The 1,153,433-nt window shown below is 37.3% G+C and overlaps 4 protein-coding genes across 4 annotated transcripts; 2 read left to right on the top strand and 2 right to left on the bottom strand.

Annotated features, from left to right (window-relative positions):
* Nucleotides 1-14,926: 14,926 nt before the first annotated feature.
* PACRG (parkin coregulated) lies at nt 14,927-247,730 on the bottom strand (the record flags this gene model as incomplete). The annotated part of the gene is made up of 5 exons (XM_080342188.1): nt 14,927-15,087; nt 112,434-112,583; nt 122,013-122,184; nt 191,187-191,321; nt 247,584-247,730. The coding sequence occupies 5 exons, from the start codon at nt 247,728-247,730 to the stop codon at nt 14,927-14,929; spliced, it is 765 nt and encodes a 254-aa protein (XP_080198314.1).
* A 146,442-nt stretch (nt 247,731-394,172) lies between these two features.
* On the top strand, nt 394,173-970,333 carry PRKN (parkin RBR E3 ubiquitin protein ligase; the record flags this gene model as incomplete). The annotated part of the gene is given in 14 exon segments (XM_080341443.1): nt 394,173-394,242; nt 395,104-395,267; nt 492,179-492,419; nt 519,125-519,243; nt 584,890-584,973; nt 611,071-611,186; nt 639,768-639,777; nt 639,781-639,827; nt 697,174-697,310; nt 848,658-848,719; nt 861,688-861,837; nt 953,088-953,174; nt 966,101-966,218; nt 970,224-970,333. Coding segments are annotated over 14 exon segments (1,515 nt in total).
* Nucleotides 970,334-1,011,090: 40,757 nt separating this feature from the next.
* Nucleotides 1,011,091-1,072,896, top strand: AGPAT4 (1-acylglycerol-3-phosphate O-acyltransferase 4; the record flags this gene model as incomplete). The annotated part of the gene is made up of 8 exons (XM_080342798.1): nt 1,011,091-1,011,268; nt 1,039,322-1,039,491; nt 1,047,882-1,048,043; nt 1,050,015-1,050,168; nt 1,057,434-1,057,536; nt 1,060,325-1,060,400; nt 1,065,627-1,065,825; nt 1,072,805-1,072,896. 8 exons carry the CDS (start codon nt 1,011,091-1,011,093, stop codon nt 1,072,894-1,072,896), a joined length of 1,134 nt encoding a protein of 377 aa, XP_080198924.1.
* Nucleotides 1,072,897-1,076,642: 3,746 nt separating this feature from the next.
* MAP3K4 (mitogen-activated protein kinase kinase kinase 4) lies at nt 1,076,643-1,145,169 on the bottom strand (the record flags this gene model as incomplete). The annotated part of the gene is made up of 27 exons (XM_080341442.1): nt 1,076,643-1,077,316; nt 1,078,294-1,078,473; nt 1,078,686-1,078,792; nt 1,079,344-1,079,466; nt 1,085,376-1,085,535; nt 1,087,019-1,087,135; nt 1,089,370-1,089,440; nt 1,090,188-1,090,379; nt 1,091,874-1,091,954; nt 1,093,085-1,093,185; nt 1,097,380-1,097,496; nt 1,098,395-1,098,491; nt 1,099,491-1,099,557; nt 1,101,408-1,101,486; nt 1,103,430-1,103,563; nt 1,104,605-1,104,766; nt 1,105,765-1,105,914; nt 1,107,757-1,108,023; nt 1,110,973-1,111,056; nt 1,111,141-1,111,240; nt 1,111,657-1,111,773; nt 1,112,168-1,112,325; nt 1,113,851-1,113,997; nt 1,116,539-1,116,781; nt 1,121,008-1,122,389; nt 1,128,584-1,128,774; nt 1,145,012-1,145,169. 27 exons carry the CDS (start codon nt 1,145,167-1,145,169, stop codon nt 1,077,296-1,077,298), a joined length of 4,806 nt encoding a protein of 1,601 aa, XP_080197568.1. The 3' UTR covers nt 1,076,643-1,077,295.
* Nucleotides 1,145,170-1,153,433: the final 8,264 nt, after the last annotated feature.

Below are 1,153,433 nucleotides of genomic sequence, written 5' to 3'. Positions count from 1 at the left end.
ACGGCCATGAACCAATGAGCCCTAATTATCTGCCCTAATTTTTAAACCCAGAGAGACAAATTCTGCCATTATTTTCACTGGTGCTGAAGTAAAGTCACTCCAGGTACGTAAGCCATTGGCATTGACCAATGTAGCCAATAAGATGGATTTTCTCTTCCATACTAGTTTCCCTTGCCATGTAAAATGTTCATGCTGTGCTGACCAGGTGCCTTTTTCACCCTTCTTGATGATAAGTTTAGAGTAACAACATCCTCAGCTTACCAGCCCACATAAAGCAACATTAAATATACTTTTGCCAGCCCTAGTGAAGAACCAACAGAATTACCCAGCTTAATGTACTATACAGGAGTGTTGGTTTATGATGATATAGTAAAAGCTGCTGAACGATCACAGCTTTTAATAAATCACCATATAATATTACCCATAAAATCGCCATTTCCATGCACTGCAGAGCTTGTGACAGCTCTCCTATTTTTCTTGGCCACCCAGGGCTGTACCCATGCAATGCACCTGCACCGCGTCCATGATGCTTCCCCCTGCAAAGAAGCCATCACATGTCAGGCATGACAAATTTGAAGGGCTAGTTTCCAAAATGTCAGTGACTTGAAGCTGCCACCACAGCCTGAGGAATCTGCAGGGTGTAAATAGGCCTTTCTTCACTTTTTTTTTTTAATTAATTTTAAATCGACTTTTAAAATATTTCCCTGTTGAAGTGTGCTCCAGAAGCCTTGAGAGTCTCAGTAGAGGAACACAGAGTGGCATGTCCACCATCATCTGGCTTTCCACCATCCTCTTCCTATCAAGTAGCAGCATTCGCTTACTTCTCCAGTAACACAACAACACAACAATCTGGACTGAAGCCCAGACGTGTCTAGAGAAGGAAACAACACACAGCTCTTGAGGCCTCACTGGGAAAGGCTCTCCTACCTAGATTCAGTGCTCAGTTGTAGAGTGCACCTATTTGGAATTATATATATTTACTGGGGTGTGGGCCCTGAACACATTGACAAAGTCCCTTTAAGATGATTACAGGGGACTTGTTGTCGTCTCAGGCTGAGATCTATTATAGGTCATTATTTGGATTTTACGCTAGCAGCTTTGAATGGTTCCATTTTTGGTTCATCTCTGATTCAACTGCAATTGAGTTTTCCGCATGCATACATCCTGAATTTATTGTAACTGTGCTCAGTGTTTAGAAGGTAAGTGGGGATGCTATTAGCTACCAGTCTGCATCTATGAATGATCACTTACTACTTTCTCAGTGGTTTGTTTCAGATGTGCGAGAGAATATGTTAGCTTGTACTGAGACACTGTGGCTTAATTGTTTGAGGAAGTCTGTTGTCAAATGGTTACTTTTATCTAGAGGGAGGAGGAAAAAATAAAAAACAACCAGAATAATTTATAGCTTTAAAATGCTGGTTTTTTGTGGGCATGTCTTTGCTGCTTTAACACCATTAAACTACTGTAAACCAAAACATAATTAAATATTTAAGCAGTATTCTCTTTCCTACACTGGGAAAAGTATCTCTTTGTCTTGAATCACGATTTTATGCATTTAATGCCTTTTCAGCACCGTGGTGTCCCACAGTACAAGCTCAGGATCGGTATCTCCTAAAGGAGCGGCTCCAAGGACATTGTCTCAGCAGGAGATCTAGTAGCCATGTCCTCCTGTTAGAGAAAGTACAATAAGAGTTTTGCCTCCTCCTCAGTCACCTATGTCCACCTACCACAGGGATTCTTTGCTCTTTATTTAATTTGCATCTTCCTCCTTCTTCTCTACCTTTAATCCTCCTTGACTTGACCTCCTCTCCCCTGATGTCTTTCTCCACCCATGTACTACTGGTCTCTTCTGTCTTCTCTCAGAACATTTGATCCATTTCTCATTAGCTTTTTTTCACCTTCCTCTTGACAGACCAAAACCTCTCAATCCTTCAGCCTCTTGATATTGAGCACTTTCTCCTATGTTCACATTGACTCTTCAGCTCTTCCCTGAAATGCAAACCTCCATTTCAGAGGAGCTCAGCTCCATTTTTCCTGCTTGTAGTGGGCTCTGTCCCTGCTCAGAGGCATTTCTGAGCCTGCACTGGTTTGCTGAGCTAAACACCAGAGAAAAAAAGAGGAGGAGACAGCCTGGGACCAGGTGGCCAGACCTGAGCAGCACTTGCCCAAAGAGCAGTTTATTTCTGCTGCCTCTCCAGGGCCAGGCAGGAAGACCATTCGCTAAAGCATAATTTGTTGGGACATTTTTGCCCAGCTGCAGGTCAGCTCGGATCCATCCCTTGAAACAGCAGCTGTATATTTCTCTTTCGGCACTATGGCCAAACAGGCCATCAGATGAGGAGACAAATCCTGACAGGGTCTGTGTACGAGCTGCCTCTTCAGCAGCACTTACCACTGTTTCTCTAGTCTGGTGTCTGAAAGGCTGCTGTAATTACTGACTCAGCAGCAGTAGATCATCATTCAGCTCAAGTAGAACATGATGAAAAAAATCATATAAACATAGGACTGAGCTAAAAATATGACTGTGACCAACTAAGAAGGCTGGTTCTGCTCTTCTGTACACAGCTATGAATCCAGGTTAGTGAGGCAGTGGAGAAAGCAAGACAGGATGGTCAAGAGAAGAGGGCTCTCTGTCTTTTGACTTCAAGGGGTAGTTTCCGTTTCTCTGGAGGAGAAAAGAAGCCAGGGACAAAACAAAAAAAACCCCACAAACATAAAAAAAACCCCACACAACCAACCAAAACACACACACACAAAAGAAACCAAAACAACATACAGAGATAACAGCCTGGGACCCAACTGCTGGTCATAAGGGCAAATGTTACAGCAGGGCTGACACCACAGGCTGAGCTCTCCTTTGCTCTACAGCAGGATGCCCACACACAGCACAGCTCTCCAGCGCGTCCCACTAGCTCTCAGCTGAGCAGGCAAAGCCCATGAGCAGTCACATTTGGGTTCCTGTAGAGGATTCAAGATTTGGGGTTTGACCTATTAATCTTGTTCAAGAGAGATGACTCTTCCAGCTGGGGCTGGAGGGGACAGTGTGTCATCGCCCCCCAGGAAGTTTTGGCAGAAGCAGTTGTGCCCTTTGGGAAGGTGCAGACAGGAATTGGCTCCAGCAGAAACAGGGGCTGCTGAGGTGGTCCCTACCTTCTCCCTGACTGTCCATAGAATCATTTTGGTTGGAAGAGACCCTTAAGATCATCAAGTCCAACCACAACCTAAATCTCTAGCACTAAACCATGTCCCTAAGAGCCTTGTCTAGGCATCTTTTGAAGACTTCCAGGGATGATGATTCAAACACTTTCCTGGGCAGCCTATTCCAATGCCTGACAACCCTTTCTGTGAAGAGATGTTTCCTATATCCAATCTGAACCTCCTCTGGCACAACTTGAGGCCATTTCCTCTCATCCCATCACTTGCTACCTGGGAGAAGAGACCAACGCCCTCCATGCTACAACCTCCTCTCAGGTAGTCGTGGAGAGCAACAAGGTCTCCCCTCAGCCTTCTTTTCTCCATGGAAATCATGTCCTCCCCGTCTTGCTGAGGTGTCCCACTACATTCCTGGTACTACAGATACAAGGTTACAGTCAGTCTAACAAGCAAGTTATTTTCACCTTGGTTCAGCCTTATCTGCTTTTTTTTCTTCCCATTTCTGCTATTTGAAAAGAGTTTTCTAGGAGAAAATGAGTAAGGCATAAACATTTAGTTTAATGTTTCCCCACTAAATTCGAATTCCAAGGCTATTACCTATTTCAGTACAAGCAGCTGCTAACAAGGTTTTATGTCACCCCTCAATTTAGTTCGTTCACAAATTCCACATTTACCTGCAATGTGAAGTGGGCTGACCTCAGAATGTTGCACCCCCACCTCACAGCCCTTCCCTGTGGCCAGGGCAGCTTTCACCCCTTCCTCTCAGGGGGTGCAGCCTCTGCCCCACTCCCTTCCCAGTCACCTTTGGGCATCAGCCACCCCTGGATTTTGTGGTTATGTTATTTTCCTCTCTCCCTCAAGTACAGCATTGAAGTGGGCATCCTGTGCTGCAGGTGAGATGGGTTTTTCCAGGCAGGTGGTGGGGAGGTCCCAAAGGCAGCTCTTGGCACCACAGGGAGGCTGGTACCACATACGGTAGGAAAGTCAGGCAGCTGCAAAGCCCATGCTTTTACAACACTGGATTTATTGTGCTTTTATTGGGCATTTACTGAAATAAGTGAAGAGGTGTAAAGTTCACAGTAAAAGAATAAATGCCTTTCATAGCAAATTTCACTATTCTTATTATTGTCTGATGGCACCAGATTTGTATAAATTCCTAAACAAATAGATCGTATCACTGATTTTAACCTTGGCCAATCTTTAAAGCAAGGTGCATACTACTTTTATACCAAATCACAATGTGACAAAAGAGATGGAGCTCTCTAGTCTCCTGACATTTTCTGTAGAAAGTCACTTATAAAAATGCAGGTTAAGAGCTAATAAGACAGAGTGAAAGTGCACAAACCAAAGCAATGCATAGAAGCCAACTGAAATGACCCCACAGATATAAGATGAAGATATGGTTAAATGCAAATACAGTCCTTCTAAAGTGCTGCTTGAGTAGAAGAAAGATTATCCAGGAAAAAACCCATGCAACTGACTACACAACAACAATATAAGCTTAAGGTAAGGCCAGTGGCCAGTTCCTGTTCTCCTTTTTCATATGAATAATCCCTTTGACTCCATTAAGATGAATCTGAAGGGTAAGATGGGCAATATTTAACTGCAATCACTGCTCTGTGCAGCAACAGCCAGTTCTGTATGTGCTGAACTGAAACCAGAGCAGTCACGCGGCATCGCTTCCCTATTTCATTCCTGGAGACCCAGCAGCGAGGAGCAGGTCTGGCACCAGCACGGCATCAGCAGTTGTTAGAGCAAGTGACAGGCTTTCACCCCTTGCTCTAACACACATTTTCTGTGTGACTTCAGTTTGCTCGGCTAAAAGCAGAAATAGCAACACTTCCTGACTATGCAGCAGCACTTTGGGTTTCAGCTGCCTGTCCCCGGGGAGCTGCTGATGACCCCAGGAAGGGGACTCTGCGGTGGTCTGCCACACCAGCCATAATGCTCCAGCACACCCACCGCAGAGTAAAAGAGAAAGTGGCTTTTGCCGAGCACTGGAAGTGAGTGGTCACAGCTCTTTTCCAGTCTCCCTGTATTTGCAGCACATACATTGCTCTGTACTCACCTGGAGCAAATCCAGGTGAGAAAACCAGCAGAGGCATCTCCCTTGGAAAAAATATCTCTGTGTTTAAACCCTTGCCCTCGTTCCTCCTCCTCCCAGCCACCAAGCTCAGATGATGCCAATTGCCAGCTGCATTTCATGGTTGTGGCCACCGTCTACCATGGTAGGAAGGCAGCAGACAAGCACAGGCTTTGGCATTTTGGTGACCGCCGGGCACATGGAGCATCTGCTTTGTGCCAGGAGCCAGTTGGTGAGTGCTGCAGGAGTGGGCTCAGAGGGCACCTGACCACCATCAGGGAGCCACACAAGTAGGTGAGGGGGCCCCTAAACACACCCCTTGGTGCTGGGAGAGGGTCCTTCCACTGACCTCCTTGGGACTATGGCTTTGAGGACATCTCCCACCCTTGGTTTGCAAGCCCAGTCTCAGGTTGGGGCCAGGACTCAGCTATTTCACACACCCACCAGCCAGTTTTCCAGACCTTTCTGCACCTCAGTGGCAACACCTGCTCTTTGAGGTTTATTTGGGAACATTTATGAAGGAGCAGTTGCTTCCCCAAGGATGCTGGATGTGTGTCCACCTGGACCAGGCAACCCGGGAGAGTCAACCCCATGGTTTCACAGGAAGGAGAAGGAGGCAAACATCATAAGTTGTCTCAGGCAAAGCATACAGAACTGCACTGTATAATTTAAAGAAAACATTTAAATTTTCATGAGAAACTTGAAAACAAAATCTGGAAATTAAAAACTACTGTTTGTACAACTGCCTTCAATTGATCAAATTATAAAAAACAGTCATGCGTGAGGGCTGTGGGGAAACCAAACACACCGAACACGCCATCCATCTCCATTCCCCAAACATAATTATAACAATATGGGAGATATGAACAGACAGTGCAGCACTACACATTGGTAATAAAAAGCTGGAAATATTTGTGGGTATGAAGGGAAGTCGTTGAGCAGAGGAAATGCAACCATCTTCTTGGGGAGCTGAAAAATGCTCAAGTAATAAAAGCTTTAAAAAAAACCCATTGAAAACACAGGAATATGAATTATTTTCTTTAAGAAAAAAAGCAACCATTATAGTATGTATGAAAGAATACTGCAGGGTTTGCAACCACCCAATTTTCCTATTGCACATGGTAGCCAAATTGTTTTATAATTAAAAGCTGCTATAACACAGACCACAAAACCAATCCTGCACTGTCAGTGACAACATTATTGATAGAAAAGGGTCCTATTAAGTTTATTTAGGCCCTGTTATTGTCATTACTGGCCTCAAGTAGCAAGATTCATTCTTTAAATGCCAGAGCGCCATTAAAGAGAGGGTGGATTTTATATATATACATGGGTTTTAACAGCAAATGGTCAGAATTTAGTAGTTAAATTTCTTCTCTGTGATGAGGATTTATTTTTGCCTTCTACTGACAAGGGAGAAACCTTATTAATGAGGCCTCAGTGGTCATTACACTGCTGCTGCACTGTAAGAGATGTACACATTTTTTTCCCAAGGAGGGTTTAACTGCTTTGTAGATCCATAAAGATATTTCACAGAGAAAGCTTTATTCAATTGGAGCTCTTAAACCTCCTTTGTGAAATGTTGTGGTATTTTGTGAGATATGTGGCCTTTGCTATGCACGTGATGCTGGTAGGTTTCTCAGCATGCAAATTCAAGAGCTTTATTTTCCAGATTTTTTTTTTTTCCAATCAATTAAGCTCATTGGTAAGACAGCATGCCTTTCAGAAAGGAAGGAAAAGAAAAATAACAGCTAACTCGCTCTGCCTCTTGCAGAAGTAGCTGGATTTGCTGCTGTTTTCTTTGCAGAGCAGCTCAGATGCTGGTTTCAGCAGCTCGGATGCTGGTTTCAGCAGCTTGCAGGTTCACAGCCCTGGAATGTTTTTGGTGGGTTTTTCCTCCTTCGTTAGAAACATTCTTGTGATGCGGGGGATTCCTATCAAAACTATCATCACCCTCCCAACGAGTCGTTCCCCTGCTTTTGAATACAGACAGCTGCTGAGCTACAGAAAACATCTCTCTGTGTCTACAGAATTCTTCATGGAGGATTTTTTCCTTAATGTTGCATTTTGATGTGCTTGTACACCCAGCCCCTATGGAGGAGTGAACAAAAGGCCTTTTAAAAACAATCTTTCAGAATGCTCCAATTGTGCCCTTAATTGCATCAAAGTACACGTGGGCTCTGCTCTATGCGGACATAGTTTTAGCTGTAGGTTGATTTTAAGCAAGTCAAACATTTTATACCAAAGCAATGCGTAAAAGTAGGCACAAGAAAAAAGCTTTAATTTAGTTACTTTGCTCCTGTAAGTAATAATGCATAGCAAGCAATAATCAGATGCAAGAAGTTTAGAGCAGATGTTCCCTTTACTTTGATTCTTGAGGCAGTGCAGTAGCAATTTCTTCCTTTGTATCAGACATAAATGATTCAGTGTTAATAAAATAAAGTTTAAGGCATGGAGTTCTTCCTGTGAATAGCTGAAGAATAAAATACACTATGAAACACTGAGCTGAACAATGGCTTCCAAGTATTCTCTCTCCCCACACCAAAAGCATTTTGAAAGAGATCTGAGTTTTATCTTTGGACTTACAGTAGTGGATTTAAAGCACTATTTCTACTAGGTACTATTCATTCTTTTCACTGAGGAAAAATTTAGTTGTTTTCCTAAGAGATGGGGAATTACAGACCACCAGCCTCAGAGTCTCTTGTCCTCCAAGTGCTCAGGAACGGGCTTGTTCCAGCCCTGGGGCAACAACACCAACACCAGCCAAATAAGACCGGCAGGGAAAAGAGGAAAGAGTTCTGGCAGGTCCTGCTGCTGGCCAAGAGGAGCCAGGCTCAGCTCTATAACACCTGATGATATCCCAGCTGTAATGGTGACAACATCCAGTGCAAGATGGGATGATGCTGTGGGCAGGTTGGGGCAAAAACGGTAGCACTTGAAGGAGATGACTGCAAAAAATGTGCTTCCCCCACCACCAACAGCAGCATCAGCAGCTTCAAGTACACCTTGAAAGTCACATCCCAGGCTGCCCCCATGTTGCAGCACTGGGGCATCTGTTCAGCCCTTAACACAAGGAGAGTCTAGAAAGGCTCTGCCATAGAAAACTCCCAGCCACAGAAAACACCCAGATAGTAGCCGGGGGGACAAATGGTGGCCCAGAGAGGGGCTTTGGAATGCACAGGTGCAGAGGCCCAAGAAGCTGGACAAATGCAGCCTCTTTGCGCTCATGAGCCAAGAACTTCCCACATTCGCCCTCACTCCCATCCCCTCATCTGCACCAGAGCTGATATTTTTCTCCCAATACACCACAGCATTATGCAGGAGAAGAACTTATTCCAGTCTCAGCTACTGCCCAGGGACCAGCTCGGGGCTGAAAGAGATGCAAGTTCCCCAAAACTCACTTTCCAAAATATGAACTGCAAAGGAAAAAGCCTTTGCCGGAATAGCTGGTCCCTCCTGCTCTCTTCTCAGCAGCTGCCCCTCTACCCACCCAGCTCTCTCAGTGTCTCTTCCAGCTCAGCACAGCACCACAGGGACTGGGAGAAGCAGGAAGTGAGAACAAGCAAAAATGAAGTAATGGGACTAATGCACGAGATGGCCAAATGCAGGGATATAATTCCCTTCTTCTAGTGCTGGAGTTAGGTAAACCGAGCTTGCTTTTTGGTAATTGCTCCTTAGGGAAAGTCTTAGGAATTACATCCAGAAAACAAAAACCGAAATCTAATACAGAGGTGGATGGACCACACAGTTAAAGACACCACTCCTCATCCCATGATTAATGCAATAGTGTGCAACATGAGGTAGGTGCTTTACATCAGACATTAATTTTGTCTGGCCCATATCCAGTGAGCCTCAGCATCCAGCACTGCTGTACACATTGTGGACAAGATACGCTTGCAACACAGAGACCTCTTCAGGCTTCCTAATGTTTTTCAGGAGTTTGTCCACAAGCTTGCTTTGATCATTTTACCCACATCAGAGAGCAACATGACTTCATGCAAAGCTCCACAGAAGGCACAGAGCTACAGTGGTTATGGATGCTAGCAGCTGCAACACCTATATCTGCACATGAATATGCTGTGTGCCACCAAAAGAACATGTGCCTTTATCTGTAATCACAGTAAGTATGGTAGTGTCAATTCATCTCTACCAAGTTGTGTATCATATGGCCACAGAGATGAAAGACATGCAGTGATGAGACCCAAGACCAACATGGTTCCGCTGTACCAGAATGGAGCAGGCTGCAGCAGGTTGGCTTGTAGCTGCTCCTCTTCTGCCCTCTAACAGCCGATTGTCTAGATTATTCAGTAAACTAAAGGTGCATCGTAGTCATCTTTTGAGCCAGGCATACAAGGCCCAATGTTATGATACTCCAGATGCCCACCTTCTTCCTGTTCCCTCAATGCATTTAACCCCACCTCACCACAGCAGAGTGCAGAAACTGGGATTTCACCTCTCTTTCAGCATTTGTAAAGCACAGGACTAGTTTCCTTCTACCCCCTCCCGCCCCTCAGCAGCAGGTCAGCAGAGCACGGCAGATGCAGGGCTGCAGGACTGCTGTGCACCAGGCACCCACAGGGCCAGTGGCAGCAGGGAGGGTGGTCCCAAAAATGCCCCTGGCCATGGCCACACCAGCAAGGCTGTGCTCTGCGCTTCCTCCCCCATGAAGGTGCCTGTTCTTCCATAGCTTGAGGCTTTTGTTCAATGTGAGGGACCCTGTTGGTAGGAAGTCCAAGCAGTCGTCCCCTTCGCCCTTCCTTTCTGCTGGAGGAAGGGAACTCCAGGCGCGCACACACCGGCTGCTGACCCGCTGGGGTGGCTGAGACCAGGCGGTGCCTCCAGTACCGGAGTGGGGTGATTGCCAGGGCACACTGAGCCTGAGTGCTGCCCACCGCCTGGCTGCACACGCTGCCCTCATGGAACAGAGAGCACGGGGGTTACCAACCGGCAGCTTCTTAGCTGCCTGGCTCACTCCTGTGCTTCTAAAATTTAAGTATTTGTTTATTTGTGGAATAAATACCCAAACTGGCATCAACAGAAGGGACAGTCAGCCCGCTCCCAGCTTTGCGAGAAACACTTTCCTGCCCAAGTCTGCAAGTTGTGCCCCTCACCTCAGGCAGACCCCCACCCACCTCACCAGAAGCCACAGTGGGGGGCACCCAGTGCCCCAGAGGTGCTGGATGACCCATTCCTCACTCTGGACACGCTGTCTTAAGGAGCTGAGAGCTCTCAACCAGCAGCCCCACAGACCTACCCAGGCTGTGTTCCCCAGGCAAGAACAAGCACAGCTACGATGTGCCCCACCACACACGCTCCCTGCCCTCCCCTCCCACACCGGAAAGATTATGGGGCCGGTGCAAGGAACTTCTTGTCCTGCCAGGGCATGAACCTTCCTCTCCCGGTCTCCAGGAGGCACAAAGCAGCTCCGAGCGGTTGCAAGGAGACAGGCTTTGTACAGAGTTCCTGCAAACATTGCTGCTTTTATTTAAAGCAGAAAACACAGGATGTTACAGATGAGTGGAAAAATGTGAACTGCCCCACTGCCTGCAGTGCCCCTCAGACTGGAGAATGCTTTTCTGGAAGTCAGAGGGTCTCCAGACAGGATTAGGAAAGCACATAGTGTCTACTTTAGCTTTTTATTTTTGCCCTGCTTGGCTGCAGCTACACCTCCCTGCACCCCCCACACAAACACTCACCCCAGCCAGGGTGCCATACTTTCCCTCCCCCCTTGCAGCTTCCCATAGCCCTTTTGTATTTCACTCCCGGAGGACTTTTTCAAACTCCTTTTGTCAGCTCCATCTCTTTGAAACACTGGAAAGCTACCAGCAAGGGCCAGCAGCAGCGTGTCCCATTGCCCCATCCTCTGCCCCTCCACAGGAGCCCACGGGCAGCCCTGTCCCAGGCAGGAGCTGCAGCCACCTCTGCCCCTGCTTGGCTTTGCACAGACAAGTTGTACTGTTCAGTGGCTCAGCAGCGCACACAGCAACTGCTTCATAGCACCCATAGCATTCACAAAATGCCAGAGCTCCCAAAAGTCAAGATACCTGTTACAGAGTTTCCTTACGCAGCTTTGGAATGGGATTATTAAAAAGATCTCATTTGACTCCTGTGTTGACGATTATACATGACAATAAGGCCACAGTTAGACATTTTTTTTTCTTAATGTTAGCATATACTTTTTACTCTCAAGCTAAACAAGTACCAGCCAAACTATCAAACATGTTTATAAAAAAATCCTGGAGATATCTTATTTAGTCTCAGAAGAAAAGCACTTATGGCTTATTTAACCAGGGTCCTTTACTGATGCAATTTACCTTGGCGTGGCTAGAGAGCCAGAAAAGAGCAGCAGACCTCAGAACAAGGCACGAACCACATCAGTTCTGGAAAGCCAAGTTCCCTTTAATGGTGCAACGCTTAATTTATACCCCTTGAAACACCTAGCCCAGAGTCCCTTTTAGGTGCATACAATTAGAACTCGTTGATTGGCTTGCCCCTCGTGTCAGTGACCACAATTACATGATCTGGTGAAAAGAGAGGCAGTTATTATTTTTTAACCACAATTTCATTTTTTGAGCATAGTCAAATAGCTAAGCAGCGTATTGAATGACATAGTATTACTCACATGCTTAAGCACCTGGGTCCTTGATCTTGTGCTTTCTAAAGCGCTCTGAGCTGTGCTGTAATTGCCTATAAATATGCTGCTGATCATGCTTAAAGGGACACTGTCAAGGTTGACAGGCCCACAGTTTGACTTAGTAAAATGACATCTTAAAATAGTTTTATTCTCAGTGTTCCCAAATTACCAGCCTGTGGGTTTTATCATGCTTCTTTTTATCACTCTAGTTCCTAGGATTAATAAGGTTATGGGAGAATGTTCACTTTTAAAGCAATGGCCCAGTCACAGAAGTAGTATGGCAGAGGCTAATGTTCCCATCCCAAACACAAGTAAAAGCACTTTGCTGTAAAATGTATTTTTCCTGATGTGAAACGGCATGACCTCTATTGCCCTTATGGTTTGCAATAAGGTCACTCCTTGTTGAAGCAATGTCTCATGAAAGAAATTGTCAAGAAAGAGCACAGCGCTGAGGGGATCAGGTCTGGGCAAGTCTGAAGCTGCACGAAGTACCCGTTTTCCACAGTGTCGCTTTGTCACTTATCAGTCTTGTCCTAGTTGAGCTAAGGGGGGGGCGGGGGGGCACAGGGAATGCAAAAAGAGTGAGTCAGGGAATAGAGTTACAAAGCTGGTGAGGCTGGTGAGGAACCTGCAACTTTATCCCATCCTCAGCAGCTCTGCTGGGATGCAGGGGGGTGATACGATGGGGAAATCCCAGGGACGAGAGCCCTTTCCCAGTCTGTCCCTTCTGCAAGCAGCTCCATGGCTGGAGCCCAGCAGCGGGGAACTGAAGCCAGCTATTGAGGAGTTCTTTGAACTCAGGCAAAGAGCAGTACTGGGCTTTCTTCTAAGGACAGAATACAAATAGCTAAGGAGTGAAAGGTGGCCTGGGATTATTTCTTTTATGAAGGGCTTGGTTTGTTTCTGAGCTGAATAACTCAGCTCCCTCTGAGCGGCAGTGCTCCAGCACACTTTGTACTCACAGGAAACCTGCAATGCTGCAGTAACCAAACCCACTGGTGCCACTAAAAGTATGGTTTCTTGGTGCCAGGGACAATACAGGACAGGGGGCTGCTGAAGGGAAACAGAGGGAGAAACCATAAGCAAAGGCTGAGCTGATAGTGCCAGTCTGGCTATGTAGAAAGGCATTTTTGGAAGAGGACATGTGGCCTTACCCCCCGTGAGGTATCCTGCTAGACTCTGTGCTGCAAGTCTTGAAGACAAAGTCTTGAGTTTCCCAAGACATGGGCATACAGCCAGGCCTCACCTTCCTTTCTGACCAGGAGGTGAAAGATTTACAGACACCGCAGATATGAGGCAGCGTGTTGGATGTGCTCATCCATCACAGGGGTGTGTTAGTCACAGGACAGACACTGCCTAAACTCTGGGGCCTTGAGGAAAGTCCTGGCAATGTGTAAATGAAAACGCAGAAAGAACCAAAAACAAAATAGAAAAGAAAGGTCTCCAGAGCCTGGAAAAGGCACACCTGCAGCAGCCATGCCTAAATTGGGGACTGGTGGCATCACTTGATGCTGCAGTTCCTCAAAGTGGCAGGAAGAGGAAAAATATTCCTCAACTTTTTTCAACAGCAGGAAAGAGAAGAAAGTAAAAGAAAAGTAAATCCTCAGACAGAAGATCCCACAGAACAGAAAAAGGCAAGTCTCAGTTTAATGACAGATCCAGCTCAGAGTTGCAGCGGGTGGGAAGGTGCTCCCCGCACTTCCAGTGCGCGCCAAGGGAGCAGGGCCATGCAGAGGCTGTGTCTCTCACACAGGCAAGCCTTGCAGGCTGTGAATATGGATGTGGATACGCACTTGGAAAAATTCTTACGCATCTAACACCAAAGAGTGCATTTCGAGCTCTAACAGCTACAGAGAAACAATAAAAGTGCAAATTGCATATATTTTAAGAGCTTCCAGAAACCAGAATAAAAGCAAAATGAGCCTAAAGTCTATACTTTTAAAAATCTCATGCTTTTTAGACAAAGCTTGTATCTCCTTATTTGTTTTGAGCTGACTCGATATTTTAGATGGTTGCCTTTGAGAATTGTAGAACTTGTTCTATTTTTTGTAGGTTTATTCCATAGAAATGCTTAAAAAGCAATAAAGTCAATCTCAGTAGCCTTGCTTAAATCCATTACTAGATCAGTTCTGTGTTGTGGATATGCATGGAGAAACTAACTGAGTAGGAAATTGTAAGGGATTCTTGTAACAATAATTACATTGTTTTTACACATATATACATACTGTAATCATAACAGAAAAGCAATAGCAACCTTGCAGTTACAAAAAAATACCCTGTACCCCTTAAAATTATATGTGTTATATTTTGTGTTTATCCAGATTAACAGTGTCATTAGGGACTGATACATTATGTATGCTACATCTTCCATTTGATTTATTGAACTTTTGTCTGGGCTTCTTTTCTTCAAAACTCTGGTTATGCCTGATTTTTGCCAAGAGAAACTCAAGTGCCATGAAAAAGTAAACACCTGGAATCTGAGAGCAGGAGTGTGTAAGAAACATGAATTAATTTAATGACAGTGCTTTATAGTGGACCATATAAATGTTCCTCCTGTAATTGGTATATACATTGAACAGTTTTATTGTATGTCAGTGCACATTATTCGGCACAGCTGCTAGAGAGGCATTGCTGAACTGGTGTTTCTCTTCCATGACAAACACCTATTAAGCAGTCAGCATAAACTCTTCTTGTTACAGCCTCTGACATCACCCTCAGGGCAAGCAGACACAGAACAGCAATTGCTGAATTGCGTATGAAAATTATAGTTTTATTGTCTATACAAGTGAAGGTTTAACTCCAATTCCTGCTCGAGTCAGCGCTGTTATAAAGGAGTGATTCTTTCAGGGAACAAATAAGCACAGTACACCATTGTAATCAGAGGAACAGGCACTATTTATGTATTGGAAAGCCTTGTTCACAATAGTGCTAACACTCTAATGCCACAGAAGCCACTATTTTAGCAGCTGTAGAGAAAAAAAGCATGACTAACAAGATACCATACAGAGTCAGATACAGTTTTTTTAGACCACAAATGGAATCATCCCATTTGGTACAACTCAGTTTAGCATGCACGACTTGTAAGTAGGGATCATGTATTTGATGTTTATATAAGCAGCTTCTCCACCGTGTCGTTCAAAGGTTTCCAGTGTCTCTCTAATCAGATCTCCAACATTTTCACGCTTCTGCTGGCTGTAGTCTATTCCATCGCCTGAATTAACTGGTCAAGAAAACAAAACCAAAAAAAGAATTATATTAAATTTACTGTTATGCTTTGAAATAATGACATAGGAAATTGCAATCGCTGCTCAGTCACTGTGCCTCTGTTAGAAACTTTGCTCTGTGACACAAAACAGCTGAATTTGAAAACAGGATGGTTTCCATATCTTTTGAAGGCTCTGCTCAGGGTCTGACTTCATATGGCTTCAAAATTTGTTTATGTATGCATTACTTCACTATCTAAGCTAAAATCCTAATAAAAATAAAGAAAACACATTATTTTATTAGATAAAGGTGGACTCTCTCTTACACAGTTAATCTCTTAAGACGATTACTTCTTTATTTCTAACATTGCTTATTTAGGACAAAATTCTGCCAGATGAGTAAATGCTTATCTACAAAATGTGACTTAAGCTAGACTTGCTATGGTTTGAGATCTTAAATAGGCATTGTTTTGTGATTGTTCCATGTTACACATAATATTCACACACTTATGTTGTTTCTGATGGAGGGGATGCCATGTGGCCTATAAGAGATATTTGGAGTATAACATAGCACTCATTCCATTTCTGCTCCCTAAAAGATGTGTAAAATTAGGTCAATGTCAAAATGACAAATTATTGTAGCCCCTGGATGCAGTAACATTTACTGCTGTTTTCTCTAACACAGACTAGCAAGGATGACACACATTCACATGCAGCTTAATTCTTTAAAAAAGTCATTGTTAACAATTGTGACAACAAAAAATACAAGAATAAAAAATAACTCTACCTGCAACGATGCTGAGAGATTTAAAGGGGAAAAATACATTTAATATTGCTTTAAAATATTTTCTGAAAACTATCTTAGCATGGGTATATTCCAAGACATATATCAAAGAATGATTTGGTAGGAACATAAGGTGCTCGGATCAGGTGCAGCACAGTGGCCAGGTGGAGCAGCTGTCACACTGCTGTCCACACGCAATCAGTCAGTGGTCTCACTCTGGGCAGCAGTGGCAATGTGCCCATGTCATACATTTATCATCTCAAATAACGCTGCTTGCTTAGTGACATGCTCAGCCAGTCGGCAAAGGACACACTTGTCAAGACAACACAACCAGCTTCCCGGTCAGTGCCTGACTTGCACATTAGAAACACAGCACACGCAAGGGCGAGGTTCAATTTTGCTCCTACTGCTGCCTCCGCATCCGTGGGCTGATGGGTGCAGATGTACAACTGCACCCATTCTCACATCCTCACCTGGACTGAAGCCCAAGGATCTGGATCTAAAGTTTGAGACTTTGTTACCAGTAAAAACTGAATAATCATGCTCATGAAGAAAGATCTGACGAACATGGGTGAAGATCATCCTTCTGCTGAATTTTCCTGTAAAATATCTGATTACCCTCCAACTTAATTATATGTATATCAGTTTTTCAAACGTGATACACACATTTGTGTTACTTTGCTTTTTGTAAAATATTTACACAAATGCAGATGTGACATGCAAGGACTGGGCTTCTGAAGGGAAAGGCAGTAGTTTTTTTGTAATGATTACTCCTAAGCACATGAATGCTTCCCTATCTGTTAACTGACATGTTAACTATTCAGGTTCATGTTTGCTGACATGAGAACCTAGGGTTGTGACATCAAAATTTACTACAACAAATTTACTGTAATGTTAGAAATAATAGATTGTAACAGTTCACAAAACCACCAAGAGCTATTAAGTAACGGTTTGGCTTATACAAAATACTAACACAGTAACAAAAGCACATCACTATTGGGTACAATTTAGACTAAACAAGGTTCTTACAGAAAACAACTGAGATCAACTGTGCCTCATCACCTGTGTTGCGTGTACTCTGCCAGCATTCCCCAGAACACCTGGAGCTATTTCTGATTTCACTGGTTTGAGCAAAGGAAAGTCTGAACCTTGACCTAAGTCTTGGCAAATACGTAAAGGAATTACTAACTTTCCAGCCACTTGTCTATTATCTGTAATTTTAAGCCTACACACATGCTCTGCTAATGAGCTTACACAGCTTTCATAGTTTTTTCAAAGAAGTAGTAAAAAAATCAGCTCTCTGGAAGTAATGGTGATACATTGCTAAGCAAGTTTGGGGGAGGCCAACAAGATTCTGTGATAATGCTGGCAGCAGAGGTATTTTCCAGAATCCCATGTTACAGTCCTTATTAAAAAGTGTGATCTATACAATAAATGATGCCTTAGATGCTTAACTAAGAAGTGCCTCGGAGAATGAAGCAATGATAAAAGCAATAGTCTGCAAGGGAAGACTGAATGTGTGATGTGCAGACCATCATTACAATTTTTTTTCCTTCAGACCATCTGTGCTATATGAAGGGTTGTATCCTCAAGACAGCCATAATTCACATTAATGTCATGATACAAGCTACAACCAACGATAGCAGAAGGGTTATGTCAGCATTGAGGTCACCTAGTAAGTACTAAAATAGCTATCCTATCCAGTTATGGGAATTAACAAATCTTTCAGACAAAAAAGATAATCATTAACCCAACGGGGCGACATCCGCTACACGGATGAGTCAGAATGATCTGCCCAATGCACCTGAGGGTAAATAGCTAGTCATAATAATAATGATGATTAGTTGTAAAAAAATAGCTACTGAAGTATAGTGATCTCAGCATGCCCTTCCCTGGTCTGACTCTATTTCCAAACTAGTTTGCATGAGAAGCCAACTTTGTCAGCCACAAAAATGTTGCATATGTAAAGTGTGAACATGGATCTGATTCAAGCTCTTTATGAAGTTGTCCTTTGTGAGGGAGAACAAATCAACAAGAAAATGCCGGGAAGCACATTTGTCATATCTTTGTCTCAAAGTGAAATGTCTGGCAAATTCAGCACACATCAAGAACTCTTTTCAGAGCAAATGCTATTTCTGTGTTTAGAAGAAATGCACTGAAGGAATACTAACAGATCTAGATGAATACAATCACAAAAAGATCTAATTTTTCCTTTCTGAATCAAAAAGTCAGTTCCCAGTCTCCTAAATGGTGCACCAAGGACTCTATGGTCCGTAAAGTAAAGTGAAGGGCTTTGCACCTGTCCAGACCTGTGCTGGCTGGTGAGCTCACCCAGCACGCCAAGGCCAGGAGCGGCACTCCCTGCCCCGCCAGCAGTCGGGCCCGCTGCTGCAGCGAGGAGACCCGGCTCACAGCCCCAGGGACTGGATGCAGCATTTGGCAGGGAATGGAGGAGGATTTAAATTTTGCTTTAAAACGTGCTTTGTATTTGAGTGTAGACATGCTTCTCTTTGTGATACACGATATTAAGGAAATTCTAGTGGTGTTTGTATTCTATCTCATTTCATGTAAAAATTTCACTTGAGTAATGCTACAAGTATAAAATTGTATTGCATTAAAGAAAGACAAGCAAGTTTCTATCAATCCATTAAGAGCTTGATGTAGCAGTTTCGAAGCCTTGGAGTGGACGGGAAAGGTAAACCAACCCTTAAAACTCAGTCAGATCTATTCTTATCTGTGGACATTTGTAAGCATCTGAGAGTGCCTGAGATATTCTTTCAGTTTATTAGATTTCACTTTAAGGCAGGTTGGACCGCAAAAAGAGGTGTTTTTAATCCCCTGCCTATGTCAAAGTGCCTTTCTGTAAGTGTCTCACGGGTATGAGAGCTTGCACCTGGTGGTGGCCTTTCCCAAGGTTCTGCTTCACAGGAAGTACAAATTAAAACCAGAGTTTTCATACACCATTGTTGGAGGGATGTCATGGATCTTGGGATATTAGAACTTCCCCGAATGTTAAATATCTGAGGAATGCTTAGTGTTGGAGGACACAATAATACTTAAAAGAGATTTCTGAAGAGACTGAAGGAAGCCGCATGTCCCCAACTTAAGCAATGTTTTTAATCAAATTGTAACTCAAAGGCCGTACTTCTATTCTTTATTGATGAACTTTCAAGTGCATATATACACACACATATATTTCAACTTGTTGTCTTGGAACAAGTGGGTCCTAACAGGAATTTTTATACTACTAGTTAACAGAGAGCTCTTGTATCATGGTTTTGGATTTTTTTGCACACAAATCAATAAAACTGCTTGGAAAGATAGGCCTCATTCCTCCTTTTTTGAATCTTGAGAAACACAAATACTGGAAGGTAAAATGACTTGTTCCAAGTCATGGAAGGGATCAGTCAAAAATCATACTTTTTGACATTTTATTGTAGACTATGAAAGTACTATTGATGGTAAAATGTAAGTACAGTAAAAATATTTTTTAAGCTTCTCAGTACATCCTAGTCAAAGCAATAGGTATTTTCAGCAATTACAATGATTACAGTAATCAAACATGCTGACCGCTTAAGTGAATAAGATTTTTACTTCAAAAAAAGGACAGTGATGGTAAAGTGCAGATATATTTCTCAGTACGGAATTGTATTTCTAAAGAAAAGCCTGTCCCAGAACATATACAGTAGAGCAGTAAAAAAACTACCATGAAAATATTTTGTCAGCTCTAGACTGACAAGCATCTATGCCAGGGTTCACATTGCATAAGTTCACTGTTCAGGTACAGTTCAGAGCTTAATTAAGTTTTAAAAGTCCTCTTGTTAGGATTAGTTTAATTGCCATAAAAGATGTTGGCCTCCTGACCAGAGTGGAAAATGAAAGCCCCTGGTGAGTCAGTGCGGCAGGAGGGAGGAGGGCTCCTCTGCACCACTCCTCGCGCCGTGACTCAGAACGGCGCTTTGAATTGTCAGCTCCAGGAAGGATGAGGTAGTTCGGTCACCCTGTTCATTTAATTGAAAGTCTGTGAAAAGTCACAGGGCAAGACTCTGAAACCCTGCTGTCTGCCAAGAAACAGAGGGACAGTGCCAGTTCATTTCACTCAGGTGAAGGAAGAGCCACCAGGAGGTTACAACTTCTGGTTGTTACTAACCCAGACAGAAAACTCTGTGTTCTATTCCTGAAGGCTCAGACCAACGTGAATACCAGTTTGAAATGTTTCTTAGGACACATCTAGGTTATGTGCACAAAGCTTGAGCGTTGGAAAGATGAGCTCATAAAGTAATTTATGTTGGAAGGAACCTCTGGAGCTATCTGGTCCAAATGCCCTGCTCAAAGTCAGCTCCATTTTCAAAGTTAGGTCAGGTTGCTCAGGCTGAAATATCTGCAGTTGCTCAGCACTGAGTAATGCCAGAAAGAGAAATGATGTAGAGATCCCCTTGAGCTGGCAGAGCTTTTCACCAGCCATTTCGAATGTGATGAGGGGAAGTGCTACTCCTTAATTATTAAAAACTATTTGGTGAAGAAGGATTTGCTGAAGTTACAAACTTCATCGGGATAATTATTCTCTCTTTTGATACAAAACAAACCCAAACTTTTGACACAGTAGCAGATTCTAACCTGCTTATATAACATCGCTTTTGGAAGCTTAATCATATACTGAAGAAAGAGGCACAGATTTGGCTAAAAAATTAGCAGGTTTTCAAAAACACCCTGACTTGAAACTATGAAAACATAATTAAAAAAAAAAAAAAAAGTATCTTTCAAAGCCCTTTAAAACATTAAAGGTGAAAGTACTAGTAAAACTTAAGGAGGCCAAATCTTTGAATATGCATAGGTCTGTTTTTTGACACTGTCAACACTCAGAGTTCCCTGTCTGTTGCTATACTTGGCTCTTCCTCCTATTGTTCATCACCAGTGTTGAGTGTCTATCACTTTACAATGCTACAGTACTGCAGAGATGGCAGAAAAATGTTTCAATAGAAGAAGAAAGGCATGTATGCTTGGAATTTAAAAAGAATACTAATACAGAGACATTTCTGCTCATCATAGATCTTAAAAAACCCAATTTTATACTTCTGATATAAATCAGCTAGGCATCATCTATCTAAATTAGATGCTTCCAAGATTTGCTTGATTCTCATTGAAGGCATTTTGCTTCAGCATAAAATATAGATTCTTTCTATAGTTATCTTCCATATGCAGCTAGATTTTAGTTATTTCATAAATTAGTGTTTAGTTTAAAATGTAACTGCTATTACTATAAATACTATTCAGAAAGTCAACAATTCAGTAGAGTGGAGGAAGTGCTCTGATTGGGAAGGAAACATTTGACTGACTTACGATGTTTTGCTAATGATGTAAGCCTACTAGAGAAAGCTGTAACTACTTGTAAATTGCTGCAGTATAAAAAAAAATCGAAACTAACAGACCAAAAAACCCAACTGAAAATGAGCCAACACAGCAGCTGTTATCACAGTTTTCCATTTCCAGGAAATGTTAGCAACATCAGATGTAATCCTTTCTAAGCCCAGATTTTTTATTTTTATTTTATTTTATTTTTTTAAAACAGAAGTGCAAAGATGAAAAAGAAATCACAGCTTTTGTAACAAATTATATTAGCAAACATATTTGACCAATGAGATAAAAAATAAGAGAATATTATTGTGGGTTTTTTTCCTCTGTAAGTACTTGAATTTCTCCAATGAATTTAGACTTTGAAATTTGCCTGTGTTTGTGCTATTGATCAATATCAAACAAAGTAGTATTAATTATCTTAGATAAACAGCATGCTGAACAGGGGAACAGAAACTGGAGGCTGAGATCTCTGTGGCCTTGGTACACTGTTTACTGTTGCAAAATAATACATTGGGTCACAAATCATGCTTAAAGTGCAACAAGAGTTGCACCACTTATGTGAATCTGATGTTCTTCCAGTTGTTTAGTTGTTTTGGATGTATATAAGCAAGTACAAAGTAAATACTGTTCTTTTTTAGCTGGAAATCATGTTTGTGTGTGCAAAATTTGCATAGCTTTGCTGGACTGATCTGAAATACATTTGTTCATCACCTTAATTTCTCGTCCAAATATAGCATAATTAATGCAAAAGGAATCAAAACCATGGAAAAACAAATCATTGTATGTGTGTGGAATAAACAGAATTAATTTTGAAATGTAATTCAAAGTGACAAAGCTGAAAGTACTAAAATACTTTAAAGATTGACGATTTCAGTATGAAACATAATCCTACAACAGCCAATTTTTAACATTGAGTTTATCCACACTTAAACTCAAGATGCTTGACAATCCATGCTCCTTCCCACATTGGAAGATTTTTATTAATGGAACCAAAGTGCTTTTGAGGGAAAGCCTTGGGTTTTTCTCTACAAGCAAAAAGCTCAGTAATTCAATACTTCATGTTAGTAACTGTTGATGTTTTTGTACATCTGTCACATACCAGTGGAATTTGTTGTGTCTAAATTCACTGTTCCAAATCATTACCATGTAAGGACCCTATTGATATAGCTTGCCCATCAAAAATTTCATTGACAACTAATGACTTCAACAACTGCGTTCATAACTTTGTGACAGAAGGGTGAACCCTTTATTGTTATCAGAATGCAACCATATAAAAAATAGGTCAATATATTAAAATTTCCCATCAAAATTGTGTTAGATTGTTCTTAGATATGCCTATAAGTTACAGGATATGCATGAAGTTGCCAGTTTTCTAGTTTTTCTGTTCCCTAATTAAGTGAAATAAGCAAAGACCCAAAGTCAACTGAGGATGTTTTAGCAGTGATTTGAGAAAGGACAAGGAGATGAAAGCTATGAATGACTGTGTGGATTTGCCAAGATTTCTTTCATTGCTATGGGACAAGGACAGAATTTATGCAGCTGAAAGGACAGCTAGCACTGAAATGGGAATGTGCTATTTTATCCCCAAGCCTGATAGAAAGGAACACCCTGATCCCCCGGATGTCTGTACTATAAGGATCAGGATATCATCTTCAGATGTTTCTTTAACTTTTTGTAATATATATTTCTAAAAGTAAATTGAGTGATCTGTTTCTTTCTGAGTTTTTCCACTTGGATCAATGCATATGGTAGGTTAAAAAAAAAAAAATACCTTCCCAAGATGTGAATCTACATCCCTTTTATGAAGAACAGCAAGGACATAAAAATACTTATCAAAAGCTAGTTAACAGCTATTCATTTTGCACTAAGAAAAGCATACATTTGAATTTATAACAGCTTTTCAAGCAAACAGAAAAAAGCCATATTTTTATACAACAAAATCGAATTATAATTTGTAGTCTTCAGATACAAGAATGTAAAATAGACAAAAAAGAAAGGAAATTGTGTCCCCTAGGTGTGGTGTTTCTGCAAGTTCACTGCTTTTGAATTGTGAAAGTTGAAGCCTTTTGAAAGCCATATAGGAACTGCACATACACCGCATGCAGAACTGATTTGTTTTTAAGCTTTGGGAATCTTTCACGAAACTTATTTGTCTTTTTCAACATTTTCCCTGCATTAAGTGTGAAGAAATATAAGTGAGTAAGAACTTAGTGAGTATTTCGTGAGGTCACCTTGTCATAGAAGGAGATCAGGCTAGTGAAGAGGGACCTGCCTTTCTTAAACCCATGGGCCTGATCATCTGGTTGTCCTGCATGTGCCATGTAATGGTGCTCAAATTATCTGCTCTGTAACCTTCCCTGGCATCAAGGTCAGACTGGCAGGCCTGCAGTTCCCCAGATCCTCCTTCTGACCCTTCTTGTAGATGGGGGAGATAAAGTTATGTGCAGAAAAGCTAATACCTCAGGTTATAGAAACCTACTCTTGTATATCACTTCAGTCTTCTGAAATGATGCTTGAAGAGACTGTATGTTGATATGCCAATAAGGCACTCCTCTGTTTTCTGGCACACAGTTTAGTGAGGACATGCTACCACTACCATGAGACTACAGCTGAACTAAAATGAAGTACAGCAGATGGTCATCCCAAATACTTAATCTTTGTATCTTTTTGTGTCATTTGAAATTATTAAGTAAGCTGAAAGAAGAGCAATTTGAGGAATGGGGATATGAGAGGTCTCCAGTACAGCTTACTGAGGTCATCAAATCTTGTTCTTACCTAAGCTAATTTTTAAAATGTTATTTTAAATATTGACATTTAAATATCTACCTTCAGAGAAACCTTTAGCACTTTTCACTGATATTCAGTGATCTGAGGAACCCTATATTTCCCTGAACATTTTTCCTGAGATAAATCAGTGGAAGGCAGGTTGGTTGGTGGCATTACTAAAAGTCAACCATCTCAGGTATGACTGCTTATTTGTCCAGCTTGCCATCAAGACTGCTGGGACTTAAATAGTGGAGCATGCTGATACTGTGAGCTCCTGAATTACCTCCTGTTTTCATTTGTCTAAGAAGAAGCATTTTGCTGAATTTGAAAAAAAAACACAAAACAAACCAAAACCAAACCAAATGACCCCTCCCCCCAACAATGAACAAAACAAACCACCAGCTCCGCCCCCCCCACCAAAACCAGAAAGAAACTGGACTGCAATGGCAGTTAACAGTAACTATGCTACTGATGACATCAGTAGGTATGTACAGAGACAGAAGATATTTACATGTTTTCCCAGTAACTTGACCCATACTTAGACCACCCACTTAGACTGAGCAAACTGCCACACTCTCGCAATACACAGTAAAACCTTTTGTTTTGCCACTTATGCAAGTTTTATATGATCACTTCATTTACTATAGAATATAAAATCATTATTTACTATGACACTATAGGTAACATAGACTCTGGACTGTGTTTTTTAAAATACACTCCTACCCTTTTCACAGTGTTTATTTATTAAAACACAAGCATACATATTACAACATTTTAAAAGAAAATTATTTTTGATATATACAAATCTATATTTATTTTATTACACTTTATTACTGTGTTCATTATTTTAAGTAAATGGTGTTGTCCCAGTAAAAATTGTTAATACAGGATCTTATTTTCCCATTCCGAATAGTATTTTTCTGAAAAAATAAAAAGCAAGCATAGGTTCTAGCTACAGGAAAAAGAATTAAGAAGATGTTTTTCTGATTTACATTGTCTGTGATACAGTTTTACTGTTGGCATGAGCACAGGAAGAAAAATGCTGCTATTTCTTACATTGCTTACACCTGAAAAACTACCATCATCCATAAGCACATAATCTCATAAGGCCATGCTTGTTTTTATGCATTTACTGAAGAAGACCTTCAAACTCATCTATTCTAGGACTAAGCATAGAAGTAAAAATGGCTTTTCTGTGTGCAAACAGGATACGTGACATGCTCAGCAGTGTAAATTGGACCCTGGTTAACACTTTATGATACCTGTACAGGTGCCATCATGTAGAAAACATCCAACAGATAACAATGTAGCACTTCTAGTTGAGTTTGTAATATTTTTCTTAATAGCCTTTCACTTCATTACAAAAGCAGCGAACCTGAACACGAAAGCTTGAAAAGGAATCTTTGCATCTCAGGTGAATTTGTGTTTGCTTGTCCTAAACTGCTGCAGATATCTATATCTACAGGCTGATGGCAATACACTAGTTACAGTAAGTTAATCTCCCTTGCAGTGGTCATTTCAGTGTTTGCTGCCCTGACATGTTGCTGTGCCAGAGCCTTAGGGCACAGGATTAGAAATGTTGTAATTTTTTACTCTCCAGACAATCCTGGAAAATATGACCACTTATTTTCTGCAACATGTATCTAAAGCATGCTACATTTTGTAATCGCACTCTTAGTTTTTTATTCATCAGTCACTCATTTTACAGCCCTCCCAGCCCTGGTGCCTGACAAGCCTCAGAAGGAAAACAGCTCATACAGACACACACACATGCGCATGTCAGGACAAGAAAGAAGAGGTAAGAGAAGAGATGATACAGCTGAATGCTCTTGGTCAACTCAGACAGCCTAGAGGTTTATAACTAACAGCCAAGAGAACAGTTAAATAGCATGCCAGAGCACAATGTGCTTGAATATTTCTAAATTTGCATTCTCATGTATTATAATGAACAAAAGTAAAAAGCTGTCAAGAAAATTATTCCCTGGCAACTTAAATATGCTTTCTCACACTTGGATGATCTGAGAGCACATGCACACGTTATAACTAGCTTTACATTAATAACAACAAAACAGCCATTCCTATGAAGGAAAGTCTTGAGGGTTATTTACAGGTAAATTTGGGACACATTGAAAAGACAATGTGGAAGACAGGATGACTAATATCTAAGTGGGACATCTTTCAGGAGTAACTGAGCATTTTTGGACAACAGCAGCTAGTGTCAAATGATGACTTTTGAAGGAAACTATGGGATGTTATTTCAAGGGAAAATAATAACATATACTAGTTGCCATAAATTCATGCGAGCAAAATTCTTCATGAGTCACCAAGAAATTTCGTCACTGAGTAGTGATATCTGGAAAGGCCTACCTGGATGACTTGTCCTAGCACAGCCAAATTGTATTGGGCACTTGACTGATAAGTAAAACAGACAATTCTTGTCCTAGGGACAAGAATGTGGACAAGGGAGGACTAGAAGACAAAGAAAAACAAAGGTTGAAAGCAGAGGAAGGGAAGCCAAGTACACTCATTTGACTAGTTAATTTTCTTAATTATGCTCCTTCAAGGTTCTAATTTATGTGAATATGTGCATTATGGATTAGCACAATTATTCCATAGTGTAATTTAAAATATCCCACTGGATGCCAATCAGTATGTTATATCTGAGCCTGTTGAGTTGTCACTGTCATTTTGTAGCAAAACATGGTGAAAAGGTAGATAAAATTCTCTGTACATGTGTAGCTAGGACCCAATATCTTTGCTTTACAGTTCTGAGTAAGAATCTCACCTACTTACAAGTTTACTTTGGGAAATGATTAGAAGGGAATGTCAACCTTACTAATGCAAGCAAAGGGCTCCTACAGGAATGTCTACTATCAGCTTAAGTGTTGACTTTTTAAGATGGAGGAGGTGAACTGAAGCTGTTACTATTCCATGAGAGATGAGGTACCAATAGCCTCTCCCCTTCCTTCCTTTTAATTGTACAGATAAAAAAACCCCCAGTAATCCAGAGATCTCTAGCTGTTTTGGCAGTATCCTCATTTTAGAAAGGCATATGCCTTCCTCTATACTTAATATTAAAAGTGCTGAAGAGTCAATAAGTCATTTTAGGCATGCATGTTATCAGATCTAGTGCCTCAGTCATTTGCCTCAACAGGTCCTGAAACTTCAGAAAGTTGTCTGGCAGAGATTATAACCACTGTCACTGAAATCTCAGAAGTCATGGAAGAAGTCAGGCTAATATCAGTTTCTTTACATATACTCACTATTGTATTCATATCTTGCAGCTCAGATTAGCTGAAACGGGGGTTACAGTTCTAGCTCTATAGGGGAAATGGTACAATAAGACAAGAGCTTGATTTTCTAGGTGAACTGTAGCACTCCCAGCTTTCAGCTAACAGACTGACTTCACACATCCACAGAAGACAACTGTGACAACAGTCAGGCAGAAGTAGAGACATAGAGCAGGAAATAACTTCATGGTATGAATCTATTATGGTTGGAAGGGAAATTTCAGACCAAGTTAGGAATTGCAACACTTAATATCTGCCATGTCGGCTCTGCAGGAGAATTGGTAGAACCACACTAGACTTACTTCATGGCATAAAGTAGGAGCTACGTTCCCAAGAACAGTGTTCAAGTTAGCGAGCTGATCAGCGGGTCTCAAAGAGATAGCCAGCTGGGAAAAGCAAGCAGAATGGTGTCTAAAATCCTGCTTTTCTCTCAGACTTAAATGTTTGCATGCACCCTGAAGCTACAGCTCAGAAGTTTTCCTGAGGGTGAAAATCTGTTGCCATTCCTTTTTGGTGAGACTGAATGGTTTCTTTAAAAGCAAGCAGTGCCACAAGACAGTAAAGATAACTGCTTAATATGGTTTTGTGCTACACCTCTTTACGATAATAATTTGTTTCCCACAAGTTCTAACAGCTCAAAGATAGTGTAAGCTAAGGTCTGTGTGTGTTGCGTACCCTACCAACATTTCTCTCACCAGGGGCATGAATTAGACTCTCTCCCCTCTACCCAGATGCTTATTTTTCCAGAAATTCTACCACTTTTCTAGTTTCATTGAAGCTGGAGAATGAGTTTAAAAGTTATGGGAGTTGGCGGTGGGGGGAAGACTTACAGAATAGAATAACCTTGTGACTCATTAAACCTTGTATTTTCAGAAAGGCAGGCAAAAAAAAATTGATTAAGAGCAGAAATGGCTGCCTTCATTTTTCTTGTTTGAAAACCTAGTGATGAAGCATCCTCTCAGGAAGCAGAAAACAAGTCCAGCATCATTCAGCCTATGTGGTTTCAAATCTACATCTTTCATGATCATGGAGATTTTATCTAATTATCAAATCAGTTACTCATGGAGAAAGGCTCTTTTGACCTCTGTGCTTATGTTTTGGCAAGGAAGAAGCTGTAAGACAGACCTTTTGTTAGACTATGAACTTGTGCCAATGTTTTCAGTGAGACCCAAAGTTTAGCACCTGAATCCAATCTTCAGCAGTGACCTGATTGGGCAGGTCCTGAGCCCTCACCAGTTCCCAAGTGAAGGCTGCAGTGAATCAGAACATCTGTACATGAGGCTGGATAGTTAAATGCCTAAATACAGATTTACATGAATACATCTACAGTGCCAAGTTTTAAGTGTTTTGAATTGAACTAACTTCCTAACAGATGGTTATTCTGCATCTATCTTCATTTAATATATGGCTGTTTATGTTTTTACAGATGTAATAATTGATCTAAAAGTGATACAAGCTTATTCTTTGTCCTTTTATTTATTTATATTGCAATAACAGAGATATTATTTGCTGCACTATCTATAGAAATTACATAAAGATGGTCTTTCTGTATTTTACGCACAAGAGGTCCTTCCAAATATTCAAGAAAAACAGCCATGATCACAAGGCAATGTGAACAAACATAAATTAGATATTAGCATCATCTGTACCATTGTAAGCTTAAGCAAAATATTGCTAAAAAACACCCACCCCTCAAAATCAGAAAACAATTAGGAGAAAATAAAGGGAGATAAATAAAATACCTAAGTACATGTATCAGAAGCTTCAGAAAATGGAATGCAACAAAATTCATGCAAAGTTTCTCAATAAGATAAACTGTATGCTATACAAGATGCAGTTCATGGTATCAAAAGCAGATATAGGTCTGAAGCTGTCATGCAAGTGTGTAAGTGATTGCAAAATCAGGACCAAAGCATGCTTATTTATATCAAAGCATTTCCTAACTAAAGCAGCAAGTAACCAAGGCAAGCATGTACAAAGTATTAAGAAATGAAGGGCCTAATACTGCTGTCGGCCATATTCATGCCTCACCATGTAAATCAATGAGTTTCAGGAGACTAAATGAGAGAGAGAGTTAGCTTTTCCCTGCCCACTGCAGTGATTAATTAGCTTATTTTCAATCCAAAAAGTACTAGCTATGTTGTTATAACTTTTTTCACAGTACCAAAAGTACAAGAAAACAACAGCTACCCATTACCCCTCCAGGAGGAAAAGGCACACATGACCATGAAACACTGTGAGACTTTGGTAAGAAGTGTCATGAGAAAGAAAACTTCTCAGCTTTGAAGTTGTATTTATGTATAAGCTGTAATATCCAGGGAAAGCAAAGTTTTCTGTAATCATTTTCTTACATTACTGCAACATGCATTTTTAATGCACAGCTTTAACTACAACCATCTGAAGAAGATTCAGAAGATCATTACAGTTGCCAACATTTATTCTACACCTTTGTGTGCACTGTAAAACCACTGTGTTTGTAATGAGAAAACAGAACTGGAAGGAGAGACAAGGAAATTTTCCCTCTGAAAGCTAAAGATGGTTTATTTCCATAAGTCAAATAAATTTTTCAGGAAACATAAACTCAAAATATTATTGATGTACAACAGTTTTTATCGTATCAGCAGCAGAACTCCACTGGGGAAAACAGAAAGGAGAAGCCCTTAGGCCACATTTTGTGTGACCTAATTCTTTCAAGGGTATGTTTCTGCAAATTTTTAGGAAGTGACAACGCAAATGAACGATAGTTCCCACCGAGATATTTTCATGGAATCTTTGCATAACCTCCAAACAGCAGACTTTGCATCAACACTACAGTACATAGTTCTGTTGTAGAGTTTAATTACTTTTGGATGTAAATGAGCAGAAAAACAATTATCACACACCCAGCAGAAGAAACGGTTATGCTTCTATAAATTTCTGGTATTCTACTGCTGTGATTGTCAATTTAAAGTTTCAGACTATATGTTGCTGCCAGTTAATGATCAGTCTACTACATTTTGGTGAAATTGCACTCCAGTCAAGGGGAATGAAGTAAAAAGATGAGAGGAAAAAAGAAACTAATATTGTTAAAGTCTAATTAGAGCAGCAGAGCCAGTGCTGGACTTAGCTGTGATGAGGTTGTCTTTCTATTAAATTGAACACACTGAATTCAGTGAGAGCAAGATCAAATGCAATGATTTGATTTTCATGGGTCAAGTGTTCATAGGAGTGTGGATTAACTTTTTTCTCATGTTGTGAAATTGTTTTTATATTAATGTAAAACAGAATACAATTATTCTTCTCTCTGAGAGTATACTTCTAAAATCTGCCCATTTACTTCCGGAAGGATTAGCACCATGCAGTTTATTTTGAAGGAAATCACATTCCTTTAACAAAGAAAAAAATTCATTCTTTTGACTTCAGCATCATCAGCAATATCCACCAGAACTTCATTTTTACAGTTTCCTATGTCAGACAACCATTTCTTTCTTACATGGTTTTAATTCTTGCTGGTATGTTTCTAAATGAGTACTTGCAGCAAGTGAATGTGCTTTCATTTAACAGCTTTAGTTTTTTGTTTAATAACTCAGAACAACATTTCAGCTCTTGTTGATAAAAACATTATAATTTTTAAAAAATTATTTAAGAATGTAATTGGAATTTATCCCCCCCAATTATGCATACCCTGATATTAAGCTCTGTATTTCTCCCCTAGAACATCTAGGTATTGCAATATTTCACTCCTCCTCTAAAAGTATTAATGGGCATTCGCAACAGCTTTATAAGCCATATATTCTGAAACGCTCTGGGTTCATAACACATGAAATCACACTTGGTACAATAAACGTCAATAATGAAACTTGTCTGACTACCCATAAATATATATTGTGGAGAAATATTATGTATGAAGGTCTTAATCCCTCCATCTATAATTATTTAATACAGAAAGATCCAAAACATCTATAATTTAGATAAGGCAGAGTAGCATTTTAAATGAAAAAGGTCAGATGCATGTAATACAAATTCTTCACTTCTGCACAAAGTTTGTTTGTAGACTTTTGAAGCTGATAGGAAATTGGAGTGTTTAGTCAGCTGGAACTTTAAGTATTTCATATATAAAGCGCATGTTCCCTGAAACAGTTTAAACTGACTACTACAAACAAATAGTGAGATGCTGTACACACATCTCAACTATTCCATAAAGCAGATTAAAAATGTAATATGGGCATCAATTCCTTAGTGCTTCATAGTGCCTATTCAATAGTAAAAGACATCAATAGAATTTTGTATTTGGTTTTCTAAGAGAACCATAATCCCCCCATTCATTAATTAGTCCATGAATACAAGGAAAATTTAAGGAACACACGTAACATCTACATAATTTCTTTTTTCCTTTTAATTCTGCTGTTCTTAGGACTTTCTCAAACATTCTTTTGATAAACATTCTTAATATAAATACCTGTAACAGCAGGAATATTCTCATTGAGCAATAACTGTAAGAGTCCATAATCTCTGATGTCAATAGTTCCATCATGCCGTTTATTTATCTCACATGTGTGTAGTGTTCTCAGCTTTCACCATTCCCAGTGTCTCACAGGTATCAGCTCTTAGGATAGAGTAGTTGTGAATTCAGAGTCCATCAAGAAAAATACGTGAGAAGAAAAGGCTATTCTGTTAAATTTTGCTAAAGCTATCATCTTCTGACCTATCAGTTTACACTGAGCGATTCTCAAGCTAACCAGACCATCAAATCACCCCATTTGGATCACTTGGTATTCAGCCACAGAATGTCATAGCATGACTGAATAGTTCAAAATTTTGAAAAAGGCCTTTTTCCACCTGAGACTGACTATAAAGCCGTACCCTAGCCTGCTGTATTATGATTAGGGTCTGGCTTTTTCGTTGAAAACTGCCTGAAATAATTACTGAAACATATTAATTTGTGTAAGTACAAAAAATTCTGATTACTGGTTTCTTTTAAAATTGCCAGGCCAAAGTTGCGGTCTCTATCCTGAAAGTCCTGTTAAGAAATGTTTTTCCCACATACTGCAGAGTATATTTATCTATGAAGAGACTGTCATCCTCAGCTGCTCTCTTTCATATTAATCACGAACCTATCAATCTGAAAAACAAAGCTCATGGGAGCAGAATACAGGCTAATTCAATAAACAGAACAAAAGATTTCAAATTCCCTGTCAGAGGATATTAGATTGACCACAATTCTCGCAGCTTTCAGAACAAAGCTGAAAACTCACTTCAAATTATTATCCTCATAGTCACTACACAAAGCACCACAGAAGAAAAAAATATTACATGAGTAAAGGTGGAAAAGGTGAGATAAAGAGTAAATGAGATTGCTCAGCTATTGTGAGTCTAATCAGGTTTTGGAGAATACTAAAATCCTATGACAGATAACATTAAAAAACCTTCTTTATATAAGATGGTGAGAAATACTTTACTCTGGAAAAGTATTTAAAGTTGGGAAATGTTGATTTAATAGCAAATAAGATAGGAGAGTTTTAAAAAAAAAATTACAATTAAATAATCACATTAAATAATAAATGTTTTGTGGCTGTTGCCATCACAGTTGATTGCTTAGTTGCAGTAGTTTCTAAAAAGGAAAATTATTTAAGTTAATTTAAGTTATTTAAAATGCATGTGTATAGTACTTTGTAATAAGGTATGGATTATAACTGTGTAATTGACTGACATTCAATTAAAAAGCTTGAAATTAAGTAAAGATGCCCATGTACTGAACTGTTGCATTTCAGTGCATTTCTGTGGGCATATCAGATCATTCTTGAACTATATCACCGAGGGTGGAGAACTGTAAGTTGAAGAGCAAATCTGTAATCAACATGCTTATCTGTTCCTCAGAGCTCTTATCTTGAGTTATGCACATTTTGTTTCCATCTTTTGAACCAAACAGAATCTTTGACAATATTAGGACAAACTTTTAGATTATTTTTTCATAAAATTAAAATACAACTAGCATAAGTTAACTTCTTTGCAATGAAATGCATTTATGTGACCTGAAGATCCGGCCAATTCTATCTAACTACAAATGATCATGAGTTTTTCCCAAAGATGAATTAATTAATTGGTTTCTGAAACAACAACAAAATCATGTTACCATCTTAAAAACACCTAGCAAAATATACTTGGAGTGTTTGAAATTAAAATATAGCAGTCAGGTTCAAAATATTTGCTAATGGGAAAAAAACTGTCAGCAAGACCTTAACACTAGATATGAGGAGAGCAGACTTCAGGCTGCTCAGAGAACCACTTAGTAAGATTCCCTGGGAAGAAGGTTTTGAAGGTGTTAGGGTCCATCACTTCTGTTTCTGGCAAAATAATGGAGAAGATTGTTCTGGGAGTTATCAGAAAACATCTGAACGACAACGCAGTCATTGGTCCCAGCCAGCATGGGTTCATGAGGGGAAAGTCCTGCTTAACAAACTTATTTTCGTTCTATGACAAGGTTACCCACCTACCTGACCAAGGGAAGCCTGTCAATGTGATCATTTTGGATTTGAGTAAAGCCTTTGATACTGTCTTTCACAGTATCCTCCTGGACAAGACGTCTAGCATACAGCTGGGTAAACACACAATGCAGTGTGCGAGCAACCGGCTGACAGGCTGGGCTCAAAGGGTTCTAGTAAATGGAGTTATGTTGGGCTGGTGACGAGTCACTAGCGGGGTGCCACAGGGATCCATCTTAGGGTTAGTGCTCTTCAATGTCTTTATAAATTACTTAGACTCAGAACTTGAGGAACTGCTTAGTAAGTTTGCTGATGACACAAAATTGGGAGGAGTTGTTGATGCTCTTGAGGGCAGAGAGGCCCTGTAGAGGGATCTGGACAAACTGGAGAACTGGGCAATCACCAACCACATGAAGTTCAACAAGAGCAAGTGCCGGATTTTGCACCTGGGACATGGCAACCCTGGCTGTTCATACAGATGGGGGACAAGATGCTGGAAAGCAACTCCATGGAGAAGGGATCTGGGGGTTCTGGTCAATGGCAAATTGAACATGAGCCAACAGTGTCCCTGGCAGCCGAGAGGGCCAACCGTGTCCTGGGTGCATCAGGCACAGCATTGCCAGTCGGGCGAGGAAGGTGATTGTTCCACTCTGCTCTGCACTGACGCAGCTTCACCTGGAGCACTGTGTGCAGGTCTGCGTGCCACAGGATAAAAAAGATATTAAGCTACTGGAGAGTGTCCAGAAGAGGGCTATGAAGTTGGTGAAGGGTTTGGAGAGGAAGCCTTATGAGGAACGGCTAAAGTCACTTGAATTGTTCAGCCTGGAGGAGACTACAGGGAGACTTCATTGCAGCTACAGCTTCCTCACAAGGGGAGGAGGAAGGGCAGGCACCGAACTCTTCTCTTTAGTGACCAATGACAGAACCCAAGAGAATGGCAGGAAGATGTGCCAGGGAAGGTTTAGGTTGGATATTAGGAAAAGGTTCTTCAGCCAGAGGGTGGTGGAGCACTGGAACAGGCTCCCCAGGGAGGCGTCACAGCCCCAAGCCTGACAGTGTTCAAGAAGAGACTGGACAACACTCTCAGACACATGGTGTGACCTGTGGGGTTATCATATGCAGGGACTGGAGATGGACTCGATGATCCTTGTGGGTCCCTTCCAACTTGGGACATTCTATGATTCTATGAATAAAAACCCCGGAGAATAATTTATAAAGTGGCATTAAAAGTCCAATATTCACTCAAGGTTTATTGACCTAGCAGGAAATAAGTGTTGTTTGAATATTAAAGTTGCTAGCACATAGTATTCGGTCTGGTTTGAGGAAGAAGAACAAGAGTAATAGAGTGAGGGAAAAAATGAACTTTTTAGACCTCTGGATCATTACCTCAATGAGTAGTGTGAGACAGAGCCCACCATTTGATACCATGAGCTTTTAGTGCTGGAAATCGTTCCCTGGAGCTGTTTCATTTATAATATTGCCATTAGACATGATTCACCACAGCCCATGTGAACAAGGAAATGGCAAGACCATGGTCTTTAGGGATGTCTATAAATAATACAATGATGAATCTGCTTCTGTTCAAGAAGATGAAGTAAATGACTACGGAAGAGGTGTTTCCTAGTCCTACTATCTAAGGTCAAATTGACTTCATGAATATATGCATGTCTTCTATTGTAATTAATGGCGGTGCAAATAGGTCTACAAACAGAATCTAAGATAAGGCATCAACAATTTTAAACAACAGTAATATTAATGTAATGTATGTAACGCTAAATACCTAGTAAACTGACCTTAGTGGAGTTTACAAATTTGAATCTAAATAGAAAATATAGTTATTCAAATGTAAAATCACCATTTGTACTCCAGCTATACATTATGACCATCCTTTTGCATAATTTTAACAGCATTAGTCATATGTAATTTATTAAAATACACCAATAATCTTTGTATTCTTTTTCAGAGAAATACTTTCTTACAAGTAACAAAAAAGAAAAACGCATTCTAAACTATTATATTATGCAAAAAATGTTATCAACTACCACATGGATTTTAATTTTCATGAAAATTTGGATGGTTGTGGTTTTTTTAGTTTGGTACCCATCATTGACTCACGTTGAACAATTAAACTGGTTAAATGCATTGTCTCTGTGATTGAGGAAATGAAAAGTATGCTGTCAGCATGTTTGTTAGATGTAATTGAATTTAGCATGTATGCTAGAAAAGAAATTTCATTTCTTTTTCTAAATTTACAGATCACAGGTTGCATTAAGTAGAGGCTGACTGCCACACAATGTTTGGATTTTGTACCCTTACAACTCAATAACTACTTCTACTTCTGATTTCATCATTATACCATATCCTCCAATGCTTTGAAAATGTTCTTCTGATGAATGCTATCTTGTTAACATATTAATTCATAACTTCCATACTTCTGAATCCTATGATTGATTGGAAAATGGATTTGAACAAAATACATGTTTGTTGGCCCCAAACAGTTGACCAAAGACAAACACAGAAAGGATGAAAACCAAAACATAAACCCAGGTATAAAAGGCCCTGAACATCTATGAACATTGGTTCCCTACCTCCATTCTAAAACGGGCTCCAGTAAAAGCCTGAATCCAGCTGGGACTCTTTCTGATAAATATACTGACTAGCATTGAAGTACCTCCATTTTATAAATAGAACCCCATAGTATTCTTTCTTTTCTTCTCTCTTTCAGATGTCTAGTTAATGTAAGTTGATATTTATGTCAGTGGTTATTTTATGGCTTGCTAGCTATGGTAGCAGGTTCCCATTTATGTCTCAGATAGCAGGCACATAAGTTTTTCAGTGAGCTACACAACCTTGGAAATACAGTTTGAAATATGTTTTGCAATGACAACCTAGTAATTAACATATAAGAAAAGTGAGCATGTTTACAGTACATGGTGTTAGTCACTGAGAGAATGTTTTCACTTTACTGTTTAGAAGCTGATCAGTTGGGCTATAGATCTTGATACACATATTAACTTTTACAGTCCTTGGTAATTTTAATACCAGGCTTTTACCTGTATATAATGCTTTTAGGATTATCAGCAATAGCACACAAATAAACAAGGTGCAGAAAAAAAACCACCTCGAACAAGAATGCAAACAAGGCACAGGATTTTCTCTAAAAACAGTCACCTCAAGAAAAAATAACCTTTAAGCATTTTTTTTCTTTCCATGCAAGATCTGGAAGTTAATAAAACATATAAATTTGAGTCAGTAGTAAGATTGCTCAACTAACCCTGAAGTGTTCCAAAAGACGTAAGATAAAGATCATCTAAGCTTATTCTGAAACCACAGTCACCCACATGATGAAATCAGTGGCCTGTACAAAAAGTTAAATCAGCTTCTGGATGAAGGAAGAGAATGTTTCAACAGTATTATCAAGTAACTTTTAGACTTAAATTGGTATGCCAAAGATAATAGAAGAAATACAGGCAACATGTTCAGTTGACACACTTACTGGCTTTTCACCCCAAGAGATGAGAGTTGGAAGTCAAAGTCAAAGTATAGAAGAAAAGTGTTCTCTGGTGTCATTCTTGTCCATTTGTTCACTGTACAAAATCATCTTGTAATTTTCTCTGATTAGTTGTGATTGGCAGCTGTATTCAAATAGTCTGGAACTGTACTAGAAGTTGTGTAAAATGAGAGCGTGACACAACATTCATGTAGAAAGGTAAGAAAGAGTTCATGATACTTCTACATTTACCTCCTTTCCATGGTAAACAGTGCATTATTTTTCTAAGAACTGAAATCACACATGAAACAAAACATGTAAGTAACAAGGACAAAAAGTCCCTCCTTCCCTAAAAATAACAGTAAAATGAAAGAACAGAAAGAGAATTGGAAGGAAATTACGTGAGACAAGTCTTCTGGAAGTTTTCAGGGAGCATGAAGATTATGTAAATTTAAGAGGGAAAAAAATCAGATTTCATTTCAAAACAACTGATTTAAATTTCAGCTAATTAAGATGATTATTATGATGTCAGGAGATAAATATCTTCTTTTGCTGCTTGCAGTGGCCTTCTGCTACAACTAACTTCACCCTCCATTTATTTCTTGCAGGAAACCAGTAATCCCAGGTTTATGCAAATAAACTTAAGGATCTGGGCAGATAGAAATTAAGTTTTGGTGGCTGATATTGCAGAATACAAACGTGTTAGTTTCTGACAACACTGACTCAGTTTCCAGAATTAATCCTGTCCACAGGAAGAATTGTACAAGGTACATATCCATTTGTAGTTTAGGGAAAAAATTCCACTGCCTGAGCCTTCTTCCCACAAAAAAAGGCTGAAGAAATGTAAAATGAGGTAGGAAAGATAAGCTCTTAATTACCAGGGACAACAGAAATTCCACATTTTCCAAGTGAGATACACTTGCAATCTTTCCATTCCTGGTGTCTTCCTGTCTGGCACTTAATGCAGAAAGGCTTTTCTGTTGACTTTTCTATCCATTCTCCACTTGTTTATCTATCTGAAGCTTTATTTGAACCCCTTTCTACTTGGCCAAATTACAGGGCCATTTCTCATTCTAAAAAGTCTAAAAAGACTCACTTGCTTTCCCATTGGCTATACCAAAATTTCAAACTTCTTAAAGTTCACAGGCTACCACTGCAAGTGCTGGTCATTCTTGTCCACAAAGTTTTTCAGTCTTTAGTCAACAAAATGCAGCTAAAGAGTAACTTTGATAGCAAATATTTTCATCAGACAACAGTTAAATCAATTAAATCTGAAACAATGCATCAATAAGATGCACCATTGTTGTTCTCCCACATTAAGACAATTGGAATGATAAGAGAGTGATTTTGTGCTAACTGAGATAACATACTCGTGCCTACTTAAATCTTTGAATTCAAATTAAAGTCCAGGAGTCAAAACAGAAAGCAATCAAAATACTTACCTCAGGAAATCTGTTAACAGGTTTAAATCCATCCTTCTTTAGGAAATATAGTTGATTATGTGCTTAACTACAAGCCAATGCTTATGCTCATTATGCAATGTTTACTTCAAATGATTATAAGCATGTGTCTAAATTCATTACCAGAAGAAACAGTTTCCCAATTTGCTGCTGGAACATTCATTGTACAAACCTCAGAAATATGTTTCTGGATTGAAAAGTAAATGTACAGGATTTTAATACCTATTTTCTAATTATATACAAATAAATATGTTCATTCATGGTGTTCTAATAGGGTGAATGGTATCAAATGTAATGAAATGATGTGAATAATAGCAAGGGAAACAAAGATGCTGTAGTGTCTTTAGGTTCGTTTTGTAAACAGGCTGGCCACATGTCCAACAGGCAGGGAGGACGCTGGGCTGGGTTATCGCACATGGATCATGTGCCACATTCTTCTCATGCCACAGTGTCGCATTCCTTCCTGCTCTGGCTTGTAACCTGACTAGGTCACAGCAAACATGGCTTGCAACGGTGAAGTTGCATGATCCTTTCTTTGAATGCATCTTCTGGGAGAGAGTGTTTAGGCTGATTATTCAGTAATTTTTGGGATGAACTATGTCTCTGGTCTCCTGGTGAGCAGAAACATAAGCACTAAAGGCTGCTTCACCCCTGTATTTCCCCTTTTAATGTGAGGTCTCTGAAACATTTGTGCATTACCTGGAAGATCCACGTTAACTCAATAAAAATCTTGGAAAATACTGTTACCCCAAATTGTGGATTCATTCCTGATTTAAACAAGGAAAATGGAAATCTAAGCAGCCTTTCCCATTCTTGTCTGTAAAAGGAAACTGAAGAAATTTGAAGTCACATCCTGCCTACTGCTCGTGCTCAGTGATACACAGGGAAGTTGGAAAGAGATTTTTGTATTAGCAGAGTTTAATTCTAAATTGATTATTGAATTGAGAAGCAATATTAAAAATATGAAAATAATACTAAATAAGAAAACAGACACTTTGGCTCTTCTGTCTGGCTGGAAAGAATTTCACTCCTTTTAAGTCGTTCTTTAAAATGGATTTATATTTTTACTAGTAAGGACAGATCCAAGAGTGACTCCACAACACTTTACAAAATAAGCGATTCTACTGACACAGATGGAATAACTTCTATGAATAAATATTGATGCAATTACATGTGCTAATTTTGTACAAGATAGTGCTCTAACCTAAGGTAGATAAGATGAAATCATAGAATTTCATTTAAACAAAAGTGACCATAAATTTGAGGTGCAGCAAACTTTGAATAATCAAGTTTACACTTGATGTGTGAATTAATTTTTGTTGACATTTATAAATTAATATTCTTCTGACAAGTGAAAATAAGTTATGATTTAAAATTTGAAACAAAGTTGTGACACAAAACTTATGTGAAAACAAGAAGGAACAATTCACAGGAATGAACAGGGAGAATTTACCTCTCAGTCCTTTCAAGTCTTCACTTTCAGTTCACAACTTAGATGTTTTCATTTTTGTAAAAGCTCAAGAATCTCTAACTGCTTTTGGAATTCCAGGCATAGATATTCTATTTAGAGTTAGATTGTATATTGACATTTTAAATATTCATACCACCTTCAGCACATCACTATAAGAAATTATTCATTACTTTCCTGATATTGAGCCAAGGAAACAGGTTGTTTCATATTTATAGAAGATACTCTGTAAATAAAGGAAACGTAAGGAAAACTGAGGATACTAAATAAACATGGCACTTAAAATTCTGGTGTTCAAGTTACAGTTTCAAGTCCTCTATAAAAATTATTGCAAGGGGATTCCATAATCAAAGTTTAGAAAGTGTCTATTATCCTATTATCTTGTTATTTTATGGCTTCTTAAAAAATCTTAAGACTCCTAAAAAATTAAAAAGCTTATTTCAAAGTTATTTTTTAAGAAATCATATAATATGGGGAATGACATTTTTGCCAGGACTATATAGCATTTTTTGATCTTTACCTGATACAGTGGAATTATGCCAATTTAGCATCAGTGGAATGATGTCAGTTTACATAGGAAGATTTGGCTCTCAGAAAGAAAGAATCAAATACTCAGATGTTATGAAAACTATTTTTTTGACTGAAATGTTTGCTATGGCTGAAAAAGTTCATATTGAAACAGACTTAGATGGATTTTAAAAATAAATTATATCTTTTTCAGTTTTAAAATAGAAACTGAATGGAAATTTCAAAAATATTGATTGTTCAGATCATTTTTACTGCACACATAACCATGTTAGTGAATCAATCCTTTATAACTTTTTTCCAATCAAACATGCCAAACTAAAAAAAGTTAGAAAAGTTTAAATAACTATGAAAGAGCTTTCTTCAGAAGATATTATTTAGGTTAAAAAATTCATTTTTTGTTCAAGCCTAACGCTGAGCACATTTCTAGGCTCTGATTTTCAAATATTTGCATATATACACAAAAGCTTACTCACACAAAGAGTTCATCCGATAGGCAGGGGGCTACTCACAAGGGTAAACTTTTGCATACGAGCATATGTATTTGCAGACTCAAGGAGTTACTTTAGAACATGGTCATACTGTGATAATAAAGTAATGCAGATATTAAAAAATAATTGTTAAAATGTTAATGTAGGGCATGGCTTGAACTACAGTAGACATGCTATGAAGCGTGTAAAGCAGACAAATCCCAGCTGCCTGAAAGTTTTCCCTCTTTTGAGGAAGCAAAAAGATACTATCTCTTCCTCATGAGTAGGCTGTTACAAAAAAGATAGGGAAAGCTAAATCTGAGTTGACATAGTATAAGCTACAGATTCCTGAACCATGGCAGAACACATTACTGCCATTTTTATTTCTTTAGAATTCATAAGGGAAGAGGAAAAAGACTTTAGCCTTACCTTCAAAGATACATTTAACGTTTTGCTTTCTGTTTTGTCTTATTCTCATTTCTGTATTGTCAGAAATAGTAGTGGATTTCCTTCTATCTGCCAAACTCCCCTAAAAATATTTGTTTGTAACATACTAGCATATAAACTCATTCTGAAACTTTTGTGGAAAATGTGGGTTTGAATGTTCTATTCTAGAGTTCTAGCTTTAGAATTAAGTATTAATTTACTTATTTGAAGCGTGCGCTGAAGCTTTTTGTTCTGTCATAGTTAAAAAATACATTCACACAGTAGAGTTTTCTAAATAAAAAAAAAGAAAACTAAAATCCGACTTAGTAATCTAACCAATACTGATGCTAGGAACGCTTGAGATGTTTACAGGTTATAGATAATAGAGTGTGATACTTATTTTGAGCTAGATAGATCTGCATACTCACTTTTTGAGGAAAAATCTTTAGAACTCACCCAGATCTGAATTCTATAACGAAATCTCTCACATTTGCAAAAAGTGCAAAGAGCTGATATGTCAATTCTGAATTTGTTTTTGATTTGAGGTAATAGTTTGTACATAAGCTCCTTAATTTTTGACAAAATGGTATCATGCTGAATTGCTATACAAACAGAATCAATGAATTATCAGGAGACACAGTATCACAGCGCAAAGGCCTGTTGTATGGTAATGTAAGCAAAATGTGAGTAAAGTAGAAAAAGACACAGGAGTTATACTAATGCACAGGAGGTATATTAGTGATCCACATAATCTCATGTGAGAAAAACAGTAAATTTTAGGAAACTAGAATATTAGATGAAAAAACAGTGCTTCTAGAATTTAGGATTTTTTAGGTCGAATCCAGCCCAAAAACAAACAGATGTAATATCAGACAATTCAGTGTCTACTGGCTGAAATTACCTCTTCTGTCTTCCAGTTGCTGATAACTTTTTGCCTTGTTATAAACATTCCCAAGTTGTCCTTCAGGGAAATGTGTGTGTACTGGCGGGGAGGGAAATACAAATTTCCTCTAGCACATACAAGTCTTTTCTACACTATTCTTAGGTTTCTGAATCATTTTCTGAAATCCAGAGTATCCTTAAAATGACCCAAGCTGAATTTTGTACCAAATTATATTTATTATTAGCATTTTCACTCATTAGAGTTTGATTTGCACATTGTTGAGGTCACTGGAAGGCAATCACAAAGGCTAACATAAGCCTAAGGTTGGTCCATTAGTGTCCTCAACTTTTATAGTACACAAAGAGATTAAATTCCTCCTATGGTGAATCAAAATATGTAAAATTAGGTTCTTCTTTGGAACTGATTTCTAGGAAAGCTTTCTTCTCACAAATGAGTAGAAAGAAATCCTGTGGAAATAACCCTCCTTAGCCTAATTGCTAACCTTTTCACACTTTATAATTCTTCTTCCTTCTCTTTTCATTGTTAAAATCATCTCTTATTGTGGATGCATTTTAATTTCATGTTAGGCAAGATTTCCATTTTTTTTGTATATGCACAATTCTAAATCCACCAGTCTTTCTTGTACTTGATTATTTTATATTTTGGGGCCCTTGGTTCAGCTGAACATGCGGTGGTTTTTTTCCATGAGTCCCAGAAGAATTTCTTCTTGTCACCTTCTCTACACATCTCAGATGTTCTTAGGGTGATTCAGGTCATAAACCCCGCAGAAACACCAAGCATTCTTTTTTGTTACTAGATCAATTTTCTGCCAAAATACTTAACTGAATCAGCTCTCCTAAGGGCAAGCTGAGTGAAGCAGCAGGACCCCTTGGGCAGGAGAGAAGGTAAGAAAGTGACTGTTTTTTTCAGCAGTGGCAAAATACTACAGTCACTCCATGATTGCAGACAGAGAATCTATTCCAGCTGCTGGAGCAGACCCTGTAACTTTGGTTAAGAAGTTACCATGTGAAGTTACCAACCCTGGAGACTCATCGTTGCTCCATCTATCCTCTCAGGTTCTCTATTATTTCCTTTAACCACCCCATATACAAGTTTGGTAAGGTAAGCAACAGTAAAATGTAATGAGGAAAAGCTTTTTTGAGAGAAGCTAGTGGTCCGAAATATTTTTGGTTCTGGATACTTAAGGCAAATTATAGTTATGTGCTGAAAGTTGGTAATGATTCTGATAGCACATCACAAATTTTTTGACAGTACCTACAGTCATCAACATAATGAGTGGGGTGTTTTGTTTGGTGTTGTTTTTTAAGCAAAATACTATTTTATAATATATATTGAATCACTGGTAACCCCAACTTCAACCTGTTCCTTTTCTTCCTCTGTCCCAGTCATCTTAGATACTGGCATCAGGACTGACCTGAACCTATGTGAATTAACAAATATGGGCTCCAATGCAGGATAATTCTACTTCTGTTCATAGCAGTCCATAGTATTAGTGGATCTTGAAAAAAAATCTATTAGTAACAAAAAGTAAGAAGTATATCTGCAGTATGCATACAACAGTCTTATTTGTTGCTGGGTCACATTGCCTTGAGGACATATATAGGCGTGGCCATAGTTTTTCTTGCACCTCCCCAAAAATCAGCCTTAATAAAAATCAATATGTGTTCTGCTAATGAGATTAATGCATGTAAGCAAGGCATTATGTTCCTGAATATATATGCTTTTCAGCCTTCCTTGTTTCAAGATACTATAAGAGCAATAAGCATGTTGCTTATGAATTGGAAGGATGGGGTATAAAACAGCAGCAAAAAATATGTACTTCTAATTGCTGTGAGCAAAAATTACAGTAAAGCAATAATTTATGGAAGAATAAACAGTTTTTTCTCTTAATCATTCTTATCAAACTCATTCTATTCTGGGCACTTTCCTCACAGTCTCTTGTCTTCCTTGTGGGGTCTGTCCCCCCACCACACTTCCCTGCAAGTTTCTATTCAGGAAACCTGTAGTTTGGTTAAGATAAGAAAACACATAAATTTCATCTATAGCAAAAAAAAAACAGAGATGCATTTTACTCTATATGTAACTGCATTAGAAAAAAAATAAAATTACTAATTCCAAAAACAATTTATGTTGTGAATATCTTAATTGGTATTAGAAATATCTTGATACAAATTGCTAAACCATTAGCATTTAACCCTTTTCAAATGTGTGGACAGAAGAAATAAAATGTCATATTTTACATGTTGGTGAAAAATAAAATGGATAGAAGTAAGTCACTGAGTACAGAAGTATTCATTAAATGTAAAGGCATTAAGCAATATGACTGTCAATTAATTAACAACTAATAAAATGTTACAATCTTGTTCCTTATGAAGCCTACAGTATGGTCCCCTGGCCCCTTTTTGGTAGTTGAATATGAGTTGGTTTAAAAGCCAATGCATTTAAGATAGGTTTGGTAATGTCAATAAGTGAGTATTCTGCGTTGTTCTACTGCAATTGTGTTGTTCCTCATTAGCTTCCATTTTATTATACAAGAAGGGAAAATTATCCTGAGCATATATTAAATGGTGTGACTTCAGCTTCCTGTAATGGGCAAAGTAATGATTAAAAAATCCATCTGCAACCTTGTGGCCCATTGAAGGGATGCCACTAATGTTTGAAAAATAATGGTCTTGGGTGATGCATTATTATGATGGTGGGAATGGTGTGCCAGTCATTTATTTCCTGTGGTAGAAATTGCATATGAGGAAGCAAAGACAGCATCGTATGATTGGCATTTGTAAGGCTAATTTGTCTCATACTAGCCAACTAACTTTACTTCCTTTTTGAGATAATTAGAAAAAAAAAGAAAAAATATAATCTGCCTGGTGGTGAATTTGCCTTTAAGAATAGTATGGATATAAGACCAGAAAGAAGTTATTCTAATATTACTTCACTTTCCATTTTAATTTGCTTTCAACAAAAAAAATGTAATGAATAAAATTCTGCATTTGGAGTTTATTAGTATCTCTAGCTTTACATCCAACCTTTGATGCTGACACCACTCAAACATATCATATTTCCAAGAGAGCAATGGATAGTTATTGAGAAAATGTGTATGTTGTATTGTCACACAGATGATACTGATAATAAAAATCTTAGCATAAAAGTACTCCTTTGAAAATTCCACACGAGAAATCTCAGTCTCTCATGAACTTCATATTGGAATTGTGCACATGAAAGAATGGAAAATTGGTTCAGCCACCATTTACTCAAAACATCTGGATAAGTCTGTACAGTACACTCACTGAACAGATAGCAATTTCAGCACACAAGTTAGCATCAGCCTAGGAGTTCATATTTATCTGCAGTACAGCCAAGAGGACAATGAATCTTCTTCAAAAATATAGCTCATTCATAAGTTAAATGCATGATGACAAACCAAAAAAAAAACCCAACAAACCACATCTGACAGAAGAGTAGAGCAATATGAAACATAAATGGTTTGAAGAGTAAAAAGTAAACCAGGTATATTACTTTATGAAAGTATGTGTCCACCTACAGGTGAAGATGAATGGAACTGATTAGAGATCCTTGATAAAAACAAAAACAAAAACAAAGAAACACCAAAACACCACCAGAAACAACCCCTCCCAATAATTTCCTAGAAACATATTGCAGTCTTCTTCCATAGAAATCATGCATATACTCAACAAAAGATCATACATCATTCCTTATTTAAGAGCATTAGAAAAATGAATTAATATTAGAAATTACATTGGTTTTGGAATGGCTTTAGATTTGGTTAGAAATTCATCTTTTTTGCAGGTTGATAGAGCAGGAAAAGCAGCAATCACAGTAGTAGGTCCTCATTTCATAAACTATTATATAGTTTGGAAAATAAATAATGTGCATTGTTTCTAAACACATAAGAAAATGGATTTACTACATTGACAATATTCTGCTGTATATTAAAAGCAATCACAAGAAAAAATCATTGGAAGATACATAGAGTCAGTAACGAAGAGAGTGGACACATTGTAGAAAATAAAATTCTGAAAGGGAGAAAGCAAACCAAATCTCACTGTTGCCAAGCTAATTAAAATTGTGTGGTTTTCATCTTATTGACTAACTGAATTGCAACATATCAAGCTCATTATAAACTTCCATCTTGACAATTATCATTTCAGTTCTAGTCTCCTTGACAGAAATTCTTCCTTCTTCAACCCAACTCAAAAACACAGCTGCTGTCAGCTTCCCAGCCTGGAGCTCTGATGTAAATAATCAAACCCTCTTTGGACACCTTTGCGGTGTACTATGTCCCACTGTATCAGACTCAGAATTCTGGTTCCAAAACCATCACACCCTCTTCTACTCACCTCCTCACCACTTACCAGCCTACTGTAATTTCCATACTACTCACCCTGTCAACTAACCTTGAACCTGTTTTATTGATTGTTCCTTGCAACCAGCTTTATATCAAAGGGAACATATCATCAGAATTCTTTAATAGGAAGAGCAAACTGAGAGGTGACAGAGAGGGAGTGCTCAAAATCCTCTGCAGTAAGACTTGGAAAAAAATGTCTTATCAACACCTGTACCAGATCTGGCTGTTCAGTTTATCTACAGCAGCTGCTAAACTAACTGTAGAAAGTACTGATGTGTATCAGCTCTCTTTAACATTCTGTGAAAATCTTGGCCAAAGAGTTTTGACTAAATAGATAAATCCATCTTGATGCAGTAAGGTGTTTTGACAAGGAGCAGCAGCTAAAGTTTTTCAAAATGAATGAGTTAGTGGAAGATACACATGCAAATCCATCTTCTGCCCTCCCAGTTTTGCTCACGTGAGCCAGAAGGGTCCTAAGAGGTGCCTTATTTATACCCATCTAAGAGACAGGAAAGGGCGTCCCTCACTTCCATTAAAGATGGGGCAGGGGAGAGCTCAGAAGAACCTACACTAGCAGTTACAGAGTAGATCACCAGTTTCTTCAGAAGGTTCTGTGATCATTGGATTAAATTGCTATAATTTATGTTGTTCCCTTCTGTCCTGCCAACATCTATATCCCTTTATAGCCCTATCTATCCCACTACCATTAATGAACAGACTAGAGGAACTCTGGAGAAAAAGAACATGGAGCAGCATAGAAGACTTCAAACCCACAGAGAACTGAACGTTCACCTTTCTATAAAAGAAGGATGTGCCTATTTCTCCAGGTGCAGTTACTGCTCAAAAAGCTGTGTGAATGGCTCTATAACTACATACAAGTTCTGGGAGAGTTCTGCAATGCAGAAACAGTTGCTCAACTATGTGAAAGTTATGGGTTTGAATAAAGAAACCTTGCAGCTCCACACTTTATTTGGGACAAAGGGGAAGACTATGGAGGGGAGTGTGGAACTGACAGGAAAGCAATTTCTGTCCTACTATAGGTAAACATTAACCTCCTTAGTAAACGGACATTAAGAGAAATGTCAAAAGGAAAAGTTATTTTTATTGTTTGTTAAATCTAGCAGTTTTGAGAGTCTGACTGAAATACTTTAAAACAGTTAAAGCTCAAATGCTGATTTCTCACACAGTTACAGTCCTCTTTTGAAAACTTACTGTAATTTTAACTGCTGATTTTTTAATCAAATGATGCATCAAAAAAAAAAAAAAAAATGGTTCAACCCAGGAGCAGAGCAAAGGGAATTCTGTGTATGCTAGTTACATAGCTACCAGAAACTATGGCAGGCTACTTAAGCTCTTTAACTGTCAACAGATTCTACTTACTCAGCTTTAAATCTTAGTACTTATGGTTTAGTTTATGCTGATGATGACCTTTACAATCAAGGAAATCAAATGACAGTGTGTGTTAAGGATGCAAGGCTTTATACCATATCTGAGTTGGTGAAAATATCTACATAAGAATAACATTAAAAAACCTGCAAATAAGACCAATTAATAAGTGTCTTCATCCAAGACTCTCCAAGAGCCTAAGAAGTAGTTAGTTATTATAAATGCTAATAAATATCATAGATAAATAGAAGACTTACCCAGCTAATGCAAAAATCTTTTTATGTTGAATGTTCATACAGTATGTTCATTTATTTTCAGAACTGCCCTGACAGGAAAAAATGTGTCACTAGTTTCTTTTTGTGAACAAGAAGCCAGAGCAAAAAAAGCTTTTGTGGAGCAAAGTTAAAACCCATTTAGGGCCCCGAACTGACCTTAATTACAGGCATTTTGAAACCTGCCAAACATACTGACAGACATTTGAGGTGAAATGGAATTTGCATCAGGACAACTGATAAGTCAGATATGAAAGGTAGCTTATCATGTTTAAAAAAAGAATGTAGAGATGTTAAACAATGTACTACGAGGAAATACTGGATGCTGACACAACAGAATCTTAAAAACAAAACAACATTTTCTCAGCAGACAGCGGTTAAATTTCTCCCAGCAAGGCAACCAGAAATTCAAGAAGATTGAAAATATGCAAACCAAGTAATTTCATTGCTCTAATAGTTCAATTTTCAGGGTAGCCTTTTCCCCTGTTAGATTATCTCTTTCCCTTTCCTATGGTAAACCAGTACAGGCTGTCAATTAGGTTCATAAATAATCTCATCCCGAACTTCTGCTATTCAGTTAAGCTAACGACTTGATTGCAGGCAGCCCAAACCTCAAGTGGTTGTTCCCATCTACAATCCTGGCAAAGGCTTCAAGAGTTCCTGATTATGTTAAATAAAAATTTAACACACCGCTTACCAGAGATCAGGTGGAGTTATAAACACTGCAGCAGGTATGACATTGTAGCAGATCATTACCCATTTTTTTTTTTTTGTAGTTTATAGTACCTCAAAATTTTTGTCAAACCCTGCATTCAGACTGGAAGTCTCAAATTAACTGACTTTTTCAAGACCAAAAAAAATTGTTATTAAAATACTGTATTTAATACAAATGACTGAGTGGTAGTTTTCATGATCAAACTTGACTCCATAACTGATACGTAAAATGGAATAAAGACCTTATTGCAAAATATGAAAGCTGCTTTTCTTTTTTTTTTTTTTACTGCTTACAAGTTGCTCAGGAATACTTTTGGGCAGCTACACCTCTGTTATGCTGAGAATGAAATAAATAAATTTCACACTTAAAAGCATATAAAAACAGACTTTAATTCCCTTAAATAGCAGGTAAGCAAAGAGTCTTCCAATAAGTATAGTAATACTAATAAAAATAATAACAATAATCCAGCTCAGCTTGCTGGCCTTGGTTATTCGATGTGAATGTCTTTTTTACTAAGGACATTATAAATAGCAGTGCTTACACACACTGTCTAAATATCCTGACACCCATTGTAGTGATATCATGTATGTGGTATAAATGCAAGTTTACACCAAATTTGTATTGATTTTTGCTATTGATTCCATCATTTCTCACTGTCTTGTATATATCATACCTAACTTCTGTGCTTCAGGTGAAGTGCACTTGTTTTTCTCACTGCTCCTCTTTTAACTACTGATATTTGTCTTCATCTTGAGAATCAGCTCAAGTGTTTGAGCTGGATACAGGCAATTGTTAAACACTGGCCAAACTCAACAATTAATTAATTCAAACATATTTTTGTATTACAAAAAAAAAAAAAAAAAGGAAAATATTTCTACTCCAGTATGTATTGTATTTATGTGAAAGAGACAAATGGTTGTTACTAAACTATGAACCGTACAAGACTCATTTCATGTTGCAATATGCAATTCATCATTGACCTTCCTTTAAGTGTTAGTTTGGGTCTGAAATAATTTTAATATCAAAGGAAACAATTCCCAGTAATATTTGGAGAAATCACCTATTCTGAGGAGTGACTGAAAAAAAAACATTAGGAGCCTGAAAAACTTGACACATAAGGAATGACATATTGGCACCAGAGTACGAATTTTAAAAGTGCCACAGTTTATAGGTCTTTCTTTAGATATACTTAATTAAATAGGTCTTTTGAGACAGAAGACCATTTCAACAGCCATACTAATTTTCTGTGTTTATCATTTTTTAACTGTAGGAAAATTCAGTATTATCTTACCTTTTTAAAAGTCAAGATAAAATTCAGCCTTAACTGACTCAAACTGAATAAAAATTTGTTCAGCAAGAAGAGCTAATTAGAACCTGAAGGTCAGGAATAAATGCCATGGTGATTGTAGTAGTTCCTTCACAGCACTTTTCCTAATATACTGGAAATACTTCCACTGAGGTGCTCACTGAGTTTCTAAGCACAATTCCAATCTGTAAACATTCCACATATGGTAATTTGCGTTAGTTCCACATAATGTACAGCAGCATTAATTAATAGAGTGGATAGTGTCTGTGCATCTGTTAGCTATTAGTCTTTACTCCAATTCATTAGATCTTTATCATTTACCTGAGCAGCCCATCGAGAATAAGAAAAGGAGACCTTGGCTCCTGTCATCTGTAGAGTAGAACAGCTTGGAATATTAAACTCTTTTGTGTATGTCCAGCTACTTTATATCAACAATGACCTCACAAATTTTGGAACATAACTTTCAAACTGCTACATATTTGTGAACTAAAAATTTAAAAATTATTTAGGTCTTATCTGTGCAACTACTGTGAAACTGTGGTAAATACAATTAGGCTCAGTTTAAATTAATGTGCACTTAGGATCTTTCTGATATAACTAACTGAACTGCATTCCTTCGGATTGCCTTCAATTTTTGGCCTAATTCAGAACTGACAAAAATTGCTACCAGAACTACACAACACATCTGTGTAATCTACCTGCTTATTTTTCTCTGATGATGTATGATTTCTCATACATTTAACTTTAACTGATACTGTTCTTTCTGGTTCAACATCATCCTTTATTATGTATCTATCTCAGAGGTAATGCAATTTAGATGGAATGTAAAGACTTTCCTCTGATTTGAAAACATGCTGAAAAATGTTATTTCACAAACAATGCAAGAAACAGTGCAACAAACTGCACTCTATATTACACTGTATATTACATACATTAATTTAAAATCATATCTCCGCTATCCAGATTTGATGGTTAACACCTTTGGCAAATAATCTCTCTGTCCATCTCAAAAGTGAGGTTATCACAAATGCTTTTAACTATTTATAGCAGTATTATTTTGGGCTGAAATTTACTTACACTCATGGAAAGACACTGAGTCTTGTTGGAATCCCACTGACCTGAAAAGTTTTCGTAAACTGTGCAAGGTTCTCTTGGGACTGCGGAAATTTCAGGATTGTCATTATATATATTATTAAAGCAGGTAATGATTGAAGAAAGAGGTGTTAAAGAAAGAAAATGTATTTGATTAATGAACCAGAAAATTAATGATTAGCCATTCTGAGGAATTTAGCAGAGCTGAATCTATGTTTGCACTAATATATCCTGTAAGGAACCATGCATTTTTGTTGTGTCCCTTGGCTACAGATATGAAAACAGATCCAAGTGGCACAATAATACAGTTTCAGAGTATTCCACCAATAATCAGAAACTATGAAGAAATGGCTTATATGCTAAAAATTAACAACAAGCCTGAAAAAGAAAAAAAATCAAATTACTTGAGTTCTTGGCCTAACATAATGGTATAAAAAAAATCTTTTTCACATAGGCCAATATCACAGATACCTACACGAGCCAGCATGACTCTTCCCAGGAAGGTGACGCTATCAACGACTTATCTACAGGCTTTAGTCAGCCATGTAGTGCGAGACAGTTGATGGCACATAGCAGCTACATGAAAATGAACAGTACATTTTAACTCATGATGAGTAATTTCTTGCAGGCATAGAGGAACTTTCTCAGGACTGTATTCTTCTATTCTATGATTCTGTATGTTCACTATAAATTGGGATATAGCTCATGTCCTTTTGTATCACTGCGGCCTCTGGGAGGGATTGTGCAGTATAAGATGGAAACTTTATGAAAAATAGCCCAGTGTCATTGCAATTCCATAACATGATTATATTTAAAAAAACGCAATGAATTGTCTTTCAGTTCAACTTCTTACATTTGAAAGGTACATAAACAAAACGGTTGTGTATGCTACAAAGTTGGCAATTATGAATGTCCAGTTAGGTGTATGTTGCAGTAACACCTGATACTTCACTATGAAGCTGCACATCTGCAAGCCAGTGTACTTCTCTGCAACTTTTGGCACAGCTGTTATTTGAACATATCGCCTTGTGTTTGAAGATGTCTCTGAAGACAGTAAAGAAAGTGGGAGGAAAGAGGAAAATAAAGAAGAAAAGGGCATGGAAGGCTGACTATTACAAGACATTGATAGAGAACATAGATCGCCTTTCTGAAAAGGAAAAACGGTGGCCAGGACTGGGAAATAATTAACAGAACTTTAAAAGCGCATATGGCAGGTTGTGCTTCAGTGATTTTCTCCATAGCAATGCACTCTGAACATTTTAAAGAGTGAAAGGCTAGCTGGCAGTAAAGATGAGACACAGTCCACTTAAGAGGGACCTTGCCTGATTTTATACATAGGATACTGTACATTCAAAAAGCCTTTTCTACTACTGAATCATTGTACTACTGGAGTCTGTGCTTTTCTTAATCTCTGTAGTAGCTTTCAAAGAAAAGTGCAGGTTGATGCTTATGCCCTGTAGCAAAGCCCTATTTATTCCTTCATAGTTTAAAGGTCTGATCTTTGTTCTTGGTCTTCCTGTGATTCATTTTCATACTTTATTTTTAATGTGGTATTGCAACTGCGATTCCAGTTATAATCATGGTTAGCTATGCCTTTATCATGAGTAGAAAATGTCTCTGTTGTGATTTCTTATCTGCAGGGCTTTTGGACTCTTGACTCTTCTAAGAGGACAAATACATTTAGGACTTCTGCATAGGTCCAGCTGAAAAGATATCAAAGCATAGTACAGGACTAGAACAAAGTCCTGGCTACACTGACTCCAGGCACAAACAAGTGCAAATGTGCCAAGCCTTGCTGCCAACTTTAAAAAAGGCGGGTGACATTCAAACAGCTTCATCCCAAGTAAATCCAGATCACTCAGATAAAGATAATAAACACAGCAGACCACAGTCACGTACCTCTTGCTAGAGTCCTTGGAAAACCATATTTGGGGACTAAAGTCTCAATAGTGTAAGCCATGCTACTTCTTGTTATTCTTTATGTGTTGTACTGGAGCTTCAGTTATGGTTCAAAATCTCCATGTGTAAAGTGCTAGAGACACAGGTAAAAAAATAATTCCTGTGTCAAAGAGCAAAACAGGTAGGGCAGTGACAGAAAGTAGAAGGCTAAATGTTCACCACGGATGCACATGTCAACTAAATGTGAAAATAACTTCTCACAGCAGAGACAATGCTGATTCCTATCACAGGGTTACTTTAGATTGACTTTGTGCTAGTTTTTGTATAGATCACAGTGAGTCTTTTCAAAATGTAATCATTGTAGAATTTAATTCAGCTTTGAATCTGAATTTAATTCTGTATCATGTTTTGCTGAGACAGTCTGGTCATGGCTGAAATGCTGAATTGTAAAACTAAGGCAATTCTAAATTTTTAGAATATCCCCAAAACCTTTCCCAGAATCTATTGGATCACTTGGGTTTTGTTCAATTTGCTACCATTTTTGTTTTGCATTATTGAGAGTCAGCTACAATAACAAAACTATTTGATGGTGATAGGTGCTAAGCTCCTACTGATGTCAGCATGAGACACGTGGGATCAGCACTCCTCAGGTTTCACCCTACAGTCTTCATTGGGTTGACAAATATAGCCAGAGCCTGAGGGAGGAGGAAAACATTGGAAATCGCTGCAGTCTCAGATGTTACTGCAATGACAGTCTTTCGTAATTACAGAGCTAACCTCTATGAAGAAGATTAAAATGAAAATTGTGGTTTTGTTATAAGATGCATGAAGTTCAAATAAATTTCTGGGTAGTACAAAACCAAACTGCTACTACCAGCCTACAATGTTAACAGAAATGATCTTTATATCATCAACCAACAGAGAAATTTTATCAAAATCTAACATAAAATATGTGTAAATGCTACCTTTTACAGTTCTAAAACATTTAGGATGTTTTTTTCACCATGTTGATCTCTTGGGGTGAAAAAGACATTTAATTAAACATAAAATCCGTTTGTTTTATAGAAGAAATAAATAAAATCTCAAGAAATATGAAACAAAAGATACCAGAGAGGATAATAGTTGCTGGCACTAGTTAGTTTCTGTTAACTGAATGGCTAGCGCACAGAACAAAACTCACTAAGAACCTATTCAATGTAACAGTATCAATTTTATGCCATGATTTCTATAGGGACTTGATTTTCAAGACACAGCAGACTATATCATGGAGTATTTGTGGCCTTCCATTAGTTCAATTTACACTGCTTTATTTATTTATATATTGTAAATAATAGTATCATTTTGAGGAATAAACGCAGCAACTGCGACAATAATATAGAGTATTCTCTCCTGTTTGGCACGACACTGGAACTTCTCGGTTTTGCACCTGCATGAAGTTGTAATTTTATCAACATATTATAATTTTTCATTTTCTTGCAAAAAACCCCACTACTACCTCAACACAGACATTGCACATATTAATTTCTGGAGTCAGCTTTTGGTGGAGGTGGCCTTGACCAAATGTTTGGACATGGTACCATGTTCTAGGAACCTGATGCTTAAGATTCTTGAGTTTTGACTAGACATTATAAGATGAAGCACTCCTCAGAATAAGTTCTGCTCCTTTCAGAGGTGTAGGCTTCAAACATTATCCCTTCTTGATGATTTTCTGGTAACATAAACAGTCATCAGATAAACACTTAAACTTCCCTTTAAAACATACTTGTTGCTACTATGTTCCCTGCTAAAACAGTTTATTTTATAATAATAGATTTTTTAAAGATCATATTGGCTTATTAGATGTGAAAACATCCCCATTTAGCACCTAAATAAGCAATTTTGTAGAGAAATTATATAATGGAAGTAAGCATAGAGAAGGGGCTGTTCACTTGTTCAGATCCCCTCAGTGGCATAACTGGTCCTCTGCTAGATTTTCAAAAGTTTCTCTCCTCTAGTTCTGGAAGTCCTAGGTGACTGTTCCTTCAAGATATTTTTCTGCAAACTGAAATATCAGGACATCAGAGAGTATTTCCCTATTTTCAGTCTGACGCATTCTTTTAAAAATGTGATCCTTTCCCTCATCATTATAGCCCCATGGTATCAATCTACATTTTTCTCTTTCCTTGATGTGTATAGAATTCAAATATTTTTAAGCTCAATTCTTGTATTTTCAAAAGTATTCATATAGCCTTTTTTCACTTATTAGTCCCTTCAGCTTCTAAGAATTTTCTTTGCTTTATTTAGGTGGTCTGCATTCAAAAAAGTGGGTTTGTTTTTGTTTTGGTTTTTCATTTGTTTTGTTTTGTTTTTTCCTGGTAACCTGAAGTTGAGAAATATTCCACAAATAGTGACACCAGATGCATAGATGAGGGACTACAACTTTATTAGCTCTTTAGAGCCTTTTCTCTGCAAGTTGGATGAACAATTTTTGTCTTCTACAATACACTGAAAACTAATTTATTGTCCACCATCACCCCGGTTTGTTTTAATCATTGCTGGGTTTTAGACTATTCCGCACTGTCACTAATTGCGGAAAGGCAACTGGATAGAAATAAAAACACCTAAAACTGCAACAACTTTCCTTCTGTTATCAAGTCTGGAGGGTGCTACTACACCTGAAAAATTAATAACACCACTCTGGGACTATGTGTGAACAGAGTACCAGAAGATGTGTTACTTCAGTGGATTTCCATAGCTGCTTCTATCAGTCAGTCCAATTAAGCTCTAATTAATGTGTGCAGGCACATAACAGCAGACATGGCAACTGCTCTTTCTCTGAAATGTCACCTTTTTACTGCTCCCATGGTACAGTGATTGCTGGCAGTGCAGCAAATCAAAATTCGCACTCTGTGCTGGTTGGGGTAACTTGGCCCAACACGCACTGCAAGCTTTAACTGAAAATGAGTATCCCACAACCTAAATTTCATATTAGCTACCACCCAGGATTGAGTAAGTGATATTTCTCTTCAATCCTAAGTGACTGCTTTTAAAGGACTAATTTTTGTGACACATGATCACCAATGTAGAAAAAGATTATTGACTCAGGTCTGTTGTACTTCTGTCAGAATTAGTCGTCAACAAAACTCGGGAGGCAGAAATGGAGATCACATATCCAGAGAACTAGCTCTGCATCTGATCTTCTTTGTTTTTCATAGGACTATGTAGAATATGGTATTTAGCTATGAACAGAAATCAAATTGGACAATGTAGTTGTACTTTTTGCCCTAGAGAATGATATGGCCTTGCTTCCAGTAAAACATCAAGATGTTAATTTTCATGTGAGGCATCTTTAAAAGGAGAAACATAAAATAATCAGTGCTACACACTGAAGGATTGTAGCTTCATCAACATAAGACAGTGCCAAGAAACTGTATGAGAAGCACAGATCAAAGATGGGAAGAGAAAGTGTAACAGATAAGGGAAGCTATAAAAATATTTTAGAATAGTTCACAGATACTGAAGTTAGCAAAACTGTAGTTTCTAAACAGATCATTTAATTATGAATAATAGAATAACACTATTTCAAAACCAGCAATTAGAGTTGGCTAACCGCAACTTTCATTTCCCAACATTGTAATACCTTCATTAGCAGAACGGGGTGACAAAGACAAGCTACTTTCTGTTTTTGACAATATGCTGGACTCAAAAACTCAGTTTCGGTCATTCAGAAACAAGCTATATATTTATAGTGAATTCAGTTAACAGATTCAGATGAAACATTTTGGTATAGTATAACAGCACAGCAAAAGTGATGTCTTTTCAAACTAGCTCAGTAGCTAGGGTATCCGTCTCACAGACACTGAAGACCACTTTCAGTTCTCAATGAACTATCACTGAACCATCTGTCACTTTACCCAGACCACCTTTCAGAAGGGTTACTTTTGAGTAGGAGAAGCTCTAAATTTCGTATTTAGCTAATCTGGCTGGATTTGCTACTAACACATCAACAGAGAGATTGCAGAATAGACGGAGAGCAACACACTCTTCAGTGTAATCAAGCTCAGATTGCCTTCCTTTTCCATGTGATGTGCTGGCTGAGAATAATGGAGAGATCTGAGTGCAAGTTTCCATGCCATAATGAGCAGCAGCTCTTAGAAAACAGTTTGGTAATGATGTGAATTTCTTGTGCCCCCTGTCTGGCAAGGATGCTTAGGAAAAGTCCATAGCTTCCATTACTTTGTTCATACTATGGGACACTAAACTTAAACTTGTTGACCTGATTAAACCAGTATCTAATTAATTCTCAAATACTTTTACTTTCATCTTTTTTTCATGTATTTAGTAAGTCAAAAATGATTTTTTGTACTTCTTTAGTAATGACTGCTGTAGTTGTGTCTGATCTAGTCTAACATCATTTATTGGCTAATCAGTACAAAAATTCCTAAAAAAAGTAAATACTAATCTCATTAGCTATTATGTTTATGACTGATCATATGAGAGATTATTACTAGGATTACTTATCTTTGCAAATAATTTCATTCCAAATTATAGAATTTGATTTTTTTTTCTCTGGGGAAGCAAAGGACTATTTCCCTCCTCAGAGAAAGCTCCTACTGTAGTATAGAAAGTGCATGTAAATGTACCTCTTGTAAATATAACTGTCCAAGTCAAATGGCTTAAATTTTTTCCTGTTTTGAGCTAAAGAACTTGGAGACTTTATGATAAAGAATATTCATAGACATATAACGTATCAGTACATGAGAAAAAGAGCATACACACAAGGAAGAAATCCTGATATTTCCCATCAGTACATGAAACATAAACCAAGAGGACTGTTAGTGATAATCCCAGCCATTGCTTTGATCCGGCTCCCTGCATGGTTCAGTGAGCTGGCACTGGGAATGTGGTTGGAATGAATAGCTGGTGTCTGGGACAGAGGGCAGGTGGTGGTAAAGGACGTCCCTTTTTGGAAGCAGCCCATATTTATGCTGGACATTAACTATTGGGTAACCACAAGCCTGTCTATACAATGTACAAAGCTAGCCTATAAAATCCTTCTGGAGCTGACCTGGTCACTCCTGTGATCAGCACAGATTTGTTGGCTGTGTTCATTAAAAAACACATGACCTTACGGGATTACCAGAGGAAGAAACAGAACAAAAGTTTGCCTTTCTGAGCCTTTTATAAGGAAAAGTTGTAGTACTTTACAGTGATATTAAAACTGCAAGTGTCAATGAGAAGGAATTCAAACTGAGGCTAATGTTTTTCAAGGCTTTTTCTGGTGCTTTGACAAAAGATAGTATAATACCAGGTTATCCCATAATATTGAAACTTCTGAAAATAATAGCAGAGGCTATAATTTGAGAGTTCTTTGCTTTACTGGAGGAGTAAAAGGGAAAGATATTTGTAAAAACTTCTCTTTGCTATTAAAATCTATTTTAGATTTCTTTTTTAAAAATATCCTTTCCTGACAAGCACAGCAGAAAGGTGCCTGCAATGCTTTGGCTAACCCTCTGGATAAACACAGTCTAGGCTGACCACTTTTCAAAATATGAAAAAAAACCACTAAGAAAATATGAGAAAGAATGTGAGTTGCTGGGTTTTGTTTTCTTTTCTTTTCCTTTTCCCAGAAACAAGATGCTCAAATGCAGAGATACAATCTAAGATATTATAAAGCAGAAGCCTCCAATATGGCAGAGCTAATTTGGTAAAAATGCTCCCCAACCCACCCCCCCCCGCTCTTTTTTTTTTCTTAAATTGCACAGACATTTAAACACTGACCCTGCAAGCACATGAACACTTAAGCTTGCACAGCAAATCTTGTATCTGTCCACAGTGAAATATGCTTTAATATGAACTCAGTCACATATGTAACCATGTAAGGCCATGTAAGGGGGACAATTTTAGAGGAAGTCATTAGTAATATCTACAGCAGCAGATAAAATCCCTTGGTTATGACCGCACAGGGCAGTGGAACCCTGCTGAGAGACCCTCAGGTCAGCATGCAGTGATTCATCGATATTCATCTTGATCCAAGTTGCTGCCTTTGCTTGTCCCTGAACCATGTTGCCCTTCCTGCTCACTTGGCCATAGCTCAGATGTCTCCATGTGTTACTGCAGCACAGACACTTCCCGATGATTCATCACATGACAGTGTGGAACTTTTAGGCCTGTAGCTGTGATTCTGGTAGGGACTGTAGCGACCATGACCAGCAAACATTAATCTATAAATGTCTGAGTTATTCTCTCATTCATATCTGCACGCGTTTATGCACACCTTATAAAGAAAGAGGTTGATAACACTATGTTGAGATTATTTTAGGGCATAAATGCCTGCTGAGATAAAGTCAGGAACACTATTTTATTCTGAATTAGAGTTGCTTACTAAATTGCTAAATTTGTTCTTTTAAAATACTCATCAGTCCTTTGTTTAATTGAAAGTGAAAAACAATGACAAAAATGTCACAGTGTGTAAGCTATGTTCACTTTAACTCTTGGCTATCTTGACAGATTAAATTATTTGGGTCAAAGTTACTTCAGAATGAAAGGAAACAACTCCATTTGAAATCAGTAAGTATTGTGTGCTCCTTTAGATATAAATTTACCCCTCTTATCAGAACACTTTTGTCAATGAGGAATATACCCTGTCCTACTTATTTGCAAAGCCTTACTTAAATAAATTCAACTTTATGTTACTTGAGAAGTAAAAAATCCAGAAATAATACATGAAAATACCTAAGTGAAAAAAATCCTCTAATGTGAAGATGATAAAGCAAATACACTGACATTCGTATAATCAAAAGCATACAATAAGACATTCCTGTGAGACCAGTCAAAGCTTGAGTGTGTGATTATTGCAAACCCATTCTGGAACATTTTTGCAGTCAGCAGCAGATATGTTAAAATACATACTGAAGCTTCACATGTCTAGCCCAGAACTACAAAGTATTGAAGCAAATATTTTTCTGCACTTCATTCTAAATATTCATATATTATTTTAGTACCAACAAGAAAATAACTTGTCACAACAATAATCAACTGAGGAAGAAGAATTTTACTCCAGTGACACACAAAACCATATGCTGTGAAAAAGCATTATTAGAAATAACTTGTCTTGTAAGAAAGAAACAAAAATAGTACAGCAACAATAAGGAAATAGAAATGAAAGGTGGAGGTTCTCTTGCTTTAAAGACATACTGTGGATTGACTCCTGAAAGCCCAAGTTAATATTTACTAACTCTAAGCACATACAATAGCTTCAGACTTTTTCTTTTAGTGAGGCCACTGCTCCTTTTGTTTGAAGACAGAGCAAAGCTGTGAAAAATGCCTAAGAGCAAAACTAAACCAGCAGTAAATGACTTTTTAAATGTGAGACCTTCAACCTCAATTCCAGTTCCCCGGAGGCCATCTTTGACTCCTTCTCACGTAATGCTCTAACAGATGTCAACTGGGGATAAAGATACTTCCACAAAGAAACTGATGAAGAAACTGCTGCAGAGAAAGGTGAGCTTACAAGTCTCTTTTACCACTAGTGAAGGGAAGATATGGCAGTGTCATTCAGAATGGCCAATTTAAATAAAAACACTGTAGGAGGTTAACAGTGACTACAGATAGCAAGGGCAAACTACATGGCTGTTCAATTAGTCAGTGAAGGCTACTGCTCAACTAAAGTAGTGCTCAAAATTAATTAATTTGGGATGTTATGCAACATTTGCTGAACTGTTCAAAATGCATTTGTTAGTGTATCATGCTACTGGAACCTTCTGAAGACTTGTTCTGACTCAGTCCAATTAAAAAAAAAAAAATAGAAAAGAGCCATTTTACATGGATAAATTACTGTTCCTTTGTGTATCATAAGGGAGAAAGGGGGCAAAGGAAAAAAGTCAGACTTTTTATTGTCTTAGTGACTGATGCAGGCAGTGCAAGTGTTCAGGTTACAGGGAACTAAGAAGGAAAGTCCTGAGAATGGAATGAAATTAACTTCTTCCTTGATATCGACTGAATATTTAAGCTGAATTTTTGTTAGCATTTGATTCCTCTTCTGGAGCAGGATTTCCACTTCTTTTAATGCATATTTTATTTGAATTGAAACTTTTTTCACATCCATTGTGAAATTTCATAGTAACATAAAGGTTTTGCTTGAGTTTACAATATATATCTAGTCATTTTTCAAGTAAATGCTTTATATTTAAGTTTAATACAGCACTACTTTCCTCCATCCCCATTACCTCCCAAAAGTTAGAACTGGGCTTTTCAAATTCACAGATAAATATCAATTTTAAAATTTATGCTTATTGATATAGTATATATTTTATTCATTTATTATGTCAGTTTACATCTTTTATCTATGTTGTTCATTGCATATCTCAGCACCTTCTCATCTGTGGGTTTTGAAATGCATTCCCTCACTCTTTTCATTCCAACTGCTAACATTAGGTGGTTTTGCCCTTTGGCCAGGAAATAGTCAACACAGCCCCTGAGACACGTTTAGTTGATGACATATGAATACAGCAAATAAAAAGAAATGAAAAAATGCTACAGATATCCTGTCTTATTAGAGTAGTGATTAGATAGTTACTGGTTCACCTTCAGTTATGGAAGATAACTGAATGGATGGAGCTTTCATAATTTATGAAGATTTAGGGTAGATCTCAGCGTAACATAAACATGTCCTTTCACACCATAAATTTATCAAAGCAAAAACTACTTACAAATAAAATGCGTACCATAAAGGTGTAATTATAAGTGCAACTATTTAATAAAATATTTGAATTTTAAAAGCATGTAATAGTCTTACATTAATTAACTTTCCCAAGGAGAGCTATTTTTCTACTTCTACTTCAAATTGTAATGTTAGTATTAAAGTCATATTTAATTATTTACTACTTCCATTAAATTCACCAAGACTGTAGTCATAAGGGAAGGATATCAGAAAATGTAGGCAATATTGACCCCAGTGCCCTATCTATAATAGTAACTGAACTTAAAAAATGTTTGTGTATGGATTAAGACTCTTGCTTTTATTAGCTGTATGAAAGTGAGCCTGTTTTTCACCTCTGCTTCTCAACAAAAAGTCTTATGTCGACTAATATAGGTTGTGTATACTTTAAACCCTCTCATGAAAATTATACTTCTTTAAATTGGAAAGGTAAGATCTCTCTCTTTTTTATCCTCTTGCAGCATAAAATAATTATTGGAAGATCATAATTCAAGTGGTTTGACATCGAGTTGACCACTGAAATAAAAAAAAACCAAACTATATTTCCCCATATTCTTTGAAACAATATTTGAAATACTAGATTTGTTCCTCATAAATCAGAGATTCACTACCTTTGTACAGAGGTCTTTTGCCTTTTTGCAAATTTGTCTCTGTACAGATTTGTTCAGGGAGCACATACATAGCTCAAGACGACATTAAATATACCATAGCATATAGAAAGTTATTATGCTGTTATTATGTCTTTGTCATCATATTTATTGATCTGGTATACTAATCTTTTATATGAAATAACATTTAATAAATGCCTGTTATCCTTGCTAGATCCTTGATATTATTATTTTACAATAACTACTTTTCTTCCCTAATTTATCCTATAGAAGTGGAATCCAGAAAGGCTTTCACGCATCTCTGTGTGTATGAAAGTCCAAATTCACATTCAGCTGTACAAGACAAAAGATTCTAGACCAAAATCTTTATCTCACAATTACAGAATGAATTAAACTTATTTCTGGATCTTAAAGAAATAGTAGATTTGAGACAATATTAAGAGTTCATCAGGAATTACTACTGCCTTTTAAATTATGCTCATATTTGAAGTCACAATGTCAGGAAAAAGGATGCAGAAGGCAAAGGAAACATCGCTGTAAGAATGTTCATTAAAAAAAAAAAGTTACTCCCATATGTCATTACAAAGCCAGCAGCTGTTTTGATGAAATCACAATTCCTTTCAGTGAAATCCATATGGAATGCAGAGCTTTGACATTAGCCTTCAGTAAAAGCTGTGGTCTGATTTTATGCATTTATCAGGCAACTGTCAATTCTATTTGATATTTTATTCCAAAATACAAATGTTATGGAGTATCAGTCTACATGAAACCCAGATTTACACTTGGTCTTAATTATGTTGTGGTGGACTTTGTTCCTGGTATAAAGAAAACTGTCTCAGTCACAAACCTCATAGATTTATGGAATCGTAGGGTGATTCAAGTTGGAAATGGCATGAGGAGGTTTCTCGCTCACCCTCCTGCTCAAAGCAGGTCAGCTATGAGATCACATCATGCTGCTAAGGTTCAGTTAGGACTTGAAAACCTCCAAGAATGGAGACTGCACAGTCTCTCTGGGCAGTGTGCTCCAGCCCTTGGCTGACCCAAGGATGGCTTTATATAGGAGTTTATGTCAGAAATTACCTGTCCCAAATTTTCTCAAACTGACTTGAATTTTCTACTTGTTAACTACTAGGAATGTTGTAATTTTAATTTCTGTTTTTCTATTGTACTCTCCTTGGGACTTTGTTGTTGTTGTTTTGGTTTGATTTTGTGTGTGTGTGTGTACACAAAGCATTGTCACAACAACTTCAGGAATATTTTCAGAAAACTGTTCTGCTTCCTTTATGCTTCTCATAGATCTTGTCATTTCTTAATCATTTTAAGAACTCCAGTTAGTGATTCTTCAAGTCTGGCAATAGCCCTTCTGCATCATAAGAAGATGTTTGAAACTATGAAGGTGCCCACGGCACAGGGAATTTCACTGAATCTAAACCACACAGTATTTTCAGAACAACTCAGTAGTCCAGTCACTGACAGTAATGGCATATCCTTTTCCCACACTGTGAGTGATGAAATGCCCTTGATGCCCTGCCATGAAGATAACAGGGACATTATGATATAGTCAATTCTTATAACAAAGGCGCATGAATAAAATCATATGCAAGGCATACTAGACAGTCATAATCATTGTTTCTGGCTTAATTAATCTGTAGATCTGTATATGACATACTACGTGTGGACAATAAGTGGAAAAAAGTCAGAGATGTTGCTTCTTCCCCATGCATGCCTACTGCATTTTGAAACAGAAAGTCAGGGTAAAAAACAGGGAGCTGAGAGAGTGAAGAAAGACTAAGGAAAAGCTACAGAACATTTTAACACAGGGTTTAAATATGAGACTGAATATGTATCAAAACAGGATCACATACAGAACAAGTTGCTGCACATCCAATATTTAATTCAAGATTTCTTATTTGTGCCCTTTATATTTAAGGTGAAGAGTTTATTTGATATCATAAAATGGTATAGGGAACAAATAGATATTAAAGAAGAGTAAACAAAAGGCAGCAGGCTGTACATATTATGTGGCCCATCATCTTAACTTAATTGTCCCAACTTCCACTACAGAAGTGAAATTTCTAGAATTTCTGCTTTAAATTAAATTAGGCTAATGAAGGTAACCAAAAGAGTATGCCAGTAGTGACAAATATGAATGTACAACAGCAAAGACAACAGGATTTTTAAAAGTAAACTATCCTTCATGATCTCTGTTTTATGATATACATAACTCACCTTAACAATAAATGAGATCATCAGGGCTCTAGATGCTCTGAGCAACCTCACTTGGGGCCTCCACCCACACCTGCCAATGGCCCCTATTTAAGCTCAGGACAGGGCCTTTGCTTTTCTCCTGGGCTGGGCAGTAGGTATGGCTGTGTGGAGCACCAGCTCTGGCTGGGGCTGATGGACAGGCCCTGGGTCACAGCTGTGTGCAGCTGTTGGCAGACCCTGTTACCAGCTCTGTCTGCTTCATTTGGATCCTGTGTGAGACTGAGCTCCTCTGGTGAGGCTCCTCAGTCTCTGCTGGGATCACCCCTGGCTACTGGCTTGTCCCTCTTCATGGAGCTGTGCTGCTCCTTGACAGAGATGTAGATCCAAAAGCAGCAAGTACCACCATGACCAGCAGGACTGATACCCTTCCAGGTTGCAGATGAGTCAAGTGGAGAAGCCAGCCCACTAGTTAAACCTGCACTTGAGCCAGAGTGAGTCTTCTGTCTCTCATCCTAAGCAGCTCTGTTGTCAGGTATGCTAATATGATACATTGTTTTTTAGCCAGGTGCACAGACTTCTTGAGTAAAAGACACTTGCTCAGAGCATCTTTTATGGACTATATTCAGTAGTACAAAAACCTAAAAAAAACACCAAACAAAACCAAGAAAACCACTAAAACAAAAAAACAACACCAAAGAGCTAGAAAGTATTCACTTGCAAAATACCTGGATGGTGGAGTGTTTGTCATACCCCAGGTCCACCCAGCTTGACTTTAAACACTAAACACCTAACAAGGTTTGAATTCCCTGATAACAGAGGATTCAAACCTTGACTACATAGCTCTTTCATAAGATCTGCCACTGTTGATCTTTCAGTGTCACATAGTGGTGGGAAGTTCAGGGCAGAGAGGTCACAAGATGTTTTGTCATGCATCTCAGCTGGCTTTGGTCTCAGAAGCTGGAGACATCAGGGCAACAGGAATGCTGAGAGCCAGCCTATGCAAGCATTCTCTTCATTGCTCGCATTGCTGGAGCAGCACCCTGTGATAGCAGTGAATGTCAAGAGACTATAAATATGGCAAGAATTCAGAGAGTATAGACAGGCTTTTGAGGCTACCTCAGGATTTTTATGATCATTTTAAAGTTATTGGGAAGACTTGAAAATTAAAGCAACAGCTGCATTTTCACTGGAGAATCAAGCAATAGCAGATGAAACTAATTTTGTAGTTCATTTCAGAGTACCTACTGATTGAATGGCAAAACTGACTATTTTTGTATACAAAGGAATATACTGCTACTCTTAAAGTACACACATTCTCTGTACACAAATTTTCTGCTTTGATTCTCTGACTAACTGCTTTGTCAATAACACCTGCTTTTTTCTAGTACTTAGCATTTATGGCAATAACTACACAGCACACTGATCTCCTGTGTGGAGACACCTGAACTCTACAAATTACGATGGCATTTGGCCTAAGATTCTGTCTCATTCTCCTGCAGGGTTAACTTCCTGGAGCAAGCTTACTTGGCTGCACTGGTCCCAGTATCTGAACTAGGTTGCTCAGATTGCTTCTCTTACCGCTTAGTGTAACACATGTCCTTATTATTTGTCAGCTGCTGGAAAGCGAGACACCTGCCAAGTGTTTTAATATGTGCGTGCCATGTCTAATGATTATGAAGGATGCCTATTACACTTAAAAATCAAATAATTTCTAAATGAAAATGTTCAAAGTACCTGTATCTGTATCATAGTTTCTTATGATTTTCTTTGTTCACATTGTAAACACAACTGGAGATTTTTAATTTTACACCATTATATTTCCTCTTTGTCAATATGGTGCAAATTATTCCACTGAACAGATTTCAGTTGGAGAACTGACTGTATTCCCTGATGACTGTATTTTAGGATCCTTTATTGACTATGTTTTATATAGTAAAGAAAACAATACACATTCAGTGTTAAATCATTATATAAAAGCATCTATAAAACTGACTGCTGGGTTTTTAAAATGACACTTAAATCCTAATTTATCTCCCTGAATGCATCACTTCTGAGAATCAGACTGAGATAGGTGTCTAGCTACAACTGTAGTTGTTTAACTATACAAATTTGCACCTTCACTTGCTCAATGAAGTCTTGGTTTCAAAGTCCAAACATTACTTGGCAGTCACAAAAAAAAAAAAATTGACAAATGTTACCACTTTCATTGGATACCAGGACTAGCAAAGAGAGAGATTTATGGAAGTAAAAAAGCTAATATATATTGCAACATAATAACTGAAAATAATATTTCACTCATGGTATAAGAAAAAAAACCAAACTGCTGATATTCAAAACAGAAAAATACACGTTTATGGCTAACAGTAGCTTACGAATATATCATCTAAATCCTTAATACTGATGTTGCAAATCAATTACTAATCTTCTCTTTCCATCCAGGGTAGCAGTACCACATCCCTTGTTAGCAAGTGCTCTGAAAGAATGAAGTTACAAACATGAAATCCCTTTTTCTTTCCCACCAATAAAATCCTTGCAGTAACTATCTTAATTCCCAGGTAGAAAATCTATAATGAGTGGAGATAAAGCTGAGTATGTTTCTCAAATGCAAGCATAAAAAACATGTTGTAGTTGTCCCAAACCAAGTACTAGGATGGCAAGGAATTAAAATATGAGATAATACTTAGAGAAACATCCAATGCTTTGAACTAATAAAATGTGTTTGAGGCAGCCAAGGGAAGTAGCATTTTCTTTACTGTAATGTTATATATTAAATACAGACCTATCATTAGGGCATTTTTAGACAAAATTCGGGTTTGAAATTATTAATAAATGAAATAGTCCATATGTTAATATCTTCAAGTTTGTTACATGACCTATTTCTTTTGTCTAAATCCTGTTGACCAATTCTGTATTTGGCTTTGTGTTTGTGTAAACAATTTAGTTTCTGGTGGTCAAAACTTGTTTTAGTGTAATGGGGTGCTTATGCCAATAAAAACTTTGCTCATGTCTGCATATTTAATATTACTTAATTTTTCAAGACTTTTTCATCTCTGTTTATCCTGTATATTGTAAAATATCTTGGTTTACAAGGAACACTGCCTGCTCAGTATGATCTATGGACTTAGAGTAAGCTATTGCCTTTAAGATATAAAGATAATCAGTGTTGTAAGACTTGCCAAAGCTTTTTTATGGTCCTAGAGAAACATAAGGGAAAAAGACAAATGTCAAGAAAACAAGGAAAAGGGAAACAAACTAAAAGGATGAGCTTTAAAGAAAAATATGGACATACATTCATATTTAATGCATTTATGTTACAGTGCCCATTATGTTATCAAAATTCAGATCAAAACCACTTTTTTTTTTCCCTTGAGAAGTCTACACTAGTGATTGACACTTGCTGCTGAGCCATGGTTCTTATCACTGGAACTCAAACAGCATACATGGAATGCGTTTCTTTGGTACGAGACGTGGACATTCTGTTATGCGAGCATGCATGAGTTCACAAGCATTTGACGCGTGAACACAGTTTAGCTTGTGATCTTGCCATCTGGAGTTCAAGGTTAATACCTTTTTATTTTGAAGCTCATAATGCATAATGGAACTGAGCATCAATTTGCTGTTATGATGTAGTAGGTATGAGCTTCATATGAGAAATCATTGAAAGCTGTGTTGCATTTCGTAGGTACAGACTGTCTTCAAATCTGTCAAGTCTGATGTCTAGAAACCAGACCTCACAGAAAGCCTGTATTCTTGCCCTGCCTTCTTTCATGCTCTGCTCTTTTTTCCCTTAGTCCACTGTACTCTCCTGTATTTATGCATTCTTGTCTGCTACACAGCTGATTCAGACTTGCTCTTGCTCCCTTTTGAATCAAAACCAAAATGCCAGTTGAAGCTCAGGGCACTTTTCTGGTAATAACATTTTTAGCCTTTTTAGTTGTAAGAGAGTAAATAGGTCTATTAATATAACAAAATAATTTTCATTACGCTAATGAACAGTTAGACCTAGTTTCCTAATTCTGAGAAATTCCTGAAAAGAGATCACACTTACCACATAACATATTTTCTTAATAGAAAGTAGGCTACAAAACTGTGTCTGTGGGCCTGGCCAACTGATTTAAGCTGAAAGACCAGTCATACTCTTTAAAGCTTGTCTCCTCCAGTGTACTTAAGAGCAGCTACTTGAAAGGATGAACTGAGTTCTCATCTATTCTGAAATATTTTGACTAAAATCTCTGTCTTGCTTTATGTGAAGCAGGTATAACACTATATTCCTAGCTGCAGTATCACAGAATTAGTTTTCTGTTCTTTTGATGTCATTTTGTGAAAGCTCTTAACTTGTGAAAGTTATGTTCTAAATAACAATGTCCAAAGATAGGTAAATTTAAAAAAAACCCCACACACAAGAATAATCACGTCTATGATTCTATTTCCCTTCATTCAAATGAACTCAAAAACATGCAGAGGTATAAACTGCTGAGGCTATTGGCCAATATCTAATCAGTTGTCAAGAAGAGCTCTGCCACACACTCACTTTCTGACAATGCACAAGCGAAATTGCTTAGCTGACAATTTTCCAAAAACTTGACAAGAGTTTTTGTAGATCACTACAAAAGAAAGGAACAAAACCCAGTGCTGTAATAACTAGTAACCTGGCCACAAACCTACAAATGGACTCAGCAAACATGAGGATTGTTGACATACAGAACAATAAAAATCACAGTGGTGTTTTTTTTTTTCAAGGCATTAATAAAGTCAGAACGTAGTTTTCAAATCTGCAATAAAATGCTTTAACATTTACGAATGTGCTTAAAGCTAAGTAGAGCTTTCTCTGATAATCAGACACTGCATATATTATTTCAGTGTGTTTCTGCATTAAAACACTAGTAAATATGGAAGTAGAGGGCCATTGACGTATAGTGGCCATTAAACAAAATATCAGGAAAGGCAAACGTGAATGCTACATTACATATTACCGTTCTGAGCTTTGCCAAATGAGTCAGAATTATTTTTTCATAAGTGAGTCTTCAACTGCCTTCATCTTATAACTAACTTTGCATTCATGTCTTGGATTTCTGTAGAGGTACTTGAGCTAGACGGTATTGGTTACTCTACCAGAATCAGTAAATTGAGGCCCCAGGAGGTAACAAAGTTTGAGATCCTCTCCACAACAGCTAATCCTATGACAGCCATGAGCTTTATAAAGCTGCAGATGTCTGCACCTGTCCAAAGCTTGACAAAGTGTTTCAACAAAACAGACGCTGAAAACTTAGAGATATTCTGCCTCCATAAATTTGAGGAGATTTTTTTTCTGTATGTGAAAAAAAAAAAGATGGTGGACAAAATATATCTGGCCTAAATATAAGGCATGAAAAAATATAGTCCAATGTTTTTGAAACAGATCAGGGTAGTAGAACAATGTACAAGAAATTAGCTTAAAGACAGAAATTTTGTTAGTAAATCACAAAGAAGCTGTAATAAATAAGGAATGTGGGTTTTAGTGTCTGACAAACCAGAAAGGGAAACACAGCCTATCTCATAGTCCCACATTTTAAACTATGCATGCTATGATTATAGCCATAAACAACAGATACTGTGTCTGTATGCAGGAAAACAAAGAACAGTTCTTTTTTAGGAACTCTCTGTAGGAAGAACATACAATTTAGTCAACAAGGGAGTTGGAATAACCTCTTGTATTCTTTCCAATGACTATAGTTTAGTATTTAGAGAAGGAATGCTTTTGTTCTTTTCTGTGTGCTTTTTCTATCTGTCCTCCTCTTTCTGGCAAAGCATGGATTTTTTTCTGCTCTTGCACCTGGTCTGACAAACAGTACCCTCACTATTTTTACATGTTCTAACCCGCAGCACTTTCTTTCAGACAGCTGCAATTGCTGTGCTCTCTGACCAAGAAGGCAAGCTTCCGACCTCTGCCACTAGCGCCAACAGGCAATCGGACTGCATATAGCACTCCAAGTAACAATTTCTCCTGCTGCCCATAATGCAAAAACTGTACAGCAATCCTAGTCCAGCAACCTTGCCCTGAAATTCTCCTGTCAAGTCACTGACATCATTATATGTATGAGATGGCTACTGAATTAATTTGTGAACATGTACTATGTTTTGTTTCTTTCTGAAAACCTGAAACTGTTATTAAAGTTCAGCCACATGTTAAAGTGTGTTAAATACTAGATGGCTTTTGAAGATGATCAAATGTTTAGCAACAACAGAAAAGATTTCCTTAGAGTACGTTTCATCATCACAAATATTTTTCTTGTTCCACAAAACAGGTGCAGTTTCAGAGAAGAAAAACACAGGATAAGCATTTTTGTGTCTTGGGCCTGAATGTCTTTGGCTACTCTGGTAACTTCTGTTCAGCTTACAGACAGGTTGAGAGGGGAAAACTATTGCTTAGAACAGAAAAGATAGGAACAAGTAAAATTTCCAAATTAAAATATGATCCAAAGTGAATATTGTCCAAAGCTTGACTTAAACTAAATATACTTTTTTTGCCTTCGACATTTTCTGGGATTGTCAACATACAATAGAAAAATCCTGATTTTAGAGGACTTAACCTCTTTCTGGAAGTCTTTTCAAAGAACCTGTTTTCAATTTTTCAGGTTGGTTAAGAGAAGCATTGAAAAGCAAGGTAAACTTTTGATAATCAATATACACTGCAATAGAACTCGAAAACTTCAGAAATTTAGATGAAATACAAGGAAAGGGGTTTTTTGTTGTTGAAAGAGAGCAGGTCATATGATGAAGAAATGTTTATTTGCTAGTGTGTTTGTGTCCTGGTTTTGTTAAAAACAAGTTTCTCTTTCAGTGAATTTTGCCTGTCAGCTAAAGCCTTCATATTAACTGCATTTTCCTGGAGAACCAGACACAAAAAAAGGGGGAAGTGGGGGGGAGAGGGGGTTAACAATACATCTGCCAGGGTTTTATTGTCACCCCGCAATCTTAACCCTCGACAGTTTGGTACTTTATCCTTTTATGTTGTTACTCGTCTTTTATTTTTAAAATATATTTGTTCCAGATGTCAAAACTTCTAGGCAAAGGGTATGCCTATCCAAAGTACCACACTGGATCTGATTTATGTTTAAACTGTCAGTATCTCAGTATCCTAGAGAAAGTAAATTATACAATGAAACCATCAGTTTTTCTGTACCTCAGATTCCCAAGCCTACTCCAGTTACTTTTGAGAAGACAAATATTGTCAAATCTTTACTGCTATCACATATTTCCAGTATAAATGAATCCCACTGGCACACAGATTTATCCCAAAAAGCATTTTTGCAGTTTTTTGTAAAATATAAAGAGAATGAAGCTACTTTGGACCAGCATAAAAGCAGTATTCAATAGACAAATTTCCTCATTGGAAACTGTTATAAATGGAGAATGAGAGGAGTATCATCAGGCAGCCAGGTTAACCTACACCTGATCGGTTATGTAAAGAGAGGAAATCCGTCACATGGGGAATACTGATGTAGGGTCTTAAATTTAGGGGTAAATTTTTCAGTGCTTGACTATTAGAAATTATAATTTTAAAATTAGTATAAAGTTCCTGATGTTTTCTTGGTGTAAATACTGTACTCAATCCAGTAGTCAAGTACATTTTCCCACAACAAAATTATTCTCATACTTTACAAAACCAGCTCATGGCAGCTAAACTTTTAGGTTCAAATTAAAAAGTCTGCTTACAGCTTTCTTTTGGGGGAGAAATTGTTCACATTTTGAAGCAAATTACCTTTAAATGAAATATGGAAGGATTAGACCCCCTGTTTGAAAAAAAATCTTCAGAACTTCAAGTTTTGTGAATACACTGGTGTCCTAGCAGGATAACTCTATAAAGGTATATTTGGCCCTTCTCTGCCTGAATATACCATTATTATGCTTAAGTAAGAGATTAATATACCACAAAAATGTATAGTTTAAGCAACTTATCAGTTTAAAGTTGCTATAGACATCTTATGCTTTCCAGTTGTAAAAGTGGACTGATGCACAAAGAGGGAAAGAAATGGCAGGACAAAAATTGGAAGAATATTTGATGGCAAGTCAATTTGATTGATAATGGCCTAAGAATACTCTTACAGGGATCCCTTCTGTCCATTTCCCACATCCTACTGGGCTCCTCTGTAACTGTAAGCATCTGTTGGCTTCTTCCTTTTGTCTTTACCTCAGAAATGCTAAGAAATATACACTAAGTCACTGGGAGCTCTGGGAGTTATTCAGCCCTACAGAAAGTCATATTTCATGTTATCTGTCTTCAGGACATTCACAGAATTTCCTGATGTACAGGTACCAACTTTGCAGGACAAAAAGTAGTATTGCTTCAGATTTTCAGATGTTCTACTGCTGGCAAGATTTGGCTCTAGAAGTGCCATGACATTGCAAGGTACAATTAGTGAGCGGCCAGTCAAGTTATGTTTAGTATCTTAGAATGACAATGTGTACTATCTTTCGTACATACTACTAGTTGTGTTTAGCACTGGAAGAAATATATACTTTGGGTGGTTTCTATAATTTACTCCAGAAACATCTTTTCTATAGATGCTGATGATGTAAACACTAAAATTTGAGCCTCTAAACTCAGTTCTGTTAGTTTTGTTTGATACTACAGAAATAGCATTTCTGTAGTAACAGAATAACAAAAAAACATTTTCTTGCAAAAAATCTTAATATACAGTGCTGCATTCTATATGAAAAATAAAACCAGGAGGGAACAATGTTCTGAAATTCTGATTTAGAACTGGAAACCAAATGAAAAGAAATTCTGGTGCAATACATAGCACCAAAGTATAATGAATAATCAGCTCATAAAATTTCTGAATGAGTCAACTTTTATACTCTAGTCTGCATTTGTCACTGAGCATTCCTTGTTTATTATTTGTTTGTGTTCTCTACCAGGCAGTGTACTTTTTATACATAAAACAAATGTCTATTTATGGATTTATTTTACATTAAGCAAAGTGAAGTAATTATCTTACTGTGTTGTGTACCCCATCAAAATTAGTCTGACATTTCATTTAGTGGGTTTTAGCTATACAACATTGCAGAAAAATAGGAAATCAATAGAATCATTAATATGTATTTTGATTAAACTGGAGTAACATCGTAATTCAATCAATTGATTTTTATTAAAAAAAAAAATCCACCTTTCTAAACTATGTGGCTTCCATTTATACTGGGGTATAAATCCTGTAAGAAAAACCAAAACGAGGTTTACTTAAGTTTTTAGATAAAATATTTAGTTAAATTCAGTTTTAAAAGATAAATGAAAAGAAAAATTAGTATGTCGATCTGTCAAACATTGTCGTCCCGTTTATCTTACTAGACAATGGCATTGCAAGTAATTGCAAGACTATAGAAAAGATGTTTCTGGCGTAAATTGCAGAAACCACCCAAAAGCACAGGATGTACTATTTTAGAATATTAGGAAAGAAAATTACTCTACGTTGTACCTGTTGCACTTTAGGAGAAATTAAGGGTGGTAGATGTAATAGCAACAGAGTAATTTAGTGGTTGGAGTACACAATAAGAGATGTGTTCTTAGCACAGTCAATAGGTGGGTATATTTATCTCAGAGACTCAATTTCTCTTTGTACACATATATAAGTAGGTCAATATCACCTTTTTAAAACACTTACAGATCATCCAGTGGAATACCACAATAATGCAAGAGGATTATACCACAATCATCACAAGATCACAGTAAAATGTGATAAAACAGCTCTGATACGTATTATTGAAAAATACAACAAAGGCTGTGAATAACCTTTACTAACACTAGCATCTTCAGAACAAAATCTGGCTAAGCATTTGAGCTGGACAATTTCTGCTACGAACTTCTAGAGGTAAGTACAGCTGCTCTTGAGCAGCACTCAGAAGCACGGGCTGCCCTCAGTATTATGGGAGAATATTGTTTTGTTCCTGATTCAGTGAAGGGATTTTCCCCATTGGCCAGTGAAACTTCTCCAGTTTCTGGGCTTTCTTGTTGGTCATTCAGGCTGCGGTTCCTAGCCCATACCAGCAGACTGCTATTTTGATAATGTCTCTTCACATCTTCTTATCTCTGACTTCATCTGTATTTCCACTATTTCCACTGTCTTCATTTTACCAACTCTGATTTGATCATCTCATACTGTGTTAGGCCATTTTGCCATGCTAGCTTGATAGCAATTTATAATCTTATTTTTGCTGGATCATATTTACTAGTAGAAAAAATAGCAGGGTAAGGCAAGTACTGGTCCTGGACCAAGAGAATGGCCAGGAATATACAACTGTTGGTGGCCGAGAAAGATGGAAATAGGACACAGATTAGCTTTGGGCTAATGCAGAACACTGACTTTGTACAAAAAACCCAAGCCTTTCAGTACGAGTCTTATTGATCTTGCATACCCTGATTAATATAAAATTGAAAGTGATTCCAAGAACCTTCAGTAGTAAACTGTAGATTTTAATAAAAAGGTACAAATGCAAGGCTATAATAGCTAATAATTGACATAAATTAATTGTGAGAACACGTACAAAAATGTGCTATACTTAGACCTGATACAAAATAGGAGCCCTCTGTAGATGCGCACATAGCCATGTTCACTGTCCACCTTCAAATCCCTATTTAAAATCCTTCTTTGCCATTATGATAAAAACAACCACAACAAAACCCTTGACTACACAACTTCCAGATGGCTGTTTTCCTGACCACTGTTTTCACACTGAACAGAGCCGTTTTGTTGGTTTGTGCTGCCTCTGTCTGTCTTTTTTCTTCTACCTTCTAATGGCAGAGTTGCACTCTAGACTGTGAGGGCTTTTGGGCAGGGAGTGTCCCTTTGTAGCATCTTTGCACTGTGGGGACAAAGGAGTCCAGGGATCTAGAACTCTACAAGGGAGAACACTTGATTTCATGGGCTGTATGTCCTATATATGGCACTTTCTTCTTTGCCCCAGGCTTGAAACATTCTTCAGGAAGGAGTCAACCATGACTAAGCCAAATCAGCATGGAGAAGGATCTCCAGCCACTGAAGACATCAGATTTTTTGCTACTGTTTTAATCAACCTGACATGGTCTCTTCTGATCTACTGTTCATTCCAGCCCTTTTCTGGTTTATCTCATATTTCTTTCAGTTTCAACCATACTTTTTTCCTATTCTCATATCTGTTCTGTGTCTTTCTTTCACTCATTCTTCTATATGCATTTCTCCTTCTTTAAATATTTCTTAAAAATAAGTTAAATGTGAAGCCTTGCACCTGTGGCTTTATGGGTGTTGTAGATGCCCACTGTAAAGAAGCTGGTACTTATTCACGGCGTATTAAAAAGGTGCAGTGAGAGAAGCAGAAAAAATTTTTATAGTTTTGGTGAGGCTAATTCTTGAATATTTGTATTGATCCTGTGTCTTGCTAGAAAAAAGAAAAGGTGAAAAATTGGCAGAGGTACAGCAAAGATCCACAAGGCCTGAGAAAACACCATACAATGTGAAACTCCAGAAGTGCAATGTGTTTTAACTATTTAGAAAGAAGACTGAAAAGTAACTTGACTATAGGACATAAGTATCTTCATGTGAAGAAAACACTATCTGCTAAAAAGCTCTTTGATCTTAGGAAGAGGGGTAGAATCAAAAGCTGAGTGCTGAAGTAAAATTCAAATGCAAATTGAAAATTCAATGCAGATTAGGCATGCAATTTCAACTGTAAGATCATCTGGTCACTAGAAGAAATGCAAAGCAAACAAGGTGTTCAAATAGGGTGTGGATGCCTTTATGGAAGCTAAAATTCTGTCAGACTTTACGCTCCCCCTTTTCCAATTAGAGGCATGGTGTATTCAAACACAATTTATCACGCATCAACATCAAAGTTGATGGTCTGCTTATCTCTTTGGCTTAGAAATCTATGAATCTAATGACATTCAGCAACTCAGTGGCCTCAGTTTTACTGATCTTGCCTGTTCATTCTTCTCCTGATTCCACAGTTACTGTGCAGTGGCTGGCTGTTTAATGTAGAACATTCTTTTAAAATACTGACTTAAAATATTAACTCTTCTCAAAGAGTCTCAAAGTCTCAAAACCTGCTTCCAGATCTGTGGCAAAGTAGAAAGATTACCTACCTCATATCACTTAGTAACTACAGAACTTATGAAGTCTTAGTTTATGAAGTTTATTGCTTGTTAAGGTTGTGGGGACCAGGATCATTAGCAAAATTAGGCTCTTTCATTAAATCATCTCAATGAATATACTAACTACAAATTCTGTGGTGTAGTTCAAGAAAGCCAAGACATATTAGTCTAGATGTTTTCAGGACATTTGGTGCATCTCCCCCTCTGAAAAAAAATTAAAAAAATAAAAAAAAAATATATATACACACACATATATATATATATATATATATACTGCAACTGTATTAATGAAACTACCAGGACCAAGCACTACTCCAGTACTGCCTGTAACTGGTTTACCAGCTATGTTTTAACTGTTAGCAGGCACCCAGGCATAAATGCTGAGCCACTACAGAGCAGGCTCAGGATACTCAGGATATTTTATTTGCTAGTACAGTCATAGCCATAGAATCTAAGGCTATACACACAAGGCAATTTCTTCCTTTAAGAACTGGATTAAAATATCTCTTTAATAAATCTATCCAGTCCTATCTTAAAGGCCATTGTAGAGTCCTCAATATGATACACAAATTATTCCAGGGCATAATAATTACACTTGAAACTAGAATTTAATGTAAGTTGAGTCTGAAGCTAACAACTTTTAGTCTCTGGAAATTGTATTATTCTCTGTTGGCAAAATTGAGTGCTACCAAGAGCTTCTACCCATTTTTGTGATGAGTAGCTATGTCAAATGACTAAGTCCTCTCTCAACAGTTTCTATAGTGGATAAAGGACTAAACTGAAGCCTGTGAATTTAATGTTTCAGGGCATCTTTTCTCATTCTAAAACACTGAAATCTTTCCAATATTTCATATTCTTCTTGAAGTGTGATTATCCACTTTGAACACAGCACTGTCACAATAATTTATAATGAAATGTGCACAGACACCTTCTACTTGATAGTTCTCCTATAAACATGGTGTTATCCCATTTAACCATAGCACTGCACTGAGAATTCCTGTTGAGGAACAGATCTTCAATGACCTTGTGTTCTTTCCTGAGTCATCATTTTCAAAGACAAGCTCTATTACATAAGTACAAGCTGTGGACTTCATTTCTGAGTTTACTACTTTGCACCTAGCTATAGTAAAACAAATTTATTTTGCTACTATCTGGTGATTAAAGTAACTTTTGATTTGTCTTACTGTTTTCATAACTTACTAGACGTTGTCTGCAAAGGTTTTGTATCTTACTTGTATGATCAATCAAAACATGGATGTACATCCAGTCAAGAAATAATTCCCTCTGAGAGATGTCTTTGCCTGTGGCCCTTGGTATCTTCCCACAAATGGCTGCGTTTTGACATCTGCTTGTAAGCCAGTCCTTCATACACTAGTATATCTGATTAATTCCATATATTACACTTCTAACGAAAGTGTTATACTTCACCAAAACAAATCAATTGAAAGATCCACGTATGCTGCATCATTAAATGGCCTGTTTGCAAAAGAAATGCTGTTGATATTTAACATCAATTTAACAAACTTAAATTAATTGGCAGAGTTTACCTCTTCTGTTTATTCCATTTTTGATTTGCCAAAGTCATCTCTCCATTGAATTAGAATAATTAGTATTTTTCTGGATATGCTAGTTGTAAATCCATAGTTACAGGTGAACTGAAAATGTGGTCAAATTAATTTTGTTGATTTTTTTAATAGGTAAAAAAAAAGAATATATTCTTCTCTAACTCAGGTCAATTATTATTATAGCAAATAATTGTGAACATTTTCTGTGATTCAAATGAAAGATTTGAAGTTAGAAGATTTTTTTAAATTTCTCATTAAAATAGCACAGAGCAAAACAGTGGCATAATATGTTACTCTGGGTTTCTTTAGTTTCAGGTACTTAAAACTTCCTAAAGGTGTTATTTACAATAAATGTAAATACTGACTAAAATTTCCCAGATTTTAGTGTGTTTGATTAACAACACAAAGTATTTCTATACCTTTTATCTTTATTTTTCTACTTATCTTAAAACTTGTGATGGAATAATGATTTACAGAAATATCTTGCATTTACAGCCAAATCCATGCTATACCCTTACTCCCACTAGTGTCAGATATTCCAGCCCACTTTGCTACTTGTCAGATATTTCACTTGCCGTTAGTCTGGTCCCTGATGCTCTAAAGTGCCATATGATAGGAGATATGTATATATAGAGAGATACATATACAACCGTGCATACTAATAAACACCCATGCATACATATACATGCAATCAGAATAAAGATTGTTCTATAAATTTGGATTGCTTACTTGAACTTACATATGCAAATGTGTTAAAAGTTAATCATTTCTAAATCAGAGCACATGATGCTCTGGGGTTTTAATGTTTTTATTTAGAAATTGGACTCAGCAACCGTAACAACATATTAGAACATCTTCTGTAGTTGTAGCAATCATGAAAGAAACTGCAATGCAAATTGGTCATTGATTTTTTTCTTTTGCTTAATGTTTGTAGTTAATTTCAAAGGATGGAGAGAAGATTCTATTTTCTAGCGGCTGAAGTTCAATAAGAATATAATAAAACATTGTTACAGCCAACCTTTCACAGTGAAATTTCTGGTAAAGTCTCACTTTTTCATTACGTTTTAATACAGTCAAAGCAATGTTATAGAAAATTAAGCCCCCATAATATTGAAGAATTATCAGAGTACATGGGATTTGTTATATTTTAATTTAAATGAAGACATTGTCATATATTTGATGCTGATTGAAGAACACACACTTGAAACATTTCATACCTAAATCAATAATGAACAGCATGTGTTTCCCTGCACTTCTGTTCTGAGTGATTCATCTGAAAACTGTGTGGAATGAAAATTAAGAGCAAGTGTTGTGACATACTGTGTTCTTTGATGGAATGATGTTTTTATTTGATATTGCAGCATTCTTTTCAGTGCAAGATTTTTGTGAATTGTCTTAAGTGGCCAGGGAGCCCTGAAGGTATATCAGCTAACACAAGGTTTTTAAACCTGTAATTCAGCAGGTAGAACTGGTTTATCAGCTCTAAGAGCCAAATCAGAACATCTCATTTTCTCTACTAAGTTGTGTGTTGTTGTTTTGGCTGTTTTGTTTTTGTAATAGTAGTAGAATTTTGTTGCCTAATGCTTTTATTTATAACTTCTTTTGCCACTGAACCAAACTCTGCAAAAGGCAAGCTATTTAAACAAGCTGAAAAATATATTTATCAGCCTTTATACGATGCCATAATTTTCACACACACACATATATATATACACACTCTTTAGTTGCATGTCATGTTAAGAAGTGTTAAAAAATTTCTTATAGGGGAAGATAGTAAATCCATACTCTACCCACATGTTTTGTTCACATGAAAATGTGAGATGTTTTTGCTTTACATGCAATTCAGTAACAAAGAAGATAATAAATAAATAATTAAAGACAATACACTAGTTGCAGAAGGCAAGATCCTAACAATAGCAAATGTCAACTGTCTGCATCACAAACAACATTTGGCACAGGGACATGCAGGGAGAAAACTGAGTGTTATTGAAGTCGATAGCAAAACCTCTGCTAATATGAACACTCTGGAGTTTTTATTGGGTGTTTAAATAAAACTGAATAAGCATGTATAATTTAAACTGAAACCAAACAAGCTGATTTTTCAAGGAAATAAAAAAGGACTGCTCTCAAAATCTGCAAATGAAAACGAGATTTTTTTAACTCCTTTTCATATGCTGTCAAGTATAGGTTCCCATAGCATCTCATTTATCCTTTCGTTACACAATTTCTGTAAAAAATCTGTGCAGGAAGGTAAGCCCAAAGAGGATATGTTCAGAATCTTGCAAATGAGATGACTAATATGCGTGAAACCATTGGACTCAATATCCTGAGGCATGAGCAAACTGTCACCACTGACTGGTGACTCAGAAGTGCAAATGCTTCCTTCAATCTAAAAAACACTAATGTGGGAGAAAGACAGATGTTACTAAAGAATACAGGACTTGCTCTATAAGGCTGAAGATTAATTTCTCTTCCTGAGCCTAATCAGCAGTACAGAATGGAAAAAAAAGAAAAAGGCATAAATGCTTCTGATTAAGCATATTTCTGTTAGTTACTTCTGTTGTATGTGATTTGTATTGCTGTAAACAATCTTCTTCATGCTATTACAGAGCTAAGAGCAGGACCAACCTGTTTTCCACTAGCTGTATGGATATGGACAGTATTTAACTAGAGACTGAAGCAATGAAGGTCTTCTACAACTAGTAACTAGTTGAACTAAACAGGTATATCTTTTTGGACCTAGCCTACATCACTTTCAATTGTCTGTTACCTATCATCAGTTAGATTTATTTTCTCCAACATGAGCAGAGCGGGTTTTATCTTCAGAGGTCATTACTACAACTGCTAAATAAAGCAGCACAAAGCAATTGTGTAATGTTATTTCAGATCAAAATGCACTTTGGTCAATATTTCTCTTGTTTTGATATATGACGTACTTTTTCTATTTTTACCAAATTTACAAAGCTGAGTGTTCATTTGCATCCTGCTTCAAAGAAAACTGCTGACCGAGATCTACCAGGAGTTTATTGTGTTGCCACTGATTGTATCTTCCCTTTGCCTTTTTCACAAATATAACCGCATATTTTGAGATTAAATCTATCTGGAATATACTCTATTCTATTGAACAATCTGCAAGCAACAGAGAACAGTAGCATAGCTCTGTCTCCACCTGGAATCTAGCAGGCTGATGATTTTGCTCATAGCAGGGCACAGATGGAAGAAACTCATGACTTATTTTCTTGAAATAGGTACAAAGGTCTAAAAGGCAGATTTTAAGGCTATTGCTGAGGGCAGACTGGCTACATGCAAAAACTGTTTACTCAGAAAATGTGTTGCAAAACTGCATATACAAGAGTATTTCTTGGGAAGAAGAAATATTTCATGGCATTCTAATGACCAGTCTTTATGAAATATAGTTATTGGGAAATCAACTCTGAAACTTCAAGCCAGATACAATTTAGCAAACCAGTTTAGAACAAGAAATATTTTCAAAAATTTTAGAATGTATTACAGTCTCAAATGAACCTGGAGTTTGACTGTCAGAAAATATTTTCTCCAATCTTATCAGCTACTTTAATAAAAGATATTTCTCTACAAACAATGCCTATCATAATTTCTTACAATTTCACTCAACTCTAATTAAAAGAAAAAGTCATTTTGACAGCTCATTCCACCAGATGGAACTGTTCATAATACATTTTTAAATGTTCTTGTTCAGACATCAGCACATACATTATACACAGTATGTATATGCTGAGAGTCCATCACTGAGAAAAAATAACAGATCTACTAAGCACAGAGGACTTTTTCTAGATAGATTTGACTAAAGAAAAGGAGGGAAGACCAAATTTTAGTTATGAATTCAATTACAGTAGAAATTAGCCGTAATCAATATATCCTGGTGTGTGGTGGATTTTGTGGTGTGGGTTTTTTGTTTTTTGTTTTTTTTTTTCCTCAGGAGACTGAATACTTCTGAGTATCCAAGATTCTGCTTCCTAAATGTTTCAAAGTTGAACGTCCTTTAAGGTGCATTGGCATTGATTATTGGTATTTTGGAACAGGAGATAAGTGATTAATGCCATAACAAGAAAACAGCATTTCTTAATAATCAAAATGCATACCCTTTTCCTGTGATACACAGTAGCTTTCTGACCCTTTCCTATTGTTCTATGGAAATTATTGCATCATTACTGTGAAATTATGCAGCAAACTTTACACAAGCCATGTATTGTGACTAAAAATCTAATAATGCTTAACAAAGACTAGTGAAAAATAAAATTGAACTAATTAATAAATGAAAATTATTGCACAATAAAGAGAGTGGGTGAGAGAAGAATCCCCAGCCTGTAAGGGGACAGTAGTCCCAGCTCATGCTGGGATGCCAGATTTAGGATGACAAGAAGCAACTCCCTTAAGCAGAATCATATTCTGTCCTCTTCAGCTTTCTACATTATGCTGAAGATGGACCTTTCTGAGTGAGGAAGCTTCAAACTACCTCTTAGCAGGTCCTTTGTCACACGTGTCAAAGCTCTATTTGCACAAAATGGAGAATCGAGACTGTTTTGATCTGCAGTTTTCTTTGTTGTGAAGCCATTTCTTAACTGTTAACAAGCTAAGAAAAAAAAATTTAAACGTCAAATTATTGTAATTTCATTGGTAGTAATTGCAGGTAACAAGAGTGGATTACACAGTAGCCTTGTTTGAGAAAGTGACTTGAGAGATGCAATTTGCACACGTGCAGACTGAAACAATATATTCTTTGATTCTACAAACCACTCATGGAGATCTGGTATACAAAGATTATCAGTTATGCACAACTAGAAGCTAATACTTCCTATATTTACGAAATGCTTTAGGTACAGTCCCTGGGAAATGAAGGTATCTTTCTGAACATTCTCTTAATATTTTCAAAACCAAACATTTAAAAATGCATAACAAACCATCTCTTCTAAAGAAGAATAATATTTTACTTAAGTGCTGTTAATATTTAGTATTCAGAATTTATCTCAAAAAAATCTATCCACTACTGTACAGAAACAAAGCTTTGTAGTAACATTTTATTTGTATAAAGCTGTGAATGACAGTGTGATGAACAAGCTCCATCTCCCAAAGATAAAACAAAGCTCAAGGAATAGATGAAAGTGAACCAAGTATCGCTGGCTGTCTGTTTTCGTAGATCACTCTATTTAGGTGCTTATTGCTACAAGCTGACTGTGTGTAACTTAAAAATGAATATTCCACATTGACATGCATTGTGAATGTATCCCCAGCCAACACAGATGGCATAAAATGCTTAGTGTTGTTTTTGGATGACATGTCATTCTGTGGGAAGATATGCCTGTAATAAACTTTATTTTGCCTTCTGACGTTTTTCCATATGATTTAATTATTTAGAGAATAGTAAAAAAGAATCCTTCAGTATGAGTGTGATCTATTATATACTCATAAATGAATTCAATACTTTGTCAAATATGTTTTAGAAAACAGATTTGCATGACATGTAAATAATATAACATTTTGTTACCATTGGTTTAGCTTATGTATTCTGCTCACAGGAATAAGTGATTATGAGCTTACTTCCCTCTTCATCTATGTATTCTGCATAGTTTACATATAAGCAATTATTCAGATATGAACATATACATTTACAAAATAATTCTTTCTTTGCCACAGAAATAGAAGAATGATTCTACCCTGTTTTCATTAGGTCTTTTGCGATGAAAGAAACTAACAATAGTTACATGCAGAAGTGGAAAGAAAAAAGGACAGATTCTGTGTCAGCTCTGTGCAGATGTAGAGGAATCAAGTACAATAACCTTTTACATGCATTAGTCAAGAAATGGCACTGCACAGTTACTTTTTTTTCCTGTTGCAGAACAAAGAGCCTGAGTTCATGCATCACTGAATGCAAGGCAGCAGCTTCCCATCAGGGACTGGCTCTTGGGGAGCCCACAGGCAAAACAATGCAAACTGTAATTAGAATACTTTTCTCTCCCATTCTGGGAATAAACAATCTCTTCATTGTTCATGTTTACACAAATAACAAAATGTTCAGCTGCATTGTATAACTATAGACGATACAGTAGCAGTGTTGTTATAAATAATATATATGCCAATGAAATTTAGGTTTCCAATAAATGTAGAAATTCTTTAAGCATTTTCAACCTCTTGAGTTGCTCAAGCGTGCATTTTCTGCATAGTCTATGACTCAGATGCTGTAATGTCTTTTCTGCTTAAATATTTTCGACCAGATGATATTAAGTACAATCACTTTAAAAACTACTTGTATTACTTTTTTCAAAGCTTTTGAACTTTACATTAGCCAATATACTGAGGGAGCAGTATAAAAAAACATTTAAATCTGCTTGTCTGACCTCAAGTAATAGCTACATAATTTCTCAAATTTATTTTGGTCCAATGAAAAAAAATAGCAGTAGCATTTTTATTTCCTGCCATTATAATTACTTTATAGTCATGGAAGTCTTCACATTTTAAGCTAGACCTCTGCAGTTGTTCTTCTTCCTTGCAAGCCCTATCTACCTCTAAATTAATTATTTACTTTAAGAAACAAAACACATGGGAAAATTTAATATCTAGTAACATTGCATAGTCTATGTTATATTTCAGAAATGAAACCCAAAGCTATTAATATTTTATTAGTATTCTTGATTATGCCTCTAGCATACTGTAAAGTAGCTGGGGATGGGTTAGGAGATTTAATACACTTTGTCTCAGTTTTACGATCACCTTTAGATCGTTGTGTTTGGAACGCGTGCTACCATTATATTAACATGTACAAGTATGATAACTAACGCCATCCTATGTTATGCGAGCAACAAAAAACTAATGACAAGACACTGTCAGACTGGTGTAAAAGAAATACGAGTTTACTACTTGGACTTTGTGTCCAAGTAAATGAAGCCAATAAAGAGCATGCTTTTAAAATCTATACTACATATGAAAAAGCAAAATAGGGGCTCCTATACAGGTAAAGTTTTAAACCATTTTGTTTACCTGCACCTTCTCCATGAGAAGCCACCTATGCATACTACAGGTAGTAGTTAACGTTCTTATAAAATTAATATATTTACTGTAGAATACACTTGACAAAATAGCTCAAGATGTCAGAAAGGCATAGGATGGAGTCTTGCTAGAATACCATGATTCAGCCTTGAATGGCATTTTACCTATTGTTACTACTTGTGCTTTACCACATATTCCAAAATAATAAAGGTAGGGATGGCTTTGCTAGAGTTCCCGAGAAATCTAACTTCGCTAGAAGTGTGAGAATTTTGAATTCATTAATCCCTCACTCGGTTCTAATATTTATTCCTTTTTTGTTTTATGAGCAAAATAGACCTTGTAGATGTCATAAAGTTAAAATGGGATGACAGAATTTCACATAAATACTTTGACTTTCTGGCCAAAGTTGCTAGACTTTGGGGATCTAGAGTCAGGTATCCTAGTCCACATTTCAGTAAATGAAAATAGAAATTGATTGTCAGAGATAAGAACCAACTCCTGGAGAAATAAGGTCTGTGGCCTATTTCCTGAGGTCCTCTTCAGTCAACCCAGGGCCTGGAGGTGAACCACATATATATGGAAGAAGTGGCATTTTAGTACATAATACTGAAATTCATATAGAAGTTCAGACAAGTTACTGTGACCATATGCAAGGAGGTCTATCTTCCTCCTGAAACAGACCATAAGAAGTTCAGCACAAATTTGGCTTCAAGCCCCCCCTGATACACAGCTCAGGATCTCTACCGGGCATGACCAGTATTAATAATAAACTTTTTAACCTGTAGATTTTTTACTTACCAGCAAAAAGAAAGCAATTTATTTTTATGTTCATAGCCATATATATTATAACATATACATTAGTAAGGTTAGACAATGTTGCAAAGTAAAACAAAATCTAAGTTACGTAAGACTTAAAATTGCCTTAAAGCTAAAGGAAAACTGGGTCTTTTGACTCTCCTTCTTGCCAAAAAAAAACAAATTAAAGATCACCTTCCCTTTCACCTTGTATTTTGCTAAAAACCACACCTGGATCTTCTTAAAAAATGTCATTGCAATAAAAATTGGGAAAATTATTTTCATCTTAAACATTTTAGATTATAGGAAAAAGATGGAACTAAGGCCTAGACCTTCAGCTTCACAAATTGGTAAGACATGGTGGCAGCTTCTCCTGTACCTAGAAAAAGGATAGACAATCACCAAGCATACTGAAACATTTGAGTTTTCTTCTCAGATTGACAGGACCTATATCTGCATTTCCTACTTCCAACTGAAACTGCTCTGATCATCATATTATGGATTAGCCTGTGTTTTATGCTTTAATTTGTGTTTTCTCAGCCACTCCTGTTAAATCTGTTAAAATCAGCTATTTAAATGCAGATAAGACATAGGTTACTAATGTCTAAATAAAAACCAAAAAAATATTGAAACTCAAGTCCTTGCACTAAGAAATATTTAAGTATGTTGTAATTAGTGGGATAACAGAGGAAAAAAAAAAAAAAACGGAAAAAAACATTGCCAGAATATACACAGCATATTACAGTTCACATCTGTTTTCTGTGTGCAGGGAGAAATTAGAATCCACACCTGCCAGCTTTTGGAGGGTGCTTTAACAAGTAGACTTTCAGGTTAAGAAGGATCAGCTCCCTGATGATTTTATAATTAGACCCCTTATTTATGAATTCTTTTCTGGTGTTCTACTTTTCTATTTTTTTTGCAAATAGTTCACAAGTGACGAAAGCACTGACTTTTTAAATGTTCAGAGTACATTAACTACTTTGTTTGATAAGATTAACCGCACTTATTATGATATATTTTTTCATACCATCTTTTATGCTCCAGGCTCAGTTCCATTCCAATGGAAGTCAATTATTTCAGTTGATATAAAATATTGATTTCTGCTTGTGTTAAAAAATTACAGCACTTAGTACATAATCATCTGTTTACATTATGTCACCTAAAGCAGAATTTAGAATCTGGATTAAGTAAAACTCAGGGATTGGCTAGTATTATTTATTCACTTTATTTTTTATTCATTACAAAGCACCTCAGGTACTTTGCAGGTCACCATGAAACCTACATAAACCTCAAAAGATTTCTGTACTGTCTTTAACTCCAGATGAGGAAAGGCTGATGATTTCACTTTAGGTATTTGCTGAGACCTGTTTGCATTCAAAACTCTGACTGCAACTCAGGAGGCAAGACTATGTGGAAATAGAAACTAAAAATAACACTAACAATTAATTTTTATAAATGGTTTAAAATGATTTAATAATAATTGAATTAGTATTACTAACATTATTCTAGTTATCAAAATAATTACAGAGCAGTTGAATTTAATGGCTAAGAATGAAAACCATTATTTTTCTAATCTAATGTAATTTATAATTCTAGCATACTTTGAACTGGTGGACTCAGTCTCAAAGAACCCTCAAAGAATTTCAAAACTTAAGATAGACAGTGTAGTTCTTAGAATGCAAAAAATGGACTGTAAAATGTAGCAGCCAGATAGACAACAGTTTCAGACACTTATGCTCCAGCACAGATGGAAAGGCCTTGGCCACAGTATCAAATCAAGATTTATTTGTTATTCAGGTTCATGGAATCTTCAGTTTTCATCTGGAGTAAATACAACTCCAGTCTTTAATGTTTTGTCCAAGTACAGCACAAACTTCTTTTTCTTGGACGAAGTGCAAAGTTAATCATCTCATTATTGAACCTGTTGTTCTCAGCAATCTGATAAAAAGGATTCTTCTTTCTTTTAAAATTATTATTGATTTGGAGAATAGTTCAGATTACACTCTGATAAGATGAATTATATCCTGTAATAGCACATGTAGACCTTCAGTTAGGAAGAGCTGAACCACCAACTGTATGCATAGTCCTGTGATTCTGTTGTGATGACTATCTCGACCACTTTAGTTAATTAAAAGGAAATACAACTTCTTCATTTATGGGCCGATCCAATCCTCATTTAAGGTAGATTCAGTGGGAATCCTTCCTTATTGAAAACTGGGTCAGACTGACATTTGTTCTCCAGTTGCTGACTTTGGAAGGATGTTATGATGTAAGTTTAGGAAAGTGTTAAAGCTGTAAGAGACGGGCAGCAAAGCTATGAGAACATTGACAGAACAAATGTAGCGAAATCAAGTACTGAAGAATGCCATAAAAGACAGCCATTTTCCCTGATAGTTAATCTCTGAAGCAGCCCTATTCCTTCTCTCTCTATTGACTCCCACATGCACCACTAAAAGAAGTCCACAAAGTCCACTGACATTGCAGTTACAACCAGCCACCACAAAAAAATAATTGGTTGGACTGTAGTGCCACCCAGAGCAGGCACCAAGTGCAGGAATGGGAAAGGGGCAACAAATCAGGTGTGTTTTTAAGAATATATTGCATTCTTCATACAGATGTAGGCTCTCAAGCTTTTTGTGCAGTTAATTTTCTGATTTTTGAGCAGGGCTCAGTTAAGGTTCAAAGAACTTTGGGTAATTAGTGGAGAAGAAGAAACGGTCCAGTTATCCCAGAGCAAACCTGAGACAACTTCCCTTGATAATCCGTAACTGTAAATGTTTTTGTAAAAAAACCCTTTTGCAATAAAAACATGGTGATTTCACAATTTAAAGCTTTTCCTAGTTATTGTTCCCAGCTTACAAATGGAAGTTCAGTTATTTGGATTTCAGCAATAAAAAATAATTGGACTTTCCTTTTTTAAGGATGTACTATCTGATTAACTATTCCACCAATTGTTGCAGTGCATCCTGACACTGTACAATAGTGCATACCCTAGAATGTCTATTGCTTTGAATTTAATATTTGCTAAATTTATGGTAATAATAGTTGCAATTAAAATTAAATTATATTAAATTTTGCTTAAGTGAAGTATGTAATATAATATCTATGCATTATATTAAAAAAAACATTTAGAACTTACCAATGAGTTATATCACTTGCATCCACAAGCCATTTAAAAATAATTTTACACTATTTATGTTTTAGTAATTGTTAGAACACCATGGAAAATAAGAGAAGTTCTGATGATATCTAGATATTGTATATAAAAATGTATATATAATATACAAAATGGTAATACTTCTGACAATATACAATCTGTGTATGTTGCTTTATATTTTGTTTTTGTTTGTATAAACAGAGTTACTGTTATATAGCATTGATCAGAAAGAGAGAGTTCACACCTTATAGGAGGGCAACAGTTCATTCACCTGCTTGGCTGAACTTTAAGACTGATGGACATATATACCTGGTTTGTGCAAACTAGGAGCCCTAATTCCCACTACACTCATCTAGCTGTGACTACATGCCCCATTGCTTCACTTCTAATTATTTTTCCTTTTTTTTTCTGTCTGTTTATTTTTGCTTTGGAGAAATTTTTGGCATTAGAAGTAATAATAAAGACAATTAGTTTGAATCAGTCTTAATTTGGGGAACAAAAAAACCCACCACCAGCAAAAAACCTCCAAAACCAAGCCCAGCTTCTGGTTAAATAATGGTTAAAGCATCCAACTAGTTTTCATCCTGTATGTAATTCAGTGTTCTCCCACTGACATAATTCTGTATTCATGACAATAAAACAGTGTAATATCTTACTTATTTCAAGATCTATTTTTCAATATAGATTTAAGTTATGAAAACAAATTATAATCCCCAAAGCACCTACTGAGGTTTCTGTTTTACAGTTGGGCAACTTACAAATGATAAACAGTACTTCTTTACATTTAATTGAATGAATTATCTCTCCTAGAATGGCAGTCCTAAGAAGAAACCAAGAGAGAGAGATTACATGAAAACCGAAAAGTAGTTTTTATAAGCATTAGTCTAGTGTCAATGTTATGGCTACAAATACAGTAAGTGGTCAGAAAATGATCAAATCTAAAAGATGAATGAGATTTCTTGATACAAGTTAATACCAAATTTTCATATTACTGTATTGTTTTAGAAAGACTAGCAGAAAAAAAGCATTTCTGGGGACTACCAGGTTACTTCTTCAATGAAACAGGCCTGTATCAATAAACATACCAAACTTAAAACCTGCTATTGACTCCATAGGTATATGATATTTGAGCTTGTGCTTTGAGCTTATGCTTTGAGCTTATGCTCAAAGAGTTTCATTACAGCAGACCAAACAGAAGAGAGAGAAAACTATTTTAGTGAGAAAAAGCTATAATAAACAAAATGGAAGTTTCAGGAAAACAGTGATTATAACATCAATGGTCAAGGCACATCTAGGCTCATTTGGAAATTTTTGCTGCAAACTGTTATATGAAATTAATTTGGTTGGTCAAAAGACCAGGAATCTGTTTTGCCAGTGACAGTGTAATCCTGAGCAATTCATGCATGAATGGCACACTCCATTTTGGTTAAACTGAGCCTGACGGATAGGCTGCCAGCCTTCAGTTGTCCATTATATCCACTGTACACCCACCCCTCACTGAAAGTAATTCCCTCCATCAAGTCTACCAGTATGATGCACACGGAATCACTTCTTAATGAAATTCCATTAGAATGAACCAGGTTAACTTAAAGACTTGTAAACTTTGAGTTATTTGGCTGACTCAGGGTGAGGAACAATGACATGTGCAACTACATCCAACTTCTAAGCAGACTGGGAGAAGGTCCTTCATTTGTCTTCTGTAACATCATCTTGATGATTTGTCTGCAGCCAATAAAACAGCTCTATCTCTATTGCATTTTCCCCATTTGTAAATTGCAGTAACTTTCGTAAATATGCAGAGAAGAAAAAGCCTTTGCAATTTCAAGGTCAATAAAATCTACAAACTTACATACCACTTCTATCTATGCTAGTATTTTGTATATGAAATTGTGCATATATTCATACACACAATGTTCATTAAAGAAATACTTAAAATATTTTTCCTTCAAATTACCATTGATCAGTTCAAGTTGATTCAAAACTGCAGTTAAGTGCAGGTTTTTTTCACTTAGGTGAAGAGACTTAAGTCTCTTTCTTCAACGGAGATACCATTTCAGCCTTAACTTTTGTTAAAAACAAAAATGTTGCAAATGGACCACCAACTCCGACATACATGATTAACAGCTTCCACGAAGTATATGGCAGTAGGGATCCCATTGCCCGACTCATTTCAATCTTTCCTTTTCATTCTAATCAGATAGAAACACAGTCCAACTCCCAATTTAAAAAATAAACACATTGAAGAAAATTTGTTTAGGCATCATTGCAGTGTACATACATGAGTGTCTACATATTTTTAAATGGACACTTTCTAAACAGCATTTAACAGCATTTCTCTGTGTGGCTAATTTGACCACACATATTGCAAACTGTTTTCATTTTCCTTTATTGTCCTCTAATGAGCTCATCAAGAGTGTATAATTAGTGGAGTAAACTGCATAACACAGGCTCTGCCCTAAAGCAGCCAAGCAGAGTTCTTGACTAGCCCTCTCTCCCACTGGAACTTACTGCTGTTAATGGACCATGATCAGTAGGAAGTATATAGAGAGATACGCTCATTTTCAAATAGCTTGTGATCTCTGGCTTGAAGCAACAGTTCTGGGGCTATCACCATCTGTACTGACACACACATGAAAGTTGTTCTGTCTCTTTTAATGAAGCTACCAAGGTCAATTAATAATGGCTTTGGATGTCTGAAAGTCACTGTAAGACTGAAAAACTGGTTTCTGTGGCAATTTCCCTTTATGTATAAAACTTTTAATAATCTCTGCAGTAGGTAATCCTAGAATTCTCTGCTAAAATCTGAAACTACCGGTAGATATGAATTTATAAAGATACAATTTACCAAAGTAAGAAAACATAAGACACGTAAGAAATGCAGAAACCCAGAAATACTAATGTGTAACAGCTAGATTTGAGGGTAGGTGTGTTATGGGGGATATTGTTCTTGAAAGGTATAATTCTTCTGTTCAAATATGAAGTATATGATGAAAAAATAGCACTTTGAAAAAACAGTCACCTTGATGACTCAAGTATCTGGTCTTTAAGATGCTCAACATGCTCCACTGCTGTCAATGATCTATAAGATAGAGAGATTCTCATGTAATAAATACGTTATCATATGTAAATTTATTCTCATTTTTGCGATCTGCTTACAGCAGGAGATGGCTATATGAACACAAGGAATTACAGATGTTTGGTTTTGTCCCAGTGTTTTTGACCCCATCAGCTCCAGCATGTGGAAAACTCTCTCTAGCCCAGAAGCAACACTGTAGTACCACCTTTTCTACTCCTCAAGTGGCATCAACATGTTCTTTTTAAAATAGATATGGCACAGACTCCAAATAAGCAAGTTTTACAATACTTTTACAAGCTAAAAGTAAGAAATTTCTTCCAGAAGAGTAGGATAGCATGTTTACATGTGCATTAATATATGTGTGTGTGTGTGGATATACACACACGTATACATACATACAAATGATGTCCACAAAACCAGTTTTGGATCTTTTCCTACTGTCAGCCACTCACAACTAGTAGGGCAGTGCTTAAACACTGTGCTGTTAGTCATGTACAGAAGAAAGTACAGGTATGTAAAGTGGTGGAAACAGTTTGTCATTTGACTAAACATTTAAAATCTCAAATAAATGTTAGAAAAAACACACAAAAATATTTCTTTACTTAAGGCCAAAGTACCATTATAATTCATCTTTCAGTGTTCCTGCAGCATATTTTTAAATTTCACACATCACAATTAAAAGCATTGGAAAAAGATAAATTAACAATAGCTAAAGAATACAGACATGTAGATAATATTTTTTAGGATTGGTTTACATGTGTTTAGATGTTTCTGTAAATAAAGAAACAAATATATAAAAGTATACAAATTAGAAATATTCTTAAACATATGTTTTTGCCCAACATAAATAGCAATTTACTACATTTTTTTGATTGCTACATAAACATTTCCTAATAAAATGGCAAACATATAAAGCAAAATCAAACAGTACTAAGGATGTATAAATAAGAAACTAAGTTTATTACAGAACAGTAGGGAATTGTTTTCACATTGTTTCCTGGATGACATTGCAAGCAGCACTAGAGCTTAAACAGTGACTCAAACAGTTGTGAATTAAAAAGAAAAAAATCCCCTAAACTTAATGTATTATTCTACTCTGGAACAAAGCTGCTATTTAAACTGAACCACAGGCCTTTCAACTAAAATTTTTCAGTAAGTGAAATTCCATAATGTTTACAAAACTACATTGCTTATAGGAACAACATAAAGAGTGATGATTTTTTGAGTTTTAACAAAGATTTATAAAATGTCTCAGTTATTTTATGTGTTCTCATATCTAAAGAAGAAAATCTGGTTTTTATAATGTTTTCCTCATAGAAGGAAGGAGAAAAAGTCTGCAATTAACTACAACTTGAGTATTTAGCTGCAAGTCCTCAGGAGTGAAAGAGAAAAAATACTGATGAAAACAAAGTGGAAGAATAGAAAATATCTAAGTTAAACTAAATTTACACACTTCCATGTCACACACACAATTTTGGCATAAAAAATATGTTTCTAGTTATGCTTCTAGAAGTAGGTGAGACGTACATTATATCTGAGCAAAGAAAAAATGAAATGTCATTCCCCGTTGCAATCAATCTCTGTTCTTTTCTTGAGAACAGAGTAATGTATTAGAAAAAAGTTTAAAAAAATCTGAAAAGAGATGGACATGAAATGAGACCGTTACTTTTGAAATGGAAGACTCTACTATTGAAAATAGTTTTTTATTTTCTGCACAGCAACTTAAAGGTCATTTTTGTCTAATACAACAGTCCCTTAACAAATATTTTCCCTTCAATAATGCTGCCATTTATGCCATTTTTTAAAATTAAAATAAATTCCATACTGATTAAGGTATTGAAATTAAATTACAACCTCTCTGAAGGCTAAATTATGCTTAATAATAACTGTTGTGCTATGGATCAATAAGGATCACTGTAGTTTTTCCTGTAATTTATAGTATTTAGTATTTGGAATTTGTACACTTCATACATGTTCTGCAAGGAACTCTTGATTTTTGTAACGGTATTTCATCACATATATAGTCACTCAACTGCTAAAGATTGCATCTCAATCCCCAATATCTGACAGATTTTTAGAGAATTGCCAGTCTCTGGTAGTATTTGAGACTTCCACAACCCACAGTGAAAACAAATTTGTGGAAGAGATTACTTCCAAGGGAACTCTCATCTTGAAAGAAGGGCAATTAAGTGATCCAGTGGTAAATTATATAAAATTTCCTGAGACCAGAAAGTTACCTAGAAAGAGAGCTGAAACCATTGAAGAACTTGCCTGCCATTTTGCAAGAATTAACAAAACTACTTTTGTACGTATTCAAAACACATGCAGTCCTACTGTGAAAAAGAAACAATCATAGTTTACTGATATAATGATGATATAGCAGCAACTAAATAGATTTGCTGCCCAGCAAAGTACAGTTGAAAAGGTACAGTCTGTTCCTGGCCTGGTCAGGGACAGACATTACACAGAAGTCTAATTGATAGGAATTAATGTTGTATACTCACAATCACTTTCCAACATTAAGATAATGTTATGTAAAAGGAAACATAATATATAATTAATATATATACAGCATAATAGAATTATAAACATAATGTATAATTAATATATGCATATCTAATATAATTAGTGTTCAGATAAATTAATATATGGTAAAGTAACTGTCACTGCATCTGATAATACGGGCTTCTGCATTTAAACACATCTGCTTTGATTTGTACCAGATTCTGCTCTCATTAAGATCTTGAGGAGGCCTTCACTTCATGAAATCCTCTGACTCCCCCAGGCAATTTGTTTCTTTGGGATCAATAACTATAGAAAGTATTGCTTCAGTGTCAATGACAGTACAAGAACTGAACCCAGGGCCTCTAAATGGCTCCTTTACATAAACAACATATCACATGCCATTCTAATTACCCAAAATAATGCAGCAAAAGAGACCTTTTTCTCATAATGTTGGCAAACAATTGAACTGTACAAAACTTGCTAAATGTTAACTGTGGGAGAGTAAATGTGTGCAGAATCCTGCCCTTGAATAATGTATTATATATCTCTGACGGAACTCATGCAAGCAAAACAAATGTATTTCTCTCTGCAGTAAAGAGAAGTCCTTTTGTTAGATCAAAAGAAAAATAACAAAAATATAAAAATAAACATAGAGCACAGCAAGTTAACTGACCACTGTTTTTCAAAATTAACTATTACAAAAGGTTTGATGTAAATTTTTATTGCAGTATCCAGATTCTCAAATGAAATAGAGTTGGCTTTACTAGTAAAAAAAATCCTCAAACATTTTGAAATGTAACTTTTTCATCATATTTGCTAAGTCTGAATTTCTGTATCTAATTAATGCAAACACATAAAAAGAACAAATCAATGAAGAATCTGCATATATTCCAGCCATTTAACAAACATTTTAAATTGCCAAAGAGAATGCAGATATTTAAAAAATAGGATGATATTTGAGGACCATTGTTTATTTAACAACTAAGATTGACGGGGAGTCTTGATTTCTTTTACCAGCCTGTTGCACTGTGGGATTTGCAAATCAATGGCAAAATGACCTGGCTGCTACCCCTGGAAAACCCCTATGAGTGCCAGGAATCCTCTCCAGTGTGAAGGTGGCAGAAATAACCAAGGAACCATCTGTACCAATTTTAACCTACATTTCCACTCTATCCAACCATACCCCACCATATCTGGCTTTGGTAGAAGGAGGCTGCAGAATTGTTTCATTTGTGGGGAAGGGACAAAGCAAGGGTGGGATGTGTCAGATACCAGTCCCTCAGCAACAGAACTGAAGTAGCATGCCGGCTAGGCAGTGTGTTAATACTTGCAAAGCATGAAGCCATCTCAGATTCTCCTCCTAATCATTAAAACAAATTAAAACAGGAAGAAGAGGTCTAGCAAGTCTCTCTCAACTATCAGCACTTCAAATCTAAAAACCAGAATCCCAAGAAATACAGTTTCATACTCTGAATTGTTATTTAAGTTCACTGTTACTTATCAAATAGTGTATATCAATAAACATTGTATTGCTGCCTAAAAAAATCCTGTCCTAAATACAGGCATTTAATGTATCGTTCTTTGGGAACAACAATGTCTCTATTATTGCTTTCGTAAGCACACGAGACAATGGTAGTGATAGCAGCCTAAATCTGTCTTTGTAAAGCTGTATCAGTTCTCTATTAAGTGAAGGCAGAATAAAATAATCTTTGTTCTAACTCACTCATTTGAATTCATTAGACTTTTAAGTATTTTCTCATCCCCAGATTGCTAAAACATGATTCTAATACCAAGATCTTAGAGCGACAGATTTTCACTAATAATTTTACAAAAAATATTCTCTAGGGAAACTCAAAATCATTCTTGCAAAAACCCAAATCCCTCTAGAGATGATGGGATAGACATATATATTTCAGAGCAACTCTGTTCTAGGCAAACTTTGTTTTGAATACTTCACATAAAATAATATGTGATATTATGCAGTATTGATATGTTTTGCTGTCTATATTGCAATATAGATTTACCAGATCTAGGTTCATACAATAAGTGACCTGCAGTGGCACAAAACCAGTGCTTAGTTTAGGGTATTTCTATCCCACTAGATTTGCACATCAGCACATACTAACATTACACAGCCATCATGATGTCAGCAATGTAGATGTTCACATTTTTAACTCTCCTTAATCTTGTTAGTGTTAAAAGTGTCACTTGAAAATCTTCACAAAGAAACATACCATTTTAGAGTGTTTAAAATTAAGAGGTTACTGATTGTCCACAGAACTTATGTTCAGTATTTGCGCAATGTATGAAATGCTTATGTAAACTGATGGATTTAAAATAGATATTTGTAATGAAAAAAATAAGATAAAAATTGTAATAATATTTGAGACAAGATACAAGAACAGACACAGTTACAAAGGATAAGAGCAAAACAGAAAGGAACTTTAACCATAAATGATAAATAATGTAAACTAACATGGTAAGTGATCACTTACACTAATTTTGTAAATGATCAAGCAGCATACATTCAGGCCTAAGAAATAAAAATCTACAAAAGTTAGAACTTGGTCGGTTCACTCCCAATTCAAAACTCTCTAGTGAGTATTATAGGGTTAGTAAGTAAACAAACCCCCAAAATTAACATGTAAAGTGGCATGATTTTTGTTGAATAAAATCTGAGCAAGAGAACTATATTACATTTCATCACAGAATATATTTAAAAGGTAAATTTGCCTTCATTAAAAAGCAAAACCAAACCCAAAATACTCTGTTTTATGGTCTCAGCCCTACATGTGCAATATTCCAGATGGTAGGTCCTCAGTTTTCCTTTTCACAATAAAGTGTGTGCATGCCAGTCACTTCTGATCGTTTAAGTTTGCTGGACATGTGCCTCTTCCTTGGGGGGGTCTGTGACACCGTAGTCTCCCTATAACAAACATTTACACCAATTCAAAGAACATTACAAAAAGTATTCCAAGGCAGCAAAATCATTCACATTCAGATTTGGTTTCATCAAAGTGCTTGCATTACTAGTAGGTGGATAAATAAGGTGTGGGGGAGTTTGTTTTACAGAAAAAGAACACAACCAATTTAAGATCTTTGAACAACAGATTCTGGGGGCCAAGGAGCATGTCCCTACTGCCTCCAGGAAACTGCCTTTTCATAATGACTACTGTAATTATTTGTGCTGCTGCTCACTTTACATACCACACAATGTTTTTATTACAAAGCCTGCAACTCAAACTATCATTTTGTCTTGTATTTATTTTCCTTAGTATGTAATCCTGGACATCTATGAGGATTTGCTCGTTATGACCATTCCAATATTTGGCCTTAATTTGCAACCAGCAGCCTTGTGACAACAGAGGAATCTACTGGGACAATCTTCTTATCTCTGAAATCTAATACAAGGACAGTTTTTTCACCAAAGCTAACTTTGCTCCTAGTAAGTTTAACCTCTGCATGCTCTCACTGCAGTCAGTGGAGACAGATAGGTTCCTCCAAAGATGAAACTTAGTTTCATGTATCCAGCCTTTCTGAATACCTTCTGTTTCTTTCCATTGCTAGTCAGGAATACACTCCTGTGTTTGTTGCTGTAGCTTTTTGTTAGTGTACAGTTCTCATTAATCCAAAATACAGATACATAAAGACGTTCAGGTGTGTTTGCACAGGTCTTGGTTCTTTTCATTCCTGTGGTGCTCACTCACTCAAGCTAACAGGACTGAAAAGTATATTTGCTTTGCTTATCAAATCACAGCACACATAGATGGATAGCTTCTGAGAAAATGACAATGAAGAGATGGACATTTCTGAGGACCAAACTGATAACAAGAGGGACACACTGCAACACAAACACAACTGTAGGAGAAAACCATCCTCAGAAGAAACTATAGAAATATTGCTTAATTACAGTAATTTCAATAAGTTCCTCTACAATTAAAAGGCTAGGTAATCTTCTTTCTTATTTTCAAAAGAGATTTCTACTCCTTTCTTGCATAACACTTCCCAGAGTGTGAAGGTTAGATTTATTAAATGTAGCTTAAGACTATGCTGTACTGGATAGAGATCTGAAAAAACTTTCTCTTCTCTGCAATTGCCCTTCCCCCCCAGTTTGCTTTGGTTGAGGAGGAAAAGTTAATTCTTAAAATATATTTAACTTCTTTTGGTGACATTTGCTGAAGGAATCTTCTTTCTTACACATATACACTGACAATAGTAAAACAGGAAAACTGAAATAATTTTTTATCCTCAGACTTGGCTCAAGAAATCAAAACAGCAGTCAAGTCTTCTATAAGGCTGACATAAAGCACAATGGGATTAGGAAATGAATGAAACATGGGGAAAAACGTTAGAATTTTAAAAAAAGAGGGTTGAAAAACAGATACAAAGGTGAGGTTTGCTGAAGGAGAAAACTCTTTGAATAAAAATCTCCATTTTATGGATGGAGTTTCATTCCTTGGTTATCTGTTAGAATGTGTGTTCTAATTGTTTTCTAGAAAAAATCTGAATATGTATGTGTAGTTAGAATTTCTGTTCACTGAAAGTACATCAAGGAATAATTTGATCGTCATTGTTTGTATTACCCTATATTTTAATATACGAATAGAAACATATGGGGTATTGTATAATACAAAACTACATTTACATTTAATTCCAAGTCACAAACCCTAGCTCAGTTCAATGCCACACAATTGATATTTTAAGAACTGATATTTAAGAATCCTAGTCAGGGACCTTGGATCACAAATTCATCATTGATAGCATCATACAAATACAACAGAAACGCATCTGCTTCTGCCTCAGAGAACATGAACGTTATGTCCAGCATTATGAAAGTAAAAAAGGCACTTTGCAGTGGCACATGAGGTACTATACCATTTGACAACCTTTGCTCTGTATATTGGCCACAGGCCTTTTCTGTGTAATCCAGCTGTAAATGAGTTTCTGATAACTGAAATGGAGAATCAAAGGCAGACAGTATCAACTGGTAACACTTTAATTGTCATGTGTTCCTCAGCCAGGGAAACTGGTATGTGTTATTCACATTAGTTGAGACAGATGAGACATTGATTTGGGTGAACTAAATCAAAACTCTAACAATAAGTATTGTGAAAGACTAATTGTAGGGAAAAACAGGTACTTAAAAAAAACCAAAAAACCAAAAACTGTAAGTAGTTCTGTGCCTGTCCAAATACATTTTTATAAACAAGTGCAAATACAAAAGTTGGTTGAACTAGTTCCAGTAGTATGTTTGAAACATAATCTTCAACTAAGTTAATTTAGTATTTACTGTAAAATATTTATAAAATTACTATATAAAGTAATGAATTATATATGTTGTAATATGAAGGATTTTTTTTTAATATAACTCCTAGCTGAAACAGAAGTTTCTGCATTTGATGCAGACACTGGTATTCAAATACTCTGAGCCTAAGTATCTAATCCGGTTCACCAAATTCCCAAATAACAAAAGGCAAAAGGGTAGCTCTCAGTTAGTACAGTCTTGTCAAAGAAGCTGAGATATTAGTGTGCTAATTGCATCAGCATTGTGATGGCCAGATGATATTACAACAGGAATACATATTGTTGGTGGTGTGTCTAAAAAGGAGGATGATGGATGTGCAATATAGAAAAAGGAATCAATAGTCTAAAACTATGTGCCTCACAAAATCAACTTTGTAGCCTAGAGTATTCTTCAAAAACTATGAGAAAAGCAATGTCTTGAAATGAGATGAAATTATATAATAGAATAATAACTGAAGAACCTGAAGCACTTTAATCACCTGAGTATTTTGGTGGTTTAATCACAGTGCAATATTTATGTTCCCGCTGGTATCATTCCATTATATGAGACTTTAATCTGTTTTCCTTAAGGGCAGGAGAGAGATGCCAGAAGGAAAAATGCCATTCAGACAAGAAGTGCCCCCTCTCTTTCCCAAGATCCTCTCTCCCCATTACCTGTTTGTCTGTTTATTTGGGTTTATTTATTTATTTGATAGAAAACCAGAAAGTGAGGGGTGGAGCCAATTTCTGCAATTTTGGCAACTTCACATGACTTTTGCAGAAATAGCCTTCTCAGAACAGGAATCCTAATTGAGCACACAGATTTAAAATATCTGCAATAAACAAACATAATCCATTTAGAATTATTAAATGAACACATACTTTTGGTGTATATTTCAAATAAAAAAATATGCTACCTTAACAAATGTGATGAGTTGAAGCCATATGTACCCTCAAACTTTGGCACATTTGTTTGCAAACATACATTAAAAGAGAAGAATTATGTAGAAAACAAATATTTTCTCAGAATTATTTAATGTGTACTCTGAAAGTAGTTATAAATTAAGCAGGCAGTGCCAGTCCAACTGAAAAAATCACTTCTCACTCCCTCTACATTTGGAAACCAACTATGTAAAAACCATAGGAAAGAATTACCAACAAGAAAGGAATAACTCCTAACTGGAAGGGTAGCAGTCAAATTTTTAGCCATCTAGATTACTTGTAAGAGGCAGATTCAAAGAAAGCCTTAACATCTAGAGAGGAAATGTAGCTGTCCCAGATCTTTGCAAATTGAATCAGGAGCCTCAGAAGGGTGACAAAGAAGTCCACAGGGAGCTGCCTACAGCAAATAAATGAGAAGCGTAGGTGCACATCAGAAATTCTACTCTTCCAAAGCTTGTGGGCTTTAATCAGAACTGGAGAATGGAAGGTGCACTTCTCATTTATCAGAGACATCTGGGGAATTGTGAACCTATGGAGAAGTAATCCCACCAAACTGGGGCATGTGCTGAACTAGCTGATTTCTGTGGTTAGTACTTTACTAGTTGAATCTATGCCTGTATACACCATCCTTCATGCTGTAGCTTGGTTAGGTTCAGCAAAGAATTTGGAACTCTTCCCCAAAGCAGAAACAATAGATTAAGCAAGAGTCTATGCCTAGCAGTTACACAGTCAAATAGCAATTAAGAACTATGGGTTCTAGCTCTAGCTTGCACAACTGTACATGCATTTTATTTAAAACAACAACATCAAACCAAAAAACAATACAACAACAAAAATCCCAAACCAAACCAAACCAAAAAAAACCCCAAATACAAACAAAGACCCCCCAAAACAAAACAAAACAAAACCATAGAATCATTTAGGTCAAAATATACCTTCAAGATCATTAAGTCCAACCATGAACCTAGCACTGCCAAGTTCATCACTAAACCACGTCCCTAAGCAACACATCTACACATCTTTTACCTACCTTCAGGGATGGTGGCTCAACCACTTCCCTGGGCAGCCTGTTCCAATGCCTGACAACCTTTTCCATTAAGAATTTTTTCCTAATAACCAATCTAAACCTCCCCTGGCACAACTTGAGGCCATTTCCTCTTGTCCTGTCACTTGCTACTTGGGAGAAGAGACCAACACCCTCCATGCTACAACCTCCTTTCAGGTAGTTGTAGGCAGCAACAAGATCTCCCCTCAGCCTCCTTTTCTCCAGGCTAAACAGCCCCAGTTCCTTCAGCCGCTGCTCATCAGATTTGTGCTCCAGGCCCCTCACCAGCTTCGTTGTCCGTCTCTGAACTGTCTCCAGCACCTCAATGTCTTTCTCGTAGTGAGTGGCCTAAAACTGAACTCAGGACTCAAGGAGTGGCCTCAGCAGCGGCAAGTACAGTGGCACAATCACTTCCCTCATCCTGCTGGCCACACTGTTTCTCATACAAGCCAGGATGCTGTCGGCTTTCTTGGCCAAGCCAACACCAAACAAGCCAGAAATAAAGATGCAAGCAAAACAAATTAAAATGACTATGCCTGCTGTGTTTTTATGTTAACGTTGCAGCTAGGCATTAGATTTGCTCAAAGCATGCGTACAAGACAGGCTTCTCAGGTAACTTAAGCACCTCCTTTGTCTCATTTGGAGACCAGATACTTAACTGCTGATATTAAGGCAAGTATGAGTATGCAGAACTGTAAGACTTACAGATATTATTGTAATTCTGCAGAAGTCCAGTCCTGAATGTCCAATTCTTCCTCAAACATGGGATTTCCAAAAGTAATTATTTCCCACAGGAACACAAATCTTGGTATACTATTAAAGCAAAGCATGATATGAACTCTTAACTTTATGAAAATGATGTTTCACTGACATACATACACTCCTGGAACTCTGTAAAAGTTCTGACTGATTGCCAAACAAAATGTTGATCAAAGCCTAGCAGCACTTTGAGATCGCACCCATTTTACAGATGTTTACACTGAAGCACAAGAAGAATCTTATGTTTGCACTATTTTACTTGTTCATGAATTTCCTGTGAATTTAGAGGTCCTAACTCTCACCTCTTGTGGCATTCAATAGACAGCCCTCCTTTCCTTGGGTCAACATACTCAAAAAAATAAAAATGGAAAAAGAAAAACGAAACTATTGGATGCAATGTACACCCTCTGACATGGGAAGCTTTTAATTTTTCTTTTATCAAGAATTCCAGATGCTGAATTAATTAGGCTATTAAAACGTTAAAAGTAAGTGCTAAGTGTTAATAACATCAAGTTAATCACTGCTGAGTCAGTTTTATTTTACACAGACTGATGCTGTATTTTCAGCTAAGAAATCAGATAGTAATTAGAAATTACCCAGCAATTATGATCTAAGTGTGATAATTCTCTATATGTGTTACAAAGTACCTGACAGGGTTTTTATTACACATTAAAAGTTTACTATATCATCAGCTTAAAATCAGATGCTTTGTACCAAAGATATTAAAGCAACAAATGCTCTGAAACAGGTGGGTTTTGGTAACTTCAAATTTCTGTACTTCAGAGTTCCAGTGGCTTTTTGTAACTCCATATGCAAGAACAGTCATCAAAACAGGTCGGGATTGGACAGTGTGCAACAAAATACATGAGACACCGCTGTCAACTATCCATGACTAGTCCATATTCAATTATTATACAAAGGAAGAGGTTTGCTTTCAGGATGAGTTTTTTGACAGAAAATCAAGATAGTTTTGAAAAACATCTTTCAAAAGACCCTCAGTTGATCTCATAGAAGAAAAATGTTTTGATGTTCTTAAAAATATTCAAATATATTTTTTAAGTAAATATTCTTAGAGCTGTAATTCATAGGAAGCCTGTTGAAATAATATTGTTAACTACACTTGGAAATGACAAAAATATATTTTGCTTCTCATCAGTATGACAATAACCTTTTTGAGTGCAATCAATTTATCCTTATCTGCTTAGAACGGCAATTTACTGGCACATGAGATGCTGTTTTGGGAAAACCACAATATTTTTCACTAAATATCGATGAATCAGATAATTTTGAATCTCTAATGCTGAAGGTGTATACCAAAATACAGAAAATATATAAAAAGATATTGTTCACTCAGATCTGTGTTGTCATGGTGGTCTTATTCCTCTGAAGTTCATATCCCTAAAGCCATTTCTGAAAACATAATGGATTTCAGAAAACAGAATTCAAAGAAAGCTTGGAAATAAGGAAAATGCTTGCAAAGTATGCACAGGGACATGAAAAATAGGTGTCACAATGAAGCAGAACAACTCAAAAACTGGATTTAGAATGCAGTTTATGGTATTGCTCTGATACAACCAGTAGACTAACACCTTATTTTATTGATATCCTGGTTGAATTAGGTAGTTTTTATCCAAATCTCAACTATGAATCAATTAATTTCGTGGGAATCTCCATTTTCTCTTAAAAAGAGAAATGATAAACATCTAATCTTTGTAGTAGCAGGGGAACCCTGAGAAAAGTTGCCTGAGAATAATCTGAAATCTCAGAGTTGAGAGGAGAAATAAAGAGAACTTCAAATACATTACTTTGTAAAAGCTGATGTTCAAGTGTCCTGGTTTTGCTAAAAACAAGACCAGTTTCTCTTTTAGTGACGTTTTCTTTCAGCTCAGTTCTTCTTAGCAACTGCAGTTTTCTGAAGTTGGATACCTGTTTTGGTAGATATATCAATGGAATGCAAGGTCGCTGATTCATGTGCCTGTAAGCAAGGAGGGGCGAACTGAAAAGGTGACTAAAACTGACCAACTGAGTATTCCAACTCATCCATGTCATAACACCATATAAAAGTGGGCGATCACGAGAGTCTCATTCTCTCTTGGACTATGGCTGGCATCTAGGGAGGACCCTGTCTGCTGTCCCTGTGATCTGAGGCCTAGTGACAGACCCTGAACCCTTAAATCCAGTTTCAATCTGCTGCAGAGTCCAACTCAGGACTTCCGGGTGCCTGTCCTGCAATTTCGAGATTGGTTTTGTATATTTTATATTATTTTCTCTATTTTATTAGTAGCATTAGTAAAACATTTTTAACTTTTTCCAACTTGCAAGTCTTCTCTCTCTCTTTGCCTCTCTTTGGCCTCCTATTGCCTTTCCTTAGTGGGAGGGGGGCTGAAAGGGGAAGAAAGAGGAGAAAGGGGAGAGGGTTAACAAAGCATCTGACATGGTTTATTGTTGCCCTGCAATCAAATGGTGACATCAAGTTATCTTTTTTTTTTTTTAAATCTGAAACATGATTTCTGAACACAGAGTTGGCAAACTGTAAAGTATTTTAGAAATGGATTGATATTCTTTGTGAAAGCACTTTTGGATTTCTCAGCAGAAGTAAACATTTGAAATGTTCTGGACAAGAGATTTTCTTTGAGGCATATGCAATCCTGCTAAAGGTAATTGCTGCTTATTACTAATAACAATGAACCACTCAGAGGAGCATTGTTGCCTCTGGAATACACAAGCAGTTCTGAAAATACTCCATTTCCAATACATGGAACACTTTTACCTGTAGGTAGTGTTTCTTGCTTCTGCAATCAAACACTTAAGTTCTGCTTTTTCCTTTAGAGTCTGTGTAGTATTATTGCATTTTGGAAAACAGAGTTCTCCAAAGTATGTGAAGTGCATTTGAGACAAGAGAATGTTTTTTCCCAAGTGAAGTTCAGGTGCAGTATAATTCTGCTTTGTGGTTTCATTCTTTGTTGAATGCTATGATTCAGCTACATCAGGTATTCTTAGTCTTATCTCTAAAATTTTATTTTAAAAGAATGACTGGATAGGTAGAAACAATCAGAAGTTTACGTTAGCTTCAAGTTACTGATAGTGTCAAAGCAGTTTTATGGAAGCCAAAAGAAACTTGAGCTTCAGTCTGCCCTGTTACCGCTGCTTGCATTATAGTGACTGAAACAAGTCAAAGACAGAACTACTATTTTGGATAGGTACCTTCCACGGCGCAGGGCCACCCCACACTTCTCTCTCTGAGGCATGTAAATCCTAATCATATTTTGTTTTCATCTGTTCTACATTACTTCATCTGCAGAGCTTGATCACTTCTGAATAATATAAATCGATGACACAAAAATACATATGTGTACATGGATTGATGTAGTACAGCTGTTAAGATTGCTTAGATCTGACAGCATAAAACAGTTGTTAAACTAAATCAACGCAAATTTCATTTAGCAGTCAGGTAAATTAAACAAGAGAAATTTGCTCTTCATCACTGTCTAATCTTTTGAATAAACAGGTTTCTGTTTCAGACAGTATTCTGGTATAAATACACCCTAATAGCATATTCCAGGCTCTGAAAAACTCCTCTTTTTTTCCCTTTCATTTTTATCTTCTGCCTGCTTTCATAAAAGAACAAGTTTATTCTATTTGTTCTTAAATTGTATTTACTTCATATAACTGACAGATTTATAAAATGCAGCTTAGAAAATAAGACGCCCAAAAAGAAAAGGTTTTGTGATGCAAAACTAAAATATTTCCATTTTATGTGCATTTTTTTTTCCCTCTTCACCAGACTAAAATGAATTCCATAAGAGTACATTTAACTTACACATTTAAATGAAATCTATAGTGGCACTACAGAGTTCATAATAGAATTAGCAGGCATTATCATTACTCTTTTGTTTCTTATATTATATAGTAGCAGATTTGCATAATAGTCCATAGGTTGGGGATCTTGCTTAGTGACTGCTAGTCCCCTCTCAGTCTGCAGAGATTAGACAAACAGCTCCTACATCTCAGGAGTATTCCCTACTCACTGGGATGAGTTCATATTCCCTTCTGCTTGCTCACCTGTCAGCCCTATGACTGGCAGAAAGCTTCAATCCTTTTTCAGAGTACACCATGGCCAACTGGTGAGGATGCTCTCACTGTCTCCACCAATAAACAGACACTAGTGGTAGCATCACTAACAACAGAACTTTGCTCTTTTATGTCTTAATAATGCTCTGCAACAGAGCACTCAGGAACCCAAGTGGAAAGAAATGTCTACTGGAAGTCAGAGGCTTAAGTTCCAGAAAGGGTTCAAATTCAGAATTCAGACACATGAAGTATGCTTGTGCACCAAAAAGCCCCTTGCTCACCACCAAGACTCTTCGGAGTTCATTGAGCTCTCTCCTCTGGCTTCCAGACTGTTTTAGGAGGCTTGGATCTTTCCCCTGGCATTTGTAACTTAGGTTGTATTGATTTATTTTTACTTGTGTCTTACAGCTCAGATGGGTGAGCATGTTTTTGATGTTTTCAATAATTAAAACTCCTAATTCATTTGTCATCATTTTTTTTTTTTTTAAATTTACAAAAATTAACAAAAGTAAACTCCCCTTTATGAATGGGCAGAAAATGGCAGAATTTCCCCATATCCATCCAATAGACCTTCTTTTCAATTCTATAATTTCAAAGATTCAAACTACAGAACATATGCCTGGCAATCACTTATCTGAACTATGTCTGTTTTGTGGCCCACAAACTCTTATGATAAAATATACTTGGCATACCTTAATTTGTTGATCAATTCAATTGCATTCACAGTGTGTTATCACAGAGTGCCATAAAATCACAGAGAATTCAGAAAACAAAATCAAAATTATTTGATACATGAGACTACAAGAAGAATGTACTTCATTAAAAGGCATTACACAGAAGATGTCAATAGACACTGTGAAATATTGACCAAAAAAACTTTTAATAAATAATTCTATTATGGGTGCTAAAATTTGAAAATTAAATATCTAGATTATCTTCTGTTCCAAAAGGTCAGCAGTCCTTTACCATTTTTGCTGGTATTATATAGCTTTCAAAACCACATAATTATTATAAAAATACTCATTTTAGAGACAAGCATGGTTGGGAGATACCATAACATAGGAAAATACATCCGTGTCAGAACCTGATGAATTTAAAAAAAGGGCAATTTTACAAAATAATGATGAGGTGATTTGGAGACAGCAGATGGAAGTAGTAAAAAGTGGAAATGTCAAAAGTACAAAGGAAAAGCAAAGGAACATAGGAGCAAAGAAACTGTGTTTATGTGAATAATCAATATTCTGGATACAATTAAAAAGAATGAAATAATAACTCTGCCTAAGGGAACATTTGTGGATGGTTAAGAAGTAGTTTGCCAGCAGGCTGAATAGGAGCAAGGAGATATCGTCTTTAAGCACCAAAGACATCAGATCCCAGAAAAGAGGATTTACATAGTTCAGAGCCTCCCTGGCTAATCCAGCAAAAATCTGCAGTTGGAATCACAGTCTGCTGCACCAAACGGCTGCCTACAGGAAGAGGCTGTCTCCTTTTTTAACATAGCATGCCCCTTGAAGGCAATGGCAACTCAACAACACTGTTGCTGACTGTGGGACTGTAGCCTCAGTGTTTGGAAATGGATGGGAATTTGGAAAGTATTGCTTAGATTTAAGTGGGACAGAACTCACAACTTCTCAGGCTATCATATTCTGAGCTCAAGTAACACTGATTTACCAATTTCTTTGGCTGAAGAACAACTCAAGAGATAAGCACGTGATACGCTGAAGCTAAGACAGTGTTCTATATTTTTTTTACTAGATACCTGTTTCTGATATTGTATGGGAATATAGCGGAAGATTTGGTGAGGAGGTTAGTTAAATATAAATACGCTCAAGTGACTTGCACCTGTCTGTAGAAAAAGCACATAGATCTCACTGTTTTACTGACCTTGTGTGCTTGATGAGCAGAACCTCTGTGTTAGATAATATAGGCCTGTGAGAAACTCTGGGCACCTTATCACTATGTCTGAGATTCCTGCTTTATTGTGAGAAAGAGCGGGAGGCTGCGCCTGCCTGAAGCCTTGAAATACGGGCGAGCTCAGCAGGCCCAGGGATCTTCCAGCAGGGCTGAACTGACCAGCGCCTGCGTCCCCGCTGGTGTCACCTCTGCCTGGGAGCTCAGGTGCTACTTCACAGATCCCCCAGTAGAGAGGTAACTAAAATAAAACTTGCTCTTTGCAACGCATTCGAGGTCTCTGGCTCTTCTTGCGACGTGCCTGCGTATGTATACACAGATATCCTAACCTTAAGATCCTACCAATGCAAGTTTTTTTACTGTTTTATTTATAAGCCTCTCTAATATTGTGAGATGAATCATGATTCAGACAAATCAGAGGTATGCACTGTGAAAAAAATTCCTGAAGAACCTATATTCTAGAACAGGAATTGAGTATTTTCTGCAAGTCTGCTAGGAACCAGTATAGGAAGAATGTAAGGATGGATGCTTTAGATAATAGCAAATGCCTGTCTACTCCAGAAGTGTGTCTCTTAAAAGGAGATGATGAGGCAATGTGAATGTAGGACAAGCATTTATGATACTTCGCCTAATACTTTCTCATCTTCCACCACGGTGTGATTTAGGAATGCCACAAGCCAGAGGTGATCAGTGTGTTTTACTAAATAAGCAATAGCTTCTTTTTTATGACATTTTTCAGCTGCCACTGAACATGTGTAAACTTTTGGTATCCAAAGAATTAGGCATTAAGAGTTCCAGAGCTTCACGTCACACACACTGCATGAGGAATCACTTCACTTGGTTTATTCTGAACTGGTCACCAGGAAACTTGACCTTAAGGTAAGTTGACCTTAATGTCTTAATACTTTTTTTATTTGTTTGTTTGTTTAATGTCTCTTGCCTATAAACTAGTTTAGTGTGAGAGTGGCATTCAGAGATGTTGAATTTGGGAAAGAGTTCCTTTCAGCAGATAGATACTGATCTAGCAAGGTAGCAATGATTAAAACAGGGCTCCTTCCATCTACCTTAATCTGGGACAAACTTCCACAGTGTCAGACTTAGCAGACTGCAAATCACCCAACTCTTGGCAGCGGTACCAAAGCTCCCCTTTTCTCAAACTATACACAAAAGAAACAAAAAGAGTGCATGCTCTCTCATCTTTCACTCCCAGCAGTGGAGCAAATAGTCTGAATCAGTCTCTACAGCTTCCTTATAACTGGTACCAAAGACCTGGACCATAGTGGCTTATTAACCATATGGGGGACAAAGAGGAGAAGGAAGGTAGCATACATTTTCTGCCAACCACCAGTGAAGGAGGAAGTAAGTATCAGCTTTTTGAGGCTGGGGGAGACAGAGGAAGAATCTTTGCCTATCACCAGCATGTAGGTACTGAATAAGTTGAATAAGTTTTGTATGGTAGGCCTTGCAAATAGTATCCATTTTATTGCTGGTAATACTGAACTTTCAAAAGCTTTATTCCTAAAATCTAATCATTTTGAACCACTACTTTTCATTTCTTTTTTGGTTTTTAGTTATTAAATGCCAAATATTGAGATTTATTGTAGTTTGATATAGGCACAAATTCACATAGTACAGATGTTATGCGAATATGTTGAAAATATGTTTTGCTCACAATATATCCAAAACTTAGGATATATTCAGAACATGTTTAATGTCTTGTAAAACTATGTACCTGGTTAGACATGAGCTTTCCCTATTATTCATCTGAAATCACTGCAGAAAAGCCTAGTCAAGAGAATTTATGGGCTACTTCAGGCTGAAATCTGGAAAAAAAGCATGTATTGTACATTCAATAATCAATGAGAGTCCTTCTTTTTACAGTCTTGTTTTGTGCCAGATACTGAAATTGGATATATTAAGGGGGAATCTTCTAATTTACAAGGAACCCTACTGAAATTACTTAAGTTCACCGTATGGATTTTATTAATAAGCTTTCATTCCACAACTTCTAGCAAGCCACGGGTGTCATATGAACCACGTTGCATTTGTGGAATTTCATGTTACTGCAAGTTTCTCACTAAGTAAAATAGAGCCACAGACATATATATGTTTAAAGGGATCTAAAATCTTAATCTCATTTTAGTCTCCAAGTCAGTCTTTGGACAGGCATTTTTCAGTCTGAGGTCTTAAAGAGTGAGCATAAGATAATACTTTCCATAGCAATGCAAACAGAAAGTATAATAGGAAGCAGTCCTGTAGATAAGCATTAAATGCCATGAACTTCATGAAAAAACCTGTCAGTACTTCTTTTGCAAGATTGTGAGGAATTAACTTATTTTGATCTATAGGCTGCATGCCAATAACAGAAACTTTAAAGTCAGAAAGTTGGTAGATAATTGAACAGATAAGTACAGACAGACTTACTACAGCAAAATATTTTAAAGATTAGTTTGGCAAAATAAAGATACATCATGTTGATTTCAGCTGGTAACTGTGGTGTAAATGCATTCACAATATACAGTACTCATAGTACTGACAGTATCACAGTTATTAAAGACTGAAACTGGCAACAGAGGTTTGCACTACCAAGAAAATAACACAGATACAAATTAGTTCTACATTTCTGTATAATAAAAGCAGTTAAGTGAGCAGTAATAACTTCAAATTTCACTGTTTTGCTAGGCATTATGTAATTTGAATTTTTTCTACAATAAGGAGTTCTCTTGACCCTAAAATTAATTTGTTTGATTGCTACTTTTTATTTTTCTTCTTTCCTAAGCCTGCTGGTAGCATTGAATTGCTTGTGAAGAGCACAGAATGGAACAAAAAGGCTGGACTGAAGTAATGTGTTGGAGAGAGGAAAAAACCTTTGCAATTTATTAATGTATTCAAGAGACTGTTAAAAAACTTTACCATTTAATTATTGGAAGATTATAGAACTGCTTCAGTGCTTCTGTACTCCGTTAAATAAACCGTATGTGCAAGGAGTAATAAATGAAATTGTTAATTTCAGTGCATCCTCAGGGAATAGTAAGAGGGGGGTTTACATTATTTAGAGCTCCAAATGGATTTGAGTTTATATACAGTAATAAATCTTAACCACATTGTTAATTAACCCTGCATCAAGCCCCCTTTTACCTTAGGGGTTGAAAGACACAGTGTCTGTTAGGATAACTCACCATTCATATTCTTAAAGATGTTTAGGACTGGGAGGAGTTGCCGATAATAGGGCACCAAGGCCTCCCCGACCATGTCAGCTGACACCACCAGGTGCTGGAGGACTTTCAGCGTGATGCAGAGGATCTGCCGGTTACGAAGGCTCAGTGCATCTGTGATGTAGAAAAAAGGACAGGCAGAAAGCAGAATTAATTTCTGAAATGTAGAGGGAGGGGGAGGAGTCCCCTAATGGACAAATTTAATTAAACTGTACTCTGCTGGGGATTGTAAGCGGGCCTTTATTAGCCCAGCTTTGAAAGATCCCAAAGATGGATTGCAGTCCTGATGTTATAAAACACTGCCTTGTCTGATTGTTATTTGTTCCCACAATTTGTGCTGACTCTTCAGTAACTCAAAGAATGCAGCTCATTATTCCCTCATGCTGCCTGTGTAATACTGGCGTGGTTCAAACAAATAAAAAATAAATGTTCAGTAAGTACCATTTGGGGCCAATGGAACTGTACAACTGCAAGACAACCTGCAAAGGTTGACAACAGATACATTCTAGTGCAACAATTAGTGTTTGTGCATTTGTACTCATTTATTTCACGATCATTTTATTCATTCAACTAACAATTCCTACTATTCTGAGAATCAGTACAATGAAGCAAATGTTTATAGGAAAAAAAAAACCCAGAACACGCCACAAAAAAACCTTGTAAGCTTTTTTTAAAAAGACAAACATTCTAGAAAAAAAAAGATTTTGTCTTGCCTACTTAGATTTTTCTCTCAGCTTTCAGTGTCATGCTTCTAATCTTATGACACTAAGACATTTCATAAATACTTTTTGTTTCTCTTCTCTTTTGATTTTACAAAAAGCAAGTACTTTGCATTCTCTTTTGCAATTAAAAATGAGTCATGCTTGAAATATATTTTTCTTCCTTGCAAAATCCCTCTAGTTATAAAATCTCCTCTGAAACTATGAAGCTGGATACAGTTGTCATATTTGGTATGCTATTATATTTTGGTCTAATTTTGCAATGTTCTGCTCAGTTACATAGATATTTACATCTTTGCACTGGGAAAGCAAAAACTGCAAAAGATAAGCTCATATTCAATGCTGTATGTTTTATGACCAAGGAAGTATATAAATATGTGATTCAACATAACGTGTATATATATATATATGTATAGTAAAGAACACACCAAAATTTGAAAAGGAGTTACTAACTTTGTCAGGAATTGCCTCTTCACACTGAAGCATTGGGATTCAGTATTTCTGGCACTAAGTTTCGTCAGTGCACAGGAATGCTGTTTCATAGAGAATGAAGTAGATTTCTCACACAGGAGAAATCTCAGGCTTTCCATCTCTTTAAGCAAATGCACTGTGTCTCACTCACTTCTTATTGCATGCCTGACAAGAGTGAAAAATCACAGCTAGAGCTCCAAAGCAAGGGCAAGGCAGACTGGTTGTGTGAATGGGTAGAGACAACTCTTAAAAATCGACTAGTAAGTATCTTCCCTTCCTGCCTCCTTGCATGCTTTTGAATAGCACGGTAAAACTACTGTTATACAACAGAGTCGGAGAGCCCAAGGTATGAAGATATTGCATTGCATCATAGGGTGATTCCAACTTAAAGAAGCGTTGGTAAATGAAAACAGAGACTAAATTCCATACTTCTTATTTGCCAGTCCTGACTGTAGTAACCAAGCTACAGCTAACTTCATATTGTCTCTGAGCATATTAATGTGTGGACAGGAAGCCCACCAATGCAGCAGGCTCACACCAAGTTCCAGCAAAGAGGGTGGCTATTCCAAATTATGTTCTCATGGGTAGATGTTCCAAGGATGCTTTAGCAAAGAGAGACCCTCAGATACAATTTGAAAGATTAGGTCCAAATTCCAGCCAGGAAAGTATTCTCTTACAGAGGAACAGGCATGATTCATTTTCTTAAAGGAGTGATTGGAAGAGGAAGCTCTGAGGTTCTGACATATAGGTTTACTCATGACTAAATTGTCATACACAGAAGTAGTAGCTAACTAAATTAATAGGGAATTTATCATTAACACTTGTAATTTTCAGTAAAATAATTAATAGTTATTCATACAAACATGAATGAATATTTGTATTCATTTGTAGGAATGAATTCCTATAAACATGAATAAAATTAATAACATTAATTATTTATACAAACAGTAATAATTAACTTAAGGGACATAAAAATTTATCAATGACAGAAACCACAACTTCTTAATCCTTAACCAACAAATCGTACCCACTTCCAGGAATATTTTTTCCTGACTGTAGAGGCAGGTCTAGAGGATGAGACATGCAGAGGGTGTCATGTCAGTGGAAATGGCTGTCCAACCACCCCTAGGAGGAACTTTTTTCTGCAGATGGTTTGCAGATTTTCCTGGTTTTAGACTTCTGTCTTGTGCAAAGACAGCCCTGGGTTGCATGGAAGCCAAGACTGTCCTGGTAGAGATTAATTTCTTAATCATTTAATAGTGTAAATTCAGCCTCATGACTGAGAAGGTGTCCCAATGAGTGCAGCAAGCTGAATACATCCTGAAGCCAGAAGAACATTTTCAAAGAACTCATCACAGAACCTGTCATGCAAGTTTCCTGACATCTGAGTTGCACTGTTGGGGTGTTTGCTGGAATTTTAAAGAGTAATAGTAGCATTTGTTTCATCTGCATGCTAGAAAATCGACTGGATAGTTGTCTCACCTCCATCAGAACAGGGATACCCTGTCCTTCATTTGACACACAAAAGACAGACTTTGGATCAAGATTTTGAGTGCTAAAATGATGGATATGGCAGAATCAAAGAGAATGCAGAATTTGAGCCTGAAGCCCTTCTAATTGCAGAAATCTGCAGTGTGTGTTAGGAAAACATTTGTAAATATCAGAAGTAAGATCAAATTGATTGCAGAACTGGAGTTATTATTATTAAATATTTGGACTGTGGCATGCATAGCAGTCAACCAGCTCCTGGCTTGATTATATTAGGCATTGTATAAACATTTAATTAGAGACAGTCCCTGCCCCAAGGATACATCAATTTCAAACATATGCTTATCTTTTAAAAATCTGGTAATTATTTTCTGTGTACTACAATCACTGTAGACCATTTTCTCACATGAATCAAAGGAGGAAAATTTTAATGCTGTATATGAAATAAGTACATTTCAAAATTTTGAAAAATGTCAGTGATATATTATACAGAAGTTAACAGAAGTGGAAGAAAGTACTAACATCCCTTCACAGGAATAAAGCAGACCATTTAAAACTCTTAGTGCAGTACAGCTACATATGCCAAAAGAAGGAAACGTATATAGATTCCAATCTGAAAACGTGCTAGGCTGTTGCCTCTTGACCTAAAAGTTTGCTGTGGATCTTCACAGTAACAGCAAAGTGAATGACTGCTTCCCTTCTCAAAGGTACCTTTCCTCTCCCTAATGTGTTTTTAGTGGACTCCTCTCCCTTGATGGTATATGTTTCCCTTTTGGTCATCTAGTGTACATGCTGTGCATTATACAACTCTCTAAAGCAGCAACTTCAAAAAAAAAAAGAGACCCCAACCCAATAAATTGACTCTGTTGCTTAGTAGGTGCAATATTTTCTCTTTTAATGGTATATAAGCTTGACAGATTCACTTATGATGTGGATATACACTTTTCCAGGAGACACTCCAGTTTAAATAATTGCTCAATGCAAGCATATAATGAAGTATTTATTTCAAACACATTTCATTTTGTACTGCTACTCTTTTTTCCAAACAAGTGTTTCCTGAAGATCACCATGACTTTCTTAAATGAGACTTTTAAAATGTTAGTTGGTTAAATATCTGGTGTAAAAGCTCAGTATCTGAGTCAGCTCTGTGTTTCTGCCATTCAAAGCCAAAGTACTAGATAATTATGAAATTTGAAAGCATATTTGAAACAATGAACATTTTGGGGATGGAGGTTTTTCACAGTGCTGTTTATTTAAGCTTGTTAGCAATGAGCTGACATAGAATACCAATTCACTGACAGCTTCAGGGCATTTTTCTTTTCATTAAATTTCATTAGGAATTTATGTAAATTTAGAATTTTCTTTTTTTAATTTCCATTAAGAATAAAGACTTTTCTTAAGATATATGCCACTTTTTTGCTTCTCCATTTAGATAGAAGCAGCTTACATATGAAGCAATATAAGTTGTTATTTTAAAACATTCAAGTTTTTTCCTTGGGTAACGCTTCTAACAGCTCAAAGTAAAAGACTAAGAAGCTATATAAGCTGATATTTTTTATTTTTATATTTTATTTTTATGTAGCAGTTTGGAAACCCCTGTCTCAGTCCCAGATGTTGCCTGTAACAGAAGTCACAGTTCTCATCTTTCGGACTAATACATTTCATAAACCAGGAAACACGACATCATTTCTCCCAGTATACAGTGGATCTTTTCCATGACATAATGTATTTACACAGAAGAGATCAAATCAGAACATTCTTCCCCAGATAGCACACAGATAGCAAAACTTTACAGGTTCAAATCAGATTCTCCAAACCTTCATCTTTTTTCTAAATGTTAAAGTTTAGATTTTGGTATTTATATTCAAAGTTATGTTAATAATTTAGTTCTCTTTAATTTGCACTTACTTTTAATTTTATTTAGTCTCTTTTTCAAATACACCTGTGAATCTATGTTTAGAAATGCACTGACAGTTTCCATTTTCTATTTAGGTCTCACAAATCAATTTATTTTGCATTGATCTCTGACCCCCCAGTTGGTTAATGAGGCATCTGTTCTAGAAAATTCTTTGCCTGAAGCAGAACAAGAGAGGAGGTCTCCTGCAGGGCAACAAGCACTCAGGATAAAGATGCTTCGATTGTTGTGATCTACTTAATCTTGTTGATCAAGGGCTTCTTTTCTTAAATTCACAGAGTCAGCTTTAAAGAACTGCTAACATGAAGTGTTCTTAAAGTGCAATTGATTAAAGTGATACATACTTATCTTACAGAGAATTTTGTCCAAAACTTTCAAAATGCATAATACTTAACCACCTGAACTGATTTAAGTATTACAATATGCTAATTTTACAGAACAGTAATGAAGGCTGTTACAAAACACAGTGTTTCAATCAAGAGTGATAGAAACCAGAATAACAACCTTGTGTTCAGTATTTTTTTTAAGTTGGGTAAGATCCTGATCTGATTTACAATACAGATTACAGATATTTCTTCCAGTACAACTGAAGGGGTAATGTGTTGCAGTGAGGTGATGGGAAGAAGGAACAGAGGGCAAGGCACGAAAACTTTAGGCCAATTTTGTCATAAAAAACTTTGTCCTAAAAAGGCAAAGGCTTAGGCACAGAAAAGGCAAAGATCCGTAACTGAATCATGGATACCTGCAAGAAGCATCATGTAGCAGAACACTGAAGAGAACATCAGTGGCTTTTTTTGAGCTTTAGCTGTGCTTGCAGTTGTAATGCTATACTAAATCAACATCTGTAAAACTGGAATTCTATTAAGATTTGCAGGACTGTTTTAATTAACTAATATAAAGAATACACTGAAAATAGAGTCCCAAAAACCTTCTCTGTGGCTATGCTGGTTTACAGAGTTTCCATCCACTCCTAGATGTCCATTCCTGTGCTGCCTCAAGCTCCTAAACTGCACTGAGTACCCACCCTCTCAATGAAAGCAACTTTCTTATAAAAGAAATGTGATAACATTTTGTAAAAAGATTTCAGGAAAGATCTGGATAACCAAAGACCAGTATATTGGCATCTGTACTGCACAAATTAATATAGTGTTCCAAATGTATTGTAGGTCCTTGAAGAGGAATGTGGACAAGAAAAGCCTGATAATACCGTTTCTTAGACTTCTGAAAGGTATTTGATAAGGTTTCTTACCGAAGGCTTTTGAAACACTTAACTGCCATAGCCGTTTAGAGATAGGAAATGAAGGCAACTATAAATGGCCACAAAAGAGGAGTATAAATAGTAGAGCCTTGCAGGAATCTCTGCTGAAGTTCATGTTTTTCAGTAGAGTCATAGGTGATTTGGAAGAGATGTTTACTAATGGCTAACAAAGTTTTCTGATGATGACAAATTATTCAGATGCCAAAGATAATGGCTGACTTCAAAGAACTTCAGAAGGACTTTACAGTGCAGAATGAATGGGTGGCAAAATGGAAGATGCAATTCAGTCTGAATAAATGTTAAATACTAATAAATTCAGGAGAGAATAGCTCTAACACCAACTGCAAAAGTAAGAGATGTTAGTTGCAGATTTCACTTTACAAACATGGATGAGCTATATCTTTATTAAATTAAAAACACAGTTTCTCCTTAGAGACAGGAATAAAGAAGAGTAATAAAGAATCTAGTTTCTGCATCATTTGAAATTACCTGAAATGACCAGCTTTGAGCAGAAGAATCTAACACAAACTTTCTAACTGACTGGTTCTACTGGTTGACAGAGCTTACAGAGGAGAAATGCTTTAGTATTAAAGGATAAACACAATTCTTTTAGAGATATTTGCTTTCTTTAAAAGCATTTTAAGTCTAGAAAATTGAGGGGTTTTAGAGTTAATTTTCAGTCTGTGATCTTAACAACCAGAACTGCTTCTCAAGAGCAACAGTCAGCCAGGAGGAACATAACAATTCAATTGAAGCTTTAATTTCTTTTATGTAGATGACATAAACCAACTTACATGATTTACAGAAAGAAAAATAATACAGCCCAGAAAACCATATTTTTTCCATAAAAATATTTCATCATTCTGTGAAATAAGGAAGTATTTATGACTCTTAAATACTATTAAATGCAGTGAAGATATATGAGGAGAAATATAAATGTGCTTAGAAAAACTGCTAGCAACAGGTTCAACTTTACTATCTAAATACAACAGTGACACTGATTTGACATTAAATGGGAATTAACTACACTGTTATCCAAGACAGCAATCCACATTTTACATGCAAATAGAATGTGGAGAATAAGAAAACAGAAATCAGGTTAATTTAGAAATGTATTAAACATTAAAAAAGACTCTGTAGGTGGCAATGAGAGAGGACTGCTCTGTGCATTTCCTTGTCTGAGTAAAAAAAAAATCTGTTTCCTTTAATGAAACATTTTCAACAAAGTTTAGGGTATCCTTGATCTACTGTGTCACAGAAGAGATTTTTAACAACATGGAAAAAGCCTCAAAAAGGAAACTTCAGTGTTCCTTAGGATGAAGATTATCCTTTTTGGACTCTATCAGAAGTGCTGGTCAGCTGACTGCAACTGTGTAGAAACAGTATTTTCATGTAAGTTACAATTTAAAGACATGAGCTTTATTGGCTTCTGGGCCTAAATTCAGATTGCCTATATGTCCATTTTACAATTCAGAGCACAGAATAGAAAAGATTCTGGTGAGTGATCCTTAAGTATTTAATTTCACATTATTTTCTTCATCAGCAAATACAATACAGAATTCCAATATTTAATTTAAAATGTTTTTAAAGAGCAGCTCTTTACTTACATTTTCCTTTGATAAACATGCAGGAGAGAAAACTGCTTTTAAAAGTATTTTATCTGTAAAGTTATTTTTCTGTCTTTTCTTTTACCCCTTTCCCCACTATCATGTGTATTACCTTGCCTAACGATCAATTTACTCTTTTGCAGTAGAAATATGGTAGTGGTCTAGAAGAAGACTGGTTAATCGGATATAACTCACCCAGTGGGACACTTTAGAAACAGTAATATATGTAAAACATAGCTGAGTTTATTGTGGATGCAGCTGTGTCACAGAAATGTTTAGCTCTGGCTATGCTGCTGTATTACACAGTCACAGCAAATTTTAAAACTCCTAGAAGCACGCACTTTCACATTCCCTGAGATGGCAGTGTCTTTTTTTATATTAATATGGCTTTAATTAGGAAGAAGCCTTTATCATTGATAATACTTAGACTCTTCACACATTTGAGCCAACACGAAGGCCTTTTTTTTTTTTTTTTAATTAAAAAGAAGCACTGTACAATAAAATAAAGCAGAACCAACAACTAAATTTAGCTAGCAGATTCTTGAATGTGTTCCAGCATCAGAAATTATTACTTGATTTAAAAGATTATATATCAAACCCATATAAATATCCTCTACTTAACAATCTCTTTCTAATGCTAGAAGCTGTGTAACAGCTAAGGCTTCCAGGTAATTATTTCTTAGCTAGATTCTGGTCCCTGCAAGACATTTAAATCCTGAATAGCTGCTGTCATAAGCTTGCAGTATTTTCTGAATAAATGATTTCAGCTTTCAAAAAAAAAACCCCTACTATAAATATATTTGAGTGGTGCTGACAATACAGATTTAAAGAAATGACATGATTCCTCTCTATGTGTTTAACTTTTAGAGAGGAAAAGAATGTAACATTGTATTCATAACCTTTTACAAGTATCACAGAGTAACCATTCTGAATATTACATATTCCTTCTGACATTTCCAAAATCTACAGCAAGATAACAACATTCATAAGGAATCTTTTCAAATGGAGAATAAATTGAATGAAAGAAAAACAAAACAAAACAAACTCACAATTCTTACCCTTTCAATAGTATTATTTCAGCACTATCAGTCTCCAAACTACATTCCTTTTCCCCTTCAACAAAACCATATTTGACTCTATTCATTCTGTATCACAAATACAATGAGTCTGTTTCGTTCTGTATTAGCATGGATGTTGAATTATCTCAGGAAAAAAGGAGAACGACGGCAATACCATTACAGATCAATGATAAAGCAGAAGCAAGCTTAAGAAATAAGAGCATCTATTAGCACAGGTGTAGCACAAAGACTTAAAAATAATCCTGACTAAAGAAGGATGATGGTTCAGAATATTATTTCCTCAAGGTACTGATCTAAAGAAACAGGAAAGGACAAAACAATATATCTGAAAGAGTAGGTGTTTCAAGAAAATAAGTTTTAGTTTTAGTGGTATTACACTTGGAGTTTTAGGTTTATTACACTTATTTTAAAATAATTTACTACCTTTCACATAACTTTTCTACAAAAATATTTTTGAATATATAAAAACTTCAAAATTAATACTTTTAAAAAATGCTAACATTTTACATACAACATTAATTAGTCAGATAGAACTCCCAGTTTAGATATATGTATATGCAAAGTAATGCAAATGATGCTAGAAGAAATAGTGAATAAATATAACTGTAGAATATATAGAAGGACAAAAAGAAACATAAGTCAATAAGTTTCATCTGCTGATTTCTCCTATCATTTTAGATGAACTGGTTTATACAGTAATGGATTTACACAATAAATATACAAAAAACAGTAAGAAAATGTCACCTCACATTTCCAAAGACCAAAAGCCACATTGCAACAAGGAAAACAGTAATCAGACAGCTGATTGTTCGGCATTACTGCCAGTACCAGGCGACTGTAGACATAAGCCTTCTGGCCTTATGCCTTACAATTTACTCACATTTGTAATAATATCCATGAAATTTACAGTCTGTCATGGTTTATTGCTTAATTAGTAACTTGTCAAAAATCTACAGAATATATATATGCAATTTTAGGGATTTTTTCCCCCCACATTTTCACCTACTTTTTATTGGGATAATGAGCTGAGGAATGACAGGAAGAATCTTGTTTCCACCATGTTCCAGCATGTCATGGATTCCTTGACGAGCAAAAAACTCACACGGAAATGATGTTTCACAAAGCCCATCAAAAAACAAAGGCAGCCAGTAATGATAGTCCAGCTTTTCAAGCTCTACCTGAAAATACAAAATAAATAAATCAAGAAATGTAATCTTTCAATACTAATACAATGTGATCAGATCAACAGATAATTCATGCCATCTACATAAGTATGTTTAGTAAATAATCATTCAATTTGTATCACTGCAGAATATCATTAAGTTTCAAATACGGTTTATGGCCAGATATTGTAATCCAGAAATATTAGACCTAAAGAAAAGAACAAAAAATAATATGCTTCTTTCTATTTTCACTTTTTGTTAAGTCAGTACTAGATTATGATATTCTTTATTATACACTTTACTTTGTAAGTTACCCATAGGAATCAAAATAGCCATTTTAAGAATAACATGCTATTTATTCCAGAAAAAAATCTGATCTTTACCTCTTCACTTGGACACTCAAAATAAAAAATAAGAGAAAGAATCCTGTAACCACTTCCATCTTCAAAACACTTATTAGCTGCTAACCTATTTTTCTAGTGAATATATTTTGGCATCGGGTAGATGCTTCCTCCTCCATACCTAACAAGCGTTATACCCTAAAAAAAATAATTGCCAGGTTAAGCAAACAAATACCCAGCCCTTAATTTGGGGGCAATAACCACATGCTTACTTAAATTGTGGAAGAGAAGTCTGAAATTAAGCAGTCAAGGACTGAACTTGGGTTTCACACTTCTTGTGTAAATCCCATTGTCAGCAAATAGCAGATGTAGATTCTCTTTGCAACCATGAACCATTGTCCTCCTTGCTTGACCCTGAGCAGATCTGAATCTTGGTGTGGCACATCTTAGCTACTGACCTGACTGCCTCAGTCTTTCGTATTGAAACTGCTCCATCCACAATAAAAGCAAACAAATTGGAAGTAAGGACTTGAAAGTAAGTCCTCTACATTTGCTGTGGGTGTCTCACTATTGGCAGATGTAGTGCAAATGACATACTTACATAGTCTCAGGTGCACTTTTTGATAATTTCTTATAGGAGACTAAAAATAACAATTGCATAATATCTAGTCACCTACATGAATGAAATCAAGTCCCTGTAATGAACCACACGGAAGAAGGAACAAACAAAACCTACATTTCCTATTTTCACAATGCCGTATGTGATGGCATTTCTGTAATTTTTGCTCATCAGCTTTTTGTTTCACAAGGAAAAACACCTTTATCAGATGACTTTAGAGTCAATATCCCAGGGTCAATTAATGAGAAATTCCAAAAATAACTATACCAAGCAACCATGTATGAAGATCTTTGCAAAACAAGAATCCTGATATATTTAAATTCTTATGGGGTTTCGTATTTCTTGAGGACATTTGGTATGCTACGGACAATACTTGCAAGACGCTAAAATAAGTCTGCCCCCAAAGTCCCCGAGAACAGAAGATGATAAAGCAACTACAAACTTCTGATAATGAGTCTACGTGAGAGGTTAAATTGTTCATTGCAGCAAGAAACCTGTATCAGGTAAGAAATGGCCAGGTGGTCAAAATTCTTTGACCAAAAAGCAGGACTAAGAAGAAGTAAATTTTTCTTGTTCTCTGTCAAAAGGAAAATAAGATGTCCTTCAATTTTTTTTTTCTTTTTAACTTTTAATTTGTAGTTTATAAGATAATTAGATATCATTTTTTGTTATTGAATGTTCTAGTTAAAGAAATTTGAAAATGAAACTTACAACAGCTACTTGTGTCTGTGGAAAGCTTTAGATATGAAAAAGAAAGATACGATTAGTAATGTGTGGGCTTTTTTTTAAACCAAGGGGTGTTTGTTTGACAGGGAAAACCATCTTTATCAGACTATGTTTTTGATAGTTTATCTTTTGGTTTGAGTCCATTCCTTATTAGGCTTTTGACAACTCTTTCAAAATTTTAAACTATTTCCACAGAAAAATATCGTTGATGCATACAGATCCATGTTAGACTACTGAATCAGTATTTGCAACTCTTTTGCTCAAAACACATATAGTAGAATCTCTCATTTCATTTCTCCCACTCTTCAATAATATTTCCTCTAACTGTATCTACCAGTTATCTTTCTTCTAAAGATGTGATATTTCTGATATGCTGAGAATTTTTTTCAGCTGTTCTTTGCCCTTGCAATGTCCTTTTCTGTTTCAGATATGAAGAAAAAGCTATGTGTTCAAAAGCTTTTCAATGTTTTTCAGTGATAATAACTGTCTAATAAAAGATACTACCTTTATCAACTCTGTCTTACGGTTGTACATTACATATACATAGGAATGATATATTAACTTTAAGGTGAATATGATTTCTGGATTTAAAAATGAAACTGATTTTTACACATGACATAAAAGCTTTATTATGAGAAAAAATCTCTACAAAATACAGGTATGACAAGCTGTAGATCATAAAGCAGTTGTGTGTACTCCTCAATTCTCAATTAGTTCCAAAGCCGTAAGTGGTGGGCAAATGGCATGGCTCTGAAAAGAACTCTGATTTCTCACTCATTTCTTGAAGTGTCAGCTGCCCAAGCACACAGCCAATTTTTACTTAGCATTTTGTGCTCTATAATAACTCCCACAATATGGAAGCCAGAAATATTTTGCCTTACATTCGATAGTGTGAAACCCCTTCCTTCTGTGTTTACCATTTAGTTTTTAAAAGTCGCTATTATACAGCTGTTCAGAGAAAAATGTACTTTTTCTGTTTACGCCCACAAAATACTTTTGTTTTTCACATCCACCCACAAAAAATGCTGATTAAAGCTCAAATTCTTGGCAAAACTTGTCCACATCTGACAATAATGCTGCAACTATGGATTTTAAGAAGAACTCTCACAATAATTATTATGAACTTCTGTACTAGTGGTTTGTAAGTCGTGAGAATCCAGCCTCTGAATTTTTAGCAAATAGGTCAACTAATAAAAAAATATATTACTAAAAAATATTATCATACCACAAAACCAACTGTATTATAATCAATAAAATCTTCTGTTTCATTAAACTTCCATGTTACTTACATATTCTACAAGTTCCCTAGGTGAAAAAGAAACGATATGCAGGTTTTAATTGTTATTTTATCAATATGTATAACCAGCTCACAAGATGGGAGGAAACTAATGGCAGTATCACAGTTAATTTGCCCAGCAGTAAATCTGTTCCCATGAAGCAGCTCATAGTGAGAGACAAGTCTGCTGAGACAATGAAAAGCCAGGTAAAGAGTCGAGGTTGTAAACAGTAAAAATAAGCTTTGTGGCTAATCTGCCTGTTGGATGAAGAAAGCAAGCTATTTGAAAGAACTTCAGGTACAGAAGTTTGACAAAAACTATGTTATTGGCCTTTCTTAAATAATCATATTTAAAATGATCTGGTAATCTACAAGGCAAACCTGGTTTTAGAATGTAGTGTTTAAGATACATAAACAGCTTAATTTTCCATCTCATTTCACACAACTGATTACATACTACTGTATGTCTTTGACATGATTATGCAAAAATTGGATTTGATCTTCTAGAAACATTATATCTAACTATTTATTTACTCATTCAATGTCTTTATCCAAGGCATTAATATTGGGCATAGTAAAAGAAACTCTGGAATTGTTGGTTTGATAAGGACAAACAGGAGGTTTTGTAAGGATTGTAAAGATTTTGTAAGGATTCTTTGGTAAAACAATAGTTCCTTTTAAGGTTTGTTTTCCATTCTATAACAGCTATTTAATCTCTATTTTCTAGGTTAATGGAAAGAGAAAAGCAGAAACATTCTTGTGTAGTCTGAGTTTTGGACTTCCTTTCTAATTTCCCTTCCAAAATTTCTTTCAATCTTCTTTCAAGGTTTCTTTTTTTCTTCCAATATCCTCTATCCATAGTCAGGATGAAGCCTGTGCATTTCACAGTGCTTGGCTTTTTGCTATATTTGTCTCTTAATTTATAATGGGATGTTAATTTTAATCTTAATTATGGAGCAAGTAATGCTCACTAGTATTTTCTAGACTTGATTAGATGCTGGTTTTAATATGGTAACTTTGCTTATGGTACTTACGGTTCAAAGCTCAATTCTGATGTTGCATTTAGTCACTACAAGTTTTCCAGAAAAAATGTATTCTCTTTTTAGTCTGCTGCATTGTACCTTTCAATACATATTGCATAGGTTACAAAGATTCTCTGTTCTCATGTCCTTTTTAAAAAAAAATGCAGCTATATTTTGCATTCTGTAATGAAATGATAAAATACTTACCTTAAGCAGAAGATTATAAAATTTGAAGAGAAACAGATAATGTTAAGAAAATGGATAAACTAGATAAACATCCCAATAGAAATCTTTTAGCTCAGTCAAACTGAATTTAGAGCCTTTTTAACACACTCTGTAGATATTTAACTTCCCACAAGAAGTGGAATAACAACAATGAATTTTTGTCTTCCATGGATAAATTAAAAGAAGCTATAATAAGAAATGTTTTTGGAGTGTTACTCTGTACTGGCTGTCTGAATTCAGCTCTGAAATACCACTTCATGTAAAATACCAAAACCAACAAAAAAAAAAACAAAACAAAAAAACAAAAAACCAAAAACCAAACAAACCAAGAAACAACCAAAATCAAAATACAGAAATATTACATAGATAATAATTTTGAATATACTGCATTCCTTGTTGCCTCCATGTTAGTTACAAGAGTAATGCTGTTATAAATAAAAATAGTTGAAAAAAGCTAGGGAGATATTTGTTCTATTATATTTTATATAGCAAGATATAATTAAGTTTTCCATAGTATTCTCTTATCTTGATGTCCTATTGCTCTTTAAAAGGAAGTTGGAACACAGTAACATTTAATTATGAGAACACTGGAGTATGATATGAAAAGGCTCCCGAATATGATGTGTACCTTAAAGTAAATGTAGTTCTTAGCCCTTTTCTCCTTCTCATTTTAGGGGCACATAATTGATAATTATTTTCTAGCTATGACTCCTATCTGCATAATGATGTTCCTTCTACCTTTAGCTCCAAATAGAAGCAATACGACTCTATCCTGTAGACTAATTGCCTCTTTTGCCTCTCTCCCTTATTTTTCCACTGCTTTCTCTCAGCTGTCACTGCTGCCTAATCCATGTGGATTCTTTTCAAATTATGGGGAAACACTCATAATAAATTCATCCACTTACTTTTGGCTCATGCTTGAAATGTATGAATAAGAAGCATGATTGAAACAGAAATGGTTTGATAAAAATTATTTGACAATATGGAAAAATCAGTCTATTCATAATCTACTGCAAGCAACAATGGCTAGAACTGGATATGATCAAGGTCTCTGTAATGTTACTGAAAATCAAATACTTAAATTTCTGTCATTACAGCAGACAGACTCCACAGATATTATTTGGAGAACAACTGCTACTAGCAATGATAATGGTCCCACATATGATAACCATAACATTTTCTTTTCAATTGCCATAGCTGAAAGTGACAATCTAGGGCTACTGAAAATGTGAAGAAAATTAATAGTCAAGAAGGTGGTCATATTATTCCCTAAAAAAACATAGGATGAGAAATGCAGGAAAAGATAGGAAAGAGAAGACATAAATTTGTGTAAACTCTTGCCCGGCTAGACAGAGGGTATAAACCCAACCTGAAATCTCTTCCTAGAAATGCAACCTAAGAATTATTTTTTATTTAAGAAATGGATTCTCATCTATATGTGTGAATCTCTAACAGTCTCTGAGCTATGCCAGCCAAAAGATAATCTAGGACATTTCAGGGGACGGGAGGCAGTGCAGATTCTATCCTTGCATTTTTATAAATATTTTCTAATTGTACTGGCTGGATTTAGACTTCATAAATATACACTTTGCTAGTAATACAGAACAGGCAGGTCTTGCCAATATAGAGGAGGGTCAGTGTATCATACAGGAAAAACAGGATGACAAAATAATACATTATGAGATATAGGTCTTATACTATGACGTGCAATGTTAAACAGACAAACTAACGTCAAGGATTTCTGCTACAGTATAGCAGTTCATCAGTGTGGTATTGTAAGACAGGAAAAAGAATTTAGCAGACTAATTAGCCGTTATGAGCCACCACTATGATGCAGATATGAAAAGGGCAAATATTATTTCAAATGTATGAGATATTTCCAGTACAGATAGAAAAGCATTAATGCTACTACACAAGGCAGTCATGACAGCTTACCTATTGTTATGATCAGTTTGCCCTAATATAAAACATCCAGATTTTACTCCCATTAATTCTTCATTGAAATAACAGGGACAAACTGATAATTAGGAATACCTCAAAATGAAAAAAAGTAAAGGAAATTAGGTGTTTATTAACTTGTTCTTGTTTATTTGGGTTCTGATCACATTAGATTATCTGAGTCGAGGGATTTCTAAGAAAGCATGTAAAATATGTTATTCTTCTAATACAGCAAATAGCTGTAGACTATGCTTAAAGGATTGATTTATTTTAGTTGATTTGAAGTATTGTAAATAGAAGCTGAAGACACCCTGAGAAAAGTGCTCTGTAAACGACTGACTAATGTGAAACATACTCAAGAACTGTTTTTGTGAAACAAATAACAGAACCCATGATAACCTCAGTGTCAGACAAAAGTATCTCCAATATTTCAGAATATATGCTTATCTAGTTACATTCTTCTATTGCTCAAAGACTTGCTAACACCTTGTTAGACTCACCCAGTTGTTGCATTTTTTTCTTACATGATTTATTAATGTTGTAAGAGTTCCGCAAGTACAGTAAAAGTGCAACTTTAGATTAAGGTAGAGAGGCATTATTTCTCTACATTTTGCTAATGTATCTAATTTGCAATTGCCTAATCTGAGCATTACATGATGTGTAATGATAATTTGCACTTATAATAGCCATGCAATACTATATGTATCACATACACCTACTTTCAGAGATATATGAGAACTAATGACTCCTCAGGTGCCCATAGCCTGGTAATAGATTACGTTCCACCCTCAGCTACAACATCCAATCCCTAACATTCTGTGATTCTGTGATCTGAGAAATATCCCACAGCTGCACTTCAGCACCAGCAGGAAGCAGAGGACAAACTCTGTTCCTTCACTATAGAATACACAAAGTATTATAATTGTGAACAAGAAACTTTGAATTTTGCAGACACTTAGTTGGACACCAGTGGACACCTTTCTGAAAAGGGCAGCAAAGAGGGTAATACTGTCTCAGTCATAGGCAAGGGGAGGAGGCTCAGTAGAGATTAAACCCTATCGATCTCCAAGGCAGAGTTTGAAGGCAGAAGGACAATAAGCAGGTGGCTGCAAGACTCTCCCACTACCTTTTTGAGGAAGACATATTGATCTTTGTTTATTTCCTTTGTGCAATATGGAGTCCATTTCAAACTTTATTGGAAGAAGAGTGGACCAGTCTGTCCATCCCAACAAAACACATACAACTCAGTATGTCAGTATAGATCTAATTTAAAATTGACTTTTTGTAAAAAAACCCCTAATCCTTTGCTCAAAGAATGTTTGGTACCATTTTAATAAGATGAAACCTAACACTCTTATTTTATTTTTCAAGAATTAATTGTGAAGGTAAATCAAGGGAGAAGGTCAACTGATTCTATCCCATTTGGAAAGCTGATGGCCAACTAATTGTTGTCTTATTCTTTGGCATTCATTTCCTTTCTCTTTGTCAATTACTCATGCAAAGCTGTCCATCAAATTAACCTGAAATGCTTTGGTTTTAATAAAAATAACACAAAACAGGAAAATTAGAGACAAACAGGAACATTGGGACAAAAGCTCATAGAAAAAAAGTGTCTGTGGGAAAAGTTAAAAACAACTATCTGAAGATTTTTTTTATAATTAAACCACAGCATAAAATAGCAGCAAACCATGTACAAGGTAATGCACAACTAGAATTGTCCATCCATCCAATTTGGTCATCAGTTGTGGGCACACATATAGTGAAAAAACGGCAGCTTTATGGCTTTAGAAATTGTGGGAGCTTATAAAACATGTCATTAAACATTATCATTTGCATTTTTACACACAATATTTTTTTAACATATAATAAAAGTAACAAAAACAAATGGTCCGGTGGCAAATTATAATAGTCATTTTTCTACATTAAGAGCATTTTTTGAGACTGTTCCTATCATCTTCTCACTATTCACATTTATCTCTAGGCAGGAAAGTGGGCAGAATGGCCATAATAAATACAATCAAATAGTAGTACTATGTTCACTCTTTCCAACAGAAAAGAAGAAGAGATATTTCTTCAAATGTTTTAAGGTGATTCTACATTAATATCTTACTTTGGAGACATTCTGCAACTTAAGGGTTGAGCCAAATGTGGAATAGCTGCATTTTGCAACAAAGGCAAATGTGCTCGTGTTTCTGCATAGAAATGTGTCTAAACTATTTCTTTTTTTAAGCCTTTCCCATTATTCTGAGAAAAGTAAAGGGGTTACTGATGGTTCCCTACAGGAATAGACATGTTATACTCTCACTCACGAATTCCAAAAATGTGTTGCTAAGGGGGATTTCCAAACATTGTCAGAGAAAAATTATCGTGCCAATCATACACCTGTTCCCATCTGCAAGTTTTTAGGTTGTATTCCTATACCAGCAAGACTGGAAAAATTGTTCCATCACATTTTATTTATCTCTGAATATGTAATTGTGTATTTGTAGATAACATTAATATTAAGCAAGGAAAACTCCACAAAACAGGAAGGAAGACACAGTCCATAGTCAATTCTCTCATTTCTTATTATACAGTTAATCTTATTGATTTCAAACAGCATTCAGATAATTCTCTTAAGGAGAACAACCTACTTTTCAGGTTGATTTTTTAAAAAGAATCTATACTTCTCCGAAGTATAATCAGAATCCTACAAGCACGAGAGCCCAGTGAATTAACTGATTGTCTCATAAGTTTAGCAATAACTGAGAAGCTGGTTTACAACACTAAATTAAATGTTTTGTATGTCTCTTGCTCTTATGAAACAGGCTTGCTAGACATGGAGCAGAAATCTGTAGACTACTCTGCAGATTCACCTTGTTGAAAGGAATCTAAGGCACAGTTTTAAGAGTTAACAAAATAATAGATAAAGGATATCTGGCTGTGTAGATATTAAATTAGGGTTTCAAAAAGCTTTCAATAGAGTCCTTTTCAGGAGATTATTAAGTTAGTAGCCACAGGAGGCAAAATGAAGTCCTTTCATGAATTAAAAGCTGGTTACAGTAGAAGTGAAAAGGCTAATAGTGGAGTGCCCTGAGGATTAGCAGAAATGATGCTGTTTAGTATATTATCACAGGCCCCAACAATTTAAAAGTATTACTCAGAATTACAGAAATTATGGGACATTGCAAAGAATTGAAATTGGCTGACAAAATGAAATGATTTACTGACACAGTAGAGATAGAATGCAAGATAAAAAAGTAAAAACTATAAATTACTTTTGCAACTTAGAGTGCTGCAGCTTCTGATAATTGCATTTATTAATATTAAGGCCAAATCATGTTGATAACTATGCAAATATGTAGGAAAGGCAGTTCTTGTTTCAAAGACTTGCAGTTAACAGTCTGGTCTGATCTGTAAAAAGCCCAACCTGAGGCAAAGGTCAACAACACAGGCAGTATTAAGAAAGATTACTTTCTAATGTGGGTACTTTCTTGAATAAAAGTTTTTAAAGCCATGAAAAAAAAAAAAAAAGAACACTTTTTAAAACTTAATTTTTGTGATACTCCTTTCTAACTGCCATCAACTTGAACTTTCTGGAAACCATAAAACATCCTGAATTGTAGAGTATATCATTTTGTAAGAAGACTTAAAGTGATACACACACTGACAGCCAAGGTTTGAAGATAAAGACTTTTATGGACTCTAGTTACATAATCTTCTCCAAGAGCTTCAGGGGAGAAGTTCATTAAGCTAATATAAAAAATGAAGCTTATTTGGGAGAAAAGTGAGAACAGTGAATAGAATTCTGTGTCTCTAGGCCTGGAGCTCCCCTTACGAGACTTGTTCCCTGCTTGCTCTGTCAGTGGAATGAGTCCTACCTTGTATATTCTCCTGTCTGGGGGGAGTATTCCAGGAGGAAGATGTTTGCCACAGAAGGTCAAATCCTCTAGTGACTCATTCTGGTTCTACTAATGCCACATTGGCACTGCAATGTGCCACACTGGCCTACTTAGGAGTTTCTGACTGGAGGTAAATAAAAGTTTCTGCTATCTGAATAGAATTATCTGAGCTGTCGCAAAGATGAGTGAACCTCACAGAAGGGTGGTGCACAACTTCACCTAATTTTGAATGAATTTAAGTTTGCTTCTTCTGGTTATACTCCTTCCATGATTACTCCAATGGACACACAGAAGCTGAGATCTACAACATTTTAAATGCATATAGTAAAATCTAGATGGTTTATAGTATTGGTTCAGATGAGGGAACAATTTGTCATAGCAAATTGTGTTACATAAAACACGGCAAAGCAAGTCATTACTGTCAGCACATTTGCTGAACTTAATTCTAAAAGGAAACCAACACAACAGTATCAGTTTAAAAATAAAAACATCAACACATGGTAAATCTCTTACCAGACTTAAACTGTTCCATTTTAAAAATCAATTCATAAATATAAGTAAGAAACACAAACTACTGGACATTCCTCCACTTCCTAGAAGCTGTAGGGTAGGGCTTCTAACCAAATCATACTGATTAGGCATAATTAAAGAACAGATATGTGTAAAAGTGATCCAGTTACTCAGGATTTCTAATTCTATATCTATAGACAAAGCTAATATAAATAAGTAACAGACCAAATTTCAATCAAGTTGAAGGAATGTTTAGTTTGCACTCAGGACATTTTACTTCATACATGTATTTTACTGGTATTTCATGCAAAAAAGTCATCAAAGTAATATTTAATACTACTTAGGATATTATAAATGGTGAAATACATAAAAGCACTTGTTTTTCATGAGGATGGATAAAGTTATTCAGGTAACTGGAATATTTTAAGATGTATATGGCTTTTTAATACCTGGATTCTTCACTCTCCTAGAACATAGACACTAGAAAAAACCCCACATTTACAGCAAGGTGAAGTCAAGCATACATAAAAAGTGACCTACCTTGTGGCTTCTTCAGAGCCACAGGAACTAGATTAAGATCTGTACTGATCAACAGGATCTCTTAAAAAGGGAAACTTTGCTTAAACTCTTATTTGGGTTTGTCCAAACCTGTATTTGGACAGTTACCATGAATGCTGTATATCTTGGCCAGGAACTCTTGCATCTTACCAACAAATCAGATCTTCCTGAAACAAGGTGGAGAAAGCAGGGTTATAATATGTGAACCTTCACTACAAATAATACAGAGGCAAACAAAAACGTTCTCACTGCATGTAAGCGTGCCTGAGAAGGAGTATGGACCAAGAGCAATTTTGGAGCAGAGGATGTTCTAAGATGAAGAGAATAACCACCAGAAATTCTTTGTTCCATGGCCTACAAAGTCTTGGAAGATGGCTCTGAAGTTACTTCACACTTTTCAGTCATTGTCTGGTGGAATGAAATACTTGAGACAATGAGCTAGCAATGCTGAAAGATCCCCAAAGGTGAACTGCAGACAGGTACATCAAATACTAAAAAACAACTCCAGACACAGAGCCTCAGAAATGGAAGGGAACACTGCACCATCTGCTGGCTGACACCAAACACTGGGGAGGTGGTGTCCTCTCTGTTTCAAGACTGAACTATGAAACAAGATAGCCAGGATAGTATTGTAAATGTCAAGGTCAGATTCTGGAACAAACAGATTGGGCTACCACAGAAAAGTTAAAATCCTCCCTTATGAAAATCAATGTTATTCCAAGTAAGCCAAGACTAGCACATAATTTTCAGAACTGATAATCTACAACATGACTAAGAGATGTTTGTATGAACTATTTCTCTACTTAAAACCAAAACAGGGCAGGAGTCATTCTCTGAGCCCAACACACAGTAGAGTAGAAGAGATCATTTCTGTACAGTTAAATGCTTTGATGTACAAAACAGAGTGGTTGCCTTTAAATTGTGTTTTTAAAGTCTAGGTAGTTGCTTGTCCGGAATCACATATGAGCACTATCTAGGCAAATAAGCCCCAGAAAAACATCATACCAGGGACTGTGCTACCTGCGTACTAACAGAGCTGTGCCAATGCTCAAAGTCATACTATGACCCTGTTAGTTTTCTAGGATAAATGTGGAGGTTGGCATGACTTATGCAAACTGAGGTGGAGTGAAGAACACAAATATGTTTGCAAAAAATATATCAATAGAAGTTGGCTTGCATAATTCTTTAATATTATATTAAATATATCAAAACAAGTGTGAACAACAATTTGGTGCAGATGTATCACTCAAGACTATCAACCAAGCTGAATTGATTAGACCATATTACTCTCAAAAATTTAAAAATAAACTCTGCTTTAGGAAGAGATTACAGTCGCTTGTGGTGTCTGACAAGGGTGTCTGTGAAATGAGTCACTGAACACAACTGTTACATTGATGGTGTCACTGAAAATGACATTTCACAGTTGGAAAGAAGTCTTCAGATGACTTTCAGTTAATACATCCATATGACCTTTGCTGTTTTCTTGAGATAATATGTTGCCAACAAATTCATCAGAAATTTATATATTGAAATTATCCATTTGCTTCTTTGTGATACATTCATTTACCTGTGATAATTTATCTAGCGATAGTAATTTGTATTTCTGTGCAAATTCCATGCCAGACCAAACAGAAGTTTTCTTCAGATATTGGATACAATATTAGTGCTATGATAACTGAGTACACTCATACCAATCAGATAATTCAACAGATCTTTCTGAATTTGGTAACCGTAACAAATTTACTCAGGTATATAAAAATATGGCACTTCAAAGAGGCTGGCTGTGGATGAAACACTGACTTAAGATATTGAATTTACAAATCTTTCCACATACAGTTCTAGTTGCTTTATTAGGCATTCATCTGCTCTTGCAAGGAAACCTTTTTCCAAATTGTATTCATTTCAGCAAGACAGAAAAATTCCCTGGAAGGAAGGAGCCATTTTGGTGAAATCAGGAAGGAAAATATTAAAATGTGCTGCAATACCCAAGGCTTTATTTTGTTGGGTTAGAAAAGCAACAAACAATATTGTCTTTGAAATTTAAAATACAAAAAAGCTTCTGTAATGTGGTCATTTGCCAAAGTTCAAGTAAAATTTCTTGTAGTAAAATGTGTTACTCTTATTTACCAAATGAATGATCTGTTAAAGGATTATTTTCTATTTGAAATCATGACCAGCAACCCTAGTTTAAATGTCAGAGTATGGGTCTTTCTCTCTTTGGAATAAAACATTTTATGTTACTTAACTATATTTCTTTCGTTTCAATGCTAAATTTATCTTGAAAATTTATATTCACATGCCCTATAACGCTGCAAATGTATAGTTGTAAAGGTTTTTAATTTCATGTTAAAAAAGTCCATGTTGTTGAGAGTCTAGGTAAATTTAAGAAGGAAAATTAAAGTTTATGTTTTTTAACAGAAAGTAAGCTATGTTTGTATTTAGAAAGTACAAAATATTGTTAGGTATGCCATTTTACATTCTCTTTTCTGTGTAACTGATGTACACAACCAAATTGCCACTATGAAATGCAATAGCTTTGTTTATATTGTTTTAGCGCATTTCTCTAATTAAATAGTGCTCTTTAATACTAAAAACAACTAAGAAACAATTCCAAAGTGTTTTCCAAAGATCCCACAATTCTCCTTACATTTTCCAGATTTACTTTGTGGCCATATCTATAGTCTTTATGGAAATCAGTAAAATATTATTTTAAAAATATGTATACTTAAGGTCTGAACATATTCCATATTTTGTGGCAGTGGTTGTCAATACAAAATCCTAACATACAGACATGAATAGAAGATTATAACAATATTTTGAATTTGTACAGCAAACTTGAAAACTGTCCTAATCAACTCCTCTCAAATGCAGAAACCATTAAGAAAACAGCTAAATCCTTTATTTTTAGCTCAAAATTGGACTACTCTCCACAAAAAAAAAATGGCGATAATGTTTACAAGGTTGTTCAGTGTGCTAACAATATGCCACAGCAATATTTTAAATTTGAACAACCCAGCATACTGACTCAGGAATGTATTTCTGAAAATTATGGGAAAGCAAAAACTACCACAGAGGCTTAGATAAGTAACTACAGTAGACTGTAGCAATGATAATTCTGGTTTTTTTAAATTTTCTTTGAAAGTAATAAAAAGTGTAAACCAAAGACAAATTCATGGAAAATAAACTGAACTTAAGCAAAATAACTAACAGCAAAACAGTTGCTAGCACTATGCTTTATTATCTCTGTAAACCTCAAGAATTACATTATACAAAATCCAGTATCATACAGTACAGCAAGTCAGAGTGTATTTCACAGGATCATTGCCCACTTCTTTGTCTTTTCTATTCAATTTATCAGTGAAAAATGAACCACATCTTCCAGTGTGTTTCAAACTGAATTTGAAAAAAACAGGTTTTTATAATACAGGTTTTACTGGATGAAATGAGATCAAGTCATTGGATTTTTAAACTGTCCTTGGAAAAAATATACTGAGGAGGTCAATGCCTCATGTTGTATCTGTCTGTGAGTTAATAGTATTGATACGCCTTCTACATATGTATCCTTATACATTTACTTAATAAGATTTTTCATTGATACTTCTAAGAGTTTTGTGTTTAAGAGAGTTCCCAGATTGACTAGGAATGCTCTTCGGTTTTCACATTGACCAGAAGAATAAATAGCAATATGTTTGCACAGAAGTCTTCAGAAATCATGCTTATACATATGATTTTTTTTCCTTTTCAAACACTTTGTTGGCCCTAGCTATATTCATTCATAGTTAAGTAGCATAGATAAATAAGTCATATCAATAAGCTGGACATAAAAATTAAATGGACTAAAAGGAATGTCAAATATAAAGCTAAGATGATTACAAGATTAAACAACCCCTACTTGGTGCACCAGGTCATATGAAATAAAAGTATATAACAGGAGGGGAAAGGAAGTTAATGTAGGTAAATAAGCGACAGCCTTTGCTTTGGTTTACGTTGTTTTGTGTGTAAGTCCTATATGGAACTAGTTTGTCATGTCAGTACTCACAGTTGTTTTATGTGGACATATGGTTTTATGACAAATTTATAGTCATGTTCTCAGTTCTCAGGTACTATGTATTTTTTGTTAGTTAATAGGGTTGTAGAGTTTGGGATAGCCCTATTAATGCAATCATTGTTATGCAGTCTCTAAAGGGAAGAGAAATGAACTTCGACAAGTAGAGGCCAACAATTAAGATCTGGTCATCATCCATTTAATTAAATTTTCTCAAATACAAATATCATGAAGTCATTAAAGCCTAACAATATAAATTCTGCGAATCTATGCAAAGCAAATGGAGAGTGTTCTTTTGTTTAAAGTAATCTTCAAAATAAAGTTAATGATGATGGTGAAGACCTCTGACTAGCAAGGCAGGATCATTGCAACCAGTAGAAAAGCTCACTGCTATGGTACAGATTCTAATGGACAGATAAAAAAAGGTCTCAGGATGGACATTAGCAATCAAAGATACCTTAGAAATTAGAATTTTTGTTTGAATACTAGCATATCCTATACAGGTTTTGATACAGGAAATTAATGTGAGAGCTGAACTTCTCAAAAATTGATGAAAATGAAAGAGAATTTGTTGATAGAGTTGTTCTAAATTCAGGCACTCCTAAGAGCATCAAGTGCAGAAGTTTTACAGACACTAGTTTTATGAATATCTCCTAAACAAACTATAGTCTGAATAAGTTGCAGTACAGTCAGACTGGGAAGAACTGTGTTAATTGTTTTTTAGAAAAAATAGTTCAAAGGCAATTCATAGGAGACTAAATTAACTATCACTAATCAATTTGAGTTGACTGAATTTGTAGATATACTGATCAGCTAAGCTAATATATGACAGAGTGTTTTTGTACAGTAGAGCTTGATAAGACACACTGCTAAAGTATAAAGAGACTTCACTAATACAAGGGGAATATCAAGATTTTAGAATCCTCAGCAGACAGTGATCACGCAATGAAGAATTTCTTGTGCTTTTTCTTCCACAAACTTATTTCCTTATCAATCACTAGAACATGGTATGTTTCCCATTCAGCACAGTGTAGCCTTAGCAATCTTCCTAGGAATGCTGCACTCATTTTAGAGAGGAAAAAATTAAAAAGCAGACAGGTTCCCATGGAGTTCCAAAGCAGAAGCACTACATTTGGGCTTTAATCACCCAAACTATCCCACTGTCTGGTTAACTACCAAAATTGTGCTATGTAATGCAGAAAAATGCAAATTATTATATATTTTTTAACCTTTATACAATTATTTTCAATATTGGTGAATGTTATTTTAAAGTGACTAAAATTTTTGCATAGCTATATCAATTTTTATATGGTTGTAATGTTACGTTAGTAACTTAATTTGCTGTCTGGAAGATGCAGTGGAATATGTGGGTGTGTTAGTGACAGATTTTTTTACATGAAACTCTCTTTGAACCGAGCTGAGGCATTTGCCCAAGCCAGTACATTAGCACTGTCTGTATTGTGTCAACATTGGGGCAGAAAACTAATTTTGCTGTGTAACAAACTAAAATCAAAAGATTGTCACTACATTTTTTTTCATAGATTTTCTTTTTCGGGAGTATGTTTTATGTGTCAGTGAAGTCTTGCCATCCCACTGCAATAAGCTTCCAGGCTGCTTGTAATCTCAGTTGGGATTGAAATGTACTACAAAGGCTAATATGAACATATACTTATAGGAAATGGAGTATAAATCCCCAAAGTAGAATAATAAAGAAGGAAAATGGAATCTGATAAAGATTTATATTAACAGCTGTCAAATGAACTATGGAAAGTAAACTTGAAAACAGGGTGCACACACATTGCTGGAACACGATAGAAAACCTATGTCAACATTCTTTTTTATTATTTCCCTTACCATCACTATGTATCAGTTACGCCTAACAATACCTCAAGAGCCGCACAATTACGCAGATTTCTGCAGGAATCCAACAAAGTTTTAAGCTGGTAATTACTCAAAATTCATTTAATCAATTTTTAAAGAGAGTAACAAATGTTTTCATTATTTGAATAATCCAAATTACTTTTGATAGACCATTCAGTGGCTGCTACAGTACTTACAGCTTTGTTCCTATAATGTGAAATTCAGAAAGATCAATTAAACCTTATGATATAACAACTTCATCTAATCACACCAGACAAGCATTCAAGATGGATATTCTCACAGAATAACGAGCACTAAAAATAATTAAACATATTGAGATTTAAGTGATCATAATCAAATTTCAGACTTAATACTCTGTTAAGATTGATGTTTCTGTTTTTATCTTCCATGGCATTATTATTATAACAAAAGAAGTTCTCTTGAGAATACCTAAAGAGACCAAAATAAGGTTTTTAATATTTAGATACCAACAGTTTCCAGTGTAAAACCACATTCTATTCCATTTTAATAACTGAAAATTATATCATATGCAAGGTCTGGAATTTTAATGGAGAACTAGGGGACTCGATGTTAGGGCAATTCTCTATGGGAACTCTAGACAGGCGCTTGTTTTTTCATAACTGAGTCTCTAGTTCAAGCTTCTATAGTCATTTGTGCAAATTCAACTGATGTTCCTAGTTCAGCTTCACAAGTAAAGTGAACTTATCTGACAGTCAAAGGATGATAACTATTGACCTATGGTTTCAGAGAATGAATTTACTTTCTAAAAGCAGAGGCCATGTCTTCATTTCAGATAGAGACAGAATGGTTAAGGAGTTTGGCACACACAGTAACCCCAAAGACTGTTATTTATGCATGAGCTCTGCAAAGAGGAAGGAGACAGTGGGAAAAACATGGAAAAAGAGAAAGTGAGACTAGCTAGCAGGTTTGAAAAAGAGAAATGTAAATCTGCCATTCTGAGTTGGAGCAGCACACTATCTCATGTCTCATACTGGCTAATAGTGATACTTCAGAAGAATACGCAAGAAATGCCTGATAAAAGCATGTTTCTCTCCAACACTAATAAATGAAGCTTATAAGCAGGATGTGTATATCTTTCAAACTTTCAAAATTTTATTTAACCAACAATTAAAGTTCTGATTCTTGATACAAATAATTTTTTAGCCTCAGTGGTTTTCTGTAAAGATACTTTTCATTGCATAAGGATTTCTTGTGCATTGTATAATCAACATTCAATCTTTTCTTAATTTCAAACTTGTAAGCATTGTAGTTTCTCTCATCACTATTTAAGTATTTTGTCTGCTGGTGGAGTTTACCCTCAAATAAAACTACACGCCTGTGATGATAATACCCAATAACACTTCAATTTCTGATCACCAGACTTCAGTTTTGATGCCTGTCCAGTAACCACACTGAGGCTGTGACCAAGTTGTGGTTTAAAATGCATGTGAAACAAGAATAGCTTCCAGCTCTTCTTAGCAGCTTCCAGATACCATGTTAGTGAGGACACGTGCTATTTCCTCTCTCAAGTTCCATCCTCCTTCAAAGGGAAAGGCACCTAAACCAGAAGGCTGGAAAGCATTCCCTGTAAGGCCAGGTCCCTCAGTGTCCCAGGATATACAGTGGCAAACACCTATTTCACAGTTCAGAAGTAACCTAAGATTGTACCATTATATTTGTGACAGTTTGGTCCAGCAACCAGTGAAGTCTATGCAAATCCTTGATGGGTCAGAACCTAAGTCCTCGGCTTGTTCCAAAGGCTCATTAGCTCTGTTTATCTTGAAATAATGTATTATGTATTACCAAACTGATTAAAAATCCTGATATACCAGTGTCATGGTACAAAGGAGACAATTTTACATGAGTACTAGCTCAATCATAGTTCAGTTCAGGATCTTTTACTAAAAATGGATAGGGTATCTAATAAATTTCATTTTGAGAGTGCTCACACTCACTGTGAGACCAGAACAACAAGAACTCACGTTCCAACTTCCTCTCGGGCAAAACTGCCTGAGCAGGACTGGCTCTATCAGAACTAGTTGTCTGGAATCCTTTAGCCAGTTCTAAGGTTTAGATACAAAGTTTATAGCCCATTTTTAAATTAAACTCTACATGCTTGATACCGCATTAATAAAAACATTTACTCATTTGCGTGAGAAGAGAAAATTCTTGAAGAACGAATCCTTCTGAAGGTAACTGGTGAGAACATTGAAACTGAAGCTTTTTGGATCATCCATGTTTCCTTCACTTACAGTTTCCTTGACTTTCTCACCTCCTATATATTCTCAGAATGACAATTCTAAATCTTTAAAAATAGCTTTTTCCACGTCACAGTGCCTTCAGCTCCCAATAGTATTATTTTGTCATTCTATCATGAATATTAAAAGTATCTTAAGTACCATGTTTAGGAGGTAAAAAAGAGAAAAAAAAAAAAAAAAAGTCAAGGATTACTAGAAAGTACATCTGGAGGTAAAACCAGCTGCCACTTCATGTAACTTTGGTCAAATACATCTCAAGTAAGCTCTGTCAAGAGAAACACAAATACTCTGTTCTTAACCTTATAGGCTCTTCACGTACAAGAGTATGTTTATCTTACAAAATGTATTTACCATTTTGGTAAAAAAGTATTTCTTGCTGTCACACTAAACTTATTCAGTGCAATCACACTAACACTTCAGTTTTGAATACAGACTTCCTGTCATCTTCAATATGCCAAAATATTGCTGTTTAGCTCTAACACACAGTAAAGAAGATACTCACCAGAAACAAAAACAAAAACAAACAAACAAAAAACAACGACCAAAAAAACCCCAAAACAAACAAACAAAAAGACACAAACAAACAACAAAAAACCCCACACAAACTAGAGAAGAGGAATTAACAAACTACCTGTCTGGTGGAGGGACAGATTTTATATTACAGCCAGGCAGCAAACAAAGCCATACTTAATCCATCAGCTCGCAAACAAAACAAAAAATAACTATAACATCTATCTACACTAAAGGGTAAGTTATCAAAAAAACCTTCTCATTAGTTGTCAGCTTAGAGTAACTTCAAAAGCAGTCTCTGAGCATCCAATAATATCTCTCTGACAACCTCCTTATCTCTTACAAGATGATGTGAGAGCTGAATCAAACCAGCATGTCATGAAAACTGCTTTCTAACAGTGTAAATCAAAGGAATCACATGTGTCTGATCAGTTAACTACTCCATTTCAGATCTTCACAACATGTTAAGTTTATAATGTGAAAAACATCATAGACAGACAAATCACTTCAGTCACCACAACCTGTTTTTTTTGTGTGGTTTTTTTTAATATAAAAACCACCATGGGAATATATTAAAGATGATTCAAATATACAATTCAAAACTTCAAACCTTTCTAACTGAATTGTGATTTCACATTTCCATGTTTAAACATGACATTTTGAAAACAGTTAGGAAATTATCTTGGACTAAGCTTTCACTTTCCAGTTCTTTCATGTGACATAATACTACTATCTGCATTCACATCTGCTTTGTAAACATATTTGCATTGACAGCTTCCTGAACACATTGTCTCAACAGAAATTCAGGCCATGAAGGCTGAAATTACTTAAGTATTTCTTGCAGAACACTTCAGAACTCAAGACTGTGATATATTTGCGTTTAAATATTTTCACTTATAGGTGGAATGTGGAAGTTCCGCTTTACCTCATTTTTGTAGCTTTTACATTTACCTGAATGTGCAAAATATTGCTTTACTTCTCTTCTCTGTTCGTACGGAGAAAGAGAATAAAGCATAGGATATTGGACAAAATGTCTCATAAGTCCAAGAGCAATGTGACTTTTGAGTGCTAATTATGGTACATTCCAAACTACACAAAGGACATTACACTGCAGAGCCCATAAAAGCCTGTGTGTATAAGTCTATATATGTTGATGTACCTTTTATTTCAACAATGCACAAAAGAAGAAGGCAAGCACAGGAGTTGCACCAAGATTTTGAATAACGGTATCAAATTTTCTCCAAATGGCAGAGAGAGTAGGAAACCACTGACATGAGCAAAGTGGAAGAAAACACCTGATTTGTTGAAGAAGAGAGTTTCGCATTCTCAGCCCTGCAATCTCCAGAAAATATTCATTAGCCATGGCACAGTTCTAGAAATGCCCCCCAAAAGATCCTCTAGTGCCCCAACCACCCACCATGTCCAAAAGATTTATCTGTGCCCACGTGAAATCACGATTTAGGCTGGAAAAGATGCTTAAGGACAGCAACGCCAACCATTTATAGGAGGTTGCAACATGGAGGGTGTTGGTTTCTTCTCCCAAGTAGCAAGTAATAGGACGAGAGGAAATGGCCTCAAGTTGTGTCAGGGGAGGTTTAGATTGGATATTGGGAAAAAATTCTTCATGGAAAGGGTTATCGGGCATTGGAACAGGCTGCCCAGGGAAGTGGTGGAGTCACCATCCCTGGAGGTGTTTAAAAGGCATTTAGATGAGGTTCTTAGGGACATCGTTTAGTGCTAGAGTTGGGTTATGGTTGGATCCTGAGGGTCTCCTACAACTGAAATGATTCTATGGTTCTGTGGTTAAATGATGGAAGAAAGATCAAGATCTGGTAGTACTCATCTAGCTGACCAAACCATTTTAAAAAATCCTGATTTTTCAGGAACAGATTAATTTAACAAATTACATTCCACACAAAGTGAATGTAAAAATTAGATTACAGGCACCTGATTGTTCATGCCTTCTGAGTGTCAGCATTATTTTTCATGATTTGAAATTCAAGAGATTTTAGAGAAAGGTGCCTGCTTCAATGCTATCAGTAGAACTCTGCACAACTGATTTCATACTTTGTGAATCTCATCTAATTTTTCCTTTAATTCACTTCTGTTTGTGTTTTTACAGCCTCTTAATAAATTTCTTCTAAAACTACAAGTGTGCAGACAGTGAACATCACAATTCAAAAATTAAATTGTGAAATTAATACTTTCATATATTTGAAACTTCAATGCCTGAAATTAATCTGAATATCTGAACAGCTGAAATAAACAGCTTTGTAAATGTGATTCTCATATCAAATGAACAACATTGTTGATGTTGTTAAAAAAGGCTTCAGCATAGCATAAGATTTCTGTAACTTCAATAGGCATTTGACAGTAAGCGTTTAAGGGTCACAATAGTTTAAAAAAAACAAGTGTTTTCTTTTAATTGGCATTAACAACACTTGAAAGACACTTCTTTATTCACGGGAGAATCCATATTCCAGTAATTTAATGAGATACTGACTGATAAAAAAATGAATTTGTATAATATGATCTTCTGTAAAAGAGGTCTGAGAAAAAATCTATTGAAAGGTAAGAATAACTTTTGCAGTTGTAATATTCTATACCTGCAGTTACACTGTATACTACAATAACAAGTCCTAACGGGCTTAAAATAATCAAGAAAAAAACACATATCTACACATATGCACATGTTATTTTCTTCAGTTGCTATTATGTTTGATAGTTTTAGTAATTTTTGTTTACTCACAGTGAAGTTAACCATGAGGTAATAGATTATCTCAAGCATTATTTTTAAGCTATTTTCTTCTAAGAAATGGTATGATCTCTGTGGAAGTAACAGCTTTTCTAACTATTGCTTTCCTTCTAGCTGGAAAGACATGCAAACCCTTTAATTCTAGTTAAACACTTTGGTCAGAAGGTAAAACAAGTGACTAATGTGCCTAACTGAAAGAGAATGTTTTTATACATGACATGTAAATATACTTGAAGAGGAACACAGTATGGATACTCATAAGCAAATAGACCAGTGGTTATTTTCACATTCATATAACACTCTACTGTTATGCAATATACTTATCAAAAGATTCATATAAACTCAAGCTGAATAGATACAATAAATCTTTAAGTAAGAAGATACAAAATGTTCTTTATATTATGCACCATTTCTCATTTTAAGTCAGCTTTCCTCTGTATAGTTCATGTTTTCCTTGTCCAATCACTCTAGTGAAGACTTCAACGTTTTGTTTTTTTTTTTTCAAATTTACATTTCTCAGGCTTGTATAATGCAAACCTTACTCAGTAACTGAAAAGAAAACACCACCACAGGTTGATTTGGATCACTGTAATACCACAGAACAAATAACAGCTGGAAAAGATGGTCAGAAATCGCAAGTTTATTCCAGCCAGTTGGAGTGGCCAGCTTCAGTCATTCTACAAAAATGATCTGCCAATGCAGATTTATAGATGTAGGGCTAAATTCTGGTATGGAGAGTGTAGGGCGGTGGGTGGGTGTTGTCTGAATGTTCATTCGTTTTGTGGCCAGACAGCAATTGGAGTGAACCAGCATACACCCAAAATCTAGAAAGCCAAGGTAAGAAAAGAGGGTGACTAGAAGAGGACCAATGGAGGTTTATCCCCTGGGTATATCCAGATATCAGCAAATACTCTCAGAATACACAGATATTCTGTTCATTCACTGAGAGCGAACTGGACGTGGGCATGCAGATCATGAGGGCTACCGAGCTTGCTACAGAATCAAAATAATTCCTTGTGAAAAAGCAAACAGCTACTAAAAGAAGATACAAATGTTTATTCGTCTTCATATAAACTACTAACAAGTTTAATGGAAAATGTGACACCATTACAGTTTATCTGAATACTTAGAAAAGAAATATATTCATTTTCCAAACAAAATAAATTTACAGTGGGGATCTGACTACTGAACACATGCTACAATTTATTACATAGACAAGAACAGATACTGCTAGAAATATAATAGGTTTTCCATCACACACATTAGAACATAATTTCCAAAACTGTTCTCATATGGAGCAATCTCTACCAAAATGTTCATAAAAAAGATTTTGCAAATTGTTTCTCTGGAATTCAAGCAAGGAGTTTGAACAGACAAGAAAGTAAGGTGACCTCATTTTGTCATCCCTCTATTTTACTCCTGCAGAAAACAATGCATGGAATACAGTTTTATTTTTGGTTACTAAGGTTTTGGGTTAAAAAAATGTCAGTATGTGATGAAAAAAATATGGTTAAAAATACAAATACATTTGCTATTTGACCATATAAAAGATCTTCGATTTTTCCATTAACACCACTTGGACAGCGTAATGGAGGTAATTTTATCTTAATCACAGCAGCTAAGAGTGAAAAAATCCGCAAGATATGTTAAAGGAAGCAAGCTTTACACTAAACAGACTACAGAGCACAGGACTAACTAGCATACCATATTAACAGGCTGGGAAAACATAAAGATAAATAGAAGTGAAAGTTATAGGCTTATATAGCCAGTTCATCTTTTTTCTCTCTAAGCATAAAATATGGTCATGTTTCTTCAGAGACATGTCAAATTCACAGGCCATCAAGCTCTCCCTATAATATCTAAAAATTGCATTGATTTTAATTTCCCATTGTTTTATGAGATAGTGTCTATATTTTCCCAAGGAAATGTATTTTTATCACAATAATATTCGATTTACCATTCTCCATTTTACTCACCTCTTTCTCAACTTTGAGATTCTTGTATTAATCCTTATTGCTACATTATATAAATATATATATAAAATAAGCAAATGCAAAACATTTTTTTTTAAACAAGACTATATCAAAAGCTTCAGTTTAAACAAATCAGTTTAATTGCGTTACACTTAAGCCAGTTAAGTCTAACATGATCTATTTTTTATCAAAGCATGCTTTATGTTATCTCTGTTTTCTTCCATGATGTTGTCAAACTGTTTTAAGGTTAGTGTCTAACTTCTGAAAAATATCCCTGCTTTATTGAATCAGTCACTTTCCAGGATTTTAGTTTGGCTTCGTAGTGTGATTTTAGCCATATAAATGTAACAAGGTAGATGGATGATGGCAGAGCGGTAGATGTGGTCTACCTTGACTTCAGCAAAGCATTTGACACAGTCTCCCATAGCATCCTAGTTGCTAAGTTGAGGAGGTGTGATCTGGACAATAGAGTAGTGAGGCACATTGCAAACTGGCTTAAGGAGAGAAGTCAGAGAGTGGTAGTCAATGGTGCGGAGTCTAGTTGGAGGCCAGTATCTAGTGGAGTGCCTCAGGGGTCGGTACTGGGGCCAATATTATTCAATATATTCATTAACGATTTAGACGAGGGAATTGAGTGTATTATCAGCAAGTTTGCTGATGACACTAAGCTGGGAGGAGTGGCTGACACGTCAGAAGGCTGTGCTGCCATCCAGCGAGACCTGGTCAGGCTGGAGAGTTGGGTGGGGAACAACCTGATGAAATTTAACAAGGGAAAGTGTCCTGCATCTGGGCAGGAACAACCCCAGGTTCCAGTATAGGCTGGGGAATGACCTATTAGAAAGCAGTGCAGGGGAAAGGGACCTGGGGGTCCTGGTGGACAACAGGATGGTCATGAGCCAGCACTGTGCCCTTGTGGCCAGGAAGGCCAATGACATCCTGGGGTGTATTAGAAGGGGGGTGGTTAGTAGATCAAGAGAGGTTCTCCTTCTCCTCTACTCCACCCTGGTGAGACCCCATCTGGAGTATTGTGTCCAGTTCTGGGCCCCTCAGTTCATGAAGGACAGGGAACTATTGGAGAGAGTCCAGCGTAGGGCAACGAAGATGATTAAGGGAGTGGAGCACCTCCCCTATGAAGAAAGGCTGAGGCAGCTGGGTCTCTTTAGTTTGGAGAAGAGAAGGCTAAGGGGGGAACCTTATTAATGTCTATAAATATATAAAAGATGAGTGCCATGAGGATGGAGCCAGTCTCTTCCCAGTGGCAAACAATGATAGGACAAGGGGTAATGGGATCAAGCTGGAACACAAGAGGTTCCACTTAAATATGAGAAGAAACTTCTTCTCAGTGAGGGTGACAGAGCACTGGAACAGGCTGCCCAGGGGGGTTGTGGAGTCTCCTTCTCTGGAGACATTCAAAACCCGCCTGGACATGTTCCTGTGCGACCTCACCTAGGCGTTCCTGCTCCAGCAGGGGGATTGGACTAGATGATCTTTTGAGGTCCCTTCCAATCCCAAACATACTGTGATACTGTGATACTGTGATATAATGTGTCTAATCATTGTGTTCTTAGTTTAGCCCTGCATCAACTTTGAAAGGGATAGTTCAAAGAACAAATATGAGTAACAGATTAGAAGTGTGTATTCATTAGAATTAGAAAATGGAAGGTCTGTTGTAGTTTTCATCCCTATAGAAGACTTCTCTGTCACTTCAGACATCCTTTTCCTTTCCGCAGACTGAATTGCAAATCTCCTGTTTACAAGATGAAGAATATAATGGATAATAGCATCTGAAAATATACACAGCTTCAGCATTTGAAAATTATTACTGCAAGTAGAGCTACAATTATTTAATCAGTAAACAAATATTAGTGGTAATTATATATATATGTATAGCTGTATACAGAGAGAGTATAATCTGTAGTATTTGCCTGTTTTTAGTGATAACAGGTTCTAAATTGGTCCTAGATGAGCAACAGCCTTCTTCTTGAAGCTGAGTTATATGATGAGGATATCAACTGACCTGTTTAGACACTTCTGCAAGTAGGATTCCTGAAGATCTACTGATGTTTTCTATAAATATCATTTTGCAAAGCTGATTTATTCAGGAAACACATCTCTGACCTCTAATGAACATGGACACTGATGAATAGTAATTGACTAACATTTTCCTGTTTCATAACACTTAACACAATGGTGTCTGAGAGACCATACAGGCAGGAAATAACATTGAATGTATTTATCAAGGGAATCCAGTCAGGCTGGGAAAGTACTTTTTCTTTGCGACACAAAACTGAAGTTTTCTCTTATTGGCAATGTACAAACAAATTCTAGTGAATTGCAAAACTAGCTGAAAATGTACCTTCTAAGTCAGGGCTAAAGCTGCCACAAAGTCCTAAAAGCAATTTGCAGCATAAAAGAATTTTACCAAATGTGAGAGCAAAGAGATTTTAAAACATTTCTATGTTGATCTTCTTTGGGAAGAGACACAAATTCCGACACTGAGGTCAGTATTTGAAGTCAGTATTTGAAATGGTGCAGGAACGCAGCATTAGGGGCAAGCACTGTAATTTTAAGGCACAGATAGGTGACATCATTTTATTTTTACCTTCAATAGCTGAGCTGGAAAAAAAGGTAGTGTTACTTAGTATCACCTACCTAATATGTAACAGGTGTTAACACTGGCACCAGATATTTATTGTCTTAACCGATACAAGACTGAAGAACTATTTGAAGGTTTGCAGTAGGAGAAAAGATGGGAATGAAGAAAAAAAACAACTTCTAAATCACAATGTTTCCCAAAGAAAAAATAAAATGGTGATAGGTAATTCTTAATAGTACTAGGAAGAATGAAACAGTTTTGGTTATTCATAAAGTGAAATTAAAACTAGTTCTATGACACTGCTTTGAGACAAATTGTGTTGACACTTTTTTCCAAAACTTTTTTTTTACCAAGATCTAGCAATATTCCTTAAAGCTGGCCACTTATAAATGAATTTAAATCCTTTTATTTTTTTAAATGACAGTGGCTGTCTCGCCATACCTGTTTATCTTTCATCTCTTTCATCAGCCTCCATTTCTGTCTACTGAAGCATCATCATTTCCACTGTTTACAAAACTTCAATTTTATCCCTGTTTCCAGGGATTGAGATGATTTCACACGAACCACTCTCCAGAAAGGTTTAAAATAAGTTCTTCAGCATACCTGCCTATAATGTAGGCAACATACCAAATGTTTCTTTTGGTTTAGGTTTTTCGTTGCATAGGTTTTGTAATAAAGTATTTATAAAATATACTAAACATAACAATTAATTGCCAGTGAAAATAAGACTTGAGTTTCTAAATGAAGACATTATTTTTTCTCTTTACTATAAAACTTAACTTGGAACTTCTTTTTAGATTATTTGGCTATATTTATTCTCTTATCTAGTGAGAAGACAAATGTTATCTTTCAATCCTCTAATACTATATATGATCATCTGGCCAAATGAAGCAAGGAAATGGAAGCCAAAGGCTGTGGATCTGTTACATACATCAGAAGGTCTTTGATACAGGATATAGGCATCTGACTGATAATTAGTCTTTATGGAGCTATGTGCCAAAAAATACCACAATATCACACTCCAGGATTTCGAATAAGTATACCTCAAGATAGACAGAAGCAGAAAAATGAATTCAGTGAAAGGTCTAGCTAGACTCCTCTTAAATATAAATGAAGTTTCAGTTGTAAAAACTAACTGAAAGTTTTAAACTTTAGCTCTGAAACTTCCTTTCTACTTTCACAACACATCAGAGGTATAATGGTAAATATACCTGGATTGTAAAGTTCTGCCATCCATAAAACATGGAGCAGCTTTTATTTGCTTGATCACATTATTGTGCAGCTGTGTTCTATTACAAACAGAAACAGATGAATTTAAAATGAAGTTTTTTGCTTAAAATAACTTAGTCCCTGTTTTTAATTGTTTTGATAATAAAAAGAAATTGTTATAAACACAAATGAATATAATGATCTGTAATACTGGTATAAATCCATTGCACTTGCTAAGGGATATATCAGATAAATTTCCTACAGCTTTCATCATCACCAATCACATTTCAGAGCTGGAAAAGTGTTCTGTGGCATCTGTCTATTTACATGCATTAGGGTTTTGATCCATTATAAAGGAACTCTAACCGCATGATGAAAAATCTAAAAACAAAGTATGAACAGGCAATCACACTACCCCTGCAAATGCAAATAGATCCAAGAAAAGTAGAGTAATGGCAGATCATTAAAATAATTTCTTCACTTGAGACAAAATTACATAAAAATTAAAGTTTAAATGCCATAATATTTTCTCTCATGAAGAGCCAAAGAAAGTGTGGGACTCATTGCCTGTTAGGGAATGAAATGAACCATAAAAACTTCACCAAACTTTTCTGTAAACATTGGGCAGTTGCTGCCACCAATTCACTCTGCTATGAGGTTTTTTTTACCAAAGGTAAGAAAGACAGAAGTAATTTCAAGTTTCATCAGGAATGGAGGGAATTTCCTAACATGTCTTACATGAGGCATCAGAATAAAAGAAAGTGTGACAAAAACAATGGAGAGGATTTAAGATAATTTGCATTGGAGAAGGATCCCAGTGTGAGGAGCTTGAGGAGACTGAAATGGGAGCTTTGATGGAATTAACACTTATTTTCTCAGAATTTCTGGTTTGTGGGAAATACCGATATTTTCTGTGAAGCAAAAATACCTTGTTCACCCAGATAAATGTTGCTTTACTGTAACAACAACAATTTTCCTAGTTGTTAACTAAAACTAACATTCATAACAAAAACAATATTGCCAACAAGTAACTGTGGACTTTGGAAGCTTCAAGTCCCCACTCCTGAACCAATGACTCCCATGGTACTGTTTCAATTGTCCTTGAAGATTTTGTAACACAGTCCAGATGACATAGGTGTGTTAGAGATATGGAAGCTGGAGCTGTATAGATTTACAGTGTGTCTTTGCTGAGATTAGAAATTTCATTTTCACAATGCTTCCACAAAGTACTTTTGAGTAAAACCGGAGTATTTTTCAGGCAAAATTAATTTTTTAGAAAACTTCTGCCAATTTTATTTTGAAATACCTTTAGCAAATCTGAATCGTCAAAAGCTAAACTTCAAATATATAGTTAAATCTTTATACAGGGTAATAAAGTGTTATTACACCACAATAATACACTAAATTAGGCTGATCAAATACAATGCAGAATGAAAAAAAGGAGACACTTTGATAGGTTGCTCTCCTTTAAGGCTTCTATGTGAAAGCTCTTTCTCTAGCTAAACTTTGGGCTTAGTTGTAAACTCAGTTAACTTTGTATTTTAAACATTTTCCCTCTGGTCCTGCTTTTGGGATCACACAGTGCTTCTGTAAATATAGTATCTGCAGGAGATGTCCTGTTAGTGAAATGCTTTATTCCATTGCTACCAAAAAACTCCTTTTAGGTTATAATATTTTTTTTACAGTTAACTACAGGGCAAAATTCTACAACAAAGAGAATAAAAAATTACAGATTATACAATAACAACTCTGAAAAAAACACCTAAGAACTCATCTTTGTATTTAAAAGATTTGTTTAATATATACTGGACTGCTGATAATTAGTAAACTATGGTTACTAACTCATATGGTAGCACTACTTTTTTATCATTATATTGTTTAAAAAATGTTTCCACATCATTTTGAGCCAATTAATAGGTTTACTGACAAGTGCTCCTATCTAGACAGTTATCATGCTCTAAAAAAATCTATTTCAAATACTTCGGCACCCCAGAGGTGATAAACTTCTTGAATTTGAGTTATAACTGATTAGTGCTCTGAGAATTTGATTATTTGGGAGCACTTTCAAAGTGCAAACCTTTGGTCTGATCTTCTAACTTAAGGGATTCTAATGTCCAGCTGTTTATATACTGGAAACAGTGTTTCACCCCTGCAAGGTAAAAACCAGTATTGTGTTGAGCACCTTGAATGTTATCTTCCAAAAATCCAGTTTTGTGTCTACTCATCAGTCATCCAGTCTTTTTAGAAAAAAAATACATAGTCTTAATCAAAGAATTTTATGAGCACTACTTCTTAATGAAGACTGCACAGACCAAGGCAAAACAAGAAATATCCATATGCATACTATCGCCTTCCTAATGAAAGACCCTTTTAAAACACGAGATCATAAAATTTTAACTATAAAATGCCATACACGAGCCATCAGACAATCCTGGCAGTATCAGAGGTCCTTCATAATGGAATAAAGTTCCAATGGAATCAGATCTGCCCTTTAAGAACATCACATTGGGCACAGCTACTCACTTTTCCAGTCTCCCAGAAGAATAGCTCCAGTCCATACGCAAATAAATGGCATATGCAAAGGACCTCTAACACCAAAGATTTTACCTCTCTTGTGAAAGCCATGTACAGCACAGCTATGTACAGACAGAATGGAATAGCCAGATTAAAGCAGACCTCAAGTAGCACAGTCCTCAGCACCTGCAAAATCTTTGAAACATCCCCTCCCACTGGTGCCCTACACTCACCCAGTTCAAGTGTCTGCCTCTCCCTGACCTGACAGAGCACCCAGTAGCTCTAAAAGAAGGACCTGATACTTCCCGTTATTTTCATGGTGGGATTCTTCATGCTCACTGTGCTCAAGTGAGGCTGCTTTCAGAGGATGTTCAGACTTTATGGTCCATCCTGTGAACCTCAAAAAGATATTGCAACTGTTATCAAAAAATACAATTTGGTTAATGATGCTCTGTTGTTGATACCTTTGCTGTCTTACTTCTGATGTAGAAATGTGTTCCATTTTCTGCCATGAATTGGAAATTTTAATCTAGATTGGAGATAGTATTCAGAAAGTGGATTAAAGAAATAAAAAATAATGTAGAAATTTAAATTAAAGTATCGTAAAAAATGTCATATGCTTCTTGGGTAATTATTTCTTTGTTTCTCAGATCATAAGATTAACTAGAGAAAAAAATGTGATATGGAGTCTGAATTTCATCTGTTTTCATACCTCATGAAACACCACCCCCCAAAAATACAGACTTTTCAAGACATATGGTGACTGAAGTTATTCAATCTCTTTTTCTTTGCGGGATCCCTGTTGCTGTAACTGAAGCTAGATAACCAAATTAAAAATATTTTTGTCACTCATGTCAGATATGACTCAAATACCACAATAGAAATAGATCTACCAAATAAGGACTTGACATTTTTATATAATCACTTCTCAAAGCAGATGTTTATTTTGATGCTGTCAGGAGGTATTTCTAATTTATATGAAAGATGTTTTGAGACAGGAGAAATACATAGCCTAGATACTGAATTGGAAAATGATTAAACAAAATATATTTATATTTCTACATATACTCATGCAGTGATTTATTATACACATACATATGTATGTGTATAAAAGTAAGTCGTCTTTCTTTGGCAAAGGTAATGTCTCAGATGAGTAGGCCATTTTCTCACTAGTCACTAGCCTATATGTGTCCTCTCTATTTCTCAACCATTTCCAAGATTCCTGCAAAAATAAAACCACTATCATTAGATTTTGATAAATAAAGACTTCTTGCTGCTTCAAACAAAAATTTTTAGCATTTATTTGAGAAACTGAATGAGATTGAAATGTAAAGATGGAGTTTCTTTCACTGAACATTCTAATGTTATGAATAACATGACACAGCAATCAGAATATAATTAACATACATGTATTTGCACTGGCCGAGAGAAAACCAGTAAACTCTTGAGAGGAATAACTCATTGAGGAACAGTTTATCTGATTTCTTCCACTTCTCTGTATTAAACCAATGTCTATTTCACTTAAGTACTAGAATAAAAGATTTACAGGTATAAGACAAGAACTGAGGTCATCCCTATACCTGCACTTAGAAAACCCCAGATAACATCCATCCTCAGTCCCTTCCTCCTGAGTGGGCTTTGGCTGTGAATCTATTTCTTCTTTCTCCATTGCTTTTTAAAATTCAGTTTTAAATCTCCTGTTTTCTACAGACCTTGGGTTTTGCTTAGCCATTTTTACTATCCCTGCTCTTTTCTGTACTATTTTTCTGAACTCCTCTCCTCTCTAAATGTTTGCCTCATCCACTTTTACTTTATCCATAGAAATTACATCAGCTTTCTCAAAGGCTGAAAAACTGGGATACAGAAATATAAAACAATAAGCATTGTCATATCACTCCTTGCCTTATAAACCGCAATACTTTCTTAATCTTAGGCCTGTAACTCTGTTTCAGCTTCAACTCTTCAAATTAATTAATGTACCTCACTCAAATAATTCTAAAGAAACAAGTACTTGAATGAATTTTTTTACCCATTACTCTACTACCCATTACTCTTTAACTTGTATTCAAATCTATTTGATACTTTTCCTCCTTTCAGAAATTATTGTACAAACTTTTTTTTTTCTACCTATGTCAGAATGGCAATTAGAGCTGAGCTTTGCACCTTTCATGATTGATGTATGATACACAAATGTCACTACCAAAATATTTTTTTAAGGTTATCCCCAGAAAACCCATCAGTAGGATGTTCAATAAGCTGTTCATATGTTATATCACATTAAATATGTGAGATGGAAACAACTGCATCCTTTATCTGGGTGTCCAATTGGTTCCATATTAATTTAATAGTGGTTGATTTTCAAGGGAAAAATAAGATTTAGAGAAGGATAAATGCTTTAGAGTGAAAAGCCAAAACCAAGAGACCTGTTTTGGTGCTTTTTAGTTTTCCTTTGTTTGCCTTTTAAAACGGAGATGATCCAATTTCTGCTGACCTACCATAACTGCATTTTCCCAGTGAATGTACTTACAAGAAACTCTCTTGTGCCTTTCAATAGTCTGGCAATGTGAAGTCATGCACATACTCTGTCAGACATCTTCAGTGACCTAACTCTTCTATCTAGTGTATCCAGTGGAACACTGTGCCGTGAGGTACACGCTGAAATCTTACTGACTTCAGTGAACACTGTTATTCTTTAGGAACTCATGAGTTCAATCTAAATATTTTGTGTCAAAAAGCCCCACAAACAGAGAGTATATGTATCACTGAAGAGAAAGACAACTGTAAGTTCAGTATATCAGATCAGAATTAAGAAATACCAGACATCTAGGTTTTAAAAAAATAAAATAATAATAGTAAAAAACCCTCTGTTTTCTACTGAATTCTCATGTTGGGAGTTTATGACAATTATTCCCCATAGTAAAATACATGTAAATCTTCTAATTTAGTTAGGTATCTTAGTGTCTAGTAATATCTTTCCTAAATGTCTGCTAATTTTAAAATATTTATTCAGGCCTGCTCGAGAGGTTTTGTTTCTTATTTTGATGCCATAAAGTTCCATGACACTGTTGTTTATTGCTGTAGCCTGATCTCTTGAACAAAATATGCAAAATCACATTAGCATTTCTGGTGCTTTCCAATATTTTACAGATAAGGTTAGGTTTAATATTTGATATAATAAACAGAAACACAAACTCCAAACATCATAAAAGGAACTTTTAAATAGAAAGTAATCATAATATAAAAGTCCTGTCAGTTTATTAGGTAGATACTGATTTAAGCAGCAACTGCACATCAAATATACATTTTTAATAAAAAAGGTACTTCAGCCTAGATAGCTTTGTGTCTTATTCAAATTCAATATGCATCTACAAGAAAGAAAACAGCAACCCATGACTTTGATCACAGACCACAAAAGAATTCATCAGTTTATTTTGACTTAAAAATATTATTGGAGAGTTTTTCTCTGACAAGGCTGATTTGAGATAGTAAACAATTGTCTGCATTCATTACTGCATGAAATATATATATATATGAGAAATGGGTTAAAAACTAATAAATCACATTTTATTGCTTAATGCAGCAGCTGAGAATAATACGAGCTTAAAAAATTATAGTTTTACTATTGGCATGTTCCAGGTCTTTCTCAGGAAAACAAACTCAAGATTCAAATACCCTAAAACATATGCTGTTTTTTTTTTCCAGAAGAAAAAAGATTCTAGACATACTTGGATAATTATTCTATGGATAATAAAAAGACATAATAAAAATAGGTGCTAAAAAAATTTGCTACTTTAGAAGGATTACAGAAATCTATATCAAACTGAAAATTATGGTCCGACTTGTACCAAGACCTGTTTTCCAGTCCAAACTGCTTTTCTCTGTATGGTAAAGTGCTATTTCAATTTGCATGTAAATGGACTTTAAGATGCAGGAGCTCCAGCAGTCTAATCTGCTTAACTCATAATGGATTTTCACATAATTTTCAGAAAAAGGGACATCCCTCTTCTACTGTATTCCTCAAATAATCTACAAAATGGACAGGATAAAATGTTAACAATAACCTGCATCCTGCTTGTTATCAAAGTAACTAAATGAACACATGACCTGAAATGTAATGAGTGTTACTAAACGCAAAGGAACCAATACAGGTGAAAAAAAATAGTCCAGCAAATTGGCTAAATGACCGCAAGAAAAAGGCCAAGGCATCAGTCATTCATAAATAAATAAGACAGACTGTGCTCAATGGGGAACTGAGTCTAAGCAGTTAAGGAAAAGTTGGAATTTCGAAAATATGGAATATAAAGAAATACAGAAAAAAAATCATAATGCTCCTTATCTGGAATATTGTAGGAAGTAGTGATCACTTCCCTTCAAAAGAAACTGCTGCAATGCACAGTGGGGCAGGCACATTAAGAAAGGAAAAAAACCCAACCAACCAAACAAAACAAAACAAAAACGTAGTAAATACTAATAAGGTGCATAATTAATGCCTGGAACTCATCATATAATGTTGTAAAAAAAAAAAAAATAGGAGACTCAAATGACTGAATAAAAATTTGACTGTCTTATTGGAAACATATCAAATCATTAATGCAATAGTACAACAAAATAATATAACAAAAAACCACAAAAGTCAATCCTTTAAAAAGTATTTTTGAAATTTAGGAGTGTGGGATACCCTGTGCTTCAGAGTTTTGGTCAATTTGCAACTACAAAAATAAATTTTCAGATAATTCTACATTTCTGTTGCAGGGCTTCCCTTAATTTCCGTAAGTTCTGGCTGAACCAGAACCCACAACACAACAGGTCTGGCCTGGCCTTTCATCTATGAGAATGATATCAGTGCTTAGTAGTTGTGGTGCAGAATTAACACTATAGTATGGGTGAGGAATCTGACAAAGAAACAATGCTTCAGGTGAAGTAATACTGAGTCTTTGTTTTCATGTATTCTTCAAAGCATTTAGAAGAAAAAAAAAGCTGACCTGAAGAGTTATACAAACTGCAGATGGGTGTCACCTAGAACCTTGTAACTTTTCATTTTAAAATGCAATACAATGACTAATAACATCAACAGTTACTAGCAGGAAGCAAAATACGCGTTCAACAGGAAAAAAAGCAAACAAAAAGTCAGTCATTTTTGGGGAATGTACTTTAGCAATTCTGACTAATACACCATCTTGTGCTGCTAAAGAGTAATATTTTTCTTTGAGTATGTGAAATTATCAATTATGTCTTCCCAGGAAAAAACGTTCCGAGTTTACCCACTTTACAGCATAGACCTGAAATGTATAAAAGTAGAATAGCTCAGTCATTTGAAATATACTGTACCCATCAACAGCTGAACTGAAAGAAGTGGGAAGGTTTATATGTTACACAACTACTCAATATGAACTATCTGTTACTAGAAAAAATATGGAATAAATACAAGAAAATCACTATTCTTAAAAGATGTGATATTTAGAACTATGAAAGAACAAATTCAATGTTAAAAAATACCTTCATGACAATTGTAAAACAATTTAAAGAGTAAACATTAAAATTAAGAAATTTCCTAAATTAGATTTCAGCTGCCTGGTAGTCAGTGATAGAAATGGTCTGGCTTAACTTTTTTTGTTTTATTATCATCTGCTGAACACAATTTGCGGAGAGATGGACTGCTACATCTTAGCACTAACTGAAGGTACTAATAAGCAACACATATTTTAGCCTATGTACCACATTCATCTTTTCATTCTGTCAGTATAGTCAGAACTATCAGTAGCTTTCAGAAAGTGTGATTCTCACAGGGCTCTCGTCTACTATATGAAAAGAACACACTTCTCATTAGCCTGTGTGATTCTGAATAATTTTAGAGTTAATATCTCTTTTTAATTTTCCATTTTCTCCTCAAAATTTAGATTAACTTTTAGAGTTTTGCGACTAGCAAACTACATTTTTGCCTACAATATATTTCTCCTGTACAAGCTGGCAGCTAACGTTGCTGGCATATTCTTTCTGATAAGATGTGCCAAGGTACTTCTAAAGAATCTGTGTGCCATCACAGATGGATCAAAAATTTTAATAAGAATACAGTAGAATGGAAAACTGTCCTGCACAACAAAGCAGGCCAAAAGAGCAGGACATCCCCTCCAAAGCGCATCCATCTCTTCCAAGTCAAGCAAGCATGGCAGAAGGACAGCAGAGATGAATGCAAAATTCCTGTCTGAGCTCAGACATCAAAAGAAAGTACACAGTAGATGGAAGCAAAGGTGGACTACCTATGGTGAGGTAAAGACTCATGATGACTACCTATGATGAATATAGACTGTACAGAGTTGCAGTTAGGAAAACTGAACCTCACCTCGAATTGAAACTAGTGAATAATTTGAAGGATAACAAGAAGGGCTTGAGCAAGCATGCTAGCAGAAAAAAGAAAACTCAGGAAAAGGCGAGCTCAACATTCAGTAGGACAAGGAAATGAGTGACAAAGGACATAGTGTAGCCAGCAGGTCAAAGAAGTAATTCCTCCCCTCTATTCTGTATTTCAGAGACCACATCTAGAATACTATGTCCATTTTTGGGATTCCCTACAAGAAAGACATTTATATCCAGCAGAAGGCCACCAAGATGGTCAGGGGACTGAGACATGTGACATATGACAAGAAGCTGAGAGAATGCCTGTTCACCCTTAGGAAGAGAAAGTTAAGGGGGAATCTTGCTGATGTCCTGAGTTACACAATGCAAGAGAAGAAGGAGCAAGACTTTTCTCACAGGTGCATTGCAATAGGACAAGGGACAATGGGCATGAGTCATGACATGGAAAATGTGAACTGGATACAAGGAAAAAAAAAAAATTACTGCCATGATGGTCAAATATTGGAATAGGTTGCCATAGAGGTTATAAAATCTCCATATGTGAGATGTTAAAAAAATTCACTTGGGCACAGCTCTGGGAAAACTGACTCAAGTTTTTCCTTCATGGGGGTTTTGACCAGATGACTTTTAGAAGTCCATTCCAATCATAAAGCATGATTTATTTTTATAGCAACCCCATACATGTAATGTAAGTTTATTTATTAAACTATACTTATCTCAGCTACCCTTTCTAGTGCTTACCTCCCCACAGAATACAGAGTTGCCTCCTACTTTGCTCCCAAAATCCCAGTGAGAAATAGTTGTAAAACTGTTCTTGTAAAACATAAAGCCATACTTAATATCATTTTTTTTTTCCTTAAGCATGTCATTATGGGTAGTACAGTAAATTCTAATTCAGATTTTGAACCATTTTCTTCTTCCAAAAGTTTGCCACAAATTTATGACAGAAATGATAAACGATTTTCTTCTCAAAACTTTTAACTTTCATGCATTGTTTGGAAGCCATCTTTTTCAGAAGTTTTTAGTTGCTAAATCTCCTTGTAGTGGTGACATAAAGCCAGAATAAAAATCACATTCCAACCAAAAATGCCAGACAATGATATTCTATTTACTTGAATCTTTTTGTAAGCATTGGAGACATGCTATTTTTACATCTAAGGAAATACAATACGTGTTTCATCATTATGGTGCAAGCCCTAATATTTAAGCTCAAAATACTACGTTTGTGTTGGGTTTTTGTTGTTGTTCTTGTTTGTTTTGTTTTGTTTTATTTGGTTTTCATGAGATCGTATACTCCTCTGTATGTAAAGGCATGTTTGAAATCACAAACAGAGATAAAATTATTCTAGAATGTTGGACAACATAGGAGATGCAGAAGGAGAGCCAAAAGCTATTTATGAGCTTAAAAAGCTCCTGTACATTAATAAAAAAAATGTGCTTATTCAAAGGAATAAAGCAGAATGGAAAAATAGAGCAATGTTTTGGTTTGGTTTGTTTATTTTTTGATTTTGCTAGGGTATGCTCTTGAGAAATACTACTGATTATAAATATTTAACTTGGAAATATTTGTCTCAGCTTGATACTTACTTCTTTTTGAAGTAATGGATGGGATGAGTGGGAGACTGAAAAATAGATACCTTGGAAATGTGGTGTAAGGAAGAAAATCAGTGAGAGGTATTATCAAGGTACAAATAATAACTGAGTCCTGGTTTCAGAGGGCTGCTGTTATATGTTAAAGGAAGTAAATAACACGAAATAAATATTAACTATAAGAAGATATATCAGAAGCTCTATAGATTTAAATGCTACATTTAACAGGAATTTGTATCAAAGCTACTCATAACAATTCAACTTAAAGGAACAAAAAACAATGAAGTTTTTGCATCACCTTCACTAAGGTGCATCCTATCACTTAAGTAGATACCAGTAGCAGCAGAACAGGACAGATGTGACAGCACTGGAACTGGTAAAACGGATCATAAAATGAATGGATATATGCATGCATTTATTTGGAAGGATTCAAATAAAACTCAAAATCCATACAACAGCCAAACCATACAACAGACATTAAGTACACAAACAGGATGATTCTGGCTTTATATTGATATTTCTAGAAACCTTCAATAAAATGGTGTATTTATATCTGTGAGACCCTAGTGTAATATCTGTGGAGTCCACTATAGATAGTGAAGAAAAACAGAAGTTCTTTCTGGGAGTGATTCTGGATAGGAGTCTAGCTTATTCCATGTGAGAAAGGTCTGTATTAGTGCATTAATTAGGGGGAGAAGGATGCTTTTGAAGGAACTGTCCTGATCATTCTCATATCATAAAGTGGTCTTGGAGTGCTTGAATTTGATTCCTTTTAGATAAAGCTAAGTCAAAAGATGTGCTCCAAGAATATACTTAGTCTATTCCAATCCACAAAATCAAACCACAGCAACCATAACACATACAGAATGTATGTAGAGTTATCGTTACCAACTGTTTTACAGACTTGTTTCTATGGAACCATATTGTTTGCTAAGGCAGTGGAAGCTTGAATTTGTCCCTGAGAAAGTCTCCTCTTTCTCCATTTTACACAGAAGATGTCTTCAAAGGATATTTGGCTGTCAGGTGTCTGAAATTGCACATGTGCATAGAGTCTGATATCCACCACAAGATTCTTATGGAAAATAGAGTCACAAGATAACAAGGAAAATCCTTTCATAAACTGGCAACTTGTTGAAGCAAAGCAATGAGTCATAGAACTGAGCAGTCAGTTTCCAAAATGTGGAGAAATTACTGGTAAGATTCCAAAGGGATATGTGCTGGCCCACGCTGTTCGTTATATTTAAAAATTAACTAGAAAAGGGTGATAGCATAACAGATTAAACTCATTATTGGTAAATACAGAGTAAAACATATAGGGGAAAACAATTAAACAATCCTAATTTTACCAATGTACTACTCTGGAAAGAGATCTTGACGCCCCTCCAGAGAGTTATCTGAAAATGTAGGCACAGTGTTTGGTGACAGTCAGAAAGGCAATAAAATGTTTGCAACTATCACTAAACATTAAGTACTCACCATAAAACTTCATTATGTCAGATGGGAAATCCATAATACTTGGTTGCTGCAAAATTTTGTAGTCATATGACTTGAAAGAGTGTGCAAAAGAAGTTGAGAAGATAAAGAAAAGGGCAGGACAGATTATCAGCGGTACAGAATATTTTTTTTTCATAATGGAAAGACCTAAGTAGGCTAGAGCTGTTCTGTTTAGAAAAAAAAAAATGATGACTGAGCAGAATACATCAGAAATCATGTACAATGTAGGTGGAGTGAATCAATAACAATACAAGAGAAAATAAACAATCAGGCATCAATTTAAAATCAAAGAAAGCATTTTTTCATACAATGCATAATGAAATTGCAGAGTCTATTGACAAAGTATATTGTGGAGATTGATTAACAAAAATATTTAAAAGTATGAGGAAAGGTTCATCCTAAATTTAGGTACTCCTAAATGCAAAAATTTGGATTAAAAATCCCAATTAGCAAGCTGCTAAGCCACTGGTAGCTGGAAACTGAGAGGTTATACTGGGCAATATAGAAGAAATATTTACCCTTATGATGATACTTTCTCTAACTGTGTAATCCCAACTACTGTTAGAAATGAGACAAACAGACCTTTGAATGAGTATGGTAGTGTCCAGTTCTTATGAACAATAAGAAAAAAAGTTTTCTTGAGCTCTGAATTGAAAAAGCATATGACCATTGCAATTTGAAATCTAATTAGGGTGAGAACAATGAATCTACAGTTTTAATATTCACTGAATTCAAGTGTAATCTTTTTTGCTCTCATTCAGGGCTTATTAAAATGAATGGGAGGCTTTTTATCAACCTCAGTAACAGGCCTGAAATTCAGTTTGAAGTGACATGTATAATTGTCAGTCAAATATAAGAGCTGAATATGAAAAATTAAAGAGAAGGTCAGTTCTTTCTCCATGTAATTTAGTAGTAGAAATAAAACAGGTACTATTCCTGCAACTAGGCAAATGATATCTATTTACATGTCAGAGGAACTTTAAACAAATAGCAAAAAATGAATGCAGAAACAGACTACCAAGGAATCTTATTTACCTTTCTCTCTAACAGAAAATACAAACATCACTTCATAACAATGCACAGAAACTAATCAGAAAATGAAGGGAAAACACTGGAGAAGAAATGATGGACAGCATAATGGTGAAATGAATGATAGTAGACGACTGCATTGACTGCAAAATTCATTAACAGCAATATTAAATACATGGGTTTTTTCCATTTCCATAAAAAAGCTTGTCAGAATTATTTTAGACGTAGAAGTATTTTTGGCAACTATCTTAACCATTAAGAATACCCTGCTTTAAGATAAATAAAGCCTATTTTGCAAAAATAAGACATTTTAGAAAAACAATGTGACATTGCTTAAGTAAAAAAATTAGGTATGCCACTAAAATCTTTCACTTGGTACTGAAATTTTACATTCACTATTACATGGTGTTCACTATGCACTATGCACTTTCTGCAACAAAAAATAAGTCACATTTTACACAGCTCTATCTATTAGAGAAAGGATTGGAAGCATCCCTACAATGCATATTCTCATTTCAAGAACTTTTTTTGTTACTTTATAACTTTCTAAAGGAAGGAAACGGGTCTGTGTATTATGAATAGTAGGCAATGCTGCCTTCCTCCAACTACTCATTTCCAGAGCCCAGTACTTTTTAAAATGCTGTCTCCTGTCAGACTGTTTTGTGGGAAACTGTAGCGGGTCTGTGGAATCCTTGACAGAAAATATGAGAGTAGAGATCAGCCTTGAGATATTAAGATTTACCCTTGAGAAGGATGGGAGTAAAGGAGTATCCGGAGAGAGGAGAGATGTACCCATGAGAGAGGAGAGATGTACCCGTGAGAGAGAAGGGGATAGAAGAATAACATGGATGATAGAAAAATTAACCAATGAGATGTTAGTGCTGTAACTTGTAACCAATAGTGAAAAGACACATGAACTGGTAGAATTGTATAAAAATGCACTTGTAGCAATAAATGGCACTCTATTACTTTCATCTTGAAAGAACCTGGTCCATGTCGTTTGTCCGTCTCAACCGCGACACTGTTTTAAAACTCATTAAAAGCATTCTGGCCTCCAGGGTTTTCATTAAACAACAGACATTATAAAAATAATTATATAAATACCATAAAATTAATTATATACACATGATTTTGAGGCATCTCTCTTTAAGCCTGCTTTTAGAATTGTATCATTCTCAATGTTATGACCACTATTATTCAAATATATCTTAAATCCACAGCTTTAATGTCTGAATAGACTAATTGATTTTTACTATAAACTTTTTCCAAACTGCATGGGAAGTGTTTTGTACTGAAGAAACTGATAGCTACTTCTGGGAACTTACTATTTTAAAGATGAAATGCAACCTAGTATAGGTCTGCTTCCTTCTTTTCACTCACCAATCAGAAACCAGTTGTCATCTAAAAACTTAATTCTTACAGCAGGATTTTCTCAGAAGTTTCAGGAAGAGATATTGAGCAGGATAGAGGGAAAAAAATTAAATTAAGTACAAAAATAATCTTGTGATTTAAAATTAATTTGTTAAAATGTTCTTACCAAAGTGATATACAGCTCTGGTTTTGATTGTAATGTATCACTTCTAAACTGTATAGTAGGATTACTAAGATAGTATTTATTGTCATATGACAGTTCTAGTTAATCACTAAAAATATTCAAAAACTATAATAAAGAGGTTAACTAAGCCATACCTGTGTGCTTTTAGATGGCAGTATTGTTTCTGGCAACTGATTTGGCATGACTTGGTGACGCATATATCTTATTTCAGTTCAACTAAATGGTATTAATATAAAATTAATAACAAAATCCAAGGAATCATAAATATGTCCTGTAAAACTTCCAGCAAAAATAAGGTACCTTTTTCAGTACTTATGTTTAGATAGCATTTCTTCTAATTCCTGACACAGTCCTAGATATCACGGCCCAGAGGAATGTTTGCCATAAAATATGCTTACTGGCGCAGCTGTAGGTTACCCAGCAACCAGTTCATATCAATTCCTGTCTGGTCCTTTTTCAAGAGCTAGAAACCAGTTATTTGCCTTCCCTTCTTTTAAACTCTTATGAAGGGAATGCTGCTGTTCCATAGTCATAATGCAGAACCTACAGACACTATACACAAAGTTCTAAAAAGGTTGTGTCTAATTACAAACAAATACTTCAATCTTTTTTGTCTGAAGACTGCAAAAATGTTTTCTATAAAAGTCCCAACAGTGTATGTCATTAACAACCTTCAAATAGTTTCATGCAGTATGACTATATAAGGGATAAACAAAGTGCTTTTTTTAGGAAAAGGATACAGCTTTATCTGTTCTGATAATTTTATACACTAAATCAAATTGTTTATTGCATTCTAAGATATACTTTATTACAAATTAATGGAACACGCATCAAGTTTTGGTATTGAAAAGATCATCTAATAATCACTTGTCAAATATTTGGAGAACTTATGTTTTCCTACTTTGCTCCTGTCCTAACTCCAGTTTTTGCAGAGATATAACTGATAGGCTGCTAAATTTAAAAAATGTTCATAACTCCAAAATAAAATTAAATACAAATAAGTGACATTCCACGTTGTAGCTCTCACCTCTTCAATAAAACCTAACTTCTCCCATTCTTACTTTGCTTAGTTAAGCAATAAATATTTTTCTAAAACAAAACTGTGGGGAAGATTAGACTTTCTTTTTTATTATTAATATTATTCTATAATTAATGAGTCTGAGCTTGCTATCAAATGCAATACTTTTTATATCAATAAATAGTTACCGATATATGTCAGTCTGGGAATCTTCTGGAAATTGTAATTTATAATGTATGCATATTGTCATGCACACACATAAAAATGGAAGTTTAGATCTACTAAGTACCGAATACTTTCTCTGACTGCTGTGCAATTTAAAAAAAAATATGTCAATAGAATGATGAGTCATGATATGACGGTTCTCTACAGCCACCATAATATTATTTTATTATTACTTAAATTTGTTTCAAGAACATTGCTAAAGACCCTGTAAATTTGCCACACCTTCTAGACCACTGAGTAAAATTAGAAATCATACAAACAATTCTCATTCTGAATAAATCTAATCAATCAAACCATTGACCCCAATTCCAAGTATCTGTCCTGTTTTAGCTTGCTGCATGATGGCAGAATCCCCTCACAGCAACAAGAAGTATTTTTTTGTGTTACAAGCGCAGGCTAAACTTCTGGAGAGAAATTGTCCTGACAACCTCTGTTAATTATAGAAATGCTGAGTGCTCCAAAGCAAAACAAAAAAATGAACAAACAAACAAAAACACACAACTAAAACACCCCCATTCCCCCACGCCCCAAAATCAAAACAATTGAATAAATGAACCAAGAGAAAAATTATGTACTCCTAGTAAAAAGCATTGTGTTTTGCACTCCTACTGGCAACCAAAAGAAACCCTGAAGAACTGAATATAGTGCAAAAAAGAAGCGATCTTTTTATTTTCAAAACCATTTGAGACAACCATACTTATGGGGCCACACACAAAATAATTTATTATCTATAAGAATTTATTGTTTTCAGGATTTACAATTTCAACATATAACTCTTCCATAAGCCTTTCAAGTGGCTGCTGCCATGTAATTTGGAAGACTATGCCAGATTTTCACTCCTAACTCAATTTCTAGTCACAATTTATAGCTATTCTGAATAGCGATATTTCCTTCTCAAGTTTTGTTTGGCTCAGCTAAATATGCCACTCTCCTTATATATCTCCCTGTCAAACTGATATTTCATTCTCCTAGTCATCCTGGGAGCTCTCTACACCTGCTTAAGTTAATCTTTCCTGAACACAGGTGACTGGAACTACAGAATATTCAAAATGAGGTTTTATCAATGTCTAGCACAATGCTGTATTTTCTGTCTCTCAATGCACTAATGCATTGCAAAATTGCATTAGAGTTGCATCCTACCAGTGTCCCACAGCCATCTTCCAGTCAAATGACACTGTCAGGACTTTTTATCTTCTGTTTTATTACATGTAAGTGACGCACTAACTCTCACATAACTGAGAAAAAAAATCCCTAAAAATCAGGTTAATATTACTATGAGTAACTCTTACTATTACTCTCCATACACATAACTTCTTGGTATTAAGTTTCAACCCATTTCTAGCACTCCAGCTGACAAAACTTCTCTAACTTTTATTTACGGTCCCTCTCTGCATTAGTAACATCTTCAAACTTTGTATTGCTATTACGCTCACTAAGGCTTAAAAAGACCTCAAGAAAAAGTAAAAAACAAAAAAGTATAATAGGTCCCAGCAAAAAAAAAAAAAAAAACAGGTCACATTGCTATTGTGATTAGACTGAAATGAAGAGTAAAAATAATGTTATTGTAATAGTGAGAAGATAATTATAAATGAAATGGTTGGTAACATCAAAGATATAATGATTTTTTAGCACTAGAGTATCTTTCATATGCTGCATTATATATGAATAAAACATGCTAACCTACACAAATATGAGAGTCCCTAATTCCTCCTGCTCTGAGTGTCACTGAAACAGGTAGAAGTAGTGAAGAGAGCAAACTGATTGTTGTGGTTTAATCCCAGCTGGCAACCAAGCACCACACAGTTGCTCTCTCACTCCTCACCTCCAATGCCCAGCCCATTCCCAAGTAGCGATATCCCCTGGCCAGCTTCCTCCAGGTTTATTTACTGAGCATGATGTCATAGGGTACAGAATATCCCTTTGGCCAGTTGAGGTCAGCTGTCCTGGTTGTGCCCCCTCCCAGCTCCTTGTACACTCCCTGCCATCTGGTTGGCAGGTCAGTGTAAGAACCTGAAAAGTCCTTGACTACTTGGCAACAACTAAAATGTCAGCATGTTATCAACATTATTCTCACTCTAAATCCAAAGAAGAGCTTTGGATCAAAGTATAGTGCTTATTTATGGACAAACTAATCTCAGGATTTTTGATACAAAAATATTGGCTCATGTAATCGAATATTTTAAATAAAATTTGGTATGAGTATTTATACATCAAAGAAAAACTGTCATGACCTCAAATTTCCATTGCCAAAAGATTAGACTTCATTTGACTTTATATAAATGCTGCTAATATTTCTTTATTGAAATGTAAGGTAACAAAAGTAATAAGAAAATATATGACTGTTTAGTAATTTATTTACATTAGCCTGAGTAAAACTGTCTTTTAAGAGAGATTTAAAATCTGCACTCTTTGAAAGCAATGTCAAAATTCCCATTTACTTCAATAAAATAAGGTTTGGGAATGAGGTCAATAATACTGTGACAATTGAAAGAAACTTTATTGCTTTCCTCAACATAGATAATGGCTCTACTAGCAAGGCAAATAACACCATGTTTATTTTTCTAACGTTCCATCCACTTGCCTGAAAAACAGGTTGCAAAACGATTGTCACAAAGGGAAAGTCAGAATAGTTTGAAACAGTTGCATTTTATCCAGTGAAAGTGTGAGCAAAAAGGAAGCAGTCTTACTCCTTAGACTAAGTCTATTAAAGGAATGCTAAAGAAAACAGAGCATACAGATCATGTGGAGAATTCAGAACTTAAAGTGATTAATTAGACCTTATTTTGTCTCGAGCAGATTTACTAAGCTTTTTTCAACTTAGCCCCATTGTTTGTAATTACCAAAATCACACCTCCATTGGTTACTCTTAGTTGCTTCATGCATGAACAGCAATCTGATTGAGCACTCTTGTTAGGATTTCATTCGTCATTGTAATTAGCCATAATCATAGCCTTCCTGGGTGCATGAGAATGTGCAAACGACCGATTCACAACCCTAACCTATTTGAATATGAATCTTCTCAGTAAGTAGCAATAAAATAGTGGAAACAAAGCAGTTTCTCTAGGGAATTTTGTAAAGCACCCCTGTCTCTCCTTCTCCCCCCTTAAAAATGTTCCCGTTTTAGTATCTGAATTCTGTTTGCTAAAACAAGGCTTGCTTAATGAAGACAATGGCTTATTATTTCTTTAAGTGGCACAGCAGGGCCCAAGTATTACAAGCCCAGCTCTTTCAGCCCCTGCCAAGGACACAGGAACAAAGGGGCAGGCAGGAACGCGAGGCACATAGAGCTCTTCTTACACTGCAGTTTGTGAGCACTTTCCTCCCAACAAGACCCAGGTCTCGGCTGTTCTGGAACTCAAAGACAGGGTCTTTTTCTCCTCATTCCTGTAAATGACTCACACACTGCAGAAAGCCCCACGGCGACAGGCACAGCCCCGGCGGCGGCGCGGCGAGAGGAGGGGCGACCCGGCCCGGCTCGGCTCGGCCCGCTCGGCACAGCCGCATTCGCAGTGAGCCCCCTGACGGTGGGAGCCCGGCTGCTCCTCGGCAGCGCCGGCCCAGAGCTCCTCCGGGAGCCAGCCCTGCCAGCGCCGCTGGGGGCCCGCCAAAGGGACTCTCTGCCAAAGCACGGAATTAGGTGAGGAAACAGGAATTTTGACGACCGCAGCTCTGGCACGAGGATCTGGTCAATTTTAACATGTTTAGCAATATTTCGGTAAGAAGTCTCAGAGGCACATTAAATGTCAAATAGAAAGAATTATTAGTTAAGTTGCCACGAAACTCTGGGCTGAAATGAAATTGTGACTTGTGTGATCCCAAAACCAGCCTTTCTTGGATAATGAATATGAATTGATTGTTTACTGAGGAAATAATAGTATGTAACTACAGCCTGGGATATCTTACCATTCGACTTGCAGTTTTGAGAATACATTAAATTCTGAAATTTTATTACTTCTATTTAATGTAATACGGTAAATCAGTTTATTTTCTTGCTACAATTTATTATTTCCAGATCCTCCAACTTAATAGCACAGCCATGCAATGATATTTTATTCACACAAATATTTTATTCAACAGCATTATTAATAAATAATATTAATTATATTGATAAGCTATAGATTAAGTAAAAATTTAAGTAGAAAGTCCTTTCAAATGAGCATGAAACTAAACTCACAGTATTAAACATAATTTCAGTGGAAGACAAAGATAAAAGATACCTTATCTATAGGTCTTTCTACCTATATAGCAGAAATGGAAGGTCCAAGTCTTTCCCACTTACAATCTTGAGTCAGTGATTGTTAATTGTTGTAATTAACATAACACCTTTTTTCCCTTATAAAACCAAGTCTGTGATAAAAGTTCATGATAAAAAAATAGAAAGTTCAGGATTTATTGCAACTAATAAATGTGCTAACTGCTAGATTACATATTAAACAATTCTGTAGATTGATCTTCACTACTTTTAGAAACCTTGCTAAATGTTGGGGTGGGAGCGTTGACCCTTGTACTGTTTCTGAGGAATCAATTAATTCCAGTGCTGAGCTGTGCTTTCTGGGAGACCAGTGAAATCTGCGGCCACACCATCAAGAAGAAATTGCAGCATGGCAGAGATGCAAATTAAATCCTGCTAAATGTTGCTTTGCCATACTAGCTCAGAAAATAGTTCCATAGCAACCATTTCCCAGTCAACCTTCACAAGCAGATGCTGAAAAAAACAGTTCTGTATTAATTAGAATAGCAAATACTTTTAAAGTAACAATATTCAGCAAGCTGCCACACAAAAGCACCTGGTAACATATTCGTTTCTGTCCTCAGTCTTCTCCATTACCTGAGAACAAACAGAAATCAGGGAAGCAAACAGGACATACTTAAAAGTTTATGACAGTAGCTGTTGCTGTTGCAGTTGTGCTCCTGTTTATTCCCTTTGGGTACATCTTGGTATGTTGCCTGTTGCTACCAACACTCTATAAGGGCATTTTTATTCTGACGTCATAATGAGACACCTAACAAGATAGCAGGATCACCTCCTGCCCTTCATTAAACTAGCATGCTGAATAATCCCTTTACCTTAATACACAAAACATTTCACAGCAGAGATGGGTTATTCAGAGACGTGTTGCTACTTTATCTGGGTTCAGTTTTGTTGGTCAGGTGAAGCAAACGAGAGTTTCTGTCACTTCTGCAGCATGCTCCTTCAGTAACTTTTTAGTAAACAGGTGGACAACTCTCTTCTCAGTTCAGTGAGATTTATGTCACTCTTTTCTATTTAATTAAAAAGTTAAGACTTCCTCCTCTGTATTGATTGAAGTTTGGGGTAATCACTAGATGAAAAACATTTTCAATTCTTTATACCAGTATGTACAAGAACATACTCCACTGAAAGTGAAAAGTAGTAAGTGGAAGAAAATCTTTTCACTCATTAAATAAAATATAATTGGTTAAATTACAGCAATGTGGAATAAAATGCAAACTATTAATAAATCATCATTTTGTTATAACCTGTTCCATATGCGTCTATCGTTACAATATTTCATCAAAATATTTCAACACTTCTATGCATCAGAAGTCATCAAAATATGAAGAATGAAGTTCACCACTCCCATGCAATCTAAATAAAAAGTGTGTGGGGTGGGATTTGCATATTCCATTCAAGATTACAGTAAGCATTGAAAGGAAAAATCTTGGGAACTCACTGGAAGAGTATTTTAAAGTTATTCCTTTTTCTGTGGAGAAGTTAAAGGATTCTTCTTATGCCCTATGCCTAACTTTCCTCAGAAAGGTGAAATACTTCTTATGAGCGATGTTCTACATCACCTGCCTAAATATCGAGATGCTGCTGCAGTGGATGTCAGCTTGTCAAGAAACAGTTTCTGCTGTCTTAGTATATTTTTCCATGACATGCAGGTTAGATTTGCTTTTAGTCTGCTGCTGTTTTTCCCAGCACTCTGTGGCTACTGAAAATTTGTGAACCGCAATTTGTTGCTACCAAAAGCTTTTCTGAAAATTTATTGACAAAGACTAATTAAAGTGGAATTTAGATAACTTTGGTTTATTTATCTGTTGTATTTGTTATATAAGTCCAGGCAACTGAGAGTATGCACACTTATCTGGAAAATAGAATAGATATGATATTTTGAGCTACCTATAAAATAAATATAGATTTTTTAAAGTATATATATTTACATAAGTATATGTTTAATTATTTGAGACTCTTCTCAGTTGCAATTATTACAGACAAACTGTTCTCCCAAAGCACAGATTCCACGGGGTTATATGTATGACCTAAACCTTTGATTAGCCCTCTGGTTGCATAAACACAGTGCTGCACAGTTCATTTTGTACTCTGGGTTCCGTAAATATGAGATTTTGTACCAATTTAGTTTTTGTTGTATACTAATATCAAACTTTAATTAGCTCAGTTTCCATCAGGTTTCAATATGGCAATGTACTTCACTGCCCACTGTAGACAAGGAGTAGTGATTTAGCTTAGCCCAGCTTAGCCCAGTTAGATCTGAACATTTGATTTTAAGTTGGCCACATCCAGCATGGGTGAAGATAGGAGTCACATACATATTTCCTTTTCTTACTAAAATGCATCCAATTGAGAATAATCAGTCGTCAACGAATATATCAGCTCTTGATTCTATTGAAATAAAAAGGCAGAACATTCCTACTGATATCATGGGAGTCAGATTAGGCTTCAAACTATTAAAAGACAAGGATAATAGCTGCTTATTGAAAGATATTTTCTTCAATTCATAATACTGATGCATGAGGTTTCATAGCTCTAAGAAAAGTTTAAGATATATCAACTAGTATTTTAGTAGAGAGATGGAAATGTTCTATTTTGGTTTTTGAGTTTTTTCTTATAAAAGAGGTAGGGTTTCATTTTATTTTTTTTTCATAAATAAGATAGCCCTGTATTCGTCTATGCAGAAATATATTTTTTTTTTCTTCCTTCAAAATAAAACTAGCAAACTCAGTATGTTAGAATTAGGTTACAAATAGGTAAAATATGGCATTACAATAGAAACTGGTTTAAACCTTTAGTCTAGGATACTTTCAGTATGTGTCTACTCTGCACAGTGTAGGATAGAAAGATATTAAATATTTATGTTTAGGATAATGATAGGATAAATACAAGTAGAATAGGTAGACAAATACTGTAGTCAAAATTACAGGACAGTTCTGAAGTTACAACATTGAGCACTGTTATCTTAGGAAATGTAATTGTTACACTTGCCGCACAATCTAAAACGTGATCTTTGTTTTTTACAATAATGTCCTAAAGTTTTTAACTATAGACTCAACCTTCCTCCTGTCAATAGGATGGATTTACATATTCTCTAGAAGGATTCTACCCAGAGAAGAAACATGGTGTAACTTTAATAGCAGCCTAGTGTCTGCGAAACCTTTGATTTCTTTGGCTAAAGAAGCTGAAATGCATCTTCTTTCTAAGAAAGAAGAACTTCAGGAAAAGAATGAACTGGTGCAATTGAAAAGTGCACTGGGAGGGCCCTGCGTGCCCCCTTTCTGCCTCTGACAAAAAGCTAACGTCTAAGGCCACAAAGTATTTTACTTTAAAATTTTAATACACCCACTTAAATGTCTACTCCTTGTTTTCCAGGGATCATACTTCAGAGTTCTGGATCTGATTTGCAGAAATACCAAGCTGGAAAATAAACAGGGTTGGGTTGGGTTCGTTTTGGTTTCAAAAAGAAAAGTTTGTTTCAGGTGTGGCTGGAAAGTACATTTTCTGTGTTTTTCACTGAAACATTTGTTTCATTTTACTAAAATCGTATACTTCGAATCTAAGCAATTTTAATTATTTAATTTAAAAATTAAATTATTTAATTTAAAAAATTGAAGAATAGTTTTGAAAGTTTTTCAATTCGAGCCTTCATAAATATTGCATAGGTCAGCAGGAGCTCCATTTTGAACAGATAAAATAAATAAAATTAAGTAATCTTAACAGTCAGGTCTTGCAATAAAATTACTAGCTTCTGATTAATCATTAAATTATTTAAATAATTATCAGGGTTAGGTTAGAGTTTTAGAAATCTAGTACAAAGTCTCACTCCGTGACCTTTATCTGAAAAACAAGTTTAATATTTTAAACTGTGTAAAATAAATCGTGAACATTTATGAGGTTATCTGATATTACACTGAGAACACTTTAAAAAGGTACAGATTATAAAGATATAAAATAACATATTCTTCTTGCAGTGTTCCTAGAGACCACAGATTTGGTCTTTTATATTTTAAAATTTTATCCATGTGTGAAATGGATTTAAGATTTCTTCCCTCCTTCTGCTGCTTCTTCCTATTCTACTGCCATGGCTCATGCTCCTCTCAGTTTCATCAGTGCAAATGTCCATGTGGTTGCACTCAGGTTATTGTAATGACCTAATTAAAAATAAAATTAAAAGAAAAAACCCAAGTCAAACCAACCTACAAAAAATCCCAAACAAAACAAACAAAACCCACAAAAATATTTTTTAGTGGTTTTAAGTATACCATTTTAGTGATCCGATTAATAGAATGAAACCTAAGTGCAGCTGAGGGAGCATTGAACTGTGGCACAGGACATGAACAAACAGATGGAACTTTTCAATCTGGTTCTGATGCAACAGCAAGTGTTCATGTAGCTCTATCCCAAGTGAACTATCCACACTGCATATTAGATGAAGTGGGACACCAAGGGAATATGTTTCTGTAGTTAAAGAGCATAATAATGAATCAAAATATAGTTTTTGTTGATTGTTATGCATGGAGTTTCCTAGTTAGTTTAAAAAGCTAATGAAAATTTAAGATTTATCTGGCATCGTACCAACACCATAAAGATTTATCAGCAGGAACAGAACATATAACTCAAAAACTGTGACTATTTTCACATTAATAAGTATATGCTGTTGGTCATCATCCTTGACTATGGAAGAACAGAACAGTATCCAAACACAGAATTTTTACCAGAAATCCAGTGATATTATCAGAACACAGAGACTCAAAAATCCTGACCACCACCATAGCTTTCTCTTAGTCTTTCTAGCCCTGTATCGCTCTTTGAAGAAGACTATGTTCAAAAACACAAGTTATTCTTGCAAATAACACTACAAGTAAGTAAAAGGGGCCAAAATGTTACCAGACTGTATAACCATGCCCAGGCATCATTCTTAAAGGGCAATTGGGTTTATACTGCTTACTTTGTTCTAGCATAAGTAAAGGAACAAACCACAGCCAAAAGAGTACAGCCAGATCCAAGACCCTGGAAGGATTTTTGGACCCCATGGGTTAGATACTGTCTGCTTGTCCAACACCACATCTTTGAGGCTTTCCAGACATTTCTATAGTTGTGTAGTTTCTACAGTTCATGCTTAAAAACTTATTTTTACATTGATCCTTCTAAATTGCCCAAATGAACCAAATGTTAATAGGAGGAAAGAACATACACATATTTAAGTGCTTGAAGACAGTATAACAGTCAAGAGATACAAATGGAGAAATGGGAGGTTCACAGAATTAAACTTTTGTTTCTTCAACTACAAAATGCCATATTGCCATTCTGATATTATTGGAATCTTCATGTGAGTAAAATTATCCATGTACACCTAACTTCGCTGCAGCAGATCCCCCATGAGCCACCCTTCAATTTCCCCCACTTTTATATGAAAGAAAGTTAAAATCTGGAATTTCAGAATTTCAGTTTTCTACATTCACATTTATTTAAAAAATATCTTCTTTCTGTTTGCCTCAAGTTCTTCTTATTTATTTGAAACATTTTTAAACCCTAAATTAGTAGTTAATGTACTGGCTTGGAATATTTTCTCCTGTGTTTTTTACTTTTACTACAGAAGGATATTTCACATCTTTTGCCTTCTGATGCGCTCTATCCAAAAAGTTTTTGAACTGCAGTATTGAACCCTCATTACTGCAATAGCACCAAAAAAATCCAGGATGCATATCTATTTCTATACGTACATGTGTTGTATATAAATATACACATTAAGTTTAGAGGGACATTTAGAAACTTGAAGACTAGGCAAACAGAAACACTGAGACACTCACGAGGAGAAGTGTAAAGCCCTGCATCTGGGATAGACCGACCCCCTACATCAGGACAGTTTGGGAACAGACTGGCTGGGTAGCAGCCCTGCTCCCTTGGGGGTTATGGTGATGGCCATGTTGAGTAACAGCCAGTGGTGCTCCTGTCACAAAGAAAGCAAATCGCATCCTGGGCTGTATTAACAACAATGTGGCCAGCAGGTAAAGTTAATATTCTCCTTTAATAGGCAAGGGTGAGGCTAGATGTAGAATACTATCTCGTGTTTCCTTGACACACGGTAAGAAATATTTAAAGAACTGGAGAAATTACTCAGTTGATGGTTACCAAGACGGTTGCCAGAAAAATTAATTGTTATTCCATATATTGCATCTAGGTTCTGGTATTCAATAGCTCTGTAAGAAATTTGTGAGGTATTGCATATTTTTTCCTCCCGCCCTTTTTTTTTTAACTTAAAAAGAAAACAGATAAGCCTCTCTACTTGAGTCACTTTTATAATCTAATACTACATGACAGGTACTGTTAAAATTCTTGTGCTTTCATTTAAATCACATGAAATTTAGAGGCCCAAAGCACTTTGTACAATGTCAATAGACTAATCATAGTCATTTTAAATGTTCCTGGCTTTCCTGCATCAAGAAAGGATTTTCCTGAGCAAGCTACATCAATTTCAAACTCTTCAAGAAGACTCAGACTGACACAAGTTTAGAGAGCTGCTACAGTGTTTTGACTGTAGGATCTAAAGCTGAAGGACTTTTTTGCATTTAGCGTTTAGTTATGGTAAACTGAACATGAATACAAATCTCAGAACTCTCATGAATGCAATCATAAATTTACCTGATATTTCTAGAAAGTGATAACAATTATGTACTAAATAAATATATATGTATGTATAAATACCACACATGGAGAAAAATGTGGGTTTAAGTTAAAGAAATGTTAATATAATGTAAAAAAAATAAGTCCATTAACAGAACTTAAAGTTGTACCATTATTTCTGTGCCTCAGTTTCTTTACCTGTAAAACATCTATGTTTCAGTCTTACTCACTAACCAGTAGTATGTTTTGACAATTTCGAGAGAGAGGTAATGCAGAAATACAAAAGGACAGGCTCATCCATCTAAATTCATAGAATCACGGGATAAGTTACTTTGGAGGAGACCCCTGGAGATCATCTCACTCAACCCCCTGCCCCAAACATGGAAAACTTTTTCTGCTATCCAGCTGGAATTTCCCTGTTGCAAATTGTGACTGCTGCCTCTTTATTGTGCACCATTAAGAAGTGTCTGGCTCCGTCTCCTCTGTAACTCCCCTTCAGGCACTGGAAGACTGCCATTACATCTCCCTTAGCCTTCACTTGCCCAGTCTAAACCAACCCAGTTCTTTCAGTGTCCCTTCATATGTTGGGTACTGCAGCCCCTTGGCCATCTTGGTGGCCTCCCTGCTGGGCCCTCTCCAGCTGATATCTGTCTTCTGTTTCTGTGGGCCCAAAACCAGACACTGCATTCCAGATGCAGCCTTATGACTACTAAGTAAAAGGGAGTAATCCTTTCCCTGAGCTCCGTGACTTTATATTGCTAATGCACAGAACATGTGGTTAACCTTCATTGCTGCAAGAGTGCACAGCTGAGTTGTGATGACCTTGCTGTCCACCAGGACCCACAGGTCTGTGTAAGTGCTACTATCTGGTCGGTCATTCCTCAACATTTCATTTCACTTAATTTAAGCAAAAAAAATAAGTCAAATTTTGCACTTTGAAAATCAAACTCTCTTGGAATCGATAAGTACAAACTATAGTAAGATACGTGTAAAAAACCCCAAAACAACCAACCAAGATAAGAACTAATACCTGTACAAAGACAAACAGTGAGAAATACGATAAAATGCCAGGACCAAATATTTGTGGAAAACGAAAATTTTCTGGTATCTCATATTGTAATTTAGACAGGCAAGGACTTTAATGAGAAAGTAAACACCGTGTTTGTTACAGTTATTAATATATAAAAGCAAGATATAAACCCAAGGACTTTTATGGCAGTAAAATTAAGTACCAACAGTAGTAAAGGATGTGGCAAAAAATAAGATAAGATTCTGGAATAAACTCACAAACTAAACCTGATGGTAGGAGTTTGAAAGGAGTGCAGCATGGTTAATACACTAGAAACCATTCACACACTGATTAATAGCAACAACTGGGCCACAGATCTGATGACCAGGAAATATAATAGCCTTCCAGAAACTATAGAATAATAGTTATTACATCCCTATTTGGTAAAAATATTGTAACTTACAAAAAATACAATAATAAATACACAGATGAACATTTTATATGATATAGATATAACACTTTTTGCTAAGGAGGAATGAATATTTTGAACTTTTTATTATTCTTGGAAGACCAATAATGTTGTAGGTAACTGAGAAACAATATAAACTGCATTCTACTTAGAAGGTCTTTCTTTAGAAAGTCATTAAAATGGCTTCGTCATGATTCTTCATAAAAAGTAGCATTTATTGGAGAATAGGTTACAGATCTCTATGAGAAATAAACAACAACAACAAACAAAACAGGTTTAAAGTTAAAAATAAATAGGAATAAAGGGTCAGCATAGTTAGTAGAACATATTTCACCCACTAAATCTATGACTTAGATAGATTGATTTCAATAGGAGTTTGTGAACAAAGAACCTGACTTTATCAAGTATTTCAAAGTATAGTGCAACAAATATTGACCAAACAACAGGACTCGGCCACTACATTGAATGACTATAACGAATAATATTGTAGACGCTTATCCTCTCATTCCATTTTCACTATCTGCAGGTGAGAATGTGCATATAAGTGATTTCTGAACTGATTTTAAAAATATTTTAAAGAAAAAATTCAAAATAAAAACTTACAGAAGCATTTCAGTGTGCTTGTGCACATTATCACCTATCCTGCATAAGGATAGGGGAGTAGTTTTGGCTTCCTTACAGAAGTAAGAGCAGTGTAAAAGGCTGCCACTTTATAATGAAATATACATGGGTACAGAGTTAATTATTAAAGCAGAGGAAACATGCTTCACTCTTAGGCAGAACTCACTTTTACATTCTAAGGTTTATCAGCAAACATCTTTGATAAAATAAAAGATTAAGAGGAACAGCACAATTCTAGCAGTCCCAACATGTATTCACTACCTTTAAATTTTCATCAAATAACCCAATGCTAACCAACAACTGGAATTCAGACCACAACTGGTGGATATCTAAAAATTAATCCACTTTTTGGAGGATTATTCTAACCTGATAGTCACGATATTAAGTACTATTACCACATTAGCTTATAATGTTAAAAAAACCCCCTATATTAATGATTTAAGATCATGAATGCATAAATAAACAATTACCTGGGGAAAAGGTATGGGGCTGAAGTTCCTGCTCTCTGTGATGGTTACTAGCTGTGTCTAACTAATGCATCAGGAAGTGGTCAGGCAGTTGGACTAGATTATCATTGTAGGTCCCTTCCAACTGAAATACTCCTAGTCTACTCTTGTCTATTCTGATGCATGAACATTCCAAATCAACTTAATGCAAAATCAGTCACATAGCTTAAATCACCTTTTGAGGTGTTAAATCCAGAAAGGTTTGTCTTTCCACACCCTTGAGAACAAACAGATTTATTGTCCTAATTATCTGCTACTCTGGACACAAGAAAGAATAAATATTACCTTGTCTGTAATCAGAAATGTCTGGAGATGAGATCTCTGACAAACTGACGGCAAGAGCTATGTGAACAGGAAGTTGTGTTCACTTCATCTTTTCATACTTGTTAGACATAGTGTGAGGACTTCTGTTGTGGCTGCACTGAATTTTATGGCTTTCGTTTATTATCTCACAGAAATAATATATCAAATTTATCACAGCCAATTATAAACATATCACGAATACTTTGCTATGCATTTCTGATCTAATTTGTGAGTATATGATTTGAATACATGCAAGTTTAAAAATAAATAAATATCCATGCATAATTTCAATAAAGATCAAGGGTTTTCCTTATCTACAAAAAAGTATTATTTTCTCATTTTGGGAAGGGTTTGTAGTATCATGACTGTGGCTATATACGGCTTATAGTTTGTCAAGAAAGAATAGGGCAAATTCAGAAAAGCATCAAACATATAAAGCAGATACAAGAAATAAAATACAGGTTGAATTCTCAAGAAAAAAAATGGAATGTAGTTTTCCTAATCCTTAGCTTAAACTAGAAATGTCCAGCTACATCACAAAATTGCCAACCATTGTTTGAGCTCAGACTGAATCAACACCTGAGAACTGTATGAGGGTGAGGATTTTGAACAGGCAAGTTTAACTCTGAAAGGAGTGGAGTATCTTAATAGCTGTGACACCCTAATTCCTACACTTATGTATCCTTTGTATCAATTTACAGCTGCTCATGTTTCCATCTAGACTGCTGCACAAGAACAGAAGGTTACACTTTGGCACAGACACAAAAAGGACTGCAGTTTAGACTGTTTTTACCTGGTTAATGTGTGGGGTTGTTTTTCAGCAAGCATATGAACTATATTAAGCAAAAGGTCATATTAAGATCAGCTAATAATGCATATTGTCTTTCACATTGTGGAAGCACAAGATAAGTAATAACTCAAAGGAAACTGAGATTCAACTGAATAGAGTTCAAACGTGAAATGGACACGCCAGCTCGGGCTTTGCTACAGTGATGTTTCTGCCTCAGACACGGGCTCTATCTGGATGCCCAGTCTACCAGCCTAGGAATTACAAGAACAGCAAGGTTCTAGTGTTGTTCATAAATGGCAAGGCAAAATAGGGGTCTCCCACCTGAACTGGCCTTTTTGAGAGTCTGAAAGGACAAGATGAGAAGCATGGAGCAGGAACACCACTAACTGTACAGGTTCATTTAGGTATTTATGATTTCTTAAGTGTATGGCCATTGATTTCTGACCCCAGTAGAATTTCTTTGGATACGAACACACCAACATTGATTGTGTGACTTTTTCAGAGCAGAAGTGTACTTCAGTGTACTGAGTCTTCATTATGAGATTCACTACATGACGATACAAGTCATGTTCCTAAAGAGATGCATATTTAGACTGAAGTTTAGATTACACCAGAAGCAGCACGCTTTATTAGCCTCATTCTAGCCTCAGGAAATTTTCATCTGAATATTCATATCTCTTTAAAGATCACTACTGGTGATCTTCTAAGGTATTATTTGGCTACCTTTTTGTAATAGTCCTTTAAATAAGGCATGGATTTACCTGCACATATTAACATAACATTAACTTTAAAACACAGAAAATCAGTTCAAATGCATAAGACTTTACTTAATTATTTTTAAGTATAATGTGCCAGTTAGGCTTCCAAAATGTCCTACAGCACTTGGATTGCTTCATTATACAAGACTATTTAGCTGATATTCCTTTAAAACCAGAGTAAGATACATTTTTTGATGTGATATTGAAGAGAGTCACTGAAAGAAAACTAGCAACCCACAGATTCTGTCACTTAGTACTAAAACTGCAGTATTTATAATTCCCTACAATTGCCTGTTTCCTGACCATTAATGTGCAAAAGCTGAAAGCCAAGGGGAACTATCTCTTAATGAGACAGAGATATTTAAGGTAATTTATTTTAGCCCTGATAACCTACCACATGCTACTACTACTATCAAACCTCAACATTGCTATTTGAAATGTAAATATACACTCAGTCCTCAATTTCCACATAAAAAAAGCACAAATCAGCCACCTCAACTGAGTTTCTATCAGACACATTGAAATGAGATGAATTTTAATGGTCTTGGCCACTAATGTGTTAAAAATGCAATAACACTAATTTGAAACTAGAACTTATGAAGAAAGTTACATCATTATGATTGAAAACAAACAAATGTAAATATCTTTTTCTCATTTTAGAGGTAAGTGCATCATCTCACTAGCATCACTGCTACATAGTATAAGCAAAAGTATCACTTCAGTGGGTTTACATATGCTTAAATCTCTGCAGGAACAGAGTTCTTTCATGCCACTTTGATAGCTACTTTACTGAACTGACTTGCCAACACGTTTCAAAGCAAAAAAAAAAAAAAAAATAAAAAAAAAAATAAAAGGTTAAAATTTAGATCTTGCTGTTTTAGGAAGTTTTCATGAATCTTAATCAGAATGATTTCTATTCAAGGACAAATTTACACCGAAATAAAACATGTAAAAAGCATTCCTTACTTAAACCAGTTCCTGCTGAGCTGTCTTCATGAGTGACTTCATATGAAGACAAACTCTTCACAGATAAAGAAAAGGAGATACAGATGAAAGAACAAACAGGGGAGAAAGGAAAAGGACAATAAAACTGGGTGTTAAACAAACAGATACTATTAATTAGCAGAATAACAATGTAAGGAATGAGAGCAGTGCTGAGTCCAGATCAGAACTATGCCAGCGTAGTAGATGTGAATAGGAATTTGATGTGAATTGTTCATAGAGGCTAGTGATGAGAAAATGACACTGAAATGATGATGAACTAATTGATGCTTTGGAAACAGTATAGGAAATGAAATGGAACTAAAGGAGATAAATTTGCCCCATGCACATGCCTAACATACAGTGGAGAACAAAAGTGCAACAGTGAAAGGGTCACAGAAATACAGTGTTTATCATAAAACTGATGGCACTATAATACATTTGTAAAGTACAGACATTTGTTGAATATGTTTTTACATAACATCAGATGATTGTGGAAAGCTACAAAGACATTTTTATCTTATAGATGCTACTGATCACCTCAACAAGCAATAAACTCATACTTGTAGAGGATGATTCTTCCTGCTATTCACACACACTTTTTATAGTGCACTTCCGTGTTTTTTCAAGGCAAAATCTGCCCCCACATTTTCACATTAAAATACTCTGATTGCGTCATTTCTGCATTACATTTCTTAAATGAAAAATGCACCTATGTGCCATTTTTTACCTGAAATACTACTAGTACTACTACTACTACTACTACTACTAATAATAATAGTAATAATATCACACTTGATAAGACAAAGTAGTTGAAGAAATTCAGTCTCTGTGCCTCAGAATAGAACAGTCACAATATCTGACTATCAGAAATGAAAACATCAAACACACATTGATTTTTATGTTGTCAATTCCATTTGTTCTGTCACTTGCCAGAGAGCTTGGCAATATTTGGGTAAAAGGAGGAAGGCTGATAACTAATGGACAGAGAGCAAGCCATCCATTAATTGGGATAGGGTTCAGAAATCACCTTCAGAGTAGATACAGAAAATTCATCAATGCTGTATTTGTGGTGCTGAACAAAACTTTCTGACAAACAACAAGAAGCACTTTTAAAGACAGATGTTTCTGCTTGCAGATTAAAGTGGAACAAGTCCTCACACTTCTAGATAGCAACCTGTGTAGCTAGGAGAAGCTTATTCTGCCTGAAACACAGTCTAACAAGATGTCTTGGCTATATTACCTATTTCCCTTGTAAAAAGTTTCTCTTTAAGAACAGAGATAGCTGTTTAACTGAAGGAGGAGGAGCAATTTGTTTTTGTTCTATATGTCAATGTACCAATTTCTGAAGCTTACAACAGCACTTGTGTCCTCTAGGGTCCATAATAATTTGAATTGTCTTTATCCAAGTGCCTAGCAAATCATTGTCACATAGCAGCAGTCGACCTTTCTTTTCAATCTATGCACTTTTCAGGAGTTATAAATCAGTTGACTTTCAAGCTCGATGAGATGGCATATGCCCTGGTTTGAAGAACAGATGGAGGCTTGGGGGAAAATTGTTTCTGCAGGCTTGCTACAAGCAGCACTGCTCCATAAAAGTGAACCATTCGCACTAATTTCTCACATAAATTATACAGGCAGGGAGCACCAGCCCATTCAGCAGAAAATCTTTCATCTCACTTTCAGAGGTCATTTAGCAAATTTAAATTAAAGTTATTTCTGATACATGGCTGGGTTTTTATTCCATACACTTTCAAGAGATGACAATTTACTTCACGTACAGGAATGCCTTTAATTGTGTACACAGGGAAAAAGAAACAGTAAATTAACTGCCATCATTTTTCTAGAGTCATGGGATAAGTTGTGACTATTAATGAGCCACAGAGGAATTAATAATTGAACTATGGCAGCTCTGTACTGTAGGAAGCAGGTGAACTGTCACTACTCTTTGCAAAGCCTGTTTTAGATGCCAGCTGAATACTAGTCCCCAGATTCAGCATAGATGTTGTTAAACGAAATGAAAGCTCTGTCATTTCCAGAAAATAATTTTTTACGTTTTAAGGGAGACATATTATTCAGCTGTTAAGCAAAGGTACATATCATATTTTTAATAAATATGGTACTTTATCTGAGCATGGAGAAAACATTTCTGAACTAGTTCTTAAAACATTAATGAAGACATTAAATAAAACAGAAACTAAGACCACTCTGTGCCATACTCACTTTGCCTAAGCATGATCCATGGCCACTCCTCTTTGTACATCATCTTGCAAAAAGCTTTCATGCTGCATGACAACACTTGTGGGGGATTTACGAGTTTTCTTTAAGATGACAGTGTCCTCTCAAGATATTTTATTAACAAGATATTAAATATAGTTTATGAAAGAATGGAATCAGTAAAGAAATCCTTATATATGAAAATAAATCCAAAAGAAAAGTATTATTTTCATAGTCAGTCTGTTCTCTTTGCTTTCAGATACCTAAGGCTGCAATTCCATGAGCAGCAAAACTAATCTAGAGGTTCATTGCTGTCCAAAGAAAAAAAAGTTTTTAGATCCTTTGATTCTCTCCCATTCTTCACTGGACTTCACTATTGTTTCTTTCTTCTTCACCAACACACAGCTTTAGCACTTATGGACCCTTTTGCAATCAAAGTTCACAGGGCTGTGAACTTATTACTGATTGAGAAGAAACACATCCACCTCTTTTCCCTGAGTTAGTGAGAGAAATATACTCCCAGAAGACTCTGATCAGCAGCAGTGCCAGTGCCCAGTGTGCCTCAGAAACAGAGAGCAGAAGACATAAAGGAAAGTTGGACACTCCCTTTCTGATGGCAATAAGTTATCAAAACCCCGCAATGTCTAGAATTACACCTCACCTCTATAAATTGCAAGACATTAGTATAATAATGGGATCATTCTGTAGTGTAAATGAGCTTCCTACAACTATTTTTAATTTGTTTTGGGATTTGAACTTTGGAAAGTGTTACTGAAGTTTACTTAATACTAGGCAGGGAATAACATACGGTGTTTATTCATGTGGTTTAATGACAAGACAATGACACAAAAATGAAAAATACTGAGATACATTACTTCAGAGCTCTACAACTGAAAACTTGTCTGCCTTCCAGCTATATCAATTGATATTTAAAAACAATAATTCTCTCACTTAAAACTTGTACCTCAAGCAATCCATAAAGGTTACACTTCCAGGAGAAGGAAGCCCCAAAACCAAGCACAAGACCAAAACTAAAAAACCCAAACCAAACCAAAACAACAACAAAAAAATTTTTCTTGGTGCCAGGTACAGATACCAGCTTAATCACAGCAGCTCAGAATTTTACATAAACAAATATAAAATATGCTGATAAAACCAAATGAATAATGAAAGATGCTAATAAAACCTGCAGGTTTGTGGCATGTTCAAATTATTTGTAGTCCCTATTACCAAAAGCAACCTTTGATAGTCTGCATAAGGCAAAAGTGTATGCACAATCCAAATTCATGATGTCATGGGTAGAACACTTTATTTTACCACTGCATCTCATTTCTATCACCAAGAAGTAAATTTTCAACTATAGCTTTACACTAGTCCCTGAAAAAAAACAAGCTACATAGAAAAGGGAGGATAAAGAGAAATTAAAATGGTAAAAGTCTCATCCTTAGTGAACACAGCTACTCTGGGAAAAAACCACAAACCCCAAAAGATGGAAATCATGTTCATTTTGACGTTTCGCTTGAGACATTTACATTTTTGAATTTGGTTTTCGTTTCTTTGAAATTGTAAAAATTCTTTGAAGAATAGAAGCTTTTTTTTACCCCTGCATAACGACTTTCATAATTAACCCCACTCTGTAAAAAAAAAATAAAATATTTTCAAACGTTCTGATGACTTTTGGTATGATACAGAGAGACTGCATTTCAAATACATTCTTAATAATTCAGAAATACTTTCTGGGTTTTATCAACTTTCTTAGTTAAAGGTTTAATTGCATTCTGACCTTTTTTTAATTTGGTAATGTGTATTTTAAAATGGAAGGGTTTTTTTCCAATCTGGACTATGAGCTTTTATTATTCGTATCTTGGCAGTGGATTGTGCAGAAGAATATATTACTACATTTAAAAATAAAATTGTGATCTACACAAGCTGAAAGAGAATTGCAGGATCCGATGGAAGCAGCCAACAGGCTTTTAAATATTTTAACACATTCTTTTTCTAGAAACATCACTTTCTACTATTATCTATCTGTAAATTAACAACAATTCATTTTTCAAACTTTTATGCTTGATACACATCAGAAACACATTTTCAAACCATACCATTATTATTCATTCTCTGTTAGTGGGCAAAACCAAATGCTTCAAATTTGGAAAGACTCTTGAACATTTTTTGAGTAATTCAACCAAATAAGTTGTTTATTTCTAGATTTGAAAAGATTCTACTTTATCAAAAATATGAGTAATATGTATTTGCAGCAATTTTAAGGCACTGACATCTATACAGTTCTATTTAATGATCACTGAGGAAGCATGAAAACAAACAAAGGATTTAAATTAGATATTAAAATATTATACTGGGTGTATGCCATTCAGTGAAGAATTTACTGACTGCTAGTAAACCCCCTCAATGAGGATGAAAATTCTTGAATTAATTTTGTATGGATTCTTTCATTTTCACTATGTGGTGTGTTAGAAAGAAAGTGGGTTTCCTTTTACCTTTGAAAATGAGAAAAGGACAACTTTTCTCCAGTTTTGAAAACAAAGATTAGGAACATCATGTTGTCATGTTGTCTTCTTTTAGAAACTTGATTACAGCCTCTAACACCAAATTATTTTAGTTTGGTATTATCAGAGGTTTTTTTAAATCTTCCCCCTCCCCCCGCTATGATAATCCTTCAAACCAAGTTCCATTTCCTGTTCTTGTACATAGTAATGTATATGTTGTAAACATATTTTATCTGTTCATCTGTTTTGTTTCATTAGGTTGAAACAGGTTTACTTGAACTTGCAACAGTAGTAAAACCAACCAACCAGAATGTCAATATTACAGGAGTATTCAAAGACATGCCTTTCTAAACTTAAAGACTGAAAGACACATCTTGCTATAATGATCTTGTAGTGAGATATAATTTAGTTTGGTTCCTTTTTCAAGAAAAGGCATGAAGATAAACACCATGGTTTATCCACACACAGCTTAATCTTGTGTATACTTAGGATCAATTTGGAGTAAGAATGACTCTTTCTGAATTTAGTGCATTTTGGGAATAATTAAGCTAAACAACAACAACAATGTACTATTATTTCAGAATTAAGGATCAAACGCATGCAGTTTTTCAGAAATAGTTCTGAATAGCTTCTGAACTTTAAATTTATATCTCATCCATGCCTATAACCCTAGTTTTATGTAGCCAGCCCTTAAAGGCAATAAATCATGGCCTTAAAATAGGGATAAGCAGAATTGTTACAAATTCAAGGCTCATTTGTGGATATTTTTTTGGTATATGTTAACAAAATTCATGGGTATTAAAACATTTCGGATTGTTCATTTCTAGATGAAAATGACTGAATTCTGTCCACAGAATTACAATATAGGGAACAAGAGTTCAAAATGTGTCCAAAAAAAAAATTAATGTCTGACAATTATGATTGTTTTATTTTGTTTCAGTAATTACAAAAACAAACAGATAAAGAAAAAACAAAGCAAAACAAAACCCAACTGTGTATTTCGCAGGAAAAAACAAAGTCCTGTAGTATTTTCTTTTGTCACAACAAATCATGTTTCTGAGCCCCCCCTGAATTTTCTCTCATGCACCACTTGGTAAACAAACTAACATGAGTGAAATTAACCATGATACGCATTACATCTAAATAGAGGAAAAAACCCTTTCACAGTAAAACACTGATATTGTGCTTTTATAGCAGGATTAAAATACCACTGTTACCATTTATTTCTCCTCTTTACCATTCCACTAGAATCATGATTCATGCAAATAAATATAGTTCAACCAAGCTTTTATAGAACATTTTGCCTAGACACATTTCATTATTAAAATATTTTTTCATTTTAATGAATTTAAGCATTATTGAGTAAAATATATTTCTAAAAAGATTACTTAATCAGATTTACAAAAAATACTACAAACTGATGAAAATTATTATTAGATGTATGTTGGATATTTTGACTACTCACATGTCCTTAAAATAAGTGAAAAATACAGACCTTACTTTATCTGCATCTGTAAATATTAGCTAACGATGAACAACATTCTCACACTTCTGCAGTAGTGGGCAGTCTCTAAGACTTTAGAACCTATCTAATGTAAATTTTGAACTAAAGAACTCCTATTTGCCTGCTTCACCTATTTAAATTGCACAATAATCAATGATGGTTGCATGCCAAATTAAACAACAGCCTCAAGTAATTCTACTACCTCAGTATTGTTTTCTTGAGTGCCTGACACAGAACTGGGTCTGGATTGATTTGTGACTAAATCAAGCAGCATGGAATAAGGGGAATAAGGGAAATAAGAGGGAAATAAGGTTGGACCCTGCAATATGCTAAGGTAGGAATGGAATAGTCAGCTACTCTGCTGTCTTCTTGCATGCATGCTAAAGTAGCGATCATTTATTTTGAAAGAAAGGATAAACAGCAATAGCAAAAGCAACTGTTGCATGACATCTCAGTCCTACATTGTACTAGCAACATGCTGGGCTAGCAGATTGCAAATTGTGTTAACAAAAAATTATGTGCTGGATCTTTCACGAGAAACTGTGCTATTGTGACTGTCTTAAGACAGTAAGTTTTCAAACAATTCTAACTGTGAGATACAGGGAGCAAACACACTAGACATCCAGCTGTGGTTGGAAGGCTTTTAGATAGCAAGATGTCACAGAATCAGAGAATATCTCAAGCTGGAAGGGACCCATAAGGATCACTGCCTCTCACAAGACTATCTAAAACTAAATCATATGACTGACAGTGTTGCCCCAGATGCTTCTTGAGCTCTGACAGACTTGATGCTGCAACTACTTCTTTGGGGAGCCTCTTCCATTGACTGCCCACCCTCTCAGTGAAGAACTTTATTCTAATGTCCACTTCCTTGTGTCCTAAGTCAACTAAGTGGTCACTAGCATCATCTAGTGGAATACCAGTCCTTATGATTGAAGTATATGGATCAAATAGCATTTAAATTGAGGTAAATTGTCTGTACGTCTCAGTCTGATTTTGTGAAATTAGAAAGTTTAATGCCTCAAGACAAAAACGAGATTCTGCAGATTTTGGAAGTTGCTTGTAAATCACCTTTGGGTCTTACCTTGTGATGAAAGACTAGGGTGCAGACTTATATTGTAAGCCTGTGGGTCACCTAAAGACCGGTTGCACTGGAATCGCATTCTGATAATGGGTAAAGTCTTGTTGGATAGAGATTCCCTTTGCTGCAAGAACTATTAATTCTTCTGTGTGCTGACTGAACACAGCACAATTCTCTCTTCTATACTTCAATAAGCAGAAAAGCTACCTTAAAATCTAGTTACTAACAATTTACATAGTACGACTTTACCACACTAGGTCTAATCCTATTGGCTTCATTAGGAGTAGAGTCAGCTATAAGATTGCAAAATCGCTCCTTTTTGTGTTGAATTAACACAGCTATAAATTTAAAATTTGTACCATGTTCTTGACACGGACAATTTAAAACACTCTACAAATCTGACATATTTTGCTCATGCATACCATGTTCATTTTCTGTAACTATCAGTGCTTCCAGCAAAATCATTCCAGTCCAATAAATAACACAAAACAATAAAGTAATTCATGATAACCAAAATAATTGAATAGTAGGAGCAGGTTAAAGATCAGCATTCATTTTCCAAATTAAATTTAAAAGTCTGCGGTAGTTACTTATAAGATTGGCAAGTTTTACAAATAACAATACCGAGCATTTTAGAGAGAAACACAGCCGCATTAGAATGGTGTCATTAGGCAATACATTTATTTTGAAGCCAATTAACCTTTTGTCAGAGAAATGTCGGAGCTGTAATAGTTTCAGCAGTGGAGGTCAGCCTCTAACAGGGGCACGTATGACAGTGATTACGCTGTCTGACATATGCTGTAGACCCAGAGTACAGCTGCGGAATGAGAATCTGCCTTCGTTTGTATTCTGCTCTGCATTTTCAGGGAGCAGGCAATCTTGACCTATCCATTTAGGTAATTAAAGCTTCTATTTGGAAGTGTCCTGCAGGAAGGTGAAATCTGGGAGAGATAAATGGCTGTTGCTTGCTGTATCCAGCCACTTCCATCAATTGATGGACTGTCTGAAACAGGCTGCATTGCCAGGTCCTCATAAAAATAGAGATGAATTGGGCAGGAGACAATTCACTAAGGCAAAGCAACTCTGTCATCTTCCTTTTTGCAGCATATAATTTGATTGTTAGTCAAGGCAGACAGCTGACTCGGAGGCCTTTCTCTAACAGCTTCCCCACCATCTTCCATTTGCTAAGAAATTATTTCAGTTTATTTACTTATAAGCCAACATTGTTTGACAATGAGAGATGTCACTTCAATAAGCTCAGCTGGCTGTCACAGCTGTGCCATGACTTACCTTCCAGGCGATTCTGTGTCCTCTAGCATTGTGCTCAAGGGCAAATGGGAAATCTCCTCGCTCATAAAACTTGCGAAATGCTGTGGGTTTTGTTGGTCTTTCTTTAAATGCTCCTGCAAGTGGGGGCCCTCTAACCTTAAAAAACAAAAACAAAATATCCCCACATTTCAGTGGTAATATTTTCTTAGAAAAAGCCAAATTTATATGGCTCAATATAGAAACAGATGAGCAAGAAGACTAACATTGATCTCTCAAATTCTAATTCACTTTCTTCTTTACATGCTATATTTCACTTCTTTGAAAGTACACTTTGGCAATAATCTACAGTTTTTCTTAGCTGCTTTTTTTTGTTACTACTTTCAGATTGTCCCATAAAAATGGTTATATTTCAAAGCAACTACCTCCATTACCCCAGTATTTTTAAGCTAGAGTAGCAAAAACATATTCACATTATATAGTAGAAGTTCTTAGAAAATTAAGCATTTCTCCTTGAGAAATATTTTTCTATTTGTTTCTTTATAGAAAACATTTGACTTAGTTTCCATCTGATATAACTATCCTCACTTTCCATTTTCCTTCTCTGGCTATTACCTAATCTCCTTCATCATATCCCTTCCTTGAATGTCATGGATCTGACCTTCATAGAATTTCCAGCCCTTCAGTATTGATGGCTGAAGCACTGGAAGAAATGAAGGAAACTCTCTCTCAGACCTCTCCTCTCTGCTTCTGTTGCTTTTGGAGAATGACATTTGATTCAGCTCTGCGTAGTTCCTTATCTGAGTTATTGCTGGTCAGCATACTGCGTGGCCTGAGTGCCTGAATGATGGTCCAATTCCAAAATACTCACAGTGGAACTTTTTCCTCAACCAAATATAGTAGTAACAGCAACTACCAATTGGCACTAAGGTAATAGAATTTCAAGTGCTTATAAGAAATCTATTGCTTAAGCTAATTAACAAAGCTAATCTCAAATGCTGAAAGAGACTGAGAGTGCTAAACTAATCCCAAATGTCCTTGACAACTGATTCTTCCCTGAGAAACTCTTGCTTATTTTTTTTTTTTTTTCCTAGCCATAAATCTGGGCTAAGAACTTCCTACAATTCTCTATGCATCTCTTTTTTTTTTTTTTTTCCAAAAATGCCCTTATGACTTGCTACCTTTTAAAACACAGAAAGTGCCATTTTCAAAAGAAGATGAGATCTTCAAGGATCATATATCCGGTATTTTGTGTTGTTCTATTTGTCTCTATGTCTTCAGTGATCCTTAGTCTTTAGCATTAGACACTCAGCTTTCCAGTGAACAAAATGCAAATACGTGACATAATTTGCTTCATTTGTGCTATTCTCTAATTTAATTGTGCTAACTACAGATCTAAATCTGACTTGGCACTTTCTTCCTCCAAAGTATTTTGACATAATTTGCTAGATGCTAGATTTGCTAGAGGAGGCCACTAGTGATATGCCTACACTGTACTTCAAATTACTTGAACTAGGGCTACTAAACTGTGACCTGTGTTTGCATATTGCTGTCACAGATAGACCATGTCTAGTGAAAACAGATATGATAAGCATAGCTGTAACTTTGCATAGTAAACAGATCTGCAGCCTTGAGAGTAGTACTCCAAAAAAAAGCATTTAAACCAATGTAAATAAATCTACACTTATTTTTCTGTAAAGGAACAATTTGTTCTATGCCACTAGTATAAGTACTTGGTGTCTTTTTTTTTTTTCTTTTTTTGTATTTCAGGCAAGTCTATGAGTCACTACTCATTTGAGGCCACTAGAAAAGCATCTATGTTCTTTTTTTTGCATATTTTTCACACACAGGACCTTCACACATGCTTTAAACATTATTTTCTGTAAAATATTAGGAGTCACTGTTTATTAATTTTTTACTGAAATTATTGATAAGTATATGTTTTCTTGATTACATGAGGTATAATCTTAATTATTTCTTGCAGACTATCATAATGTACTCCCAAACAGCCTCCTATCTGAAACCACTTTCTTCTTCTGAACTCAAGTTAGTAAATACACTCAGCCTTTATCTGCTGCACTTTCAGAAATTTTCTAGAAAATATGTTTGTGTTATTTAACCTCTTCCTATTCTTTATTAGGGAACAAAGAAACTAGAAAGGCTAAACAGATCTTGGTTATCAAATCCATTCCTCTCTTATTCCTCTAATATTACTCTACTACATCTACAAAGTCTTTCAAAAATTAACTACAAATCTGTCCATTTGTCCCTTGCCTGTTGAAAGGCTATTGAGCATTATCTTACTTCAGTGGCTAGAAACCACGTATCATATCTTAAATCATATGCCTACTCTGAACTGCCACCTCCAAAAAATATATGGTAGAATTAGAAAAGGTTCAGAGGAGGATTATCACTGAGGGTATGGAGAGGCCTTCATAAGAAAAAAATAAACTGGAAAAATGATGATTAGGGAGGAATAAGGATCCGAAACCATTACTTCAGGGAGAGGATGAATGACAGATTTTCCGCTGTCTCCTCCAGTGAAAGTACAGGGCATTAAAAAAAAAATCTAGTAAGCGACAAGTTTGGAACAAACAAAAGTAGTTTTGTATTCATGGAACAACTAATGCATTTATAGAATTCCTTGCCAAAAGTCAGTGTTGGGAACCCTACAAGTTTCTGTACATTCAAGCTGTGACTGGGAAAGCTGATGAAAGTGAAATGCATTCAGGTTTACTAAATCAACATTACGATTGGTCAGAAGCACAATGAATATTATCCTTTTTCACATGATATAGCATAGTAGGTCATCTAGTATTATATCTAGTCTCTCATGGTGACATCACACTAACATCTTACAGTTAGCCTCTGATCGACTGTCACAGCAACTATCTTATCCATTTGATGAGCTATATGTTAATAACATAATTACTTGTCATTAGTTGTAAGTGCATTATCCTGTACTTTGTACTATTATATTTCATTCCATTTCTCTTACACCAGTTCTCAAGGTCTTCTACTTCCATGTGTGTGACACCGTGATCTTCATCTGTTTTAATAACAACTCCAAACATTATGCCAACTATAAATTTCATTATACAATCCTAATTTCTTTTTTGTCAAGGTCACTAATGAAAATATTAAATAAGATTAGCCTTAAAACCACTTCTTAAGAAGTTCCATTAATAACTTTCATCTATTATCATATCTCTCATTTCAACATTATGTATCATTATTGTCTCCATTTCAATATGCAGTTTATTACCCATCTTATGCATCTCATAATTCTTGTACTGTATAACCAGCAAAGTAGTGTATATAGCTGGAGAAGCAGCAGCATACCCTTAAAATAGTCTAGCAAGAGCTGTTGTTTTCTTCCTTTGTCTTAAAGATATTTTTATTGTCAGTTTGGACTCTAATAGGCATAGAGACATTTTAAATACCAGGAAGAGCAAACAGCTCCAAAGGAATGAGCCTAAGATCTGCCTAGAACAAAGAAATATCACCAACCAGTCAGCAGGAAGGGTGCAACTGTCCCTGCATTGAAGAAGTGGTACTGTGCATGACTGAGGAGTACTGTTCCTTTACTTTTAAGTTTATTACATGGAGGCAACTTGTTCTTTCTGTTTGCCTCTGATAAAAGTAGATTATGAGGTGTTCTCTAGAGTGGCTGCATTAAGCTAATACTGTTTGCCTTCTGCAAATAGTTTCCTTTTCTTCCTGTCTTTATTACTAGGGGCACCATCAACATCGTATTTGGTATTCTGCATGTTGTTCTCTTATGCAGATCTCTCTTTGGGCCATTCCAGTCACGCATCTTCAACAGTCTATCTGAGGAAAATCATATGTGTATAATTTATTCTTTCACTTTTTATAATTCCTGACCTATTTTGCTTTATGTATTTCTTTTTTTATACTTTTTTAAAATATACTTTTATATGCTTTCAAGTAGCAATTTTTGAAATCAGACTTCTTTTAATTTTCTATTTGCAGACTATCACAATGCTGGAATGCCAGTCATGGATTCAGATTAATTGCTACAAAAAAGAAATAAAAGAGCAACGGTTAAATTCTGGAACAGAATTTTTACAGTAAGAAGCTGTCTCAAAATCTTTAGGCCAGTCAAGTTCTCCAGGAAACAAAGTCAACTTTACCTCTTTTTTGCTTTTCCTACCAAAGATATGTTTCTCACAATAGAAAACTATTGAATGGTCTTTCATAACAGCTGAATTACCATCCTCAATAGCTCTTTTCCTCATGCAGATTTAGCATTTCTCTATGTACAACTCATTAAGACCTTCCCAGCTGCAATGGGATTGATTCTGAAGACACAACTGGTCCATAATTTTAAGGAAAAAATGCAGAAATCACAGAGGTAGTACCTGATCCTGGCAACAGTTGAAAGTATTTTATTTACCAAGCTGCTAGCATAAACTACACTTCTCAAAATCTTACAGAAATGTTATGGCTTGAACTTTTAGGGTAAGACTAATATGCTTTTATTGGCTCATTGGCAGCTGATCACAAAGGTACTTCCTAGAGGCTGGTATTGGGTTTGATACGATTCAACATCTTTATAAAGGATGTGGATGACAGAACTGAATGCTTGCCTACCAAGTTTGTGGATCACACCAAACAGGGAGGAGAGGCACTATACACCAAAAGGAATAGCCACCGTGCAGAGAGGCCTTCACAAACTAAGATAGGGCCAAACAAGAACTGCATAAGTGTAATGCCTTGAACAGGAGATAGAATAATCCCAAGCAGCAGTACAAGCTCAGTGGGATCTGACTAGCTGGGGTGTAGCTCTGCTGAGAAGGACCTGGGAATTCTCATGGACAGCCCTAAACTTGAGTGAGAAGTGCCTTTGTAGCCATGAAGGCAGGATGAGCCCTGGGTTGCATCGGTGAGGATAGAGTCAGCAGATCAAAGAATTCCACTTGACATTTGCTAGGACACACCTGGAATACTGTGTCCAGTTCTGGTCTTCCCACTTCATGACAAAAACTGAAAAACTGAGAGAGAGTCTAGTGATCATGAAGATCATCAGAGGTCTGGAGATCCTGACAGAAGGTTCAAGAAACTTGATTTGTTCAGCCCAGAGAAGAGAAGGCTCAAGGGAGGATCTAATCACAGTTTCCCAATCCCCAATAGAGAGTTATAGAGAAGATGAAGGTATTCTCTTCAGAAGGATGCACAGGGCTAGAGGCAACAGGTGCAAATTTCTTCAAGGGAAATTGTGTCTGGATACAAGAATACAGCTCTTCAGTGTCAGAAACATTAAACACCGGAATAGGTTGACTAGAGAAGAGGTGGAATCTCCCTGAAAATATTCAAGATTTGGCTTGGCAGGGACCTGGAAAAAACAAATTCAAGACCCATCTTTCAATAGAAGGCTGGACGAGGTGATCTTCTGAGGTCCCTCTCAGCTGAGGCTTCTCTGTAATTTTATGCAACTAAGTAAAATATACAAAAAGAAAGCATACAATGCTTTTCTTTGTGATAAAAGGTTTTGTCTTACATTTTTTATTGTTATAATTACTGACTCAAAAGGTCATCCTGAAAGTATTCCACTCATTGGAAAAACTGTAAAAATACTATCTTCTTCAACCTCACTACAATATTTCATTGCAACATAGCTAGAAAGTTTAAGATTGAAGTTCCAGTTAATTAAAGGCTAATATTCATGATGGCAAAGTATATGAAGCAATAAACTGCTTCTGAGGTTCGTTAAATGCCAAAGAGAAGTTGAAGAGTTTGATAATTGCAAAACTAATTTATTGTAATTCTATGCTGTTGAACTATGTGACAAGATAAAAGATACAAGGAAAAAAAAAAAAACCCACAGAAAAAAGCACAAAAAAACCCCCAAAACACCAAACAAAACAAAAGGAGAAAGACCATGTTTCTTTCATTGACTTGTGGCCATTTAAAACCATTGTATCAGGTTGCATTTGTAGACTTTTTAGTGACAGCACATTAGGAAAATGACTAAGAAAAATTATTTGAAGCTGGACTTAAACAGCAATTAATTGTCTGAAGACTGATTTTTCCACATCACCTGAGTGTCAGAGTGTATGCATACTCAGGGACCTAAACATGTATCTGCATACGACAATTGGTGATTTTCGTGAAAACTGACACTAGTTTCATGAGCAGTTTAAATCAGAAAAAAATTGCCACTGACAGGGAGATAAGTGGTCTTTCCCACCTCATATGCCTGGATGCTACCACAAGGTACTGCCCTCCATTAATGACAGAAGCTTTCATGTAGGTATTCATAGGACCAAATCAGGAAAAAAGGGATTCGATTTTGTGTGTGTGTTGTTGGTTGGGTGTTTTTTTTTTTTTTGTTAGGTCGATTTGTGAATTATTAGATCCTTAAGATGGTTTAATGCAAAGATGACTGAACATTTAAGCTGGCACAAGAGAAGGAGCAGCATGGACTGGGACAGGAAGAAATAGGTGGCTACTTCTTCAATGAGTGCTAACATAATAAAATTTAATGGTTAGAGACATGTCTTTATTTGAATAATCCAGGTTAATGCATTTAGATAACAACTGGGAAGAATAAAAACACTTCAATATTTTGTCTGTTTTTTACAGGAAAACTGGAATTTAACCAGATCTTTTTGTGGATTTTAACCCACAAAACTATTTCATTAAACCTATTTTTGAAGCTATAGGGATCAAAAGTTACATGACCGCTCAACTGTCTTACCTAAAAAATGCAGTCTTCCTTGAAAGTATAACACCATATTATCATCTTGAAGAGTGACGTTTTCAGAAATAATGAGTTTTATTTCTTTGTATTCAAACTGAAAAACAGATTTGTATAAAATTGCACTGCATCCACAGAATGGAGTCTACTAGTCCATGCTACTGTCTCAGGAGAGATGTGAAGGTGATGACATCAAGGAAATGTTTGTGCAACCACTAACAGAGTCTTTATCTCACCCTCCTCTTGTATATATGTTAAACTAACACTTTGCTTGGCTAATGCATCATAGTCCTACTGGCAAGCCACTGATTTCCCCACAGGAAACATCACCATTTATTGACATACAAAGCTTTACTATAACCACCAACTGCAATGTCCTCATCCTCATACTCTGATAGAACTCTTGGCTGATCAGGCGTTGGCACAACGTCACTGATTTACAACTCATGTCCAGACAGCAAGTCTCGGTGCAAAAGCCATGATCCCCAGCTTGTGGTTCTGGAGTCAGTATGCACATAGGTACCTTATGCATTTCTATAGTTGTAACATGGGCAAGCCCATCATCAAGAAAACCAATCATGTTTGAGAAAACTTCAAGATTTTGGCAGTTACCTACTAACACAACAAAACAATAGCATGATTATAGTATTTGGTGACATACTCATAAATTTTTAATAAACATTAGTAATAGTAGTGGTAAAGACTTGGAAACATAAATCTGAGCAAGTGTTAACACTTAGAAACTGCACCGGGCATCCCCAAGAGTGTCTACTCTGATTTGCAATAAGTAACAAAGCCTATATTGCTCTTTCTTCATTTACTGATCCTAATTTGATTAAACTAACATAGGTGCTTAAGGCATTCTATAATCATGTTTTGATTTTGCTACACAGACATACCAAAAATTGAATGAGAAACTGATAGGAGAGGCACAGTAAGATGTCCCAATAGGCACTCTTGAGTTCCACATTAATTCTTTTTATTTAATATCAATATCACAAGCATTCAATATCAAAAGAACATCAACATGTATCAGACAAAAGCTTTTTATATCCAAAAAGAAACAGGCAGATCTTTCTTCACATGTGTCTCTCTTGATATGATTTAAATGGTGCCACATCTAATGCTTAAATGCTGCTTCTGGGGCTACTGCATGAGTCTGGACAACAGATCAAAGCCCATCTCATAGCTTCAAAAGTAAAAATGAGAGAAATCAATTTTAAGATCCCAAAATGAAACTACTGATAGAAGGTCAGCGAACATTACAAATGCTTCTAAAGCACCAGAACTTGAAAGAAAAATCAGACGTGATTTTGTACAAAGAAACCATATCTCATTATTGCCTTGAGACAATACTGAAAGTCATAAGCCGCATACAGAATTACTCTATTTCTTCACCTTAGAAATGTTAGTTTTGATTGGGGAAAAGATAAGCTGTTTCAATATGGCAGATGTGCCTATGTTTTAAACTGCTCTACAGCACTTTGTTCTCAGAAGGTCCTCCATCTCTTATTCTCTGCTGGAGAGAAGCTTTCCCATGGATCAATTCCACTAAATCTGATAACCACCTATATTTTTGCTGAAACTTTTACATTCATGTTTCAACTGGGATCACAAATGTGCTTCTGAAGAGGCATCCAGTAACAGCTCACATCATTAAGCAGTTTCTAAGTGAATGAACTAGAGTCCTTTCACACAACAATCAGTCTGAAGGACAAAGATCCCGAGGCGTGTAAAACATCATATCCTCAGCATCAGCTCTTTTCCTTTGGTGATCCTCTCCTATTGGCCTGCACTATTCCCTGATGAAGAAGTAACCACAATATTCTTTATGGCTGCACATGTATTTTTGGATGCCAAATCTACATACAGCAATTTATAAGAATGTTGCTGGCTAGGAAACAAAATTAAACATGTGGCTTTATTTTTTTTAATAATAGATACATTTTTGTCTGACTTCTGAAACCTTTAGTTTTTTTTGATGCTCTTATACATTATCATGGCATATCTGTGTGTATTTCAAAGAATAGTAGGTAAAACTATGAAGTATTACGGAAGTTATTCTCAGCTTATTCTGCACTTGCATCGAACATGTGTATGAAGGTCCATGCTGGATACACCTAACATCCTAACTTCTTATTGTGACTCTGACAGAGGATATCTAGGGAAGAGAATAAAAACAAGCCCATAATATAGCCATCCTGCTTCTTGTTATTCTAAATTGCCAAAGTCCTGCCCTCCCTTCCAGTTGGATCTATACTGTCTCTGCTCTTGCACTAATTTTGGTGTTTGCCTGAACCTGCTCTGAGCCTTTTCAATGCTCTGATCTGCCAGGAAACTACTAACATTATTTTGTTAAAATATTTTTTTTGCTGGAGAATGTACTGAGATCGTTCAACAGAGCTGGAATGCCACCACACTTGACGAAAGTGAAGGTAAGGGAATTACATGTCTATGGTAACTAGAAGTAAATTAACTGAAGCTGCCAGAACCAAATCTGATAGGAGGTTATTTTTTTTTATCTGGCAGTTATTTCACACCTAGGAGATTGTAAATAAGCCTCATTATTGTGTTTTGGTAAGTACGTTTTCTAATGCTGACATCATGTGTAGGTCTAATGTTTTCCATTGGAAAGCTTAATTTGAAAAGCGTAACAAAAAAGTATTTCAAATTATTTAAGTATTACTTTTGTTTTGGTGAAAAATAAGTATTAGATAGATGGAATAATAGGTGAGATGACAATAAAGAGCCTATGACAGCAGCTTTCGGAATATATTGAAATAACACTGTTCTAATCCTTATTAGAACTGTGCAAATAACCTTATCCCCATACCATGGAAAAATTAAAAACACAGAAATTTTCTTTGCTCCAACTGGGAACAGTGTATAAAAACATCTAGGTTTTTCACAAAAGAGAACATGTCCCCATTGGGTCAGTGAGCTTTGAATCATTCGGTTATTAGCCCTACAACAATCCAGGTGAATCACTTACTTGAAGACATTTACTCTGAAAGGCTGGGTTGAGCTGTGAGCTAGCAAGAAACTTGCTTGGGTCATGACAAAACATTGTTTAAAGGATTAAACACTGGACAGAGGAGATAAAAATCACTGCATTCTAATTCTGATTTGACAGAATCCATCCATGGTTTTGGTGAAACAACATTTTGGCACGGATTTCCCATTTAAGAACTGGACTAGAATTACTTACCAACCTTATAAAAATCCAGAAAGTCAAATAGGTTTGCAACAAGTCTACCACCCTTCATAAAGTCATGCTTCAGCTCTCTATTCCCATGACTAGAGGCTTCAGCTAGCAAAGCAGTTATTACAGGGCCCTCATCACCCTCCCACAATTAAAAAAAATGCACAGAATCCCATCCTATGACTATCTTCAATAGCAAATTACTTGACTGCATCTGAAAAGATGGAATAGGAACACTAAAAACAATACCTAAAGAGGACAAGAATGGTGGATTCCTCATTACCCACATTACCTTTACTTATTTGGATTGTTTTGAGTAAACAGCACAATTCTTTGTCCAGGCCCTGTATGTCTTACAGTCCTGCATATGTTTGCCCACCTACTACATTTTAAGTCTGAAGAATGAAGTGGTAGGACTGAATACTGATCCTCTGGGAGAAGCCCTTATCTATTAAATAAAAAAGTTGTGAAATCAGAAGCCCCTGAAATAGATTAAGAAATTGCTTAAAAAGCTGCTACATATTTTATTAACTTTATCAACTACTTATTTATTAAACACAACAGAGATAACCTTTGCTTAAAACAAACAAAAATTTTCTATCTAAACAGCCAAAACAGTTCCATTTTCTTTCCAGCTTCACAGGTGACATGCTTTCAAAAAAAATAGAAGAATGCTGGATCTGAAAGCAAGATGACACAGGTAGATGTAAAATTATCGCCCCCAACTTCACCTCTTTCTAAACTTAAAGGAAATAAACTGGTTTTAATTGTCAACTTCTTTTGCATGACTTGATAAAGTTTACTCACTGCTGTTCAGTTGGAGAATTACTGCTGAAATATTTATAAAGCATTTAGTAGTTGCTTATTTAGGAACTTTTCCTTGTCTGCCTTAAACAGATAGCAATTCCATTTGTAGAAAATAATTCCTGGTGTGCTATAACCATGAAATTCAACTATAATAGTACTTCAAACACTATTTGCAGAAATAGGAAACCTTTTATGAAACTTGATGCTTTTAAAAGGAAAAATAAAGATGTTATTTCAACCAACACAAGAATATGACTAAATCCTACTACCCCAAAGTGTATTTCAATTTATTTTCAAATTTTTTAGGGTTTACATTCAAGCCACTACATTTCTCTTGGAACTTTGACCATTAAGTGGATTGCAGGTCTCAGTTTGCTCTCCATGGAGGCGTTAGTAGGCTGCACTTATTAAGCAAATTGGCAGTCTGTCTTGACGAGCAAAACTCAGAAAACAGTTTCATACTTTACTTTTTGAGACCTTAAGCCACAGAAGTGAAGGCCTTTATTGCATGAGAGTTATATGCATGGTTGGTCTGGCTGCAGCAATAAATTGTGAAAACTTGCATTTTTGTAATAATCTTGAAAAAAACCCAGTATTTATCAATAACAGGATGAATTTTTAAAATTTCCAAAAAAACCCAATCTTAACATGTTACATATTTTTCTTTTCTCAAATTCCTTTATGAATAAAATACTATGCCAGAAAGAAAATACCACTGCTTTAGCATAATTCAAAAGAATATGCCTGACCATAAGCATCTGATTATTTCCTCTGGAATCAATATATCCTTATAGCCACAATTCACAGTAAATTTAATATGACACGATAATATTTTTCTGATTTTCACATGAAGGAAAGCAGCTTCTTATACTATTATGAACATTATTAACAGTAGAAATCGTCACATGAACTGATGCCACCTTCAGAGAGCCTTTCAACAAGCACTCAGAGTCAGCTATTTGCCACTTGACCATCTGTGCCTTTTACAAACACCTTATACAACTCTTAAACTGCCAGTGACAATAGAGAGAATACATTTGGTGTAGTTGATTTGTCACCACATTTACATGTAGTTTAAACAGCTTTCAAAAAATGGTGTACCAGAAAGCATACATGAAAAGCCTTTTTGTATATCAGAGGGGGGTTCTCAGTTGACTCAGTGGGTTGTTCTAAGGCTTTTAAGATAATCTAAAAATCCTAGGAGAATCCACATTCTTAAAGCTATACACACATGCTCTACATGGGAAGGGTTTTGCCTCCATCTGTTAAAATTTATCCCCATATAATCACAGAATCACAGAATGTTAGGGATTGGAAGGGACCCCACAAGATCATCTAGTCCAATCCCCCTGCTGGAGCAGGAACACCCAGATGAGGCTACACAGGAATGTGGCGAGGTGGGTTTTGAATGTCTCCAGAGAAGGAGACTCCACAACATCCCTGGGCAGCCTGTTCCAGTGTTCTATTACCCTCACCGAGAAGAAGTTTCTTCTCAAATTCAAGCGGAATCTCTTGTGTTCCAGTTTGAACCCATTACCCCTTGTCTTACCATTGTTTGCCACCGAGAAGAGCCTGGCTCCATCCTTGTGACACTCACTCTTTATACATTTATAAACATTAATAAGGTCACCCCTCAGTCTCCACTTCTCCAAACTAAAGAGACCCAGCTCCCTCAGCCTTTCCTCATAAGGGAGATGCTTCACTCCCTTAATCATCTTTGTTGCCCTGCGCTGGACTCTCTCCAGCAGTTCCCTGTCCTTCTTGAACTGAGGGGCCCAGAACTGGACACAATATTCCAGATGGGGTCTCACCAGGGCAGAGTAGAGGGGAAGGAGAACCTCTCTTGACCTACTAACCACCCCCCTTCTAATACACCCAAGGACGCCATTGGCCTTCCTGGCCACAAGGGCACAGTGCTGGCTCATGGTCATCCTGCTGTCCACCAGAATACTCCATAATACTTCAGTCATCTTCATATTTCTTTATCTTTGCCTAGTTAACTGAAAGCCAGTCTAGCACTTGAAGTTATTTGTTTCTTAGTTGTTATTAGAAACAAATGCAGAAACCCTGCACACACAGATCCTTCACTTCTGTTCCTTTCTTCTATGCATTTACATATAGCTTGACAAGATCTGGTTTGGGGTGTAAAGTTTCATCTGTGTGAATATTTTTTCTACTTATCCAACTGCCTTAGTTCTTTCAGATTCATATCTATTGCAATTGATAATGTAAAATATGATTGATACAAAATTGTAGCAAAAAAAGTTGTTGGTACTGAGATTAGAATTTAGGACATGATGCAATATCCATTCAACTCTATGGCAGTTGTTTGTTTTCTCCTTTCTCTCAATGCTAATGTTGTTGATGAAGGTATGTATTAACCTGCTAAGGTAGCTTTCCTTTTTGCAAGGACAACAGATCCATGGCTTTCCCTGATGTTAAACTCAAATCATCGCCTCAAAAGAGGAACCCTAGTAGGAAAAGAATAGTTGTTTAATTCAAATTGTATGGAGTTGAAAAGGTTTCAGCATCCTCCATTTTTATGCTTCGCATATAGGTAAAAAACAAAACAACAAACTCCTAGAAGAGGTAAAATTTCCCTTGGTGAAAAAGAGGAAATTCTGTCTCATATCAGAATTCAGAATAGTGAGATGCAAGTGAAAAGGAACTCTCACAAAATATGTCTTCACAGACACTGACAGCGGCCAGGTTGTGATTGTGGAGGGACAAGCATGTTTTTCATAGCTCATAATGCTATTATTCTCATAGATTTTGTTATTTGAAATGCTTTTCAAATCTGAAAATTCAGGATTCATAAACAACTTTTTGTAGTCATCTGTATTCTCCAAATGTTTTGTTTCAGTCTCCATAACCACCTAGACTTACTGTTTGTTTGCATTCTTTTTCCTTGAAAAATAATTTTTCATGTCTAAAAAGGTGTTGATAAAATTTGATTATGTTGATGTTAATAATTTCAGCAGAGCTGCAAGATGTACTGTCTGTACTGATGTCTACTAAGTCTGCATGGAAATACATTAATCTTGTCCAGTACATATGAAATATTTAAACAAAAAACTTCAAAATTTCTACTCTGTGGGCTCCTATTACCTATTATTGAATATAGCTATTTCTGATACTGAGGCTCTAATGTAGCATCTTTAATCCATACAGCATTATTACTCCGGGCTAAATCAATCTGTCCCATATTCAGGGCAGGGAGAATTTTGCAGTCTTTAAGGTCTGGAAGATAGAGGGGAGCCTTTTGCTAACTTAAAAAAAAGCATTAAAGTGAAGTTATCATCTTCATACTCCTTAGTATGGCAATCATATGTTGATCTTTGTTAATCTTCAGGGACAAGTTTAAAATCTTTCCCTTATCAAGTCCCATGTTCTTCTTTAATAATTCCTCTATTTATGTGTCCTGTGACTTAGGAAATTACTTTAAATCAATTACTTTAAATCAAAACACTTTGCCTTTTCTGAAGCCTTCTCTTCCTTTGCTGAAATTGCTGAATTTTCTTTAGAATTACCTTTCTTTATAAGCATATAAAGTTAATGAGCTGTGAGTTCTACCACCATTTTATAAAAGACCATTTGGTCAAGAGTTGATATCAACTGCTTGGTCATCATGATGTCTCCGGTATGTCATGAAGTAGAACTAGATTAACTTTTCTTACTGAGTGTCAAAGCCCTTTTTCTTTTTGTGATCTGTTATTTCTGTCATGTTACCAAAAATATTCCTTTTCAGGAAGCTGTTTAGTTTTAGACTGTACAGTACTGACAGGGTTGTCTGGGCTTTTTTTTTTTGCCATTTTGAAAAGAAGTCTGAGACCCAGATTCTTTTTAGCATCATCATCATTCACTGACATAAGCTGTCCAACTGCTTCAGTTGCAATTTCCTCGGTTTCTTTCTGCATAAAATAATTAGAACTTAAAATGTCACTTCAGCAGCTTGTTAGCCTTCCTGTCCTATACATTTATGTGTTATAGATTCAGCTAGATACATACTTTTTGAATTATTGCATACATCTTTTATTCCATCTAGACTTGAAATAACACAGGAGATAGACCTAAGTTTTTCTATAGTTCACAGAAATCTTCTTGGGGTTTATTTTTGCATAGGAGCACATCTTCTAGTCAGAACACAGTTTTTACAGACTTTTGGGGCTCATTTCATTCCTTGCACTTCAAGAATCCCCATGACAGATGTAGAGCTTTTTTCTTTATCTTCCAGCAAGTGTGACCAACTGTGTATTTTCTTTTCCTCATCATGATTATTTCCTCTTATAGTCCTCATCATCTGAGGAGCTGATTTGCTAGGGTGCTGATGGGAGCAGAATCTTAACCTCCTCCTGTTTTAAGCTTAACAGAAGCATTAACATACTCACAGGTGAAGTAAAAGAACAGAAACAGAGTATCTTCAGTATATTTTATTATCAAACTAGCCATAACTACCTACACAGTGAATGCATATACCTTAAGGGTAATTTTCTTAGTGATTTGAAGATTCTCAAAAACTAACAAGGACTTTTCTACTTAGGAAAAACTCAAGGGTATGCACAATGGCATAAAGGTATGCACAATGTGCCTAAGCTTTCCAGAATAAAACTAGATATTTTATATATTATGCTGTTTCTCAGCCAAATTGTCTAATACATCACACTTTCTTGCATTGTAACATTCACATTTATACTCATTTCAGTTTAAACTGACACCTCCAATTTACTGTGTTCAGACTCCTTGCAAAACAAAAGGGCTGGTTCTGGCAGAAAGGGAGAATACCCTAGGCATGGAACTACATGGTATTAGGATGCTTTTATCCTAGAAACTTCTGATGTAGCTGTACCAGTTTTATGTGTTACATATGCTATTCTGTGCAGGGACTGGAGTCACAGAATGTTAGAGATTGGAAGGGACCTTGAAAGATCATCTAGTCCAATCCCCCTGCCTGCACAGGAACACTTTGATGAGGCTACACAGGAATGTGTCCAGGTGGGTTTTGAATGTCTCCAGAGAAGGAGACCCCACAATCTCTCTGGGCAGCCTGTGCCAGTGCTCTATTACCCTCACTGAGAAGAAGTTTCTTCTCAAATTTAAGTGGAACCTCTTGTGTTCAAGGTATCTTGTGTTCAAGGTATCTAGTTCCAACAAGGAGTGCCCTAGTCCAGTTATTTTTATCTTTTATTTGCGTATTTGTATACAAGTAGTTCCTATGAATTTCAAATCTTTCAACTTCTACTACAACATACTGTGGTTCTAGAACTCTTGACAATATTTAATTGATTGAACAAGGATTAAGTCATACCCTAAATGCATCTATCCCAGGGCTATAACTCCGCAAAAATCTAGGGTTTCCGTGTCACAGATTAGTGGCTTGACCTTCTGGATACCAGCACAAAACAGTATTTATTAAAAAGGTATTCCTGAGATTTGTCAGTGAACTAAAAAAAGAAAATAAATTAAGCTGGAACTATGAAGAAAGTGCTCCACATAGTATCTAGAGAAGACTGTTAATAATAAAACTATTAATAAAACTCCCAAATGGGAAAATAGTCTCAGAACTGTACAGATAAATCAAAATGAAAGATTACTGGCAATATATGTTAGTCAAAAGTAATTGTCCCAAAACCAAATAAACTATCTGCACTAAGGGTTGAAAAGTGTACCTTATAGACTAGGGTGATAAATAGGTTGATTATTAATGTTGATAATTAGTAATTGGAAATGTTCAGTGGGTATTTTTTATTTATTGAGTCCTAGCTCCTTAATACAGATACTAGAAGAGAGTGTATCAGAAAATCTAGTACCATGAACAGCAAACTGCTACAATTACTTTGAACAATGTAATCTAAAACCTCTTCTTTTGAGTTTACTATACTTTAACTCTATGGATATTTTGATATTGAAAATCAACAACATTCATCTCTTTGGTTTTCAGGATGTATCACATTGACACAGGCAAATATCCTCCATGGAGACAGAAGTTAAATCATAACAAATTCTGTGGACTGTATTAACATTTCTATTCTTTCCTCTACCTTCCTACTGCTTCAGAACTATCATCTCAAGAATATGCAGCACATGCACACTGAAGAGGACATGAAAGTGTAAATAAGTGGCTATCAAGAATTCAAACATCAGGGGACCAAAAGTAAAAATGGAAGGCACTGTAATATAATGCTTTTATCTGGTAGATCATTTAAATTTAAAACTATTTATCTAAATCACATAAGTTATACAATTCCATTGCTGGAATAGTGTAGGCATTAACTAATTACATTAACTAATGCTGACTATTCTCTCTGATAAGGTAAAAATAACATCTGCCTACTGTTAACTAGTCATTAGGATATGTATATATCCAAATTAAGTAACAATATCTTGCAATAACTAATAAAAACCATAATAAAGTTAAAATATTAATGAAATAAGATTTACAGACACAGTCTTCACAATCTATGGCATTAATTGTGGCTTACATTCATTTGCGAACTAGAGAGAGAGTTCATATGTACTTCCACTGAAATCACAGAAATAGTATTCTAGCATACAAAAGAGGAATGACATGGTGGGAAAAAATTTTGCTACAGTTCTGATGTAAGTTATATCTTTCTGTTTTTCAGGTAGAGCTCATATTGGCTTCCATAATCAGGAGACCCAAGCTTCTACTATAGCTTAAGAAAAAATAGAATACACCTCTCTATAAATACTACAAGTTAAGTAAATGTTTAGAAATATTTTAGAAAAGGTGATTTCTTTCCAAACCATGCAAAAATAAAAAATTAAAAAAGCAACTGAAGCAGATATTTGTGATCACACAACAATATATATGCATGCATTATGTAATGGAAGAAAAATATTTCCTTTTAAAATGAATTGGTATGTCCTAGATTGCTAGTAAGAAAAATATGAATGTCTGAAGGCTCCTTGGTAGTTTGTATCCAATTATTTAGCATCTGATATTCTCTTCCCTCAGAATCTTACAACTTTGAATGTTTTACCCTCAGTGTTCATTGAAGAAAGCCAAATCAACAACACAAACTTAATTTCTTACCAAACTAACAACCTTTTCTTTTTGCACCACCCTTGAAAGTTTGAACATCCTATTTGCTTTCAAGTCCAACAGCCAGTATGTGACATTTCTCTCCACTTTTTTTTTTTTTTTTTTCCTAGCTGGCATGTCTAGGCCATCTCTCATCAATTCCATGTAAAGAACATAATCTGAAAATATCTTTTGCTATTCTTCTATCCCACTTTTAGTACTGTGTACTAAGTAAGATGGGTTTTGCACTCTCAATTGCTCTTCTCTGGGAAAGATATAATATCCACATACACAGATCTTTTTTCAACAGAGCTCAGACTATTTTAAAGAAAGACAGATATTGCTGTTTTACGGGTGAGATCCAAGGAGATACAAAATATTACCAGTTCTGCCACCAGCCTTTTGCATTAGCAAGTCAGTGACTCTTCAGTCCTGCACAGTGCTGCAGCCAGCAATTCCCAGACTAAGGCCAGTCATAGTCATGCCACTATCGATGGCACTAAAAATAACTACAGCAATGCACACATTGACATCAGAAATTCTGATCAAGTACAAGGAAAAACGTTTTCACTATTATGATGGTTAAACATCAAAACAGGTTGCCCAGAGAACTTGTGGACTCTCCATCCCCTGGAGATACTTAAAACTTGACTGGGGACAGGGCCATGAGCAACCTACTAGACCTTTTAAGTTAGATTTAAATTTGAGGCTGGCCCTGCTTTGAGCAGTGAGATGTGCCAACAGATCTCCAGAAGTTCCTTACAAATTAAATTATGCTATGATTTTGCTATATTTCTTGTTTAGATGTCCATGCCTCCCCTAAATAAATAAGCCAAACTCATCCTGTAAAGTTTTTATTCTCTCTCAATTTGTTTCAATTCTTCTAATGCTCTTAAAAGTCATTGCACTCATGCTTGTCTCTAGCAATGCCCACTGGTATTATTTTGTTGGATCGGTGCTGTGACCCAACCTTTTCAAGTAAGGCTTTTGAGAAATTGGCTTTTGCCAGTACCACTAAGCTCGTCTTTTCTTGGTCATAATTTCCCTCCGTTCACTGCCTCTTTTGTCCAAACCAGACTTCTTCACAATGTATCATGAAACGAGGACAAGACATGAACTGAAACAAGACAGTTTCTACCAAGTTTTCTTGAGAGGTTGTCCAGGTTCCATCCTTGGAGATTTTCAAGACCTGACCAGGTATAGCCGCTGGCAACCTGGTCTGATCTCATAGCTGATTCTGTTTTAAGCAGGAAGTTGAACCAGGGACCTCTTGAGATTCCTTCCAACTTCAAGGATTCAATAATTCTATATTCCATACTGCACCATGTATGTTAAATTTTCCCTACTCCAGCATCACTACAATCATATTCCTCCTAGAAGATTTTACAGATTGAGTCTTTCAGCAACTATCCATACAGAGTAAGGGAAAAGTGTATGCTAAAAATATCTCAACTAGAAACTAGCCAAACAGCATGTTTGTCTGAACTGTGATATCTAATCATGTCAGAATAACCCCTTTGGACTAATGCTCCCTTTTCTTCTGTCAACACAGGATATCAAACACAAGGGTATTGGGCCAAATTACGAGCACTAATAGCAATTTATATGAATAAACACACCATGAAGCAGATGAGGTTAGGTGATGAATGAAAAACTTATTTTCCTGTAATGGATTTTCTTTGTGGTGATTTGCTGATATGTATGTTGTAGGTGTCTGTAAGACTGAGCAGTGAAATCCAGATAATTTTTTGTCTCTGAAGTTTGTCTGCACTGAGTTCTAGCTTTTTTAAAATGCATGTCTATCAGTGATGCAGCATGTGCTTTTTTCAATTCTTCTCAACCCTCAAATTTTGAGATTCTATCAGATTTGAGAGAAAAGGGGCTGTGAATAGCACCTATAGAGCCATACTTCAAAGAACAGCAGTTAGAAGTAACAGGAGTTTTTTGTCTGCTTTCTTAAATGTCAGGTTTCAATTTGTACTCCACATGAGTCACTATTTTACTGCAGGACAGTTCCAGAATTCCTTGCTGTTTATGGCGATGAGAGCACATCTTTCAAATCCAAATTCGTGCCTGGAGGCTTTGGCAGTGCTTGGTAACATATGAATAAATTTTCAGGGTAAACCTCTGCTAATCTCAGCAATAGAGACATTTTGCAACCATGCCATCAGAGTGACTTTAGTTCTGGTGAAACTTGCAATGAATGCAGGTGACTGTAATTTTGCAGCTTCTTACACACTTCGCTGTCCAAAGAGGCAGTTAGCGCAATAATAAAGGCAATCATGGAATTCCTCTGAAGGGAAGAGTGAAAAGTCCATATCTCTACAGTATTTCAGTGCACTGGAACCTTTAAAACACTAGAGTGGACTGCTGGCGACCTTGCTGCCCGGTACAGACAGCTGGCCTGGCTTCACATCCAGCAGCTTGGTGCCTATAGCTGTGGCCTCTCTCTTCTCAGAAAAAGACTATCTATTTTCCCTTAGACCTAAAGAAGATGTAAACCCAGTGAAGAGTAAAAAATATATTTGAAACCACAGCGGAGTGACAACTGGAAACTAGTAGTAAAATGTTAGGCTTCATCGTTTCATCCATTTTTTTCTTCTTAACTCACTCAGCTTACTACAAGGTAAGCACAAGTATGAATTCTTTGCTTAACTGAGGATCAACAAAAAAAATTTACTGTTGCCAAAGATGAACAACTCAGTCATATAAAACCTTTCCATCTCTTCATTCCTGATAATTTTCAAAATCTAATGACTAATTTTGATACAGATTTGAAAAAATCAAAACCAAGAAATTGAGGATTATGCATTAAATAATGGTTGTAAAGATACTTACATAGTAAACTACTTTGTTTGTAACCTATTACAATGATTTAAATTTTAGTGAGGTCTACTTTCTTTGACATATCCAAGCAAAACATATAAAGCCTTAAGGTGTACAAATAATCTAGCAATAAGGTTTGCAGATAGGGTGAATATATTTTATTAGATGAATTGGTGTAACTGCCAAAATCAAGACAGAAGTCCTCCTTCAGGTCTCTAATAGAAGCTGCAGTTTCAAAGTTAAACAGAAACTGAGAACAATTGCTAATAATTTAGTTTATATATATCAGTTAGACCACTTCGGAAAGAAAAGATAGTTGGGTAATTGTGAAGTAAAGATGTGGAAGATGAGTGAGCAGTAACTATTTAGTTATCAGACCTAGTAACATTTTAAGAAGGAATTAATTTTCAGTAATACAAAATTTGACAGCTCAGCTGTCAACTGAGAGCTGCTAATAATAACGCTGATGGAAGGCAGAATAAAGTTAAGTACTGCAGCTAATCATAGCACAGAAGGAAGTCATATGACTAAACTAAAAAAGAAAAAGGATATATTTATAATGCCTTTACTAGTTTATGTCAAGGTCTTGCAAAAATTAGTGCCTTGGAACTATATAAGCAGTGCAGTAGGACTAGCAATCAAACAGCATTTATCAATCTAGGAAATTTGCTGAAAGGTGGGCTGTTTGTTATTGAAGAGTTTCAATATTTTGTAGCTCAAACAGGTAGTAAAGCTCCAAGTGCATCGCCAGCCTTGGTAAAATGAATGATTTTTAAGACTGACAAGGTCAGAAAAAAAATCCATACAAGCTACACAAAATATTACTAAACTAATATCAATTATTTCTATCAATTATTTCTTCTGATATCAGGCAAAAGCTAAGGGCAGATCACACATTATTTTTCTTCTGAATATGCAGTATTTTAATGGTAAAAATATATGTCTGTGTTTATCATTTGAGTAGAGCTGAAACAGATTTCAAAAATAGTGATTTTGCTTTTTTAAAAAATGATACTAATTCAGGATGAACTAAAATGGGTGCCACTAAATGAAAGTTTTCCCTACCAGCTGAGGCATTTTTTTCAGAAGGACGGAACTTCTAAAGGAAACAAGCAGAACACTTCAGTACTGTCTTTCACTGAATACATTTCCTCAGATGTGGATAGATACAGAAGGAACAGAAACTTTGATGGGAATTTTGAAATTTCATAATATATTCAATACAACCAAGTATTTTCATGAGAATGTTAATTTTAACGCTGTTCTTACTGTGAAGAATACATTTACCTGCTGCTGATTTTTAATTTTATTGCTTACAAACATCTAGCTCAAACTTTCTATCCTTATTGTCATATTGACTTCTCTAGAAACTTAATATGGAAATAGTTTCTAATAAGAAGGTGTAAAGACAACATCTACATTTCCAGGACAGTTTCTGTCTGTAAAAAAGAATTCTAGTCCAATGAACAATTACTTGCATCGCAGCTGACTGGTAACAGACCTCTTGGTGAATTTATGTGATTATTGAAAAGAATTAAAATATTCAGCTGATCAAATATTACATTTTGCATTTTATATGCAAAAGTACTTAGTATAGAATCACAGAATTATACATTCACAGAACCGTTTCTGTTGGAAGGGACCTTAGAGATCATCTAGTTCCAAGCCCCCTGCCATGTGCAGGGACACCTTCTACTAGACCAGGTTGCTCAAAGCCCCATCCAGCCTGGCCTTGGACACTTTTAGGGAAGGGGCATCCACAGCTTCTCTGGGCAACCTGTTTCAGTGCCTCATGGTGAAAAATTTCTTCCTTTTATTTGACCTAAATTTACTCTCAGTTTAAAGTCATCAGCCCTAGTCCTATCACTACACACCGTTATAAAAAGTCCCTCTCCAGCTTTCTTGTAATTCCCTTCAGGTACTAGAAGGCTGCTATAAGGTCTGCCTGGAGCCTTGTCTTCTTGCAATCTCACATTTTATTGCCCAGTATGGAAAAGTCATAGTCTTAAATTCATCTTTGAAGTTTCTACTCTGCACTGCATTTTCTTTTTCAGAAGAAACGATGGTCTTTTGCTAGGCAGTCACTGTGTTGACTAAGATGAATTGAACAATTTCTCCCTATTTAGAAGACTCGCCTAATTGAAATCATGTTTTAGTATAGTATAAAACCAAATATTCTCATTAAAATTCATTGCCAAGTTGCTGAAAATATTTACATAACAAATCAATGCAATAAATAAGATTGAAGGAATTCAGATATTGTAATAAACACTTTTGGAACAGTAGAAGTAAACTCATTTAAACTCATTGAGCGAATTACTTGATATGAATTATTTCCTTTACTACTGAAAAAATGAGGCTCTAAAATCTCAGGTTTATGTAATCAGTCACCTTTTGGTTTATATGTATCAATCAAAAATACTTCCAGCTAGTAATAACACAAGGAAGAAACTAATCTTACAGTTTCTGGTGAGATCATAACTTTTAAAAATCTCAGCAAAAGATGCTTCAGAAGAATTATCACAGTATCACAGTATGTTTGGAGTTGGAAGAGACCTCAAAAGATCATCTAGTCCAATGCCCCTGCTGGAGCAGGAACACCTAGGTGAGGTCGCACAGGAACATGTCCAGGTGGGTTTTTGAATGTCTCCAGAGAAGGAGACTCCACGACCTCCCTGAGCAGCCTGTTCCAGTGCTCTGTCACCCTCACTGAGAAGAAGTTTTTTCTCAAATTTAAGTGGAACCTCTTGTCTTCCAGCTTGATCCCATTACCCCTTGTCCTATCATTGTTTGCCACCAAGAAGAGCCTGGCTCCATCCACCCTTTATATATTTATAGACATTAATAAGGTCACCCCTCAGTCTCCTCCAAGCTAAAGAGCCCCAGCTCCCTCAGCCTTTCTTCATAAGGGAGGTGCTCCACTCCCTTAATCATCTTCGTTGCCCTACGCTGGACCCTCTCCAGCAGTTCCCTGTCCTTCTTGAACTGAGGGGCCCAGAACTGGACACAATATTCCAGATGGGGTCTCACCAGGGCGGAGTAGAGGGGAAGGAGGATCTCTCTCGATCTACTAACCACCCCCCTTGTAATACACCCCAGGATGCCATTGGCCTTCCTGGCCACAAGGGCACAGTGCTGGCTCATGGCCATCCTGTTGTCCACCAGGACCCCCAGGTCCCTTTCCCCTGCACTGCTCTCTAATATGTAATTCCCCAGCCTATACTGGAACCTGGGGTTGTTCCTGCCCAGATGCAGGACTCTACACTTTCCCTTGTTAAATTTCATTAGGTTATTCCCTGCCCAACTCTCCAGCCTATCCAGGTCCCGCTGGATGGCAGCACAGCCTTCTGACGTGTCAGCCACTCCTCCCAGCTTAGTGTCATCAGCAAACTTGGTGATAGTACACTCTATTCCCTTGTCTAAATCGTTAATGAATATATTGAATAATATTGGCCCCAGTACTGACCCCTGAGGCACTCCATTAGATACTGGCCTCCAACTAGACTCCGCACCATTGACTACCACAGTGTTGCTACAAAAAGAAACTGCAAAGAGGCACAGGCAGAGCATGCCATCAGTTAAAAAACAGATTTCCTAAATTAATCCAGATTGTAACTGGCATAATGAAAACATTGATGTCAGAGACTGGAGTTTGCAATAATAAAGGGATTTAGAGAAGATTAAAGAGGATATACGAGATTATCAGACTAATCACAACTGATATTGACACAAATCAGATATTAGAAGCCATATTGTATAACTTTTAGATGTGTCTTCTTTGGAAATACCGAGTCCTAATCTCTCAAAAAATAAACAGAATAACGTGTATTCATAATAAAGACCAGTATTTTAAAAGCCTAGCAATTTCAATAATTAGTCCTTTGTGCAATATTTGAACATATGTACTGAATGTCTCCAAATACTTATGTTCATTTTTCACACATAGAAATTAATTTTCAGTACTTCCATAGGAACAGTACTGTTACTCAAACTTTTTTAGCAGGTTAGATACAATAGAGCTAATTGTCCATTATTTTTTGAAGATTAAACTTTTAAAAGATATCTTTTATGTAACATAAACAAAACAATAGCACAGGAACTGAACATGCTATAAAATGATACACTTTTCAGAAGTCAGCTTCCATGGAGTGCTGACTTAACTCTCCACCTACTGTTTAGCAATAAGTAACACTCTATTATGTAATAATTGCAATTATGTAAAAACTCTGACAAATAATCTCAAAATGGAAATAAACCCCCAAAATTAAAGAAAAAAAAAAAGTCACCTTCCCTCTCTCACCAAATAAGAGTCGATTTTCATGATATATGTAAATCAATAAGTGGAAAGAAAAACTCTCCTCATAAGAATTCCATCTGACTACTTCTTTGAATATTTCTGACAGTTTGCATATCCCATTTTAAGAAAGGATCTGTTTAAAGTAAACAAGAACACTAACTTGGAAAGATGTCATCACAGGAGCATGTGTCTTGAAAAAGCGAAACATCATTAAACAAATGCAATTTTGCCATGTTAGGGCATAGGGCATAAAATGCTTAGAAGTCAGAAGGTATCTATATCCTAGGAAGATGTTTTCTAACAAGCCAAAATAATTTGTAACACCACAAATCTCTGACAAAGAAGAACAAATTGTATAGTGTTACATAAACTACAATGAAGTCAAATACAAGATGAAATATAGAATTTAGTTTCCAAAATCAATGATGAATCTGGAGGATCTGGTAGCTAAATCTAAGATTCTCAAATCTCAGTCTTCAAGAATTTTGACAGATGCTTTTGTAATTAGGGTGCAACATCAATTCCTTGCATATAAGACTAGAAGCAGGTTAATTTAAACATACTTTTGGAAAAGCTGATGCCTTACACAAAAATAGACCTTAAACTGGTGGCTAGCAATCTTCTTTCAGTTTTCTTATTCAGACAGAACAGTGCACACACCCAAACAACCCAGGTACTATCAACACTAGAAAAGACAGAGAGATGAAAAATAATATGATCTTAGAACAAATAATTAATTGATAAAAATGCTAAGAAAATCTTAACAATAACTATAGCTCAGTGACAAAATAGCTTAAGTTTTGGTCAAATAAAGATTCAGCTTGCTTAAAAGCGATGTACAAAGAAATTATTCCTCAACACTCTGCACTGTTTTTTCCTCTACTCTGCATTGATGTGGCCTCACTTAGAGCACTGTGTACAGTTTTGGGCACCACAGTATAAAAAGGATATAAAGCTACTGGAGAGCGTCCAGAGGAGGGCCATGAAGTTGATGAAGGGTTTAGGGGGGAAGCTATATGACGAGAAGCTAAAGTCACTTGGTTTGTGCAGCCTGGAGAAATTAATGAGTGAATCCCTTGTGCTTTGCTTACACGCGCAGCTTTTGCTTTACCTGTTAAACTGCTTTTATCTCAACTCATGAGTTTTCTCACTTGTACTCTCCTGATTCTCTCCCTATCCCGCTGGTGGGGAGTGAATGAGCACCTGTGGGATGCTAGGTTGCTTGCTGGGGTTAAACCATGACAACAACAAATCTTTGCTCCAATAAAAATGCAGTAGAAAATTGCAACGAATTTGAAGAAAACCTGCCTCTAACATTGAGAAAGCTATGATTGTTTCTGAAACAGCAGCATCACAGTAAGTACTGACTGTTTTAACCAATGGGACAGCATATGAATGAAGCTGCCTGAAACAAGGTTGAAGAATTGTGGTATGACTGGTTTGTGCCTTGTCTTCTCCTCCATCTCCATTGATTCATTATTTTCAGGAGGCTTTCTGTACCCTCTTTGGGAGGAAGGGAGCATAGAATATTCCAATACTATTGCAATATGAACCTGGAAAATAATTAAAAAACTTAGAGGCATAATAATGAATGTTTTATAAATTACAGTTTACTGGAAAAATAAAATAACTAGAAATGTTCAGGGTGATTTTTCAAAAACAGCTCAAGAAAAGGATGAGAATACTATTATGCTTGAAAACAAGAATAGCTAGCCTGGGGATGTTCCCAAAAATCCAATCAGCACTAGGATATAAAAGTAAGAACTAACAAAATAAACAGATTAAAATTCTTCTGATAAAATTATTTTTAGAGAAAAGGCAAGAAACTTAACTAAAATGATAGCAATATCAGAGAAAATATTCGGAATGCTAACTTACTGAGAAAGAGATGATTTGCTAATAAAAAAGCTAAAATAAGTTTTAATAATTTATCCACGAAAAAAAAAGTGAATATGGGAAAGAGGTACAAAACAAATTAAATTCATGTCAATGTAATAAATTTTTCTGCTTCTAGTTAATGACACTGAAAATAATTAATGGTGTCCAATCCACTGGTTTATGTACCCCAGTGAATTAGAAGTAGGAAAATGAGAAAGTATTTAACTAGATAATCAAAACTACAGAGAGTAAATAATAGAGTATAGATATATTATATATGGGATATGTTATATTGTAAACTATATCACCAAATAAAAGAAATATGATTAATGTAGAATTTTGTGTGTGTGTGAGAAGGAGAGGGAAGGACAGAGTGCATGCACACACAGCCTGAACATTTTTGTCCAATACACCTGAATAGAATATCCAGTAAAATCTGAGTGTATTAAAAAGAAGAAAAAAGAATCAATAATAGTCTAGAAGATAAAGGAACAATTCTTGATAAATATAATGGGTTTAACTAAGAACTAATCTTAACAGACTTTTTTTTTTTTTTTTTTTTTTTTTATATTTAGATGTGATTATAGAAAAGCCCCCACTGTGCCTTAACTCCATTGCTTGAAGTAGGAAATCACGTCTGTCAGCATTCTCTGAGCCCTGTCATGCCAAACTTCAGTAGTTGCTTTGCTGTTTAACATTTCCACACAAAGAGGTGACTTCATCTAACATCTCACCACTGCTTAAAGGTGAAGTTTCCCTTTTGTCCACTCCCTGCTACTAGATACAAACTCCCAACATCTGATTTTTACTGGTTGAGTTGATTTGTCACAATAATATGGCATTAAAGTAATGAAGGAGAAAAAATATTTTCTGCTGGGTTAGCAGGCCAAACCAGCTCATGCTAGTGTCAAATGACCAGGAGAGATGGTGCAAGAAGACAAGCTGACCAATGAGGAGCAGGGGAGAAAAAACTGTGAAATAGTGAAGATTTCTTCTGGGCAGAAGCAAAGTGTCCTGTGAGCTCACCTGCTCATTGAATCATACCTGCAGAAAGGAGGATTTACTGCTGGTTTTGGAGGAAGTTGGTGAAAATGTTTGCTGCAATGCGCACCCATGCTAATGAGTGTAAGGATGTCTCCTTTCACCCTGGAGTAAGACAACTACAAAGAAATTCAATCAATGTAGCACTTTTGAGAGTTCGATAAATCAACCAAATACTCCACTAAACCCTATTGAACGCTACAGATTCCCTTAATTCTATCTACTCTAGTAAATATTAAAAGCTGGCTCAGTAATTCTGAAAAAATTTCATTGAAGGCGAATTAAATCCAGCAGGCTCTGGATGAAGTCTGCAGGGTACATCATTAACACTCATATATAGTTGGAAATTTTCAAAAATATTTAATATGCACTAATTAGTCTAGAACAGTTATTTCATAGAAGCTCTTTCTCCTCAACTCCATATGGAAACACACCTAGGAGGAAAGTATGCATATAATTATTCTAGAATAATTATACTTTAGAAAAATCTAAAATGCACACAATAAAAGGGTAAATACTCCCTTTACATATGTCTTGCAGTATAATGGAGTTACATGTCATTCAATAAATCATCCTCATGACCTATCCCCAATTGCTGATGCTATATATATGAGCAAACTAATTTTCATGCAGTCTCTATTTATAAACTTTGTTTTCATACCAGTCCATTATATACAAGACCACAGTCCACTGATGCTTACCTGTTATTACATTCATGATAGAATAGACTTTTTTTGGAATCCCTGCTTTTCAGCATATAGATCCTACTCTGCACATTTGTGCTGCATTTCCTGCTTGCAGATTGTATAACCTCACACTGAACTGTTTAAAATATGTTTTGTTGAAACACTTGTAGTAGCTCAAACAAGCCATGTAGGGAAGCCTCAGGAAATCACACAACTAAGCAACTCAGTCAACAGGGACTAGAATGTATCTTGCTAAAAATTACAAAATTTGCTTTACAGGAACAGAGTTACGTTTTGGAAATTTCAAAATAAATTTTATTTTTTATTATTTAAATTATTTTGACATTAGAATTTTTAAGAACTATAGTATTCACTCTAAGATTTTTATCCCTCAGTCAATCATTAGAAGCATAGTACAGCCTCTTCAAACTTTCTATGAAATTAAAAGTGCACAAAATTCAACTTTTATTACTAGACTTGAATTTTTTTACAGTAATTCAAAAAAAGCTCTACTACACCTAACCCCCACAAAACCAAAACCAAACCAAAACAGCAACAACAAAAAACCCAAACAAAAAAATGTTCTGAAAAAGAATGGCTGATACCTTTTAGTAAAACTCAGTTTAAAGGCTATCTGTAGTAGATGACCTCCTTTCATCATCAGACTAATTACCAAGATGATAGGTCAGCTTCCTGATAGTAAAATTCAGGTGCAGGTACAAGGCTCCTTTCACTTTTTAGAGCAGCTTTACTTATGTTCCAAGAAAGCAGTTGTCTTTCAATGAAAACAATGAACCTGAAGATATACATATTGTAAATAAGTCTACATAACATTTGCTTGCAATGCCCTTATGAAGACTTATACAGTAATAATATGTATTATAAATTAAAGAACAATGAAATAAATTAGATAATATCACACTGTCTTCAAGAAACAAGGAATTGCTAAGTGTTTTACAGACTATAGTAGCACACACATAACAAGTGAACAAAACAAATTTTGAGCCAGTTGGCTGAAATTACAATTATTTAGTGCCTTTAAAAATTACTTCACATGAGGATCTCCTGAGACTTTAGAAATATTAATTAAATATATTTGAACTTTGAAAACTGATTATTGCCTCTCATCTTATCTTGAGTCTCAAGACAAAAGCAACATAGCTACACTGGTCACAGCACAGATTAATGATTTTAAAATATTTACCAGTAGAAGTTAAACTAAAATAAAATGCAGATAAGATTTTAGAGCCATTCTGGAATTTAAAGGCCTACTGGTGTAAAGAAATGCTTTTACAAGCAGTCTAGACAAACTCTTAAAAAAATCAAAAGAACACACAAAAATGTTATGTAGCTAACCCCTAACTCTAGCAATAAAAGTTAAAAAAAAGGACAGGAAGAAATGTATTATCAAATACAGGCACAAGCTAAAAGAGCTATTTTAAAATCTCATAAGTAAGATGACACTGGTAACTATTCTAAAAGGTGAAAGTGCTGCTGTGATACTAGAAATCCACATTTCAATAATATAATTGGTGCTTTGTTCCTACTATTTTAGGACATCCAACTTAACATCTAAAACCATTAAAATAAAGAAGTAAAAAAAAATTTATATGCTTTTGCTTTTTGCTGCCCATTCAATAATGCTTAAACTTTCCATTTTCAAGAACTGAAACTGCATTAAATATTATAGAAGAGCTTAGAGATCCGCTTTACACAGGAAACTTAAGAATTTTACTCTATTCCAAATTGCAAATGGAGATGAAGCTTAAAACTAATGATAGGAAAAAAAATGGCTTGGTGGCGGTAGGTTTTTTTTTTCAGGATCAAAAAGACAGATCTTTTTCCCAAAAACTGACACATCAGTTTGCTTAAAATTACCCACACTTCCAAAAACCTCTTCAACTCCTATAAAAAGTAATGTAATGGCTGACTAATCCAAATAACAATATAATAGAAGCAGAATTACAATGATTGAAGTCCAATTGATGTAAACTCTTAACTTTCTCAAAGGAAAAAAGACATAGATGAATATTAACATTCACTGTAATTTTAATCAGTAATATGCAAAAAAGGTTGTGACTTTCTGATATGAAATAGTCCTTGACTTTCATAATTCTTAAGCACTTTCTTTTATCATTTTGCTGATGTATGTTCTATTTTAAAATCAGAAGGATAATGGATGTGCTTCTTAAACAGTAAATTGGGTTTTATATCAGAGACCTGTCAGCACCACAACAAGCTGACCTGACAGTGGTCTTCCATTTGCAGCTCTCCTTCATGACTGCTTTTCAAGGTGATAGGTCAGTCTTAAAAAAGTGCAGAAGATTCTTTGATCCCCCAGGAAACATCTTAGAGACATAATATTCACTGTTTTTATGGTCCTTATAATAGATAAAAAGTAAAGCTATCCTTTGCTGTCACATCTATTTTTATTAATCAAGGGCATTTAAGATTTGTGTAGATAATATAAATTAAAATGCATTTGATTTTTCTACTGCCTCTAGGATAAACATCAAAATTCAGGAGAAATGGGTTATCTCTCGGTGTTACTGATAACTGAAACAAAAAATTACACCACACTTGTTTTTAGTGAATGATTTCTTTGATTCTACACATTTTTAAAGGATTGCATGAAGACAGCATCTTAGCACAAACATGGAGCTTAAGACATTCCTTTTAGCTTGGATATGAAATTTCAATAAAATAATGAAAATCAAAGCTCATAAGATAAACAGTTAATGGCAACATCAGTTGTAACTAAGTACTGGAACACCCTGAAGTCCTATCTTTGTTCAACAAGAGCTGGCCTGCCAAAACACCTCACCATACATATTCATTTTTTTTTGCTATGCCGATTACTCCAAGTCCAATGATAACATTTTTTTAAACAAAATTAAAATTATTTTAAAATCTTGTTACATTGTAGAAAGACTGTTTTTTTGGTATTACTACATATCAAAAAAAGGATTATGAATTTTTTAGCATTTCTGCAAGTTTCTACTGCAATAGCTTTTTAAAAGTAGTTTCAAATATGTATTTGAAATTCATAAAAATAAATGACATGGCAAATGCACTACAGAAGTGGCTCTTCCAACAAAGCTCTACCATATGTTCTCAATTACATTTCTGTTGGCAAACAATACAAAATGTATTCACAAGTAATTGTGCCATGAAAATTATTTATCAGTATATTTTCAAGTTAAAAACAACAAAAATGTATACTGTACTCAAATGATATTTTGACATTTTGTCTTGCACTGTTAACTATCTAACAAAGGGAGCATGACAAAATATTTTTCTTTGGTGCTGAAAATACTGTAGTAAACCTGTTCTATCAATTTGGCCCTCTTGTTCAACCAGCTATTGTAAGTTTGCATTTCACTGAATAGTAGATGAATACCACACTATTTTGAGATGAGATAAAGGAAACTTCCTTTGAAATTAGCTAGAATCTTGATGATGAATCAAGTAATATATTAAGTAAACTTGCCGATATTCCCTCCAGGATGTCTCTAGAATGAAAAAGGAGTAACATGTGCTGACACTGGGAATCAAACATTTATACTGCAGCAATTTACTTCTCCAGTCACTTTTTCTATTACTATTTTTAAGATAATCATGTTTCCCAAATCATTCTTTAATTATGTATAGTATTTTCACTTGCTTTTCTTAAAGTGTGATCACAGTAATTAATAATGATATTTTACTTAACCCTTAAAAAGATGTCAGTTATTTCTGAAAATTAAGACATGAACACCTTTATAAAAGGCTGGGGAATAGCACAAAGACAGAGGTAAATATGTTCACTCATCTAATTAAAATTTCTTTTAAATGTGTCCAATGGTGCTGTTCCACAACAACCTTATACTTGGTGCAATGCTTCCTTTTTCTCTCTTGCCTTAGATCTGGTTATGCTAAGCCATTTCCACGCACTAAGTAATCAAAAAACTATATTCATTTTTAGGGAAAAGAGGGATTACTTTTCTGCCAATTCAGCATGCTAAAACAACTCCTGCCAAATGTAAAAGCTGAAACCTTTTCATTCTGGCTTCTTTCCTGTTTGACATGAATATCAGAAAGCAATAGGAAAGGTTAAGGATATGTATCTATACATGGATGTTCTTGTTAGAAGTGGACCTGAATCTCTTCAGTCTAAGGGAATCAAATCTAGACCTCTTGCTTGTTAGCCAAAATCTCTAAACATTAGTTTATTATATATAGAATAGCAACTGTAGCCGTGGCATAGAGAGCAGAACCTGACTTCATTTGTTCAAAGAATACTGGATAGTGGTAGCTGTTTATTCTCTGAAAAACTCTCCAGTCTTTTGAATTCAAGTGAATAAGGGTACCTCCCTGCACCTCTAAGCCAGAGATGATTAATCTAAGTTGATGTGGTACTGCATGACACCTTATGTTTCATATTTCCTGTGGAATAGACACAGGAGACACCTCTTCAGAACAGAAGCTTCGTGGACAATCTTTTTATGGCACTTACCCTCAAGATGCTATATAGGGAGCTTAGTGACTAAGCCGCAGATTCCATATTCCTCCTTAGGGATCAAAAGTCTAAAATTTAGGATTGCATTCTACATCCATTATTGGGATTTGACGAGCTTCTTGATTATTACAATGCCTAATCAAACAGCTAGTACCTGGTTCAAGAGGCAATGCAAACCCAAGGATTTTTCAAGGATAAATGTCATACAATCACCATCACAGAATAAACCAGACTCAAGACAAGGACTTATTGTTGGCAAAGTACCAATCAGTTATAGTTCTCTTGTGACTGGATGAGGAAAAAGAAACTCCAGTAACATATGATTACAATGACATTTTATATTTGAGAATAAGTCATGTTATGCCACATCAAATTAACAGGAAATGTTTTAGTGAACTGCGTATTTTATGACAGCTTTCCAATACAAAAATCTTTAGGAATCAGCATTTATCTTTTATAGGTTTGCATAAATCTCTACCAGAGTTATTCCAGTTATGTTAATCATGGAACTTTAAGTAGAATGGCAACTGCGGTAAGAAAAATATCCTTCTCAACTTTCCTTTTCTTGCTTTTCTAGCTATACTAAACTTCATAATTATGTCCTGATTTACGATTTACTCGTTAAGATAGTATGCATCTCAGTATAGGATATGTAATTAGCCTTCAAGAAGCTTTCAAAAATAGATTTGTCTGGATGACTACTATTTGAAGAAATGCTATAAAACAGCAAGTAGGAATTAGATCTACAGGGTAACTGAAGTTCATTATTTCCCATAGACAGCTAAGTGAATAGCTTATTAAAGATCACTACATCGAGATACTAGAAGTAGCAGAATACACAATGAATAGAATAATCTCTTTTTTTTTCCTGATTGGCGACCTAAGAATGTCATACCAAAAGAAAAAAGCTATTCAGACAGTCAATTGTTTAATACCCTCAAAATACCAAGTGTCCATAAATGTGAATAATATTTGTTTAAAGATGTTTGCAAGCAGATTTATTGTGAATGGTTTAGAGACAGTGGAATGGCAGAAAAAACATGTATTTTTAAAATAATATTTATTCACGCCAATGATTTGAAATCAGAGCCAGCCATGAGAGTCAGTCCTTGAGTATGCACAGTTGTTATTTTCTATGTTTTTGACTTTCGTAACCTTTATAAATTAAGACAATAGAACATGTTCAAAGAGCTGTGCATGCATTCCTTCTGGGAAAATCAAGTATAGATACTTAATTGGTAGTCCAACTACAGATTCATCAACTAGAACTTGAAAAGTACAGAAATGCCAATATTTGTTCAGCTAAATTATACTTGTTTATGACATAAATTTATGTGGTAGTACCCTAACTTAAAGAAATTACTCAAAAATTGGGTATAAATGAAGAAATACAATCTAGAATTGAGTGCAGAAATTGAGATGGCATGGTTCAGACAAAAACCCCCTACTTTATTTCCAGGTACATATGAACCAGTTTATTGCTTTTTCACGTGACAGCTAGTTTTGAAACCTTTCAGTTCTGGTCAATTCTATACAGTGGCAATAAATCTAACATTGGGGTTCATGTGAGATTTTTCTTGTTATCATATCAATAATCCTCCTTAAGTACACACACACATAGACATGTAAATAAAACAAATTTATAAGCTGAACTATTCAGAGCTATTAACTAATCTTAGAACATTAGCTCAAGACAGCAACATTTTTTTTTCTAATAAAAAATTACAAGATGCATGATGAGGGGCAAAAATAAATGTTGGAATTAGAATTCTCAGAATAAGTTGATCCAACACTGAAATAATTTACATTTGGAGGCTAAAGATATAACTAATGAAAGATCAGTCAAAGTTCACTTTTCAAAAATATATGTTTTCTAAGAAGAAATGCTACTGTTTACTCTTAATTTCAGTTGCCTCTATTTAGAATTATTATTTTTAGAGAAAGTCTATTTAATCATTTAGTTAGCAATTCAGTCAATCAAAAGTTTATGTAAGAATTTTTCTTAACTATTTTTAAGACCTCATAAAATCCATTTCAGAGAGTAATATATTCTTGGCATATAAACTGCAGATCGGGCTTTAAAAAAAAAAATCAAAATTTACAAAATGCATATAATTTAACTTTATAACTGAAGATTTTGACAACTGCTTTTTTTTTCACCCAAAATGTAATATAAATATACATCAAATGGCTTTCCATTTACAGAGAAGCAACAGAAGAAAAACTGTTGATTTTAACAATAATTACTTACTGCCTCTCAATAACTAGAAAAGCAGCAAATATCTATGCAGTATCCTGTGTGAAATCTTTGTGTGTATATCTTCAAAAAACAACATACATATTTGAAAACAATTAAATGTACTTCGGCCTTAACAAAATCATACAACTCTGTATTTTAACCCCTGGGCTCCAGAAGAAGCAGCAGCACTCAAGTTTTCCTGTTTAGTTTTCTCTTTGGAATGTTAAATAGTTCTTTAAGGTAAAATTTAAACACTTCTACCAAGGCAATACAGAATAACAAATTGTTCTAAGAATAGGGAGAATTCCAAACTGGAATTTCCTACTGTTTTCTACTCTCCTCCATAGTACTCAACACAATAACCCCAGCTCCTTTAACATGTCTTATTGTTCACAGTAACTCTAGCTTTATCTCTTTCCCTTTGGAAACTAGATTTAGAAACACAGAAAAGAATTATGTGGAAAGAAGGGTGGATCAACAAATAAATCATCTGGAAACCTATTTTAGAGAGCATATACATGTCATGTTCTTCAAATATATGCTGAATGTAGCCCCTTCTGCAGGCAGATGAAGAATAAAATGGAAGTCAAACACCCTGTGAGTTGTATGGGCAGAAGGAAAATGCTACACTATTAAAAACTGTCAGAAGGGCCTGAGCCATAAGAAAGGACAAGTAATTCACAGAAGCTTTTCTCCTACTTCTTAATTTGCCTCTTGAGAACTATCAAACAAAAATGGAACAAGATCTGTGAACAGAACTAGCCAGAATTTAGAGAGTGTAAATAGCATGAATCACAAAGATAATCAGACAAAATGAAAAAAAGTCTTTATGCCATGAAGAAGTCTGGAAGCTTCAATAGAGTAAATGTGTTAAAATTTATAACTTTTATAATCTCATAAATCTAACTCTAGTCTGCATACAGTAAAGGACGCAAATATAAGGGTAGTCATCACCATGAGTTTGAGTTACATCATTTTATATAAAAGGAACTCCAAAACATTTTCTAAAATTTTTGTTCATAACACATAGCAGCTTTGAATTCTACAAGTAGAAATTCCTGTCTTTATTGGATGAATGGACACAACAATAGTAAAGTATATTTCTAACTTCAGTTGCTAATCACTACCATCATCAGTATTTTATGACCAAATAAATTTTAGCATTCCTGATCTATTATTTTCCCAAATAATTGAAATAAAACACATCTGACATACACACATTTCTAAAATATTTACTTCCCAGATGCTTGCTTATTAGATTTTGCCTCATTTGTCTACATATAGTAACTAAGCAAAAGATTTTAACATCGCAAGATAAAGCAGTAATCTAAACCCAGTAGATTTAATGTTGTGCATGCAATCTCATTTCTGACCCTTCTAAGTTTATCCTGAGGACTAAATAATACAAGTTAGTATACTATAACACTATTAAAAATTACAGCATACTATAAACACAGAAAGAAGTTGCAATGAAGTTATCATTGGCAATCTGGAATCTGGCATTTACTAAATGTGGTGTGCTTTACAACTAATACAGTATTTGCTCCTATATAATCCCTCCTATGTGCTCTTTTAAAGGAAAAAGCAAACAAGTAAACAGTTCTAGCTTTGGCAAATGAGACCACTCACTCTCCTCCTCCTCTATCACTCATTGTTTTTGTTTGAATATTAAGATACCTTCGTGATCATATGGTGCTTTTGTCAGAGGCAGAGGAAGAGGAAAAAGGAAGGGAACTATACACAGGAACAAAATGCCTTGGACATGGGGAAAAATCTGCTGGGAGTGGAAACTGAGCTTTATTTCTTCTGCAGATAGTTTTGTCAGGGACAGGATAAAGCCCAGTTAGATGTGACATTGTGGTTTGTTTTGGCTCCTGTCTCACCCCTTCCAATATAAAGCAGCTCAGAGAGCTGTCAAATGCAGAGACGCCTGTCTGCCTGCAAATTTTGATGCAGCAAAATTCTGGTAGTTGGCCACAGTTCTTCTGCAAGCAAGAACTGAAATCTCAACATTCAAGTTTCTATATAAGCAAAACCTGAAGAGAATATGTTACAAAAACACACCAAGAAGCCTGAATGGTTTATTTACATTGAAGATCTGCTGCAAACACTGTAAATGTGACAGCTTCTCAAAGCAAAGAATGTGAGAATCTATTAAAATGGAAAAGGTTACGCCATCTAAGTATTAGGGTTGTGAGCACCGCCCCTATTAGCTACCAAGCTATGCTATGAAAGCTGTAAGAGGAAGGAGGACAAGAAATACTGCCATTATGAATTCTTACTTTCCAAAATTTTTAACTAGGAAAAGTAATCTTTGGGCTAATTTTTCTCTTACTAATTCCATGCTAAAAGGTTAAGCTCTTTAAAAATTCTTAATTATGATGTCTGCATGCCTATGTAACCTAATAAGTTATGCGAGCACGGTAACAAATAGCTATATATTGGCTTTAAGATTGCATACACATTTTCTCATTCACATATCTGAAAATGCCTTACTTTGCTTTTTAAATTGTCACACATCCAAATGGTATGACAACAGAATGTGAGAAAGGGATCAAAGTAACTTCAACTGTGAATATAACTATCTCTGTGTGCAAATACAAGAATACAGAGTAATTTATTACGATTACAGACATTTATTATTGATTACAGACAAACCCTAAATGTTGTAAATAATTTTTAATTTATACCAAGATCTCTGATGATCTGGGTTCAAATGATCACCTATGCTTATACACAGCTCATTTGACTTCTACAAGAAAATGAAAATATGCTTGAGGTCAGGAATTTGTGTACATGTAGCTCAATACAAAAAGTGATATTAGATATTAAAGTATAAAAGCATTCGGAGAGATATAGATAGCTTTGTGTCTTCCCAAAAGCACAACTTTCTAATTGATGTAATGTGGTTTACTTTATCTAGATTATTTTGAAAAAAAAAAATAATGGAGCAAGGGAAAATATTAAGTTCCATATATCTTCTTACCTTCTTTTTTTTCATAAAACACTCATGCAAAAGCCCTACAAATGCAAACTTTACTGGAACTGTATACTTACCACTTAAATCCTGTAAAAGCATTGTAAGTGATGCACCAAATGTTACTATAATGGCATTATAGTAAATATATTATTTATTCTTAGGCCACACTGGGTATAACTAAAATATACATTCTGATTAAGAGGATACATTTTTATTTAACATGCTAATTTTTAAAAAAACAAAACCAAAACAAACTCAAAACATAAACCCATTTTTTATGAGTTGCAGACAAGAGCTCATTCCTTGACAACATTTGGAGAAAATACAGACAGAAACTCCGACATGCCAACATTTTGTAATAGAATATTCAGCTATTTTACTCTTAGCTACATTTTACCTTACACACAACAGTGAGAGAAAGATGTCTATATATAATTACTGTTTGTTGAGTTTGGTTGGTGGCTCTGTTTAGTTCTGAGTTACTACACAAGCCACCTTTACAATTGAAAGTATTGCATTTTTATAACAGACAAGCTAAAAACTCAATAAGGTAGAAAAACTAAATTCCATTTTTACTCTAAATTATTTTCAGTTGTTTGGGTAAATATGTTGGTAAAGTACAATGAATTTCAAGGACAAATAAAAGACCTCAGTTCAATCAATCTACAATGTTTGAAAGCTTTTGATTTCCCTTAAATATTTTCAGGTTTTTAGAGTTAAATATTCTAAATCAGCCTATAACACCATGCAATGGATTGCTAGCTATAAGTCTGACTAAATACAACCATATTTTATAATACAAACTACAAACTATAGTTTTTAATCATTATTATTGTGTTACTGTTTTGGAGATGTTTCAAACTGCATTAGAAATTTGAGCACAAAATTACATTTTTTTAGAAAAAAACCAGTGTTTTGGAGAAATGGTAAAACTGAAAATGATTCATCATGGTCCTTTACTTTTACTAACTGACTTTCTGACAACCATGCAACTCTAGAAGTCTAATATGTGATCCATTAAACACATGCTGAAAAGTTTCTTGATGATTCCATTGTTCTTCTAAATATTATTTCAAGTGAAATTAAAATATTATTTTCCTCAAAATTCTGCTTGATTCAACCACATACACACTTTCTTTATGCAATGTGATTTGATTACCAGAGATAAAGTACCCAACATGAATCACACACTGTGAAAATTGTTATTCCGTATTTGATAGAACACACTTACTCTGCAAGAATTTAATAACAGAACAACATCTTCAGGATGCTAGTTATTATGAGGTAATAACTCGGAGAATTAGTAACACTTGACTTCTGCCATGTAGCTCTAGGGATGCTTTGTTTAATTCACATTCACTGTAATTTGTTGCTCAATTATACCCCTGCTCACTTGTAACTGTGGTCTTTTTGGTCAAAAGCAAGCCAAATGTCTACTGACCTTGCAGACTGACTACCCTTTAGACCTCATCAAGTCATACTATCACAACAAGACTTCAACAAAAAGTCAGACTGTATGATGGAAAAAAAGTAAAGAAAGAGTAAGTGTTCACCTTGGCTACTTAGAGAATAAATACTGGTTATAAACCTTTTCAACATGTTTTCTCTACTTATGTTCCTATACCTGACAGATTTTATAAAACACTAACGAAATCATGTTCAGAAAGATGACAAAAAGGCCGACTTCCAAAAGAATAAAATCAACAGATGCAAAGATATACAATAGTACAGGAAGCTTGAAAGGTTACATGTATAAAACAGTAAGCTTGCTTTCATTAAGAAGAATGAGGGAGACACAAGAGCCGCTTTCAGAGTTATATTCCTTCTGTGGACTTTAACAAAGTAAATCTTGTTTACCTGATGTCTAAAAACTTAATCTTTGAATGATGTTGGTTAATTTACTCACCTAGCTTTGTTCTAACCTACCAATACAACAGAATATTTTTAAAATTGAAATGTTACATAGTAAAGATATATATATATATATATAAAGGCCTGCACACTTTCATGAGGAATAATAAATATAAAATTATTATAGACCAATAATAGTGATATAAATATTAGATTTCTATTAGTCTTCATATTCATTACACTGGGATAAGTCATGCAATTCATCTCTTTAGGAAATGGTGGAGAATGAGATTTTAAAATTATAGTATAAAACAAATATGTCAGTTGATTCTTATTCTCAAGGAGCAGGGACCTAAATGTAGAAATTAGTTCATACATGGACCTAGCATCTTAATGAGACAGAGACATTAACAACTCCATAGTGTGGCATCTAATGCCATTTGGCAGTCTACATCTCGTTCACTTCAAGTGAGTTCCATGACGAACTGGCCACAAAGAGGGTGGAAACTGCTGGTTTGTTGCTCCCAAAGGACAGCGGTTAGCTGACCAACTGGTAGGTGGTTACATGAAGCATTATTCAGGGCTCAATACTGAGCTATTTAACATCTCATTAATAAGTAGGACTAAGAGACAGAATGTAACTGGAGGAGCTTTGTGAATTACATCAAATTTGGAGATGGACATTCAAAAGTATTTTGATAGGCTGGTAAAATGGGTTGAGGGGAATTTCACAAAGTTCAGCAACAGTAAATGTAAAGTTCTGCACTGGAACTGTTCGGGCCAGGCACTGACTGGCTAGAAGGCAGCTTAGCAGGGAAGGTCTTGGGGCTCCCTGTGAGGAGCAAGTTGAACAGTTGTGTACCCTTGTGGCAGAGATGAGGAGACTGCATTCTGGGCTATATCAAGAGTGTTGAGGGAATGGAGAATCCCCCTTTATCAAAGCTTATTTGAAGCTGTATTTAGAATAGAAGATTACATATCAGATTCCCCAGTACAGAAAGAGACTGGTGAACTAGAGCAAGGCTGGTGGAAGGCCAACAGTTTAAAGAGAGGGCTGGAGTACGTGACACATGAGGAGAGGCTGAGAGAAACATTTTGTTCAGCTTTAAGAAGAGGAGGCCTAATGGGAATGTTATCACTGTCTTCAGTTACCCAACATGAGGACACAGTAGTGATGAGTTGGGTGCTTCCCAGAGATGCACAATGACAAGAGAAGAGGCAATCAATGGTCACAAACTGCAATAAAATACTAACCAGAAAGTAGAAAAACTATTTTCACAATGAAGGCAGTCATTGGAACAGGTTGTCCAAAGATTATGTAAAATCTCCATCTTTGAAGACAATCAAAGCCCAGCTGGACAAAGCCTTGAGCAGCCTAACGTAATCTGAACATAATCTGAATTGAAATCACATTTTTTAAATGAACATGAAAAATAAAGTGTCAATGCCCAGGCTGAAAACCTCCTTTTAGTCCAAATGTTCTGTCCAGCTACTGCAGGTTAAAGTTTTTAATTCTTGGGAAAAATTATCATTAAAATAATTTAAAATAAAACAAACCAATATACTCTTCCACAAAAGAATTTCAGTTCTGTAGAATGACCTAAATCTGGGCAGTCAGGCTTTCAGACTTGGTAACAGCTTTCAGAGTGCATTAGTCTTGCTTGTGAATTTTTCCTCTCTGGCACAGCTAAGAGGAAGATATCCATGCTTACTTCATTAAACCTATCAGCAGTGTTTGACACTGAAAATCAGCATGTGCTGCTGACTTGCCTGGAAGACTGGCAGAAATGAATCAGTCACCCTGAACTGGATAGGTCAATTCCTATCAGTCAGCTTCAAGACAACTCTGATGGGTGGTTTCTTTCCAGTCTTGAAAGCCTTTATTTATGTGATGCTACAAGGACTGGTCCTACCACGTTTTGTTTAACACAAAACTTGGAGAGACCTCAAGACAACACGCTTTTTCAGTAGCAACAGAAAGTAGCACATTCCTTACTTTATTCCATTCCTGCAAACACAGATGGACGGCAGACCTAAGGCCCTTGTGAAAAACCTGCATGTATTGTTTAAAAATGTCTGGAATGAGATAAAGAAAGGTGTGGAACTGGGAAAAAAAATACAATGAGAAGGCACTCAGGGCCAAACACTGCTGAGAGGTTTGATGAGGTACATGTATACCTTCCTTGTGGCTGTGGAAGGAGGTGATTTATCAGGAACACTAGTACACTCTGAACGCCATGAGCAAGACTGAAGAACTGGCCAAAACTAAGTTACTTAGGCTCTCCGGATTCTTCACTGAGCATCAATCCACGAACAGTGCCACCAGCCATACATACATACACACCATTGCCATCTTCACTTTCATATTTTCCAGTTGCACATTTGTGTTATTATCTACATGTTCACTTTCAATCTGGAATATTGCGAACACTGCAGCTCAGGATGACACGAATTTCTCACTAGTTCAGTTTGGTCTAACATTCTCAAGCTCTTTTTAACATACTTTAAAAATTACGAAATTAAAGGATAAGATTGCATATTGTAGTTTTAGACAACTAAGGCCTTTCATACTAAGCACCTAGAGTTCTGTGTAGCACGTTTATTCAAATCCTAAAAAGCCCACTTAAGTGAAAAAGGGAAGGTGTTCTTTTTTTACATTCCATTAAGGTTTTTGTATTCAAATTCTGAAAATATCAAAACTTCTCCTACTCAAGTCTTTAACAAAAGCATGATTTTTTTTTTTTCAGATTAAAAAGTTATAATTTGATAGCTGAATTTTGGCTGCAGCACAGATACAGTAAATCATACTGTCCTGAGAAAATAAACAGCATAAATACAGGGCTCATAGCAGGAAGAAGAAGAAAAAAAAAGACTTATTGATACTTGTTCCATATTCTATACTCTTTATGGTCCAAGTCCTCAGCTATCAGTTTCATTTCTATTTTTGGTAGCACACATCTTGTCATTAAAAAGCAATGTTTTAATGTAGGATGTAAATCTATTTAGAACACTAAATAAAAATAATTATATGCTTTACGAAAATTAAATTAAGTAACCAATGCAAATTCCTATGGCAGGACTAAAATTCTGGCTTCTTGAAAACTATAAAACTTACCACAACTTTCACTGAGACATTTCATCTGGTTCCATACCATAAATTAATGTTGTAACTAAATATTTATGTTCTGTAAGTCTATTGAATATTTTTTTAAGAAATGCAAAATGTATTTTTATCAATGTGGTAGGAATTTATTATCTCATAATACCATCTTACCTTTATCATTCGTACCATTTTATCTCTAAAACAAAGTAGGTTTTCTAGTGGTAATTTTCCATAAAATGCCTATTATTGGAAGAATTCCTTTTATTACTCTTCCCAAGATACAGTATTGTACATTAGAGCTGGGAAATTAAGTGATACTTCCATGTTATAAATTGTCCTTCACTTACATAAGTAACAAAACCACTTTAATCTCAGAGGTTCACGCATACAGATTACATAAATTACAAACCCATATTTTATATGAATGAACATTGATAAAACTCTTTTTTTGTCTTAGTCTCAGTCAGGTGTGAACACAGACATTTGGTGTACATACAAAGCAATTGTTTCATTATGCATTAGAATGTTTAGTCTTACTAGTACCTTTGCAGATGCAGTCCTTGACCATGCCTTTGTAAACTAAAACTGTTACCACTGTTACTAGCTTCCTGTGTTTACAAATGTATGTTATCAGAAGGCATTTAGTAAAGTTTGAGGAATGTTTCTTAAATAAGTCATACCTTTCCATCAAATTAATGTTTCAAGTACATTAGAATCAGGAGGTTAAACAACAGGATACAATACACAATTATATATTTACTGGTTAATTACAAAACTTAGTAAGAGATCCTTCAACCTTTAGTCACATGGAATAACACCTACAGACTAAATACAGAAGCCAGAAAGGTAGTCAGAGGTTTCTCCTCTGTCGCTATAGGAAAAGAACTTCTACCTTCTAATGAAGTGACAAAAATTATCTGCTTCAGATATTCTGTTTCTAAAAGAAGTTCTGTATTGTGCTGCTCATGCACCTTGCTGACAACTTCGGTGATACTACCAGCCACTTCACTGGAAAACCACTGAAGCCATTAACATTCTTGCATTTCCAGAACTGAGGACTATGCTCTGACAGGCAGTTTATTTTCACCATAAAATTATGTAAATCAGTTGTTATATGTTCAGACATTTTAGTCCATCTTTAAGCAATGGCTTCTGATTGAAAGGAACTCAATCCTTTTCCTGCTTCTATAATTCACTTGTGTGATTGCAATAGTTCAACTTTATTTAATTCCTTTGTTCTCTCATTTCTGGCAAATGGAATTAATGCACAGGGGTACCCTTTCTAAAACACCTTCATAAGGAGACAAGGTTTATCCATCCATGCTGTGTGTACAGTTGTCTGCCTTCATTCCTAAGGAGTGTGTATGCATCAGTCACTTCCAATTGAATTTGAGAAAAAGGCGTATTTCAAGCATAATCAGTTGCCTTCGTGTTTTATAGAGACACTGGCAAAGAGTGCTCCAATCAAGATGCTCATCTCTCACATTATTAGATACCACATATGGTATTCAGTATCAGCAGGAAAAGCTTATTTTTGAGCCTAATCAACCAGGAAACAAAAACTGCAGGATATGAGGCTTTGTTACTTTGGATGCTCACTGAAGTACTTGTTGCAATGGTTTATTTTCACTTTGTGTTTTTTCATTTTGTAGCATAATCTTCCAGTGGTTAGGCTGCAAATGTTACACAGCTTGAGAGAGCCCTTTTAAAAACACAAGAACCATGACAATATTGATGAAGGTCTCCCTTTCCTTTCTTGGAAAAGCATAATTCAAAAGGATTGTTTTAATCAGGCTATTTGTAACTTTCAAGAAAAGAAGATACCACAATAGCTCCTTCAATGGACACCTTGTGTACTACTCTGTCTCTGAGAGTGGGTCTATGGGACCCTGAAGTCAGGTCAGCATACATCTAATGCAGTTAGTCAATAACCAATGTTTACATTATAATATTTTAGATACTTAATCAAAGACTGCTATCTCATTGAGTCACGCATGATACAAACCCAAAGAGAAAAATATGGTCTAACAGCTGAACACAAGCCCCCAGCGTGAGGACAATTCAAAAAAGCCTAAATTAGACTCTGAACCCAGGCTCCTTCAACTGTTGCAGAATGAGGGACTTCAGCAATTCAAAAAGATGTAGTGCTGGGAGGGAAACCTCCTGCTGGATGCTGAATACAGGAATGTATGCGAATTTCAATTGGTCTTCAGAGTTCAGTCACTTGAATCAAGATTATAAGTGATACATTTGCCTACCGAAAATGCAGACCATGAAATTCTTTTCTGAAGACTAAAAAATCCTTTCAGTGATGTCCCCTTAAATAATATTTCCATCTTTTTCATATTTGTTTAAAAGCCAGAGTATAAGCTCAGAAAGTGGTGGCTCCTTTCATTTCTCTTTCCCATTCACAAAATTTCAAGTCTTCGACTTTCACTTCCCAGCAGCATATCCTGGCAATTCAACTGCGAAACTATCTTTGCTCAGTAGACCACACAAGAGATAAAGCTTTAGAAGAACTACTAGCACAAGGGATTCAACCTTCAGTCTACTGGGAACTACAATCAGTCAGGAGCCAGCTGATGTCTATTTAACCTCTCTAAAGTCAGAACTCTAACTTCTGACTTGAAGCAGAAATAGGTCATATGCACATCTCACCTGGAGCAACTTGATTGTTGTTTTGAATAATAATATTGTAATACATGTTAAATATATCCAAAGGCATACTAGATGCTCATCAAATACAAGTTTTAAGTCTGAAGCATGCTAAAACTTTACTGTTGTGGATTTTTAAAGATAGTATCTCTCTGTAAGTGGTTGTCTAATTCTAAATTATTTACTCAGTGAAATCTGACTATTTTGTGTAATTATGTGTAGGTCTGGACTGCAAATTCTAATGGTCCTGCATTGGTTAATTTAAGCATTGACATAATCTACAGATATAATGGACTCTCTGACATCACCACTACCTTTGGATTGTATTACTTTCCAAAAAAAGCATATCTTCTAGCTCAATGAGAAGTTACACATTACATGCAGAAATCCCTTTCTGAATTTGATGGACTATATTATGCAGGAGATCAAATCAAGTTTTTGTTGCTCTGACCTTAAACTATTAATCTAAAACCTGACAAAATAAACGAAGGGCACGCAAATTAGATGGGCATGAGATGAGTTAGTAAAACACTGTATAAAAGATGTAAGTAATCAGTTAATATGCATATACTTCCTGTGAAAAATATTTTCTCAGTCATACCTTACAAAACCTTGCAATTTAAAAGTATAATGAGCTAATTCATTTGACTTTTGTTTTTTTTACCGTAAAAATTATTAACTAGGGTATTCTAATAAGGTCTGGGTAGAAGCTTTGTAAATATATTCTTACAAGGTTTCTAGCCATGTGGAACTGCCCTGCCCCCCAAAAAAGACACCTGTTGAACATCATTGCAAGAGAAATCCACTGATATGAAAAACCAACATATCTGTAGGACAAGTAAAAAAGATAGAGAAAAAGTAAGCATGGAGCAGTAGATAAGGAAGAATTTATGTAAGAATGTATGTTTGCAACTTCTGTGGAAACAAAAAGGTTTATCAAATTCTGTCTGCCAATGTCAGTAAACTGTGCATGCACTTTTGTCCAAATAGTTTCATCTGAGAAGATATCCAATACAAAACACTAATGTCATGTTAAATCATTAGCAATAGGACACTTAGAAATGCCAGGGCATATTTTTTTTAAGATTTAAGGGTAGACCACCAGTCTTTTCTCACTAAGTATAACATAATTAGTCTTGAAACAGAAAACTTGGATCATAAAATATCTCCCCTAATTTTATTCAACAAGACTTAAAATGAAACTTATTCAAAGCTTTTGGATTTTTTAGAACACCTCTAAACTATTATAAAAAGGGGGCTGTGGTCATCGCACTCTGGGGTGCACATGGGAGTGAGAGTGTGTATGGGGACATGCACCAGTCTTGCATACACAGCCTTGCACAAGCCCTTGCACACTCCCAGCCTTTGGCAGATTCTTGCAACCTAACTCCCCTGCAGGGATTTAGTGTAAGTTTGGGAAGCATAGTCATATCACAAATCATATTCAGTTAGTGATCACTCAAGTTCCCACTTTGGGGAGTTCCTTTCCTGTTTCCCCAGTGTTCTCACACTACTTTCTCTAGCACACATACCACTATACTATCTCTCCTGTCTCCTTCACCCACTAAAAGCTTCCAATGTAATTTAAGTTATAGCAGTGACAAGAGGAGACTATGAGACAAGGGCAGCATCCAGAGGTTGACAGCTACAGACGTGGCCTGCTGCTTCAATTCCTTGCTGCTTCAATTCCATTGCATTACTTGGCAGGAGTAGTTGCTGCATACTTGCTAGAGCAGACTGTATAAGAAGAATTAGCTGCAGTAGGAATCTCAGCCGATAAGCACTGATGCAGGCTTACTCAATTGTATTTATAAAGTCAACCTTACATTTATGATGCAGTTCACTATTGTAACTAGAACAATATGGTGTTCTGTGGTTTTTCTGAGGGTCAGAAGGGATATTGTCTTATCAGAAAAATACACTATCTTCTCAGTTGTAGTATTTATTACCCCCTTCACATTACATCTTCAGAAAAGCAGCAAAACTACCATAGCAAAAACTCTCAAATGTCTTTTTCCTTTTTCTTCCCCCAGTTTGAGAGTCACTTAGTCACCACTAATTTGTCTGACCTTATCAGTGTCAGTGCCATGGAATGGCCAGAAACTACCCTCTTATGGAAGAAGAGGTAGAATAATGGGGAAACTCAGGTTGGAAATGACCTCAGGAAATCTCCAGACCAACCTCCTTCTCCAAGCAGAATTATGTCTGGGATCAGAGCAGTTATTCAGGGCTTTTTTCTTTTTGGATTGTGAAAACCTCCAAGAAGACTGCACAACTCTGGGAATCCTGATGCACTGCTTGACTGTCCTAATGGCAAAAAAGCTTTTCACCATCCCAAATACCTTGTTTTAACTCACATCTTCTGTCCTCCAGTCATTCACTAGAGTGAACAGACTGCATCTCTTCCTGACAGCCTTCTCATAGCTACTGGGCCATTAGATCTGTTAGGACCTAATACCATTAGGTACCCTTCTTTTCTCCAGGCTGAAAAAAATACAGTTCCCTCAGCCTCTCCTCATGGAACATGTGCTCCAGAGCCCTGTCTTGATGGCTCTTCACTGAACTCACTCCAGGTATCCTATAGCATCCCCAGTCAACTAACAGGGAGAAGATTAAGATGAAGGCTGAAGCCTACACAGAGGCCAGGATTTTTCTTAGCAGTAATGAATGATATCAAATTGAAAGAAAGATGAGGTACATATGTTCTTTGGAAACTGTTTTGGAATTGGGGTGCTGAGAAAGGTGTATGGCAGCTGCTTTCTAACTAATCCCTCCCACATTTTCTATTGGGTAGCTCTTGAAGCATGCTGAGCTGCATATGAGAAATTCATATGAGCTGCATATGAGTAATTCACTACTCAGCAAGTTGAAATATTGTTATTAACTATTTTCTGGCACTTGGTTCTGAATTCTGACTCTTGCAGTCAAACATCTGAAAACTGAAAAATACCCACTTAAGTGAAACACCAGAAAAAGATACCCACAAACTCAGACCAATACAGGATTTTAACTTGTCTGAAAACTGTAAACACGTAAGACCTTTCCCTTCATATGCATTAAAAAAAAAAAAAATAGCCTAACATTTGCTCTTTTATTTCAGTTCTAGTATGCAAGGTCTAAAATAGTTTCATTCCAATACCAGAACTGACAGAATTTGACAATTATCTCTGTAATTGTCTACAGTTAGAATATTTTCTTCATTAGTTCATAAACTGATTAGTAGAGGAGTCTTGAAACATCACTGTCATAATGTTTTGATTTACCTCCTGTAGGTATGAAATGTAAAGCCTTCCAAGGTCTTTTTCTATGTAAAATATCATTAATCAAATTAAGTGATTTAAGACAACAAGAAATGTAAATTAAAAACAAGAAATGGTGTCTGGTAATTTACTCATTATCTGTTTTAAGTTATATGACTAAATTACAAAGAAAAGTTTTACTGGATATTCAAGTCTGTAAGACTTTCATAAATGAAATAGCATGATTTCTTCATGCTTGAGGATATTAAACAAACTTTATCATCTTTGCACTGTATATATATGAATCACCTTCCCCAAATTTGCAAAAATTAAGGGCTGGTTTTAAAGTCTTTTGAAATAACAAGAGCAATATGATTAAACCATGTAAGTGATAGCTGGAAAACATATTATAAAATACAAGCTTTTAGATGACATTATGGTCTTAACCTTTAGTATTTTTACTGTATAATCTGCTTTTACATTATACTATCAATGTGGTCATTACAGCAAAAATAAGCATGGAATTGGAAAAGAACATAACTTTATGAGGGGAAATAAAAACCTTCTTGCATTGAAGCTTTTCATGTTTGGATCTGATGCAACTGAAGTGCCTCATCAATTTAGTGGCAGTACTATGTGTGCGGGCACAAAGGAGGAGGTACACATATGCAGCAGAAGCAGGCATGGCTGCAGCAGCCACAACTTTTGTCAGCTTACACTGTTACCAACCCGTATGTCAAGTCTGCGCTGATGTGAAAAAAAGTGTTGAGCTGCTTTTAATCAAGGTTGAACAACAAACCGAGTCTTGTTCACTGCATGGCCATGCAAAAGTTTATATAAGTGCAAAGAAAAAAACATCCAGGGATGAAAACCACACCTTTCAATTATGGTGCAAGTTTATGCTGCTCTAGATGCTTGTGGAATTACTCTGCTAGAATTCAGATTCATAAATGTTTTTAAATGAATGAAGACAGTGATGTTGCCAAGAGGGACACTCTCACCCACACATCTTATGCTGACAACCTATTCCTGTTTCCACTCCTCGTGCGTATGTTAACAGCTGTTAGAGCTGATCCAACCGCCTGTGTAGTTGCAAAAAGCACCAATGTAAAAGCAAAAGGGGAGAGCGAGGCAAGCAGTCAGGAGAGGGAAGAGGGCAGGTCAGGGGAGCCCGGTGATAGCAGGAGCTTCATTTACCTCAACCCCAGAGATTGCACTTTGACACTGTTAGCTGAAACAGGCTGGAATATTTTTCAGCAGGATAAGTGCCCTGTCAGCCAACATTGTACAAATGTGGGCAAAATAAGGGGCAGCAGTAATAAACAGCCTGAAAGAGGAAGAAGATAGGACTTCCTTCCAGAGCACTGACAGTTTAAATTGACTCACAGAGTTCACTGAAGTGTACTCTTAGATTGTACAAAATTGCTGTTGTTAAACTGGAGCAGTTCTGCCAAGATGGACAGCCAATAAACATTTATCAAAACATTCCTTTAACTTGACATCTACTTGCCCCAGAATGTAATGTCTTTTCCAATAAATTAGCTATTATAATAGAAAGGTAAAATAGAAAGGTAAAATAATATTTTTTAAAAAGGTAAAACAATGCTTTCCCATAGCCTTACAATCAGATCAGAAACTGTTACTGCTACAAGATAAATAATGAAAGTAGTTTTAGTTACACTATATGGATGAATATAAATAGAGTATCAAATCACAATTTTCAGATTGTAAACAAATCACATTATCTCTATGGTTAAAATCAAATGCTTGCTATGCATTATTATCAAAGAGTGAAGAGCAAGAAAGTCCTTCACAACACACATTACTGATAATGGCTGGAAAGAGCAGTTCAAAAAACAAAGACTGAGAATTCATTCCAATACAAGCTGCAGACTCCTAACTGAGGAACAGAGGGATGAAAATCCAGAACGGCAATCTCAATAATACTTTTTTCTGCTTATAAGCAATTACACTTCTTTTAGGAGATAGGAGGAGTGCTTCGTGCTTCCCATCATAGCTAAGATGCCCCACATTCAATAGCTCTCTGGTTTTCAAAATCCAGGAACAAAACAATTCTTGGCATCACTCCCCTTCTAAGACTATCTAGTAGACATTCTCCCTTTGTCACTTACACACAGGCTGCATGTGGCCCATTGCTAGCAGCAGTTTCTTACTGCATTCATGGATACAGATGGATGTAACAGTGGTATTGTCTATATAAAAACCTACTGGTTTACACACTAAGCCAGGAAGAAAATCCGAATTTAGTACTCTGGCCCAAGGAGTTCAAATTCACATTCTGCAGAAGGATCCTTCAACTTCCCTGGCAATAGCGTTACTAAAGGAGGACCTTCTGCTTCCCTAACAAAGTATTGCCGTTTTCAAGTAAGGAATACAAAGTTCAGGAGGAGGGGGGGGAACAGAACATCCTTTGACAGCTTTATTGGGTAAGCACTCAGGAAATGATGTCTTAAGGTCCAATTCTACTCCAAAAAACATTAGATCCATTCTAGCAAGCAATAATGGACATAAAATACCGTAAGACAAAGCTTCCAAATCTCCTGCATGAATGATGTATGCATTAAAATACATAATTTAGTGTGTTTTACATCTTGCCACTTTCAAGCCCTATGAATCCTAACTCTTTGCAGCACAGTAACAGCACTTTGAAAGGACATGTAGAGACTTTTCCCTCTGTGGTCTTTTTCACCTCAGTAACCTTGTAACTAGTTTAATAACAGTATCACAGTATCACAGTATGTTAGGGATTGGAAGGGACCTCAAAAGATCATCTAGTCCAATCCCCCTGCTGGAGCAGGTACGCCTAGGTGAGGTTGCACAGGAACATGTCCAGGTGGGTTTTGAATGTCTCCAGAGAAGGAGACTCCACAACATCCCTGGGCAGTCTGTTCCAGTGTTCTATCACCCTCACCGAGAAGAAGTTTTTTCTCAAATTTAAGTGGAACCTCTTGTCTTCCAGCTTGATCCCATTACCCCTTGTCCTATCATTGTTTGCCACCAAGAAGAGCCTGGCTCCATCCTCGTGGCACTCACCCTTTATATATTTATAAACATTAATAAGGTCACCCCTCAGTCTCCTCTTCTCCAAACCAAAGAGACCCAGCTCCCTCAGCCTTTCCTCATAAGGAAGGTGCTCCACTCCCTTAATCATCTTTGTTGCCCTACGCTGGACCCTCTCCAGCAGTTCCCTGTCCTTCTTGAACTGAGGGGCCCAGAATTGGACACAATATTCCAGATGGGGTCTCACCAGGGCGGAGTAGAGGGGAAGGAGAACCTCTCTCGGTCTACTAACCACCCCCCTTGTAATACATCCCAGGATGCCATTGGCCTTCCTGGCCACAAGGGCACAGTGCTGGCTCATGGTCATCCTGTTGTCCACCAGGACCCCCAGGTCCCTTTCCCCTACACTGCTCTCTAATATGTAGTTTCCCAACCTATACTGGAACCTGGGGTTGTTCCTGCCCAGATGCAGGACTCTACACTTTCTCTTGTTAAATTTCATCAGGTTTTTCCCTGCCCAACTATCCAGCATGACCAGGTCCCGCTGGAGGGCAGCACAGCCTTCTAGACATGTCAGCCACTCCTCCCAGCTTAGTGTCATCAGCAAACTTGCTGATAGTATACTCTATTTCCTTGTCTAAATCGTTAATGAATATATTGAATAATATTGGCCCCAGTACTGACCCCAGAGGCACTCCACTAGATACTGGCCTCCAACTAGACTCCGCACCATTGACTACCACTCTCTGGCTTCTCTCCTTAAGCCAGTTTGCAACCCACCTCACTACTCTATTGTCCAGACCACACCTCCTGAACTTAGCTGTGAGGATGCTGTGGGAGACTGTGTCAAAGGCTTTACTGAAGTCAAGGTAGACCACATCCACCGCTCTGCCATCATCCATCCACCTTGTTACATTCTCATAAAAGGCAATGAGGTTGGTTAAGCATGACTTACCCTTGGTAAAGCCATGCTGACTGCCCCTAATAACCCTCTTATCCTTGATATGCCTTGAGATGGCACCAAGGATAAGCTGTTCCATTACTTTCCCAGGGACAGAGGTGAGGCTGACCGGTCTGTAATTATCTGGGTCCTCCTTCTTTGCCCTTTTTGAACACTGGAGTGACATTTGCTTTCCTCCAATCCTCGGGCACCTCTCCCGTTTCCCAAGACTTGGCAAAGATGATGGAAAGCGGTCCAGCAATGACTTCAGCCAGCTCCCTCAGCACCCACGGATGCATCCCATCTGGACCTATGGATTTATGGATATCCAGACTATTTAATTGCTCCCTAACCCAGTCCTCATCGACTAAAGCAAACTCCTCCATTGACCTGGCTTCATCCGGGGTCTCAGGGGTACAGGGCTCCCCAGAACAGCCTCCAGCAGAGTAGACAGAGACAAAGAAGGCATTCAGTAATTCTGCCTTCTCTGTATCTTCTGCCACCAGGGCACCCACCTCATTCATCAGTGGGCCTACATTGCCTCTGGTATTAGTTTTATCTGCTATGTATTTGAAAAAATTCTTTTTGCAGTCCTTGACCCCTCTTGCCAGCAATAATCTTTTAAAAGTTGGGAGATAGACTGGAATTCTCTTTCTAGAGTTCCCTTTAAACAATAAAATTAATCTTCTCCTTGAAAAAGTGCTTTTACCACTAGTTTATTACAGAAAAAGGGGGGCACTAACACTGTATTCACTCATGTACAGCAGAAAATAGGAAAAACAACCATTTGGAGAGGATCAGAAGTGAATAGGGGTATCTTCCTGCTGTCCACATGCATGTACAGACACTTTTCTACTTGCTAGTCTGTATATGAATTTTTAATTATATTCCTATTTCTACTCAAGCAGTACCTATGAATTATGAACATATAACATGGCATTCTTGATTCCACTTGGAGGACAAAACAATTAAAATGTAAATGTCACAGTATCTAGCTCTTTAGTGTAGAAGACCTTTATCGAATCTTGCTCTTAATCTGAACTGCTGTATGAATTTACAGTTTTGGAATAACATAGAGCAAAACACTTTGTTCGGTTCAGGAACAATTTTGTTTTGGTGAATATTTGTTAAGCGATGTATTTCAGTAAGTAAATGTTAGATTTAGCCGGTAATATGTTAGACTCCGCTCAGTTTAAGACTCACTGCATGGTTGCACCAAAGGCTATTAATCTGTATCTAATTATTTGACCTGGAGATGCTGAACATGCTGCTGACAACCCTGTGCCTTGTCATGCTGTTAACAAAAAGAATTATCATGTCTTAACTACATTTGCCTGCTGTGCTTTCAACCCTCCACTCAACTCCAAAGCCTTCCATGAGAACTTCATCACTGATGTCAAACTCTGACAAGTGAGTACTTAATAAATCTGAAGCTCCATTTAACCAGTTGTTGGAAAAGCAAAAAGGGACACCTGCTTCTGCAGATACAGAGTGGCAGTGAGATATTCCTTACTCTATCCTGTTTTTTTTTTTGCACACTGACCCTTGGAAAATGATTGCAGTGGCTGCCTGTCCTCACTCAGAGCTTTTGCAAAATACAGCCCTGGCATTACGAATCTTGCAGGACCTCTAAGAGTTTCAGGGCAGTTATGAGCAGAATCTGTAGAGCAGGTCAGAACACTGTAAACCCTACATCCGACAGGACACTGAGGGAGCATGGAGGGGGGCGGGAAGGCAGGGCAGCCACAGAACAGGTTGCCCAGAGAGGAGAAGGAATCTGTGATGATGTTGGAGGGTTTCACAGCTTAGCCAGGGAAACCCATGACTGACCTGATCTATTGCTAGTGACAGGCCCACTTCAAACGGGAAGTTGGGTCAGATGATCTCCTGGTGTCCATGCCACAAAACAATCATTCTATGATTCAATTAGTAGCTCCAAAGGCAGCAGATTTACCTGCCTGCTGTTGCTTAATGACTGTACCACAATTTAACATTCTGCGAAAGTTTAGGAAGTTAAAATTGCAGCCATAGAAGTTAAAACTCTATAAATATTTAAAATAAAACCTAAATTTTGATTAAACTCATAGCTGGTTATGTTCAGAATTCAATGCTTTTTAAAATTAAATATATATTTATCGAACTCCACTGAAACTGCTGATTCTTCTAGACAAGATCAAGCATCTTTTACATATCAAGGTGTAAACAAATACATGCAAATATCGATTATGTGATTTTTTTTTCCAGAGAAAAGTCTCTTAAAAATTAGTCCTTAAACTCACTGAAGTGTTATAGTCTATTCCACATATCTCTGGAACTAAAAACAAACAAACCAAACAAGCTTTAAAACAAAGTTTTACTAGAATGGATAAAGTTTTTAATGTAGACAATTTCTACTCCCCTTAAGATTTGTTTAAAGATGGATTTGTTTGTGTTTTTAAGAGGATGCTCTTACAGATCACAAGTCCAGAAAGACTGCAACAGGAACTGTTTCAGCAGTACAAGGGAAATAATGTATGTCATAACTGTGCTCAGAAGAATATATGAAATCATAAAAACCTTGAGAAAACAAGACTTTGCTAACACCTTGAATTGTGTCCAAATAAAGAAAAATACAATTAAGGAGTTTAAGCAGAGATGTGTGCTCATAGTAGCTCATATACTTACATGTTGAATGTTTGTGTTCTGTACCAGCTGAAGCTTTTTTATGTTTAAAATTGGACTAAAGTAGACAAATAAAACAATCTAAAGCAATTTGAAAGGCCTAGTATTTACAGTCTCTAAATTCATTAGAAATTAGGACTATTAGTGAAAGTGAAGCCTGCTGGATCAGCTCCTCTTTGTCTTTGAACTATGAGATGGGGAACTAATGTTTGTTTCCCGTTCAGTGTTCGCCTGTACCATGTGGAAGCGTTTTATTCTTTTTTAAGCTTATTTTTAAAATGAACCTATTTTCCAGATCTTTGCTATCCCATGTGATATTCACATCAAATTTATACCACACTGTGCCAGTATATGAAAACATTTTCAAATAATACTACAGTATCATTTGACAGCATTTTGCTAAATGCAAGGTAGGAAGCCTTGCGCACAATTCTATAGTCTGACAGTTTAATAGAATGTGCATTGCCAGTACAAAACAATACAGAAAAAATGTGGTACCAAAGCAATACTCTTCAAAGCAAAGCATCACAATCTCCACAAGCACCGGCATTTACCTTATGATAAAACTTCTGTAAAGCCTGAAGGCAATTTCAGCAACTAGCAAACTCCAGATAAAGTCTAAACAACTCACGCACCTTCCTGACATGCTTTATCTCCAGCTCTAACTTACTATGCTTCCTGGACACGTGAAAGTAAACTAATTTACATCACTTCTATACTAACAGCAAACATACCACAGCGTTTTTCATCATGGCTTTAATAGTGAATCCCTCGGCAACCAGCTGCTTGTTTTTCTTCTCTTGCCCCGATGGCTCCTGCTGCTGGGGGCACCTGTCACCTACGGACTTGGAGGGGCTTGCGCCCCCTTGCTCCACTACCATCTCCCCACCAGCGGCCGCGACCGACAAGAGGCAAAATACAGACTGGAAAAAACAAACAAACGTACGTCAACGCCCCGCCCCAATAAGCTGGAAAACACAGTAGGTCTACCTCTGTTCCCTTCCCAACCAGGGACACCCACACACCCCTCCCGCACCTTCCCTGTCCCTGACAGGCGTCCTCGTCTTCGCCTCGTTCCTTCTCCCTCGCTCTCCCCCTTCAGCATCACAGCTGGTCCCGCTCCTCCTCACCGCACCCGCGCCTCGGTCCCCAGCCCTTCATCAGCTCCTGCACTTCTTGCCCCGCTATGGGACCCTTGCCACCCCACCTGCCCGTGACCCCACCCGCCCCTCTCGCCTCACCCCCTGCGCCACCCGCCGGGGCCCCTCGGCGGGGTCGTTACGGGCGGAGCAGCACTGGCGGCTGCCGGCGCTAGCACGCGTCCCCGGCCTCGCGCCCGTCACTAGGCAACGCGTCAACAGCCGGGCGCTGTGCCGGCGGGGACTGGGTGCGCGAGGGAAGCACGCGCTTAACCGACGAGACACCGGCGCCAAACCGCTGCCACGTGCAGCCCGCACGCAGGTGCGCCGAAAAGCGGGCAGGCACCCCGTCCCGCGGCATCAGTTAACGGGGATCAATTAACGCGGGGGCGGAGGAGGGGAAAGGCAATCACGTGGGGAGAGCTGGGCGGTGTGAGGCGAGAACTACGTTATCCAGAGGACACCGCGCTCCTTGGGGTGCATGCGGAGTAACGCCGCCAGCCAGCCAGCCCGGCCGCTCGCGGCTGTCGGCGCTGAGGACTGCAGCGGAGCGCTCGAGAGGCGGGTGCGGCCGCCACCGGTGCGTGCGCGCGCCGCCCTTCTCCTCCTCCTGCGCCGCCGCCATGATAGGTGAGTAAGCGAGCCCGGATGCAGTTCCGCCCTTTCCTGCCCCCCCCCACCCCCCTCTTCCCTAGCACGGCCGCCACTGATGCGACGGCCACGGGGGGCGGCGTGGGCTAGCTTAGTTCCCTCTCAGTTGCCCCTCGGTTCCCCCTAGCACGGCCGCCCGCGGCGCCTCCCCTAGTGTCTCGGCGAAGCGGGGCGCCTCGGACTCCGCTGCGGGTGGTGGTGGGTGACCGCGGTCACCGCCCCGGGGGGTCACCGTCGTGATGAGCCGGCACTGCGCGGCGCCCGGTGGCCGCGGCCCCAGGGGCGCCGGTCCGGAGCGGGGTGAGCCGGCTGGGCTGTGTCCTCGCCTTCGTTAGCGCGCCTCTGGTTAAAGCCCTTCGTGTTTTTGGCGGGGCCGTGCAGAGGACTTGGGGTCGAAGTGCTCAGGGGTCAACGCGCTCTCTTTTACCCTTCTAACGGGGGATGACCCACCACCGGTCAGCTCAGGGCTTGTATTTGAGGTCACTTAAATTACCTTCTATTGCCCCTCAGTGTATCGATTGCAAATACTGTCGGGCAAGGTTTCTGTGACTTGTGAACCTTTGTGGCCTTGCCTAGTATGTATCTGTGTCATTGGTCTGGCATGGTACTCGCAGTGATCTGAAAAAGCAGCACCTTGGGCCTAATCACGTTGGCAGTTTGGCCGTTTAGTCCTTGAGTTGCTTTCTGTACCCGTGGAACAGTGATGGTACGACATGTCAATCACTTGTTTCAGTGGTGGGTTTTTTTCTGTGTGTGGTTTGATTTTGGTTGATTTTTTGTGTGTGTGAGACGAATCCGTGCCTGGATAATCCCAAAGTTACAGGGTCTGTTTTGTAGTCATTGTTTCTCATTACACATTTCATCTTGTTTTCACTTTCTAAATTTTGTAAATAATATTAAGTAAAAGCTATAAAATGTAGTAGATGCTCTTACGGCAGTTCCTTGCCTTGCTCAGGCTTGCTGTTTGTTTCATCTTCAGTGTAGGTGTCAAAGTTCTTGTCTATGTAAGACCTGATCAAATCAGAAAGCTTGTAGTTTGTTGTCAAAATATTTATTGATTTTAAATTAAAAATTTCAAAACCATCCAAGAATCCTATGGGTCTTTCAACTAGGCATGCTTTTTTCTTAGTGGTATATGAACTCAAATATTTGGGTAGCGTTCCTTTTCTTTCAGCTTTGCAAAAGCTAAAAAGAAAGTTAAAAGTAGTTATTTAAGAATTATTTTCTGTATAAATATTTATGTAAATCCTGTCTTCTGAGTTGGAGGACCTTACTGGGTTTTCTTGTCATTTGGACTATTTTTTTTTTCTTATGTAGCAGAGAAGATCTTGAATTAAAGGCTTGGCTTAAGGAAAGCACAGAGGGTCATATATATCTTTCATTTTCAATGTCATCTCCTCTGTGGACTCGGTCTTGCTATACTATATAAAATACATTATGTTTACAGAGCTGCAATGTGTGTTTGCTTTTGAATGCTTTAGAAAAGTTTAGTGTGCATAACCACTACCCATGTGGTTAGAGAGTTAATGCCCCTAGTCCTCATACTGAAATCTAAATGTTTACTCACTATGCATTAATATTTATATGATGGAGGAACTGTGATTTTATTTTCACTGTGGCAGATGAAAATATTTGTGAATATTGATTATTAAACATGCCAATTAGTTGCTCATTCAGAAGCACAGCTTTACAGGATTTCCCACCTTAAATCATTTAAACAGCAACCTTTTATTTTAGTGAAAAAAAAATGCTGAAAAAAAAAAAAAACTGTCTTGAAAGTGTATGATGTAGAGACCTAGTCTGATTTCCTGCTTTCTGAAAAGTCTTCTCTAAACACTTATGAACTGGGAATACAGTAGCAAAATTGGGAGCAGAAGGCAAGGATGAAATAATTTGTGTGATCTGTACCCAGTTTTTTGGCCAGAAAGAGTTATCTTGTGAAGTATATGGTATATTTTCCAAAATGTCTTACAGTTTCGTATCTCTGGAAGTGCCTTATCTCCTCATGTGTTCTTGTGGCAAAGGATTCGACCATATAGTTGTGCAACACATGACAATTCCTCTGATTTTTAGTTTCCTTTTTTGTACTTTATTTTTAGGTCCTTTTGTTCTTGTGCTGTTAACTAGGGAGAACAAACTTGATAAACATGTTAGTATTAATATTCTTTTTCTTGTTCTTCTGTCGTTTTACTCTTTTTGTCCAGTGAAAAACCTTTTGACTCCATCTTCTTCCAAGTGTTTGACCACGCTCGTGTTTCTTTGAACTTTTTATTTCCCCTTCCTCCCGTGAATTTTTTAAAGATAGTTTGCTGAGGAAGACTTCTTTCCATAACACCTGTTCCAGAAGAGCTTAGATAATTGACCTGTATAGCTGGCTTTTAATAGTCTTCATATAATTTCCTGTCCTGTTTCTTACTACATTCTCCTTCTTCGTTGGTTTTTATTTCCTGAACAGAAATTTGTGGAGAAAGATTTGCTTATAAATGGATTTCTGAGTGCTAATGTGTTACCTCAGAAAAAAAATAAAAAATCATATATGCTTATTTTCATTAGGAGGTTATTCCCTGTAGGAAGCATTCAAAATATGTAACTGTGTTTATTTTCATCTGTGTGACATCTGCTTTTAGAATATCATAACAGCAAGTTAATTATGTAACGGTTCATTTGTGTAGAAATTCTGTGGACAAATTTATCTGGAAAGTGCATGGCAGCTGACACGTGCATTGCATTGCACGGAATTCATGAATGCTTCTGGAATTCTAATTTTAGGGTAAACCTTTAAAAGTATTTATCAAGGTAAATGGTGGCTCTTTTATGAATGCTTTTAGAAGATTGTTCTGTAATGTGCTTTGCTTTTGAGTTGCCAGAATGATTCCTTAGTGGTCCTTTCAGTTATGCATATATTGCCTTTTTTTTTTTTTTTTTAAAGTTACAGTTTGTTTATACTGCTTACTCAAGGGCTTACTCAAGTATTTCGGGAAACTTTTCTATATAAAATTATTTAATAATGAAAAAGACAATTATATAAATGAAGGAATGTTTAAGATAGTGGTTTTTTTATTTGGCCTAGAAAATACTGTATGTGTGTATTCTGATTGATGCAAGACAGAAATCCTTGCATAAATTACTTGCCACTGGGGAGTCAAATTCATGTTGCTTTCCATCTTTGTAACAGTGATGAAAGTTAAATGAACTGAATAGCCACTACTTGAAGGACCTGTGTCATACCTCATTATCTTTTGTCAGCCAGTCTTCAACGGAGTTTACTGTACATGAAAGCATTTCTGTGGATAACTTCTGTACTACCATTTACCTGAAACTTAAAGACTTCATGTCCTGTTTCCAGATTTGTCTTTCTTTGTCACTTTGCTTCCTATCCCCCATTTTTTTTCTGAATTTACATATAGTTTCCTAGTAGCTTCATTGTGCATCAGTGGAAATGCCTGTTGCAGCTAATTCAAAGCTTTTCAGCAGTGCAGGTAAGAAAACTTAGAAAGCATGATGTTAATGGTAACTTACGTCTAATAGAGAGAAAAGTGATCAACGTAGAGGCTGATGAGCACTGGCTGGAGTTGTCACCACCTGCTTTCTCCATCTCTTGCGATGCTGGGCTGCTTAGGTGGCTTGAGAGCACATTTTCAGTGTTTGTGGCTTGTAGGGTCTGCTGGTGACTCCTTGCAGTGCCTTTTTTACCTGAACAAGACTGTTGCTTTGACACAAAGCCGTGATTAAGATAATCTTCTAGGGTTGTTTTGCAGCCTCCAGCAGTTGGGTGCCCTAAACAGTGCTAGCTGTGTTGATACGCAGAGCTTACTCTGTTGTGGTCAAGAACAAAGCAAAAATCTTGGATTAAATCTTAACCAAACCTGAAGTTTTGGAAGAAAATAGTATTTGATTACTTATTGTAAATTCTGTCCTCATAGTGTCTCTGAGGTGCCTGTGCCAGAACTGATAAGGTACGAAAACTTGCACACTTTGCGTAATGTTACAGCTGTTTTAACGTACTGTTTTTGATGATACTGACATGCGTGTAGGTTCTCAAACAGCTTAACTATGTTATATTTTGGATTTAAAGTACAGAGAGTAGCCCCTGGCAGTTTATGCTTAGATTTTTGGATAGCAGCAGAAACTCACTGGAGTTGTACATAGAGGGCACAATTTTTAAGCTGCACTAGCTTTACAGTAGAGTGAAAGACCTGTGTTTAGATCATCAGCTGAAGGTTAAGACTGGTACTTGCAGTATTAATATGCTTAAAATTTGACATTTAGATTTGGGAAAAAGCTGAGAATTAAGCTCTGTTGGAAAAAGGAGGGGGGTACCCACCACACAACAAAACCCACAAACAAAACTGCCACCAAACATCAAAAAATTCCAAGTTGTAGATTCACCATATGAATATGCCATTTTAATAAGAAATTATTCCAGGCATTTAAACATTTTATTTGAGCACCACAGTACCTGAGAGTTTTATAAATACAGAAAAGAAACCCCCAATACCTGTGTTAAATATTGTAGGTATAACACAGGAGATGAATGAAAATTAATATGTACACTTAAAACATAGAGGCTTTGTTTTTGTATTAAAAATTATGCTACAACAATGATGTCTTTAGGTATTGCTGCTTCTCTTGCTGGACACTACTGATTCCTGCCCTTACACCAGCAAACTAAGCTGTCCTTTGCAGCAGAGTAACCTTCTTTTCAGGCATACTGTGAAGTCAAAAAATGATCCAGAAGAAATAGTTTCTTTTTAGTCTGGGTCAATTCACTGAGTTCATTCCCAGCATGGTGACATGAAAGTTATGTAGGTGTGACTAAAGGGACATCCCTTAGCCCTGTTTCATTGCTTGACCCATTAAATTGCTGAGTAACAAACTGTGGTGTGTGGTGGAGCTGATTGCCCCTTAAAGGAGAATGTTTTGATGCCCTCCCTTCCCCCTTACTAAACGGCAGGGTATTCCTTGAGCTGGTACAGATATACATTTGACTCCAGAGTGAGCTGTTTGAGTGTCCTGGGTTGTCAAAAACCCTCCAAAGGGGCATGGGAGGTTTTTAGTTTCTGTAGTTTGTGTGTTTTGTGTGGGTTTTTTTTGTTTGGTTGTGGTTTTTTGTTTTGTTTTTGTTGTGGATTTTTTTTTGTTGTTGTTGCTGTTTCTTTGTTTGTTTTGGGTTTTCTGTGTGGTAGGTTGTTTTGCTTACCATTGGTTCATCTGAGAAACAGTGTTGGTGCAAGGGAAGTGACAATCCACAATTGGATTGGCTGAGCTATTTCTTAGTCAATATTGGCAATAATATTACCTTCCTGAAAACATGTTATTGAGTGTTTAGTAGCTATTACAGGAGGAAAAAGATTAAAACTGAATTTGAAGGAAAATATTGGATCATCTTCATGGATTTTTTCAGAAATATCTCTCGAACAAAAAGCAGGGGAGAAGGCCCTGAACTGTTTTAAAAATGTAGAAGGCGGGCAGGTCAGCATTTCTGTAGTGAATGAGAGATGAAGGTGGTAGCAGAGACATGTTGTGAAGGGCTTTAACAGTGAAATATGATTCATAGAGCAGTAATCAAGTTAAGGGAGGATGGGAGCATGGGTAAAAGTGTTGGCTGTCTGGATGACCGATAACTCCTGTGTTGCGCTCTTTATCAGTGTGTTGGTAATCTTTCTGCATAAACATTTCTGTTTCTCATTGTTATGAAAATAACCTTGAGCAAGCAAAATGACGATAAACTCTTTGAGAATTTCCCTGAATGAATTTGGACTAGAAAATAATGGTGCCAGCTTAGCAACCAAAGGAAAAGTATTTTGGGGATTGTCTATTTAGGTAGTTTTATGATCTCGTGCTATGAATTTGGCTTGCTTTCTTTTGTTGTTGTAATCTTCGTGTTCTATTTTGGTTTGTGTAATGCTATGTGTAGCTCCACTACAATACATACTTTTCACTGGAATAGTGGTTTGAGTTGTAAATCATTATTACACTTACTTTACGAACATGTGGAATAATCTTTCCAATGGTTAACTTGATTAAACAAAACCTAAATCTCATAATATTGAAGACTTTCATGTGCATGACTGATTTTGCTGGGGTTGCATTGAGCCTTTTTGTCTTCTGCTAGGGTAACTGTATTGTACTGTCTGTACAGAACAGCATCATGAAATGTGTGTTTCACTGGATTTATATTTTGATTATTTTCATCCAAATTCCTTTTTTAAATTACTTTCTCAGCAGGCTTTTAGAAAGTTAGTATCATATGAAATAGGTTATCTTCAAAAGACATCCGATTTCTGTTAGATATACATGAGCATTCTGCATTTTTTTGTTTCCTTGAAGAAGGATGTGAAGACTTTCAGCTTGGATTTCTTTTTGAAAGCAAAGCAACAAGGGTGGAGGAAAATGTGTGTTTGTTGGGGGAGGAGGGACAGCTTTTTTGGTTTGTTTCCTTGTTTTTAAATGGCCACAAAATAACAGTATTGTAACATTAAGACACATTGGGGGCTAATTAATCAGTGGCCTAGTATGTTCTGATGCAGTTTTTTGAGCCTTTCAGATAGGGGCCTACAGATAGAATAATGATCTGGTAGTTTCTTAAAATTATCTCCCATTGCCAAAATCCCCATCCTTTTCTGTGTTATGTGGTTACCTAGTGGTATATCTGTTAATAGAATGGCGAGTGAATGTATGTTAATTTCAGATCTGACTCCGTGTTGTGCATAACTATTGTTGTGACAGGTTTGAGTTGTGTGGCTTCTGATTTAGCTGATTCAGTCATGAAAAGGTTTTTCTACCATTTGTTGTTCTGTTACTCCTCCCTTCCATTCTCTGCTGCCATCTGTGCATCCTGCCTCATTCCTCTTACTGACCATATTACTAGTTTGACTGTCGAACTAATTCAACTTGCTCTTGTAGAAAAAAAACTGGCTGTTTTTGCTGGGTATCATGCTCAAAGAAGGGCTTAGTGAACACATCCGCTCAAGATAAACAGACAATGCAGAAGGAGATAGCAAAAATGTCACTAGTTCTAGCTGGGTGCTTCTTGATCTGTATAGTCATCCTTGTATTTAGTAGTTCTTGTGCATCTTCACCCTCTGTTGTTGCAGAGTGCACTCAGCTCCTCCTGACGTTGGGAACTTATCTAGAGCTGGCAAAGGATTTCAGTCCTTTCTGTCCATTTTGGACAAAAGATATTATAAAGGAGAAAATTATATTTAAATTCCTATCTTCTTTTTCTGAGTGATAAAGATAAACTGATTACAGCTTTTGTAGTAGGAAAGATAAATTCTTGCATACATAATGTGTAAATATAGTATCGGTTGCCAAAACATTTGGTCCAGCTTATCTGTGTGATGAGAATAAAATTAAGAATTTCAAATTGCACTTACAGGAACAATTAGGAAAAGGCTTATGCTAACAAATTTGGAAATTTAAAGAATATTTTGGAATTCATAACACCAAATGCTACTGGTTAGGAGTCCCTGCCCAAGTAAAGTATGTGTCTTTTGTAGATACATTGAAAGCCAAAGTCATTATTGGATTATGTTTTGATAACATTGCCTCAAGAGGTGGAGTAGCTTTCTTAATTATGAACATATATATCCCCATTTACTGAAATAAATTAATTGGGCTAGCATACATGTAACTGCCTGCTGTGTAAGTTGTCAGGCTGCAGAAGCAAATGATACCGAGAATGGTGCAGTTTTTTTCAAGTTACAGTATTTAGTAGAAGCCCAAGGGAGAGTAAAACTATTACTGGAAATCTTGTTACTTTGCCAAACAGGTGTATGTAAAAGAGATACAGTTCATTCTTTTCAATCATTTTCATTATTGAATGATTTTTTTATGATGCAGTGTACATAAATATCATTGGACTGAAAAACAATTTGTAACACAATATGTAGCCAGTGATGTGTGAAGTTTTCCATTAAAAGAAGGAAAAATGGAAGTGTTAGAAATATGTGGCTATATACCCAGAATTCACAAAATGCCACTACAAAGGTTGGTTTGGAGATAATTAGCAGGCAAGCTTTAATGATATAATTGTCAGTTATTGCACAATACATGATTTCTGAATTACAGTGTGTGGCATCTTGCAAATGTTTGTTTTATGACAACTTAATCATTAAGTAAATAAATTTTAGTACAGTAAATTATTTTCTTTAGTATCTATATTTCAGATTCCTAATGTTGTATCTTGAGCCTTTCCCTGTCCCTTTGTATTTTGATCAGTGCAAATGGAGAAGAAAGGTGATGGCTTTAAAAAATAAGGATAAAAATCCATCAGATTTATCTATTGTAGAAAAAGCCATTAGTACCCTCTGGTCTGTTTTATTCCTGCAGCTGGACAAGATGGAGAAAGAATTAGTTCATTGCTGTTCACTTTTTGAGGTAGACTAAAGTCTGCCTGGTAATACTAAACAGGCTTTTAAGCAGTAACTCTTGTGTCGAATCACTTTACTTAATAAGCATGTTCAGGTCTACATTAGTATTGTTAATGTTTAACACAGGAAAAATTGTAGCACAAAAGTTTTTCTTTGAGGGATATGAAAATACCTGTGAGATATTTGCCACATTATTACAAAACCTCTGTTGAAAATGACAAGAGACAAGAAGAAACGCTTAAGTTCTTCAGTCATTAGTCAAATATTAAATTTGAGTTCAGCAATCCTAAGGGTAGAAATTAATGAACAGGTAATTGTGAGACTGGCTTTTATTTCATGCCCTTGAGAAGTTTGTACAGTGGTAGCTGGTATTTGTGCTGGTAAATATCCATATTTTCTGAAGAAAAGTCTGATTAATGAATTCTCATGAATTCAGTCCAAATATTTCAGTAAATAACTTGTCACAATTATGATGCATTAAGTACGCAGTAGCTTTATGTAGGACATTTCAGTGATGTCTTTTTTTATAGAGGCTACATGCCTATCATGGATGAACCATAAAATATATAGCAATTTCTTCATCCAAAAGAAGTGGCATTGTAAATTATATACTTCACAGAAATTAACCATGTTAACTGTTTTCCTGCTTTGTTACCTCTAAGCAATTAAATTTTTACAGCAAAAGCACTCTCTTGGACTTTGGAACCATTTGAGGCTGTCTGCGGAAATTAATACCTCTATTCATGTTAACAATCTCAAGGGAGGAATATTTTTAAACTCTGACTCTCAAACTATTTTAAAGCTTTCATTCCCTCTGATGACCTCTGACATTGTGATATTATATGCCATTATCATCTTCTCCATTTATCTTTGGAGGGGGGGAAACGATGATGAGACACACACACATCTAAGAGTAATGATGGGCCATTGCCCATTAAACATCTCCAAAATAAATTACCTGGATCCTGCATACAGTTTTTAACCCCCACCTCTCAGCATTATTCCAGTTATGTTTGCTAAGGAACACTGATGTTCTATACTCGGCTGGTTTGAATTAAGTTGAAATGATGAAAGGAAGCTGGTTATCAGATGAACATTGTCAGAGTGCCTTGCCATTAATGTCTTTCTTTTTAACCCTGTTTGTCGAAATATGACCAATGAGATTTTGTGTTTATTTTCTATATGTCAGAAGTTTTTGTGTGTTACTTGTCCCTGTAACATCGATCTTTTGCTAAGAAAACAACAGAAATATTTTTATGTGCTTTGTATTCCATGTGTTTGGAAATTGTTTTGATATTCTCTTATGATTTGAGGTCACACTCTGTCTTTGCCTCCAAGCTCTAAGACTAAACCCTTCTACTGGGAGTATACGCAGTCCTGATGTGAGTATATGAAAGAAAAGAAGTTAGTTTGATTTATTAAGAGCTTCACAAGCTGGTAAAGATGAGTAAAGATAATAATTGAGGAAAGAGCTTGTCTGTGGCATTTTAACGGACAGCAAGTTTATAATATATTAATGTGTAGGAAATGAAAGGACAGCTTTTTAGAGAGGAGTTGCCATTAAAACCTGTTGTTTGTGCTGTGTTATTTGTGAAGGTGGTATGTACAATACATTTGTTTTCACTAGAGTCAGACTTCCTCATTTGCTTTAGTTTGTCTATGAAAGCTTATTCATGTGATTACAAATGTCTGAAATTTTTTGGTATACTATATAAAACAGTAGGCTTGCATACTACACTTGCTTATGATGACATAGATGAGCACTGAAGCAAATTCATTTACATTTGTAAATTGTTTATGGTATATAAAACCCACAAACAAAGTGAACTTGTCTCTCCAGAAACAAGGTAATGCTTGGCTTTTTTCATCACTGTTTTGATGACCAGCATGGCTGTTTTGTTGAAAGTGTAAAGCTTTTCTGAACGATGACATAGTTCCACTAGTTCCTTCTCTTTGTTTTTCCAATATTTTCATATTGTTTATGCTGCAATTTTCTTTCTCTTTTGTTTAGCATTTCTAAATGTTTTGCTTAGTGAATTTCTGCTCTTAGTTCACTGATTCTTTTTTTTTTTTCCTAGTAAATGTAGTCAATAGAACTGTCTTGTGTCAGAACTAATATATCAGATTTAATAACTTTCAATGTATAGAGCTAAGGATATTTAGTTAACTTCAGAAGAGTAAGTATCATAAGAAACTGAAATGCTGGTGCTTTTCAAGGCTATTATGCAAGCTGTTTCTCTAAGACACCCTCTCCATCAGTGGAAACATTAGCAGTGATTGAATTTTTCCCTTCAAAATTCAAGGAACAGTGTTCAGCTACTTTCTGTCGTAGTAATTTTCTGTGTGTTTTTTTTTTTTTTTTTCCTTTTCTAAATACACCAAACCTGTAAGTTTCTGGTGATACACTTTGAGGTCATGGAAAAAGTATTTTGTATTTTCTTCATTGTTGTTAAATAAAGAGATGTCGAATGATGGAGGCAAAAGTAATTCTTATTGGACATCATGTTGCATCTCTGGCATATGGTTCTCCTTTCAGTTTTAATTTTTTTGATGAGCTGAAATGTTTTGGTTATATTTATGTTTGCATTTCTTCCCTTTTCTGATACAGTGTCCTCTGTGGAATACTCTCAGTGGAAACATATGTTCAGAACTTCAAAGTAATTACACTATTACTAAAAGCTTCATAATCAGATTACTGAGACTCAGTGTTGAAAAAATTTGATTTTCTTTTATCCGATCATATCAATTTCATTCCAAGCTGCTCTCTGACTGATTGAAGAAACATGGCAGGACAAAGTCAAGACTTTTTAGAATGTGTAAGTCTGGTTCCTGAAGAAGAAAAAGGAACTTAGAGCAGTTTTAAGTCTGAGAGGATAAGATTAAAAAACCCCTAAATATAAATAAATATTTATTGCCCATTCTAATGATAAAGGGTAAATTTTTAGTTGTTGCCAAACTGGCTGGGGATAACTGATGCACAAGCTTCTGTATGGTGATCGACCATCTTTCTTAGAAATAGTAGGCTCAGTATGTATCTGAGCTGCTGTCTTAATGGTCTTGAACAAACAGTCCAGGTTTGGTACGATCTTACCAGGCCCTGGGTGTAGCAGTCTGACACGTTACATATTTTTTCTTCAAGCTGTATGAAGCTCCAGGCTGACCTTCAAGTTGAGTATTTTGACTACATAATTTTAAGGTACTTTCTTGGTACTAACTCTGCTATTATGTGAGATCTACCTTTAACCTGGTGTGTGCTTTGCGTAAAGAGGGTTCTGAGGCAGATGAATTCTAAAATTGGTTAATGATTAATGTTTTGAGATGTAATTTTTTTTTTGTAGCCTACTTTTCATTCTGCTTGACTTCATTGTAAACAATAAAATAGCAGAAGAAGCTGAAAAGTTTCTTTTACAGTACTTTTAACAATTTCCATTAGAATTATCTTGTTGGAAGCAAATATCCCATCTGGTTTACTCTTTAACACAGCAAAACTCCTTAGTGAGCTGTGTGGCAGAGCCTGGCTGAATTCCACACAATGAGGCTCTTGGCCCTAAGCAAGATGAGCACAATCTGTTTCCCATATTTCTAATAAAGGAAAAGAGTACTTTCTTCATTTGCTTCTTTGTTGCATTATGTTTACGTTTTATGCCTTGCTTTCTTAGAATAGCTGCTTTCCTGCTGTTCTCATTCTTTTTTTTCAATACAGGTAAAATGAAAATGCATTACAGCCCTATAAAAGTACCAAGTGCTGCTCTGAAGTAACATTAAAACTCAAATTTTTAAAGTACAGTGCAGTCCTTTGGCCACATCAGTCTCATCAAACATCTGAAGCTTAGGGAAGGCACTTGAGGGGCCATTTCTGTTGCCTTAGGTGTTCTGGGGATAAATACAAGACTTGTATAACCTGTACTAAAATCAATGGGAGTCACACAGCTGATCCCAACATTGCTCTGAAAGTTTACCTGTGCTGTTTGAATTCCGGTAACTGCTTCAATCTGTAACTTTCTCTCATTTGTACCTGAGAATTATTGAGAGATACATATACATTAACACAAGCTGATTCTACTGTGGTGTGCATGTAGCTCTGCCTAGGTATTATGAAATTGCACCTCTGAATTAATCATGGGATTAATTACTGCTTTTTGTTATTAATATGAAATTAAAGATAATTGCTCATTTAAAAGTATACATCACATACTTTAAAGATACACCATACAGTTAATATAGCATTGTATCAAATCAGTGAACACCTGCTGTATGTTTGCATCCTTACTTATTTTGCAGAGAATTTGGGTTCTTAGCCAGTTAGTAACTTGACTGAAGGACATGAAACTTGTAAAGTGAGCAGGCCATTTTGTGACACTAGCTTTGTAAAAGCATGTCATTAATACATTTAAAGTTTGATTTTATTTTTTTTTCTTCTCATTTGTGTAGGGTTTTATATAAAAAAATGTTGAGTAATAATCAAATACTAGTAAATAGTGCTTGTTTATGATATTATTTGTTTTCAGTGACAATGTTTCTCATGGTGCGCTCTACTTCTAAAAGCCTGACATTTCCTTACTTTTGTCTGACAGTGACAGTATCTCCAACAAGTGTTTTCCATTTCTGATTTTTCAATACTAAGAAATCAGCATTTCTCTTTAGTATAAGTAAAGCTGAAAAAAATAAGCACTCTTCATGGGTAATAGAGGAACTATTGATCTATTTCTGGTAAGGAGCTAAGATGTCCTTGTGTATCACTGTATGGTATGAGTATTCGGGGTTAATTCGCATTTCATTTCAAAAGTATTATTTTAGAAGTGTTCCTACAATCAATTTCCTGAACTAAGACAAAACAGACAGCCAGCTGTAAACCAATTTAGGAGGCAGTTGCCACACACACAAAAATCAGGTAGTTGATTTCATGTGAATACAGCTTTTGAAATTTTATTGAGACATGAATATGATTAGGCAGCCCTTTGAGGACAAAGGATTGTGTGCACAGGGAGAATTTAGATTTACTTTGCCACTTGTACAAAAGGGGGGTTAAGGTACAAAATCAATAAATGTGTGTTTTCTTTGTTCATTTTATCTATGTGAAAATGTTGTGCATATCTACTTGCTATGTGTCTTTACTAAAGAATTAGACTTTGTTAATTCAACAGTATTGGCATAGTCAAATAAGAGAATGCAGATTTCTTCAGAAGGAAAGTTTGGTTAACTTTTATTGGTTCTCAGCTGGATTTTAGATATCAGGAGAAATAAGTGACTTTTTGAGAAACCTTGCCAACTGTTTTGACCGAAAGGCAGTAGTGAAATTCTGCTTGTCTTTGGGGTTTACATCAGGAAAAACAACCTTCCTGGGCTAATACATTACTGAACAGGGAGTGAACAATAGATACCACAGAATAGGTATTGTGTAGGTGATACAGAATCAGTGCCCAAAAGCCTGACCCTCCTTGTTTTCTCCAACATAATCAGAACCAATCCATCTAAAATTTGCCTTTACAAGTAGATAGATAATGTGACTGTGGAATGTTGATACAGGCATTAAAGAGAGTCTTCTCCTTTCTTATGTTGAAAGCATGGCAGTAAAACAGTCCCATGTACTTCTAAGGCTTTGCACTTTTGGCCTTTGTCTGTGCGGGACACCAAATGGAAGTTACAGCAGGCCACTCATGAAAACTTTATTTCTTAATACCAGATTGTCAAATACTGAACTTCTGCAAGAAGTTGGACCCAAGCGTTTGAAAATTCTGATGATAGATGAGGAAGGCCAGACTAAAGACTATTTAAGCCCAGAGGTAGGGATGAGTTGAAACTGCTTGCTGGAGGTGAAAAGCAGGAAGACTTTCTGTTCTCTCAGTGCTGCCGCTAAAGATGTGGAGTTCTTCCAATCTGTACTTCTTTGTGGTGGAGTACAGAGAACTTGGGAAGGAGAGTTCTACCCTGTATCTTCTTGGCTGGAGGTGGTAACCTGTTTTCCTTCTTGATGCTTTCCAGCTTTCCCTTCGCTCACAACCATTCATATACCACTTTGGTAGTGATATTATTTAGAAAAAGAACTTTCACTTTCCTGCTTTTCCTGTCTCCAGCACCCTTCCACAGCCCATGTGGCCATTGTGGCTGTGTGCCCACAGGCCATGTGCCCTCGTGGCCACGAGGGCCAATGGCATCCTGGGGTGTATTAGAAGGGAGGTGGTTAGTAGATCAAGAGAGGTTCTCCTTACTCTCTACTCTGCCCTAGTGAGACCACATCTGGAATATTATGTCCAGTTCTGGGCTCCTCAGTTCAAGAAGGACAGGGAACTGCTGGAGAGGGTCCAGCGTAGGGCAACCAAGATGATTAAAGGAGTGGAGCACCTCCCTTATGAAGAAAGGCTGAGGGAGCTGGGTCTCTTTAGTTTGGAGAAGAGGAGACTGAGGGGTGACCTTATTAATGTTTACAAATATACAAAGGGTGCATGTCACGAGGATGGAGCCAGACTCTTCTTGGTGACAAACAATGGCAGGACAAGGGGTAATGGGTTTAAGCTGGAAGACAAGAGGTTCCACTTAAACTTGAGAAGAAACTTCTTCTCAGTGAGGGTAACAGAGCACTGGCACAGGCTGCCCAGGGAGGTTGTGGAGTCTCCTTCTCTGGAAACATTCAAAACCCGCCTGGACACATTTCTGTGTAAGCCTTATCTAGGTGTTCCTGCTCTGGCAGGGGGATTGGACTAGATGATCTTTTGAGGTCCCTTCCAGTCCCTAGCATTCTATGATTCTATACCTGAAGTGGTGGTGGTAGGGGTGAGTTTGAGCTTCATGTGGAAACTTACCAGGATCTGATATTTTACTTAAGATTAGCACTGTTGAGTATTTTGAATTCTCAAATTTGTGTATGTATTTACCAGATTTTTATATAAGCAATGTTGCCATCCTTTTGTGGCAACATAGTATAGCCTTTTATGAGAGTAGCCTCATCTGAAGATATTAATCAGTTATAATTTGTGCATAGTGGACAGGTCTCAGGTTTTTTTTTTTTTGCACCCAAAGTCATTTGGTCTTCTACGGCTTGCTATCTATGAAACCCATTTTTTTTTTTTTCTAAAAATCTCATGTTAAAGAATTTTAAAGTATTTCTGGAACTCAAACAGATGACCAGGAAGGTACAATCTCTTATGCTGTATGAAGGACGTACAGTTCTGATTACATGTACTTGGGATTTTTGTCTGTTTCTCAAACTGTCCTAGGTAAAGATTTCTCAATAAGTATTTCAATAATATGTGCTTTTGAAGTTCTTTAAGTTATTAGTTAGAAGTTAAAAAGTATATACTTCCAATTTCATCTTTAAATTAAGGCTTTTCTTATGTTTTACCCTTCCTTAGGAAACTAAATTGTCCAAATGTGTGCAAGTGCATCACTCTTGAGAAATGACAGGGGATATTGATTTGTCTTCTCAGTCCTTCAAGCAGAATATCCTTTTCCCTATTTTTTTTTTTCATTCCTATTTACAGGTTTGGGAAAGATAGGAGAATATTGACTATTCTAAGTGTTTGCCTTCAAAGCCAGGACATAAGCTTTGTACCAGAAGAACCCAACAACAAAATCAAATCTACATGACAAGTATTTTTATTAAACTCTTTTCCCTTCCCCCCCATAAATATGAGCACAGACAGATGTGTATTGTCATAAAGCTGATCATACATATAGGCAATTATTTTCCTGCCCTGGCAGGGGGATTGGGCTAGATGATCTTTCAAGGTCCCTCCCAATCCTTAACATTCTGTGATTCTGTGATACTTTGGATTAGGTTTTTGTCCCAGCCAACTAGGTCCAAGGGAATCTTTCTTAATTTCCTTCTTAACATGTGTGTAAAAGATGACATAAAGCCTATATTAAGTAACATTATTGCTTATACAAGTTAAATCCAGTGTTAGTGTAGTAGCAGATTAAAAAATGTGTTTGTGAGGGGAAAAGGCAGTTAAAACACTAACAGTGTTTTGTGATTTGAAAGAATCAAAGATGGATTTCTCAGTTTTGTATTACTAAAAGTTTTTAGTGCATAGGAAATTTTACAAAGAGAGCAGATTGAGCTTTTAAAATGGACTTGCTTTCCTTCTGCAGTGGAATTAACTAATTCTGCAAGTATAAATCTGGGGTTTTTTTCCATGGTATTTTACTGATGCATAAAAGCTAATTTTGCTTTGTTGAGTAAATTACAAAAATGTCGTTTGGGTGTCTAATCCCCACCTTAATGTGCTTATACTGAATGCCATTTTTTTTTTTCTGAATCTGTGCATCTAGTTAATTGTCACATATGTTAGTAATATATGAGATGATTCTGTATGAGCCATCTATTCCATGAGCATGAAGAATGAAGCCTTGTGTTCTTTATTTATGTATAGTAATTGTTGTTGATTGCAACTGCTCTATTAGGAGGTATTATTTGCTATACTAAGAAGTATTCCAATTCCAAGGCATAGTATATTTTTATTGTAGATATGTTTAATGTGATATACTTTATTTAATCCTTAATTGCAGTAAAATATTCTTGTCAAAGGTGTCTGTTTCAGAGTAATGAGAGCATAAAGACCTTTGCAGTAGAGCTAAATGCATGGAAATTTGCAGATAGGCTGAATTTCAGTACACAGAAAGGATTTTCTTGTTTTCACTGATCTATTAAATTACTATCCACTTTTAGAAAGCGGTGTAGAATGCTAGATTTAGCCTGAAAATTATAAGAATTGAAATTCCTTAGGGTTTCCAGTGTCCCTGGGTTCATAGTAGGCTTCTTCTCATTTTGATGGTAACACTGTTTATCTGACTTTCCCTGTTAAGTTGTTTCAATAAGAACGATGCCCTAAGAGTGATGCCCCTGTAGTGAACTAAGGAAGTTGCCATGAATTATTAATAACAAGCCGAGTTTAGTGTGTTTTTTATAGCCCCTGAAGGAGTTGGAATAGTGTACTCTGTAAAACCATTCAGTTCACCTGATCCTGACAAATTGAAAGCATCAAAAACATACTCCTTCTTGTTAACACTAAAGGGGGGAAAAGGTGACTTGGGAATGCATCAATATTTAGCCTTCTTGTAGAATTTGAAAAGGATAATGGTGAACAGTGTTCCATAAATAACTGTCTTCTGTCTTTGTGCTTTAATGCTGTTGGGTAATACTTTTCTGTGAAGTTAACCTTTGTCTTCATTTCTATTTTGCTGAAAAAGAAAATGAGAAGTTTGTGATATTGCATCTAGTGTTTATGCTGATAATATGCTGCAAGTTAAAAATGTTCTTTGTAGCAATATAGTAGGTAAGAAAAAAAACCCAGTTATGTTAAAAAACATTATTGTCTTAACGATAGATCACTAAGCTAAAGTTGTTTTGTAAGTACATTGAGAATTTATTACTCACTTTTTAAAGAGCTATCAATGAGTGTTTGTCTCTAGAATATTGCCTTTGAAATGACTGTTCAAAATGAGATTAATATCTTTAATATTTGTCAATATGTCCATCTTTCTCAATTATGTTTATTTTTTTTTCATTTGTCACTTAATTACTTAATTTAAAAGCATAATGGTCTTTAATATCCAACCTGAATTTGACTAGTTTACCACTGGTCACCAAAAAGTATAACTGAAGACTTTCTGTATTCAGTACTATCCTTCTTTTAGCATATACAGCCTCACCTGCAGTGGAAATGGTACTGGGCAGTAACTATCCTAGCAGTGGAAGTTTGTACAAAATCTGTTTAGTTTCCTTATAAGAAGCAGAATGTTTCACTTTATGTGCATTAGGTAATGTTACTTGAATTGGTTGTTGACTGTAAATAATCATTCTTACAGTTATGCTGGGAATTAAATTGATTTTACTGAAGCGGCTCTTTTCTTAAGCTATTTAAATTTTGATAATTTAAGATGGAGTAGTTTATACATCTTTTCAGAGTGAGCAGTTATTTCATCAGCTTTGCTGTGATTTCTGTTCTGTCTGGTTTTATATTAGAATACAGCTTCTGGATCTGAAAAACTGTGTTAATTTTCTGTTCAGTCCAAATTATTCCTCTATTCACAAACATGCTGAAACTTCTCTTCTAAAACATAAATCATCAGTAGTTCAAACAGAGGAAAGGAAGTTTCCATTTATGTCTTAGTGGGTCACCTTAGTGTTTCCAACTCTTTAGGCTTTTCACTGTACTAAAATTTTCTTTCAGTAAAGTGATATAGGAAATATTTCTGTACAATCCCACTTTTGTATTTTCAATGTGTACATTTGTTCTTTTTTATAAGTTATCTGGCTTAGTTTGAATTTATTATTTGAGTAAATTCTTACAAAGCTGTGTAATAACAGAGGAATTATACTAGAATTTATGAAATAGCTGTAGTGCTGAAAACTCCACAGCTGCTTTCATTACTGTTTATTTGTTTAATTGTAGGTAAATACATGCCTGTCCATTTCAGTGCAAAATAAAAGTGCAGTTTTTTTCCAGCTGATGTTTCAGACTCCACTTCAGGCTCTGACAGAAGAGATCTGGCCAACATTACTGTGTTATATGATAAGAATAATGGTATTGGAATGTCTCCCTAGTGCATTCCATTGCTCCTCTAAACAGGTTGTATGTTTGGTGGGGTTTTTTTTAGGTTTTTTTGATTGTTTGTTTGTTTCTTTGTTGTTGGGGTAGGGAGTGGGGTCAGGAGTTATAACTTTAATGGAAAATCTTTCTGAATATTTAGAACTCAGTAAAGAAACAATTAATTGAATAAAGGCCTTTTCAATAGGAAACAACAGGCAATCCAAAGAATGAACTATGCTCTACAGCTTACTTATAATATGCAGTGTTTGCTTATACTCAGCCATAAGCCACAAAACTACATCTGTTCTGAAAGCGTCCTTCTAGCTTTTGCAAAAGGATGCATGAGCAGTTGTGTTTGACAGTACCTCCTTTTATTTTTTTTTTCAACTTACAGCACTAAAGAAAGATTTTTTTTTTTTTTTTTAAATGTAATAATTTTGGCTGTGAAGTATTGTTTTGTTTTGTCACTGGAACTTTTATGGAGTTCTGTCTCAAACTTCAGGAGAAAAATAGTTTTAAACTATTAGGAATGTATGTGAAGTCTGAAACGCTGTTCAGAAGGATGTGAACTGATTTAAAAATACAGATAGAGGCTTTTGGTTTCTCTGTATACATCTGCAGCTAGTTGAGGGGACCTCAGTTGGTCAGCTGAGCCTGTTGGTTTTGGAATATTAGCTTTCAAACTAATGTATTCCCAAACTTGTAACAAGTTGCTGTAGTTAACATATTCCAGTATTATAAAAATTGAGAGCTTTTAAATTTTTGGGATTTTTAAACATATCGTTGCATGGTCAAATTTGTGATAAAATGCTGTCTTCCCTTGATAACTTTATTCTGTATTTTCAGACTCTCCCATTATGTAATATTCTCTCATATTCTCTCTGCTCTGATAAGATCATGTTTGGAAGCAAGTTCATATACCAAGATTTCATGAAAAGAGTCAGGAAAGAGTGGAAGCAGTCCCATCCACTCAGTTTTACTTTTACTTATAGTATGAAGTAGTGTCTTCTAATTTTTTTTTTTTGTTTTAGATTGCGAATATTAATCTGACCTAAACTGATTAGCAATTAGAACTAGTTATCTAAGAGATGTATAGTAAGTTAACAACTTCTATTTACATCCTAAAGAAAAATGGCCTCATTAGCATCCTAGTAGTAACCTTATTGGCAGTATTGGGGAAGTGGTGATTAGAATGAATCACCTTCTTAATTCCTAGTTTGTTTGGGGTAGCTATTAGTAGCTGAAGCAATTAGTGGTGATTTGGTTAGAAGGGAAAGGTTTGATTCATTATAAACTAAGTAAATATTCTTGTTAACTCTCATTAGTTAGTTATAAATGGTAGGCTCTAGGCTACAGCTCACCCAGCCTTATGACAACAGAAATTCCTGTCTGAACATGTATGAAGAGAGAACTCATGTCAGCAAAGGCCCCAAATTATGATTTTTCAAAGAATTTTGGACAAAGGGTAACAAGTTTTAGAAATAAACACATACATGTGTGTATGTATATATATTATATACTGGAGTAGACAAGACTTTATGAAAAGCTTCCCTATCAGAAGACAGACAAAAACGCCATGTAATCTTTTTAGGAAATTAACTAATATAGGGACTTGATTTTGGAAGTTCTAGTGACAGGGTCTAGTCTCTTCAAAATGGCAGTGTTGAGGTACAGCAGGTTATTTGAATTCTCAGTCTTTTGTTTTCTTCTTGAAGAAAATATATGAAGTGGTAGAGTTGTCATGTAAAAATTGAAAATACAGAACTTTTTTTTTTTCGCCTCTTGTTTTTCCTTGATCTCTCTTCCACACTTATTCTTCCACTTACTATGAATCTACAACGAGAGGAAATATCCAGCAGATAAAATAAATATGGCAAAATATTAAGCCAAGATTCTCAGTCACACTTATTCCAAACATCAGGTGCTAATTTCTACCTACACTTCCAATTTATGATTGATCAGGAAATGACTGAATAAATTATTTAATATAACAAATCTTTTACTGGACATGCAGATGAACTGAAATGTACTCAGTAATGATTTTAAGACTTTTATAAAGAGAAGATTTGGTTAAGTTAGTAACATTCATACATTGCATGTTTATATACTTCAGTAAGTGTAGGAAGTAGCACTTGGATTTGGGCTTTTACTACATTTTGTAATATATGAAAATAATACAAGCACCAAAACAATTTGTTCCTAACCCTTATTTATGCAAAGCTACTTTAAACTAATTTATCAATGCAAAGGTCCTTAAAATATATTTATGCTCTTTTTCTCTGATTTTTGGCGTGAAAAATAGAAATTAGGTAACAATTTATAATATGTGATGGCTAACGTGTTGGTTTCACCATGATATTTTTTGGCAAAATTTTAATATATCCCTCCAGTTTTTAATTATAAGCTAGTTTACATGTTAAGGTAACCTTTTCTTAATAAAGACAATGAAACATCTGATTTCATTTAGCAGTGTCAGTAGCTGATCTATTAGGATGACTGAGCATTCTTATTAGTTGTTTTTGTACTCTCTGTAGTCAGGTTGCATTTTCCCATTATAGCTTATTTGTTAAACTGGACAGGCAAAACCAAAAAAGCTAAATCATCTCTTCCAAACCGTTCATGTGCCAGTACTCTTACTTGCCTCCTTCAGTGCCAAGCTGATTCAGAGAGCTAAACTGACAATAAGTTTTCCTGTTTCCCTCTTTGTGCTAGTTTTGGCTGGATTAGCTTCTGGAACAGGCTTCCAGCAGGATGAGAAGAGTACCAGGAGGTGGGCGCAAGCAAACTGAAGCAAGTGCAGAAGAAAGATACCCCCGAGAGCAACTCAAACTGTGGCTTGTGTGTGCCAGTAAGGGCTACAAATAGTACACATTATTCAGGGTTGTGGCTGGATTTTGCTTTCTATAGATACTTGGCATGTGTACAAGAATTTTAAATTAATATTAAGCTGGTTGCCATAGGCATGTGGTTGGAGTGACTTTTTGAGGGTCTGTTTTAGACACTTAGAGCTCCTTCACTTGCATAAGTACTTGGAAGCTTGCTTAGCAATTTTTAAAAGCCTTACTTGTTAACACAGCTGTCTTAAGCCATATTAGGTTAGTCCTATTTGTGTACGAAATTAACTCTTCATGTCTACTTTGGCTTCAATGAGCATCATCAGATCACAGTGACACAATTCCAGCTGACTTCTCAAGGATCTGAGAGTCCTTCAGTCATGGTGTGGAGTTATCACTGCTGGACATGCCCGTGGTCAATACAGCAGCAGATTTGGATTTCAGATGTCTTGTAAAGTTTGTCCAGAAAAAGACTGTGTGTAAATGCTGTGTGAGATATTGGCTTCAGTTCTTAGTGTTTTGCTGGTATGAGACTAACAATATTAACTAGATGCTGTAGTACTCCTTGATCTGATGTTCACTGTTCTCTGGCCTCTGTTACCTAAAGACCTATTGAATCTGAGCGCTTCAGAGCATTTCCATAGACTCATTCCTTTAAACACAATAGAACTTGAAAGTGTTAAAGCTTTATCTTGCTTGTCAGAGCTTTACTGGGAGATACTTCAAAGCCACAGAAGAATTTCTGAAATGATTTAAACCCATCTCAAAAATTTCTGCTTTATGTTCCCAGTGCTAGGTGTAGTAAGCACTGTGTTCACTGACACCTACAGCTAATAGAAGATGTGAAATGAGTAAGTAGTAATTTAAATGAAATACATACAAATGGAACAGCAGAGAATACTGGTTTGTTTGTTTGTTTTTTACTATTCCATTGTTGATTCATGCATTGTCGAACTTCTCATGAAATTTTTAATTGTATTTTATCTTGTGAGATTTTTTTTATAAGGGACTAGTAAGAGACTGCACAAGATTGAGTGTCCAGTATAGGTTCTGACAAAACAGTTGAATGCCAGCAGTCTGATTTCAGATTCCTATGTGCTTAGTAAATATTCATTTAAAAGCCCTACTAATTTTAAAAATTTTAATTAAATAGGTAACAAATAATCTACTGTTTAGGCTATCTTTGCTCTACCCTGACTGTTGGTTCTCACAGTAGCAGATATCCCATTAATCATTTTACAGTAAAAGGAAGCCCTGTGGCTTCATTCGCATCTCCATTTCTGCCTTCTTTCTACACATCTCTTACACAAAATGCCTTGTGTATTATGTGACTATCATACATGAATTAAATCTCTGTAGCCTTCTTCACTTTTCATTCACTTTGACTCAATCTAAAACGCAGTTTATTTTGTTGCTTTTCTTTCACGTTTATGCTTATTGGGTTTTCTGTTTGTTTGTTTGTTTGTTTGTTTTTCACCTGAATTCTAAAATAATTCTAAAATCTTTTAAAGTTTCACATTTTCATTAGTAGTTAACCCTTATTGGGGAAAAAAACAAACAAAAAAAGCAACCACCACAAAAAACCCCACAATTCTGATCTAGCTGGTAATGAAAATTCTTGTGAGATCCACTAAATTTAGAGATTTTTATTGTGCTTTTAAGTTTCAGCAATTTATCATGTTAGAATTGGAAATTACTTAATGGAATTACTATCAGAGTTGAAAACTGGAGGAATAAAAGGTAAATTTTCTTAACCATACAGACCCTGCTTCAGCTTATACCATGACTTTGTGCTCATTGACAGAAACTGCCACAGAAGAAATGGTGGACTCCATTAAATGGGGACTTGATGACTGTATGAGCTAGTCATGCATCCTGGATTTGTTATATGTGAATCTATGGAAACCAATATTTGTAAAAAGAAACAGAATTGGTGTTGGGTAGGGGGGTGATGGTGGTAAGAATTTCTCTGCTGTGGAGACTTATACAGTGTCCACTAGTGAAGACAAATATACAAAGATACAAGTATATTTAAATACTACTCCCTGAAAAGGGAAGACTGTTTTACACGCCTGTACAGGGTCACCAGTGGTTAGCCAAACATATCTTCGTATCTAAAAATTCGAATGTGTTTGAAACTTCGTAAAAGTCCCTGTGAGGATATTATGCCTTATGCTGTGAACAGGTGAAAAAGACTAACTGGCCTATAATGAGATGGGAATTAATTTCTTAATATCGGTTATGAAGTTTATGATGATTTAAAGAAAATCTGTCTGAATATCTTGGATTGTTTTGACTATTCTAGCATATGTTCAGTAGTATTGTAATGAATGTGAATCTTAAAGCCTCCTATATTTAGGAAATGGATTTAAGAAATAAACTTTACATATTGCAAAGGTCGGAAGTTCCAACCTTTCAACTTTTTTCCTCCTGGATTTCCTTTTTAGTGTATGGGAAAACAAAATTCTAATATAACTTCCCCCCCCCCCTCCCCCCCCGCCTCATAAAATCATATAGGTGAAACTGAAGTAAAACAGACACCAAGTCTTTCTCTTAATTCTGACTCAGTGGTCCAAGTGGTTGAGTACAGGAGCTTGACCCCTTTGTGTTGCCATCTTGTGTGTTTTTTTCCACTATCAAAGCCAATACAGTCTGCAAAGCTGGTATAGATAAAGAGCTCTGTAGGGCTGTAGTATCGTAGCAAGACTGTTTTGTGGCCATGTTCTGAAGGCAGACTGGAGGTGACAGTATTATTTACCTTTGTTGCTTGGGGTCCAAAGAGAGAATAAATTGCTATTGATTTTTGAGACGTTACAGTGAAGTGTCTTGAATGCCTGCAGAATAGCTGGGTGGTAGGATAGTCAGAGTCTGCATGGAGACTGCTTTAGAAATGAAAATTAATTTTCTTGTTGTGGTGTGGTGTTTGTGGCGTATTCTGTGTTCCCCCCCCCCCCTTTTTTTTTTCCACTATTTCTTTGGGTTTTTTTTATTTTCAGAATCAGTTGCTGGAAAACTTTGTGGGCGTCATATGTGTTATAAATGTATTTTACATCTCAAAGAACAGAATTCAACAGCCATTTTATAACAATTTGAAGTAGATGGTGTTTGGTATATAGCCATTATTGTTAAGAAGGGAATGCTGAGTCTTTGCATGAAATTAACCATTTTTTGAAGACCTCTCTTCTAGAGGTGTAACAATTTATGAGAAGAAATTATCTGTATGAAAGTGGAAATGATGTGCAACTAACGATTTTCCCCAGCCTCTCCTCACAGAGCTGATTGCTGCAGATTATTCAGGTTTGACATAATTAGTTCACAGGGTTGTTGGGTTTTTTTTTGTCATTTTGGGGGAAAAGAACCCTGTTGCTTTTCTGTTACCACGAGGTTTTGTAGCAACACTACATTGCAGTGACACCTGCTGGGAGAGATGGAAACAGAACATCTGGAACCCTGGCTGCTTCCCGTCAGTCAGCTCCTTCCCCGAAGCCCACAGCCGGTGCCTGGGGTGGCAGTCTGGGGTGACGCAGGGTTTGTAGCTCCCCTGAGGGGCATCTGCTCTCCTTCCTTTCCGAGGAGCCCGGCTCCCCTGCCAGATTTACTGAGCCTCAGAAACTTACTAGAATGTCATTATGCATTTGGATCTTCTGTCTGGGACTTAAATTCACAGCACTGAAGAGCCTAGGTGGATGTGTAAAATAATGATGGAAGCTATTCAGAACGATGTATTGCAGGAATTAATCTTCTCCACTAAGGGGACTTATATCAAAACAAGATTTCCCTCTGTTTCAGTTGATCTACATTTTTGTGTTTACCATTCTGCAATGATTATTCAGGACTGGATTCATATCTGTTTGGCTGCTTGCCATGGAAAGGGGTTTTTCCTCCATGATGAAGCTTCTCAGGACCAGCTTCCAATTGTGTACAAACATTGATTCTTCAGCTGAAAAAAATGTAGGGGGAGCTAGAGCTTCCTTCCACTGCCAAGCTGAACTGAGTGAAATTTGCAACACACTACGAAGTTGTAACTTTCAATTTTCAAATGATGTGGAGAACTGTGAAACTTGCAAATGTTTTTTGTTTTTTGTTTTTTTTTTTTTACAAAAGTGAGAAGGTGGCATAATGCACTTGGGCTTCTGCAGTCCTGTTTTTGTATCTAATAGAGTTCTCTGGTTTGTAGTTTTGACGTATGTGTCTGGAGACTTGCCTCAAAACAAGCTGGGTACTTGTGCTTGAGAAATAGCTAAAATTATTCTGGTTTTTGTCCTGCATACGGCCTCTTGGAGACTGAAAATTTATATAAAGTAGTTTTCTGGGTAAGATCACTAGGCTTTTGTCGTTAAAGCTATGAAAACCTATTTTTTCTATTCAAATTCTCTGCAATTGTTTCTCCTTTCAGTTAAGAAAGTTCTCAGAGGTGACACCAAAACTGTAATGGCTTCAAATAGTTACCTGTAGTCTTCCCTTTGGCCCACCTCTCTCCTTTCCTAGCTCTAAAGGCTGTGGCTGGTGTAGGATGGTGATTCTGGGGGAAGTGGTATTTTTGTTGATACCAGTAGTGCCTGATTTTTTCTATCTAAGTATACATAATATCTATCCATAAAAAAATGTGTGATGTTCAAAATTTACTTAATTGCTGTAGACAAAGAAAATACGTTTTCTGACTTCTGAGCAGTACAGCTCTGGAAAAGATGAAAGACCCTGAAATTACCTCTCTTTATCTTTCCTCAGTAAGGGCTACCTTTATTTTCCAGACTGACAGACGTTAAGCCAGCAGCCTCTCTGTAACAGTGAAACCATGTAACAATGAGGCCATGCCAGCAAAGATCAATAACTGCCACTTAGTTGAAGGGTAACAGTGTGTTCCTACCTGAACCAGTAGTTTGCCCATGACAAATAATCCTTGAAGATAATAAGATCACACTGCTTGATTTAATTTACTTTGTACAGTGAGAGTATTTGTTCAATGGACCACAAAACCCTCAGGTTTAGTGTGGCTTCATATATACTTGTTCATTCATCTTATTCCAGACTATTGCGTTTTCTTTCTATTTCTTATATCTAAAATTTCTTGCTGTATAGTATTAAAAATCATTTTCCTTTTAAAACATTCCCTATTTCAACTCCTTACAGCAACTCCCTAGCCTAGTAAGCACCAGCTTCCCGAGAGATAAAACTCAAAATAAGTTCTGACGGTGTCATTTAATATCATCTCATGAGAGACTGGTGATGGTCTGTCTGCTACCTTTCTTCTGCTCCTGGCAGATTCTTCCATCCAATAATTTTTTACAATTAACTTTCTGTGGAAGCTACTGGAATGTCTTGCCCTGTGTTTTTTTGAGAGCTAAGACAAACCTCAAGAGAGCTTGTATCAGCCAGGCAAGCCTGTCCTTTCTTACATTGATATTCTGTTTCTGTCCTTAGATTCTTCATTTTTGGATAATGGACTTCTAAAATTGTGTAATGTTGTTTGATCTTTGCTTAAATAAATAAGTATAAGCATAAAGTTTTACTTTTTAATATTTAGCCTATGAAACAGTACAATTAATTTTATGTATCTTCCATTAAGGACAGTATTATCATTGTTTGGCTGTGTAGGTATTATCCCTTACAACATAGCATCTGGTATCAAGTGAGTTAATGCTTTTGGTCTGCACAGAAACTACTTTTATGATAAAAATAAAATTACTTTTAAAAAATGTAGTTTAATTGAAATCCTATTTAAAGGGTAAAATTATGTTATTGATTATGATAAAAATGTCCCAGACGCTGATGAATTCATCAATTCCTGTTCCAGACATGTTATAAATCTTTTAGTGGAAGCAAGGGGATGTGAATGACATCAATATTTTAAAATTACAGTGCACGTTACTTTTTATGTATGAGGTTTTTGTTCTTTGCGATGTTTCTGTGAATGGAAACCTCTTTTTAAGTGCTGCTGTGGAAAAACAACACACAATGAAACCTAAATTATAAATCAAGCTGAAATCAAACTGGTTTATGCCAATAAAAAGATGTTTAAAAAATCATGACAAACTGTTTCCAAGATTGCTGAAAAATGATTTCAGTATTTATTCTCCTAGAGGAAGAAATGTGTAGTAAATAAGTGTAAAAGATTTAGCTTTCAACTATAGTGAGGAATTAGACTAATATTTACGTACTAAGTTGCAACATCTTTCAGGTTTCCAGGTCAAGTTTCATAAAGCAATACTTATTTCCCGCATTAATTTGGAGATATCTGTGATAAATCTGTATTATAGACCTATTGCATTGTTATTTGTGGCAATGAAAAAGTCTTAATAGAAACTGCTCACTAGTAATCATTATTTTCTGAGACACACAGCCCCTTACTATAGGTGAGAAATCTTAGTTTCTCTTCATGGAGGAGGTGTCTCATAACTTGGATACATTTTGGAAGGTACCTCAACCTAAGTTCCTGGAATAATCAGGCTTCTTGAGCAGGGTCTGAGCACAACTAATTCACTTAAAAAACATTCATTTCAATTCAAAACACACCTTGTGGTACCAACCTTTTACACACGCAGTGAGTGATTAGAGAGCACCAACAGGAAGCCATGGATAGAGAACCTGCCTGCATATGCAATTCTCTGCTTCCATCAATGTATTCGAACCTCCTAGCCAAGCTGTGACACGGAAGCTGGCCATTGTGGCAGTTCAAGCTGGCACCTTTTGTAGCAATACTATATTGACCAGGCAATAGAGATGGCTTCTGTAAGTGTTAAGGCTGGTGTGATTTGTCAGCTGTGATCCCTTTGTGTGCACAATGACCAAGATGCTGTGGTGGGAGTGGAAGAACCTCTCCTCCTGGTGCTCCTACAGCTTCCTACTAGAAAGAAGTTGTGGCTTCAGGGTGAGGGTGGCCTGGAAGTCAGCACTTGCTTTCACATGAGTGCTCTAATCACTGTGCTATTGTATAAATGGAGGACTCTAACAGAAATAAAGTCAGTATCAGTGTGCGTCTAGGATGGGTTTTGCATGGTTGTTTTAAAATTATAGAGTACTTTTGTGCTTGGTATTGCTTACAATATTTTACTGAGCTATGAGGATTGTTCCTTCTCGAATGCAGGGTGAAGCTCCTTGGGCTGTGATTCATGATGGGAGATACCTGCTGAAGATACTGCTGTTGTTATTTGTGCTACTTGTTACCCCCATGTGCTCTCTCTGTTTTAAGCGTTTTGGGACTTTGCTGTATATACTGCACTGAGAAACTGATAATGTTTTTGAGAAAAAGTTGTTTGATAAGAGTTTTGTGGTTGTTTTTTGTTTGTTTGTTTTTTATTAATTCCTCATGTCATAATCAAGAAGACAATCTGCTCCAGTTAGTAGGGAGAGTGGCAACTTCATAATGTGGTATATTAATCAGTGTTTATTGCAAGAAACTACAAGTGGACTGCTTTTTATAATGAGGCCCTTTATGTGTTGTCTATAACACTAAAAACTATAAGCATGCTGATCTGCTTTGTAGAGAACATGTATTTGGTATACTTAAATAAAGTGTACTGAAGGATGGACCAAACACTGCTGTGTTTTTTTGGTTTTCTGTTGAACCTTGCCTCGCACCCCCAATGTTTAGCCACAGCCATTCTAAAGGTATTGAATTACTGTGCAATTCTTAGAATAATAAATTGTAAAAAGGAAGATTCCAGGAGGAGGGCTGTGGAGCGGAAATTCTAATATTACTGATGAAATGAATCAAACTCTGAATTAGGGGAATGTTTATAAATACAGGAGTTTAAGAAGAGTTCATGAGTAGTAGATGTTCTAGGCATGTTAAAGGCACCAGTAACAGGACTTGTAGATGTTCTGTGATCATCTGAATACACTGTGATAGAGCTTATAAGCAACCTCTTAGGTTTGTTAATCAGTTAATTGATCATTTAGTACATTAATTTTCATAGCCTGTTATGAACTATTTTTAATGCCAGTATTTGAGTCTGTATGGAGAGGTGGGTTCCTCAAGAGTGAAGAGGCTATGAGAATGTCATAATTGTCAAAGACAGAGATTACTCAACAGAGTTGGAGAACATCTGCTTATTCAGCCCACGTCTCTGAAGCAAGAGACCAATAACTGCTCTGTTCTAGAAATTAGAGCTCTTCCTGAGTTTAGAGTTTCAGGCTGGAGAATTTAAGTTCCATTATTTAAAAATTAACCTCCCCCAAAAATCATGTTCTCTTGGAATCTTCTGAACATGCAAATCCATGGCCTAGTGTTGTAGTTCCTGCAGCAGATCCATCTGCATGTGGCTGTCCACGTCAATTTGCTGGGTATGCTAGTGAAACTTAAGAATATTGAGGAGCTTATTGTAACAGACTAAAAGCCTTTGGCTGCTGAAGCTTGAATTAGAAATGAATTTGAATCTGAAGTGTTAAACTCTATAAATAAATAAAAATAATAGTAGTTTCTTGGATATACTTGGAAACAAAACAGTTCTTGGAGAACAGAGTGCATTTTAGTAAGAGAAGACAAGTGCCACTGCCAGATAAGTGGCTTTAAGTATGTACATGTATGAAAGTTTAGATGGCAGCAATATCAGAGGTATTATCCAGACCTTACTTTCACAATCAAAACCAGTTATTATTTATCTGCCAAAAGCGGAGTTCACAGTTTACTTTTTCAATTGGAATCTTCAGAGATGTAAAAGTGCCTAAAGAAATGCCTCTCACATTTCTCAGGAAATGTTATGCTGTAGGTCCAAGGCAGTGTGTGTGGCCCTTTGGTGCAGGCTCTGAGGATTTGTTGTAGAGGTCTAGAAATCTCTGGGGTTGTGAGCAGTGTTTCACTCATCTGAATAGTGAGAGGGGAGAAAACATAACAAGTTTTTGTACTTAAACGATTTTCTGCTGTGGCCTAGAGGATAACAAGTTGAACAGAAAACTAATAATGGCCTTTATTCTGGTTGACTCCATCAATATCTATTTTTCTCTATGGAGATAAGAATCTGTTTTTTTTCTGATTACTTCTGTATTGGAGGTTACTGACTTATGCTAGTATTATGATTATTTTAGGCCAGGGTTGCCATTGCTCAGGGACTCGCTGTCTATAGATTGGCTGGTGGTGAGCATTTGGGATGGGATTTTTTTGCATCACTTGATTTTGTTTTTTTTCTTTGAGTTTTGGATATGTTACTTATCAAACTGTCTTTATCTCAACCCGTGAGTTTTCTAAATTTTGCTCTTCTGATCCTCTTCCACATCCTGCTGGGGGTCAATAAGGTACTGTGTGGTGCTTAGGTGCCTACCTGGGTTACACTTAAAACAGTTTTTGTCTGTAGCCCCCATCAGCTGAAAGAATGTCAATAATAGCTTTGCAGTGATAAGAGTATATAATGCATGGGAGCATGTGGTCTTAAACTTTCTTGACCTACAAAGTACCACATTATTGGACAGCAAAGGTTAGTCTACCACTGACCCCTATCCAAATGTATTTTTGTTTACAACTAGTATTGTAATTCAGTCAGAAGGTCTGTTCAAACCATGACCGAACTAGCAAACAGGAACATATGCATAAAACCCCCTGAACTTAGCATCAGCTAGTGTTTTCAAAAAGTTGTATTATCTCCCTTTAGATTTTATGGGTCAACAGAGAAGCACAACTTTGTTTTGGGTTGTGAGTGGGTTTTTGTGTTGTTTTGGGTTTTTTTGTTCGTTTTTGTGAGAATCAAAGGAAATGCTCAAAATGTCTGTATTTTTGAATATTTATGATCTGGCCTAAAAGTAGTACTATACCTAATTTTGTGGTATTGATATATACTTTAGATCTTAGTAACAGACTTTAATTTTTGGAACTGGTTTCACAAGTAACCTCACTGTTCAGGTTGTAATCTGTTGAAAGCATAAGAACAATATTCTTGAAAAAGAATTACATAGATTATAATCACAGGCCACACAAAGGTCACATGAGAGAAGTGTTGGGAGCTTCATCCAGCTTTGTTCAGGGGTTGGCAAAAGAAAGTTCTGAGGTTATAAAGCAGTAAAGGTGTGTTTCAGTAGAACTTAAAATCAGTTTTTTTGACTAACACAACAGTAACAACTCTTAGTCATTATTGACTTGCATTGTTTGTAGCAGTGACCTAGAGGTGAAAGGCTCCACATCTCATTTCCAACTCTCTGAGCCATGTAGTCCTCCATAATTTAATTTGATGCAAAGCAATTATCAGCTAATTGATTTGCATTGATTGTGCTGTAGGACAGAAACACTCCTGCTGCAGCAGATGAGAACTTCTTCTGGGACAGCCTTCCACCCATATTCAGAGTAAGCAGAGAAATGTTTAAAGCTGTCTAACTGTAGCTCTTAATGCCCTCAGACATCAGTAGGTAGTGTGTTTCTTGCTTTACTTTTTCTGTCAGTGTATTCCCTCTAATCTTTCTTAAGCAGCTCTTTGTCCTTATGTTGTCCCTTAGGTTTTCTTCTCTACTCCCTATTTCTTGAATGTTTTCTAGTATCTCTTTTCCCCCTCCCCATGATGATGTTTTCAGTTGACAGATGACTTTTTAGTCTTCCTGTTACACCTATTTTCTGTCTTTACTTTTAAATTTTTGCCATATTTGATGAACCTGTTTTGCTGTTTTCCCTGGATCCCCGCTCTCTAGTCTCCTATGATCTTCTTCCTGCTTCTGTGGGGATTTACTTCTGTGCTTCTGCAGTTGTTGTCCCAGCTGGTGCTAACAATTTTAGCTCCTTTGTAGACCTGAGTTACACCTGTAGAGTTGTCTTCAGAAAACTACATTATGAGTGTAATATTTGACCCAGGTTTGTGGTTGTTTTTATAGTGTAGATACATATCACAGGCATTGAATTGAGAGTTATTCAGATGGTTTCAGATACAAAATAATTTATAGTACAGTTTAAATGAGGACTTCCAATAAAAGGTTTATTCTTAGTAATTGTCTATAGCTCTTTGACAACACTGTCAATGAAAGTGGTTGGTTTTACTGTTGCTCACTGATACAGGCAACTGAGAAATTCAAAGTCATTGGTTACAGTATGGGCAGTAGAAGACTGATAGGCTACTTATGGGAATTGATAAAGGTTTTGGAAGAGCTTCGGGAAGTCTTTCCGCTGAAACAGTCTTTGTTGATGCAGTGGCTTAGGAGGCTTTTGCTTAGAACATTCCCCTGCTCATCTTTGTAGATTGTTTAATTCCTTGCAGTTCAAGGCAGATTGTTAAGCACAGCTAAAACGTGCTCTAACAAGATACTGGCCAAATTCTGTTGTAGGGTGGATGAAATTTCATTCTTCTATCACATCCTTTGGCAAACAGCTATTTGAATGATATTGTAGTTGTCTTAAATGTGATATTAAGACTTTTAAAGTCACTTTGGTGCGGTTTGGTGTTTGGTTGTGGGATTTTTTGTTTGTGTTTTTTTAAGGATTCCAGCATATTGCAGTCCTTCTCAAAAATATTACTTGTTGCTTACTTTGCCTTTGTATTTACAAATTGAAATACTTCGTATGATAAAAATAATGCAGAAAATTACACTGCCTGATGGAAAATCACAGTAATTTTTTTTTTATTATAGTGGTCATTTTCTTTGAATTTTCTGTGTATTAATAAAATGACTTAAAATCCTTTGGCGATCTAGAGAATTTAGAGAAATATCTTCTGTTTTTCTTGAAAGAGTGTTGTATCTGTAGTCTGGAGTTTTGGTGTGAGGTGGGTGAAGAAATTGCCACTAAAGGAGTTTAATAAGATTCCTGACCTGCAGAATTGGACACTGCATTGTCATAGTGAATTCCATGCTCAATTTCAGTAGGGTACATCTGCTAAAACAGCGTTAGCACCTTTGTCTGTTCTTAAGGAGTGTTTTACTGTAGAGTAACAAGGTGTTCAACAGGATAATTTTGTTGCTTTGTTGCTGTGTCCTGGGGCATGTGTGTGTTTGTGGTGTGTGTTTTGTTTGTTTGTGGTTTTGTGGTTTGTGGTTTGTTTTTTTTTTTGTTTGTTTGAGTTTTTTTCCCTTTTCACTCTTACTTAATTTATTGTCTTTGGTTTTCAACCTAAAAGTAAGTGGCAAAGTCAGAATTTTTTTTTTTTTTTTAAACTTAACCCTTGAAATAATGTCTAAATGTATTTCACGTTTGAAAGTCCAAAAAGTCATTTGATGTATCCCCTAATAAGTGGACTTTGAGTTTGCTGGTTTAGATTTGTAATGCTTTATTCAACTAAAGAGGGTAAGTATGTATTGGCTTTTGCTAGTTTTTTGGATTTAAATTTTTTTTTAAGCATATGTGTATGACATCAGATTCAAGGGACTTGGAAATTTTGTACTTGTGGTCTCAAAAATAATGTAATGTCAGACCTTTTTCTCGGGAATTATTTACATTTATAATATGTCTTATTCTTTACATTCATAGACAGTTTTAAATATATTAATTTTAAATTACTTATATATATATCTGTGACTTATCTTGGGAGACTGCTGGGCATAGTTTTTCTGGGTGCTAAGCAATTACATTGTGTCTGTCTTACCTTGTGTATTCTTTTATTGTTATTACTGTTGTTGCTAACTATTCCTTTGCTGTCCCATTAAACTACTTTTATCCCAACTCATGAGTTTTACCTTTTTTTCTGCCCCAGTTATTCTCTATCCCACTGCGGGGCAGGGAGGAGTGAGTGAGTGGCAGTGTCCTACTCAGTTGCCAGCTGGAGCTAAACCATGACAACCATCTATGTAATGTCCTGATAAAATAAGTATATTCATACGCTCTTCCTTGTTTGGCTGTCTTAAAAGAGCTAATGGAAAGTATCTTGGGAACAGAACACCAGCCCAAATTTGCCAGTGTTCTGTCTCTAGAAAAGTTTGATAGTATTTTCAGAAGTGAGTGAGCACTTTGAGGGTATTCTTCCCAATGTCTCCTTCTAGTCTCCTTTCTTTAGTCTCTTAATCCACTATGGTTATGTTGTCAGTTTTACCTCTTAGAAGAGAGTTTTCTGTTTTCAAGACAGACTGCAGCTTGATGTCATTTTGGAAGGATAAAGAACAAGGCAGACATTCAGTTATATTATTCCTCAGTCTTTCCCTGTAGTTTGATTTCTCTGAGCCAGAGTTTGAAGCTTCACTTCTGTTTACTAGGCATTGATAGTTTTGTTCTTGTACTTATATAATTTTCTTTTGAACCCATGTATAGGTAAGGAAAGAATTAATTAATCGGGAGAGACTGTGGTCATTGGAAACATGAGGAGGAGACTGTTCTGTTTAACTAACTAGTGGCAGCAAAGGACAGTTAAGGAAAGCATGATGTCCAGGAGAAAAAAAAAAATGAAATTTTGGAGAGGTTTTAAGGAAGGACATGAAAACTTCAAATGGAAATGTCCAAGTGAGAAACTGGTAATTTTTACCAACCTAACAGTTTATTTCTAACAAAATGAATGTTTGCTATAAATTACTAAGAAAAAGATGTAGCATTTTGTAGTTGATGCTTCTGAGCTCCATACAGAAATCTTTGGAAATTTGGCCATGTTGTATGAATCAATCAAGGTTAATGCATAACCAGTATAATACTTGGGTTTTCGTTGGTTCTAGTTCTGATCACCAGCACATCCAGTAAGTTAAAATACACTTTTTCTATGAGTGTACATATCCTTAACTATTTTTCTGTGAAGCAGGAGTGTGTAATGTTGGAAAGAGTGGGAACTACTGATGTACTACATAACAATGAAGATAATTTATATAGTTTTACATTATTTATATAATTATGAAGGCAAGGTGACAGATGTTTTGTAAATAGGGATGATAATAGAAACAGATGAAACTCAGTAAAATAATAATGGAATTAAACCTATTAAACTAGTCCTCCTCAACCTAATGAATATAGGGAAAAGTGAAATAATGTCTTATGAGTGTCTATTAGCAATTAACATTGGGAAGATTTATTTGATTTGCATCCGTTTGTGGAAAGAACAGTGTGTAACTGCATTTTTTTTTCCAGTTAAACTTAGCTTGCAAAACTTAAGTTCTTTCCTCTTTAGCTTCTGCAGGTAGATACAATTGGGTTATGCCATATAAAATATGCAGCATCAACAGTTCCCTTTGAATACATGGCTTCTGAGAGTGCCCAGCAACTCAGAGGTATAATTCAGTGCTTTACAGAACTGAAATCCTATTCAGTTGTTCTGACAGCTCCTATTAGGTGTTAAGGACCAAAAAAAAGAGGTGGTATTAATCTGTTTTGCCTGCTCAGTGAAAGTATGTAGCGTTTGCCACCCAACACATTCTTACTACTGGGCCCTTGTAAGTAGAACAAGGAATTACAGCCACCTCAGTTAACTCAGCACACAGAATTCTAGAAAATTTAAAAGTCCTGCTATTTTATTAAAATTTTTAAAAACACTTACCAGAGGAAGAGAGCATGGCATGGCATCAAATATTTTGCCTTACATATTATTTTCTAGTTTACTAGCATTCTTTCATACAGAAGTTTATGTCTAGTCAATCTTTAGGACACTTTTGTTGGGTTAGGGGTCTCGAAATTCTCGATTAGTAGTACTGAGCAGTGGTGTGCAATGAAGAACTTAATTTGAAATCATTTTGGGCAAAATAACAGATCGATGGCAAGATTGGTTAAGTGTGTAGGAGAGAAATCAACTTATAACAGATAAGTCACTACTTGTTAATGGATTAATTAAATAGCCTAGAGCAATTCCTTAAATGATTTCTATAATACGATGCATTAAGTGACAGTACTGTGATGTTCTTTGAGTCATTGTTCCTTTTTTGTCTATGTATTTGAAATAGACAACTGCTTCATGCATAAGGAGAACCCAGTTTTACTGATAGCTTATTGGTCAATAAATCTCAAGATAAAATGGTTACAAGCATTAAACAGTAGAACATAGAAATGAAATGTCAACATTGTTCTTATCGGATAAATTTTCAGACATCATTTCACATCAAATCATATTCATCATTGCACAGGTAGTTAAAAGTCTTTTATCTTAGTGTATTAATATATTGCATGCTAAATAACACATGTGGACATCTCGCAATATTACACTAGTCACACATAATTATGGCCTCAGGTGACTCGGACTATTTCACAGCTTGTAATCACATACTTAAGGATCTGAAAAAGTACAAAAGCAGAATTATTAGCTTGGATATAACTAGGAAGATCATGAAAATAAATAATAGATCATTTAGGATAGTGGAGACTTGAACTTTAAAAAGCAAACAAAAACAACAGCAACAAAACCCACATAAAGCACAGAGAAAGAGACTTTTTTAAAATGCCAAATATATTTCAACAATAAACAGAGAATCTGGTATTCCAGCAAGTAGTGTTGTAATTTATATACAAGTCTTATTCAAAGCAATGTTAAAGATAGTAATCTTGATTTCCGAAGTCTCCCAAAGTGATAAATTGATTTAGATTTCAACATAGGTTGAATATCCAACTACAAATCACTTCAAATGAATCAGTCTGTTTTACAAGATTGTTTTCAAAATGTTTCTAATTAATTTTGTCAGACTTTCATTGGTTTGTATGAGAGCAGTAATTCACATAAATATTTGAAAGAACGCGCTGCCTGTTAGTAATTAATTTTTGTTTTTCATTCTGGTACTAGATATATATTTTGGAGAAATATGCACATAAATAACTTCATGTGGCTCATATATCAATAGTGTATGTAAGGAGTAAATGACAAAAATTAATAGAACAATAGTGGTGTAAAATGGTGTAAGGTTCATGCTGTCAAAATGCAGCTAACTTTAAATAGATTATCATCACAGTATTTTACTGTATACTTATTAATCTTTATGGGATTAGAATGTATTTTAAGCACTCAAATTTGCATATATGCCCTATAATAATACATTGCCACTAGGGATCTTACACAAATAGACATATTCAGAAACTATAATTTTCCTACAAGTTCATTTTTGTCCCTGACCACTAGGCAGATCATGAAAATATTACTCTGGTTACCATTTGCTTTTATTCAATTAATGAATAATTATGAGAGAGCCTTCTTTCCTGAAGTGCAGTTATCTCATGTTTTTAGTTCATTATGTTTCTAAATGAAAAATAAGACAAGGCAAGGAATAAATGCCATTTGGGATTACAATTGATGATGACCCCCAGTCTGGCTGATCATTTCCAATATTTCTTTCTTGTGGTTCTAAAGAATTTCAAAGTAATTGAATCTTTCCTTATTGTGACTGAACTCCAAAGGAGCTGTTTCAATTCCCCTGTTTCTATTATAACTGTAAAATTAATTTTTTTATCCCAGGGCCTCTATGTTAGCAAAATTTCTTAGACGCAAATTAAATATGAAAGCCTTCTAACTGGGAAGAAAAGAGATTTAGCTTCACTTTACTAATTGCATCTGATAAAAATAACAACTCTTATAAAGCTGTAGGCAAGGAAAGGAATTTGTGAGCTAGCCATTTAAAACAAAAGCAAAACCAAAACCCAAACAACTAAACAAAAACGACAAGTCCACAACAAAACAAAATAGCTACAGCTCAAGCTACAGGGGGAATTGTTGACAGTGCTTTGTATACTTGTATTTCTTAAAATGTGATCTTGTTTAACGTTCCTAAAAGTTTTATAGGAAAATCCAACTGATTTGCCTTTTAAGACTCGTAAGGCTCTTTGGTTTTTTACCTGAAAGTCAGCTCAGTTCTGAATTGAAAATGTGTTCTCTGAATCAGCTTTTAAAGTTAATGTAGTCTAACACTGTCTGTCTGAAGTGGGAAAAGAGCCCACATTTTCTGAGTTTTTCAGTGAGTAGCCTTTGGGACTACTTGTCCCAAGGGACACAGGTACCTTGTGTAACTGTGCTGCGCTGCAATAATACCTGCTGAGCGCAAGTCAAGGTGAGGGCTCGTTTGATGGAAACAAATCTGATAGAGAGATCTCATTTATTGGTGCTAGAGAACTATGAAAGAATATTTGAAAGAAAGGAGAAGCAGTACTAAAACCCTGATAGCTTATCCGTTGTCTAAAACTGGAGGCATACTGGCATGAAAATCCCATTGTACTAGATCCTTTGGTGTTAGAGTAATGGAGGAGGAAACATCTGTGTTACCTGAAAATGCTCAGATTTTTACTAATGCTCTATAGATCCAGTCCACTTAGGAAACAACTATGACATAGAATGGTGACATGAATTAATACAGAAAATTTCAGGTTTATACATATGTGTTTACTTTTTTGTTTGTTTGTTTGGGGATTTTGTTGTTGTTTTTTTGGTTAGTTGGTGTGTTTTTGTTTGGGTGTTTTTTTAAGTACAGCTAACACAGTCTGTTACTCAGTAAAGTTCTTTCTGTGGAAACTGTACTCAGAAGAAACCACAGGGCATGAGACACTCTTTTACTGCCAATGAGTGACAGGCCTATGGCTGCCACAGACCAACATACAGCTGTTCTTGCAACAAATTTATGGATTTAATACTTGAAGAAAGCATGATAAATATTTCATTTCTGACCTGCCCTGATCTGCTCAGCCTTGAAGCCTTATTACCTGAATCAATGGCAATCTTTGCTATTAGACTTCAAATTAAAGAATTAAAGTAATTCTGTGATATTATATGTGTGTGTGTGTGCGCACGTGTGTCAGGGGAGGGGAGGGCACGATGAGCAGATATCATACCTTAACAACTGTAGATTTCTATTCCTCCTAGTTTGAACTGCAGCTTCTTGAAATGCAATTAAGCATTTAAGTGTTTCTGCCATGTGCACAAAAAGTTTTCAGAAAGCTGGCTTAGAGAGAATAGTGCAGGAAGTGGCAGGACTAATCTGTCAGTTCATACCTAAAATTCATATGGAAAGGAACTGGAAATTTAATGGAAATATGGCTATCTGGTAGTTCAGTCTTCCTATTGATGGACAAATCTGTTTCAGAGGACCAGGCATATAAAACACACTATTTTAGTTGTTGCTAACACTTGTATCCATATCTTAGAAAGCATAAATATTCTGGGCTTTGTCTATCAGCCAGATGTCTAATAAGTGTGTTTTCTGGAGAAGCAGGTGCTGCAAGGCTACTATGGAAGAAAGGAAAATGAAGTGGCCTCACTTCATTCATAAGTGGCACATCTTATAAGTGGCCTCACTTGGTATAGTTAGAGGATAGCTATCGTTGTCAAGGTGTCTACTCAGGCAGCATTCTTTAAGACAAAAGCTTGTAGCCAACATTGAAGCCAATTCCCTGGTTCAGCACGCTCAGAAGAAGCTGAATGGTGTATGGGAGCTGGGTCTTGGTTCTGCCAGTGTGGATCCATCCTAACACATGGTATTTGTAATCAGACCATGAGCGCAGCCAGGTGTGTGGGCTTAGCTAATGGTGTACAGCAGAGTCACCTTTAGGCTTTGGAAGAGGTTGATCACTGCTGAGCTGGGAGAGGGGCAGCCTTGTATCAAAGCTGACACGCTCGGAAGGCAAACGATGCACTCCAGGACCCTTCTGTTTTGTTTGCCTTTGTGAAACTAAAATCACCTGATTTTAGTAACAGTAACAAGTCTCTAAGACAATGTCTACAGGTGAAAGTTGCATCAATATTACGTAGATGATTTTAGAAAACTTCTTAATTCAGTGATGCTGCCTTCCACTGGCTTCTAAATTGATTAAACCGAAAAAGTTTATATTTTGTGCCTAGAAAGGCTAGAGGTGGGGAAAGAACAAGACAAAGAAATAGCTCTTGCACCCCAGAAGCTCTAATCATCCCATTCTCGAAAGCCATTGGGACTTGGTGCTTACAATGATAGTTTTCAAATACTTAACTACAACAGGAAAACGCTTGGCTTGGAGTGCTTTGACATATTAATTTCTTTAAAGTCAAAAGGCTACTCATGCTCTTGAGCACCGTACTCTTTAGAAAATGTTTGCAAGATTGGGTTTTTATTAATACAGTCTTCATAAATACAGGTTTCATAAGTTAGGTATGAAAGCATTCTCCAAGAAGGGTGATGACTTCGAACAGTAGCTGGTGTGTGTGTGTGTGTGCTATGTGAGGGGCAAATAGGAACACAATATGCTTGTAACCTCCTGGCAGCAGCTGTTCAAAAAATGTTTCTCTGCTTCCATCCCTACAGAGAATTTGGCTTCCAGATATAAACACTATTAAGTCAGTAGGTCATCTTATTTGCTAAAAATAATGACTGTTGGTAAATAGTTAGATGATGTACTATTCTTTTTTGAATCAATGACTGTTAAGTTTTCAGGGGTGAAATTGGCAAACTACTGCTATTTTGTTTGGTCCCTTAATCCAAACTTTTCAGTGGTCGTTTACAAAATGAAATAACTTCTGTGGTGAGACCAGCATGTTAGTAGACTTGACTGCTGCAAACATTGATGAGAAGGCTGGCTTGCAGGCTGCAAGGTCAGTTAGTATTCTGAGATTTTTTTTTTTTCCATGTACATGGCGAATTGTTGCCAAGAAAAGAAAAATCTGCCATTTCAGTGTATATGTGACTGCTGTATGCATGGGAACCAATTAACTACAATAATACAAAGTAATTGAAATGAAACAAAACAGACTGCAGAATAGTGACATTCAACAAAACCCTGGAAACACCTTTGTCTTTAAATATCTTTTACAACAACAACAACAAATGAATATTCATGGACCTGTAAAAAAATTATGGCATGAAATGAGGGCAAACATAAAATTTTTATCATCTTTCATGGAAGCAATGTCTATGTCTAGAAACTAGTCAGGAGACCGACAATTAAACAGACTTAAGAAACAAAGCAATATATACTAGGGGAAAACAGCTCTTTCAAGTTTACCTTGTTCTTTACCTTATTTGTTGGATAGAAAAATAATGCTGTAGAAAATATCTTTTAATCTGGTTTTCCATGCTATATTCCAATAAAATATTTTTAGGTTTTTATGTCTACTGTTAAGGGGTTTCAGCCACTTAGAAAGTAGTTTGGCGATCTAATAAGTCTCTGCAAAAAGTATTTTGTGAACAGTAACCTACAGTTACCCCTTGCTACCGAAAAAAATAGTACTGAACAAAAAACCATTTCTTTGCTCCATCTAATTTAATTCCTTTTGATTTGGTAGAGCTAATACATTTAAGTATTTGTGCAAGACTTATATATAACAATGTCTTCACTTTGTATCCAGATTTGTTATCTGAAGAGACAGCAAAGAACCCAATTTCATTTCTGACTCCGAATTTGTCAGAAAATGCTTTGTAAAATTTTCTTCCATATAATCATCAAAGCTTTTTTTTTTTTTTTTCCTCCTTTGAACTAGAGAATAAAGGAAGTGATGGAACTGTAACTTGTGATGCAGAAGTTAGTTGCGGGTAACATATTTTAATACCTGTCTTCAATGTTGCAGTATCCTTGTTTTCATATGTCTTTCTGGCCTGGAAACAGTTGAAAGGTGTGGGGGGAGCCACCTACATTACCGGTAGGCAAAGAAATATTTGGAAAGGTGGTTGCTGAAAATTTATTCTTGAGTTATTTTTGAGCCACACATAAAATATAAATTAGTGAAACTGTGCATAAAGATCTATATTTAAAATTAGCATGTACAGAGAAGGAATTTTCAAGTTAGCGAGCTCAGATGGACACACTGAAATATGAAGTAATTCATATTACATTGGTACAGATTTTTTTTTTTTTTCCAAATCTGCGGTTCTCAGTTGTTTATTTCTTTCAAATGATTCTCTGCATTTGAGGTAATAAATACTAAATACAATAAAACCAAACTTAATTATTTAATTTGTTGCATATCTCCTCAAAATGTTACTAAGCTACTTCTCTAGACACAGAGGCACAGATTGTGCTATGAAGGAAAAAAGGAGAGGGGAGGGAGTTCAGAACATTTCCTCAGAGATGCTTCTCAGTACATTTGGAGATCAGGAAGAATGGCCCAACTTCTGCTTTCCTAGTGAGATGGGCAGGAGCTGTATTTGAGGGACCCTTCAAGTACCAAATGTCTTACAACATTTACAGTGAACATGAGTTTCAATTATTTGGAAGTACAACTCCAAGGAACTCTTGAAAGTTAACTCTGAAAGCTTCAGACAGAATAATGCAGCACCCTAAAGCTTTGTCCGGTATATCTGCAGGACACATCTCAAACCATGGATTTATGGATAAGTGTTTCAGACTTACCTACCCTTGCTCTTTTTCTCAGAGTTACTGAGATTCTTACTTCACAAAAAACTACATAATATCAGGAGAATATTTAAGTGTATGTTTACATCATGTCCTGAGTAGAGATGTTCTTATTAAACAAAATGTACAGGCAATGTATTTCAGGTTAGATGTTTGTGAAATGCTTGGCTGGAGCTACAAGTGCCATATTTTTGAGTGTAGTAAGTATACACTATACTAAAAATTGAGCTAAAATGAATTTCTAACATGCCACCAGAGTTTCTGAATTAATCAGTAATTGATTTTTCTTTTTTTTTTTTTTTTTAGTAGAGGTACACTGCATTTTTAACATATATAAATGTGAAAAATTGTCACATTAATGCTCCTAAAAATTCTGTAAATACAGAGACCAAATAGAGTCTAAACCTTAAAAGCTAGCATCCAAATGGAAATGCACTTAACAGATTATATAACCATTACTTAACTAGTATGGCAGAACATGTATCTGTCTTTCACTAGAAACAGCTTTGGTTTTGGGTGGGCATATGCCAAGCAGAATTAGAGCTGCAAACATCATACGTAAGTCTGCAGGCATAAATTAAGACTGCTAAGATGCCAGCGAAAAGTGATTGTATTTTAGCAATGAAAAGGCTTTATATTTTATTCCTCTAAAAGAACTCAAGGAAACAAGGACAAAAAATGTATTTTAGGCACTTGCCTATCAATATGTAATGTATGATTATGGGTTAATTGAACTTTACTTTGAAAACATTCAGAAAACAGACTTACTGGAGCTAGAGGTCTGGCTGACAGAGAAAGCTGCTGCCCAGAATATATTATGCTTTCTAAGATACAGATGCAAGTGTTATCAACAGCTAAAATACTGTGCTCTACATCCAGTCCTCTGAATTAACGTATTTACAGTAATAATGTAAGGCCAATATGCCCCAACATTTGAAAGAAAAAAAAAAAAAAAAAAGACTATTTTTATCCTAGCTCTCAGTGTTGTGTGTAGTGTTTTTAATAAGATAAAGCAGTTTTTACTTATTTTTTTTCTTAGGCTCTGAGTTTCCATAAAGTTTTGCCTTTTATGCTCAGGAACCACTATTATTTACTTCATCCCTTGAAATCTGGTTGTAGGGCTCCAGGCCTCTGACAGGATGCAATGAGGATGTGTTTTCTAGCATTTTACAATAAAGAGGAACTTTAATAAATTACTTCTCTTAAAATTGTATCCCTAGACCATTTAGAGTATGACAAATTACAAGCCATAAGACAGTCCATGCTATAAATCATAGATAAGACTGGTGCAAATTCATTGGATGGTGAACAAATTTAAAGTACTCATTATGCATGGCCAATAACATTTTCATATATTAAACAGCTACAGTGTTTATTTCTATAGCATTGAAGCCTGCTATTAGTGTGTGGCTTTCAACAACGAAAGGTGACCACTTATCTGCTTCTCTGAAATAATTAGCACATTCATTGGGGCATATTAAGGAATTCCAAATTTCTTCTTCTTGTCGAGGATTTTTTTTTTTTTTTTGTTAGTACAACTGAGAATCATCAAACTCATAAATCACAAAGACATGAGAATGCACTGAGTGCCAACCAAACAGGAATGAAACATTTCCACAGAAAAGTAATGATAACAAGGAGTATTTTGTTAAGTAAAATAGAGAAACATTAATAGTAAAATCAAAGCATGATAGAAAAGCTGTAGTGTCAGAATGCATTTGAAATATAGCATTAAAATGACATTGCTGCTGGACAAGAATGGTCCATAAACTCACAATTTTACTCCTATAGCCACATGAATACTTCTTTCAAGAAAATCATTTGTAATTGTATTGATGGGTTTATCCCTAGAGGGCCAAAATTGCTAGACTTGAAGTCTTATGAAGTCCTGTTTTCCTCCTCACAAAATACGAAAATTAGAAGAAAGGAGGGAGTAAGCAACAAAACTATTTAATAAAAGCTTTATTTCATTGTAAATTTGTAGGCTACTCAATTAAACAAATATTACCTCCTGTTTTAATTTAAAGCCTTTGGAGATCATTTAGTCCAATTTGCTGCTTAAACCAGAGTCAATGAGGTTGCTTGAAGCTGTAAATTGCTCTGATGGTAGAAACATCATGACCCCTCTTGGCAGTCTTGTTCCAGTGTTTGACCACCATCATGGTGTAAAATTTTTTCCCGTGTACCTATTTAGGACTTTGTCTTCCAACTTGTTGCCTCTTGTCCCATCCCTGGGTGGCAGTGAACACAACAGAAAGATATCTCCTTGGTCTCCTCTAAAGCTCAATGGAGCAAGTGCTCTCAGCTTTATGTACTGTCTTCTGCTGGGCTTGCTCCTTTATGTCAAGATTTTTCCATCACTAGAAAGCCCAACACTGGCTACAGGACTCAGATACATTCTCACAAGTACTGAAGAGAGGGGAATAATCACTTTTCAGTCTTCTAGCTGGACTGTTGTTAACGTAGCCTGCTAGGCCAGTGGGATTCTGGGCTGCAAGAGTACATTGCTGGCTCATGTTCAATTCACTGCGTACCGGGAATCTGAGCTTGCTCACAGCCTATACTGTAATTGGGTTATTCTGTCCCAGACGCAGAACTTGTTTACCTTTGTTGAACTTGGTGTGGTTATCAGACCAGTTCTCCAGCTGATTCTCCAGGCTGGCCATGCAGTGTATTGACTCTCTCTGCAGCTTGATCTGAGCTATTTATTTATTTGAGGTAGGTCCTCAAGTGCTGTGAAGTGACATAGCAATGCTGACAGGAACAGGATTCTGCTGTTTTGCAGCACTTAAAATTATGGTTTCATTTCTAAGGCTGGTATTCACTATGTTATTAACTGATGGTGTAATTCAGCAATTACATTCATCTGATTCCGCCCCCCCCCCCCCCCCCCCCCCCCCCCCCATGTGTTGTTCAGGATTAGCAACTCTTTGAATTTGAGTTTGAGTAGTGTTGATAGAGAAAGGAACACAATAGCTGCTTAGTGCTGCTAATGCAATCAGTTTGTGCTGTGTGTTACTTCACTGTGACTGCTCTGTCCTGAGCTAGGTTAAGTCAGGCAGTGATAACTCTTATGGAAATTATTTTAGCCAGCTGTAGTGAAACTGCATGCTTAATCTTTTTTAATCTATTCATGCAATGTTTTCAGCTCCCCACATGGGTGGTAGATCTTCCTTTTCTTTCACTTTTTAAACACCTTTTATCATGCATGTAAATTTTAATAAAATACATCTATATTCTGTACAAATATGTCTCTTTCAACCAAAAAAATGTATTCATGTATTTTATCTACATTACCATCTTTTAATTTATGTATTTTTTTCATAGAAAAAGACTCAAACTAGTTCAAGTCTGCTAACTCTTTGACAGGGAATTCGTTTGAAAACTTTAATCAGGATTGTGATTCCACTTTTTACTTTTTATTAATAGTCCCATACTCCATAATGAGAGCAGCCCAAAACTGTTCATCTAAATAAACTGATTTTATTTCCCACAGCACGCTGCTAATTAACCTAATTTTGGTCATGCTGTGGGAAAGAAGTAAAGCAGATAGGAGAAAGATAACGCTTCCTCATTAAATGGTTCATGCCACAGAAGGCCTTGCTGCAATGAAGTCGCACTTGACTGTTTCAGACTGGCACTGCTGAACCCTTCTAAGTCATTGAAAGTCAGTTGAAAAAGTGAGTAAACAAGAAAGCTGTAGCTGCCTTTCTGAATTCTTTGCTCAACCACAGATACATGGCTTTGGATTGGATTTGTTGAAGTCTTTACCTGCATCTTAAACATGTTTGGTTTTTTTGAAGGATTTTCCTGTCACCCCAGGAAAAGGTGGTGGAGAATAGATTTCTAATACTTTGGTACTCAGTGTTTTGGCAGTGGGAAGCATGTAAATACCTGAAATGAAATAGGTGTCAAGAAGGTGTTCTAAGTTTATAAGGACACTTTGTCAGATTGCTGTGAAAAAAACAGCTGGAATAAAATCTCCCTTTCACTGACATTCAAAATTGCTGGGGAAAGGGAATATTTAGAACAGGTAGCAGAACACTGGCTTAGGAGGCTGTAATATGGGTGTCACGGAATATTACCCCGAGGTTAATTTAAGGGACAACAGGGTCCAAAGCAACCTTTATTAAACCGTTGAGAACAGGGTTTTACTATTTCAAAAGTGACTTAAATACAGGTTCGGATATCAGCTGAGGAAACTTATTTAGGGGCAGCAACCACTACAGCAGGCGGTCCACAGAGTGCATGCACGTGGCTTCACTCAAAACAATGCCAGAGTCGCCCCTGAGTCCCGGAGAAGCACACGCTTGCCCAAGCCTATCGCAGAATTATTTTAAAGAGATACGCGTACTTGTAGTGAGTATGGAAAGTGTACACTCACGATTCCGCGAGGGTAAATTTGTAATACACTCGCAATTGTGCGAGAGTTAATTTACTTACACGTGCAAGTGTGCACGGAATATTACACGTGCTTACGTGGAAGCACAGGAGGAAAACACACTCGCGGTCGTGCGAGGAAATAATTTAAAGTACGTGTGCAAACGTGCACAGAAAGTATAAATATACTCGCAATCCTGCGAAAAGTTTTACTCACAGCCGTGGCGGTGAGGCAAGTGGAGTCTCCATCCCGGGGAGCTGCGGGGGCCGTGGCTCCTGGCGGCAGTGGCTAAGCTCGTTCTCCGAGAAAACTTCACAGCAAAGGGAAGTTTTCGACAAGAGTCCCATTTTATGAGACCTTGACCTGACTGCAGTCATTCCTCCTGTTCCTGGAAGCCCCCCAAAAACATCCCCCACGCTGGGCGTGGGCGCCCAGCGCCTTTTGCCACTAACGACTCTGGTATGGGTGCTCTGGGGCCAGACAAAGAAGCTGTTAGGCCCACGGCAGCCAGGAGAGAGGGGGATGTGCCCACTCCTCCATACTGAAGGAGGGAGGGGGAGAGTAGGGGCAGAGAGGGGGAGAGAGGCGGGGGAGGGTTGCATTCTGCCACAATGGGACAATAAAATATTAGAGAACAGCTGGTTGGCAACCTTCTGAGCAGATGTCTTTTTGTCAGAAGTGATTTGCCAGTTGAATTTGAATAACACTTCCATCATAGGTGGAGGTGATGCTCAACTTCCTGTGCTCAAGCAAGGCCACCTAGGCCAGGCTACCCAGGACCATGTCCAGATGGCTGTCGAATACCTCCAAGGATGGAGACTCCACAACCATTCTGGGCAACCTATGCAAGTGCTCTGTCACTGTCACCACCCTCTGGGCCTGGCCCTTTAGCCAGTTTTCAGTCCATGTCACCAACAGGGAACTACTTGAGAGAGTCCAGCGCAGAGACACAAAGATGATGAAGGGAGTGGAGCATCTCCCGTATGAGGAAAGGCTGAGGGAGCTGAGGCTCTTTAGCTTGGAGAAGAGGAGACTGAGGGGTGACCTCATTAATATTTATAAAGGAAGAGTGTCATGAGGATGGAGCCAGGCTCTTCTTGGTGACAACCAATGATAAGGGGCAATGGGTATAAACCTGAGCACAGGAGGTTACATTTAAATTTGAGAAGAAACTTCTTCATAGTGAGGGTGACGGAGCTCTGGAACAGGCTGCCCAGGGAGGTTGTGGAGTCTTCTCTGGAGACATTCAAAACCCGCCTGGACACATTCCTATGTAACCTCATCTAGGTGTTCCTGCTCTGGCAGGGGGATTGGACTAGATGATCTCCTGAGGTCCCTTCCAATCCCTAACATTCTGTGATCTGCTCATCCAGGCCATACTTGTCACCTTGTCTGTGAGGATTTTATGGGAGGCAATGTTGAAAGCCTAAAATAAGATACTTGACTGAAGTATCTTCATACTGAAGGTATAATAGAGAAGAAACCATAAAGTCCATCACTCACTGTGGTTACTAGGTAGAATTTGCATTCCTCACTTAACCGTAGTGTTTATAGGTTCCTTACTAGAAATAAAAAGAACAAAGAATTGTGAATCCAGTAGTTAGTATGGGACAACGGATGTATCAGTGCCCTGGTAGCTTGAAATGACTAAACAAAAGAAAAAGAAATAGTGTAAAAAATATGACTGGCTTTTTAATTTATTTGGAAGTTTCCAATTAGTACAGTTTATGAAAAGTGGGAAAAGTTAATTTAGATTATTATGTATTTTTTTTCTGGAAGCTAAGGATTTTTATAATAAAGATGGATTAGGTATACTGTTAGTAGGTACTTTACAGTAAAGAAACATTTTGATGCATACACATACCTAAAGACTGATGCATTTATCTCTATAGACCTGTGCAGTTTCGTACAGAATATGGAGATGTTCCAGTTTGAAAATGAATTAAAGCGAACTTTAGGCATCTTGGTTTAGGTAGAAATACTGACAAGTTAAACCTGGAATTCCAGCTGGTGAATATTTGTTTAACAGTATATTGAAGTGGTGATGTTGTTTTTTACTGTGATGATGTTTACAGCAGTGCTACTAGAAGAATATCTGAATAGTTATTGATCTTGGAAAATTGATTTCTTTCTTGAACTATAGAAACATATGAAGGGGAAAAATAATGTATATGAATAATATAAATAAGCTAGGCAAAGTCATTTATTCTTTGCTATTGGAATTGTAGATCTGAATTTGGATGATTATTTGTTAATCACAGAATGGAACTTCAAGGCTCTTCTGGGTTGCAGCATGGTTAAAAAAGGATTTTGCTTATTCTTTAGTTTTGTCTATTTGGCAAGAATGTCTCAGCTGGGTTCTGTGAGTGATGGTAGTTTCCATAATTGATAGTTATGTTAGTTCTTCTGTTGCAAAAGCAATAATTAGGATTTAAATTCTAATACATGGATGGTGAAGTATTGTTAGAAGCAGATGCCCTAAATTAGATGTGGCTTCTACAGAATGGATCATTAAAAAATGCTAATTGCTTTCTCCATCAAAAATCATTATTGCATCATTTTAATGCTTGTCAGAGCGTGTGCCCAAGGCTACGTTGTTTTTACACAGCCAACGAAAGTTCTGATGCAAATATGACTGTTCTCAATATTTTCAACTTCCTGTTTTAAAGCAGTAAAATGTTTATGGCTGCAGCTTTTGTTCAGTCAGCTTTTTGTTTGGGAGGTGTCTCTTTACAGAATCAAATTTTATAGGGTATCCTTTGCCATTCAGTCCATTAAACCTTGTGAATACTAAATACATTTTCTCTAGTGAAGTTGAAAAGATGCGAAAGAGAGGAACAATACTCAGGAGGAAACAAACTCTGGTTAATAATACCCAGCAGCAGTAAAACTGGTACAGCAATTTGTAGGTAATTAGCCAACAGGACAAAAAGACCATATGGTCAGGCATTATGCATTACTTACCTTTCTGCAAGAATTGCTACAGGCTGGTCTTTCATCTAATTAACTTAATATTATTATTTTATTTATGCACTATATTTGGTATAAAAATGTAATTTATAAATTAATATAGATGCCAACATCATGTTGATAGGACTCTACTGTTCTATGTTTTGGAGCTAGTTTGGGCTTCCTGTCTGTTCTGTTGTGCAGTGCAGTGGGGATAAGTCCAGGCATATTGCAAGAGTTGACTGGCTACCTGTTACCATTCCTCTCCAGTAGTAAACAAATACATAGTACAGCTTTCGCTTATGTTCAGCTCTCCCAGATCAAGAGCAGTTGTTGGGCAGGATTTGTAGTGAGCACAGGAAGGGATCATGTTCTTAAAAATTCACAAAGGGAGTTGAAGACACAAGACAATGTTCAGCTTTGCTGAAATGAGGCATCACTAGGTCTAGTTACTGTTCCAGTGTCACATATTATCTATGACTAGATTTACTTGGAATTAAAATGCTTTCTGAACATTGTCCTGAAACGCTTTACAGAGATGAGAGCAAGGATGAATGAATGTAATGAGTAGCATGAGGGACAAATAAAGGCATGGAATATAACGAAAAAGAGTTTAAGTGAGACTGCCAGCAAAGAGGAAAGAAGAAACGAGGTGTGGACTGGAGGAAGAAGAAAGAAGAAACAGAAGAAATTAAAGAGAGAATAGGAGTTTAAATACAGCCTTCAAAGAAAACATATTTTTCAGCTAAAGTAGCTTCCTTATACTAGTCTTGCAATTCAATATTTTTTCTTTACTGGTTTTCAGAATATACATGTTATAAATGTTATTCTGTTTCGTAATTCCTAGCTCAATTGACAGGCATCTATTCAACACCTGGGCATCCATCATGTTGCCGCTTTCATTTAGCTAGTTGCAACCATCGAGGCCTTCTAGATCTTCAGCATCAGCAGATGTCCAGCTGGGATCTCCATGTTATTAAACTTCGAAGAGTTGCATTTGACATATGTGAATGCAGGCACTTCAAACATATAAGAGTCACTTGCACTGACAGAATTCACATAGAGTTGATTGCACTGTCAGAATTCACATACCAGTGTTGTTTAAAAGATACTGTAATACTTAATGGAAGCTACTCTTCTGCTTTGACAATCTTATACCTGCAGAAACATTGATGTAATTGGCTGAAAAGGAATTAAAAACATCTGTCATGATAGAAGTACTTACTGAGAGACATCTTTGTACTTTGCCAAGACAGGCCCTGAGCAGTTTTTTGAAGTTCTGTTATGCAGAGTTTCCAAATGGTCATTAGATGCAGGTGGAGGTCTGAAGGATTTGCCACTTGACTATGGATGAAAAATGTAATAAAATAGAAACCTGTAGACATGAAATGAAATATATGTTTCAAAATTAATCTACTAAACAGTTTTGTTTAAAATAGTTCTGTTTAAAAGCAGCATGTCCTAATTTAGAAACCACACGATCATTTATTATAAGCATTTATTATAAATAGCGTTTCTTAGACATCAGGAAAAGTTTACACTTTACTTGATAAGAGTTACTGTGTAGTTACAAACATGTACCATGAACCCTCTGTTTCCTAGGCAAGAAAATGCCCACAAAACATATGGAGCAACACTCTGAAATTAAATTGCAGTGTTTTAACAGTACCTACCATCTGATACAATTTCAAACACATCAGTATATACACTTGATACTGGCTTGAACCATGTATTTCACTTGATTTAAAAGTTTATATTCTGTTTATTTTCAGTTAAACCTTTTTATTCTGAAAGAAGAAACAAGAAGCACTTTTTTTTGTGTATGGAATTAATTAATTTCTATTACTTTTTTATTATTAGCAAAGCAGTGACCATACTGATAGAAAGGTTTTTGATCTTAATTGTTTCTTTGCTTTACAAATAGCTGCATACTTGTGGTGTTTACACGTGTACATATATTAAATTATGTGGTGATGGAGAGAATGAATTAATAGATCATGATGAGTGACAAAGAATTAATGCCGTGTTCCAAAAAGATTGGAGGTATTTAAACAAAATGTCTGCTAGAGAAAAAAAGCATGAAAAAATGCATTATTTTTCTATACCCAAGAGAGATTGCATACTCAAGAAGGGAAGGAGCCAAGACTGAGAAACATGAGAATATGTCTGAAGAAAACTAAAAGGTTATTTATTTATTTTTAACTAGTTCTGGATTATGGCTGAGGAGAGTACATTAATTTTGTGCCTCATATTTAAGTTCCATTTGAGGAAGAATTGCTCTTTTGATAAAAACATTTTACTCTTGTCAGCTGACTTAAGTTCCCTTGTATTTGCTTTCTCCATTACCATTGTTGCTACTGCTACTCCTGTTAAGAATACATTTATTTACTTTAGAGAGAATGTGGGAACCAAGCTGGAATCAGTTTTGTGCCTGACTGTCAGTAAGCTGTGACGAGAAAGTGTGAGTGAAAGAGCACGAGAGCTCTCCTATATGTACTGTTTGCCATCTGCAGGTTAGAAGGACACAATAGGTAGAAGTGAGGTGCAGAAGAACTGCAGGATAAGCAAATGGGAATGCAGTCAAGGTAAAACAGAGGATCCTCGTTTCACCTCAGTGCTTATTCAGCCAAGGACAGGCAACAGTCCCATGTAAGGGATTGCAGTGAAGTTATGGTTTAAAGGGAAATTTAACATCACAGGAGGCTCTCTGGTTTTCAGTGAGTATTTTTCCGAGCATGACAGTGACAGTGAAGGCTGATAGTGGCAGGAAGGAGCGGGTGTTCAGAGCTGCTATGGGTGGCAGAGTGAAGGTAGGTGTTGGTGACTTTTTAGAGATGGATTAAGTAAGGAAAGTCTTAAAATGAGAATGGACTCATTAGCTACGGATATCTTAGCTATATTTAGATCACAGAATCACAAAACGTTAGGGATTGGAAGGGACCTCAGGAGATCATCTAGTCCAATGCCCCTGCTGGAGCAGGAACACTTAGATGAGGCTACACAGGAAAGTGTCCAGGTGGGTCTTGAATGTCTCCAGAGAAGGAGACTCCAGGCTGCCCAGGGGCAGCCTGTTCCAGTGCTCTGTTACTCTTACTGAGAAAAAGTTTCTTCTCAAATTTAAGTGGAACTTCTTGTGTTCCAATTTGAACCCATTACCCCTTGTCCTGCCATTGGTTGTCACCGAGAAGAGCCTGCCTCCATCCTCCTGACACTCACACTTTATATATTTGTAAATGTTAATGAGGTCACCCCTCAGTCTCCTCTTCTCCAAACTAAAGAGACCCAGCTCCCTCAGCCTTTCCTCATAAGGGAGATGCTTCACTCCCTTAATCATCTTTGTTGCCCTGTGCTGGACTCTCTCCAGCAGTTCCCTGTCCTTCTTGAACTGAGGTGCCCAGAACTGGATACAATATTCCAGGTGTGGTCTCACCAGGGCAGAGTAGAGGGGAAGGAGGACCTCTCTTGATCTACTAACCACCCCCCTTCTAATACACCCCAGGATGCCATTGGCCTTCCTGGCCACAAGGGCACAGTGCTGGCTCGTGGTCATCCTGTTGTCCACCAGGACCCCCAGGTCCCTTTCCTCTATGCTGCACTCTAATAAGTCATTCCCCAATTGATAACGGAAGCTGGGGTTGTGCCTACCCAGATGCAAGACTCTACACTTGCCCTTGTTATATTTCATTAAATTTTTCCCTGCCCAACTCTCCAGTCTGTCCAGGTCCCGCTGGATGGCAGCACAGCCTTCTGACGTGTCAGCCACTCCTCCCAGCTTGGTGTCATTGGCAAACTTGCTGATAGTACACTCTATTCCTTCATCCAAATAATAGATGAATATGTTGAATAATACAGGCCCCAGTACTGACCCTTGAGGGACTCCACTGGATACAGGACTCCAACTGGACTCTGCCCCTTTGACCACGACTCTCTGGCTTCTTCCCTTCAGCCAGTTCGCAGTCCACCTCACTACCCCATCATTCAGACCGCACTCCCTCAGTTTAGCTGTAAGGATGCTGTGGGAGACTGTGCCAATTGCTTTACTGAAGTCAAGGTAGACCACATCCACTGCTCTGCCATCATCCATCCATCTCGTTATGTCTTCATAAAAGGCTATGAAGTTGGTCAAGCATGACTTCCCCTTGGTGAAGCCATGTTGACTGCCCCTAATGACCCTCTTATCCTTGATATGCCTTGAGATGGCAACAAGAATAAGTTGTTCCATTAGTTTCCCAGGGATGGAGGTAAGGTTGACCGGTCTATAGTTACCTGGGTCCTCCTTCTTGCCCTTTTTGAAGACTAGAGTGACATTTGCTTTCCTCCAGTCCTCAGGCACCTCTCCCGTTTCTGAAGATTTGGCAAAGCTTATGAAGTGTGGTCTAGCAATGATCTCAGCCAGCTCCCTCAGCACCCGTGGGTGCATCCCATCAGGACCCATGGATTTATGGATGTCCAGATTGCCTAATTGCTCCCTAACCCAGTCCTCATCAACCAATGCAAACTCTTCCATTGTCCTGACTTCCTCTGGGGCCTCAGGGGTACGGGGCTCCCCAGGACAGCCTCCGGCAGAGTAAATAGAGACAAAGAAGGCTTTCAGTAACTCTGCCTTCTCCGTATCTTCTGTCACCAGGACACCCGCCTTGTTCATCAGTGGGCCTACATTGCCTCTGGTGTTAGTTTTATCTGCTATGTATTTGAAAAAGCTCTTTCTGTTGTCCTTGACCCCTCTTGCCAGGTTTAATTCTAAGGAGGCCTTAGCTTTCCTAGTTGCTTCCCTATACCCTCTGACAACAGCCTTATATTCTTCCCAAGTGGCCAGCCCCTCCTTCCATGATCTATAAACTATCGTCTTCCACTTGAGCTTACCCAGCAGCTCCTTGTTTAACCATACAGGCCTTCTGATGTTTAGATATAAATATGTCTTGTGCATTTTTAGCACACTTCATCCTGTAAATTGCTTTGCCTATCACCTCTGTGATCAGCTTTGCATAATGTTTAGATCCATCAAGACCCTGAGTATTTCTGACTTGACACAGTAGTCATAAAACAATCTAAATACTTGAAATAGGGTAACGTGATATGTTATACTATCAATCAATTTTTACGTTATCTACCTTTTCCCTAAAAATTGTGAGATTTAGTTCAGAACCAGCCAGCCTAGTAGCAAACAATCTGTAGGCTTTAGACACATTGTGAGGATGACTTTATGCTCTGAATAAATTATTATTCAAAATGATTAATATAAAGTAGCGAATACACCCAGAAATTCATTTTTTTCTCTTAGATAAGAAGTAAAAATAGACTAAGAGGTCATTTAACATTATACTGACCTCTTTTCAATGTTCTAATCAGGAAATCAAGTTCTTTGTAATAGATAAACTACTTATAATTCCAATATAGTTAAGGCTGTAATTTTTGCAATGAGATGTAATTTTCTTGGAGAAGACCCCGTCGTTTTCCCTGCATTAGAAGTCAAGGGAATATGTTGCATTTCTAAGAATGTCTGTAAACTCTTCTTACTTGTATAAACAATCCTGTTGTTGTAGCCTTGTGGCAGACAGAAGTAACACCCTTGAGCAAGGATGGTACTGAATGGCCTAACTCTGCATTGCTGTCCAAGTTTCCAGTCTGAAAGACCTATTTGTGAAGCACTTCAGTGCAGGCAACAGACCTGTTTATAAGCTTTGGCTATAGCTACAACTGCCTTTACTTCTTCTCTTTGCACAGTCTAAAATCTGAGAGAAAATACACTGATGTTATTTTAACACTATAAATTAAATTATAAATAAAGAAATCTGGCCCAACAGACATTGTCCATTTCTCACATTCAGATGAGGTGTCCACATCTGAGATATCCATAGCAAGTATTTTTTCACTGAGTTTCCATGCATAATTAAATCTGTTTTATTTAAAGCTCTTGATAGCAGGTTTTTGTACATCAACTATGATTACAGATTACATGTAGAGAGACAAGTAAGAATACTCTGAGCTATAGGTTATAGAGCTAGATGCCAACAAGGTTTTAATATACTTTTATTCAAACAAAACTGCAGAAAATTATCCTAATGTTACCTAAAATCTTTTGATCCTGAAGATAGAACCCTGTTCATTCTTACTTAAAAAAGAGTGCAAATTATAGGTTAGGAATCAATGTTACAACAATAGTTATAGAAATGAGCGTTCAGTTCTGAGAGAATAAGATGAGCTTCCTAGTCATACAGAACAAAGAATTCAGATCACATTGGTTATAATTAATATATTTTGTATAGTGCAAGAATATTTCTTCAAGTTTGAGCCATAGGCAAAAATGTAATGTTTCGCAATGCTGTCCTAGAGTGATAAATATTTGAAAATCACTATAGCTACATTTGCTAGTCAGTGTTCTAACCTCAGAGAGGGGAAAATGCTTCACATTGGAAAAAAAGTGAAAAAGTATTACAGTATTTAAGAGATGTACATTATATACTAGGCATAACACAAAGAGGTAAATTTAATATTTTGATAAGCAGTTGCAATTTGATTTTAAGGAAATACTTAGGATTCTTCGTAACAAAATATAATCTGTAAGGAAATATAAGAACTATAAGAAAAACTATAAATAAACTTTATCTAGAGCAAGTTATGACACAATTGCAGCATCTACTTCTGGGTCTCTGGAGGCACCATCTGTTCCCCTTCATTAATCAGAGATCACAAGAAAGGGCAGTACTTAATTACAATTTGCTTTTCTTTCTTAAATAATTTCAAAAACTTTGATATCATCATAGAGCAACACATACACCAGGAGAAAATTATTAATGCTGTCTTTGGGGTTTTTTTACCTACAAATGAGAGAAAGTGAATAGTTGCAGTTCATATAGCAAATATTCTTGCACTGTTGTACTGATGAAAGCTGATAGGATAATTTTTTGATTATCAAATCATACTCAAAAATAACACGGAGCAGGAAATAGCAGGTGCTATATGGAGAATTATGTTGAAATTGAGACTTAGCTTTCTACAAAGTGATATTAGCTGTATAAATGTGTGTAGATAAAAGATACATTGAGTTCTTTAGTGTCTCAAAAGTACATAAATTAAAACATAGTTTTATGGCTATGACTAATGTATTTAAGGTAATAGTACAATTATATGGCTATGAGTTTACTTTAGCTATGAGAAATAAATTTGCATAAAATTCTACCTTATAAAAATATGTTCTTTATAATTACAAATCTTTCTTTTGAAATATATTGGGGAATCCTTTGTCCTTGCCTGAAGATAATGCTTAAGATTTCATTGAATTTTTTAAGCCAGTGGTGACTTTCTTAAAAATAAAGATGGGTACAGGAGGCAATCATAACAATTTGACAATCCAAATAAAATAGATTTGATTTTATGATTTTATTTAATGCCTTATGGAATTGGTATGGATGATACTACATCAGAAATACTTTCCACAAATAGACAGTGCAGAGGAATCAAACGTGATGGCATCACAGTGAAGTGTAGACCAGTATGCCATGTCTGAAATTTTTCAGTTCTTACTGACAGTCTTCAACACAGACCTATTTTTTTTTTTTTTTTCAGTTTGAGATTTATGGACTTCTGGATACAAGCAGTCTATTAATTTAAGAACAATGAAACAAAAATCTGTTAAATTCAAGTTCCTTTAGTTATATATAAACACTACTTTCTCTGTTCTTCAGAATATTTTCCTGCCTTTGATGTTTGCAATCATTAATAGGAAAGGCTAAACTAAATTTCCAATATAGCATTGTCAAAGACCATTGATCTGAATATGACAGCCAATGTATTGGAACTGCCGAAACAGTAAATCGGTGCTCTTTATGTTTTATAAGTATTGAAATATCTCAGAAGTGGTGTACTTCATTATTTTGAAAGCATGTTTTTATAGTACTCCTTTCTCCTTCAAATCTAATCAATTGTTTGAATTGCTTTGAAAGGGTCTAAAAGTAGACATGTATTCTCAGAATACAAAAAGCATTGAAAATGCAAAAATACCTTCTCGCTTGTCTTTGTCTGAATGTTGAAACGCTCTCATTTAAAACTTGCATCACTATCAAGCAAAAATGCATGCTGAGGCTGTGAAATCAAATACACTGAATTGTGGCCAGAGACAGGTTTTCTACTCAGAGGAGCAGATAATTGAAATGAGTATAAAAGTGGAAAAGCCACTACTGCATTGGTGTTCCCACTTCGTTTCTTCTTAAACTTTCTTCTTAAAACTTGTCAAGCTACAGACAGGCCATAGTTTTCACTTTAAGTCTATTACTTCTAGTTTGGTGTAGATTAGGAGTAGCCAAAGTTGCAAACCACTAAATGAATCTCTGATCTAAGGGCTTCATTCTGCTCAGCGACACTAGTACCAAAGCATCAATAGTTTTAGTGATGCAGACCTTTAATAAATATCTTCCTTTATTGAAGAAATAAAGGTGAAAAAACACAGCTGTCATCCTGTTGGCAAGGCCAATAGAATAGTAAAAGAATTCAAATTGAGACAGTCACCTTTTCATAAGCTAGCAGCTGCATTTTCAGGAAGATTTAGAAGAATTTATACAGACTGTTTAAGACAGATAGAGACTTGCTTCAAATTAGCTCCAGCTGTGGGAGATGAATAAACTATAGACCAAAATTCATAATGTTAGTACAGCCCTGATCCCAAAGTGATCACTTCTGCCTCTCAGTTTAGTGCTACAACAGATGCATTCACATGTTCTTTAAGCTTTTATTTTTCACATTCTTTATATTAACACTCAGCAGGGATTAGTAGGTGGTGCAATATGAGAGTCACCTTTGACTAGCTTTTTCAAAAAATCTCATAAATACATGACAGAATCATAGAATTGTTTGGTTGGAAAAGACCCTTAAGATCATCGGGACTGTTAACTTGGCACTGTCAAATCCACCACTAAACCATGTCCCTAAGAGCCTCATCTATGTGTGTTTTCAACACCTCCAGGGGTGGAGATTCAACCACTTCCATGGGCAGCCTGTTCCAATGCCTGACAACCCTTTCTGTGAAGAAGTTTTAAGTCAATGAGGCAATCAGACTACATCTGAGTGCCAAGCTCTTGTCTTGTGCTTTATTTCCTGCTCTAAATATTTTTCTGCACTAGCTGTGCTCTTTGTTGGCTTCTAAGGACAACATACTTTGTGGCTTCTTCTGTAGATTGCTGGCTTAGAACAGAAGCAGTTATACTTATGAACATAATAGTGTAAGGAAATTTGATTTGAAAGTTACGCCTTATTGATTGGATGGATAAAAAGAGAAGATTCTTCAACCACGGAGACCTGGCCTTTTTTACATGGTGGACTTATCAGCATCTTTTACAAGCATGAATATGTTTTTATGTCCTGGCAAGTGTTCACTAAGTTGAGTCCTAAGCTGATTTATAGCACTGTTGCCTGACTGGCTTAACTGAAGTTATGTTCATTTATAAAGGTTTTAGATGATCATTTTGTGACTGAAGAACTAAAATGGAGTTGCACAGGAAATACATCATTACAGCACTCGGAGTAGATTGATGAAAGCAAGAATAGCCTTTCCTGTCATTTCAGAGTTAATCCAGATAGATGAGGGTCTAAAGTTTCATCCAATAGCACTTAGCATTTGTTGTGTCTGGGTATAGCAGACTCTTAGGGTTTCTGATTTAAGAAAAAAATTAACATTCTTTACAGATAACGCTGCCTTGGTGGCAGCCTGAACAGAAAATAAAGCAATATGAAAAAGAGTGAGCTATGAACTACTGTAAGATATCCTTCAGAATTGCAGGTGGTAGACTGGTATAAAGTGGTCTGTACTGCCAGTTCTGAATGCAACCATTCACAGACATGGATGAGTTGAGTTTCCATATTTTTTTTTTTAATTTGGTATCTTTCATATGCCACAGTAAGAAAAAAAAAATAATCTGTTAGTAATTTTTACTTTTAATTTAGTAGATCATAGCCACAAAGATATTTGAAGTACCGTGCCGTTCAGGGAGCAATGTATTACTACTTTCACAGCAACTGTATTCTGGCTGTAAAAAGGGAAAATATGTTTGAATTACTTAAGGCAACAAAGAGATCATACAGAAAAGCACCAACAAAAATAAAACATAGCAAAACTCTACTCAGTTTATAAATATACTCGCATGCAGTGCTTTTTTTCTTAGGCTGTTTTGTCAAGTTGTTATTTGGAATTCAAAATTTACCTATTTTTCCCAATATATCTTTCTCAAAGGCTTAATACTAGGCAGATATAATCATCGCTATGATGCTGTTTGCAGTTTGAAAGGTTGCTTGACATTAAAGAATCATAAAAATAAACATGAAGGATTTCACTCAAGAAGTATGTTCTTTTTGAAATATGCTTTTTAATACTCCCTGTGACTATGTACTGAAAACAGTTTCTTATCTAAACTGCAGATGTCAAATATTAAATAATATTCATCACAGTTCATTGTGATCAGCTGATTTTTCAGATCAGTCTTTTTACTGTGATAGTAATTTTCAATTTTCTTCATTTGACAGAAGACTACTTCCAGTAAAGGAATGACTTTTTTAATGATGAATGCTAGCATTCATTTCTTACTAGATATTTGAAGGCACGTTCTTTTACATTCTGAATACTTGGCTAATATCAGCATTTCTGTGAATTTATGATAACATGAATTCTTCAATGAAATTGTTTGTGCATATGGCTTCAAAGGGAGTAGAAGCTAAAATATTTTCTTCATTTGTTTGTTCTTTCAAAATGTTAATTTTTGTCCTGCTCAAGATGAAATTTTAACAATTCTGATTTTTCATTCATCCTCATAAAAAGGATGCTAGCAGGTTGGGTGTAGAATAAAGCGTGAATTTCAACCCTATGCTGCTTCCCCTTTTCTTAATGGAGAAAAGTTCACTGTTGTTATTCTTCCTGTAAAATCTCTGGAAAACCTCCATCTGTTTTCCCACAAATAGAATCTGTATTCTGTATTTCTGTTCATGTTTCCAAAAGATTTTGCCTCCATCTAGGTTTGTACTTATTTATTTCATATATAAACCAGTGTGTCAGTTACTTTGAATTCAAGAGGCCTCTCATACTCTGAGTAAGACCAAGCTGTGATTTTGCTATATATCAAGTAAAAAATATCAAGACCTGTACTTTAATGAAAGCAAATTTAAGTGGTTTTATCTTGTTCTGTGTTCTGACTGAGAACAGAGGCTGATAAATGAAGATCATTCAACCAGATTTTGTCATGCAACACAGTCCAATGAAGATTTAACTAGACCTATTGGAGTGCAAATAAATGAACAGGAACAATAAACAAACATAGAATAAATTAATGCAGTTGAACTGCATACAAACTTAAAATGGTTAATAGAATCCAAAACCAGGCTTATCTTGGATCTGTTCAGCTTTTCTCTCTCCTCTTATACTAGGAGCCATATTTGATTGAAGTTGGTGTAAGACCTTGATGCCAATGAAACTGACGGTGGAGTGCTCTGTAACGCCTTGGCTGTTTCCTTGCCTTGTTGTCCATCAGTGATTCATACTATTTTAAGGCTAATCTTGCAAAAGAGTGGAAAAAAGGAACTTTATTTTTCTGTGGATCAACTTACGTTGCCCATGAAACCTATAGAAAATGTGGGCTCTTTAGATTTCAGTGAAGCCACTTTGCTTTTAAATTTAGTATCCTGAAATGTGAATTTAGAAATACCAGCACATTACATTATTATTTCTTTCATCTACGTTTACTTACACTGCAAATAAGTTCACATATTTAAAGATAATGGCAGTCAGACTGTCTAGTTTACCAGTGTTTGTCCTGAATCAGTTAAAAGAAATTCAGCAACTCTTACTTGCTGTTGATTCTTATTCCATTTATTTCTATGATGTAGTTAAGTATTAAATTGCTCATCATTTTCAGTAATTTATCTAAAATTGTCACTGCCTTGGATTTTTTTTTCATAAATATATACTTTGTAATTAAGCAAAACAGAAAAATAAAGTAAGCAAGGATGCCAGGTCATGTAAATAATTTTTTATGGGTCTTACATGCTTAGAATTAGCACTGGTGTTTAGGATTTAATACTAACAAGTGAATTAACAGAAGGGAGTTAGGCAGAAAATAGTATGTGTTTTATGATTACTTTGATCTGTTAGGGAGGAAAATGTCTATGGGTCTGTCAAATTCTAGTTCTGATGAATGCACTGTGGTTAATAAATTACTGTAGCCTTTTAAAATAATAATAAAACAGCCTTTATTTAATTTTTCATGTGCTATTTTTCTTTTAAGCCTGACTTAGCATTCATTAAGTTTACAAGCTCACGGGGAATTCGTATTTGTGGTCCAAAAATTTTAGATAATGTGTTTTCTCAGATCTGTTACTGTGATGACTGTGTTACTTATGCAAGCATACATCATTATAGCTGTTAAGACATCAGCAGTGTTTTCTGGAAAAAATAAACAAGGAAGCATTAGGCATAGAGGATGCTTGCTTATGTTTAAATTAGATATAAAGAGCTGAGAAAACTGATAACCTTTTACTGATGAAAGACATACCTTTACCAGAAACAGCTTGTTCTCAGCTGGTTTAAATCAGGCAGTTTGTTGGCTTGAGGAGACTGCACCATTTGTCAATAGCAAAGACATGTTACAATGTTAGACTAGTTAGGGAGTATATATGTGTTTTCTTAAGTCACGGGAAAAATAAAAAAGAAATAACAGTATTTTTTCTGTCTCATTGGGTGCAGATTCAGGTACATACATTTTCAGTGCCAGGGCATCACTGAGGCATGGATGAAAACACGACTTTCCAGGTGACTCATTTTAAATTTTCAGTTGGGCAAATCAAGTCTGTCTGTAAGGAAACATCTCTAACACTGAGGGAGCTTTTCAAAGGCACATGTACTATTTTGCACCTACTTACTGTCAACTGCTCTTTTTCTCCCCATACATAGAACCTGAGCTGTCACACAGCTGGTTTAACAGCTGGTTAAAACAGTAGCCAAATAGTAGTAGAAAGGAAGAGGTATTAAATCAGCATATTGCAGTCCTTGCATTTAAATGCAGACCCACATGTATTTAAATTTGTACTGAGCACTTGTCCTAAGTTATACTCAATACAGAATGTAATAATTTGATGAAGATACTATAGTTACCATGTGTTCTTAGTATTTGCTGATTTAGCTTTTCGACTGGACTTCATGGTTTTATTTACAAAATGGAATGGCCTTGGACTTTTCAGATTGACAATATTTCATCTTCTGCTGGAAGTCTTTAGCTGAGATCAGTGGGGATGTTCCAGTGAGAGTTTCAGGGCACATACAATAGAGCTGCAAGCACAGTTTTCCTGAAGAACTACTTATTTTCACATGGCTATCCAGATCCAGCATTGCTCACACCAGCTGGCCTGGTCTGTATGCTGTTAAGCTTACCTGATGAAAAATAAATACACACATTTTCTAGGTCACCTAATCTCATGATATATTACATTCTAGACCAACTAATAATCTTAACCATTTCCTCATATCAGTCTGTCTTTATCACATTGAGACTTCTACCAAGTTAATTCAGATCACTTTCAAGTATTGTAAAGACACTATTGGACTGTTGCTTTAAGCGAACATCGGTTGTTTATCATTCTATAGTTTTTTACATTTTAGAATACAGTAGTCACAAAACATAAAAATAAGATACATATCTTATTGATAGACAAGTAACTAATTTATCTTTGAGCAGTAAAATGCATCTGTCAAGATTTTGGAAATACATAGGTTTTTAAAAAATGATAGACAAACAATGCATCCTTGCATTTCTGATGCCAAAGATACGTCAGCACTTTTGTAATAAAACTAATGGTTATATAAATATGCAATAAAAATTCACCCCAGTATGATTTGTTTTGATTTAGATACCTAACTCTAGGATAACATTATGTAATATAGGAGAACTAATTTTCATTTCTTGTATCTTATTCAAAATATATTTCATGTTTGTGTAGCATATCTTAGTTATCATCACATAGGCAGAGTGTTCAGTATGTGAACATTTGACTGTTCAAATGCAAATGCTGCAGAGCTAAAGGAGAGGGAGCAGTAAGTATTTAACATATAGAACTGAGAGCAGGAGGCAAAAATTTTGTCTGGACCACTGGATCCTGGATAATTACAGGTTTTTGGGTGTTTTGTTTTGTTTGTTTGTTTGTTTTTTAATTTAGGGAATATATTTACCCAGTATATCTGTAGAATAGTTTCTAAGGTCATATCCAGAAGAGTGTCATGAATTGTGAATTTGTACACTAAAACATTGGGTTATGGGCTGCATGTGGTCATAAAAATTGTCAGTTTGATAGCTTGCCTGTTGAACTCCATTTTGAAAGACCCACTTTATATTTCATGTCCCTTTCATTTGTGGTTTAGTGTTGCTGAGTTGCCATTTAATGTTGCAATTGTGTGTAAGCATACAATATGTTGTATGTCTTACATTTGAATCTACAGGGTACCTGATACATTTAATAGAGGTTGTGTGCTTTACTCTTCTATTGGAAATACTAAGTAAAATTTCTCTGTATGGCTACTTAAACCAATTTTCTGGGAAACTGAGGCTTGTTCAATATCACCATCGGTCCATTTGTCAGTCTTCCCTCTTTCCTCTCTGTCTCTTCACTTCCTGATAGGTTTGGAATATGAAGCCTTTGAAGGTTTCTGAAAGGTTTTGAGGATAAATTCTTGATATGGTACTAGCTGGGTCTCACAGGAGTGATGCACAGCTGGATCCTGCTATTCACTAATAAGGAAAGAAATGGTTGTGGTAGAACGTGGTAATTGGTGACAGCCTTGGATGTAATGACCATGAAATAGAGTTCAAGATCCTGAGGGGAGTGAGAAAGGAGAGCACTAGAGTGCAGATCCTGGTGTACAAGCAAGCAGACTTCACCTTATTTAGGAAACTGTAGTTGGGATCCTGTGTGAAGCAGCTCTGAAGGACAGCATCCTTCAGGAAAAAACATGGTCCCTCCTATCCCTGCAGAGATAAGGCCAAGCTATGCCATGCTTTCTTTGTCATGATCTTCACCAACAAGGTCTCCCAAGCTTGTGTGCTTAGTGACTCGATTTGAGGAGAACTACCAGCACTGGATGTGGATCAAGTCAAGGATTGCTTGTGAGAAATTGGCCCATACAAGTCCAGGGAACTAGATGGACTCTATCCCAAGATGTTGCGAAAATGGGTCATACAGGACCTTCTTACAGTATTTTGTAAGGACAATCTGCATTTGAAAGTAAGCAGAATGTAGAATGTGCATATAGGGGTATAATACACGTATATGTACACACACAGTTTTCAATATGCAGGATGTCAGTTACTTTACCAAGAGTCAGAAAGTACCTTCTATAAGTTTCTTTCTGCCACAAGCTTCTTTTTCTCATTTCTTTATTATATATTCTTGCATGTAATGTCTAACTCTATAAAGCACTGCATTTCAGTTTAATGGTTTTCATGCACTTCCTTATGGAATAAATAAATCAATCTAAGAACTGCTTCTGAATCTGCAGGGGGACAGCAATGTTTTCATAGAAGCATCACCTACTATTATAATTTTGCTGATGTTTATGACTTTAGACAGCATGGGCATAGTGGAAAAATTAAACAGTAGAGATTATTTAATATGAAAAAACCTAAGGAGACTACAATTTTTCCATTATTGGCAGGCAAATGCACTGTTGTAACTTAAAAGTGTTTTGTATGAGGAGACAGAAGTCCATTCAAATGTCAATAAGTTGCAGTGGAAAGGCAGACAAGATAGGTCAAATGAAAAAAAAATATACAAATTTTTGAGGGTCATTCTGAATAGAAATTGAACCCTTTTCTTTGTTGGTAATTACCAAGAAAAAAAGTACCATATACATACATCATCAGACTGTGATATCTAGCTGACATAAACTTAAAATGAAATTAGTTTTTAGTTATGGAAACTGAGCTTTTGCAACCAAACTTTTGTACATTTGTTTTTTGCTTGTTTTATAACTGCAGTCCTGTGTGGATTAGACATGTTGTAGATTATTTTGCCTGCAATAGTGGCACATCTGCATAACTTATAAACAAGCTAAAAGCTTTTTATGTATTGAAACTTCTTCTGGCTAAGGAATATAATATATAAAACAAGTTACAAAACAGGCTTTTTCCTTAGATGCAGTGGGTTAACTAATTTTAATTGGTTAGTCTTTACTCAACAGCTCCAGGCTTTTGAAGTTTGTCTATTTTAGCCACTCATTTTTCTAAAACCTTGTAGTTTAATTATGATTTAGTAACGTGGTTCTCAAAACCTAAGGAGAAAACCTGAAAATTATAATATGAAGAACGTAATCATGTCATCTGTTTTTGAATATGTGCTAGTCTCTGCTCTATTTAGAAAAGACAATGTGAAGTGCTTCCATAAGATCGGTGGCATTTTATTTTTTTCTCATTGCTATTTGGAGTTCAAATGAGCCTGTGGATCCCGTTCGTACATGTGCAGAAGAGCTTTGTATTGTGTGGATGGTCTGGTCCCCCTGCATATGATGTGGAACAGTGAGGAGCATGTGCATGCACTAAACCCAGTTCTTGAGACTGGTTGCAAAGTTCTTTCTCTATCTGGGATAGTTTTTCTCAGTTTATCCAAGTGTCAATAACACACAGGTTCATTCAGTGTTTAATTTTCTACTTTCAAGTTACGTTGCTTGCTCACTTGTTTCTTACTTTGCTTCAGTACAGATCCTATGGATAGAGCTGCCTTTTTCACTTTCATATTTTCTACTACAGATTTGAAGACAGATTAAAGACATTGTCACAGTGTCGAAGTTCTCTTCTCCTTTGTGTAAACATTGGTTCTAAATAATTTAGTAACAATTATAGACTCACGCCACTGAGATTATTGCTCATTTTTTGAAATAACTAAAATATCATAAAGCAGTAGATTTAGGGCTATGGAGAATGGGTATTTAAATATTTAGTTGAAGACATAAACAAGTCTTGCAGATATTTTTTAAAGTACTTAGTTAAAGGGCAAATGGAGTTTCTATTCATTCCCAAATTTGCTCAACAAGAGTGATTTTTGTCAGTTCTGCTATATATTTAGATAGCATTAGTTCAAATACAGCTTTGCCTTTTGTAGACAAATTATTAAAAGATGAGGATTTTAATAGCGTATATTTTCCACTATTTACTCTTTTAAACTTAAGTCAATTGCCTATGGAGTTTGTATTAAGTTTGATACATTTTTCCTTGGTTAAATGGTACCCATGTATAAAATAATAGTTATTTAAGGTCTCGAGGGCTGTCATTTGTTTTCTTTAGGAAGACTATAAGGACACTAAAATTAACACTGCACAAAGTTCTTAGGTTGGTAAAATCGAATGGAGCAGAATTAACCTGAATCTATAAAATTCTAGGGAGCAGGGAGACAGGTGGTCTTGGAAGTACTATTAGGCATTTGCCCGACTCAGGTACCTGAGTAATGTTGGATATGCGGTCCTTCAAGCTTAAGATTTTCAGAAGTTGTGTTAGTGTAATCACTGGTTTAGAAACATTTTTTGAAATCTCTAGCATATCTGTTACCAGGTGAAAAATTATAAAAAGTTCAAATTTGAGCATAACCTCATTTATAGTGCTTCCTTTAATTACTAAACATTGGGAAGCACAGATTAATAAAATAATATGCAGCAATATAGCATAAAATTAATACCAGAACAACACCTGCAAATCAAGTTAGTCCAACAGCTAAAAATATCAATGAGTGCTTTAACATGAGAAATACAGATATCTTAGATAATTTACAACTGCATAATTAAGTTTGAAGGCTTTATAGTTAGCAACAAAATACTAAAATAGTACATTAAATACTGCTAGTGTTTCCTTGAGTCCATTCTAATATTTTGCAACAACTGCACATTTTTTGTTTTTAATCACCTCATTAAGACATAATGATCTCCTTGCACTGTCATACCAGAAAGCCTGTTAATGGACTGGAATAAAACAAAAAGCTATCAGGGGCATATATTAGGGTTGACTGAGCACTGCTTTGCTTCAGTGTAACTCCACCAAAAAGCGATTGAAAGACACAGATAGACAGGTATAAAGATACAGTGGTGAAAAGGATCTCTTAACTATGTTTTGCTTATTGAGAAGTGCCTGCACTAGGGAAAGTGTTTCAGGGCAGTGAATTATACTCTGAGAATTTTCTGTGTGATCAGCACTGTACCTGACACACTCGATTTGAGAAATAAACAAGCTTAATACAATTTCAGCATTTGGTCTAAGCTTGGCTTTTAATTGAATTGCCTAGCATTCACTGAATAAAGATTTAGTCTTTGTAGATGTATGGATAACCATTTTTAAAAAGTAATCTGGCAGATCTCAGAAGACAGGTATGGAAATATTTCTAGAAGACATATGTGAGAAGATTGTGTTCATTTAAGATCCAAGAAAAATGTTCTAAAGAGAAGTGATGAGATGAAAGAAAACCAGTGGAACAAAAAATACAAAGCACAAAACTGAGGAAGTAAAAGAAAAGAGAGAGGCAGTATGACTATGACTTTTTCACTGTGGTGAGGACAGAATGCACAGTCATGGGTTAAACAATGGAGCTGGCGGCTCCAGCAGGTGCAGCTCAGGCCCCCAGAAGTCACAGGTGGGACTTCACAGCGAACCAGAACCTGGTTGCAGGGATGCAAGGCCTGAGGCCTGTAGATCACAGGCAGACAGGCACGGTCCTCTCTAGATGCCGGCCATGGTCCAAGAGAGACTGACCCTCGTGGTCACCCTCTTATATAGGGGGTATGACAGTTATGGGATGGAATACTTCTGTTGGTCATTTTAGTCACCTGTTCCATCCACCCCTCCTCAAACATGCCCCTCTCACAGCAGAACATGGGAAGACTTATCAGTCTTTCTTAGCTACCATAGTAATAAATCTAAACATGAGCTGCTTCAGCATTCCGTTGGTCTCTTATCAGCACCAAATACAGCATCCTAGGAAAAATATGCAGGCTAAAACTCAGAAAAGTACAGCCACCTGGAAGAACTTAGCTGAAAGAAAAATCACTAAAAGAGAACTGGACTTGTTTTTAACAAAACCAGGACACTTATAAAAGACACTGTCTTATCATATACTTTAAAAAAATAAAGACACTTCAGGAATACAACGGTATAAGAGCGAGGGCAGCATTCAAGGAAAAGTTTTTGTTTCCAGAGAACTGGAGCAGAATTAGTGTCCCTAAACACTGGCAGAAAAGGAGTTTTTGTGGTGAAGAGTGTACCATAGGAAAGTGAGAGAGGAGCTGGGCTGAGCATCACCCGCTGTTAATAGCAAAGTGCTGTCAAGATCTGTATCTATGTATGTATCTAATCACTGTCATAAAAAATTGAAATCATACCACCCATGAGTAGCAGGACCTAGTATTAGATCCTGTCCTGGAACAGAGGAGAAACTCATATGTCAAATCTAAGTATGTGATCCATCAAATGTGGTTTAGTATCTTGGTTTTTGACAGTTAAGTTGTTTACATGTTTACACATCTGCAACTGAACCTACTCAAAGTACTCCCCATCTAGGTATGCAGTAGGGGCCACCACCTGTATGCCCCCACCACATACCTAAACCTGTTTCAGAGTTTATAAACCATATATTCTACTCCAGAGCAGCAGAAGTTCTTGGGCCATGCCTAATGCATCTACAGAACAGATTTGAGCATGTCAGTCACAGTAACTGTTTTGTCCACCACTTATATATTATCATGGGGTTTAGAGCATTTAATCAATAACCATGGTTGTAAACATGCTTCAGTCTGTTGTAGTGGAAGCTCTTTTACCAGATTGGACACTGGAGCAGAAATAAGACTGTCATGGCAGAGACTTGTGTTCCATCCGATCTCATGAAGAAGGGACACAGAGCAAGAAGAAACAGCAGATCTGTGGAGCTGAAAGCGATGTCATCCACTTTGTCTTTGTGAGAGACCCAGCTTTAGTATTCATTAAGCAATAGTCCTGACTTCTGTTGCCTGTTCTCAGTGCTATTTCTGTATTTATGTAAAGACTGCTAAATGTAAAAAGCTCAGCTCTGCAGTAATGCTGTCTTCCTTTCACCTGTGTTCTCAGGTGAGTGTCCTCATTCATTCACATGTTAAATTATAATCTGTTTCCTTATCTCTGTAAACCGTGGTCTCTTCACTCATGGGAGCATACCTGAAGTAAACAGACTAAGAATGGCGTGAGCTTTTTGCTTGGTGATTAATGAACCAAGCATGAAATGATTAAGGGACTGTGGGTTATAGGAAACATATATTTAAATTGAGTCGATGGAGCCCTAATCATAGTAGCCTGGATCATCGATGAGTGTTCCAAGATATTAACTGCATAAATTTTCCATATTCAGCTGCAAAGCAGGCTAAGATGGTTGTCCACATGTAGAGGGATACATTTTCAGTTCCTGAAATAAACGGAGGATAAGAAATCAAATCTCTTTTGTTGCCTGCAGCTCTCTTATAGAAACCTTGACTCTGAAGAGCACCCTCTCTCACTGTTGCTAGACCTGGCTATGTCCTGCAGTGCAGCACTATGTAAAGATATTCCACATGCTTCAGTGCAGCTCTGAACACAGGTGTTCTAGCTCATATTTTGGCAATTTCATGCCTTTGGTGACTCAGCTCAATGCTTAGGCCAATTGACCCTTCACTTTGGAGAACTCTTCAGTTCTGGTGAGCCGATATGCTGACATGTCTTCTTTTGGTTTCAAGGCTGGAAACCTTCCATTCATTGGTAGCTCCTGCCTCTACATGGCATTGCATTATACAAGGCCTACTTACTCTTAGTGCCTAGCTCAGGTGGATTTCTGCTTTGCATCCTGGTTGTGGATCCTGTTTTCAGGCCCTAAGCTCTCCTTATATAGTTTATTTGCATGCCTACCCTAGATTATAAATTCCAAGTTGGGATCAGGTGCCTTATAATTAGATGTGATGATATTCTATGTCGCCACATCTAGCAGGATCAGGACTGAAAGTATAAATAGAGAAATGAGACAAAATAAATTGGGAAGAGGTGAAACATTGCTCAAAGATCACAAAGCAGGACTGTGGCCAAGTTTAGAATCCAAATACCCTAAATCAAGCCCAGGCTCTTGATCAGTACGTTGCATCATAATTTGAAAATATATCTGCCTGTAGACACAGATACAGGAAATATTTGTGAACACTGAAGACAATTTTTTGCTCAACATTTAAGTAACAAGAATCAGCTTTAGCCCTCAGCTGTCCCCTGAAAACCTGAAGAAGGGATCAACCCTAACGTAAATTAAGCTACAGGCTAACAGAGACATCGTGGGTCTTTGATAATTTCTTAACTCACCCATTTTCCTTGGCTAATGGAATTTTATTAAATGTGATATGTAGCTGTAAGATCACATTTATCTGGGTAATGTTTCCTTATATCTGTATTAGAAATAAGTGGACAGACCAATGAGTCAAGAATTATAGTGGGAAATAATTGCCTAATGTGATAAAAAGTAATCAACAGTAGCCTATTATGCCCAAAGTAAAAGACTGGCACACTAGTCATAGCTGCGTCAGTAGAATCATTTCCTAAGAGGTTTGCTACTAAGAATCTACTATATAATAATAATAATGCTATTTCATCCAACATTTTTCCAGTAACCAGAGTGTTTCAGTGACAGCTCTTTACTGATATGCTCAGGACACTGTTAAGATAGGTGAAATGCAATTTCCAAAGCAAACCCAGCTGTAGAAAATACATATTTTTTTATTTGTAACATAAATAATAGTGTACTTTTAGTGGTTTGATCAACTGTTGTGAGCTGCTTTCAGTGTATTATCTTAGAAATGAAATGCTACAATGCTCAATATGAATTTTCAATAATTTTGTATATAAGTGTGATAAGACTTAGTTTATTTCCTATTAGTAGATCTGGTGTAGAATTTTTCACTTCTGCTAGAAACAAGACCTCATTAAATATTATTTTATTTTCATTTATATAAATGAATTTCTGTGAACTCTGAAAGCATTGTTCTTTTCATTTCACTGTGTAAAAGTCAACATAATTCATGAATAACACAAAGTGTTATTAGGAATATTGGTTTCTATTGATCATACTTAAAATAAGCGTGTGTGCATTGCACACAGGTCAGAAAAAAATGTGATCTTCCGTCTTTCTGAATGCTTTGCTGTTCTAAATGTGAGTAAATGCTCCAGGCTGCATGTGCTTCATGTGTTTCTGGAAAAATATAATTTTATTAACAGTATGGCTTCTTTTTTCCTTCTGTTTTGAGATTAATATTGCATATGAGAAACTGAAATGGAAGGTGGAAAGCCAAAGCTAAAGGACTTGTTTTGCCAGATTCACTATTCTACATATGTTTTTGAAGTTTGGAGTAATTTAAATTAAGAAGATGAAGAAAAATAATGGTAATAGAAAGAAAAATCATGCTGAGAAATTCAACAGTTAGCTAATAGTAAGAGATGTCATATTTCGTTAGTGTACCCATGATTTGATTGCTAACTAGATCAAAATTTATTATGTAAAGTTTTGCCTGTTTTCCCAAACTAAGCCTCAAACTTTAGAGAATATTGTAAAAAGTACATGCACAGATTAAATTTGTGTCCTTGCAGGTCATTTCTTCTAGGAGTGTCAGTAACTGTTGTGAGTAAATTTGCCTCTTTTTGTGTAAGCGGTACATTGTTGGTTTTTTTTTTATAAAACTATGACGAATGCATAGCAGTGATATAAAGCACAAGGTTCACGTCTAGCATCAGAGGATAACCACAGTGGTCATGCTGCTCCATTAGAGGTCCATTTTCTAAATTACATCTTCTAACAAGTATTAAACTTCAAGCAAGAAGGTAGGAGACTAATTTGCCCAGTTACCCTTTCTAAGGGTGGTTTATGAATGTCTTTTGTTATCAAAGCACATCTATAATAATCTGGTAACTGGTGAAAATAACTTGGGTATCCCTTGAAGATTAATTAGAAGATATATTTATTAAACCAAATTCAAATATTAAATCTCTCACGTAAATGTTAAATACTATATCTTGAATGATCAACATTAGCGATTGTTTTTCTTTCATTATTTCAATAAAATGTTTAGTCAGGTGTTTGTTCTCAGAAAGAATTAAACACTAGGCTCCTTTAAAGACCTCCTAGGTCTTGGCAATAGATATTTAATTGGCTGTCTGAATTTGAGACGTATGCATTTAGTATCCACTTTAAGCGTAGCTCGATTTATTTGATATTAAGATTTCATTAATTAAATCTTATTTTAACAATTTTGAGTTTCAAGCTTTAGTGGAATTCAAAACATCCCCATTCTGCCATCAAGGGCTTGGCAAAGCTGATGAAACTCTAAAACCCTAGTCATAAACTGCAGGATTTCTCTTGTAAGAGAAACAAAGTGAGAAGAAACCAGTGTTGTTTAATCTAACTAGTTACTATCATCTTTATGTTCACCATATATTAACAATATTTGACATTAAATTTCCCTACACTTTATGTGCCTTTACATATTGTAGATTACACTATGTCATTTCTATTTACTTGGAGCTTATGTACTACATTACTTTAAGCTTCATCACAGGTTTTCTTCTGTACATTCAGGCAGTATTAAACTACAATTTAAGTCATGTCATAATGAGCTAACAGTGTCACCATAGTCTCAAAAAAATAAAGACTTAATATAGTTCCTGAAATAAATCAAAAGACTCTCATTACCTTTCACCATTCATCCCATTTTCCCTAATTATTCATCATGATGTTCGCTAATCACAAAAGCAGGGTTGGGTTTAACTGATTTGATCTTACATACCCGAATGACTGTTGTATCATGCCTAGATAATTTGATAAATCGCTTGTTTTTATTTTTTGTAGTTTGCATACATAGTCATAGCAATGTAGTGGGCCTTTTTCTTTTTTTTTTTTTTTTTTAGTTTTTTCATTCAGTCTACGAGAAATAAAAAGCAAGTGTATAATTGTGTCTTTGAAAGGAGACAATGTGTATTTCTTGTGTTATGATACTGATAGAGATAGATAATGTATTTTATGTAAAATACAGAAGAGTTTCAGAAACATCAGACATCATAGTAAGGCTATATATCCTAGTTAGCATCAGCAACTATTTGGCAGTAGAGCAAAAAATTAATTACACTGCTGTTTTCTTACTGTTTCTTTTTGAAGCAAATTTGGTAATGCAACTAACTGCATTGTCGGTTTGACATTACTGTTCCACCTAGGCAAGGAATAGAAGTGTGTATTAATGGAGATTGTACTATTGTGCTTTTTCAACAGCAGAATTAAGAATGGATTTGAAGGAGAGGAAGTATTTCTTGACTCATAGTGCTTTAGCTGCTGGCTGATAAATAGCATGGTTTGGAATCAATTTTAGCATTGATCTGAAAGATAATCTTCTTCACAACAACCACGTCCTGAGGTTTTTACTGTCAGGTGTGAAAATGAATGGCAGGTTCTAAATAAATAAAAAAAAAAATAAATAGAAAACAGAATGAGGCCTACAGGGAGAGGGATGGTATTTTGTCTGTCACACATGAGCTAATACGCTGCAGACATTTACTTAGAAAAAAAAGCGAGCTGTAGACAGAAAGGATATTTATTTTCTTAATTGCCAAAACGATGCTTTGAAATTGAAGAATCAATCATGTTTATTGTTATATGTGGGAAATTAAAAATATACAGTATACGATAATTTAACTCACGGCACAAGGAATCCATAGTACACTTCTAATCGATATTCTGTACTTCATGCTAGCTTGGTCATGTAGGGCACTGGAAGGGGAAGAAGAAGCTGTGGATGTAGACTCAGCTGTTCAACTTGGAAGGCTTTTATTCTACAAATGCTCCACAACAAATAAGGATTACAAAAGGTACCTGCGAGAATATATGTGATTGTTTGGAGGTGGAGTGTGTTTAATGCAGTGTCTAAGAACTTTTGGGAATCAGAAACAAATAGTTTTAGCTTTCCAGCTAATATATGCTAGAGGAAAGAAAGAAAAGATTTTTACTGTCCCGTCAAAAGATGGAAAGCTCATCCTATGCCATAGGCCATAGCTAAAGTAAGTTAACACACTCCATTCTGTCTAAGCCCTTACCGTCATTACTTTGACACATCATCATACTTGGTTGAAACACAAGGGCATTTCTAAGTGAGACTCAAGTGAATTACACTTCCAACAAGCAGAGCAAATGTTTCCCTGTGGTACAGTGTGTCCATACTGCAGTCTTCAGATCCTGTTTGAACTTAATGTCGTCATGGACTGGTTAGCTGAGATGAGAATTCAGGGACATGTGGCTTGGTAGTTTCACTCGTAGTTTATCTAAAGGTTCCCAAGATTTTGAAATATTATGTCTCTGCATACCAACAATTTATTTTTTTTCAGACTCAGCAAATGCCATTAAAATGTATATAGTCAGGGCAGGTAATTCATTACAATGAACTTTTATTGGCAAATGAAGACGTTCATAAGTGCAAAATTTTACTAATCACACATAAGACTCTATGCAAAGATTAAAAAAAAGTACATTGGCATAAATAAAATAATCTAACTTCAATAGTTACTTTAAAAGTGAAGTATACTGAAAATAATTTTATTGTTACAAATATTAATTAATTAAGCTATTCAGCTTCTGATTTTCAGTTTACTTGACTATAACAGTGAAAAAACACACAAATGAAAGCAAAGATAATTGTAGTTCAAATCATCTAGGAGTAGTGTGGGCAAAAATGCATTTTATTAGCTGCCTAACTTATCTCTGGACTTGCATGATTATATTGGTTTTTAGATACTGATGCAACTCTGGATTAATATTGCTGGTTTTATTGATTTATTAATAATAAGTCATGTGAACCTTCAATTCCATTAATTTATTTTATTTGCTGAATCAATACAAATTATATCAGCACTTCAAAGCATGAATATCAATTCTGGTAGGCCTTCTGCTAACAATTGAACTTCAGGGCTTATATAGAGGAATTTACTTGTACTTTTTCAGATTTTTAGAAATTTTTATTTGCTTCTGTGAAGGAAATTATTTCATTATTCCTTAATTCCCCTATATGAAGGGAACTGTTTCTGAAAATAATAAATATCAGTCTCTTATTGCATATTAAAAAAAAGCTGTTTGGGGAGTGTCACCTAACTAATTTAGTGTCTGCATTATAATAATGTTTAGGAGATGGGGGGAGAAAAAAAAAAGAGGCGTTGTGGTGGAGTGAATGCATAAGTGAGGAAACAAGAATAATAACAATTGGAAGTGAGATAAAAAAATGTGCCTTACAAGGTCATTAACTCGGAAGTACATGAAATTTACTTCTTACTTATCATATTTTCATGAACATTAATGTTGCATTGTTGATCCATATGAATCTGTGTTATTTGCTTGATGAAGATCTCAGTGAGTGACAGTGAACAATGGAGGTGTAATTGAAATCAAATTTAGACATGAATATTTAATAAAGACATAATAAGATAAGACCAGAATAGTGATTTAAGGTAGAACAATGTACGAGTGCTGAGAAGTCACTCACCTGAACAAAAGCTCCTGGACACCTTTATGAGTATTTCACAGTGCCTCTGGGAGACTTTAAGAAGGATGCATTACAGAGGGTGCAACAAATGCCTCCATTGTTCACAAGTTGCTTCATCGTGTTCAGTTGCTTTGCAAGAGGAGAATGAGCAGACTCGCCAGTACCCTCTTCTTTGCCTTAAGGCTTTTATAAAGCATATTGGAGGCAGATTAGCTAAACAGAGTTCACATGCTTTATACAGTGCTTGCACAGGTGCTCATTGTATCTGTAAGTTAATTTAAAATTGAACTGTATATTTTCTGCTTCAAAGGTATGCTATCATAAAGATGTTTTGAAGTAGGAAACTGACAAAGTCTTCTTTGGAGCCTTTAAAATTATAAAGGTTCATCTTAATCTTTGGCCCTCGAACTGAATATTTCTAAGTTCATTTGGCTACATAACTGAATACATTTGAGACAATAGTGTTTTGACTCATTCTTTAGCAGTTATTTTGCTGTGAGTCTTAGGCAGAACTGTATTGTGCAACAGCCAGAATTACATGAATCTAATCCCAAGTGGAGCCTTTCTGCAGCAATCATGTAAATGTAAATGAAGAGGCTTAACCTAGTCTGCTGATAAAATTATTTCTTCTGAGTCAACTGTGGAATCACTCCTTTGGTAGCTTGCTAGTAGAAAACTGAATGTTTGGCAGAATTGTCTTGAAGAAGAGAAGCAAAATGAAAAGCACTAACCAGTGTTAGGCATTCAAGAACCCATCATTTTTTTAAACGAGGGCTTTAACCTCTGAAAAAATTGTCAAATTCAAACTATATCTGTATTAATGAAGTTCATTTATATTCTAGGATAAATTGTGACTCCGGCTAGGCAGGGCAATGATGTTTTTGTGACCTTTCCTGTGCCATGTAACACTGCAGTGTCAGGTGTTCTCTGAGCAGTGGCTTCAAACCCTGGAAGGTCTTTCAGCTTTTCTGGAAGATCTATATTCCCTCTCTTCATGTCTAACAAGCTGCCCAAGTGGCGGAGAAAAAGATGTATCCTGAAAAGACTATGTATCTATGTGAGGTTGGACTGGATGGCTTAGAGGAGTCTCTTCCAATCTAATTTATTCTATGCTTGAATGAACTGAGCTTTCATGGCAGGCTGTTATGGCTATTTTAGCAGATGTGTTGCGTCTTCTGAGTATGGTAATAACTGTGGCCATCATAGTCTTACCTCTTTACCTTATAACTCATCTGGATAAAAAGGATGATTTCCAATAATAAAATATTGAGAAAGCAGAGGAAAAAAGGGACATAGCCCATAAAAAAGACCTGTGAAACTATTTTATTGCCCATCCTACTTCATTTTCTTAAGTCAGTAGAGTACAGGTCATGACTTGTTGGAATAAGCTCACAGCGTACTTATCTATTTCCACTGCCTTTGTTCTGTACTTGCGAAGTTCAGACCAGTTCCTTTTACATATTGCTGGATCAGAGTTTGTAGCTGCTGCTGTATCATAACACGCAACTATTGCAACTGCCACTGCAGGGATCTTCTGGGGACTTGCAGCACTTGGACCCAGCCCACATGACTGCCGAGTTAAACCAACTATCAAGTTACCCAGATAGTAATGTAACATTTGGCAATATTGCAAATTATGAATAAGATAAATGTGAAAGATTTTTCATGTGTGTTCAGTATATTGAGTAGATGTTTATAAACTTCCAGGGAGTTTTGGATTTGCATAAGTTAGGTGAAAACTCTAGCTTCACAGTTTCAATTACTGTTGGTTTCCCAACTGTCTTTGGTCTGGATATGATAGCAATACGTTTAGCAAGAGAGGAGCAAAAAAAAACCTGTGCACTTGATGTTACTCAGAAATATCATTGATTTTTTCCTATGTTGGCAGCTGGCCTCCTGGACAGGTTTCACAACTTATGAATATGCCAAGATTGATTTTGCACTTCATATGGCTTACTATTTTACTACAGCAGATCTTAGGACCGCAGCTATCAACAGGTGCAAGTAGGTTTTCATTTGGACCTAATACACTTAACCACATTTTTGCAAGACCTAGCAACATATTGTACAACTTACAGCATTATCTCCTCCTGTTCTGTAATATGACATGTAGTATAAAAGGCTGTGTCTGATTCTGCTCTTATTCTTGCTGTAACATATAATATTCTTTTTCTTTTAACCAAAAATAACTTTTAGAAGAGCACCTTATTCAAAGTAGGACACAGTAGGTTGAAACAATAATTTTAATCTAACATATTTTAAGAAAGTTTAATGCATCTTTAACAGTCATACCATTAATGTTCTAGAATAGCTTCTTATGATTGGTCTGTGTAACTACCACTGGATATTCACAAAAGAAAATAATAATTTTATTTTAGCTTATTGATTTGACCCCAAACATCTGCTTCAAGTCAGTTTGGAGAAATCTTTGTTTCCACAGCTGTGCTTTACCTCCTGGGAATTCTTTTTTGAGAGTCTGTTGACCCCAGTTTCCTCTTTAGTGTGAGCTTCCCTGGCTAGAATGTATTTCCCTTTAATTACTCAGAATTACACAACTGGATGGATCAACAAACAGATCTGGATCAGAAAAAAATCATGTAAGATCATGTACCATGTAAATGTGGTCTTTCAGCAAGCTCAGTGTGTGTAAATCTGTTTGCAAATAATGGAATGCAATATACTCCCTTATATAATGTTTCAGCTTAGTCAACTGAAACAAAATCCTTCATTTGGATGAAGCTGACGTCAAACCAAAGATTTCATTTTGACCTTCCAAATGGAAAAATCACATTTTTCCATCAAAATTAGAATTTTCTGATGGTAACGTTTATGATTTCCTACTGCGCTCACTAGCAAATGAATGTGACTGGAAGTTACCCACCAGCTCTGCTCCTTTGTGTGTGTGTGTTTGTATGTCTGTACATGTGTGCACTGGGTTCTTTGAGTCTGAGGGGAGCTGGAATAGGTCTACATTAAGCTCCAGGTTCTATAATCCTGATTGGCTGTTAAATTCTTGTGGCAAACTCTTGTATAATCTCTGAAGATTTTGCTCATTGTTTATATTTATTTAAATAAGTTAACTTGGCAACTTTCCTGTTTTCCTTACACAGCATGGTAGATAATGCAGAATAGGCATGCAATTACATAGCTTAGCTTGATTGTTAATAGTAAACAACTAGAGCAATTTGTGATACAGCTGTACAAAATACATGATCTGAAATAGAGGTTTACTTCCTTTATCACTGTTGTTAGAAAATGGAGAACTTGGCTGGACAGCTTGTAGTTCTGAAGTCTGATATTTATTTACATTTCAGTCCAGATACTCTTCAGAGAGCCAGTATGGTCACTTAATATTGATGAGTTGCTTCATGTTGTTTTGGTAAAGATGTATTAATCTGGAGTTGATGGAATGGTGCTGAGATGAAAACTGTATTTAACATACTTACTGGTACAAAAAAATTTAAGGAAAAAAAAATAAAGTGCAGCATTTCTCAGCCTGTGGTTTGGAACTGCATTGAGAATAAAATCTGTGCTGCTGTGACTTAATTCAAAATTAAGGACAACAACTTTTTTTTCCATTGATTTTTATTTTTGTTAAAGTTTTGTCATTGTTGTATCACTGTGAATTATACATGAACTGAAAAATATCCTTTTATATAGTGGAGAAAAAAAAATAGCAGACAGTGCTCTAATGCAGAAAATAGTTAACTAGGCTCTAAGTTAAAAGCTCACCAAAGCTGGAATGAAAAAACAGCAGCTCATACATTTTGTCCCACAGAATTTAACACAGAATTTCAGTTATGCTTTCTGGTAGAACTGACAACTCTGGCATCTTTATAATGTTTTTGTTATTTGGACCAAGCACTGCTTTGTGTCTGTACCACTGAAGCATCTTTAAAGCTCTGTGAAGCATGGTGTGCCCCTCTGTGGCCTGTATGGTGTTCACTGGCACAATAGATACGGCACAACCTGTTACATCTCCTGTGCCAGATGCACTAGGTGCCTGGCAGGTAGATCAGTGCCTTGCAGACAGCAGAAGGTGCTTTGTGCCTGCCCACGGCCGCTGCTGGAGCTTCTTGATTAAACACCCTATGAGATGCCTGGTGCTGTTCAACAGGCAGCATGGCAGAGTGGTCACAAAGCCATTGTGAAGGGAAGATTCATCCACTGTGTCAAGAGATGTTGCCATTCTTGAGTAACTAAATGCAGCTAGATCGTCAAGGAATGAATGAGATGCCTGCCTGTGATGTTTCCCAACAACATCTTCAGGTAGCTACAGCTATGCTACAGCTGCAGTCCAGGTCAGCCCCACTCACAGGCATGCTGACTTCTGGAGACAAATGTCTCCATTTCTAGGTGGACTCTGGCAATCTCAGACTCATACCACTATATTGTCTCTAAGTCCAACTGAAGGGAGATATTATCTGTATTCCATAGGGGTTTATATATATATAAATATATATATATATGTAAAATATTATTTTTTAGTCAAGGACAGTATTTGTCTTTCTACAGGTTAGGCTTCATATGCAAACTAAGATATCTATGTTTGAACAAGATCGCCAGAGTATACTCAGAGTGCCATCTTTGCCATAAGGATAAGCCCAGATGGAAAATCAAAAGTATCCTCCTCCTCCTAGCTGCTCCAAACACCTAATGAAGAGCAAGAATATTTTCAAAATATACTTGGCATTAAATTTAATGGGACTGCATTATTTTCACACTCGTAAATATTGATATTTAAAAGGGAAATTATATCAAAATCATGATGGATATAAGTTCAGTTATCTGTCCCATGTCTTAAACTGATCTGTGTTTCAATAAAGTTTGAAACAATTACCTGGTGGCCAGGATCTCAGCACTTATATTTAATCTCTGCTTTTGTAGGACTGGGGCAACTGTATGGTTCAGGTGCAGGCAGGTCTCTTGCTTAGATAAGAGGGGCAGCTACAAGCTCATCCAGCAAAATGTATGCTCCAAGAAGCGCAATACATTGCAGGGATTACTGGCTGTCTCTGGCAGCACAGGTGTATTTTCAGAAATCCTTTTCTCTGCAATCACTCAGTTCTTTGTGTAAGATGGAGGTTCTGGTCCCAGTTTTTGGACTGAAAATGGAGTATATTTCTCATAAAATGTTTCAATAAGTTTAATATTTTCATTTGATTGCACAAACTCAGAAGATCAAGTGTACTTGTACTCTCACACGTAGGAGCCTGTATATTCTGTTCTTCATATTCTCTGCCATTGGTTTCAATCAATCTGTGCACTTAGTAAATGAACAGTGGGATACATTTGCCTTATTACTGTATTTGCCAACTTGTCTGCCTGACAATTTTCATATGAATCTGTTTTATTGTTTTGTCTACATTGCTTCTAAGCCATTTAGGGCAAGAATCGTATATGTTGGTTATTCACTTCTTCAGCACCTAATTCAGGAGGGCTGGGAGTCCTAAGGAATCCTAAAGCACCATCACAGTTTTAATAGCTATTGTTCTGCTAATGGCAGTACCAAGTATTTACATTGCAGTCACTGAGCAACACTTGTGAAAAGCTGCTTGTTCTTTAGCTGCTTCTAGATAGTTCATTTCTTACAGTAAACCAGAAAGATGTTTTTAGTCTTGCTGGCCACCATGAGTAGAAGTGGCCATTGATACTAGAAATGGATTACAGAAGGACGAAACAGAATGAGGCCTGGAATATTCAAGGCACCATATGAAGTAAATCCTGTTAGCATCTTTTCCTCTCTCACCTGTAATTCTCATTATTTCCATGACTGCAACACTAATAAGATCATATCCATCTCCTGGTTTGATTTACAGATCAGACTTCTATCTGACCTTAGACATCTGAAGGCTTACAAGGCAGTGTTGACAGTGAGAATTGTATCTTAACTCAGGCTCAGATGTTTGTAGCATTTATCCACTGCAACTATAGAATCCAGTTTCTTTTTACCCACTGTAACTACCTCAGCCTGTTAGTGTTTGCAACAAGAGCTGAACAGGAAAAGGAAGAACGAGAGCAACAAGCAATTATCAGGATTGCCGACTATATTTCTCTTCCCCAACTCTTATAGTTATGGCTTGGATGTCAAAGCCTTTCTTCATTTACAAATACGTTTGTTGGGAATGTAGTCTAAAGTACCTACTGGGTATTTTCAGTGGCCCCCCTTTGTCATGGATGGATGAACCAAAGCTGCTTTATATCTGTAGTTTTTTAAAAGTACTCTGTTTTGGTCACAGGCTTTTAATGATTTCAGCATTTGTGACACACTAGGTGACTTCTCTAAAAATTCATCATAGAAGGAAAGCTGTTATTCAAGTTTATTTTGCTACAGATCTGAGGCCTTGAAAGGATGAAGGTGCAACAGAACAGAAAAAGTTGGGAGAATAACTCTTATTAAATATTTCTTATTGACAGCAAATTATGACAAGTACTTGTGAACAAGGATATATGTTAATTCTTTGACTCACATAAATGTATGTGTTTACTCCTTAAAATGCTGAAAAAATTGTGACAGTCTGTCTCCTAACCCATCCATAGTGACCAAAGAGTATTTCCTGTCACAGCTGTAATACATCAGTTGTTATAATAGAAATTCCAGTTTAAAAGGCTTTGCAAGCATTACTTTTACATTTTCTTGAGTTCTCATGTTTTCTTTATCCATTTATTTTTTGCAAACTTTCATATAATATCATTACTGAGAACAAACCAGAAATTCTAGTAAATTTGCAGAAGCCCTTGCTTTATCCCAGTGAGTTCAGCTCTGTGCTTATTTGCAATAGGAGAAGTCCATCTTTTTCCATGTAGTGAATCTTACTAACTAATCATGTTGCAGAGTCTTGTGAGCTTCCTCCTTTCAGGCAATACTTATCTATTCCCACCTTTCTCTGTACAGCTAGAGAGAACGCAGTAGCCCGCCAGTTTCTTATACTCAGGGCTCTGTTCTTTAAAGCTGTATAACTGCATTGGATCTCTTGGTCAAAACAGGCAGCTCATGAGACCATAACTGTCTTTTTTTTTTTCTAGCCAGGCAAGTCTACTCTGAACATAAAACGAAAAAGGAGCATGTATTAGTATTATAGTCAGCATGTCTACTCTGATTCTGAGATCAAAGGCACAAAGCTTTTCTATTGACGTTGCATGTATTTCGTAATATCACGACACTGAAGATAAGAGTCTGTTATCCCCAAGAGGAAAGCAATCATGCCTTAGGATCTTCTCAAGTGGAAAATAGAAACTTAAGGAAAAATAACCACAGATTACAAAGGAGTCAGTTTTACTTCTGCTAAATCTAATACTTGGGGTTTTAGAAACCTAAAGCTCTAGAGATGTACATCTCATTCACTTTTTTTGTTTTATTTTTCATTTGTTCCCCCTTAATTTTCTTAGTGATAAACAGGGGTAAACAGTCTTATTACCTTATTTTACATTCTGTTTCCTGATTTATTTGTAGAATACTACTTCTTTCAGAGAACAATTAGAGAGTAACCTCTTCTATATTGTGTTCCTCTGTCCTTAGGGCGTGTAATTTTGTCTAGATATTATATTTTTTTTTAAATGTACTTCAGCATCCTCTGGATGTAGACAGTTAGGTGATATATTGAAGTGGTCTGTGAAAGTAGGCTGTCTTTTGATCTAAATTGAGAGCTAAAAACCAGAGTAATAGACAATTGCAGACTACCTCATGAAGTGTTGTCAAAGAGCATCTAGAGCACACAGCTCTAGAACAATTCAGTCTGAAGCAGATATTAGGTACGGAGTACGTAAGCCTACAGATTTAGAAGTTTAGCAAAGCTATAGGAAGAAAACAGGACAGTAAAAAGGAAAGCACTGAGCAAACCCTATGACAGTTGTAGATATAATAACTCTGTGTTCTCACTATTGAGCCATGCTGGGGCTGAATTAACAGCTTAATTAAAATTCAACATGAATTCACTATGCTCTCTACCCTTCTCTTTCACTGTCCCACCAGCATTTGGCATGTTATGTGTCAAACTTCCCACAGTTCAGTATATTTGAAAGTCTCTGGGTCATATGTTCTTTAATTGTGGTGTTCTCTCTGAAACCCATAGCATAATTAGAAATCTGCTTAATGTGATGGTAACCATTAAAGTCTAGCCATTTGATCACTTCACTCTTGTTATAAAATTGTTACAATTCTAAACTATGCATGCAGAACACTCAGAATTCCTATTAAATTAATTTAATTAAGGTTTAATTTATGCTTGCAAAGGTTCCTAGTCCCAGAAAGCCAAAATAGTTTACAATGAAAAGATTTTAAAATTTAAGGTGTTTCATTTTCTTACTGAAATACCTCCCACATTGTTATATAGAACCTGGTTTATTGTCTATAATTTAAGAAATACAAAAACAAAGTAGCCAAAATAATTTTTAAATGCTTACATTTGCAGCAATATCGAATAGCAGGCTGCTGTCCTTTGTGACTGAGCATGGTGTGGAGAAAACCAATTCTGAATGATTGGAAGTCAGGAGTTTTGTTGCCTTTTCTTGTCTGTGATGCTGACTTATGTCTTGTAGTCTATGTAACTCCTCTCTGCTTCTGCATCAGTAAAATGGGCAAACCTACATGTAACTAGTCTTTGCAAAATCATAGAATCATAGAATTGTTTTGGTTGGAAGAGACGCCCAGGATCTTTGAGTCCAACCATAACCTAACCGTAGCACTAAACCAAGTCCCTAAGAACCTCGTCTAAATGCCTTTTAAACACGTCTGGGGGTGGTGACTCCACCACTTCCCTGGCAGCATCATTTGTGATCTCAATAGAGAACTGTGTTGGAAAGCCTGTTGATGATACATTCCATATTTCTGGAAGTCTGGCCTTTTCAATTATATACCTAGATGACATATGTCTTTGTTTGATCATTGGACATGACTTTTGAATTCAAGGAGCTTTTAAAAATCTGATCTAAAATTGGTATTTATTATGTGCATTATACATAGAAGTAATGACTTGCTGGATATATAAATAAGTCATAGCAGGAAAAAAATGGCATTATTTGAAAAGCAGCATTTAAGCATGCAGTTTATTATTATATCATAATGAATATATACTAATCTCTTTCATCTTATACTAGGAAGTCTTTTCAAATGAAAACTTCTCCTTAGAGGAAGTGGGGAATATGTGAATTTACTTTGTGAATAGAACTTCTTGCAGCAATGGAAAGTTATGTTTTAAGTATGTATTTAAGTGCCAAATTGCTATTGCTTCATGTGGAAAAGTCAGTGCAGAGTGTATATGAGATGAAAGATTGTAAAAAATGTACTTCCCAAAAGAGATGATGTGGAAATAAGCAATAAGTTTTTGCAGGTTTTTTTGTTTTGTTTTGGTTTGGTTTTGTGGGGTTTTTTTGTGGTTTTTGTTTTGGTTTTTTGTTTGGTTTTGTTTTTTTTTTTAATTTTCCTACCCAACAGATGAATGTCCTGCTATGTTGAAATGAAAATCTGTAGATTGTTATTTTACCTACTTTGTAACACCACTAAAAATTATTTGTTGTATTTTACTGTATTTAATTTCCCCAATTCACAATTGATAATGTGTTTGTCTTTGAAAGACTTGGTATTCTTCTTATGGTTCTTGACATTGAGGGAGTTTCATTGCTTAGCATTAACATGATTTGATCTTTACATTAAAAAGACATTCTATTTGTCCTTGATAAGTTATTTTAATTAGTTTTGAAATGTCATCACAAAGAAATTCTAGTGTTCCAAAATCTTGTGTTTCCCATCTGCTTGCATTTCCAGTTCAATATAGATTTCAGTGTAATCCTGCAATTTTTGATAAAGCCCCTCTTTCTGCAAATAGAACACTTGCAGGATCTGACCTGATAGCTTATTTGGAAAATATTTATTTATAAAGTGCCTAAACCAAAGAAAAGGACTTGATTTTGGACCAACTAAGTGTAGATAGAAATTAAGAGTGGAAAGACTGTCAGCAAGATCAGCAAATGCTTTGAAAATTGATTTTGTTAGTCACAGGTCTTTAAATTTTCCATAGACGGTTTTCCTAGTAAACAGAGTGGTAACCATGCAGACACTATCATTAATACAAAATTGAAACAAGTATTTTTCTTGATTTTTGTTTGTTCTTTGTCTTTATCTCATTGTAAATCACGAGTTAAGGACATTTCATAAAAGAAAATGAGCTGGACTTGCAAGGGAACAGACTAAGAAAGTACCTGCTTTGCATGAGATGGCAATAACCTTTGAAAAAACTAACAGTAATTTTCTTTCTGGTACTGATTGCCCTATAGAAGGCTTAAAATAACTGGATTGAAGAAAATTAATGTTTGACATAAAAGGCCACATTTCTTGCTATTTTTGATATTCAGAAATCTCATAGGGAAGTAGCATTCATTGTTGTTGCCAGTATTTAAATTATGTCCTTTTTATATTCTTTAGGATTTTGAGTAACAATAAGCTGCCTAAAAAGAGATGCTTTGCATTGTAATGACAGACATCTCAATAAAAATATATTGCCTTTGCCATATGGACTTCCCCAATGCAAATTAATTTAAGCAAACTTTCTAGAAGTTGAGTAGGATAGTGTCTGCTTGACATGAAATGCTATGTGGTAATGTTCCTTTATGCTATTTAAAGGCTGTCTTCGTTCTTAAAAGAGAAAATTGTTACATTTCAGAGTAAGCTACAGAGTGGTTTCCATTCTGATTAATGAAGTGCAATTCTTACATCTCAGAAGAAATTCCATCATTATGAAATGAGGTATAAAAGGCAATGAAGAACACAAGGAGTCAGATGATGACATAAAACAGATAACAAACTGCATATTAGTTTCATTATATTGATTACATGGTATCCATAGTTTAGAAAGGGTAAAAGAAAACTGAAGAAAATACCAAGAAAGGAAACAAAACTTAGACAAGCTTTTTGAAAGAAGGCACATGTGGGACCAAAGAAGCTAAATTAAAATACTCTAGCAGAGAGTTAAGCATATAAAAATCTAAAAAGATAATTATTCATTTTTTAAAGTCAAGCCTGAAGCTAGGAAGTGAAAGTTTAGGTGAGTTATTAAGAGTAGGCACTTAATATCTGAGCTGTAGAATAGCCTTCTGAAAGGAATAGCTCTACTACATAAATGTAGGTACTTAATAAAAAGCCAGGAAAAGCCAGTGTTTGATATATATTGCTGATCCAGGACCTGATCAGTGCTTATTGCACTCATCACATTCTCAGATGCTGGATTAAATGTGCAGTTTGTCAGAGCACATAAAGTACTTCTTTCTAGTATGCTTAAATTAAAATTATATATATATATGTATATATATATATGTTATTATTTTATTTATGTAAGCTTCTGTAATTCAGCTGTAAAATAGAGATCCATGTGAACATTGCTAAGCAGATGACCATAGGCCTGAGCCCAATTCTGATGAATTCAGATTAAATCATGGACTCATGGAATCATTTTGGTGGGAAAAGACCTTCAAGATCATGGAGTCCAACTGTTAAACTGTCACTAAACCATGTCCCTAAGAAGAGAACAAAAAATGAATGAGGACATTAGTAAGTCAATAATTTTGCCCAATTTAAAATTTCATCTCTGTAACCATCTCTTTTAACTATCAACTCTGTGTTTCTGTAATATGTCAGATGTATAGGTATATTTTGCATCCAGCATATCTGTAGGTATGCTGTATTTAACAGGGATTCCTTTTCTCATTTTAAAAAGTATTCCTTTTAATGTTAGAAACTATAATTTGCATGATAAGACATTTGTAGATGGATATATAAGTAGCAGTCATGTTGAAATTTGAATCACATCAAAATCACCTTAATACATTAACTGCCAATGTACTGTTACTAACTATTTTCATTTGTTTCTATGCCTCATATAATGCAAGGGGAGATCACCAGAACTAATATGTAGTTCCAGTATTTAATTACTGTATTGCCACACTCAGTCGCCTCTCAAACCCCTGCAAAGCAAAGGATGATGCCATTTTGTAGCATGATGACCTAGGATCAAACAGAAAAGCCAACATGGAAATGAGATGAGGGTCAGCTGCTCAGGATCATTCAAAAATAGCCTCATGTTTATATTACATCTTCAGTTCTGCAAGTTGCTCTTGGGCCGTGGTTGTGTCCTGTGCACACAGTGCAAGAACTAACCTGCGCCAAATTGTTTCATATTGTAATGTTTGAAATGTGCCATTTATGTCAAAAGTTTTTGGATCAGAATTGTCAATGGAAAAGCTCATACACTAGTAATTTTCCCAGAAAATTTTGTGATACATCAGATAATGCTTTGATGAGTGCAGGTGTGTAGGAACTGTCTGGGGCCGGAGCCAAGGGGTGTTATTTACCATATGTCAGCTGAAGTTATTGATTGCAATGAAGACCTTAAAGCACTTTCAAAGATGCTACAGTTAACCTGGCAAACTTACAATGAAATGCATCTGCATTCAGTCATAATTATTAAGAGGTAATCTAAGCAGCTTTTTATATAGTCTTTTTGTTCAGAGTTTTTGTGTGGTTGGTAGCTGTGACTACCTTCTTGAAGAGGACTTGTAGGCATGAATGAGAATGATGGGAAAAGGGAAAGGAGCTGTGCCAATGTCCCTTGATTGTTGAAGCTGAGACTCAACCACAGATGACAGTATGGAACCTACCATCAGATGACTTAATTAAGGTCTGCTATTTACTCGTTTTGTGTGTTTGTTGTTTTTGTTTGTTTGTTTTTTTCTTTTGTTTTTGTGTCTTTGTTGTTGTTTTGTGTTTTTTGTGGGTTGCTTTTGTTTTTTCTTCTGGCAACTGGGAAGAAAGGCAAATTATTTTAGTTTTACCATGTTTGTGACACCTCTTGTCATGTTTTATCCAGGTAGTCTTGACGAACTGCTTGTACAAGTAGGCTTCAGCATAACATCCGCCTTCTGCTTGGCTTTTTGCTCAGAAAGTAATGGTTGAATGCCTTCTGATCTACATGTTTTTCAGGTGTCACTGAACTTAGTAATTATATGCTTTGGTATTTCTACTTCTCTTTTGGAATTTGTTTGAAAATCAGTGAACTTAGAAGTTATTACACAGAATAAAGGGAAAAAGATGTTTTAGTTTGTTTTCCTAAGAAATGAAACTAAAGTCACATTTTAGATGTCCTTGAATTATTCCCTTCGTATTTGCAGTGCCTAATTTGCTTTCACAGTCTGTATTTCCTGGTTGATATCACTAATACAAGGGTAACCATAGTATCAGTGGCCAATACCGGTTTTGTCATTTTTTCATATGATTTCTAAAATCTCCAAGAAAAAAAACAAGCTATTTTTTATTTTAATCGATCTCTTAAGAAATTGAATCTGCAACTCCAAACCAGCTCTGTTCCTGAACATTGGACAAAATACCTAAATTAATCATTTGTAGAGGAGTGGTACAACTTAGTTTGTGTCATCTCCTCTGATAAAAAGGCTACATTTAGTATGTTAAAACTTTGGGTAAACTGCTGAAGTTCAAAAGCAGCTAAAGAATTTAAAGAATTTTCTCTGTATAAAATAATGCGCAGCTCCATCCTGCTCTCAGTGATGTAGACTTCTTTCTTTTATTTTTACTTTTCAACAATTTCTGGGTGCAACTGGAAAATTCCTCGTGGAGCAAGTTAAGGAAGAAAGATGAATGTAAAAGAATGTCACCCCTGTAAAGGTGAACAATCTGGTCACTCAAAGCTCCAGAATGGAGAAATGATCAATGTGGCAAATAGAGGAAGGTGAAAACCATTCTTCAGAAGATTTATGAATAGAAATGCTACCTACTCAGTCAGGCAGCAAAGTAGCAAACTGTAATAATTTGAGGGTTTTATAGTTTCCTTTCTTAATTTTAGAGGATTGTTTGCATAATTGATATCTGCTTTGACGTAAATAATGGAATTTTTCTCACTGAGTTCATAGATCTTGACAGATGAATTGAGGGATATTACTTAAGAATGTTTTCCGTGTAGAGAGGGAGGCAATAAATAGAGGGATTTGGGGTGACAGAGCATTACTGAATCGACATATCAATCTTTGAAATAATTGTTGACATTGGCAATGAAGTTTGTGCTTTGTGAAGTCCAGGCTTCACTCTGTAGTCATTAGCAACTGTAAAATGATACTCAGGATATAAAGTTAAAAAAAGAAAAAAAGAGAGAGGTGGAAAAGAAGATATGACAATTACACAATAAGAAAAAAAAAAAATGTACAGAGTTCCATGATTACTGATCTATTTTACCTTATATTAGCACGGTTGACAGGTTTGCAGGGAAGGAGATTGGAGGACAAAGCTATTGGCTTTGTTAAGACTGATGAATTAGTTCAATTACTGCAGCTGGATTTCAAATAGAAAGCTATTTTAATGCTTCCAGGCTGGTAAATGGGAGAGTGAAGTAGTTGAACCAAGTTGTTTCAAATACTGCATGACAGTATTTGAAAAAGACACCAAGTAATGTATTTGCGTCCCTTATATAGTCCTTCATACCTCTCCCTTGATACTCACAAGCAATGCAGAAAGTAAAATTCTGCTTTACTGGTGCTCAAGGATTCCATATGCTTGACCACCATGTTATTTGTCAGAAATTCCTGCAAATCTACTGATTTTAGTGGAATTTCTCTTTGTGTTTAATTTTCTGGGGTATTTGTACTGACCACAGTGTTTCTCTTTATGATGGCACCCAAACACAGCTTTATGGAAAACACAAGAGTTCTCAATACCACTAAGGGTTAACTTCTAAGTTGTGTCTTCAAGAAGGTAGTTTTGTTTCTTGGAAAACATTTTTTTCAAAGGAAGTATTATTTTGTATTCTGAATAACAGCAAGAAGATTAATTTTGGCACTAGTGGAACAGAGTTCGATGTCATTACCTGGAATCATACACATAGTATGCACTCATTATACCTACAATAAGTTTTTCCAAATGACTCCCTGAAAACTTGTTTGCATGAGAATATTACTTCAGAGTAACTTTAATGTATTCAACTTCTATTACCTGGCAACTATTCACATCTTTTTAGAAACAGTGTTATTTTGTGCCCTAGTAAGTAATCTTTGGAACAGCATGCCTCCTTTAGTGAGTTTGTGTCCTTAACACTTGCTAGCAGTCCCCCAAATATCTTGCTTTGCACCATGACCGGCATGTCTGTGTATCTGTGTGCGTTGAGGACAGCTTGGCCAGATGTCACTTCATTCTAATGCTGGCAGTCATGGAAGCAGTCATTTTACAGTACTAGTAAGTTCATGTTCCTCTTATAATAACTAGGCCTTTAGTGAAATTCTTTTTGGATCGCTGCACAGCTTGAGAAGTAGACTATCCTTTTGCAAAACAGCTGGTAAAGTAGGAGGTACATTTTTGCCTCAAGAAGGGTCACTATAATGGAAATGTACAGAATACAAGGTAGTGCCACAAGGAAGAGCAGCTGTTCCTGGAACTGGAATAAATCATAACTCAGAGTGAAGTGATGTACTTATCAAGAATATTGATTTGTTTATCTGCTAAGGAATTAGCATGGTGACACTTTTCTGTAGATCTTCCAGGTGACATGGTTAAACACTCAAAGCATTGGTGAAAAATTACATTATCCAACTACACTTTCTTTGGAAAACAAGCTGAATGAACTGACCATGTGGCCAAGCACTGTGTAGCCCATGAAAATATTCAAACTCTGGAAATTATACAGAAAAAATTCTATTTAAAGAGTCAATGTGAAACCACAGTGAAGGAAAACTGCGTTCATATTTTATGACAAAAGGTCTGAAACAAACAAACAAAACAAAACAAACAAAAAAAGACAATGGTATGAGTTGCATAAGCAGTTTTATAGCTGCTTTTCCTAAACCATTTGGTCTTGACTGAAATAAGTGATGAAATGTCCAGAGATCAGACAGGACAGTCAGGATGTCCCCTCTGACAGGCAGAACAGTGGAACCCCTGGGAATGGACTGGGAACAATTATTTCTTTAGTACACACAGGAAAACGAATTATTGCCTTTGCTGGGACACTTTATGCTATGTGAGAACACAGAAACCAGTTATGTTAGCTATGGAGGGTATAAATCTCTAGCGTGGGCGGCAAGGCTCTGGATCAGGTTGCTCAAAGAGGCTGTGGAATCTCCATCCATGAACAAAGCCCTGAACAACCAGCTCAGACTTTGAAGTCAGCCCTGCTTTGAGGCAGGGGTTTTACTGCATGACATCCGGAGGTCACATTCAAACTACCTTGTTCTATGAGTCACTATAATAAGTAGTTAGAAGAGGCTGATTTTCCTTCATGGAACTTGAAAGGCAAATGGAAAGCATCAAAAGAGCTGAGTGGCCAGGACTGGGGAAACTGGATTCCTGCTCATGGACAGATTAGTAGTGAGCAAGTGGAATAATAATAAGATTACTGAAGAGGAAATCTATTCATGATATGTTCTGCTGTCTTCAGTTTGAGGGAGAAAAAAAAATCTCTAAACCCCTGAACTAAATTAAGAACTGACTAGTTCCAAATAAATGAGTAGAAGTTTCTATTATTTTTGTGCTCTATAATTCATGGGACTGTGATACTAAAATTCACAGGACTGTATTATTTGGATTTCTGTATCTGCTGTTCAAAGGAAGCTTCTTTGCAGAGCTACTGACCTGCCCTATCACCCATTGTGAGTTTTGGTTATACCTTGAGGTCTTTTGATCTAGGATTTTTGAAATAGTAGTACTGAAGGTGAGAGTCATCGGAACAAGGAGAGTATTTATAATTTCATTGTGGAACCTATACATGGAGAAAAAGACACATATAGGTGTTAAGTGAGAATATGCCACTTTGTCTCTTATTTCAACACCAACAGCCAGTGAAAGGTCAATAGCAGAATTATTGGTATTTTGGCTTGTAGAAGGGGACTTGATTCTTTAGTATACACTTCTTTCCTTCAAAGTTTTTGTGTGGGGTTTTTGTTGTTGTTGGTTGGTTGTTTTTTTGTTTTTGTTTTTTCTTTCTCCCTTTAGCCAGGAACAACTCTTATAAGCCTATATCGATATATATATGTCTTAGTTCTAGTCTCTGTTTATTGCCAGTTAAGTCGATTTTAACCTCTTCATGGGTGAAAAAGAATAGATCTCAGTTTTGTTGTCTAATTATAATGGATATTATTTCTAATTTTTAATCATTCACACAGCTCATTCTCCCCATCTTTTTTTAGCATCCTTTTTAAAGCAATGACAGCAGAAATAATTATGACATCCCAACATTGATGTTTCTTATTTTATACACTGCAGTTATAAAGTGGAAATAGAGGGAGTTATATTAGACTGCTTATATATTCAAGATAGAAATATTAATTCCCCTCATTGACAAACTGGCTTGAAACTGAACAATTACTCTGAGCTACACTGAATTGGTTGGTATTTTGCCTCCTGTTTCTTTTGTAATAATAAATGGCCCCCTAACAAAGAATACTTTGGGGTATGATGATTCCTGATTTGAAGCCATCAGTTAACCACTCAAATATATATATATATATATAAAATAAAATAAAATTGTAGTTTTCTTTTGAATATTTTGTGTTGTTAAGATAGATTTATGTAGGATAAATATATTTTCATAATGGTGTGTTTAAAAAATGGAAAGTGGAGTACCAACTGACAGTGCTTAGCATTAAATTCTCCTGTGCTTATTTTCAGATATTTATAGCAATATTACTCATTTTAAATTTCTGTTCTGTTGAAGATGAACCATCCTCCCTAATGAATAAAAAATGTTAAGGCTCTCATTCTGTTATCTTTTTTGCCCTTTTACCATTTCTGGGCCTCAGCAGAAAACTTGTTTTATTCCTTTTTTTGTCATACATCTTCTTCAAAGTTTAGCAAAGAGCTAACATATTGTGCATCATCTTAGTAGTTGTCATGCAGCAGGCTGCAAAATAATGTGTCTAATTTTCCTTTTGCTCTGATGTAAATTTTTTTAACTTAATAGTTTCACATTTCTGCACTTCTCTGAATTTTAATTAATTCCAAAGTTTTGTAAAACAGAAATCACAGAATCACAGAATGGTTTAGGTTCAAATTGACCTCTGGAAATACTACAGTCCAACCCACCTGCTAAAGCAGGTTCACCTAGAGCAGATCACACAGGAATGTGTCCAGGCAGGTCTTGAATGTCTCCAGAGAAGGAGACTCCACAGCCTCTCTGGGCAGCCTGTTCCAGTGTTCTGACATCCTCAAAGTAAAGAAGTTTCTCCTCATATTCAGCTAGAACCTCCTGTGCTTCAGTCTGTGCCTGTTGTCCCTCATCTACTGAAAGGAGTCTGCACCACTGAAAGGAGTCTGGTCTCATCCTCTTGACACCCACCCTTGAGATATTTATAAACTTTGATGAGATCCCATCTCAGCCTTCTCCAGGCTGAACAGGCCCAGCTCTCTCAGTCTCTCTCCATAAGAAAGATGCTCCCGGCCCCTAACCATCTTCACAGCCTGCTGCTGGACTCCTTCCAGTAATTCCTTGTTCTTAAACTGAGTAGCCCAGAATTGGACACAGTGCTCCGGATGTGGCCTCACCAGGGCAAAGTAGAAATGATCATGAACAGACACTTGATTTTGCACCACTTATGAAGCATCACCTTTAACTTTTAGCAGAACTGGGTCAATTTCTTTCACACTTCATCTGAAGACCGATCAGACCGCACTGTACAAGGCTGATTAATTTATCCTCCAAAATACTATACTTTTATGTCTTCTTCATGGAAATTTATTGTGAGAAAACAGGGGAAGATTGGTGAGGAGGATTGTAAACACGCTCAAATGACTTACAACTGTGGTGTTGAAGAACACATATATCACACTAATTGTTGTTTGCCCCTGTGTATTGGACAAGTAGAACCTCTGTGTTTAGATAACATAGGCCTGCGATAGAGGCACCTTATCAAAGCTGCTTGAGATTCCTGCCCTGCTGTGGCAAAGATCAAAGCACAGTGGAAAACTGCACCTGTGTGAATCCCTGAAGTACAGGTGAAAACAGCAGGTTCAGTAAGTCGCCTGCAAGGACTGAGCTCTGTGGTGTCATGTTCCCACCTGTGTGCCTCTGCCTGGGTACTGCTTTGGGTAACAGAATCCCATTGTTAATAAAAATAAAAGTATGAAAAGACTTACAGAACATGCTTATCTGCCTCTTTTTTTTTTTTGATTTCTTATGATAAGAGACTTAACACTGTCAATACGTTTTAAGTGGCTTTAATCTACCAGCCCCACTACTCTCCTTCTTCCTCCAAGACTGGGAAAGGTAAATTATCTGGAAAACAATGAATACCAGAGAAAAACCTTGGGTATGAAGGGCAAATGAGTGTTTTATTTTTTCTCTCCTTGAAATCAATTACAGGTCAAAGAAGGAAAATGGTAGTTTATTAATGTGATCACATCTGAAATTTTATCAGATATCTCCTGAGTTTGTTGTCTCATTATATTCCTAGGCTTTTGTTTTAAAATCTGATGTTCAAAAATTTACATATCAGAAGCATCAATATACAGGTTACATCAGTGGAATCAATGTGTTTTTTATTGACTCCTGATTTGTCCAACATTATGATGATTTCCTTGTTTATACTCTATGTAGGAAGAAACCATATAACAAAAACTGCAGCTTAGGCCAACGATGCACTTTTAATTAATTGAATGTTGCATTAAAATGTCCCTGGGTTTCTGTTTTAGTGATGCTTCTGCTTAGAATTGAGCCAATCTATCTTCATATTCCTCTTCTGTATCATTATAATTGATCTGGCAGTTTGCCACACTTAGACCCAGACAGTAATCACTTGGCATAGAGGATATTCTGCCTCCCTAATTTGACTGACAGAATAAATCCTGTTTTTAAACTGCTGTCATGTGGTTTTTATCAGTAAATAACACACATTTTGCTATGGCATGTGTACATTGAGATAGACAGCTATGTCTTTTTAATGTGCCTACCCGGCAGCAGAGGAGAAGTCATGAAAAGCAATCATGTTTTCATCAGCTCTACTGTAAGAGTGCAAACCTTGAAAGTGATTCTGAGGAAAAAAAAAAAGAAACTAAAGCTTGAAGACATCTGCTAAGTTTCCCTTTAGAGGAAGTTGCGTGTGTTATACTGACTAACAAGCTGAGGAGAATGGGTTTACGCATAGAGGCTATTTCCCTATATAAAACATTGCAGATTTTTATTTTATGTTCCATGCTGTAATGCAGATGCAATCACTGAAAAACATCAATAGTTTTGGGAAGCGTATCTGTGCATGGGTAAATAATTGATCTATTAGTAGTGGTAAAGCTAATATCGTGGTCTGTTCAAGTTGCATCCAGTTGTAGTTTGCCTCAGAGAGAACAAACTATTTGGATTGCATGGATACTGTTTTCAATTACGTTTAAGGAAATAATTGTTTTGCTAATGAATAATCTGCTGTCAATAAGCAACAAAATCTCCTCTGCTAACAACATCAGGATAAGTGGAATTGTATGCACAAAGATCTTATAGAAGATCTGTTCAAACTGAACCTCATCAACGCTGTTTGGGAATTAGTACTGCAAAAAAATTAAAAAAAGGCAAAACAGTTGTTACACGATTGCATGTGAAAACATCTTATCAGCATCTTTAAAAAAAAAACAAACCAACAAAAAAAACCCCAAAAAACACAAACCAAACCAAACCAAACCAAAACCACAAACAAACAGAAATAAGTCATTGCAGTAGTATAAATAAGTATATTCCAGAAATCAATGCATCATGAAAATGCATTTTTCACTGAATATGGAAGATTTCAGTTGGTCAGGAGTAAAATATGAAATGAATCCCATCCTTCATGGCATTTAAAAAAAGGCTTCTGAACCCATAGGAGTCAGAGGGGGCAACTGAATTTACTAGGTTTTTGTTACAATGCCTTAAAGCTACTTTTTGTTCTGAGGTATAGTTTTAAACCTAAATGCTATATTAAAACTTAACCTTAAATTTGTAGCATGTTTATCCTGAAGGCTGGGCTTAAAACTTTATTAAGAATGGTTTCTTTATATTGCAAATCTGCAGATTGATCACTCTCTGATGGTTCTGTCTTCTGTACTCATGCATGTGAGCCTTTTGTTACGGGGGTTCTGCTGGATACGTCTGCTGTGGGCCATGACCCTTCTCAGAGGTATTTTAGACACCCATGGAGGTTGCGCTGAGAATTTTGAATATATGAGGACATAATGTGCTATTTTTCTATTGAGAAAGAACTTCTATAAAAAGCTGGACTGTACGAAATAGGAAGAAAATGAGACACATTGACAGTGACTTTATTGCTAAGAAATTGGGATGGTGTATTCTGCATCTGTTGGATTTTTTTCTAGGAAATGCCACTTCTTCATTCTCTGTGTGGTCTAGGTTGGTTGGTCTTTAAAGGAAAAGACCAAAAGATTGTTGTATCTGAGCTTAGAATTTATGAACGTTTTGACCTTGTAGAATCAGGAATGAGAAGTTCATAAAATTATTGAATAAGGAGAGGGAAGACTGAATCATAGATGTTTTCAAGACTTTGGGATAGAGAAGTCATTTCCCAGTCTAAGGCTGGATATGATTTGAATTGTGTTAAAGTTTAAGTCTTCAACCTTACAGTCATTAAGAATAAGAGAGAACTGTTTGCTGAACAAGTGCTTGTAATGCTAAAAGGATGACTACTAGCTTTTTTAGTTTACCCACATTTGGGTTTTCTCCCATTAAAATGTGGTTGCTTTACACTCTAAGACAAGTCTGAGTTATAAATTAATATCAATGAATTACAGAATTTATTCTTGCAGTCCATCCCATTGTTCAGATACTGGTGTTGCAGCACGTGAGCTGTCAAGTTCACCCGATGTGTATCTTGGTTCCTGAAAACCCTACCAAAGTTATCAGTGACCAAAAGAGGATAGAATCAGTCTCCAGTATGAGGCAGGATTCTCTACTTTTAGGGGGTGCCTGATGGAATTATTTTCTCAGCATTACCAAGCTATGGGACAAATATCAGCTTCCCTTTCCAGAGGGAAACCATTAACCAGGATATACTTCCATTTAGTCAGAACTTCTTCATTAATTAGGTAATTAAAGTTTTTTCTGAGACTAATCAAGTAGTATTTTTCCCTTACTATCTTCTGTCCATTTCATCTCACAGGTGAGGTGAAGTGGGTTCTAAATATGTGATTTAAATGGCCTGTGTTGCTATGTAAAAGAGGTCTGGAGCAAACACCAGAATGTAATCAACTACATTCCTTTGCCTAAAAGCAGATTAACTTCTGCCTGATCATCAAAACAGCCTATAAATATGAATTTTTCAGTGTCCTGCAAGTTTGATTCAGCAATGTGGACTGAGATATGCCATTCATTAGAATTTGTATAATTCGAATATATAGAAATTCAGCTAAATTCAAACACATTGTTTGGTAGTAAGAGGACAAGAGACCTTCAGTTTATTTTTGTAAATTTACACTTGTATAATTTTTTTCTAAGACACCCAAGAATAATTAAATTTCTGAAAGTGTCATATCTCTAAGACATTACTTAGAGATTTTGTAAAATACTGTATTATCTTCTTGGCATTTTAGGTTATTACACAGGATAGATGTAATGATGATATGTATGGTTAGGCAAATGTCCGAGCTGTACAGCCCATATTAGCACGAAGAAAGGCTTTGCTTCCATAGCAGCAGTCACTACTACTGGTAGTTCCTAAGTCCCCTGGGGAACTTTTGCATTCAACTCTTCTGCTATTCTTTTGTATGATAGTTTCAAATTACTAGAAGAAATAGAACACAAGAACCACCCACAGGAAATAACTCTTAATGCGTTTATTTCTTATGTATTGATCACAAGTTATACACTACTTAATTTGAATACTGCTGGTATCTATACAGTGCTTTTTGTAGTATTGTCTGTTGTTGGAGGCCATGGATGAAAATCTTGTATTTCTCAAAAATAAAAGCTTTTATGTAATTATTCTCTCAACTTGCAGTCATAAAGGCAAAAATTTTAGCTTTACTCAGAAATAATTTCTATCTGGTTTTGAATGAAAATATTTGAGTCTATTTCTTGGGTTTATGTAATTTTCTTTTAAGGAAAATCAGAAAGACAAATTGATTTGTTAATCTGTTCAAGGTTTGTCATCATTTATCAAATCCTTAATATTTAATTTGAAAAACTGTATTACTCTGAGAAAATAGCATTTCAAAAATTGCAAGGTTACTTTTCAGGCATTCAGCTCAGATGATTACTGAGTGCATTATGATGTGAGATTTTTCTTGAGTGCCTTCTGTGTGGATGATTGTATTTACTATACTATGGAAAAAAATGATGATGTTACACACTATTGTATGTCTTTCTTTGCCCTGAAGAAACACATAATTTATAGTAAAAATTACAAAAATATTTCAGAAGCTTTTTAGGTAGAGCTGCTCCTCTTGTGTCACATCAAATGTGTTTTCCATTGTGAATTATTATAGCAGGTCATATTTCCACTCTTTTTTGGATTTGTGTCTGATGTCATAACCTGTAAAGGAAATCAGGCTTCAAAAGGCATGTATGAATTATTTATTTTTTTTTAACCTAGCACTTCAGAGGAAAAAGGCCTTCTTTCAATGTGATTTGTACAAAGAATAGTACTTTAATCAAAATAAGCCTTCATTGTAAAACCTAGATAAAAGAAATATATTTTGTTTAGCAGCGGTGGGCTTGCATGTTTTAGTTTCTTATTCTGAGGTACATTTAGGACATAAAAATAATTGACAGCAAGGACAGAAATGTCCTTTGGTATTAATAACAGAGCTATCAAGGATATGAAATCTAAAGCACATTGACTTAACTGTATTAAAATGCTACTCCTATATAGAGTAGCATTGAATGAGTAGCATATTCTTATTACAAGAATAGCAGTACTGGAGGATGCTCTTAAATATCCTTCATATGGTAGGTTAGAAGCATGTCATTATGTCTGTTTAATACCTTTGACCAGAAAATGTTACTTAGCTTGTGAAAGGATGGGAACTGGTGTTGACAATAGAGTCTTCTGACTTGTTTAAAGTGGGTCTAAGAAGAGCCTGTCTAGATTAAATGATGCTGTAAATTACATTTCCATCTCTCACAAGCGAGAAGAAAATGTCCTTTATCATGAAACTCACCTAAATACTGCAAAACCAATATATTATTTACATTCTAATTCTTAAAAGAGCTACTAGCAACTTTGAAAATGGATATATGTTTATGCTTACTTTAAAATAATTTCTTTTCTTGAAAGATCTGTTAGGCATAAAAAACCTAAATGACATTTTTTCTGTCTTGACTAAAGGTGAAATGTTTGTGTCTTTAGAAAAACTGTATACCCCTGAAAATATATAGAAATATGTATTGAACAACCCTGTATTTTAAATAACCTCCCCCCTCGGATTTTTCCTGTGGTGTAGTAGGTTTTGAAGTTGTAGCTGTCAGAAGTGGGAATAAAGAAGTGCCTATATCACCTGTCCTAACTGTTAATGGCTTTACAGATGGATTAAGTATAGTGGGGAAAAAAAATCTCATGGGTGTCTGTGAATGCATGAAATAACGTGAGTGCTCACATGAATAAAACCACTTTGTAGCAGAGGGTGCCATATGCATTCCGCAATAAAGATTAGGCCTTTTTGCTGTTTTCACTTGAACCTACCTGTATGTTCAAAGCTGCTGAGCTGGTAGTTTCTTAATTTAATGTAGTTTGTCTATAAAGGCATTTAAAACAAACAGAGAGTCAGTTGGTTGGAATTCTGTTATAAAAATTGGGTCAGTAAAGCTGGCTCTTAGTGCTATCTGCACATACAGAAGGAAGGTGGGAGTGACTGGTCACGCTGTACGTGTACTCTGTGCCATTAACAAAAACTTTCAGTTTTTAAAGGGCTAGAAAAGTCATCATGACAACCATCATAGTGAGTGAAATAAAAAGAGAATTAAAAGAAAAAGGTCGAGGTGGACCTGGGAAGAGCGGTGAGGATGGAGGCAGTCGAGTGCCCCACACAGCCTTGGCTATGGCAGAGCTCAGGCAAGGCCAACAGGCCTCTGAGGGAACACAGGCAGAGGTCTAGATATATTATGAAGGAAAGGTCCAGATGTGCTCTGTTTGATCTTGTCCCTGACAACATTTCCTATTTTGATGTAAAATTCAATTCTTCCATTTAGAACATCTGCATTTCTTTTATGTGCCGTATGTATACCTTTGTTTCTAGCAGATGAACTAGGGAAATAATGCATTATTAACATACTTTGGACAGTTGAACCTGTTTCTATTAATTCTAATGTTAAAAACAGTTGTTAAACTCAACACTTTCAGAAAAAATGATAAGTGCTTTCATTTCACCGTGGCACCCTTGTGTAGCCAACAGCCAATCTTTCAGCATGCTTGCAAGGCTGAACCAGGGATTTTAGGTACACAGAGTTTATCAGTAAGAGTTGTTTTTATATTCTCCTTATTCCTATGTCAACAACATCTGAAAATGCAGTTTTCTGCCAGTGTATCTCTTGGAGGGGAGTTGTCTTTCTCTCTATCCACCCTTCCTGTTTTGTTTGATTACTGGCCAGTTACTCTGATTACTAGTAAGGAAACATAAGATTTTCCTGTTTGGTTCTCATTTGGATGCATTTATGTACACAGAGCACTATATATGTTGCTGTTACACATGAATATGAATATTTTGTGACTATTCAAATAAAAATTCCTTAGCTGGATGCTTTAACAGCAAGTTTCTATCACCAGAATTTCTTTTTTTTTTTTCCCAAAGGAAACCTAGACAGTGTGATTGCTCATCATCTAAACATTCTCTGTTCCAAAGTAAGAATCAAGAGATCATGAATCATAAAAAACAGAACTGAAAGTGACTTTAATATGTCACCTAATGCCCTTTTTCCTGATCTGTCTCTCTTCATTTAGCTCTACAAATGTTTCTTCATTGATGTTCTTTAACCTCTCAATTGAGATTCCACAATCACCTGAGATTAACTATTCCAGTGATGCTCTTCTACTCTTGCCATTTCTTTTAGTTTTCCCTAATGTCTCACCTGAATCTTTGTTGTTGCAATTATGCTCCTTTATACCTTGTTTTATACCTTATTGATATGGAGAAGAAATTAGTCCTCTGTCTTTGCAACAGCTTTTCATGAGCTGCCAAACTCTATTCTGGGCTCTCCAGTGAACAGAGGCTCAAGGGCTCTCTCTCTTTCTGCTGTGAAGCAGATCTTGCCTGAGAAGTAAAGGAAAAGATTCCTCAGAGGTAGATTCTTTCAGTCTAGTTTACCGGTACATAGACTTAACCCATCTCCTGCTGAAAACAAGGAACGACCTGCTATTAAGTTTATTATTAAGTTTATTATTAAGTTTTCCAGTTTTCCAGGTCAAGAGTCTTGCTGCCTCAATTAGTTTTTGTACTGTCACTCTCACCCACCATAAAATATATAGCTAAGATTTATAGTTTAAAAATGAAGATGCTGACTGAGTTACTGGGATGCCCAGATTCAGTTCTCTTCTTATGTGTTTTTGGATAAATCATGTTGTTCTAAACTTAGGGAGAGATGTGGTCTCTGAAGATTTGTTAAAGGAAATATTTGAGTGCTTAATTTAAAAAGAACAATTCATGAAAACCTTCAGCATCAATGACACCTAGCTTTTTGCTGTTAAACCTTCACATATACCAGCATTTTTCTCTCTGCACAGACCCAGATGAGCTACTCCTTTGGGAGCTTCAGGAGGTTCTTTTGTAACTTTTTCCTCCCAGACGTTTTGGGATTCATAAACTATTAGATGGCCCCTGGAAAACCCAAGCTAATAAGCATGCTGTGAGTACATCTGGTGAGGGAACAGCAAGGACATGTGGCTTCCCAAGGCAACAAAAGAAGGGAGCCAAGCATGATAACCTGGCATGCAGAAGATGTGGCCTCACTGGCAAGGGAGTAGTGCCACCCAAACAGGAGGGGTAGAACAGGTCCAGTGACAGTAACCAGGGCTCACTCAGCAGACCAGATCACCAGAGAAGCCCACAGTGATGAGAAAAGTCCAAGCTCAAGCCAAGAATTTGAGTTGGTGGGTCAGAATACAGATCTACAGTGCATGACCAGAGGAGAGACTTGACTGTAACACTGGAGCAGTATAGCTTAGGCAGGGGCTGGACCTGAGACCCTCAGCTTAAAAGCAACTTTGAGAAGAGATGTGGAGCTCCTGCTGAGGCTTCTTATCATAGCTGCGTGGAGGAGTCTCTGCTGAAGTTTCTTCTGCTGTTTCCTTGAGGAGCTCCAAGGTAGCAGAGGCTTCTGAACCAGATCTCTCTTAGGAAATCACAGTATCACAGTATGTTTGGGATTGGAAGGGACCTCAGAAGATCAGCTAGTCCAATCCCCCTGCCACAGCAGGAACGCCTAGGTGAGGTTGCACAGGAACATGTCCAGGTGGGTTTTGAATGTCTCCAGGGCAGGAGACTCCACAACCTCCCTGGGCAGCCTGTTCCAGTGCTCTGGCACCCTCACTGAGAAGTTTCTTCTCGAATTTAAGTGGAACCTCTTGTGTTCCAGCTTGATCCCATTACACCTTGTCCTATCATTGTTTGCCACTGAGAAGAGCCTGGCTCCATCCTAATGGCACTCACCTTTTATATACTTATAGACATTAATAAGGTCCCCCCTTAGTCTTCTCTTCTCCAAACTAAAGAGACCCAGCTCCCTCAGCCTTTCTTCATAAGGGAGATGCTCCACTCCCTTAATCATCTTTGTTGCCCTGTGCTGGACTCTCTCCAGCAGTTCCCTGTCCTTCTTGAACTGGGGGGCCCAGAACTGGACACAGTACTCCAGATGGGGTCTCACCAGGGCAGAGTAGAGGGGAAGGAGAACCTCTCTCGATCTACTAACCACTCTCCTTGTAATACACCCCAGGATGCCATTGACCTTCCTGGCCACAAGGGCACAGTGCTGGCTCATGGTCATCCTGTTGTCCACCAGGACCCCCAGATTCCTTTCCCCTACACTGCTTTCTAATAGGTCATTCCCCAGCCTATACTGGAACCTGGGGTTGTTCCTGCCCAGATGCAGGACTCTATATTTTCCCTTGTTAAATTTCATCAGGTTATTCCCCACCCAACTCTCCAGCCTGTCCAGGTGCCGCTGGATGGCAGCACAGCCTTCTGGCATGTCAGCCACTCCTCCCAGCTTAGTGTCATCAGCAGACTTGCTGATAATACACTCAATTCCCTCGTCTAAATCGTTAATGAATATATTGAATAATACTGGCCCCAGTACTGACCCCTGAGGCACTCCACTAGATACTGGCCTCCAACTAGACTCCGCACCATTGACTACCACTCTCTGGCTTCTTTCCTAAAGCCAGTTTGCAATCTGCCTCACTACTCTATTGTCCAGACCACACCTCCTCAACTTGGCTGTGAGGATGCTATGGGAGACTATGTCAAAGGCTTTGCTGAAGTCAAGGTAGACCACATCCACCGCTCTGCCATCATCCACCTTGTAACATTCTCATAAAAGGCTATGAGGTTGGTCAAGCATGACTTACCCTTGGTAAAGCCATGCTGACTGCATGGAATATTACAGTTAGGTGTTTCCAATTCTGTATAATTCATACACAATTAATTCCCACTTTGCACACTCTATTTGTATGTAATCAATACCTGTCCTAAACAAGTGTGTAGTCCAGAAGAACAGTAATATAGAGAAAGAAGCGTTTGACATGAGGAAAATGTGTCCAAACTGATAAAATTCTTTGTAATGCTTCCTTTATGAGTCACAACTTTGAAGGTTAATTCAAGTCAAATGAACAGCATACCCCAGATAACATTTTCTTGACCACCACCGTGCAGCTAAACCAAGCTAGCAGTGACCCTGGCTATGTTACATGGGCAGTATTTTCTGCAGAACACATTGTTATTGGGCACAAACAATGATTTATTTCTAACTTCAGGCATACAGGCTAGAGAGGATTGTTTTTTTCACCTTCAGAAAACTTCCCACAACACCTCTCCCCATTTCTCGGTGATCTGCCACCGTGTAGATGGTGATACATTACACTGCCTGGCCCTGATGCTCGGGTCCATTTCGGAAGTGAGCTATGATTTAGTGAGAAAAGCAGGTGCTCGACTTTCTTAGAGCAGATTATGTCTGCTTTCTTAGAAATTATAGCAAAATGAAATAGCCTCGTTGCAGGGAACAACTGCTGAACATAATGCTTTAAATCGAATCAGGATTGAAGAGGTTTATTGATTTATTAACAACATGTAATTAACTGGTAGTCAGTGAACTACACTTGCAGGATCAATGTCAGCACTGCAAAAGATAAACCACAGTATGAGACACCTAGAGACCATAAACACATTCTTACAATTTGCTGAACACCCTTTTGTACTCCTCTCTTCTCATTTCACCCCACACGAACCCTTCACACAGCTGGGTGCACTCACCCTGCAGACATAGCTGTGGGGGTTATCAGCACCCCTTTTTTTTGTGAGTGCCTGTTCCTGTATTCACAGACACCCCGTGTGTGCTCACACTGCTCCCTACAACTCACTATGCTGGTGAAGTTCCGCTCCCGGTGTCCCAACTTGTTGCGTCTTGCACTGTCAGCCCTCTGGCTGCAGGGCAGGATGTGGATGGCGTGTGATGAGGACAATGCTCTGTCAGGCCAAGGTGGGTGTTGCAGTGCCAGCAGAGAGGGAGCTTCTGGGGATACCAAACCCTGTTTGGCAGCTGCTGCTATCAAGATCTCTACCCAGTCAGAAATTTTTGTGTTCCATCCTTCCATCTCTTGGTAAGTGTCGGCTACTGTTTAATCCAGCTGCTGGTCACCTTAAGCAAAATGTCACTCTTAGTTTCCTCTTTGCATTATCAGGTTTGGGGCAAACACCCTCCCAGCAGAGACAGTTTTGAAAGAATCTGTTCACATACACTGGCTACACTTGCATTCTTCTCACATCACCTGCAGTTATCCAGGTCATGTTTACAAGAGCAGACTGTACAGATTCCCCCATACAATTTCCTAAAATTGCTGGTGCAAAACTGGGCCTTATTTCACATACCAAATCTGGGGAAAAGCTTAGAATCACACAATTGCCAAATAATCACTATATAAATACAGGAATGGCAAATGTGGATTGAAAGACATACAATAATCATTCTCAGATTTAAATACTGGCCTCTTGGAATATAATACTTTCTACAATGGGTTTGTTAATTAATACCTTACCATGTTTTCAAAGTACATCTATAACTGAATACATCTTCAGCCTGATGCATGTTTGATTTAGTGAGCTTTTGGATTTTGGTCTTTTGGAATGCTGAAGGTAGATTTTCTCCTGCACAGTATGCAATTGTAGCCATGACAATATATCTTATAGTTCCTCATGCAAGAATGTCCCAGGATGAATGAGAACATATAACAATTATGAGGCTGTAGTATTGTGAGCATTCAGATTAACAGATTTTACTGAGTATATTTTTCTTTCCTGTTACATTAACCAAACCTGGTTACTGGCTACATCTTTAAGGAATCTAAGGAGTATAATTTACTGATGAGTTATGAATGGTCGAGTTACTGTATCCCACTAAATGTTCCCATTTCAGGCTTCAGGCTTCAGTGTGCTGTCTTGTCAAGACTTCGTGACCAGGTGTATCACCACACTGCTGAAAGATTCTGTGTTGCCTCTTAATGAATACTTTGGAAAAAAGCCCCAAAGTTAGTAAAATTACAACCTACCTAATGATCAGTAGTAGGTTCTCTCCTGTGATTCCTATAGGTTATCCCAGTAAGTTAAATAATTAGGGCATAGTTAATGCAGAGAGCAACACTTAAAAAAAAGAACAGGGAGCTATGCAGTTTTTGCATCTGAGTTATTTCAATGTGCTGTGCCAAATTAAAAGGTAACATTGGAATTTCTCCTTAGGGATCCTTCTTAGTATTGACTTAATTGAAATCACAAAGGGCATTTAGAGCTTTTGCTCAACTCTAAGTAACCCGTCATGGTGATGAACATTATTATTGTGGCTTTTTTTTTTAACCTGTAGCAAACTGTGATCATTGAGCTTTCTCTCACATTTTTCATCTGTATTAGTAGCATGTACAGTACTATTTTGGCAGGGGTGCGGAAAGAAAAATATGTAGTCACTTTTTTCAAATTCAGATACAGGGACCTTTCAGATGTTTATTTTTATTTTTGTATTATTTCTTGAATTTATAATTAGTATATTATGGTTGGATGCTATACTCTTCATTTTGCTTAGAAAGAAAATTGTGCTTTTTTTCAAATAAGATCTACTGGCCTGCAAAGAGTCTTGGATTTCAGTTTACCTGTTTTATGTTCTGATGACTTTAGTTTGTGAACTCTTTAGGGCAGAGACTGTCTATTTCCTTTTATGTTTATACAGAGCCTCACATAATGGGAATCCAGTTCTAACTGGAGGCATTTTGGAAAATGCCATTCTTGAAGGGTTATGTAATTTATGACATACCGTTTTGCCATCTGAAAATGGTAAGGTTTGAGATAAGTAGAATTACTACAAATTGTTTGCTTAATAAAGACAAGAAAAATACTTTTCCAAGTATATCTTACCTTCACAACTGTGAACTTGAAAAATGAATAATAGATGTGAGGTAGGCCCTTTTTATTGCCTACCTAATACCTCCGACATAAAACTGTAATTCAGCATAAAAACATAAATTCTCCCAGCACAAAACATTTCTTATTAAGATAAACCTGTCAGTATGATGATACAGGCAATAACCTTGGATTACAAGAATGTGGGCCAGAAATCTTTATAAGTAATCTCACAAAAGTCCTCCCTTATTGACTTATATTTTAAGAATCAATTGCTTCAGATTTTCATTAGAGTGAGAAAATGGTTGAGAAAGGCAGAATAAAATGTATATAAAATACTGATATCCTTATTTCTGCTTTCTCAAAACTTCACTCATGCAGTTGTAGCACAGGAATGAATACAATGATTTGCTCCTTTTTTTTTTTTGCTTTCCTCATAGCAGTCAGGCATCCAAGAACACCTGAAAAGAAGTCGAAAAAGAAAAAAACATAAACCTCAGCACAATTTCAGATTTACATCTGAAATTCTGCATTAGTAAATACGGTACTCGCTAATATCACTGCAATCTTCATTATAATTTATAATTTAGGATATTAACACCATACATTTAAAAGTAAATATCTGGTGCCATCATCATATATTCATCATTCATTTTTCTGAATGAAACTACAGCTGGTTCAATATTTTTTAGATATCCTGTATTAGAGATAGACAATGGGAATAATTTGCATAGTAAGACCTTATTTGTTGATAAAAAGGTAGGTTCAAGGTCTGTGTCTTCTGGTGTTTGAAGTTCTACATGATGATAGTCAGGTAAGTCCTATGTAACACAGCAAGAATGGAGATGCTCAGTTTATATATATATATTTATATAGTTAATGTAATCAAAGAAGAATATGTATCCTGGTCATTCATGCATTCTAAAAGATAATTCTGTATTTTCATTTGAGCTACAGTATGTATATGTAGACAGTAAGAGGTAAATCAGTTAAAAGCATATTCTCCAAAATTAGTTCAGTCAGGTTGAGTTCTCTGTCTTTCAATAGTTTGGGCAGCAGAAAAGCCTCCTCAAGGCTGTCCCTCAAATGCTCTTCATGCCTCTTCTAAATGAATCACATTACAGGACAAGGAAGCTCAGATCCAAACCTATAGAATCTTTGAGATCTCCATATGTCACGTTTTCACTAGTACTAGGAAGATCTACTGGTCTTGATGTAAGTGTATAAATGCTTATTATGAAGATGGTTGACGTTTTTTATGTCTTGTCTATATAAAAATACAAAATAGTAGTAGCTCTTGTCAATAACAGAGATCCTACTGCAAGCAGAAAGACCAAATAAAACTATATACTCATGTCTTTCTCCATATCATGTAGAAATAATTTATTAGGTCAGTGCATAGAGTATTCTACATGTGTAACACTGGTTTTCCAAATGTCACTATTTCAGTTTTGTACTCAAAATGCGTGGCACATTTAATAAAAAAATAATTCTTGAACCTTGCTTCAGAAATAGTATTGTAAAAAAATCCATAGAAAATAGATTGCCCCCATAAGAACTGTGAATGACCCTCTTGTGTAAAACAGTAGAAACTTTATTTTAAGAAAATAGAAAACTGTATCCGTGTATAGAGTTTTCAACAAATATAGGCATAAAGCAAATATCAGGACATTTCTTTGCAGCTTTTGCTTGTTTAACCTGACAGTGGCTGTGAGCAAATAAACAGGATATCATAGGTATATCCTACAACTCACTGAAAAAAAAATTCATCATCATGTGATGCAATTCTGAATCAAAGCAGAAGTGCTGCAGTCTGGGAAATTTTCTTCCACTTCTAATCCCTGGTATTTTTTTCCTGAGATTTGTTATTTTTTATGTGAAGTTGTCCTGAGGCACTTTTTAATCTCAGAGTTCTCGGATTTGGGGTCATGTAGCCATGGCCATTGTGTTCCAGTGCTTTCTTTGGTGCAGCTTTTATGGCTTGTCCCAATACGCTGAATTTATATATACAGAATTAATTAGTATGAAGGTATCAATAGTTTAATTCCCCATCCGGCAATTCAATGCTAGTAGCAATTTAAATCTAGGAAGGAAAAAGTTCTGTGTTACTTTGTAGGGAAGGACTTGTAATAGGTGATGAATGGATAATTAGACTGCAGGTTCTTCTGCATAGCAACTGTTCCTTACATTTGTGTTTGTTTAATGTTAAACGCAACAGGTCCCTTTTCATGCAACAAAATTAATGGAGTTCAACTGAAATTCTCTTAAGCCCCGTATTTATTAAAGTCAGTGGTCATTTTGCTGCAGATGGCAATGGTGACACAAAGAAATCCCCCCTTGTAAGCACAAGCCACTAATGTTTATGAAAGATTCTATTAAAAGTGTTTATTGTTTTCTTTAAATATAAGTATGGCTAATAAAAGAGAAACAAAGTTAAGAGAAATAAAATTCTCACAGGATAGGTGGTCACAAAGATGACAGTGCTGAAGTTTTTCACAGTCTCACAGCATCATGACCTTTAAAAACCAGTTGAAAATAAAAGAAAGATTTGCCCTAGATTTTCTACCAGTGTGTCATTGAATGGTTACCTTATAAGCTGAAAATAGTTTGCTAAGTAGTCGGAATTTAAGAGCAATTTAGATTAAACATTTTCATGCTCATTTGTGCAATGCCTCTGGTATTTTAGCAGTATAAAAAGATTTTCTTGGCTTCAAACCATTGGATCGGGGTGATTTTGACATCCTTAATCTTCCTTTAAGAGCATTAGATATTTTTTATTTAAAAATCTGAGTGGTAAAAGGTAGAAAGAAGTAATTTTCTAGAAATAGTGCTTTTAAAAAAGTTATGTCAGCAAACACTGTAGATAAAAGAAATGACTGAATTCTAAGCTAATGGTGCCAAAGATAGTACAGAGCTTGCACGGTTTAAGGACACGATTTTGAATTAAATGTATAGCCTTGAGCTGACTAGTCTACATGCTCACATATGTACAAGGAATTTGGCCTCAACCTAAGAATCTTCATTTCAAGGAAGGACGATTCCAGAAAAATTAGTCTTCGGGGATCTGCAGCATGTTAACTCACAACTAACCCCACAGTCCACTCAGTAGTAATGTTACCGTGTTCCCGGTGCAAGAATACTGGTGCCAGCGTGGGAATCGTTCTTCAGATGTGTGACTTTTTATGCCAGTGACTCGTATGTTAATGACTTAATTATGAATACGTATGCCATTGAACAAACGAATGATCCTTTTGAAATTCTGGCAGGAGTTAAAGGTGCTTTCAGTTCCACCGTAAAGCTATTGGAAGCACTCTGGAGCACACTAGATCATGCGATGAAGAGAGATAAAACCACAGTTTATAAAATCTTTCAAACGCTGACTTTGGTGAGAAAGAAAGTATACTAGTTACATTGCTATAGTAGATCAATTCTGCAAGGTGATCTGGATGGTACGATAATATTGGCTAATCTGACTATGATCAGTTTAAATAAAAATTAATACAAGGTCATATGCCCATGAAACAATGATTGTGCCACTTTTGGAGGATAACAGTCAAAAAACATAAGGGTCAAAAAGGTTGATGTTCAACTGAACATGAGCTGCAGTGTGATATGGTGGCTAATAGGGCAAATGTAATTCCTGTACACAAGCAGCAGACTACCAGTTGTAATTGTAATTGTATATATGACATTTATGAGAGCATTACTGGAACATTATGTTCATTTCTGATGTCCATATTTTGACAAGAAAGTTGATAGTTTGGAAAGAAGTTCAAGAGCTGTATAAAATCTGGGAAATGTCCTATGGTGGCAGACTAATGACAACAAATCAGATTGTTTTATCAAAGGCACAGTTGCAAAGTTACTCGGATATAGTCTTCAACACGGAAAGAAGTTACCTTATTATGGAGGGTTTCTAAATCTAACAGGCATACAGGTTGGAATGCATGGACACTAAGGCTAGACAGATTCAAACGAGACAAAGTTAGGCTAAAACTAAGGTGCATATTTTTATAATTAAGTTATCAAATGCCATTTGCAGTTCCTTTAGAGGTATGATGAGTTCTCAATTATAGAGAAATTGGCTGTCTTTCTTTTGCATATATTATATCTCAATCTAAAGTTATTAGGACTGTATAGAAATAATTTGGTAAAATTGCATTGCTTATGTTACACAAAAGGAGGCAACACACAAATAATACTTCCAGGATACTTGTAGGATCTCATTGCCTTTTTGTGACTGATTACTGATGAATTCTGGCTATACCTGCATAATAAACCACTGCTTTATAGCAGAATCTACTATGCCTTAAATACTGTAAAATTTCATCTTATGTTTTTCTTCAAATTTCCAGATCATTCAGCTCTTCTTTAATCCTATGTTGTAGTGATGATGCCTTCCAACTCCAGAAAGTAAAAATTAACAAATTTAAGTATCTATAAAGCCAAAGTCAAAGAATTAGAGAACCAATACTTATGGAACACTAATAATAAAATTATTCTAGCATAACTCATTGTTTTCTCCTTTTTAGCTTTTAGGATTTTTACATTAGAGAGAGTAATACAAGTTCTACACTTTCATTACCACGTGTTAGCTCCACTGAACTCCAGACCAATTACATCCTCATTTTCCAACCTTAAAAGAAAAAACAAACAAATAAAAACTGTTTCATAGAAAGATACATATTTAGCTTGGCACAGAGCTTTACAATGTTGTAAACTTAAATTGCCTTTTATGTCATTTTTTATTTACCTTTATGGGTTTAATTATATTTGCCTTCAAAATTTCTTCTAAAGCCTTTCAGCTATTAAGGTAAGAGTAATGAGCTTGTAATTGTCAAGATCACTTTCATCAGTTTCTTAAATATACATGTGGCACTTGCTACTCTCCAGTTATATGCTGTTTTCCTGGTTTTGTAAGATTTATTAGAAATACTTGTTCTTGGATTTATGTTTTCATGTTCTAGTTTTTCAAAGCTTGGAGATGATCCAGTCATACTGGGATACTGGATGGTGTTTCATGCTGATATGTTGTATTCTGTACACTCATTCCCATTAGCCTTCTGTGTTTGCTTGTATGTTTTTGCTTATTATTTTTACTGACGTATCGGACAATATAAATCAGAACACCAAAGAAAAGGCCTGTTCATTACAAAGAGTGCTGGTAATTACTCACCTAGTATACAGGTATCTTTCTGATCATTCATACTCAAGTAAGTGTGATGGAAAGTGACACAAAAAAGAAAAGCCTTTTTGGCATTTCTGGGCTGCTTGTTAGCAGCAGACTGAAGCAGACAGTTCGACTGTCTGGCAACTTTGAGAAGACTCAAATACCTAGATTAAGATGCATTAATTTGGGCACCTGTGGGAGTGCTTGGCTGTCTGTGCTCTCATCCATATCACCAGACATCCAGTGTTCAGACAGTGTGGTGTTGAGAGGAGCAAAGTGGAGATAGTGTCTTTAACCCAAAAGCAGGAACCCAGGAGATGATTCTGTTTCCTACACACTGTAATGTTGTGCCATTCAAGATCCTCTCCTGTTACTCACCTGGCCTGGAGGTGTCACCATCTGGTGACATCATTGGTCTCCTGTGTGATTTGTGTTTTATCTGTGTGGAATAATTACTGAGACGGCAAATTATTGATACTAAATTCCAAGTATACACTTACTAAGAATAAAGTTATATCCACATTTTCAGCATATAAGGCAGCTGCACAGAGGGGAAGAAATCTGTTCTGTATGACTTCACCCCACACACCTGGCCTACATTCTTAATTGATAGTGTCTGAGGAAGCTCAGTGTAGTATCAATTAAAAGATGTGGGGAGCGGAGTGATATGAAGGTATCATGGCCAGGCCCTGCTAACAAGGCACAGGTACAATAAACAGACAGTATAGCTGCTGCCAGTTTTGAAGATAAGGTATAGCTTTTGTCACTTAAAAAGGATAAATGTGCATTACTGGGCCAGAAATTTGTCCAATGGATGAACTTTGCTCATTATAATCTCATTATAATACTCAGACACACCTTCATCTCAAAGGATACCCCTCTCCAGCCAAGCTTCAATCATGTGTAGTGAGGTTTTTACCTTAAAAATTGAAGTGAGAGTTCCTAAACCAATCGATAACAAAGTTGTGTATGACTAGAGTCACTCAAGCTCCACCTAAATGTAGAAAATAGCATAAAATATCCTAACAATAGAGGAAGGGTAGGGTAAGACACCATCACTGAGAAGCCAAGGTAAAAGCATAAGAGGACTTTTGGGACCTATAGTATATATTATGCTATTTGTGGGTCTGTGCAGCGTGTAGATATTATACTATTCGTGAGTCTATGCAGTGCAAAGATTCAATGATCATGGCTGGCCTGCAATATTTGTGAATCTAATTGTGCGAATTCAACATTAATGCACCCAGACTTATAGTATATATTACACTGTGCATCTCTGCATCAGACTGGCCATTGAGCGCGATTAGACTTACAGTGCTGACTTGAGGTTATTTGCATCACTGAGGAGTTCAACCTAGCTGCCTCGCACGGGCCTTACCTTCTGCTAAAATAATTATCTTAATATGACAATCTGCCAGCCCCACGTGCAAGTCTTGGATATTATGGTGCATCTCAAATGACACAGGGTACCTACTCTGAAGGAAAGGAAGGATATTTCAATGGATAAAATTACTGTATGTTGGAGCACATGCCATGATACCACAGACTTTGTGGCTTATCATCTCTGTTCTTTAAAGGTCTCCAAAAGTGTAGTGTATGTGCTCAATGTCAGCTGTGACATGTGACAGCAGAAGTTAGGTTACTGCTTAAGCTTCCCTAGGTATTGCTGAGAGCTGAACAAAGTGTACCATAGCTATAAGATATAAGCTGTCTAAAGAGCAAAAAGGAGGGAAGGACAGGGTTAAATACACTTCTTATGTATGGACAAGGAAAGTGTGAAAGGGAAAATCAGACTAATATTTTCAACATGCTTTTTTAGTAGGTATATTCTTTACATATTAGACTCATTAATTTTCACTATTTTTATTTTCCCAATAATTAATTCCAAGTTGATTCATTCCATATGTACTTATTGACATTACTGGTTCACTCCATTACTGATCATCTATGTTATTGATTCATAGTACTTTATTTCTCTCCATATTTACTTCATACAGTACTTGATTCATCATATAATTATTTCACAGCTTAATTGAATCGTTGCACCATCAAGCAATTCCACAGTAATTGCTTTCAAGATAATTGATTACTTGTCAGTGTGACCAATCATAACTCACCTGTCATTCTTTACAGTGCATTTTTTGTATTTCTTCTTTCCTCCTTCTCACGACTGTCCTTTTGCCCTCCTCTTTCTGTGATTCCCATTAACCCTACATATCCTTCTTTTCAGTATCTGTGAATTAGTTCTCCATCTCTTTCATCACATTTTGTTAGCTGTCACCCTGAACAAGCATTTGATTTCCTGTTTTCCCACTGCAGCTATGCCACCCTCAGTCTGATGTTTGCTCTTTCCAGCTTCCTGTGCACAATGCAATGCTAGAATCTCAAAAGAGATGGCCTTGCTCATTTCTGAGAGCCTCCAAATCATTTTCCTTACCCTACATCTGGTTTAGATTTTGTTGATCACATTAGCCCGATGAAAAATCTTATTGTGCATTAGCTTTAAGGCGTCTGAGTCCTTCTATTTCTCTTGCAATCACTTCTTTGCTACTTTGCTTTATATTCTCACTTCCATTTCTGGTCATGTAAGAGTCTATCAGTGCTTCTTTCTTCTATTTGCACTTTGTGTTTTGGTGAGCATATCCATTTCTGATTTCAAATGCCAACTTCCTGCTTGCTGTTAAGTCTGCCATTTTACCCTCATCTGTTTGCCTCTATTATGTTCTCAAATTGTGCTGGTTTTAGGCAGCTTGTGAACGTTTCTTTTTTTGTCAGTATAAATGTGACTGAATTTGAAACTTTTTCAAGTCATAAGGTACAAAGGCAATAATAAAAACATCAGACCTGATTATACTGGATCACACCAAGGTCAGTCTCTGTCTGATTCTTATTTCTAGTAGTAGCTTGTAGCAGATAATAAGGAAAAGACTATAAAATAAAAGTGCAAAATGATACTTCTGCTGATTTGCCCTCCCCTGTTGCCGCAGTTCTCTATTTACAGACTTCATGAGATGGAAGGTAGCCCCGCAGCTCTGAACTTGTCTCTTACAGTGCGAAAAGTTACAGTCATTTCTAGCTCTATAGATGCCAAACTAAATCTCTGATTAGTTTTATCACAATTTTCAGTGGCTTTTCTTATTTAACTTAATAAAATGGAGAAATCGAGATTTTATCCAGCTTTTCAAATCATGAAAGAATTCTATAATGATACAGTAGCAAAATGAAGTTGTTTGGTTTGTTATTTATGCCCTTTTTAATAAAACTTACATTTAATTTGTCTTTTTAACTACCATTAATTTGATGTTTCCAAATAACTACATATGATCTCTGTCCTCAGGGGTAACATCTACTTTAGAACTCATCATTCACATTTATAAACATATTTTCCAGGTATGTTACATGCTTTATTAGGATCTTATCAACAAATCTTTCAACGTTGTGATTTTGGTAAACTAGTTTTAGTTTTAGATCAGACAGTTTTATGTCATAAACAATCTTTGTCATCTTACCTTTCAAGTCTTTTCCTGTTCATTTATGATTATCATGAATAACAGAGGGTCCAGCACAAACTTCTGTGGGATTCTACCAGTAATCTCCATGCATTATGACAGCTGATTATTCATTTGTGTCCTTTGTTCTTGTTTTTAAATCAATCAATAATCCATGAAAGAGCATTTCTCTTTATCATATGTTTAGTTTATTTAAGTCTCTTGGTCCAAATGCATATTTTGGACCATATTACTCTTGTTTCTTATGGTCATCCTTACTATCAGTGAAGGATATCTTTGTATTGCTTCCTTCCACCAAAACTGTATAGATGCTTATTCAGTGTACAAGGAGACCTGCAATTCCCTTCTGTTCTGTCCCTTCATATTCTGCCACTGATAGAAATTCATGGATACATTTGGCCTGAGCCTGCCTTAAGTTTTGACTTTTATCTGGTGGTTGTTAGGTTTCAATTATATTTTTAAACTTCTTCAGAAACTTGGACAAATGCTTCCAGTTATGCTTATGTCTTAGTACTTTCTCACTCATATTTTCCATTGATACTTCAGTTTCATGAAGTTCCTAGGATTTCTTTTTTCCAAAGACCTATATAAGCTTTTGCATAATGAACATGGCGTGCAAATTACCTTAAGACCTGGGCTTTCTTTTGTAATAGCTGTATCTTTTCTGAGAGATTCTGTTACGCTTTTACTATCCTATGACTGTACAAACTTTATAGCAGGTTTCTTGCCTAAGATGTATTTGAAATATATTTTTAATAAATTTTATCTCTTTTGCAAGTAATTTCTCAAAATCCAGTTGGGCTGCATTGTAGCTTTAGATACAACTTATGTTTTCATCATGGGAACAAACATCTATGTTTTAAAGTCATGTTTTTAATTCAAATTAACTTCTATTTTTCCATTTACCTTTTTGACTCTTAATGATTATTTTTTTTTTTCTTGTGAGAACTGGCATACACTTATTCTGAGCTTGAGTCTTTAAACACTCCACTGATGCCACTTCTTCACCCTTTTAGCTTCTCCTTTTAATTTCCTTAAAAAAACCCACTTTAATTAGTGCCAAGCATTCAATTTTATTTTTGGTGTATGAGTAGAAACACATTGATTTTTGATCTTGGTCTGCTCAGATGTTTTAATTGGTGTTTAAAATGAACTTTGGTTGGTGAGATTGCTCTTCACTATTTAACTCCTAAACGGCATTAACTTTTCTGTCTTCTCTTTTCTTGAAGATGTATTATTGTCCTCTGACCTGAAAGATGTGTCATTCCAAACTTGGCTCTTCTGTACCAGTCTCTGTTCCACTTTCTTTACATCATTCTTCTCTCCTCTTGGGTACTTGAGTGCCAATGAGTCAGCTTCCTTTTTGGTTCAGCTGGAGTCTATACTTTCCATACCTGCTCTTTGTATTCTATAAGTTCTCCAACTATTACATGATTGGAAGGATATATTATGATTTTCTTTTTAGCAAGAATACTGTAGGAAAAAAAAATAAAATAGTGCTTTAAACAAAAACATAGTATTTCTAGCACAACGAAAGTACTGAAATGCTCCGATAACTTTGCCCATACAAGAAAGTGCAGGCTCAAAACCACTGGAAGCACAAAGAATATTTGGAACCATACTTCAGATTTGGTCATTTAACATCATTTGACTTAGTCCAATCCTGGAGAACAGATCAATAGGTACATTTACATATCTGTTAATTTGAAATCCTTTAGGTCAAAGTCAGACCTTTAAAGACATGAAAGAATTTATATCTTTAAATGAAGTTCTTCTCATAACCATTTGTTAAGGAACTTCAGAGGAAGAAGAGCAGAGGAATGCATTGGAGGAATTGATTTTAATTGTGCGTAGAGGCAGATTGCTTCTTTCCAGTTAGAATTTTTCTAATTTATTTGCTGCAAACACCACCACTGGTTTAGTAATGATTAATTTATATTTATTTCACACACTTCATCTAAATAAAACCCAGAATGATTTAATAAACTTACTAAGAGACAGAACTAATTGTCGATAATTTTTTTTAAAAAGTGTATAAGCCAGCATTGAATTCTAGTTATCCATGAAGTGAGCAGCAAAACCAAACAGATAAAGAAGTAGTTTAGGTGAGTAGGATCTGTCTTTGAAAAATATGCCAGAAAACATTAGTATTTCCTAATCCTGTTGATCTGATGTGTTTCACATCAATGCTGTAGAAGCCCCCTATGCCTTTTTGATGACAAGATCATGCCTGCTTTGTATGTTGGGGTTGAATGCCAGTGAGAGTAGCCTGTACTCTGGTCTGTGTTCTCCGGAGAGCTGCTGTGTGCTTGTATGAGCCTGGCTTATCATGGAAGAGTAACGCTGAAGCTGAACAAGAGCTGCACCGTCAATGCAGTGTCACCCTCTAGAGTTCCACTGCATGGTCATTGTTGAGCGTGTAACAGACTTTAATTTGATACCACAAGTTCTGTGCTCACACTGATCTCAGGCTTCCTGAAGGACCGTTTATAACTCATGGAATTCATCCTATGCTTCCATTCTTTCTCTGCTGCATGGGGCTGGCATTCATACTACGAGAAAATAATTGTAGTTTAATGGGAATAAAGACTGCTGATAACTAAGGGCTATGCTTAAAAAGCTGACTCCACTGGAATGAGACAATGAAGGATATTATTAGGAAAAATATAACCCTACACATTTAATTTGTTGTTGGAATACGATGTAGTATATCCCATCTAATAGTAAAATGCTTACATTAACATTGGAGGTCTTTTCATGAAGGCCAGCAACTGTCATTGACTGATTTTATTGATGTGCTGGTAACTGAAGCTTACTAGAGGATTATCGTTCTAGTGAACCATATGCTTAGTGTCTTATAACTTATATTAAATGGTAAGAAAGTAGCATCAAATTAATTTAGATATTTTGATTATTAATATTGGTTTTCAGGCTGGGGACAATATGTCTCTAAGTTGACAGGAGATAGAAACTGATATACGCAGCAGATCCAAGCTCACGTTGGTTATCATGTGCATACGATGCATTCAGTGAGGTGCCATTAACCCCCAAACATTGTGCTTTATATACTGGGGCATTAAGATGAATGAGACTCTGTTGCAGTTTTCACAAAGATAATTGCTCTGATGTGTCACATAATCTCAAGATGCTTTGTATAAATAATGCCTAACTTTTTTTATTTTTTCAAATATCACTTCCATTTGTAGAGGATCTGTGTGATATATCTGTGGCCAGACTTAGAGATGAATCAGATGGGGAAATAGTATGCAGTATTCTGGGAAACACCAAGGATGGGGGTGATCTAAAATCAGTTTTTCAAATTGCAAAAACTGAGTCACTTTGAAAGAGTCATTTATACTATCAGTTAATCTCCATTGACTACAGATATAGCCTGGGTGACTGTTATGTGGCCTGTTGTGTCTGTAATAATTTAAATACATCAAGCACGCTCATGGATAAATGAAGTTTTACATGGCTAAAACTAATCAACTACTTAGGACCTCATCAGCTGTTACTTTTGCCAATAACCTTTCCTCTGCTAGTATAATTTGCTGTGATGTACACCTACCCCTTTTAGGTGGTCCAAGGCCATCAACATAGATTCATCATTGTCAACTTCCATGAAACTTCCAAGACTGCAGGGTTTTTTTCAGACCTAAGAAATCACTTCTGTGCCTTCAAGCTTGTCTCCTCTTTATGTGTCTATAGCAGCCTATAGGCAGCCTGTCTACTTAAAACTGTCACATCTTTAGGCTACCTCAGTACAACAGCATTGCTGTTAAAGAAAGCCAAACTATTCATCCCGGCACCTTCTATAGGTAGGGGAATGGCTGATCTGCAGATGCTAAACTCTCTGTTGATCTGAGAGGGAATCTAACAGAACTAATTTAGGTTAGATGTTTTATATAGGTAAAGTGGTAAAAATCAGTAATAAAATACTATACATTTTGGTACTAAACTTAGTTTCTACACCATTCAAGGGTAGTAATTTTAAAGACAATATAAGCATGCATATTATCTTCCAGAGTGCTCAAAAAAATGTGTGTTAAATTAGAAGCTCATCTCAGTTTGTGTGGTGTTACTCCACTAATTTAAACTCCTAAAATATGCAGTGTTTACCTGCAAGTCACCTCATATTATAAAAAAAAATAAAAAATAAAAATCAGCTACATCCTGTATGTACACATTAGTCATCTGAAAATACATATTGTTTCTCTGGTCAGATGTTAGTTACACATATTCTTTTTTTTTAAGTGTATGCATTATTTATAAGAAAAAAACTTAAGAGCTTGGCTATTGGGTAAATCTATATTGTCACATGCATTATAATTTTTAAAACCTACATTATTTACTGGATAGACCTGGTGGACTGCTCCATTGAGTAAATATAAATCTTGGCACAGTCAACAATTTTGCAAATACATGTTATTTACATAATCCTTTTCACAGAAGTATGCACAATATTTTTGAGATCTATTTGTGAACAGTGTTAATTGGAAAGGCAATTTATCTTCTAATGGACCCTAAAAGTCATTATGGTCTCCTTAGTTGTTCTTTCTTTGTTTACAGATTATGGCTCAAGAGCTTTTTGTGAGTATCCCTTTTGTTAGCTGTAAGTGTAGTGCTAAAAGTCTATGCGTGTTGTTTTCTAGGGTGTTCAATCACGTTTCCTCCATTGTAAAGATCTGTGTGACATGGGTCAGAGGTGGACTTCACAGTGTTGGGTTAATGGTTGGACTTCATAATCTTACACTTCTTTTCCTACCAAAACAATTATATGATTCTACATTAGTTTAAATATTAAAGAATTTTTGATTGACACATGTTGTGAAACTGTGTGAAGGCAATACTCCCTCATTCTCTCTGTTTTTCCTGACGTTATTTTTGTGACAAATTCAGATGTTGAATTTCAAACTTCTGAAAAAGTTTCATCTTGAATTATACCTCCCAAGATGCAGATTTATGTACTTGAACTGCTGATTAATGAAGCTATGAAATTTGTGACTCAAGTTAGATTCTTTGATATGATAATTTTGATGAAGCTCAACAGTATGTAAGCTTTTGAGTTTTATTTTTACTTCTTCTTTATGCATTCTTTGTTCTGCCTTGCACCTTTTGATGAAAGTCTACATTAAATGACTGGAAAATCCAATTACTGATTTATTTAATGCAATGAATATGCAATATATTTTTTTTTTTCCAGATTGGACAGATTTTAGTTTCTATTTTTAAAAAAATATCTGCTTTGAGAAGAGGTATCTTGCTTTCAAGGTTGTGGCTTTGCCTGGCTTGCACCATGGCAGCTGAGCTGCTCCCTAGGAGGAGTCAGCAGAAAGTGAGGAGTGAGGCCTAAACAAGTTCTCTGCCCATTTATGCAGATTGCCTAAGGAAAAACTAACAGTGATTGCTGTCAGCCTGTTGTTATCTGAGAGAATGATCCTTCTGACAGAGGCAATTGCTGCCCCAACGTTTCTGTTAACATAAAGATCGATTCTGCCCTTAGCCATGCTCTTGACGTCTCAGTGGAACTCCTGAAGCTTCTCCTTTTCCCTTGTACATACTTGCCTCACTTCTTTCATGCTTGGCATTAGTACATACATTTCAAAACATAGGAATTAAAGTTGTAGACAAAGTATGTTGCTAGATACTGTATTTCTTCAGATTGAACTTACTCAGAGGCCCGTGTGTGGATATATTTTCAGAAAAAGACTACAGAAAATAAATATTAGGGATGGCCTTCAAGCAGGGTCCAGTGTTGAAATCATAGAATAGTTTAAGTCGGAAGGGACCTTCAGAGGTCATCAGTCCAACCCACCCGCGATGAGCAGGGACATCTCCAACTAGATCAGGTTGCTCAGAGCCCCTTCCAGCCTGGCCTGGAATGAGGCATCTACCACCTCTCTGGGTAACCTGTTCCAGTATTTCACCACCCTCACTGTAAAAAATTTCTTACTCATATACAGCCTGAATCTCCCCTCCTTTAAAATCATTGCCTCTTGTCCTATCACAACAGGCCCTGCTAAAAACACTGTCCCCATCTTTCTTGTAGGCCCCTTTTGAGTACTAAAAGGCTGTAATAAAGTCTCCCCAGAGCCTTCTCCAAGCTGAAAAATCCCAACTCTCTCAGCCGATCCTCACAGGATAGGTATTCCAGGCCTCTGATTATCTTGGTGACCCTCCTCTGGACCCTCTCCAACAGGTCTATGTCCATCTGTAGCTCTTCCCTTGTCCACTGATGTAGTTACTCCATCATAGAAGGCCACTAGGTTGGTCAGGCAGGACTTGCCCTTGGTGAAGCCGTGCTGGCTGTCTCAAATCACCTCCTTGTCCCCTATGTACCTTAGCATAGCTTCTAGGAGGATCTTTTCCATGATATTCCCAGGCACAGAGGTGAGGCTGGCAGGTGGGTAGTTCCTGGGCTCATCCTTTCTACCCTTTTAAAAAAATGGGTGCAATGTTTCCCTTTTTCCAGTCACCAGGGACTTTACCTGACTGCCATGACTTTTCAAATATCATGGAGAGTGGCTTGGCAACTACAACAGCCAGTTCCCTCAGGACTCTGGGATGCATCTCATCATGTCCCATAGACTTAGGTACATTCAGGTTCCTCAAGTGGTCACAAACCTGATCTTCCCTTACAGTGGAAGGGACTTCACTCCTCCAGTCCCTGTCCTTCATTCCATCCACTTGAGAGGTACGGGAATAGAGTTTGCCAGTGAAGATTGAGGCAGAGAAGTTGTTGAGTACCTCAGCCTTCTCACCCATTGTTACCAGTTTACCAGTCTTGCTTATTGAGGGGGTACACTTAACCTTCCTTTTCTGGTTGATGTACCTATAGAAGCTACCATTACTGTAGGTTATTATCATAGGGACAACACATACTTTTGTTTGAGGAAGATTCTAGAGCAGGATTTTTTTAATGTATGGTTGGTTGGTTTTTATGTGATACTCAATTCCACTTCCCAAGGATACACAGTAGTCCTTACATAATCCGAATGCTTGGAATGATTTGGTATGACAGCTGAAGAAAACATCTGTAATCCCTTCTGACAACCTAATTTTTTAGTATTTTTAAAGTTAATTTGATATTTCTGATTATAATTATCTTCAGACATTCCTAGCACAAAATAAATCTATTCTTGAAGAATTCTGTAGTAGCTAATTATTTATTATATTTAGTTTCTTCACAGTAGGACTTATAAGGTTTTGTTAAGGAAGCTGGATGTTAGTGCCAGAGGCCAGCAGATAATGAGATGACTTATTCCACAGCTAGAAGGGGCTATTAGAATAATTAATTTTTAAGATGTCAAATGCAGATAAAATTAACAAAAAAGATAGCATGTCATTTCCCCTATGTTATTTTTGTATTGCTATGATTTATTTCTGCAAACAATTGTTGCTTGAAAAAAATGCAGTTACTCCCTGAGTTGTGACAATGATTGAGAGCTGGTTAAGCATCCACCTGCTTGAATAGGCCTCTTTTGTCACCAAAGGCATGCTTCTGTAATCTACAAAGCAAATGTAAGACAGTAAAATTTATTCAAGCAAGAAATACAAATTTACCTCACTCTGATCAGGATCCCAAACAATTCATCATTTTAATGTATGCTTTGCCTCAGCATAAAAACCTACTTACAAGGTTTTAACTTACTCTGATATGACATTGTCCTTCCAGTAGATCATGGAATGATGGAGTCACAGATTAGTTTGGGTTGGAGAGGGCTTTTGGGGGTCATCTAGTCCGCCCCTCCTGTGGTGAGCAGGGACATCTTCAACCAGATCTTCTTGGATTTCGACTAACGGGTAGTCATTGCTTGAGCTGTCCTGGATCCCACTTGGCACATCTGACCCAATGTCAGAGTCTCGTACTTTCTAATGAGATGTTTTTCAGGGGGGGTGGGAGGGAAGATTTACTCACCTGAAATTATTTGATGTTGCACGGGATTTTGATTTAGCAGAATAGCACAGCAATGAATGTAAATCACAATACAAATACAAATTACACTTAGCAGATTATAGCAACTGCAGTAGACAGATGAATAATAATACAAATGTGTTTCTCCTTGTGGGTCTCTATGATATGCTCTCCATCATGATGGTGGGCATCCTCTGCTGCAGGGAAGTAATACATGGTTTGAAGCCAGCTCAGGTGTGGGACAAGGAAGAGTATTGATAGAAATCCCAGAAATGTATAGTTTATAACTATTTCAAAGGTTTCCTGTCTATACAACCCACATCCTCCTCTGGCTAACACATCAAGACATTTGTGCTCATTTGATTAAGTCAGGGATGAGCAGTGCTACAGCTGTTTGATTCATGCAGCTGATGTAGCCATTTCTGTAGAACAAAGGCCACCCTCCAGTCCCCTTTGTGTCAAAGAAAATTCAGCTTTCTGTGCAACAGCTGTGGTCAGTCACAGCATGCATTCTTCCCTGAGCTTTGTAAGCATGCTGCCCCTGCCTGTCTCCTTAGAGACATGTTCCATCATTGGGGTTCAATGATGGGCCACATCCAGGATCTGTGTAAAACATTGCTCCCAAGAATTATCAGAATGTCTCTATTTATGTTGTCTGTAATCCATAAATCTTAATTTCCAGGATCTCTTCCTCAACCAGCTCTAATTTATCTAGTAAGAGCTTCACTTTCTTAGTAGGTTTGGTGCCCCTCCCTGGAAACATTCAAGGTCTCTGAGCAACCTGATCTAGTTGAAGATATCATTGCAGGGGGGTTGGGCCAGATGAGCTTCCAAGGTCCCTTCCAACCCAAACTATTCTATGATTATATATTCAACAAAGTAACACTACTTAGAGAACAAGTCCTGTTGCCGTTAGCACTGCAGTTAACCCGATGAATTCTAATACTAAGAAGAATTTATTGAATATGACCCACCGTAGTATCACCTATTCAATGAGGAGACAGGGTAGAGTGAAATCCCCCTCACAACACTGCTGCAGAACCAAACAAAGGTCACAGGGTCATATTTCAATATTGAGCTTGTTTTCACTTGTGTTCTTTTAGTCTATGAACTTCTGACTTCGTTATTTAGTATGTTTGATATATTGATTAGCAAAGGTTTTGTTAGTTCACAGTACTGGAAAACCACAGTAAGGCTAGAAATAAGCACCTCTTGTATCTTATTTGCTGTATTAAAAATGATCCTTTAGACTCAATTTGTTATTGTTTGTCTTTCCCTGCTGGAAGGAAGCCACCTAGATCTTCAAAGTTGATTTGGTATGGGTAAGTATGTAGGTATTTTATGTCAAGCATAAGAGACTATTTGTTTCTGTTGTAGCTTGGTACTCTCTGATCATCTTCTTTTAGGTATTCCACATGTGGAAGATTTAATGTTTAATAACAAATTTACTTATTTGAAGTTATACGTTGTTATAGTTTGAGTTAGCAGAGCTGTACAACAATACCTGTCAATCACAATGCCAAGACTAATTACACTTTCCAGAATAGAGCAATTTTAACTTACAATTGAATCACAATGTGAATGTGATTCTTGTTACGAGTCTGTGGCCAGGAAAGAATACATGGAGTGAGAAGTCAGCTTGAGCCTGTTGCTACATCCAAAGCTCTTTTTATTCATTGCTCTATTATTTTATACTCTATATTTGGTGGAGGTACTTACATACCCCCCTATGCTGGTCTGGCACATGCAGGAAGACATTTGCTCTCATTTGTTAACTCAGGGACGAACAGTTACACAGCTGGTTGATTCACTCAATTGACATAACCAGTTGATCCCCTAAAGTGATTGCAGCTGCTGACCCACCCAGCTGATGTAGCCACTTGTGCAGACCACAGCAACCCTCTGGGCCACTTTGTGTGGAGCCAAGTTCAGCTCTCTTTGCAGCAGCTGTTGCCAGTCACTCCCTGCATCCTTCATGAGCCTCAGGAGCACATTGCTCTTGGCTATCTCCTCCGAGCCTCTTCCATTGCAGAGGTTCACTGACAGATCACAATTCCTCAAAATTATACACAATTGTAATTTAATATTTGTCTACCACCATAGGAAAGTCTGAGTGGCACCTTTGTAAGAAATCCTTCCTTCTGCAAGTAAGTCAAGCTGTATCTTTAGTGCATCTGATGGTTCTTTTGCAGGCATGAGCACAACAGTGTCTCATGTGGTGAATCATAGTGATAGTTCACTAAGTTAAAAACTCTTCAGACAAGCTGGTCCTAATTGTCAGAATGACAGCAATCACAGTGGATGCTGATGTTGAGTGTAGAGGGTGAGTTTTTGAGTAAACATTATATTCAAGGAAATAAATAGATCAATATAATAATAACTGAATAAAAAGACATGCAGCGGTTATTCAGAAGCTGTTCCTGAATTCAACTCAGTCTGCCAAATTGTTTTGTCAGAAGGTTTTCCTGCAAGATTCATAATATCAGCAAGGAGGTCCCTGTCTTCTGTGTATCTAAAAACAGAGAGGTACAGAGCTTACTCAAAATACAGAAGAGTCCAGTGTATATTTCCACATGCCTGAATTTATTATTTGATTGGTCCATATTTGGGCTAACACCTCCTATGTGAAGTTGTATAGGTTAGTTTAGATTTTCATCCTTGTTTCATCGCAGTTTTGGTTGACAGTAAGGAAAAAAGATTAGCATGTTTGGACTTGTTTCTTATAACATATTTTAATATTTATTGGACCAGAACTCGGAAAAGGTTTTTCTGTATCCCAGGCTAATATTACAAATACCCAGACAACAGTTAAACATGAGCTGTTTGAAATTTTGGCTCAACAAATGGCAAAATTCACCAGTGAGCTAGAGTGTAACCCTTCTGGAAAACTCAACAGAATGATGAATAACACTCTTTAACAGTCCTGAAATCTGTGTTTTCTCACATCTTTGAGTAATATCCTACCTAAGCACTGACAAGCAGGCTCCTTCCCCCATTTTTAAAAATAGTACCTAAATCTATCATTTTACTTTCATTGCTTTGCTTTTATAAACAGCAGCAGGAGAGAAGCAAAGTACTTGAAGTGCAACAAAATTGTGGTCACATGCAGTTCCCTTACTCTAGACCATTTTTGAGTTTCCAAGTGAAGGCTTTGGGGTTTATTTTTCATGTAATGCAAGAAAATATGCATGTATTGTACCTACTCAGAAAATGTGTTTTCCATCCTGAAAAGGAAAAAGAAAAATAGATCATAATTACAGGCTGGAAGGAAAGCATCCTAGATTGGGATGCACAGCCAATGTTTTGAATTCTTGTATTAAAATTTGAAAGGTAAATTTATTTTGAAAGAATAAAAGAACATTCTTGGAAAAAAACCAGAATGCTCCATCCTAGCATTCCTGAAATTGAATATTTATCAAGTCTGAATCCATGGAAGTTTGCTAAAATATTTTAATGGGAAAATTAATTAGTTTGTCAGAGTGCTAGTTGTTTTGCCAGTTCCATAATATGTTTTCAATCTGTCTATTAAATATTATTTCATTATTTGGATTGAGTATTTATTGTATCTGATATTCGTAAGAATGACAATATCAATAATATTATGTAAGGTTTCATATTCAGAGTATATTTCTAACAAGTACCTATTGGGATGTACTTTAAAGAAATATATGTCTTTGTCAAAGCCATGGTATAATAAAATCTGTTTCAATATGCTGACATTTTCATGAATACATATAAACATGTAGTTGCTCACAGACTTGGGAAAAGAGAAATATCAGAAAATTATATCAAAAATACCTAGATGTGATAATTTTTAATAACTTAATGATCTAACTTTGAAAACAAAGTTATGAATTCATGCTTGTAATTATTTATAATCTGTGAGCTGAATATTTATATAATAAAATCTAAAATATTCTGTACTATCAAGCAGATGGCAATAATATACCTGTAGCGTTTTATACTTTAAAAATCTATTTTAGGGGTATAATGTGCAACACAGTTTTATACTGAATACAAAAAGATTCCCTTCAGTTAATTAATCTTCATGCATTCTTCATTTGACTTCAAATTAAAACCTTCTATTCTTCTACTACACTATATACTATTCTACTATTCTTCCATGGAGAAGAATCATTTACAGTTTTGGACCACTGGAGTGAAATCTTGGCCCTGCTGTGGGTGGAGAAGATGGCTTTGTTGCTGCCGTGGGACCAGGCTCTGTTCCCATGTGCCTTATTCATTAGTTGTGACAGTCCAGGCACAGCTGACTTGAGGCGCTTGGGCCAGAGGCAGCTTGGAAGGCAAAGGTGACGTTTGTAGCAGGTCTGTGGCACAGGACAGATTGCAGACGTGTGGTTGTGCAGGGGCTCCTGGATAGTCCCTTGCTGTGGAAAATGAGCAGGTAAGAACTGGAGAGGCTGGCCATAAGTATGTAGGGATCCATTTATACATCCTGCTCCATCCTGTCCTTCAGTGGAGAGGGAGGGATCCCTGGAAAACCCCTCGAATGTCCTGCCTGTGCACTACAGCACACCTAGGGCAGCCTTTGTCTCTGTCTCTCCAGCATGTGTGGGATGAATCTTGTGGCTCTTGATCATCTGATATTTTTGCAGCATGGTTCATGGGGTCAGGACTGTTGGTACTATATCAGCTGCTTTTGGTTCCAGTTTAGAAATAATGCTTTCTCACATGATTTTTCTGTGATGCACTGGTCCTTAAACTGTGTGGTTAGATACACAGAGATTTAATGGAAATGTCAGAATGATCAAAACCTTTTTTTTTTTTATATTAGTGACAGAGAAACATTTAGTGGTGGTGATTTAGTGAACTGCATACAGGGCTAGACTAAACTGGTTCCTCTCTGTGTAACCCAGAAGCCTTCAGGAAAGGTTAGCATTTGAATTTTAGCATTGCGTGTTCCAACGTGCTTTGCAGGTGTTGTGTTTCTCACAACAGTGAAGAGTAGTGCAATAATCCTTTAACAGTTAGGCCTAGTTCAATGATGTCAGGGTGAGCAATGCCAAATCTGGGTGCCTAGGTCTGCTCCAGTTACCATCAGTGCAGAATAAGGAAGCCAGTCCACCTACTTGGTATGGTGAGCTTTGTAGCTGAATTACATATGGAAAGTTTTCTAAATCCAGAAAATAAGGTTAATTTCAGCTGTTAGTCTTTGTCATTATAATATAGACTCTTGAATTGTTCCCGTTAGTTACTAGCATATGCATATATGCACGGTGTGTGTATCTCTACATAATACATGTATATATAAAGTTAGCGCATGCATATAGGTAGTATATATATGATTAATGATTCCTAAAGGAACTACCAGATAATCTTTCCACAGTATTTCAGCATTTCTAATGTGTTTCACAGAAGCTAATGCATTTTCGGGAGGGCTGTTCAAGCAGTGTTGAAGTTGCCAGCAAGCAGTGAGCATAACGTGGTCAGTTCTGCTCCTGGGCCTGGACCGTTTCTTGGCTGTCCCAAAGCCTGCACGGGCACAGGTGCTGAGTGGGAACCCAGAGCCTGTGTGGTCATTAAAGATATAGCAACTGTGTTTTTCAAAAGAAGCTTCTTGGGGTTAGTTTTCATTTTTTAATGCAATCTTCTGAGTCTTCTCTTGTTATGACCTTCACAAAATCATTGCAATAATAGTATTGAATCTAATTTTGCATCAATGCAAAGGAACGTCGAAGGAACGTTTCAGCAAAATGCTGTTACATTTATGTAAAGCCAAATTAGACTTCTTATATTGACCCTACATTCTCTTAATGGCATCTACAAGGGAGCAATAAAGAGGAGCGTTCTCTTCTACTGGAGTATGAGATACTATGCAAGGATCCCTTTTTCTTCTTTTTTCTTCTTTTTTTTATTTTGTCCTTGAAAAGGTATTGAAGCAGATGTACTGCAGAATTCTAGGTTCATGGCTCATGTAGGTGGCTAGAAGACCTTGAATTTCACTGAACTACTCAAAGGCAGAACATATTGAAGAAAAGTGCTAAATAATTTTAAGTTATACAAACTTCAGTTATACTAATTTAAGAAAAAAACAGGTATTTCAAACCAGTATTTCTATCAGTGTCCTCTTGTCTTTGTTTTAATTTAGGATTCTTGGAAGTTTTCAGAGACTTTCATTTTCTGTTGAGTGCTTTGATCAATAACACAGGCTTATTTTGAATTTATGCTTTGTACTTTTAAACAACTTTTATTGAATGACTTTGTGGAATTCCTTTATGAAATGAGTATCTGCATATTGTGAATTTAGGACTGATTATTCCCTGTGGCACTTTTGTATGAAAAATCAATATAAATATTTAACATTGTGAAATGTATGACTCCTGGCAGGAGATGGAAACGTTTTGGCAGGTACACACTGAAAGATGGACTTAGTCTTTCATGTTTTCTTCCCTTGTGAATGCATTTCCTTATCTGCACTATTCTTTATTTTTCTTCTACTTTGTTCTTAAAAAAATCCCAAATCAAAGCAAAACAAAAACCCCACATTCTTCATGGAATAGTTAGGGGAAAAAAAAAAAGTTAAAAAGAAAAATATTGAGATGTACTCTTTCCTACAGATGTCTGTTCTTCGTCCTTACCCTTAATGTGAGTTAGAGGGTCTTTACTAGCTTCTGTTTTTATCTGATTCCTGAAAGGCACAGCTTGGAGGAAGGACTTATTTTATACTGATTCTTAAGTTAACTTTATTACACAAGTGAAACTGAGACCACTTGGTTTTATCCCTCAAGTCATGGCACTGACAGTAGGTCCCCACAGATCCTGGAGAAGCCTTTTTTCCTCCTCTGATCTATTTATTTTGCATTTCCAGTCTTTCCTCTCTTAGTTTCATTATTCCCTTCTTCTCCCTTTTGCAATGCTCCATTATATACTGAGATTTATTTACTGTATTTTTCAAGTAATCTTTTATGAGTCACTCAGAATAACTATCTGGTGAGTGTTGTCTGGACAGAGGCCTCAGGCTTCTGAGGTCTCCTGGGTCTTCCTGGCATTTCAACCTAAGGCTTATGATTATCACTTTAAGTCATGGTATTTGGTTTGCTTCCTTCTGTTCTACAAGGCAGCTATTTCTGCATCGGTCCTGATTATTTTTGCAATGAAAGGGCTTAACAGTATTTCCTGGACAGGCCAGCTCACCACTATTGAAGATCCAGGGTAGCCCAAGATTGCCCAGAATTACCTTGCACTCCAGGCTCCTACAACTTGGGAAAGCCAGAAACTTTTAGGATTCTAGAAATTCTTCCTACCTCTTACAAGGCCAATGAGGCTTTGGAGTGACAAGCACATAAAAATGCTGGCTTCCGAAAAGCTGGATTTCGGGGAAGGTAACAGTCCCTTTTTAGTCTAACAAAATATGTTTTTTGGCTTCTCTGCTAGTATGTAATATCATTATAGAAGTTGTTTGTCACGGCAATGAAACAGTTTCACTAACATAGTATAACTGTTAATTGCTGTTGCTGTTTGACTTGCATTAATCATGCAAAAAAAGTCTTGCATAGGATATATTAATAAGCTAAATAATGGTGTCTTTTGGCAAATTTAAAGAAACCTCCGTATTAAAGTGACCTTTGTTAATTCTCTGGAAACCAAGAGACGTGCTAGGTCCTCTGGATTTTTTTTCAGGAAATAAAATAATGATTTCATCAATATGACGACAAATATTTGCTGTTTTGCAATTACCACCATATATGGTATCACAAATACATAAAGGCTCAAAGACATTTGTACATACTTTTGTTACTAAGTGTAACTTCCTTTCTCCATAATGAGAATTTTTTTTTTTATTTTTTGAGAATTACTAACTATTCATTTGTGATCTACTTGTATCATTTGTGATTAATTCTTTGGAGAAAAAAAACCTAAAGAAGACACTCTTTTTTTTGTGTAGCATAATAATTTATAAGAAGAAATATGTGTATATTTTATTTCTCTAAAACAAGGATTCCAAGAACATTGTCACCTGTTTGGATGTAATACTTGATGTACCCAGTTTAAAGCAGCAATTTTTATTCAGAATCCAATCTAAACCTCTCCTGGCACAACTTGAGGCCATTTCCTCTTGTTCTGTCACTTGCTACTTGGGAGAAGAGACCAACACCCTCCATGCTACAACCTCCTTTCAGGTAGTTCTTGACAGGGATAAGGTCTCCCCTCAGCCTCCTTTTCTCCAGGCTAAACAGCCCCAGTTCCCTCAGCCGCTCCTCATATCAGTATATCACAAAGGAATGCCATGTGTTAAAATCCTTCTATTTTATTTCTAAAAGCCTCATGTAACTATACTATGCTCAGATTCAGTATTGTTGATCTACTGGTGTCTTGGTTCCACCATCTGTTTCTACAAAATTATTTTTACCTTAACAAGTATTAGTGTCTGCCACTGAGTGGCCCTTTGATGTGAAGTCAATCACAGACAAGAATAAAATTGCATAATAGACCATAATTTCCCGTCTGATCATAAGCTCAGCCTTGTGTGCTGGGTGATTTCTTTCGAACTAATTGACAAATGCACTGGCACAGGGAGTGATGAGCTGCAGCTCTCTGCCTGTTTTGTCAGAAAGACAGAAAGAAATCTTGAGAAGTACTGAGGTGTTCATGAAACTGAGATGGATCTTCTGGGAATTTTTGTATTGAGAATGAAGAACTTGGTTTGTTTCAGTAAAAAACACTGCCTGTTCTTTCAGTACTTTTCACTTCTTGTGAGTACTTCAGCCTTCTCCTTGCCCGTTGTCACCAATTTACCAGGCTTGCTTATCAGGGGAGAGTGCACTTTCTTTGACCTTCCTTTTCTAGTTGACGTACCTGTGGAAGTCCTTCGTGTTATTCTTTTCATCCTTTGCCAAGTTCGGCTTCAGCCATGCCCTGGCCTTCCTGACTCCATCTCTGCACAACGGGGCAGTGTCCCTATACACTTCCCAGGATCCCTGTCCCTGCTGGTACTGCCTGTGTGTTTCCTTCCTACCCTTTAGTTTGACCAGCAGGTCTCAGGTCAGCCATGCTGGTCTCTTGCCTTCCTTTCCTGATTTCACATCCTCAGGGACTGAGAGCTCTTGCACTTTATGGAAAGCCTCCTTAAAGGTCTGGCATCTGAGGGCAGTTTCCCAGAGGGTCTTCGTGATTAATTACTTGAACAGCTGGAAGTTGGCTTTCCTAAAATCCAGGGTCCTGACATTACTCTTAGCCTGACCCATATCTCTCAGGACTGCAAATTCCAGGAGCACATGTTCCCCGCAGCCCAGGCTGCCTGCAATCTTGATGTCACTGATTAGCACGTTTGTGTTGATAACCATCAGGTCCAGTATTGCATCCCCCTCGTAGGACTCTCTATCACCTGACTTAAGAAGTTATCCTTGGTGCATTCCAGGAGTTTCCTGGATTGTCTACAGCTCACGGTGCTACTTTCCCAGCAAATAAATATGATCTAGCAGATAACTATGACCTGAACTAGATAAAGTCTTCTAATGCTGATACCTGAGATACTACGATGTATCAAGGTGATAGGCTAAAACTTACGGTGCCTCCTTTTTTAATGGTGAAATTATATATCCTTCTTAGTCTTTAACAAAAAAAAAAAAAAAAAAAAAAAAAAGGTGTAGTTTCTTAGCTCTCTAGTGAACTATATCTTGAAATTGTAGGCTTGCAGGCTGTGAAATATCTGACTTCATATCAGCTATGGACCTAGATCTAATAGAGAACGACAGAAATTGTTATGTCATCTTCCTCAAAGCTGCTGATGTATGCAACAGTAAAGGTAAATCCAGCAGAACAAATTGGCAGAGAATTGGTAAAGTGGCAAGAAACATACACAGAGAATTTGTGGCACAGCGGAGCTCCACACAGTCTTCACTATTTGGTGTGCATCTGTATAGCATACACAAACTTTGGCTCAGCTTAATGTTGATCTAAACAACAAAACAGAAGTTGCAGGTACAGTATCTGAAATGTTTCACAACTTTTATCCCATTGTATTCAGCTGATGTGCTATATACATCACCATTTATCAGTCTGAGGGCTCCTGCTGTATTTTGGTATTTCTTTATGGTTTAGAGTTTTAAATTTTTCGTATTTGTAATAATGTTTGAGTCATGTGCCCAGTAAGCATGTTTTGTGGAGTCCCTGCTCTCATCCTACTCAGCAAGTTCATGCCTATGTCTTCTCCATGAATAAGGATTTTACTGTGTAGTGAAATAACAACATTCTGAGTTGGGGATTTTATACTTATATATCTAAGTACACACCCATTTTTATACATTTAATATAATTAAGGGGTGATTACAAATGACTGTATTGTATGTATTTTAAATAGGTCAAATTAATTTCTCTGTGTTCAGAGAATATACTGAATTCGTAGAATTCTGGTGTGACATGGGGATATTTGAAACTGTGTTTCTTTTTTCCAGCTAACTGGCAGTTTTATAGTAGGAATAATAGAATATTTTTGGCAGTCAGTTCAGCCCATACGTTTTTGCCTGGCAAGAGTGGCTGCTGGGTATTTTCTTGTGTCAAGGACTGAAAGGTATTTAATGCAGGAGTGTTTGTTATTTGGGCATGGAACAGATAGCAGACATAGATGTTAAAAACCGAACCAAACAAACAACAGCACACAAACAAACAGAAAACAAAGGGAGGAAAACTCAAAAAAAAACTTAGAAAAACTCAAGAGATAAAATTATCTTTGAAATATTATAAATCTTCATGCTTAGCTACAGGAATTTATTTTTTTAACTAATTCAGAAGAAAAGTTTGGTACACATTTCTGTTACACAATTGAAAATTTCTTTCACAACCCATCATTTTATAGTTCTGGTTTAAGAGTTTAACTTTCACTGTCAGAGAAGCAAACAGCTGAGATAGTTTTCCTAAAGGTGGTGTAATTACTCAGTATCTTTAACTAATCTTTACATCTTTAAGAGATGTAATTTCACCAAAAGAATTTAACTTGGGCCTGTCAGGGTGAATTCCAAGTTGCTACAGAAGTGCTCTGTGTTTTGGAACAGAACGTATTTTTCAAATGTTAAAACACAATGAGGTTCTAAAATGGTTTTAAAACTACCAACAGCATGGCTTTCTGAAAACTTTGGTGCTGCCGTGAGCTTCCTGTAAGGTGGGGCTGTGAAAGGCGGGCGGGCAGTTGTGGTCCTGCAGGCCAGGGACCCATGGCAGGAGGCACCATGTCTTGCCAGCCCCTGCGCTGGTGCAAAGCTGAGGGCTGTGGAGCTGGAGAACGGGTCCCACACAGAGGTGGAGTGCCCAGCAGGGCCCGAGTGCCTGCATTTGACCAGATTTTTGTTGGTGAGGCAGCAGGAGGTAGAGGAGGCAACCACGCTGGCACCAGCAGGGCAGAGTAGAGTGTCCCTCGCACAGCCCTGCCTGCTCGCTCCCACCTGAGCTAAATTATGTCCTGATTGAGGAACAGAAGCTCAGCTCTCTGCCACACACACACAGATGTGTGTGATTTTAGAGCCTGATTTGAGACTCTCAGATATGCCGTGGATGAAGAGATATTGTGTCTCCTCCAGCGAGGGCAGGTTGGTGCCACCAGGGGAGCCCGAGTGCAGCCTGGCAGCCAGGTGGTCAGTGCTGGGCGTGTGTCAAAGGACAGAGCTGGGATGTGCTGCCAGGTCAGTGGAAGGTGGCAAGTCAGGTCTCATCCATGTGAGAAGCCCAGACAGGCTGGTCTGGGCCCTGCTGTGGCGTCACTGGGGCGGGGGCTGACAGACCTAGTGGCTGACATGAGGCCCTGGGCCTTGGGGGGCACCAGGAGAAGCCAAGCATGGATGGTCAGGGCTTGGGGTGCCCCCAGTGCCCTGATAGTGTCTCTTCAGACCATTCTGCAGAGCAGTCATCTTCCTAAGTCTGCTCGGCTCTTGTAGTAATTTTACCATTGAGAAAACTGGTCTCAGGAGAAGAGATCATGCCTACTGTTTGAAAGAAAAGCAAAGAATCAGTAAGCAGAGTGAGGTTAGTGTTTAAAAAGTGAAGGGCGGAGATATGGTTGTCTCAGAACATCAAAGCTTATTTTTCTGCCAGTAGAGAACAGGTAGAAGAGGTAAATTGGAAAGATGCTCAAGGAAAAGAGACTGCAGCATGTAACCTTAAAATTGAGTGCTCAGTGATGAAATAGAATTCCATCTGTGCATCATGTGTTTTAAAGCAAATCAGGAAGTGATTGTAATGATACTGGGATCCCCACAAATAGGATGAGTAAAACCCAAAAGATTCAAAAACTAATATTAGAACTGTAAACATCAAGGAAATAAGCCCTACCATGTTTCTGTTCTTCATAGCAGCTGGCTTCATCCTCTCCCTTCGAGCAATGCACACAGCTATACTGCATACAACCACGTACTGGACTAACACTGTCCTGGACTATAACAAAGTTTTATTCCATTGAGTTTTGGCTTGCTTTTGTTTGTAGTAGCTCCTGTAGAAATTAAACAAAGTGAATATAAAGATTGCTGTGTCAGTAGGTGTATAGATTGTATGAGTTTTTGTACTAATTTTTCCTACACTGAACAACTAACAAACTTCATCAAGTTAGAAAACTCCTTCCTTAAGTGTGACAGCTGCCATCTTTATCATACATTTGTTTGAGTGGATCTTTAGCTGTCCACCAATGCTCCTAACATTTAGCAGAATAGAAACACCATAGAAAAATGTGTTAAATTTCCAGAGGAACTGCAAATGAGCATAACTGTAGTTAGTGGAATCTCACTGTTGCAGTCCTCACCTTGCAGTCCCCTTTACAGCCTTAAAGCTACTGTAGTAGTCCTACTTGAGATTTTCTGACCCTCTTATGGATTTCATTGAACTCATGCAGTCTTTGCAAAATTACTGGGCCATTCTTCCACAGGACTGGGTTAATTTAAAAGCTGCAAGAGTATACATTTTATTTTTAAATTTAATACTTCTTATTAATACAGAAAACTGTAGCGTATAGCTGGAAATATGTAGAGTTTAAAGACTCTTATCCATATCCAAGCACATTAAAGAACAGTATGTGTCTATTTAAAATGAAACATGAATTTAGCTTGATTCTGTATCAAGAAAGTTCATGGCAGCTTTGTGCTGACATAAGCATCCAGTAAATCAGGACAAAAATAGCTTGGAAAATAGCATTTTTAAGAGACTTTTAAAGGAAATGCTAACATAATTGTAGTGTCAGGTTAGCTAGCTATGCATTCCTTCAACTTTAAAGAGCATTTGGGTATGGTAAAACTGAGTGAATTATTCACAGGAAATATTGCACTGGACAAATTTAGCTTGTCTCTTGGATTAAGAGGCATACTTCCTAGAACAAAATTAGATTACTGTGAGAATTGCTGAGTTTAAAATTTGCCTCACTACAATACAACAAAGCAGTGGTATGTGCATGCATACTTCTGGAGGAAAGAGTAGTGCTGAGCTCTTGTCTTTTTTATTTGCCTCTGTTCTTGGTGTGGGTTACTTTGGTAGCAAGGAAGAGTTGCGAGGAAACGGTTAACCTGCCTACTTGTTAGATTTTACTCTGTGTTACATTCTATGGAGTACATGTATGGAAATACAAACCCAGGACATTTACAGCTGTCATAGTTGTTCAGAACAACAGTCTGTTTAACCCCATGTATTATTGTCTCCAGTAGTAACCATAAGCAGAGAGACCCTCCTGAAGACAGACAATAGGGCAAGCATGGATGATTTTTCTCCCTGATGTTCTCACAGCTATTTTTAAATCAAATTACAGGAGCTCTAAAATGTATTTTCCTAAAAAAGGGGGAAAAAATATCTAGTGACAGTATCTATTACCTTTTACTGTCCTTGCAGTGATAAGTTCCTCTTTGGCTCAGGACATGACTGGAAGACATAGCCCTTCTAAGCTCAAAACCTACATATAAACTCTTTATTTCATGCTATTATATATTATCCTCGCCTCTTCACTAGAGAGATCACTGAGCTGCCTAGGCAGTAACTGCCAGTTTCTTTTCTCCCCCTGAGCTGAAATTTTACATCCTGCATCTACCACTTCTCTGGCAGAGTTTTCCAGAAGATCTGTTGTGAGTGACATAAGCGAACATCTCATTTTTGTCTGTTTGAAGCCAGCTCCTGCAAGCCTAATATGATGCTCCCTAAATCTTGCAATGGGAGTGAGTGCCTGGTCCCTACTCACCCTTTCCGTGCTGCTCGTAACTTTGTAGAAAACTGTCAAGTATAAATGTAGCATTTGTGAATGCTACTGTATTGCTTTCTCTAAACAGTTTTTTGAGTAAAAGTTGATAATGATTTTTATTTTTAAAAGAATCAGAAATCTCAATCTTAAAATTTGATTTAATAATCATGGAACATTTTTTATTATATTCATTTAGTGTTAGCTAGAACTAAAGATGTTGCTGTGAGAGGCATTATTCCTCACTGCAGAGAAATAACCTCACCAATGATGGGATTTTATAGATATTGTTTATGTTAGTTTACTACATTGCTCTCTATGTGTGACTACATCATAAAATCATTTGCTAGGTGAAGGTAATTTACAAATGATCAGAAGCAACCAAATTACTCTAGCTTAATGAGTTGCCACTTATTGCCTGTGTAGGCTTTTTTTTCTGCTGCGGCTGTGAAGTTGGCTTACATTAATGTGCGTTAATTTTATTTCACAAATGCAATGATTGAGGACGCCTAATGCTGGCGGCTCTCATGGCTCAGCAACAAGTGATAACTCATTAAGTCATGGTTAACTTTGTTGCATATACCTGTCAGTCTGGATCTGGCACAAAATATACATCAGGGCATTTTGCCAGGAAAATATCACACCAATGCATCGATAGCTGCAGCAGCAACCTGCTCATCTCAGAGTAGTTTTTAAGGTGTTGATTTTCAAGCACGCAGACTGAAATGTGTCAAACCATTATCTCACTATCTCACTCTTTTGAAGGCGGCAGAGGTTCTGTAGTCATATTCCCCTCTCTACAGAAGAAGGGAGTTGTTGGCAGGTTGTTCAGTTCAAGGGCATTGAGACTCAGGATATTTCTACCTCAACTTGGTTCCAATTTGTCAGAATTTGGCAACTTTTTGATGAAAAGACATCTGTTTGAGGGTTTTCTTGGAGAGAGCTGAGGATGTTTGTGCTAACCAATGAAAGGGCCATGTGAATTCCTACAGGATGGTTATTCTAATGCTGATGAGATTTTATTTTATAGCACATATATTTCAAGAAAGAAATCAGGCATGCCAGTTGACCAGAGCTTTGTGACAGTGACAGTAGCCTCCAAAGCAGGACTTGATGTAGTGGAAGTAGGACAGAAATTAAAATGGAGCTGGCTGAACCATCCTGCTCTCCAGTGCTCCTGGGAGAAAAAAGCCTTGGGAAGGTCCCCTAGTCTAATGTGGAACCTAGACACACAAATCTGTGAAGATAAGGAGAGCAACCAGTTCCAGGCTGCTGTAGTTACTGTGGAAATAGACTTCAAAGAACTTTGCACAAAGTTGTTCAACCGTTTGGTTGGGCTTTCAGTAACACGTGCTGACTGGCTGTTTAATCAAAGCCTGCCACAGCTCTGAGTGATTCCTTTACAGTCCTGACCTCAACTTGAACAGTCGCCCCAACTTGTCTTTTGTTTTCCATTGTTTGTTTCTCTTTAATCTTTTGCTTGACTTCTTCCCCCTTTTTTTTTTGCAGTTCCATTGACACACTGAAAACCAGGAAATAACAATAAAAAGTTGTAGAACAAGGTTTACTGCTGTCACATTATATCATTTTGCTCCTAGTTTCTCACACTACATATATCCCACAGTTGTATTTCTACAATTTCGGTTACAGAAATTCCAGGCAGCAACTGACATTCACTCGGGGTTTATAAAGTGCCTACAAATGTATCTTATTTACATTAAATATAAATATTAAATAAATAGAATAGCATATTGCTGTATGATTGAGGATGCAAGAGCTCTGAGCATCTGAAAAATATGGTTTTATTTTATTTATTGACCTAAACCCCATACTTAGAACAGCTGCCTTCAGCCTGTGCCTTGAGAGGTGCTGCAAGTTGTGCCGTAAGAGAGGAACTTACAGAACATTTCCACACTACTCTAGCAGGTGGCAAGAATCTTACATTATCTCAATATCTACCTTTTCTTCCTTTATTTATTTTTTCTGTCCATCTTCCTGATTTTAATCTGCACTAAACTGGTTAGTTGCACTGGATAAATTATTAATCACATTTATGAGAAAATTTTCCTACTGAAAAGAAAGGGGTGATACTTTCTAGTGTGAAATAGTCTAGCTGTAGGGTTTTGAGCTAAGAAGGGCTGTATTCTCCAGTCATGTGCTAAGCCAGAGAGGAACAGATCACCACAGACAGATGCTGTCACAAGACTTTTTTCCCAGTCCTAGGAAAATATATTTCAAATGTCTTGCCATCTGACCTCAGTAGGGAAAGGGCTTTTAAAAATCAAAAAAGTTTCACATATTTCACACTTTCCTTGGATTAAGTCTTGGTTATATTATTTTTGTCCCTGGGAATAACGTGGAATGAAAAGTACTTGAAGCTGTCATAGTTATCATGAACGTGACACAATTGCTCAACAATAAGTTCTTAAAGTTTAAATGTGTGCATTCTGTTGCACAGATCATATATTGTAGGTTGCAGCTTTTGTTTGGTGTGCAGCGAAGCAGGATTATGTGACTCACTACTTTAGGAAGGAAAAGAACTGACTGTTAAATGTCAAAACTAAAAAGGAAATTTGCGTTTTGCATGTAGAATTGTAAAAAACATCTACAACTTTTTTTCTTTCTTGGCACAGTTCAGTCTTTTTTATTTCATATATCAGGACTGTGCCTTCACAGTTTCTTCACAAGCAGGACCTAAGCTTCTCCAACATGCATTATCTATCTTTTAAGTTCAGAACTGGAAATCATGTGTGATTGATGACAATGGGAGTTAAAGCTTGAACATTTTTGGTGTGACGTGTCAAAGAAGAAAGACAGCTGAATCCCATGGTCCTGGGAAATGGCCTGTTGAGATCCTGCAGGAGGATCTGCCCACTAACTTTCTTCCAGCCTCACGTGGAATTCTGCACATCCCCATCACATCTGCCCCATGTACTTCTGTCTGAGTCTAACCAGTTTGCATCTGCATTTGGTTTAATTTCCAATTGAGTTTGTACTAACATGCTGAATTGTAAACAGGCATAGCTGAGATGCAGATACACATTTCCTCCAGTATCCCAGTTATATGTGTAGCAACCTCCAGCGTAAGGGCTAGACAGATTGCCAGGAGCAGTACTGTCTTAAACCACCCAAGATTTTAGTCATAATTTTCTTCACTTATATTCCCTTCACTAACAATTCTTGTATTACTTTACGGGGAAAAAGTTAATTGTCATATGGTATCGTATGCGACTGTATTGTGCTGCTGACTCCATTTTGATAGTAGATCCAATGATGTATCATATTCTTTGTGAAACACTAAATCTTCAGGATAGCAGTATTTATTTGAGAACTGGTTCATTTCTTTATTGTATTCATATGAAAGAAATGGTTCATCGTACACGAATTTATTAATAGGAGTCACTTTCAGCGGTGATAACTTCTTAATTTTATTACAGTAATTTGAATACAAATCAGCTAAAAGTCACGACATTGAGTTCCTTGGGAGCTTTTAATCACAATAAATGCTGGGCTGTCTCTGTTGTGATAGACTGGTGTTTCCTCATGAGTACAGCCCCCACTTTTTTCCAGGATTTTTGTTGATGCTTCATTCTGAGATAGAGAATCCAAACAGAGGAGTCCAGTCAACAGGACTGGAAGAATAAAGAAGTACTTATTTCCATGAAGCACTGCAAAATGAAAATATTTTAACACGTAGATGGTGCTTCGTGTTCAAAAAAAAAGAGAAAAGAACATAGAAAGTCAATACATTGAATTTCTGATGGAATCGATATGAAAACCAATGTCAAAAGAGTGAAACTTCCCACAAGTGGGAATGAGGATTTTAATTCCACTCGGTATTTACTTCTGTGTTTGCCTTCACTCTCTGGTCCAGTTGGAGTGACAAGGAGAGGTGGAGGGGCGCATTTTTAATTCTCACTTCAGTTTCCCTAAATTACTCTCCTTTGTGAAGACTCGGTACATTCTGCTTAGCCATCTTTACTGCTGCATGAGAGACCGTCATTTCTGTACATGAAGTCTCTTATATCATCTTTGCACCTGAATGTATTTCACGTACCCTGCAACTCTGTGTATTCTTTTGTAGTATCAGTTTCTAGGGGGAAATGTGTTGCTCAGTACAAATGCAATTCCTGCCCTTACACTCGGAACTGAGAACTTTCCCTCTGCCACGCTCGCAGAAGTGGCATGCTAAAGGAGTATGGTCTTTGAAGAAGCCAGTTTCCACCACTTAAGTCATTGTGCTGGACCAAAAAATTCCTTGCTATGTAGGTGCATGCTTGAAAAAATGGGTATTTTTATAGGAAACATGGAAAATTCTGCTGGAAATATGTGAAAGTTACTTAATACAACTATTCCCTGAGGTAGCACTTGCTGATCCTTCCGAACAAGAGATTAATACTATCCAAGTCATTAAATGTGAAATGGAAATTATTGCATGAAGGTGTACAGCTTAGATATCTGAAAGATGTAGTGAAATATTTATATACTTTTTTATTAATCTTTCAATTATACCACTTTCCTCTGTTCAGGACTGTGCTTAAAATGTGTGGACTTAAAAGTAAGATTTTAAAGGTATGTAGAGGTTCAGATAGATACCAAGAGAGCTTTACAAAGGCACCTAGACACGTCTTGATCTCTGGGAATCGGATCCTCTGACATTTACAGATACCAGCTTTTGATATGACAGCCAAGTCTCACAAAGTGTCCTTTTCTCAGACAAGTGTTACTGTTTGTCACCTTTTACAGATGTGAGAGCAGGAGAGTTGATCCAAATGGAACCTCCTTTCCTCAGTTCAGTTTGGCTACTTCTTAGCTTTAGTAACTTGATTTATTTATTTTGGATATCCATCAGCACTTTAGGCCTCAGGTAAATTCTCTGATCTTCTGTTAAGCCAATATTTATTTATCTTCCAGTAGACAAACTTTGCATTCTAAATACTTTCAAAGTATGTGTCCTTTGGAGGAGGTCTCAAAAGTCTGCCGAATGTCATCTGTGATCTTGTGAATAACGTGTGCTGTTAAGAGTGTCAACCTGATAGTGATGATTTAATTATGGAGTTGAAATGTCGAAAAGAAAAAGTTTCTTTTTCCTAAAAAGACAGCTCGAAATAATATATTGATGAAATTCTGGTTTTATTCCACAGACTGAAGTTTTGTATTTAATCTTTTTATGCTCTGTGCCAGTAAGCAAAGGTCCCTTCTGTTCTTTTACATTAAAAAGAGTTGATGGATTGCAGACTTGATAAGAGAATAAATGTGTTAAGGGCAAAATATTTGTGGATTAGAGCCCTCCAGCAGGAAAAGTTTGGCATTCTAGCACTTTTCTGAGTTAGTTCTTCAGGCTTGTATGGGAATAGGAGTGCAAAATGTCACACTCACAAACCATTTCCCATATTTGCTTGTGGTTACAATTATGAGATTGAAACTTGCGCTACCTCATACACATTGGGAGGAGAAAACTATACTTGTTGGAAGTGAACAAAAATGAACATATTTGAAGGAAGGGGTGGGGACTGGTGATGATAAACATCAATTATACTTGCAGTAAGTGTGTTGGATTTATACGGTCTTTAAAAATGAGTACTGCTTTATAATTAATTTAAATGACACTCTACTTGTTTATGCTTATTTTATCAAGCACTTTCCTCTTACTAGCACATTTAATTTGCAGAGTCAATGCGCTTACTAAGTTTTTTTCATTTCGAAAACCAATAGCACTGGCTTTTGTAAATCTAAAGATAAAGAGGATTATTTATTAGTTAGCAAGAAATCTTTGGAGATCTACATATCTGTAGTTTATATATGTATATGCAAGCATACCTACATAAATGTATAAAAATACATGCACATAGTCAGATAGAACTCAGTGTAATAAAAAAGTATATTCCCCATTTATTTAACTGTATATTTTGCTACTGGCCCAGATAAAGTTATTTACAGTTGAGCATCATGAGTGTTCTGGAAAGACAGGAAATGTTCAGTTCCCATTAGCTGGAATTATCTAGAGACTGTGTAACAGACTGCAGGGCATATGTACTGCATCCTGCAGCCTTCTGCAGTGCTACCCTGCATTCCTCTACGTTAAGAGGATACTTTAAAGTGTTGTGTAAAGTTTTATTGGTATATAGCCATGTCCCTTAAAGATTAGCCAAATCTGAAGCAAGGATGTGAAAATGCAAATATTGACAACGTTCATTGCTCAGCAAAACAATATCACTGTTCTCAGCCATATTCAATTGCTTTTAATGTAACTGACAACTTTGAAGTGGTCAGGTAGACTTTATGTCTTTGAAAAGTCATAAAGATCCAATTTTCAGTTTTAAAAATAGTTATTTCTTTAAACTATATAGATACTTTTGATCTTATGCTTCTGTCAGTCGTCAAAAATGAAAAGGAATAAAATCTTCAGCTAAAACATTGCAGTGGGAATTGGAAATAAATCTTTAAGAAAACTGGTTGTTTCAATCAATACCCAAGCAGTTTAGGTGACAGGTACCCACTACCTAATTGATCTAAATGATTTTATGTTTTATATCGGGTTTTGCTAATTCCTTTGCTTCAGAGCCATTGTTTGAAGTGGTTCACTGTACGTCTACCATTCGTACAGTCTCTGTGATTGATACGGATATAATGAAGTTTTTTCCTGTTTCATAGTTCTTGTAGTCATTCCCCTGACCATGGACTCAATGAGCACGTTCAGACTCCTTATGAAAAACAGCTCTTCCAGCTGAATGGCAGGAAGCTTATGAGTTTATTTATCAGACTTCTCTGGATGTAAAAACCAGTTTCTGCAGCTCTAAAAATTATATGACTGGTGCAGTAGTGATTTTCTGCACTGAAGGTGGATGCCAGCAGGAGTTATGTACTGCAGATATTTTAGTGAACTCTGAAAAGACCACGCTCAATACAACACTCCCAAACATTTCTGCTAGCCTGTTATTTTCTTTCTATCATTATCTTCTGTAGAATTATATCTGTGGGAAACCAGTTTATATGACTGTGCTGTACTATGTAACAAGGAATTGTCTTCCCTTGTATTATTTAATGCATTTGTGCTGTAAAGCATACCTCCATTTTCTGCATTTATTTATTATATGCAGTGGGAAAATGCACAGAAAGTGTGTGTGCCCCATGCCTGCTAAGGTTAGGACTCAACTGAAAATCTGTTGTGCCAATTAGCAACTACCGAGACAACTGCCTACCTGAGTCTCTTTTGATTCTGACTGTTTTCTGTAATTTCAAACACTATCAAGGGGAAACACACGGGTTTTGTTTATTGGTCACTAACTATTCTGTGATGGGTTTCAAAACAGTACACTGAGTATTAATAGCTTTTTCTGAAAGTAGTACATGCTCTCTGAAATTGCAGACTAGGCCTCTCTCATCACACAAGTAAAAACACCTTGTGAGAAAAGCTCGCTTTAACAGGTGTTTTGCTCTTGTTCAGTGTTTGTCAGGTTCAACTCCAGCCACGGCTTCCCAGTGGAGGTTGGTGCGGATGCCAGCATCCTCCAGCTGAAGGAGGCAGTTGCCCAGCGACAGGGAGTTCCAGCTGACCAGCTACGGGTGATTTTTGCAGGGAGGGAGCTCAGCAATGACTTGACACTGCAGGTAAGTCTCCCTCAGTAGCTTCGCTTCTGGACTGTTGCCAGCTACGCTGTCTCTGCCTCTAATGCTGCCAATCTGACATTCATGCCTGAGATCTAATAGAATAAATAGTGCCTGAGGATTCCTTGAACTTTACTCCACACTGCTTCATTAATTCTGACCTTCTTAATTATGCATTAAAACAGCAAGCAGGAAGGATAGGGGAAGAGAGAGAATATGAGAGAGAGAGCACGAGAGAGAGCTGTGCGTAGTGAATAAATGTTTACTGACTACAGAAGCAAGCCATGCACAATTTCTGTATCTGTTCAATTTCTATCTTACTTATTCCATTTGAATCTTAATGAAGAAGGATGTGAATAAATTGCTCTAAATCAGGTTGCACAGTCATCACATTTGATAGAATTTGTAACCCAATTGTGACCCCTGGAGGATAGCTACAGGGCTGCTGCTGCTGCTCTGAGTGCTGCTGCACATGCGTGCAGGTGCATGCACTGCTGGAGGGATGGCTCCAGATCAGAAAGCCCACAGAAGTGTACTCCGGACTGCTGAGCTCATAAATGTGTGAAGCTAAGTGAGTAGCAGGAGCATGGAAGAGTGGCTATAAGTAGGTATCTGAATTTCTGCTCCTGAAGGTTAGCTAACTGTTCTCTTCAATAAATGCAGACGGGTGTTCATCTGTGGTGAGCAATACTAAGCATGGAAAGGTAGGTTCCACTTCTTTCTTGTCTTTAATACCATTACCAGTCCTGCTGCAGTTGCTTCATAAATATTTCTGTTTATCCTGTATGTGGATTTGGCAGTTCACTCAGACACCTAGGGCTTAGCATAAGGTCACACATTCGAGATATTTGGGGAACTTGGGGAAACCTACTGGCCTTTCAACAGAGTGCAAATACAGATTTAATGAAACTGCTGCCCTTCTGTGTGATACCAAAGAATTGCAGATGCAATCTGCACTAGTGCAGGTGATTATATAAAAGATCTCTCGCAAGCAGAACTATTTCAGATTAATTTGCCCTCACACTTCAGAAATATTGCTGTATTTAGAATGGCTGCTAAGCCTGGGCACGGAAAGTCACTGTTGTATTGGTGACCTATCACTATTCCTCCTTGAGTATGGTATTTATTGCTTTGCAAAGAGTTTCAGGAAGTTTCAGCACACAAAGGAAGGTATCGAAATATGAATTGTTGTCTATCTCCAGTGCATCACCTGTAGATAGTGTTGATTCATGTATTCATAGGATAAATGACAATGTGCTACTCTGATTTATATGGGAAACCATACACACGAAAATGTAAGAATAATAACAAAAAAGATATGTGAATTGTAGGAGTTGCCAGTTGCCTATTGCTAGATTTGGGTGTCTGTGTTGTTCTGTCAGAAGATTCTGAACCACTTAAGACTTCCTGAGAAGCTGTAGATATTGGTGTTACTGGCTTTTTATGTCAGTAAGAAACACAGATTTTGGGCCCAGTTTTACTCTTCAACCAAGTCTGTTGTCGGATAGAACATGCTATCTGTTGCTAGGCTAAATTAAAAATTGCTTTCCAAATATACAGGGCTTCTGGTGACTTAATTCATTTCATTGGAATGTCAGAATTACCATGTGTAGTCAAGACTTTTTATGATTTGGTAAATTGGATCTAGACTCATTGCTTTGACCCTTGGCTTCTAAAGCAGACAGGAAGTTCAAAAGCTATTTCAGATCCTATAATCCATATTCTGTATTTAAGTGTCTTAAATATTGCAGTGATTAATATAATCAGTAACGTATCAACTGCATTGTTATATTATGATATTTAATGGAGTGTATTTTACTTCTTTGTTCGCAGTTTTTTCTGTCATATAGTTGTGTATGTGTTTTTATTTATTGTGGAAATTTGTCAGCACAAGAACAGTTGAGGTCTCTGACTTCCTGTGGTAGGCTGTTTGGAGCTCTTTGCATAAGAAGCTGAATGGTAGTAAAATTTGAGTGCTAGTGAAATACTAACTGCTGGCATTTATGTTGCATCTGTAATTTCAGAGTTAACATCACATACAAGCAAATAAACTATCTCTTGTTTCCTAGACCTAGAGGTTTGCATGCAGAACAAGAAAAAGACAACATAGATTTATACTCAGCTGATGCTTTTAAGTTATTTTATTTTATAGTGATGTAGAATTTCTAGTAAGACCACTTTGTCCCTCTATTTTTCATCAATTACTTTTGAGCTTATTTGGCCAAGATACTGTTGGAGAATCTAGAGGTCAGGAAGGAGAACTGGTAGTATTAGAGATCATGAGATTACAGAGGACATGGGAAAACCTGTGATAATTACAGGAGAGTTGGGCAGGGATATAGGAAATACTCCAGGATAGCAAACTTTATTGGTTTCACAGCTTATAAGACAACTTGATTTCTCTTGACAGCTACTTTAGGATCTCAGGCAGCTGATACAAAACATCACTGAGAATGTGAAAGCTATGTTGATTTTCCTGTTTGGAGAGAAGGAAAAATCTTTCATGGTAGCTGAAACCTGTAAATAAGAAATGAAGCCGGAATGGACAAACATTAAAGAGAAATTATTGTAAGAAAGACCATGCCAAGTTGAGATCTTAAATAAGTAACTTGTTATCAACAACAACAGTAGAAAAAATGTACGAAGGATACAAGTGAAATATGTGTGGAGACATTTAATTTGGTACCTCAGATAAGTGTTTTGTCCTTGAAAAAAGAGAGGAAGATTAGATACTGATTCAACTGTGCACAGGGGAGATCAGTATCTTAGCTAGTGACTAAGGGGCAAGTAGTGAAATTAGAGCCATGGTAAGGAAAGATTGGTAGTGACTGGATGAAGAATGAGACCTGCAAAATTTGGATGTCATAAGAAGGAACTAGAGCAATAAGCTGCTTCCTAAAAGCACAGCAAATGGTGACAGTTTAAGGGTGCTAAATATTCTGAAGAATGATTAATGTAATCCCTGTTGATTATAATACACTTTGGAATGAATAGAATTAATTAATATATATCCAACACAGGAATTCTTTCAGAAGGCTGTCATGAGTACATGAGAACAGTGGTAAGATCTCATAGCAATCACAAGGGCAAAAGAAGAACAGAACTGTAACAGGGTCACCAAAAGGAATAAACGGGACATGGCTACCTATCTGGAACACTGAAGTGTTGTAATGGGAGATGACTGTTTACAACAATATTGCCCTTGCCTCCAAGAACAGCAAAATTACTTAACAAACCTTCTGGAAGTAAAATATGTAATATTTATTGTTACACAATTTTCCTCAATGCAAACAATTTAAAATTTACTACTGGTAATAGAAACAGTAATACAGGCTTGCCCTTTCTTGGAGAACTCAAAATCCCCTTGTGTGAAGAAGCTCTTTGCAAACATTTTGTAAGAGATATTCCCTGCCTTGCAGGGCTTATAGTATAAATGAGTAAGACAGACAAATGATGTGAAGGGAATCAGTAGCCTGGCTTGTTCACACTCAGCAGCAAAACAGGGATAGAATTAAGTCTTCTGTTTCCCAGCCCAGTACCATTTCTTTTTGACAGTGTTTCCTCTATGAGGTAAATGTAGAAAATACAGTTCCTCGAAACACAAAAAGACAAAGGATATGATTAGTAGAAGGACTTGTGAAATTTAGAACAGTGCTCCACTGAGATAGCTTCTAAATCAGAGTTAGCTTTTGTTTGACTGGAACACAAGCTCGAGGCTTGGAGCATACACTTCACAGGAATTTAGCTCTGAGAAGCTGAAAAGTCCTTGACTACTTAACAACAACTAAAACATCAGTCTGTTATCAACATTATTCTTATACTAAATCCAAAATGCAACACTATACCAGCTACTAGGAAGAAAATAAATTGTATCCCAGCCAAAACCAGGACAAAACCCATGAACACTTAGATTAGAATGAGTCTTTTGACATGCACAACAAGTAGTACCTTTTGTTACAAACTACTGGTTTGTATGTAGGATACCAAATCACTCACAGGAACATCTTTGATATTCAGCAGTTTTATGGGCTACAGAATACAGTTGAGCCAACATTTGCATACGTAAGCACTGTTGGGAGAGATTTGCTCACAGATATCCTGATTGAATCAATCACCCTTTGTGAAATTCAGAGAGAGAAAATTACTTTATGTATGTGTGTTTGAACCAGTATTTTGGGTCAATATTTAATTGACCTGTGGATCTCTTCTTACTTGTAAACCTGGAAGAGATGTATACTGTAGTTCTTCAAACCAGAAAAAGCTAGATGAAGACTGTAGTTCTTCAAACCAAAAAAGCTAGATGAAGAATACTTAGGTATATTATAGTAATAAAGGAGATCTAGAGATGCTGTCTGTGTTGCCAGGTGATATGGACTTGGCTAAATGAGTGGATAACTGTTACTCACTCTTGCTTCTTTTGATGGCTGCAGACTCTTCTGTATGTGACAACAGAGACTCTGTGTGTTGAGTAGGTTTTTCCAAGACTTGTGATGGGCCTCATGGTCTTGTATGCTTATAATGAATATGAAAAATACCATGTAGCCATGTTTAGTATGAAATTAAGTCAGGTCCTGATCAGATCTACAGATTTTCCGTATCTGTTTAAGAGGATACATCGCTTGTTAATTGTTATGGCAGATCGAGATCTAAATTCATTAATAAATTAGACCTTCAAGACCAGTAACTCTGCTTTTAATGCATTACTGTTCTGTTCTTTCTATGCAATGTGAAGTAGGAGACTATGAAAAAGATTTAACTATAGACAAATAAGGGATAAATTATCTTCAGGCAGTTTGCTGACTCCAGAAAGTGAATAGGCCAGGTCTGAAGGGGCTGCAGCATCAGAATGGCCTTGAGCTTTGCTGGTACCTTCTGGATTCTTCTGACATTTTTTATATGTTCTATTTGGTCTGCTGATGGTTCAGGACGATGTGTGACAGGGTTTTCTTTGTAAAATTTCTGCTGTGTGCACGCTCTACTAGTTTCTATACAATTTCTAGAATTGTGTTTCAGTACTGAGATGAATCTGTGTTTTCTGCTAAATCTGGTTCATGGTTCCCTGGAATAGGGTTGCTGGTGCCAGTATTCTTATAGGAGTCTTATTGACTAATAATATTTCCGACTGACATGTGTTGCTCTTCTAGAATAATTTCCAAATTTCTAAAAGTGAGTTTCTTTTTTTTTTTCCATTTTGCTGACAGTTTCAGTAAGTTGGGAGTCTTTTGAATTAATTTCCATTCCATCTATGGTTGTTAGTACTTTCTTATATGTGAGAACATGTTGAGGCAGCAGATGTTTTTTTAAAAATTTGTTTGTTTGTTTGTTTGTTTCCTTTAGGCAGCTAAAATTCACTACACTGAGACCATTAAGTGGGTTTTATGAAATCCATTTCTTAAAGAGTGGTTGTTTTGTGTGGGACTGATAGAGAAACTGCAATACTATTTGTGTGAAATACATTATATTGATAAGGAACTCCTCTGGCAAACCACTGTAGTTCTTCTGAAAACATGTACAGTGTTTCAGAGTGCAATTATCTTGAAAACTGCGCTAATATTAGATGTGCTTTAGTTTTGTCCCTGAATACTTGCATTGTACAGGCACTTGCTGAATCTTTCTCCCTTGTCATGAGTATAATGCAATTCATATGTTTACAGTGCTGTCCATTTTTTTTATTCAGATCCTGCTCTAAGGTGCAGCAGGGAAACACATAAGAAACAAAACTTCAAAAACCTGTAGTTGTTGAAGTGGTGGCCGTGAGTAAGAACTTTTATGAGTTTGTAAATCATGATAGTGAAAGAAAGGTCAGCCCATGTCTTTCACTCATCACCTTTGTAAATTGCGCCAGTGAAAAAGTGTTAAGTATTTTGCAAACCATTACCAAAAACTATAGTTGAATTAGCAGAAGTTCAAGGGTAAGAGGGAGATTTCCTCCCTTCTTTCTCTGATTTCCCCAAAAGAAAAACATAGTATTAACTGTTCTGGTAGGCTACATTTGTAAGGAAGGATCCATAGACACTGTATATGTTCTAATTCATAACCTAAATAGAACAATAATTGTCCAATATTTGTATTGCCTTAAAACCAAACAAAAATATGATTTATTGAAGACTTTACATAGTGAAAATACTGGATTAAGAAATAGGAAATTATGACAGATTGTGTGGATTATTATTTATCATAGAGAATTTAATGTCTGGAAAACAAAATCGTAGAGGAAAAGATGGAAACTTAAGTGTTGGAAAAATATTTCAAAATAATAAGCAGCATATCAAATCTATCTCCTCAATAGAATGGTAGAATGTAATCCCTTGCTATTATAATTTCTTTGCTTCAGTCTTCATTTTACTTAATTTTTTACAGTTCTGATTGTCTTAAATGTCATCTGTAATGCATTCATATTTGGAATTATCAAGGTGACTCAGCTATTTAGTTTCCTTCTAATTTTATTTTTGTTTTTCAAGCTTTCTCACTCATTTTAATTGAAAATGTGGGGGCTAAACTTAAACACTTCATATCTAATTACAGAGTTTTCATCACAGATGAGCCTCCATACTGTAGGAGATGCAGAATTATTACTGTTAGGAATAGCTTTGATGGGGGGAGTGGGGAGTGAAAAAAGAACTCAAAAGAACAGAGTTGTTGGATTATGACGACAAAGGCCCCATGACAGAAAAATCACATCGATCATCCTAAAAAAAATAACTCCAATTCAGGCTTAAAGAGAAAGAAGACAATTAATTTAGGAGTTACTGAGGCAAAAGTAGTTATGTAACTCGTTATATGTCATTTTATTGGAGCAACCCTTGCTAAATTTACAGTTTCTAGAAGCTTTCTTATGAACTCGAAAAGCCTGTTGAAAAAATGAAGATGAAATGTTAAGAAAAAAAAAAAATCAGTAACAAGTAAAAAACCAGAGCAATATAATTTTCTCTCTTCATTTAGACTAAATAAGGTGGCAAAAATATCTGTCCCACAAATGACACAATTTTAATTTTCTTCATATCCAGAGCAGGTTGTTATTTCATTTTTTTCAGGTAAAACATTGGCTTCAGTGATTTAGCGAAAGTGATGCCATTGAGTTTCCATGAGCCAGCACGGTGCCTCTCATTCTCTCTCCCTCTCATTTGCTCTCTCACTCATTCTCTCTCTTTCTCTCCTCTCTCCCTTTCTCTCTTTCACACACACACACACAGAGTCCTTACTGTCCTGGGGAAGCTCCTCGGCTGGTGTGAAATGCTGTACCTTCCATCCATGAAGTATGGATGTTACTCCCTCTCCTGCTCAGTCCAGTTTCCAATGCTGTTCCTGAATTAATTGATCAGTGTTTTCTTCACTTTTCCTGCCTTTCTTATTATTGGTTTCCCACAGTTCAAAAAACTTTTCCTGCTTCCATTTCTGCCTCTCCCAATGTCCTGGTTTTGTTAAAAACAAGACCAGTTCTCTTTAGTGATTTTTCTTTCAGCTCAGTTCTTCCAAGTGGCTGTACTTTTCTGAGTTTTAGCCTGCATATTTTTCCTAGGATGCTGTATTTGGTGCTGATAAGAGACCAACGGAATGCTGAAGCAGCTCATGTTTAGATTTATTACTATGGTAGCTAAGAAAGACTGATAAGTCTTCCCACGTTCTGCTGTGAGAGGGGCATGTTTGAGGAGGGGTGGATGGAACAGGTGACTAGAACTGACCAATGGAAGTATTCCATCCCAAGATGGTCATACCCCCTGTATAAGAGGGTGACCACGAGGGTCAGTCTTTCTTGGACCATGGCCGGCATCTAGAGAGGACCGTGCCTGTCTGCCTGTGATCTACAGGCCTCAGGCCCTGCGTCCCTGCAGCCAGGTTCTGGTTCGCTGTGAAGTCCCGCCCATGACTTCCGGGGGCCTGAGCTGCACCTGCTGGAGCCGCCAGCTCCGTACACCCAGTTCTGCTGCTGGAGTGACACCAACTCCACATCGAGCACTCGAGTGGTTTTGTATAGTTTGTATATATTCTCTATTTATTAGTAGCATTAGTAAAACCCTTTAAAAGGCTCCAACTTGAAGTCTAAGTCTCTCTTTCTTTCCCCTTATCTTCCTTATCATCTTTCCAATCTAAAGGAAAGGGGTGGCGAGAACTGAGGAGATAACAGGGAGCGTCTGCCACGGTTTATTGCCGCCTTGCCTTAAACCTTGACACCCAATCAATTCCAGTTCTTCGAAATCCTGTTTCCATCCCATATCTGTTGCCCATTTCAGTGTTAAACCAACTTTAGAAGCAAATTGTTCTTTCTGATCTTTCCCTTTCCCAGCCTATGAAATAAAGGGCAGAGAGCAAAGGAGAAAATGACGTTGGCTTGCAGATCCGCTCTACTTGCCAGTGAACAAACATCTTCTTCTACTTATGGTTTCTTCTCTCATTGGATGATGTGTTTCTGTACTAACTGTTGACTTCCTTGTTTTCTGATCTTGTATCTAACCAAGAAACAGAGAGATCTGCAAGAGGCTATAGAGCTACAGGGTAATCTGCAGGTAGTGGAGGGGACCTTGTGGGAGATCTGGGAGAGTTGTCTCATCTCAGACACTTGTGTTCCTGCCAGGAAAACAGCTAGACCCTCTGGCAAGATATTGGACTTCATGTGTATCTTCATATCAGTTTGTCTATATATGCGTGATAATGTATAAAAGGTTATAACCTTATTTTAGGTAATTTTGAAAAGGTATGTAAATGTTGGCAATTTTTTGGTTGCTAAGGTTACACTTCTCATGAAGGGACATGTGCATGACACCACAGTTGCTAGTTTTATGACAGAATTAATATAAAAAAAGATACCAATAATGAAACATCTTTAAACTTCCAAAACATTTCTAATACAGTTTTTCCCTATTAACTATTTGACATAAAACAGCATGATGGAAACATATAAAAGTTTTATTGTTGTATATTGGGTATGCGTGATATACCAGAGCTCTGAGTTCATGATTTGTTTCTTGTGAAGCTCATCCCAAATTATCCTATAAAATATTTTTACTGTACTACCTTAGCATCTTTAACATATCCATCTATTCATTTGTATCTTTCACAGTATGCAGCATATTGTAAGTACAAAACAGACAAATGTATACAAGTGTGTTTAAGTACAGAAAATAATAGCTACTTTCCTCTTTAAGCAACAACATATAACCTTTATTCTTGCATTATTTTCATTACCCTAGACAGTGATTTGGGGTCTTTGTTTACTATTAATCTTATAGTAGCGTGTTTATTACTACAGCTTAAGCACGCGTAATTTAAATTGTCTGAGCTTCAGGAAAGGAAGAATCAATGCAATTTTAAAACATCTTAATGTTTCTAGTCTCAGAATTTTATAGCAGAACTGTCTCAATGACAGTAGATGACAATGAATGAATTGAAAATGACCCATCGGATATATGTATTTGGAAACCTTATGCTTTGTGAAAGTATTCCCTTTTTCTTTATTAGTAGTGAAAACTGCAGTGCCTGAATGTACTAAGATGCTCACCTTTTTAATACTGGAACTTTTATGTAACATTTTATGTAATTTTTGTTTCTGGGCAACAAGTAGTAGTGGAAACTTCTGTTAGATTTCTCAAAACAATTTTGCAAATTTTTGTGCTATGATAGGAAGATTTTAAATATATTCCACTATCAAAACACAGGAAGAGGGGAAGTGATGCAACAGAGTAGCAGAATAAGAAGGGGAAGAAAGGATACATGTACATGTACATGTTTCATGCTGATGGAAACATTTCAAGACTGAGTATCAGAAGGCTAGAAGGATTGTGGGAATTTCAGATAAGGAGTCAGGTAGACTGGAAAGGTCTGACAGAGAGGTTTATGCTTAATTATATGGCATTTACTTAATGTGAGGAAGATCAAATGAGCAACTGAATAAAAATCTATTATATATATGAAGGAGATGAAGTTGTCCTACCTAACAGGAAAGCAAGAGGCAAAGTGAGGTTAAGATCTATTAGAGATGACTGCAAAAGCGAGGAAACTCAAAGATCTGAATTGCAAAAGTATATTATTTGACAGCAGCCACTGGTAAGCCAACTTTTTAAAAAATTCCAGTAACTATTAGAACTGGAAATTTTCAATGTGTTAATATAGTTTGCAATGTAAGGCTACCTGGGGACAATATAAAAACTACATTCAAAGCCTGACACCTAAAATAGCAGAGATGAACATGATATCTCCTTCAAAGGAGGTCTCATTGTATGCAGAAATCTACTTTGGCAGTAGACCCACTTAGTGGGTCACCAGACCCAAGTGATTTCTTTAGCATTAAAGACCCATACCTTGCAAAATGATTATTTGTGTGTGTGTGTGTGTTAATTAAAAAACTGGAACTTTATTCAGTACAATTTTAAAGAAGAGAAAAAAAAATCCAAACTGAAGAGCAGTAATCCATGGAAGTCTGTTGTCTGGGAAACTGATTTAGGAGATACTCCAGCTCGTTTACCTGACTAGACTGTGAATGCGTTGCTTACAACAATAAATTGAAAGAAAATATTAAGCTTAAACTTCCTCAGCTTTCTCAATATTACAATTTATGATGAAGGCAGATACTGGGAATTGTTATCCTATAAACCCACATGGCAACTGAAGAATTATGCAGTGTAGAATTACATGCAATTCTAAATACATTATAGGAAACTAGATTTGGAGAGGTTGAACCGGTAACTGTTGATTTGATGGGATATATTTTTAACAAGAAATGTTGGCCATGTAAGCACTATTCAGCCAGGTAAGCACTTCACCTTATTATAAATTAGAGCTCTGAGTTCTATTTCTGATTTCAGAAGAGTGGAGAGGCTGGATGCCTTGACACTTAACTGTATTGGTACCTACACTATATGCCTGCAATGATTTGTGCACTTGCTTTTCAGAGGACCATTCTGTAAATGCCATCCTTTATCACTGCAGAGGTAATAAAAACAGCATCCTCAGAAGTGTTCATTTCCAATAGAATTCATTGCTGATCTCATCTGTTTAAGAGAATGCAAATGGAAGTTCCCTCTCCTGTTTCTCTGAAGGATTGATGTATTTCTGACTGGTGAGCACTGCACAATGTCAGTCTCCAGAAACAAATGGAGGAAGATTGGCACAGAATGGGTTCATACCTCAAGTAGCCACAGGATTTAATCTCCTTGCGTCTCTGGGTGTAAATGTGTCAGTCATAAAGTAGTCTGTGAATTACTTATCTCCTGACATAATTCAAATCTCTCAGAAATGTTATTTTTCTATTAAAAAGAAAGATTGACTTTGTGAGGCCCCTGTGGGCTATAGAAAATATTGAAAAAAAATTGCTATTGATAAAAAAATGAAATATAGGACTGGAGAGAGAGTTCACTTTGTTCACATTTATGGAAACTTTCATATGTTCTATTGTTTCACTGCATTAGGAGACATACTCCTTCCATTGTAAGGTAATTTTGTGTCATGTATTGTGTATTTATAGTTAAAGCTAAAAACTGAACTTTTCTAGCAGCAGAGAACAGTAATATCCCCACAGGATATATGCTAGCTCACAGTAAGGCCCGCGTCCAGAGTTTGAAACTTGGACTGTACTGGAGGCTTATCAGTCCACAGGGGGGTTTCTAGTGCTGCTTACGTGAGAGAAATTGCATTAGTTTAGCAAACAGAGGCTTCAAGAGAGAAATAACCTTTCTTAAAATGAGAGAAGGATGAAGTTTGCTGTTGGGGCTTGTTTTGTCGTTGTCAACTTTGAAATCTCTTTGTAGTGGCTTCATTCAGTCCTTTGTAAAATGGCATCGGCATGCTGACATTTCAAAAGGTGCGCTCCAGGAATGGCGTGCGAGGTCCTGTTGCTGAAGAATTGTGTGTCATGTCCTGACTTCATTACACTAGAGGAAGGAGGCTGAAGTCTGTATTTGAACATTGCTATAACTCAATATTCCCTGTAGTTCTTTAGCTTTATATTGTTTTGAAGAAGACTTCTTCCATTTATTGACTAAAATGGCATTTAAAGAAATGACTTACTTGGCTATGTCAGGCTGCTGAGTCAGGAAAAGCTTGTGACATGCACTGTAGTTAGTGGGGTTCCCCAGGGGTCAGTACTGCATCCAGTCTTGTTCAGCCTGTTCATCAGTGACCTGGATGAAGAGACTGAGTGCACCCTCAGCAAGTCTGCTGATGATACCAAACTGGGAGGAAGGGCTGACACGCCAGAGGGCTGTGCTGCCATCCAGTGAGACCTGGACAGGCTGGAGAAGAGTGGGCAGAGAAGAACCTGATGAAATTCAACAAAAGCAAGTATGGGGTCCTGCACCTGGGGAGGAATAACCCCAGGCACCAGTACAGGTTAGGGGTGGACCTTCTGGAAAGCAGCACTGCAGAGAAGGACTTGGGAGTTCTGGTCGACAGCAGGCTGACCGTGAGTCAACAATGTGCCTTTTTGGCCAAGTAGGCCAACGGTATAATGGGGTGCATTAAGAAGAGCATGACCAGCAGGTTTATCCTCCCCCTCTACTCTGCCCTAGTGGGGCTGCATCTGCAGTACTGCATACAGTTTTGGGCTTCCCAGTTTAAGAAGGTCAAGGAATTCCTGGAGACTCCAGCAGAGAGCTGTAAACATGATCAGGAGTCTAGAGAACCTTTCTTATGAGGGGAGACTGAGAGTGCTGGGTGTGTTCAGCCTGGAGAAGAGAAGGCTGAGAGGGGATCTCATTAATGTTTATAAATATCTCAAGGATGGGTGTCAAGAAGGATGGGACCAGACTCCTTCCAGTGGTGCCCAACGATAGGATGAGGGGCAGTGGGCAAAGGCTGAAGAATAGGAGTGTCCATCTGAATATGAGGAGAAACTTCTTTACTGTGAGGGTGTCAGTGTGCTGGAACAGGCTGCCCAGAGAGGCTGTGGAGTCTCCTTCTCTGGAGACATTCAGAACCTGCCTGGACACATTCCTGTGGTATCTGCTCTAGGTGAATCTGCTTTAGCAGGTGTGTTGGACTATATGATCTCCAGAGGTCCCTTCCAACCCCAACCATTCTGGGATTCTGTGTGATTCTGTTAATAATTTATTTATGCTAATTAATTTTTATCCTTTTTTTTCATTGTAATAGTAAGTTCCATCTATGTGATTTGTTTGTATCAGGATGCATTAATTAATTTCCAGCCTTTCGTCCTGGAATGTGAACTGCAGGGTTTGAACTGCAAGAGTCACTACAACCTACTCTTATGAGGCCAAATAATGATGATGCAATCTGCCGATATTGCTTCTTTTGTATTGTACTCTACTGTTGTGTAGATTATGTTAGGGGTTCTTTCTTGTGTAGTCACAATGCATTGACTCTGTAAGAAAAAATGCTTTCTGGACACAGTTCTTATTCCCTTTTGTTCAGGCATTTTTCGTTGTTGATCTCAAACATGCTTGCGGTAGTCAAGATTTCATCCGATGCAGAGTTCAGCTTGATCTGAGGTCTCATGGACCAGCCTTTTGGAGACTTCCTAAGCTGGAGCTGAATGAGCATGAATCAAGCTTGCATTCTTTTTTACCAAACTTCCATTTACAATTGTGGGCTTTGATGCTTTTGTTCATTCTATACTTTACCTCTCCTGTGATATATTACACTTCTGTGTAAGATAGGTCAAATGCTACAAGTAAAGCAGTGTTTATGTGTTAAATTGGGTGTTCTGTGGAAGAACTGAAGAGCTATGATGTTCTTCCCTCCTGCCTATAGCAGCCTTCCTTTTTAGTTCAGTGGGAAGATGTGTATTTTATAACGTGTTATGTCAGTGGATAGTAACTAAAGCTTACTCTCAGTTTATTTTCAGCTGTTAATTTTGAAATAATATAAGAGCAGCTGGAAAGCAAAAGCATATGTTAAAGATGACCATGTACATTAAGATGGCCGCTTTAGGCAGTAAAGGCATACAGGTAATACTGCCAAAGGTTGAATCTTTATGTGCCCTTGACTTTCTTACTTGCTACAGAGCTAGTTACCAAAGTCCTCTGACAATTTTGATTAATCTGTATGATTAGGATGTTTTTGAGGCTGAAAGAAATAGATCACACAGAATTAATTGAAATTCATGAAAAAGAAGCTCAAACTCATAGGACCTCCTGATTCAGTTTGGTATAGAGCAGTCAGACACTGTACCAAAAATTTCATTTGCATCTCTAGTCACTCTGCACTAAAGAGGGGACCACGGCTGTTTTCCTGCTGTCTCTCATGGCTGTCCTACTGATGCAGAACACGGTAGCTCATGACAATGAGGAAAGAGAGCACAGAGATCTAGTTCATACTCTGTGAGTTTGTGAGCCAAAATACTCCACTAAATTAGCAGAATATACTGTCGGTTTGTTACTTGTTCAATAAGAAACTATCTCCAGATATAGTATTACTAAGTGTTGCAGAAAATAATATCAATGTAATATTGTATGATAGTGAATTAATTGCAACGGCAGATGTAGTTGGTTTCAGTTTCATATCATTATTACAAGTAGTAACTTTTTATAGTTTCCTGTAGGGGATGCCATGCTTTCAAAATGATGTATGTCTGTGTCCACGAAGTATATAGAACCTACTTTTCTGAGCACTGTAGTGTGTAATTCATTTGCGTTTGGGCTTTTAAGGCAATTTAGCAAGTTTCAGAACCATGAGCAATTTTTACATCTCATATAGCCTGCACCTATTGAATGTACAATATATAGATGCCTTTCTATTCTTTCTAGCTCCCAGCAGAAAGTTAGCCCCAACACCACTGTTTCATTTGCCCTGTTGTAAGTATTGGGAAAATTTAGGAGGGAACTTTCATTGCAAGTTAATAATCTTTTACTGGTGTTTTTATTTACAGTAACTAATTATCTTAACTACATCTCTTACATATTTTTCAAATTTTGAGTAATTTGGCAATCCATATCAATATTGTCAAAACACTTTCCAAAATGGCTGAACATGTGCTTCTATTTTGGTGAGGATGTTCCCCTACAACTGAAAAAGAGACTGGGTAGGCAAGTGTATGACTTGTGTTGAACACTTGGAATCACATTAACTATAGAAAAACAGAATACAATTGCTGCCTTGTTTATGAATGTACTCTGCTTGCAGGCTTTGAAGGAAGGAGTAAACAATAATAATTAACAAGTTTAAGCAAAAATATAAAAAAAGTTAATATTCTAAGTTTATTGGCAAGTCTGATGTGTGAGACGCCTTTGCACATTATTAATTAATATTAATCAAGAACTGCTTTCAATCAGCATTCTTTAAGATATAACTGTTTTCCTGTGGTCTTAATAGAAGTATAAACATAACAAATAAACAAACTAGGACATTTATTATTATTATTATTAATAACAAGTTCCAGTTTTAAGGCTTCTTATGTATTACTAGTTCTACTAAAATCAAGCTTAGCTGTTTCAATTCAGATTCACATTTCAGAAACTAATGGTGTTCAAATTTTAGATGAGCAGAAAAAACAAAGCTTTTGGGTAGGAGTTACTTTGCTTGAAATTGGAAGCAATCATTTCCCCATCCTTCCCTTTTATGCTTATTTTCAATTGCTAACAGCTTTCAAGACGAGAAGATATGGAATCAAGCTTTAGAGTGTAATACCCTGTCTTACTCTAAGGTTTTTCAAATAGGTGAGCACCAAATGAATGAAATCTCTGTATTCTCCTAAGTAACATGGAATTATCGAGGAACAGCTATATTTGCTCAGATATTTATTTGATATATGGTTTTACCAGAACAGAGCAATTGTTCAAAAGAAACGTACCCAGACACAGAATAATTTGTGGATATCTGGAATTCTAAGTGCTTAACACCTGAGCCATCAGGCAGCTCATGCTTCTGTCATACCAAAGCAGCATCAGAAACTCATCGTGGTACACTGGCATCTCCTTCCCTTGTCTGGAAAGCCTGGGAACCTCTAACAGATGTACCTTGTGGAGATAATTGCTGCTGGAGGTGCAGAGAGAAAAAACCTCAAACCCTGTCCTGATTTACCCCATTCTTGATGATAGAGTGCATTGCCTTTGCAACGTGAAGTATGTGATAGCTGATACTATGTTTTGCCTCCGAACTACGAAGAAGATTCTAAATAAATTTTAATTTAATTAATTTTAAATATAATTAATCAGACAAAAAATGTGTGCATATTTAGCTTGAAAGGTCATTTTTTGTCAAATAAGAATCCAAATCAGTTGACAGTTTCTGGATGTAAAAAATGTTCTTTTAGCCAATTTCAGGGTACTACAAGCTAACAATATTTTAACATGTTTTGCTGCAAATTTCTAATGCATAATAACACAGACTTGGTAAACGCCAGGAAAGGACTAGTTCAGAAAATATTGAAATGTATGAAATATAAATGAGATCCGTATGTGTCTCTATGACAAAGAAACAAAAACATAATTTGTTGCTGCGTGTTTGTTGCTAACTCTTTCAGCTAAATTGCTGGCCTGAGTCACTTGTTCCAAAATCCAATCACCTTCCACACGAAGAAACTCTTCAATTGCTCGTGCTACTTCCTGTCTTCATTTTCAGTGTATGATGTATTACTTTTCAGTTACTTACTAGTTCATTGAAATTTTTAATTTCAGACAAATATTATCTCAGCTCCAGGTTGGCAGAATATTTGCATAGTTTATACTTTTTAGTTTACTTCTTCAGCTTCTGGAGATGCTATGTTGGAAGTGTTGGGTTACTTTTTTACCTCAGTTCATTGGCAGGAGCAAATATGAAGGACATGTAGACTTTAGGAAGACTTTGAACAACGTATAAAATCACCTGTGTAACTGCGAGTGCTATCGTAGTTTTATGTTCTGAGGCAATATTCATAGCACAGGTTTTATCTGGATGTCATTTTTTCAGATAGAGGTTTGTCATTCCTTGTGACAACTTCGCTATTTCTCTTCAGGTTAGGAAATGCGAACCTTCATGTCAAAATATTAACATGCCTTTTTGGAAACAGCTGAAAAGTCCTGCTCATTCCTTCTCAAAAGCTTTATTTTTTTTTTTTTTCTTAATAAAATATGACCCATCTGAACACATCTGGTATTGTCTCCATTGGGTATTTCTCTGCAGAAAGAAAAAAATGTCATATTTTTTGAATCCTGCTGCCACACTTGGGCAGTTAAGCATATCAAGGAAAGAGCTATATACTTAGATATTAATTTATACTTGGATGTGATTTTAAATCAATATAATTTAACAGGTAGCATACCCGTTACTGCCAAATGCTAGTTGGATAGTCTTTTTCCAGTATAAGGAAGTGGTTTTTTGGTTTTGCTTGCCTCTCTTTTAAGGTAGTTGAAGCTGAACTATAAAACCCTAAGAACTAGAATAAAAAGATCCTTGTGGGAATTTGACTTGCCATGACCTTATTTGGTAGAATTTTTCTAGGTAGATAAATGCTCAGTCAGTATTATCAGAATTCGAATCCTTAGAGCAAAATACCAAAGCTTAGGATCTAGTGGAAAGACCAAACTAAGCCTTGAATAGAAAGCGATAGGGAAGATAACTGAAATTTATGCTTCATTCTGTGATCCATTCAGGCTCTTTTTCTTTGTTAAAACTAGGCAAAAAAAAAAAAGAAATCCCATGCTGCAGCATTTCTTAAGAAGGCCAAAGTAGATGTCTGCTTGTATCAGACACATATGTGACCTCTGCTGATTAAAAATAGCTGGAGGAGGATTTTGTTTGGATATTCATTTACAGAGAGCATTGTTCTTTTTCTACAGCCTTGAAATCTAACCTCCTAAATATCTTCTCTTTGGTGCTTGTTCCCTTTTCAATTAATAGAAGGAACATAGCAATCAAAAAAGGAACAAGGTAGTTTTTCCCTCTCCAAACACTGAATTTTCTTTCAAAACAAACATGTGCATGCACTCTGCTTCACTGAAAAGAAATATTCTTCAGCCTTCAAAGTCCAGGCCCATAAAAGTAAAACAAGAGTTAAGTTTTTAGTAAGTTAACAGGTGATTTTGTTCTTTTAAATAGATAATGTAATGCAAGAGCTAAAAAGAGATTAAGATGACTTTACTAGGACTATACTGGAGGCATTTTTGCCCACTTGGGTAGAATTAGCTCTTGGAAATTCCTCCACTAAGCTCTGCTCTCTGGAGCTCAAGTCACTTCTTTTTCTGGGCCCTCATTCCCCAGGCTTGCCTTGGCAGATGGTTTCATTCTCTCATGTCCCTCTTCCTACTTCAATCTGGCCAGTCCTAAAACACTTACTTGCTGTTCTTATGCCCTCACCATTCCCCTGGTCCCTAAAGTATGTGGACTTCTGGAAAATATTTTTCCACTTTGTCAAAATAAATGTGTTCATATTATGTAATTATGAAGTTACGTACCTTCTGATTCAGCATAAACTATCCCCCATTAGAAAATCATTAGAAAGTATACATTAATAATGTATTTTTTCTACAGGCTAAATGTCTTTCTCTATCAGTGTTGGCTATTGTCACGGCGTAATGCTGATATTTAGTCTGTGATTTCTAACAGCAGGCATGAACACTGATTATTATCAATTACTTCTTAGTTATTAGCAAATGTCAGGGAGAAGAAATGTATTCCTTAGTGTTCTCCAGTAAAGCAAATTCTAATGCATACAGAAATAATAGTATAACAAAGCATTTACAATTTCAGAATATATTTTAAGCAAAAAGCCTTTTGATGATGTATGTGCTTATTTTCATAATGACTTTCTCCTTTCCTGCAAGATTCTGGCATTACATATCAAATTCTACAGGTTAGCAGAGTTATTATCTTACAACCCAGCACACACATATGTATGTTGCTGATTTCAAGGACCAGCACTCCTTGCTCGCAGTATGGCTCCAATATGCAATGTCTGTCACTTGACATCTGCACATGTTGAGAACATAGAGCAGCATCCTGATTTCTCCAGATCAGTTAGGACCTTCTCAGTGAACAAACAGCTTAATGAGCTTAGTATCCTGTGCTAGGTGAGAGGAAAAAGATGACTGTGTCCTGTGACCAGGGTGCTACAGGTATGAGCTGTGGGAATGCTGCCAATCAATAACCATTCAGCTTCAGAAATGAGATGAAGAAACAGCCACTGGAAAATTGCCACAGTCTACTTTTTCTGACTGTTCTAACCTAAACTGTCCTGTTTTCTTCCTCACCTTTATTCTGTAGTTCAGAGTATTCCCACCTAGAATCCATCTCTTTCCTTGAGCTGAAGAAAGCCAAGTTGCACATGATCAAGTTTGTGAGTTGCAAGAGTCTTACCTGGATTTTAAGTACAGGCATTAGTAATGCAATGTTTTGTTTCTTCTTTCCCAGTGGTCTCATGTGAATTTAATCTTGAAAAGAAAAATTCATTGCCTGCAAAACTGTTATAAAAAACTATCCATGATTTTTTTTTTTTTTTCCATGAGAGTTATGCTGAGAGATGTGATGATATTCAAGCCACTTGCTGAGCCGCTTATTTGACAGCATTATCTAGGTCAAATGAAGTTTTTTCTCAAATCTACAGTATTTGTTTTATTACATTAATTTTTCTTCTCTAAGCCCTATTTCTTTATTTTAGAATATTATTGTATGATTTTATGAATTATGGAGGTGATATTTTGCTTTGCTTTACTGAGTGCTTAAATTCCCAGTAGTTTACTTTTACTTGTTCTTTCATTAAGATAATCATACAATTTTTAATGTGCTTCCAAATTGTTCTAGAACACAGCCCAAATTCCATTCTCTATCACGATTATCTATTGTCAGTTCAATTGTGTATGAAATCCATGATCTAGCTATTATATGTTATTGCTTGTGATTACTGCTTTTTGTTATTACAAGCGAGACATGAATCAGATTCTTATTCCTGTCTTGTTCCTGGAAGTTGTAAATCCGTGGAGCCCTGCACAATTAGTAACCTTAACAGTGGTGAGAAGCAAAAGACAGAAAACCTTTTCCTCACTCCCTACTGATGCTGTAGCCTCTTAGGAAGTCACGTTAACAAATTCTTAGAAATGAGAACCCATATTCACCATTTTCAAGGAAGAAAGTTTGCTCAGGAATTAAATGAGTAAAAGCAGTCTATTAATATAATGAAAGGTCTCTCCAGACCTTCCATATGAAAGCCTTTCATATGGCTAGAGATTGCAGAGTGATGGCAAGCCTCCTGGGACTGTTGTCCTCCTTTATTAATGAGGGATCGCTTTTCTGTCTTTACTTCTATTCCTTCCCATGCAAATTAGCTGGCCCCATCATCTGTTTTCTGACATTTCAGACATAAATTGTCTGAAACTCTCAGCACTAGCACTTTCCTGCACTGTCCATGCAGGCTTTACAAACAATTTCAACACACAATTTAACTCCCTTCATTAACACATTCTTCAAACCAACAACTTTTTGGGGATCAGCTCTTGAATTGTTATCTAAAACAACAATCATCTGATTAAATAGGCCTCAATGTGATTACTCTGCCCAGCTTTCATTCATCAGCCATCCCCTTCCCTAGTCTCTTTCCAAGAATCTTTCACATGAGAGCCTGGGTCATTGGCAGGTCCTCTTCTGAGTAGCTGCTACAGAGGTGCTACAGAACACCTGATGTTGAGAGAAGGAAAGGTGATTAGAGCCCCATTTAATAAAATGACTGTCGTTTTGTGGAAGTTTGTAAGTTTACTGATGGTGACCCTGTGCATCCAGAAGACCCCTGCCTGAGAAGAAATCTTGATTTGTGCTCTGAATCTGTTAAAGGCTCACTTCTGGTCCAGATGGCATAGAATCATAGAATGTCCTGAACTGGAAGACACCCACAAGGATCATTGAGTCCATCTCCTGTCCCTGCATATGACAACCCCCCACAGGTCACACCATGTGTCTGAGGGTGTTGTCCAGTCTCGAACACTGTCAGGCTTGAGGCTGTGACACCTCCCTGGGGAGCCTGTTCCAGTGCTCCACCACCCTCTGGCTGAAGAACGTTTTCCTGATGTCCAACCTAAACCTTCATGTCTATTTAGTGTATGCTGAAGATGTGGAATTCATTAGACCTCTCTTTGACTACTCTGTCGAAGTGATGATTTGAACACGAGATTTGTTAATTGGTATAGATTTACCTTTACTATTTAGCTTGAGTTATTTTGAACTACTGGATCATTAATGGCAGGTTGGGATGTCACTGTAAGAGTCATGTTCCAGGACTCATGTCTGCCACTTGGCCTTTACACCAACAAGAAGAGTCAGTTTTCTGTTTCAGTTTTTGTGTTAAATAATCTTTTAATTTTCTAGAGATTTTGATACATCTGTTTCTCAGGTGCCAACTCTATTAGTGCTCTACATAGTGTAATGAAAGATGCAGTTTGAGTGATCATGCTGCTGCCAGCTGACCAAGACATTTTTGGTATCTAGATCCTTGCCTCTTTTTTTTAGAAGACTAAAAGGCCACCTCTTCACTGAGCCTCTCTTTGCCTTTCACAGTGCAGGAGCTGGGAGGCTTTACAGATTGACTACTCTTGCCAGTCCCCAGTCAGGAAAGACATGATAAGAGCATGGATGTTTCCACTAGGTAAATTCAGATTTCCAGTGTAGTGCGTGTCTCCATCTGTCTCCCCATTTCATATAGCTTTACTATTCTGCATTGATTATCATGGTGGCAGCTTCTCCACCACTTCTTACAGAGTATATTAGCAGCTCTATCTAGGTACCTCCTATACATGGAGAATTTATTCTTTTTCCACCCTTAGATCCCTTAAGGACATTTTTTGGAGGCTCCTCTTTTGTACATTTCTTCCTTGTCACTGATCATAAAAGACGCAGTTCTGCTGTGGGTCATTAATCTAGTCCTTAGATCATTACTGCACCATCCCTTTGAATTTATGGTCATGACTTCCAGCATGACAGTAGAAGAAAGCTGTTCCTCCCAGGTGATATTCCATGTACTTTCCATCCTCAGTCTACCATTTTCTTTTTCAGGACAGGGTCTCTTTGACAATCTGCTTTAGAGCCTCAGAGTGTTGTTTGAATTTCAGGTAAGTCTGGAAATCAACTGCCAACTTTTTTTGCTGAGCTGCACTCTTGCAGAACCAAGGTGTCTCCTCACATTTAAGCTACCAGGAAAGCTCTCTTTTCTTACATTGACAGAAGGATCCTTCTGGAAGACTCTTTTGCTGTTCACATCTATAATCAAAAGATCTAGAAAATAAGTACTTCCACCACAGGTAATAGTTCCCTGTCTAAGTGTCTGAAAAATAGTTGGGAAGCTACAAAGGTCATTCTGTTTGTAGATACCGGACCACTTTTCATGGAGTTCAAGCAAAGGACTGACTGTTTTTTACAGAATATCTCTTTCCCTGAGAGCTGCAGAGCTGGTACTGGATTCTTTGCACTCAGGAAAGTCTAAAGCAGAGAAACGTTGCAGCATACACTAGCCTTTTTATTACAATGAAAACTACACAAAGAGCGAAGACCCAGCAAGTATTGTTGAAGAAAAAGATGTATAGAGTACATAAGAATACACTAAATAAGCCCTCAAAACTAAGCCATCTCTATCAGAAATAAAAACAACCCAACAAGTATTTATTCTTTTTGCAGGTCATCTCTGTAGCAGCAAAAAAAAAGAGTGGGAATTTTTTCTCTCATGAGAAGTATGTATTAACACAGCTGTAAAATAAGGGGTGTTAGAGTAGATCAGGAAAAATAAGGCTGTTTTATGTGGTAATCTTACCTAACAAAACACATTATCAATTGAAGTATGCTGGCCTAATGAAAGTTGGTCAATGGAGAACTTCTTTTCAGTTGTGAAAATAAAATTAGTTTTTAAATTTTTTTTTTTTTTTTTATTATGGCGTAAATATATACACCTCATATAAAGAAAATTCAGCTGTGCTTTCTTACTCTCCCAGAACTGAATTGTATACATGAAATCCTTGACTTCACACTGGATGGATTAGTTTTGGAATATCCTTATACTGCTAAATGTAAAATACATGTTTTTATTGGATTATTGCTTGAAAAAAATCATTGATTGGAGTAACTTTTAGTGATACTCTGAAGTAGACAATGTAATAGACTTAGCAGAAGAGACACAATTAAGTATACATTTGACAACAGTGAAACTGTAAGTGTCAAATAGCAAGAAATCCTGTATTCCTGTGTTCACTTGTGAACTGCTGGGATGCTGCAGCTGCATCTGCAAGAGCATGTGCCTGAGTTTTAAGATTACATGTCAGACTTGTCTCAATGGAGCCAAGTACATGTTCAGACTTCTGCAAGGCTGTTTGCAAGACTTTACAGATCTTTTCTATTCAGTCATTTGAAATGATATGTTAAATGAAATTGCTAAGATTTTTTTTAAGTGCAGAGTGCCTTTGAGATGTTGCTTTAACTCTGGTCTTCAGGCCTATAAATTACAGCTTCTCTATCTTATCTTTCCTTATGCCTCTGGTGCTCGTTTCTTAGCCTTTTTCTGCAAACAAGTATTTGCTACTGAGTCACATTTTGCGTATAAATGTTGCATTGTCATGTGGAGGCTCATAGGTCACTTGTTCATCCATGGAACTCTTTCATCTTGAGATAAAACATGTTCTGCATTGGATCCTGGTTTGAAGTGGTTTCTGGCTGGCACATGCCAGGAAGGGCAGAGGAGGGACATAGTAAGCACAAAAGAAAGAACCTTACAACTACAGTGGAACATGGGAGTAAGGCAATAACAAAGTATTTTGCTGTCTAAAACAGTGCTTGTCTGACTCCCAGATTCTGTGGCCTGTGTAAGATTGAGGGAGATCCCATAGTATAGATTCCTTACATTCATCTAGAGTTTTTTTGGTTAATCTGTTTCAAGACACTTGTTACTGCTTTTAGAAGAGTTTCAGCTGCAGTTTGTTAAATCCTATAAACCAAGGTAAAACTGCCATGCAAAAACTGGATTATAATCTTAGGGAGGATGTTTAGAAGTCACTTTTCAAAACCCACCCCTAATTTATTTATTTATTTATTTTAAGACACAGTTTGTTCTATTTTTTAAATTATTGTTCTCATTTAGTATTACAGCAAATTACTTTGGACCTGAAAGGCAGGGAAGTATTTTGTGCTGTGGATTTGGGTAGAAAGTTGCAAGAGCTTCAGAAATCACTGCTCTAGATAATGGACTTCACCTACTGTTCTCGGTGTGAAGACACTGAAAGCAGGTCCGTTCCAGGACTGAAATGCTCACAGAAAGCAACATAATTTATTAGAATCCTGCCACCTGATTCCTTCAAATGAAGAGGCTCCTGAAACAACATGTGCAATGTAGTAAAGGTTCCTCTTTTCAGTCCCTACCTGCATTAGCAGTAGCTTCTGCATTCTTTGTTTCACTGACATCTCACATGTCCCAGTGTTGATCAAACTGCTCCTCAGCAGGCTGGGCATGGGACATGTGCCAGGAACATCCCAGCCAGAAGACTCCGCTGCTACACAAGGATGGGGCAGTGGTGCCCAAAGCTGCTTCTGGCTCACTCAGGAGAGCATAGAAGCAGACACACTAGAGCAAATCTCTGCGCATTTGTTTGGAAATTTCAATGTGTAGCAATCTTCAGCTGAAATGTCGAGGTTGGCCGAGGAGAAATAGCCTAGATTTGGTGCTGACAGGGCAAATTTGTGAATCCAGGGAGCAGCAGAGCATGGAAGCAATTAATGAAGACTGAATCCAGTCTCCAGTGCTTTGGATTGATTTTTTTATTTATTTTTTATTTATTTAATTTTTTTTTATTTTTTTTTTGAAATGAAGCTTGGAAGATGGGGCAGTTTATTTAAAAAAAAAAAAAAAACAAACCAAACCCAACAACAAGTAGAATGTCTGTCAATAAGACTTTCTCTATAATTTAGATGTATTTCTAATAAGAAAAAAAACAGCCGCTTGTTCAGAAATTCCTGCTGGCTTTGTAGAGACTGTTAGAGAACCTCCTTCAGAGCAGCTAACCAGAAAGAAAAGAAATAACCAGTTCAGTGTTACTAAAGAAGGAAAGAACTGAGCTCTTCTTTCCCGTGATTATATCTTTAGCTGTCTGCTTGATTACTTGATTACTGTTACTTCTTAATCAATTTTTGTATGTAGTAGAACTTCTGAGATGAAAAGTATCCATGGTAAGAGAAAAACAAAAAAACAAAAGTTGTTTGCTGAATTCTTGCTGAACTTCTCTGTTTGAAGGGAACTGTTTGAAGCAGAATTCAACACTGTATATAAAACAGCAAAACAACAGTGGGGATCTGTTTTCCAAATGAGAGCCTGTTTATTTACATTTCCACAGTGTTTTTGTATGGTAGTGCAGTTAATCACAACATGATGCATCATAGCAAAAAGTGGTGGGACAAAAGGAGCTACACCTTTGATGTGACATCAGTTAAATGGCTTTGAATTTGGACGAGCTTTGTAAATTGGGGAAAACATTAGAGTCACTTGTGTGCATAAACAAGCAAATACCATTTGAAAAGCTCATTTAGTCTGAAATAACAATTTTAGCCTGATAGTGATTGTTTTAGCCACAGCTGATTTTTGCTAATAAAAACATGAACTTGCAAACTAAATATAGCCTTAATTTTTCGGATGACGGATTATGCCATAGGGCTGGAGCTTTTGACATTAGTGCATCTCTTGGGTCAGTTTCTAGTTCTTTTTCAGTTTTAACTTCAATATACAGATATTTTTGCAGAACCAATGCCAGTGTAACCCCATTGCATCTTAGAAAGACATCCACTCACCTTTTACAAAAGGGTAGATATTTTTCCATCTCAGAATATGCTGAACTTGAAGAATAAACAGCACATTTTAGTGCCTACCAATTTTCATTTTTGGTCGTCATTATCATTATCAGTTTCTGCAGATTACCTTGGAAGGGTTAAGGTCACAAGTAATAATGCTGTGGGTTTGTGAAATGTTTTGAAATAGGTAAATTATGATGATGACTTTGTGTTAGCAAAGTATATTCAACCATGTAGATATTAACACCTCTTGCTATTCTTATTAATTGAGTTGATGACAGTCATATATAAATAATTCATCTCCCTCTTGCTGCATTATTCCTTCAAATATATGTATGTTTATAAAATTCAAATTTTATTCAGATTCGTGTCAAAAGAATGTAACTTTGGTTGCAAAGTCAAGCACTTGCAAATTGAAAATGGCATTTTTATGACTGTCAATGTAATGTTAATTCAGCCCCCTTCTGCATTCATCTGGTGGGCTGAGTGGTGTCCTGTGGAAAAAGTAGTATCCAATGGGGTAATTAAAATTTATATCACACCGCATAGATATGAATGTAGCAAGGGGAGAAATAAAATTACACAGGCAACTGAGTAGAAGTCTGGCATTTCCCTACTTGCAAGTGCTTGACTTTGCAGTCTTAGTGTGCTTATAAAATAGGCTTATTTCTTATTTCGTTTAAAAGACAAAAGCAGGAACATGGGATAGACTGAGCTACTGCAGACCCCTCATCTTGCAGGGATGTTGGAGGCTTGAATTGTAAAACTAGACAGCTGGCCCCGGAGCTGCCAGGCTCTCAGTGTATTAGTTTGCGCTAATGCCAAAGGGGGAGAGAGTATATTGATAAAGATTTCTTATTGACTAATCAGACTCTGGTCCTGTGTCCAGAGAAATGGATTTCTGCTGTGTTGGAGGGCTGGAGTAAGTGCTGGGTTATAATCAAGTGAAAATGAGATCATCTAACTGGCAGGCTTAATTAGATAGTATCTCCACTTAGATAATACGTGGTAGGAATATTTTTAATGCATAAATGCAAAACCCATAGAAATCAGAGTCTGCCTATCAGTGTACAGGGAGTTTAAATGTAGTTTTAGGCACTAAATCAAAAAACACACTGTGCCCAGCTGAAGTAAAAAAGAGGTATGTAAAGAATATATAGTGACACTGAGTTTTTGGTGTGCAAGTTAGCTCTTCCCAAAGTTCGTTTAAGTTTCATGTCCCCTCTAATACTTAACACCTAACCTGAAAAACTCATTCACTTCTTGTATATTATGGATTTAATGATACAATTTTAATAAGCTTCATTGTGTGAAGAAGGCTTAATTGCTGGTTTATAGGTAAGAGAAAGTACCAAAGGGCATTAATTTCCACCTGCATAATAACAAACACGTCAGTAGTGCTACTTTCGCATGGTAATTTGCGGTTACTTATTTTCTGAAGTTTAAAATAATAAATTAATTTGGAGTTACCAGAAATTGTGTCGCTGAAGGAAAGTATAAGTTATGTATCTGTACTAGCTGTCGACACATTTACATTCATATAGACAGTGGAAATACTTCTTTCAGTCTTAGAAGAAAACAGAAAGATACGTGCTTCATGTACACCGGGGAAACACCTGGGAGTGTTGAATGGTCCAGGTATCTAAGGAGGCTGAGTGGCAGTGGTTCAAAAAGATTTTGGAATAACTATCTCTGCTGTCATTTTTCCTTACAAATCCTCATTCTGTCTTCACTTGGCCCAGTATTTTCTTCTGAATTCTCTTTTTAAATTTGGTTCCCATTTTGTATTTTTTTAAGCCATAACTAATGCACAGAATAATTGGCCACTACACATGCACTGAGGCTTGCTCTGCTTTTAGGCAGTTCCAGGGATAACTGTGGAGGTTAAGAAGTGGATAAAAATACAAGTGATTCAGCAGTGCTGGTAAAGTCCTGGTGCAGACACGGGTCTTGTGGCAAAAGAGAAAATTGTTCTTTTTCTGATACTCTGTTCAGAGCATTGTTGCACTGCTATATCATCAGGAGTTATTTCACCACCATAAGACACTTCTTCTATGTGTTTGCTAGAACTCTGCAAAGACTTATCAATTAAGACAAACACAAAAGTTGTCTCTTCCATCTTCTAGAGGTCTGCCCAACAAACTTCTGACAGAAATTCTGAACATTCCAGAGCAAACGTGAGAGAAACCTCCTCTTTTTACAGTATAAATTCCACGAAGTGTTTTCCATCTCCACACAGACATACCATTAAACACTCAAATGTAAATTGCCCCAGTGCAGCACTGGGCAGCTGGCTGGGACCTGCACCCGGGCACAGGCTCTGATGCAGGTGGTGATGGGAGAGCCTGGGCTTCCAGGGTAGGCCCATGGATGGATTTAACTTGTGCCAGAAGTTTCATTCTTTACTGAAGAATCCTTTCTCTACAAACAAATAATTGAAACTAGTATGCTTATACAGTTTCAGTTTTAACAAATTCACATCATAAATGTGAAGCTGAAAAATGTCTGGGAAGCCCTGTGTAGACCCTGTGTTCACCCTGTGTTCTTGTTCAGCAGGCAACGGCTACTTGATATTATGTTCTAGTTGTGTAACTTACACTCTTTTATGTGTAGTCTTTAACCAATCAAAGTATTTAGTGATGCTGGATGTTGTTATTCACTACCGGCATATTAATAAAAGACGGTAAATCTTGCATTTTATTCCATCTCTGAAAAAAATAGTAATTTGGTTATGGTAGCATCAGTAGCCATTGTTAATGTGAACCCTGAAAAATAAAACTGAGATTAAAAATATGTTTACTGTATCTGTGTTGGTTTTTTTTTTCATTTTCTTCCAGTGATTTTCATTATAAATGAATTAGTTTTTTGGGGTTTTTTTAAGAACACATTTGCAATTTAATTTTTTCCAGCTATCAAGCATTAGACACTTGATTAGCTTAAACTAAGAGGATTCGAGAAAAATTCTTCATGCATGATTTTCAGCTTCAAGTAAGATGTAATAGAATAAAATACATGTTAATTAAATACCTCTGATGCTGGATGACACTACCACATTATACAAAATAATTCCAATACTTTGGCCCCCAAATTAGTATCTAGGACACTGTCTTACAGAATTTAATTCTGCTTTTACCCATGTGGCCTTGCAAAATTGTATGCCTCGAAATTTTGACACATAGAGATGCAAGATTTTGAATAGAAAAAAGAAACATTCAATTCAATTATAACTACAGTAATTACAGCTGCAGGTAGTGACTAGGAAGTTCAAATACTCCTGGTGGTCCACAGGTAGCAGTTACATTTCTTCCAAATGAAAGAATCCTAAAGGCTCCCAACCATCCCCTCAGTAACCTTAGTTGAAAGTAAGGCTTATTAAAACACAGTTCTGGCTCTACTATAGGTTATGAGGCTCTGCTCACCTGATACCAGCCTTGTTGGAATTTTTTTGTAATTTCCCTAGACTAAATCAGTATTATACATCCATACCCTAAAAGTTATATGTGTAGATGAAGCAGGGCTGGTGTGTTTCCTTACTTATACTCAAGTTCTGCTGTCACTTGGGCAGTGGAAAGTCCTACTGTCGGTGTTTGATAGGCTTAAAATAGCTTTCTGTATTTCATTAATTTGAACAAATGTTAAGTGAGTGCTTGTCTGGCTGGCTGTCAGTATGAGAGAGAGAGAGCTGGGGCCGACTGGGCGATGAGCTTCCTGGGAAAGGCAGATGAGTAAGATAAGAAGGGGCTTCAAGAAATGCTGCTTATTTGGCTGCGTCTTCAGTCCTTTTTCCCCTTGCTGTTTGCACTGTTATAGAAGCATCTATTTGTTCAGCCAGTCTGTCAGAGGGAGATATTCCATGGCTTTAAAGCAATTCGCCTGTGGCTGTGGTACTCAAGGGAACTTGTGCACCGTGATCGTGTCACAGGCCTTGTTGGGTCTCTGCACCATCGACTCCTTTCCTGTTTGGTTTCTTCTCCCTGGTGCTGCTTCTCTCAGATATTGAGCAGGAAGATACAGGAGAGATGACTGTACTTGACAACTGCAAAGGAAAATTCAAGCCTTGTGTGCTAACTCCTCTTCCTTTCATTAGTATAGCTAAATATCCCATAGCATCATGATTTTACAAGTAGCATGCATGATACTATTTTCTTTTTTTTATTATTATTATTATTATTTAGGATTTTGTTTTCAACTTTCAGTTTGTGCTGCACATTGGTAGCCATGAAAGAGCGTATGCAGCCCGTAATAGCCCCTTGCTGAATTTTGTAAGGAAATATATTTAGCTGAATTATGTCCTGGAGAAAAACAAGGGCAAAGCTGCAAATTTGTCACTTTGCAGACTTTCCCATTACACCTGGAGGGTGAGTCCCTGATACACAGCTGTACCTTTGCAGTCAAATCCCAGGAGCAAGCTGCCTCTGGCATTTATCACTGACAAACAGCCACAGCAAGCAGCAAGTCAGCAACACCAAAAGTTGGCCAGAAGCCTCCTAGTGTGACCCTGTGACTGGTTAAGAGAAATACTTGCCCTGGAAGGATTTACTGATCACTCAGTTTAATTGGTTTGCACAAAGGTGGCGGTGGCAGCATTTTATAAGCAGGAGGCAGAAATGAGTAGTTTCCATTTGCTTGCTTGCTTATTTACCAGTAGAGTGATGTAATTCAGTGTAGGCTCCTGAAACACCTAAGCTTGTTGGATTGCACGAGATTTTTTTCTTTCTGAGTCTGCCAATATTTGTAGAAGAATGACAGAATTGACTTCAAATACCAGATAACAGTATCACGCACCAACTCTCAAAAATACTTATAACTATAAACTTTGAATTGCTTTTTAACCTTTCATTTGAATCTTTTCACGTCCAGTGAGAAGTAAATTCTGTTCTGGTAGAGATCTTTGAAAGGGCAATGTTATTAACGAATAATTCTATAATTTATAATCTATAATATTTAATTGCTCTATAGTGTGGGGGCGGTGTTTTTGGTTGGTGTTTGTTTGGTTTTTTGTGGTTTTTTCCACCTAGATCTGCATGGGCGCTTTTTTCTTTGCACCTTTTGTATTTATCTTTATACAAGATACTCAGAACTTCAAGGCAAAAAATTGTTTTCATTAACAAACATGAATGCACTGTGAAAATGAAGGTGATGTCTTAATGCTGCTCTGAAGCTCCAAAGCACAGGCACACCGTAACATGTTTCTGCACAATTTTATTCAAGCTATGTTTGATAAGAAAGACATTGAAAAAGTAATTATTAAGCATGACATTTCAATTTTTTTTGAAATACAGATAGATATGGAGCACCTATTGATTGACATCTGCATGTAATCCTACTTATCGGATTTAACTAAATCTCTCTTTGAAGTGTTGTTAGACTGAACTGAGATGCTTTCATGAAATTTCACATTAGATCACAACGGATTTTTCTAGTTTGTCATCTATTGAATAGAATGTATAAATATATGTGAACTTCAACTCTTTAAAATGTAAACAGAAAAGGCAAAAAATGCATCATTTTTCTGAAACTCTCTTTGTGATTTAATCATTCTGTACATGTTCTGAGAATTACTTTATTTTAGCTCCTTATAGTGTATACTTTCTAAAGGACCATGCATCAGATTATTTTTGTGAGTAAACACTGACAAAATTAGGGTCAACTCAGTGTACTGGGCTAGGTTAATAGATTTTATCTAGTCTTTTGATCCTTTTCGCATATTAACCTTTTTTTTTTTCCACTCTTCATAGTGTTTTCTAGTGTTGTATGTTATTTTTTTAATTTACTTTGCATTGATTAGTATGTGAATAACTGTTGCCACCATACTCTGCTGGTACCATCTTTCCAGTATATTTCTGATTCACGATTTGTTTATTTCTGTGATTTTGCATAAAATTTTGCATTCATAGTTTTTGCCTGGTGCATATAATTTTAAAGATGGATTTCAGTTGATAAGACATTTAATCATAATCACTTAACGTGCATTCTGTGTATCATTTAAATTGATATGTGAAATCATAATTTCATCTAGCATAGTTGGCTTTTAGTGTTTTGTATTTATTTTGCTCATCTTTCATAGATTGTCATAGTCCTACACTGTTTAACCACCTAGTTGATAATTCAGTCAAAATAAGATTACAGCTACTGAACTGAAAATATACCCCCAAACATCACCAAACTGTATGGGTTCATTGATCCCTTTATGAAACGTTTAATTGACCTGGCGTTTCAAATTAGACATGTCAGCTTTCGATGGCACACTACTTGGATGGTTTATTGAGTTGGAAATGCATTACATTAGCTAACAACTTTATTTTTGTAGCTTTTTTGAAGCTCCATTATAAAGAAATGAAGGGTATGTTTGCACATTATTTGGGTTACTATACTAATAATTTCTGGAGCCATACTCTGTGTCTGGCTGGGACAGGTGATAGTTGCAATGTCAATTCTATATGGGCAGAGACTTTAGTGTGGACTGAAGAAGCTTGTCTGAGCACACAGGCTGTACAACATCATACGCCTCTGCATTTGTGATTGCTACCTGAGGTAGATACCATTAAAATAAGTTTGCGGTATGCCTACGTGGGTTGCACTTTTCTGGATGTAAATTTGAAATTCCCAAAGGCACTTGAGTGAGTAAAGACTGAGTACTATGAAACAGCTGGAGAAATATAACCAAGAAATAAGCATTTAAAAAAAAATAAAGTCAGTGGAATTCCCTCTTTGGCAGAAGTCTTCAAGAAGGATATAGATGTGGAAAGCAGACTTTATGAATGTGCTAAAGAGCACAGCAGGCATTGAAACAGTACCTGTAATTGTACAAGAAGGTAACAAGCTGGTGTGTATAGTGACAGTAGCAAAGCAGAGTAGGAGATGGCTTTTTCCCTTTGTGTTACTCAAATAACTAGTAGTTGAAAAACAGTAAGTGCAAGGAGAAAAATGTTAATGGAAATAAAGCACGGTACATCTGAGCATCAGCACTTCATAGGATGAAGGTAGGAACAGGAAAAGACAAGGAATGAAAGAATTCTCCTGACAGTTACTTCAGGTGAATTGAAAATACTTTCACAAAGAGAAAAAAATAATACAAGAGGAAAAGAAATCCAGTAATAAATGAGATGCGTAATGGAACTGCTGAATCCTTCTGGTTTCTACCCTAGATCCACATCTTCCAGGCAGTGGAAAGAGAGGCGCCTTGTTTTAAATGCTTTAGAAATGTTAAATGTTTTAGAAAACAATTCCACCTTGCTGCTTTTTTTCAGCAGAAACAGCTTATTTGTGGTTTTATGCCTTTTGTGTCCTTGATGCCACAAGGGGAATAGTTTCTTATTTCTAGTTAGTTATCTTGTTATGGATATTCATAAAGATTATAGTACTGCTCGCCTTTCCCTGCCTGCACAGATGAAGGCCAAGCCAATAAATACATCCTGGTTTTCCTCTCAGTGCCTCTCAGGCTGTGTCCGGCTGTGAGAGCAGGGTGTGGCAGGACGGAGGCCCTGGCACCTTGCGCCGCTCTGAGAGCAAATTGCACCGAGCTTCAGCTGCGCTGGGAATCCCCAGTTGTAGCCGCGGACATTCTGTGTGTGCCACCCGTACCCATAGCTGACTTCTGCACTCTGCTCAAGCTGCCTTCCACCTTATCGCTTCTTTGAAAACACTCAATCTTAATGAGTTTAGTAATTTCAGGCTTTTTAATCTCAGGAGTCTTTAGCCTGAGACTTCACAGGGTGAGATTTATACCTCTGATGGTTTAGCCTTTATTTAGGTGAGATTTTATTAATTCACTCTCTATCTCAGTATTTTTTGCACTGTGTGTTTGTATTAGGTAGTTAACACGCAACAGCTAATAGTCAGGTGAGCCAGCAGCCAGGGTCAAGCCATGCTGGGCGAGTTCTAGTGGTGGGGCAGGTTGAGGTGGAACCAGGTCTCAAGTTGGTGTCCAGGAGATGCATGGCCAGGCACAAGCACGGCTGCAGCCCCTTGGGCACGGGTGAAGGGCAGCTCCCAGCAAGGGGCTGGCCCCGCTGCTCACAGCCCCATCCCAGCAGGCTGGTCCACTGGTATGCTGCACTGTCTGGCCTTCCAGGGTCCTTCATACTGCCCAATGATTTCTCAGCTGTGAGGAGCTATGATTGCAGCCTCACAGGAAGAGCTGTGTTAACAGAAGGGGATATAAAATATTCACTGTACTAGCAATAAAGATTGAAGAGAGCATGATGTTTTTGCCTGGCTTCCCCATGTGTGCCTGTGCTATCTCCACATCTTCAAGCTCTCACTGTCATAGATGAGTTGCAGAATTTTCTGATCCTTGCTGCAAATTGGCCCTGAAGTGCCACAACATCCCAGGAGCTTTGTTTATTTTTCATCAGTCAAACATAAATAGGCCTGATACATCTAGTTATTTTGAACAGTGATGAAATGCAGTAAATAAATGTCACCCTTGCTGCTAGTAGAGGTAATACAAGAATATTTTATAGGCATCTGCTGTATATTCTGAAAAGCTACCTAAATTTTAGATCGCTGAAAATGCAAAATTCCACATAGGGATTTTTATGCTAAGTATACGAGTGAAACAATTCTAAGAAGGGGAATGGAAATGATACAATATGTTTGAGTGCTACTGTGGCTTGAGTAACAATGTTCAGAACATCCTTAGTTCAGAATTGTTTGTGTGAGGTTTGATTTCAGTCCATGTTTAGCGACATGCTTGTGAGTTGTTTGCAGTCTCACAAAGCTGTTGTCCACATTGCTAAATAATTGCCTAGGGTAGGAAGGGATCAGGAGATCAAGCATTTTGTCTTGAGGTACCAACATCTTTAGCACAGGAGGTTCAGGGATTTTACTTTGGGCTGGATTTATTCTGGTCCATGGACTGAGCTGATCTATACCACAGGTGTGATTCAGAGGTGTCCAAGTGACTGCTCCTCCTTGGGGACTGAAGTGCATTTTGTGCACAGCTGGTTCAGTTTCTGCACAAGGACTCTAGTTAACGTGCACCAAAACTGCTCTGGAAACTTGACCTGTGTACTGAAAAATGGAGAAGTGGGCTGATTCTTTTCAAAACTACTTTAGTAGTCTGAGCCAAAATGCTGATGTAAATACAGCTTACATATTCCGTGTATCTTAATGTTTGCAAACTAGTAAGTCTCGTTGTCTATAACATAAGACCTGTGATTAATGATAGCGCTGCATTAGTGACAGAAATTGTGAGATTGGTTTCAAATAACATACTGTTCAAACCCAATTCTAATTTTGATCTTTGGGATGTAATTAATGCATGTTTTAACATTTTTTTTTTAGTTCTGTGCTCAGTATTCAGGGGGAACTGGAAACAACTGGGGTGGCTGCTTGCTTTATTTAAAAGATTTTAGTAAAAAGATAGATCTGCTGACATACTATTCAAGCCTTGTTTTTTCCTTCTATCAGTTATTCTGATTTTATAGCATTACAGATAGGTGCTCTGTATATGGACTGTGTGGCAATCTAAAGCGAATCTGGTATTCTAGGCTATGGTGATGGAACAGCAAAAACCAGTATATTGGCAGTAAGAGGAGAAATTGGGCTTTGGAATAACAGGAACAGAAGTTGACGTTGAGATAGTACACCTTTAATATCCTAAAATAGAAGATGTTGGTTTTTATTTTTTTTCTAAATTCTCTAGAACAGCTGAAAATTTTCCACATCTGTTGAGAATTCAGTAAGCAGAATAATACATAAATGGCTGATAGCTAGATGTTTTCAGCATAAGAAATGTTTTAGTCCTGTGAAAAGACAGAAAAACTGGCTGACAAATCTGGTCTACACTCCCCACCTGTGGCTGATAAATAGAGGATAACAACAGTTATTGCTTTTAAATGTGTCTTTTAAATCTTTGTAATTTTCTCTCAACTTTTTGTTGCCAGACAGAGCAGGGCGTTTGAGGGAGGAAGGGAACAAAGAAAATATTTGAAAGAATCTGCCTGTTCATATCACTAAAATGAGCAAATTCATGGGGGAAAAAAAAAAATAGGAAGATTAAGGAGCTGGAAGCTGCATTCTGCCCTAGTTGATGGAGTAAGAGTGTTGTGTTGCATACTGTAAATTGGCAGACTGCTATCATTGTTCCTTTGAAAGTCAAATGGCTTTAAATCGGAGCTTCAGCTTATGTTGGGAGATATTTAAGCCCTTTTCTTTTCCTTCCTTTTTTCCAACATAAACGTCAGTCATGCATCCATTTTCTATCACAAATTTGAGAATACTTCAGAGAGGAGCTGATTTCCCTCCATATTAAGGTAATCCTGTAAAGGTCACCGTCTAACCAATGTGAGCTTCCAAGATAAGGTACTAAGAGTGAGTATTTTTTATTATGCGGTCGGATATTTGAGAGCTTTCTTTGAAGTTTGCAATTCCTTTGCCAGCTGCTCCTCCATTTGCCAAAGCTGACCTAATAACACGTAGCTGGTAACTTATGACCTTGTGTTAATTACGGAAGCAATGGAAGAAACCTCCTAAGCTTGTTGCCTCTTGGTCAGACATTAGCTTAAAATCTGAGAGGAAAGTTAATTGCTTTGAATGGTTCAGATCCAGTTGTTTGTCTGACAAGTGGATGGCTGCTCTTTATGTTTTCTATGAGGCCAATGGAGTTACATGGCTTTGTTGGGATTTGCATACTCCCGTAGCACTTAAGACGGTAAGCCAATAAAGGTGTGGATTTGGCTTTGTGACATTACTTTCTGAAACGAATAAGGTTAAAGAACAGGAATTATGTTGGTTTCTCATTTCATAAGTGAAAAGCAATCTCATATTTTCATTTTCTGTTGGTACTTTTTTACATAAATTGTCATAAATTAGCTGCTCGAAAGCAGTTTGTTTCTTTAGCTGGGAGTGTTAAAGGACAGTTTTGAGTTCTTTTGCTACAAGCAGTCTTGCAAAGCTTTGTACTGCTTTTTTATCTCACAACATGCATTTGTAACTTTTTTAGAAATTTATTTCTAAAGAGTTAGTTTAAAAAAGGGGGAAAGACAGCTCTGGTCAGCCTTCAAAACAGTCTGTTCTTTACATTCCAAGAGTCAGATCTCTGAGGTTGTCCTTGTGCCTTTTATGTCGCCTCTGCATGTTGGTCTTTGGGTGGAAGGACTGCTCCTGGAGGCGGAAGCCAGCTTCACAACTCCCTGCTGGGCCTGCCCACAGACTCACCTGAAGCGCCATGAACACTTCCCATGAGAACTCCTACATACATTTCATGCAAACTACCAGACATCTGGGCTGGTAATTACATCTGTTGCCCCCTGTCAGTGCACGCTGCCTTGGACCACTGCTGGAGCTGAACTGCTCTCTGTGCCTTTTCTCATCCCCTGAGCTACCCAGGCTTTCCACCCTCCCTTCAGAGCTCATTCCTTAGCTGGGAATGATGAAGAAAAATTCCTTACACTTATTTTTGCGCCTGCTAATAAGTGGTTCTGCAACAGAAGAGAAACCTCATTAAAGCTGTAGGAGCTTGAGGAAGAAAATAAAATTAACAATGAAGGAATCCCATAGAACCTCAGCATTACTCCCAGAAACTCACAGAAAAAAGGAAAATAGGACTCTGTATTGTCCGCTCTCTGATATAATAATTTTGATAGAGGATTAAAAAGTTATTTGGCAGGGTGTTCTGGTGAATCAGTGGCTGACCACCAGTGCTGTGTTATTTGTTTCAAACGGAAACAGGTGTTCAGACAGACAGACCTACAAGCATATGCATAAGTGAAACATATATTTACTATATGCTATTAAGATGTTGGATTATGTTAGTGATCCAAAATGGTTTTTGTAGTTGAAGACTTTGTCAACAAAGGAAACAATCTCAGACAAAGAACCTTTAGTTACCTTCAAGACTGCAACAAGTAAGCTCATGCATCTTACTCTCACTCAACTGAGTTTACTTCATTTAAATAAAGAGCTTTCAAAATGTCTTCACATGGCTATTAATGAGATATTAGTGTGGTAAAAGAAGAGACTGCCGGAAGTGGTGATGTCAGATCCACCACCATGTCTCCAGAGCCACAAAATTCTCAAAACAGGAGCAACAAGGACTAATTTTACCAGCTGACAAAAAATTCCCCTTGAGACTTGGTGTCTGCAGACAGCCACAGTGTGCTATGGCTGGACTTGATTACTTTGTGTTGACCTGTAATTTATTTGAACAGCTGATTTTTTCTTACTTTGTATTTAATTTATGGACATCGGAGATTTTAAAGGAAAGAACTCTTTGATTTTAAGTGTATTTCTTTGTGCCTCATTTCCTATTTTAATTTACAGGCAATTGTCACTGTATCTATTGATCCTCAAGGGTGGTACCTCTTAACTCTTTGGCACATCGCCCTATGTATTCTATATGTGGTCCCTACCTATCTGTTCATTAGCCATTACTTAATGGTGGAAGAAAGAGAAACTTTGCTTATCAAATTGATTTTGACATCAATTCCCTGGTCGAAAACCAGTCTGGAATGTCTATAAAGAGCTGTGGACAGCAAATCACCTACCACACTGACATGAAGAACCGCCATGGATAACTCCACAACTCTATGCATACATTTTGAAGTTGATTAAGGTGCTCTTTGTCTACCAACTTCTACTCTATTCTACAATCACTAAATGCACATGCAATTCAATATTGTTTTCAGAAGATGTATGCAAAATATTATTTTCTCTCTTTTGGAGCATCTGGCACTGTAAATATTCCTGCTAAATGGACTTTCAGGTGAATAAGGGTGCACAAGATCAGATTCCTCATTTGCCTTATTGTTGACACTGCTGAAATACTGTAAAAATTAGAATTTGGTTGTAAGTGAAAATTTTCTTCCTGCATGTTTTCTGGATCTGAGTGCCCAGGTTTTTTGCTCATTATTGCTTAGTCAGTGCTCCAGGAAAACAAAATAAAAAAGGGAATGCTTTGTTCTACAACCAATATTTAAATATCTTCCCAACTGCATCCCAGTTACTGAAAGGCCCCATTGCTCTTGAATTGTGGTAACTTCAATAATGCCTGAGTCTCTCATTAATAAACTGTATAAATAATTTTGTCAATACTGAACTAAAACCTGTTCAGTGGTTGCATCACAATCTTCTTGTAAGAAATGTATTCAAATACTGCAAGAGGGAACAAGATTTTAATGTAGTTTAAAAGTGCACATACAAGAACTGAAATAATATAAAATGTTTTTGAACAAATTTAAAAGATTGCCTGTAAAAAATAAGAGTGGCATTGCCTAGTACTGATATTCTCATGGAATGCAGTCCCATTGAGTTACATATTCCTGTTTAAGATATAAAATTACAGGTATGTATTTTAAGATATAATAAATTATCTTAAAAAGCTAATTTTAAGAAAAACATAACTTTTAATAATCTTCTCTGGAACACTTAATGTTTTATTTTGAATTTTTTTCTGAGCCTTTTTGTTTTCACAGAATGTTTAATATAAGCTCTGGATGTGATTTATAAATTCATTTAGTAACATCTTTTCTGTATACAAAGGGTACTTGAACCCCAATTTTCTATTAGTTCTAATTTTAACTATTTTTTACATACTTACTTTCTGTTTTGACTTGAAAGTGTGACTTTGATATTTAACCTTAACTGCTCACATGGACAAGAAGACCAGAAGAAAAGAATAGATTTGGGTATAATAGTATTAATCTATATACATTTCATCCAAAATTTAATAGGAGACTTTTGACTGATTGCTCCACAAATACTCTGTCAGTGTATGTCATCACTTCATCACAACTGGCTAAAAAGGTTAGCTCTGGCATTAAAGAAAGAATGTTCTTTAACATCTCTAAGCAAGTTAAGCGTACTTTTTTCATCTTAGGAGTAGTAAGTACAAAGCCAACATTGTAAAAACGCAGGCATTACAAATTGACTGATGTTTACAAGCAATAGTTTCACCACTCTTTGAAGGGCATTTCTACCCGGCTAATAAGATGGATTGTCTTGTTTTACAGCCAGCTTCAAAGGTACTGGATGAGATGCCAAAGTTTCTGATGAAAATATTTCAGTTGTGATGAAAGGTTCTTTTAAAATGCTGGACTTTCTTTTGCCCTTCTAATTTTCACTAGAGCTCAAAGCTGTCGAAATATTTCATTCTAAAAGTCACCATTTATCTACTTTCTCATAGAGATCAACTTCCATTCATGAGACAAAGTTTTTTTAAAAATCAGTGGAATGGCTTGTGAGTGCAAAGAGAAAGGATGAATGTCCTATTAATGATTAGAATCAGGGTACCTGTCCTACCAGACTCATTTTATACTTTGCCAGTTACCTTTGATTATTTCTCATAAGCAAAGGTTAAAAAAAAAAAAAGAAAAAGTTGGACAGTTAAAAAAAATGTTTTAGATTTTCATGGTTTGATTCCTTTTCCTGCCGTGTGTTTTACTCTAGTGCCTCCTGAGATCCCTTTTAATTTTCATGGCATCACAGCTTTCTCACTGATCTAAATGGATGTTGACATTTGAAGTTTGTTGATTTACAAAATGTCAGATAATTATAGGGAGAAAATGAATTACATCCTTCTTTCTGCAGATGAATGTTAGTATCATGTACTAACCTGGGATTATGAAAAAGTTAGTTATAACTGGAGTATTAGAAAACAGTATTTTATTATGCTCCTATGAGTCTTCCTGTAGTCTTATAGGGAAAGCTACAGTTGGTTGGTTTTTTTTTTTACCTTTTGCTTTTGATATATAAGCACAGCTGCTGGTAATTTCAGGAAATTTTCTCATAAAGTCTCAAATAATACTTTTGGAAAAGGTTATGGTAGTCATTGTAAATAAAATTGTCAAAAACCTGGGGAAATTAATACTGTTGCCGTGATAAACTTAACAAAACTATACAACTATATATCCTATTTCTGTACACAACATGCTAAAAATATTATTACTAGGAGTGATGTCTCTTCCAATTGTGGGAGTTTTTCTGTTTTGTTTTGTTTTGGTTTTTTTTTTAACTAACAATTTTGTTCTGATCACTCAAATCCTTTGCTGAATGTAACCCTATGGATATGATACCTCATTCAAAAATACTGCTTCTTTTTTTCTACTGTGTTTTGCCTGGCTGGCCGCTCTGTGTATGTGACATTCTGTAGAATTATTTGCAGCCTCGTTCACTAAGGACATTGATTCTGTTCTTTATTTTAAAAAGATATATGCATCTCTCTGAGCACACAGTATGTAACTGAGAAGCTGCAGGTCTGCCACAGTGATCACCTGTCATAGCAGGGTGCAGTAGGCTCTAAGCATTCATTTCAAAATTACCTACTGTTCCAAAGATAACTTTCCAAACTGTGGCAAGAATGTAAGTAGAAGCTATGATTATGTACTGCTCTCCTTCTGATCATTCAGTCTGCTTGAAATATTTTTTGGAGGGACAGAGGGAGGGAAATTCTTCATTTATATGAAGGTACATGAACTATGAATCCAAATTATTAACTTTCAAATACTAACATTATCCTTTTAAAATGGAAGAAGTATCATGGGCATAAGAATGGTAATGTTATCCGGGACAGCTGCCATTTGCCTTTCAGTGAGTTTTCTCTGTGCCTTATATTTGTCAGTCTCATCTGTTGCAGGCTCTTTGTATCTTTTTTCTTTTTTTTTCCTCTGAGCAGAGTCTGGTAAAAAGTAGCCCCACTTTCAGCTGAGAGTTTCAGGCATTGCTGAGCTATGAACAACAATAATTTAAACCAAATTGTATTGATTAGGCAAAAATGTGGTTTGGTGGATTGGTGGATTTTTCAGAATAATACAGTAGAGGTGGCTCCCATCCAGAGCACCCTTTTCCAAGTTCATATTGGAAAGAAAAAAAGCCACTTCCTCCTTAAAGACTTGGTCTCTTACGTGTCTAAGCTATTTATCACAACTTGTTAGGTAGCCAGAGCTCCAGCTGCACCCATCCTGGCTGCCAAAATCTCCAGCTTCAAACCTGACAATTTCTACAGTTATTCAAAGGTTTGCATTTTTCAGTCTGTGACCTTTTGAAAATTTGTGGCAGCATGAAATTCAATTAGTTACCTATCTAAATGAATAACAGAAGGTATCCTGAAGTGCTTGTATTGCTCATTTTCACATAACTTTCATAATCCTTATTTTCATAGTCGTGCTGGTTTGACTGAAAATGAGTTAATTTTCTTCATGGAGTTAGAAACCTTTCTTTTTCATAGCTAGCATGCTCATTTTTTGGTCTTAGTTTGAGAATAAGAGATAACACACCGGCACAGAATTAATATTTTTAATTGCTGTGCTCTGAGAGCCAAGGATGTTCTGAGTGCTCTGCCCACAGGTACGAGGCAGTGAGGAAGGGAGGCAGGGATGGGGCAGAGCTTGGCTGACATCCAGGCTGATCAATAAGAGCATCACATGCCATTAGCATCATGCTTCATATTTAAGGAGAGTCAGGACCTTGCGGTCTCTCTCTCTCAGGCATATCTCACTCTTGATCACCACGACAATAGTTTACTTGAAGTTGGATAGCTGGAAGCATCTTTTTTCTGTGTGGAACACTGAGTTTTAGCATTTTGCATAGAAAGTCCATACAAAAGGACCGTGTATCACCCACGTAACTTTTCCTGATATGTTGATGAGTTGCAGGTATCATGATGACAACTATTATATGCTGACAGCAAACAGCAAAATTAGTTAAAGATATCTTTAAAAAGTATTATGCTTTTGTTTTCTGTTTAATTTATTAAGCATCAGAAAATAGATACGATGTTTGATGATGCCTTTTTTGGCTGGTGCCTTAAACATTGTACACACAGAAAGTCTTCAAAGTATCATTGCCAAAAACACCACCCTTTTTCAGAAAATGAACCCTTAAGTTAAACAGAAAGCTTGAATCTTTTCAAATGTGAGTTCATTTATCCAGCCTCTCCTGCTGGGAAACATATGGTGACACAACTCTGAAGTGGCTTTTCACCAACTAGATTTATGTGCTGTACTACGGAATCAAGCAAAACCAGAATGTTTCCATTTGTCTCGTTCTGGGAAATTTGATGAAATTTTAAATGATGACAATGTCCAGGTACCTCACTATTGAACATCTTTGCAGAACATGAGGAGGCATTACCCAGTGGTCAGGTGATAGAATTAGGTATTGAGCACTTTAGGAAAGCTTTGCTACGGCCCACAGCATGATTTTGTTCTTTCAGTAGGTTTTATTTTAGGAATTGCTCCTTAAAAACTTCAGAAAATACCTTGGTTATAAACGTTTTGACTCAAAATTCCTTTTCCATTTGTATGTAAGAACAGATTGTGAAAATAACACCTTTTTTAAAATTCCAAAATGTTTCCAAAAGAAACAGCAGGTATTTCAAAGTTGAAACCAAACTGCATTTTCTATAGGTCTGCACAAAAAGAAAGATAAAAGAAAATGAAGCATAAACAGATCTATAAGAACAACTCTGAAACATGCTTTTGGATATTCAGATGAACACAGAGAACTAAGAAAAGTTATTTTGCCATTGAATTAAAGGAGGATAGGGGCTGATCTGATCTGTAGTTCTTTATAAGTAATGTTTAAGGCATTGATTTAATGTTCCAGTTGGCAAATGTCTTTGATAATTGCTATGATGGTTCCTTTGGCATTTAAAACAGATTAGTTCTTTATGTATAGATAATATATTGCCTTTTTTTCTGTATTTGTATTCTTTTGTGTAGAGCATTTTACCTACTCGTCCATTGTACTTGTTAATCACTTTGAAATATTTTAGCAGAGTTCTGTGAGTTGAATACTCATGCATGCTATGAACAGAAAATATTTCATTGTTTTGCCACTTCATAGAAAATACAAATAATGAAAACGTGGGCAAATTGAAAACAGATAATGTAATGCATCTTAATCATTAAATAGAAGCAAAATCGTAAAATAATTCAGAATGATTGTAGCAAGGAGTATTCTATGCTAGTTGATTCTTCACCCAGAAAGTGTGATCTGGAAATTCTGACCTCTAGCTTCATGCCAAAACTGCTATCTAGCCAGAAAACTAAGCAAAAAATGTTTTCATATTAATAAAAGGCTAATTTTCTTCTAGTTAAGCCAACAAATTCTGCTGTATTTATGAGATTTGTTTCTCATGTGTTTTGTTGCTTTCTTTTATCTTATGTAACTCTATATATCCAGTTATTCTTTGTCCATTTGATAGTGCTCATGTACTTGCTCTTAGTATAGATAACAACTATGAGAGCCTGAATGCTTGAAGATCCATCTTTTAGCCAGATAAAATATAAAAGAATGTGTCTTTCTATAATTGAGCATGAAAATCTTACTGAGTTTTATAACTTTCTTTGAACAGCAAGTTTCTCCTCTTCTTTTGAAAACAGTCAATTCAGTTTTGAGTAGAGGATTAGGACTACTTTCAGCACATGTAACCAAACAACTGGTAATCCTTAGTGGTTTTTTAATTTTATAATAGGCATTTCTAATCAGAGCATTTTGATATCAGCTCAATGTCTTTTAGAATAACTTAATGTCATTTGGTAAAATGTAACAACTTTAGTCAGAAAAAAACAATAGAATTTAATGCAAGCAGCAATCTTTGAGTTATTACATCAAAAACGAGGGTACCCTGTTTCTATGAAATTAGAGATGAAGGCCCAACACAACAATCTGATCTGCAGCAATAAGATGACTGTGTGCTCATTCTAAGACAAGGCAAAAGGAGTAAAATACGAAATGACTGTTGATGGCTTTCACTATTGTAATTATACTTAGCAGCCCTGATAATTGCAATAAATGTTTTTTTTACTTTATGAACTCTGAAAAAAGCATTCAATCCGTGACAATACTTTTCTTCCCATTTTTTCTCAGTTATTGTTGAAAAATTGGAGGAGAGTGATGCTGAGAAATATAAACAATATAATTTGTACAAATGAATCTTTGTTTTGCATGTTGTAGTCTTAAAAATCTCCTTTCATTCATATGGATTTAGTGGTTGGCCTCACAGGCTATTGAAATAAAGCTGTGAATCTTGTTATTAATGCCACAGTCTCTTTCACATTTTGTCATTTGATTCAGTTTTGTTAGATGTGTTTCACATTCAGTAACTTGTTACCCAGTTAGATTTCTGGTTGTAAAACAATTTTTGAGTCATTTTATGCTTCGGCAGTATGAGTCATAAAAGTAAGAAGAAACTGTCTTATATAGAGATTGCAGGGCTTATTCAATGGCTTTCACAGACTTTCTTGTGATTTAGAAACTTTACCTATGGTAGGATTTTCACTTAATTGTATTCCTGTCTCATGCTATTTCTATGATGTTTACAATACTCCTAATCTCATAAAGTCAGGTTTCTCATCCAGCATACATCGACCCAGTCTCACTCTTTTTGTACACAATTTGACCAATTTTTCCAGCACATGCATTATTTTCTTTTTGTGGCAAACTCGTGTTAAAATAGCCTTCCCAGTAGCACTTGTTAATTCTCACTATCTTGTTATAAGAATTGGAGAAACACAAGCAATACCTTAATTGCAGGGAAGTCAAGAAAATTAGACACCACAGAAATTTCCGAAGGGCGGACATGGTACGAGTTAGAATACAGGTACTCAGTATGGCAAAGAAGTTTCTGAAGAGTAAAACCCATGTTATTACTGAAACAGGCCAAGGTGAAATTGTTGCATTGATTAAAGAGGATACTTGAGTAGAAATGGTAAAACTAAATATGAGAAATGCTGTAGATTTCATTTTAATAAATTTTGACATGTGATTTGAAATTCAGGTTTTCAGTTTAATGAGTTTACAATATTAAATTAAGTCAGATTAGATGTTTGAGGTAGAATTAGTTGATGTCTTTATGTAAACTAGCTAAGTATCTTTTTAATCTGATGAAATTCCACATCCTTAGTTAATATTTTAACAGTAAAGCTCTTTAAGATAGATTAGAAGACTAGGAAAGCTTGTTTCCAGTCTGTTTTCTTGGGGGTATTTGTGGGTTTATATACTGAGATCAGCTTCAAATCCAGCTTCAGCAGCTCCATGGATAATGTCCTGGCTGGGACGTTCCCGCTCAGTCTCAGCTTCATCAGTTCTCTTGTCTTTACATTTATAGTTTCTGTGCCAGATCTGCATAAGGCTGCATGACTTAACTCCTCATATGAAAAGTATCACTTGTCTTGACATGTGAAAACTGGGACCTGAGCTAGTGCTTCTATAATAAGATGTGAAATTTATGCCAAGTAATACTTTTCTAAAGACTCTTCAGTCTGACTTGGATACTGCAGCCGAGTCCTGCTGAGTCTTGTATAAGCATGTGCATCATAGCAGGTGCTACAAAGATCACGCTGTATGTTAGAAAAGCAGTGACAGTTTTGGCTCTGCTGGTTTCAGTAAGACAGCTTCCCTGCATCAATACTGGGCACCTGGCTTGTGTATTTACAAGTGAATGAAAGAGGGCAATGGCGAGGGTTCAAGCACTGCTCAGCAGTCATCCATGCATTTTTATTGCTAACATACTTTCTGGCGTAGTTTGGATCTGCTCCAACCCAGCAGTCTCCCAAACGGTTCTCAGGAGTGGCTTGAGTCAACAGCTTATGCTAGGATCTGTTCTCAACAGGCACTTATGATGCTACTGTACTATTAAGGATAAAAATAATTCTGGTAAGCGAATAAAAACTGCTGTGTTGCCAGCCTCAGAACCAGAGATTAGTCTCTACCCCATTTTATTTACACTTTTCCTTCTTTAGACCAGTGTCAATCTTAAAAGTATCAGGAATTTATTTGGAAGTTATTTAGTCTCTCTGTGGGGCTTTTTGAGTCCGGTGGCTGTGTGGTATACACAGGACATTAATCTACTTTTCTCCATTAGCTTGTGGTAATGCAGTGAATACAATTTCTCATGCTCTACAATGTGTCCTGATGAATGCTACAGAGATGTGTAAGCATAGTTGAACAGTGGATTTCATGGCAAATGTAACTGATCAGGCAGCACACAAACTGTTGCAGTCAGGCAGCCTGAAATTAGTCTAAACTCTGTAAAGACATGGAATTTTTGAGAGAACAGAAGCAAATTTGTGTCCCTGTATGGATGCAAAGCAAAAAATGTCAGCCTCACTGTGAATTTTTTAACAAATGGCTTGCTGGATGGCTCACAAAAATATAGTGCTGAAGATAGTATGAGTGTTGTTTTGAAGACTTGCCTTCAGGGCAAAAGCTGGGATGTGAATTTTTATAATTGTCATTTCTAAATCTTGCAAGGCAAGAAAGTAGTCATTTTCCTCATTAAATTGCACACTGCTAATCCACTCCTTGGGGGAATTCAAAGTTAAAATAGGTGGTATACAAGACAACAAAAAAGCAGAAATAATAATACCAAAGCAAAATTAATAACTAACACTGAAGTTAAACAAAGAAAATTAAGGTTAGAGAAAATGCAATGAGGTGATCCCTTCTGTTAGTGTTAAAAGTGTCAGACGTGCTCAGGTTCTCGTATCAGTGGGTAATAGCAGATGGGAATGCAAAACCATGTGTGTGCTCATAATTTAGAGAGTGTTTCAGAAGTGACAACATGGGAAATTCACAAAAGTCGTCCTTCAAGAGTTAATAGCACATCTTGCTTTTGAGTTACTTCTAATCCAAATCTTGTCCCTGCTGAAACTGCAAAGCCTTTTTCAGCTCCTGTCTTCTGCCTTCAATGTCATGCAAAAGAACTTCATTGTTAGTATGATGTTAAAATGCATTTATGAATTTTAAATGCACTGTGGTTGTTCAAGTGGTCAGTCATCAAGTATGGGAAAATGAAATTATAGAACAGAATCATGCAAAGTGCTGTAGTTGTGATGCTTCATTAAGGTTCCTGAAATAAGAACATTAATGAGAACTTGCCTTTGAAGTCCTTATCCATAAAGCTGTTTTGTACGTCCAGGATTAACTGATCTAGTCAGACAAGCTCTTTTAAGACATAATGGACTATATAGTGTCTTTCTTGCAGCTGTGTCACCTTCTGCAGGAGTTAACAGGGGGTTATGTGAACAGGATGTAGACACAGGCTGGCATAAATTTGGATTCCTTATCAGCCCTGTCCTGGGCACTACTACTCACAGTCATCACAACAAACAGCAGCTAGTGGAAGAAAAACATAGAAGGACAATTGGTTTTGTATCAGGATATTGGCTGCAAATCAAATAAAGTAGATATGCTTAAGTACCCAATACCACTGTAGCTGAGAGGCACTTCTATTATAAGCATCCCTTTACAGACACACATGGCTTTCTGAAAAATTCTTTTAACTGAAGTTTATCATGTTTATTTTCAGCAAAGAGATTATTTAATTTTTCAAGTTTATGAAAACTGATTTGATACATGAGTTGTCATCTTAAAAAGGATACCTCATCAGATGAGACCTTTTTCAATTTTTTGAAATTCAAACCATGGGTTAAATGAGTTCTCTGAGAATTTATAATTTTTTAAAAAGTTGCTGTTGGCATATCAAAACCACATTTTTCGTGCAATGAAATATTTTCATTCAGCTGCATAAGTGGCATGTAGTAAGAGTTAGGGCAGAGCAAGTGAAGATGTTGGTCTTTTGTCTGTGAAACTGTGTATTAGGAAGCTAGAAGAAGAAAACCAACCAGCTGTATAGAGAGGAAAACTGGTAACATTTGTTTGCAATACAGTTAAGTCTAAAATCCATTGGAAAAGAAAAACGCCACAAAAAAAAGCCCTGCAGTGATTTATTTTAATCCCCTAGAAGGAGAGAAAAAATGAAAGTCATATAGGAAGGTAGGAAATCATGCTTGCAAATTTGAAATCCAACAAATAAATTCCTCCCCAAAGTAATAAATATGTTAAGAGTAAGTTAACTGAACAAGATATTCATTGAAACTTTAAACTGTGCTTCTGCGTTCACTCTGTCCTCCAAAATTGTATTTGAAATTTTTCAGTTTACATGGAGATAGTAATTGCTGTCTCTGAAGACGCAGCCTGAGGCTGGAGCTTTAAGCTGAGGATTTTATTTTGTATATATTAGCATTCAGAGTGCTGGGGAGAGGAAAAATACCATTTTCAAAGTGTACACTCAATACCATATATGCAATTCCTTTGCTGTCTACTGGTTTGTGTAGTGTTAATTTACTAGCAAGTGATCAATCAAAATCATGGTGCACAAAGAAGGATGGAATCTTTTTTACTGTCTTCTATGTGTGCTGGAGTGAAGCACTTCAAAAACTCTGAAAACCTAGAAAAGCACTTTATAACTTTATTCAGTAAGATGAACAAGTCTCACAGATGTAGGCAAATGTAAAATCTACTGAGTAAAACTTTTTTTTTTTTTTTTAAATCTTTTGGTCCTGAGAGGAATGGTATTCTAAATATACTGCTCACTAGTGTTGCCTATGCTGTAAAGCTCACATATTTTGTTTTCCACTAGTATTTTTAAATGATGCACAAGTTACTGCTCTTCAGTCATACCCGTGCATTCAATTGGACAAGAATCTCATTCATTAGTGATTGAGAAAAGCTTTGTACTTTAGACTGTGAAATGATGGTACTTAAGTGACAAGGATACAGGAGAAAGTTTATCTCTCTACTTTCTACCTTCTTTGTAGTGCAAATAGTTAAAATTTAGAGCCTAATTATAAACAAATGAAAAAATTTGAAGCTTTCTGTACTCCAAATAGGAATGCACTGAAATATCAATAACTCATTTTATATAGCTGAAGTATTAGGTGCTACTTATAGACCATTAAAATGAAACACTTCAGTTTATGGTCTGTTTTGCAGTCAAAAGATAGCATTCTACGTTGTTGATTAATAGGCTGGGATTCAACTGTACAACATGAAATATAGTTCTTTTAAAAAATTGCAGTGGTTTGTCTGTAACAAGAAAAAATCAACAGCACTGATCAAAAAAGCAAAATAAATATATTCTCTTTAATAAGATCTGAGAGGAAGAGCTAGGTCTAAAACAAGTGCATAAAACTCAGGAAGCTGGTTCTCTGCAACTTACTTGCTTTCAGACCCCTTCTCCTCTGTCATATGTATTTTTCTATTTTTGTTTTAGTCACAAATAGTAGTTTGTTTGTTTGTTTGTTTGTTTGTTTGTTTGTTTTTTCTGAGAGAACTACTCCATCCACATGGGGCAAGTACATTGCGTTGCCATGTTGCCATCTCCACTGCAAAGCTTTGATGTGGTGGTTTTTTGAGGGTTTTTTTGGTGGTGGTGGTGGGTAAACCAAGAAGAATGCCTTTCCAAAATACTTTACCTCATATAGTTCACAGTTTTCAGGCAGAAATCACTTTGTAAAGCTTTCTGGCCTGTGCTGAATCTGGAGCCAGACCTGAGAATCATAATAGTCCCCACTGACTCTAAAAGCTGTGAACTTAATTTAATACAAGTCATGGACATTTTAGCACCTCGTGATATCTTTATCTTTTCTGCCCCATGTTGAATTTGACCTAATAACCTGGAAGTAAAGACCCTGTTGTCAAAGGCCTGTATTATGAGCTATTCAATGACTTGCTATGAAATTAGATATTTTACTTCAATTATATATTAGGCATACAAAACATTTATATAGAGTGCTAATTTTTCCTAATATACCCTGAGGAATGTAAGAATAATCAAGTGTAAATTGCTTTTAACTTGAAATACCAATAATAACAAAAATACAGATATAGTAGAGATTTTAATAGTAACTAGAAATGGTGGTGATTAAAACTGACATGACCTGAATGTCTCTATACAAATATATTTAAATTCACAATATTTTGTAATATGCCAAGGAATTAAGAACAAAAAATCTACTAGAGGATGATCCAAATTTGCAGCTCTTGAGTGCTAAGTATTATGTTTAAGAAAACTGTGGCCAATGGGATTCTATATCAAATCTGCACCTGCATATATGCTGTTGTATGATACTTCAACAGCTTTGGTTTAAGCTTGGAAATTTGGCTTCATTCATATTTGACAGTAAGGCATGGTCATATCTTGGAAGTGAGAAATATTTAGATGAGATTAATAAATTTGTCACTATTTAAAAACAGATTAAGAGAAAATGGGAACGTACTATAATGAGAGTGGTATTGTCACTAGCTTAATTTAATCTGAGGCAGTTAAATTACAATGTGCCTTTCTTTAGGAGGTAGCTTTGCTAAGATAAATATTGTTAGTTTAGGATGAATTGTGCAGAAATTTAAATACATCAGTCTTTGCTCTGAAATGAAATTACTGCAGCTTCTAATAACAGAATTAGGTATCTTGTGCTTTATTGTTAAAAAGAAACTAGAATGTATGAGAATAATGTTAAAGCAAATTAATAATATCTGGTGGAGCAATTTTCCCTTGGAAAATGCTTATTTTACACAATAGAAGTGTTTCTCAATACTGCCTATTCTATCAAAATTGTCAATGGAAACCATGCAGTCAGTAGTACCAGCCAAAAACTAGAGGTTCCATTTTGCAAAAAATACAGAGATTTGGACATCTGATTCCGTTTCAGGTCTGATAACATTCAAACATTTTCGTGAAAAAAAAACAGAACAGTGTTTGAGAGACAGTTTTACATCTTTGTAGCATGTGATGTGGTGCCAGAATCAGTCTTCGGTAATTTTAATGTGTGCACTAATAGCAACTCTTGGCTCAGTTCAAGAGAGTCATGCTCAGTCTGTGTCCTCTTCCAGCTTCTAAGTTTTTAGAGTATTAAACTTCTTTTTGTTCAACTGTAAAAATATAATGTATGGTCTCCTGTCCTCTCATAGTGTATAAACTCAACCTCCATCTTAAATAAAAAAACTTGCAGGTTGGTTGTCATGTTATGATGGTCACCAAAACAATTATTGTAATTTCCTTGATTCCCTCACGGATAAACCATTGCCTATTCCATATTCAACATTTTCTCTCCTCTTTTTGGGCTGCAGGAATGCATTTCCTAACCCAAGGCAAAATTTTACTTATTTTATTTACACATATTTTAACAATATGATTCTGTCATAAGAAAAAATTCTTACTCATGTCTGACCCAAATAAGAAGTTGTCATTTTGAAATTAAAAAAAAATCCAAATACATTTTTTCTTTTTCCTCCGCTTTCCTGAAAATTTGGAGCCATAAATATGATAACCATATGAAAATGTCACAGTCCAGTGGATTATGTATTTAAATATAATATTCTTACCAGAACTGTACCATTCAGTGTTTATCACTTTCCATAACGTAACTCTCAGAACTGTGACACTCTGTCTGTGTTCCAATTTATAAAATTGAAGTGGCCACAGTTCACAAATTTTTCTGTGTAGGAAATAAAGTTGTTAGATTTAGATGTGATAAATACTGGACTGCACTGTATAAACCAAAAAATAATTGGTTTATGGCAGTTATTAAAAGGCACTTTAAGCTTGTGCCCAGAATCACAGTTGAAATTATTAGTATTTTAAAGTTCGCTGAAATTTCGTAGAATCATAGAATAGTTTGGGTTGGAAGTGACCTTCAAAGGTCATCTAGTCCAACCCCCCCGCAATGAGCGGGGACATCTTCAACTAAATCAGGTTGCTGAGAGCCCCATCCAGCCTGGCCTTGGCAAATTTGTCCTTCTTAATTTAAAGAAATGCCTGCTTGGTCATAGAGTACTAGAAGTTTGGTAAAAATATGCTAAAAATAATAACATATATGATAAGATATACCTATTTTAATTTTTAAAACATGAAAGAAATTTCTCAAATTATACTGAAAAAGTTTGTTTCTTGTAAATGCTATGGAAACGTTTTTTTCTTCAGAGTTTTAAATCAGCATTTTCTTCTAAGGAATAGTGACAGAATTTTTTAAAATAGATTTTCTTTTAAAGTATTCATACTACCCATAGTTGGTTGCTGTACTTCTTCCTTGCATGCTATATTAGTTTTCTGGAAGAAATTTACTTCTTCTATCATCCCATAATTTGGAGTTTTTTGAGTAATTGTTATAATCTCATACAATTTGTAGACATCCATGAGCACGTTTTAAAAATATAAGAGGCAACACATGGAGTAAGAGCAATAGGCAAACTCTCTGTGAGACATTTAGTGTAGGTCTCACTCTGGGTCTTCTCCCTCTGCGCATTTCCAAGGCAGAATCTCAGCTGGCCGTGGAGGACACCTGCTCAGTGCAGCGCGGCTGAAGCAGCACTGATGGGATCTTGGCAGGTATTCCCTATGTCCTTCTGCAGGTGACTGTAAGGTGGCGTCAATGCTGATGTTCTGGAGATGATAGCACACACTATAAAGAACTTATATTTATGAATCCGTTAGAGATGATACAATCCCAGATAAACGTTGCGTCTATGTAGGTTTGGATGGTTTGACGTAAGGTACGTAATGCTTTTTACTAAAAGACTCATTTTAATAACTGACAACTTTTAGGAATGTCTGACTAACATTTCAGGGATCTTGGCATGGTTTTCTATCAGGACTTTCAATACAAACTTCAGACTAAACACAGTAATATAGAACGCGTTTTTATCTTTACATTGCAATTACCATGAGAGTGGCAGCAGCTGTGATAAGGCTCACATTCTCAGTTACAAGTACTAATTATTTGATCCCAGACTCAAGTGGCATAGTAATCATCATCAAGCCCAGTAACTAACGACAATAGATGAAAACCTGCTGATCTTCCAGCTGCCAGTGATGAGGAGAGAGATATTATGGCGACAGAGTAGCAATTTCTTTGTTTTAAGACTGTATTTGACTATGAATATTATCTTAACAGATTTGGTTATGAATAATAATAATAATCTCATCTGTGTTTAATTTAGATATCAAATTTAGATATCAAAAAAATCCATGCTTTAAATATGCATTATATAAATTATTAATCTAGCAACTCTGTAACACAGAGGTTTCACATACTGTACAACCAAAAATGAACGCTTTTAGAAACGTTTGTTATAATGGTTTGCGATTTATTTTTTTTTAATCTTCAGTTTTCTCATTAGGTATTTGACAACTTAAAATCCGTGTTTTTTATACTGTCATCTTTATTGGATTAAGAAAAATAACAATTATTCACTTAGTCACATAAGTTGCAAAACTTGATATTGAGACTCAGTTCATGCTGGCAGTACTCAGTAGCATTGTGGAATTTCAATGACTCTCATAAACTCTTAGTAGCAATTGAAGTTTTCAGCGATTGACATGTGCAGAGCCACTGAGCCTTATTCCAGACAGTTTTAGTGACATTTTTGGTTTCCACTTGGGTATTCTGAAATATGTATTTAATAGTATGTCATCTCTTTAATTACGTTAAGAAATAGTATTGAAATTTAATGGAATCTTTTGTTTTGGAATATTGACCTTGTGTCATCCTAAAATTGGATAGAGATGGAAACAAAGATTTAGATCTGGAAGAAAATTATTATTCTTGAAACTCATGCTGTTTTCTCATCCATAGTTGTATGATAGCAGAATCAACAACTGTAGCTAATGAAACAGGAGCAGAATTTAGGGCATTATAACGACATGTGAACTTTGGAAAAAAGTATGTGTGAATACATACTCCGTAGTGCTGAGCTTTGATTGTATCGAGGAGGCCTAAGCAATGGCTTTGGTAGCAGTATAGTTTTGGCTGGGTTCTTGTACAAAGACCTCTGTATCTAATCAATTTTTTCATGAATGGAGGGTAGAATTTTTTTTCTGCCATTCTCTGCAGTGGAATTCCTCAATATCCTGTTGAATTATCAGGCTTTATCCTGAGAGTTAATTTTTGATTATTTCCAGATTTTAACTATGCATAGCTTGAGCTCTGGTATCCTTTAAAAACAGCCAGCAGTTTTCTTTGAGCTAATATATTATCAATTTTAAGGACTGTCTTTTGAGTCTGGTTCTTAATGTTTATATTAAGCACTAGCCCAGCATATTTGTAAGACAAAAATAAAACATGCAGACCATTCACTGATCTGCAGCTGGAAAATTCTAATTGTTTTTGACATTAAATGTTGTTTTCTGAAAATAACGTACCAGCGTTTTCGTCAGATTGAGACTGTGATGAGAAAAAACATCACACTGTGACTTATACCAAATGATGAATAATAATTTTTTGTATTGTACAAGAGGAGGGAGCAAGAGCAGCAATGAATCTTCTGCACCTGTAACCTTCCTCCTGAGGGCCCTCCAGTATTCTTCATGTCTTTTGAACTTAGACCTCTGTTCTTTTTCAAACCTGACAATCTCAAAACACTTCACTGAGAATAAGATTTTGTATCTGCATTATATGAAGATCAAGGCAAATGAAAACAGCTTTCTAGAATTGTTGTTAAATATTCATGTATCCTACACTGTTATATTCTAGTATTCAACCTTTAGCTGGATTGACCAAAGAAAGTACTCAATAGAAAGCATTAATAATAAGAGCAGTTTATAATAACAACAGTTTTTATGTGCTATTTAATTATCTTAATCAGTAAGACAGATGAAATAACTGGTTAAAAAATGTGGCACTCCGTGTCAGGGCTCTGTGAGAGCTGGGTTGCCAGGGGCTGCCCATGGTGGGGTGGCCAGGCAGGGCCTGGCAGCCGGGGCCTGTCTCATCCCAGCCAGGAGCAGGCGGTCAGGGGCGCCAGGGCAACCCCAGGCATTGGGCATCTCTCTGAAAACAGGCTGAAGAGAGGCTGAGACATGGGCCTGTGGGTAGGCCAGGCTCAACAGGGCCCATGGCTGGGCAGCGCTCTGGGGAGCTGGAGACCGGCCCTGCTGCAGCATCACTGGGTCAGGGGCTGATGGCCCCGGGGCTGACATGGGGTTCTGGGCTGTGGGGAGTCCTGGGGAGCTGGGCAGGGACAGTCAGGGCTGGTGGTACCGTCAGGGCCCTTACTCCAGTAGGCAGAGTTATAAATTTAATTGATTAATTTAAAACTCTCAGAAAGGCCCCTAAAATGTGTCTTAATTCATATCATAAGACTCAGTTCTGAAGATTCAAATAAGCAGTTTCCCTTTGCACTTAGTTGAACTTGCCACTACGAAACCAGGAACAAGTTTCAGTACATTTTTTTTTAACGCCAGCTGGGTATTATTTCAGAGAGCAGTCATTGAAGGAGAGGTTGATTTGACTTGGGTTTTGTGGAAACACTCTTAAAACGAGCCAGAAACCTGAAGCAGCTGCCAAATTCCTTACACATCTCCTCAAAATGGTGCCTTGGCATTATTTGAATCATTGACTGTGGTTAAGGTTAGGAGATGCTGTTGCTGAGGCACACATCAATCATTTTCACATTTAAATAGCCTCCATATTAATTCTACTGTTCTCATGCAAAACATGAAGATAATTAGAATTTTGTCATGAGCCTCTATCAGTTCAGTGCTTAACGGTTGGCATCAAGTTATATGCCAGATGGGCGGTTTTAACTTTTAGAACAGGAATGGCTATTTGGATAAACTGCCCTGCATTTCACAAACACACCACTGAAACATCACAGGACTTGAACTATAAAAGGACTTGAGACGAAGAAAAAAGGAATGCATCAAAACATACACACACAACCAAAACTGTAGTTAAGTGTTTGAGATCTGGCAACATGTTATGTTTCATACGTCTATCCCTACGGCAATGACAGTTTGGTTTAATCCTGAAGCTGTTTTTCTATAAAACAAAAGACCATACATTCAAAAAGATCACTGTTTTCTAATATGTGCTTTTTCTTTCTTTTTCAACATGTTTGTATCTTTTGATCTTAGGGTAGGTCTAGCCCATGTTGAAATGAATGTCAAAACACTTTTTGACTTTGATGAGGTAGTGGTTTTACATATATTGAGCTTTTGCAATATAATGAATACTACAAGAGACAGAGCCTGGAATGTAGTATTTAAAAAGCTCTGATCTGAGGACAAAGCTATTTATCTTCAAGAAATTTATGTAGAGCTCCCTTGATATTATCTATTATTGTAATGCAGGTTGCTCTCTGTGGATTTTCACACTTTATGAACTGTATATCTATGTATTGCAAATGTAAAAGCTATTATAATTATAAATTCTTCCTTCCATAGTGTTGCAGGAGTTTGTGATCATGTTTTTTTTTCTTTCTGTGATCACTCAAGTACTAAAAATCCACAAAGGAGGAACGTAACACTATCTGTCATGTAATTATAGAGAGAATTTTTAAAAACAGAATAAGGTTGCGGAAAGTGCTTTTGAAGAGTTGTAGAAGCAAGAAAGGAAAATTATTTCATTATGGAACATGAAAAACAAATTGAAAGGTTTATATGACAGGATAGGTGCAGTCCTGAATTTAGAGATATAAGCATTAGATATGCATCTGCGCTGATGAATTTGCTGATATTCCTCAGACATAACTAAAGAAAATATTCATCACTGTGCTTGTGTATTTGTATTTCATTTAAATAATCTCATGGTTCAAGGTTTTTATTGGCCTACTGCAGAGAAGAGGAAAAAATGTGTTTCTTTTTTATTATGATAGAGAGAGATACTGGGTGTTTTTCATTTTCTTTTGGCCACAGACAGTGATGGTCAATGAAGCCTTAGTGGTCCTTGGAAACCTGTCAGGGGAAGTGCTTGTATGGTGTGTCTTGTTAGGTGCTTCAAAGAGATGACTAAGATGAAGAAACTTAAAACAGACTGAAGACACATTAGCTTAAAATAGACTGAAGAGATTTCTAGTCTTTATTTGTAGCATTGTTTAATTATTTTCATTGAATTACTTAGCTTTCTTAAATTCCCTTCCATTGGAAACATAGAACTGTATTTTCCATTATTTCTTGAAACTCACTCTTTTTTTTTGTTGCTGTTGATTTTTTTTTTTTTAATTTATGAATTTTGGTACATATGCTTCAAGTTTTTTTGTGGAATAGTGCAGGAAGAGTTCTCACTTGTTGAATGTCAAGGGCAAAGAATGCTTTTTCTTGTATGCCCTTCTGGATAAATATTTATTATATGATAGTTTGTTATGGCGAGGGATTGTGTTTAATAATCAAGTAGTGTCGAAGAACAAATAACAAGATAATGCCAAATAACTCAGTAGGAAGTTTTAAATCTCTTGCAACTATTCAGTTAGCCTAATCTAAGTGACACTGAATATGTTGAAATACTTCACAAATTTTGTTGATATATTTTTCAGTAGACTGCTAACCATGCGTGAAGGAGTCTGGTAAAATATATTGAAATTACACAGCATAATCACATCTGTGAAATTCTTGACAAAACAGAACTTCCCAGAGAGCAGTTGTCAACCTTGTACTATCCCTTGGCATTTTTAAAAAGACTTCAACCTGATGAATAATATTCACAGTACGAGTTATGCTTTTTTGCAGCTTGTGAGCTTGTCATCTTTGATTCTTTTAACACATCTTCGTTTTCCACTGGAAATATTCTCACCATCTTATTCTGTCCATTGATAACTTAACAACATATCTGCAGTTTAAATTCTCTTAAGATGATGAGAATCATAAGTGTAAATCTATCGGGGAAACTTTTGTGATTATTTTTGTCATCTTTAGTCTTTGTATCTATCATTTTTATTTTTTTTTTAAAGATTTTCAGTAAAATTGAATGTAGATGTATTTTGGTGATGTGAATATTTTTCTCAGAAACTGTAGAAGCATGAACTATGGCACACAAACTTTTTTGTTATTTGAAGACCAAATAATGGGATTTTTACTGTGATTCAACTGATTATTTTCCTTCTTTGTAGAGAATAAGTATATTGAGCTTTTTAACACAATTTTGAACACAGTGTAAAGGAATTATTAATGGATTTGTGAAGTACCAGTCTATTGCATATATGTTTATTCGTGTATTTTATGTTAACATGCATCTTGGAATTTAAAGAAATCATCATTTCTAAATAGTTTACATGAAAAGGTGTTTAAGGAGGAATAGAAGATGATTGCCATAACTGTGTAGCCTTTCTGTCATTCCACCGTGCGGTAATTATGGATCAAGGATGTTTGGAAGACTCTATGTATAACAGTGCAGCTTTGATAGTAGGGTAGTTGATGTCAGTTTGGTAGTTTGGGTGCAAGTTTGCTCTGTGTGGTACTGAGGTTCATATATTCATTTACTAAGTACTCAAGCATCTTGAAGAATAAATTTTTAGACACTAGGAGTTTTTAAAGTAAGTACTTTAAAGTAAGTAAAAAACTTACTTTTGAAGTAAGTAAGTACTTCTCATTCAAATACCTAATAATCTGTGCTAAAATATTTTAAAATAGTTATCCTCATGAAGGTGAGTACAAAAATAAATGAGAGCTATAGAGTCACCTGAAGGCAAGCAAGATTCATAGAGCTCCCCTTTTTCCTGCTTCTTTTCCCCCCTCTAAGCCCCAGGTTCAAATCAAATGATCAGATATCAAGAAAGATAAAGATATTTGTGTAACATTTTACAAAAATTTCTCATGTAAAATTCCTACTCCTTGGAAGACAATGCCTAATCCAAAAAGGCCAGGGAAGCCAAGTCTATCTTTATTTATTTCATCTGGAAAAGTTAAGGTTCAGTGAAGAAATGTATAAAATATTTATAGATCAAACACATGCATACTCAATTAATTTGTCTACTCAATACAAATGCGTCATAGAAAACAACAAATATGTCAAAATGAAATCGTAACTTAATCTACATATAGGAAATAAATGTGGAAAAATATGCCAGCCATGGCAATTTTTTTTTCAAGTTTTCCAGAATAGTCAGACTGAGGATATAGGTAACATTTCAAGTATTTTTCTCATTTTTTAATGAAGCTTACCTGCATGTATTTTTTACCCTGTTGATTGATACTATAACTAAGACTAAATTAATTCTCAAATAGCATAAATAGGCACCAAGTATAATTCAAAAGTTATATTACATTATTTGAATGATTATCAGAACCAAGTACTGAATGGCTTTTCATGGCAATGGAAAAAATCTAAGCAAAATGCAAATTAATGCTCTTGGGTTTTGTTTAAAACAAAATATTTGTAAAAATAAATTCAGTAAAGATTACTAATTATGAATTGGAAACCCACTGTGGAATATGCAGTCTTTTAATATTAAATTAAATATACTATATCACAAAATGTACTTTGTTGTTCATTTTGACAAGGTAGTTTAATTTTAATTATATTTACTTGACTGAACCACAGTAGATGTCCTCTGGAGTATCCTGAAGATACTTTAGTGAAGATTTAAGTTCTACTCTAGTTCATGCTGAAAAAAAAAATCAGTATACAGGCACATTCCAAAATTAATAAAAACTGTAAATGATTCCTGGCTATATTTGATCAGATCCTCATCATTTTTAATCAAGTTTCTAATAAGTTATGACCAACACTTATGTATTTTTAAGTACACATTGTGCTGATCTATGTAGAATATAATTCATGGCAAACAGAGAGTTCATTTTTGGTAAACATACTGCAAAAATCGCACTGATTTGTGGGGCTGAATTTATGGAATATCTTCCTTTTAACCTCCTGCATCTCCAGAGGAAATAACGTTTCTTAAACTGTAACCTTGCTCAACCTCCCCATCACCTTTCTCAACAAGACTTTTCTTAGTCTCTTAAACAGTAGCTGAAGGTAGCATCTTCCAACTTAAGGACAGCCTGCCAAAGTACGAAGGATCTGCCCTGTGTTATCCCACACACCTTTCATGTAATACGGGTCTTGGAGAAAGCAGAAATATTGCTTTCCATTGCTTAAAAGAAACTTATCCGTTTTCTGTGAAATAGGGTGCTTACTTTACTGTCTTACAAATGTGCCTATGTACATAAAAGTACTCGCCTGAGAGACCACAGTGCTTCAGCAGAGTTCCACAGTCACGGTTTCTAAATCTAGTGTCATAGAGAGAATGGCTGATGTCTCAAATGATGGCCTTTGTTTTATAGAGGAACATCATTGCTATTCAAGTTGCTTACTGCCACTTTTCCTTTTCATAAAGGCTGAGGTTGTTTTATATCAAAGAAAAGTTATATGGTTTGGAGAGCTATTTATAATCTCTTGAAGTCTGAGTAGTAGGGGACCTCAGGCAAGAACAATTCTCACTGTTAAGTAGGAGATTAGAGCTGAGGTCTAAGATTTGCATAATGTAAAAGGTGTACATCATTGTAAGTATCATTAATGTTTTTGAGTCTCTAGGCAATTAATAAAAGGACAACTTTAGAATTTGCCTTTGGGTGATATCTTTTATCACAGCAACATATCAAAATATTATTAGTTTAATTATATTTGAATTATATTTCCCAGTTATTTTTTTTTTAATTTCTTGAAAGGAATTATCAAACCATCTAAATAGATATTAGTGGCAAGGCTAAGACTTCCATAAAGGACTTATAATAAATAGTTCTTCTAATATTCTGTATCACCAGGCAGATAATATAGAAATCTTTATTTTTCTCTTGTATAGTCTATAAATTTGGAGGCAGCCTCTGAAGCAGCAGATTATTGGTAGCACTTCACTGTGACCCTCAGTCACCCTCAGTCACCTAACCCTAACCCTAACCCCTAACCCCTAATCCCTAACCCTAACCCTAAACCCTAAACCTAAACCCTAACCCTAAACCCTAACCCTAACCTAACCCTAACCGTAACCCTAACCCTCACCCTCACCCTAACCCTAACCCTCACCCTCACCCTAAACCTCACCCTAACCCTAACCCTCACCCTCACGCTAACCCTCACCCTAAACCTAACTCTAACCCTCACCCTAACCCTAACCCTAACCAAAGCCCAAACCTGAAACCCTAACCCTAATGTCCCCTAACCCTAAACTCTAAATGCTAACCCTAACCCTAACCCCTAACCCTCAGCCTAACCCTAACCCCTAAACCATAACCCTAACCCCTAACCCTAACCCTAAACCCTAACCCTAATGACCCTAACCCTAACCCCTAACCCTAACGCTAACCCTAACCCTAACCCTCACCCTAACCCCTAACCCTAACCATAACCCTAACCCTAACCCTAACCTTAAACCCTAAACCCTAATCCTCACCCTCACCCTAACCTTCACCCTAACCCTCACCCTAACCCTAACACCTAACCCTAACCCCTAACCCCTAACCCAAACCCTAAACCCTAACCCTAATGACCCTAACCCCTAACCCCAAACCCTAACCCTAAACCCTAACCCTCACCCTCACCCTAACCCTAACCCTTACCCTCACCCTAAGCCTCTCCCTCATCCTCATCGTAATCCTCACCCTTACTCTCACCGTCACCCTTAGTCTCACACTCACTGTTTCCGTCACCCTTGGTCTCACTCTCACTCTCACTGTTACTGTAAGCCTCACCCTCAGTGTAATCATTACAGCAACCATAATGCTAACTGTAACCGTCCTCCTCAACCTGTCACCCTAAACCTTATCCTCACTCTAAGCACGAACTGTAACTCCTAAGCATAACCTGTAGCTGTACCTGTATTGTAAGTGTAATGTGTGCCTTTTCAGTAACCTGTACTGTAATCTGTAATGTAATTTGTAGTCTAAGTGTAACATGTTAATTTTTTTTCTATGAGGTGGTGCATTGTTAATTTTGTTGTTATATTTTTTGTAATCTGTATAGTATGTGTGGTTTTTGTCATAATTTGTCTGTGTGGAGTTTTTACATTTGTTTTTTGTATGTATTGCGTATTGCTGTGGTTGGTTTTTTTGTTTAGTGTTTTTGTTTGTTTGTACGTATGAGTGGTAATTTGTTTGGTTTTGGCATTTTTTGTTTCTAGTATTTGTGTTCATGTGTTTGTGTCATTGTTTTTGTTTTGTTTTTTTTTTATTTTATTTGTTATGATTTGTGATGTTTGGTGTTTTGTTGTAGTGAAGTGGTTTTGTGGGGTTTTTTTTGTGTTGTGGTAGTTGGTTCATTGATGTTGTGACGTTTTGGTTTTGGTTTTGTTTTGTTGGTTGTGTTTTTTTTTATTTTGGTGGTATGAGTTGTCTTTTTTTGGTTGATTTTTTGTTTTGTTTTCTGTTTTCTTGTTTTAATATGTTATGGTCAGTCGTGAAGTGTTTGTTTTGTTTTATCTTGGTTTTGTTATCTGTGTCTTTTTTTTTTTTCCGTTTTTTAAGTAGCTGGTGGTTGGTGTGGTCTTTATCTCGTTGTATCTCAGTGAGCCCCAGATAGTGGTTTCCATGTGTGTCACTGACCAAATCCACCAATTTCTATTTCATTTTTGTTTTAGAAGTGAAATTAAAGAAAGCTCAAACTTAGTTTCTTAAATCATATGTCAATGGCCATAACATTCCTAAAGACTTGTAAATCTGCTCACACATCTGACTGGGCAAATGGGAGGTGTGGGGACATTTGGTTTTCTGTGGGGAAACAAGGAGGGAGTTGAAGGATGAGTGGAATATTATTTCACCTACATGAATTGGTATGATAAAAGTCAATTTTTATGCATAGACTTGAATTTTTTGTGGCAGCATGGTTGAAATGATAATGCACGATCATTGTGAAATTAAACATTGTGATTTCAAGTTGTGCCAGGGGAGGTTTAGATTGGATATTAGGAAAAAATTCTTCCTGGAAAGGGTTGTCAGGCGCTGGAACAGGCTGCCCAGAGAAGTGTTGGAGTCAGTATCCCTGAAGGTGTTTAAAAGGCATTTAGATGAGATTCTTAGGGGCAGGGTTTAGTGCTAGAATTAGGTTATGGTTGGACTCGATGATCTTGAGGGTCTTTTCCAACCAAAATTATTCTATGATTCTAAAGTATTCCTGCCTTGCATAGACGTGCTGTGAAATAGGCTAAAATTTATGGAATATGGCATATTAAAATTGTAAATTATGTTTCATGCTGATGCTGAGGAAATACACAATTACAGAAACAAGAATAAGTAATTTAAGGTTCACTTTAGTATGTCATGGAAATGAGAACATAAACATCTTAATTGCTACCCCAGATCTTGATCAAAGATTGGACTGAATATTGGAGGGAAGGAGAGTTTTGCTTTATTTTAATGTATGTTATAATCTTTATTCAGGTAGTTGTGATTCAGTCTTCAAACAATGTCACCTTTTGATTCAAACTATTGCCACTAATCTGTAGAGCAGGCAGAAAAGAGGAGACCTGAAGGTTGCCATGATTAAGTGTTTTTTAACATATTTGAGAACCTATTTCCTCATCCTGATTCAATTCTAAGTAGAGTTTTCCGTGGTTGTAGATGGATTAGGTTTTGTCTTCTTATTTTTTTTTTCCCCAGCCTGCTGAGTCTGTCACAGCAGTTGCCAGATTACAGCCCAGATTTCACAGTATTTTGATGGTGAAAAGAAGTGAATCATACATAGAGTGTACGTATATTCTGACTTTAGATACCCAGGCAAGTCTCCCAGTGAGACCACACACAGATGTCTGTCTCTTGTCAGTCTATGACTCATAATCGTTGTCTCTGAGAGCCTCTCAGACTGCTCTTTGGCTTTTCTCTTCTGTTAGACATCTCCTGAATTCCTACAGATGATATATAATATTTACAGTATGTGAATAGTGATCTACTAATATATAGATATCTGTAGATGTATGTGTTTTTAATAAGCACTTTTCAGGTTACTGTTGTGGTAATGGCACTGCAACCTACAAAAGATATTTGTAAGATATTTTCTACCGCAACATTATGAAAAGGAAGAAGAAAGTGTGAAACAGAGACTCAAAGTCAGGAGGTGAGGTAATTCACATGCCAGTAGTGTTCTTTCCCATGTTACCCTCTCATTTATCTTTCACCCAGCATGGATCGGGAGAAGCCATATGTCACGGAGGCACACCAAACCAGACCAGACACATAACAAACTCAAAGCAAACTTCATTCTAACTAAACAGTTCAGCAGAAAGCTAAGCTAGAAACAAGGTTTTTCAAAATCACTCAGTGCTCCAATAACATTATAATCACATGTTCCAAATACCAGTTGGGAACTAATTGGTACACAAACAACACACACAGGACATATGGAATTCCCAAAGCTTAGATATGACAATTCAAAGCACGCACTAACCCACTCACAAAGGACGACTCTCAAGGATATCCAGAATCATGTACCAATACGGCAAGAACACTGAAGGACAGTCCGGAAGATATAATTGCTCACCAAAAAGTGAGGGCACTAAATCTTGAGGGGTTTCTTTAGATGGTATCGTGGTTCTAAGGGAAACGTCGCCAACTGCTCTGAGAAGACTAACTCAAAATGGAGTCTTTGGTGGGCTCCGTTTATAGACTTAGGTCAATGTCTGATTTGTGGTCATTGATCCAGCAGCTTCTCTCAACCAAGGCATTTCATTGACCAAAGGCCCTGTTGGCTGATCAGGTGGTCTTGCCTTTCCCATCCCCAGATCGGGGCGTGTATGTGCCTGTTTGGTCTGGGGTGATGGTGGGGGGAAGTGTAGCTGGCCCACCATAGTGACTAAGTTGTTTCTGCTTGATACTACTGGTAGTTGTAAACAAGAGGATCCTGCCATGATAGGGAATGAGTAGAACAGCCTGTGGATTCCTAATTCAATTGTGTCCACAGATGTTAGAAATTGTTGCAGGTTAGCCAGGAAGCTTGCTTTCTGCACCAGCTTTCAGTTATTCCAGGTGGGACTACTAGTATAGCTGTGACAGCATGAATGGAGCTTAGTAAGGGGACTACCTTGCTTCTAAGGACATCAGTAAGAACATATACTGTAAATAAAAACACATGCTCTAGAGTCAGAGCCTTCTGCTCTTTTGCAGGGACATGGAGATGTGCAGCTACAGAAAACCTTTGGGATCATTTTGTCTCAGTGTGTTATATCACTATGTGTTCGTATAATTATGTATATGGGGAGCGAGTTGAGTGTCAGCGTTGTCTTCTGCTGCTGAATCATGCTGAATGCAGATGTCATGGGATTACACCAGGAGTGTGGAGGAGTTTTTTGTTTACAAAGATCTGTTTGTGTGTTGCTCTTACACAAAATATACAACTCATTTAATTCTAAGAAAACGGTTACAAATATTAGGTAGACGGATGGGTGATACTGAATGGTTCAGGAGGTAGATAATAAAGATATGGGTCCTGTCTAATCAGTCAATTTTTGGCAGAGACAAAAATATTACTATGGTTTCTCATATGGGGAGAGACTCGAGTTATAAATAAGTTAGGTTTCAGAATTATATTCTTCTTGTTTCTTTAGTTTGATACCAGCTGGATGTTGCTGGTATCTTATGGTTCTTATAATTTGTAACCAGATCCCAGTTTTTACCTCCAATTTAAGATAATTGCACATCGTATTATAATTGAAAAATCCAGTGATTTTATGGCTGTATTTTTTAAAATTCTGTGATTTAAATACAACTAACAAATATCTCAAACTTATCTCAAATAGGAGAAATTCCATTTCTGTCTGTTTCTTCAGTGAGCAGTGGACAATATATGCTGGTTGAAAGGGCTTAGACAAGCAATAGTGTAATTGTTACCATTAGATTGCTGTCTGATCTTTATAAAATTGTAAATCTAGGTAAAGGACAAATATGTATTATGCACCATTATTCAGTGTCACGGAAGAAGCTACATAAGGCTCTTTTCTGTGGTGAGGCTGGTAAAAGATTCCTGTGCAGTGACCACAACCACGGCTGACCTGATCATAAGCTGAACCAGACAGATCAAGAAGTTGCCTACTGACAGACTTGAGAGAGGGTGTTTGGCAGACGGCATGAGAGGGAGAAAAAGAGAGCTATACAGCACGTGTGTGAGAAACAGTGGTTAAATGGCTTGGATGAGCCATTCTAGCTCTTTGTGACCAGCTGGAACATATCCGATTCCCTTCAGCCTGTTTCCCCCACTGTTTCCGCTGTTCATAGCCATATGCTTCCACCACTTAATTCCTGAGCAAGGGGAACTCCTCTGTAATCTGGTGAAACACCCTAATCTGGCAAAAACGACACCTTTTATTGTCAGGTTCATTTTCTGCTGGTTTCTTCTTTATAGGTGCAAATGGGCTGAGAGGACCCAGAGAGGTATCTGCTGATCAGGATTTATCCTGCAATTATGTTGGGCTGATCATTCAGAAAAATAGGGCTGCCACTCATGAGATTTTGTTCGATAGTGTGGTAATTGCTGTCAATCAGGAAGTTAGAAAAGCACTGTTATGCAGCACTGACTAAATAAAACTTCAAACTGGCAATTTTGTAGACACATCCATCTTTTTTTTTTTTCTTTTTTTTTTTTTGTAGTAATTACTAGCATTATAGGAATTTATAAAATATTAGCTATCTTTCCTTTAAAATAAAAAGAGTTCATCAAATTATGATGGCATTTGTATCTTTTCTCCTTAACAGCATAGCAGGAATTGCTATAGACCTGTTTTTGAAGATTTGGATTATCAGGTGTTCACCTGTGTTGACAATTCCATAAAAGTCACTGAAGCAAATACTAGCATAAATCTAATGTGAGTAAGATTATTCTGCATTTGATATTTCTGCCGTATGTGATCAAGTCATATATCAGTTTTACTTTGAAGAGTTCAACAGGTTGAGCTCCCTGTCTTGTTTTGTTGTAATTTTTTCCACCAGTTGAATCTTTTTTCTACCTCTCTCTTACATCCTTCCTATATTTCAATATCATAAATATAATTGGGATTAAAGCTGTACATGTCAGATATGATTGTGTATTTATTCAAGTACTATTGATTAAAACATGTTGCAAAGCATCAGACTTAGTGCCAACAACTATGGAAAAATTCTTATAAGAGCCTCATTTTATAATTAATCCTCATGACAATATTTTGTTGCCATACATCAGCTAGGTGGTGACTCCATTAAATGGAGGCTTTGGTGGCAATTTTAGCACACCTTTGACCTTTCACTCCTACCTTTGCCTAGCAGCTCCATGCCTTTCATTAAGGAATGTGGAAGATTTTAAAAATGAGGGGGAAAATGTTATTTCAAATGTAAATTAAGTCTCTCATCCTGTTGTCTGTGCTGGAACAGCAGCTGGGATGTGGCTGAGGGTGAGGAGGAGAGGCAACTCCTTCAGTTTGCGTTCCTGGCAAGGGAAGTTATCTTTCTCAGCCAAGCTGCTCATTTCCGTGTTAAAAAATGAAACGTTTTGTTTGGCAAGACCTACTTTTCTGTAAAGCCTTGTTGACCCAAATTAATAGTACGTATGTTTTTAGAGCTTCAAATTGAAGTACATCCTTTGTAAACTTTTGAATTTATTTTTATCCATATTGACATCCAGCTACCTGTCTTATAGTGGAACAAGCAGGTTATCTTGCTTACTCATGTTCAGCATTACAAAATATTTGTAATTAATTTCATTTTATATCTTTGGCATCTCTTGTTACTGTTCATATCAATATTAAGTACTATTTGTTTAATTTTTTGCCCACTTCTTTCTCAAGTCGTGTCATCATTTCACCACTGAACCAGGGAGTATATTTTAGACAAAGTGATTATTCCTCCTGACTGTGGAATCCTCTGATAAACTTTTATTGAAGGAATACTGCTGGTAAAGCTTTTGCAAAACATGCAAATCAGCTGAAATGCATACTAGTTTGCTACTGCATGTCAGATATGTTCATTTGATAACATTTACTAAATAACTTTGCAGTGTTCGCAACTGAAAATCCCTTCCTACTTACCTTTGGACAGAGGGGCTTTCAGATATATTCAATAAGAAATCAGAAGAGGCATCAAGGTAATTTTTTAGTGAATACACCCTCAGTGACTAAATTGTGGAGGTAGCATCATGCCTCTATAAATTATACTTACATGCAGAAAACATGCAAAGTGTGTATGAATAATATACTAATTAGATTACAAATGGTTTAAAAATGCATTAATTATTCCATCAAATTATGATTCCAGGCTAGAGAACAGATGTTGAAATATTTCCTCATTTCTCATATCCTCTTCATGATTATATCAGTCTCAGAGCAGATTTGACTGAGAAGCAGACTACATTGGCCAATAATTTTCAATACTCCGTTTCAGGAATTCCCTTTCTTATGTCCTTGCCAGCGCCGTTTGTAGTAAGAATTTATTAAGGGGGAGTACTATTTAATCTAGTTTCTTCATGTTGTATTCAGTTATATTTAGTCTGAATATAAATGAGAGAAATAATATGTTAAAATTAGAAATGCTATATGTCACTAAAATGATCTTGGATGTAGCTGAAAGAAACATATTAATTGGTCTGGGAATTGAAAATTCCTCTGTTGGTACTATAAATGTACTTGTTTTTTCTTGAGCACTCAATTAAACGTTTAGGTATTTGATTTACAGAATCACAGAATCCCAGAATGGTTGGGGTTGGAAGGGACCTCTGGAGATCATCTAGTCCAACCCACCTGCTAAAGCAGGTTCACTCAGAGCAGATCGCACAGGAATGTGTCCAGGTGGGTTCTGAATGTCTCCAGAGGAGACTCCACAACCTCTCTGGGCAGCCTGTTCCAGTGCTCTGACACCCTCACAGTAAAGAAGTTTCTCCTCATATTCAGAGAATACATCAGAGACTGGGAAAGTTCACAGAGCTCTTGGGTGTCTATATCTCTACATACAATTATACACATTTTTTTTTTCAACTATTAGCTGCTACTCCTACATTTATATGGTCCTAAAATTCCATTTGGCCCTTTGAAGGCAACCGCGAGGCTGATGTGGCCCCGGTAAAAATGAGTTTGACACTGCTGTTCTATTGGAACATGTAGAACAGAAGACAATCAGTCATGAAGTGTAAGGAAAACTAAAGAACACTAATCAAGAAGAACACTTCTTCAAAAAAGAGAGAAGTCAAGATGAAGAGGATGACTTGACTAATGCTACTTGTACACAAATCCTTTAAATATGAATGTCATCGAACTTCAGGATGCCAAAAATACAGATCCAAATCCCCACTGAATAAATTCTAAGAAGGTCAGTGAATTATGAAAACTTTATGCAATGCCATATATTAGAACTGCAGGAATGAAGCAAGATGACAAAATTCAGGTCTTCAACAGTGAACAGAAAAAATATGAAGCCATCACCAAAAGGAAAGAATACTGGCAAAAGACATCCGTGAATTCAGGAGGAATGGGAATGCCATTTCTAAAGAGGGTTCTAAAGAGGGGAAGCAGAAATTTTGGTGTATTTCAATAAAGATCGGACTGGGTAATACAGAGAAGAAGGTGTTGAGTCCAGGCTCAGTTCCTGTAGGTTGGCTCAGTCCCATGATGCTGGGGAGCTGTGGAAAAATCCTGAGTGCTTGCACATTGTACCCCACTTCACCTGACCACCTGCTGGGACTTGGCTTCCACCCTCTGTGCCATCATCATCATTTTTTGGCAGCTTGGTACTTCAGAGTACCTGTAATAAATAAAAGGCTGTGTCATGACCTTCCAAAGTAGTGATTTTGTAGCACAATGCCTATGGACTTTCTAGGCTTACATTTAGTCGCGTTTCTTTTTACTTTGTCCCCTTATTTCCCATGTGCACTGCAGACTTATAAAGCTTTTATGTCTTATCTCTTACTGCATTTTCTTATGAAACTGATCTTTGTGAGTTTTCCTTTTTTTTTTTTTTTGTTTCTTGTGACATCTATTCATGATATGTGGGATGGTCTTTACTATTTTTTAATATTACATCCTCTTTTTGTCTATACACCGGCATTCATAATTCTTTAAACTTTACTTGTTTAAAGGAATTCAATGTTCTCTCAACAAATCTATTCCTTGGATTCAAGTACTGACAAATTGAGCATCAAAATGGACCATTGAACTGAATTATGTCTTCAATGCCATCATTTTCTTTGGTAGTAAGAAAGTGATCCAGAATGACTTTTTCACTGCTTAGATTTTGTATTTTCTATATAATACATTGAAGTCAATAAACAGAATTGTATGAACAGGAAGACAGTGAAGCTATTTTAAGAAGATCTGAAAAATACATAAATATGTGTTTATCCAGTTGTGCATCTGTCTTTACTGAGACAAAAATCTACTGTGCTTGTGTGTAAAAACTAGATAACTGCTCACTCCAATAACTAAAGACCTCACCAGGGTCATGATAAAATCTAAGAGATAAGTCAGCTGATGGAAATGCCTCTAACAACCTTCCCACATTTTTTCCAGCTTAGATTATAATGAAAAGCCTCCTCTAAAATGTTATTCAGGATTCTCCCATCTTTCTCCCCACGTCTGTATATCAAATCAGCCATGAACTACTTTGTTATTACTGAAAGCTACTAATGCAACATTCAGATCAGTTCATTTTTTTTTTCACTTTTGCTGAAAGAAGTGGTCACATCTTGATGTAAGAACTCTCTTTTTATTAGATCTTGCTAGCTAGAGTATTACTTTTTTAAACATGAAAATAACTAGTTTTGCTGAGTTTGTCCTTGAAATAGAGAACCAATAAACTGCATCAAGGAGAACAAAAACGAAAATAAATGTTACTAACTACAATGATATAAACCAAGAAATGAAGAAAACAGATAGGATCCATTATAGTGAAGTGACTTGATTCCAATCTGAAATAATACTAGCATTGGGCAGGTAATAGAAAAAAGCCTGTGTAAGAGAGGGCTGGAACAGGAGGAAACAGTGTCTGCAAACACCAGTCCGACAGACCCAACATTCGTGTCCCCAGATTGGATTGTGCTTCATAGAAAATGGTCAGGAGATGCTGGGTGATCTTTATCCTGTGTGTCGGTAGCTGGGTGGATGTATGCTGGCTACAGCTAGTCTGCTGCTTTACCTTGTTTCACTTTTCTGTATGACCTGGATAAAGGACACATGTTGTTCAGCTCCAGGCAGTACTGGGACTTTGTTCTTAGATGACTTCAGACTCCCTAGAGGCATGCATGTAGGAAGTACAGCAAAGTCAGCTGATGTTACTGTAAAAGCAAATGTAATTTATGGTGCTATACATCTGTGTGGTAACTTTAGTTGCCCTTGAACTGCCTGACAACATATATACAGACAGACATATAGAACACATCAGCTTACCCATGGGCTAAATTCCTCTATACTCAACACAAGGCTGTGTTCACATACCATGGACATAATAATGTTTAGGCTAGAGGAAGGGCTTGTGCCCAGGTATGACGTTCGAAACAGTCCCTTACAGCTTCAAGGTAAAAGCATTAAAGCTGACATTCCCTTACAGAATATTGGGAACTTCTGCCATACCCTCTCCTGTATCTCACCTCTTTTCAGTTCCCATCTCCATCCATGATGAAGGGAGTGGAACATCTCCCTTATGAGGGAGGATTGAGGAAGCTGAGTCTCTTTAACTTGGAGAAGAGGAGACTGAGGGGTGACCTCATTAATGTTTATAAATATGTGAAGTCTGAATGTCACGAGGATGAAGCCAGGCTCTTCTCGGTGACAACCAATGATAAGACAAGGGGTAATGGGTACAAACTGGAACACAGTAGGTTCCATTTAAATTTGAGAAGAAACTTATTCACGGTGAGGGTGATAACACTGGAACAAGCTGCCCAGGGAGGCTGTGGAGTCTCCTCTGGAGACATTTAAAACCTACCTGGACGCCTTCAGGTGTAACCTCATCTAAATGTTCCTGCTGCAGCGGGGGAATTGGATTACATGATCTTTCGAGGTCCCTTCCAATCCCTAACATTCTGTGATTCTGTGATATGGTGTTTGCATAAATCCCCCAAACATCAAGCCGTGTCTAGTAGCTCAGGGATTTACCAGACTTCATTCTGTATTTTTTGAACTGTATACATTATGCACCAGCACAAGGACTAGATTGTTGCTTTTTTAAAGCAGGAGGCCTAGCATGCTTTAATCTTCTAAGTTTGTTTTGTTTATTGAGTGTTCATTGACTGACTATATATTACTCTATAAGATGTCATAGCAGTTTTGGGAAAGTCACAGGGAGCATAAGAAAGCACAATGTTACATTGTATGACATATAAAAAATATATGAAATCATCACATTGTGGGGCATGGTGTCATAATTACAGAACTAACAAACACTTGATAGAACAAATTAAGACACCCAGCTGTTAAAAAGCAAAGGGAAATCAGTCACTAGTATCCCTAGAAACAGCTTTCAAAAAAGCAGTAGACCCTCTTGTTTCCTCTTCAGTTGCTGTTGAAGATAAATTACAGCTTTGCTGTCATTGGACTTTAATTGACGCTAAACTGATGGGCAATATCAGCCAAACTTGTCAGGAAGGTAAGAATCTCACGGATTTTGAAAGAAAAAAGATGTGAGAATCAGTTTTTTAGTAGAGGAGAAGCAAGCAAGGAAGGGACCCCACTGAGGAGCGGCTGGGCAGACCCCAGCTGCCCCCAGCTCCTTGTGGCAGCAGGAGCAGCTGCTCAGCCTGTGCAGCTCCGGGGCAGCCACAGTGCTTTCTGCCAACTGATGTGGTCAGAGGATGCGTGAGGGAGCTCGGGGAAAGGCAGCAAGATCTGTGGCTGTGGTGACGTGCTGGCAATGTGGCAGACAAGTGGAGAAAGCCTTCACAAGAATGCACAGGGAAATCGTAGTTGTTAAGTAGGATCAGTGGAATATGCAAGCAAAATCCTTAGGAAACAAGGTTTTATTAATTTTTTTTCTTCATGGCACAGGTTGATTTACTTGGGCTTATTGTAGCAAAAGAAAAAAAAGAGAGAAAAAAAAGAAAAAAAATAGGTTTAGCAGTTCCTTTATGATTAAAGCTCTGAAAAAGATTTCAGAGACCAAAATAATAAATGCTATGTAAAGTGTTAGAGCTGTAGTTCAAAATTAGATTTTATTTTTATAACATTCTGAAGGTTTTCATGATGGATTTAGTTTAGCCAACTACTCTGTATATATGGAGACATGACCTTCTTTGCTGCTAATGAATTTTGTGATGATGATTTGTATGTTCATCTACATCCAATTCCATACCAATCTGGTAACAGCTGAAACCCTGGAAAAATAACATATTTTTAAATATGATCATCTAGCTAATAAAATAGCATAAACAATAGATCTCAGGTAACTATGATGCAGGAAAAATCAAACAGCTCTTTCTTATGTCTGGCAAAGTTTTTGAAATGATCTCTTTTTCAGACCTCTTCAATATCCTTAGTTAAACAGATGAACTTGAAATTACTGTTGTCTTCATCAGTTTCAAACGCAAAGTGTCCATCATAGCCTTTCATGTAAATAAACTATTTTTTGCCATCCTTCATACAAGCGTTAAAAACACTCTAGCCTGTCTGTTCTCAGTAAGGGACAGCCAAGTAATGTAGAAGGAGAAGAAGACAACTCTGTCAAGATGCACTTGTTTTGGAATAAAGAAGGAACAGAAGAATGTGCTATAACCTGGTAAGGATTAGAGGAAAATTAGATTTTAAATCTCCTTGTAGATGGTCCACATGGTTTGTGATAAAAACCTTTAATGACATGGCCAGACCGCTGTCTTCTACAGAATAGTTTTTGTAAAGGTAGAATTCTCTTTTTTTTTTCCAACTTGCTGAAAAATAATTTGACTTGCAAGACTAATATATTACACAGTATTTAAGTCTCAAAATAAACATATAGAAAATTTGGAGCAGCTTATTAAAGAACACCTCTGAAATGTAAGTAAACTTGCTTACCATAACACGTCTTTTTTTAAGGCAGCTTTATATAGGTTTGTTTGGGGTTTTTTTGGTTTTTTGTTTTTTTTTTTTTTAAGCACTTTGGGAGTTCATACACTTGTTCATTCAATCCCCTTCTGTTTATAGAAATGAAAGATATTTCTTTAAGCTTTTGAACAAGAGCATTCTTCACAATCTTGCAGGTGATTCTGTCACTGAATGAAGTAGACATCTTGTTAAAAAAAAGAAAAAGAAAAAGAAAAAAAAAAGTTATGTATGTCAATAATTAAAGCATTTACCAGACTTGAGGATTAAAAAAAAAAATCTTGAAAATAAGCAGCAGATTTAGAATCACTTATTTTCACAGCCCATTCGGTGATGAACTCATGATAGTTTTACCTTGATCTTGGAGTGCAAAATTAAGGCAACCAAAATGCCAAGGGATTAGAATTCAATCAAACAGTGTTACTTTATTATTTTGCCCATAAAGCAGCATGTGATAGCGAGAGAGTAAGAAAAAGGGAAAGGAAAAAGGAACAGGAAAAGAAAAGAAAAAGGTGAGAATGAGGATTGATTTACCACCAGATTACTTCCAAAGGTGTCCCTCTGGTCTCCAGTCCCATAGAGTCCTGCCGGTCCTCTGTCATGGTTCGGGATCCTCTGGTGGGAAGATCTTAACTATGTCCAGTCAGCAACTATCTTTTGTGCTTCTTTACCCTTCCTTACTCCCATTGTTTGAGGCCAGACTCTGCCTTTGTTTCACAGCCCAGGCTTACATGGCCTCACATTCAGGGGTTCCTTTCTGGTCCATTGGGTGACCTCAGGACCCTTGGCGAGCTTCTGGGCATGCTTTTCTTCGTTGGCCTTTGTTTGAGGGAGGAGGTGGGGGACAAGGTGTGACTGAGGCTGCAGGTGAGAATCCATCTTCTGGACGTCAGCTATTGTCCCTGGTCAGAGAGACCTGCGTAACAATCCCTTTTAGGAGGTGGGGGCTAGCTTGGCTGAGGCAGCAGGCGAAGTCCATACAGCAGCCATTGTTAGCAGTAGCCCCCTGGGTCAGAGACACCTGTGCAACACAGTTCTTCTCCTCAGGCCTCTCTCCAAGTCATTGTCCATTTGTTTTTTCTATCAGGGCCTCACTTCTCTCAGTTCCTGATGACTATGTTTCAGGCAAATACTGCTCCATCTTCAGACCTACTCTTGCACTTATACACCTCACAGACCTTTGCCAAGTGAAGCAACAGAGTAACCAGTGTCAGTGGTGGGTTAAAATCATCCCTGGTCTAACTTGGGAAGGAAGTGGCATACTTTGACCCAAGTTTCATTTTTATTTTCTAACAAGAGAGTTCATAGTTTCCAGGTTCCATTCCAATTTAAAGAAGGAAACATATTCCAGTGACCTTTGACTTTTTTATTTTCTTTGATCATGACTGTTCGTGTTGCTCCCTTTCCAGCCTGACCTTGGTGTGGTTCTCCCTTTTCTTTCATGTGGAATTAAGTCTCTGTCTGCCTGTGGATTCTCCCGCTTTGGTCACGTGCCCAAGCTTTTCCTTCAAATACCATTGTCCTTGTCTAACAAATTCTTTATGGAACTTCATGTATCATTAGGCTTTCAGGCCTTTTCTCACATTTATAGTCAAATACCGCATGCCAGTTACTGAGGTTTTGCACCATCACCACCAATTCATTATCATCAGAACTTTTTCTAAAAAGATAAAAACATAGTATTTTTCTTTACTCTTGTTTCTATAAGTATCTGAATTCTTTAAGCTGAGATTTTTCCCTGAAAATTTGTTCTCAGGCAGAATTCTGCATGAAAATAAATTATTTCATATACTTACAATGTAGCATTATATTGTGAAAAAACAGAACATAATAATGACTGGTGTGAGGAACTTCAACAATAAACTGTCAGCCTATAGGACATTTTCATTAAGTGCTCTTGTATGTTTATTATCTCATCCCTGTGGGGAAAAGCAAAACAAAACAAAACCCACAACAAAACAAACAAACCTAAATGTGAATTAATGTGTAATAGAAATTAGCTTCTTGAATATTCAAAACAGATAACGAGAAACTTCTTGTTCTTTGTTTCTCCTCAGGTTCAGTAATTATAATTGCAAATTGTATTAATGGCATGTTTCTATGATGTACATTTGTAGTGTATGTTCTGTAGGACTTTGTATGCATTCGTAGCTGGTACCTCAAGATTATTTGAAAAACTTGTCTTCAAACAAAACAAGACAAAAAAATTCTCAAGAGATATCTTTCTTTCAGACTGACATGCCTGCTACAGCAATTAGTATCCTCTGCATATCCATGCATTAATATTCAAAAATGACAGGAATTTAGCAAATTTTCTCCCTCATTAAAAAAAATACATCATTGTACCTTTCGGTATTGAGAAGTATATTTACCATGGCAATTATCTTAAATAAACCTCAAGATAATATCAGTAGGCTGTACCATTCTGTCTATTCTGTATAAAACAACAGATTATCTTTCTAGTACTAGTTTAAAACAATAAAGCGTTCTTAAGAGCAAGGTATTACAGTTTTGGATCCTGCACTAATTTAAGCATAATTATAAAAATGCATCTTCTATATTCTCTAATATTGTGATTTGAAAAGAAATATTGTAAGAAATAGGTTTTCTTTCATTTACTGTCAGCAAAAAATAGTGTTTTAGTGACTAATATGTTTCTCTTAATGTTATCTGCATAGACAGTTTCTTAAAAAATTAACATATTTGCTTTTTTTGCTCAAATCTTGGAAAACACCTTCACTGATTGCAAAATCTGCTGCTGAGGTCCTGTTACATGAGGAAATAAAAATAAAAGGTATTTTGAGAGATATGATAGGAAGAAATGGTGGAAAACTTCAGCTTGAACCTTAACCTGATAGCTACTGGTAACGTCCAGATGACAAATCATCATATGTACTTTGTCTTCAGTATTTAGTTAGCAATTTTTTTTCCTCTTTTCATCAGGAACATGGTTCAAATGGTAAATGTTTGCATTTGGCATATTTAAGCTTTCTTTACAAAGAGAAGTTTTTCTTCTTTTACATTACAAACACCTCACCTGGAAAGAAAAGTCTTTGCAGAACCTACCAACCTATCCTGTAGGTGTCCTGTCAGATATAGAAATAGTTTAAAAAAACCCAAACCAAAACACCAGGGGTAAATATAAATAGCATAACAAGAAAGAGTCCTCACACAGTGCTGTTTTTAAGAGATAAACGATCTACTTTCCTCTCTGCTGGTGACCTTCTAACCCTCAAACATCCCCCCTAACCTCCCCTCATCTTGAGACAAGGCAGCTACAGACAAAATGTAAGATTTTGTATGAAAAATTACAACCTTTATCTTATGTTATACATGGCATTTTCATCAAATGTTTCCTCACTAAGAGTGAATAATCATTCTTTCATCACCTTCTGTGTGTCACTCACATCTATTTAGCCCTTCTGCTCTCTCTGGAATCTTTTACCACAGAATCGACACTGATGAATCATCAGCTTTTCTCCATCATTTTCTTGGCCCGCCGCTACAAGTCTGCCACTTTTGTGCAGAGTGGGATCAAGTTAAAACATATTCCTAAAACCCAGCAGTTTATGTGCCTAATGACCAAGTCTTCCTGCCTGTCTTCATCTGTGCTCACATATGTACTGCCCAGGTGAGGAGACATCATGACAAGGTGGAGGTCTGTGATGATCCTGTCACTGGGATTCTTTCTCTTGTGATTCTGCTAAATGCTTTCCTACCATGAAACTTTATTCCTTAGCAGCCCGGGAAATGAAAATCTTTTTGGAGCAGCTTAGGTCCAGTCTGTATCTACATCTATAAATTTCATTTATGGATTCATCTTGAGGAAACACTTCTTAGTCGTCCTTTGTCTGGGATATTCAAGACAAGATTCTGCCTGTGAGGGGCAGGAGCAACCCGATGCACATGCAAACTTATGAAGCAAAAACCTACGTAGCACTTGTGTGGGGAGCACAAGCCTCTAGTCATTTGCCCATGAATTTAATTTCATTTGTAACATTTCTCCCTTTTCTCTTAGGGCAGTTTTATTTATGGTTACTTTGGTGGGGTTTTTGTTTGTGTTTGTTGTTTCTGTTTGTTTGTTTGTTTTCTCTTCAGGAGTCAAAAATGCAGAATTTTGCAGCCTCTTCCTCTCTACCGTGGAAATCATTGTATATTAAAACTCTTGTCACTGCAGCAGCTCACTCTGTTCTGGAGCTCTATCACTGAGCATTGGCCTTGGTGTGCTGTGAGACTTTTGCAATGACATTTTTTGTATGAACTGAGAATCTTGTCCAGATACATTAAAATCTTGGTTGCTGTACAGGTTTAGCAGCAGAATACGTACGATATTTGTTCAGGATGTGGTTTTTTTTTATTCCCTACAGTCCTAGGTGACGTTTGAAATGAGCCTTCAGACTGAATGGTTCTCCACACATTATGGTTTCAAGGAGGTCACGCAAGTCTTACAGGCAAAACATTCTGGACTCTGAATTTTTACTAAATATAACTTATTGTCAATAAACAAACTTCTGATCACTGAGTTGAGTATTTAGTAAAGAAAGAAAACATAAACAAATAAACACTTAAGTAAAAACCTTGTCCCCCTCTTCCTAGTCTGAAGTCCTCTCATTTTCACTGCAGGTTATGCTCATTCCCTCCTGGTCTCTTTGGGGAGGTGATGGGCAGTGCAGGTGGTTGGAATCAGGTACATCATGATTTCTGGCAGTCCTTGCTGTTTTTCCTTTGCCTCTCCTTCATTGTTAGTATCCCTGCCTGGCATGGGTCACCTATGGTCTTTGGTCCCTCAGAGTTGTCCTTCCCTGGTGTGGGGTACTGATGGGCTGGAATGACTCAAGGGTCTCCCCAGCCTGGCATGGCTTGCCATGGGCTGAAGTCCCCTATGAATACCCCCGTTTTGGCATAGGGACCTTCCTTCAAAGAGTCCCTCTGGCCATGTTTCCACCACAGCACCTTCAGCAGCACATCTCCAGTTGTCACCTCAGCCACCTGCCTCCAGCCATCTGTCTCCATGAGCATCTTCCTTACCCTGGTGGCTGCAGGTTTTCACAAATAAGTTGGAGCTGGGATGCCACAGGCTAACCTGCCCGGCTTCAGTGTTGGCACACCATGTGTTGCTGCCACTGGTTCCACAAGTGGCTGGGCTCAGCTGTGACACTGCACAGAGTAACTTGTGACCTCTTCCTGCACAGGTCCCCACCACAGGCCCTGCTACCGAAACCCTGTCATGTATGTCCCACACAACAAGTAAGGCTGAAAGCCTGAGCTCTGTGCTGTATTAGTGTTTTGATAAATGCATATTCTCTTTCAAGATTGGTGGACATGGCAGAAAGGTATCTGGAAATCAAGTTCTTTGTTAAATCTTCATTTTCTATTCTTAGAAATATTTTGCAATGGAAGCATTCATTGGAAAATGGAATATTAACACATTCATGTAGGCATGCACACATGCTTCTTTGTCACTGTTGGGCACAGTGTAATCATTACATATGTTTCTCTTGTTTGGAGCTCTGCAGGGTCATGACATATCCTTCAACTTACTTTTTATTTTCTGGTTGATGGAGATGCAGCCACAGTCAAATGTAAAATGATATGCATGTACCTTCTGCCAAGAAAGGGGCGGGGCGGGGGGGGGAGAAAGAACAACAAATGAAAGAGAAAAGCTTTTCTGATAAGACTGAAATCAATACAAGATTGCTTTTGATAAAAGATTGATGAAGAGACATTCACTGCTTACAGGAGAAAACATTTGTGAAAACAATTGATATTGGAAGCTTTTGATAACACATGCAAAAAAAAATCATTTTAATATTTATCACTTGTTGCAAAATAGATAGACAGCTTCTGCGTGATGAGGTCATGAAATGCAAGATTGGTTCAGGCAAATTCATTAATTTTGTCCTCTTTTTCTTTTTTTTTTCCTGTTTTGATATTAGTCTGCCTCTTCCTGACTTTATATAATGTAATTTTTCTGTCATCTTTTCTGAAATACTTTGGTGCCCATCTGGTATGAGAGTAGGCATAAAAATATCTCTCTGAGCAAAGAGGGCCTAAGTTAACACACTAAGAGTCAGTATTTGCAAACCATATTAGAGATAAGCTCAGTAAGATCAATCCTCTTCTATGGATTTGTGTTAAATTACATTGACTGGGGCCAGGGCAGTCTGCCCTATTTAGTTTTCTTAAAATCCATGAAATAGACCCTAAGGGTTTAAATCAATAAAAGAAATTACTTATGTAGGTATTCTGCAATATTCTCATAGAATTCTTGTATCATATGGGACTTGATTTTTATGTCTACTTTAAATGAGCAGGAAAATAAATATGAAATGCAAGAGCAGGGGAAGAAGAGAGTTCCATGAAGCAGAGGTGCATCATCCATTAAAATTGCACCACGCTGTGTTACTGTTCAGTCTAGATGTTAGCAGTGCGGATGCTGCTGCCACACTTCTTAGCTTTTTTCAGGACACATTGCAGAGCTACTACAGTAATCAAATACTTGCGGTCAGATCGGAATACCAGCTGTGGTGGGAATTGAGAGAGAGATATACAGTCACTAATACCAGAGAAAACTTCTGTAAGAGGAGAAACTGAAAAGACTTGAACTGTTTATGTGGGAGAGAAAATCAGCAAAGGAACATGATAAACTTATATAAAACAACAGCTATAAAGTAACTATATATTAGAAATTTAGAATTAGAATTCAGCTGTTTTGTATGCATGATATAGTGAGAGTTTATAGTGTGAGTGCTGCAGTTTGAGGAAAAATGTCATTACAGCTACCATGTTGGCAGGCCCATTGGAAACAAAGGCAGTAGGTTTCCAGAGGTGTTCCATTTTATAGTTATAAAACTATACAATTGTGTACCAATAATAAAAATACCTAGAAAGACTAGGAAATGAATGGATCTTCCTACTAATACTACAGCTGTCAGGTAAAAAAGTCTTCCATGGGTAATTTTTGCTGTAACAGCCTTCTGCAGAATTTCTTACAATTTTCCCTTGAAGCAATTGAAAGTGATCGAGGTAGACCCTAATGGGTGATTCCTCTCTTGCCATTGAGTTACTGTCATAAAGCACACCAGTTCTTCAACTGAACTTTCTGTCGTAATTGTCCTATTCCTTGATGCCCCCAAATTCTTCCTGCCGAAGTGTAATATGTTAGCATTCTTTAAAATTACGAAAAATGGCATTAAGCAATAAGATGAAAACTGAAAATGATCATTTCTTACCATTAGAGGCACTGCAGAGTGAAAATTATTTTGATGGGGAAAGTGTTTGAAGATTCCTTTTCGCAGCTTAGAGGGAAAAGACATCTCACAGGATGTTAGGAATTTATGAAAGTAATTAGTGATATTTTACAGAATACTAGATTAAATATTAGCTTGGGAAGCTACGTAAATGTCCTGAGTGCAAGAAAGAGCTGCCGCTGGGCTTCAAGCATTTGCATATGTTCATTTAGAGAAACCTTGAAGTGTAACTTAAATATGTATAACTGTGTTTTCATCTTTATCACTCACTGATTTGTGCAACTTGTGGAGCACAGATTAAAATTAGCTCTTTTTTATTATCATTATGAGAAGACAGCTTTTCATAGTGAATTGCATAATTTTGTCTTTGCGAGTATATATCAGCACTGTGTGCATAAGTGATGCACCAGTGTTTGTACTGAGGCAAGCTGAGATCAATCTGTTCTATGTGCATTTTTGTTCTGCACACATCCTGTGCTGGGTGGCAAGGACTGACTGGGGATTCCTCATACCACAGGGTCTCTGTTGCGCCACAGCTCCTGAAGTACTGATGCATTATGATTGACACAATCACAGAATGGAAGTTTTAAAAGGGTTTAGAACATAAGTTCTAAATGACAGCACAGGTTTACAAGTATAGTAGACCCATCTGTAAGAACATTGAGCCCTTGTAGTAGTATCTGTATGATTTTTAAGGAATTTTTGGAAAAGTTTTTATACATAAAGTTTATAGAGCAAAATTCTGCAATTTTTGTGAGTGCTTTGTGGCTATGTCTTTAAAAGTGAATAAACAACAATTTGATATATAAAAAAGTTCCAACAGAAACATAAACTATTGCTAATTAATACAGAAAAGAAAATCTGATACAATTAGTATTGTTATATTTAATTAATATGTATAATTGCCTCAACAGTTGTCTTAATTTTGCAGTTATTTCTATGTGTTCCTTTTAAAGAGTTGTGATAATATATTACATGCACAGGTGATCACAGACAGTTGAATGTCCAAGTTCACAGATGACCATTAAGCTGTGTTCATGTCTCTTGCTCATTCTCCTTATGAACTAACACTTGGCAGTTTAACTCTCCTGGATAATTTAAGGCAGAGATGTCCAGACTCTTGGTGGGGGTGGAGGTGGGAGTGGGAGTGCATAATTTTGTGTGGAGAGAGCCACATGTTGGCAAACATCTGCTACCGTGTGATCAGGTTTGTGCCTGTGGTCCAAGTGCAGCTGTGGTCAGGGATGCTGATCACATTAGAAGATAGATTGTTCAAAACCCCACCATGTGACCTGTTGGCCAGGCAAGAGACTGGAAGTGCTTCTAGTTTACTGTGACAGAGGACATGGCTGCCTGGAACCCAAACCAGTTCCGATCTCTTTGCTACTGGCAGATAAGGAGCATTCAGAAAAAAAAGTCATAAACTGGGTTTGCACAAACAGGTACTATACATGACATATCCTCGGGTCTGTACTGCAAGTACGGTGGGTGAGTGCTTCTTCAGCAACTGCTGGAGCTCTGGCATCTCTACTGTTTGCAGTCATACCTTGATATTGAGTATATCCTTCCAGAATTAAGTGGCATTATAATGACAGCTTATCCATTTAGCCTATGCTTACAAAATCAACTTGTTGTCTTATAGTAAAGAAAGCTGTGGCAAAAGTGGTGATTCCATTTCTATATATGAAAATACCTCATTCTGTCCCTTAAACTAAATTTTGGGTTTTGTGCATTGTCAAGACAGGATAGTGAAGTGCTTGATGTATCTGAATGACAAAAGAGGTGGTGTTCTAGCTTGCTAGGTTGCTTATGTGTTTTTAATTTAATTTCTGGTGCTTATATCTAGAAATTACCATGGTTTAGTTTACATCAATTTAATGTGAGTCTGTATACTAAGACTAGTAACAAGATTACCAATTAGTGCTTTGGCCTGATACTTTACGATTAACATGAGAACAGTTTATTTCCTCTATTTCTACAAGCCACTTATATCAAACAACAGCAGTCATAGATAGCAACAGCAGCTGTTTGGCTCCACATATTAACTTTATTCTATTATATTTTCCACATTGGTGCTCCTTCTCAGACCCATACTTGGATCCTGGTCTTATGTTTCTCACTGTCCGCCATGTTTGTATCATCTTCCACATAAACCCCACTAACTGAACTCATAACCTTCCTGAACTGCCACAAAACAGGATCTAATGCAAAATTCTCATGAACCCTGTCTGTCCCTGCTCAGCTAGTAAGTGTGGTCATTTATGTTAAGATAGGGGCATAAAATAACAGCCCATGTGCAGGTAGTTTCTTGATTTAGCATCTCCATGCAAGCAAACAGGACCTATGTTATGTCCTTGTACTTCCTGCAAGTGTTATGAATACTGCCAGTAGCAGATGTATCACAGTTTTTAATGTGAGCTGTGTGGGGATATAGCAGAAGATTTGGTGAGGAGATTAGTTAAATGTAAATACGCTCAAGTGACTTGCACCTGTCTGTAGAAAAAGCACATATATCACACTAGTTGTTTTACTGACCTTGTGTGCTTGATGAGTAGAGCCTCTGTGTTAGATAACATAGGCCTGTGAGAAACTCTGGGCACCTTATCACTGTGTCTGAGATTCCTGCTTTGTTGTGAGAAAGAGCGGGAGGCTGCGCCTGCCTGAAGCCTTGAAATACGGGTGAGCTCAGCAGGCCCGGGGATCTTCCAGCAGGGCCGAACTGACCAGCGCCTGCGTCCCCGCTGGTGTCACCTCTGCCTGGGAGCTCAGGTGCTACTTCAGAGATCCCCCAGTAGAGAGGTAACTAAAATAAAACTTGCTCTTTGCAATGCATTCATGGCCTCGGCTCTTCTTGGGACGTGCCTGCATATGTGTACACATTAGCAAATGAGTTCCAGGTTAAATCATACTAGTAGCAGAAAATGTAAAAATAATAACATTTAAAAAGTGCTTCTAAAGTCTGAAGAAACAACATAAAATACAACTTTTCCAGCTCCAAAACGTTGAGGAGAGCTTTTGTCTTTCCATCACACTTTAGAGGAGAAACAAATTGGAACCTTTCTTACCAGCAAAGTGAATGAACTACAGTTTCAAGGGTTCTATGCTGAAAACCATCATCATGTCCCAGTAGTTTAAATCTTACGATTTTTCACAGGATGCTATAGTCAGCTTCTACAGTGACTGAGCTGTTTTCCAGATAAGCTGTACCTTGAGGCCCCTAGGTCCCCTTAGATCTATTAGCTGTGGCCACACAGATGCTTTCAATGCCTTTCCAAAGGTACGAGTACACTGGGGCACATTGCATTCACAGGGGTGGGTGTGCAGCTTGTTGAAACTTGAACACTCAACTTGAGTGCTGCCTCTCCAGACCAGCTAAATGGGCACTAAAATATAAAGCTATGCAACTTGAGCTCAGTAGAACTCTCATCTTGCGTGTTTCCTGTGAAAGATGCATCCTGCCATATCTAGAAACCGTATTAAACTATAAACTATAAACTCTCAGTGCCCTGCGCACAAACAGCATCCAAAGACTGAGGAAAGATCTTAATTATTTGCCAATAACGTTGCAACCTTTGGACTTATTTGTTGTTCCCTCTACCTCCTCAGTCACAGGACAAGTGAAAGCATTAATTGGTAATTTCTCATCAATCTAGTAGTGTTGAAAATCTGATTTTCTTCCTGTGTTTGCTAAGTTAAAATACTTGTATAAATTTAATTCTCGTACTTAAAAAAAATAAATAAATGAAGTATTGTAATTCCTACTGGTACAAATTTACCTAAAAATGTGAAAGGCTTGAACACTATGAAGTACAACTGGTACTAGAACCCAAGTAAAGTGAGTTTCTGTACTCTACCTGTATTAACAAAACCTTTCCACACATTTTAGAGATTAAAAATACAATAATTTATTGAAATTTGCACATTAGAAAAGATCTAGCTGCTGTGACTTGCATTTAATTTACACAAACATCTCAGTGTTGGATAAGGGAAATCCCTTCCCTTGGTAGAAACACTGATCCATGGCCCTCCCTATCAACTCAGAGCAGCCTGTCCATGTTTTGCCTGCATCTTTACTGTTTTCAGTTCCAGTAGTAATTTGTTTGAAGAAAGGATGGTAATTTATGCTATACTTGTAAGAGTTTCAGTTTTACATCCTGTTAATCGCAGCCAGCCAACTCTAGCATCATTTGTGTGAACATTGATAAAAGCACAAGAAAATAAGCTCTGCTTCAGTCTTAACTATTTGCTTCTAAATGTGCACATACTGTCATTGAATTAACTTCGGAGCTTTTCTCTTCAAGGCAAAGAGAATAAATACAAAAGAAAAAAAATAAATAAATGTGACTTTGTGCTTGTCATTGGCATGAATGTTCTCAGTCAGTTTTTTGAGAGGGACCGAAGTAGAGACTGGACAGATCAAAGAGCTTTAGGAAGCTGAATTTGTAGCATCTGACCCTTGTAGGGATAAGAGCAATGTCGACTCTTAGTTGTCAGTAAGATGAAAATTCCAGGACTGTTAAAGCCTGGAACTTCAGCCCAGCTGAAGTCAGAAAGTTTTCTCACACCATGAAATAATAATTAACACCAAGAGGCACCATGAGGGTTAAGGATGAATCTTACCCATCAGGTACCCATCCATTCCAATAAAAAGCATGGTAAAGACAGGAATGATGCCTGCTGTGTTCTGACATGACAGTGTCGGTCCCAAAGAGCTAGAAGCTGTGTTGGTAGTCTCTCTGTTTTTTCTTATTGAAGTGTCATTGCCTTTGTCTTTTTTTTTTTTTTTTTAATTCCTGTCTTTATTGTGTGATTGAATTAAATGTTTTCCAGCTTTAAAATGTGTCTGTACTGTACTGTTTGTTCAGCTCTAAGACAGTTTCCAAGTCCAGGCTTAAAAAGCTTAATTTCCAATGCTAAGGAAAGTTCATAGGAGTTTGTATGCTTTCTTGGCACAGCTGTTAACAAGGCAATTGTTTTTCAAATAATAGATTTTTAGAACTGATTTTTAGTGGAGCTAGCCAAGCAAACCATGTCTGATCCTCCAAAGAAACCATTATGGTGGTTTTACTAGATCATCAGTAGCAAGAAATAGTTAAAAATTGTTGTAAAACCTGCTGAATCTCCACCCTGTAACAAAAATGGTCAATTAATCTTTTAGACAGAAAGATTTAGTTCTGAACAGAAGGCAGCACACATTTACTAATCTTCATTTAGTCGTTCTATGGTACCTTTATCTGTTTCCTTCAGTCTCTGGAAAGCTCGATAAATTTAACTTCCAGCAAATCACTATACAAAAGTCTGTGACTAGCCAGTTGTTGTGGGCATCAATTTTAATAAAACTATCACCTTTAAATAACAGTAGTACCCTGTCCTCCCCCTCGCCCCTTCCCCAAGATTAACACACATGTGTCTGCTGACACCTTTGACAGGAGCTCAGAATTAGACAATTAGTGCCTGCACTGGTGTCTCAGCTTGAAATAGGATCTCCTGATCATCCCCATTTACCATGTTTTGGTTTTCATGATGGAGCAGCCTCAGAGCAAAGAGAGCAGAGCCTTTTGAATGAAACTAAACAAGGAGATGAGTTTCAGGACTTCACCTACCGCACCCCAGTTCCAAAGGAGCTTGGAGTCATTAAGGCAAGACTAGAGGCAGACTAAAATCAACTCTGCCCTCCACCATCCCCAAAAACCTCAGCCTCCAAACTCTGCTATGGATGTCAGGTCCACAGTATCAACTGTTTTGCTGTGGAGAGCTGCTTTTGTTTATCTGCATTACTGGGTAATGCAAGTTAGGTTGCTTGCTTGGCCAGTTGCTAACACAGATGTAGCCTGACAGACCTGAAGAAATCTCCATCTCAGGAAAACTTTACAGCTGTGGCACCACTGAATTTCATAGCACGTGTCCCTTCGCCATGAATGTTCTTAGATTCCTCTTCTTTGTACATGCATTTTCAGAATCTGAATCTTGATCTGAATCCAAATGACACGATCTCTCATCTACATGAAAAGATGTGAAAATTCCAGACTTTTTTGATGTTCAGAGTTAGAACTTATCTGTGACACACCTATACAAATCTTCAAATTAATTTTCAGGAACCATGTTTGTCTTAATAATCTATGCTTTCCTAACTAAATCTGAATACTGACCTTCCCTATCATAGCTTGATGCTGTATCATTGGAGATTTCTATCGTAAAATTGAATGGTCTCAGAGTGAAATTGAAGATTTTTTGCAAGTAAGGATAAAAGCACACTCTTAAAGCAGGTTTCCTTTATCTTTTTCTTTTTAGGGGTTGTTATTCTCTTGTTCTGATGTTCAAAAACCCCTTTCATCTGTGTCTCAACAAGGCTTTCTCACCTCCCTTTTATAGTAGTACATTTAATATACAGGTTGGTTATTTAGCAGAATGAGTCTGGATTCACATTTATGTCATGTTTCCTATTTATACTAGGCATTTTTTTGAAAAATCACACAGATTACTTAAAAGTAAAACAAAGGATCTTTTCATTTCAATAGCAATTTTTAATTCTTTATGTTATATCTTCTTAGCATTATCTTGTTTGTATTAGTTTGTGTTCTTCCTTTTAAGATAAGATGTGATTGCATATGGGGTGTGAAGGAAAGAGCATTTCCCTTATGAGGAAAGGCTGCGGGACCTGCGTCTCTTTAGCTTGGAGAAGAGGAGACTGAGGGGTGACCTCGTTAATGTTTAAAAATACATAAAGGATGAGTGTCACGAGGATGGAGCCAGGCTCTTCTCGGTGACAGCCAATGATAGGACAAGGGGTAATGGGTTCAAACTGGAACACAAAAGGTTCCACTTAAATTTGAGAAGAAACTTTTTCTCAGTCAGGGTGACAGAGCACTGGAACAGGCTGCCCAGGGGGCTTGTGGTGTCTCCTACTCTGGAGGCATTCAAGACCTGCCTGGACACATTCCTGTGTAGCCTCATCTGGGTGTTCCTGCTCCGGTGGGGGGATTGGACTAGATGATTTTTTGAGGTCACTTCCAACCCCTAACATTCTGTGATTCTCTGATACTGTAAACTCACAGAAAAAATAGGATAAAAGGTCTAACAGCTAAAGACTAACAGCTTTGTTTAAATAATGAATGTAGAGTGATAATGATAGAAAGAGGTGGGAAACTATGCCCACATGTACTGAATGTAGGAATTAAGTTACTATATGAATGCTTTCTGATATGGCATATGTCTTGCAATTAAGGATTGTGTATAATCCTTAAACTGTCTAACTATTTTGTAACATACCTAACTATACCTCTAGCAAACCCTTCCCAGCCTCTTCTACCCCAAAGTAATATCCAGTTAAATATGTAGCTGTACTGAGTGATATTGCACTGCATAGATTTTCCAGCAATGCTCAGTAGGTTTGTTTATGCTGCTGGGATATTTTTGGTAGGTATATAAAAAAAATTAAATTGAAGATCATTTTCATTTGTTAGTAGTTTAAAAGCAAACCTTGAGGTAAAATCAGGGGAAGCTCTGGAAAATATTTGATTTCTCTTCCACATTCATACTAGTGGATTAACAAGTTGCCAGGTAAGCATACACAGGGTGCTCCCTGGGCTTTATTGATAGCTGCTCTCATAGCAGCTGCTTAAACTGATATATAGATGCATATACTGGGATAAGTGAAAGACCAAAATGATCTTTGGTTGGGATGTATACCAGACGCTCAACATAAAGCAGGAAAAAGACATCTGTAAATGACTAGTTGAAGTAATTGATATAAATGTTCATAGCTGTTAAACTTTTGGTGCACTAGGCAATAAATTCATATGAAAATTCACTTTCCACAGTGGAGTCTTAACTATACATAGGAATTCTTTCAGAACTGTTTGGAGAAGGGAATTTCCCAAATTCCTTTCTGCAAGCCTACAGCTGCCACCATAGTCCCCACATGAGCACAAGTGACCGCTGAAGTCTTTAGGATATTTTCAGAGTTCTGTGTAGTAAGTGACTCCCCACATTTTCAAATATAATTTTTGTCTCATTTATAACCTGACACCTGTTAGGTGTCAGTGTGAGATCACTTTTGTGCTTTTTCCTCACATGTTCACTAATGCTTAATGTACATCCTAAGTGAACACAGAGAAGTGTGACCAGACTGGCAGATTCTACCAGGCTGAGAAAAAAATAAAGAATAATTTAAAGGGAAGAGGAATTGAAAATTAAATCTTATGTTAATCAAACAACAGGTGGTCAAGAGGCTATGCTGTAGACTGCTAACAGTGCTGTTTTATGAGACCTTTTCTGAGCTTGGTACCTTTTATCGCCATATAATTCATTCAAGCGCTTTACAGTAGACACTTGTTACATGTTCTTTTTTTTTGTGTAGCTTCAGAAGAAATTAGAGCAATGGAAAATACCATCCATATCTCATAAATAAAAGCTTTCTTATTTTATGTTTAGAGCTGGAGATAACATGTTTAGAGAGTGTAGGTTGTATCAGGTAATTCAGTGCAGAAGATGGAATCATAATGAGGTGCACTCAACTACATTTAGGAAGCAAGCAAACATCAGAAAAACTTAACTGTATTCATTTTTAATTTAGTATTATAAACTTTTCATTGGTCTGTTACCTTCTATACAGATATTACAATAAATTGTGATTTCATAGGTTGTTCTTAGTGCATAGTAAATGAAATTACAAGAAGGAAAAGATTGTTCATTTACTGAGGAGAAAAAAAATCATGACAATTTAGTGTATTTTAACTGTATTTCCCTTCCCTTTTACATCAGTATGATATGTTCTTAATGTCACTGTTGAGACACTAATAGCTTGGTAAACATAGTATCAAAAAGTTTGGCTGCCTTCTATGTCTTTTGCAGATCATTATGTAGAGTTGTTAAGGGAATAACAATAACCTAAGCAGGTATTCTAATGTTGTGAACTGTCTTATATGCTGCCAATAAAGCATTTTTATTTAGTTTAAGGATTAATTTATCTTTTGTGAATTTGTGCTAGAAGGCCTACATTCAAAAAAAGTTATATTAATAATGTCATGGTATTAGTAATGCCATTTGGAAATATGCATATAGCACTGCTAAGGTCTTATGTTGTGTACAAAAAATAATAACCCTGCAAAGTTCGTAGCTAAGAATTATGTCTGTATTCTCTCCACTGAACTAGAAATTAACATTAAAGCCTTGTGTCTCATAATGTGAAAAAGATGGAAATGAAGCATAAAGTGATTTGTAAGTGAAGGAAGAGGGGGAATTCTGATTTAGTTTAAATTTATTGCGAGAATGTTTAAATGCTATTGGTTGAATATATTTCCAGCAAATTATTAGTTCATTAAGGGGCTAGTCAGTATAAAATCATACGTCTTGTACGTGTCTTTAAATAGTATCATTGAGAGCAGAACCTTTGCAATACATGACCTATAGTGTTATGCTGTAAATCAGATGATTTTATTTTTGTAAAGGTTGGTCAAGGCTTCCTGCTACACCGTGGGACCATTAGCTGGAGGAGCTGTTGTAAATCACGCAGTCTCTACCTGTTTCCTCTTGTCCAACTTCCATTGTTCTCTTTGTTAAAAAATAATGTAATCTTACTTTGAATGTGTATGGATTAACCCTTTTTTGTATGGCATTACATAAAAAGGTACCTGATAGAAGCTAAGTAGCAAGCACTTCTTATAGTGGGTAAATCATGTTCCATATAGAAAGTCAAACCAATGGTGAGATTTATAGTTTTAAGTAAATGTCACAGGACTCTTAGGATTATCTTTCCTTACAAATGCACATGAATTTTCTTCCTCTCACCTGACACTTGCATACGGGGAAGAGTCTTTACAGAGGTCTTCAGAAGGTTCAGTCTCACAGGAATAGAAATCATATAACTATATATACCAATATTACTCATATGCTTACTGTTTGCTCTAATCCTGATTTATCAATTGGCAAACAGAATCAGAACTGTGACAACTTCACAGAACACAACTCTTTCTCTAGGGAAGGTTGTAGAGTGGCCCTGATATGTTACTCAGGAACCTTTACTGGTACCACTAAACTTCATTTGTCTATGTAGAAGTAATTATTTTGTTTTTTCCTCTACCATTCTCAAAAAGTATGAGACAAACTCTATATTTTACTTACAGAACATTAACATTAGATTAGGTCTTTTATATTAAAAGATTTTTTGTAATGCTGTTGTGTTTTGGGATGAAAGTTTGAGAGACTTTAGAGTGTCAATGAGCAAGAATTTGCTTCATCAGTGTGAGTCCTTTATCTGTCCCCCCAAAAATATTTTGTATTCAATGTGAGATTGTAGAAAAACTTGGCAAGAAACAGCTTATTACCTTATGTCTCAAAGAAGGCAAGGTTTTAATTGATACTGTGTCTAGTTACTCTCAGTGTCACTGTTACCTGCTGAACTGGAACCTCCCATATACTCCTTCCTTCATTTGTTGCAGAAGTCTGTCTTTGGAACTCTAATAGTAGTCCTTAATATGATACTAGTTTTTTGATTTACAAAGCAATTAATGCTTTTTCATAGCAATTTTTTTTATATCTTTCCTTTTATTCTATTTCTTTGGCATGGGCAATATTTAAACTACTGTAAGCACTGAATAGGAATAGATTATAAAAAATAGGTGACAAGTGAAGGGTTTTCTGCTTTTTTATCATGTTTATTTGCATAAATAATTTCAATAATACATCTGTTTTTCCTTCTAGGTGTTGCTTGGCACTCACATCTTCTGAATACTAAACAAATACAGTATTGTATAACTCTGAAATGTTGAAGAGGTGAAGTCAAATATAGATGTATTCCATGGCATCATAAAATAGCAAGTAGTTTCTGATTGCTGGAATTTAACTGCTGAGTGATCTGTGTAATTTAGGCCCAGTGGTGCAGTGGCTTTTTTCCCTTGTCCCATGTGGAGCAATATTTCATTCGCTGCGACTCAGCATACAGAATTCACACAAATGGAAGGTGATATCAGATCAGGGTGCTGATTTCATTCATTATTCTGACAGTGGTTAATTTTCCCTTCTTATTTGCACTTGTCATGACCTGCAGCAGAGTCTCTGAGCCCAAAACCACATTTTTTCTTTCTTTCTTTCTTTCTGTATCAGATAGTTATATAAAAGGTGTTAAGTCTTCTTGAAAATCTTGCTTCCCATTTCTCTCCCGTGATGGCTCAACATAATGTGAATACTATATTTGAATTTGTTATTTTAGATAATCTCTACTTTCAGATTCATTTATTTCAGCTTTTGCTCATAATAGTGGTTTTTTTGTTGTGGTTGCTTTCTTCTTGCTTTTTTGAGTCATTTTTCTGTGATCATGGAATGAAAATGGTATTGTTGTTCTTCCCATTGATTTCCTTTCTGTGTCTGCTGCTTTTGAAACTTGGTCTTTGTCCTTGTTTTGTGAGAAGGTTAGAGCAATAGTAGAGTGAGGCTTGGTGGGCTTATTTTTCTCTCTTATGGGAGCTTCCTTATACTTTTTTTCATCTTTAGAAAGTCCCCTTTAATGTCCCTTTATACTGTCCATGGGAAAAGATTTTTCCAATAAAGGTGTGTGTCATCTGCACTTTTACATGCGTCCTACTGTTTTAAAGAGGTGTATTGTGCTATAGGTATTTCAGAGAGCTTTTTTTATTATTTCATTCATTCTGCAGATTAATGAGACAAAAATGTTCCCTGTATTTTCCCATCTGATATTGAAATGCAACACAGTTAAGACAAAGCCTAACTAGAAAGCCAATATTTTGATTCTTGTTAATCACTCCTAGAAGATTAAAATACTTTTTTCTTGAGCATTTACCTTGTGTAAATCTCTTACTGAGTGGTATCAGGCAGCCTATTATCTGCTTAATCTAACTAGGCAGCAATTAGGCAAACTGTTATTGTTTATACTGTATAGGCCCCAGGGGCTCATGCGCAAAGATGTGGCTCTTCAAATAATAGCAAAAGTATGAACTGGATCTTAGGTTGTGGATTGTGAACAACTGCTTTTTGACTTTGATAGGCAATAAAAAACCCCAAATACCTAAAAAAAAACAACTGGTGGCTCACATGAAATAAAAATATTTCTAATTCTTTTCCAAGACAAAACACCACAAGAAATTATCTTTTTTTACCTTCAAATCCAAAGCTTCAAATTCAGACTATTCTCTGCTCTAGTCTTTCTCTAAATAAAACTTTTCAAAATAAAGTGTATTGCACTTCAGAAAACATGACTTCTCTAGTGGGCAATATATTTGTTAGATGGAGAACACTTCTTTCGGTATTGATGTTACTATAAAAATATGTTGTCAAAAAGATATCAAGCAGAAACGTGTCAGAACAAGAGGATTTCAGAGTTACTGAAACGGTCATCTTTCTGCTCTTCATAATCTAGCTCAGTCTCCCAAAGTGACCTTCTAGTTAGCCCACAGCTGACAACAACAGACGATGTTGTCAAATTCAACTTGAGAATTCAGAAAAAAAGTCTGAAAGCAAAACATTTGAATGAAAAAAAAGTTTTAATTTCTTCTTCTATGAACTAATTTTCCCAAGTTGACCAAACCCCATTATCTGTAAAGAACCAGTCCTTCATACTGGATTTCATCAGTTCTGGATCTTCTCAGCTCCCTTTTGCTTTAGTGTAAAGAGATACTTCATAATCTACAATATATACACTTGCACTATTTCCCTTTGGAATATGGATCACAGGCATTAATTTGGATCAACAGATAAGACAAGACAATATCTCTAGAATCATTAATAATAGATATTTTCAAAATAAATGTTTCCTGAGGCATAAAACAAACACATGAAGACAATGAAAGTGACATTGACATAAACAATTGTATTTTAGATTTGTGTTAGAATCGTAACCTAAGGCAAAACTAAACATTGGTGATATTCTCACCCAGGTTTCTTCACAATTGATCACACACCTTTTTTTTTTTTCTTATACTGTCTTCTCTGTTTCTTACTAAGATTGAGAATTACTTTCCTTCTTTAAACACAAGCCAAATTCAATTCAAGTGTAGTCAGAAACATTAAAAATATGATGGTTTGGGATTCCATGTTTATTTCTGTGACTTCCATATCAAATATACTCAGTTTCAACAAATCAAAGGATGTTGTTTATTTTTCCTAGCTGCTATCTTTCACAGTTTATCCTGAGGTCTGCTAGTTAAGTTTTCCTGTTTCTACAACCTATATTATCATCATCAGTAGTGATCTCAATGTTCCAAAGTTTGTTCTTGTTTTTGATAAAGAGATGCAAGAAAGCTGAGATACAGTGTGTTCACCTGCCCTTTTAAAATGAAAACCTTTATTAAGTGAAATCCAGGAATGTGCTATTGCTGTGGTCATATGGATGTGTAATTGCCCAAAGTGCAAATTTTACATCTTTTTTTCTTAAGCACACGGTTCTTGACATTTTTGGAGAGAGAACAGTACCTAAAATTGGTCTCTATTTTGCCAGCCCTTACTTTGTTTCTAGGCTAACCCCATACCCTCCAGTCTTCACAAAAAACTGGAAAGGAGCCTGTACTTTTTTAAAGATCAATGAATTCAAACCATGCAGGCCAGCTCAATACAGAGTGGTTGAAAAAGGTTGTGTTTTTGTGGGGGCATTTTGTTTGATTTAAGCAGCCTTTGCCATCCTTCTCATTCTCTCTACTATGCCATCTCCCAAGTGAGACTGCGGTGTAGCACCGAGCTGTGAACTGGATCAGGGAACTGATGCAAATTTTCAAAAGAAGCAAACTGAGAAGGATAGTAGATGCTGAGAAGAAAATAAAGACAGCACAGTGTTTGCTTAGGCAAGCAAAACTGCCAGTAGAGAGGCTCGTTAAAATATGGATTGACTGATTGAGTGTTAATGAAGGAAATTATTAAGCTATTTAAATGTGTCTTGTGAAAACATTATGAGCAACAAGTTGGACAAAAAAAAAAAAAAAGGAGAACTGTAATATCAACATAATATTTTAAAGTTGAATTCTAATAACTGCTTTGTGTGACTATTATTACTGCAGTGTCTTTGTTCTGAAAAATCTCTGCTGGCTGATTACTTCTTCAATGTGGAAAGAGTGCATTATTAAAAGTTCCTTTAAAAAGAAAAACACACAGATTTTTGTCTTTTAGAAGTACATTACATAAGAAAGGAAGGGTGGAGGGGGAAATACTGAGAAATGACACAAGAGAATGAAGGAAACCCACTAAACAGAAATTAGATTGGAGGAAAAAAAGTGGGAGAAGAGAAAGTGAGATAATAACAAGAATATAAACAGCACTAAAGTATCTGTAACGGAATCTTTTGCAATTAAAAATGCATGTAATAATTTCAAATGCAAACTAAAAATGTAAAGTCTTATGTGGATAATGAGACAAATTATTCTGAATTCACTTTCTTTTCTTCCCAAATATAATCACCCATCTATTGGTGATTACAGACATTTCAGTGCAGATATGACCAACCTAATGATGTTGCAAAGAGGTAGAAAATTATTTTCTTGAGGGAAATTCAAACAATTTTGTGTGTAGGTTGATGCTTATCTGTGGTTCATTCATTACACTGGAAAACGAGGTGTAGATCTCCTGGACTTATTGCCTCAAAAAGAACATTTTTTTCTTGCAAGGTGTGATGTGGAAAGATTAATACAAGTCTTTCTTTCATTATTGATAATTCATCTAAAAGCTCAATGATTTCTAATTATAAGATAAGATTTTGTTTTCCTATTCTGCATTTGGAAAATGCTGAAAAAACATGAATTCTGTCCTGATTTGTCATGGATAAAGCTTTCATAAGATCCTTATTCAGCCTGCTTTTTTCTTTGATATAAGATCTGGAAAGACTGTCTAAGAATCACCTTTGGTGAGAACTGAGAAAGAGGAAATACCTACATATATGTGAGGCCTCTTGGTCTAATGGATAGCAATCCTTTTGTTTTACCAGGAAAGATCTTCCACAAGCTTTCTCTAATTCTGAACACAACAGTTTCATGTCATCTTTTGGAAGAATGAGAAATGCATACGGAGTCTGCATCTAAAGCCAGCTTTAGATTTAAAATTACATTAGGGACAAGAAATAAGTATCAGTCTTCATCAGTAGCATCGTCTTGCCTGTTTCTTTTTGCAAAGATACTTTCAAGTAGCTTGGTCATGAACTCTCTGTGGTTGTCAAATATTACTCTAATTTGCTACATGAAGACTATGTACCATCAGCATTATCTGTACAAAAACATTTTATGTACTGAATCTTCTTAGCACTTGATTTAATAGTGCTCCTTCTGGAGCTTTTCCTTTGTGCAATAAACTAGACTTATTTAGAGCTGTTGGCTCTGATCCACCATTTCCTTGTTAAGTATTTAGAATCTGTAAGTGTTTTGACCCTTTTGCCAATGCAAGTAGTCCTAATTCCAGCAATTTACACTTGTCACTTTGCTTTAAACTCCATTACCACACACTGAATTTCTACACAAAATGGCTTGGAGACCATTTAACAAATAACAAATTGGAGATAGAGGGATTTTGTCCGTCATGTCACAATTAATTATTTATCGAGATTTTTATTTTGTGTTGCAGAATTGTGACCTGGCCCAGCAAAGTATTGTTCATGTTGTTCAGAGTCCACAGAAGAACACTCAGAATAAGGATGAGACAGAAGATTACCATGCTGGAGGTGTTCTAAAAGCTTTGGAAAGACAACCTGAAAGTCTAACCCGTGTAGATCTCGGCACCAGCATCCTCCCATCACTCTCTGCAGGGCTGGCTGTTATTCTTGATACTACAAGTCCCGGCATTTCTCATCCCGCTGAAAAATCAGGTAAATCAGGTATTTGGTACATTTTAATACACAGATCTGAATATTTGTCTGTTATTTTTCTCAGGATGAACAGTTCTCTACCACAGGAAAAGCAAACAAACAACTAAACAAAAATCAAACAAACACAAAATCACCACATGGTTTATTTTAGTTATTAAACAAAAATACAACTATATTGAGAGGTGATAAGCATCTGATGTGTCTTCTAGCAAAATAATTCTGCTTAGTGGATAAACAGTGATTTCTTGTGTTGTTCCTGTCTCTAACTTCTATTATGCTAATATTTTCACAAATTATTATAAGCTGGCAAAAACCCCAAAGGTCTATGAGAAGGCAGAAAATAGTCTCTGTAAAATTTTCATAACAGAAGTTTCCTTAACTAGAATGTTAGGAAGCATATGCATTGGAAATGTGTCCAGTCCAAATATGTTGTAATGTTTTCATATCCATACATTTTATAAACCACATTTCTATACAATAGACTTATTATTTATAATAACATAGCTGACACAAAATATTATAATTCTTATGATGGATTTTAGTAGCTCTTCATGCGCCAAATTATTACTGAGAACCTCTTCTCTTCTTCATGAAAAGATACAACCTGTAACGAGACATCACTCTGTGCAGCAACAGAGTCTGAGTTGTGATTTGTTTTAATAGTCCATCAGAGATTTCTTTTTAGAAAGAACAGTACACAAATAGCCTTTAAAATACAATACAGAAGACAATACCAAACATATAGGTCCAAAGTACACAATATACTTTGTGAATATGACAGAGATAGCTCTGTGAGTAACCTGACCACAGAAATCATCATGCTTAACATAATGGCTACTAAAACTATTAAAATAACTTCTGGAGAATTTCCTAAGTAATTCATGCAGAAAATACACAATTCATGGGAGGGTCACAGAAGTGTTCCACAACTGACTTGATCAACCTCTTACTGCCAGCTAATGATGAATGAGTGCAGTTTAGGAACAAATTAGGACCCAGCTTAATGATCCACATCTCCCAATCTGAATGAATAATGAGATAAGAGAGGTGCATTCAGATTTAAATCTGGTGAGCTATGGACAGGGTTTCAGGCTTACTCTCAGAAGCAAGGCAATGGTGTGAACTTTTTAATCCTACTACTTATTTATTTTTCTGTTACTGTACATGGTATGTACAGGGCTTTAATAGTTGTGATTAACTTTACAGAGTAGTTTATATATGTGTAAGGCTTTCTGAAATTTGACGAGTGGTGTGTTTTTCCTCAGATGGCAAACTCTTTGAAGCTAAGAACAAACCAATAGACATCTTCTGTTGCAGCAAATATTTTCATTGCACAATGACAACTGTTACTTATGTTCTGGTTTTAATGTACAATATGTGTTTGTCCATGAGAAAATCAGAGGTTTGAAAGTCATTAACAGGCTGAAAAAAGTATGAAAACTGATTAAATAATCTCTGCATCAAAGATTTCCATGTTTACTGTCTTTGCAGACAAAAGTAATAGAAATGTCCTTTTTTTTATTGTTGTTTTTTTCTGTATACAAGTAACACCTTGTGTGATTTCTAATGAACATGTGAAAAAATCTCAGCAGAGGACTGTCATCCTGCCTTACCCCCACCTACTCCTGTCCAATGTCTGGGACAAAGTGTGTTGATAATCAAGGTCTAAGCAAATAAACTATGTTCCACATTGGCTGCATATCAGTAAATACAGTTATAGGGTGAAGGCATTTTGGCCTAAGAAACAGTGAATCTGGAAAACATAAGAGTTTGTATGGCTCATCAGCTGAATATGAGAATGTGTAATGATGCCAGGTCCAAGAAACCTTTGGAAGTAAAACAGAAAACACTGAGTGGAACAGAGAGTATGGTTGTTCTCTGCTTTTGACACTTCCATAACTAAAACTGCAATGTAACACACTTTTTGATGTTGAAACTTCAGGAAAGCAACTGAAAATATTAGAAGGTTCAGGAGAAGAGTCAAAAGAATCCTACAAAAGCTCAGCTTATATATGTTAGTATAATCTTGTGGTATCCATGGGAGTGGAAATTTGGTAACAGGGGAGTCTTAGGTCTCACAAGCTATTTGGGGATTTAAGCTTTCATTATCAAGAAAATGAAAGCCAGCAAATATAAATACCACACGTATTTTAACTTGCTAGGAAATCAACCACTGACACAAGTTATCCTGGCTTATAATGAATTTTCTGTATTTGGCAATTTGAATATTAGGACATTCAATGTAGGACTTTTTTTTTGTGAAATGTATGTCCAGCAGCAGGGATTGGACTTGAACCTAGAAGTAATATGAACTGTGCCAGGCAGGAGGTCAGAGTACAGAATCACGTTGCTTACCTCTCTAAATATATTTATTAATATTAGCTCTTCATGTCAAGCAAATTTGTAATTTCAAAAAAATACCAAGTTAGTTTGACAGCCTCTGTTTTCTGTAAGCTGGCATTAATGTTATTATCTATTTAAGTCCCTCTTTAATCCATCATCAGTTGTTTGAAATGGTTTGTCTGAAGTGATCGTTCCCCTGTACTCGGTGCTGCTGAGGCTGCACCTTGAATCCTGTGTTCAGTTTTGGGCCCCTCACTATGAGAAAGTCATTGAGGTGCTGTAGAGAGTTCCGAGAAGGGCAACAAAGCTGTGGGGGCCTGGAGCACAAGTCTGATGAGCAGCAGCTGAGGGAACTGGGGCTGTTTAGCCTGGAGAAAAGGAGGCTGAGGGGAGACCTTGTCGCTGTCTACAACTACCTGAAAGGAGGTTGTAGCATGGAGGGTGTTGGTCTCTCCTCCCAAGTAGCAAGTGATAGGATGAGAGGGAATGGTCTCCTGTTGTGCCAGGGGAGATTTAGATTGGGTATTACGAAAAAATTCTTCACAGAAGGTGTTGTCAGGCATTGGATCAGGGTGCCCAGGGAAGTGGTTGAGCCACCTACCCTGGAGGTGTTTAGAAGGTGTATGGATGAGGTTCTTAAGGACATGGTTTAGTGGTGGACTTGGCAGTGCTAGGTTAACAGCTGGACTTGATGATCTTAAAGGTCTTTTCCAACCTAGATGATTAGATATGGTCATCACTATTTAGGTCTTTTTCTTTTTGACTTTTAAATAGTGCTTATGTGATCTGTTCCCTAGAATATCCCAGTGTTCTTTAGCTAGCCTTTTAAAAGTGCTTGCATGCAAGTTGTCTCTGTTTTCTTGTCTTTCCATGTTCCTCTTTTCTCAGAAGAGTAAATAAGTTACTGGTATGTATTGACTTAGGTGTACCAAACTGTAAATTCTAGCAAAAATAGAGACTGATTCTTTTTTACCTACTTAGGAAATGCTGTACCAAAACTTAATGCATGTTAAAACCTCTTGTCCTTACACATAACACAAATACGAGTTAGGGCTGAGGTTTTTGTCATTAGGAAAAACCTCAGTATTGCCAGTGCTGAAAAGCATGATGTGATGAGCTAGTTCCCGGTCTGTATAAGTCTGATATGTGAATGACACAGACAAAAACTTTTAGAAGGGAAAGTCGCATTTTAAGAGTTTGGGTAGTCAGAACTGTGCAGAGATCCAAGGGAAGCTCTGATAAAAAAAAAACAAAAACAAAAACAAAACCAGTTTTATTGGGGTTCTTGCTGACATCGTATATGGGGATATAGCGGAAGATTTGGCGAGGAGGTTAGTTAAATGTAAATACTCTCAAGAGACTTGCACCTGTCTGTAGAAAAAGCACATATATCACACTAATTGTTTTACTGACCTTGTGTGCTTGATGAGTAGAACCTCTGTGTTAGATACCATAGGCCTGTGAGAAACTCTGGGCACCTTATCACTATGTCTGAGATTCCTGCTTTGTTGTGAGAAAGAGCGGGAGGCTGCGCCTGCCTGAAGCCTTGAAATACGGGTGAGCTCAGCAGGCCTGGTGATCTTCTACCAGGGCTGAATTGACCAGCGCCTGCGTCCCCGCTGGTGTCACCTCTGCCTGGGAGCTCAGGTGCTACTTCAGAGATCTGCCAGTAGAGAGGTAACTAAAATAAAACTTGCTCTTTGCAAATGCATCCGTGGCCTCTGGCTCTTCTTGCGATGTGCCTGCGTATGTGTACACACATGGTATGAATACTTTTTCAATAGTATTCTCTTGATTGTGTGTTAAAAATTTCCTGTGCTCTGTAATTGATGTTACATTTTATTATGATTCTTTTAATTAAATAGTCTAAAAGGATAAGAATTTTTGTGTTGTAATCAGTATAGAAGTGTTTTAAAATTACTTCACAGTTTTATAAAACTTATTATGTCAAATTAGTTCCAAATAGAGCAATGGTATGGTGTCCATCTTTACCTCCAGATTTTAATATGATGGTACTCCTATCCAGTACCAAACTGAGTCCAGCTTCAGCTTTTTCTTATCCCTTTTTGAGAATGCGATCAAAACATGAGCACTGATTCATCCAAAATGGCCTCCAGCACTGCAAGAACATCTCTACTGATACTCTGAGACATGAAGCTTTGTAAGTGTTCAGCAACTGCATCAGACACAACTAACACAACAATGAACTTATTTTCTCATGGCCTAATTTTGCTTCACTGTGTCACAAAACTAAATATCTAAGAATTTACTCTTCCCTTAGAAAAGGGAAAAGGAGGCTTAAAATTTCTCTCCTGACATTTAGCTGCATTTTTACATGGGAAATTAATCAGTATAAAGATTTTTTTCCCTTAGCATCTGTATGAATCATTTGTGGATGAATTAAAACATTAATTAATTAATGAATTGTACTTTAGGTCCACTGTATTGTAAATCAATATTCTGTGGAAGGGAAATCAGTAATCTGTATAATTTGTATTTAGTAATTAGGTCCTTTCTTCCCAGAGTTATCAAAATTTTGTTCTAACAACAAATGATCAGAGTGCTTACACTGACCTTTGTTAAATTTTCTGAAATATTAATACAACATTTAATGGTGGTTACATGGTTCTGATGGTAGTTCTTTTGACAGACATTAATTTGAATAAGATTCATATTGCTCTACAAGAAAAAATAATAAGTTACTTAATATGCAATCAATGTATTGTTTCAGTACACACATTCAAGTAACTAGTTAGGTTACTATGGTATTTTTGGATTTGGTGAACTGACAATTTACTTTTGTGTTAGGATTAAACTGCTTTTAATGTAAATGTGAATGCATTATGTAGCACAGTTTCATTTAGTCTACATTTGATTTAGAGTGTTTAAAATGCATTATTTTATGAACTTTATGAACTTTTAAATATGAAATGCAAAATCAATTTGAGGATCAATCTACATCCAGAAAAAGGAAGGAACTAATTAATCTTTTTAGAAAAAGATAACAAAGTACCAACTCAGCAATAATATACTGGTCCTGATTTTGGCAAATACTTTCTGGGAAGCCTGGTTGCACTTTTCTGTGCAGTGCACTGTAATTGTACTGTATATACAATTTTGTTTTAAACTTTAAAAAAACCTGCAAAATTCCTGCATGAACAACTCACCTTGTACTGATGGCTAGTTCCTGTACATTCCTAATCATTATCACTCTACATTCATTATTTAAACAAAGCTGTTAGTCTTTAGCTGTTAGACCTTTTATCCTAATTTTTCTGAGTTTACAGTATCACAGAATCACAGAATGTTAGGGGTTGGAAGGGACCTCAAAAAATCATCTAGTCCAATTCCCCTGCCGGAGCAGGAACACCTAGGTGAGGCTACACAGGAAGGTGTCCAGGCGGATTTTGAATGTGTCCAGAATAGGAGACTCCACAACCCCCCTGGGCAGCCTGTTCCAGTGCTCTGTTACCCTTACTGAGAAGAAGTTTCTTCTCAAATTTAAGTGGGACCTCTTGTGTTCCATTTTGAACCCATTACCCCTTGTCCTACCGTTGGTTGTCACCGAAAAGAGTACCACAGAGCTGATGTCATGTATGTTACACTGGTGCCTTACAGTCACAGAAATCAAGCTAATAAGACCTGAGAGCTCTTTGACAAGAGAAATTGGAACAAAGGCAGACTTGTCTTCCTTCCACTCCATCTTTCCTTTGCTCGTTTGATATTTTTATACTACTTGGCCCCATCCCGAAAAGGGATGCCCCTTACTGCTTACCTTGATTTTCATTTTGCCAGCTGCCTTTCATGGGTATTCCATACCTGCAAGGTGTTCTACACATTTGGAGTCCCTTGTGGTTGTTTACTTTTGTTTTACAATCTTTTCTCACCTGAATGCCTCCTGTGTGCAACTCCACACATCTTTGTCTCTCTGGTGTGGTCGCATTGCTCACACACTTAATGGAAGGTGCTTACGCATTGTGCCCAACTAGGTCATTGCAGTGTTACAATATGCTTTTCAGACATAACCATATTTTAAGTATTCTCATCAGAGGTCTGAAAATCCAGATGTGTACTAAGAGAAGATTGTGACCATAGCATTTGTATATGGTACAGTGAGATTACCTTTAATTTGAAATCAATCCTGCTGAGTATTTCCTATTTGTTGAATGAGAACTTCTTTAAAGTTTTGAATGAGTTTTCAAGCTTATTAGTAAATTTTGTATTACAGTTGTTCTCAAACTGTGATCCAGGTTTGAAGCTCTGAGATTGAGGAGGGTATTGATGACCCATTGAGATAATGATCACAGTGCTCTAGCTCCACTTACTTTTTTTCAGCTTCTAAAATACATTGCAATTGTGTCAGTATACGTTAAATTATCTCTCTTGATTAGTTGCTGGAGCTTCTTGGATTATGCTGTATAAGTCTGTTTGAAGGTAGAGAAAGGCGTGTCCGTGAAGCAAAGCTTCCCATTGAAAGTTATTCATAATATGATAATGTTTCTGAAACAAGACTCTTGTTTTTTGATGCACAGCAGAAAAGGGGTTTTCTGGATACAAGTCACATCTAAGTCACAAAAGAGCTATTATACAAGATCAAACCAATTATCTATCTAAATCTATTTCTCTTCTTCTTTTAATACTTACCTGTTCTGTATCCAATACTTCAAAAGAAAGAAAACATTCTTATTATATAATGCTATATTTTGAGAAAGAGTATTCTTTTTTTGGAAGTAATCACCTCTGTCTGATTATCCTTGGCGTCTGCTATCTGGGTAAGTTGACAAGAATGACAATGGCATTCTGTAATCTGACCTACATTGAAATCGCACTTCCTAAACAGTCTCCTATGTCAATTCAAGGGTTAATCAGAAAAGAGAGGGGAAGTTTTCAGCCCACCAATTAACTGTTTCTAATTCTGTCAAAATTTCTTTTGAAATGGTTAAACTTAAGAAAAATATTCTGGTTACTCTGCTTCCAGTAGGGTTCTGAAAATTTGTCATTACAATGTCCTTGGAAGTTTGCTCTTATGTATATTGTATCTTCTGTTAGGGTTATTAACCCTTGGTAACTCACTGCTGCAATGCTTCCAAGTTCTATATATAAAAATTGATATCCCCTCTTCACCTTCCAGCAACAGCAAAAAGTGATTTTATAAGACATTAGCATAATGGAACCTTTTCAATAAAATGATAAATTGAGCCCATTCCAGAAAACAGAGCACACACTTGGTAATTTATTGCAGTCGGTGCCATGCTAGAGACCTCATTCGTATCATATGCTTTTAACGCTGATGAGAATGGTGCCATTTCCCCACACCTTGCATGTCTGTGAAATTCATTTGAAAGGAGAAATGTGCTTTTCTAATAGAGCCAAAAGCACTTCTGGGAATGCTCGTCTTTATATGACATAATTATCTCTCATGAACGTTTCTAATTACTTTATTGTTTTTAAAGGCCCTTTCATGTTATTTGAAGCTGGTAACCGTTGCTGACTCTCCTGTGTCAAGGGGTGGGGTGGGAACACTGTTGTGTCCTTGGAACGTATTTTGATTGTTCATGGGTGACAGCATGCACAGGCTTTCTTCTGCTAATGCATCTCTTGCATCTTTATGCCACCAACTGGAGGTGGCATTTGTAGGTGGAAAATGTTCTGTGTTGATTAAACAAATCTATACATGCTAGATTTTCAAAAATAATGGTTGGCATGAATTAATTACCGATGCCACAGGGAAAAAGAGGAAAGTAACACTTAGGAAACACTGCTTGTATATAGCAACATAATAAAAGAGATGATAAGGTGATTCTTTTTTAACAGAAAGAGTCCAGTTATGGGGCACAAACAAGAAGGCGGCTTTGTTTAAAGTTCATTAAAAACCAGTAGTGCCTGGTAGTGTGCAGTGTGCAGCTTAGTGCTTGCACTACATGGCCTCTTCTATGAACTCTTACCACTAGAAATAAGAGAAATTGTCTTTACTCAAATCACGTGCTCGAGATTCATGAATGTCATTGGGAGTTCTGTGCACACAACAAGGACATTGGGAGAACAGACCTATTAGAAAGACTTCATGTACAGAATATAATTACATGCAACAGATAATAAATTCAGTTGATATTAGAAGATAAAAAATAGCCATACAAAACACATCCTGCTCCCTATAAAGACAAATAGGTTTAATGAGGCTGAATTTGAACTTCTGTGAAAGGTAGAGATATTGCATTTGGCAAGGGAAGACAGATTCTCTGATGTTTGGGGGTTTTTTTAAGAAAATAATGTTTGTGGTAGGAAAATAGATACTCAGTTTGAAAGATGTAATTCATATTGACAGAAAAGCAAAATTAAAGTCAGTGCATGCTCTTGCATTGCTCTGCCAAAAAGTCTTTAGAATTTTGCCATCAGCTTTGTTTCAGTGAATGTTTCACATTTTCACAGCTACCTGGGTGACTGTTGTTCGAGATGCCAAGGTAGTGGCCTTCATATCCATTCAGACTTCTCTTCAGAGGCTGCCAACAGGGATTTCAAGCTGTTTTGTTCATCTTTTGTGCCTCTGTTTTTTGTCTTTCTGTTTGTTTCTTTCTTTCTTTTAGAGAATATCCAACTATGGGAACTGAGATCCTATATCAGCTTTATGTGGATTTCCAAAAATCCTTCAGTGTAGGTTTTTTTTTTCCCCTGTTCTGAGGTACATTGAACCTTTTGCTTAAAACTTGCTCATCCTTCATGAGGCAAAGCCACCTACATTATGCCCAGCAATTAAGATTTTTTTTTTCCAGTTGGAACAGAATAAAGATGCACTCTGTGCAAACCATCATTGCCCTATGCAATTATTAAATATTTGCTATAGGCTTCTGGAATGACAGTGCTCTGTGGGATCTGTTAGCACTGGGCAGAAAGCTGAATTTAGGATAACAGCATTTGTGATCAAATTATGAAACTGACAGGAAAAAGAAAAATGTCTTCCTTGATCTGCCTTTAACTTACGAGACAGAACGATACAGTGACCTCTAAGTGAAGCTGTCTGGAATATTTCTGAGCTGCAGCATCATTTCTTTGTACGACTACTGTGTTGAAGTCACATTTTCTTTAGTGAGGTATCAAGGGTCTGGAAGTTCCTATTTAATGGTTAAGCTCAAAATTCAAAACAATCATTTTTGAATGCTAGTTCAAAAAGCCATGTATATTTGTATTCACTGATACACCTGAAACTGTATCTTACAATCTTATCTGTACTGTTGGCATCTGCACAGGGTCTTTGACCTTGAGAACATGTCAGCTTCTGATTTAGCAGTTATATCCATCTTCTGCCATAACCGGTATTTGCAGATGAATGCTTCAGATTTAGTTTTGACAGTCTGTCTATCTATACAAACTTCATCTTGAGCTAAGTATTTAAACATTAGCTTAAATTTTTTCTGATAGATAAGCCATTCTATTCTTTCTGAACAATAAAGTGTATTTTCCTGTTGTTTATGCAGATGATCAAGGCAACAGGTTTTCTGCCTGGAGACCCCCCCAAAAGGGTCTGCCCAAAGGGCAGTGTGGAATCATTATGAGCTGAAGCTCAAAGGTCTCATAGGCAGAATCATTCACCTTGGCAAAGCAAGGGAGCTCACTAGATGGTAGATACTATCACCTTAAATTTTCAAATGTCCTGAGACAACTCTAAGAGTTGCAAGGGTAGGAATAGTCTGTGTCACTGTTTCAGGGGCCACAATTATTATTTCCATGCTTCTTATCAAATAACAGACATAGATGCTCAGCAGGCTGTACAAGTAAATGTGTCAGTGATAATTACTATGATTCCATTTTCTGTGCATTTAACTTTAATGCAATGAATCTTGCTGCCTCTCAGTGAACCTGTGGACCGGGAATTCTGTTAGTTAATGCAGGGCTAGAGGGGTTTTTAGGTTCAGGGTCTTTGGGCTCAATTAGAAGTGCACTCTGTCTGCATGCCTTTCCTTCTTTTCCTGAAATACTTTGGTTTGCATTTTCCTTCCTCCATAGGAGGAAGTTAGGTCTTTGTGTGTGTAAAAAGTGAACACTCTACTATGTGTTACTTTAAATAGCTGCTGTTTACTGCCCATTGCTTAAATACTTTGGCCTGGTTCAAATAGCCTGGAAGGCCTGTATCCCTTCTTCCCAAACCTTTTTGCTAGATGGTTTAAAGAGATAAAGACACCTCTTGACTTAGGTTTATATTTTCAAAACTGTCTTCTAAAAGCCAAAGGGTGTTGCCACATATCCAGCATTTCACATTAGAGCATATATGAACACAGTATATGAAATTCTAAGTTGACTTAAAATCCATTCCCACTCTTCACAACATTGTCCTGGTACTGCATTATATGGAAAGTGATGCAATGACCGTACTATTATATTGTGGAAACAGAGCATGGTAAAGTGCCATTTTTACACAATGATTTCCATTTCTCTAGACAAGTCTTGAAGAGTGAGGTTGTCAACTAAGATAAATCTTGTCATTTCTTTAGAGGTAGTTAGGGATCTTCCTCAAAATACTACTTTTAATGAAATAATAAGTTACCTATATCATTAAATAGCGAGTTTTGGAAACTAGATAGTTCACATTTGAAGTGTTGGTACTGGTGTTTTCTGAAGTGAAAAATGTTGTATGAACTGAGTTATAGGTACGTCTTTCCCAAGCTGTTTTCCTGCTCCCTGTTGTTTCTAAGAGAAGTAAATCGTCTTTAAGATTTGAGTTCTGTGGGAGTTTCAGAGTGCAGAACCTGATATGCGGGGCATTGAAAATGAAAAGGCATACTGCAGATCAATCGAAAAGGCAGCTCCTGTGGTAAACTGTTATTGTGCAACGTTTTGTACCACACTGAAATATTTGTTAGAATAAAAACACTGGCAAGTTATTTAGTGCATTAATGGACAGTCCTGTTTTCAACTAGTCATTTATTTTTCTGCTAGAATAATGATGTAGTGCTTATTAAGGAAGAGGGAAGAACATGCAGGCTTAGCTGTAGTCATGAGTCAGATAAGCAGTTACTTGTCATTTTTCTTTATTTAAATGCACAATGATTATATACAGAATAGCTAAAAAAGAATATCTTTGACTTAGAGAGCTCTCTTGCCTTAAGTAGAGCACCAGTTACAAACAGAAATACTATGTTAACATTTTGGTAGGTGGCAGGATCAATAGGCCAGCTGAAGTGCATCTATACGAATTCACTCTGCATGGGCAACAAACAGGAGGAGTTAAGGAGAATCTTCACCCTGTGGTGGATGCGGGGGAAGCATAGTGACAGGGTATGAGGGAAAGGCTGAGGTGCTGAATGCCTTCTCTGCCTCAGTCTTTAATAGTAAGACCAGTTGTGCTCCAGGTACACAGCCCCCTGAGCCAGAAGACAGGGATGGGCCCTGTTCATTCCCAGAATGAAGCCCAAATAATCCAAGGGGAAATGTTTAGTGACCTGCTACACCACTTGGACACCCACAAGTCTATGGGGCCAGATGGGATCCATCCAAGTGTACTGAAGGAGCTGGCCAAGGTGATCATGAAGCCACTTTCAATCATTTATCAGCAATCCTGGATAACTGGGGAGGTCCCAGTTGGCTGCAATTTGCCAGAGGTGATGCCCATCTACAAGAGGGGCCAGAAGGATGATCTGGGGAATTACAGACCTGTCAATCTGACCTTGGTGCTGGGGAAGGTTATGGAGCTGATCATCCTGACTGCCATCACATGACACATACTAGACAATCAAGCAATCAGGCCCATTTAGCATGGGTGTATGAAAGGCAGTTCCTGCTAGACCAACCTGATCTCCTTCTATGACAAGGTGGCCTGCTTAGTGGATGAGGGAAAGGCTGTGGATGTTGTGTACTTAGATTTCATTAAAGCCTTTGACACCATATCTCACAGCATTCTCCTGGAGAAACTGGCAGCTCATGGCCTGGGTGGGTGTACTCTGCGATGGATAAAGAACTGGCTGGAGGGCCGGACCCAAAGAGTTGTGGTGAACGGAGCCAAATCCAGTTGGCAGCCAGTCACGAGTGGTGTTCTCCAGGGCTCAGTAGTGGCGCCAGTTCTCTTTAATCTCTTTATCAATGATCTAGATGAGGAGATTGTGTGTACCCTTGGTAATTTTGCATATGCCACCAAATTGGGTGGGAGTGTTGATCTACTGGAGGGTAGAAGGGCCATACAGAGGGATCTGGACCAGCTGGATCAATGGGTGGAGGACAACTGGATGAGGTTCAACAAGGCCAAGTGCCGAGTCCTGCGCTTGGGTCACAACAACCCCAGGCAGCACTATAGGAAGAATGGCGGGAAAGCTGCCTGGCAGAGAGGGATCTGGGGGTGTTGATTGACAGACAGCTGAACATGAGTCAGCAGTGTGCCCAGGTGGCCAAAAAGGCCAACAGCATCCTGGCTTGTATCAGGAATAGTGTGGCCTGCAGGACTAGGGAAGTTATAACATAGTTTTAAGGAACAGAAACAACATTGGAAGAACTCATTTAAAAAAAAAAAAAAAAATCAAGTTGCATTCCAATTAATTTTATAGCTTTAAGTTTTGAATAATTTGATTTATAATGTATAATTTATACAATGATCTTCCTTTTGCAATAGTTGATAAATGTCACTTTATAAACATTTATTTAGTATTTTTTAAAGCTTTGTGTTAGATTTTGAACACCTCAGTTTATTTGAGTGTAAATGCATGTGTGCGTATGTGTCTAACCAGAGTATCTTTAATCTGCTTTTCATTTGTGCATACATCTGCTGTCTACTTTTTCTGATAGTTGTCACTTAGTCTCTCATGCAAGAGATTGGTGAAGAGGAAAAAGAGAAGTTCATCTAAATTCTGGCTTGTAATACAACCTCAAAACATAAATTTCACTTATTTCCATTTACAGAAATGTCCCTTTGATCAGTTTTATAATACATTCTCTGTCTCTAAATATAAGCAAGACATTTTGCTTGCAATCATGACTATGCAAATCTTTTCATAAATAAATTCCATGTGTACATTGTATACTTTTTTATCTATGACAAACATCTGTTCTTTACAAATAATATGGTTTGACAAATCCAGATTCTTGCTAAATGTAGAGGCTGGGAGTTTGGATTATTTTGAGATTTGCAAATCTCAGAGATCTTTGTAGTCTCTGTGACCACCAATTTTTACAGTTAGCCAAAGTGTTTTACAGATGCTGATTTCTTAAAGTGGAAAGGTTTTTTTGAGAAGTAACTTGGGTTGAAGTTACTTTCTGTTATTTTTATTATAACATTTGTGTTGAAGTGTTGTATTGCTAACATGAACTTTTGGTAAGGCCACTCCCAAATAAAGTTCTTTAATTATGCTGAAATATTCTATGTCTTGATGCTAGGTATAATCTCACTTTACCTTATTTGCCTTGTAGTAAAAAAATTATGTGAAAGTAAGCTGATTGCATTCAAAATTGGAGCTTCTTAGGAGTGCAGCTATCCATATAGTCCCTATATAGAATGACATGCTTCTTAGCTTTCACCATAATAAGATCTACTGTCATTCCAACTAAATATATATACACTTATGAATGAGATGGATGATTAAGACAAAAGCATTTCTGGCTCAAAAAGATCTAGCTCTTTGATTTCATTTTTAGTTCATCAAAGACAGGTGAATTTGTAACATCGTTTATCATGGTCTGTCTATTCAAGCTCTGACACTACTGTCATCTAGTATGCAGCAGCCCGTGTGAAATCACAAACACTTTCTTACACTTTTTAAACGATATATATTGGCATCCTCATTGAAAATTGCCAATACTTCTGTCTGCTCTCTGTTCTAGATTCTTATTTTTCTTATTTTTTTGTAGTTCTTCTCTGACATAATAGAGCAATTTAGTTTTATGTATCCTGTTAGGTAGAATATTCCTTTCCCTCATCATTCTTTCTTTATTGTGTGCCTTTTCTTCAGAGTTAAAACATAAGTGATTTCTTCATTGTTAATTTCCTCTAGTATTTTTATAACTCTTTGATCAAGTCTCTGGCTCTCATCTCCAACACTCAGCTTCTCTGCTTATGCAAAATATGTCTTTGATAGTATGCCTGTTACTCCATCATCTTGTTCAAAATCAAGAAGGCACAGTGCTGCTGTCTGATTTGTTTTCTATGTTATGGAAGGAGCTAGTTTGACTGGCAACTACCTATGTTCATTCTACTCCTGCTACTGCTACTGTCCCTAAATTTTTCCTACATCTATACCCATCTCTGACATTTTCTGCCCTCTGTTTTCCCTGGCAGTATCTCTTCATATGTGTGACTTCAATATTTTAATTTGGTTCAGTTAATATAATTATTTTTAAAAGATTTTTATCTGCATGTTTTACCTGTGCAACTTTTTTTCACCACTAGGGCTCAGTTCTGTGTCTTCTGTTCCCCTTTCTCCTGCTGTTGCCATTTCCCTACTGTCATTTTAAAAATTTGCAGAAAATGAGTGAAAACTGAATGTTCATTTGAATTAACTTATTAGAAATCTGAAAGGGAATCTACAGTAATGAAAAATTTAGTATAGGTAACGAATATCAGTGTTTAACTGCCCTGGACCTGATCGGCCCACAGTCTGTACCAGCTGACCCCATGTAGAGACCATTAATATTTTCCTACCTGTGTGGGGTCTGTAGAACTGTGGATGAGACAGGGATTTCTCAAATCTTCCCAGAGTTCCAAAGTTTTTCTCATTTCTGCTGAGAATAGACATAGAACAGTGGAATCATCAATTCGTATAAATGTATGAAACTTAAAGTGTTCATTCCCATCTTTTCTAACTATTGCTGTAGCATCTAACATTTTTCACTGATGCTTTTGAACCTGAGAAGGTGCATGTCGAATATTCAGCTGTTGCAAAATTACTGGTGTTCTGTATGTTCAACCACTGAAATTGGCCATTACTACCAGTGATTTCATATATGTTTCTGTATGTTGAGTAGAGTCTCTTTGAAAATGCCTCTGAATATCAAAAAAAGTATTCAAAAGAATAATATTTCACTATAAAAGTAGTCTTTAGAAAAGTAAAACAAAAAAAAATAGTTGGACGTTACTCTTTTGAATGCACAAGGGATCAGAATTCATAAAAAGACTGAAACCATTAGCAAAAGAAAATGAAGAACATTTTTTAAACAGCATTGACATACAAGTTATGATCATTTTGTAATCAACATGGAGACACTAAATACTTTATACTACTGTGGGAGAAATGTTCTTCAGAAAATTAAGGTGTGGTGCAGAACACAAACAGCTTTTAAGGCTTGAGGTGACAGCTTGAAATTCAAAAACAGGCAAGGGAGCTAAAAGAAAAGGCATAAATATTTATAATCTAGTAGTTTAAACTCTTAAGACTTGTGCAAAAGCCTGTTGTAATTTAATCGCTAAAGTGTCTGCTACAACAGAGCCAAATATCTTCACTATTTGGGGATTCTTATGGATAAAACCAAGAGCATAAATACCTATGCTTGAAAAAAACAAATTTGGAAATTATTTGGTAAAGACTCATGGGTCAGGATTATTTGATGGGCAGGAACATGGAATGTCCCAGCAGAGGGCACAGTCAGGGTTGCACAGAAGGATGGTCCCATGTCTTTCCTGTTGCAGCCCAGAGTTTGGAATAGGTTGGACCACTGGATCTGTGATTGTGGGGCAAGCCACAGTCGTTCTGAAGGGACCCAGCACACAGTGAAATGCTGTAACAGATTACTTCCATTTCTTTCTCACATGAAATACAATCAAATATTCCTTTAGCATAGTACCCTCTGGGCAGTCCATAGATTCTCCCAGGAGCTTATATACATCAGTCTGGTAATATTTTCTGGGATGCTGTCCCACTTTGGGTCACTTTCTCTATGGCTCTTATGATTTTGTAGATCTCTATGATATTCCTGTTTAACTGACGACTTTTTGGGCCGCAAAGTCATAGTGTATTTAAGTGATTGTGGCATGGATGCCATTGATTACCCATTCCCCCTTTTTTGTGTGTTTGTAGTTGTAACATATCGTACTCTGAGATGGAAAGGGTAGAATTGCACATGTTGTTGAAAATGGAGCACACCATAGATTTTTACAGTGTTCGTACAGCACTGTTTTCTGTTTTTTTTCCTTTCTTTTCTCCTTGTTTTTTTTTTCTCTCTATTCGTCCTTTAATAATTCCTAGCATCCAATTTACTTTTTCAATTGCTACTGAACATTGAGCTGACATTTTCCTTGAACTGTCTATTATAACCCCAAGATCTTGTTTCTGCATAGTAATAACTAGTCAAGACCATCACTGTTTGCGTAAAATTATTTTTCCCATGTACATTACCTTACATTTATCTACAATGAATTTCATTTTTCATTCTATTATCAGACACTCAGTATCCTGCATTCTTCAGTGTTTTTTTTCCAGTTGGCCTTCATTTTTGCTACCCTGAATAAAATCAGCAAACTTTGTCATTTCACTATTCATTTGTCTTTTTCTGATAGTGAATACTCCAGTCCTAGCCCATTTTCCTTTTGGGACTGCACTGAGAAAAATATCATCTTTTCCTGACCTTTGTTTCCAGTGATTTAACTAGTTATTTGGCCACAAGGGAATTTTCATTTTTATTCAGTAGAAGGGTAATTTCTATTAAAAAACTGCTGAGGAAGGTTTTGTAATGTTTTAGTACTTTGAATAACTTAATTGTCTTCCATAAACTTTGCTAGCTCACTATTTGTTCCTTGTGTGCTCTGAAGAATAAACTTTTCCAGAATATTTTGTAACAGAGTAACAGACTTCGTAACAAAACTAACAGTTGTTGCTGCTTGTTATGGGCTTTTCATAGTTACTCATAATTGCTACTGATGTATTAGCTTACCTATATTCAGACTTATGAAGTCGTGCTCAAGTGAATCTGCTGCTCATACTGAAGGCTACGCTGCAGGATCTGTGCCACCCATGCTTGGTTTTCTGGAGCAGCTTCTCTTCCCCTTGTGTGCTTAGGCTTAAATCCAGAAGTCACTGCCTCCAGCTAGAAATAAGCCAGTTCCAGACAGTTGTTATCACTTCAGGTCACACTCAGTCCCTTCAGCGAGGTAAAAAGCAGCTCAGGGGGCTGTTTTGTGGGGAATGTTATGGGTGGTGCAAAGTAATTTCCCCATGCACAAGGAACAGCTTTTCAGGGAGACCTTTTGATACCCTTAGTTTTGAATGCCTCTCTTGTGTGTCATTTGCCAAGTTTGCAGCAGTCTCATTAAATTGGGGTGCGTTTTTGGTTTGTTTGTTGGGTTTTTTTTCCCCATGTTTTGCTGTCTGGCAGAATAATCACTTCTTCTCCCCCACCCCGCCTTCCCCCTCCTCTTTTTACTGTTTTCACTCCTTATTGTTAAGTGTTAGAGTTTGCTCCTGTGTCTGAAAAATCAGAGAGCAAACTGAAGGAGGAAAGAGTATATATTGCTAGAAGTAAGAGAAAGGTGACATTTATATAGAGGTGAGAAAAAGGAATGAGAAAGAGTAAAAGTAATTACAGAAATTAACTGGGTAACAAGATAATGAAGGAAGAATTTGGTTAAAATATGAAAGTGAAGGTAAATGATGCTGGAGCTCAGAAAAGAGAAGCAGAATATTCTTTCATGATAAAGGCTGACAAAGTCTGTTATTTTTTTTTTCTCCAACCCATTCTAAATTCCAGAAATTTAAAATAGATCAAACACTATTAATTTTGCATTTTTTTAATTAATAGAAGCCTCCAGTTATTTTTGCATACATTTTTTTTTTCACCAAGAAGGTAAAAGTTAAAAAGATAAATGTCCCCAATATTGTCTTTGTCAAGTACTTCTGATATTCCACCTCTTATGCAGGCATTGCACCCTTTTCAGTCAAATTCTAACTCTGCAAATCATATTTCAGTCTCAAGAAAATGAATTGTGTTTGTTTTTTTTTAAGGTTTAGTCTACTTGATAGTGTTATCTGTACTGCAAAATACCTCATGAGTTTGTGTTCAGAGCATCACAAAGTGGGATTCATCTCACCTGATTTTAGAGGTTTGCAATGTAGATGTCTCTACCAGACCTAGTAGTCCCAAATCCCCACAACAGAGAGAAAAAGACCCTTTTAGGCACAATTTATCTGACATATTTATATCTTTTTTTTATATCTAGTTTAAGATGGATAGAATCAAACCATAAAAGTCCCCTTTTTTTCTCACTAGAATATAGCACAACCAGTTCAGATGAATCTAGCTGTCAAATAAATGCCATTCTCATGGTCTAAATTAGATAGGTGTCATAAAGAATAAGCATCATCATCAACAGGTTGGAAAGTTTTATAAGTATGCCCATTTATATGCCCATCTATGTATATGTGTTTGTGCTCTGTGAAATCTTTGCAGGTAAAGATTTAAAAAAGCAAAAATTAAAGGCAGAACCTATCAGTTGTGTTTTTGGAAAATGAATGGGATCTTTTAAGTCATGTCTCCTTTCTAGATGCAGAAAGTGCATCCTCCACACTTTAAAAAAAAAAATTAGCTTTATGTGGAAGTTTTCACTGCTTTGAGACTACTGGGCTTATACTGCAGATGTTTTTCTTCCTACTGTGCTGAATCAAGCGAAGTCCTTAAATTGAAGACAGTTGGAAAAATACTTTTGTTTGTTCACTTCTAACTGTAAGTTTTTCATAATGTGGGTGCAAATTGCTGAAATGGTCTGAGACATCTCTGACAGTCAGTCTACATTTCACAAATCACAACTGGTCTAGATGTAAATATGATGGAATCTGAAACAATGTTGGCTTAATGTAATTTTCAGCCTGCTGAAAGACTTCCTGTAGCTGTGTCCTCTTTTAAATAGCTGAGTTAAAGGAAAGACTCGGTAATCATTATCATCTCTATGAAAATGCAGTTTAAATGAGAACAGTGGGTTAGCTCCTAATATCCCTATTCAGATTTTACTCACTTAAACAGTCATAGGGATGATAATGGGTGTTTTGACTGATTAGAGATTTCAGGATCAGGTCTATAGTCATTATGACTATGTTTTCTGATTAACTAGTCATGCATATCAGAATAATTGGTCTGTGCTATCACTAACATGTATAAAGCTCCTGCGGCATGTTCATCATTAACGACACAGAAAAAAACAGCGATTCAGTTCCTAAGGAGCTTAAAAATCTAAAAGGGGAGACAGTACATAACACTAGGATACACATCGGAGAAAGCTACTTTCTCTTTTTATGTAAAACACTAAAGGGAGAGAACAGTTTTAATATTTTTTATGATGAGATATTTGTGAGGAAATTAGCTTTGTAGAGGTAGAAAAGAGAGAGGGTGTCTCACTGGGATAAGAAGACAAGTCCTGACATGGATCATAAATGAGCAGCCTTTGGCATTTGTATTTTTTTGGCCAGTAGAAGGAACTTAATGAACTTGGCAGAGAAAAACACCAAGCATTTTACTAAAACTAGCCTGTAATAAATGGCTTTACCTGATGATATTTGGAAGTAAAAACTGCAAAATAAGGATTGTTCTCTGAATTCCTACTAAACCTTTTAAAATTACACACCAACACAGTGTGTGCCTCATACATTTACATTGTATATATATGTATAATTCACTTATGTACAAGTAAATACATATTTGTACACATTAGCCATGCATATAAGCCTGATCCCTGTTAAATGTACATTGTTTAAAAGTTACCAGTAATGTTGGAAGCATAAATTGCTTTTGAAAGTGGAACAACAGATTTTGTCTTTCAGACCCACTACTGCTTTTTAACTGGGAAAATTTTATCTCAGACTTCTGATATTCAGGTTTGGGTAGTTTATTGTGTATTTCTCTAAAACCTAACAGGAGGAAGCAGTTGGTCTGATCTTATATAACCTGCAGTGTGGCTTATTCAAACTTTTGTCATTTCTTTTACATGGCTAATTTGAAGATCTGCATCAAGAAAAAGCTAATATAGAAACTACACTAGAAAGAAAAGCAGAATCTGAATTAATAGCAGAGGCATTGAGAAAGATTTTAGTGGAGACCAATGAGAATACAGGAAACCTGTCATCTGTGGATCTTGGATCATTAAACTCTAAGCTTGCAACATGTGGTATTAAATCAAGTAACCCCCTCAATTTTTCCTTTGAGATTTTATAGCTACCCATGTTGGTACTTTTCCCCTTGAATCCTTGGCCTAGTGACTCCATCTCCAGAACCCTTTCTTTCTCCTATTTTACTTTGATCGTTCTACAAACTTTTTCACAACTTGCTCATTTCCTTAGAAGGCTGAGCCAAGGTTAGGATGATGGACCCTAGACCTTAGACACCCCTGAACACAGATAACTAAGCCAAAAGTGGAGATGACAGGGAGAAATGCTTGCAGAGAAGCTTATGGAGAGGGAGTTACAATACTCAGGATATTTCTGTCTTGTTACAATACTTTTCTCTTGAGCTTTCATCTCCCTATTGTAATATTGCCCTCAGACACTTTAGCTATTTCCAAATAGGAAGTCATTAAGTTTCTCTAAGAGTTGCACGCTTCACTTGGATGAAAACATTGATAGAAAAACTGGCAATCAGCAACACAGCACCATCTTAATTACATAGTATTCGTTGTGATTCTAGCTTGGAATTATTTCTCATCTCTTGAAGGAGCTATTAAACATCCAATAGAGGTGCATTCAATGTAAAATATACTAGAGAATAATTATTGTTGTTTCTTTTCTTGACCTATTATCCATTCCTGAATGACAGGGATGGTACCCCCCCAGGTCGGAAGGATATTAAACTTACAAAATTGATCCTTAACCCCATCTCTGATAAGTTAGTTTGTGCAATTCAGTTTACATAGGGCTTAAACTCAGTTTTTTTGAGACATTATTTCTGGATATTAGAAAGGAGATGTGATCAATTTAGGTTAATATGTTACTTTATCTCTTCTGTAATGTTATTTGATGGTTAATATAGAAAGATAATAAAAATTGAAATAATTTATTTTACCACTGTACGTTGACCTGAGGCTATAACATATTACCAAAGCTATCTTGGTAGATTGGCCTATGCATACTTCTGCTTTGAATTCTGGAAGGTCTTGGAACGTCAGTAGCTGTTCTTGATCAGTTAGTTTCTTGCTTTAGGTTTTACTACAATTTTTGTTAGGAAATCTTTTGCTTGTAGTTTAAAAACAGAAACAAAAACAAAACAAGAAAAAACCTTGAACACCTCAGACTTATTTTGTGCTTGCTCCTACATGGATAATTCTAAATTGGCTGCTTTATGAAACATTAGTATGTAATAATTTATATTCTTTCAAAGTAAATGTCTTCCTTATTTAATGGAATCTCGGCACTCTTGGAATAACATCTAGAACTCACAGGAAATAAATAATATATAGGAAGAATAGAGGGGGCATCTGGTGACATTTTTAAAAAGTAATGGGAAAGACTAGGAATTTTGAACTAAAAGATTACTTGAAGTTCTTGAAAATGCTTCAAGGCAAAATGTAACACTTGAATACCTGAAAGAATCCAAGAACAAGAGTAAAAACCAGCACAAATTTATCAAAAAAACCCCAGATCTGTGGGGAGAAGAAGTGAACAGATAACACATATTCACCAGTGTAAGGTTTCAGACAATTTAGCATGATACTGTCATTAGCAAATTAGGGGTCTGAACTTAGATAAAAATACAGTAGGGTTGCTGTCAACTTGTCTCCTAATAGGTGGAGAATAGTTGTTAGTAGTTCATCATCAAAATGGAGGGTTATATTGAATAGGTCTGCCCTACATCTGATATTAATCAATATTCTCATTAATGATCTGGACAATGGAATAAACACATTACTTATTAAAGCTGTAGACATCACCAAGCTAGGAGGGACTGTGGATAAGCTGGAGAACAGCCTGAGAATATAAGATTATCATGACAAATTGGAAGTACAGTCTGGAGAAAACCACCATACTGCTCAGTAGGGGCCAGCACAGGGTATTGCACTTGGCTGGCAGTGTTCAGCAGCACAAATACAGAATGGGTTACAACAGATAAAGTAGACAAGGGTTTGGAGGTTCATTTTAGATCATAGACTGAACAGAAACCAAAGGAACCAATTAAGTTATGCCCATAACGGTAAGCAAGATATTATATAGGAACAGATAAGCAGAAGTATAACCTTCAAGATGTCTTAAAGAAAAAGAAAGAACCCTATTGTGTTCAGAATTAGAAAGACTTCAGCTGAAAAGTTATGACAAGGTTAGGAAGCTGCACCTCACACTATTTAAAGAAAAATCCAGGAGAAATGTTTTGAGCTCTAGAGAGTATAACATATAACAAAGGAATGACCATCTTGGGTTTGACTAGCCCATGAAATAGAAAACCAATACAAAAACCTTCTGCAAATAAAAAGAAAATAAATTGGTTTCCATATCTTCGGTGGAAAGAAGAGGATATAATTGTTAAATTTCAGCACAGAAAATTAAATGTAAAAATAAGGCATGTCTTTTTAAAGATAAAGATATTGAATTACTAGAACAGAAGACCAGGGGAAGGAGCTTATGGATTCTTTATGACTGCAGAAGTAAACTTACAGTAAATTAAAGTTAAATATTTGTAAACATAATGACAGATCCTTATTGCATTATCTTTAAGGATAAGAGACGCAAAGTAAATGGCTTCTCAAAAGACATGCTGATGTACCAGCTGGTGTGGGAAAGCTAGAAGAGAGTGTTCAGACCACCGGATGAATCATTGACGGTCAAAGGTGACTATTATGGGACCCTTGCCCCACAAATAGATATTTAGCATATGGACCTCAAAAGTGAGATTTCAGATACAACACATTTGGTTTTCCCTCAGTTTTCCTTCACCCATCAATGTATGTAACTGCAAGGAGGACTAGTAGTTATGATTTTATTTATTTATTTATGGTGTTAACACTCACGTTCAGTATCAGAATCAGCATATGCAAAGGGACTTCCTTTTTTTTTTTTTTTTAAACTTGTAATTTGCTGCATCTGCACATTCTTCCTGAATGCCAGTACTTGCCAGTACTATAAAATATTAATGTGAAGCTTTATGAAAGCTTATAGACCATGACTGAGTGAGAAAAGTTGAGGTTCTAAGGTTGGTGCTGCAGGTATTTTAGTGATTACTGGCAGGGTTCCATAATTACATTTCTTGTTAATATTGCTATGTCAAAGCTGGTGCAAAAAGCAGATTTCTTTTTTCCTGTTGCTTTCAGTTCCCCTCTGAAAATAGATTCAATGGGATCCAGTCTCAGCCAAGGGCCATGCTAAAATACACAATGACATTAACAAGTCAGAAAAGATGCTGGCCATCAGTATTGTACTGTATGCCGACTTTTAGTATCTGCATTTTTAATTCATTCTTTGCTCCTGGTGATGCTGCTCAGGCCATACACCTAAGGAAGTAACTGCACTTTGTGAGAATGAGATGAGCACATCTGCATAAAATGGTGAATGGATTGCTGAAAAGCTCCATTTACAGTTTCCTCCTAAAATCAGAACATTCCTCTTGTTACATTGTGCCTCTCCAGCAGCCTTGCCATAGCAGACATTACCGAAGTTATTCTGCGTCTCTGAATAGATCTGTGCTGCTTAACTGCTGCAGACACATTATATTATACATTTGTTTCTTATATTTCAAATTTGTACATAGGGGATGTGTTTAGGGGTACTTTTTATATTCATGAAAAAGGAAAAAAATGGAAAGTGCTAAGAAAAATGAATATTGAGTTAACGTAGTCTATTTTTGCATGGAGTAAATATCAAGCTAATGCATAAGATTTATCCTCTATAGTAAATCAACAATATGTTTCATTTTAGGCCTCTTCTGTGACTTCTGTTTTTTACTGCAGTATTCAGTCATGCTGATTTATGCCATGCTATCCTGTGAATCTTTTGCAGAGTATTATCCAATAATGTAATTTTATCTTTGGTCCAGATGGAATGAGCTAAGAACACAAAGCAGGCAGAAAGCATGATTCCTGAGACAAGCAGTTTACTTTTTGAAATAAACTTGGTATAAAATGTGAGACAAGGACACAAGACATTAGGGAGTGGAAGACTGGATCAGGAAAGGCATCAGCCCAATTAACAAAATATTGTATTCTGTAAGGGCTTATGTACTCATTAAGATGGTTCTGTTTGACTGGAAGGGTTTCATTAGTGTGATGGCAGGAATCCTGGAGAGTAGGACCAAATTAGGACAGTAAGTACTAGGAACAGAAGCAGCAGTCTCCTAGTCTCATTAGACCACCCATATAAGAAATCAGAGCAATGGGAGAGGACGAGTGATACCAAAATAGGTGAAGGGCTCTGGTCTCACTTCCTGCACTTGAGATTGAGTCAGGAATAAGGGGCTGAAATAATCTCGTTTATTGTGGACTTCTGTTAGCAATAGCATTCTTGCTTACTTACATTGTGTAGTATTTCCTTTCAGTTGTGCCAAAGGTGTTGTCTTTTTGTTTTATTGATTGACCTGCTGATCCTGCGTAGAGGAACTGCCAAAAGTAAAATTCAGTAATTTACAAGTGTACTCCTCCTCAGCTGCTATGCTGTAGTTTAGATTTTTGTTGTGGATTCTAGCTCAAATGGAGTAAAATCTGGATGTGTTCTCTGTTCTAGTGTTAGGAAGCTCAAGCAAAATATGAGTGATTAGAGATGCAAATGTCCAAAAATTTTCATATTTAATTGGGAATCACCTCTCAACATTGTACCATATATTAAATAATTCATCGCATGCCTTTTTTCTTTAGTGGAACTGTTTTCATCTCACAGCTGTTAGAGACTGGTTTGAGAAGTGTGCTCTCAATCTTCTGAGTTTCACTTATATAAAGAGTCTGTATGTGTGCAAATGTATGAATGTGTGTTAATTTAAAAAACCAATCACTTGAGTTCTGTTATGATTTATGTTCTATGGTGTTTACTGTTCCCCAGGGAAGCACAATGAAAATAGGTGATCGATCAGTTGACTAAAACTGATATTAGAGACATCACTGATGTACTCTTATGTAGCTTATGTTTATGAAAACTTGAAAAAGTTTGAGATGCTTATCCTTTCCATGTGTTACAGTTTTTTTCTTTTTTTTTCTTTCTTTATACATCTTTGAAGACATCTAAATCTTTTTTTCTTAGAAAAAAAGCTTTTTGGACAGCATAGTTCTCTGAAGTTGAGTTTTGGAAACTAATTGCACATGTATAGGACACGTATGAATAGGTGTACCATGAAATTGGTTAGCATTTTCATTGTTAGAACACAAGGTCTTACCCTTATCGTGTGAAGAACATGTAAAAATAAAGCAAGTCAGTCACATTTAAAAATTTTATTCCAGTTCATATTTACTGCGGTACCATGTTAGGAATCAAATATATTTAGAAAGTATCTTGTTGATAAATGCAGGCGAAATAGAAGAATGGGGAAGAAGACAGTAAAAAATTTCTGATCTCTAAAGGACTGCTGTTGATTCTAAAGTTCACCACTGCTAGTGAGTCACACCTCCACAACCATTCCTCTTGATATTGGGACAAAATCTGGTAAAAACAATATTCTGATCACAGTTCAACTTCTGATAATAAGCTTGAGTGTCTGAACTTGGAGATGGCTAGAATAGATTAAACCCATGATATGAATATTCCATCATTTTCTGAGGAATAACGATAGCCTTCCTAAAAAGTGGTTTAATCAAAACAGGGATCAGGATTGCATATGAAATCAAATTCATTAGCATTGCCCCAGGGTTACACAATTCTCTGCATATCATCTTCTTTTCCATAGTTGCACAGAACAGAATGTGTTTCATTTCATTTTCCTTGAAAAATTTACTTGGCCTAATATCTTGGCAGCAGTTTACAAACTTTGCTATCTTATACTGCTGCCAGCAAGAATAAAGGAACTGTTCCCAGTCTTCCATGAATAAAACTAAATTTGCTAAATTAAATATTTGTTTTCTTGCTGTGAAATCAGTCTCACTAATCTTTTAAACTTCATCCAAGGAAATTTTCATGCAATTTGAACTCACTAAAACTTGCAGCTAGACAAATTTAGACAGGAAGTAAAATGCAAATTATGGAGAGCTGTGGTAATTAATCTCATACATCACTTGCCAAAGATTACAGTTGGTGCTCATCAGTGATAAGCTCAAACTCAAGACAGGATGCATTTTCTGGTGGTTACAGTGTAGTTCACCTAATAACTATTGATCAAGAAGCAGAAGTTACTGAGAGGTGTTAAGAACTAGACCAGGCGAGGTCATATGATCACAATGCTCTCTTCAGGCTTTAAAATTAATCAACTTTTTTTTTTTTTACTTATCACTTATAAAGCCAAATAGAAACATTTCTTTACAGTTTGTTACTGACTTCCAGTATATAGCATTTTTTTTTTCTTCCTGACAGGTGCAGCTAGTTACAACAGTTTTTATGTTTTTTGCAAATATTTCTGCCAAGCTGTGAAACCTGGGAAACTGAGGGTCCGCTGCAATGTGTGTAAACAAGGAACACTGACATTGACAAGGGTAAGCTTTTCTGCTTGCTTGTTTCAAGGTTTTGAAGTATATGGAAATGATAAATCTAATTTTATCTATTTTTGCATACATGTGGCTATGTATATATGTATTTCTACTTAAATATTTTCTTGCTGTTTATGTTGAGTAGAGTAACTCAAAGGCTTGTGAAACCTTCATTGACTTATCTCCATTATTTGCAGAACACGAGGAAAACATAGCATACTAGAGCTCAGATCTTGTAATGATGTTCTTAACTTTATATTTTAAGGACTAATGATTAACCTGGTAGTAGGCACAATCTATAGAACTTCATGTGTGCTAAAGGGTTGAAATTACAGAAGCTAAAACAAAGCCTGGAGCAGTTTTTGAGGCCACAGAGAGACTTGAAGTCAATGTCCTTGATTAAGGAATGAGACAAGGAGGGATTGAAGGTCTGTGTGGTTGAGAATATTAATCTCTCCAGCGTAGACGCCACATTAAGTCAAGGGAAAATTATTGTGCCAGGACAAAACGTTAGAGGAAATCTGTCAGGCTTGGTTTGCATCCTAAAACAAGAGAGTTTTGTTTGACTTGAATGTGCAGTAGTATGAAGCTTTGCAGGTATTTCAGTGGTTGTGCTACTGGACACTCAGAGTCCTTCTCTCATAAATCACACACTACATGAGTTTGAACCTTGTACATTGCAATGACAGCTCAGAACATGTGTCCTCTGCTAGACCCAGTGGCTTCCTTTAGTATGCCCAGTTTTGGAAATGATGCCTTTCATACCTGTACAGTTTGGTTTGGAATCATTATGTACCTTGTATTAAGTAGACTTAAATTTAATAACTTTTCAGTTTTTACAGATTCTGCTAAATAGTGTTCTTCATTTTGGAGACTTAAAAAATAAAATAAGTCTCCTTATTGCGTTCCAAGAATACCCCATAACTCCATGATAAAATAATAATTTTTGTCTGTTTAGTTTTAAAGTAATACTTGACTATGAAAATAATTTGCACTTAGGGTTTTTGTTACTTTTTCCCCAAAACAAAGAAAATATTTTATTTTGTTTTTCATCTCTTGTTTGATCATTGCACAGTAATTGAGAACCGTGAGTATGCTTTTCCAGCAGTTTGGACTAGCAGTCCTGAGGACTTCCAAAGTGCAATATGGCCACACTTATCACCATGAATGTGCTGTACAACAGTCATTTTGTTTTATAAATAAGTACTATCACTTCAGTCCTGAGGTTATGAAGATTAGGTGCAGATTTGACATGTGCCTGGCCCTTGTGACCTCTCTTCTTCTCATTTTCTGATCCATCTTCCAAGGAGACAGGAAATAATTCCACCTGGGGAAGGCTGAAGTATGTACTACACCCCATTTATTTTTCAGTACTCTGCAGAAGCCTCCCTGCATTAATGCCAGGCAAAAGTGTGGTCCTCCGAGCGAGTGGATTGTATCTACTCTGCTTTCTTTGATACATTGCCATCTACAGTATGGAAGTTATGTCAGACTGACAATGTTGCTATCAATCACTTGACTTCTGTGCACATTAAAAAAAAAAAAGTCATGTAAGTTAATACGTTACCCCAAACCCTCTATCTTGTCCCTCTAATCCCACTGGACTATGCCAGCGATTGCTGGTAGGCATCTTCTCTACTGGTACTACAATTATTTTTCTTTTATAGAGAAATGAGTCAAAATACAGTTGACATAAGCAAACTCTGAAAAAGCCACCATACTATGGATTTTTCAGCAAAGCCATTTTTAAAAATATCTTGATTTTTTTTTTCTTATTCTCTGTAAACTGTGCCTGACCTTTACCTGGCAAGTTTCTTGAGAAGCTCTCTTGTGCCATAAGCAGCAAAGCACCATGTAAGCCAGCATTTGTTACACTAATTCTTTTACTGAGATGAAAGTGAATACCTGTGTAAAACCCACACAAAGCTTTGGACAGCCTTAACTTACTCTACATGCTAATCCTTTTCCTACCTAAGCCACAAATGACCAACCTAATTAAATTGAGCTTTATTTTTTCATGGTGTGTTGACTGACATTTTAAAATATTACTTATTCATTTAAACAGTCTTATTCTAAAACCTTATTTAACTGCCATGCCTATTTGCATAGCATTATTTTCTTATACGATGCTCAGACTAAATTGATGATACTATGTCTATGAAATTATAGAGCACACTGTTTTGATTTTTATCAAAGACATCCATCTAAATATTAAATTTGTAATTTTCCAGTTGACACTTAAGTCGGTGTTTTATGAACATTTCATGACCTAATGCTTTTTAAAAGATATATACTAGATTGATTTAATTACAAGAAAACACCAGTCATTGCAAAAGTATCACCTCTCCATAGTTTATCTAATTAATCAAGCACAAATCCATGTCTGGAAAGACGGGAATGTGCGAGTCTTATGTAGACCACCTACAAGCCTGCCAGCAACTTTCTTGAAATAGCTTGAAGATTTTACCCATTACTTTCTCCCTGGTTTACATATTTTGTTGCTTTTAAGCTTTTAAAAATATTTATTTCATATACAAACAATGCTGGAATTTGTTTCAGTGGCCATGATTCAGCTAATTAGAGTATTCCTCTTTCCAGAAAACAAACAAACAAACAAACAGCCCCCACCCTTGCAGTTCTTTTTTTGAAGCTGTAGCAGTGGTAACATTCACATTAACTCCATAGTGGAAAGGAAAATGCATATCTGCGAATGCAAGGCCTGATTCTGCCAACTGGCATGCACTAAGCTCTACACACAAACCACACTTTTTCAACATAACTGACTCTGTCACATAGTCCTGATATACAGGTCAGTAACATTTGACTTGATATCTGTTTGTCATAACACAAAATTCAACCGGAGTGAGAATCTGGGTTGAAGCATGGTAAATTGACTTTAGGTCTCCCCACTCGGCCCCAGTTGCTGTGGTGAGGACATTTCTATGGCAGGCACTCATGATTCATTACTGTTTGGTAATTCTTCACATTCTGTCGTTGGTAGTGCTGGCTGAGCTTTCAGTATGTCCTCTATTACAAGCACCAAAGGTGTTTTGCACAACTGCTTCTATAGTTTTCAAGTGTTCCTTATGGCTCGCGTTATTATTTCAGATCTTTTCAGACGTGGGGAGTTATATACGGATCCGATTTACCTCCCTGAAGCTGAGATGAAACTTAGTTTCTGTCACTGACAGCACACCTGGATTTCATCCAGCAGCTGGTGCACACAGGCCTGTTGCTGTCCCTGCCCTGTGCATTCCGGAGGAATTCATGGCTTTTGTTAGACTGTCTCTGACGCAGAATTGCTCTTTCATCATTTGTCATATTAGGGATATTGCTTTCATCTATTGCCTTTCATCTTAAAACTAGTAAAGACATGGGCATCTGATGAATTTTGTTTCTCTCGCAGCATGAAAAGCTTGTCACTTAGGTAGCTTGTCAGTTAGCGCAGGCTATGTGGTACATCACAGTTCTGCAAGGGAAAAGTGCTGGTGTCCTCCGAGTGCTTCCCAGTGACTGACAAATAACAGGTCATAGATCGTTTAAGTGGTCTTCCTAATAGATGACACTATAGTATCTTGAATTGATACTTTCATATTTCATAGGAAGAAAGATCTTTAACGTGTTCTTAGAGTTCTTATGTCCTAACTGAATTTTAATAGAATTATTCAAATAAAGTGCTTTCTTTTTAATGAATACAAACTTAGCAGAGATTTTCAGTAATATCAAGTAAAAAAGCACCTTACTTTTGATCTCCCTTTTTTTAATATGACATTGTGAAGCTCCATTCCACAGCGCACCACCTCACACCACTGCTCATTTCAGATTACACATTATTCCTGGAATTCATTACTTACATCCTGGCTTGGTGACAGAGAAAGAAAAGAGCACCGCTCACTGCATGGGAGCAAGGCTCACTGAAAGAGAAAGGGACAAGTGGCACCTCCACAACTGTCGAGCCCTTACCACTGCTGAGTCAGCTTCTCCCCTCTGCTGGTTACCACTGCTGGGGTGATATTGCAAACAGGTTACAGAAAATCAATTTGTCCTTTGAAGATAAACTGCAAAACAAACTTCACCCAGTGGACTGCAACGTGATACAGAGTGATCTCATTCACAGGCCAGGGAGATATTAAAAATGTGATTGAATTATTGAGACTGGATGATGTAGGTATTTGCCCCTCCTAGATGACGTGTTTGCTGTGAGAATAAAAATATTTTTGATACCTTTTAGCTAACACACGACAAACACTATGTGTTAAAATACTTATATTGAATACTATACACAGGAAAGTTACCATTGTAATGTGGTAGAACATTGTAATGCTCCTTGGTAGAACTAATGAAGGCAAAGCAACTATTCATTGTTGGGTTCCTGCTAATGAATTTGTTAGTACAAAGATAGCTCGATTTCCCTGCATTTGGCTGATAAAAGTAGTACTTACAGGAAATTACAGGTATTCAATATATGTGCTTCTTTCCACATAAATAATGAAAAATGTCTCAATTCTGACATCTAAATTACCACCACTGGTCACCGATGTTAATGTTGTTTTGAGAAGACCAGTGCAGAGAAAAAGAGGTCTCGGAACTCTTTTTTCTCATGGTTTCCACAGAGTCAGGAAATCCTTCTGCATTAGTAATATTAAGTCATCACACTTAATCATAAGCTTATTTTTTTTGTAGTGAACCAGTATTTTTTGAGAGTGAGGGAACATCTCAAGATACAAGTATATTATTCTGTTGTATAGCACAAGCCCAGATGTGCCCAGATCCCAGTGAGAAATCAGGCGTATTCCGATCTTTTCCCTACCTGCTCCACAGGCAAATGTACTATTTTGTGCAATCACTTCTCTCCTGATCTGATCTGACAGTGACAGGCCTGCTAAATATGAACTGCTGAGACTCCTCGTGCAGGACCATATTGTGATAGTAAGTCCTGTCTCCTAGTGGCATTTGTAGTTCCTGCACAATTCCATGCTAAAGTAGATACAAAACCTTTACAGGTCATATGTGTTAAATAGTTTGAACAGTTTCCAATAACAAAATCTGTCTCACAGAATTGCAGAAGACGATCCTTTGCCATCATAGCAAAGGAGAAACTATCACTAATTGGCCTGACCAAGGAAGCTGCTATTTTTAGTACTTTTACTGTAGTTCCATAGATGTCATGCATGTAAGGAATTTCTGTCATCTAGGCTTCCTTATTGCTCTCCTATTGCTTGCAGTGACTTGGAGCAAGGCATGAGCGTTACATAAATTTAGTGCTGAGCTGACTCAGAATTACTGGTGGAACTTTCATAAGAAGGATCACATGGAGTCTGCAGGTCTGATTCTGCCATCACTCAGCCAATGTCTTCATTGCTTTTAGTAATATGAATATCAGAAGAAAAACCAACCAACCAAACAAAACACAATGCCCACATTTCTATCTTAAAAGGTCTGTTTTCTTTGATGATATGCTAGATTCTGCCCAATCCAGCCACACCGTGGGGAGGCTGCTCCAATACCTGTTTAAGATACTATGGTTCTTATAGGAGTAAGAAAGCTCAACACTGGGTGACCTCAAAATTATTTTATAACTATTTTATTCTGTATTCTCCACTTCTTCCTTTGGCTCTGAGTCTCACTTCCCACTTGACCTTGTAAAGGACAACCTCACTCTTTCGCCTGCATTACACCATGACACTGCCATTGCGGCTGGCCTCCAAAGTGCCAAGCTCCACCTGAAGACAACAGCCGGGAGAAAACAGAAGACTTGATATAGTTTTATACAGGCTTACAGCTACCTCTTTTATTTCTTTTTCCAATATCCCTTAAGACAAATTTCAGTACATTGGACATAAATTGTTTAATTTATCTATATACACTAAATGAAAACAATACGTACTTGATTTATGAAGAAAATTATTCTATCCATTCCAAAAGACAGGAACAGCAATTCTTTCATGCAAAATAAACTATGCAAAGAAAACAGTTTTGCCTCTGTGTTGAAAAAAATAACATATAGGTTTTTCTTTCATTTTAATAGGAGAAGAAAGTATATTTTAACTCCTAATTTTATTAGAAGCTCTGAGATTTCTCTGCATGATTTATAATATTTATTTCAGTATGTGTTTTCAGTGAGATGGCACGTTATAAAATGTCTTAAAAGCTAGAAAAAAAACACCAATTACTGGAAAGAGGGAAAATTACTTCATTGTTATGTACCACCTCAAGTCAAGCTGTGAAATAAAACTGCCCATTAATGTGAAGCCTAAAGTAGGTTTCTCCAGCCTGGATGACAACAGTCATAGATGAAAAGGCAAACAATTACCAATTTTACTTTCAGGTTAGACTTTTACCTGAATCAAATGTCTCATGAACCCTTTTTGCTAGAGAACATAGATGTGTCCCTAGGAATACGGGTGGTGCTCAGTGTATCCTGTTCTGGTGGTTGCTGTGGTATCACAGAAGGACAGACTCACAAACTGGTTGAGGTTGGAAGTGACCTCTGGAAGCCATCTGGTTCAGCCTTCCTGCTCAAGCAGGGCCACTTGGAGCCAGTTGCCCAGGACCGTGTCCTTCTGAATATCTCTGGGGATGGAGACTCCACATCCTCTCTGCACAACCTGTGCCAGCACTCAGTCACCCTCGCAGCAAAAAGGTTTCTCCTGATGTTCAGACAGCACCTCCTGTGTTTCAGTTTGTGCCCGTTGCCTCTGGTCCTGTCACAAGGCACCTCTGAAAAGAGCCTGGCTCTGTCTCTAGTACATCCTCCCTTCAGATATTTATATGCAGTCCTGAGATCACCCCTAATGTATATTTCAGTAGATCACTGAGAGCCTGGGACTGGCTACTGTGCTCAGAGTAACACTTGTTTTGTCCAAAATACAAGATGCATTTGAATTGCTTTTGTGTAACATTGCACATTCTCTGAAACATAATCAAGGATCTTTTGATAAATAGATCCTGTATTTCATAACACCTCCTTCTCCTGAAATCCTTAGAAATTTGGACCACTTACCATTGGGTGGCATGGGATCACATATACATATACACCAGATTATGGACTTTATCCGTTTCATTCTTTTATAGGTCTTGTGCTATTTCTGTTCATGTTTTTTATAGGTTTTTGTTTAGATGCATGAACCTTTCTGGGGTGATGTGATAGGTAAACAGCTTTATTCAGCTTTAGTTTGGGCTGTAACTGGAGAGGGATAGCTCTTTCCCTCTGCTGGTATACATGCAGACCATAGGATCACAAAAGGGTGCTATGCTGGCCAGAGACATGAAAAGGGAGCATATCTTTGGGTTACAACTTTTGGCACATTGATTATTGGCAGCTCCGTCTGTCTCTGTGCAGTATTCCTCCCCTCAGAAAGGCCCTCTCTAAAGTTTCTTCACCTTTCATGCTGAAAGGAGAGACAATGAGTGTTTGTCAGCATTTTAAACATTAGAGCCGTATCTACTCGGTTGCCATCTTAAGCTGGATGTGTAGGTAAACCCTTTTTGGTGACCCCTCCCCATATATTTATCTCTACCTTTTGGATCCCTTTTTCTACTCGGTAAGACCATAATGTGCTGTGGATGGATGCTGAAATGTATTACAGTACAAACAAATCTTGGACTGTGACACTGGGTTTTTTTCTTTTAATATGGCAGCTGCCACTGAGATTCAGATGTCCCAGTGCAGAACTCTTCTAATTTGCTTTCTTTATTAAAGTACAGCCAAACTTCTGTCTTCCCAGTAATATTCCTTAGATAGCTGTGGGTACAGAGAGACCATGCTTGCACTACATTATTTCAACATTTTTCATAATGATGAATATTAAACAATTCTAAAGGGTCAGTAATTTTTTCCTAATTTTTAAGGTGCTGGAATAACCAATGCACCAGCTGGCTCAGGAGGAAAAAACCCCTATATTTACTTAGTGTATTGTAGTAGCAGAAGTAGCAAATGCCAAACTATTTTCTTAAAAGTGTACCTTATCTCAGTTAAGAAGCTGATGTAATTTCTATAGCATTATTATTATATTTTGATATTCATTATTGCTATTTAAGGTGATTAATTAAAAACATTTTAAAGTAACTGTTTACCTCTAAAAGAACTATAACCAGGTCTCTATTCTACCTCATTGTAGAAGAAATCCCTCCAAATCTGTGCATTTTTCCCTCATGCCTGGTGTTCGTTGTTCTTTTGTTTTGTTTTTGTTTATTTGTTTTTGTTTTGTGTTGTTGTTGTTGTTGTTTTCAGAAAAAATGTCAGAAAATCCCATCAACTCTTGATGGTGATGTACAAGATCATTTATTGCAGGTGGATTTTAAAAATAAACTGATGTTCCTCACTCTCAGGCTTTTGGAATAGTGTCAAGAGACCTTCTTTTTCTTTTTTTTTTTCATTTTTCTCTTAATTTACCTGCAGATCTTGACCCCACACTAACAATTCTTTAACGTGCATTCATAGTTATTGTGTTGATGTTCTAGTATGTTACACCTGGTTTCACCTTCTCCCTGTTGCTAACCCAATTAAGAAGAACGCAGGACGAGGCTGTTCAGATTCTAAACTGTGATCAGAAAGAGAAGCCAGCAGGTCACCTCTTTGGTTTTGCTGTCACCTTCTACCTCAGTGCTGCGTTTTTGCTAATGTAAAAAGGTTTCCTGAAATTCAGAGCCAGTATTGAGGGCTAAGATGACTGACTTTGGCATTTTTGGCAAAACAGTAATTTAAAGAGGAAATCAGAATCTATAGGCTTTATTTACTTCAACTAGAATTAAATAGCTAGATTAAGGTTCTTTTAACATCTGAATTTCTTTTGTCTCTACAAATTGTGTAGTTTTGTTTAATATATTTATACTATGCTAGAATTTTTTTCCTTTAGTTTGACTCCAGTTTCTCTTCTGCTTTTACCTCTTTCTAGCGTATCTCAATTTGTAAATTCCATTAAAGAGAACTGACATTTTGTAGCTTTCTTATTTAAAATATAACTGATAAACTTGCATCTTAAGTTTGTGCAGTGAGCAGAATCTTCCTGTATACTTCAGGAAGGCTGCATAGTTAGCTATAATCTATTTTTTCCTTTGTTCTCTGATAAAATTACTTAAGGGGCCTGAGTATTTGTGTTTAGCTGAGGTGAGAAGGGGGAAGATGAGGTGGAAGAGTAAAAAAGAAATAGTTTATTTTTTGCTAGTACAGATACTCATTTTGTGCTGGCTGGCTGTGTTTCTGCATGAACAGTAACACGTCACAGGAAAATGGAGGTAAAATTGGGTATGGATCCTGTTATATTCTGATAAAATCATGACTATTCTTTCCTAATGCTAAATTTGTTGAATGCCAGCTCGTCCATAACTATAATAAAACTAACTAATGCATAAATGAATTCTGGCAATTTTAAATAAAATTTTAAAACCTGATATGACAGGGAAGAATGCTAAGAGGTAACCAAGTGTGTAAACACTAAATGAAGGATTATCCTTATTTGCGAGAAATCCATTCCAGCGAGAAATTGAATTGAAGGCTTCTCTCAAAAAAAAAAGGGCTACTGTAGCTAGTGAGCCAAATCAGCACCTGATTTTATTCCCTTTACAGTAATAAGCTTATGTGAGACTCATAAACAATATACAAATGAGTATGAATGTAACTGAGTACTCTCTGTTCCCTCCTCTTTATAGATTCTCCTCCAAATAGTAAAATACTGATTATGCCAAACTTTTAAAACTGGATGTGATCAAGCACATTAAGACCGATGCAGTTCATTTGTAAGAGCATATTGCATGAACAGCCTCACCTCTTGTCTGGTATTTTTACTTTGCAGAAGGATTTCCTGTACGAAGTGCATAAGAATCATATATGCATAAAATGACTAGCACCTGTAAAACAGTAGATCCTGTATTTCTTACTCTTTCAACTGAAGAAAGAAGATTTTGCCTGATCGGTGAAAACAGCTGGTCCAGAACCTTGTCTATGTCAGTATCTTAGGTGACGTAGAGGTTAAAGATAAAGAAAAGATCACAAACCTCTGTGCCACTGATGCTGAATTTTAATGGGCCTCAGCAATGTGTAGCGAGCAATTTCAGAAACGAGACCTGTAAAGAATTAGACTGCAGCAATCTTGGCACTACCTTACTGTAAATAGATGCATCTGACTTAGGAAAAAAGTTTGTATTAGATTTACCTGTCTGTATGTACTTTAGTTAAACATAGATGTTCTCCAATTTTGTAGTGTGCATAGATCCAAAACCTACCGGTGAAAGCTAAGACAGTAGATTAACTTCTGGGACAGGCTCTTTTTAATAAGTAGACTCTAAGCTTCCTGTACTGTCAGGAAGGCAGACGGTTTCTGTGTACAGAGTGTTTCCCTAAATGCGAGGTCCTATGCAAAAAAGACAAGTATTGTAGCAAGTGGTATAGGACCCCACCACCACCAAAAAAAAAGAAAAAAGGAGAAAGTGAAGGAGAAAAACATATAGATTCACTCCTTTTCAAATGCAGATTGTTGAGGCTAGAAGTCTATCACTTAGTCACTGTGTTCTCTGTTTGACCATATGGCTGCAAAATCTAGTGAAATGATATAAAAGCCCTAGTTCTCCTCCTGAAAACAAAATGTAGCAGAATAAAGTGGAAAAAGGAGAGGTTTTATTTTATTAATTCTTGTTATGCATTTTAATATGTTTTATTTTCAGTGGTTTTGATATTTTATGGATATCTATCTCTCTGTATTTGACTCAGTTACTCTCTTTGTCCGTGAAATATGTAGGATGAAATCTCTAAGGATGCCCCCAAAAGGATTTTTTTAGCTAGTTCCAGCACTCTTATAGGTGTACTCTATACACAACTAAAACTCAGCAGAATGCAACACGCCTATTAACAGGGTATCTCATATTTCTGAAGAAACTGGAAGCACACAGGTGGAAACAAAAAGTTTATGGTCTGTTACAACCTCATGTAAACTGCAGCTATCCTGCTAAACTTTTGATGAATTTACTGGTAATCCATCTCCACATGAAACAGGAAAGCACATGGCCATCTAGCAACTCCTTGCCTATCCCCTGGCTCTATGCAAAGAAGACTCAAGAGAGGAGGGATAATGCAGACACAGAGGAGGCCTTTTTTTATTTTTTTATTTTTTTTTTCATGGGGAAGTTTAGTGCACATGTAAAATCCCTTTCAAAAAGGGATCATGAGGGAAGAAGTCTCTCAGTCTGTCACCACCACACCATGTCTACATCAGAATACAATTTCAGCTTGGGAGTATTTGTAGAGAATCATGTCAGGATGTTATCTTTTGGGGCAATATCAACAGATAAGCAAATCAAATTTAAAAGAGCAATTTACTTGGCTTCAAATATGTTATTTTACAGTTACAGTCTAGTTTTAGTACAGTGTAGAATCATGTAAACAACCAGATCTGTGCAGTGTGACTTGTATCTGCAGGAAGTCCCACTGGCTATGGCTCTCCTCAGGCACCAGTCTCATGTGTGATGCTGGGAAACACTGATATTGAGAGGCTTACAATCTGTTTACAGGGATATTGTATGATAAACAAGAACATTGTTTGCTCATTATTTTTATCACAATATCATAGAATCATAGAACAGCTGATTTTTGAAGGAACCTTTAAAGAGACATCAACTAAATCAGAAGTTCTCAGAGCTCTGTCCAGCCTAACTGTGAATGTTTCCAGGGATGGAGCATCTACCACCCCTCTGGACAACCTATTCCAGTGTTTTACCACCCTCATTGTGAAAAATTTCTTCCTTATACCTAGTCTGAATCTACCCTTTTTTAGTTTAAAACCATTACTCCTTGTTCTGTCACTATAGGCCCTATTAAAAAGTCTGTACCCATCTTTTTTATAGGCCCTTTTAAGTACTGAAAGGCTGCAATAATGTCTCCTCAGAGCCCTCTCTTCTCCAGGCTGAACAACCCCAACACTCTCAGCTTGTCCTCACAGCAGAAGTGTTCCAGCCCTCTCATCGTTTTTGTCACGTCCTCTGAACGAACCCTCTCCAGCACGTCCGTGTCTTTCTTCTACTGAGGGCTCCAGAGCTGGACACAGGACTCCTGGTGGGGGTCTCACTAGAGCAGAGGGGCAGAATCACCTGCTTCAACCTGCTGGTCAAACTTCTTTTGATGAGCCCTATATATTGTTGGCTTTCTCAGCTGAGAGCGCACAGTGCCAGCTAATATCCAGTTTTTCATCCACCAGTACCCCGAAGTCCTTCTCCACAGGGCTGCTTTCAATCCCTTCATCCCTCAGCCTGTATTGAGACTGCAGGTTGCCCAGACCCATGTGTAGGACCTTGCACTTGGCCTTGTTGAACCCGATGAGGTTCACATGAGCTCACTCCTCAAGCTTATCCAGGTCCCTCTGGATGGCATCCCATCCCTTAGGTGTGTAAACCACACCACTCAGCTTGGTGTCATCTGCAAAGATGCTGACAGTGCACTTGATAGTATTATCTGTGTAATTGATGTAGATGTTAAACAGTACTAGTCCCAGTACACACTTCTGAGGGACAACCCTTCTCAACTATCTCCATCTGAACGTTGCGCTGTTGACCACTACTCTCTGGATGTGACCATCCAGCCAATTCCTTATTCACTGAATCCACCCATCAAATCCATATCTTGCCAATTTAGTGAGAAGAATGTTGTGAGGGACCATGTCAAAGGCTTTACAGAAGTCCAGACAGATGACATCTGTAGTCACTCCATCATAGAAGGCCACTAGGTTGGTCAGGCAGTATTTGCCATTGGTGAAGCCTTGCGGGCTATTTCAAATCACCTCCCTGTCCTCCATGTGTCTCAGCATAGCTTCTAGGAGGATCTTTTCCATTATCTTCCCAGGCACAGAAGTGAGGCCGAGAGGTCAGTAGTTCCTGGGGTCCTCCTTTACACCTTTTTTTTTAAAAATGAGTGTGATGTTTCCCTTTTTCCAGCCACCAGGGTCTTCACCTGGCTGCCATGACTTCTCAAATGTTAGGGAGAGTGGCTTGGCAACTACATCAGGACTCTGGGATGCATCTTGTCAGGTCCCATAGAATTATGTATATTCAGGTTCCTCAGGTGATCACAAACCTGATAATCTCTTACAGTGGGAGAGCCTACTCCCATAAGCTATGTCTGTTCATGGTTTGAAAATCATAGTGTTACTGTACACAGGCTCTTTTTATGTGTGTCAACATACAGTATTCCTTCATGTGTAGTTAATGATGTACTACAAAAATATTAGAATAATACATTAATTCTAGCCTTTAGTAAATGAATAAATGTATATAGAGAGATTGAAAGTGTATGGAAGAGAGAAGGCCTTATTGTCTACCACATATGCCTATTCTACATTACAGTAAAACTTCTAGATCTGTAATTATTGACTTGAGTGAAGCTATACCTCATCCTCACACATAAAAGTGAAAGGAAAATTTATCCTCCATGAAAAATTAAACTTCAAAAGTTTTACACTCCTCTTCATCACCTTTGGAAATTATTTTGTGTGAAAGACCTCTTTCCTGCCTTCATATTGCAGTAGAAACTTTTCACTATATTTTTAAATCTTTGTAATAGGGTTTAGAAAATAATAGCATTTGCTGCAGCAGCTACTGGGCACCATAACAAAGTCACAAACTACAGCCCACTACTTCTGAAACTTCTGTAACAGTTAAAGAGCAGACCCGGTTGATTAACTTGACCTGTTTGCTACACATGTGTTTTCAGTTCAGGTGCCAGTAGCAAGGATGGAGTTGAAAATTTTTCATGTGAAAAAAGTAAATCTGGCATTAACTGTGCCAAGAGATTTACAGAAGTGGTAATTTAGCTTCCTAGATTTAGATTTGCCACCTGTCTGCACTTGGATTTGGGAATTCGTTTTAATTTACCAGCCTGTTGTTTGCCAGTGAAATGGTCTTTATGGATTATAGAGTGAGGCAGAACTTCATCCCACATTGGTGATTGTAGCTGAGCTTCCTAACCCCAGTGAAACATGCCAACATTGCCTTTAACCTTGGTGCTGAAGGGTCAGCTATAAAACACTTTCTAAAGATGCTGTAAATCCCACAGTGAAGTCTATCTGTTAAAGGTATTGTAGTTGTCATCTATTTTCTTCCTCCTCTGGAAAAGGCATATCACTTTCAGAACATATGGTTTCCCTCAACAGATAATCTACCATAATGCCAAAGTTACTTCTCTTCCTTCTGTATTACCAGTTCTGCTGTTCAGCCCATCAGAAACTTGTATTTCCTCTGTTCATGATTTAAGGAATCTGTTTATCCAAGAAGACTCTTCTTTTTTCTCTGTGAGATAACAGTGAAATTCTTGATGAATAATTTACCTAGTCCTAACATTTACATGGTATTTTTCTTTCTGAAGGAAAAGAAAATGTTTTATACTCTGGGTGTCTGTGTGAATATAATAAGCACACGTGGGAAAAGACTTATACATTCAAATATTGAAATCCATTGTGAGATAAGGGAGAGAAATCTTAATCAGGCTCTATATACCTCTTCACTGCAGACGGCAGTGTAGTGTAGATGTACCAGATTGGGCTTTAAATTTGCTAACTTGCACCCCAGAAGCAGAAGGTCTGGAACTCAGTATTGGGCAGCTGACCCCACTTCTCTGACATGTTTGTAGTCTCTGTTGAGCTCCAACTTGCTCCAGCTGAACTTCTACCAGTACCTGACACAACCCTTTTAAAGATCCAGCATTCCTACATCTACAGGCCTACTCAAATGAATAAAGCCTATTTTTAATGAAAAACAAAGGAAGATCCTGAGTATCCTGTTACGTAGGATAAGCAGGCAGTTCTTTCCTGTTTAAAGTCTCTATTAAAGTTAATCAATTAATTAAATGCACTTTATTGAATTTAGTTACATTACCTCTGAGAGCTGGAGACCAAGAAGACTTACAGACTTCTAAGAAGTAGAGGTATAGTACATGGCTCAGTCCTTAAGCTTAGACTCTTCACTCATCTCCTTCAGCAGAAAAGCAAGGAGCGGGTCCTTGATTCCTCAGTAGTAAAACTTGTTTTCCTTCTTTATTAGGTTTTGAGGAATTTGCCTCAGAACTGAAGTGTCTGTATTTGATATCTTTACCTAGCAGCAAAATGGAATTACAGGAAGTAAAGGAATAGCCGTTGATTGCTGTAAATTAAAATGAAATGCTTTGTCTTTTCCTTTCCTTCCTCCATTCCTTTTTCTCCCCAGTGGTGACTTCTGAGGTCTCATTTGTTTGCTGCTAATCTGTACTCTGTCTGTACTGTACTCTGTCAGCCATCTGCATCTTATTTACAGGTAAAGTGAGCCATCGTCATTTACTTGCACCATTTTTTCTCTTGCTCTGCTGTCAGAATATAATCTGGTTAACCTTGTGTGTTCACATAGGAATGTGCAATTTACACACATGTTGTAATACTGGTCCCTGACAGTGATGGGCACATGATAACTATTAAAGAAGTTGACATTTTACAGAAAATATCCAAAATATTTATATTTAATCACAAACAAACTGGCAGTCAAGTCAGTAGCCTGTTTTCAGAACCCAGGATTCTGTCAATAACCAGCTCTTGCACAGCCAGATTTCTAAAAATAAGGCTGTCTAGTCAGAACATTTTGGCTATAACTCATTATACAAAAGCGTGCACAAGAGAGCAACAAAAAAGATTTGTTTTCTGGGTTGCGCTAAAATTTCTCTCACCTACCTTTATTTTGTCTTAGATTTTAATGTGTAGTTGTAATCAGGGAGGAAAGGAGGAAAACTTTGGTGCATTGAGTACTAAAGAAAGAAATGGTAGCAAACACTTCTCAAGTGAGCTTATAGCTTTTTAATTAGTGCCTGTGGGAAGACACTTTGCTATATTGGTGCCATTTATACTAGTACTATCTTGAAATAGTGATGTGCAAAATTTCTCCCACGTCTCCCACCGTCTTGTGTAGCCTCAGAGCAGACATACATAAGTAAGTGATGAAAAAGCTAGAAAACAGATTCAATCGTGCCTACTTTGCTGATGGCTGATTAAGGGGAAAAAAAAAAAGACAGGAGGGTACAGAGGAAAATGAAGAATACATACTTCATAAATTCACTGTAACAGCTGTTGTATGAAATGCAGGGATTTGCTATTCCACACAGCACAGGATGAAGGCAAGACTTGCAAGAGTATATTTCTCTGTGTAATGAGGTAGGCAGCCACGCGGTTAAATCATTTACTTTCCCTGGGAAACTGCTGGGTTCCTTGCCATTGCATTTAACTGCTCTCAGGTACCAGAGTGTCATTCTCACCTTCTTTAGTATAATTTTTCCCCGTGTACTCCCCAGTAAATGGGAAGTTTTACAGTGGAGCAGCTGTTGGCAAAACCATTGACCTAAAATAAAGCAGTCAGTGCGTTACAAACAGTTGGTTGAAGTCACCTCAAACTTCTGGGTACGAGAAAACAGAAGCGGCGGTGGGATGACAACTGTTTGCTCAGAAACTGTTCTGGAAAATCTTATTATGCTTTTGAATGACTAGGTTAGTTTTCCTGTTCACCCAGCTGGATTTCCAAAGATAATAATAACTATTCTATTGAAAACAGAGTAGAGCATTGAGAATTAAAAGGTTTACAAAAATAAAAATATACTTAAAATATTGCTAAAAGCTCTAAGATTTTGTATAGAAGTAAAAAGTTGGGGGGTTTTTTGTTTGCTTTGTTTTGTTTGTTTTTAATATAGAATGGAGTCATAAGTAAAAAAACCTTAGTTTGATATTTTATATTGAATGCTAGAATACAGGTGACTTTGGACAAAAAATCATCAGCGTAACGTTGATTTTACTTCAAAAATAAGTCAAATTATTAGTTACAAAAATATTTTTCAGTCTCTCTTTGGTTCAAATAAGGCAACTTGAAAAGTGTGGAAAAAGCAGCCTTTTGTGGTACCATGGGCCTGTGATGGCACTAGACTGTAGTGTGTAGAGTGCAGAGCATTTGATTTAAGTCTTTTCGTTTAAACTGTGATGTCACATCTGATTTCTGAAACTATTTAAGATTCTAACAATGTTTCTTAACCATAGCAATGAAATTTAGTTCTTGAAAAAACAGGAGACCAAAATATTCTGTGCTCTGTTGTCATTGCTGTGACACAGCACTGACTGTGTTTTTCCCATGAATTTTCAAATAAAGACACTACACTGAGCCAATAAAATACATAGGGGAAAAAAAATCTGACTGCCATTGTGGTTCTCCTGACAAATGTCTTGTCTCCATGTATTCAGCTGTACTTAATGTCGAGGGCAGAATATAAGAAATTGAATGATCCCCTCAGAGTGTTTATAATTAAACATCATTTACCCAAAAGGCCATAGTCTGATCATTTGTGTAAATATGTACTTAGAGAGGTCTGCTCATATATAGAAAATCTCTGTGGTCCAAATCTGGCAGATTCTATCTGTCTTTTCAAATGGAAAACTTTTCTGTTGATGCCTGTGTAAGTTTTGACTAACCATCACAGGATTTGACCTTTTGAATGATTTTAAACTCCTCAAATGTGGATTGTATATTTTATAAAATGCACATTTGTGCATTTTTTTCAAGGTTATTGGATTATTGGGATAATAAAGGAGCCCAAAGAAACTTTTAAATCTCCAAGTCAAGAGTGAGGCATATAAATCAAGTACTCCAGAGAGCAGGCCTTAGATTTTGAAGTATTAGTATACCATACCTTTCACCAGGGGAGGTTTAGGTTGGATATTAGGAAAAAATTCTTCCTGGAAAGGGTTGTCAGGCATTGGAACAGGCTGCCCAAGGATGTGGTGGAGTCACCATCCCTGGAGGTGTTTTAAAGATGTGTAGACGTGGTGCTTAGAGACATGTAAAACTGTGAGGTATTAATTCTAACTATTGCACTTGAAATATATATTGTTCTCTGATGTTTTGCTGTATCTGAGGTAATGCCCTGATGAATCCTTGTGCCAGCTCCTGGTGAGTTACAGAATCCATGGATGTCAGCCTTTCAGATTTCCAGCTCAAATCACCTACCAGAGCATCTCATCCATTTTAAGATCCTGACATTCTCTGTTATGTACTGAAATCCAGCATATAAAGTTGAGACCACACTCTGACTGCTATCAAGTTGTTGAGTCTGTTCCAGTCTCCACTGACATCTTTGAAATAAACAAAAAAAACCCCTTTCCTAAATGACAATGCAAATAGTAATAATGAAAGGGTCATACTTGAGGATCCAGATTCTTCTTTCTGTCCAGACTCTGCAGGAGCTCAAGGGAAAGGAAATTTAGCCTCAAACAGATTACAGAAAAACTGAGGTGGGGAGAGACCTCTGGAGGTTTTCTAGAGAAGGTTGCCTGGGACCATGTCTGGTTAGGCTGTGAATATCTCCTAGGATGGAGAATCCACAACTTCTTCGGGCAACCCATTTTTTTGCCACAGGACACATTGCTTGCTCATTGTCTACCAGGACCACCTTTTCTGCAAAGCTGCTTTTGGTATCCCCCCAGGTGCAAGGCAAGGTTGTTGAGAACTTAAAACATAAATACCTGATGGAAGATCCATGAAACTGGAGAACTCACCAAAGAATTATGACAAAAAAGCATATAAAGTCTTCAAAGCATCTCAAATATTAGCAGATCATATGAAATCTGAGCAAAAATCATTGCTAGTATTGCCTGAAAGCTGTAGACATGCACTTCGTCTAGAGTAGATGCCCATTATTGCTTTAAACTTTAAAAAAAAATTGTTTTAGTTTTAAATGTTTTAGTTGTTTTATTCAAAAAGTATTCAGGGTCACCAGAGAACCTGAACATTGTTGTTACTGATTGAGCTTTTGTATCACTGATACTTTGAATCTAACACAACACAAGTGAAAGGAGTGAGGGTCTCTTAGTTCACTACAAGTAAAGTATCCCATAAAGAATCTTGTTAAAACTCTATTTTTGTATTGAAATGAAGTCACTCATTAGAATACTTTTTCCTGTGATCTGTACTGGGTGTCACGCATCGTGTATATTTCACTGCTTAACATCTGGCATTGCTTTTCAAAGATATTAAAAAAAAAAAATCTCTCTCTGTGAAATCATTAACATTGAAGAACATGTTCAGTTTCCTGAGGCCTAGGGCACAGCGGCTCCAGCTGGCAGCATGACAAATAGATGTGTTCCTTCTCAGCATAAGTTTCATAGAAGATTCTTCTAGTACAGAAACAGAGGCAGAAACTTCCATATAAAAAATTATTTGCGTAGGCATTTCCAACCAGAAAAGCCCCTGCTACAGCTCCACTCCAGATCCACTCAGCAGATTCTTATTTTATTATTTAGAATTAAATACCCGTGAATAAAATAAATCATTGTTCGTCTAAAGGTGTTGTGTTCATCTTCTCAGTGTACTAGAGCTTTTCTTAAGGCTATTCTAAGCAGAATCTAATTCAATTTAGAGATCCTTCTGGGGAACTCCCAATGATAAGGTGACACTAGTTGAGTCTTCTCTTAGCAGTTTCAGAAATGTTGCAGAAAACCATCTCTGATTGCAAGCCTCACATTTTCTCCCAATCCTCACAATACATCTGTTGACTGTCAAGTTTCTCAGGAGAGGCCTGGATGTCACTGCTTATACAAACAATTATCCAGCTGAAAAAACTGCTGCTGAGTAACACAAAAGTCTTTTCTATTTGTTTGGGATCTAAAGAGGACTGTGAAATGAAGCTTACTCTCCTCATACGTTGTTCAGTGTAAAGTCAGAATATGAATGCATGCACCATCAAAAATGTGCTTTTAAAAATGTTTTGGGGACTCCTATGTGTTTTTTTAGCCAAACGTGAAATTAGGCATGCTGTCAGCATGGACTCTACCAGGGCAACACGTCATTGCATGCATATAGATGACCTTTGGCTGGTGCTTTCCTTTGTGCATGCACATTCCCATTCACTTGTGCACATGTTGTCTGCTCATTTTCTACACAATTAGCTTTGAAAATGTTTAAGTGTGTCCCTATGTTAATAGTTAGCCAGATGTATTTGCTGGTTGGTAAGATCAGTAGCTCACCATGGGTGACAGGAATAAGTAGAAGCGATGTTGTTTAGTGGTGCTCTGCCTCTCATTCACAGAGGGCTCTATGGTGACAGCCCTATTGGACTAAATGTGTTCTTTGGAAGTATCACACTGTTTTATGGAGCTGCTTAGAACTGCACAGTGTACTGTTTTCATTTTCTGCGTTATTATCTGATTTAAAACCATTGGAATTTTTCCTAGCCTATTTATATAGTCAACTGAAGCATGACTTCAGGATTTTGTCAGTCTTCAACTGCAGAAGATAACCACTTTAATGTTTTCCTTCCACCTCACTTCTGTCAGCTTGGAGCTCTGTCATTTAACTTGTGTGTGTATCTGATAGTGGTGATGGATTTTAAGTGATGATCTGCTAGTGGTGATGAATTTTAAGATTTGTTTAGGCTACAGAAAAACAATGGGATATATAGTCAATAGTGATAGTCATTCGGAAAATGTTGTAGTGTCTTGTGACAGTTTTAAACACTGGGTTTGGTTAAGGAGAAAAAGTGAGTAACATTTACTGCAGAAGGTTTTCAGCAATGTTTTACTCCCTGTAAAGAAAAAGGAGGCTTTTTAAAACTGGAGAGCATTCAAATAACTTTCAAATATACCTAAACACAAGCTTCTTTGCTTTTGTGTGCCTCTGTGCATTTCCTAATTGCCTGTGCCACTGTTGCTGCTTTTAGTAGGTGTTTGGATCTTTGCCCTTCCCCCTGCTACTACTAGCATGCAATAGGTACAGTTTTCTTCACTATCATTACCCACAAAAAAACAATTTAAATTTGAGCCCCCTGGAGGTGGGAAATGGCAGGTGCAATACATCCAGCTCTGGAACTGAAGGCACCTTTGAACACGTAGAATTGGTACTCTGCTTTTTCACATTGACTTTGACCTTATAGTCACGTTCAAGTCTCTAATAGATAGTCTCTAATTAACTAATCTTTACCTAAGAAACTTGTGATTTCACCTTTCATAACAGCGCTGAAGTCTCATACACGTGAACATACCATGCAGACCTTCACTTTAGTTTTCAAGAATGCTTGAAATATGCAAACCCATGCTATAGTTTATCTTACCATAAGCCACCTGGTACACAACAGTGTATTTTCTAGTTCTAGCAATAACTCTGCATCTACTTAACACACACAGTCCCCTACCAAGCCTAGTTAGCTGACAACCTCGTTCTCCATGAAGAATCAAGTGGTCTGTTAATACTCCGTTTCCTAGACACCTAAACCAATTTATTCTGATGACTTTTTAAACTTCAAGTGAAATCTTTTATATTCCTTGTTCCCTGTGTTAGATTATTTTTATACTGGATTTTAAGAGATGAAGATATTGCACAGTTTGCTTCCAGTAGACACTCCAAGAAATTTCTTAGCAGTCACCTTATTTTGCTTTGTCAGCCCAAAGCAATTTCGTGTATCAATGTACTATGAGTCACAAGAAAACATGTTGTTTATTGTGAAGAATTCTGTGTGCTTGCACTTGACAAGATTCTGGAAGGAGATGAACCTTTATATTTTTAGGCTCCACTTCGACTAGCTAGATAGGTAGAAAATAGTTACTGATAGGTAGGTGTAAAGCTAGTAATAGACCAGAAGGAATGAAGGAGTAATCTTTATATTTGTTTGGACAAAATAGCTTTCATGAAAGACTTTGAGATTCACGAAACCACAGACATTCCTTCAGCCTTGTGTCTTGACATCTTTGTCCTTCTGGCTGTTCCTTGCATGCCAGTCCTGTGTGTTTCATGCGGGGTCCGTACTCCCAAAAGTTCAGATTAGCTGTGGAATCCAAGCTTTCAGTGAGCTAAGGACCCCTTTATAATGACGCAAAGTGTAGTGCATCCCTTCGGAAAAATCCAGAGCCGTTTAAGCTGTCCTTATAGGCAGATGCTGTAACAGAGATCAGGGATGAAACACAATTTTAGTGGAAGCTAGCACGTGAGACCATTTCAGAATTAAATGCAATATAAATTTCTTAAACAAACTCTTCCAATAAATTGCTTGTTACCTCTTTTTCTCATATTAATTCGAACAAGGCTAGAAACAAATCAAAACATCTTCTCCTAATCACAGACAGAAACAAAAGATAGCCATATCTCTATCTCTATCTCTGTCTCTATCTCTAGATCTATCTATTTTTCTGGTTTTGCAATTGTTTAGTGCAACAGAAAAGGGGACTGTGAAAGATGAATAGTTAAGTATCAGTCAATTTGTCTTCCAATGAAAACCTTCAGCAAAGATGTTATGATTGATTTTTGACAGTACATTCAGCTACCCAGACAGCAAAAAATTAAGTTCTTTAGAGATTCAATCTAAAGTATGGTTTAGCCTATACGGAGGGAAATTCCTGCTTGAATAAGGTAAGTATTTTCAACATTACCGCAGTAAACTCTGATGTTTGTTGGTAAATAAAAATGGTGAGAAGGTTCTTTTGTGGTTTATACTAACACAGAAGATTCTAAAGTGGAGAATTAATTTCTCAGTTACATTTTCTAATTTCTAAAAAGAGTTCTTAAAAATACTTCAAAATGTAACATCACTAGTATTATGAATGTGATTTTTTTTCCTATTTTAGTAGAAATAGGTTTTTCTGAAAGTCTGGCATTATATTAGTTTATGCAACCAACCAGCCTAGCTTAATTGTTTTAGGTAAACAAAGTAAAGGATATAAACAAGTAACAGAAATGGTAAATTATATTTGTGTTACAATCTTTATAGATAGCAAGGGTTTCACAGTGCCCTTTCAAAATTAGGGAATAAATTTACAAAAATTAGTTTTTCCTGGGAGTATTTAAGCTGATCAAAAACCCAAAATAAGCAGGAGGCTGTGAAGCTGGACTACGCATTAGTCTACTCACTGTGTTTTAAATGTCTTGTTACTCAGCAGTGAGGAACCATCTCTTTTTAGAGAAGCAGCACCATCAAACCCATTAGAAGCAGTATGTTCTAGTGGCACAGAGCTTTCCAAGCAACCCAAGAAAGTGCATCCATGAGAGAAAGAAACAAGCACAAAGACAAACCACTGCTGTTAGAAAGTCCTTCAGCAGGGGAGTATCACGGATTTAATGATATGGGTTTTCTTTGTGAGGTTAAGCTTCAGCTTGAAAGACGTTTTAGGAGTTTTTTCTTGTTTGCTTGTTTTGTTTTTCTTTTACATTTAAAGTGTCAGGAAATAAAAGACTGCTTTTAGCATAGTGGCTATAAATCTATTTTTGGAGAGCCTCAGAGCAGAACTGGCTAAGCAAATAGACATCTAAAAATGATTTTAACTGTTCTTTTGTTACCTTTGCAGAGACATTTGGCTACCTCAAAAGAACCCTTTCTTGTGTATTTGATAAAATAGTTCACCTACTCTTTAATTTTTCACACAGTAGTTATTTATGTCGACATGCTGTTCTATTCTGTAACCATATTAACATATATTTTAATATAACGGAAGTGCTTTTTCTTTAAAGAATTCATTAGGTCCAGGTCACATGCTTTTCTTTACTTTGTTGTTGAGGCCTTCAGTTCCTTCATGGCTGCTTGTACACTCTTCTGATTTTATGTTAACCACACATCAAGCAGAAGTGATTTTCTTTACCTAAGATACATTTTGTGTAATTAAGATAGTCCCTCATTTTATTGCAGTGCTGAGCTGCACGTATCTGATGGAGCCCAAATGTGGAGCTGGCTGTAAAGTGGAAATGTGGTCAGTATAATTTGGTGAACCAAAGCAGGATACTGCTGCTGTTCCTGAGAAAAGGAGTTTATTGATTGTTTTACTTATTTCTGGTTGAACTGTTCTGTACTTTTCCCATTTGACAGAAGACAGAGATTTTGGGTGGAAGAACCAAACAGAAAAGACACAGTTTTTCCCATTTAGATCTATTTGAGGGATCCAAACATAAAACAACATACTGTTTACCTTCAGTAAAACAAAACAAAACCAAACAAAACCTCAGCTGCATGCAGAGGATAGGGAAAAGCAGGTTCTCCTTTTTTCTTCTTTCTAATAGTGTTTGATAATACCATTATTAACAGCAGCATACTGAACCACACTGATTAGGATTAAGTTCCATTAGATTGAGTGTTAGAGCCTAGATCAACATTTTGACTTCTTTGCCTTGTGATTAAATTAGGCCTAGCAATTCAGATAATTTGTCTTTTCTGTGTATGAAGTTCACAAGTAAAAGAATCTAGCTTGGGAAAAATAATTGTTACACCTCAGCACTGAATGAGACCTGTGATGTGTCAGCTTTCAACTTGATGAGGTAAATGTTTACTTCACCTTTTACCCTAATTTTTTAAAACCCTTGTGTGATAGTGGATGCAGGCTCTTCTTTCAGTGATTGCATCTTAGTGCTTTCCAGAGGCAGCCTGAAAGGACCAGCCAGTCTCTGTAACCAAGGAGAACCTCCCAGAATTACTAGGGTTTTGCTTTATAATGTAAACTGCAACAGGGATTTTTTTAATGAGGCGACTGAGAGGATGGAGGTGGTAGTTAAGCTATGTGACACTGTCAATGTTACTAAGCTTTGCAGTGGAATAATTGCAATTGGCAACATCCTCATTAATCATAGCTAATGTTAATGATAGCTCCCTGTAGTGACTCATGAAGAGGTGATGGCCTTAATGAAAGCTGCCTTAGAGGCTAACAGATGGTGGTTGAATTTCAGTGTTTTAAACATACAATTGTTCAGTTCTTCTAAATAAGTTGGGGTTTTTTTCTTACTGAATAATAATATGGAGAACTTGGTATTCAATGCTGCTCTTTACTGAGCTTGTTGTTTTGAATTATTGAGTACATAACAGACAAGAACAAAATGAAAATATTACAGCATGCATTGTAAATTCAGATCCATGCATGCAGGTTAAACATTGTTATCGGGATCTATGTGTAATACTAGAGATGTCATTGTGAATGTACTGAATAACACAAGAATGTTTACAGTTACATGTAAGAAATATTGACTAAGATGTGGGAAAAATAACATAATAGTCTGCTGCTTTGTCTCTCTACTAGTAGTTGCTGGCTCAATATTCAGTGTTTACCAGTGTTGCTAATCTTGTGCTTATGTTTATGAGTGCCTTTGGCTTCTGCTGCTCTTTTTGGGAGCTTAATGAATAGGTGAAGAAATATCAGCTCTTAGCTAAGGCACCAGATTAGAACCTCAGAGAACTTCAAATTTTGGCTCTCCTAGCATTTTACTCCTGAGCCTGGATATTTAAGGGATCCAGTCTTGAATGAGTAAGATATTTGTAGTTCAGTCAGAAAACGGAAATTAGTCAAGTGCTTAAGCTTAATATTTCGGTATATACTTCACTGAACTGGAACCCGATATGTATACTCTCAAATAAAAAAAGAGAAGCAGTATATACGTGTTCCACTAGGGTATTTAAGGATTAATGTATTAATACTTATTCAATGTACATATCTTATAATAACAAGAATATAACTTTTAAATAAATTTTCAGGGATTGATTTTTTTCATAATTTGCATTTCTCTTGCTTATCAGGTTATGAGCAAACTTAATTGCAAGCTTTATCTGTTTCTGTATGGCTCCCTCTTGGTCTACTTCCTGATTTTCCTGCTGTCACAGCAGGCTTTTAGGAAAGCTAAAGCCTTCCCAGTTTAGGACTTAATTTTCATTCCTCTATTTTGAGAGATTTTAGTAGGAGAAAGAGAGATCCCAAAGAGCTGTGAGAATGAGGGTAGGGAGGTCACATTTGTTTATTTTCATCCATACTAAAGTTTTTTTTGATTGTCAGCTCCCATGACCACACTGATATCTGAAATACAAAATCTGACCTTTCCTTATATGTAATCAGAAGAAACTGGTGTAGGGGCCAGGATGTCAAATATCAGAGGTCATTGGGATGGAGGGAGTTGCCACTTCCCTGGAAACACAGCATGGTAAAAAACTTTTGTGGAAGAATTACCAGCTGAACTGTTGAGACAGAAAACTAGATTCCTGATTTTAAAAGTGAAAAGCAAAGAACATCCATCATCCAGACAGATTGCTGCCTTAATTTTATTTCCTTTTAATTTGGGCTGTTCAATAATGCATCATGTTAGTCATCTAAGTTGCACCTCTCTGTGTTATGGTGTGTTGCAGGTAAGAAAGTAAGTTTATTATACTTAATGAAACAATTACAACACAGTTCGGAGGCAGGCAACTGATGAAGCATTAAAATAATAAATTGTAGCTTCCAAGTTAAAATTCCAGAAAAAGAAAGCCAAATGTAAAGAAAGCCTGTTGGCTAAAATTAGGCCAGCCAAAGTTCATTTCAGGGTGTCACAGATAACCTTTGAAGCTGTTTGCACTGTGACATCTAAAGATAATCCTTATAAAAGCTGCTAAGATAAAGTCTTTGTATTATATTTAAAATTTTTAAAAAAGGACTTTGGGAATGGTTTTGTTTCACCCAAGTTAACTAAGTATTTGTGCTACTTTGTATCTATACCACAATATGAGCATATTGCAGTATGACAGCACTGTCCTGACATAGTAGTAGAGAAGTGTGAATCAGATCTTCGTTCATTTCCATGTGTCATAGACTTAAATGATTATGTTTATACTTTCCCTTCATGTAATAATGGTAATAATAATTCTCCCTTCCCTTTCTTAAATACGGTGAGATCACAAATATATTGTTTCTTTCATGGTGGGATCTGCCTTCTCTAAAACTCTTTCCAAATAATATAGGAATGGAGATTTTGCTTTATTAAAACTTCAGTATTGAATCACCAGTGAGAATATACTGCAAATTTCAATCATATAACTTGCTATAATCACTTGACAATGACATTCCTTCTTTTTACATTCCCGACATAATTTCTGGACCTATTATCATTCAGAGGCAACATTCTTCAAGATGGTGTTATTGCTTAGGTTTGATGTTTTAATCCGTTGATTGATAAGCAGTGATGCTGCTGTTTGACTTCACTGGATTTGAATCAGGTCTTAACAATGGGCCGCGACTGTCCTGATAGCAAATCATGTTCTCTGCTCCGCTAGAAACTGGAAGCACTACTTCAGTCATGCCAGACGCAGGGCTATCCACTAGATTTTCTTAAGGGTTCTTTTTCATTGTTATTAAGGTTTCACAATAGTTTTGTAGTTAAGAAATTTTATTTTTCATCATCTGTTTTGGAAATAACTCCTTTTATTGAGCACAGAGTGTATTTCATGGAAGTCTGAAAGCAAGTCCATTTAAAAATTAAAGCAAACTAAGCTGAAAGGTTAAGAAATTTGGTGCTCTTCAGATTCTTCTTTCCTAGCCATATTCAGAGAGTAGAATTTTAAGTCGCTAAACGCCTCTACATTACTTTCAGTAGTTACTGAACTACCTGTAAGAGGAAATATCATACATAACAAAGTTTCTTTTGTTGCATGTTTGTTCCTGAAATACTATATACTAGTGTCAGACCTAGCCAAAATTAATGTCTATAGGTTTGTAGATTCGTCAGATCTTTCTCTGAATATTGAGTTGTTTTAATCCTTTTAGATTGTTACGGTTTACTCCTCTTAGTAGTGTGCACTTCAGTCTGAACTTTTGTGAGACTTAAAGCATATGATTATACTATTATATCTATTTTTATTCTAGTTGATATTAGACAGTAATTAAATGTACCTTCCAACAAATAGTCTGAGGTACTTTTACAGGGAATGTAAAATGGAAACTATTATAAGAGGTGTATGAAAAGTTGCTCTAAATGTATATTCTTATTTTAAAACTGAAGCTCATTCTTCTCTAGATGACATGTTAAGATCATATGGAGAGATTCGTAGGTTCCAGGTTCAGTATTGTCATTTATAGTGTATGACAATATAAATTAGCAGCAATGATACTACGCAGAGGTCTCAGATCAGTTCACATTTATATAGCTTATATGTCTAAAGTATACTTTCCTGTGTTATGCAGTGGGCTGATGTGATGCCAGAGGAGTCACAACATCAAGTGCCTTCTAGTTCCTCACATAAAGTCTACCTGAAGGGAACAACCCAGCATTTATTTCCTTTGTATGGCTATTGAACAAGTTACAATTATTATGTGAAACAGAAGGCAAGTATACATATATAAATTACAAGAGAAATTAAGTAGAAAACATTTTTTAGTCTCATCACTTTGTTTCAGCATGCTTGCACAGACAGTGGAAATCCTAACTTAGGATGTTTGTCTTCCTAGCAATTTGATTTTAAGATCTGGATATCTTTGACTTCGTTGAGATCAGTAGCATTTACCAGTCCATTTTCTCGCTAAAATGCTTTGCAAAATAACAACATCAACAATAAAGGAAGGAACAGTGAAAGCTAATTTTGTCAAATCATCCTGAATAAAAACAAACAATCAAATCCAATGAGCCCTCTTAGGCAGAGCATCCATGAAATTAAAGGGAAATTTGAATCATATGTTGCTTATTATGCGTGACTGCCACAGTTTGATGTCTCTCTGATGGTAAAAATCAGTAATCTGTTTTTCTCCTCTGGCTTGTTCATCCTGTCTCTCTCCCCTCTGGCTCATTCATCTTGATTATAACAGAAGACTGTGAATACCTAGTTAGTTATTCAAAATACCCAAGCATTAATTTTTTTCTCTCCTTCCAGTCCTATAGAGGAAGTGATTTCTTTAGTTCTAGAAGGACAAAAGATTTAAAAATTAGGTACCCATTTCTAATTTCAGTCCCTTTGGAGACAGAGGTGTGTTTCTTTGAGTTTCCAAAAATAATTGCTCTCTGAAAGATGATTAACTGTCTGTCGAAATATATTTTAATGAATTTTTTTACTCTTTGGTGTAAGGTGCCCTAAATATGATTAATACACAAATCTTACCTGTGACATAATTAAACTATATTAATAACCTTGGCAAGCAACCGCGGTTTGTTGGTATTGGAAACAAAATTTGTCATCTGAATTTATGTAGTTATTTTTCCTGCTTGTGCACATTATTTGCTTTCCTATTTACTCTCTAATTAAAAAGCCAACCAGAATACGTTGGCACTACATTAATCTACTGCCATTCTGTGTGCATTTCCCCTGGACTCAGTCTCTTGTTGAGTCTTAAAATATTTTAAATCCTTCTATACACACAATTAATAAGAAATTTTGGAAGAATAGCAATGACTTAGTTTGCTAGGGAGAAGGCTGTTTGGTAAGCCCAGTTGAACCAGGTTTATTAGACCACAGTTAGATGTGTTGCAAAAACATGGCTGTATTGCTAGAGTAACAAGCGCTTATTTTGGTAAGATATTGTCATAGTAAAGTGTAGGAAGTATTTCAGTGACTGGTTTTATGTTTTCAAAAGCCTGTAATTATTTGTTTGCATTTAGTTTAGATGCAAACAAACAGCGTTTTTATCTCTGTTTTGTTTTTTTTTTCTTTCTTTTTTTTTCCCCCACCCTCCCTGAAGTTTATTAATGTCTTCCTGGTATTCTTAAGCAAATAGCCAAGCTTGTTTGGGATTTTTTTGCCTGTTAGGGAAAAATACTTTAATTGACATCCTTCAAGAATTACCAAAGCATGAATAGAAGGGTGAAGAGTTATATCACATTGTCTCGTTTTGTTCTATGATTGCAACTCTGTGAAGAAGCCAGCAAAACCAGGAAGCAAGTGAAAAAGTTCAGACCCCTGTGAAGGGTCCCAGCGCTGCAGGGTTGAGCCATGGCATCAGTCCAGCTGGGCAAAGCTCACCCTGACATTCACAGTCCTGCCTCTGGCTTGTCAATAACTCAGTCTCTAACTGTCAATCCAGAAGTTTCTACAAGCTTGCAACCTGGTAACAAATACTGCTAAGTTATGAGAAACAGCTTGACAGTGTCCTTCTAAGATAAATGTGTATATTAGAGATTACACACTTGAGTTATAACTCGGATGAGTATTTTCATTTCCAGTATGCTTCGGTTATTTTCTTAATATCCATCTGTTTCTGAGTTCAGTAATTTATACTTTATTTATGGGCATGAATTTAGCTCATAGGCTCAAAAATAGGCTGTTTGCAGTGTGTTTTCTGGACTGCTTCTGCCTTCCTACCTTCCCCAGCCCCTGCAAGCCAATGTTAGGACAGACTCCCAAGCATGTGTAGGGCTCTGTTGGAGACTCTACCTCTGTGGTGGCCTCCAGCAGCTCAGTCAGAAGGAAACACACTCTGTTTCATGCATCTAATAGACCCACAGCACATGATCTGCTACAAAAGTAGAAACAGACTTTTTGAGACTTTTCATTTATCCAGCAATACCAGGGAGGTACAAGGGGCATGCTTAGTGTTTTAGAGTGAAGTCAGGATGTTCCTTAGTAGATGACAGAGGAAGTCAACTCAATGAAGTAAGAAAAGAAGCTGCTTCATTTTAACACAGGTGTTGTTGGACATCTCCCTAGATCCTTACAGATCCCTACAGATCCAAACAGGCAGGAAGTTGTATAAGGGATGAAAATTCGGCAACAAGGTGTAGAGGTGCCAAGATTGCATCCCATCCCCTGGAAAACCATCTTTTCCTTTTTACTTGAATTATATTAACCATTAAACTCTTGCCTTAGGGAAAGAAAATTATGGGGGGAAAAAATGAGAATGACTTAGTGATTTTCATAAGGCTGTTTATCATGATATGTGACATAGATAGAAATAAAAATTTTGTTTAACATGATCAAATGGAATATTGGATGAAAATATGTAGATATTTTAAAGATGTTTGGTAGTAAGGTTTGTAAATTATTGTATTTGATTATTGACGTCTAAGTAAATCCTCTGGGACATAAGCAAACATTCAAATTCATTATTGAAAAGACTGGGTTCAAGCACAAACTAAGCTTTGCATGTGTGCTTTAACATTGTCTTTGGTAGTATGCTTCTCTTTTTTTGTTTCTTCATCATTGAAAAGGAAAAAGTTGTCTGAGTTTTTTTATTGAGCTTTTGGAAAAGTTTTTTGTCTTTTCAAATAGTGAGGAAAGGTTTGCTTTCACATTGTGTTTTAAATACTTCCCAAATCGCCACGGAAGAACGTCAACTATTTTTTGTGTCCAAGGTTTATTGCTTATGGAGAATTGTACATATGTAGGCCAGTATAATAAGGGAAAACTCCATTGGTGCTTAGAGCCAATGCTTCAAGTATTTTGTATTCCACAGTGTTATATTGTATGAGAAGTTACTATAATTTTATTATTTCATTCCTTGATTAACCTGTTTTCAACAGCAGAGAAGTAACTAGACTCTCATACTTACACACACATTGACGCTATGTGTTAACATTGTTAGCATGTATATATGTAGTCTATAAATTTGCGGAATATGGAGTAAAAGAGGCAAGTTACAATGTTTTTGTATATAGTTTATGGTATTTGGTATATTGTCAAGCTTATTTTTAATGTATTTTAACTCTTTAACAATGAACTTCTAAGTATAACACAGATTTAAAAAAGAAAATTAAGACAACACTTCTAATTATGAGGTAACTTGTGATGATGGTGTGGTATTCCACACAAAGTTACCTTCTCTCCCCCATAGTTTTCTTGTGAAATTCATATTTCCCAGTTGCTGCTTTTCTTGGAATGTTTATAATAGAGCTTCTGAGTGTAGAAAAAAACCCAAACTTCTTGTAGAAGTAAATTTCTACTGACATAATTCATCTGCATGTGCTGGACTAAATTGCTTTCTTTTTGTGCAGCTGTTCCAGGGGATTCTTTTCGAAATGCTTGAGGTTGTTTGGCACCTTTCATAAGTGCAATAGTTGTCCCTTTTCTTCCATTGGCAAAACTATGCTGTTTAAAGAATACAGGAAAGCTAACATAACACTCCTTTTCTTTTAAAATAAAACTAGATAAGTGAACAGCTTTTACATTCTCTGCTCTCTCTCCCTGCCCCCCTACTGTGCTTTATATTTCAGTTGTCATGATTGTTTTTCTTCACTATGTGGCACAGAGCACCTCTGAAGCCAAGCACAATTTATATTGCCAAGACAGATGCTATAAAATGAAGCTGAACATGGCAGATGTTGAAAGAGTTGTATGTTTGCAAATGATTACCTGTCATAATATGTTTCTCTGACTCTTTTTTTTTTTGGAAATGCTGGACTAGAAAAGAAAGCGAGGTGGCCTGGTCTTTAAGTATATGATTTGATGCCAAGGAAGAGGAGAAGTTTAGCTGCTCTCTTCTAGACTAGAAAAAATAGCTGACATCATAATTTAATTCCAGATAACATGTTCCCATCGAACACCATGAAAAATATTACACAACTTTGAGTAAAGACCTTCTGTCTTTCCTTAGTATGAATGAACTTTGCCTATCTGAAAATGACTGTGAAGGCTTGAGTAGAGAAAATCAAGAAAATCCAAAATTGTCATTATAGAGCCTTATATTGCATGAACTCTAATAGGTACTTATTACAAGATGCCTTTGGGTTCACAATTCTGCTTAGACCAATTTCTGAAAGTTTCATGGACATCAAAAGATGGAAGAATTTTAGTAGCAGGAACTGTTTTCCATTGCACTCTCTAAGAATAAGTCTAAACAAGAGGGAAATAATGTTAGTTTTATTTTAGTTTAAGTGAGACATTTAAAGCTTTGTTGAAAATAGTTTGCAGAAAAAAAGATTAGACTGAAATTGTTCAGTGATACATTTTGTAATTCCGCTGAGTGTTTTCTTTTGAAATGCAGTGAGCAATTAATGCTGAGGAACTTGTGCTGCACTGTGTCTGATGGTGGTAAGTCTGTTGTGAGAAATGTCGCAACATCAGATGTAAACTCAAAACTCAACACTTACATCATCCTCAGAAACAGACAATTCTCCTAAGAACATACAATGACTTGAGGGTGATAGGTTTTTGTAAAATCTGTACATCCTCCAGACTCTCCTTGACACTAAGACATTTCTCCTGTGAGTAACTTTTTCTTTGCTCTCCTGGAAGTCGATATCTCCTTGGTACAGGTGGATGCAATTTGCATCTGACTTTGCCAACTGTTGTGAGGGAGAGAAACTGGAAAATCAATTTTATTAGTGCTAGCTGCATCATATTCAGTACAACTAGGAATATTGTTCTATTGTCTATGAAATGGCTTCAATACGAAATTAGATGAACAATTTAACATTGCAGAAACACAAGAAATGAAAGAATTGAGAGAACAGTAGCAGTACTCTGTTTTCCCTTTTTCAGTAGCTTTTCTCAGTGTGATTTATAGTACTATCAGCAAGATATTAAACAACAGGATTTTATAAAGATAGGAAAAAACTTTAGAAAAATTATTTTGGAAAATATTTTATTTTATGTGATCCCCTGTGGTGACACATTTTATCCCCAGGAAAAGTAAAGTGAACTTAGTCATCCTAGATGATGCTGAGTCCAGCTGGCCTTATGTAGGCTATGCTATTTGGATGGATAACTGGTGTCATTTCATAGCTGTCTCGTCACTGGAGCTTAGTTACTTTCTCACTGTATTGTGATTCTTGCGAGAGGAAGATGAATGTGTTAATAGTCATCATCTCCTACAGCATAGATATCAAAGTTAATCAAGAGATAACCAATTTGAAAGAAAAAACAAGTACATTTTAGCAGTAAGAAAAGTGGCATAAGTTGTATTTATATCATGAAGAGATGTAGGGATAGATAGGGGAAGAAGAGAAAGTAAGGTTAAAAGAAAAAAGCAGGGAACCTAGAAAATAAATGAATGGATGGATGGATGAATGAAGTTCAGAGCAATAATGAAACTATCTTTATGGTATTTCCCCCCCAATAATAGGAAAATATGTATGTATATAAAAATATATTAAAATTGTTTCAGTGTTACATCTTGTAAATGAGAACCTCATGAATTAGATTTTTTTTTTCAGAAATAGATCCATATCTTATAGCTTACTAATTATTTTGAGGAGCTTCTCTTGTATTTGTTAGATTTAACAGCTTTAGAAATTATATAATGAAGTCAATTACTCCTATATGGAATGCTGTGTGGAGTGAGATGTAGGAGACCTATAATGAAGCTTTGCAAAGCTCATCCGTTGAGCTGTGGGAATGGTGTGCTGCAGCAGAGAGTCTGTGTTTCCAAAATAAAAGGCTGGGAAAAAAAGGCTTTTTAAAAGCTAGATTGATTCATAAGGTTATCTGCCCTTCTTATAGCTTCTGGCAAAGGCCAGCCCTTACAGGTGAGACTGACAGCCATTCACCTCCATTGGTCATGAACCTGAGAAGTGTGGTGGTGAGGGCAGGCAACACTTGTGTGACTTGCCGTCCTTTTTCCTTTCAGCTTAGGATGTTCAAGTGGGCCTGCTGCAAAGGAGTGATCAGGTTTTCATCTATAACTAGGACTAGAGCTTATGACTCTAGTTATTTGCAAACAGCACTTCCATTTCCAGATTTTTGCTGAATTTCTGCCTTTTTTTTTTTTCTTTTTTTTTTTTTTTTTGGTAAATGTGTCAGGTCTGTGTCATGTGTCTGTTTATACTTTGAAAGTCTGGAAGCTGAGAGACTTTCAGGAATAAGTTGTTTCTGTTTTTTACCTGTTTATCTCACATGCTTGTGGAAAGAGGCATTTTTGAAAGACAAGGTTAGCCAACCAGCCTCACATTGGATTCCCTTATCTGTATTGCTCTACGTTCTCAACATAAAAAGTAGAAATGTAATCCTAGTTAATTTTAGGCTTTACAAATTCTGGCTACATTTCAGATAGAAACTGAAACGTCAGTTTTCCATTGCACAAAGGTATTTTTATATATTTGTTTGTGTTATTACATGTATTTCTTAAAGACATTTCATGGCACTCTTCAATCTAATACTCCGTGCCCCAACTTTTGTGACTTCCACACCAACATACTGCAGCCTTGCTACCAGTTGTAATTGTCAGGAAGGTCTGATTGAATTAGAGTTATCTCTGCAGTTTCTTTTGGGAAAAAATGAATGTTGTGACCCAAACCAGCTTATTTGAAACAAACTATTGTTTAATTCAATAGTAGGAACAGCATATAACAAGATAAGGTAATTTTGACACAGACAAGCACCCATACTTGTCAGTCTTAAATCACTTCTGTTAAGTGGGCTTCAGTCAGCTTCCAGGAAGCCTTTGATTTCCTCTCCTTCTCTCCATTCTTGCCATTCTCAGGAACTCTGGTTTCTTTGCTTTGTTGTTGTTGTTTGTTTGTTTTCCTGTAATGTCCTACTAGACTTCTCCCTGTCTTGCACAATTGCAATATTGATCTCTACATGACCTGAACAAATAGGATCTGCACAGTTTACTTAGGGTGAGAAATGGGATTTTCAGAAGTATTTATCTGCTCTCTTGTCTGCTATCAATTGGCTCGTGTTTGATTTAACTCCTTGCAATTGCATAGCAAACACCACTATAATGATCAAATAAATAAGTAAATCATATAACATTTTTAAAACATTATAGGCAAGTTCCAGATGTTTCAGGGTTGTCTTACCATATATGTTAAAATAACACAAAGATGGAAAGGGCAGAGTTTCATTAAACTATTGCATGTATAATTGTTAGTTATGGTGAGGAGTGATGATGTGCAACTTAGTCAAAATGAAAAGGCAAAAAGAAAAGCAAAGATCTCTCAGACTTGGTCATCCATCAGGCCAGTGTTCTTAGAGTGAGCTAGTTTCTCTAACTGATAAAACAGTTGTATTCATGGAATCATAGAATCATTTTGGTTGGAAAAGATGTTTAAGATCATCAGGTCCAACCATTAAGCTAGCACTGCCAAGTCCACCTCTAAACCATGTTCCTAAGCATCACATCTACATGTCTTTTATGTACCTCCAGGGGTGATGACTTGTTCTCCAAACTCCTCACCAACTTCATTGCCCTTCTCTGCACTCCCTCCAGCACCTCAGTGTCTTTTGTGTAGTGAGGGGCCCAAAACCAAACACAGTGTTCAAGGTGGGGCCTCACCAGCACTGAGTAGATGGGCACAATCGTTTCCCTTGTCTGGCTGACCACACTATTCTTGATACAAGCCAGCATGCTGTTGGCTTTCAGTGTTTTAGCAAATTTCAGCTAAAGTCTGAGGGAAGCCTGGGAGCTGTGATGAGACCTCTGCTCTGCCACCATGCTTATTGTCTGACTCCACAATCTTAAAATGTTTCCATAAAAAATGCAGGCAAAAGTTAAACCACAATAGGGACAAAAGAAGTGAGTTCACAGCAAGTGATGTGATAGTTCTCTCTGTCAGGAAGAAGACATACTAGCTTCTTATTTACTTAGCATGACACAAAATTTTAGGGAATATAAAGTTTTGTTTCCATATTTGTCAGATAGTTAAGGTAGCAGCAATGGGTGACCATAGCATTCCTTTGACCTTTGAATTTGGGTGACAGCTACAAATTACTTTATCTTCCTAGCTCACATTAACTTCAAATAGTACACCTAAGTAGATCCTCCAAATCTAAAACGTGTTTTAAAACACTGGGCCCACAAAGATGAGCATGCTGTAACCATAATATTATGATTCTGCTATAAAACAGTACTGCAATACGTAGGGTTTGTAATTTTAGATTGACATAGCCTACGTGAAATCTTAAATACAACTGTAATTCTGAATTTCGCCTGTCCAGTTTGGGATAACTGTAACATCTCTTTAACATATTCATAGGTATGAACTATTCCTGGTACATCCTCTTAGCCTTAGCTACCAGTAAACACTTTATCTCAGATATACAAATTTACCTGCCTTTCTGTTAATCCTCACTGTAAAATAACAACATAGTATGGAAACAACTGGCTGATTGTTAATAGATACGGTTACGATTTTGAAAAATACAAATGGCAAATCAGTGATCGAAAATACACCTTGCAATGCTTTGCCCACATTGACTGTTTTAAGGTTACCATGTGTAGCAAGCTGTAGCCTCAGCATCTTCTACAGTCATGGCACTTCATATTCTTAAATAACATAGCAAGGACAATGCTCTGAAACATCAATTTCAGTCCCCCAAGGAGAAAGCTACTGATGTAAAAGGTCAGTAAAAACTGCCACTTGCTCTGCAGCAGCTGGTGGAGGGGGGAAAGGTGGAAAACCAAGAAACTAATGCTTGATGTTATAGTGACATGTATGTGTGTCTAATGAATTGGAGACACTGCTTGAGAACAGTTGATGCTTAAAAAGTATGATCTGTATAAAGCTGCCAGAGTCAGCGAGGGGCTGACTTAGCTGTGCCACAGATAAGTGGGAGAAATAATAAACCTCTACTCTATTCCATCTCATTGTCATTCCCTAGTTTTCTCATTCACTGTCCTTTTTTCACCTTTTCAACACCCAAAATCCCTCAAGAGAGTCAGATAATTTCTTGTGCTGTCATTTATGTTGATTTTTTTTCCATTTTTTAGTCACACAAGAATGTTCTCCATACTATTTCTCTCATAACAATGAGCATGTGGCATTTTTAAGAGAAGTGATTCTTGCATAAACATGACTTGCGCAACTAGCCATAACTGTACAGTGATTCACTTTCAGCTCCAGCCCTGAGAAGTCTTTGTATTGCATCTCTAAAAGGAACAAAATTCTGACAGGTGCTCCTTAAAGACTGAGGATCAAATGCAGATTTTCTTCTCTCTGTGTCCCTGCCCCTGCCCCCCATCCTAGTGCTGAGGGAGAATCCGTGGACTGCGGGTGCGTGCCAGAGAATCGAGAATTATGCCTACAGTCTTTGGGCTTCCGTTGAAGAGAAAAAAGACGATTGTTTCCATCTAACTCCTAATTGCTGCAGTGTGTTGAAAAAAAGACACAAGAGTATTTCGGATCTTATCCAAAGTCCATTTAAATCAGTGGGAATGTTTGTGTCAATCACTGGGGAGCAGCACAGGAAGGATGATTGATTTGCATGTTCATGAGGCATATATTCTGTACTGTTTAGGTATTCGATGTGCATACTGTACTTCTGTGTGGACAGTTCAGGAATTCTCTGTGAGGAGAAGCTTCTATTCAGAAGCATTGCATGTTATACTCATCTGTCAGTAAGACAATAGCCTGATTTTTAATTGTGCACAAATTCCATTGGGATTTTTACAAGAACATGTTTGACAATTATGAACCATTGTACTTTACTAATTTGTTTATTAATGAATTTGGGAAGTTGCATATAGTTTATGCATCTCAGAATCCATTGAAAGAACTTTAAAAATATAAACAAAATTGGAGAACAACAGATCTAATTTAAAATCAGAGCATTTTGATACAAAACAGAATATGAATTACACCATTAAATGAACCAGAATATTTCATTGGAAAGTTTCTATTTCCTATTTGTTATAAACTATGTTCAAGAATATCACAGTTTCAGGAAGTTGTTTTATCTCTGTTGATAGTGTCCAAATGATGACGTTTATCCCACACTCCACAGATAAAAACCAAGATCAGGAATAGGTTGTGCAGACAGGCAGAATAAGATCTTGCTCATAAGGAAAAAACTAAATGTGCTTACACACATTTTTTTTTATTTAAAAAAAACCCTGGATTTGCTCTTTTTTTTTTTTTTTTCTCTATATGTATTTTCTTATTTTTATGTATTTTTTCTTTATGTCTGATGTTTTCTTGACCAGAAGGGTGTACAGAAATTAAATGTGATTCTTTGACATACACTTTTTTTTTAATGCACTATGGTGACCTTTGCATCTTTCTTTCAAATACCTCGAATAGCTTCTCAGATATTATGACTTTTTTTAATCATTGCTCAGTATTTAACTCAAATTATGTACTCTTGTGATGATGCTGGGAAATAGAAATTGTTATCCTGTATTTTTTGCAGGTAGTTAAACTAAGGTGCAGAGAAATAAAGAGCCTTTACTGTCGAGAACTGTCAGGCATGACATTTCCCATCATAGAGAAGTGCCTGATTCGTAGCTCAGAGAGCTGCAAGCACACAGAGAAATGGTGCATGAAACTCATTACTACAGTGGGGACAGAGGAACAATTACATAGAGATACTGATGCAACTGCATTTTATTGCTTTTTTTTTTTTTTAAAAAGTGTTAATTATAAAATTTAAGGCATGCTGAATGCTCCTAAGTGCCACATTACTGACTGTCTTTTATAAAGGGATAAGGTAATAATGATGCACATGCAAATTTTGCAGTGCTGCCTTGGTGTGCACGCTAATGCAAAACTGGACTAACTCATATTTTGAAAGGTGCTGAGCAAGTACAATTCCTTTTAAGTGTGTAAGAATTTCTGGTGCTCGGTGCTCTTGATCATTACTGGCTTTTAATATTTAACTGAGAGGTGCTTCATGTAGCAAATTGCATGGAACACACTTTACCTTAGAAGTTTAATGGGCTGCAACATTCCTGATGAAGTTTCAAGTGTTAAAAAATTAATATGAGTGAGGAAAAGGTGATTTAAGGTGTTTCTAGGTAACATGGTTTTCCAGGACTTTTCCATTTAACATGTGTTTTTATTAAATTTGTTGTACCATTATGCAATGCAATTATTTTGAGGTCATAAAGCACACTGTTACGTAGGGTAGGAAATTATTTATAGGGTCATTCTCTGCTATTTGGGTGTAATTTACTCTCTAATTCTTATTATTTTTCTAGTTTTGCTAATAGTTTCCTAAAAGGCTATGTGAGCTTTTACCTGAGTGTTCTGACCCTCCTTAAGCCTTTCCTCTCAGAGCTCCTTAGGTAGCCGATAAATGTGTATGGAAGCAGCTTCTGTGGTACGCAGCAAGAGCTAGCCCTTGTATCAGACCATTTCTTCTCTTCACTTGAAGTTCAGCAAAAAATATGTCTAAGAATCATCTGTATCCTGTTCCACAGTCTCTAATACATCTTCTGATAAAATGCGGAAAGGGAGTTGAAAAATAGTCAAGTTCTGTGCAGCACAAGTAGCCAGCTGCCACATTCTCACTGCTCTGCTGCCACAACCGAGGAGCCCTGTGGACCCCTTGCTGCTCACCTGCCAATAAAACCCTGCAAATCCTCTTGGGAGGGGAAGCCCTGTTTTTCTGTGGGAGATAAGCATGTGGCTATTTTATAGATTTGTTTTGCCTCCTCCAGCAAGCGAGTCTTAATCATGACAAAGCTCATTACCACAGAGAGATTTCTGACATGCAGTTTCTGCTGTTTCTCTGTTTTGTCTCTAAAAAGGATTGATGAGAGCTTGTGGAGCTGTGGCAAATAATATTCTCAGCTGAGGGAAGTAAAATGAGAGCATTAACAGAAATTTGGGAGAGGAAGGTATTGGCAGTCCAGAAGAGGCTGCTGAACTGTTCTTGGGGGAGAATGCATTTGCAGGGAGAAAGCGATGAGAGGACAGTGACAGGGAAAGTAGCTCCTGGACCACCCCAGAGAGAAGAAGAGGAAAAGAAGTACAGGTTGGTGGGGGAAACCGGTAGACTGTAGAACAAAGGCTGTTGGACAAGGAAGGGAAGAAGGGCAGGCAGTGAGGGTATAGTCACACTAAAGTGTGATAAACAAATAGCAAACTGTGGGAAAAGCAGGGCACAGTAAAAAAAAACAAAAAACAACCACCATATGAAGTATCAGGTATGCACACATAATCCTTTGGCCATAAATACATATAATCCCTTACTTGTTTTTCTTTACCCTTTATGTCTCTTAGACAAACCATTGATGAAGGCTGAGACAAGGTTTGGATCTCACTGCACCTAGACTCCTCTCTCAGAAGAAGTTTAGAAAGCAAGGGGGTCCATTCTGAACCTTGTGACTTGTGAGGGCCTTCCTCTACCCTTTCTTGTCTTCTCTTGAGGTATAAATCACTCTAAAACAACTCTCACCCACTTCTCTTTGGCATATTTCCACTATGCAGTAAGTAACAGAGTGAACCTTGCCATCAAAGTCTGTTAAGTTGCACTTTTCCTTAAGTGATCTAAACATTGCTCTGCAGCAAGCAGGACCCTAAATCACTCTTCTGTGACACAAGGTCAATCCACCATATTGTTTTTTGTTAATACAATGCTTTCAGGGTTTCTGCTAATAATTTGGAGAGGCCTGGGAGATTACTTCAGTACCCAGGCCCATAATTTGGCCTGAATTGTTGGGGTTGAGGTTTTCCTTCTCTTCAGAAATAATGGGAAAAGGCACAGCTGGATAAAAATGTATGCCATTGCTTTTTGTTATAATGAAACCTCTCACTTTGCCTGTGTGATATATACCGCTCATGTGCTTAGGGTTAAACTAATTGCCAGCCTCTGTGTAACAATACCGTTGTAGTGTTTGGTTGTGGTTTTTGGTCATTTTTTGTTTGGTTTGGTTTTTTGGTTGGTTTGTTGGTTGGTTTTGTGTGTGTGTTTTTAATTGCAGATCTTAAATTTGATTTAAGGCATAAAAGATAGTTTGTGGTCATCATCCAATAGTGTGTAAAGTAAATACTTCATAGACACTTTTGAATTTGACAACGTTTTATGGTGCTTTGCAGTTGTAGAGAACTGACTTTGTAATTAATTTGGTCTCAAGGGTGTGTTATGGTTTTATTTCAGCAAGGAGATAATTTAAAGGAAATAGATAGGAAGGTATCCTTGTGAATTATGAGGAAAAAACATATATGTATGGTCACATGTGGACGTTTTTTGAAACACATTTAATCTGTGTAATAGGCAAATAACACTGAGTGTGGTGATATATTTCTTCTGTGGATTTTAAACTGTCTCCATTAAACCATGTTTCTTACCCTGAGATCTCAGCAACATTGGTTATCAACATGCTTGTTTTAATTACTTGCTTAGTTTAAGTCTCTCTTTGTTTTATTCTTGACATTCCTTACCACAGTATCTGAGAAGCTACACAAATATTTTAACTAAAAATACTGTTTAGGTGGAAGTCCCTATGCTATATCATGCTTCAGACTTATTTTAAGTACTCTTATGGCCAAGTGAAAGGCTATTACAATGCAATTACAGATAAAACAAACATAAACATTGAATTTCTTTTGGATTAGCCTCTGCTATGACTCTCAGTTATTATCAATAGAAAACATAAATATTAAAGGATTAATGAAAGCATTCTGAGACAAACTGTTGTAAATAAAAGCAAAAGAACTTACTAGGGGAGAAAACCAGAAACAGTAAGCTGTATGAATGCAGAATGAATTTGTTGAGTCAGATTTTGATCTTTTCACAAATAGGTCATTGCAGATCAGATTCTGTTCACAGTTGGCACTGCTTTATAATGCATCATAACTCATTGTTTTACTTCATATTATTTTTGCTTTGTTAAATATACCAAAAGTTCATCTTATATTTTAGATATATGGACTTCTCATGACCTTCAGGGAGCTAGCATCCCTCACAGGTTCAGATAAATGGTTGAAAGCACAGTGCTGTGGATGTTAGGATACAAAACGTGGCTTATTGTGCGTTTATCTTCTATCAGTGATACATTGAAATGTGCAACAACTATAGAAGTTCAGGAATGTGAATAAGACTCATGAAAAATAATTAGCTCAAGCCCAGGTACAGCAAAGCTCGTTATTTTAATGGAGAGTGTTTTTGTTTGAAAATAAACCCTGTGCTTGAGTTGTTTGGGTTAACGCTTTTAAAGACGTACTGGTTATATAAAGAATGACTTGCATTAGCATTAATATATTGGTTGACAGAGCAAATGATTATCAATGCTTTTGTATATATTATTTTGAGAACTCTGCAATTACAGATCTAAACTAACTACCTTCTTGAAAAAACAAAATGAAATATATGTTTATCTTTGATACACAGTAACTCATGGTTTTGACATATTACCCATTTTAGTGGTGTTAAAGATGCCTTCTTAAACTTACGGTCAATTTTAGCTCCAGGTTATATATGTCTTGTTAAGAAAGGACAGATTTCCATTTTCAATGTTTGCAAAATCTTACTTTGTGACAGATGACAGATCATTAACCAAGAACAGGATTCTGGTCTTAACTATGTATCTGTAAATACACTATAACACTGTCAAAGCCATTACATATAAAATGTTAAGACCATTCCTTGCCATATGTAGTAATTTGTTTTTCTTGAAGACTGTCAGGAGTTTCTTCGTGAGCCTTCACTACCTATTGACCTGGTCCTGGGTACCTCCTGCATCAGTGGTGAGATCGTGTGAGAATCTGTGGGTGGTTAAAAGGTTCAGTGTGAGTTTTGTAGGTATTACTTTTCATATTAGTCTATTGAGGCTTGTTTTGGTTTTCTGTTTTGTAAAAAATTATCGTTGGGATTATTTTAGTGATTGTAAATGCTCGTGGACAACTAAAATTGAAACTTCTATTAAATAAAATGGAGGTTGGCAATGCAGGAGAGGGAAAACTGAGAAGCAGTAATATGATCACAAACCTTATTCTCAAGACTATATGAGCCTCATCTTTTTAATCTAATATGTTTGCTTCTTCATTTGTCTAATTATTTTTTTCATTAGAAAAACTAGATAGAAGTAGATTTAACAGATTAATTTTTGGAATGTATTACTAAAAGCCACACTGAATAATTGACATTTCAATCTTATGAAACAGAGGTTTTTAAAATATTGTTTGCTTATTTCCAGAAGCTAAGTTTCTGGATTCTGCATTACTTTTTTTTATGTTACAGTGTAAGTCAGAAGTTAAATACGAATGAGACTGGGGAAATGTAGCTACAAACAGTGATTGGATTTTTTCTTTACATATATCCATTTTAAATGATATTCAATTTTCAGCATGTAGTTGCCCTAATCAATGGGACTAGCATTCACTTGAATACCTTGCTGAATCAGGGCCATTTTCAGGGCACATGTGACTGTGAAATGGTTTTATTACACCTTACTTGCACGATAGTTCTTGTAGTAATAATTCTTTGCAGATGGACTATATTTCTTCCACTCGAGTAACTTAAAACATAAAGGAAACATGAATTGATAAAATCTCTCCCACTTATTAGTCACAATTAATATTATTTATAGCCTTAAGGAATTTTCATGTGGGAGAGGGAAGGCAAAAGTTGGCACATGGCCACTAAATTTCTAGATATGTAAACAAATGGAAAATGAGATTATTTTGAAAAGTATCTACTCATGCATCGATTTACGTTCTGCAAAATCAGATCCTTTTTAGTAAGATAATTAAATATATATGTAGATTCTTAGTGTTCAATATCCAAAGTCTGTTTTCTAGAGCCAGGTAATCACGATTATTATAAAATATCTATCTAATTAGGTTATTTTGTAGTATAAAGCAACCCTGAAAGTCAACATTCTGAAAATGAGTTTCAGACTACGAAATTTTCCAAGTATCGAAAAGAACCTTAGCTCTAAAGCTGGGTATAGAAATTAGAAGTTTTGCCTTACAGTCCTGTCCATTGCTCCATAATGGGACCAGCAAGGACCAGAAACATTCCATTTGGGATTCTTACTCTAGTCATCTCACATTCTCCTCTAGTATGACAATGTGTGACATAAATGTTTTTAGACACAGTTTGCTATTGTCACCATTCACTCCAGCATGCAAACAAAGCCAAAATTATCTCTTGAAACCCTTGAAATATTTTATTTTGTAATTTATAATTATATCCTCCAGTTAACTATCTGGTATGAAATTCTTTGCAGCAATTACTTAATTGTAACTCTTTTTGTATATATAATTTGGATTTATGTTACTCTTGAAATAAAAATTTATGATCTTTTAAAATTATAAAGTGCCCCCAAACCATTTCATTCTATTATAATGCTTTATTCTCTTTAAAAGCTTGTTTGTTTGGTAGTTGTACAGCAATGATCTTTAATAATTTTATCTCTGCTGTTAATGTTGGTCTTTTGAAAAACATATTGGGAAACATAATGCTACCTTCTGGTCTGCTTCTAAACCAAGAGAAGCTGGCTGGGTGCAGCACTTCCTCTCTTTTGAACAGAAGCATCACTTGCACTTTTAAATCTGTAAACCAAACACCAGCCACTCACAATGCCAAAACTCAGATCCAGAAGCTCATCATGAGCTTAAGTCCACATCTGGCACCAAACATTACAAAGTCTGAGTACTGAAGCAAGGTATGTTGAGAATATGGTCTTGCGGATGAGTGTTTATGGGTACCAGCACTGAAGGGTGTTGGCTATAGGCATGTGTGAAGGACTGAGTTTTTTGGGGAAAAGAGAATTTCATTTGTATGATAAACTGAATTTTTGGCATTTATTTCTGACAACGCTAACTTAAGCATTCCCTCTCCTGTTACTTAGCCCATGCCCTTTTCTGGCTTTGTATCAAACATTGTTAAAGGCTGTTGATTCTCAAAAGAGTCTTTGAAGTGGCTATCTTCTAAAGAGCAGGCAAGGATATTTTTCTGTAACCTTTAAGAAGTAGATAGAGGGGGGTGATGATCATGCATAGAGTGAAAAACATAGCTGCAGATTGACAGAAAGTAATGCTTAAGCAAGTTATGAGAAATTGTATTTACTTATGATAATCTTACCTTGACAAAACAAATACTAAGGATAGTACCAAAGATTTTAGGTATTGTGTGAAAGAACTACTGTTAAATTTGTGATTGAGAGCTTTGAAATAGAAGATGGATGAGCAGTATGAATGTAACTTCACTATTTGTTGTACTGCATGCAGACATAAATGGTACAAATAAAAGCATCTCTCCTGTTCAGTTTAATGGAAAGAGTGCTAAGAAATAACTGTAGATCATAATGTTGACTTTACCGCAAAGGAGACATTACATTCTAATGAAAAATCTGCCATGAATCATTCATAATTTGCTCAATAATAATTTACACATGGCTGCACTTTATTGTGTTGAACAGAATGTAATCAGGCTTGATGACCTTTAAGTCCTCTTTTAAGGTAGATATCTAAAAATGTGATCTGCACTCACCAAGGTCTCAGAATTGCATTTTATACAGGGCTTTGAAATAAAAAGCTGTGCAAAGGCACAATTCATATCCAGCCTGTGGACTGGCAGTACTTTTTAACATTTATTCTGAGCTTTGTGCATAACTGTGATTTTTATTTTGTTCATGTCAAATTGTAATGTATTGTATTAGTGATTAAGGAGATGTTGCAGCCTGGAGCCAGGGATGACAGAGAGAAGAACACAAAATGTTTCACTAGAAAAAGATCTTAATAACACTAAATTAACAAGAAGCATATCAACCATATATGAGCTGTTTTGTAGGATACATTAGCATTATACCAGCTTCATTTCTAGACAAAAATACTTTGACATAAAATATGTTCTGCTGTTGAAAATGGCAAGCTCTTTTGAAGGTGAAAATTGATGCTACTATCTGTGCTGTCAAAGACAGCACACATCCTTTTTTTTGTTGTTTGGTTTGTTGTTTTGTTAGGGTTGTGGGGTTTTTTTGTTTGGTTGTTTTTTTGTTTGGTTGTTTTGTTTGGTTTGGTTTTTCTTTGTGTGTGTGTTTTGTTGGGGTTTTTTGTTTGTTTGCTTGGTTTTTTTTAATAACAGCCATAGAAACTAATATGCAACTGCAAATGAGTAAAACTAAACTCACTGTACTTTTTTTTGATAGGGTGTAATCTTAAGCCTCTGGCATAGATAGAATCACCGCCAGATTCGCTAAAAGCAAGAGACAAAAATTACAAATCTCCAAATTTAATTTTTCTCATCAGAAGCTTTTTGCTAGGATAACTTAGTCATCCTTCCATGAAGGCCCTCTATTTCTTTGCTTCCTACTTGAGCTAAAGTCTAATGGGGCTGAATTCAGCTTTCCTCTTCTTCTCTAAAAGCTTAATTCCTTCCCTGCCATGCAACAGCAATATGTTCTGACTTGGTTAAGCAGCTGGACTGCTGTGACAGCAGGTTCTTGAGCCATTCTGACCTCTCACAGGAATTCTTCTGCCATTTCGCTACTGATATTAAATATATGCCCGCTCAAATAAAGAGGTATTCTTCTGGCATTATGGAGGTATAACTTAAGGGTCAAGAGAAATAGGATGTATATTTGCATTGTGCATCATAATTATTAACACAAAACCAAATTCATCATGTTCCCCTACCTTCCCACATGAGAAGCCGTATAGATGTAGATGAAAGAGGGAAACACAGCTTTGCTCAAGAACGTTCTTGTTGTCCAAGGCATACTAGGGTCTGCTTGTTGCTTATTTCATTATTGTTTTACATGCGTTATACTATTAACTAAGACACGTGTATTGGCCATCTTCAGCTTGATAGATGATAGTGCCACTCTCTCATTTGGTGTAATTATCAATCTGACTTATAGCATTTTGGCATGCAATCGCATGCAGGAAAGCCCAAACATTACATCCTTTTTAAATTTTGTTCAAACTGTTGTCATAAATTAAAAGGCTAGAGTTTTGTCATCTTTAATAAAAAGACAGGCATCTTCAAATGAGGATATAAGCTAGGTAGCAAAGTAAGAATGGAAATCATTCATAGGTAATAACATTTCAAGGTTCTTTTTAAGATATAACATCTGAGACATTATAAAATAAAGGTTCTTTCAGCCTTAACTAGATGTTCAGTAATACAGTTGTAATGAATTGATAAATCTGATTTCAGATTAGTATTCCCAGCATTCTCCAGAAGAGCAAAACTAGGAACCAAACTTCTCTTTTAGCCTGCAGTTTTGCTTATTCATCCTTATGCAAGAGAAGATCCTAAGTACTGGTTATTTTTTAAGTTGAACATTAACTGACAAGTAAACATCTAATTCCGGCCTGCACAAGTGTACTCTTTATTGGTTTTGAAAATATTTCTATTTCAAAATTTCTTGCCTGTTCCTGTGTACTTCCGTCAGATACATATTGTGGACCTAATTTCTGTATTTCGCTTTGTGGCCAAGGGAATTTGTCTAGAAACAGTAATTCTTCCCATCAGCCATGTACCTGTATGTGGATAATGCCACTCCATTCCCATTACTCCTTTTATTATGACTTATTTAATGTCTTTATTATTATTATTCAAATACTTATTGTTTGCTTATTTACTCTATGACCATGTGCTAAAGACATGTCAACACCGTAAGCCCCGTTTATTATGAATCAGATTTTCTTTGTCCTCATATAAGCCAAAGGGTACAAATAATTAATATCAGCAGTTGTGTCAATGAAAAAGAATGCTTCAATAATTTTTATATCAAAACCAGCAGAAAAAACAGTTTTCTTCCATTTGAATATCAGTAAGGAATAGATTCACCTCACCTAGACTTAATGTTTATCACATAGATAGATACCCATGTTTGAGTTAACTCTGCATTCTCTGTATTGGCAAAAAGGAACAGACAATTTCAGGACACAATTCATCTGACCTGTGCTAGACACCTACTTGAGAACAAGATGAATCCAACTGTGAAACTAAGGATTTTTCTCCATCATAAAGAGAACTTAGGAACTCTTGCTCAGTCATAAATATCTATATTTGGTTAAATATATACCACTGTAGGTGTCTCTGGACAAGACTTTCTCCAATATTATGTTGCTCATATGCTCAGCATTGAGATGTTCATGTGATTCATGTAACTCATATTTAACAGTATCATAGGTGGATATGAACCTGTCAGTGGAACTATGATTTACTGGTGCCTCAGTATTTCCACAGTGGGTCTTTGCCATCTTAGTTGCATAACCCTTCCAAAACTGAGTGGTGCAGTGTCTAAAAAACCTTAAAAATCTGAACCTTTCTCTTAAGATAGACAGTCAGTGTTAATATAGGAAAAAGTACTGGCTTGCTTATTGGTTAAAAGATGTGGCACTTGAAAAGAGAGAACAGAGAGTAGAAATAAAATGTGCTTCGTAGTTTCATTATTTTGGATAAATACCAATAAACCAAGCTTGTAATTTGCATAAGTATTAATGAAGTCAAATAAACACTCACCCGCAGCTGGTTAAGACATGTCATTTACCTTGTTCAGAGTTATAAAGCTTACTTCAAGTAAAACTAAATATGTGGGATGCTACTGGATGTACAGAGTTTTCTTTGGATCTATATTCTGTAGTAAACTAATTGATCTGCGCTGGCTAGGTTTTCTCATCTTTAAGTTGTATTAAAACCAAGTACAAGTCACCTGCCTCACTGACACTGAGTAATTTCCCTTTTACTGTCTGCCCCTGCTGATCGAACTTCATTGGGGCTGCATAGGCACAATGTCCTTTTCTACTTGCAGGTCCCTAAATGAGGCATGAACTCAGTTTCAGCTTCTGTGATTACTTTAACTGTTAACAGAAAGTGCTTCCTTGGCATTTTTAAAATTCTGAGTAATTTTCAGATAACTTTAGCCCATTCAGGTGGGAAGATCCTGAGAGCACTTGAGGGTATTGTATTATCTGGACGTACTACCAGAAAAGCATGTGTCTGTGCATCTTCCCTTTAATAATGTTAGCACCCCACAGCATCAAGTTACAACACAGAGATGTGACTAACATCAGTCTGTTGCCCATGTTCCCTATTCTCTACCCGAAAGGATGTGACCTAAGTATGGCAGCAGTATTCCAGCAGACTGGAATTATAAAGTCTAAAGCACTTAAATGTTTCTTCTTTTTTTTTTTTTTTCTACTTAGATCTTTAAAAATTTTCTGTAAAACAAAACTCCTTCCAATGCTGGAGACTACTTTAGGTAATCATTCAGTTTACTTAGACTGTTTCTTCTTCCCTTCTTCTTGTTCCCCTTCAAACTCCTCCCTTCCCTGGGAAAGCAAAACTAAACAGAAGAAAAACCCGAAGTAAAAATTAAAAACCCCTCTATCTTTGTTTGACAACAGCTATCTCTAAGAGTAGTTCCCAAGACTGTGCTATAATTTTGGAGCTTTGATTTGCACAAACGTATTTCATTATTAATCGATAGTATTTTAAGGAGGTGTTTCTTTTTCTTCCATTTGTCCCCAACGAATATTTGGGAATCTTCTACGGTTCATTAAAATAACTGTTTCCCAGTGAGTGGAAACTAAATGTGTTATGTTGGGTACATTTGAAATACTCCCTTTCAGCTTATGTCCACTTTATTTTGGGTGAAACTACTTAACATGAGATGTGCAGTGGAATTTCCTGACTTGAGGGAGTTTAAGTACAACTAACATCATATGTGTTTCTCCTCTTCCCTTCAGTATTTCTCTATTTATTTATATCTCCGTCTCTGTTTGTGTGTTTCACCAAAAGTAACAGCACTCAGGTTGATAGAGAACAAATATTCGGTAGCTGATTAGCACAGTATTTAGAGAGAAAGTTCAGCCAGTAAATATCTGTGATGTTCTCAGCAGGAACCAGACAACTGGAATCGCTGATAGGAGTCAAGGGAAAAAGTGCAGTTAATAATTTGTAGATATTTACACCTTTGCTGGTTTCTTTCACGGTACAAAGGCATTAGCGAAAGTGGCAGAAACGAGTTATGAGCCATTTACTTGAGCTATCTGGAGGGATTTAATCTCACTTGGGTCATGAGTTGAATTCTCTGGGAATTGGTGTTACCATGATAGGCTGTATCTGAAGGCCTGGACTGCAGAGATAAGACTTTAAGTCCAGCTGGAATTAGAAGCAATAGAATTAACTGGATTGTAATGCTGTAAACCTTTTGGTTCTGATACCCTGCAATGCCTCTGGATGGTAGTTCAAATCTTTTCCAGATGGAGGCTTGGCTCTGGGACCTGTACGCAAGACAAACATTAGCAATGTCAAGGACTTTTTTGGAGCATGCACAGTAAAATCAGCCTTACAGGGTTCAGCATGCTGCTTTTCTTGTTGTTGTTCAGTCTGAGGGTTTTTTTAACGTGATGGGGAGGATGGTTTACTTGTTTCAAAAGGCTAATTTTCCACTTCACTGGCACTCACATGTTTGTTTGTGATTATTTCTTTTAAAAGAGGACTAGAAAAGTATTTGAAAGGTCATTGCTTTTACAACAAATGAGGCAAGGCTGCATATAGCTGGCATGTGCATATCAATTTGAGATAACAGGGGTTGCTATCATGAAAAACATAAAACAGCTATAAAGGAGCTGGTGAGGGTTGGGTTTCTTGATGTGTGGTGGGATTTTTGGTGTGTTTTTTTGTTTTGTGGGGGGGTTTTGGTTGGTTTGTTGTTTTTGGTTTTTACTTGTTTATTTGTCTGTTTGCTTTTTCCCATTTCCCCCTTGAGTTAGCTTTCCAAGGAAATGTTTTAAAATAGTGAATGTATGGAGACCTGCCAACATGTGCTTTTTTTCCATAATGTAATGTGTTTCTGTGATCATGTAGTATAATTAGAAATAAGTGACAACGCGTGAGTTGATAGACTGATTCTGTACTTATATTAAGGCTGATAAGTTAATTGCAAACCGTGATTGTAAAAGACAACCATTTGTTTTTCTGAGCTTAAAATCAGGTGGTTTCTGCTAATGTAATAGGAAATACAGTCTCTAAGTCTGCTGAAGAGAAATAAAATTGAAGTATAGAGCTGGTGGTATTTTTATGTTGTTTGTTTGTAATACTGACAGACAATACTGGTTCAGGGATTTCTTTTCTTTTTTTTTTTTTTAAGATTTGAGTAGAGAAGAAATCCTCCTGATTTCAAAGGAAAACAATTATATAACAAGAGGCAGTAGGACTACTTCAATTTTTTATTTCTTTATATTTTTTAAAAATCAATGTTATTATTAATACTCTTAAATGTATACTGTATTATGTGTTATGCTAAATTTAAAAGTGAGGACTTCTCAATAACTGTGAGGAAATATGAGGGAAATCGGTATATTATGGAGTTCGAAACTGGTGGGAAAAGAAAGTGTCATTGCCAAAGCCACTCAGTAGGCAAGTAAGAGTTCTGAACAGAAGTCTGGTTTTTCAAATCCCAGTTCAGTGCTATTCCTATTAGATATTGGCCTAGAAGACCTTGCTCTGATACAGTAAATTGATTATTACAAAACTGCAATCTTCTCCTTCCTGTTTGTAATAAGATTGTGTTCTGTGCTTGTGTGACTCTTATCTCAAAGGAGTTATACCTAATGGGAGTTTGTTCAATGCAGTGCATGGATATTTGAACAGTGTAATTAAGTGCTTATGAATAATTATCATGCATCAATATATATCTATAGTCTTTGTGGTGGTAGCAGCAAATCTATAGAGAATATGTCTTATTTTTAAAAGTATCTTTCCGCCTGAGAAAGCTTGTGATAAGGTAGTGGATCAGAGATCAAGAATCAGAGACCATGAATATGTTCTTTTTAAAAATTTTTAAGGTTTGTGTGTTGTGGTTTTGGTTTTTTTGTGTGTGTTTTGTTTTGGTTTTGTTTTTGTTTTTTTTTTTTCTAGATCTAAATGTATTTTCAAAGTACACAGTGGTCTGAGAATATTTGTTTGATGTTCCAGCACTGTGCAAACTTGTAGAAACTGCATGAGACTTACAGCCTTGCATTGACAATTCAGAAATTGTTCAATTGGTATTAATGGATATTGGTATAAATTTAAAAGGAAAGTAATGTAACACTGGTGTATAAAATAGTACCCTTATTAGTGTATATTGGATTTCTGTGTATTTATAATGTAACAATCTACTGACAAATTAAGAGATAGGGTGAAAAGTATAAATGTGATTTGTTACTTGCTTTCCTCTCATCCAGGAAGGATTCAGTGTATTCAAACCTTTTGGTTTTCATCAGAGGTGTTCATTTTTTTGTGACAAGTAGATACTTCACTACGTTTTCTTGTCTACAGTCTGCACTGTATAGAGGTGGTAGGACTATGTATTCTTTATCTTCGAAGAGAAGCCATTACCTCAAATTATAACTATCTTGTTGCAGTTGTGCGCTGTTAGCTGCGCTACAGATAGAGTGTCTATTCAGACTATAGCAGACCCAAACTTTAAATACATAGCATAAAGTAACAAAGAATGTGTGTAGAATGGAACAGCTGGGCTAGTCCATGTGTTCGAGGAAGTTCTACACATTGTTGTTTATTAATATATAGCGTGTTGTATTGCACATTTATGTTCTGATTAAAGTGTCAGTTCTAGATCCTTTTTATATTATAACTACATTTGTTATAGTTAAGATTGATGATGATAAAAGAATAAAAAGTACTGATTAAGCCACTGCCGTAAGCACCGAGCTATGAATTAGTCATAATATTAATTCTATTTAATCACCTGAGTTTTATTTGTTGTCACGGTTTACACTGAGCCATAAGTAAGAAAAACAAGATCACAGTGATGGTTAGAATGTTAGTCTTGCATGATAAAATGCTAAACATTTAAATAATATCTCTGTCCCTGTGTCAAAAGAAATAGATACTAAAAGAGACTGAGATAAGAGAAAAAGAAACTGTATCTTCAGAATAAAATGTATTAAAGTCTATGGAAATGCACATTAGTCAAGCCAATGTAGAAGTACCTTGATTTTTATGTCTGAGGACCTGCTCATTTCTAAAACTAAAAAATTATTAGTGTACTTGTTTTACAAGTAGTCCTAGCCTGAAATGGATTCCGTAATTTGAATGCAAGTCATAACCTCCATAAAAGAAATACAGATATCATGCTACAAAACTAAACATTTTCACTTGCACTTTAAAGAATTCAGTGGAAATGTGTAGTTTATCATGAAATTAAATGTTATTTTATGTAGCTTCTAGATGATCTGTCCTGGCTTATGGATTTCAAAATATCTCGTTAGCAGTCACCTTTACTTATTTGTATACATTCTAATGTTTGAAGGGGACTTCAGATATACTATCTGTGACTTCAGAGTTATTCATTTTATACCAGAGTATCTCACTCTACAGAGGAAGGAACTCAAAAGCTAAATCTAGGAAAGCACTGATGAGCCTGAAAGAGGGTGGTTGCAGAGTGGAGTTATCCAAACGATGCCTTGCTCAGTTGCCTTTTTAAACTTGCACATGTCTGTCTTTTCAGAAAGCCAGAGCACATGGAATTAAATGCATATGTCTAAAATTCGTCTTATTTAAGCAAATCTGCTCCTAGAATTAAATGAACAATTCAGAGTAGGAATAAAGAAACGAGGCGTTTCCGCTAATTTAATCTTCAAAATCTGATCTAGTAAGACATTTACAGAGATCACCTTGTATGCACATACAAAATGGAGTTTTTACAAAGTTCAAGTGGTAGGGGCACAACTTACCTTTATGCAGGGACTCCTCAAGAGCTTCTGTCAGAAAATAGGGAGGTTGGGTTCAATTGCCCCTTTAGCCTGAGTTGGTTCACCTTTTCTGTCATTTAGGTGAAAAACATAAATATTGACTTGTGGCATTTTTCGATTGTGCCAGTATGCAAAAAATAAGAATAATTTAAGAAGTCCAAAATGCCTGCAGCCAGAGGAGGAGAGAGAGAGATAAAGCTGAGCTGCAGTCCTTAAAGCACTGCTTCAGGAGAAGAAGTAGTCTGAGATTTGGATATTACATTATCTAATAACACTGAGATTTTCCTTTAGAGTTATTCAGTGGCTGTTTTGGATCAAGTCTAACTCCGCCCTGTATATGCAGTACCTTTATGGCAAAGACAGGAACCTGAACTTCGCTCTTATGTCTGATTTCTAGAGGTCAGACCTCTTAATTTACTGGAGATAATCTGAAGACTGTTTTTTAATTAACATTGTATACTTCAAGGGATTTAGCATAGCAGACCAGATTCAGATAAAATTCAGGTATCATAATCCAAAACATGTTCTTAGCTGAGGGATTTTCTATTGTGATAAGAGGTCCTGTACTATCATGTCAAACCAGAGCAGCAGTTTTGGGTTGGATGCTCACTTGTCTTTTTCCCTGCTTATTTTTGTTTAGTTTTTATGTCCCTTTTCCTTTTTCTTCTTAATTTTTCTGGGCTGTCACACTAACTGCTCTCATTGGTGTTTGCACTCTCAGATGTCTGCCTGCCAGCCGGGGGTTCTGTGTGACAGATGAGATCTCTCATAAAGCTTTCACTAACCTGTGTAGCACAGCCTCAATTCTTTAGCACTAGTAATCTTTTAATTTCTTTTATGATTATTAGCAGGATCATGTTTGGGCTAAAAAAAAAGAGACAAACGAAACCCTAAAAACAACAGTGAAAACTCACCATGCTTGTAGCATAACTTTAAATGAATCTCAAATAAATCTGAATAATCCACCTGATGCACCTGATGCAGGGTTTCCTGTATTTCTGAATACTTAAAATGAAGATGCATTCATATGTGAATGTGGACATGTAAAGTTTACAACAATTCTAGCACTTAGGGGTTAAAAAAGAACAAAAAACCAAAAAAACGGCAAATAACATTGCCATCTTCTCTAGCCTTTGATATCCTATTAACTTTCCTTTGGAACATAGGAATATTGTTGCTGAAATTGGTATAGTTTTGTCTTTCAGCAGTTTGGATTATGTGTAAAATCAAAAATGGATTAGCAATCTATTTTCTACAGGTACTGTGGTGTGTAATCTTGATTTTTACAGTTTCATATAACTGCTGTAACTGAAAAAATTGCTTGAACACCTTATGGAGTTAGACTTGCTAGCAGCTCTTCTGCTTTAGACCTTAGTGTTGATTAGCTAAGAAATTTATTCTTAGAACATATCAGTGTTTTGGCTATTTTTTAACTTCTTTTTTTAAAAAAAAAAAAAAAAAAAAAAAAAAATGAATGTGTCTAGGATCCCCAGAGTGTGGATTTTTCCACAAGAATGGGAAGGAGACCCTTCAGACACAGTAAAAGCAGGGGAAATAGGGGCACAATCAATGATAGCACAGAGAGGGAATGGCAGGAACATGTGGCTGAGGGCAATACCTTCTTACAGGTCTCGCACAGCCTGAGTAGTTGATCTGAGTGTTGTCTCTGGACATGTTGTCTGATGATGACCCATGAAAGTGAATCAATGAGCTGATGGCTTCCCCAGGTATTGTCTGTAACAGGAATACTCTTAATCTCTCAGTCAAGAGATGTCAAAAAAAAAAAAAAAAATTTCAAAAAATTCTTGCCAAGGAAAAATATTTAAAATCGAGTGATGTGACATGCAATTATCACATCTGAATTAAGTTACATAATATTGTAGTTGGGGAAATTGTAATTGGGGAAAAAAATACCTTCACAGAGACAATGTATTTTCTACCTATTCTGTTCTGAAAGGTTCTCCCTAAGGAAGGAAAATTTCAGTGTAACTCCTATTTATTATTAGTTGTAGTATCGCCAGCGCATATTCATACTGCATTTCAAATATGTTTAATGAAGCCTGGCAGGGCCCTGAGGGCACAGACAAGGCCCGAGCAGCCCTGCCCCGCAGCCCCTTTCACCCGACACAGAGCTGCTCCACCAGCCTGGGCTCTGATGGGACCTGGGGCTCCCCTGGGGCTGCTCCTCACAGCCCAGAAAGTCCCGGGGGACGAAATCCATGGGCAGCAGACAGCTGCTGTTTTAGAAAAAGCTGGGATACAAATTAAGTTTTAATTCATGCTTAGTTTATGGCTTGTAACTGTGACTTGGAGGTGGAAAGGATAAGAACAGAGGCAGTATTTTGGGTGGACTTTGAAAATAGTGTTTGTGCTTTCTAATTTCAGCCAAAAGCCCTTAAAATAAGGATGAATATTTTTAACATAGAATATTGTAGCTCATAAAAACATGAGTGTTATCGGTGCTGGCTCAGCCCAGAAGGAGGATACATGTTGGAGGTTTTGATTTCTCTTGCCTGTGAGCTTCTTGTTTGGTATATGGGTTGTGTGTGGTGTATGTTTTCTGTGTTGTGTGTTTTTTTTTTAGTTCTGGTCCTGGATATACTGACCTCCTGGATATACTGACATTGTAGAAACATGGCATGTTCAGAGAATTACAGATATTTTCTCCAGTTCTATTTTCTTCTTTCAATCTTGAAAAAGTATTTAATGGCATCCAGACAAAGAGTAATGTGTTTTGTATCTGTAGAGTAGAAATCATTAGTCTGAGAGATCATCTGGTTCTCTTGCTTTAGGAGATTCTAAATCCACTTCTTTTGTAGTTATCTCTCTCTCTCAAGACTGAAGTTTAACTACATCCCTCTCAAGCAGTCAAGCAACAACAGAACTTTTTCCAGTTCAGTTTCTCAGCTGCAGTTGTTATATTTGGTGGGGAGGGCTCACCAAAATAACTGTCCAAAAGCACATTATAAATCTATTTTTTGCTTATTATATAAAAATTGTTTGCACTGGCAATACGGTGTACATTGTGAAATATAGCACTAATGATGAAGAAGTGACTCTGGAGACTTTTATCTTGCGTGTCTTCATATGAGCCTTCATTACTTAGTTGAGATCAATGGTATTACTCTTGCAAATCCATGTCATATAATAAAATATGAAAGAAAAGACCAGAACTTATTAAAAACATCTTGTTAACAGGTTTGGGGTTTTTTTTTGTTAACACAGACACCTGTGATAAGAAAGAAAAGGTAATGTCAATGAAATAACAATGGAAATTATTTTTACTACACTTACCTGCATTTTCAGCTAAAGATGTGATTTTTCTGATCTTTGATTTGAAATAACTAGCATGCAGGAAGTCTTCCTAATTGCACAACTGCGAGCAGTTTAGCAAATTGTCAGCTACTTCATTTTGGAAGAGTTATAACTATTGATGGAAAACTGTCAATCCACTAATTAGTCTGGGCACTGTGAAAAGAAAATTTCCTCTCTAAGATATCACTATAAATCAAACCAGTAGGTTCAATCTCACGAAGGCTTAGAACGTGTGATTAACTCTACCTCAGTATTATTTCTCATAGGAATAAAGCTATCCACGTGCTTTATTAATTGCTTTAATGACTGAAGTCAATAATAATAAAAAGATATATTCTGATGGATTCTACTGCTGTGTAGACTAAGTAGTTAACTTCAGTCCTCCCTTCCCTATTCTACAAACCATTTTAAAACTAGCCCCAAGACTAATTTATTAATAGTAGGCTTTTCTATACTGTGCTCCCTGCTGTGCGAGATGACGTGTTGAAGTTGGTTCGTGGCAAATTGGTTAGTTTTACCTGCAGTGAAGTGTGCAGTGGGAGAGACTCTCTCAGCTCCTCTGGTGTGACAGGCAGAGTCACATCATTCACAGTAGCATTTATTAAAATATGGGATGTAGGTGAGAAGAACTCCGCTGTGTTATTGAACAAATTATGGGTTACCTCTTACATCATGTGTCCTACCACCTGTGTCCTAGTTATTTATATCAGTCTTGGCAGAAATGACAAACAAGAGTTTTGAAAGAAAAACTGCTCTCTCACTGCTAGAAGTGGCCTTTGAAGGTCTGTGTGAACTATGTCTGAGCTTTAATTACCTCTGCCTTTGTGATAAGCTTTGTAGCAAAGCAGAGAATTTTCGTTATAAAGGTTGCAATCTGGCGTATTTTACTTCCAGTATATTATCTAACATAATAAATTTTCAAGTATTTTAAATGGAACTCTAAAAAGCTAGCAAGCCCTTCCTGGCTAAATCAGAAGTAATCTCTTTTAGGAACTTGACTTTGTCTTTGGTGGTGGATGCTTTAGGCTGTGCTTCGGGAATTTGGAGAAATGCATTTTGTGGTTAACCAGATACTACTGTTTGTGGAGTTTAATTGGGAAGAAAATAATAATGTCTATATGGTATCTGCGCCTTCAGTATAAATCTAGCAAGTATCTTTATTAGTTTTTTCATAATTGTCAAGATAAAGAATGCTGAAATAAATATGGAGCTTTACAAGAATGCTGTGATTCAAATAATTTATTTCTTCGAAATGGAAATGAGTTCTCCAATGCCTTCTCTATTAGAAATGTGCCATACAAATCTTTTCTGCTGAGTCTAATTGAGTATTGCTCATGTAACAGCTAGATTTTTCCTAGTAAGTGCTTCAAAAGATGATCAGATTGCTCTCCTAAATTAAGCCTGTTAAGTACTTGCAAAATGTGGATCAGTGTATCTAAAAGTCTTAATTTTTCATCTCCATTACTGCACTAATGAAATAGGATGAAAGCTATTATTTGAATGCATTATATCCCTACTATGCTTAGAAGAAATAGTCTAGAATTCAGCAATGCAACTCTAGTGACAAGTGTGGGATGTGAAGAGCCAATAATGTTCTGAGTAAGGGGTGCTGAGAAAAAGAGTGAATGCACTGGTTTACCAATAGTAACATCAACCTAAATCAATACCAATTTGTCTCTCCAAGAAAAAACCCTGTTCTTTTGTCCTTTTCATAGACTCTTAACTTTGCCAAGTTCCTTGGGGATCTAGCACCTGCTGACCCTTCTCTGGCCTTCTCCATTTGTTCTGAGATATTTCCAAGCCTCCAGGATCTGACTGTTGGAGTCATCTTGAAAGTCACTTGCTCTGAAATATTAGAGAGGTAGCATGATGGGAGATGCTAGATTTTAGAGAAGCAGACAAGCTTTAGTCAGGTGGTGCTGAGGGAAGCAGCTCTGATTATTTATTTAAAATGTCTATGCTGTTGTAGGAAAATGTGCATTCCCTTGTAAAATTATTTTTCTAGGCTGAAGTGTTCATATTGTGAAAGTGAGCTCAAACTTACACTGAAAAGACTAGAAGAAAACAACAGCAAAAAGATTGTATCATCTCTGCTATGATGGGTTAGGTTTGTGACAGTAGTTGTGATCTGTTCCTGCTCATGTAATATCCATTGCCTGTGTTAAGCTGTGTTTGCATGTGTATGTTTACCTCTTGGTTCCCACTATGTCTAGGGGACGCACTTGTCCATCTATGCTGGCACTGAAAACAGTGAATTGTGATAGCTTGGTATAGATACCCCTGTTACAGAGTGACAAAAAGGAAACAGTTTTTCTTAAGTGATCCTAACATTTTGAGGAGCTGCTGTTTTGGTTTTTTTGGGGTTTTTTTTTGTGGGTTTTTTTTTGTTTGTTTTGTTTTGGGTTTTTTTTGTTTTTTTAGTCTGATTGCCTTAAGGTAGTAAAATCTTGCCGAGGAGTCACCATACAATGATTGGCTCTTCAAATACTCTCATGTAGACAGGTCAACAGCCATCATTTTGCAGGGGAGTCTGAGTACTCACACAATTTGCATCAAATTTAGCACTTTTTCAGTGGCTTGTATGCTGATTTTTAAACCCTCTGAAGTACCTGAAATTATTTCTTACATTATTTTAAAAATCCTTCTGCATTAATACTTGTCCCTTGGTTTGGTCATTTGCTCAACATTTTAATGATTTCTGTCTCTCACGTAGATATTAGCAGGTACAGAGGTGTATTTTAATTACATTCTGCTGCATATTGTTCACTAAGGGAGAATATAAAGGAAGGAAATTGCAAAACATTGAATACATGGATAGTTTCTAGCCTTTTAAATAATTCAAAGTCTTTGATGAATCACTGGTTTCTATTGCTGACCTCTGTTTCTGACTTGTCTCTGACTTCACAGGTCAACAGTTCCGCTAGCAACTGCATTTTGAATAATTTGTCATCTGAGATCTCTAGATATTATTTCTGGTTTCAGAGTTGTCTAGTTTGGTTGTTTGTTTTGTTTGGTTGGTTGGTTTGGTTTGGTTTGGTTTGTTTGTTTTTTTTCTTAAAGTGGTTCTTGACCAAAATTAAGTTGGAGTTCTACAATACAAAAATCAAATCTTGGCTAATGGATGGAAAGTACAATGAGAGTAGAGTGTACTGTCTGCTGTACTGGGCACCAGTGCCATACAGTGGTGGAATGTACACAAGTTTCCAGTACTTCTCTCGTACATTCAAGAAACACCTCAGTCCTCTCTGTTCTTCATATGCTGCATAGGAGCTTCAGTTCAAATTTAATACACTGTATGCCAACTTTTTTCCTGTCTTCCGCCTCAGAGGAAGGAACAACTGCCGTACACCCAAGTACAAAAATTTACATGCCTGGTTGTTTGGAAAATACTCAACTACGTCTTACATTACTTCTTCTATTCAGGAATATACTGGTGTTCTTTCTGTGTTTGTATTTTTTTGTTTTGGTTTGGTTTTAAATTTATTTATTTATTTTTAAATTCTGTCTTTTTCCCATTTATACACCGGAAAAACCTTCTCTGATACATTCATTTTAATGCATAGCTTTATCTGTGAGCCATTTGGCTGTGTATAAGAGGGGCGGTTCCTGTAATCTCACAATCAGGAGGCTTTGTTCATCTCATAGTGTGTTCTTGATTAGTGCAAACTAATAATTACAAACGCTACAGTGTGCAGTGTTACGACACCACAAGTGATTGGCTGGCCTGCAGTTTGACAGGCTTTTCTTAGACTCAAGAAAGAATGATACAAAAATTGCATTTCAAATGGTTTATCTTACCAGAATTTCTAATTTTATTTTGATGCAATTATAGCAATGACATTTAGTAGTGCTGTTGCTAAAGAAACATTAACATTTTGAATACACAGTGTTTTTCAAGGACAAATGTCTTTTTTTGCTTTTTTCTTTGAATGTGGAAAACTAAAATTTGCAAGCACAGTAAATCTTTTATAAGCATATTATGTTATCATTAATAATAGAATAGGACCCTGAAGAATGCCAAGCACAGATGTGGGAAAGGAGATGTTCCCCTTGTCACAAATTCTGGAAGTAAGGCGTAGAACTGGGTTGGGTGGGGAGGTATTCTTTTTGGCTGGGTTTTATTTTTTGTTATTTCGCCTCCCCCCACCACCCCACCTCTCACTGCCAGACAGACACAAACCCAAGATATTCTGCTAGTTCATTTTGGACTTAATCCTGCTGGATTGTTTTGTCCCTTAAGAACCTGATCTAGTTTTTCTAGAACAAAGGAAAAATGCTGTTGACTTAAAGTTGGGTCTGGTTCATGTGATTATGGACCTAGACCTGTAAAATACTCAATAGTTAAAAAGTTTTCTCCTGAAATAACTTCAGTGAAGTTAAAGGATTAATTCCTCTAGAAAGTTTAGCTTGAAATATTTTCTTATTATGAAATCAAGATAGTACCAAAGTTCATAACATATACCTGTGGAACTGTTTCTGTGAGACTGTTTTAAAATAACTTATTGTGTAGTAATCTGGTGATGCTATTTTTGTGTGTATACTGGTATAACATTATTAACTTTGAGAGTTTCATTAATCACACAGGGATGAAGTACAAGGAAGATTTTCTGTTGATGTTTATTATCAGGACCAGGAAAAAGTGGTGGAGCTTGGGATTTGTGCGAATTTTATTTGGTGTGTTTGGGGGTTTTTTACCTTGTGTTTTTTGGGGTTTTTTTGTTTGTTTGTTGTTTTGGTTTTGTGTTTTTGTTTGTTTGTGTGTTTTTGTTTGTTTTTGTTTTTTTTTTTTTAATGAGTGTTAACCCCTGTCCCCTTCGCACCCCCAAATTTTATAAAGCATGCTTCTTATTTTGCACCCTTTCTTTCTATTATCCTCTTCCTAAGTGTAAATTATGTAAGGATTATCCAAAGGTATACAAACCTGCTGAATTCCTCTAAATTGGAAAAATAAAAATTCTGATAAATGTATAGTAACAAATTTGAATATAAATGAAGAGGGATAGATGTTAGGGAAATGTTAACTTGTTAGTCGTATTTGTCTTTAACAAGTCAGTGCGTTAGGCAGTATCCTTATGGAGTGAAATTCTAGACCCAAAAAGAGGGGGAAACAAAAAAAAAGATACTCTCATTAACAGCCGCTTACCCAGATGATGATAGCAGGCCTAACATCATGGGGAAGATATAAATATTGAAAGTGTAGGGAAAAGCATTATAATGGAATATTTAAATTGCTTTCATATAAATTAGGTAAGGACCATCTCAAGCCATGTTCAACTTTTAAATGTTGTCATGTTGTATTACAGAAAATTGATCAAAGAACCTGCAAGAGAAGGTAATGCAGAGGGCCTGGTTTATAATGTTAGTAACAAAGACCTATTCTTTAACATGAATGTAATATATCATGCAACTTCCCCAAATCAGAGAAAGATGCAAATATTGTGCTTAATTTTAAAAAGGAGAAGCTACATAAAAGTGAGGGTGCTTGTTGAGAAGCTAGAAGGGGCAACTATAAAGAGGTAAATGGTCTTCTCTGATTTGGAGGAGACATGGAAATTGTACCAGAGTCAGAGATTATGTGCACAGAAATTTAGGGAGAACTGAACAGAAGCTAATATAAATAAATCATGAGGATGGAAAAAAAAAAAGAAATAAAAAGAAAAAAGTGTATCTTATTAGAATCAAGGATGCATCTTTCATAAAAATGAATAAAATGAGTAATGAGATAAAACAGATAATTTAAAAAAACAAAAACCAAAAAACAAACCTAAACCCGCAAACATAATTCCAGCACCCTAAATATAAAATTGGAAATAGGCAGGCAAAAAAAGTTTATAACTTGCAAACAGCAGAAAAATTATTTCTGAGTCCCTTTAAAGTATAGCAGGAGCAGAACATGTACAAATTCACTAGGTGATTGTTGTATCACAAAAACACTGGAGAGGATGAGTTACACAGCTGGTGCATCCTTGGGAACAAACAGATGGATTCAGTATGGAGCAGCCTGGGCAGTGCCTACTAGAAGTCCCTCTGCAGACCTTAGGATGTGCACTTGTTCTCCTGGTAAAATGGCAGATGGAATTCGATATACGTTAATATTAAGTGATATGGACTGGGAATTCTACATAGATGTTTTATCCATATGGGATGGATGTTGGGATAACTGTTACATTCAGGAATGAGACCTAGGAGCTATGATAGAGAATTCCACCAAAATGCTGCCTTGATGCTTAGTAACCATCAGCATATTAAAATACTTTTGTTCTTTTTTTAAATAATTATTAAAATACAGAGACACTGTCTTCCCATTCGCTAGTCCAGCACGTATGTAAGTCTTGCACCCTGTGTGATGTTTCTAATATTCTAACAAGATAGAGTAGAACTGGAACAGCTACTGAGAGAATGAGAATCTGATTAAAGGTAAGTATCAGCACCTATATGAGGAATGGCAAGGTAGATTACTTTTCTTCCTGGAAATTAAGCTAATGTGAGAGATGTGCTAGAGATCTGTGCAGTCTTTGGTAGCATGAAGAAAAATAAATATATGGAGGAGCATTGAATGAAACCTTCAGCTCCTGAGTCGAACACAATTAAAAGGAGATGGTTCTTTATGCAGAGAGGCTCTGCTTTTAATCCTGCAAAATCTCAAGAATGCTAAAACTTCAAAGGAGGTCAAAATTTCACTGGAATGAGTAATGGCAAACTTGATTTTCAAAATCATTTAAAAAAAATGAATTCAAGGGTGGTGTTCTCTCACAATTTCAAGTGAAGTATTGCTTTATACTAACTACACTATCCTGCAGCTGCTTTTCTTGTGAAGTGTCAAATCTACCAGTAGCCATCCTGGCATGCAATACAGCTTCCACAAGTTCAGGCTCTTTTACGTATCTCAAGTGCCACCACTTCAGCTATGACAGTAGAGAGCAGAGCTCAGCACAGACTGGGCTGTTTTACTTAACTTTTCAGATAGGCTGGATCAACCTTTTGTAGCAAAGTTCCTACTACTGAGTTAGTTCAAAACTGTCTGAGCCGTGTCTGCACTGTGCAGAGGAAATACTTCATACAGAATTTAATAGGAGATGGATTTAGATGTGGTACTGGATTACTTTGTAATCCAACAGAGATGTAAATAGGCACTAATTTCACTAATGCAGTTAAACATCTTCACTGCCATAATTTCTACTCTGGGTCAAGTTTTTCTGCTATTACTGAGTAGTGACACTATCCCAAGCACTAAGTAATCCCAAGTAGAAAATATTTTAATTATTGATGCCTTCTGAGTTTGTTTCTGCTATGTCTATAGATACCTGTAAACTTCATATATGTTTCTCAGATTAATTTTTATTGTCTACAAATTCAATATTAATTAGTGTGAGGTTAATATTAAAAGAGAAGATTTGCACTAATGTCACTTAATTTTTATGTGCTGGGAAATACTTTTATGAATGTTCCTATATATGAAGCCATATATATGAATATTCTTCATTGATAGATCATCCTATTAACCACACTATCCTGTAGCTGTGAAATATTAACAATGCTGATTTGTAGTATTTAAATTTACTCTGTGTTTTGTAGTACGCTCATAAATGAACTATTTGTATTCAAAAAGTCATAGAAATGTTTTCTAAGGATTTTCTATTTTCTTTCTGGGTTTTCATGTTAGGATTTTTTTTAAATTATGTATTATTTTTATTGTATTTATTAATCTTGAACCTAATATAAACATTCAGGAATCTACTAACAGTCCTCACTTCACTTTTTTGTTACGTTGTATTATGCTTAGGTAAAGGCTTTATCTGGTGACAGGAAGTCTATTTTTTTTACAGCAAACATTATCAAAATTCACACAGTAGCCCATGAAAACAGAAACAGGTTTCAGTAAAGTTAGAGCCATTTGATACTTCAACAACAAAATACAGAAAGGCTACTTGACCTAGTCTTTGTGTTATGCTTAATCTTTCTGTGTGCTACTTCCAACTACTGTGGGGTTTTTTTCCCTTTTTTCCACTTAGTCTGCTGCAGGCCAGGGTGTACAGTGTTGAAGATGAGCCTTTGTAGCTTTTTAATCATAATTAAGTCAGTCCCTGCCTCAAGCTGGGAAAATGTAACTACTTTTTGACTCGTGTTCACAACACTGACCTCAGGATGGAGCGACTGTCTGTCTCACTGATGGAGCTTTATTGAATAATATTGTCATATAATCTGGCTAAACTTATTCATCATAAACATCATATAACTCTAGCTAAAATCTTAAAAGAAACAGGGATAGAAAGGGGGGCAACAAAACCAACTTTTGTATATTTACTTATTAAGTAGATTTAAAAGTTTTTATGTTTTGGTTTTATTTTGAAGGGCCCATCTTGCTGGGATGATGTGCTGATTCCTAACAGAATCAGAGGTGTTTGCCAGGCCCAAAGGTGTGATGGAAACATTGCGGTAAGATTTTGTCTTGTTTCTCCAAGTACTGTGCCACTTGTAAGAATAACTGTTTGTAGCACTTCTAACAATAGTAGAATTGTAGAAATGAATGTAAGTTGCCGTGTATGGTACTCTTCTGAATAGCTGTTCAGCATCAGATACTATGTCTTCAATGTTTAGCAGAAGGGAGGAACTTGGGCAGTTGCTGCTTGGAATGAATGAGGAAATGATCTTGGGTCATCTGTTTTCACTGAAGTAGAACTCTTAGATATTCAAGTATACATTTGTTAAAAGCAGAATGTAATACTTACATTTATATGTCAATGCTTATTTTATAATTATTGTGTATGTATCAGTGCACTGAAAGCTTCAAATTTGTGTCATCTTGCATATCACATCTTTCATATCAGATTTTCGGTCTTTGTCCACAGAGCGGGTTCTTCACACTATTGATTACTTTACAATCTGTTCTCCCACATGCTCAATACTGTTGTTTACTTTAAAGTGTTTCTCAAAGTGACATCAATGAAAAGCCTGAGTAAGAAGCAGCATAGACATCTCAAATCCTTAAAAATGAAGATTTTTCAAAACATTACTTATGTATACTTACATATTTTATGTGTTAGATATTACTCAATAGTATTTAGAGAGGTCTTAGAGGTATTTCCTTCTCAGGAAAAAGGTTGATTTGAGGTGTTCCTGATGGGCACAGCTTTTAGAGACAAACACAAAACTTTGTACATGTGAAAGGATTCTGTTCATTAGAGACCAGCAGACAGGGGCAACAGAAGTGCATTTCTTCAGGGGTGCTCCCCTCCTGTGCTGTAGTCTTCTCTTTGTCTTCCCCAGCAAGACAGTTGTGAAGTGGCACATCCATGTGGTTCCATAGGTGTCTTCTGCTTGGCCACAGACTATGTCAGGAAATATTTTTATCTAACTTGAGACAACAAATGGTTGCAGCATGTGATGCTGTCTCCATGCACAGCCAAAAGAAACTGAGGTCTTACAGCTTTCAGGCTTCTGCTAGGAGGGATTCCGCCAGGGATTTATCACTCTCCCCAGGTCTGGTAAAACAGCATAATTACCTGTACTGTGCCTATTCTCAGAGCTTTTCCTACCTGAAGTCATAATGACTTGATGTCATCCATTTGTTCCCAAATCCCATATGTACCACAAATATAAAACCTCTTGCTGATTTCTGAGATGACCTGCAACCAGATAGTTAAACCTCACCACAAAAGCAAATGAGGACAGTAGCTATAATAACTCACCTGGGCTATGCCAAATGCATCTCTTTGTCAATGTTGTCTCTGTACTATCATCTGGAGGAAGAATTAATTGTCTGCAGAAGTTAGGGACTAGTTTGATCTTTCCTCTGGAAATGGGCCCAAGAACTGGCTGAACTTCCTTTCCAGTACATGTGAAATCTGGCTTTTTTTCTTTCTGTGTTTTTGGTTGGTTGGTAGGTTTTGATTTGTGGTGGTGTTTTGTTGGTTTGTTTGTTTTCTTGATTTTTTGAGTGTGTGCGTGGGCTTGTTTTGGGGTTGTATTTTTTTTCTTTTTGAATGAATGATGAACTTCGTGCCTGTGTGACTTTCATGAATGTATCATACATCCTTGGAAAAGAGAAAAAATAACCTTGACTAATTCACAAGCAAAAACCTCCAGGCTTTTCTTTGCTGTTACAGTATTTGAGAGATTAAGTCAAATTTTATGCTTAAGTGTTCGTTTTTGTATTGTCATGACAGAATTTGTACAATTATATTTTGTTTTAAATAGTTCCACACTATACATGCTTCTTGACAGTGGTGGATAACAATAAACTTTGAGACTGTTAGTTGTCGGTTATAATGGCAGCAAACAGGAAATACTGCTGTTCAAGAAAATAAAAAAGAAAAGATTCCTCCATTATTTCTCTCCCAAGACAGAAATGTTTTGCTTAAAAATTACTTTTATTGGTTTCCACTTCTCATAAACACCAGTTTGTAACATACCTTCGAGAGGCAATGTGTTTTTTTCCTGAAATACTAATTTGTATATATTTATAAATACATTTATTTGATTATAAAATTAGTCTCTTGCCAGAAGTTACAGGCTTCAATTATTTTGGTTGCAAATATGAAAATAGAATAATTTACAATGTTACACAGCAGTAGAAATCAAATTTCAATTTAGTTAAGTAAAATGTATAAATTATTGCCAAAAGTTATAACGAATATCTTAATGATAAATGCACTGGGATACAATGTTTTCCAATGTGCTTACAAATAGGAAATGTATTCAATTAATTTTTGTGGGTTTGCTCAATATAAACTAGCTGAACTTAAATTTTCATATGATAAACTCTGCGTGCTTTGTAATTCCAACTTATTTTGAGCTTGAAGTGAAAAACAAAGTATTTTGTGATGCTTTATTGTTATAGTCCATAATTATGAGCAAAAGAAGAGAAGTAAAAGGTAAATATCACAATTGCGACATACAAAGCATAGTATCAGCGATGTAGAACTTGTGTTAAGTAGAATGTACCATACCACAGAGTTAAAATTAAAGAGCTGCTTTTCTCGGAGCATTATAAATAATCAGTTCCAGTAATTGTGGGAAATGGACAGAAACAAGTTATTTCTCATCTGATTGCAAGCTTCAGTGAGTGCTATTGGAGCTATCTTGGGGCTGGGTTTTGTTTTCAGTGTAATGCTAATAAATGGAACATATGCTTTCTGCTGAATAAACACAGCTGTTGCATGTAGTTGAACAAAATTATAGATACTGTACCTCACATGAAATTTCATCTTCTGTCCTGTTGGGTTTTTCTTTATTTAGTCAGTAAATGCCTTTCCGTATTCAAATAAAATATTCCTGAAGAAGTGTTCTTATTAGGCTCAAACTTCTGCAGTTCTTTGAAATGTGTACAGAATACTTTGTTTCTCATCCAATGAAGTGAATTTCTGATTGTGAAGAGGAGGATTTTTATATTCCTGTGTATAAAAATGCTATTCCATTTTATTTTTTTCATAGGCTTATGCTAGTCAAAATTCATAAAGAGCCACAGAAATAATGACTCACTTCATACGTAGGCAAAGCCAGAGCTGTAACATCACTGTAAAATGCTTAAGTGATGATTTCATAGGAACTGGCTCCACATCAGTCCCATGCTCAAGTGAACATGCATCAGTCTCTGAAAGACATGGCTGTGTGATTTGAATCTTGCAATTATATTGACTTTTTTGAAGATGTTTCATGAATATTTGTCCTTCTCCTGCATGTTTGCTGTGATTAGGTTTAGCACTGAGGACATCGGTATTATGTAATCTTTTCATAGCTGGTCTGTTCCACAGGGAGTTGGTGCTCATCTGAAATGGGCTGGACTGAGAAAACAAGGGAATAGCGTTCAGCTTGGATGCTTTAAATATGCAGTTTACCAGATGTTTTTTATTTCAAGCATCCAAAGCTATTCTTCTCAGACCTCACTGTTTAGATGAAATATGCTTCATTTTTTTTCATCCTATTTTGTTTTGATCAGCTCAGACCTCAGTTTCAGCTGAGAACAGAAATAAATTCTGTAGCAGTTAAAGTACCAAGAGTAAAGTTGATATTATCAAAATGTGAATACAGTAAACTAAAGCACTGTCATTGCATTATAGGAAGGCTCTGATACATTGCTATATTATTTATTAATTATTTTTTGTTTACAGGGAGGTAGGTAGTTGTTTATAAAAGGAACTATGTCTGTCTGTCCTTGGAGACATTAGAATATTTTCAATGTCACAATATTATTGAGTAATTTTTAAAATTGTGACATGTTTCTTAATACCAAGAAACCTCTTGACTTCATATTTCCTTAATTTCATCGATATCCATGTTAGTTTGCGTTATGCTTTAAAAAAAAATTTCACAGTGAGTATAATGGAACAGGAGTGTAATTAAAATACAGATAAGAATTCTTGTAACACAACCTAATATCAGTGAAGTAAGATTTTGTCAGCTTCTTTATACAGACTTGAGAATTATTCAGATTTCATACAAGACAAGTTCCAGAGTATTTTTCGTTTACCAGAAGCCTCTGAGACCATTGCTTTTACTGTTTAGGAACTGTTATATTATTTTACACTAAATGGTATGGTAAGTAAATCTAGTGCAAGTAAACAGAATAAAGCACAAATGCAGGTTAAGTAACAAGCAAACCAGATCTATCATTGTAGTTTTACTTTGTCTTTCCTATTCTGGACATATCTAACAAATGGGCAAACAATTTCAGAAAATTTTCTTATTTAAACTCACTTATCTTCAGAAACATATCCGTTCACCACATTAAAGATTTAAATGACTCTGTTTTAGTTACTAAGTTGTCCTGTTAAACCTTTCTCATGGTTTGGCTTGATTTATGCTTCTGTGGTGGAGCTGAGAAACAATTTGGACACCCCCAAGTTTCTCTTCCATAAAGTAAGAAACTTCTGTATTGTTTGTGAGGAGTGTCTTTAAAGGTCCAGTTAGTTAAGCAGAACAATAGCCAAAGTTAATCTGACTTTGAAGTTTATAACTACAGTTAATGTACATACAGTTCTTTACAACAGCAATAACTATAGAGCAGACATAGTAACAACTTAATAATTCATTTTTATCATAAGTGAATCAAGTCCATTACTTGACCCTTGTTTCCCTAGAAAAACATAAGAATTCACATGGGGGATTAGAGCAGTTGGCACCTTACAGTGCATTAAGACAAAACTCCTGGTCTTGTTAAATGTCATCTGTAAGATGTTTGCAAGCCTTCTAATCAATCGCAATAGCATATGTATCATTCTCCTTTCACATCTGTAGTGATACAAATGCAAGACTGTACCAAATTGCTTTGAACTACTTTGTTTTTAAATTATGTGAACTATACAAGCCCTTCTTAGGATGTATTGGCTTTGATCCTTCAAAAACTTTCATAGACATGTTAGCACTTTTTTTGCCGCCTTCACATATATTCCAATTTTTGTGTTTCATTTTTTTCCCTTTATTTCAATGATGAAGAGTTGTGTCCCGAAGCATAATTTGTTAGGACAATCTGGTATGTGTGCTAACATTTCAGGATCCTCTCTGGTACCATGGAACTGCATGAGAATCCAGAACTGCTGAGATACAAAATGTAAAGCCTGAAACACAGACTAAGGGAATCCTTTGCACCACAGACACTTTGAATTATGTAATTGGCATGCCTGGTTAGCAAAGAAGTGATCCCTATGTATAAGAGCAGAAGGAACATTCTTATCATTTCACCTAACCTCCTGTCAAACAGCAGTTGTGATCCTTTCCTGAAATAATAGGTTTTTGGATGAGAATATATAATTCAGGAAAATGTATGGCCTTGACTTAAGCCAGTGGTGAATTAAACAAACAAATAAAAAAACCCTTGATTTATGTAGTTAATTAATTACCTTACCTGTTTAAAATGTGCACTATTTCTAGTATAAATTTTCTGGCCAGTTTCAGTTTCTATGTACTGCCCTTTATTATCAAGAGCCCTCTGTTTCTACATGTGGATTTCCATAGGCTGAAGTTCACATATACCTTAGCATTTCCTTGAATGTTCTGGGAGATAAGCAATAAAACCTCATTTTCCAGTTCTTAGTCCTTTGCTTAGTTGTCTCTTGCATGCTCAACATTTTTTCATAAATTTCACACATCAGAACCAGGCACAGTTATAGCAGAGATGCCATCAGTGCCAGCTACAGGGATGATATAGTCTGCTTGCTTATGTTGATATCCAGCAGTTTTATTAGACAATTTAACCATAATGCCGTTGTGAGGGCTCCAATTCAGCTGATCATCCACCAAAAACCTCAGTCATTTCAAATTGCTGCCTTGCTGGGCAGATTCCATCGTCCTGCATGCGTGGCCCTTAACTCTAAAAATGTGAGTTCATGTTTGGCTGTTCTAAAATGCATATTATCCATTTGATTTCAGCTGAGTGAGCTGTTTGCGTGGCTTTGTCACCGACTTTTACTTTTCATTATTTTCCACTCTCCCAGATTTTATGCCATCTGAAAAATGTGTAATTACTTTTTCTTCCACATCATTAATGATTGTTTTAAGTAGCATAGGGCTAGGAAGTGATCACTGCAAGACCACCTTGAAAAACAGACTTTTGATGAATCACTGTGGGAATGCATTTTGAAATATATCAGTTAAATCCATCTAAATTGATCTTGTAGTGTTCTAGTTTCTTAATCAAAATGTCAGTGTTGTATCAAATGCCACACACCAATCTGGGTAAGTGGCAACATCGCTATTATGTTGTTCCACTAAATTCATAATCTCATAAAAATGTCAGGTTAGTTTGATAGGGTCTAGTTACCATAAATCCTTGTTGATTGACATTAATTACACATCCTTCTTTTATTAATCAAGTACCATATTGGCTGTTTATTCTCTCCAGGGCTGGTGTCAGGCTTACATGCCTATAATTACCTAGATTGCCTCATATAAAGCTGCCCTAAACTGTGGCATGACATGGTCCTGTGAAGCTCTCTATTTTAAATTATCTCTGAATGGGGGTGCTTTTATTTTGCCACCGGTGCATTTTCTGAGGAGCACAAAAGGGGCAACAACACTGAAAACAGCACCTATAGGACTCTGGAATAACCTACAAAGGTGCTGTGATTATATTATGATAATTTTTGCTAGGCCTTTAAATTGATGTCCTTAATAGCAATTAAAGATTAAAAATGCTTAATACAAACACACGAGTAGTGAAGAAAGAAACAAGACAGTTGACCTTTCTTAGTATTTAAATGCATTTGATATGTTTTTATATGTTTTTGAGTTTTTTGCGTTGGAGTTACAAATTATTTCAACTCTTTCTTCTCAGTTATCTCTTTAATAAACTACAATTAGATTTTTTTTTTTTTTTAAAGAAAGTCTCAAAGTAGCCTCATTCAGGATTAGATCAATTTTTCCTTTATAACAAAATTATGTTATTCCACTTAGTGCAGAAAAATCAATAATAGGTAAAAAGAGAATTATAAAATGGAGTTCATTCTATACAAGGATGAAAAAGCTAAATTATTTATGTTGGAAAGAAAAGTTAAAGCTTTTAAAATTAAGACCTATCCTCATGGGGGAGGGATGTGGAGTGAATACATATTCACTCTTTCCCTGTGTGGAAATACAATATTTCAGCAGTATATTGGACGTTTTTTATGGGACACACATGGTGTCTGCATCAAAACCCACCACCAGCAAACGTAAACAACTGATCTAAATCACACCTATTATATATTAAATGATTTTTTTTCTTTTGACTGTTTAAGAAGATTTTGTTTAAACAATGCATTATTTTTGACACTATAAAAATCCTAAAGCTGAGATCAAGCCAGGTCTTTGGATCTGTTCCGCAGTTTTCTCATTTTGCCAGAAGAATTAAGAGTTGCTAATAGCTTTTTTGTGAGCTGGAATTACGTGGATGTTCTGGCAAACCAAGGGGAACTCTTGTTTGTACCCTGTGTTGAACGGCCTCAGGAAGTTTAGCTCATCTTGTGTGTATTGCTACCACCATTTCTATTCATATGTGAGGAAATGTCACAATTTTGTTTAAGATCTAACAAAATATGCTGAAGATTATAATGCTTTCTTCAAACAAATCCTCTGCTCTTTGAAGTTCTTTTAGGTTCTTAACACTGCCACTGAAAGAAATTTAAAAAAAAAAAAAAAAGTCCTTTGTTGCTCATAATTTTATGCATCTCTGGTTCAGTTCCAGAAAATCTTATCTGAGAACAGGAGCATTAAGCATACTTTCAATTATATTTTTTATTATTTTATTATTTTTTAATTATTATTTATTATTTTTATTATATTTTTTTCCAGTGTTTTATTGTCTTATATGAACAATTGCTTTACATGATTGAGCTTAGCTACTAGGTTTTGCTGGTCCTTCAGAATTGCCTTTTAAAAATAAGCTGTTGTTTTGAACACAAATTCACATCTCCTTCAGTGATGGAGTCCTTGGGAAATTCTTCAGATAGTGTAGTGTAGATTTGTCCCGTAACAGGAATCGGTGAGAATTTTGGCAAGACTGATACCTTAGATTAACACAGCTTTTTTTTTGAATTTTGTGATGCTCCTGGATTCACTGCAAAAGGAGTTAATGTTTTATAAATGATAATTTTTATATCCTCCATGAGACTGTCACGATCAAGGGTTCAGTGTTATGGAAAGTGAGAAGGGCACAGCTTGTGTTCATCTGACCAAATCCTAGATCACTCACAGCCCCTGTAACCCTATTGACTGTGCTGAAAGGTAAATAGAATTCACAAACCAAAATTGAATGTAAATGCACCTGTAATATTTTTGAGGGATTTTACTCTTAGATGTGTCTGAAAAATATGTTGATGATGCACTGCAGCCAGGAACTTGTTTTATATCCATGCTGGTTTGGCCTGATACAGTATTCTTATCCAGTTATTGTGATGCTCAGAACAGCCACAGGGAGATTCTTCTTTGCACAGTATGTAATTAAACCACACAACTCTTTGCCATGATATATTGTGGAAGTGACAATGGGTTAAAAAAGTGACAAACCAATGGAAGAAAAATCCATTGAGAACAACGTAAAGTGAAGATACTCCTTCTGTTATAGGAAGTCTCTGAGCCACAAATTGCAGGAGCTTGGGAACATACTGTAGGCAAATCCCTCTTTAGTTTTGTCCAGTGTGGTTTTGTTTGTTTTGTGTTGTTTTTTTAACATGCATTCTAGGCATCTACTGTGAACTTCCTATTAGAGATAAGATGTTGGGCTACATGAACTATGTGCAGCCATTCCTGAAACAACCAAATGTTACCAGAACAGATTCTTAGAGAAGACAGTTGTTATAAGACGAAGATAAAGGATGTGACCAGTATTTTTATCCTGATCTATATAAATGCTCAATTTTTTATTTTTTTATTTTTTTTTTAAGTTTGCACTCTGTGTGTGTACATGTGCATGTATTTCTTGAGTCTTAGTTACACCTAGCATGAATACTAAGGGGAAGTGGACTCCAAATTCAGTATATCGTATACTGACTCCCACTGGCCTGTGTTATTCCCATAATATAGTCCTAAGCCTGGTAGTGAGAGCAGCATTACAGGACAGTTACTCTATGTTGTATGTTGCTCCATGAGTCATTTACGCATATTATTTGCATTTGACCTATTAGAGTTTTGGAAAACTTGCAGACATTTGCGGACCTAAACAAATAGGAAAGCAGTAGTTGAAACCTATGAATGAACTGCTATTATATTAAAAACAGAGAAACAAACTCAAGAATATACTGTAGAATACACTCCACTTGTCACTTGTTTCACAGATCAGACTTTTCTTTTTTTTTTATGCAGGTTGTTTATATGTATTTCTGCATGTGCTTTGGCAACATGCCTAATGCATTCAGGGATACCTTTTTGTAATTCAGTGAATTTCAGTAACACTTCGACTGAATCTTTTGTTGCTCACTGCACATGACATATAAACAATATGCTACTGTCTGCAGCTTTTGCAAATTTGTTACTGATGATTGAAACCTTGGATTTCCACTCAAGCATGCAACATGTTCTTATAATCATCTATCAGCAATCAAACCAGATGAAGGTGATTTTGTTAGAGTACAGTATGGTTATATAGGTTTTTCTCCTGAATTGTCAGCATTTATGTGGAAGAGCACAATTTCTTCCTTCCAATCCTGCAAGTACTGTAATTAAGTGTTTAACAACTGTGCTGTTTTGCAGACTGATGCACTATGTGATATGTTATTTCAGATCTAAAAGCTGCTATAAAATTTACCTTTGCAAAAAATCCTTTTCCCACCTATAGTTCCCGTGCATCTTGTTCTGATTTGAAATTCTAAAATGTGAAGGCATTAGGTTTTGATTAACAATTGTCTACTATATTTTTGGTCTAGATATTTGTAAGAGATTGAGACTGTAACTGATTTGGGATCAGTCTGTAAACTCTTTCATTTGTGTCTTCTACTTCTGTGCATGCAGCTTATGAAATAAGCTCATTTTTACAAATTGGAACTAAATATTTAAAAAGCACGTGCTGTTTTTAGGATGTGGTGGTGTGAGATAATGTAGTCAATGAAATCACCTCTGAGCTGCAAGGCAGTTCATATTGGAAATGCTGCTACAAATTATGAGCTCTATCTCTCAGGGTTCACACTAATACAGTGAGTAGTTCTTGAATAACTACTGTCAGAAATGCCTGGATTCATAGTAGTATATCTGTATGGGTCCAGGCAAATGTAGTTGTCTTTGGTATACAACATGTATTTCTAGCTCAGAGAAGTCAGGTATAAGGAAAACTTCCATTGTTTTGAGTCTAGAAAGTTTGAATAGCAAAAATTAATATCTTACTTATTCTATTTTCTTCCTTACTGACCCAACTCAGGAAGATACCTGAACTACATACCCAGCTTCAAATAAACAAATAGTCTGTTGAAGTTAACACTGCTCTATGCTTTAAGCACCTGCCCTAACAGAACAATATTTTGACTACATAAACTGTATAAATACATATAAATGCCTTAGTGAAGCTCTTAATAGTGTCATTAGAAATACTAATTTCTAACTCCTCCTATCCTGTTTGCTGGGAGAATGCTTGAAAGTAAAGTATTTCCCTTGCTTCAGCAAGCCAGACACAAACCACACCTTGTGAACAGCATGTTATCCACAGGCTGGTTTTGACATTATGTATTGCAATGGTTCTTTTTCAAATCTTTGTGAAATCTCATGTGTCTGAGTAATACGTTTGCTGATCAGTTGTACAGTATATCGTAGCAGCTCTTTGGGACCTCTGGAAATGTTTGGGGCATTCTGAAACCAAATGTTTGAGTTTTTCCACTGTGGTACTTCATTCTATGTGGGCAAAGTAACTGTGGTTATGAGTAGTTCTTAAAAGCTGCACATGCTTAAACAGCTGCCAGGAGATGAGGAAAGTGTGTTCTAGTGAAAAGTGGATTTTGTCCTTTTGATGCATACAGCTGTCTCACACTCCTGCTACCGCCCAACATGGCAACACCAGAACTGAGACAGGAGTACTCAAGTTGCATCAGTGAGTTTTGTTGTCTTCTGCTTTAAAGAAAAGCCATGTACTTCTGGTGCCTGTGTGGTAATTACTAAGAAATAACTTCTCCCTGAACACCAGTGTTACATGTCATTAGGAGAAGCTGTAGTTGTGCATATCTCTTTCCAAACAAAAATATCAGGCCCATATAGATTTGAGCTTGTAAAGGGAATGATAAAAAAATTAACTCTGGAGATATCCATTAAAGGTGCTATGACTTTTAAGTGTGTTACAGGTGGCACCCACGAACAGATTGATTTCTGAAAGGTTTGTCTTAAACACTGGTAGGCAATAGTGCCTTGCTTGCAAGATCACTAACCTGCTGATAAAGATTTGCTGTGGTAACTTAATTCTTGTAATTCGCGGTTTTGCAAAGCTGGAATTCTGTGAGAGTCCTCTTCAACTGATTTTTCTAGCTTGGAGAAGTGTGACCTAAGAAACTTGTGCAGTTTAAATAAACATTAATTTGAAATATTTAGTTTTCTAAGTAACTGTAAAAGCCAAAGTCATAACTCATCTTTGAAAAAAATCTAGATATAAATATGCAAAGTACATGAAAAAGAGAACCATACTGGAAAACATTTGGTCTATATTCCTGCCCTCCACCACGCTACCAAAAAAAAAAATCAAAACAAAAACAAAACAAAAAAAAAACAAGAACACCACACCCCACACCCCAACAAACAGCAAGACAACCCCAGCCTCCCCATACAAAAAGTGGCAAAAATTAGAATGTTAGAACCTCCTAAAAAACAAATAGCCCAAATGCGTTAGCATGTTTGCTGCTACATTTAAACTCTTAGTTTTTCCGGTTACCACGTATGTTTTGTTTTTATTTTGAAGACTGTAAAATGTGTCTCAGATACTGAGTTCATCTTGAATATGTGTGAGTACTGTTTTGGACCAGGCTTCTTGAGGGGCTGTATCTCATTTTAGTATTTAGAAAGCTCCTGTGACTGGAAGAGGCTCTGCATAAACAGTGTGGGTTACCTAGGAGATGGCATACTGTAGCAAAAAGATTGTCTTAGGAAAAATAAAAAGCTCATTCTTGCATGAAGTGGTGTTCTGTGTTCATTTTGTACTTATTTTTCACACTTGTAGAGAAGGCCAGATTGTTCTTAGTAACATTAGGATAGACTTGCTACACATCCAGCTTTGGGCGCAGATTTTCAGGGTATCTCTCAGGAATTCGAGTTAGAGCCAGATTCACGTCTCTAGATGAATGACAGTGACACAGTTGGAACTGCCTTTAAATTTCATGAAAACATTGGTGTGTTATATCTGGAACAATCTACTGTCCATTAATTTCTGTTCTCCCTGCTTCTGTTCCTCAAGAACAAGCGAATTGCACATGGGAGAAACTTGTGGTGTGACTGGTCTACCAGCCTTCAGCAAGTTGTATGGGTGCAGCCCACAGCTTGTTCCTGGCCCTGCTTCCTTATAACCGTCAGGTGTGGGGGAGCAAGCACTTCTCTGGAATTCATTTCCATTGAGGACTGTCTTTTCCTATAAGTAAAATGGTTGCTGCTATTTCATCTAGTCTGTGGAGGAAAGAGTGATTTACCTGCTCTGTTACTGCAGAAGGACACCACCAGCCCCACTGGGCTTGTGACTGGCGGTAGTTGCAGTTTCTGTGCAGCAGTACTCAGGGGACCTTTGTTTGAGAAAGAGGCCATGGGTTGTGGGTTTTTTTGACAGATGTTAATCTTGAGTGTAGTTAAGTTTTGTCCCTAGGCTGTACTGTCCTGGGCTTTAGTCGCTGCCCTCCACACTAATTAAGCGTTTTGTATAATGGGCTGGTTAAAATATGGAGCACATGAACTATGTATTCATGTCTGTAGGAATGTAGTTGCATGCTCGCTGTTCTAGGAGCTAAATTGAGGTTTTCTCCTTCTTGTACAAATGTGTGTGTTTTCCAAGGTGTTGCTGGGGAAAGTCCTGTTATGGATCTGGAAAAAGTGACCAACAAGGTTACTTTTCATATTAAAGGCTGGATTCCTTTACTGTAGTACGTAGTGTTTTAGAAGTGATGGGTTTGGATTCCTCAGGAGTAGGTCATGGTGTGATATATTATAGTTAAATGATAAATTCAAACTGTAAACACGTGAAGGGGGAAAAGCAAAGCAAAACCACATTCAATACTCAGCTGTAAATTCTGTCTGAAAATGGAAGGGTGCATTTTTATAATGTTACAGGCCTGCACCTTTAAATGAAATGTATATGTTGTACAGACAAATGTATTTTTGATTTTAACTTCTAATTACACTGAAGGGATTATTTTAAGCAATGCTCTTATCCATGGTCTTCCAACGTATGCATTAGTTATTCTTTGACTTGTAGGCTCTGTGATGGAAAGTTTATTTTCAAGTTGTTGTGGGCTTTCCGAGTGAACATTGCTGCTCTTAAATGAGATAATGCCTGTGCAGAAAAAGTAGCAGTCAGAAAGCTACAAAGACAATGGTAAGTGCATGGCAGGATATGGCAAATACTAGCTGTTTAATTGCTTATGGCATCTATGGGAGAATTTTGGAGTCTGAAAAAAGATTTGTCACAACAAATGCTGTAATAGACCTGTTATGTTTGTGTGAATACAACATTTGCAAGGCCAAATTCATCTTGTTGGCTCAGTTCCCTCTGCAAACGGTACATTCTACACAGGGAACTCGAGCCAAACAGATCAGTATCTCTGTATTTGGCTTTGCTGCCACGTACCTGTCAGTCAGGGACAGCTTTAATTTCCAGTGGTTATTTTAATAGAGCCCTGCTGGTGCTCAGTGTGAGTTAATGAGTTACTCCCCAGTGCTGTAAATACACAAGCACCCATGTATTTACAGCACTGGGGACTCAGCATGATGTGTTTGAGATTTTGTGAATAAGATAATGCCTATGGACAGTTGTTTTAAAATATCTGTGGTAACATCTGTCTTCCTGGTTTTCCATTCTTTTTCTGGTAGCCCATTACAAGACAATGATTTTGGCCATGCATTTACATCTTTTAAGTTATTGGTTTACCTTACATAAAGTTGAAGTAAAATAGTTTAGTTATGAAGACTTTTTTCTTTTTTCTTTTTTTTTTTTTTTTAAGAAATGCATTTTCAAGGTAATTTGCAAGTTCAAACTTTGGTCATTTTAGTTGTTTTGTAAGAAAAATAATTTTTGAAATGTCAAGAGGACAATGTAGCATTGTGTGTTGTTTTTGCAAAACACATTATACTGCTCATATGTTGTTCATGCTCTAATTTAAAGAATTCTTCTGTCATCTAAATCCCTTTTTAGTGCATTTTAAAACAAAATTCCTTTTTTGAACTGAGAGTATGAATTTCTGTTTACGCAAATTCTTTTGACTAAATGAAGGATGAATTTACAGCTATTTCTGCTGGTAGAAACCTACTTAGTAAAATGGGGGATCAGAAAGAGTTTGCAATGGGTAGAAGAGTCCTGCCCCTAGTTGCTGGCCTGGTCAGAAGACCAGAGGAAATTGGACCAGGGAATAGTAGCAGTTAGGAAGAAAGTGTGTTTCCAGAAGTATAGAGAGGTGCAAACCATGCCTCACTTACTGTTCATAAGAGGACCACAGGGTCAAATGTTGCTGGTAAAATTCCTCATACCTGCAGGCCAAAAGGCACAGCACAGCTTGCTCGGTCCCCAGACCAGGGATGCAAACCATGTACCAAGGGCTGTGCCTGGTGCGCCCATTCCTGAACTCCTCTGGTGCTGCTGGCACCGGCTCAGCCACAGCAGGTACCTTGCTGACCCTGCAACTGTATGGATGATTGTGTGCAGTCACCCAGAAATGCTCTTGGATGTTCTTGGACAATAAGCTGTGTGCAAATGTGTGTGTAGCCTTCTTCCCCTAGATACATTTTTTTGATGTTAGGAAAAAACTTCTTTTCTGTTTTGTGTTTGGTTTTGCAGCTGTTTTTACAATGAAGGCAGTGTAAATAGACAAAAGGTTGGCTGAGAAAACCAAATTAAATCACTTTAGGGAAAACAGACTATCAAGACACCATCAGCATTATATTAAAGCCATGCAAATAGCCATCTACACTACGTATGTCTATGTATTAAATTGTCTCGAAGGGAAAATGTCCACATTTTTCTGTTTTTAATAATAGAAAATCCCTTTTCAAATCAGATACTGTACTGTCAACTACTGATAAATGTTGGCTTCTTCTCTACTGGTATGCACGTGAAATATGTTTATTGTGCTGAAAGATTGTTTAACTTATTTGCTGCATTTTTCAGATTCCTTATACTAGAAGCTATAGGTAGGAGTGCAATGCAAACATAGATTTCTTTTTTCCCTAACAAGATGATAGAGGAGATAATGATTTCCCTCTGTGACTTATGTTTTCTAGATTATCTTGCATATATGTTGCATCTAGCTCATGTGTATGTATTATATATTTTAAGAATATATATATATTTAAAAAGACAGTTTACTGCTAAGATTTAATGAGCTTGGCAGTACAAGATTAGCCAAGAAGTTTTTTGGTGTGATTTGTTGTGTGGGTTTGGTTTTGTGGTGTGTGGTGGGCTTTTTTTTTTGGTTGGTTGGTTTTGGTGGTTTTTGTTTTGTTTCCTCAACCGTCTTCATTTACTGCAGCCCTCTGTAACTTTCAAGAATATCTAGTAACTTGTATGAACCTCCAGGGTGTGCTTTTGCAAGACTTCAGCCTCTAATGCCATTTTATTAGGTAGTGGTATATTCAATTCCATAACAATGCTGTATCCTTTTTTTTTTTTAACTTATGAGTCATGTAAAGCACTGGACATTTATTTGTATTTCATAAGTTTGAAGTAACAAATCCTTCATTTATATATTAGAGATTATAACAGGATTGTGAGATGTTTTTACTAGACATCATAGTTCAATTTTATTTTTTTTTTAAACATTATCTAAAAGGCTTATCTTGCCAATGAAACATCTTTATCTAATTTCAAGGAAGTGGAACGAACAATTGGAACATTCCTTGTATTAGGAGTTATGTACAGATTATACTTACCTGACACATACATAGCCCTCTTTCCTCCTTGGATGATGGCAGTATGAATCAACTATTTGTTTTTGTGTATTTGTGTGACTATATTTAACATGATTCCTCCTTTCCTTTTTATCATAAGTTCTGGGCATCATGCAGGATACTTTGGCTGTTTTGGTTTTTTTTTATTTAAAGCCTCAGTTTATGTGATACAGCACAAATATTCTACCTGACTGCTCAGTCCATATAGAAGTGAAAGATCTAAACCAGAGATTCAATGGAGAGAAAAAAACAAACCAAACACATCTAAATTTACTTCCAATTCCATCAACTCTGGCAACTAAACAACTCTGAAAAACTACATTTGGAAAAATTTTGCAGAATTTCCCTGAATCTTTGGGGTTTCATGTGTCTTGCTCTATATGGCTTAGAGATTACTTCTGTGTGTATAGGTGGAACACAAGACCTGCTCTTTAGCACCTTTGTAGAAAGGAGAATATTAGGAGCACAAACACCAGTGATTCAGTAGAACTCTATTTATAAGAACAGCATCGCCGTCGGTGTGCTAACAGGGTCCTGGCAAAGAATGTGCTTCAAAAGAAAAACAACAAGCTGCTGAGTGGCAAATAGACTTCAAAAAACCTATTGCCTATTCAATGAATACTCAGAAGGTGCCAGACATTCATTGGTACATTTTTGAGCCTTCAGAGCAAAAGGTAAGCATATCTCATACAGGGGGAGAGAAAAATATTTCTGCCATTTCCTTCCATTCCTTCTCTCACTGTTCCCAGTGTGACGGGGCAGCGTCTTGGCAAGTTTGTTCTCATTCATATCCTGATCTATGGCAGGCATTGGAACGATGACAGAACAAACCATCCAGTTTTTCTAAACTGAGATGCAGAAATGAGGCAAAGAGCCATTCTTGTAGTATTACAGCCCAATTCTGTCTGCCCAGAGTCCTTACATAAATACTGATGTTCCCCCTGAGGCAGCCTTAGTGCTAAATGAAAGGTATCTTAGTACTGCCTTTCAGCTATGTTACAGACTTGTAGATCATCTATATGGTTAATGGATGGATGTGAGGCTCCAGGACATTGGTTATATTAGCTGAAGGCTGAAAACCTAAAACCAAAAATAACAGTCATTTTTTTAAGAAGATGACTGTTGAGTTAAAATTACTTTTTTTTTTTTTTCCCTAAGCTTTGAAGCTGACCAGTTTCTTTGATATCAAGGGATGGACAAAATGTAAATGTTTCAGTTGTAATATAATCAGATGGATAGGAATCTCCTGCATATATTGTAGAAACACAGCAATATTTACAGACTATACTGTGGAATCGCTTGTGTTGTATAGAATACTCATGAAAGGCAACAGCTAATTAAAGAAATGATGTAGTTTTCTTAGTCATTGGTGGCTCGTTAACTCTGTGGGCTTTTCTTCAGAGCTCAAAATTAGATTCTTTGGGAAACCTTACAACATAATATCACCTGTGCAATGTTTACAGTTATTGGAATCCTGTCTCTTATATGTTTTAGATTTCTGGAATCATTCTGAATTTTTGATCTCACTATCTTTACCCGAAGTGCGTGTTAGCATTGTTGAAAATGAAACAAATCACTCAAACCTATAATTGCAAACAACTTTTTGTGCCATAAGAAACACAGCCTAAGGATCTGATATCATATAGTATTTGAGTTTCTTCCCTCCCTGAGCCCTTTTTGTGGCTTATATTCACATAGAGATTCAAATCTGATTGCCAGAGGAAATTAAGCTCAAAGTAAAGGAATGATTCTCTACAGGAAACACTTGATAACAGATTTAAACAGTTGGATTCTACTTTAAAAGAGGCTGATGGGAAAGTTTAAGTCTAGAAATCAGCACTAATATTCAGGATATCATGATTATAATGCATTCTAAGTAGCTACTCTGAAACAGAGACTTCCTCTGTGGCTCAAATAATTCAAACGAGCTTTTCCAAAATAAACTCTTTCATACGTGCTGAAGCCCAGTGAACAAATTCAACCAAACAATTTGATTTGGGCTCTGAAGCTGGGCCAGGTAAGTTAGTCTTCCTGACAACTGCAGTCTCGGTTCCGCCCAGAAATTAGTGTTGAACGGGGATTGTATTTCTAAAGGAAACATGTATGAAAGAAGTCCAGAGCAGAGAAGGGAAGGAAGGTGTAAATGTTTCACGTTGTTTTATATGAAAGCGTAGCCATTCTCATTGAAAAGTTGTTTACTTAGAAGTATTATGTCTTACTGTATCTTTGCATACCATGGACATTACAGTACCTGGAATAGGTTAATTATGCATTTCTGGTGATTGGCTAAATGTCTATGGGGTCTTTGATTCCACTGTGAGGTAAGATTACAGGCAATTATCTGTTTTCTAAGGAGACACAATGCCCTGTAGCCTTCATTTCTTTGTCTATACTGTGAGAAAATGGTTGATAGAAGAGCCTGGGTCATGCTGAAGAGGCCTGCTCATTGTGTCTTTGTATCATGGAAATATTGCTACTTGAAGGAATAACAGCAGAATCAGTGATGGGCTTGTTTGAGCCTGAGCCACCACTTGCAGAGAAATGAAGCAAATACAGTGTGTGGCTACCTATAGACAAGCAAAGCAAATGAGAAATGCTGCTGCTAAAAATGAGAGAAATCACTTTTCACACAGAGGACTTTCCTGGGTGGTTGAAATAGCATTGTCTGGGCAGCAGCAGCCAGGGGGTTCCCAAGGCATTTGTGCTCTTTATTTCTACTGTCTTTTCTAGTACACAAGGAAAGAATAATAAATGATAGGTACTGCACTTTTTGTTGCTTTTCTTATGCACTGAAGTCCTAAAAACTACAGTTGCACAGTATCTCCAGAGGCCAGATGTCATTAAAACCTTGTGTAGTTAATAACCCATCATGCCAGTTATTGGAATCTTAATTATATGCATCTTCTCCTTTAAGATTTTAATACGAATTATTAACTGAAAGGTAATAACTGTTTTGTGGGAGTTTTTTTGTAGTGCAGACAATAGATATGCAAGCTGTATGCACCATTGTACAAACCAACCTTGTTGGTATAAATCACTGAAAATCACATACAATTTCACATGTAATAAGTGAAGGCTCCTTCAGAAATTACTAGTAAGATTTTTGTTTGGGTCATTAATAATCTTGGTTATATCACTTTAGACTGCTGATTAAAATTGAATGGTAGCTATAGCTGTCCTGTTACTAATTTTTGAACAATACCTCTGTTGTTCTCCCAGTGAATTATTGAAAAATGAAAGATAGAAATGTTGTTTTCTTTGCAAGGGATGTAAACACATAAATAAAAAAATATTTTTTTGTCATTTGTGTGCTTGGGACTTTTTTAAGAATGTGGTTGAAAGTGGGATCTGTGTATGATAAGAATAGAGGCTGTGCTGTTTTGTAGCCATTGAAAATGTCTCAAAAAATTACCTATGTTGAGTTTTTAGATACATTTTTATATGCCTAAAATTTGGCTTTAAGTGACTTGGTCAGGACAATAACATTAGGTCTTGTAAATAATGATGAATAGCATGTACATTTCCTGTCCAATAACACTCAAAATATTTTCCGTATCATAAGCTATGTGTTCAAATGTTTGATATGCAACAAATCATTTTTAATACCCTCAACTGAACAAAAAGGTACGGTGAATATGTTTGATTCTGGGAGAAAGAAATGGAACGGTGTGTTTTCAATGTTTTCCTTAACTGAACTTATTTGAAGTTGACCAAGAATAAAAAACATCTATTGTAAACATGTATTGACACTTCTTTCTCTGAAATACAATGTGTCTTTTAGTCACTTGGACACATTTATATTGCAAATGTTATTGCTGACTAGAAAAGAAAGTTTGGAAAAATACAGGTGGGTAACTTTTCTGCCCCAAACTGGTACTTGCCTCAAAAATAGAATAATTTTAAAGTTAACTTCCTCCCTCCCCAACCCTTTGTGCAGGTCGAAGTTGATGTATTCACTGAGACCATACATACTTAGACATCCTCAGTGAACAGTTGGCAGAGGATACTCCTCCTAAAGAGCTTTTATCATCAATAACAGATCTTTTTTCTTCTTAGCCAGAGGCATTTTGAGAAGGGCAATGGAGTTCAATCAGAAAGCAGATACTAGTGAGACGCTTGTATTTCTTCTGGGTTTTTATGCTTCTTTTGTCTCTTGCCAAATTAAATAAATATATGCTTCTTGTAGACTTGGAAATTTAATATACCAGCACTTTATTGTCATTCTTCACATCAATAGATGTTTTGACTTATCTTTGAGGTCAGCATAATTATCAGCAGTATATTAAGAAAACTTACTATATAATATTTGATCTCTTCTGAGATATTGTTTTTTCTCCTTGCATCCCATAAAGGCATTTCTTTCCAAGTTCATGCTCTTACAGAGTCCATGAGCTGTGTGCTGTCCTTCTGCTGTATGTTCTACAGTAGGGATTCTGTGGATTTGAAAGTGGAAAGGTGGGAGAAATTTGTGTAGAAATACATATCGAATGTGCTGGTTTTGGTGGCATCCTTTCATTTTCATTTTTGCTGATTATTCTGATTCCATTCTGAATATGTAGGTCTGAGATCAATTGCTGAGTTTTTCACAGCATCTTTTCTTTCAAATAAAAAAAATACTTTGAGATTTTTATTTTTTTTTAATGGCAAAGAAATGTTGTATTGAGTATTGGTATGTGAATGGTTAAAGTGACCGACATCTTTAATTTTTGCATTGCAGGATTCCTAAAATCTATTCTAAAATGTATGCCTTCAAATCCACTGTTATTTAATAACCTTAATTGTTGCCCTGCTTAGTCTTAATGAAGACTGAGCAATGAATCACATGCATCATCCTGTTGTGTTTGTGAGGGATTTTGTTTTGTGGGGTTTTTTGTTTGTTTATTTGTATTTTGTTTTAGTGTTCAGTGGTTGATTTATATATCCAATCATTTTGGTTGGAAGAGACCCTCAAGGTCCTTGAGAGCAACCATTAAGCTGACACTGGCACCAAAACAAGCCCAAAGAACCTCATCTATGCATCTTTTAAACCCTTCCAGGGATGGTGACTCCACCACTTCCCTGGGCAGCCTGTTCCAATGCCTGACAACCCTTTCCATGAAGAATTTTTTCCTCATATCCAATCTAAACCTCCCCTGGCACAACTTGAGGCCATTTCCTCTTGTCTTGTCACTTGTTATGTGAGAGAAGAGACCAACACCCTCCATGTTACAACCTCCTTTCAGGTAGTTGTTGACAGTGATCAGGTCTCCCCTCAGCCTCCTTTTCTCCAGGCTAAACAGCCCCAGTTCCCTCAGCTGCTCCTCATCATACTTGCCATACTTGACCCCAGAGAAGAGAGTTTGCTTATCATCAGCAGTTAGGGGTATGCAAACCCCTGCTTTGCTTGAAAAGACAGAATTTAGGGAGAGAGATTTCTGGTAAAATATCAAAGGAATTTATTGTTTTTATAAATTTGAGCATTTTCTTGAGTTTCATTAGAAGTGGCTAATGCTGACCATGAGTCTTTGAACCTTTTCTTCCCTCTTGTACTTTTTATGATGTTGTATGGCACACAAGCGATAACATGAGTGAAGAATATGTCAAAGTATGTAAGAGCAATGCCTTCTCCCTTTTCTGAATAACAATCTATCAGATACACTGTTAAAAGAAAGACATTTGTAGCGTTAAATTGAATGTTCACAATTTCATGGGACCTATGCCTTAAGGCAATAAAATGATCTACAGGTATTCACTGCAGTAAAAGGTGAGCATAAAACTACACACTTTCAGAACTAAAAAAAGCACTAGATTTTTATCTCTGTTTTCACAGTAATTTCTTTACATCATTACTCATTGTTGGACAGAAATACTTAAAGCAAAAAAGCAGCATTCATCAGGAATTTTTGTACCAAATGAGACCAAAAGTGCAGAAAGTGGAAATACTGTGATTTCTTCTATTTTAAAATATTATAGAAATGGTCAATTAGTGATGAAGACTTCATGTGAATTTGCCCGTCCCATTTATGTTATTATGTAAGGGGTTTTTTATTATAACGTTAAAATTTTGAAAGCATTGTCTCTTATAGTATAACATAACTTAAGTCTGGAGCAACATGTTGAGTGTGACAGTCTGTGGCCAAATTAGAGAGATAGTCCTAAACCAGGTGGTTCTAAGGTCTCTACACCTGTTTGGAGATTAACACTGGAACATAAATTATTTAGATGAAACAATCCAGGAAATTTTCCTCCTTGGGCAATCATACACTGAATGAGAGAGTAAATAAAATAATAGCTACATTTACATGCCTGCTGACATGCAAACTGGAGAGTGAGAAGTGGCTAAATTCTTCACTCTTATATTTCTCTGTCAGAAATTTCATTGCTGGAGTCAGTTGAGAAGCAACTTGTGCTGATGGGTTATCTTTTTTCGTAACTTTATACACATGTGCCCTGGCAAAAAATTATTATACTTGTATCACAAGAAGTATGTTAAGTCTCTGGGAAATCTGGTAGATGTAACAAATACTTGTGTGTTGTTTATTCATGCAGTGTGTAAAATGAGGCCATATATGTTTTTATTTGCAACAAGAAACCTAATTGATGTTATGACTTTTAAAAGCCTTCAAGCAATTAAAATGTGTATTACTATGATTTAAAAAAAAAAAAAAAAAAGAAAAGGTGGAAGTGCAATCCAGACTGTGCCAGAACTGACGGGTACTCAGCATACAAATTTTTCAGATTTCAGTCTGTCTTTCTGAAGTCCCATTACAGCATCAGGCCTACAGATTTATGTTCATTTTATAGAACTGTGTGTTTTATAGGTTGATACCTTTTGTTTTGGCAAGTGTGAACATTTTATAAATGAGTTAGTGTTACTTTAGTTTTACTGTACTGCTCATCTCAACACTCTAAATGTTTCTTCTGAACAAATACCTGACACATAATCTTGAGGGATTTTTTTTTCCCTGTAATTTTAACAAACTCTCTGTTCTGTTTGCATTTAATACTAAGATTTGCGGTTTCTTTAATTGCAGTTTACTGAAGTAGGAAGTGTTTCAATGAATAGTTTTGGAGAGTGGCAATATTTTCTTTTGTTATTTCAAATAGTATTCTCAGATTCCATAATGTTCTTCATTCAGCAACATCAAAGCACATCATAAATATAATTAGTAGAGGAATTTTCTTAAAGCAGGTTTGGGGCTGATAGTTTTCCTAAAGCTACAGAGAAAGTATTGGGAATGTAGCCCAAGAATCTTGATTGTGGTGGTGTGGTGATGTGTAGGTTGTGGGTTTTGTGGTTTTGGTTTTTGTTTGGGGGCTTGTGGTGGTGTTGTGTGGTTTGTTTGTTGTTGTTGTTTTCTTTGTTAGTTTGATTTTGTTTGTTTCTTTTGTTTCTTGTTCCATATATCTTAGAAAATAGAATAAGAAATGTATTGCTTTATTTCCCTTCCATCTTCATTTAAAAAATTTCATGAGAGGAAAATTTGTCATTGTGGGGTATTAAGAAAAGCAATTAAAATTATCAAACACACACTCTTTCAAAAAAAAATAAAAAAGTGTAAAACTTTTTCAAGTGTTTTAGAGCTTACTTTATTACTCTTTTTATTTTTTTTGTGACCCAGTTCAAGTTTTATTATAGTGGGTAAGTAGTTTTACCAAAAATTATTTTCCTTTTATATGTTTCCTTGCCAATAGTTTGCGTTCAATATTCTCTTAGTTGTATGCAGAAGGTGTACAGAAGCAAAGAGATTTGCAAGACTTCTCCTGAATTGAAATAAATACTTCTTACCATTTAATTCAAACAAAAGTAAAATTAAAGGACAAAGAAAACCCAACTTCCAAAACCCTTTAGCAAATAATACAACGATTAATGGATACATTTTTAAAGGTTGAAAATAAATTAAAGTTACAGATTGTGTAAGGTTTTCATGTACCCCAGATCCCCAGATGAATGTGTAGTTCCCTTGTCTCGTTCTCAACTGCTGAGGTGCTCCAAGTTGAGCTGATATTTAAAAGCTCTGTGTGTAACTGGGTCTTGAACAAGAGAAACATGGGAAGTCTAAGGTCTTATCTAAGGCTGACTTGAAGCATATTTTTTTACTTGGGATGACTTCCTGATGTTATGAAACAGAACAGACAGATGATTTTGTTATTAAAAAAGTTAACTCTGTGTAAATATATGTAGGTGAGTACTTCAGAAGTTCCGCAAACAATTATTTGGTTTTGAAAATAGGCTTGCTTCAAGCTATCCTCTTACCCCTTAGTTCCCTTAAACTACTACTAACACATGCTTCAGACAATGAGTCCTTAACTTATAGTGCTGTTTGAGTATTTTATTTGTGGTGAATCTGTTGCATATACCAGCGATTCTCTGAGAAGCAGGATTGACTAAACTAGGAGGAAGATTGTGTTAGTACTTCTTGTATCCCAGTTACCAGATTACACCTGAGACGTATTGCTACATAGTGCTGTATTTATCTCATGTAGAAATACACAATGTATCTAAATTATCACCTCTGAGAAAAAAAAGTAATTGACAGCTCTTTCTCAGACGAAGAACTCCCTACTGCAAAGCTCAAGGCAGTGAGAAAGTAAGAGCTTTTTCTGAATTGATTTTAGTGCACTGTTGTAGCAAATCTCAGATCAAGGCTGTGTAGAGGGAAAGGTGAGTTTGTATTAAGCAAAACTGATAATCAGTCAACCATGCTTGTTCTCTTGTATTTATATATTAGCAAGCACTAAAGCATGTGTCCAGGTAGTCTAGCTGGGAACTTGCAGTGACACTAGGAAACACCACTCAGCAAAATTTTTCATGGCTTTTGGATTATTAATGTTGGGTTTGGATGTGACTTTTGCGCCCTAAATAAGTTCACAGTGACTGTAACTTTTTTTTTCTTTCCTTCTGTCCCACCACTGTGAGTCATTTGGAAATGCTGCTGATTATTCACTGTGTCTTTTTCTCTTGCTGCAGTTCGTTCTTCCCATCTCTTCCTTTATATATATTTTTTTAGGATTTTTTTCCTCATTCTAGGTGTCTTGAGAATCATCTGTGATCTTAATATCTTGGTGCCATGAACTCCTGTCATTCTTTTATGCTTTCTTCTCATAACTTCTGATACTTTTATGCCATTCCAATTCAGAATTCGTTTATGCCACTTTCAATGTTTTCATTACAAGCTTCCACAATTTGATATGGGCAAAAATGTCTCAGAGGAACAAAGAAATGGCAAACTGTCATCTGTGGCTTCTATTGCAAAGTACATGTCTTCAGACTGCTTTTGTTTACACAAGCATAGAGCGATTTGGACATTTAGAACAATCTCTTAGAACAAAACCTTATCAAAGCACAACATGACGGCTCTGGCTTTCCCCGGGGTGCAGTGGAAAAGAGAACAAACCACACAATTTTGTAAAAAATATTAAGCTAATGAAAGCAGTCTAATAGGCTATATAGAGCAGTATGGACTAAAGCAACTTAATTGAAACACAATATAATATAAAGTTGAAAATGTAATTTGTCCCAAGAGAGCTAAAGCTTCCTTTTAATATGATGGCAGAATTGTATCATAGATTTCCAGCAAAAGTAAGGCCACATTTAATAATTTAGAGCTAAAATTCTGTATCCTAGAGTCAAGAAAATAGTAACATCTGTAACAGAAACAACAAAAAACCTGGAAATATTAAAGCTTAGTGACAATGCTTAGTATTCTGTCTTTGATAACTATACTTAGATCAACTCAAGGTGAAGTAATTTGTTTTCTATAAATCCAGAAAATTACAGAATGTGTCATATACTGGTAGCACATTATTACGCAAGTAAGTATCTTCTTTGCTAGTGAAATCACTGAACAAAATACACACCTGGACTGGTATTTTTGCAAGGAATTCCTTGTAAACCTTTCCTAATGATTCTCTTTTTCTGTTGGCAGTGGTGATTTGTCTGTTGTCTCAAGTGTCAGTTAGCGTAAGATAAAGAGAGGAAGTGAGCGGCAGCTATGTAATCTTCTTTTTATCTCTCCTTCAATATTTCAGGAGTTTTACTTTAAATGTGGAGCACACCCAACCACTGACAGTGAAACATCTGTAGCTTTGAACCTCGTTACAACAAACACTCGCTGTATCACATGTATAACATGCACAGATATTAGGTAAGTACAATGAAAAGTGTCAGAGATGGACAGTCTCAGTGCTGCAGAGTACTTATCACTTTCAAAGAGCTTTTTTCCTTCTGGTTTTCCTTTTAAGCATTTTTTTCCCTGGTATCATGGTGGAAAATGGGACACATTTTCAGGTGTGTTCTTTGTTTTGCTGTTACAAATAAAATTCTTCTGGTGCAAATAATATTCTTCTGCCTTTGAGCTGCAGGTGGAAAACTGACTGCATAAGTTCTAACTATAACATTAAGTGCTCAAGATAGTGGCAGGAGTGTGTACATATGCTAATCCGTATTTAAGAGCCACTGAATGAAAGCGCAGCTTTGAGGGGGACAGATTGTTTCTGCAGAAAGGAACTTTTTGGTGTTTGTTTTATAAATCAAACCAAAATTATTATGCGTCTGATCTTTTGTTCTTGTTTATTGCAGTTTTAAATACTGTAATCCTTTTTACTGTATGGTATTAGGGCACATACATTCAAGAATACAATTACTCACAAATGCATGAGTTAAAAACCAATTGCCTAAGAAAGACAGTTACCAGTGTTGTGAAGAATTACCTGAAACATTTATCTACTGCTTAGGAGATGTTTTGAGGGGGAACCTCAGAACTAATAACACCATGTTATACAGTGTAAGCATTGCTATTGATTGGTCTGCATTTTGCAACAGAAGAAAGAATTTAGAAAAATCTTACAGGTTAGCAGTAAGCTTGACTGAAACTGTTAGGAGATATCTTTTAGGGGAAGAAAAGCTGGATTCCTAGAAGTGAACTTCCTATTGGAAATAATAGATGCTTGTTCTGATTCTATCCCAAAACCAGTGCAATTATATTGTGTTGTGCTTCCGTGCTGCTGCATTGATTGTAGCTGATTGGCTGCTGACACTATTTGGCTCAAGAAAAGGAGTCTTAGAGATTAAAAGATAATTGTACATTGAAGAAGAGTATGGTGTCCATCATTTCCCATATACAAACCACTACAGTGTTGCCATGTGTCTCTTTCAGAGACTACCCTGCAGGCAGTAACTGCTGAATTACTTAGACTGTCCCTAGTGAGGTATGCAGCAGTATTAACTTCTCTGCAATTAAGGACACTACGAATTTTCCATTCTGAGCCCAGCTTTTTCCTTTTCCAAAGAACAAGAGGGAAGAATATCAGCCATACTTAGGCTTGGCAACTAGTTATAATTATTTAAATCAAGTTTTAAATAAATATGTTGACATTTTCCTGAATCTGGTATGTTCAGAACAGACCTATTTACCCATATTCATGAAGCTGTAATTTTTTCATCTGTTTTTTGGCAAAATTGTGAAGGAAAGAGAGATTTAGTTTTCTGGATTTGCTTAGCTAAACTGTTTCCAGGGCTAACTGTTGTCTTCCAGAACTTTACTAGTAAATTTAGTGAGACTGTTTATTGACACATCAGAAAAGCATATGAATTCTTGTTAATTTAAATTAAATCATCAAATAACTGTGGGAGACCTAAGTTTCAGTAGTCCTTTGGCTCAGCACACAAGCTGGCAAAGTTATTTATGAATAAGCTTATTGAATTTATACACTAAATAGGGAGAGAAGATGTGTCTTCCTGTTGGTCTCATGCTGTTCAGAATTTTTATGGCTTACAGGACCTTCTGAGATACTGTTAGGTGATCTTTAAGTATTTTATTTCTGAAAGTTTGTAGGAGTTCTTACTGAGTACTCTAAGAAACAGGGTAGGATTTGTGTGCCTGAGCATCTGACAAAGCACTAAGAATTCCTAGTTATACCATCTATGATGGGAACAACAGGCTCTTTGAAGTTACTCATACACATAAGTCTTTCAGTCTTTATTTTGTGTAGCAGATTTGGTTGTTCATAAATAGGTTTGTCTTCCCTTATGAAGCACAGAGATACTTTTTAGATAATGGAAGTTCAGTTTTGTTTCCTGAGCAGCTGACAGATTTTATTTGATCATGGCAAGATCTCCGAAGCCTGTGGCATGGGAAGAGGATTAGATTGCAGACATTATAAAAACAGTCTGCAGAGCAGTTCTATCCCCTTCTTCCCCCTCTAAAAAGTCAGGGGAATACTCTTGGGACCCAGTATGTCTTGTAGGCCGTGGAATTAAGTGTTTGTCAGAAGGCAGTGAAATCAGTTATCCCAAAAGTGAGCAGGAGAGTACTCCAGCAGCCTTCTTGCAGTTTTAAAGATTGTAAATGCGTGAATACATTTATGTAGCCAGAATCTGACTTCTCATATGTCCTGGAGCTGTAGATATGGGTTTCATCTCTTGTACCTCAAGGGATGCAGTGAAATGATTAAGAGTATATTCTGTCTTTTGCCTTTTTTATACTTCATAAGATTTTTGTGTGTGACCTCTGTTCTCCTGCACACCTCCTAATCAGCTCCCACTCATGAGCAGGGCTTTTGTACCGGCTGTAGGAACTGCACAAGATTAAATGGGTGGGAAGTGGGCAATATTATTTCACTTTCTCGTCTCTAATGGTTAGCTAACATGAAACTACAGGGTGTTTCAAAAATATGGACCCAATCCATAATTGTTGCGCAGTGCAAATTTGGTTCATATTCTTGAAACACACTGTATTGTACCTTGGCTCTGCCTGCAGGCAGCATGGTTGCTTAGATGAAAACATATATACCAAGTTGAGTTGTGAAATTATAGTTGTCGGTCAAAAGAGAAAAGTTGTAAGGGATGCTTCAAATCTATACTGGATTCATATGGTGTATCTTCTGGGAAGAGCTGATTTTGACAGCATCTTCTGTGGTGTATTTACAGAACTGGCTCCTAGGTACAGGTTAAAGGCCAAATACCAGCTTCTGTCAAATTAATACCTCAGCATTTAGCAGCAAGGCTGCAGGCAAACTACTTAAGAGTAGTTCTCTTGTCCCTTCTAACAATTAACTGGGTGAGAGGAGCTATTTGGCCTCCTGCAGTGTAGAGCCCTGGTATGTGTCTGCACTGCTGAATGAAAGAGGGCCAGTGGCTGATCCCTGATCCCAAGCCAACTGGCAATGACTGACAGGTATCCTACACAGTACTGTCGTAGGTAGCAAGGCTCGTTGGTGAAACTAGATCTGCAGTGAAAGTGTACTTTTTACCGGAGCAGTAAGATGGCATGGAAAAGGGTTATTGGTGTCCTAGTATTCCCTATGTAGAGCTTGGGAAGCATGAAGAGAGGTCACTGAACACCATCAAGTACAATGAAGGGGTAAAATTGCTGAACAAGTGAGCTTCATGGGATAAACAGTAGCTATTTCTAGACTGCAGGAAAAGTTGTCTGTTCCTGGCAACTTACTGTGTGTTTGTTAAGTTTACCTATGTAGAAAAAAAGTCTAAAAACCCCTTCTCTAGGCAATGCTAGCAGAAATAAAATGGAAGAAAAGAAATTGTTCTGTCTCATTATGTCAAAATATTGATACACATTTCTGTGATAACTCTAAAGTTTGAGAATGTTTCCATACATTAAATGCTGATTATCTTTAAGAAGTTTAATTTTTAAAGTCATAAAAGTATATTATTCAATTTTTGTAATATTAAACTTGTGTAGGTGACACCATGGACTGAGGTACCAGGAAGACCTTGCTGTATTTCATTTTTTTGTATGGCAAATCTTGTGAGTTGTTAAAATATAATTTCATGTGTATCTTTGAGTGAATGAAATAATTCTCCAGTTAAAGCTGTGAAAGAAATTATTTTAGTTTCTGTTTCTGATTTACTTTTTTTTTTTTCCAGTTGCAAATATTGTCAAAGGTAAGCTCATTTTGCAAACATCAAGAGATTGGACATTGAAATCAATTATGAGTTGCACAAAGGTCTTTGCAAATTCTTAAGCTGCTTATGGAATCTCTGCTAAGTTTTTGGAGTTTCTATTTCTGTTCTCCAGCTTAGTGTTCTTGGAATATTTGCATATAACTCGAAGAAATTACACAAATACTTATAACCGTTTTACTTTAGTTAAAGATTTAGGTGACTGCATATTTGTGCTAGCGATTACTTTCTAATATTCCTGTGCAGCTGAAAAGTAGCATCCACGGTACTCTGCATTTTTTAGTATTTTGTGAAACCTGCTTTCGTCATTCTGTAGCATTCAGGTGGAAAAGAGGAAAAACTATATTTGATACATTAACTATTACTTTGTATTAGCTTCAGTACAGTTAAAAAGAATCTATTCTTCAAAATACATTTTTCTTCCTTTTTGCTGAAAAAACTTAACCAGGAAAAGATGACAACCAGCTACTATTTATGCGTTTCTTTAAAAATATTGTTTGCAGCAAGATATACCATTTCTCCAGCTGTTTCCATGCATTTATCATGGACAGTTAGTCCCCCACAGACAGAGCAGTTAAGCTCCAAGATTCTAGGCACGACACGGGTTTCGTGTGCAGAGCTCATAAAAATCATATTTCAAGCAGTAGTATACTCCAATGTATATAGAAAAATTACAAAACTGAAGTAATGTTTAAGCCTATTGCCAGTTTTTATTCTCAAGTTTACATTAGGCACACTTTCTGTTTGCCTTGGGTTTCTATTTGATATGAATATTTTCATGCAGCTCTGACCGACAGAGAGAAATACTTCAGAGCCAAATACCCTTGCAGGGTTATGCTAAATCCATAGGCAGTATTCCATGTAGTGTAACACCGTCCAATATATTCTGCTTATCTACAGCAGAGTTAGTGTGAATTTGCAGCCTTTATGCTTCTTTTTTTTTTTTTTTGGTAGCATTCAAGGAGATGGGTCGCTGTTTTATGTCTTTGAGGAAGTTCTTAATAGGTTGAGCAAATGGCTGGAAGTTGAAACAAATACTAAAACTCTGCAATCCTCAAGGGGAGATCTGCTTTTGTCAACTGTTTCGAGTAGAAATAACATCAAAGGAGGTTAGGAGTACCCCAGGGTACCCATAAACCAGGCTCAGGAATAGCAGCAGTGTTAAACAGTGTGAAAATAAAATCTGCAGAATAGAAGTGTCTCACATCATCTTTCACAAACTAGGTAGGGTACAATTCCTAAAGGCACCGTTATTTTTAGCTTCCAACAGATACACATAAGTGTAAATGATATATAGGGCTTGCTTTCACTAAATAGGTAGAAATACTTCTCCAGAAGGAGAAGTATTTAATGTTATATCATCAGAATTTTTTATCAAATAAACCCCCACTCCATAATCTTGGACAAAAAATGTATTGTTTTCTTTAGACAATGGAATCTTGTAATATGTTTTTCTGCTCTTCAGACTTCCTAATACTGGGGTTGAAGCGAGAGCGTCGTTTTGCTAGTGGTGAGAGTTAGAAGTGCATACACTGACTGTTCTCCAAGGGTAACCACAATATAAGGTCTTCATCATGACGCTTTTCAGCCAAATCAATTCAAACTGTGATCACATTAGACTCCAGGTGCAGGAGAATATTGGAGAAGGTCAGTACTTGGAGGGAACACTCCAAGGGAATGTACTATAGGAAGTTCTGTTAGAAATTCATTTCTCCTTCAGTCAATAAAGAATGAATGACTGTGTGTTGTTAGGAATCGCTGTGTGTTAATCTGGTTCTGGTGGGATTACTTTGAGCCTCTTAAGCTTCTCACTCGCTCTTAATCAGCCTTTGTTTTTGTTTTTGTTTTGTTTTGTTTTAATCTTTTTTTCCTGAAGAAAACAAAAAAGAAGTAAAATTTATAGAATTTTGCCCCTAGCAGCTCTTTGTGCCATCCCTCTATCACTCTTACTCACTCATTTCCATTACTGTAGAGACAGGACTGAGACTCATGAGCTTCATTTTTATGGTGTAGTATTTTCAAATTGGTACGGGGTTGAATCATTTGCTTCTCAGTAAATATATATGTGAATCATTTTCAGTTGTGGATTTCCCTGTGGATTTTCCCTGCCAAGGGAAGACTGACACTCCCATGTTTTTATGGGGATTAGGATTTTTGTAATGTAATATTTTCGATTTTGATTTCGATTGCATTATTGTTGTTATAGAAAGCGTTCCAAGTTCCTTATTAACCACTGCTTGCCGTCCCATATTGCACAATAACGTTGTCTATTGCTTTGAAGTAAAATATTTCTTTTATTACAGTCTAAAAGATTGTTTAGAAAAGTCTGAAATAATTTGCCTTATCTTTATTTCTTTCTGTAAATAGATGGTCTTAATGCAGTCTGGATTTTTAAAAAATGGGAAAAAAATATCAGAGGAGGAATATAGCAGTGAATTTTACACAAAGTGTATGAGGCAGCCAGTCTACCATGGTGTTCAAAACCTGAAAAATACAAATAATTCCAGAATCTTTAGTTTCATTGTTTGAATCAAATGTTACAGCTGAAGCAACAATTTACAAAATTCAGCTTCTGCTAAAGATCCATATCCAAACTGTAAGCATTTTCAAAGTGAAAAAGCTGTCCTACAAATCTGATTCAGGTCAATTTTGCTGCTATTTGAAGAGAGTTTTACCAAGTACCTGCTGTTCCCTTCCAAGATCAAAATGGAAACTGTGTCCATTAAAAGTCAAGAGTAAGTAGCACCTTATTCTAGACTTATAATTGCTATTTCCCTTCACTTCTGGGGTGAAAGGATCTTAAAATTACCCCTTAGACCATTATGTGCCAAACAATTATTAAATCTATATTTAACTCATCTTTTTTAAAGTATGTTTTCCCTCTCTGTGATGCATTTTGATAATGCTGTCTCTGCTCCAAATTTCTCTGCCTATTACATCCTGTTGTCTTTTATATACCTTGAGTAATTCAAAGAGGAGTGGGAAAAGATTATGTTAAGAATTAAATCTACTTTGTCTAAGTACTATGACCATTAGGGACAATGTCTACTGCTTTCTCTCTTAATGCTCCTGAAATTAATAGGATTTCTTAAGAATCACTTATTTAAAGTAAGAAATTAATCAAATATCAAACTAAGAACTGTTACTAATTGGTTTAGACCTTTTTTTTTCTTTTCCCCTAAGGTAGCCTGAATATTACAGCTGTAATATTTCATTTCTGATAAAAGCAAAACTGTACAGAGAAAACTTTTTTTTGGCACTTTTGTTGGTATCTTGAAATGTGAACAAAATCTAATAATGCCAGTAAGTGACCTTCATTTATTTAGTTGCACACACTATGGGTTTTATACTCAAACTTTTATACCAGGGGCTTCTAGAAGATAAGCCTTGCCATTTAATTGTAACCACTAGTATGCGCCAGCCCCGCCATGGCAATGACAGGACAGCATTGCCATTTTTACTGTTTTGACTCTGAATCTATTAAGATCTGCCTGAGTGAGATAGCTTCCAGCTCCTCCAGATTTATGAAGAAGAGATTGGCAAAGTTAACGTACTGTCATATTGTACCTGTCCTTTGCTGGCAGGGGACAAGTGAGGAGGATTTTATGCAACTGCACTTGTCTCTGCTAAACATAAAGCATGAACTTCTTTTCTCTGCATCTGGGAGAACAAAACTTGCCTACTTTCCTTTCTTTATGGTGCAGAAGTTTTTTTACCTTAATCCTTTGTTTGCTTGGGATATGTCTTAGTGTACAGTTGATGGGAAGGACAAATGGAAGGGAATGTTTTCAGTACTGACTGATACATATATATAGATTTTATTTTTTTTTACACTTAGCCATATATTAGTGAATATACAGGCATATGATTTGTGGTATGTTTACGTGGTTTTGAAACAGCCACTGCTAAGAGTTTTTAAGGTAGTCACAAGTCAATTTTATTTCTAATTTGAATTTATTCCAGTAAATTGTGTCTACAGCTTCATATGAGATGCAATACATATCATCAATTTCCTTTTTCATTTTAAGTTTCACCTGAAGCCTACAGATTGCAGAATATTATCAGTAGACTCTATATTAGATGTTGTATCTTCTTTGCCATTTTTATTTATGGCATTATTAATACAGTGAGCTGTTTTTTCTTTTTTTTTTTCCCCCACTTATGTATTTTAATGCATGTTGCAAGACACAACAACTTAATATTTGAAATGTATTTGAATGAATTAATACTTTTAAAACTGAAATGTGTCAGGTATCCAGATATCCCACATGCAAAATTTGGTGGACTTGCCTACTTGCATATCAGTAATCAATGAAAGATGTTAGCTAATGAACATTTTTTTTGTGAAAGTGCTTTAAGTTTAAATATGAAAGTTAGAATTCATTTGCAATGTCTAAGAAAAACAGAGTAGCAGATGTTCGTGAAGTGTTATTCAAAGAGAAATTTCAGAAACTTGTAAGCCCACAAAATGCCTCTTTTGTCAAAAATGTTTGCAGGTTCAGGTGTTTGTGACTTTCTATTCCATATTAATTATTTTACACAGAAGACAAGGAGTTTTCATCCTGGTTGGTTTTGCTCTAGGGCAAGGTTGGTAATAGCTGAATATTATCACTATCTGATAGTAGTATAGTGACCTAGAGAAATGTTATTGGAGGTCACAATCCAGTTGTCTCTGGAGAGTGTTCCATATTTCAAAACTCTCACCATCACAGGCGATACTGTTTAGCAAACCTTATAATCTCAGCAGAGACCCGGGGTCTGAAGGAACAAGGTGAACAAATTGCAGAGAGATGTTCCTTTCAGGTCTCAACTGAAGTATCAGGATAAGGTCTTGTGGAGGAACTTTCGGTGTTGCTGACTGCTGAGCGGCTGCCCATTTGCCTAATCATGCACTTCAGTAACATGGGAGCTGCTCGGACCATCTGACTCTGACTTTCTTTTAAATATTTTAAAATTAGGTAGTTATAATTGAATGTGACTAAGTGACAGCTCAAGTGCAATGATAAGAAGTCTGCCTTATTAAAAAAAAAAAAAACAACTCACTGCTTTAATGTATTTAATGAATTAACATTTAGTAACTAACATTCAATGAACTATTGATGGAAGATGGTAGAAAGATAAGTGTTCTTTGGAAACCAAGTATGGAGAAATAAAGTATTGTGTGAAAGTTGTTTTCAAAGATAGTTCAGGTAAAGCATTGTATTTTAATTGTGTATATATATATATAAATAAATAAATAAATAAATAAATAAATAAAAAATATATATGTATATATATTGATAGGATGTCTTACAAAAGCTAACATGTCTTTAAAACTTAAATAATTTTATTTCTCTGAGAAGCTGATTTTGTGAAGAATGTTGCTCTACATCCCATTTTACTCACAGTTATGTATTGTTTCAACTGGATTGAGGCAGACTTGAAATCTAACACATCCCAGAGAGACAGGCCATGGTATCAAATGAGGTGTGTGTTTTTTGTTATATCTTTCGAGCTTTCCCAGCCATGACTCCTTCACAGCCACCCTACGGCTACTTGGAGGTAGAACTACTCTATCCTGATTAACTGAACATCAGCAGAAGTAGGAAAGGCAGAAAACTGCCTTAATTTTCTGGTTCACTGAAAGAGCTTATCAAAGGTAGGAAGGATTTGAAACAATCACAACTGAATTTTACTTCTATTGTGAATTGATTTATGTAACATACATGTCTAACTTCATATGAGATACAGATCATCTCCTCAATTTCGTTTTCACAATTTCAGTTTTATCCACTCTCTGTTCTACATATATTCTTTCTCTCTAGGACACTGAAAATAATTTTGGTTGCTACTAACGAGTATCTATTTAATTGAAATTAGTTTTGAGAAATTAATTTTTAGTTCATTATCATCAATTGTTGATTAGGAAATAAGTGAATTCCACTAGTACTACTCAGTGAACTGAAAAATATGTAAAGAGTGTAGGCTATTATTGCGGCAGAAGTCAAAAATAAGTAAATTCCTAAACACTCTTATAAAAGGCATTGAAAAATGATGAATACTAAATCCATTAAAGCCTAATTTTGGAAGATGACTTTGTAAGGCAGTTGTTTAATGTGGAAGAAACAGACCTAATAAATTTATTTCTGACAAAGTCATAAACAGTTAGTAATTTGTTAGGATTTGCATTGATAATTGAATAAACCTTTTAGACTGCTATGTCTTGGGTAAGGTCTACAAGAATGAATTGAACTGTGCTTTAGATATACAGAAGAATAAATATTCTGTATATTTAGCTTTATAAAGTTCTACAGAGAAAAAAGTTATGCGAACATTTGCTTTCCATTGTGGTTCATTTTCCCTAGGTTATTTTTGAGTCATAAAATCATAGCAAGATCATTGACATCTGCTATAGCAGTACTGTCAAACTCTTATTATTGTAGTTTATCAAGAATTGGAAAGGAAAAAAAAGTACTTGTGCAAGCTGTGGCAGACATGTACAGCATAGAGAAACAAGAGTGAAAGTATTAGAGAAAGAATGAAGCAACCTGACAGAAAAAGAAAAAGACTAAGTATGCACACGGCAGAATGATGTTGATTTGGAGAAGTTTCTGAAAAATTGAAAATAGCTGTTTCAGGCAAAAGTACCACGTTGTAATTTCCGAAATCAAGCTTGTGAAGGACTGTTCATAAGACAGAGAACCTGTTATACAGGGTACTTTATTAAATATTGCTTGTCACTTCATAAAGTCATTTAATGATCTAAACTGGAACAGTAACTATTGTCTTAGGTCATGTCTTTAATAGCTGTTGAATTCCTCAGTGCAATAGCTCAGTAGGGATTGTTCTCAGATTTCATAAATGCCTAATTTAAGTAAACATTTTGGGAAAATAACGTGTTTGGAATTTGATGGAAAGTGTATACGTAATGCTTTCCATGGATGTCAAGGGCAATATACTAATCTCAAATTCTGTATTCATATTTTTGATATGTATCAATTTCTGGGGCATATGAGTATAAAATTGTGTCCAGAAAAACAAGGAGAGGTTGAGAAATATGTTCATTTATACATCTATAATAAATTGGCACATTTTATTTCTCCATAAACCATGGTGTGGAATATACTGGCATAGCACTGTACTGAGTTCACTTTAGTGTAAGGAAAATAGTTCACACATTTTTCCATCAACAGTTATAAACATCTGAGTGTGCAAAGGTCTCAGTGAATTACAATCATGTAATCATCTGAAATCAATTGATGGAACTTTAATGGAATTTACTAGCTAGAAATACTTTTTTTTTCCCCACTTAGTAGTTAATGACCAGTTATAGCTCTTTCTTCCTTTTCCTCATTTTTTGAATGCTGCTAAAGCTTTATTTCGAAGATGAGACCATTTCTGAAGCCAGTCTTGAAAAGAGTGTGTTATTTATTTTCTTCTATAAGAGAAACCAGTAGGGATCTTTCATAGATCTTCTGTGGAGAAATTCCTTGCATAAAGTTTCATTTAATAAACGTAAATACATGTTTACTACTTAGCAATTTTGAACTATTAAATTATTGTAATAACAGTATAATTGTATAACAATAAATAATAGTAAACATTTTAGTGTAAATTGTGATGTGACAGACTAAGTTTGTTACCAACTAAAATACCAACACAACTATATTTTCCTTAGAAAGGAAAAATCCAGAGTAAGGTCAGGCAGGGACAATGAAAACTAACTCAGTCCCCTGGTGGAACTTTAAACATAGGCAGAGTCAAATTAGAATTGTTTATAAGTAACTGTTACAAATTTGGTGAAAAAAAAGGTACTGATTTGCAACGTGGTTGGAAAATGACAAGAAATAAATCATAGGGGTTTTCTAGTTAAGTCCAGCAATGTCTGTGGCACAGTAAGGGAGCTGCCTGCAGACATCTGAAGACTGATGAAAATGGAGATCATCAAGGGAACGATCATTTTCCCCAGTACAAGTTCGTAAATGGTTGTGATACTTGTACTGGCAGATGAATGTAAGCATACTACAAGAAAAATGGCACCAACTATAAAACACATTTTTATATTGGTACAAACTCCTATGCTAAGTCTTCTATTTTCACTTGAGATGTTTATTTTAAACTAATTCCTTATCAGTGTACACTAAAATGCATTAAGCATTAAACTGCATTAAGCAGTTGTCCATCGGATGGTTTTCAATCTCCTGCAGAGAAGACTTGTATTACAGTTGGCCTCTGGAGATCAACTGTGACTGCGGTTAGAAATGCTAATGGAAGAGTTTAGTATTAGTGAACAGTGATTAAACTAGTTGGGAGAGCACACATTGTTAGACAGCAAGAGAAAGATGATGCCTACTCTGCTGGATACGTGAGTTAGCACAAATGCCGCTGCTGTGTGCACAGATTTCAGAGCCTCATCACAATTTTTCTATAGTTATAAACCTTAACAAAACTTTCTGGAGTCAGTTTCAGTTCTGTGGCTCTTCAAGGCTATGTGTTCCTATGTGTTTATTAAGCAAAATGGAGCTTTGATTAATTTCTTAATATATGCTTGTATATAATACATGTGTATAAATATATGCACATACATGTGTGTATATACATATATAAAGGTATATTTTTCATTTGTCTTGCTGTCTTCTCTATAAGAGAATATATATATTCATTAGTTTTTTGAAGTGCATTATGTTTTTAAACTTAAATGATTTTCCTCCTACTAATTACACTATTTTTCTTTCACTTTTGCACAAGAGACAAATCCACCCATATTTCTGGTAAAAGTAGGAACCAGGGACAGTGCTATTCTGGCATGAGAATGCCATTTGCATTTTTCGAATTGCAAATTCATTTCCTCTTTCTTCTTGTTTTGTTCACTGCAACAAAAAGAACAGACAAACCTCTTCCCACAAGGTACATTCTCTGTGAACACTAGAGCCAGTATCACACAAACAGCTGCCAAGAAACCCAGGACCAGCCTCTTGAGATACTCAGTAAAGCAAAGCTCACAGCACCCAGAGATGTGACCTCTTTGAATCTGGCCAGCCTGTTTTCACAGACAGGTGGACGTTGCTGATGTCAATCTTGAACTATATTCATGAGCAAGACTGTGCCTTTGCTCCCTACAGAACTTCCAAACTGGCTGACTTGTATTAGATTTTCTGGCAAAGGAAGTTATATTTATTCACTTTTGGTATATATACTTGAAAAGGAATCAGACCTCATTCTGATAAGGAAGCATGTGGAGAGGTTGAAGCTGCAATGTGGTTCGTTCTGGTTACATAAAGATAAAACAGCTTCAGAAAGTCATCTGTTTATTTTGATGCATTTGTAATTTAATCTTGTGTTTAAAAGACCAAAGTAAGGAGAGAGAGAAAAGGCATTTTAAAGATTTCTGTCACTGAGTTTTCAAGAGGTAGCTCCTTTTCTGTCTTGTGTATATCTATTTATCTATCTATCTATCTATCTATCTATCTATCTATCTCCATAATTTCAGCCAAAATAGTTATAGTTTTGTGGGGGCATATTTTTTGTGTGTATCAGGTAAAGTAATCGTGTTTAAAAAGACTAATTTTAAACAGAAATAAAAATCCTGCAGAAGGTATTAAATCAAACTGATTCTTCTTAAAAGCTTTTGTCTCTTCACCATATTTCAAAGTATAATGGTCCCTAGTAGAGGAACCTTCCACTAAGCATTCTGACCCTAAATACGCATGTTTTTTGTGCTAAGTGAAGAATGGTCATAATGCAGCTGTATAAACTAGTCCCTATCAGGTCCTACAGGTGTGAATCGTAAGGTTGTTAAGCTGCTTCTCAGGGAGAAATGATTACCTTCTTATGCCTCGATCACTCTGGTGATTTCCATCTTGCATCAGAACCGTTAATCTCTCTTTTTGAGTCTGCTTAAACCTTTGGCCTGTTGCTCCCTTAAACCACCCTCCAGTAGAAATTCTTTGGTCATTCTTAGGAACTACAGGTTGGGATGCTATTAAGACCCCTTTAAAGCTCTTTTCCATCAGTGAGATTTCAGAATTTGACTCTCTCTTGGAAGACAAATGATGTTTGAGTAATACCAAACTAAGGTAAATTTGTCCCCTTCTTTCTTTAGCAGCTTAACTATGTGATCCATTTTTATTTCAGCTGCTTGTGTTTCTTTGGCTGGCAGATTTATTTAAACAAAGCCAGAAAAGCTGTTTGGATTTTTTTTTTTAGTTTTTGTTGTTGTTTTGTTTTCCTTGGATATAGGGTATTTTGTCCACTCTTTTATTGGCTTATAATTACTCCATAGTTTTTGTTGTGCCTGTATTGTCTTATTGAAACTTTACTTTCAGAAATCAAGTTTTAGTACTGTCTGGCAACATATTGATACCCAATAATTTGTTATGGTTCACTTAGCAAAATATAAGTCTGCTCAAACACTCTGTATAATTGTGCTGTCTTGGGCTCAGTGGAGAAACAGAAGCGCTGATCAGAGCTGCCATTTGGTCCCTGCTCTACCCTCTTGGCCAGTCTTTCTGTTTTCTTCCCACCTCCTCCTTTAGTGGAGGAGGAAGCTGCACTGGGCAAATCAAGGGAGGAAGAAGAGAACAAAGCTGAACTGGTACCACTCATCCCGTCTTGACTATCCCATAGTTACCCAGATTTGAATGAGAATGACATGTTACTGTGGTTGAGGCACACACTTTCACCTTCAGCGTTTTCTCTTGTAATCTGGAAACCCTGTGATGGGTGTGCAGGCACCTTGGGCAACTCTCATTTGACACTTCAGACTTTGATTCTGCAAACAGTTTTGAGGGTTTGGATTGGTGTGGTAGTGTAATGTGGGGTTTTTTTGGTGATGTCAATGAGGATAAGTGTTTGCAGGTTTGGACTTATGTACTGCATAACTGCATATCGTTTACACATAAATAGAACTATAATTTTTTCCAGAAATAAGTATCTCTCACAGATGCGCAGCCTGGCTCTTTTGCGTTCAGCTGTGACCTTGAGAGCTGATTAACAAGATTGCACTCTAAAGGATGCAAGGCTTCACATAAAGCAGTGAAGCATGTACAGGCCCTTGAGGGGTACTTAGAGTATCTCATAGACTCTAATGGTCATTCCTTTCTCTTTAATGCTATTAGGTGATTCTGGCTTATAGCAATCTTTAGTACTTTTCTCTTTATTTAATTTCTCTGCTACAGATTTTATGAATTATCCTATTAGAACCCCTCTTTCATGTTTAAAAGACAAAGTGCTTTATATGTCTGATACACTTCTCCAGCTATTCAGGTATTTTGGTTTGTTTTATTAGTTTTACAAAATCATAAACTTTGGCACAGTAAGAAGATCAAAAGTTAAGGACAGTTATGATTAGTTATACTTGAAAACTAAGTAGTACTTGTGACAAGCATGCAGAGTGCTTTGAGTAGAGAATACTAAAGGGAAAAACACTCTACAGTCAGCTCATTGACATTTCTTCTGTTTCAATGCAATAACTTTAAGGTGCTGCATATAATACTGAAAAATAAATAAAAAAATAATTATTGGGAAATATTCTAGGCATAATTTTCATAGCTTTTGATGAAAATTAAAATACTGCAAAAGCCTGAATTTTTTCACAGGTGCAAATGAGAAGAAAATCAAGACTATAGTGTACCTGCTTGGTAATACAGGCACAGGAATTTTCTCCCCAGTGTGCTGCCTATACATGAGTCAGGCAGCACGTTAATAGTCTCCCTCCCTGTATGAGATGTTCAGATTGGCCTATTTAAGCAATAAAATACGTGACCTTCTGCTATTGTCCTCTGACAGGCCTCAAGGAGTTCCTTGGTCAGAGGGAGAATAATTTATTTATTGTTTCTGAATTTAGGTATTCCATTATGGCTGTGTTTCCAGTTTACAAGAGTGTCTGTGTTCAAAAAACTTGCCATAGAGTCTGGGTCTCTGAATTCAAGAACATGACCTTCAAAACACTGGGTTATTTTTTTTAATATATATTTTATGCTTTTCCCTCCAATATTTCATGTAAATACAATTTTTATTTCCTTATATTATTATTTTTTTTTTAAGTAAGGAAGTAAACAAAGTTGTTGAAAGAGTTTGGAGAGGAAGCTGTATGAGAAGCAGCTAAAGTCACTTGGTTTGTTCAGCCTGGAGAAGAGGAGATTAAGAGGAGACCTCATCACGGTCTACAACTTCCTCACAAGGGGAGGAGGAAGGGGAGGCACTGAACTCTTCTCTTTAGTGACAATGACAGAACCCAAAGGAATGGCAGGAAGATGTGCCAGGAGAGGTTTAGGTTGGACATTAGGAAAAGGTTCTTCACCCAGAGGGTGGTGGAGCACTGGAACAGGCTCCCTAGGGACATGGCACGGCCCCAAGCCTGACAGTCTTCAAGAAGAGATTGGGTAACACTCTCAGACACATGGTGTGACCTGTGGGTTGTCATATGCAGGGGCAGGAGTTGGATCCTTGTGGGTCTCTTCCAACTCATTCTATGAGGTAATGATAATCCAGAAAATTAATTAATGATAATCCAGAAAATATTTGTGGAGAGCAAAAGAGTTAGAGCTCTCTATTTGCTGCTAAAATATCTTGTAACAAAACCAGAGAAATGCTGATTCTCTGAGTTTATTAAGAAAAAAAAAATGTGTATATCTGAAATTAAATCAGTGGCATTCATCTTACAAGTTGACTGATCTCAACAGTTTGAGCTACTAGTATTGTCTTTGACATGGGATGAATTTTCCTGTATGTACCTGTATTTCACAGAATTGCAAAATTGCTGGTTGGTTGAGGTTGGAAGCAATCTCTGGAGGTCATGTGGTCCAGCCTCCCTGCTCTAGCAGGGAGTGGGTTTTCCCCTGACACTTCAGCAATACAATATCATTGCTGACTCAATGACCCACTCACTCATACCTGAACAGAACCCCTCTCAAAGTCTTGCTCATCTTTTTGACCCTTACAGACTTAAATGTCAGTGAAGGACATGTGAGTACTCTGTAAGTGATATTTCATCTTTGATGCTAGTCTATAATAATTTTCTTTAGAGTAAACTGGATAATGCTTTATTCTTTCCTTTGCATTCTTTAAGGTATTTGATGCTCAAAATAAAAGGCTCATACTTTATTTTAAATTTCAATTCATAAAAAGTACCGAGAGAACTGATAAATATTCAGTATACTTTGAATAAATATTAGTATGAAAGTCTGAACCAGGGTCCAACAAGTCAGCAGGTGGAATAATACCTACTTTCTGTAAGTCTGTGATCTCCATACTATTCATTGCACATCTCCAGTGTAATTGGAACATCTATTGACCATTCCTTAATGAAGTATGAACCATTCAAAAATGAAGTCATATTAGAAAGTCTGGCCAAGAAAGATTTAATGATCTAAGAGGCAGGATTCATAATTGAATTACTATTAGTGTCTGTTCTTTTTTTTTTCCTTACCTTATTATAGAGGCAAAAGTTGAAAGAGAAGATTTAAATATACTATTTTAAACATATAATAAGCAACATATAAATTGAATTTGACTAAACGCATGTGACATAGCTATTATGTAAGCCATACGCAGTTTGTTAAATATGCCTTAGAATTTTTTTTTTTTTTTTGTATTAAGAAATGTTATTCAAAGATGTTTCATTTATTTCAGGAACACATAGTAAAGTAGTAAGAAAATTTAAAGAGAACTATGATTACCTGCATAGGTTTGTGGTTTTGTATATGTGCTTTATTCTGTTAAGGTATATTGAATTGTCATACAATGTAGCCAAATGTGGGTTGCTCTATCTATAGAGATTCTGAGGAGCCCACAGATGCAGAATGGAGCACCTACTTATTGCTCCTTAAGTAGTATATGCTCTTAATGTTCAATGGAACTTGGTGGGAGTTTGTAATCTATTGACTTCTGGTAGTTTTCTATAAATTTCATCAACTACCTGTGTATTATTTAGGCATAGAAATATATACATACAAATTCCCCTCAAGTAATTCGATCCTTCAAGTCTTAGTAAGGGTAATCTATGGACAGTACTTGTTCTGCTTTCTGCTTTATTGTACGGTTGCACCTTTGTTTTCTAATACATTGTCCTCTCTTCTGTACTACAAATTCTCATTCATAGCCTATACTTTCAAAAAACTCTGAGAATAGTCTCACTTAAGGACTTGCTTTTCAGGACTTTCACTGTATGGCCATAAATGTTAATATTTATTTCAAAACATTTAGGGTTTCGAAGAAAGTTATTTAAGACATGAATAGCAACCACATAGCTATATTCAGTTAGCTAAATTATCAGAATAGCTGTTTTAACAGTGTGTCTTATTTTGGATTTAAGACTCATTTATTTCACACAAAAAGGAGTACTATTTGAAAATACACCATTAGCTACCTGCAAAAGGGTAGTACCTTTATTGTTATTCAGTGATATTGGCAAGCTGTGAAAATCTTTTTCCAAAATTAACTTTTATTATTTAGAGGCTCATAAATTATTGTTTCTTTGACTGACTCTCTATGTCTATGTCTATTTGAATTATGCTTTAGTTAATGAAACGCTACCTTCTAGAAGTGTGAGCAATATAAAATAATAACTTAAAGCATTGTAAACATCTTTCTCAATCTTGTTGCCAATTTTTGTGTCTTTAAAGTCAAATTCCTATTACACGGACAGAGAGGCAAGCTATTATTTTAAGAAATCATTAGAATAGCTAAGGACATCGAAGCACGTTTTGTTTAAGTGACACGATGAAAACAGAAGGCAAGGTTCAATCGTACCCTGTCTTGGAGACAGCATCATGTGCCAAGGTACAGGAAGTGTTAAAGGAATCAGTTCCCCCATTGCTGTTTTTGTATTCCCTGTCATTAAAAAACTCAAGTAGCAAAAACTCAGACATTTTTGTAGGTTATTTTTATCTGTCAAAGTTAAGGTATTCCAGTGTTCCTGGAGATAGAAAGAATTAGGAGAAAATATAGAAATTATTTTAGTGTGTTAGAGGGGCTGCACACCTCTGAGAGGTGATTGCTTCTCGTGCCACTGTGGCAATGTGGCCACTTGGCAACTCCTGCTCTGGTATTAATGTATTTCCCTACCCCAGGAAAAAAAAGAAAAATTGTTTGCCAGTAAGTCAATTTTTTTTTTTCTTTTCTCTCATGTCTTTAATTTAATACATTGTTTAATGTTACTTGTAAATCAGGGATGAAATATTTCTGTAGAAGTGTCCTTATTATGCTGATTGTTTGAGGTTCTGCAGACCATTCAGACCTGAATTGTGGCCTCAGTTCAGCAAGCAGTTGAACCTGCATTTAGTTTTACTTTATCTAAATAATCCTATCAAAGTAAACTGGATTTAAATGCAGGTATATGTGCTTTCCTCAGTCAGGGCCTAGACTCATCCAGTCTAATCCTTCTTCTTTTTCTGAATGCTATCTTCACATCCAAAAAGTAGTCATAGACTATCTTTAATGAGTCTGTCTTTGTGAGGTGGGATTTAAAATGGTTTTTGTCACAGGAAGCAGACCTAATAGTGACAATTCAAATTTATTTTTTTTTCCTGGTGAGAATAAGACAGTTTTTCCTGGAAATGTCTGGAGTCAGGAGAATCAGGGTATCACTGGGGAGGGCTCATTCCTGTACCCTTTGCCATCTTTTCTAGTGGTCTCTTCTAATCTGTATCTACACAAAAAGATGCATTATGTATACTTTATCCTTCACTTTGCTGTTTATCCTGATACCTTGTAATGACCCCTTGTTTTCAGATAGTTATTTGTATTTTTTGTTCATACCGCGTCAGAGCTTCCAGTTTCCAAAAAATACACTATATATATTTACAATTCAGATGGTATTTATCTAAGGGTTAGAGTATTTACCCTAGTATTAAAACATATTAAAAATATTTCTCATGAAAATTAATATTTTTCCCAGCATGGTAGACAATATTTTTGGCATTTCCAAATGTGTTACAAAAAAGTGAGCATTCCTTCAGATTGCAGTTCCTGATCAGGAAACAGGGTACTGTTGCTCTGTGTTCATGTTCCTTTCCTTTTTCTAGTTTGTTTGTTCTTTTCCAAATGTAAGAATGTTATTTCTTCCTTTTCCACAAGATTCATAAGATTGTATTAAGCTCCTAGGGAAGCCAGGAGAACATTCTGTGATGTCCTTTATTCCCATGTGCCTCTCCCTCTCCCTGCTATGCTTATTAGATTCTGTAAAGATGATGATGATGATTATTATTATTATTATTATTTAGATCAAAACCAAAAGGGGAGGGAACAAAAAGAAATAAGGCATTACATTAGATCTGTCAAGAATGTGCAGGAGGACATTTTTGATACAAAAAGCATCTTTATTTCCTTTATTGTCAATATTGTATTTTCCTCAATTTTAAATTCTAAAGTTTAACAGTAGTTTTTGTCACTTGGGCAGAACATTCCATAAAAATAGTAATCTGAAAAGAAAATTTTCCACTTGGCATTTACTGACATCTGTCTTACCATTTTCTGTATGCAAGAGTCAAAACCACACAGGTAAAATGATCTATTTTCAGTTGCTTTTCAAAGTTGCATTTTTAACATGGCATTTTGCAGTTATTTTAGCCTGCCTTTTATTACCACACACATAATCAGATGCCATGGGAAAACTGATTCAGTAAAGCTCTGTGTACTCAAGTGCTAGCATAGGATGTCATTTAAACATATGTTTAACTTTTAACATGTGAGTAGTGGCTAAATACACCAATAGAAGAAGAAAGGCTTATTCACATTAACTTTTTTTTGGTTGCTCCTTACTAATCTTTTTCTTCTCTAGTGGCTTGCCTCGTCAAGGTTAGATCAAAATATGTAGATTTTGAGAGCCAGGAACAAAGGTGAACAGACACCACAGAAGCAGGTACTTGTAACCTCTCAGTGGGGCTAACTACCAGTCTCCTGATGATTGGATTTCAGGACCCGGGGCAGAAGAACAATCAATAATTCCTTTGTTAGTGGGAATAGGAAGCTTAAAAGGCAAAATTATTTTAGGAACTAAAGGCTGGAACCTTCCTTCCTTGCTGGGACACTTGTTTCATTGTTCCTTTTTTTAAAAATAACTCTTGGTCTCCATACAGTGTCGTGCTTCTTGGACATTTAAACCTTCTTTGCTACTTTCATGGAAGTGTATTTTTCTTAAGTTTAATTAGTTTGGGGTAACAATGCCAGATAGTACAGTAAGCATGAAGTCGATGATTTGTAAAAGGGTATGGTCAGGTAACTGACAGCAGAAACTAGAGCAGTAACAGCTTGGGCCGGGCTCAGGTACCTGTAGGTTAAATACTTTATAAGGATTGATGAACAGTCCATTTTTTTGCCCTGGATTTCTGAAGCACCATTTGTGTAACCGGAATTCCAATAGTTGCCTCTTCAAAGTAAAATAAATAAAGACTTTGCAGATCCAGACCTATGCTATAATTTTCTTAGTTTCAGTATTCAGTGCTTGTTGGAGTCACTATGCCTGCATGGGCTTGGTCCAGAGATTTTGACACCTCTTTTTAAAACTGAACCATTCAGTGGTTACATCTTGCTGAATACTGCAAGATGGAATTAGTCAATTGAGCATTTTGTAGCTGTTGCCATACACTATGATTTGACTCTGGCAATCTAAATATCCTGATTTTCCAGTTGAGGAATGTGATACTTTCCAGTTTGGGTGTGATTATGCCAGCTACTTCCTTCATATGCTGGAATAAATACTGGGAGATTTGCTTGCTTGCCTTCTTGCAGGTGTGACTTGCAACCAAGGAAAATGAAGAAGCCTACTCTTTCTTAACTGCAGGTCCTTGGTAAATGATAATATTCCCCTCAAAGGTCAGCTTATTGTTTTTAAAAGGCTTTGTAGATGTAAGTGGAACTAGAGAACTTTGTACTTTATGTAAACAACCTTGCAGTTTTGCTCAGCTGCTAGCGAGGCTAGCATAGAATTGGCATGACTGCACTGAATCAGCTAACAAAGCCGCCTTACTGCTTGCAAATTGTTGTTGAAAAAAGGCAAACAACCAGCAAGCCCTATGGTGTGACCAGCAATACTGTTGTATTTTCAGGTTCCAGATAAACTGTAGCTTTTTCAAATAAGAATTGTCACAATTAGAATGACTTCATAGGGAAAAGGAATCTCTGGTCAAAAGTCATTAAATCAAACAAAGCATCCATGGAACAGGCTGCAAATAAAAGTGGTTTTCTTCCTGGCTTTAAAAGATCTAAGGGTGTCTCTCCCCGTGAGACTGGGGATTAAACACCAGTTTCAGGTGAGGGTGTTAACTGCTGCTGTGGGTAAGATTTTGATTCTAGGTCTGAGATCCAGTGAAAGTGTTTGTATATTATTTTGTCTGTAAAGGAGATTGATCCATTTGGTATTTTGATACACTTTAATAGGAAGTATTCAGAAAATATTTGTCAGAAAAACTGTGGATGCTTAGACAAAAATGCTTACAATTCAGACAGAGAGATTAAAAAAAATCAAGACTAACATCCTTGTGCATGCCAAGACAAAGGACTTTAAACACAGTGGAAATATTTGGTTTTAATTATATTTTTATATACAACTGACACTTCATGGATTCAATGTTGAGCAACCTAAAGAAAAATAAATGTTATTCAGTTATGAAGTCGATTTTGAACACACATCAATAGTCAAATTCCATTCTCACTGCTAGCAGGATGGCAGTATATAATGAATAAATGTATTTGATTTGCTGAGCAACTAAAAACAAGTATTTTTTTTTTTTTAATAAATAATCCTTCTCTTATTAGTTTGGAATGTGGAGGGGCAATTGTGTTATGTGAGCTCGAGCTTTGGGGAGATATGCTTAATCTTGATGAGAAGTTTCAAGTGATTATTTAGTTCTGTGTAAATGTGTTTCCATTTTGCCCCTGCAGACCTTTAAGATGTGCTAGCGTACTTGTTCTCTGGATAGAACACAGAACATATTCATGTGGCTATAATTTAGAATGGGAAGTGGAAAGCCTAATACCTACTTTGGGAATAATTGAGACTTACATTAACTTTGAAGCTTAAAACTACAGCATGTCAGTAGTGTCTCTTATTAGGCTGCTCTATCAATGCCACCTTTGAAAATGTTCTTCCTGTCCAAAATTGTTGATAATCTCATAGCTGCTCTTTGGACACCATTAATTTTCTTCCCCTTCCCTATTGCAGGGAATTTACAAGTGGTTTCTGCATGGCAGTGGTACAGTCTGTACCCAAACAAACGCTTTTCTAGAATTAGACCAATTATATCAGGTGGCAGACAAAATCCTGTTATCTTTTGATGTTGACCAGTGTTACTCTCACATTCTGGTTGAATGCTGGGGAGGTTATCAGCCCAGTCACCTGCAGATTTGCTCGCGATTTGTTCTGTCTCATATGACTTATGTAGAAACGAAGGGTATTGCATGAGAACCTAATGTTACCCTTCAGAAAACCTGGTTTATATTTCTGTTAATTTAGAATCAATCTTGTGTATTTTTTCCTTTCCAGGAGCAAGTGTATGTTCTGACCTTGGCCTTCAGTTTTGTCATCTATGGAACGTGCAAAAAAAAAAGCATATCTATAAATTTAGTTTTGGTATATAAGCTTCCAAAAGACATGGCTGGGTTTGAGGTGACAGCAAGCTGTGCCATCAGCTATGTCTTCTAAAACACCTCCATAGAAACCTTTATGGAAGCCACCTTGATCAGAGTAAAATTGCAACTGAACTAGTTCAGTTCTTTCATATGAATGTACGTTTTCCACCTGTTTCTATTTAATTCTGTTAAAATTTGAGTTGTAGTTCTAGCATTTCGCCCACGTGTATTTTTCGGTTTTTTTTAAGTGAATGGTTTGAAGTTTGAGGTTATTACCTTGAAAAAAATAGCAGAATAGCAGTTGTCTGTCCATGGAACCATAGTGTTGTCTTTGTCCCTGTGGTATTATACTCTTTTCATGAGACAGTTTCAGACCTTCATAACACTTTTGGTTCAAATTATATTAGTCTCATCAGTTTGATTCACTCTTTTCAAATTCTTGATGCTTTGTTGCCAAAGTATGTTCACCCTTTCTGTACCAAGTACCTCTCCAACTCATTCTACCCCAAAAGTCCTGACTTAATCTCTTGAGGTCTGCAAGTTTTTCTTTATTTTTCAGAATCTCAGAACGCTAGCTTATTTGTATTTGATTGGCAACCTTCAGCATTGTTTGTTTGTTTCTGGTTTGGTTTTGTTTTGTTTTTTAAATGCAATTAGGTTTATAGAGTGAAATATTTTATGTGCTGATTTTATGAGTATAGCTTTATTGTTGTGATTTTAAATTGCAACGACATGAATTTTCTGTGCTGAGTGAGTTATTAAAAACTTCTCCACTCCTGCCTTCAGAATTTTTTTTATTTTAATTTTTCTAAATCTCTTCTAATGATGCCTTCTAGGTAAAGAGGTAATTTCATGGGAACTTCTGAAGACACAGCTTTGTGGCTTAAACTTTGCTTACTTTGTGACCTACATGTATATTTTCACAATCGAGGATGTTTCATGACTGTTGAAATACTTTTGCCTTTCAAGAGCATAAAATAAATAATTCACAAAGCATATTTTAACCAAATACAAAAATAGAGAGATATTTACCTTGGAATGGAAAGGCTTTTAGAATTAAATTCTTCACAGCTGAGTCAAATATAAAGCTGATATTCCTATAGTTCTTGGATGCTGCTAAGTAGCGTGAGTAATGCTTGTCAAGGTACCCCCCAAAAGCAAAATTGAAGTAGATTGATCCCCTGCAACCATTTTTATACTCTACTCTACTCTACTTATACTTTATAGATTTTATCTTGATGGATCATTCGCCTGACCATAATTACAGCCAAGTTGGTGCCAATTACAGGATTGTGCTGCTTACTTTGTGGCCGTTTTTATATCTTAAATGAGATCTTTCCAAAAAAAAAAAAAAAAAAAAACAAACCACCAAACCAAGCAAAAACCACACCAAACCCAAACAAATAAGCAAAAAACCCAAACAAACATAAAACAAAACAAACAAACAAAAACTTTAAGGTTATCAAGATTGTCTTTCTAGTGTAAGATTGTATTGTAAGAAAGCCTGTGAGGTTTTGTTAAGGTTAAATGACTTTTAAGAACAGGACTTGCAGAATATCCTTCTCCCATCTTCATAAGTTTCATCTCGAGGGATTTTTTTCATAGTTTATGATAAACTTACATGTACTCAATTTTACCTCTTTCTTAGTTATTATGTATTCTTTGACCATTCTTATTCTTGTGTGCTTTAAACCTTCAGTATTCTGAAAACACTCTAATCTTTCTGCTCAGTACTTGATGTTGCAATGTCACATAAAGCAGGGTACAAGTGTGAAGCCCAGCACTGGAGGTGATGATATTTCACTTCTTCTGAATTCATTAAATATTGGGGTATGAGACAGCAGTTGGACTTCATTGTCTTTTATGGGCCATATCTAGCTGAGGTAAACATATTCGGGGAGGGGGAGCAGGAAGGAAAACAATATCCAATTTAAATGTTTCCCAATATCACTTAGCTGCAGAAGAATATATTTTATAGTTGTTGATTCTCAGTCCCATTTTTCCAAATAATAGGCATGCTTTTTTTAAAAAAGTAAAATCTTAGGTTCTCATCTTTTCTGTCTCATTTACTCTGCTTTTCTGGGCTGGATTGACCTCTTTTTATTCATTGTCATCCTAGACTTGTTTTCTCTGTTTATTTTCTTTCATTTTTTCTCATGTTTCTCTTTCGCTTGTGTGTGAGAATTATGTTGTTTGAAGTCATTTGAACTAAAAGCATAATGCTTTGAACCTAGAATTGAATCCCAGCTGTGTTTTATTTGCTGCCTGTAGCTCTATTTGCCCTGAGTGGATGAAAATTATTTCCACATGAATCTGCTTTGGCATGTAGCATTTGGGTTTGGGGCTAAATTTGACCAACTGCAAAGTAACAAGTTTTGACAAAAAAATTGTTCATATTTCGTTTGTTAGATCCACAAAAATGGTTTACTTCTCTACAGTAAATACCTTTTTGGAGATTGTGCACAGTCTGGCTTATACTCACTTTTCTTATACTTTGTTCCATCTTTCTTTTCTTTTCCTTCTTTCACAGGTTTCTAGTGCCCCACGTTCACTTGAAATTCATTGTAGAGACTGACCATTCATTTGAAAAACTAACTTACTAACAAAATTAATATTACCATATGTCCTGTCTGAACTGAGCAGGATTCTGTTCTTTACTGATTCCAAATTTCTACATGAATCTGTTTCTCTAAATGGTTAATACTTCTAAGTCTTGGATGGCAATTCTGAAAGCTCAGTTCAATGACAATTTTGCATTAGAAGTGTGACCAAACGAGACAGCATACTTTTGTGCTTGAGCAGGGAATGGAAGGAGCTTTTGTCTCTGTTATTCTGTGAGAAAGAACTATGCACAGTGAGTTAAAGTAGGAAACAGAAAATGCAGGTTGAATCATGAGGGGTATAATTGAGTTATCTGTATCTCTTGGGAGAAGGGTAGTTGCTTTGGATGGATAATCTGTCACACGGGAACATATCAGAAAAGCTATTAAAAGCATAAACAAATAACACAGTGAAAAAAGCTTTGCCGTGGCCTGAATAACCCTTCGGCTGAGGTTAACCCATATATAGGAGGAACAAACTAAATATTTCTTGCCCTTTCTACAAACAGTAGAATTTTTATTTATTTATTTATTTTTACCCTGAATATATACTTGGAAATCGGCACAAAACTTAATTTCCAATGCCATTCAAAGTTTGGCTTCAAACATTAGTTGTATCCCCCCAAAATGTTACTCCTATTACCTTGCTTCAGTCATTGTTTTTTTTTTTTGTGAGGTTATTGTTAGGCTTATTAAAAAAAAAAAAAAAAATAAAAAAATTGTTTCTTATATTGTTAGGGATGTCGTCTTATTGTTCTTTTCTAAAAATACTTTTCAGATATGTGTTATCACAGAAACCTATAATCACGATTCAGTTCATTATCAGTCCATGATGTGTCAAAATCCCATTAAGTGCAGTGACAGTGCCATTGACTAAGGACCTTTGCTGCTGATGGTAGTGTCTGAAGAAAAACAATTTCTGTGTTACTTTGTATGGTGCCAATTTTGTTGTAAATGTGCATATGGGTATCATGTAAACACAGCAGTAAGAATTTCAGCATATACTTTTCCAATTTCAAGGAATAATGTTTTAGCTTTTCACAGAGGAACCTCACTACTCAGATGTGAAGAGGCTCCCAATGCACTTTCCAGTGTTCTTCAGCTCCATCCAGTATCTAGAGATTCCTCAGATCCCAAGTCCATATAAATTGGACCTGGCAACATTTTGAAAGAAGGCAGAACTCCCTAGTTTGCAAGGACATTTCTAGACTTCCTTTGCCTTAGAGTCTTGCTTGCTGCAAGGGAATGGATCCATACTGAAAATGCTCTAGGAATTTCAGTTTATGCTCAGAATATGGTTTTCTCTGTTGTTTTGGTCTCATATTCCTTATCACTCAACAAATTAACATGAAATAGATGCTTTTGTAAAATATAAGAGTGGCAGAAGCAGCTCAGATATTCATTATGAAAAACTAGTGACTGAGGTATAGGACATGTTTCAGTTTAAAAGGCAATTTAGTCATAGCTAACATGAAATTCAGAAATTTTTGCACATTGTACAACTCTGCTCTTTGGGTATGTGTTTTAGGAGCAGCCTACAGCAGGCATGGGAACAGTTCGCATAGTGACTTCATTTGCTGAGGCAAAATCAGGTTTAAACAACTATTACTCTGGTGCTACAGGTGATGGTTTATCAACTAGACCATCTAATTTTTTTTTTTTTTTACAGGTAGAAATGTTCTTAAAACAAACTTCTGTAGAATTTTATTTTGGGAAATGTTGAAAACATCCTTCACCTAAGAAGTAATTTCTGCTTCAGATTTTTTCTAAGCAGCTTGCAAATTTAAGGCCCATTTCAAATTTGATGTGAACAGTCATACACCTCCATGTCATGGCAGGGGTTTTCATGGAGAGACAAGGCAAGTGAGTCTGCCTCATCCTTTTTTAAAGATGAATTGCTAATTCTAGGCAGGAACATTCTGAAGTGTGCCTAAATGCCATTTTCCTTACATTAGTGGAACATTGAGGAATTATATGACTAGGCAGAATTAGAGTCTCTTCCACTATGTATGAGAGACGTGGTCCTGTGCAACACCGTGCCTTCATCAGACAAAGTACTGGAGGAGAGGCAGTGCCACTGAAATTTCTTTTACTTTGCTTTTCCAATACGAAAAGCAAAATGGGGAGACAGCAAGCCCTATATATGTGCCAAAAAGAGAAAAAGCAGCAGATTGCTTAAATTGGCTCTCCCTGAGTCCACACTTGCATTCTTTTCAAAACTCTGTAAGATTAGAAGGAAACATTTTAAAATAAATAAATCAGGTGAGTGGTAATGGTACTTCACAGTATGCAGGATTGAAACTGGCCTGCTTCCTATTTGTGACAGATATGTTTGCTGACCAATGGGGAATGCTGAAATGGTAGAAGAGATGCGTATCTTGCGCATTCGGTTGTGCTTCCCTTGCCCTTTTCTTGAACAATCATTTACTGTTAATTATGATGGGAAACAATAATGCTTTAACAAAACAAGTAACTCAGATTAATCAGCTGCTTTGCAGGCAGACACTTCCTGAGTTCCCTGGGGTTTCTATCAGCAAATTGTAGTAATGATGCTGATTTGCACAGAGCTATTGTTTCAGCTGTAAATACCTGAATTGATTACCCAGGAGCCCTGGTCTCTGTGTAGCATTGTTTTGCTTTGTTCTTTATTATGTTAGGTATCCTGCATAGCAGGGGGCCTGTAACCACGGTAGAGTCACCTTGAGACTTCAAGTATGGTAATCGAAATGAATTCTTTGTTGCTGTAAATTACAAACAGAACAACAGCAGCCTGCTCCCACTTTTATAAATATGTATGGTTTCCCTGCCAATGAAATTATGGTGAGGGATAGATCAAAGTGAATTAGTACCTGTCAAGCAAATTTGATAGGTCATTTTGTACTTTAATTTTATTTCTTTTTCTCGGCATTGTGACACAATAACAAAATTAACTGTTCTGCTCTCCTTATAACAGAAGCTATTGACCACGCTAAATATTGTTTCCAGAAAATGCTGCATTGACAAATAAAAGATTCTTCTATATAGACCAGCTTGACAGTACATCTGGCGCATATGTGAAGTACCCACAGCAGCAGTGTGCACTTGTACATGGTGATGTATGAACTCTGTTTTGTTGTGTATATCTGAAACAGTACAATTTGTGTAACAGAAAGCACCTGATCTCTTCTGGTTATTGTGATAGGACTGCTCTTTTGTGTGTGTGCTTCCTGTCATACAAATTGTTAGACCTTTGTGCCTGTAGTCACGGTCACTGTCATATTTCTCAATATTTCTCTGAGTATATCCACAGCCAGTGGCACACACACATGCACACTCTCTCTCCCCCACCTCCTCTTCTCTCTCCCTTGTAAGATGGGAATTTCTGGGTTGGTCTTACTTCGAGGTGGCTGAAATGGTCCAATAAACGATCAGCATTTCTTTCTTGCCATTTCCATTGATAAGGATCGTGGCTGAAATATTGGCACAAAACTAGTTCCTCCAGCCCCAGGATTGTCAAAGGCTGAAAGGAATCATGCCTCAAACATTGTAGCAGGAGATGACACATTCAGTATAGGGTGAACTGCAATTTACATATCAACGACAAGCTGACAAGCCACAGCCCAAGCCGGCTGGCCAACACCAGAGGTGGGGGATGAGCCATAGGGCACATAGCTCCATCTTCTCATATGCCCAGCTTCGCACACGAAGGGGAAAAGCTGAGACCCTTTAACATGGCCCAAGACTTGTAGATCTTTTACAATCGCCCCTTTCCCCCAGACTTTCCTCTACTTGGAGAGCTATAAAAAAGCTCGACCTAAAACAGCACTGGTAGGGAACCTACCACCCTGAGGACTCTCTGCCCACCAGCTTTGCCACGAGAACTGGACCAGACACCGAACAACGCTGCGCTCCTGAACTACAAATCCCAGCACCATCACCACAGGGCACCAGAGGTCATACATAACCATACAAGTCTCGTCATCCACTCTGCGGAGCCATAAGAGTGGCTGGATCCCTCATCCTTTTCTTTCTTCCTTCCTCTCTGCTTTTCTCTTTTTTTTTTTCTTCTATACTCCTATTTCTTTATATCTTTCTCTCTCTCTTATACCTTAGTTTTCCTTCCCCCTCTATCACTCTCTCTTTTGCTTTTGAACATATAAGAGTAACATTATCTTAAGCTCTGTTGTTGGATTCTTGATAAGTTTTGTATTATAACTACTAATGGTGGCCAATACATTGCTTTTAGAAGGACTCTTGCTGTTATACTTTTGCCAAGCCACTATTCACTGTAACTAGTATTCCAACACATACTTTTGGTAAAACTCATAATTGAATTAGACCCTGGGAGTGATTGTCTGTCATTCACTTCACATAACCATGCAGAATTAACCCAGGGTTAACTCACGCCTGATCTCATCTGTTGAGTCAAGGTGCGTGTTGCGTTCAGAGTTAACTCATCCCTCATCCCATCTGTTGGGACAGGACAATGAGACAACTTCATAGCAGGTGGCATCTCTTCACATTAAAATGGTCTCTCAGACAATAAATGATCTACCAGACAGAGCAATTATTTTCTGCTGTTCTGACACACCTAGCAAAGATCTGAAAACAGGCACGTATTCATGTGAAGATCAATGATGAGGTTAGAGAAAAAACATCTATATTGGGTATGGAGAGCCATGTCTCACAAACAACTTGATTTTGCTGAACCAGATCTGCAGAAAGATCCTAAATATCTGTGTTAGCAAGGGGAAACTCCTTCCAGGAGATGCAATGTAAGACAGTTAAACTGGAGAAATTAGAGCAACTGGAACAAAATTGCAGGAGTTTCCCATTGTTTTTTTCCTTAGCTTAGGCTGAGGCTAGAACTTGTTTGTTTTAAGATTAAAGGAATGGAAAAAGAAAAGGAAAAAAAAAAAAAAAAAAAGGAAACATTTTCATTATTCCTTATTGCTGGTATTCTTTTGCCAGAGCATTTAAATAGTCCTATACACAGTTCACGAAAACAAGATTCCCTTGAAATTAATTTTAATAAAACATGAATGGCTCTGTGATGGGTACATTACTCAACCCTGCAGCAATAAATTAAGGACACACACCCCAAGGGGAAGTCCTGCCCAAAACAATCATGTTGCCACAGAGTAGAAGTCTAAGTTACTGGAACATTGATACTGTGAGAAATTAGATCCTGCTTCTGCAAGCATATGTTAGCAACATTGGTGCAAGTAGTCTCCAGTGACTTTAACTGGCTAACTGCTTATTTCTGCTATAGTAAGGTGCAGAATCATGTCCTCTGTAGATATTTTTCCAGATCTAGCCTCTGATGAATTGTTAGCTTTTTCAGAATAGCTGTAACCATGCTCAGTTGCATGTCCCTCCTTGTATTTTAGATGTGGAAGGCGTGCTTATTTTACCTACCTGCTAAGTAAATGATGGCAAGAGTTAATATTTAAACAGTATGCTATGTTGTGTTGTGCTGTCTTTAGTTTTTTCAGATGCTTTGTGATAATTGATGCAAAAAAAAACTACAATGCCAGCTTAGTGTTTAATGCGTCCGTTTTGTAGGTGAAATAATTGTGAAACAGAGGAGCCAGAACCAACACATCCAAAGGCATGGGCTTGCAAGGGAATGCTGAAGTAAACATCGTGTGATATCTGCAGAACACTTGAGGATCTTGTTTACTCTCAAGGGATGTCTTTACAACCTCTTTCAGTCAGATTATTTGTCAAGCTAACACAATGGTAATCCTCAGAAATCCATGTTTAAAACTACTAGTCTAGAGAACTTCTCCATCTGATGCAGTTAATTGCAAAGTAGGGATAAAAGTCTTCTCTGTGCTGCTCCTTCTGCTGCCAGCGGGATTCAGGAGTGTCTCCTGCCCTGGTGCTGCTGGGGCACTGGGCTGGCAGGCAGTTGCCAGGCAGCTCCTGCAGGCACCAGATGGCAAAGTCATCCAGCCTGAGCTCTGGGCGGACCTCAGGATGCTCATTTCTGTCATCCTGCTTTAGTTTGGTTCTTCAGCTCCTCGAGAGAAATATCATCTGTGCCTCTGGCTTTGATTTTCTCTGAAAAAGCAGTGTACCTCCCTGACTGAGGCATCTGGTTACTATAATATGAATAACAAATGATATTAATGTAGAAGGTCTGCTATGGTTTTCTTATACATCTCTTGTGACCAAGCAAGGAGTAACGTGAACTTAAAAAAAAAACAACAAAGGCTGTTTAGTCTATCTGGATGTACAGAAGTTCTGTCTACAGCTAAATATGAAGCAGCTGGAAGAACAGCAAATGGAAAAACTGCAACTCATAATATCTCCACAAATTAGACTATGTTTACTTCAGGTGTATTTTCTGTGACTGAATTACCTTTGTCACACTTTGGCCAGGCTGGATATTGGGCACATATTCCTCAGTGCCTTTCACTCCAGTAGTATTAAAAATTGCTTGCTTTCCAGAAGGTAATACTGTTTTCATAATTGTTACTGGCTTATATATATATTTAGAGTCAAGCTGGTTGTGTAGAAAGTTTTTTGGTATTTCAGCTTAACTGCAAAATATGGAATAGATTAAATTGTTTGGGCATTTTCTTGCTGGTGTATCTTCAAAATATTTGGTCCAAATTCTTGCCTGGTGTAATTTTGCCAAGCTCCAGTGATTAGCCAAAAAATAATCTGGCCCATTGAGTCTGTATGAACTAGATGTCAGTTTTCTGTGAGGAAACAAAAAAAGTGGCTATACCAGTTGAAAAACTACTTCATTTGATACTGGAAAGGGGCTTTTTAATACAGCTTTACAGTATATGTTTATTAAATATTGTTGAGAAGACAAACATATTTTTAAAAGAACAAGAATAATTATTTCTGTTGCTTATATTCTTTGAAAGTGCTACATATCATCCTGATGTGGAGGTCAGGGAGTTCACCTTCTTAACAGGAAATAAAGCAATATTCTGCAGAGAAGTCTCATGTGACTGCAGTGTATGGTCTGATTCATCACTTAATGTGCCAGGTTAGGCTTGGCTACCTACCCCATTATTACGGTTGTTCCTGTCTCAGCTGCTTCAGTGGGGCTGAGTTCTCTGGTAGTCCACAGCTGAAGAGTTGTCCGTAGCTGTAGAGTTGTAAACATCAGCACAAGGACAAAAGACTTCTCTTATTAGCGTCTAAAAATATTCCAGCCAATCGTATTGCAGGCCGATAGATGACAATTCCATGGTGCGTGAGATTGAGGCAAGTCTTTGGGATGTAATAAGTTAGCAGATGGTAAGGGAAACAATTGGCTTCTTAAGCTTAATGAACTCAGAAGCTTATTTGCTCAAGAAGTGTGGGAGTTTGTTGGTTTTTTTGAGATACCATGTAGCACAATGATGTTGTGTGTCATTAGGAGCTGGGGAGGTGAATCCGCATGTGAGCCTTTAGGCTGATGGGATGTGTGCATAATGCAGTGGTTGTGTACAATACACTGCTGAGCTACTAGAGCTATACTTGGCACACAGCATCCTCTACAGGTATAGGCTAATATATGCCATGGCAGAATAACAAACTATGAAGCCATTATGTCTGACTTTTTGATGGCTTTCTGACTTAGTTGCATTTAGAGGGTTGTGTGCCATAATTGTTTCTGTCATTAGCCAGGAGGATCATTTTAATGCTGATTTTCAGTTTCATACCTTTTTAACATTGCCTTTTTCGTATTTATTATTTTATATATGTGAGACCCCTGGGAAGAAATAGAAGCCATCCAAACCATACAAAAATCTTCGCAGTAATGCTCGCTATAGCCAGTAAGTGTTGGGATGTCTGTGTTTTCCTGACCTTGCAGGTGGCAGAAATCTGCTGTGATACCAGATGTCAAGCTAAAATAAGAAATAGGTACAGACATTATTAGGACACCAATTGCTTCTTTTTTACTGCTAACATTTAATTCAAAATACCATATGTATGCTTATCTCTGAGATTCCAGAGTGTAAGTTAGAATTTTAAATTTTATACTTAAGATTTTTCAGTCTGAAAACTATTCTATATTGCATGTACTCATTATCATGTGTGTGCTGTAATTCAGAAGAGTTGAGAACTTTGTCTAAGATTATAAATTCACAATGCTAGAACTTGAACAGTGTCGCCTGATTTTTGATTAATAGGTGAAGTTCTGGTCACTTCTTTTACTAGTTAAGCAGATGCTGAAGAGACACACGTTCACTTGATTTTCTATATTCTCATTATGCTTGTGCTCTCACAAGTAGCTTCCAACTGTAGTAATGTAAAAGCTGCAAAAAAGTTTTGATAATTTTAATCCTTAGAAGAAAAAGGATCACTCTCTGAATTTTTAAAATGTAAATTATATTTGCCAAGTACTGATGATTCTTACTGCTCTCTAAAAAAATCGAACTTAAAAAAGCAAATGTTTTTGTTTATTTACAACTTATTCTTTCTGCAGTGAATCAAAACCAAACTTACATGAAATTAAATTTATGCCTTCTTTGCTGCAGTCCAACCATATTAGACTACCTTATGGTGTAATTAATATTCTTTGTTCAGTACAACAGTAGAAGTACTTCTTTTGTTGGAAACTCTTTCCTTTGGATGTATCACTGGGAACAGAAGAGTAACAAGAACTCCGTTAGAATTACCTTACTAAGTAAAGCCCAGATATGACCACTGCTAATATCATATCCTATATTGCTGAAGTTCTTAATGTGTATAGAGAAATCCATACAATTCTCCATCTTCACTAGACCAAAAGAACAGAAAATACTTTATAGAATAAAGCTTGAATATGTTTTGTACCTTAAGACCTGACAAGCTTGAGATTTTTAATGCATGTCTAGTTTAAACACTTTCTGTATTTTTCTCTTAACTCCATTAATTAACTGCAAAGTCAGCCTTTTTTATTTCTATAATTTGAGGACAGTTTCACTAAACTTCTAAATAGAGTCTTTGCTTCCCTCTCTGTTTTTACCTTCATTTCTTGCTATGATCATCATCCTAGCCAAATCATTGTGTAAAAACCACACATTTTGTTCTTCTGTGACTGCCTATGCAAACACAATGTATGAGTACGTCTGTGCAGGTATGTGCAGTACATGTGCAGGTACATGTGCAAGTACATCTACATACCTGTGCAGGTGTGTGGATATATAGATGTATATACTTGTACGTACACGTGTGCATGGAGGAAATTCAAAGCTCAGTTAGAGTTGAAGCTGGCCAGTACTGTAAGGGACAATAAAAAGGGCTTTTAAAAATATGTTAATGGCAAAAGGCAAGCCAGAAATAACATAGGCCAATGAGGTGACTGGAGAAACTATAGTGTAACTCCTTCCAACTGAACTTATAGAGGGTAGACTTGAGAAAATAACAAAGTAAAGACAAAACCTTCGTGGTGTATTTTTGTTTGCTCCTGTGAGTTCAGGAACTGTAAATTTTATTTTTCCTTTTTTATTTCTCACTGGAACAGTCTCCCCAAGGAGGCAGTCTCGGCTCCAAGCCTCACAGTGTTCAAGACTGGACAACACCCTCCGACACATAGTGTGAACTCTGGGGTTGTCATGTGCAGGGACAGGAGTTGGACTCAATGATCCATGTGGACCCTTCCAACTTGGGACATCCTATGATATAGACTTAAGAATTATGTTCTGTAATAAGGAGCTATAAACTTAAATTAGCTAGATACCTTCATATTTGTTCTTGTTTTGTTTTTAAATACACACCAAATATGGTTCACATTCTTTTACCTGCAGATTTCCTTCCAAACTCTGCATTAATCGGAATTTTAGATTACTTTGTTTTCCAATGCCAATCACAGTGCCTTCACCCTTTACAACAAGAAGGTTAAGGTGATGTAAAAGAATACAACAAATATGATACATGTTTGAAGGCTACAGCAGCTGAGAGTAGATGAGGGTGGCCGTAGAACACTAAAAGATTATGAGGTTAAAAGGCTAAGGAAGACCAGCTGGCTGTGTAACATATTGCTGTTCAGAGTGCATTGCTGCTAAATTGAAAAACGAGTTCAAACTGCAGGTTTCCAGGATGCTGCAGAGGGGAATGCATAGCAAATGTAGTTATTTCAGCCTGGGTAAAGAGTAAAGGAACATGAACTATTGAATGTTACTGGCACTGTTAGCAGCTGTTTATTCTTTCTCTGGGCCTTAGGTTAAGGACCGGGACAAAGCACAAAAATCAAGAGAAAGAAAGTGGATAAAACCAAATAGACTTTGGAGACACTGTAATCCCTTATCAATGGCAAAGTAGGAATGATTTATCTCCTTTTTTCTTATTTTATGTGCATTCTATCAGAGTGAATCTCCAAGTCATTTACAGATTTATTTATGTTTCTTTACATTTATTGAGAAGATATGACTCAGTCTGGAAATACAGATCTGTGACTTCAGCCCCTCTCTTTATTACAAATGTCTGTATAACCTAGAGCCCATGTGTGGCCCCTAGCCACAGGTGTTATAAACAATGTCAGCAAGGAGAGGTAAGAGAAAAGGGATGCCTAAGTGACTAGTCTAAATCAAGAAAAACCTATAGTCACATTCCTTTTCTGATACAGACTTGCTCTGTGACCTTTAAAAAGTTGCATAGTCTTGTCCAAGGCTGAGGTCCCCATGAGCAGAATGGTCATGCTAGTCTGTAACAGTGTTGCAAAGGTAGATGCCATACAAATTTTGAGAAGACATTTCTCATAGAAGTCAGGGCTAGGCAAGCATGTGTTCTCTATATTAATTCTATAATGACATATGAGTAGACAGAATAGTTAAACAAAAAAGCACCCCAAAACCACAACAAAACCCGAAACTGTCAGTTGGAAAGACTTTGTAAGGGTCTGCTTCACAACTGTGAATGTTTGCCAGCATTTCAAGATGCATAGCAAAAGCAAGAGATCATTCTCAAATTTTTACAGGCTTTTTTTTCCATATGCATTTAATGGCACTGAAAAAAGGTAATTTGAAAATTGATTCACTATTTTTTTTTTTTTTTTGCCATGACAAAATGGTAGGTATTCATGCAAGGAGCTGCAGTGAAGAAATTGGATTCTTCCACAAAAAAAAGGTTATATCCTCTGGTGGACACTTAGGACTTATTTTATGTTCTTCAAGGGAATGTATCAGTTGAATATAGGGTTTTTTTAAATGGTATTTTAAAAAATATATTCTTCTGTACATTTTTTTTTTTTTTTTTGAATCTTGTGCTTTGTGGTAAATTGGCCCTCCATCCTCCATTCTTCTTGTAATTAGATCAAACTTTGCAGGAAAAGCCATCTTTATATGCTTTCTGGCACAATGAGTTTGAAGCCAGTTTCCCAAAAAGCATTAGGCGAATCTGCACTGTGCGTATTTTGTGTGTTGCAGCAAAACATCTGTTCAACTTCTTCAACAGCAATGTGCAAAGAGCAGATTGAGTTTAATTATTTACAACTTGTGTCATGCAAGGCTCAGCTAGAAGTTCTCTTTTCTGATTTTGTTTCCAAGAAAGGCTCCAATCATATATCCTAAATAAAATCGGTAGAGGATTAGGAAGGGAGATTTGTAACATTTTTTTGCATTCACTTGTTTGTTTCCTGCAATGTGTTAATCCTCACATTTTCCTCAAAACAATATCTACTTGTTATTGTGTCTATATATACAGGAAAATATTTTGAGCCTCTATTTGCAAACAACTGTGAATTGCAGAAATGTTTGTGATCAAGATCACCTGGGGGGAAAAATAACCAAAATACAGTTTTATTGAAAACAGAACTTATCACTGTGTATAGTAATATAAAAACACTGTAGCTTTACTACTGCAAAATATAATGATTTCCATAACTGGTGTATAGTTTTCTAAAAGAAGAAAATAAAAATAATGAAACTGCAGAAGAATAAATATTTTGTCTTCTGCTCTGTTAAAAATCAGATTGCATATTAATGTGATTTAAGTGTATTAAATGACTTCCAAATTATCTGTCAGAGCAACTAAAAAAGAAAATTCTTGAAAACTAAAGTTTTAAATTAGAGCAGTCATCAATTACATATTAACTATTTACTTAAGTAAATAAATTGGCACTAATATGAGAGGCTGATATTGCAACTTACATTGAAAAATATAGATCCATATTATAGAATTTTTCTTCAAAGATATTAGTGTATTATTATTGTTCAAGCACTGGAAAAACATGTTTTTATATTAGTCTATATTGCAAAGTATATATACTTCTTGTATGTATAGATTTTACGGTAACTGCATCGCAGTCATGACAGTGTGGGACAGCAATATGACATCTTGGACATGGTATTTGATCACAGGGTGCCACTCTGAAGTGGTGCATGGCTGGTAGAAGTTAAGGTTAGGGTACAAAAAAGACCAATTGAGACTTTCTGGACCTTTCTTTTAACAGGGGTATTTAGCATCTATTTCAGTCTGTGTGGGAAGATCTTTTCTGGCATTTTGATGTCTGCTATCATCCTTGTCACCCTTGGCTCTTCAAAGATTGTTTGTGGGGACTATACACACTGAGTGATGGGAGATAGGTGGGAGTAAAGAATGGTTGGCAATGCAACCTGGTCCCTTTGTGCCTAGCTGCTTTAACTCAAATAAACTGTTTTTCAATAAATAAAAAAAAAAAAAGGGGGGGGGGGGGGGCGGGAAGACTTTCATATTATGCTTTTGAGCAACTGAAGCAGCTCCTAGTAGTCCCTTAGGGTTCTGGGAACACAGTTGTGATATTGTCAACAAAGGAAGAATAGCAGAGCAAAGTGAATGCCATGCTCTTGCTCATCTGTGCCTGGACTGAAACAGCACTGGAGCAGCAGCTGCTGCCTTTTCTCAGCAGTGAATTCTGTGCTTTTGGAGTGTAGGGTAGCCATGAAACTCCCTTGTTATCCCTTTAAAAACCAGCCTCATTTAAAATATAAACCAATGGAGATTTATTTGTTATTAGTGTTAAACTGTGAGCTCCCTAGAGACCAAGTGAGTTTGGGCTGGGAAGTATAATGAGATTTCAGTTCCAGAAAATGATTTCACTTTAGTTTCCTGACATGTGGTCAAGCTGACCTGCTGCTTTGATATCTTGGCCAATCTTGTGGTCATAAGGTAGTGAATGAACTTAAGATGTGGCAACAGAGGGCAAGGAGAAAGGTTAGGTTTAATTTCAGTTCGGGGGAAAAAAAGATACAGATAATCAGCTTTCCGTACATTGTGGTCTTCAGAGAAACACAAAGATGGTTACAATAATTGAGAGAACATAAAGAAAGAGATATGTTCAAAACAAGTGGTACTGGATAATTATTCTGTGAAGTTCTCCCAAGTCCATAAGGAATGAGTAACTCTATTTGTGTGGTCTAGTATAAAACATACCTCTGTAACTTCCCTCAGCTGCAGCTCTTGTTGTGTTTTGGTTTTTGCTGTGGTCCCTGTGATATACCCAGGATATAAGAGAGTAGTGTTGAAGTCTTCCCTGTAGCCATCCCCCTGTGGTGGGTTAGACGTGGCTAACAGCCAGACTTCTGCCCAGCTGCTGGCTTAGTCCCCCCTTCTCCAGCAGGATGGGGAAGAAAATAGGTAAAATGGGAGGAAGGAAGCTCATGGGTCAAGATAAAGACAGGAAGATTCCCTTACCAATTATTGTCATGGCAAAATGGAGAGAATTTGGGCAAATTAGCTTAATTTATTGCCAATTAAAATATTTAACCAACAACGGCAAGAATCTGTCACAATGATTCTTCATAGAGCTGCTTTTCAGATAAAGCATGTTTACCTGCCACTGCAGCCAAATATTTTTCTTGTCGTCACAAGTAGCAATTAGCTTACCCTGAGAGTTGGCAGAAAACAGAGGGTAAATTTTCAGAAACAGTGATAGGATTCATGTGGAGAAATAAAAATAAATGCATACATATATTCAAAAGGCAGGATGAATGGGCTGAAGTTGTTAAAAAACAAGGATGGGCAGATGTATTCTGTTATGGCAGGCTGCAGAGGTTCAACATCAAGAAGTAAGTTATTTTAGTACTTGCCAACTCTGCCCTTGCTTCTGGGTCACCGTTGCATTCCCAGGATGGTGCCAGCAGTAGCACTGGCTGCTCCAGCTCCGTTAATTTCCCAAATTTGCACCCAGCTGTAGAAGCTATAGTGGCCATTCTGAGTGACTGCTTTTGCAAGCAGAGGTACCTTTGCTACTTGATACCTCTCTTCATATTGGTATGTGAGGACTGACTTTGGCAGTTATTGTAATCTTCCAGATCTTTCTCACCTGCCATCTATCTTGGAAGGAGACTTACCTCAAGTATCACTTCAACAGCTGCAGATTTCAGGGTGTTTCAAAAATAATCAGCAGCTTCACTGAGTGCAAAAGTTAGCTGGTTTGCTGGGTTTTAGTGCCTGGCTGGAGCTGTTAAATTCTACAACTTTCTTATAGGACAATGAATTTAAGTATTAAATATATATATATATTTATGTGTGTGATTTAAAGTTATTTTTATACATATATATATATATATATATATATAAAATGTAAAATCATTGTTTTATAAAAGTTTTAGAATTTCATTAAATTATAATATTATATATATATAACTTATGTGTTACATATAAAAATACATATGTGTATAATTCCAGATAATTAAGGAGGTGAATCACATGTTCACATTTGTATACAGATTACTGTAGTTGAACCCTTTCTCATAGAGAATAACCTGAGATATCACACCATTTATAAGAGGTACTGTACCAGTGATATGGTTTTGTTTTCATCAAAAGACTGTGAAGCTAGAAAAGTCAAGCACTCCAAAACTAGAAAATACCAAAACTGAATGCAGGCTGACCACATTTTTCTTCCACCAAAACTGTCTCAAAAATAATACGGATTTTTAAGAAGATTAAAGCCACCATTATCTGTACATTTCTTGTCTCATTAAAAATGAAGGATCCAAAATATCTGTTATTTTTTTTTTTTTAAATATATTAAGAAATGCTGCTGTAATGCCTTGTGGGAGCAGAAAGTTTCTTTATCTAATATCCTCATTGTTTTCTGTTGCTTTAGTACTGTCTTTCACATTTTCTATCACTAGGACAAGGGGCTGCAGTCCGTCATGGAAGAATCAGTGTAATCGTGAAGCTAGTGAATGCTTTTCTGGACCAAAACAGTTGAATGTGTTGCAGTAGCAAAACTGTCTTTTTTTACGGTGTAATCAAGCAGATGTGTTTGGCATGTGTGGTCTGGATGAAAGTATTAGACTTTACTGTTGCTTTATCGACACCTGGACTTCTCTCTGAGCTCTATGGGAAGTAACTTTTTGCTGCCTCTGTTATTTTACTTCTTAAACAGTAGGGATTAGGGCAGTTTTACTGGGTTCATTTGTAAGCGTAAGACCCAGTATTGCAGGTACTAGCTTTAATGTTTAAAATTTGTTTTTTAAATAGTAAAAGCAAGTATGTATTTGTGTTCCAAGTGGCATTTATCTTACAAAAATTCAGAAAAATACTGAAAAACAAAAAGAGAAAGCAAAAATGCTATCTTCAGTAAAGAAACAACAAGCAAACCTCTGTCTTTCAAGAACCTTTGCAATGGCATTTGGCACTCTTCTAGAAATGGAAAAGTCAGTGTAGGACAAAAAGTGAACAGCTGGTTAGCTGCAGAACATAATGACAATAGTTACACTTTCGATTTTGCATGCATTTTAAGAGATGTGGAGTTACTAATGCAAACTGGACATTTTATGCTTGCCTCAATAAACTCACAGTGAATTTCAAAATGTGAAAAATGGAAATTGAAAATAGATTGTAACTAAGAAAAACAATTTGTGAGATGAAACTTTACCTTACCCTTGCATATGTGTGCAATATTACATCATATTACAGGAACTTCTAGAGAGGTTTATCTAGTTTGTGTGTGTCTAGTTTCAAATGTTTTGAAGTATCTTCAAAGATTTTCCTTAATCTACATGTAGATTACTCGTAGCAAGTCATCTGGGACAAGTATGCAGCCTATTCCACTACAGTTAGAGTATCTATGTGTATCTACTGTCTTAATGTGACTATTCTGTACAAATTAAGTAGTTTTTTCAACAAAGATTGTGAAATATTTTAGTCAAGTATCACTAGGTCTTTTTAACAGTTTACTATTGCCATACAGATTTTACCTGTTCAATATATCTCACATCACTAAATCTTTCACCTGACTGATGTGCTCAATATTAGATATCTCAGAAAAAGCCTTTCCATTGTGATTACTGCCCACAATACGTTTCCTTATTTTGAACTGCGTTCACCTAAAACCTGCCTTGTCGTAATAGATCTATGTTAAAAATGCTAGTCATCCCTGAATGACCTCTCATAATGTTGGATTGTGAGAGATCTGTGAGATGTTAGATGTGAATGAAGTCTGTTTTACATAAAATAAGGAAGGCCCAGTCATATTCAGATGCCCTTTGTGGTACACTGTTCAACAGATAAATGAAAAGCATTTCATTACTGTCAGAGATTTAATTCAGACCCTTTTGGCCAACCAACAGCAGTGCTTAGTTTGCATTATAAAAATATCGTCCCCTGAAAATTCTTCCATTTAAAATTCTTAGAGTGGCAATATTTCTCTAAAATGGAGATGAGCTTCATTCTCATGTAACAGTAACAGCCATGAAAATTTAAAATGTATTTCTTTTTATATGAAGCATATGCAATATAAGCATCATTTCAAGTGCATATTTCTGATCCAGCTTTGTCATTGGGATCCTATCTCAGTGTGGGAAGTGAAGTACCTGCTGGGTTATATTTCCTGTCATATCTTTAGGACTCTGGTGTGTGTCTGAAGCATATGTAAGCATTTCTCAAATTCCATAAAAATACTCAGTGTGAACATGGACTGATCCAGGTGTCTACACCAAACTGATCTGAGCTGCTCAGCATGCTTGCAGATCCACTGACCTCGACTATTCCCTTTGGCCTGCTTACTTTTTGTTTCCCTTGCTTGAGTGGATGAGCTGATTTTTCTAGAGAGATACTTCAGAGCAGGTGACAAATGGGTAGCATCCAGGAACAGTTTAATCCTTGCAGAACTTCTGGTGACTATGACCTCACAGCTGCCTTGTTACTTATTTTTGAATCCTAAAATACTATTAAATTCGTACGATTCAACAGAAGTTCAGGGGTTTGGAAAATGAAGAGGGACTTAATGATGCCTTACTGGAAAGAGTGTCTTAGGAAAGCAGAATGTCCTTGAAATAGATTTCAGTAATCTGATCTTTAGGAATTATTTTCGTCACAGAATCACAGAATGTTAGGGATTGGAAGGGATCTCAAATATGCCTTCTTATGTAGATAACCACTGAATCTGACAATAGAGTAACTAAGTCCAAAAGATCTTTTACTAGCCACTGAGGTGACTGAAGAAACTATGGGGGTATCTCCTTTCAAGTGAATTGATAGAGGATAGACTTGAGAAAATAACAAAGTAAAGACAAAACCTTAATATTGTATTTTTGTTTGCACCTGTGAGTTCAGGAGCTGTAAATTTTATGTCTCCTTTGGAGTTCAGTTTCCACTAAAGTGTTAAAGGAAATACAATGATTTAAGGATCATAATGGTACATATGAAGAACTCTGCCCAAACATATAAAATAGTACATATTGCATGACAAGTTTTTGTGCAGGCAGTGATACCAGTTATTCTTATTGCAGAACATTTTTTTACTTGGTTTTGCTTTAAATTTAAAAACAAAATTGTGGTCTTAACTCTGAACATGTGATAATGCATTATCATCTTTTTTTTTTTTTCATTCAGCAAACAACATGGACAAGGAAATATAGCCTGTCCTAAACACAAGGGAGAAACATATATAAGGTTATATATGCTAATTTAATTGAATCCACCACAATTTATCGTTTTTAATTTTTGAGACATTTCATGACCTGATACTAATTCAAGCTAAAATAAGATATGAGTAGTGAAAACACCATACAAATGTAGGTTTCATTGTATGTGACAATTCTTACATTCGTTGTAATATTATTTTTCAAAAATGAGCAGTGGAAGATGTTTGATAGAAAGCTGTAAAAACCTATAAGGCACTTAGTTGTGTAATACTGTACCACAGGGAGAAATTTCTTTCTGACTTATAATTTTCATCCCCTTGAATGTGACTGCAGATGCTGTTCTTACTCATCTGAAGTGTCGTAGCAGTACCTCCTAGGGACACGTGTAACACTGTGCAAACATTCACCTAGGGCTACAAAATTTAATGACTATTGTCTGAAAGACTGAAGGCCAGGAGAAATGGGCATTCACGTCTTTGCCTGGAGCAGCAAGTAAGCCTACATCTAGTACTGGTACTACGAGTTCTGTTGTAGATGAGGATTAGTGACAGTGCATTATTTTTCTGTGTGCAACAGCTGTGAGTAATCTCCCCCTAAAATCTTACAGAGAACTAACAAAAATAAAACTAAAACATCTGTGCCAGCTCTGCACAGCTGTCTCTGCCTCTGTGGATATGTCTGCAGAGCATTTGATATGATAGTTGCCCATTTTTTGGTGCCCTATTTAAAAGGTTACCAATTCACAGGAGTCAACAGCACAATTAAAATTTAGGGAATCGTTTAATGTTTTATTATATCTTTCCTGTTTCCAGTGATTCTTCTTGCTTTCCCAGATTTCCATACTTCATTCATAACAAAATACTTTCAGGCACCCTTGGCAGTAAAAAAGCAAGCAAAAGTGTTTGATAAGAGCAAGTTAGCTTGCCAAGGAAGCTATCCTAGCACTCCTACGCTCCTCCTTCAGTTCGTCACAATATTACTCAGACATTACTTCTCTTGAGCCCTGTTCAAGCAAGCAGCTGAGTGTACTTAATAAGAACTATGAATATTCTTGTTTCCGGTTATCTTACATGTGGGTCTGTGTTTTCTGTCTATATCCATGCACCGTGGATATATCCAGTGATCTTTTAATCAGATGTAAATCTGGACCAGGACACCTTGTCCGAACTCCCTTTTACTTGCACTGAATTTCAAATCCCAGCCTTGAATTGTTTACCTCTGCTACTTTATCACTTTTGAAGCAGTATTGAAATCCCCTTTACCAGTTTCTGGGGAACTTACGAGGATATTAAATCCTGATACACCTGGTGTCATCATTACATCTGTGGGCCGGTATAAGCCAGAGGCGTAGCCATCCTAGTAAACTTTGAAGAGATGTTGCATTTTATATTCCACTTCCATCCCTTTTTAAGTTTCATTTTAAAAATAGTCTTTAGCTTGCTAACAGCTTTTTTTTCCTGCTCAGTCACGTATGATAGTGTGAAGTAATGCCTACTTAATATCCAGATTAATCCTCCACATTAATCTTCTCACCAGTCATATTAACACATTGATATCTGTATCACTTGTGCTACTCTTTTTTACTACACTTGTGGCAGATTCTGATGGGGGCAAAAATGAACACACTTCAATTTCAGGCAGCCCCAGGAGTTGCTTTAAATGGCAACGGTATCCTCAGTGTGTTATTTAGCCCTTGTTACAAACACGTATCGTATATTTGCTAGTAACTCCTTCAGTCTGTCTTAGACACAAACTTCAACAGGAGCTTCCTCAGTTACTCTGGGACCATTCATGACAGATGCACAACTTGTCTGCTGTGGACATTCTCCTTGGTTTTCTATGAGTTGTTTGCAATTACTGTAAATTAGAACTTCAAGATTTCTTGGAGAATCAGTGTTCCACTGGAATCATATTACAACATGTTATTTTTATCAAAATTCATTCTGGGAAATGAAAAAACTCTGAAGAAAAACATCTAAAATGTTATTGATCAGCAGAAATAAAATTCCTGACCAGGAATCAGTTTTAAGCTAGAAAATAGAATCCTCCAGCCATGAGAGGAGAGGTTCGGAGTAAGAATGATGCTGGGAATACCCACCCCACCCTTAACTAATTTTAAGGTAGGTCCATGAACTTACAGTTCCAGAAGCAGAGTCTCCTGGTTTCTGCTGCTGGGAGAAGTGGACTTTGTGCTTGTTCTTTGGCATAGACGAAGCCAAGCAAGAGTTGTGTAGCATCTCACCTTGAATATGACAGTAAAATATTTAGTCTTTAATGAGAATAAAGCACACTTCCAAATGTACTTGAAACATGCTTTTCCAAAATCAACACAGTACTCTATAGTTATTCCTTAACTGATAATTATCTAAAATATAGTCATACAGGATTACTACAACCTGTGTGTGGACTGTGTTAAGAAACAGCCTCTATATTGAGACCATTTCTCCACCCTTTGAGACAGTGCAAAGAATAATTGTCTTCAGTTTTTTTGGATGGTGCTAGAGTACACACATATTGGAAATGAACATGAAGAGAAGACAAAAAGGAGTTGGTTTAGGTTAGTGAAATAAAGAGTAATTGTATGGTAAGGATGAGCTGTAAATACGTAGTATGTGAGTTGTGTTAACTTGTGATTTTTACTGTCTATTGTAATCAGCCTGGAGAAAACGTTTTTAGAGGAATCCTATAGAGGAATCATACATACAAGAATCAGTTTCAGTTTTACCTGTATTTCACATAACTCTGGTATACATTATAGCACTTCTCTGTTCACTCATAATAATGCAGGAGGCATCATTTTAATAACTCAAATAAATAACTGAGTTTAACAAAGCTGAAGATGTTTACAGCCTACATGGCTGGGGAGTGGAGTTTTGAGTCAGTCATTAAACTTTACAAATAAAAGTAATAAAAGTAATTTAAATAATTATTTGACTATGTATTAAATGTTATATACAACTTTGATAATATCCTCAAAACATCATAGTTTAGTAACATTAAAAAGTCTTGTCTCTTCTCCATTTTTGTTCTAGTATCAAAATGTCACAAGCACAGATTTGTCTGCTTTAACAAAGTATTGACAATTTGCCAAAGCCTGAGCAAACACAGAACCAAAATATACTGATTACAAACTTAATCCAAACAAAATTTATAGCTGAAAAAGTTAGATAAACTTCTGTTGTTATCATTTCTCTTTGATATTATTTCTCCTATATTTGTTTTGGTTCTAATTATCCTTGTAAAAGTTTTCATGGTCAAATTTACTAGGAGTTACAGGGTACGTGTGTGTCTTATTTCAGACAGACCAATTCTTATTCATACCAATTATTCAGTACCTTTTTTTTAATGTAGCTGACAAGCATTATGCTTTATTGAAATACATTTAAGTCTTCTTAATTATTGAAATTGGAGAAAAATATTGAGGTCAGCTTTGAAAAAAATAATTTTGTTGCTTTTTCATTAGTTGCTAAAGTTTCCACTTGCAGTTAATGTTCTACACTGTTTACAGTATAGAGAAGATTAATATCATATAATGAAGAACTCTGGATTACAGAGGAACAAATGATGATAATCAAACATTTAATATAAAGTACCATTAGAACAGAATCTTTGATTAAAAACCAAGCAAACAAAAAACAAACAACATAGAGCTTCTAGCTCAATTTCTGTTTAACTAGTTATCTAGTGTTTACCTCCAAATTGCATCAATATTAATGGGTTTGCAAGTTCATGTGAAAAATGAGGCATATGTGATGAAACAAGTGAAATAATATTCAAAATAGTTAACTAGCTATAAGAAGGATCTCTTCATAGGCAACTTCATCTAATTTTCTGTCTCTGGTTTAAGAAGTCTAATATTTCAGAAGTCAAAATTTCTAGTCTCTGGACCATGATTTCAATCTGAAGTAATATAAACCTTTCCTTCCCATTGGTATAGAGTTTGTATTGTTGTTTATAATTTTTCGTTTTTGGTGAATTACCTGTTTCAATAGATGTCGTCTGTACATTGCATTGGTTTATTTTACATTTTCCAAAAACTGTGTTATTTACTTCCACACTCAGAGAGAACTAGATCGATGGCCAAATTACCTGAGAGTGCCAGAGATGATGTTTAACTGGTGGTAAGCACAGGGGATTTTAACAAATTACTGTTAGAAAGGGAAAAATAGAGTAAAACTTGGGCAAGTCTGCAGGGAGATAAATAACTGGAAAGCTTAAGACTTCATTTGATTAAGAAAAGTCAGAATGAAAACTGTCATAGAAATGTAGACGTAGATATACCTCATGAGGCCACCTAATCCAATGTCTCATCCATGGCAGGATCAAATACGCTGAAATTTATCCAGACTGATACTTGTCTAGCTTGCTCCTAAAAACCTCTGAGGATGGAAATATTGTACCCTCCAAGCAGTCTGTTCCATGGAGTGTCTGTTCTTCACTATAAGAAAGGATGTCTGTGTCTTCTGCTCTGGTAGGCAGGCTGATGTTTTTAAGTCTTTTCTTCTGAGGACATTAAGAGCAGAGGGTCCCTGTATTCTTCTAGCTGTTTGCCTATCGGAAACCCTCCATGATATCTACCTCCTTTATCTCTTTTAAGCTGAACAAAGCTAATTCCTTCAGTCTCTTTTTATAACTCATGTTTAATAAAAGACTTAACGTTCTGTTGTTTTGCTTGGAATGGCCCAAGTATATCCGTATTTTCCTTAAATTGTGATGCTCAAAACTAGGTGGAGTGTTCCAGCTGAGTGTTCTTCAGCAGCAGATAGAGCACAATAGTTGCCCTCAGTATATTACATATGTCATATATCTGTGCCATAGTGAAGTATGTCGCAACATGATCACATTGCTCTGAATAACTCATGGTTAGTTTGTATTTATTTAAGGAGGTACTCATTATTTATGTCTTTCTGCTGCATAGTGACTTATCCTGCATTTTCAATCCCCATTTGATTTTCTAAAACTGCTCTTTTTCCTTTATCTGGTTAATTTGGAGCTCTCTCTTCAACTCTGATCCTGTCCCTTTGACATTTGTAATCTTTCCAAGGCTAGTGCTAGAGGTCAAAGGTGTGTTCTCTACTCAGTTCTACAAGATGTTATTGAAAACTTTGAATAGATGAAGTTTCAAGGCTTGATAGTGATAATTTCTCTAGGCACAAGCATTAATTGGTGTGTATGTATCATGAGAGAAATTTTACCTAAACTGTGTTTTCCCAGCTTGCTTGTGAGACTGTGGTAGAGGACACTATCAAGAAAAGACCTCATATCTAACCTATCCAGAGTAGGTGGTGAATCCAACAGGCTTGATTTTCTGGCAGTTTTAAACTTAATTTTTAAACTGTATGAAATACTAGAAGGCTACCATGGCTAAGGAGCATGTGACTTCTTAGCTAAATACAAAACAAAGAAAAAAAATCCACATCATTTATTTGCAGGAAAGAAAATAAATCACAGGAGTAAGAGTTGAAAGAATGAATGTTGAGATTCCATCCCAGATGAGACCAGGGAATCACTGCATTGTTTAGATGACTTGTCGGCTTCCCCTGGTTCTGGCTCTGTCCTAGTGTTCTGTGTTTAATGTACCCTTGGAGATTCATATTCATTACAAGCCCACTGAGGATGCTAAGATTCCTTCTTTGTCTAACTGTGCAAGAAAAAGTATATGAAGTAGAAAACCTGTTTTGTTTGATAATGACAGCCTGTTGATGATATCCACCAAAAGATTTGGAGCTTACTTATAAAATCATGTGTTCTTTTTTCAGATCAAATCGATTAAATACCGAGGAAGAAAACAAAACAAAACAAAAATTAAGATCTTTCTTGTTTGATTTGTTCCTTGGGGTTTAGGTTGTTTTTTCTTAGAAAAGGTTCTCAGGTTGATATCAATTCCTATCAAATTTTGGACAGACTGTTGGCTTTTTCATCAGGTAAACTGAGTCTGGTCCATCTGAGGATAAAATGGTAGACTAATCCAGAAAAATCAGACCATTGTACAACAAAGTTCATTTAATGAGTGCAATATATCCATGTGTAAAATTTAAGATACTTTAATATATCAAAACCACTGTGGCCTGAGTTTCCATTGAACTGTCAGCAATAGTTAGAATAAAATACTGTACAAGAAACAAATCATCAGCAAGGAAGGGTGAAGATCACCAAAGTGATTTCAAGGTCACCATACAGTTTCTCCTTCTAAGACCATATAAACCTATAAGGCTGTACCCATTAATAGGTTGAGATTTGTATTACATATTCTAATTGAGAAAATTGTAGCTAGAGCATGAGAGAAACTTTGGTTAAATAATAATATGTTGGGTATTTAGTATGAGAGTCCTTCTAAAACTTCTGGAGCAGTCCATATATGTTCAAGCTACTAGTATGTTTCTTAAAAGTAGGACATGCCATTTGGTCTTACTGCCACAGTACCTAATCTTATGCCTTCTGAAATGGTGCTCTTCTTTACTCAGGGCTAGAAAAGGGGAACGCTAGCTAACAGTGTCTATAACTAGCACTTTCTGCTCTGGAAGACTATGAGAGATCATGGTTTTTATCATATATATTTCTGTAGTGTTATGTTTTAAAAAGATAATGCAAATTTTTCTTAGCTGTCTTTGATATGATTTTTCTCATCCTCCATTTGTAGTTGAATTTGAGCACATAAGCTATTTGTCCATATAGAAGAGAGTAAGAATGAAGGAGAACTGTCCCACTAAAACATCTGGAAGTCTCCTCATAGGTATGGCATGCAAAATGCTGTAGTGTGTTATGAACATTTTTCCATAGTTGATTTTGACTTTATTCAATGGTCTGACTTTTCTGAACTTGTGGTAGTGTGATACCAACCCACTTAGCCAGATCTTGAAATGTACAATTACATATAGGGAAAGCTAATAATGTTTATTTTTGCTGGTGTTACCAGCCTCACACTACTCTTATGGCACAGAATGCATGAAGGAAGTAAAAAAGTACAGCTGTGACCTAATTAGCTAAAACATTATTATTTATGGACTTATCTAGTGCCATTTACAGGATACAAAAGAGTAGAACTATAAAAAAGTGCCACTGTGATTACATTACACCATAAAATACAACATGCCAGCCTGCTAAAGGCTAAATCAGTGTGAATCTCAGGCATCATCTATTCCTTTCCAAATATTTTTTTTTTCTCCCTATAATGAGGCACTGATGCTGGATAATTGATATTCTACTTTCATTTTCTGTCTTTTAGTGCTTTCAAATTTTAGATATGATAATCATGTTCCACAAATCATAGATGGAGTTCAGGATTTCTTCTTAAATACAGAATCCATATACTTTCAAAGAAGCAAATTGAAGCAATTACCTTGCAGTCCCTGTTTTATAAGATTTAGGGTTGTATTTGTAAATGGCTTATGCAAAATTAATCATATCTTGCAAACTGCATGAGGGGAATCGTTCACAGCAATGCAACATAATCCAGTGGATGAAGCATTGGTCTACAAGGCAAGAGAACAAGACTGGTTTAAAATGCTTCTTGCTATTCCTCTTCTGCATGCTATCTGATAAACTGTGTCATGTTCCTCAATTACTCTTTTTTTTTAGCCATATCTTACATTATATGGGTTTGGGAGGACAAATTATGTCTTGCAGTGTTTCTCTTTACTCTCTAGGAAAACTCAGCCTTGATATTAGCACAAACACTTAGGCATAACTGTAAAGCAAATAAGAAGTCATAATTGCCATCCAGTGTTCATTAATGGAAGTCATTTATCATTCAGGATTTACATGATATAGCATCTTAAAGACACCTAAGGCAGGTACAATATTCTAGTTAAAGGAATGTATAAACTCATGGCCGGGAGAGCACAATGAAAAGGAATGGGAATTCAGTACAAATAGATGGAAGCAATAGGATAGTTGCAGTCTTCTGGTCATGCAGCAATGAAAAACACATCACCATAGCAGTTTCATTCTCTAGTAGCAACAGGAGACAGAGTATTCCCAAGTTGCAAATTTGAGTAATAAGTAGACACAGTCTCAGAAAAAGGGCCATGTGTAATCTTGACATTAACTCTGATAGCTTCTGCCACTCTGCTGGTATCACATCCGTTTCCCTGACATTCGGTTTTACCAACTAGTCTTTAGTGATATGATTCAGTCTTGACCAGCTGCTCTGTAACGTATTTGGCAGCATTTTCTGAGTTAGATGGAAAAAGCGGCTATGCAGCTGCTTTTCAGCAGTATGCAGAGAGCACAAAAAGCTTTACATCCTTACTTAATCTTGGCAGCATTTTCTGAGTTAGATGGAAAAAGCGGCTATGCAGCTGCTTTTCAGCAGTATGCAGAGAGCACAAAAAGCTTTACATCCTTACTTAATCTTTCAGCACCCAGATACTCATTGATATTTGTCAATAGCAAGGAAAAAGAAGAAATCTTATAGCATTTCGTATAATAATGTTCATAGGAAGGACTGACAGTTCTCTTTGGCAGTGCTAAGTACAGAAGGATCAGAGCCTCTTATAGAGCAGCCCTATTTGTTCCCAATATGCAGTTTATATTTGGAAATGCGGGGCTGGTGAAGGGGTTCCTTAATTTGGGACTGACATGAGCATCCTTAGAAAATAGTGGAAACTGATCTTGTGCAAGAAATGCCATTAATTCAGCCTTGAAAATCCTTGAAAAGTTTGCATCCTACCAAAACTAGGACATTCAGATAATCATTTGCTTTCTGAAAAAGTTTTTTTCATAATTGACAGCAATCAAAACAGTTAATAGATTCAGTATTATTACAGGCATCTGTCTTCATCTGTGATTTCTTATCCTTGTCCAAAAATCTGCACAAGTGATAAAATAATCACCTTAATATGCAGTATTCAAAAACTGTTTGGCAGCTTATTTCTTTAAAATTCAGAGTGTGATTGTGTGTGAGAAAGGTTTGAGCCCTATGCCTTTTTAGATTAGACACATTTTTTCTTGCATAAAGACTTACTTGTCAAAGCATTACAGTGTGAGTAACTTGTGTCAGAAGCACTTCTCTTGTGCTTGAAATAATTCATGGGTTTTCATGTTTGCACTATTTGGTTTAGGCTGAAATAACTAAATTATGGAGTGTTATCTATTTCACCAGAAATAAATAAAAAACATATTTTGGTGAGCAAATTTGGTAATTACATATGCAAAAAGGTCACAGAGTTACCAGATCTGCATATGTAGATACATGTCCTAAATGAATACATGTGTGCACATTTGGACTAGGCTGTTTAAATAGTAACCTAAATGCTTGCCAGTGTTTACATGAAATACATACAAATATGTTTTCTGGAAAATGTCTCTAAGGCCTGAGTATATATTTGTATATTTCAGAATTTTTAATTAAGACAGTTGCACAGACTGCAAAATAAAAGACCTGCATATTAAAATAATACATGCTGAACTGAAATAAATTAGTAATGTGTTCCCCCCTCCCAGGTAAATTGTCTCCTGTACTTTGTGTTTCTTCTTGCTTAGGTTACTAATTGCACTATTTATTCAAAATACCAGGATCTTAGCCCTTCTGCTGTTTGGTCATTGAATAGCAGAGATAACCAAAGAAATAAAGAGTCAGTGTTATCAGCATCAGAAAATTATCTTCTGTATTTTAGTGTGTGCTTCCATACATTTAGTTGAAAGAGGTTTCCATATTCTTTGTATGATATTTCTACTGTGAAAACTGAGTATCCTTTTGGGATAAATGTGTCAACAGAAAGGCACATCACAGAAATAAATGGAATAATTGCAAGCAAACAATTTTCAGCTTGTGTTCTCAGGACTCTTTTATTTTGATTGATGTTTCACTCACTCTGGGAATCTTTCCTGATAATGCAATCTTGAAAACAGTTTGGTTCTTCTCTGACCTTTGTATTCAGAAACATTTGTTGAAGTGGTTTTGCATGCAAGTTTTCCCCTAAGGTATTGCAGGAAATTCTGATCAGGGACAGTTTCACTTAAGTGTAAAATGGCTCTGCACAGGATCGCAAGTTTAAAGGAGGCACACAAATAGTATTTCCTTCATATTTTCTATACAACAGCCTCATTTTTATCATTTTGGCACTTTTCCATCTGTTTACCCTAATACATTAAGAAATATGGTTGCGACAAGGATGCACCATCAAAGAAAGGACAATTGAATTTAATGTTTCTCCATTATGGGGCTTGACAAGACTGCCTTGCTATCACATCTTTCTTGTTTGGATCAGTATATCTGTGTTCCAGACCCTCATCCCCATTTGCATTACATCATCAGAAAAATTTGAGGCTGATTTTACTTGCTCTTTGTTGACTCCTAGATGTCAAAAGATAAGCTCAATAGTCATTGGAAACGAGGAATAACAAACCTTGTTGTACCTTACTTGTGGGCTGTAGGACCCCAGGGAGGTGTTTGGGCAACTCTGATTTTGGTGGCTGCTTTGCCCAGTCCGCCTCTGCCATGGTCTGTCTGCACCCTGGGGCCACGGCATCCTCACTTTGGCCTGAGACTGGAGCCGAGCCATCCTGTTGGCTCTTCCATTGCTCTTGAGGTAGTGTGTCGGCTCTCTGACTACTTTTTCCTTTTAACCTTACTTTTCTGACAATGTGGTCTGAGCTATTTACTAGTAATGCCACCTTAGGGTATAAATCACTTTATCCTTTCCAGATCACTTCATCCTAAATGCCAAACAGTAAAAAAAGGGGTCTTGAAACTGATTGTGTAGCTCTGACATCTAAAGAGAAAAACTCTTTCTTCATGTCAAGATGACTCAGAGCTTTTCCCTCTGTTCAAAAATATGTAATATCCTTGTGGCAGCTGCAATGGCTCCTCACATGACATGAAGTGTACTTTAATTAATTAGAATCAAGAATCTATTCTAGCAGAGGAAACAAAAAAGAGAGTTAGCACTTTGTCTGGTTATCTTTAGCAGTATTTCCCAATACCAAGCTTTGAGAAAAAACTGTTGTATCTAAAAGTTTAAAAACCTCAAGGATAATCAAGCTCTTTAATGACAAAGTCTTTGCAGAGTCACTGTGCAAAATTATGATTATGATTAATTTCCTTAGGGAACGGATGACTGACAGCAACTGAAGCTGGCTATCACACAGCCATAAATTGAGATGTGGTTAAATTGCACTGTTTGCTAACCAGAGGCAAGAAATGCAGACTGGCATGTTGAACACCACAGGATGTATTATATTTTTTAAGTGTTTCGTGTTGCCAAACTAGGCTAACAGGGCAGGATTAAACCTTCAGTACTTTTGCCCCAAACTCTTTCTGACCTTTTGTTGTGTTCTCTAGTGCATTTGACATTCCAGAGAAAGACACAAAGCAGCACAGAAAACATTTTCAAGGTTTTCTGCAAGGAAAATTACACAGGTTATCCTGAGTTGGTGTTGTGTTCTGCCATTTGTGTTTGTTGTCTCAGTAGCATAAAACAGGTGACTGAGTGGTTTAGTTAGACTTTCTGGTTTCTTCTTGCACATAAGGGCAACCTAGAGCTAACAGTCCTTTTTAGCCTCCCCTTGTCAAGCTGCTATCAGAGGAGTTACGGCCAGAACACATCTAAAGTGCTGAACTGTCCAGAAGTTCCCAGCTGTATTCTGAGGCGCTCAGCTTTTTGGCATTCTTCGGAAAAAGCTTTCAGCTTCTTTCATCTATGCCTATAAGAGTGGGCTTGAACCATCCCTTGTGCCATAAAAGCAAGTCACCTGTTCACAGCTTTATTTCTTGTGCTTGGAATGGATTGGGCTCGGGAATCAAGGGCAGAATTTTCTAAGGAAATACGTCTATCATCGCACATAATCCAAACTTCCAGGTTTTTTGAAATAATTTGTCAGTCTTCATATGAGCTCTACAGAATGAAAAGTCTTCTTTTAGAGTGTTTAGGGACAAGCCCATCTGTGGCAAGGAGTTGCCTAAAACAAAGACCTTTTTTAAAAAAGTGTGCAAAAAAAAATTGGGAAATAGTTGCATTTCACAGCTGCAAAACAATTCCCCTATTTTCTATTCTATGTTCCTTCATACATTCATTATAAGCTAGAGAAAAACTTATAATGAATTTTTTGAAGGTAGATTTATTCTGTTTGTTTTTAAAGTAATATAATCATTCCTGGGGCTGTGTTGCCATTGCATCTTGTCTTCCATCTGGTCTTTGCAGTGTGTCAGGCACATCTATGCAGAGGAATAGCCTGTTTTACAAAGAGGTATCAAACCATGGCAGGAGAGCTGGCTTGTGGAATAGCAGCTCTCAGAAGAAAAGAAAAAGTTTGTCTTTCTGTTCCTTATCACAGGTGATAGCTCAGGGAAATAACACTAAGTTTTAATGCTGGAAACAGGTTTGATTTTAGAAACCAAATTGTTTGGAGATTTTTTTTTTTTGTGGGCTTGTGGCTGTGTTTTGGGGTTTTCTTACCCTTAGGATATATTGTGCCAAAAATGTTACAATCATCCCATGGAATAGAACACTGTCAAACCTTCTGATTTTTATTTATGTATATAAAATGTCTCAGAATATTTTTTTTTCCTCAAGACTTTTGCCTCCCATTAGTTTGCAACAATATTGTAAAGATCAGTGTGCACACTGCTGATGTTTTTGTTCACATTACTTCTCTTCAGGATGTAACCCCAGTTGAAAAACATTTTATAGTGAAGTTGTGTACTGTAAAAATATTTTAACGGCTATCAACCCAGAATGAGAGGTACAAACTTCCTTCAGTGGTAGGAGGATACATATTAATAAATCTTTGACAATTTTCCTTCAGTAACCACCTATTGATATTCTAATTCTATGCTGCTTCGTCAGTGATACATCAGTTAATCTCTTTCACCTGGGTAAGGTTCTTTATCAGTATTAGTTTTTTGTTCAAACAATAAAATGAAGACTGAGGTGCTCGTGAAATTTATCCCAGAAGTGAAACATTCAGGCTGACTTGTGTGGCTAATCAAGACAAAAAAACAAGCCTAAGCTTAGTTAACTGAAAGGCACGACTAAGCAATTACCCACACTGTATAATACCGTTTCCATGCAGCCACCCACACGTTTTACTGATCCCAAAGACAATCATAATGCTGTTCTGTCTTCTTTTGAAAGGAGTAAAGAGAGGCCTTTTATTAATGTGACTTTATGGTACTCACCCCATCAGGAAAATAAAATCCTGCTCAGGAAAACGTTATGTCAAGCTCCTTGAATCATACAAACACCAGCTGAATCATGATGTTAGGTAGAAACAATTACATCTTATGTAGTAGGCAGCCACCTTGTAGGAAAACGACAGTGGTTATTTTTAATTCTTTTCAGTACTTAAACTTACTTGATAGACTGAAAGTGAATGGTGAAAGTGTCTTTCATTCTCATCACAGTTTAAGTAACTGTTCAAGACGTGATGTAGCTGTCTTTTATACTGGACGGTCACTCTGCTGATATGTTTCTGTGCTAACGTACTACAAGGAGATTGAGACAGGGATTTCTTCTGACCATGGGAGTAAATGGGAAGCAGAAATATATCTAATTTGGTAACCACTGGACTTCAGGTTGGTTCAGGTGCCATTTAAAAAGATATCATGAAGTCAAAGGGTGGAACATTGGGCAAACATACCAGCAATGGCGTACTTAGCACAGTTTGGGATCCAGGGTTTGAGGTGTTTACTAAATTCAGATTATTTTTCTAAACTGAATCTAAACATTAGGGGGGGGCGGGTCTTGTTGCCCAATGGTTTAAGAGGTGAAATGCAATCATGTTTACGGAATCAGATAGTGAAAATATCAGAAGGCTTAGAAGTCAGTGCTCTGACTTAAAAATAGGCATCTTTCCATCCATAAAGCCAAACAGTAGAAGCATTTAGAAAGTACTTACCTGTTGAAAACATTTTGATTTAGATGGTAATGCTGAGTAATTAATAAAACTTGTCAAAGCACAATATATCTTCATTTCAGTGATGATAACTTAAGGGGAATACGAGCCTCCATCCCAATGTAATGGGTATAATCAGTTTTTTGAACCACAGGAAGATGCGTCATAGGTGGTAGGCAATCTCCACAGGTACCTCCATAAATCTTGCTGTGGCAGTTCTAAAGGGATATAATCCAAGTGTGAGATAGATATATTTCCTTTAGAGCTGTAGCGAAAAAAGCAGGCATAGCCTTCATGACTGCTGTGCCTCCTGTCATCTTCAGAGCTCTCAACACACATAGTGCCTCCTTTTAATGTCAGTGCAGAGTGTAGGCTTATTTCACATTAGAGAGGTCCAATCTGCATGGCATTGGTAAAACAACTTTGAGTTTGCATTATTCAGTTCCTTGATCTCATGGAAATATTCTTTCATATAGTTCAAAATACATGGATCACTGCTTATGGTTTGTGAGTTTGAACAATTTGGAAGAAGTTGACCATAATTTTGAAAATCTTTTTCTTCTTATATAGAATTAAATCAGGAAAAAATGCTGAAAGTGGTGGGTATCACATAAGAATCAACTGGTTGTAAATGAAAGAAAAATCATGCCTCAGGGATGTCGCTTTAAAATGGGTCTGTGTAAAAATGTTGGTGTAAACTATAGGCATCCTACTTGGAAAATTGTTTCCTGTAACTCTTGGCCTTTCAAGGACTATGTCATGATGCTACCTGCAATGAACAGTGTAGTCTCTGGATAAATATAAATTTATCCTACGTTGGTGATTTACAGTCTTGACAGAACTCAGTGGGATGTATATTAACCTGAATATCCATTAACCACCTTCCTGCCTTGAAAAGGCCTGTTTTTAAGAGCTTCTTTAACTCTCACTGGTTTTGCAGTACCTGATAGAATGATGGAAATTAGCACAACTGCTAGCAGATGTTAATCATGTAGCTTAATGCACTGCTGGAGGGCATTCGCGTTACGGTGGTGAGCATGTTGTAAGTACCTGTGCAGAGCAGATTAGACCATGTTGCCCCATGTATTTTCAACAGATGCCACACTCTCCACTGTAGAGAACCTGCTCACAGTGAAGCCATCAACTACATTTTTCTGGCTCAGTGTCAGTGTTTCAGACTATCCTAACTTCATGCAAACTTTTGGCTGGCTTTGTTGTTCTGGGCTACTTCCCTTTCCTCTTCTTTGGCACCTTTATCCTCTAGCTCTCATGAGAGCCCTCTCTTGGCTCTGCTCTCACTCCTCCCATTTCTGTAGGGGCTGTTCTTGAAGTTTCTCCCATACAAGTCCTCTTTCTTAGCATGCTGTAAGATTTTTCTCTTCAGCACTTTTGTTGCCTCATTTTCTACTTTCAACCATGAGAGTTTTTGCAAATTACTCCCATACCTGCTTCTTCATTCTAAATCTGTCCCTCTTGGGAGAAGCCCACAGTGTCCTCCCTGTCTCAGCTTGGAATTTTCTGTTTTCTCATGGGTCCAAAGTAATCCAGATTTTTGCTTTCCAGATTGTCCACCTGGTAGATACTCACCAGTCTTGCTGGCAATGCTTCCACTCCAGCCCTGGGCCTGGATCAGTCAGCCTGTGAGAGTTGCCCAGAATTCGAGTAAAAATCACTTTTGTCAAAAGTTTCACTGAGGAAACAGTGTATAGTGGGCAAATTCAGTACTGTGATAAATGAAGCATTTCACATGACTTTATTTTTCCAATTAATTTCAGTGAACAATCCCACTGAGCATTGTCTACTTGACTCCCAGGTCTTGTGAGCTGGAGCCAGCTCACTCAGCTTTCTACCTACACAGACCTGCTTTTCTCAAAAGGCAAAACTTCAGGTTTGCTGATTTTGTCTATACACTATTGCACACAAAAATTGAAATTTTGTAGTGTTTTCTCAATTCCAAACATTTGTATTTTTTCTCTGTTAAAATGACTACACTAATTAAGATCCAGTCCTGTCTCTCATTCTTCCTCATTAGTGAAAACATCTGTCAGCACCTTTCTGTTTACTGTCTAAATCAGAGACATGTTGATAATATTTCCAGTGCTAGCAACTGTAATTTCTTTCTCTCTGATTTTCGTATTCCTTTCTTCATAGCAAATAAGTCCAAAGTATTGCTTATAAGTAGTCTTTCTCTCCTATCATTCTGTTGAGCGATGTGTTTATGGTCTCAAAATGAAACATAGGCAGTTCTTGAAGGAGTTTGATCAAGTATTTTACATTATTATTTTGGGATTAAAGAAAATGGCTTTCATTTCAGATCTCAATATACTGATGTAATTATGAGGATTGATTGCAGTTGCTGCAGAGTCACCTTGTCCATATGTTTACAAACCCCAAATATGGTTAAGACCAAATAGTATTAATTTTGGCATTTTCTTTCATTTCATTCTGATTAAATTTATCATTATGAATTTTCATTTTACCATATAAAGCATCATTGATAGTTGTAATTAAGTCCTTCATACTAGTGAATTACAGGCAATGAAAAGCAGACAAAGTTAAGTTCTAGTGAACTGCAAACCAGTTAGCTCTAGACATGGAATTCTAGACATGAAATTTTCATGATTCAAACTCTTTTTTTCCATTTTCCTCCATGCTAGTTACACATAAAGGTGTTGATAGAGGGGGGGAAAGTGCACATATACTCTCTCTCTCTTTTTTTTTTTCTTTTCTAAATTATCTATACCTACTGTTTATATTATTGAAGTACTGAGTTATGCTGGTAGTAGATCCTCTTTTTTCAGTGTTAGGCTATGCCTCAAGTGAAGAATTAGACTTCACTTTTTCCCAGGTATAGCATGCCCATGTTTGAAATTTGCCCATTAAATCGTGCTTTTAGTTGATACAGCTTGTAGTCTCGCATGGCCAGATGAATATTTTCTCATTCACTTGGAGTGTTGACCTGCACAGTTTGTAACCAGGGTGGTAACCAAACCACTCAAGGTCTGGTGGTTCCCCAGTGACCTTCACTGCACGGAGGTGCAAAGGGAGTTCAATGTGCTGGAGCACAAAGAGTGAGATGTGTCTCCTCTGGGGACATGGGCTGGGTTGGGAGATTTTTACTGCCCTGTAAAGACAGGGAAGGACGCAGCAACTTATGTAGGACTGCGCTATTCAGCTGCTTATACCTGAAGGAGGCAATTTTGGTGAGTTAGGTTGGCTGTGCTGTGAAACCTGTGTTAAAACCTAACAAGGTTACTCTTGAAATCTCCTCTGACAGCTGTTTAATGCCTACCAAGTGCTGAGGCTATAAAAATGCGTTTTGCAGCAGCTTTCAGATAATAAATACCGTGAACAGTTTAAAGTCACTGGCTTGTCTTTATGCTGTAACAACAGTAAAGTTAACTTTAAGCCAGTTCTTGTTTTGTTTAAACAGACTCAAATATAATCTGCATGTTCTTCATATGATATTATATGATATCTTTTAGAAAACAACCATTACAGAATCATTATACAGAACATTAATACAGTCAGGAGGAGTGTTTAAGGGATATCACTGCTCCTCAACAGGTACTATTTGGTTTGCATTACTAAAGTATTTATTTATTTATATTTTGCACCTTTTCATTGGAAATATTGATTAAGAAAGAAAAAGATACAGACTTTTTTGTTTGGTTAAAATTTTCAATCGAATTTTTAGGCTATATTCAAACTCCTTTGCTTTTTGAAAATTTGAGAATTGAAAAAAGCCATAATAATTAATACAGTTTAATTGTTTGCACACTGAGTGTGGTCTTACCCCAATTCATTAGTTTTGCAGCATGTATCTAAGAGGGATAAACGTTCCCTCCATGGGTGAAATCTGTATTGCCTTGTATATAGACAAAATCTCTGCTGCTTATACAGTTTTGCTCACACGTTCTGTTCAGTAATACGTATAATGCACTTGAACATTGGAGTGTTCCTTAGTCTCCAGTGTATTTTCAGCACTGTACTGGATATCATTATTGTGTTTGCAGATCTGGTGCTCTTTGAATTTTTATTGCATGTATAGAAGAATATTTGGCTAAGGCATGTCTGCCATGATGAAGACAGTTTATTGTATGTCCTTCAGTGACTCTTGCTACCCTACAGTGGTTTTTAAGTTAACACACACTTAAGGACTGTCCCTCAAAGCATTCTGACTGCTTCAACTCTAGAGCAGAATTGCAGTGCAGGTCAGAGAAAGTCCCCTCAGTGCCCAGGTCTCTGTTCTTTTTTCTGTCTTCTGGGGAAGACTCTCCGCTTTACCTGAGTAATGTTATGAATACAGTTATCAGTTTCCTTTTAATTTTCTCTAATTCCATCTGGAAATGCACAACTGTTGGAAAATTATCTGGATTATTATTCAGTATATTAATATTCCAGAGGAAGTAATTGAAGCTTTTACTGCAAAAGCAAACAAAAATAATCCCCTTAAGAAAGAAACAGAGAGAAAAAAAAAGAGAAAAATGTTTTTTTTCCTTTGAAAAGATGCAGTATTCTTGGCTACCTGAAATGCAGCCATGAATACCTGTATGACTGTAATTTAATGTCATGTATAAAGAGTCTAATTCAAAGGAACCAGTGAAATGGAACTGAGGCAGATAAGAGGAAAGACGAAAAATGCTGGCAAAAGTATATAGTCTATTTTGTGTGGCTGTAGTAAAAATATAATAATATTGAAAAATAATCTACATTAAAAAATTTCAAAGTCTGATCTGGTTAGAATGAATCCTTCCTTTTCCATTCTCTCCTTCTGTCAGATTTCTGTTGCATCTGGCAGTGTTACCAGGCTGTTTATTACAGCTACGGATATCAGAGCCCTGGAAGCTTCTATCTCTGAGCAGAAAGTATATTCAGCAAAATGCCCTCTGAGGAAGGATGCCTATAGAGACAAACAGAAATCTATGCCATAAAGAGTAGGTAGTAAAAGAGTTTCAACAAAACAAGTCACAATGACATTCTTTTAGGTTTCATAAGTATCACCTTTGTATCACTATGGCAAATTTCATTGGTATATGTTTGATATAATGCCCACCCTTCTAGGAGTTTTCAGTCCTTAGCTTCTCAAATACTGCAGTGATATAATGAAGTATGCTATATTTTATACACTTTAAAGCAGCAATTTATTTTCAGAGTGTGGAAAGATGTTTTGTTTATCCTTTCCATTGGTTGAAAGGAAGCAGCATAAGTTATACATATTACATGCTTTACTTCACTATTGACTTTATTACTCAAAATACTTTATATTGTGTTCATTACTAAGGGAATTATAACACATTCACAACTGGGATTTTTCTTTCTTTAACATATTTACTCTCTTTTTTGAGGTAGGGAAATATTATTTGCTTCAGCTCTTCATCTGCAAAATGTGTTGTTAAAGGCTTATTTGCAACAAGGGATTTAAATGGAAAAGCTATTCTCATAATAACTGTTGCACTCTGCATGTCTTGCTGTATTTCTAAAGAAGAATATATTATTCTGGAACACAATATCTGCACAATATAGTCACTTCAAACATGGTAATTGTATCAGGATATTTATTGTGGGATAATTGTTCCTGAATATCTGCTCTAGTGAGCTGCCTGTGGAGAAGAGACCTTCTCTCTGTGTATGCCCAGAAGAACCTCAGCAGGCCTCTCCCAAACCTTAAGCTTCTGTGTAGTTACAGGGACATCAATCCTTTCGTGAAAATTCATGTTACAAATTCTTGAGTTCTTACAGTCCTTTGAGAAAAAGAAGGCTTTATATAAACAGCAACTATGTAACCCTAGCATATTTATATTTACCTTTTTTACAGAGAAGTGTGGGGTTTTTCCTGTCTAGGAAACATAATAGCTATAAAAGTGCAAGTTCTGATTGCTTTTTTTTTTTTTTTACTGTTTTGATTGTCAAAGGCAGCAGTGCTGGGATTTTGGGGTTCCTACATGGCTTGGAGAACTAGAAATTTAAAACCATCTTCACTTTGACAGGTAATCTGAACATATTTGATAGGCGGTCATTAGAGAATAAAGCTGAGATTTAGCAGTCGTATTTCACAGGCTTACTCTTTTTCAGCATTATGTTAAAAATCCTAATGACAGAATATGAATATGTTGAAAATGAGTGAGTAAGAGCCCAAAGTGAGATGTAAAGCAGTTGTGAAATTCGAAAGTTTTCATGTGCGCTCTGACAGCCTCTTTTATCCTGATCAACTTCCCATATATTCAGAATCCAGGTCTTCGATGTGGAAGACAAACAGAAAACGCCTCTTATCGTAATGAACTTTGTGGTTTTTTTCTGTGCCCCACAAGGAAGCAGGTTAGGCATTAATAAACTAATTTTTTTTTGTTAGTGACCTAAGCTGCTGTCTGAAAACCATTTAAAGGTTTAAAGTGATGTTGAACATCATGGCTTCACTCCATCTTCTGTCTTCTTTCTTTTTGTTGTTTTAGTTTAACAGATGATTAATCTGATTGTTTATTTACTAAATGCAACTTTTCTCAGTGAATCGCTCTTATTCAAAATGTCATGTCTGAATTGAGTTCTCCTTTGGTCTGTGATATTCTGCTCTCTCATTGCTGGTCCCAGGAACCATTCAAAGGAAGCTTCTGCAGGATTGCCTTCCACCATCACTGTCTGGTATTGGTGCAGATCTCTCTACAGATAAAGCTGGCTGCCTAATCAGCTTTCCTTTTGTCTGACTTCCCAAGAAATGAGTAAATTTTTCACAGTGACCATGGCAATCATGGTAATTGTAGGCTCTGGTAATTTTTCTCCCTTTGAGTTAAATGTTTTGATTGAGATTGTTTGTGAAAGACACTGGTTCTCTTCCCAGTGTGGTGCTCTGAAGCACAGACATTAGACAGTCATCCTGATTCAAGACACCTACGTGCTGTCTCTGTTGTTCACCTAGTAAAAAAGTGCCTGTTATTTCAGACAAGTTGTTTTATTTCCCCATGCCTTTTTACTTCCTTTGTTTACTTAGATTCTTACCTTTCTTATATCAAGAATTGTCTTTCATTCTGTGTTTTCTGTTGTTCCAAGCACAAGAAGGGATCAATGTTCTTTGTGTCTTCTGGTATGACTAAAATTCAAATAATGAGTATTAATCACCTTTATCTTTGAGCATCTTGTAAATCAGTGGTGTCTTCATGAACTGAGAATTCAGAGAAGCTTCATGAGTATCTTCCTCTGTTGTAAACAGGAAGCTTGATTAATCTTATTTTAATGAAGGGGATTTATATGTTTAGAATGGAAAAGTCCTGGGAAACTTTGGAACTCAGAAGCCATCTTTGGTAGTGGTTCCTCAGTGGCCTTAACACTGCTGAGCTCTCAATCAATTCAAAGCCACATTTCTGAGTTTTAATCTCAGACTTCCTCTGAAGGCAGCAAACATATTGTATGACTGTGCCTAACTAGAGACCGTGATATGGCTTCATGTACCGTTTCAGGATTGTGGCAATTTACTGCTGATTCAGTCCAGGTCAAACTACCCTCTATGAGGACAACCTTTCTTCTCCTTTCTGCTCTTTGTTATATGTTGTTTACGTTGAACAGACCACTATTCAAAATGTTGTGTTGTGGACTCAAAGACATTTAAGTAACAGAAGAAAGAAAAATCAGAAGGATAATCTGAGCAAGATATAATCTGTAATTCTGACTGCATTTTTTGAATTTTTTTTTTTGTCTTTGGTAAGAGTTTTATGTGTCTGTAGTGATTTTTTAAAAGGAAATTATTTTAATTCACAGAAAAACCTTTTTGGCTGATGGTTAGGTTAATAGTAGAATGGCAGAAGTCTCTGGAAATTTTCTCAAATGTTTTAGCAACATGTAAAGGGAGATGCAGAGGATAGCAACACAGTGCACATAAGGCAAAGGAGGTCAGAGAAATACCAAAGCATATTAGGATCCAAACTGCATTTAAATCCTGCCTGGCAGAGGTGAGCATTCTTATTACTGTCTCCTCCAGGGCAAGTATGTGAGATGTTGCTCTGATGCTGGCAAACCAAACTTTCATTACATTTCTTTTCTGTTTCTTTAAAGTTACCATAATTTACTTCAGTGGTCTAGATGCTGCTCAAGGAGATTTCCATGTACAGGATGGATGGGAACTCTTGAACTGACCATAGGGGATTTGACAGCCTTTAAATTTTTCAGCTCTTTTTATGCTTTTTCTTTCCCTTGTGGCTTATCTGGCATGCAGTCTTTCAGAGTTAGTCCAAGAAATGCTAAAACCTCTCCCACAAAGTTTACTTAATCAAGATAGACATAAATAATACTCAGTGCTCTGATTTTCCTTGTCGAATTTACATCTTAATTAATTACATTTAAAGTATGTAATGTAAGTTTATGTTTTAGGAATGAGTACCCTTGGCTGTTTTCTGCCTTATGTTTAATTTCTTAGCATTTCAACTTACATTTTGCTTTGGACCTTTTTGTTTGTTTTTCTTTGCCACATCATTAAACATTATCAAGAAGAGAAAAAAAAAAAAAAAAGAAAAAAGAAAAAGGGAAGACCTTGCAAACCACTGTACCCTGCCAAATTAGGATGCACATCCTATCCAGGATCATTTTCCAAGTGAAGCTCCTACCTGTACTTTTTTCGTGACAGTCTTTCTAGATATTTTTTGTAGTTCTTTTCTTTTAACATAAATGTAGACAAGCTGAAATAGATACTAAGTAAGAAAACAAGAACCAAAGAAGTCACTATGAATTATTCATAAATTGCTTTCTTTTCTGATGTATTTGATATTTTCTTTCTTCCTAAAGGATAAAAGATATTAGGAATGGGTATGTGTGCCAGCCTTAAGGTACATCAAGCTTGGTATTGTTCAGTATTACAACAGGAAATTCTTCAGTAAGGGTGAAATGTGTGTACATAGGTAAATATGCTTTATATCACAGTGAGCTAGAAAACTACTGCATATTTTTACTATCTGTTCCAACCCAAACTTTTTTATTATTATTATTATTATTTTATGACATAGTGGCATAACAAGGAAAAAAAACAAAACAAAACACCCCCCCGCCAACACCGTAAGATACATATTTTCTGTTTTCAGAACAAGCAACCAATAACTGTGGGCAGGTAGAAAGGCTTTGCAAATGCTTTAATTGACAAATGCATTATACTGCATTTATAAGAGGATTTTTTGTGAAGCGAAGAGAAGTAATGAACTGTTTTTGTAATGCAAACAGTTAAAACCCATACCATGAGCTAAAATGAGAATGTCAAATATCTTTATTTTCTGTTTTGTTTCTGCTTATATGTCAGGGATTAGTGTTAAAGATTTGTTTGTTTGTTTTGTTGAAATTTTTATATGTAGATCTGTTCAGGTACAAGGACACCTGAGGATTCATTACTGGAAAAAACTAAAGACAGGAATCAAAGAAAAAGAATGAGGATACACAGTACCAAAATATCTAATTCCAGAGTTTGAAACTGTGAAGTTTGTCTCCGATTTCATATCTGTAAGAGCTTTATGGTGTAACCTTGATTTGAAATTGAAAGTAAGAAGGCACATTATTTTTGAAATTTAGGAGAATATCATACATTACGTTTTCACATAATTGCTGTTTTAGAATAAATTTAGGGCTTACTGTGAGATGGGTGTTGCTAGGGGTCCTTCTACTTGACAGAAATATCAGACCTTCCATTCCCGAAATACATTTCCTGAGGGCTGCATATCAGCAATGGGACTCTTTACTGTACTGAAGGTGATTTATTTCATTTGAAAAGATAACTGACAAATATCAAGCTTATTTTAGGAGACAATTTAACATTCAACCCCAACAGTTACAATTGCACAAGTAGTTTTTAGATTGCAATGGTGAAAAAGGGAATGAAATGAAATCTTAGTGTAAACTCCCTTTCAGCTATTATTGTTGCTTTTACTACAGTAAATTTGCACAGAGGGATAAGAACACAGGAACCACCTTGATTTTCATCTGACCACAAGTGTGGAAATTTTAATTTAAATACATAGATGGGGTAATTAATGCCAAAAAGATACCTTTTCTAGTTGCTCAAAATTCAGGACAGATTAACTGGCCTAAAGCCACTTCCTTATGAAATGACTGGTAGCTACGGTTGTGGCAACTTCTTTTAAGCATGTTCTTACTGTTAAGAAAAATGGGTCCCTGAACCTGTCATACCAGCAAGCATCCAGATGCTGTATTTTTCTTGGTTTTGGCTGCTGCATGTAGCCTGCTCCCTGGATAATCAGACAGACATGCTTCAGCTGCTGGTTTCCAGTTGTTGCAATAATGTGCTAACATGCTGGTTCCCTGAAACAGCCTGCTTATTAACTGTGATGCCCAAAATGCCATCTGGAGTGTTATTCCGACATCTATAATTATTCTGTCTTCTTCTATTTGATTGTCTGCTTTGTTCCACTATGCATGTTTTTTATTCCTTTTCATTTTTTCTTTCAGGTTTCTTTATTTTTGTTTGTTTGTTTATTTAATTTTTTATTATTTTTTTTTTTTTAGCTTTGCATGGAATAATTTCATCTTCACATACAGCAGTACCAACAACTCTTCTATAAATTTCTTTTACATAGAGGTGAACATTCAAGCTTTCTAGAAGCAGTTTTAGAAAACAAACTGCAACATCTCTCTGTCTTGAAGTTGAAGTGGAAAGAAATAATGTAATAATCAGTTTGGCAGAGACTTTGCTTCCTATCTTTGTCCATTTATACTTGTATATAGTGGATACAAAGATTTCCAACTCAAGTGACAGTGACAGCGTGCTCAGTGGAAGTGGAAGTGAGCTTGAGAGGTGCAGGTCAGCATGGAACAGATTCCCAAAGCTGTTCCCACTTGGAAAGGGACCTGTAAATATGCAAAGCATTTTGCTTGATTTTTTTATATCATCACTGTTCATTCTGCTATGTGGAATCACTCTTGATGTCTTGCTACGATTGTGAAGAATTCATGAAATTATTTTACTGGTGTATTAAACATATTCTTTAAGGATTTGCTTTGGCTTTTCAATATAGCTCTCTTCAGTTGCAACCAGCTAGGTAAACTGTGAAGCTGCAAATAGAAAATAATATAAAGGAGATAACTTGATTGACAATAAATGTGAAAGATATTATGTGCCATATGAGTTAAAGAGAAAAACGAATATATTCATCCCCTAGGTGTTTACAACATTATTATATCTTGTTGAAATATTTCAGTATAGGATCTCATGACAGAATTGTCCCTACATCACTTGCTGGCTGCTGCTAACCTAGGAAGCATCCATAGATTTCTCCAAGCACTAGTAAGCTCTTCCTTTTTTCTGTCTAGTTTTATTTGATTTGAAAGAAGCTCTTATTACAGGGTAGAAAAGGGATGAGAAAGAGTGAAAGGTTTTAATATGATCACTGGCATCTGCCAGCCTAGACCAGAGAAGAATGTATGAAGGATGAGGGGGTTAATAAATAGAGCAGAGATTAATATGGAGACAGTACTTAATTTCAGTTCCTTGTGCTCTGCGAATTGAATTTGTAATCCCTGTGCAGCGATTTGTGGACGGTAGCCCCATCTAGGGGTAAATCTGAATATTTCTGCTATCTGGAGTCTGATGGTGGGGGAAGGGAGGCTTTGGGAAATACCCATATCCAGGTAGAAACAAGTACATGCAAAGTGTGATGCCTTTATTAGCAGGATGTGGTAGAAGAAGCCGCATAAAGTAAGAATTCGAAAAATCGGGTAGAATTCTAACCTCGCTAAGTTTGCAGTGCTGTGGTCCCACGGCACAGCAGGAGTGGCCGGTGAGGCTTGGCCAGCCCCGGTACAGGAGCTGGGTAGGGGGTCAAGTCAAGCACTTTGCAGTTTGGGTGACAGGCAGTCGGGAGGGAGAGAGCAGAGCAGGGTGTCTGTAAAGGGCCGGCTGCTTCTCTGCAAAATGCAAACGGGTATCCGCTGCTTTTTAAGTGTCCTCCCTAGCATCAGTTTTAAATTTCAGCTGTTACGCGTTAGCTGGGCTCATGTAGGGGCCTCTGATGAGAAGAAACACAGGAGCTGAGCTATCACCCAGGCTAGATAACCTCATCTACTTTGAGAAAATGATTTTACAGATGAGGGCTGAGGTCACTGACAGGATAATATCAGAAAGCTTGCACTGGGGCTATATGAATTGTGCCTGATGTGGAGAGAGGAGGCTTTTTGCTCTTAGGCCCTTAACTTTCACAAGCTTTATGCACATTAAATGTTTGGGGGGGGGGGGGGGGGTGTTGCTGTTTTTTTCTTTTTTTTCCTTTTTAATATAAAAATGTTCTAAATGAAAATGTATCTTTGAAGTTGAAAACATATGAATAGTAAAGCAGTTAGAAGATAAAATATCTTGTTATGTTATTGAAGTGACCTTGTTTCTTTCCCTCTCACTCCATCCTCTTTTTTTCCTGAAATAAAATTATTTGAACAAGATAATCTCTTTGTATCTTTATAGAAATGTGACCTGCTTGGTCAGTTGCCTTTGCAGGACTTTCTTAGCTTGGGAAGAGAGAAAAGGAAAAATGACTGCATTTAAGACTAGATTTAAGGTCAGCCATTCCAGCTGATGAATTTAACAGAATTATGTACAGCATTTTTTATCCCCATCCTCATCCTGATCAAGTGATTCTGAGTTGAAGAAATAACCAGATTAGGGCATCAATGTGGCTGTTTGCAACTGGAACGAACAGCCTAGCGTTGGCAAAGCTCCAGAGACCCTAAATCAAAAACCAGAGAGATAGAATGAGACAGAGGGATGAATACTGTATTCAAACACAAGATAGTGGGACAAATATTTGCACAGTAACTGTGGGGTGTTTATGTTAAAATAATAATGTTCAGCTCTCTTACCCTAATAACTTTGCAGAAGTTGTGGTGAAGCAAATACTCGGCAAAACTTTACTTTCTTTTTAGGAAAATATGTTGTCTCAGTGCAGCACAAAAATCCTCAGGCCTTTTGAAGTAACAAGCATATTTTCCACCTTACACACACACACACACACACACACACAAATATAATGGAAAGTCCAAGCAAGGCTTATTTCACCCAATGTGTATCAGTAATAAAACTTCTGAGCTGTGTTGCTGTTTTTGTGTGTGCGTGTGCTGTTTGGCAGCCCCTTTATGCATTTTCCACTGTGCTGGGGCTTACATCACTGTCGTATTAGTCTAAGCAGAATGGAGCAGATTGTTTATTTTGGTTTAGCTCTGCTTCAGGCTGTAACATCAGATGTAGCTCCTAGAGTGACAAATTCCAATTGCGGTGTCACAGATTAAACAAGGGTACAGAGGAGCCCTGCGAGCAGTTTTGTTTCTCACGGGAGGGAAAGGATACTGTGCTTTCTAAAGTTAGTATATATGATCCCAACAAATTAAAATTATCCTCTCCCATAACTTTCTTCTGTTTAAAAAATACGTGGTCCAGAACCCCTCACGGACACACCAGGACCTTGATGCCCTTTTCCGCAAAAGTGCTTTCCTGTTGGTCGTCTCCCATCATATACTGGTTCCTGGCGTTATTCCTCCCTACGTGCAGGGCTTCGTATGTTTGCCACTTATACAAGCCTTTCTTGTTGCCTTTCACATCTCTCAACATATTCAGTTACAGATTGTCTTTGGCTTTCCTAACTCCGTCCCTGTATGCTTGGACAGTGCTTCCATATACTTTGCAGGTTACCTGACCCTGATTTCAACCTCCGTATGCTCCCTTTTTATGTCTGGGTTTTCCTAGGAGCTCCATGTTCATCCATGCAGGCCTCCTGGCATTTTTGCCTGAGTTTTGGCAAAATCTTGAGCTTGGGGAAAGTGATCTTTGAATATCAACTACCTTTCTTGGTCCCCCTCTTCCCTCCAGGGCCTTATCCCATAGGGCTCTTCCAAGCAGATCCTTAAAGAGGCCAAAGTCTGCTCTCCTGAAGTCCAGGGTTGCAGTCTTGCATTTTGCTTGGCTTCCTCCTCTCAGGTTCTAGAATTTGGTCACCTCATGGGTGCTGCAGCCAAGGCTGCCTTCAGCCCTCAAAGGCCCAACAAGCCCCTCATTGTTTACAAGCATGAGGTCCAGCAAAGCACCTCACCTTGTTGCTCCTCTGATACTTGGGTTAGGAAGTTACACATTCATACATTTCACTTATCAACTATATATTGCACTACAACATGGTAGGTGTCCAGGGTGATTAAGTATCACCTCTACTGTGGAGCATTAATAGTACCATCAGAAAACACTTGAAGGCACTTTCTTCCCAGAAACAGGCTCATTAGTTTTATCTCAGCTAGACTTTTCTGAAATATAAGAGATAATGACCTTTTAGAATATAAGATGGCTACACAAATAACTATACCAAGTAATAAAAGGGTAGGGATGAGTATAAATGGCTAGGGATGAGTTTCTCATAATTTTTAGGTGGCCTATTTGCCCAATTCGAAGACACGTATTTTTGAATAGGCCTCCTTTCATCTTACCCTTAAAAAGTGCACTGCTGTAACCTGTAACACCTGACCTTGAAGGTTTTGGTCTCCTTAAGACTCTTGTATTAATTTTATTTTCTTTGTATGATAATCGAGGTGACATTTTTACTGCAATTTTACGATTGTTCTGATCGTGACCCGTTATCTGAAAAATACTGTTAGAGAGTTGTGATTGCCTGGTTTGCCACAAAATTTTGATCTCCCACTAGTTTTACAGTTGACCAGTTTTACTGTCCTCAGTGTGTAGTCAGTTCTGATTAATGCAGAACTAAGCAAGATTAAAATTAGGCCCCATCCTCTGAGCACAGATAAGAATTTCGACAAGGTTGCTGAAGCTCTTCACCTTTCAAGGTACGTAACAAATGTCTCCCATGCAATTCATAGCATGTGCAGGATGTTGAAGGTCATATGGGCACATGTGGCTTTTAAAGAGCTGCAGCTTCCCCCCGCCACCCTCCACCTCCCCCGCCTCCCGAGAGTGTGCATTTAAAGCATAACCAACCCCATCATTCAACTAGTAGGTACTGCTCAAATACTGAAGATTAAAAGGTCAAAAGTTTCTTGGTACTTAATTAAACATAAAATTAAGATGTGAATAATGCTAAGAAAAAATCCTTTGGCAACATACAATGTGCTGTCTTTATCAGAAATGAATCTATACCTGTTGCTCCTATATTTCTAGAAATTTGAGTTTGAACAGTAAATACAGAATGTATAATCAGACTAACAGGAAAAATGTAATGTAGTATCACTTAGACTGGAGGGTCACTCTCTTCTGTTGAACTAAATTCCTGGCCCCACAGGAACCCAGGGTGACCAAGCTAGACTTTATTTGGATATGGTAGCTGAAGGTAGAACTAGAGAGGTGTTGAAGGAAGAATCTTGAGGACAGAGAAAAAACTAATTAGTAGGGAATTAATTTTGGAGGAAAAGAAGTTGCTGCAGGGAGTGCTCTGTTTATTTCACCAATTGATGGAAGAACTAGCTGCTGAAAACATTGTTTGTGTCAATGGAAGACGCATGAAAATATCTTTTAAAATAAAATAGCTGCTAATACATTAAATTAACAACTAGCCAGGCCTGTTTTTAGGGATGTAAAGTGGAATAGGTAATTGCACAGACACAGAAATAATAGCAAAGACTGAAATTGTGTCTGAGGGCATGCAAACAAAATCCTCCATGCTTTATATGTTTAATTGTGGAGTTCATGATTATGTATTTGAGTTCTCTCTGTTACAAATAGTTGATGTTAGGAAAATGAGAATGCCTCAGTAGAGGTCAGGGATATTTTTTCTGTTGTCAGATGACAAGTCAAGGTGGTTTTTTTAGCTGTTATGTTCACAGAGTGCAGGACACAGATATTTCTACACTTCTGTCACTTCATGTTTAACTTTAAAAGGAATATGTGAGGCAGAATTGGAAGATATGTAAGCAGCTGACATGTCATATGCACTTGGAAATGTGTCCTGAATACTAATAGCGCTGCTTCTAATCCGATAAACTTCACCCCTTGTAACAAGGCTGTCTGTAGTGAGGCCAACCCTCAAATAAAAATGTCCTTTACGCAAGTACACTGAAACCCTCTGCAGGCACTATTTATAAAACCTGTGTGGCTCCAGCGCTATCCGAGCACGTGTGCTTTGGTTATTCAAAGCCCCAGGAGGCTGCCTGGTTTCTGATGCCCCAAGCCAAGGAAATGTTATTGACTTGTCACACTTTGCCAGAACAGGCTGGGGTTCAAGGTCTGCTCTCTTCTATAGTTTGTGTTGGGAAACAGAAGGCAAACCTGATGAATCACGCATGACTGAACAGATCACTGTCAGGCTAGCTAATGTAAGAGAGAGTGGGAAACATAATTGGTACATTGTATAATGGGGAGTGTGTGAGCCAGTTTTGATAAGAATTGGACTGAACCTTCTTTGGAGGATCAATCATGCTCACAGGGTTTGGCAGCTTCTGGAAGAGCTTTGAATTGCATTCACATACTTGGATTGCTGAGTATTTCTAGTATTCCTAGTAGCTGTCACGTCAAAGAATTTGTTCTGCTTTGTTTTTCCTTTCCACTCTGCACATTGCCAGGAGGTTATGAAGTTGCCACAGAGGAGGAAGGGGGCAAAGTCAGCTCCAGTACCTGTGAAGCTGAAGATGTAACTGCTAGGAAGCTTGGTCTAGTTAGTAGCATGAGCATCCTGAAAATGATGCCTTATTGCACTTTCAGCTTTAACTTGGCTGATGAACTTTTGTTCTCTCTGATTCTGAACTCTAAATCAGGTCAGGCAGAGCACAGCAGTGAGATTCACTGGTGTTACCAGTCCACAATACTCCTGGATAAGTGGTATGAGCAGGTTGTTGATTACATTATTTGGAGTGCAGAGGGAAAGGTACTGTTTTGCCAGACAAGGAAATTCCAGTAAAACTTTTATCAGTTAATTTTATTTCGGAACTGAACTTTCTGTCTTTCTTCACTTAAAAATGCCATGATGTCCAATAACTTTTCTGCTAGTTATTTTGACACTTCCCTGCCAGTGTCCTCTATGGTTTTCCATTGCTGTGATATTAGTTGCCCATTTGCAGACTGCAACCGAACACATTTCTGTAGTGTCTTCAGAGAAGGAACACCAGATTCCTACCAGAATCAGTCATTGCTTTCATCGAAGTGTGCTGTGTTCACCTGTATAGAGATGAGTGGGCCTGAGCACAATAAAGCACTTTGTCTTGAAGAAAGCATAAATCCTTTGTATTAACTACTTTTAAAGACATTAAATGATAGTGAGAGCAGGATATATGGCTTCGGACAAGTTTGTCCTCCTACTAGTCCTACTTGTTAACGTAATTTGCACAATTGTTGTATTTTCTATGTGCCTTTCATTCCTCATCACTGAATTTCAAGGCTCTCTTCATTATTACCAGAAAAGTTTCTGTGTTCCTGAGACCAGAATTTGGCAGAAAAATCATATGTATTCGAGAAAACAGATGAATTAGAATTATATAAAAATTAAATATCAAACATCCATTGACATTTCCATTGTTACCTGTAAACTTGATAACAGCGTAATTTAATCATGTTTTACATGAACCATTAGGAGTTGTATGTTAGGATATGGATGTTAATATCCCATGTAAGTTCTTGTCATCTATTCTGTGAATGGAATCTTATACCATGTGGCCTTTTAGATTTATTTTTTTTTTAAACAGAATAAAGAATTGAGACTCCCTAACTTAAAAGGATCTTTTTCCAAAGCATCTGTAAGTGTTTTTTTGTATCTGAAGGTGATGCAGTGTAGAGATTTGAGGCAGGGAATCTGTTTTTAGTGTGTGTGTGTGTTCTAGTTTTTTCCTTATTTTAATTGACAGAATCTACAGGCTTGATTACTAACATCCTAAAAAAGTTTTTATTTTTAACCATGTGCAATCTTAATCCCAGAGGTTATTTCTACATAGTACTAAATTAAGAAACCAAAATCCTATCATGCCATTCTCCAATGTCCTGGGGCTTTTTTTTTTAAGTAGGTACATGTCCTGTGTCTTTTGAGCAACACTAATTTTAAAAAACCTATGAGTGTAAAATCTTTAAGTGAAACTTTACAACTTTACATTTTAAGGGTAAAAGATATAGCTCGGAATACTGTTTTCATATATAATATTTTAACTGACAAGAATAAGTACAATAGCTTGAATTTTTCACTTAAAAGCAAGAAGTAGGGGTTGATTAGTGATCTAATTTCCAATGAACGTTGGTAAATACCATTTTAAATAAGGTGAGGTTACCATTTATTTCAGGTGCTGCTCTATAATATGCAACAAAGAAAATGCAGGAGCTTCAGAAACATTTATTTTGGGAAACGTTAATTATTTTGTCCTACATTTTCAATTAGCTGAGACTCGTTTGTTTGTTTTGTCAATGTGGTTTGAGAAATAATGTATCTCTTTTTGTTCCCTGAGCAAAAGAAAGAGAGGGAACAGTTTTGTCACAAAGCCTGAATATATTCCTTGGACACATTTTTGTGGTGTATATTTTCTTAGGGATAAGCCAGATCTTGGGCCCACCTGTGCAAATATACTCTCTTCACCATTGTAATGGAAGAAATTCACCATTTTTAATTGAAGATTTCTATGTGTTGTTTATATTTTCATCAGACAGTGGATGAATATAGATGGGCCATTAAGCTAAATAATGATGTTAGCCAAATGATTGCAAGACATCTACTTTATATTATTTCACTTGTTAAATGAGTTTGATTGATTACATTAAAATTGTGTTTTGATTGTTTTCCATTCTAGTTCCCTCTTCTTTTTACTCTTCCTTTTTTTTTTTTCCTGTTAGCTAGACTATAATCGGAACCCTAGCTCATACACAGTAAGTATGGTTTGTTGAGGGAGCTGTCAACAGGTAATTGAAGGCAGAGGAAAACTTAACTTACTAAATGCCTGTTAGTATTTCTTAATTTATTTGTCTTAGTTTTTCTCAGAAATTACTGAGTTACATATCAAGTTTCCACCTATAACCTGTCCTTCTTTCCCAAGGCCAGATTACTTCCTTTTACAGAGAGAGAGTTTAACAGAAGAGTGAATATGAATAGTCTCAGTGGGAATGATCTATGTGTTCTGGGAAAGCTGTAGATAAATATGAGAAGTCAGAAGTATTCATTAGTGCTGACAATTATGGCTGTTACTTCCCCATTGAGAAAGCTGTAGAGCTTGCTTGCTGTATCCTTCTCTTTGAGCAAGCACTTCAACCAGGACAAGGAAGGAAGTAAGATCAGAAAGACATACACCCTTCCCTGCCCATGTGTCAGACCACATAAGTAGCTAAGTGTGAGGTAGGAAGTCTACTGCCCTGTCAATATTTGGGAAAGATGGGCAAAAACCATGTATTAATGAGGGTTCCCAAGATACATACCCTTTCATGCACACTCTTTTTCCAATAAGTGTCTTCACATAAGTTCTGTGACATTTATGTGAATACTTTATTGCTATTTCATTAACTAAATACTTGATCTGCTTGAAGAACAGAAAAAATGGCCACCATGATATTTTTCTTCGAATATGTCTTCTTTCAGAAGACAGTTCATGTTGGAATCACAGCTTCCACAGGATTGTCAGAGGTGATATTCAAAAGCAATATTGCGAATACTCTTGCTTCCATTCCTACAATATTCAGTAAATTTAAAAGTCCGATAAATTTCACACAGGCCTATTTATTATTGTCTTTCACTGTACTCCATGCATCATTTGTGTATCAAGATTTGGAACTGAAAGATCCTAGAGAAATACAAAGTTATATTATAATATGGGGGTGAATATCAGTTTTCCTAAGTGTTACACAGATTATTAGGTCAGGTGGGCAAAAGGGAGAAGATCCTGGGTACCTGTACAGTAGATTACCTGAGTCCTAATACATACAGTAATTCCTTCAAAGAACGGGTACAGAGAGGACCAGGCAGCCTCCAGTTAAGCAGTATAAAAATAATGAATATGTGTGCTGAGACAAAACAGAAAAGAGGCACATAAAATTATTTATTATTTATTAGCAAGTTGGTTCCATTTACGCGTCTATGTAATAGAAGTTGATGTGTAGGGAAAAAGATGGAGGAGGCAAATTAAGAAATTTCAACATAAAGCTGTGTGCATGTTAGGCATCTAAATTCCACACGTGTGATAAGGGCCATAACAAGATCAGAAAAAAAAAAAAAAATCACCATATGAATATCTTATGATAGTGGTTGTAAGCAATATGGAAAAATGACATAAACAAGCCATTCTCACTGCTAGTACAATTGTCTGGTGGATATTGCAAACTATTTTCTTCAGACTGTTAAGGGAAATTAGCTGCTTTGTACCCTTGCAATCTACCAAGTTGGAATGAATTCAGTGAGACTTGGTAGCCCAAGGCTCATTCTTCTCCCTTTGAGTGGGGGTGTTGATGTAGGAGGTGTTCTCAGATAACTGCACCTTTATGTTTATGCTAAAGTATTTGCCTTGAGGAGGAAAGGGTGAAATATTGTTTCAAAATTGTAATGATGTTGAGGAGGTCAAAAAAGTGGGTTTCTATAAAGAAATCTCTTTATTACAACAAATAACTTGAGGGTGTTTTTGTGTATAAGATAATCATATCTTTGGTTGAGACTGAAGACTCATTTAATGGGAAGCCCTCAAGTTATTGTTTGGATGAACATATAATTTGAATATTCATACTTGAAAATAAAGATGAGAAAAAGCATAAAATAAAATGTTAAGGTGGTAAAAGATAATTCTCTAGGAGTAAACGCATTTAACATGTCATTCTATCTCCTGTTCTCTCTTACATCCTTCTTTCCTCTTCCCCTTCACTCCTTCTCTACCTTACCTTCTTTTCCAGTCTTCTTTTCTTCTGTACATGTTAAGAGACATGCACCAGAGTGTATTTTCAAAGTTAACTGGAAGGGAATAACTGAAGTTTTCACACTGGAAACATGCTGTATCCAATAGTCCTAGTCCCTCCTGGAGTCCCAGGGAATGAAGGGGGTAATGTGACAGTGTCCCTTAAGATGATGTCCAATATTCTTTTCCTTCCATGTCTTTCCAGGGATTTCAGCATCCACAAGAAAACAAAAAGAGGTCACGATTTGGTCTTGTCTTTCATGTTGGAAAACTTTTCTTCTGTGTTATGTATTTATAGACAACATAATTCACAGGCTATCTGAATAGGTTTGGTTTGGGGAATGGAGGTGTGAGTCTAAGAATACGGCAAAAGAGAATAATTCGGTAACCCCAGTATTAAAATCAGCATCCCAGAATAAAACTAATCTGTACCATTAAACTCTCTTCATTTTTAGAGCAGAGTGGCCACATGCAGTTTGCTGTTGCCTATTGGAGACCACACATGCCATCAACCATGCCAGGAACTGTTTGGGACATTGCTATTTGGCAAGCTTAAAACCATGCCAGGGCCCTTGCTAATATTTAACAGCATAGACAGTCGCATTCCAGTGGTATAAGAACTTTTGCTGACAATGCCAATTTTATCAGCACTGATGTAGGTAGTAAGACTAAATGAAGTTTAAATCCATGGAAGAAATCAATGGGATCCTCAAAAACCAGTCAGGGAAATAAGAGGCCAGTAGGGTACAAAGGCATTTTGACTTTTTTTCTTTATTCCTTTTTAATTACTGAAGGATCACATGATGCCACTTGTGCAGGTGGAGTTAGCCCTTCATCCTCTTACCATGATATCCCATCATCCTCCCAACATCACCAGTTACCCCACTGGTAACCCCACTGGTAATTATTTTTTCTGAAAACTAGACTAGACTGATTTCTGACTGTATGTCTCTAAACTGTGAGAGCTGAGTGTCTCTAACCAGAAAGTTAGGAGCCTGTGACAGGGAGGCTCTTTGGGCAAAATGGAGTGTGTGGCTGGTGTGAAGTGCCCAAGATGTGCAGCAGTGCCTGTGCTGCTGAAGGCCGGGTGCTGCTATGGGAGAGAGGAGAGTCAGCTGTGAGCCCACTTACATCCAGGAGAGGCTGAAAGAAGCATTTGCTGCCCTTCAGTGACAAAAGCTGAGGGTACAAGTGGCATTGGCTCTAGGAGGTCATTGCATGCAAAGGAGATGGTATGGAAGAACTGGTGCACAGTAAACTACAAAGGTTCTGAGTTAATATTTAAGGAGGCTGCTCTTTCATTCCTTCTGTGTTCCTACTGATGATTATGGTGCTACTTCTGGTGTGCTACTGAGCACCGTGCCATAAAAGAATCATGGTGAGCCTTATGTCAGGACAGTTCTTGAGCTCCCAGGAGGTTGCTGAGAGGAGTAGAGCAGGGCAATATCCAACGGTCCCCAAGCTCTGAAGAACCACATCTTTGCAAAGTCCTCCATGGCCTGTGAAAAACAATGACATTACTGCACACTTACACTGTCCTCTTGATTGTTCTTATATTCCCACCGTCAACTGGCATCAGGGCTCAGGTCAGGGCAGTTTATGAGCTGCTGCCTTTGTTTACGTTTGTCATCTTTTGCTTCCATTACCAAGGTCGTCTTCTTTTTTCTCCAGTGGAGCATTAGTGAGGTTTTAAAAGCATAGATGGAGGAAAACGAGCAGGTTCTACTGATCTCCTTGATCAGCATGGCTGTTTTATCAGTTATTTGCTGTGCAGAAGAGCTCTGTAGACAGCTAGTCTGATAGATTACAGGAAAAGTTTCTTCTCCAACATAAGCACTGTCTGTTGCTTGATATCATAAGATGCATCTGTTAGTGCTAAGGGTGGTTATCATGTTTGAATATGGAGCTCAGACAAGGCATGTCTAAGTAAGCAGGCATAGCGCTATTTGACACTGGGTACCAATATGAATGTACCAGTTCGTGTAACATAGAATTCCCTTACCTGTGTCCTCAGTAGTCTGATGGTGTTGCCTGCCACGGGGATCACAGATTTAACAGGCAATAATGTGTGTCACTTCCACAGCATGAGAAAAAACAGCAGCGTTAACAGGAGCCCTGCTGAAAAGAGCACTTGCCATCATGTGCACTAATTTTAACTGTGCCTGTTCCTCCCTCTTATATTCTGGTTTATTACTGTCAGGCTGTTCCTGGGTTCTGGCCTCTTGGTGCTGCTTTCCAACAGAAATAAGAAACATGAAAGCACATTTTAAAGGAAAACATGTAACATAAGAGACGATAAAGTAGGTCAGATTTCACTTGCCAATGTCACTTGAATGGCTGTGGGTCAGAATACATTTTTACACAGAAGCACAGCCAGAAAATTTAAGCTCAGTGATGTCTCATGCTGTTCCTAGCCTTCACTTTATGGCCTTTGACATATTGTGTGGCAAGTGATCAAAGATACAAAACCAGTTTGTTTTGGTTTTTTTTGGGGGGGGAGGTGGGGGATGGGTTTTTTGTTTGGTTGGTTGGTTTTTGTTTTGTTGGGGGGGGGAGTGTTTTGTTTTGTTTTCAAGTGGATTTAATATGTCCATTTTTTGAGAATACTGTGTCTATATATACTGAGTTTTTTAATTGGCACAGCCTATGTAAAGATTTATTTTCACACAATAGGAAGGGGAAAGCAGGGATGTACTTTTTGTGTGTTCTTAACAGTCCATGAAAGATGGTTTCTTGTCTGCAAAGTCATATCAAGGAGATTTCTTTCTTAGTACTTTACAGTTGTTTCTCTTCTCTTATAAGGTCTTGATACCCATTTCAAATGCCTACCCTTGTCTAAATATTTAGAGGCTTGCATTGTTACTTACAGGTTGTCTGCAATTTCTGGGTCTATTTCTATTTACCTCTAATAACACATTGCCCATTTAAAGATAGGATTTGTTTCTATTTTTTCCTTCAAATTGCCTCAGTTCTTAAACAGAAATCACTGTGGTAATTTTCTGTATTTTCTATATTTATATTTTATATAAATAGTAACATGTTTCTAAAGATTTTGATGATCTACTCTAACTGGAAGTATTTAGAAGAATTTTCATGGTAAGAAAACCATGCACTTAAAGTATTATAAGCAGTCAGGTCTTTAAATAGTTTTGAATAGGACTGTGGACTGTATGCAATAGGCAGGAAAACCAGATGTGGCACCAGCTTTGTATGAATTAGAAGACTCTACTCTTCCTACACACAGTTCTAGGAGGAAGTCATATGATGGATTAATAATTTAGTTTATTTAGGCATTGTAATTTTGTTCTGCTACAAGGGTAGAGCCAAAACTGATCAAGTGCTAGTCAAGGACAGTATTTCTGCTTAATTACTTAATTTTTTTATGAAATAGGAAAGTGCCTGTAGTGTCTGTGTCACCTAAGTGTATATTTTCCATAATTTTTTTTGCACATTTTATTCAGTGATTCATCTTTTCTTGAATGTTGCTTATCGTTCTGACCTGTAAGTTAACAAAGATTCATTTTGGAATAGCACAGAGATCCATTTGTAAATTAAGTGGTGTCATGGTATGTATTTAGAAAGCTTTTTGAGGTAGAGGATGATTGCCAAAAAGGGTAAAAAGTATTAGAAATGCAGAAGTGTGTTATGATAAATACAGCACTCATAGCTGAGGTTAAAGACTGAGATATAGCTAGTTGCATTCAGGTTTATTTACTGCACAGAAATGAATCCCAAATGGCTATTTTTGCTTTACTGACTGTAATCCCAGCAAGGCAGCCTTCTAGACATCTGCTATGTTTTTTTATTATTGTTGGATGAAGATTTTGAGACTGAGGTGAGAAAAATCCAACTGTCACCTAGAAATGACCTCAAGGGTGTTTCACAGTTTTGTCCAACATGTTTTTTCACAGATCTCTACAGGCTTAGATACATTTCTTGCTGCAAGTTGCTTCAGACAGTGGCTACTCGTGTTTTCTAAAAAATAATGGACCAATGTATGTGGTATGCTATTTAACCTTTACTCAGTCAAGCTTTTTTCAAAATATGAAGGATAAAGGCCAAATGAGGGACAAATTGCCCAACATTTTTCTTCAGTAGGCATTGAAAGATATATCAGTTAATCCATGGTTACATGTGCAAATAATTCCTTATGCTGAGTAGCCCCTCACGCTCAAAGACGTTGGACTCACTCTCAGTACATTAATAACCATCACAAGATTTTGGGATGTACTAGAACAATTTATTTCCCAGTGGGCTTCTTATCTAAACAAGATCAAGTGTTCATACCTTTATTTAGCCAGTATACTGTTGTAGTCTGTATGAGAATTATCTGTGTCTTGCGGCTTCTCAGTTACGAGAAGGTGGAAAGAGCACACAGACCAGATAGTGCTTCCAACCGTGCTGTTGTTGTGCCGCACAGTTATCCAATAGTAATAACATGAAGCAGAAACATTTAGGTTCTCCTTTCTTTTTCATTTAAGTAAATGCATGCTGATAAAATTCTAATGAAAAGGAATCAGAGCACAGGAGCGAGTGACTTATTATGGAAATTTTCTGTGATGCATTGTAACGTTGGATTTTCAATTTTTGAAAGTGGTTACATTCCTAATTGGTGAACAAAAAGGACCAATTTATCCCTTGCTGTGAGAAACATTTTTCTTATATATTATTCTCATGAAGCCTCTAATTCAGCCAAACACATTATGTAAATGGAACCTATGAAATACCTTCTAAAATATACATCAGATTTACATTACTAGACTGTTATATTAGATTGAGCAATGGCCCTTGTTACACTATATGGCAATTTTTTAAACTTTCATAATACTCCTTTCTAAACTAAATTGTGTTTGGTTCAAGCAAGGCTTCTATTAATAACTCTTGGGGTTATCCTAAAGGAGTATTTCCTAGCTTCGCTCAGGCACCATGAACATAATCTCTTCATCTTCATCTTTACTGATCTCAGGAACAAAACTTTTATATCTCTTTTAAACTAGAAGTGCTTTCTTTTGATACAAAATCTGCAAATGTTGGAACATAGTGACTGTTCCAATGCTGAATGAATTTGGATAAAGCTGCATTGCATATAGATTGGGTTTCTCAAAGCCTTACAACACAGATACTGTGGGCTGCAAAATTAGTGAACAGTGTAATATCTGTGAAAGCTAAGCTTGTGTTCTGTGACACAGAACCCAGATTTATATCTAGATTGTATGCATTGCTTGCCAGTTTGGCAGTGTTAAAAGATGACACATTTTAACATTAATGTTGTTCCTAAAGATGCAGTTTAAATGTGTGCATATATGGCTATGCCCCTTCTGGAGGCATAGTTTGCTTTAATAATATTGTTGTAATATCTTAGGAAGCAAAATTGATTATCACAAAATTACTTACCTCAGTAACTGATTGTAGTAGTTCATTTTCATAATCAAGTGCTGTTAGTCTTGGTTTCATCTAAGTTTAGGTGAAAGTATTAATAATGCCATTATCATTTCTAGCCGAGGTTTTTTAAGAAGTTTGATTTTTGATGGCTTTCTTTTGTGGATCTCTCCTCACACATGAGATATGTCTTTGAAATGAAGGTCAGAGAGGTGTGAATTTAGATACAGGAAGCTTCCCATTAAACTGAAAAGATACTCAGATACTGAAGTAATAAAAATGAGCAATTCACCCTAAAAGAGACATTTGCATTAAAGCTATAGGGAAATTTGATTATATGTGCATTTCAGGAAGAAGTCTTTGGGGTGTTTTTCTTAAGGTTACATTTGGCTGCTGTGCCATGGGGACTTTTGCACCATAGGGACAAGATAACTGCTCCTCCATCTCTCTTTAATGATTTTGGGACCTCCAGACCTAACATGATACAGATCAACTTCTCATTTTGCCTTACAGTGTTCTTTTTAAAACTATTATTTGTTACCTTCAGAACAGCAAGTGAGCAACTAATAAGGATTAGTAATGGGGAGGTTTTATTTAATTCCATTTTTAAGCTGCTTTATTCAACAAAATCCCTAAAACACAGAGTATATGTTTTGAGGGATACCAACATGCTGCCATGAACTCTATAGTATATGGAACTCTAAAGCATATTTTCACAGAAGATTGAATACTTACATACAGGATCTGAAATTATTCTTGATTACATTTTGCAGTTGTATTCCCCCATTTGGTGATTGATTATTTACTTTTTCAGTGGATTTTCAAAGCACTGTCTAGCAGGCTTTGTAGAAGCTATAGCAGTGTTGCTAACTAATGATTTTATCACAAGTCCTACTGCATTTGATGTTGTATTTTAATACCTGTCTCCTGGACTACAGTGAATATGTGAGAATTCCTTCTTTTACTTTTTAAAACAATTGTCTTTCTCCCTAGTTACTAAAAAAATGTAGCATTTACCCCATTTCTAGTTGTTTTCCCACACACAAATAAAGGAGTAAAGTAGTTCAGTGTTTAAATGGGAATCTCACTGTTCTTTCCAGCTTATCTCTCTCTTTATTTTTCCAATTTTTATGCTTGGGGTTGATAATACTCCTCAAGCAGAAGAGATAAGAAAGCAGTATTGTGTAACACTTGTGGAGCACATAACTCTATCAGATGGGCCACAATCATTATTTTGGAATTGACAGTTAAGGTATGTATGTCAGGAGTTAGCAGAAGTTAACTTAGAGCAAACCCATTAGGTTTATCACTGTGTTCCTGCAATGAAGACACATTTCATATGTATGTAGTATTTCCTATATTACTCATTTTTTCTCCCACCACCGGTGTACTGGTCCTGAGCAGGATTTTGGGAGCTGCTGCGCTTCTTTGCTGTGGTCTCTGCTGGAATGTTTCTGAGCAACAGGCCAGCCCAGGAGTCAAACTCTATGTCCTCTCTTATTTCAAGTGTTTTCTCTCTTCATCTCCACAAGTATCCTGTCAAGCTTGGGATACCTGTATTTAGCTGTCCCCATGTAGGTGTCCCCATGTGTAGTCCTGTAGTGGTCTGTGGAGTTTTAGTCCATGCAGACAATGGAGCCAGGTGGGTGATTCAGCTCTCCCTAATGCAGGTACCTGGAGGCTGATCAGCTCCAGTCTCCAGAGTGTTTTGACAATAGTGCTATATATAAATACCTACCCGCAAGCTAAGTGAGAAATTCCCACTAAAGTTTAGGTATCTTGTTCCCAAATTGAATCTCGTACCTCTGACCAGAAGGTGAATTATTTTGCTCATTATTACTGAGGAAATGCCCTCTATGTAGAGTTCCAAGGGCTGCCTTGAGAGGGTGAAGGCACAAGGTAGTCTTCACAAAGCTTTCCTAGCTGGTCACATTTCTATTTAATCCTACCTACCACCATTTGATGTTTTACCATATATGACCTACCTCACCTCATACAAAGGATTTCTGTTACTAAAGAATTTTCTTGCTTTAGGTTCCAGTTTTCAGTAAAATTTCAACTTTCTGTAAAAACTTATTTCCTTTTCTCTGAATCTGATTCATGTTAGAAACCTCCTCCTTTAAAAAGTGCTGCAAAATGCCAGGCTAAGTTCTCTCTTAAGGTACATAATGAACTTGTGTACTAGTAAGGAAAAAGTATTATAAAATTAGAAGGTTGAAACAAAGTTTGATCCAGTCCTTGTTCAGAATTTTCACTGTTTTGTTTTTAACAGGAGTCCTGTGCTTGTGTTCCAGTGCATGCATCGCCATGTCATTTGCTTAGACTGTTTCCATTTGTACTGTGTGACTATGCTGAATGACCGTCAGTTCATCCATGACCCGGAGCTTGGCTATTCTCTCCCTTGTGTAGGTATGTTTTAGCTGATTTTCTTTTTTAAAATGTATGTGATTTTGATTTCAGGGCAAGATTTTTTTCTTATGACCTATTGTGTTTGAATATAGCTGTGGAATTGTATTGTTTTTATAGGAGTCATTTCATTTCATGGAGAAAATATTTGAATATTAAAGTGATTCTTGCTGAGCATGTGAACTGGAGAATTAACTGGATTCCAAAGGGCTTTTCTTTTAAAAGCAAATGCATACTTTCTTCACATTAGTATTATATAATCATGAAGTGGTAAGAGATGATAGCATTACACTCTAGTTTAAAAAAAAAGCCACCTTGACATCCAAATTTCCACTTTCGAATTAGGTAAATTGCTAACTTTCTTGGCCGGTCTTCAAGTACTAATAAAAAAGGACTGCAACAGGAATTTCAAGTAGACTTCCTGTTGATGAAGTTATTGCTGCTACGTGTCATCTCATTGCGTGAAATGTTGATCACCCTGAGAAGATGGATAAATTATCTGTTTCACTTGAGTAGGAAACAAAGCTTGACTGAACTAAACAGAGGCTTACACTGAATCTGGAAGATGTATTTGAGAATTGATTCAATTACACGGGCACATGCACTGCAAAATTCTCAAAAAGTTTGCTGTGAATAAATATATTGGAATTTTTTTTTCTGTTGCTGAATTTCCATATGTGCATATGTGTTTGTCACAAGTACTATATAGTGGTATAAGAATAATTTTCTACCATATTAGAAGCTGCATAGAAAATAGTTTTGCCTGGTTACCTGAGCAACTGACAAATAAGTTTCAAATCACTAGATGGTAGAAAAATTGACAACATTTCTTACCTTATAGCAGCATTTCCTTAATGTAAGGATGTGCCTTGAAGATATTGAAAGTATAGTAGTAGGAACCATTTAAAATTATTTCTTTTTGGTTGCTTCAGGATCTATCTAGCAATGGTCATCACATTTTACTAGAACTGCTGTTTATGTGCTATCTCGCCAGGTCTCGATTTACTTCCGTCCGTCCCACTGACAATTTGCTCTGTTGCTGCATTTGCACCCTGATGTCATGCTGCACAAAACACTTTTTAATGTTGTGTAAGAAAGCTTGTCATGAGGAACCTAACAGGAACTTCTACCCGGTGCTTTTTCCTTGACCTTGATGTTACTGTAGTACTATGTGGTCAGTCTGTACTCTCAGCTTCCTGACTTGCTGCTCCAGAAGTTAATCCATTTTCTGCTCCCACACAAGTTGATCAGCTACTCAAGATTAATCCATCCTTCCTGTCTCCCCCCACCCCCCTACACCCCAGCCCCCATTTGTCAGTTCTCTTCCCTGTTCTTCTGTTAGCTCCTTAGCTTAATCAGGTATCCCAGTGGTGCAGCAGGCAACTGCTCTTTCTCCTCTCCTGTGGGCCTCCTCACAACCATGGCCAGTGCCACAAAGCTTTTTCCAGTTCAGACTGTTATGTTAAAGTAAAGGCCCTTCCACCTCTTCTGTGTGTAAACCCGTTGCTAGTCATGCTTTACAAAACTTGTATTAGGATTTCTCCACGTATCTTGCAGCTCCAGTTGTTCAGTTCAGAACTTTTATCTGTCCTTTTTTTTTCTCAGAGAGGAGACTAAGTTTTCACAAGTATTTAGCCCTGGCTGGCAGTAACAAGCCAGTCTTTTTCTCTCTGCTGTGTGTCAAACACTATGGGAACTGAGCAGTAGGAGCAGAGTAGGGATGTGTTGAAGAGAAAATGCAAGAAGAGAGAGCTGAAGTGTTCAGGGATGTAATTTCAGTGTTTGAGAGGTGAGGAAGACATAGGCTTGGCCTAAAAAGGGATACCATAAAGGCTGCACAAAGGATTGATGTACTGTTCCGAGTGAGACAGGATTTGGCTGTGGGAATAGAAAAGCAGCTATTGCTGCCAATCTAGCCTCAGCTGTGTTATACTTTAAGTGTTAACTTTAAGTTAAAATAGCTAAATATGCAAATGCTAAAATACTTCTAATCTAAAGTTTCAGAACTCCCCAGATCAGAAAATTGTTTTCAAAATACTATACATAAAAGTAGTACTAAGAGTAGTAGTCATAATAATAATAATACAATTGCAATACTTTTATCTCTGTTCTCCAGTTAGTAACAGTGTTTCTCAGAAAAATTTCTGCAGAGGGGCTGCCCTGTGCCAGGGCAGTGCATGGTTTAGTTGTGCTGCAGTGCAGTGCTGCAGAGTACCAAGATTCTTGAGCTAGACCTGAATCATGTTACTGAAGGGAACTATAGTTGTGTCAGTACAGCACATAGGCTGGGCTATTGACACTTCTGGTAGGCTGATGAGGACTGACCGGATGAATACTGCTTCAGGACCTGTGCTAGTAGGTCTGCACAGTGGTGTGTGGTGCTGTCTTAGGCAACATGCTTACTCTGAGACAGCCTGATTGTCTCTAAGAAGTATTGAGATTATACTGTACTGGCATGTTTTGTGCTGGAGAGGTTCTCAGTCACAATCCCTGAGTATTCAGCAATTTTGAACAATATTCCATTTAAACCTCAAACTAATTGCTACCTCCATCAGTTTGCTTTGTTCTTAGTTCTGTATCAATAAAAGTATTCATTAGCGTTATCTGTCAGATTGCTTTGCAACATGAAGAATCTAATCAGTCCTGTTGTAACTTTGCCGGTTCATTTTGCAGCTACCTGAACCTGACTTTCTGGTATGCGAGAAATTAGTTTGTTTCTAGAATTAGGTTATATTTGAGTTAGGAACTGATGACTATTTTTTGTCCTCTTAGAAAGCCATGAGGCTGAGTTGCATTTAACTGTGAAGAAAAAGAATGCCTGAGTTGCCAACCCACTCTCTCTTATTGTTCAGCTACAAAGGATTTTAGTCCTTCATAGGTGTGAATCCAGCAGCTTTCACTATGGTAGATGACCAGGTTGCACAGATATATCAAAACAGCCTGTATGAATACATGTATTTTTAAACATCACAGACTAATGCTGAAGTAGTATTTATGGTGTCATGAACAGAAAATACTGATGTTCTGAGTTAAGACTTTGTAAAAATTATTTTACTTTTCCATTTTCAAGTAAGGATGGATTTCCTTGAAAAATAGCTCATTTCTTCAAGGCATATGTGCACACAGTGCCCTAGAACTGTACAGGAGGGTTTGGTTTTGTAATTAAGCCTATTTAAATTGTTTGCACTTCCAATTAGCTCTGTTCATTCTAGTGTTTTTCAAAAATGGAGATAACGTAATGAACACAGCCTGCAGTTTCCATTAACATTTGACTCACTGTTCCTGATTTTTATCAAGGGAATGTACCAACATAGCAAGTTTTTTATATCTTTTATTGGATCAATCTAGAGATGAAAGCACTGCACACACAACAGAATAAAAATAAACAGCAGATGCTACAGCAAAGGGTCACCGTGACAGACAAGATCAGTGTTATCACATGTGTGTGATAACTTGAGCCGGAAAGGGTCTAGGGACTTCAGATAAACAGTGCTTCTCAAGTGTGTTTAATTTCTTGCTTACTGGCACAGGTGTACCAGAAGATGCATTTTGTCATTGCATTCTGGTATTTTGTGTGGTTATATTCTTGCTTTTCTTTGATTTCTGTTTCATGGCCTCATTAAGCAGAGATAATATGTGTTCAAAAGAAGGCTATCATCTCAGCTGACGAGCTATGGTATCTCACCTTGATAATGCCATGGCTTCCCTTTGTTCCAACACAAAATGTGTCATTGCTGTGATTTTTGGAAGAACAAAGTAAATTCCTTAGTGCTTCGGTGCTAATCTAGTGCCAGGCAGTGCTACTCCAGCTGAGAGCAGCCAGCGCTGAGGACCAGAGCTCTGAGCACGGTAACTGGTGCATTGATAGGATTAGCTGTTCAGAGTTGTGTGGCAGCAGCCCCGTGATTCAGACCCGCTGTATCGGCTCAGAGCAAGGACTTACAGATAGGAGCTGGCTGGTTTTCATTGGTCATTAAAATAAAAAACTAAACGTTACAGATTATATTTTCTCTGCCCTTGTTAAATGGTGACAAAAATCTATCCCATCTCTCTGTATGGTGTCTTGTATTAATGAGGCTTCATGCATAGAAATTTCCATGAGTGGTGACCTCCAAGTATCTTTGAAATAATTAATAAGGTGCTTAGGGGGATAGATTTGCATATGCATGAAAGATCATTTATAGTTATTTAGTTACTGTGCAGGACAAAGAATCTCATAGCATTACCTCAAAGCAGGAATTGTATACAAATATACAAAGTATTACCCTATTTAAACACATACTGTTCTGATGAACACCCTTTCATTTTAAAAATAGCATTACAGCATTATGGGTCTTGGTCCCCAGGGTAAAATAAGCTTCCACAGATCTTTCGTAGAAGAAAAGTCGGTGAGGCCAAGGAAAGGCAAGGTTTAACACTGCTGTAGGCACTTTGCAAAAATGTCTTTGCATTACTTTATTTCTAACGAGTAATCATATGCATGATGTGTTTTAAAGGAATCCGGATAAAAGATGCAGTTCTGATGACTGTAAAACACTATTGAATCTGGAAGTAATCTGATTTTACCAAACAGATATACAAACAAATAAGTGAAATTACAGTTTGTGTGTGGAAATGCTAATAACAAAGAACTAAAGCTTTAAATATAATAAATTGCCTTAGGAGCCATGTTCCATTGAAAGAAAGCTTCTGGGGGAAGATTAAGGAGGTATATGTATTAAGATTAAATTTTTTATCCCCATTACATGCTATTTGTATAATAACATTATGTTATTTTTCATGTGGGAGATATCAATGTGGTGGTGAATCTCTGAATCTTCTTTCAAAATCGTAGTACCCAAAAGGGAAAGGGGAGAATAAACAGGTAGCCTAAGCCAAGTTTGCAAGTGAATGGGAGGACAAAGCCTATATTTTATTTGATCACTCCAAATAGAGTGTTTGAATCTTTTTTGTTATAGACAAAATCTCTATTAAATTTAGGGAGGCATGTGTGTGGAAGGCGATTTAAAGTGAAGGTCAGTGATCTATGAAGAGAGCCTTCTCAAGAATGTGATGAGGAAGCAGGCATAGTTTAGTGGGGCCTAAAATGGAAGAGTGCACCAGTTGGTACAAGAAATAAGATTTACCTGGTATGAAGCCTCGATATTTTAACAGTTTCTGAAATGTGTGTTCTTCAATAACCCTGCTTACAAATATTTGATGTAACTTAGGAAATCAGAGAATGCAGGAAATGGCAGTGATTATTAAAGGAATAAAATAAAAGGAGTTGAAAGCACACACATTTGCAGCTTTAGGAAGTTTTTCAAAGTGCTCCTAAAATTTAATATGTAGGGAATGTTAAATTCTTGACAACTATAAATTTTTTTGTAATTTCTCATTGGTATGAAATCTGAGTGTATAGAAGCAAACGTAGGACCCTGGAGAAACCCTTTTTATTTTTTATATATTGTACATTTTAGAAGATATTTTTTCCACTCTGCAGAATTAATAAACAAGCAATTACAGTTTTCAGAGCATTTGAGGAGTCAGTTCTAGTCGTATTTTTCTTTTTCCACATTGCCCGTGACAGGGAAAATGCAGATATGAGACCAGGTTTTCTATTCATATTCTTAAAGGGGTACATGAGCATCTTTTGAAAGGGCATTTGGCAATAATACACTTTTTTTCCCCCCTCTTCCCAGACTCTTTCCATCGTTAATTTCCCATGGCTGCTATCTAGTCTAAAGAGAGATTGTATATCCACCAAGCTGCTTCTTTTCATTCTCCCCAAGGAGATACTGGATAGTCCTTCTGCAGAGGGAATGCAAGGACTGCATTGGTTAAGAACATTACAGAGAAGGAAACCCTTTTCTTCTTGTCAATTCCAAAAAGTTTGTCATAAAAAGCAGATTATACAAACTACTATACACATGTATCGGTTTCGTGAGCAGTGAACCTTACATCACCTTACATTACCAAGGGATGTTTAGTAGGTCGAGAGAGGTTCTCCTTTCCCCTCTACTTTGCCCTGGTGAGACCACATCTGGAATATTATGTCCAGTGCTGGGCCCCTCAGTTGAAGGAGGACAGGGAACTGCTGGAAAGAGTCCAGCGCAGGGCAACAAAGATGATGAAGGGAGTGGAGCATCTCCCTTATGAGGAAAGGCTGAGGGAGCTGGGTCTCTTTAGCTTGGAGGAGACTGAGGGGTGACCTTATTAATGTTTATAAATATATAAAGGGTGAGTGTCACAAGGATGGAGCCAGACTCTTCTCGATTACAACTAATGATAGGACAAGGGGTAATGAGTTCCAACTGAAACACAAGAGGTTCCACTTAAATTTGAGAAGAAACTTCTTCTCAGGGAGGATGACAGAAGACTGGAACAGGGGGGTTATGGAGTCTCCTACTCTGGAGACATTCAAAACCCACCTGGACACATTCCTGTGTAACCTCATCTAGGTGTTCCTGCTCCAGCAGAGGGATTGAACTAGATGATCTTTTGAGGTCCCTTCCAATCCCTAACATTCTGTGATTCTGTGATCATTTTCCTATATAAGAATAATTCAGATTTTCAGCCTTCTCATTAATTCTGACTGTATCTTTCCTGTGTGTTATGGGCAGAATAACTATTTACTAGGGATTATTTTCCTTCTTCATATTCATACTATTACAGCTATTTTATTATTCATATTATGGTAGTTTGAACATATTCCATTGACTTAGTTGTATATATTTCTTAGTAAGAGGCAAAGTCAGTCCCTTTGGGCTTATCATTTAAGTAGGTAAAACATGGGATGAGAAGCAAAAGCAACAAGTCACGTAGAGGTTACACAAGAGATCACTGGCTGAGTTTGTGTTGGAACCCAGGTGCAGTCAATCTCACTACAGTGCTTTTCCCATAAGCGTATTGCTTCTTTTTCACCGCTAAAGTGTTTTAAAAGTAGATTCCTCTAATTTCCCTTCTTTTTACTTTCTACAGACTCTTGGTCAGTACACTAAGATGAGTAATGAATTTTTTCTCCAAGACTATATGTGCACTGAACAAGTGCCATAACTCTGTGCAGCACCCTGGAGGAGAGAGCCTCCTTGACAAAAGATCATCTACTTCCCCTATTATTTTTTAAAATTGTTGGAAGCTTATCAGATAATACAGCTAGATTGCTTTATACCCGGGTCTAGCAGGTGAAGCCAACCTGACCTCAGTCAAGTAATTGCAAGTTTATTCCAACCAGACTGTCACAGTGAAGGGAACCAAAATCATATAAACAAATTTTTAGTCTGAAGAGTTAATTCAATTTGCAGAAGTTTCCCAAGTAACTTTTTATGGTTTTCTGTGTTCTCCTCTCACTGTGGGCATAAAATAAACATGAACCAACAGTGTATATAGTGGGTTTTTGTGTTCCTTTACTAGCACAAGCACATGAGGCCAGCTCAAAGGACATTGGTTAGAAGTCGTAACAGCTCCTTCATTTCTTTTTCAGTGTTGACTGAAGTTGAAGTAGCAACAACTGAGGTTTCTTTCCTCAAGTCTGTGCTCTGTTTCCATTGGAGCAGATTTCCAGCTCCATATCTAAACAGACTCAAAATCTGTAGAACAAGCAGAGCTTGATACCAGGGTATATTTGAGACAGGCATTGGATTCTCCTCTGGGAACCACTACGAGGAAATCATACCATGTGATCCTCATGAAAATGTGACTTGCCATAATTAAATTCAGCACAAGATACTTTACCATAGGTGTTTTTCTCCCTTGTCTCTTACTAGTTCCTCTGTTGCAATAGATGTAATTTTTAAATTGCATGGAGATGACAGTGCACATAGACTCGCTCTAGTTAAAAATAATGAAGGACAAGAGATAATGAAAAAACGTTGCTTAGAAATTAATTGGCTTTAGGAGCAACTAGGTATGAACTTTCAAAGCAGACTTCTTGCCCTATAAAATGAGATGTCCAGGGTCACAGTAAAATAGACATACTGAAGCAGTGGCAGAAGTGTCTGTGGAGGTTGTATCCATCTTTCATCGTTTGTGTGTCTGGCTGAAGGGGAGGTGAATTTTGTCTCAGCTGGAGCCAGTGAGAGCTCTGACTTTGTCTTTGGAAAGGTATTTGTTTTGACAGAAAGTGGTTCTGCCCATATTGATTTATCTTATAATAGTCACTTGATGTGGGTGTATGGTTGGCAAGTCACTCTTAAGCTGCCATCCGACTGGGAAAAATCATAACCTACGTGAACAATAAAATCAAGTAATGGAGTCTTGTTAGTCAGCAACTTTACCCTCAACTGCTTGAATAGGTTTTTAATTCAAACTATTTTCTAATTCATCTCATGTAAGTGCTGTTATAGCAAGTAGAATGATTTTGACTGTGTCTCCTTGAAGTCTGTCTTCCCCAGAAAAGTGTATTTTTAAGAAAGAAGGATCAGCTTCTGAATGAGAAACTTCTATGTTCATTCATGGCTGAAAATTCACTTTGAACCAGGATTAGATTCTGTTGTTACTGGATGGTGCTTTGAAGTTCTGAATGGCCTTGCTTAGTGCTCCTATTCTAGTGTGTGGGCAGTTAATGAAGAAGATTCTGGGTGAAAGATATAGATAATGGAGATAACTAAAAGGAAGGAATGATATACAGGGAATAGGGAGGAGTAATGAAGGGAAGAAACTGAGAGGCAAGAGAGGCAGTGCATTAAGGAGAGGTCCTCGTGACTATTTAAGGAATGAAAGAAAAAATTCTAAAGAGGGAGGGTGGGTTAAAGAAGAAAATAATGCCTCCAGCTTTCCTTACATTTTGATGAGGCTGGGAATTCAGTTTTCAATTACAATAGTTCAGTGCTTTATATCTTGACTGTTCTTCCACAGACTGGAGACACCTGAGTGCTTGTCCTAAAAATGTCCAATGGACTGTAGAAGATGCTAATTTTTTACAGATGGGATGTACTTGGGGTGTTTATTTAGACTTTTAGAGTAGCATGAGGGGAAGCTGACCTTTCATGCCTGCATAATTAGAGATTTCCTAATGGATCAGTTTTTATCTGAGAAAAGGGTCCCTTTCAGTATAGCGCCATCTCTGAGTTGGGCTGTGCAAGTGGCAGCTTTTTAATGAAATCATTACTGTCTGCTACCTTATATACTCCATAAATAACCTGCTGGGACCAACTGTGGCACATTCAGCATGTGTTTAGTCTCTGAAGCCTGGTGATTAATATTCCCTGAGTCACTTTGTGAGCCTTGGTCTCCCACATGGCGGCATGTAGAGCCACTGCCACATCACAGAACCAGCTAAGGACATTCCCCTTCACCAAGGAGTTGGCTTTAATTAAACTTCCGTGCCTGGAAAGTGAAAATCTAATTTTCTTTTTGACATTTTCTATATTACTAGTTAGACAAAATTATGAAAATAATTAATCCCTATGAAGCAGACATCAGCATTATAAGGGGCACAAAAATATTGCATATAAATAATACTACTAATCACCAATCTGTTATAATTTATTGATGCAAGTTCTTATTAGAACTCTTAAATCAGATTTATTCTTGATACAGCAGATGTGTCAAGTGATTGCACAATGTACATGCAAGTGAGGGTTATAAAAAGTAGCCTAGTTCTAACTGCATCTCAATAAATTCTATTTTCCCAGAAACATATTTCAAGAAAAGAAAAAGATGGGGGAAAGGAGATGAGATGGATCATTTAGAAGAAAGATTTTATTTCTGTATCTGTCAAATACAGTCCAGTGTAGTGGTGACTGAGACTGGTGATGGATCCGTATGCAATAACTTAGTGTTCTCATGCTAGTCCATGGGGAATCTGTATTCACATTACAAAAGCCATCATGTCACCTACTGTCGGTTGGTAGCCTTGTTTCCTTCCCTAAGAATGCAGAAAAGGATCATGTACGTGTGGAAATCAAACTGCCTCTTTGTAGTTGGAGCACTTTGTAGAAATCAGAAGCAAGAGTGGAATAACACGGTGTCATTTGCACTGATGAAATGCTACTGAGATGCAATCTGCAGTGCTTTTATCAGGGTCCTTTCATACTAACTACAAAATAAAAGGGTTATGAAATCTGAACATCTGCACATCACACTGTGTCAGACTCCAAGCTGGTGTGATAAATTGAGTATTGACTGAAGTATCCCACTTCACTGTTTTCTTTGGAATTTGATGCCATATGACAATTTCAAGAATTGGTCCTTGGATATTGCAATTGCAATCTATCTGCTTAAGATTTGTTTGGGGTTTTTTTGCTGGATCGTTTGGAACTGCCATTGCACAGAGAGAGAAGATGGAGAAATGGCACTGAAGAGAGGATCCTGGGAGGTGATAATGCTCCAAGTAAGTTTGGAATGCAGAGTCACAGCCTATTTCCATTAGACGACACTAAACGGTCAAGCTATTGCTGATACAGATTTGCCAACCCTGTGATAACAGAGTAGTCTTATTTGAAAGTAAGTCTAGATTTTTTAAGATAAAAATACATGTGTTTAAGCAGATGGTGAGTCTTAATAAGGTCTTGTAAGGGAATTATTCAGAGACTTACAGTTAGCTTGTTTTACTTTGCTGCCTGATCAACTAGTTTGGGCTACTTTAGAAATGTTTATGTTTCATTTTCCAGTTTTAAAAGCAGTGTAGCCTTGTTATTTCAATGAAAGTAACAGGACAATAGAATCTGTCAGAACAATTTAAAATCCCTATATTTACTGCAATATTGTATGTTTTGACCTTTAAATATGTGTAAGGACACTAACATTGCAATTTGCAGAGTTTAGGTGAATAGCATGGCTGGGGACAATCAGAGACACCTAAAAAGGAACTTTCCTAGTATGCCATTCAACAAGATTTATAGCTAAGGTAGAGGATAAAAGGCAAAAGAGATACAGTTAGTGGAGGATGATAGTAGAACTTATCTTTTGCTTACACATTGTTTAAATAGCTTGAAAATGAGGGTGAGGGAGGCTCTTTTATTGTAAGAAACTCTCATTGCTGGCATGCTTATGGAAGTGACATTTGTCAGACCCTTGCCAGCTGCATCCTTCTCTAACAGTTTTAGTTCGAACAGTATTCAAACATTCCCTGTTCATATCTTTGCATACTTTGCTTACTGCAAATGCTCGTGGATAAATTTCAACAGTAAATATGATAATAAACTGTAATACAGCAACATTCGTAAGATTACATAACGTGGGATGTTACGCATTATGTGCGTAATCAGGTATAGACTGAAACACCTCGATGCATCCTATAATCTATTTATTTGTAACAGAGGTCAGAAAGTTATGGGAACAATTATATTTGAAACTGAGAGCATCTAGTAGCATCCTAGTGTGCTTGCAGATGCACCTACCAGCTGCCTGTCAGTACCTGTTTTCTAATCTTCTCTGTTCCCCTTTGCCCTAGATGTCTCTTTTTAAACCTCATAAAAATTGAGGCACCTGCCATAAAAGCAATGATCTGGCAAAGTGCGCAGTTGTCACCATGTGGTGCACATCTCAGCTACTCCACCTGCAGCTTTGAGCTCACACTGCACGAGACACTCACCAATGCTTCAAAAACATGTTTACTCTTATGGCTTTCACTGAAATGGCAAAAATATCCAAGGCAGAATTTTATTGTGTAAACATCAAATTAGAATTCCGAAGAAATTCCCACCTCTGTTTAAGGTATTTGTTGTGACTGTGAATTCATTTTATATATGTGTAAAACATGAACAGCTTAGTTGAAGGTGTTAAAGAACAGACAAATTAAACATCTTTCTGGATGTGAGGAAGGTATGCACAGTAAAAGTCTCCTGCTTAGTTGTTCTGATGTCTTTCTTTCTCTTCCTGAACCCCTGCCACGAGAATAACCATATCCTGGTTCTACATTATTTCTTTTCACAGTTTCTTTTACTTTTTCCTTTTTTTGTTCTTTCTGAGAAGCAAGATGTTTTCTGGTCTGTCCTTCACTGCCATTCTCTTTGTTGTTGACCCATCTTTGTTGCCTTATTTGCTGATCCCCAAATGTTACTGGGTCACTCTCTGATTCTTTTCCATCTCTTTTACTCTTGCTCTTCATTTCTCCTTTCATTTTTTTTTGCTCTCCCTCACCTTGTCATGCTTTGCTGTTTCCTCCTGCCCTCTGTTTTCTAATTGAGATTCCAGTCACTGCTGATCTCTTCTATAAGGACCACAAAGCAGTGAGGCCTCTGGGCAGATAAAGGTGTAAGAAAAATTGACTCTGGAGGTGGAGCAATGTAACGGGGTCACTTCTGAGGGTCAGTTTTATTGTCTGTGATCACTAGGAAATGGGCATTTGATTTTGTCCCTTGGCTGCACAGGTGAGCCGACTTGGTCTTAATGCCTGACCTTTTTCTTTCCTGTCTCTCTATGCTCAGCCTAGACACCAACCAGTGAATCATGAGCAGGAATATTCACAATCACTTGTTACACGCATAACGCTGGGACTGTGTGTCCCCCAGAGAGAGGCAACGGGAGGATTTGCAGATTAAGGCTGGTGCCCTATGATAACTTGGTTGAAGACAGATGCATGGGAAAGCAAATCCTATGTCAGATGGAGTGTGGGGCTGGAGGGCTTGCTGATTTGTTCTGTCACTAACACATGATGTTTCTTTCATTATCCTGACCAGGTAGAAAAAACAGTGAATAAGAGTAAATAAGAGTTTGGGATTCCTTTCTCTGTCGTTTCTTCCATATTCGTGCATGGACATGAGCACACATAGGCACAGCCTTCAGCAGGTTTCTGGCCAGTTAAAACACAAACTATAGTACCAAGAAAAGTCCTTTTGTTTGCTTTCTATTGTGTTTCCATTATGAAAGAGTGCAATGCCAGGTGCAAAGGAAGCTCAGCTTGTCAGTTAAATAGGCTGCCTGGCACAGTCAGATTTTGTTTTTCATGATCCATTGCCCCAAGTAATATCCTCCGTTTATATCACTGCTGGAGGAAGGCTGGAAATTATGGAGGCGTTTTTGGTAATAACTACTAGCAGGGAGATGGTATTTACCAGAGAGTCCGTGATGAGACTCTCAGGTAAATAATGAGCATTTTAGAAAAACTGCCTAATTATGTATTTAATCGCTTGGAGCCGTTCCAGTCACTTGGGAAAATAATGTGTATTTTGCAAATCTGCCTAATTATTTATTTGTGAAGAAAGTCATTCTAGCCCCTGAGGTGAGCAGTGTGAATTTTATGACTTTCCATACAGACCTGTTCTACTTGAGAATGTCAGAATTTTAGAAAAAGCACTCAACACACCTCAAAATACCAAACCAAGAGAACACAAAAATACGTTATTAGCAAATGCAGTGGTTTGTCTAGTTTTCTATCCAGTGCTCCAGTCTTTCTATAAAGGCATCAAACTTTCTTCTGCTTTAACATAGCTGTCTGCTGTTTGGAATGGGAAAATGAGCAGTGAAGTTCCATCAGCTGTATTTGTAGATGTCACAACATCTGAATAGGGAGCTTTGAGACCACTAATGAATCAGACAAACTCTAGTCAGCAGTTACTAAAAGCCAGAACACAGTTAAGGTCAGAAACTGCATAGCGTCTTTGCATTGTATATGACAGTTTTCTCTTACAATAGTATGAATAATGAATTGCATACTTTGACCATAATTAGTTACCAGCAAGAGAACTGAATGTCTGAGATATATCTGTCAGAATTAAAATAAGTAGTATTTTACAATGTATCTGTCATTCCATTGGGAATTATTTATTATACTAGTATATATTCTTCCCTCTCTCAATTTGTGTTTTGATTTTTATTTTTTTTTTCCACTCTGGGGTTTTTCCTTTATTCAAGAATTTATAACTAGTTTCCATGGACTGTCATGACAGCTATTCTGAATTTACTTGGTGTGACTCCAAGTTTGCTGTGTATTTTAAGTGCTACAGGAGTCCACCTGATAAACTAGTTTTTATTTTTGAAAAAAGCTACAAATAATTTTAGTCAGAAAATAACTTACGGCACAAGTATTGACAAGTGGTATATTTATCCTATTTGGTGAAAAGTAGAAGTTTCATAATAATAAATCTAGTAAAAAAAAAATCATGTCAAGACTCAATTTCTTGACATTGCATTTTCTTACAAATTAGATTAAGGTTTACTTCTAAAAATGCAAAATACTATTGGCATTTGGAATATCTGCCTTATCAAAACAAATGTGGAATTTTGTTCAAGAAAAGAATCTTAATGAGTTGATTTGGAAAATTATTTATAGCCTCCTTATCTCCTCCTGACTTCATCTGGATTTATGGGCACGTTACATGAAATTCTTTTCCCATCACAGAAGCAACGTCCAAAAGCTGAGGAGAAACCAGTCACATTATGCCTGTAATAAATGCTCCTCCTAAAGCGACTAATCTCTTGTGTTCAGTTGGATGACATCCACAGTAAATAAAAGGAAGAAATTCTAACAAAGATTTCTTACGTCATTCTGTCCCCATTACTGTTTCATCCTAGGGTAACCTATGACTCCCCCACCTTTTACTCCTTGCCCTTATTGCAAGTAACCTGTAACTCCTTTGTTTCCCTCTTTTCAGAAAATTATGGGCATGCTGATGCTTAGTCTCAGTCCTTCAGCAAAGGAAGGAATAGTGCTTGTCTGCATTGCACAGGAACATGAATAATTAGCAGCACATGCTTAACCCAGTTGGTTGGTACTCAAATGCTTATGTTTATGTGTGGACATGCATAATTTCCTGGACTGAGGAATTTTCATGCATCAAACTCATAGCTAGATAGCATTGGTGTCATCAAGATGGACTGATTCACTGAACTGCTTTATTATTTCTAAATAAACATATTTTCCTTGCATTTCTACAGCATATTTGAGAATACATCCTAACCTCAGAAATACATTGTATTCAAAACACATTGTACTCAAAAGTAATTTATACCCATCATACATTGTAGTACTATCCAAATACTCGGAGATCATAGTAGTGTACTTCACGTACTAGATGAAGCTCATGAAGGCGTTTTTCCTCCTTTGTTCCACTGCTTTTAATTCTAAGTCCCAGTTAAGTGGTGTTCTGTACTAGATTTGACATTTAAATGTGGGACATATAAAATCCAGATTACTAAGGTAAAAAAAAAAAAAAAAAATCTATATTATTAAATTTGAGAAGAGAACAGTATTTCTTTAGCGTGGGCCAGCTCTATGATGGGTTTGTTCTCCAGATACCTTACAAATTGCATAAGGGATGTTGTTCAACAGACTGTCACCACAAAATTCAGGGCAGCCGCTGCTCAGCTTGCACTGGGACAGTTTTCTAATTCTAGCGGGATCCTCCTGTGGATGCTGTGTGGCTGTTATGATCACTTTCTCTGTCTCTTGCAAAGCAGCCAAAAGCTGTTGATAATCAGTTTGTACAGATTGAAAGGAAAGTAAGATAATTGAAGTGATATTACATGCAACATAAGGAAATTTGTACTCATATTTCTGGTATGTCAGGAATCAGGACTGATGTGTGACCAAGATGTTTTCTCGAAGATGATTATTGCTTTAGTTTTGGTAATTAAAGGTACTAGGTAATTCATAATATCTTATAGGTTAAATATTTAAAAGCAAAATTTAGCTGCAACTGAGAGTCACAGCTGCTTTTTCTAGAAACTTTTATAGTCCTGGATCTTGGTGTCTAAGAATTTAAGCTAAAATTATCCATGTTTTAAAATCCTTGTCCCCCAAAGTTTAAAAGGGTAGCCATTCCAATCTAGAAATTGAAAAGTCTTTGGTTTTAATTGTAACACTGAAATTCTTTATAATTATTTCAGCCCAGTAACACAACACTTCCAAATCTGAAAATTTGGTGGGCCCATGTTTATGTAGCGAACTTCCTGGCCATTTAAATAGAGAACAGAAAATAAAGACTATTTCTTAGATAAATTAAGTGTCTTTTCTTAGGTACTTTTGGAAAATGTGGATTTATGCCAACAATAGAGACAAAATGAGATGAAACTCTAATCCTCAGAATTCATAAGTGCACAAGAGTGTTCTTATGAATGGCAATTCTATATTTTGGGGAGGTTGTAAATATAAAATGTTCTCTAGTCCATATGTTGTGATATATCCAAGGAACCTGAAAATATGGTCCTCTGTCTTTTCTAGTTTCTCACAGTTCTGTTATGATGATATTCTTTTTTAATTCACTCTTTGCTCTATTTTGAGAGGCAGTTTTACATCTGAAATTAAGGCATAGTACTAACAATATGACACATACAGTATGTTATTGTTTGCAGCCAAAAAGTGTATACTAATGCACCAGAAAAATCTGAAAGAGATAACACTGAAATCTTGGCTTGCTTCAGCCACCTACTTACAAACTACTGATTTGGCAGCATATAGACATAGACTTACACCCAGAAACTTGCGTGAATCATAGAATCATTTCAGTTGGAAGAGACCCTTAGCAGAATGTAATGATTTGCATTTGCAAAGAGTAGTCCTGATTCATCTTGCTATTCTGCTCCTTTGAGTATTTTATAAAATAAACTAAAAAGGCTGAGGTTACTCTAGTTACATTTCCAATCCCTGTTTATCAAGTTTCATATGTGTACAGATAGGTATACATATCTTTATGTTGCTTTCACTTTATGTCATCTAATATAATCATGATAAAAAATTTATTTTGGGAAGATAATGCGATTTGAATGCACAAGTACATCTTTATTTAGCTCTACATTACATTTTACATCAAAGTACATACATTATCTACATTTATCAGCTAAATTTAATTAGATTGGCTAAATCTAGCTCTGACCATTCTTTTGCTATAAATCAATCAATTTTCCTGATTTTTTTCAATTCACTAGTGAATTGCTTTATGCTGTAGTTCAAATCTAGTCACCCCACCATCTATTGAATATCTCTATATTATAAGAAAGTTATAGCTGAAAGCAAAATATTATTGCAATCAAAGTGGCTGCTTTTAACAAAGGATTATTACTTTAGTTATCTGTCTTTAAACTTATTCTTGAAAGACAATTCTCTTAAGCACATTTTGTAGGTTCTTAAATTCTCTTACGTGAGGCTTTCCGTTTATTTTAAAAGTCCTTCTCTATTCTTTCTAAGTGGCTAGAGAAATGTAACTTTGCAATGCAAATATATCACTTTGCCTATTAGTCTTAGAAGAGTTGTTCTCTTGCCCATGGAGAAATAAGATCTTCCAGGCTTCTTTAGATAATCACCCTCAGAAACTGTCCTTCTCTGGCTGTCTTAGCTCATTTCATTGAAGCCATAGTTGGAAAATTTACTGCCAATTTACTACGTGTTTCCTTTTCCATGTGTGTAAATGAAAACTCTAACTTTTGTTTATGTTTTGTTACATATGTCAAAGGACAACTGTAAACTCCAGCTGTGCTGTCAGCTTCCTACGCGGCCTCTCCCAAGTATCGCTCCTTGCAGTTCCCCACGTGTGCCCGCTCGGCCAGTGGGACTTCTGAAAAGATCACTTATTTTATTCGTGTGTCACACTGTAGAAAGCCACATGCATTAGGTATTCATGTGATCATTTATAACCTGTGTGGTTATGTGTGGTTACAGCCACTTTAATCAACTATCCCACCCTTGCCCACCAGGATTTGAATGGAGTGCCTTTACAATTCCAGAGCTCTGAGGAATACCAAATTGCACAGATTTTAGTACAGCTTGGAAGAGAAACATTGTTTCTTTTTCATGTGTTTGTCTTCTTAGGATTTGCACAAATACTGCTAAAAGTTGGATTTGTTGAAGAGCTGGTCTGGGCGCAGTTCAGTGTTAGGGCAGTGCTGATTAGAGATATCTTGCAGATCTAAGGAGTAAAGTTGGAAACTTCATGCTCTTAGGGAAGAAGCCTCAATTTCCATTGGCACATGCTTTTAGCTCACATCAGACTTTAAGATTATGACACTTTTTATATGTTGGAACTCTACTTTGCATAATCTGAGAGGTTTTTAAAAAAATTATACTATTCCTCTCCCTCAGGGCCCTCTACAGTTGGAACCATAGTACTAAGGGAGCCTGCTTTTACAGGCAGATGGATATGAAAAATAATCCTAATAAAATTTATAAAACTCTTTTTAGCATTTTTATAGGAATGCATTTGTAAAATATGTATAGAATACTGGATGAATGATGGGGGTTTATGGCTTAATATTGCTCAGTTAGGATGACTTGCATAGCTCTCTCATGGTTTTGCCACTGTTTATTTTATCCATTACAAACTTCTGTTATGCATTTTATGTAAACATAAATATTTGTAAGTGTGAGTGAGTAGTATGCATATATATCCAAACACAATATATATTTTTATCCACTCACACATGCACATAGGTTTATAGAAAGGTTTAACTTTCAGGTTAGAAGTTAAGAACTGTCAGAAATTACCATACTGCTTTGGCTACTTAATTTACTCGAGTCAGATTTTCCTTCTAGATACTTGTCTGCAACTCTAAATGAAGCCATTTGGATATGATACTTTATGTTATAACAATTGGACTGCTGACTATTAAACAACTATAAACATTTAATTTCATAACATGGAGCATGCATAATTTGCAAGTGGATTGGTTGTGGTGGGGATTTCTGCCTCTGTTTTTCACCATTTCTTTGTGTTGCATTCTTATATTCTTTCGCTTCTGTGGAATATTCAGTTATTTTTCGTGTTTGTTGTTCATTCATTCATCATTTTATTTTTTAAAAAAATCCATATTTTTTACCATAATGTGATACAGCATAATGTAAAACTAATGTAGGTGTAGGACGAGGAATGAAGGTGGGAATAGAGATTAAGAGAAATATAAGCAAACACAAAGGAAAGATGGAAGTGGACTCCAGACAGTAGAAACAGCTACAGAAGTGAAAAAGGGACTGTTGGCTGCAGGGAGAAGGCACAACATTGGCAACATCTCCTTCTTCCATACTCTTCAGAGGGTCACAGCACTGTGGGGGAGATTATTTCCACACCCTGGGGGAAGCTGCCTCCTTTTCTCCACCTTTTGGTCTTTAGGGTTAAAATTACAGAGATGTTGAAGCCAATGTGTCTACTCTGAGGAACTGAAGGGGACTTTCAGAAAGTTGTTTTGCTGTGACTGCTCTTCCGTGTGCTGAATGCCTGTTTTCTCAAGCCTTCCGCTTAGTTTAACTCCATAGTTGCCCATTTACTCATTTTCCATAATCTGCTTATTCACCTTTTCTTCTGGGCTACTTGACCATTCACTTTTCTTCTTTCTATCTTATCACTTCTTAATGACACTTTTCCCACATCCTAAAACAACGTTTAAGGAATAAATGATTTTTGACACTAGGGATATGCTAACTCCATGTGATGTTTAACACTTCTTCACATGTGTCTTGTTTACTTTAAACTTATGTAGTTTACTTAAAGCAACAGTTCGTTTGCCAGTCTAGCTAAAGAGGAGTTTTGTTGGTCTTTAGTATTGTAAGCTTGATTCTTCACAAGAAATGAAAAAGGCAATTAAACAGACGTTTTAAGGGGGTAAAAAAGATGCATTTTAGAAGACTCTAGAGAACATTATAAAAGCAGGAGATTCAGTGAGAAGGATACTAAAATGTGGGAAGGGAGGTGAATCAAACAATGCGTAGTGTTGCAAGACTTAAAGATGTTCTGAATGAGTCATACAGCACAGATAAAAAACAGAAGCAAAACTGCAATACCACTAGGCACTGGGGGAATTACATTTGTGATAAACGTAAGCACATTAAAAAGTTGGTAGAAAATTATTCTGTCATCTAATTTTGCTGGCTAGTGAGAATCTATATGGCTATTAAGCTCTGAGTGGTTAGCATCTTGGAAACCCTGCTGAAGGACACGAAGAGATCACAGTTATTAGAAGTGAAATGGAACACAATAGCTCTATTAGAACCCCCATTTCTAATAGTTCTTTGCTGCTCTCTGAAGCGACCAGCATGACATCTGTCTGTTTCTTCACTGTAAATGGCTGATTGTTCTCTGCAAATAATGCAATCAACCACATTACTGATAATGCTTATAAAATCCTTGGTGACTGGGAAAGGACTTTTGTTACCTCAAATGTCAGTTCTAGGAGAAAATATCATACAGATGTAACAGATTTTGTTGTGTACGGCAGTACAGTCCCTGATAAACCAGAATGAAGCTGATGCTTAGAAAACTATTAATACTCTAAAACTGGGTTTCATGTGCAAAAAACTCTGCTAGAAATTTGGATGTCTATCTTGGTTATGAAACAGGAGCACACTTCTGAATAGCGATCTTACTGAGAGAAAGAACATTAGTGATGGATGGAAGCATCAATGAGATGTGTAGTCCTGGAAGAATTCTTCATTGGGAAAAACATATTGATTTTGAGAAGTGCTGTTAAAAGTGATTCCAGAGTATTTTGTTTTTGTGTGCCCATGTGTTTCAGGCCAACAATGTAGATAATTAATAAAATAATAGCATGTGATTTGGCAGATGAAATAGAGGGCTATATGAATCTGAAGTACGCACTGGGTAGTAAGTTTCCCAGCATGGAGCTGCACAAGCCAGGTAGGAAAGCAGAAGCCTCCAGTAAACTTGATCACTCCCAAAAAAGGAGGTCAAGCCTGCCTCACCTGAGTCTTACAAAAATCGCAGAAGGCCTTCTGTCTCCAGATGCGAAGCATTCACTGAATGATCAAAGCAACAAACCCATCCATGAGTTCAAAGGAGTAGTCTTCATCTTTGACAGGACCGAGTCATTCTCCTGCATGTGGCTGGTAGATGTATTTCAGATTTCCTCTGAAATAATTTTAAAACTTGTATTTACATGTTAAATGTGAGATCAGACCTAAACTGAAAATAGGATTACTTGTTACTTTACAATGTATTTTTTCCACAGAAATTTAATTGTGGCTGGCCAGTCTGTAGAATTTGTGGTGTGCTTCATATTAATTGCAACTTTCTTGGGGTTTTAATATGATTTTATATTCAGAGTTTCTTAGTGGAAATATGGTACTAAAACTCAAGTATCCAGATGGAGCAAATGGTATGCATTTGTGGATTGAGGTCTGGAAGTCAGCAAGTGCTGGGAAGCTCCAAACCAAACTGCAAACCAGCAAATAGCGTAGAGCTCCAGAAGCAATGATATTGTTCATTGCTGTACCAGAAGCATCCTTGATCAAAAGCTATTGTAACTCTTAACAGGGAATTTGCTTGTGGGACAAAAAATAAAAATGAATAAAGTTATTCAGTCTCAAAGGAGCCTGTGCTGCTATATCTAGCACTGACTAGATCATCTCACAAGTCGTGCCAGCATACCCACATCCTGAAGTCCTTTGGTCTCACTACTTGGCATCCTTTCTGTGTGTGGCCAGATCTTGCCTGTTTGCTCTGTTGCAGTATTTCCTCTCAGGTTTACTGGAATACTTAGTGGCAGGTATTGTCTCAATTCTTTGGTTTTAACATATCATTGCTCCCCCCATTATCTCTCTCCCACTCCTTTCTGTTTTCACTTCTCACCTTTAGTCAGCTAAGATCTTCTGATATCCTCTGTGCAGTGACACTGTCATTCCACTGTTTGATTGTCTCCTGTGTAACTCTCTTTATCTGTTCTCTGTTTCTTTGATTGACCCTCACCCCATCCTCCTTTCTATCATCTGCCACTCATTTTCTTCTTACTGGGCCATTTGCCCTCCATTCCTGATTGAACTTCACCAATTTTCTTTTCTCTCTTCTTTTCCAGACTCTCACTGTTTTATTGCTTTGGCAGCATGAGGTATCTAATTTGCTTGCCATCCCCTCTTTTTAGCTTCATTGGCCAGCTTTACCTTTCAGTCTGTGCTTTGGCCTTTTTATGCCTCTTCCCTGCTTTTATCACCTCCCACCTCCATTCCAATTATAAAGACTGAATAGGGAAGCAGTTGGCAGTCAGCTCTGTGGCTGCTAATGTCCTTTGAATGAGTCAGAACCTATGGAGTGAATGAAACATAGCCCAGTTTAATTTGGTCAAGCTGTCTCTTTTTATAAGAGTATGGGTCCCAATCATATATTCCTGGTGTCACTATTTCTAGTAGCCTAGTGGGTGAGTTAAGCCCCTTACACTGTTCTTGGCATGGACACTGCCATCTGTGCATTTCAGGGTTTGGGCTGGGGTTTCTTTGGAAGGGGACAGGGGGTTGCAAGGAGAGAGTCATATGTTTTTCTCTTTTTTTCTTTTATTCCCCTTCCTAAATTTCATTATTCTCTTTCTAATACCTCCTTTTTGTTGTTGTTGGTTTGGTTTGGTTTGGGGATTTTTGTTTGTTTGTGGGGTTTTGTGGGTTTTGTTGTTGTTGTTGTTTTGCTTTGGTTGTTTGGTTTTGGTTGTTTGTTTGGTTTTTGAGTGTGTTTTTTTTTTAACTTTGCCTATCTTTAAGGCAAAAAACGCTTGAAGATGGTTTCTTTTCCTAAAGCTGCAGGAGAAGGTCGTCTGGTTTGGCATTGCAGTGTTTTCTTTCAACTGCAAGAAACCATGAGGAGTGGTTTCCCTTGGATTTGTGATTCCTAGTCAATTGACTGTGGTATCTAGGAACACACAAGCAGTGACTGAAAAGTTTCTCATATCTGAGCTATTTTAAGGTCTGTATTCTTTGTGGATTCTCTGCAATCTAATACATCATGAGCTCTTATATCCACCTTTCCCTTAGACACTTACAAGGTCCCTTTCCTCTGTCTGTCTGCTAATTTTTGCAGGATTTGTGATAATTCTAATTTTTACTCCTCTGCAAAATCAGCCGATGTGTTAAAAAAATGGGTGGATGAGTGGTAAGTAAGGGAAGAGACTGTCAGATGCACACAGTAATATTATTTTCCAAAAGTCCAACTCCTGAGCCATAATGTCAAATGTGTCCTAAGTGTCTCAGCTGAAGCTCAGGTTTTTTCCATACTGCCATCCTGCTGATGCAAGAAAAGGCAATTACATTACCTTCCCGATGACTTACGGTAGTAGTAATTACATATATGTTATTAGATTCTCAACATCCTGCATTATAACAGTTACGATTGACTTATTGATAAATTCATTAATCCAGTCCAGAAGACAGAGGTTTAAATATTGACTTTTTACGACTTTGGCATATGGGCTTGACAGGCTGAAAAATGTCTTAATGTCTAATTTACAGTTCTTTGAAATCACCAGCTTTTGTAGACTTATTAGTATCCACAGTTATTAGAAAATAAAAGTCAATTAGCACTTCTAGTATATACCATGAAAAGATATTTCCCTAAGGTGTAAATGTGTTACTTGGTAAAATTGCTAGCCAGTTACATCCTGTCAGTACCCTGGATGTGAAAGCTTTGGATACATCTAAATAATAATGAGAAAATCAGTTTGCACTTCACACACTGCAATAAGTCAATAAACAAAACTTCCCAGTGTCCTTTGGAAAGCTGTGAGGTATGCTGGGCTGTCGTTCCCATTAACAGATGGATAACTTAAAACACTGTGAAACTTTTACTTGCACATATTGAGTGGATGAAAGGAGTGACTTTCAGTGAATATTTTAGTATTTTCTAGCCTCGTTAAAGTGAGATATTTACTCCCTGGAGAGGAGAAAAAACCCTGTTTAACTGAGATTCCTAACCAGGCCAGGCTGGGTTGTTAGCAATTAACCTTCTGACTATCTCATCCTCCTGTTACAGCTTCATGTGTTAGAGAAGATGCACATGCTTTCAACCTGGTGCCTGCTTTCAAGCAGTTTCATCTTTCCTTCTGGCTTCTTCCTCCTCTCATCCCCATTGCCTCCTTTCATCCTTTTGGCATTATTTTTATATCAAATGAGAAGATATCAGCTTTTCAGGATAAGTCCTTTAACAAGGGAGGGCTACGTAACAGGTTTCTCTCTTTGCTTTTAATTCCTTGCTTTAATGTTTGGAAGATTGTTTGCTTTTCAGAAAGGGAACAGCCATTCAGGATGAATTTCACCTTTTTTTTCTTTTTTTTTTTTGTTTGGGAGAGAATTGTCTCCTCAAACCATTGAAAAACAGACACATGGATTTTCATATCTTGGCAGCTTCTACTTCCACAGCAATCCGTATTCATTCCAGCTTCATTAGAAAGACCTACAGAAGGTAACAAGCTCTTAATTAATGTTGAGTTAAAAATGGGAAAATAAACTTGCTCTAATTGGGCCAGGATCATAAAAGCCAGGATTTAACTTCCACAGACATGAGTCACCATCATGAACTAGTGCAAGTAGCAACTGTTACATTGTTCTCACAAATCAAAAGACATACAGAGGCAGCAAGATGATATGTTAAAAGGTCATATATTCAGAATCAGAACAATAAAAACATTTGCTGTGATTAAAAGAAGGAGCTGAAAGATATTAGTGAAATTTTTATTCAGAGCATTCTTTTATGTTTTTTTCTTTTCAATGTATTTGTATGAGTGTCTTAAAATAAACTTATGTCGTTTGTGCATCTCCATGGTTATTTGCATAAGTATAATAATAGCTATAGAAGACATGATTTTAAAATACATATACCTAGACAATTAGGAATGTGCTTTTTTAAATTAAAAATTTAAGTATTAGGTGTTCTTCAGATTTATACAAACTTGCCATTGTTCAGCCTGACATACAGAACTGAAAGGTGTGTTTTACTGACAGGTAAGAATAAGGAAGATTAAATGGCAATATTATCATTCTGATAATGAAGGATATCTAACCCTGATATATGCTTAGCTATGACAGAGGAATTTCACCTTTATACAGAGAGTCCTGTGGAAGCCTATTCCTACAGCATTGCAGAAGACTGGTTCATCAGATTGAATGTTAGTCATTGTAAACAAATGAGTAATAATAACTGTCAGATGAAATGTTAAGAAGATGTTTAGAGATGGATTCTCCACTGCTCTCCACTTTGTTTAGTAATTTGCATCTGTAGTGTTGTATATCCACTTCACAGAGTCATAAAGGGCTGAAGATGGAAAAAGGCTGGAGCCTTGTGCCAAGTCCTCCTACTCCTCTTCTCCCCCATTAGTGGTGTGTGAATGGCTTGAGTATTGCAAAATCATGTTTAGAATGCCTCAGCCATATAGGAGAGGAACACTAGGGACCACATTTTTCTTTACCGTTTATCAGTGTCAATTTGCAGTAGTGCTACTTAATTCAATTTCAGGTACTCCAAATTTACCCTTTATCTTAGTATAATTAAATAGCATTCTGCCTTTGTATTTTGTGCATACATTTAGATAAAGTTAAAACCCAGAAATACGGAATTGCTTCTACTGCACGGAATGTTGAAACAAAATAGTTCAAGTGTCTTTCTGCAGAGCCAGGGGTACGTGCTTGAGCCTTGTCTTGAGCTTTTGCTTTATCACCACCCTGTAACTTGGGACTTTGTCATTCAAGCTAGGAAATCAAAGGCTTCTGGACACAATATCAGCCACATCCCTTTATTGTGTGCTATCAACTACAAAAAGGCACCTAACTTTTTTTTTTTTACCAGAGATAAAGCAATGGTCAAATGGACTTTTTCTTTATATGAAATACATTGTCCACAAAATTAAAAAGAATTTTGCATTAAATGCTTGATCAAGACTTTTAAAAATTCTGTAAAAATCTTTACATGAGTCATTTGTATACACATAAAGACCATGATGTAGTATAACTAGTTTCCCTTCACCAGCTGCTCAATCTCTATTAAGATATTTCTCCTACCTTTTAACTACATTTGTCTCTGGAGAATTCCACCAAATTCCATTAAAATCTGGTACTCTACACAGTAAATAACCATGAAAACACCATGCTTCTTAGCACAAATCCTCAATCCCCTGCTAACACCTTATATTACAGTTGTCTAATTACCGTGTTCTGCAGTAACCTTGTGGGACTTCCATAGGTAATTAGAACTCCAGAGCATTTCTACACTAATCCGGTAAGGACCTCTTAACTAGAAAGGATTATGTGGTACTAATATTTTTGCACCCACGTGTTCTTCACAGTTAATTGTTTCAATTAATATTTGGCAGCAATGAAGAAATTCATAAAGGATCATAAACTGAGACAATTCTCAGGAAAATTTTGAGGCAAATAAGTTGTAGTTGTGGTCTCTTGAAGATACAGGACACTTTAGAAAAAATGAAATTCATAGTGCATTAAGCTATTTCAAAAGCAGATTTTTATATTGCTTCTAGGAGAGATGCCCTAGCTTACCTTTTCCCTCCTTTAAGAACATAGTATTGGGGTAAATATTCTTTTATTTCCTTGGAAGTTTCAGCAACTAGTTGTAGATGAAGAATACTGAGTGAGTAAAAAGCATAGTCAGTATGCTCATGTACTGTTCTATAGACAAGTCTTTGACAGAAAATGGTAGGGGGAGATATTGAGATGTTACCCTTTCTGGGTAGCTTTATTTCACTTCAACTTCACTTTTACCTCTTTTTTTTTTTTTCCTTTGAGAGTTAAAGATTCCACACACTGCAGCCGTACAAGCCCTGCATACACTGTACACACTGCACACACTGGCAATTACAGAAGTCATTCAAACCCTGGGTTTTTATACTACTTAGCATTTTTAGTAATGATCCTGATTCTTCGCCCCTTTATAGTAAGTGTCAGGTCAATGGTATCTCTGTAGAATTATAACAGTGTAAAATCTGTGCAAGAAAGAGAATTACTCCATTGTTCCTGAAGTACACAGGGATGTATGAAGCAGCTTTAATCCCAAGAGCACACATCCCTCCCCTGTGCCTCTTGCTCCTCTCAGCCTTTGTGCAACCCTCCTCCACCTTCACTTGGCTGCTTCCTAGGGGATCCTCCACTGCTTTGGAGAGGCCCCAAACTCCCACTTATTCCAGTGCAGGACAGAAGCTGCATTCCTAGGAAGACCAACAGGGAGAGGGGGCATGTGAGCGGCATGGTGGGGGTACGTGCCTAACTCCCCACTCAGCCTTGTGCCCAGCACTGGTTCCCATTTCATGCTGCCCTTTCTACACTGTCAAGTATACACTCTCTTTTGAACACAATGCTCAAATCTCAAAATTCATAGTGCATTAAGCTATTTCAAAAGCAGATTGCACAATGCACAATGCTTTTGAGATCTGTGTGTTTCATCATAGGTACCAGTCTGTTGAGTTACTTAGCAATTGATAGCATAATGACTACATTTTATTACTTTGCTATCAATAAGATAATTATCACATTTTATAGTTATCTAGGCTTACAGTTTAAGCCTTAAAATGTGTCAGATTTTTATTTGTTGTTGTTTTCTGCTTTTTGTATTGCATAACTGTGATTATTGGTTAATTGGAATATCCTGTAAAATAAGGAGAGGTCTGGAAGAAGGCATTGGAGAGGTTGATTAGAAGTCCACTTCTTTTTCTTGCATTAAAAGGGCAGAAGAAAAAATGCCATACTAATTTATCATCATATGCAACCTTTGATTAAACGGTGTTTTGCTATATCAGTGTGAGTGGCTTTTGGCTTCAGAGCAGATTTTTGAAATTAAGAACTTTAGCAAAAAATAAGGAATAATTTGTTTAGATGATTATTAAATCAATGAGTTTAATCTGGAAGTCACCTTAATTAAATTTAAAATGTAGTCCACTGAACCTCTATGCATTTTAAAATCAGAGCATCATACTGTCCTAAAATATTTTAAATTGCCCCTATTCTGCCAGCTCTGCTGTTTTGCAGCCAAGATTGTAAGTTAGACTTGATTAAAATAGAACGAGTTGTTTCTTAGAATGTCCTAGTCAATATAGTCTTTCCTTAATGGCCTTCTATCTATTATCGAGTTATGAATTTCATTTAATTTATGTTGCAAAGCTTCCAAAGAGAATATGTAATAACAGTCTTAAAACTGTAAGAAAAATAGATTTATCTGTATGTGACTTCTCATTCTTTCTACAGCTTTGAGATAGTTGTATACTTTCCCTCTGATGTATCTAAGAGGGTAAAACAGCAAGTACTTAGGTGAGTAGGTGTGTGCAAAAGGAGAACCATATGTAGTTTCGCTATGAGAATAGACAGTCGCCATGTAAAATTCTCAGTGCAGTCTCAGAAGGATAGTACTAAATGTTCTCAGAGAGAAAATATATCACCAAAAGAATCCCTCTATGTGAACAAACATTTTAATAATGTCCATATAAATCATTATTCTTAATGAATGGGCTGTGGCTTCTCTTTCTTATTGAACCAAAAAAAAATTTACTGGCTGCCACACAGTGTGGGTAAAATTCAGATTTAGTGATGCCAGCAGCAAAGGAAGCAGAATATACATGTTTCCATGGGGTAGAATTTAGACACAGCTGTTGTAGATTTTTACAGCCTAACGCAAGGGCACAGTCACTGTTGCTGTATTGCTGAATAAGTTCTTCTGCATCAGGTGGTTTTTTTTTGTTTTTTTGTGTTTTTTTTCTTCTTTTATTTTAAAATTTGTCATTTATAGCCTTTATAGATAAACTGTTCTGAGACAGTGTTTGACATTCATTTCTTTTTCCAGGCAGTTCTTTTAAAGACAAAAATCTGATTCTAGCTGTGCAAAGTTTCTAAGAATTCTCTAAACGCCCAGCAGATCTTAATGGAAGATATATGCTGTTTTTCTCTACACGTAAGCTTATTCTCCTGTGACATGGAATTAAAATCTTCAAATAAATAACAAAGTAGTGCTTTTTGGCATAGCAGAAACGAGTGTATGCCATATGCCCACAGAGGATTTTGACTGTTTGTGTGGGTTCTCACTTCTCCAGCATTTAACTTTTAAATTGGGTCATTTTGTCTTTTTCTCAGAGCTCTTTTAACATTAAACAGAAGCTATGGACATGTTGTTTCTTAAAATTGGGGGTGAGGTGGAGGAGGCTGTGTGCTGGTGAATAGACACACGCTACTGATCCTTTTAATGATTCCATACTGATTATGATTGGCCCGGGCGGCCCATACATATGACCCATGCCAGCTCGGTCATAAGCCTAAACAGTAGTCTTCATAGGAGCAGAAAATGTGTAGACAAATGCCTGTTTCTTCCCAGGGAAGGCAAACCTCCCTGGATGTATTGACACTGCTATGAAGAAAGTCTGTAGAGTCTCCGTTTTGGAGGCAGTCCAATGTTTTTGCAAGGGCTAAATGAACTACTCTCTAGACCCAGCTTTGTACAATTTGCTGAGCTCAATGAACTCCTTTCTTTTCTCCTTTCCTCCTCATCCTTCTTTGTTACTTTTAACAATGTGTAGTAGAAAAATTGGCAGTTACTCAATGAAATCACTGTTAAGCTTACACCAAAAGGAAGATTTTTTTGTGAATTTGCACTTCCAAGAAGATGTCATAGTTTTCAAACGAGATGGTGAGACTCTGAGTTAATGCTTTTTGAATAGCTTGAACAAAAGGTTGTCCCTGAGTCTGTAAAACAGAAGCATTGAGGCAAAGTACCTCCTGGAGTTCACTTTGGCCAGTTAGTCTTTGCACTGCCCTCAACTAGGGTCTTTGTCTGTTGGGCACAATCTTGTACAAAATAGTCCTCAATACATCTTAGAAATAGCAATGGAATGGAGGCTCTGAGTGATTTATTCTTCCTCCTCTTTGTTTGTCTATATCAAAACAGAGTTGGCTCACAGTGTTTTTTTGCTCCATCATTACTTTTCTTCAGGGCTTGTTCCTTTGTGCCTCAGGAGGAAAATGTCACATTTACTTGCCTGTAGCATGCCGTTCTGGTCACAATATGTGGCCACCAGAACAAACCTGCTCCTTGGCTGTTATATTGCAAAAAGCTATACAAAAAATAACTAATAGAGTGGAGCAAAGTTACCCACATGTGACTTTTGTTTTCCTGAAGAATAAATGGACATTGTGAAGACGCTTATGAGGATGTAAGGAAAGGAAAAAACGTAGGTAGGATTTTGCCAGGTTTGTATGTGGGTGAAAATGGAGATCCTCAGCAACAGGCACCAAGGCCTTTCCTTTTTCTTTACCATACCCCTCCACATCCACCCTAGTCTGTGAAATATGAATGGATGCATTTTCTTTGCTAGAATGAATAAGGAACATGATGTCCAATGACTATGATTTTCATTAAGGTTACAGAAACCTTTTTATATGGAAACACCCAAGTTATCATGTTATCATTTGTATTGCACCATTGATGTTGTCATAAAAGCTGTAATTTTAAAACCTTATTGATGCTAATGAGGAGGTGTTTCCAGGACACCATTACAAATTACACCAGTGATCCTTCTCTTGGCAAAGCATTAGCCATCAGAGATGACTTGTGTGTGTGACTCCTCAATACATTTTTGCTTCTGATAATGTGAAATTAAAATATGACAACTGTCTATACACAGTATTTTTGGCAAGCTCACTTTATGACTAATAAAAACTAGGAAACTAAAAGAGGTCACAGTAACAAGTAATCATATTGGTGCACTCCCCAGGGAGGTTGAACCTTTTCCTAAAACAATAGGCAGGTAACACTAATACAAAATAATTATAACAATAGTTTCACATAAATGGTTGTGTTTTATTGAGATCCTCAACAGGATAGTGTTCTGTCAGTTCTGTCCAAGTACAAACTTGAGTTATTTCCTTTTGTTAAAAAAAAAGAGTTGCCATAACAACTTAATGTAAGTTTCTTGTGGCTTATATAGAACATTATTTTTAGAACTTTTGTTGCCTACAAAATGAAAAATATTTCTATGTAGATAGTGGTGTTTTGTCTTCAGTTCATTTGCTTTTCTCAAAAAGAGAATGCAGTGTTTTGTTGCCTTGAATAAGCTGAAGAAAGTGTTTAAAAAAATATGTATTCCCCAAACCACAGTTGAAATAAGCAATCATATTTTCAAGATAAAAAAAGTCTCCATAGTCTTTGAAAGGTCTGGACGTTATGTTTTGTTACAGTGAATCAAAATAGTGAAGAGCAAAGTTAGGTTATTGCTCTCAATTATTTCCAAGAGAGTAGGTTCTAATATCACTAAACAAATTCATCCAGTACTAACTAGCTACCTTTTTTGTGTGCTTCAGCATACAGTCTGTAAGTGTAACAAGTACTGAGGTACTGAGAACCCCATAAAGTATCCTAGGGCTTCAGAGTAGTAAGCTGTTGAAATATATGTTGTAACTGAATTTGGTGTAATGTTTTTGCTTTAGATTCGAAATAAAATAATGAAGCACTTTTGGGAAGCAAGATTATCTGTTCTGTGTCCTATGAATGTATGTGAACTTGCTTATATCCTTAAAATTAGAACAAAAAAGAGGAAAGGATGGGGTTGATATCTTAAGTTTTTTATAATTATTGCCTTGGTTATAATTTTAATTTTAGTTTTGTTGTGAAGCTAAGAATTCTGGCACATCATATCAGTCTCCATTGGATGAATTTAGTTGTCACAGCTTTGAATGTTTATGGTTCGGGATTTCTTTCCAAGTTCTTAATAATTATGCCTCTGCACTATAACATGAAATACACTGGAGGCTTATTGTTGATATTGTTGATATTCTGATAACTATCCAAGTGGAGAGTTTGGTAGGTGGTTGTCAGAAGGTGTATATATAGCATCTCAAATATCCCCTTCAATATTTCCTCATGAAAATGAATATATTACTTGAGGTTTTGTCATAGCTAACAGTAAGCACGTAGATAACTTCACTGTTTTGGAGTTTGTTCTGTTTTGGTTTGGTTTTGTGCTCTATTGGTGGGGGGGTGGAGAGTACTTTTGGTTTGTGTTTTTTATTGCTGTTGGGTTTTGTTGTTTTGTTCTTGGTTTTGTTTTTATCTTTTTTGCTTTGTTTTGTCTTTTTCTTGTTGTTTTGTTTGTGTTTTTTCTTTTGTTTGGCGGTGGTGGTTTTTTCATATGTAATAGTCCAATATAAACTCCTGTTTCATACTTATTTGCTTAATGCATTGGTGGTATTTGTGTCTAATATGGGCTTCTAAATGCTCTGATGTCCTCACTACTTTTGTTTTCATCTTGTTCTTCTATTACTTGTATTTTACACACCATTTTGCTCTTGCAAAGTAAAAATGGGATCTGTTTTCTCTGGTTTGATTTTTATTTGAATTCTAAATAGTACTTGTCATAATCCAACAAATTTCTAAAATGAATGTTAAAAAACTTTGTAATATGGCATAGTTAATGTATTTTGTTGTTTTACAGTAGGAAAAAATTTAATCTTTATCTTTGTGGTGTGCTACACCATTGATTTTTCAAAGCAAACCCCACTGAAATCAATTTGGAGTGCTGCATATAAATCCATGCCACAGTATGTTTCTTTATTTATGGGTTTTAGTTAAAGGGAAAGGACACTGGAAATCTCAGTACAACACTATTGTGATCTTTAGGATTTTTATTTTTTCAAAGTTCCTCCTCTTTTATGATCCCATCAAAATGCCAAAACAAGATGTTTATCCAGTCATGTAAACCAGCAGCGGAAAGTAGATAAATTCAATAAATTGAAGAGCTTACAGCATCATTCAAGTGATTAAATGGATTCTGCACCATGTCTTCCCTCCTCCATATCCCCAGTCCACATTATTCTTATCTGCAGGATTAGATTCCCTATTAGGTTCTCTGATAAGAGTTCTTGTACTTTCTGAGACTCACAATCCTCAGGGCACAAGGGCAAAGTACTGTGCCTGTGGATTCATATATTATATCACATATCAAATCAAGAAGAGGATTCAGGTTGCAGTAAAGAGTGAGCACAAGTAAACCTTTACGAAGGAAGGCATGGAACTTCGCTCTAAACTCTGCATCATGTTTAGTTATTGAACCGTGTGCACTATGGTGTGCTAAAAAGTACTACTTACTGGCTACAAATCAGACCTTTCTCATTGAAAAGAAATCAGACCGTGTTTTCAGTAAAATTAGCACATAGAACAGTTGTCTAAAATACCAAATTAAAAAGACATATATTGAATAAAATGTTTTCTTAATGTAGTTACAGATACAGGTTTAGTTGTGGTTTTTGTTTGGGGTTGTTGTTGTTTTTTTCCTGTTGTTGTCTGTTTTTAACAGTGATGATCAGAATTTTCCACGTGAGCACTTTAATCTGTTGCAGCTATTTAGGTCACCCGTCAGGTGGCTGAGCTCAGATAACACAACTCCCAACAGCCTGGAGGTCTCAAGCTGTGACCAGGCATCAGCTCATAGGTGAATGGTGGGTATTTGAGAAAAATGGACGGATATTTCCAGATTCACAGAGCCTATGTCTCCTACCTTTCACAAACATAATCCCTAAATAAACCAGCAGACTTTTTAGTATTTCCTAATCAAGTGCTGTCAGAGGGTGGCCAATATTCACACATGAGAAACTGTTTATGTTTTCTGTTTGTGTGATTACATATTCAAGATACACACAGGTATCTGTATGCTTCTATATGCACACATTTCCACATTTGTTTTCAACCATATATGTTGTGTCTATATAACTTCATATGTATCAAAAATTTGAGTTACAAATAACGCTGCTTTCTGCTAGTTTGAAAATGACTGCATGTGATATGTGTTCACTAATGAGTTCCATTTGGAACAGTTCAGGAAGAACACAAAATTAAATTGGACTGTCCTGCAAACTGGATTTCAAAACTCTTTTTTTGTTGTCTCAATTGGAGTGTGGTCGTGTTTACTTACTAAACACTTGATTATCCGTCTCTGTTTAAGGCTAGGAAATAGATATTTGAAAGGAAAAAGTAGTAAAGTTCATTTGTAGGTCAGTGTTTCATTTATGCTGGATGAGAATCTCAGTTTGCAATTTAATTATTGCACAGTTTGTTACTGGAAAATACCCCTGTTTCTCTAGACCTAAAATTCTACCTGTTTTGTGGGGTGAATTTCTATTACTATATGTTTAAGTGCTTCTTTCTAAACAGAAACTTGATGATTTGAATGGAAATGCTGTTTTAAGGTTCAGAGAATATGGACCAGTATGGATTTGGACCATATGGTTTGCTAAGCCTCACCTTACCAGAAATTAAGATCTAGTAGCATCCACAGTTCTAAGTCTGCACCATCATAATTCATAAATGGTGTCATTCAGGGCTTCCTGTCAGCACACTGTAATGAAAAATGTCTGAGAAGTTATAGTGGAGCAGCCTCTTCCCAAAATTCTTCAGAAGGCTATAATGGATCCTTTTTCAAGAGGAGTTGAGATTAATATGACTTCTTCTTTTACTGTTACACTGATGAAATGTCTCATTATGTTCAGTCTTTTCTAATACATGGGCCATACTACAAGATTTAATTTTTTATTCTGTAGGTGATTTCCATTTACTTTCATTTAGCCTTCAGGCAAAGTAGCCTACTACACAGCAGCCCTTGCTGTTTGGAGGGGAAATGAGTGGATGCCTGAAACTTGGTTTGGGGTAATAAATTGAGTCACTCAGTGCAGCCCCAATGTGGCTTTATAAAAGAGAAGTACATGATAGTAAAGTATTCCTATGGTTCTATAATATTCATTTCAGTTTTTTATCCAAATATGATTTTGCAGTCTTCTTTTTGATCATTAGCAGCCCAGCTTCTAATTGGAAAAGGATTCGGATCTATACATTTGTATACTATATTGAATATATTGCATGTGTAAGTATATTTTTAACTGTCATGTAGAATGTTTAAAATGTCTCAAGACTTCTCAACTTTAATAGATTAGGGGTTTTTAAATGTAAGATTTTCACTATTAAAATATCAAGATGGATTTAAAACTTTCAAAAGAGCAATATTCTTTTTAATATTTGAGAAGAGACACTTGTTCAGTCCTTTCAGTATCCTAATATCTTTTAAAAAAACAGCCAATGCAATGTTCAATGCATGTGTTATATTCAGACTTCAGTAGGATGCATTTTCTGTGAATAAAATAGTACTAGGACATACATAGAACAAATCTTATTGCATCAGGTTAGATTATACCGTGGGGGGTTTTTTTATATTTAATTTTGGAGGACTGGGCACTGTCCTGTAAAAGTTTGGTAAGGCAGATCCAATTCACTGTTTTTATACTCCAAATGCTTTTTAAACCCCTAAATAAATACTGGAACACTTTCTACGTACTATTCTCCTTAAAATTACTGCTTTATTGAAAAAGAATCAGTCTCAAAGACTCCTTGAAGTTTTATTTATTTGCTATAATTTTTCATCTTTGAATTGTCCAACACCTAACACTAATGGTTAATGGTTCTTTGTAGTGACTGCCTGGAAGTGTCCAACATGGGTACATCAGTGAGCATGATTACATATTTGCCTAACATCATTTACCACACTCAGGAGTCTAAACATCAAATTTACTGCATTTATCTGCAATAATAATTTTTCACTTCTTAGTAGTACTAGTGAAATTACTAGTGCTTTCCAGCAGTAGAGATTTCTTCAGCACAGAGCTGATCAGTTTTTCTCTTTCCTTTTTAAAATCACTAACTCTTTTAAATACTCCAGATATTGCAATATACTGATTTTAGAAAATGATTGACTATTTTGTGGTGCCCATTTAATTGAATGGGAAAGATTCAATAGCTTTAATATTTTCCATTCCACTGATATGTTCTAACCATGCTGCAAATGCATCAAACTCTTTCTGTTCATTTTTCACCCTGCTACCATGTATGTCAGTTGAAACAGAGAAGAAGCAGCACAGTTCTGATTATGTTATTTTAAATACATTATAAACCAGCTTGGCCCATGTCCATTATGTCCATTACTTTTGTTCAATGCTTTATAGCAATTTCTCAAAGATTCCATGAGCTTCAACCTTGTCAAATATGAAAAGTACTATTCATTGACAAAAATACATAATTTTCTATTGACTAGGTTCATTATCTCTTTTAATGTTTCATTACATTAGTAGTGTTCTTTTCCCTACCGGCACATTTCTCTCCTGATGATGCTAGTTATTCTGTATCTAATTAACAAAAAGCTGTTAATCTTCTAAAAAAAAGAAACAGGCATGCTATTCACGTTCTCCTTAGTAAACTGTCCTAAATAATTAATGCAAATAGACTTCCATAATAGTGAATTTTGATGAGAAGATAGTCTCAAAGATGAATTATTTGTGTTAGGATATTTTTCCTGCTAATCCACAGGTTTTTGTGTTGATTCATGTAAATCTGGTCTTGCCTTAGTCTGGCAGAGAGGAGTGGGGCATGAAATGTAAGTTTTTGAACAAATGAGAGGTGAGCAAGTGCCAACAAAACAACAGAAATCTGGATTGGGTTAAAACTCTTGTGCAAAGTTGTAAGGCATTTTTGATGGAGTTTGCACGTGTAATAGAGCATAGATCTTCAGTGCTAGGAACTCTCACAGCAAGAGCAGTTTCCTTATATTGCTATAATATTTGAGTTCCAACTTTATGTTTGATTAAAGGAAACTCAGTGCAAACACGAAATAAGGGACTGTGAGGGCTTTACAAAAGAGATCACATTTTCCCCCTTTTAAGTGATCTCTTGGGAGTGGAGGAGGGAAATAGAAGTGCATTTTTGTGGGATGATGCATTCAATCTTTTCATCCATATAGTTTGTGGAATTGTTCCAGCTTCCCTGTTGTTGCACAAAAGCACACAGTAATACACTTGTGCAGCTCTGGGGTCTGAGAAGAAAATGAACCCTGCTGATGCCAGCACCCTATCAAGCAACATGTCCTGCAAGCTCAACATTGCACATTCACTTCGCTTCCTTCCTGGGCATTCACGCGTGAGTGAACTCAAATGCCATCAGGAGAGTCCAAAGCATTCTAAAAGGCTTAATATAAATTCCTTGCTTCTGATGCTGTGATTCAGTTGAACTCTGGGAATTTATATGTATATCTAGTGCCATTTTTTTCCCTTCTTACACTGAAGATGGGGGCATGGGATTATTTTCCATTAGTCCTTTTTTCAGTCCTCATCTCATTTTTTGCTTACAGGCAGGGATTGTCGGATGAGAGTTGTTTTGAGTTTTCTTTTTAGTAAGCTAGCACACATCTCTTGGTATCTTGTAATATCAGATGCAGTGCTGGTATAGTAGCTGATTTTACAAGACACCTGCCTTCATATTTGAGGGCAGGATCAAGCCCTCCCTTGATGACTGAGGACAGAAGCTCACTGCTTATTCATGATGCTGCATCTAACTGTGAGCAGGAGCTAGAAGTTCAGTATCTTTTATGCCACAGGCTGTGTACTTACTATATGCTAATCTCATCCTGTCAAACTACTTATGTCCATTTTTTAATAAGTTGATAACTACTGTTTGGGAAGGTTCACACTTAAAAACTTCTTTTCACAGGTTAAATATGCATCTGGATTCAAAAATGCAAACACACAGGGTTTATCTTTCAACTCATACAGTCTTGCACCACATGTCGACTGTGTCATGTGTGAGTGAAACCTGTGCCTGTGGCACAAAGATGCCTGTGTTGGTGAAATTTGCCAACATAAAATTACTTCTGTAGGAAGGCCAAAGATATGTATTGAAGGGAGGGTTCACTTGAGAGAGGCTTTGCTTCTTAATGTGTCTGCCCTCTACCATTAAACGTGTTAAGAGCAACTTCACATATCTGTAAATAAGTATGAAAATCTTTCACTCATTTAGTGTCCCCTACTGGTGGTTTTACAGGAACAGCCAGCTGAAGCAGGGTTTGAGTCGACATGTATTTATGTTCTCTTCTTGTTTTCTAGCAAAATTAAGAATTATGGGAAAATAGGAGCACATATTTCAAATCTTTAGCTATTCCTGAGGTAACTTAGCTAGGGAAAATTTTTATCCTAGTAGGAGATGGCAGTTTGTGGAAACCTTGGCTGAACTGGCATGGAGAAGTAGTATTTAGATTGAATCTGAATATATCCTCTGTCTTATGGAAGCAACATCCTTCTTTTTTCCTTTCCTTTCTCCCTCACCTGCCTTGGGAAATTTCATCCCCTTTACCTTCCATTCAGATTCTTCAAAAAACAAACGGCAATCGATTTTTCTGGTTGGTACCATTATCTGAGATATAGGAAATTCTATTTTTCTTTTAGGACAGAGGTAAGCAAAAGTAACTGGAGTCTGTCTTTTGTGAGTTAAATTAATAAGTGATGAATAGCTACAATAAGGAAAAAAAAAGTAATCTGTTCTGTTGAAGAAAATGTGAACATTTGCCTTTCCTCACTCTCAGTCACACAATATGAGCTATGAAAGTTTTCAGGCCCGGGGGAAAGTTAGACATTGCTTCAGTTATAAGATTTGTCTAAGTGTTGCAAAAAACCTGCTTCATTAATGTCTTTTTCTGAGAGGTAAATACGTAGAACTTTTTGCAATTGCCAAAAGGCTTAATTTGTTGAACATAGATTACAGTATTACAGTTTACAATGTTGCTATAGCTATGCAAGTGCGTGAAATGATCGAAGCTTGTGTATTGAAAATCCTTTCTCATGTGATATTTACACTGATCTTCACAGTAGTTTTGCCTCCTAGGAAATATTGAATTGGGACTTCAGGACCTGCATTTAAGTCTACAGGCATCCTGAAAACGTATGTCTTAGAGTGGTTGTTAATTTGGCCATATTTGATTTCTGGCTTCTTTTTGGACTGAACATCTCTCCATTCTGGAAACTGCCCTTTCCCCCAGCTGTAGAACCCATGGTTGGTGGGTGCAGCACACACAGCAGGGTTGGGAGCAGCAGCAGGTTGGGATACAAGGATCCATCACAGGGATCACTTCCTCTCTTGTTCTCCAACAGAGGATCCAGCTCTTCTTGGGAAGGGTGAGGAGCCAGCACGTTGGCCTCAGCAAGGGTGAGGCAGTGAAGAAATGGGTCTTTTTTCTTTGCACCCCTCTCTCCCCCCCTTTCTTTTCTTTGAGATGAGAAAATAGGCCACCAATTTAGTGGGAACTGAGGCTGGCTGGGCAGTGCTGTCAGCTTTGTGTGCTCGGTGGCTGCCCGCCATTTCCCAGACCACGGGCAGCCTTCTCTCGCTGTTTTCCCTGGCTGGATAAAGAGAACATTGTGTCTCTTGGAAGCTCTGGCTCATACCCTGCCCTCTATGTGAGAAAAGGAAATGTTCCCTCTGTTCATGACTTAGCAACGGTTGGCAAAAATGATGTCATATCCATGGTAGCAGTAAGACAAAAAGAGAGAGAGAAAGAAGGACTGCTTTTTTAGACAGATTTTACATACCACAGTGTTCCGCGGAGGGCTGAACAAAGAACAGGCATTGTAATGTTCCATTTAGGACAGAATACCAGCCTATTTTTTCAGGCTAGAAAGAAATGGGGATTATTTACGGCTGTGTTTGAGAGTCCCATTTAGTAACACTGTAGCATGGAATATATGGGATTATTTCTCTCTAGGTTTGCATCACATTATTGTTCGCTACATCCCCTCTATTACATGTGCTAGCATGCTCTCCTTTATTCTCTTTCTTTATTGCTACTAAGTATAAGTTCATATTAAGTAAAAGAACACCGCAAATTGTGCATGAAATGTTACAGACTATCACACAGCTACAGGATTTTACTTTGATGGTCCTTCACTCTGTATTTTAATAATATAGTGTTACTAACATATCGATATGGACTTCAGTGAACTGAGCATCAAAATGTGAGCTTTTCTTGGCCTGTAGTTTTGTCTCCCTCTGTTCAAATACGCTACACAATATCAATGTTTGTGTATAATTAATAGTTTCTGAAATAAACGTATTGAGGAAGTGTGTATCTGTGTATGCATTTAAGGCTGAAGGGGAAAGTGAGGGAGAACCTGGAAATTCAGGATGCCCTATTCTAAAAGCAATGATCTTTAACCTTCAGTTGAGATTTCAGCAAAATCTAAAGCTGGTATGAATCAAATTAAGGCCCCTTCCTCGTTTTGTGGCAGGTGATGCTGTGTGATCTTCAGTGGCTAGTTATTAAAACTTTGACAGATTCATGATGAAAGCATACACATTTGATCTCCCACTCCATCTCTGTTCCGTAGGCCTTTCTCTGCAGATCAAGGGGTAACCTTCTTTGCTTAACAGCAAAATTTGAAGACTCATAAAAAGACAGGCCACTAGATATGTGAAGTACTCTGATGCTGAGTATCCTTCACTGACTTGGAATGCTAAATGTTTCCTAGCACAGATTCTATCCAGAGTGTGAACTACTGCTCTGCAGGTATAAATCCCAAAGCTGAGCAGAAAATAATTTTATTTCAGATATATGTGCCAGATTCTTGTGCTTTCTTTGCTATATTTTTGTCCTGGCCATTCTCCTCACTTTTCATTCCTTATCAATGATCAACATTGCTGTCACTGGGGGTTTCCATACCATGTCCATGCAAGGTACCCAGGCTATTGGCAGATGTGGTTGTTACTGTCATGGTCACTACTTGCTCATTAACTTTCTCCAGGAATTATAAATACTGCAAGACAGTGTTGTTGTATTACAAAGAAATACTTGGGGGAATCTAATGAAATAGGATAATAAAGTTTTAAGTTGAAATGAAAGCTTCCAGTGGGCTTCTTTGAAAAAATTAGTAATAACCTGTACTAGCTGCTTGTCTAGTTAGGTTTTCCCTAGTACAGCAAGGCATGGCTTTGTTTTGCAGGTGAATCAAATATTTCTAAGAGCATCCTGTTTTGAGATAGAGAATAATTCTATTGGATCCTAGAATTGTTATTGCCAGACAGACTGGTATAGAGCTTTCTGCCTCCACAAGCTCCTATAGGATTTTGTTTATTCTTTCTGCAAAACAGAATGAACTTTGTTGGAATAGACGTTGCCAGCCCTTCTTGAATCGGGTTTGATAGGATTTTAGCAACTGCTGCAAACTGATTTGGAACAGAATTTTATTTCTGTTTTCTGCCAAAATTTAATGTCATTAATCTCTACTGACTGGAAGCACCATCGTAAATACCAGCTCTAGCAGGTATAATAAGGCAACCTCCCAGATGCACAAGGCACTAGGAACGGTCTCCAGAGACCCTCAAGCATCAGCTACTGATTAAGTAACACTACTTTTGTGTTTGCTCTGTTTACAGTGTGGGCTTCAAAATTTTCTATCACCTCTTGAGTTGGAATGGATTTAAACTGTAGCTACAATAGCAGTTCTCATAGTATGGTTATTTCTGAGAAAAATTTCACAAGTGGCATATGCATCCAAAATAAGCATTTGAAATTTGGCAGAGGGCTGAACATGATTATTTATTGTAGCTGTGTTAAGAATTTTTTGCGTTTATTAAGGGACATCCTTTCTAGCTTTTTTGGTATTTTTCCATTTTAGGTAAAATTGTCAATGTGTTCCTTAAAATTTTTTGTGAATATTCTGATGGATTTAAGGTAGGAGCACAAGTACATCAAGGAAAAATAAACAAGGGTTCTCAAAGTGTGTTCAGTTTGTTAATTGGCTGTGTCAACAGCAGATGGACATTTCTCCCTGTCCACATGTCCTTAGGTGCCCGGAGCTCCTCTTCTAGCTACAAATTTATAACAGTATCAGCCAGAAACCGAAGAAAGAATGTCCTGCTATTACAACATGAATCTTTTTTAAGGATTCTCTGATGACAAAAGATTAGGTTATTTCTCTCAACTGCCATATAACACCTGCTTATCTAGAGGGAAGGAGCATAAGCTTTTTGCTTATGAATTTTCAACACCTGTGAAAGTGTTTGGGATCCGTAAACATTGTGTGTGACTTATTGCAAAATTTGAGATATTTTTTTTAGTATGAACAAGAGGACTGAAGAATTGGGGTGATTGTAATATTCAAATATTATTAATTTACTGTTGAAAGGAAGGGAATAACCCATCTCTGAAATTGCAGAAAGGAGGTATCCATTGCACAAATGTCTAATTTGTTTAATTTAGAGGAAATCTGTGTTCTCCGGAAAATAAAAAATTAATTTTAAAATTACTAGGCAAAGTACACAAAGTGAATGTAGTGGGGCTTGACCTGAATGTGGTCTTGCAGATCCCAGTTTTCCTGAAGGTAGAAGGTTCACTTTATTGGAGCGGCTGTAATAAAAAACAGTTCCCTCAAAGAGTGAGTAAAAAAAGAGCACCTCTCATCTTTTAGCATGCACACAGGGTTCTGAAAGTTGTTTCTTCACGAAGACCATCTTTGTGTGTATGCCCTTTCTATGAGTCTTTTAATCTGAGCAACATCTGTCTTCTCTACCGGATGCTTGTTGTCATTTCTCAGAATCCTACCTTCTGTGTACCCAGGTGGAAATGATCTGGTTTTCTGAAAGAAACTGGGTCATGGAAGAATCCTGGCCACAGCACCCTGCATTTGTATCCAGGGGGTCTGAACTGGCTGTCACATGCTGGCCCTATACTGGAATATGTGACTTCAGTGGACCTAGGGGTAGTGACGAAACTTTCTGTTGTGGAAAAGCATATTTATTCACTCATTTATTTATCCTCAGGAGCACATCTGTCCTAGATGCCACGTGATAATTTAAAATGCACCAGTAAAGGAAACAAGCCTTTCCCTTAACAAAGTTGAACATCATTAAAAGTGCCAAGATACTCTGTTATCTTCTTTTAAAACAAACCTTTCGACTCTTACAGCAGACAATGCTCCTGCATCCACAGGGCAGGACATCTGAGCCAGCCAATACACTAGAATGCAACAAGATAGGCTTACTGACACTGTTGTAGATTTTTTTAAGTCCACATAGCACAAGACAGTGCCATTTAGATTTTACTGCATTTATACAGCTGCAGTCAAGCAATATCAATCTGGTGTCAGCATACTAGTGTCCTGAGATATTAGGTCTTGCTACCTGACCTCTTTAAGACTTCATGAGTCCCAGTTTCCTACAGCTGCATCATTGAACTCTGCTTTATGTGAACTTGTGTGTCCTCCCACACAAACCTTCATATTTCTTCTTACCTCCTCTCTTGTCCCTATATACCCACTGTCTTTCTTTTTGTTTCTACCTCTTACTGTCAAATACAGCACCAAATCTGATGCCTGTGGACTCATTCTTCCTTCTGCTCTTCTCTCCTATGATGTCCATTCCTTTTCTGATGCTGTAATAAATTCCTTGTTATTAACATTTAAATCTTGCTTGCTTGTGATATAAGTCACTTCTTTTCTTTGATTTTAGCACGATCTCTGTTTTACCTTCACATTTTCTTTCTTTGTTTTCATGCTGGCTTATTAAGATAGAATTGTAAATTCTGTGAGACAAGAAACCTTTTCAAAAGCTATGAAAATAGTGTGAAGAGCTATGCTACTTCAAAAATATTTTTTAGTAATCCAGTGTGCTAGAGTGTGTGCAGGAACATAGTATACTTACTGTCCTCTTGACCATAATGATTTTCCCATTCCAGGTTTGTTGCAGAAGTTCTCCACAGCATAATGAACTACCATGTTACTAGCATGAAATTATATGCTGGCATGAACGCCAGCAATTTGTATTTGGTGCTCCTTTTTTTATAGCTCTCGGATAAAAGCATTCTGAGCAAGACTGCCAGTGGTTAATTGACCACCTTACTTGTCATCTTCAGCAGGGATGCCAAGAAAGATAATTCTTAAGGAGGATACACCATATATTTACTTTCAAGAGTTGCGCCCAGAGCTTTAAATTCAGGAGAAAGGAAGCCAATTTACCTTCAGAGCTAACTTGCATTCAGTTCTGCAGTATTTTTTTTTAAAGGAGATCTACAGTTTTCTATCTTCAGGTGTATCTGTCATTTCAGGTATTGACACACTATTTAGTTTGACTTCATAGTGGCATGACTTCAAATGCCTTCAGTAATTTTTCTGTTTGTTTGCTTGATGGAACCAGGGCTCCACTTGTTGCCAAGCATATCAAAGTGCCGTTGCACGTAGCTCTGAGTTTAGTGAAACCTGCTGTTAAGCAATTTGTTTCCTTGTGATTTGCTTGCTATGTCCAAAACCTTTCAGTTATTTTTTAGAAACTTCACTAAATTAACAGAATTCCCTCATTTACAGAGCAGACTAATGCCCAATGATTAATGCTTGCAATTTCAGTATTAGATGAAGTATGTGTTTGAAAGAATGTATTGCCAATGCATTTTGGATTGTTGCTGTCACTTTCCCCAAATCAGGTCAGTATTTCAAAGCTGAGCTTGCCAACATCTTTGGCACTCTATTGTCCTGGCATCTGATTTCTGTATTGCTAAATACTTGATACCTTGGCTGCAGTTTTAATATCTATCAAGTATCTGCACTGGTGGTATCAACCCAACAAATTAATGCTTTGTGGCAGTTATTCTGAGAAGAGGAAGAGTAGCATTTCATAAAATCATCTAACTACAAATATTGTTAAAACAGCTGTTTTCATGCTGATTAAATCAGGTGTAGAATGTAGGTATAGCACAAAGCCTTGCATCGTTCATGAGAAATCATGTACGCTTATATTAAAGACCAAAAAATGTCTCATTTTTGTTTGTGTTTGTGATTGATACACTATGACATTGAAGTGCGCAGATGTAGAACTGCTAATAGGAGCAGCACTGGTTTCTGCCTAGATTCAGTTATTAGGTGGCTTCATGAAAAAGAAGAAATTGCTCTGGGAGACAGAGGTTGCTATTTTTAAGGAGTAAACGTTTCAGCCTTGGCATTCAGAGACTCAGTTTTGTGGGAAGCCAAATTCTGTAAATTTAGTATCTCGAATTAGAGAAAAGCTCAAGGAGCGTTGCCAGGTGTGTTCAGCTGGCATAGCTCTGAAGTCCTTGGGCGAGTTCACTATCACATGAGCACATGTTCTGTTGTATTGTATCCAGAAATGAAAAGCTGTTGTAAGTGATGTCTATGCTCTTGCTGAAATTCTCAGCTAGCATTAGACAGCTCTTGTTCTGGTTTTGTATCTATTGTTCTGTCCAAGTTATTCTAGAATAAGTAGTTAAAATGTTAATTGACATAAATTGCATTGTTATAATGTACATTTTAAGAGAGGTTCCTCCTTTTCTGTATAGCTGATGCTATTTAGTTTCAGTAAGAAATACTTGGCTGAGTGAAATTAGTAATTTTAGACAAAGGTGAGAACTGTCCTTTATTTTCTTGAACAGGAGGATACATTACACTTTGAGATCCTCTGCACCTCTCCATTTTTACACACATAGCTACTATATTGTTTCTGCTAGCCATTCACTCAATGCAGTAGAGGTTTATTTGTTTCTCTTCACAATGCTGATAGATCTTCTGCTTGACTTTATAAGGTATTAGGTGCAGGTTGTATGTGTATTATGTATGCGTATTCTATCTCCTGCTGTATTTGTATTCCCCACATGATCACTAGAGACTTGGCAGTACTATGACGCTACTATTCTGCGATGCAATATGCTGCTATCAGGCTTAACACGTCTTGGTTTATATTCATTATTCCTGGGACAGGGCAAGTAGTGTGGGGAGTTCTGCATGAGATGTGGATACTTGTATGTGCTTCACAGTGTTCTGTAGGCATTCAGTGAGGTGGAGTCATGCCTGCATTAAGGATACAGGGTTACCTTTTTGTCCTGTGAAGTTTGAGTATTACCTTGTAATTTTCCCCGAGGGATTCTTGACCTATTCCATTATCTCTTTACCACAATGTACACAGAACTGTATATTTGAACATGTTTTTTGTGACTCCATTTGTTGGAAAAGAGCAAAAAGGAAAATTTTATGCAATGAAAATGTCTGACCATGAATTAATATTCCCTTATGTGGAAGGAAATTAATGTAAAGGTACCTTCACCTCCCTCTACGAAAGCAGCCCCATCTATAGGATATGACATGAGTAAAAATATACTGCATGTATGCTATAAATATGTTGATATAGCTTTATCTATAATCAATTAGTAGATACCATTCTGTTTACTAAAGTAGAATAAGACTGGCATTAGAATTAGAGACTGGAAATATATGTCTTTTGTCAAAAGGGAAGGATTAGATTAACTGGTGGATAAGTACAGCAATTCTATCTTTTTGATTTGTTGGATCTTTGTAACACTTTTTGTTATCAAACAAGTGTCTGTAAAAAAGAAGCTAGAAGCACATTGCCCTTCTTAGGTTCTTCACTTTATTTATACGCTTGTGAGTCTGTCCTTATCTAGGATACATCACAAATGGAATTGTTATTGTTTTATTATACTACCTAAGTTCAGTTGCTTAGGCAAGTTAAGTCAAAAACTAGACTTCAGTTCCATATAATTTGAAGTATTTTTTCCTAACAATGTCTCTCCCTATAGCCATCAGAAATAATTCTGCCAAAAATGTCAGGTTTGGTGCAATTCATATCTGGCACAAGTTGCTGGTTTCTTTCACAGCAATGGTTCCTTCATTTTGAAGTAACAGTGGGGGAAATGCCTACTTTTTTGCCTCACACTTCACAGAAATAAAGCTCTATGTTCTTCTATCTCCAACATAACTTGAATAACAAATATGAGGAAGCTCCAAGTATCTACTTAATAGATGTGATCCAATGGTGAAAGATACATAAGCCACAAGCGTAGGCTTATTTCAACCTATTAATAGGTAACAGGAAATAGTATCTCTTTCTGGGTGCATTTTCTACCTGTTCCATGTACTTGTATGGCTTCTATTACTACTCTCCAAATACACTTATTAAGAAGGAAACTATTAATATTCCTGCTTTACTGATGGAGAACATCAAGTTTTGGCTTGCCCGAGGTCCCATAGGAAGCTGACGGCTGAGTAGAGGTGCCAAGGAATATTTTTGTAATTCCCAAATCTGAAATCACCATTTTATGGCCCCCAAATTATTAATTTCCCATTGTAAATAATTACCACAGAGAATTTATGCATTTCCAAGAATGCTACCAGGTAGAATACAAGCATGTCTTACTACTGCTGTTACGAGACTTATATAAGTTTTTCTTTAAAACCAGCTAACCCTTTTTTTATGTGTTAAATTTATGTATATAATATGCACTGGTCTTTGTCATTTCCATGTATGGTGTGTGAAGTATACACACAAAAAAGAAATAATGAATACATAAATCTCATCAAAGAGGGATGAAACATAGCCAGACTTAGAAAAAAATGTCTGAGTTGGATATTACAAGGTTTCAACAGCAGCAGCCCAAACAAGCATGATTGCGAGGGAAATCTGTCCTTCAACTCTAACATTGCAAGCTGTTTACTGAAGTGTCTTGGTAGCAACAGATGAAAGTGCAGTTCTGTTACTGCATGAACAGCAAATTTACCACTAAAATGACTAGTGAATGTTTCTCTGATATATCAGGTAACAAAGAGCGTGAAAATATGCGTGTTCAAAGTTTTTTGATCCACTGATTTATTTTTTTTTTTTACACAAGTAAAGATTTAAGTTGAATTTACAACTAATTATGCATATATTTTCTAATTTGCAGTACATTAGGTTTGATTTTAGGAAGTGTTTAAGAGATAGCAAAATTGTTTAATATATATAACACATTCAGTGTCCTCTGTTTCTTGGTCTCCTAATGCAAGTACAAGTGAGAAACTGCTACATGGGTAATTATGTAGGTGCATGTGGTGTGCTGTAAAGCTACCCTGCATTCCAGAGAAAAAGGTGGTGCACACCAGCACAACAGAGAGCATGGTAAGGGTAAAAACAGAGTGAATTAATGACTATACATCAAAATATAAAATATTTCACGATTGACAACCAATGCCATAGCTAAGATTGTGGCCAGGAGAGAATGCATGGGCTTGCATATATGAAATTCAAAGGAGGACAAAAATCTCTCCAGAAAAGCATGGCCAAGATATGTTGGAGGTCTTTCTTGCCTTTACTGCTAAATCTTCAGGAATGTTATTGTGAACAGTGAATTTGTTATATTAATGAAGTTATTATTGTTCAAAGCATGACCTTTGGAAACACCATTTTATTTGTTCCAAGGAATACAGGAAAATTACAATTCTTTTGTAGAACATTGGCTAGCCAACCATATGTCCATATGCCTAAATGAGATTATCAATTTATTTAGGTATATACCTCTCTTCTGACCTAAGGAAAAAAAGTTTCATGAACTTCTGTGAGATTGCTCACTCTCATTTACCACTGTAGAACTGGACTAGAGGCACCAGCTTTCTCTCAGTGTGCTGTTACCTACCAGGAACTGGGACAGCAGCAAGCTGTTCAAACCCAATTCTGGTCATGTGCTCGATGACTCTGCTGACTTACCCAGCTCTAAGTGCCTTTAGCTGAGTGGTTGATAGTAGAGCTTGCTGATAGTTGCCAGCCGTTTCAGCAGACATTATTGTGTGTGTGACTTAATAATTCAGTGGAAATTAGCAGCAGGGATAAAACATAGTAAAATTTGAAGAATTTCAGGTTTACTTTTTGTTCCATGAGTTGCAGCAGGTCACCTGGGTTATGATCGGTGCCTTGTATGTGCTCTCAGCCCAGAGCAGTGCCAACACTTTGCTTAAGCTTTGCGAGTGTGTGCAGCTCAGCTCTGCCGAGGCTGGATGGGCAGATGGTTATCACAGCTCAGCTCTCACAGCTTATGGCAGCATGTCTAGAGGTATTAACTTTGTGATACATATAAAGCCTTGTACAGTAAAGGGCATTTTCAGTGCCAGATAGTAAGTAAATATGGAAATACAAGAGTTGACTGAAGTTTTTGTGTAATCTTTCTATTCATGGTACTCTACGTGGGTGCTCATGTTGTATCGTGTGTTGTCCTGGTTGCCAGTTCAGGAAATCTGATCTGAACTGAAGGACTTATAACATATTGTGAGGGTGAAAGAAGAATGGGAGAAAAGCCAAAAGAATTTGGTCCCTTTAACCTAGAAAAATGAAGATCTGAGAATGTGTATAACTGCTGCCTAGAACTGTTGCAGAGATTATAAATACTGGAGCATGAGAAGAACTGAAGATCTACGTTCACATAAAACCAAACGGGCATAAACCATCTGAAGACCAGTTTCGGATGGAAAATACAACTTTTCTAACCATTGGAAGCTGCTTTTCTAGAACAAGTTTCCTGGATGTTAACAGCCTTAACACTTTCATGACAGGGCACAATAAATTTAGGATAGGGATTATAAGAAGTAGCTGCCTGTAGGAGTAAATATCTATACTTGGTGACTTAGGAAGTGCATTTCTGTGGCATAGTTTCACTTTTGTATTTATTGATATTTATTTTTTCTAGTTTCTGGTTTTATTCCATGAAGTCAAAACATTTAGGGAAAAGACATGAGAATATGTGGAAGCCAACCCTGAGATTTGTGAATTTTGCTTTAGAAGAGGCATGGCAGTAGGTTTTCCTGAAAGTCTGGGGTTCACTGGAGGTTATCTTTAAAGTGTTTTTTTCTGTGTTTATAAATAAGATTCCTCCTTTAAATAAAATAGGATATCAACATATTATCAAAGCATAAATTAAATATGTGATATAAATACAATATTAATAGGCTGGTACCAAATAAACACAATCTTCTACGGTTTCAATATCCTGTAGTTTATTGAGATAATGATATTTTCTCTTTTAAAAATAATAGTGAAGATGGGACTGTCACGGTCCGTTCGGCGATGGACTTGTGATGGTTCTTTTACTTTGATCTCAGAGTGCAAAATTAAGGCGACCAAAATGCCAAGGGGTTATGATTCAATCAAGCAGTGTTACTTTATTAATTTGTCTGTAAAGTGGCACACAATAGAGAGAGAGAGAGTAAGAAAGAGGAAAGGGAAAGAAACGGGGAAAAGTAAAGGAAAAGATGAGAAATGAGCTTGCATTTATCACCAGTCCAGTTCCAGAAGCATTCCTCTGGTCTCTGGGTCCAGTGGAATCTGACCGGTCCTCCATCGTCGTTCGGGATCCTCTGGTGGGAAGATCTTCAGTGGTGTCCATTCTGGAGTCACCTGTTTTAGGCCAGTCTCTGCCTAGACTTCGCAACCCAGGCTCGTACTGCGCAGGCTCGAGAGATTCACACTTTCTTTTGCCAACGCTTACGTGTCCAGCATTTGGGGGTCTTTCTCTGGCCCATTGGGTGACCTCAGGACCCTTGGCGAGCTTCTGGGCATGCTCATTTTCGTTGGCCATTGTTTGAGGGAACAGGTGAGGGACACGTGTAACTGAGGCTGCAGGTGAGAACACATTCTTCTGGACAGCGGCTATTGTTTCTGGGTCAAAGAGACCCTCATAACAATAGCTTTCAGGAGGCAGGGTCTGGTTTGGCTGGAGAAGCAGGCAAAATCCACACAACAGCCATTGTTAGCAGGAGCCACCCTGTATCAGAGAAACAGTGCAACACAATGCTTCTCCTTGGGCCTCTCTCCAAGTCATTGTCCATGGGTTCTTTCAGTTCTCTAAGTTCTTGATGGCAATGTTCAGGCAAATACTGCTCCATCTTCAGACCGACTCTCACAGGGACAAAACTAAAATATTTCAATCTGATTACTCAGAATATAGGAGAAATTTGGTCCATGATCTGAACTTTGTGTGTCCAGTTCATTTTTAGGTAGCAGTTCTTAAGAGCTACTATGCTCCAGAAGTAATTTTTTTTTGTACTGATAAATATCTTATTATTCTGGTGAGTTTAACCATTTTCAGTTGCTCTGCAAAGAAATTTGCTTTCCAACTTAAATCTTCACATGAGAATAAACTTTTCTCAAATCACTGCTTTAATGCAACTATGCTATTTTATACTGGGGAGAATCAAACTATTACACATATTTAGTTCATACTATAAAATTATTATATCAAAATTCTCCTTTCATTTACACTTATGCAACCATAGTGAATTAGTAACTAAGCAAAGAAATATTTAGAGTGGTGTTCGGGGACTTTGTTGCATAAATCCTATTAATGTTAATTCCTAGGCACAGTGCTGCAAATGTAGACTTAAGCGTCTGGCAGGCCAGTGATTCTTATAAAAAACTTGTAAGCCAATTTCAAGTAGTGGTCTAAGTGCAAATGCAAAGTTATTAAATATTAATGCTTTAAGAAATCAGTCTCAGATTTTTCATCTAAAAATATTTGTCACCAATACATCTCCCATTGATCTAGGAATACTCTCTGCCTGTTATTTGAGTGGGTTGTTAGTTTTCATCTACCTGGGCTTATCTTTTCTATTGATTTGACATATCTGATATACTTCTTTTCTCAGAACCTTTTTCTTATTTCGTTACTTTTGAAAATGTAGAGAAAAAACTTCTAAAAATGCCATCGTTAATCTGTTTATTCATCTTAAACTATATTAATAATAAACCTGTAATTGTTAATATTATTGCAAACTATTTCTTTTTTATTTCCAAGTTAAAGGCATTTTTGTGAAATGGAGAGTGTGTCAGAATATATCCCCTCTTTTGTGATTTTAGTTGAGCTGTAATTATTCATTGTACATCAGAGCATGTTAAACCAACAGACATATAGCAGTAAGATGACTCTAAGTTTAGGTAAGGAAGCCTAATAACTACCATGGTCATTGTATATTTGCTGGGGAAAAAAAAAAAGCAGATGCTATTGATTTATGCTGAGAATTTCCAATGAGGAAACCACAAGTAAATGATACTGCACAACAAAAAGAGAGTTATAAATGCAGCTTTCAGCTGCAGGAGTGTAATTGCAGTGAAGTTTACAAAGTGCAGGTAGGAAGATTTTTGAAATATTTTTAAAAGATAAACAGACCCTAAGTTTTTTTCAGGCAGGTTGAGTATAGTGTTAAAATTTATCATAAATGAGCTTTATAAATGCTAAATCTGATTCAGCCCTAGCATATACTACCTTAATAGTGATGTGAATGCTGTTTGCTCACATGCAAATCTGGTGTGCACCATCACTTCAGTGATACTGTGAAATGGTTTAACAGTGGCTTAGCAAATATGTGAGCCTGGGGTATCAGAGCCTGTTGCTGACCTAGACCCCAAAATGCTGCTGCGGAGGCAGATGCCCCACAGCAGCTGTTCCTGGGGGACAGCGGCCACCCCCTGTCTCCCGGCCCGCGCCAGGCCTGCCCCAGCACCTCAATGCTGCTCCTGCCTCTGCAGTGCTTCCCCGAGGACCTCCTGGTCCGGGGGCACACCTTCATTTTGAGCAAGAAATATGTTTTGAGAGGGTGGCAACTGGCCTTTCTTCGAAAATACTGGCTTGTCTTCTACTCTGCCTTAAGCCACTAGAATTTCAACACTCAAGAAGACTTTGGGGAAAGGAGGCAGTGGTTCTCCATAGCAGAGGCTGACAATCCTGGCAGAAGTGGATTGACAAGCCTGTAAACAAACAAAGACTTGCTGGCACATTTGAGTCTCCTGCCAAGACTCCCTGTCCAAGCATTTTGAATATATTTTTTGAAGGGAGAGTTTCCCAAGATTAACCGGATTCTGCTAGACAAGTGTTGTAATACATTTCTGCTCTTGTTCTAGTTCATTTTCTAATGCTAAGTTCACTTGCAAGTTTTCTGATATCCTCCACTTATGGAAATAACAAAAATATTTTTCTTCTTTTTTGACATTATTCTTTTGGAATGAAGTCAGGTGTTACAGCCAGGGTGCCTTGCTGCACAGCTTTGTTTGAAAGAAGCTATCTGAGAAGCTTCACAGACTCTTAATATTGAAACACAACAGGTTTTAGAGACCAGTTTTGAAAAGAGAAGGAAGCTAAAATCTTTCAGAAAGGAGAAACCAGGAAACTCAGATAACTGAAGGCCTGTCATTTTGCTTTCAGACTCAAGTAATGAAGTGATAGAGAGGTATAATGTTTAAAAAAAAAAGGCAACTAAAATTAATTGTGGAAAATATATGTTTTAAAACTAATAATTATAATTGTCATGAGATTACTAGTTTTGTTAGAAAATTAATGATGTTGAAATAACAGGCTTCTGAAAGCCTTTTATCACAGTTTAGTAAGGAATCAGATCTTAATGCACTAGAGGAGCACAAAGTATGTGGCATGTTTTTTGGTTATGTGGAAAATCCCAAATGTCATCATAAATGAGGAATCATAATTAAGCTGCTAGGCTATAGTAGAAACATGAGGTGTAAGAGAAATATATTCTTGGTTGTATTTAACTTTTATGAAACAAGCAGTTACAGAACTAATAATGATTGAGTAACAATAAATAATAGAAAACATCAGTGATACAGAACAATCTGGCTAAGTTACAAACTGGGAAATGAAAAAGTGGGCATTTCATTAGGGCACTATATCTGGAAAAAAGAATATGAATCATATTTTCAGGAAAAAGGAATCCATCCCTTAAAAGCCTTTATTCTGGAAAAGATTCAATGTGTCACAGTAAGTGATCAATCTGACTCTGATCTCAGTGCTATGCCATGGCATATAGAGCTAAAGTGAACCTGTATAATCAGGTGAATAGCAAATAAAGAAAAAAAATGCCATTACTATTATTTTTGGCAGTGTGGTGAGAGCTTCTGCAGAGGGCTGCTGCAGTTGTGAATTCAGTGGTTGAAGAAGTTGAATATTGTAGAGGGTTCAATAAAGACTCCCATAAATCACAACAGACGTGAAAACGGATATCACAGGAAAAAAGTTGTGTGGAGTACAAAGAAATAAGTGGCCAAGTCTTCTTAATTTGATAGTGAAAATCTTAAAGCATGACTTAATGAGAACTATTACACCTCTGGGAGACACAGTTTTGATAGTAGTGAAGTTTCACTCTGTCAGGCAATGGTGTTGAAGACCGGCAAATAAAATATTTTTAACAGTGAAGGCAGTTTAACATTGGATCAGCTTATCAAGGATTGTAATGGGTTCTTCATCAAAGGCATCTTTAAAACAAAAGCTGAATGTCTTCCTAAAGGATAAAATTGTGTTTGACTTCAAAAAGAGTTTGTTGAGGAAAGTTTTTCAGAAGGTATAACAAACCACATGTACGTAGAAGTTCCTTCTCATTTTCAGGTATAACAATTGGTTAAACAGAATAATCTCCAAATATTGCACATTTCTAGCATCATGATCTACTTTACAGGTTTTCTACGAGAAGTGTATTTATAACACCATAATTTTGAAAGATTACGCACAATGTTCTAAAATGCTTTTTCTGTTTCTTCTTGAAATAGTGTTTTCTATTCTCACTTTTCAGTTAAGCAATGAGAGGTGAAATTACTTGCCCCATTGCTCCCCTTATTCTCAGGCCACTTTCCTATCCACAGCTGTGTCCCAGCACTCTGATTCCAAAGGAGGACAGTTCATGCTGTTTTTATAGAAAGTCGTATCCATTAAAGGAGTCAGGTATTTACATATTTTCACACAGCATATTTCTTTTAAGAAGAGTTCTTTGTGTGGAAGTTGTATACATCTTTGGGATTTAAGCTGAATAAAGACATGCTGTTTTATGCAATATGTGGCAGAAAATAGTGGACAAGACTAACAAGTTAAACTCTGCTTTGCTTTCCTTTCCTTTTCTTCTCCATTGGAATAAAAAAGAAACATAAAGAAGCAAAATATATGGGCTACTTCAAGAAATTAATATAATTCATAGAAACCAAAGGAAGAAACTTTTTTAAATTGGTCAAGCATTTATCCTTGCATGCTACTGACTAGTGAAGTAGTTTAGTTCATAAGAATAAATCTCTTTCTGTGTACAAGGAAAATTGTGTGATCATTCTATCTTATTTTAGCAACACAGGTGTAGTCACACATTTCTCATTTGATGAGTACTGCTCCTATGTCTTTACTACCCTTTCTGATTTCTTCATGTCATTGCCAAAATACTGGTTTTATGCAGTACTACTCATGTATTCCTCCAACTTTCCATGGAGGACTTCTGGAAGATGCTGGCAATCTTTCACTGTACTTCTACCCTTCCATAAAGCAAACCGCACCCTTTGTGGAAATGGTATTTACCTGCCAAGGACTCTTTATTGATCTCGCTCAGTGCTTGCTACCTTTGGCACAAGTCGTAATCATGCAGACTAAAATAGCACTCCTGAAGCACTTCCTCACTCTTTATAACCCCCAAAGTAGTACTTGAACAAAAGCAAAACCACTGTCTCTAATCATTTTGCTCCTTAATATATTTCTCACTAGACAGGCATAAGTTTATCACAGTTTCTCTGAACTTTCTTCATTTCAAAGAAATAGAAATTTAGCCTACCCAGACATTCCTTTCTAATTATTCTAGTTACTTATTTTAAAGTGGGCTTTAAGTGTACCCAACATTGACTAGTAATGTTTTAGAAGATACTTAGAAATGTCCCAATGCATAAATATATTCATACTGCTTGGGAAGAAAAACAAGCAGAAATTATTTTCTTGGAGAGGATTTTATTTTATTTCATGCTGTACAAAAGCCACCAACCTTCCATTTTCTCTGGGCACTTTGGGTGAGATATTTGCCATAAAACATTTTTTTTCTTTTATGAAACCCTCTCATTTTTCATAATATATATACACACAAAGTAATGTGGGAGAAATTACTGAGAAGACAAAGTAGAAACTATATTATATATAATCTTTAGAATCTTAACTATTCTGAGGTCTGGGCTACAGTCTCACTCTACAGGCCGACTTTGGCATTTCTTGGTTAAAGCAGAAGGATAATTCTTACCTCTTCAGATGTTCTCTGTGGAATCTCTCCCTTTCTGCTACCATCTCAAAGCTTGGGCCAGTCTTATGTTGTACTAAAGTTCTTATTTTCCTCACCTTTTTCCGCAGCATTTCTCCTTTTTATCATTATTATTAGCACATAAGCAATATTCTTCTCCACTTAATATCTTTCAAATAGACTGGTTTTTTGTTTTTGTTGGGGTGGGTTGGTTGGTTTGGTGGTTTGGGTTTTTGTTTCTTTTTGTTTGTTTGTTTTCTTTTTCTGATCCAGTCTATTCATTTATCTATTCTTTTTCATGAGGAGTGTACTTAGTAGTCCTAGTTGGGAAAGGCATACTCTCCTGGTTTGTACTGAAGTATTCCTGGAAAGATACTTATCTGCCAAAGAAGACAAAAACATTGGCATGGTAACTTACATACAATGCTTCTTCCAGCCTTTATAAACTTATACTTTCCATTAGATTGTATTTAACTATGAATTTTATAACACTTTTTATTTCTATATATTAATCTCCGTGAGTCTCAAAGAAGCTACCTGTGCATTCATATTGGCCAAAGTGTTTAACTGCTTCATTTGCTATTTCAGAACCATGTTTATAACCAAAGTGTTTTAGTGGATTTTGTTCGAGTTTATGTAATTATCCTTATCCTTGTAGACAACATTATGGTTTGAACAGTAAAAAAAAATGGGGAAAGGAAGAGCAAACTTTGCGAGCACACAGACCCTACAATGGAAAACTGTATTTCAGTTTGAAATGACAGACATTCACTTAGTTATTGTCCCACACCACTGAGTGTTAATAGGAACTGTGTATCTGGCACCCTAAAGTGCTTCATAAACTCCTTCAGAAGAGGCTTCCACCTCTAACCTGGGAACTGAAATCCCTTTTCTCTAGAAAAGCAATTTAAATCTGACCAGGAGGACAGACTTACTGATTCTAGGCCTTATTCAAATGCATATTTAATTCTGAAATATCTAGCCTGTAATGGAAGGGAAAGAGATGGGAAAGCATTTAAAATGAAGCTTGCAGTTATCTGCTAAAAATTATCAGAGCAAGTGAAAACTCAGTCAGTGGCTGGTTCCCCAGATGCTAATGCTCATCAAGGCTCCAGACCAATGAAAAGGGAGCATTGTGGAATTTGGCTACTAAAATTATATTTGATCTATTACAAATCTGTTTGTGACTAGTTCGTTTGAAGTTGGATCCATTTGTGTTATCTTCCAAAAGTAACTCAAAAGCAACTCCACTGACACTACCATCATTAAACAATATGTTCAAATGCATGCACACAAAAGGGCAGATCTGGGCCTAATTTTAATTTACAAGCATTCATAAATACCTGACTCCTAAATATGCTTGTTAGGTTTATTTCTTCTCTAAAAAATAGTAGAATGCACATGCAATTCAGTCAAACAAGAGTCTGACATTAGTTTTCTTTTATTTTCAGCAGTCATGAATTGGCCAAAGTTCAGATGAAAAGGTTTGCAAGCCTTAGGACAACTCTCATTGAACTCAGATATAAAAAAGAAAATCAAGCCAAGTTTTCTTCTCGTTGAGGTTTCCTTGGAAACATTTCTTCAGTACTTCAGCACGCTAGATTTTACAGAGTTCTACAGAGAAATGGGGATTTCTGAGTCCTCTAGAGTCTCATGTTTTCTTTGCAGCCACAGTGAAATTGCTAGAGTAGAGTGGAGTGGAAGAAGAAAATGGGTTGAGTCCTGATTAGGTGGGTTGGAAAGAAGGTAATAGTTGAATCCTGGATACTTGCAGTAGTCCAGAGGCCCAGTGAAAATGAAAAAGGCATTATTTCTCTGATTATCTAAATGTACTTTTTGACATTTTTATTTTGGCCTAGTGATAAAGAAGAACATTGATTTCAGGGAAAGGTGTACAACGAGGCTCATATTTCTGAGTTTTTGATTTTTTAGCAGAGTCAGATGTAATGGGGTATTTCAAAGGCCTTTTTTTATGCTAGGTGATGTCCTAGACAGTCATCAGAAAAACAAATCGGTCTTTGCTCTTCTGCTTTCGGCAGTGAGGATTTTAATATGTGAATTCTATGACACTGCTGGCTCTCCATCTGTCCAAGGAGCTGGTGGTGGCAACTAACACAGCTATTAGTTCATCATTGCATAATGAAGTAATGCATAAGAATCACAAAGCTGCCAGTTCCCTCAGTATGCAGGTCTTGTGTTGTGCCAGGTGCACAATTACTGATATAGTTGCCTCATTCCAAAGTTTGTATGATGATTTATTCACATGGAGTCACTAAGGAGTTTGTAGCCTGTGTGATACTGAACCAGGTACCAAAAATGTGGAGTTTCTGCAGCACCCTATATACTGTGATTTAATTCTGAATAATGAATGAAACAATGGTGCTGCAGTACAGTTTTTATTGTGATTTTGCATGCTACTAAATACTTTGTCTGCAACTAAAAATAGTGTTTTCTCTGTCAACCCTGAAAATTCAGTAGTTAGCCTACAAAGTGAAAATAAAGGTTGCTTGGATGCCTCTTTGCTTATTGTTGCTGCTGTTACAAACTCCTCATGCCATTTTCTTCCTGCCTCTTCCATACGAATCCTCTTGTAGACTTTTCTGATCCTTATATTTTTGCCTATGAAGATTCATTGTCATGACATTTATACATCATACTGCAAGAAAAATTAAATTCATAGTTTATACATAACTCTTTTTATTTTTCTGTGAGTATTATTTGAAGACTAATCAAGAAGCATGTGTAGGAAGACTGTTGAAATTGTGAGACTGAGAAGAAAGAGATGTTTATTTTCAATAATAACACCCTCTTTCCCCATTACATTCTTTGATTTTGCAAAGGTGTTTTTTTTAAGGATAGGTAAGCAAATAATCTTATGACAGAAATCAAGGTTTTAGCTACTGTTGTATGGTGATACTCTGTAAACCTCTTTGTTTCCATCAGTGACTAACACAACTGTAGACCTGTAGCAAGGTTTTATTAAATAATTCTGAGAACAAATAATGAACATAAGGTAGTTCATTCATCCTTGAACTGTGCTTCAGCAATAAGTTGAGAACTGAAATCTAATAAAGATAGTGGAATCTGAATAACTTGGTTGCGAAGCAATATAAAATTCATATGGAGTTGCTTTTGGATTACAGAATCACATTTTGCAAGTTTTTTTTTAATGTCCTCAAGTGCATCTTGCAATGGCAAATCCAATTTAATAGACACCTGGTAAAATTAGATTATTTGAATGCATAAACTGAATTTGTGCACTTTTATGGCAGGAGGAGCTATTACAATTAAAACAGTGTAGGGTTTGCATGTGCAATTAGACATTGATTTCACATTTCTTTTCACAATGTGTTTGAGAATCAACAGATTAGAACCTTTTGTATGAGGTAAACTGAGCATGCAAATATTATATTTTTTACAATGCTATTAAAAACAAATAGCTCATTTACTTGCATAATGTTAATTGGCTATGTTAACCACATTCACAAATGCACATTTTGTCTTTGCTACATGTTCCGTTAATTCTTTATATTAGCATGAAAACGTATAGTGCACAGTCCTAGACAAAGGATCTTATCATCCTGCCTTACAAGACAGCAATAAGTATTATTGAGCAAGACATTAAAAATAACTTTGTAACTCCACAGCTCCAAGTCAGCATTTAGTGCAGACGGATTTTTTCAAATGCGCTCAGCACCCAGCGATTCCCACTGAGAACAGTGAGTCGATGAGTAGTGAGCGTTTTTGAAACTCTAGGCTCTTGTTCATATCAGCTAATTTGAAACTATATTTGCCAAAAAAAATCTATACTGTGGTCTATGTAAAACCTCTTCATCCTAGAAATACAGTGTTCCTAGTATTACAGCTTCAAAATAACCTTGTTCTTTACTATTTGGAGAAAGATGGGGCAGGAGGAGGTGAAATAACTGTAGTATGCCTAACAGAGAAAATGGAAGAAAACAGATTACTTCACCAGAAGCTGTTTCCCATGCTGTTCTGCTTTTGCAGATGTATGCCAGATCTGCTCTTAAATGAAGTTTTAATTGTGCAAATATCCCTAATTTTAAGTATTTTTTATTGATTTTTTTTTACAGATATACATAATTTAGCTCAGTCCATGTGCATCATCTGCTTTTCAAAACCTTGCAACAATGCTGTAGGTTAGTGACGTTAGATAATTCTCCTGTAATTCTTGCATTAGAAAACAGGGTGAGAAAATCTTGAGGATAAAGACTTGTATCCATTAACAAAAAAGAAAAGTAATGACCATGGAATCCCAATAATTTCTTACATCAGTCAGTCAAAGTGTTTCAGCTCTGAAAGAGAACTGTCTTCTGCAATAAAAGAAATTAGTCTATTTACAGTCAGTAGCTGGTTTCTTCGCTGAGATGGCAGCCATCAGTGTTGGAGGCAATTTTTCTGGCTAATGAAAGATGAAGAATGCCTTCAGAAAACAGTGGACACAGAACTCATGATCCAGTGATGTGAAATTTTGTTATCTGTGCTTTAAGTTCTGGCTTAAAATAGTTATTCCATTTTATTCTGAAAAATTAAGGGAAGTCTCAGGCATATTAGAATTTGGCAAAAGATGACTGGCTAAATTAGCATTTGTCGATTTTGTTTGCAACTAAGGCACCAAACTCTGATTTTTTCCTACTCCTTCCGGTGCTTTCTAAGACTGAGACATAAAATAATATGAGGAGCCTTTCTCATGGTTATTGTTTGGCCTCTATCTTTGCTGTGATGGAAGAAATGTGTTGTTTCTGTCCTTGCTGGGTTTAGCCTGCCATCAAATCCATCAAAAAGCACTGAAAAATTGCTAAAGAAAAGGAAGAAATATCCTGATTTACTAGAGGTGACAGCAATTCCATTGTATGTGAAATAAGAAATAATTTACGAAACAGGAGTTCGAGTTAAAAGGAACATAATTCTGTCCTCTCATTGTGTAGCTACCTTTCAAAAGTTATAAAAACCGGATTTTCAAAACCATGGTTGAGATCATTTTACTTTACCCTCTTGCACTCTGCTTTCAAATAATTGCTCATTTTTGTTAATGTTATTCAGTACAATCTATTTGCTATTGAAAGAATAGTATTGAATTTGTTGGGAATTAAACCAATCGTCAAAGAAAGTACACTTTTCTTTCATCAACGATTGTAATGCACTCCGTTCAAAAAATACAATTTCTTTTCAAGCAACTGAAAGATGAGTTGTTTATAAAGTTCAATTGCTTACAGTTTCGCCATGAACTAATTAAAAAGGAGGGCAAAAAATAGGTGGTTTATTTTAAATTCATTCGTATTTTAGTGTGTTACCTGTGTATGGTCAGTTATGTGCTATATAACCAGAAAAAAATCAAATGGAGAAGCAAAATGAAGTGTTCAGAATGCTAAAGAGTGTGTGAAAGAAGTTGTGACTGCTAGAGTAGAAATAGCAATGGCAAAAGCATTTTAACAATGCTACTAAGAATATTTTTATTAGATTCATTAATACCACATTTTTGTTTGCACATGGAAGAAAATCTTCAGCTTTGACAGTAAATGACAAAAGGAAGAACAATAATCAAATCAGATGGTAAACAGCCTGCAATTTGGAAAATTATATCTTCAGCCCACTTAACATATCCAAGCAATCAGTTCACATTCAATACATTTGCGGAAGTAAGAACTAATTTGGCAATTAATCAAAAAGTAGCAAAAAATTTAAATATGATCATTTACATGTGATATATTTGCTAAGGGAAACTACCTCTTTGCAGTGGAGGATAATAGTGTTGTTCAGTTTTCTAACTTTCTATCTAAATATACCTGCAGTTCTAGCTCAACTTATTATCTTGATTATAGCACAACTCTCGAAGCCAGTAAATTTTTCTCTGGGCAGAAAGAAACCCTAAACCACTGACTTCACACTTGCAAAATGCAATTTGTTTTCTCTTTTTTTGCTGTACTAAATAACGATAAAGAAGATCAAACAGCTCAGTTTGAATACAGCATTGCAGTTTCTCTAAGTTATATAGAAATTCTTGCCTCTGCCCTGAATCTTCAGACTGAGAAGCACTGAAGGTACTCTTTGATTATTATTATTAAAAGTCCTGTTGTTTAAGAGTTGTGCAATTAGGTCTAATGTATTCATTGTAGAACTTGTCAAGCATGACCCCAGCTGCAGTATAAACTTCAGTGGAGGAGGTTTATTTATTAACAACCTACTCCAGAGCTGCTAACTGTAATTTAGATTGAAAAATTCAGTAAACTAAAGAGATGAGAAGCACTTTGTATCCTCTAGTGATTTTTCTCTGTAGAAGGGAATATTTTGTGTCTCATGAAGCAAATATTCTGACATGGTTCTGATCCTAACTACTCAGTTTTATAGGAAACTCAAGGTAACGGAGCTCGCTTCTTCTTTTCTCCCTCTCTGTTGATGTCCTTCACAGAAATGCAAGGACTTTTGAAGTGATTTCCAGGCTTTCAATCCTCCTCTATCAGCTGCTTAGTGCCTGAAGCTAATCTAACTATGATATATGGTAAATATTTTCCCTTGCAGGAAAAGTGCTTAAAGCTATTTCTATTCATTGATTGAGCACATTAGGCTAATATTTATCCATTTGAAACCTGGAGGTTTAGCAGTACGTCACTTAATAGCTATGCACCGATTATAAGAAGTAATTATACGTAAGAATATCAAAGAATATTAAGTCCCCAGTGGAGGAACCATCATAAATGGTTTAATGGTGATTAAATCTGGGGAAGATGGAGTACTTTGCTTATTAATTTTAGAAGGTGCACGGGTCTCTGAGCATTACAAATAAATAGGAGTACTAACATTTATACATTTAATGATATTTTGAGCTGTGGGGATGTGGCCTTCAGGTTACTTGCTGCAATTAGGTGCATTTGTTTGTTGCAGGGCCTGCTCTCAGTGCCTTAAATTCACATTGTTTCAAAACTGTATCAGTATGGCAGAGTGATAAAGTTTTTCCCTTTTGTTTGTGCTTGAAAGAGTTTTTCAACAGGTAATTCCTCCAAGTAAGGCATTGTATATTAAAAAAGGCATTTGAAAGTTCAGCTTTAGTTACTGCGACAGCATTATATTGTGAAAGCACATAGCAAAACCATACAGCATTTGTTTGTTCAAATATTGTTGAGTTTGTGTAGAGTTAGTGTGATTTCACTGGAGCCACTATTAAAACTGTAAATGCTGTTGGGAAAATGAAGGCAAAAATTAATCCCATTGAATTTTGAGATCTGCTTGCACACTGGCCTTAAAATCTGACCTGTTTTTTTTGTATGTGCTATTTGGCCAAATGACCCCTTCTCTAGTTCCATAGAGTTACATCAGAGATAAAATTGGCATATGTACAATAAATGTACGCCCTTTTAATTCCCTTATGGAATGGAGGACATATGTTATTTATTATGTTCAGTGATCTCAGACAATAACTTAATTTTTTTGCAATTTTATCTTGTTAGCCTTAGATGTAGATGGAATACTAACTTGCAATTACAGTCTTTGGATAGTGTATGATAGAGTGATCTATCCTCCCACAGATGATTTTAATACTCTTTACAGTCTAGACACTCTTTATGTTATTGTTTAAAGTGCAGCTTAGCTTTCCAAAGCAACTCTGTAAAAACGCTGTAGTGTGATTCTCTGCTTATTCTTTGCCACTAACTCGACAATACAGTTTATGCATTTAAAATATAGGTTGGGTTGCTCTTGTGCTTTTTCAACTGAAAGTCTCTTTTGTGTTGGAGTATGAGGCTTTCCTGCTCACTGCCACCCAGCTCTCCCCTCAAGTTGATAAACAAGGTACCAGCATCTTCTGTCACCATCTGCCGCTGTCTTAGAGGCAGGGATGCAAAGTGTACTGGTGTCAGGCATGATGTGCTGCCGATGGCATAGCTCAGGTGAGACAAAGATTAGAGACTCACCTTTGCTCTGGTCCTTTAGACCCGTTTAAAGGGCTTCGGTGTTGGAAAGGGCTCCAACTTCTGCCAAAACAGGATTCTGTAGTGACGGACTGGTTGAAGACCAATGAAATTTCATTCTGAGTACTCTTCTGCATCCCTAGTATAAGGATGCGTGAGAACGTTTAAGGGAACGTGAGGAAGAAAATGCTGTAGAGAGCCTGTAATTTATAGGGTCCCATAATTTAGAGTGTAAATCCAAATTAATTATTTACATAAATTAACCTTAGGATTTTTCATTAACACTAGAAATTATTGTCTAAAGGAATTCAGATGAGTGTTGCAGCTCATAGAATTGCTAAGAATCAAGATATTTCAAAAGGTGGTACCAAACTTTCCCTCAGTTTTGTCTGACCTTGTCTTTTGAATGCCTCCACATCTTCACTTCCCTGTCATGAAACAGGGAATGTCTTAACACATACATTTTCTTGGACAAGAAGGTTAAGGAATAATATTGATTTTGTATGTGAGACCTCATTTGTAGCTTCTTCTTGATCTGTTACAGAAGAATTTGTAGAAGACAAGGGCACTGAATGTATATATGTCTGGTTTAGCTTGTGAATTAAAAAAATGGGACAAAATATGTTGACTGAAAATAACAGAAATCACAAGTGTACTCTGTGACATAGTTGCAGGATGCTTTATTGTTTTCCCTTGAACTAATTAGAAATCACCTGCAAAGCCTGAAAACTCTACATCACAGATCACAAAGTCATTATAGTGGAGCAGACATGAAGTTCACCTGCTGTGGAAGGCCGGGCTCTCCAAGAGCCACCATTCACTGATGCTTCAGGAAAGAATTAAGAAAAAAAGAGTCTGATCATGGTATAGCTATTTGCATTTTAGAAAAGATAGAGTGTTGGGCCTTCCTGAGCACCAATATCCTTTGGAAAAGGTGTCGAACCTCTCTTGGCCCCGTTTGTCCCTGTCTTCCTCTAAGATCTTGGAACTCTGAGTCCCAAGTTGCAGGTATTGTGAGAAAAAAGGGTAGAAACAGTCCTAAGTACTGATTCTCAGAGATTCATACAGAGTTAAAGACTTTTTTCTCACAACTATGGGCTATTTTAATTACAGATAGGTTAGGAATTTACAAAACAAGACAACAAGCATCCTAAACCATCTCCTAAATCAAAACTGCCTAAGTAACTTTTATTAGTAAAATAGAAATTAATAAAAGTAAACAAAAAAAATTGGCAGAATCATTAGGTGAGAAATTTTACGTAGAAAAGAGTGTTTTTCAGAGAATCAAGTATATGTTTATGATATATATGCATGTTTATAATCAAAACTGTTCAGTGATTAAATTATAAATATCACATAAAATCTTATAATACTGCAAAATCCTGAGCACAAGAAAGTAATGCATTGCTGGCTATGAGAATATATACAATTGTTTGTCTTGACCAAGCAGTAATATCTGTTTCTCTTGCAGAAATACAGGAAATATGCTCCTGTATATTTGTGGTTGGGAGAATGGAAGATCTGTCATTTTTTCTAGACATGTCATCTGTATTTTGTATTTGTATTTCGCTCAAGTTATTTGCTAAGAAAAACTCTGTGATAGGTTTTGATTAGAATACGGAAGTTTAGATAGAGGCCCACTTTTATTCAGCTCTTTAGCACAGGAATTCAACTAAGCTGTTAACTAAAAACATCCTGCTTTTTTACCTGAAGTAATGGCAACTTCAAATCTACCTTTTTAAAATACTAACTTAGTTACCTCTCTGCTCCACTTCATCATTCCTCAGCAACAGAGCACCTCTCTTACCTACCTGGTAACAGCAACTCAGAAGTGTCAAGTTTTCTAAACCACTGTGCATTACAATTAGCTGAACTGTGTATTTCTGATATACGATAAAACACCTGCATCATTTATAAATGTGTAGATCTGTAGGTTTTGGCAGTAGATCCAGCCACGAAGCTTGGATGTAGATACGAAATTTTGTAATCATTTACTTATTTAGTATTAGAGGTCTAGGTCAGGCTATTTCTGATTCTCTGTCTTATCTTTAAAAGTCCATCATTTATTGCAATCTGATGGTAAGATGAGGTCTGATTTTTTTCATTGCCTTGACTAGTAGTTATGCTGAAATACTTAATTTTACCTTTTTTTGGTACACATCTCCATGTTTACCATTATTTAACAAATGATATTTGAAGAATTTCCTCAGTTTCCCAGTATTTGTGAAATATGATGACTGCACTCAGAGGAAGCAAAGTTTTTCCCATCCTTTTTTTACTGTGGCATGAAGTCACTATTTGTTTCTGCATTGATCACTGAAGAAATAGAAATATAATTATTCTGAGGGACTTTCAACAATGATTGTTCACTTCAGTCTGCAAAACCTAAGCCAGAATTACAAGAAAAGTCAATATTTTGCTCAGCCCTGCCATCTGAAGATTCATTAAGTAGACATAGTTTTCACCAGGAATAAAATGCAAATGTATCTGAAACCAAAGTTTTAATTATACTTGTCATCTCACAGCAAGAAGGCTGTTACCAGACAAAGGCTTGAAATGATATGATCTGACATTGACAGGTAGTGATCCTATTGTAAGAGACGGTAAACAAATTTCCAACTTGTATAATACTGATTTGGCAATCAAGAAGTAAGGTTTGATCTTTAATATTTATACAATATGATAAATATTTAAAGAGTAGGATATTTCATTTTTCTGTGATTCATCAACCAGTATTATAATAAATCAGGATGGACCCTTCTTAAAGTATCTCATCTCTTGCAGCTGAGTAGCTGGTGTCACACATGATAGTATTTTTCAGGCAGATGTATGCAGTCAGAGAATGACTCAGAAATCCCTCCAGTAATCACCTTTGTTTTCAAATACCTTTTCCAATTTATCTATGTTATAAATCAAGGTTTACGTTTTGCAACTTTCATTTTCTAGAAATTGGGGTCTGGTTTTATTTTGTTTTGTTTTAATGCATGAACCAAATGCTTGCAGCCATTAGTTATAGAAAACACAGAAACACATAAACTTTGGCATCACCTCCCTGCAGTATTATGGTGTTGTTACTTGTAATGCTACAGCCAGTGATTCAGTGAAAACTAGAGCTAAACATGGGGCTTAGTTCATTGATCTATATGAAAATACATGTCTATTCATACTATTTTGGCTTTTCTCCCAGGATTATCTGAAGCTCTGGTGTCTCCTATGCACACTTTACATAGCTTGCTCTCCTGTTTGTAATCTGATATTTCTGTACAGTTGCAACACATGGGATAACTAGGGAAAATGCCCTGTTTTGTGAGAGACTGTTTCTCTATCCATCACAGCTTTAGTGAAAATGCAGTTTTCCTTTTCATCCAACACCCAGATTGTCTTCTCTCTGGTGAGGCAGAAGCAAAGACAACCACTGTTCTTGAAAAGCAGTCACCAGAAGCAGTGTAAACTACTGTGTCTAAGCAGACTAAGCTGTAAATTATGTTTCTAAGCAGAAATTACTTTCTATAGAAACGAGGAATTCATCTTGGGATGCCTGTGAAACTTGGTTACAGACAAATAGGCCTAGGCCTTTGTTTCGTCGTTCCTGAAAGCAGTGGAACCATCTTGGTTGTGTTGCTTTTTTCCTCACACATGTCACCATTTTGTGACATTTAAATTGGGCAGTATTTGGGGAATCAAGGGCCTTTTGTGCATTACCACTTAATTATTCTTATTTTTTGAAATCTTCTACAGTTAGTCTACTTTTTCGGCCTACCCTTGGTGATAGTTACTATAGTAGGTTTTTTCCCGTGTGGTATAACGGCAATTTTGCTCTGTGTTTTGTGCGCCTTGGACTCTGCTTATGACCAAAGTGGGAATCTTCATTAAGTACTACATTCAGAACAATTGCTAAGAAAAATTAGCCTCAGAGTGGATGGAGGCAAATATGAGATTAAAAAAAAATAAAATTGTCTTTGTGCAAAAGTTTACCTTAATGAATCTGTCTAATTGGTTTTGAAAACAGAACAAATCAGCCAGGCAGTTGTTTCAGAATCTGTGTTACTGTAAGTTTACAGAACAATGAATGATTCTTCTTAGAGGGCTCTGATTCCTAGTGAGGAATTTTACATTGTATGGTGGCTTCTAACTCACTTGTTAACCATCTAAATGGAGACACTATATATGTGATGGATGGCCCCTCTGCTCAGAAAGAGAGAATGTTTTTCTCTATTAGTTGTAAAAGACCTACGTGTTTGGGGGGTATGAAGTCTGTTATATTTTGTACAGTTGCAGCTTAGATTGCTAAGAAAATTGCTTCTGTGGCCAAAAATACAGCTTTACATAATGATTGAATGTTTTTGAGGATTTCAGTAAGTTCAGTCAGCAGCTTAGTTAAATTAAATGTTAAGGGGGAAAGGGAGGTCGCAGAATTTGGTGTCTTATCTTCTTGTAAGTTTCAAATGATGGCGTTTTCTGGAAAATCAAGGTTGTAAATTATTGCAAAATATGAAATTTTTTGCTGTACTACAGAATGTTAAAGGGAATCTCTGGGGTAATACATTGCAAAGAAATCAAATTACTTGCACACAACTGAGTAGTAGCTTCATAATATAGTAGTCTTCCAAATCTTTTGAAAGTCCAAATACAGTTAGGTGGTGATCCTTGCTTTTTTCTTACTCTGTTACTCGCTATCACATGCTTCCTGGGTCATCTCGTCTTGGATAAATTATTTCATTAATCTCTTCCTCTCTTAGAATCACCTAGTGGCTTGAGTGTATTGCCTTAAGTTTTCCAAGTTAATGAAACAGATTCTTAAAGTCACTGCTTTTCTAGCAGATCTTGTGTTGAACTAGTTGAGATGTAATTTTCAACAAAAACCGGTAAAGTTTCATATATCAAAATTTTGATGATTATATTCTGATCAGCAGAAGTTTTACCATTAACTTATTGGGAAAGGGAGCAGGAGCAAAATTAGTGAAAAAGTATACTTACTATAAGCAAAAAGAACTCTTTCCCACGTTTTATTCTTTCTCAGTAGATAATGGTGGCTTGGCGCAGCATAAAACATATTTTTTTGTGTTTCCAACAGCGGAAATTTGCTGAATAACTGAGAATTGTTTTCAATTGTTCTGTACATGTATTTCTACTACCTGGTTGACCCGTGCTTGCCCTGTTATGCTGGTATCAGCCTAAGTGTATCTTTGCTTTAGTTAATTCTTGAAAATGAGCTGCAGATGTTTCGGCTTTAGGCTTGATCCTTTTTGCAGTGCATTACTAAAGTTTTAAGATTCATTCAGGTAGCCCACAAAGCCCTAAGTTAAACAGTCAAAAGCTTCAAATAGCAAAACCACCAGTAAGAATGTCTATAGCTGAGGCCATCCACTGCTGCAATATAAATTCATGTCCTAGTTTTTTGCCTATTAACTGTGTCACTAAGTCTGTGGGTAGTATCCTGACTCTTGTTTCATTGCTCATCAGCACCCAAATGTGTATGCATGATAGACAATTGATAAAAAGGAATAAAATAAGATATAAGAATTTCTTTTAGTAGTGCATAAAGCAAAAAGAAAAAATATTCAAATATATTCCAAATCTGTGGATGAGAAGGAGACTGAATCACAAGAGAGTAAAAAAATATGTGCCACATAAAGCCATGTCAGTAGGGACAGACTCAAGCTGTTCATATTCCAAACCTATATTTATAATTTTACTTCTTGTTGAGCCATTAACAGGCTGTTACGATGTTTTCAGTAAGTGATGTGTGACAGAGCAGGAATATAAATTTTATGCTAAACATGGCCAGAATATGGCATTATACCTGCATCAGAATGTTGTGGCAGTAGATAGATAGATCGTTAAAAATGGTAGTGTGCCTATTTAGAATATTTTAACCCTAATATTCAGCGATTGTGGTGTTTTTCAACAACAAAAATGCAACAAATCCTGAAAATAAGTTACAAGTATTTAGTGATCTGAATTACAAAGAAAGCATTAATTGCAAATCACTAGAGTCTGTGTTGTTCAGATTTGAACCTCAGTATTCCCATCATTTAAGACAGGTGAATATTGGTTGCATATCTGGCACATTGCAAAGCCTAGCTATTAGGAAACTGTTACTTAAGTTAGGGGTTTATTTATGTTCTCAGATTATCCACTGATTTTACTGGTAGTTGATGAATCTAAGGACATCTAATAAAGGTCTTATGTTCTCTGCTTTGAAATCTGAATTAGTGAATATACGGGGTTTTTTTATTTATTTCTGTTTGCTAAATTCTGAAGCTTGCATTGACTCTCCAGGTTTATGGGGAATATTAGTTGTTTTAGCACTCCTGGTGTTTAGTCCATTTCACTCCCATGCAGCTTATTTCAACACGAGTTACAGTTGTAGCAGAATGAGAGAATTCTTTTTTCTTAATATGCACAACCTCTTAATGACTTATGGTCAGTTTCTTCTGTCTAGTGGCCTTTCATTATTTCTGGTAGGTCCTACTTTTTATTAGTATTTATGGAATTCTTTGATGAATAATCACCAACAGATTATTTTTTGCATTAATCATTTCTCCATACACAGCAGTAGATACATATAGATAACTGCACATTTCCTAACCAACAGAGGAAAGAGAACCAAAACCAGCTTCCTGATCCTTCTGGTTTTGCAGCAAATAACGTGAGTTGGATATGGCTCTCTACTCCTACTGTCCTCCCAGCACAGATGTCATTGCTTTTTCCATCGTCTTTTTAGCTGAGTAAATTGTGCACTGATTTTAGAGTACATTTAACCTGACTCTGTGCACATAAACCTACATGGCACAGGAACTGAACTACTCTGAACTTCATTAAAATGAGTAGAAATACCCTGACTGAATTCCATGGCATTTAGATGATGCTCATAATAGTCATTACACGTTTTAAGAAGAAAAAAAAAAAGTCCGGTATAAGGGAAATATTACATTTTTGCTATTTAGTTTTGAATTAATGACAGTTTTATTTTTCTGTTTGCCAGAGCATCAAGACTTTTTCCCTACTGCTTTTGTTGTTTCTCTGTTTTCCAAAGCTGCTAAGATTTCCTGTCTATGGATAACACGTGGTGATACAATTTTTTTGGTTTGGGTTGGGTTTTTTGGTTTTTGGGTTTTTTTTCACCAGGAAGGAACTATTGTCCTTTAAATATGTCTTATAATTCTTGTCCCTGCTCGTTCTGCAAATCACAGTCAACTTAAACATATATATGAAACTATGACTTCTCTTTCTTTCCCCAAGATGGAGTTTTCTCAGAGACACAACGCAACTCACCTTTGCATTCTAGTCTGATGACATCTGAGATTTTAAATTCATGTTTGCCATTGTAATACACACTGGTGCATTCTGCAGGGTGTTCACAGTATTAAACACAGTATAACCTTATCTTTGATCAGAGAGGGGCTTCACTTCCTTTGGCAGGTTTCAGAACAGCCACTTGCTGAGAGTACCTAAGCATATCAGCAGTCTGACAGCTACAGCCATGCGATTTATCCAGCACTTGGAGAAACTGGAGTGGTTTCATTGTAGGTCCATAGAGATCTTCCTGATTATTAAAGTGTGTTGGCATTTCCTATAACTTCAAAATGTAAGAGTAAGGGGGATCTATATCCTGTCTTTTTGCTGGGCCACTCTAAGCTTTCACAAGTTTTAGTCATTAGAATGAAATAGAAAATAGAGGGCTGTGTTCCACCTCCCTTGGACAGCAGTGTGGTTGGTCCCTTGCTTAGCGAGACAGAGTCAACAGATGACAAATGGTCTGCATTATCTTCCCAGGCATATGAATGTAAGAGCATTTGTACATCCCTGTGATCTCATTCCTTCACCTTCTAGCCCCTGAGGGATAGCCATGTCTTGTGGGAAAGAAGGGAAGAGAATGAAGAAAGGACAAAATGAGGTAGAGGTAATTTAGGAAGGAGTGTGATGCTTACAGGCATAGGTCAAAAGTGTAAAACCAATTAAAATAATTCATCCTACACCTTAATTCTGTTCCTCTTGGAAGTTACCAACTGTTTTACTGTGAAATTCAGTAATGATACCCTACTCCTACATATAACTATTCTTTATTGGTACAGTTAATGTGACTATGACATTTTCTTACATAGGACCACCTACACAGAGCTTCATTCTGCATCCATTCTGAATTTAACAGCATAAAAAAGAAACGAAAGCTAGTATATAAATATTTTAATTTGCATTTGTAAGTATAAAAGCAGCTTGGGTTTTTTTGTTTGTTTTCTTTTTTGGGGTTTGTTGTTTGTTTGTTTTGGAATACCATTTAAAAATGGGACTCTATAAATGCTGATTTATTTTGGATATAATGAATTTTGATGTCATATTGAGACATAAATAAATCCTTATAATAATACTCCCTTACATTTACTCATAGATTGCTCAACGTATTTTATTTATTAATAATTATGCTTTACTTAATTAACGAGAAGATTTGGTCTCAATTATATAGCTTTTCAGTAGTAGTTAAGTAATATTTTTCTTTCTTACACCTATTTCTGCTGACTATTACAATTACTCTCATCGGTGTAAGAATGTATTTTATGGTCTTTCTCATCAACTAGTATACCATCATTCTCAAGAAAACATGGTTTATATGCTAAGATTCTGATAAATAATATTGTCAGTTATAATGCCCAGCAGTTGGAATTTAATTGGTTTCCTTGAACCTATGTTATTTTATGCATATGCTGCATTAGACTAAAGGGAAAGAGTGGAGGAGGTGTGGGGTCAGACTCATGCTGAGTTTGCTTACTTCCTACAGAGAGATTTTAAACTGCTTGGTATCACATGACTGTATGCTCATTATCAGGATTAAAATTAACCATGTTTAAACCAGGTCTTCCACGGAACAAATAGAATAGGAAGTACATGGGAATTCACTAGGAATTGCAGATGAAATCTGGACAGGCATAATGTGGAAGCCAGTTAAGCAATTTAATTCTAAGATTTCTCTTTAACAGGGTTCTGTCATACAAAAAGACCTAGGACAAAACTATACCAGAACATTTCCAAGTCACCACTGCATGTCTCAATATAACAGAATTCTTAATACCTCTCATATTCCTATGAGATAGTGAACATATATTTCCAGGATGTTTTTCATGCAGAGTTCTTCATGTTCTACCTCTTCTTCCCGTCCCTTTCCCCATAAGGGGAGGAAGACATTATCCTGGGGTATAGGTGGTGAGGGAAAAGTTTAGACAGAAGTATTAGAGTGTCAGAGAAAAGGAAAAGGAAATATAGTTTAATGGAAATCAGAGGGAAAAAAAAAAAAAAGGCACAAAAAGAAAAGTATTTCAGTGACGAATTCAGCTGCGAGATACATAGTTGATACTTGTTAGTTGGTAGTGCTGACATACACTATTCCTTTACCTGTATCCACCTACTCATTGTGCCCTTGAATTCTTCGTCTTTTTATGCTCAAATATGCTTTTTTTCAAGTATACTTTCATTTTGATATATCATTTTATAAAACATCTGAAAAGCTCCTACGTATCATAGAATAGTTGGGGTTGGAATGGACTCTTAAAGAATCCTCACCGGAATAACGTGGAAAACGCACTGTGGGTAAATGTTTGGAATTTATTATTAGTGATACATATATCATTGACTCTGATGTTCTTACTCTGAAATTATGCTGGTTTGTTTCTTGAGTTTTACCTTACATATGTCTTCCACTTATATATTGCTAAAGATATGGCAGAAACAGAGGAGATGGCCAACAACAACAGAACAGTTGTCATCCTGAACTCTCAAGGAGACCTGGGACCCAGGAGTGGGACTTCTGATAAGGACCTTCTGTCTCCACTGACTAGAGAAGGAGCTTCAGAAAACTGCCTTCTGTGCCTAAACTTATCTTTATAAAAACTTTTCTTATTTGTATTTAACAATAAGACACAGGTCAACTAATCCACCAACGTTATTTAATGCTACCTGATGCCCGTGGCATCAATATACATTCAGCTCCAAAGCTGCTTAGTTGGTTGCAAGCAAATTCAGACCTCTTAAGTTTATTAAATGGCATTGGAAATCTCTCTACTGGAGGCTTTTGAGAGAAAGCCATTAATTCTCCAGATTGCAGGAGCAAAGCAGCATGAAAATAGCCTTTCTCACATGAAAAATGTTTCAGAACATTTTCAAACCTCACTAAGGCTTCAGTTCCAAAAATGGAAAGGGGCTGGATCACAAAATTTTGTAAAAGCCTTTAGTAAAACCAGAGGATGCAAGAGAGAGTTCTTATAGGCTTTTTGCCCCACTCTTAGTATTTTCTGCATCCAAAGACTTTTCCTTAATGAACTTATATACACACAGTGTTTCAAAAAGATGGACGCAGTTTCAAAGCAGTAGTGATTACGAATTGGATCCATCTTTTCAAAACACCCTGTATATAAGATCTAAGAGTAAAGTGGGCTAAAAATCTAGTACTCTCACTTTACAGTGCATTCTGTCTTAATACAAAAAACATAATAATTTTCTTCCTCTACCTTTGACATTGGTTTTTTTTTTCCCTAGTCTTCATTTGTGAAAATATTCTCTCACAGCAAGATAGTGGATGCCTACAAAGGGTGGTTTTGGGTTTGTGAAACCAGGTGACCTTATCTGCCCATATAGTCAAGGACAGCAAGTCCTGCAGCAAATGACACAGAGCACCAAAATAAGGCTTGTACTTTGAAATATCCTCTGCAGGAGCAAACCGCTTACTGTCGACCACAAATAAAGACTAAAGAGACTAATCTTCTAGAAGAACTTGTGCACACATTAAATTATAAACTTATTTGTTAACACCCTCTCACATTCATTTAAGTAGTCAGCATGGATTCACCAAAGGGAAATCATGTTTGACCAACCTGATAGCCTTCTTTGATGGCGTGATTGCCTGGGTAGATGAGGGAAAACAGTAGACATTGCCTGCCTTGGCTTCAGTAAGGCTTTTGACACCGTCTCTCACAACATCCTCATAGGCAAGCTCAGGAAGAGCAGGCTGGATGAATGCACAGTGAGATGGATCATGAACTGGCTGGGTGGCAGAGCTCAGAGGGTTGTGATCAGTGCTGCAAAGTCTGGTTGAAGGCCTGTGGTTAGTGGGGTTCCCCAGGGGTCAGTGTTAAGTCCTGTCCTGTTCAATCTGTTCATCAGTGACCTGGATGAAGAGAATGAGTGCACCCTCAGCAAGTTTCTTATGGTACCAAACTAGGAGGAAGGGCTGACACACCAGAGGGCTGTGATGCCATTCAGCGAGACCTGCACAGGCTGGAGGACTGGGCAGAGAAGAACCTGATGAAGTTCAACAACGGCATGTGTGGGGTCCTGCACCTGGGGAGGAATAACCCCAAGCACCAGTACAGGTTAGGGATGGACCTGCTGGAAAACAGCACTGCAGAGAAGGACTTGGGAGCCCTGGTCAGGTTGACCATGAGTCAACAATGTGCCCTTGTGGCCAGGGAGGCCAACAGTATCCTGGAGTGTATTAAGTAGAACGTGACCAGCAGATCAAAGGAGGTTTATCCGCCGCCTCTACTCTGCCCTGGTGTGGTTGCATCTGCAGCATTGTGTCCAGTTCTGAGCTCCCTAATTTAAGAAGGACAAGGAGTTGCTGGAAGGGATCCAGTGGCAGGCTAGGAAGATGATGAGGGGTATGGAGCATCTTTCTTATGAGGAGAGACTGAGAGGCCTGTTCAGCCTGAAGAAGAGAAGGCTGAGGGGGGATCTCATCAATGTTTATAAATATCTCAAGGGTGAATGTCAAGAGGATGGGACCAGACAGCTTTCAGTGGTGCCCAACGATAGAATATCAACGGGCACAGACTGAAGCACAGGAGGTTCCATCTGAATACGAAAGGAAACTTTTTTACTTTCAGGGTGCCAGAGCACTGGAACAGGCTGCCCAGAGAGGCTGTGGAATCTTATCTCTGGAGACATTCAAAACCTGCCTGGACACATTCCTGATGATCTGCTCTGGGTGAACCTGCTTTAGCAGGTGGACTGGACTAGGTGATCTCCAGAGGTCACTTCCAACCTCAGCCATTCTGTGATTCTGTGAAAAGCAGATTGTAAGCTTGCTATTGTGGGGCTAGCTCTAGGTTTTGGTTGATAGACAAGATCAGTTATAGAAGTCACCATGTTTCCATCCACCCAACTGCAAGGGATACTTTCAGTTATGCAAGTGGCTAAAGGGTCTCTCTTACCAGAGTCCTCACACTTTCTAAATTGATACTTTATCATCTGAGTAAGCAAACAAGTATTTTTATGGCATAGTGACAGAAAGTAATATCTTTTGATTGCAGTAACAATTCTACTTGGAACTGAACATGATTTCTGCTTGCCATCTCTTCCTAAATCTCCACTTGTTCTAGAGGAGAATTTCCTTTAAAACTGGATTGATTTCTGCTAGGCTGTCTGCCAGACAGTAACGCACAAGACTGGGCATCTTCTTTCCTCTGCTGTTCCCTGAACTACAGTGCATATATTGTAGTAACTCTAAATTTCCCATTGACATTTTTATAAAGGGGAGCATAAATGTTCTCATGGTGTTTTTTAGGATGTTCCCAAGGTTTTTAGATGTGTATTGCCAAGCAGACTGGCAGTGGTCAGTCTAGCCTTTCTTCTGATCAGCATCTGAGACAGAAGAAATTATATGCCCTTTATTGTCGGTTGAACAATTGCAGGTGCTTTCTAATCGGAACTAATCTTTCTTATAGTCCATATCCCTCTTGATGACTGCAATTGCTTTGGAGAGGATTTGTCTCATGCAATATCAGGAGCTTTATTTTCCAGTGTTTAACTCAATGAGACATCTCTCTAGATCAGTCCTTACACTTTACCAAACGCACATGCAAAATAATTATAATTATCCAATTTCATGATAAGTCAGTAGCAAAAGTAAATCCTCTATTCACCAAGGCTGTAAAAAGTGATGCAGAAAAATGTTTTGCAATAAAAACATTTGACAATGTACTTTTCCTTTGTATTTCAAGATAAAGGTATTTTTCTTGCACTGCTACTGTTTGGATCTTTTTACAAAAACACGTTCCTCTGATTTTTAAAAACCGTCATCCAATTTCCAGTCTAAGTGTATTCATAGCCAGCTTTTATCCACTGTTTTTATAGGAAAATGAACATTGACTATATGATTTTTTCTACCTAGTATCTACCTGTGTCCTGTGGTATTATGTATCCTGCCAAGTTGCCAATCTTTCTGTCTACTTGCCTGGACTCTGTGTACAAGCACTTTGGTCATTTCTCCTTGTCCCTGCCCAACTTATTATTCTTATTTGGTGGAGTCCTAATGTACCTCTTCTTACAGATATTTCTTTCTAAATTCACACATAGGACAACTTTTAGGATAGCAGTTTTCTTAGGAATTTTAATAGATTTTGCCTTTAGAAGATGCATTTGCAATTGTATTGAGCCATTTTAGTAAGACAGTACATGAAGCAGGTCGTGAGATAGAGAACAGAAAAAATAAACAGGACAGGGTAGATGATAACTGTAACATATACAAAGGGAGAAAGGCAGAATGGCATAGCACACAGTGTCAGATCGTGTAACCGAGTCAGTAGTAGCTGAGGAAGATTCACGCTTGCTGCTCCGCACCGTTGCCTGTAAACTGTGCTCACCAGCACAGTGCAACAAATCAGATGGTACTCTTGTCTTTGCTTTGTGCCAGCTAGGGTTATTGAATTATAAATTTTATAACATAAATTATTATCCTATTTGCAAATGTTATAACTTCTTATTGTCTTTTAAGGACATATTTGTCATTCCAGTGTGAAGGCTGATGTTGAAGTAGCTTCTTTCTTTGTTTCCTTGGTGACTGTGCCTGCTGGCTGATCATACCACAAAATGCAGACTTGCCAGCAGGATGAGCAACTTGTGTGTGATATTTGAACCTCCTTGCTATGTGTCCTGCTGCTAGAGAGGAGACAGAGATTCTGTTAAATCTGCATTGTAGGGACAAACTTTTCTAATTAACTGTGTATTACTCTGGAAAATTGTTGAGGATACAGAACAGCAAGTTACATTCAAAAGGCAGTGAATAGGACACCCTGTTTGATAAGAATATCGATGATCAGAAGGCCTGTTCTTTGGGAGTTTTCAAGGAAAGAATTACAAATCAAATCATATTAGTGCTCTTCATCTTGTTTAAGTCTCTTTCATTAACAACTAGATAAAGAAACATTCATTGTGATAACAGGGTAATACGTTATAGTTCTATGACCTAATTAAGCTGCAATGATTACATGGAAATTAATCCATAAAGTATTTGGATGATATCATCTGGATGTTGTTTACATTTGATCTTTAATCTCTTTTGTTCGTTGTATACCATTAATGTCGGATGCAGTAAGAAGACTTACTTCTATTGTTTCTTGGTAGGATGCCACACTGGCAAAGCAATGGATTTTTTTTCTGTCACCTGCTCCTACTACCATTTATTTACTAGTGGAGGAGTGCAAATGAATCATGTAAACAAAAATCATGTAAAATTGCCTCTATGTTACTAGAGTCATCCAGTGTCTATGAACCACAAAGAAAATGAAAATGAGAAATTCCACATAGTGCCAAGTCAGAAATGTTGATTGTTGTTGACAGAAGTTTTGTGGTACGTGTTCAGCAGGATCAGGAAGCGTCTATCCCTGCAGTTTCCAAAACTGGGACGCATAATGGAAAATCATGAGTTTGTATTAAAGTTATCAAACTAAAGTTGAATTTATTTTATTTCAATGCTAGGAAAAAGGCACTTACTTGGGGAATTGTGTAACAGTCTAAACCAAGAGCATATCAGTAGTATAAATTGAGTTATTTGGTTTAGTGAAATCACCCTTTGCTGCACTAGTGTCCCAACTTCTATAATATCTAGAGTTGCGGAGGAAAATGTTATCTTTTTATAGTGTGATATGAAAATTTTAATACGTAATATATTCTGTGAAAGACTGTAGTATGTTTTACTACTTTGAACTTTTCAGTGTTCAGTATTTTGATTGGCTGGGCATTTTGCTTCTTCCCCACAGGTTTCTGAGACTGTAAACAGGGGACAAATTAGAGTAGCCAGTCAGTCAAATTACGGAATATTGAAAAGGTCAAAGCCATACAGAACTGTACTTAACTTATAGAATATATGAAGCATTAAAATTCTGATAGCTCATTTTTGTGCCCTGGATTGCAACAAGAGAGAAAAATGCTGCAGTTGGAATCTCTACCTATGATGGTAATTATAATGAGAATGGAAAACCATACAAACATAGCCTGCTGTCACTCTGACAGTCTTTTAAATTTTAGTACAAAGGCCTTTCAAAAAACTGTTCTGCATGTAGATTTAGAAATATATTTTTAATTTTATTAAAACTGAGGTCTCGTAGAGGCCCAAACTGTAACTTACTTTCTTTATAATCAAAGACAGACTGACTGTAGAAACAGAGTGGCAGAACAAAAGCAGAAAAGTGCTATATCTCATTTTATAGAGATTTGCATAATGCAATGGATACAAAGATATGATCGTAATTATAAAAATGAGAAAAAATATCTGTTCTGATAGTTTGGTATAGTACCTTTAGGCAAAACTGGTGTTCCAGGGGAAGACAAAATATGTCCAAAATATTGCATGTTTACCTTTGCAATGCAGATATTATTTTCCAGAGTAATGACAAGGGAAATGAGTGATGGAAACACCTTATTTAAGAAATAATTTTAAAATTTTAATTCCATCGTTCTTTTCTTAGCAGAAAGCACAAGGCTGTTTTCCTACTTGAAAACTATTTCCTTTTAAAATACACCTACACTATTTTTTTTTTCTTCTAGTTTCTTTCTTAAATATGAATAGTATGACTCTCTAATCTCATGTGGGTCTGATCTGCAGTGGAAACATCAGAATACAGAGATAAATTCTTACAAACACATGAAGTATTTTAAAACTACTTCTTAAACTTTTGGGAGCTTGCAGATTCAAGTGCCAAGGTAGCCAGTTCAGAACCCAAAGCAGTTAGATACTAATTGGTTTCCCACTTATTAATTACAATATCCCAAGTACATAGATTTTACTTCCACAGTGAAGACAGTTCAAGTCAGGTGGAAAAAGTGGAGAGAGATGGGAAAAGTAGGAGATGAGGGAAAGGAGAAAGGTTAAGGGGATTTCTAGCTGTATCGGGTAGTCTTTTGTACCAGTTCTTCTGCCTTGTCATGAGATTAACTTTTTGCAAGGTAGCAAAAGTTGATGTTTTACCCCCTTTGTAGCAATTTCTTTATTACAGTGCAAATGCTTCTGGTCTAAAGAGGTGAATATGTAATGATATTGTAAGAATTAAAATTTGGTACAAAAAGAACATTTTCTCTATATGGAGGTTTTTGAAGACCTAAGGCCTCCTACTGATTGTCCAAACACCCTGTTGTGCCTAAAAGGTAGTGATTGGGTTTGTTCTCCAAGAAATTTCAGTGATAAAGGTTTCACCTCTTCTCCAGCGCTCATCTGTCCTTTACATCAACAAGCTTTCTGGAACATGAACTGAATCTCTTTTGCTGAAATTCATTTGCATTCTTTCTCTGTTGGCTGTGGTCATGGAGAACATTATCTTCTTCTCTCCCTGTGGTTCCTTTATCTGTACTTGATAGCACCTGCCTTCCTTTTCTTCAATCTCTCTTATCTAGACAAAACCAAAACCAGGCAAAACCCAAATAAGCAGATAACCATTTGTTGCTTCCTACACTACCCCAGTTTGCTGTCTTGGACTGCATTGCACAAAACAGAAGATTGCCAATTTGCAGCAGTCTTACTTGAGGCCAAGTAGATTGAAATAACTCCTTTGCATGCTCTGTGCATGACATCTCACATTTACTTATTCCATATTAACTTTTTCTGGGTGCAATGTCATGTTAGATCTTTTAGAACTGGTCTTCACAAATGCAGAACATCTACAACTCCATGACTAAACTCATGAAGCACTGTGGATACTCAAATACTCTGAAAATTGCTTCAGTTTATTTAAAATTTCAAATGAAAAAAATCAGGACAAAAAAATTCATGAGGAAATCTGCTGACTGCTAATAAAAGTGGAGGATTAGGCATTGTGGAGGTAAATTAAATTCATCATGGCAAATAAAAGGTTACACATACTGGAAGTAGATTGAATCATACAAGTAGCAGGGTTCTGAATAGCTTTATGTTTAACATTGTTCTTAATGTGTAGCAAGTATAGATATTTTAAACTGATATATAGCTGTGTTGGAACAAAATACTTATATAAACTTGCTTGCTAATTGTTGGTTCTTTTAGCTTTATTAGTTTCTTCTTTCAGTCTCTTAAAATATCAGATTCATCTGTTTTTTCAACTCAGATTTTAAATATAGAAGTATTCTATACATTCTTTTAGAAATCGCAGGCAAGAACATCATTTAACATCTTTCCTTCACAATAGTATGGTGATATGACAAGTGCCAGTTCACTGTACTAAAATATTATTCTCAACTGAAAGAATAAGTTTTGCAGTAGAGAGATGACTAACTAAATATGTTGGGCTGATGAGTTAGCTACCCTGAAATCAGAAATATATGTAATATGTGCAAAAGACCTCCATTGGTTTGAATTCTCTGGAATTCTTCTTACAGCAGAAAGCAACAGATATTCAATAGTTGAAAAATATAAAGATTTAGTGTATTATTTTAAAATATTTTTGTTGGAGGAAAAGAGTCGGAAGAAACTAGCCAATATGGTGAGAATTAATGGTATTCAGACAAAGGAAAAAATACCTGGGAATCCAGAAAACACAAATAATCTCCAAATTGGTAAACTAGGATGCAGTTCCAAATGATAATTATGGAAGTATTTGAAAGAAAACTTAATATAACTCCTGAGACATGTATTGGAATTAGTTTCTATCTGGGGGGCAGTAACATCCTTAAGTCCAACCACAATGAAGATTCTGTTCCATTACCTCTCTGTACAGACCTACATTTTTAATGCTAAAATGAAATGTGCTGTTTACTAATGTGCCTCAGTGTTGCTGCTTGTAGCATAGTATTGGTGCAGGGGCTGAAGGGTTAACAGCAGATCCTTGCCAAATTGGTGTATAGTCTCAGCAGATTTATACTACAGTCTTCATAAGTCGGTCACCTTTTCTGTAAATGTAATGAGATATTTTTCTCTAAAGTTAGTCACATTTATGTAATCTGTTTACTGCATATTATTCTAGAGAACATAATAGCTGTTTTCATTTTTTATGATGCCAAAAGTATTAGATAAAACATACAGAATATAAAAATTCCAAGTTGAAGAAACTAGAAAAAACAATCTTTGCATGTTAGTGGCCTAACTTTTAAGATGTTTGTACTTTCTACAAAGTCCCCTTTCATTTTAATATTAAGTATTAAGTGGTCACTTTATATTCAACTTTGTTCTTATGATACAAAGAACTTCTTCAAAATAATGATGATTTGAAGAGACCTTCACTGTTAAACATCAAAGTACAACACAATATATTAATCCTGCCTGCAGATGCAATAGCACAAGGGGCAAATTTCTTTAGATCACATTTTCTAAGGTCTTCTTCAGTGTATTGAATGCTTACAGATTGAATTGTTTAGCCTTCCTTCCTAAACTTAATTAGATTTACCCTTGATTAGCCCCTTGGATGAATATTAGAAAAGCTGCAACTAATTGGTTGTAAAGTTATTACTGATATATACTGCAAAAATTATTATGGTATAAATATAATTAATGTCAGTATTATTGGATGTTTGGATGTAATTGTCCCTTAATGTTTCACTGAGTTGTGCAGTTATGAATATTATTTTATCAGAATATCTTATTTACTTACTTATGATATGGTTAAAATAGCCTGTTCTGAGACAGATAAAATGTTGTGCCCACTGTCACTTGAAAATTAAGCAATGTTACTGCATCCTGATGATTTAACTTATAAATTATTTTCCTTGTTCCTAGTACACAGGTGCTTGTTGTATATCAAAAGTTAATCTCAATGCTAAAAAACTGATTCAGTGTGAAAATTTCTTCAGCAATAAGAAAGCAGCAGTTTGTGGTTCCAGAAATTAGCTGAGAGGTTATATCCCTAGGGGCAGTGGTGGAACTTCTCAAGTGATAATAGATGTGCATGTTTCAGAGGAGACAGCAAGTTAGCTGATGATAAAGCAAATAATGAACAATCGAGAAAGATTTAGATGAGTGAAATGCCCTGGCCAGTTTATGGTAAATGCAATTAAATATAGTGTCTGTAAGGCTGAAACTTATAAACAAAAATAGGGAAAATACCTTGAAAACAAAATGTTTTGAATTTCTTCCTTCAAAGAGCATTCTATATCTCTCCAAAAGCGAGAGAGAATGCTGAGCCCTGCCACACTGACACAGCTCCTGTCCTACTGCAAATGCTTCCCCTCTCTGGGCATCTCTCCTAGCACCCTCTCCTGATAATTCATTGGACGTTGACACTGGGTCTTTTATAATGAATAATTTCAGGAAGTCTCTGCAGTGAAATTAAGGGTTCTCTGGCTGCCACTGGAAGGGAAGGGGTGACAAGTGAAACACCTTCTAAATTATAGTCTGTGCCTCTGAATCCAGGGTTCCATGTTACTGAAAATAATCTGTCCCTCTGAGTTCCTTTTATTATGGAATCATGGAATGTTTTGGGTTCAAATATCATTTAGTTCCAACTGCCCTGCTTTGGGCAAGGACATCTTCCACTAGACCAGGTTGCACAAAGACTTATCCAACCTGGCCTTCAACATTGCCAGTGAGGAGACATCCACTACTTCTCTATTCTAGTGTCTCACCACCCTTACAGTAAATAGTTTCTTCCTAATCTGTAATCTAAATCTACTGTCTTTCTGTTTAAAACCATCACCCTTCATCCCATCAGTACAGTCCCTGACAGAGTGTCCCTCCTCATCTTTCATGTAGACCCTGTTTATGTCACCTCGGAGTTCTGTGATTAAGAGGAAAGTGGACTTAACTTCACACATCATTAAAACTTTTAGAATAACATACTCCCTCATTTCTTGGAAATGAAACTATCATCTTGGAAAATAGGAATGTGAGTAAAGACAGGCCAGCAACACAAGGAAAATCTATCTGCAGTGTGGAAATTTTACAGAGACCGAGTCTATTCCTACAGAAATGTTTTGCCATTAATAGTAGGTAATATATAGGAACAAGTTAAACTTCTGGTCCTGCTAGGTCTTTTTACTGTGTTATAGATGTGGTTGGAGTAACTGCACAATATAGTCCATAAAACAAATGGGAGAGGGCTGGTTGTTTGCTGTAACAAATGAGCCTGAGCTGGAAGAGTGATGCTGACACCCACAGTTCTGTTTCTGTTTAGTTAGTATTACAAAGAACACTTTTCAGTCGGATAACATTGGCAATAAAATTGCCAATGTTGCTTTGTGTCTTAGGTACTGTGCCCTGTGCGACACACTGAAAATACAACACACTGGAATTCTCTTTTGATATTGTCATGTATACAGGTTTTGTAGAACATATCGTATGATTTTTCCACATTGGCCAGGATACTTCTGTTCTGATTGGGACCGGCCTTGCAACTACCTTGTAACCCTTGGCCTTCCTCAAAAGTGCCAGAGGGAGATCATGTGTGAGGCACTTTGCAGGTGGCTATTTGGCTGGGCATGGTCTCATTTTCTTTGGGCTGAGAGTTGGTCCATGTCTTATAGATTTTAATGAAATTAATTTATTCCCAGCAAAGAGTGTATTTGGACATTTTATTTGGAGGTGAAGAGTACTGCTTCTCATTACTCAGCCCTTCAGCTATCACATCTTGCCAAAGAAAATATCATATTAGCATCAAGGTCCTGAGGTCTGTTATAATTCTACTTTGTTTTTACAAATTTCTCAGCTTGTTTATTTAAAGATACATATACAGGTAATACGTATGGCTTTTGTGTTTGTTGTTATTACTGTATTCATGTTAGTAATCCATGAACTGCAAGCTGTAATCATCAGCTTTTTCTACCTGGCCTTGATAAACTGACTGATTTATTAAGTGTACCGTGGTGAAATCTAATAAAATTCATAGGACTGGATTTTTTGCCTTAAAGAGAATTTCACAGAAAGTAACCCAAGTTTTAAGAATAATCTTATATTTGTAGGAAGATCACTCCAAGAGAAAGATTTTGACTATTTTTGCGGTTTCATCTTCATCAACAGAAGGAGAGAGACTGGTTAGAAAATTAACAGCTGAGATTTTCAATTTGGGTAACTGTACATAAATAGCCTGGTTGCCTTCTGTGAGAAGGCTCAGTACTCTGAAAAGAGACAAATGGTCTGAACAATACTTTTTGAACCCAAAGTGGTAAGAACAACAAAAAGTTCTATTTTAACCAAGGGCTGGAGGAGTTACACCATCGGGGAAGAATTTTGCAGAGCAGGGAGAGCATAACCATTTGGAGTAGCCAACATCATTCCTTCCTTCCTTGAAAACTCCTGTATTTCTTTTGTCATTGTATAGGCTTGACACTGTGCCTAGGAATTATTCCTCCCATTTCTCTTCCTCTGTCTTCTGCAAAATGGCCTAGGTTCCATTTTTATCAGCTCACATATCATTTAAGAGACAAAGACAGCAACACTTTATAAATTGACAGCTATGACAGTAAAGTAAACTGATGTCAAATGTTACATGAAAATCTCAATTTTTTGCATGCATAATTTTGGTCTTCTGAAACACAAATGTTGGCAGTTTTTAAACTGGAATACGTGTGCATATATGCAGCTCATTTTTGTATTCTCAACATCTTATTGCACCAATAGCAACAGCATCAGTATCCTCAATACTGAAGCTATTTAGAAGGCACTATATTATGCATAAGCACATTAAAGTAAAGTTCACTGCATTTTGATACAGTAAATTTGGTTTTAAGCTAAAAATCAGGGATGTGATTATAGCTTTCTCAAATTTGTTTGCTGTCTCAGTGTAAGAGAGATTTGCTGTTCTTGACTGGAATTTTCACAGGCATTTTAGAGTGCTTTGGTGTGAATCAAAGGAATATTGAGGATCCTAATGGTGCATTCAAGTCAGTGGTTATCACAGAATCATAGAATAGTGTGGGTTGGAAGGGACCTTCAAAAGTCATCTAGTCCAACCCCCCTGCTATGAGCAGGAGCATCTTCAACTAGATCAGGTTGCTCAGAGCCCCATCAGCCTGGCCTGGAATGTTTCCAGGGATGGGGCATCTACCTCCTCTATGGGCAACCTGGGCCAGTGTTTTACCACCCTCATTGTAAAAAATTTCTTCCTCATGTCTAGCCTGAATCTCCCCTGCTTTAGTTTAAAATCATTACCCCTTGTCTTGTCGTAACAGGCCCTGCTAAGTCTGTCCCCATCCTTCGTATAGGCCCCATTTAAGTACTGAAATGACACAATAAGGTCTTCCAGAGCCTTCTCTTCTCCAGGCTGAACAACCCCAGCTTTCTCAGCCTGTCCTTATAGGAGAGATGTTCCAGCCCTCTGATCATTTTTGTGGCCTCCTCTGGCCCCTCTCCAACAGGTCCATGTCTTTTCTGTACTGAGGGCTCCAGAGCTGGATGCAGGACTCCAGGTGGGGTCTCACCAGAGCAGAGTAGAGGGGCAGAATCACCTCCTCAACCTGCTTATTTAGGAGACTAAATAAGAGATAGACATCTTAAAGCTTCAATGGATCTGTGTGATGCCTTGCTTAGATATATATGTCTATCTACCCAGTTTATTCCCATTTAAGAATTCCAAACCTATTTAGGTGAATAAGAAGTTTAGATTTTATGATCACAAATCTTTGAGTGCCATAGTATCAATTGGTTGCACCAACTCAGTTTCATGTCCTTTCCTTGTTCTGGCCGAGGATGTGCTATAGTCCTGCTACAAAACTCATCCTGGAAAGGCATGTCCATCATTTTTTTCTGAAGAAAGAAATGCTAGCAGATTCATTACAGGATGTTTTCTCAGGAAACACATCAGGAATTGAGACATAACAATGAGGGTTGAAACAAGTCTTTTAAATGCTTCTTCAAAATATTCTCATTATTTTATTCTGCCAAGCTAACATTTAGATCTATAAGTCAGATTTGTTGTCAGACAAATGTTGTATTTCAGAAACAACGAGCTTTAGGAAAGGATTTGAACCTGAAAAATCAAACTAAGGTCTAATCCTACTGCCGTGATCTATATAAATGATTGGAAGTGGTAATAGAAAATCTTTTCTGTTTTGTGCTGATAGCAGGTACAATGTACGTGCAAGCTAAGTTGCAAATACTACCTGCCTGCAACTATAATGTTGATAGCATAGTAGATTTTCTCATGCTAAAAGATTTGGCTTGTTCTGTATGGATGCATGTATTCAATATAGCGGATTTTCTAAACTAGAGGAGAATCAATAACTGGAAAAAATATTTTTTCAAGTATTTTTATTATATTTTTTACTAGTTTGCTTGCCAGATCAATATTAATATAAGACATCCTCAGAATGACAACACAGTTACAAAAATCTCAGTTTCATCCATCATGTATCCTCAGTAAACTGAGTTGCAATATTTGATACTTTCTTTTCTTATGTCATTTCAGTATTGTAACCTTTGACAAAATTACATATTTCCAAAGTTTTGCAAGTGAAGCCTAATCAGTTATCTCAGTTTATGACAAAGAAGCTATTGTAACAAAACATACAAAGGATGACTTTCTGCTCACCAAGATCTGTTCAATCTTTGAAATGCTTGGATGTGAACTGCAACATAATAATACTACCAACTTACTGCATTGTCTTTTTCCTTATTGTAGAGTGCTTTGTAAATATGAAAATTTCTGACAAGGAAAACTACTGCTTTTCTTCCCATTTTTCCAGTGAGGGAAACTGATATTCAAAGGAGTCAAGAAATGTCTTCATAACCAGGGGCAGCAGCATTAAGGACTGAGCTGCTGAGAGTTCATAAGCTTGCTTGTTAGTCCTTATCTGCTCTGCATGGCTTCAAGAGCACTGCTGACCAAGCATGGGGCTGTTGGAGGTTTCCTTATGACTATAACTAGATTACAGAAGCTTTTGTAAGCTTTTTTGGCCATTCTGCTAAATACATGCTTTTGTCATACTGCTATTTTCAGTATTTCCAAGCAAGATTTGTTCAGGCCCCTTTCATTTGAATACATGAAACATAATATAATATCTATCCTCTGCTTTTGAATAGCTTTCTTTTCCATGCGAGAGGTGTAGGAAAAGGAATTTCAGTGAAATTCCTTCCATCTGCTTATTCAGTACTTACCAACTGTACTGGGTTTGTCTGGGATAGATTTAATTGTCTCACCACACCCACAACACTAGGCTATATTATTATAAGATTTACCTTCATCCAATACCTTGATTTTTCTTTCTTTTCCTCCAGGAAATGGCTGAGTTGAAAATACGTATTTCAGTTTTGCAAGTATGTGATCTCTGATTGTTGGTGCTCTTTGTGGTGTAGGTTGTTCTAGTAATTCACAATGTGGCAATCTGATCTACGCCTACGCAGTGCTGCTCTCACAGTACTGTGAAAACATGGCCATCATCAGCTGTAATAACCCCTCCTCTGCATTCAGAAGCTGCTTCTGCAGCATGCACAGGCATTCATTGATGTTTCTGGTCGTCATTCCTAAGTCAGAAAGGATGAGTGTTAGATAAAAGGCTTCACTAAAAGAGGAAAATAAATATCCCACCAGAATATGATATCTACCAAAACAGAAACAAAATCTTCATTCTATAGTATTACTTTCCTTTCAGTGTAAATAGATACAGGGACTGCTCCAGATAATAAAAGTCATCGGGTGATATCGATTTGGTCTTGCATGTCCTGGGGAAATATTGCTAGTAAATGTTCATCTTTAAAGTACAATGGTCATTTATAGAGCATTTTAATAATATTTGCCTATATCTAGTGTAGACATGCAGCTGAAAAACCTTGTGTAGACTTCATAAAGAATCTGATAACATTTTGATGTGAACTGTAAGTATTTCGTAGTTGTGTACTGGCCTGTGTTGGCTGCACATTCACAGAAGGCTGAGTGAACTGGAATCGGAAGAAAATTCACAGAACTTCAACAGTAATATGGGTTTAGTTGTTGGATATGGTTTTCAAACCCATATGTGAATGTTTGAACTTACCTTTTCCTGGTCTTGCCATGAAGTATTGAAACAGAGGTGGTCATGGAAAGCAGTTATATCTTGGATTCTGTCCTCTGTTCTGCTTCTTGGCTTTTTACAGTTCGAACACAAGAGACTTCCTCTGTACTGAGAAGGAAGTACCATGTACCACTGCTTTCCATTTTACTCCCTTTCAAGTCGATTTTTTTTTGTTGTTTTGAGGATGGTTGGGTGATGGAAGCCGAGAGTGGGGAAGAAATTAAACAAACAGAACAAGAGAAACATTCCCTCCTACAAACACTAAGGCAGTTAGAAGTGCATGATTATATGACACCCAGAAAGGAAAGACTTGACTTTATGGACATCCAGATAAGATACTTGTGTGTATCAGAAAAGCTATTATATTAGTAGGTGCCAGAATGCCAGTATGTCCATTTTCAGGAGAAGTCTTTCTGTTTGTTTGTCCTTCATCACAGTGTTTTGTGTCCTTTTCCACTTTAAAAAGTACACTATTCATTTTTTATTTGGCTGATGGCTGCTTTTTAGCCACTTAATCTTTTTATTATCACCAGGGGACAGTATGTCTGGCAAATACGGTAACATTAGGAACACTTCACTTTCAGAGGTAGTTGAGTACTATAAGAAATAGATTGCCCACAAGCTGCTTCTTTCTGAGTTCTGCCCATGTGATAGAAGATAGTAAAGGTTTGGGTTTCATTCGCAGAGTTGACACTGAGAGCACTCTGGCAAAAAGATTAGCTTTGAGGTGATCATTGCTATGCATTGCACACCAACTGGGTCAGTCAATCAGATTTTACTCTGCTACTAAATTTCAGAAACTGAGCAACCTTAGAAGTCCAGAACAACACAGAAAACCTAGCATAGCTTATTGTCTTTGTTAATTCCAACAATAAAGGGCATCTGTGATTTGTACAAATGCATAACTAATATAATAAAAAATCTGACCTTTATCTAAATTCTGCATGAACTCCTAGAATTTCCTTTATAGAGAAAATTCTCCAGCTGTTACTGAGGACATGTCCACAATTAACATTTCAAGTATAATTTCCATTGTAAAACACTATCTTGGTTACACTGCTGGAAGCCACTTGGTTGGGGTTTGTAGTAATTTCAGTTGAAGCAAAGATTTAAAAATAAAACAAAATGAAACCCAGTGTCTTTTCCATTTAAATATGAAGTTGTGATATACAGTAACTGGTCAAAGTTGGCAGTTAATATAATGGCCATCATTCATTCTGATGTCATTTTTTCTTCATTTCCCATTATAGCAGGGAGGGGTGTTTTTAAGAAATATAATTTGTACCATCTAATATGTCTAAGCTCTGCATATACCGTTTTTTTCATAATAGACCAACTGACTCAAGGTGAAGGGAGGAGAAAATAGTGTGACCTTATCTAACATTTTAACTCAGACATTTGACCAAACAAAACATTTCATTTGGGCAGGAGGGAGTTCTGACACACTTGCAAGGTGTTTCTCATTATTTAAGCTTCTTGTCTTATCTTGGAATGCTGGGGATCTTTAATTTTTTTTGTTACAGTAACTACCAAGACTTTCTGATGAAGAAAAGAAAATCTAATACGATTAGCTGAAATCAGGGGAATTTCAGCCAGCTTTAGATTTAACTCTTTATTTCTTTACATCTTATTACAATTTGTGTAAGTGAATTTACTGTTTAGTAGCAAGGCTCAGCTAATATAATTGGGGATAGAGGACTCGTTTGTCCGTGGTACAGATACATTGCTGTTATCCATGTACCACTATCTGGAGCTAATGTTCTTTCAAAAAACTCAAATACTTTTCAGAAAATTGGAGACTATGACTCTGTATCCCTTCTCTCTTCTGAAAAAGTTAATGCTATAGGTTATCAGTACTATCCATTTGTCATTTACCGTGACTTCAAGGAAGAAAGTGCACATCAATACAATTTAACTCTAATTACTCCAGATAGTCCACAACTGCCTCCAGACCAAAATCTGATACAGAAGAGTTTTTTAGCTGATATTATACTGCACATGATTAACTTGAACAGCTCTGAACACCCATTAGTTGAATGAATAAAAAGCAAACCCCTTTTTCTGGGCATTACAATACAAGTTTGCACTCTGTCTTTCAAGACTGATTTATATTAAGCTACAGGTTGACATTTCAGTTAAGTCTAGAATTCTTTAGCAGACCAGTTTAATGCTGCTTTTATTCTGAGCAGTTTAAGGACACAAAGAGGGTGAAAGGGAAATTCTAGGACTCTTATCTAACATTACACTTCTACAAAGCCCCAACTAACTAGGAATCATATGACTATCAACATGACCTGTAGTAATACTAAATATCTGTTCTTAAATTTTAAGTTACTCATGAAACCATCAAAAATTGTATTTCTGGAGAAGTATCATTCTATAGAAATGTTAAACAAATCCCCCAAAATTCAAGAAGAGGTAGGTACATATTGACTGAGAGGAAACCTTATAATGCTGTGGACTAGCTGTTCTAGCTCAAACAGCTCTAAATGACCTCCTATAAAGCCATTACTTTGTGTTAATAAATTACCAGAAGGACCATTTAGCAGTAATTTATTAAACTGATATTAAATAAAGGATGAACTTAACTTACCGTTATGAATTAAAGCAAAGCTCAAGGCCATAGAGTCTTGACAAACAGGAGAAAGGATGATGGATGCAAGCAGATAGAGTCTATTTTAAAATTACTATTTCTCTGGTTTCCAGTTGTGAGCAGTTTTCTCCCAAAGGAGATTTTATGACAGGAAAATTATTTTTAAAAAAAATTCAGTGCAATTTTCTTATTTTGGTAGTTGAAATATTGCCTACCATATTTGTAAATTGATTGTGCAGTAACGAAGAGTTTGAAAGAATCAAAAAATGAAAAAGTTTCTTTTAAATCATGTCTTCTGTTATTTTTCATATCCTGTTGAGTCCAGAGATGATATATTGATCTAGACAGAAAAAGAATATGTAGCGTAATAGCTTCAAGGAAATTCACAAGTGCATTTCACACAGTTGTGTTACACAGCAAGCATCTTCTTTTCTGTGCACATAATTGTCAAAATTCCAATGCCATGCACTACTGACTAGAGAGAATCAGGGTTGCAAATGCTTTCTGAAGAGGAGTTAATATCAAGAGTGCAGTGAAAACATCATTTTTAGCATGTTACATAAAGTTTTTATGAAGTATTTCCATTACATTTAGTAATAGATGCAATAGATATCTGCAGAGGACTTCAGGCAGAATAAAAGGAGCCATTTCACTCACCTCCAGCAAAAGTGCCATGTCTCAGAAACCCCATAGAGAGGCAAGACCCACAAAATCTCTGTAGCAGGGGTCTCATTTGGGGGACTCATAAGGGGAAGGAGGTTATTCTTGTTGACGAGTATGTCCTTCTGTAACTCTCAAGTTTGTTCTGTGTTAGTTTTGCCCCTGGGCTGACTTCCTTGTTAGTAAGGGCCAAAGGTGCTGGTCAGATTTATTCGCTCTGCTGGTTTTGGTAAGTTTTAGAACTCAGTTTTCGTGGTGATAAGTCTTTATGCAATTCTTTCATCAACTCCCCTGTTTCTGTTTAATAAATAAATATAGCAAATTTCTCAATGTTACTGATATATACATCTCATCAATCTATGGCCCTTTTTACATGTAGAAAAAATTAATATGCTTAATATTACTCTTGCTTTCATTTCAATAGTCTTTGACGTGGTGTATCCTTAACAAGTTGAAATAGGTCATGGCAAGCAGGTAATTTAATTTTCTGAGCAGTCAGAATTGGAAAGAGGAGGAAACAGCTGTAGCTTCAATGCCAAGAAAAATGTCATTGAAGATGTCACCAGTGCAAGTCCTTGAAGTGAATGCATCATGTAGCACTATTTAGCTAGTCTATACAAGTGTTCTACAAATTGGGTAAGATTATTGGCAATCATGCCAGTCAATTTCTCTTTCTGACACTGTTTATTCCCTTACTCTCTTGTTATTCTTGTTATGTTGTGGTTTGGTGGTTTGGTTTTTTTTTTGTTGGTTTTTGTTTGGTTGGTTAGTTTGGGTTTTTTTGGTCAGTTGTTTTGGGTTGTTTTTTTTTAAAAAAAATTTGGTTTTTTATGTTTTGTTGTGGCTTTGTTTTTTATGGATCACTTGGTCTGTAGCTAGATGTTTTGCTGATGGTAGTAGTAATACTCTGAATAACAATAATATTGAAAATAATTGTTAGCAATGATAAGTCAATGTTTGGCAAAGAGAAAAAATATTCAGCTTTTAATTTTATGGCTACAGTAGCTGACCAGACATGTTTGATAGTACTAGTATGTATTTGGGCTTTGGATGCCTATTTTGTTTGTAGATTTTGAAATGCCTTATAAATACTGACACCACCAATTTGCAGTTAAGGAGACTGAAATCCCAAGAGGCTAAAATGAAAGGTCATTCAGCAAGTCAGAACTAGGGGAAGGAGCAGGTCCCTCAGTGTCTTGCCTGTGAGATCCTTTGCCTCATCTTCTCCATCTTGTGGTAGTTGCACAGAACTGAGCAGGTGCCTCGCTATTCTCATCTTCTAGAGAACTCTGTAGGACAAGTAATATTTTATTGCATAGGAATGGGAAACTTTTGGTCATTTTGTCCCTTTAACTACCTCTGACAAGGATTCAGCACAAATCTGGAAAAGATTCAGCGTCATGGATAAACTCACATGGCAGATAAGGTTCAGATTACCAAGATCCCCAGTGGTGTGCCTTAATGTTAAGCTCCATAAATATTTATCTTTCCATTGATGCGATCTAATGTCATAAAACCTACATGTATAAGTGAACTGAAACTATGGAATATTGCTTATGTCATGTGATTGAATAATACATTCACTTTTCTCAAAGTATTCTAATTTTGTTAATGTTCATGGTCCACCCATCCTAATATGTGACGCTAACGTAACTGGGTTCAGAGTATTGCGAAGAAAAAAAAGTTACGTACAGAAGTACAGACATTGATTGATTTCCTAGTCAACTTTAAAATATCACATATAGGAGTATTACCATATGTGGTACTAGGAAGTCTCAGCCATTCTTGATTGCCTAACTAGCAATGACAAAACATGGCTTGTTCTGTACTTCATGACTAAAACGACACTGTGGTGGGTTGGCCCCAGTCAGCAGCTAAGCGCTCACCCAGCTGCTCACTCACTCCACCCACCCCAGCAAAACAGGAGAATAGGAAAAGCCAAAGCAAGAAAATGCATCAGTTGAGATAAAGACACTTAAGCAAAACAAAATAAGGAATTTATTCACTATCATCAGTGGGCAGATTTTTAGCCATTTCCTGGAAAGCAGAGCCTCATCATCCAAACCAGTTACTTAAAAACAGAAACACCATTAATATCCCCACTTTCTCCACCGTTCCCCTGAGCTTTTATTGCTGAGCATGGCATCATATGGTATGAAATATCCCTTTGGTCATTTCCGGTCAGCTCTCCTGGTTGTGTTCCCTTCCATCTTCTTGCCCACCTCCCAATCTACTCACTGGGGCGTAGGCTGGGAAAAAGAGAAATCCTTGATGCCATGTGAGCACTGCTCAGTAAAAGCCAAATGACTGGTGTGTTTTACTGACAGATCCAAACTCCAGCACCATATGGGCTGCTCTGAAGAAAATTAACTCCATACCAGCCAGACACTTTAAAGTAACATCTACATCCCAGCACGAACACTTAAAAATCCCAGTACAAGCACCTGTAGCATCTATATTTGATCACACGACAGTGGCAAAAGAACCTCTTTCTTTGAAATGAAATGATAGCTTTATAGAATAGTTTTATATTCTCTCTTTTTACTAATATTACTGTTACTGATGTATTCTATGCATACAATAAGCAAAATGAGATCATATTGTTTTTTCATGGAAAATAAAAGAGAAAATCTTTTTCTTAAATGTATTTCCACATTACTGGAATCTGATCAACATTCTTGACTATTATGGACAATTTGCTGAAGAGTCATATATTGCACAGTAGCTTTGATTTTTGCTTCGGGGCATAATGTTGCAATACAAACTGTAATGAGAGAGTCTATGGCAGAGATTTAAAATTAAATATAAAGGTTTATGCCTTGTAACTAATGTAGACATCTGAATCAAAGCTTTAAATGTAAATTATACTTTACCAGATGCAGACCAGCGTTTGTTCATTTGTGTAAGCCTTTAGTATCTCTTCATTGTCATTTTCAAATCCTCCGTTCCCTGATGTGGTACTGGAAATATTGATTCCCAGTACCTGGCTGTGCAGGTTTGGAAGCTCTTATTCAAATCCTACTGAAATGTCTGAAGATGGGTTGTTGGTGTGTTGGCAAGAGCATTATAGAACCATCACGCACAGTTTGGCATAGCTGGAAGTCCATATGAGGGTAAAAAAATCAGTGAACATGAAACCTGACTGGCCGTTTTGCTTTAGAAGAGAAGGCACTGTTAGGTCAGGTGTGAAGTGGATCTGCAGTGGTGGAATAACTTTGCATTGCTTCCACTTGAACTATTCCTAGCCGGTGCCTATATAGAGGACTGGAGGCTTCTGTGCTGTCATTTCTTCACCCATCATGAGCACCATACTAGTAATACAAGCTTAAGTAAACAATGAGGGAGGAAAACAAAACCTTATTGAATTGATTTTTTTTTTTTTCAGTGAGCTGCAGAGCATATTAATTTTCTTAGATACATGAAAATATTAGGATCTTCATTGCTCAACCAAATTATGTTTTGTGCATGCTAGTCCTGCTTAAAAAAAAAAAAAAAAAAAAAAAAAAAAAAGGTATACAAAAGGCTAAAAGCACAAGACAGAAAATAGGTTCAAAATATGCAAAATTTGCAGGAGACGTTTCCATGATAAAATGTGCTTAAGACTCAAACAAATAAAACCGATTTGTTTGCTGAGGTTGAAAGATTAAAAGCTTTAAGCGACTTTAAGCGAGCCCCTCATCTAGAAGTTAATATCTGTTCCTGGAAACAATAAAAAAGATGCCTGCATCAGCATTTCAAACATTTAAAAACCTTCAATATTTATACTAATTTAAGGAAAAACCTCTTTGCTGTTGACACTTCTTTTATCATGCTACTCACACACTCATATTTGGTGTTATAAGCTGAAGTGCTTAATTCTCAAGGGAGGGGTGGATTTAATTGTCTGGATTGTCTCTTTGGCTTTCATTGTCATCTCTATTCACTTTATTTCCACATACTTGTTGATTTTGTTCACTGCTAACAGATGATTGGCAAAACTCTTGAGAGCAAATTGATAAAATTGTGTTTGCAATAACAAATAGAAATTGAGAACAGCTATTAGTTACCTCTCATTAGCTAGCTGCAGTATGCTCACTAATACAAAAATAATTCTGTAGGCCCTAATACTGAGAAAAGATTTAACAAGTGACCCAGTCATGGACCAGTTGAAAGTATTAAACCTCTGTAAATTCCTTTTATATCAAAACAATTCCAAATAAACAACAAAGTACCAAAATAATTAGTAAGCATGAGCTCTCTAGTCTGCCTTGAAATGATTTCTTAACTTTTAGTTTCAAAGTTATGACCTTATTCCTCTATTGGACTTTCTAAGATGATGTTTGAATGATGTTGTAGGTTTTGTGTGAATCTATGTTATACAATCTACATCATTTGAGCAAGGAATGCATGGTTAGTTATGATTAAAGTATTTTTAATTTGCATTGTTTCATGCAGTTAGTACAGTTTTATTTATTTTCAATAAGTATTTGTCATTTACATCAGTAATGCTATGATATTCCACTTGTGTACTGCATGCCTCATGTGATTTTATGCAATGCTTTGTGGTCTGTCTGCCAAAAGTGAGTATAATCTGGGGGCTCAGGTGTTAAATTTAACAATTCTCTACAATTCTTGCGATTTTGTTTTCTTAAATCCCATTATCTTTTTTCATCTTTTCTAAAAGCTCTTAGGCAATAATGAAAAATATCAACAGGTGCTGTGCTTTTCAGATGATGCATCTAAGCAGGCACATTCAAGCATATTTAAATTTACTCACTGGCTTTAGAAACATAGCAAGAAAAGTTGTTCTAAGGCAGAGAAAGAGAATGCAACAGAGTTCCTCTGAGTGTTTATCTATGTACATATTCACACTGCAGAACTCGCATATGCAAGCACTTTTAGCCAGCGTTACCATGCTCCACACCCCTTGCCTCTGCATGTTCTCAGTAGTTTTAAAAGGAATGAGGCTGACTGTTTCCTCTCTCTTTTTTCCAGTGTTACCCTGAGAGGAAATAGTCCTTCTGTGCCTGACTAAAGCAGAGTCCCCTCAACTTTTCATTGCTGTTGAAACCCTATTATAGCTTCCTTGAGGACCTATCTGTATTCCTCATAAACCAGCAAGACCATTAAAGTGGCCCATCTTTTGTAGTACTACAAAGTTCTAAATATGCCTTTTTATTGTGTACCATGACCCCGTTTTATTCAGATTGTCCCATGAGTTTTCATTCTGATCAAAAGTCCTTTTCTGTCACACCATGGCTCCCATACTCCATTGCACCTCCTTTTAGCAATACTAAAAAGGGAGTTCTTGACTGTATTGTCACTAGCCTCAAAGCCCTCAGATTCTTTTTTCCGGGAAAGCCTACTTTAATTATCAGTAGGAACTGCAGTAATTCATATAGTGGCATATGATACCTATTAGTCATTCCTGGAGCTTTTAAATAGATTAGCTTCCTTTTCTACTATTCCCCTTGAATAATCTCTGGATAACACATGGTCTTGAACTTCTACCATTACTCAGCTTCTAAATTTTTCTTGGCTGCTAGTGCTGGGCTTTTAGATTCAGCATATTTAATTTGACGCAATGCAGTTTTGAGGAAAGATGGGCAGGGGAAGAATATATGGATGAGAGGGAAGAAGGTCCTGGGTTCCAGGATAAGACATTAAATTTCTTGTTGTCCTTTCTCTTTGTAAGCTGCTGCGTTTGCTGAAAAGAACGAAGAAACTTAAAATATATATTTGTTCCTTTGGGGGGTGGAGGAGAAATTTGCTGCAGCTGTGCTGCAATTTTCAGCTGCACTTTATGAGGGGCTCTTAGACTGTGATTCCATAAAGTCCTTGCTCACTTATTGTCTTTTCAGTGGTTTCTACAGGAGGAATTTAGGGAAGGATTCCAATATTCTTTTCTACAGTTGCAATTGCAGCTGTTTTCCAAGATCCCTAAATACCTTTGGTCATCACAGCTGTGGTTCTTGGAAGACATTCCTAGTAACAAACGTAGAGGGATTCCAGAAGGTATCATCTTTGATTCCAGATTTTTAGTTGGAGAGCAAAGACTTATTCATTTCTTGCATGTTGAGGCATTCCATTCACGTGGAGATTTTTGAGCACTCCAGGCATCATTATCTATTTAAAAACAGCTAAACAGAGGAGATTTAGCTATCAGTTTTCCATTTGTTTCAGATCCAAATTTTCTGCTTTATTATTTTTTTCTTGCAAGTGAGGCACCAAAAGTCTGTAAAATTCACAAACTGTTCCAGATGCTACTGCTCATTGGGAATGGATAGAGCAGTAATGTAGCCCCTAGTGAAAGACATACCTTCTGAAGTCGTGTTGGATAGGCACAAATCAGGTTATCTATCCTGTGAAACAGATGCAAAGTTTGGGGTTTTTTTGCATTGCCACCTCCTGCACCTTCTTCTCTTCTTCAGTAGCCACTCAGTGTCAGTCGTGTTTGCATCTGCAGTGTAAGAGGATGGGCAAGAGTTCATTTCTCAGAGGAAAGGGCTCCATAGTGAATATTTCCAGTTGCAGAAAAGAACAGAGTATGGAGAAAAGCCTTAAATACTGAAAAATTAGCTCTTTATAGAAAACTAACATGCAGAAGATGACCTCAATATGTTATTCCATTGCTCCAGAAGAGAGGATCACACCTTTTGACCTGCAAGATGCTATCAAGATGTTACACTGGAGTATATATAATATTGGAAACAGAGTGGGTTTGTTACCAGATCAGGGTTCTTTTTAGTGTGGGAAGGTCTTGATCAAAAAACACACTGATTACCAGAAAATCTACCCTAAGAGTGGACATACATCCTCCATATGTCTTCTTATATTCTCAGTAAGGATAAAGTTTTTCTGTCAACTATTCCCAGAGGATTTTTGTTAAGGAAGAAATTTGTCATTGTTTACTGTGGTTGTTAGGCATGTCTTTTTATATCTGGTAGGGGATTCCTTATCTTCTATGTAAGTTTTTTTGACAAAGTTATCCATGGTCCAATACTATCAGTTGTGAGTTGCCAATCTTTTCTTGTTATTTGCCTTTCCTATGTTGTCAAAGAGACTTGCAGATAAATGATTGTTTAAAAATGTAGCACAAAATGCAACTTTAATCCTAACAAAATTGTCTACAGAAACTGTTGCTAATTTCCTCCATTTGTCCTGGGAGATGCAAACTTTCTTGAAATCTCTGAGGTTATAACTTTCTCTTTAATTACCGCATTGATAAAGTGCATGTTTCCATGATCCCTCTTCTTATGTCTGTATCCTAGACAGTACTAACAAGGGCATTGTCAGGGGAGACCATTAAATGTGTTGGGTGAGCAATGAGATCTTTTGCAAACATATGGCTTGGCTAATCATAGTAGATATTCAGCACACAGCCATACTTTTCCCTCAAGTCCAATAATTGTGTTTATATTCATAGGTTCTCCACAGCTCCATTCTGTGGCATCTTGTCATTGCTCTCTTTCGGTTAGTATAGAAACACTGGTAAGTTTGAGTTTTGCCACACAATTAAAAAGCTCTTGCATCAGCAATGATGTAGGTGCCAGAATATACTGAACATGGAATATTGTTTTGTCACTTGGAGTTGCATCCAAAATGGGCTGAATTCTCAGGTCCTGCATGAGAATATAAAACCTTTGCACTGGGCAATGGCACTGCAGGGAATGTCTCCAGAGAGAAAGATGCTGTGTTCCATGAAACAATTTCAGGTATTCTTCAGCCTCAAGGCTCTATGCCTGAGCTACTTAGAAATTCACTCAACAGTCAGATGTTTTAGCCAAAGTTTCACATTGAACTGATTTCCTAGGGGCTGGAAGAGTCTTGTCCAAAACAGAGCCTAGTATAGTTTAGAACAACTTCATGACTACATGCCTGCCTTAGTAGCTGAAATTCTTATAGATATGTCCCTCTAAAACAAATTTCCCATGGTCTCCTAAAATAATCTTCATATTCAAACAGAACAAAAGAACTGTGCATAACGGAGTCCATATTATTCTCTGTATAAAAATACAAATATGTATTTAAACAAAAGGATAGACATGTACTTATGCAATAAATTACTTCCGCAGACACAAATATTAGGACTTGTGCAATCTTGCTTTTCTAGAACACATCAATATCATATTCCAACAGAAGAGCTTTGCTAAAATATATATTATTAAACAAAAAGTGCAGTTGTCACTTAATACTGAACATTTGGCTCCTTTGAACTCGGGGATAAGAAATCTGGACAACTGTGACAGTTATTTTAATCTGTCACAAAAGAGCTGCTGTATTGCTAAAAGGTCAGGGGTTTTTATACGCTTTAAAACAAAGACCTTTGAAAGTGCCGGTGAACATTTAATCTTAATTCACGTAGACATTAGAATCTGTATTTTTTATTCAACAACTGAAAAAAGTGATATTGTTAGACAGGCAAACACTTGCTCTTTCATTTCAAACCAGTATTGTCTAATTGGCACTAATAATCACATCTGTTTTTTCAGTGTTGCTGAGTATAAAATGACTTTTGCATCATCTGCAAATGTCTCTGTGGCTATTTGAATATATTCCTTCATAATCATATGCAATTAGAATGCCCCATAAAGTCCTTTAGACTTCTGTCTCAAATTTTGTGAGGATTTTTTCTTGAATATTTTTGAGAAGCAGAAAATGGGCTAAAGCTGTTAAAATGTAAGTTCTTCAAAGTACAAGGATTTTTCCTACTTTCTTTGTTATATTTCCATTCCCAAAAACTTTAAAAACTGAATTATTATTGTACTGATTTTGTAAGCAGAAAGCTTGGCTGGAAAAATTATCTTTGAATCATATTTTCTGATTTTCTTTTTTTTTTAATCAGTCTTTTCAGGAACATTGTAGTTTGTAATCAGTTGGGATTTTTTTTAACCTACTTTTCTTTCTTCCCTAGTTCTCTGATGTATGGCTTATGCAGATATCTATGGCGTTATGAAATTAGCTTTCAGAAACTAAATAGGTTGCACCATTTTCAGCCATATTAGCAACCTTATATGTTAATTTCTTGATAATAACAAAAAAGTGAGGCAGTCTGATGTGTGCAGCATCTATTCTTGCTTCTTATTTTTCACTTGTCATACCTATAGGGAATGTGTAATAACTTGCTCTGACGATTTTTAAACTAATTTTCGTGAGACAAAAGTGTTCACAGCATTTACTAGTGGTATATAAATTCCACCCCAGTCCTTGGAGTTAGCACATATTTGTGCTTTTTATTCTGTCTTAAAAATTGCAACTCAGTTATCTAATCCCCTTAAAGTTTTAACCACTGATACCACTGATTTTTATTTTATTTTCTGGGATTATTTTGGGGCTTTCCTTGATGGAAGTGTTTTAGCAAAACAGGGCATTAGCAATGGTCAATGACAATAACAGCAACTGTAATGTTAGTTGATTAGGTAAGGGAAAGGATGGCTAACTATTTTATTGCTTTGATCAGGATTTTGGAAGAGTTCTTAGTTATTTCTTCAGGAGGTTCCTTAGTGCTATTGAAAATTCAACATTTTGGTTTGTATTTGTAAAATGAGCACAACAATCTTTCTAATAATATTCCCCATTCTGTAATAATTTTGCAAGATGGGTTATAATCTGTAATAATTTATACACTGTTGTCTTTTTAGGATATACTACAAGAATGGAAAAATATATTTTGTTGGAATTGCATGTAGATTTATCTTTTTTTTTCCTTCATTGTATAGTTAACCTCCTAGTAACCGAGGCACTAGGTAATTATTGTGTCCCAAATGTGGGATATATAGCAAGATAAGCTGCAGACTGCAGCAGAGATATCTACATTTCTCTTCACAGAGTCAATAAATATCCAGCAGGACTTTCAAATTTGGATTAAATGCCACACTTGAGTGGGCTGTTAACAGTTGTGAGGGGTTAGCTTTGACTGCTTCTCACCCAACAGCTTGCTCCCCCCGACATTGAACAGAAGGAGAAAATATGATGAGAAACGCTCATGAGTTGATGTAAGGAGGTTGCTTACCAGTTACCATTGTGGGTAAAACAGACTCAGCTTTGGGCAATATAATTTAATTTCTTGCCAATTAAAATTGCTTAGGGTAGTGAAAAACAAACATTAAAATACCTTTCCTCCCCACTTTCTCATGCTCACCTTCACTCCTTCATTTTTACTCGTCTATCCCGCACATACATCCCCAGCCAGCAGTATGGAGTGTGGGAGAATGGTTATGGTTATAGGGAGAGTCACTCATAAAGATTGTGCAAGACTGAGTTGATGAGATCAGCCAAGTGATACCAAGCAAATGCCCAAGCTGCAGTTTTCTCTGAAGACAAAGTAAGAGAAGAAACATTTTTCTCTTACTTTGCACATTTTCCTGTTCATGTGTACTTCTTTTCAAATGCCTCTATCAGTTCACAGATTGTTTCTCTTTTCCTTTCTTCCCTTCCCCTTCCCCTTCCCCTTCCCCTTCCCTTTCCCTTCCCCTTCCCTTTCCCTTCCCCTTCCCTTCTCCTTCCCTTCTCCTTTTCCTCCCCTCCCCTTCTTTCTCTTCCCTTTCCCTCCTCTCCAGTAACTGCTTTATTGATACTCTGATTTTACGGATTGCAGCAATCTGAAGTAGAGAAGGAAGCTTTCTTTTGCCTCTCTTGTCCAATGTTATAGGACAGGCCTAGTACAGTGAGGATTTTCTTTTGGTTTTCACTATTGTTTGCCATGTTGTATGTGGAACACTGCTGGAGGCAGATAGTAGATTAGCCTGGTGATTCAAGAGTTTCCATGGGGCCAGTTTTTCATGCCATAGTTAAAAACTCATTGTGCCTTATATTGTACACAGTTGTTAACAGAGATAGAGGTGAACAGCAGGGGCAAAGCACAGGATGAATAATAAAACAGGAAGCAAAATAAAGATTGCAAACCCAAACTGGGAAATGACCTAGAAGACACATCTGTAAGTCAATACAGCTATGTCATACAAAACTAACTCATAAGTAATTCAGTGTCTATATTAGTCTAATAACTAAGCCCAGTCCATTCAGTTACATTGAACATGCTTTAAACTCAGCTCAAAGCAAAGTCTATTCAAGAGTGGTGCACAGCTAACTCTAACCTGTTGAAAGTCAGACAAAGCCACTTTGCTCATCAAGTAGAGCCAACTCCAAATTTTTACAATCAGAGAGCTGTGTCACTGGGACAGGAAAGGTGCCTGATGATGGGTGACACAACTGCAAAAGCAGCCTTTGGGGAGTTTCTTCTTTGATAATCTCCTCACTGTCTTCAGTGGGTTGCCCTGGGGTCAAGAGCATGAGTGAGAGCTACCACTCCTGTCATTCAGAAACTGTGTCTTTCATTCCCCGTGTAGCATTATACCATCCATTGCTGTCTGTACTGAGGACTGCTTGCTGGTTCTCTCCTTGTTGATGGAGTGTAATACTACTGGGAGGTAATCAAGGGCTGACCACTGGTCTTCCAAATCTGCACATTTGGAGCCTTTTCCTCATTGTAACTCCGTAACATACAGAGTTGAGGTGGTTCCAAGAGGGGTTTTTTTTGTTTCTTTGTTTGTTTTCCAAAACAACCTCAATTAAGGTTTAGCTCAGAGACAGTAGTTTGGAAATAACGACAATTAACTGTAATTTTTGGCTTAATGTCTTTAGGCAGCTTTTACTAAGAGAACACAAGTTAGTAATACTTACAGCTTGAAGGGCTGCATCTCCTTTAGGTAACCCTAAACTGTTATTTTCAATCCATTTACTTCTGACATTCTGTCAGTCCACTCTTTCTTATACATAATGCATGAGAAGAATATTTGAAGTACACTTGTGTTTTGACATTAATGAACAGTATTCATAATACTTGTATTTTCTAGGAGCTATACCCACAGGAATGAATAACTGTTGGGAAGATACACATGTACAGAATAAAAAATTCTAAGTCACAAGTGCTATATTGCTACTGGAAATGATGTCTCTGAATTTCTATAACAAATCTCAAAATGAATATTAACATTCATCTACAGTTCTTTATTTAATATATGTAAAAGTTAGTACCTTGAAAGCGTCTGTTTTGAAATCCAAGTTTTTTAAAAGATACTGTTTGTTATTAAACCTGGAGATCTAAATGTCTGTTTCCAGAGGAACGATTGTCTTTTGGTTGAGACCTCAGCCAAGAAAAGCAGCTTTTGACAACTGAGCCTGTCACTTCAAACTCCCTTATCATCAAAGGTGAAAACCGGATATTTCTCGGGCTTCCAGGTACTAAAGCAATAGGAATGCTTTATGAAACTAATTCTTAAAAATACTTTCTCGACTTCTAGAGAGTGAATTCTCTGAGCAAGCATAGTATGAAAGTGTTGGAGTTCTCTGTATTTTATCTGGGATAGTCAGAAAATGGAAACATACATGTTCTGTCTTCATAAGCTGAGGGCAGAAAAACTTGAGACAAAGGTTTGAAGACAGTGCAGTATAATTCAAGTTACAACTACTCAGTATACCAGGTGTTCAGGGTTTTTTCCCTGCTCATAAAATTAGTTACTAATGAAGTGGTCTATTAGATAATTTTTTTTTTTATCTTTGATAAGTATTGCCTCACATTTTTATTACTTAAATATCACTGAAAATATATTAATTTTTTTCCTTCACTCTTTTCCACCCTTTTTTACTGTAAGAAGAAGAAACAAAGACATTCTCTTCCTGCCTGTTATTGCCCTTGACAGTTTAATCAGAGGAAATATATTTCAGCCATTTGACATTTATTTATGGTAATAAAAGTGATTCAGATTATGTAACCTCCCAAAGCTCTTGGAGGTAATGTGCTTTCTGCTTTTATATGTAGTAAATTTAAGTCGATGACTGCAGGGAGTAATATCAGTAAGATAAAAAGAATGTCGTGGATCTACCTTGGAAAAGTTTAGTTACAAAATAGAAATGATCAACCAGCAAAACACACCACGAAGTTGCAAGTTTGTAAAACTCATTCTTACTTCTGTTCAAGAATTCCTATTTATTCTAGAATAAAATTTCAAGTCCCATTCTTGGTCATGCTCTATTAACTCTTACGAGACATCTCATACTCCACCAGTTGCTATTTACTTCAGATAAGACATTTATGTGAGATGATATGGCATATACTGTAAAGGGCTGCTAATTCTCTGTGTGATCTAATCTAAAATCACAGAGAAAGATCATAAACAAACATTCATATTTAAAGAGTTCAGTGCACTGATTAAGTGTCCCTATGCTTTGAATTTTTTTCTGTTTGTTGAATTTTACTTGTATATGTTCAACATTACCAAAACTTTCCTGATAATAATACAAATCAGTGCAGCCAAAAACACTGAGGTGCATTTCAGATTTTCAGAATCTGCAGAAGGTGTCAGGTACCCCTGTGAGCGGTAGCATTGCTAATGACAACCTGACAGGCTAGTGTCAGGTTTGGGGTCTGGCATTCAAATGTATAAATGCTTGGCACAAAGTTGCATAGTTCTGCTCAGTTTTGTACTTTATCCTCTTGACCTGATACGTTCAGCTCTTCTCCTTTATATTCTTTCTTAGTAGATATCAGGGGACACTTTGGACAAAACCTTGTCTGTGAAGCACCTGCCAAGAGCAGTGATAGCTCTGACTTTTATGAAATTCTTTCAGCAGATCTTCAGCAAACTATTCTCTCCTCTTTTTAAGCTTTCTTATCTGGGATTGACTGTTCATAAAACACTTAGCCATCACTGTCCAGCACACTCAGTGAGGAGATTAGTATTCAGTTGTGTGGTGCATTGTAGTCTCTAACATTTTTTAATTAAAAGAAACCTTATCTTCCTTCAAATATTGTCATTAGTCATGTTTATTCCAGTACCATGCAATAGCCAGTGAAAAGTGGAACTTGCCATACCAGCCCACGGGATTAGCAAAACAGACCCAAACTGAGGGAGGAGAAGAGGTGGGAGAATATGTAAGCAGACTTACAAAGCTTCTTACTGGCAGCTTTGCCTTCTGCATTTCACATTTTGCAGATATTGCAGGAAAACTGGAATTTTGAATGCTGATACATTTTAAAACTTCTTGACATTGTTTGTCTTATCAATATTACATACCGAAACTGAAGCTTTGTGGTTTGAGAACTTGCATTACTAAGCAGTCATTGAATATAACTGTAATATATTTATTTTTATTTCAAATCAAGGAAGAACACGACAGGTAGATATTCTCTACAACTGGATTGAACTAACACTGTCCTGCTGTTTCGTTCCATTGACTGAATCATATAGCAGCACATCACAGTGTTATATGATCAGTACAGCACTTAGCCATTATGAATGTCTAGGAACAATGTGTCTCAGCCATTTATCATTACACAATTATTTGACTTCCTCATTGACAGAGGAAGGTGCAGGAAGCAAGGAAATGCTTTTATTTTGGCAGTTACTTTATTTGAAGCATATCTCAGTTGATGGAATAGGATCTTCCTTTATCACTGTATGAACATGTGGCAACTGTATGACCCTAAATGTGCTTTGCACCATGGAAACGTGTCTGCTGTGAATTCTCTGCCCTAGTACAGATGTGCATGTTGATTTAATGCGTGGTATTCTAATCAGCTCTTTTCAGTCTCTGTTAAAAGTCCATAATGCTAATTTGTTTTATTAATTTCAAAAGATCCCAGCCAGATTATCCTATCAACTTAATGCTACTGATTTTTAACAGATGTTTAAAATAAAAATGCTGCTAGGGGGAATATTGGAAGAATTGCAATAGTCTTTTAGAAGATGAATTTTGGTTACAATAGTCTAAATGATTTTAAAACTTCATTCTATAGGTATTCTAGTAAAGAACTATCTACTGTGGGTTTATTTAAGAGAATAATAGTTTGCTTTTAAGTAATATATAGAGAGTCTCATTTGTTTTGTAGTGTGAGCATTTTAATTGTCTCAGCACTTTCAAAGGGAGGTCTAAGAAGCTTAGATCACTTCCTGAAAATGTCACTTTGATAGTGGCAGAGAACCTCTCCTTAAAGAGGTTCAAGTGAAAACCTTTCAAGGTCTGCCAAGTGGGAAATTGTTGGTAGCTCCTGGAGGGAAAATGTGGGAATGGAATCAAAAGCAGCATATTAGTTCAGGAATGCTCCCTAAAAAGCAAAATATTAAAGCACTTCACATTAAGTAACGTCACAATTCTAGTTGCAATGTAAAGAATGTATCAGCCAAAAATGTGTATCCATACAGGATTAGAGTATTGTTTAAAAGAGCCATAAGAATTTGAGAAGTGTTGGAAAATAGTAAAATTAATCAAGGAGAAAGCAATTTGCACCACACTAGTTAGGGTGATCAAATATGGACTGACAAAGATTTAAAGAAATGCAGGAGAGTTGGGTCAAAACACAGTGTTTTGAGTAACAGGGCGAAGGTTGAACAGAAAGCAATATACTTTAAAACTAAGTGTAGAGCATTTTCAAAGCCATTTTTTCTTGTGCAAGGCTATAATTTTTTAAAGAATATGTATTTTACACTGCCATCTATTAATCAAGTGAGTTCCGTAAAGGACAAAGGTGCCATACTTACATGTCTGTGTGGAGGGCTGTACTGTGGTTAGGTGCTGCTTTGTCATTTTTCAGAGCACAGTAAAAGAAGGCAATCTTGAGATTTAATCCAGATGCCTCACATAACATGTTAAATCAATACAAGGACAGAAATACAACCTAGCAGACCTGTCCCTGAGGTACTTGTGAACTGTACTCCAAAGAACGTTTTAGTAAAATACATGTGCAGAAGCTATTTTTCGTGAGGGAAAGAGTGAAGAAGAGTGAAAGAAATATTGTCCAGGTCTTTCCTATTTTTTTTTAATCCTCCTTCCCTTTTCATTTTGAAACATCAAAAAAGTGCGGAGTTTGTAGTTTTCTTTCCCATTAAACAGAAAAGGTACAGTGCAGCAATTGATAAGTGAAGAATGGAGTTAAAATGGAAGGACCCTTTCTCCCAGCCTGTGTATTCATTTATAACACAGAAAGTCTATTCATTTCTTAATGTGCTGTCATTTCATGGCAGACACAGAAAAACATTCATTATATTTACCGACTTTTCTGATTGTACAAACACATGCTTTCTGAAATTTTGTTTCTCCTTTTTTTAATGACAGGGTTATTAACATGAAAATCAGTTTGAATTTTAAGTGTCCATCTTCTTCTTTCACTAAATGCAATTAATAGAAAAAATTGGTTGCTGTGGACATAGTTATGATGTCATAAGTAGATCATTGTGATTTCAGGTATTTAATAATAGGCCATAGCAGATGAACTCTTTAAAAACATATCCTGTTTTCATGTGACTAGTCTTCACAAAACTATTACAGATAATAAAAGATAAACAATATGCATTCTGTGTATCTTGCATCAAAATATTTGTTTGTAAAAATAATTTTATTTTAAATATTTTAATTTTCATTAGCCTATTGAACTGTTAGACCTCTCCATGAAGGATGAAAAACCCAGGCCAATCCATGAATAATGTTGCTCATCTATAGGCTTCTAACTTTAAAAATGTTGACTTTATCCTCATGCAAGAGAATTGCCCTACTCCTTTAAAACAAAAATCTGTTTGACCAGTTTAAGTTCTAGCACTTGTCTATGGAGGAGATTGAGGAAGAAAATTAGGATATCCTTGGAGAAAATTGTAGAGGATTCTTGGTGTCACATATACTTGTGCCTGCCCTCACCTGCCCATCCAAACAAACTAAAGTCCTGTATAGCTTCTGGGCTAAGCAGCTGACAAACTGATCCAGTGATTAGAAGTAGAGGAATTCTACATAACAAGGCCTTACAGAGTTTTTCTGGTCACCTAATGCTTATCTGAAAGTTAAAGAGCTAGTTTTATTTCTTCTTATATTAAGTCTTTTCCAGAACATATTGTCCTGGCATAATTAAGCTTTACTTCTTCCGCAGCTTTCATGACATTGAGCCTCATCTATATTAATGAATAGTAGGTGTAAAGATAAAGAAGCATTGTTAAACTGAATCTGTTGGGTTGTGGGGTTTTTTTTCTTACAGTCTTTCTTCACTGTCAGCTTGTAAATCATGGCATTGTGAAGGTGCATATATTGCTTTTAATTGATAAAGCAGTTCTTGTGCTTCTGCATAGACACATGGTCTGCTTTATTTTAGCATTCATCAAATGTTCATTGCGACAGCCTGTTGAGAATACTTTTTGTTTCTAAAGGAAAAGGTAAAGATTGTTACCAGCTAAGCTGTTGCGGGCAACAGTTGCCAGAATTGTACCTGAGAGTAAGAGGTTTGGGTGTTGCCAAGATAAGCTGCTCAGAGTTGAGGTCACCACTGCTATCTTGAAATTCTGCCAAAAGTGTGATCGATACTCAAAACAGAAATGAAGACCTTGTAGAATACAGAAAAAAGTAGGAGTTATAAGATTCAAAATTAAACTTGTAAACACCAGGAAACTTGGTGTATGCCCTCATCCCAATTCTATCTTTGTATTCCATGCTTCTCAGTGATGAGGAAGGAGATTAACTGGAGCAGACTGGTGTAAAGTTATTGTTCTGATGTGGTAAGCAGTGTGTGTACATCTTCAAGGACGAAATATATCTAATCAGTGCTAAATTTTGGTTAGTGTTTCAGGACTAGTGCACAGGTGGGATTTACCAGCAGTCTGATGGCAAACATGTCTGTTGTTTATGGGCCTTTGTGAGGGGTAAGTGAAGGTTATGTCTCAAAATGATTTCTAAGGGCAAAGGTAAATCAACAAATAGCTGTTACAGTAACTTTCTCCTTTGCCCATGTCAGGAGGTGGATTTTCCTTTCCACCAAAAGAAAGAAGTTCTTAGTCACATTTACCATGCATTCAAATATTTCCTAATGTGGAAAAGTAGGTCTTCTTTGACATTTGCAACAGCACAAATGCTATTGTAGACCCCAGGAGTTCCTCAGGTCTTCCTTGTTTTCTAGTATTTAATATTATCATCTTTAATTGGAACTCAGGTGTCTTTTTAGTTAAAGAAGGGCAATATCAGCATGGGATTTTTGCAAATGTTTGTAATTGAAAAAACTTTACTCTAGAGACTTTCTTAAAAAACCTAGAAAGCAGTTCTTGTTTAGCAAAAGAATGTGAAGTTACTGCTTTGCTTTCTTGGAGGTGCTCACTAATCATCTGTCTATATTAAATTACTGCAGCCTGTTCAGTCGTGAGTTCTCTTCCCTTTCAAGCAATTCAGATGCATTAAACATGCTCCTTTTAAGCAACAAAGATTTTTTTTATCACATAAGAAGTTGGGCACAGTGACTTAATGATAGATAATGCCATATACAGCACATAATTGTACATAAAACGTGTAAGACTGCCTAATATGTTAAATATTATTGTGTTAATATGATTAAGAGAAAACTCTAACAAATACAGTCCAAATTATCGATCTATAAATTGGTAAACTCGAACATTAGATTTAAACCATGGCCTTCCCTTTTGCTTTTTGCTGTTTTGTGAATTACTTCTTAGTACCAATATATGAACAAATGAATTTAACAGTCATACTTCAGCTTTTGTGTAACAGCACATACATTTGTTAATACTCATATATTTGTTAATATATGAGTAAGCAGTGTGATTTCACCCATTTACAATAACAGACACATTACACCTGTGTATTGGGAAGGCCATAAGATGGGATTTTTTTAACCCTGGGATGCTAAAAGAGCAAGGCAGACAAACAAAAGCAACCTTTCTGCTTTTCTCTGGTCTTTGTCTTGTTTTTTAGCACTGCTACATTTACTTACTTTGACTTCTGTCTTTATTACACTGTCTGCTTCCAAATTTGGTAACCATTTATCTGATTCTCTGATTATCCAATATACATTTGGGTTTGTTGTTTTGGAAAGGCTAGTGAGACCAGTCCTTTAATTTTATTTTTTCTATACCAGAGAAATAACATGAGGATGGGATCCTTTCTCTCTATTCTTTTTCTGATAGTCTACTGACAGACTGGAGCTTGGTTTCTTTTAAATTAATCTTTTCTTTTTTTCACTGCTCTGAACAAGCAGATCCAAAAGGATGTGTTGCAAATGTATTTTTAACTCTTCACATTTGGATTTATGGATGTAGTTGATTTCCTTATAAAAGGACATTCTCATTTCTAATTGCCTGGCTTCTTCACATTTACTACAGCCCAGCTTGTCCTGAGTCTGTCCCTGAGCTCTTTGGAACAGAACAATGAAGGAACTGTGCAGGTTAATTCATTCTTACCTGCAAGGTCTCTTCCTTTTTCTACCAAATGGTCAGTTGTCAAAGCTCCACTGGCTGAGTATCTGCAAACAGAAGAAAGCAATGAGGAAAGGTTGTAATGGAGTAAAGGGAAATAGAAAAGATGGCTGGCCCTGTAGGCTGGTTGGGTCTGAGAGAAGGACCCCACTCCACACCTCTTTTTTCTATGATTTCAATCTGCTTTAAAACTCAAAAAAATGCCCACCAAGTTTCTTGCTATCCCACATCTCTAGTAAGCTTGCAAAGGCATGCAGAACTGTGATAAGTGCACACATCAGCTGTGGACAAAGAGAAGGAGAGTAGATACCTGGGTTTCTGCCCCAAAACTGGAACTGTTGTTTGCAGAATAGAAGGTGAAATGGCCTCTTAATCATGCCTTGGTTTTCCTAGCTAAAAACACCTAGTGGAGATAAATAATATTTGAAACAAGACCCTGATGACTGTGAATTGCTCCATTCATCTCAGTGTTCTTCTTTGTGTTCTTCTGAGCCCACAATGGTGCCGAATGTGTCTATTTTTTAGTGTGAAACCTTTCACCTTACCTCTATTTATTTGAAGCTAGCATCCTCAGTAGTACCAAGGCAAAATCTGTGTCAGCCTTTGAGCTGAAGAGCTCATTTAGTCAAATGACCCAGATCTTAAACTAGCTTGACTCTTTACACCTTGAGAGGCAGAAAATTTAATGGTATGAGTCAGTATTTTCAAAATAATTTGATCTTGAAAAACATATCTTATACAACTAGCAATTCCCCTTTGCTGGAGCAGAGTAACTAATTCTTTGTAGTAGTTCTTTTGAGATTCACTTCTACAAAACCGTGGTATGGCTTCTAGGCTCACTTAATATACTTCCCTTTTTAGTGACAGAAAGCACAAGGGAAAGATTTCTGTGTTCTTTCAGTCTGTACAGTGGAAACTATCAAATTACTAGAGTCTCTCTCTTTTCTTTTTTTTTTTTTTTTTTTTAAAAAAACTTACTGATTCAAACCAAAGTTCTAGTCTCTGATGATATTCTGCTAAACAAGTGAGCATATTTTTCCCTCAGAGGACAGTATGACAAAAGCCTATCAGAGTGTAAGTGCAGGCCTATGGCAGCACTTCCTCCTGTACAGCTTCCCAGCTATGGAAGGGAGATGGATTTCCAGCCATCTGCAGCTTAAGACACTCTGATTAGGGAATCCACTTCACTTCACCTCCACCATTGAGATAGAGAGAGAAAGAGAGAGAGAGAGAGAGACATAGATAGATAGATAGAAAAATAGATAGATAGATAGATAGATAGATAGATAGATATTTCCCCTGGGTGTGTTTTTCTTTTTTTTTTCTTTTTTCTTTTTACTTTTTTCTTTTTTCTCTTCTCTTTTCTCTTTCTTTTGTCTTTCTCTTTTTTCTCTTTTTTCTCTTTTTTTCTCTTTTTTTCTTCTTTTTCCTTTTCTCTTTTCCCTTTTTTATTTTTTTTCTTTTCTTTCTTTTTCCTTTTTTCTTCTTCTTTTTCCATTCTAACCTTTTTTAAAGTAAGGTGCTCCAGAAGTGTTAGCTAGTCTGGAAGCTAGTGATTGAAATTCTGAGAGTGAGCACAGATATAGAGTTCTTTGAGTTTTAGATCTGTAAGCTAAAGATTTGATATCATGTAGTAATAGATTAAAACTGTAGACCACTAAATACTTCTGATGACAGGTTTTTTTCTGCGGCATCTACTTTCATCATAAACGTATGGTCTTTTTTTTAGTTTAGTGACTAATTTAAATATGTTATTTTAAAAGTTTGTGATTTCCTCCTTGTTCTTTGCCTGTGTCTTGCTATGGTCACCTAAAGTACAAAGATCTCTCTGTATATAAAGGGCAGAGTTGTAAATGATGAGATAGTGTCTGAAGCTGACAGCCTTCACTCATTGCAATATGTGTAAAGGAATACTGCTATTGTCTTAAGTGGTGCTGTCATGTTCAGCTCCTGCTCTTGCAGAAATATGTGTTCCTTTCAGAGAAACAGACTGATGCAGAGAGTCAGTTTTGTACTGTGAAAATAACAGAGAAGATGGGTACCAACTGTGACATTCTGTGTTTCTCTTCAATTTCTCCTTGGGTCGTTAAAAGTTGAAAGCTCGTTATTTGAGTCCTACTCAGATGTGCTTTCAGTACCATACTCGCTATGTAAATGAAGGGCTGCCAATTTTGAGAGCTGTGTTGGAGGACAGAATATCTGCTCTTTTGACTGTACAGCATGAGGAATGTCTGGGCTTGTAATGATGAAATGTTATGAATATTCACGGAAAAAATTGTTAAGCTAACTTTACCATAAGGTAAGAGCAGACAGAGTAGGTACTCACTTCCCTAACAGCTATCACTCTTTATGTTCCTTGTCAGCTTTTCCTGTGGAAACTTTTTGGCCTGTACCCTAAAACTATATTTGCATGAGGCTCATTACTGCAGTTTTCCAATGAAGTAAGCTACTTGGTGGCCCAAATGGACTGAGAGTATTTACGGATCTGCTGCAGCTTCATGCAGCAGCTTACTGTGCCTTATCCTCTTTGTGTAGACAGGCACACAGAAACTTTTTTAACTTTCTGACAATGAAGAGGCAAGAACTTGATGTTTCTGTTGGTTAATGGAAAGGAATACCTGCACCAGACAGAGCCTACTTCTAGCCATACCCATTTTTGATTTTTATATGCCAGGTTGCAGTCCTCCAGAGCAATAAAGTGTTACTGTTCTTCATTTCCCTCAGGAGAGGAAATCCTTTACTGTACCCTGCCCACAGCCAAGAAGCAGTAGCTTAAGTGGCACATAAATTTGTGTGGTAGCTGGTTTTGCTGATGGGCTTGGTTCCAGTGGCTACACACATCATGTCATTAGAGGGCTTTCTGTAACCCATAGTATCTTGAATCAATTCCAGGTAAGGTGTGGAATGGAAAACCATATGTCTTATCATTAATGATATGCATCCAATGTCCCTGAGTCCATTTCCCAGTCACCTGTCATGCTGTTTTAGCGTGAGATCTAGTGAGACCAGTATAGTATTTTACTTCTCTGATTCAAGAAAATACTTTTGTGTGTAACATGCCTTTGTATATGAGGTTTTCTCATTCTGGTTTTAAACTGCCATAACTACTGATCCATGGGTAGTCCTCCTCACCCCTTCTTGAGTCCCTCTTTTCCTCCATAAAGATATGCAGACACTCACTTTTTCTCACCGGTGTCCTGAACATCTTTCCTTGGGTAAAGTAGCTATGTCATTCAAAGTACCTAATATCAGAAAAATTTAAAGACATTATTAAGGTCAGATTTATGACATATCAAGGTTATAGCTTGCTCTGGAGAGGACTGAGAGAGAAAAAGAAAATGGTATTGAAAATCATGCATATCAGCAACATGGAATTGCTTTTTAAAAATAACATATTAATGGCTATTCCACCATTTCAAAGAAAAGGAGAATTTGGAGCTGGATACAGACTTAGAACTACAGGGAGGTCATATTTTAATGTTTCTGGACTGGTGTATTTCTCACGTTTGATAACTATTAACAAAAGGCTTATAAACATTTTAAGTGAAAAAATGTGTTGAACTAAGGAAAACAAATGGAATTTGTGCATTGCCCTGCTTGTGTATATTGCTAAATGTTTTAAAATGAAGAACATTAGCTAAAGTATTGGAAAAACCATATTGTTTCGGTTACTCTTAGGATCACTTTAAATTTTCTTTCTTTTGTAGACATTTTAAGACTCCTTTTTATAAATTGCCTTTAGCCCTTTTTATTAGGTTTGGTTATAGCTATTGGCTCTGTTAATGGGTTTTATTTGTTTCTGCTTGTATCCCAAAATCAAATTACTGTAACTAATGTACCACTGTAACTTTTCATAACTGTCTACTGCTGAAAGTAAAAAGCAAATTCATCAAGTCAAAATATTAACACTTTTATGTCCTGTTAAATACCAAGTCAAAGAAAATTGTGCTAATGTCTACAGGACTCAGCATTAAACCTACCAAGTTTAATGTACTGTAGCAGATTGAGATTTGACACAATTTCTCTCTGTGGAAATTGTCCTCACTACAATACCCATACTAAACAGGAGAACTGGGATAAAGCACAACAGAAAAGAGCCCCATTTGGAACATACATTACTCTTCCAGTGGGTTGAGAAGTGCAGTAACCAAGTGTCTAAAATAGTCTGGGTTTTGCCTAGAAAACTTTAGGGCTGACTGTCTGGGTACAGAAATGATGCCACTTCTTCATGTTTAACAAGCTGTCTTCTATAATTTCATTCGTGAAACTTTTTTCTTTCCACGCAAATAGACTTACTGAAGTATTAGGGAAATAATGGATGGCTGTGCCATTAGCTTTGAGTATATATGCAGGTGTTACACTAATTGATGAGGAAAGAGAATGGCTTTCCAGTTCATGCGGCAGTGGAACAACATGGCATTGTACACAAGAGCATTGTAGAAATTAGAATAAACACAGCAAATGTTCAATTTAAATCTGTTTTTCTCCAACCAAATTTAATATGTTCCATGCCTGGTTTGATTTGGTTTGTTTTGCTTTTTTTTTTTTCCTCGGTGAGTGTATTTGTCTTGCTCTGATTATGCTGCGCAATAGCACCATGAATAATTAGCCCAAAGTCATCTATGATGAGCTAAAAACCTATTGCTTGCATCTTGTTTTCTAACTCAGAGAGAGGTCGTATTGTTGCAGGTTCTATAGTATAAAACCTTGGTCCTAGTTTCCTGTTAAGTTTTAACAAATGTTTTTAGAAACACATTCCTACACATAACTGCAGTACAGACTGCAATATAGAAGCCAGAAGGCTAGCACTTAACATACCATGCAAACAAGGGAGAAATTGCTGCAGATTTTAAAACAGTAAGAAGTAAACACAGACTGTGAATAACCAAGGATGATATTGCATATGCACGAAAGCTCCTATGGATACTTCAAACAAACTTCCCCAGATGTTTTTGAACAGAAACAATTGTTTAGCATTTTATATTTCTTGCCTTTTATCTTCCTTTGTCTTTCATTTTACATACTGACATTTTGGAGCATGGCAAGTAAGTTTTAAGACAATGGCTCCTTATGGGGCCCACTTGCTTTACTGCAAATACATTAAAAAGACCAAATGCTAAATTTGACTAAAAACAAGAAAGGGGCATAAAAAGTCTTTTAAAGTTTTAATTGTATTTCTTAAAAGAGAAGAAAAATAATAACAAGTGTGCTTAATAGACTAGTGGGCCTCTGCTGTATTTTTCAGAATATTTTATGTGAATAGTTATGCACCATATTTTGCAATTTAAACTCTAATTTTAAGCTTATGTGTCTATCTTTATTTTTCATTTCTTTTGTTTGCTAGTCTTCATAGATATATGTGTATGTGTAGGCATTTTATTTGTACGTCAGATTTTAGAGGTGCTCTATTAGCAGTTGTTACAAAATATCCCCTATAGATTGGCTGTGCTAGAGTTCAGGAGCATCACTGGCATAAAGCTCATATTTGTCCATTTGACAGGATAGACTGCTTAGCATCAGATTATCCTGAGATTCACACTTATTACTTTTGTAAGACTCAACTCCTCTTAGGCACGCTAAAGTTAATAGAGAAAGTCACAAGCAAACTCAAGGGGAAATAAGGAATTAGAGTTAATTTATTATCCCTTTCATACAGTTTTCTTGGCCTGGCATACAAGGTGACCAATAGCTGTTAAAAATATAATTTTGTTAAGAGCTCCAGAGGGCTATTTTTCAAACATGCCCTTTCTCAAACAGAGCTGTCTCAATAAGAGATGTTTCAAAATACATTTGGGGTGCGTTATTTCATTGGTTAAAGAGCCACATATTTACATTTTCTTCCCTTCTGTATCTGTAACTTCATTTCACGATGACCTATTTCATTCGATATTTTATTGAAATCCTCTGTATTTACATTGACTGTACACGTATCTTGACAAAACCGTTAGTGTAAGAACAGCCGAGCCTCCAAATACCTTGTTAAAGAATCTTCACTACAATTTTGCAGCCCTTTAAATACTTTTCAGTCTGACAGATTAGCAAATAATGGGGTAATGTGTTTTATCACCTTTTAGTTTTCTGTTGTTTAAAGTGGAAACCGTGCCTATTTCTGTCACACCAGCCAAAACATTTCCAATCATCAACATAGGTCAGTCCTATTTTTCTCCTTCTTATACTACTGTAGTACAAAACCCCTTTATATAATCAACTGTATCATTTTATCAGTGCTTATCAGAGCAATTCTTGCGTAGAAGGGGATTTTTTTTCCCCAATTTGAAGGCTGAAGTATCAACAATGAGAAGGATGGGTAATTGCTCTGCTTTATTCCTCAGTGTCATGGAAAGAAAAAATTATTTCATTGCACCAATAGGTTCTGAGGGTGTAGATCCTGAGGAAACCTTGTCTTGGTCAGTGGTTCTTAGTGTGTAAGCAGGGAAGCAGTGGCCCAGCTGGACAACAGTCCCCAGGTGGTCCATAGAACTGTATTACCTACTTTCAGTTAACACATTAGTGTTGCAGTTTTAAATTAAAAGAATCCTGATAGTAAAAAAGAAATTTGGAAGATAGTTTCATCTATGATCTAGGAAGTCTGGGAAAGACGGATTTATAAATCTTTAAAATATAGAAGGTGGAGATTTAACACTCTGGTTCCATTTGATATTAATTCTTCAGCAGCATGTTCTTCCATATGATGAAGTATGTTTTCAGCTCTATGAATAAAGGGAGACCAGCAGGTTTGTTCTGACAAATTGCTTTCTTTTGTTAGTTATTGAGGAGGAGGGTGAGGGAGACGGGGTTCAGCAAATGATTTTATATTTTATTTGCTTTGGGCTTTGATGTCAGAATTCCAGCAAATTATAAACCCATGTTTAATTTAGGTCCCTTGTCTGCTTCCCTGATCTGCTTTATATCAGTTGTTTAAAGTATAAATTTCCAACTAGGTTTACAAACAGAAGATGGGCAAAGGACAAAAATGTTCACTGTTGAGTTGGCAACTTTGAGCCTATCATAAGTATTAATGGAATCTTTAAGCAATTAGTATCATCCCTGTGTTCCTGAAGTTTGTAGTGATGAGTCATGCAGCACTTTTAGAAACACCACTTGAATGTTCACACTGCTCCTCAGAGGTATCTTTCATGAACTTCTAGCCTTGTTTTTCTCTTCTGTAATACATAGCTGAGTCACAACAGCTTCACTGCTAGAGTATCCTCTGTCTCCATTATCTTCTGAATCAAAATGTTTGAACTATAGCCACAAAGATCAGTATTCTGATTTCAACAATTTGCAAATTTAAAGTTCAGAGTGCATAATTATGTGATTTAGTCTTATCTCCTGTATATCACAGAGCATCATACTTTATTTTGCTTGTTTGCATGCGTATCACTCCTAAAACACCATAATCTTGCAAAGCATAAATATTTGGCAAGAGCACACCTTTCATAAAGGCACTGGTTTTGTATTGGAAAGCCACAAAAGAACTGCCAGTTTTCTTGCTAGTGGGTTCTGGGAGGTTTCAGCCGCCTCCTCACAACAGAAATTGTGCTTCATTGGTTCATCCTCATTTGGATTTGCTTGGCCTCAGCTTACACCAATAATTTTCATTAAGTATTTCTCCACTAGATTATAGTACCATGTACTATCCAGTGATTTTGATTTTGTTTTTTTCTCATGAAGATACTTACCTTTTGTAATCAAGTCAATTTTCAATCTTCTTTTTCAATAAGTGTGACAGATTTAACTCTTCAATCCATCACTGTAAAACGTTTTCTTCAGCCCAGAATAATTCTTGTGGATCTTTTCTCCACCCTTTTCAGCTTCTCAATATGCCTTTGAAACTAGAGACACTAACACAGATGTGGATTTTCAGTGTTAGTTTTGTAGCTGCTGTATACAAAGCTGAAACCACTGATCTTTCCAGGATTACTACCCTTATCCCTATTAATTTAAATACCAGTAAAAGCACATTTTACTGCAACTAAGAGCTCACGTTCACATACTTTTTCCATACCATGTGACTTTGGGCCCAGATAACCTTTCATTGCTGGAAAAGGGAAAGAACAGCCTTCTGAGATATTTGTTATTAGATGACCCACGGAATTTATTATGATTCACCTCACCAAAACAAGAATTTCACAGGGACCCATACAGCTATAGTTTTCAGCACAGCCTGGTTTGTACTACCCATATTCAGACCAATGGCATAACAAAATAATAATAAAAACGCTTGCACAGAAAAGAAAGGCTCTTTAGGGGTTTAATGGTAATACCAGAAGCAGGTCAGGCTGGATCTGACATAATTTTTGTACTGGACGAGAAGGGATGCTCACAGTTGTAGATCCAAGCTATCAAGCTCTTAATCGTATTAACTTTGAAAACCACCAGAGTTAGGTAGCTATTAAGTAACAGCTGAGACCATCTTCTCAACATCTAATTGTTTTCTATTGGACTGGTAGTAAAAACAAATTTTCACATTTTATTACTCTGCTGTTACATACTTCAGCATGCATGCTGCTTCTAAAGCTCCACGGTGTCCCTAAAACTCCTAAAAAGCCCTTGTTTCTTTCACCTCATGCTATTTTTTGCTGTCCAAATCTACATCTAAGATGCATTTCTATAAAACCTCTCTTAGAGGCATCTTTTATTTGCCAAAATACTCACAGTTAAGACACTGGGATGATATATCTGGAGTTGACTCAATTAAATGTTTATAGGATTATGCCTGAGATTAGATATGCCATGACACAGCACAGGGTAAATTACCTCGTCTTCACTTTCTAAGCATTTACAACACCTTATGATTTTACTCTGTTTTACAGTTACCCAATTCCACCTCTGACTGAAGAAGGTTAATAACTAAAAATGATAAAATAATAAACATAGTATAAAATAACACTAGTGAAGGGTGGGGAAGTTAAAAAGCACAGCAGCCCTTGCAGTTGGGAAGATTTTAAAAACCAAGTGAAGAGGAGGGGAGTGAGATGGCTGCGTAAGTAGGGAAGTGATAGGATAAAAATCCTAGTTCTAATGAATTTCATAGCATGTTGGGAAATACTCTTTCCTACATGAGAATGTGTGTTGGGAAGAGAATAAGGAGCATATCTACATAAAGCATACTATGGGAATGGAGTACCAGCTTTTATTTGCTAGCTCCTCCGTGTTAGAGTTAGGGATGAAAGACTATGTGTCATATGTGTCATATGTGACATAGTCATAGAGGATATATTATAAAATGGTTTTGTCCCTTTCTCTTTGTCAGTATAGTTTGTCTGATATTTTATTACATTTCCTATCAAGTAAGGTAGAAAGAAATAAGCCTAAAGAGGTATATTTCCTTTTGAACTTGTTTGAAGCAATAAAAAATACCATTGAAAAGTATTATAGGGCAGAAAATACATCAAAATTTTATTGATTTATGGTGAGAACTATAGGAAAAAATATGGAATTCAAAAATTTGGTGTAATTTTTTTTCACAATAGTAATAGAACAATTATCAGAAAAAAATAAAGATGTATTCTCCATCTCTGTATTTCACTCTTTTATCTATGGTTCGGTTTGTTTGTTTGTTAATCTAAATATGTCCACATTTGAACTGGTACATGACAGTATATTTTGTGTAAGTATTCATGTTTATGTTCTGAAACTTTAAACTCTCTCTTATATATACTGAGTTTTGCGGAGGGTCCTCATTATTTGCACCAAGTTATCACTTGGTAGATTAACGAAGTGAGAATTTGAGTCATTATAAATAGTTTAATCAACAAGGTTGGAGAATGAAGATAATAGGGAGAGGACATTTTCAATCTGCCATTCTAATCCAGACAAAAACTAGCTATGTCTATAGTATTTCAAGATCGCATTAAAGAAAGTACCTAACTAAATGCTTTTGCCAATTCTTGTGTCTGTTTCTGGCTTCAAAAGGATTTGGACACCTTTTTAAAACTCAGAAAATATTTCAGAGCATGCTGAAAAAGAAAAGGATCATTTCTTGGATGAGGACCACAGCACTTTGTGTGTTGGCATTCTTCCTGGAATTATCACAGCCTTTCCTGAAGATTTTTTTTGTTTTTGTTTTTGTTTTTTACTACTTATGATTGAAACATGGATTCTCCAGTATTTCAGCTCAAACACAAGTGGAACGAAATTTCCATCCTTTCATTTGTCTATGTTCCTGAGACTTGTGTTGCACAACTTATTTCCTTGTACATATGTAACAGTCCCTAACCAGAGAACCCAAAATAACAGCCAGGGAATCAGAGTGCATTTGGCGTGGGTTCATAAAAAGCTGTTAATATTCAACAGGGATTATCAGGATAGCAGTTCTTATCCACAACGTGCTTGATGGAAGAGAATCTGAAACCCCTTGTTGCTGCTGAAGGAACAGGTCCATTTGGCACCAGAATAAACCCTCACCTCAGGCAGGTCTTGAGGAATCACGGGATCCTGCAGAGGGGTGCCAGATCAAAGCAGTAGTCTCTTCCTTTCCACATCCCACTTGATTGTGAGTGGCACTTTCCCTTTTGTCCTTTTCTCCTGGCACCTTTTTGCACAGGCTTTCACTCTGCTCTTGTTTCTTGCTGACACAGCCCATCTGGCTCACTCATTGTTTCAGCACTTTCCATCGCCAGTTACACTTGTGCAGAGTGAGTATAAATGCCACCTAATCAGAATGCAACCACTACAGTCATCTAAATGATTACACAGGTTGCAGAGCAATGAATATTCAGCACTTCTGCCTGCCTTATTGAAGTGGGGACTTCTAGTCCATTGTCCCATTCCACATTACCTTCATTTGGACAATAAAAACCCCTTGCTCCAGGAGGGAAGGGGAAGAAAAAGAGTGAGAGCAAAGCATTTATTTTCTTTCTTCCGGTATCTGTATTTTATAATTTAGGTTGAGGGCAATATTGAGCTCTTTCTTGCATTAGAATCATTCCTCTAAGACTAAATTTTTAAATATCTTTAATTACACTTAGTGAAGGTAAGACACGAGTACTGGTTTAATCTTCTAGATGGTCTTGCGGATTAAAATTAGATTTATACATTTGCATAATAAAAGTAATGTTGTGAAAGAAAGCAGTTTGAGTATGTGAGAGATAATTGCATCTGTATGACTTGCCTTGAGGCAACCCTTATTGGATTGAGCTCAGCACCAGCCATTATACCACTGGAGCATTTTGTATTTTTATGTAGCAGTGCAACAGATTTTAAATTTTATGCACAATTAGTCTTGTATTGATGTACAGTTTGTAGGTAGGCTTAAGCTATAAAGTTGAGTGTAAGTCTCTAATGCAGCTTTTTGTTTGGTGGAAGGGAGCAGAGAAAAAAAAAATCAAGTTGTGAAGACAGTGAAATTTCTAGGAGTCCAGCAAAAATAATACAATTCTACTCATTTTCATCCAGTAGCCTGAATTACCAATCCACTACAGTGCCTCCCCTGGTACAGCATTTCAGACAGAAGTTCACCATGAGTATTGACAAATCCTATGACTGCTTTAATGACATCTCTTAAATTTGAATTTCTCCCCTACTATTTGCCTTTGCACACTATACTATTTGAGAAAACAGCTGAAGCTGAGGTATTTATGAGTTGAACACATAAAATAGAATGCTGTTGCTGCACACTGTGTTCTAATAAGCAAACAATATTTAGTAATTTGCTCAAATATGGACAGCAATATGAGCAGTATTAATTTACAAAATGGTTATTAACAGTTTTCCACTCAACAAAGCAGAACACACAAACACAACAGCAGAAATGGAAGGCTTTCTTTGCAGCACTGACATGTCAGAGTATTTTGCAATATTCCTTCACAGCTGACATGACAATACAATGACCTGATTAAGTGTGACAATATGTTGCACATTATTCAGATTTAAAGGCAAATATTCACTTTCTTTGTTCATTCTGATGAGCTTTTCAAGTAAACCAAATGCCCACTAAGAAGGCAGATATCCTTACAACAGCACAATAATTTTTAATGCTCTGAACCTCTCAAATGCGTCTTTCATTCTGTGCAGGACTGGGGCCGTCATAATGCTCATGTATCTCTGAAGTCTCATGGTTTGTTTTTTTAAATTAATCCTCCTGACTCCACAAACCTTGTCTTTGTCAGCTGCCTTTGTGACATGACACCCACCAAATCACTGGAGGTTTCTAATGATGAGCTAGAAAATGACAGGCAAGCAGAAGTTTCCTGCACATGCCGAGTTGTGTGTCTGTTATGATTCCTAAATAATGCTGTTTAAACTTAGTGTTGTTAATGTTTTGGACTTACGGTCTCCATACTGCACATGCTTATCTCAAATACTCTCTTTTTGTCTTAAGAGACAAGTCTTTTCACTGCTTCTTGCTAATTACTTCTTCCCAAAACTTTCTTTCAGTATTTTTTGTTTGTGTGTTTGTTTTCAAATGCACTGGATCCAGAATGAAGAATGCTCTGTGATTAGATTTTAAATGCATATGAAAATGCCTTTTGAGATGCAGGAGTGAGGAGGACTTTGGGAAGAAAAGTGGGATCTGCTAGCAGGGAAGAGTCATCTTTTCATTCTGGGTTCAGTTTATTGCCTGTCACTCTTCTGCTCTCCTGCTGCATTTCTTCATCCATAATAGCTTTTATAGAGTCCCTTTGCATAAGACCTTAACTTTTACCTCTCTTGTGACCCCCTTAATTTAAGGATGTACTTTGAAGGAATGATGTGTTCAGCAGCAAAAACATCTTAAGAAATTCACAGGTGCTCCCTTTTCTTCATGTCAGCCCCTTCTTATCCCTTCACCTTTTTTACTGCCTCTTCAGTTGTGTTTATGCAATTCTTTCTGAGCCCAGGAACTAAAGCAAATCACTATTTTATTTAAAAAGCAAAGCAATAAAGTATATGTGAGCTGGATCTTTCAGTAATCAGGTTTACAAGCAGTTGGATTGACATGGCTGAGAGGATAATGGACCAGAAAAACCTGTTCATGTATCCTTGTTACTGCAGTTTGTTTATGTAGTCAGTCCTTGAGAAGTCTATGGCTACAGCATTGTACACATCAGTTGTATTTTATTCATCACGATCAACTATATAATTAATTTATTTTCTGTGATACATCTGTACAACATGGTCATTCTATTTACTTTTGTAGTCTTCCCTGCAATATTGCATAGTTCAGGATTATGCTTGGAAATATTTGATCACCCTTCACTGAAAAGCCAGTTGGAGACCATTTGTTTTGCCTGCTCCTGTAAGTTTTCTGGATAGAAGAAAAATGCTTACAGCTGGGGGTGCTGCATTGAGACACCTCGTGAATTGACAAAGCAAGCCCTGCTTATTTGAACACAGAAGAACATAATGCATTTTTTACTAGTGCCTACCAGCTTTTGGTGAGCGCTCATCCCAAAATATTCTTTTCTAGGCTTTTCTCAAAGCTCTGCTTTCTTTAGACTTACCTTACTGCCTCTCTCTTACATCACACTTCCATGTACCAGTTTTTTGACAGCAGTGCCATTTTCAGGTATGCCTGAACTATCTGCCTCTGGATCCCTGTTCCTAACCCCTTACCATCTGTATAAGTAGGCCAATGCAGGTTTTGTGGCTACATTGAGATGTAAAGCAGAGGAATTAGCTGGGTTGACCACAACAGGGTTGTGGTGAGAAGTTTGCAGTCTTGTTTTTAATGTCTTTAATGTGGACAGTGCCCTTATGGAACTCACAGTGTAGATTCCCAACAGTTGTGCTCACACAGCTTTGGTGCAGGAAGAGACTTCAGCCAGATGTTCAGTGATGGAGCTCTTCAAGTCAGATCTACAGATGAAAAGATGTTGTGTGGGATAGCTTTTTCACTCTTCCTAGGTCTATGTTCTACACTCAACCCTTCACAGAATAGTAACCAGGAAAACTCCACCACAGACACATACTTGTGTAGTTGCCTTTGCTTGGTATGCTCACCTGTGCTTTTTTTTGTGTGGAAAACCAGTACAGGATCAGTTGTTCCCTCAGAAGTCAGCAAAACTTTTTCCTTGAATGTCTCTTTAAAAAAAGTAGTTATTTCTACAATAATTTTCCTTTATTGTGAAGATAACATAAAGGGGAGGAAAGAAGGGGAAATGGCTCTCAAATCTCCTTTAGACCATTATGGGTATGATGGAATTCAATTGTCTGCTAAATCTTGGATGATCTTTAAAAACCTGTCTTTTAGAAAAATACCCAGAAGGAGGGGAATTTAATTGCATTTTATTGTGTATTTTGACAAGATAATGACAAACAATGGCACCCAATCTTAATTACATCCTCCGAACCCTAACTGCATTATAAATTCATTATTAGTTATCATCTTCATTAAACTTAAATTTTCCAATGGCCAGTTTGAGGAATCCGGGTTTTTGAGTGCTGTTAACTTTAAAAATGGTAAAAGAAAACAAGGATTATTTGAAATGGCCTTTGGAATACTTCATTGTTGTGTTGATATCATAATAGGGAGTGAAAACAATGCAGGTGTGGTGTGCTATGCCAAGCAAGCTCTCTTCAGCTGTACACAGTATTCACGTTAGTAATAGGTAATTATATTTTGGAAATATTAGCAAAACTGCTTCAGTTTTCTAATCTGAACTCTTTCTGAGGTTTATGGGGTGGATTGCAATATTATCCAGCATTGTACAAAAAGGATATTTAATGTATGTGATATCGTGACTGCATGTCCTGTCAACAGGGTGGAGCTGGGCAAGAGTGACTACTGGGGAAAGACTCAACCTCTTCCAAGATTCATTTCCGGGTTTTAATCTCATGACTTAATATATGATGATTAAAGCAGGGAATTGGTGGTTTTCTGTGGGTGGTTGAAAAAGAATTTAAGGTGATGATACATGATTAAAACTTTCCCTCCAAAAATAGCTTAAAAATGAGTCAAGTACCATTTTGAAATAATTGTAAAAATTTGGGAAAAAAATTGACATTTGTAACTATTTTGGTACCATTCCAACATTTGATTAGGGAGCTTTGGAAAGACAAATGAGTGTTCTATAAAAACATCAGCTGAAATATTTGGGTAGTTTTACTGAAATGAGTGGTTTTTTCACATGTGAGAATCTTTATTAATGCTTGAAAAAATAGTAAGGTAGTGGAGATTTTTAGCTAATTGGTAAACATAACTTTCTTTGTGGGATTCTACAGGTAATATTTCTGTTTCGAATACCCGGGATTTCAGATTTTTTTTGTCTTTGTATGGCTTATAAGCACTATCATGGAATTATTTATTATTGCAAGTTTGAAGTGTTTTGATTGTTTACATGATGTAAGTTTTATGTAATTATATAACAATAATTTGACAATAGGTTTTTGAATGGAATTGATTACACTTACAATTTAAAAATACGTTTTTTCACTACATGTCTCAAATATTTATTTTAAAAGAACTGTTTCTGCAAGATTCTTTACTAATAAGTGCACTTTCCAAAAGAGTTGTGAAATATTCATAAACAATTGTTTACAAAATTTTGTGTTCCAAGAGGGGAATTAAGTGTAAGTAGAGTTCATAGTAGGATTGTTATCATTATTTCATAGTATCCTGAATTATGGAGATGATGTATTTTCTTCCAAAATCAAGCATTGTAAACCAGAAAAAATCAGCAGTAAATTTATGTTTAAAGTAAAATACAAGAAACAAAGCTGAGACATCTAGAAGCAACTTTTTTGCAGTTTAGTGTCATAGTGCAGTGGCCATTCCATTCAAAAATTTAAAATAATCCTTGAAAACATGCAGCTCTGGCTATGTCTTATGTAATTATGCTACAAATTCAAGCAGCACCAGCCCTTCCCCCAGAAAACCCGAAACAAGCTTGAGTAAGAGAGCATTTTCTATGATTTTAATAGAAAACATCAGTCACAGAAAAGTTGTGTTGTTGTGGATGTAAAACTGAAGTTGTCAAAATACAGAAGTATTATACTCAAAAAGTCATATCTCTGAGCAACTGGTTTAAAACATTATTTTTAAAAATTTACATTTTAAACAGGTTCATATGCAGCCCCTTGAACTCTTGCTCTTTGGAAAAGATGTATGAGTTCACCTGCTGGGAAAGGGAACAGTTCTCATATGCTATTGCTTGTTCCATTTAGCAAGTGGCCAAATCTGCCTCTTTCCTTACAAATGTATCAACGCAAGTGTCCACATACTCTTGAATAGTTCTGCAGCACCCTTGGCTAGCAGTACCTTGTTGCTTTCCAGTTATGTGTATTGTGCTCATTTCCTTTGCTTTAATTCCTTGTGTTATCATTTTTCCTTTTGAATCTTTTCTTCTGTTTAGGAAGGGAATGACAGCTGAAGCCCTTGACTGTATCTAGTAACGGGGAGAGTTGTGGAGCTTTGTGCTGGAGCTTCTGCAGCCCTCCATTGCCTAAGTACTGGAATACCAGTTGAAGTATACAAACTCTGCTTTTATACTGATAATTATGTGTGGTTTATACATTTAAACATTCTGGAACAGAAGAGAAAATTCTAAAGTAAAAAACCAGAAGTTTAACTTTAGGCTATTTTAGGAAATAGGCAGTCATTTAAACTGCTTCTGACACTTGTTACTTCTGCATATTTACTCTTCGGTGGAAATGAAACCATTATTAAATCTAAACTTATACATTTCTTCTCTGTAATAAAAAACTTTCACTACAGACAACTTAATGTTAACAATTTGTAAGGGAAGATAATAAGTCCTTACTGAATTTAAGTAATGATTTCCAAAGTAGAGCTATAAATCTACTGCAGTGGAAGTTCATAAGGTCTCAAAGGAGAGAGAACTTATGGCCACTGAAAGGAATAATCTGTAAACTGCTGGTAATTCACACTACTATTAAGACTAGTAATTTCTTGGATAGGAGCCTTTGAGTCAGAATATTAAAACAATTGAGTGATAAGCTAATACAGCAGCTTGTACACATGAAGTTCTATTATAGCAAATGATCTGTGTTACTTCTCTTTCCTGCAGCTCCAGCAATTACTGTAAATCTTAAGTAACATTTTAATCCTCAGGACATACTATAAATCAAAACCTAGATTCCAGAAATTGTCACCCCACCACGTGAGGTTGTACCGAATCTCACTAATAGGAATTGACAGATAAATTATATTTCCACTCTTAGCTTGGACTGAAACTTCTTTGAAATGAATTTACCGTTTGCCATAAGCACCACATTTGTATTGGCTTTTCAAAACCGCTTCACTCTGGGCTAACTCTGCTTCCATTTTAGGACAGTGAGAACTTTGCTTTTGTTGAATTAAATAATAAATTAACATTAAATAGATTTGAGGGAATAACTAACCTTTTTTTAGTCCAGGTCTGTTATGACACTAGTGGTTAATAAAATAGTAGAACGTACAGGACCTTTTCATATGTGGTGTTGCACAGAAGCAGGAAAATGTTACCACTGACTTGTTATCTAGAGCAGTGAACTGGAAGCGAAAAGGAAGGTAACCAGGCACTTGCAGGCTGCCTGGCACAAAATCAGCCTCTGTCTATGCTAGGGAGCTCTTCTAGCCTCCAAACCAGGACATCTGCATGCAGAGAGCCTTTGGAAAATGACCCCTGGAATATTACTCTGAAACTATGCTCAGGTGTGGTTTGGGACAGCACATGGGCAAGCAGTACACCAGGGACCATTCTTACAGCTCAGCTATACAAATTATCACCATACTTATCTAAGAGTACAGAAGTAGTCAATGTGTCACCCAGTTTGCCATAAGAGGGCCTGAGCCCATTTCACAGCTGAAAAGCAGTTTCTATTTCTTGATCCTCTAGAATGTGTCTTAAATATACCCATTCACCCCCAGGGATTTGTTTGGGGCTTTTTTTGCCCAGCAAAATTATCTGTATTAGTAGTCCTGAAAATATTGATTTAGCATCAACAGTTTCTTCAACCTGCTAAAGCTCCCTTGGGTAGACTTGTCCACAGGCAGATTAATCCTTTGTCAATGTATAATTTCTGAGAAAAGCAAGGAAATTTTTGTGTCCAGGTTCTCATGCTTCCCATATTCAAGCCTGGGTTCTGGCTAGTTTGACAATGTTTAGCAGGTTGCTGAAAGAGCATTCAGGCAGTTTCAAGCCCAAATGAAAAAGATTCTCTGCCTACTCACAACACTGTCTCTTCCATGGAGACTGATTTGTCCTGTTTTAGATTACCTGATGTCTTTGAAGGGCTGAAGGTGCCCAACTGCTTTTCAAGCATGTACCCACTATCTGTATCAGCTCAGCACAGCCCTGCTCCACACTCCAATGAACTGTCATAACCAACAGTAGGTAATCCTCACAGGGTTGCAACTCCTGTTTCCTCCATTCTGGATCTTCTTTTGGGCATGATAAAACAGTATTGAAATAAATTATACTTTCCTTCATGTGTTTTGTGATTAAGAACCTTCTAGGTATTGTTCACAAGATAACAAAAGAAAGGCAATCTTTCAAAATTATTTTAAATGCCTTGCTCAAAACTTTGCAAAATCTCAGCATCCCTGTAGAAGTTTTAAGCTTCCTCTGGGGACTGTGACAGGACTTTGCCATATTCGGTCAATAATCTTGCCTCATCACTTCCCAGGCTTGCATACCCAGCTCAGCAAGGCCTTGATGTTACAAGGTCCTTTGAGTTTTGCCTAAAGGGAACTAAAGCCCTTTCACACTCCAGTTCGACTTTTTTGTTTCATTTGACATTACTCAATAGGTTTTGCTGTGTCTAAATTAGAACAGTGTCTAATAGCTGTCTGATTGCATTCATCATTGCTCCAGCTTGACAGGTCTGCAGCATGAAGGTCATAACAAATCCCAGTTCACATAAGGCAAAGTTCTGATTTATTTCCATCCAGAGCTCTTGTCAGCCAGCCACAGCCCCCTGGACTTTTTTACACGTATATGCTGTGGATTTTTGGTTAGAATCACTCTGCTGGATTTAAGGGTTAAGGTTTACTTAGTCCACATCTTGGGACATTCACCCTGTGGTATATAATGATATATAAAGAGTTGTTTTTATTACTTGTTTGGAGGATCAATCTTCAGTTTTCTCTTTGTTCTATGTGTTTTCATACCACACATATTTATTTTAAAACCATTATAAGTTTATCATTGCTGATTGACCTCTAGATCAATGCTATGCCCTTTTTTATTTTTTTTAGAAGATGAGTTTATTAATGCATTGCTTTATAGTGATACAAAGATGATTCAACTAAAAAGTCATATAGAAAGTCATATAGGAATCACATTAAAGGGAATGTAGACCTACAAAGAAATGTTTGCACACCCTTTTCTGCAGACTGACAAAGTGGTTTTCTCAGTGGTGGGAAAACTTGAATGCTTTGTATAGATAAGAGATGGAAAAATACCATGTTGCTCACATTCGTAGTTGATTAAATCCATTTACTTTCTTCTATAACAACAGTGTTTTTATCGTTTTAAATGTTGACATGCTGTCATGGAGGACATCCAGGCACTCAACAAACTGCAAAACGGAGGTGACATCAAGTAGTCAGCTAAGATTTTATCTCCTGACTGGTGGCACAGAGCTGTGGAGCTGCCATTAGAGACTCTAGAGAAGGATGAGTATAAAAGGGGTGCCTCTTTAAGGCACACAGTGTCAAAACATCTTGAAAATACTGCAGTTGGCAAAAATTAAAATAATCCTTAGGCTGCTATTAATCATGCCATAAGATGAATTAGTCTCTGTTTGGCTATAGAAGTTAGGGAAGGAAGTGGCAAGGGCTGTACCTCTTAATACCTCTTCCATGCTATGTCTCTCTTCATTCAGATTCCTCCTGAGTTCCTATACGCTGCGTGATGCACAAATGTTAATATATGTCACTGTTGGAAAAATTGCATGTGAAATATGGAGAAATGAAAAACACTGAACACAGACCCTACGGCTATCACCGTCAGTTGAATTTCACAGAGAATCTTGAGTGATAGGTTGGTCCAAAATTCTTCTAGGGGCAAGGATCCTGTCAGCATTGAGTACACTGTCAATTCAGCTATTTAAGTTTGTTATTACTTCTTATAACTCAAGGATGTGAAGACTTTTTTCTCTGTTTTTACTAAGGCAAACCTATTGTCCCTATGTCCCTAACGGAAACTGCAAGAAGCTGTGAGTTTGCGTTATTCACTTCTTTAGCTGAGATGAAGTCTGGGAAGTTGCATTCATGGAATGCTATTCCATAGTTGAGAAAACTAATTATCTTCCTGTCAACATCACCTATACTTACCTCTAGATCATATCTGTCTTTATCTGATCTTTGACACTTTTCCAAAAGGACTAGTGGGAATAGCCCTAGAACTACCATCTCTTCAGGTCTGCTCACAGAGCCTCCAGCTCCTTTTGATCTTCCCAAGATCATTTTTCGGTATAGCTCATGTCCCTATAGATTAACATGGACAAGGACAGAGTTCATTTGCATGTGCTCTAGCAATTTTTCAGTGGCTTCAGGCTTCTGATAAGCAACACATCAATTAGCATGTCTAGCATATTTGACAGGGGGCTCCTTTTGTCATTCTCATGCTTGTCACCAGCTCGTGGTTAGATTTTTGTTACTAGTTCCTTCTATATATCTCTTCCTGTTAGGGAGCATAACACTACATACAAAGTGACCAGCCATATTATTCCCTGCAAAGGACATGGTTTTTCCTGGAAGATGTGCATTCAGCTCTTCTGTTCTTGGGTGTCAGCCATGTACTATACGGACGTTATCATTTCAGTGAGGTCTCTCTGATTACAGATGTGTCTCAGCATAGGCCCCTTGTTCTGCACCTCTCCTTGTATCAGCGAGATGCTGGCAGCTGGCAGCTCCCTCAGCACAACCCATCCGTTTCCTGGCCTCATTTGTCAGGAAAATATAGGCCATGGTCTGCAAACGTAGTCCAGTGTCTGAGTTGAGGCATCGTGGTCAGTGTGCTAATGGGTCTGGCCCTGAGAGCTGGCAGGGTAAAGAAAAGCTGACATGAAAAATAGCTCTGCTAGTGCTGCATGTCTTGAGTGTTTTATATTTTTTCTGTCTGCTGCAATCCCTTCCTGTATACCCACCTTCAAATTTCCTAGTGCAACTATCCATGTTTCCCTTTCTGATTATTTAGACTGCTGGTTTTTCCATCTGACCTGCCCAGCTAAGCCCTCCTTCCTTCCAAATGGAGACACTTCATTTCTGAGCACTGAACTCAAACTATAACTATCACGTGAGAATATTACAGACTGAATAAACTGCGGGCTGCATCCTGCCAATGAAACAATTCATTAGCAAAATTTACTTTAAAGATAGAACCCTGAAGTTTGTTTTAAAAACAGTTATGTTTCTAAAGCAGAAGAATGATATGAGAGCTGTTACTTAAATGTCATCCTCTGGCTTTTTGTGCAAGCTTCACGGCCAGTAATGGGTGGGCTCTAATAGCTTGTTTCCCAGCAAGCCAGGTAAATAAGCCAGGTTAATTAAAGAAAAGGAAAAAGAAACAGGCTGTACCTAGCACACTGAGATTGCTAATCTCAACTGTTCTGGTCTCTTGGGCATCTAAAAAGCTTTTTATTATTTTGGGGTTTTTTTGAATCCTGTCTAAGCTTTTATGCAGAAGGCTGAAATGTCTGTGATGAGAAGACTTCAGTCTCTTGAGTAAACTGTAAATTAATATATTCCATAAAAGACTTTGTGGGAGGCAGATCTTGAATTTTTGAATCTTATAGGATACATGCATTGATGTGAAGTGAGCCATACTTAAATATTGTTAAGGCTCTGAGAGAAAAGTCAAAAAATACAAACCTGATGTTTTGTCATGCAGCTGTGACTGTTCTTCTTTCTCCACAAAGTCATTATGTGTGGATTCAGGGCCACATGTTATAACTTTCAATTGCCATTGCCTTCAGTGGAGGTTCCCAAGGTAATTGCATGGCAGCATTGCCTTGTCATTGTCAAACATAGATTTGAGTCTGCTACAGATTGTTGGTTTGTATTCTGTAAATTCAAGACATGGGATTCTATTTGTAAAAGGTACCTGGGGAATTATGCTTGGCAATGTAAGATGTTCTATGTAAGATCACTAAGTTAGGCCCAACTCACAGCTTATGATGCTGAGAGTTACAATTAAAAACCCAGTTTTGCATTGGTCATTATATGCATAGCACAGAAGAACGTGCAATTTTCTTGTACTGCTTCAGCCCCCTCCCTTGGGGAATCTGCCATAGATTCTGCATCACCTTTGTACATGGCACCCTCTGGTAGACTTACAGATGACAATATAATCTCTTTGACAGGTTTACCCACTATTTAGCACAGTGGGGTTATTAGCACAACAGCTCAACTGTAATATAAATAAAAATAAATGTCATATCACCTTTGCACAGTTAGATGCAGCATACTTTATATGACCAGGGTTTTCAGTCACATAGGAGCCTGTCCTGACAGCTACCAGAGAAGAAGAAATAATCCCAAAACCAAACCTGTAGAGGGACCTGCAGATGAAAGATTAAGCTACAAATGGAGATTTTGTTTTCCATTTATTATGAGTCAGATGCCAGGTTTGAGGTCCTCATTTCTCCCAGCACAGACAAGAAAACTGAGGGTGCCAGACAATTTGTCTCGGCCTCAGGAGTTTTCTGCATGAGTTCAGTACAGGTTCTACATAAACATCAAGTGCTCCAGCATGCTATGTGCACAGGTCAGGTTGCAAGGAACGTTGTACTCTTTATGCAACTCCAGAGTTTCACATCTGGGGTTTAGATAAATCATTCTTCATAGTTTTCAAATTCAGGTCTATAAGGCACATATGCAAAAGCGCTTTTTCTTTCTTTTTCCATTTCTCTTTTCTTTGATGAACAGAAGCAGCTGACAATAACTTACACAATATATAGCAGAATACAGTGCCTTTGCAACTCTTGTGTAGTTAAGGGTTAATTACACCACATTTTTCTTACATTACCTAATGACATGCTTTGGGGATGGTGGACAAATTCCACTGAACATCAGTCATTGCCTAGTGTTGAATTTCCAATCCTATGCCATTTCATCTGTCAGAAAATAAAATGATCCTTGTAATTTTCTTGTTATTGCATGTTCTTTATAATGAAAATTACAAAGCTACTTATTACAGAGTAAAAATAGTGCTCTTTGAGCAATATTTGTCCTTTAGAAGATGAAAAGGAAGAGGCTGATGATAGTTTACTTTGTTCTTCCTATTTGTTTGCTGTCCTGATCTTTCATTCCTTCCTTGGTTTCAACTTTCAGATAAAAGCTTTTAGCTGTTCATTTTCATGTGTTAGTTTCTGATTATCAGATTTTTGTCCATTTTGTTTTCTTCCCTCATACCTCACACCGCAGCTTGACTCCCACGTCCTTAACTCCTTAGGGACAGGGCAAGTAATTTTGCAGTCTTGTCTAGTGACTGCTTTCTGGCAGGACGTGGCAAAGCACAGTGGTGGGTGATCTTCGGGTGGCAGTGAGGCCAGCCATGCTGTGCCGTGCCATGCCGTGCCATGTCAATGGGACATACTGTGCTGGCTTAGCCATGGCCCTGTGATCACCGGGGAAGTCCCAGTGCTGGGGCAAGCTGAGGTGGAGCCATGAAGGCAAGTCAGGTTAATGGTGTACATGGCCGTGCCCCAGGGTTGACCACAATGCTGCTGCAGCGATGCTCAGGTGAAAGGATGGAATGACAGCCTGATTGGGTTTACTGAGCTGAGTGTCAGCATGACATTGCAATTATTTTTGAGCATGCTTTCCAGTAAGGCTTCTTAAGAAGGTGGGGTGTCATTGTTTAGAGTGTACAAGGGCAAAAGGAGGCAAGGTGTCACTGATCTGTCTTCTACTGCCTCATTTTTTTGGTATCTTCATTGGATGGCTCACTGAAAATATAATATAAGCACTAAGCAGAAGTCAAAAGGGCAATTAAGATCTTAGGAACTATTAAAAATGACAAAATGTTATTTCTCTGTGGTAAATCAAGAGTGCACCCTGCTCTGCACATACCAAGTGCAGTTTTGGTTCTGCTTATACCAAATGTAGTTTTGGTTAGTGCCTCTGAAAAAGGAACTAGTAACTATTGTTTACATAGGGCGGCAAAGTTGTCCTGAGGTATGAAATAGTTTGTGTATGATGAGAGGCTTACTCTTCTGTTCTGACAAGAGACATCTGGATCAATTATAGAGTTTTCTAAAATCATGAGAGGAATGGAAAAGATTAACAGGAGTTTACCCCTTCTAATTGTGTGAGAACTGCAGATAGCCATACAACTACAAGGCAGCAGGTAGAACGCAAACAAAGGAAGCTCACCCTCTGCAAATTCAAATTGTGGAACTTAATGCTTAAAGTTATTGTAGAGACCAAAGGTGTTCAGTGTTCTCAAAGTGACTAGATACATCAACAGAGTAGTCTCAAGAGTGGCAAGGGAAGAAGGTGATCTGGTTGCGTTCTCTATCACCGAATGTCCCTAATCTGCAGTCTGCAGTCAAGGATGATATACAGAGATATTTAACTCTTTTCTTGTTTCTTATGCTTTTCTCATAGTATTTCTTATTGGCCTGTGCCAGAGACAAGATACTGAGAGAGAGAGAGATGGATTTTTTGTTCAGTACATTTATCTACAGTACCTACTGTTAGCTCCAGCTTCTCCCAAACCAAAGATATCTTTTCTTTCCCAGAAGGAGGCTGAGGAGGGAGAAGAAGGAGGAAGAAACAGGGCTGGATAATTTCTACATTTCATACATTGTGGAGCTCAGTGTTGCATCTGTGTCACGAGTGTGTATTATGCCCAGCCGGTATTGTGGAGGGCACAATTCAACCCAGTGCTTTTTTGCTCTTGCTGACCTCTCAAAGATTATTTTCCCAGCTTTTTCTAGCAGACAGTAATGCTAAGAGCAATGGTGCTACAATACTGTCAAGCCTATTGTTTTGTGGCCAATACAGATGGATTACTGAGACCTAACTTCAAAAGTAGTTAGCTTCTCAACTGTTTGGATGGAGGATTGGCTCAGCTGGGGAAAAAATGCTGGCAATTATTTCTAACACTGTGTTTCTTCTTTATCTAATGTGCAATTTTCTGAAATACTGCTGTGTCTTTTGTCAAGAAATAGAGGCTGAGTGGCTTGGAAAATCTAAGATAAGGAGTCTCTGAGGTAGGAGTAATTGGTTGTGGTAGATGGGACAAATTAGAACGGTGCTCAGCAGAATTGTTTACTGTACTGTGTACATGCCACTTATTTCAGCCACTTCCACTATGTTTTCCTTTGTCTCTATTTATTTATTTATCTATCTAATATTGAGATAGTCGTTGACATTAGCTTACTTTCATACATGAGACTCTCCTGAACAACACAGACACAAAGCATTAGTCTAAAACATAAAAATGTCACATGTCCTCTTAGGTTATGCACAGCCTGTCTTTAAATGTTAGCATTAACCTTCAGTTCAGTTGGATCTGTAGATACAAGACTGAAAAAATGCAAAATGACACTGGTGTATTTTTTTATTGCAAATATTTATGTTTTTCTGTAGATCGTGTTTTCCGGATCCAGAGAGAAGTTAGGAACCTATTATTAGAGTTGTTGGAGATTCAGTTGATTAAGGACCTGTCACCTGAATCAGTTTTATATCACAGCTCTTCTAATTCAGTGGCCATTGCACAAAAAAAGTATCATCAGGCCTTTCAGTTATTTGCTACCTTGATTTGTTTTTGTCTCAGTGAAGGAGGATATAGTGCTAAGGATCTCAAGTGTGCTGTATTCCCGCAACCTGCACTCCATCAAATTCCAAAAGTAACAAAAAATAAAAATAAACTAGATAATGTTCCACCACCTTCAAAGGCGAACAATACATAGATAGAGAGGGGAAAAGAGAGAGGGGGGAAAGGAGATGTGCATATACATACCAAAGAACTCATTGCAGCAAAGTTAACTTTTGCATTCAATGCCACAGACTGCTTAACAGCAGCCACGCTGTTGACTCTATTATAATGACTGGAACAGGTGGGAGCAGAATTAAAATGGGGAAATGGATGAAAAACCCATGAATATAGAACCTATTGGTTCTACTGTCATGCAACCCCCACAATGGGTTGCTGCATGAATGTAGCATCAACATGTCACAGGTTAGGCAAGGGAGACTTCTTGGCATAAACAGTAAAGCAGAGAAAAACCTCTCTGACTTGAAAGTGAGAGTTAGCTGTGGAAGCAGAGATAGGAAAATGATCAGTGATAGCAATCTGTAGCCAAACATCAAAAATCCCACTTTGCTCTTTTTTTCTCCTCCCCTGTTTCCCTCAATAGACATCCATCAGACTGCAATAGGATTTCTGCTGGCCAGTTTGTGTCTTGTAAATTGACAAGAGAGGAGAGAATCACTTTGCTCAGAATCCTTGCTAAACTACATGAAAACAGGATTTATGCTGCATGTAAACTGTGTAAATCCAGTCAGCTTTTAAGTGGAAACCAATTTTGTAGTGTGTAAGTATCATTGATTTGTTAATCTGACAATTTTTTTAAACAAGCTGATGTGGATTAGCCGGTTCTGATTGTATGTCTCCTAAAAGTCATTTGAGTGCTGGATAGCTTGGTGAGTAAAGCACTAGAAATTAACCTTTGAGGCCCCTGCCTATAAATAAATCATAGAACCTTAAAAAAGAAACAGATAATCTCATTAGATATAGTTTTCTGGAGCCTGAGTCTAAATCCTGACATACAGAATCATTTATCATAATTGACGATCTTTTTCTCGAAGCAGACAGGAGCTAAGCTACAATAGAAAGCAAATCCTGCAGGAATTGGTACAGAAGAGCAGTATGAAGAATTTCCAACCAATTTGATGCTTAGGGGATGTTTTGTTTCCCCTCCAAATAATTCTAAGGGCTTTTAGCTTTTATGTATGCTTTTATAGCTGTATATCCAATAATTCTTAGTCAGAAAAAATGGTGTCTCTAAAATTTCATGCATGATCGTATTCTGGAGCCAGACAGAAGTAGAAGGAATGAATTTCTGATCCATGACATAACAGACACAAGTGGAAAATACAAAGCAAGCAATGTAATATTGAAAGGCAGAAGTGATACAGAGTTTGGTACTTAACATATAAATAACTGTTCAGAAGTACTCTACAGAAAAAGTACTTAACATGGTATCAAAAGTGTACACGCGATGAGACCTAGTGTTGTTATTTTTTGCAACTGCAACTCAGGGGTCTACTGAAATGAAGCAAAGTCAAGTGAGCATTTTAATGACATGAGAAAAAAACTCTGAACCTTATGGCTAATTTCAATAACTTGACTTTCCATTTTGCAAAAGGAAGAAAAAAACAGAGGAGACTTGCCTGAGCTCTGCATCTGTGTTACGGGGGAAAAGGGAGACTGTGTGTGTGGGAAGGAGATGGGAATCCTGGGGGGACACCAGTTCTGACTTGGCTTTTCAGCCTGCTTAAGTGTTAGCATCAAGGTCAGAGACATTCCAGCCCTGATTTCTAGTGTCTACATCAGCATTCATAGCACCAAGCTATGTGACTTTAGGATCGCACTAGGTATAAATTTTCATAAAGACTTTTGTGTTCCTGATTGGAAATGATTGATACAGCAATAGCCCATACCCAAGGTCAGGGGGAGCAGGAGGGGAACACATGCAGCCCCCACAAACCCTCTGCAGTTGGTCTCTATACCCTTGTGGGGTTTCATATGTGCAGTTAGTAAGGTTGGAGATTTGCTCCTGTACCTTTCTATTCTGGCTTCAGACTCACAGTTTAGTAACACTACACCGTGGAAAGAATACAGAAAAAGGTGTAGGTGATGGAAAAAATGTGCATGCTCTGGATGTGGGAAATAATTCAAATATTAGAAGAAATAGTGTCATATAGAGTGTCTAATTTACTGAAGATATATTGGACTTGTGATAATGGAATTATTGTGAGTTAGACAAGACCAGCTAATTACAAGGCATAGCATATCTCCGTGTGAGGTGGTAAAGAGAAAAGATGTATGCTGTTGCTCTGGATTAACTTGGATATTATTTGTGGCCATGTAAGTAAAGACTAGAAGGAATATCCTCTTGTGCAGTGCAGCAGCTGTTCTGTACTAAATTGCTAGCGTAATCTCATGAAATTGCTTGCACTAATTCACTTCAGCCTACCGATGAGTCTGATGGCATAATGCTGAGCTGTGGGGGTTCTCTCCTGCCCTGTACAGAGGAAAGCAAATCCATTTTTCCCCGCATTCCTAGTCCAGTGCAGCCACCAAGCTTGGGGTAAATTGTAACAGCCTTAGAAATTTATAACCACAGTGCAAGCGCAGCATCCTTCTCTGACCCATTGAAAGGGCCTCTCCACCTAGCAAGGACTGTGTTCTTTTGTGCACAAGGGACAAAATTGAGTCAATTTGTGTATCAGTATGATGACTAACCAGAGCAGAATATTTTTCAATATTTTGCAGAAATCTGTGTGTATTTAAAACAGATATTCCTCCACCAGGTACAAACTTTTCAGTATTCCTTCATTGATACTAGTGTACCAGTTTTATCCCTCCTGATTAAAGTGTTTATGCTGATTGACTAAAAAAACACCCCACACTGGACTGGATTTCAGCTGCACAGTAGAAATGATCAGGAATTGTTTTGTTATTCTCAGTATTGTTTTTGAAGTGTGACAGAAAGAGACGAATGTTAAAGTATTTTGTTTATTTCATAAGCAAAGAACAAGTCATGCACCATAAAAACAGATAAACCATCTTTGATGTTCATTGACAGATCCAAAGCAAAGCATTCTTTATGAGAAAATACTGCATTGCTAATAAAGCAATCCCAACAGCAGAGCTTGTGCTGCTTAATTTGTTTCCATGGAGTGATATTATAATTCTGACATACAGAAAAATCGCCTCACAGAGGCTCATGTTGCATTTGTTGCTGAGTGCATCTTTGATATAACATTTGTTATTGTAGTGCTTGGGGTGTCTTCAGAGGAGCAATATTCCAAATGAACCTGGCTGTATTATCCCTTTAATGTAGAATAGAACTTTGCATTAAATTTTCAGCTTGTTTCAAAAGTATTTTGCCAGCTATTTATTGCAAGTGGTCTGTTCAAGAACAGGGCCAGTATATCAGTATAAAATCAGAAAAATCCTTAACTCTCTATCTTTGGGGAACCTCTCAGGTCGTTCCAATTGCTTTCTGTTAGCTGAACAGACAGCAGGAACTCTTGTATTTATGCCTGCCTGTCAGGTTTTTTTATAGTAGAAACACGAATCACTGTTTGTAATGCAGGATTAGCCCGTCTCACACAGTATTAGAACTAGACTGACTAGAGAGTGATTTAATTTCTTCTTCTTCTGTATTTAACTTTGGTTTTCATCCCACACCAGCTTTTGCACTCCCAGGAACGCTCTGCCTCTTATGCTAGAGTAAATATTGAAGAGCATATGTATTATTTGTTGGGATTTGCACAGACAGAAAATGAGAGCAGTATGTATTCCCCTCTCTGTGGGCTTCTGTGTTCTGTGCTGCCAGTCAAATATAAAAAGATTGTACTATGGTGTCCTATTAGACCTTAAGACTGGAAGGACAGTTCGTATTGAACACAGGCCTTTTTCATAATCATGTTGCCTGCAGGGTTACCACCTGCCTTGATTTTATCTGATTAAGGTGAAATGCAAAACTGTCCTCATTTCACAAGTGGAACTATGTTCTCTGATGGAGAGCAATAAGATATGTATATATGTATCGGTGCTGTGAAAGAGGAAGAAAAATGTTAGAATTAGGTAACAATTAACATTTCAACTGCATTATGATAGTGTAGGTCACTTTTAGACACTTGCTTCAATCTTTAGTGTGCTGGAAGTGGTTCTCTGTCATAAAATCCCTATGAAAAAGAGAAAATCATAGCTATTCATCCAGATATGTCTGCGCTATGTAATATATTCCATGGCTTTTTAAAATTCTTTTTTGGTTGGATGGGTTTATTGTCCATGAACATTTATTTTTAGAGCAGCCTGGGCTTGCCTTGTAGTCTGAGTCATTTATGTAGCAATTTCAATATTTGTTTAAGCTCTCAGTGAAAGGCTCATGTTGAAGTCCTATAAATGCTGCACAGATTAAAGGAAAGGCATTTTTATATACTGTTTATATAGAATTACGTCATATCCCAGGAAAGAAAAAAGAAACGCAAAAGTAGAAAGAAAAGCATTGCAGTTTCTGGGTCACTGAATATTATTTGCCATTTTCCTTTTTCCAGTAGTAATTTTGTGCATGCTTATGCATGTGTGAGTAAGAGAGCAAGACCTACATGTGTGCGTCTTGGGTTTTTTGTCAGATATTTTTTGAGCTTGGCATATTGATTTTCCTGTATTGGGGACAGAAAATAACCTTTAAAAATTGCATTTGAATATCCTTGAACACTAGTTTTGTAATTAAAGAGACGGAAATCTGTGTTTGTTCTCTGGCACCTGGCCACATCTTCCGTGATGGTACAATGGCTTATTCTACATTTTATAGCCGTGGTAAAATATAAGTGAGATGGAAATTTATTGCAACATGAATTGCTGAAACTGTTCCTTCTGTCTGTCATCCCCAAAATTATAGGACAGTTTCCTTAATTTGACTTTTAAGAGGAAAGAAGAAATATTTACTCTCCAAATCTGATTCTCAACATTTGGGCTTTACAATATACTTCTGTTATTAAGCCATCAGCTGGAAAACAACTGTGTGAACTTTAGTCTAATTTCAGCTTAGAAACCTTATAGCATCTCTATATTGCACCTGTTTAATTTTGGCGTTCAGGAATGAAAAGATTGTAAAGACTTGCCCTTCAGTAACTAGCAAATGAAATTCTTCTATAGTTATTTTTGCCTTCTGTTGGATTTTCCTTGTGAAGACAATCTTCTCTCTTATAGAGTCTCCACCACATGCTGAAAGCTCCTGACCTCTCACTTGCCTTCTCAAAGGTACTGATCATCATCAAAGGCCAGTGCCAGCATGAAGGTGGGAATTTGAGAGAACAGAGTTCGCTTTAGAGATTTCAACTACTTTTTGAATAAAAGATGAGAAAAACCTTTCATGAATTGAGCTGATTGAGCTAAAAACCTAGTATACACTGCAAGTGAAAAGCTCCTTTTAGCCCAGATACCTGCGATGGGATTTTCACTACCAAGGTTTATATGGTGGAAAGTACTGAGTCTTCCAAAGAGAAGTTTAGAGCAGCTCTGTTGTGTCTTGACTTTAAAAACAAAACAAAACTAACAAAACACACCTGGTTATGTAGATGCCTTAGACTTGCTGATTTTCTGACTCTTTGATGTTCTGAAGAAACTGTAGGAGTAACTCCTGATAATTGAGAAGCATTTTATAAAAACAAAAAAATTGCCTCTGTAAAATTTACTTTAATTGGGCAAAGTCAGTACTGGAAAAAAAAGGAGTCTCCTTTTTATTTCTGCTTCAGTAGCTGCTGTATTTGAGCAGTAAAGGTTGTAGTTCAATTTCTCTTTACAGATACAATGGATTTTGTTTTGCTGCATGAGTTTAGTATTCACTGACTTTATAGGGAGTTGCATGGGTGAATTTACACCGATAATTTAAACTGGGTTATCAAGCTACCAGATGGTACAGACTGTTAGTCAAATATGTTTGCACTATTGCATGGTGGCCCTGAAGTCTTAGTCTCTTAGGCAATACTGATGATTTTTCAGAAAATTTCCCCCTCTGACAGACTCTTTCAACAGTTCCTCACATAGTGCTGCAGCATATACAGAAAACTGCCAAAAATAACAAGCAATGGCACGCTGGCATTGTGCAGCTCTGTACAACTTGGGCTTTGAATGCTGATGTGAGTAAACAGTACTTGTTCAAGTCTATTTTAAATATTGTTTTAAATATGCAAAAAGCAAGCAAGGATGCTGGTTCTAAACTAAAATGGCAGGTCAGTTTTTGTGCTGATATTTTCTGTTGCAAAGATTAAAAGAAAGACCTTAGCAGAAAATGGCTAATGTGGCTCATTACTTATAGTCATTTGGCTTTAAAGCATCGTTAAAATAACAGTGAGAAGCAGCACAGTGAAGGCCAGAGTTGTGTGCATTGAGAGAAAGCCAGACCAGCAGAATTTTCTCTAATCTGAGATGCTCTATTTGCTGCCAGTAGTCAAACTTTATGTGATCCTTTCCCAAGTCCGTTGCAGTCCCTTTGCAGAATTTTTGCACAAGTACTTCACAAGAGTAAAAATACCTTTTCTGCCTTTAAGTGATTTTTCAATTAAGGGCATACAAACAAAAATGTAACCCATTCAGCTGGGCAACTAACATCTCTGGTAACTGGTCAGAACAGGACAAGGATTGCATCCTGACAATCAAGCTTTCATGCAACTTTCTTGAATATTAGCTTCAGCAGCCTTTTAGATAGCAAAAATTTGTATAGTTCATTTTACTGACTTCAGCTGTCAGAATTCAATCAAGAAAAAAATAGCATAATACTGGCAGGGGTATTTGGCAGGGGTATTAATAAGGAGAAAATTGTATTTAAATTCATATTTTTTTTTTAAAGGCAAATAGATTTCTTATTGCAGATAAGGCTTTGAAAAAGGGGCACTTAAATATATTCTTTATTGGCACACAGTCTTTTTAACAAAGTATTACATTTTGTGTACATAGCCAATTTTTGGGGACATATGAACATGTGTAAGCACTATTGACTTAATAGTTGCTGTGCTAGTTTGCTTGAGCTGAAGAACTGCCACACCATTTGTAGTTTTAGAGAGACTTTTAAAGACTTACAGGAAAGACCTTCACTATGTCAGCCTCTGGGTACATGCAAGTATCGCTTGTCCTCTTCTCTGGTTTAGCATTGCCCAACTGCAGAGCTGAGCTTTGCGATCTAAATACATGCCTGCTGACTTTGAGAAGACAGAATTCAATACTTCTTGCTTTTGAAAGTATCTCCTTTTATGTTTTTTTCCAAAGCAATCTGTATTATTGAAACACTCTAACATGTCTCTTTTCCAACATGTATTTGTTTTACTTTGCTATCCACTTACCTAGATTACTATACAGAAAAACATCACCTGGAAACTCATGTCATTAAAATGGCATGAGTACAACTAAAGAACCCCATGTAATTTTTTTACTTCACTTTTTTGTTTTGGTGAATATGTTATTTCTTACATCAATTGTAAGGTGGGCAGTACAAGATATTTGGGTACTAAAAGATTGTCTCCCAGTTTGTAAATATACTGCTGACTGCAGTCAACATGCATTTACAAAAAATCAATCATCAGATGTTTTAGTGTGTCCAACAGGCTGGATGCTGCTTGTAGCATTTTGAAGTATCTCTATAGCTAAGACATATTATACTTGCTGAGAAAAGTTCTGATACTTACAGGTGAGGCAGGGGAATAACCACTGTGCATCTGTTGAATAAAAAGTCATATAGTTTTCTTTCTTGGGGAAAAATGTTCCATGACTGAACCTACCCCAAACACAACAGATCATCAAAATAGGTATTGGAAGCAGAAGTATGAGTTAATGGGTCAGAGAATTTCAGTTTTCAAATGTGACTCAAATGCATGATCAACATTTCAAATGCAGAAGGTAAATGAATGAGGCCTTTTGTTAATAATAATTTGATAACTAAACCTAGTGATTACAAGCTGATTTCATGAGAGGGTTTTGAGTCTGATGTGTGATTCTATGATTAATGATGGTTAGCAATAATTGACATTTCAGATAAAGTTGTGTGCCCCTGTGAATCCCTTACAGATGTAAGACCTACAGATGTAAGACTTAGGACATGAGATGATAAATTATTCACAGAATAGTTTTATCACCTTTCTTTCTTTAAAAATTCCATCTTTCTTATACAAAGGATTATATCTGTAAGCAGAGTGTAGGTCTAAAAATGAATGAAGCTTTAAGTTTGGTTATATAATAATAATAATAACCTTCTGTGAGTTCTTGGAGAAATATTACTGCATCTTTCACAATGCCCAACCACAAGCAGTATTGACATACTTGATATTCTTCGTAGTATCTTTTTCTCTTTTCAGTAACATATTTATGCATTCCAGACACTCTCCTTAGTTTTGTCTTTGTTCATGTTCACATAACATCAAAAATGAGAAAAGGTCATCTGAAACATCAAAACATTTAATTAATGAAAGCATAGTGAAGTACTTTGACATCATTGTCAGTTCCTAAAAGAGTGACCACATTGTCACAAGCACAGGGTTGCATTTCACTGGAAGAGACATAGACAGCAGAAAGGTGTATTTTTTGCACCAGTATTCCAATTAGTTAAAGAGGTTGGCAGAGACTGGGAAAATGACATAAGAACAAATGCACGCTAATTGTAGGATTTCAAATCCATTAAATTTTCTATGAAAGTCTAGCCCAACTCCCTCTTCTTGCTGTCCCATTACCATTCCTGGTGTTTTCACACACATTGCAGTGCTTTCTGTCGTTCCTGCTGACTCAACAGAGTTTTCTGGGCCAGGCTGTGCAGTACCAAGTACTTTGTGTATGAAGTCCAAGCTGCCATGTCCCGCAGTAGACGGAAGGGTGGCTGTGCTCTGGATGGATACTCACCGTAACAAGCACTTGTGAGCTGCAGGCTTCTCTTGCCACCTTCTCTCGCTGTATATGCTCAGCAGGCCAGTGTACACCTGCCTATATATACATATATAATCTTTGCTATATTGCAAGAGTGCTGCATTTCCAAACTTTTAGAATGATTTCTTTTAAGATGGAACATTTTTCATATCTGTACTCTAGTCAAATAAAATTCTATGTAGAGCGGTCATAAAAAAAAAAAGAACAAAAAAAAGACTACACGTCTGTTAATTTTCTAAGTGTGAAGTGGTTATTCTCATATATTTGAAACATTTTTCTGTTGCAAGCTCTGTTTTCCAATTAGCACTGTGGAAGGATACCCTTTGAAGGACACTGACAGATACTCTTATGCAGTTATACTCAGAGCTCACAAAGGATATGTACTTTTCAGAATTAACAAGTGTTGATGCAGACATACATTTTAAGAGAGAGAAATGGAAATTACACTGTTTTCGTAACGTACATGCTCAGTTTGCATGGAGCTAAATGTGATGGGAAAATTTACATGCTAAAAGTTAAGCATGTGTAGAAATGACGGGGATTGCAGCTGTTGTGTGAAATTAAGCTCATCTAACCTTAAAAGTCTGAACGTTACTTGTGTACATCTTACCTAGTCACCTTAGTCTCCTCAGTTAATGGAGATAAGTGATACCCTTTTGGAGGCCTGTCTCAAACAACAAGAATTAGCCTGTGAAGGTGTGTATTTCCTTCTATTGACTAAAAAAGAAGTGTGCAATGAATATATTAGACTCACGTAGCTGATATTTAGATGCTTAAATTCAGTGAATTGAATCTCACCCAACTTTACCATTTGGGAAATGATGAAATTTAAAATGCAAAGCAGGAAATAGTGCTACAAGCGTATGGTAGAAGATAAGATGCAGCACACAATCCTACAGTAGAGATACATATGCTTGTAACTACAGTCAATGAAGATGTTGTATGATTTTCTATGATTCTCTGAGACTAAAATTCAGCCAGGGCCTGTCCCAGCCCCAGCCAAGAGCAGCTTGGGGCACTGGGCACCCCTCTGGGGATGGGGACAGGCCAAGGCTGGGACAGGGGCCCATGGGTGGGCCTGACTCTGAGGGGCCCATGGCTGGGCAGGGCTGTGGGGAGCTGGAGACCAGCCCTGCTGCAGCATCACTGGGTCAGGGGCTGATGGCCCCAGGGGCTGACATGGAGTTCTGGGCTGTGGGGAGTCCTGGGGAGCTGGGCAGGGACAGTCAGGGCTGATGGTGCCATCAGGGCCCTGGCACTTGCATTGGCTCTCAGTAAACTCTATTTGTAACAGCAGTCATTTTTTGCTTGCGTTTTGCCAGTTTATGCAATATTACAGCGTTGATTTAATTTTTCCTTTGCCTTCTCACTGGAGAACATAAATCATACAAAGTGATAATTTTAAGCAAAAACAAAACCAGAAGCTAATTCTGTCTGAGAAAAAAAAAAAGTGAGGACTTGGGTAATTAAATTTATAGCAGTTAGAAGCATAGTTTAATTACAAGTGTAGCTAAAAATGTGTTGTTCAGACCAGTTGAAATCAGGGGATTTATTATGTTAGGAGACATTAAACTGTCCTTCCTAAATCTTTCTTCTTTATTCTTCTATTGGAGATAAATATACTTCTATGAACAGATTAAAAATGTCTTTGTATCTTTATAAGAGAATACCACAATGTAAATTATTTTACATTATTAATTTACATTATTAATTTACAGTTGCAAATTCCTGTGATTTGAATGTACCTTTCATTCATAAGTCTAGCATTTGGAATTAAAAAATAAAGCAATATGAGAATCAAGCAACAACAAAATAATTCGAACAAGTAGTATGCTTCAATTTTATTTAAGTAATAAATGCTTAAATGTAAGCAAAGAAGTTACATATGGTGAGTTTATAAAGCTGCTGGTGCTTTGAACTGGATATCATCCCTTCATAACTTAGTTTTCTGTTTAGGTTCAGGCTCGTTCCTAAGACACTTTAGTTTTATGGGTTGTATTGCTTTGAGATGAATGGAGCTATGTCAGAGGAAGAAATTGGTATAAAAATACTAAAGATTTGCATCAATGTTACATTTCTTACATTTTGCTCTGCCTTCACAGTTAGCAAAAACCTGTAACAGTCATTATAGTCAAGAATATGTTTAAATGTTGGTTGAAAGAGTTGAAAGAAATAATAAAAAATTTAGCTACCATTTTATCAGTCTGCTGATGTTCTCAGTCCCAAGTTTTGGCTTCTGATTAAAGGCAAATGTCCATGCTTTTGCATCATTTCCTTTTATGTGTAATTGTTATGGATTTATATAATATTCTGATGGTTTGGTCTGTGTCTGTGGAAATTTCATGTCTGCCTGTATTTTTCAAAGTAATAATTGGGAAAAAGGAAATGGACAGTGTCAGTAATTGTTGAGACCATTGATTATAAGGGTTTCTGTACTACAGAGGGCATAAAAACTGATCCTCAAAGCATTCTACACAAAAATAGAAGAAATCTGTAAAGTGTGGATTATTTACTTCATGTTGCATGCATTAGCTACACACCAGAGACTTAGAAAATACATTTTTATTTTAATCATTGTTGTCCACAGTTTACCAGGGAACCATTTAGGTGCTGTACTCATAATAACTTTCATGTTGCCATGTGTGTTTGCACATACATTAATATGTTGATGAATGTATGGGTAGTTTTGTGGGTCAGGTGACAAATGGTTCTTTATGCTTTTCAGCAGAATAGGTATTTTTAAATCTCTTTTTATTTATGGAACAGTTAATTGTCTATAACCTTTGTCTCTAGTCATAGCACAAGAATTTAACATCATTCAAGACTTTTTCAAAACTCCATATAATTGGTAAAAATGGGTCCCATTGCTGGAGCATGTTTTGCAAAGGTCTGCTTACAGAACAGAAGAAATTATAGTAGAAATATATAGAAATATATATATAGAGAGAAATATATAGAAATATATATAGAATATATATATAGTAGAAAATATAGTAGAAATAGCAGGTATCAGAAATACATCCAGAAATATCCCAAAAAAAGTAAAAAGTTTCCAATTTTTGTTGTTTTCCAAGTTTCTTCTTTATTTCCATTTTTTTGTCAAATTATTGTTTGACAAGAGTAATTTCAGTTGTTTCCTCAAATTAGTGCTTCTGCAACATGAAGATCTGAAAGGACTTCTTATAGACAGCAAACTGTTCAAGTGTGTCAGTATAATTCAATGTTGCACATGTTTGACTTCTCCGAACTCATTGTTGCTGGAAAGTGTCATGCCAACCGTGACATGACTTTTAAGCTCTCTCTTCTCTTTCTTTGCTGGTAACATCAGGATCTCTTGCATAATCAGATTTCAAGATCTAGTGAAAGTCTGGACTATGAAACGGTTAAAAACTACATTGGGCGAGCCTCTGAAAAATAGATTATACAAAATATAGTATTGGGAAAAGGATGCAGCAGCGGACAACAAATAACACTTAAGCATATACGTGTGTATATATGTCTATATATATATATATATATATATGTATATCTTCATACTTTTACACATTTTTTACAAAGATCCTTTGTTCCAAAGTGTCTGTAGTGTCTAGCATGGAAGAAAGAGAGGAAGCATGTAAGCAGTTCCTGTAAGGGAGATTGTATAAATTATGGATGAGGGAAGAGTGGAATGGATTTCTGGGAGGAATAGGCATTCAGGAAATATGATTTCAAGGAGAATGGAAAGGGAAAAGAGTTCTTACCAGGCAAGAAAAAGTAAACTTTCCAATCTTAAGGGATTTAGTGAATAATAAATTGAAAGGATAAGAAGGAAGAAAGAGACGGTTCATTGAAGAAGCAGCTGGGAAGGCTGCAAAAAGCAGGGACAAGCAGAAAGCAGTTCAGTTGGTATTACAAAGCTAAAAAACATCTGTTAAAGATTAACACGCAGTATTACATGAAATCATAATTATTATCTACACTTAGAAATTTCTATAGCAATATACAAACAATGCAGATATTTTCAAGGGAAATTACACGTGGAGAAAAATTAATAATTACATGAGGACTTGTGAGTAAGAGAGAGGAACCATGTTTTATGCAGTGAGTTCTGATGCGAAACACAGAGAAGTCAACAGCTCTGGACTACAAGTCGGGCCTCAGGTCAAGAAGTTAGACAGTGAGAGCTTGTACATTCAGGGTCTGGATGACCTGGAAGATGGAGATGTAAATCCCCGTGAAAATGGACAGAAAAATACTGCATATCAGTGGTTCTGTGGTGGAAGCAGTAAGGGCAATTTAAAGTACATTTAGAACAAAAACCAGAATAAACAGCTGAGAGTCTAAGCATGGGAGAAATGAGGAGAGAAAAATTCAAGGTGATACAGGGGTTCTCTTCATGGAAGTTGAGAAAAATAAAAACTCATTAAGAAAGAATCAATTAAAGCTAAAACTCACACGTTCAAATACGTTAATATCCTTGTGAGCGAGAGTAGGGAAGAAGTGGGTGGAAAGAAGCATATGAGAATATCATAGGTTTTATTAAATGGGGATAAATATTAATATTTAATAAGAGACAGGCCATTAATAGATAATTCTTTCCGTATGCTTAAAACTTGGCCACCTTAATCCTTGGCTACCTTTAAAAGGGTTTGGTGTTGAAGTTGCATTTATAGAATCATAGAATCATTTCAGTTGGAAGAGACCCTCAGGATCATCAAATCCAACCATAACCTAACTCTAGCAGTAATGATGCATTCTCTACCTGTACCTCCTCTGAATGGAGATAAAGCATTCACCAGCAAGAAGCTGATTTGAATTTCATTTAAATCAGTCCCCTAAACATAAAAAGTTATACCTGCAGAAGACTTGTACTAGTATAATTGCATCTATAGTAGGCGTTTTGCCTTTTTTAGTTATGTTGCTTCCAAGTATAAAGGCTTTTGCCTTCGTATGCCTAAGACAGCTATGCCAGCAGAAGTTGTGAGTGTAGGCCATGCCTCTCTGGCTTTCAGTGAAGCCACAGTGCTGATGGAGTTTTCCTGACAACTGTCTCCAATTCATTTGCATCCTTTAAATGGCAGCCATTAAGAGTGAGAGGTAACTATTTGTAGTTGCATCAGCAGAAAAACAGGTTGATAAAAATCATAATTCCTCCCATGTTCTGAGGAGAACCATGCTCTTAAATCACTTTAAGGAATTTTCTCTGTTTGCAAGCAGATACTTCTGTTTATGGTAAGAAGAATAAAGCCCAGGTTGCTTTCAAATTCTGCACATCTATTCCTTGCCAGAAATTAGTCCAGTAGTGTACAAAAGTGAGTGGCAACCTTCAATTTCATCACCAGGAAGGTAATCACAGTCTGAAAAGTTCAGTAAAGTGCACAGCATCTAGCAAGACATGGTCTTTCTTACTGGCTGGTACAGATGGGAAAGTCTATAGCAGTTGAATGCAGAGTTCTGGCAAATCGCTCCCCCGCCTGCATAGTTGATTTGTGTATTACACCTGTGAGTGACACCTACATATTTCTGAAATGGGTTATATTTGTGACAGCCAAAATTAAAGTGATCTGCAGAGCCTATGAAATCCTCCAGGGAATCAGGGAAAGCCTGTATTACACTTAGAAATGAGTCCAAAGCTGGTGTGTGAATCAGAATTCAGCTTTGGCCAGCTCTAAGGTTTTAATGTGAGCTCCTCTTTTAACAGGCTTTTTGGCTTACACGAAGGCGCTGACAGTATCTGGCAGATAGTGCTGCCCTTTTCATCTTGCTTTTGTTTGTAGTCCTTTGGGTAAAGGGCTAAAATGTTTGGAATATAACCTTTCTAAGCATTCTTGGTAGCATGCTCGGAAATGTGGAAGGATTATTTGATAGATGGTTTTCAGCATTCTGGTGCCTGCAGAACCATGGCTAATCTTTCTAATCTTCTTTATCTAAAGTAATCTGTATATTCTATCCTCTCTGCATCCATGTATCTTATGATAAAACTGAGCTGACAGGAAGCTCTAAAATGCCTATTTTTGTTTCGTTCCAACAGCTGGCTGCCCAGACTCCTTGATTAAAGAGCTTCATCACTTCAGGATTCTGGGAGAAGAACAGGTGAGTTAGCATCTCAAAGGCAGCATCTTAATGTCATGAAAGATAGACACTAATGAGACAGTTTTGTCTCTCTCCAGGGAGGCAGAGTGTATCTCATGACCCCCAATGACCTGAAATGTGGGGGAAAAAAACACACAGGAGATATACATGAGATTTTTTTTTCATTCTATCCATCAGCCTTGACAAGTTATTAATTGGTACATCTGCTATCTGCCACAGCTTTTCAGCTTTCGACTACAGCAGTAAACAGCCTCTCTAAAACAGCAGATAGACAAACAATCTGACTAAGGTACTTAAAGCTACTCATGATATTCATCTCTTTTTGTGGCCTTTTTTCTCTTTAAAGGTGTGTTTCTCATTCATACTTATAGTTGTGCTTTGCACTCAGAAAACTATTTCTGTAGAGGGATGTTAGGAAAGCAGAAATGAAGTATGCTTTACAATACTCACAAGATGGTCATAGTTGTTATTTTGTCAATAATGAAATTATTGTAGAGACATGTTGAGAAAATAGCCTTAAATTTTGAGAGAGAAGTTGAGTTTTCAAATGCTGAAAGCTACAGAAATTCAAGCTGTCTTTGTTTCTGAAGTATCTCTCCTAATATACTGGTTACAAAGCCTATCTGCCTGAGACAGAGTTGCAGGTACTAGGAACTGAAAGCCTTGAAAGCTCAGCATTAGTGTGTTGTACATGAGAATATCCATGTCTTTTAATGTGTCTTTTAATCTTGCACCAAGGGACTTGCACAAGGTTCTATGAAGGCTGTGACAGAGGTAGGAACAGGTACTGGAAAGTTGGTTAAAAGTCTGGTTTCTTAGTTGTTAGATCAGATTATATTGTCAAGAACACTCTGTTGCTTCTCCTTTCTCTGTCACTGTCCATTTTTTTATTGCAGTTAAGGCTGCTGGTACATTTTCTAGACTTCAGTTTTCGTCCACAAGGCCCCTGCTTCAGTTGTTATAGAAAGTCAAAAGACAAAGTCAGAGAACAGAATGGGCCAAAGGAGATACTGGAAGCAGTGATCTAGTGAGATTGTGCATTTAGAGAGAGGAAATAAAAGAAATTATGACCAGGACTGATGGGGCCAAGAGACAGGTTAGAGGCAGCTGACAAATGGAGGGCAGAGTGAGATGAAGGTTTGGAAAACTGGGGAGATGGTGCTGGCTGGTGAAGGAAGAGGGAGTAGAAACCAGAATGGTGGGGATAAGGGTCTGACAAGGAGCTGGGACCAAGGACTAGAAGGGAATGACCCAATAAGGAAATTTGCTAAAGAGACTAGTAAAGAAAGGAAAATCTGTACTTAAGGAGCTTCACAAGGAGGTCAAGCGAAGCAGAGTGGGAGGAGTGGGACAAAAGAAGAGACTTGAAGAAAAAGTCAAGAATAGCTACACCAAGAGACTGTGAGTATGAAGAAGAGGGCTGAACCAGACAGATTGTGATTGCTTTACTGGCAGAGCTCTGAGGATGGATTTGTAGACCTCAGCCTTGCTAATGACTGTTAACAGAACAACATAATTTGATGAACTACTTTTTGTTTGTTTGTTTGTTTGTTTGCTTTTTAGAAAACAAAGTGGTAAAAATAAAAATTAAGGCTGAAGAAGCTAAGAGTGCAAATGAAGAATTCAGACATTAGAAAATGTTACATTCAATATTGTTTATGTAATCGTAATACTTACTTTTTTATTGCACTCACCCTTACACCTTTGCACTAAGAGAGTATTAAATTATATGATATGCAAACTTCACAAGTGGGGTGATGTAAACCACAAGGAACCACAAGAGACAAGATGATTCATTTCTGTCATATGATAACAGAAGTCTTGAAGAGAGTAGAAAAGTTTGATGAGGAAAACCTCTTTAATCAAATAAACACAGTATTTTTGCCACTTGAAATATTTTTGGTATTATTTTGGTTTTTCATAATGAAATTACTCCTTTCTGTATTGAATACACTTAAAGAGATGAAAAATTTTTGTCATCATGCATTAGGAGCATAAAGCTATACAGATGGAAAGTTGTTTTGCAGGACAGATCTGACCTATAAATATTTTCCTTTCTCCGAAACTGGCTACACTAACAGGTTATTCAGATACAATGGTTATCACTTGGTCTTAACTAATGTCTTTGAATTAGTGAACATTGCTATGAGGCTTGAATTATTCCATAAACTCATACAAGTATAAAGAATATTGAAATTATATTCTATCCCTACAAAAACATTGTTATCATGAGTCTACTAATGACCACAGTAGCTCTTGCTTGAAGTTGGCACACACTTTGATAGTTAAGGAGAAGTTGGTGCAAAACCAAGGTAAAAAAAAATCAAATACATAAAAATGAAGTAATTTCAGACAAAGTTGTTATTCACATGGCTATCTAATGATTTCTTATATTTATTTATTTAAATATTTTATTTTTGCAAAGATCTAAAGTATCTCTTTTTCTGTCAATATGCATGCTAGATAGAAAAAAAAATAATCAGAACATGGTTTTATTCAGACTTCTTAAAATTTCAGTATTATCAACCAACATATATTTTCTTCCATTCCAAGCAACAGTCAAAGAATAATAAGGGCATGCTACTGCTTCATATCCAATCTTGATTTATTTTTAAAATGCTTATGTACTTAAGGCTAGAGTATAAAAGCAGAATGGACTATTGTGATAATCTGTTCTGATCTCCTTTAGAATACACATTACATGACTTTCTTGGATTAATTCTTGTTTAAACTGGAATATATTGCTTCAAAAAACATCCATTCTCTGTTTACAAATCACTTGCAGACATTAGATCCTATTATACCTCTCAGTAGCGAAAGATAAAAAATTCCCAGCCTCTTTTCTTTCTACCACTCCAGCAGAACCAGCATGTTCCCTACATTGTATGTTTCCCATTCCTCAGTGTCCTTTACATTTCCGATTCCCTTTGTCCTGTTACAAAGCAATAGGTTATCATCATCATAAAGATTGGCTTCAACCTATGAATGCAACTAAGGAAAAGCCACCATATCCCTGAAATAGGACTGAAAAATTGCTTATACAGCAAAAGGGAGTCTGTCAGTTAGACTGTCAGGTAAATATGTTTCAGACAGAATGAAGGAACCTTTCTGTTTGAAGTGGACATTCCCACTGGAACTTGTGAGTTCCAGTTAAACCAGTGTCAGGCCAATAATGAATAGAATTTTTCTTCTAGAGATTTCTGTTTATTCATCAAAGAGTTGCCTTAATGCTTTTTGGCATGGATGGACACAGCTCAGATTCAGCTCATGATCCATCACACTGTTTCCCAGACAGAAATCCTGTTTTGTAGTTGTGGGTAATAGTTTGTTCCTAGAAAAATAACTTAATATGTGACTGTCCTGAAAAGTTGTTTGCTTAAACTCAGTTTACCAACTGTTCAGATACCCTGGTAGCATAAACTTAACCATCAATGTTACATGTTCATTAGTTCCTCTTCTCAAATTGTTACAAGCTGTATCACTGGTGTTCTATGTTCTTCGTTTTCTTCTAAGTCATTGATAAAAATTTTAGGTGGCATAAGGCCAAGAATCAATGTCTTCTGGACTTTTTTGGAAACACCTGCTTAATAATGATTGCCTATTTACAGTTACATTTTACTTATAGTCATGCCAGATAGCTAAGTTTTCATCCTCTTAATATGTGGCATGTTAATTTTGTGTCACTTTAGACAATTAATCAAAATGCCAGGTGGCAGCAAGACAAGTGCCTTAAAGAAGTCTGCTTCATCGACTCTCTTACCTTTATCAACCAAATTTTGGTTGGCAAGCAACTATTCCTAATATAAAACCCTGGCCTCTACTTTTTGTTCATCAAGTATTTGTTTCCTGTAAATACTGACCAGATATCAGTTTTGTTGATGTCTTTTATGAGAGGTTTTGTGCGGCTTACAGCATCAAAGCACTCGGAGGTGTGTCTGCCTGTCTATCTGACTATTCAAGTGAAATGTTTCTTTATCTAAACCTAAGTGTTGAAGGAAAACTAATGCCGAGAAAAAAAGACTTTGTGTTTAACTTGAAGTGTGAAGAGATGCTGATTCATCTAATATTTCCTAAAAGGAGTTGTAGAATAACAAAACTGTTCTTCAAACAGTCAGACTTCTCAGTAGTCTCCTGGACATGGAAAATTCCCATGTTTTCTGTTCCCTCGGGAATGTACATTATGGGAAATTCCATTTCAGCTGGCAAGTCTATCTTTTAAGGTTTAGTTGGTCACAACAAGATAGTTTTTAAAAAGCATATCATTTTTAGACTTCATGGAAAGAGGTCTCATATTCTTTGTGCTAAAATAGAAGAGTACAAGCGTCCTTGGTACATGATAGCATTGTGGATACCTAACTTACCACATAAAAACAACTTCCAGAGTAATTGGCATAATATGCAACACAAATGCATCTAGCAACAGATTGCTACCCAACTTGATAGTTGATGCTTTGAGATGCTGCCAGGGAGTCTGACCTAGACAAGTCTCTAAAAACATCTTTGACTGGTTTGTTTTGGACTTCATTTTCACAGACTCTTCTGGTACACAAAGGTCTCTAGAAGGCAAGGAGATTCTCCTAGACGTGCAGCCCCAGGAAGGGGAAAACCTGCAGCTTTCTAACTGTCTTTAGCTCTGTCGAGCTTTTTCTTGCAATTTGATCTCACTGTTCATAATCCATGTTTTCCCTCTAGCATAATGGATGCAGTCCAACCTGCTGGCTAACTGCTTCAGTTCACAGGTACCTGAGATGCACTCAGGATTGGGATGAAAGATTTATTGAAAAGTAGCACAATATAAGAAAGTTAGTCTCCTGCAGTAGCCATTTGCCTTGTCGGGCTGGCTGTCTCTGCAAGTAAATGCAAATGGTTCTACAAGTGGTGATAATACAAGCTGCTTATAAACATATGTTAAAGATGCACAAAATATGGGCTCTGTCCAAATACAGTGGAAGGCAGGTAATTCAACAAGCCAGTGCCAGAGACAGCAGAGAGAATGCTTTAATTCAGATCTAAACACTACAATATACCAACATAGCAAAATGACTTGCAGTGAACTGTTACGGAGTCTCCCTAATGACTCTCTGAGAAACTTCCTTCTTCTCCCCAAAGTAATAAAAATATCTTGTTTAATTGTTTAAATGGAATATTGTGATTCATGAATAAAATAGCAGCTACATCTGAAGGCTGGAAGGGAAAGCAAATAACGCAAGAACAAGCAATCTGCTGCTGTACCTGAGTGCCCCCAACAGGTCACACCACAGATGAAGCCAGTGACATGCTGGTGGCAAGAAAAGAAGCTGCCAAGTAATGTATAGCTACTCTTCCCTGCTATATCATCTGATCTGACAACTTTGCAGAATGTATTGGCCAGTTTCTTGATGTTTTGACAGCAGTATGATCAATTTTAACAGATCTCTCCTATCAGCTGCTACTGCAACTCATATCACTGCTCACTTTTTCTTTAGAAATGTTGTGGGCATTTATATCCCTGGAATCTGAACAAGCACGAATGGAGGCGCTCCTTTTTGGGGTACTCCTTTGTTTTTTCCATGTTTCCTTGCCAGTTTCCTTGCAAAAGAATACCCTATTTTCAAAATCTGCAGATGCACATTCACCACGCTAGTCAAAGGTAGTGTGGGCTTGTGTGAAGTTTTTCTGTGAGCTGAAACATCAGGAGATATGGAAACCTAGTATTAAAATAATGCAGTGTGGACAGAAATCCTTTAATATTAATTGAGGTTTTAAAGGAATTTGTATACTATACGTGTGTGTGGCAAGGGGAAATTCTTTTTTTTTTTTTCTTTTTTTGCTTGCAGTACTTGCTAGAGCAATTTTTTAAGTATATGCTACAGAATATTAAAGTCAGTCTTAAACTAATTAATACATATTTACCCATTCAGGCAGAAGTAATGTCATATGACAATTCTAATTAATCAGCTGAGTTTAGTGCAGGAAATTGTCAAATATGATAAACAAGGTGCTTCTGAAGTATTTGTGGGTCAAGATTTTTTGATAACTACACTTGGAAAAAAATGTAAGTTACTTCTCAATAATTCACATGCAGTTAAAAAAAAGAAAGAATAGATTTTCACTAAATTTCTCCAGTTCATAGTTACTAAACAAGAGTGATTTTGTTAGTATTCTCAGATCTATATCTTTACACGTATACGTCCTTACAGCTCTGTGCTTTCCCACCCAGTCCCCTGGCTTCAGCTGCTACTCAGTGTCAGTGATACCTACATACATCTCCCAGTTTCTTCCACTTTTCTGTCTAATGTCTAATTTCTGTCCATCTCATTTGGCTCACCTTTTGAATTTGTCATCACCATCCTGTGATTCTGTGATCGATCCTCTCTCTCTCTCTCTCTAAATTTGAGCTACTTCGTTTAACTCCTGATCCTCTTTACACCAGCTTTTTTATAGCTAGAACTACACAACAGACTTTACAGACTTGCAGTTTCCTATGGCCAGTGATGTGCTTCTCTTTTCTTTCTGTGCCATATCTGCTTTTAATGTCTCCTAACCACCTTCTTCCCTGACTTCAGAGGTAGTTGGAGTTCCTCAGATTCATCTCTCCTGGATTAACAGAACTTTATTCTCTTTGAGTTTTTGCCATAGGCAGACAATCTCTGCTTTCTTACTGCTTTTTTAAGTTGTTGTCTGTGCACTAGCCAAATACAAGTAATTTTTTGTTGTTGTATTTCCACAGCTGAAATAAAAATAGGGAGTAGAAAAGGAGAACGTACTTGTGATCAAAACTAATTTAAAGGATATTTTTCTCCTGTCAAAACCAAAAAAAATATGTCATTTTTTGTTGGACCCAAATTTTCATTTGTTTACTTGTCTGTAAAAACTACCAATAAAAAACTTGATTTTTTCTTGAAACAAAGGAATTCTCTTCTGCCCAGCTTTTATTAAATTCAGAGAGAAAATTTGAACCCCAGTGTTCAGGGTCTCAGGTGGATGCAGAAGATGGGACTGCCTCTGTCTCTTGGATGACTTTGATCTGCTTTCATGGAATATCCGTATATTGACTCCTGTGACCTGAGAAGTGGAATTTCTGGGAGCCAGGATCTACTTCAGGGAATCTTCATTTGTAAATACAGTGCCAAGACATACACTGTACTTAGTCCACTTTCTTCATTGCATCATATTGCCTCTCATATATTCCATTTGATTTCCAATATAAACTGCTCCAGTATCCTCTCTTCTTAATATTCTTTATTTTCTATTTTCATACTCCTCACCTTGTGCTTTCTTCCATATAATTCTGCAAACTGCAGCCTTTCCCGCTCTCTGCTCCTGTTTGATTTTGTCCATCAATTGTGTTGTATTGGTCCAATCAGGGGTTTCTTACCTAAATATTTTCTTGAGACTGCCTTACTCAATTTTACATGATTTTCCAAAGTCAGGCAAATTGTAGCCCTCTAGAATATAATTCTCTTTCTGGTCTCCCGTGTGATGCTCTTGTGGAAATAAGAAGGAGCTGATGCTCTGAACTTGCTCTTCCTATCCTACCAATGGCCGGAAGATGAACCTAGTAACTCAGGAAAAATGCTCCATGGAGAGCCATGCCAGTTCATCTCTTTTTACTCTATATTTTAAATGACATTTTCATAAGTATTTTTACTAGTCCAATGAGTACTAAGGAGTTTGTACTTTAAGTTGCCTAATTACATTACAGAACTAATTCTTGTGGTTTTTGTATGTGTATTACAAATAAAGTGCTTATTCTACATTACAGACTAATAGCCTCCACAATCTAATTTTGAAGCACGCAGATGGTTATTTGATTTATAGCAGCAGTAAAAACAATCTGACTCCAGAAAGTAGATTTTCTTTCCTCTGAGACGGTTACAAGCAGTTAAAAGAAACAAGTAATTGAATTACCTTTCAGAGATTAGAAATTTTGGCTTTACATCTACTGTTAAACTTTTGTCCTCTACTGGGCAGATACTTTTAGGTGTGAGGGGAAAAAAACAAAACAAAACACAAAACTCTGCCCAAAATGTAAATGCAAAATTAAAATAGCACAAGTCAGGGGGGACTGGAATAGAAGATCTTTTAAGGCCTCCTCCAACCTAAACTATTCTATGATATTAAAGCATAACTTGCAAATTAAATAACATGGCATGGAATCATTGTGTTCAAAAAGTGTATTTTGCGAGAGTTTTGTGCTTCCAGGTTCATTTCAGTTTTATCTTAGTATCTGAATCTCAATGTAAAGACTGCAATCCATAGTTAAGCCTGTTTTATTCCTGTGCTAGCCCAATGATTTTATCTATATAACCCTTGTTTTGCAACATCAAATGATTGAATGTCCACTGGTTGAAAGCCCAGTACCATTCTAAGACTCAAGTGTAACCATTCCAGTCTGCAAAGTGGGGAGCAGGGAATAAATGGTTACAATTATCTAGTCTCTGTGTCTATGTGATAATCTATTTTTTAGTCATTTATAAATATAATTTCTAAAGGCCATGACAAGTCTTTATGAGAAAAGATTGCAGAAAAGAACTTCATGATAATATGGTTGAAATATGGTAAGTAGGGCTGGGAATGTTTTCCACTCAAAATGTTATTCCACAAAAAGTATAGATTTAGGTTGACTGGGACAATTCACAAACAAGGGAAAGTTCACAACAGGATTCATGTTTCTGAGAAAAAAAAAAAAAACAACAATGAAGAAAGTGTTCTTCATATACCTTTAGCCATCCTAACACCACTGATTTGGAGGAAATCACATTTTTAAAGTCTCTTTTTTTTTTCAAATAAGCATTGAAACACATGGTTCTATGGTGAATCCCACAACTATTTACCTACCTGTGTTTCTGAGGACCTTATTACAGTGCCATATAAATGCCTCACAGGCTTTGCTCAAAAGCTGCTTTCTAGCAGCAGTAGACAGCTGGTGATTTCTGTGTAATTTTATGCCCCTCATTACCATAGTATTTGATGTCCTCATGACTATTAATGGACTTTGCCTCTTAACACTACAGTGAAATCAGCAAGTATCATTCTGCCTCTTTACAAACGGGGAACTGATGAGAAGCACAGATTAAGTGACTTACCTGAAAACCACAGGAAGGCTGTGCTGCTGCCAGGAATTGAAATCAGGTGCCATGAATGCCAGTTCAGTCAAGTTACCCATATATTAAACTTTCAAAGAGGTTTTTCATAAAAATAATTGGAGATATTTTTCCTCCCTGTAGCATGCAGAACCATTTTACACATGATAAGTGCATGTGTAAATAGGAGGCACTTTGATAATAGAGTGATAGATATTGTGAAATATTCTGAATGTACAGAGAGTTGGATTAATCATTTAATGACAACTCTTCATGTGTTAGATATCTAGCCTAAGTTAGGTTTCTCAGCTTCAGCTATAGCACTTCCACAGAATGATTCATCCTACCTATCTTAGATATCACATGTAAGTCAGGATAAATTATTTTCTTAGGATCTTGTTTCTCCTCATTCTATGTATTTAGAGCCTATGTGACTTGTTCAAGTTAGATGTTTAATTTCTAAACAGCTAAAATTGTGTAAGGTGGTTCACAGTCTAAGCTATTTAGGTACCTAAGCCTTAGTTTCAAAAACAGCTTAGGCCAGGTGACTTAGGATCAGAATCATTGGAACTGAAGCAGCTGTTGTGGGAGTCACCTAATTTCAGATGTCAATATCTAGCAAATTGTCTGATCTCTCTTTACTACTAATAGAACAGGTCACTTCAGGGCTCAGTCCTCCTCATGGTGATGAACAAATCTAGAAGAGAAAATACAACTTTCATCGTATGTCTTGTGTTAATTATAAAAGGAGTCTGAGCAACCATTGCAACTATAGGCATCATCACTGCAGAAATCCAAACTAAATGAAAGGAATCCTACTTTAAATCTCCAGTTAAGAATAAGAGTCAAGGCAAACCAGTAGTGACTGTCTTCTGTAATATCCTTAAGTATCTCATCCAGACACGATCAAAAGTAAATCATGAGCTCCAAAGACATTGACTTGCTTTAAGCATGTTGATTGCATCAGTCCTGTGTGATATGTATAGCTGTGGTATATAGGAGAAAATGCCTTTAATAGATATAATCTGTCACTATATGCAAATAGTGAATTAATAATTCATAAATAAGTGTTTTGGTCCTTTACAAAGCTCTTATAAATGCACCTCAATGTAAAGTGAGTAATTTTATTTCAGGCCACTGAATAAAGAATATAAATCCACGTATGTAATGTTTGACTTTGTTACGGCAGCAAATGTTTACACCAGGGGTATTTTAACAGTTAAAATTACATTCGGCCCTTGGAAGGCAACTGTGAGGCTGATGTGGCCCCCAGTGAAAATGAGTTTGACACCCGTGGTGTAAACATTCTGCTACCACATGTTTTAGTTGGTTGCTGGGTTTCAAGTGTGCTAGTGTACAAGCACAAGGAAAAATAAATTGGAAAATGACATCTTATAAATGTATCTGGACTTTGAAGTTAGAAAACAGGCTGGTAACTAGATGTCGGGATGTGCAAATGCATTTAGTTGGATCTTTCTTGTCTTCAAATTGATTATTTTTTTGACTTTTGTAGTGTAAAAATCACTGATGAGAGTGGTATACTGATCTGGCATAAGTCTTGTTCTGAACCAGCATAAAATATCAAATGTGTTGGTCAGAATGTGACGACTTTGTCCACCTTGCCAGTAAGCAGACTGGACATTTCCTGTCTGTAATTTTCTCTAAGAAGGCAGGTTGATTCCCATCTTAACTGTCTTCCATTTTTGTGTATGAAAAAAGGGGAAAAAAGAAGGAGAGGAGATGGAAGAAATCTCTCCATGTCATTTCACAGTTAATGACTGGAAAGCATATCCTTTTTACCAGCTGAGAATTTACAACAGAAATGCCAACAGAATCTCAACTACAGTGTCAATGGTGTTTGCCCCTGTAATGAGGAGCTACTAAGAATGCCACATCCAGCACAAAGTTCCCTTTTAACACGATAAGACAATCACCATCCAGACCTTCAAGTCCAGTCTCTGCCCTGAAGACAAATAAGGTCATCAGAGAGTTTTGCAGCTGTGGTTATTCACATTTCTGTTCAGCATGTATTTAGTGCAAGGATCACAAACTTTGCTGAAAGACAGAGTCCAATGTTAAATATTTATGCCAGCAGTCTGTGTTCGAGCATGATAATAACATAGAACAGCACCAGTTGACTTGTTGAGGCCTTGCTTTTAGGGAGATGTTGCAGATATGTCTTGTGCATTTCCAGATGTTTTCCAGATCCAGGATCCTTAATTCAGGATTTCTGGCTGTTAATACACCAAGTTATGTTTTGAAGGCTTTCTCTCTTTTTAGGTCTTGCTTTTCTTTTGAAAGGAGGTTTATTTGGATTCTTTGTTAATTGACAAAGGTGGATACCTTCCATTTGGTAAATTTTTTTGGTCTTTGATACGCTTTTTTGTCTATATATTACAGTGTTTTAAGAATTTGTATACTCATTTTAAAAACTAAGTGTAACAAGACGTTATCACAACATTTGCAGAAGAATCTTCTTAAATGTACCAAGAAAATATGCAGTGGAACCACTGTCTTTGTAGTTCACAATTCTTCTTTGGATGCTTTGTGTATGAGGTTTTGGTCCTAATGCTTCAGTTTTCCTTGTGTGAGTTTTTTGCAGAGCAGTACAGGTTGGGGAAATAATTTTTTGGAAGGGAGGAAGGGAGGAAGGGAGGAAGGGAGGAAGGGAGGAAGGGAGGAAGGAAGGAAGGAAGGAAGGAAGGAAGGAAGGAAAAACCCAACCAACCAAACAAACCAAAAAAACAAGGGGGAACAAGGTTTTAATGAGCAGTAATGGGATAAAAGTTTATGAAGCACTAATTACTGTTGTGAGTGCTATAACATAAAGCTCTGTCTTGTTCCTTTAGCACACCGTAAAGTCATTCCAGTCATGGAGAAAATTCATCCTACTCTCTTCCCCTTTGGTCTTCTTGATTTTCCTGTTTTCACTGGGGCTGTTAGGACCAAATGCTTTCACTTATTTCACTCTACAGTAGACCAGATTTATAGGTGAATCTGAAGCCTGGTTTACAATGGTTATATAGCCACTGGTGTGGAACTGTACCAATGCAGAACCCGAGAGTGGACGTGATTTACATGTATGCGGAACATAAATTGCTCAGCTTATCTCTGGCTGAAAGCAAGCTAAGTTAAACTAGGGAATGTTATTGCAATGGCATCAGTCATTTTAGAGTAGGCATTTTTGTTAGTAAGGATACAGTGAACATGTTATTTAATACTGCTGTGTGTCAGTGTCTCCATCATGAAAAAGGAAACATTTCCATAACAAAAACAATTAACATTTCCTGGAAGACTCTGGAAAAAAATACACCTAACATTGAAAAAAATGATATCGGAGAATTATTGTGCCAATCAGTTTCATGAACTTTATTTTGAAAATAAATTTGGCTGGGCAATTTTTACAACCCCTTATCTCTAAAACATTATACTGTACTTCTAGCTATAGATCCTTGGTGTTCTTTTGTGTGTTTCTTTTCAATCTGTATACAACATTGATGAGTATCTGTTGTTGGACTATATTTATGACGTTTATAATAATTCTTAAAGCAATAGAATATTTCTTCAGGTTACTTACAGAAACAGCCTACTGTTTTCTTTATTTTAATATCCAACACAATTTTCTGGTGGTGAAAATGATAGCTGGGAGTTGGAAAACAATGCATATGATGTGAGTCATAGCAGAGTGACACCCGATTTAATGACACTGCGAAGTTTCAGACTTCTGACCAATAACTCAAACTTAGCATGTGAGACCTTAGAAGGGTTGATTTGATTATGTGGGACAAATTCAAGCTCAAAATTTGTGGCTTGTTTTGGTGGTGGTGATTGTGGTGCTTTTTTGTTGTTTATGTGTGTGTGCATGTACTGTTAGAAGTTTAACACCAGTCTTTTGTATTGCAGTACAACCGCTACCAGCGCTATGGGGCCGAGGAATGTGTGCTGCAGATGGGAGGAGTGCTGTGTCCCACTCCTGGCTGTGGAGCGGGTTTGCTTCCTGAACCAGGAGTGAGGAAAATTGTATGTGAACCAGGCAACGGAATAGGCTGTGGGGTAAGAACACACTTTTCCTACTAGTGGTGGGGAAACAATTGATATTGTACAATGTTAGAATAAGAGGGGAAATATTTTTTTCCTTTTCCATCAGTGACTCTGAGTTGTCCTCCATACTAGAGTGGGGTACTTTAGTTCAACAAACAATTTAAATACAGCACTACGGATGAGGAATGATGATTTTGTCATATAGACTGTCATCTCCAGAATTCTTCACTTTATTGGTTTAAGAAGTTGCTGAGTAGTTACAGTAAGAAATTGAACTGTGCAAATAAAAATCCAGATGCACTTTGACTCTCTTCTCCTGGCACTCAGCAATATTGAACAGGATCTTGAGCCAACCATTCGTTATTTTATTAACAGCAACTTTGTAAGTCTTAGAAAAATGGGAGAGAGAGAATGACCAGTCTGTGATACTGTAGTGACATTGCTTATGTGTTTTAAGATAGATGATGAAAAGAAATATAGAAATATGTTTTTGTTTTCTCATAAAAGTTGCTTTTAAGGAGGGGAAATGCAGAATTAATGGTGGATTTCTGGAAAACAAAAGCAGATAACACTGAAAATGTTTTGCCTAAGAGGTCAGATAATATGGATCAGCAATTGTTTTGGTAGTAGAAAAAACAAGTACTTTACAAGAACCAAGCTTTGGGGGGAAATAGAAATATGTAGAGAGAAATCTGTGTATAAAAGAACATATTACATGTTATGTCAGAGTGACTAAATGATGTTTTCCATGGATGGTATTATTAATGAATTCTATGCAAGCTATGAGAGAAGGGAAAAATACCTATATTTGTAAATATTATCATGCTCTTGCTGTTGTCTTTATTTTGGAAAATGCACTTTTTACTGCAGTTTTTAGGTTGCCCAAACTGATACCATGGAAGAATAATAGTTTGCTGAACTAGGAAGTGGAATTAACTTGTCTTCTATAAGTAGGTTAGCATCTGTCGACCTTGGTAAGGCTTCCTATCTCTTCATGCAGCGGTGCATGTAAAACAGAGTACTTCCCAGACTTAGACAGCAGACATAGGTCTATAAAATAAAGCAGAAGGTGGGAAAGTAATAAGAAACACGAATGAGTAAACACAAAGAAGTGCCTCTGGATTAACTATTAAGGACCGTTCAAAAAAGATAAAATCACTAATAATTTTTACTCTGCTCTCTGCCTTGAAGTGATGAAAATCACACTGTGTTTTTCAGCTTCATTCATCATCATTCTGAATGTGCAAATGCTCTGTAAATAAAGTGCACATGGCATAAAGAAGTGATGTATTGCCTGGTTTAGCAAACTGCTTTGTTTCCTTTCATGGACTCTGTGCTGTGCTTTCTTGTGACCAGATCTGCAGCCTTGAGTTTAACCTCACTCTTTCTTTTGGATTATGTGGCATCTTGAACATTAGGGGGTACAGTTCACTGAGACTGAAATGAAAAGCAAGAGGCTTTTTGTAATCTAGATTTCCGTAACTTTAAGGCCTTTCCTCAGAATCTGTAGTGGAACAGGGTGAAAATGCATGTCTTTGAATCTTTCTTTGACACCAAGACAGTTAGGAAGGCTATTTATTTCTACTCTGTTTTCTGTTGTCACTTTGAGTATTTTCTATTCGGAAAGTTAAGCTATGTTGGGGTTTTTTTCCAAGACAAAACCTGGCCTTTTTTAGTGTGGAGGCCTTTCAGTCTTCTTTATGGAATCCAAGAATGTCTTCTTCAAACCTCTGCACTCCCTCATGAGTGTACACAATCATTTACAAGCTCAAAAAAAGGCCTGAGATAAAGAACATCCCTTTTGTTCATCCAGAAAAAGGTAGTGCCTGGGTTAGAGATTTATTCCTTGTTGAAGCTGGTAAGCAAAGAAATAAGGAAGACAATGTAAACCTGGAGATTCTCTATGAATATCTTTGTCATCCTTTAAGCTATACTTTAGATATGTTGTGTCTCTTTGGGGTTTTTGAACCCCTGTCTTTGGGGAAATTTCAGAGTTGATAACTTATTGCTAATAGCAGAAGTTAATCTGACATCAGGGGTCTGTTATTCACCCAAAAGCCCTTCTAGAAAAATAGTTGTCTATAGCACAGAACAAACTGATTGTCCAGGTCTGAACTGCAGTGTAAGGGTAGCTGACAACTGTCAAGTAGACAAGGATTTTGATTAACTGATGAGATGGGTCAAGGGAGGGAGGAGGAGTAGGTTTTCAAGAGTAAGTTGAGACAGTAAATGAAAAGGGGTTGCAGCAGCCATTTTAGAAAAGGAGAGGCAGAAGAGACCAAATAGAGAATAAGATGGAGACCAGAGGCTGAAGCTAAATAAAGCTAAATAAATATTCCATTATTCAGAGAGAAAACTCTGTGAGGTGGTCCCAAACATTTAAGGACTCCAACCAATTCTGAATGAGCATTGAAAATGAACTGCACTGGGCTGGGATACAGACATTTTGCCTTCCTCAGCTTCTTTCTCTGTGAAATGAGAAACTAGAATTTCTTTTTGCAGTCATTGCTGTTGGTGTCAAAGCTAACTGTCAGTCTCTAAGAGAGTATTCTCAATTTGCTAAAAGCATCTTTGGGAAAGTTAAAGATGGTCATTTTGCTTTGTCTCAGGAAAATTGGAAACAGCATTATGTGGGGCCCAGAAACAGCCTGGTAAATATCTAGACAGAACTGTACCAAAAAGGTGAGGAGAGAGGTTTAAATTTAAGCATTCTCATACATACCCTTTACAGTCAGGCGCTCCTATCTATTCAGGCTTTCAGGCAAATAAATAGAACCAGAGAGATTTATTTTTACTTGAAAAGTAGCATGCAGATATTTTTTAATGATTATGAATAGTTCTCACCCAAAGCCACATTGTAGTACCACTGACTGACCTCACTCTTGCCCAATCTTTCTTATTTTTTGCCTTTACCCATAAATATATTAATTGATTTACCAAGATACTACCATAATACACTGTTGTTCTACCTTCATTACTATGCATCAGGCCTATATTACTAACTTTTATTGCTCAAATATAAAATTTTGACGTATTTAATACAAGAAAACAGTAACAAAACATAGGAGACAGTACATATTGTACCAGCTGCCTTGGGTACAGGAAAAGCTGTGGTAATCAAGGTATACAAAAGCTCTATGAATAAAACATTTTTGTCGTGTTTTATATTACCCTGGCATATTATTTCCTACATATTAAAGAAAAGTTTGGAGTTAAAAGTAGGTTAGAATGGAGCTTCAACAGGGCCTATACTATTTGTTTATTAAAATTATGCCTTGGTTTCTACACATACAGCTCATCTGTCTTGCAGAACATCCCCTGTCAGTATCTTTCAGTGGGATGATAACTGAGTAATGTGTGACTGCATCCCAGCCCTTGCTCCACAACAGTATAAACAATTTGCAACATGTATTATCAGTTGACCTGTGCCTTGAAATGGGGAAAGACAGGAGACTGGGCATAGTGGAGACACAGAGCCTCTGTTGGTCTTTTCTCCTTAAGTGTATTCTTCCCTGTCAGAGTCTGCATAAGGAAGAAGAATGTATTTCTAGAGATCCTCAGTTGTTCGATAATCCCTTGCTAGGAGACCTGACTCTTGAAGGCTCATGGAGGTCCTGAGACCATTCTAAACTATCCTAAATTCTGGGAAACAATTTAAATGGTCTTAGGAACAAGCTGTCATAATTGATTTTTTGTGGCGCTTCATTCAGGTCTCCTAATGTGAAACTCCAGTCCACAAGTAGGTACTCAACCTTAGTATTAAAGGTGCAATGACGAAGGAAGTTTTATAGCCTTACAAAGGGAACAAAGCACAAACCTTGGGGTTATTTCACATCTTTTACACAATATTTACTGTTCTGTGAGCGTAATGTTATTGAAGAACATCATGATTTCACTAAAGATGTGTTCTCTTCTAGGACAGGTGAAATTTTAAGGCCACAGACTGCGAGTGGTCCCTGAAAAATCAATAGATATAAATGCCATGTCCTCTTTATAAATAGAATTCCTAGGCCATTGTATTACATAGAACAAAATCCCTAAGGCAATTTTACTCTTCCCAGCAATTTTTTTCCATTGATTTATTTTTCAATTCTTCTTCCATGGCTAAGGAAGCACATGTCAAAAGCAATTGCAGCATATTTGTAGAATTAATAATTGTCTGCCTTTTCAGAAAGCTTAATAGAATCGAGGGCACTCTAAAATAGTTACATGAGCAGTGCAATCCACATCCCTGTTGTTTGCAAAAGCTGGTTTTTGTGGTTTAGTATCTCCTGTTCATGCATTTCCTAGTATACATTTCGTCTTCATTGAGGTCTTTGTTAAGCACAATTATACGCATGTAGGCGAACCCCAAATAATTGGGAAAAATATTTTGTTTTGAGGAGACAAATGTGATTTATAAAAATTCCAAACAGCAAGTTCCTATGCAATTAATTTTGGTAGTGTGTCCTTTGAAACTTCTGAAGTGAGTTTGTTTATTTTAGGTTATTATATCTCAGTTGGAGTGCTATGTGAGTGTACCTATACTCCCTCTGGAACCTGAACTAGCTGACAAATGCTGTTTCAGAACTATTTCCTATATATGAAAGTGCATAATAGTTTGTAAGAGTACCCCAGTCTAGAATTGAAAAGCAGTTTCCACCTCTGGCAGTTATAAGTCTTTTGTTGTAAAGTTCAGCTCTAATGCAATGCATTGTCACGATCAGCGTGTACTTTCTTTGTGCAATTTCTGTCCCTCTTGTGTCTGATTTTGGCACGTTATTCCACATATATTGCCTGATCAAAATGTTTGAAAGTCTGGTTAACCTAGAAGACTTTATTTTCGAACAGAGATGTAGATATAAATGTTCGGTTCAAGACATGTGCTTTGCTTTTTCATCAGCAGAAACAGGAAAATCTTGAATGTATGTAAAGAGGAAATAGGCACCTTTTAAAATACTTTAGGAGACAAAGACAGTCAGGATAAGCCGTGGTAATTCAAGACAATCTTTGAAGATACTAGCACTGAGAAAAATCTTCTTAATTTTATAATCAAATTAATAAAAGGCCATGGGTGAAGAAGGACTGTGTGCACAATGATCTGAATTTTTGTCTCGGTTTTAAGATGGGACCAAAAGTTGAAGCAAGAACAGAAATAAGAAGCTCTAAGGTTTTGAAAAACAGGGGAATAATTCAGCAAAGTAAAGACCTTGAGACCTTTATATCATTTGCAAAACATTAAAATGGAAATAGGAGATAGCTGCTGTCTAGTACCTGTAGTAAAATTGAAGGGTTATTCTTTGTTATTACATTTCAGGTATCTGTCCTTGTTCCATATGTCATTAAATTTTTGCTTTTCAGAAAATTCACCAGAACGGTATTACCATGGATAAGGTAATAGCTGAAGATATTGCTGAGATAAAGAAACCAACTCACAGCAGGAGTGTTTCATAATATTGTATAGGGAGTTTTTTTCAAGGGGAATGAAAATGAGACAGACATTTTCTATTATTGCTAAATGCTGAGTTGCTAGCATTGTGCCACAAGCAGTAATCATGTATTGCTTTCTTGTATTGAGTGGGCACTCTAGCCTTTAGAAAGAGGAATTCCATCTTATTGACACATTATGCTTCAGTAGCTAAGCAAGTTGTTTCATCACTGAAATATGACAGGCTTTCTCAGGCTGACCAGCATTCTTTGGATTTGTAGGATTTTTCCTAGTGATGTTTCATGTGCTGGAATGTTGATGTTTTAATAAAACGTTTACCCCAGAACAGCTTCAATTAACAAGCTATGTATTACTGTTGAGGTGCATTATTTCCATTGCCCATATCTTGCAGTGCTGCAATTCGTTGATCTTGTGACTGATATGAAACTCAATGTCAGTAGTGAGTGGATAAAGCAATCTAGAGAATGTTTCCATTATTAATAATATGGATCACATTAGTTCATAGGGCTAGCAAAAGCAAAACAAATACTTTTTATAGGAGAACAAATCAATTTCTTGCGCTTGATTCAATTGGTAGAAGAATAACTGCTTTTTCCTTTACATCCCAAATTATGGAGAGCTAGCTAGTAAAATAATGTCAGAAAACAACATGCAAGTCTCTTCAGCTCTGAGTTAGAATTGAAACTTCACTAGTTTTGTCTGCTAGATGTCCAGAATGTTATGGGATCTTCCATATTCTGTGACCAAATTCTCTGTCCATTACTTTACGTAGGGTATAGCTTTTTCCTGATTTCTTACGGAAATGCATAAAGAAATTCCATCACACAGGCATCTGGAAAATGGCTGCTGTATATGCACATTGCATATTTTATATTTAATGTGCAGTGTCTTCAGTGTTTTGGCTTGATTTATTATTCTGTGGCTTAGCTAGTAGTTCACCATTTAAAATCTGTCATGTTCTGAGAAAGAAGGAGCAAGGAGGTAGAGAAAAGAGGCAGTTACCTGATAAAGGGACGGAGCCTGCTGGTCTCTGTAATGTAGCATGAGAACATAGATAGCAGAATAATGCTGTATTTGAGTCAGGGAGATTGTATTAGGGAAAACTAGGATAAAATCAGGTTCTTGTTGTAAAGATAAGTCACAACTGGACACCTAGGAACTAGAGAGGATAAAACTAGTCTCTATGAATGTAAACCAGCCCAGGCTGTGTTTTGTAAAGCAGTGTTTTGCAGAAGATAAATGGTCCCAATTTTAGCAATTTGTGTGAAATAGGAATGAGCTAAAATTACAATTAAATTGAATTAAATTGTGGTCTGACACAAAATATCAGTCAGGTTTAAAATCACGTTAATAGTTGATTTTAGCATTTATCAACTAAAACTTAGTCCTTGTAAACTGCTAGATCAAACAGTCCCCTGCAAGGGTGCTAGGAATTTTCATACTAGAGGTACCAAACACTCAACTTTGTCACTCATTTAATATTCATATTCCAGAGCTGAGCTACCTGCGCTTCAAATTTTTTCACATGTGGAAGGAGAACAACAACATTTTACAGTAGATGAAATGCAAAAATGTGTACAATTTAAAATATCCACAGTTTACTGTAAATTGATTGTAGCACATAGATTTGGAAAAACAGTTCCAAAGAAGTACCTTCTCTGTTCAACCATGATTCCTTTTCTTAGGTAACCACTGAGTATATCATACTCTTATGGTCAAGTCAGAATTAAATTGATCACCCAATTTGAAGGAGAAGTCAAAATCAGCAGTGATTTGACATTCTTTGTCAAACTTGCTGGATGATATACATACGATATCCAGGAATTTTGGGGGCATTTCTCACCTAGAAATTCATTGTTATTGCAAGAGCCTGAGGCTTTGATGACATCATTGTCTATTTTGGTCTTTGCCTGTGGCACACTACAGTTTAGTTTCTTGACGACTGAAGTGCTCTTGTCTAATTAAAATAATTGGGCTCTATGTAGCAGTATCTGGGTGATAGTTAATGGCTTATGATGCTCTAGAGATTATATTAGATGAACTCATAATTCTGTCAAGCCTCTAAATATGAAGGACATTTATGACTGGAGAAGACTTGGAACTACTTTTTTCTTACTACTCCTCTCCTCTTCAACAAAGTGCCTCGAAATATGTCTGACACTCAGGGGACAATGTTTTATCATGTGGCCCGTCAGGAAAGGCATGGAGCATAACGATAGGACAGAAGGAGAAATAAACTGTTTATAGGAATCTCCAGTTAATTCTACATGTATGGAAAACCGAGCTCTGTCTTCTGACTTCATCTTCCACTTACACACAGGGTAAGATTATTCTCCCTTTTATGACAGAGGGAAACACTTTGCACAGGACGGGAAAGTGTAGCCATTTTAAACCAACCTGTGTTTCATTCAGTTAATGCATTGAAAAATCCTGGTTGTAACAGTCTGTCCTTGACCACAAGAAGTGCCTGAGCTTTCCTGCTTGTAAAGTTTATGTACTGACTGCAGTTTTATAATTAAGAGGCATACAAATACGTTTGTAAATTAGCAGAACTAGGGGTTAATGGAAGATTTGATATGAATAAACAGATCTATCACTGAGTCACTGGAGGGGGAACAATAATGCAATCAGCAGAGGATGTGCTGCTTGAAAATGACAGCCACCGAGGGCAGGATTCTAATTGTGTAAGAAGCTTATTTGAGCAATTTTCTAAAAACTTTTTGTATTTGAACAGGAAAGAGAAACACGGGCTGAATGCAGAAAATCACTTCTAAATGAAAAGAAAAAATAAATAAGAATCAAAGTAAGCTTATTTATTGCCTTTCAGATGGAGTTTCATATCAGAGCCTCCTGAGGCACTTTGGATTGTATTATTACATTATTGTAAAATGCAAGAGCTGCTTAATCAATGAGAAATGATGGAGTAAAAAGATAGGACCAGAACAATAGGATCTTAGATTAGAATGAATCTATTGACTGGCATTTGTAGCTTAGCCAGGGAAAAAATTTGAAGTTCTCAATTCTAAAGAAAAAATGCCCTCATTATGTATCCGGTATAGTTCTGGCCCATAACCCAGCTCAAAAGTAAATCACAAGACTCATAAAGTGAGCAGCTCACGTAGATCAAAAAAAAAAAAAAAAAAAGTATTAGTTTCTACGGCTTTTGTAGAACTTGTAATCTTCACGTCATTGGATGTCATAGTAAAAAAGTGCAATAGAGATTTGGGGGTTAAGTCTAGTCTGTGCAAGTACAAATATGGAAAACAGCAGTTCGTGTCTGTTTGGAACTTAAAAGTAATGACACTTTTTTTTTTACTGAAAGGAGTACCCCAATTAAAAATGTTCACAAGTTTTTATATTTCTCCATTTGCTGATCAAAAAGATGCCTGAAGAGTTTCTTTCTCAGCTTGGCCTGGAGTCTCTGAAATACATTGGTCAGGTGTACTCTTAGTTCATTCTTTCAGGTCTTTTAAGCTTTTAAGAAACAATATTAAGTAGAATAGAGTTATTCTGAGATCAACATTACTTGTCACTACTACTTCAGTAACTTATTTAATAATGATGTCACGTGCAGAACTTTATTATTTCAAAACTATTTCAAAGAGATAGCAAAGCCACAATTCCACAATCAAAACTGATTTTGAAGTGCTGAAACAAAGCTGATTTTCAATTATCAGCGTCTAAAAAAAGCATCTGAAAATGTCTTGATTGCTGCGAAAATGCTATCTTTTCATGTTGGATAACTCAAAACAAATAGATGATGCTTATGAAGCTTCAAACAAAAATCCACTTCTAAGAAAGCATAAGCATAAAAAACCTTCAGCCTGAAAGAGAATATCTGGGAAAAGTTATAAGCTTGTGAAAGTAAGTTTAGAAATTACATCTCAACCTTAACAATGATATTAAGGTTACTAAGTGTAATAGAGGGAGTAAAGAAAATGTTGCAAAGTCAAAGGTAAGCTATGAAAATAGAATAAAAACATAATGACCAAATTAAGTAAAAGACATCCCTTAGTAAACTAATAATATTCCTAATGAAAAGCAGGGACATATATTTGGAGAACAATGGCTAACTGTAATTTAGTGGGAAATAATAGAAAACCAGAATGCAGTATGTACTTGTAAAACCATCATGAGGGAGAAAAAAAGGAAAATTGTGATAAGGATAATATATCTGTGAATGGAGGCCTTGAGTAAGGGCAGAAAATCATGGGTAGATAACCAAGTCTCAGTTAACTGCATTTTATCCCTGTATTTCTCGAAAATTAAAGAATTCATACCACTAAATTATTATTTTTTTTCCAAAAGCTCTCATGTTAAATTGTGTGACAATCATTACTATGATTGAAAATCTGTTCCACTGACACTTAAAAGACATAAGTGAAGAGATAAAGAGTAAGGCTTAAAGGTACTGGTGCCTCACTTGTTCAGACAAAGTGAGCTATAAAATAGGCTAGTTAAGACTGGGCTTTGTTTCCATTAAGTAATGTCAAATAGCACTAGTATGTTTTGTACTTATGTCTGTAATTTTCTCTTTTATGCTAGTGAAAATGCTCACATATGTAATACCAATGACAAAGATAAGTCTCTTATGCACACCTGAAATGCTTATAGTAAAAAAAAATGATATTCAGGCCACCATTCTAAGCCAGTGCTTAATATTAAATATAATCTACATATAAAATATAAGCATGGAGCATGTTCTACAACATTATCGTATATAAAGAAAACTTGACAAGACTTTGTTTTCTACTTACTTGTCCCTTCAAACTAAAATGACTGAAAATTTTATTTATTTATTTTGCCTAGGGAACTTCTCGTATGTTACTTAAATTTGCTTTTTGAAATTTCTTCATGTTTATGGTGAGGATGTTTATGTCAGAATCTTGCTGAGCAGATATTTGGGAAAAAGAAAAAATGGTTGAATATGCCTGTTGTTGGTGTAGTCTTTCAGTGACATTTGACCTAAATCAGAAAACCAAAATCTTAAAAAACACCAGAAGATCAGAACTGAAATCCACAAGATCCTCCCTGGAGAAGGAGGAGCAGTAAGTAGGAAAATGAGGGCAACAAGGAAGCGGCCTTAAGGTGAGGTCTGAGAAAAGCACTCCCTCTCTTGAGTTGAGTGAGGAGCTGCTTGTGCATTTTGTGGGAACAACCTGGAATGAGACAACAGGAACATTAACTTGCCTCCTTTGCTGAGAACTGTGGCTTTGTGTGAGGCAGTACCACACCTCTGTTGCTTGCTTGAGCACATGGAGAAGAATAGCTAGTAAAGCGGAGGTTTCTCCAGAGATCCCTAGCAGACTCTGAAAATGCATATTCTGTAGGAAAACCTGTAATTTATTAAGTCGATTGATGGGTGGGCCTATCATAAAGTAGTAAAAGTGTAGATTAGAGTATGTGTGTCGTGGCTGTGCATATTCAGAATCATGGGAAACTGCCTGCCAAATCTGTGGATAAATGATGATGGAATTTGGATGCTTATAGCATGAGCTGTGGATAGAAACTGGTGTGTGGGGGTGTGACAGGAGCAGTGGGAGGACTACAAGTGTGTACAGAGAGAGTGGGCTATTAAGTGGATGAAAGCTTGAAATGTGCAAGTGTTGGATGTACAAAGTACAGCCCAGCCACCTGACTGTGATATTTTGCATGAGTTCCTGGTCATTGTGGAGTTTTTATGTGTATGTATGTTGATTAGAACCTAACAAATTTTGTGTTTTCAAGTATCTACAGTTATCATATTTTAAAATCCTTTACACTGGGGCTGTCAAAATCATTTTCAGCGGAGGCCACATCTTCCTCACTGTTGCCTTCAAAGGGCTGAATGTAATTTTAGGACTGTGTAAATGTATTACAGAGTTAATGTTACATTTACACATGTTAAATGTTAATTTAATTTATTAATGGTACATGTAAGTGTTACATTTATACAGTCCTAAAATTAAATTCAGCCCTTTGAAGGCAACAGTGAGGCTGATGTGGCCCCTGCTGAAAATGATTTTGACAGCCCTGCTTTACAGGGACAGAAAGATTTTTCTGGGCGTGGAGTAATTACATACAGTTATTCAGGCAAATGTTTCAGATATGGAGATGGAAACAAATGTGGCTACCAAACAGTAGCATTGCTCTGAGCTAGTAATTCACTGTACCCTCCTATCAAAGGAGTGAAAACAACTGGTAATTGGTGAGTTAAATAAATCAAAGAGAAAATAAACTTAGCAATAAATGTACAATACAATAATAGCTTTTATATGCTGCTGTGGTTCTCACCAGTGCTGTTTTCATAATACGCATCACAAGCTTTTACTGCTCAGGAAAACACATTAGTGTTTTTGTGTTGTTTTTATTATAAGCCATGCAAATAGTGTTTGTCCCAGTGAGATGTGACATTAATTATTAGCAAAAGATCTCTTACATTATTTCAGTCAATAGAGAACGAACGGTTCAATGTTTATTTTCAGAGTGCAACATATAACTATTCAAAACTGCATTAAAAACATTTAACCCATGCAGAGTATTCCTGCTGAAGAGATGACACATGGCAGAAATACATTGGCCTAATAATATTTGCAAATGTTTCACGGTCACAAAAATGTTATCTGTGTAATGCAAACATGTTCTCCTTCATTACATTTCAGGGGAAAAAAAAAAAAGAGAAAGAAAAAAACCCCACAGTATTTAAATTCTCTCATATGGATGGTCAGTGGTCAACTCATGAAATAAAAAAAGTTTAATTCTTTTAGAGATGGAATTTTTTAGAATAACCACCTAGACAAAAGCAGACGAAAAGTCAACCAGATAAAATGTGCTTCTGCAAGTGAAGTAAGAGGAAAATAGTAGAAATAAGCAAACTTGAGCAACTTCATCAAATTCATTCTAAGCAGAAAAAAAGGAGCAACAATTCATTAAAGAAATCATATTAGGGGCACAATGGTAAATTATCTCACTCTAAAGGAGGACTAGTGCCCTGGTTTCAACTGGGATAGAGCTAATTTTCTTCCTGGTACCTTGTGTAGTGCCATGTTTTGAATTTAGTGGGAGAAGAATGTTGACAACATACTGATGTTCTGGTTGTTGCTAAGCAATGTTTATACCAATTCAGGGGCTTTTCAGCAAGAAGCTGGGAAGGGACGCAGCCAGGACAGCTGACCCCAACTGAGCAAAGGGATATTCCAGACCATATGACATCACACTGAGTACATAAAGCTGGGGAAAAAAGGAGGAATGAGGGGATGTTTGGCATTTGTCTTTCTAAGTGACCAATAGACATGATGGAGCCCGGCTGTTCTGGGGGTGGCTGAACACCTGCCTGACCGTGGGAAGTAGTAAATGAATCCCTTGTTTTGTTCTGCTTGTATATGCAGCTTTTGCTTTACCTATTAAAATGTTTTTATCCCAACGCATGACTTTCCCACTTCTGCCCTTCTGATTCTCTCCTCGTCCCACTGGGGAAGAGTCAGCGAGTGGCTGGGTGTTGCTACGTTCCACCTGGGGTTAAACCATGACAGCTAGGAAGGGTAAGGAAAGACCAACTTGCTTAAACAGCAATCTTTTTGTGACCTGAAAAGTAAGAAAGAACTGCATAAAAAATTAAGCAGGTTGTATCACTAGGAACAGATAGAAAAACAGAAAACACACAGGGACCAAAGTCAGAAAGTACAAGAGATTAAATAAAATACTTTTAATATAAAGTCTACCAAAAAATATTCAGAAAGCTTTCCATAAAGAAGTAATAGATACATAACGCGTAATATCAAGGAAGCTGTTGTTCGGCTTCTCGTGGAAGAGGAAAATGTACCATTAAACAGCTCCAAGAAGGCAAAAGTGTTTACTTGTTTTATTTCAATCTTAATTTAAAAGCTCAGACCTGCTTAGATGGTTAGCAGAGCTAATACCAGTAAAAGATAATTTAAAATACCAGCTATATTGGGGAAAGGGCAGGATAGAGACACATTTTCGAATCAGCTGGGCCTGATGAAGTTTCTCCTGTGACAATGGCTGAAGAAAATCCAGAACATTAATGGTCACTTCTAAGAATATGAGTAGGGAAGTTGTTAAAAAAGCAAAAACATTAAGTCTATGTCTAAAAAGAGGAAAAAAGGGAACCTGAGACTTATAGACCAGTAGGTTTAACTTGAATCTCTAAACTGTAACAAATAATCAAACTACTGGTAATTCCCCAGAGGACAAAACCAGAAAGTCTCAGGAAGCATGGACTTAGCAAGAGTTTATCACATCAATCTGACCTAGTTATGGTGAAGTAACAGGACTTGTGGGTACAAGAGAAGTAGATGATGTCATGTATATTGAATCTAATAAAGCTCCTCACATTGTTCCATATGAATTTCCATAGGCAAACTAGAAAATATAAGATTTAGATTGTAATTTCATTAGGTGTATACGTAATTAGTTGGAAAGCGCTGTATAGACCATTTATCAGCATTTCACAATCAAAGCAGAGGGATGTTTCAAATGTGTCCTGAGGTTGACAGGTTTAAATATTTTCTCTGATGTCTTGAATGATTTTAGTGTAAGGTTATTTGCATAGGATCTATAGCTGGGGAAGGCAGCAAAGTTTGGAACATGATAGCAGTTCAGTAAGGATATATGTAAAGTTTCTATACTTAGACAAGTACAAGCAGCAGCCATACATTATGAGAGAATAAATGCTTCAATAGACAGCAACATGGCAAAAGATTATCTGGGAACTGCAATAGATCACAATCTGATCTGGAGTCAACAATATGGTAGTGTAAAAAAGGCAAATGCTGGACTGAGGTGTATAAATCACAGTAATTGTTTCTCCTCATGCAAAATAACAGATTAAATACACAGTGAGGAAACCTGAACCTGATCAATAGCCCTATTTTCCTTTCTGATGTTGTGACTCGGTTAAAGAAGGAAGATGTCCATTTTAATAATGCCTCGTATCCAATAAAACTCCCTTTTTTACCCTCTTCCTAGTCCACTTGGTTTTGAGGAAAATTAATTGGTGAGATGTGCCATCAACAACTCACCCTATGTCTGCTTGACTCTCTGCTCATTCCAATCTATAGCAGACTTTGCTCTAGAAATACTGAGTCATAAATAAAAGCCAGCTGAAACAGATAAAATCTAATAAGTGCAATATAACAGAATGCTTATATGCTGTCAGTGACTAACATACATAAACCTAAGGAGAGTTCATATCCCTAGTGGTTTTCTAAATACTGCTTTACAGAAAGCCAGTCCTAGCTCAGAGTAGCATTAGTTCTTTCTCCTCTCTTGTGAGTTCCCACTGCCAGAATTTGATTAGATAATCTTTTTTCCTTTGAATAGCCAGATGCTTATGAAATGACACTGCTGATACTTCGTGATAACACAGAATAAGCTAGCCACCGTGTCATAAAATCACTGTGGACATTTTATGAGGAAAGAAACATTCAAGTTAACCTTTAAAAAATAAATCTGTCTAGTTCCTGCAGTCCATGGTTTCAGAGTTCCCAAATGTTTGCACCATCTCCCAGCTTTTCGTACAGTCTGGAAATGATATAGGAAAAGCCCACACTGTAATCAGACCCATGTGCAATTGATTTGGTTGAAAGTTTTCATGGAAACTGTGGAATTAGAGGCATAGCATTGCATAAAAGCAAAGAAACTGTGCAGCTGTCTCCATGTGCAGCATTAGTATTAGAATAACAGAGAATTGGGACAGGTTTTTGATCACTAAGTCCTTCACCCGTCTTTTCTCTCTTGGCAAAGATTGCTCACATTTTATGCCCCATAAACCTCACAATTATTTTATTGCTTTTGCCCTTGAATGTGGATTAAAGTGGGGAAGCAAGTCACCATCACTGAGATCCAGAGACCTTTGTATGCACAGCAGTTCTTCAGTGCTGTTTTCTTCCCTGTCCTTTGGACCAGCTTACTCCTTGCAGAATTAATGATGCATAACTGTGCTCTGTATGTCTATGTAGGTGCATGTGGGTTTTCCGTGCCTTTATGTACTACTTCAATCCTATCATTCATCTTGTGGTTTCACCTTCTCACCCCTTCCTTACCAAATTCTGTGAAGACCACATTTGAAGTAAAGCCTTCAGAGCTGTTATCAAGCAAGAGAAGAAGTATTTAAGTCTTTCTTTCTCGGGTATTTTTAACTAACTCTGCCTTAAAACAGAAAAAGTCTTCCAGTTTTGGGGGTGAATTTTCATGTTTATACTAAAACTTCTGAGTACAGCTAGTTTCACTTAATTCCCTCCTTTTACTTGTAGTATATGGATTCTTCAGCACTTAGCTATTCATGTAGCATTTCTATTTCTTGTGTGTATGTATTTCACCTTTCTTTGTGTATTTTCTCCCCTTGTACAATCCTCTCAAATGCAGCACTTAGGTTGAATAGTATTTCTATTTTTAAATAACCTAGTGCCTGCTGCATGAATTAGTTGAAAACATTTTTCACAGTTTCTCCATTTTATCTCTTTATTAAGACTTTCCTGTAATTTTACACAGAGAACAATACAAGCACATACACAATGCAGCAAAGGATGGATTTTGGAACATCTGCAGGCAGCAGAGTAGTGATACTCATTTAAAGATACTCCTGGAGTACAACTGTGTTTTCTATGGCAACTTACCTTCTGATGTTTTTATTTTATGAATAGCATAATCCCTATCATAGACCTTCATTTTATTTTAGTATTCATTATACAGTTGCAATTACACTTTGTCATTATTTTTTCATGCATTCCTGCTTTTCAGACTTCTTTAGTGGAATCTTTCTATTTGAATAAGCTGAGAAGATGAATAAGAAAAAGTATTAGGTTTCTAGGAGTGAAATATGGTTCATATCTGGGTTTCCTTGTCATGTGGGGCTTATTTGAAATAGTCAACCAAACCAGATAAAACAAATTTGAAAATCAAGTTCAGTCGCACTCTTTATTTAATATCTTTTCATATTAAAATTATGGGAGTTTTTGCCATTGCCAAAGGCAGGGAGCGACAGCAACCAGGAGGCACAACTTACTTTCCCAAAACTTCTTCAGTAAGCCAAGGAGGTGTTTTTGCACATATGCACGTAAGGTACCTATGAATATTTGATGGAGATTGCACAGAAATATTAAAAGCAGCAAAACCCCTTTATCGTAGTGATACCAGTGCAACTGATCTCTTCTTATAAGCTAGAAGTGTAGACTCCTGCATTTGACTATGACTAAAACCACATATTTAAAGCATATATTTTTCTCAAGCATCTGAAAATATTTGGGTTTGTTTCCCAAAGAATTGTTGTGTGCCTTGTAAGCAATATCCCTAGAAATATAAACCTGGCTTCTGAAAAGAATATTATATTAGTATTTAACAAAATTATGTCACATTATTATTAGTTCCGATGATGTAGTTTTGACTGGTATTTCAAATTTTGATCATGAGGCAGAGAGAAAAAGCTAATGGGAATGTTAACTGCAAGTTTCCTTTTGCCTTAATGTCACTTTTGGAATTGGCTACTTTCTCTGGTAGTCTGCTTTGACTGCTTGATCTTCTAAGCAATTCACAGTGGTTTTAAGATCTTAATGATTGGACGTCTTTGCATGTTATGCAAGTAAAAGTAACAAAGGCTACTCTTTCTGACCATGATAGGTACAGTCAGATTGAGCAGGTATGTTAGCTAGGTCAGTTGTACCATCATATAACACAGTTATCTGTAGCTGTCTTGTCATTAGAACTTGTGCTTCATTGTTTAGCACTAGATTGAGCATCACAGAATTGAAAGTAGTGACCAGTTAACTGAGCTTTCAATAAGATTAAAGTGAGCTCTGCAAACAGCTACAGGGATAAGAACAGCACAAGATCATTCCAGTAAAATATTATCACTGAAATTTACAATTCCCAGTTTTCATTATTAGAAATACTCTGAAAACATTGCTTCCATGTTTCTAGTTTTACATTTTTCAATCCGGGTTTGTCAGTGAGAGAACTTGGAAGATCTTTTCTGATGTCTTGACTTGCTTCACCACATATCTTGAGTAAGTGAGTATCTCTCTGATTTTGTTTTTTCAGAGAGGTGTTTCATTCCATGTACTTTGAAGCAATGGGCAAAAAGCCTGACAGTATCTGCAGCATAGAGAACTGTGTGTTGTTGCCTGTCTTATATAGTGTCATTTGGAATGTGAAGATAAGTCAAGATTGAGGAAAGGGGTTAGTTGGGGCTCATCCTAAAATGTTTTAACAAGCAACTGATTAGTTTTCTTACACAAAAAGACAATTTCAAGGAGAACTGAGCAGAACTCAGAGAAGATAAAGCAAACACTGAACATCTAGACATTTCCCCACTAAGAAGGGTAGTTGTTAAGTTTTACAGCATAATTTCACAGGTGGTTAACTGTGTGACTTCTAATATTTGGATGGCTTTTTTATTACTCTTATAGTCTTAGTAATGTTTGGGAGTTTAGGAGGGACTTCCAAATGATCACTACTTCCACAGGCCTGTATTCTTTACCCGAGATCAGTTTGAAGTTATAGATTGCTGAATGACATCATCTGACTGACCCATGTGATACATATAAGACCAAAAACAGCTTCCATCAGCCAAGTTACCAATAAAGTCAGGGAATACCATTTTTGGCATTGCAGTCAACAATTATTTACATCCTTTTTCTACTGAAAGGGTGCCACAGCTCCCTGTGCAATATGTAAAGCCACCAGAGCTTCCAGTCTTCTAGTTCCTTGTCATTTTGAATGAGAAAATTGCAAGGACAATAGAGAATTGTATACAAAAGGAGCCCCTGTCTACTTACACTCCTGAAATGTGCTGCTGATTTTGTCAGAGAAGTAGTTATCCAGACATCATATAGTTGCTTCTGGAAGTGGCTGAATGCTAATGAACCAATGCTGCTCTTTCTGTTCATACTGGTTTTATGTGGTTGCAGATGAACCAGTCACAGGAGGAACCTTTGAGCAGATCCCCTGAAGACAGAGGGCAATACTTAGCCTCAGCACTTCTGTGAAACCCCATGCTCGCTTAGAAAATTTGAAGTAGTATATCTAGTATTGGTCATGTCTTTGGGAAGTGAATCTCCCTGTAATGTCTTCCTGACATCTGCACACATTGTGATTCCACACTTGTACCAAGGGGTGCACATTGTCATGCACAGGTGAACGTCTTCAGGAGCTGCGAGCAGGATGATGGGCCTGCACTGCTGATGGAAACATTTTGAATAACGGCATACTTGCACCATGCTTGGATCTGGATCAAGTCAGGTGGAGTTTGCCTCTGCAGAACTGGGATAGATAGTTGTTCAGGTAGTACTTTCTCTAAAGCATCCTTGATCAAGACCTCCAGATAAGGGGTCATAGCTTTGCTTTCTCTACCATGTAGATCTGATCTTTGTGCACAGCATAAAGGAAACATCTCTATTTTCCAGTGAAGACACCTGTTTGCTCACTCCGGTTCTCTCACAGCCACCCATAAGTGCCCACTGATAGCCCTAAGTTTTCAGCTTCCTTCTGGAGCTGCTTTTCAAGGCAATCTGCATGCCACACCACTTAATCCTGAAACATCTTCTTGAGATAGAGACATGGTTTTCTTCCCAAAGACAGTCAGATTCAGAAAAAGTCTTGTTATTCCTTTCATCAGATGATTCCACTCTTCATCCTTCTTTTCCATTACCTCATAGAATCAAAGAATCATTTCCTCACCAAACTATTCAAGACTTGCAGGAATGCAGATACTGGTGACTCAGAAAAAAACCCAGTCCTTTCTCTCTCTATATATATGGAGATTTTGCCCCACCACACTACCCACTGCGTTCTAAGTATGATATGTCCACTTTATTTTCCTGTTTAGACTTAGCTGGAAATTGCAATAAATAGTGCACATTTGCAATAAATAAAACACATTTACTGAAAACAGCTAGAGATTTTAAAAACAGTCACTATCAGGAAGTAAATATTAAAAGTATCTGTGTCCTTTCTGTTACTTAGCACAGTTGTGCTGTAATGCTAGACAGCTGTCTGAACTGGCTATATTTTTGTTCTGAAATTTTCCTCCACCTGAAACTGAAATGCCTGCCACCCAGTGTTAGTCCTGTCTACTCCTGTCTCTTTTCTTTCCCTGTGAAGTTTGTTGCAGTTCTCTACAGAAATGAAAGGCCTTTGAATTGAAACTGATGCTCCTAGACAGTACAATGCTGTTGTCATCTATGCATTTACATTTTCCATTCTCCTTGGCTTGGCTATTTACTAGAAATACCAGCTTTCTGTAGCCTTAAGACAGAAAGAATGTCTTACACTGTGTACTTCTAGAAGCTGTTGCAATGCCCTGTAGGGCATCCTAACTGTTGTCCTAAATTGAGATGACAGTGTTGCTCATATTAAATTGCCTTCTTGCTTGGCTTGGCATGCTGGGATCCATATCTATTAATGCAGGAGTGTCCAAATGTCCTGCTAGGAAAGCAATTTGTTCCTCAGTAGGGTGTCAGGGAAGCAGCTGGTCTAAGAAACTATCAGAGGTGATGTTAGGGGCAAGTTGTGTTTTTCTTGATTTAATGGAAATTTTTACTGATCCATCTCCTTGCCTGTCCCCACCACTTGTCAACAGGGCAGCACATATCCATCTTCAGCCATCTCCTATCCCTCCTGACAAGCCTGTCATAACTCTCTTGTGGAGAAACAGGCTTTCTCACAGCCTGAGCCTCATAATAGACACTTCAACAACAGCAAACATGTTATTAATGGATTTAAAAAAAAAAAAAATGCCCTACAGAGACACCATTTCAGAACATTTTTGCTAAGTATCAGGTTTTAAACCTCCACTTGGAGAGACTGTTTTTCAAACTGAGTTTTGTTTTTGTCTCTCTTCTCCTTTTTTTGCACACATTCCATAAAGTACTTTTAACCCCTTGAGTATCTTTTATCAGTTTGCCTTTTTTCCATTTAGATTCTAAGTTAGATTTTAAGTCTAATGATGGAGAAAGATTAAGCTCCTGGAGTCTCATTCAATGGCTTATTAATGGTAATCTATGTTAGCTATTACTTGAGAGTATTATTATGGGTGAGCCTACATTTATGAAGCTAGACTGTGGTTATGGCAGAAATCATTTTCTGGTGATCTTAAGAGGAAGCAACGTACAAGTAGGGTGTACAGATAAATACAACATAAGGTGTGTGATACAACTTGCTAATAAATAAGGAGCATGCATATTAAAGCATACTTCTTAATTAGGTCTGCTTGAAAAATTTGTGAGGGCTCCACATATTTAATTACACTGTCTATATAGGTTAAACTGAAACAAATGTCTTTCCTAGAGACCATGATGTTTACATCAGAGTATAAATCAGGAGTGCTGTCTAAAAATTCTGGATTAAGGCGTATATAAATATTCAGTTAGAGCTAAACTCATTTTATTTCTAAGATGCAACAAAATAGTTTGAACTTTTAATGTAATGAAATTCAGTAAATGAAACAACCCTAACCTTAGGTTACTTAATTGTTTGTCACTGGTTCCACATGTCTCTTAAAACTGCAAAAGCTACATCATTTTTGAGAAGGTCACTTCTGAGAAAATTGTTTTTTAACATAAAATAGATTGTCAGATTTTAATCTGAGTAACCCTACTAGGACAAGACCACGATATGTCAATTAAATTTTTCTTATTACTTTAAACAGACACTTATGCTATCTGTATTATAAAATACACCACGGATTCTAATAAATGCTTCCTTTCTACTTATTTTCATTTTCAATTACTTTCTGGAAATATACATTATAACAGACTTTTGATGTTGAAAGTTCAAGAAAGAAAAAGTTTTCACTGACAGAGCTGATGTCCTGTATTGAAAATTCAAGTGCTTGCATAGACCATTTTTTGCCAGTATCCATGACAAAGGTTTGCTTGATCTTACTTAGATTATAGCTGATATCACACTATGGAAGTGTCATAAACTTTCAGCCTGTAGTTTAGCAAAATAATTTGTGTGGTGCAAGATAGGAAGGATCTTTCTTTTGGCAAGGAAGAATAAAAAGCTAATTTTACAATTTATTCCTATTAGATTGATAAACTATTTAAAAAGCACCTCGTAATCTCTCTAGAGTCCTCTATTTCAATCTCATAAGGTATTTAATCTATAAAATGCATTTGTTGCATATGAAAGACTGTGATGGATAATTTCTGAAACAATAAAGAAGCATTTATTTTCTGTACAGCAAAATGGTTTTTAATGTGATATTTTTGATTTTTAAATGTTCAGTCACATAATGATAAGAATTGTTAGCTCATTTTCACAGGCAGTTTTTCATGGCAATATCTTTTTTTAAAAATTGTCTCATATTTTCCATAGTAGGGTCATTATAAAAATACTAAACATTACCAAACGTATAATTTAATCCATGGGTTGCTATATTTTTAAAACACTTTGTTTTGGAAACTTATTGATATGGGCATTAATGTATATACCTGCTGTCCCTTGAGGGAGTCCTGACATCTTCATAGTCTGGATCTAGGATTAATATTTCAGCAGGGCTTGGTTTTAGATTTAGGTGAGTTACAGATATCTAAAAATTATTGTTTAGAGGTATCCTCTTGGAATTTTTTTCCAAATACTAACTGTAGATATTGTGATCTAATACTGTTCAATACATAATTAATTCCACCATTACCATTTTTTTTCTGTTTACTCAGGGTAGGAGTTTTCTTGTGTCATTTGTTCATATAATGCTCTAGCGCACTATGGTTCCTAACCCATTGAGTTGTGCCTAATGAATTAAGAAGAATTATATATCTATGTGAATATCTAATTGAATACATATAAGCATATACTTCACCCTTACATGTATGATTTACCAGTAGATGCAGTAATAGAACAGCAAACTTTAAAGAAAAAAATAAGCCAAATGATAAGTTATTTTTTAAATGTGACAAAAATATGAGGGAATTTGGGGCCTATACCTACGAGGGCATAGATGCTTTTACTTATAAGCTCAATGAACAAAGTAAAACATGCCAGAAATAATTTAGTGGAAATATTATGAGTGATTCTTTTTTTTTCATGAACCAAGGTATATAGTGAATTGTAGATGTATATGTGCATATTATAGTCACAAGTGAGGAAACAAAACTGAGAACTATATGTACCCAGTATGTTTCCCATTTCCAGTTCCATGTCAGATGACGTTTACTGTATTACATAATTTATGTTCCTGCACCAACAGTATATCGCAGATTTGCATTTTTGTACGTGACTGTAAAGATTATTCAATTATTAAATACGGAAGACTTTCTAATGTCTGATTCTATGCAACATGATCTATATGACCATGAGAAAAGCGTAACATCATTTAAAAAATACTTTCTCCTGTATCTTTTATCCTTGCATAGTTATGTTGGTTTTTACATTTTTCATTAATATTAGAAAAATGTCTTGGCATTGAAAAATCTATTATGGAGGAATACAATTAGATTGATTTAAATGTTTCATGTTGACAGTAACCTAAAATGGAAATCCTTGGAGATAATAACTTGTGAGGGTTGGATGCACGAGGCTATAGATATTTCCTACACGTGTGCTTATTCATTTGCTGTTGTGTTTAGAACAAACTTGTGATGCAGCATTTACATAAATAATCATAATGACAGAAAGAATCAACTCAGAAACTGCATGTGGATGCTTTGACTTTGAGTACTTCCATAGCTTTTAATGGAAACTACTCATGACTTGATTTTATGTTGCATATACAAAGTAATGGAATAGAAGAAAATCTGAAATATGCCAGGCCATCTTCTTAAGTCCCCTGCTAATCTCTTTGTACTAATGGATCCATCCACATCAGTAAAACTGGATTAATCAGATTAGTGCTAGAGAAAGTCAATTTAGGGTAAAGCAGCCTCACTGCAACTTTAATATGTCTGAGATTGGCCTGAAAGTGAGTGGGTCATGATTTGGTGGAACGTGAAGTCACCTTTTCCCCTCGTTCTCAGCCATGTCAACCCAGTTTAAAAGCTAGGTAAGAACAAAGAAAATGTTGCCTGCTAAATTGCTTCTCCAATGGAGCTTGCTCTTGTTGTTTTCTTTGGAAATCCTTAAGATGAAGGCAATATAGAGCTGGGCATAGACGTACTATTCATAGTACACAGGAAAAGCTTTAAGTCATCTTTAAGACATTTTGCTTGTGAAGTGACGAAATATAGAATAACGAAAGTTGGAAATTCTAGTTTATCTAAGAACAACTGAGGTTCCAAACTAAAATTACGCAAGAATGTACATGAGGAAAAGTAGCATACAGACATTCATCATACAGTTCTAATTTTAGAGTCTGAAAGTGAAAAATTTGAGAAATAATTTAGGAATTTGGCTATGTTGTGATAAATGATCTGCATGCATGTAAATGGTACCCTTCCACAGAAGGATGTAAAAGGCTTCTTTTCTGGCTTAGTGTGTCATTTCAGTAGATCTACTGATGGTGGTAATTCTGCTGACTCACCCACCTTATTTGAAATTGTTGTTGTTGTTGTTCTTTGTTAAGGTGTTTTCATTCAGCCATTTGATTTTTCAGAGTTCAAGTGCTGCTCTTTTTCAAAGTGTCCACTCATTATGAACATATTATATGGTATTAATAGTATTCTCAGGTGAACCTCCTCTCACATCTTTCTTTTTGAGATTTTATTTTTCTTTCCAATTTCCTTTATAATAATGAGTAGCATGGGCTGTGTCTAAACTGTGGACCAGACATAAAAGAGATGTGCAGAAACATGATATTTCAGTGTCTGAGTTGTATGACACTTCCTTATATAAACTATTATTGTTGAAAGTCAATAATTGCCACCACGATAAACGTAGCAGTGTATAAACATTTTGTCCTCATTCATTGTCATATGTAAATTCTTATTGAAATAACAGTAAAGTGCTCTCCTGAAAATGGTGACTTTTGAACAGAGAATCTCATCACTGACAACACTTAAGACACTGCATGTGTCCAGGTCATTAAAGGGTTAAACCTTCTTTGATAACCCATTATTTACTTTGGCTACCTGGAGATTTAATAAGCTCAAAGTATGTGAGCTAATTAATATTAACATGAGATTTAATGTTAGAGAATTTTCGTAGTGACATTGAGAATGTGCGTGTGTGTGTGTGGTCTGTGTGTGTGGGAGAGGGAATTTAAAAAACCCTTCCCTGTGCTGCAGCTGAAAGCTCACAGTGAGACAGTGTCCATTTCTCCATAAAAATGAATGCCACTGCAGGAGCTGTCTCCACAAAACTGAGATATTGTTTCCTCAGTCTAACATTTCTCCTGCCAGTTGGCAGCTTTTTTTTTTTGGAAAGCAACCCATCTGCTGCTTGAACTACATAGTGACTTTGCAACTCACTGCTTGCACTGTTGTTTCTCATCTTGACCTGTGATCAAAAGTATTTGTGATTTAGTGACATTGCAGCTAGGCGATAAAATCAGAGTATTGTAAGCAAACACAATCCAGGAAATAGTTCATAATCTAGGAAATATTAATAGTTGTATATATTTATTTTCAGAGCAGGGTGTATGACAACTGATGACGCTAATAAACATCAGAGGTTTTTGGGGTAGTTATCAAAAAGGCCCATTACTTTTCCGTGAAATATGGGTCTCTGAAACTAAAAAGATTGAGATTACTGGGATTGCTTTTGAGATTATTTATATTGTTTCCCATTTAGGGGAGATTATTTTCCATTTTTGTGATAATAATTCTTACTCTAACATGCATAGCAATGAATGATTTTCACTGTCTCTCAGTTCTTTCTGAAAAAATGTATTTATGTTTACAAAAAGAACAAATCGACTGCTTTAGTTATAGAGACTCTATCCTTTATTGGCCTTTGCTACCTTTGCTATTCAGAAGAGATGCTCTTTTCCTCTTTTAATCTAGGTGGTCAGTTTGCGTGAGAGAAATCTGATCAATGGAGTTTGGTACTTCCATCACAGAGGATGGTCAGGAATGGGTCATCTTTCTACAGGGTGTTCTGGGTCTGGATTAATTTCCTACTTCTTTCTCCACTGGTGATTCTTCTGATCAATGAAGGGACTACACCAATTACCAATCTTTCTGTGCAGCCATCTAATGAAAAAGAGACTGAGTTGCTAAAGGAAAACAACATAGTATCATATAAAAAAAATATATCTTTGGCCCAAAACAGTATGTTTCACTTCTGTAGCAAGAAATATTTCTGTCATAAACAAAGCAAGAGAAATGCTAGGCTAGATTCAAGTCAAATCAACAAAGGAGGAAGAGGAACTGCAGCTTCTCTCCAGGAGGTAGGAAACACTTGTCTAATACTGTTCATCTGAAGATCTTTAAAGTACTTTCAAGGAGACTTGTCCAAACATGCAGTGGTGTTCACAGCATTTTCTCTGAGAAATGAGGGTTCAAGGCTCCCCAGGCAGAAGAAGGCTCCCCAAGGCTCCTTGTCATCTCCACTGTGCTTTCTTGATTTTGTGAATATAGCCGGAAAAAGGAGAATCCACCAAACCTATCTGCCTAGCCCATGCCAAATTCACAAAAATTATTGATGGGGCTGAATCAAATATTCTAGTAAATAAAACTCACACCTGCTAAATTTGATTTCCTTATTCAGCATGTGGAAAAGGATTTTGGTGTCTGTCACGTCATAGAAAAGAATCCAATGGAAAACTATTTCTTCTGTAGTTGCAGCAGGCTCCACATCCCCCCCAAAAAGCCCATCCCAAAAATAAATCTTTCAGACAGTTCTGTCTGTCCAGTAAGTATCCCAAAGGTGTCTAAGAAACTTAAAAGAGGAGCAAATGAGAGAGACCATGCTGAATTTGTTGAAGCAGACAGATGGCTTGAACAGAAAAATAGCTTATTCTCTCCCCCAACTATAATGTTCTCAGCAAGTGTCTCTGTTGAAAGGATAAGCATGAGAAGAGATAATAGGATCTTAAGATAACTAGGAACATATCAACAAAGCCAGTCTGGCACAGAGTTATAAACAAAAATTATCTTGGTATTATTTGAAGGCCGTCCACAGGCTGGGAACTGCAGCCTCTGCTTTTTTTGTTGGAAGAGGTATTTACCACATTGTTGGATAAAATCGATCAGGAAATAAAACCTGCTTGGTTCACATTAGTCAACTGGCTGGGGACTATACTAAATATTTCTGGAGAAATTTGGCACAAGTGTTAAACACCCACTTTTGTGAAGCATATGGTGTGGTGTAATGGGTTGACTAACTGATTTTTAACAGATTGTTGGGTCAAAGAGGTGTTAACATCAGCCTTTTTTTCTTCTTTTCTGAATTCACTGAGAACCTATAAGAGGAAAAAAAATATTATGGGGGTGAAGAAGAGAGTAAAAGACCTTTTAAAATTGCATAACCTTGGGAAAGATAAATTAAGTGGCATTGAGACATTAAGGACAAAGAAATCTAGTCATTTTTTAATGTATTTTGGGGACTTGGGAGGAAGCCTTATGTAGAAAATTATTTAGTTTCCAGAATTCCCAAAAGCTCTACAGTAGAATTCCATATCATCCCTTTAATAAGCAGGGTTTTTTAAAAGTTGCTATGATTTAATTTGATTTTGCTATGGTATAAAAGCATTGCTCAAGTTATTAAAAATCGTTTGTAGACTGTCAGTATTACTGAATAACTAGAATACATCAGTTCACTGGTGTTCAGTGAAGGGACTGTGGTACACAAGGATGTTGGCAGTTACAGTGGCTGGTCTGCAGAGTCACGAGAAATGCCATTTTAGTACTTGTCCCTAGAAATGGAGGTTATACAGGACATTTTGAGGGCTGATGGTGCCCTGTGACCTCAAAGGTTTGAGACACCATGTTTTCCAGATGTTTTTACATACTAATAATTTACCTGGGGGCCTTCAAGACAGACACTACATGAGATTAACGTGACATGGTTGGGCTGAGTGTTCTCAAAGGATTAATTATATTCCCAAGAGCTGGACTATGGTACCATTATTTACAGTGATGACAGCTTGATTCATCCTTTTACTCATGACTGTTAAATGTGTGGCAGGTTTTGTGTTCAGTGTCTGGTGCAGCATGTACCTGCTTGTGAATGGGGTGCCTTGACATAACCACAATAAGTTTTTCAGTGTTATCAGTAACATGCAATAACAGGAGCTGTTTATGTTATAGAATGCTATTTAGTATGTGAAGGTGGCCCAAACTGTCTCTTTTCTAGAACTGCCAAGATTTTTGAAATTTGAAATTATCTTTGATACAGTTGGATTGACATGTCTGACTAAGAGTAGAAACCTCCCTCTCCTGAAAAATGCAAATGCTTCAAAAATTAAAAAAGAAATCATTGCTCAATTTTTAATCAGATGTTATTCCTATTTATTTCATTAGGAAATTGCTTTTGCTAAAAAAAAGGACAAGTACTTGAAGGTTTTAGAGCTAAAACTTCATTGATATCTCCAAATGGTGAAGGTAACTGAATATCACCATATCTTATGTTTCATGAGCAACGATTAACCTGGCTGCAGTGTATATCACAGTTCACCAATCTAAAGACAGGAAACAGCAACAAAATCGTTAGGTGCCTCTTTTCTAAATTTCACGCAGGGCAACAACTGGAACAAGAATCACCATTACTGGAGAATAAATTCAGTTATATCCTGAGGTACTACTAGAGTTGAAATAACTGTCTCTCAACGTATTTGTGTGTTAATACATAAAAATATTACACTTTATATTTAGTAGCCAAGGAAATAAAACTTATTGTGAGACCTAAATAGTTAAATATATTTTTTTCTGAAGTCTGTCTTAACACCACAAAGAGAAAAGTTATAATAGTAAAAATTGTTAAGCCTTCCAAATTGCAGAGCAGTGTCTGTCTAACGTACCTGGCAATTTTTACTTGTTATTTGCAGAACGCTGTCTGGTTTTGCACAGTTTGTGCCATACAGTGTTAACTGTTTGTGGTCCCAGTTCTTGCTCTTTCAATTTTCTGCTTACCTCAGTCACTCTGTCGCATTTGAAAAAACATGTACATCAAAGGCAGAAACGGGGATGAGATGGGAGCACAGCTGCCATAATCATACAGTAGCCCTTACCTGTGTCAACTTTTCCCGGAGTTTACTTCAAGGACTCTTAGGAAGCTCTTAACTATTTGAAGCTGTTGCTTTACATTTGTTCCCAGCAACTTCTAATCAGCCTCACTTACAAGAAGTAGCTGAATGCATGCTCATTCGTGTCATATGGTGATAATTCTTTTCCTAATTCAGATAAAACAGCGTGATAAAGGAAACATTAGGTTCTACCCACCTAATTTGTTGTTCAATTAATGTATGTAATCTAAATAGAGGTCTCATATCACAAGTAGCATCAGACTATCTGCTTTCATTAAAATAGAATTATACGGCACTTATCAGTCAAAAAGAAAAAAAAAGTCTGAATAAAAGCACAAAGAATGGAGTGATAAATTATTGTTAAAGAGTTTATTATCTAATCTGGTCAATGTTTACATAGGTACAAATATGTCTCATGAATGAAGCTTCAGTTTCATTGCAAATAATGAGCACTGAACTGAGTTTATAGAGTGACAGAGTGGTTTAGAGCATGATTGAGCAACATCAGGTCTCAGTGCAGGTGTTGGGGTAGCACAGTAATAAACACAGCGTGCAATTCTATACTTCCTGCATGGGGATCATCACCATTTTACCTGCTGCCTCTGCATCAATAGTACCATGGAAAAGTTATGATCCTTGCCTTAGAGCTGAAACTTTGGAAGTGGCATGATGAAAGGAAGTGGTGAGCAGAAGAGAGTGAGGAGAAGGAAGCAAGAGGGTTACAGTAACCTCTTGTTCCAATTATCTGGGTTAGTTTGCTTTCTGCTTATTTATTTCCTTTTCCTTTCTTTCAAGACTTACACTGTGCAGGATAGGTTTCCTGGGGGATTTACTGTGACAAATGTTTTAACTGCCATCCCAGATACAGAAATATTTTAGGAGATCATTTTTTTAATAGTTAAGAACCAGATCATCCAATTTTCACTACTTTGCAGTACTTGGGCAATGTAAATCAACTGGGAAGTGCCCCGAGGAAGACCTTTGACATGCAGCTGCATGTTGGTTGATTCTTGCTCCCATAATGGTCCCTGGTAGATTTTTATTGTTCATTTTGAGTCAGGTCAACCCTTGAAGATACTCAGAAGATTCAGGAGAGTGGTTTACAAATGTTTTCTCTTCATCATTCTAATATAGGAAATTAAATTAAAAGACCAATATATGATTCACAGAAACTGCTTGATGAGTAATTGGAGTGGGGAAGCAGCGAAGAACCCAAGGAGGAGGAAAGTAGATATCTTTATGTATCTTTATCGATAAATACTATCTGTCCACAAGATAATAAGTGATGCTATCTGTAGAAAGCATTATCTATAACTGTCTTTCTTTGAATGTTTAATTTAGTTATCATAATTGAATCTGCAGTATACATTGTAAAATATACAAACTTGAGAAGCTGACTGAGCTAACAATGCTATTTGATACTCACTTTGGAATTTCAGAGATTTTGCTATTTTAACTGTGCAAATTTAAAATCACATCACTATTTTCTGCTGCTTATACAAACATGCTGCAGAAATGCTGCATATAGAACTTTGCAAGTTGGAAAATCACAGCTCTCAGTTTATCAGATAAATGAATGGAAGTTTGCAGCAATAGCAAAAGCCTCTGAGTATAAAAAAAATATACAGAAAGAATGTAATAATATAATTAAGGAATCCAGAAAAAAGAGTCCATACTCGTTCCCTCCTCACAAGAGGTAAAAATTTGAAGTAATATATTTTAGCCTTTAATGTAACATCACTCAGAAACAAATCAGCCATAAAGAATGGCTGTCACAGCCAGAATACTTTATACCATGATAAAAGAATGGTAAATTGCTAATGTTACTCTATTCCAGGGGAGTTACCTGTGGTTTCTCAGGTAAGAAGATTAATGAAACTCCAACTGCTAATGGTTACAGCAGGTATTTGACCTCAGTGCAATCTAAGTCAATCAGAACCTTGCAGAGAGTATCCTTGGGCTATTTTTCCATTGTTAGATGACCTGTCTTTGTGTACTAATAAAGCATTATTCTTTCGGGCTAGCAGCCTGGTACAGGTATACAGAGAACAGATGTAAGACTATCTTAAAGAAGGCCTTTGCTCTCATAAGAAAGGAGGAGCTTGCTAAAACATGCTGTCACAGCCTACAGTGCCACAGATATTCTGGACAGAGCTATAGGTCAGAACATAATGTACAGAACCCCCTATAATTTAGAAAGGGATATATTTCTACATTACATACCCACTGAACTAACTCTATGGGGTTTATACTTCATCTTTTAGATCTGCATCTTTCCTTCCAGCTGGGACACACTGTATCATGGAATACCTGTACGTAAAATCAAGATAATAAAATCACTAGATCACTAAACATGCTTGAATATATGGTTCTTGCAATTGTCACTGTCTATGGAATTGGGGAGAGCACTCCAGTTGTCACCATTGGCACACAGTAGTACAGGTCCCATAGAGCAGGATAGGGACAGTTAACATCCATTCTGGGTTTTTTGAAAGCTTTTACAACCTTTTCTGTAAAGGAAATACTCCCTGTCCCTGAAAGACTAAATGAAAGGAAATTTCAGTGATGAGAAATTGTACTCCTTAATGCTTTAATTGTTTATATGTGAGAAACCCTTTTACAAAGCTTTCTGGGATCTATTTTGTTTAGTTTTGTTTTATCAACTTAAGCAGATCCTATTTTCTGTGGTCAGGAAAAGAACAGGTTTATTGAATGCCCTTTATAGAATTGCTTTTTGGCTTACAGGAGGTCATGTAAGTAATTAACTTCAATCAACGAGAAGTGTCAGGAGTCTGGGGGAAATTATGCAAGTAGCTTCCTCAAGATTTAGTGATAGTGATAATTGTCCACTCATCATGCACCAGTTCTTTTAGGAGCTTCTAAAGATACCTGAAAAAAGTTCCTGCCTGTTGAAAAAAGGTTTTATCATTCCGGATATGACTTAGGACATTCTTCAGCAATTAATTTATTTTTAATTAGGAAATTAGCATTATACTGCTGTGTAGCCTAAAAGAATATGGTCCACTTTGATGATGGCTTTTTATTAATGAGTGATCAGGTACTTTTAGTAATAACTTCCTTTTTGGACCATTAGGCTGCAGTTAAATCACATTTCCATGCTTTTCGAAGAAATATTTTTATTCAAGTCAAAACTAATCAGGTGGCTCCCAGTGCTAAAGCATTTAGATAAACCTTACTATTACTAGATTAGTCATGCATTTGGCAGCCCTGAATAAAGTCCCAGAAATTATTCAAAGTGTAAAGCAAAACCCTTTGGAAATTCAAGAGTAATGTCCAAGTAGAACACTTTCTTCTTGTTACAATCACACAATCCCTATTCTGTTATCTGTTGAAGACCTGTGCTTGCAAAGCAGTCTGAGCTCTTTGGCAATTGGGTTTATTCAAGCCTGTTGGCCTGTTCTGTAGTCAGTGACTATTTAGGCACTAAAATTTAATTAATTTGAGTGATCTGCTTCTTGTCTGCACCAAGATTTTAGGGCCTGTGTATACAGCACATGCATAATGTCCTGCTCTTTTAAAAGGTGAATTAACTCTAAAATTCCTTACAGTGCAGATACAATCCGAAATATAATTTGCAAAAATGACACTGTGGGAGTCCATGCTTGGTACTGCATTAAGCTTTCTGAAGCAAGGAACTGCCTTTATATTTCATGTCTGTAAGATCTGTAAGAATGCAAGATTGACCACACACTGCTACTGCTCATCCCCCTGCCATACAACTGATACTTGTCCATGAAGCAAACACCTTGAAATGATGAATCTATGTGTGTTGCTAACTCAACCCGGAGTCAAAATGTCAACATTAACACGCTACTCTTGGACAGCTCCTCATTATGAAGTTTCTGTTGGAAAGACCAGGCAGCCGCATCATGCAAACCGTTCCCTCAAATGCAATTTATGGATCTAGTTGGTAAGAATTCGGTGGACAATTTTGTTTATGGTGAGCCAAGAGAAATAGAACCAGGATCACCATAACTATTATCTATTATAGATGTTATTACCAGTAGCTATGTTGTCTACTAAACTCTGACAGCAGTAAGCAACAGTTGGTTTTGTTGATTGTTCTTTTTGGGTTTTTTCCCCTTTGAAGGCAGTTTATATGACAAAATACCCACAAGGAATGTTTCGGTTGAATGAGATGGCTCTGTCTTGGAAAGCCACTTTAAATAATACAAGCAGAGGATTAGAGTTAAAGGATTTATTCATCCAATATACAAACCCAAAACATACAGTGTAATAGACAAAATATGTAAAATAGAAGAGAACACATCGCTGAAAGCTAGCATGAAATGCCATGGCGATACATCAAGCAGCTGATAGGATAAAGTATTACTTATTGGAGTTTTCAGTGTATTTGAGAATATTAAAACTCTCAGCCAGTTGACTTCAATCTTAACAGGGAAGAAAAGGGAGCTACTGATCTTCCCACTTATACCCACATCCAAACATGGCTTATTATTCTGGAGCATTAACTGGACATCTTTTTGATGATTGTCACATTTTAACAGGGAGAATCAAAAGTAAGTTGTCTAGGGAGTGTTATTAATGGTATTTTACATCCCATGATCTCGAAGAGTAAGACCGGTTATATGTTCCTTCTGTTAGTATAAAAGTTGCTTTAAAAGTACTTCTGTGTTAAATGAGTGTTGATTTACTGACTTTTCCACTAAAAAAGGGGCTTTGTCAGACCACCTTGTTCTTTTTCACATCTACGTTTCCCTGACATATTTATAGCCCAGAAAAGGAATGACTGGTAGTATAATTATAGTAATTCTGTGAGTTGCTCAGTTTGTATGTTTCTATGGGTGAAGGTATACTTATCCGTACCCTTTTCAGGAAAATGGAAAGAGATGTGGGATAAGCAAAAGTACAAGCTAAAAATAAATTCTGCCAACCACCAAACAGCTAGGGACAAGTAAATGAAGAAGCATGCATATATATTAATTTGTTAAAGCCTTTGCTCACCAAAAATACTGTAGGAAAATATTATTAGATATGCTTAGGCAGAATTTCAATGTACATGACGGTGTATAGAGATTAATACTGCTGTCACCATTAGCGCATATGAAAGGGAAGTGAGGTGAACAGTAGCAAAATGGAATTTCATCAAATGCATCTTTTTATACAAGAATGTGGAATCTGATCTTACATCTTTGATCCCTTAAAACAAGAACTACTTCTTTTTTATGGCTAAAGACTAAGAAATCAAGTTGCTCTCCTCTTAAAGGTAGACTTAAGAAAGTAAAAAAATAAATATGTGTTTCTGATGCATAGTAATGCACTGAAGACAACAAAATCGTGGTAGAGCAATAAAAATGGCTTTCAGGTGGCTTCTAAATATACAGAGAGCAAGTAAACCAGACATAAAATGGAGAAAGTAAAATACACATATAAGACTGAAATTGTAATTACCATAAAGGAAGAAGAAAGCTAGTTAAGTCATAAAACAAGTACCCTTTTCATACGGCAGTTTTCTCACTGAAAGAAAAGCTGGAATAATTTTTCACTAATATTTTTCACTAGTTTGTCACTTAAGAGATATCCTAAATTAAATGTTGTTGACAAATTCAGGGCACACCCATTTGAATTAATGAATTTAAAGAAAATGTCTTTTGTTGGTAACATAAAATATACCTTTGAGACTCATGGTATTTATGCAGTCTTCTACATACTTGAAAGCAATATTCAGCTTCCTTATTATGAAATGGTCTACTGATAGTGGTCTTCAGGTGGATTCTGTGCTTTCAGGAAAGGGAAAAAATGAAGAGCAGAATGGAAGTCATGAGGTAATTTGAGCTGCTGATTGTTAAGAAATCATGATAAATTGCACAGGGGCAAGGTTTTAATTACTAAAGTGTATGCTTTGCTTTTCATGATGATTTAGTTGTTGACAATGAAGAACAAAAGTGGATGCTAGCATGTATGATTTCATCTGGTTAATTTTGTGCTCCTTAGAAGAAACTTCGTAATAAATAACCGAATCAATAAGGAGTAGAATTTCAATCAAATGTACTTTTTTTAGTAGTGAGCTTTTTGTTTTACATAGTAGAGAAATGCTGATTCATTACTGGGGTTTGTCTTTCTTTAAATATAAATTACAAGTGAGTCCTAGTCCTTTTTAAAATATCGTGTTTAAAGGTAGTGAGTTATTATCTCTTAAACTTTGTCTCTTCCTAAGAAGCTAGTTGCAACTGCTGGGAACACAGTCAAATGATGGCTACAGAAAGCATGAGTCATGCACAACCTAGTAGACTGCCCCATGTCAACAGGCTAGTGCTTTGACCTGAAGACTATCTCTAGGATAAGAAAATCAGCTGAATCACAAAGCTTTTTTTTTGTCTCTCTGCTGTGTGCTAAGTTGTTACTTGCAATATGAACTCTTGTCCTCTGGAAAATAAACCAGGGTAGCAGCTCATGTCAGACAAGCTACTGAGCAAAAATCAGATGGTAATGGTTTGACTAGAACTGAACCAGTGACCTCATGGTGACAGGATGGTTCCTTGAACCATCTAGGTCCAACACCTCTAGGCCACAGATTTCTGTAATTCAGAGTATATTTTGTTACAAGGCATAGGACAGAAGGAGAGTCTTCTTTCTTTCCCCACCCCCCAGAAATTTCTGTTTGCAGCCTGTGTCATTTTGCATATTTATGCAGCATATAGAAAATATCTTTCATTTTTGCTGGATTATTAATAGCCCCTTAAAAATGAAAGTGTTTTTCTTATTCTATTATTACTTATAGTTATTAATGTTTGGGTGTTGATATTCAGTTTATCAGCTTGGCATTATATTATACCATGTTATCTCACAGCATAAGAGAAAGGTCTTTTAAAACATTTTTTCAGCTTCCTTGCTTGTGGGAATAGTAATGTGTATGAATGCAAGTAATGAGAGTTCACAGCCTAGGTGATTCTTACGAAGTCCAGTTGTATATTGGTGGGAGACAGTGTGAATTCTGAATGTATTTTACCGTCAGCAGCTGACCAGAAGTTTGCAGATGTGAAACTAATATGATTGTGCCTGATAGTATTACTTGAATATGCCTGATACTCTTTCTTGAATATATCTGATATTCTTACGTGAGGTGCACAAGCTCTGTAAGGGGTTTGTCAGTTCCAACATGTCAGTGTACTAGCCATTCAGGTGTTCACGAATCAGAGGACACTTTAAACCTTAAATCATAATGAAGTGGGTAACTAGTTTATTATTTAGCAGAATTTCCTGAAAATAATGTTTGATGTGTTCTTAGATGACTGTGTGTTGATTTTTCACTTAGTTCAATTCAAGTCAAATAGGACCTTTGTAAAATGGTATAAAATTGTTGTACTGAAATGCATTTTACTTATAAAACCCCTGACACATCAATGTCAGTGGCAAAACTCCCATTAGGTTGTGTGGGCTCGTGATTTTATTCTTCATTTCCTGTGGGATTGGAAAGTGTTTGAAAGAGCAGATTGACTCCAAGACAAAAATGTGGATCCAGACTTCCAGCTCACATCTAATCTTCTTCAGGTGGCAGCATTGTGACTCTCAATCTGAAGTAATTTGAATGTACAGGTTCTGTAATCAGATTTTTGTCTCTACACAAAACTTAAGTTTAATCTGCAGACTGCAACACATACTAATTTGAGATCTGTACCTCTTCAAAACATGCAGAGCATCATTCCCTACTTGTCTTCTTTATAGTCCACATCTGCATTAGCAAATGGAGTTGCAATAATGGATCTGAAAAGTGAAATAGTTGGTGCTAGAGGCACAGGGACTACACTGTTAAAATTTTAAGAATTCTGCCTTAGATTAGCTCTAATCCATCCAATAGACCTAATGCCCACTAGTGGCATATGGCATTAAGTGCCATTTGGCATTAAGTACACCTTTCAGTTCAGTTTCATGAGAAATGAGTCAAGTTCGTGCTCCAGACCATATCACAGTGTGAACCAAAGCCTGACAGGTGAAGGTGGGTAGGAGTTCTGCTTTGAAAGTGCATTTTTGCTCCAAGCTACAGTGCTCATGTGGATGCATCCTGTCATTTTTGTCTTCTCCATTTCATATGTTTATATTCTTCTGTAGATTCAGATTTGTCTGTGACATCATCTGTACAAGAGCTTCAAGAATTCAGTGTCAAGAATTCACTTCCACTTCTGTTTATTCACAGTCAAACTGTAGCATATACTAAAGTTGAGCTTTGTGCAAAGAACTCTTCCTCAGGGAGTCGTTGATCTATAAATACAGTGCAAACATGGTGGGCACTGCTTTTGAATTATTTAGTATTGCTTATGCAACTTATTTGCACCAAATTGTCATATGCAAAGAAAAACCTGCAACAAGGATTCATCAAGTTTGATGATTTGTACACTGTAAAACAAGTAGACAGTGATTACAGTGATGGGACCCAGCTTGAATGAGTGAGGCTTCAGGTCCATGAATGCAAAGTATTTAGCTTTGTCTCTGAAAAGCTGGCTGTTCTAGTCAAAGCAGTAGTTTTTAGCAGTCATAAACAGTTAAGAATTTCACAAAGAATAAATGATCTTAAAAGATCTCTTGGGTCTATCAAGTAAACATACTTCCATCAGCATTAGACATTCGAGTCATCCCATTCTGTTTACATTATTTAACTGTCACACATATTTAGTCAAAGTTCATCTGTCTGGTTTTGGTTTGAATTCCCACAAGAACCTACTGCAGCTCCCCAGAGGATTCATGTAGTGTGGCATTTTCTCCCTTGCCTGTACATCAGCCTACAGGAAAATGTTTTTGACCACCACTTACCACACAGTGATTCAGGGATTACAACAGGCATAAGTTTCTTCTACGTGGACTTTGAAGAACCACAAATATTCCTTGGTAGAGTCTAGTTTTGCTAGTTGAACCATAAAGAGTTCGTTCATCAATTTATTTGGATTTTCTTGGAAAATTTGCTTTTGGTCACGAATCAATTCAGTTTAATTTTAGTTTCTTTGTTAAACAAAGTAGAGCTTAAACTTTTTATTTTCAAAAAAGTATTGAAAGCCATATTACTGAGAAAACCAAAAAGCCACTGTCCTTGCACATCTTCATATTTTATCTACTCTGTCAATGTTCCCTGTATTTGTGGATTATTATTAGTCATACTGACATGCACATCGCTAGACCTGGGGGAGACCAACTCCTCCCCAAAACCCCATAGCTCTTATACCTAGGAGAGCAGGAACTTCTGTCCTAGGAGAGCAGGTCTTCTGTCCTAGTGCAGGAGCAATTAGGTGCAATTTCTGTGTCACATCCTGTGGGTATATACTGTATTTGGCAGTGCAGCAAAGATTCCTTGTGTGGTGTTTCTTTTTGAAAAGCTAAATTGAAAAGACAAACAAGACTGCCTTATATCAGTAGAAGGTAGAGCCAAAAGAAATATTACATTTTTTTCTGTTCAATTTGCTCAAGTATTAGTGTCCAACAGTACTGCAGTACTCAAGGGAAGATATTACAAACAATGTTCAGCTGAAGTGTACGGTAGGTTATTGCAGTTCAACAAAAATGAACTATGCTTGATTTCAAGGATTTCTCCATTTTCTTTATATCCAACTTAACATAGGCTTCTTAGCATTATTACAAGAAAAATGTTCTGCAGGGACTAGGAATGAAGCCTGACAGATAAATTTAAAATGAAAGGAGACTCTTGATAGGATTTTGTGACTACAAAAGAATTCAATAAATAGTGGAATGATGATTCACTGACGTAGTGAAAGTTATTGAATTATAAGATTCAGTAGAAGAGTTCTCAAAAAAAAGGCAGCAGCTTCTGCTCATAGAATGATTTCCTGCTGATAAGTCTTCTCTTACTTCATGGCTTCATTTGCACCACAACATGAAGCTTTTTTTCTTGTTTTTAAAATTTTGAATTCAAGAGTATGAGATTTTTAAACATCTGACATTCAAAATATCTTCCATTCTGTCCTCTTGAGCCTTGGTAGGAAGTCTGCAAAAGTTTGTGAATAATTGAGATACAATGTTTCAACTTCTGCAAGCTCTGTGAGATAATTGATAGAGATCAGGATTTAAGCAGCCTTTGCACATGCACTAGTAAGAAGGTGTTATTTGTCAAGTGTTCAGTCACTGAAAAATATTGAAGTGATAGTGGTTATTTTATGTCATAGCTTTGTGCGACACAGTCAGAGAACAAATTAAATCAGTCATTTTGGCAAGGTCCCTCATTCTTACTGGGAGTTTGTTGGCAACTTAAATACAGGGAAAAATAATATAAATGCTAAACTAACTGGTGAGACAAATAACACACTAGCATGTTAAATTCATTTTGGTATTTAGTACAAAAGTCAATGAACGTGTTTCATGACAGCAAAGATTTTCCGGTATGCCAGAGGTTTCAGTGCAGGCACTCAGCAGTTACCAGTCAGCTTTGCTACAGATTCTAATTCAATACTGTTGTATAATGCTGAATTTCCTTTATACTAGAAGGCTACTGTATTTGCCCTACAGTTTCTCCTGGCTCTGGGAGGGAGACACATGGCAGAGTGTACTTAAGGCTTCTGCTCCGGTGATGTTGTTATAAAGGTCACACAGGAAAGTCTCTTCGTTGTCAGAGGCAGCAAGCTGTGTTTACCACCCTGGAACTAAAAGAAAGAGGGCTATGAGGAAGAGCTGATCCAAATACTCATCTCCTTGGCAATAACTACTGAGCTAATGGGTCTCTTTCTTTTCACTTATGTGATATTTTGCATCTGAGGTTGCACCTCATTTATGGTGTCTAAGTAGAAATCTGTCCCAGGGATGCATCAACAAGACAGTGCTGCAGAGCAGTACAGCTGCAATGCAAACAGGTCAAAAGCCAACACCACATGCCCAACAGGGTACAATACAGAAGGCAGTTTTTTGCTGAAGGTCGTATAGGAGATCAACTGTGAGACCAGTTATATTACTGCAGCATCTCAAGGAACACAAGATTCTGCTTTGAGTTAGGAGCTAGTAAATATATTTCCCACTTTTGAAATCCAGGTATGACTCAGTATGAATATAAGTAACTCTTAAGAGATTAATATGAGAAGATCTGTGTCCATCTCACTACCAGAACCAGAAAATAATACTAAGATCAAGTGCCACTTAATGCAGTGTGTTTACATTCCAAAACCAGTACTTGTAACCAAACTACATTCTGAGTGAATTGCATATTTGAATTAAAGAATGGCATGTGTTGTAGGCATTATAAGCAAAACCACTGTTAAGAAATCTCTTTTGTTTTCTTGGCCAAGGCTCTAAGACACCTGTCCCATAGCAGGAGACAGCAAGCACTCTCATTATTGTCTATTTGTTACAGTACAAGAAAGTATTATCCCCATTTTTAACAGATGGAGAACCTGGAATTGCAAGATTGTCCAAAGCCTCAGGGATCCCATACTCCTATTTCCAAGTCTGAACATATAAATTACGAACTCTCCTTTGGAAAAAGGAAAGTTCTTTTGTCACGTAGAGATGAAGGACATGATATTCCTCTCATGTACTCCACTGTGAATCACAAATTATTCCATTGCAGTGAGTGGAATGACCTGGGTAACTCTGAGAGAATAAAACCAAAACTGCAGGAGATTTTTAAAAGTGTCAAAGAGATTTAGGAGCACAAATTCTTTTCAGTCTGGTTGTGTCTTGTGCTCCTAAACGATTTGGGTGCTAAAGTAGCTGTCACCCCATGTTCCATTATCTCTTTCTAGGTGGTCAGTCTGTCTTTATGGTGGTTATTATTTGGTTCAGAGCAAAACAGACAGAGCCCAGGCAGAAACAAAGCAGGTTCTTTACTTGCCTATTAAGGTTTCTTTCTGTAGAACATAACAGAAATTTACAGTATTGAGGTGATGAGCTGAAGATGTTTGAAGCATCCTCATCTTGGGAAATCATTTTACTGTGGCTGTTTCAAAGATGGCATTTTTTTCATACATATGTAAAAGTGTGTATGTGTCTGTGTGTGTGTAAACAGATGACAATATTTTTCCATTCATCACTTCCAAAAATCTTCCTTTGCTGCTGCTCATTTTAGTAGAAATAAGCAGCTACGATACAGCTTACCATTCCTCCAAAGGGACAGTGCTCTGACCTTGTTTCCCCTGGCACATATATGAATTACTGTTAATGTCAACAGCAAAACAAAAATTCCTCCTGGAAGACCATGTACCCAGTTCCCTGTGGAGACACCCCAGGAAAACAAATACATACAAAATGTTACCTGCATTGTTCCTTGAATTGCTGAAAGGTACTAAAAGCCTGTGGTGTTGAGCAGTGAATAAAAACTGAGCAAAATGGAAGAGAAGTGCTTGAAACTGTATTGTTGTGCACTGAAAAAAGAGTATCTGTAATTGCAGTAATATTTAAATTCTGCCAATAAGCAGAAAGTAAGCTCCCAGTGAACTTTAAGTGGATGATGGAATATCTGATGATCAGTCCTTTAACTGCCTTTGTGTCTCTGGATGTAAACAATGCTAAGTCAACAAGTCAGTGTGTAAGCTGACATCTGATTTTTGTCTGTGTGTGACAGATGGCAATACTCAGGCACGAAGGACGAGTTCATTCCGTTGTAATTGTGTTGTGTCCCGGTAAGAGTCAGGATGAAGTGTGGTGAAGTTGCAGTATTTCTGGTTTGTCTCTAGCCCTCTCATAATGGATCGCTGTGCCACATCAGTGGCAGAGTTCAGTACATCCTGCAAGGGACCACAGCAGTTTCACACACAGCAATGCTTTCATTTCTTTTTTTTTTTTGCAGCTATTTTAAACACATCCTTCAAAAGTGAAAAGGGAGAGGGATTTCTCTTTAGCCATTTCATTTCCCATTGATTTAAAGTCGTAGAGCTTTCCTGATTTCTTGTTCAGTAAGTTTCCTAGGAAAAAGAAAAAAAAAAAAAATCTGTTGTCTGAAGAGTTTTTTCTACCATTTTCTGCTGTTTGCTAAATACAGAGTTGTCCTCTACCAGAAATGTCCTTCAGATATTCATCTTATTTATCATTAATTAGTAACTTTTATTCCATATCCAAGAAGAACTAGCTCAAAGGCTCCATGTTGTCTACAACTTAGATGTCTGAGTTTGTAAATCACCTAAGGCTGGATGCATCTGTGACTTCATGGGGAGGTAAAGGATTTCTAGCAGTGCAGTTCTTTTCTATATTGTAAGATTAGGCACTCCTTTGACCAGTGGCAGTATAACGTTTAACCTATTCCTATAACACACGCAGTCTGACACTCACACATGCATACATAAAGTTTCTTCCTGCAAACCTGCACCTACACACACCTATGACAGATACAACCCAGGTAACAAAGTGATAGTAACCACACTAGTTACCTTTGTTGTGTCCTCACTGGAAGCTAGGGTTTGGTGTCTGATTGCTTTCCAGTGAGTTAATAAGCTAGTTATTCTGTAAGACAAAAAACTCTCAGAACAGTGCTTGCATAAACAATTTGGCTAGGATTTCTTCCCATTAGCACTCTGTGCAGTCAAACATTTTCTGAATTGTTGGCAATTTTGCATCTCTTCTGGACAGCTTATCTACAAATGAAACATAATGGGATAGTTGTCCAGATTTTACTGCTAAGTATGGATACAAACAAAGGTAGACAGCATGTTAGGTGTGGCTCCCTAAATGGAGTGCTGATATCACACTGCGGTGTTTTGAAATAACTTATTAATTCAATTGAACTTGTCACAATGAGGTCAAATATACTGAAAGAGACATTGTGATTGTGTTAAGGAGTCCCAGGAGACCTTTCAGTTTTGAAGACACCCATTTATTTTTCAAATTTCTAAATAAAGCATTTTTAATTTCCTAGGTAGATGAAGACTTGCCTTGCCTAACAGCATTTGAATGGTCATTTATTGCTGTGAGGATTTGGCTGAGGGAGGAGGATTTCTCTAAGCACCAACAGGTGCAATCGCATTTTGGATGGCAAGTAAAGCCAATTTTTCAACATTGTCAGAGAGGATAGGATTTTTTACAAAGGAGCCAGCATTTACAATATTATGTATGCTGCATGTCTAAACCTACAGTCACTTGGCACTGAACCTGTAGCAATACTGGCCAAGTAATTTAGGTGGCACATGTGTTCAGATGGCACAGCTCCACCCAGGCTCAGAGTCAGCCAAGAGATCATACATCTAGGAGCATCAAGTGGTACTGCAGATAGAGTTTCAAGCCAAAAAGAAGTTTCCAAACAGCTGTCTGTCCCTGTATCACATAATCTTTAGCTATAATGGTATGTGATTCATAATCTAGTTTCTGCTTGAATTATTTTTCAAAGTATAGCCCCTCCAAAGATGTAGATACTCTGACCCTGTGGTGCAGAACTGGTGCTTTGGTGGGTCACGAGAAAAAATTACAGTCTGTGGTGCCTTTTCATTTTCAGATAGCTGAGGAAGCAGAATCATCCCTTGTCCTTCTTTTCTAGAATGACTTAGAGGATTTCTGCTGAAATTTCCCCATTGTTATCTGTTAAAAGCCATTACTAAAAATATGAAATCTGTAAAGTAGTTTAGGGGCTTGAGTAGCAAACTTTTTTTGCCGGCCTTAAAAGTCCAAAGATGTTTTAGGCATCTCGGGTATGCCATGAGGTAGATCAACATTTCAATAGTAAAATTCATGCTCATGACATTCACACTTACCCTTCAGAATTAAAAACTTTCAAATACACCTGGTGATTTGCCTTTACTCTGCAACCAAGAGCTCTAGCTCTTTGTCCTGAACTTAAGGAGTTGTCATGTGCCTGATTCTGAGAAGGTGGAAGTTAGCAGAGCTGCATGGACTGCAGTGAAACTGCCAGTGTAGACCACACAGCACCCTGATGCTTTAACAAGAAAGAGAGGCTGGGGGGGGAAAGTAAAAAAATAAAAGTTAAACACTACTGGTGTACAGATACACAGGACGAGATATTCACATTGTGAGAAAGTAGGAAGCTTACCCATGTAATGTGGCAAACTCTAGAAGACAACATCTGCCTCTGTGCCAAAAAGATTTCACTTTTTCTTTGAAGAACACTAGCATCAGGAAAGTTTGATCTACAGTTTCTTTGAAAAAATTTCAAAGATTAAAAGATGGGATCAAAAGCCAAAACACAGAATACACCAGGCAGAACATAGATAGGTCACAGCCACAGGAAAACATATTGTGAGAAGTTTCCTTCTTGTGAAGCACTGATGTTGACCATTGATGGACACCTCCTTGCACGTTTGCTGGGCACAATGTCTGCACGACAATATGGGTGCCTATGCAGCTTTCTCATTTTAAAAGAACAGTGGAAATAACATTCTCCCATAAGAACTGTAAAACAGAAGGTAAACAAAAAATTGAATGCAACTGATAGGGATTAAGTGAAGATTAGGACCTTAATCTCTAAATCTAGGCTTAATCAATGGACCTGGAACTAGCTAACTGGAAGCTCTAAGCACAGAAATTAGGTAGAGTTTAGTCAGCTGAGTTATGACATTAAATTGAGTTGGAACTCATTACAATATATATGCATCAATATCTTTTTTTATCATTGATCGCCGTGTATTAAGTAATGGGCAAGTTACGTATCTGAGTGGGTTCAAATTCTAAATTTCATCTGGTTTATGTACTACCAGCTAGTCCTGCGTAGCTCTCCAGGTGTTCTGGGCAGCATTGGGTGGCCAAAAGCCAGGCTGAACCAAACCACCATAATGTGGGTCCCCTGGCTCATGTAGATGATAAACTATTTGAACACCCAGATTTAATCCACAATCAGAAGAACTAGGCTGTTTTCCTTTCAGATTTCAGGGTGCTTCATGCAAACAGTTTCATGATTTTCTGTGTCCCCATCTATTTTTTCATAATAAAAAGATTTGAAAAGGTATTGTTTAGAATACTACACTGATACAAAAACGTAGTTTCTTTCGTTTAATTAAATACTTGGCCAATTCAAAACTCTCCACAAAATGATAGGATGAATAATGGTGGGAAGGAATAAGGGAGAGGGGAAGCGGGGAAATTCTTATCTCTATTAAAAAATTACATAACTTCAGAGTAGAAATAATGTTGTTTAAAGTTCATAACATTTCAGAATATCAGAATGTATATTGGCCTTAGAGTTTTCATCTCAAAAGAGGACAACTGAAGCAAATTTCTTGTTTGTTCCCACTCACTGCACTTTGATTCACATAGTAGCATGATCTCAGGGCACATCAACTGGCCTTTTTTCCTGAATAAATTAAACTGAACAGTGAGGTCCAGGAGCTTATGTCATGCATTCCTGCCGCTAATGAGCACTCAGTCCACATGACAGGCTAAAGCTGGTCTGAAATAAAAGCCCTGAAACACTAATAGCATGGACATTGGTTCTCCTGTACCAACTATTGGAATTTTCAAATCTGTTAGGTTGCACTACCGAAGAAGGCTGCTCTGAAAGCAGAGAAAAAATTAAAAAGCATTATGATTTTGAGCTTATCCTATTGAATTAAAATTTGTTTTTTGTTTTTTTTGTGACTGTGGTTTACCTCTACAGAAAACACGACTACCCCCTATTTTTACTGGAAACATCCCTACAGCAGTCCTTAGAGTACAGTTTGGATTTCAGGATGTGTCTCCTGCTTGCAACATGGTCAAAGGAGGATTCCCAACCTCCTTCTTCACTTTTTAGAAATTATTCACATGTTACTTATTTCATAAAAACTTTGGGGTCGGGATTGGATAACCTGCTAATGTAAAACTCAAGCCTCATTTTGGCTCAGAGGATTTTCTTTCCAGCAAGAGACACTTTAATGACCGGTCCAATGTACTAACCATCCACTCCTTGCCTTAGGCATTCAAACTCATTTAGAAGGTCATTAACCATTCAGTAATAGGAAAGCACATGCACATGCCAGTGTATGCGCCATCAGACAAGAAGTACTGTAACACTGCAACTGTTAAATAAATAAATAAATAAATGAAAAAACTGAGAGTCTGAAAAGAAGTGTACGTCCTGTGAATGTGAAGCTGCAGCACCTATGATAAAGCAAAAATGCATGTGTCTCCATTTGATTCATATATACATAATTGTGGAGATGTTCAGTCTTGCAGATTATTTGATCCATTCAGACAGAATGCACTATTCACAGTACCATACACATTGCCAACTCAGAGACTGACCCTTTTAGTCTTTCAATGCTGTGAATTTAAGCGTTTATCCATTTGTATCTTGGTCACGTGTTCAGAACCAGTATTCCCATTCTGCTAGTGCCTGTGAACCTGTTCAGGTCTAGTACTTTGTCTTTTACCATTGCTTGCTATGCAACTTGGATTTTCCTGTGGGCTGTATGAGAAAGTGATAGTGTGTGGTCTTTCTATCTACTTGCATAAAGCTGCGCTCACTCTGACCTCAGTACATCTCATGGAATATGTCAACCACCATATAGTCATAGAAGGGCACACCTGAACAGAAAGAAGAAAAGGTATACTAAAAATTATCCACTACTTAATGCTTTAATTTACCCTCCTAGATCTTGTTTAGCAGAGCATTTTAAAATACTTTTTTAAAGAGCCTTAGGAAAAATAAATGAAGACATTTATTCAAGAAATATTTTTTGTTTGAAACTAGTTGCATAATCATTATAGAACTGAAATAGATTCTTCTCCTCTTGTCAGATGAAAAATTAGTAAATTTTTCAGTTATTAATTATCTACAGTAACTACTTGCTGAATGAATATTATTTTTTATTAATTATGTATCCAAGATCCAAGAATGCTTTACCAGCTGTAGTTTCAATTCCCAGTTGATGTAAATTGGCTTTGCTTCACTGAAAACAAAATATCTATATCAGTTTACACCAGCTGAAGATCTGGCTCCAGAAATGCAAGGCAGCATTGAGATTTTAGACCTGCTGAGCACCATGCAGCTCTCCATACTGAAAAATATTTAAAACATCTAATATTTTCCCAAAACAACAGAAAAGACCTTGGTTTCTGTGGTAAAAAGCTCAAAACCATGTGCTTCTGAGAACTCACTTAATACCAACTGAAGGCTGAACCCTTCAGGTATCTCCAAGGGGTGGTAGAGGGTGTTACAGTAAAGATAGTCTCTCCTGCTGCAGTGTCCCAAAGACTCACTTGCTCAGATCATCTTCTTTTCACTCACCGAAAAGTGGCACACCACCACTTTAAGAAAAATGTGATACATAAATTTATTTAACTTTAAACCAATAACTGTTTGTGAAACCAACAATCAGAAGTCATGATCATTTGCCAGCTCCAGCCTGAATGCTACTCACCTACTCTTTCATCTCTTTCATCCTTTTTTGTTTGTTTGTTTTTGCACTAACCTCTTATTGTCATAACTGAAAGATCTACTCAAATAACTAGTCTAAGACCCTAATTTTCTAGTGCAGGAGAAGAAAATGAATAATTTCAATAATTTCTTCTGATTTGGACTTTGTGAAGTGCTAGGGCACCTTACTCATTTTTAAGACAGTGCTGTGGGTAGTAGATAGGCAGGCTACTGTTTTGGGGTAAATAAGAGTCATATTGGCCCAGTAACATGCCAGGATTCAAGACCTGCCTGGACGCCTTCCTGTGTAACTTCATCTAGGTGTTCCTGCTCTGGCAGGGAGATTGAACTAGATGATCTTTTGAGCTCCTTTCCAATCCCTAACATTCTGTGATTCTGTGACTCTGTGATCTTAAAGACTGAAGGAAGCACAGCTAGATAATGTCTTACTGACTAGTGTTTTGGTGCTGAAAGGTTGTTTCAATTTTCTTTTTACTTACTAATTAAAATTTCAGTCCTCTTTTCTCAGAAAGATTATGAACACGAAAGGACATTTCTAAGTTCTGAAGACATTATCAGAAGTTTCCAACAGTCAGGTAGACTGCCAGGACTTTCTGTGAATGGTTGATACTGTTTGTCACCTGGGTATCTAAGTGCCTGGCACACCATAGAGCTAAGCGCTGCTCTTTCCAGTAGAGAGATACTACGCATATAAAAATTTTTGTGAAAGCTTAGTAATAAGAAAAAAAGTTTTCTCATTTTTCTATAAAGCATTCCAAGCATTCAAGGTAATACTGAAGGTAGTCATTTTCCGTATGATAGTTCTCTCTGCATCAGATAGTGATTTTGCAGTCTTTGAAATCCTGACTCAAAATTGCTCTATATGTTTTTATTATTATCATTTTTTCCAAAAAGCTTTACAAAGGAAAGACAACATGAGCACACTGCTTTTATTGTGTAGGCGTGTGGTTGCCTCTGTGTAATAGACTCCCTAATGCTCTTGGTTATAATGTGTAGCACTGCACACGTAGAGCTCTGGATTTCCAAACTCCATTTTCAGCCTCAATAATAGCCCTTCATTCAGCCAAAGGTTTTACTCCTAATTATAGAGCTATGTGCTTTTTGTTCTGTTGTCTGGTCAGAAAGTATCCTGGGCATCTTGTCACTGTTGTTCAGGGTAAAGCAATGGTGTGTGTCAACATGCTTTTGAAAGCTTTTGATTTTCTAAGTATAGAGCTATAGATTTTAAACAATGTGTCCTATAGGTTTACTAAGGATAGTGATAGTTGCGAAAGCAGTAGTACTGGAATAATTCCTTTTTGGGAAATGGCTGATATTTACTTTGTATCCTCAATAGGTTTTTGCAAGAATGGATGGGGAAGGGAACAGACAATTGTTTTGGTTGTTTTTTACCCCATCAGCTGAGTATTTATCTCTCAAAAACTGAACTTTACTTTGTTGAATGTGGTTTATATGAATGCAAATATTTGTTTCCGTGCACTTTATTATAAACCTGTCTTTCTGCACTGGTTTTGGTTTTAAACCATTTTGAAAGGAACTTTAAATGTTAAATAACATCAATAAAAACACAAGTATGAGCACCATGCAGTTCTGAGTTTGAAACTCTATTAAATTTATTAACCTATGTCTGTTCCCCTTCTGACCTTAAGTATGATGTTGCTACCAACTTATGCCTCTATTCAGACACAGACAATTATTTCGTGCCCTGCAATTCATGTGGACTAGCCAAGAAATAAATCCCACTCTGAGACATATCAAAAAAGACAGTAACCAAAATAAAAGGATAAGACGCAAGACAACAAATGGAGACAGAGAAGTGAGGGTACGCAGGAAATAATATGACAGGTCAACAAGAAGGAGTCTCGACAGATGAGTGTCCTAAATGTTCTCAACTGTTTTTGTAGGCAGATGTTAAAGCAAACAGATGTACTGTCATGGATGTGAGACTGGAGAAAGAAATTCTGTGTGGCTATTTATAGAGAGCTTTCCCGAGCAGGAAGGGCATTAAGGTAGAAAGCGATAACACAATTGGATGATTGAGGCTGACATTATCACAGTGGGCTGATAAGAATGGGAATCAATATTTTTGTGCTTGTGAATGACAAATGGTATGTAAAGAAGCAATAGTCCTTTAAAGGTCTTGAAAGAGATGACAAGTAGCTTTTGCTAAATATGGTAAAGAATAAAGTGAAGGAGGATGCAGAGGAAGATTTGACATGACTAAAGGTCCTGGTTAGGTAGATGATCTCTGCAGCAGCAATCTGAATGAGTGCAAGAAAAGAGGATATTTTATTAATCAGAACACAAGCCAACATAGCTTTCCTCAAACATTTCCAGATTTGTGTATGAATAGGAAAAATACTTCAAAGTATCATAAAGAAAAAAAAATGAAAGATAAGTACCAAGTTGCCCACAGTAATCAAAAGATACAGTAGGGAGAAAAACTAAGAGTTATTATTTCAACATATTTAACTTTATAGTATGTCTAGGAATTCATGAGGAGACTTTGAAGATAGATGAGAAATTTAGTGTGGATGGCAGAGGCAATTTCAGAGTAGAGAAGTAGGTCTATGAATTGTCAGGTTAAAGTGTATGCCTACAGATTAAATCACCACAAAATATATTGCACAAAGAGAAGAAAATGGAGTTAAAGACAAAGTCCTTAGGACTGTTACACACCAAAAAAAAAAAAAAAAAAAAGGAAAATAAAAAGGGTGAAGTGGTTGCTGAAGAGGTTGTTCAAGCTGAAGGAGTCACTTGAGTTTTTCTCAAGGGCATGGAGATGACAGAGTTGTGGAAGAAAACAAAGACAGTGGTTGTGAGAAGAGTGAGCAAAATCTGATGTCCCAACAGTCCAAAGGGAATGAAAATGAAATTTTGATTTTCACCACAGGCTAGAAAAAGCCAGAGAGAAGGGGAGAGAAGAACGAGTATGACAGAAATCAGGAGTATGACTGGGATGAGGATTTAATGAAGGCTCAGAAGAGGACAACAGCTGAGAAATACCTTGGACTGACAGGGGAAGAGAATGCAGTTGTATGATGGTGAAAGTTAGGGGAAAGTACGTTACATTTTTTACTAAGAGAGACAGTTGAAAGAGCAGCTTTTCTTTGGGAGAAAATCTTAATAGCAATCCAACAAATGTGTAAGAAACAGAAGCATTAATAATTGACAAAATATTCTTGTCACACATAGAAAGCAGGATTAAGATGTGATTTTCTGTGTGATGACATAAAGAGATAAAACACATTAATCTTCTTTACTACTTTTGGTAATATAACTGTGTCATGCTTTGTGCACTGCCATGCTAATACAGATGTTAATATATTTAGAACTAGTTTCACATATGTCTACACCATAGTTATTTTATATTATTGATGGTTATCTAAGAGATTCAAACCCCTTATCCTGCTTAAAGTAGGAATCACCAAAATAAGGCAGTTTGACATGCAAAAGTGGTAGTAATATGTAACTATAAATCGAGTACCAGTAGAAATATGTAACACAGAATAAAGGTGTAAAGGAATATTTAATTACAATATGAAAAAGTAAATTATCTTTAAGAGGCTGATCATGACTAAGATCTGACCAAAAAAAAAAAAAAATGGGAGACTTTTATTTTGGAATTCATGCAGAAAAAAAAAAAAAAAGAAAAGACAAAATGAATTCATGGCTTGAGGCAAAGGTGTTGACTTAGATAATCTGTTTACAGTCAGTTTCTGAGTTCTGATTGATGCCGAGGATTGTTTCTTTTCCTGTGAACCTGGGAGTATTCTTCCTTGTTATCTATTTTCCCTGTTTTAATTGTGAGAGCCGCAAGAAGCCCAGTCACAAGATTGACAAGAACAAGCCTTTGGTTTCAGTTGTTTTGTCCCTGAAAAGGATTGATTCAGGGCAATAGGTTGGCTTCTGTGTAAGACAGTTAGCTTAGCGGGTGTGACGTTGCCTATAAGTGCTGAGTATTAACCTGTCAAAGTGGATCAGGAGTCTGTGCCACAGAAAAGTGAAAGGTTAGAAAAGCACCAAGACAGTTCTATGTCTCTGACCATTTTCCCACTAAAAACAGAGATGATTTGCTTCAGGACCCTATTGAGGAAGTCCTGACTATTTAATAAAACGTGAATCATTCCACTTTAAAGGAAGGCAATGCAAGAGTGAGTACCATTGCACTGAAGGTATCTCTTCTTAGCAAATATCTGTAGGCTTTTTTTACATTTCATGTGTCTAGTAGAAAGTAATGGAGTTAGAACTTTCCAAAAAGTTTCTGTTGATTTGTTACAGAGATGACCTATAAACCAGGAGCCTCAGTCCTTCAGAGGGACGCTGAGGAATTCACCCTGTCAGGGTGAACATGTAGGTTTAAGCACAGGAGGAGTAACCTGAGGCAAGATTATTAGGAAGGGCCATGTGGGTCTCTGTGCGGCAGCTCAGCAGTTCTCAGTGAAGGGAGTTGAATGAGGCCTTTCACTAAGTACACAAAGATAAACCCATCATTAAATTTAGTCATGCTACACTAATGTGAATAATAAATACATGTATTTCCAGATTTCTTGGGTTTTCCTTCTGAATTGTGCAGTTGCTTTTTCATGCTTTTATTTATATGTTCCTTGTCAATTCATCTCTAAGTAGAAGGTCTAGCACAAAGATTTAAGCAGGACTTAAATGGTGCATAGGCCTTGTGCTGGCCCCTCCATAAGCAGCATATGTTGGGTTTTGTTGATTTTTTTTTTTTTTTTTTTTTTTTTTTTTTTTTTTTTTGCATTTCGAAATGCAGGCTTTTTTGCTTTGCTGGGCAAATTGTTTTGCTGCTGGAATTACACTGCCTCCTGTGAGGATAAAGCTGAACCAGCCAAACTACAAATGGAATTAGATTTGGCCTTAGCATGCATGACCAAAAGAGAACACTGTCAAGATCTATCTAGATGGAAAAGTTCAGCACTCCAATACTGGGGCTAACCACCACCCTCCTTCAGGTTTCAGTAGCACACACATTGCCATTGTTTGATATGATCAACCTTAGTGTTTCTTCAGTACATACTGCTGCGTGACCTTGCTGTTTCAAGAACATTTTTCTCTGGGGCTTCTGGGAATCTGTTTTCTTTTTCACTGCTGACCTCTAATGATAGATGTGTCTGAGCTTACATGACAAATATTTTCAAGCCCCACATAGGTTTCTAAACTGTATTTGCTGCGATTTTCATTATTTCCTTCCCAGGTCACAAAAAATATTTTAATATAAATAGATAGGTTTTTACGGTAGTATTTCTTGATACTTATTACCATACATGATTTCTTTTTCATACTGCAGTTAAAGCTGCCTGGGGATAGAATGAATAAAGCTATACATTTTTTTGTCCATTTTGACAGCTATAGCAGAGAAAGAATAAAATTGCATACCCATCATATTCCTTCAGAATGCACGAATAATAAGCTACATTATCTAAGCCATTGTTAGTTTCATATTTTTACTGCAACTGATTGAATAATTTATTATTTTAAAATCAAGAGTTCATATTAGTCCTTCTCTGCCTATATAAACTTTTACATTTTGAATTTGTTGATCAAAAGAGGAATATTATTAAAGAGTAAATGTGGTCTAATTTTCAAGACAAAGACTCTGGTGTAAAGGTTTTGGGTTATCTTACTATTACAGTCAATGTATAAACCTGACAAGTAGCCAAGGGACATATTTTCACCAGTCTGTCTAAAGTAGGCACTAAAATCCAAATGGTGGCAAAAAAAATAACAGACTATTATTCACTATTATAATAAGTTGCTCTGTGTCAATTGCTTCTTGATGGTATTTGTCACATTGGCATATAGATACATTTTTCACATTAGATGACTTGTCCCCAACCAGTATAGTAAAGCAGTACCTCTGTGGGCTGTGGCATAGCAAAAAGATTCTCTGAGAGAAATGGAAACTAAAGCAGATATTTAGTGTCCCAAACAGTGACTTAATTGCAGAGACATCTTTGGGGAAATATTAATTCACCTGTGGAAACAGGTGTTCAGTTTCAGGTGCCCACATTTAAAAATTTAGCCTTAGATAACCTATGCCTCATTTCATCTGTCTTAGAGATTAAAATATGTGTAAGGCCTACTGACTTTGTGAAGAGCTTTTTTCTTATAGTCTTTACGTATTACACTCTTTTAAATACATGTATAAGATATCGGAAAAAATATTTTCAAATGTTTTAGTGTTACCTATTTTAAATGCTACCTATCTTAAATGCTACTTATTTATGCCATGACTCATGAAAGGGCTCTCTTATCTTAAAATCTTACTGGAAGGTACATGTGAATCTGTGAAAAAGATATCTCAAGAAATCAAAGCCATAAGGATTAGATAACTTCTAAATGTTTAGAAAGCAATCAGCATTCACCCATCATTACTGTAGTGTGTCACTAGTGCAAAAAGTACAATCTGATCATAAAATGTGCTGCTGAGGTCAAGTATCATTAAGATGAATTTAGGGCACAATCTGTCTTGGAAGAAAAAAACTTATCAACAGTCTTCCTAATTGCCTTAAATCCATTATAAAGGTCTGTTACAAGCACATCTGATATTATTAATAGATCAAAATTGGGCTGTAAATTCCAGTTGTGGTATGGGTAGGGAAAGCTGGCTTTGTGTGTTAAATGCAGGATGGCTAAGAGTGAAGAAACATGGTGTGATGAGAATTCAGATTGCAAAGCCATGCAGGTACTACGATCAACAAGCGCTAAATGTTTGAGAAGAGCAGCAAGTAGTCAACAATTTAGGTTAGGAATGTAAATATGTGTCTTAATGCTGTGCTAAATAAGCAGTATCAATAATTATTCATTACTTGTCCAATGTAGTGAGTTTAACAGGTTTTGTACTTAAACTGTCACCTCCACTTTCTTCTGTTAGATAAGCAATATAGAAGAAAAAAATCAGGTAGGAATGCCATGGTTTGTCATTGCTCTTTGTGAATGTGCAGTTTTCAGCTGGAAACCCTGTGATCATGCAGCTCCTCAGCTGCGGCCAGTGTTGCCACAGTGTAAGAAGGAGCACCCTTCCCATTTAGTCCTCACACTCTGAAGTATTTGGCTTCCACTCCCAGAGCATATTCAGAGCTCTTTGTATGTTATTTGTTTTCTTCTTATTGTCTTGTTTGTGTTTACCTGAAACCTAAACTCCTAAGATATCTCAGACACTTGGGATTTTTCCTGCAGTAGTGAATTTATCCTCAGACCTGAATATATAAATCTCTCTCAATCTATTTCACAAGCTGGTCCACGTGAAACAAAAGAGAGAAGTATACACAGTCACATCTGTTTGCTAAATCCATTATGTAATACTTCAAAATACATATTTTAAAATGTATTTTTATATTATATCCTTCAATCAATCTAGAGCATTGCAGTCAGCAAAAATCCACCAAGTATTACATTTTCATAGGTAATGTCCTTGTGCTGTCCCCGAAAACAAGCAATAAGAAGGAAAAAAAAAGAAAGAAAGAAAGAAACGCCTGTGATTCATCAGCGATGCAAGTAATATAGGTGGAGTTTAGCCTTGAGCTCTGTCTTCTTCCATGTCCTCACAGTTCTTGATATCCTAGATCTTTCTTTCTCTACCGAGCCCTCTCTGCCCCTCTTTTTTTACAGCTTGTCTGAAAATGTAGCTTATCTAATGGTCCCTTTCCAAGTTGTAGTACTTCTAAATAAGTGTGGATTGTTTGACATACAGGTTAGACGTGTAATTGTACAGTGTAGCCATCTGTAGAATTACTGCAGAACCCACATGAAAATGGTATTTGAGCTGATCACAGTATAGGTTTCCAAAGAAAGGAGAGGCCAACCATATAGTAGAAACAAAACTTGGTTAAAAAAAAAAAAAAAGAAAAAGAAAAGAAATTATAAAAGAGGAAGACAATTTACTGATTGCACAGTAAAAAAACAAAAGACAGAGATGTCATAGACCTAAGAAATACCGAACTGCAGTCTGCAACATCCATTAATTATAACACACATAATAAATGTTGTTTTAGTGCTTGTTATCCACAAAACACTCTCACAGTGAAATAGCGTTTCTTTACTTTTCCTATAACTTTATCAGGATTGCACCATTTTATCTCTGTAATAGGCTGTTGTACAATATTGTTTTATTTCTATGTGTAATACCTAGACAAGTTAGATCACATCTGTTTAGATTCCAGTAGCAGCAAAAGTTTAATTTCTCAGCTGTAATGCAATGGGTACAATAGGTTATTTGAGATAGAATAACATTGTTCCCATCAAAATGGTGGGATTGTATCAGGACGAGGCATTTGCTGCAAATAACAATTGAGTCCCTGCTACCCTCACCAAATACTTCTTTTGCTGAGCTATATAGAGATGTCTTTTTTTTTTTTTAAAGATGTTATTGTGATAAAGAGACAAAGAAAACAGTTTTCTACTTAGGCTTTCTAAACAACTCAGAAAACACTCAGGGTGTTTTATGTTGAGCTTACAGTGCCACAGAGAGGTGGGATTCAAAAACAATCTAAATAAAATAGATATGTGACTCAGACATGATGCTTTAAAATAGTTAAGTAGAATAATATTTATATAGTAAGCATATTTAATTGGGTCAGATTAAGCTTCAAATGCTTTTTTAAGCATCTTAAGAACTTCATTAATTCTCAGTCAATCTGTCAACAATACTAGTCATGGATCTCCCAAGCTCATTTCCAAGCCTATAGAGTTTTTCTGTAGACTTTCCCACTAAGGAAACCCCAAAAAGGAACCTGCAGAACCTGAGACTTTTTGCAGGTTAGGAGCTTCTTACTCCTTGTTACAGGTTTCAGCTCAGCATATGTAGGAATTTATAGATACAGTTTTGAAACTATATAGGCACACAGTTCTTAAATGAGGGAAGTGTTCTCTTTAAGGTAAACTGCAGCTCCTGCTAGTAGCAGTTGCAGTCTTTGCATACCCATACAATTTTTTAGTAAGAAAAACAGACAGTGACTTTATGAGTAGGTCTTTTAACATAAAAGGGTTGTAGTGAAACCATTTCCATCAGCCTTTCTAGGGGAAAAGGTTCTTTGGTGGATGAAATACATCTTATTCCTTTGAGAAAGAAGACTACAGGAATGCTAATATCTTTGCGTCACCAATTATACCTCAGAAAAAGAAAACAGTCAGGAAGGTTGACTCTGGTGGGAAGAAATCAGGAGCTCAGTTCATTATCCTGTTGATTACTTATTTTAACAATGACTTCAAAGTTACTATATTCTGCATACAATTGGCAGCGATCAAGGAAGAAAATACTTTCAGCTCTAATGGACTAGTAAGGGATTTTTTTGAGGCTCACAGCAGCATGAAAATGCTTCTGATAAACCACCTGAAGCAAAATCACAGGTTTTTTTTTCTTTTAGTAGAAGTAATGATGTTGCTTTGCTTTAGTCCATCAGAGAACCAACCTGAATAGCTGAATAATTATATCCAGGGTAAGGTATCGAGCATGAAAAAGATGGGTAAATTAAAAAGAATATTGGGAGCAATGTAATTAAGATGAAAGAGAATGTTTTTCAACTGTGTGTCCTGGAAGAATGTTTCTGTCAGTCCTATAGAGCGGGTGAGAATAAATGAGTCCATTGGTAAAGAATCATGCTGTAAAAAAAAATCAGGTTTTCTGTCTTGTGGAAGAATCTAACTCTACGTTGTTGTTTTCACATAGATTGGGATGAAACATTGATTTTATTTTTTATCTGCCCAGGATGCAATATTAAGGTATATGACAAAGCAGATATGTAAAATATTTCTTAAATTGAAATATTCTGATAAATTTTTCAAGGCAAAATATATAACTATTGCAATGATCTGAGAATCCAGCTTGCCACACACGTGGATCAGAGCTAAATCACTTCTTATATGTTCATTTTCAGATTCTGGATCAATGTTAACAGGAGCATTTCTAGTTGGTGCCCCTCAGATAAATAGATACCCACAAACCTGCAGTCAGCACCTTTTGTTCCTATGGGGAAGCAAGAGCCTTACATTGTGTAAGAGATCTCTTTAAGTGATGTAGGAATGCCAGATCCACAGAATGGCTCCCTTTTTAGATTTCACCTTTTAAGGGCTGTGTTAATGGTAGGTGACTTGGATGACTAAATGTAGCATAAACGTTAATTTCATTATGTTCTTTAGCCTTTGAAAGAGAGGTGGGTGTTGTGGTGCATCTTCAGAGCATTATTATTATTGTTATTATTCTTGTTAGCATTATTTCTGATAGTGCATGCTGAGCTTGTGTCTAGAAAAGCAGCTGTTGGATATTAAAAGACAGCCCTTCAGACTTATGGAAAAGTATCCCTAAACAATCAAATGCAGCTATAGATCAACACATTTAAAAGAATCCCACAGTAAATTAAAGACCTTCATGACTGAAGTAAGAAACATATTATTTCAGAATTGTTGCTGATCAACAGAAACATCTAATGATATGGAGCCCCATCTGTTAGATATTAAAGTCAGACAGAGTCACACAGGGTCTGTCTACTCCACCTAAACCCTCCAGCTATACTTTCTGTCTGCTTTTCTTAGATATGCTGGTGAAAGTGGCAGGCTTTTATGCTTTTCACATTCTTGACATGTCAGATGCTAACAACTTAGTGCACCATTTGGGAAGAAAACAGCTAGATTGCTTTGAGAAAGTCTTAGTTGCTTTTAATATATTTGATTCAAAAGGAGTAATAAGAAGAAAGTGTCTGTTCTTTATTGTGCTGGGACCAAGGTTCATGACACTTAGGAAGTGCTGCCTAATTCAACCATGCAAGACTGCAAAGATTGCAAAGCATCACTCATGGTTTTAGCCTGTGTCAAAACACTGAATTTGAAAGAGAGGAATTTGGAGCTACCAGCAGTGACCCTTTAGAATGATGGATGGGTTTTGCCACCCACTGGGAGCCGTAAAGCCTCTATGAAACTGGAAATCTATCAAAAATCCCAAACTCAGTTGAAAGTAATTTGTTTGTCACCTTCTCTTAGAAGTGCCCTAGAGAGAAAGTGTTTCAAAAATTCTTCAAGAAATTTTGAGACTTCAGTTAATCAATAGTTTGGATACATAAACTTTATATAAATGATGAAGCCATCTTTGCAGCATTTATAAGATTTAAAATTTGTGGTATGCCTGCCAAATGGAAGTCACTGAAGCCCAACATATGCAAACGTGCAAAGTGAAAAGGAGCAGGGATAAATTTTTACATGTTTTGGCAGGATGCCTTTTTTAACTTTTTCTGTACAGCAGAGTGGTGTCATCAGCAAATCTGTCAGCCTGCAAAATGATATTCCTATGGAAGAAGTGGCAGATGTGAATCTGAATTCCTGGGAACATGTAAATAAACACCTTGGGTCAGTGCTTATGCCAAAACTCTTCAGTTTTGTTCAGTGCATCCCTTTTTTACTATAATTAAGAAACAGTAATGAAATAGCTTGACCATGTGGGAGCATGTAGACCAGGGGTGTCAAATTCATTTTCACTGAGGTCCACATCAGCCTTGCGGTTGCCTTCAAAGGGCCAAATGTAATTTTAGGACTGTACAAAGGTAGGAGTAGTTACATTACATTACATTACATTACATTAATGTGATTTTAGGACTGTATAAAGGTAGGCACTGGAAACAGAACAAACTGCAAAACAACACATGTTTATCTTTCTCATTAGAAAAGAAAACAAAAATTAGATTGAAGGTAAACCTGGGGAAAACCACACTTTTGAGAATAGCTGAAAGGCATCCTTGGCTAGCAACTCAGATTTAGAACATTGTAATTACTTTAGCAATAATACCAAAAATTAGATATTAATTTTCATAGTGTAATATCTCTTCCCAAAGTTGTTTCCAATATTGTGTAGATCTGCAGACCAACTTTAAAGAACACATCTTGGACTTACATGTGATTTCTTTGAAGCAGAAATTTGCACGTTCTTCATGATTAAGACAGATAACTACCTTTATTACATATGTAAGCAGAAGCTTTCTTACCATATAGTATTAGTTTTAGTATGGACATTTTATTGTATAGGACAGCACAGGAAGACTAAGATAATACCTTTAGACAAGTGTTCAAATGTCTTAAGAAAATCCCAGCTTGACACTGAACTCAGAAAACTGTGATTTTAATAAAATGAGATTACAATTTTGGGAGTGTATTTTCTCGGCTGAGAGCATCAAACCAAACTAAACCTATGCAACATGGCTGTAAATTAAAGATTCTTATATTCCCAAGAACATTAGTGCTGTCAACTCTTTTCCTGGTATGCCGCTATTTCTGATGTATCAAGGACTTTCTAGCTGTCACTTCATCTCTCTGAGACTTAATTTAATAAGATGCTAAATTTAAATAGCATCATAAGCAAAATCCAGTAGTTTAAATAGATGGGGGAAGGATTAGTCTGTTCTGTGCCTTCCAAATTTTGATTTTTTCCTGGAGAACAAATTGATAGTGCACAAAAGTCTAGTTGCATTAGTGCGGGGATCTCACATGCAAGCCTTAGCAAGTGGCTGTGTAAGAATGTTGTTTCACAAGGAAAATAGTCAGAACCTTTAAGTTCTTTCATTGTTTTCACTCATTAAGTGACAACTGTGTGTTTTCAGTTTAACTGGAGATATGATCTCATCTGAACAAACCTGGAAATTGATAATTTTGAAACTCAGATACTACACATGAAAGTAGCTTGTAAATTGAACTTCCTTTGGGGGCCTTCCATGTAGCTTGAACTTGTTCAAAACTGAAACAACAAGCAAAATTATGTTCTTTATTTTGTTTTCATTTGTTTAGTTGTTTTGATACTGATCAAATTGTTATTGGTCTCAGATGTATTTTACAGTTCCAAGCAGATCAGTCACTGGACTGCAGCATTCACATTCTGTGGCATAACTTGGAAAATAAAAATATTTGGCCTGAAGATTATGCTCCTCTGATTAGGAAATACAGGGTACTATTAAGCAATCTGTAATTGAAAAACAGAAGGAAACTGATGGAGCATATTTTATGCAGTAAATTTCAATCACAGACTGTTTTCACCTTTAGATCTTGTTAAAACTAAAGGGAGATTCTTTTTTTATCTCACTTGCATATAACTGTGGATAATTATAATCCTTGAAATTCCGTTGGTAAGTGTATATATTTTTCATCCTTCAGAAAGCTTTAATTTCCTTTAAACACAATGTGCAGAAGGATTATTGTCTGTCCTGCATGTCATTGCAATTGATTAAAACAGAAACAACCTGCCCTGCTTTATTCTCTTCTTGCTGTGTGGACCTTGCATAACAATGGGAGGAGGAAACCTGAGTTGCTGGATCACATTCTGTTTCTGAAGCAGCTGTGCTAGATAGTCACACAAATTACTGGCTACAGAAATTATCATAGATTGTAGAAAGCAATCAACTGCAGGGTTTAGTTCAGTCTGGATTAGGATGTGGGACAGATTAATGAAGTACAGTGACACGGTCCCATTCTCAGCATCTTCCCTCATGTGTGGGGCTGTGGTAGAGCCATGGCAAGCACTTTTTCATTTTAAAATTACATTTAATTTTATACTGTGCTGCCCCATACCAGACTAATAGCAGTTTTGACACTTTATTGAAATCTGCTGTCACAATCTACCCTCACTGTACATGATACCTCAAGCAGCAAAAGTGCAAGCAAAATTGTTCTGGAGCTGCATTGATTATGAGATTCATGGCTTGTGATCATGGGTCAGTGTGACTATAAACCTTCCACATCAAAATACCTTACAAAATCAAGAAAAAAAAAATCTTATTTCTTAGTAGATGAGTCCTGTTAGATATATGTAAGCAATCATTAGTTCTTACACTCACTGATTTATTTTTTCAACCACTGATTGTTTTATGAATGGCAAAACCTCTGAAATGACGGAGTTGGGAAATACCATCCATTCACCCCTTTGCCAGTGCAGGCTGCTCCTTACTGACCCCTGTACTTTGTGCAGGCTCAGTTCAAATAGCTTCAGAAGCTACTCTTACATTATTTTGTAGCTGTTTGTGGTCTGTTCAAGAAGAGTCTCAAAAAATGGGACTCCGTCACTGAGGGTCTGCAACGATTTTGGTGGGGAGTTGCAATCTTGTCACTTATTTCTTTAGGGTCATGGACATCTGAAAAGATGATCAAAGAGAACAAAAGCTACTGACAACAGAAACCACCTGCAGAAATTGGGAAATACTTCACTATGTGGTCCTATTGTCATCGATGGAATTAATGGAAGTGTTTTACCAGAAATCATATTTGGTAGCCATGTAGGAAGTCATATATGCAGCTGCAGTTGTCCTCTTCACTAGAGGATCAGGTTCAGCAGAGAGGAGTGATGGCAGCCATGTTTCCCTATGCTAAGCATCAGCTTTAAACTCAGTTCTGGAGATACCAAGTTATGTGTGTGCAATGTCTAATCTCAGGAAGCCCAAACTCAAGTTTTCTCGGTCTCTCAGTTCAAATCCAGCTGCAGGTCTAGCTCAAATCGTGACCATCTCCAGCGAATATACAGTTAAATTTCTTTATAAATAATTTTCTTCTCTAAGCTCAGTAGTTTTAAAAAATTCCACCTACTTTAATTAACAGGAAATAAGGTATTAAATAGATGTCTCAGCCTGTTCTTCTGACAATAACTACTATACAGCTTAAATTCTTCATGGAAGTTACAAGGCTGAATTGGGAAGATAATGAAGAAAACCATTTTAATTGTATTATAAGAGATTTGGTAAGGAAGATGGTTAACGAGTGTTTTGAAAATGACAGCCAACCGTCATAGAGAGATCATAATATTGAAATACTCAGGCCTGCACAGGCCTACACATGCCAAAACCGCCAGGCTTGTTCCTGCCTTCTGAGGTACTTCATTCTGTAAGATTTTGCAAGTATGACTGCTTACATAAACATTAAATGGTACAAAATGTATCATGTGTTCTCTTGAGCACAATAACAAAGGAATATTTTTACAAAACATGGTTGCTAAGTTGGTAGCACAAGTGCTACATGTTTTCAAATATGAAATTTTTTCAAATTTATTTCAAATATGAAATAAATATTACATAAATTGCATTCTTGAGATTAAAGAGAAAGTCTTAGAGATAGATTAATGTACAGCAATGATTGTTCAAGAAACAAAATTCTTTATTGACCATAGTAGATACAGGGTAGAAGCCAGCTTTGGCTTAAAGTTTGTCTAAAATGGACATAAAACAGAGATGAAAGGTAGAATATAAAAAATAGCATGAAGGAAAAATAGGTCATAATATCAATTAGAATTTGTCAAGTATAGAAAATCAATAAAATAAATTAAAGATTGAGCTAAATTCATGGCATCTAGAGGTGTGAAAAATTAAAGAAGATAAGAATAACAAAGATGAGTATATTTATTGTTAAAGAAAGCCTAAGTTGGGTAGGCTTATCTTTAGATCTAGTAAGCAAAATTACTGATAGTGAACAGTAAGTACTTTAGCTCTGTATTTGGAAGGAAGTAGCATAAGTCATTTCATTGCACATGCAGACTTTCCAGCCTTTTACTAACTTGGAAAGACTGTAGAAATGTGTACTTGGCATAAATATTTCTAAACACGAAGATTTGATAACATGTATTCAGAAGTCCTGAAAGAGATAGATAAGGAGATCTAAAGTGTGCTGCTGCTCTTCCTAATAAATCTTGGAACAGACGAGGTTCTGGTAAAATGAAATAGCAACAGTGATGAAATGCTATCTGTTGTTGCAGTATATAGTATCTTTTCCCTATTAAAAGTGTCAAGCAAGATGTCCCAGGTAACTATATGCCTGACACCTGTTCCTGACAAAAACAAGAAAGCACCAATGAAATCAAATTAATAAAGACTTAAAGGGCAAGAAGGTAATCGATTTCAGACAGCATGACTGCATAAAGAGAAGATCTTGTCAACAAATTCGATTTAAATCTCAGACGTAATTACGTATTTGGTTGATTAATATAATTGGGTAGAATCATAGAATCATTTTGGTTGGAAGAGACCCTCAGGATCATCGAGTCTAACCATAACCCAACTCTAACACTAAACCATGTCCCTAAGAACCTCGTCTAAATGCCTTTTAAACACCTCCAGGGATGGTGACTCCACCACTTCCCTGGGCAACCTGTTCCAATGCTTGACAACCCTTTCCATGAAAAATTTTTTCCTAATATCCAATCTGAACCTCCCCTGGTGCAACTTGACACCATTTCCTCTTGTCCTATCACTTGCTACTTGGGAGAAGAGACCAACACCCTCCATGCTACAACCTCCTTTCAGGTAGTTGTAGAGAGCGACAAGGTCTCCCCTCAGCCTCCTTTTCTCCAGGCTAAACAGCCCCAGTTCCCTCAGCTGCCCCTCATCAGACTTGTGCTCCAGGCCCCTCACCAGTTTTGTCTCCTCCTCTGCACTCTGTCTGGTACCTCAGTGTCTTTTCTTGACAGAAAGATGTTGTAGAAATATTGTAGAAACAAAACACTCTGATTTATTGTAAGGGGTTTGACTTTATAACTTAGGACATTCTAATGTACTGAACAGATGTCAAAAAGCTGTTGCCAATAAGAAATTATTCTGAATGGGAGTGAATTAATTGGGCTTTCATAGATGCTGGTACCAAGCCACATTTTAATCAATGGTCTGGAGGTGAATGGAGATGACCCAACTTGTGAATGACACAAAGACTGGTGGGAACTGTAAACAAAGATGCAGTCATTCTCAGCAACTGACATCACAAAGAAAATGCCTTTTAATATACGTGTACAGTTGTACCACAAGCTCCCAAATATAGAACTACATTTAAGAAAGTGGTGACCTTGACAAGAATCTGTGGGTCATAATGGCCATGAAGGTACCCATGCACTCCCAGGATGATGTAGCAGGACCAGGTGATCCTTAGAGGTGAGAACAAGGATGTCATGACTGGGAACAGTTGAAAATTTGAGGAGAGTCAGATAAGAGCCACAGAATTTATTCTAGAACTGGAGAAAACGCCTCAAAAAGTGAGACTGTTCAATTCATTTAAGTAAACAGAAGAGACTGAGAGGTGATTGATCCCTTCCTGGAGAAGGTGCTAATTGATATTGTAATCCATCGGAGAATTTTAAATGTAATAATGTAAGAGTTTAACAGAAACCAGTGACTGAAAGCCAGATGAAATAATAGTTGGACTAAGATTGGAAGACCTTGTTCACACTATAGCTTTTCAAAAACATAGTTGTTATATTTACATAATTATTGAATCAAATATTTTCACAAATGTTGGTAAAAATATTGCACTTACATAACCAATAGTGTTAGACATAGTATACTGAGCTTAGCAAAGCAGTGCATTGTCTGATTACTTTTTCTTCTGCCTTATTCTCTGTGAATGAACGCTGACTTAAATTAGAGCATTTAAAATATTGCAAATATTCCACAGCTGAGTTTGTTAATTATTGCCCGATTTGGAAGGCAAATTTTTATGGTAGAGGTGATATATCATATTGAAATTGTAATATTATACAAAGCTTTTTCTTCAGAAAAGTAACTGGGCTTTACAGTCAATGTGATTTGATCTCAACTATGTTTTGGGCTTTCTCACTTTCCGATTGCAAACATATTATTCCATCAAGGGTTTTTTTGTGCTAACGTTTACAAAAACAAATTGTGTGTCATATTTCACAGAAATACTTGCAGAACACATTAAACTCTCTAGCAATAGAGAGTCCCAAATAACAATCTCCATTCCATTGTAAATGAAAGTAGCGTCTAGTACAAAAGTCAGAATTTAGAAATTCGTGATTATTCTGCTTCTAGAGAACATACTTGTTGTGATGCAACACATAACCTTTTTCGTTTCCCTCTCTCTCCGCCATTGTCTGTAAGAACCAAAGAACTCTACTAATAAGCTTGTAACAGTATTCAGCTTTTATGACTGAACACTGCTGTAATTTTTAATGTCAATTACAAATGAAAGCACATGATGGCTTACTTGGAAAACACAGTAAAGAGGAAATTGCCATTGTGGTTAAGAAAGAGATCTATAAAAAGCAAACCCAGATAAGTCAAATTATACAAAAAAAATACCCAACTGCACTTTGCTTGTCAAAACGATTGCATTTCTCATCTATAAAAAGATGCTTCTGGGTGGTGACTCAAAACCCCTACATTTGCTATTTCAGATGTAATTTTCCTCATTCCATTCTCCTCTGGTGTCAAGAGTATAAAAAGAGACACACAGATTCCACACTCCCTTGGCAGACATCCTGTGAGCCAACACAACCTTTTCAGAACTGAATTCTTTACTTTCATCATACTTGGAGCTGTGTTGGGCACAGGATTGTCCTGTATATGAAGGTTATGATGTACTACAAAGTGAAGAAGGACATTGAATTTGGCCATTCTGCCAGTAACTTCTGCCAGTGAGGGATACCGGGACATTGTCTTTAGTTGGGAGCGGGGGCTGGACTACACTCTCGGTCTTTAGTGACTAGGGGAAACCTCATATTTTTCTTTTCTTTTTCTTGCCTTTTGCAAGGGGAGCATTGCTTTTTTTTTATTTTTGCTGGGAGAGAGGGAGCTGGTATTTCAGTCCGAGACCTTCCCTCTGGGTCCAGAGTTCCTCCAAGGGAAATTGAAATCCTGGTATTTCAAAATTGTGACCTAGACGTATGCTCAGCAACTTGTCTGTCTGTTCCTCAGCTGTGCCCAGGGCTGTGTTCACCTTCTGGGGAGCTTCTTTCTTCAGCTCTGCCTCTCTTTAAGCCTTTCTAGCAGCTGGTGCCCTTGTAAATTCAAAGGCTGCCCTAGGCCAAGAAAAGCCAGAAGCAAAAAGAAAAATTCTTGTCATCTGCTTTCACCCTCCCTTATTAAATGTCTTGTAAGGGAGCTTGACCAAGTCTTGTGGGAAGACAGCAGCTCCCTGCTGCCCAACAGTCCTGTCCAGACAGGGTCACCTCGATCTGTCCCTGCTGGGCAGAGCCGGTGTGGGAAGTGCTGCAGAGCCAGTTCAGCACGTGGACAAACACATTGCTCAGAATAGAGGCAAAAACCGATAAGCAGAAATAGAAGTGAGTGTCATGGAGGAGGATCTCTTCCTCTTGATTCAGATAAGCTGCTATTATTTTTTATTCAGTCTGCATTTTGCATAATCAGACATTTAAGAGAATGGAGTTTTCCAATGAAAACTGATCCAAGTTTAGTGTGTTGGAAGGTGAGAACATTCCCTGCTGCCCAGTGGCTGGCATGTCAGGTTTTGCGTCTTAGTTGCAATCAGTCTGAAGTATCCATTGTACAATATGTGTGAATTTTATAACACAAAGCATGAAATTTCCATCTTAGTAGAGATACACTCTTCTTTCTTTCATGGGAACCAACAGGCAGCATTTTGTTTTGAGATGGAAAGTGATCTCAGATTGAAACAGGAAATCTTTGTACAACCAGTAGCTGGCTACAGCCCTGGAAAGACACGGGCATTTTGAGAGGGACCATGTTTGTACTGCATTTCTTTAAAGTCTTTAGTCAAACTATAGGTGAAAAACACCCATGACAAAAGTAGTGCATAGCACTGATGCTTAAATAGAGCCATGGGTTGAATCCTCGAGGTACTTCTAGTCACAAATACAGCTTGATAAGCTAAACAATACAACCATTTCCTTTATATGTACAAGAAAATTCATTTTAGAGAGTATTTCTTCTTATTATTTTATCTGTTGTCCTCAACACTTACAGCTAAGCTCTCTTAATACTGTATAGCCTCAGAAGAGTAAGAAATAATAATTAAGACCGGTAATTATGGCCAAAATGACATTAGTTTTTCTGTAGATAAATAAGTTCCTTTTCAAAATCTGTTACAAAAATATAATGGATGAAGAGCTAGGAAGTCAAAAGTTAAGAAAATGTCATATTAGCATATACAATCTTGGCTCAGCTGCACAGGCATAGCTAATATATACTCTTGTCTTCTTAGTCATAGTCATCAGCAGTGTATAAGTGAGCAGGATGCGAGGTTTTGTGTATGCTGATGTTGTTTCTGATAAAGCATGGTCATCCATATGGTTTTATTAATTATGTGAACAGTGCATTAGTAAAATTCAGGTTACACAGCAGCTGTGGCTTTCACAGATTTTCTGAAGAATGACAGACTGTGTGTGATTAAACAGTGGAGCTGTCAGATAATTTTAGAAAGAAATTGGATCCTTGATATTTCTCAGTTTTGGAGTAAGTTTAATTTTCTGTGAATGAGAAGAGTGTATTTAGAACCAAAATCCATTCATTTACAGCCCATGTATAATGTAGTTCTTGACAACTAAAGAAATTTACCGCAGTTCTCTGTTGATATTCTGATCTGCAGAGACCAGCCTCTGTTGGGTGAGAGAATAATTTGCCTTTCATGCATAAGTAGCCTTGAGCTTCATCTGAAAAAATTACCATGTTGGTATATATGTATATAAAATCCTTATTCAGACAATTCCCTGTTCTCTTGTATTACAGTATGAAAGCTGTTTGAGGAAATAGTCTTAAACAATTCAACTCCTTTTGTCTGTTGTTTGATCTGTTTTCCTACCACAGTTCAAAAAGTTCAGTAAGTACACTAATTAAATGTACCATGTATCCCGAAGCCATTTATTCCCTGCAATGTTTATGTGTCACGTTCGTATGTACTATGTATTCCCAACAATATTCAGCATAAAGACAGGTCTTTGCAGGAAAATGCTAAGTATTAAAATCAGGGGGCTTTTGTGATAGCCCTAAAGAAGTTTAAATCCAGATCCAAACTTTTCTAAATTTATCTTGTTTTTACTGAGAGTCTTATAAAAGACTATGCTTCATTTGGTAGGAAATATTTGATGCCAGATTTTCTGTTTGCAGTCATTGTAACTCCAAATTTCTGTGGTTTATGTATTTCAAACAAATGTGTGTACAGTTAGGACACTGGTATTTTCCACTTCGGGAAGAAGGGAAAAGAGACAGATAAAAGTATGAAAGGAATGGCTTTTCAAACAAAAGTACAGGTTCTAGTTCTCTACTGTATTATTGTGTGATAGGCAATCACAGGATCTGTTCCTGGTGGCTGAATAGAAGAAATAGTCACAATCAACAGTATCTTACTTCGAAAGTGACACCATTGAAAACAAAGAGAATATTTGCAGTGAAGGGCATTGCTCAGAACAAGTGAAGTTGCCAGAATTTTCTGTTTACAAAAGGCTTTTGCTGATTAGGAACTGTAGGAGGCAAATAAAGATTAACTGTGGAATGGAGATGGCACAAGACAAAAGTATGTAAGTTCAGGATCGCTTGATGACATTGAAGAATTCACAGGTTCCCTGATCGTGGGCTTTGAGATATTTGTATTGAAAAGGTACTGAGTACTTCTGAGTGCTGGGAAATGCTTTCCTATTTTTTGAAGCTTTTATTGAAGTTAACAGGACTCCTGATATGAGTAGGTGGGGGAGTCTGTCAAACCCAGAAATGGAGGGGGTGGGAGGAGCTCCCAGTGAACATCCTAAAGCTCTGAAATTCAGATTTAATTACAGTTGCAAAAAAACCCAAGCTATCCGAAAGTGAGGAAATCTGCTTACAAGTGTCCAAACTGTATTACATGTTTTTCCTTTGCATGCAGCCTGCGTATACCATAGTTTCTCTTACCGCTATTTTGCTTAACATGTTCTTTCTGGGTCAAGGGCTTTTTCTAAAATTTTATAGAGTGCATACTTTGTAATATAAATTTTGAACAACAGCTTGTAAACCTCATAGGTAAGCTGAAAATACGTTCAAGGCCCTGAATTAGAGCTGCTGTCACATTTAGTCTGGAGCCACACTCTCACAAGACAGTGAAGCCCCTGATTTCTGCTGCACACAGAGCACCTCCTGCTCTCTGCTGAGCAGCTGTGGGCCAAGCTCCTAGTTGTACTATGTAGCCCCTTGAAAAGCCCTTTAGTGAGAAGCCAGGGGTTTTTCAGTAGCTTACAGGGCCATTCCCAGATGTTGATGCATGTTGTGGATGTTACTCACCCAGTGGTTGCGCTCACTTGCTCTGCGGCTCTTTCACAGCCATTTCCTGGATTACAGCTGGCTTAGTTTTGTCAGCAGTTACAGCTTTCTGATAAAAGCTGGTAAGCAATCGCACCCTCCACATCACCTCAACCAGGACGTGTCTGTCTGCATGTCTGTTTTCTGGGTGCCCCCAACAACTCCAGCATGGCTGAGCTCTGCAACATGGAGGACAGTTCTACCCTCTCCACTCTGATCAGAGTGCAGGTGCTCAGGTGCGCTTCCCAAAATCTGCAGGGCTCATCTCCGTCTCACAAATGTTAGGAAATGCTTCAATACATGGGTCCCTCACTGGAATATTCAAGTTTTTATGGACAGAGTGGTAGAAATTACTTGAAAAAGGGGACTGAGTGCCAGTCCCCTGGGTAGAAGTGAAAAGGATCCATCCTCTGACAAGCCACATGAGGGATTTCAGTTTGCATGTTTCAGAAGTTTACTTCCCGCAGTCATTCATTAACGGAGGGGATACGATTGAAGAGTTGTGACTTGGAGACAGCATACCTGTTTAAAAGCAGAACCGGAATCAGAAGTCAGTGTTCCTCTAGTTTTCACTTATTAGATAGCCATGATATGGGTGTTTTAGATTACTGGAGATTAATGGAGATTATTATCAAGGCACCAGTTCAACAACTGATGCTAGAGCATTATTTTTTCAACAGATTTTTTTTTTTTTATGATGATGGTGATAGTGATAATAATAATAGTAATTCCATGGATGCATTACTTGCAGAAGCGAACCTATAGCCACAAAAATGGACATGGCAATCATAAAGCCTTCTGCACATAAAAGAAGCCCTTCTAGTAAACCACATTTAGTTGCAAATCTATATATGCCATCTGACTGCTTCAGCATCTTGTCAAAAACTCCTCAGTTGTCTTTGGAAAGACATGCTGGGTATTTTTTTAACATTTCTAGTAGAAGGAGACCAAAGCTTTGCATTTGTAACCAAGTTGTAAATTATTCTCTAGCAACTTGCATTTTTACTTAACTATCTGAGTAGTTAACTTACATTCAGCTGAATTACATTTATCTATATTTATAATTAATGATGTATTACAACCATTAGCTAGATGGGAAACAGGCTTTTTATTATTCTATCCATTGCAACAAAGTTTCTACAAAACCCTTGGAAAGATGGGAGGGCATACATATATAAGCAGCCTGGTTTCCTCCATTTGAGAAGTATCTACATAGAAAATGCTAATATAAAGTATAACTGAATTTTAAAATTAAATCCTTGCATTAAATTTGCTCAGATTATAAAAGTTGTAAAATCAAGCTGGAAAGAAACTTAAAATCAATATACACATTCCCTTGTGCTTTTTTTTCTTTTAAAATATGCATTGATCAGTGAAAAAATTGTTTGCTTTACTTTCAGCATTAGTCCTCACATACTAGAAGGAACACTTCTATGCTGGTATAAAAGACCTTCAATAAAAATTTGATTTGAAACTTACTGTGAAGAAGAACAGATATGGATTGCCTCATTTAATTACTCAGGCTGCTTCTAAAAGTAAACTAGAAAATGTAAAAATGTCAGTTTTACAGAGTAAAGGGGTTTAATTTTTTAAGAGGTGATGAAATACGGGCACCTTTTAACCTGGTCAATTCACATTAATTGCAAAAAGCAATGTGAAACTAAATGACTAAAACAGTCATGATTTGAGGAAGGTCAAAGGTTAAAAAGGTACCAAGGTATGTAGCATTCTTTTTGGACTTTTGTTCATTGTATAACTAAGAGATAATTTAATCTCTCTGTGTCAAATATCCCTTAAAATACTTTGTGATTCCACTTTTCAGCAGAAAAGCAAGATGAGGTCAACTTTATGAGAATGGATCTTATACTCAGGTTTATAAAGATACATAGGAGTGCTATTGATCTGGAGGAACTGGAAGAGCCCCAGTAATGAAAAAAGCGGTTAACTGCTGTCAGAAACTGCTGTTTCTTCAAGCTGACACTGAAGTCTGTATAATTTGTATCAGACTGGGGACAATGATTGGTTTTTGAAGTTTTAAATTCTCCTTCCACATATAGTTTTTCATTGCTTAATGTTGTGCCAGACCTGTTTCTACATAGTCAGCATCTCATATATGAAGCATGAGTTTCTGTGGGGCTCCTCCAGCGGGGGCATCATGGAAGATGCAGTTTAGTGCACATGAAGCTGTAAAGTAGTGAGGAACATCTTCCATTCGGAGTTATTTCTGGCATTGACATGGGCCTTGACGTGGTTTCATAAGCTGCAGGGTAGATCAGCTTCCCCTGGCGCCTGCTCTCAGCTGGTGTAGCCGTCAGGGCATGCACTGGAGCCTCATTTGGGGCTCTACTCCCCAACAAGTTCCTACTGCCAGAGCGTGGTGGGTGGCACCAGCGCCAGTGCCATTGCTCTGGTACCAGTACCACAATGATGTCCGATTCTAATCTGTGTGACAGTGAATTACAGCCAGTATTGCTGTGCTCCTGCCTGTGCCACCCTGCGCAACAACTCCAGCTTTGCTAAGCCCCGCCTGAGCCTGCAGCACTTCCGGCCCCTGCCCCAGGCCCAGGACTGACATGTGCCTGGACATTGTACTCAGGCAGGGGCAGGACATGCTCCCCCATGGTGGGCACTGGCCGTGTTGCACCAAGCCTGTACGGTGCTGCCAGGAATAGCCATGTGCAGGTCCCTAGGAAAGAGCAGGAGCAAAATAAGCAACTGTGATACCGTCTTTTACACCTTCTCAAACTCCAGTTAGCTGAGGAGACCCTGAGATGAATGTGTCTGTAATTATTTGCACTGGATTTTGGTTCCATGTATTTGACCAGGCTATCTTGAAAAGGTGTAGATTTTTATCATGCTTAACACCCTTTGGCAATAAGATCCACAGGCATATCGTGCGTGGCATAAGGAACCACTTCCATCTAATCACTTGCTTTGAACTTCATTCTTACTCTCTTCATTTGATACCCCCTAAATCTTGCACTGAATCAAGGTAAACAGCCACGGAATATACACTGAATTTAACCCACCACTTTGTCATCCAGTCTTGTAAGGTTCTTCTGTAGGTCTTCACAATCAACCTTCACGCTTGCTTCTCTAAACAACATAGTGTCATTTGCAAACTTTCTCAGCTCACTGCTGACTCCTGGCTGAGGGTGACGAATGGTGGCACCCAGCATGTGTCCCTGAGGAACTCCACTCATCGTGCTTGCAGTGCAAAAGCTGGCTGTTTACTCTCTGCTTTGTGTCTGCCTGCCAGACACCACCTATTCACTTCTGTGTAGACCTAAGCTCTAATAACCAATCTACCTGGTCCCTTTGTGGACGCTGTACAGTTGCTGTGAGCTAACAACACATATATCTGCCAGCAGCTCTGTGCTGCTCTGAAACACCTAAATCAAATTGCTGTACATGCACAAGTTTCTGTATTTTGTACTAGGACATGAAATACTGCAGTATTTAACTACTGTGCAGTATTTAACTTCTGTGCACTGAACACCCTTCGTTGGATCTAGCCAGAAGTACACACCAACACTGTTCCTTTGTATAGAAACAGTAGAATAGAAAAGCATTTGAAGGTACTACCTTTTTGCAGTCTTTTACTGCAAAACTCAGTTATGCTTCTGAAAGAATGATAAATGTTGGGCTGAGGTTGTCTGCACAGTCAGGAGGCTGAAGCCTTTCTTTTCACAGGTCTTCCTCTCATACTTCTCTCTCATCAGTAAGTTTTTGGATCTCTGTCACTGAAATGGGGAAGCTTATGTGGGAGACAGAACTAGACACGCTTTGGACACAGGGTGAGACCTGCTGCAGGGAGTCTTACTCTCAGTTTTTTGCAGGTGGATCTCAGCTCTGTTTGCTGCACTTGAAGCTGCAGGATCCCCTTCACAAACCTGTTCCCAAACACACACCAGAAGGAACTGCATCATCCTAGAGGTTAAGTTAGTTTTAATAAATAGCTTCATGTTGTTCAGAGAATATGAAAACCTCTCCCCAATGATTAGATTTGGTCTCAATAGAAGTCATGTATTTACTTAAACATGGTTCTCATAAGGAGATTGAAAGACAAACACTGTGAAGATTAGTCATTATAAAATGATGATTACAGGAAGAAATCCTAATTGACTTGTCTTTTGAACCCAATATGCATTTACCCTAACTGGACAGTAACACATTCTTACTGTATATTGCAGCTGGACCTCCAAAATATCTAGGAGCCATAAAGCTGAACTGCCCCACTTTTCCTTAAAAATAAGCCTGTTGAAAAAACAGGAAAGAATTTTCCATCTCTGGAGGTAAATTTTATTAAAAGCATACCAAACCAGATACTACATATACTCTCTCTATATATGCATATACACACATGTACACCCACAACTATACATTGTATACATATACATATTTATATTTTGTGTGCTGAACTAGAGTGCATTAATAATTTTAAACAGAGAAAAGCTGGTGGCCAAGACACTAAAGACAAATGCCTGGGAAAAGATAAATCCTTCAGTGTGTCATTACAAGTGCACCATTATTTTCGCATTTCTTTCCAGCCCATCAACTATTAGTGGCTTCATATGCTGCAACAAACTCTTCAGAGTGTCCCCCAGATTTTTAAGAACTCATGTCCTTTCTACAAGGACTTAGTTGCAGGTTTGGTCCCTTCTTCTAGCAAGTCCTCTGTGCCTCCTGGGGGAGTCCCACCCCATTTTCATGTCCTAGCCACCAGGTCCCTCCCACTCCCTGTCCCACGCCATCCTCCTGCAGCTTCCCCCACATCCACAGGTGCCAGGGTGGCAAGCAAGCTTCTGCTCTCTGATGGGTGCACAGCAGGACCCAGAGGGCAGCAGCCACGACAAAGCAAAATGTAGCTTTCCTTTTCTCCATTCCAAACTTTTTTAACAAAACCACAATATTGTAGTGACTAAGGAGTCAACTACGGACGAAGTACATGTTTGTAACTTCTGTTATACACATAATATGGAAAGGGTTCGAAAGCTCTGTCCTTAGATATTTATTTACTATGTATTTTATGTGCATGGCAAATGGGCTGTTTGATGTGTCAATCTGGTTGCCCTTATATCATGCACACTTGCCAATGCCTTCTTCTGTAGTGTTGTAGTAGTATATCAGATCACAGCCTAATCAGTCAAGAAACCATAAAAAACATATACCTTCAAAACATTATTGTTTTGTTATCTCCGGGGGAGAGTCTACGTAAGTTATGAGCTCCCATAGTATGAAATGGTCACAGATGATTCATAGTTTACCACTAGTTACTAATGACATGAGGAAGAGCTTATTTTTAGCTTTCTTCTTTATAAATGGATTTTTCTTGATGGCTTTTGTCCATGAGCTAGTGTTTGTTTACGACATCAAGATTCTCTCTCTTGGAAGTAGCTGTGGTGTCGTAAGCACCACGTTGTGGTCGTACCGCGAGTCGGTAGGAAGGTTGAAAGGAAATAACTAAATAACTTCTACTCAGCTACCTTACTCATCAGCACTCACAGAAAACAAAACAAAACCAAACCAAACCCACAACCCTTCCCAGAACAGATTGGGGATTATTTAATGGGGGAGAGATTTGGGAGTTGTTTATAGAAAAGTCCCTGAAGCCTTTGGACTGAAATACAGCTGCAGTGCTGAAAGCAAATCAGATGCTGGATTGTATTGCTGGGGTAAACAAAGAGAAGCAAAGCCTGGGAGGGGATGCTCTTCTTACATAAGATAGTGGTTACACTACATCAAAAATGCTATAACCCCTGTTGTGGCCTGCGCCTCGGGGTGTAATTGCTCTTGAAAAGAAAATGGAAAAAAGCAGAACAACCAAAATGAGAGGAAGTTACAAATATTTAGGCACTAAAATGTTGGAAGACATCAGGTTTTCTTACCAGGGGAAGAAAAAAAAAAAAAAAAGCAGCACCTTAAGAATAATTGAAAGTGGTTTTTGGGCTTAGCGTACAAATCTAACCTGGATGTAGGTACATTTCTTTTTTCATAGTCACAGAGCAAAAAATGAAGCAAAGTAATGTGAAAAATCAGATGATGGAAACATAATGAAGGCTAATGATCACATAAAATAGGTTACCAAAAACCTATTGAGGACCTTAAAAGGATATCTCTCTGCCTTTCAGAACATACAGCAGAAAAAAAAAGGATAGAGAGTTACAGGAGCACGAAATAAAATGATACAGAGAGCACAAAGAGGAGCAGATTTAACAATGAGACATGTCACTCTATTCTCTGCTCTGGAAGTCCTTACCCTGTGTTCATCACTATGTATCTGCTCCGCGTTCCTGTTCCCTCTTTATCAGCAGCCGTAGCCTGTCAGAGAGTGTGAGAGGAGCTCACATTTTTTTAATCCTGATTTTGTATGGAAATAAGTCTCATGCAGTAGCACCATTTCTGTGTCTTCGCTGACCTTTCACACCCCTGCAGTAACTTGGTAACCTGTGGGGCCAGTTTTAACTGTATGTTTCCAGATATCTTTCCACAAATTTCATGCCTAGGTAGTGGGATTGAAGAGAAAGAGAGAGAAAAACCTTTCAAATGTCCTGAATTGCATGATGAGCTCAAGCCTGATTAAACATCAGAAAATCCATTTCATCTCTCAAACTCATTATACAAATATCTGTAAAACTGTCTTCTTGATTGCTAATGCTCATAGAAAAGCTTTTTTAATTTATTTCATTCTGGGGAACTCCTAAAAGGGAGAAGTTTTTGGGGTTGGATTAAACACAAGAAGACTGTGTATATCGCACAGACCTGCTCAGTATTCTAGCTGACCAGCTGGTCCAGTAAAAGATATTACCTGTCTCCAGAGAACAAGATACCTGTGTCCTTGAACAAGATACTACTTTTCAGCAAATATAATAGGAAATAAATAATATCGTATGAAATAGCTGCATAAATATCAGGTGTGGGTTTATAATGTATCTTTAGAGCTAAAATAAGATCTTAAGAAATTCTTACTATGTGTAGTATTGCTGTTACACTTTTATACACAACCATTACTCACAGAAAAAAACATGAGAAACTCTCTCTTTAATGTGAAGTACTTCACTAGTGTGAAACCTATGGCTTCAAAAGGACATTAAGACAAATTGTCCAGTGAGATATTTTTAAAAGTTGAGCTGCAATCAATGTTTGGACAGTTATGCCAGCCAAAATCAATATTTATGTACAAATAGGACAAAGAAGCCTAAAGTTTCCCACCTATGTTATCTGTAATTTATTGTCCATCAAAATTAGGAAGGATTTTGTGTTTTCAAAGAATATGTTTGAAAAATCTTGTTAACAGCATTTTTGAAAGGTTGCTACAAGAGAGAGCCTGCAGCCTGATGGCTTAATATCTCTTACTATTTAATCCCATATTAGTGAACAGGCTTTTTTTCACAAATGCAGAGACAAATACCTGTAAATCCAGAGTAGTCCCTGATACTTGCTAAGCATTATGCAGGGTTGCAAGATCTCAGAGCAAATTGATAAATTACTTACAGTTGTTTAAGAATTGAATAGTGATGATTATTGGTTTGTTTGAATCCCTTATAAAAGGATTCCATGTTTTCTGGAAAATTTGAGCCCACTGTTTTGTTTGATATACAGTTTATTGGAAACATTAGATTATTCTGGTTACAGATATCTATATGAATTAAATTACAAGCTGCAAAATGTGTGTCTATACAGCACTGTGGTACGATCCAGTAGTGTAACTATGGCATTCCAAGTGCCAGTCAGAATTATAAACAGGAACGTGTCTTGAGAAATATTAAGGTTCATGAAAAAAGAAAAAATCTTTCCAAACTATTTCTTCCATTATTTCATTTTTGTTTTAATGAAAATCCTTTTGGGGAAATTGCTGTACTTGAATAGCATGAAGAATGTATGTGACATTTTATTTTATTCACCTGTGAACCTGCCTATTATTCTTCTGAGCAGTCCAGAAATGAAACATTTCATAATCTACTTGCTCGTTGCTGGCCATTTAATTATTATGCACCTCATTTCTTTTGTTTAGTTGTTAAATTAAAAAATATATGTTTAATTTTCTGTGAGTTTGGGGCTATTTTATAATTTCATGGTATATTCCAAGGTGTGTATGTTACTGTAAGATAACACTGGCAGGTCACTAAAAGCGTTTGCCTCTGCCTCGTGCTTCTCAACACCCACAAGGCATGCGTTATCTCAGAGTACCACACGTCTTGTTAAGCCTCACACTTTATGTGGCTGATGGACAAGCTTACTGTCAGGGTCTTAACAGAACTGCTACTTTTATATGTTTATAGCTCTCCCATTGTCTAGAGTTCAGTACTAAGATGAACATCCATCGTGTATCGGATGCACATAATGGGGAGGCACTTAGACCACAGTCAAGGAAGGGACAGGCGTAACACTAGTTTCCTTTGAAAATCTGTAGAACAGAAAATCTGTGGACAGATTTTGAGTGCAAAGCTGCTAGTGGGCTGAGATGTCTCAGTAGCAACACCAAGAACACCACCAATATTTCAAACTATTTTCTAGTTTAAGAGAAAAATTCAGTAGAGAAGACATCAATCAAACAAGATTTACAAAGACTTCTGTAGGTTGACTTGTCAATTATCAGGTGTAAAAAACCCAACATATTGAGAATTTATACACATTCTAATAAATACAGAAAATCATGGGTTTGCATTTTGTAGAGTTATTACCCTTTGGAAGCTTGCATCTGATTCATCTAGAAAAGGTGCTGTCATGTAATTCTGCTTGTGTGTGTGTGTGTACTGAGCAGATGGCTCGGTAGTTACTTCAGCATCCAGGATGGTCAACAAGCTAGAGCAAATAGTTATTAATTCTGACTTTCTAATCTTATCTTAACAAGTGATGAGCATTTACCGAATTCCTGGAACTGGACACTGAATCCTCAAGCGCTAGAGTCCATGAGCAGAGGCAATATAAAATGAGTTGAGCCTAAGCGTGGGATTAATTTCCAACTTGTTCCTTGAACATGAGATTGAACAAAATGTTGATACAAACCTTGAATTTTGCAGCTTAGGACCATTTTTAATTTGAAAACTAACACGTTCTGTTAATGGAAAATAGAGATAACTTGAACTGTAAGTCAAATTGTATCCTTTTCCTATTAATACCTACCACGTTTTCATGAACTACGATTTTCTCATATAGCAGCTGAGAAAAATGATGCACACTTGACTCTCCAGTGGGAAAATAACGTATATCACAACTTATAAGGGCAAATTAAAGTCCATCTCTCTTTGACAAACATAATTTCACTACTTCAGTGCAAGCAGGTGTGCTTTGCCTCTTTTTGTTTTGCTGCTTATAGAAAAATTCTGACCTGTGTACCTAAAAATCAGATCGAAGTCAGAAGGAGCTTGTGGTGCACAGTTCTGGCACACAGTTGCAGTAAATGTACTACATAAAGGTAACAGAACATAAGACTCAAAACAAGGTTTGCTAATGATCCTTATTTAAGAAAAAGCTACAGTAATAGCCCCCAAATACTGCAGTAAGCAACTGGGAGCTGTAGTGGTTTGGGGTCATTATTGTTGAGTGCTTTTAATACAGTTTGCAGAAGTAACCTTTCTTTGTTTTCTGTGTGAGCTGGCAGGTTGCCTTTGAAGCCGAAGAACAAAAATACAGTGGGGTCATGCATTAACAGTGGTTATTTTCTTTTTTCTTTACATTAAATTCCCAATAGCAAGGAGATTTGAATTTTGAGGGGAAAAGACAACATTTTCCAACAGATTATAATTATTTCAAGGCAAATTATACATTTTTGTTTATCAGTGAACCATTGGTATGTTTCTTTCTTCTTTGATTTATGCAAAAAGAAAACCCCAAAAAATCCTGATTAGCAACAGAAAAGAACCACAGGCATGTATGTTCAAGTAGTGGGGATTAGACACACACTGGTAATTTCCTCAGGCTCGGTTTCAGCTGAATAATATATAGAAAAAAGCAAAGTTTACTTCCCCCTGCCTCCCCTTGATTAATTATCTGCTTTTTATGCAGGTCCTGAATACAGAATTTAAATCATGGTACCCTACTTACCATTGACTCATTTGCATAGAATGCTTTAAGGATACCTCAGGAGGCAGAAAAGGTGAATGTCTCCAAACACATACCTTTTTGTTCCTACCCCAAGAGCACTCCGAAGTCATGTGGGTTCGTAGCTGGAAGGTTTCTAGCTGTGGCTGCTGCCGAGCATTTCGTGAACCGGGAAAGGGATGAGAGGAAGAGAAGATATACCTGGTGTTTGACAGTAGTATTGTTTGTACCAGTGTTGGTATAGTGATATTGCTACCATTGTTATAAGCATATTATTGCTTTTATTCATTTCGAACAGTGATTGTGAGGCTCTTCCGATCTTCAGGAGCAATGTGAGAAGAGTAAGGAACAGAAGGTATGAACAAAAGGAAAGTGAAGGTATTCAGAGAGAGGAAGAAAAAGAGATAAATTTTGATCACTTTTTTTAAAGACAATAGGTTTTTAAAGGCATGGGGAAAAAAAATATTTTTAAAAAAATGGTTAGAGAGGAGCTTGAATTTTGCTTCAGGAATTCAATGAAGAAAGTCAAGATGTAAATGTAGCCAGAGAAATTGAAAGAAAAAATGAATTGAGATGGAATGTATAGGAAGAGTAATGAGAGTGGGGAGGCCCAGGAGGAGGTGCATTACTGCAGCAGAATGTCTCAAATAACAAACATTTCAGTGTGTACCAGTCTTGTCTGGTGACTCTTGATGCTATACAGCCATATGAATTAATATTCGAGATGTCAGAAACAGGCAGGTAGGCCCTGATCCTGAGCAGATGCAAATTAATGTAGCTCCACTGCAGAAAATGGAGTCTTGCCCATTTCTGTGAGAAATTTCACATATAATCAGATCATCGAAACACAACACAACCGGATTATCACGTAAGATGAATTATTGAACTCCCTTTCTTATTAAAAACAAGCAATAAGCCACACCACTTTGGTTTCCTAGAAGCAGTAAATAGAAGACTTGTTCATCAGGCGTGCATGCTTATTCTAAAGAAGCAGATCATTTGCGCTGCAATCAGTAATTCCAGAAACTTTAAAAAGAATGTGCTAGTTCAGAGTTCTTCTGAAAATGTGACATGTTGGCAGGCACAGGGATATCCCAGTGGTACTTGGAGAGACTGGATCATTCTTTTCTGAGATGTCAAGCAGCCTTTGCTCCTGCTAGCACTGGTACTCAGATGAACTACGTTTGATTTGTATTTTTGCAGTGGATCTTTTGAACCAAGACTGATTCATGGATGTGGTTTAGTCAAGCACCAATTCTTTTTATACACACGTCTGATCTAGTCCCATGTTGTGCAGCAGTTCCATCTTGGAGTGGTCCTTCTGTACCCATTCATGTGCAACAATTAGCACAAACTGTGTAAGCTTTAAAAATCATGCTTGTTTTAGAAGAAAATTACTTGAAAACACACAACCAGCCTTTGCACTGAAAAGAAGGTATAGAAAATGAGGGATGCCTAATGGAAGCCGTGGGTTGTGACAGGGTACTCCTGGCATGAACCAGCCCAGCTATCATTGATATTTGAGCAGACCTGTGTTTCTCAGGAACCATCCGCTTTTCTTCTTTGAAAGATAAAGCTTGATATTTTCATCATTATTCCAGTGTTTTCTCCAGCAGTGTTTATAGAACATTATGCAAAGATAATGCCCCATTCAGGAGAACTAGATATGAAGGTTTTCAAAAAATCTTACAATTTCTTTCTCACTTCTCTTCTAAGCAATTTTTATTTTAGTTTATTCCCCTTTCAGATGGCTCGGAATTGCAGATCCCGAGTCTAAATGCATCTTTCTTCAGAGCTTGGAGCCGATGGAGTTCTGAGGTCTGGCTGCATCTAATTTTAGACTGAGGCTTAACATCAAGTTTTCATCTGTTTTTGAAACTTGCCCAAAGCTGATCTCAGTGTTGTTCAGTGTCAATATTCAGGCTTAGAAACACCTCTAATTAGAATCATCTAATGCAGGATTTTTTTGCAGTAAATTACTAGTCACATTCAGAATTCGAACCAAGCAGTTATAGAAATGAATGGTGCTGATCTTTGAAGAGAACGTGGATTGGATTTGCCAATTGTAGATTAGTTACTCCTTAATTTTAAAGGATTCATTTCTTTGTAAGACGAACAAACTATAAGCAGAATTGAGGCTTAAGATCGTTCCTTCCCCACCTCCCTCAAAAAAAAAATCTCGCAGAGAAATATCCAAATGCCTTGCTTAATCTGTTCACTAAGAGGAGAGGCACGTTCAGTGGACCCTTGTGCAGAAGCCAGGCATTTCCTTAAAAGACGGAGACTTACAGAAATCTGCTCATTATTTTCTGTTCTCCCTAGCACATAAGACTAGATGTGTGTTGATAGTTATAAAAAGCAAGTGTTATGCATAGGAGATAGCATGAGCCAAATAAAACACTTAAAACAGCACCACAGTTATCCAAGGCACATTATTTAGGCTATTTTATTTGCTAGATGGTCATATTTGGAAGGATGTTCTTTTCACAGGGCTTCAGTTGTCACCAGGTTCAAGAGAAGTAAGATGCCATGCCCTTGAAACAAGGAGCACCTCTTGCTCCTTTTTATGTCTTTCAGTGCATCTGAATGCTGTTTCTTCTTTATGATACTGTCTTGTCAGGACTGATTTTGCCTGTATCAGCTGTTAGTAACCCCGAACTGGATCTTAGCTGTTGACTATGGTTTTTTTAGAATCTTTTTCAATTGCAAAAGCTTCGCAAAGCCTGCTTGTATCGATTCCTGTGTCACTGCTGCCATCTTCTGGGAAGTTTTCAGTGTTGCTGGGTGAGCTTTTTTAAATGTAGATGAATTCTCCCAACCAGGAGATGAGCAAAGTGCATGCTGCTTGAACATGGTTACAGGAACACAGTCCAAAAGGCACAGAATAAAAAATTCCATGGTGGGTGCCTTGGTTCTGTTAGGGATATCTACAAAAACATTCAGAGGAATGGCCTGATTTCTATTGCAATTCAGCATGAATTAGGTACTGGGTAATTGCTTAACTCTCATCAGCTTGCCGGCCTGAGTGTTCACTAGTTCATTTCAAGAACCACGTTAATGAATCCATCAGATTTGCAGGTCTGTTTGCACATATAAATGTGCAGCTAGATGCTAAAATGCCCAGGGCATGCATGCATAGCAGAAGTATTATCATATGGAAATAGGTTTGTCACACTGTTTAAGGGCATATTAATTGAACTCCAAAGCTGCTAGAGCAGGAGCTAAAGCCACAGGCAGTAAAATTAATTCCTCATGACATTCCTTGTGAACTGATATATGCATTCAGCAGCAAAACATCTTTTTCAAACTTGCGAGAAGTGATATTTTAATGTAGCTTCCAACCACTTTGTTGCAAAAAAAACCAACTTTTAATGTCACACATGTAGTGATGCATCTTCTGCAGGAAGAATATTTTCAAAAGATACACTGTTATACTTGTAAAATGCTTTGTCTCGCACTTTCTAAAGGCATCTCAAAATAACTATCATTTTCACTCTTTGCATCTTAGTTCCTTAAAAATGATGCTTCCTTCCATAGAAAATTTTACTTCTTATTCTTTTTTGTATCCATTTTAGTGGTGACAACATACATGCTAGCTTTTTTTCTTCACAGCGTGACTCAAGCTCTGACTTCATCTGTTCTAGCTTAAATACTGTATTGTTCCACTGGAGTTACAGTGGTTTTCTACTACTGTAAGTGGGAGAGAGACAGAGTTTATATTTCTATATATGCCTATACAGATTGTGTATTTAGAGGTTTGGTTCTCCTTGTTTTTAATCAGTTTTAATTGGAATGCTGTGTTCTTTTGTGAGATACTCAAAATGTAGAGACTAAGATCCAACAGATTACAAAAATCTTTTTAAAAATCACAGTTTAGATACATTTTACATCTTTGACTGCTTTAAAAACTCTCCTCATATTCATAAATGATTAATCCCCTTATCCTCTGCATTTAGTTTCTAGTAGATTCTATTAAATTATAAAGTGGCAATAATATTGAATTTTTTTCAATGATTCCTCATATAAATACTATGTAATTTATTATGGAAATTACAAGTAGAAATCTTAAGTTTACATGCATCCACTTTGCATTTTGTTAGTCATCCAGGCATAAAATTGCTCAAAATTATACACTAGATAGATGTGATTAGGTGTCTGTATCACTTACTAGAGTTACTTAAATGGGAACAAAATTAAGCCAACATACAACTGCTTTTTCTCTCCAGTGGTGCCAGCAAGAACCTAATACTGAATTATATTTCTTTGTCATGTCTGTATTACACAGTGAAGTAAGGGATCTCTGTAGTTCTGCATCCCCAAGCCAGCTCCCAGCAGTGCTGAAACATCTACCAGCAGAACACAGCATCCTGCACACACTGGTCAAGGTCCCAAACACGCTAGAGCTGCATTAGCTCCAGATTACTAACATGGCTCTAGGACTTCCTGCAGGGACACGTTAAAGGTTCTCAGCAGTGTAAGCTGCAAGTAAAATTTAGTGTTGCCACCGGAAGGAGGAAAGGGAATAGACTACTGCTGCATAGAATTGAGAGAGCAGGGAGGAGGAGGATGCAGGAATTAAGAGTGGAGGAACATTCCTGACTGTGACAGATGGTCCTGAAGGAGAGGTTGGAGTTGTGGCAGCAGCTAACAAACAAGATTGTGCGATACTCTTGTGTGTAGGTACAGGGTAGAGGAATCTGGAAAGAGCATTATCCTTTCTCCTGCAGGGGCCCGAAGTCCTTTCATCTGAGAGAAGCACCTGGGTTCCGCTCAGCTTCTTTCTTCTGTTGTATCCCTTGTAGCACTTGGCCCACAAGGCAATGCAGAAGCGGGATGCAAAGAAAAAGTAAGGTTGCCCATGCACATAAATCAGCAAATGAGATTTGATGAGGTCTGGGACAGGTTCTCTGAGCTTATGTTGCCCATTTCACTGATACATCCAAGTCTGTTTGCCTGGCACACAAACTTATCAGCGCTCACTGAAGGGCCTTGGGATGTACACGTCATCATCTAGATCTTAGGGAAGGAACCCAGGGATTGTTTTGCAGAAGTCAAGAGGGAGACTTTCCATTTCAGATTCAAAAGAAAAACATGGATATCTCTAAGATGTTTTGATGCAGTCCTACACTTAAAGCTTTTAATGTTTATAGAAAATTGCCTCTTATAGTATTGATGGCAAATTGCCTTTAGATTGCAAAAGCTGCACAGAGGCTGCAGCTATATTTTTGACATCATGTTTTGACAGATTGCTGTGCTTCTCACAAAAGCTGGATTTTAGATGAAATATGCATAGTAAATGTGTGTGCCTTATTATAAGGAAAAAAACCAAAATTGCTTTGCAAGTGCTACCATGCTTTGCAATTGCATTGTATCTGATAAAATCAGTGTCATTAAAAATGGATGCTTTTTCTACTGTGGCATTTATCTTCATTGTAGTATCTGCAGGTTTTTCTATAACTGACAATTGGCAAAGCCACAAATCCTAAGCAAACATAGTTACTGCAGATGGTAAATACTCTGCTTTTAAAGGTTTTTTCTGTAAGCACGAGAAATACCACAAGATGGGGAGTGTGGCTGACGGTCTCGCACTTGGCGCTGGATATAACAAAGTGCCAGAGGCAAAGTCAGTCCAGTACCTAAGATGTGTGGTTCACAGCAGTGGCATGACAAGGACTGTGACATCTGGGGTGTGTTGCGGGGGGGGAGTTTAATTGACTTCGGTTGGAAATAAGTAACAAAGTACAGAGTTTTGAAGTTAAAAAGGCTTAGTCTGTGTTTATGGAGGTTTGAACTCCAGCCAAGAATCAGACCACTCTCTTACTCAGAAGATATGCTATATGGTAAAACCTTCTCCAGTGAAATTTGGGATCTGGGGGATTTTCTTAAAACAAAACAAAAACAAACAAATAAACAAACAAAAAATAAGAAGAAGTAGGTATATATCACTCACTATAACATTATAATTTATACTTTGGAAAGTGCAATTGGAAGCTACATTTTTCTAAACAGAAATACTATACAGATATTATTTTGTCTATAATGAGCAGTGCCATTCTATATGTCACTCTCTGATAGCTTTGATTTGCCTTAAGATGTTCATATTTTCATTATAAATCCTTCCGCCAATCAGCAGGCTATAGTTTGAGTACAAAAGCTCATTTAGGATTGAAACTTGACACCTTTTCATATTTTACATTTTCAAGGTTTTTCTTTTTGACCAGATGATCATGTTGTCAGTTGAAGAGAAGGATTTTTTTGCCTTTCCAAGTGTTTTATTGACTCATGGTCAACCTGTTGTCCACCAGAACTCCCAGTCCTTCTCTGCAGTGCTGCTTTCCAGCAGGTCCACCCCTAACCTGTACTGGTGCCCGGGGTTATTCCTCCCCAGGTGCAGGACCCCACACTTGCCTTTGTTGAATTTCATCAGGTTCTTCTCTGCTCAGTCCTCCAGCCTGTCCAGGTCTCGCTGAATGGCAGCACAGCCCTCTGGTGTGTCAGCCCTTCCTCCCAGTTTGCTATCCCTTGTCATATTTTTATTTACCAAAAAAATAATAATTAAAAAGGCATGGAAATACTTTACAGATTACCCTTATTAGGCTGAGTTTTGACATTGTGAAAACAGGGTGTGATGGGTTTTGAGGAAAGATCCGAAATTATTAGTGGGAAGCCCACTGTCTAAAAAATTAAAATCTTCTCCTTTATAGTGCTGCTGTGTGATCTCAGACAAGTCTCTTTGGTGTGGATCCTCAATGATACTTGGGTTTCCACATCAACTTAATTAAAATCCTCAAATTTTAGAGAACCATGATCGAGGATTTCTATGAATTAGGCTCCAGTCACTAAAAGAGAAATAGTAGTACTTTGCTGCTTCATGTGAATATGGTAAGAGAGGTTCACTTACAATTCCAAGATGTTCTGATGCTCAAGTGATCAAAGCCATGCAAGTATCTTAGAATGCTACATTATTTTGCTTTGATGCGTAATATACATCTGGTTTTGACAGAAAAATGATTCTATCTAGTTCCACATGCATCTTAGATTATACTCGGTTTCCCTTGTATGCTCTTTAGAATATTGTATAGCCTTCTCATGTTACAATAGCACTTAATGCACATTTTTTGGCAGCTTATTAAATAATAAAATTAACACCTGTCAGCTGTGGTTTATTTCACCCTTAGCATGAATTATGATCATAATGTAGCATTCTTTTGGTTTGGTTTTGGACTTGGTTTTAGAGGAAAGAGTGAACAGAAGCATTGAAAGTTGATCTCTTGAAGTACTTGTTTTACTGAGAAGGAAAGATAAAACCTGTAAGCTCTGCATTTTCAATGGAAGGTGAGAAGATCCACGATTTTTCTTTCTTCATATAGTCATGGTTCTGGGGAAACTTTGCATCTCTTGCATAATAGTTTTGCACTGCTGGCAGAAAGCTCCAGTACTTGTGGAGATGTTGATCCTGCCTTAAAATCATAGAAAGTCCTGACTTTGAAGGGACCCACAAGGATCATCGAGTCCAACTCCTGTCCCTGCATATGACAACCCCACAGTTCATACTGTATGTCATATGTCTTCATTCAGTAGCTGTAATTTTCATGATTCCTACCTGTAGTGAAGAGTCCAGACAACACTGAATGAAGGAAGATCAAAGAAAAAAAGAGAGGTCAAAGCAGTTTTGATAATACTGCAAGTCAATATATTCTCAACGACAACAGGTCATACACGAAGAAGCTGATTTAATTCTATTATAAGATCACAAGTTTGATAAGAAAATGTAATTGCACAAAACCAATTTCATTTTTTGCAAGATTTCAGACTCTAGAATATTCTGATAAGGAAATCACCACCATAATATATCAATAAAAGGCTTTAGGGTGCTGAGTTCCAACTGACATGGTTTGGGTGTTTGCAGCAGCCTAGTCTTGTCACTGTCAGGTGGGCTGTGGTTGTATGGCTTAAGAACTGGCAAATTATAGAAAGTAGTGTTTTCTGTGAAGAATCCATGTACAGCAGGGTATTGCTGGCAGCATTCAACAGGAACTGACAGCAAACATGTCTTGATTCAGTAATTGACAGTGATCCAGAAGTAAATATAAAGACTCTGCTGATACAGCATAGCAATTATACGAAAATTAGTCAAATATAATTAATGACAAAAACAAGACAGTCCCCAGAAAAGTGCCATGAATATGATTTGAGGCTGGGAGAGAGAGGGAGAGAAACATCTTAAGCAGTGAGAAATGCAAGAGGTTTTCTTTTAGGTTAAAGAAGATTCAGAGGTATCTTGATTATAGCACATAAATATCTTCACAGGAAGAAAATGTGGGATACTGAAAGACTCCTTATTTTAGCAGAGAAACGCAAAGCAGAAAGTAGCAGCTGGAAGCTGAAACCAGAAAGAATCAAAGTAGACATTAGATGCAATTTTTAGCAGTGATTTTGAAGGGCCATTAAAACACTGTACCAGAGGTACGAGTGCATCCTTCTTCACCTGCTATCTTTAATCTGGATGTGAATGTCTGTTTTGGAAGATACACTTTGGCCAAACCATGTATCATACATAGTTCGTCTCCAATCTTGCTGGCAGTGATAACTGTAGGAGCAAAATGTGGCAGTCCAGATTTCAATATGGATTGCAGAAGCCTGGTAAGAAATCTGGGTATGTGCTTGAGTTGTTCGCTCACACATAAGTCCCTAGCAGTGCACCTATGGTGCTGCAGATTTAACCTTGACTGTGACTACCTCACTGCAACTTCACATTCATTCAGCTGTATGGACATGGGGTAGGAGGTAAGGGTGAAAAAGAAAAGAAATATCTGAGTTGAGGAGTAATTTTAAAACAACACTAAGGAGTTCAGACTTGAAGCTTTGTGTAGGAATTCAAGAGTGAGTGTATTACATTGAAGTTGGAAGAAAGATAATTTTAACAGTAGTATTTTATAGGCACTATAGGAAGATATTAGAGACCAAAGAAAAGGCATTTGCAGTAGGTAAGAGAGAGAGAATGAGCTGTGGTGCTCAAACCAAAGGAAAGCAGATCTTCGAAATGTTGCAAAATAGCAAAGAGCAAAATCTTGTTTCCAAAAAAAACCAACCAGCATAGCGTATAAATGACAAACTCCTTTTCCTTTCATCCAAAGAAAGAGCTACATTCTACTGCCACCTCCAAACTTAAAGCACTTTAAACAATATAAATGGCCCAGTCAGGAATAAATGAGACTACAGCTCTGTTTCACCATCCTGGTTTTTATTCAGTGCCATTCTTGGTACTGCAGTTTTCTGCTGTGGGGTTTGAATTCCATAGAGCTGACCAGAGTTTGGTCTGCTTTTACCTTTTGTTTGAATGATCGTAAATACAAGAGGTTTGTAAAAATAGGAACTAGATTCCTGTTGAGGTTTTTAATACCTCCTATTCTGAGGTCACTGGGATTCAGGGCTTCTGCTTAGGCCTATCTCATACATTTTACAGATATTCAAAAGCCTGTAATAGCACACACACAGGTTATATTAATTTCCAGTGCCTAAATCCCTTAACTGCTTTATGGATTTCCCTGTTAATGCTCTTTTTAATGCATAAACCTAGAGGGTAGGTTTGGGACCTTTGGGATTTATTCTTTGTGTTGGTTGTTTTCCAACTGAAGAATCTTTCAAGGGTAACAACAGTAAGCACTAAATACACAAAGACATATGAAGTTTATATGCTGTTTATATTATCACAGTGATCTGCCAGTCTTTTTTTTTGGCAAATAAAGGGGAAGAAAGTGTGAGTATTATTAGTAATTACACTACTTATAGTAATTTTAAACACTTACTAATGTTGAATTTATGCAAAAGTATTAAATCCTGACTGAACAACTTAAATCCTTTTCTTTCCAAGGGCAAAATAGCTGTATTAATATTAATGAAGCCACAAAATACAAGTTAACTGACAGCATTTTTGCAGTTGCGGTATTTTATTACTGAAACTTTATTATATTTTTCATGCCTGAATGTAAAAAATGAATAAAACTATCACAAACAGCTCTTTGTTGTAAGTGACATGCCTTTTCTTTATGATGCATGCTTTGCCATAAAAAGGGAGTGCTTAATGCATTTCTGTTGGGAGATGCCTATTTATTCTGACAAACCGATCAGCCTCCAGGGTGTTCTTTTGCCACAGAACGGATTTTACATCTCATCCATTATCTAATAAGATGTGAAAAGAGTATCCTGTCTCACAAAAAAAAAAATAAAATCAGACTTTGTTTCATTGCAAGGATGTGGCAGGTTCACTTACAGACTCACTCGCAGGATATACAATTGTTAGTGAAAGGCCCAGTTATACACTCGTGCATGTTTCCAGTACAGCAAACCTATGGGGAAAACACTGGTAATGTTGGTTCTGATGATCAGAAAATGCATTTCACATCTTTAAATAATACAGTATGAGTTTATTAATTTTATTATTATAATAAACAGTAATGCCACATAAACTATACTGTGAGGAAGACAGAATGTCTTCAAAATGGGTCTTTCTCTTTCTTTCTTTCTTTCTTTCTTTCTTTCTTTCTTTCTTTCTTTCTCTTTCTCTCTCTTTCTTTCTTTCTTTCTTTCTTATTTCCTGCTTTTCCGTGTTTATGAAAGGTTTAAAATTGCACTAGCATGGGAAAAGTGAGAGAGACTGGAGTGAGGAAAGCAATCTGAGGCATTGTGTGATAAGGCAGTGATAAAGGAACTGTACACAAAACCCTTTCAGAAAAATGTTTTCAGCCAGATGTGTTCCTAAGGAAATAACTCACAAAGGAAAAAGAGAATAGGGGACACAGTAGGAAATGCAGTTAAACCTGGCCATAACCTTGATTGTTAATGGATAACAAGTCTTTGAGATATTCAGTATCCAGACAGAGAGTACCCCTTTATATGTGTTTGAGCAGTGTTCAACACGGCTGAAACATTTGACCACTAATGCAGAGCAAACTGTTGTGCTGAAATGATGCTCTATTACAATAATGCAGCCTCTCATGCAACATATCTTCCAGAGTGCCTCCATTGTAAAGCTGTTTGCTAACAGGCACAAGTGAATTAACAGATCAGTGTTAGTTACAGTAAAATAAAACATTTGAAATCATTGACAAAATAGCGGAGAGAGCTGACAAGAAAGCAAACAAAGTTATTAGATCTGATATCTCTGGAAGTTAGAACACTCACTCCACTCCTCTGCTCTACATTTCCCCGACTCTCTGAATAACAGGATCAAACCTTTTGGACTTGCACAATGCTTCTTTTCATAGAAGTGCAGTTCCTTTAGCATGACAATGAAATATGATTTTCAGTGCTGCTTAGAAAAGTGACAATACAGCTTGAAAGATTTCAAAATGAAATTGCAAAAGCTGGAATTTGTAGCAGACAAATGTTCTAGTGTCATGTCCTCCTGATATCCTTTATTCATGATGTGTGCATGCAGCTCTGTATCTAAAAATCATGGCTGTTTTATCAGTCTTGCTTACAAAGCCAGTCAGAATGGCTTACCCCTGAGATATCTTTCAGAGTTTGGAGTTGTGTCAAGACAGCATAGCTTTAAAACAGCATGAGAGACACCCATTTTACATTATTGACTTTCCCCCTTACCTGCAAGGACGTGGGATTTAATGCAGCATTGATGAGTCAAAGATTTTTATGCATGTCAAGACAGATATCTTCATTTCAGAATTTAAAAAAAGGCATCAGACTTGATACTTATGAACCAGTTTAGGTGACAGAGGTAGCTTAGACTGAGATAGGGACAGCTGTCTCACTCATCTGCAAAAGATGTTACTTTTGAATGAAGCCTTATGTAAAGAACAATGTAATTTAAGGAAGATAAAATGAAAACAATTGTTGGAAATGCCATAAGAGTATAGAGGTAGTCCCTTAAACCCTGTATTAACTAACCTATCATTCTGTTCTATGTTGTTTTTTTAAACCATTCTATAAAAGTCCATGGCAAGGATATCATTTTCTAGAAAATGGTATTTCACATGACCTATAAAAAGTTATCATCCCCTAGTAAAGTCAGCAATATTTTTCCATAGACAATGCATTTGATTCAGAACTATGAACAGACTATTTCCATTAGTAAACACTATAAAACAGAACTGCTTGTGTTATCCAGCACCCTTCTTGTATATTCAGATTTCACTGGAGGGTAAATAAATCCAGAAGTATCTAGTATGACTTTCTGTCCCTAAATGGACCATGTAGCAGAATCTCATTTTTAATAATGACATTTATGTTACTTCACCAATGAAATGCATAATAATAACAGGAAAATTGTTGTGTTAATGATCAGCGTGTATAATAAGATGCACAATTAGGAGGATTATGGGAATTTAATGAGATGAGAAGGGCAAGAGATCATCTGCTGTATGACTCTTCATGATTGTAACCTGCTGTCTATATCCCTAATGTGTTTTTATGACTTCTGTGCTTTGGTTTGTTTTCCAGTTTGTGTTCTGCCGTGAATGTAAAGAAGAATACCATGAAGGGGAATGCAGCTCTCTCCTCAGCACACAGGGAGCCATGGCCCAGAAGGTAGGGATCCCATAACTCATTACAGCCTGATCATTATCCCTGGCCCAGCTAAAGCGACATTTGTCAAATGGGTCCTAATTATAATCCTAAGTAAAAGCAATTATGTTCATGCTGAATTACTCCAGCCATTGGAGTGGCCGAATTGGCTTTGCAGTGGATTTCGGTCGCTTTGATTGATAGAGTAGCTGAATTCTGTCAGGAACACACAGGACTCTGCCATCAGTTGATAAAGGAAAGGCCTTCCCAATGGGCTTTTGGGGTTGTCTCTATTCAGTGTGAACACTTTTGAAAGGCTTTCTGTAGTCTTGCTGCCTTTCAGTTTGTATGTTTATATTCAGTGCACCAATCAGGAAATCATGTAGGTTTGGACAGAATAACAGGGTTTTTATACAGCTTTTGCAGAAAATGCTGTTCATTATTTATGTTTTAGCTCAGATAAATAAAAAATAGATTGCCTAGGCTGGAAGCTTTTAGATTATAATTGTTCTAGGCTGCTCTATATTTTTGTAGCTGTTGTAGATATAGACCTGAACAAGAAATAGCTTTAGTCTCCTGGCATTTCTCTTTGTTTGAGATTCAAGCATTCCTGCTCTCCATGGCAAATAGCTCATAGTCTTTCAAAAGAAAGACAGAGTGAAAGGAAGATGAGAGGTACCCCCTAAATATCTCAAAGCTTGATGCTCAGGATGCTCTCCTGAAAAGCAGAAAACTGATATTCTGATATTCAGATGTCTGGCATGTTTGAAGCTAAAAGGAAAGTTAAACTCTGAGCCCCACACAATCCTACATGGCAGATGCAGGATTGTGGGCAGATACTGATGGGGACTTGCATCTGGCCAGCTCTCAGCAAGACAGGCCCAGCTCCTGTCTGTGCCTGCAGGCAGGCTCTGCCTGAGCCTGGCTTTTGGAGCATCTCACTCTTTGAATGTAGAGACCAGGAAGGAGCTGGGTGCCTACTGGGAACCTTTGCCATCTGCTACCTTGAGGCAGGTCATTTGCTGTACTTTGGAGACACTGCACTAGGTTATGACCTGTATAGAGATTCTTCTCTTTAACTTTTCTTAGTAAAGTTCTTCTGCTTTATAAAAAGAGCTAAAGCTCATTAAGCCAGAATTAAACAGCCTGTGTCCTCATAACAAGGGCATCTACCTCCAGTGCCCTGGAACATAGGTACTGTATGAGATTCAAACTCCATTTACTTTCCCACCCTCTAGTGGTTTGTGATTCAGATGTGGTATTTTGTGTTTAGCACTTCTCAGCAAATTTTCATCCCATGAATTTGTGCAACCCCTTTTTTTGGAGGAATATATATATGCACTTCTAGCATTCACACTACTCCATGACAAGGAGATTTGCAGATAAACTACCCTCTGTGAAGAACAATCTCTTCTTGTTTGCAGTAGCCTTTGAATAGTCTTCCAGCTCCCATTCACAGTTATGTGAAAACAAAATAACTTGAACAAAGACACTGAGAGATACCTGAACTCACCAGTAGCTTGCTAAAGTAAGAGACCAAGACCAAATGTCTTACCTGAATTAAGTAGAGATAGAACTTGAATATATTTGAACATGAACAGTGAGGCCTATATCCATTAAGCTATTTATGCCTGGAGTTTTGCCTAGAGTACTGAAAGTCAACAAGGCACCTTACAAATGAGTTCAACAGTATTGGCTCTCTGGAAGTTAGAGTTTGTATAATTTCCGTGCTCTAGGGCAGAGATAAAGGTGTGCCAGGAAAAATCAGAATACTGTAAGAAGTGGTTTATTTTATATATTTGCATATTGCCTTAGCTTCTGATGATAACAGGAGCACTTTGTCCATCTGGTCCAGAATCTCAACACATGAACTGCACTTAATTAGACCTGTTAACTTAGGGAAGTTGACTACTTTTACTTTTCCAGTGTAATGTGAACATTTTTGCTGTTCCTGAAAAATTGCCTGTACTCTCAAAGAGCTGTTCCAGAATAGCTAAACGATAGTACCAGAATAACTCTCTCAGCTATGAAAATCAGTTCCTCAGTACAGACAAGCCCACAGACTACCAAAAATTCATTTAGACTCCAACTCAAGCTGAAGGTAATTGTTTCAGGTCAGCTGCCTTTTCCTCTTAAGAAACTAAGAGAGTCGCACTAATTAAACTTCTCCACTAGGTGGAGATGTGCCACTGAAGAAATGTTTTCCTTCACTTTCTGTAACCAGGAGAAAAAACTGAAAAATAGCTTGAACAAGGCAAACCCAGGTGCTGGTGAGATGTTGGTTTAATCCGAGCAGCATCACTACGAAGCTGTCCTGCATACAAAACTCCTGTACAATGCATAGAAAACATTCGTGGGACATTTATGGAGAGAAGTGTGGGGAGGACTGTTTTAATCCCTCTCACACTGAGATTAATTTATCCACCTGTGCTTTCAGCCTTTTTGTTCTGTTTAGCCCTACCCTGCTAGGTGCACAACCCTGTGTGTCAGAGTTAATTTGCTATTATTTTACTGCTTGTTGAGGCAGTGAGAAGGATCATTTTATCTTTGACTATCATCTGTTTCAAAGTAGGAATAACACACTTCCAGGGTTGTCTTCAGGTCCCGCAGTTTGACTCCTGTCTGGATCCTTTCCATATCACTTATTTTAGAGACAGATCTTATTGTCACAGCTCCTGCTGCTTGGATTTCAGCATAAACCAGACACAATGCCGCCAAATTGTTTCTCTCCAGAACTGGTGCAGGACACATGGTCTCAGGAAAATATTTTCTATAGGAAAAATGCAGGTTTTACTGTATCCTCTAGTGGCTACAGTAGTGAAAGGACCTTCTGTTGTCTTCACGTTTCTGCAAATTCCTGCACATCTCTGACGTTCCCAGCATGAGAAGAAGCACTGCAGGCAGGTTTAGGCCTAGGTCAGCATGATAGAGATGTGATAACTGTGATAGAGATGAGTACAGTGGAGCATGAGAAGTGTGAAAGAGCTGGAAGAAAAGCCAAAAGCGTGTGTTGTTGTGAAGAAACTGGGTGGACAGAAGTTGATGGCAACATGTAGAGCAGGAAGAGCTGTGGTACCACTCAAAGCAGCCCGTTTGATGGCCTGTGTGCCAGGGCACTGCAAGGACTATCGGTTCCCTGGGGCTTCTCCATGGGTCTGTCAGGGCAGGGCCTGGCAACCCCCTGAGGACAGGGGTGGGCCAAAATTGTGGAAAGTGGGCCCACAGGTGGGCTCATGGCTGAGCAGGGCTGTGGGGATCTGGAGACAGGCCCTTCTGCAGTGTCACTGAGGCAGGGGCACATGGCGCCAGGGGCTGACATGGGGTTCTGGGCCATGAGCAGAGTGAGGGAATTCCCAGGGGACTGGGCTGGCAATGCAAGGTCTGGTGGTGCCCTCAGAGCCTGACACTGATTTGGGAAGCTTTGGAGAAGGAGATCCCTCAGAAAGAAAGGTAGAGTCTGATACGGAGCCCATGACAGTGGCCATGAAGTGGCTATGACAGCCAAGAGCTGATGGGAGGGATTGTGACCTGTCAGAGATATAGTGCAAGCTCCAGAAAGAGGACGGAAGAGTGAAGAAAGGGAATTAGCCTTGGGGTGACATGGGACAAACATAAGGGTCCGGGAAGCAGAAATGGTGATAGCGAAAGGGGCCTGTGCTTGGCCATAAGTCAGATAGAGTAAAGAGGAAGCGTGAGGTCAAGAGGGGTAGCAGGGCTGGTGAGACTGTGAAGGGAGGGAGGGCAGCAGGGAAGGAGAATGGAGTCAGTGGGCAGGAGGAAGGAAGAGGGCAACCATGGCTGCAGAGCACAAGAACAAAGCAGGTGCCATGTACTGCTTAAGGCTATTTGAAATGCGGGGATTTGAATCACAAAATGGTGGAAAACTAGAGGGCATTGCTTGCTGCCTGGGGTAGAAAAGGCAAACTCAGCAGCTGGCTTGCAGAGAGTAGCCTAGCTTTAATTACTGGTACATCATGATCTTTCAGATCTCTGCAGAGACATTGCATAGTCCATTGGGATGGATAAAATGTGCTCTTTCTATCAAAATGTCCATTTTTAGCCCTGATAGGACATTGAAAGCACATCTTCAGCATTTACTCGTGCAGGGCTGATTATTTCCCATCTTAGTGTGTAAGTTACATAATTTCAGGGAAAATAAAATATCTGTGGCAATTTCAGTTGAGAAGCTTTATTTTAAAACCATTATAGCCTCTTGGAGCTGTTTGAAGTTTGGGATGAGAGAAGTAATCATATTTGATGGATGAAAAGGCACAGTGTGCATGACGGAATCAATGACACAGTAAAGGTGATTCCAGCCAGACTTAGATTTGGAAATAACCACATAGTCCCTACTATGCACACCACAAAACCAAGCTTCCTGGCCCTTTTTGACCTCACCCATAGACAGCCTATGCTGATAGGGAACCTAGTCATAAACCAGCTTCCTCTGTGATTCCCCAGCTTAACATCAGCCTAGATTTCCTAGCACAAAACCTTTCTAGACAGTTTGCTTTTTACCATGTTAAGTAATGCACCTTCTTGCTCACTAGCAGCTGGACAATAAAACGTGACCATATATTAGATTTGAACACATACAGAGTAGTTCCCAGGACTGGTTTGGTACTTGGCATGCTGGTAAGACACCTGCAAGGTAAACTGTAGTAGAAATAGCAATGACACTGATGTAAAAGTGGTGCATATGTAAATAAGTTAATGGCATGTGTGGCACAGAAACAGAAAAGTTTGGAAAAAATGACAGAAACTGGATTAAATGGGTTATAAGAAGATATGTTTTAGAGATAGTTCTATGGACAAACTTTCCCCAAGATGGTTTTAGCTGCTGATTATCTTATCCTGCCAAGCCAATTATTGTATGATTATAAGAAGGTTTTTTGTGCACAGGTTATGGAACATATATTATGTAAATTTCTGTCAATTTATTACATTGAAAATCTCATTACCTCCTAAAGATGTTCATTTCAGACCAGGTTCATTGTACATGCAAAGTAAAAATTTATTGTTAGTCTGATCAAAATCTTAGAAAGCTAATCAAAGAACTATCTTTAGTCCATTTGCAATAACGCTAGGACTTATAGTTCAAATTATATATAGTTAAAATAACAGATGTGCAAACTTTCTGGTAACACCCACTTAACTGGTGTTATGTTTAACCTTCCACTGCCAGGCTGGGGCCTGGACTCCAATGGTTTCCATCTGGGATGGGCTGGCATAGTGACTCCTTTACCAGGACGAGTATGATGTTGATACTGATGGGGTTTTTCCTTCCTCGCCATATGGTCTGCTTGGGGGCACTTTTGTATGTTTTTTAACACACTCCTTCACTGGTCTGCAGGTTGATATTGAATTCAAATTTACTATCTATGGTGTGTTTTTCTGAAGTTGGTTATGTCTTTGTTATCCCCAAGGCTGGTTTCACTCAGCTCTCGAGGCTGTGTTTGGGTAGCTGACCACTGGAGAGCTGTTTATAGCACGAGGGCCTCCCACATCATCCTGCACCTGTGATTTCAAGGCCTCTGCCGTCATCCCATGCCTTTACTCCTCTGTGTAGCGTTTTGGTTTAGGATCAGAGACTGTTCATTCTGCCCATAATACCTACACTTGTCACTGCTGTCTGTTAGTTACAAAAAAATGCATGTAACATTATTAAACCATGCAATTATACAAATTTATACAGAAACAAAAGCAAAATAGGTAATAGTCACCTCATCATTAAATAATTGCTGTCACTTGGTAAAACAAATTTCTGGGCAGGCTAAAACAAGTCCAGGGAAAGCCTGAGGGTTTCTGAGGCCTGTGGCGCTGGCTTGGCACAAAGGTTGTAGCCTCTTACAAGAAACCACAACAGTGTTTTTACTGAGCCACAAAGCTGCATGTTCTAAACCTTCATCTACAGTCTATTTTGGTGTAAGTTTATAGCTAGTGCTGTAAAACTTAACTTCAGTTCCACTCCAAACCTGTGAGGTGCTGCCTATCCGGGCTGTAGCCTATCCCCAGACCTACCACCTTCAAATCAAACCTCAGCTGCTTGTTATTTGGGACCCAGTCCTTAGAATACTCAGGCTGCTGATGCAGGATCCAGATACTAACTTTGCTTTCCTGCCACTGGCAGTATAAAACTTATCCAGAACCCCTGTCAGCCCAGGCACCTGTCAGACCAGACCAAATATAGAGCAGTGCCTCAGGTGAGTCAGTGCAAACCTGGTACGAGTTGACAGCATGTGACACCTGGCCCTGACTTCAGCTCTAACCGCAGCTTCTGGGCTCAAACGAGCTCAGTCAGGAGCTCTCAGGCAAACGATCACTCTGAAGCAAACCCATTTAATCACTTCCCAGAAATGCTGTTTGCTGCACAGGTGTGACATAAAAGCACGCCCATGTGCACACGCGCTTCCACGAAAGCCTGTCACATCACCTGGCACCTGCTGACATCATGTGTAATGTTCCTGGGAAGAGCTCTCAGCTCACTCACTTAGAGCCCATCTCTTCTTCCCATGTATGCAGGTCTCAAAGTTGCCAGTAGGTGGTACAAAATATACAGACATTGCTCGCCAGGCTTCCCATTCACCAAACATCTGTCGAATTCCGTATGCCTGTACATTCTCAGCAGGGATGCGGGGTTGTGAAGCCTGATCTCTTTGTAGTTGGTGGTTTTCTGTAATGATGCAGCAGAACATATGGGCCCACTGCGATCAAAAGGTATTTCAGAATTTTATTTTAAAGTGGAATTCCCAAATAAAGGTGCTTTCAAAATAAGTTTAGCTAAATTATTTTAATGCAAAGGTATGAAATATTTGGCAAATGCTTCATTGCAATCAAGCTCAGTGCAATGTATTTCTTACAATATTGCTGTGGAATTGAAAAACTGTGCAATGTGCATGTTAAATTGTAACAGAAAGACATAATGCTGACAAAATTATGGGATGGCATATGTCTCCAGACTTACTGTATGAAGGAAGCAGCAAGCTCCTTTTTTTGCTTGAACCTTTAGTGAAGGGTGAGTTGTTAGGGAAAACACATACATTGTATTGGACTCCACAGTTATGTGACCTTCTGAATCAGTTCTTGGTTATCAGTGTTTTGGGTTTATGCTCTAAATATTGCAAATATCACTTTCAGAATTGTTTCTTCACTATTTCAGCAAACTTTTCTTACTGCTTTTAGAACAGTGGAAAACAGAAGGTGAAGTTATTTGAAATGGTGTACTACAGGCAGGAGTTAAGATGAGAAACACACAGGATTTCTATGGAAACTTATTTCTCTACTCAAAAGTGGAAAACTAATCAAAATGATAAATAGTAAATGCTGACCACACACACAAAAAAAAATCACTGCATTTTACTGAAAGAGCTACTGAAGAGGTTCATCATACATAACATCTTTCAATGAGTCCTGAGTCACAGTATGAAATGTGGAACATCTATTATTAGACCATTGATTTTTTTTTTCCATCAGATAAATTTAAAAAGTTAAATAAAACATGGCTGTACAAAAAATGGCACACCTAGCTTGATTTCTAAAGTATTTTAAATAAATGGAATAGAAACTGAGGGTCAGGGGTTTAGAAGCTGGTATATTCACAATGTCAAGCACAGGACATTTCAACCCACAGATGTCTAATTAAAGTAGCAAGAAAAAATAACTATAACCAGGAAATGTCCTGTAAAATTTATTTCTGTTATAAATAAAGATACACCGGAGGAAATCTGAGAATAGGTCTTAACTTTCTAGTGAGAAATGGATAGGAACTATATAGAGAGAATTTTAGCTTTCCTGTTTTGGGTGGTAATAAAGTAAAAAGGTGTGACAGGCTGCTTTTGTTTTTGAGGTTAAACTGACAGTCATTTGCAGCTGTGTTACGAGAGAAGGCATGTTCTTTATTTCACTCGTGGAAAACAGTTATGCAAGAATGACCTGTATTAGATTAATTTGCTACTTCAGAGCGGTGTAAATTCAATATTCACCAGCTACCTTAATTTAATTTGTGCCGATATGAACAGCCCCCACATGCAGAATGAGAACCTTGATGTGCAGAGTCACCAAACCAGAGCGCTCTGATTTTATTTTGTGAAAGTCACTCTCATCTTGTATCAGACACAATATCCTGTGTATATCACTTTGATTTCAGCTAGTTGCTGTCACCACAAAGGAACTCTTTTTTTACAGCAGGATTCCCTAGGCACAACAGACAAATTTGCTCACAAAGCTGCTTCATGTGAATTTAACTGGATCAGTGTGGTACTGACACCTCTATTTTTCCTGAGCATGAAACATATTCCCATTGAAGGATATCTTTCTTGTTCCTTATCTGTAGTCATATTTTAGTGTTTTGATCAGCCCAAATCTTTCTCTAGGCTAGAACACTAGTCCCATAGCTATGTACACCTCTCTTTGTGAGATTTTGACTCTTAAATGACTCAAATAATGCATTTTCTCCAAAGCCTCTCCACCCTATCTAGTGCCTTAGACATCTGCTGTTTTCAAACCCCTCACCCCCCAACTAAAGTAAAAGACACCACTAAACACAACAGGATGTTAATTCATGTGAACATGTTCATAAAACAGCCCACTAGAAGCTGAGAAAACAAAAGAAGTTGAAGTTGGATTGTCACCATCCCTTGTAGATCAAGCTTCAACGGATGAAACTGCTTTTGCTTAGAGGTCTAGCCCAAAATAATTAGTGGGCTGTGTTAATCTAAATGTTATGGTGGTTTGAACATTGCTTTGTGCACAATAGATTATTATTTGTCTTCCTTTCAAGCGCTTTCAAATATCCATAGTTCTCACATTTGTGCTCGAAGATGAGTAATACTTTCTGGTTTGAGACATCTAAGCCTTTTTTAAAATGTTATATTTGACATAAAGTCATAATTTATCATATTTCTGTTTATTTTAAAAAATCATATTTTTCCAAGGAAGATTACTTTAAACCCAAGCATTTCTGATCAAAAGGAAAGGTATTTCTGATTTAAAGGAAGCTGCACTAGGATACAGTTTTTAAAGTTATGCATGACAGGCTTTTTTGCTTATCAGAAAGGAATTAAACACCAAAAGCAAACAAACAGGAGTCCAGAAATTACAGTCACTAAAGCTAAGCACCACATAGTGCTAACAGCTTTATATTCTATTCTGAATCAAGCTTCACATTCTAGTCTGAATCAAGGGTCTTCGGTTTTCAGATGATGTCTATTCTAGGCAAAATAAGCATGATCACAAAAGAAGTGTGCTTACATAAACAGTATATAATGCAGTGCATGTCAGAATTCAACATTATATATCTAGTGTTTCCAGTATCTGAAGAGCAGGTTTTGCCATAAACGTTTTTAATCTGGAGGGTATCGCTTAGTTGCTGACTGTGAACACAAACTTCGTTTACTTTACATAGTGCTACAGACCAGTCGATGCGTGCCCTATTACCTGAATGAGATGCTGCTTCACGAAGGACACTTTATTTCTATTTCCAAATGCTTTCTGCCTCTGTAGGACTTTTTCCAGTACTGCCTGATATTGCTTAACAGCATAAAAAGCTTTCCATGTACATGTTCTTGTATTGCTGTATGGTGCTCAGCAGTCTCTGTAGTGTCCTTATCCCTGTTAGCTTTTCCAAATAACTCAGCACAGAAACAGAATAGAAGTAAATCTACGTCCTTCAATGTGACCCAGAGATAACCATACAGACTTTTTCACCTATGTCACTAAGGGATATTGCAGAAGGGATGTTGAAAAATGCTTGCAGCAGCTCTTACTGTAGCTTCCTATTACTTATGGATATTCATTCCTGATCATAATGTGCAGCACAGTTGAGAATCAAAAAAAATATTCATAAAGTGGGATGGATGGAATCTAGTAGATTTCACTAGTGCTGGGACAAATATTTTGTAATAACTGGGGAACCAGAGCATATTGTGTGGGGTCAGCATCACAAGTGGTCCAAGTCTGCTCTCCTCGGCAAACTGACATGTGATGCACCCCTGAAGCATCTCTGACCTTCCTATCCAAGACCAGACAGGCCAAGTAAAGTGAGAGTCACCTCCACCTGGTAGACCAGCTCTATTGCCTAGGCCACTGCCAAGGAGATCAGCTGTGCTGGCTTAGGATGAAAGAACATGATTTATGTAGACACTGGTAATGGAGAATTGTCATTCACCTTCCCTTTATTGGGTGAGGAAAAAGTGCAAATAAATATATGTGTGCTTGCAGTCATTGTATGTGGAGCACTAAATAAAGCACATGAACACTAGGGGGTCATAGATCAGTACGGTATAATTTCTTCACTGAATCGGAGGAATTCCATCACTGTACCATTTCTCTGCATTTGCTTCCTGCAGCAGGAAGTATTTAACTTAGCATTCAGCAAGACTAGGTATAGGAGGGATGTTTCAGCTCTAGTGGGCTGAAAATACCATGCTGCTGCATCTGTTTCATGCTAGGATTTTTGCAATGCAAAATACTAATATAATAATTCACTCTGCTGTTTTCAGCAATTTGGTCTTTCTTGGTGAATTGCATATGTGTGGTTTTAAGTTGTTTATTTCACTTATTCCAAGATCTCCTGAGTTTGTTTGGGTTTGGTTTGTTTGTTTTGGTTTGGTTTTTTTTGTTTGGTTTGGTTTGATTTTTTTGTTTTTTGTTTTTTTGGTTGGTTGGTTGTTTTTTGGGGGGATTTTTTTGTTTTTTTCCAGAACTAAGATCAAATATCTTTATACAAATCGAATTATAAATTGAGCATGTGAAATTTTGCCTCAGTGGCATTTCCTATTAGGGCACAACAAAGGCATGAAGATGAAGAAAAAGTATGTTTCCAAGTACTGAACCAGATAGCTTGGATTTGGCCTATTTGGGAAAAACAGAGCCACTGTGAAGTTCTTCTGGGTTGACTACAAAAATTAAAAATACTTCTAGTCTTCTCATGTAGCTATTATTCTGGAAACAATAGCTGTCACTGCTGTAGTGATTTTCATCTTGAATTAGCTTTAGGCATATTAAGTCATTAATTCCCATTACAACCAGATAAATTTAATGTCATCTTCCCTCTGTCACTGAGCAAACTGAGGCCCAGGTCAAGTGTTCCCCACTCTTCCCATCTTGTGTTCAGGCCTCTCTGAGTTAGCTCGGGTTGCTTGCTGAAGTCATCCTTCCTTAAAGATCAAGGTGTTGTGAGATCAATACTAGATTATGTTCTTTGCTATTAGCCTGAGACACTTTTTCTGTTTCCCAGAATTTACTAATGTCCTGTTGTACAGAGGCCATCATCTTGCCAAATTGCTGAATAAACCAGGAGGGTGCAGGGCTGAGACCAGAAGCCGAGAGCCAAAAGTAAAAGTCACTTCTAGCATAGAGCTGAGAAGACTTCGTTCACCTTTGCCACTTCTACATCAAAAATATGAAGTGAGGAGCAATAAAAGGAATTAGAGGGCTGAGGAGACTGATATAGATAGTAAAATAAAAGAAATAATACCATTAACACGTTTTTTTTTATGTTTTTTGATTTAAAAAGCCAGGGCGGGGGGCAAATGGGGTATTTTTGTGGGTTGCTGTGTTTGATTGGTTCTTGTTTTGTTTTTAAGATGCATGTTGCAATGGCCACCAGATGAGCTACAAATGACTTTCTGCAGATGTTGCGCTTTGTTATTTTAACTCAAGTGGCTTCAGCCAAGAAATAATATCTAGGTCTTATGCTGCAAAAACTCACAGGTCTTATCAGTAGTAACCCAGCAGAAATCAAGAGCAGTTATGCTTGTGTTGCATGTTTAAAAGTTGGGCCAATTTCCTTTTTCTGTCTTATGAGAAACAAATATCTAAAAAATTATCCATGTAAATAAATGTTAAGTCTATCCAGATAACAGCCTACAAGTATTTAGAAGCTATACACAAAGAAGTTATAGGTCTTTTTACAAATCATATTATTTCATTTAAGCTCATAATTTTCCCACATGCTTGAAAAAAACCACATCGTGAATGGAGAAAACAGAACTTCAAGGCTGGAGCCTACATATGTTGTTTACAGCGACTATTCACATAGTTGCCAGCCTTACGTGATAGAAACGACTCAAGGCACTGCCATCTCTTTTGTCCTTGTACAATCATTTTAGGTAGGAAATTGCCAAGTAGGACACTTGTGTGGATTATGTAATTTTGTCCCAGTCATAAATAGGACAAACACAGGAGTCCCTTTTAAAAGAACACTCTTCATGATGACTTTTTCCACCTGTGTCATCCACCTGTGTGTTTTAAATTTTTTCTCCACAATTTTTGCGTTTATTCTTTGTGCCTCTTAAGGCTTCTTGAATTTATATAGATGTATGTTTGAATGAATTCTAGACCTCTAAAACAAAGACATGCACTTTATTATGAAAACCAGCCTCCTTCCAGGGACCCGACCATTCTGCATTATCAAGCGTTGCATTGCCTTGGTGTTTTTGCTTTTCTTGCAAGAAGGGCTTTAATTCCTGAAGCAGAATCAAACCTACAGTGTCCAACATGTCACATCTCAGCCAGGATCATCTGACTCCCGCTTCACCTCACCTTTTTGCTTTCCCCGTCCGTGTGTATGCAGCACGGCTTACTGCCCGCTGTGCCCTCCTGCGTGGGCTCTGCCGGCCACCCGGGCCAGGGAGCAATGGGAAGGACACAGCCTGCACTGCAGCTGGGGGTAGGAAGGACCCCCAGGGTGGCACAGGCTCCAGTGCTGCAGCTCCTCCTGCCACCCTGCAGCCCAAGAGCTAACTCAATATATGATTCGTGTACGCTGGGAGAAAATAAGTTTGCATTTTGAAGCAAAAATTCTCCATCTCTCACAAAGCCCAGCCTACTTGGCCTCACAGTCTCTCCCATCTGTTGCTCGTGAGTAGTTACCACTTCAGTGTAGACATCGTGTCCCAGCACGGCCTTTCGGTATTGTGCCCACAGGTAGTTTTTCTCTCTCTTTGCAGGGGTATGTGGTTGATGAACATGCAGCCATGCAAGCTCGATGGGAAGAGGCATCTAAAGAAACAATCAAGAAGACAACCAAGCCATGCCCCAGCTGCAATATTCCAGTAGAAAAAAATGGTAAATTTATTAGATATCTCATACTTAACTGTCTTTTAAAATGCGTTTTACGATATAAATGTATGAATGTGCATGTGTACATATGCACACTATTATCCCAAGAGTGGGAGAGCACATAGAGTTTGAATCTTCCCTCTGTCATTTTATCTAAATTATCCTGAAATCACTGAGTTCTAAAGTCATGAATTAAGCCTCACAACATGCCTGGGTATTTTATAGATATGGAAAATAAGGCGCAGAAAGACACTTGATGTAGCATTCATGTGACTGAATGTCCAGCTAGTTGTCTAGATTTTCCATTCTCAATGGAAAAAACAGACATTTGTAGAGCAAAACTCATCTCATGATGAAATAGAACATGCACCTAATGTAAGCCAGAAGAATCACACCTGAAACAGGGGTGTGGAGAATTAATCCTGCTGTAGATGTCTACACAGTATATAGCTGAATTTATATGAGATTCATTGCAACCCAGTGACATGCCCACAGCAAAAGAGCAAGTCAGAGGAAGAAATGTGACTTCTGACAAACTGGTCACACTAATCAGTGCTTACCATGTAGGAAGAAAAGTAGTTTGCTGGCACTGAGGCCGTTAAAATAAGGAACAGGAACAGTAGATAGGCTATACCCTATATGTTCATGCTGTTCCAAGATTTAGTTGTATTTATGTTAATTAATCAAAAGATATTAAAATTATTGCCTAAATATTATACAAATATTAAGTACAGAGGATGCTTCTCAGTTTTGTGGCATCACTTATGCAAATGGGACTCTGAAAATGCAAAATAAGACACTGAAAACTGCAAGGAGTGAACACTTCAAGAAGTGATGCCACAGAAATATTACTGAGGAAGAAATAGGACAAAATCCTGAAATCTGGGGTTTAATGAAAGAAAATAAGGCAGTTGGCAGATGGAAAGTGGGAGACTTCTTCAAGCACAATAAACAGAATGAAAGAAAGCATGAATTTAAGAGTGGGAAGGTGAGATGAGATTTGGCAAAGTGTGGAGAGCAATTTGGGCAGCAGAAGAGAGATAACAGAGGGGTAGGTCAAAAAATTATTTACAGACTTGTAAAACAGGCTGGAAAGCAGAAGTTTGAACAGGGTTATAAACAGACAAATAATAATTGTAACTATTCATACTTAACAGTTTGTGCCTAGCCAAATGAAAAAAAAATAGAAAAAAAAAAACCCTTCTGATCAGGCTTGAAACAGTGCTAGGACCTTTACTTTCTCTTAGACGCTGTTACAAAATCTTTACTGTTAATTACAGGCAGTTGTCACTAGTCACAAACAGGATATCTCTATTTGACACCATTTACACAACTCCCACTAATGTTTAGGAAAGTTCCTTGTAGAAATCCCCAATGTGTCAAAAAGGAAATAAAGGCTATTATACTTTTTACCTTTGAAAGAAAATACTGAAAATGGATAATATGCAGGAAAAGACCTTTCCTTGCTTATAGCCTGGCCAATGTCAGAACAGTGCCTCATAAAGGAAAATGCCAAAACAATGGCAGCAGGCCAAAAATGTTTAAACACACTGGAATTGGCTGATAGTGCTGCCATTCAGAGGGACTTAGACAGGCTGGGAAATGGGCTGAGAGAAACCTCATGAAGTTCATCAAAGAGAAATGCAGGGCCAACCTGATGGAAAGGACCTGAGTGTCCCAGTAGATTACAAGTGGGACATAAGCCAGCAATATTCCCTTGCAGCAAAGGTGGCCAACAGCATCCTGGGCTGCATTAGGAACGGCATCACCAGCAGGTCAAGGGAGGTGATCCTGCCTCTCTGCTCAGCACTGATGAGACACATATCAAGGAGAGGGTCCAGCCCTGGGCTTCCCTGTACATGAGAGGCATGGACCGGAGCAAGTCCAATGAGGGGCTACAAAAACGATAAAAGAACTGTATAAAGAAATACCTGATGGGCAGAGCAAAGAAGACAGAGCTGACCTCTTCTCAGTGGTGCCCACTGAAAGCACAGAAGGCAATGGGCAAAAACTGAAACACAGGGAATTCCACTTAAACATAAAATGCTTTTTACTGCGTGGGTGGTTGAAGACTAGAACAGATTGTCCAGGAAGAGTCTCCATTCTAGGATACATTCAACACCCAATTGGACACAACCCCGAGCACCATACTTTAGTGGACTCTGCTTTGAGCAGTAGAGTTTGGACTGGATGATCTCTAAAGGTACCTTCCCACCTCAGTGATTCTGTGATCTGCAAATTAAGGCGTGACACTTAAGAAATGCAGTGCTTGCTTTCTTCTCTGGTCATGGGGTAATGCACAGCAAACTGAAAGGAGCATTTCACTTTTGCCTAAGTACAGCTGGTATCAAGATGCTGATGACTCTACACCCAAGTCTGCCAACAGTCCTCATTTGGGAGGAGAACACTGACTCCACACTAGAGAATAAATTTGCCTTCCCTCCCCAAATGCTTCTGTGGACACTGTCTTTTACAACGGACAGTGACAATGCTGATAACTTTTCTGTAATAGCCTGTATTTCTCTATGTCAGTAACTTTTCTACAACACTCTGTATAGCTATTGACATTGTAGAATACTTCTGTACACCAATAACTTTTCTGTAATAGCCAAAGTGAAAGAGCAAAACACTTTCCCGCATCTTAGTTCCCAGTCTAAGTTAGTTTAAACACACCTCCATGTCTCTCGGAGGACTGCTGCACTCACAGAGCTGTAGGCCACGTTGCCTGAGGCACTCTCCACTCTGACTGCTGATCTCAGCTGCCATGCAGCAGAGAATAACGTGATTTATGTAGCTTAGCAGATAGAGCACACATTTGACAGAGGGTGCCTGGTGGGGTTTGGGTCCTGCGCCAGGACTGAGATTAATTTTACCTAGTGATGGCTTAGTACAAATCATGAGAGAGGATTGGATCTAAATGTTAAGTAAAGTGTAACATGGAGGCTGGTCACTGGTATGCTTACATTTAAATAAGATTAAAATGCCTGGCAAATTATATCTCTTACACAAAAATATAAACTGATGAATAGACCTTGCCATCACAGCTAGTTTTCTCTCTCGTGTCAGATCAAGCAGACCAACCTATTTTAACAAACCAGTTCTTGTGTCTCCTGATGTTTTTACCTTCTGAGAATCACTCTGGAGTGGCATTTATAAAAAAGGTGGTGTAGGGGTAGCAGGTCATACAGTAGGGAACACACACTCCCTGTACCTCCTATCACCATCTGGAGTCAAACCAAAATGACATTTCAGCATTTCTTCATATTGCATGCTTTTCTTTCAGTTCGAATTATATAAGAGATCTTTTTGTATGCTAAGAAACATAATCTCCATTTGAAGTGTATTTCTGTAATGACCTCTGACAATGTTAATGTTTTATATATTACAAAATAAACATTTGATCAAGGTTGTGAGCAGAGAGATTAAAGCTGCTCTCTCAGTATGGCCAAGTAAGAAACCCAACACACAGTAAAAATAAATGTGATCAAAAGGCTGCTTCAGATACTAAGAAGGTCAAATCAACTTAAATTACTGATGTGATTTTGATATACACAGCAGCCAGCCATCCAAAATCTTTATCTCCTGATTTATTGTCATTGCAAGTCTCTCAGTTGTTGAATCCAAATTTTTTTAAAAATTGAATTTTGTTCATCTTCTGGCTCACAGCAGGATTAGGCTAGAGTATCCTTGAGCAGACACCTCCATGGCTGCTTTGAGAGGACACAGACTGTCATCTCTTTTCCCTATCCCTAGCACAGTCTCGTATAATTTCCTCCTATTCCTGCAGTTCCTCAAGGGAGACCAGCACATTACACCCCAATAAGCAAGGGAGTAGCAGGTTTTAGAAAGCCCAAGAAAAAATATTCTTCAGATTTGTACTTCTCTTTTATTAAATATTCTACTTGGATAGTAAATGAATGCCTAAGAAAGTTGGTTTTTTCACTGTTAATTGTTGATTAATATCTCTAAGCATTTGCCAAGTACCAAAGCCATTGTGTTGCTGTTTTGCAGGTGGCTGCATGCACATGAAATGTCCTCGTCCCCAGTGCAGATTTGAGTGGTGCTGGAACTGTGGCCTGGAGTGGAACAGAACCTGCATGGGAGATCACTGGTTTGACTAGTGATGCTGAGGCCAGACCGTGTTGCTGCGAAAGCTTGTTTTTTATCAGGGCCAAATTCTGAACTTCTTGCTTAGACAAAACTCGCAGTGGTTTCAGGGACACGGAGTTCAGAATTTGGCCCAGTTTGTTGGGTTTTGCTTTCTCGCATATGCAATCATACCAAAATCACATTGAAGGTATGCCAAGAATTTTAAATCCACTAAGTAGAAAGAGTAATTGTTTTAATGGGCAGACTTGCTCATCATGGTACAACGAGGGGTAAATTTAAACTTGCTAAACTTGTGCGGTCTGTCAGCAAGGAGGGCAGACAGGCTTACCATGAGGAACTTTGCTTCACACTTATAGTCAGAAAGCTGTGGCTCTTGAGAGAGAGAGCAGCCTGCTTCTGTGTGTGAGTGCGTGAGCGTCAAGTGGGGTGGAGGCTGTTCCCTGCATCAGCTGTTTTATCTTTATTTTTGACCACTCCTTTGCTCATTCAGCGCAATTTTTGATTTTGAGGCAGTATTTCTTAACAGCTTTTTTGGCAGAGGGAAGACTGTGGCTCTTCAGTATTTTCTCAGGGTTCCTTCCTAACAGGCTTTCTGTAAGGGTCTTGCTTGCAAACCAAATTCTCATAGAAACATCCAGCTTTATGCCACAATTGTGTTTGTATCTTTGTAACAAAGAACACAAAACCTGCCTACACACTCGTTATAGCCTTTGCTACCACTTGAAGATTAACTAAGGGTACAGTTTCAGCTCTAATTGTGATTTGTTGCAGTGGTGACTGGATCAGATTAAGTTTTGTGCAAGCTAGACTCACAGGGCTTAATTTTTCATGTGCTTACAGCAATACTTTGGACATGGAGAAGGGAGACAGGAGGAGACTTCTCAGGGGGTTTCTCTATCATCGTTCTCCTAAACTGAATTAGAATATGGGTGTATTTCTGAAAATATATTCACAGTTCAAACTGTATGGGGCAGAGGACATCTTTCATTTTACAATGTTAACACTGTAAGTAAAGCTTACTAGCATTTCCAAACTTGAACAATCTTACTGTTTGGTGTGTGTTACATTGCTGTCTTATTCTGAAATGAGATGAGTACTGTCTACATCCAACATACCATGTAACAATTTGCACAATTCAGTTTTGGGAAAAAAAAAACGCACAATAAAATGGTTAAAACTATAAACTTTATTTCTTTTTTCATGTGAATACAAATTGAGTATAAAGATGCCAGATGGGTCATGCATTTCCTTGACTGATTCAAACTCCCAGCTGAGAGGCTAGCCCTTTGATTAAAACATACTATTAGCACAAAATAAATTCTAAGGCAATGGGCTTCTTTTATCAAGTTTGAATTAATATTTTTTATGGCATGACCATAGGTTTCTGAAAAGATGAGTGTGCCACATATCAATCAGTGCAAAGCAAGAAGCTTGAGGTATAAAGAAATCTCATGCTCACTACAAAAATGTCCAGTTGCAGTGGAGTATTCATCTGTCTCAGCTGGAATCGACATTACAAGTCTGAGGAAACAAAGGGATGAATGCATGAGGTACCAAAAATGAGAGAATGAACTAGTAGCATCAAAAAAATGAGAGAGAAAGGAAGTGGCAATGAGAGGACAATGGCCATTTCTTAACAGCCATTTTCCTTTTGGCACTGGTGAACTAAAATATACACAGAAGTAGCTACATTAAAGTGTACAGATACAAGAGAATGCTGCAATGTAGCCCACTTAAGTACATTATCTTAATGTAGGTATTTTAATGTGAACTCTGATTACTTCACAATTTGATTTCCTATACCTGGGTCTTTTTTATAGTTTATATGGCTTTTTGCCAGCAGGCTAGGGTAAATATCACAATGCTTAGTTTCACTTTGATAGTGTGTTACATAGGAGCTCATCACTATATTTCTTACCCACAAATATTCGGCATAAAAGAAAACTGAATCTCCTTTTTTTTTTTAAGTGTCTTTCTTCTAGAGGAAGAAAAACTTGTTCACTGTAAGGCAGTTTCACTGAGTTAGAGCCTGCCCTAACAAGTTGATGTTTTAATTGCCATGTAGAAACATGTAATTTATGCCCCTGGATCAAGGTCCATTGAAGTCAATGGACTATAGATCAGCTCCTGTATTTCTTTCTGGCCTGGACAGAGCATGGCAGGCATGAGTCATAAGACTAGAATAGAAACATCTCTTTCTTGGGAAGAACTTGTCAGTGAATGGGATGATGAGTATTCGTCTAAGACATAAGCAAGGGCAGGAAAAGAGAATAAAGGAAGGAGTTCTAGCATTGACTCAAGATTATCCACTTTTAGAGACTGACTTCATAGGCCCTTGTCACATAGGTTTTTTTCACAGAATCCAGGTTTACACCCTGCCAAAAAAAATGTGTATCCTGCAGATTTTAATAGCACGTCCTAATCTTCTCTGTAGTAATACATACACCTCTGTATGCATACATGCACAAAGTTGGTATAGGCTGTAAACCTGATTTCTCTCTACAGTGAGATTCTCATAGTTTCTACAATTTAAAGGGCATGAAAAATCAAGATTAATGCTCTGCTGACACTGTAAGAATGCTGGAATTCCTACAGAGATGTGTGTATTAAACCTAAAATTTCCTACACCAATCTTTTTTTTTTTTTTTTTTGCATGTAAAATGCCTTTAAAAAAACAAAACCAAAACCAAACTAAAACTTAAATCTAATTGATATCATAATTCAAAACAAAACAGAACAAACCAAGTCTTCAGTGTCTGTTCAGACTGTTCCTCTTATTTCATATCTGAAACATCAGAGTGCAATTAATCTCACCCAACTTTAGCTATCCAGTTGGTTCAGTAGCCTCAGAGGCTCATGCAAAGACCTGTTGTGCATGTGTGTGGTGGGGCCTGCTGAGTTTTAAGTACAATTAATTGGTCACGGCTAGAGCCGTGATGGCAATGTCCCTGCCAGAGACAGGGTGCAGTTCCTGATGGGACAAGCAGGACTGCAGAGCTCCCACACACTCTTGGCTCTGTTCTTGGCATGGAGACGGGAGTCTTGCTTTTTTTAAAACTTATGAACCAGTGTTGCTTGCCAGCGGCCATGATGCCAACCTTGGCAAACTCTTCCTCTGGGTGGCCATGCACGTCTCTGGAAGCGGTCCTGGGCAGCCATGGGGGTAACGAAGAGAAACAGGACACAAGCATGAAACAAGAGGGAAACCAACCTGAGGGCATAAGCAGATGCAAAGTTTTCAAGAGCTTGTAGGTTTATGTTCTCTACTAGCAAAACACTCTGGAAACACTAAAATTTAACTAAATGTTCTAAGATGATTTATTACGCTGATATAAAGAAAACAAATAAGTCTGTTTATTTTTACATCTAGGTTTGCCTTTGTTAATTGAACTCTCTTTACCTTGAACCTTCCTCATCTTTCAGATTAAAACAATTACAGACTTGTTCTTGGTACTGCAATCTGGGTTCTTTTTAGTGTATGTTAAGTGGATTAAGTACAGGATGTATGCTGAAATATTCAATAATAATTATCTCTATAAAATTCAGTTCTATAACAACAATGAAAATCTCTAATATTTAATTCCAGCTGGCAGTGAAATCTGAATACTGAGTAGATTAAGAAGAAAATATATAACAGTTTGGCTCCCTCAGGAAAAAGTTTATCTCAAAGCTTAGCATGAATAATATTTTGGGAGCCATGACTAACTAAAATGTCATTTATATGTCTGCCTTATCACAAATTGTAAGACAAATAATTTCATTTTAAAATGTGCACTTAAAAAAAATAGTAAATGGCACTCCAGAAGAAACAATACGCCACCTTTGGGAAGTAAAAGTCATGCTTTCAAAGGACATCAAGCACTAGAGCTTGGTTTTTGCAAGGTGCCATCTGTAGTGCAAAATGGTATGGTAGCAGAGCTTTTCGCCTACATATCTTGCAGATCATGTAAAATGAAGTAAAGTTTGTATTTGTGGAGGGAAGCCTGAGGCACTTGGAGGTGAGAGGTCAGATTCCAAGAGATTCTGGTGCCGTGGAAGACTGGGAAGTTTTAGCCCTTTGTGCTAAACTTTCTTCCACTTTGAGGTAACAGCAACAACTGCCATGTTCCTCATGTTCACTGTGCTGCTCAAACCACTACAGAAGTATAATAAATCATTGGGTGCAGTAAGTGCAATAAGCAACACTTGCAGCAAGATGGGAAGGATAAAGTGTATTATCAACTCTGAAGGTTGGTTGGTCACATGCTTACCTAATTTATCTGATTCAGCATTTGACTAGTATGGTGATGGCTGATCTAGAGAAACCCTACATGGCAATGGAGAGCTGCAGTATAGCTCTTAACAACTATATTTTCTTCCCAGGCAGCAAAATTCTCATACTTCCTTCAGTTCCCCTTGAAGCAATAAAAAAGCCTGAAGAAGACAGCACTGGACCAAAGCTGGCAGAAGAAGGAAACCCCATGTCTAACTGTTCCTGATGGCCCTTCAGCAACTTCACCCAGATGTGTCTGGCAGCACAGCATTGACAGTGTTTTAGCAAAAAGAGATAAATGTCTACTACTTTACATTTTATCTGAATTCATTACAGTTTGTAAGGAAATATTTCTATCTCTATTTAGCAAATTTAGAAAAACACCTCTCCCTTTCTTTTCAAGCACTTTTGTCTACTGATTCCGATTAGGTTTATTTGTGTATGTGTTTGCCCATCTGGTTCGCTTTGTATATCACCTACTGATTTCCAGCTGTGACTCATCCTCAGATAGTTAATGTTCTAGAACAGGGGTGTCAAACTCATTTTCACCGGGGGCCACGTCAGCTTCGCCATTGCCTTCAAAGGGCTGAATGTAATTTTAGGACTGTCCATTTGGCCCTTTGAAGGCAACCACAAGGCTGACGTGGCCCCCGGTGAAAATGAGTTTGACACCCTTGCTCTAGAAGCTTTCAAATTTATTGTCCAGGAACTACTAGAGTACATGTACTGAATAGTCCCTTCTCATATTCTGGGTATGTGCAGACCAGAAAAAATGTAAATGGCTTTAAGCAAACAGTAAGGTAGGCAAGTTGAGAGCTCATTTAATCATATGAAGAATCATATTTAATCTAGTTGTTTGTGGATCTGCAGGGATTTATTTTTTTAGAAATCAGGTCACATGCCATTTTGGTTTTCTTCTTTATTATTAATTGTGCTCTTTTTTCTTCGCTTTTAATTTGTTTTTCTTGTCTGTGTCTCCATTTTTTTGAATAATGGAGTAATGGTTCTATGCCAGTAGATAAAATATGCAGCAAGACATCACCTGTTACATTACTTTTTGGCTTTTATCCCTAGAAAGTTTGAGGAATCCACATAATCCATGTAGGCAGGGAAGTGCCATTACCTGTATTTTACAGTGAGGGAATTCAGTCCAGAGAGCACAACAAGACTACATGGAGGCAACAGCTCAAATGCACACAAGTCCTTTCCTCACAACTGGGGAAATTTGTGGCTACACCGAAGTGGAGGCCACCTGCATGCCAGCACGGTGACGACTATAAGAGAAGCAGGATGCAAGTTTGAAGTTTAAGGTCCAGAGGCCACTGGTATAACATTAGGGACACACAGAAATAATTAAAAAAAAAAAAAAAAAAGAAAGAAAAAAAAGTAGAAGAAGGTAGGACTTCCAGTGGCCTAAAGAACAGTGACCTAACCTGACATCCATTGTAACCACTGGGAATTCTACTGCTGGCTTCACTTGGAAAAGGCTAATTTAGAGACTTTGAAAACACCATTTGGTTCGACTTTTTAGCAGTACATAGGAGGTCTCTGGGAGAACTTGATGTCCCAGTTTCCTCTTTGTCTCTTTGTTAGTTGAATATTTGATCTATAAAACACATTCATGCCCACTCTCTCCACCTTGCTTTAGCACAAACTAAAATCCATCAAGCACTGACATCAGAGTTGTTTTAAAAACCTTCAGTTACGCACAGCTGAAGCAACACACTATATAGTCATTCTTACTTGGTACATGATTGTATTGTCTGCCTCATAAACACTAATCCTGACAGCCTGCCAACTTCATCTGCCAGTTACCAGGCCAAAAACTAGCTATATGAAGACCTTAAGTAATGATCAAAAGATAGTGCTAAAATGAAAAGTAGCGATTAATAAAATGAAATAGTATTCAGACACTACTTCTGTTGGGGCCAATATAATGTTTTTCTTGGAACGGACACTAAATGCTCCTGAATAGGTTCAGCCAACTGAGTTTATTTATGCCTGGAAGCTAAACCTGGAAAGCCCTGCACTGTTCTTTTCCAAAGTAAAGAGATCACAACATGGTAAAAGGCTTTGAATTTTTTTAATGCATAGCTGAAGTCCATGTGTTCCACAGCTGATGGAGTTAGAAAACAGAAGAAACAAACTACCTCACTAAGCTATGCTGACATTTTTCAGGTGCTCAGTGATACAACAAATGCCAGGTTTGCCTTTTTTTTTTTTTTTTAATCTGTTTCTCAAAGGCAAAAATGACTGTGATATTTGCATTCAATCAGTCAGTTAATGAAGGTGAAATCAATTCTTATTTGAGCTTCTAAGATTTAGGGGTGATATAAATGAAACTAACGCTATGCCAAAATGTTACACAGGCTTTGCTTAGCAATTATTAACGTACTTATTAGCTGAGTTGCAATCACTCAGGTCCTTATTTCATTTCAGAAGTACAATGATCAAGGCTATTCCTATTGCCTCATGATGTTGAATTTTACAGAAAGCAAACATAGACTTCAAACCAGTACTAGCAATAAGTTCCTGCATGGTAGGATATTTTTTCCTGAACTAGTAATCTCTTCTTGTGTGACATTTACTGTGCATAAGTTAAAAACAATCAGTGGCATTTCATTTTTAGTCCTCTTTATTGTGTAAGCTTCAGGGTAGAATTGAATAAATAAAAATATAAAGCCAAGTCTACACAAGAGAAAGCATACTTTTCCTGCTGTTCCAATACAGGCATACCACAGACCTACACAATACAGGGTCCCAGCTTGGCACACCAGTATGGTATACAAAATAAGGTGTAGATCAGCAAATTTATATATTATTTATGCCATTATATTGCACTATTTTTTAAGACCTTTGCCAGTCCAGAAAATTCAGAAGCCCCTGCCCTCCTCAGGAAGGGCCCACTCCAATAAATCCCTCAGGTGAGTGATGGCTAGGGCAGCCCCACTGCTTGCACATAAACAGTATCATCATCTGGGTGAGCTGAGGTGAAGATTGTTCTCTTACTTGCTGTCCGATATTTGTAAGTGCTCAGCTCCCACTTGGGAACCCAAAAAAGGCCAGGTTGTCAAAGGTCACCATCAGATGTAAATACATTTCCAGCAAACAATATATACATCAGACTGTTTTGCTAGTTTTGTTTATTTAAACATTTGTATTAGATTGTAAAAGGTCTTAGCAGAGCTTTAGCAAGTCTCAGATAAATCATGTACACTTATTATTATGCAGCACTGCTTTGTTCAAAGAAAAATGATTTTTCTTATTTCCTTCACCCCACTATGGAAGAGAGCACTATTTTTACAAGCAGTAGGCCTTGAGAGATATGATCTTATGAGGTCACTTCATATATGTTCCTACAGCATTGTGTTGGCCTACTCCTAAATGAAAACTCCAACTTTGAGAACTATTCACTCATCACAGCCAACAGCTTCCTCACAAGGGGTGGAGGAAGGGCGGGTGCTGATCTCTTCTCTCTGGTGATCAAGGACAGAACCCAAGGGAATGGCAGGAAGATGTGCCAGGGGAGGTTTAGGTTGGACATTAGGAGAAGGTTCTTCCCCCAGAGGGTGGTGGAGCACTGGAACAGGCTCCCCAGGGAGGCGTCACGGCCCCAAGCCTGACAGTGTTCAAGAAGAGACTGGACAATGCCCTCAGACACGTGGTGTGAACTGTGGGGTTGTCATATGCAGGGCCAGGACTTGGACTCTATGATCCTTGTGGGTCTCTTCGAACTCAGGACATTCTATGATTCTAATTATTTAATCACTTGCAGGAAGAGAGAGAGATCCAGAAGACTTTCTTAATAATGCAACAATTGTGTCAGATCCAGCAACTTCCTTTGCTAGGTAATGGCATTACCGTACAGATCTCCATACCAGCAGGTTCTCCTGATACTTAATGCCACATCTTTTCTTTCCCTTTCATGATATTAAGATCTCAGGAGTAGAAAGGTCTTGTTCATTTGTTCTGTCAAGCCTTCCATCATAAGCACCTTGTTATGTAAGTCTTCCCATAAATTTAGAGAATGCTGCAGCAAGCAATTCTTAAGTTCCATTTGCTTTCATGTCAAGGCACTTCTGGAACCTGATTCCAGCCGCTAGTGATGAGAAACCTTTCCATTCCAGGGTCTTAATGGCCACATTATAATTATTTATCATTATACCAATATCATTTATAAGGTTTTCTTTTTTCCTATTCATGTTTCCTATTCCCTTTGTTCCCTGATCGGATGGAGTAGACAGCAATCATATTTCCACTCCATTTGTTTTATTAGGCTTAATAGGCCAAATTTAAAAGCTTGGATCAATGTTTCTCTAAACATCCTAAAATCAAGTTATTCCAATTTTACCTTTTTTCAAGTAGGAGTGATGGACTTTTGCATTTGACGTCAGGCATGGTTACACCGCTGCCTTCTGTGGCATTCATGCCTCCATGTCTCTATTGGAAACCCTTCTGACATGTGCCAGATCGCAACACATTGTTCATAGACATATCATGCTGTTAATTCATAATTGTCCTACGATGGCCTACCCTTCTTCGCTTTGTTTCCAAATGATGCACTGCCAAACGCTCACTCATTCCCACACCTGGCAGGGTGGGGAGAGACTAGGAAGAACAAAAGAAAAAATAACACCTCATGGGTCAGGATAAGGACAGTTTAATTGAAGAAAAAAAAATAGTGATAAAAAAGCAATCACTCACCACCTCCCACAAGCAGACGGATGTCGCCAAGCAACAGCTATTTTATAAAGACAGCCTCCAGCTTTTATTGCTGGGCATGATGCTATATGGCATGGAATATTGGCTTGGTCAGTTCGGGTTAGCTGCTCCAGCTGTGTCTCCTCCCAGCCTCTTGCCCCAAACTCCTCACTGCAGGGGCAGAGTGGGAAAAACAGAAAGCCTTGATGCCGTGCAAGCACTGTTCAAAACCAGATAAAATTATCAACACAGTTTTAGTCACAAATCCAAAACACAGCACCATACAAGCTGCTATGAATAAAATTAAGTCTGTACCAGCCAGACCCAGTACAAAGACCTCGCTTTAAACTGGCTGGTTCGGGATACTGCTACATATGTGGTCAGGGCAGCATGAATTACCTCCTGTCTTGGCATCCCTAAGTGCTCTGATGCCTTACAAGTGTTGAACTAATGATGAAGCTTTTTTCTCAGTACAAGTATCAACGCATTTTCCGTATTTGACTGGCAGCTTATTTTTTATAAATTTATCATCTCAGTTAAATATCTCAGATTGGTGGATGCCACCAGCAGCAGCCAGCCTGCTTTTGGCTACTATTTAAAGATCACCAGGACACAGGCAGCACAACTCCCAGATCACCAGGGAGGACATTCCAGCCACAGCTTATTACAGTCACACTTTTTTCTGTGGAGGCAGCAGCCCAGTGACACATGGAGTGTGGAACCGACCTTCTCACTGCATGCAGCTTCAAAGCACTGAGAGCTCAGAGAAGGAAAGCCATAAAAGTGTTTTTCAGTGATCTTGGTCTTCAGTCTGCCGGATTCCAGGCTGGGCCCAGTTTATCGGCAAGAAGGGAATGGGAAAAGTTTTCCCGAGGGGATTATAATGGCTCTTTATCAGTAAGTGCCAGTGTTTGAAATAATGCCACATAATCACATCCTTATGTTTTCCTACTTAGTTTAACATCTCAGAGGGGATTTTCAAAAGAACATTTTGCTTCTTTTTTTATTGAACTCATTGTACCATGATGACCGGCAGAATACAAACTATATTAGTAGATAACAACTTTTTTTAAAAAAATGTAGATGGGACACATTTTTGAAGAGCTTGTTTCAGTCTTTATTGCAGTATCTAAGAAACCTGAAGTTAAAATTGCATTTTGCCTTCTCTGCCATTTATATACTTTTGAACATTTTCCGCAAAATTAGTTTTGTCTTATATCACCTAATAGGGACTAAATAAATGGCATTCTACAGACATTGAGTAGAATATTAAAAAGATATACCACATAGCAGGTATGATTTTAGTTCCTACGTATGCTTCTTGGAACATATACTACTCTCTAGCACGGATAGAGCTTTCATTTCATTCTGTAGGAAGGAATAAAAAAACTCCTAAACTCTTTTACAGGATTTTTTTTTTCAGAAAGAAAACAAAAATCACACACTTCACTGGTCAGAAAATTATTCAAAACCACATATAACATTTTAGCAAACTGCTTAGTGGAAAACCCAGCAGCAAATGCCAGCACCACAGGGTAAGTGGCCTTAGTGCACCCCCTCTGCAAAGAGCAATGGCTTGTCAGAAACCATTTCTCCAAAATATGGTTTAATGTTTCTGGAGACCCTGAGAGCAAACATAATAATATTAAAATCTTCTCATATAGCTGTAGATCCTGTGCAGTTCATTTCTGCCCTATTTCAGTAAGAAAAGAAAAATCAAGCTTTTTAGTACAACCTTTCCTTTCATTACTTCTTAATTACAGACTCTGCAAGTCTTGCATTGAAATCTTCATAGACAGCAATACCATATGTCTGCTCAACTACCACAATTACAGGAGCAACACTTTGGTCAGGATTAATTAAAAAAAAGGTAGTCTTTGCATGAACAAATGAACTTCATTATAAACACATGAGAAACTCTGGCATATGCATCCTGACCCACCTCTGATGACTTGTCTGGCCTTGACCAAAATGCATTGATGTGTACATGCAGAACTCTCTGGCAGAATTATTCCATGACAAAATATCTCCTTCTGTAGTAAACTGTTGAGGAACAATAATTGCTCCAAATATTATTCAATATTTCTCATTTAATAGGAAAAAAAACAAAACAAAACAAAACCAAAACAAATAAACAAATAAATAAACAATTAAAAAAACACAAAACAAACAAACTAACTAAATAAATAAACAAAGCGAAGCCAAATAGGTGCTTTTTCTTCAGCTTTAGTTTCTTATTATCTTAAACAAAGCAAGCACTTGTAATTTCACCAAGAACTGAGTCTTGACGAATGAGCAGTGGTAGGAAATTTCAATTTGAAAGTTGAACATTTTCTAGAGTTGTATGCCATTGGAAGAGCTTTGCTATAAAGGAAAGTATTAGGCATGCTTTTTCCTTTTGCTATTACAACCTCTTATATCCTGACTTTGTAGTTTTTATTAATTACAATAGCAGCTATTATACCTAAGGGACAGTGTTTTGACCCTGTACACACAAATGACTGGGTTATCAAATGTCACGTATTATAGTCCAGAGGAAGTTGCTAAGTAGGATGATTAAACAATTTCATCCTTTTTCCTCTGCCACTGTTCCAAGCTGCCTCTGCACACTTCAGTCTCTGCCAGCCAGGAGTGTCATGCATTATGGCTGAAAAAGGCTGCACATGAGGATTTATGTGACTAGAAACTTTACATAAGGCAATGGAAAAACTGCATTTGCAGAACAAAATTTGGACTTAACGATACATGCCTCTCTCTTTGACAATTCAGATTCCTTCTCTCAACTTGATATCAAGTTCATTCTACATCTGTCAGGTGAGAACCTAACTCATACCAGGTGATGACTATCATGTTCCCACACACCTTTCTAGTGCAAGGGGGGCATTTAGAAGAAGCACAAATACGCTGACTATAAATCAGGCTTGAGTTTTCTTTCCTTTTTCTGAAGAGAAGCACCAGTAATCATGAAGGAAGTTACTCACCACTTAGGGTAAAGATGGCAGGATCAGACTCATGCCCGTGGCCTCACTACACAGACAAGTTGTGAAAATAGACTTGGACACTGTAACAGCCAGTACCATTAAAAATGCCCATGAGGGTTTAAACAACACGCAATAAATATTAGCTTGCATTGCTGCCACACACATTGAACAAAGAAGATAAAATGATTTTGAATAACTTCTCATTAAATGCAGACTACTGGGTCCTTTCTTTGCATATGGGAAGGGGTCTGTGGAAAAAGAACTGGGCAGCCATGTAAACGGAAACCTATGTAACATCTGAAGAGTGACGGAGGAGGCAGTAAATTTGCACAGGCCACTTTTATTTTGGTGTTTCCATCTTTAAGTGGTCGACTTCACAATATACCTTTGGCTTTTTATGTGTGTGTAACATATAAATCCGAACTGAAATGGTGCATTAAAACACCTATATAGCTCTACGAAGTTTGAAATTTCATGCTGTAGCCACAATTTGCTACTCAGACTCATTTCAATATCTCTTGCACATCTGTTCCCTCTCCTCTCTCCTTAGTAGAGCTAACTGTGGGAAGTCACTGTACCTTCTATAACTTTCTGCATGGATCCTATGTCAGTGAGGACCTTGGCAAATGCCCTCTGAAGAATTCTGCTGCAGTGGCTGAAGACACTACTGTGCCCGTCTGTGTGCCCTGCCCTTCTTCTGTTACTTGCCTTATTACAATGAAAAGTTAGCACTGAGCAGTCCACCTTCAGGGGTGATTTTGTTCAAAACTTGAGCTATGCCTTGGTGCAGTTAAGACACGGGCACATGTTGCTCCTTTGTTTTCTACAGGATCAATAACCCAAGAGGGTAGGAAGGACAGCTAGGAGATCAATAGCATCTGAAAGTGCCCTTGTAAGATTTGCCAGAGCCTGTCTGCTAGAAAGCCCTTTTGCTATGTTGGTAAAGGGCAGTTAAAGGGCCACAGTCCCCTCTAGGGTATACATGTACCTAGTGTCATGGAAATTCATGGAGCTACAACAGGTTTACACCAGTTAACCAGTTATACCTGTTCATAGTTCATGCCCTGATAGGTATTCAGCCAGCAGAAGGCAAGTTTCCCCATGATCTACACTGACCAGATGCATGTCAGGTCAGGGCACAGCTTCCTCTCTAAGGAACTGCAGGTTCATCCCACTCCCACTTGCTCCCACATCACCCCAAACAGGGCTGCTACAGCCTTCTCCAAAGTGATTTGCAGTCTCTCAGGTAGTGAGACAAATGCAGCATTACGGAATTAAACTCTTGTCTAATTAACGATGCAATCAACTGGTCCACAAACACTTAAGGATCTTCATAATAACTCTATTTTTATCAGCTTGAGTGCCTGACACCATAGTGCAAGGTGATCATTATTGCTGATATTTGAAGTAAGGGGAGTTTTAGCTTACTGAGTTTTCCCCCACAAGCACTTGCTCTCTGCTAACCCAGTGCCTCTGCCATTACTCTGCTGGCTCCTGTTTGCTGCTAGAATCCAGTATGAAGTATGTTGCTCTAAATTACTTTAAAAGTACTGAAGGCCATGCTTCCAAAAATACACCTTAATAACCAGCTTCTAGGCACAATTTTAGGATACAGGAAGCTAAAAGAGAAAAAGGAACAAAATCTAATTGCTTTTAAGTGAAAAATTTTGGTAAAGTTTTTACAGAAATACTTTATTATGGGAAGATGCATACTGTCTATTTGCCTTCATCTCCTAATTCAGAAATGGCTTTTAGATCACTAAAGATATTTATAATAAATTAATTAATCAATAAATTTAACCAACTGCTGCTGCCCAAACCTGTCTTGCCTCCATTTAGCTGTGGAATATTACTAGTAATATTTTAGCAGTTCTTACGAAGCCTTATTGTGCTTCATATTGTCTAGCATTTCAGCAAAAGATGACTGCCCATGCCCTTAAGGTGACATGACCCCGGTGGCTGATATTTCCTCCCTCCCACCCCCTCTCATGAGCTCTAGGAACGGGGCAACAGAGGGCAAGTTAGACCCATCGTATTTCCACAAGGCCCTATGCCATTAAGAGCTGAAACTTGATGATAAAATCCCCAAAATGCTATAAAGGCAGCTGGACCCTTCCAGCTGTGATATACGGTGATCCAGCACAGAAGCCCAGGAATCTCTTTTGGCTGTTGGCTGGAGCACACCACTCCTTGAAGAAGTCTTCACCAAAGGGTTATTCAAACCTCTCTTGTCTTCTCACATGGTGAAGACTTCTGCACACACAGGGCATTGCTTTTCGAAGGTCCAAGTGAATGTAGCACTGGCTCTAAGATCCTCATTTTGCACTAAACTGAGACCTGCCAAACTCCCTTGACTTCGTAGAAACTTTATTGAGTGAATTTTTGGAAAGTCCCCCTGGCACAACGTTGTGCAAGAGTGATCATCCAATTAGGATTGCAATCGTCTGACCAGTGCCAATGCATAGGATTTGTTTTCAGAGTTCATTTCTTTGCCTAAATAAGGTATGTGAATTAAGAGAGAAAATAGCATTTCATATCTGCCAAGTAGAAAGTTTTCCTTCCGGCTGCCTGATATAGGTATTATAACAGTGCTAGTGTGAGGTGGAGAATTTTCAGCCATGGGTTTTGCAGTTCTATTATCTGTATTGAAATAAACACTGATTTTTTATTTTTTTTTTTAATTGTGATTCCCCTTATGAAGAAAAAGGGACAGGAAAAGAAGACAACAGGACAGAAGACACATTTCCAGTATATAAACAAACTCAGACAAACTCACTGATGTCTCAAATGCTACAACTCATTGGGGGTGGCAAGAGAAACCAGTGCTGTGGGAGTCAGCTGCAGCCATCTGTCTCCACGGAGCAGCTGGTGATGAGATGCTGCTATTAATGAAATGGGATTGCTCAGTGCTGTGGATTTACTGCAGTCAGTGTAGCCAATTCTGATTCATGCTGCCATTATGGCTACCATGCCTGGGGGTGGGGGCAACAGGCTTTGTTGGGAGTATTGATAATACTTGAGACACCTGTGGTTCAAAGAAAGTGTGAAAAGCTGCAGACTCAGAGTGCTTATGTAGACTGTCTTGTGACTAAATTGCCAGGTGACTGATTGACAGATTCCAGAGCTCAGAGTTTCCTGGTCTAGCAGTTGTTAGTCATCTGAGAACTGGTGAGTAGGAAATGACTTTAGCTCTGCCATTCAGATTGAAAAAAAAAATGAATCAGTGGGGTTTGTTGGATTAATAGCATACTGCTAACATGGAAGTGAGCATACAATATTTAGCTACATCGAACAGCTGGGGCTGAACTCACAGCTCAAGGAGCTGGTGAGGACATGGGCCCACCAGGCTGTGTGTGTGTACAACAAGCCTTTTTTTATTAACATTGATGGCTTGAGCTCAGCAGCACCTGAAGTCCTATGATGACTCATAGTTAGCAGGATGACACTGAGGATTCTCTGCAGAGCATGAGCTGTCTCTTAACAGCAATCCAGGTCTTTTGACCAAATTGGCTTTTAACACATCACACAAAGAAATATCTGACATACTGCACTTAGGTTTGGTACTTCTGTATTACCTACTGCATTTTTCTATGAAACTGCATTGTTGATATTTTTATGCCTTCTTCTAATACAAATGCATGCCTGGTCAAAGCAATTTGGATGTTGGGCTATAGAGTCACTCTTTCTCAGAAAGCAGTCCATTCTGTGTACTGTATGAAACTGTTTTCATGAGGGATTATCTCAGCTTGTGGTTGTGACACTCGTCTGACATATGGTCCCGGGTGTTTTGAGACCCATTTGTGAAGTAGGTAGCCCTCTGAGGAGGTCTGCCCTAGCAACTGCTCTAAGGCACTGCTTTAGTACCTTAGTACCAGGTTTACGTGGCCATCTCCAGGAGGTTTGTTTCCCCAGGGCCAAGTGGGAGAATTATCCGGCTTCTGGCTGAGCCATTTGGGCATTTAGCCATCAGGTCACTTAGCACAGTTTCCTACTGGAGAGATATTTGGAGCAGGGCCTTTGCCTCAGTATTGAATTGGTGACAAGGGACCCAGCAGTCTCAGGCAATGCAATGCCCAAGGAACTTGAGGATTGGTTTCAGGACAGCCTGCCAATGGTTTGTAAGAGGTTGCTAATTACTACCAATTGCAGTGATTTTTGTTTCCAACCAAAGTGGATTGCAATTGCAAATTCACAATTTCAGTTTCACATAGGCCACAAAGGAGTCATCTGAATAAACAGCCTTTGATTCACCACCATCTCTGCTGAATTCAGACTGCTGACTAGCTCCATACTGTGTTGTCACACCCCTAGCTATTCTCTAGGCCCCATGTTTTTCATGGAATCAAAGAACAGAAGGAAGGAAGATACAATGGAGCAGCTGGTACCATGAAGCAAAGATGGAAGGGCTGACTTCTGGTGTACAAATAGAATCAAGGCCCTTATACTGAACCAGTGCTGGGCGTTGCTGTGATTCCTGCTGGAGACCTTAGGGCTGAGAGGGACAAGAATACAGACAACACATGGGAGCAGCTGGAGGCAAAAGCAAGCTCTTACGGAAAAGGCCTGACATTTTGTGTCTGGAAGCAGCTATGAAGAGGTTCTGCCGTGGCACAGTGGCTGGCACTGTTTTGGAAAGGCAAAAGGTGTGGCATTGTTTCTTAGTTTGGACCTGTCAAAAGGCATCCCTGGATTACATGGGTTTTTTACATCTCTCGCAAATCCTTTTAAGCTTTGCCCCATACACAAGCTGCAGGACAGCAGGGCATGGTACAGAACCAGAACCAAACCTGTATAAAATACTTCAGTTAAGGATTCAAAAGTAAATAATTAGTAGATGCCAGCAAGGCACCCAGAAAATCTTTGACACTGAGGCACTTTAACTTCATAAAGTATAACATCAGTCTTTGAATGTTTTATTTTCTTTACAGCCTGTCTTATGAGCATTATGTTGTTTAAAACAGCCTAAGCACTATGAGGCCTGGGCTTCTGAGAACTACTCTGTCATTTTTCTCAGAGGTGTCCAGTCTGCTTTTCGTTTCCTGGATCCTTTTCTTTTTTTTGACCAACGGTTGCTGAGCGATGATCAGATTTCTTAATGAGATTTCCATCTATTTTATGTAAAAACATTCCTGTTTTAGGGTTTTCATGCTTTATATTGAGGAATTAATTTTCTTTCCTCTCAATCTCAGTATTTTTCTTAATACAGCATCCTTATGCAATAGCCAGTTCTGAAGCTGTGTCTGCATCCACTGAAATCAATGAAATGCCACTGGGAGCAAGATCAGGACAAATACTAGAAAGTGAAAAATTAAGGGGTCAAGGCAGGAGACCTGTATTCTGTGGCACTGGAAATATATAGGTTCCCAAGACCACAGTTTCAGTGGGGGAGAAAGATTAACTGAAAGAAATTAGAAGAAAAGTAGCGTCCTATATGCTTTTCACTCAGGACACAGATTTGCTCTATTTAATGGCGTATGGCAGTCTAAATCTACAATGTACTGTATTTTTTTCAGTGGTATCACAGGTATTTGGCAGCCCAAGGCAAAAGCAGTTCAAAATCTTATCTGACTCTCTCACTCCTTTTGTCTAAGTCCTGAGCTTCTAATGCTGTTTGTCTCTGTATTCCCTGTTATCATGTCTTACGCAATCTGTTTCTGCAATTTAGTATCAAAGATGTTGTCCCAATTTTTTTCATTCCTTAATGTGCATAATAGACATTTACAAGAACCATAAGAATTCAACTTTTACCCAATTAGCTTTTAGCTAATGCCTTTTTATTTAAAAATCTATTTCATCAGCCACTGGCTCATTTTAAGAAAGAAAGCAACAGTACAGAATGACAGTTATCTCCATGTTTGAGGGGTCAAATTTCCTCATGCTGTGTATCTTGGTCTGTAAGGTGTACTACTAAATTTCTACCCTTGAGTCTTCAAGAACAACACTTCCCAGAATGTCTCTAAAGTGTGTGGTCTTTATGAATAATTAGTGGGCTCTACTAAAGTATATAGAATAAAATTTGACACAATTCTGTTCTTCATCAGATTGCACAGAAATTTTTAAAAATATATCCACCATCCACATAAAGTCTGCTGTTAGTGGATATTTCCTGCCACCTAACCAGTGTCCACCCCATAAATTTCTGGGGGAATAGACAGCTCCTTGATGTCCCCTTTGGATAAAGCACTCTTTACAAAAGCAGCACTAACAGAACACTGGATAGAGACTGCAACAGCTGATCAAGACAAGAGTTGTGTTCTGTCTCATATTTCCAGTATGGACAGCATGGTGCAGGGTTGGTGAGAAGAGCTGCAGCAGGCAACATGTTCTTCGGTGAACAATGTGTAAGAACGGGTATTTTGCCTACTGCTTCTTGCCATTTTCTGTAAGTTTGTAAAAGTTCACAATGGCAGGCTCACACAGCGCATCTCTACGCATTATTGCAACGTAAAGCAGTGTTGTCTTCATTATACTGAAATAATTATTTCCTCTTCTAGGTGAGCAAATGTACATGTACACGCAAAAAGAATGGTTGTGTGGATTTGTTTCTGACTGTTACTGTCTGTGTAACTATATATGTAGATTAGGTATTACCCTTGAAGACCTGGAGAGCAGCCAATGTGCCTCTTCCCCAGTAAACTTGATGTAAACAGAGTTATGCATAAGCAGCGGTTGTTATTACAAGGTCTGAGCTACTTCAGCTTCCAAGTTGTTCAGACCAAGATTTTCTTCTACGGTTTCTTATCTCTGCTTCTGGAAGAGTACCAGTTTCCTGAGTACTCTCTAAACAGCACTTACCTTTGCAGCTCCAAAATGATCTTTCCTCTAAGATCTTAGAGGAATTTCACCCCCACACACATACCCCCGCACACCATGACAGTAACAGATTTCGGCATCTGTGGGAAAATAAGGGAAGAGGTGAAGAGGACTGTAAACATGCTCAAGTGGTTCACAGCTGCAGTGTAGAAAAACACATATATCGTACTAATTTTTATTTGGTCTTGTGTGTTGGACAAGTAGAACTTCTGTGTTTAGATAACATAAGCCTGCGATAAATTCAGAGGCACCCTATCAAAGCTGCTTGAGATTCCTGCCCTGCTGTTGGAAAGATCAAAGCACAGTGGAAATCTGGACCCTTGTGAATCCCTGAAATACAGGCGCAAACAGCAGGTTCAGTAACTCGCCTGCAAGGACAGAGTTCTGCCGTGCCAGCATTCCAACCTGTGTGCCTCTGCCCGGGTACCGCTTCAGAGAGAACCTAAGGTAACCAAAAAAAAAATGAATTCTTTGCATTTCATCTGTGGTTTTGTGGTTGTTCCTGTGTCCTGCCTGTGTCAGCTCACACAGCACCTCTGTCTTTCCAAGGTGCCATTGATGCCCTCATAGTTTTCTAACTCTCTGAAGTATGTTTGATTTGGGCTGCAAGATTTCCTCCTGGCACGGGGAGTGAGTGGGTGTATGGGCGTAAAATGTCTGCTCTGTCGTTTGCACGTACAAGTATCTCTAAACCCAGTCACTTGAGCCACCATGTTTGGACCTGAAGTGTTTTATGCAGAAGTCTTCATTTTAAAAAAGCTTTAAGAAAACAAGGAAATCAAATCTATGGCATTTTGTATATAGATAGTGTGTAGAGAGAAACAAAGGCCCCTCTTCTCCTCATAGGTAGGCTCAAGTTGAATACTTAAAACAGTTGTGGAAATAATATTTGCACGTGTGTAAGGAGTGCGTATTTTGTGGATACCAGTAGATGTGAAAATATTTAGTCTAATTCTGCAAAGAGTAATTTGGAAAACATGTTATATGGTATGATTCTTGGTATTTATTAAAGGAATGGTATTCTTTAAAAATGGAAAAAGCAACATAATTGATTAGTAGCTATGGACTTGTTGGAGAAAATGAAGTATGATAAAAGAAGAAACATGTTAAAATAAATATGTTTTTTCTGCATCCCAGCCAGTATACTTTCTGTATATACTAGACTTCGTAAAGGGTCAAATTGGAGAGTCTGGAGCTTAAATTCCTGTAATGCAACTTGCACAGCTCTTTTGATAATGCGTACTCAATTAAAGAATGTGTCTATTCTAATATTAACTGTGGCCCCAGGGTTTAGTTTCAACAGGATGCTTCCATTTGTGGGTACTGTGTGTCTTCTGTGCAGGGAAGTGGGGTTTTCTATATGAAAACAGAGGATCCACTGTATAGCTGAGGTACAGAAGAAGCTGACAGGTGTCACAGTTAGGGTTAGTCTGCAGTAGAAAAACCTACTCAGAAAAGCCAGTTACATAGGCTATGAGTGTGTGATCCCCCCCGCCCCGCGCAATTGCATATGTAAACCGATAAACCTGCATCCATGTTAAGACTTCTGTCATTACAGCAATGCATTATATTAGTACTTTTCATTCTTGTTTTCCATATTTAAATGGTTAGCATATATTAACCTGTAGACATGTATTTTCATCTGATTTCCTAAAATAAACAAATTGTGCTGTCATGCTATACACATCAATCCTTTAAAAAATTCCTGAACTTGTTAGGTGATTTTAATCAAGCCCAAAAGAGCAGCAGAGATCTCAGACACAATTACTTTCCGACAGATTTCATAAAGACAGATAAGCCAAGTACAGGACAGACTTCCTTTTATCGCCTGCACGGAAGGAGAATCTGCAGTTCAGCCTTTATTACACACAACCTACACAGAAGAAGAACATTTTGAGTGCTTTTAAAAGCAAGAAATGTATCTTTTATAATCCGCACCTTATTAGATATTATACAACCATAAGTCATGCAGCGAGAGCAAACAAACTGGGCTTCTTGAGGCCAGCTGCTCATGGCAGCATATCATAGTGTATCCCTAGGTAATATCCACCGTATCAGCCTGGCAGCATCAATGTTAAGGGTGCTGCCTCCTTCTCTAGGCCAGCATTGCTAGATCCACAGAACTTGCAAGAAAATATAAACTTTTGTTTGCAATTAAATTTGTGAAATCAAATTCACAAGGCACTTAAAAGTGCATGTGGAGAGCAGGGTTGGGGTCCAGCTGTTAGAATCAGCAAGCAGTTAATTTCACTTCAGCCATGAGAGGTACCCCTGGGTTCCATACTGATTGGAGCATCCAGCAGGAGCCTGAGGTTTGGTGGTGACGGTGTTGCTGTTGTGAGTTCGTTTTTTTTAATCGGAAAATTCATTGAAAGTCACCCATTTCACACACAGTGACAAATGGCCCTTGGATACCTGGTAGATGTCATTGCCTGGTCTAAGTTCCTAACTTGAGTCTTGCCCAATGAAATATGGCACTTGCACACCCACAGCAGCAAGGAAAGAACTTTATTGAGGCTGCAAACTCAAGCACTCAGAACAAGAAAATGCCAAAATTGAGACCTGAAGAAACTTAATTTGGCTGTCCTTGGCCATATGGTGTGTGTTTGTTTGTTTGTTTTTTAATTAGCTATAAAAATCTTAATATACTTTATTGAGTGCTCTGGAGGATAGTTTAAGGAAAGAGAATGATAATCTGATTCCTTTTTATTCTCTTTGTTCATAGCACCTAAAAAAATACACAGTAGGGACCTCAAAAGCCTTGTTCTTACTATAAAAGCATTTTTTTTGCTACGGGATTTCCAGTCTTAGTCTTTACCACAGTATCTAATAGCTTCATAAAATTAATATATTTACCTTTTAACCCCCAATTTAAATAAGAGGGTTTTATTATTCACATTTTCTGGTTAAACTTTTGAGAAATAGATATACTGCATCAAAACTAGGATTTCTCTCTCCACTGGAGAGTTTTCTCAAGTGTAAAGCATCCATAAATCCTATTATATTCAGCTGCAGCTTATCACTAATGAAAGCAAGAAGCCAGATTTTTATTATGGCTTCCAAGAAAATGGGGAACATACAAATAACCAGCTGCAGAGTGTTTGGTCTCAAGGCCAGATAAGTAAAAGATATTCAGTCACTACCACACTCAGCATTGGAGTGCCTGACTTTCGGACCCCTGGCTCTCAGGATAACACCTAGACAATGAGCAAGATGCCTTAGAATAATATGCCAAAAATCTGTAAGTCTAGTACACAAAGCTGCTTAAAGTAGGCAGTAGGGGATGCTTAGGACATAGCTGTGCTACGAATCCAGACACTCTGCAGAATTAAATACCTCGTTCAGGGATTTCAAGTCTTCTCCCTCTGCCTGGAAGTGTCCCTTTTTTAAAATGCAGCCATGGGGTCAGCCTTTTAAAGTGTGGCTGGAGAAATACCCTTTACCAATCTCTCCATGTGCCTGTTCAGCAGTTAGACCATCGTCCTGAAGTGGTCAGTGAGCTGGATTTAACTTCTTCATTACCAAATGGAAGGAAGCTTGCCAAATCTCAACCTCCTGAACAGTACACTCACATAATCCACCAGCAGTAAGCTGTCAGGACGCTGATGGCACCATGAGGTCTTCGTGGTCCTGACCAGCCTCACCTGGGACTCCCACCCACACGCTCTGCCAATGGACCAGGGCTCCATTTAAGCCCAGGTCTGGGCCTTCAGCCCCTACTTGAGCTATTGGGTAGATGAATGTGCCTTCAGCTCGATCTGCTGCCTTGTTTCCTGGATAGAGTTTCATTGTACCCCTATTTTGAGCTGTTGTCCTATCTCCTGCTGCTCCTGACTAGGTTCCCTGTACAAACTCCACATCTGATTCATTGCTTCAGCTTAAGGACTGTTCATGGAGCCTGCACTGTGCAACAACTGCTCTGTTCAGGTAAAGTGGGGCTGTGTTCTGGCTGATGAGGATACAGCCTGTGCTATGGTCACCCTAACCTCCAGGCTTGTCCTCCCTTGAGCAGCAGCCTTGCTCTTGCTGCTCCCTGAGGGAGTTGTAGCTTCTTGTCCTTCCCAAATGTTGTAGTCAGGACAGTCCCCTCTTGCTCCCTAGAGTATGTCCTCTAGTAACTAGTCTGGGAAGTCTTGGTTATGTTGTCTTTTTGCCCCTATTTAATGCATAGTACAACTTTTGCTTCAAGTACCTTTAAGAAAATAACCAAAACTTACATTTAGCGTGAACACTGATACTATGTGGGTGTAACGGACCAGGACTGTCACAGGGTTCAGCTCATCCCAGCCCCCCCCACCAGACCCTGGCCTCAGGAGCCCTCCAGCCCCGGTGCACCCGCACACCGTGCAGAGCTGACAGTGCTGTCCCAGTGATGTGTCATCCCAGGCGTTATCACCTCCTGATGCTTCTGGTGTTTAACAGACTCAGTTCTTGCTATTCTCTATTCATGCAAGCTGCTTTTCACTCCACAGTCAGAGCTTGACAGCAAATGTTTGCATTTTCACATAGAGCGAATATTGTCGGGGTACTTGGTGCTTGGATGACTGCCATCTTCATTTGCTTTTCTCCACAGCAGCCAGGCCGAGAAGCCGGTATTCTGTTCTCCAATTTCTACTTGAAGTGGCAGATACTCACAGGTGCCCTTCACCCCGCGGCAGCTTTCGGCATCCGTGCGGCCATAGCCCAGCCTGCCCCTCCATCTTTACCCCAGGCTTGCCCCGCTAAGGGATGACGAGCAGTCAGCCCAGACACCAGCAGCCCTCACGGGACGGGGCTGCCCTGCGCCCCTTTCCCCGGGGCCGCCGCTTCCCCTGGCTCCGTCTCCCTCCTCAGCAGCCCGCCCGCTCCGGCATCCGCCATGCGGCGCCCGGAGGGGCAAGCGAGGCCGCTGCGGGGAAGGGGTCGCCCCCTCCCACCACTCCGGAGGAAGTGACATGGCGGCGGCGGAGATGATAGGCGAGGGGCGCCCTTTTCTTCCCGGAGCCGCCCGGCGGGTGGAGCCTGGCGGCCCCGCCCGAGCCGGCCGCCTCCCGACGCGTGCAAACTAGTGGCAGTTGGTGCGGCTCGGCTGCCGCCCCGCCACCCGCCCGCTCGCGGCGCCTCAGAGCGGCACGCATGCCAAGGCCCGGCGGCGCCAGGTACGTGCTCTTTCCCTGGCGGCCAGCGAGCTCCTCAGGTGTGGGGCCGCTCTTCTCCAGCCGGCGTGGTGCCCCATTTGGGAAAAAAGAAAAAAAAAATCCCCCGAACACCCCCCATTCCCCAGTCCCCTCCCTAAAATAACCGCCCCCCGGCGTGCCATAGCGGCGAGAAGAGGGGCCGGCAGCTGCCGCTGGCTGGGCGGGGTAGGCGGGCGAGGCGCGGCGGGGCGGGAGGCGGGCTGCGGACACAAGTTCGCTGGTTTATTCGCCGCCGCGCCGGGTGTTCCCCGCCGCCCGGCCCCGTCGCGCCGTTTTTTCCCGCGGCCGCCGAGAATTTTCCTGCCCGCCCGCGGGCCCCCTTTGTGTGGCGAGCGCGGCCGTCGCCGGGGTTTCCGTGGAAACGACAGAGCTGTGGCGGCCTTGCCCCGCTGGGCTCCCCTCCCCCGGCGGGCGCGGGTCGCTGCCGGCCGGGCCGGCGGTCGTGGCGGTGGCGTCCACTTTTGGCTTTCCCCTCTCGCAACGGCGGGGCTGCTGGAGGCAGGGGGAGGGGGCGGGCAGGGCGGTTGCCGTGGAAACGAGCGGGTGCGATCGCCTGTTTGCTGCCTCCTCCCCGAAGGCGCTTCTGCATGTGGAGAGGGTGTAGCTTGTCTTCGTCGCGGGGGTGGGGGTTCGGAGGGGGACGTGCGAGTGCACGGCGGCGGCTGCTTTTACCGTGGTACCTCCGAGCCCGTGAGCGGTGGCTGGGCGCAGGTGAGGGGGAAGGCTGCCTCCCTGGTGATGCGTTCACGTGCTGCAGGAGCTCTGCTTTTCATCTGCCGGGGTCTCCTCATAAAGACATTTAAGCCGAATTAACTAATGGCCACAGACTGGCATAAGGTGTGTTGACTGATACCGTGTGGTGCAGGGCAAACTCCAAGGGGTGTATTGTTTAACCAATAAGTAATCCCTTGTAGCATTTCTTTCAACAAGTGAGCACTCACTCTGTGGCTGAAAAGACAACCAAGAAAGGAGTCTATTTGAACAATGTCACACGAAGGCTTCTTGTCGTTATGTTTGTTGTGCATTTCCAAGGGCTGTGTTTCAAGACCATGTGCAAACATCTATGAATGATGTACCTTATGCATGTGCTTGTGTGAGAGAGAGCAGCCTCGCTGCTACATCAAAACTGAAAATACTTTACAAGAGGTGAAAGGATGCGAGAAACTCTCTCAAAAAAACCACCCCAAAGCCCCAAGCATTTATTTAAAAACAGTGATGGGTCCAGCCCAGGAAGTTGTACTAGGCGATCGTAGCCTCTGCTTGTGCAGATAATCACTTCATGCTAAGAGTGAGCTGCAAAAGAATGAAAAGCTGGTGGAGTAGAGAAATTATTGTGGAACAGCTTCAATGGAAATTTGCAGCCTTTTTTCTTCTCTGACTTCTTGTGTGAATGACAAGATTACTGTAAACATACAGAGGTCTGTTGATAGAATGCCAGGACTACCTCTGTATAAAGGCAGGCTGCATGGATTGCTAGAATTGTTGGTGTGCTGTAAATGTTTTCTGCCATTTCCTGACCAGCAGCTTTCTCTAGCTTTTTATATCTGGTCTAGTGCTGTGTTTTCCCAAATACTGTCATTTAAAATATACTGTGATTCATTTTAGGAATTTATGTAAATATTATGCAAAGCTTTGCTCTTTCCTATTAATGTTTTGCATAACAATACCTCAATAAGCAGTATCTAAAAATGAAACTTTAAGTGTGATTTATGGAAGACAAAGAGCCAGGACTCGCGTGGAAGAATATATCAGAACGCCTTCAATGGACAGAGGAAGTATTGTAAGCTGCTGATGGATAAAGGTTGCTCTTAAGCAAAGTTTGGTTATGTTGTTGGCAAGCATTTAAATAACAGATTTTAGTACATGCTTCACAAGAAGCTGTAAGTGTTATATTTTAGGAGTGGAAAAACTGCACAGAGAGGTCAGTGCTTGCCCAGAGTCATGGAACAGAGAATGCTGTGCCCAGAGCATGGTATTTGTTTCTTAAAACCCAGTAGGTGTCAATTTATTGGGGTGGTTGATTTTTCAGTAAGTCTTGCTCTGTCCAGCCAAAATCCACAGGCACTGATCCAGCCAAAATCCACAGGCACTGATCCAGCCAAAATCCAGAGGCACTGAAGCACTGTTTATGGAGTGAGGCATGCCTTCCTGGAGTGATGCTTGTACTTCACTTACAGTGTGTTGTACTTACTGTATCCTAACAGAGAAGAGCTGCTCTGTAGAAAAAGGGTTCTCTTGCAGGTGGTGGATGAGAATCCTGTGAGTGTGCTCTCCCCTCCTAAAAAGAGGTGGCTTATTGTTTTTTGTTGTATACTCTGATTTTATTGCTGGAGGGTAAAGATGGGGAATAACGTCCCTTGAAATCTCTTCAACACAGGACGAAACTGTCATAGCTCTGCTGAGGTTAGCAAGATACTATTCCTGTGTCATAAACATGCATCTGTGGCCCTTAAAACTTTGTATTAGTAATTTAGTCTTAAATTTTAAAAAGTCAAATGTCCCCTGTGTGACATTGAAGAACCCTTCCCTGAGTACTTGCATCGCTAGTACTGCTGTGGATGTCCTGATGAGGGAGTAGATGAACAAGAGGGCAACAATACATTGTAGTGCACAGTGCATGTGCTTTATTCAATGAAAGTTTTTGCATCTGTGAGCCTCCCTCCTTAAAGAAAACCTTACATGAGTCAAGTCAACTGTCCCCTCAGGTGTGTTTGATTTAGCTGTGTGGAATGACTTTTTTAGTAAGGAAACTGGACATGTGACTGAGGGCAGTACTGTCTATGCTTTGTTGCCTTTCGGTGCTGGTATGCGACAGCTGAGTGTATTTTTTCCCCAAGTGTTTTATCTGCGGGGTGGCTTTCCCCAGTGATTCAGTTTCAGGCATTTGGGAAAGTTTGCTGCCGGTCTGTTGTTTGATGGTCTAAAGCTCATTCATATCTGACTCTGTGGTGAGCACCCTCATCACCTCTGACTAATGCTCCTGTGCTGCTCAGAAACTGCTGACTCACTTAGTTTTTGTTCCTTTCCCCTGTCTTCCTCCAGTGCCTGGCTGTAGAGATGTGGTAGGGTCAAGGTAAGGCCAGGGAAAGAGGAAATGGAAATGAATGGGAATAACTGTGTTGTGGCAGGGATGCAGATGCTGTAAAGACCCCTCTTTGCTAACGTGAGGAAAAGATGATGGCCTGTAATGGATTTCCTGAACAGGTACATAAACCATGTGTTCAGAAGTGGGCAGAGCAGTCTACTAACTGTAGTGAGGCTGCAGTTGGGGGATGCAGGGTCATGGGCCTGCTAGTCATCTGCTCTTCATTCTGAACATGAAGCCTTTTTACTTCTATGCATCCATTTTCACCTTCAGCCCTCCTGTCTTGTTATATTCTGCCAGAAAGAGCTTAAAACTGAAGTAGTTTTCTGCTTGCTGCTTGCAGAAGGGCTGACCTCACTTGAGGTTTCTGCTATAGCATAACTAAGGGGAACAGAGAGAGACAATTAACCAATTCTAGGCTGGAAGGAAGTCAGAGGTAAAGGTCACTGAGAGAGGGTTTACTTGCCAGAAGGTTAGGAGCTGCAGACAGACAAGCACAGAGATTTTTATGTGCATGTGTGGCTGCTTATTAACATCTGAAAAATTTCTGATGTGTACCAGATTTGCTTTTAATTTGATCAATAAAGTTAAATTTCAGTGGCATTTTCCCAGCAGGATCCAGGTGAATGAAAAGTTTTGCATATGCACATTCAGTTGACAGATAATGCAAGTTTTTTCACCTGTCAGAAAAAGGGGAAGACCTGATTTAAAACCTGCCATAAAGACAGGAGAAGAACATATATTGGGGAAATCTATGTGTAGAAATGGCACATGATTTTTAATCCATTTCAAGTGACAACTGCGTTGCAAAAGTTAAACCGTGTCCTGCTTCTTCCCCTGTTTGCATATTATCTTTGTCTTCACACAGCGTAGTTTGCTGCTTCTTGCCATGTTTTCCAGCACGTTGGAAAATACCATTACTGTAGATGCTGCTTTGCGCTTCTGGAAGCATTCTGTCTGCAGCAGCCTACACCTGCACTTGAATAATTTGAGGTTTTCCCCCTTCAAGTCATAGGTGCTTTGTCAAGGAGTAATAAGGCTTTAGTTTATTTTATGTTTCTGAGGATATCTTCAGACAGTGCGGAAACTTGCACAGACATTTACATGGAGTTTGTTTGTTTGTTTAAATTTTATTTGGCTTTACGTTTGATCTGATATTAGTGAAAGTTACCATAAAACAATGCCATAATATCAGTGTTACCAAATGTACAGATGGTAAAGTGATACCACTATCTTCCTACAATTAACAAATCATAGAATGTCCTGAGTTGGAAGAGACCCACAAGGATTATAGAGTCCAAGTCCTGGCCCTGCATATGACAACCTCACAGTTCACACCATGTGTCTGAGGGCATTGTCCGGTCTCTTCTTGAACACTGTCAGGCTTGGGGCTGTGACACCTCCCTGGGGAGCCTGCTCCAGTGCTCCACCACCCTCTGGGTGAAGAACCTTTTCCTAATGTCCAACCTAAACCTCTCCTGGCACATTTTCCTGCCATTCCCTTGGGTTCTGTCATTGGTCACTAAAGAGAAGAGTTCAGTGCTTGCCCTTCCTCCTCCCCTTGTGAGGAAGCTGTAGCTGCAATGAGGTCTTCCCTCAGTCTCCTCCAGGCTGAACAAACTAAGTGACTTTAGCCGTTCCTCATACGGCTTCCTCTCCAAATCCTTCACCAACTTCATAGCCCTCTTCTGGACACTCTCCAGTAGCTTAATATCTTTTTTATGCTGTGGCACCCAGACCTGCACACAGTGCTCCAGGTGAAGCCGCACCAGTGCAGAGCAGAGTGGAACAATCACCTTCCTCGCCCGACTGGCAATGCTGTGCCTGATGCACCCAGGACACGGTTGGCCCTCTCGGCTGCCAGGGACACTGTTGGCTCATGTTCAACTTGCCATTGACCAGAACCCTCAGATCCCTTCTCCATGGAGTTGCTTTCCAGCATCTTGTCCCCCATCTGTATGTACAGCCAGGGTTGCCATGTCCCAGGTGCAAAATCCGGCACTTGCTCTTGTTGAACTTCATGTGGTTGGTTGCCCAGTTCTCCAGTTTGTCCAGATCCCTCTGCAGGGCCTCTCTGCCCTTGAGAGTGTCAACAACTCCTCCTAATTTTGTGTCATCAGCAAACTTACTAAGCAGTCCCTCAAGTCCTGAGTCTAAGTCATTTATGAAGACACTGAAGAGTGCTTGTCCTAAGATGGATCCCTGTGGAACCCCACTAGTGACTCGTCACCAGCCCAACATAACTCCATTTACTAGAACTCTTTGAGCCCAGCCTGTCAGCCAGTTGCTCACACACTGCATTGTGTGTTTACCCAGCTGGACATCTTGTCCAGGAGGGTACTGTGAAAGACAGTATCAAAGGCTTTACTGAAATCCAAAATGATCACATTGACAGGCTTCCCTTGATCAGGTAGGTGGGTAACCTTGTAGACGAAGTTAAGTTGGTCAGGCAAGACTTTCCCCTCATGAACCCATGCTGGCTGGGACCAATGACTGTGTTGTTGTTCAGATGTTTTTGAATAACTTCCAGAACAATCTTCTGCATGATTTTGCCAGGCACAGAAGTGAGACTCACAGGCCTGTAGTTGCCACGGTCATCCCTGTTGCCCTTCTTATAGATTGGGACAACGTTGGCCAGCTTCCAGTCATCTGAGACCTCTCCAGATTCCTAGGAGCATTGAGAAATCATCGAGAGAGGTCTCACTATGATGTCAGCCAGCTCTTTAAGCACCCTTGCATGAATCCCATCTAGCTGGAGTAGCAGAGCCCGTACGAGTTCCGGATTAATTGGGAGTTTATTATTCTCGCAGCCACACTTTTCCAGCCCAGGGTTACGGGGGCCCCCAAGTCCATCATCGGTGTTGAAGACTGAGGCAAAGAAAGCATTAAACGTCTCAGCTTTGTCTGTGTCTCTGTTAATAAGGTGAACATGCTTATCAATTAATGAACCAATGTTATTTCTAGATTGCCTTTTGCCATTAATGTATTTTAAAAAGCCTTTTTTATTGTCCTTCACAGTATTGGCTGGCTTCAATTCTAATTGAGCTATGGCAGCATGAATTTCTTCCCTAAAATGTAAACCAAGTAGTTAGAGGATCGAAGTAATTGCAAGAAACTGTCTGTTCCTATTGCCCAATAGTGGTAGAGGGGCAATAGGGTTATAATTAAGTAGAAAGATAATTAGGAAAGTCGTATTCCTACATTCATTGAGCTTTCAGTGTGCCACTGTCCACTTTCTATGTGCCTATGCCTGTACTTCTGAGAGTGTATAGAACTATTGCATTTCACTGGAGATGGAGAAAAGCTTTATTCTGAATTTAAGCCTTGTAAAACTGTCTCAAATTTGTTTGAAGTTAGCAGGACAGATGTTCAAAGCCAGACTTTCAAAAGGATTTAGGCACCTGAAGTTGTGCAGAGATGCTGTAGAAAATCCAGGTAGGTGTTGATACTTAATGTAGTGCAAAATTTATGAAAAAAATCTTGCTGGATTTTTACCAGCGTATTTAGGAACTGTAATATCTGCACACTTGCAATCCAGTAAGGTAAATGTTGTGGGATCAAGCACTGTCTCTAGGAATACAAGTTCTTTGATTAGTTATATCACATTTGGCTGTTTTTGAGGGGTAATGTTTTCCGAACAAGAAGGGCTACTGAAACTTGTTGAGAGATTTCTTTTGGTTTCAGCAAGTTGAAAACGGGTCCAAAATGAAAAATCCAGTGGCTGTGATAAAGGCTTTTATTTTCTGAAGTGGTCAAATCAGACTGTTAGGGGATTGGTGACAGGGAAGAATGAGGAGGCTGAAAGTATTCTGAGTTTATGGTGTAGTAAAACAGTTCTGAACACTCGTGTCTTAGAGGCAGAGGTAGGTGAAAACTGATGTGGAATGGGACCGCTGAAATGTAGGGAAAGCAGTCACTGTGTTTATTTGGATTTTTACCTTACACCTGGATGTCTGATGGTTTTGTGTGTGGATGCATCTGAGCCTTTTACTGAAGCTGGCATCTTATTTGTTGGAACCATGCCAACCACATCTCAGCTGTAAGACGTATGTTTTTCTAAGTATTGGGTGTTACCTCTGTAAGGCAGTTCTTTTTCTTTGAATAATAAATCTGGAAGCTTTCCTGCCATATTCATTCTTCAATTAAACTATTTTCTGCAGAAAGAAGCATTAGAAAATAATAAATGTTAATACCCTGCGTATCCCTGTCTTAGTGTGGCTACATTTTTTGTATGCATTGTCCTTTCCAAATTTGAGATGTGATTTTCAAAAGGAGAAATTCAGCTACTTCATACTGTACAGTGTAAGATGATAGAATACCAGCAAATTAAATTAATACTTGGAGGTTAAAAAAAGTCATGCAAATCTTTTTCTGTTTAACATTTTCTTAGTATTCAAGGAGCATACTAATGAATGCTATTTCATATTAATTAAAAATATGCAAATGGATTAGCTGAAGGAGGCAGTCTACTGTCATAGAAAATCAAAAATACTGACAGCTCACTTGGCGTTGTAATCAGGTGGATGGCACTGTTCGTTTCCAGCATTGGTAACAACATCTTGTGATGTGTACTGAAAGCTTTGGGATCCCCCCACAGATGAGGTCAGCACTGCTCCCTAATGCCCCTGTGATTGGGGAGAGTGGTGGCCGTGGCCTGTCCCATGTCCCCACTGTGCCTGTGGCAGTGTCATCAACAGGGCTCAGAGCAGCCGGGGGTGGGGGACATGGTTGTCTCTAGCGGGCCATACAGCTGCTCAGGGAGAGACACCATGTTAAAAGTATTTACACTGTTTCTTTGGGGGATGTGATGGTTTGAAATCAAGTTCACTTAATTCATACAATTAGAAACTTCTATTTTTTGGAGTTCGCATGCTTTTGGGGCTGGGTTTGGTAAAATAATAATGAGATAACGCTGCTTCTTCCCTGGGATAGAGTTAATGTTTTTCTTCTAGTAACTTTGCCGTGTTTGGGATTTGGTAGGAAAAGAAAGTGAGAACTTACTGATATCTTAGCTGTTATCAGGGAGACCAAGGTCTTTCTAGGCTTTCTATCTGCAAGTGCAAAAACCAACAAAACCACTCAAGTTAGGAATTAGACTTCTAGGAAAAGGCTTGAAGAGGCTCTGCAAAATTACTAAAATGTAAATCACAATTCCAGAAAATATAGAGAGGTCATTTTATGGGAGCATACCGAGGAAAGAAAATTATCCTTTTCCCAGTGTGGTGACTTTTATCTTCTGATTGTTGTCCTTGAAGCATCTAGCAATGCCTTTAATTCCTTCTTAGGTAGGAATAATGAAAGAGATGTGTGCATGTGCACACAATACTGTTGATTCTGATACTAAAGTTGTAACTTCTAGTTTATAGTGCAGCACCATCCAAGTTGCTGGATACTTGGTTTTCATTTATTGAGGAATGGAGAAAGGAAGGGAAAGTGGAATTCACGAGATCAGCACATACATCCTGGTTTGAACCGTATCCTGCATTATACCTCTTTTATCATTTTCTGCCACTGAACGTCCTTTTGGGATGTGTCTGATCTGTTTTCTTCTCTCTAAATGTGGCCTGTCAGAAGGTGTTGCAAGAGAAACTTGAGCGTGAGCCAGAAGTCAAATAAAGGAGGATGAAAAGTACCCTTTTATGTTGAAAGTTGGAGCCTGGGGAGTTGACAAGTGGTTCTGGGGTTGGCTCTGCCATGGATTTGTCATGTGACTGTCTAAAGCTCTTACAGTGGTGTTCCGAGTTCCTTCTGTGTAAGACGGGGCAGCAAGACTTACTTCCCAGACTTACTTCAGTAGCATCTTCTAAATGGCTAGAGCTTTTCATGTGAAAGGGGATGGATAAATCCAGGAAAGAACTGACAGAATTCCACACTGTTTTCTAATCCTATCCATAAAGGGTTTGATCTTGTATGTGGAAATGAACTTGCTCATGCTACCACGTCTGCTGAGTGGCTGTGAAACTTCTCTGCCTGGATATGTCTGGTTACATGTGTTACTGGTGTGGAAAGCTGTTTGTTGCAGAACTGGAGCGAGGAGGTGATGCTTTTGTAGTCTAAATTTGTAACTAACTCATTGTGGGTGAGAATAAAATATTTAAAGGTTTAAACTAAACATGTGATACATGTTTCTTTGTTGCCTCATGCCTAAAGCTGGTTTGCATGTGGGGGAAGTATTTTGATTGTTGAGAGTATAGGTAGTTCCTGTACCTTGGGCTGACCCTTTGTGTTGGTGTGAATGTAATTTACTGTTCTTTTAAACAAGATAAGAGTGATCAGTGTTTAGCAAGCACAAACCATGAATCTTTATAGGAGAGACCTCCTTTCCAAAGCTTATATAACATCAAGAGAATGTTAGGGGTCCCAGCACAATTTAAAAAAAAAAAAAGGCAAAAGCAACCCTAGTTTTGTAGCAGCTCTAGAATGATCCTTTGTCTGCTCGCCACCCCCCCCCCCTTTCATTGGGCTCTTCTTAAAAAAATATTTTTATAATAACCACCAAGAACTCCGTAGCTGCTCCTGTGTTGGATCTGTTCCTGAACTGCTCAGTGCAGAGGTGATCAACCGTAGTGCTGTGTGCCCTTGATGCTGGGTAAACACCATGATGCAGGTGGCAGCATCCTGCTGCGCTGACGCTGCTGCCTCTGTAGTTTTTCATGTGTTAATTTCCCGTATGCAGGAGCGATGGTGTGGATCTCACTATTGAGATTTCTCACAGATGAATGGTTTAACTAGACAGACTCTGATCTCTCTACCTCAAGTGTACAGTTGCTTCAAATCATCCATGACTGTTCTGAACACAAATTCTTGTATTGTAAGCACAAAAGCATCCATCTATCCGTATGTGTATTTATATTTGAGGCTTAATTTGTTGCAGACATTGAGACCCTGTTATTTGGTAATCCACCTGTACTTTTGCAGCAATCTAGATCATCCACTGAAGTGACTTGTAGAAACTTATTTAGAGGGGTTGTTTTTTATAGAGGAGGGTGCTAGATTATGTTAATGCGTGGGCCTGGTTACCTTTGATGAAGCCATTAATGTTGCTTATGAGAGCAAATATTAAATTGTCTATAAGCACATTAGAAGTAGTTGCTTGTCCTAGATTTTTTTTTTTTTAAGGAACTATCCAGGTTGCTAGTATTTGTGTGACAGCATAGCCCACATCCTGCTTAGGTTCTAGGTATTCTTTCTTTTAAACTTTTGCTTGTTTTTTAGTCCTGCTCTCTTGCTCAGTTCCTGGATTTGACTTATGTTTGTTATATTGCCCTTGTTGGCAGTACAAATAACATGTTAGATTAATGGACCCAGATATAGTAAAAGAGGAAACAGAGGAACTCTGTGGTCCCCAGAACTGAACTCTAGAGCTGAACTCTGATAGACTCCTCCAGGTCTTAAATATCTTAATGCAGCTCTTTCTTTTAGTTTGCCAAGCCAAATGCAGATAATTATGCTTTGGAGAAATACATATGTATCTTAGAATGCCTTAAAATACAGAAACTTGGGTGGGAAACAGTTGAAGAGCAACACTTGGCATACTGGAAAGAAGCAACTTGCCTTCCACAGCTGTTTTTGTGACCTTGATGTTCTTTACCCGAGATAACTGCTGTACTTCTCTCTGACATATTTTTTTGAGGATCTCTGCAGGAGATCCTTCTTGGAACAGAAGTGCTTGATTTCAAAGGGTTTACCCTCATCAAATAAACACCTCCCGTGGCATCAAGCCCTGTAGTCCTAAATACTGCACCTCCAGTTCTATATTGCTGGGTGTTTAAGCCCAGCTCCCTTTGGCTTCCTTGTCAGCTCCTTCTTCTCTGAATATTTTGTGCTCCTGGAGTCCACGAGCAAGACTAAACTGCTTCTCACCAGAACTTGGGCAGCAGCTCTCCATCCTTCCCTCTCCAGATAGATGGTGTGAACTGTAGGGCTGTCATATGCAGGGACAGGGGTTGGACTCGATGATCCTTGTGGGTCCCTTCCAATTTAGGACTTTCTGTGATTCCTTCCAAGACTATGCATGCCTCTCCTAGGCTGCCATCATCCTCCTTGCCTTGCTGTATAAACACGTCTCTTTCTACACGGTTAGGGGACAAGCACCGAGGCTGTCAGGGCTAACAGCAGCAATGGTGTGCATTTTACCAGCAGAGAGTATGCATACACAGAGAACTTGCATCCTGGCAGGCATACAGAGTTCACATAGCTGTCTTGCTCTGATCTACATTAGATTAGAGCAGGAAGAAAATAAAAAAGGGGAAGGTGAAAGTATTATTATACGATAACTGTTTCAAAAACTCTTGAGTTACTTTCATTTCTTCAGTTTATCCTCTGTTATGCTAATTATCTCTGTGCTCAATGGGAAATAAATAAAAATTCAGTTTTATAGCAAGTCTGTAAATTGGAAACCCTGAAACTTGCTGGTAGATTATATTCATTCTTTGAAACAGCCAAACTGACTGACCTCTCTTTTGTAGTGGTATGTGTTAGAAAATATGCAGTCAGGAATGCATGACTCTCAGGAAGAGAGAAACATTCTTAAATTCCCTTAACTTTTGGGGAGGGACTTAAGATATGCTCAAATTCTTCCCTGATTTGGGGCTTTTCTGAAGAGGTGTGGTGGGTTGACCTTTGGCTGCCAGGTGCACATCAAACTGCTCCCTCACTCCCCTTCCTCAGCACAACAGGGAAAGAAAATAAGATGAAAAAGCTCGTGCATTTAGATAAGGACAGTTACCATCATGGCCAAAATAGGCTCCACTTGGGGAAGATTAATTTAATTTATTGCCAATTGATAACAGAGTAGGGCAGTAAAACCAGACAAAACTAAAACCAGCTTCCCCCAAGCCCCTCCTTCCTAGGCTTGATTCCAGGCTCTTCTACCTCTCACCCCTGCTGCACCCTGAATGCTGCAGGGGGATGGGGAAGAGGGTTGCCGTCAGTCCATAACAGTTCCTCTCTGCTGCTCCTTTGTCCTCATGATGTTCCCCTGCTCCAGTGTGGGTCCCTCCCACAGGGTATGGTCCTTCAGGAATAGACTGCTCCACCTCAAGTGCCCCATGGGCTGTGGTTTCTGCCAGACAAACCTGCTCCTGAGCGGGCTTTCTCAGTGGGCTGCAACTTCCCTCAGGGCACCTGCTACATCACGGGGGCTTCCACAAGCTGCAGAGTGGATATATCTCTGTCATGATGGTCTTCTCCACAGACTGCAAGAGAATATTTGCTCCAGTGCCTGGAGCACATCCTCCTCCTCTTCACTGACCTTGATGTCTGCAGGGCTGTTTCTTTAACGTGTTGGTCACTCCTCACTCACAGCTGCTGTGCAGCATTTTTCCCCTTTCTTAAATATGTTATCACAGAGGTGCCACCAGCATCACTGATGGGTTCAACCTTGGCTGGCAGCAAGTCCCTTCTGGAGCTGGCTGGAACTGGCTCTGTCTTGAGGTGTGTGGGGGGGAACTCCTGGTGGCTTCTCACAGATGCCATCCCTGCAAGCCCCCTAGTACCAAAACCTTGCCATGTAAACCCAACACAGGAGGTAGTGTTGGGGAGGGTAAGAAGTGATGCAAACCCTAATTAAGCATGAGACAAATAGAGGATAATTCATCTTTCAGACTTGAGAGGGTTTTTTTGTGTGATATGTACAGATATATTCTCCTTGAAGGTGAATACATACATGGGTACTACCTTACTTTTGTTAACTTTTGATGCTCACTGACCGAAAGAGGCCTTGCATATATATTTTATATACAGAAGCATTGTTAGAATGGACTCTGAAATGAAATACAGTGCTGCTATATGTGCTGTTCTGATGGCAACTGAAATTTACTTAGAGGCACTACTGAAAGTGCTGTAATCTGACCTAAGCATGGTTTCATAGTCTTGGTCTTTGTAACTCATCCAACACTGATTTAGATGAGAAAATGCAAAAATTGGCATTGTCATCATCATCTACTTGGTTGTTCTTAACTTGCAGCAAAGCACATAAGGACTTTATCAAAGAGGAGAGACAAGTAAAAACCTTTGCATAGGCTTGAAACATTGCTATTTAGAAAATAACTGGGTATAGTGCTGTCTTGCCTCTATTTGTAATTGTAGACAATATTAGCTTAGTCCAAATGCTGTCAGATAGGTACGATATTGCTTTCCACCCTCCAAGGACTCTATTTACTACATAAGCTTTGGATAAGGTGCGTGACCGTTCTTTTCTTCATTCTTGTGCTTTCTATGGAAGTGCAAACAGTTGTGGTTTTTATGGGATCACTAGTTGTAATCTCAAAACTGTTACAGACTTTTAAGTATGAAATAGCATTGTTAATTGGCAGCAGCCTCTGCGGGAAGAGAGGTGTTCACCTTCCATATCACTTTTTTGTCCTCCTGGTCTGTTATTCTCAGCAGAGGAAATGCTGAGAATAGTTGAAGTAGAAAACAGTAGATCTTGCTGAAGAATGAAACCGGTGGGGGGGAAGGGTAGGATGAATAGTAATGGAGTTTGCTTTTAAACTTGACCCTGCAATCTCTCAGTCACATGTGTAGATCCTTGCATTTGACTTGCTCCCTAGACAGGCATTTGAGGTTTGAGTCTTTTGTTTTAAATCCAAAGGAAAACTGGTATTAGAGAATGTCCCTGTCCGTTTTTGATGCTCTGGCTGGCCTTTTTCTCCTAATTCATTTTAAGGGGTGTTTGATAGAAGAGAACTTCTTGGCAGCTCTCCCATCTTAATAGCTTCTGAGAAAATGCATTGATTGGCCCTTTTGTTTTCAAAGCATTGCTGTAATTTTCAGTCATTATCGATAGGGAAATCAGTGTAATTTATTAAACTAGCCTCATGGATTAAGAATTAAAGAGCTGATTCTTTTATCACTTAAACTGGCATTACGTTGATGTTACCCATGAGGAACTTTAGTAAGCGGAAGAAGTTCCTATGAACTTCCAGAAGCAAGCTTCTAGACATCTTTTGTAAGCTTAGAATTGAATCTTGAAAATAAATTTCTATGTTTTTATTGCTTGTACCAAGACGAAACTGCATTTCTTGGAGTTTGGGTAATAAAAACATTCCAAAAAAAGTATCATATTAAAAACATCTTATAAAAATGAGCTTATGTCTGAGAAACAGAATTCATAGCTAGCACTCTGTAAACAGTGTTTGGGTTGCAAATTTTGTAGGGAAAACAGCTTGCATTTAATCAGAAGATAAAATTAATCTCTCTAATCTACCAACTTTTCAGAAAAGCAAAATGTAAGCAGTGGCTCTAGTTTCTTGTTCCTTTTACAAGCAGGTTAGGTTAGATGCATTTCAGTGGTATTGCTTAAGTAGATTTAGTTTGCCTTTAAAACATGTCTTAGAAGCTTTACAGAAGTGAAATTTGATGACTGAGGTATAAATGCAAAGAATAAATTACTTCCTAACATTCCATTGTGACTTCATAAAATTGTAAGACAGTAATTATGTTTTATCAGGGTCATCTCATCTTTGTTTATTTTGTTTCTGTGACGTTTTGCTTTAATGATCCAGTATGAAGTAAATTATTCAAATAAACATAACTTTTTAATGGAATTTGACTACTATTACAATGGAAAAAAAATGAACTGGTGGACTGGCATTCTGGTGAGTTGATCAACTGCTTACTACAGTAGATTTCTGTTGATTATATTAAATAGTGAATTTTCAGGTTCCCACTGTAGGTAGACAGTGCTTTAATATTATAATTTAATTATTTTTTTAAATCCAGTTCCTTACTGGTATCTGGCAATTACATTAGATTATGTGGAATGGAATTAAACAGGCCAGCTGGCACAAAAACTTTTGTCACTAGGGTTTCGGGCACTGCAGAGTCTTTTAAACCATGCACTAGTAAGGAACCAGTTGCTTCCACATTCTGACTGTTCTAAAAGAAGTGATCTAATCCCACTACTTGGTGAAGTACAATCTGTATCTATCACTGTAAACTTATTGAAATTTATTAAAAACCTGAGTTTGCCTTTTTTTTTTTTTTTTTTAATGTATTTAGTTATTTGGATGTTGAAGTGTTTGTCTTCAAAGTGCGTGATGGAGGGGCTGGGTCATGAATCACTGCAATGGTTCCTACTAGACAACATTTCTCATTCTACTTAGCCTTCAGCAGAAACAAAGCCTTTGGTCAAAGCTCATGCTAATAAATTGTCTGGCACCCTCAGAAATGTAGATTTAATGGAATTGTTGGTTAAAGCTGGAAAAGCTTTTTGCAAGTACCGTGACAGTAGTTACTACAGTGAACAGAGGCCTGTTCTGCTATTTGAACTACAGATGGTGTCTGCTTTGGTACTGAATAGTACAGTGAGATAAAGGGAACAAAGTCTGTGATACACAAAGGGCACATTTTGTCTACTAATAATAGACTTGGGATTGCCATAAACTCTTTATATAAATTATACAACAATACAGATTCTCTTTCTTAAATTTTTCTTCACCTTTCTTGCGGTTGAAAAGCTGGCTAAATAACTTCCTATTGCTTCGCAGCAGTTCTTGTGTGTGCTCTTTGCTGTGGTTAGCACAGTCAGCAAGGACAGTAAAACAAATGTTTCAGGACACTGATCTAGACTCAGTGCCTCACATAATGGCGTCTCATATAAACTAGAAGGATAGGCATAAGGATTTTTTTTTTCATCAGTTAATTCCCTGGGATGCTGACAGCTGCAGTTTTGTTATTGCCTATGACTGGCATAGTTGGAAATACTGTCTCGGGGCTTCTTCCCTGAGCAAACTCTTCTACGCATCAGAGGGAGAAACAGTGTGAGAATGGAACAGGGTGACAGCACCTCTTACTTAACTGTATTCAAAATATTGGGGTGTTGTCTGCTGAAAGATCATATCTTCATATTTTTTCTCCTAACAAATAAGCCTAGCATTGGTGGTAGTGATGGTGGTGGGGGGTCAGTATGGTATTTGGTAGGCCAGAATACTTGGCAGAGGACGCTTCCTCTGAATGCTCAGCTGCTAAAGTCCTTTCCAAAATTATACAAACATTTCTTAAGTAACCTAAGAGTTGATTTTTCTGGAAACACTGCTGGGTCACGGGTCAGTACTGTTATTGATGTTTCCTTTCTGGGCTTACGGAGTATAACTGACAGAATTACAGTGTCAAGGAATAATTGAACAAATTGTGTGTATTGTGCATAGCCAAGCTTTTATTCTTTTGCCAAAATCAACTGCTATTTGAATGTAACAAGAGAAAAAGCCAATAAAGCTAGAATTAAGAGGCTGCTGCTACATCTTGGTTGAGCAGCATAGCTGGCACGGCCTGTAGAGGAAGGCACAACTGAAAACAAAGCTCTAAAGTATTTACTTGAAAACTGCTCTTGAAGATAGCAGAGGCCACAGTATGTGTCTTATGAAGTACAGACAATTCAAATAAAAATATAAGTGGATTGTTTTGCTCATATTTTATCAATAAAGGCCTGATAGAGGAATATTGTGGTCCATGGAATGGCATCATATGCTCATGGGTTTTGCAGAATTAGGACTGAAATGGGGGAATTTGTATCCAAAGCCTACTGTAAAGTGATTCAAAAATATATTTTCTTTCCATGCTTCCTTTTGCAAATACTGTCATCGGGCCTTTTTTTCTACAGTATAATTAACTTGTATTTAAGTGTAAGACAGAAGTCTGTATTTAGCAGTCTGTTTATAGAAATAAATGCACTCTGTAACTGCTGATACTATTTGGTTTTGCAGGTTGTCTTCTGGATTTTGGGTCTGAAGGTACCCTCTTGCTTTCCCAGCAAATCATGGACATCGTTGGCTTTCTGAAGTCTCAATTCATTTGCCACCTTCTGATCTGCTACATATTTATAGTGTCAGGACTGATCATTAACTTCATTCAACTCTTTACACTTATACTTTGGCCAATCAACAAGCAACTGTTCAGGAGGATCAACTGCAGGCTGGCTTACTGCATTTCAAGCCGTAAGATTTTATTTTGGTTTTTTTTGAAGTCTTTTAATATTTTCTCTTGAGGCAATTGGTAGAAAAGTTCTGAAACATTTCAAAGCAACCTATTTAAAGGTCATTACTGCTTCCGACAGCAGCTGCATTTGTGTGAAGAGATGTATGCTTTGTTGAAATGTCCTGTTCTGCTGAAATGTTTTGCTCTTTTATATTGGGATATGTGCTTGACTCAGGATGTTGAAGAAAGACTGCCTCTTGTTTAGCTATCCATCATGTTCCATTAAGCCAAATGAGAAATATTGACCAAAGAACAGCTGAACTTGCTGAGATGCATTATCTGTAGGCTTACAGTGTTAACAAGTCACTTCCAATAACTGTTTCAATCTTTTTATCATACATGGTTTTGGTTTTGATCTTGGTTTAAGTGTTCTATGTGTGAGTACTGTTCAGGACTGGGTAGTAACAGCAGAAAAAGGAAAAATGTTTGATTCCATATGCTTCTTTCTTAAGCCAGTTGTGAACTGTTGTTTCTTTGAATAGGCATTTCAGACCTTAAGCTGCACCTGTATGTATACAGTACACACTATAATTTTAGTGTAGAATACAGCAGGTAGCCTGTAAACATTGAAAGAAGCAGGAGTTGCCGTCATTTTTGTTTTCTGAGGGAGATGGGTGCGTAAGCTCAGTATATTACTTGTAGAAAGATCAGACCTTTGTAACTGCTGGGAGATGTGACAATTCACTGACACTTGACTGAACAGGTAATTCCAGTGGAATGAATGAAACCTGTATCCATTTGTTTCTTCTTTGTTAGTCGAGGTTGGTAGAGTTGCCACCTGTCAACAGTAGATTATCAAAACATTTGTAGTTTTCTTGATATTATCAGTCTGCTTATATATTTGTTTTTAAAGAGCTATGACTGCAGTTTCAGCACTGATTTATTGCACTGCAGCTCCTGAGTTCCACATAATTGCTTCCACAGCAGGAAACATTCCCCACAGAAGTTGTTAAAAATTGGGGTAATGTGCCTGTGTTCAGTAGCTGGGAGCGGGATGTTAAGGATGTCCACCTTCCAGAGAGATTTCACTGGGCCTTTCTGAAACTCAGAAGTCTTTTCTAAAAATGAAATTGTTGCAAAGTGCATGCCTTTTGAGGCTCCCTAAAGGTTATTCAAGTGTGATGTCACTGTCAATGCCAAGTGACTTATTGATGGTTTCACACAGGGGAAAACAGCCCTCCAACACAGTGTTGAAGAATTGTGTTGCAGAAATGCAGCAAAGTAGCTTCCTTCAGCTCACCTGTTCTGCCACTGGGAATCTGAAAAGGGAAAGCATCATTAGTATTTGTAATGAACTGCATGAGAGAGAAATCTGCCACATGTCTCAAATTGTAGGCCACTAGGGATTATTTATTTCTCATCAGTGAGTCTGATGTACAACTACTCAAAGCATTTTTATAAGCATACTTTTGATTCAAATTTGAAAGTTGCATCAGCATGTATAGGCCCAAATAAATCAGGGGTGCTCGTTTATTATTTCTGTAATAAACAGACCATATTCCTGCTGAAAACTTTCATTTTTGATGTCCATGAGTATATCCCTGAAGTATTGAATTTGCAAGTACTATTCATTTGTATATACAAACAGTGGCATGACTATGGCCAGATTTCTACCTTTTGTATGGTAGCTTAGTATATGCTTGAAGCCGTGGAATGTAGAAAATACCATACAGCTGTATACAGGTAGATATAGGTCTGGTATGATTATTTTTCATGCAATACCTTCTGCTTCATTCTTCCTTTTGGCTACTTAGTGCAGAGACATCAGCTACACTAGAGTCTGAATACTTTAGCTGCCCTCAATCTACTCTCATTTATACTGGGGGCTGGTCACTGTAAGAGTGAGTAATGCTACATGCTTGTCCTTGGTTGGGTAGATGGCTTTGTAGTCAAGGTTGCTGAACTGGTCTTCAGTGTTGATGTTACTGGAAAAGGTTGTGTTGTGAGATTTTTGCCCAACCATGCTCAGAACAGTCTATCTCTTGGAGAAAGACAGTTATTTTAGCTTTACAACGGAGCGAGCTAGCATTTGATATGAGTTGCCCTTATCTGAATGATATCTGAAAAGGGGAAAATAATAGTTAATTAAAAAAAGTGTTTGGAAGAACTGAAGAAAAAAATAGACCAAATAAAGGAATGTGTTTTTGTAGCAGTGTGTATGAAAGATAATGCTTTTTGGGGGCCATTGGTATGCTGAATGATAAATAACTTGAGTCTGTATGGGTCTGGTGAAAGTCACGGAAACAGGTTAGGGTTTGAGACAATGAAGCTTAGCCTTGGAGAATGTAGAGAGACGTGTGCTTTGCAATGGTGAGAAGCATCATGTTGCTTTCAAGTGGCTAGAACAGCCTGAGTCAGCAGGTCAACCAAGAGTGAAACAGAGTGGGCATCATTTAGCTTAAGAATGGAAGGAAAGCAGCAGCTGCCTGTAGATCTTGCAGGTTCAGTCAGTTTCCATTTGATGTCAAAGGTAGAGATAAGTGATTCTATAAAATCAGGGGAGAGCATTTAATCTTTGACACTATGGTCTTTGGGAAAGTTATTTTTTTGTATTTTGAGCAGTGGCGGAATTTTCTTCCAACCTGTGTCTTCCTGTCTCCTTTCTAATATAACAACTTAATAGTCTCACTTCTCCAAATGCAATGTCTGCTGTCATACTGCATATAGGAAGCTAAACTGCTATTGTGATTAATGATTTGTCCATAGTTCAGTAGTCCAACATGAGTTGGGGGTGCTTGTCTGTTTACATGAATCCAGCTACACTAGCTCAAGTAAAAGCATTCATAGAATCATTTTGGTTGGAAAAGACCCTTACGATCATCGAGTCCAACCATTAACCTAACCCTGCCAAGTCCACCGCTAAACCATGTCCCTAAGCACCACATGTACACGTCTTTTAAATGCCTCCAGGGATGGTGACTCAACCACTTCCCTGGCAGCTTGTTCCAATGCTCAACAGCTATTTCCATGAAGAAATTTTTCCTAATACCCAACCTAAACCTCCCCTGGTGCAAATTAAGGTCATTTCCTCTTGTCCTATCACTTGCTACTTGGGAGAAGAGACCTATAACCTCCTTTCAGGTAGTTGTAGAGGGTGGTAAGTTCTCCCCTCAGCCTCCTTTTCTCCAGGCTGAACAGCCCCAGTTCTCTCAGCTGCTCCTCATGAGACTTGTGCTCCAGACCCTTCACCAGCTTCATACCATAAAATGACAGTATAGAGTAACTGTGGTTTGGTAGTTGAGGACATGGAGCTGTGTGAGCTGCCACTTCTTGCTGCTCACTGTAGCTACTGACAATACAGCAGGCTAAAGCCATAGACTTTGAACCTCTGTTTATCAGTGCAAGTTAGAGAAGAGGTAGAAACCTGCTTTCTGGTTTGAATTTACAGTGGAAAGGATTAAGTAGAGCAACAGCTTGCTTTTAATGGAACAGAGCAGGTCTAACAGCACACACCAAATTACTTTCAATAATGGGTGTTGAGAAGTTGTTGTCTTCAGACCAATTGTGAGTCCTGGGTTGATCATGGAGGGTGAGTTCAGCTTCTCTACTGACCTGCTTTATTATGTATTAGCACTGGGGAAAACTTTCTAATTGACAGTGTTGCAAATGAAATAATTGGTTCAGATAAACTGCTATTTTTTCTGCCATGGCTTTTTATGACATTTGAATTGGATAAATGTTCTTTAATTGCAGATTAGAAGCCTTGTTCAGCTCAAGTTTCCTGCTCCCCACAAGGTGTGTTATCCATTCATCAGATTGCAGTTTGTGTTGCTTTTTTATCTCCAAGATACTTTTCTTGTTTTGCTATGAATAAACTCTTCCTGTTTGATTCCATTATCCCATCTGACAAATATCTGCAAGGTAATGGTTAGTTCTAGTGCTCCTTAGTACATCTCAGCCTTTACTGAAGAGTGTTAATTGCAGAGACTGTACATTCGTCTTGAAAAGAACAGACTTTTGTTTGTGTTCATCTTGAAATGAGCTAAAAGTCTATTAAGGTTACACACCGTGTTTAGTTTAAAGAAATAAATAAAAGCATACGAACAAAACCTAAACAAAAAAACCCAAAACCTTTGAGCTTCTAACTTTCAGAAAATATTTTCTGGCTCCAAAGTGTGTATTCACTGACTGATTCATCTGCTTGTTAATCCTCTTGTTTTAAAATTACAACCCCGATAAACTCTCACTAATACTGGATTCCACAGAGTGCACCTCTAATAAGGAAATTGAACACTACAAACCTCAACATGGAGGTAACAATAAAAAAAAAGTCTTAAAAATAAATATACTTGGAAGATGGCATTACAAAGGTTGGGCAAGCAGTCAATCTTATTTTTTTTTTAAATAATTTGAGGACATCTTGTCCTCAGTGTCTTTTTCCAAAAGACTGAGCACCAAGATACATGCCAAGGAATGAAGCACTTAATATGGAATACATTACAGTTCTCATGGATGCTGTTTGTGCGTGAATTGGAAGAGGTGGGAATGCATCTTCCTCTTCCCCCTTATCTGAGGACATGAAACCACCACAAAAGGTACATGAGGCTTTTCTGCACTAGCTTGTAAAGTTGGCCAGACACATAAAGGGAACATGTTGTCTGGGCTATGAGTGCCATGTGCAGGGACTCCACAGTGTGCTGGGGCAGTGGTTTGTACTTGCTGAACCAGTTTGTGCTGGGTGGTCTGGTGCAGGGCTACCCAGGGGCAAGCAGGGTGTGCTGGGCTCCCATGGGCTGTTTGCATCATGACACTGCCGTGGGCCAAGACCATGAGAAAGGGACCTGCACATCCAGGACAAATGGTTTCTGTAGTGGTGCAGGGTGTACTTACTCAGGAGGGGATTTGCCTGCGAGTGGGGCAGTGGTTGATAACTTGTCTTCTTGCTGCCAATGTGGGGGGGGAAAATTAGCTTCTCCTTGTGCTGAGATCCACCTTGTTGCTCCAGGGTGAGTGGCAAACTGGCCTCCTGCTGACTCTTTGCATGAGGTGAACTTTGCATAGGCAAAAAGTCTGCTAACAATAGCAGAGTCATGTAGACAGGTGCATAAAGGTTTTGAAAGCAATTGATTTAGCTTCTAATCTGCCTTCATAAATAAATTATCGTAGTACTAATGCCTATTCTTGTGTGATGAAAGGGGTGTTATTACACCACTGGGTAAAGTTACACTATGTAGACTGCAGTTTGTAAATCCCTCTGAGGGAAAGACCCTTTGCATGGAAAGAGGTACCCTGGTGCTTGCTCAATGACTGCAGCGAAAACAAGATGGAAACTGATGCTTCTTGTGACTGAGCTTTCTAGAAACAAAACCAGAGGAAATTGAGAACTGCTTTAAGTTCATCATCTTGACTGGCTGTTATGTGGCAGTAAAGCCAATTCCTTCCATGTAGAACTATGAGCTTTGCAATGTGAGAACTGGGTATCCAGCTAAGGCTCTGTGGCAGTATTAGGGCCATATTAATCCTCAAGATTATTTTGTTTCCCCAAACAACCCACTACCCGCTTGGAGTTCAGAGGAGCCCTTGGCCATTTCGTTTGCTATTAGTCTGAGGTGATGCTGGGGCAGATAGGAGAATTCTCTCCTCTGGTGCAGTTAAATAGGTGGGAAAGAGTGGGAAGCAAGAGGGCCCTGAAGAAGCAGGGCTTTCTTCTTCCTCTGCTTCCCTCTACCACCATCTTAGACTACAGAGGAAGCAGTCTGCTGTTGTTCAGGGTATGTCACAGTGTCTTTAATATAATCCTGCAGTGTTTTATTTATAAAGCAAACTGAGTTATGCTTGTTAATGTAGATCAAGCAAAGAGCTTTCACAGGGCACTTAGGTTTGCTTTCTTAGCCTGTTTGCAACATTGCTTTGAGTATTGTGTGGAAAATTACTTTTTCTCAATTGCTACTTGTCCGTATAAACCTTTGTTATCTTTGTTCCACACACCACATCCATATGAAGCCACTAGTAAACGCTATTAAAAGTTTACAACAAATATTGCAAGAAAATTGGAGGCCAGATTTCATAGTCATGCAAAGAGAAAAATGTTGATTTGAACCTTTGGAGAGCTAGACCATCACTTTAGCCTTCTTGTTTTCCTTTAAGCCACGCCATGGGGATGGTTATAGAAACAGAGTGTACTAAGGAAATGCTCATGTTAGTTTTAATGTAGATAAACTCTACTACTGAGGGCAAGATAGTTACGGTAGCACGGAGATCTGAGTAGGCAGGTACCAAAGTACCTGCGCAGATGGTGAGCTGTTTGATGTAGCCTACATTGAGCTCCATGACACTGTGGCAACTTTGTTCTCAGCACTTGGGCTACCTTGATTATTTCCAGACAAACCATTGCCATACCTCTTTTCTGTAATGTAGTTTTAGGTGTCCTCCCATATTCACTGCAAATCTGAAGTAGGGGTTTGCATGTCAGACTGGGAATATCCTGCTTCTAAGTTCCAGTCATTGATGTCGATCGTTGAGCTGTATACAATACGGTGGATTATTAGCTTTCTCCAAAATCTGCTTTTGTTAGAATGATGGATATCACTGACTCTTTGGAATCTTTTGGTCTCAGAAAATGATTTTATGGGGGTATATTGTGTATGACAGATTTTGTTAAATATAAAATATGCTTGGAGCTGAGAAAAGTCATCATATATGTCATTATGCGGTAATGTTTAATTGTCTAACTTGTTTTTTCTTCCCTTCCTTATAAGTAATGTAGTAACATACTTAGTACTGCATCATAAAAAAGATCTAGTGAAAAATGAGCAAAGTGACAGGTGTGATCTCACCTTTTGTTGCTTGCAAGGGCAATAGAATGGGAGAAAGCAGTATCTGATTTACTGAACCTGTCAAAGTAGGGGCAGCAGAAGGTATTCCTCTCCTTTAAAAATAATACACAACAAGTTATGAACTCTGTTATTGTTAGCTTCTACAGCTAGATTGCCTTTTCACGTTAAGAAAAAATAATTCCGTTAATATGGGGTGAAACTATGTTCCCATTTTAAACAGTCTGTCTATCTAAATTTTATAATTTCAAGGTTTTGGTTTTGTTTTCCCAAAACATATGAAGGTCAACAGTCTTGCAAAGAGCTCTCTTGATTGTACCTCTCCTGAAGACATCTGTTGGTAAATAACATGTATCACTATTTGTTTACAAAATAATGCTGAGAAATCAGTAGATTAAATGTTTCAAACTATGAAGTATGCTGCAGCCTGTACTGATGTGTTTTACAGCTCTTGCTTGCTTCATGCATTCAAGGAGCTGGGGCTGTTTAGCCTGGAGAAAAGGAGGCTGAGAGGAGACCTTAACACTGTCAACAACTACCTGAAAGGAGGTTGTAGCATGGAGGGTGTTCGTCTCTTCTCTGAAGTAGCAAGTGATAGGACAAGAGGAAATGGCATCAAGTTGCACCAGGGGAGGTTTAGATTGGATATTAGGAAAAAATTCTTCATGGAAAGGGTTGTCAAGTGTTGGAACAGGCTGCCCAGGGAAGTGATGGATTCACAATCCCTAGAGGTGTTTAAAAGGTGTGTAGTTGAGATTCTTAGGGACATGGTTTAGTGCTAGAGTTAGCTTATGGTTGGACTTGATGATCTTGAAGGTCTCTTCCAACCAAAATGATTCTATGATTCTGGGGTCTGAGTATTCTTTTAGGGGCAGGGGGCCAGGAAGCAGACTTAGAGATGTAAGCTATAATACTGAAATACGAACCTCTTGACCGTTCAAGTGGAAGGCTGTGTAATGCCATTCATAAAATCAGTCAGGATCCATTCTATAATAGCAGTAACGGGAAGACCACACTATTTTTGTTTGCAGATGTGTTTTTGAAATATTTTCTTTTTGTTGCTGAGTATTCTCTTGTCATGTAATGGCATGTGCCCCAGTATCCCACTGTTGAGTTGTCTGAATTATTGTCCTACAAGCTTGTGTGTGCATGACCACATATGAGCATATACAGTTTCTTTCTATCGTATTTGCTCTTATGGTTGATTTCCCTTTTGAAGCCTCCAGAGAGTCCAGGTAGATCTCTATCATCCTGAAATGAGTTTTGCCCTCAGAAAAGTATTAGTTTCCTTTGCTTTGACAATGTCGATATTTTATTAGAGTAGAAGTTGTCTCCTCCGAAGTATCATATACTCTGATTTGTTAATGCCTTCCTCCAGCCTGTTTCTTAATACCTCTTTATATCTGTTGTGTACTCATGGCAATACTGTACAGTTCCCCACTGAGACCGAATCTTGCTTCTCTACTTTAATTTGGAAGGACTGAAGGAGCCAATCACTGCAGTAGGTTCTCCATTATTTTGCTGGTAGAGTAAGGTAATGTTTTTGTTTTCTGCATTCACCACAGCTTGAACTCCCTTTTTTCCAGTGAAGTTACATTCATCACTATGAATAAGCCCTCTGCAGTGTATAGTACATACCTCCATATTTTGTCTGCTACCATTGACTGGCTATATCAACTAATAACATTCCAGTCCCTCTGATTTTATGCCACTGGCAAGTGTAGTTACCCAGTTTTCAGAGTGGTTCAGGTATTGACAGTGAGCTTTAGTGCATCAACCAAGACTATAAATACACACTGATTGCAGGCATGCTGTGTGAGTGCAGAGCTGGTCTGTACGTGAAGGTGTGTGACTGAACAGCATCTGCGCATGGCCTTTAGCGGAGTTCCTAATTCAAGCTAAAAGGGATATGGTCTGTTAAGACCAGCTCTTAGTTTAGGAGAAAGAGATTGCTTTCTGGGAAAACAGATGTGAAAGCATCTTTTGATAATGATACTTTCTGTCTAAGACTGGTGAAAAGCTAGAGAGGCACTTAGCCTGTTCTTTAAGGAAAAGAACATCTTCTCTGTCACAACCTTTGTAGAGGTGGTTTGGTTTTGTTTTGCTTTTGTTTTCCTCCTTTTGTTTTTTTTTTCCCCTCCGTTCAGATTCCTGATCTGAAGAAGGGTGATGGTGATAGCCTGCAGACTGCAGAGGGGTGGCAGGGAAGCAATAGGAAGTGAACCACATTCTGTTTGGTGTCTGGCATCTTGCATCACAGAGTTTCTAGCACCTTTCATTAGGCACTGAATCTGGCCAGCAGGCCTCCTAGATTCCTGAACTGGGGTAAATTTGAACTGTGTATGAAAGTACTTCCATATGACATGACTCAGGAACATCATATCTAATGATCCAAGTCATAGCACAGAGTATGAAGACATTCGTGTTGTACAAGTTTGGTACTACAGTTGTTTATTCATGAAGGTGAAAATAGCGATTAGAGGATCAAATTCTTAAGAGACGTATATTTATAGTAACCTCATTTTAGCTATGGGGCTGATTTTAATTACTGAAGTGGTACTAAATCTGAATGGTAGTCTCTTGACCCTATGTCACCCTCCAGAAAAGATGCCCATTGATCATCATCACCAGTTATAAATGCAAACTAGCAGTAACCCAACCCTATCTGGGGAAGAACACTACCTCCTGCAGCGAGGATTTCAGCAGGTGGCCCAGTGAAAGTATCTGGTATCTGACTAACTTTTCATAGAAGGATTTCCAAACCAGTAGATAGCAATATTTCCTTTCAGCAGGTACTTGTGTTTTTTCAGTGTGACACTTGAGATAAAAGAGGTTCTGAGTGCACACGCTTGGTACTCTATGGCTCAATGGTTATTTCCTGTGATTTGTTCACAACTTTCAGGTTAAGACTTCTTATTTGAATATTATGGTTTTTTCTCCCTTTGGAGACTGTTGCAAGGTAGCAGGGTCTTGTTGGGCAATTGGAGTGTATGTTGCTGAATTTCTTTTACATCAATCTTGACGTGGCCTATGCTGAAACATGTTTCTTCCAACACCATGTTCAGAAGTAGTAATCCTTTAACTCTGGACAAGAAACCAAATGGAACTGTGTGCAAAACAATTCTTTCATCTGCTTGGCTTTGGGGAGGCAGCTATGCTTTTGCCAGACCCATTTCAGTCCTTGCTGAAATAATATTTGAAACAAAATAAGGAACCACAAAGGGATAGAGGTATAAGAGATTACAGTGCAATTGTTTGTGAGTCTATTGTTTTGCTCTTCTGTTATCCCACTTCTGTTAGTATTTTACCTCTGTGTGCTTTTTCTGTACTCAAGTAAATTGCACTGGAGTGGATATAACTAACATTTCCTTTCTCATGGTGTTAAAGTGGGAAGTACGCTTCAGTCTGATTATTCTTCAGTTCACTTAGCTGTGTTTCTAAATTGAATCTCCAGTATATTGCATCTCTGAGTGTGGGGTTTTCATTGAAAGTTAAAAAACAAGTGAGCTTCCTAATACATGAGTGTTTTTCCATTGTACATAAATTTCTTACTGCTCATTTGTACTTATGTGGATTCATTAAAAGAAAAGGATCCAGGAAACAATATACACTGCTAATGATTTTGATGAATGAATGTTGCTGCTGCCTGTGTTAGGTAAGGAAATAGAGTGATGTACAGATTTAATTCCTTGCTGTCACTTATAAAGCAGCTTACCCTTGTTTTTCAGGAAAGCATGGGAGATCTGCAGCTCTGAGTCTTTTGACAGGGGCTCTTACTGCTGCGGTAAAGGAGCTCCTTTCCTGTACTACCCTCAAATGCTGCAGCGAGGCTCTTATTGGATTTTTTTTTTTTTCCTTTAAACAAATGCATACAATTCCGTGACATATTCCCGGCTTTTCCCCTAGCTCATATCATGTCTTATCTGAAGATGTGCAGTGTGCTAATACTCTGCAGTTTGCTGAGGACTCCATACAGCCAAGCTAGGTAAAGAGAACTAAAGAATATATTACTTTCTTCAAACTCGAACCATTTCTCTGTAGGGCCTGTGTGACAGACTTTTGTGATACTATTTTTTGTAAAAGATAGGGAGAGGGATCTTGACCTTGCAGTATTCGGAAAAGTGCTTTCATTGGCTGGATTGGGTTATCTTTTCAGAAACTGAATGCAAACTGATCTCAACTGAATTTTTATAAGAGTCGCCCTACCCACTGAAATATATAAAGTTTTATTATTTGAACATGTATTGCCTTTTGTGCTTGTGAAGGAGGAAAATACACAGGCGAAATAGCTGACATACTTCTTTATTTTCCAGACGTTCTTAGTTTATAGAGAGTTTAGAATTGACACCACCATACCTCTTCCTTTTAGTATGACACTATGTTTTCACTATTTTTTTAAATGCTGAGGGTTCAGAAAATGTCTAATTGGATTGAAGCTCACCATGAAGTCTGTCTTCCTAATGCCTTCATAGGCTCTGACTCAGTGCTAGAAATCTGCATTAATTCATGCTTAAAATTCAAGGTTTCCCGAAAGGTGATTTCAATTTCCTTAGGTGTATGGTGACAGCTTGTAGCTTTCTGTAGGCGTATGCTGTCCTCTGGTGAGAATTAGAAAGGCTGGAATGCCAGATCCATGAGTACAGGTTTTATTCTTATAACAAGTGATAGATTTCCTCATGTGGAAAGCAAATGATGGTTAAGAAAGAGACGATTATGCAAGTGCAGGTGCGCAGAAGGGCAAACAATATTGCAGGAGCATCCCAAGCTGTGTGGGTTACACTATTGGACTTAGTGACTTAATGAGGAAGACAAGACGATATGAAGACAGGACCTGATGTGTGCTACTGCTCAGTGTATGTGCCATGTAAATAAGTCCTTGAAAAGCTCTTTCTGTATGTTGGAAAGATGGGAATTGGACCTGTATTAAGAGCAGTGGTATGCCAGGTTCTTCTGTGTTATGTAGCATATTGGAGTGCCATAGTAACCTTCAGGACAGCTTTTCAAAGGTGGCTCCCATGAAGAATGTGAGAAGGTTGAAAATACTGTTGAGTACTTAGTCCCAAATGGGGTGGGAATGATCATGCTGTCTCTAGCCTTCAGACAAAGAGTAGGGATGCTGGTGTCTGTCCTTTATTTCTAGCTTCTGACATTTCTCTGTTGCTGCAGAAAAGTTGTGTAATCATGATCACATTTTTAAACAGGGAAAATCAAAAAAGGGATAGGAAGGTTGTCCGCTCTCATATATGAACAGTCCCTGTTGTGAGTGCTTTTGTAGGATGTCTTTCTTGAGACGTGAAAAATACATGTTAGTAGAAGAAATTCATGGGACCAACTTGGCTGTCTGGAAGGGCACTTTTACTGAATTCTGGTTTTACAATTGGAATGTCATTCCTGCTGCTGCCTTTGGTGACTCATGAGGTCTTCAGCAAGGAGTCATGTGCTAGCTCTTCGGGACAGTCCTGGTGGACAGAGGAGCAGAAGGATGTGTCTGATTGATTGTCACCTGCACTGACTGGTCCTGTTGCCACGAGGAACTGCGGGTATGTTGAAACATAGGAGTATTGCTAAATTCCTTGGGGAAGAATGGTAAGCGGAGCCTTCAAATGTGAGACAAATATCTCTGACACGTGGCTGTTAAATAATTAATTTCCATGAAGGGTTTGAAAAGAGCATTTCAAAACACTGACTACTGCAGATCTGTGTTTGTTAAACCCATTGTACTTGGAAGGCTGGCTTTGTTCCACGTGCTCTGTAACTTGGAGAGAAGCAGCTATTTTGTAGGCAGATTGTGTAGGGATAAAAGACAGAAAAAAGCTCTGAAATGAAATGTTTGAAGTGTGCAGCTGCTTTTTTCTGAAGGGAGGGTTGCTTTTAACTTTCAGCATAGAGGTAGTTTAAAAGGAACAGTGGCTAAAAAAATGAACAAAACTTGTTTCCATGTTCTTCTACCCCTCTAGTTCAGGGCTACAGCATCCATTGAAACCTCTTGTTTCAAGAATACATATGCTGACCTAAAATTTCTTTTGCATCTGAAGAAGAACATTGTTTTACATTTTGTGGGTGTCACACTAGAAAGAGAGAATCTATTTGGTCAAGCTTGGGTGATCAGTGTGCATTTTGAGAGGGAAGTCAATATGGGAATGGAGCTGGGAGGAGGCTGGGAAATGAGGTGATGTGCCAGTGCACTTGCAGTAACTGGAAGGGTCCTGTGCAAGTCTTGTGCCCAGATCAGAGCAGCCGGCTCAAATACTGGAGACGTGCCTTCACGTACAGGTTTTAACCACAAATTCTCATTTCCTATCATAGCCCCTATGAGGATCTGAAATACTGTGACTTTCAGGATACCTTGAAGGCGTGTGCATTTAAGATCTCACATTAAATCTGATTCTGATCTTGGTTCCCAAAGCAATTATAGCTTGGCTGTGTTACAGAAACGCAGGCTTGGCTGTATTAAATGGTCTGTAGTTTATCTCATTTGGTATGTTTCATCTGAGAAAACATTGATGACACTCCATCAAAAAGGGTGAAATGCTTTTTATCAATAAAGTGTTTGTTGTCTTAATTCTGTAAGAAAATGAAATGGATTGTGTTCACGGAGCTGAGGCACAGCAAGGACCAGAATTATTATTCTGTAATGTTGGCCTTCAAAATTACAGCCACAGTGTTTCAATAAAACAACATATGTTTCACAATAAAGCAACATATGTTCATGCATGTGTACATGCAGGTTTTAATTCTATGACTCTGCAAGCACTGAGGTTAAATTGCCAAGAAGATCAAACCACAGATAAAACTTTAGCTTTCTAATCGATGTGACAAGTCTAATCTTTATTTTGTATAACTCAGCATGGTGTAACAGTGACTACACTGGAATCGAGGATTATTTTCATGCTAGTTGAGGATCTGGCTAACTTAAGTAAATGTTAGTGTATATTTTTTGGGGGGGAGGAGGAGAAAAAAAACCCAACCTGTGTACCATCAGTCTTCAGAAACTAATGCTTAATTATGACTAATGCAAAAATCACATTTCAGTTTAAAGCTGCATTCAATTCTTATAGTTTACAGAATCAGCTGGGGGGGAGGGGTAGGATTGGCTTTTTTTGTTTGATTGGTTTGGTTTTCAACTATGTAATATATAATCCTCTCTCCTAATCTGTGATTTTTATCTTGAAGATATGTAGACAAATAAGAAAGTGTTGGAAGGAGGTGCTTGTTACCACTTTCAAGTGGTTTCTCTGTTCATATGTTGAGATTCCAAATGGCACATTTATGAAGTGTGTTCTTTTCAGCATATTCTTTGCCAGTCACAGGCTACCTCTGCATAGAGCACACCTTTGAACAATTATCAGTGAGCTCGGCTTTCAGCAGCCTGTGTGTGCCCTTGTGCTCTGTAAAAGAATTGCTGTCTTACCTTCCTCCCTGGGACTGTGTCTGTGGGCTGTGTGCCATACTTTGGCTCTCTATAAGGTGAGCAATGGCACGTGGGCTCTGTGGTCACCCTGGAACCAACCTGGGCATGTGAGATGAAACCCTGCTTCCTGGCCACATTCCTTGTTGAGTTGTGTGGGCTTTTAAAAATTTTTTTTTTAGTAAATAGCCAGCTCTGGTTTGAAAATCAAAGTGTATTTTAAAACAGAGGTCTGAATCTTGTTTTAGATTTATTTTTCCTTTGCTGTTTGGCTATTTTTTCTTAGTTAAAAGAGAGAGACTTCCTCTTTGGGTTTGGAGCTAGCCCCTTGATCGGGACCGTCTGGTAGATGAAGCTCTTCTCCCTACTCTGCATCTTACTCTGCAAGAGGATGTACCTCTTGCACAAAGTTCATACATCAAAGTGTTTCTTGCTGAACTTTAAGGTCTGCTTCCTTGCCCCTCTGCTGTACTGTGTCAAGGAGTCATCATGTGTGCTGCAACATCTGGATTTGGAGGACTCTGGGTTGACTTCTTCCTCATGGGAGCCTCCTTGAAAGCTTCACCCCACAGAGCCAGGCTGTTGGAGGAGCCTTTGAATGGCATCTGTCTGGATTGTTGTCTTCTGTTCCTGTGCTGTTTTTTCACAAGCTTCTCAGTCACACCCTTGGCAGTAAGAAAAAAATAGGAAGGAATGATGCTCGCAGCAACCTAGGTCATGAGTGATTTCTGTCCTTCAGTTGAACTTGCTGACATTGCTTCTTCCACTTTGTCAAACTACATGCCAATTCCAGTTGGAAAAAGATCTGAACTGCTAAGAATTACACAGTTTTCAAATAACAGGCCCATAGTGAGACAGGACTGGAGTACCCCTAGGTCCTTCCTGTCCCTTGGTTCTGTTGTGGTGCAAGCTATTGCAAAGACATTGAAGCAGCATTGTTGATAACACAGGAGGTTATTGTCTAAGCCTTCACATAAGGTCAGTAAATTTAAATGCTAAATAGTGCTTATTTGCACTGGTTTTCTGCTTTCCAGCTCTTTAGGCAAGACTTAGAGAAGATCCATATGGCCTGCACAGAACCTCAGAGACCTCAGGCACAGTGCCAGCTGGCAACCTCACAGCTCTACAGGCTGCCCCTGATAGGTCTGATACAGCAACCAGAACTGGTGCTTCTCTCAATTTCAAGTGGCTGAAGTCCTGTGAGAAGCCCAGATGGCCATCAGGGCGAGTTGATCTTAAAAAGCTGTAAGTCTTCCTAATGCAAAGACGAAATGTCAGCCTGCCGGAATTAAAGCAGAGTATTTCAATCGGTTTTAAATCAGTATTGTCTATGGCCTAAAGGGGGGGAAGAGGATAACTTTGTCTCCGTCACCTAGCAAGCAGATAAACACTGCATCCAAGTCAGTGAGTCGCATGGGTCCTGTGCATCTTTAATTTTCAGTGAACTGGGGCAAGAAATGTGGTAAAGATAATTTAGAAATTAATTCTCTAGCTAAGTTCAAGGAAATCACCCACTTTTGCAATAGGCTGCCTTCTTTGTTCTGGGATTTCTGTATGCTTTTAATCAGTTTGTAATGGGAAAAGATTCTGGTACCTGATATACTTTGTGTAATATTGCATCCCCCACTTAAATCTTGAAGTTTTCTATGTTTTTCACTGTGATTCTTTTGTGCTAGAAATACTTGTGATAAAGTTGAAAGAAATATCAATAGTGCATTTGCATCTGATTGTGATACCTCTCTACCCCCGAAATGCACACACCTTGTTTGCATTGTGGGTCTTTTTTTTTGCTACTGCTGTGACAAGTCAGATCGTGCCTTTTAAAAGAAACAATAGCTATTACTTCTGTACCTATTTGAAATGATGTGTCTGGCTGCTACTTTTCATAATTTTAAAGCCTCGAGTAGGAAAATGTCTTGGTTACCAGACAAGCACATCCTGCCTTTTGTGACTGTCAGAGGCTGCCTTTTTGGAAACTGAATGAAAGAGCGTAGACTATGAGCCTGATTATTATGCAAAGTTGCCATGTACCATGTGAGCTAAACCTGTGTTTCCTAGGAAAATTATTCAATGCAAATAATTCTAAGAGTACTACAGTGTTGTGGGAGACATGTGAAAGCAAGAAGGTAGTTACGTTACGTCTGTGCCCAATCTTTTTGCAGTGTTACACTGAGCTGCTGGGGCTAGAAAGGAGGAAGCCAGTAATGCTTTTTTTTTCTTTTGCGGGCACCCTTTCAGTTTGGGCAGTGAGAGGCTAACAGGCCAGCTAGTGGTGCCTTCATGTCCTCACCTGCTGGAGCACATGAGCTGCAGGCTGGCTGAGCAGGTTGCAATGTTCTACCTGTGGATCCTTTTTCTAACTTCCTTGCTGCACTTAAGTTTTGAGGAAATATTAATGCAAGCACAATCAAACTAAATGTGATGTGCGAGGCACTCGTGGCCTTACCTGTGGTGTAATATTGTTGTGTACTTCGGATGTATGTCTTTCTTAACAGAATGTACTATTTCTGATTCATATTATATTTTTTGTAAGAAAAAGTGGAGATTTTTGTTTATTTATGTATTTGGATAACTTCAGTTTGAGGGGTTACATGCTACACTCAGTACAAAAATCACAGCTTTATGTGTACTTCAGAGATATATTTGAACTGTAGTACTTTATTTTTAATTCATGAAAGCCATTTGTTTGATTTGTAGTTTCTTGCCTTATTGTCCCTTTAAAGAACATTTTGTAAAAGTCACTGTTAGGGATTAAGAAGCTAAAATAAGCACCGGGACATAGTTCTTGTCTCTCAGATGTCACATGGTGAGGTGCTGTTAAGATTACAGGCAGAGACAGGGAATTAGTGGAATGCAAGTGAAAATGAGTAATGGTTTTGTTCTGAACAATGTTCTCAAAGTGACAGAGGTTCCATTACTATTCACCATTAACTCTGATGATATAATACAGGTACTCAGTCAGCTTTTTGTTTCCCATCCTGCAATTCAGATAGAATATGTTGTGCACAAGAAGACTGAGTAGAAGTTATCTGCCTTAACTCCTAAAAATAAATTGTTTGTACCTTATTATTTCTGGTAATATGTGGATATTTCTTATGAGTGCGCTAGTTATCTGAAATCAAAAGCAAACCACAAATATTAATGGAAAGGTACAGAAGCCTTAGATGCCATGACCCCTAGTTTTCTTGTTCTGATGTTCTGAAGAGACAGCAATTCATTCTTTTTATGTTTACACTTCTATGAAATGGTAACTAGAGGTTTTATTTAAAAGCACTGCAGATTTTCTTAGGATTTAAATTAACCTTTGCTCAGTTTTCTAAACAAATACACTTCTTTTCCAATTTCTGATAGAGGTTACTTTCTGTGGCACCTGGTAGTCTCTTTTATCATCAATCATTTTTCTGTGAGTAACTGAAAATGCAGGTTGAACATGTTGAAGGCATGGATTTAGAGCAACAAATGTTTCTCTTTTGGTATGCCATTTTGTTCTGAAATGCTTTCTTTCAAAAATCAGTGTTTTTGTTTGCGTTGAAACTAAAGAGGATAAACTTGCTTTATGTAGAAATTAAGACTTTTGTAAGAATACATATTAGGATAAGAGAAATTATGTGAAAATAGATTTCCTTCCTAAATATATGAGTTAAGCATGGAAGATTGACTTAAGAGTCAAATAACTTTCCTAATCTTTAGATTATCTAATTAGTACATATAAGCAATGAATATGGCAAAAAAAAAAAAGTCGCATGAATGTGTGGGCTGTTGCTGAGTGAAGGTGTGAGTTCTCAGTATGGACAGTGTTGATAGTCCTACAGTTAAGGAAATGCTAATGCTCCCTTGTGTTGAAGTCAATTGTGATTGAATATATACAAGTTAAGACTATCACATCTATTAACTTGGTTCATGTTTGCTTTTGTGCATGCTTGAATTTTCAGGTCCTGGCCCCCCGGAAAGTGATTTTCAGCTGAGAACTCCTTTGGGAAGGGTTTCTGGCTGGTGCTGCCCTGCTTTAACAAAAGCCTTTGCATATTGCTGTGAGATACCAGCTTCTTCCCTGTGGTACCCTGGCTCTGCAGTGTGTTTCTCAAGCAGTGATTGAAGACAGGAGACATTGGTCTATAAGACAGTCTGGTTAGAAAATTTCAATTTTTTTTCTAATGACGAGAAATAGGACTAGAAAGGAGTTCCTATATCACTGAAATAAATTCACACTGTTTCTAGCAGCAGTATAGTATACTCTTTTTAAGATGAATCTCGTTCAATTTATAAAGCTGTTAGATACTTTTAATCTGCCAAAGCAATTAGAATAAGCTTCAGAATATCAGATACCTGTATTTTCAGTCACTTTATTTCTTGTGCCAGTGTTATTTAGCTTAAATTGTTCTTTTTCTGCACTGTCAACCTCCCGTGTCCTTAAGCCACATTTGTGGGGAGCAACCCAGTCCTCTTTCAGCATTTGTTTGATAGCTTGAGTGAGCCAAGCTTTTCTAGTTCTTGGTTATCCCGATAGCCCTGGTCTGTATCTGCTTCATTTCAGCTTTTCCTTTCTGAGCATGGATGTCTGGTACTGATGTGCTGGCCCAGAGATTATTTCAGTAGGGCAATGTGGTGTTCTCTTTCTCTCCAGGAACAAACATCCTAACGCCATCTTTTTCCTTCTTAGAGCTGCATAATACGAACAGAGCAGCAGCTCTGAGTGGCAAGCTAATGTTCCCAGAAATCTCTTTCCTCTGTCGTTTCCAAATTATGACACTCTATTTTATTAGTCCTGCAGCACGTCACACAGTTATCTCTCCTATCAAAATTAATTCAATTTCTGTTACCTTGCCTCTCAAGGTCATCTGATTCTTAAAATGTTTCTTTGTATCATCTACAAAATTTATTAATTTGTGCTGTCTGTTTTAGTCCTCAGGAATACTTCAAGAAGATCTTTCTTTATCCAGGTCGACCAAAAGAAACCAAAAATAGATAGCTGCATTTCTTAGTTTAGTTCTCCTTTACAACTGTTTACTGATCTTCAGTTTCTCTTTGGTTTAATAGCAATTTCTTTTATTGTACCATATTAATTACTTAGTGTAGCCTGGGTGCGTTAGACTTGAAGTCTCTCTTTTGTCGATAATCAGAGTTAGCAGATTATGACATATAGACCTGACTCTGAAAAATTATAGAGGGTTTTTTTCCTGAATTCCAACTCTTGCAGACATCTCTTCTGAACAACTCTTTTGTGTTGTTTTTGTTTTCATTCCCGTGTAGTACTGAGACCTGGTTACTGTGTGTGTAGTTACTCTGATGATGTATCTGCTCACCAGTCTAAGTATTAGTAACATGTCTCTTCTCTGTTTTTAAAAACATGGTGCCATGCTCAATCTGAAACTTTTTTTGATGAGACTTCATTTTGTCTCTGATTTAGTATTCTAGGAGTTAATCTGTGTCTCCCTGAGCTCAGCTTTGTTAGATTATGAGTTTTACATTACCTTTATTTTCATACTGCTTCCTTGTCAAGAGTCTTCCTTCTTGCTTCTCATTGGTGGTACTGAGGCACAAATGTTAGTTTTGTTGTTGAGACACTCTTGCTTATCTAAAGAAATTTCTCTCATCCTGGCTAGAAATAACTGAACAACTGTCTTAGTCATTAGCTGTAGACATTAGTCTGCTCACCATTCAAAGATAGAATTTGATCATCAAGAGTGAACTCTTTATAGTGGTACTGGGTCTAGCTGGTACGGATTTTTGTTTTGTTTTGATAGCCTGTATGGTGCTGTTCTTTGGATTTGTAACTAAAACAGTGTTGATTAACATGCCAGTGTTTTTTCTGTTGCTGAACAGTGCTTGTGCAGCATCAAGGCTTTCTCTTTTTCCCACTCTTTCTGCCTCCCCAGCAAGTAGTTTGGGGGTGTGCAAGAAGATGGGAGGGGATGCAACCATGATAACTGACCCAAACTGACGAAGGGCATATCCCATACCATATAACATCATGTCCAGCAATTAAAACTGAGAAGGAGTGTGGTTTTTTTGAAGACAGCCGTTATTTGAGACATGCTGGGCATCTTTCTGATAATGGGAGGTGGTTGCTTTTGCATCACTCATTTTGTTGTTTTGTTTTGTTTTTTTTTCTCTTTCTTCTTCCTCTTTCCTTTGCTTATTAAACTGTCTTTATGTCAACCCATGAGATTTCTTGCTTCTGATCTTCGTATTTGTGCACTGCGGGGAGTGAGCCGAGTGGCTGTGTGGCACTTAAGTGCTGATCAGGATTAACCCACCAAGAGTCCTTTGTCACACCCACTTTGGGGCCACACAGGTGAGGAGGTGTTTCAAACAGGGAAGAGAATAATCTGGATTCTTCTGAAAGCTGATTTTGCCATAAAACAGAGAAGAGTCAAAGCACATTCATGAGAGATCCAGTTTTGAGGAATAATATGTCAAGAAGGGTGTTGTAACATCCCAGTCCTCTGGTGGTATAAGAATATGAGGCCCACAGCCCCTGAATGGAAAGTATATTAGCAACATAGGAGGGGATGTGAGCTGCTTCAGAAATACTAGGTAGAGAAGCATGGCTCTTCCTAGCTCCTTGGGTTAGCTGCTGACTGATTTTTATCCCATAACATATGTTTCTCTCAAGTAATATAGAAAAAAATTCCCTCCATAATGAAATGAAGTATGGGGTTTATCAGCAGACTTCTGGGTCTATCCCAGTGGGATGGGTTATTCGTCCATTGCTCTCCTCTCCCATTCACTTAAATCCGAAGTGGGCTGACTTACTCATACTGTTTTTTCACAAAAAGAAATATCATGGCCTCAGTTATTGAGAAACAAGAAGCAAAAATCTACTTTGTTTAAAACTTAAGTTGCAGCCTTGACTTGCACTTCCACTCTATCTCTCCTAGCCTTTAGGCACCATGCAAAAGTTTACTAATATATCAGGTGTTTCTTCTGATCTCTGAAATCCTAGTCAAAACTGGTAAAATTCTTTAACTGGCTGTGCTCATCTAGTGGCTCCTGTGTTTAACAGTATTTGTGGCTTGCAGTGGATGCACTGTAACCATTTTTTCTTTTGCTAAGCAGTTCCTCTGTGGTGATACTCCTGTGCACAGTAGGAAAAAGCCGATGATGTTTTGGGCAACAAGAAACTACATCCAGAAGAGATGCGACTGCCGCGTTTCATGCTCATACAAAGCAAATGTTGGTGTCATGGGAACGTGCCAAGCAGCATGTTGTCTTTCCCTGTTTGTTGGCACTAACTCCTTTGATCAGCACATGCTATACTGACCTCAGTCATTTGTGGCAAAAGCAGCACATTGTCTTTGTTGGAATAGAAGACTGGTGGACAGAAGTATGTTAGAAAAATTTCCTGCAAGCAAATGCTGAAGTAAATGGGTTTCAGAGCCTGAATATATGAAAGGGCCAGGCTGTGTTTATCTTTTTCCTTGCAAGCACATCCGGTTTTGATGGGTGGGGAATTAAGAGTCATCATTTCTGCCTTCCTCTCTGTTGGTGATTTCTGTCCCTAAAAGCACAGCCATGTAATTCATTGAATCGTTATTCAAGGGAGTTGCTTACAGGATCTCCTGTGGGGACTGGGGCAGCCAATAGAGAAAGGTTTTTGGCTTGCATGCATGATGTCCTCCCTTTTGCTGCAAAACAGCTTTAAAGACGCAGAAAAAAGCCCAAAGATAATGATGATTAAATCAACAACGGGGGTAAATTGGGTGGGGGGGGTAGGTGATGGGCGGTGGTGCTGAGGCAAGGGGCGGCTGGATTTTGGGTTTCTCTTCTGTTTAAACCAGTTGACTTATGCATTTTCCTGTGGTCTGAAGACCAGGACCTCTGTCTTGGAGTGGAGCAGGTTTCTCCATTACACCTCGCTGGTGCTCAGATGCACACCTGTGTGTATTGCTCAGTGTAAAGAATGGGAGGGAATCTGAAGCTGGAGAGCTGATGCCTTGTCTGTCTGGCTCCATTCATGTCTTCCCTCTCATCTTGGGGAGAAGTGAAAGGCATTGCTTGACTTTCCAGCTGCAGTTTTTTTCCCCAAGAACTTGCTTTATGTTGCCATCACAGGAAATACGTATATGTTTTTCTATAATAATAATAAGTTATTTGATTTTTTTTCTTGTAGATATGTGGTAATGTTCGAGCTCTGAGCTCCGATTGTTACATGTACCTAATCAGTGCAAGTTTACAGCAGAACTCCTGCCTTCAGTTTTTCCTCATAATTACTTGTAGCTCCTGCAGAGAAGGGAATAGAGACCAGAAATAAGTGACCGGCCAGGTTAGATGGCATGATTATGCTGAACACTAGAATAGCCTGTGTAAAGAGGCTGTGGGGTCATCAATACTTAGAAGTGTCTTGAAAACCTCCTAGGTAGCTTTGCAGTTAATATAGTAGGTATCGTTCAGGGTTTTAACCCTGTCTTTTGTACAGAGAGGGCTTTTGAGTAGTTCAGAGAAGGAAATAGATGTGCTTTTCTTAGTTATGTGTAGAATTAATTATTTCTATGGAAAATACGTAGGAGATGTGCCTAATAGATGTAGCCCCAAAAATCTGGAAAGGCGGTAAGTTATTATTTAAGTCATTCTTCTACAGACAGACATGGACTGGACTATGCTGTCAGTCTGTCTTTAGCCTTATTTTTACCTTTTTTGGAGGTGGAGGAGGGGACACAATACTTTCCCCAGTCTTCTCTGCACTGTACTTGTTTGTCACACATCACACTGTCTGGTCCTTGAAAAGGTGGTCACAGCTTGTTCATTTGTCTTGCTTTTTGTTTGTATTGGAGAGTTTACTATGCTTTTACCATATATTCCCATAAGAATTTCATAAGTTCTCTTTCTTGGTGCTACCTTAATTATAACCTTATAGGCTAAAGAAAATTAAGAATGTCATAGAAGGAAGCAGTTCTGTTGCTTTTTAAAAAAGGTTACATTCTTACTTGAGATATTCAAATTATTGTACTTACTGAATCAATACATAACTGTGCTTTTAGTTGCATTTTAAAAAAGGCATTTTTGGTTAATCTTGTAAGCAAATGTTTGATGGCTTACCAAGAACAGTTAGCTAAAGGAGTTACTAACAAATTCTATAGAAGAACAATGTTATACTGTTTTAATGACTCATTCTTGCAAAACTTTGAGGTAAATATAACAAGCCTCAGTAAACTCTGTGTGTGTTTCCTTCTTCAATGTTTTTCATATAACTAGTTACCATTTGAGTCAGCCTTGGGGGTGTTTTCTTTTTGTTCTATTCATGCAGGCATTGAGGCAGTTCAGATATGTGCAGTGAAGAGCTAGGAAGCTGGCTACTCTGCCAGGAGGTAGGGGCCGTTCTGTGTAGCAGAGTGAGGAGTTTTTAGTTCCAGAAAGGCAGAAAACCTCAACATTCTTAAGCAGATAGAGTATCCATATTAGGCACCTGAAGGCATGTTTTCTCCACACCATCAGCCTCTCCCAAAGCTAGATGTAACATACTGCAAGGACTCTGTCTGTCTTCAGAGCAGGGATGAGAGACTTCAAATACTTCTGGTTTTTCCCCTTCCTTTGCATTAGCTGTGTGGAAGCATCGCTGGATGCGAGTGAATGTTAATTTCCCAACTTAGCTGTGATGTTCAAACTCCAAAACCTCATGAAAGGAGCTGGGGAGAAGCTTTAGAAATCTTGGACCAGCCCAGGTTGGGAGCAAGATAATTTTTTTCCTCCTGTGTATAGATTATAGATTTTATTTTACTTATCCAGTCTGACTGGTGTACAAAGAGGAGGAAATGTGCACTGATTGTCTACACTGTGGGGGAAGGGGAGTGTGTATGAGTGACCTTGTGCTGCTGAGCCACCACAGCAAGTTTCTGGGTAATAAATTTCTGTGGCAGGTTGTGGAAGTAAGCTGGTGGCACGATGCAAGAGTAGTGCAAACTGACACTACTAATCATTGCTTGAGAACTACAAAGAGAAAGGAGGCTGGGAAGAAGGGGGAAGAAAGATTAGGGAAGAAATGAGAACTTAAAGGTCGACAGATGGTATTTATTGTATGTAATACAGAGGCATTCAGTGCCTTCTTTGTGTTTCTGCAGCATCTGTGTGAGCACATCAGTGACAAATGGGCATGCAAGGTGAGGAATAGGGACCTCCAGCATTTATTCACACAAACATCCTGCTCATGTGAAACCTGAAGAATCTAACCATGTTGTGAAAAATGCATTTGTGATTCGTGCTAAGATGTTTAATGTTTACAGATGTAACCAAATGAGGCACTGGCTCTGAACCTGGAAAAAGCAAAAGGTGGTTAAGTTCTATGTAAAAAGTTATGAAACTTGTTTATGAAGTTATATTGATAGAGGGAACTAACATTTTAAGGGTTAACCAACCACATAATAAGGGCCTACTAATGAACTAACACTTTAAGCCACATAATGAATATCTAGTTTAGAGCTGTATGTAACCAATTGTGTTAAGAAAAAAAAAAACCAGAACCTCATTGAATGCCGAGATAAGAAGTTTTACTGCACCAGCTGTAACCTTGAGGAGACAAGATAGCCAAGATTTACAGCAAAAAAGAGGCGCCAGTCTGATTTCGGTCGACTTGGCAGCTTGGGTTCCAGCCAATTCATCATAGTGAGCCAAAGGTAAAAAGTTCACTGTGATGAAGCTGAAGGAGCCTTCATCCAAAGACCCTCAAAGACCGCTCCTCAAAATCACCAAGTGACACTGCGCAGGCGCAACAGGGGAGGGTCAAGGAGAAGACTATGGAAATGGTTATCTGAGACTCATTTTAATAAGAAGCAGGGAAAGGTTATGAATATGTATGGACATTCCTGGGGTTATTATGGATATGTAATACCTTACTGTATTTAAGCACACTTCTTATTGTTAAAAGGCGTGCGTGTTGGGCAGAGCGAATCCCCTGCGCACCCTGCGCTGTTTTGCTTATGCTCTAATGAACACGTGTTTAAGGAATACAATTAAGGAGTTGGATTAAACGTTGTTTATCCATAGGAAAAGCATAAGTTGTTTATTTCAATGTATAGAAATATTTTTGTCTATGCTTTTTTGAAATGTATTTGTGATTGAAAATATGTAACTGAAGAGCTCTATGCATGTGGCACACCTGTGTAATGAGATTTGTGATGTGTTATTAGATTTATTTAAAGTTCTTAGAAAAAGAAAAAAAACTCATGACACTTAGAGTGGGATGGATTTGAGGCTGTTTTTTTCTCAGGTAAACTTGGCTTTTTCTTCAAGAGGCCCTACAGTCATCATCTCTATTTGTTTGTTTTAGGCAAAAGTTTTAATGTCAGCATCATTAAGATAGAGAAAATCCCACCTGGCAGTCATCTCTTCTACTTGGGTTCCTAGTTAAGCAAAAGACAAACTAATCCCATCAGTAACATCCTTTATTTTCTGTGATTGTGATTTGCACCAGGATGGGACTGTAGATTCTGTAAAGTTTTGTAAATTACACAGAATCACAGAATCGACTGGGTTGGAAAAGACCTCAGAGATCATCGAGTCCAACCCTTGGTCCAACTCTAGTCCGTTTACTAGATCATGGCACTAAGTGCCATGTCCAATCTCAGTTTAAAAACCTCCAGGGACGGCGAGTCCACTACCTCCCTGGACAGGCCGTTCCAATGCCTGACCGCTCTCTCTATAAAGAATTTCTTTCTAATATCCAGCTTTCTGATAGTACAGTGTCGATTTTTTTTCCCCCGGTTATTATTTGATTGTGGTATTATTTTTTCTCTGTGTTTTGAGGAGTGTAGTGCTTTTATTCCCAAGACCAATCGAATAGAAAGCTACACCCTTGGAAAGATTAGCAGGGGAAGTCTGGAAGTGCAGCCATGTAAACACTTGTGTATTGCCATAGCTCTCTCACTGAGATGTGAACATTGTTGGCTTTCATTGGGAAGTCAATTTCCAATCAGGGAAAACATTGTTTGGTTAATCTATGGCAGTTTAGGTCTCTCTCTGCATCTCTGACTATTGTTTTGATGCATAATAGCATGCACTGAATAATATGTACTCCTGCTACATGAGTAGTTACCAGCTCTGATTAGAAATAAGCAGGGGGACTGGCAAGTCAGTCCTTTATCTGTACTGTAAACATGGCTTTATCATATTAAGGTGACGTTATTTGAGTAGAGATTGTCTATTAGCCTGATTGTAACACTCTTAGATAAAATTCGTTCCTGTCACTAATACCTGTTTTCCGGTGTACAGTACAGTGTCATCGAAAAGCTTCAGGCAATTAATTTTGCTAATGATGATTGAAGACGTAGATGACTTGTTCCTAGCTGTTTTCAGTCACTAGTTGAGGCCAGTGGGGGACCTAAATTGAAAGGATTTCAGAAGTGTCTCGGAGACTGACGTGGTTTTCATCTTCCCTGAGGTGAATGAGGATTTGCGGTGCTTCTGGATTTTCCTGAAGCCAGGAGAGCATCTTGGATGTCTCATCCTTCCAGGAAAGACATTCATATGGCACAGACATGCTCTGAGCAGGAGATATGTTTCACTTGGGAAAGGATAACCCCACACATTAGACCTTTGCTTTGGTACAGGAATTTTGTAAGAGCTTTGACAGGAAGCAAACGTGTCCCTTAATTCCTTTTCTGTCTTGACAGACAACTCTCATTTGTCCTCTTGTCCCCCAGCTCAGGACATGGGTTGCCTGAGAAGAGCCACTGCTCTTAGATTTTCTTTTTCCATTTCCATGGAGATACAGCTCTCAAAGCTTGTTGGCTTATTGACTCACTTCAACTTCCCATGCCCCTGACTGGAGGGACTTTGCTAAATAAAGGTTTGATAAGCAAGTCTTGCAGTCAGGCTTATAGTTACAAGTGAAACAAATAAAATGCCTGCTTCTTGCCTGTGCTTGATAATGGAATAAGCAAATAGGAAGCTGAAAGCTGTATGATAGTCACTAGGAGACTGCTGAGAAACTGCTCTCAGCTAGGTAAGTATGGCTGTGTTTTGAATGGTCCTCACTGTGCTACTGATCCTGGTATCATTTCTTACATGTCGGTTTTGGGAACAAATCTGGGTGCCAATCCAGAGTGATTTTTGAGGTTTCTAACAGTAATTTCCCTGTTTCCCCACCCAACTGTACCCTTCTTCTGCCCCATTTGTTTCATCCGTTCATCAACTAAGGGATGTGCAGATAGTTACACTATTAATAACTATTCTTGGCTCTGCACGCTTAAATGTCAGCCACCCACCTTGTCTTTGGTTTGGGGATGGATGTTCTTGATACAGTCTCAGTTATTTGCTTTACTTTGGGTGATTGATAACACACCTGTCAAATGTAGAGTGCATCAGATGTAGCAGGGCATATGACTGTTACTTCTGGCAAGTTGACAGGATGATGCATAAGTGTACATGTAACAGGCCTAGTTGCAGGTGTCTTGTCCAAACTGCTTTCTGGTCCGTAATTGTGCAGTTTTTAGGGGAGCTTGAGGACATGTATGTGTCAGGAATAAGTATGTTTGTTTCTCCTACAAGCTCGTTCCATTCTTCATTTAATTTTGTTGTATTATTCTAAACCATTAAATGCTAATTTTACATGTGGTGTGTAGCATTGATTTTGCAGTTTTCAAAAAAATGAAACTCCTTTTTCTCAATATCACTGTGGAAAATTTCTGCTCCCTTTCTCCATGCAGTCTCCTTATTTCCCTTTTCTTCCCTGTCCCCCTACCTTCTGGTAACAAGATGTGTGGCTGCATAGTTTCAATTTAATTACAGCCCCTTCTGTGCCTTGCACTGTTGAGGTGACTGATGCTTTATAACATGTTACTAATTTGTGGCTTTGCATATACTACATACATTCATATATTTCTTGTTCTTTATTCCAGAGATGGTGATGTTGCTGGAATGGTGGTCAGGCACCCATTGCACCCTCTACACTGACCCAGAGAATTACCACAAGTATGGGAAGGAGAATGCCATCGTAATCCTTAACCACAACTTTGAAATCGACTTTCTCTGTGGTTGGAACTTTTGTGAAAGATTTGGGGTCTTGGGGGTGAGTTTTGTTTAGCAGTCAAAATAAACTTTGTCTTTTTGGATGTGAGGGAGAAAACCAACAACACCACCACCCAAACAACAGAAACCAAAACAAATTGTGGTTTTGAAAGTTAACAGATCTGTGCTCAAATTTCACTCAGCCACTGTCCAGGCTTAAAGAAGTGACCCTAAAGCAATGCAGTGCAAGTATGTGGAGTACTGAGACAGGATTGCTTGGGCATTCACAGAAATTCTGAAAGCATTGCAGTTAAAGCTGTTGAAGGAGATATTTTTTTAACCTGTGGAGGTCATTACAGTTGTTTCTGTCTGTGCTTGCTAGGTGACTGTTACGGTTCGTTGTACTGCAGAAAGATGAGCTCTTCTGTGATTCTTTCCCAGTAAATTGTAGAATTTGTTTGCTTCCCGTGGTGTAGTCTTACAAATCAACACAGTGAGAGTTTGAATGATGTAGTCCTTGTCTCTCAGAATAAGATGCCATCTCAAGTGAAAGCATTAACCAGGTTATAGCTAGTAACAGATAGGAAGGAATGAGTTATCTGTAGTTGAATACGCCATTACATTAGGCCAGGAGTACATGTACAGTTGTTTTCAGGGTTGTTTTTTTTTGTTTCCCCCATCAGCATATGGGAATGATTCAAGCCCTCCTGCTAAGCTAGCTTGACTTAATTCTGTTGTGGTAACAACATCCTGCACCTACAAAGGATTTAGATAAAGGGTTCCTCCCTCCTAAGAAAGCAGACTAATACCTGATTTTGGTGGTCTTCTGTAGCATCATCGTCTAACTTTGCCACTGCCTACTGTCAAAAGTCCTGACCTTGGACTGTGTGAAGCTGTGATGTTTTGTGACCTTTCCTTTGGACTCTTTACATTTTCTGGACATTTAGACACCATTCCAGTTACTTTCAAATTATAAAAATGAAAGTCTGCTTAAAAAAAAAAATAAAAAGGGGCCTTAAAACTGAAGGAAAATAAGCATAAATACCTTTCCAAAATGGCTGTTGGCTCCTGATCACTGAGAAGCAATTCTGCCGTCATATCTAAGACCTGAGCACAGAGCTGGAGGGTAGCATGAGACAGCAGGAGATGTAGGGAAGCCTGTTCCTGACAGGCAGACGTGCATGGCAGAAACATTCTCCCTTCTATGTGTCTATCTAACTTTGTAAGCCTAATGGCTACAGTTCTCTAAATAAAGCTGTGTTTTAAAGGACCAGGTGCTTCTTCAGAAAGCAGCATCGTAGTAAAATAAAGGATTATTTCTGTACAAACTGACAGGGGCTATAAGGTCAAAAATCTCATTTTACATTGGTGCTGTGTGGTTGGATTGAATCTCATTAGCTTTAATTTTTTTTTTTATCATTTCCCAAGATAATCAGGATTACATTTTAATTTTTTTATATTGTTCCCTATGCATAAGAAAACCACTAGGTAGAAGCATAATTGTTGAACAAGTACTGCACTGCACTAACTGGAAACACTTTTGCCTTTTTAAATGCTTACAGTTATTATTCAGTTTGTATTTTTTAAAATCATAGGATTATTTTAGGAACTGATATACAGTTTTTATTTATTTTTAATCTTTTTTTTTAAAGCTATTTCCATCTTCAGTAATGTACTGTGGTTTTACTTCCCAGGAACTTTTCAAGGAAGTAGTTCCATGTGCTCTCATTTGCGTAGGTCTCTTTACACAGCAAAGCAGTGCATTTTACTGTTTTGGCAACCTGTGAAGGTTCATCTTAAGCCAGGTTAAAATAAAAAATTGCAAATGACACACAATCAGTTCCCTGATTGGATTGTCTGTGTTGGCATACTGGTACTTGGCTTGGGGCAGCACAACAGTGGATGAATGCATAGGGATCAGGACTACAGCTTGGTTTGACTTTGTGCTGCATTACGTGAGTTTGCAGTGTGTGAAGTTTCAGGGTTTGGTGTGGCAGTGCGATTAGGAATGTAAGAACCATTATGCTGAGGGCTGATATTTGGTAAAAGGAGTTAGAAGAAAAAGGCAGGTGTCAAGAGAGATTTCTAAGTCGTGTCCCAGACTTCAGCATTTTGTGGCTTGGGGACTTTGTGAGCCAATGGGGTTTAATATTTAATGCTGTTTAATTTTATAATCCATGAAGTTTCTATGCAAAATTTAGGTATCTACCAACATCTTCTTAAGCTCATCTCAAGTTCACTGCTGCTGAAAAGACAATCTTGCACCTACCCTCCCACCTCTTGCTCAGGTGCTTGTGGACCCTGTTTGGCATGTTTCAGACACCCCTTCTCTGTCTCCTGCCTTAACTAATCCAATGAAGAAAGGAGAGATAACTGAGGAGGGTGAAGGAGAAAGTGAAGAGAGCCTAAGGCCAAAGGAGTTGGGACTGGTTGTGCTTGGCTGCAGCAGACAGACAGACAGAACGGAGTTGTTGTGCGACCCAGGTGTGCCCTGCAGCCCTGGCAGACAACAGCTGTGCTCTGAACAGTGCTCAGTATTTTACAGCTTGAACTTTTATTAAAGGAAGCCATTAAATGCTCTAATTTTTTGCTTGTTTTTGCTAATTTAAAAACAAAATTAAACTTCCTTAAGCCTGTCTTGCCCCTTCTGGCCCCAAAATAAAAGAAAATGTTTCCCTTTTCCTCTTTGTTTTCAATTATGATATGAAAATTGCCTCTCCTGGTCTTAGTTGGAACATTCAGTCTCTGCATTATTCTGCTCCTTATTTTGTCTCTGTTCTCCTGTGGTGGCCTTCTTGTTACTCCTTATAGCAAAGTTGCCGTAGTCCCAACAGGTTTATAATGCTCTGTCAATGTGGTTTTGTTTTGTCTATGTAGTTTTAGTGTTTTGTTTTGTTTTTTGCTATTTTTGGGAGTGGTGTAGTCTCTCGCATGTTGTTATTAGGGTTTTGAACCTGAGTCCTCTTCTAATTACTCAGTTCTTATACTTCGATGGCATGAGGTTCTCTGCTTTCAGGAAGGTTTTTAAGTGGCTATGGAAGAAAATCTAGCAAAAAGAACTAAAGAAGGTATAAGAATTTGAGAAGAGCATATGTGTGGAGGAGGGGCAAAATAAATTATGATTCTAACATTTATGTTATTTTTAAATTTTTTTCTTTAACCTGATACTTTTGAGGCACCCATTGAAAACGCTAGAAGGCACTGGGCTGACAGTGCTGAGTGAGAGACAGTGATCTGTTCATTTATAGTGGAGAAGGAGAAAACCACATGAAGCAGCAATTCTCTGCTCACTTTTGCTCTTCAGAGTTATCGTAGCCACTAAGACTGTCTTGCTAGCTGCAGTTTGACTCTATGCAGATGAAGTTGCTGTTGGAAATTAGAAGAAGGAAGCAAACTTCACAAAAAGTAGAAGTTGACAGGTGTTTTGGGCAAACCCATGTTCAGCCTGAACTATTAATCACTTACATGTGTATTCCACCTGTGTTTTTTTGTGAAGGGATCTTCCAGTTTTGTTTTCAGTCCTTGACACCCATCAGCTGCATGTACCCACCTCCTTGTGCTGCCAGTACTCAGTGGTGTGTGCAGGAGGGAGGGAACAGGGGGACTTGATGCCAAGTCAGCTGTGGGCAGTGTGGCTGACTGAGCCCTGACTCCTCCACACAGGGGTGGCTGCGCTGCCAGCTTGGCTTTCTGTAGAGTCAAAACCAGCACAGCCTCAACAGGACGGACCTTTGTGCACACTAGTGTTTCCTAATAAAAGTCAAGGCTGTTATTATGAGCCAGGGTGAATGTGATGGTTATGTTGTGGATGCTTTGCTTTTCCAGACCTTGCAAGTGCAGTGGCTGGGGGAGATGCCGTCTCCAGTGTCTGTGTGTTGCCCTGCTGTGGGAATAGGTGTCTTGGTGACAGGTCCCTGCACTCTGCTGTGCCCGTCCCTTTTCTCACCTGTCACATTCCAGTCGTAGAACTTAGCTCGTTCTTAGTGGTGGACAGCCTAGCTACTGTGTCAGCATTTAAACACATTAGTAGCCTTTAGTTGCTTCAAGGTATGTGCTAAGCATCCCTTTGGAAACGCTGGACACCAGAGTTTGAAATTGGGACATAGGCATGTGCTGAGGAGGGAGGTGTTATTCAGGACTTACATCAAAAGCACATTAGTATGCTCCCTGCCAAGCTTCACTGCATCCTTCTGCTTCGTTGTTTGATCTGACCAATCAGTGATAAAATATATTTTTTAGTAATTTTCATAAAAGCTTCTCTGAGATGAAGACATTTATAAATTATAAAATTATAATATATAAATTATAAAATTGTATGTGCTTAAAGTTAAACCTGCTGGTTTATCTGTTCATATTCTTGCATCAGGAGTTTCAAGTTATCAGTGCTGGTTGTCTTTATACCTCAGCAAAACATAAACATATTCAAAATGGCTCATTATATTGGCACCAAAAGAAGTACGTTTCCAAAAGAGGCCATAGGTTTTTATTCCTTGGCAGGGTAGACAAGGCAAAAGTCCATTATGAAAAACTAGTTGTTAACTATTTTGCTTTAAGTTTTTCATTAAAAATTGCTAAGCACATGTAATAATTTTTAACCGCAACTATCTGCTCTGTATGCCAGGAAACCCAAATTTTATTAAGAGTTGTTTCTGTTGGAATTTGCTGTTGGAAAAACTGAGCATGGCCTTAAGTATGGGTGTGAGAAGAGACTTTTGCAAGGTTATTGTGTGGGACTGATAGGTGTGTGAACACAGTAGTTCATTTGTACTTTTTAATATATTAATAGAAGTTATGCAATTGTTCATGCAAGCAGCCAAAACTACATTATTATTTGTATTTAACATGGCATCTTAGCATATACTTGGGCTTACATCCTCTAAAATATTGCTGTGTTACCTTAACAACATGGAAAAGTCTTATTCAATATGAAGTATTAGAAATTAGGAGCCTAACTAAATATCTGGAACCGTGGCTTTGAGGGACTAAAGCAAAATATCTTACCATCTTGATGTCCCAGAGAGTATAATAGGAAGGAGTGCTATATTTAAAAAATAGAGCAAACAGAATCATCAAAAGTATGTCAATGCTGAGGGCAGCCTGGTGAGCAAATCACTTACCAGGCAAATTGCTGCTGTTAGTGGTTTGCAGCTACAATGAATTTGTTTTGAAACCAGACATCCTCAGCTTGCAGGTTGATTTCATGCTGTTTATTGCATTCTGTGATCAAGAGGTATTGGATAACTGAGCCTGGATATATAAATCAAAATTTTCTTTCTGTGACAGCATAACTGTGTAAATGCATCTAAAGTAAGCTTGTAAAGCTATTTTTTTTAATGTGATGTTAGTGCAGTCATTCACAAAAGGAGAACTTCATAGGCATTTCCATCTGAGCAAACTTGGCCAAAATAAATTAACCTGTATTAAAATGATGTTCCTGTATATAAATTGTCCCCATCCAGTGGTAATTTCATGAAACATCTGTTGGAATTGCACATTTCTGAGCACTGAAAATGTTTTACTGCCTTCAAGAAGGCAGCTTATGTGGAATAAATCCGCACTTCTAAATGGAATCTGTTGAAAAAAGCTGAATTTAAATGTTAGAGCTGGGTGTTGCGTATTTACCAAATCACTTTGGTAAAGGAAAAGTTAGGGGCTGAAGTCAACTAGACCTGCATTTTTCCTCTCGGGTATTTACACAGGAGCTGTGTGTGGGTAGATGACTGAAACAGGATAGATTGTAGCTCTAGTTACTGTAAGAGAGATGGTGGCTTTTGAGGGGAGGCCTGATGTATTCCTCCCACATGAGAGCAGTCTTGCCAGGATGATGCACCGAAGAGTTTCCTTTCTCTAATTAGTTCTGTGTCATTAGCCTTCCTTCTACGGTAGATGGGGTGCACAAAATAGCATAAGGTGATTCAGTTCCTTTTTATGTACGTCTAAGGAGTCATACACTCACGTGTTTAAAAGAGCACTTTTAAATTTTAAAGATGCATTGGCACAGAAAGTGAATAAGAACGTGCCCTGGGGAAGAATTCAAACACCTGTTCTGCTTTTGTGGTTGTACCTGCGCTATGTGACACCTTTGCTCACAACACCATTTCTTTGTTTCACTGGGTGGGGGGGAAATGGTGGGAACTTCTCTCCCTTGTTTAACTCATATGCTTTTTAAAAGATGCAAAACGTTAGAAAATAGCTGTGGTGAAATAGTTACTTTAGCTTGCTTTTCAGACTGGGATTCCTGTGTTCTAAAGTCCAGGAGGGAGAACTATTAAGTTGTCTTTTCTGACTCTGTGTTCTGGAGGCCTTGTACATTCCATGCAAAGCACACGTACATTTCCTTATAGTAGATCTTATGATACTGAACACTTACTGTAAATTAAGAGCATGGGATTTTTTCAGTTTTTTGGGGGTGACACTGTTGCTGTTTGCATCATTGTGCAGAGACTCGTGCAGGGCTGTGGGTGAGGTGGGTGGCAGTTCCCTAAGGTTCCAGCCCTCCCTGCTCAGCTAGAATCACTTTGCATCTCTTGAGGTTTCTTGGGGCAAAGCCTTGGATCAGTTGTCTTCCTCAGGCATGTTGTGGGGGAGAAGAATGGAAGAAAGAGTATATGAACTGGTCTGTGTGCTTTGAATGAAAGCTATACTGTACGTGGCCTACAACAACAAAAAAAAATGCTATTTGGAGGCTTTTAAAGCTATATGCTAGAACTGTTTACATTTATTTGGGAAATCAGAAAATTGCTTCTGTTAAGAAAAACAGAAAAGGAAAAACAGTTGCGGGGGGGAGGGAAGGAAGCGGTGGCAGGAGAGACTGTTTTTTGGTGGCCAGTTTGGGGAGCTGAAGAGGAGACTGGGCTCAGTGTTGCAGCTGCCATACAGTCAGAGCTAATGTCCAACATGATTTGCGCTGGCAGAAAGGGTGTGGAATCCTATGGCTGCTCTGGTGGGAGAGCTGGGCTTGGAGTCCTGATCTGGACCCGATGATCAAGAGAGAGCTGTTTATTACAAAGTGTTAAGTCGTTTGATGGAGATGGTTCCTGCATTCTTAGAAATGGAGTTTTCTCATGTTGTCTTCTGCTTTGCTTCAGTGTAACTGTTGCGAGTGAAGCTATGTGATGTGCACTTGCCTTCTAGTCTTATGAAATTTTAGATAGATTAATTATTTAAGGTATTTTCCTTCTCAAGGAAGAAGAGCAGATGAGAGAAACGAGCTGAGATAAAGAATTAGGTCAAGTCTCTTCCTCTAGTAACAAAATGAACAACAGTGACCAAAAAATAAAAGCAAACAATTTCTGTTCATGGTAATTTCTACCAATAAATAATCCCCACTAGTCAAATGTGATGTCCTGGAACCCATCTGCAGAGCACTTTGATGGGGTAGCTTATTGTGATATCATTGATAGAAGCTGGACTGTAATTGCTCCATGTATCCTCTAAGAAAATGTCACTATTTTTCAGGAAATGCTGAACCAACAATTTCTATATGCACATACACACACACATACACACGTGTGCTATTTTATTCATTAAATAACAAAGTGAAATGTAAACAGCTCACCAAGGCAGGCTGGCTTGGAAGACAGGAAAGGAACAAATGGAATCAGTTCTCCTGCCCAAAGGGATGTCAGTCTGAGGTGATCTCAGACTTAAGTTTAGAGTGGGATTTGAGATTTGAAACTTACTGAATGCTTGATAAACCATGGACTCCTTGTAGAGGGTCTGAGCAGAGCACTTATCTTTCACACATGTGAGACAGGAACACTACTTTTTTTTTTTTTTAAACTCCAGAAGCATTTTGAACAGAAATTCACTAGTGTAAGTATTTCTGTGCTTCTATAAGCAAACCCAAGCAGAAAAGAAGTATTTTTATTGCTGTTGTCATTTCTAGTGTTGTTTCAGATTTCTTCCATTAGTAAACCATGTGTATGCATCCATATGTTGTTGTACAGCAGTGGCTTTGGGACTTTGCTTCTCATTCAGAATAGGTTTGGTTTTGTTTGGTTTTTTTTGTCATGGTTAAATGGCCCAGCTCTGGGGAGAAATATAACTGCAAGATGTCTTAAAGGAACTGGAGTTTCCACTGCCAGGGCTCTGAATGAATTAATAATTTTGTGTTACGCAGTTTGGGTCTTTTGCATGGATTCCTCTGAAGGAATTTGGTGTGTGTTTTGGATTTCAGGGTTTGAGTAGGATAGACACACATGCACGCACACACACGTATATATATATTTAAGTCTGGAAGCCTTCTTTCATGCAGATATCTGACATTAGATCTGACTGTTCTGTCATATGAGAAAAACTTCTTTTTATTTGTTTTGTGTTTGCACTGGTATTAAAACTGGGACGGGTAAATATGAATCAATAGATCAGTGTCTAATTGTGTATGTGTGATACTCACAGAGAACTCTTAAGTGGTGTAACTCTCTTACTTGCTTTGACTCTGTCTTGCAGAGTGCCAAAGTGCTTGCAAAGAAGGAGCTCTCCTACATGCCTGTCATTGGCTGGATGTGGTATTTTCTAGAGATAGTCTTCTGCAAGCGTAAGTGGGACGAAGATCGGAAAACAGTCATGCAGAAGTTGCTGAATCTCCGGGACTACCCCGAAAACTTTTGGGTAAGTGATGACTATCAAGTGGAGAGCGAGGTGATGGGATCCATTCCCTGTGATCCATTCAGTCAACTTTCTGGTCCTCTAAATACAGGAGCTGGAGAAGTGTAGATGCAGAGGTTCATGGAAGTGTAACAGATGCATTTGACGATGTCGTATTGAAACATATTTGCTGTATTCTTTACCTAAGCTCCCCTTTTACCTTAGATTGCCAAGTTCATACTAGTATTTTCTCATTCCATTTCCCTGTGGTTCTGCCATTCCTGTGAAGGAGCTGGGTCAGACATGGCCCAGGAGAAGTGGAAGCCACAGATGAGTACCTGGCCAGAGAAGTGGCCTCTGGGGCCATCATCTGTGTTACAGTTAGAGGATTGTTGTCACCTTTCAGTAACAGGGAAGTGTTACTTTTTGTGTTACCATAATTTTTTAGTATTGAGCCTGCCTGGCATTTCTTAGTCTGGGAATGAAAAACCTGGGAATTTTTTCTCAGAAATGAAAAAAATACTAGCTCTTGTGAGCTCATGATGGCAAGAGAGGGATTCACTTAAGGAAATGATATCTGAAGTGGCCTCACAAGGGAAGCTACTGCTGAAGAAGTGGTTTCCCAGTGAAGATGTATATGCTGTATCTCTCATTCACTGAAACAAAACTTTTTTTTTTTTTTAATTGTCATTGATAAAATGAGCACTCAGCTATCAAAACTAAGGTCTCTACTTGAATAACAATTAAATTACTTCCAGGCTACCTCACAAAGGGACAATTCTTGGTTTTTAGTTCCAGTCTCTCTCACAGGGATTTGCCTGTGCTCTCTGAGTCTTTAATGGTGTTGAACACCTTTCTGTACACCTAGGCAGTTCAGTTCTAACTGATGAGCACAAACTGCCACCATATTTTGTATACTGCTGTAGAGTGAGTACCATGAACGAGACAGTTTTTGATATATACCTGGGATTATTAAAGTGTGGAGTTTTAATTTGCCTTGGTATGGTGACATAATGTCAAAAGGCATAGCAGTGGCACCTTGGAAGGTAGAAAGACAGAACACGCTAAGTGGGCCAGAAGGATTTTATCATCAGCTTCTGTATGTTTCATCTAGCTGTTTAACATTGTGCATGTGACACATAAAAGCACTCTTAGATGAACTGGAGCTGCCTGGCCAGTTTTCTTCAGTTTCTCTGTCTTTGTTGGCTAAATCATTGCTGTGGGTTATGAGGACTTATCTTGTGCAATTTGACAATGCTCTCTGATGTGTTAGTTTGCATTCAGGCTTGGCAGAAAGCAGATGAGTAAGTGGTAAATCTCCAAAGATCTGTCTGCTCTCCCCTGCCTGCCAGTGGCAAAATTGTAATCATTCATGTCTGAGCACTTCTGCTGTATAGTTCATAAGGGAATAAGGCTTTCAGTTGTCCATCTACTGCCTTGCATCTGTTATCAGCTCAGTCACTGGCACCGAAGTTAGTGTCTGCAGTTGTCAGTGGTCCTCTTGCCACACTGAAATGAAGGGGGTTGGAGTGAGGTTAAGCAAGCTGAGCACTGAAGCATTTCCTAGAAATGTGTTTGGTTTAGACACTTAGCAAGTGTTAGATACCATGACACTCAAATACCTCACTGTCAGTGAGAGATTTGCAACAGGAGGTATGTTTTGAGTATTTTCTAACATCTCGTTAGAGACTGAGTGACTCATTTAGAGAAATCAAGTCATTCTGGTAGCAAGTAGCAGAAAATGTTGAAGCCTAAAGGCTAGAGTTCCAACTAATGTATGACAAGTTGGATGGGTGAGGGCAATTGGAAGGATTTGGTTTTGACTTTTCTTTTTCTTGAACTCCAAGGCAATTAAATTACCTACGTGTGTATGTGGTTACACCTGTCCCTGCTAGCAGTGTTCATTTGGGCTGTGTTGGTGGGAATTAGAGGCCTCTGGTCAGACACGTAGAAGACCTGAGCTGCTTTCTAACAGTAGTTCTCTCTTGATTTTAGTTCCTCATTCACTGCGAGGGCACAAGGTTTACGGAACAGAAGCACCAGATTAGCATGCAGGTAGCTGAAGCCAAAGGCCTGCCCAAGCTCAAGTATCACCTGCTGCCACGAACAAAAGGATTTGCTGTCACTGTGCAGTGTTTGAGAAATGTAGGTAAGGAAAGTCACAAGGAACGATGCTAAATGGTTATTTCATCTAACTGCTATCACATTGCCATGCTCTTCTTTTCCCTGTAGCATATGAGCTAACTGAAAAGCCCTGGGACCCTTTCTGACCTTTCTTCCGCTAGCCTGCAAAATTCAAGATTAAGTTTTACTAACAAAGTCCTGGGGCAGCTTGATTATTGTTTTTTAATTTTGTCTTGTTTTCTGTTACTGTGAGTCTGTATCGGGGGATCTCAAGTTGCACGTTTCACACCTATTGCCAATGGATAATATTTTGTGGTCTTTGCTAAGCAACCCTATTCCAAATGAAGCAAATACAGCACTAGTGAATCTGAGGCAGCGTGTCTTAAATATTTTCTTGTGGTAAATGTCTGCTTCAAATAACACCATTTTAAAATAAAAAAATATTCTGCTTTAAATTCCTGTATAGATGTTCTCTTTAGAGTTCTTTGTGGAGCTGAGAAAGGGGACTAGGCCTCGACTGAAGATACGTGTGGGCAAAATTTATAAAGAAATTATTTCTACATTATAGAACATAAGTAAGATTTTCTTTGTTAATGTTGTTCTGAACTCCCCATTCCCCAGTTATTTCTGGTTACTTGCATTTGCCAACTTTAAAGTGCCGTCATTAAGAATATGGCACACATGCCTTTGAAGTGATTTTGCTTTGACTAATAAAATCTATCAAAGTCTTTGCCGTGGACTTCATGTGCAAAGGGAAGATAGTGTTAAGTAGCCTTAGTGCTACAGTATCTTTGGTTTTGTTAGTTTTGTATGTTGTTAGAAGGCTGTAAAAAAGCCAAAGTGGTTAGTGGTTTAGAAGAAAATGTTCTAGCTTCACTGAAGTTCATGTCAAAACTTCTTTCGTGTTTGAAGACGTGTTTTCATGTGGCATATCTGGGATAGCTGCTGTAAAAAAGCTTTGCAGTCAACTGTCTTGCCATCGTGTTTCTTCTATGTATCCTCTTGCAAGTCAGGTTAGATGATACCACTGTTGCAGCTTGTCAGGCATCCACAACTTCCCACCCTCAAAATGGATAGCATAGCTTGGATCTTTTCTGATATGTGAAGAAGAGGTGAGTTATGTGCTGCATCCAGCTTAAGGGCACAGTTTAACCTTCCGTTTTGAATAAGGATGACTGTTTTGCTGCAGGCAGACTTGAGGCATTGAAGAAGAGCTGAGTCAAAACTGTGTGACCTCAAGTGCCCTGATCTGGGAATCAGGGACAGGTTATTTTGGTGGTGATTTTGTTCTTTTCACTACTCTGTGGAAAGCAACAAAACATGGTATGATTGTGAACAAATAGCTGCTTTGTGGGAAAATGTTTCAAGAGGAAACAATTTTAGGGAACCTGAGTGAGTTTTTAAAAGAGTTTTGGGCATTTATGCAATACATTACAGTAACACTTCTTAGGATCCCAAATATTTGAATTACTTTCAAAAAAAGAAGGCTGAAATTGCTAGATACTAACATAATTAGGGAACTGTATGTTACTATCTCAGTCCAAAAGCTGTGACTTGCTAGTCCAAACAGGATAAGGCTAATAAGAATCCCATATTTCCCTGTGAGGGTTCAAGGAGAAGCACAGAGTGTCATAACTTCTCATAGTTAGATTTTGTTGAAACCCATCGGACAAACCTCTGAGAGAAACAACTGATCACCCCAGATCGGTGTTGTAAATTCTTCTGGTTATGTTGTTTTATTTCCCTTGTTACTTTTTGTGATGAGAAGGAGATAATAAGAGTTACTGTCTGGTTTACTATGTGATTATCTCTTGTAGAGACAAAGGGGTACAGGTGAAGAGCATTTGAAAGGCCTATGTAAACAATATCTTACTTTAGAGCTCCTTGTAACAATATGTACAGATAACAAGGAAGTCCATGGTTTTTTTTAATAGAAGACATGATGTTTTGACAGTGCATAATCTGGAAATATAAGTTCTATCTAGAAGGTATTCCTTTATTGCATGAATACTGATAGGATTTGACCACTTATCTTTGTTAACCTGCACTGACTATTGGTATCCACCTTATAAGAAGTAACATGTTGCCGCGTGTGTCAATATATGGAGATGCTATATGCTGTAGTAATTTGGGCATTTTTTTTCCTGTTGAATATTTACATTGGTAAATAATATTATTTGAGTTGTTCACTATAAACCACCTGAGTCTCATTCTTTTGCTCTTATGGCCCAGCAAGTGACTGTATCCCTCTATTACAGCCACAAATTGTTCTGAACAGCATCAGTGTGACTGCTGAATTGCTGCTCTGTCTGCAGAAGCAGCAATGGCGGCATGCAGGCGTTCATACCTCCAGCTCAGTGACATCTCTAATGTTCTACAAGAATGACTCTTGCAGGCTGACCTGTCTCATGGTACAATTCACATCCATTTCAGTGGCCAAATCTGTAGTGGGGTGTCCCTGCACATCTCTGAAAGTGGGAGGTGGGTGCTGAGCTGCCTCAGCCCACTCTGGGGCTGCAGCTTGGGCTGCTGCACTTCGTGCTCTTCCACAAGGGGTGGTGAGCCTGGCTGGAAAGCCTTGCTGAGGGAGATAGCTGCAGCATGACATAGCAAGCCAAATGTTTCAATCCCATTCTAAGCTGTGTGTGACAGAGGTCAGCATTTCCTTTTCCTCTGTTTTCATTCCTCCTTTCTGACAGGGGTGTGATTTGGCCTATCTGAGGCTGCAGTGCTATAGGATGGATGGATGCTGGTTGCTGTGGCTGTAGAGGTAATTCACCCGCAACAGTAGTCATCACACCTAGGTCCTTTTCAAAACTTTGTATCAGCTCTTAATTCTACCTGATGCAGTAGTTCTGTGTCTGTTTGAAACAGGAATTGATGACATCAATCTGACAAGTCCATCTGTATTGAAAAACTTAGCTTCAGGAGTTTAATATCTATGCATGTGAAACTGCCTTCATACCAGTGGATGCCGTATCTGTCAGCATAAGCAGATATATTTGGAAAAAATACCTGTCGAGGTTTGATTGCGGGGTGACAACAAAACCGCGGCAGATGTGTTGTTAACCCCCTTTACCACCCATTCCCGCTTGAGCCCCTCCCTCTCCCCCGCTTCCCACTAAGGACAGGTGATTTGGAAGGAAAGAAGGACAGAGAGAAGAGAGTTGGAAAAATTAAAAATGTTTTACTAATGCTACTAATAAAAATAGAGAAAATAATACAAAATATACAAAACCAATCGTGAAAGTCTCAGCAACTGCTCCAGCAGATGTAAGGCCGGCACTCAAAGTCCTGGACTGGACTCTGCAGCCAACCGGAGCTGGATTCAGTCTGTCACTAGGCCTCAGTTCGCAGGGATGACTCGCAAGGTCCTCTCCTAATGTCGTCCGTAAGGAAAAGGGATGAGATCCTTGTGATCTCCCACTTTTATATGAAGTATCACATGAATGGGATGTTATACTTAATTGGTCAGTTTTTGATTGCCTGTTTCTCATTGCCCCTCTTGCAAGATGTACATCCATCCTTATTAGGGACCTCGCATTCCATTGCTATGTCTACCAAAACATGTATCTAGCTTTTCAAGAAAATGCAGCTAATAAGAAGGCTTTAGCTGACAGGCAAATTCACTAAAAGAGAAACCTGTTTTTAACAAAACCAGGACAATACCTTTCACACAAAATAACAAGTAAAGAACCTTGCTTCCTAACTCTTGTCCTTCGAAAGTGGTAATGGCATTCTTTTCTTTTCAGTGACTTACTTTCACAAATTTAGATCTCTTCATGCAGTTTGATTTGTAAAGGAGTGCTTTCAGTGATGGCCATCTCTCCCAGTTTGATAGTACAGATGCAGTCCCCAGGAACTTCATTTCCAGAAGCTGTTTGCTGTCTTAATAAATTGCTGTTAGGTTGTAGAGTTGCTACTGTCCTGTTCATGGAAGCAAATATAAATACAGATCTGTTTCTAAAACACTCATCCATTACTTACAGTAAAAACAAATGTCATAAATATTGCAAAAGATATATTTAACAGTTACTTTTATTGCCTGACTGTATATCAGACAGTTCCTTTCGGCTGTTTTTATTTAGTTAAGACTTGTATTTAAAAATGTGCCTCATGATGGATTGTAGATAACTTCAGGTTGTCAACCTTTTCCTCCAGTTGTACATGCTGAGATCTGCTGTCCTAGAGGGAACACATTAAATTCCAGGGTGATGTGCTTATGGAGTTCAATATTACAGTGTTTTTGGGTTATACAATGGCTTTTTTTCCCATGAGCTACACTTTAGTCCTAGATTTTTTTCAAAGTTAAGTGAGGTTCCTGGTCATCCTCCTGAGCAAGCTACCATGTTTGAGAGAATGAGTGGTTTTTTGACCAAGATGACCAGAGCAATGAATATTAAATCAAAGGATTGTGTCAAGGTAGTTATCATACCAGCAGTACAGTGAATTCCACTGTCTCTTCCTCTTCCTTTCCTGGTCTTCATGTCAGATCATCATATTCTAGTATGAAGCTTCATGCAGGCACACTCGTTGCCTTTAGGTTGATTTGTCAGATGATCTTTGTGGCGTAATCTACCACATCAGCAAAATAATGCATGAAATTCAAGAGGACAGCTGAAGTAAGAAAAACTCTCTCTAGATACGTAATCCATGTAATCCAAAGATTTCTTAGGTCAAAATTGAGAAATTAAGTATGTAGTTCTTTGTCAGAATGCTGTACAAGGAACAAAATGTTAAAGATATAGAAAAGCTGGGGAGAGATGAGAAAGCAAACCAAAAAACTAGCTTTTTTCATCAGAAAATAGCAATTCAACTGGAAAAATTTTCTTTTCAGTTATGATCTGCTCTGAGCCTTTGAAAAAGCTTCCAAATATTAAATGGTGTTTGTTTTTCATGAAAAAGATATTTTAAGATAAGTTCTTTGAGAAAATGTATTGTTTTATGATTGAAGCAAAGCTTCTCAAATGCTGCCTAAATTAGTCTGAGAGTGAGACAGTTGCAATGGTTTCAAGATACTGAGGTGTTACTTATTTTACTTGGTTTAGAACAGGATAGTTCTGTACTCTTCAGCTGTTGGATGAGACAGTCATGAGGTGACCAGTCCTAATTATGTAATTACTAAATACACATTTAATGGAAAACAGTTCCAGTATGTCGCACAGCATACTGATGCTGCTTTGGCTTTGGAAGCTTGCTGACAAATTTTAATTCCGTGCAGTCTTTTTCTTTGACACTTCTATTGTTGTGTTTTTCCTGCACTTTCACAATGGAAAATCTTAAGTGTTCAGTTATTTTACATCTGGATATAACAGAGGTCTGTTTACTCCTGCGTACACTACCATGTTCTTGGATTTGGCTCTGCTTTGCACAAGATTTCAGTGCGATATTAAAAAAGACTGGACTGAATGTCAAACAAAGTGGAATTGGAATTTTTTTTTTTCCCTGGAGTAAAGGAAAACTCTCTGTGTGGCCATCAGCACATAAAGATGTTCCTGACCTATTCTGCAGTAGTTTTTTCAGAACATGAGAAGCATTTTCCAATATGCCTGAACAAGCGCTCAATTCACATCAAAACTCAAATGTAGACATCTTCTGAAAGATAAGAGTGCTGTGTACATCATACTTGCCTTTATTGTGTACCTGTTGTTAAAAAAATTTCATGCTATTAAAGAATAAAGTAAGAAACTTACCCTGTATAAACCAAATCAAGCTCTTGTGTTTCTTCAGTTACATTGGATTAGTAAATTAGAGTAGATTAGTAAAATCCTCCTACACTAAGAAGCTTTAAAATGGAGGTAGATAATTTATTTTAAATAAAGTAATTTCCTACGCATATTGTACATGGAGAGTAGTGTGCTTGAAGTAGATTTGGGCTTATGTTTTGAGTTTGGGCTAAAACCCAACTGTAGTAGGAAGAGAACAGGGTTGTTAATGAGGGTTACAGTCTGTGTGCAGTGACAGGGTTTTGGCCTCTGTCTTCAGGATTTCCTTGCAGTGCTGAAGCCAGGCTGTTGTGTTCTGAGCTACAAATTCCGTTTTGTAATAACAAATCTTGCGGTGAGTTTCTGGGGCTCAGTGTTGTGACCAAGCAATATTTCTCTCTCCTAGCTAGAGAGATTTCAAAAATAAAAGCAAATCTGTTCTGTGTAATGAAAATCTTTCTTAGGTGGATTGAGAGCTCTCATAATAAAGTTTCCTCATGGTGTTCGTTATTGCTCAGTGCTAGAGCAGAAAACCTAAAATGCAGTAAGCTACATGTGAAGTGCAAGTTAGTCACTTTTGTGATCAAAAAGAATTAGTTTTGTTGCTGGTATTGATCTTAGCATTCATATGACTATGCACAATTGGATTCAGTGTCACAAAAATTAATTGCTCTGGTAATTTTGTGACATCAGGAAAATTGTGCCTCTAAGGATGTGTTCAAAGAAACTCTTTTGATACACTATGTGGTTTAAAACTGTGAACACTTTTCCTGTAGAAACTGCTTCTTAATGCTGTCTCAATTTAACTTTGAACAACCTTCGCAAATACTTTTACTGTTACCACGCGGTTCTGAACTGCAAACACAGTGTTTTCCCAAGGCTGAAAGTTTGGTTGCAGGTTTGTTCAGTGGAACTTGGATGTTTTATTTCTCACAGCTGCCTGTCTTCATAGCAGCAGCGCAGCTCACACAGGACATGGTCTGTTCTTTTGTCTCTGCCTTTATGCTATAGCAAGTGCCTCAGTTATCAAATAATGGACATGAAGGAGAGGTTGTTTTGAACCCTGGTGATTCATAGATCCATTAAACCATCTTGCTGTAGGATGTGTCTCACACACACTTTACCTGTTCTTAGTCAAACTGTGTACATTGCTCATTGTTTATAAAGTGTGTGTCTGCCTTGTTATGTACCCAGATGCTGGGAGGAGTTGTGTCATTCACAGTGAGTTGAGAAAGCTCATAATTTTTCAACCATTTGACTCCTAGGATGTCCCAGGTATATTAACTGCCAGAAACTGTAACGGTATTCCCTATGCCCAACATTCTGCACCTGATGAGAAGGGAGACAAGGCTGAAGAGCAAACCTTTCCATTCTGCTGGTGCAGTTCCTGAAAGGGTCACTCATTATTTGGCTTCTTAAATCCTGAACGTTGAATATTCCAGTGTCACCTTCACCTTGGTGACAGCTCAAACTATGGTGCTATTGTTGATGACTTCGTATTTAAATATGCTTCTTGTCTGAGAAAGAATGACTTATTTCCATTCTATTACTACAGTAACCACATGACTTGTTTATCTTCTTGCAGTTTCTGCAGTCTACGATTCTACCCTCAATTTTAGAAATAATGAGAATCCAACATTGCTGGGAGTTCTAAATGGAAAGAAATATCATGCAGATTTATACGTAAGGCAAGTAATCCATATTTTTATTCCTTTTTGGCATAGAGGAGTATGTACTTGCAATCATAATTGCACAAATAAGGAAATGTTTTAACATAGATAATGGATAGCAAATCTCTACCAACCTGGCTTCGCGGAACTGCAGATAAAAACTCCTATGGGGTGGGAAGGGCTTCTTGCAAAGTTCTGTGACTATAAATGTGAGGACCCTTTAAAGGTCTACAGGAACTTTTGTTTGTTATTTTCTTTATTCATTTGTGTGTCTATTTGTCAGCTCAGCAGCAACAGTGGGGCCTCTTTTCACTCAGTTGGCCACTACAAAACACCTGCTAAGTATTCGGATGGGGTGGCTTTATACCTGTCTCTGGCATAATAGTTCCCATTCAGGTGGAGGCCAGGCTCAGGACTGTTCTGTTTGGTGTAGTTCTTGATGGATTTGACTGTTGTTCTCTTCCTACCAAGAAAGGGGTTTGTCCTGGTTTTGCCTGGAATAGAATTAATTTTCTTTCTTTAACTGGCATAGTGCTGTGGTTTTGATTTAGTAGGAGAATGAATGTTGATAATACACCTAGGTTGTGGTTGTTACTAAGTGATGTTTACACTAAGTCAAGGACTTTTCAGGAGGAGGCTGGCAATGCACAAGGAGCTGGAAAGGGACACAGCCAAGACAGCTGATCCAGATTGGCCAAAGGGGTATTCTACACTATGTGACATCAAGCTCAGTGTATAAACTGGGGAAAAGTTAGCTGGGGGATCACTGCTCAAGAATAGACTGGGCATTGATCAATGGCTAGTGAGCAGTTGCACTGTGCATCACCTTTTAAACAAATATTCTATTATTATTATCATCATCATTATTCTAATTATTCTTATTTTCCTTTGCTGTCCTATTAAACTGTCTTTATTTCAGCCTATGAAGTCTACTTTTTTTGACTCTCCTCCCCATCCCACTGGGGTGGGGGAAGGAGTGAGCAAGCAGCTGCATGATCCTTAGTTGGCAGCTGGGGTTAGTCCACAACAGGGTTGTTTAGTGAAAAAACAATTACCTGGATTCTGAACCATTGATGTTTCTGTAAGTGATGAATAATACCCCAATGGCTTCCCATAATCTTAATGGGAATGGGCCAGTTCCAAGGCCCTGGTATCCAGACCAGGTTCTACCAGCAGCACGCCTGCTGCAGGCACTTAGGCTATGTGATGGTTTAGGGTTGGAGCATAGGAGCAATCCCACAAGTGATCAGGAGTTCATCATAACCCCTTTATATGTATAAGCGCCTACTCCAGCTGGTTTATCTTGGGTACTGACATGGAGTATGGTGACCTTTTCTTCTTACCACCCCTTTTCTGCCTGTTTGAAAAAAAATATTTTCATCAGAACTCTTTTTGCCCAAGGGTCAAAAGAAACTTTCTCCTGATTCTTCACGGATGCAACATGAGTTTGCATTCCCACTTGGCTCTCACGGGTGGCTCAGCCTAGTGGCCTTGTGTTTGGTGGCTATTGCCTGGCTGGCCAGTGTGCATGGAGGAGCAGCTGGTCCTGTCTGTGCCGGCTGTTCCTCCCACAGGCATTGTGCTGTGTCTCCCTCCACACCCTTCCAGCCTGCTGCAAGTCAGTCTGGCAGAGCATGGAAATTGTTTCTCGTAACTTGGGCTAGCTGTTTGCTAGCTAGCTCTTAAGCTTCCTGAACACTTCTTACAGACAGAGTGAACCTCATGATGAAATTTATTTTGGCAATTAATTAGGGACTGTCACAGATGTTCTTCAAAATCCTCCATAGTTGCTTAGTGCACTGCTGCAGGTGTTGCACTTGGTAGAAGTTTGCAAAATTTGGATGGCCTTGTTTGTCTCTGCTTAAATTGTATTGACTTCTAATGTTAGTCATTTTATGACTTGCTTAGATAATGGAACAAACCAGTAGTGTCAGACTTCTTAATTTATTAACAGGAGTGTCCTGACTGTGAAAAGTGCTCCCTCCTGTGCTGAAGGAAGTTAGTTTGGTGTTGCTCTTAAGGGATATTAATTAAAATATATGCTATGTTGAAAAATGTACAATTGTTAAATATTGCTATTAGCATACCTAAATGAAGATGATGGGGATTTTTTTTCTGTCACAGCATTATTGACCAAAATTCATATAAAGTAATGAAAACTTTGTTTGTCAATAGAGGGTTTTTCAGTGATAGAAGCCACTTTTCTGAAAATTATCCAGCCAAGCTCCGGGTAACAAAAATTATAGGAATTGGAAATGCTACCTGAGAAATACTAGCATGCTTTAGCCTAGGTGGAAGGAGAATTGTTTGGTTTTTCTCTCTAATGCTTTCCTGATCAAATGCAGCCTTGAACTCCATAGGTGGGGTAGGAAATTAGTTAATCCAAAACCTGTGTTTGGAAACAAAAAACGGCAAGCCTTTATCTAGACAGTTGCTGTAGTGAACTCAAATGTAATTCATTACTATTTCAGAAACCTGGATTTCTGATATATCTAAAAACTAATGGTGGCTCTAGAACAGGGGTGTCAAACTGCTTTTCACCAGGGCAACGTCAGCCTCATGGTTGCCTTCAAAGGGCCGAATGTAATTTTAGGACTGTATAAATGTAACTATATTGAGTTTGATATACCTGCTCTAGAAGGAAACTATACTTTTCTGATCTGGCAGCTGTTACCACAAATTAAAGAAAGGTGGAAAATGTAGTGAGTCTCAGGTCAAATGGATAACCTGTCTGTATAATACGAGTGCTGTTCATGGGAGCTGAAGTATTTAATATTCTTCAATTTCTCTTGTTTACCACTGGCAGGCGGATTCCGCTAGAGGAAGTCCCAGAAGATGAGCAGGAATGTTCTAACTGGCTCTACAATCTGTATCAAGAAAAGGTGGGTTTGTTGTCTAGACAGCACTTGTGAACAATTAGTGCTTGGTTATTTATAGTGCTAGTAGAGCTTTACAGTGTGCATGTGTAGCCATCCTGCTTTGGGGCTTGGGGTTGGTGGGTTGGTTTGTTTGGTTTCCATGATAATTGTTCTTGTTTCGCCAGACACAAACTGGTCTTATGCTGTCAGTCATTGACTTTATTTGGTACTTGAAGAGCAACAGGACAAAAACTTAAGCAAACCTTGATGGCATAGTTTTAAAACTCTTCTTTAGAAAGTTGCATAAGGATACAAAAAGCACAAATACCTTCTTGTTGGTAGAAGGACCTCTTTCCCCTTAAAGGCACCTCCTAAATCAAGAAGTAATTCATGGGCTGAATGAAGTATATTTTGCTTTAGTGTATTAGAATTTTTGTCCCTTGTTTTACCCTGTCTTTTTTACCAAGGCTAAGATCCAACATTAACAGGACAGGCTGAGAAATTGCTTTCACATTATGTGCATAGAAGGCGCGCATTTAAGATTCCTAATTACATAGGACGGAGGCAGAATAATGACTGTGTGTTTGTAGATGCATACTGATTTTTCCCCCCAAATACTTCCATATTCATCCTTCAGACTTTCAGAATCTGTTTCTCATGGGTTTTGTTCTTATGAACGTTAGAGATAATGGTTGGGGGATGTGCTTTTTGGATATACACAGCACTCCCATTTCAGTCAGTGGGAGTCATGAGTATGCAAGGCATGAGGGCCTGACAGCCCAGTTTGCTTCAGTAAATTGATCTAAGTTATGTATTCAGACTGGAATACAGCAGCTCTTCAGATTTAGAAGTGATAGAATATAGCTACACTCTGTTTTCCTCTCGCTGGGGAGCAGAGTTCTGCTGTGCTGTTGGTTTTGCTCCACCCAGAACACCACACTGGTATTTCTGCATTGACAGTGTTCTAGCCTTTCTCAGCTTCAATCCATGACTGTTTCTGGTGCAATTCACGCCCCTCTAAGCAGATTGCTTATGAGAATGTGAAAAGTAAATGTATGTTGAGGCCTTGCATGTAGATCTACTTGCTTTCACTCTGGTCTCCCTTCTTGTAAATTGTGCCAGTACCTCCTAATTCAGACATGACCCGGAGCAGCTTTCTGCAGAAAGGTGTTATGTTATCCATGGGCCCGTGATCTCTCTGCAGGCACATAAATGCAAATGGTCCTTTTGGTGAACGTTGCAAAAGTCCACTTTCTGCTACTGTGACTTTCTCTGCAGCCATGTTTCATATTCCTAAGAAATGTTTAGACATCTGCAAGACAAGAACATAAATCAAATGAGAATGTGGTAATTGTTTTTCTGAAGCCCTTATTACATAGTTTTCAGTAAATCACTTCAAGTATTTTCTGTTGTTCTCTTTTTGACACTCACTCAGTTATTTCCAGTGCAAAGAGAGCTCACATCTATCCTGCTTTCTTCATAACAACTTTGTTGGTTGGTTAAATCCATAGTTTCCTATTTAAGTACAGGAGGAAGGAACGTGTGTTGAGTTTTCCTTTCCATTAAAGCCTTTTTGGTTGTCTGGCATTTTTTGATTGGTTGGGTTTTTATTAGGTTTGGTGGCGGTTTTGTTTTGTTTTCTGAAGGTGACATGTTCCACTTCCTCTAGTTGTTTTATATTAGTGAAACTGTTATTTCATTGCAGTCATTCCAGGTTTACACAAGCCCGTGTCTGTAAAATCAGACTGGGAGAATACAGAGCAGGGACAACTTCTTCAAGAGTTTTGAGACGATGAAAGCCCACCTGCAGGGTGAAAATGTGATTCTGTTTCACCTTTCTGGCATGCATCTTTAAAAAGATAATTGGATTTTAGGTTAGATAACAAGCAGTATTGCCACCTCAGTGGTTTTACCAACAATGAGTTCTGTTTCAGGTTAGTGTCCTCGGAGTCAGTAAGTATTTATGATAAAATGTAACAAAGGAAAGTAATTCATTGCAAGATACGCATTCATCCCCCGATTCCTCTATCTTGGTTTTAGCATTCCACTTTCTGTTTCAAAGACAAGATATGCACACTGCTGAAAAACAGCCCTTATTTTATTTTGCAGACTGGTTGCATGTGCCATTGCTTATTCTCAGTGATTTTCATAATTCTGTGGTATGTTCTCAAGACTTACATACTGTGCACTGAATTACACTCTAATAGCGTGATTTAGTAGGTGGGGTGTGCCACCGGTACTGAGGTCAAGGCTGGAGTGCCATGTACTCGTCATGATCAGGGACACAAAGCTGTTTGAGTAATGAAATCAGCAGTTAGTGGGCATGAAGGAGCTGACTTTTTTTTTTTTTAATTGTCATTAGGAAAAAAGTGAGATTCTTTGAGAAAAGCTTGTTCCATTGTTTTTTGCTTTATTGCCTGATCTCAGTTACATGTGCCTCAGTCTGAGAAACTGCTCTCTGGGAATCTAGCATGTTTATGTTCTTGCTACTTATCACTTCATTCCTCCATTTATCCGCTGCTGCAAATGCAATGAGCAGGGCCCTGCCAGATCCACAGTGGCACTGTGTTCTTCTGTACTTCCCAGGCTGACAGAAAGCACCATGTCCACGTGCTTCTTCCTCACCTGGGGTGAATTTTGTCCTTCCACAGACGACCAGCACTGTCTCAGTTAATGCCAGATTATGACAAATGTACAATTTGGGTTGCATATTGCCTTTTTTTTTGCCTTTTTTTTTTTTTAAACTGCCATGGCTAGAAAGATTCCCTTTGACTGTAACAAGGATTGGGCTGAGCATCTTAGTGCCTGCTCTGAGGAGGTACAGTATAATAGTCACAACTCTGCTAGTCCTTGCATGTTTGCTTTCTTTTTTCATCTCCTTACAGCCTCAGTGCCTGAAACAGAGGTTCTGCTTTGAGAATCTTAATTTCCATTAAAAAGAAAGCAAGCTTCTAACTCTTCTCACTTGTAAGAGACCATGGAAAACAGGGCATGAAAATATATACTGGAATGCCCCAGGGAATTAGCAAAGCATAACTGAAGAGGGGAAGTGTACAGAACGGCAGTGTTTGGGAACAAAGGATGTATTTTTGGATACCCATTCTTTGTGGGCTTCCTCCTGGAAGAGCAGTGGCGTATGTACCTCTGCAGTCAGACCTCCCTGGTGGGAGCAGGGAGGAAGAACCCAGTGAGCCTCACAAGGTGATGGGTGTTCCCTGATTGCCCCCACTGCATTACTCACCCCACTGTCTAAAGTAACTCAAATTTGGTGGGGGCATTAGACAGAGCATGTTTCTGTGTCCGAATATGGTACTTGTGTGGTTGGGATTTATTACAAACTGAGAACAAGCTCTGTATGTAGGAGAATGAAAGGATCTTAGTGTGGGTGAGGTGGGTGAGGGAAATTTTGAGGTACGTGGTGGATTTAAATGCTGACTCGAGATGCTTATGGGTACCATAAGCACCCTTGCAAAAGCTTAGAAGTCAGATCAACCCACAGATCTCTTCTGCAGGGAATGTGAACGTTTTGAAGGGTGCAGAGTCCTAACTGAATTGAAGAGCTGTTCCCCACAATGCTGTAAAATATGTAGTGGAGGTGATGGCATGAACATTATTTTGCCCATGGTGTATTTCTTCCATCTGTCTCAGACCTCTTGATGAGATGCAGTGCACGGTTTTGCTGCCCCTAATGCTGTGCAGAGCCGACAAAGAGAAAACTGCTGTGCTTGCTTTAAGTGAGTCTGTCTTGCTGTCTGTAGTGATCGGCCCCCTAATGGCGATACCAGTAGTAGTCAGAAATTCTTAACCTTCTGGGTAATACCCGTATTTAGAAACCTAATTGTATATAGTAGAATTCAATTTACTGATGATTAGTAGCTCTTGTGTTAAACCAGTCACAAGCTGAAATCCTCAAGGCACTGTAAAGAAAACTTCATACACTGTGTAATTTGTTCAAGACAGCTAATTAATCGGCCATAATGATCCCAGTACAATCTAGCTCGCATGTTCCAAACAGTCATGATTTTTCTAATCTCAATAAAGAGAGCGCAATGCTTTAATTACTATGTAATCTCTTCAAAGCTAAATGTTCCCTTTGAAATAGATAAAATGGTAGCAGCCTGTAATTGCTCAAGTTGCCATTAAATAATTAAAGAATTGTCTGTGTCAGCTGGAGTGTAAGTAGATGTAAAATCATAACATAGTAGAAATAATCTTCTTGTGGTTGATTAGGACAATATTGGCTTTGCCAGAATTTTTGGAAACAGTCATGAGGAATTCATTTCTTTGAAGAAATTTAGCACTTCATTCTAACAAAACTGAGGTTCCTTTTTATGTGAGTCTCATTCTGACTTAATTAACCAGTTTTACATGACAACACAAATTGATAATATTTGCTTTTGAACCAGAAGGAAGGGTTTTTTTCCCCACCCACTTTGATATCTTGGGTTGATCACATCACTAAAGGGCAGTGCCAGTCACCCATATGGGCTCTAGGGGAAGGTGCTGAATTCTGTGTTTTCTGTGCTTTAAGAAACACTCACCATAAAACAAAAAAAAAGCAAGCCCCACCCCATTATCTTCCTGATACTATACTAAAAGGGAGAGTCCTTTGGTCAAAACCAGTGAGAGACTCTAAACTGTTTGCACGCTCAGGTGTCTGTGGAGAGGTTCAGCACCCAAGCTTCCTTCTGCGAGCCTCATGGGAACAAGATGAAGAAGACCGCATCTATGGGATGAAGCAGACAGGAGAGGGTGGTGTTCTTTGGAGTATGGGACACCTTTTCTGACAGGGCTGTGGATGCTGTTTTGAAGCAGTGGTTGGAGAAAACATTAGCGAACAGAGGATCCACTGCCCAACATGTAGCCCAAACACTTGTCTGGCGTACCAGCAGTATTTCTCCAGTGGCTGTGGCCCTTGCAGAAGGTTCAACAGTGATGTCTACATTTCTGCAGGAGTGAACATCCCCTCGCCCTTCTTGTTTTACTGGGCTTGTTATATACTCTCTCGGCATGCCATTTTTTGGGCTTTTATGGGTAGGAGAAAGAAAGGATGCACACATCAATTTAAGTGCCTTTTTTTTTTTTTTACTGTGTCTTCATTGACTTCAAAGTACAAGCTTTCCAGCCATTACCTGATCTTTGACCTTCCCCCATGGTTACAGGCATGCAGAAAGAGGAACATCAAAGTCAGAAATAGCCAGTTTTGTTGGCAGATGGGGATTTAATTGTCGCCCTCCTTTGTTCTACTAGGATGCATTCCAGGAAGCGTACTACCGAACAGGAACCTACCCAGGAGTCCCTATAGTGCCACCCCGACGACCATGGACACTTTTGAACTGGCTTTTCTGGGCATTATTGCTGCTATATCCTTTATTCAAGCTGCTCATCAACATGATCAACAGTGGATCATCACTGACACTGGCTAGTTTTGCATTTGTCATTGTAATGGGTAAGTTTTCTAAAACTGTTAGGCATGATCTGTTGAGGCTTATTAAATATAAACGACTTGTGAATTCAACAGACTATCTGATACTATATTCACTTTAGCCTGGAATAGGTCAAATAGATTATTTTTTTTATTTTTGTATATTGTATATTTATTTTTGTATAGTTGTATTATTTTTGCATAACATGGAAGCTTCTTAAAAGGTGATTGGAGAAGGAAGAGTTTGTGTGTGTGTACGCATGAAAGACATTTTCTTCATGACGCTTTGGACTAGAGGAAAGAAAACAAGAGCAAGAGTAAGGCCCAGCATAATAGTTGGTATGTTAATATGGGCAAGGTAGAGGGAAAGGGAGGGGAATGCCGTGCTCTCGTCCTCACCTGGAGAAATCATTGGTGCTTTTTACACTGGGAATGTTTTATGTAAGATATGTAAGAATTTCTTGGAGCAGTGTCTACAATTTAGAAGCATTTTTTTCACCCATCTTACTTGTGTACCCTCCACAGGGAGCCTCACTGCATAATTCATGGCTCTGGATTTTAACTTTAGGGCTGAATGCTTTAATGCTTGGCATTATGGCATCTGTGATGTACTGAATTTAGCCCTTATTAATTTAGTTGAGTGAGACCAACCCCTCCACCCCCCACCGTAAGTGCAATATTGAGTCATTAGTGGCCTTTACAACTAGGTCATGTCTTCTCACTATCAGGAAGGCAGGGAAAGAACCTGTAAAGAAAAAAGACAAAAAGATGATGCTAATAAGAATGGACAGCAAAAGCACCTTTTTTTTTCTTGCTGTCTTACTCCCCACTTAGCTTTCTTCTACTTCTAGCCACAAGAAAAGATTAATAAGGAGGCTGCTGTGAGTCCTCTTTTGAATGCAGTGATAATCCAAAGGTTCTCAGGTTATTTGTGACGCTGGAGCTAACTGAAAGCTACAGCAGCAGTGTGCTGCCAGAATGAACGTGTGAGCTCCCAGGCTGCAGAAGCACAGCTGAGGAGCGCATTAATAATGGTGAGATTAATGACCCTCTGCAAGGTGCATTGCTGCCCTGTGCTTATCTGGCATGTTTGTGGGGTGCTGCAGGTTGCAGTCCTCTGCAACCTTCAGAAGACCCGCTGTGCTTAGCAACAGCTCTCTTGTCGCTCTAAATACCTGGTGTGATCACAGCACTTGTAATGGGTCAGGATTTGCACACAGCAGAAGACACTGCATTGTCTCTAGTAGTGGCTGTCACCTGATTAGAGTCAGCCAGACACTTCTTGCTGATGAGTAGGCAAAAAGAATTGTCACTTATTGGCAGATAGCCTCCATGAAGCTGTGGAAGGACGAGAGTCTGTGGGAGTGGAAAGAAGCTCAGCCTTCAGCAAAAACAAATGGCAGAACTGGTTTATCCTGGTCACTTAAAACTGAATGCGTCATTACTCACCAAAAGAGGAACAGTTCCCTTAGCATGTTATAGTCTGTATCTGTTTTACTATATCCCTTTGAGAGCAATGTTATTGCTAGTTGGGAATCATTGGTCTCTTTCTGCAGAAGCATCTGAAAAATTTAGCCCAAGCTGTAACGGTGACTTTCGTAACCAATATCTGAGTTGCTGTACCAAGGCTGTTGTCCCCGAACTCTGTTTTGTATCCTAAGGGGTATCCCTGTCATGGATGTCCTGAGAGTGATGCAGTTGTCTTCCAACAGTATTTTGTTTTGCAGTTCTGCCTCCAGCTGCAGGCAAGGTCTCAGAAGTGAATTCTGCAATGGCCGGGAGGTAGTGGTACATGAACACAAATGTGCCTTGGAGGCCTAGACTCTTGGTGCCAGTTGGAGCTGTGTGCCTGGCAGACCCATTTTATAGCAGAAGCAGGGAGGGTTGTATTCGTAGTCTTTTCCAGTAATTGGTACCTGATGGCTTAACAATGTAAAAGGAAGTTTTTTCTGTAAATCAGAGGGATTTATTTACCATTGTGATCGGATGATAAAATCACCTTTTCATATTGCTCCTGCTGCTGCTCCTTTTCCTGGTGTTGTTACCTGAAGCAGCACAGGTAGTGTTTGAGACATTGGTTTTTTATGTGGCAATTTGGCAGCTCACGGATACTCCCTAAGTAGGAAGCTTATTGCAGTCCCTGATAGCCCATTGTATGTAGATTGCTGTTGCAAAGGGCTGATTTCAGTACCTGGTAACATTCCCTTTGTTAGCATAGGTGCAGATAGCACAAGGTATGTGTAAACTTTCTGTGATAATAGAGAGTGGGGAAACTAGGAGGTCCTTTTACCTGTATGCTCTGCTTTGTTTTCGGAGTGTCGTTTGTCTTTTGGACAGTCTCTGCTAATAGTGGTCTCCAGTAAAGCACTTAGGAGCTTGTATGTAACTGGCTGTTCAGGTGGAAAGAGCCATAAGATTAATGCCACATGGTGGTCAGGCTGGGGTGGAAGCATTGTAATCGCTCAGACCCTAAGTCTCGGATCCAAGGAATCAGTGACCAGTGTATACGTAGCTCTGCTGGTTCAGCTCGAACACTTTCAGTCCTAAATAAACGATGTCTCCTCTTTATACTGAGAGTGCTGAGCCATCCCCTCTTGCTTTGCTGTGCAGCAGTTTGGCTGTTTATACTCCTAATAATCATCACATTGTGCTAGTATCTAACTACTGGTCTGGGACTAGGAGCCCTTTGTGAAACTACTTGAATCAACACAAGGCAGTCCCTGCTCCGGAGGTTAAATGCACAAGTAGTTTGAGGGACAAAAGATTCTTTTGAAAATTGGCTTTTAGTTTCATAGGACATATGGCAAGAGATTTATGTACTCACCTCACAACTGCTATTTAAAACTGAGGCTAATATTTTGGTGTTAAAGCAGTGAATGAGTCAGTCAAATGCCAGTATTTGTATGTGACAGCAGCTTCTTTTTTTCCCCTTCTCCTGTTTTCCCAATCTCATTTGGCTTCAAAGAACCTGGTGTTAGGTTGCCTTTCAAGTTTTGGTAACTTGTGTTGAAGAGCACAACTTTGTGCTCTATTGAGCTGTCAACAGTAGTAAAAACGGGAATGTTGGCTGTGTATGCAAAAGGAGAGCTCCTCTTGCCTCTTAAATGGAGAAGTAGCTCTTACATGTCTAATGCTAAAGGCGTAATGGCATCTGGGCTTATGATGTGGGTCCGGTAGTTAAGTATCAGTTATAGGTGAGAGAAGTATTTAATTTCACAGTATCACAGTATGTTTGGGATTGGAAGGGACCTCAAAAGATCATCTAGTCCAATCCCCCTGCTGGAGCAGGAACGCCTAGATGAGGTCACACAGGAACATGTCCAGACGGGTCTTGAATGTCTCCAGGAAAGGAGACTCCACAACCCCCCTGGGCAGCCTGTTCCAGTGCTCTGTTACCCTCACTGAGAAGAAGTTTCTTCTCAAATTTAAGTGGAACCTCTTGTGTTCCAGCTTGATCCCATTACCCCTTGTCCTATCATTGTTTGCCACCGAGAAGAGCCTGGCTCCATCCTTGTGGCACTCACCCTTTATATATTTATAAACATTAATAAGATCCCCCCTTAGTCTCCTCTCTCAGCTCCCTCAGCCTTTCTTCATAAGCATAAGTAGTAACAAGCCAGCTTTGATTCTGCAGGAGCTGTTGTATGTCTGCTCTAGAATATGTGCACAGTGCTATTATATTAGAAAACCTGTTTCCATGGGTCACGGTACAAACTGTGAGTGAGTCCTCAGTGGCTTGACGGTGTCCAAGTGCAGAGTGTGGACTGAAGGGCTGGAGCATGATGTGATCTGGGCAGCAAGGCTGTTGATGCCCATGGGCTGAGATGAGTGGAAGGTGAGGAGAGCACAAGCCAGCAGGGTTATAGTAAGTTTTACAACAGGATACAAACAATGTGCAGGATTCTGCCTGTGTTGATTGTGCCTGTTGATGGAGCTGTCAGGCAATCTGGCCTTTCAGCCTAGTGCCTAGAACTCGTATTTTGTTATTTGCTTGTTTCTTCTTCTTTATATTATGAAGACAGGCCCTTATTGGCAATTTCTACCATTCATGTAAACTTTAGTTGTACAATTCTTCATTTCAATCCATAACCTATATAACTCAGGTGTACAGCAGACTATATATGGGAAATTTTTATGCCCCTACCTGCTGTGCTGCTTATAGAGCTTGCTGTGTGCTACTAACCCCAGGTAACAGATGAGAAGAAAACCTGAGATGTGAGAGAAAAGGTGGAAATCCTCTACTCTGAGCTGAAAGATGTAGTACTTATTTGTGGAGGTGGTGGTTTTCTTGGATCTAAAAAATGTTCCAAGAAAGAGATTACATTATTGACTCTTGATTTGTGTTCGCTCAGCCCACCCTCAGCTCCCAGCACCCTGGCAGGCAGAGCAGGTCCTCAGCAACCTCCTGCATCTTTTGGCTGATGGGTAATGGTGGGCAGAAAGATGACAGGAGCTCTGTTACCTTCTGTGGTTTGCAGTGCAGGGATGCCTCAGCTGACAGCTTCTCTTTCCTGCTCTTCTCAGGGTGGGCTTTAACTCTCACAGCTGGCTAAGTTAGGCACAGTTCTTGCTTGACTTTTTCTCCCCTTCCTTGCAGTAAAAAACTCTTAAGTTCCCCTTACTCTAGTTATATTTAAAACAACAGTGGTATAAATCCTTAAACATAACGGTGTCACTACGATAGGTGCTAAGGCTCCAGGAGAGTTGTGGAGAGGAGGCAGGCACAGAGGCCCTCCAGTGCTTACCCCCGCTTTGCTTCCACAGGCTTGGCAAATGTGACCAGCCCCTTCTCCTTGCACCTCACCTTCCCCAGGGTGCTTCCCCAGGGTACTTGAGGACAGAAGGGCAGTGGCAGCTTCTGCCAGAGAGCAAAGGAGAAAGAGGAAAATAATCACTGAACTGTTGAACTAGGTATTTTTTGCTGTCTAGGCAGTGGCATTCTTGAAACAGGATGAAATCCTCACTGTGCTCTGTGGTTGCTATAACAGGTGCTCTTATTTATGCTCTGTGTCCGCCTCTAGATGCTGTTTCTATCCCTTCTGGTAAAATCTTAATAATTTCATGCTTACTATTATGTTAAGATCCCAGACTGCAAGCTACATGTTAGGTCTTCTTCTAGTCTTCTCTGGGCCATTTAAATGTTCAGAGATGTGTTTATTCTTTTCTATTTGTGAGAGTGAAATCCTTCACCTGTCCAAGTTGTGTGCATTTCCAGTCTCAGACTAACAGTATCAATGTCAGTGAGCTCCCTGGGAGCCATGTCCCTTTCTGGGCTGGTCCCTGCATCCTGGAGACCTGAGGGCAGCCCCACGGGCAGCCCAGCCTCCCCACTGCACCACTGTTCAGCTGTTGCTGTGGCACGTCATGTGTGACTCATCTCTGGTATCCTGTTACCACTTGGACTTGTAAAAACTGTCACGTAATTTACTGTCGTACTACAGAACAGGAGTCAGTCGTTGACTGGCTTGTTTTCAAGTGCTGCTATTTTAAATGAACAAAATACACGGTGCCATGTATACAAGCAAATAAGACAGAAGAAAATAGCTGAGGTGGGAAGGCACCTCTGGATATTATCTAGTCCAGGGATGTCAAACTTCTCCTAATGCAGCCCTGGGCAGCCTTGGCCTTCTTTCCCATGAAGGCATCTACCAGAAAGCCCAGGTTCTTCTCTGCAGAGCTGCTTTCTTCCCTATCTTCTTACTTAAATAAGACTCGGCTTTTTCAATTTGCCTTACTTACAGTTACATTTGTTCAGTAGTCTGTGCTCCACTACAGAACAGGTTGCTTGAAGCAGAAGAGAGAACTAGCTATTTAAAAAGGGGTGGTTTTGCATGGTGTGGTAATGTCAGGTTTGCAGCTGGACAAGCGAGCAACTGGTAGAGCAGAGTGCAGCACTGGTGACCAGCTGACAGCCCGCTCCTGTTCAGTGCTAAAGAGCAGCAAATGCCGGGACACGGGGTGTCACATCAGCCCTGCTTTTTTGGTGCTTGGTACCTGGTCATGGTATGAAGCCTCTGGATTCTCTTGATCTTGGGCTCTGACTTGACAACAAAGAGTCCTTTGGCTGGTCAGGAACCGTTCAGGTCATCTTAGACAGGTAAAGGCTGATGGGAATGAGACCTCTGGAGCACATCACAGAACTGGCTCTTTTCGTCCTCAGTCAGCAAGACACATTCTCCACAGAGGGCATGTGTTTGGGACTCCCAAGTAGGTTTAGATTTGAAAGATGTGTCGCAGTCCTGGGTAGCTGAGCAGAAGTTTGGGGAATAATAGATTTTAGGCAGCTGAGCCCCTTTACAAAAAAAAAGCTGCAAGGGGAGGGCTTAGGCTAAGTTGTGTTGTTGTGTTTAACTTAAAGTCACTTCAGGCACTAGAAGCAAATTATATTAAAAAAAAAAAAAAATCCATGTGCATGGCCAATTATTACCACTAAACCCACCACTATTGAAGTATTTTAAATTAACCTGCCCTCTTATAATGGTCTGTTTCATGAGCTGTAGATTAAAAAAAAAAAAAAAGCCACAACTGATTTACTTTTTTAATCAAGATTTAAAGTGCCTTTGCACTGGCTCATGCTCTTCTAGACAAGGGGCCTGTTGAGAGCAGGCAGAATTCCCTTCTCCTGTCACACCCCACCAGCAAACATACCAGTATATTTTGTCACTCAGCGCCTGGGAGGCGGGTAACACCAGCAGCACCCACATTTCACAGCCCGTCTTGTCTAAGGGTTAACAGGGCTGGGCACATTGTGCCTGTGCCTCTGTTGGTTCCCGAAGCATCTTCCCTGCTGGTTGGAAAGGATGTCTGGCCTGAGGCTGGCGACCCAGGACCTTCCTTAATGAGATACCGTGGGCAGTTTAAATGCAGTTTGGGTAGGTACCTTTAATGCTGTGCTGCTGTCAGGCTGAGAGCCCTGCTGGTCTCTTTCAAAACACTACACCTGTACAGATCTTCAGTCCTTGTCTGCAAGCAGCTTCTAACTTTATTTTTATGCATTTTGCAGCTTCTGTTGGTGTCAGATGGATGATTGGCGTCACAGAAATTAACAAGGGCTCCACCTATGGCAACAATGACAACAAGCAGAAACGAAAGTAGCGTCTTCAGAGACTGCTTCAATCCAAAGGGAACAAATGCAACTTCTGAAAACTCTTAAGTGCATATCATGGTCCTTCAAGCGAGATCAGAGGAAGGGTAGGATGAGCAATTGCCATGCATATCTGATTTTGTGCTCCTGTTATTTTTTCTCTGGGGGTTTGAGCTGGATGACACACTTGAAAGATGCACTCCTTCGTATACTCTCCACAGCAGGTTTGCATTTGTTTGGTTGGTTTTCCTATAAAATGTCTTAAGCTTTGAAGAAAAAAAAAAATCCAGTGTTCTTGTATGATGAGACTCTACCTGGAAACTAATCAGAGGTACAGGCTTTATCTTAACTTGCTCTAAGGAATGGGTAAATGTGAAAAGATTGTTACAAGATGATTAAAATTGATAGTTGTCTAGATTACACGTTAACAGTTTAACAACCATAATCTGTCAGTGTTTAAATGCAGTAAAGATGCACTGCTTGGTTATACCAGTATTGGACTGAAGCAGCTCTCCTGAACTGGCAGAGTTGCAGTAGAGTTCTGTTACACCTAGAACTGAATCCCACAGTGTGCACCACGTGGGCCCTTTGAAACTCCAGCCAGACCCCGCCTAAGGGCCGGCTTTGTTAGGTTGGAGCCTTGCAGTGGCATAACTGGGAGTGGAATTTGGCCTTGTGGCCTGAACAGAGCTGTTTTACCCACTGCCACATCTCTCCCGAGGCAATACAGCAGAGGGATAGCTGAAACCTGTAATTTTTTTGAGGGTAAATGCCATTTATAGTTTGAAAAAACTGAGGTAGTAAGTTCCTTTCAGCTTTAAACACTGATTTTAATTCTAGGCCTTCCTAACAATGGTGGAAACAAAACTGGGTATGCTGTAACTAAGTAATGCAAAGCGTGCATTAAAAGGTAAGCCCCCTAATGTTGTGATCCCAATTAGTCTGCTTGTCTGTCTTTTCAGATAAATTAGTTTACATGGTGCCTCTTAACAGTCAGCCTGAGGTAATACTTAAATTATCTTTTACTTTTATTCTGAGGAGAAGAGGGGAAGTAGCAGAGAGACCTGGGGCAGTCGTATAGCTTGGAGTTTTTTACGGCTGTCTGGACTTGCTTTTACACCCTTCTGAATCAGATAAAACTGGAATCAAGCTCCTTGGGAAAATGGTTCCTCTGACGTTGCTGGTGCTGATTCCAGGGAAACGCCTGTTGTTTTTAAAACTTAAAGAGTTAAGAATATGCAAGTTACTAAAAAGAGCTTGTTTAAAAAAAAAGGAAAAGGGATTTCCAGCTCGCAGCAGTTACGATTGAAAAAACCCCAAGCTTTAAAAGTCTAAACATACTGATACTGAGCAGTGAGGATTATGATTGGCACTTCCAATTATGGTACATTTTCATGGCACACAGGACTTACCTGTGATAGTCTAGCAATGAACAGCCTCTGTGTCTCTAGACAAGAAAAGCAGCAGTTTTAGTTGTATTAATAACAGCTGGTATAAAAAACATTTCTCTTTTCCTATAATAAAGCTGAAGCCAGAAGAAACAGGGGCTAATACAACAGAATTTGAATCAGTCCATGAAATATGCATTTGCTGTTCAGTACATCATCAGATCATCTAGAAACAAGTCGCTTTAAAATTCAACACCTAAAGAGCAGTTGTAGTAGTACTTTTAGCACGGGGCAATAAGTAAACTTTTTTGAGTGGCAGCAGTAAAACATACAACATGAAGGAAGGAATAGGCCTTGTGAAGTATGAGGGTTTTTGGGGTTTGGGGTTTTTTTTTCCACACCTGTTTTATGTACACATGTATTCTCTATGCTCTCTAGCTTTCTGGAATAGTTTATATGATGTCAAGAACATAAACATGAGCTGTAGTGTAGTTTTTCAACACATGAAACAGCCTGAGATCAGAGAATACTGCCACCCTTATAACATGCCCAGCACCTCAACTTACTAAAACAATCTTAACAGTGGAAAACTGAGTAGTAAACTTGCAGTAGTGTCTGAAGGTCCAGCTGTCCCACAGTAATGCATCAGGCATGTTAATGAGCTAGACCTGAAGACACTGTACACAAGGACTTAGAAAATTAGTAGGGAGTGGGAGAGAGAAAGGCCAAGCTGGCATTGCATTGTGACCCTAACCTGGCAGGTACAGTGGGCTTTTCTCAGGGTGGTAAAAACCTAAACGCACAGATGAGTGGTCCTGAGCAGCAAATACATATTCATGTAGTGATAGAAATGAGCTTTTTTTTTGCCTTTTTAAAGAGCCACTGATTTAATATACTGTAGGGGCACATTTAACATTCCTTATGAATCTTAGTCCTTTCTAACTGCATGCAGTGCCAGTTCTTCTAGAGGAAAATACCAAACGTACGTATTTCTGAAAGAGTGTTTAGACTATTTCATACTCATTTCCCTGAGACCAACCTTTAGACCAGGCTGAGGGCCAAACACACCACTCCTGGATCCATCCTCCTGAGCACTTCTAGACATCCCGACACACAAGGACTGCACTACTGGGCCCTTCCCACCTTCACTGGCAAATGGAGAAAGTGTAATGGTACTTGCTAAAGTTAAACTAGTCCAGTTCACTGTATTAAAAGAATGACATATGTAATTAGGAAGCAGTGTTTGCCCCTCATCCCCACGAGCAACTACTGTATGTTCTACAACTGCCTTAACAAAAGTAGTCTTAATGTTTGTTTATATAAAAATAAAAGTATAAAAAGCTAATGTGCAGTGAACGAGTTTTCTTTCAGTTGGCAACATCAAACTAGCAACAGTTTACTTTTCACCTTTATCTTGGCTCCTAAAAGCTGTCTGCAGTTCCCGTTTGTGCACAAGGGTACCCGAAACAAGGCAAACGAGGACACAAACTGCTCAGGTACTTGTGCTGTATAGCCAGGTTTGCGGGGGAACCTCAGGTACTGTCACAGCCAGTTGCTAAGGATGACAACATACTGCCCTTCCTATTGTAGCTGAAAATCAAGACCTGAAGAGAAGGGAAAGTTGTCATTTGAAGTCATCACAGTATTTTTGAGAGCCTAGATGATACACTGCACTGCTGACCTGCACAGTGAGGCTCATGCTTTTCTAGATTTAAATATTAGGTTTTGTGATACCTTCTCAAGAGCTCACCTAACCAGCTGCTAAAGCCCACACCTGTAACCAAGGATTTGTGGATCGAGACAGGACTTTAAAATAAAATGAAACATTAAAAACAAGTTATTGGCTTTATAAGTTCCCCATTTTAAGGTCTCAAGCTGTAACAAGAATATGCAAGCTTGCAGTAATGCTTACAAGTAACAATTTTAAGTCGTCATCTGCTTGTAATAGCAAGCCAAACAAAATAATCCAAATAGATAAAGTGATGCAGACTGTTTCTTCTAATTGCTAACCACTTCTACTCTCCATTTTCTGAGACTTAATACAATTGGCGAGTGGCAGGGAAATCAAAGTCAGAAATTAGTTTTAAAAAGCTAACAGTAAGTTCTTGTTTTTGCCAAACAGAACACAAGAATAATGTTAACTGATTCTCCTCCAGGCCCCAGGGATGCCGCGCAGCCCATTCCCTGTTCACAGTGCTCACATTCAAGGAGATGGTTATTTCAGACCACGACTCTGTCCCTTCTGTACCAGGGGGTGTCAGGAACTGCACGCCCCCATGTTTCCTCAGGAGAGGATGGAAGGGGGGACCTCAATTCTGTCACCACTTGTGCAGTTTAAGATGCTTCTTACACATCTTGAACTTGACAAAACATAGACTACTGCAATAGAAGTTAGGTTAGCTTAGCAGCGTTAAACAAGCCTTGAAAAAAATTTAAAATGTGACACAACCCAATATATTTATTTTTTGAAGAAAAACCCTTCACCAACATCTCCTAAAATAAACCATTTATTGAGAAAAAAACTTTTTTTAAAATTTCATTAATCAGCCTTGTGCATAACAAATCTGAAGCTCGCCAAAAAACAAATAAACAAAAAAAACCAGTAAAAGTTCACAGTCAGTGCACTCAACAAACAGATTAAAAAACAAGGTCCGTAACGGCTGATAACACTACAGCATTTTTCTGAACCTAAAGAGTTCAAAAATACTACATATTAACATTACAGTTCTCAGTCAAATGAGAAACAGGAGAAAGAACAAAAAAAGGTATGGTCCATATACAGTAGTAATGGCACTTTCACTGAAACATGCAGCTTCTTCCAACTTGCGGACACTGTCACGTGAGCAACATGTGCCAAGTACAACATACAGGAGCAGCAGAGAAAGTGACGCTCGTCACTTGTGCAGTCTTCGTAAGTTCAACTTTTATACTGTTTCTCAGCACAGTCTTTATGTAAATATTACATACAGTAGTGATTAAAAGGTATCTTGCCAGAATAAAAAAGGCCAAAGACTGAATAACTTCATTCTTCATCTGTGCAAACCTGTGAAGGGGACAAAAGGCAATGAATTCACTTGTCTCCCTATTACAGCAGGAAGATTACAACAGATCACTTCTTTCAGCACCTTCACTGAACACCTTTGAGGGCTTTTTCTTTCTCCCTTGTTACGCAGGTAACAAATTACAAGTGTTTAGATGTGAAAAACTTATATGTCCCCATCACTGTGCCACTCTGACATGCCTAAAGCAGCGTTCTGCCTCTGGGATGGATGGGATTGGGCTGCAGGGGCCCTGATGACAGGGATGGGTATGAAGAGCCCAAACGCACTGTTACTGAACCACAATACCAAAGTGAACAACTTTATGCTAGAAAATGGGATAATTCAATAACCTACTGTGCACCTACTTCTTCAAAAACATAGTTACTACTACACTTAAGTTTGTAGCTGTGAATATTTGCCTATTCTTAAGAAAAGAATCAAACTATAGTTCATGCAAGAACTGCAGGCTGTTAGGCCAACTGCCAGATAAACATTCCATATGAACTTAACATTAACTGTGAACTTACTTAAAAAAAAGCAGACCCTTGCACTGAAGGGTGGTAGAGTTCTCAAGAATGTGCTTGTTTCACTTTCTATGGAGGGGACCCTTATCTCTAGATGATAGAAGTCTGCATACACACTCCCTAAAGTTTTAGGCACAGAGCCCTTCAGATTGAATTAACTTCCACTCAGTTGAAGCTTAACAAGTCTTTTTAACATAAAGATAATGCATCCCAAAACAGCAATGAAAGTTTATTGCATGGTGTGCACCAGGTTCTTTTAGTCAAATGTTTGTCAGCAACATAATGTGCTTCTGAAAAGTCGCCAAACCTTGTTTTCTGGACAGCATCAACTCGATACCTGGACAGCCTCCCACTGTGACACAAAGCCCTGTGGCACAGCTGCAAACGATGCAGCCAACTAGGAGCTGTTCCTGATTCCCGTCTACAGTCTTTGTGGGCAAAGCCATGGGACAAACCTTGACAAAAGGATGATCGAGGAGCTGGCTGGCCGTCCACCTCATCTTTGGGTCACTCTCCAGGCAGTGACAAAGGAAGTCTTTCCCTTCTGGGCTCACTTTGTCAGGAATAGGAGGTTTATGGCCCATCCCCACTCTATACATGATCTGGAAGTTGTGCTCGTATTCATGCCAAGGCCTCTGCAACAGGTAACAGCATTGCTAAGTTGCAAGGTTTAGTGAGTGAGTAACTTGCTATCAATAGAGCATATATTTCTCTACTCCAAAAAAATTAAACCCCACCCCCAGTACTTGCAGATTTAAGTGTGACATATTTCTGGGAATGGGACCAGAATTTGCAGAGAAACTGCTAAGAACAGTTTGCATTCAATCAGCACGTGGAACATCCCTACCTTGCCAGTGACCATCTCTATAACGACACAGCCCAGGCTCCAGATGTCTGCTGCACGTCCGTGCCCTTCTCCTTTTGCTCTGGTAATTACTTCTGGAGCCATGTATGCTTTGAAACAACACATACAATGTCATCAGTTCATGCAGCAGGAGGAACAGTATACATTCAGTGATTAGCTAGGCAAACTAAATGCTTTATAATACATCTGTAGTGAATCACCACTATTTTTGCTAAGTTTTGGCATTTGCTGGCTTCTTGTTCTTTGACACATTTGCAGTGTAACTGTCTTTCAGTTTGAAAAGCGACAGTGAAAATGCTGGTACATGTTCATGCTTTCAGTTATCTTTGGTTTTGAAAAATAGCTTAAGCAGCTGTTTAGTAAGAACAGCACTGTTTCAGTAAGGCTGCAAAGAAAGATACAACCCCAGAAAACACAAGCTGCAGCATCTTTATAAAAGTTGCCAGGCAAAGAAAATTTCATCTTTCCAGTTATATCATTCACTGATTGTTTTGGCTTCTGGATGTAAAGCACATCTGGCTAGCTACGATAAAATCCAAGTTTCCCTGAAACATACCATTTTACTCCAGCACAAACGTTGGCAGAGGAATTTTCTTCTCTGGTAACTAGACAAGTATCTGCCTGGCACATGGTTCCTTACCTGCGGTCCCCAAAGTACTGTTCACTTCCCCAGGCATTGTCTGGGTGTTGTTCTTCAGTTTCACTGAGCAGCCAAAGTCTCCCAGTTTAATCAATCCAGATGAGGTGAGAAAGATGTTGGCTCCTAGAAAACACAATGAAAAACAGTAACACTTGTTAAACTAGTGCTGAATTGAGGAATGAGCGTTTCCTGATATACTCTTGGAAGTTACACAGTAGATAACAGCTGAATTTGCACTTAGATCTTTACCTGTGGGTTAAGCATGGAATATTAGCAATGTTCCCCAAAGGGCAAATTACCAGTAGCCAATGGGATTTTTGGTGGGTTTGTGTCTACACTAGCTGTACTGAAAGTTGACAACAAGAAAAACAAAGCAGTACAGTGGGCAAACTCATCAGCTTTCCATACATGCTCATTATGAGAAAATACTCCTCCAGGAATTGATGAATTCCAGTGCTTATCCTTGTGAATGTTGCACTGTAAAAAAACACCTGTCCTTAGGGAACATCATGTCCTGGCAGAGGCTGTTGCTACGTACCTCCCACTGGCCATCTTTTCGGTTCTGCTGAGCCAAGACAGGTAACGTCATACAGCTGTGTCATCACAGCAGACTTCCAAAACAGAGCTTATAGCATTTTATTATGTGTCCTACCAAATGCCCACTCCGATTGTGCTCTACTTCCAGAAGAATTTCTGGAGGAGGGCTGCTGTTACAATCGTTGGCTACACTGCCAGCTCACAGGAGAAAAAAATTCCTTAGCAGAGTTGAAAATCTCTGAGGGGAATGTGCAGTTGGCTTCAAGTCACTTGCTCTTCATGACACTGCAAAATAAGCCAAGTGGCTTTGATAACCAGGTCTTCTTTAGTTCAACATCCTGCCAAAACATGTTGACAGCCAACAGAAAAGAGGAAGAGCAGAACAAGCTCACTATACATTTCAGGCCAAGTCCTGGCTTCTGCAAAGTATTGCAATGAAACCACAAGAAGGTTGCAAGAGTCACCTGGCAGAAATACAGCTTGAGGTGTGGTCTCTCTTGAGGAAAGATGAATGGTTTGCACAGAACAAAGTGTACTTCTCAAGTAGGCAAAATTGGGGGTTTCATTTCACACAGCCTTTTCCCATGTCACACAGAAGATTCTTTGAAAAATGGCTCATCTGAATACAGCCTTCAAAAGTTTCTCACTTTTGTTCCACCTTGAACATAGGTCAGTGCAGAAATTCTTGGCTGCTCTTTCTTTGTGTTGTGTTCTCTTAGTTACTGACTTTTCCCAGTTAGCTTGTCTGCACATCCCCAAGATATTAATGGAAAATAGAAGGAATCCCCAAAACGCTCAAGTCAAAAAAAGGCAGTGCAGGTCAATGATGCTAAAACCCTGCCCACTTCTCAAAGGGCTTCTCTAACTGCTACAAGAATGCTTGATAACTAAAGCGAGAGGCATTGTACAGAACAGCACTATAAAAGGGGTAGAGAAATCATTAAGAGAAATAAATTCCAACCTTTAATTACTGTAAGCCTTTCACAAGTTTTGAAGAAGAATTAAATTTCAGTGAATACAACTGTTCTGCACACTGTGTCTAAGTTTTCCACTATTGGCCTTCGGGTGTCCGCACGTACTAAAGATCAGAATTCTTTGGTTGGGTTCTGCAGTTTGCCGTCACAGGGACATACGTGTCCACAGTCACCCTGCAATCACAGGCACATACATGTCCCACAGTCACCCTGCAATCACAGGCATCTGTAATGGAGCTGGGTGGACCATCCCTCAGCTCCCTGAATGAAAGAGAATCCAGAAACGCACCAAAACAGTACAAGGAGGCAGCTCAATGAGATGCTAAATATGGGCACTGCATTAGAAGAGTGACAGTTACTCTACCAGCAACTTTCTCCTTTGAACAACCTCCCACAGCTTTTCTAATGATTTTCAAGCAATTATTTGTCATATAGGAAGTAGGGGCACTTAGCCCACACAAAGAGCTTAGGAAAAATGGCCATCACTAGCAAATGCTTTTACAAGGATGTTTTGGAAACCTATGTTCCCATTCCTCCAGAAAGCAACATGTGCATTTCATGGAAGGCTTACAAAGTGGTTTCTGACTACAGCAGTGGGTGGAAACTGGCAAAGCTTAAGGGCAACGATCTCTCTTCTGGCTGAATCTAAAGCTATTGGGATAATTGTGATAGTTTGGTTTAATAAAGTTCAGAACCTACTTACAAGGCCTTCCATACCCAAGTTTGTCCCTTAAAAAAAAAAAAAGTAATAACAATTTAGCATAAATGTTGCTGTTAAAGTCTCTGTTTCACAGAATAAGACCAAGCTGGCCAAGCTCTATAAGAAGTCTTGAAAAATGGTTGTTGTGTTAGATGAAACCTCCACAGAATCCAGCAGAACCTGGCTAAGAGAACAGGAGACACAAGAGCAGCACTTTGAGGATGACTGATCCTTTTTACCTTTGACAGTTAATGTAACTGGGAATGTCACAAAATTCCTACCATATCTGCATGGTTAATAAGCAAAATAAAACTGGGGACCATGGTTAAACAGGCAAAAAGACGCAACACAGCCTCCTGTTCCTTCTGTCCTCCTACACATACACTATCAAAAGGATCTTCATTGAAGTACCTGGCAGAGGCAAGGGGCAGCCCAGTTCTGCACAGCCCTACTGCAATTTACACCACAAGACCTTCTGGGCAAACTGCAAACTAAGAGCAAGTGTGAAAAGCCGCACCTTTGCTAGAGACAACAGGACCTACAACGCAAAGCTTTTAAACTGAAGTTTCGTGCTCTGTATCTCTGTGCCCAGCCAGCCCCACGTTAAGTGCAGTGAAAACAAGTGTGTAGCAACTAAATTCATTCAAGAAACAAGTAGGCCAAACGTTCCCTTTGATCAGAAAAATCAACTGTAGAATCCTCTTTCACTCAGTCTCTCAGATAGGGTGACATATGCCCATTGTCTCCTGTCGAACAGCCTTCCACCTCTTGTTGAATGACCTTCCTTCCCTTGTGCTCATCATGAAGACATGAAAGCAGGAATGGCAGAAATTTTGAGCTAACAACAAAGTTAACAAGAGGACACTAACATTTTGATGAAAACTTCTGACCTGGAGCATCTCACTCACAGGTTTCTGCTTTACCGAAGCTTCAAATACAACCCCTTCATTTTCTGTATTCATTCTGAAAACACAATCCAAGTACTTTTCAGGAATATGCCCTTCTCTCTCAGAGAGAAAGCACCAGGCATGACCTCAGTGATTAATTCCTCTCAATTCAGCACTTGTGAGACCACACTTGAAGTGCTGTGTCTTGTTTTTGGGCTCCTCAGTACAAGACAGACACTGACATACTGGAGCAAACCCAGCAGAGGGGCATCAAGACAGTCAGAGGGCTGGTCCACACAATGGACAGCTGAGAGATGGGTTTGTTTAGCTTGACAAAGGGAAGAGTGTGTGTGGAGAATTTATTGCTGCTTTCAGCTGTGTAATGGGAAGGTATCAAGATGATGGAAAGAGGCTTTTTCCTCAAACTCTGAAAGAATATGGGGCAATGGATACAAACAGCAACCTCTGCAAATGCCAGAGAGGTATCAGGAAAAAGTCCTTCACAATGGGAATAGGCCTGTCATTGGGACTGGGCCCAGAGAAAAGTGAATATCCATCTCTAGACACGTTGGCATCTCAACTAAACAAGGTCTTGAGCAACCTGATCTAATTTGACATTGGATCTGCTACTGAGGTTGACCCTGTTTTGAACAGAGAGCACAAACAGAGATGTTCAGAGGTTCCCTTCAGCATTAAATATTCCATCATTCTCAATAACTGAGGAAAAACTGAAGAAATTTTAACTGAGGAATCTGGGCTTAACCATAGGGCTTAAATCCAATACCCAGGATAGAGATTATAAAAGTATCCTAGAAAACTTAATCGCCTGCTACATACCAGCACCAACTACTTTACACATTGATGCAAAATAGAAACCAGTGCAGCCACGTGTACCAACCAGCCAACACTTCCCTCAGTTCGTTCCCATAACTGCAGGTTGAAAAAGGCCTCAAGGCAGCTGTGTCTCGCTTCCTCTTTGCCACTCACAGAACTGGATGCCATAACAGCATCTGAAAGACAACCGTGGCACAAGGGGACACTACTAACCAAAGGACTCCATTTTTGATCACAAGGTACTTGTGGACACCAACTGTGGGATAACCCATTCTTAGAGTAATTGTTTATGGGTATCTGCAGCTTAAAAGAAATATACCCACAGTGATGTTTGGCCATAAGAGATCTAGTGTGACCTGACAGTGACATTTCCCTAGCAAAGCAGTTTTAACAGGCGGAATGACATAATCATTTTTTGCTACCAGAAAAATAAAAGAGTACCTAAGAGCTGAAAGTAAAACCAGACTTTTCTTTACTGCTGTTTGCCTGAAATCGTGGAGATGCAACATCAGCATAAAAGGAGGCAGAGAGCAAAAGCCTTCCAATGTAACTTCAAGCATCCTTTATAAAAATACCCTCTGTAGTCTGTCTTCACATTCTGTCATTAACTTTTGGGAAGGCCTATACACAGATGTGCCCGCAGTGACCCTCTGTTTGTCACTGCTGTTATTCTCGTGCAACACCTCAACATTTGGTAAGAAGAACCTGTTGCAACAGCAATGCCTTCAGATAATATAGCATTACAGTTCTGTTAAACAGCTCTTCTCACATCACTGAGCCTCCCTGATGAGAGGAAGACCTATTTGGAAATATATCCAGAAATCAGCAATGACATAGAACAGCATAAAAAAGAAACCCGTCAGCCAGCCTTAGATTTTGATAACAAGCTTCCAGGAGAGCATAATCCAGCTAAGCAGAACCTGGGTATGGAATGATCAAGTAAAGGGCAAGGAGGGCACTGTGAGAAGCATGGAGGGAAATCCACAACTGGAGAGAAACCTTTGGTCGGAAAGGAAAACCAGAAAAGGCAAGATTGCTGGGGAATGGGAATGAGGGAAAGTGTTTCCTAGGAAAAAAAGCCAAAACTGACTCAAGAGTGGCCTACCTGGGTGGGAGGCCTCTGGATCGTAGATAGTTCTTTTCCCAAATGAGAAGCACGAGGCCAAAGGACCAAGAGCAACTGGGAACCTCCTACACTGCTGCGGTGATTCAAAACCCTGTGAGCAAGAGGGACATAGAAACCCAGCATCGTTGGGTTGCACTGCCTTGTCATAAAATGAGCATTCACAGGGTATATTGTGTGCATCCTTTCCCCTACCTTCTGTTAAGTTTCTGCCATAGGTGAGCGAAATATGCCAGACTAACAAAAACAAGATAACTAGACATGGAGGATGTTCTTGGAAGGCGCAGGAAAAGAAAAATGAATGTGAAATGTGGACTCACACTGGGTGCCCTAAGTAAATGCCAAACCCAACCTCCCTTCAGTTATTGTAGTTCCAGTCTGCTCATTTCGCAAGCAAAAGCTGAGAGCCAGGCATGAGTAGATAAATGTATGGCAAAAAAACCACTCGATAAGTCATTTTACAATATCCCTTTAGCTTCCTTTTAACAAAGCTTTTATTACTATGCTTAATCAACCATTCTTCTGAAATCCTAGATTTCTTCTGGAAAATGGGAATCACAGGGAAAAGTTCTGATGAACAACTCTAGCGCTGTACGTTGTTGTCAGCGCCCAGAACACACCACTGTTCCTTGCGTAGATGAGAAGAAAACCAGCATTACATAACTCAGTATATTAGTACTAGAAATAGAAGGACCAAATGAATGCCCAACGATAGTAACAACCTCTGCAGAAACTATATAAATCATGGGCAGAACTTATGAGTTTGCAATGCCAACTGTGAACATTTTTTATGTTCTGTACTTAAAAAGGAGCACGTGACTAGCCAATAACTTATAAATTGAAAAATGAGTGGAAGGCTTTATACACTTAATGGTTGTATAGATAACAAGCACTAAATCTGTTAATATGTCCCCCATCGCTCCCCTCCCCATCTACAACACTGAAACAACAACATTACCTTTGATGGGTAACATTACCTTTAATGTCTCGATGGACAATACCATGTTCATGTAGTACATTGATTGCAATCGTGATTTGCTTTGTGTAGAGCCTAATGACATGCTCCTGAAGGCCCAGTTTTGATACCTCTTCCAGAGTGCCCTCATCACAGTATTCCATGAAGATGTACATTTCTTCCTGTTGTGGGAACCAAACCAAATTTCATTGTTGTGGGGTTTTTTGGTTGATTTTTTATGAAGTTTTCCTTCTATCCTTTATTGTTTGTGAGAAGAGTAATGGAAGTGCCATGTAATGTTTTAATGGAGTACCTCTTACCATGGAATATCTAATAAATCATCTCTTCAGAATTCTATTCTCTTGGGCATGCTTCAACCCAATATGTTCTATTGCATATCTATGGAAAATCTCTGCTACAGGTTTAGCTGCATCATTTTTATGTAACTGATACTATTTCGTGGTATAAAATACATTACTTTCATATCAACCAAAAAGGACTTTGGAAATCTTGTAGGTATATCACACAGAAATACAAAAAAGATGCTTTGTGTACTTAGAAAAAAAGGTAAAATTATGTTTTGGGCTTGTTTTTTTGGTTTGGTTCTCCCCCTCACCCTCCCAGTTCCTGCAATATCATGTGTTGATTGCTTGGGGATGGCAAGTTTGTTGTTGTTTTCTGTTGCTTGAACAAACATGGCAACTCTAACTCACCTTAAGGAAAAGTTTAGTTCTTGTTCCCTTTCTCTGTCTCCAAGCCCAGCCACTTTAAGCCAGACTTAATACAAGAAGATGGCAAAGACACTAAGCTCTTAGAACTAGCCTCAGTGGCACAGACACCCTAAGTCGTGTCCCCATGTAAAGAAATGCAGACAGAGAGCAGCCTCTGTCCCCTGCTAAACCAGGAATGGGTCAGCAAATCAACCCATTCATACTGAGCAAATCAGTCCAAACCAGACAAGGCTTTCCAGGCAGACACCAGGTGTCCTGTTCCCCGCCCACTTCACCGGGTAGAGATACAGGAAGGATCTGAGATTCACAGGGGAGGTGGGAAGGGCACGTGGGAAGCAGAGTAAGAAAATGTTGGGTATCTCAGCACGCAACTCTGGAAGCCAGCTCCATAAGAAAACCAGGCTTCATTTGTTCTGCTGCTCAAACAAGAAAACTTGTTTTTCTTTCTGAAGAGACACTAGCTGAATTCCAAAAGATTTGCTGCCTTAAGATACTCATCTGGCATCAATATTTAAACTCCACCACAAAATTTTTCCAGGAATCAACAAGATCCTTTACAACCTTTGCTGCTAACAGTGAAGGGTTTTAGGTTGTCTAGTCTTTAGGTAAATGCAAGAGTTACCATACCGTATATGATATAGTTTGCTTTTAGAGCAGTTAAGCAGAGTAGCAGCACAGAATAGCCTCCAGCATTACTTGCTTTATTCACTTAGTGTGAAGCTTCTCTGTCTATGTACCAGTTCCAAAAATTTTCCCCAAATTATGTTTCAGAGATCTCAACATTCAGAGGAAAAAGACACACTGTAATTCACAGAGAGATCCAGGCAATTAAGCTCAACTAGAATGTTCTCAAGTAAAATGACCAGTGATCCACAGCTGCTTAAAATTTTCTCTCTGACCTATAAAAAAGCCCCAATAACTTATAATTTCTTACCCTATGGAGCTCCACACCAAAATAACGAACCAGATTAGGGTGTTTGATGCCTTCAAAAATCTTCAGTTCATCAGCTGTTTCTTTGATGGTTTTGTGATCATTAGGTTGAAATCTTATCTGCAGGAAAGATTTTTCATTATTTTGCCACTGTTTTCAATTACTGAGGAACAAAAAAAACCCAACCCAAACAAAACAAAACCCACCAACCTATCTTAAACCAAAACCAACCAAGAAAACAGGTACAAACCTCTTTTCCTTAAGCACTGTCATCACGCAAAAAGCCCTAAAATATCAACCCTCTATCTCCAAACGTAAACAAAAAAAAGAACACCAAACTATTCTGGGAAAATTACACACAAATACGATTAATCAAGTTTGTAAGAGCAAAATGCTGTTACTTAAATGTATAAATACACACATGTGTGCACCTGTATATCTCTTCCAAGCTTGCCTTCTAGCTTAAACCTGGTAGACAGACACAGTACAAGAGAATCTGAAGTACTATCAGTGAGAGCTATTCTTCAAGAAAGACAGAGATTCTAAGGGATTTATTTCTCTGAGGTGTTTCTTCATTGAGAATGAGGCAGGAAAAGGTGTGGCACGGAACAAACACAATCATAAAGGTTTTGATGAAAGAAACACGTTTGCCTTCATTCTCCCACAATATGCCGTGATAGATTTTTCATGGAGGAAAAAAATTATCAAGTCTTCTGAAAAAACAATTTAAAGCTTCTATTCACGCAAAGATCGGTGAAATGCATATAGCAAGTTATGGAAAATGCTACTTTTACCATACAGGTAGAAAGCAGAAACTTCATTAATTGAGTTCAGGACAAGAGCTAGAGGAAGAAAAGCACATATTTTACCTTTGGTTGCTAGGATGCTATGACTGTTTTGTTCAACATAGCAATTCCAGGATACAGCTTGGACTCAAACAATGGTAAGATTAAATATATGGAGATTACAGAAAGGTGACAAATGACATTTAAGTATTTTATGTATTTCCTAAGTTGCAATATGATGTATTTGTAGTAAGGCTTGTCCACTATAATTGTAGAGATTTTAACAACACTGTGGCTAAGACAGTAAAGTCTGAAGAAATCTTGGGGGGTGAAGGGAATGCAATGTTTTTAACTAGTTTGAAAATAAGTAAATCAATCTTCTCCTAAGCTACTCTAAAGGAAATCCAGAAAAGCCTTTTATTTGCAAGTTGCAAACAGCCTACATTTAAGCCCACAGTGGGGAGGCACTGGGGAATGTTTCTTGGTGAAATAATTCCGGACGTTAAAAATACTACAGGAAAAGGCAGCATACTGTATATTTAGCCTACTAGTGAAGTGTTTGTCAAACAAGGTCCATTTAACTTATTTGAACTTCTGTTAAAGAGCACACACATGCTAGTTTGTCAAAAGCACCTGCATCTAGAAAGCAACCTCGAATTCCAGAAAGGAATCTGCTACTGGTTTGGGGAGAAATGTTCTTTCATTGGGAGAAAAAAAAAAACAACGCAACTTCAAGTGTTGGTATTAGTTAGTCAGTGAATGAGTATGGTACAAGACCTTAAGTGCAAGCCCAGTCTCGTTTTTCCACACCTTTGAGATCACGTATGTATTGTGTGTGTGGAAGAGCTGGCTCATAACATGTAACTGCTCCAGCATCAAATGTCTGGCATGGCAACTGCTGTGAGCAGCTAATGCTCGCACTTGTCTGAAGATGTAGAAATGCAATAAAGCTAAACAATACAAGTATTTTAAAAAACAAGGTGCTGTGGGGAAAACAGAACTCTACGCCTACACAGCTTTATTCACTTCTACCCTGAAAATTAAATTTTCTGTACCCACCAGGTTAGTCAACAGCTTTGTGACTCAGCCTAGCTCACTTAACTAGGAGAAACTGAAAAACATCTGATGTGACACTTCCTATCTTTTTGTCTAAGGAATGAAGAAAAAAGGAATCAAATGTGAGATGAAATACTGCAAAGTAAAATATAAGTTCGTGTACAGTCTTCACTTACCAGAAAACCCTTTCTAAAATAATTAAGATCCCATAATGGGTGTTCACACACATTAAGCAAGCATTCATTAAGTTTACAACATCCCTCTGAGATTAGTAAGAAAACATCGTCCATTTTATATACATTTAAATTGAAACTTGTAAACTGAGAAGTTTAAGCAACTTAAGAAGGAACAAGTGATAACAGCAGATGTGGCTGCATGAAGAAACAATTTGTCTTCCCATCCTTTCCCAGTTAGCTAACAACAGTGTTCAGAAATCCTTAATGCCTCCTAAGTCATGCACGTTCGGTTTGGAAAAACAAGGGCAGCAGTGATTCTTGTATACAGAGTACTCACCTCCTTCATAGCCATCAGCTCTCCAGTGTCAACGCTGATACAGGTATAGACCTTCCCATACTGGCCTTCCCCTGCAGAATTAAAATAAAAATAAGAAAAAAGCCCAATAACACTACATTCACAGTATCACAGTATGTTTGGGATTGGAAGGGACCTCAAAAGATCATCTAGTCCAATCCCCAATTCACTAAGCAACATGTACATCAGCTGCTACAAGAAAGCATCACTGAAAACTGAGCTTAGCAAGGTAATTTACCTTTATTTTAATGTAAACTTTCAAGTACCTTTTAACCTGTAACACCTAATAATACTTCCATACTCCTGAGTTCATGCAGATTAAAAATAAAAACATGACATTAACAGGCTGACCTGAAAGAAAAATTCTCATTAATATGAAGATTTTCCCCACAAATCCCAAAACAGAGAGGAAACAATGATCATATGGGGGAAACAACAACAATGCCAGTGAATTAAAAAAATCCCAAAGTTTGTGCTCATTTCCTTTCATATTCCTGGTTCTTCCAAAAGAAGAATTCAAACATTTTATAGGGGTAAACATGTGCAGGAATCGCAGGATCATATCTACATAATTGTCCTAAACAAATCCTTCTCCTCCTTTGTTTCTTGCAATTTGACCTGTGAAAACTTTATTGAAGTTCTACATAATGGAAATCATAGATGCAACAGTATTTTGTATTTTAACATTCTGATTTCAGTAAAAGTGCTATTACCTACACGGAGACCAAAGATTTCAAAGATAGTCTTACATTTCCTTCAAAAACAGTAAGCTTGTATTTTAGGCTGATAAAGGAACGTACCAATTTTGTTTCCCCTCTGCCACTTGAAAGTCACTTTTCTTAAACCCACATGCATGACGTTATCATAAGATTTCGGTGTGTCACAAACTTGGCCAATGATGTTCTTCCTCCTCATCTCTCTGTATCTCCTTTCTTCAAACAACTGAACAGACTTTTGAACAGCTTCAATCGGTGCTTGCTTGGAACCAGTGTCTAAAAAGAGTGATGGACAATTTCCTTGATTGAGAAAGATTCGCTGTGTTTATATTTTGTTACCTTTTGATATCAGATGAAGTGACCTGAGTTAGAAAACAATTATTTCGTGAGTCTAATTTAAAATGTAGGAAAAGAACAAAACATTTTAGCAATCACATACGAAACTAAAGTAAAAGGAGGGTACTGGTAATTTTCTAATAATCTCTTACTTGATTCAAGGAAATTAAATGTATGAAATGCAATGCACTTCTTTGCATTTGGCTTGTAACTCACCACCAACAGAGAGTGGAAATGTGTTAGGGTCATTAAGAGCACCAAAAAAAGGACCGGTAGGCTTCGCTCTACAGAGACATGATGGGTTTCTTGGAAAAGTCATAGCATCTCTTATTTCAAAGATTTAAAGGTATTAGATAATTCCAGCTTTCAAGCCTTATCCTGAAACAGAATCCCAGTGGCCGAGGCCAGAAGAAATCTCCAGGCAGCATTAGTTTATCCCCTCTTTATAAAGCACAAAAACTACCCATCTGTCACTGTTGATAGACAGCAGTCTAACCTTTTTCTGAAAGACTCCAAAAGATGGAGATACTGATACTCCCAAATAATATATTCTACTGCCCGCCTATAAGTAATACCACGTTATCTACACTCAGTCTGCCTTGCTGTAGTTTTACACCAAAATCTTTGTCTTCTTCACAGTGGACAGTAAAACCAGCTCCCATTGCAGCAGTCTTCTAGAAATGTTCAAGTTTTTCCTCATTCTTAGTTTCTAGTTTAAACAAATTCAATTCCTTCAGTGTTTATGTTCCAAACAATAAATACGTCTTCTAGATTTCAGAAAAAAAAATCTGTTCTTCCTGTGCTCTGTTTGAGCCACATAATGAAAGATCAGTTTTTATGTGACAGGAAACATTTTTCTAATGTCTCATGAGGTTCCACCCTGCCAGAACATATACAAGAAAGCTATATGTATATATCTGTACAGTACAGGAGTCTCAGAATAAATCAGCTTACTTTAGGTTTCATGAAAATAAGCAGCAGGACAGAGAGGAAAGGGTCCCATAATAGTTTTGAATTTGACAAACACTGTAGGATCACATGCTCTTAGATACCCAAAATAAGAAAATCCCACACTGAGGAGAGATCTTAGGAAGTGAGGAAGTGCTTCCTATGGTCAATGCAATTCATAATTGGGCAGTGAACAGGGACAGAGAATTTCCACAATTCCTATGGTAATAAATGTACTCATTTTGTATAACACTGCTGGTATCTTTCAGAAACTGAACAAAAGTGACTTTTATGAAGTTTAATTACTCCCACCTCAGACAGTACACCTTCTGATTTTGTTGGGAGTACCTTCTGTCTGCAACCAGGATTTTATTTTTCCCCTTCCTATGTACAAAGCTGTAAAAACCTCTTCACAATCAGCATTAAGATTCAACCTTTTAATACCGTTTAACACACACTACATTACAGTGACTCCTAAACACTTACCTTTGGTCTGGTTGATTAAAGTTCTGAGCTCCCAACTCCGCCGGTACGAACCACTTGAATCTCCTTTTGGATACAATGGTTCTAGAGAAATAATACTGTGAGCATCGAAGTGGCTTTATCTCGTATTAAGGATTATGCCACTATACTCAGCAGAAGCTGAGATCTTAACGTATCAGGACTAATACACCCAACAAGTATATGAGCCAACCATATAGCAATATATGCTCTCAAATTCAAAAATGACTTATCTTTAGAAAACAAGTTACGAAAGTCATTCTGAAATAGGATTTAATTTATACAGAAACAGATCTCCTTCCACAATTGAGGGAAGCATTTCAAGTCAGGGAACTCTGAATCAAATATGTAGGAAATCTGTAGGTAAACAGTTTTCCAGGGTTGCTTAGAAAAAGACCTGTAATCCATTCCAACTTCAGCCAGTTTTCCATTCACACATACACATAAAAAAGGGAATAACCATGAGGCAGACAATATTTTCAACATCTGCTTAAAAACAAACAAACAAATGACAAAAATCCCCCACACCTGTTAGTATCATTTTTTAAGGCATTTCCTTCTTTGAAATCTGCTTCATTTTGCAGGATGACCACAGTATGAACTCCACTTGGGATTTTGTACTCCATCTTAATTTGCACAGAACATGCTATCTTATCAACCAATGTTTCAAGGTATTCGTTGTGATAAATACCATGTATAGAGGGGCTGGGGAAACCTGAAGGAGGAGCCCTGATCAGGACCATCAAGTCACACACCCTGTCCCTTCTTCCAGGATTCAAATAACAGCAGGTTATTTGTAAGACAAACACTGCAGTGGTAGCTGAAGAACTGGACAGAAATCTCTTAGCTGTCCTGATATGTCCAGTTCATTAACAGCATTTAGAAATTTACTATTGAATGGGATATAGAATTCAGCAATCACATTTTGTTTTGAACACTGTAACTTGGTAAGAAACCAGGAAATTCCTTCAGGTACAAATCAGAAACAATATGAAAAGCAAGAGAATAGCGGATATGTCTGAAAACAGACAAACTTACTCTGATGATACAAGTCTAAAAGTTAAAAGTCTGAGATTTTTGAATGGGGAAAGGTGAAAAAATGTTTGGAAAGTGTAAGAACTGAGAGCAGAGAAAAATCTGTTAATGACATAAATCATCTGCACATCCAGATCACAATCTGTTACTGTGACAATCACCTTCTCGCTCTTCAGTGGGACTGGAGTGACGACTAAGGGATCTGAACTGCAACTCAGCTGCTATTGATGCCAGTCGATCATTTTCAGGGACACTGGAACCCCTGTCAAAAAGAACCATTGCACTAATTAAGTTAGCTTTGCACTAAATAAATATTTGTGACAATTTAACTGCAGTTTTAAAGTGAAAGAACTCTGAAGCCTAGGATACGAACCATGAAAGTAACATGAAAGAAAAACTGATGCTAAGAGGTAAACTGAAAGCCCTGACTATGCTATTTTTCCCCCAAATGAAGGCTTTTTATATAAATTTAGTTACGCCACTCCATGAAAAAAACCTAATCTTCAAAAGCATAAGCCACTTGAAACTGTTACTTGCCTGTAATGACAGAATCAGTGTCAATGACTTTTAACATACTACTAAGACAGCTGCTGCAAGCCACAGCTGGTGCCAGGTTTGGATATACACTCAGAAGTGATTCAGCTAGGTGATAACGTGAGCCACATTATCAGATGAAGGGTGGTAACTGAATTCATATGCTCCTGGTGCACTGCAAATACAGTCACAGTCCACAGTCATGAAGTCAGAACTTGTGGGAAGAGCCACAAGGCAGCTGACAGGAAGGACAGTGTTCTATGACAGCAGCGTTGCTGCTGGAAGGCCCGGGTGCCTCCAGACACAACAGAGCAGAATTTGACATATCGGAACAGGACCCAGATGAAAAGGCATAAGGAACAGGAAGGGGAACCATACAAAGAGAAATGAGTCTTAAATACTTCAATCTTCAGGCAGCTTTCTCCAGCCCATGATATTGATCAATCCATCCATGTTTTAGAGCCATAAATTCCTCATGGAAGTCTGTCAATGATAACTCCCTTTTGTACAAGGCTCCCTTTCAATTTTTAAAGCATAGTGTGGAAGAGCTGCGACTGATGCCTCCTTTAACATAATGCATTAGAGGTATGAGACAAACATTACTGGAAAGCGGAGAATGTTTTTCAAGCCTGCACTGAAAGCTAATAACTACAAAATGATGAGAGATACCTGGTGTCACAAAGTGCACACACCTGTGACATGACTCCCCTACAGCCCTAAAGTTGTTTCAGAATCCAATTATTACCTACTAATAGTAAGACGAAAAAAACCAAAAAGACACTATCCTTAAAATCTTGAAAACAGAAGCCAAAACCCAAGACACTCTCTTTCCAAGGGCATGTTCTCAATATGAGGTTTGCTTTGCATTCCCTGCTACTGATCAACTACAGAGGAACTGAAACTGAACTAGTGACAATCTTCAGAACTCTTCAGGAAACTGAGGTTTAAATCAGCAAGATGACTGAGGTTATTCTCAGCACATACAGTACAACTGTAGTACACGAAGATCTTAAAAACAAGCTGAGCTAAAACACCTCTAAAATGAAGCAGTAGCTGAACAGAGGACGTAAGTATCATAGCTTTGAATGCAGGTGTATAAAATCCACTTCAAGCCCCTCTCAGTCACCCAGATCTTTTATTGTTTGTGCCCAGACAAACTGTGTGCCTGTTATTGGGCAAAGAAACTGAGTAAAAGGGAAGACTACTATGATTCTGCGACTTGATAAATTTCTGCTCCAGTCTTAGATAAATATAAACTGACGAATAATAACCTCAGCTAGCTCAGAAATTAAACACTTATAAAGGTCCTCAGTATGAACATAGTGTAAATGTATAACCATCAGAAAGCTCAGTGTAAACAACCAGGTATTGCTGCTGTGGATTTTACTTTCAAGTTACATTAAACTGATTTGTTTGTTAAAGAAAAACTTGAAGAGAACTATGGTGGCATTTGTGCACTACGCACTGCCTAGTACAACTGATTTATCAAGTTCCTACAGTCAACTTTTTGTAGATACTTAATGCCTACAATCATGTCATAAATGTCCAAAGAGTTTCTGGAAAGAATAAGAAGTTCCTGCTTCTGTGCTGTTCCAGCAGCTGAACCCCATACTTGTTGCATACAGAACCACTTTCTTGATCCAACAGATTCCATGTCTCTTTCGGAGCACAAATAAACTGAAATCCATAATTAAGACTACAATGTGTTAAACTTTGCAACTTTAACTATATTAAACCCAGAAATTAGCTATAAATGTATTATGTTATAATATTTGCCTTCCTTGATAAACAAAACCCCTCATAAACCCCAACAGCCTCCAAAACTCTGTCTCTGCTTTAATACTTCTTTTTCCTTCAAATTCTTCCTAGGTAATACAGGGGGTTAAACAATGCTATTTAAAATCCAGGTAGTGCATAAAAGAAATTAAAATCATGGGATATTTTATTAACAAGCATCAAAAGTAAAAACTGAGAGCTCTAAGAAAAACACAAGTCTTTGAAAAACAGGCTTAGGCAATTAGACTAAAATGCTGCATTAACATCAACTTCCATGTTACAATCCATTAAATTATTATGCATTTGGTTGCACCTAAGAAGTAGAATTCTCATTTCTTTTCTTCGTAATGACTATCTTATTGAAACAGAAGGAACTGTCAAAACGCTAACTTTCACACTTTGATCAATATTTGTGTAGGACACACAAAAAAACATTAAAAGAATATACCACTGTATTCAAGTGTGTCAAATTATAAACCTGACAGTTCCATTGAGTGGTATAAAAATCACAACAAAGCCCACAAGTATTAAAAACTAGCCTCTTATCTCCCTCTTAAAAAAATTAACTAACTTCAAAGATATGCCTTGGCTCCAAGTGCTGTATATATTTGAGACAAAAAAATCCCCTTCAGATATTGTGTAAAGACTAATTATCAAATAAACAAGTTCTGCATTTTCAAAAGCATGAATACTAATTAACCATCAACCTGTCAGCTTATAAAGCTGCCAGAACCTCTCCGAGAAAATTCTCTAGGATGTTTCTTACTTGAAAAGGGCTTTTTAAGTGCTGAGTGTTGCAGACTACTGCCTACTCTGTCTTACGGCTTAAACAGAAGCACGAATAATATATAGTAAATATATGTATTTTGAATGTCAAAAATTCAGGATGTATTTTCAACAAAAAAAAAGGGCCCAAACTCACAAGCTATACATACTACTATAGTGTGCAAGTCACATCTTATAAAGATAAACTGCAAAGACTTGCAGGAAAGATTTTATATAAGAAGTGCCAATTTAATTCCTTTTAAACACCTTCATGCATGCTTCTGCTGTCAATTGGTAACCAACCTACAAACCAGGATGGTTTGCTGGCTAACAACTGAAAGTTATTTATTAAAAATAAATATTTCATAATCAAGTCATATCTAAGTTCACTTTGGTCACTACCTATCTGGTGTTCCTTCACTACCTGTTCTTTCTTTTCTCTACAGCTGTGGGATACAGTCAGATGATGTGTCGCCATATCAATCTCTTGTACAAGAGAGATTTTGGTGCTCTGTAGTAGAAATAAGAATCCAAAAAGGTATTTATAAACCCTAAGATAATATCATTGTGTGAACAGCAGGATTTTCACAGTCAGGGGTGCTGGGGGCAGGGGGAGAGAAAAAAAAAGAGTAAATGTAGAGAACCTGGTAGGCATGTTAATGGTCTGACTGTGGTATGGGAAGAAGGAACACCAACAGTCTGAAATACAACAGCCAGATCAGAGGCCAGAAGCTCTGCCAAAAAAATCCCTCATGACATCTGCAAACAGATGATACAGGAGTGGTGCCTATTGCATATCCTGATACAGGAATGGTTTCTTTCATATGAAGTTTATTCCACACAAGTCTAAGGAGGCAGAAGTGTAGAAAGAAGTTCAAAAAACCTCTTGAAATCTTATGTGTTTAATTCTGTTTGCCACTATATCATATTTCAAAAGATTCACGGCAGACAAAAACAATAACAAAAGTGTTAGGTAATGTAAAAAAACCACCAAAATCTCCTTGGGCTTATTTGCATGTCACAGTCATCTTAGTGCAAAGTGTTAGTTATCAATACTAATTATTTAATAAAGTTATACCAACGAACTGATTGGCATATGTTAATTTCATGGATATTTTTTACTGAGCAAATTTGTAATCTACGTCAGAACGGCATGCTTTAACTACCATTTGTTCAGACATTTTTAATTTGAAAGCTGTCTTATCATCTATTTCTAAGACATGAGATTTTGCTCAAGTCAAACATGAATGAAGGAGCCAGTGGGAGACACGATGGGACAGAAAAGCACGGTGCAAATGATTTACTGGGATGCAAATACGTGGGAACAGTTATATGGGTGATGTGAGTAGAATGAGGCTGCTACATGATGGAGCGGAGCTACCTGGTATCATTTGCACTGCTGACAGGTTTGGGTTGGGCTGAGTCGCTACCGATGGGAGCGGGGCGACTGGCAGCAACACTGCAATGGTTCCGTGCATCACAAGGGACACTCCGTGTGCTGTGGCAAGAAGAAAAACTTCAGGAAACAGTTTAAAAAAAAAATAACAAGTGTATGGAGCTGAAATTTTATTTTAAGAATAAAATTTTGAAGTATACATACTGAGGCCTGATTTCAAAAGTTTTTCAAGTACATAAAGACTCTTATGTGGAATAATTCTGGGTCTCAGAAACTTCACAGGCTGTTAATATGTACAATATTAATAATCTTCAAAATAAAAACCTCCACGTCTTTAGAGTAGCACTGGTTTTTTGCTATCAGCTAAGCACCTTTCAAAAAAAGTCAAATGTAGAGTCTGACACTGTGCTGATGTTCTTGAAAAGTAAAGCCCTCTGTTTGTGTCAAAATATGCAAGGCAAATTTTATTTTCAAATTTTTAAAAATTATTTTTGCATTAATTCTCATGTCAACTCTTTCAAATGGAAGCAAAACCATCCATTGCTTTAAGCTTCTTCATAGCAGGTTGGTAATGATGCAGAAATGCCACCATATTCCAGAATGCTAAATTTTGTCTTATCTATGCTAAAATACCAAAGCACTATCATGGGCACGTGCACAGACATTCAAGGTTGGGAAGGAAATAAAGGTCTTGTTAATGAGCGGTTTTCATTGAATTGAACCTTGTTACATTGAAACATCGTTTTCAGGAAAGACAAAGGGGATAAGAATGACTTCAAGGTGAGAAAGCACGCACCAATAAAAACTGTAAAATAAAGCAGGAGCAAGGGGAGAGGAAGAAACTATGTCCTTAAAAGCATATGGATAAAATCCGGATCACTAACATGCTACTTCTTTCTCTCTGCTTTGTCCTCAACAGGAAAGAAAGGTTGTTCCACTTACTGACTGCATAGCCAAGAGAGGATAAACCAGTTTAGAACTCTGTACTGACGCTAAATACCTGAAGCCTTCAGGTGTCGGGATGATAAGATGAGGATTTGGTGGATCACTATGGCACCGAGGCACTTTCACAGGACGAGGACTGTTTCGATGAATAGCTGCAAACATAAAAAAGGTGGCACATTTACTCAAATGACAGAAAAACTCCGTTAGGGCCATTTCAAAACACAAAATTAAAATATTTTTATGTTACAGAGTTAAGTGTGAATTGGCACATATTTTCTTATCCTTTAAGAAAAATCCATATTATTCCAATTATAAATAAATCAATTGTATGTACTAATATTATTTGTGCTATTGTATCATGTAGCTCATCTTTTAAAAAATGAAAATTATCCAGAGAATTAAAACGTAGCAATTAGAGGATGTACACTTACTTCATTAAAACTAAATCTTCATTATTTCAGCTTCACAGATTAAAGATGATTTGTTATCTTATTGCGAAATAAGTATTAACAAACCAAATAATAAATAAAAAACAAACAGTATTATGTTCTTTTTGCATCAGAATTAGTTTTTCTCAGAAAATAATAGAAAGCAAAATGAGCTGGGAAAAACCCCACACATGACAGTCTGCCACAAGGAAGTGGTACAAAGAGACAGGGTCAAACCAACATGAGCCATCACTGTCCCCATGCCTCGCCCATTCAGTGCCCAGAAGAGCAGTCTGCAGCGTCTTCCCCTTCCCTTAACCCCTCCTTAATTAGTCAGACAAATACTGTGGCAGTTACATCACAAGATAGCTGATTGCCCATCAAAACACAAGGCAGTAGTTCCTTCTGCCAGGCTAGGTTAATCCCAGTGAGCTGAGTTTCTGAGTTTCACAACCCTCTTCCAGAAGATCTGCAAGACTTCAGGGAATTCAAGTATAAAAGTCAGAGGAAAGCATCTGTAAAGTTTGTAAATTTCTTTAGTAAAACCACTACCTGTTTACACTTTCTCAGGCAATAATAGTTCTACATCAACAATCACGGAGGGCTGAAAAATATTTTTATTGTATTTCTAGCATTTAAAAATTACTTTACAGTGAAAATTCTATAACAGCAGAAAAGCTCCAGAACAAATGCCAGTAACTTCTGCCTTACCAAGGTACAAACCTGTAACAGGACTGTGAGGTTTCCCAATAACATGGCCAATGCACTCATTCATCAGAGCTTGTAAACTCTAGGAAAGACAAACAGAAAATGTTGCGATGTTTTATGCTACAAGAAAGCAGACAGTCATATGGTAAAGCTCACAGTAATAAAACGACACTGGTTAAATATGTAATCTGTCAAGTAAGCACCCCTACATTCTATCAATTATATTAAACTTTTGGATCTGCGTTAGCCATTTGACTTGTTGATTTTTAAAATTTTTTTAAGCTAGGAAGTCTTAGTCTTGTCTTGCCTTTTGACCTCATTAAAATTACGTAACCATAAGAACTGAACAATGATATATCATAAAGAACATTTTATAATATAAAGCTAGTGGAACTTAAAAATATCCATTTTTAATATAATTAAAAATCAAATTTTCTGGAAAAAACTGCAACAATCTCCTCCCTCTTCCTATCCAAGAAGAAGCACACAACGAAACTGGGTTTGATTATGGTGACCTGAACAACAAGGCAAAAGTCTGTAAAACCACAAGTATGAAGCAATGCATATTAAAAGAAATCCACTTTCCTTATGAACCCATGAAGTTAGCAACATTTTCATGAAAGGGTGTTTAATAGTTAAACAGCTGAACTGGGTCTCAGGCTATCCGAGCTTAATTACTAGGTGTACTACTCACTATGTACGTAACCTCGGGCAAGTTTCTAAATCTTCCTCTGGTTCAATTTATTTGTCAGAACACCATGAAACAGAAAATGTCTTTACAATAAAGAATTTAAATTATGGTATTTGACATAGTTGCTACGAAGGCCACTTCTATATACCAGTCATTCAGACTAGTCGTATTTCCTTCCAGAAATTCAAAAACTTAGTGAAGACCAGCAACATGAAGCTAGACTAACAAAAAATAATTGACATAGGCATTTCTAGCCAAAATGCTGTGACCTGTCTTATACAGGAGTCAGATTAACCAAAGTGGCTTCAAGTGATGCTCTCCAAAACTGAAATCCAGTTTAAGAAAGTGAAAGTTCATGGTTCCCACCTTTCTCTCCTACTTGTTCAAAGTCTGTTTTAGAAACTGTGTCAAATCAAATGTAGCCAAGGGGCTACTTCCTAAAGCTAAAGCTTAACTCTGTCATTTAGTCCGACAACTGTTTCGTAACATCACACACGAGACCAAAACACCACTTACTTAAGAGCTCTTGATAAAAATATATGTGAAAAAGAAAAAAGTATGTAGTTTCTGTATTATGCAAGATTAATGTGGTTGGCATTTCATAACACATCTTGAAATTAATAAAAGTCAGAGGTGCTGACACTCATTTTCTGCTATTTCGGGGCAATTATGCTTTCACTTCTCTGCAGTGCTGTACCAAGATCAGAGAAAAAAATTCTCAGGATTTTATTTCCAGAGGAAAAGGAGGAAGGTAGAGCACACAAAAAGTCCAGTTCTAGTCTGCTATTTTGTTTTCATAGTAAAAATGAAAGATGGTTTAAAGTCTGTTTCACATTGGTACAATTTGAAGATATACCTTTAAACAATTGTGATTTTGTATTCACACTCATAAATGAGATCTGGATGCTAACTAAGCCCTAGAAGCTTACATTCAGAAATTTATTACAACAACTCTAATTTGTAACAATCCAGAAAAGCTGCTGTCAAATTTCCCAAGAGACAAAGGGAGACAGCCTCCCAAGACAGTACCAGCAGCTTGTCAGCAATTTGAAAACATTAATGCCAACAGTCACAAACATACTCTATTCAGAATCTTACAGAGATATCAACAGTTATGTACATCAGCAATTGTTTCAGAACAGCATCTGTATTCAGACATTGTTTTATAAAACATATAGTTGAAAACATACCGACAGCTTCACAAGCATTTAGATAAACAAGCAGAATAACTTATTGCATACCAAGAAGTCATCTTCTGGGAGAGATGAAATAAAAGCTGGCTCAATGGCTTGAAGAAAATCAAAACCTTGAGTCGCCCACCTGTCTCAAAGAAAAAGAATAGACATAAAATTAATTGCTCTTTGGCCAAAGCCATCGTAAGAGTTTCCACAACATCCAAGAACAGTAAATGGCAGTTAGTAATTTTTCCTCTGTAAAATGAGACAAAACCTTTGTAAGAAAATGGATTAAAAAACAGGTTAAATATTTAATTTGTAGTAATATTTGCTGACTCATATTCAGATAAAGTCTGATTATAGCAAGGGCACTGCCAAATAAAGTGAGCAGGCCATGTGTCGCGGATGAGTGATTCAGGGTCCTGCCTGCCGCATCCACTGCCTTCTCCCTTGTCATAAAAGGATATTGAGTTGTAAGGCACGGCTTGCCCTCCACGAACCCATGTTGACCTTGAACAATGACTATGCTGTCTCTGTCTCTGAAGTGTTTTTCAATAACTCCCAGAATGATCTCTGTAATTTTACCAGGAACCAAAGTGAGGCTGACAGGCATATAATTACCAAGGTCTTCTTTCTTGCTCTTCTTGAAGACTGAAATAAGGTTTACTAGCTTCCAGACAAGGGGGACCTCTCCAGATTCGTAAGACTATTGAAAAATAACTGAGAGAGGCCAACTTCTTCAGTATCTTGGAGTGAATCCCACCTGGCCCCACAGACTTGTGTGCATTCAATGACACCAGCAAATATTGTACAAGTTCAAAGTCACCTGGGACCTTATGGCTACCCCTGTCATGGTCCCCCCAACCAGATCTGCAGGGGTCCCAGAACCCATTATTTGTGTTAAAGACAGGGGCAAAGGCATTAAATGTCTCTGCTTCATCTTTGTCCCTGTTCGTGAGGTGACCAACCTCATCAAGTAATGGACCAATGTGGTCTTAGGTCCTCCTTATGTTGTTAACATACTTTAAAAAGCCTTTTAAGTGGTTTTGTTTTTTTATTGTTGTTTCCTTTTTTTTTTTTAAGGTTAGCACGCTGAGCCAACTAGCCTATCCATACGCAGTTCAGCCTGCCCACACTTTCCTCCTCTTTTTACAGCAAGTACAACAAACCACCTCCAGGACAGACTGATCAGCCCTACACTTTAAGGAAATAAAACAGTCACCGATGTGTAATCTGCTAGCATTGATCAATATAAGACTCCTATTTTAATGCAAAGGAATTCTATTAAATTTCTGATATACCAGCTGCAAAATGCTGCAAAACCACCTCCATAAATCAAGTAATTGTATCATTCTGCTTGAAACAGTTTCCCAGTTTCTCTGCTCACATCCTCAAAGCAACATAACTTTGTAATATTTTTTCATTAGTGCCCAGCAGTGGAGTTTCACAGGACCCAGTGTAAGCGCAGTTGAGAGACCACTGGGCGCAACAGCACTGTCAACAGACAGAAAGTACTTCGGACACCAACAAAAACCATCAACAAATGCATCCATACTGCATTTGAAAAACTGAAGAATATTCACCAGAGAGGAAACACTTCTCCTTCATCTGTGAGCCATACTTTAGATGCTGTCAATAGGGACTAATAGAAAGGAATTTTACAGGAGGCTAAAGCTTCTATATGTAGATCTTTTCTGCAACTTGCACAAAACAATATTCCTCTCTCCGCAGAATACCCAAAAAGTGACTGTTGCATAGTCTGCAATCTTTATTGACTCCTGATCACATAGCACTTCTGTTCGAACCTAAAGTATTTTCATTGTCTGGGTCAAACAATCTCCCCCTTTTCTTCCCATTTTCTGTTAGATAATACAAGGCAAAGTGATCCACAAAGTCTTCTGCTAAGCAGTTGGGATGTTTATTTGGCTTCATGCATTTACTATTCAAATCACTTTCAAAATTTAAGAGCCAGAAGGATCAATAGTTCAGAAGAACTACTTCTAAATAACAAAGCATTATTAACACTGTGAAAAGTCCTGCATGGTATTTAAATACAAACTACTATGGCAGTAACAAGTTGGCTGTTACCTGGGTCGAGTGCCACGGCCACTCTCACATTTCGTTAGCACATAATTCATCCATTTTCTAGCAAAGCTGATATACTTGTCTCCAATTTTCTGCCTGAATTCTCCAGACATCAGACGAACAACTTCTTTATGGTACTGAAAGAAACTAAAGATTACTTTTCACGTATTAATAAAAAGAACAAAAGTACCATTTGCAATATCCACTGGAGTACCTGCAGGATAACAAAACTCTACAGTACAGTAACAGTCACATCCTATTCTTGGACAAAATGTTTTTATGCAAGTAGTTATGTATTTATAAGGAAAAAAAATGACAAAAAAGTATATGACACAAAATGCGTTCTAGTGAGAGGCAGCATTTGAGTCCTACAGCATTCTTGTGTGTACAGGGGCATACACTGACATTTAACAATGTATATATCATCTAAGGAACAGTTTACATAAATGCTCAGTTCTGTAATCAAGGATTGAACTGCCAAGTAGCATTTATTTTTAGTTATATTGCAGGTAACATTAGGGAAAAAAAGAAGTTCTAGATGTACATTTAAAAAAATAAACAGAAATACCACCTGTTTTTTTAGAAGACTATCCTTAGAAGTATGTTAGTGTATGCTACAGTGTCAAAAAAAATGTACAAAGCTCACAGGAATCAAATAGCGAAGCATTATACTAAAAGAATCTGAACATGACATTTCCTCATCAACACTGTACGGAAGGCATTCAAAAGCTATATTCACTGCATCAAAGAACCACCATTAACTTTGAAAGAAGGGCTCATATTACAGTATTATACTACTCCAGGCTGAAAAACTGGGAGAAGCCAAGTTACACAATGACATTCAATATCAAGGGATATTTCTGATTTAACCCAAAATGCTGCCAAGTAGCAGAGCCTACACGACTACACCAGAATTCATCAAGTTCTTAAAGCTTTTTAGAGATCCAGGCATTGCCAGCCAATGGGAGACTGCATTTAATAGATCTATCAGTTCTTTTTCAATCATGTCACATAAGATTCTCTGTTAAAATATATATTTTTGTAATATTCTGCTAGAATTCTTCATATTTCCACAGAGTTAAGAGTTACTGTATTTGCACCAATGTAAAACCATAACATTCAGTTGGTTCCTACCAAAACTAGAAAACAAACGTGTCATTAAGTTTTTGTTTCCTTACCTCAAACCCAAAATTATAACCCTGAATCATGGCTTCCCGGTAGTATTGCTGCAAAGTGGCAGATTCAGATTCATCAACTTCAGCATCAAACTCAGATGTGAACATGTGATCAACTCTATCAATGGCACTGCTTATCTTATTGCATAGCAGTAATGCCTCATTCTGAGAAACAACAACAAAAAGGCATGGGGGGCATCAAATTATTATTTATAATTCTACATTTCAGCAGATTAAGGCAAACATGAATCTTGCAATTACATGGTTTTAAAAGGAAATGTACTTTAATGTCATCACAATTAATCGAGTCTTGGAAAAACAAATTTTCAGCACTTGCAGTAAGCAAGTCTTATAATTAGCTGAAGTACTATAATTAAGTTTGTTTGCTTGCATGAGATGAACTTTAAAAACAAAGTTAGTGAAGGAAAAAAAGAGGAAAAGCCCCAGTCAAAACCAGACAGACAAGAAAGGAGAAAATTGGTTTTACTATCTATAACATGACCAAGCCTCTGGTTGTATTTTCAACCTGGTATGCAGGCACAGCTTTTATTGAACTCAGAGGGAAATGTAGGGACCTGATACTGTAACTTTGGTGTAACCAATCTTTGCTTTTCTGGGTTCTCCAAAAAACAAACAAACCCACCAAAGAAAACCCTCACCCAACCAAAAAAAACCACCACACATACAAATAACCAAACCACCCCCCTACCACCCAAAAAAGAAGAGCAAAAAATCAGAGAGAGACCAACTCACTCTCACATCATAAAGCAACTACCTTCTCCAAATATGGAGAGAAAAAGTTGCTTCTTGCAGATCACAGATTTTGATAGAATTTATTTTCATGAAATCAAACACTTGCAATTCAATAGTGCTCTTGTATAAATATTTATTCTGTTACTATTAATATTTCTATTGCATTATGGACTTGTTTCCCACCTACCCAGTGCAAAAATGATTACACAAATATTGCTAAAAAATACACTCACAAATCCATCGCAAAAACAGAATGAAAATTGTACTGGAATAGTGAGGTCCATTGAGGTTGCATAAATTACAATTGCAGAGTAGGTTGCTAGCATTGCAATCAAATCTCCTTACACACTTTTACTTATCAGTGAGCAAACTATGATCAGTTTTGACTGACAATCTCGAAAATTTCTTACCTTTAGCTGCTGTAGAGCTTTGGCGATGACTGGTTGGCTGGATGTCTGTTCCTGGTGTAGAGATACAAGCCCTTCAATAGACTGCTGGAAAGCCTTTCTCTGACTCACGAGGTGGGCAGATTGAATGACTACGAGGAGGAGGTTATCAACCTAGGAACACAAGATACTACTAGTTCTTACAAACAAAATCCTCTCTACAAAAACATGTGCCATACTGGCAAATTACAACTCATTATGTTTTTAATTCTAAAGCATGAATTACCTCTCTGGTTGCTATTCATTAAAATCCTTAATTCACACAGAAAATTTTCATGTTGGCAACTGAACTTGATAAACACTCATCTTATGAGCAGAGCTCTATTAAGGCAAACACCACAGTAAGTTTTCAAGGGGAATATACTACTATTCACTTCTGGAAAGGTGATTACCTTCTTGGGGTTTGGGAAACACTGTATTAAAAATTATCTTTCAAATGCAGCATCTAAGCAAAATAATTATATTTTCTCAAAGCAGATGGAAGTGGCAAGCAGGTAAATAAGCACATTTTATCCAAGTAATGTAATACACTTGAGGATAAAAACCTGCTATTGAACAGGGAAAGGCATAGATTTACGACACAGTGTTTGCTCAAATTTTGAAAAATCATTAAAATGCAAGAATATGTTTTGGAAACCAGAGCTCTGATATTGCGGAAGTCTCTAAGTACACAGTCAAATATGGTGTTGCCTTTACTGTGGCACTATGAGTCACATATTAAGCTCTGCTGATTTCAATCTACAGATTGAATCTGCTGATTTCAATCTACAGCTGCAAAAAGTTACTCACAAAACCCACTTCATCCAGATTTTCAATACCTCATCCATGAAGAATGTCTTCACACTCAAAATTCTTTAAATGTTGACAGGATTCTTGTACTTAATTAATATTTTTAAAAATAATACATTTTCTCTATCAAAATATGTTGTTTAAAAACACAGGAAGCATTCTTTCTGAAGGACTTTTGACTTCCTAACTTTTCAATGTTGGATTTTTAAAAATTAATACACACGTTATATACATACACATATAAACACATGCACAAGTGGTGTTTTATGTGCACTTAGATATACCAGATAGAGCATCATTCGCAAAACAAACTCCATCTGTTGCTGTTTGAATTTTCTGAATGAAAAACTGACAATGGAAATCAAATGAAATTCTAAGAACTTTAGCAAAGGCTATTTTTTTATCATTCAGTCTGGACAACAGACGAGCAAGAAGTAAGATGCTCGCATGTTACAAAAGCAGTACGTACAGGACTGACTTTTTCAGCTGCCTGTAATTCCTAGAGCCTTCTAAATGCTAGAGGCCAGGCACAGTGACACAGAATGTCACTTTGTTCGTGGACAGTAGAGCCCATTTATGGTAGGGATCCAAGGAAATGCATGACGTACCAAAAGGAAAATTCACTTAGCTTAACATGATGCTATGAGAACAGGCGGGGCAGGGAGCTGCAGCAGAACTGCTGGCAGGGAACCTCTGTTGGCTTGGGATGAAGGAAAGTATGACTGGAAAGATTCCTTCCTGCAGAACTGCTGAACATCCAGTAGCTTCCACAGAAATTTAACTTGAAATGTCAAAATTCATCCAAGATCAAAAGAAACTCGTTGTTTCATGCCTCAAGCATGTGGAAAGTACACAACTGCCACATACTCTTTGAGACTGGTGACTTATTAGTAAAACGCAGTTCCCAAGTCCTATCCACACTTCTGATACTGAACACTCAACTAGATATTGAAAGTATCTCTTTATTATAATAATCCAACTCTGTAAAATCCACATTATACTTGCATTAACACAACAAAGAATCAATCTTTTTATTACCCATAAAAGGATATATGCCTCTCTTAAATTACTGTGGGTAATCTGAAAGGACAGGCATTCATAGAAGTGTGGAGATCACGTAAACAAGGGAAAAAGGGGAAAAAAACAAAAAAAGAGAGAGAAACCCACCTGCATGGTTCGCAGTGTATCAACAGTCTCTACTTGTGGCACGACTTTGACTGGCTGACCCTCCCATGCACTCCAGCTGTCATCTGAGCCATGGTCTTTATCACTGTGTTTGGTCATTAGTAAATAGGCCTCGTATGCGACATCATCTGAATCCTTTGTGCAATCCTTTCCAGCAGCTGCATTGAGGAGCTGCAAAATCACAGATTTTTCCCCTGCAATACTATTTGGTACGAATACTTGTAAATTCTCGAGTCCAGGGATTTGTACCTGTAAAAAAAAATATAGATATTGAATGAGTGAATCTCACTGTCTTCTATGATACATAAAATAGATAAATGTCATCTCATTTAAGCAAAAGGGAGTTTGCATTTTAAACAGCTGTACAATATACATACTAAAACAATACATTCAGCTATTTTTACACTAAAAGTCAAAATGCATTGTAAGAAAATATTTGTCTTGAAATCTGGTAGATCACCAATGTACACTGACATCCTTCCTTGCACCTTCACAATTGATCCTTCTACATATTCTTCTAAAGGAATCTTTGTCCTGGTTTTGTTAAAAACAAGTTTCTCTTTCAGTGAATTTTGCCTGTCAGCTACAGCCTTCGTATTAACTGCATTTTCCTGGAGAACCAGACACATGTTTTGGTAAAACCTAGCAATGGAATGCAAACTTATTGATAAGCATGGATGGACATCTCGCGAGAGGGGCGACAAACCAGTGACCAAGAAACTGACCAACTGTGTATAACATTCCATTCACGTGAATACTTCATATAAAATGGGAGATCACGAGGATCTCGCCCTTTTTTCCCTATGGCCGACATTAGGAGAGGACCTTGCTAGTCGTCCCTGTGAACTGAGGCGTAGTGAGAGACTGAATCCAGCTCTGGTTGGCTGTGGAGTCTAATTCAGGACTTTGGGTGCCGGCTCTGCAGTTGCTGAGACTTTCAAGATTGGTTTTGTATATTTTGTATTATTTTCTCTATTCTTATTAGTAGCATTAGTAAAACATCTTTAATTTTTTCAACTCTCTTCTCTCTGTCCTTCTTTTTCTCTCCCGATCGCCTGTCCTGAGTGGAAGGGGGGAGAGGGAGGGGCAAAAGGGGGAAGTGAGGGGGAGAGGAGGTTAACAATACATCTGCCAGGGTTTTATTGTCACCCTGCAATCTTAACCCTCGACAATCTTGTAATTAAAAAAAACCTGATTTCACATATGTGTGTATATGCATGTATAAAATATCTATACACATATTTTTAAAAGCAAATTAGCCAAGACTAAGTAAACACTTATGAAGCATACATTTTTAAGACTAGAATATTAAAAGAATAGAAATTCCTTCAGGATCTCTAAGAATCCACATAGCATTTCTCAATGGCTACAAAAGGTAAGATAAAGAAAAAAATATGGCTAAAAAAGTAAGTTACTCTTTTACTAGTCAGGAAAGAGAGATTAATTAAGTCCAATAAGAAGCTTGCATTTATGACGTTTGCATTCTTGTAAATAAAATGCAATATGTACCTGTCAGGGTATAGAAACATGAGTAAGTGTACTTATTATTAAGTCAAAGAGCTTAATACGTGATAAGAGTGTTCTCTTTTAATAAAGCTCTACTTACACTACTTAAAAACTACTTCTGCACTATATTTGTCACATTGGTAACACCACCTCAGCCAAGTCAGGCATCTGAATCAGACTGTGGAAACAGTGAAATACTTGATACGTGTGATTTGACATGAGGTAACTGGACTTACAGTCAAGTTAAATACTCTGTTTTCAGAGTTTGATCAAGCTAGGACAAAACATTGGACTCATTTTTACCATTAGGCAGCCATATTTTGTAATTAAAACCATTATAATATATAGGTAAATGTAAAAATTTGGTGGTTACTGAAAGCTAAAATAGTTTCCCAAAACTAATGAGCATTTGATTGAAAAGGCAGTTAAAAATTTAAATTCCCTACATAATGTTAGAGGGCGATTTTATGAAGTGTTAACCAAAATGTATTTTATTTTGAAAGATGAAAAAAAGTGGAGAGGCAATACATAGAGACATATCCTGAGATCCAAATAATCTATCTAGATTATTTAACACGGGTGCTTACACAGATTTTTCAAACGCAAGATTCAAAATGTGCATAAGAACAATGATAGTATCTTCACCTAAAATTTAATACTCTGTCTTAAGAGCAGCCAAGAGGGGATACCTGGGGAAATTTTTTTTAAAAGTAAACATATACTGTTTTCCCTAACTACTGTCCCACTCTTAAAACAATTCACAGACCAGGGTACTTCTGAGCCAGACGCTTCATCCCTGCATTTAACCAACCCTTAACAAATTTCTCTCTATGAATTTCTTGGTCCCCCTTTGAACCAATTTCTACTTTTAGCAATCACTTATATAAATCTAACTAGAATTTTGTCATGCAAAAGTTAATAGATTATTTCCCAAATGGGAATGACGTGCATATTAAATATACGGAAGGACAAAAAAAGAACAGCAGATCCACGTAAATTTAATCTGTTGCAACAACTGTTTTACTGAAATTCAAAGTATGATAAAAGACGTGACATTTTTAAGAAATCAAGTGCAAAACCATAATAGTGGGAACATGTAGCACAGTAAATCTAAGGCACCAAGAGTTTAACCTGCTTTTGCTGTACAACAGTTTTCTAGCAACGGTTATTTTGGAACAGAACATAGTCCCTGCATTGCTGACATCCTTAGCACTCTCAAGGCAGCTCACTAGAGCAGACCTCCCACTATAATATTTTTGCTTTATAAAAGTACACAAAACACAGGTCCATAGTCTGAGATTATCTACTTAAATATGTCCATTTATAGATGTATCTGTTTACCTCATAAAGCATTTATTTTTAATAACACTCCCTACTAATTGTTATTATTCTACTCTCACAAATGAGTAAATACTATTGAAGTAAAATGGCTTTTCCTAAGTCACAAAGAGAATCATTGGGAGGACCAGGAATTAAGACACTGATTTCCCAAAACACAGACTAGCATTCTCAATCACACAAACACAGGTAGAGAAAATAATTTGACTGCCACAATTCAATTTTAAATACATGACATTTAAAATGCTAAGATACAGATGTCATATCAAAAAACTGGAAGTATGTCAATAAATATGCTTTGACATTTTACTTAGCATCCCCACTTTAATTTTTATGCCTCTAAACTGAATTTACCTTCACATACTCTTTTGTTTTCAGATCATTCAGAAGATCTCGCACAGGGGCTGACAATGCAAATTCTGCTGCTATTTCAAGGTCCTGCAAGTAATGACAAAAGAATATGCTTTCAGACTGAATTTCTTAAAAGCATATAAATAAGATGAGACCCTACTGTTAACTTACCTTCCTCAGCATTTTAGCAAAACCAAGAGCTTTGGAGGCCCTTTCTCTAGCTTCATGAAACAGTTCTTTGAGTGCTCGGCTGGTCTCTATAACAGACCTCCTGAAACATTGGTAAGAACGAAGTGACAATGTTTCAGTAAATCATATTACATTTTATAGCCATTAGAAAATAATACCTATTTACATATAGAAAGAGCATAGAAAAGATAAATATTTACAAGCAGCTGACTGAAATAAATTGAACTTGTGCAGGCACATTTTTGATAAGGATATAAAAACTGAATTTGAAGACGTTGCATAAACAATTTCTCATACCCTGAACTAAAAAGAAGGTTACTAGGCTTCAAAGAACAAAATGATGGTTCATTACTACCGCACAGAAAAATATTAGCAATAAGGTCTCTGGAATCTTGCATTTATGATGTTTGCAATCTTCGAAATAAAATGCAATATGTACCTGTGAGGGTATAGAAACACGAGTAAGTGTACTTATGATTAAGCCAAAGGGCTTAATACCTGATTTCATCTGATGCAGTACTGTCATCGGCACTGGCCCAAAATTCATCACAACTGTCTTGTAGTCCAGAATCTAAAAATATTCCTGTAGATTTCAGCAGCATTCCTGCAATATCACTGTAGCAACAGAAATGATGGAACTTCAGAGTCTTATTCAGGTAGCATGGCACCTTAAACTTCTTCCTACTCTGTCCAACTCAAGAGAGAGCCGTGTTTCCAAGTCTGCCTGCGGAAACAAGCAGCATCTCGGGGGGCCCTCAGTTACTCTGCAAGCACAGGGCTAACAGGGGCCTTCTGCAGAAGCAGCAACTCTTGCTGTAGCTGGAGTAAGAGCAATCACAATCTACTGCAACTTACAGCTGCAGTCATTGTAACTGACGAATTCACAAAGACTATCAACTGCCTGCTGAGGCCTCAAGAAGCCCAATCTGGGAACCGTGAACAAGTGCTGACTTGAATAGGTATCTGGCATAAATTAACGCCATAAGCAGAGTAATTAAATAAAACCTACCAGAATAGTTTTCCAGCTTGAGCTTCACCTCCTCTTATATAAGGAGTTATTTCTTTGGTGAAATTCCATTCTTCCTCCAACAGATTTTTTAAACTATGGGATGCTTGAGGTAACTGCTGTAGCATTTGGATCCAGCTTCGCATATAATCAAAGTAAACCTATATATGGGAAGAGATAATTTTAATAGAAATTATTACGCAACATGTAACTAAGGATTAAAACTTCTTACATCATCAATCTCAATATTATACAATTTGTAGAAAACATTTCTACAACATTTGCATTTGCTATGACAGAAAATGAGCTACATGTTTCTATACAAGAGGTGAAATTTCAGGAAGTACAAAGTGCTACTGAAATATTAAATACTATGTCTTCATGATATTTTTCTGAAAACATTGATACTATCACCACCTCACTTGCTGTGCTGCTACTCACCACTGTATCAGTGGATATCCACAGTGGCCAGAGTTTTTAAAGCTGAACTAGTTACTGAAAAACAGTTTCTAAATCCTTTACTAACTGGATTACTGCAAAAGGTTTTATCTGAACATCTCCTCCTGCATATGAATAAGTGCAGTGTACAGGCTTCTCGGATTCTACATCATACCTTGTGTTCCTTTATATCAACTCTTGTCTCTCACCTTTATTTAATTATTATCGTTTTAAACAAACAAAAATCCAGGTAAGTAAAATTCTTCTTCAAACATCTGCCCTTCAGGATCATACAGTATGCAAAAAATGAGATGCAATTTTACCATGTTTTAGGTCAATAATATATAACATCAACCCACGTTCCTCCTTAGAAATGGTTAGGACACTCTCCATTGGTTTCAGGTATTTTTGGACCACACTGTAATAATGCCAAGGTCATAAAATGGTTTGTGTTAGAAGGGACCTAAAAGATCATCTAGTTCCAACGTCCCTGCCATGGGCAGGGACACCTTCCACTAGACCATGCTGCTCAAAGCCTCATCCAGCTTGGCCTGGAACACTGTCAGACAGGGGACATCTGCAAGTTTTCTGGGCAGCCTGTCCCACTGCCTCACCCTCCCTCACAGCAAATTATTTCTTCCTAATATCTAATCTAAATCTACCCTCTTTCAATTTCACTACACACCCTGATTAAAAGTTGCTTCCCATCTTTCCTGTAGGTCCCCTTTAGGTAATGGATGACTGCTACAAGGTCTCCCCAGAGCCTTCTCTTCTCCAGGTTGAACAACCCCAGCTCTCTCAGCCCATCCTCACAGCGTAGGTGTTCCAGGCCCCCCAGTCACTGTCGTGCCTCTCCTCTGGACCTGCTCAAGCAGGTCAACAGTCTTTCTTATGCTGGGGGCCCCAGAGCTCAATATAGTTTTATTCAATACTAAAAGGTTATTAAAAGTTTAGTTTAAGTGTATGGAATTTACAATTCTATTTATGAACCATTTTATTATAAATACAGGCAATTTACATGTATACTGTACCACAGTCTAGTAAAGCAAAAATCTGTATTGATAAAATGGCAATGGCTACTGTGTAACTTTTACAAGTTCATCAAAACAATTATGTTAAAGTAGCATAACAACAACAACAACAAAAAAGCAAGACCTATACCAAGTAGGGACAATAGATTTCTAGTAGCAATATTGAGATTAAAACACTTACTAGAACTCCAAATATCTTCCCCTTTTTGAAGCTTACCATTAACATTTTATGCAGGTCCTCTTCAAAAGAATCAATGTTGTAATCAATCTTTTGTAAGTCATTTAACACCTCCCGTAACATAAACTGGTAATATTGCTTCATTAACAGGCCACCCTTCAGAACCTCTTTGCACTCTCTCACCAGCTGCAAGAGAAAAACCAAAAAACTGCTATCAGTCAAGACACTACACTTAAATTCTCCCTGGGAAGTGAAAGTTCTATTTGTCAGTCCAGTTTGTCTAAATATGTTAGTTTATCACTACATAATTTCTACAGTTTTTAGAAATGAGTACTGTCGCTCTGCCTATCTCAAGGAAAGACGTGACCAGTTTTTCAGGATTATTTAATTGCCATCATGCCATTTGTGATATAACCGTACATGGAGATCGAGGCAGATGTTTCAGACCATTCCCTGCATAAGGCCACCGCAAACGACTTAGTTCTGAAGTTTAGGAGTGGGCAAGAGGGCTCACAATCATCAGATCACTAGTTTAAATGGAAGCAAGTCAGGAATGATATGCAATGTGTTTGACAGATGCTTACAGACCTACAAGAAATGTTTTACTACAGGAAATTCATTGTCAATCTATCGGGCAGGTGTCCAGAACTCTAAAACCCATATCAGACCTGGAAATAGCACTTCTTTTGTCCGTTCCCTGGGCAAGGCTAACATGAGGAAAGTTATCTTTTTAACTGTAAGAAGTGGTCACTTTTGGCCACAGAGCTGTCACCCTTCCCTGAAAGCTTACGGTTTTATTTATTTGAAGAAACATGCACAACCACAGACACAGGAGCACACAAACAGCAAGAACTGTTGCAAACCTGCACTACGAAATGTGTTTCTTTTAGAAGTCCTTCCAGTGCTAAGTGTGTGTTCTTCTGAAATTATTATTGGCCTCTAGGTCTGACAATCTCTGACCTTTTCTGAGCAACAACTTCATTAAATGAAGAGTCTGAGAGGAAGAATCATTCATTTGGGGAGTCAGAGGGAATGGAATTTTTGGTTGATTAATCTGCTTCTTAAAGTCTTCTATAACGTCTATCCTGGCAAAACCAGTATGTACTGGACTCAATGTATGAGAAATTATAATGGTATGAAAGCAAAACAAACCATACAATAGTGTTATTTATATGACAAGTGTCTTTGGAATCTTTTACAGGTGAGAACGTGTTATGCTGTGCTCTCCCGCGTGAAGGGGGAAACCAGGAGTAACATTCTGAACTAGGTAGTTTAAAATTTACCAATGGTTAGGTAAAAAAGTGGAAAAAAAATTTATCTTTTTATAAAGGGGAAATCTAATAATCACACATTTATCTCCCTAACACATCATATATTTAAAAATGAATGTGCATTCTTGACTCACTCAATCACATTCAGTTAACCTGTTTGGGATTTTTGTTCAAAGAATTTACACTTCATCAATAACTAACTACCCATCACAGACACAGATGGGATTTTGCAATGACTTATCCATAAAACTTTAGTATATAGTATGGCATATCGTACAGATACAAGTAAAGTTCAGTTCTGAAACTTGCAACGAGTAGCATTTGTCTATTAAAAAATAAAATACTCTCAAAACTACATTAAAAATAGAGGGGTTTTTTTGTTGTTTAAATAACACTGCCATACTGTGATGCGTAGTGCTACTGAATAACAGAATATAGGATTTATAAAAAGGCCTGTAGTGCTAATGTTAAGTGTCAGCTTTTGGAACTGAAACTCATGAGGCAACAGGCAAACAAAAGTATTGTCTATAATGAGCACACTAAAGAATGTGCATCTTAAAGTGAAAATATTATCACTATTGCTGGTTTGTTTGATGATTTGCTTTTTGTTCATGGAGTTTGTACAAGAAATTATTTTCTGCAAAGCAGGTGTGCACGCCACACAGCCTCTTAGGGTACTGTAGTTTAGAGCAAGAAAGTTTATATTAAGTTTTCTGATTTTTGGTGGTTTGTTTTTGCCCATCCCCCCAATATTTGCTTGATCTATAAAGTAATCTGCCAGCAGACATTCAATTTTTTCTGTTCCAGTAACTTCCAAAATATACAACACACCTACCCTAAGTGACCTATAACTATGTGCAATACACAAAACCTGATTAAGCAGAACACAGTAACTAGTCAGTACATCACGGCCCTGCTCCAAGTGGTGTCAGTCACTTATCAGAAACCAGGCAGGTGTGAGTTTTCAACTAGGTCAGACTACCTCAGAGTTAATGCCACATGACAACAACGACTGGCAACCCCAAAATTCCAGGAGGTACCACATACTGTTAAGATCATCTAGACAGAGTGTTGATCATCAGATATGGGTTGCCCCATCCAAACACACATGCTTTAGCTGTCTGCTTCTGTCGTCATTAAAACCTATTCAAATACTACCTGGTTAACAGATATGTGGATAACAGAATTCGGAATGAAGAAATCAGCACCTGTACCAACATACAATATGATATTGTGCTTCTAGTTATAGACTATGCAAAAACCACATCTCCATATGAAATACAAGACTATTTATAAAAGTTATTACAGAACTATACACTGTCATTTCTTAAACTAATGCTGTTTAAACTGGAAACCTCATCATAACAAAATGACAAAGTAATTTCAAACAGGAAGCATTAAACAAACAAACAAAAACAAACAAAAAAAGAACACAAAAACAACAGTTGACACAAACCTGTTTAATACTCAGAAGAGACGGTTCCCCAGCAGGTCTTTGTTCCAACCTTAGCTTGAGACATTCATGGATAACATTGAGCAGAACTCGGCAGAGGACCAAGAATGCAGGTTCAAAAGATGGTAAATCCATGGATTTCAGCTCCTCCCATGATACAGTGCTGCATTTTTGCTCACAGCAAGGTGGAGAATTTAATAACTGCACATAGTCTGAACACAACATGGTGTCTGGAAATTCTGAAAACTGTAACAAGAAACAGGTATCATTCAAAGAATACTCAAATTCTTCAGGATGTAGCATTTGTTTAAAGTATCATGCGCATAAGTCTGTTTGTAAAAGGTAAGATTCTATTACCACAGAGGTTTCAGTATCTGTTTCTGTTTGGTTGGTTGTATTTGGTTTTATTATTGTGGTTTGATTGTTTTTCAGTTCAGATTTTTTTTTTTTAAATTTGAGGATCACCAGGATGAAGAAGACAATTATGGACCCTTGGGAGTGAACAAAACAATCTCTTACTTTATGTTTCTGTTTTAAAATGATTAAAGTATCCATTAAAGCCTCACTACACAGGAAGAAATTGCTGTTTGTGGTTATGATGAACATACAAGTTCAGCTTAACATAACATATAGGAACATATATTTGGGTTATTATAAAACACAATACTTGAGTATTTCAAAATATATTAAAGAAATCAATGTCTTACACTAACGACTATATCTAGAGAAACAAGTTTGTACTTGATTACAGCAGGTGAGTAACTTAATTCCTTTTCAAATACATAACGCATATATTATATAAAACTTCACATTGTAAAGTAAAGAAAATATCACCAGCTAAATGGAACTAAAGTATTGAAAAAAAAGCTGATGAACTTTGGTAGATGTCAAGAATTGAAACTGAAATTAAAAAGGAATATTAAAATATAAAGAGATCAAGCTTGTTCTTTTCAATTAATAATTTTTTTTAATATAAATGCAATGACATTTCTAATGAGAAAAAATAAGTGAATCTATCTGAAATAGACATCTCAGACATCTAAAGTATATTGTGATAACATTCTTAGCAAAGCTGTGCATGGAGGTACTCTGGGGTTTAATTTAGGAAGAAATTTTGGACTGCAATATGTGTGCAGCTCTTAAAAATAACAACATACAGTACATTATCTAAAGAGAACTTCTGTTTCAGATCAAGTTTGTTCCATTCTAATTCTCATTTCACAGCTGCTAACTATGACAACAGAATCTCCTTCATTCATATATTACACAAAACTAGCAACTTTTAGGTTTTTCTTCAGTGCCAGATTTAAATAACATCACTTCAAAGGAGAGGAAAATATTACCAGAAATTAGATCAAATAATAAGGTGCTACCTAGAAAGTTAAAAAAAAAATAATCTACTTTTAAGCTTACTATCTAGCAGAAAACTTAAAAAAAAAAAAAAAGTTTAGTCCTTTACGCCTACTCACACATTTTTGAGATCTGTTGTACAAGCTCTGCTTTCTCAGAAGAGCCACACAAAATTACAGCCACTGACAAAGTCTTATTTTTTAATTTTGTGATGCTTTTTAGCTGTCATGGGTGATGGAATAGCCTATTCATTACTGTCTAACACTGGCACAAAACATGATGTGCTGTAGATTCTTAAGTGGTTTATAAACCCACTAGCTCATTATGCAGAAAGAGCAAACATGCATGAGTGGGGACTTCCTTTATACCTACTTTACTTGAAGTTTAATCAGTAGTTAATGTACAGTATAAGAACTTATCTTCTTAGCTGGTATATATTAATGTCTTCTTTTTACTAACTCCCTTTTAAAGAAACGTATCGCACCAGAATAGCAGCAGAGCTAAAGGCTTTTATACAAGTTTTCATTAATAATAGGTCATGAAAATACTACGCTTCTACAGTACAACAAAACATTTAAAAAATACAATCCTCATTGTGATGCAAGTATAGTGTTAGAAAATTTAGTTCTTATAAAAATATTAAAAAACTAGTCTATGAGCAAAAATAACTCAACAAAATTGAAAAAATGTGTTACTTAATTTTCTAATATTAAACATAAGAGAACATGACACAAGGGCTTAGTGTTAGACACCAAAACTTCTACTTTCCAATTTAACTAATCTTAATCTTCAGAGTGCCCAATCTGAAATGTTTCAAGTGACTACTAAATACTTCTTTAAAAAACCCCAAGAAAGCAAAATCCAAGACATTTATTGAGATTACACACAAAATCCACATTGAAAAGTGCCAGGTGAATAAACAACAAATAAGGTACATGGGCTTAAAAACTATCCTAAAATAAAATCTCTGATTTGTCCACTAAAATAAGAAATATCACCCATTTTCTTTAAGAATCAAATCATACAAGTTCTGTACAAATAGAGCCTTGTTAAATTAACAGAGCCTATGACAAATGACACTTGTACTTTAAAAAACATTAAACACAGCTATCTCTATAAACATTTACATATAAGATGAAATGAGCAGTAAAACGCACACAAGTGGAAGAATCCAGAAAGCACATTTTAGATGAAAAATAGTGTTTAAGTAACAATAGAAATGAAAGTATGCCCAGAGACCCTAAAGACTATGTATACACATAAACACAAAGTCAAAATAACAGCAGTAACACAGATGAACAAAACACTAACAGCTCTGGCTGCATACAAATAACTGAACTGCACTAGAACAACCCAACGCACTGCATTCAAAGTACTGTCATATGCAAACACCAAACAATTCAAAACAGTTTCTTCTAAGTTAGTCTGATGTCATCTTTTGCTGCAGTAGGTACCACACTTCTGACAAACAGTATTTCTTTTAATTCTAGCGCAGGAAATAGGTTCACAGTTTTGTAACGTTCACCTTCGGTCATAAAGTCATTTCTTAAAAGAGGACAATATTCCCCAAAAAATCTAGCAGTTACTGAAACTGAAACATTCAAAGAAGTCAGAAGGACAGAGAAGGAGGGAGAGATTATTAGCCTTAAATCTTACACAAGTCATCCAACACTAAAGTACCAAAAAGTATAATTCTGTGAAGCTGCAAAGACACTAGTTACTAGTATTTCTTTAACTTGTTTTAAGAACTCCATTTATGAAGTCAATATATTGGAAGCACTTGGCAATTTCAAAAATATATTCAAAGTAGTTCTCAATAAGCTCAAATAATGTTTATTTCCTTTGTTGATTTAAAGGTATTTCTACCAATGAATTAAGTTGAACTTTCTATCTACGTACATAAGGTTTGGGGTACGTTTGGTTACTGTAGCAGACACCTGCACATCTTGCGTAGGCACATGACTCTTTAGAAATACAAAAAGATTTTCTTAATGAAAACTTCTAGAACACAAGCTAAGACCCATTAGAGAATAAAAATTCATTTTCTACAGTAATATCTACACTAGCAACAGTATGAATTAAAACTTTTTCAAAATCAAATAACGTTATAAACTCATTTATCCTAAGAAAATAACCTCTCAGGGAGATAAACAACTCTTGTCCTTTTGCAAATGTGACAGTCAACACTTGAGCAACGTGTCAAAGACCACACGTGATATCTATATTAGAACAGGCACACTGGCTAAGAAATTCCTTTGTCCAGAAGCCATGGCCAGGCCCCACAGACACTACCACTTTCCAAGAAAGGCAAAGTAGTCTGTACTACCAGTTCTTCCTAATACAAAAATGCCTACAAGTTAAGGAACAGTTTGTATTAGGAAACAATATTCTGCCTTGAAAGAATTAGTAACCACAACTTACCATATGAAACTTCAGCTACTGTCCTTTGTTTACTGCTTATTTTATAATTTTTAAATTAACTTATGATCATTCATAATTGAGAATATAAAATGACCCAAAGGAAAAAAAATAAACTAAGAGACAGCTGAAGAATTAAACATGCTAACATGACCTGCTTTCATAGATTTCAAGGTTAATAGTGTCCATTCACTTATCCCATCTGGCCTCAAGCATAACATGCCACCACAGTACTCCATTCATTTAGATGAGGAAAACCCCCCAAAAATAGTGACATTTTCATAAAGGATGTCTTGCAGAGAGATATCCAGTCTCAAAGACAAGAAGAGGAAAACGACCACTTCCATGGCTAATTTTTCTCACAATTCAGCTTTTTTGCCTAATTTTCCATTGTAATTTTTCTGACTTACGGCTTTAGGCATTAGAAAATGTAATGAGCAAAGACGCTATCATGAAAATGTAATTTCAGTTACTAATAAGTACAGAGAACTAGCTTGTGCTTCATACAAATTCTGATTCAGGTCAAATGACAGACTTATTTCAGTGGAATTACAGCTGGACTCCTAATCATAACGTACACTGTGTTTCAAAAACCAAGCAAGCAGCAAAAACTTTCAAAAGATCCCAATATCTCCAATTATCAGTTAGAAACAATACAGCAGTGGAGGTACTCTTGTCACGCATTTACACTAGTAGCAACCTACCTCCAGCTCGTGATCACTCCTTACCAACGCCATACGGGCCCTTTGCAATGAACCATGCATGAGCTTGTGCAGTCTTAAAATTAGCTTCCTCAACCCCATTTGCTTCAGTGCTTTATCTACAAATGGCCTGTAAATAGAGGTCAAACAGTGTTGGCTGCAGCTGGCCTCAGCACTGCATTCTGGAACAACCCAAGAGGCAGAGTCATCCTCAGATTCAAGCCTATCGAGTCTCCTTGAAAAATGGTCTTGAAAGTCAAAATTTGGCTTATTAGTAAAATTGTTCTTAATGGCTTGTCTAAGTTCCTCAACATTCTCCTCAGAGATTTGTTCTTCCCCATCGCTCTCCTCTGTGCATGTTCCTGAAGATTCCTTCAGTTCTGTTTCCCCATCAATTTCTTCATCCTCTGGATCATTGTCCTTAGATGATCGAGGAGAAGGAATTTCAAACACTGGCCAGCCAATGTCAGAAAGATTTTTGATGCCCAATACAGTTCCCATAATCCTTAGTTTTTGATTTAAGTCTTTTGTGATATTTAACCATAGACAGAGTGCCTGCACTCTGTCTTGGAAGTCCTTTGCAGCATACTTTTCATAGTCCTTTTGAAGAGCCTGCAGAGATGGATAAAGTGCTTCTATATACTCTAGCAGCTCCATTATCCGCTTTACTTGCTCAAATGAGACCCGCTGGCGATGGAGGTGTTCATGGTAACTCGAGTAACCCAAAGCACTAGTTCCATGTGATGCTTTGCAAACCCTTTCTCCTGAAGTACCATTGAGACTGGCTCCATTTTTTACACAGGAGAAACTTCCATAGTTCACTTTGAAGGTGAGGATTTCATTGATGATATCAGGGATAGCTTGACGGGCCGCATAAAGATAGAGGTCTTGGTCATTAATGCTCCGGCCAGCATGCCAAGCTTGCAGCTCCAGCCAGATCAGTTCATTGGATCGGTTCAGCCAGACAGAAGAAGTGTTTTCCTGTCCTCTTTGCTCCCTGTCCTTTTTCTTTGAGACTGAGGTAAGTTTTAACAAAAGCCGCAGGGTTTCAAAGAATTTTAAGCGGTCTGCCGGGCAGTCAGTCCTAGAAGTCTGGCGTGCAGTTCTGGGTATTGGCATGGGCACAGAGACTGGAAGCTTAGCATTGCTACAGCCAAGGCTGAGGTAAGGCTTATTGAGATCGACGTCTGGAATTGGTTTTTTTGGCAGAGACCCACCAACTGAGTCTAACATAAACGAGCACTGCACATTTTTCTTGTGATCTCGTTCTGTTGTCCTTAGGGTGTCTCGGATCTTTTTCCCTTGCTTATAGCTGTGCTCCTCCACATTTTCAACAGTTTTCCCATTGTCTTTATGCACAGACTGAGTTGGTACACTCATCTTTTCTGTAAGAAGAAAAAAGAAAGAATGTGACTGAAGTAACAAGAAAAAGCATTGTTCAATCCAGCTCCCGATCACGTTTCTTAGGTTGAGCATAAAACATTAATATCAGTAAAACAAAACAGGCATGGGTAGAAGTAAAACATGGTCTTGGAAATTACCATCGGTATAGCTAACTCCACAGTAGCACCAAAGGAAACTTTTTTTTCTCCTTTTTACCTCTTTTGTAGAAAGGACCCTAGAGAATTCTCTCATTATCCTGAGAGTATGACATCTACTGAGAACCCAGTATGATCAAAAGGAAAAGAAAGGTTTCCAAGTTCATTTTCATACATTTGTCAAACAATCTCCCAAGCAAAAATTCAAAATGCAACAGAGCATTATTAAGGTTTCCAATTGAATTAAAGAGACTCCATTGCACATGCAATTTCATAAAAACTGGAGTATGTACAGATTCTGAATTTAACTTCAATGATCTGATTCTGCCTCTTGAGGGGCTTGATCTTAATTCTGGAAAACCCCTCTGTAGTCTTAATACAAGGAGCCTTAACACAAGGAGCCTACTTCCCAGCTCCCCTAACACACATGCACTTGCCTTCTCCCTTAGCATATAACAAGAGCCTTTTCCAGCCCAAATGTGCCATCTCCTCTTCTCTTCCTGTTCTTTCCTCAGGACCAGCAGACGTCATCACTCTTCTGCAGCACTAACAGAAGTGCTTCAGTCTAGACTTTACAGATCAGGACAGGAGTAACTACTTGGTATTAAAACAGTGGCTCTCTCTCAAGGAATTGGTGGCAGGCTGGAGAGAAGCACCTGTATGTAGACTAGCTGCATTCCAGGGATCAGCAGCTGGAACACGGGCAGCTACATGGTCAGAGGGCCTCAGCTTATTCAAGAACAGAAAAGACTTTCAGAACAATGGGCTGAATACTTCGTCTTCTTTTCACTGTTCACTGTGATTCTAAGGATTATCTGCTGCACAAGGCTCATTCTCCATTCTAGAAGTAGTAATTTCCTTAGAGTCTCTGCTACTGTGCTCCACACTACGACATCCATTTAATACCAGGAATACTAAAAAGCTTATGTATAAAACAGGGCCTCTCAGCGGAAGACTAATATTATTCCCTTTCTCTATATGAAAAAATCATGATGGAGAAAGATCTGTCAAGCCAGCATGCTTTTGTGTGACAAAAATTGGAAGCGCTATTGCTCAACATTTCAGAACACTGAAGACTTCATCTTCAAAACTCTCTCAATCCACTTGCAACCTAAATTCTCAAGAATTTGCAAACCACATCCCAGAATCTCTGGTTTGCTTCTAGGAAAACAAGAAACAAACAGAAGATTTTAATTTGTGCTATTTGCCTAACATCACACAAGTTTTCATGACAGAATGCTGTTCTTGTATGATGCACTTCACTGACTTAATTATCACATGGCCCGTCATTGTTTCACTCACTACATATCCTCCAGCATCTGCAACAAAAGAAGGTACAGTCATATACAGATCTGTTTCCTTCATCGCAAAATTCCAAACCATCTCTACTCATTTAAGACAGCAGTTCTCTGGAAAAGAACTGGTGTGGTAACGTAGCTCAAAGACCATCAAATGTATGCGCACAAAGGTATTGTATTAAGGTTGCACAGATGTCTGAAACAAAAGCAGAGAGAGGCACATGGTCAGAGCACCTTCCTTTGCTTGTTTCCATTATGAACCCCGTTTTCAGCTGGTAATGAGCAATAAGTGAGTTAACTAGACTATGACCTGCCACACTGTCACCTTCCAATCCTCATATCTAAAAAACTATAATTTAACCCTTGCCATAAACATGTACACTTTGGGCAGGTCGCAATGTGTACGATGGCACTTAACACTGAGGAAAGAAAAAAGAAATTATATTCTGAAGTATATGAGGAAGAAAGCAGAATCACAAAGTCAACACAGAAACAGTTTCTTGCAAATATGGACTTTATTAATGCCTCTTATACTACTTTTATTTCAGGTATCCATACATCTTTCTCTGAATAGCTAGCAAGTACAACAGCAGATGACATAGAAACCTAACTTAAATGCAGGTTTCCTCCTGGAAATGGAAACCTCTCAGTGATTCCAAGAAGCCTGCTGTGGAATTCACTATCATTGATTTTACATTTATCTGCTGAAACATTACTGACAGACAGTGGTACCTCACCCTCACTGGTTACTAACCAGCACCAGACAGGACACAAGTCTAAAAGCACTGTGGAGCAAATCAGCTTGAATTCCCTGCCACAGCTGGCACTACTGTGGGGCAACAACTGCCCAACCAGCAGGACAGGCCAGCAGTGGAAAGACACATTCTGCATGGGCACGGAAGGAGAAGGAAGATGAAGGAGGCTGGCAGAGATGAAATATGTACAGATCAATTTTTGACAGCGCTTTGATGTTAAAGATTTTGGTGACCTTGCAAAATAAATGCACATTTAAGGATCACTTTCTGAACTTACCTTCTAGCTACCAGGAGGTTCACTAAATCCCTTCAGTTTGTATATTTAATGTTAATCTCCTTCAATACTCCCCACCCCACCAAAACACATGAAAGAAAGGTAAGTTAAAAATATTATTCATTATTAGACATTCAAAATGCCCTAATACTTCAATACCCATCATTCAAATATACCTGACAATTCTGCAATAAATGAGTATCAATGTTGTAACTATATGAGCTCCTACTTCCAATTTTATTGCAGTTTTGTAATATAGGCTTAAATTTGTAGAACAAGTTCAGATGTACTAACAAATTTTGAGTGACAATTACCTTTAGTGTCACGTAGGGCAGGTAGGTTTCATGACTAAGCAACAATCGATAGGTGATAGTGGGCACATGGTAGAGTCTGAGATCTTAAACGGCTCATTAAACAAAAATGAGAAAATGAGCTTGAGGAACTTGATTGTGTTAAGAAAGTGGGGTGGACAGAGGTTCCCCTTCAAGTACGAAGTTGCTTAAGTTTCATACTAAAAAGCAGGCAGGGGCACTGTTCTTTACATAGCCCAAGAGCTAACACTTCAGTAGGCAAGCAAGCATCGCTGGACTGATACTGCACACCCTCCAAGTCAGAAAAAGCTGTCAAGAGACACATGTATGTCTGAGGAGCAACTCTGAAATGTGTTTAACTTGGAAAACATTAATTCCATGGGTGTTGCGGGGGGGGTTCTTTGTGGTTTTTGTTTGTTTTTCAATATGGAATAAATTTTCTGAGATGGTACACATAGACAAAGTTAAATAAAATAAACTATGAACTTTCCAGAAAATATATTATACACAATAAAACACTATCCAATTCATAAAAACAAAACAAAAAAACAAACACACACACACAAAACCCCCAAACAAAGAAACAAAGAAAAATACACACATATTTTAAGACACATTCACAGTAACCAAGAAGAGGATATTATTATTCCAGGAGCAAGAACCACAACCCTCACAAGCAGAAAGCAAGACGCCTTGCTCCAAAACCTCAAAATTTATTAGTAGGGATAAGTAACAGCTCGCTATTTCTCACAAAGGTATTGGTCTTCAATATGTGCAAAGTACCAAAGGGTTGCTATGAAATACTATGCTTTAGTATCACATTTTCTATGTTTAGAAACTATCCTTAGGTTAATGTTGCATTGAAAGAGTTTAACTTAGACAAAAGGCGCAATTAAAAACCAGCAGAAGCAGCTTAGTAATTCCAATGCTGGCACGGCTAACTGGCAAATATAACTAAATTTCTCTTCAATTTAGTGAAGAGGTCTTTTGGTGAATGCTCTCTTCACAGCAACATTATCCAGAGGTTGTATGAAATGGAATCGAAAGCTTTGGAAGATGTTTGCCTTGCCCCTTTTTCTATTACGAACTTGCACGCCGTAACTCTATGCAATTGAAGAACTGACTGTATTCCCTTATTCACACTAAACCATTTACCACCTTCTCCCCTACATTTTTTCCCTGGAAAAGTAATGGAACAGCTTATACTTGGTGCCATCTCAAGGCATATCAAGGATAAGAGGGTTATTAGGGGCAGTTAGCATGGCTTTACCAAGGGTAAGTCATGCTTGACCAACCTCATGGCCTTTTATGAGAATGTAACAAGGTGGATGATGGCAGAGTGGTGGATGTGGTCTACCTTGACTTCAGTAAAGCCTTTGACACAGTCTCCCACAGCATCCTCACAGCTAAGTTGAGGAGGTGTGGTCTGGACAATAGAGTAGTGAGGTGGGTTGCAAACTGGCTTAAGGAGAGAAGCCAGAGAGTGGTAGTCGATGGTGCGGAGTCTAGTTGGAGGCCAGTATCTAGTGGAGTGCCTCAGGGGTCAGTACTAGGGCCAATATTATTCAATATATTCATTAACGATTTGGACGAGGGAATTGAGTGTACTATCAGCAAGTTTGCTCATGACACCAAGCTGGGAGGAGTGGCTGACACGCCAGAAGGCTGTGCTACCATCCAGCGGGACCTGGACAAACTAGAGAGTTGGGCGGGGGATAACCTGATGAAATTTAACAAGGGAAAGTGTAGAGTCCTGCATCTGGGCAGGAACAACCCCAGGTTCCAGTATAGGTTGGGAAATTACATATTAGAGAGCAGTGTAGGGGAAAGGGACCTGGGGGTCCTGGTGGACAACAGGATGACTGTGAATCAGCACTGTGCCCTTGTGGTCAGGAAGGTCAATGGCGTCCTTGGGTGTATTAGAAGGGGGGTGGTTAGTAGATCTCCGCCCTGGTGAGACCCCATCTAGAATATTGTGTCCAGTTCCGGGCCCCTCAGTTCAAGAAGGACAGGGAACTGCTGGAGAGGGTCCAGCATAGGGCAACAAAGATGATTAAGGGAGTGGAGCACCTTCCTTATGAGGAAAGGCTGAGGGAGCTGGGTCTCTTTAGTTTGGAGGAGACTGAGGGGTGACCTTATTAATGTTTATAAATATATAAAGGGTGAGTGTCACGAGGATGGAGCCAGGCTCTTCTCGGTGGCAAACAATGATAGGACAAGGGGTAATGGGATCACGCCGGAACACAAGAGGTTCCACTTAAATTTGAGAAAAAACTTCTTCTCAGTCAGGGTGACAGAGCACTGGAACAGGCTGCTCAGGGATGTTGTGGAGTCGCCTTCTCTGGAGACATTCAAAACCCGCCTGGACATGTTCCTGTGCGACCTCACCTAGGCGTTCCTGCTCCAGCAGGGGGATTGGACTAGATGATCTTTTGAGGTCCCTTCCAATCCCAAACATACTGTGATACTGTGATACTGTGATTTTACCTTGAAAATGTAATCCTTGCATGTAAATGCAGTCTGTGATAACATTCCCTGTTTCATGTGAATCAATTTAAAAAGATTGCTTCCAAAACATTAACTGGCAACAGTCAAGCTGTCGTAACAACTCTGACAAATAATCTTGTCTGACATAGGTTGTCTGGGTTTTGTTGGATTTTTTGCACCCATCACAAGCTCAGCAAAACCACTAAAATGTCACATTTTTTCTTTTCTTCTTAGAAAGGCAGCTTGAAAAGATGTAGCTACTGCATGTTTTTTAAAATTATATTTTCAACTAGCAATTACCACATTCTATGTCTGCTCAAAATTAAATAAAGAAAAGTGTCAACAGAAATAAACAATGGTAATTACATTTTAATTGCTTCAGTGACACTAAAGAGTAAAGAATAATCAATGATAACTCTTTTTTACCATAAAATAGACCCTGAAGTTCTTCAGAACATGAAATTGTGGCAGAGAAGCAACAACACTGTTACTAGAGACCATAGAATAACAGAAAAAATTTGATTGGAAAGTACCTCTGACAGTCATTCTTTTGCAACCTCCTGCTCAAAGCAGGGTTTATTTCAAAACTAATTAAGGCTGCTCATGATCTTATCCAGTTGTGTTTTGGAAATCTTCAAAGATGGAGATTCAACAAACTCTCTGGCAAACTGTTCACTGTTTGACCACTCCATGGTAAAATTTTTTCTTTTACTGTCCAGAAGAGTTTTCCCTTGTTGCAACATATGACAGTTGCCTCCTATTCTTTCACTGCACCTCAGTATCTGGCTCCACCTTCTGCACATCTCTTCCATCAGGTAATAAAGGGCTACTACTATGACTGTATGGTCATTATTTTAGGAAAAACAAAACAAAACAAAACAAAAAACAAAACAGAACAACCAAACACCACACCTACCTTTCAAAGTGGAGCGGCTAGAAGGTCTCCCAACGTTATTTTTCTGATGCTTTGTTGACATACGTTTCATCTGGCGGGGTGTACTAGGAGGAGAAGTTCCATAGAAGGTGTCTGCACTGGCTTCATCTGATAATTCCTCAGGGTCAGATTCAGAGATTTTGTAAGTAGCATCTTCTGATTTGCACTCTTTCCTGTAGAGAACAAGTTAAACCACAATGTTATCTGTTGTGATACCTGTTTAGAAAGCTAATCTATTGATAAATCCCAACCACAGTCAACCTTCTATATTCTTCTGCCACAGCTATGTATATTTATCCCAAGTTTTTTCACACCCATAAAGACAACTTTCTAATCAAACAAAGTATAGGCAAAATACAACAAGGAGGATGTATAGCCGGTGTCACCAGGAGAATATGGTGTAAACATATATATACATATATTTGTTTCTGAGAAAACTTGTGGCAAGCCTAAAAAAGAGGTACATGAAACAAAGATTCCAATAGACAAACATAATGCAGGACAGCCAATCTAACCAGCAGCAGAGACAACAGCATAGGTCTTCCCTTCCATCGTCCACTCCCTAACTTGTGCATACCATGAAGGCAACTTCTAAGTTCACTGAAAAGGCTCTCCACACTTCACAGAACTTTTATATACCATAGAAGACCTGAAAGTATTTTACATATTTTCCACTGACTTTAATATTAAGTAGGTTTAACCTCAGAACTTTTTTTTGGTAACCAAAAAATAACAGGGTCTCCATAGAACATTTGTAACTAGCCTCGATCACTTTGGAAAAAAATACTGGTAATACTTAAAAAGAAGTCAGAGCTCTTGCAAACACAAAATTAAGATAACGTATATACGTTCTTCAAACCCCAAATCCAGAGGGTTAGCTTAGTCATTGGACGCTGTATCACTGAATTCAACAGAAAGTGTGTATCTTTGTAGGATTAGTACCTATGTCAGTACAGAGCCCAGCACAATAGCCTTCCATCCCCAAGTAGGACCTTTCATTGCATTTACATCTAGTAGTATTGGCAAACATTGCGGAGTAGCATTACATACAATATTACAAAACATTTCATTATTTTTAAAATGCTAACTTATCTTTGTAATTTTCTGAAACTCTAAACTACTTTGATTTAAATTGTTCAAAGATAAAACTGTAGAGTAAGATTCTTTTCCTTCTGTGATGAACAGGCCTTTTCAGAAAAAGAAAAAAAGAAAACAACAACAAAACAACAACTGCATGGTATCATGCAATTAATCTTAGCAATGGCACAGTTCCATTGCAGAATAAGACAAAGTCCAGACTGCTACAATTTTCATCTCCTCTTCTCCCTAGAAAAAAAAAAACTCCTATAGCCTTTCCTTTGAGTCAATTCTAGCACTCAGACAATTGCCCACTAAGCCAATACTAGGAGTTGATCTATTTGTAAACTCACCTGGCAAAAATAAAAAGAAAAGCCATCAGTTTTTGTATGTAAACTCTACGCAAGCTCAAAGACAACTTCTAGTGCCAGCTTTCTCTCACATGGAGAGGTCAGATGTAAAACAACCACGATAGGGGGCATACATGCACTCATATTAGGACTTGCTTTAACAATAAAATATGACAAATAAAATAAATAATCATGTCAGGTACCCTTTCCTTCCTTCCGGACACTTGTTCAGTCCCACCAAACAAGATCACTCCCATACAGTGGCAGCTGGGCACAATACCACTAATGGCTGGATCTCCTCTGCATGATCAAGTGACACACAGCAACAAAATTACTCTCAGACTGTGAACAACTGAACTTCAGTACATTTTATACTGTTCACTGACATGTTAGGAAATTTCAAATTCATACACAGAAACAAGGAAACAAACTATTTTAGGACAATCTGTGACCTGTATCACTGCCCTACCAACAAAATATCATTTGAATTCTTCACAATGTTAAAAGAGCCACACAAAATAATGAGAATCCTCTGGTCTGATCAGGTTTCAGGGGAAAGTAGATGGCAGCAGGACAAGGTCTTAATCTCACTAATCCTTTATACCCATCTGATGCTTACCTACCCAGGGTAAATATAGAGAAGAGACAAAAAGGGCAGGAGGAAGAAAGGCCAAAATAAATTCCTAACTGATTGAATCCCATGGATAGGCTGGAGCTCAAATTGACACCAAGACCTCTGCCTTCACCCAGAATATGTGTGACATGACGCCCTCACAGTCCTCTCATCACCACCGCTCCCCACTGGCGTCACACGTGGAACTCTCTTGCTTTAACATACATCTCAGAGAAGAACACGCACCACTAGATACGAGGAGGAAAAAAAAACACAGAGTTTACCTCTATTGCCTCACGTATTTTATTTCTGAAGCAGGCATGCAAATAACACCACCTTCACTCTGGTAAAAGACAGGGAGGTAAAGAAACATTTGACCTAAACCAGACAGGGCAAGACTAAGGTGAGTACCTTGTAACTTCAATTTCACCTAAATCACAACCATTTTACTTGCTACTATTTTTGAAGCAGATGAGGAATGTTACTCATGCTCTGGTGGAGCAAGTCTGAGTTTCTGCAGGAAGAAATATGCCAGAATATTGCAAGTCAGTGGAACAGCAGTAAGGTTAACTGAGGGGGAGGGGGAGGCAATAAATCAGAAATCAGATACTGTACTTTTTCTTTGCCCTTCGCTATAAACAGAAATAAATACCTTAACATGCAGAACAGTTATGTTCTCCACAAAGCCATTGAAAGAGTTAGTGTGTAAAATACTCTTCTCACATGACAGCTTTGAGAAGGCAAGTTCACCAACTACTAGAGACAAACTTTAGAAGTTACCTAAGAAAAATGACTCAAGTGGTACGGTAGCACCATCTGTAGTCTAAGGAGAGCTCTACAGTGAATTTGGCTACAATTACAACCACACAATCACGAATGCTTTTAGCCCAGTTTTCTTGCCTTGGGAAATCATGCTGTTTGTGTGTCTTCCAACAACCCAATTCAATTAACCATTATAGCCCAAATATAAGAAAAAAGTCTTAATTTGTTCCTACAGATCTTGTGAAAACAGATGAATGAATAACAGAAAAGGACCTTGTAAGTGCTGAACTGGGAAAGTAGAACTCAAGTGTGCATCTTTTTGGACGCCAGATAAATTTTACTCCCGAGAACTCTTGCAAATAGCCCTACTGCACAAAACACTGCAGGCAGAGCACAGCCCTCTGATTTTGCCAAAGACAACTCAACCACAAGAGACTAAAACCACATGAAACAAGAAGTGATTGGTTCCAGGGCTTATGGAATCATTTATTTTTGCAGTGATCTCACTGGCCTGGCAAGGCACAGGGCGGGGTGCTGAGGCTCTTGCGGGGCGTGGCAGAGCGGATTCCAGGGCACTCGCGTTGGGTCTCAGCTCCAAGGCAGTTCTAAACTAGCTACCTTGCTATAAAAGACCGGGATGAACAAACTGATCTTTAACAACCATAAGCGGGTTCATTCCTTACCAGTCACTACCTTGGTTTGTTTCTTGCTATGTCTGATGAGAAGGCATGAAGTCCAAAAGTATTCAAAACACCCTCCAATCTCACACCTGAATTACATACACACCTATACGGTAGGATCCAGTACGGCTTACTTAACATTCAGCCATTTTGTTTTCTGGTTAATTTAGTAATCTGTTCTTTAATTTCTTAAAAAACATAGAAGATTTATCACAAAACACACAGCACTAGAAGTCAGATCACGGAACAGCAATTATGCCCTACAGAACCACTCCTGTCAGCAGCTTACAAAATTATCTAACTGGAGCTGGCTGGTCTGCTTAGAGGAAGGCACATGGTGCAACTCAGGTTTAATTCAGCATGCTCAGTTCAAGGTTTGTGTGCAAAGATCGTAGCTCAGCTCAGACCACAAATTAATGCTGGTGAACATAAAGATTCAGTTTCACCAGTGAAAGCGTTACTGTACTATAATGCACTAAATATACAGGGTCAGAACTAAAGCAATTACATCAGCTTAGTCATGCTGGTATCAATTTTTCTCATCCAGACAACACCAGACATACATGATCATCAGCGGGAGCCCTCTGGTATTAAAACCAGCTAAAATTTTAACAGATTACTGACATAGCATTTGTAATGTTCCTGTGCCATTTACTTTTATGAACTAACCAAAGACTAATTAAAACCTGCAAACCTATAAAATGCACTGCTGGGAAACCTAAATCAGATTATAGTATTAGTTATTACACAGAATTGTTGGTTCCTAAATACTGCTGCAACCAGAGTTGGAAATCATTAATCACAGATAATTTCTTGTTTGCTACCAAGAACTGCAGGTTTTCTCCCCCACAGCCAGTGAAATCCATCATAATCTTAATTAGGCATACGCCCAAAAAGGAAAAGCTAGAAGTGTGACAACTGCAGATACGTTTTGCCAAGGACAGTTTAAACTCAATGCTTATAAGGAAAATCGGAAGTGCATAGTTCTCACATCAGACTATTTACAGGCTCTTCCTAGCCTCAATTTTAATGAGCAAAATGCTTCTCATCACTTTAAGGATATAGAATAGGCTGTATCTTGGATGCATAGATCAGGAATGCTGGGAAAGCTGCAAGAGCAGTATGGTTAAAAAAAACCCCAACCAACACAACAAACAAACACACACATACAAAAAACCTACAAACAAAATACCTTGACAGCTCTGAAATGTCAAGAGCTTGTCTTGATTCAATAATCAAGAATCCTTCCAACAAGTAACTACTGTATGTTACACTGGGGTGCATTTCAACAAGAATCTGAAAAGACAAAATACAGTATTTCTTCAATTTGCATGGGTAGATGACAATGGGATATTTTTTCTCTCTTTTTTTTTTTTAACTAAGTCAAAGCATTGGCAATGTCTTTACAATTCCAGCTCGATCCTGAAAACTGAGATAAATCTTCCAGATTTTCAAAGGTCTGCAAACAAAAATAAGAGAGGAGGAAAACTGAGGTATAAATTTTGAAGCAGCAGGAGAAGGAGCAAAAAGTCTGGTAACCATTGCTGTTGATAGATAAATGCCATGAGCCTTTGGAAAAATACAGTAATTTATCATTAAAAATAAATGAACAAATGAAAAAAACACTGAAGATCACATAAGAACATGTTAAAATTACATAGGCTAAAGTCACATTGAAGAGTATGATTTTTAACCAGTATAAGCTTTCTGCACTTTACTGAAGCATTACTCAAACTTTCAAAGTTTGTAACAACCAATAATAAGAGGTCATGCTAAAAGCTGTGACAGCTACACAGGGGGGAAATTTTCTTTTTAATCTTCCCTTTATATCAGCTACCTTTCATCCTCATAAGCAGGAGTCTGAAGGTATTAGGCACCTACATAATCGAGGTTCAGCCACCACTTATCATCCCACACGCAGCTTAAAAGCTTCCTGAGAATCAGAGCAGTAGAGGTCAACTGACTGCACTACAAGCACATAGTGATAACCTCAACTGAGGCAATTACAGCACTCTAGCCAGGATAATCACCCACCACAACAGCTCCCAAGCTGCACGCTCCAAGGCTGCTGCTGCTCGCAGCCTGCACACGTCAGTACAGCTCTGTCTCAGCACCACCTGTTTCCATACACAGAACTGCAAGATCTGTACAAGGTCCACCGCCAAATTACCAAGTGCTAGTTCTTGACACTCATTGTCTTTGTTTAAAAAACAAAGCATCTATTTCTCAAATGTATACTCCTTAACAGGGATTCAGCTTGGTAATTTAAGTATGTAGTAAGACAAAGCTGTTCTTAGTAATGTGCATTGCCTATTACCTAAGGCAGGAGAATACACACAGGCACTACACATTGCAAATCAAATCTTTTTAAAGCTAAGGCAGCTCTCCCTAAATGTAGTTGCAATCCCAGAAGCCCAGAATGGTTGGGGTTGGAAGGGACCTGTGGAGATCATCTAGTCCAAATCGCCTGCTAAAGCAGGTTCACCTAGAGCAGATCACACAGGAATGTGTCCAGGCGGGTTCTGAATGTCTCCAGAGAAGGAGATTCCACAGCCTCTCTGGGCAGCCTGTTCCAGTGTCTGTCACCCTCAAAGTAGAAAGTTTCTCCTCATATTTTCCTCATATCTCTCTCAGTCTCTTCTCCTAAGAAAGATGCACCAGACCCCTGATGATCTTTGTAGCTCTCCACTGGGCTTGCTCCAGTATTTCCTTGTCCTTCTTAAACTGGGGAGCCCAGAACTGGACACAGTACTCCAGATCAAAGATAAACAATATCCTTACAAGAACATAATTGCAAATTGTCATCATCCCACAGCTGCTGATGATGCAAAGAGCAAACAGGATTTTTAGGTAACCATCTCTGCACCTGTTCAAGCTGAAAAACCAAAGTGAGAGCTGCTGAACACTGCACACAAAACAACTCTGGAATCAGCAGCTCTGACTTCTATGGGGCAGTATGGGGTTTCATTTTATCTGCGTAGCACAAGAGAATGTAACAGTACTCCTGGACCAACAGCAAAAGGAAAGAGCTTCATTAATCAGCCAATAGCACTTTGGGAAACTAAGACTGAGAATTAGACAACCTAATCAGAGAAAACAAGATTAAATGAACTGATGTTCTGCTGAAGTACAGGACTGCTATTCAGTGTAAACTCTTAGTGTTATGTTCCAACATTATGAAAGAATCACACGCTCCTATTTTTTTAATCACCTTTAAAAAATTCCCTGTTCTGAAGGATGCTATTAGCTTAAATAAATGGACTTCCTGAAAAGTTCCTGAGCTGAAAGCAGAAAGGACTATAAATCTAATTTTGCACACAGTCTTCTTTTAAAGGTCTTCTGTATTTGTGAACACTTAAAGTAAGTTCTTGCAGCTATTGCATTCAAAACAGTTATTACAAACTGCTCTAAGAGCAGCAAAATAAACAGTAATGAAAAACCTTGAAAAAACACTATAAGTGCAATTCCGAGGAAGCCTTCGGTAAAAAGCAAGAAAAAAAAAAAAATCTGGTTTTTTTCATTATTTTATATTACAGAGCAGTAGGAATTTGCTCAGAGTTTATAAAAATAAAAGTCTATTTTTTGTTAAATACATCCTGTGTAAATCTGCTACAGTGCTTACAGGGTGAAAAAACTAGCCTGGTTAGCAAGATACAAAAATTCTGTGACTAGCATGGACATTTAAATGATGTACATGTCACGTATTCCTGTTGTGAATATACCTCCAGAGACTGTAAAAAAAAAAGTTCACATTTAAACCTAATACTGACATACAGTAATGACCATATTTGATCTTGTGCTGACATTTGAATCTTGTCTGCCTGAGCTCAGTATTTCTGAGCATTCAATGTTAAATCTTAGTCACCAATATCTTGTGATTGCTGCCAACATATTAATAGGACTTACTGTTACAAACTTAGTAATGAATTTGATAAGATTTTTAATAATATAATTAAATTTTACTTTTTAATTTGCTATGTTCAAGAGAATTTGGCTAAGCTATAGGGAAACAACAAGTTTTGAGGGTTTTTCTGAACAAGAGTCACTATCACAAAGATAAATTGCAGATACAGTCCTTCTTAAAGTTCTTCTAGTGTAAAAAACTTAACGGAATAGAAAAATCTTCAAATTATGAAGGATGAACACAATTAGACTTGTAAAAAGGACCACATCTCTATTAAGGTCTGGATCAACTTCCTACCGAGAAAAAAAGCTTTTTTACTTTTGGAACGTATCACTGCTTGGCAGATGTAGGCCCATGTTTTTGAGTAAGGAATTGGAAGGAATATCTGCTACCTGCCGCCCTCACAAACTTTATAGAGAACAAGAGCACACAGAACCATCCCATCAGTAGAACAAAAATCACTGAAAGCAACTTTGAGTTGGATGGGAAAGCAGGAACAAGAGCTTTGGTGTTCCAAGTTTACAGCTTACAAGGATCTTCTAGATACTATTTTACTCTAGAAAAGAGGCATCTGGATAACTTAACTTGACAATAAAGCCTGGCAGAAAAAACACCTAACAGCAATCTCATAGTGCAAAAGGGAAAATCAAACTATCATCTCTTCTGGCATGAGGCTGTATAAAAAAAGGCAGGGAGAAAGCACAAAATAAAAACATTGTTCTCCAAAGGCATTTGTTGCCCTTGCAACTCTTCCTTCAGTTGTAAACAAAAACAAGATAACTAAATCCTTTCATTTCTCAGGACAAGTTCTTCAAGCACACCTCTATCTCTCTGTCCCTGTGATCACCCTTACACCTGAACTATTCTTCCTTTCTACAGGAGATGACCCATCTTATCTAGTTAAATGCATCCATTTCACATCTCTTCTGAAAGCTAAGACATAAATATTTATGAGGGTCACATTCAGCCTCTCATTGATTTCACTCTAACCATTAAAGCAGATATTATGTAAGGCACACCAATGTCAAGGCTAAAATTAATGAGGAAAAAAAAAAACAACCACCTTATCTTAAAATCAGAAGAAAGTCTGAAGGAGACAGAGGTGCTACAGATAATGTCTCGAAGTAATCTGAGGAAACGAAAAAACATTTTGTCATGTTGTCGTCTTAAAACAACATCCCAAGGCAGAAATCTAGGGCTCTTCTGTATTCACTAAATATTTCAAAATAAAGTTTTAAAGAAGAAACAGTACCAGCACAATAATTTCAGTTTTAAGAAATACTCAAATTCAACATCAGATGTACATAGCTACATTTTTCCTCCCAGAGGTATCAGGGGAAGGCAGGATATGTGATCAGTTGTCTCTGTAGTGCAAGAATGAAGAACCAGTGTGCTGGGGAAAAAAAGGCAGCACTTGGGCAGCGAGGAAGAATTTACATACTACTGAGAGAGTAATTTTACCGTTTACTGCTGACACTAACCGGAAAAAAAGCAATGGCATCCTTCAGCAAGTAAGTCTGCAGATGCAGATTTTACAGGATCTAAGTTTTCATTAGAACAGCTTACAGCAGAGAAGCTTGCAAGAGCACAAAAAACATGATGTGATACCGAAAAACTTTTAAACTTAAGTACAAAATGTGATGAAGCTTATTAATACAATTTTCTACAAGGATGAAGTAAAGAGCCTCAGAAATTACCAAGACTATTATCACAGTAAGTTGACACAAAAAGGAGAACCTGTTCCAGTGCACCTTTTGTCTCTCAGGGGGCACATCCCTGCTCCCTCTGCATGGAAGCCAACAATCATGTGAACTCAGTCACCAATTTGATGGGGAAAAAACATGTCATTTTGGGGGCTCATCAGTTACCCATCAGATCAATAAACTGAAATGAAAACTCCACAGACAGATGACTGCTAGATCCAGAAAGAATGCAGTGGGGGAGCTTGGCTTCCTCTTGGGCAGAGACCAAGAGGAAGAAACCAACCTGCTGCTCCAACACATTGTGTGTCATGTGAAATCACACCCTCAGTCACTCTATTCTGGCAGCAGCTGGAGCAATTTATAAGGTTACTGTCTTTTCTGCTTTGCACTGACACTTTGCCACAAGCGACCAGCCCCCAAGATGCACAGGTATAACTGAAAGCACCAACTCTGGTTGTTCACTGGTGCTGCCAAAACAATCCAGCTTAGCTGGAATGTCTTCTTAGCAGCATTTTCCAACTTAAACCACTTCAATTTTGATTAGACAACCAAATGTACTTAATGTTATGCTAGCAAGTTTCATATGGCAGATATTGCAAGTTGAGGGGAGAAGAAAGGATGTCAGGAGATGAGACTAGTAATTTTTAGTCTGGGTCAACTGCAAAACTTAGGCAATTACTTATTTCCAGCAATGATAAAAGCAAAACACTTGGGCAGGAAGATGCTTTACATAACACCTGTATCGCTACCAAGCACTGATTCAATTATGTAATTCCAGTAGCTCATTTATAAAATAACCTACAAACAAGGGCTCTTCAACACAGAAGTAACTACAGAAACATTAAAACTTCATTAGTTAATAGTCAGGATGTAATAGTAGCCCTGTAATAGCCATGCTTCACTCACTGTCTACAGCTTGTTTATGTTTGAAGGCTAACTCGTAGCATGGCTGCACCAATGCAAACACCCAATGCTGCAATGAAGCCCTGACCCACATCTTGCCACCTGCTTGATAACTCTGGGTTTACGCTACAACAGCCCTGCTCACAGTTTAGCACTGAGTGCAGTAAATCCCACACCAGCTGAAGCCTGAGAGAAGTACAAAGCAAGTATTTCTGCTGCAAGATCAGCAATGGTTTGTAGCAGATTTCACTGTGATAGAACAACCACTATTTCTGCAGAAACCTACAAGGAAAAAGAAAACCTTATTGGGGAAAACACTAATGTAAAGCTGGGAGCTAAACCGTTAATCTTTAACTGATTCCCAATAACACTTTTCCCCTCTGTAACTCTCATTTAAGCTGTTTAATTACAACAGGACCCAGCAAGTATGAAGACACTTAATTTCTACAGTAGGCCGCAAGCACATGCCTGACTGTAGCCAGTTTCCCCCATTATAAAGTCCCTTACAGCTCTGCTGCACTGACTAGCAACATTTATTTTAAGAGAGAAATTAAAACAAAATCTTCTGCTTCTCAGTATCTCGGAACTACCACAGTCAGTTTTGTAAATCACGAATACTTTGCCACTTTTCCCAAAATTCTCTTATATTCATGGGCAGAAGCTTCTGGGTGCTTGATTATTATCTTTATGACAGACAGACAAAGAGTCATCAAAAAAATGTACCAAAGGCTATCGAATCAGCAGAGAACTCCTGAAGCACCTTGTGACTCAGTACAAAAATATGGTAAACTTCAAAAAGACAGAAATTGTCAAACAATTAGTTAAAAATAAATTAAGCAAAATGTAGATTAGTATTCATTGTATTTTTCTATTGCAAGCAGAGATAAGAGCTACTGAGACCTATTTATATGATCTAAGGAAGTAATTTTTCTTCTGTAAGTTACACCAACTAGAAATAAGTACAAAAAAAAAAAATTAAATTAAGCTCTTTTAACAGTTTTGGCAGGTTTTCATGTTTTCATCTCAGAAAAAAATAATTATCAGAACTTCCTGTTCTTTTTTACTAGTAAATTTGGAAACAGGTTAACTATTTTTTCCCATCACAGTATCACAGTACGTTTGGGATTGGAAGGGACCTCAAAAGATCATCTAGTCCAATCCCCCTGCTGGAGCAGGAACGCCTAGGGGAGGTCGCACAGGAACATGTCCAGGTGGGTTTTGAATGTCTCCAGAGAAGGAGACTCCACAACCTCCCTGGGCATCCTGTTCCAGTGCTCCGGAATCCCATCTTGGATTATTTTAAATTTTCATGCAAATTTGGATTATGACATAACAGCATTTACAGAATATACATGTACATTCATCTCTGAGCTTTTTTCCCTATTCACAAATAGATTATTTGATTAAAACCATGCCATATGTTATTTCAATAAGAAAGAACAACAGACCTATTTAATTCTGACATTGCTCTATAATGTGTAAAAAGTGTGTAAATGTTGATGGGTTTATGAGGTTTCCACATCCGCATTTAAGCCTACCACGTAAGGCTGCAAACAGAAGCAGGAGCTAAGAGAGCTTCGCCCAGCTCAGCTAGTATCCAGCTCCCTTCTCGTCAATGCCTCAGAACAATTGGTTTCAGTCACCATGCTTCATCCTCAGTGCTACTTTTTCAATTTAACTATACCCTAACTCATCTTTGGGGAAAAAAATAATTAACTGACATTTCCAATAATAGCTATGTATATTTATATATTTATATTTTTTTTTAATGCGAAGCCCTGAAATATGTTTTCAGCACTAAAGACAGTTGAGCATTATATAGCACGGTATAAATCCAAAGGGTAAGTGCTGCAGTTGAGTTCTCAGCACCTGCACAAATCAAATCCCAAGGTCTCACAGTACCCAAGCTACACACTCAAAAAATAAAGCATATTTAATTAAGAACTAATGAAAAATCTATACTAACAAATCTGGATGGATTTTCAGGAAAATTCAAGCCACATCTGGAAAAGTTACACACTACTGGGAAAAGAGATATATGACAAAAGGCGTTAAGCTGCTAGGCTCAACTATATCATATATAACAGTGATAAATTGGGAAAGACACAGACCTAGGACAAAATATAACAAAATCTGTTACAGCCATTCTTCCTCCACTCTCCCATGCACAAACTGTACTCTTCTGGCAGAAAATTCCATTCCTAGACAAGAAAAAGCTACCAATTGGGTTTGATCCCAGAGTTTCAGTTCATCTTTTCGATAAAGTCAAAGTCTACAAGAACCCTGAAGGTGAAGCATTAGAAGTTCAGTATATTTTTAGTGGAAGTTGGTGCCTAAGCACTGGATGCTGGACTACGAGTCTGCAACCTTTGGAAAAGCCAGGCAATGCAGTGGAGCTGCAGTCTCTGCACTACTTGGAGCAGGCCAAATGCTCACTGGACATGCCCAAGGGGAGTTCTACGGGACAGCCAAGGAGTCACAGAGGCGTATTGAACTGTGACCTTCTTATCACTTACTGAATGGATGTTTCATAGCTAAAATAGTAAAAACTTTTACAAATAGTGCTCTGAGAGAAGCTATCAGCAAGTAAACCAGCAGCACATGTAAGCCAAGGGCAGAATAAATCATACTTGTATACTACATTGGAAAGCAACCCAGAACAGTCAATACCATGAAACATTAGCAGGACACAGAAGGATCAGAATGAATTTCCTCCTTCCACTCCTTGAGAGCAGGAGATATTCATCAGGGCAATAAAGTTATATCCCATCTTATCTGGATCCAGAATAAAACTGATCAAGGTTCATGACATGATTTTACATCCCAGGTTCTTGGACTAGACATGAGTGAACATTTGAACAGCACTCAAACTCAGGAGTTAAGAGCAAACACTCTGGTTTGGCTCTATGTTGGCGATCAGCCAAGGATGAGCACAGGATAATTATCAGCTCTTTAAATTAACAAGTTTCTAAGTTATTTTTTAAAACTGAAAAATTATTTAGCTAATAGTTTTCAGGCCAAATATAGCATCAATGCAGTTATCACTTGAGAGCAGAGGAAAACTTAAGGAAAGTAATAGCCCTGCATATACAACAGCAAATCCAATCACACAGCTGAAGAAATAAGAACTGAGATACCTGTATCCTTCTGTGCTGACAGAGGTAAACATGCTATAATACTTGACTAGCAGTGGGTACTATAAAAAATGTCTTCTAAATCTATTTTAGATGCAGTTTAAAAGAATGGTTTGTATATAATTTAAGAAATGTGGTTGTCATGGAAGCCAAATCTTCATAAGCCTCTAAAAATCTCAGTTCGTTCCCTAAAATAAAAATTACTGCATATCCCTTTTATCCTTTCCTTTAAATTCGGAAGATCTGTTTTTCATCACAGCACAGTTTGCATTCGAATTCCACAAGGGCCAATATCACCAGCTTACATAATAGTAAAACCAACCTTGACACAGACAGCACTAATTAACAGATATAAAAACAACTCAAGCAGCCACACAAGGCAGACTAATCCTTGCTGCTACAAATGCCAAAGACATCTCAGCTAGCACTTCATATGTGTTTGCATGTAGCTGAAGCAATCATTCATCCCAATCTTGCAGATGTAAACAAGAAAATGCAATACATGAAGAACAGAGATTACATCTTACCTCATTTAAATGCATGGGGGAAAAAAAAGGATGGTAAACTCTATACACTCAGATAATTTTTCCAACTGAAGTTAAGATGCTAAGTTAATAAAATAATTTTAAAGTCTTCCACTGCTGATACACTATCAGTCATACAGATAGACTGGCAAACAGAAAAATAGTTTGAGCACAACTTGGGACGTGACCTCAGGCTTTCCCCAAACAGATGCTGCAGACTGATAGCCCACTTCATTGGCATCACAGAGCAAACCAATCTGAAAGACAGACCACTGAAAAATTCCCAGGCACAGAGGAAGCCTCCACATTATTCACAATTCCGTCCCTCTTTATTCAGAGCCTTGCTCCTTCCTTCACCCTTTGCACTGGATGCATGCCAGGAGAAAGGAAGGCTACAGGCAACCAAGGCACAAGTCAGAGTAGCCCTATGGCTCTTTATGCCTTTGCAGTGCCACCAAAATTGGCACCCCAACTTAAGGAGTCATTTTTCTCTATAGTGGATTTTGTGCCAGAAAAGTCTTGGGAAAGCCTAAAACTGGGGTTGGAAAATTTAAAGCCATTAGGCCATAACAAAGAAGCACCAAATATGTACCCATTTTAATTAGCGTTCTAAATTCTCTAAGTGGAAACATCTCATCTTGAAGACTTCCCAATGCTTTTTTACAAGGATTGATACTTAAATGTGAATTCTTTCCCAGACTTTTTAGTACTATCTTTTCATTTATCCATAAACACTGCAGGCTGTCCAATGTCCAAGTCCAAACCTATCTCAAAATCAACATCTGCTCAGAGGTTCCCAGAGAATTTTTCAGTTTAGAGCTGCCTACCCTCTCTTCCGACCCCAAAGTTTATGTTTCAAGAAAGAAAGGAGGATGTGGGAAAAACAGTTTGCTTTTGGAGAGGGATTCTCAATCAAATGCTTTGGACTAAGGATTGCATAAATCAAAAAAGACCATGAATATATTGTATGCTTGCCTTAGATTTACAAAATGTACCCTTGTGTTTATATTGACATAGAATCCTTACACAAATACATTTTTCCAACACATAAGGCAGTCTCATAACAATAAAACAATAAACTTTCTTTTTAAAACTAATGTAGGTGTACTGCTGATGAGAATGACGAAGTACTTCTCTAGCGTAATTGAATTTAACTTAAAAAGAATGCATTATGCCACTGCACTTCACCGCTACCCAGAAGTCTTTATCAATAAGAACACATTCATATTCTCCAAACAGCATTAAAAACTCTCTGCCTTGAAATGGATTTCAAATTCTCAAGCCTGCACAGTCCTAATGATTTCAACAAGATTCTGACCTCACAGCCGCAAGACTGAACACCTAATAACTCCAGAATTTAAATCAGCTTTAATCATGTTGAAAAAGCTTCAGACACTTTGCCCTTGTATTACTTTTCAGAAAAAGCAAGTACTATGTAAAGCCAAAGAAGCAGTTCTGTTCTAAATCAGATGTGAAGTTGATACATAATGTACACACAGAAGTGAATCACAGTGGAGTACATGCATTACCCGACACAAATTAGGGCTACCTAATTGTTTTGCGACATCTCCTTCCCACCCACCAGCTCACTCTGAAATAACTAATTCAATTTTCATTTGCCGGGTAAAGTTGCCACCACACTATCCACACCCACATCCGACTCATATAAACTGTCTTTTAATAAGCAGAATCCAGCAGAGGTCAGAAATGGCCCTAGACAGGAAATGCCTGGGTGTTTTCCATCCAGGCACAGCAGATTACTCTCCTACATGAGGACAGCCTAAGTCTAGGGTCATGCTATTGTACAAACCGTATTTCAAGTCAATTTCTGCTTAACCTGCACTATTACTCTTTGAAGATACTGTAAAAAGGAACTGGGAAGCTTATTTATTCAGCTGTCCTATTAGCATTTGTATTTCATAATATTTACGTTAAATCTAATTAACTGTGATATACCGTCTGGTTTTGGCATTCTCATGACGTAACGAAAACAAATCATTAAAATACATTGATGAAATCTCAAACGAGACATTGTTCAACTCCACAGTCCTGATCCAAACTGGAGTGCATCACCACTTCCCTTTTATTACATAAGTATGAAACAGTAGCTTGCAATCTCCAAGAGTGATTTCAGGAACACGACACCATCAAGGTTTTTTGCACAGCACACCTGGAATACAACGTGCCAGACTACTGCCTTACAGTGCTAATCGATCACACAAGCATCTTAAAAAAACGTTTCCTGAATGTCTCCTAGTGAGAAGTAAAGTGCATCAACAGGATGTTATTTTAAAAGGAGAAATAATTGCCAGGGAATTAATAACTTGGACTTATGCAACACTTCTACAGCCAGTTGGAAACACTAAACCATGAAGTAATTTGCATCCCCATCTCTCAGCAGGGCACAGATGGAGACTTGCAAAAAGCCAATCTGCAGGTCAGCACATTCAGGAGGTAACAGCAGTTGCAAAAAGCTTGAGGCACTATAGCGCCAGTCCTCTTTGTGGAAGATATTTTGTTTTTTTAAACTGTATCTTCTGACAAATACCGATCGCAACGTTGCCAGGAATGATACTCCAAGATCCTGCTGTTTTATCGGTGCGCACCCAACTACCCGGTCGTAATCACGGCTGCTGTAAACACGGGACACCCTCCTAGAAGGCGGTGTTTTTATCGCTGCAGTTCACAAGTCCACGAGCATAGGTCACATTTTGTCAGCGCTGCCGGAGGCTTTAACTGCTGCTCCCCCCGTCTCCGCACCCCTCGTAACCACGCACTCTGCCCCCCCCCCGCCGGCAAAAGCTTTTCCCGAGAGCCGGCCCTGCCAGTGCCCCCGAACACCGCCCCGTTTGCTCCGGCTGCTCAACCAGGGGAGAAGGAAACGATCTGTCTTTAATTGCGAAGCGCCCACAAAACATCGCCTTACCCACCGCAGCCACTAGAGATTTATTATCGAAGCACTTTCGCACTCGGGGGGCGCTTCATAAAAGCGCGGAAGTAGCAGCAGCAGCCGGAGCTTTTGCACGGCGAAGGGGCCGGGGGGCAGGAGGGTCAGGCAGGCACCCCTGGCACCGCCGCGCTCCCGACGCCGTGCCCCGGCGGCCCCGGGCGCTGCAGCAGGGGCGGCCGGCACTCGCAGCCCCAGCTGGGCTGCACAGCACAGCACAGGCTGGCGGTGCAGCAGGGGCGGCCGGCACTCGCAGCCCCAGCTGGGCTGCACAGCACAGGCTGGCAGCGGTCGCCCCGCGCCGCTCTCTGCACGCAGCTCCCTGTTTGCAGCGCTGGGTACTGACCTCTCCGGCGGCGGCGGCTCCTCCATGGCGGCGGCGACAGAGACCAGCACGGCGACGTCTCTCATGCATGCACCGAGGGCGGCATGGCGGCGGATCGCAGTGCGCGGCCCAGCCCGGCCCGCTGCGGAGCCGGGGGTGCAGCGGGGAGGAGGAGGGGAAGGGGAGGGGGGATCTCTACCCAGCTGCAGACACCCGGCCGCGCAGAGCCGCCCGCGCGGCCGCCATCTTGGGAACAGCCTCCCCGGGCAGCGAAGCCGGGAGCATCGCTACGGCGCGCGAGGAGGGACCGGCCGAGCCAGAGGCGCTCGCTCGGTAGGGGCCGGGCGACGGCTCCCCCCGCCCGCTGCCCCCGCCTGGCTGGCGGTGGGGACGGGGCGCGCTGGGGAGCTGCGGCGCTTCCCTCCCGGGAACGCGAGGGGATCTGCCCGCGGTGCTGCGGGAGGAGCCGCGTTCGGTCCGGCGCCGGGCGGTGCTGGAGCGCGGCGGGAGCTGCCGCCCCGCCAGCTGGCGCCTGGCTCCCCCCCCGCCCCGGGCAGCAGCTGGCGGCCGCTGGCGGCTGCCACTCAGGGGTGCCGGGCGTCCCAGAAGTGCAACTTTCCGCAACTTTAGCAGCCAGGGGTTGAAGAAAACTCCGATTACCGAGAGGTTTTTAGCCCAGCAGGTACTTGCTCCTTGCAGCCTGACTGCGAGATGGGCACCGTGCTGGGGCTGGAGCTGCCGCAGCCTTCTCCAGAGAGCTCAAAGGCATGGAAGGACCTCGGGGTCCCTTGAGGGGCTACATGGCAGAATGATTGGGGTGTGCATAGCTTTGCAGAAAAGAGAACAAAAAAAAAGGGCATCATTTATTTTGTTGCTTACGAACTAACTTGTTTCATTTTATAAACGTGGTCTTTCTAAAGCCTCCAGCAGCACTGGTTATCAGCCTCGAACAGAGACGTGGAGCCACGTTGTCCATTTGGAACTACAGGGAGGGAAAATGTGATTTCCTGCACCATAGTTTGGCTGGGATACCAATGTTAACGCCCTTCCAAGGCAGAGAAGTGCCATGAGTTATTTAATTGTTGCATTTGGTGAGAGAGAGCCTCATCTTTTGTTTTATAGGGCTGGCAGCACAGCAGCAAACCCTGGCATCAGTAATGGGTATACAAACAGTATATGTTATTTCTGAAGAGTACTGGAATCAGTGCTGGATTCTGCTTTATGCACAGCTCCTTCATTAACTTAACTGTCCAAGAAATTAACACAAATTTCTAGCCTCACACTGAGGTCGAGTTGTAATGTCACTGTTCATGATATAAAGTTGTCCATGTAGCTACCCAAGTTTAAGAAGTTTCTACAAATTGGTTTTAACAAGCCCTTTGAAATAAGATTTTTTTTAAAAGCTAGAATGCAGAAGATACTTCTACTATATGTTTATCATCTTAATAAATACGTGCATTAAAATGTGGGACCAGATGAATTACATTTTGCAGGAGGCCAGTTTAATGTTTTCTATAGGTCAAGAAAAACACCTGAATCATCATGACCCTGATAGTCGTGACATTTAAACATCAATACATTTGGTGTTTATGTGCAGAATTATTACTTAAGATTACCTCATAAAATGGAAAAAAACCCCAGTATTTAACATGTTAATGATTTTTGGTCAAATAGTTGAGCTCAAACCCAAAAAGCAGTTCTAAAGACAGATATACACAATACTTTCTTACTAATCTGTCACTGTGAACAGAAGTTAGAAACCATTGATGAAGAAAGTCAACACGAGAAATTCTGAAGTGCTAACCTAATAAATTACTTGTCATCTCCATAAAAGCATAAACTCTCTAAATCTAAAGTAAAGCTGCTCTTTTTACAGTATGTACCTTTCTAGTATGGTTGCAAATATCAAAGGTCCAATGTCGTTGATGAAATAATTGCATAGCAATGTCTTTTAGCATTCTTTTCAGCTATGTTACAGGTCGTCATCTGACACCATCTCTTCAGCTATTTGCAGGGCAGCAAAGTCTTTAGCAATCATGGCAAAAATTTTCAGCTTCATTGTTTCTTCTATCAAAACAATCAGTGTAGTGATATGGTAGAGGCACAGAGTTTTCATTAACTAGGAAAAAAATATCTGATATTGCCTTTTGCCACAGAAATGACGGCATGATTATATAGATGTACAGACACCTCAAGGGCCCTGAGCAGAAGGTGGAACTGGGGACTGCCCACTGCTTTACTTTCTGTAAATATTAAGATGATATGTTGAAGCAAATTTGGGTTCACTGCAGATTTGGCTTCACTGCAGCCTCCCAAACAAGGAGGTCCAGAGCAGACTTCTTTGCATGGCTCTTTCCCTGTAGGGCAACCCAGCAACACATTCTTGTGGCGTACCATAGAGAATATGCTAAAACTACAGATAACTGGCCAAGCAAATCAAGGCTGTAAGTTTGCTACAATGGCACTTCTTTGTCTGCAATAGGCCATAATAAGCAATATAGCTCTTGGCATCAAGGTTTGTGAATAGCCTAAAGAGGGATTGGAAGGAAAGAAGAGATACTATATGGAGCTGATAGTACAGTAAACAGCAGACAACGTAAGACTGTCAGAGCCTTTATAGAGATAATATTTAGCAAAGACAAAATTTAAAGAAGTTACAGAGGTCTTACAAAAATCGATATGCACAAAATTATTTTAATTATTTTTGTCTTCTTTGAGTAATGTCTTTTTATCTCAAAGACTCCCTGACTGCGAGTTTGTGAGTCTAAACATACCAACATTGCACAAGTGCATGGAAATTGATAAATGAAATTGTTAACTCTGGCTCCACTACTGGAACAGAAGAAGGCACAAATTTAAAACAGATGTCACAATAAATGATGTCTTAATCTGTCAGAAAATTGATTAAGAATATTAGTAATGTTAGTGGTTTTCAATGCCTGATGTGACAAAATCATGTTCCCAAAATTCTAGGTTTAAAATAAGAAAACCAAAACCAGGCAACTGTCAAAATAGACAAACTTCTTTCAGTTTAACTTCTATTTTCTGAAGTTTTAGGATTAATTTTCTTTTTTTTTTTTTCTTTTTTCAGCAACCACGTGGGTTTATAATTTTAGCAGATACTGCTATTGCTTAGGAATTGCTTTTTATTCCAGCAGCATGCCTTTTATTACACCAGCGGTTCTAAAACTTGCAATAAAAAATGAAGATATGACAATAGCATCCTTATAACCAAAATTGGTCTTTAAAATAGCTTTTTAAAATTTCTACTGCAACTGCCCCTTAAATTTCCATATATTCCTGGTGCATAGATTCTGCTATTCCTTTTTCCTCATGTTATCATAACTATCAGACAGGATTGTAAGTGCAGCCGTGCTTTTGTCATTTCTGAGTTCTACATCTCTTTTCTATATACAAAAAATGCTAATGAAGACAAAGAAAGATTGGGTCTATGTAGGTAAATACGTTACAAGAATCTCTTTCAATTTTTTTTCTCCCATTGCCTGTCACAAGGCCAAGCTTTTATTTCAGTTTATGAATGTTATGCAGACAAAAGCACAGCATTAACAACAGTTAATGAAACATAGTAATCAGACAGTTCTTGATGAAAACAGCTTTGTAGATTTAGTTTTTTCTTCCAATAAATTATTTAATTCCACTAAAAGCTGTTTAAAAGTGGAAGCAAAGTTAATTTGGACATAATCCCCCTTTCAACAGTCAACATTAGAAAGCAGCCTGTTAGGTATAGTTAGTCTAGATCTGCTTAGGTGTGCTGAAGATAGAATTTTCATTTTGTTCTTGGTCACAGATTAGAAATGCTCTTCTGCCATGCAATGAAGAATAAAACATGAAAACACCTGCAGTTAATATCTACAAGACAATCTGACAGCATTGCTTTCTTATGTAGCTACTCCATAATAAAAATAGAATACCAAGATGCATTTCTACCTGGAAATATGTAGATTCTTCCATCTACAGTTTTGTTGCTTTCACAGAAGATCAGGCTGGGGTTTTTTTTTTATTGAAACAGAACTCAATTTTCAGTGTCGTGTGATTTGAGCTTCACTGCAACTGCTTTGAAGTGTGAACCTCTGAAAGAAATTAAGGAGCCACGCTGTATATACCCGTGTTCAACCATCCGTTACCACTGTGATTCATTCACTTCAGAAGCTGGCATGCTGGCTGCCAGAGCTTGTTCAGCAGCATGGTTTAACACCCGTGCTGTAATAGGAGCCAGCTAGCTTGATGGAGGTAGAGTATTTCTGTCTGAACACTGTCATCTCACATGCTGCATGTCAGATCACACACGGCTTGATATCATTAACTCATCACTATTAAAGGAGTATTTTGTTAGCAACAGTAGCATGAGGTCAGAAACATTCCTGGTATTATTGTCTTGTCACTTCAACTGGGTTTTGTTTTATTATTTTTTTTTGGTACTTCCTGTCCTAAAAAGCAACTGTATGTAACACTGTCTTTGGCATTATTAAAACGGCATGACCCACATAAGAGAAGTGTGAACCTCAGTTGTGCTTAAAGCAGTATGCTTGTACTGTGCAAAGCTGGCCTTTGGGCTTAGCGTCTGTAAATCTGAGCATAGCTAAAATCACTGGCTGGTACTCAAAGGTACCTGGACACTGGATGTAGTGATGATTCTCCTTACATATAAAGAGACTGAAAATGTTTCTGAGGCAACACATGTATTCTAACAGTCTGGCTACAGTAGCTTGTGTCTTCCCAAGAACTGACTTTGGACTGGTGAAAATAAGCTGCACTGAATTTAGTGCTACTTGAACTTGATTATCAACACAGATTAAGCTTGCTTGAAGGTGGCTAAATCACACTATAATCCTTTCCCCAACTGTATAACAGACATCCTTGGTGACCAGCTGTGGGACACTTATAAAGACCAAGATCATTGCAGCACTTGTTTGCCTTTATGTTCAATATAATATTTTCATGTTCAAAGAAGCTCCACTGAAGTATTTGGGCTCATCCTCTGAAACCATGTTTGTAGAGCCAGAGCATACCCATCTGTTTTCTGTGTGTGCCTGACAGTGCAATTTAGTGCACCATTGCATGCAGCTCTGCCTGTTCTCAAGCATCTTGCAAGTTTCAACGCTTGTTTATATTAAAAGTTTTAAAGTGATACTAATTATTTCCATCAACCCAGAAAGAAAACAAAACAAAACAAAACAAAACACATGTTCCAGACTAGATATTTTAATATGTCTAGTTGTGCATCTGAGATTCTTTCTCCTTACATCGGCTGCATTATCCCAGCAGAAAACAGCTGTGAGATCTATATCAAACTTCCCTGCCTAGGGATATCTTCTACAGCTCCTGTCCATCCCTCCTCCTTTCAACAGTTCTTCCGATGAAATGAGAACAGTCACAGAAAAGCAGTGTATCTGGTGTATTCCTTTAGCCCAGCACTTCCTGGCTGTTGCATCAGCTGTATGGAGGTATAAGCAGCCATGAGAAAATTTTTATCTTCATTTAATATTGATTCCTGCAAACATTTATCTACACATCAGTTCACTTATGTAACAGACATGCTGACATCAATTGGACAATCCTGGGAGAACAGTTACTCATCTATAAAAATGTTTATAGGATCCATTTCCTCCTTCTGCTCTGAATCATCTGGAATAATTTATCACCCACAACTTTGCAAGGTGAGTTTCGTGGTCTAATACTGCTGATGGCTCGGTTCTGGTGAAGAGGAATAGGAAGTAGGATATTCTCCACTTGTCGCAATGCCCCCCTAACTAGAGGACAGCAGTATTGTAACTCATTCTACAACTCCCAGTTGTCTCCAAGTCTGCAATGTTTCAGGTTTTAGCTTACACCTTCATTTCTGTCCACTTCATTACTTATAAAAAGCTGTTACCTCATTGTGAACATAACTATTTTCATCCTTCTAAATTCTTACACAGTTTAAAACACCCTAAATAGACAATTGCCTGTGACATGACAGTATTTCAATGCATTCAGAGTTTTTTGTTCTCATTTTAGTCTTATTGGCCCCTATCATTATTTCTTTAATTGTTTTGGATTTATCTTCTTCACAGGTATGAATGCTTATTTTAAGACACATCCCTGCTAGGAAACATAGCACACAGCACTTGAAATAGCTATTGAATGATGTGAGCTGATCTGCTTTCCTGGCAGCAGCAGTCTCTCCTGCTACAGCCAGCTGAGGAATCCAGTTTATGATGCTTGTGTCAGGGAGCTGAGATCCGTGTGACATTCTCTGCTGAGCAACTACAGAAGAGGTAGCCTCCATGCATTTAGCACCTCTGTGAGGCAGTTCAAGAGGAGTTATGGATGTTAGTTATGAATGACACTGCTTCTGAAACCTTCCTAGATAAAAATAATGGAGAACCACAAAGTACAGTGCTGGAATCTCTGGAAGAGCTACGAAAAGCTGGACAGCAAAGCTTAGCAGCTCCTTCCTTCATTTTTCTTTATTTTCTTTTCCTTCCCTAGAGATCTTTAACCAAGCAAAACTTGCATATTCTATAGGACATTAAAGAGCCTTTTTTTCCCTACCCATTTTGTATGATGTGGTTCCACACATTCTTCTGCAAAGAATCAGAGCACCACAGATCCTCAGGTATCACACAGCATTTGGCTGCCCTACTTAGTACTTTTCACTGAGATGAGAGATGCCCAGGATCTCCAGGTGCATTATAAATACATACTGGTTGTTTCCCAGGTGATAAATTGTAAGGCAATGTATTATGCCTGTTGATTTGCTCGTTTGAGACAAGTTTCTGAGCCCTTTTCCTCTGACTTTTTCTCTTGCCATGTTAAGCAGCAACCTGCTCATCTCATTAGCCACGAGTCTCTCTAAGGTAGTTTAGGGAGGCTTGTGTCTGTTTAGTACTGAGCAGACTAAGTGAGCAGGTAAAGTTCGGTGATCTAACAATTCCTATTATCCCAGAAGCATAAGAGGGTGGGTTAAAAAAAAGTAAATTAATAATCTCAGTCATCTCAACCGTGTTATCTGTAAGATTCATAATATATGTAGGCTCTCTCTAAGAGTTTTAGGATTTATTCAGCATGGCCTTTGTGCATTTGTGAGTAAAATAAGATGCTGTATCAAATATATCTGTGCTCATTGCCTTTCTGAAACCTACCTTCAAGTACTCTACATTTTGATCTCTCCTAAGGATAGGTTCAAATAACATGGGTCAGAATTGAAAGCAATACAAAGCTGACTGTCTGAACCACGACCAAAGTTACTGAAGCATTGTGTGACTTCTGACTTCAGAATTCCTGTATTTTCATCACTAAATTCACAACTGTAGTATTTTGGCACTGGCTTGTATGTGTATCATCTTTTGAATTAGACCGCATATTAGCCAAAACAAAAACCTCAAACATTTGACCAGGTGCTCTATGGAGATGAAGTATTAACATGTATCATGGAATTCAAGTGACAAAATTATTCCAGAACAAATATTTTTAGTGCAAAGACAGGAATTTTTTTTTTTCCCTGTGGCTGGAGAATCTTCTTATGGAGCACAACAGAATTCTATAGTTGAAATGAGCACAAATCTTACTCCAGTTACACCTTTTTCTAACATCCCCCTTCTTCTCACCCACTTGCCTAGGTAATGTTACATGCATCCATCGCATTTGCAGAGGCTACACAGAACCAGCAGAACTATCTCTGTAAGTGACTTGAAGAAGTTTTGCCTTTGCCATTGGATGCCCTGTGGAGTTTTATAAATCGCTGGTAATCCTATTACCTCACACATAGTATAACAGTTCCTTCTTTTTTAGTTGTTGACAGGAAAATATGTTACAGATAGAAGAAATATAATCTACTTTTAATATGCTGGCTCACATGTAGTTTAGATTTACCCATGACATTTTTTGAAAAAGGAAAAGAAATTCGG

The sequence above is a fragment of the Nesoenas mayeri genome, assembly GCF_963082525.1.
Source record: "Nesoenas mayeri genome assembly, chromosome: 3".
NCBI lineage: Eukaryota > Metazoa > Chordata > Aves > Columbiformes > Columbidae > Nesoenas > Nesoenas mayeri.
This window is presented reverse-complemented; position numbering and strand designations above follow the sequence as displayed.